At 44.1% G+C, this 1,153,433-nt stretch overlaps 5 protein-coding genes and 1 non-coding gene across 18 annotated transcripts; 2 read left to right on the forward strand and 4 right to left on the reverse strand.

Annotated features, from left to right (window-relative positions):
* Window positions 1–76,056: 76,056 nt before the first annotated feature.
* fosl2 (FOS like 2, AP-1 transcription factor subunit) lies at window positions 76,057–106,254 on the reverse strand. Of its 4 annotated transcripts, XM_068027709.1 has the most exons (6): window positions 105,237–106,242; window positions 95,314–95,565; window positions 89,585–89,719; window positions 85,059–85,166; window positions 80,988–81,529; window positions 76,057–78,826 (listed from the first exon to the last, which is right to left on the reverse strand). In XM_068027709.1, exons 1-5 carry the CDS (start codon window positions 105,342–105,344, stop codon window positions 81,008–81,010), a joined length of 1,125 nt encoding a protein of 374 aa, XP_067883810.1. In that variant the 5' UTR covers window positions 105,345–106,242; the 3' UTR covers window positions 76,057–78,826; window positions 80,988–81,007. The 4 variants fall into 4 exon arrangements, with proteins under 4 accessions (XP_067883810.1, XP_067883805.1, XP_067883813.1 ...); XM_068027704.1 differs by having other exon boundaries at window positions 76,057–81,529; window positions 105,237–106,240; XM_068027712.1 differs by lacking the exon at window positions 89,585–89,719 and having other exon boundaries at window positions 76,057–81,529; window positions 105,237–106,238.
* A 96,889-nt stretch (window positions 106,255–203,143) lies between these two features.
* On the reverse strand, window positions 203,144–509,288 carry babam2 (BRISC and BRCA1 A complex member 2). 3 transcript variants are annotated; one of them, XM_068027723.1, is made up of 12 exons: window positions 509,161–509,288; window positions 498,665–498,854; window positions 495,856–495,932; window positions 468,563–468,657; window positions 425,028–425,222; window positions 400,373–400,447; window positions 317,747–317,856; window positions 241,602–241,701; window positions 236,345–236,415; window positions 226,616–226,698; window positions 206,724–206,877; window positions 203,144–203,481 (listed from the first exon to the last, which is right to left on the reverse strand). In XM_068027723.1, the coding sequence occupies exons 2-12, from the start codon at window positions 498,790–498,792 to the stop codon at window positions 203,418–203,420; spliced, it is 1,152 nt and encodes a 383-aa protein (XP_067883824.1). In that variant the 5' UTR covers window positions 498,793–498,854; window positions 509,161–509,288; the 3' UTR covers window positions 203,144–203,417. The 3 variants fall into 3 exon arrangements, with proteins under 3 accessions (XP_067883824.1, XP_067883825.1, XP_067883827.1); XM_068027724.1 differs by having other exon boundaries at window positions 509,176–509,285; XM_068027726.1 differs by lacking the exon at window positions 400,373–400,447.
* Window positions 509,289–509,454: 166 nt separating this feature from the next.
* rbks (ribokinase) lies at window positions 509,455–699,505 on the forward strand. Of its 4 annotated transcripts, XM_068027740.1 has the most exons (9): window positions 509,596–509,681; window positions 517,416–517,569; window positions 565,655–565,787; window positions 579,199–579,262; window positions 579,512–579,574; window positions 582,330–582,494; window positions 593,911–594,002; window positions 642,328–642,516; window positions 699,209–699,505. In XM_068027740.1, the coding sequence occupies exons 2-9, from the start codon at window positions 517,421–517,423 to the stop codon at window positions 699,380–699,382; spliced, it is 1,029 nt and encodes a 342-aa protein (XP_067883841.1). In that variant the 5' UTR covers window positions 509,596–509,681; window positions 517,416–517,420; the 3' UTR covers window positions 699,383–699,505. The 4 variants fall into 4 exon arrangements, with proteins under 4 accessions (XP_067883836.1, XP_067883841.1, XP_067883843.1 ...); XM_068027735.1 differs by lacking the exon at window positions 517,416–517,569 and having other exon boundaries at window positions 509,455–509,681; XM_068027742.1 differs by lacking the exons at window positions 509,596–509,681; window positions 517,416–517,569 and adding an exon at window positions 541,702–541,823.
* On the reverse strand, window positions 699,435–824,226 carry mrpl33 (mitochondrial ribosomal protein L33). Of its 2 annotated transcripts, none has more exons than XM_068027748.1 (4): window positions 824,184–824,226; window positions 747,891–747,966; window positions 703,904–704,010; window positions 699,435–699,707 (listed from the first exon to the last, which is right to left on the reverse strand). In XM_068027748.1, exons 1-4 carry the CDS (start codon window positions 824,209–824,211, stop codon window positions 699,658–699,660), a joined length of 261 nt encoding a protein of 86 aa, XP_067883849.1. In that variant the 5' UTR covers window positions 824,212–824,226; the 3' UTR covers window positions 699,435–699,657. The 2 variants fall into 2 exon arrangements, with proteins under 2 accessions (XP_067883849.1, XP_067883854.1); XM_068027753.1 differs by lacking the exon at window positions 824,184–824,226 and adding an exon at window positions 718,960–718,978 and having other exon boundaries at window positions 747,891–747,965.
* Window positions 824,227–853,138: 28,912 nt separating this feature from the next.
* On the reverse strand, window positions 853,139–853,225 carry trnastop-uca (transfer RNA opal suppressor (anticodon UCA)). The gene has a single exon. It is a non-coding gene; the product is annotated as a tRNA-Sec (tRNA).
* Window positions 853,226–978,162: 124,937 nt separating this feature from the next.
* On the forward strand, window positions 978,163–1,132,256 carry si:dkey-16j16.4 (uncharacterized). 4 transcript variants are annotated; one of them, XM_068027772.1, is made up of 5 exons: window positions 978,163–978,796; window positions 991,214–991,292; window positions 995,300–995,766; window positions 1,077,116–1,077,251; window positions 1,087,245–1,087,298. In XM_068027772.1, the coding sequence occupies exons 1-4, from the start codon at window positions 978,728–978,730 to the stop codon at window positions 1,077,203–1,077,205; spliced, it is 705 nt and encodes a 234-aa protein (XP_067883873.1). In that variant the 5' UTR covers window positions 978,163–978,727; the 3' UTR covers window positions 1,077,206–1,077,251; window positions 1,087,245–1,087,298. The 4 variants fall into 4 exon arrangements, with proteins under 4 accessions (XP_067883873.1, XP_067883872.1, XP_067883863.1 ...); XM_068027762.1 differs by lacking the exon at window positions 1,077,116–1,077,251 and adding an exon at window positions 1,126,657–1,132,256 and having other exon boundaries at window positions 978,165–978,796; XM_068027769.1 differs by lacking the exon at window positions 1,077,116–1,077,251 and adding an exon at window positions 1,126,657–1,132,256 and having other exon boundaries at window positions 978,165–978,796; window positions 1,087,248–1,087,298.
* Window positions 1,132,257–1,153,433: the final 21,177 nt, after the last annotated feature.

A 1,153,433-nucleotide genomic window follows, 5' to 3' on the forward strand; every position in this document is an offset into this window, starting at 1 on the left:
GATGTGTGTGTGTGTGAATTGTCTGCGTGTGAGATGTCTGTGTGTGTGTGTGTGTGTGAATTGTCTGTGTGTGAGATGTCTGTGTGTGTATGTGTGTGAATTGTCTGCGTGTGAGATGTGTGTGTGTGTGAATTGTCTGCGTGTGAGATGTCTGTGTGTGTGTGTGTGAATTGTCTGTGTGTGAGATGTCTGTGTGTGTATGTGTGTGAATTGTCTGTGTGTGAGATGTCTGTGTGTGTGAATTGTCTGCGTGTGAGATGTCTCTGTGTGTGTGTGAATTGTGTGTGAGATGTGTGTGTGTACGTATGTGTGTGTGTGTGATGTATGCATGAGAATCTTTATAGAGACGTTACCAAACTCTATGAATTTCTAGAACTCTCTAGGAGCTGATCCCGCCCTGCTGCTGTAACTTTTCCAGAAGTGCAGCATAAACTCTTTACAAAACACATCAGTTTCCACGTGTACACTGATGAGACCCAGCATTACCCTCACCACCAACGTCCTTAATATCCTTAATATTGCTTGCCTCCACCTCGCCTCTGCTGATCTGCTACTGAAACCCTTATTCATGTCTTCATTACCTCCATACTCCACTATTCCAATGGTCTCAGACCAGCCTTCCATTTTCTAAAACCCAAAACTCGACTGCCTGTCTCTTAATTCAGAACAAATTCCGTTCACTCATCACTCTGTGTCTGCTGACTTATATTTGCTCCTAGTCTGGCAATGTCTTGATTTTAAAATTCTCATCCTTTTTCCAAATCCCTCCATGGCCTCACCTCATCATATCTCTGTAACCTCCTCCAGCCTTACAAGCCTCTCAGATTTTTGTGCATTCCTGTTTTCCTTCACCCCACCATTAGTAACTGTGCTTTCAGCTGTTTAGGCCTGAAGATCTGGTATTCCATTTCTACACCTCTTTGCATCTACACCTCGAGCTCCTTTAAAATGCTCCTTAAAAGCTACCTGTTTGACCAAACTTTTTGTCACCTGTCCTAATATCTTATGTGACAAATTTTGTTTTATAATGCTCCTTTGAATCCCCTTGGGAAGTTTTACTATGTTAAGAGCCCTATATCAAAGCACGTTGTTGTTGTTGTACATGGGCAGAGCAGAATCAGCTCTGAGAATATTACATGCCATGGAGACTTTCTTTGCTTTCTGCAATCTTTGTACAACCAGCTCGAGACTGTTCTTTCTTTTTGATTAGTGTTATAGGGAAAATATATAGTTGACCGATCTAACAGGATAAAGTCATCCCAGAACACTCTTAAAACAGCTGCAATAATATACTGGACACCACAGAATGGAGGCTGCTTGCACTAACTCAATGTCCTTTGTTTCTTGACTCATCCTGAGAATGTGGGCATTGCTGGCAAGCCCAGCATTTATTGCCTTTCGTTAGTTGTCTTCAGAGTGGTGGTGGTGAACCTTCTTCTTGGATCACTGCAGTCCTTGAGGAGCTACCAGCATGGTGTAAGGTAGGGAATTCCAGGATTCTGGCTCAATGATGATGAAGGAACAGTGTCTATCCAAGTCAGGATGGTACCTGTGCACCATTTTACACATCAAGCCTGATTCTGAGCAGAAATGAAGTCTGCTTCCACCTGGTCCTCTTGATTTTCATTTAATTGGGGGAGCCACAAAAAATGCTTTAGAGGTCAGTTGCTATAGATACAGCCATCTATAGCAACTTCTTCACACAAAGGGGAGAGCGAATCCCAAATTCTCTCCTCCCAAAAAACAGCTGAGGCTGCAGATCAATCAAAAATTTCAAATCTGAAATTGTTAGATTTTTGTTAGCTCAGGGTATTTAGGGATTTAGAATCGAGGCAGGTAATTGGAGTTAAGGTACAGATCAGTCATGATTTAATTGAACGGGCGGAACTGGCTTGCGCAGCTGAAAAGCCTACTCCTGTTCCTATATCTGGACCTCATTCCAAATTGGCTTAATTTTGAAAGTCTATTCTATTGGAGAATGAACAGCCACTTCCTGCTTGTGGGAACAATTACTCTTTACTGTATTCCTAATACTGGATTATAAACAGTTCCTAGTCGACACTATGTGGTTCCCTTCAGCAGGCATCTCATCATCCACCTTGGAGGATTATTTTTCCACAGAAACACTACATTTCCATTATAAATCAGTACAGCTGTAAAGCAATGACTCCTGTGTCCTCAGCACTGCAGTTATATCACTACATTACTTGGAACAAATGTCTTTGCGAGATGTGGAAAGTAATGGGCTCAACAAACATAACGGGAATTATTTTGGTCAAAGGGTGAAAACAGGCACTAAATGGGTGCTGTGCTAATACAACATGCCTGTTTGAAATTGGATTAACACACAATTTTCAGCCTAATTGCTGATTGCTATAATTTGAACTTGGAGGCGTTAAATCAGAAACCTACAGGTTTAGGATTAGATGGCAGTTTTCATGGAGCAGTGTATGTGGGCTCCTTTCACCCACTTCCACTGAAGGTGTGGAGTCTGCTTGCTAACATGTTTCTGGATGGCTCAGGGGCTGACGGAGAGGGTGCACAGGTTCTTGGATGCAGCACTGGAGGTCCTGGTGGAGGAGGTCCAGAGGAGCAGGGGCTGAAGGAGTCCACTTCGCAATCCTGTCCCTCCTAATCCTCTCTCCTCCTCAACCTGCTCCTTTTCCTCCTCTTGTTTTTTGAGGAGTTAACAGACAGGGTTGATGAGGGCAATGCTGTTGATGTGGTGTACATGGACTTTCAAAAGGTATTTGATACAACAGACTTGTGAGCAAACTTGTAGCTCATGGAATAAAAGGGACAGTAGCAACATGGATACGAAATTGGCTGAGTGACAGAAAACAAACAGTAGTGGTTAATGGATGTTTTTCAGGTTGGAGGAAGGCTTGTCGTGGAGTTCCGCAGGAGTCAGTGTTGGGATCCTTGCTTTTCCTGATATATATTAATGACCTAGACCTTGGTGTACAGGGTACAATTTCAAAGTTTGCAGATGATACGAAACTTGGAAGCATGTGAACTGTGAGGAGGCGAGTGTGGAACTTCAAAAGGACAGAGACAAGTTGGTGGAATGGGCGGACAGATGGCAGATGAAGTTCAATGCAGAGAAATGTGAAGTGATTCATTTTGGTAGGGAGAACATGGAGAGACAATATAAAATAAGGGCTACAATTCTAAAGGGGGTGCAGGAACAGAGGGACCTAGGTGTATATGTGCATAAGTCATTGAAGATGCACTGTAACAATTCTGTGATTCTGTGATTGTGACTCTTAAGTTTGATCCTCTGGCATAATTGCTGCTGGTAACGGCTGGAATCTCACGATCACCAGATTGTGAAGCATGCGCCAAGTCACCATGAACCTAGAGCTCTCCTTGCCCTTCTCGCCATCCTCATCATCCTTGCCCTCTCTCTTCCAGCAGCTGGTACTACTCTGCCTGGCCTCATTTCGGCCTCCCATTTCTCCTCCAGACTAAGGGGGACCTCTAGCAAGGTGCCTGTGACCAAGCATTCCCTTTCTCCTGATGATTCCTATAGGGTGTCCAATAAGATAGAGTAACAACAGCACTAACTCTTTCTAGGTGAAGTCCTCAGAAAATTTCCAGAATAAATGTTGATAAACGTATTGGTGATGTCTTGACAAATTGTTCCAGAAAGTCTCACGATGTATTTAAAAAGTCCTCTTCAAACCTTCAGCAGCAGTGAGCAGTAAAAAGTGGTTATATATCTTTAAGTAGCGCTCAAAATCTTTGCTGTTAGGAGAGGGCATTAGTTGATGTGCTAGCCACCAAAATGTCGTGTAACCTCTTTAAGGAGTGTTAGCAGGCATTTTAATTGGCAATTAGCTGTCTGGGCAGACATTCCAAGCACTGGCTTCAATCCTTAGACCAAGGTGGCATCTTGCACTAAAAGTGTGCTAAACTGGCATTTCAGCTTAAGACCCCATTTTGACCACCTTGAAGGCTTTTTAGCGCCTAACCTATCTCGGGAAAATCACCCCAACATGCTTACAAAATGATTCAATTTTAACAGCATGCTGCATAAAGATGTAATTGAAGGCAGGGCCCCATATTAGAGGACAGAGCCATGCAGGACTGATGACTCTAGAAACTCTTCAAAAGCAATGCACCTCACTGATATAATCTGACTATAAATAGTATTTGTTCATACACCGCACATGAAGATGAAGTGCAAAGCAGGATTTAATATTTCCTGAAAATGTAAGTATGGATTGGAGTGCACTGACACACAGGGCCAATGGGGCAAAAGAGGTCTCCACCCAGGACTGAGGCAGTCTGTCAGCAAAGAGCTCACCTTCCCCTCCCTGCTCCCATTGGAGCAAAGGAAGGCACTCATCAGCCCCTATGAGTCCCAGTACTGGAAAGCAGCATTCCAACCTCTCCATTGAGGTAGGGGTTTAAATTGATCATGGAGGGAATGAGCTCTGCCAAGAGTGCCCTTATTCAACTCTTGAATGCAGAGCACAACAACATAGCCTTTACAGCAGTGACTACACTTCAAAAGTACTTCATTGGCTGTGAAGTGCTTTGAGGCATCCTGAGGTTGTGAAAGGCGCTATATAAATGCAAGTTCCATTTCTTCTTTGCAGAGTGACCCAGGTGATAGAGCTTTGACTCGAGGTCACAGTCTGTGCTTTGGAACAGCAGAGGATGTTAACTGCAAGACAACCTGCTCTGATGTGGATTACTCTTCAAAGAGAAGCTCAATCCACTCAATAGCCACATTATCCTAAGTGTTTTTAAGGGGCATCATAAGCTGAGAAGATGGTTACAGCTGAAGAAGGCACTTTAGCCTGAGTTACATCATCCATCTGGGAAAAAACCCTACACTATCCAGCTTTTAAATGACTCCAAACCTGCTGCCTCCACTACTATTACTCCTTGTGTGAAGAACTTTAGAATAAATCTGCCTCCAGCCAATTTGAACGTGCGTTACCGTCTCCGAATGTCACCGTTCAATCTAAATTTCTATAATCACCTCTATGAGGCCACCGCTCAGTTGCCTCTTTTCATTTCATTTATATAGGTGCATTTACACAGCACCTTTCATGACTTTAGGACACCCCAGAATGCTTTGCAGTCAACGATGTGCATTTGAACTATAGTTACTATTATAATGTTATAACACAGCAATCAATTTGTCATCCCCATGGATAATCAATGAGATAACAGCTAGATAATCTGTTTTAGTGAACTTGATTGAAGGATAAATATTGACCTTGACACCAGGGTGAAAGTCCCCTAATCTTCTGCAAAATAATACCATGTGACCTTTTACGTTCACCTGAGAGGGCAAACAAGGCTGTGATTTAACGTATCAATGAAGTGATAGCACCTCCGATTGTGCAACACTCCCTCCTGGAATATCAGGCTAGCTTATGTGATCAGCTGTGGCTTAGTTGATATTATTATCGTCTGGGGCTTGAACACAAAAATCGATGCTAATACTCTCTTAGTGCTGCACTGTCGGAGGTGCTGCCTCTCAAGTGAGACATTTAAACCAAGGCCCCATCTGACTGCTTGGGTGGCTGTAAAAGATCCCATGGTGTTATTTTGAAGAAGAACAGGGGAGTTATCCCTGGTGTTCTGGCCAATATTTATGCCTCAATCAACAGTACAAAAACAGGTTATCTGATCATTATCATATTGTTGTTTTATTGCGGGAGTTTGCTGTGTGCAAATTGGCTTTTTGTTTATTCGTTCTTGGAATATGGGCATCACTGGCTGGGTCGGTATTTATTGCCCATCCCTAAATGCCCTTGAGAAGGTGGTGGTGAGCTGCCTTCTTGAACCACTGCAGTCCATGTGGAGTAGGTACACCCACAGTGCTGTTAGGAAGGGAGTTCCAGGAGTTTGACCCAGCGAAGGAATGGTGATATAGTTCCAAGTCAGGATGGTGTATGGCTTGGAGGGGAACTTGCAGGTGGTGGTGTTCCCATACATCTGCTGCCTTTGTCCTTCTAGGTGGTAGAGGTCGCAGGTTTGGAAGGTGCTGTGTAAGGAGCCTGGATGCATTGCTGCAGTGCATCTTGTAGATGGTACACACTGCTGCCACTATGCATCGGTGGTGGAGGGAGTGAATGTTTGTGGATGGGGTGCCAATCAAGCAGGCTGCTGTGTTTCCTACATTATAACAGTGACTACACTTCAAAAGTACTTTATTGGCTGTAAAGCACTTTGAGATATTTGGTTGTCATGAAAGTCACTCTTTAAATGAAGTCTTTCTTTCTAAGTCTCTGGAGTGGGACTTTTAACTCACAATCTGCTGTCTCCAGAGGCAAGAGTGCTACCAAACTGAGCCACAGCTAACATCGCCTTCAAGCCTACAAAGCGCAAGTTTCTCCAGTCTTCCCGTATAAGTCATGTCTCTGAAGCTTGCAATCAGGCTCATGGCTCTTCTCTGTACTGCCTTCAGGACTTCCTGTCTCCCTGGTGTCTTAGCTACAGTTATCAATGTTGTTACCACCTTTGAAAACTGCTGTTTAGAGACAGCCTGGGCACAGATATTTTGTGCATAATTCCCCTTAAAGTGACATCATGCAGTTCTGGTATCTATCAATCTCAGCCTTGAAAGCTTCGATTGATCCCCCAGCATCCACAGCCTTTTAGGCAAGAGAGTTCCAGATTTCTACTGCCCTTTTGTATGAAGAAGTGTTTTCTAATTTTGCACCTGAATAGCCTAGCCTTGATATTAAGATTATGTTCCCTTATTCTTGATGCCCCCACCAAAGGAAATAGTTTCTCTGTATCTACTGTACCGAATCCGATTAACATTATAAGCACTTTGATCAGATCATCCCTCAATCTTTTATACTCAAGGATTGGGTAAATGGCCTGTTTCTGTGCCATATATCCTATGGAATCCTATGTAATGTAAACTTATGCAATTTGTCCTCATAATTTAACCCACTAAACCCTGGTATCATTTTGGTGAATCTGCACTGTACCAACTCCAAGGCCAATATATCCTTCCTGAAATGCTGCACCCAAACTGAATACAGTGCTCCCAGTGCAGTCTGACCAAGACTCTGCACAACGGGAGCATCACTTCCTCCCTTTCGTATTCTAGACTCCCCTGAGATACAGGCCTGCATCCATTAGCCTTTTTGATTTGGGTACTTTGCAACCAGAACCACCATCACCACCAGCCCCCCAAACTCCAATTCCTACTTCAACCCATCACTACCACTCTACCCTCTTACTCTCCTACCACCTTCCTAGGCTGGAATGCTTTTCGAATATGCCTACCCTCTGTGTCTCTCTTGCCATTCTCTGAAGGGCTTATCGAGACACCCATTGCTGCCTCATTACAAGCAGTTACCCCAATTGCTCTCTCCTCTCTCGCTGACGTTCCCACTCAACACCCCCGCCAGAGGCTGCTCCCGCCAACCTGCTTAGCATTTCACTCACCCCACCCACTACCGCCTCCCTCAGACTCTGCCAGCCTTCTTCACGTTTTCATGAAGAATGCCCTTTCATTCACGAACAAGGTTCTTGCCATCCACGACCTTGGCATCATGGCTTGATAGACGTTTGGCTGACTATACCTTCCACCACCCACCCTAGCCAAATCGCCCCTATCACATTTTGCTCTCTCTCTCCCCCCACTACTCCTCTGGCACCTTCTCCTCCTTTGAGATCATCCCTTTGTTCCACCCCAACTCCTTTAAAATTTTTCTCTACTACTTAACAAAAACAAGCATGGTGACGGTCCTGGAGTTCCACTGCAGCTCCATCCCTCGCCTGGTATAACCTTTGTGCAACACCAGTGAAACCCCCACCCCCACTAATTCTAGATTTCCCCACAAGGGGAAACATCCTCTGAGTATCAAACCTGTCAAGGCCCATCAGAATCCCAAAGTGCTTCCCAGCCAATGTCTTACTTCAAAGGCATAATCACTGTTTTTGTAGGCAAGCATGGTTACATAGTCAGCTTGTACACAACAAGATCCACAAACTGCTCCAAATGTGCCAAGGGATTGCTCATGTCTGCCTGAACAGGCAGATGGGCCCTCGGTTTAAATATCACATCCAAAAGCCATTAATAGAGCAGTTGTTCACAACTGTACTGAAGTCCGTGATTGTCCAAGCAAGGCCCCGGCTGGGTCCTGAAGTCACAATTCTCAGACTCAGCGTCACTAATATGACCACTGACTGCGAACCAAAATGAGAGAAGCTCATTCCTGGTAGGTGTTATGTAGAGGAGTATAGTCGTTCTGTTACTGGACTGTAATCCAAAGGTTGGACTAATGATCCATAGGAAGGTGAGTTCATAATCCCACCTGACAGTTTGAGACTAAGAATTTCATTAATAAAGTCTGGCAATAAGAAGCTGGTATTGGTAACAGTGAGCAGGAAACTGTCAGATTTCTGTATGAAACCCAGCTGGGTCTCTTTAGGGGAAGGAAAGCTGTACTTTTAAACAATTATCCAATATATTGGCTAAGAAGCAGAATTCCAGTTTTATCCCGCTATGCCAGATTTCAAAGCGCTTTTAAGAAGTGAAATCTTGAATTTCATTTGTTCAAATGAGTTCAGTTGCCAATCTCCCCCACAGATCTCCCCATTTCATGTACTCCTGCTCATTTCCAACTGCAGATATTATTCTCAATCATCAATGACAGGGAAGCAGAATTGATCTGTTAGACTTTGCAACCAGCTGCAGTCAATCTGCCTAGAAGAAGGAAGCTGTGCAAACTGTACATTAGATTATGAACTGTAGTGCTATTCCTTCCAGCTTTATGTCACCATAAAAGCAGGCGATCTTATCTTTAAAATCAGTTAGTATCATAAAACAGACAGATTATTTCTATATGGCTTTTGAAAGATTGTTTTTCACTTAGTTATCAATAGTTTACAACTTGTACTTTAACAGAGAGAGAAAGGTATCACAGAACCACCAACTTTCACACAGGATGCACATACCTGCATCGACTGCAGAGCCACGTCCTTTTCCTATGTCCCATGTGCCACAATTCACTTAACCTTTAGGTAAGAAAGGGCACAAACACTGAAGTGGATGGGCATGTGAGCACGGTTACAGTTTGGTGTTAACACTATCTCTGCATCAGTAGGTCATCCCTGCCTCAGCTCACTTAGCTTAGGTATGGTAGTGTTGTTAAGTTATTGGACTAGTAACCCATTAGTGCTTGGTGTAGAACCCCATAGGATCATGAGTTGTGGCAGTTTGAGAAATTAAATGAAGTTTTTTTTAAATTTGGAAATAAAAAGCTGCTACCAGTAAAACCTGTTGTACAAAACCAGCTGGTTCACTCATGCCATTTTGGGAAGGAAACCTGCCACTGCTGTCCTTACCCACTCTGCCTATCTACGGCTCTGATTCCACAGCAGTTGTTTGGGGGTAATTCAATGACTTCAATGGAAATAAAAATCGAGAGAGATGTACAACGGGCTGCTGACTCGCTATCACTTGTTTTACACTGTCATACAAAGTCTAAATAACCCTTATTGACTCTTAACTGCCCTCTGAAATAGGCTATCAAGCCACTCAGTTACAGTAAAACCTCCCAGGGCAACAATGGACAGGCAATAAACGCCAACCTTGCCAGCAACACTCACATCCTGAGAATGAATGTTTTCTTGAAAAAGGTTTATAACCATATCTAAACACCGGGAGTGGTGAACGATGAGGTAACACATTGGCGCCCTGAAGTTTTGGCTGGAAAGATCGAGTTCATGAATTTTGTTATGTTGGGTTTGAACTAGTGCGTACAGGTGCGACAGGATTAGTATCAACCCGAGTCAGCCGGTACCAAAACCTTGATGTATATCCAAGTTCCATCTGACTGGCACATATTGGTCAAGCTGCAGGCCTGACTAGTCACTGTGATTGGAGGTTCACTCATTAGGGACAGGAAGTTATGCTTTGCTGCAGCAGCTTTAAGGGCCAGTCTGCTTTCTCAGGAAGGGAGGAAGGCAGGAAGGTTACATTTCTATCTTGTTTTTCATGACTATAGGATGTCACAAAGCGCTTTACAAACAATGACATACTTTCTAAAGTGTAATCATTGCTGTAATGTAGGAAATGCAGCAGCCAAGTTGTTCATAGCAAGGCCCCACAATCAGAAATGAGATAATTACCAAATAATGTTTTAGTGAAATAAAAACAAGAAATTCTGGAAATACTCAGCAGGTCTGGCAGCATCTATGCAAAGAGAAGCAGAGTTAATGTTTCAGGTCAGAGAAATGTTAACTTTGCTTCTCTCTCCACAGATGCTGCCAGACCTGCTGAGTATTTCCGGCATTTCTTGTTTCTATTTCCGATTTCCAGCATCTGCAGTATTTTGCTTTTATCAGTTTCAGTGACATTGGTTGAGGGATAAATATTGGCTAGGTCACTGACACCTAATAGGGCAGAGAGGGCCATGGTTTATTGTCTCATCACAGCATCTATAACAGTGCAGCACTCCCTCAGTATTGCACTGGAGTGTCAATCTCAATCTAGATTTTGTGCTCTAGTCTCTAGGACTTGAATCCACAACTTTCTGACTCAGGTGCAAGGAACAGATGCAGCAGCTCAAAAGCAGGCATTTATGAGACGCTGGGGGCCATCAGCAGCAGCAGAATTGGACTTCACCATAATCTGTATTGTCATGGCCTGGCATATCCCTTATTCTACCACTACCATCAAGCCAGAGGACCAACCCTGGTTCAATGGGGACTGTAGGACAGCATGCCAGAAGCAGCATCAGGCATACCTAAAAATGAGGTGCCAATCTGGTGAAGCTAAAACCCAGGACTATATGCATCCTAACAGAAGAAGCAGTATGCAATAGAGAGAGCTAAGCAATCCCACAGTCAACGGATCAGATCAAAGCTCTGCAGTCCTTCCACATCCAGTCGTGATTAGTGGTGGACAATTAAACAACTAACTGGAGAGGGAGACTACATGAACATCCTCATCTCCATCAATGATGGCAGAGCTCAACACGTCAGTGCAAAGGACAAGACACGTTTGCGACCATCTTCAGCCAGAAAAACTGAGTGGATGATCCATCTCAGCCTCCTCCTGAGGTCTCCACCATTGCAGAAGCCAGATTTCAGTCAATTTGATTCACTCTGGAGACAGCAAAAGCCTCTGGACCCTAATAACATCCTGGCTATAGAACTAGTTGTGCCCCTAGCCAAACTGTTCCAGTACAGCTACAACACTGGCATCTACCCAACAATGGGGAAAATTGCCCAGGTGTGCCAACGCACAAAAAGCAGGACAAATCCAATCTGGCCAGTTACCGTCCCATCAGTCTACTCCTAATCATCAGCAAAGTGATGAAAAATGTTGCCAACAATTTGGCTCCAGACCTCATTACAACCTTGATCCAAGCACAGACAAAAGAACTTAACTCAAGAGGTGAGATGAGAGTAACTAACCTCGACATCAAGGCAACATTTGACTAAGTATTGCATCAAAGAGCCCAAGTAAAATTGAAGTCAATGAAAACTGGGGGAAAACTCTCCACTGGTTGGAATTGTACCTAGCACAAAGACAAATGGTTGTGGTTGTTGGAGGTCAATCATCTCAGCACCAGGACATCACTGCAGGAGTTCCTCAGGGTAGAGTCCTAGGCCCAACCATTTTCAGCTGCTTCATCAATGATCTTCCCTCCATCATGTCAGAAGTGCGGTTGTTTGTTGATGCTAACACAGTGTATATTCGCAACTCCTCAAATACTGAAGCAGTCCGTGCCCGTATACAGAAAGACCTGGACAACATTCAGACTTGGGCTGATAGGTGGCAAGTAACACTTGTGCCACAGAAGACCCAGGTAATGACCATCTCCAACAAGAGAGAATCTACCATCTCCCCTTGACATTCAATGGCATTACGATTGCTGAATCCCTCACTATCAACATCCTGGGGCAGGGAGGTCTCCATTGAACAGAAACTGAACTGAACCAGTCATATAAATACTGTGGCTACAAGAGCAGGTCAGAGACTGGGAATTCAGTGGTGCGTAACCCAGCTCCTGACTCCCCAATGCCTGTCCACTATCTACAAGGCATATGCCAGGACTGTGATGGAATACTCTCCACTTGTCTGGATGTGTGCAACTTCAGCAACACTCAAGCAGATCAACACCATCCAGGACAAAGCCGTTTGCTTGATTGGCACCTCATCTACCAATTCAGCATTCACTCCCTCCACCTTCGGCGCACAATGGCAGCAGTGTGTATCTTCTGCATTGCAGCAAGACAAGCCTCCTTCAACAGTACCTTCCAAACCATGACCTCTACCACCTAGAAGGACAAGGGCAGCAGATGCATGGGAACACCACCACCTGCAAGTACCCCTCCAAGCCACACACCCTCCTGACTTGGAACTATATTGTCGTTCCTTCACTGTCGCTGGGTCAGAATCCTGGAACTCCCTTCCTAACAAAGAACAAAGAACAAAGAACGGTACAGCACAGGAACAGGCCATTCGGTCCTCCAAGCCTGCACCGATCTTGATGCCTGTCTAAACTAAAACCTTCTGCACTTCCGGGGTCCGTATCCCTCTATTCCCATCCTATTCATGTATTTGTCAAGATGCCTCTTAAACGTCGCTATCGGACCTGCTTCCACCACCTCCCCCGGCAGCAAGTTCCAAACACTCACCACCCTCTGTGTAAAGAACTTGCCTCGCACATCCCCTCTAAACTTTGCCCCTTGCACTTTAAACCTATGTCCCCTAGTAACTGATTCTTCCACCCTGGGAATAAGCTTCTGACTATCCACTCTGTCCATGCCACTCATAACTTTGTAAACCTCTATCATGTCACCCCTCCACCTCCGTCGTTCCAGTGAAAACAATCCAAGTTTATCCAACCTCTCCTCATTGCTAATGCCCTCCAGACCAGGCAACATCCTGGTAAACCTCTTCTGTATCCTCTCCAAAGCCTCCACATCCTTCTGGTAGTGTGGCGACCAGAATTGCACGCAATATTCCAAGTGTGGCCTAACTAAGGTTCTGTACAGCTGCAGCATGACTTGCCAATTTTTATACTCTATGCCTCGACCGATGAAGGCAAGCATGCTGTATGCCTTCTTGACTACCTTATCCACCTGTGTTGCCACTTTCAGTGACCTGTGGGCCTATACGCCTAGATCTCTCTGCCTGTCAATACTCCTAAGGGTTCTGCCATTTACTGTATACTTCCCACCTGTATTAGATCTTCCAAAATGCATTACCTCACATTTGTCTGGATTAAACTCCATCTGCCATTTCTCCGCCCAAGTCTCCTACCGATCTATATCCTGCTGTATCCTCTGACAATCCTCATCACCATCCGCAACTCCACCAACCTTTGTGTCGTCCGCAAAGTTACTAATCAGACCAGCTACATTTTCCTCCAAATCATTTATATATACTACAAACAGCAAAGGTCCCAGCACTGATCCCTGCAGAACACCACTAGTCACATCCCTCCATTCAGAAAAGCACCCTTCCACTGCTACCGTCTGTCTTCTATGACCGAGCCAGTTCTGTATCCATCTTGCCAGCTCACCTCTGATCCGTGTGACTTCACCTTTTGTACCAACATCACAACTAACATCATAGTGGGTGTACCTAAACCAGATGTACAACAGTGATTGAGGAATGCAGCTCACCACCACCTTCTCAAGGGCAATTAGGGATGGGCAATAAATACTGGCCTTGTTAGTGACACCCACATCACATGAGCGGATAAAAACGTTACCAACTAAGCCACGGCTGAGCAAACCAGTGACTGAACCTTCTGGGAGATGTTCACCAGCAGCTGCCCAGCGGTTTTGACAGAACGGTAAAAAATATTGGTGAAGCCAGTCTGGGAGAAGGGGAGCACATTCTTTTTCTTGTGGATAGGTGGCATGCGGGAACAGTGACCTGCAAAAGAGACTTCGCAGGAGATCACCAATTGTTAACGGCATTTCCAAAAGACCTGGTTGCAGTGCTTAAAGAAATTCAGTGACCTCACCAAGAGCATCTAGATAGAAAATACGTCTCACATCTCTCATTGCTTCCATTGGCGAGGGCATGATCCACACCCTTACCGCTCCTGCATCTCCGAATACGTACCCTTCCTTAGCAGCCAATGGTTGTCCATTATGTAACAGGGAAGACTTTGCCACATCTCCCTTGGGCTTTGCCTCAGACTCTCAATGCTGTTCCTCCAACAACTCCTCCCTTCTGAACAACATGTTTAATGTTATTGTATACTATGAATGCCAAGCTTGCTTATGAGGAAAAAGCCATTAATGGCACCATTCTAGTCTTTGTGTGAACGAAGCAGCAGCAGTTAGCTGGAGACACAGGTAACAAACTGGACAGACACAGCAGTTCAGTACTCATCTGTATATCCTGTTTTCCTTTAAATTACAATGGCCCAGGATAGGTTCTCCAAAGTCTTGTTTATGGGCTCCCTCTGATGGCTTTAGTGAGTAAATGCCTGGATTTCCCAGTGTAGTATGGAACCACACAAAGAAAGACTAGATTTTCGTTCCGGGGTTGGGAACCAGACGTCTGGAACATTTCAGTGTCCGATCTCCACACTTCAGCAGCATCGCTCTTGTGACACAATCTTGGAACGCAAACGCCCTAATTGGGCTGCCCCCATGTTGGGGTGGTGATGGGGTGGGGGGGGGGCGGGGGGCGGCGATTACCTTGCCATGGGGTGCATGCAGCTCGTGAAAGGGCCAGGCCAATGACAAGGATAAAAAGTGGCCATGGAAGCCAAGTGGAGGTACAGCACTCGTCCCAGCACTAGTTGGCCCCTCAAATTTATTTCCGTCTCACACTTTCTACTAAGGTTTATTTGGCCGCACAGCGGCCTCAACAGCTGTGTACTGACGTGCACCAGACTGGTGGAGATTGCCGAAATCAGAATTGAAAGTTGCCTTTCTGAACGTTCCAGCCCCTTAACAAGGTCCTAATGGGCTAATCTCCCTAACAATTCAGTATTAGCTAACCGAATGGTAGGAGGTTCAATTTGAGAATTGTCTCCGCCTCCTTCTGCCTCATCCGCACTATCCCTTTCATCCTTCACTGTCCCTACTACCTGACATACCTGTGCTTGCTTATCCTCCTCCCAGCAATGATATTGTTTCAACATATTGATATGACACAGCCGATTCTTTTTCCGACAATCCGGAAATAATTTACTTTACCAATTCTTTTGACCACTTTACATGGACCACTGAACCGTGCTTTCAGCAGTTCACACTGTAAAGGCAGTAATACGAACACCTCATCCCCTGGTTGAAATGTTCAGGTCTTGGCATGCTTGTCTGCCCATTTCTTTATGGTTGTTTGGGATGTTTTCAGGTGTTCCTGAGCCACTTTGCAGGCTCTCGTGAGCCGCTCCCAGAACACGGATACATAATCTAACACAGAAGATTCATCCCTCTGTTCTGTAAACCTTTCTTTAATTAGTTTTAGAGGACCTCTTATCTCATGTCCATAAATTAATTCTAAAGGACTGAAACCAATAGACTCATTAAGTGAATCCCTTGTGGCAAACAAAAGAAATTCTAGCCCTTTATCCCAAAAATGGGAATATTCGTGACAGTATGCCCTGATCATCGTTTTGCTGATACCTTTCTAACGCCCCTTGTGTCTGTGGATGGTATGCTGAAAACTTTAACTGTGTTATACTGAAAATACCCATCACCTCCTGGAAAATTTTAGACATAAAATTGGAACCTTGATCCGACTTAATGTCAATTGGTAATCCATAATGGAAACTTGGCTTAAAGAGGGGCAAGAATGGCAGCTCAACACCCCTGGATTTAGAGTTTTCAGGTGCTATACCTAAAATACCCAAAACTTTCTGAAAAATTTTAGACATAAAATTGGAACCTTGATCCGACTGAATCTCAATCAGTAATCCATAACGGAAACTTGGCTTAAAGAGGAGCAAGAATGGCAACAACATCCCTGGAGTTTTCAGGCAGGATAGAGAGGGGGATAAAAAAGGAGGGGGTGTAGCATTATTGGTTAAGGAATCAATAATAGCTGTGAGGATATGCTAAATGAATCATCAACTGAGGCCTTATGGGTTGAGTTCAGAAATAAAAAAGGGGCAGCCACACTACTAGGAGTGTACTGTAGACCCCCAAATAGTGAGAGGGAGATAGAAGAACAAATATGTAGGCAAATTTCTGAGTGCAAAAACTATAGGGCAATAATAGTTGGGGATTTCAACTACCCTAATATCAACTGGGATACAAACAGTGTGAAGGGCACAGAGGGCACAAAATTCTTGAACTGCATTCAAGAGAACTTTTTTAGTCAGCACCTAACAAGCCCAATGAGAGGGGGCGCAATTCTAGATTTAGTCTTCAGTAATGAAGCTGGGCAAGTGGAGGAAGTAACAGTGGGTAACCATTTTGGAGATAATGAGCATAATACAGTAAGCTTTAGCATAATCATGGAAAAGGACAAAGATAAAACAGGAGTAAAAGTTCTAAATTGGGGAAAGGCAAATTTTACGAAACTGAGAGGTAATCTGGCGAAAGTGGACTGGATACAGCTACTTGAAGAAAAATCAGTGGCAACTAATAGGAGGTATTCAAAAGCAAGATTCTACAGGCACAGTATAGGCATATCCCCACAAAGATAAAGGGTGATACTGTCAAATCTAGAGCACCCTGGTTATCTAGAAGTATACATAGTTAGTTAAAGCTGAAAAAGAAAGCTTATGACAGTCACAAAAAACTTAATATTTTAGAGATCCATGAGGAGCATAGAAAGTGCAGGGGTGAAGTTAAAAAGGAAATATCAGTACATTAAGAGCAAGAGGATAACTTATGACAGGGTAGGACCTATCAGAGATGTACAAGGGAACTTATGCATGGATGCCGAAGATGTGGGCAGGGTTCTTAATTAGTTTTTTGTCTCTGTCTTCACAAAGGAGAGGGATGATGCAGACATTGTAGTTAAAGAGGAAGAGTGTGAAATATTAGATACGATAAGCATAATGAGAGAGGAAGTACTCGAAGATCTGACATCCTGGAAAATGGATAAATCGCTGGAGCTGGATGGGTTGTATCCCAGGCTGTTAAAGGAAGTCAGGGAGGAAATAGCGTATGCACTGAGGAACATCTTCAAATCCTCACTGGATACAGGCGAGGTGGCAGAGGATTGGAGGTCTGCAAATGTTATGCCATTGTTTAAAAAGGGTGCGAGGTATAGGCCAAATAATTATAGGCCGGTCAGTCTGACCTCGGTGGTGGGTAAATAATTCTGAGAGACAGGATAAACTGCCTCTTAGAAAGGCATGGATTAATCAGGAATAGTCAGCGTGGATTTGTTAAGGGAAGGTCATGTCTAACTAATTTGATTGAGCTTTTTGAGGAAGTAACAAGGAGGATTGATGAGGGTAGTGCAGTGGATGTGGTCTACATGGATTTTAGTAAGGCATTTAACAAGGTCCCGCATGGCAGACTGGTTAGAAAAATGAAAGCCCACGGGATACAGGGGAATGTGTCAGGTTGGATCCAAAATTGGTTTAGTGAACAAGAAACTAAGGGTAGTAGTCGATGGATGCTTTTGCGAATGGAAAGCTGTTTCGAGTGGCGTTCCACAGGGCTCAGTGTTGGGTCCCTTACTGTTTGTGGTAAATGTTAATGATTTGGACTTAAATGTGGGAGACATGATTGGGAAATTTGCTGATGACACAAAAATTGGCCGTGTAGTTGATAATGAAGAGGATATTTGTAGAAAGATATCAATGGTTTGGTTGAGTGGGCAGAAAGTGGCAAATGGAATTCAATCCAGAGAAGTGTGAGGTAATGCATTTGGGGAGGGCAAATAAAGCGAGGGAATACACAACAAATGGGAGGATATCGAGAGGGGTAGAAGAAGTGAGAGACCTTGGAGTGCATGTCCACAGGTTCCTGAAGGTGGCAGGACAGGTAGATAGAGTGGTGAAGAAGGCATATGGAATGCTTTCTTTTATTGGTGGAGGTATAAAATACAAAAGCAGGGATGTAATGCTGGAACTGTATAAAATTCTGGTTAGGCCACAGCTGGAGTATTGCATACAGTTCTGGTCATCACATTACAGGAAGGACATAATTGCTCTGGAGAGAGTACAGAGGAGATTTACAAGAATGTTGCCAGGGCTTGAAAGTTGCAGCTCTGAGGAAAGATTGGATCGGCTAGGGTTGTTTTCCTTAGAACAGAGGAGGCTGGGGGGTGACTTAATTGAGGTGTACAAAATTATGAGGGGCCTAGATAGAGTAGACAGGAAGGACCTGTTTCCCCTAGCGGAGAGTTCAATTACCAGGGGGCACAGATTTAAGGTGATTGGTAGAAGGATTAGAGGTGACATGAGGAAAAACCTTTTCACCCAGAGGGTGGTGGGTGTCTGGAATTCACTGTCAGGAATGGTAGTAGAGGCAGAAACACTCAATTCTTTTAAAAGGTACCTGGACATGCACCTGAAGTGCTGTAACCTGCAAGGCTATGGACCAGGTGCTGGAAGGTGGGATTAGATTGAGCGGCTAGTTTTCTCAGCCAGCGCAGAAATGATGGGCTGAATGGTCTTCTTCTGTGCCGTAATTTTTCTATGGTTTTCTGGTTCTATATCTAGTGAAGAACTGGGATTAACTTCTCTACCACTACCTTAGCAGCAATTGTTCTCAAGGGAATGGCTGCTGGAAAACGAGTAGCCATATCCATGATAGTGGGTATACATTGGTATCCCACTTTTGTTTTTGGTGAAGGTCCTACACAGTCTACCAACACCCTGCTAAATGATTCCCCAAAAGCTGGTATGGGAATTAGCGGTGCTGGTTTTATGGTAGGTTGCAGTTTTCCCACACTCTGGCACATATGCAGTTTTACAAAACTGCACCACATCCTTGGCAAGAACTGGCCAGTAAAAATGTCGATCTAACCGTGATTGGGTCTTTCAGATCCCCACATGTCCCGCTTTAGGAATTTCATGGGCTATCCTTAATATTTCCCGGCAATACTTGGGCGGTACCACTATCTGGTGAACAACTATCCATTCTTCGTCCGCAGGTCTGTGAGGAGGTCGCCACTTCCTCATCAGAATGCCATTTTTAATATCGTATCCTTCCGGAACTCACTTTGCTTCAGCTTCAGTTAAAGCTGATTGAGCCACTTTATTTAACACTGGAATGGCTTGCTGAGCCTTGATCAGAGAAGACTTATTAAACATTTCCTTTGGATTATCTAAATCCTCAAAGAAGGTTTCAGATATTCGACAATCTGACTGTGGTGCCAATTTTACCTCCAACAATGGAAATTGTTGGCCATTGCTTGGGTCATTACACATGAGGAAAAAATTCCTGGAACGATTGGCTTTACTTGTTTTTTCTGTGACTACTGGAGAAGCTACTACCTTCGCTCCGGCCAAATCATTCTCCAGGAGTGGGTCAACTCTGTTTACAAGCAAAATATGGGCAACTCCTACAGTTACCATTCCAGACATTAGGTCACACTCTAGGTACACCCGATACAAAGCCATGGGTATACATTCCCCGCCAATACCATTCACTAAATCCTTGGCATTCAGTGCGCTCTCTGGTGGAAATGATATGCCTTTTCCCAGCAAAAGAGTTTGGGTGGCTCCTGTACCCCTAAGTGTAACTATAGGTTTACCTATCTCACTTGAGGGATAAGAAGTTACTTTTCCTTTTGACATATAACTCTCAGGTATCTTACTCACGACACCCGCACTCACAACGGTTTTTGTACTTGGCCTTAAAGCTGCAGTTAGAGCTACAGCCTGATCTGTCATACTCTTGGTCAGGGCCCCTTTCTCTGAATTGGCTTTGTGTACCCTGTTACGACCAATTGAGAAAGATGTCTCGGGGTCCCTCTCAGCCTGCACCTGGTCTTACTGTAACAGGGTTTAATTTTAAACACGCCGTGTTTTTAGCTCCCCATTGGTGAATCCTTGTTCACCGCTTTCCAATTATAAGGCAAAGAAACTAGCACAAACAGGCTTTCTTAGGTTTAAAGAAGAAAAGTTGAAATTTATTAAATTTAAACTTAAACTCTAATTCGGTTAATACCTACGGATACACGACGTGCCCATGCTAGCATGCATATGCAATACACACATGCAAATAGAGACAGAAAAGCGCAGAAGAAAAATAAAGTGGAAAAGTTTGAGGCAATATCCGAAGAGTTTTTGTTACGGTTCTTCGAGCTCACTGTAGAATCCTTGATTGTAGGTGGATCTTGCTTTTTGTTGGGGCCCAGTATTCTTCTTAAACCTTGTTCGCTGTAGGAGACATTTGTCTCTTGGGATTCATGTGTCTTCGGTGGATTTAGAGGCTTGTGGGAAAGAGATGGGAGCAGACAGGAGAGAGATCCTCCCAGTCCAGGAGCAAACAGACTTTCTGCACAAACTGTTTGTACAAATTCAAAAAACTCAGGTTGCCCAGCAGGTTAGTCATGTGACTAGCTGGTTTGACCATGTCCGTTTGTGTATTCAACCATCTTAGCAGTCAGCCTGGAATGTGAGCTCCCCCACCTTCAACATCTAGTGATAAAAAGTCTATTGTGCATTGAATTTGTCAGGGAATGACTGCTTTGTCCTTCCAAACACCGTCTGTTAATATGCAAATGTCTTTCCCAGCCACGGCTGATCTATTTAACAAGTCCTTTCTTCACTACAGTAACAGTTTAAAATCAATGTTTATGACAAAATTAATGTGTCTCATTCTTGTCAGGTGGGGGCCTCGCATGACACCTCCACACCCAGCGGAATGAAACGCGATTTGAGAAAAGTTCATTTCATTAAAAGGGTTGAGAGAAAATTGTAAGATACAGAAAAAAAACATGCATTTCTCTCATTCATTCCCATTCATTCATACATCCTAAAACTTATTACAGCCGGTCTTCTCTTGGTGCCAGTGCTGCTTTAATTGCCCCTTTTTTGGCATCCTAATAAACATGTGGTTCCTTTTTTTTGGAATGCTTCTCTCTGTTTGTCCATTTCCATGGCTGCCCAGGGTCTTTGTTCCTGCTGAGATAATTTGTTTTTAAAGAAGAGTCGGTAGTGGGTGGGTCTATCCTGAACTCTCTTTCAGTGCTTTGCTGAGTCATGCAAAGGCTTTTGACTTCAGGGGATGGGTGGTTTGCTTTTTTTCTGACTGTGGGGGAGGATTCTTTGCTAATCTCCCCTTTGTCCCAGAGGACACTCCTGCCTGCAGGTATTTGTGCAGACTCTACTGCGTGGAAAGTTCTTTACGCAGAGGGTGGTGGGTGCCTGGAACGCGTTGCCAGCAGAGGTGGTAGACGCGGGCACGATAGCGTCTTTTAAGATGTATCTAGACAGATACATGAATGGACAGGAAGCAAAGAGATACAGACCCTTAGAAAATAGGCGACACGTTTAGATAGAGGATCTGGATCGGCGCAGGCTTGGAGGGCCGAAGGGCCTGTTCCTGTGCTGTAATTTTCTTTGTTCTTTGTTCTTTCCCCTGTGGCACTTTGACTAGGTGAGACATCATCCTCATGGTTTCTCTGCCCCCTAGAGGTCTTTCTTTGTCTCTGCATATTCCTGTAAATGCTGTTAGCAATTCTGCTGGGGTGCTTCTAGTGTCTGCATTTACGTAGGAGGATGTGGGGTCTAACTTTTCACATTTTTCAGGGTTGGCTGACAGTAGGGGTTTTCATCCGATATTTCTCCCAGACTTCCTTTAACCTGCCCTCTTGGTCACTTTTTCCCCTTCTCTGTCAAACCTTTTGCCAGCCTTGTGCCAGCCTTATGCCTGCTTGTCCCTTTTTGTTCTTGGTGGGGGGTCCCTTACAGTTAACCAGCCCTCTGCTGGAGGATCCTCCTGACACCGGTACAGGACCTAGGGGTATAGGTTTCACTGCAGGTTGGGGTTTCCCCTCAACCTGGCACATGTGGCAACTCCTGCAGTACTCCACCACCTCTTTGTGGAGATTTGGCCAGTCAAACTGCTGTCTTATGCGGGCTTTGGTCTTTCGTATACCAGCATGTACAGCTACTGTAGTGTCATGGGCCCTTCTTAATATTTCTCTCCGGTACCTCTGCGGCACCACTAACTGGTAAGCGACTGCCCACTCCTTGCTCTTCGGCCTGTGAGGAGAACTCCATTTCCTCATTAGTACGTCATTCTTTAAATAGTAGCAATCAGGAACTCCCTCTGCTTCACTTTCAGACTGGGCAGCCTGTGCTAACTCTCACAATACTGGGTCAGCTCGCTGAGCCTCAGCTAGGGAAGATTTATTTAATTAATTCCCTGGGTCTCCTAACTTTCCAAAGAAAGTCTCGGTCATCTGCCTGCAGTGCTAATGCAGTCTCCTCTGGGGGAGCTGGTTTGATCAAGGCCTGACCCACTACACATTCAGGGAAATGGCAGGGGTCCACAGGCAAACTAGGGACATTATCTACAGTCACCGGTCCCAAAACTCCGTCACACTCCAGGTGCACGGTGTACAGGTACAGGCATACAGTGTCCTCCAATACCATTCACCACCATTTTGCTGTGCACTGAAACTCTCTGGGGGAAAGGTCAGGCCTTTTCCCAGTAAAAGGGATCTGGTGACCCCTGTGTCCCTGAGAATCACTATGGACTTGCTTGGCCCACTCGAGGGATATGGGGTTACTCTCCCTTCAGACACAAAACACTGATAACCCTCAGGAACCCTATTAAATTTTCCTGCACTTGCAGTAGTAAACCTCCTGGGTCTCACACTTACTGCAGTTAAAACCACAGCTTGTTCTACTGTGCTTTCCATCAGGTTCTTTCTTCACTGAGCGGGTGTATCCTGATTAACCCGACCGGTTTTCCCTTTAGTTTCCAGCAGTCAGCTCTTAAATGCCCTGCTTTATTACAATGGAAGCATACAGGTCTCCAGGTCTCACTCTTGCTCACAGCACCTTCCTTTTTGGCTAGAGGAGTGCCTCCTGTGTCTCCTGCTTTCCTTTCTCTCCCAGGTCTGCTTAGGCTCCTAACACCTTCCCACCCTTTGTCCCTTTCGGATTTGTGGGGGTGACTATGAAAGGTTCTCCTCTGGGAATTCGACCCACTGTTCCTCTACATGGGTCTTTATGGAAATTGGGAGAGAATGTTTAAATTCCTCTAACAGAATTACTTCTCTGAGATTCTAATAGCTCAGCTGTACTTTAAGAGCCCTCAGCCACTGGTCAAAAGCCAGCTGCTTACTTCTTTCAAACTCCAGATAAGTTTGATAAGCTTGCTCCTTGAGGGTTCTAAACTTTTGGCGATAGGCTTCAGGTACTAATTCATATGTCCCAAGGATAGCACTTTTGGTCAGTTCATAATTTGATGAACTCTCATCTAGCAAACCTGGAGTCAATGGGAATCAGGGAGAAGATTCTCCGCTGGTTGGAGTCATACCTAGCACAAAGGAAAATGGTTGGAGTTGTTGGAGGTCAATCATCTCAGCTCCAGGACATTACTGCAGGAGTTCCTCAGGGTAGTGTCCTAGGCCCAACCATCTTCAGCTGCTTCATCAATGACCTTCCTTTAATCATAAGGTCAGAAGTGGAGATGTTCACTAATGATTGCACAATGTTCAGCACCATTCGCGACTCCTCAGATACTGAAGCAGTCCGTGCAGAAATGCAGCAAGACCCCGACAATATCCAGACTTGGGCTGATAAGTGGCAAGTTACGTTCGCACCACACAAGTGCCAGGCAGTGACCATCTCCAACAAGACAGAATCTAACCATCTCCCCTTGACATTCAATGGCATTACCATCGCTGAATCCACCACCATCAACATTCTGTGGGCTACCATTGACCAGAAATTGAACTGGAGTCGTCATCTAAATACCGTGGCTACAAGAACAGGTCAGAGGCTGGGAATCCTGTGGCGAGTAACTCACCTCCTGACTCCCCAAAGCCTGTCCACCATCTACAAGGCACAAGTCAGGAGTGTGATGGAATACTCTCCACTTGCCTAGATGGGTGCAGCTCCAACAACACTCAAGAAGCTCGACGCCATCCAGGACAAAGCAGCCCGCTTGATTGGCACCCCATCTACAAACATTCACTCCCTCCACCACTGACGCACAGTGGCAGCAGTGTGCATCATCTGCAAGATGCACTGCAGCAATGCACCAAGGCTCCTTAGACAGCACCTTCAAAACCCGCAACCTCTACCACCTAGAAGGACAAGGGCAGCAAATGCATAGGAACACCTGCAATTTCCCCTCCAAGCCACACACCATCCAAATTTGCTTTACCCTCACAAATTCTGTATAAGTCTACCCAGACTGTCTCCAGAGGTTCCAAAATTTCTGCCTGTACGCTTCAGGGACCAACTCATAAGCAGTGACAATAGCCTTTTTTGCCACCTCATAATCAGCAGAAGCCTCCTCAGAAAGCATAAACTTCATGAGCTCTGCCCATCAACCTGCTTTGCATAAGCAATGTCCAGTGGCCACTTCATCTGTTTGGCTATTTTTTCGAAAGAAATGAAAAATGCCTCTACGTCCCTTTCCTCAGATTTCGGGAGGGCTTGTACAAATTTAAACAACTCTCCACTGGCTCCTGGGCTGGAGACAGATCTTTCCCCACCCAAATTTTCATCAGGGTCAAGGGCATCCTTTTTTTTCTCTAGCTCCAGCCTTCTAATCTGGTATTCCCTTTCTCTCTCCCTTTCCTCTCTTTCTCTCTCCTGCCGCTCTGATTGCTCCCTTTGAAATACTCTTTCTTTTGCCCCTTCCTCTCTTTCCTCCTTTTCCCTTTCAAGTTCAAGCTGCTTCATCTGCAACTGAAGTTTAGCTAATTCAACTGCACTACCATCTGGTTTGTCTTCTTCTTCCAATTGCAAATGTTGTGCTATTACTTCAATGATGTCTGCTTTCTTAGTTCCTGGTTTTAACTCTCATGCCAACAGGTCTGCCAAATCCTTTAGTTTAACCTTGATTAAGTTTCTCAGATCACTCAGGGACACATCCTCCTTCCCAGAAAGGTCGTAGCAACTAACAAAGACATTCCGGTAGGGTAGATTTTACTCTATTGCACAAGAAACCTGGTTATTTTTTACTTTTCCTTTTTTTCAATTATTATTACCCCATTTTACAATTGCACGTCATCGGTGTTGGGTTATCCCGCACAGAGCCCCCAGTTATATGTTTCGACCAAGATGGGAGGACGGCACTGTTTTTTCTACTTCCACTTCTCCACTGGTCATAACAGATATTTAAATGTTTACCCAGTTACTGATATGGTCAATCATAGATTCTATTTTTATCCCAAAATAAAATACACCAACTTGGCTTCTTTAATAAACAAAAGAAGTATCAGTTTATCATAAAACAAGACTTAACCAGTAATGAAGCAAAGCATTCACACACAGATTGAAATATGAAAGTTCCCTTTTTACCTTAACCACACACACACACACACACACACATACACAATAAAGAGATCTTCTCTTTAGAGCTCTGTTACAAAAAAAGGCAAAGAAGAATATTTTGGCCTAATACTTACTAATTCTTGAAGAAAAAAGAGAAGATATGGAAAGATGTCAGTTGTTCCTTTTTGGTTTGGTGCCCTAACTACGCTTGGACAGTTGCCATTGGGATCTTTCTAGAACAGTTCTTTTCAGGCGACATTGTAGATCAGTTTGGCAGGCTTTCCAGGAAGTTCTCAAAGAGATGGAAGATGGTGCTGATGGTGACTGCTCTCTTGGCTGGTTTTGTCCAACTGCCTTCAAAACAGTTCACACCCCCAACACACTGTCCAAAGCGAAACCAAAAACAATGTCACAAGAGTCAAACATCCTGACCCCTACAAATCTTGACTTGTCACTTCTCTGTAAACATTTCCCCCAAGTCTAAAAGCACCTGCTGGGTATTTATCTGAAAACAGGTGACTTCCAGCAAATGTTATTTTCAAACAAGACCTCTCAGTGTCTTTTCAATGATGCCAGTGAAAGAACTATCCATGGAATCCTTTTCAGTTTTCCCAAATAAAACAATGTCCATAATTCTAAAATACATGAGTCCTCAAAAAAAAACTTAACAAAAAATGTAGAAGCACCGTGAGCGGAAGAAATATCAGTTAAATTTGAAACCAAGCCACATAAGTTATTAGGACAGATGAGCAAAAGTTGGATCAAAGAAGTAGGTCTTAACGAATGCCTCATACGAGGAAAGAGAGGTAGAGAGGTGGACAGGTATTGGGAGGGAATTTCAAAGTTTAAGGCCTTGACAGCTAAAGGCATGGCTGTCAGTGGTGGACCGACTAAAATTGGGGATGCGCATGAGGCCAGAATTAGATGAGCGCGGTGATATCAATGGTTGAGGGGCTGGAGGAGATTACAGAGATAGGGTGGGGTGAGGCCATGGAGGGATTTGGAAACAAAGTTGAGAATCAAGAAAACAAGCCCAATTAGTTCTTTGTTTTTCTATTTCTTCACTGATAGGGCTGTGAACATCTGGCCCATTTTGGCTGACCTATGCAGAAATGACAATCATATTGTCATATCTCAAAGCAGCTTCCACCAAATGCAAAGTCTCATTAAAACCCATCTTGCTCTCGTCGGACGAATGCTGGTAGGGTGATCAGGAGACTGTCACATCTTGATGTGGCTGTTATTATGGTTGATGCCCGGCACTTTGGATTAGGTTTTCCTTTTGCCATTATTCAGGACAGAACAGTATGGTGCAAATTTGCAAGTTCGTTTTTATTTATTCTTTCGGGGGAGTGGACGTCACTGGATCGGCCAGCATTTATTGCCCATCCCTAATTGCCCTTGAGAAAGTGGTAGTGAGCCGCCTTCTTGAACTGCAGCAGTCCATCGGTGTGGGTACACCCACAGTGCTGTTAGGGAGTTCCAGGATTTTGACCCAGCCACAGTGAAGGAACAGAGATATCGTTCCAAGTCAGGATGGTGTGTGGCTTGGAGGGGAACTTGCAGGTGGTGGAGTTCCCATGTGTCTGCTGCCCTTGTCCTTCTAGGTGGTGCGAGTTTGGAAGGTGCTGTCGAAGGAGCCTTGGTGAATTACTGCAGTGCATCTTTTAGGTGGTGCCCCTGTGCATCAGTGGTGGTGGGAGTGAATGTTGAAGGTGATGGATGGCGCGCCAATCAAGCAAGCTGCTTTGTCCTGAATTGTGTCGAGCTTCTTAAGTGTTGTTGGAGCTGCACTAATCCAGGCAAGTGGAGAGTATTCCATCACACACCTGACTTGTGACTTGTAGATGGCGGACAGGTTTTGGGGAGTCAAGGGGTGAGTTACTCACCACAGAATTCCCAGCCTCTGACCTGCTCTTGTCGCCACAGTACTTATATCGCTGGTCCAATTCAATTTCTGGCTAATGGTAACCTCCAGGATATTGATAGTGGTGGATTCAGCGATGGTAATGCCATCGAATGTCAAGGGCAGATGGTTGGATTCTCTCTTGTTGAAGATGGTTATTGCCTGGCACTTGTGTGGTGTGAATGTAACTTGCCACTTATCAGCCCAAGCCTGAATGTTATCCTGGTCTTGTTGCAGCTGGGCTCGGACTGCTTCAGTATCTGAGGAGTCACGAACGGTGGTGAACATTGTGCGACCATCAGCGAACATCTCCACTTCTGACCTTATGATGGAGGGAATGTCATTGATGAAGCAGCTAAAGATGGTTGGGCCTAGGACACTACCCTGAGGAACTCCTGCAGTGATGTCCTGTGACTGAGATGTTTGACCTCCAACAACCACAACCATCTTCCTTTGTGCTAAGTATGACTCCAACCAGCAGAGTGTTTTTTTCCCCTGATTCCCTTTGTCTCCAGTTTTGCTCGGGCTCATTGATGCCACACTTGGCCAAATTCTGCCTTGATGTCAAGGGCAGTCACTCTCACCTCACCTCTTGAGTTCAGCTCTTTTGTCCATGTTTGGACCAAGGCTGTAATGAGGTCAGGAGCTGAATGTCTCTGGTGGAACCCAAACTGAGCGTCAGTGAGTAGGTTATCGCTGAGGAAGTGCTCTGTTAACGACACCTTCCATCACTTTGCTGATGATCGAGAGTAAACTGATGGGGCAGTAATTGGCTGGGTTGGATTTGTCCTGCTTTTTCTGGACAGGACATAGCTGGGCAAATTTTCACATTGTTGGGTAGCTGCCAGTGTTGTAGCTGTAATGAGTTCTTTATGTTGTCTGATGCAACATAAATGAGATGCGTGGAGTCCAGTTCGTTGAAGATGTCAAACAGGTTTATTACAGCTAAACTATTATTATATACAGCACAGAGCAAACTATTTACAGAACCTTCCTCTCGGTGTTACAGTTGCAAAAGTACTCTGGCTTATAGTCACATGACTACATCCTGGTACTTAGCTCATTTGCATACTATGATCTTAAAGGAACATTTTTACAGGCAATCATACTCCATCCCCTTTCTTTACAAAGATAAGTTTCATATATTACAAGTAAGAATACATAAAATTAGATAACATCAAAACTAGTTATATGGGATATAGATTATAAAATTTACAAGTTATAGAAGCTTAAAAGTCCCTATATTGTTTTGGTGGTTTGACAACTCTTCCAGATCTGGTTATGGTATAACCTTCTGGGGATGTGGATTTCACCCTTGGCTGTTTTGGGTTTGCAGACACGTTGACACAGTGTTGGTTGTTGTCCTGTTGCTCCATCACGCCCTCATCGTCGAAGTATGTTCTTTCAAGTCTGCTGTGTGCAATGGGAGTATTTGTTGGCTTCAGTTCCTTCTCAACACTACTCCATTAGATGTCGTAATCTCATAGTACCTAGGCTCACTGCATACTTTGGATACTTCTGCGGGTAACCATGTTCTCATTGTGGAGTGTATGATCCTGACCTTTTGTCCTACGTGTAGCTGAAATAGTTCTGCCCCTGCGTGTCGGTCATGCAACATTTTCATTCTCCTTTGTTTTTTGAGCAGTGTCTCCTGCATCTGAGAGAATTTGGACAGATGATGGCTTGGTAGAGTTGTCCTCACTTGTCTATCAACAGGATCTCTACCGGTGATGGTGAGCCCATATCCATAGGTGTAGCTCTGAGGTGGGGCATGGCAACACGAAAATCTTGTTTCGTTGTCCTACATTTCAGAATAAGCGATTTAACTGTGTGAACCATTCGCTCGGCAAGACCATTAGTTCAAGGGTAGTGAGGTGAGGACGTCACATGGTTTATGCCCCACTTGGCACACAGATCCCTGAAAGGTTTGTCCATATACTGTGGCCCATTGACAAAAATGATTTCTTCAGGGGCACCAAATAGACAGAACATGGCACTCAATGTGTCTACATTGTGTGGAACCTCGTGATCCCAAACATCTGAGTAAATGTTTCATGCTCTATGTTTGAGTAATTGCGCTGTGCTGAGGATGAACATTTGGACCCCAATGCAATTGGTTTGTCACTCTGCAGGATGTACACTCCTAGCCCTTTCTGTGAGGCGTCGACTTCCGGGATTGTCTTCTTCCTTGGATTGTAGTACTGCAGGGTACAGGTTTCTGCTGACAATGCTTGCTTAAGTGACTCAAACATATGCTGATGGTCCGCCTGTCGTACATATGGTACGTCTTTCTTTAAGAGCTCTCTCAGTGATGATGCTTTGTCAGAAACATTTGGAATGTATGGTGCCAAGAAGTTGAAAAATCCAAAACATCTCTGTAGATCTTCCTTGTCTTGTGGGGTAGGCATACACATTACATCTTCGATTTTGCCTGGGTCAGATCAGATTCTACAACCGGAATAGATGGAGCCAAAGAAATTGATCTGACTTACATTCACCTGGCACTTCTTGCTGTTAAAAACGAGCCCTTCGCGACGAGCTACTGCCATCAGTGAATGGAGATTTCGATCTTGTTCAGCATAAACTGGAAAGCTATTGATATCCTATCCGAGTTCAGACTTTTTAAACAAAGAATGCAGTTATGCTTCACAGACCAAGTGATTGTAGAAGCAGAGAAGCAGGCTGTAAAAATGCTGATAGTAGTTGTAAATGGGGGGTTATACGGAATCAATACCTCGGGCTTATCTGAAGAGGACCAGAAAGATCCCCCAAAGATATGGAAAGTACTAGAAGATCACTCCGATTAAGAGTGAATTTTAGAATTCACCGCCTGGAATTGATATCCTACAGGCAACAGCCACAGGAATCAATAGATCAGTTTGTCAGTAGATGCCGTAGTAAGAGCAATGAATATGATATTTCAGAAACTGAACTGTCAGACTGACTAATGGAGCTGGTGATTGTCTCAACACTAAGTGGATAATAATGACATCAAGGGATATGGGGATAGCGGGGGAAAGTGGCGTTGAGGTAGATGATCGGCCATGATCTAACTGAATGGTATAGCAGGTTCATAGAAACATAGAAAATAGGAGCAGGAGTAGGCCATTCGGCCCTTCAGACCTGTTCCGCCATTCAAAAAAGATCATGGCTGATCGTCTAATTCAGTACCCTGTTCCCGCTTTCTCCCCATATCCCATAGAAACATAGAAAATTTGATGGACTGAATGGCCTATTCCTGCTCCTATGTTCCTATGCCCTTCTGTTTGTAATACTGTCTCAGAATAGGGTTATGTGGCGTGTATGCTGGCCATCCATACAAGCAATATTCACTGATTTTCATACAAACTTCATCTGTTTTCTGAGCATTCCTGATCTCACTCCGTTTCTGAGCTGTAGCAGGTAAACTTGTTGTCATTGTCAAAGCAAAAACTTCTACTTCTTCAAGAAACAAAATATCTCCTTCTTCAGGTGCTGCTAATGAACTACGTGATAAAGCTGTGATCTGCTGTTTTCCTGCAACGTATTCAGTTTTCCCATCAAATCTTAGCAATCAGCCTAAATCTCTGTACTCTTGAAGGTAATTTCACAAGCTCCTTTGTGTTTGAATTGAAGACCTAGGACGTAATCAGAAATTTTTTCACATGTCTAAGTTTCTGCCAAAGCTTCCTTTTCTATGACTGTATATCTCTGCTCAGTTTCTGTTAACAAACGAGAAGCAAAATATACAGGTCTGCGTCTCCCATCACTCTGCACTTGAAATAGGATTGCTCCCAATCCTGTAGATGACATATCCACTGCTATGATGGTTGATAGCTTTGGGTCATAATGTGCGAACACATCTGAAGATACTAGTACGTTCTTGATTTTCTCAGAGGATTCTTGTTGGGCTTCGTTCCAACACCAAACATTATCATTTTTTAGCAACTGTCGTCATGGCTCATTGATCTTGGCTAGATTCGGTAGAAATTTCCCTTTTTGATTCACCATTCCCATAACCCTTTGTAACTCTGCCCTATTTTTAGGTTCTGGAAAGTCCTTTATCACTTTTCTCTTTATTGGATTTGCTCTAATACTGGATCCATCAATAATATGTCTGAGAAATCTTATCATTTTCTGTGTGACTTTTCTCATTCAGTGCGAGGCCTGCAGTACTGCTGTCACTCTTGAATCGTGTCCCTGCTTATTCGCTCCATGGATTAACATGTTGTCCATGTGGCAGATGATCACATCTAATCCTTCCAGGATTCTCGACATCGTTGTTTGAAAGATCTCCAGTGCTGACTTAATTCTGAATGGTAATCTGTTAAAACAGAATCTCCCAAATGGTGTTATAAATGACGTTAAGAGTTTAGATTCCTCATCTAATGGTAATTGCCAAAACCTGCTGTTAGCCTCTAATTTGGTAAAAATTGTGCTCTTCCCGAGTTTTGCCAAACTCTCATTTACTGATAACATTGGATGTATTTCTCTTTCCACTGCCTTATCCAGGTCAACACAAATGGACCCATTAGCTTTCTTCACTGGAATCATACCTGAGCACCATCCTATAGGTTTTGGAACAAGTGAAATGGCTCCTCGTTTTTTCATTAATTCAATTTCATTTTTAACTTTCTCTATGAGCAGATGTGGAACTTTCATAGGTGTGAACAAACACACAGGCTCTGCATCCTTTCTCAGAGTGATGTGGCATGTCGTTTTCAACTTCCCCAATCTTCTGAATAACGTTGGAAATTCAGCCCTAAAATTTCTAAGCTGCTCTTCTGTACATCTAAGCTCTTCTACTCTAAATAGGTCTATGCAAGTCTTTCTGCTTAGGAGTGAACAACTCTGGTTTTTGATTACATATAAGGTCTCAGGAATTTCTTTTCCCCGGTAACTCAAAATTGTTTTCAAATCTGCTATTACCTTCAACTCGAAGCCTCCAGGTTTATATATTTTTTTACCTGTTGGTTGAAGTGTTTTCTTTTTCAGCCACGGTTCTGTTTCTGGTTGTACTGAAACTGCTGCTCCTGTATCCTGTTTAAAATTAGTCTTGTTTCCTTCCACAAGAATTCCTGCTGTCCAGCAATTCTCACCTGATCCTTGGATTTCCCCCAAAAATGGTATTTCAACACCTTATACATCCTGTACTTTATTAATTTATTTATTTTCTTTGGATTTCCCTTTAATAATTTGCAGTTCTGTTTTTTACCGATTGAAAGACATGGCCCCTCTTTTTACATAAGAACACTCTGCTTCTCTGGTTGGACAATTTTCCTGCTGGTGCCTCACTCAGCCACATCTACTGAAATGAGTTGCTGCTGCCTTTAGATGTTCTACCTGCCTTTCTTGTCTTTGACCGCCATTTCGTTTTCTTAACAAATTCAACGGAGTCTGCTTTTTTCGAGATCTGACTCCCCCTGTCCCCTTGAACACTGAATCGGTTAAATTTTCTAACCTCAACTGAATCACTTTGGTTAACATAAGATCATCCCTCGACTGTAGGCAATTCGAAAGGGCGTCGTCTACGACACCGACCACAATCCTGTCTTGAATCAGCTCTTCCCCTAAACTGCCGTATTTGCAATCTTCAGTGAGTTTATATAAATCATTGATAAACGAATCAATGCTCTCCCCTCTCTGCTGGGCACGATTATTAAATTTGGTGCACTCCACGATGACATTAAAGTTAGTCTCAAGTGCCTTAATAACTTCTTCATATGTAGCTTTCTCTTCAACAATGTCTTGAGTAATTGGGATGTCATCTGCACACTCCCCCATTGTATAAATAACATACTGACCTGCTCCTTGTCTGGCTTCTGTGTGAGAGCCGACGCAGTACGGTACCTTGAAAACCTCCAGACCCACTTCGGCCTTGCCTCGGTTTGGTTCTGTCCAGCTACATTTTCGAAGTTCTCCGGTAAGGGCAATGATTTTTCCATCTTTTCTTCAGTTTACCGTTGCCACCATATAATATTCTAACTATCAAGGCTTGGTACAGAATATATGTGTCTGACGGTTAAAGTAACGGGAGTTTATTTACACATGTCTTGCATCTAAGTCTTCCACTTACACGCTACGCGAGGTTCTGTGCAAATTCTATTACATCACTTCCTGTCATGATGCTCACAGTCTATTTACATATTCTGCCCTGTAACAACCCTATATTACATTATACAGACCCAGGCCTGCTTACTTTGAGGTCTGCTTGAAAATGGGATCAGGTGGGTGTCAGGCAGTAGATAGTTCTTCTTTAAAAATAAAATGTAGCTACCGTCCTGTTCACATGGGAAGTATGGGTGGTAGGAAGACAAAACATACCCCCCCATCTATGTTCCAATAACCCTCTTGGCACAAAAGTTTCTTTAAACTTCCTTGTTTTTTTGGTAATAACCCTCAGTCAATTAAAAAGAGGGGGGGGGAGTCCCTTAACTCCTATAACTAATATCTATATGCTAGTGTCAGCTGTGAGTCAGTGGGTAGCACTCTCACCTCTGAGTTAGAAGGTTGTGGGCTCACATCCTATTCTAGGATTTGAGCACAAAATCTAGGCTGTTAGGCTGCAGCAGCTTTTTCGGGAGCAGAGTGTGAGCGAGTGAGCAGCTGGGAAGGTCAGTTTGAAAGTAAACTTAAATTCCTTTTGTTTTCGGCAGAGGCCAGGGGGCTGCTGGGTAAGTAAAACACTATATATTTGGGCGGTTTAAAATAACTTTCCTTTCATTGCAGCAGCTTTTTCGGGAGCAGAGTGTGAGCGAGTGAGCAGCTGGGAAGGTCAGTTTCAAAGTAAACTTAATTTCCTTTTGTTTTCGACGGAGGCCAGGGGGCTGCTGGGTAAGTAAAACACTATATATTTGGGCGGTTTAAAATAACTTTCCTTTCATTGCAGCAGCTTTTTCGGGAGCAGAGTGTGAGCGAGTGAGCAGCTGGGAAGGTCAGTTTGAAAGTAAACTTAATTTCCTTTTGTTTTCGGCGGAGGCCAGGGGGCTGCTGGGTAAGTAAAACCCTATATATTTGGGCGGTTTAAAATAACTTTCCTTTCATTGCAGCAGCTTTTTCGGGAGCAGAGTGTGAGCGAGTGAGCTGCTGGGAAGGTCAGTTTGAAAGTAAACTTAATTTCCTTTTGTTTTCGGCGGAGGCCAGGGGGCTGCTGGGTAAGTAAAACACTATATATTTGGGCGGTTTAAAATAACTTTCCTTTCATTGCAGCAGCTTTTTCGGGAGCAGAGTGTGAGCGAGTGAGCAGCTGGGAAGGTCAGTTTGAAAGTAAACTTAATTTCCTTTTGTTTTCAGCGGAGGCCAGGGGGCTGCTGGGTAAGTAAAACACTATATATTTGGGCGGTTTAAAATAACTTTCCTTTCATTGCAGCAGCTTTTTCGGGAGCAGAGTGTGAGCGAGTGAGCAGCTGGGAAGGTCAGTTTGAAAGTAAACTTAATTTCCTTTTGTTTTCGACGGAGGCCAGGGGGCTGCTGGGTAAGTAAAACACTATATATTTGGGCGGTTTAAAATAACTTTCCTTTCATTGCAACAGCTTTTTCGGGAGCAGAGTGTGAGCGAGTGAGCAGCTGGGAAGGTCAGTTTGAAAGTAAACTTAATTTCCTTTTGTTTTCGGCGGAGGCCAGGGGGCTGCTGGGTAAGTAAAACACTATATATTTGGGCGGTTTAAAATAACTTTCCTTTCATTGCAGCAGCTTTTTCGGGAGCAGAGTGTGAGCGAGTGAGCAGCTGGGAAGGTCAGTTTGAAAGTAAACTTAATTTCCTTTTGTTTTCAGCGGAGGCCAGGGGGCTGCTGGGTAAGTAAAACACTATATATTTGGGCGGTTTAAAATAACTTTCCTTTTATTGCAGCAGCTTTTTCGGGAGCAGAGTGTGAGCGAGTGAGCAGCTGGGAAGGTCAGTTTGAAAGTAAACTTAATTTCCTTTTGTTTTCGGCGGAGGCCAGGGGGCTGCTGGGTAAGTAAAACACTATATATTTGGGCGGTTTAAAATAACTTTCCTTTCATTGCAGCAGCTTTTTCGGGAGCAGAGTGTGAGCGAGTGAGCAGCTGGGAAGGTCAGTTTGAAAGTAAACTTAATTTCCTTTTGTTTTCGGCAGAGGCCAGGGGGCTGCCGGGTAAGTAAAACACTATATATTTGGGCGGTTTAAAATAACTTTCCTTTCATTGCAGCAGCTTTTTCGGGAGCAGAGTGTGAGCGAGTGAGCAGCTGGGAAGGTCAGTTTGAAAGTAAACTTAATTTCCTTTTGTTTTCGGCGGAGGCCAGGGGGCTGCCGGGTAAGTAAAACATTATATATTTGGGCGGTTTCTGAACCCGAGACACCACATTTGTCGTGTCTCCCACCCGCCCTCCTCCTCTAACCAAAAAAAAAGGACTCGGTGGGGTGTTTATAAGGTAAGGCTTTTTCTATTTCTCTGGTTTTATCGTGATTGGTAAAAACTTTTCGTTCCTTTTTCATTTAACTAAGTTAAGCTTAAGATTAAAAATGGCAGGAGATCTCAGACCCGTGTCATGCTCCTCTTGCTCAATGTGGGAGCTCAGTGACATGGCTGATGTCCCTGACTCCTTCACGTGCAGGAAGTGTGTCCAACTGCAGCTCTTGTTAGACCGCATGACGGCTCTCGAGCTGCGGATGGACTCACTTTGGAGCATCCGCGATGCTGAGGAGGTCGTGGATAGCACGTTCAGTGAGTTGGTCACACTGCAGATTAGGATTGCTGAGGGAGAAAGCGAATGGGTGACCAAAAGGCAGAGAAAGAGCAGGAAGGCAGCGCAGGTGTCCCCTGCGGTCATCTCCCTCCACAACAGGTATACCGTTTTGGATACTGTTGAGGGAGATGGCTCACCAGGGGAAGGCAGCAGTAGCCAGGTCCATGGCACCGTGGCTGGCTCTGCTGTTCAGAAGGGCGGGAAAAAGAGTGGAAGGGCTATAGTCGTAGGGGATTCGATTGTAAGGGGAGTAGACAGGCGGTTCTGTGGTCGAAAACGAGGCTCCCGAATGGTATGTTACCTCCCAGGTGCACGGGTCAGGGATGTCTCAGATCGGCTGCAGAACATTCTGAAGGGGGAGGGTGAACAGCCAGTTGTCATTATGCACATAGGCACCAATGATATAGGTAAAAAACGGGATGAGGTCCTACAAGCAGAGTTTAGGGAGTTAGGAGCCAAGTTAAAAAGCAGGACCTCAGAGGTAGTAATCTCAGGATTGCTACCAGTGCCACGTGATAGTCAGAGTAAAAATGAAAGAATAGTCAGGATGAATGCGTGGCTTGAGAGATGGTGCAGGAAGGAGGGGTTCAGATTTTTGGGACATTGGGACCGGTTCTGGGGGAGGTGGGACTATTACAAATTGGACGGTCTACACCTGGGCCGGACTGGAACCAATGTCCTTGGGGGTGCTTTTGCTAACGCTGTTGGGGAGGGTTTAAACTAATGTGGCAGGGGGATGGGAACCAATTGAGGTCAGTTGACAGTAAGGAGGTAGTAACAAAAGCCTGTAAGGAACTAGATAATGAAGTCAGTGTGACTAAGGGGAAGAGCAGGCAGGGAGCAGATGATGAATGTCAAGGGACTGGTGGTCTGAGGTGCATTTGTTTTAATGCAAGAAGTGTAGTAGGTAAGGCAGATGAACTTAGGGCTTGGATTAGTACCTGGGAGTATGATGTTATTGCTATTACTGAGACTTGGTTGAGGGAAGGGCATGATTGGCAACTGAATATCCCAGGATATCGATGCTTCAGGCGGGATAGAGAGGGAGGTAAAAGGGGTGGAGGAGTTGCATTACTGGTCAAAGAGGATATCTCAGCTGTGCTGAAGGAAGGCACTATGGAGGACTCGAGCAGTGAGGCAATATGGACAGAACTCAGAAATAGGAAGGGTGCGGTAACAATGTTGGGGCTGTACTACAGGCCTCCCAACAGCGAGCGTGAGATAGAGGTACAAATATGTAAACAGATTATGGAAAGATGTAGGAGCAACAGGGTGGTGGTGATAGGAGATTTTAATTTTCCCAACATTGACTGGGATTCACTTAATGTTAGAGGTCTAGATGGAGCAGAATTTGTAAGGAGCATCCAGGAGGGTTTTCTAGAGCAGTATGTAAATAGTCCAACTCGGGAAGGGGCCATACTGGACCTGGTGTTGGGAAATGAGCCCGGCCAGGTGGTTGATGTTTCAGTAGGGGACTACTTTGGGAATAGTGATCACAATTCCGTAAGCTTTAAAATACTCATGGACAAAGACGAGAGTGGTCCTAAAGGAAGAGTGCTAAATTGGGGGAAGGCCAACTATACCAAAATTCGGCAGGAGCTGGGGAATGTAGATTGGGAGCAGCTGTTTGAAGGTAAATCCACATGTGATATGTGGGAGGCTTTTAAAGAGAGGTTGATTAGCGTGCAGGAGAGACATGTTCCTGTGAAAATGAGGGATAGAAATGGCAAGATTAGGGAACCATGGATGACAGGTGAAATTGTGAGACTCGCTTAGAGGAAAAAGGAAGCATACATAAGGTCTAGGCGGCTGATGAAAGACGAAGCTTTGAAAGAATATCGGGAATGTAGGACCAATCTGAAACGAGGAATTAAGAGGGCTAAAAGGGGTCATGAAATATCTTTAGCAAACAGGGTTAAAGAAAATCCCAAAGCCTTTTATTCATATATAAGGAGAAAGAGGGTAACGAGAGAAAGGATTGGCCCACTAAAGGACAAAGGAGGAATGTTATGCTTGGACTCAGAGAAAATGGGTGAGATTCTAAACGAGTACTTTGCATCGGTATTCACCGAGGAGAGGGACATGACGGATGTTGAGGTTAGGAACAGATGTTTGATTACTCTAGGTCAAGTCGGCATAAGGAGGGAGGAAGTGTTGGGTATTCTAAAGGGCATTAAGGTGGACAAGTCCCCAGGTCCAGATGGGATCTATCCCAGGTTACTGAGGGAAGCGAGAGAGGAAATAGCTGGGGCCTTAACAGATATCTTTGCAGCATCCTTAAACACGGGTGAGGTCCCGGAGGACTGGAGAATTGCTAATGTTGTCCCCTTGTTTAAGAAGGGTAGCAGGGATAATCCAGGTAATTATAGACCGGTGAGCCTGACGTCAGTGGTAGGGAAGCTGCTGGAGAAGATACTGAGGGATAGGATCTATTCCCATTTGGAAGAAAATGGGCTTATCAGTGATAGGCAACATGGTTTTGTGCAGGGAAGGTCATGTCTTACCAACTTAATAGAATTCTTTGAGGAAGTGACAAAGTTGATTGATGAGGGAAGGGCTGTCGATGTCATATACATGGACTTCAGTAAGTCGTTTGATAAGGTTCCCCATGGCAAGCTGATGGAGAAAGTGAAGGCGCATGGGGTCCAAGGTGTACTAGCTAGATGGATAAAGAACTGGCTGGGCAACAGGAGACAGAGAGTAGCAGTAGAAGGGAGTTTCTCAAAATGGAGACGTGTGACCAGTGGTGTTCCACAGGGATCCGTGCTGGGACCACTGTTGTTTGTGATATACATTAATGATTTGGAGGAAAGTATAGGTGGACTGATTAGCAAGTTTGCAGACGACACTAAGATTGGTGGAGTAGCAGATAGTGAAGGGGACTGTCAGAGAATACAGCAGAATGTAGATAGATTGGAGAGTTGGGCAGAGAAATGGCAGATGGAGTTCAATCAGGGCAAATGCGAGGTGATGCATTTTGGAAGATCCAATTCAAGAGTGAACTATACAGTAAATGGAAAAGTCCAGGGGAAAATTGATGTCCAGAGAGATTTGGGTGTTCAGGTCCACTGTTCCCTGAAGGTGGCAATGCAGGTCAATCGAGTGGTCAAGAAGGCATACGGCATGCTTTCCTTCATCGGACGGGGTATTGAGTACAAGAGTTGGCAGGTCATGTTACAGTTGTATAGGACTTTGGTTCGGCCACATTTGGAATACTGCGTACAGTTCTGGTCGCCACATTATCAAAAGGATGTGGATGCTTTGGAGAGGGTGCAGAGGAGGTTCACCAGGATGTTGCCTGGTATGGAGGGCGCTAGCTATGAAGAGAGGTTGAGTAGATTAGGATTATTTTCATTTGAAAGACGGAGGTTGAGGGGGGACCTGATTGAGGTGTACAAAATCATGAGAGGTATAGACAGGGTGGATAGCAAGAGGCTCTTTCCCAGAGTGGGGGATTCAATTACTAGAGGACACGAGTTCAAAGTGAAAGGGGAAAAGTTCAGGGGGGATATGCGTGGAAAGTTCTTTACGCAGAGGGTGGTGGGTGCCTGGAACGCGTTGCCAGCGGAGGTGGTAGATGCGGGCACGATGGCGTCTTTTAAGATGTATCTAGACAGATACATGAATGGGCAGGAAGAAAAGAGATACAGAACCTTAGAAAATAGGCGACATGTTTAGAGAGAGGATCTGGATCGGCGCAGGCTTGGAGGGCCGAAGGGCCTGTTCCTGTGCTGTAATTATCTTTGTTCTTTGTTCTTTAGGCCAGAGAGGTGCTGTCTTTTGGATCAGATGTTAAACTGAGGCCCATTTGTCCTCACGGGTGGATGTAAATGATCCCATGGCACTCTTTTGAAGACATGTGGTAGAGTTATCCCTAGTGTTGGCCAATATTTTTCCCTCAATCCACAGCACAAAAATATGCTCATTATCACATTGCTGTTTGTGGGAGCTTGCTGTGCACACGTTGGCTGCCCTGTTTCCTACATTACAACAGCGACTTCACTTCTAAAGTATTTAATTGGCTGTAAAGTGCTTTGAGATAATTGTTGGCTGTGAAAGGCACTATATAAATGCAAATCTTTCTTTTTCAACCTGGTATTCTTTGATGTCAGTTTTGACTCAGTGGTTCAAGTTCCACTCCAGAGGTTTGAGCACATAATCAAGGCTGACACTGCAGTGCAGCGCTGGGGGAGTGCTGCACTGTTAGAGGTGCTGTTTTTCAGATGTGACATTAAACTGAGGTCTCATTTGCCTCACAGGTATGTGTTAAAGCTCCCACAGCATTATTTGAAGAAGAGCAGGGGAGTTCTCTCCAGTGTGCTGGCCAACATTTGTTAGTCCACTAACATACTGAGACAGATTAGTTGGTCATTTATTTTATTGTTGTTTGTGAGACTTTGCTGTGTGCAAATTGGCTGACACACTTTCCTGTACTATAATACTGACTGCATTTCGAAATTATTTCATTGGCTGTGAAAGCATTTTGAGACAGCCTGAAAGGTTCTATATAAATGCAAGTTATTTCTTTCTATAATTCCCTGTATAAACTTCCTAATGTACACAAATTGCCAGCACATGCTTTAGTGTGAGCCCACACACACATGTGCACAGACTAAGAATCCCTATTGAAGAATTTCAGTCAAATTATCAACAATTCTATTAACATAGAGTTATTTATATATCGACAAATTCCGTTTCCAAAAACAGATTTCAGTTCCTCGATTCCATTTACCTACCTTTGCTCCATATCCCTCCGTGCCTTGACCGAACAAAAATCTATCGATCTATTGATTGATAACTTCAATTGACCCAGCATTCCAGCCTTTGAATGAAACAGTTCCACATTTCCACACTCCTTTGTGTGAAAAAGTGCTGATTTCACTCATGCACTACCTGTCTAATGTTAAGATTGCACCCTCTAGATCTGGATTCCTCTGCCAGCAAAAGCATCATCAAAATCAAACTAGGTAAAGGGACATGAGTTCCCGGGAATGAGCAATGAAACCAATGAGCGACAGGTATGTAAATATGGAAAGAATTTCAGTGAAAAGTCACCAGGGGGAGCCATTGTATCAATAACGTTAACTTTGCCATTGGCCACAGTCCATCTCGACGCTACTTATTTAAGCCAGTCGCAATCTCAAACAGCACAGTCAAGGACTGGCCAAAGTCTAAATGTAACAAGGGCTTTTGGAAGCAATTAGCTGTGAAAAGTTACAGATTGGAAACCAGGGTGGGGGGGGGGGTGCGCGTGAAGTTTAACCATCCTTCAGTTTTTGGGACTGAACCATCAATTATTCTCTAACTGTCCAAATTACAGACTGATCCAGTTTTGTCCTGATAGATTATAAATCAAATGAACCCAATCCTGGAGCTCGCCTGATCTCTCTGCTGATAAATGCACGGCACCGAGCTAGGCAGATCAGGAAGGGCTAAGGTTCAATTGCTGGATTGTGTTCAGTTCATTAAGCTCAGCCAGTTGGATGGCACTGGCCCTTCCCCCTATAACTGGCCTTAATATCCTTGCATTAGAGAAAGGAGAAAGACGTCCTGGCCTGTTCACTATCCGGTGACTCCTGCTGGAAGGTGCACATTTATGGGCACCAGGAGAAGGCAAGTTCAAGCCAAGCCCTTCGCACAAACCCCCTCAAGGCAGTATGACTCATAGAGTGACCAGTGAGGTACTGTAGAGTGACCAGTATGACTCATGGAGTGAGCAGTGAGATACAGTAGAGTGAGCAGTGAGGTACCATAGAGTGAGCAGTATGACTCATGGAATGAGCAGTGAGATACAGTAGAGTGAGCAGTGAGGTACCATAGAGTGAGCAGTGAGATACAGTAGAGTGAGCAGTGAGGTACCATAGAGTGAGCAGTGAGGTACTGTAGAGTAACCAGTATGACTCATGGAGTGAGCAGTGAGGTACTGTAGAGTGAGCAGTATGACTCATGGAGTGAGCAGTGAGGTACTGTAGAGTGACCAGTAAGATACCATAGAGTGACCAGCAGGGTACTTTGGGTGAGTCGGACCGATTGTACCGAGTTCCAGCTGTGAGTGAGTGCCTTCCCCAGCGAAGCAGGGAAAATTAAAGTAAAAGTTTATAAATCATGGCTTGAGACTGAGCTTGATGGGATACATTCCAACAGAGTGAACAAACATGCTTAGCATTTCAGGACAGGGCGGGAGGAACAATGATCTATGGCAGAGTTTACGAAACTGCGACATCTGGAGTTTCTCATCTGTTAGTCCAGACCATCCCAGTAGTCTCCAGAAACCAGGATCTCTAAAGCCGCTGTATAACTTACCTCCCAGTGTTGTTGAAAAAGCACTGATAATGATCAGACAAGAGCAGGCCACAAGTGTGCCAGTCAGCCTCCCTTCTACTTCCAAAGTCAGGCTATTTGCTCAGGCTTTCTCTTAAACAAAGATTATTGTAGATTTGTACTGATTGTGAAAACTGTAAGAGCAACTTTAGGTCAGCTTCATCAAGGTTCCTGTTACAGGACAGACCAGATCCTGATACCTAGTCTGTACGGTTAGCTGATTTCACCTGGGGCTTTGGTATAGGGCACTACAGTAGGCCACACCACATTTGCTTTGAGTGGAGACACTGGTTTGACTCCCCACTCCTCATCACTGTACTGCCACCCACTACCAAAACTGCACACGACAGGATTGGGTGTGGCTCTGAGCTCCTCCACAGGAGGGTGGCCTCTTTGGATCTTTGTCTAAGCTGCTACACATATAATGGTCATTGGGCACTGGAAGCATTACTCATTGAAAGTAAGAGAGGGACAAAATAATTGGAAACAAATTGGGATGGGAGATTATCATTTACTAAGTGAAGCTTCTCTCACCTCTCACTTCCAACCTTGATCTCTCAATTTCGATCATGTTATTGACACTGCTAAGGTCCCTACCCTTTCAACTTTCCTCCCTTTTGACTCTTAAATTCCCTCTATGTCCTGTCCTACACTCTCTTCCTCCTTCCCACATTCTGACCATTTTGAACACAAGGGCGCCATCTTTTAATCTAACCCGTGCACCACCCAGTGTATTCCTCTCGGCTCACTCTCTAACTCCGCTCCCCACTCCAGGCTGGATGTCTCTGAGCTGATGCTTGGCAGGGATGGAGTGGGTGATGGCATTTGTTCTGATGCGCTACTAGTGCTGGATATGCTGTGGGCCTGGCTCTTCTTCCTCTAGTATGTGTACCATCTATAAGATGCACTGCAGCAACGCAACAAAGCTCCTTCAACAGCGCCTTCTAAACCTGCGACCTCTACCACCGAGAAGGACAAGGGCAGCAGATGCATGGAACACCACCACCTGCAAGTTCTCCTCCAAGCTGCAATCCATCCTGACTTGGAACTATATTGCCATTCCTTCACTGTCCTGGAACTCCCTTCCAAACAGCACTGTGCCTACACCCCAGGGACTGCAGCAGTTCAAGAAGGCAGCTCACCAGCACCTCCTCAAGGGCAATTAGGGATGGGCAATAAATGCTGGCTTAGCCAGCAACATCCCATGAACAAATGAAAGAAAAGGAAAAGAGAAAATGAGATTCAAATGGTTTCCTGAAGACCAGAGCTCACATTACCACTTTCAGGGCCCATAGATTGACTCAGTGGAAGCCAATGCGGCGCACAATAGGTTGAGAAGGAAGAGAAACTAGGTGGGATTTTGCATTTGGCAGAATCTAAGTGCGAAGCCGGCGAGTCGGGCATTGCGTCTGGCCAACCCGGTCACCAAGGACCCCAGTGGAATTCTGAAGCTCATTCTCACTATAAGGTTTTCTGTGGACTCCTGGAAGGGTGACGGTGGGATCATGAGCACAGTAGGCCTCAGGCCCCTGCAGCATGGGAGTGAGCCCAGCTGGGGCATGTGAAGATGAAGGCCATTCATTTAGGAGGAGTTTTGAAAGAATAAACAAAGAGAAACCAAAGGACACTGGTTTAAGATAATTGGCAAAAAAACAGAAGGAAGATGAGGAAAATATTTTAATGGCGAGTTGTTTTGATCTGGAAAGCACTATCTGAAAGGGTGTTGGAAGCACATTCCTCCACCCTTTGCTTAAGATTCTTGAGTGAGGGCAGCTTTTCTGGCCCCATTTCCATCACCAATTTCAAATGTTGTTTACGCTTGGTGTGAAGAAGAATGTCAGGATAGCATAGAGTCAAAGAGTTATACAGCCCAGAAACTACTTGTGCAGTTTAACTTGAAGTCATGTTCCACATCTATGTCTCCGATACTGTTTACTACCTTACTTCCATCCATCAGGTCGCCTCTCACTCACCTGCTCAAGACTGAATCACTCCAGTCATTCATAACTCAGAGCACTGACGCTTGGGGTGTGCAAGGCCTTCAATATTTCTCTTGTGTTCCCATAACACAAATATTCAGTGGTGGTGGGGGAGATAATTTACACTATGAGCAGGGGAAGGATGCTGGCCAAAGTGGCTGGACCTCCTGTTTAATCGGCTGAGGTGTATAACGAGTGGTCAATCTACTGCCACCAATTTTCCACCCCTACGAACCATGAAAATTAACCCTCCAAAGGAGTCTATTTAAAGAGAAGCTGGTAAAACAGCCTTTTATAACATGAGACTAAGGATAGGGTTTATTTAATGGAATGCTGAGGATAGGTGCTGGATATAGAAACAATTTCAAGGGATGATGGAGATAGGGGAGGATCTATAAATTAAAGCAAGATAGAAAGACTTGCATTTATATGGCACTTTCACAACCACCAGATGTCTCATAGAATTGTACAACCAATGAAATACTTTTTGAAGTGTGGTCTCTGTTGTAATGTAGGAAACACAGCAGCCTGGATGTGCACAGCAAACTCCCACAAACAGTAATGTGATGATGACCAGATAATCTGTTTTTGTGATGTTGACTGAGGGATAAACATTGACCAGGACACCGGGGAGAACTCCCCTGCTCTTCTTTAAAATAGTGCCATGGGATCTTTTCCATCCACTCAAGCAAGCAGATGGGGCCTCAGTTTAACATTTAATATTTAAGAACAAGGGAGCCCATTAGGAGGGTCATTTTTTTAACTCCATCTGCTCACTTTCTCACCATATCTCTCAATCTCTTGCCCCTCCAGAAGCACATCTAATTATTTCTAAAATTCATTTACATTGTCAGCTTCAAAGTCCATCCCTAATAACTTATGCCAGGAGTCCATTATTCTTTGGGTGAAACAAAATTCTGCCTGACTTCCTTTTTTACTCGTAATCTCCTTAATCTTTCAGATTCCACCCTTGGATTTCAGCCCTTCATCATAGCCAACAACGTGCTTAGGCAAGTGAAGAATTCAGGAAAAAAAAAAAGTTTGTGCATTTAAAGTTTTCTGCCATCCGTGGATAGACTCACCACATCACAAGATCAGTTTGGAGGAAGAAGGTCTATCATCCCATTTGGTTTCACCCTTCAGAAACACCAATCCTGGCATCTCCCCATTGCAACATTCAGATGTTTCTTAAATGAGTCTGGTGCCCTCACCTCATGTACCTTTCCTAGCAACCTACTCCAGCTACTGATCTCTTGGGTAAAGAAATACCTCCCAACATCTGTCCTACTTTTGCACATGACATTCTCTGAATCTACGTCCTCTAGTCCTGCTGTTTTGGCTGAGATGACGTTATTTCTTTGGGATTACTGTTTTTAGCGCATTAGTTATCTTATACATATCTCTATAATGTTCCTTTGACAGCTCTCATTTTAAGAGTGTGAAAAAGCCTTAGCTCACAATAATTTTACATTTTCTTTCAATCGCAAATAATGTAATCAAAATGGAGGGCAAATTAGCTTGGCTGAAACTTCTAGCTTAGACTTGCCTTCCCTCAAGCATGCTTATGGGGGCGGGGTGGGGGGGGGGCGGGGGGTGTGGCTGTCATTTTAATTTAATTCACTTTAACTTAATTTCCAAAAACAATTTTCACTTTTGATGGCCGGTACAACATCTTAAATTAAGTAAGTGAGCTTTCATCTCAGTACACAAAGGCCATTGTTTTAGGATAACATTTTAAAAGTTCCCATTACGCTGAAGTTGACTCCTGCCCAAAAAGTGCTGCTGCTGCCAACTTAATCTATTGTGTCTATGGGAGTGTGATTGCTTACAGTAAGGAGTTCCTCGCCAAGACTGCTCAAGTAATTGAGGCTGATGGATCTGCCAGTAATGTTCTTACTGAAATTGAAATCAGGAATTTTAAAGTTTGGTAAAATCATAACAAAAGAAACATACAATCCCCATGACTGAAGTTTAAATCAAACAATTGTTTAATTCAGTCATAAAACTCTATCCATGTTCCATTTCCATTATAGTCAATTATAAAGTTGGCACTTACATAGAGTTGAACGCTCCCTGTGTTTCAACAACAATTACATTTATATAAATGCTTTTAAGATAGTGAAGTATCCCAAGGTGCTTCACAGGAGAGTAAATCAAACAAAACAATCGACACCAAGATAAAGAAGGAGGCAGGAGGACATGTGACCAAATGCTTGGCCAAAGAGGTAGGTTTTAAAGAGCGTGCTATAAGAGCAGAGAGAAATGGAGCCACCACTTTTTGGAAGAAACAAGTGTTGATTGCTCCAATAAATAAGCTCATTCAATAAATGCTACAAATCGATGGAGTGTTGACTGTGATTAATTAATATTGATATTGTTTGATGAATTTATCCAGTTATTGTTTGAGGGTTTAGTTTTTCCCCTCTCAGGTCTCTTTCTCTTCTCCTGGCTCTGAATCCACATAACTGATTTTATCATCCCTACCCTCCCAGAACAGCTATGGCTTCATTCCCTCTGAGGATGCTCCTCATCACCAGATGTACATTTATCTCTCTTCCCTTCCTTGTATCGCTGTCTACTCAAATCAACCTTTCCTTCAAACCCTACTTTCTTCGGTATCTGCCCCTGGAAAAAGTTCTCTCAGTTCACCATGGTATTTCTTCAGCTATTGATCTGCTCACCTTTGATCTTTGTTTTATATATTCGTTCCCGGGATGTGGGCGTCACTGTCTCGGCCAGCATTTATTGCCCATCACTAATTGCCCTTGAGAAGGTGGCGATGAGCTGCCTTCTTGAACCGCTGCAGTCCATGTGGGGTAGGTACACCCACAGTGCTGTTAGGAAGGGAGTTCCAGGATTTTGACCCAGTGACAGTGAAGGAACGGTGATAAAATTCCAAGTCAGGATGGTGTGTAACTTGGAGGGGAACTTGGAGGTGATGGTGTTCCCATGCATCTGCTGCCCTTGTTGGTAGATGTTACTGGTTTGGAAGGTGCTGTCAAAGGAGCCTTGGTGCGTTGCTCCAGTGCATCTTGCAGATGGTACACACTGCTGCTACTGAGCGTCGGTGGTGGAGGGAGTGAATGTTGAAGCTGGTGGATGAGTACCAATCAAGCAGGCTGCTTTGTCCTGGATGGTGTCGAGCTTCTTGAGTGTTGTGGGAGCTGCACAAATCCAGGCAAGTGGAGAGTATTCCATCACACTCCTGACTTGTGCCTTGTAGATGGTGGACAGGCTTTGGGGAGTCAGGAGGTGAGTTACTTACCGCAGGTTTCCTAGCCTCTGATCTGCTCTTGTAGCCACAGTATTTATATGGCTGGCCCAGTTCAGTTTCTGGTCAATGGTAACCTCCAGGAAGTTGATAGTGGGAGATTCCACAATCGTGATGCCATTGAATGTCAAGGGGAGATGGTTAGATTCTATCTTGTTCGAGATGGTCATTGCCTGGCACTTGTATGGTGCGAATGTTACTTGCTAAGTATCAGTCCAAGCCTGGATATTGTCCAGGTTTTGCTGCATTTCTACACAGACTGCTTCAGTATCTGAGGAGTCGTGAATGGTGCTGAATATTGTGCAACCATCAGCGAACATCCCCACTTCTGACCTTATGATTGAAGGAAGGTCATTGAGTTCAACAGCACAGAAACAAGCCCTTCAGCCCATCGTGTCTGTGCCAACCAACAACCACCCATTTATACTAATCCTACATTAATCCCATGTTCCCTACCACATCCCCATCATTCTCCTACCACTTACCTACACTAGGGGCAATTTACAATGGCCAATTTACCTATCAACCTGCAAGTCTTTGGCTGTGGGAGGAAACCAGAGCACCCAGCAGAAACTGAAGTGGTCACTGGGAGAACTTGCAAACTCCGCACAGGCAGTACCCAGAACTGAACACGGGTCACTGGAGCTGTGAGGCTGCAGTGCTAACCACTGCGCCACTAGCCAACCTATCTAGTCTAATCCCATTTTCCAGTACTTGGCCTTGTATGCTATGGCGTTTTAAGTGCTCATCGAAATACTTCTTAAATGTTGTGAGGGTTCCTCTACCACCCCTTCAGGCAGTTTGTTCCAGATTCCAACCACCTTCTGGGTGAAAAGATTTTTCCTCAAACCCCCTCTAAACCTGCTGCTCCTTGCCTTAAATTTATGCCCCCTGGTTATTGACCCCTCCGCTAAGGGAAAAAGTTTCTTCCTATCTATCCTATCAATGTCCCTTATAATTTTGTATATCTCAATCAGGTCCCCCCTCAGCCTTCTCTGCTCTAAGGGAAACAACCCTAGCCTTTCAGTCTCTCTTCATAACCGAAATGCTGCAGCTCAGGCAACATCCTGGTGAATCTCCTCTGCATCCTCTCCAGTGCAATCACACCCTTCCTATAGTGTGGCGACCAGAAGTGTACACAGTACTCCAGCTGTGGCCTAACTAGCATTTTATACAGCTACAGTCATTGATGAAGCAACTGAAGATAGTTGTGCCTTGGACAATACGCTGAGGATCTCCTGCAGTGATGCTCTGTAGCTGAGATATTTGACCTCCAACAACCACAAGCATCTTTCTTTGTGCTAGGTACGACTCCAACCAGTGGAGAGTTTTTCCCCTGATTCCCATTGACTCCAGTTTTGCTAGGGCTCCTTGATGCCATACTCGGTCAAATGCTGCCTTGATGTCAAGGGCAGTCACTCTCACCTCACGTCTTGAGTTCAGCTCTTTTGTCCATGTTTGAACCAAGGCTGTAATGAGGTCAGGAGTTGAGTGGCCCTGGCAGAACCAAAACTGAGCGTCACTGAGCAGGTTATTGTTAAGCAAGTGCCGCTTGATGGCACTGTTGATGACACCTTCCATCATTTTGTTGATGATTGAGAGTAGGCTGATGGGGCGGTAATTGGCCGGGTTGCACATCTCCTGCTTTTTGTGTACAGGACATACCTGGGCAATTTTCCACATTGCAGGGTAGATGCCAGCTGTACTGGATCATCTTGGCTAGGGGCGCAGTAAGTTCTGGAGCAGAGGTCTTCAGTCTTTCTTTTGGGCCTCCTTATCTCGAGAGACAATGGATACACGCCTGGAGGTGGTCAGTGGTTTGTGAAGCAGCGCCTGGAGTGGCTATAAAGGCCAATTCTGGGGTGACAGGCTCTTCCACAGGTGCTGCAGAGAAATTTGTTTGTCGGGGCTGTTGCACAGTTGGCTCTCCTCTTGCGCCTCTGTCTTTTTTCCTGCCAACTACTAAGTCTCTTCGACTCACCACAATTTAGCCCTGTCTTTATGGCTGCCCGCCAGCTCTGGCGAATGCTGGCAACTGACTCCCACAACTTGTGATCAATGTCACACGATTTCATGTCGCATTTGCAGACGTCTTTATAGCGGAGACATGGACGGCCGGTGGGTCTGATACCAGTGACGAGCTCGCTGTACAATGTGTCTTTGGGGATCCTGCCATCTTCCATGCGGCTCACATGGCCAAGCCATCTCAAGCGCCGCTGACTCAGTAGTGTGTATAAGCTGGGGGTGTTGGCCGCTTCAAGGACTTCTGTGTTGGAGATATAGTCCTGCCACCTGATGCCAAGTATTCTCCGGAGGCAGCGAAGATGGAATGAATTGAGACGTCGCTCTTGGCTGGCATACGTTGTCCAGGCCTCGCTGCCATAGAGCAAGGTACTGAGGACACAGGCCTGATACACTCGGACTTTTGTGTTCCGTGTCAGTGCGCCATTTTTCCACACTCTCTTGGCCAGTCTGGACATAGCAGTGGAAGCCTTACTCATGCGCTTGTTGATTTCTGCATCGAGAGACAGGTTGCTGGTGACAGTTGAGCCTAGGTAGGTGAACTCTTGAACCACTTCCAGAGCGTGGTCGCCAATATTGATGGATGGAGCATTTCTGACGTCCTGTCCCATGATGTTCGTTTTCTTGAGGCTGATGGTTAGGCCAAATTCATTGCAGGCAGCCGCAAACCTGTCGATGAGACTCTGCAGGCACTCTTCAGTGTGAGATGTTAAAGCAGCATCGTCAGCAAAGAGGAGTTCTCTGATGAGGACTTTCTGTACTTTGGACTTCGCTCTTAGACGGGCAAGGTTGAACAACCTGCCCCCTGATCTTGTGTGGAGGAAAATTCCTTCTTCAGAGGATTTGAACGCATGTGAAAGCAGCAGGGAGAAGAAAATCCCAAAAAGTGTGGGTGCGAGAACACCCGCAGGTCTTCAGTACTATTGCCGAATGCCCTCATTCTGATGAAAACAATTTCTCTCTCTCACTCTGGCTGTCCCCCCAGCATGGTCATCATCTCACTTCCTTAAGTCCAAGGAATGCAGACTTGAACGGTGGACAACTGGTTTAACCAATCACTGCCGCATCTGGCTGGACCACATAAAGCACTATCAGATACTGCTCTCATCCTGGAGTTAAAAGGTAGCTCCTGGTTTCTGTTATCTACTGTAAACCTTCTCCATAAACCTCTTTTTTCCACCGTCACTTCCTGCAACAAGTGCAAGGGACTCATGGACTTTGTTGTCGCTAAGAGTGAAATCATCCAATCAGCTGCCTTTGCTACCTCTGACTCTTTTCCTAGCCCACCAGGGCAAAATTCCTCTCAGGTTCCACCCTGTCCTAGCCCTGAACTTGTATCTGCCTTCATACACTCTCCAAGCTCTACATGTCCATGAGAGACACCTCTTTCTCCCTCGACCCTATTCCCACTAAACTGTTGACCACCCAACTTCCCTTCCTAGTTCCCATGTTAATGCTTCACTTTCCTCAGGTACTCTCCTTCAAAACTCCCATCAGCACCCTGTTTCTCAAAAAAACAACCCTTGACACCCACACCCATCCTTGCAAACTATCATCATATCTCCAACCTCCCTTTCCTCTACAAAATCCTTGAACGTGTTGTCGCCTCTCAATTCCATGCCCATTTTTCCCGCACTTCATGTTTTATTCTTAAAATCAGATTTCAGCCCCTGCCACAGTGCTAAGCTGCTCTTACAAATTTATAAATGATATCCAATGCGACTGTACTAAGTAAGCTTTCCCTCCTCATCCTTCTCAACCCGTCTGCAGCCTTTGAAACAGTTGATCACACCATCCTCTTCCAAAGCCTCTCCACCATCACCCAGCTGGGTGGGACAGCACTCAGCTGGTTATCCATCTAATCATAGCCAGAGAATTAGCTGCTATGACTTCTCTTGCCGCTTCCACACTGTTACCTCTGGTATTCCCCAAGAGTCTATGCTTGGCCCGCTCTTATTTTTCATCAACATGCTGCCACTTGGCATTATCAAGGAACAAAAAGAACAAAGAACAGTACAGCACAGGAACAGGCCATTCGGCCCTCCAAGCCTGCGCTGATCTTGATGCCTGTCTAAACTAAAACCTTCTGCACTTCCAGGATCCGTATCCCTCTATTCCCATCCTATTCATGTATTTGTCAAGATGCCTCTTAAACGTCGCTATCGTACCTGCTTCCACCACCTTCCCTGGCAGTGAGTTCCAGGCACTCACCACCCGCTGTGTAAAAAAGTTGTCTCGCACATCCCCTCTAAACTTTGCCCCTCGCACCTTAAACCTATGTCCCCTAGTAACTGACTCTTCCACCCTGGGAAAAAGCTTCTGACTATCCACTCTGTCCATGCCGCTCATAACTTTGTAAACTTCTATCATGTTGCCCCTCCACCTCCGTTGTTCCAGTGAAAACAATCCGAGTTTATCCAACCTCTCCTCATCGCTAATACCCTCCAGACCAGGCAACATCCTGGTAAACCTCTTCTGTACCCTTTCCAAAGCCTCCACATCCTTTTGGTAGTGTGGCGACCAGAATTGTACGCAATATTCTAAGTGTGGCCTAACTAAAGTTCTGTACAGCTGCAGCATGACTTGCCAATTTTTATACTCAATGCCCCGACTGATGAGGGCAAGCATGCCGTATGCCTTCTTCACTACCTTATCCACCTGCGTTGCCACTTTTAGTGAGCTGTGGACCTGTACACCCAGGTCTCTCTGCCTGTCAATACTCCTAAGGGTTCTGCCATTTACTGTATACCTCCCACCTGTATTAGACCTTCCAAAATGCATTACCTCACATTTGTCCGGATTAAACTCCATCTGCCATTTCTCTGCCTAAGTCTCCAACTGATCTATATCCTGCTGTATCTTCTGACAATCCTCATCACTATCCACAAACTTTCTAATCAGACCAGCTACGTTTTCCTCCAAATCATTTAAATATACTACAAACAGCAAAGGTCAGTTTCAACATGTACATTGAAGACACCCAGCTCTACCTCATCACCAGTTCCACTGACCCCTCCACTATCGCTAAATTGTCAGGCTGTTTGACTGATATCTAGTACAGGATGACCAGAAACTTCCTCCAACTAAATATTTGGAAGGCTGAAGTCACTGTCTTCAGTCCCCACTACAAACTCTGTTTCCTAGTTACCATCGCCAATCTTATCCCTAGCAACAATCTGAGGCTGAACCAGACTGTTCACAACCTTGGCGTTATATTTGACCTCAAGATGGGCTTCCGCCCACATATCTGTGCCATCACCAAGACCGCTGATTTCCACCTCTGTAGCATCGTCTGACTCTGTCCCTGCCTCAGCTCATCTGCTGCTGAAACTCTCATCCGACGCAGGTCTGCCACATTCTACCCTCCATATACTTGAGGTCATCCAAAACTCTACTGCCTATGTTCTAAGTGGCACTAACTCCCGTTCGCCCATCAGCCCTGTGCTTGCTGAGTTACAGGATGATACCAATCGACTGCAACAGGACGTAGATAGACCAGCAGAATGGGAAGACAAGTGGCAGATGGAATGTAATATAGGGAGAGGCAATATAGACGTAATGGTGCAGTTCTACAGAGTTTAGTTTAGTTTAGTTTAGAGATACAGCACTGAAACAGGCCCTTCGGCCCACCGAGTCTGTGCCGACCATCAACCACCCATTTAGACTAATCCTACACTAATTCCATATTCCTACCACATCCCCACCGGTTCCTATATTTTCCCTACCACCTACCTATACGAGGGGCAATTTCTAATGACCAATTTACCTATCAACCTGCAAGTCTTTGGCATGTGGGAGGAAACCGGAGCACCCGGAGAAAACCCACGCAGACACAGGGAGAACTTGCAAACTCCACACAGGCAGTACCCAGAATTGAACCCGGGTCACTGGAGCTGTGAGGCTGCGGTGCTAACCACTGTGCCACTGTGCAGGAACAGAAGGACCTGGGGGTTCATTGGGTAGATCTTTGAAAGTGGCAGGGCATATTGAGAGATTAGGTAGCCAAGTATCTGGGATCTTGGCCTTATAGAGGTATTGAGTACAAATGCAAGGAAGTTATGCTGAACCTTTATAAAGCTCTGGTTAGGCCATAACTAGAGTATTGTGTCCAGTTCTGGTCACCACACTTTAAGAAAGATATGAGGGTGATTTACCAGAACGGTTCCAAGGATGAGGGATTTTAGCTACTAGATTAGGTTGGAGAAGTTGGGGTTATTCTCCTTGGAGCAGAGGAGATTGAAGGGAGATTTGATAGAGGTGTACAAGATTATGAAAGATTTAGACAAGGTAGTCAAAGAAAGGCTATTCCCATTAGTTGATGGTACAAGGACACAGATTTAAGATCTTGGACAAGAGATGCGGGGGTGGGTGGTGGGATGGGGTGCACTGGGGAATGTGAGGAAGAACCTTTTACACAGTAAGTGGTAATTTTTTATTTTAATTTTTTATTTAGAGATACAGCACTGAAACAGGCCCTTCGGCCTGACCATCAACCACCCATTTATAATAATCCTACACTAATCCCATATTCCCTACCACATCCCCAGCTTCCCTATATTCCCCTACCACCTATACTAGGGGCAATTTATAATGGCCATTTTACCTATCAACCTGCAAGTCTTTGGCTGTGGGAGGAAACCGGAGCACCCGGAGAAAACCCATGTGGTCACAGGGAGAACTTGCAAACTCCGCACAGACAGTGCCCAGAATTGAACCCGGGTCACTGGCGCTGTGAGGCTGCGGTGCTAACCTGGAACTGTCCTCCTACAAGAGTATGGAAGTGGAGATGATGAATAATTTCAAAAGAAAATTGGATGGACACTTGAGGGAAATAAACCTCAGTGCTACAGGGATAGAGCGCGGACTGATTGGATAGCTCTACAGAGAGCCGGCATGAACTTAATGGGCCGAATGTTCTCCTTCTGTGCCATAATAAAGACTCTATGATTTGTTCTCAGAGAGTGAGTGATGCTGGCGAGGCCACATTAATTGCCCATTTCTCCTTACACTGATGAAGAAGTGGGTGATCTCCTCAAACTGCTGCTGTCATTTTGTTGATGGAGTTCCCATGTTAAGCAGAGAATTTTGGGAATTCTGCCCAGCGATGATGAAAAAAAGGCGGATTTAAGTCCAAGTCAGGTTCGTGTGTGGCTTGGAGGGAAACTTGGAAGTGAAGGTGTTCCTATGATCTTGCTGCTCTTGGGGCTGGAAAGTGGCATCAAAGTTAGCTGGGTGAGTTCCAGGAGTGTGTCTTGTTGATATTATATACTGCAGCCACAGTGCGCTGAGGTGAATGGGGTGGATATTGAGTTCAGTAGCAGGTCTGTTGATCAAGCTGATTGTCCTGTCCTGGACAGTGTTGAGCTTTCTGAGTTTTGTTGCAGCTGCACCCAGCCAAGACAGTGACAAATATTCCATCACTTTTGATGGAAGCTGTAGCGATAGTGGAGAGGCTTGGAAGGATCAGAAGGTGAGTCACTCTTCGCAGAGTACATAGCCTCTGTCTGTTCTGTATGTACAAAAGGCCCCTTTATTTTGAGCTCATTAGTTTTATACATATTGACATATCACATAATATCTTTTACGTTTTATTTGTAACCTATTTTTTCTCCTCCAGTTTTCTTCACTTTCTTTCTGAAGACTGACGCTGGGTTATGGATCTATAGGCACCAGTGCCCTCCAATTCGGACCCGACTGATGTGATGAAAGTCTCCTCTTCTTACTGGATTTAATGGTCCTACACTGGTATAACTATACAACAACAATAACTTGTATTTGTCTAGTGCCTTTAATGCTATAAAACATCCCCAGGCACTTCACAGGGGCATTATAAAATGAGATATGATACCAAGCCACATAAGGAGATACGAGGGCAGATCCAGGCAACAAAAGGCAGAGCCACCAATGATGGAGAAATTAAAATTGAGGATGTGCAAGAGGCTAGGAAAAGGAGTAGGCTGTTTAGCCCTTTGAGTCTGTTCTGCCATTCAATGAAATTATGACTGATCTGTGACCTAACTCCATATACCCACCTTTGCCCCCATATCCCTTTGGACTGTGTAGAATTATCATGAAAAGCTACTTAATTAGAAGTCTTAGCCAAGCCAGGTTAGTCTAGGAAATAGCAATGTCATGCTGGTGAACTAGTGAGATGTTACTCTAAAGTTAGTGACTAAGGGGAGAATTTAAGGAGGTGACTGGGTGGCTCACTGAGTTAAGCTTGGTGCCCTTTCACTTTGGGACCTGGATCCAAATCTAGGGGTAGCCTATTTTGGTGTCAACTGCTAACACAAGAACAACATTCTTTTTATAATATAGGGATCTCCATATAATGGGAATCACTATTTAAAATGAAGGTACACAGGAATTGGAGATGTTTTGTAATATGGTTGACATTATGTTGATAAGCAGGAGATTTTGCTCAATTACCTTGTGAGTGCAGGAGAAAAACGACCAAATTTCTATAAGTCTTACCTGTAAAAATGTTTTTAAAAATGGACTTATGTTTATATAACACCTTTTATAACCTCAGGACTTCCCGAAACACTTTATAGCTGAAATATAGTCACTGCTGTAATGTGAGAAACACAGCAATAGGGAAATTCGAGAGGACAGGCATGACCTTGAGTTTAATACCTCATGTGGGGAACAACCTTCGGACAATCCAACACTCCCTCAATATTGTGCTGAAGTGTTAAACTAGATTTTATGTGTAAGTGCCTAGAGTGGGTTTTGAACCCACATCCCTCTGACTCAGCCACAACAGTACTACCTGCCGTCTGTGCCAAAGCAAAGACCTACAGCAGTGTGCCATCAGCAAAAGAGACAAGTCAGATTTTTGGAAGCCCAAATGGTCTTTGTCCATATGAACAGAGATCGTAGCATGGTAAGATGGCCATATTGGAGTCATTGAGACATAGATCTGCACTAAATTATCCCTCAGAGGTGTCAGGAACTGGTTTGATCTGGTTCCTTTCCTACTGCAACAATACCAGCAATAGTGTCAAGTCAGTTTATATTCATTAACCGGTATGAACAAATCATAGGTAGTTGGATAAACAACACCTGCAGAACATGAGAACAAATGTGCTGACCGCTAATCACGCATATTGGAGCAGCAGCTTCAGCCTTTTATTGGCTGCAACGTGGTGTTATTCATTCTCAGACTGAACAGCTGCAGGATACTTCCCTGCACTCTCTCCTGCAAGCATATCCTACAATGGTACTGGATGTGTGCCAGGAAGTACAGCATTGATTCACCACTCCCATATCTCCAGGCATTTCAACAAAAAGGTTTATCTACTCAGGGGCATAAGAAAGAGGATTTGGAATACTTGAGAATATTATTGAGAAACCCAGGTGAAGAGCCAAGCCCTAGAGCACACGATATAGAATATAGGTCAAATCCTCCATGGACTCCCTCCCATCCTTATCTGCAACTTCCACCAGCCCTACAACCCACCAAGGACTCTGTATTTCTCCAATTCTGGCCTCTTTTGAATCCCCGATTTTAATTACTCCACCATTATCAGCCACGCCTTCTGCTCCCTAGGCCCTAAGTTCTGGAATTCCGGCTCTCCTCAAAACCTACCTCTTTGACCAAGCTTTTGGTCTTTTGTCCAAATATGCCCTTATTTGGAGTAACAAATTGTATGTGATAATAGTGCTGTGAAGCACCTTGGGACGTTGCACTCCATTAAAGGTGCTATACAGATGTAAGTTGTTCATACAGAGCGATTAGACTCTTAATGGCAAGTTTAAATAGAGTAGGAGAATACATTGAGCAATGAGTGCTGATTTTAACACAGTAAGTAGGAAGGCTGAGCAAGGTAGCACTTTTGTAGGGATGTTCAGAGACAAACAGCCACAGAAGTATCGATAACATTGGGACATAGCAGAAGGTCTACGATGGAGGTGAGAGAAGGATCGGTGTTCAGGGAATTTTATCGCGACTTAACCCGCTCCGCCACCATCACATTGTTTGGCAGATACTTGGTCCGTGCGTGTAAATGGAGTTTCCGCTGAAGTAATGGGGGAAGAGTGAGGAAATCCACCTGCGAGCCTTCTCTCTTACTCCTGTCCAGCGTTGTTGCTGAGGTGTAAAAGAAGCCTCGCAGTTGTGGGAGCAGTACTCCAGTTTGAACAATGTGACAGAGTCGGACCTGGTAGTCTCCTTAACTATAATACTCACATAACGTTGCATGTGGGTTAGAAAGCAGGTGGCCTCATCAATCTAATTAGTGGGGTCTTCCGATGATGTAAGAAATTGATTTGCTCATTCAGGAGGATATCAACCCGGTTGACTCATATACTCCTTAGTCTTCTGTGTGCAAATTGTTTTTCGCCCTCCCTCTCATCCTTTATCACATTTCCTGTTGCGTTTGAGTGGAAAGTGAGATGTTGCTGCATTACCTGAACCTGAAAGAATTACCACAATGGGATGTCTGTACATACCCAGGGGAAACAAAAGTGTGGGTTGCTTTGTCACCTGTCTAACTCTTGACAAATGCAGAACATCTGCTAAACTAAAAGGGGATCGTAGAAGCAGAGGCAACCTACAAGCCCATGAGTAGATGTGAGGAGAAAACTCCACGACTACTTGTCAGATAAACTGGTGGGGCCCAGGGGAGATAGAGAAGTTGGTGGAGAGAAGGCTGGTAATGGGATGGAGTGTTTACAACACTGTGAGCATTTACTATCTTCAGGCATTCTGATTACTTGCAGGGCCTCTTACTGTAGCACTGTCACTTCTTCAGATTTCACAAATTCAAATTCCTTCTTGTAAAATGTATTTCCTTTGTGTTCCTCAGATGTGCTGGATGCTAACAGATCAATTAATTTCCCATCAGCCCAGCACATCCAACAAAGTCATTTCTGTATCCGATACGCCAATTCCATCTTAGCACCTCACCCTTGTTAAAGCAGCGCTCAGAAAAAAAATCACTCTAGAAAAGGTAAATAATGTGATGGAGATTATATCACAGGGTGAATCATAGAGTATCGAGATATCAGAGGGTGAATCATAGAGTATCGGGGTATCAGAGGGTGAATCATAGAGTATCGGGGTATCAGAGGGTGAATCATAGAGTATCGGCATATCACAGGGTGAATCATAGAGTATCGGGGTATCAGAGGGTGAATCATAGAGTATCGGCATATCACAGGGTGAATCATAGAGTATCGGGATATCAGAGGGTGAATCATAGAGTATCGGCATATCACAGGGTGAATCATAGAGTATTGGGATATCAGAGGGTGAATCATAGAGTATCGGCATATCACAGGGTGAATCATAGAGTATCGGGATATCAGAGGGTGAATCATAGAGTATCGGGATATCAGAGGGTGAATCATAGAGTATCAAGATATCAGAGGGTGAATCATAGAGTATCGGGGTATCAGAGGGTGAATCATAGAGTATCGAGATATCAGAGGGTGAATCATAGAGTATTGGGATATCACAGGGTGAATCATAGAGTATCGGGATATCAGAGGGTGAATCATAGAGTATCGGGGTATCAGAGGGTGAATCATAGAGTATCGAGATATCAGAGGGTGAATCATCGAGTATGGATATCAGAGGGTGAATCATAGAGTATCAGGGTATCAGAGGGTGAATCATAGAGTATCGGGGTATCAGAGGGTGAATCATAGAGAATTGGGATATCACAGGGTGAATCATAGAGTATCGGCATATCACAGGGTGAATCATAGAGTATCGGAATATCCCAGGGTGAATCATAGAGTATCGGCATATCACAGGGTGAATCATAGAGTATCAGGATATCACAGGGTGAATCATAGAGTATCGAGATATCACAGGGTGAATCATAGAGAATTGGGATATCACAGGGTGAATCATAGAGTATCGGGATATCACAGGGTGAATCATAGAGTATCGGGATATCACAGGGTGAATCATAGAGTATTGGGATATCACAGGGTGAATCATAGAGTATCGGGATATCACAGGGTGAATCATAGAGTATCGGAATATCCCAGGGTGAATCATAGAGAATTGGGATATCACAGGGTGAATCATAGAGTATCGGGATATCACAGGGTGAATCATAGAGTATCGGAATATCCCAGGGTGAATCATAGAGTATCGGGATATCACAGGGTGAATCATAGAGTATTGGGATATCACAGGGTGAATCATAGAGAATTGGGATATCACAGGGTGAATCATAGAGTATCGGGATATCACAGGGTGAATCATAGAGTATCGGAATATCCCAGGGTGAATCATAGAGTATCGGGATATCACAGGGTGAATCATAGAGTATCGGGGTATCAGAGGGTGAATCATAGAGTATCGGGGTATCACAGGGTGAATCATAGAGTATCGAGATATCACAGGGTGAATCATAGAGTATTGGGATATCACAGGGTGAATCATAGAGTATCGGAATATCCCAGGGTGAATCATAGAGTATCGGGATATCACAGGGTGAATCATAGAGTATCAGGATATCACAGGGTGAATCATAGAGTATCGGGATATCACAGGGTGAATCATAGAGTATCGGGATATCAGAGGGTGAATCATAGAGTATCGGGGTATCAGAGGGTGAATCATAGAGTATCGGAATATCCCAGGGTGAATCATAGAGTATCGGCATATCACAGGGTGAATCATAGAGTATCGGCATATCACAGGGTGAATCATAGAGTATTGGGATATCAGAGGGTGAATCATAGAGTATCGGAATATCCCAGGGTGAATCATAGAGTATCGGAATATCACAGGGTGAATCATAGAGTATCGGGATATCACAGGGTGAATCATAGAGTATCGGAATATCACAGGGTGAATCATAGAGTATCGGAATATCCCAGGGTGAATCATAGAGTATCGGAATATCCCAGGGTGAATCATAGAGTATCGGGATATCAGAGGGTGAATCATAGAGTATCGGCATATCACAGGGTGAATCATAGAGTATCGAGATATCAGAGGGTGAATCATAGAGTATCGAGATATCACAGGGTGAATCATAGAGTATCGGGATATCACAGGGTGAATCATAGAGTATCGGGATATCACAGGGTGAATCATAGAGTATCGGCATATCACAGGGTGAATCATAGAGTATCGGGATATCAGAGGGTGAATCATAGAGTATCGAGATATCAGAGGGTGAATCATAGAGTATCAGGATATCACAGGGTGAATCATAGAGTATCGGGATATCACAGGGTGAATCATAGAGAATTGGGATATCACAGGGTGAATCATAGAGTATCGGAATATCCCAGGGTGAATCATAGAGTATCGGGATATCACAGGGTGAATCATAGAGTATCAGGATATCACAGGGTGAATCATAGAGTATCGGGATATCACAGGGTGAATCATAGAGTATCGGAATATCCCAGGGTGAATCATAGAGTATCGGGATATCAGAGGGTGAATCATAGAGTATCGGAATATCCCAGGGTGAATCATAGAGTATCGGCATATCACAGGGTGAATCATAGAGTATTGGGATATCAGAGGGTGAATCATAGAGTATCGGGATATCAGAGGGTGAATCATAGAGTATCGGCATATCACAGGGTGAATCATAGAGTATCGGCATATCACAGGGTGAATCATAGAGTATTGGGATATCAGAGGGTGAATCATAGAGTATCGGGATATCAGAGGGTGAATCATAGAGTATCGGAATATCACAGGGTGAATCATAGAGTATCGGAATATCCCAGGGTGAATCATAGAGTATCGGAATATCCCAGGGTGAATCATAGAGTATCGGGATATCAGAGGGTGAATCATAGAGTATCGGCATATCACAGGGTGAATCATAGAGTATCGAGATATCAGAGGGTGAATCATAGAGTATCGAGATATCACAGGGTGAATCATAGAGTATCGGCATATCACAGGGTGAATCATAGAGTATCGGGATATCAGAGGGTGAATCATAGAGTATCGAGATATCACAGGGTGAATCATAGAGTATCGGGATATCACAGGGTGAATCATAGAGTATCGGGATATCACAGGGTGAATCATAGAGTATCGGCATATCACAGGGTGAATCATAGAGTATCGGGATATCAGAGGGTGAATCATAGAGTATCGGGATATCAGAGGGTGAATCATAGAGTATCGAGATATCAGAGGGTGAATCATAGAGTATCAGGATATCACAGGGTGAATCATAGAGTATCGGGATATCACAGGGTGAATCATAGAGTATCGGAATATCCCAGGGTGAATCATAGAGTATCGGGATATCAGAGGGTGAATCATAGAGTATCGGCATATCACAGGGTGAATCATAGAGTATTGGGATATCAGAGGGTGAATCATAGAGTATCGGCATATCACAGGGTGAATCATAGAGTATCGGGATATCAGAGGGTGAATCATAGAGTATCGAGATATCAGAGGGTGAATCATAGAGTATCGGAATATCACAGGGTGAATCATAGAGTATCGGAATATCCCAGGGTGAATCATAGAGTATCGGGATATCAGAGGGTGAATCATAGAGTATCGGCATATCACAGGGTGAATCATAGAGTATCGGGATATCAGAGGGTGAATCATAGAGTATCGAGATATCAGAGGGTGAATCATAGAGTATTGGGATATCACAGGGTGAATCATAGAGTATCGGGATATCAGAGGGTGAATCATAGAGTATCGGGGTATCAGAGGGTGAATCATAGAGTATCGAGATATCAGAGGGTGAATCATAGAGTATCGGAATATCACAGGGTGAATCATAGAGTATCGGGGTATCAGAGGGTGAATCATAGAGTATCGAGATATCAGAGGGTGAATCATAGAGTATTGGGATATCACAGGGTGAATCATAGAGTATCGGCATATCAGAGGGTGAATCATCGAGTATGGATATCAGAGGGTGAATCATAGAGAATTGGGATATCACAGGGTGAATCATAGAGTATTGGGATATCACAGGGTGAATCATAGAGTATTGGGATTTCACAGGGTGAATCATAGAGTATCGGGATATCACAGGGTGAATCATAGAGTATCGGAATATCCCAGGGTGAATCATAGAGTATCGGGATATCACAGGGTGAATCATAGAGTATCGGGATATCACAGGGTGAATCATAGAGTATCGGAATATCCCAGGGTGAATCATAGAGTATCGGGATATCACAGGGTGAATCATAGAGTATCGGGATATCACAGGGTGAATCATAGAGTATCGGAATATCCCAGGGTGAATCATAGAGTATCGGGATATCACAGGGTGAATCATAGAGTATCAGGATATCACAGGGTGAATCATAGAGTATCGGGATATCACAGGGTGAATCATAGAGTATTGGAATATCCCAGGGTGAATCATAGAGTATCGGGATATCACAGGGTGAATCATAGAGTATCGGGATATCACAGGGTGAATCATAGAGTATCGGAATATCCCAGGGTGAATCATAGAGTATCGGGATATCACAGGGAGAATCATAGAGTATCAGGATGGGAGATAGCTCGGAGGTAATGATGAGGAAACGGATGTTTCTCCTGGGGGTTGGGGCGGGGAGGAGCAGAAACAGCTGCCTTGCTGAGGTACACAAGGACCAAGAACTCAGCAATCTGCTCTTTAAAAATGCTACGAATCAGGAGCACAGATCTCATGAGCAGACAGCGAAGACAGTCTACTCCCACATGTTGCAGATACTGGATAAGTCCACGTACCACATACATCTTAAAGGAGAAATCGTATGATACGAAGGTACTTGCAGCAATTCAGGAAATTTCTAAATCATTGATATGCCAGGAGGATGTCCTCAGGGCATTTGTTGTCTTCAGCATCAACTTTTTTTTATTCATTTGTGGGATGTGGGCATCGGTGACCAGGCCAGCATTTATTGACCATCCCTAATTTCCCTTGAGAAGGTGGTGGTGGTGAGCTGCCTTCTCAAACCACTGCAGTCCTTGGGGTGTAGGTACACCAACAGTGCTGTGAGGAAGGGAGTTCCAGGATTTTGACCCAGTGACAGTGACAAAACAGCGATATAGCTCCAAGTCAGGATGCTGTGTGGCTTGGAGGGGAACTTGCTGCCCTTGTCCTTCTAGGTGGTAGATGTTGTGGGTTAGGAAGGTGCTGTTGAAGGAACCTTGGTGAGTTGCTGCAGTGCATCGTGCAGATGTGTTCACACTGCTGCCACTGTCGGTAGTGAAGAGAGTGACTGTTTAAGGTGGTGGATGGGGTGCCATTCAACTGTCCTGGATGGTGTTGAGGTTGTTTTGTCACTTGCCGATAATGTCAATCATAGACTCTATTTTTATCCCAAAATAAAATACACCAATACGTTTCTTTAATAAACAACAAAATTATTATAGAACTTGTCTTAACCAGTAACAAAGCAAAGCATTAACACACAGATTGAAATATGAAAGTTCCCTTTTTATCTTAGCCCCTCACACACATATACACACACATATACCGTTAACTGAAAAAATAAAGAGATTTACTCTTTAGAGGTCTATTACAAAAAATACAGACAAAAAAAATACTTTGGCCAACTATTTGCTAATTCTTGAACAAATCTATTTCTGTAAGAAATATGGCACTGCCCACTCTGTCAATATAGTCTTCCAAGTGAGGTATTGGGTAGGAGTCTGCCTTTGTTATTGCATTCCGTTTTCTGTAGTCTATGCAAAGTCTAGTTGAACCATCAGATTTAGGCATAAACACCACTGGGGAACTTTGACTGGGTTCAATTAGGTGGTTTTCCAGCGTGTATTGGATTTCTGCTTTTACCCGGGCTTGTTTCTCTGGACTAAAGTGGTAAGGATGCTGTTTTATAGGAATGGATTCCCCTACATCCACATCATGTACGGCTAAGGTTGTACATCCTGCTTTGTCCTTGCTTTAAATGCCATGAAGAGCATTGTTAGGTCTTCTCGTTGTTCTGCATCTAAATATGAAAGCATAGTGTACAATCTCTCTAACAATTCAGTATTAGCTAACCGGATAGTAGGAGGTTCAATTTGAGAATTATCTAGGTCTCCTCTGCCTCATTCTCACTATCCCGTTCATCCTTCACTGTCTCCACTACCTGACATACCTGTGCTTGCTTATCCTCCTCCCGGCAATGATATTGTTTCAACATGTTGATATGACACAGCTGATTCTTTTTCTGGCAATCTAGGATGTCAATCAAATAATTTACTTTACCAATTTTTTTGACCACTTTATATGGACCACTGAACCGTGCTTTCAGTGGTTCACCCTGTAAAGGTGGTAATACTAACACCTCATCCCCTGGTTGAAATGTTTGAGTCTTGGCATGCTTGTCTGCCCATTTCTGGATGGTTGTTTGGGAAGCTTGAAGGTGTTCCTGAGCCACTTTGCAGGCGTTTGTGAGCCATTCCTAGTACAGAAGATTTGTCCCTCTTCCAAAAACCTTTCTTTAAACAGTTTTAGAGGACTTCTTATCTCATGTCCATGAACTAATTCAAAAGGACTAAAACCTGTAAACTCGTGAGGTGAATCACTCATGGCAAACACAAAAAATTCTAGGGCTTTATCCCAATCATGGGGATATTCATGACAGTAGGCCCTGATCACTGTTTCGATGGTACTATTCTAAAGCCCCTTATGTCTGTGGGTGGTATGCAGACGACTTTAACTGTGTTATACCCAAATTGACCATAACATCGGAAAATTTTTAGACATAAAATTGGTACCTTGATCCAATTGAATCTCAATCAGTAATCCAGATCTAGTGAAGAACTGGATTAACTTCCCTATCACTACCTTAGCAGAAATTGTTCTCGAAGGAATGGCCTCTGGGAACCGAGTAGCCATATCCATGATAGTGAGTATATATCGGTCTCCCACTTTTGTTTTCAGTAAATGTCCTACAGTCTACGAACAGCCTACTAAATGGTTCCCCAAAAATTGCTATGGGAATTAGAGGTGCCGGTTTTATGGCAGGTTGCAGTTTTCCCACAATTTGGCACGTATGACATGTTTTACAAAATTACACCACAACCTTGGAAAGACCTGGCCAGTAAAAATGTCGACCTATACGTGATTTGATCTTCCAGATCCCCAAAAGGGCCCGCTATAGGAATTTCATGCACTATCCGGTGATACGTAGGCGGTACCATTTATCTGGTGAACAACCGTCCATTCTTCTTGAGGATGTCTCCACTTCCTCCAGAATCCCATCTTTAATCCTTCTGGAATGCCCTTTGCCTCAGCTTCAGTTAGAGCCGATTGTGAGACTTTACTTAACTCTGGATCAGCTTTCTGAGCCTTGATCAAAAAAGGTTTATTAAGCATTTCCTTAGGATTATCCAAATCCCCACAGAAAGTTTCAGATATTCGGCTATCTGACTGTGGTGCCAATTTTACCCATGACATTGGAATTTGTTTAGCCATTGCTCAGGTTACTGCACATGAAGGAAAAATTCCTGGAACCTTTTCCTGCAACTGTTCTGTCTCTTTAACTTCACATAGTCTTTCCATGACCACTGGAGAAGCTACTACCTTCGCTCCGGCCAAATCATTCCCCAGGAGTAGGTCAATTCTGTCTATAGGCAAACTATGAACAACTCCAACAGTTACCGTTCCAGACATGAGGTCACAGTCTAGGTGCACCCGATACAAAGGTACGGGTATATACTGCCCGTCAATACCATTCATTAATACCTTGGCATTCAGTGCACTCTCTGGTGGGAAGGTTATGCCTTTCCCCAACAAGAGTTTGGGTGGCTCCTGTATCCCTCAGTATAACTATAGGATTACACTCATTTGAGGGATAAGGAGCTACTTTTCCTTTTGACAAGAATTCCCTATAACTCTCAGGCATCTTATTCACGACCCCTGCATTCACAGCGGTCTTTTTACTTGGCCTTACAGCGGCAGTCAGAGCTACAGCCTGATCTGTCGTACTCTCGGTCATGGTCCCTTTCTCTACATTGGCCTGTGTATCCCAATAAGTCCCATGGGTTTACCCCACAACTTCCAGCATTCTGCACGAAGGTGACCCACCTTGTGACAATGGTAACACTTAGGCTTGTGGAGCTCACTTCCATACTCAGCTTCTTCCTTTCTGGCCTGAGGAGGAGGTCCTGAGGCATTCCCAGCTGTCCCTTCCTGTCCCTGGCTACTTGCCTTCCTTTCACCCTCCCACCTTCTATCCTTCTCGGGTTTGTGGGGGTCATGGACAAAGGATATGGGCTTATAAACAAGCTCGTAATCATCAGCAAGTTCCGCTGCCTGTCTAGCAGTTGGTTCTCTACAAACAGAGGGAATGAATTTTTAAATTCTTTCAGTAGAATTAATTCCCGAAGAGCCTCAAACGTGGCCTCTACCTTTAGTACCCGTATCCAATGATCAAAATTAATTTGCTTTACCCTCTCAAATTCTATGTAAGTCTGCCCAGACTGTCTCCAGAGTTTCTGCCGGTAAGTTTCAGAGATCAACTCATATGGAGTGAGTATAGCTTTTTTTGCCATCTCATAATACACTTCATTTGGCATAAACTTCATGAGCTCTGCCCATCAACCTGCTTTACATAAGCAGTGTCCAGCTTTCCTTTGGCCACTTCATCTATCTGGCTATTTTTTCAAAAGAAATGAAAAATGCCTCTACGTGCCTTTCCTCAAATTTAGGGAGGGCTTGTACAAACTTAAACAACTCTCCACTGAGTCGTGAGCTGGAGTCAGATCTATCCCCACCAAAATTTTCACTGGAATTAAGACCACACCTTTGCCTTCGTTCCATCTTTTTAAATTCAAATTCCCTTCCTTCTCTTTCACTTTCTCTTTGAAATTCTAGTTCAAGATTTTCCTGCTCAAGTTTTCTCATTTCTATTTCTTTTTCTTTTTCTTTGTCAAGTTCAAGCTGCTTTATCTGCAATTGAATTTTAGCTAATTGAAGTGGCACTATTATCTGGTGCGCCTTCTTTTTCTTCCAGTTTCAAATGTTGTGCTATTGTTTCAATTATGTCTACTTTTTTAGCTCCAGGTTTTAACTCTAACACCAACAGTACTGCCAAATCCTTTAGTCTAAACTTGGTTAAGTTTCTCAAATCACTCAGGGACACATTCTTCTTCCCCAGAAAGGTCGTAGCAACCAATGAAGACATTTCAGTGTTGTAGACTTTACTCTATTGCACAAGAAACCTGTTTTTCTTTCTCTCTCTTTTCAATTATAATTACCTCACTTACAAATGTATGTCGTCGGTGTTGGGTTATCCCGCAAAGACCGAGGTGGGAGAAGTGCACTGTTTTTCTAGCTCCACTTCTCCACAGGTCACAACATATATTAAAATATTTTCCCAGTGTCAGACAAGAATGAGGAAAATTAATTTTGCCACATGAACATTGATTTTAAACTATTGTTGAAGAAAGAACTTGATTTAAAAAAACAATTGGCAACTTTGGCTGGAGAGAGACATTAGCATAACAACAGACAAGTACTTCAAAGGACAAAGGAGCTATTCCCTGCTCCAATTTAATCCACAATGGACTTCTGATTACCAGACATTGAAGCATTCCAGGTTAACTACTAAGATGACCGAATACACAAACAGACGTGGTCAGGCCAGTTTAGTCACATGACTGGCTAACTGTTGGAGTTTTTTTGAATTTAACTTCCAACAGGGATTTTGAACTGTGAAAGCATTTTTCTCCTGAACTGAGAACACCTTTCTCCTATCTGCTCTCATCTTGTTCTCACCAGCTTCGGAAACCATTGAAAACATAAACCCCAAGAGAGAAAAGTCTCCTACAGTGAACAACTTTTAAGAAGAATATTGGGCCCAAATGAAAAGCAAGACTACTTACAAAAGGACTACGGTGAGCTCGAAGCCCAGTCAACAAGAAGCTCTTCTGATATTGCCTCAAACCTCTCCATTTTATTTTTCTTCTGCTCTTTTCTGTCCCTATTTGCATGTGTGTATCGCATGTGCATGCAAGCGTGGGCGCGTCATATATCCATAGGTGTTAACCGTATTAGAGTTTAAGTTTAAGGTTTAATAAATTTCAATTTTCCTCTTTAAACCTAAGAAAGCCCATTTATGATCATTTCTTTGCCTTATAATTGGAAAGTGGTGAACAAGGATTCACCAAAGGGGGAGCTCAAAACACAGTGTGTTTAAAATTAAACCCTGTTACAATACGACTAGGTGATGACAGTAAAAGACCCCTAGGCACCTTTCTCACCTGGTCGTAACCACAGTTACCGATAATGTCAATCATAGACTCTATTTTTATCCCAGAATAAAATACAGCAACCAGGCATCTTTAATAAACAACAAAATTATCGGTTTATTATAGAACAAGTCTTAACCGTTAACAAAGCAAAGCATTAACACACAGACTGAAACATGGAAGTTCCCTTTTTACCTTAGCCTCTCACACGCACACACACACACATACACCAGTTAACTGAAAAAATGAAGAGATTTACTCTTTAGAGGTCTATTACAAAAAAAAAGACAAAGAAAGAATACTTTGGCCAAATACTTGTTAATTCTTGAAGAAAAAGGAGATGAAATAGAAAGATGTTAGATGTCCTTTATTTTGGTTTGGTGCCCCAAATACGCGCAGATGGCTGTCACTGGGATCTTCCGAGTACAGTTCTTGTCTGGCGACTTAGAAGATCAGTTTGGGCAGGCTTTCCAGGAGAAATGCAGCAACAATTTCTCTATTTCTTATGCTCACTTCTAAGAGATTCTCAAAGAGATGGAAAACTGGCAGGCTTTTCAACGGGCTTGAAAAGGCTGAGTTGGGGTTTTTCCTTGGCAGGTTGATTCATTAGCTCCTTTTCAGAATACTGTCAATTCCCCTAACTGCCTGTCCAAAGCGAAACCAAAAACATTTCAAGAGTCAGGCCTCCTGACTCCTATAAATATTGGCCTGTCACTTCTCTATAAATATCTTCCCCAAGTCGAAAAAGCCTCCTGCTCGGTTTTTATCTGAAAATAGGTGCCTTCCAGTGACTGTTGTTTACAAGCCAAGTCCAAAAGACCTTCTGATGAACTCTTTTTAAAAAAATACACAAAGTTCCAGCATTTATGAATTTTTTTTTCAGTTTTAAATTCTCATAAGTTAACAAAAAAAGAAAGCACTTGTAACATGGAGCACAAGTCTTCAGTACTATTGCCGGAATATTGTCAGGGCTTTTAGCCTTTGCATTATCCAGTGCCTTCAGCCATTTCTTGATATCATGTGGTGTTGATCAGAATGGGTGAACACTGGTACCTGTGATGCTAGGGACTTCAGGAGGAGGCTGAGGTGGATCATCAACTCAGCACTTCTGGCTGAAGATGATTGTAAATGCTTCAGCCTTGTCTTTTGCATTGATGTACTGTGCTCCCCCATCATTGAGGATGGGGATGTTTGTGGAACCTCCTCCTCCAGTTAGTTGTTTAATTATCCCACCACTATTCACGACTGGATGTGGCAGGACTGCAGAGCTTAGATCTGATCCGTTGGTTGTGGGATCACTTAGCTCCTTCTATCGCGTGCTGCTTCTGCCATTTGGCATGCAAGTAGTCCCGTGTTGTAGCTTCACCAGGCTGACACCTCATTTTTAGGTATGTCTGGTGTTGCTCCTGGCATGCCCTCCTACAATCTTCATTGAACTGTTCCATAGGACAGCTTTGCTCAGGGCTCTCAGGATTTAATTGGGTCTATTTGACTGCCTCTAATGCAGATCATTAACACAACTAAGCCCAGGTTCTGACCTGGTCAATGACCTGAAATATTGGCCAGGATTTTACAAGCGCAGCCAAAGAATGGACATCGGGAATGGAAGCAGCTGGCACTGACGCTCCCAACCTGATTCCCAATTGCACCGCTATCTCACGTTGCCTGGCCAATTGGCTGCTGGCCGGGGGGGGGTGGGGGGTGCCGACCATTCTGGTGTTGGAGGCGGGCATTTAGGTGACAGCCACAGCAGCATCATCTGAAGCTGACAGATGTGCTAGTGCCATCTTTAAAGGTCTGCCAGCACTGGAACACAGCCAAAGCCCTACTTAAGTGAAGACAGCATTCCCTGGAAACCTCCTCGAGTGAAGCCAGCATTCCTTAGGTGCTCCTCCTCCCTGGAAGACCCACCTCCTGATTGGATGATGCCTATGGCAGGTGGGCATTGCCAATCTGAAGGGCCACTCTCCCAGATTTTTCCTCTAAGTACCTCACTCCACCCCCTCTCAGCCCTTTCAATGCACCCAAATGCCAGCAGCCAGATGACACTATGAAAGCTCAACCCTAAAGCCCTGTGTTATGGCCACGTGGTGAGGGGTGTGGGCGGTCCCCACTGTTCAACTCCCACCTGACTGCAGCAAGTGTTTTTGTAATTCGGGTTTTATTTGCCAAATAGACAGTGACAGATCTTCTTGTAGGTTTGAAACTGAAAAGTAACTATTTATTGAGCAAATATTCACTGCTAAAATGGTCGCTATCGCACACACACGAAGAGACAAACAGAGATAAAAAGAGATAACATTTTCGGGGTTCACGATAAACCTGTTGAATTTTCTCGGAGGTAAATTGTTCTTTTCAAAGTTGCAGGCCTGGGTTGTTTGTAGATTTCTCTGTTGGTTGAAATTTCAGTCTGAAGACAGGGAAGCACTTTCAGGTCTCTGATGCACAAGTGGAAGTGTAGAACTTACAGCAGGACACCTTCTTCTTGGCTTGCTGGGTTTTCTCCCAGCTCTCAACTGGACAGACTTTTGTGATGCATGTCCTGAGCCTTAATGGTCTCACATCTTGCCTCTGTTGGGAGACATAGGTCTTCCTCCCTGTGGTGACCGACAATGGCCCAGTATGTGGCTACTTCTGATCTTCTTTGTTTCAGAAGAACACATTCAATTCAAAATGTCTCTTGATGGGTTCAGGATGGGTGTAATTGACACCTTTTTTCTTTGAATGGACCCTTTGTTCTTACCAGGCAGCAAGTCAGTTTGAATATACAGGCTTGGCCTTCGGCGGCCATTTATTCCAGCACATTGCCCACTTTTTAAAAGAAAAGTATTTTTTATAACTCTTAAATTTGTGTTCTGTGTTTTCAAACGCTGAACTTCATGTGAGCAGAACACCTGCCACCTGAACTCCCCCTCCTCACTGCAAAATGCTGCAACTGCATTGCCCCAGCCTTCCTGTGAAGGCACACAGCCTCACCCGATGGCTGCTGAATGGAACAGTGGCCTGAGCTGCTGCCTCGTTTCTGCCCTGACATACCTGCTGGAGCTCGACGACCCATTGACCCCAATGCCCTGTGACCCCCTTTCACTTTTTTGGAAAATTGGAATGAGGCCATAAAATACCAGTCAATTGCTACTTTAACTGCCTTGAGTACATTTTTCTCAAAACTGCACGCCATTCTGACCAGACTTACTCTCCGCTCCTTGTAAAATCTGGAGCTAATGTGATGTCAGAATTCTGTTTGGATACTACCCCATGTGATTTTACACCCTCCCACCCCAAGGTCATTCTCGAAGGGGCTGGAAAATCTCAGCCATTAAATGAGTATTTCCAGCATTTTCTGTTTTTATTTCAGATTTCCAGCATCTGCAGTATTTTGCTCTTGGAAGTGTGATAATGCCGCTGCCTCCAAGGCCAGAATATGATGGAGCTTCTGGCCTTGGCAATGTAAACATTGGACATGCTCACGCCATGACATAGGAAGGCCGTTAGCTTCACTGAACTGAGGACCATCTCAGTCCTCGAGGGCACTATCAGCATAGTTACAGCCACAAGCCCCATGGTTGGTTGCAACTTTCCTCTGCTGGAGAGGTATAATAGATCATGAGAAAGCAAGAAAAGAGAAAAATCAAAGGCTTTTTGTTTTATGGAGATGGAGTGCATCCTGGACACAGAAAAAAAAAATCACCAGTGACGTCCTAAATGATGACATGTGCTGCGGGCAGTGGAGCGTTCTGTGTGCTTTCTCCTGGGTGCCCTCGTCCTGATCAGAAGATTGATTGCCTCCATTTATTTTCTCTTTTTCTATGAATATGAAGAGTCAAACCCTGTGTAATGGCCAAATGATGATACAACAAGCCACCATCATTCTGGAGACCCTCACTGGATTGTACCATAGCCTAACCCACTCTCTCCCCTCCCAAAATCCATCCAGGCAAAGCATATGGGATACTAGAAGCCTGATAGCTTGTTCTACTATTCTTCCTGTAGCATTCAATGCTTCATTGTACAAAGCACTCAATGATTTCAATCTCTGTGCTCAGATGACTGAAAATAGTCATTACTCATGGTTGCAATGCTGCTCCTGGGTCTCTTATCAACCATCTCAAATGCTCTTGCTAAACAGCGCAGGTATTTTGAACAACACGAACATGCACTGACATGCAGAACAAGATGACTCACACAACCTATCTCCATATTCAGTAAATGCAATCCCTGCCAGTTCATGAAATTAATGGCATTTTCAGATGGGGCCTTTATCACATTGGTGCCAATGACACCCTGACCCCTTGAGAACCAGCCACTGGGAAGAATTAAATTCTCTCTCTCCCCCGCGTGCACACGCACAAACGCACAAAAATGCACTCTCTCTGCTTTTCTGGTTCCATGGGGAAGTTAGTGATTTTGAAACTGCAATATTGGAGGAGTGTCAAGAAGCAGATTGTATTGTCTCTTGGGATATAATCAGACTGCATGGTTTGACTAATTATATACAGAGCACATTGTGAAGTACACACTCAAAATTGATGGACATAATTATTATATACAGTGGCATGCCTAGGGGTCAGTATTAGGACCATCCCTCTGTTTGACCTATATTAATGACCTGGACTTGCTCTACAAGGCATAGTTTAAAAATTTGCAGATATGAAACACAAATATAATGAACGAGGAGGATAGTAACAGACTGCAGGATGTCAGACATACAGTAGACACCTGTGAGGTGATACATTTTGGTAGGAAGAATGGGGAGTGATAATATATTCTAAATGGTACAATTTTCAAGAGGGAGCAGGAACAGAGAGACTGGGGCTGTTTGTATATACATCTTTGAAGGTAGCAGGACAAATTGATAAGGCTGTTTAAAGGCATATGGGAGTACAAAAGTGGGGAAGTTATCCTGAACTTTTATGAAACACTGGTTTAGCTGGAATATTGCATTCAATTCTCCACATCACACTTTAGGAAGGATGTCAAGGCCTTGGAGAAGGTGCAGAAGAAACTTACTAGAATGGTACAATGGACTTGAGTTATGTGAAGAGACTGGGGAAGCTGGGTTTGTCCTCTTTAAGAGTTAAGAGATGATTTGATGGAAGTGATCAAATTTATGAATGGTTTGGACAGAGTAAATAAGAAATTGTTTCCAGTGGCAGAAAAGTCAGTAACAAGAGAACACAGATTGAAAGGTGTTTGACAAAAGAACCAGACACATGAGAAAAACATTATTACACAGTGAGTTGTTGCAATCTAGAATGCACTGTCTGAAAGGGTGATAAAAGCAGATTCAACAGTAACTTTCAAAAGAGAAGTTGATAAATATTTGAAAGGGAAAAAAAATTACAGGGCTGTGAGGAAAGAGCAGGGGAGTGGGATTAGTTGGATAGCTTTTTCAAAGAGCTAGCAGATACTATGGGTTGAATGACCTCCTTCTGTGCTGTATCTTATGATTCTACATTTATTATTTAACATTTCAGCAATGGCTGATTAACAGTAAATGTGATATTACACTGTACATCTTCGAGTCCTAGGCTGGACCTTTAGTCTGTCCAGAGTTAGTGGATTGCAGCCATGGTAGCAATGGAGATGACATCATTGACCTCAAAAGAAAATTCACCAGGGTTCCAGCTGGATTACTTGTGGAAATGGTAGGCACTAGATGTGGGAAGTGAGAGAATGTGTTATGACCCATGCAGTTGAATAGCCACGGGCCAGGTTCACTGGCTACAGATTCCTACTTAAGCTTCGATTGCCACCTTGGCTGAAAGTGAGCTGGTCATGATCAGTGAACCAAGTTCCCATCACTCTGACAGATCACCAACTGTTGTGCCAGTAATATACCGAGGCTCTCGATACCGTCATTAATCAGTTAGCAGCAGGGTTAAATCAGTGGCTTACAGGTGGCTTCTAAAAGGGAGAGCTCTGATTGGTTACCAGCCCCCAGAAAAAGAAAAACAACTTGAATTAGAATTGTACTTTTGATGCAGCTAAAGCCTTTATTAAATGGGGAAAACAGATCCAAATAGGAATCAGGAAGGAGTTGGCTTAATTGGTGGTTTTAAAGGAGGCTTTTGAACCCAAGAAAAAAAAAAGTGCGCAACGCAGGAGAATTCCACAGTGGGATGGGAGGGGTGAAGAAGTGAGCATGGCTAGTGGGCAGGCTGGCACTGACAATGCATTTTTGTACCCACACCTGCAGTGGGGAAATTCTCTGTCGAAACAAAGATTTGTGTGACAAGACAGTAAGGAGGAAGTACAATTCTCAGAGCTGATTTTGAACGTGGCCCCAGAACAAAAGATGGGACAGGAGTTAAGCAGGAAGTCATTCAGTTAGTAATACATTTCATTATAGAATTGCATTAATATAGCACATCACTCCTCTCAAATACCTCAATAACTACTGTTAAAGTAAACAACCATTTTACACACAGCAAGCTTTCATGAACAACAAAGAGATGAAGGAGCACTGGTGGGGTGTATTTTGAGATATGATGAATCTGCATCCAAGGACAGGTTTACCCATGAATCACTCTGTGGAACACACCATAACACAATTTCATTGCAACCCGTTTTCATGCCCTGACCTAAGGACACTGCAAAAGTGGTGTTTCTACAACTGGAGACACTTTAAACTGAATATCATACCAAATGCATTGTTATTCTATTGGAGGACACCGTGAGTGGCATCCATGTACTTGCAGACATATTCTTTTCCTTGCCGAATATTACAAATTAGTCAACGAACTTTCAGAAAATGATTGTAGAATGTGTTTAAAGTCACTTCTGATGGCATTGCCCTTTAATAAAAGTCATCACCTTTGTTTGGCTCAATCCATTAGACTTCAGAAACAATGAGCTCCCACTGTGTGTACCGTATACAAGGTGCACTGCAGAAACGCGCCAAGCCTCCTTACACAGCACCTTCCAGACCTGCAACCTCTATTACCTAGAAGGCCAAGGGCAGCAGACATATGGGAACATCTGCAAGTTTCCCAAGTCACAGATCATCCGGAGTTGGAACTATACCTTTACCATTCCGTCACTGTCACTGGGTCAAAATCCTGGAATTCCCCTCCCAACAGTACTGTGGGTGTACCCGCACCAGATGGACTACAGCACCAAGACCTTTAAGGGCAAAAAATGCTGGTCTTGCCAGCAATGCTCACATCCCATGAACACATTTTTTAAAAAAATGCGAGCATTTCCCTCCTGTCAATATTTGAATCCCAACTCTAGTGCAATCTATTTATGTGACTGTGTAAAACCAAAACTGCAGCACGAACCCACTTCCTGCAACACATTGAAGGGTGTGTGCAATGTCTCAGTGCATCAAGGGGTACAATCAGTGTGAATTAAGACGACAATGATCTAAAATATTGATTTGTTTAATAAATACTGACACATACAATTTTGAATAGCAAAAGTAGACCTGACTGACTTTTTTTTTTCAAAACAATGCTTCTTATATATTTTCTTTTAAAAAAAAAAGTTAAACTTACAGATTTACAATTTCTCATCACGGTCCCTGGGAGATAGATTGCAGATCTCAATAATGCTTTTGGTGCATTCATCCCATTATTACTTATTGATCTGCAGCACAGCCATTGATACACAATGAGGAAGTCTATCACATGACTTCAGGCCCAAGATTGTTCCTTTCTTTTCTGCATTTGCAATATTCACCCTCAACATATTCTAATGGGATCTGGTCCTGTTGACTAACTGAGCCCTGCACTGGTCCACATCCTCTTAACTCATTCTGCCCCAAGATCTCAAATCTGTCAAACTCAACTCCCGCACTCTTCTGATCATCTATAGCCTTTTAAAATACAAACTTGGCATCACAACCACCATTTGACTTGCCTCACCTTCTCTCCTCCTTTTTAGCCTTGGTGGTGCCCTGTACTTGCCAAGTGCGCTGAATAAAGACTGCACCACCCTGTTATGCATAAGGAGGTAAACAAACAAACATTCTCACAAAATCCATGTTAAAAGCAAATAAAACCAGCAAAATCTCCCTGAAATATTTATAATAGTTGGGATCCAACAACATTCCTGAGAAGTCTTCGTTTTAGATCCCACTCAGCACAGTCACAGTGTCCCTCATTGCCCCTTTCTACTGCAAGTACTAATTTAATTCCAGTAATGAATCTTAAGAGTTGAGCATACTGGCAAAAATCAAAAGTTATACTGCTGACTCCGCACCACTCTGCACATGTGCAGAGCTTCAGTCTAAGTACTAATGATAGAATTAAGGTTTGAGATGAGCTGACTGTTGTACTGTTCTCTCTTGAATGCTGACGCTAACCATCACCAGCATCTTCTCGTTCTCAGTTTCCGTCCTTCACTACTTTCCTTTATCTCTACTATGCGTCAGTTAGGCCCATCACACAAATCGTTGTGAATCTGTACTGCTTTGAGGACCTGCAAGGTCTCATTATTCTGGACACACAGTATTGAAATACGGAGACTAATGGGGGCTTGGCCATCCCAACAGTAATTCATGGGTCAATATCTTTGTAACTTTTTGCAAATATACAAAGCAGCAATGACATTCTGGTTGTCACCACTGTCCAATGTCATTACATTGTGCAGCTATTGTGATCACCAACCCACCTCAAAAAGAATCAGTTTTAAAAATAATGAATTGTTGACAAATTCTTCCTTTAAATTCAGTCTGAAATAGAGGTTCTTCTCTTTCCCATGCTTTTTCTCTATCATGTCACTTGAATTCTCTCCACCTGCTCTAACACTGTACATCCAAACACATAGCTTGGCATCTCAAATTGACCTCTGCAGCAGCAAGCAAGAGCAAGGTTAAGTTCAGGGTGAATCAAGTTATTTGGCCCAAGTGCTGCTCGATAATACAACACAAAAGCAGTGCAGTATCCCTGCCTCTGCTTCAACTGAGAACAACCAGCTCAGTATAAGCACAGGGTCCCAGGTAGGGTTCGGTGATCAATGAGCCAGAGAGGAATTTCCTCCAATAGATTTGCAAATGACTCAACTTCAAACAGATGTAAACCCTGCCAAATGTCCAGTGTCTCCAGACACACCAAGATCAGATAGGAAGAGCTTCTTCCCCATCATAACACTTCTCATTTCCTTTTCTAGCTCACATACACACCAAGCTATTATGGTCCTTGCTCCTCTGAACTGGTCTCTTGTTCCTCCAAAAGTTTCAAATCCACCACCCTATACGTACTTCGGCCTCCTCCCCTACATCATCACTATGTCGAAATCAAGACTTATTGGATCATTTACTCTTAACTAATTCTCTCAATTAGTTGGTTTTTAAGTCAATTGGTTTTTAAAATTCAAGCCTGACACTGCCTACTTACGGATATCTTGATTCCCTTTTCCACCATGTTCCAGTCAGCCTTGCTCGTGGCCTGTACCATGAACAGTGGCCCTTCATCCTGGCTTCTCAACAACAAATATATAGCATGACTGCAAGAGCAAACTGAACATAGGGAGTCGCATAGCGCTTGCGTAATTTCCCCGGAACTGATTCTATTGTAAATACTGAGACAAGATTCAGGTCAGAGAAGCCTATCCCAGGCAGGTTATTTTCTGACTTTGCACTCTGGAAGCACAAACTCTGGAAAATGACCCTTTAGGTCCAAGGTTGTCATGGGTAATCTAAACTTGGGATTGTTCTTAAGTATGGAAAATACCATTTGCAGATTTGGAAGCAACAGAGATCAGGAATACACCATTAAATTAGTGGACGTATGATCTGCTGCTCGGAAACAGGGAAAGTTGGGACAGGCTGCAATACTTTGAAGATAAACAGAAACCCTCACAAACTGGAGGCTTGTTAGGGCAATCTGGTTGGTTCTACCTCAGATGGAATACCAAAACAATATTAAAAGTCTTGGATGTAGTAAGAACCACACTCTCAATGGACATTAGTTTCTTCACCCGCTCCCATAAAGTCTTCAAATGTGCGGTGGAACCCACCGTTGCAGTGGAGTAGCGGGTGTAGTTCTGAGGAAATGCCAGGCCAGCACGCCCTTTTCTGATCGACTCAATCAAAAAAAAAACCAGTTCACCTCTTCCCGCTTCTCCAATTGGTAGACCAATCAGGATAAGTTCATCGTGGTGATGGCATAGTTTTTGCTCGATTCTTGCGAAATCTGGGCCAAATGGGAAACACTGCATCACTATCCATTCAATTCACTGTCACCCTCCACATCTCTCACCAACTTCAGTCCTGACCCTGCTGCTCACTGGGAGCAATGCCACAGGCAGTCAATCTAGTACAACATAAACCAGTGTAGCGCTTTTTGTCAAAATTAATTCATTGGAGACCTGCTCTAACTGTAAACAAATTTTCTACTATGATCAGTCTTTTTAATTAAGGAAGTAACAAAGCTATAAATATAAGTAAGAGGACTTTAAATTAAAAAGGGTGGAAAATGTCTGATTTGGTTGTTAATGGCATCTGCACAGAAACCAGGAGGATACTGCAGACTGTCTGCACAGCAGGTGGCTGGGTCCATTCAAGTATAGGGTGGGGAGAAGGCCAGGACTCTCCCTTCCATCGTCCCTCCTTTAAATTCTGTTTACTACACTCATACCTCCCAGCAGCAAGGTGTAAAGAGACAAAAATCAGGCTTATTTTCCACCAGTTGCCAATGGAAGGAAACATTTGCACCTTTGTAAAAAAACTTATTTTCCTCTATCTGACATTGACTTTTCCCCTCACATGACAGACTGGAAGAAAAATGTACTGGGACATTTTTTTTTTTAGGTCAACTAAAAACAGAAATAAAATGTGGGTTTTTAAAAAAAAAAATCCAACATTTTCCAGCCAGAGAGAAAAATAAAACTAATTTCAAATGTTCCAGACAAGGAATTGAGAGTCAGGGTAGCGCTGTCACATACCGGACAGTCCTTTCAGTGAGTGAGCAGCTCAGATATTTCTAAAACCCAAGTCTGGAGAACTAAAGTCTTTATAATAGAAATCAATTCTCTCCACGTCAGTGTGGAGGCACTGTTCGTTATTCTGGAATATTCTTTGAAAGATCAATGCTGATGAGAGAGGCTCCTCAGTCTATCTCAGCATATCCATTCTAGAAATAAATGCTTGCACCATCCTGTCACCTCATCTAACTGACCCTTACATGTGTCAAAAAGCCTTTTGCCTCCACTACCCTATTGAAAGATAATTCCAAGCACTGATCACTGCCTGGAGTTGTCCTGCTGACATTGGCCCTTTCACCAGTTTATCCACAGCCTGTGCATTCTACTGCCTTGGTTTACTTTGAAGTAGTGCTCTTGATTGATCTTTACATAAACGTACACACACACACACACACACACAAAAGGACACCTCTTTTTAACATGGAAGAACACTAAATTCTCCAATCTTGCTCTCATCAGTGGACAAGCAAACCTTAGAATGCGAGCCAAACTCCCACACACTGCCCTACCTTCATCAGGCCTACTATCCTTTATTTTCCAACTCTGAGTTCTGCAGTATATTTCCATTATCAACATAAAATTTAAAAAATTATAAATACCATAGTTAAGGTCAGAAGGCTAAAAGGCAAAAGGGTATTCGGTATAAAGTTGATGGTGGAAGGGCACAATATAAACATCCTACTGGAACATTGCGATACAGTCCTTTTGCTCTATTAATGCTGAAATCCGACAGGGTTTGACAGCAATTCCAGTATTGCAGAAATTTTCATTACATTACTGAGTCATAAGCGTCAAAGTAATTTGTTCTTTACAGTACAAGAATGTCATGTTAAACAGCATTTTTCATTCTAATCCCACTGGAAATAAAAAAAGATTTGCAAATATGGAGCTAGTACAATTTTAAAACTAAAGTATTACATGGTCCAAAAAAAAAAATACACACCACGGGTCACCAAAATGTCCCTGTGTAGTAAATACTTTAAGAAAAAAAAAAAATCAGGAAAATAAAATGTTTCAAAACTGAGTTCAACATGTAGGCATCTTCTCTTTGCTTGGCATCAGCCAATTGTAAAACTGTCCACTGTCAGAAGGGATGATTCGGTGTGTCTTCTCTAAATGCCCTGCCGACAACAGTTGTGGTAACGGCTCCCTTACGACTGCAGTGTCCCCCTGACCGTAGGGTCACCAGCCAACACAGAAAGCCATTGATAGAGCCTACACTCAGTGATGCTGCCACATCAGAGTCCCCCCATCCCACCCCTGTGAGTCTGAAGTGTTTAGAAATAATTCAATGCCATAAGCACCAGTCAGTATAAAGCAGTTCATTTCCATCAAGAGGCAGCCCTTCGCTATCTCCCTCAAGTACCTTACTTAGGCTGCTGGTAACTTCCTCAGAGTGCCAGCAAGGTGGGGGAGTTCAGAGAGTCAGAGGACTGATCCCCACTGCTGCTGCTTCTGCGGTGGGCCTTGGAGCAGGACTCTGAGGGAGGCTCTTGGTCAAGGCTGGGCATGCTGGGATAGGTGAAGACCAGGCTGGCAGCGCACGGAGTGATGTTGGGCGCAGGCGTGGACGTGACCACAACCGGCGTGTTGAGAGGTTCAGCCTCCAGGAAGTAGCTGTTGGCTATGGAAATCTCGGTCACAGGTTTAATGACGGATCTCTGCGTTTTGGACAGGTTGGTGTTGGCCAGCTTCGCATCTTCTTCCGGTTCCTGTTTGACTACCACCGCGTTCGCTGTCCGGCCGGCCCGTGGCTCAGGGGACTGGGAGCACCGCCTGCCGTCATTTCCAGGTGCCATTTTGCAAACTGGTTTGTGAGCAACCAGCATGAACTCCAATTTCTCCTTCTCCTTCTGCAGTACTGCGATTTCTTTCTGGAGATCAGATTTTTCCTCTTCAAGTTTCTCAGTTTCCTGAAAGAAAAAAAAAATCAATATTCTATTTCCCATGTGAGCAAATGAAGCATTTTTGCCTTCCAACTAGCCCTCCTTCTGGGCAAATTATTGGAATGGAGACCAACTTCAAACTCATTTAAATGTGAAATACATCAATATAAGTTACATTTTTCAACAAAGGAGATAATTCATTCTGAATTATCTACACGACTTCAAAACACTAATAGATTTTCCCCTGTCTTTCTACTGAATGATTGAAACTTACCAATCCTCCACACGGCTGTTGGCCCTGGACCAAATCTATTCTGAGTCAAGTGATTTGACCCAGATGACATCGTATGTGCTTCCCCTGCAGTGAATCCCCTATTCCCTGGGATAAGATGGGACTTCGCTGCTTGTCTATTAACACCAGATCTTATACCAGGAAGTGAAATTGAACAGTGTAGAAAAAGCCCCTCATTTCCCCTCACCTTTGCACTACTCCATCCTGACCCAGACTGGCAAACACTCACTCTAGAAGGACATGGTAGTGCAGCGGTAACAACCCTCCTGGATTGTCCTGAACTCTCGAGGAACTAAAGCGTAATCTCCAGGGCACTGCTGCAAGCATAAAACCCAGGAGAAAAGATTTTTTGCTTTAAAGCCCAGCTTTTTTTTTTTCCCATTTTCTTCAAATACTGTTTATTATATACATACACGCATGCATATATACATAGAAAAATCAGAGTGGGAGAATAAGAGGCTCTTTGACAGAGTGTGGGAAGTCGGTGGAAGCGTGGGAGTTGGGTGGTTGGAGGCACAAGGCCATGTGATGAAACCTCCAGGGTAACGTTCAAGCAGAGTTGCCAACCCTAAATAGAAACATTACTGGACTAAATCCAGGAGTATGCGAGTTCAAATCCCACCATGTCAGAGATTTAAAATTCCGTTTTTAAAAAACCTGGAATGATAAAATAAACTAGCGCCATTATGAAGGTTTTGGAAAGTTGGAAAAATCCAAGTAGTTCATTAATGTCCTTTAGAGAAGGAAACCTGCCAACCTTACCTAGCCTGACCTAGTGACACGCCACAAAAATCTGATCAATTCTTAACTGCCCCCTGAAGTGGCCTTGCAAGTCACTAGGTTGCAAAAAAATTCAACTGGGATGGGCATTAACTTATTGCTCGACAGCTATATCCACATCCAGAGAATGGATTGAAAAATAACCAGCAGTCTGATATTCCACAGGACTCCAAATAGAAGCTCAAATCTCTAGTGTTTTATATCTGACCCAATTACAAATCTGAGAGCAAATGATGTGGAATAGGGTGGGAAAGCGTAGATCAGCTATAATCTCACTGAATGACAGAGCAGGTTTGAGGCGCCGTATGGCCTACTCCTATTCCTTATATTTACTCTGGCCCCCATTGCAGCAATCTGTGTTTGACTCATCTTTTGTGCGACACACACTCTAGCCCGTGCGTTATCCTCTTTGTAATGCACTTCACCATCAGCCTTGGATTGATATATTCCGGCCTGCGCTTTATCCCATGTGACGAATTCCAGCCTGTTCATTAGCCTCATTAATGCACTTACAGTCATTGAAAGAATGTGATTTTCTTTAAAATAATGAATAGAAGTCACAACTGAGTAGAAAAACCAAAATGAGAAATAGTAACCCCAGACCATAAGTGATTAAATGAATGGGTCAATCATGAACAAGAGAAACCCATCCCATTATCAATCTCATCTCTTTCCACACTCTGTGGAGTCTATACTTTCATGGGCCTAAAAATTCAATGGCATCCCGTCTTACAGCTACAGCCTCCAGTATGGCAGGCTGAAAGTTCATATTCATTACAAGCTGGGTGTGCACCTCCCACCATCTTGGTATAAACAACAACAAAAAAAAGTGTCATCCAGAGCCCATGCTCGAAACAGGCATTAGGATATTCGCACATAAAGGGGCCTAGCAGCTGGTTGAAGCTCCCAGTACAATTTGGATGACCCGGACATAGTCATCACAGGTAAACCAAGTCTGCATGCTGCCTAACCAGCGGCATGGGTGGGGGAGATGTGGAAGTTGGCTTCACGACCCAATTTATCTTAGTTCCCATCGCCGTCCCCACATCCGTCCCCCCACCCCACCTCAGTTACGGGTTGAGATGAGGGGGGAAATTTCACCCCTTGTATAATGTGACTGGATTTAAAGTGACAATTGCTGAGTAAAAAACGAGGCAAGAAAATGTAATTTTGGTCACAGTGCATTTACTGAGTTTATAAAGTAATACGCTGTTGGTCTACCAACAGTTAGTTAATGCGATAGGAATGACAAACAGAAATCTTTTTGGTGGGACGCAGTTACAAATACACTAATCTGGGCGTACCGATGCGGTTCAGGGTGTACTAATCTGGGGATCGCCGAAGAGGAGAGGCCAGAGAAACTGGCACAGGCAGGCTGCAGGCAAGCAGTGAGAAAAGGATTGCCTAACAAGTTTCTTCTTGTTCATGCTAAACAATGCATGGATCTGCTTCTCAGTGTTTGTTCTTTGCAAACTGACCTGCTTCTAGCACAATTTTCTGCAAGATCCTACATGCTGCTTTAGAAGGCATGGAAAGTACTTTTGGCATCGATAACCGAGCCAATCTCACACCTATTCAAATCTCAATCATCTCTGCAAAGATTACAAAGATGATCAGGCCCTCAATGCATTTAAATCCTGAAGTGCATTGCAGACAGGAAAATGCAAAGCATGGAGCTCAAAAAGGATCAGCACACATGCAAATAGAGCAGTACGCTCAGATTAGTACACCCTGAACTGCATCAGTGTGCCTGGATCAGTATATTAGTAACTGCATCACTACGCCCCCAACTGCACTGCTGTTATCAGATATGACTATACACTGGCTTTGTACTACATCCCCTAGTGCAGTTGCATGGATGATTATTTTATGGAATGCTTTGATGGAATAAAACATATCCCATCCATCCTGTAGATTATATACTGAATAAAAAGGTGTCTTGGCTCACAAGGAGTTGCTGCCTGTTAAGCCACACTCAGGCTTAACTGCTTTATAGATTGAGCAGTTGCATGTGCTACGTTCTTTTCCGTGGCAGAACTAGAGCTGCCAGTTCTGGTCAGACATACTGCAAAAGGTTCCATCACAGGACCTCCCGCCTCCCATGCCACCCCACACTCCTGCCATTGGTCACCTGTCACGTTCACCCTCACAGCGCACAGTCTTCCCACCAGTTGGAAAATGATCAAAACCTTTATTACCCAATTGGATGAACCTTCACGATCAGTCAAGCAGCCCTTACCACCACCACCCCCCCCCAATATATGTTTGTAACTATCAAATGTGTTCAAAGTAAATGATCAAAAAGAAAACACAATTTAGTTTAACATTCTGGATATTTTTCCCCCTGGACTGCTCAGAGCAGTGTTCTGGAGATCAACCTTTCATTCCTGGAGTACAATCTTGGAAGGCTGACAACCAAAGGCAGTAACAGCACTCAACAGAGCTTTGCCACATGCTGTTTTATTTAAATCCCATTGCACTTACATCTTGAAGCCTCTCCGTTAGCTCACGACGTCTGTTCCGACATTTTGCAGCGGCCACCTTGTTTCTCTCTCGCCGTACTCTTCTCTTCTCTTCCTCCTCTGGAGTTAACTGTTCAAAAGAATGAAGAGCTCCCATTAGTAACACACGAGTGCAACAATGGCCAATATGCATCAGACTAGTAATACCCTTAACCTGGGATCACAAAACACAGTCAACAAAGGGCCCACTAGATGATATGTCAAGCTGCCACTTTTCAAATTCGATATGCTGACTGGCCTGTTGTGTATTTCTGGACTTTTCTATGATCAGCACATTTTCCACACTTAGTTGTTTTCAAGTTTGCTGTCCAAGAACGCATGAAGATTGTGCCGGAATTACCTGACCTTTGCACCTAATCTGCAGAGGCTTGGCTGGGAGAGTGAGAGCGAGCTCAGGATATTTACCCCAAAGTAAGCAATGTTCGCATTGTCATGCGGACAGACACAAGAGCCAATTTGCACACCGCAAGAGTACAAAAGCAGCATTGAAATGAGTGACCAATTAACCAGTTTACATCAATATTGGCCAGGACACTGGGGGAACACGGTGCTTCTTCAAATGCATCTTAAGTGGTGGTTGGCACCTCGTACAGTGCAGTACTCCCTCAGTACTACACCAGAATGTCAGTCTACATGTCATGTCCTAATGTGGGACATAACTCTGTGGGAGTGCTACACACTGAGCCAAACTGAGTCACATAAATCAGTCAAACTCATTGAGCAACATGTACACTGTTGGGGATAATATTTGGCTGTGGTTACAAATAAAGGAAGAGATCACGACCGAGAATAGCCGACAATGACACATTGTACTTCATTGGCACAGAATGTCCTGTGGATTTTATGAGCACACGTAGCTGGTATTTTACCATTAACACTTGAGGAAAGGATTTCCAGTGCACTTCATCTGCTAAGCATTATAGAATATCAGATACTGTAGATCTGAAGAAATTATTTCAATATAGAAATGCAAAGTAGCCATGCTTCAGGACTGACTTGGGATAATGGCATTGGCTGAACCTTTCCCCAGTTGAGTTTCCAATAAATGCCCTGCCAAGGAAACTATCCTTTTTACATTTGCGACCTCCTGCCCTTTTCTCCACCCCAACCCCTGAAGATGCTGCCTTAGGCTAGGCTAAGGTTCCATGGGCAACACCAGTCCTCAGTCAAGTGGTCATGTACCACACAGGGTATGTCACTGGGCTATTCAATCAAAAGGAGTGGGGGTGGGGGCGGTGTTCATAGAAAATGATCTTGCCATGACCCAATATCCATGCACACACTTTCCAGGAAGAAATCACTGGATAGAGAACAGAAACATTGTCTGCTTTTATTTTCCCCTCTCTGGCCCACAGAAACTGAGCTGAAGGACTTTATTCCATTCTCCCTGTTTCTCTATCTCCATCACGTCTGTTCGGCTGATGCAACCTTCCAAACTAGTGCTTCCAATAGGTCTTCCTTTTTCCTCGACCGAGGATTCTCTCCCACCCACCCCCCACCGTGGTTGACAGGGCCCCTCAACCGTGTTCAATCTATTTAACACACTTCGGCTCTCATCACTTCCCCTCCCTCCCAGAGCAATGATCAAGTTCCCCTTGTCCTCACTTTACACCCACCAGCCTCCATATTCAATGGATCATCCCCTGCCATTTCCACCACCTCCAGCATGATGCCAAAACACATCTTCCCCTCCCCTCCCAGCATTCCAAAGGGATTGTTCCCTCCACACCTGGTCCATCCCTCAGTCCCCCCAACACCCCCCCCCCCCCCCCCCCACCCCCAACACTTCCATGTATCCAATTTTTTTTATTTTTTATTATTCTTTGTGGGCATCGCTGAGTAGGCCAGCATTTATTGCCCATCCCTAACTGCCTTCGAGAAGGCAGTGGTGAGCTGCCGTCCTGAACCACTTCCATGCAAGGGTTTAAACAGAAAGCAGCTGAACATGGATTGGTAAGAGGGAAAAAAGGAAATCATTTAGATGAGTTTAGGAAGGCAGGCGTTAAGGTCAGGACTCAGTGCAGAGTCGAGTTTTTGACTAAAGCTGCCAGATCACAAAGCGTGTAGGGGCATTGGTATATTTATCCCATCTGCTTTCAATTGACAGCCCATTTGTGGTAAGGGGTTACTAAGCTCAGTGTAGATATCAATTTTGGATTGAGTGTCCTCTGCTGTCCAAGGAGTGCTGAATGAAGGGAAGAGGGTCCAATGTGTCCGCATGTGGCTCTGTTGTCACATGGCGTGTAAGTGGTAGGTTAAATCACTCCATATACACCTGACCAGTTTCAGTACAGCAAATAAAGCGAACCACTGGGTATTTCCAGCATTTCCTGTTTTTATTTTAAATTAAAGAAGCTGCTTCCTGTGGCAGGAGAGTTGGTAACCAGAGGACCAAAAAAAAAAAAAGACACATGAGGAAAAAAAAATTACCCAATGAGTTGTGGTGATCTAGAATGCACTGACTGAAAGGCTGGTGGAAGCAGGTTCAATAGTAACTTTCAAAGAGGAATTGGGTAAATACTTGAAATAGAAATTTTTGCAGAGCTATGGGGGAAAGAGCAGGGGAGTGGGACCAATTCAATAGATTCAGAGGACAAAGCACAGAGGCGAGAGAGCGAGAGCATCAGTGGGAAAGATAAAGCCAGATTCAAAGTGGGAGAGAGAGAGAAAGAGACCAGAGAGAGGGGAGATGAGAGACCAGAAAACAGTACAAGAAATAAAGATCAGACAGTGATAGTGCAAGAGAGTAAGCAAAGAGAGACCAAAAATCCAGGGAATTGAGAGAGCAAGAGTCAGAGCCAGCGGGCAACCTGTGTGAAAGCAGAGAATAAAGGAGAACAGGGAGGGAAACCAAAGAAGTTAGTGAAGCCAGAGGACATAATCACAGAATTGTTACAGCACAGAAAGAGGCCATTCAGCCTGTCATGTCTGTGCCAGCTCTCCGAAAGAGCAGTTTACTTATTGCCACTTCCCGAACATCTCCCCATAACCCTGCATACTCTTCCCTTTTCAGATAATAATCCAATTCCCTTTTGAATGCCTCGATTGAATCTGCCGCCACCACACTCTCAGACAGTGTATTCCAGAACCTAACCACTCGCTGCATGAAAAGGTTTTTCCTCATGTCACTACTGCTTCTTTTGCCAATTACCTCAAATCTGTTCCCAATGCTAAAAGGATAGAGAACGAGAGGGAACAGATTTTCCCTATCTAGCCTTCCAGCCCCTCACAGTTCTGAATACCTCTATCAAATCTCCTCTCAACCTTCTCTTCCAAGGAAACAGTCTCAACTTCTCCACTTTATCGACACAACTGAAGTTCCTCATCCCTGGAACCATTCTCATGAACCTTTTCTTCTCTCTCTCTCCAGTGACTCTACATCTTTCCTAAAGTGTGGCACCCAGAACTGGATGCAATACTCCAGTTGATGCCAAACCAGTGTTTTATACAAGTTCAACATAACATCCTTGCTTTTGTACTCTATTCCCCTATTAATGAAGCCTAGGATGCTACATGCTCTATTAATTGCACTCTCAACCAGTCCTGCCACCTTCAGTGATTAATGCACATATATACCCAGGTCCCTCTGCTCCTGCAACCCCCCCCCCCCCCCCCCTTTAGAATTGCACTCTTTATTTTATATTGTCTCTCAGTGTCCTTCCAACCAAAATGAATCACTTCACATTTCTCTGCATTAAATTTCATCTGTCACTTGTCTGCCCATTCTACCTACTTGTCTATGTCCTCTTGAAGTCTATCACTATCCTCCTCACAGTTCACAATTCTTCCAAGTTTCATATCATCTGCAAACTTTGAAATTGTGCCCTGTACACCAAGGTCTAGGTCATTAATACATCAGGAACAAGGGTCCCAACACTAACCCTTGGGGAACTCCACTACAAACCTTCCTCCAGTTTAAAAAACATCCATTAACTACTACTTTATTTCCTGTCACTCAGCCAATTTTGCATCCATGTCACTACTGTCCCTTTTATTACACGAGCTATAACATCGGCAGTGCGGCACTTTATCAAGACATAAAGGAGACCAGAGCACAAAGAACAGAGGCACAACTACAAATAGACACACAGACCAGGAGCACGCAAAACCAAACAAACACATTTTGTAAGTTCCACAGTCACATCGTTTGACCCTGGACATAGGTTGACTGCAATGCGTCCAATCCAGAAAACTGGTTCACGGGCTCCTAAATAATTGTTTAAACAAAAACCATTTAAAAAAGGCAAGAGAAAGAAAGATAAATGAATACATAAGCCAAAACTACAGTTACACTCCGAGTAAGATTAGAATTAACACCAAAATATATGTCAACCCTGATTTCACAAATCGAGACATCTGATGGAAGAGTCAGGGTGCAAATCAAAGAAAATAAACAAGGAGTGTTAAAGAGAAATGCTTGTTCGCCCAACCCGCAAGACGGAGCAGTCCCATCTCATGGCTGGGAGAAACTGGCATGAGCAGACCTACCCTGCAGAAGCATGTCAGCTCTTGGTCACTCCCGGAGCAGCACTGACGGTGGCCGTTGAGAAGTCCACGGCCCAGGCCATGCTGCCCTGCTGCATGGAGAAAGTGCGACGGCAGTGGCAGGCGACAGTGGAAAATCTAAATAGGAGGGGCAAGGGAAGGGTTTGGGGAGGGAATAAAAAAAATAGAAAAAAAACATAAAGAAAAAAAAACAAACAGTGACTTTCATAACCCCCGCCATCTCAACCCTATGGATTCCACAGAATTCAGCATCAATTTAAGAGCATTCGAAGGCCAACTACTTTAACCAGAAACCTTAAATACTAATCAGATTCAGGCAGGACCAGGCAATCTAACTGCACAGTCCCCTGGCAATGCTGCACCACTACAGTAAGTTTAAATATTGTGTCCAGTTTGGTGGGGGGGTGTGCAGGTGTTTAAGTAGGAAGGCACGGTCACCAATACCTGTTATTGAAAGAACAATGCAAAATGGACTTAAAATTAGGGTCAGCTGTTGCTCAATTGGTAGCACTCTCAGCTCAGAGAGCAAGATCATTGGTTGAAGTCCCACTCTAGAAACTTGAGCACAAAAATTCAGATGAGACATTAAACTGAGGCCCCATCTGCCTTCTCAGATAGATGTAAAAGATCCCATGGCACTATTTTGAAGCAGAGCAGGGGAGTTTATCCCTCAATACCTAAAAAAAGATGTGGTCATTTATCCCATTGCTGTTTGGGGGACATGCTGTGCACAAGTTAGCTGACACAGTTCCTACACAGTGACTAGACTTCGAAACTATTGAATTAGAACTTAATTAACACTTTAGAATGTCCTGGGGACATGAAAAGGTGCTACATAAATGCAAGTCTTAAAATCTGACACAGGCACTGAAGTTGACAGACTTTTTTTTGTTCTCTCCTTATCCCTGCGTAGATGGATTACAGCTATACAAGCAGCATGAGTACATTCCATATGAGTTTAGAGTAAGACGACCAAAAGTAGTCCATGGGATAGGAGAGTTTCTGGTGTATGCTAAGGAGCTAATGCAGGAGGGAGCTGGTAAGGAATAAACTGCTGGTAGGTATCAATTGCCATAAAAAAGACTCACTCGCAAGTGGAATATATTGAATCAGGTTCATTCACCTCAACCCTGTACAATAACTGATTTGATGGACTGAGACATACAGAACAATTAGGATGATGAGGTCACCTTTCCTGACAATGTGGGCGTAATTTAAACCTGACCCACCCAGAGACACACAGGCGGTCCAGGTTGGACGCTCACTTTATACCCAGCCCAACTGATATTAAAAGGAGTGTAAAATCAGGCATCATATCCGAACCTGCCCGCTTCCCAATGGCGGGTTGTGTCTCCACTGCAACAGTAGGACAAGAGGCACAGGTTTAGCTGAATAGAAAGGGGACTTAGGAGTGATGGCAGGCACCACTTTACAAAAGGAATGATCAACACAACAAACTTCAAAGTAGAGTGGCGGAGGCAAAAGAGATGATTTAAGTAGCAGTGGATTCTGTGATGGGAATGGGAGGAGGGGGTTCAGAATTGTAGGTTTTTCAGGATAGGTAAGCTAAAAGACAGCAAATGGTCTCCTTCATCTATTCATCTTGTGATCATAAATAAGATGACAGACTGACTAGCGAATGAACTACTTACTTCCACACAACAAACAGCTTCACAAAAAACAAGCTGCTTGTTTTACTAGTCTCCTACTTTCCATTCCTTCCTGAAACCACAAAACTCCTAACCTCCCTCAATCTCTTTCTTCATCCTATAATCTCAGAGCTTTTAAAAACCCAAGACTTGATGCCACCTAGTTACTACTTCCCAATTTATCCCATCTTCTCTCCTATTTTTTTTAAACCTTGGAGTGTTCTGCACTGTGTCCTTTAGCCCTTTGAGATTTCACAAGAATAAAAAATCAACTTGTAACCTGCTAAAGAAAAATTCCAGAACATTCTGCAAGGTTCACTCATTAAAGGATCTCTCCCTCAGGGTGACAAACAACTATGTGGTTACTTTATTTTCTATTATATTGTTTAAGTCCCCGAGCACCACCACCACCTCATGCATTTATTAATCAGAAACTCCCTCTAGTCAATCTCTTGCTGACAGAACAATACACTTCAAAAGTGATTAATTGGCTGTGAAGCACATTGGGCGAGGGGGTCTCGAGGATGTGAAAGCTGTTACATGAATGCAAGTTCTTCCTTTCTATCTATTTGGTCACTGGGCAATGTCAGTAAAATCCACTCATCAGTCGTTGGCAGTACATGAGCACAATCTGGTACCAGGCAAGCCTCAAATGGCAGACAATTACACACACACACACACACATCACTGCAGCAAGCTGCCCATTGGATTCAAGCAGGTTTTGGGAGTGTACCTACACTTATTACATACACAACCAGTCAGAAACTCAGATAGATACCTTTGCCTCTGTTAATCCTCAGGCTCCTAATTCCAACTTCTTCTATTCCAGGATCTCAAAACTCAAACTACTTATCGCCACCTGCCTACACACCTTTAACCCAAACATGGCACCAACTAAATTGCTACTTTTTACTTATTACTACAACTAATCTGCCACAATGCAGCCAGGCTGCACTATTCTGCTGTTATATACACATATGGTGCTTTTCTGCTGTAATGTCCATGGTGTGTAATTCTCAATATATACAGGGTTTGTTATTCACTCTAATATACAAGATGTGTTAACAATATGGTTATATACAGCATGTAATTCTTTGATATCCACAGGCTGTTCACCAGCAGCTGCCATTCACTGTATTATACACAGGTGTTATGCTGTGATAAACACAGGGTATGATATTCCTACGATATGCTATTCTCTACAAGTTTGGCCTCAGCTGGAGTTTTGAGTCCAGTTTTGGGGGCATTGGAGACAGTACAGAAAAAATTCACGAGAATGGTTCCAAGGATGAGGAATTTCAGTTATGAAGATAGATTGGAGAAGAGAAGGCCGAGAGGTGATTTGATAAAAGGTATTCAAAATCATGATGGGTCTGGACAGAATAGAGAGAGAGAAATTGTTCACACTTGTGAAAGGATCAAGAATGAGAGGGCACAGATTTAAAATATTTGGTAAGAGAAGCAAAATTGGCATGAGGAAAATTTTTTTCATGCAGCGAGTGGTTAAGGTCTGGAATACGCTGCCTGAGTGTGTGGTGGAGGCAGTTTCTATTGAAGCTTTCAAAAGGGAATTAGACTGTCATATGTAAAGGAAGAATGTGCAGGGTTATGGGGAGAAGGCGGGGAAATGGAACTCAGTGAAGTGCTGTTTCAGTGAGCCAGTGCAGACACGATGGGCCGAATGGCCTCCTTCTACACTAACAATTCTGTGAGTTTGTGAATACACAGTCAGTCATAGAGTTATACAGCACAGAAACAGGCCCTTCGGCCCATCATGTCCATGTCGGCCATGAAGCACCTATCTATTCTAATCCCATTTTCCAGCACTTGGCCTGTAGCCTTGTATGCTATGGCATTTCAAGTGCTCATCTAAATGCTTCTTAAATGTTGAGGGTTCCTGCCTCTACCACCTCTTCAGGCAGTGCGTTCCAGATTCCAACCACCCTCGGTGAAAAATTCTTTCCTCAAATCCCCTCACCTTAAATCTATGCCCCCTGGTTATTGACCCCTCCACTGAGGGGGAATGTTTCTTCCTATCTACCCTACCTATGCCCGTGAATTTTGTATACCTCAATCAGGTTCCCCCCCTCAGCCTTCTCTGCTGTAAGAGAAACAAGCCTAGCCTATCCAATCTCACTTCATAGCTGAAATGCTCCAGCCCAGGCAACAACCTACACTGGAGGGCATTATCTATATATTAAAATTCTTGCGCAGTCTGCACTTCCTGTTGTCATGATTTATACTTTTGGCTTTGTTTCAACATTTTTCGTGGTAAATTGCAATGCCAGTATATAATATATAACAAGTCTACATTCGATAACATATGTTAAAAGTGCTTTGAATGTAATAAAATGCCCCAACTTAAACAAGGGCAACTTACTAACTCCCCAGCATACAAACACTGTAAGCAGCACAGGGTATGGTAGTCCCTGTAACATTTATTATAAGGTACACTTGGGTGGCTGCTCCCCTACAACAGACCAAATTACAAGTTGCAACAAAACTCAGTGCAGGTGATCTGATTTGATTACAGAAACCTGCCCTGTGCTGCAGTCCAACAGAACACCTGACATGGGAAAAAAAAACCTGCCTGCATAAAACAAAGAGTGATTCAGGTTAGTCATACTTCCATTTGCTTGAGGCACAGATATATAGATCTTTAATAGTGGATAGGTAGACCATAATGTTTTTTTTTTAAAAAAGCAAAATAGGATTTTTGTATTTTATATATATAGGAGCACTGAATATAAAAGCAAGAAAGATGTTGAATTTGTACATTTGTGAAGCCACAGATTGTGGGCAGATCTGAGCATCCCATTACAGGAAGGATATTCAAGCCATGGTAACAGTACAACGCCGGATGCCAGGAAGAAAAGGTTGAAATTGGTGGTTTTGAGCGGGGAAGGGAGGAGGGAGGGTGGTTTCTTCACTGAAGCAGAGATAATTAAAAGGAGGCATCTAATTAAGGATTCCAAAATGGTGAAAGGGTAAATAGGTGAAAGATTTGTTACCAACAAGTGGAAACAGGTGGGGATTACTTTTCTCCATCAATTCGTGGGATGTGGGCATTGCTGGCGAGGCAAATTACCTTCTCCAGAGCAATTGGGGATGGTCAGTGACATCCACATCCTATAAACAAATTTTTTAAATGGAGAAATATCACTAGAAGTGTAAAGAAAGAAGTTGGGAGCAAGGACAGTGTTTATTCAGAGGGTTATTAGATCAAATAAGTGGCTACTGGAGGTAGAGACTAGAACATAATTTCAAAGGGAATTGGATAAATCATGAACATGAGGAAAGAGCAAGACAATGGGATTAAAGTAAACAGTCCCAATTAAAGAGTCCCAAAGGACATCTTTTGTGCTGTAAATTCTGTGGCTCCTCAACCTTCAAGATGGTACACACTGGAGCCTCGAGATTGCCCTTTCTATGTATTCATTCTCTCTCTCTCCTCCCCAACTACAGTACTAGAACAAAAATCTATCCTGACTTAACACCAAATTTAACTTTGAAGAGGATCTTCTCAATTACAAGGTGTGAACTGGGTGACAATAGCACCTTATGGATTGAAGCTGTGCTGCAAGGGGTTAGTAGCGATTTATAAGAAAGTTCCAAGTGTGTTTTATTTTAACCAATTTCCTTTTGCCTTAAATCTTTGTTAAAATAGCAGAAGGCACTTTAGACCTAGGGTTCCCAAAGCTCTCCGCCTCTGAAGTTTTCCTTCTCATGTTTGGATCTGTTGTAGACTAATTGATAACAAAGTGAGTGTTAATGAAATTGGTGACTAATCATGGCATTGTATTATGCAACTAGCAGGATGACAGAAGGCAAACTAGATGGAACTTGATCTTTTTCCATCTAACAATTCCTATGAGGCGTTTCACATGAACACCTTGGTTACTAACACTTGCCCAGTGCATTTCAAAGGGCAGAAAGTAAATTGGAGAAAGGGGATTACAAAAAGTATGGATAATAGGAAATTGAACAAACTTCAGATGGCTAAATGAATGTCCTGATGATTGGCATATTAAAATCGGTGCAGAAAGAGAGCTGCAATCTCACCTGTTCGTCTCTTTTTCTTCGTCCTCCTGTTTCTCCGATGGTTTTGATAACCCCTGGTCGGTGTAAAGTGGTGGAGGAAGGTGACGAAATGCTGGCCCCTGGTAGACTGTAAGGGTGCGACCGGGAGTAAGGGCTGGACATTGAGGTTATAACTGTGGGTTGAACCATCCACTGCAAGTCCTGACTAGTGGTGATGGCGGTGATTGTCGGGACAAAGGCACTGCTGGATCCTGGCATGTCTGATCGATATTTCTATGGGAGGGGGGGGAGGAGGATTTAAAAAACAAAACAAAGCAAGGCCAGTGAGTGCCATTACTGCAGTCAAAACCTCATTCATAAACATCTTTTTAAAAAAATTGAAAGTTCAGCCTCTGATATAGGTGAAGGATAATACTTCTTGTTCCCAATTTGTTCCTGAACGTATCAGTGCTGCTTTCAAAAAGTCTTAAGCAACTTTGCTATAACCAGTGTCCAACTCCAGCTTGCATTCAAAAGCATCGGAATTCATATTGCGTCTTTCATAATCTCAGGGAGGTCCCAAAGCGCTTTACAGCCAATGCATTACTTTAGTCACTGTTGGAATGTCAGAAATCATATTTTGTTCTTCACTTTCTCCCTTTGCATTTCATTCATTTGTATACATCTCAAAAGAGTTATGTTACTGGACTAGTAATCTAGGAAAGCTGGACGAATAATCCAGGGAATGAGTGTTCAAATCCACTGTGGCAGGTTGAGAATTTGATTTCAGTTTAAAATATCTAGAAATAAGAGGGTCGAACTAGAAGACAAAACCAAGAAAGCTGCCAGATTGTCAGAAAAACCCAACTGCTTCATTAATTTTCTTTAGCGAAGATAAATCGGTCCTCCTTATCCAGTCTGACCTGTAGGTGACTCCAGTCCCACTTCACTGTAGTCTTAGATATTGTGAAGTGGCCCAGCATCCACTCTATACAAGGACAACTATGATGGGCAATAAATGCCACCCTTGACAGTGACTCCACATTCCAAGAATGAGTAAAAACTACTGATATTAACACATCTTGTTGTTCTGATTTTAGTTTTATCTGCCAAATGAGGCAACAAGTCCTTTCCAAATATCCAGGCCCATAGAATTCAAAAAGGACAAACCAGTGAGCATCAAATAGAACTGATTTTCCAAAGCTTGTGGGCCCATGTGACCCTCAGGTTACAGAATAGACAGTCCTGATGCTTCATGTGTAAACCTGAATGTGAACATTTAACCATGATTACATCTGGGACAGTTAATAGCTATGATACAATTGAGTGGCCACTTCAGAGACAACTACATTGATATGGGACTAGTGTCACACATAGGCCAGACTGGGCAAGGATGGTAGGTTCCTTCTGCTGAAAGGAAATTTGTTTTGCAAGAATCCAACATAGCCATTTTTAGTGTTAAGTTTTTTATTTCCACATTTTTTTTTTTTTTTTTTTAATTCAAAAAGTCTCATACTGCCATGGGTGAACTTAAACTTATATTCTGTAGATTGTATTTCCAGGTTTTGGATTACCAGCCCAATAATACAACTTCTACCCTACTGTAACCTTTTTTTGCTTTAATTGTTCAGTGCAAGATGCAGGGAACCAGCAAGCTGTTAGTCTGCATTGTTTTCTGCTGTTCTGTCACCATATTGGCTCAAGAAATGCAAAGTTGCGAGACTATTTTGAAATTTACAAAATCAATGTGCTTTGAAGAGTTAACCGGATAGCTGTAATGTACGCATGGGTGCTGCCATAAAGAGATCCTCTGGAGGTGACATAGTTCTTAGAAAATGTAAGAAAAGCTTTAATTCAACTTTCAAACTATGAATGATGCAACGGATTTTAAAATTGTAAAAAAAAAAAAATTATGTGCCCCAAAACATCAATTGTTCAAACCACAGAGTCAGAGAGATACAGCACTGAAACAGGCCCTTTGGCCCACTGAGTCTGTGCTGACCAACAACCACCCATTTATACTAATCCAAAATTAATCCCATATTCCCAACCACATCCCCACCATTCTCCTACCACCTACCTACACTAGGGGCAACTTACAATGGCCAATTCACCTATCAACCTGCAAGTCTTTGGCTGCGAGAGGAAACCAGAGCACCCGGCGGAAACCCACGTGGTCACAGGGAGAACTTGCAAACTCCACACAGGCAGTACCCAGAACTGAACCCAGGTCGCTGCAGCTGAGGCTGTGGTGCTAACCATTGCACCACCCCATGATCCAGTAATTTCATGATTACTAATGAGACTAGCATTTTATTCCAGATTTATTAATTGAATATAAATTCCCCCAGCTGGCATGGTGAGATTTGAACTTATACCCCCAGAGAATTAGATCAGGCCTCTGGATTACTAATCCAGTAACATTCTCACTATGCTACCATCCCCAATGTTGGTTACATGTTGAATGTGACAGGATCATACTGTGTGGAAGGTATCCTTTCTATCATGGATGTTGTCCTTCAGATTTTTGGTAGAACTCATCTATGCAGACAATGCAAGCAAGAAACACACCAGGGAAGTCTTGATATTGTAACTGGTAACTGGCCATTTCCTGCCTCTGTGGTATATTCCAATTGTTGTCTGACTGAACTACAAATACTGGGACACTAGGGATAAAGAGAATGTTTCACAGTTCAATGGGCCAATGAAATTGGAACGCTTATGTTATGTATGTTTTGTAGAAATTACATTTATAGTAGATCTATTCAGTGACAAGAAAATTGCCTATGACCAGATCTACAAAACTGTAGATTAGTGTAAAAGAATCATGTTGTGGCAAAACCTGCATTAAATATACATACTTGTGTGTACACAAACTTATTTTTTTTTGTTTGTTTGTTTGCAGGATGTGGGTGTCGCTGGCAAGGCCAGCATTTGTTGCCCATCCCCAATTGCCCTTGAGAAGGTGGTGATGAATTCCACCCTCTGATCTGCTCTTGTAGCCACAACATTTACATGGCTGGTCCAGTTCAGTTTCTTGTCAACGGTAACCCCCAGGATTGATAGTGGGGGGAAATTCAGCGATGGGAATGCCATTGAACGTCAAGGGGAGATGGTTAGATTCTTTCATTTGAGATGGTCATTGCCTGGCACTTGTGTGGCGCAAATGTTAATTGCCACTTATCAGCCCAAGCCTGGATGTTATCCAGGTCTTGCTGCATATGGACATGGGCTGCTTCAGATTCCGAGGAGTCATGAATGGTAAACATTGTTCATTGACAACTGAACATCCACATTCTGACTTTACAATGGAGGGAAGGTCATTGATGAGGCAACTGAAGATGGTTGTGTCTAGGACACTACCCTGAGGAACTCCTGCAATGATGTCCTGTGACTGAGATGATTGACCAGCAACAACAACCATCTTCCTTTGTGCTAGGTATGACTCCAACCAATGGAGAGTATTCCCCCTGATTCCCATTGACTCCAGTTTTGCTAGGGCTCCTTGATGCCACACTCAGTCAAATGCTGCCTTGATGTCAAGGGCAGTCACTCTCACCTCACCTCTTGAGTTCAGCTCTTTTGTCCATGTTTGAACCAAGGCTGTAATGAGGTCAGGAGCTGAGTGGCCCTGGCAGAACTCAAATGGAGTGTCAGCGAGCAGGTTATTGCTGAGCAAGTGCCGCTTAATAGCACTGTCGGTGTCCCCTTCCATCACTTTGCTGATGATCGAGAGTAGACTGATAGGGCGGTAATTGTATATGTGCATGTGACATACCCAGGCAATTTTCCACTAACTGGGTAGATGCCTGATGAAGGAAGAGCAGTGGATGTGGTGTATATGGATTTTAGCAAGGCGTTTGATAAGGTTCCCCATGGTAGGCTCATTCAGAAAGTAAGGAGGCATGGGATTCAGGGAAAGTTGGCTGGCCCACAGAAGACAGAGGGTGGTAGTAGATGGAAAGTATTCAGCCTGGAGCTCAGTGACCAGTGGTGTTCCACAGGGATCTGTTCTGGGACCTCTGCTCTTTGTGATTTTTATAAATGACTTAGATGAGGAAGTGGAAGGCTGAGTTAGCAAGTTTGCCGATGACACAAAGGTTGCTGGAGTTGTGGATAGTGTGGAAGGCTGTTGTAGGTTGCAACGGGACATTGACAGGATGCAGAGCTGGGCTGAGAAGAAGTGGCAGATGGAGTTCAACCTGGAAAAGTGTGATGTGATTCATTTTGGAAGGTCGAATTTGAATGCAGAATACAGGCTTAAAAGACAGGATTCTTGGTAGTGTGGAGGAACAGAGGGATCTTGGGGTCCATGTCCATAGATTGCTCAATGTTGCCACCCAAGTTGATAGGGTTGTTAAGAAGGCGTATGGTGTGTTGGCTTTCATTAACAGGGGAATTGAGTTTATGAGCCGCGAGGTTATGCTGCAGCTCTATAAAGCCCTGGTTCGACCACACTTGGAATATTGTGTTCAGTTCTGGTCGCCTCATTATAGGAAGGATGTGGAAGCTTTAGAGAGGGTGCAGAGGAGATTTACCAGGATGCTGCCTGGACTGGAGGGCATGTCCTACGAAGAAAGATTGAGGGAGCTAGAGCTTTTCTCATTGGAGCGAAGAAAGATGAGAGGTGACTTGATAGAGGGGTACAAGATGATGAGAGGCATAGATAGAGTGGATAGCCAGAGACTTTTTCCCAGGGTGGAAAGGGCTATCACCAGGGGGCATAATTTTAAGGTGACTGGAGGAAGGTTTCGGGGAGATGTCAGAGGTAGGTTCTTTACACAGAGAGTGGTGGGTGCGTGGAATGCGCTGCCAGCGGAGGTAGTAGAAGCAGATACATTAGAGGCATTTAAGCGACTCTTGGATAGGTACATGGATGATAGTAGAATGAAGGGTATGTAGGTAGTTTGATCTTAAAGTAGTTTAAAGGTTCGGCACAACATCATGGGCCGAAGGGCCTGTTCTATGTTCTATGTGTGCTGGAACAGCTTGGCTAGGGGTGCAGCTAGTTCTAGAATGCAAGTCTTCAGCATTATTGCCAGAATGTTGTCAGGGCTTGCAGCCTTTGCAATATCCAATGCCTCCAGCCGTTTCTTGATATCACATGAGTGAATCAGATTGGCTGTGATGCCGGACCTCAGGAGGAGGCAGAGATGGATCACCCACTTGGCACTTCTGGCTGAAGATGGATGCAAATGCTTCAGCCTTGCCTTTTGCACTGATGTGCTGGGCTCCCCCATCATTGAGGATGAGGATGTTTGTGGAGCCTCCTCCCGTCAGTTGTTAATTGTCCACCACCATTCACGACTAGATGTAGCAGGACTGCAGAGCTTAGATCTGATCTGTTGGTTGTGGGCATTCAAGTAGTCCTGGGTTGTAGCTTCACCTTGAGGCTGACACCTCAATTTTAGGTATGCCTGGTGCTGCTCCTGACATGCCTTCCTGCACTCTTCATTGAGCTAGGGTTGGTCCCCTGACTTGATGGTAATGTTAGAGTGGGGGATATGCCAGGCCATAAGATTAGATTGTAGCTGAATACAATTCTGTTGCTGGTGGCCCACAGCGCCTCACGGATGCCCAGTTTTGAGCTTAGATCTGTTCGCAATCTATCTCATTTAGTACAGTGGTAGTGCAACACAAGATGTACCCTCACCATGAAGATGGGACTTCATCCCCATAAAGGACTGTGCAGTAGTCACTCCTACCAATACTGTCATGGAAAGATGTATCTGCGGGAGGTAGATTGGTGAGGTCGAGGTCAAGTTGGTTTTGCCCTCGTTGCTTCCCTCACCACCTGCTGCAGACCCAGTCTAGCAGCTATGTCCTTTAGGACTTGGCCAGCTCAGTCAGACGTGGTGCAACCGAGCTACTCTTGGTTATGGACATTGAAGTCCCCCACCCAGAATACATTCTGCACCCTTGCTACCCTCAGTGCTTCACGCAATTGGCGTTGAACATGGAGAAGCAACTGACTTATCAGCCAGGGAGGGCGGTAGGTGGTAATCAGCAGGTTTCCTTGCCCATGTTTGACCTGATGCCATGAGACTTGATGGGGTCCAGAGTCCATGTTCAGGACTCCCAGAGCAACTCCCTCCCGACTGTATACCACTGTGCCACCACCTCTGGTGGGTCTATCCTGTCGGTGGGACAGGACGTACCTAGAGATGGTGATGGTGTCTGCAAGGTATGATTCTATGAGTCTGACTGTGTCAGGCTGTTGCTCGACAGCTAGACAGCTCTCCCAATTTTGGCACAAGCCCCAGATATTAGCAAGGACTATTTTGCAGGGTCATCAGGGCTGGGTTTGCCGTTGTCATTTCCGGTCCAGGTCAATGCCGGGTGGCCCATCCAGTTTCATTCTTTTTCTGAGACTTGGTAGCGGTTAGATACAACTGAGTGGTTTGCTGGGCCATTTCAGAGGGCATTTAACAGTCAACCACATTGCTGTGCATCTGGAGTCACATGTAGGCCAGACCAGGTAAGGACAGCAGATTTCCTTCCCTAAAGGACATTAGTGAACCAGATGGGTTTTTTTTTTTTAAAAACAAGTGACAATGGTTCTATGATCACCATTAGACTAGCTTTTAATTCCAGATTTATTAATTGCATTCAAATTTCACCATCTGCCATTTGCCTGGGACTTTGGGTTACGGTCTAGTGACATTACCATTACACCACCCCCTCCCTGTGTGAGATACACAAAGATGTGATAGTATTATACAATTTATTTTGCCTGGAGTGCTCTAACTGACTTTGCATAACCTAAAGAGGATGCCCGAAGGGCCTCGGAATTATAGCACCAGTTGCATTGGTTTATTTAGCATAGAGCTACAGGGCTATGGGGTGCGTTTCTTATGTGTGGGCCTCAAAGTGTGGTACAGGATCCAAGGCTCAGTGGACAATGAGATCAGAAAAATTTTACAATAAAATCCATTTTAATTTAATCTGTCATTTATGGTAATAGTTCTAACTAAGGAACTCAAGAAAAGGCTATAAAATACAACCCTGCCTTTAAATCATTAGCGAAAGTACATTTCAGCTGGCCAATAAGGAGTTACTTTGTTAGGATTGCCAGCTGCTCAGTCAACTTGAAAAAATTCCCAAATGGAATCAAATCTGGTTGTAAAACCAAATCCATTCGCCCCGCGCCTCACCATCCCCCCCAATCCTTCTTGTGATGCAGAGTTGATGTTATTAGCATTTACAATTATCTTTCCTCAGCAAACATCAGAATTTAAGACATAATCCAACTCCCTGCTCTGCCCATCTTGGACTTGGCAAAAGGTGACAGCCCAGCCTAACTTTCAGATGAGATGTTAAACTGAGGCCTCATCTGCCCTCTCACATGGACATAAAAGATCCCACGGCACTATTTCAAAAGAGTACAGGAGTTCTCCCCAGTGTCCTGGTCAATATTTATCCCTCAAACATCATTAAAGCAGATTATCTGATTATCACATTGCTGTTTTGAGGAGCTTGCTGTGTGGGAATTGGCTGGCATGTTTTTTCTTAAACAAGAGTGACTACACTTCAAAAAGCGCTTAATTGGCATCCCGAGTCATAAAAGGCACTATAGAAATGCAATTCTTTTTCACTTCTGCAGATAGAGGACACAGACTTAAATGATTGGTAAAAGAACCAACGACAACGAGAATTTTTTTTTACATGGTTAGGATCTGGAATGCACTGTGAGGGTGCGGTGGAGGCAGATTCAATTGTGGCCTTCAGAGGGAATTGGATAAGCAGCTGAAGGGAAAGAAATGCAGGGAAAAGGGCTAGCTAAATTGTTCTTCCAAAAAGCCAGTATGGATCGGACGGGCCAAATGGCCTTCCTCTGTGCTATGATTGTATGATAGAAGGAGAGAAGTTGTACAGTATTGGTGGCGATAGGGTGGGTGGGGGCCCTTTCATCCACCAGCTTTGATCTGCATACTCAGCTACTGCAATGTCCTAGGAACAAGGATCTCAGTGGGCTCAAACAAACAACTCTAGAAGGGACTGTAACTAACAGCACTGGAAAGAGAGAAATCCGAGACACTGGCTGTAGAAGGACTCCTTGCAGTGCCACATATGAGCCCAGAGAGAGATTGAGCAACAAAGCACACACAGTTTGTACATGAAGTATCACAGGGACACATTTTATTTTCTATATATAAAAATGTGTAATAAAAGCTAGGAATATTCTAATCCGGTATGGTTTCAAACCACTAGCTACCGGGCCAACAAAACGCCACTGTGTAAAAGGGAGGGGGTGGGGTGGTTGAGGTGTGGCCAGAAAACTGCCTTGTAGCAGTGTATTTACAGTAAGTCAATATATTAAAACAGATACTAACATAGCTAACTCTCGGGAGCACGATGGAAGTTGGCGGCCACGAATGGTAAGAGGGGTGGGGCTGACTGCCTAAAGAGCAAGGCAGTACAAACATTGACAGAATCCCAGTTAATCGAAGAACATAGCTGACAAATAGCAGGAATGTCGCCAAGCGCTAGCCGGAAAGGGTTTGTCAATTACAATTTCGAGAAGTGTTACTTGGCCATGGAGTTAGCAGGAAAGGGAGCGGCGTGGGGGCACAAAATGAAAATCCCCATCTGTACAAGTTAGCATGTTGGCACCAGGACTGGGTAATAACTTCCGCCACTGGGTTGGAGCACAAAAGTCCAGAGACATTTTTTTTAAAACACAGAATTACGAAACCGATTTTGTAATCCCAGCCACTTCTCGCCTTGCGCAAGATTCCCTCCAGCTTGCTTCATTTCTTCACCACCCTTAAAGGTTAACAATGCGTGAAGGATTGCATTAAATAAATAAAGGGAGAGGAAAGTTACATCAGACTATTAAAGTGACAGCGCCCCAGGTTCAACTGATCTGGAAGGAAAACTGGAAAGAAATTGACTTCTTTTATAGATGACAAACTATACTCACTACTAGCGCCTTTAAAATGAGGCATTGAAACATTTGTTTAAATGGAGAGGGAAGGGAGATATTCCTATAATTGGAACGGAATAAGTTATTTAAAAGTGTCTCCGTTTTGGCCAATTTCGGCTCAGTTTATTTAATTTAATGGTGGTTATTTTCAAAGAACTCTGTGCACTGTATGGAAAGACTGACTACATCTGAACTCCATTCCCTCCCTCCGCCTCGTCCGATAGTTTGGAAGAAAAAGCGACATTGCTTCATGTGAAAGGCACCAAGAACGCACGAAATCTGCCGAGAGAGAGAGAGGGGCGGTGGGAAGACCCAGGACTGACTTTCCACCAGGAGGGAATGGGGAAAATTTCTGAGAAGGCAGTGCAGATAACCTCGCTTTATGATAAACGAAGGCGAGGAGGGGGAAAAAAATCCTTCCCACTGATGCAAATTCATTAAAGTAATCCTTGGCATAATCCAATTCATTAATATGAAAAGGTACTGGCGGTGTGTAAATAGATCAGTTTTGGTTTTTTTTCCCTAAATGTGTCATTTATTCATCTGATAGACCACCTGTACACACAGCGGGAGAAGGGAGACCATCTGACGCCGCTCCGGTAGCGCAACCTGGTGATTCACACTTGTGCCAATGTTTTAACAAGCCTCACACTACACACTGGACAAACACAGTCCCAACTCTCACAGACAACCGCCGACTGGGACCAGGAAACAACACACAAGCCACAGACTGGGTACAGGGCAGGGAAAAGGAAAAGACTCAGGCCTCACACGCAACAGCTCACCTCTCACTAGATATGCAAAAATAAAATTTTTTTTAAAAGTGACCAGTTACCGAAATTCGTACATTTCAAAATATAGTAAACCTTGCAACTGGCTCACTAAATTAAATTACTACTTGAAAATAATCCAGAGTTTCATATTCTTAAATGAAATAGATTTTTTGGGGGGAGGGTGGGGACGAGAGATGTGTCCGAAGGGGGTAAAATAGCAGGAATCACTTCTCTCCCTCTCCTTTCCCCAGGATGCCGAGCCTTACCTGGGAACCACTGCTGCTCCCGGCGCTGCCGAAGACGCTGTCCTGGTGAACCGGAGACGCGCTGTTACGAGAGGATGTATCGTAGTTCACGGGATAATCTTGGTACATGATCCTCCGCAGGAAGCAGTTACTTTTCTTTAAAGTGGGACCAACCGTATTTCTCTTGGGTAGATTTTCTCCGATATATATTTCAATTAAATATAAATATGTATAAACACATTCCAAAAATTGCAAGTCCGCTTAAAACTTTGCCTTCGGTCAGTTATTTCCAAGATACTGTTAGCCACACGTTAAAACAAGTCTCCCCCTCTCACTGCTCTTTTCCCGTCTTCTTGCAGTTGTTGGGGCTGAAAGAACCCATAAAACTCTCCCCGCACCCCAAACTGCCCCCCTTCCTAGTTTGGAACTTTAATTTTTTTTTATTAAATAAGTCACAATCTCTTCCTCTTTTTTTTAAAAAACACACTTCTGCCCCTTTCTGATCGCTTTAGCAGTGACTAATTATTTTTTTCGCTTTGCGCCGCCCCCCTCGGTCTAATAGTCACCGAGTTACTGCGCGCTGCTTCTCGAGGTTGATGAGTCAGTTCTCTGGTATTAAGTCTGGTCTTTTTATTTCCAGCACTCCCGCAGCTAAAGATTCACGTCAACGCAGCCGGCTCCGCCCAAGCCCGAGCAAGCCGGGGAGGGAGCCCAGAGAAACCTTTTCCCTCTCGCTTCTGACATTCAGCAACTCACAGCTTCCCCCAAATCCAACTCATTGCTTCCTTTCCACCTTGACCTTTTTCATACACACACACTATATATTTTTAAAGCAACGTGTTTGCAAACGATCAGTGAAGACCTCGGATCCACGTGAGATCTTTATTTCTCTCTCTATGACTAAGATCTGGTCGATGGTACCGTCCATTGACGTAGCGTGTTGCCTAAAAATGGGTATTTGCGTCAAATGATGCGGGATGTGGGTTTCCTTGGTTAACATGACGTCTGTACGGAGGGATTCCCTTTTCGTGTCATTAGGGAGACGGATCCATCCCCCCCGCATGCACACACATACAGACCCCCGCTCGGCACCACCTTTTACAGAGCGAAGATACACACACACCGTTGAAGGGACAAGGACTTGTTCAAATTTAAGGCGAATTTAGCATGTGAGCGCCGCCTGCTCCTGACACGAGTGAACTTGCATTTTAATGGAACAGTTCCCATTTGCTGTTGGTGTTTGTATCACTGCCTCTCCAGCTACACATTCGACCTCTGAAGCGGGCAAAGACCGGAGAAAGAAGCTCAGCGAAATCTGGATTAAAATATAACGTGTACAGGAGGAAAGTTAAATCTGAGCGGGGTTAAGATAGAACGCGTACAGGAGGGAGGGTAAATATTATCCAGACTTAAATACAAAGCGCTCACAGGCCCTTCCATGTTTAAAGTAATTAAGACGAGCTTTTTTTTTCAAACTATATTTAAAACCCTTCCGTTACCACATTTTTCTGGAATGAAAAGTTTTTAGTCAGCAGCTTTAAATGTTGAGATTTTTTTTCTTCTCTGACAGGTTCTGAGTCTGTGAGATGGACAATTGCAACAGGATGAAAGGAAATATTGTCGTTTTCGAATCTTTAAAAAAAATTACTTGAAACAGTTACTGTCAGACGAACAATACATTTTACAGTCAGTTTTCTTCCAAAACATTATGGAAGTGTAAACAAGCAGTGAAACGAATGCAGTTTTCTCCAGGACTCTATACAAATAAAATTCGGGTCGATGAATCTGGTTACAGCAATTCCAAGTGCAGTGAGATACTGTCATAGACCGTTCGCCAGACTGGTCCGAAATCCCTGTCAAATACAATCGTTTCCCCCCACAATGTAATATTATCGTTTAACTGGCCCATTAAATGACATACTGCACATACGACAGTATGGGGGGAGAAGAGGGCGGTTCACACCGCCTGGCCTGTTTCCATGTGGAAAAAAACATGCCTGGCAATCATTCTCATGTGTTGGAAACCCATCATTTACGCGATGCTTAAAAATAAACATTTATTTTTACCCATTTCTTTGTGCTAAAGGTTATAATACAATGAGCAATATTTTCCACTCCAAAAAAAATGCAACTCTGCGTATCAGTTGAACCGTTTCTAAGGGTTGTACTGATATAGCATCTTAACACTTGTTTGAAATGTCTCAAAGCCCTTCATACAATGAACTAGAAGGGACTGAAGCAGAGGGACTGTTTTTTTGGACACGGTCAGTCCAGAGATGATAAGCAGCGAATGTGTGTGTGTTTTTTATAGTGTTGGTCCGGGGAGGGAATGTTGGCGGGACACTCTCTCCACTTGTCTTCCAAAAGTGCCATGGGTTCTTTAACATTTTCTGATGAAGGTCTGACAACCAACACTGCAGTCCTGAGTGCTGCATTAAGCTTTAGCATTTAAGAGGTGGATGGACGCATGAGGGAGAAAGGAATAGAAGATTATGCTAATAGGAACATAAGAACGGGAGTAGACCATTTAATCTGGCATTCATGGTTGATTTGCAATTTAACTCCTCCCTACAAAAATCCATCAATCTCAGTTTTAAAACTAACAATTAATCTGGCATCGATTGCCATTTGTGGAAGAGAGTTCCAAACTTCTACCACCCTTTGTGTGTAGAAGGTGTTTCCTAATTTCACTCAGTAACAAGTTTTATATATATATATATATATATGCCTTTAACCCCTGAAAGGTCTGGCTTTAATTTATTTTTTGACTCAGCTCCCTAATCCTAGACTTCCCAACTAGCAAACAGTTTCTCCCAACCTACCCTATCTGTCCCCCTTAATATCTTGAAAACTTGGATCAAATCACCAACTAACTTTATAAACTACAGCCCCAATTTGCGTAAGCGGATTAATTGAAGAGGGCTGGAAGGAAGCTTACATGGTTAGCATGGATCAGTTGGGTCGAATGGCCTGTTTTTGTACTGTACCTTTTAATATGATGCTACCCTCAGCCTTCAGAGTGGCGTCAAGTTGTCATGTTAGTTTACTTTTCATTTCTTAAAAGTTGCTACCAACATAAGGCATGCACTTAAAAAGACAATTCTTATGCAAGCTGTTACCCAACAGACACACGCATGCAAAATTGCCCTATTTAAGCCATTTAAAATGTTAAGGATACAAACAAGAGCTGACTTGCTCGGAAAGCGATGAGGTAGCAAGTGCGTAGAGGTTGAATTTCTGCTGGAACACTGTCGTTGCTCCCCACCCATTATAATGACACCGAATTCAGACCAGGCTTGTCTTTTAGCTTTAGCGGATTACATGTTGTTTATTGTTTTTATGTGACGGGAATCTGAATCCATTTTTTTTCCTCACTTGAAGATAAGCACGTGTTATTGTGTTAAGTTGTTTTTAGTAGATGCGTGTAATCCTGTGCAAAACAAAGCAGGAAAATGGAAGGAACTTCAGGAATTGAAGCGTTTCAGTCCCTGGACAAATGACGCGCCATTGACCACTAACGTCAAACAGACGGTGTCTCCAGGCTGCAGAAACAGCGCTTAAAGTGAATTAGCTGCAATTTAATGGGAGATTGATTTGACAAGGGAAATAAAACCAGCTGAAGTGGAACACAGTCCCCAACGAGCTCGGGCGCTGTTGTACCTCTGCTGCGTCCTGCTTTACACGTGACCGTAGCTTTTTCATTGTCGTAGCTCCACTGCTGACAACATACGATCTTGACTTAAATGCATTTCTCTTTATCTGCTGGTTGACTCTTTTTAAATGGTTCCGATTGGTGTTCATTTTTTCAAAGTGTTGTATACACACAGCGTTTACTCTTACGTGTAGATAGCAAGAAAAAAAAGTTTGCATTTATGTAGCGCCTTTCACGACCTCAGGTTGTTCCAAAGCGTTTATGCAGAAAATGAAGTACTTTCGAAGTGTAGCGACTATTGTAAAGTAGATAAAGCGATGTAAAGATCTATTTCTCAATAGCTTGCCATTGCTCTATGCACCAAGACTCTTAGTTCATCAGAACTGACACTGCCTTGATTGGATCTGATTTTTTTAAATTCATTCATGGGATGTGGGCGTCGCTGGCCAGGCCAGCATTTATTGCCCATCCCTAATTGCCCTTAAGAAGGTGGTGGTGAGAAGCCTTTTTGAACCACTGCAGTCCATGTGGGGTAGGTATACCCACAGTGTTATTAGGAAGGGAGTTCCAGGATTTTGACCCAGAAACAGTGAAGGAACGGCGATAAAATTCCAAGTCAGAATGGTGTGTGGCTTGGAGGGAAACTTGCAGGTGGTGGTGTCGCCATGCATTTGCTGCCTTTGTCCTTCTAGAGGTAGAGGTCACAAGTTTGGGAAGTAGCAACTTGGTGAGTTGCTGCAGTGCATCTTGCAGATGGTACACACTGCTGTCAGTGTGCATTGGTGGTGGAGGGAGTGAATGTTTGTGAATGGGGTGCCAATCAAGCGGGCTGCTTTGTCCTGGATGGTGTCGAGCTTCTTGAGTGTTGTTGGAGCTGCACCCATCCAGGCAAGTGGACAGTATTCCATCAAACTCCTAACTTGTGCCTTGTGGACAGGGAATCAGGAGGTGAGTTACCACAGAATTCCTAGCCTCTGATCTGCTCTTGTAGCCACAGTGTTTATATGGTTGGTCCAGTTCAGTTTTTGGTCAATGGTAACCCCCAAGGTGTTGATTGCGGAATATTCAACGATGGTAATGCTATTGAACTTCAAGAAGAAATGGTCATTGCCTGGCACTTATGTGGTGCAAATGTTAATTGCCACTTCGCACCCCAAGCCTGAATGTTGTCCAGGTCTTGCTACATGCGGGCATGGACTGCTTCAGTATCTGAGGAATTATGAATGATACTGAACACTGTGCAATCATCAGCAAACATCCCCACTTCTGTCCTTATGATGGAGGGAAGGTCATTGATGAAGGAACTGAAGATGGTTGAGCCGAGAACACTACCCTAAAGAACTCTTGCAGTGATGTCCTGCAGCTGAGATGATTGGCCGTCAACAACCACAACCATCTTCCTTTGTGCTAGGTATGACTCCAACCAGTGGAGTATTTTCTCCTGATTCCCATTGACTCCAGATTTAATAGGGCTCCTTGAAACTATACTCGGTCAAATGCTGTCTTGATGTCAAGGGCAGTCACTCTCACCTCACCTTTGTAATTCAGCTCTTTTGTCCATGTCTGGACCAAGGCCAAGGTTTGTAATGAGGTCAGGAGCTGAGTGGCCCTGGTGGAAGCCAAACTGAGCATCAGTGAGCAGGTTATTGCTGAGTAAGTGTAGCTTGATAGCACTGTCAACAACACATTCCTGAGAATAGACTGATGGGGTGGTAATTGGCCGGATTGGACTTGACCTGCTTTTTGTGGACAGGAAATAGTTGGTAGTTGGTTGTCATCCTTCCATCTGTGAAAAATGATGAACACACAGCAAACAATCTATTTAAGTGGGGTGTCTTCTCTTAGTCGTACAGCATAGAAACAGGCCCTTCGGCCCACCGCGTCCATGCCGACCATAATGCCTATCTATACTAATCCCACCTGCCTGCATTAATCCTATATCCCTCGATGCCTTGCTCATTCAAGTACCTGTCCAGATGCCTCTTAAATGTCGCTACTGTTCCTGCCTCCACCACCAGGCAGCTCATTCCAGATACCCACTATTCTTTGTGTGAAAGAATTACCCCTTTGATCCCCTTTAAACCTCCTCCCTCTCACCTTAAATCTATGCCCTCTAGTTTTAGTCACCCCTACCATGGGAAACAGACTCTGGCTATATACCCTATCTATGCCTCTCATAATTTTATATACCTCTATCATGTCCCCTTTCAGCCTTCTTCGCTCCAGGGAAAACAGACCCAGCCTATCCAATCTCTCTTTATAACACAAGCCCTCCAAACCAGGCAACATCCTTGTGAATGTTTTCTGCACCCTCTCCAGCTTAATCACATCTTTCCTGTAGTGAGGCGACCAGAACTGCACACAGTACTCCAAATGTGGCCTAACCAACGTTATGTACAACTGTAACATGACACCCCAATTCTTGTACTCAGTGCCTCGGCTGGTGAAGGCAAGCATGCCATACGCCTTCTTCACCACCCTGTCTACCTGTGTTGCCACTTTCAGGGAACTATGTACTTGCACCCCAAGGTCTCCAGGGCCCTGCCATTCACTGTATATGTCCTGCCCTGGTTTAACATCCCAAAATGCATCACTTCACACTTGTCTGCGTTAAACTCCATTTGCCACTCCCTTGCCCACTTTCCCAGTTGATCTATATCCTGTTGGAACCTTAGACAACCTTCTTCACTGTCCACTATACCACCAATTTTGGTGTCATCTGCAAACTTACTAATCATGCCCCTTACATTCACATTAATATATATGACAAACAACAGAGGGCCCAGCACCGATCCCTACGGCACAATCTGAAAAACAACCCTCCACTACCACCCTCTGCCTCCTATCACCAAGCCAATTTTGTATCCAATTTGCTAGCTCACCCTGGATCCCATGTGTTCAAACCTTCTGGACCAGCCTACCATGCAGGACCTTGTCAAAGGCCTTGCTAAAGTCCATGTAGACAACGTCCATCGCCCTGCCCTCGTCAATCCTCTTGGTCACCTCCTCGGAAAACTCAATCAAATTCGTGAGACATGATTTCCCACGCACAAAGCCATGCTGACTATCCCTAATCAGACCATGTCGTTCCAGATGCATATAAATCCTGTCTCTCAGAATCAATAACATCCAATAACTTTCCCAACACTAATGTAAGGCCTGTAGTTCCCTGGCTTATAATAAAGGCACAACATTAGCTATCCTCCAGTCTTCCAGTACCTCACCCATGGCTAACAATGATACAACAATCTCTGCCAGGGCCCCAGCAATCTGCTCCCTTGCTTCCCAGGATACACCTGGTCAAGCCCTGGGGATTTATCCACCTTAATGCACTTCAAAACCTCCAATACCTCCTCCTTTGTAATGTTGATATCTTCCAGGATATCGCTGTTCCCTCCCTTGAACTCATTAGCTTCCATGACCTTCTCCATGGTAAATATGGACGAGAAATATTCATTTAAGACCTCGCCCATTTCCCGTGGCTCCACACATAGATTGCCACACTGATCCATAAGGGGACCTACTCTCTCCCTAGCTAACCTTTTACTCTTAATATACTGATAGAATCTTTTAGGATTCTCCTTTATCTTTTCTGCCAGGGAAATCTCATGGCCCCTTTTCGACTTCCTAATTTCCTTCTTAAGTGTACTCCTACATCCCAGATACTCCTCGAGGGACTCGCTTGATCCCAGCTGCCTATACCTGACATATTCCTCCTTCTTTGTCCTGACCAGACCTTCAATATCCCTCATCAACCAAGGTTCCCTAAACTTGCCAGCCTTGCCCTTCCATCTAACAGGAACATGCCAGCCCTGAACTCTTCCTATCTCACTTTTAAAAGCCTCCCACTTGCCAGAAGTCCCTTTACCTGTAAACAGCCTCTCCCATTCAACTTTTGAGAGTTCCTGTCTGATGCCATCGAAATTAGCCTTTCCCCAATTTAGGACTTCAACCGGAGGACCAGTCCTATCCTTTTCCATAACTATCTTGAAGCTAATAGAGTTATGGTCACTGGTCCCAAAGTGCTCCCCCATTGACACATCAACCTGCCCAGCCTCATTTCCTAAGAGGAGGTTGAGTGTAGCCCCTTCTCTAGTAGGGCCATCCACATACTGCTTCAGAAAACTATCCTGGACACACTTAACAAATTCTTCCCCATCCGATCCCTTAGCACTAAGGCAGTCCCAGTCAATATTAGGGAAGTTAAAATCACCTACTATTACAACCCTATAATTCCTACACCTATCTGTGATTTCCCTACATATATGCTCCTCCAATTCTATCTGACTATTGGGGGGCCTATTGTAGAATCCCATCAAAGTGATCACCCCTGTCTTATTTCTAAGTTCTACCTATATGGCCTCGCTGGACAATCCCCCCCAGGATATTCTCTCTAAGTACTGCCGTGATGTCCTCCCTAATCAACAGTGCAACACCCCCTCCTCTCTTACCTCCACCTCTGTCACGCTGGAAAGATCGGTACCCCGGAACATTGAGCTGCCAGTCCTGCCCATCCCTCAACCACGTTTCCGTAATAGCTATAATATCACAATCCCATGTACCGATCCATGTTCTATGAGTTCATCTGCCTTACCTGTAAGGCTTCTTGCATTAAAGTAAATGCAGTTTAGCCTACCAGACCTTCCACGCTCCCTATCCTGCCCCTGCCCGGCCTGCCTACTGGACTTGCTTGCTTTAACTTGCTTGCTTGCTCTTAGTGTACCTTTGCTGATGACTGTGAAAACCAATCCTTGAGAGGCAGGTTCTACCACAAGTGCTGCAAGTGATGCCGAGAGTTGTTGTTTTTGATGTTGGCACCTGTTTTCAAGTTGCTGTAGCAACTGGTCATTGTGGTAGTGCACACCAGTCCACAGGATGTGTTGCCATTTCCCTCTTTCGCCAGTGAGTGACTCTCAGGTGTGATAGTCAACATTTAGGGCCTTCTTGTCACGCTTGCAAGTATCCTTGAAGTGGAGCTTTGAACACCCAGCTGTTCATCTGGCCCTGGCTACCTCACGTTACAGAAGTCCTTGGGCATGCAACTGTCTTCCATCTTGTCCGATCCATCGAAGTCTCCTCTGTTTGATTAGTACCAACACATTTGGGAGCTCTGCCTTTGAGTGGACTGCCACATTGTTATTTTTGTCCCGCCAGGATCTACCCATAATGTTCTCCAGACAGCGAAGATAGAAATTACTGAGATTCTTTTCCCTGGTAGCTCTAAGTCACCCATGTTTCACAGTCATTGAGCAAGGTGCTGATAACACAGGCCTTTTAACTATCAGCTTGGTTCTAAAGGTCAGTTTGGTGTTATCCCATGTGAATTTTGAAAGTCGGCCAAAGGTGGTAGCTGCTTTCCCTATACATGCATCGAGCTCTGCATCAAGGGACAGATTGAATTTGCTTACCACTTCCAGTGGGGTGTTATTTAGTATGATCAGGGTTAGAGATGCAACACCTTGTCCCATAACCATGGTATTCTTGACACTTATAGTCAAGGAGATCAATGTAATGACCAGGTGATAAAGGGGTCTAGGGGTTCCCTTTCAGGCTTTTCCTGGTTTGACCGTAACAGGGTTTAATTTTTAAAACACTGTTTTTAGCTTCCCCTCACTGGATTCTTTCAATCTTAGTAGACATCCTCAGTAGGGGGCTGGAATGCTGACTTTCACACATCCAATGTATTTTGATCAAAATCCATTTGGTTAAATAAATCAGGGAGCAGTTCCATTGTCTTCTCCAGGCAATTGTCTTTTAGAATGCAAATGTTTCCAACCACTGTAGCTTTTAGAATGCAGGTGCAGCCATGTTTTCAGTCCAGTAAGAGTTTAAAATTAATGTTCCGTATGACAAAATTAATATGCCTCATTCTTGGCAGGTTTTCCTCACACCTCCACATCCAGCGGAATGAAATGTGATTTTAGAAGAGCATTTCATGAAAGAGAATAGTGAGAAAAGTACAGGAGAACACACATGCATCTCTCTCATTCATTCACATTCATTCAGAAATCCGAAAAATTGTTACTGCCTGTCTTTCCTTTGTAGCAGTGCTGCTTTAAACTGCCCTTTTAGGCATCCCAATAAATGTGATTTTTGGGGGAATTTTCCAGTTTGCACATTTCATTGCCTGCCTAGGGTGTCTTTGTTCCTGTTGAGGTCTGCACGGGGAGGGTTAGATTTAATTAACCCTAGGTTGGAGTTCTGCTCATGAGAATCAGTAGTGAGTGGATCCATTCTGAACTCTCTTTCAGTGCTTTGATGAGTCATGCAAGGGCTTTTCAGCTGAGGGGATGGTTGGTTCCCTTTGCTCCTGACGGTGGGGGAGGATTCTTTGCTAATCTTCCCATTGTCCTCTGGGACACTCCTGCTGGCAGGTATTTGCCCAGATTCTTCAGCACTCCCCTGCAGCACTTTGACTATGTGAGGCATCACACTAACAGGTTTTCTTCCTTCTTGAGGACTGTCTTTGTTTCTGCAGGTTTCTGTAAATGCTGTTGGCAACTCTGGTGGGCTGCTGCTGGTGTCTGCATTTACATAGGAGGATGTGGGGTCTACGTTTTCCAACATTTTGGGGTTGGCTGACTGGACAGTGGGGGTTTCCATTTGGGATTCCTCTCGGATCTCCTTTAACCTGCCCCATTTGTCCCCTTTTCCACTTTCCTCTCTAACCTTTTTCCAGCTCTGTGCCTGTCTGTCCCCTTTAGTTCTCGGCAGGGTCCCTTACAATTCACCAGCCCTCTGCTGGAGGGTTTCCCAAAAGCTGATACAGGACTTAGGGGTGCAGATTTCACTGTAGGTTGGGGTTTCCCCTCAACCTGGACATGTGGCAACTCCTGCAGTGGAGTTTTGGCCAGTTAAACTGCTGTCTTATGCAGGCTTTGGTTTTTCATGTACCAACATGTACAGCCACTGTAATCTTATGGGCCCATTCTTAATATTTCTCTGCGGTACCACTAACTGGTGAACCACTGTCCACTCCTTGTTCTCAGGTCAGCAAGAAGAACTCCACTTCCTCATTCTTTAAAATAGTAGCAATCAGGGACTCCCTCTGCTTCACTTTCAGACTGGGCAGCCTGTGCTTACTCTCAGTACTGGGTCAGCTCGCTGAGCCTCAGCTAGGGAAGATTCATTTAACTCATTCCCTGAGTCTTCTAACTTTCCAAAGAAAGTCTCAGATAGACAGACCTCATGGTCAATTGCCTCCAGTGCCAATTCAGTCTCCTCTGGGGGAGCTGGTTTGATCATGGCCCGATTCACTACACATTCAGGGAAACTGCGGGATACCCAACCCTGAATTACGATCCTCCACATTGGCCATGCTTTCACTGGGGTTGCTCTAAGTTAACTCAAGCCCCTAGTTAACTCAAGCCGCCTCAGCTTCTCTCCTCGCATTCCTTCTGGATAGTTCTTTCTCCTCTCGCTTTTTCTTTTTCCTGTCTCTCTCTTTCCCTGTCTTCTAATTCAAGTTTCCTCTGTTCCAATTGCATCTTTGCTAGCAATACCCTGGCAGAGTCTATTTCCTACCCTGTTTCTGGTTCTTCAGATTCAAGGGAAAAATGGTTGGCTACTAGTCTTAGGAGTTCAGACTTCCTAGCCTTGGCACGGACAGTGATCCCACACTGCTCAACCATTTCTCTCAACCCTTCCATAGACAGTGCTTTTAACTTATCCCAAGTTACTTCACTCTGGCTTGGAGAGCTACTGGCTTCAGTCACAGACATGTTAGTATTATAGCACACACAACCACAAGAAAACCTGTATTGAAATCTTTTCTCTTTTTGACTGGAATCAATTTGACTTCCCACTTCCAATTTCTTGTTTGTTGTGGGTCGAATCTGGAAGCCAGCCCCCCAATCTCTGTTATGACCAGGTGAGAAAAGGGTCTAGGGGCTCCCTCTCAGCCTTTTCCTGGTTTGACCGGAACAGGGTTTGATTTTTAAGCCACCATGTTTTTAGCTTCCCCTCAGTGAATCATTGTTCACTGCTCTCCAGTTGTAATGGCAAAGAAATCAACCAGACAGGTTTTCTTCGATTTAAACAAGAAAGGTGTAAGTTTATTAATCTTAAAACTCTAATCCAGTTAAACCTACCAGCAATACGCGACGTGACCACACTAGCATGCATATGCGATGAACACATACGCAGATAGAGACAGAAAAGGAGAAAGAATCAAGGGGAAAGGTTTGAAGCAATAGCTGGAGTTTATTTACTGTCTTTTGAGTTTGACGTAAAGTCTTTGGTTGCAGTTAAATCTTGCCATCTCGTTGGGGCCCAGTACATGCTTTCCAACTTGTTTCAATGGTTTTCTGTCTTGGCTTAGTTTCTTCCGTGGGTCCCTGCCTTTGCATGAGAGGGAGAGGGAGAGAGAGACAAGGAGATTCTGGCTTCTTGAAATACAGTTGCAGCTTTTCGTGAGAGAGAGAGAAAGAAAGAGGGAGAGATGCTCTCTCTTCAACTTCAGTTGCAGTCTGACCTCAAACTGTTCTGTGAACACAATTCAAACCAAACTGGGGACAGCAGGCCAGTCATGTGACTAGCTCTTTTTCTCAGGACAACCTGCCCGGTGAGGTTTTGTGGATTCTTTCAATCTTAGTAGACAACCTCAGTAGGGGGCTGGAATGCTGACTTTCACATATCCAATGTCTTTTGATCAAAATCCATTTGGTTAATTAAATCAAGGAGCAGTTCCATTGTCTTCTCCAGGCAACTGTCTTTTTGAATGCAAATGTTTCCAGCCATTGTCCTTTTAGAATGCAGGTGCAGCCATATTTGCAGTCCAGTAAGAGTTTAAAATTAATGTTCCATATGACAAAATTAATATGCCTCATTCTTGGCAGGCGTGGTTTTCCTCACAACAAGTTAGAGGCACGGGAGAGACAGTCCATGAGTTTCTGTGTGAGCGATTAGTGCAGCATCATCAGCGTAGAGGAGTTCTCTGATCAGGACGTGACGTGTTTTTGTCTTCGCTTGTATCCTTGATATTTCCACTTTGTCAGGTAGATGCCCGTTTTGTGGCTGTATTGGAGCAGCTTGACTGTGTTGCCACCTGTGGTGTATCTGTCCTACTAGAGGGACAGGACATACCTAGAGATGGTGATGGAGGAATCTGGGTCATTGGCTGTAATGTATAATGTACATGGAGCTCATTAGCTGTGGTTGGCAGATTTTTCTAGGAGAGGGTAAGCTCTGATTTTAAATCTACCCATGCCTAGCCAGAAGCTAGGAAAAGGAAACTCAGATGCAAAACCTACAGCTTCGTGGTTGCCATGGTCATCTCAGCCCACTGAGCCACTGCAAAGAAACCTAAAGCCTAAAGAGTGAGATCAGTCAGCACGAGCTGATCTTCACTTTAAAGCGAATAAGCACAGGCGGGAAGAATAAGACTATCCCACAGAGCCAATTCTTCCCTTGATCTTCGTCTGCGAAGAACTAGCCATCATCATCATCATAATTCAGTGAGTATGACAATGTCAGGCTGGTGCTTGACTAGTCTGTGGGACAGCTCTTCTCGTTTTGGCACAAGCCCCCAGATGTTAGTGAGGAGAACTTTGCAGGGTCAACTGGCCTTTGTCGTTATTGGTGGTCTGTCCAATTTATTCTTCTTAGACTTTTCTGTCATGGTTTGATACAACTGAGTGACTTTGGATCTAGTGTCATATGTAGGCCAGACCAGGTAAGGATGGCAGATTTCCTTCCTTAAAGGACATCAGTGAACCAGATGTGTTTTTAATGACAATACAATAGTTTCATAGTCACCATTACTGAGATTAGCTTTTTATTCCAGATGTGTTAATTAATTGAATTTAACATCTACCAGCTGCCATGCTGGGATTTGAACTCGTGTCTCTGGAGCATTAGTCTGGGCCTCTGGATTAATAGTCCAGTAACGTTACCACAACGCTACTGTCCCTCTGATGCTGTAGGCCCTTGAAATAATGCTGTGCAGATATAAACCTTAACACATCTACATGAAATTCCTGTGCAGTTTTAACAAAGGTATCAACCAGATGAAGAACAACAAACCTCCCACAAATGATGGAATTCCACTTGAAGCCTTGCCCTATACACCAAGCTCCATGAGTTTTTCACAGCCTGCTGGGAACAGGGCAGGATTCCATGGGATCTTCGTGATGCTGTTATTATCACCTTGTACAAAAACAAAGGAGAAAAATCAGACTGCTCCAACTACTGTGGGATCACCCTCCTTTCTATTGCTGGGAAGATCCTGGCTGGAATACTTCTGAACAGGCTTGTGCCTACCGTTGCGGAAGGAAACCTCCCAGAGAGCCAGTGTGGTTTCAGAGCAAACAGAGGCACCAAAGACATGGTATTTGCAATCAGACAATTACAAGAAAAGTGTCGTGAGCAAAACAAAGGCCTGTACGTCACTTCCGTAGACCTCACCAAGGCATTTCACACTGTGAGCAGAGATGGACTTCGGAAAGTCCTTGTAAAACGTGGATGCCTACCCAGGTTCCTGGCCATGGTGAAGCAGTTTCATGAAAATCAGTACGGACAAGTCAAGCAAAACAGCGACCTCTCAAGTCCCTTCTGAATCTCCAGTGGTGTGAAGCAGGGATGTGTGCTGGCCTTGACCTTATTCACCATCTTTTTCAGCGTGATGCTGCAGCAGGCAACAGAAGACCTTAAAGAGGGAGTTTACGTTTGCTTCCGGACTGAGGGAGGCCTTTTCAACCTTAGGGGTCTTCAGGCTCACACAAAGACACAAGAAAAACTCATCCATGAACTTCTTTTCACTGATGACTGTGCTCTCCTGGTTCACAGTCAGTCAGACCTGCAATGTATAACAACACATTTTTTCAAGGCGGCACAACTCTTCAGACTAAAAATCAGTTCAGAGAAAACTGAAGTCCTGCATTAGGCCTGCACCCCAAGAAGAATATAGACCACCAAGCATTGTCACCGAGGGAACCAAGCTGAATGCCGTCAAGCCATTTACTTATTTGGGAAGTGTTATCTCATTTGATGCCAATGTAGACGAGGAAATGGACAATAGGCTCTCAAAACCAAACAGCGCATTCGGCAGACTCTGCAAACTTGTGTGGACCAATCACAGTCTCCGAGCACAGACCAAACTCAAAGTGTACAAAGCCATACTCCTCACCACCCTTCTGTATGGCACAGAGTCATGTGTTCTATACCGCCGTCATGTACACATTCTAGAGCACTTCCATCAGTGCTGCCTCAGCAGCATCCTCAAGATCCGCTGGCAGGACCACATCACAAACATTGAAGTCCTGGAAACAGCCAACATCACCAGCATTGAGGCCATCCTCCTGCAAAGCCAACTGTGTTGGGCGGGTCACGTTACCCAGATGGATGACAGTCGCCTGCTCAAGATTGTGTTGTATGGAGAGCTGACCACGGGTAAAAGGAACAGAGGAGCCCCATGCAAATGCTTCAAGGATTTCCTGAAGAAGTCCCTCTCTATGTGGCACATCGAACATTGCCAATGGGAAGCGTATGCATAGATCGTGATGCCTGGAGATGCTACATCAGGAGGGCTACAGACACCTTTGAGACCGAGCGAAGAACCAGCATGAAAGAGAAAGGGAGGAGAAGGATGGATCCAATTGCCCACAGCAGCGACTACACCTTCACTTGTACCCGCTGTGGGAGAATCTGCCGGTCAAGGATAGGCCTGACTAGCACCAGCGGGTCTGTAACCAATGAGTACAACCTTCTCAAAATCTTCATCCGGGAAGAAATGCGAAGAGAGAGACTTTTTTTTTTAAAAAGGACCAAAAAGTTCTAAGCATTCCTTGGTTAATATCCTACTGTGTAATTCCAAGGCATATGTTTACCAGACGTATCAGAATCAATAAAGACAATACCAGCTCTACTAAACTTTACGGACTGGTACATGAGTGATATATCAGTGAAGTGTTATAAACTGGCACTCCAGTGCAGTACTGAGGGAGTGCTGCACTATAAGTGTTGCCATCTCTTGAATGAGACATTAAACTGAGGCCCCGTCTGCCTCTCAGGTGGACATAAAAGATCCCTTGGCACTTCTTCTTCTTCTTCTTTTGGGCCTCCTTATCTCGAGAGACAATGGATACGCGCCTGGAGGTGGTCAGTGGAGTGACCTCTCCATGGCGCATGCCTGGGCAAATTTATGGAGGTTGAGAGTTGCCCAGTCGTCAAAACCCCCCTCTCGGCCTTTCTGGTGGGGTCCAAAGGAGTGCAGGACACGACGTTTGGCACCAGTATGGCTGCAGGAACTGCCGGAACCATGCCAAAGGTGACACATGACTGCCTACGGGGTTCCGCTCCGGATTTTCTCTTAGGGTTTACTCCCTTAGCCTTGGTCTCTCCCGAGACGCCCACAAGGCACTATTTCAAAGAAATGCATGGGAGTTCCTCCAATGTTCAGGCCAACATTGAACCCTCCAGCAGTACCTGAAACCTAACACAAGAGTAATTAGATTGATAGAGATAGATAGATAGAGAGATAGATAGATAGATAGATGAAAGACTTGCATTTCAATCACGTCTTTCACAACCCAGGTCATCCCAAAGCACTTTACAGCCAATTAAGTACTTTTAAAGTGGTATCACTGTTATAATGTAAGATATACAGCTACCAATTTCGTGCAAAGCAAGTGCTGCCAAACAAAACATGATAATGACCAGATCATCTGTTATTAGGTGTTCAATGAAGGATAAATATTAAGCCAGGACACAGGGAAGAACTTCTCTGCTGTTCTCCGAAACAGTGTCATGGGATTTTTCACAACCAAATACAGCACCTCCGACAGCACAGAACTCTCTCAATATTACACTGCAGTGTCAGCCTAGATTTTCGGCTGAAGAGAAAAAGAAATAGATAGGTACATAGGAAGGAACTAGCAGTTCTCCTACCTACTTGTCTAAGTGGTGATGCTTAATGTGTGTTCCTCGACTGTGAGTGTCATCAGGCTATCACACAGTGGAGGACATCATGGCCAAACAAAATCCTGAGCTCATCTAATATCCACATATACAGCACTTTCGGAAAGGGTGACTGGATAGTAACAGAGAGCAAGAACCTTCTGCTTCCTAGGCCAACTCTAGCACTCCTATTATCATATTGGCTGTGCCAACTCAGTATAGAATGAGGATTGAACCTGCAGCATCTTGGTCTGCAGGGCTCAGTACCATACTTCCATCATTACCATACTGGTGTTACTGCTCTCACAAGGCATGGTGCTCTTAAAAACAAACATTCGCTGGGTGCTGGATACAGTGTAACACAAAGAACTCAATTTAAGAGTTCTTTATTTCTCTATATAAACCCCAAAAGATTGCAAAAAGTTGTAAACCACACTAGCATTGTCTTCCTGGTATTTAGGCAGCTTCCTGTGCTGCTAATTGATGTGTGCCTGGATGGGTGCAGCTCCATCAACACTCAGGAAGCTTGACACCATCCAGCTCAAAGCAGCCACTTGATCGGCACCCCATTCACAACCTTAAACATTCACTCATTGCAGCACCGATGCACAGTGGCAGCAGTGTGTACCATCTACAAGATGCACTGCAGCAACTCGCCATGCCTCCTTCGACAGCGCCTTTCAAATCCGTAACCTCTTCCACCTAGAAGGACAAGGGCAGCAGAAACGTGGGAACACCACAATCTGTAAATTCTTCTTCAAGTCACACACCATTCTGACTCGGAAATATGTCGCTGTTCCTTCACTGTTGCTGGATCAAAATCCTGGAACTCCCTTCCTAACAGCACTGTGGGTGTACCCGCACCAGATGGACTGCAGCAGTTCAAGAAGGCAGCTCACCACCACCTTCTCAAGGGCAATTAGGGATGGGCAATGAATGCTGCCCTCGCCAGTGCCACCCACATCCCAGGAAAGAATTAAAACAATCCCCATTAAAAATTGTGATGTAACCACTGCAAAATTACCAGAATTTAATCTGTGATGTATAATTGGAAAACAGCCTTATTGTATAGTAATGAAACTGTCTTGTACATTAAAGACAGGACAACACATGGCTAGAGGATATCATAACATCATTTGATCCTAAAATCTTTGATCACACTCCAGCACGTTTTTCTATGAGCGGTGCAGTTGGGTAAAGTGTTTTTCCAGTGCCAGCAGTGTGTGTCACGGATAGGCTCCCATGATCAAGTTCCATGATTGTGACCAGCACTGTTGTATGTTATTCTGCTGTTCTAACCCTGGATCACTATTTGATTCTGCTTCATCCTCTCCACCAGCAAAAGCTGATCTTTCAGTCATTATGCCCCTGGTCTTTGGAACTGTCTCTAAAAATCACTTTGTCCTACTGCCTCTCTCCTTGTCTTCAAAACAATCATAACTTGCATTCATATAATGCCTTCAACATAGTAAAACTTCCCAAGGGGCTTCACAGGAGTGTTACCATTGAAAAATTGGCACTGAGCCAAAGATTAGGACTGGTGACCAAAAGTTTAGCAAAAGAAATAGGTTTGAAGCAGTATCTTAAAGGAGAGCAATGGAGAGGCAAAAGGGATTGTGGAGGGAATTCAGCTTGGGGCCGAGCCACCAATGGAAATGGGTGATGTAGAAGAGACCAAGAGTTGCAGCAATGCAGGGTTGTAGGTTACAGAGATAGGGAGGGAGAGGCCTTTGGTGGATCAGGAGCCAGTGTAGGTCAGTGAGCATAGGGGTGAAAAACTCCTATAATCAAAACTTCCACTGTGTTTTCCATTTCTTTAATTTTTCTGTCTCTACCTATCCCCCTTGTAAAATACCATGTGACATACTTTGAAGTGAGGGATGCTACATCATTGTAAATTGTGTTTGCGCAAATTACAACAAAAACTATGAATTGGCAGAGCAAATCCAAGTAGGTTGCATTCTCCATTTCAGCCCTATGATTGCATTGCCATGTGTAATCTACTGTGTGTTGCAGCAATGCAAGCAGTTGCTCAGCAGAGGAATCTAGCATTGATGGCCACGCCCTTCTGAGTTTCCACTTATTGCTTACCAGAGATGCAGAATGAAGACTAGACAAGGAAAAATTGGAAGGAGAATTAATGCTGGGTCATTGTCCTACCACAGAAGATAAGAACTAGTGGAGTGTTGGAAGGAAATGTGTGGCAACCCTTCACAAGGGTTATAAATATACCTTATACCCTTACAAGAGAAAATAGGCACCTCCCCTGATGGCTTTGAGGGTAAATGCACTGGCATGTATGGTACAAAGATCAGAAGGTCTTCATTTCAATCCCTGGTCCACGTTTCATAAGCTGGTTTCATCTAGTAGATCATTTAGTAGATGTTAGGGGTGCTATAATCATCTTCAGTGCCCATGGCTAATATGGGGAAAATCAGTCAAGTTTCCTGCTCCTCACTGTCATGTGGAAAGCAACCATTGAGTGTGGCCAATACTGGGATCAGCTGGAATAACCCAAAGGTCAAATATCCCTTGGAGGTTTAATATCTGGCATCACGTGGGTGATGCATTGCCATACTCCAGCACAAGCCGTGGTCTGGTTCAGGGAGGAGATGCAGAAAATCACAATGAGGGATTACAGTATCATTTATCAAATAAATTCCTAAATTTTTCAACTCAAATTCATTTTTATTTCCATTGATGTGTAATGAAAGTTTGTTACCTTTTCAATGGTTGTTCAATGTAGAACTCAAAATATTTAGGTTTTTGACACAGCATTTCCAGAATCAGATTTGTTTTCAGTGAATTTTTATTTTGGTTCACTGTCACACATAAATTACATGGATCTCATGCACTTCTTTTGAGGTTATTAATTAGAAAGAAAATACACAAGATAGTTACAAATGAAGGAGGCCATTGATCCATCTTAATGAAAACTTGCATTCTCCCTCATCACCTCTACTTAACTGTATCATGATTAAAGTTAATGCCTTCGCCTCCATTACATTGGATAGACAGCACAAAAATAGGCCAGTCAGCCCAACCAGTCCACGCCAGTATTTATGCTCCACGCGAGCCTTTTTTTAAAATAAAATTACCCTTCCCAGAAAGAAAGACTTGGAAATATATTACACCTTGCACAACCTCAGGAAGTCCCAAAGTGCTTTACAGCCAATGAAGTACTTTTGAAGAGTAGTCACTGTTGTAATGTAGGAAAGACGCAGCCAACTTGCAGAGGGGAATTTGAGAAGGCAGTCAGGGCCATAGTTTAACATCTCATCAGCAAGTTCACACAAATAGCAATGGGATAATGGCCAGATTACCTGTTTTAGTGTGTTGATTGAGGGATAAATATCGGACAGGATGCTGGGAGAACTCCTATGGTCTTCTTCTAAATAGTGCTGTGGGATCTTTTATGTCCACCTGAGAGCAGACGGTGCCTCAGTTTAACATCTGGTACTTCTGACAGTGCAGAACTCCCTCAGTACTGCACTGGAGTGTCAGTCTGGATGTTTGTGCTCAAGTCTCATTCAAAGTGCTGATCAGTCTGTGTGAATATGTTCTTGATCTTTCCTCAGTATTAGCCTGTGCCCCCAGTTCTAGTATCCTGGCACACTTTGACATAGTGCTTCAGATTAACTTTATCTCTGCTGTTTTATACCTTGTATAATTCTGGAAGGTGTCTCTGAATCACCTGTCTTCAAGGATAGAGATACCAGTTTCTCCAGTCTTTCCTATGTTCCTTATAACTCAACCATTTGATACCAGGAACTAGTTCTATTCCTCTTCTCTTCCTTGTTTTAATTACTTAAATGCTTCCTTTATACCTTCAATTCAATTTCAGTTTAATGTCCATACGGGAATTCATTTTGGATACCTTGCTCATTCATTAAAATTACATATGACTAATAACAATAAAAAGAAAATTACTCGATCACAAAAAAGTCTAACTTGATTAAAATATATGTTAAAACCAAATTCCAGTCCATTAAAATAGTCAATCAGTTAGTCTCATCATGAGTGTGTATACTCCTGTTAAAAGTTCTTATAGAGAGAAGCACGAATGAGTTCAAGAACCAATTTGTCTAGGTAACTAAAACTGAATACAGTGCTTAAGCTATGATCTGTCCAGATAATGGCTTCTTCTTACTTATGCTCAATTGGTCTGCAAATGTAATTTAGTACTTTGCCTGCTTCTGTTCCACCGAGTTTTGACAAGTCAAGTGCTAAATCTACTATCGGCCCCAGATCCCATTCCACTTCACCTTTGGCTAAATTTACACCTATTTTTCCTTCCAGTGTCTATTGCCTTACACTTGTCTGTATCTCGTTTCATTTGTCACTCAGTCACACATTTTCAGATTGTATCTATCCTTTTGTAGGTCCCTGCATACTTCCTCCAAGTACACTGCTTCCTCCCCTAGTTTAGTATCAGGTGCAAGTTTGACCAATTTACACTGGTTTTTTTAATCCAAACTGTGAATGCAGATTAGGAAGAGTTGTGGTCTTAGCCTCACTTCCTGCCACAGTCCACTCAGTACTTCTCCCAATCTGACACTGCTGCCCTAACAAGTACCATCAACATCCTGGGGTCACCAATGACCAGAAACTTAACTTGACCCGCCACATAAATATTGTGGCTGCAAGAAGTCCCCTTTAAAAGTGTACCATTGTATTGCCTCTCCTCATTCCTCTTATCAAAATGTATAGCAACAAATGGGCGGCGCAGTGGTTAGCACTGCAGCCTCACAGCTCCAGGGACCCGGGTTCAATTCTGGGTACTGCCTGTGTGGAGTTTGCAAGTTCTCCCTGTGACCGCGTGGGTTTTCGCCGGGTGCTCCGGTTTCCTCCCACCGCCAAAGACTTGCAGGTGATAGGTAAATTGGCCATTGTAAATTGCCCCTAGTGTAGGTAGGTGGTAGGGAATATGGGATTACTGTAAGGTTAGTATAAATGGGTGGTTGTTGGTCGGCACAGACTCGGTGGGCCGAAGGGCCTGTTTCAGTGCTGTATCTCTGAATAAATAAATAAATAAAAAGAACAAGTCAGAGGCTGGGTATTCTGCGGCAAGTGACTCAATTCCTGACTCTCAAAAGTCTTTCCGCCACCTACAAAGCAAAAGGCAGAAGTGTGATGGAATACTCTCCACTTGCTCGGATGGGTGCAGCTCCAACAACATTCAAGAAGCTCGACACCATCCAGGACAAAGCAGCCTGCTTGATTGACACCCCGTCCACCACTTTGAACTTTCACTCCCTCCACCACCGACACACCATGGCAGCAGTGTGTACCATCCACAATAGGACTGGGCAAACTGCTGCCTGCGGGCCACATCCAGCCAGTGAGAGCTTGTTATATGGCCCTCGAGCTGCATTGTGTTATAACAAATATTTAAGTACTTGCGCTGAGAATTGGAGACTTTGAGAGGAGAAGGAAATCAGATTATCTGTTTTTATCTGTATAGCGTGACCTTTAATGAATGACCACAGGAAGTAGTCCAAGGTAAGCCAATGAGCTGCAGCTGGAGGCTGGCTTTTTGCGAGCTGGAAACAGAAGCAGTTGCCATGTGAGAGGATGGGAGCACACGTGGAGGAGCACTAAGAACAGCATGGATAACCCTCTGATTGTCTCCTGATTCCTGTTGCATTTGTGTTGAGCATTGGAACAGATTTAACTGAAGAGTTTTAAAGTGCCAGTGAGCATAGGTGGGTTATTTACCAGTTACTGTGCCTATGAAATATTTTCATACATATGGCAACAAGCATTTATGATGTTTTGTTAAAATACTTTAGAGTAGATCTTTGATTGTTAATATATGTTATTGTCTATAATTGTTAAAATTATATCTTCTGAAAGATAACTGTTTATTTTACAAAATCTTACAGCAGTTGTCATGTAACTAGCTTTATAGTTTTAATAATGGCGTAATAATATCAATGGCTAAAATAAATTTTGGGTAAACCTGTATTATATCCTTAAGAGTCATTTTTCTTAAGTGTGGAAATGACATGAAGGGTTTTTATACAATAAATGCCATAAAAATGTTAATGGTAGCTGTTAACGCAATTCATTTTATGTATGCAGCTCTCAACAGCTCACCAAAACTTGATAAGTGGCTCTCCAGTGCAAATAATTTCCGATCCCTGATCTACAAGGTGCATTGCAGCAACTCTCCAAGGCTTCTTCAACACCATTTCCCAAATTCACAACCTCTAACACCTAGAAGGACAAGGGCAGTACACGCATGGGAACACCACCATCTCCAAGTTCCTCTCCAAGTCACACACCATCCTGAATTGGAAATATCTTTATCATCGCTGGGTTAAAATCCTGGAACTCCCTCCCCAACAGTGCTTTGAGAGTACCTTCACTAAATGGAGTGCAGCAGTTCAAGAAGGCGGCTCACCACTACCTCTCAAGGGCAATTAGGGATGGGCAATAAATGCTGGCCTTGCCAGTGACCCCCACATCCCATGAACGAATAAAAAAATCTCAGTTTTCTTTCTGGCAGCTAATTCCTCAACCACATACAGGTTGTGTCTTGAATTTCCACTGCTGCTGGTTCCAGTGGCAGTCTTTCCTGAAAAACATTTTGGAAAGTACACCATTTTGTACAGGACTGGCCAGATGGACTACAAAGGCCTTCTCCAGTTCCGTACATTCCTATGCTCAAGTGAAATTAGGGATGGGCAAGAAATGCTGGCCTTACTAGCGATGCTGATATCCCAAAAGTGAATTTTTAAAAATGTTACTAAACAACTTTCCACTTGCAATGTCACTTCCTCATAAAAGTCAAAGATGTTGGTCCAGCAGGACCATCCCCTTCTTAAGCTGGCTCTGATTTTTTAGATTTTGTTACAGGCTGTCGTCAAATCTGTGGTAGACAATCTATTATTTATTCCAGATATTGGTCCGTTGTTGCAGTTCAGATTTGGCCCCTATCTTTAATACGAGTGTTACTTTAGGCAGTTTCCAATCTAGTGGGACAATATTCATGACTTCCTCATGATTGTTGTCAGCAGTTGAAAAATCTCATCTCTAGCCTCTCTAATTATCCTGGGATAGATACCATCCATACCTAGGGACTTACTCGCTTCGAACCCTTTAAGTTAGTTTAGACCTTTGTATTGTTGATATCACAGTCCTAGGTCTATTTCGATTATTTCCTTTAATATAATTTTGGTGTATATTTAAGGAAGTATTGATTGAATATACAAACTATTCTGTACTCATTTTCAAATAAGTTAAGTTCATGTTTCAGGCATAACACCCTTCAAACACTTCTTTGGCTGTAAAGTGCTTTAGAACATCCTGAGGTCATGAAAGGTGCTTATTTACACATGAAAAGGAATCAATGTCAGGACATTAAAGCCTAGAAAATATGATGTGTCATATTTGCCTATAAATACTTAAAAATAGGTGAACCAGTAATTTTTTAAAACTTTTACTCTGCTGATTTTATCTCTTTTTGGAATTTTTTTAAACATGGAATGCTGATGACATTATCAAAAGTTCTCGTTCAGGTGAGTTACTAATTCCAACAGGAGTGAAGGATCTGGATTAACACAAGCTAATCATTAATCTCGGGTATTTCAGCAAACTTGTCCATTCCAACAATGCCTTAGCTCAATGGCTTGTCCGAGCAACAGCTGCTTCCCATTGTCAGCATCCACTGTTAACTAAAAGTACTTTCAACAAAGTTTACATTTGGGAAGAAAGAAGTTCAAAATTTGTCATGGTCCCGTAAAATCTTTTCGATCTTTAAAAGGAATCCTGATCGACTCCTTCTTTAAAAAAGAATTCAACTATGTTTAACCATTAACCTGTATTAATCTTATTGTAGTGCTTTAGCTTTTCTGTGGGACTGCACAACTTAATGCCTCCAGGCCTTGCATAGCCAATTCAGCTGTCTATTTGACATTGAACAGAGAGTAATGGGATTATGTGCTCCAGATGCGTAGTTGGCAAAATCTAACACAGGTTAGTAGTTTGGGAAAATTGATGTCAGATGAAATTTAATGTGAAGAGGTGTATGTGTGTATATATATATAGTAAATGTTAAAAATTTAAAAGTAGACGAGCAGAAACACTCAGATTGAGATGCATAAACCTTTAGAAGCGAGAGGACGAATTGATAAATCTGTTAAAAAATATGGATCCTAGGTTTTATCGAAGGAAATAGAGTAGGAAAGCAAAGGGGTAATATTAAACTTTACCCAGAGGTTTAGAATATTATGTTTAGTTTTGGGCATTTTACTTTAGGTAGGATGCTAAAATCAAGGAGAGGGTGTAAAATAGATTAATTAAGATAATACCACAAATGAGAGGCTTTAGTTATGAGGAGTGACTAGAGATACAACAACTCCTTTTATTAGAACAAAAACTGTTAAGAAGAATTCTGATAGAGATATTCCAAGTTATGATGGATTTTGCTAAATTAAATAGGGAAATCTACTTCCATTGTTGGTAAGTCACTAACTAGAGGCCATCAATTTAAGATCATCACCAAAAGAACAAATGAAGAGCTGAGGAGAAATTGCTTATGCACAGGGTTGCTGTGATTTGGAATTCCCCATCAGAAACAGTGATGGAAGCAGAATCCATAATAGCTTTTAAAAGTGAAATGGATAAATATTTGAAAACGAAAAAGTTAGGAGCAGATGACTCTTTCAGGGAGCCAGCATATGGACCAAATAGCTGCACTCTGTGTTGCAAAAACTCTACAATTCTACTTCAAGCACTGAAATATTTTTTTGATTTCCTAAAACACTACCCTCTGTCAGAAATAAACCAGGATCAGCCGCTAGTCACAAACAGGCAAACACAACAATTCCATCCGATAGGACAGCCAGTTAGCATGTGAGCTCCTGGGTACCAAGACTACAAATAATTATTTCAAATTCCTTTAAATAGACATGTCCCATCACAAGAAAAACTAGCATAGTCTTCTCAATGAACACAGAGCAATAAAAATGTACAATGACTCCACAAAAATATGAAAACACACCCCTCTCTGAAGTAATATCCAAAAATATTTCCTGTTTAATCTGGTAAAGATAGATTACCTACCACATAAGGTCCTCTTTATGCTTTGAATATTTTTTTTAAAATTACAGCACAGGAACAGGCCCTTCGGCCCTCCAAGCCTACGCCGATCCAAATCCTCTATCTGAACCTGTCGCCTATTTTCTAAGGGTCTGTATCTCTTTACTTCCTGCCCATTCATGTATCTGTCTGGATAGAACCTTATCAATATGTATCCTATATGCTTTGAGTATGTATCCCAAATGCATCATAACAATGTAGCCTAGTTTGTATCATTCTGGGAAAATCATCCGCTGAACACGCATGAAAATGTCATCATGATATTGCAGATAGAAGGTGTCACCTGTGATCTGCTTTTGAAGTGCATACTGCTAGACTTGTTTTATTGACTTGAAGCTGAAGTGAAACTAACTAACCACTGCACACCACTTCCTCTCCCTGAAACAGTGTCCATCCGGACCTGTGAATTGAATGGTGATCTTGTAGTGTGTGGAAGATGCATATCATTTGAAAAATGAAGAGACCACACCAGAAATATAGGGGGCATTTTTTAACTCTGCTGTTCGGGCTGTAATGTGGCAGAGCAATCAATGGAACAAAAATTGGGCAGGTGCTACAACAGGCAGGCAATGGTTAGTTTTACAATGAGTGGGCAATGGTGGGTTTACAATGGGTGGGCAATGGTGGGTTTACAATGGGTGGGCGATCTGTTCCTCCAGCTTCCCATGCAGGTGGCAAAGCTCAAAATTACCTCCATAACCTTCCTAATTCTGCAATTTATAGGCCCATCTAAAAGTAGTGAAAATTTCAGAGTGGGGAGGCCTACGCAGCTTTCAGAGCTGATCTGGCAAAGGTATGGTTATGTGCTGCTGTTAAATCTAGACAGCAATGTTTACTAAATGTATGAGGATTTCTCCATATACACCAATTGGAATGTGATCAAATGATGCCCAGGAAGAAGCCATGGGCTGGGTAGGATGACCTTTAACCTGCTGTTCGACCATTTATTTGGATATCTACTGTTCAGTCACTGATTTGCCTTGGGCCTTGCACTATAGGAAATGTATAACTGTCTAGACTATTTATGTTGCTCATTGCGAGACCCGAGACTTGAGAGAGGAGAAATGACGTTCCAGTTCTGACTTGTGTGACATCAGATAAAGCACTGGAAAGAGCAATTTCTTCACTCAAATGAAACTGGGAAATTACTTTAGGTAAAAACTGGAGGGAAGTCCCAAGAACTGCCCTGTCTGCATCCCAAATCAATCACAGCTGATCTAAAATAAGAGTTTGTCATTCACTAAGCTAGTGAGTCAAAATGAATGCTGAAAGCAGTTTTCCATTAAAGAAACTTAAATTCATTTGTTCATAAGAGGTTTTAATTTTGGGTATATTAATTCAGGAAAGATTAAAGTAAGGTCTTAACTGGGCACAAGTAGTTTACATAAGAGGGGTCATCCATATGTGATTACCTAGCAATCCAAATGATAATGATTTATGAAGGATTGTAACAGCCACTACGTAAAGCCAAGCAGAACTAGGTTTTAGACCAATTTTGAACAGATTCTGGAGATACTTGGGGCAGCACATGATAGGGATAACTGACTTTGTAGAACACTATTACCATGCACAAATCTTTTCTACTCTGTGTTGTAGCCCCCAAACTTCATGGGCTGGATTCTAAAGGCCCTCCAACGCCGGGGGCGGAGTGCAATGAAGATAGGAGCGGAAAAAGCCCTCCATCGACCCCCCATAGGCCCCATACTGATCCAGGCGGTGGCAAGACCTCGTGGCAGTCGCCCCGCCACTTGGCGACGGGACCCCCATTAAAACATGTCAATGGCTACTTACCATGCACGTCACAGCGATTCTGACAGCAGGTTGGTATCTTCATTCTGGCAGCCGGCAATGCTGCACCTTCGAATCCCTGTTTGGGGAAACGAGGTGGGACACCTTTGGGGAGGGGGTGATTTTTCTCTGTGCGGAAGGGGGGAGCGGGGTTACAATGCTTTGGATTGGTCTCGGGGGGTGATGGGAAGGGGTAAAGGACAAAGGTTCCGAACTATGGCGGGAGGGGGGAGGTCAAATTTTCAAGGTAGGTATTCCGGGGGGGAAAAGGGCAGGAATGATGTATAATACCACTGGGGGGGGGGTTGGAAAATGCATGGAAAGATTCTTTTATTCATTTTTCTAATCTTTAACATAACTATTCCTTTAAAATTTAAATTTAGGGCTGTAAGCCCTTTAAAAATGGCGCTGGTTCCTGCGCATTGGCACCGGATGCCTTTGTCGGCAATGGCTCGCCTGCCCCCTCCACGTCATCGGGGGGGGGGGGGGGGGGGGGTCGGCTGCCTCGGCCATGTTAATGAGTCTCGCGTTTGGAATAGCAGCGGCTCTGTGACGTGGGCCCCGTGCGTGCAGGCAACAACTTTTTGAACCCGACGCCTATTTCATCATCAGGCTCTTAAATTGCAGACCCATGGCTCTACATTTGAATCATGATTCTGCCCCTACCACGACTCAATCAAACAGCCACAAATAATTCTGATCATGCTGCGTTAAACCTCCTTCTCAACCTCTCTGCTGCCTTTAAAATGGTCAACCACACTGTCCCACTCCAAAACCTCTTCTCCAATGCCCAGCTCAATGGGACTGCCTCACTTTGATCTTTACTGCAGACTCTGTATCCTCAATACCGAGGCCATCTTCCTCCCCAACCATTTTCGCAGGCTGATCCAGACTGTTTGCCAGCTCAGTGCCCTGTTTGGAATATCTTCTGGCAGGCCGACCATCCTCTATGCTCTGTATAATTCTGTTCATCCAAAACCTTGCATCCCTTAATCTATCTGGCATCAGGTCCTGCCATCACCCATGTATGCAATGACCTTCAGTGGCTCCTGGTCATCCAACACCTCAAATTAAAATTCTCATCTATGTGTTTGAATCTCTTCATGGCCTCACTCCTCCCTACCTCTGTAACCTTCTGCAGCTCTACAACCCTCTGCATTCCTTTCAGTCATAAGGGTGAACTGTGAGACGACTGACAGGGTCTGCTGCAACATTGACTAACTCGACTAAATACTAAGCTGAAAGAGTAATCTGATGATTCAGAGGTAAGTGTACTAGTAGCATTGTGGCTTAAGAAAGGGAATGGGGGCAAGTTGATGTGGTAGAGAAACATTGTGTTGTCTGACCACACTGATATTGGTTTATCCAGTCCTACAATTTCAGAGTTAGCCTTGCTGCTCTTAGCTCCAATGGATTGATATGCCAAATTCATGCATTCTGTTGTCCACTTGTTCTGAACCCAATTTACCTTCAAATGCATGCTCCAACTTGTCAGGAATGTGTTTTGTTTTGACTGTTAACTGTTAACTGTGAGTGAGCCATTGTGGAGCATTTGCTATATTGCATTGTCCTTTTATCACCATGAGGATTAGACCCGAGACCTGATTGATCCCTATGGAGCATAAAAGGGAAGTTCTGCAGGGCAGCTCACTTCTGCCCCCTAACTCTTCCTTTCTACTTCCAAAACCCTAGCTCTTTATTAAAAGGCTTAACTTCTCCAATGCATCTGCCAGGCTTTATGCTCTATAAGTTACTAATTCTAAATAGATAGAAACATAGAAAATAGCAGCAGGAGTAGGCCGTTCGGTCCTTAGGTCCTGCTCTGCCATTCAAAATAGATCATGGCTGATCGTCTAATTCCGTACCCGTTTCCGCTTTCTCCCCATATTCCTTGATCCCTTTGGCATTAAGAAATATATCTATCTCCTTCTAGAATATATTTAATGACTTGCCCTCCACTGCCTTCTGCAGTAGAGAATTCCACAGGTTCACCACCCTCTGAGTGAGGAAATCCTTCCTCATCCTGGTTCTAAATGGCATACCCCGTATCCTGAGACTGTGACCCCTGGTTCTGGACTGCCCAGCCATCAGGAACATCCTCCCTGCATCTAGCCTGTCCAGTCCTGTTAGAATTTTGTAGATTTCTATGAGATCCCCTCTCATTCTTCTAAACTCTAGTGAATATAGGCCTAAATACCAAGGACCATGTCACCTTCATATAAAATTCCACACCTCCTTCACCACCCGCCTCCCCCATCCTTGCCAAGATCCACTGGTCTTCTGTGCTCCAGCGAATTGATTTGAAGATTCTCATTTTCACATTCCCCCATAGTCTCACCCTATCCTACTTCAGCAGTTTCCAGTCTTGCAGACTCTGCTCCTCTCACGCCATGTTATTTCTTGTTCACCTCTCCACTGTCGGTGGCCATCCTTTTGATCTCTACAATTGCCTCTGCAATTTGGAACTCATTCCCTAGTTTGAACTTAAAGGTGCCACAGGAAAGCAAGACATTAAGGTCACAATTTGTAAGTAAGAGTGTGATAGCATTGTGGAACAGTTTTCCAGCAACAGTGGGAGGAAACAGAAAACCAAGCTAGGTTTAAAAAAAGGTCCGGGTAACTTTCTGATAGTGAAGGGAATTTAGGGCTGTTCAGTTCAGGAATCTGATGGTCAGTCTGGAAGCATGGAACGGGCAGGTGAAGGGAAAAAACAAATTATCTGGTCATTATCACATTGCTGTCTGTGGGACCCGTGCTGTGTATGATTACAATGTTAACTTCACTTCACAGAGTACTTAACTGGCTGTAAAGCACTTTTGATTGTCCTGAGATCATGAAAGGCACAATAGAACAACAATGCCATGAATTTATATAGCGTCTTTAACATAATAAAACATCCCAAGTCGCTTCACAGAGGAATTATCAAACAAAATATTCCACATAAGCAGATATTAGGTTAGATGACCAAAAGCTTCATCAAGAGGTCGGTTTTAAGGAGTGTCTTAAAGGAGCAAAGCAAGGTGGAGAGCTGGAGAGGCGGAAGGAGGGAATTCAAGAGCTCAGGGCCTCGGCAGCTGAAGGTTTGCCATCAATGGTGGAGCGATTAGAATTGGGGATGCTCAAGAAGCCAGAATTCGAGGAGCGCAGATATGTCAGAGGGTTATGAGGCTGGAGGAGATTACAGAGGAAGGATGGATCTGAAAACAAGGATGAGAATTTTAAAATCGAGGTGCTGCTTAACTGGGAGCCAGTGTAGGTCAGCAAACGCAGAAGTGAAGGGTGAACGGGATTTGACGAGTGTTAGGACACGGACAGCAGACCTTTGGATGACTTCAAGTTTACAGAGAGTAGAATGTGGAAGGCTGGCCAGGAGTGCATTGAAATAGTCAAAACTAGAGGTAACAAAGGTATGGATGAGGGTTTCAGCAACAGCTGAGCTGAGCCAGGGGTGGTGTTAGGTGAGGTTACAGCGACGGAAATAGAAATGTAAGCTCTTTCTTACCCTATCCAAAACATTACTGGTTTACTTCGCCTTCAGCTCTCTCAGAAACATCCTAAGGGCCCTTCTTTTGAACTTTAAGCCTCAAAATTTCTTTTTTCATTTTCTCTCCTGCTCAGTGTCCACCTTCTCCCTCCACTTTGAAGTCTTTTTTCTTCACGTGTGGAGCGCTATGGAAATGTTTGTCGTTGTTGAGATACTCCTATCGTCCATGAAATATTGCTTGTTCGTCATATGATCTATAATTGATCTGCTACGTAATGCACCACTGCTGCAAAAAAAATTGTAAAGTTATTTGCTTACTTACTGGGTAAGAAACTTTTGGAAACAACTTCCCAAATAAACTTTTCCCCTCAACGGTGGTTAATTTTAATGAGAAAAACTTTGCAGTAATTTATTTTGTGTTTCTTTTCTAGTTTCCTTTTCCTGAAGGCAATGACCCCTACTTGGGTAGTATTCCATTGGCACCAACTACACTCTAGTACTTTACCCAAGTAGGCATTCTTTATTTGTAAGCTGAAATGGAGGGTGTCAGGTGGCTATTTGACTGTCGACTGCATTGCAGCTGAGTTTGCTCCTGTCCTTACCTGAAATTTTAACGGTACACTCTAAATAATAATTAGAAGTAGGAACCCTGGCTAATTTTTCCCCTGCAAATTTCATGGTGCTAAGACTAACTCCAATTGCAGTTAGCTAGGCTCACCCAGTGAGTCATCAGGGGTACCATTCATTTCTTAAAGAGCAAGTCAGTGGGGTAGGGAAGCATTTCACCCAACTACAAAGGAAGAGACACCAAGAGAGAATGCAGGGTAAGAAACTATGAGGGATTGAAGACGGAGGGATAAACATTCTGATATTACTTATGAGCTGCTGAATTCCTTTGTTCTTCATGCTGGCCAATGCTGGAACCAAACTCACTTCAGGTTAGCTGGATAAGCAGAATTTCCCAGACCTGATAAGGGTACTAACAGATCTGATCCATAAGATAGTTTAAAGCCTGAAGCTCACACGCATGGTTACTTTACTGGAGCATGAAGTAGATAACTTGGGAACTGGGATATATAACGCAACTCATAAACAGTGGTCTATTGAATTGACAATAGTCTCACATCTAGGGTTTGGTGTAAACATAGCCAGACATGTGATTTTTCAAAACGAGAATTACAGTAGCTTTTATTAAACAGCAAATAACAATGATTAATGTCTCTTATTTTCTTGCTGTGTCTCTTCCTTTTGGTTTCTTTGGGTGCTTTTTCCTAAGTAAATGAGTGCTGTTGACATCATGGCTCAAGAAAAACCAACTGAATCCCCCCCCCCTGGTGTGAGAAAGCTGAATGATCAAACATGGTCCAAAAGAACTGAAGCTCACAAAGTTAATGATGTGAATGTCTTTGCTGACGTTAATTCTGTTGCTAAGCACGGTCTACTTCAGCAATTCCTTCAGGCCTGCTTCCTCAAAGGTGTCATCAGCACTGACTGTTTCTACAAATAATACTGATAAAAATTGAACAAAATAGGCCAACAACTCAAAAAGGGTGCGAAGTTTATTCTTTCCAATTATTTAATTTTTTATAGCATTTCTCTATGTATGCCCCACTAACTCCCCCCTTCCCCTATGATTTAAAACACATCCTCCCATAGTTTTCTTTCCAATGGGAACAAATCTAATTCCAATAAACCTCTTTATATCTCATTGCATAGCCTTACATAAAATAAAAGCAAAGAAGCAGGCCATTCGGCCCAACCAGTCTGCGTTGGAGTTTATGCTGCATTCAAGCCTTCTCCCATCCTTCATCATCTAACTCTATCAGCATAACCCTCTATTCCATTCTCACTCACATGCTTATCTAGCTTCCCCTTAAACTCATCTATACTATTTGCCTCACCTACTCCCTGTGGTTGCGAGTTCCACATTCTCACTAGTCTCTGATTTTTTTATGACCCATTACCACTCTGTCTCCTTCCTCTCCAACTTTGCTAGCAGCTTTTCTCTTTATATTTGTACAGAAACCAAAGCTGGACACTTTGCTTCAAGTGCGGACTCACCAATACTTTAGGCTGTCAGTACAAAGTCCGTGGACTTAAGATTCTGTTGATTCTGTCTGGGGTGTAGATTTGCATCTAGGCCCATTTTCAGTTCCTGAATGAACCAAGAGCCCCAAGGATTGGCAGGAATTGGTCCTTGGACTTCAACTATATATTTGGGGCAAGCTGGCAGAGCCTGTCCCACCTCCACAGGTAGTTCATTCTTGGGGAGAAGTCCATTTCAGACCACTTGCGTTGCTAGCATCCGCCCTCAGTTAAGTCCTAGTGGTAGGGGGTGTTGGAGCCAGTTTCTGGGTGAAGTGGTGATGGGAGCAATCACATTGACTGTGGAAGCACACTCTTGCCCCTCCTGGCTGCACAGGATGGGATTTTTGGGGAAAAAATGATTTGGAAAAAAATTATGGTACTTGCCTGACCTTTCTTATCTGAAGGTGATAGAATTGGCTGCTCTTATATCTGACTTAAGTACACTATTGTAAATCTATTTAAGTTCCTGGCTCATCCACTGATGTAAAGCTGTGTCACAGAATTCATACATCAATGTTTTACCTACGCCTTTTTATCTTTTCACCTTTGACCTTTTGCTTTATTTGCATCTAGGATTATCAAACAAAACGCTGCGCATAACATGAAACCACAAAGTTAACAACCTATGAGTTGAGGTGGAAAGGAGGACCAATCAAGGTTATGGTTTGGGGCATTCTCCACTACCTTGGTCATGTGGTCATGGGTTTAACACTCAGTATACCCCAGTACAACTTCAAGACATTCTGTACCTCACACAACAACTGCTTGCATTTATAAAGCACCTTTAATGTAGTAAAATGTGCCAATGCGCTTCACAGGGGCTTTATAAAACAAAATGGACACTGAGCCACATAAGGACATTTTAGGACAGGTGACCAAAAGCTTTGTCAAAGAGGTAGGTTTTAGACAGTATCTTAGAGGAGTAGAGGTAGAGAGGTTTAGGGAGGGAATTCCAGAGGTTAGGGCCAAGGCAGCTGAAGGCACGGCTGCCAATGGTTGGGTAAAGGAAATAGGGATATGCAACAGGTCAGAATTGAAGGAACACAGAGTTCCCAGAGATTACAAAGATAGGGAGGGGTGAGACCAAGGCTGAGAATTTTAAATTGGAGATTTTGCTGAACTGGGACCAATGTAGGACAGCGAGCACAGGGGAGATGGGTGAATGAGATTTGAGAGGGTTAGGATATAGGCAACAGGGTTTTGGAGGAGCTTAGGTTTATGGAGGGTAAATTCTGAGATACGTGCTTCTTGTTAAATGTTTAGCTCACCTGTTGATATTCCATCTAATACTGTAAGAAAAGTGATAATCTAGAATGATTTATCAGGAAATAATTGTCAGCTATGCTTTGTAGTACATTTATGCTTAAAAGCATAAACAAAATCTATGGCAGTGTCTGCAGTCAAAACATTACCATTAACCTTATCTTTTAAATGATAGATCTACAATGATGTATTTTTCGTTTTAGTGCCAACATGCATTTACTGTTTAACTTGGGTGACACTATTCATTGAGCACTGGACTTCCATCTTGAAGGTCTGACTACAAGTATGAGTCCTGATTGACGTTTGAACTCTGCTGCTCTTATTGGACCAGGGAAATTAGTTGCAACATATCTCCATTGGACATACCTATTAATTACAGAACTACACAGATTGTGGTTTAAGTATGACGGTTTGGTTCCACCTTCTCATTCCTGTTGAAAGAGGAAATGCAGAGGTGGATATTTCTTGTGGGGATTTAAAGGGGAAAAATATAAGACTTGCAGACAGACAGCTCATTTTGAAAATCATAGATGCCACTTTTACAGTAAGGTGCCATATCAGCTTCTTTTCTCCCCCTTCAGAGTACAGGCTTTTACTATTTTCTGAAGCTATACTTAGGTGACTGTGCAGATAATGAATAGTGAACAAATTGAGCCCAATGGGCTGCTACAGTTGGAGGAGTTGGGAGTAAGAGGAGAAGATGAGCCAGAAGCTTATTTAGAAGTAAATATGGAAATTTCACACCAGAGAAAAGAAATAGGAGTCACAGAATCATAGAATGTTACAGCACAGAAACAGGCCAACTAGCACATCGAGTCAGTGCTGGTGTTCTCCACATGAGCCTTCTCATTTAATTCCACTCTCTTGCTCATTTCCTGTACCTTATATTTCCCTTTCACAATCAACTATCGAACACCCTTTCAAAAATATTTGACTATGGACTTTTCTTGTTTGTAGCAGAGAATTTCATATCCTAATCACCCTCTATCTAAAGAAATCTTTCCTTAACTTCCCATTTAATTATTTTTATGGTTACATTTCCATCTTAGAGACCATGGAAATAATCTATAATTATTTACCCTACCAAAACCCTTCATAATCATAGAGCTTTATAGCATAGAAATTTGGCCCAACACACCTGTCCCTGAATTCTTTTTCCGGTACATTGATGACTGTATCAGTGCCATTTCCTGCTCTTGCTCTGAATTGGAAAACTTCATCAATTTTATTTCCAATTTCCACCCTTCTCTCACCTTCACATGGTCCATATCCAATTCTTCCCCTCCCTTCTTCAACTTCTCTGTCTTCATTTCCGAGGATAGGCTATCAACAAATATAGAACAAAGATAATTACAGCACAGGAACAGGCCCTTCGGCCCTCCAAGCCTGCGCCGATCCAGATCCTCTCTCTGTACATTATAAGCCCTGTGACTCCCACAGCTACCTTGACTACATTTCCTCACACCCTACCTCCTGTAAGGACTCCATTCTATTCTCCTAGTTTCTCTGGCTCCATCGCATGTGTTCTGATGATGCAACCTTCCACTCCAGTGCTTCTGAAATGTCTTCCTTTTTCCTCAACCAAGGATTCCCCCCCCCCCCCACTATGGTTGACAGGGCCCTCGAATGTGTCCAGACCAGTTTCTGCACTTCTGCAATCACCCCTTCCCCTCCCTCCCAGAACCACGATAGGATTTCCCCTTGTCCTCATCTTCCAACCCACCAGCCTCCATATTCAATGGATCATCCTCCGCCATTTCTACCACCTCCAGCGTGATGCCAGCACCAAATACATCTTCCCCTCCCCTTTCAGCATCCAAGGCTCCAAACTCCTCTTCCAGGTAAAACAGCAATTTACTTGTACTTCTCTCAATTTAGTATACTGCATTCATTGCTCATAATGCAGTCTGCTCTACACTGGGGAGTGCTTTGCAGAACACCTCTGTTTAATATACAAGTATGACCCTGAGCTTCCGGTGGCCTACCATTTTAATTCTCCACTTTGCTCTCACGCTGACATCTTTGTCCAATGAAGCTCATCTTTCATTTAGGCACGTTACAGCCTTCTAGACTCAACATAGAGTTCAACCGTAACCTCTCTCTCCATTTGGTTTCCTTTCCTTTGCATGTTTTGGTCTTTATCATGTCTTTCTCTTGCTTTTGCTTTTGGATGGCAGCTGTTCATTATTCTGCCATTCACACCTCCTCTAGGCACCTGTTTTGTTTCTTTACTTGGTCCATTACCACTCCATTTGGCTCTGCTCACCAACTCTTTTGTTATTTCATGTCGCCCATCTTTCGCCCTATCACAGATCTACCCTTTTGTTCTTCACAGAATTGCTATAGCACAGAAGGGGGCCATTCAGCCCATCGTGTCTGCGCTGGTTCACTCCACTGCCTTCTCTCTGTAGCCTTGCACATTCTTTCTTTTTAGAGTTTAACAATCCAAATCCCTCTTAAATACCTCGATTGAACCACATTCTCAGATCTTAACCACTCACTGTGTGAAAATATTTTTTCCTCATGTCACCTTTGCTTCTTTTGCCTATTATCTTAAATCTTTGCCCTCTTGTTCTCAATCCATACATGGGAACAGTTTTTCCCTATCTACTCTGTTCAGACCCCTCATGATTTTGAATACCTCTATCAAATCTCCTCTCAACCTTCCCCAAGGAAAACACTACCAACTTCTCCAATCTTAAGTTGTGAAGAGGACATATGGAGGCTACAAAGGGATATAGATGTGTTCAGTGAGTGAGTATGCAGGTACAGCAAGTAATTAGGAAAGCTAATAGAATGTTTATTTATTGTGAGGGGAATTGATGACAAAAGTAGGGAGGTTATGCCTCAGTTATACAGGGCATTGGTGAGACCACATCTGGAGTACTGTGTACAGTACTGATCTCCTTATTTAAGGAAGGATGCAAATGCATTGGAAGTTCAGAGAAGGTTTACTAGACGAATATCTGGAATGGGCGGGTTGTCTTATGAGGAAAAGTTGGACAGGATAGGCTTGTATCCGTTGGAGTTTAGGAGAGTAAGAGGCGAATTGATTGAAGATCTTGAAGGGTCTTGACAGAGTGGATGTGGGAAGGATGTTTCCCCTTGTGGGAGAATCCAGAACTAGGGGCCACCTTAAAATAAGGGGTCACCCAGTTAAGACAGAGATGAGGAGAACTTCTTTCAAAGGGTCGTGAGTCTTTGGAATTCTCTTCCTCAAAAGGCAGTGGAAGAAGAGTTTTAAAATATTTTTAAGGCAGAGGTAGATAGATTCTTGATGAGCAAGGGGGTGAAAGGTTATTGGGGGTAGGTGTGAATGTGGAGTTGAGGTTACAATCCGATTAGCCATGATCTTACTGAATGGCAGAGCAGGCTTGAGCAGCCAAGTCACCTACTCGTGCTCCTAATTCGTATGTTCGTAATCTATCTGCACAACTGAAGTTCTTCATCCCTGGAACCATTCTCCCGAATCTTTTCTGCACTCTCTCCAATGCCTTCACTATGACTCTGTGACATCTTTCCTAAAGTGTGGCTCCCATAACTGGATGCAATACTCCAGTTAAGGCCGAACCAGTGTTCTATACAAGTTTAACACAACATCCTTGCTTTTGTACTCTATGCCCATATTAATAAAGCTGAGGATGCTGTATGCTTTATTAACCGCACTCTCAACCTGTCCTGCCACCTTCAATGATTTATGCACATAAGCACCCAGGTCCCCCTACTCCTGCACCCCTTTTAGAATTGTATGCTTTATTTTATATTGTCTCTCTGTGTTCTTCCTACCAAATTGAATCTGTGTGTCTGTGATTCTTTGTTTAAATGAAAATAGCCCCAGTTTCTCTAGTCTTTTCTCATTATTAAAGCCCATCATCCCTGATATTATCTTAGTAGATAACTGTCTTTGTAAGGTGCCTCAAAAACAGACACAATGAACTTTAAGACTTATATCAGGTCATCTCGTAACCTTCTCTGCTGTACTGAAGGAAGTCTGAAATGTGGTTTGGTGTCAAATTTTGTTTGATAGCACTCCTGTGAAGCACCTTGGTACACTTTACTATGTTAAAGGTGCTAAATTAATATAAGTTGTTGTTGATTAAAGAGTTAGTGGAGGGGAGCATTGGGAAACTTTCAAAAGTAGGGAGATATGAACAGGTGTATGCATTTCATCCCCTTGAGCCATTCAATTACAGAGATGATAAAGAAGGATTTGAGAAGGGACTTCCAGAGGACAAGGGTGTAGTGACCAAAAAAAGTGGGCACTCATATTAGAGCGGAGAGAAGAGGTTTGAAAAAAATGAAGGTTGTTTCTTTGAGATTTGTTGTTGACCTCTTTAATTCTTACGTAGTACAGAGGGTTTAATAACCAACTTTGCTCACAGAAATCATGTCACAGCTTAACACAATACAATGTTGTGAAGACTGCTCTATTGGCTGCTGAGCCATTCACTTGAGGGAGGAGCCAAGCTACTTATTTGAAATAAAACATATTGTATTGGTTTTCCCCCACTTTCCTGCCTCATAGTGGCAGAAATAGTTGCAAAATTGGATGGTAAAGCCTATTGCCTTTCCCTGCCATCCCTTCCCCACTCTCCTCATATACATAATAATAAAAGCAAAATACTGCGGATGCTGGAAATCTAAAATAAAAACAAGAAATGCTGGAAATACTCAGCAGGTCTAGCAGCATCTGTGGAGAGAGAAGCAGAGTTAACGTTTCAGGTCAGTGACCCTACTTCAGAACTAGCAGATATTAGAAATGTGAAAAGTTTTAAGCAAGTAAAGCGGGGGTGGGGCAAGAGATAACAAAGGAGAAGGTGTAGATAAGACAAAGGTACAGTGAATAACCGACCAGAAGGTCATGGAGCAAAGGCAAATAATATGTTAATGGTGTGTTGAAAGACAAAGCATTAGTACAGAAAGGGTGTTAACGGACTGAAAAACTGAACAGCTGCAAGTTGCTTTACGATTTGCTTCTACATCTTTCAATGTAGTATACTGTATTCGCTGCTCACACTGCGGTCTCCTGTACATTGGGGAGACCAAACGCAGACTGGGTGATCGCTTTGCGGAACACCTCTGCTCAGTCCGAAAGCATGACCCCGAGCTTCTGGTTGCTTGCCATTTCAACACTCCCCCCTGCTCTCACGCTCACATCTCTGTCCTGGGATTGCTGCAGTGTTCCAGTGAACATCAACGCAAGCTTGAGGAACAGAATCTCATTTACCGATTAGGCACACTACAGCCTGCCAGATTGAACATTGAGTTCAATAATTTCAGAGCATGACGGGCCCCCCATTTTACTTTTATTTTTAGTTATTTTTTCTTTTTTGTTTATTTTATTTTAGTTTGTTCAGTTTGCCTACCCACTGGTTGTTTTCATGTTGTACTTGCGGCTGTTCAATTTTCAGAACATTAACACCCTTTCTGTACTAATGCTTTGTCTTTCAACACACCATTAACATATTGTTTGCCTTTGCTCCATGACCTTCTGGTCAGTTATTCACTGTACCCTTGTCTTATCTACACCTTCTCTTTTGTTATCTCTTGCCCCACCCCCGCTTTACTTGCTTAAAACCTTTCACATTTCTAATATCTGCTAGTTCTGAAGAAGGGTCACTGACCTGAAATGTTAACTTTGCTTCTCTCTCCACAGATGCTGCCAGACCTGCTGTGTATTTCCAGCATTTCTTGTTTTAACTCCTCATGTACATGTTGTCAGAGATGGCAAGTGGAGCCGAATTTTCAGACCCATTTCATGCTCATCTATCCTTATTACATTACAATAGTGAATACTCCTGAAAAGTAATTCAATAATGGGCTTTGGACATTCTGAGGTTATGAAAGTCACTATAGAAATGCAAGTCCTTTCTTTCTATTACTGCCACTCCCTGGTGGAAGCTGGTAGTAGGTCCACGGTAGTACCAGTAACGACATCGCTGTTCACACATGATTAGCTCCCTTTGTCGGCATCAGTCTCTGCTACAGCAACACACCAATCTCTTCCTCAGTTTTGGCAGTTTCCTTCTTGGTGGCAGAAATCCTGCCAGGAGCCCACACTGCAAGGCCAATGATCCCTAACCTAGGATTATGGGTGCAACAGAGCGAGAGGGGCTGCAGCAGTTCTGGTCTGCCGCTACTCCACCCCAAATGAGGAAATGCAGCTCGCTGTGTGATTTGTTCAGACACATGTCTGATTGGCAGCTTCTTGAAATGACTTACTTAAACTGCTTGGCTTTAGTGACTATTTTCAGGGATAATTATCGGCCTGCATTTTTCAGATCAACAAGTTTTGATCTGGAGATTATCTGATTGGGACCTCTGATGAGAATAAGTCAGATAACTTGCTTGGTTGACAAGGAATTAATAAGACAACCATGTCAAAAAAATTATAGGCACAGTTTGAGCACAACTACTTATTTTCTACTCTACAACAAACGAGTAGAATTTATCTGTTGTACATATTCAAGTTATGTTTCTGCTGTTATCCACCTGTTCATTTACTGTTTACATAAGCTTTATTGGCACTTAAAGCCGAAAGAAGGCCAAATATTGGTGTAACTCTGCCGGTTTAGGAAGACAATGAAAACACATTGGAAGCATGAATAGAGGCAGTAGCTGAAGTACTCAAAAGAAAAGGATACCATGTTAATTTGCCCAAGTGTGTTAGGATATTTTATTCAGCAAGTGAAGACAGAGAGTGAGAACTTAACAAGAAAATGGTCTGAAATACAATGGCCAAGACAAAAAAAAAGTTAAAAGCTTAAAAACAAACATAATAGGAGAAAGCCAGAACCAACTTGTGTTGGAGAATGGAGGGTAGGCTGGAGGGATTGGTTGAGGTCATGGAGAGATTTTAAATGTTGAAGATGTTGGAGTCTATTTACTGGAGCAAGGCGAGCTAGTGGAATTTGACAAAAATAAGAGTGATGGGACTATGTGCAGATTGAGGATATGAGGAGTGTTAGAAACCATAGAACCATATAATACAGCACAGAAAGGCATTTGATAAGGTGCCACATCAAAGGTTATTGCAGAAAATAAAAGCTCATTTTGTAGGGGGTAACATATTGGCATGGATAGAAGATTGGCTAGCTAACAGGAAACAGAGAGTATGCATAAATGGGTCATTTTCTGGTTGGCAAGATGTAATGAGTGGTGCGCCACAGGGATCTGTGTTGGGGCCTCAATTTTCTACAATTTATATAAATGACTTAGATGAAGGGACCGAAGGTGTGGTTGCTAAATTTGCTGATGACACAAAGATAGGTAGGAAAATAACTTCTGAAGAGGACAAAGGGAAATCAGATAGGTTAACTGAGTGGGCAAAGACCTGGCAAATGTGGGAAAGTGTGAAATTGTCCACTTTGGCAAGAAGAATAAAAAAAGCACATTATCTAAATGGTGAGAGACTGCATGCTCTGAGATGCATCTGGGTGTCCTAGTGCATGAATCACAAAAAGTTAGTATGCAGGTACAGCACGTAATTAGGAAAGCTAATAGAATGTTATTCTTTATCACGAGGGGAATTGAATACAAAAGTAGGGAGGTTATGCTTCAGCAATACAGGGCATTGGTGAGACCACATCTGGAGTAGTGTACAGTACTGGTCTCCTTATTTAAGGAAGGATGTAAATGTGTTGGAGGCAGTTCAAAGAAGGTTTACTAGACTAATACCTGGAATGGGTGGGCTGTCTCTTGAGGAAAGATTGGACAGGCTAGGCTTGTACCCGCTTGGAATTTAGAAGAGTAAGGGTGACTTGATTGAAACATATAAGATCCTGATGGGTCTTGACAGGGTGTATGTGGAAAGGATGTTTCCCCTTGTGGGAGAATCTAGAACTATGGGTCACTGCTTAAAAATAAGGGGTCGCCCACTTAAGACAGAGATGAGGAGAAATTTTTTCTCTGAGTGTCGTGAATCTTTGGAATTCTCTTCCTCAAAAGGCAGTGGAAGCAGAGTCTTTGAATATTTTTAAGGTAGAAGTACATAGATTCTGCACCTTCTCCTTTGTTGTCTCTTGCCCCACCCCCACCTCACTTGCTTATAACCTGTGACATTTTTAATATTTGTCAGTTCCGAAGAAGGGTCACTGACCCGAAACGTTAACTCTGCTTCTCTTTCCACAGATGCTGCCAGACCTGCTGAGTGGTTCCAGCATTTCTTGTTTTTAGTACATAGATTCTTGATAAGGCAAGGGTGTGGAAGATTATCGGGGGTGGGCGGAAATGTGGAGTAATCAGTTCAGCCATGAACTTATTGAATGGCGGAGCAGGCTTGAAGGGCCGAGTGACCTACTCCTGCTCCTAATTCACATGTTTGAAAGAGGCCATTCAGCCCATCGTGTCTGCACCGGCTGAAAAAACTAGCTGCCCAATCTAATCCCACCTTCCAGCACCTGGCCCATAGCCTTGCAGGTTACAGCACTTCAGGTGCATGTCCAGATACCTTTTAAATGAGTTGAGGGTTTCTGCCTTCACCACAGAACCAGGCAGTGAATTCCAGACACCCACCACCCTCTGGGTGAAAAAGTTTTTCCTCATGTCTCCTCTAATCCTTCTACCAATCACCTAAAATCTGTGCCCCCTGGTAATTGACCTCTCTGCTAGGGGAAACAAGTCCTTCCTGTCTATTCTATCTAGGCCCCTCATAATTTAGTACACCTCAATTAAGTCATCCCTCAGCCTCCTCTGTTCTAAAGAAAATAACCATAGCCTATCCAATCTTTCTTGATAGCTCCAATTTTCCAGCCCTAGCAACATTCTCGTAAATCTCCTTTGTACTGTTTCCAGAGCAATTATGTCCTTCCTGTAATGTGGGGACCAGAACTGTACGCAATACTCTAGCTGCGGCCTAACCAGCGTTATACACAGTTCCAACATTACATCCCTGTTTTTGTATTCTATACCTCGGCCAATAAAGGAAAGCATTCCATATGCCTTCTTCATCACTCTATCTACCTGTCCTGCTACCTTCAGGGACCTGTGGACATGCACTCCAAGGTCTCTCACTTTCTCTACCCCTCGCAATATCCTCCCATTTATTGTGTATTCCCTTGCTTTGTTTCCCCTCCCCAAATGCATTACCTCACACTTCTCCAGATTGAATTCCATTTGCCACTTTTCTGCCCACTCAGCCAACTCAAATATTATTCTGGAGTCTATAGGTATCCTTTTCACGATCAACTACATGGCCCATTTTTGTGTCATTTGCAAATTTCCCAATCATGCCTCCCACATTTAAGTCCAAATCATTAGTATATACCACAAATAGCAACGGACCCAACACTGAGCCCCCTGGAATGCCACTGGAAACCGCCTTCCATTCGCAAAAACATCCGTTGACCATTATCCTTTGTTTCCCTTCACTGAGCCAATTATGGATCCAACTCGCCACATTCCCCTGTATCCCATGGGCTTTTACTTTTCTGACCAGTCTGCCATGTGGGACTTTGTCAAATGCCTTATTAAAATCCACGTAGACAACATCCTCCACACCCAACACTATTCTCATCAATCCTCCTTGTTATTTTCTCAAAAAATTCAATTAAGTTAGTAAGGCATGACCTTCCCTAAACAACCCATGCTGACAATCTCCGATTAATCTGTGCCTTCCTAACTGGCAGTTTACCTTATCTCTCAGAATTGATTCTCATAATTTGTCCACCCAGACTTATCGGCCTATAATTATTTGGCCTATCCCTCGCACCCTTTTTAAACAATGGTACAATGTTCGCAGACCTTTGGTACCTTGCCTGCATCTAGTGAGGATTTGAAGATGATCCTCAGAGCATCCGTTATTTCTTCCCTGGGTTCCTTTAACAGCCTGGGATACAATCTGTTCAGCCCTGGTGATCTATTCACTTTCAAGGATGTCAGACTCTCTAGTACTTCCTCTCTCATTATGCTTATCGTATCTAATATTTCACACTCCTCTTTAACTACAACTACACTGGTGTTCTGAATGAGTATTTAATTTGTGGACATTGAAAGTGAGGAAGACCAGCACATTGGATAATAAAGTGGTGACGCTTTTGGGTGTTGAAAATAGTGGGAGCAAGGAAGAGTTAGGGGCAAAAGCAGGTAATATTATGGAGGTGGAAGAATGCAACCTTGGTGACCAGCACCTGTGGAGGAAAACAAAAGCAGAGTTTAATGTTGATTGGTATATTTACATTATGCACCTTTACTCTTAGCCTGAGATGGCAACTAGGAAGGCTGATAGAATCAATAACAAAGGTGTGTAAGTGCTGGGGGGAGCTGAAAAGGATGGCCTTGGTTTTGCCAACATTAAGCTAGAGGGAATTTTGGCTCATCCAGGCCATAATGACAGCGAAGCAGTTGGAGTGTACAACAATTTGCACTAATATAGTGGCTTCAATAGAGAAGAAAATATTGATCCTCGCTGCTTCAGAGAGCCACAAGAAAAAAAAACAAATATAGAGCCAAAGAACATACGAATTAGGAGCAGGGGAAGGCCACTCGAGCCTGCTCTGCCATTCAATAAGATCATGGCTGATCTGATTGTAACCTCAACTACACATTCCCACCTACCCCTGATAACCTTTCACCCCCTTATTTATCAAGAATCTATCTAGCTCTGCCTTAAAAATATTTAAAGAATCTACTTCCACCGCCTTTTGAGGAAGAGAATTCCAAAGACTCAAGACCCTGAGAGAAAATAATTGTCCTCATCTGTTTTAAATGGGCAACCCCTTATTTTTAAACAGTGACCCCTAGTTCTAGATTCTCCTACAAAGGGAAACATCTTTTCCACATCTACCCTGTAAGACTCCTCAGAATCACCTCTTACTCTTCTAAATTCCAGTGGATACAAGCATAGCCAGTCCAATCTTCCCTCATAAGACAACCCGCCCATTCCAGGTATTAGTCTAGTAAACCTTCTAGAATGTCCACTGGAATATGTCGATGGCACGTGCAAGGAATGTGGATTCACTGCAAGCACTTAAAGGAGGAGATATTAGAAGGGGTGACCAAAAGGTCAAAAAGGTAGATTTTAAGGTGGTCTTAGAGGAGAAGAGGGAGTTGGAGAGGCTTGGGGAATACCAGAGTGTGCAGTCTAGGCAGCTTAAGGAAGATGCAGTATGCCTGGAAGGCCGAAGCAGAAAGGTTGAAGAGACCAGTGAACTTGATGCCAATAGCAGGCTCGCTGCAGGTGGCCTTGCTGCAGATACTGCTCTGGAACTGGCTTCCTGCTGACCTAGAGGCAACTCCCCACAGTTAATGCCAGGTAGCTATGTGTGCAGACATGTTTGGTTTCATCACGGTAGGTGTGGTGAATGGGCTGTGCTGCTTACTAATCTCCTTGATATTCCTCCTAACATCCAGTTCCTCTTAAAGCATGAAATACTATGACAGTGATGCTTCAAAGTGATCTCCAGCATTAAGGCAACAGTGACTTGCCAAAGGGCAAGAGCTTGGCAGCCTCTAGTTAAGTGCTGTGATACACCATGAGGTGATATTGGGAAAGACATCCATCTTCTTTAAGGATGAGCTATTCTGCTAAACTCTTCAAAAGAGATTCTTTACAACCAGTTTCTCTATAACTATTAATAACTGATTTTACTGCTTAAATAAAATTTTGTCCATGGCCTAATTTTGAAAGCACAGAAAAATCCATTCAGAATCACCTTAAAATAAAGAAAACAGAAGTCACCCCATTTAAAATAAAAATCTATGACCTAGAAATTTAATTGTGTCAGAAAAGGAACATGCAGGGGGTGGGGAGGTGGGGGGAGGGGAACACAATTCATGCCCCTTTTCATGTGGGTGCATGACAAAGTGAAATTCCTGGTGGCAGCTCATTATAATGACTCAGGTATGTGCGTCTGTTTGGAAGGTTGGTGGGTGGGAGGTGGGGTGAAGAGCTGGAAATCAGCTTCACTGACATCACTTAAAGGCAGCCAGCATCTCTTAAAGTGAATTAAAAGCAAAATACTGCAGATGCTGGAAATCTGAAATAAAAACAAGAAATGCTGGAAATACTCAGCAGGTCTGGCAGCATCTGTGGAGAGAGAAGCAGAGTTAATGTTTCAGGTCATTGACTCTTCATCAGAACTGACAAATATTAGAAATGTAGAAGGTTTTAAGCAAATAAAGCGGGGGTGGGGCAAGAGATAACAGAAGAGGTGTTGATAGGACAAGGTCAGAGAGAATAACTGACCAAAAGGTCATGGAACAAAGGCAAACAATATGTGAATGGTGTGGTGAAAGACAAAGCATTAGTACAGAGAGGGTGTCAATTGACTGTAAAATGAACAGCCCTGGCTCCAAACACAAACATGAAAAAAATTGCGTAGGCCACATTAGAAACAAACTAAAATAAAATAAACAAATAAAAAGAAAAAATAACTAGAAATAAAAAGTGGGGACCCTTCATGCTTTGAAATTATTGAACTCAATGTTCAGTCCGGCAGGCTGTAGTGTGCCTAATCAGTAAATGAGGTGCTGTTCCTCGAGCTTGTGTTGATGTTCACTGGAACACTGCAGGAATCCCAGGACAGAGATGTAAGCATGAGAGTGGGAGGTGGGGGGGGGGGTGGCGGTAGTGCGGGGGTGTTGAAATGGCCAACAACCGGAAGCTCAGGGTCATGCTTTTGGACTGAGCGGTGGTGTTCTGCAAAGTGATCACCCGATCTGCGTTTGGTCTCCCCAGTGTAGAGGAGACCACATTAGAATTAGAACATTGCAGCGCAGTACAGGCCCTTCGGCCCTCGATGTTGCGCCGACCTGTGAAACCATCTGACCTACACTATTCCATTTTCATCCATATGTCTATCCAATGACCACTTAAATGCCCTTAAAGTTGGCGAATCTACTACTGTTGCAGGCAGGGCGTTCCACGCCCCTACTACTCTCTGAGTAAAGAAACTACCTCTAACATCTGTCCTACATCTATCACCCCTCAACTTAAAGCTATGTCCCCTCGTGTTTGCCATCACCATCCAAGGAAAAAGACTCTCACTATCCACCCTATCTAACCCTCTGATTATCTTATATGTCTCTATTAAGTCACCTCTCCTCATCCTTCTCTCCAACGAAAACAACCTCAAGTCCCTCAGCCTTTCCTCGTAAGACCTTCCCTCCATACCAGGCAACATCCTAGTAAATCTCCTCTGCACCCTTTCCAAAGCTTCCACATCCTTCCTATAATGCGGTGACCAGAACTGCACGCAATACTCCAGGTGCGGTCTCACCAGAGTTTTGTACAGCTGCAGCATGACCTCGTGGCTCCGAAACTCGATCCCCCTACTAATAAAAGCTAACACACCATATGCCTTCTTAACAGCCCTATTAACCTGGGTAGCAACTTTCAGGGATTTATGTACCTGGACACCAAGATCTCTCTGTTCATCTACACTACCAAGAATCTTCCCATTAGCCCAGTACTCTGCATTCCTGTTACTCCTTCCAAAGTGAATCACCTCACACTTTTCCGCATTAAACTCCATTTGCCATCTCTTAGCCCAGCTCTGCAGCCTATCTATGTTCCTCTGTAACCTACAACATCCTTCGGCACTATCCACAACTCCACCGACCTTCGTGTCATCCGCAAATTTACTAACCCACCCTTCTACACCCTCTTCCAGGTCATTTATAAAAATGACAAACAGCAGTGGCCCCAAAACAGATCCTTGCGGTACACCACTAGTAACTAAACTCCAGGATGAACATTTGCCATCAACCACCACCCTCTGTCTTCTTTCAGCGAGCCAATTTCTGATCCAAAGCTCTAAATCACCTTCAACCCCATACTTCCGTATTTTCTGCAATAGCCTACCGTGGGGAACCTTATCAAACGCCTTACTGAAATCCATATACACCACATCCACTGCTTTACCCTCATCCACCTGTTTGGTCACCTTCTCGAAAAACTCAATAAGGCTTGTGAGGCACGACCTACCCTTCACAAAACCGTGCTGACTATCGCTAATGAACTTATTCTTTTCAAGATGATTATAAATCCTGTCTCTTATAACCTTTTCCAACATTTTACCCACAACCGAAGTAAGGCTCACAGGTCTATAATTACCAGGGCTGTCTCTACTCCCCTTCTTGAACAAGGGGACAACATTTGCTATCCTCCAGTCTTCCGGCACTATTGCTGTCGACAATGACGACATAAAGATCAAGGACAAAGGCTCTGCAATCTCCTCCCTGGCTTCCCAGAGAATCCTAGGATAAATCCCATCTGGCCCAGGGGACTTATCTATTTTCACACTTTCCAAAATTGCTAACACCTCCTCCTTGTGAACCTCAATCCCATCTAGCCTAGTAGTCTGAATCTCAGTATTCGCCTCGACAACATTTTCTTTCTCTACTGTAAATACTGACGCAAAATATTCATTTAACGCTTCCCCTATCTCCTCTGATTCCACACACAACTTCCCACAACTATCCTTGATTGGCCCTAATCTAACTCTAGTCATTCTTTTATTCCTGATATACCTATAGAAAGCCTTAGGGTTTTCCTTGATCCTATCCGCCAATGACTTCTCGTGTCCTCTCCTTGCTCTTCTTAGCTCTCCCTTTAGATCCTTCCTGGCTAGCTTGTAACTCTCAAGCGCCCTAACTGAGCCTTCACGTCTCATCCTAACATAAGCCTTCTTCTTCCTCTTGACAAGCGCTTCAACTTCTTTAGTAAACCACGGCTCCCTCGCTCGACAACTTCCTCCCTGCCTGACAGGTACATACTTATCAAGGACACGCAGTAGCTGCTCCTTGAATAAGCTCCACATTTCGATTGTGCCCATCCCCTGCAGTTTCCTTCCGCATCCTAAATCTTGCCTAATCGCATCATAATTTCCTTTCCCCCAGCTATAATTCTTGCCCTGCGGTATATACCTGTCTCTGCCCATCGCTAAGGTAAACCTAACCGAATTGTGATCACTATCACCAAAGTGCTCACCTACATCTAAATCTAACACCTGGCCGGGTTCATTACCCAGTACCAAATCCAATGTGGCATCGCCCCTGGTTGGCCTGTCTACATACTGTGTCAGAAAACCCTCCTGCACACACTGGACAAAAACTGACCCATCTAAAGTACTCGAACTATAGTATTTCCAGTCAATATTTGGAAAGTTTAAGTCCCCCATAACAACTACCCTGTTACTCTCGCCCCTGTCGAGAATCATCTTCGCTATCCTTTCCTCTACATCTCTGGAACTATTCGGAGGTCTATAGAAGACTCCCAAACAGGGTGACCTCTCCTCTCCTGTTTCTAACCTCGGCCCATACTACCTCAGTAGACGAGTCCTCAAACGTCCTTTCTGCCGCTGTAATACTCTCCTTGATTAACAATGCCACACCCCCCTCCCTCTTTTACCATCTTCTCTGTTCTTACTGAAACATCTAAATCCCGGAACCTGCAACATCCATTCCTGCCCCTGCTCTACCCATGTCTCCAAAATGGCCACTACATCGAGATCCCAGGTACCAACCCATGCTGCAAGCTCACCCACCTTATTCCGGATGCTCCTGGCGTTGAAGTAGACACACTTTAAACTAAGTTCTTGCTTGCCAGTGTCCTCTTGCGTCCTTGTAACCTTATCCCTGACCTCACTACTCTCAACATCCTGTACACTGGAACTACAATTTAGGTTCCCATTCCCCTGCTGAATTAGTTTAACCCCCCCCCGCGAAGAGCACTAGCAAATCTCCCCCCCAGGATATTGGTACCCCTCTGGTTCAGGTGAAGACCATCCTGTTCGTAGAGGTCCCACCTACACCAGAAAGAGCCCCAATTATCCAGGAAACCAAAACCCTCCCTCGTACACCATCCCTGCAACCACGTGTTCAACTCCTCTCTCTCCCTATTCCTCGTTTCGCTATCACGTGGCACGGGCAACAACCCAGAGATAACAACTCTGTTTGTTCTCGCTCTCAGCTTCCACCCTAGCTCCCTGAATTTCTGCCTTAAATCCCCATCTCTCTTCCTACCTATGTCGTTGGTGCCTATGTGGACCATGACTTGGGGCTGCTCCCCCTCCCCCTTAAGGATCCCAAAAACACGATCCGAGACATCACGAACCCTGGCACCTGGGAGGCAACACACCAACCGTGAGTCTCTCTCATTCCCACAGAACTTCCTATCTGTTCCCCTAACTATGGAGTCCCCAATGACTAATGCTCTGCTCCTCTTCCCCCTTCCCTTCTGAGCAACAGGGACAGACCCTGTGCCAGAGACCTGTACCCCATTGCTTACCCCTGGTAAGTCGTCCCCCGCAACAGTATCTAAAACGGTATACCTGTTGTTGAGGGAAACGGCCACAGGGGATCCCTGCACTGCCCGCTGGTTCCCTCTCCTTCCCCTGACGGTAACCCATCTACCTACTTCTTTTACCTGAGGTGTGACTACCTCCCCATAACTCCTCTCAATAACCCCCTCCGCCTCCCGAATGATCCGAAGTTCATCCAGCTCCAGCTCCAGTTCCCTAACGCGGTTCTCGAGGAGCTGGAGTTGGGTCCACTTCCCGCAGATGCAATCAGCAGGGACACTCTTGGCGACCCTTACCTCCCACATTCTGCAGGAGGAACATACAACTGCCTTAAGCTCCATTCCCACTGTTCTAAATTCCCAACAAATCCACTGAAAAACAAAAAAAAAAAAGTCAGAACTTGTTAGCTTAGCAATCCGACGGACAGAACTTTTTAAATAAAAAGCTTACCTTATCAACACACCAGAGTCCTTTTTTTTTGGTTAGAGGAGGGTGGTGGGTGGGAGACACTACACGTGTTGTGTCTCAGGTACAGCCACCGCCCAAATATATAGTTTATTACTTACCCAGCAGTCCCCTGGTCCTCCGAAAACAAAAGGGAATTAACTTTTAACTTACACTGAAATTGACCTCCCAGCTGCAAGTTCGCTCCGTACCTTCGCTACTGTCCAAGCTGCTGCAACCAAAACTAAAACTCACATTGTGAGCAGCGAATACAGTATACTAAATTGAAAGAAGTACAAGTAAATCGCTGCTTCACCTGAAAGGAGTGTTTTGGGCCTGGGATAGTGAGGAGCGAGGAGGTAAATGGGCAACCTCCTGCGATTGCAGGGGAAGGTGCTGTGGGAAGGAGACGAGGTGGTGGAGGTAATGGAGGAGTGGACGAGGGTGTCACGGAGGGAACGATCCCTTCGGAATGACGGGGGAAGGGAGGGGAAGATGCGTTTGGTAGTGGCATCAGGCAGGATATGGTGGAAATGGCGGAGGATGATCCTTTGGATGTGGAGGCTGATGGGGTGGAAAGTGAGGTCAAGAGGAACCCTGTTTTGGTTCTGGGAGGGAGGGGAAGGGGTGAGGGTAGAGGTGCGGGAAATGGGTCGGACACGATCGTCAGACGCGACACCCTGGTCCACTCCTCCATTACCCCCACCACCTCGTCCCCTTCCCACGTCACCTTCCCCTGCAATCGCAGGAGGTGTAATACCTGCCCATTTACCTCCTCTTTCCTCACTATCCAAGGCCCAAAACACTCCTTTCAGGTGAAGCAGCGATTTACTTGTACTTCTTTCAATTTAGTATACTATATTCACTGCTCATTATGTCACCTCCTATACACTGGGGAGACCAAATGCAGATTGAGTGGCCGCTTTGCAGAACATCTCCGCTCAGTCCGTAACATAACCATAAGCTTTCATTTCAACACCCCCCCCAACCCTGCTCTCATGCTCACATCTCTGTCCTGGGATTGCTGCAGTGTTCCAGTGAACATCAACGCAAGCTCGAGGAACAGCATCTCATCTACCGATTAGGCACACTACAGCCTGCCGGACTGAACATTGAGTTCAATAATTTCAGAGCATGACAGGGCCCCCTATTTTACTTATATTTTTAGTTATTTTTTTCTTTATTTATTTTATTTTAGTTTGTTCAGTTTGTCTACCCCCACTGTGTTTTTCATGTTTGTACTTGTGACTGTTCAGTTTTCAGTCCGTTAACATCCTAATCTGTACTAATGCATTGTCTTTCAACACACCATTAACATATTGTTTGCCTTTGCTCCATGACCTTCTGGTCGGTTATTCTCTGTGACCTTGTCCTATCTACACCTTCTCCTTTGTTAACTCTTTCCCCACCCCTGCTTTACTTGCTTAAAACCTTTCATATTTCTAATCTCTGCTAGTTCTGAAGAAAGGTCACTGACCTGAAACGTTAACTTTGCTTCTCTCTCCACAGATGCTGCCAGACCTGCTGAATATTTCCAGCATTTCTTGTCTCTTAAAGTGAAGGTGTACTGTAACTGTAGGGAAACTTTCAGCTGTTGTAAAATGGCTGGACGAGGACATCCAGGATGCAGCACTGGAAGTAAAAATTTAAAAATGCTGGAAGTACTCGATGAAAGGCCATCGACCTGAAATGTTAACTCTGTTTTTCTCTCCACAGATGCTGCCAGACATGCTGAGCATTTCCAGCATTTTCTGTTCTTATTTCAGATTTCCAGCATCCGCAGTGTTTTGCTTTTATTGCAGCATTGGAAGCCCTGGTGCAAGCAATGGGCAAGTGAAGGGAGGTCTTGTTCATTCCCTCAGGAGGAACAAAGCCCTGCGTGCAACACATCCAGTAGGAAAGGGTCACTGTGGACATCAATGCCAGGAGTTTAAGTCCAAGGACATGACCTCCATGTTGAAAGAACTTCCATGGCCTCACCAGAGATCCACGATGATAGACATATTGTCTGAACAGCTCAGAAAACTGTCACCAACACACTCCCTTTGTAGGAGAACGTTGCGCACAAGCAGGAGGTGATGATCGGAGAAGCCTGAACCCGCTTGTAAACACTTTTCCTATCCAAGGAAGACATGCTGTCCAACATCAGCAGGGACATGGCTGTGGTGAGTGGAAACTCTAGAGGAGATGCTGCACAATGTTTCTTCACACCATATCCTCTTCGTTCATCCTATTTAACCTAACACATTCTGCATGACAAACTGCAATTGCCATCAGCATCAACACCTCTCTCTCTGTTCGCCCTTCACATTAAAAATTAACCCTCGGCCCTCTCTTTAATTTCAGGTGCTGGAAATGCCGAGATCTCTGTGCCACTTCAGGAAGAGGAGACCAATCTTCCTGAAGATGTAGTGCCACATGATCTGACCTGGGCAAACGCCAGCTCAGAGACTGGCACCACATGTACGTTGGAAGGTAGGTTAGAAAAAGAGTCTTCTAGTGGTGAATCACCAGCTACATGTGCGACAACTAGGATTAAGGGAGTCAAAGAGGACTGGCGCATGATGAATGAATCATGACAATGCCAGGAAACTGGGCATAGACATGCATTATATGCTGCTTGTGGTCACACATGACATGGGACATTCAGGAAATGCAATCCCTTTCTGTTGAGAATGATGCTAGGCTAATGATGGGAAGCAGAGCTACCAGACTACCAATGACAACAATAAAACTGTTTGCAAAACAGTCCAGTATTGGCTCAAAGTTCCCAGGAATCAAAATAGCTCAAAAAAGGCCCAGAATTTGACCAGCAGACTAACAAGTCACGGTAGCCACTGACATGTAGGGAGTAGATGCGCTCTTCAAGTAGCATTCCTGCAGGGTATTGTTGTCTATTAAAGCCATGGGTTGCTGAGTGAGTTTATCACCTGGCAGGTCAAGTGCTGGGGCAGACCAACTTCACAAAAGTGTCAGATAACGAGTGTTAAGACCTTCGTTTAAATATGAGGTTTTATTCCTTCCAGTGCATGCTCAGGACACCTACTGAGCAGCCAAATCCAACATGGTGGGCGGCCCACCTCTGGCACAGTGGGCTTGCAGAGGCAGTCTGCCATATTGTACTCTTAGTTTAATGCCTGTAAAATGGGGGTGGTGTGATCAAATTTCTAGGCCAATGTTCTTTTAAATTGGGAAATAATCGAACGGCTTCCCTTTAATACCAGATGTAATTCTGGATCTCAAACAATGCAAGACACGGTAGACCTGATAAAGGCCCTCAATAGTGTGCTAGATGCATGTTAATTTGAATGCATTGAATGAGTGAGAGTGACAAATGTATGCACAGCTCAATCAGAAAATTGTATATGGTAGCCTTACAGTGGATGCTAGACAGTTGGGCATACCATCTGTTTCCTGCTCCTGAATATCTGAATCTCGCTGGTGGTGCTGATACCATTGGTTGGAGCATTCACGCTATAATGTCTTTGTTTTAACAGGAATCAGTGGGACCAGGAAAGAATTATCATGGAGGTGGACAAAAAAAGAGGAAGGTAGAGTAGCTTGTGGAGTCAAAGGCAGAAGGTGGTCAAGGATGAAGAGGAAGTCACACATAATATTATTTGTGATTTAACCAAAGCAAACTTAGTGCTGAGACTAGGGCAAAAGTTAGATTGGAAAATTGTAAACAGGGAATCACTGTTGTGAACAAAGAACAAAGAAAATTACAGCACAGGAACAGGCCCTTCGGCACTCCAAGCCTGCGCCGATCCAGATCCTCTATCTAAACATGACGCCTATTTTCTAAGGGTCTGTATCCCTTTGCTTCCTGCCCATTCATGTATCTGTCTGGATACATCTTAAAACATGCTATCGTGCCCACGTCTACCACCTCCGCTGGCAACGCGTTCCAGGCACCCACCACCCTCTGCGTAAAGAACTTTCCACGCATATCCCCCCTAAACTTTTCCCCTCTCACTTTGAACCCGTGACCCCTAGTAATTGAATCCCCCACTCTGGGAAAAAGCTTCTTGCTATCCACGCTGTCTATACGCCTCATGATTTTGTACACCTCAATCAGGTCCCCCCTCAACCTCCGTCTTTCTAATGAAAATAATCCTAATCTACTCAACCTCTCTTCATAGCTAGCGCCCTCCATACCAGGCAACATCCTGGTGAACCTCCTCTGCACCCTCTCCAAAGCATCCACATCCTTTTGGTAACGTGGCGACCAGAACTGCACGCTGTATTCCAAATGTGGCCGAACCAAAGTCTTATACAACTGTAACATGACCTGCCAATTCTTGTACTCAATACCCCGTCCGATGAAGGAAAGCATGCCCTATGCCTTCTTGACCACTCTATTTACCTGCGTTGCCACCTTCAGGGAACAATGGACCTGAACACCCAAATCTCTCTGTACATCAATTTTCCCCAGGACTTTTCCATTTACTGTATAGTTCACTCTTGAATTGGATCTTCCAAAATGCATCACCTCACATTTGCCCTGATTGAACTCCATCTGCCATTTCTCTGCCCAACTCTCCAATCTATCTATATTCTGCTGTATTCTCTGACAGTCCCCTTCACTATCTGCTACTCCACCAATCTTAGTGTCGTCTGCAAACTTGCTAATCAGACCACCTATACTTTCCTCCAAATCATTTATGTATATCACAAACAACAGTGGTCCCAGCACGGATCCCTGTGCAACACCACTGGTCACACGTCTCCATTTTGAGAAACTCCCTTCCACTGCTACTCTCTGTCTCCTGTTGCCCAGCCAGTTCTTTATCCATCTAGCTAGTACACCCTGGACCCCATGCGACTTCACTTTCTCCATCAGCCTACCATGGGGAACCTTATCAAACACCTTACTGAAGTCCATGTATACGACATCTACAGCCCTTCCCTCATCAATCAACTTTGTCACTTCCTCAAAGAATTCTATTAAGTTGGTAAGACATGACCTTCCCTGCACAAAACCATGTTGCCTATCACTGATAAGCCCATTTTCTTCCAAATGGGAATAGATCCTATCCCTCAGTATCTTCTCCAGCAGCTTCCCTACCACTGATGTCAGGCTCACCGGTCTATAATTACCTGGATTTTCCTTGCTACCCTTCTTAAACAAGGGGACAACATTAGCAATTCTCCAGTCCTCCGGGACCTCACCCGTGTTTAAGGATGCTGCAAAGATATCTGTTAAGGCCCCAGCTATTTCCTCTCTCGTTTCCCTCAGTAACCTGGGATAGATCCCATCCGGACCTGGGGACTTGTCCACCTTAATGCTTTTTAGAATACCCATCACTTCCTCCCTCCTTATGCCGACTTGACCTAGAGTAATCAAACATCTGTCCCTAATCTCAACATCCGTCATGTCCCTCTCCTCGGTAAATACCGATGCAAAGTACTCGTTTAGAATCTCACCCATTTTCCCTGACTCCACGCATAACTTTCCTCCTTTGTCCTTGAGTGGGCCAATCCTTTCTCTAGTTACCCTCTTGCTCCTTATATATGAATAAAAGGCTTTGGGATTTTCCTTAACCCTGTTTGCTAAAGATATTTCATGACCCCTTTTAGCCCTCTTAATTCCTCGTTTCAGATTGGTCCTACATTCCCGATATTCTTTCAAAGCTTCGTCTTTCTTCAGCCTTCTGGACCTTATGTATGCTTCCTTTTTCCTCTTAGCTAGTCTCACAATTTCACCTGTAATCCATGGTTCCCTAATCTTGCCATTTCTATCCCTCATTTTCACAGGAACATGTCTCTCCTGCACGCTAATCATCCTCTCTTTAAAAGCCTCCCACATATCACATGTGGATTTACCTTCAAACAGCTGCTCCCAATCTACATTCCCCAGCTCCTGCCGAATTTTGGTATAGTTGGCCTTCCCCCAATTTCGCACTCTTCCTTTAGGACCACTCTCGTCTTTGTCCATGAGTATTCTAAAACTTACGGAATTGTGATCACTATTCCCAAAGTAGTCCCCGACTGAAACTTCAACCACCTGGCCGGGCTCATTCCCCAACACCAGGTCCAGTATGGCCCCTTCCCGAGTTGGATTATTTACATACTGCTCCAGAAAACCCTACTTGAATGCTCCTTACAAATTCTGCTCCATCTAGACCTCTAACACTAAGTGAATCCCAGTCAATGTTGGGAAAATTAAAATCTCCTATCACCACCACCCTGTTGCTCCTACATCTTTCTACATCTTTTTGTGGTGGGAGGAAGTTGAGGAAAAACACATTCTACAACTTTGGGAAGCAAGAATGCTAGTTCGAACAGAAAAGTTGAGAAGGTGGGTGATGACAGTGGTTTTTAGGAGGATGGAGATAGAAGACAAGGTAGTGAAACTGGCTATTAGATGTTGCCAAGCATGGGGCTGAGGAGGATAAGTTAGACAATCAGGAACGGGGTCAGGAAGGGATTGAAGAATGCGGCGGTTTCATACATGAAATAAATGTAATGAGACATGAGACAGAGGAACTCTCATCAGGAAGAGGGAAGGAGGGAAGGAGGGAGGGCTGGGAGTCAAGAAAGGGAAAGATGTAAGATAGAGGTGACTGTGTGAATGGCCTCAATTTTTAACACAAGTAAACCTGAGGTCCTTGCGTTTAGTGTATAAAATGAGTGTGTGGTGGAAGAAGGTGAGGTGTCACTCCTGGTAGTGACGGAGAGGAGTTGGAACTGTCCCTTATTTCTAGGATTATGTCATAACTAGTGTCTACAATATTGAACTTTGTCAGGAAAAATGAACACATGCAACTTTTTTTAAGAGTCATGCAATAAGTGAAATCACTAAGTTATGCCCAAGCATTCAGGATTAAGAATTGATTTTTCTTATTTACCTCTGCTATGTTTTAGCTTTTTCAAGTAAGATGGTATGGAATAAAACCAGAATTCAGCAACCTTTTCCTAGTACTTAAGGTACTTGATCACCAGTGTTTCCTCATTGTGATCTTCCAAGGACTTCCAACATTTCAATTAAAAATGGCAACACAGTGGGCTAGATATTACCAGCCCTCTGGGGACAGGCTAGGAGGTGGGGTGAGTGGGGGGCGGGGGTGGTGGCATGCCTGTCATCTTCCTGCCGCTATGCTATCTTACCAGCAGCATAGAAGGTGGGGGACGGCCCTCCCACACAGAGGCCAACTGTGCCACTTAAGCGGCCAATTAAGGACTTTTTTCTGCCACTGCTGCCATTTTACCAGTGGTGGGGAGGGCCTCCATCATTGGGGAAGACCACCAGATAAACCCTGGAGGCCTCCCAGAGAGCTTGGAGGGGGCACCTTCCTATTCAGGCATTCTTTGACCCACTGAGCAGCCCCTGGTGGCAATGACATCCCCCTTGGCAACAGTGCCACCTGCCCTCACCAACCCCCAACTCCCCCACCCACACCTGCCGCGGCGCCCCCAGAACCCACTTACCTGGTTGTGAGGGCATCATCCATCCATTGCGTCCTCTTCTTCCAGGTGCAGTCCCAGCAGTGGCCACCGCTCACTGTGTCGCTGCTGAGCTACCAGCCCTCCAATTGACTGGCAGATCCTGGGGGGGGGGTGAGCGTCATCTTTAATGGGGCCAGCTGCTGCCAGCAAGATGTGGCCCCGGGTCCTGTAGACCGCCAAAGTGGGGTGGCTCCCCAACTGCCTGCTTTTGGGCCTGTTGGCAGTCACCCCACCATGCACTGACTAAATCCAGCCCAGCATTTTGGAAGTGGAGATCATGGAATCATACAGCACAGAGAGAGGTAATTTGGCCCATCATGCCTTGGTCGCCTCTGAGAACGATCTATCCAATTAGTCCCACTCCTCTGCTCTTTTCCCATAGCCCTCCTATTTTCCCCAATTCCAATTCCCTTTTGAAGGTTACTATTGAATCTGCTTCAATATGCCCGCTTCCACGTCTTTCAGGTAGTAGATTCCAGATCATACTAACAACTTGGGCTTTTTTTTTGATGTATGCAGTTGACTATTTGCAAAGGTGAGAACTGTTCTGCTGAGATCACAATATAAATGGGGACCAGCTTGAAAATAAGCACAGTTCTCATGGAGTTAAGTAACTTGTCTCCTAATCATTATTTTGTAAAGTAATACCACCCAGCCCTTGATAGGCATAGTTGACTTTTCCTTCATTCCAGGAATTCAACTTGGGCCATCCAGTGTTTCAATCTAAAATTGGATGTCTATTCCGTTACTTGTGCAATTATAAGTAGGAACAGTCTGCATAAAGCAAGGGTTATACCATTCCAGTGATTGTATTGGCATGAGGTGAAGGCGATACCTAAGCTGGCACAGTTCAAACCACAATATCCGTGCATGATGGTGATCATTATTACTAATAGAGGTAAATATCAATCATGACTGAAAACCAAAAATTAGTCACACCTATAGTAAGAACATGAGGTCTGCAGACAGGACAAGTGAAATTTTAGAGAAATATTTGGAGTGATAGCCAGTGATGTTGTCACTACATTTTGGGTACTTGCCTGCTCTCGATTATGCAGCTGATGGTTTTACCATTTTACGTCTTTGACTACACCATGTGCTTTTTTAGTTGTAATTACTATTAGCTGTATTATCTCATCATGTTTCTGTGCTACGAGGGTGAATCATCTCCACAGATCTGGCCAAAGCCTTCCAAGATGTATTGTGTAACGCCCTAACCCCCCACTTCAGTCAAACTTGATATTCCCTCCCTCTCCCATGTGAGATGGGTTTGGCAAACTCAGACCCGATGAGATGTGAACCTGCGTGCTGTTTTGATGCTTTGAATTTTAGAGAACATAATATAACACTGATGGACTTTTTTTTTTTAATCGAAGATCAAATGTGATCAATTTGCTTGTTCACAGCTAATTTCACATTTCCTGGCCACCACAAATGACATCAATTATACTTCAACTGATAAAAACTGAAAGCCACATTTACGGCAACCTCATATCGTATGGTCAAATGAGTAATACAGATACTGGATTTGTCTAAATGACAAATGGTTTTCCATTTTATACTCTTTTCAGGACCCTGGAGCTTTTGCATCGTTATATTCAAAAACATTTTCTTTTTTCCTCACATATTCTCAAGATTTCATTTGTTCTCTTTAATAAATCTCAGTTGATGCTCTCTGTGTTGCAAAATCCCTGGTGTATTACACTGGAATATTCATTTTTAGAATCAAAATAGTGTTCTTGATGTGACTCTGCAAAAAGATTTTGTTGTCACAGCCAATGCGATTAACTTTTTCGAAGTTAAACATCATTGTGAACATCCTTTAGCTCTTTTAGTTAAATATTTACACAATTACGATCAAACAGGAATCAATTTCATTTTTAATGCAGTTTTTTGAATGGCTATACAGATCTATTTGTAAAAATTAAGAAGATGGCACATATTTTCTTCCTGACAATTTTTTGAAGCTTAGGAATAGATGACAAAATGGTTGAACGGAAGGAAACAGTGGATACTTATTGGAGGGGTTGTGTCAGATGGGAGAGGTGTACTGAACAGGCTGTCTCAGGGGTCAGTGGTGTGAACATTACTGTTTCGAATTTACATAAATGACCTGGATTTAGAAATTCTATGTAAAGTGGTAAAATTTGCATATAATACCAAATTAGAAGGGCAATGGAACCAGAAGAGGCAGTTCAGAATGAGTACAGCAGAACAATGGTAAATTCACAAAGCTAGGTGGAAAAATAAGCTGTGAGGAGACTTTAAAGAGGGTGCAAATGGATATAGATCAGTTAAGCAATTGGACAAGCTAGCAGATAAGAGTATTATGGGGTGGGGGGGGGGTGTGGGGATTATGAAATTATCCACTTTAAAGATAAAGCAGAATATTTTTTATGAAGCCAAGAGACTAGAAAATGTTGGGATTCAGAGGGATTTGGTGGCAAGTAACATTCGCGTCACACAAGTGCCAGGCAATGACCATCTCAAACAAGAGAGAATCTAACCATCTCCCCTTGATATTCAATGGCATTACAATCGCTGAATCCCCACTATCAACATCCTGGGGGCTACCATTGACCAGAAACTGACTGGACCAGCCATATAAATACGGTGGATACAACAGCAGGTCAGAGGCTCGGAATCCTGCAGCAAGTAACTCACCTCCTGACTCCCCAAAGCCTGTCCACCATCTACAAAGTACAAGTTAGGAGCGTGATGAAACACTCTCCACTTGCCTGGATGTGTGCAGCTCCAACAACACACTAGAAGCTCGACACCATCCAGGACAAAGCAGCCCACTTGATTGGCACACCATCCACAAACATTCACTCCCTCCATCACCAACGCACAGTGGCAGCAGTGTGTACCATCGACAAGATGCACTGCAGCAATGCACCACGGCTCCTTCGACAGCACCTTCCAAACCCACGACCTCTACCACCTAGAAGGACAAGGGCAGCAGATGCATGGGAACAGCACCACCTGTAAATTCCCCTCCAAGCCACACACCATCCTGACTTGGAAATATATCACCAGTCCTTCACTGTCACTGGGTCAAACTCCTAGAACTCCTTTCCTAACAGCACTATGGGTGTACCTACCCCACATGGACTGTAGCTGATCAAGAAGGCAGCTGACCACTACCTTCTCAAGGGCAATTAGGGATGGGCAATAAATGCTGGCCTAGCCAGCGGCGCCTACATATCATGAACAAATAAATAAAACACACTTAAGCAGAAGCTGCAAACAGCCCCAGCTTTGGGGACAATGGACTCTTCACAGAGTTTCTGGCCTTGGGAAACTTAGACCAGGAGCGTATGCTTCTCGGACATTAACTCTAGTAGAAATGGCATACTCATCCTCTGGGAGACATCTTTTAGCTACTTACTCGGCAGTTGAGTACTTTGCTATATTTACAGGAACTGCCACAATAACTCTGACAACGGGACATCCTCTGAGATTACTGGTAGATGGGAGAATTAAAGAGGGGAGAGTGGCCAGCCCGACTATTAGTAGATGGACTGTGTTATTGGGGATCCTATGATCTGAAAGTGGAACCACTGAACCACCCGACCCTCACAGTAAATATGGGGTACCTGGGAAAACAACACTATTGTGCAGTAGAGGGGGTGTGGGAAGTAGAAGGCGGATTTAAGAAGGACATTCACCTGCAAGGGAGAGACATCTTTTAGATGGATTCAGTTACATGGAAAGGGGGGAAATGCAGATGGGATATGGAATCTGGGATCCGAATAATGAGATAGCTGCGTCACTGAAATTGCCCAGTCATCTGAATGCACAGCAAGCAGAGTTGGCAGTTGTAGCATATGTACTAACCCATCCAGCTGAGTTTCCACCATCATATATTGTCTGTTCGGAATCTATGTTTGTTTGTAATTCACTGACAGAGTTTCTAGCAGTCTGGGAAAGGCGAGGATTTAGATCAGCAGACAAGAAACTACTCTTAAGTGGCTATGCTGAAGATGGTGCTGCAGGTGATCAAGAACAATAAAGGGAAATATGACTATGTTATACACAAAGTGAAAGCTCACTCTAAGGCAGAGCTGAGATGGGAAGGAAATGGGAAAGCAGACATGTTAGCAAAGAAAGGTGCTACAGGAGGAGTGCCTTGGGATCCCATAAAAGAATGGGAGAAATAGCAATGATGGCAGGAGTTGAGCCAGTGAGCGTGAGTGACCTCATGGAAGGCTCAGTACTCAGGGAGGTGTAAAGCAAACTAGAAAAGGGGAAAACTATTGAGGGACCCTATGGAAGACCTGAAATGGGAATTAAAGGAGGAATGTTATTTAAGAATGACAAATGGGTGGTGCCTAGAGCCCAGAGGGAAGATTTTCTCTGATTAGTGCATGGGGGACCAGGGGCAGGGCACTCTAGTGCAAAGGAGACATGGAAAAGAATGAATGTGATGGGATGATGGCCTCATCAGAGACAGCATATGTGTCATAATTGTCTGACTTGTGCGGCCAATAATCCATACCCACACCTTTGAGGCACACCCAAAGGGCAGAAGGGCTCTGTGCAGGTAGATTTTATTGGACCTCTCCCAACTTCCAGCAGAGGGAATAAGTTGAGCACTTTGCTATATTTACGGGAACTGCCACGATAACTCTGACAATGGGACATCCTCTGAGATTACTGGTAGATGGGAGAATTAAAGAGGGGACATTGGCCAGCCCGACTATTAGTAGATGGACTGTGTTATTGGGGGTTCGATGATCTGATGGTGGAACCATTGAACCGGAGACATCTTTTAGTTACTTACTGGGCAGTTGAACACTTCGCTATATTTTTAGTTCTGGTAGATAACTTCACCAAATGGGTTGTGGTGTTTCCATGTAATGCAGCTAAGGTCCTAACTACAGCGAAAATCCTGGTGAAGGCGATATTCTCTAAATGGGGACTACCACGGATCGTGGAATTAGATCACAGAAGCCACTTTACTGGACAAGTAATGCAAGCAGCTTTGAAACTGCTGGGTATTGAAGGGAAATGGCATGTAAGTCATAATCCGCAGTCCTCAGGAATTGTAGAGCGCATGAATAGAACTCTAAAAGGATGACTTAGGAAAGAACTGGATGAACAAAAGATGACTTACCTTCCGGGAGCGGAGCTGAGAGGAGTGGACTTGTGGGGAGAATGCCGTGCGAGAGAAGAGGATAAATTGAGCCTGAGAACCGAGGCCCAGTCACTTACGTTCCAGGAACAGAGCGGACCTGTGGGAAGAACGCCAAGTGAGAGAAGAGGATAAATTGAGCCCGAGGATCGAGGTCTAGTCACTGACCTTCCAGGAGCGGAGAACAGTCCAGGCGCGCCAGAGTTTGAAAAAAAAAGTCAACAGTGACATCACAGGAAAGCTGCAAGGTGAGTTGGTGAGTAACAGCTATTAGTGCCTGGAAATAGCTTAAAAAAAATCAGGGGAAAGTTCTTTTTTTAAACCTACCATATAAGTGATAAGGTCAGCACTATGAAAGTGTGTTTTTTTAAATTAGCGTAATTTATTAAGGACTTAAGATTGTAGTGGGTAGTATTTGGAGTAGAACAAGACACCTAGCAGGTATTTTTTTAATTAAAGGGAGTAAGTAAGTAATCTAAAGGTAAGTCATGGCAGGCGAGCTGGCACCCATGATATGCTCCTCCTGCGCTATGTGGGAAATCAGGGACACTTCCAGTGTCCCTGATGACCATGTGTGCAGGAAGTGTATCCATCTGCAGCTACTGGCTACCCGCATTACGGAGCTGGAGCTGCGGGTGGATTCACTGTGGAGCATCCGCGATGCTGAGGACATCGTGGATAGCACGTTTAGTGAGGTGGTCACACCGCAGGTAATGGCTGCACAGGCAGAAAAGGGATGGGTGATCACCAGGCGGAGTAGTAGGCATAGGCAGGTAGTGCAGGAATGCCCTGTGGCCATCCACCTCTCAAACAGATATATCACTTTGAATACTGTTAGGGGGGATGGCCTCCCAGGGGAAAGCAGCACAGCCAAGTTCATGGCACTACAGAGGGCTCTGCTGCACAGCAGGGGGGGGGGGAAAGACTGGGAGAGCCATAGTGATAGGAGATTCAATTGTAAGGGGAACAGACAGGCGTTTCTGTGACCGCAAACGAGACTCCAGGATGGCATGTTGACTACCTGGTGCTAGGGGCAAGGATGTCTCGGAGCGGCTGCAGGACATTCTGAAAGGGGAGGGTGAACAGCCAGTGGTCGTGGTACATGTCGGTACCAACAATGACATAGGTAGAAAAGGGGATGAGGTCCTGCAAGATGAATTTAAGAAGTTAGAAGCTAAATTAAAAAGCAGGACCTCAAAGGTAGTAATCTCAGGATTACTTCCTGTGCCACGTGTTAGTGAGTATAGGAACAGGAGAGTAGACCAGATGAACGTGTGGCTGGAGCAATGGTGCAGGAGGGAGGAATTTAGATTCCTGGGACATCGGGGCCGGTTCTGAGGAAGGTGGGACCTGTACCAGCGGGACAGGTTACACCCAGGCAGGACCGGAACCGATGTCCTCACAGGGGGATTTGCGAGAGCTGTTGGGAAGGATTTAAACTAGAATGGCAGGGGGATGGGAACAAGGATAGAAACGTAAGACAGGAAACAAAAAGGCAAAAGTGGAAGGCATAGAAATCAAGGGCAAGAAACAAATAGGACCATAGTGCAAATTAATGCTAAGATGACTAAGAATGTTAAAAAGACAGGCCTAAAGGCATTGTGTCTCAATGCATGGAGTATTCGCAATAAGGTAGGCGAATTAACCACGCAAATAGATGTAAATGGATAAGATATAGTTACGATTATGGAGACATGGCTGCAGGGTGACAAAGGATGGGAACTGAACATCCAGGGGTATTCAATATTTAGGAAGGACAAGCAAAAAGGGAAAGGAGATGGAGTAGCATTGTTAGTAAAAGAGGAAATCAGTACAATAATGAGGAAGGATATTAGCTCTTAGAGAATCCTGATGTGGAATCTGTATGGATGGAGCTAAGAAACACCAAGGGGCAGAAAACGTTCGTGGGGATTGTATATAGATCCCCAAACAGCAGTGATGTAGAGGATGGCATTAAACAGGAAATTAGAGACGCATGCAATAAGGGTGCAACTGTAATTATGGGTGAATTTAATCTACATATAGATTGGGCAAATCAAATTAGCAATAATACTGTAGAGGAGGAATTCCTGGAGTGAGTACGTGATGGTTTTTTGGACCAATACGTTGAGGAACCAACTAGAGAACAGACCATCCTAGACTGGTTATTGTGTAATGAGAAAGGATTAGTTAACAATCTTGTTGTGCAGGGTCCCTTGGGGAACAGCGACCATAACATGATAGAATTCTTCATTAAGATGGAGAGTGAGAGAGTTGATTCCGAGGGTCCTGAATCTAAATAAAGGAAACTATGAAGGTATGAGGCACGAGTTGGCTATGATAGATTGGGGAACGTTACCGAAAGGGTTGACAGTGGAAAGGCAATAGCTAGCATTTAAAGAGCGCATGGATGAATTACAATTGTTCATTTCTGTCTGGCGCAAAAAATAGAAAGGGTGGCACAACCGTGGCTTACAAAAGAAATTAGGGATAGTATTAGATCCAAGGAGGAGAAATATAAAATGGCCAGAACAAGCAGCAAATCTGAGGATTGGGAACGGTTTAGAATTCAGCAAAGGAAGACAAAGGGATTGATTAAGAAGGGGAAAAGAGAGTATGAGAGTAAGCTTGCAGAGAACATAAAAACTGACTGTAAAAGCTGCTATAGATATGTGAAGAGAAAAAATTAGTGAAGACAAATGTGGGTCCCTTACAAAGAAATGGAAGACCAATAAAATACATTGTTTGGTTCTGTCTTCACAAAGGGGGACACAAGTTACCTCTCAGAAATGTTGGGGAACACCGGGTCTAGTGAAAAGGAGGAACTGTATGAAATCAGTATTAGTAGGGAAATGGTGTTTGGGAAATTGATGGGATTGAAGGCCGATAAATTCCCAGGGCCTGATCATCTGCATCCCAGAGTACTTAAGAAAGTGGCCCGAGAAATAGTAGATGCATTGGTCATTTTTCAAAATTCTATAGACAGTTCCAATGGATTGGAGGGTAGCTGCTAATGTAACCCCACTATTTAAAAAAGGAGGTAGAAAGAAAACGGAATAATAGACCTCTAAGCCTGACATCAGTTGTGGGGAAAATGCTGGAGTCCATTATAAAAGATGTAATAGCAGAGCACTTGGAAAACAAGGACAGTATTGGACAAAGGCAACATGGATTTACGAAAGGGAAATCATGCTTGACAAATCTACTGGAATTTTTTGAGGATGTACCCAGTAGAATAGATACGGGAGAACCAGTGGATGTGGTGTATTTGGACTTTCAGAAGGCTTTCGATAAGGTCCCACATAAGAGATTAGCGTGCAAAATTAAAGCAAATGGGATTGGGAGTAAGGTACTGACATGGATAGAGAACTGGTTGGCAGACAGGAAACAAAGAGTAGGAATAAACGGGTCTTTTTCTGAGAGGCAGGCAGTGACTACTGGGGTACTGCAGGGATCAGTGCTCGGACCCCAGCTATTCACAATATATATTCATGATATAGATGAGGGAATTAAATGTAATATATCCAAGTTTGCAGACGACACAAAGCTGGGTGGGAGTGTGAGCTGTGAGGAGGATGCAGGGAAGCTCCAGTGTGATTTGGACAGGTTGAGTGAGTGGGCAAATACATGGCAGATGCAGTATAATGTGGATAAATGTGAGGTTATCCACGTTGGTGGCAAAAACAGAAAGGCAGATTATTATCTGAACGGCACTAGATTGGGAAAGGGTGAGGTGCAGCGAGACCTGGGTTTCCTTGTGCACCAGTCACTGAAAGTAAACATGCAGGTGCAGCAGGCAGTTAAGGCGGCACATGGTATGTTGCCCTTCATAGCAAGAGGATTCGAGTACAGGAGCAAGGATGTCTTGCTGCAATCATACAAGGCCTTGGTGAGGCCACATCTGAAGTATTGTGTGCAGTTTTGGTCTCCTTATCTGAGGAAGGATGTTCTTACTATGGAGGGAGTGCAGCAAAGGTTCACCAGACTGATTCATGGAATGGCAGGACTGACGTATGAAGAGAGATTGGGTTGATTAGGCTTGTATTCTCTAGAGTTTAGAAGAATGAGAGGGGATCTCATAGAAACCTACACAATTAGAGTCATAGAGTTTTACAGCACAGAAACAGGCCCTTCAGCCCAACGCACCTGCGCCGACCATCAAGCACTGGTCTAATCTCATTTTCCCACACTTGGCCCGTAGCCTTGTATGCTAAGGCATTTCAAGTGCTCATCTAAATACTCCCTAAATGTTGTGAGGGTTTGTGTCTCTCCCACCTCTTCAGGCAGTGTGTTCCAGATTCCAACCACCCTCCGGGTGAAAACATTTTTCCTCAACTCCCCTCTAAAGCTCCTGCCCCTTACCTTAAATCTATGCCCCTGGTTTATTGACCCCATCCGCCATGGGAAAAAATTCCTTCCTATCTATCCTATCCATGCCCCTCAGAATTTTGTATACCTCTATGAGGTCCCCCCTCAGCCTTCTCTGCTCGAAGGAAAACAACCCTAGCTTATCCAGTCTCTCTTCATAACTGAAATGCTCCAGCCCAGGCAACATCCTGGTGAATCTCCTCTGCACCCTCTCCAGTGCAATCACATCCTTCCTATAGTGTGGTAACCAGAACTGTACACAGTACTCCAGTTGTAGCCTAACCAGCATTTATACAGCTCTAATATAACCTCCCTGCTCTTATATTCTATGCTTCGACTAATAAAGGCAAGTATCCCATATGCCTTCCTAACCACCTTATCTACCTGTACTGCTGCCTTCAGTGATCTATCGACAAGTACACCACGTTCTCTCTGACCCTCTGTACTCCCGAGGGTCCCACCATCCATCGTACATTCCCTTGACTTGTTAGTCCTCCCAAAATGCATCACCTCACACTTCTCAGGATTAAACTCCCTCTGCCAGTGCTCCACCCATCTTCCCAGCCCATCTATATCGTCCTGTAATCTAAGACTTTCCTCCTCACTATTTACGACACCACCAATTTTTGTGGCGTCTGCAAACTTACTGATCACACCTCCTATATTCATGTCAAAATCATTAATGTACACTACAAACAGTAAGGGTCCCAGCACCGATTCCTGTGGTACACCACTGGTCACAGGCCCCCATTCACAAAAACAACTCTCGATCATCACCCTCTGCCTCCTGCCACTAAGCTAATTTTGGATCCAATTTGCGAAATTACCCTGGATCCCATGGGCTATTACCTTCTTAACCAATCTCCCATGCGGGACCTTATCAAAAGCCTTACTGAAGTCCATATAGACTACATCAACTGCTTTACCTTCATCTACACATCTAGTCACCTCCTTGAAAAATTCAATCAAATTTGTTAGACATGATCTCCCCCTGACAAAGCCATGCTGATTATCCCTGATTAATCCCTGCCTCTCCAAGTGGAGATTAATCCCCCCTCTCAGAATTTTTTCCAATAATTTCCCTACCACTGATGTTAGACTCACAGGCCTATAATGACCTGGTTTATCCCGGCTACCCTTCTTGAATAATGGTACCACATTCACTGTCCTCCAGTCCTCTGGTACCTCTCCTGTGGCCAGAGAGGATTTGAAAATTTGTGTCAGAGCTCCTGCTATCTCCTCCCTTGCCTGACATAGCAGCCTGGGATACATCTCATCTGGGACTGGGGATTTATCCACCTTTAAGCCCGCTAATACAGCTAATACTTCCTCCTTTTCAATGCTAATATGTTCAAGTATATCACAATCCCCCTCCCTGATCACCACACCTACATCGTCCGTCTCCATAGTGAACACAGATGAAAAGTAATCATTCAAAACCTCACCTATGTCCTCCGGCTCCACACACAGATTGCCTCTTTGATCTCGAATGGGCTCCCCACTTTTTCTCTGGTTATCCTCTTGCCCTTAACATACTTAAAAAATGTCTTGGGATTTTCCTTTATCTTGTCCGCCAGTGATTTTTCATGCCCCCTCTTCGCTCTCCTAATTACTTTTTTAAGTACTCCCCTGCACTTTCTATACTCCTCTAGGGCCTCTGCTGTTTTCAGCACTCTGAATCTGCCAAAAGCCTCCTTTTTTTTCCTTATTCAATCCTTTATATCCCTTGACATCCAGGGTTACCTTGACTTATTGGTCCTACCCTTCACCTTAACGGGAACATGTTGGACCTGAACCCTCACTATTTCCTTTCTGAATGACTCCCACTGGTCAGATGTAGACTTTCCTATAAGAAGCTGCTCCCAGTCCACTTCGGCCAGATCCTGTTTTATCATATTGAAATCTGCCTTCCCCCAATTCAGTACTTTTATTTCCAGTCCATCTGTGTCTTTTTCCATAACTACCTTAAATCTTACAAAGTTATGGTCACTATACCCAAAATGCTCCCCCACAGTCACTTCTACCACTTGTCCGGCTTCATTCCCTAGGATTAAGTCCAGTACCGCTCCTCCTCTTGTAGGACTCTACGTGCTGGCTTAAAAAGCTCTCCTGAATGCACTTGAAGAATTCCGCCCCCTTTAAGCTTTTTGCACTAATACTATCCCCTCTAATATGGGGAAGTTGAAATCCCCTACTATTATTACCCTATTATTTTTGCACCTCTCTGAGATTTGCCGACATATTTGCTCCTCTATCTCTCCCTGACTGTTTCGAGGCCTGTCCTACATTCCCAGCCAAGTGATTGCCCCCTTTTTGTTTTTAAGTTCGACCCATATGGCCTCATTAGAGGAACCTGCCGCACAGCTCCAGCGACCTGGGTTCGATTCTGGGTACTGCCTGTGCGGAGTTTGCAAGTTCTCCCTGTGACCGCGTGGGTTTTCACTGGGTGCTCCGGTTTCCTCCCACAGCCAAAGACTTACAGGTTGATAGGTAAATTGGCCATTATAAATTGCCCCTAGTATAGGTAGGTGGTAGGGGAATTGAGGGAAGGTGGGGATGTGAGAAGGTAATGGGATTAATGTATAAATGGGTGGTTGATGGTCAGCACAGACTTGGTGGACCGAAGGGCCTGTTTCAGTGCTGTATCTCTAAATAAAATAAAAATAAATAAAATAAATATCATCCCTCCTTACGGCAGTAATTGACTCCTTAATCAACAGTGCGATGCCACCTTCTCTTTTACACCCTCCCCGATCACATCTGAAGATTCTATACCCTGGGATATTAGGCTGTCAGTCCTGCCCTTCCCTCAACCATGTCTCAGTGATAGCAATAATATCATAATACCATGTGTTAATCAACACCCTCAATTCATCTGCCTTACTAATAAGACTCCTTCCATTAAAATAGTTACGATTGAGCCTTGCATTATTTACTTGAGCCTTAACAGGTCTAAGAACAAAGAGAACAAAGAAAATTACAGCACAGCAACAGGCCCTTCGGCCCTCCAAGCCTGCGCCGATCAGATCCTCTATCTAAACGTGACGCCTATTTTCTAAGGGTCTGTATCTCTTTACTTCCTGCCCACTCATGTATCTGTCTAGATACATCTTAAAAGACGCTTTCGTGCCCGCGTCTACCACCTCCGCTGGCAACGCGTTCCAGGCACCCACCACCCTCTGCATAAAGAACTTTCCACGCATATCCCCCCTAAACTTTTCCCCTTTCACTTTGAACTCGTGACCCCTAGTAATTGAATCCCCCACTCTTGGAAAAAGCCTCTTGCTATCCACCCTGTCTATACCTCTCATGATTTTGTACACCTCAATCAGGTCCCCCCTCAACCTCCGTCTTTCTAATGAAAATAATCCTAATCTACTCAACCTCTCTTCATAGCTAGCGCCCTCCATACCAGGCAACATCCTGGTGAACCTCCTCTGCACCCTCTCCAAAGCATCCACATCCTTTTGGTAATGTGGCGACCAGAACTGCACGCAGTATTCCAAATGTGGCCGAACCAAAGTCCTATACAACTGTAACATGACCTGCCAACTCTTGTACTCAATACCCCGTCCGATGAAGGAAAGCATGCCCTATGCCTTCTTGACCACTCTATTGACCTGCGTTGCCACCTTCAGGGAACAATGGACCTGAACACCCAAATCTCTCTGTACATCAATTTTCCCTAGGACTTTTCCATTTACTGTATAGTTCACTCTTGAATTGGATCTTCCAAAATGCATCACCTCGCATTTGCCTTGATTGAACTCCATCTGCCATTTCTCTGCCCAACTCTCCAGTCTATCTATATTCTGCTGTATTCTCTGACAGTCCCCTTCACTATCTGCTACTCCACCAATCTTAGTGTCGTCTGCAAACTTGCTAATCAGACCACCTATACTTTCCTCCAAATCATTTATGTATATCACAAACAACAGTGGTCCCAGCACGGATCCCTGTGGAACACCACTGGTCACACGTCTCCATTTTGAGAAACTCCCTTCCACTGCTACTCTCTGTCTCCTGTTGCCCAGCCACTTCTTTATCCATCTAGCTAGTACACCTTGGACCCCATGCGCCTTCACTTTCTCCATCAGCCTACCATGGGGAACCTTATCAAACGCCTTACTGAAGTCCATGTATACGACATCTACAGCCCTTCCCTCATCAATCAATTTTGTCACTTCCTCAAAGAATTCTATTAAGTTGGTAAGACATGACCTTCCCTGCACAAAACCATGTTGCCTATCACTGATGAGCCCATTTTCTTCCAAATGGGAATAGATCCTATCCCTCAGTAACTTCTCCAGCAGCTTCCCTACCACTGACGTCAGGCTCACCGGTCTATAATTACCTGGATTATCCCTGCTACCCTTCTTAAACAAGGGGACAACATTAGCAATTCTCCAGTCCTCCGGGACCTCACCCGTGTTTAAGGATGCTGCAAAGATATCTGTTAAGGCCCCAGCTTCCCACAGTAACCTGGGATAGATCCCATCCGGACCTGGGGACTTGTCCACCTTAATGCCTTTTAGAATACCCAACACTTCCTCCCTCCTTATGCCGACTTGACCTAGAGTAATCAAACATCTGTCCCTAACCTCAACATCCGTCATGTCCCTCTCCTCGGTGAATACCGATGCAAAGTACTCGTTTAGAATCTCACCCATTTTCTCTGACTTCACGCATAACTTTCCTCCTTTGTCCTTGAGTGGGCCAATCCTTTCTCTAGTTATCCTCTTGCTCCTTATATATGAATAAAAGGCTTTGGGATTTTCCTTAACCCTGTTTGCTAAAGATATTTCATGACCCCTTTTAGCCCTCTTAATTCCTCATTTCAGATTGGTCCTACATTCCCGATATTCTTTCAAAGCTTCGTCTTTCTTCAGCCACCTAGACCTTATGCATGCTTCCTTTTTCCTCTTTGCTAGTCTCACAATTTCACCTGTCATCCATGGTTCCCTAATCTTGCCATTTCTATCCCTCATTTTCACAGGAACATGTCTCTCCTGCACGCTAATCAACCCCTCTTTAAAAGCCTCCCGCATATCACATGTGGATTTACCTTCAAACAGCTGCTCCCAATCTACATTCCCCAGCTCCTGCCGAATTTTGGTATAGTTGGCCTTCCCCCAATTTAGCACTCTTCCTTTAGGACCACTCTCGTCTTTGTCCATGAGTATTTTAAAGCTTACGGAATTGTGATCACTATTCTCAAAGTAGTCACCTACTGAAACTGCAACCACCTGGCCGGGCTCATTCCCCAACACCAAGTCCAGTATGGCCCCTTCCCGAGTTGGACTATTTACATACTGCTCTAGAAAACCCTCCTGGATGCTCCTTACAAATTCTGCTCCATCTAGACCTCTAACACTAAGTGAATCCCAGTCAATGTTGGGAAAATTAAAATCTCCTATCACCACCACCCTGTTGCTCCTACATCTTTCCATAATCTGTTTACATATTTGTACCTCTATCTCACGCTCGCTGTTGGGAGGCCTGTAGCACAGCCCCAACATTGTTACCGCACCCTTCCTATTTCTGAGTTCTGCCCATATTGCCTCACTGCTCGATTCCTCCATAGTGCCCTCCTTCAGCACAGCTGTGATATCCTATTTGACCAGTAATGTAACTCCTCCACCCCTTTTACCTCCCTCTCTATCCCGCCTGAAGCATCGATATCCTGGGATATTTAGTTGCCAATCATGCCCTTCCCTCAACCAAGTCTCAGTAATAGCAATAACATCATACTCCCAGGTACTAATCCAAGCCCTAAGTTCATCTGCCTTACCTACTACACTTCTTGCATTAAAACAAATGCACCTCAGACCACCAGTCCCTCTGCGTTCATCATCTGCTCCCTGCCTACTCTTCCCCTTAGTCATGCTGACTTCATTATCTAGTTCCTTACAGGCCTTCGTTACTACCTCCTTACTGTCCACTGACCTCCTCATTTGGTTCCCAACCCCCTGCCACATTAGTTTAAACCCTCCCCAACAGCGTTAGCAAAAGCACCCCCAAGGACATTGGTTCCAGTCCGGCCCAGGTGTAGACCGTCCAATTTGTAATAGTCCCACCTCCCCCAGAACTGGTCCCAATGTCCCAAAAATCTGAACCACTCCTTCCTGCACCATCTCTCAAGCCACGCATTCATCCTGACTATTCTTTCATTTCTACTCTGACTATCACGTGGCACTGGTAGCAATCCTGAGATTACTACCTCTGAGGTCCTACTTTTTAACTTGGCTCCTAACTCCCTAAATTCTGCTTGTGGGACCTCATCCCGTTTTTTACCTATATCATTAGTGCCTATGTGCACAATGACAACTGGCTGTTCACCCTCCCCCTTCAGAATGTTCTGCAGCCGATCTGAGACATCCCTGACCCGTGCACCTGGGAGGCAACATACCATTTGGGAGTCTCGTTTTCGACCACAGAACCGCCTATCTACTCCCCTTACAATCGAATCCCCTATGACTATAGCCCTTCCACTCTTTTTCCCGCCCTTCCGAACAGCAGAGCCAGCCACGGTGCCATGAACCTGGCTACTGCTGCCTTCCCCTGGTGAGCCATTTACTCTGCCCTCCAGACTGACTTAGCTTCTCTTCTATATTTGATTGTACATCACCCCCTACTGTGCTTCCACTCTGTATCCCACCCCCTTCCAAATTAGTTTAACCCCCACCCCCCCCCCGACCCCACAACAGCACTAGCAAACCTCCCAGCAAGGATGTTGGTCCTGTTCCAGTTCAGATGCAACCCATCCATCTTATATAGACCCTACATTCGCCAGAAACAGGCCCAGTGATCCAGGAAACTAAAGCCCTCCCTCCTGCATCATCTCTTCAGCCATGCATTCATCTGCTCTAACCTCCTATTCATATACTCATTAGCCCGTGGCACCGGAAGAAACCCAGAGATTATAACCTTTGAGGTCCTACTTTTTAATCTGCTGCCTAGTTCCCTAAATTCTTTTTGCAGGACCTCATCCCTCTTTCTACCTATGTCATTGGTACCAATGTGCACTACGACCTCCGACTGTGCACCCTCACCCTCCAGAATACTCCCTAATCACTCGGTGATATCCATGACCCTTGCACCAGGGAGGCAACATACTATCCTGGAATCACGTCTGCGACCACAGAAATGCCTTTCTGTTCCTCTAACCATAGAATCCCCTACCACTATTGCCCTCTTGTCTCTTTCCATCCCAGCACAGCTGAGTCACCCATGATATTCTGGTCATGACTCTCAGTGCATTCTCCAGAGGAACCCTCTCTCTCATCGGTACCCAGAACTGAATACCGGTTAGAAAGTGGGATGTCCTCTGGGGACTCCTGCACTACCTGCCATCACTTCTCGTCCGTCCGGCAGCCACCTAGTCACCACCTGACTGTGCTTGCCTAGGCACTGGCTTGACTACCTCCTGAAATGTGCCATCCACATAGTCCTCTACCTTGTGGATGCGCCACAGTGACTCCAGCTGCTGCTCGAGCTCCGAAACCCGAAGCTCAAGCTTCTGCAACCGGAGACACTTTCTGCAGACATGTTCGCCAAGGTCACATGGCACGTTCACTACTTCCCACATTGCACAGGAGACAAGCTGCCCTGCCATTACTTAACTTTATAATGAAAACTTGCTGGTTGAAATAACTTACCAGCTATTTACAATCAGCTTTTATCCCCTGTACCTTTGAGGCTGAGAAAGAAAAAGACCAAAGAGCACCTTCCACCACCCCCGGCCAGCAAAAGTACCCACACTTAACTTACAGCACTAGTATAACTAGTAAATACCAATAATTTATAGGTAGCTATCCTAGGGCTTCGATATAAAAGGAACCTTTTTTTTTACACCTATCTATTTCAGCTATCCCCAGGTAATAACAGCTGCCGCCCACCGACCAATCAGCGCACAGAATTTCAGTGATGCCACTATTCTTTTTTTCACTAAATCCAAACAGAGCGCGCACAGAAACAGTCAGAGAACCTGCTGCTGCCCCGGACGTCAGGTTAGTGAAGGGCCTCGAGCCCCGCTTTTTTATAGGTCTTCAGCCCAGTTCCTTTCAGGTCCGCCGCTGCCCCGCACTTCAGGTTAGTGAAGGGCTAACTGGACTGGACAGACTAGATGTAAGAAGGATGTTCCCGATGGTGGGGGAGTCCAGGACCAGGGGTCACAGTCTAAGGATAAGGGGTAAGCCATTTAGGACTGAGATGAGGAGGGATTTCTTCACCCAGAGGGTGGTGAACCTGTGGAATTCTCTACCACGGAAAGCAGTTGAGGCCAAATCATTAAATATATTCAAGAAAGAGTTAGATGTAGTCCTTCGGGCTAATGGGATCAAGGGATACGGGGAGAAAGCGGGAACAGGTTACTGAGTTTGGATGATCAGCCATGATCGTATTGAATGGCGGAGCAGGCTCGAAGGGCCGAATGGCCTACTCCTGCTCCTATTTTTCTAAATGGAATTAAGTGTTACTACTACTCTTGACGAATATTAGCAGAAGTACCTCTTGTACAACATGGTATTCACCTCATGAGCTGATGACAGGGAGATCTAGGAGAACATTGGTACACTTATTGGTGCATGTTCTGAAAGAAAGACAGGAGAAGGAAGTGAACCGAGACAGATTTGTGAGAGACCTGAAGAAACAGTCAGGGGATCTCTCGGCAAGCTGCAGTGAATATCAGCAGAAAACATTGTGCTAACAAAATGAATCTAGAACCACACAAACCACAGGAATGGAACATGTGGATCAGGTGATGGTAAGGAATTATGCTTGAGTGGGACTGTTCGAACCACTGTATAAGGGACCGTATAATATAGTGGAAGAGACGAGCATGATTGTATATGCGATACAACAACCCAAGAAGGTAACAAAAACAAGAAATGCCGGAATCACTCAGCAGGTCTGGCAGCATCTGTGGAGAGAGAAGCAGAGTTAATGTTTCAAGTCTGTGACCTTCTGCCACCGGGGTTCTTGATCCCATGGAAAGCCCACAGCTGTCCAGTTAAGTGCCTAATTGGCACTTGATTCAGCGGGCCTCCCACAGAAGGGGCGACGCGGGGTTCTCGGCAGTGCTTTTGCCGAGACCCCCATTGCCTGGATAAAATCCCGGCCTGAGAGTTGATCTTATAGAAGTAGACAAGATTGTTTCAAGTATTGAAAGTTAATCCAGAATGTTATTGTCAATTAAATTGCATGAGCAGAACAAGGGGACTCAGGGTTATGCTAGAGAAAGTACATTTAGGACAATATCAGGATTTACTTCTTCACAGAGATATCAACATGTGTAATTAACTTCCACATACAGTCTTGGAGGAGATCATTTAAAAAACAATTTGATGATATAATGCATGAGGGAGATAGAACATAGAACAGTACAGCACAGTACAGGCCCTTCGGCCCACGATGTTGTGCCGAACCTTTAACCTACTCCAAGATCAAACTAACTACCTACCCTTCATTCTACTATCATCCCTGTACCTATCCAAGAGTCATTTAAATGTCCCTAATGTATCTGCTTCTACTACCACCGCTGGCAGCGCATTCCACGCACCCACCACTCTCTGTGTCAAGAACCTACCTCTGACATCTCCCCGAAACCTTCCTCCAATCACCTTAAAATTATGCCCCCTGGTGATAGCCCTTTCCACCCTGGGAAAAAGTCTCTGGCTATCCACTCTATCTATGCCTCTCATCATCTTGTACCCCTCTATCAAGTCACCTCTCATCTTTCTTCGCTCCAATGAGAAAAGCCCCAGCTCCCTCAATCTTTCTTCATAAGACATGCCCTCCAGTCCAGGCAGCATCCTGGTAAATCTCCTCTGCACCCTCTCTAAAGCTTCCACATCCTTCCTATAATGAGGCGACCAGAACTGAACACAATATTCCAAGTGTGGTCGAACCAGGGCCTTATAGAGCTGCAGCATAACCTCGCGGCTCTTAAACTCAATCCCCGTTAATGAAAGCCAACACACCATACGCCTTCTTAACAACCCTATCAACTTGGGTGGCAACTTTGAGCGATCTATGGACATGGACCCCAAGATCCCTCTGTTCCTCCACACTACCAAGAATCCTGTCTTTAAGCCTGTATTCTGCATTCAAATTCGACCTTCCAAAATGAATCACTTCACACTTTTCCAGGTTGAACTCCATCTGCCACTTCTCAGCCCAGCTCTGCATCCTGTCAATGTCCCGTTGCAACCTACAACAGCCTTCCACACTACCCACAACTCCAGCAACCTTTGTGTCATCGGCAAACTTGCTAACCCAGCCTTCCACTTCCTCATCCAAGTCATTTATAAAAATCACAAAGAGCAGAGGTCCCAGAACAGATCCCTGCAGAACACCACTGGTCACCCAGCTCCATGCTAAATACTTTCCATCTACTACCACCCTCTGTCTTCTATGGGCCAGCCAATTTTGTATCCAGACAGCCAACTTCCTCTGTATCCCATGCCTCCTTACTTTCTGAATGAGCCTACCATGGGGAACCTTATCAAACGCCTTGCTAAAATCCATATACACCACATCCACTGCTCTTCCTTCATCAATGTGTTTTGTCACATCTTCAAAGAATTCAATAAGGCTTGTGAAGCATGACCTGCCCCTCACAAAGCCATGCTGACTGTCTCTAATCAAACCATGCTTTTCCAAATAATCATAAATCTTGTGTCTCAGAATCCTCTCCAATAATTTGCCCACTACCGACATAAGACTGACTGGTCTATAATTCCCAGGGTTATCCCTATTCCCTTTCTTGAACAAGGGAACAACATTTGCCACCCTCCAATCATCCAGTACTACTCCAGTGGAATATGATTAGCTTTCTTTCAGCTAGATCTAATGATCCAAAAAATTCCTGTGAGTACCACTTTAAGTATTGCTCCAATGGTCTGTCTGCTTCCTGTTATGTCCAGTTACCTGATCGGTTCTGCACTCAGCGGCATTCTGCTATTTTCTGTTAAAATCTTAGGGGGTGTTGTATTTGCAATAATAGGATCATTATTTAAATAACATTATAACCTGATACCAACAAGAGCCTGGACTGACTGGTTCTGAACCAGAGGCAAAAAGGAAGTAGCCACCATATATATGCAAACAGGTTGGTAAATGTTGCACCACCGCATTAACACACCACCCCAGTTGTACCCATTGGAGTGGGCTAAAGCTGACCCAAGTGTTCACACACTATGCCCCAGTGTAATTTCAAGGGCCTTTTATTTTTGATTTATTTTTTCTGATCGGAACATTTCAGTCATAGAACATTAGAGCAGAATAACAAAACACTCCTGATCTGAGTAGCATTATTGCTGTAATATTAATGTTAATAGTGCACAAAAATGTTAAAGAAAAATGGTTGGTCCATGGAGTATAGAATTCTGTAAAGTTTCTGTTAGTGTAAAAGCTAAAATTACATATGATCTCCTTTGTTCAACAGTGTTCTTTTTAGAGTACGTGCCAGTAATTCTTTTCTAATGCGTATGCCTTTAAATGAATAGATCTATCAAAATCAGGATTCTTCCAACCCTATCTATGGCCTCCATACTGAATCACCTCTACAATGACCAAGATTCTTAGAACCAGTAATGCCCTCCCGTAGCTTCATGGGTTTATGGTCTATTAATGAAAAAATTGTCTTCGGCAGTCCTTTATACATTGCCAAATATTTCCCAACAGTCATCCTGATCATGTTTGTTTTTTTGATTCAGCAATTTATAACAGTGTTGATTTACTCCCAGGCAGCACCATGTCCATGTGGAGTTGAGACGCTGATATTGGAGCCAAAAATAACTTCATGCCATTTTAAAATTTCTTCCCCCAGAAGTAACCCTCAGTTTCTCTGAAGCATGATTTTGTGTTTTATTTTATTCCACCCTCCACTGCTTTCTGCCAGCAGAAACGCAACTGCACTAGTTTATAAGGCCCAAGTGATTCAGATTGTGAGTATTAAGTTCATTGTTAAGTTAATCTATTGTTTAATTGGGATTGGGCTTTCTCTTTTTGAATTGATTGCTGTTGTGATTGGCGATGGACACACTTTACAAAAGCAAAGAGGTGGGAATAATATAGTTATAGAAAGGGAAGTTCTAATTATTCTTGGACTAGCATTAGTGCTTTTATCTTTTAGGTTATTTTGGGAGTACCTGTTTCCATTTGTTTCTGGTACTGCCATGGAGTTGTCAAAGGCTCCATCCATTTCTGATTTCATTCTTGTCTCAGTATAATAATGATACTTAGTACCTCTCAATGGATTTCCTCCAAAAACCTCTCCGTCTCTCTCCTTTTTAAAAAGCCTCCTAGAAACCCTTCTCTTTAAGCAAGCTTTCATTAACCCCTCCTTAGCAATCCTTTCCTCATTTGGTGTTCATAACCTGTCCGTGAAGAGAGTAAGACACTTATTAATGTGAAATGCGCCGTATAAATGCAACTTGTTGTTGACTTCTGCAGAATTATTAACAAATTGTTTGAAAAAATGAATATGATTTTGTATCATCAGCCACCATTTTATGAAACTGTAAATATAGATTAAATAGTCCTTTAAGCTTTCTTTGTTATGTCAGGGCATTTTAATACAAGTATCTACATGGATTTTGCAACCTGACTTAACTGTTTGTTAGGATATTTCTGGATGGATGAATTAAAATGGGTTGACTGCCATTCCTCATCTACAATTATCTTATGATCATATTTAAAGTGTAACCATTAGCCTACATTCAGTGCAAGATGAAGGATTACCATCACCTTCTAAAGGCAACTAGTGATGGGTAGTAAAGAAAGGCTGAAGCGTTTGCAACCATCTTTAGCCAGAAGCGCTGAGTGGATGATCCATCGCATCCTCCTTCTGAGGTCTTTAGCATCACAGATGCCAATCTTAAGACAATTTGATTCACTCCACATGGTATCAAGAAAGACTGAGCACAATGGATACAGCAAAGGCTACTGGACCTGACAATATCCTAGCTGTACAACAACAACTTATATTTATATACTGTCTTTAACATCATAAAATTTCCCAAGGCGCTTCACAGGAGCATTATAAAACAAAATATGACATCAAGCATCATAAGGAGATATTAGGTTAGATGACCAAAAACATACTCGAAGAGGTAGCTTTTATGGAGTGTCTGAAAGGAGGAAAGTGAGGTGGAGAGGTGTAGGGAGGGTATTCCAGATCTTAGGGCCTAGGTAACTTAAGGTGCGGCCACCAATGTTGGAGCGATTAAAATCGGGGATGCTCAAGAGGCCAGAATTAGAGGAACACAGATATCTTGGAGGGTTGTGGGGCTGCAGGAGATTACAGAGATAGGGAGGGGCGAGACCATGGAGGGATTTGAAAACAAGGATGAGAATTTTAAAATCAAGACGTTGCTTGACTGGAGCCAATATAGGTCAGTGAGCGCACATGATAGGGGAACGGGACTAGGTGTGAATTAAGAAGCGGGAAGGAGAGTTTTGGATGACCTCAGGTTCTTGGAAGGTAGAATGTGGGAGACCTGCCAAGAGCGCATTGGAATAGTCAAGTCTAGAGGTACCGAAGGCATGAATGCGGGTTTCAACAGCAAATGAGCTGAGATAGGGGTGAAGTCAAGCGATGTTACGAAGTTGGAAATAGGAGGTCTTATAGTGATGGCACGAATATGAGGTTGGAAGCTCATCTCTGGGTCAAATGTGACACCAAGGTTGTGAACAGACTGATTTAATCTCAGACTGTTGCTCGGGAGAGAAATGGAGTCAGTAGCTGGGGAATGGAGTTTGGAGCAGGGACCAAAAATAATGGCTTCAATCCTCCCAATATTTAATTGGAGGAAATTCCTGCTCACCCATTACTGGATCTCAGATAAGCAGTTTGATAATTTTGCAACTGTGGAAGAGGTGGTACTGAGGTAGAACTGGGTGTCATCAACATACATTTGAAAACTAAAGCTGTGCTTTTGGATGATGTCACCAAGGGGCATCACGCAGATGAGAAATAGGAAGGGTCAAGGATAGATCCTTGGGGACACCAGAGATAACAGTGTGGGAGTAGGAAGAGAAGCCATTGCAAGTGATTCTGTGGCTATGATTAGATAGATAAGGATGGGACCTGGTGAGAGCAGTCCCAGCTGGATGACAGTGCAGAGGCGTTGGAGGAAGATGGTGTGATCAACTGTGCCAAAGGCTGCAGACAGTTTGAGAAGTATGAGCAGGGAAAATTTACCTATGTTACAGTCACATTGGATGTCATTTGTGACTTTGATAAGAGCTGTTTCGACACTGAGGTGGGGCAGAAACCTGATTGGAGGGATTCAAAGATGGAGTTCTGGGAAAGATGGGAACACATTTGGAAGACACGAATGCGAGGTCGGAAGCTCACCTCGGGGTCAAATGGTGAACATACTGATTTAATCTCAGACTGTTGCCAGGGAGGGGAATGGAGTCAGTAGCTAGGGAATGGAGTTTGGAACAGGGACTGAAAATAATGGCCTCAGTCTTCCTAATATTTAATTGGAGGAAATTTCTTTTCACCCAGTACTGGCTTTGGAGAGGAAAGGGAGGTTGGAGATGGGATGGTACTTTGCAAGGATGGTGGGTCAAGGGTTGTTTTTTTTTGAGGCGAGGGGTTATGATGGCAGATTTAAAGGAGAGAGGGACAACACCTGAAGAGACAGCACCATTAACAATATCGGCTATCATGGAGACCAGGAGGGGAAGTTGGGTGGTCAGCAGTTTAGTGGTAATAGGATCAAGGAAACAGGAGGTGGGTCTCATGGAGAAGATGAGTTCGCAGAGGACATGGGGGGAGGTCAGAGAGAAACTAGAGAAATATGTGAGTTCAGGGCTAGGACAGGGGGAAGCATTAGAGGGATTTTGGTCAGGTGGGCTAGTGAAAGGGAGGGAAGTGGCAGAGGCAGCAGATTGGATGGTCTAACTCTTAGTGACAAAGAAATCCATGAGCTCCTTGCACTTATTGTTGGAAGTGAGGGTGCAGGGGACGGGGAGAGGGATTTACGAAGACAGTTTGCAGTAGAGAAAAGAAGCCAGGGATTATCTTAGCATTGAAGGATGATCCTGGAACAGTGAGTAGTTTTAGCAGACGAGAGGAGAACCTGATCCAGCCAGATCTGGCGGTGAATGGTTAAACCAGTTGCCCGCCATACCCTTTCAAGTCTGTGCCCCATGGACTTAAGGGAGTGAAGTTGAGGGCCTTACCAGAGGGAACGGCATTGGAAATGAGGGTTGCACCAGGGGAAAAGCCAGGTTGAGAGATAGTAACAGTTTTATTGGGGATCAAAGGTGGAGGTGAGGGTGCATTTGAGCAAGCATGTAGCTGCAGAAATGTTTTGGCAAATGGAGGGCCAGAGGCTAGCCAGCTGGAATTTTGAAAGTTCAGGATCCTAGCTGCATTGCTGAAGACTTGTGCTTCAGAACGAGCCATGCCCCTAGCCAAGATACTCCAGTACAGCTACAACACTGCATCTCCTCGACAAAAGTAGAAAATTGCACAGTTATGTCCTATCCACAAAAAGTAGGACAAATCCAATCCAGCCAATTACCACCCCATTAGCCTAATCTCAATCATCAGCAAAGTGCTGGAAGGTATTGTCAACAGTGCTATAAAGCGGCACTTTCTCAGCAAGAACCTGCTCACTGATGCTCAGTTTGGGTTCTGCCAGGGGCACTGCAGACTCATTACAGTCTTGGTCCAAACATGGATAAAAGAGCTGAATTCCTGAGGTGAGATGAGAGTGACTGCCCTTGACATCAAGGTAGCATTTGATCAAATGTGGTATCAAGGAGCCTGAGCAAAATTGAAATCAATGGGAATCAGGCAAAAGGTCGCTAGTGGCTGAAGTCAACCGAGCACAAAGGAAGACGGTTATTGTTGTTGGAGGCCAATCATCTCAGCCTTAGGACATCGCTGCAGGATTTCATCAGAGCAGCTGCTTCATCAGTGACCTTCCCTCTATCATAAGGTCAGAAGTGAGGATATTCGCTGATGATTGCAGTGTTCAGTCCATTCACAACTCCTCAGATACTGAAGCAGTCCGTGCCAGCATGCAGCAAGACATAAACAACATTCAGGTTTGGGCTGATAAGCAGAAAGTAACACCTGTGCTACACAAAACCCGAGAAATAACCATCTCCAACAAGAGAGAATCTAAGCACTTCTCCTTGACGTTCATCGCTGAATCTCCCATCATCAACATCCTGGTGGTTACTGTTGACTAGAAACTCAACTGGACCAGCCATATAAAAACTGTGACTACAATGGCAGATGAGAGGCTGGGCATTCTGTGATGAGTACAAAGAACAGTACAGCACAGGAACAGGCCATTCGGCCCTCCAAGCCTGCGCCGATCTTGATGCCTGCCTAAACTAAAACCTTCTGCACTTCCGGGGACCGTATCCCTCTATTCCCATCCTATTCATGTATTTGTCAAGATATCTCTTAAACGTCGCTATCGTATTTATTGCCACCACCTCCCCCGGCAGTAGGTTCCAGGCACTCACCACCCTCTGTGTAAAGAACTTGCCTCGCACATCCCCTCTAAATTTTGCCCCTCTCACCTTAAACCTATGTCCCCTAGTAACTGATTCTTCCACCCTAGGAAAAAGCTTCTGACTATCCACTCTGTCCATGCCACTCATAACTTTGTAAACCTCCATCATGTCGCCCCTCCACCTCCGTCGTTCCAGAAAAAACAATCCGAGTTTATCCAACCTCTCCTCATAGCTAATGCCCTCCAGACCAGGCAACATCCTGGTAAACCTCTTCTGTACCCTCTCCAAAGCCTCCACGTCCTTCTGGTAGTGTGGCGACCAGAATTGCACGCAATATTCCAAGTGTGGCCAAACTAAAGTTCTGTACAGCTGCAGCATGACTTGCCAAGTTTTATACTCTATGCCTCGACCGATGAAGGCAAGCATGCCGTATGCCTTCTTCACTACCTTATCCACCTGCGTTGCCACTTTCAGTGACCTGTGGACCTGTACGCCAGATCTCTCTGCCTGTCAATACTCCTAAGGGTTCTGCCATTTACTGTATACCTCCCACCTGCATTAGACCTTCCAAAATGCATTAACTCATATTTGTCTGGATTAAACGCCATCTGCCATTTCTCCGCCCAAGTCTCCAACCGATCTTTATCCTGCTGTATCCTCTGACAATCCTCATCACTATCCGCAACTCCACCAATCTTTGTGTCGTCCACAAACTTACTAATCAGACCAGCTACATTTTCCTCCAAATCATTTATATATACTACAAACAGCAAAGGTCCCAGCACTGATCCCTGCGGAACACCACTAGTCACATCCCTCCATTCAGAAAAGCACCCTTCCACTGCTACCCTCTGTCTTCTATGACTGAGCCAGTTCTGTATCCATCTTGCCAGCTCCCCTCTGATCCCGTGTGACTTCACCTTTTGTACCAGTCTGCCATGAGGGACCTTGTCAAAGGCTTTACTGAAGTCCATATAGATAACATCCACTGCCCTTCCCTCATCAATCATCTCTGTCACTTCCTCAAAAAACTCAAATTAGTGAGACACGACCTCCCCTTCACAAAACCATGCTGCCTCTCGCTAATAAGTTTGTTTGTTTCCAAATAGGAGTAAATCCTGTCCCGAAGAATCCTCTCTAATAATTTCTCTACCACTGACGTAAGGCTCACCGGCCTATAATTTCCTGGATTATCCTTGCTACCCTTCTTAAACAAAGGAACAACATTGGCTATTCTCCAGTCCTCTGGGACCTCACCTGTAGCCAATGAGGATGAAAAGATTTCTGTCAAGGCCCCAGCAATTTCTTCCCTTGCCTCCCTCAGTATTCTGGGGTAGATCCTTCATTGCAGCAGCTTTTTCGGGAGCAGTGAGTGAGCGAGTGAGCAGCTGGGAAGGTCAGTTTGAAAGTAAATTTAATTTCCTTTTGTTTTTCGGCGGAGGCCAGGGGGCTGCTGGGTAAGTAAAACACTATATATTTGGGCGGTTTAAAATAACTTTCCCTTCATTGCAGCAGCTTTTTCGGGAGCAGTGAGTGAGCGAGTGAGCAGCTGGGAAGGTCAGTTTGAAAGTAAATTTAATTTCCTTTTGTTTTTCGGCGGAGGCCGGGGGCTGCTGGGTAAGTAAAACACTATATATTTGGGCGGTTTAAAATAACTTTCCCTTCATTGCAGCAGCTTTTTCGGGAGCAGTGAGTGAGCGAGTGAGCAGCTGGGAAGGTCAGTTTGAAAGTAAATTTAATTTCCTTTTGTTTTTCGGCGGAGGCCAGGGGGCTGCTGGGTAAGTAAAACACTATATATTTGGGCGGTTTAAAATAACTTTCCCTTCATTGCAGCAGCTTTTTCGGGAGCAGTGAGTGAGCGAGTGAGCAGCTGGGAAGGTCAGTTTGAAAGTAAATTTAATTTCCTTTTGTTTTTCGGCGGAGGCCAGGGGGCTGCTGGGTAAGTAAAACACTATATATTTGGGCGGTTTCTGAACCCGAGACACCACACTTGTCGTGTCTCCCACCCGCCCTCCTCCTCTAACCAAAAAAAAAGGACTCGGTGGGGTGTTTATAAGGTAAGGCTTTTTCGATTTCTCTGGTTTATTGTGATTGGTAAAAACTTTTCGTTCCTTTTTCATTTAACTAAGTTAAGCTTAAGATTAAAAATGGCAGGAGATCTCAGACCCGTGTCATGCTCCTCTTGCTCAATGTGGGAGCTCAGGGACACGGCTGATGTCCCTGACTCCTTCACGTGCAGGAAGTGTGTCCAACTGCAGCTCTTGTTAGACCGCATGACGGCTCTCGAGCTGCGGATGGACTCACTTTGGAGCATGCGCGATGCTGAGGAGGTCGTGGATAGCACGTTTAGTGAATTGGTCACACCGCAGATTAGGATTGCTGAGAGAGAAAGGGAATGGGTGACCAAAAGGCAGAGAAAGAGCAGGAAGGCAGCGCAGGAGTCCCCTGCGGTCATCTCCCTCCAAAACAAGTATACCGTTTTGGATACTGTTGGGGGAGATGGCTCACCAGGGGAAGGCAGCAGTAGCCAGGTCCATGGCACCGTGGCTGGCTCTTCTGTTCAGAAGGGCGGGAAAAAGAGTGGAAGGGCTATAGTCGTAGGGGATTCGATTGTAAGGGGAGTAGATAGGCGGTTCTGTGGTCGAAAACGAGGCTCCCGAATGGTATGTTGCCTCCCAGGTGCACGGGTCAGGGATGTCTCAGATCGGCTGCAGAACATTCTAAAGGGGGAGGGTGAACAGCCAGTTGTCATTGTGCACATAGGCACTAATGATATAGGTAAAAAACGGGATGAGGTCCTACAAGCAGAGTTAAGGGAGTTAGGAGCCAAGTTAAAAAGTAGGACCTCAGAGGTAGTAATCTCAGGATTACTACCAGTGCCACGTGATAGTCAGAGTAAAAATGAAAGAATAGTCAGGATGAATGCGTGGCTTGAGAGATGGTGCAGGAAGGAGGGGTTCAGATTTTTGGGACATTGGGACCGGTTCTGGGGGAGGTGGGACTATTACAAATTGGACGGTCTACACCTGGGCCGGACTGGAACCAATGTCCTTGGAGGTGCTTTTGCTAACGCTGTTGGGGAGGGTTTAAACTAATGTGGCAGGGGGATGGGAACCAATTGAGGTCAGTTGACAGTAAGGAGGTAGTAACAAAAGCCTGTAAGGAACTAGATAATGAAGTCAGTGTGACTAAGGGGAAGAACAGGCAGGGAGCAGATGATGAATATAAAGGGACTGGTGGTCTGAGGTGCATTTGTTTTAATGCAAGAAGTGTAGTAGGTAAGGCAGATGAACTTAGGGCTTGGATTAGTACCTGGGAGTAAGATGTTATTGCTATTACTGAGACTTGGTTGAGGGAAGGGCATGATTGGCAACTAAATATCCCAGGATATCGATGCTTCAGGCGGGATAGAGAGGGAGGTAAAAGGGGTGGAGGAGTTGCATTACTGGTCAAAGAGGATATCACAGCTGTGCTGAAGGAGGGCACTATGGAGGACTCGAGCAGTGAGGCAATATGGACAGAACTCAGAAATAGGAAGGGTGCGGTAACAATGTTGGGGCTGTACTACAGGCCTCCCAACAGCGAGCGTGAGATAGAGGTACAAATATGTAAACAGATTATGGAAAGATGTAGGAGCAACAGGGTGGTGGTGATAGGAGATTTTAATTTTCCCAACATTGACTGGGATTCGCTTAGTGTTAGAGGTCCAGATGGAGCAGAATTTGTAAGGAGCATCCAGGAAGGTTTTCTAGAGCAGTATGTAAATAGTCCAACTCGGGAAGGGGCCATACTGGACCTGGTGTTGGGGAATGAGCCCGGCCAGGTTGTTGAAGTTTCAGTAGGGGACTACTTTGGGAATAGTGATCACAATTCCGTAAGCTTTAAAATACTCATGGACAAAGACGAGAGTGGTCCTAAAGGAAGAGTGCGAAATTGGGGGAAGGCCAACTATACCAAAATTCGGCAGGAGCTGGGAAATGTAGATTGGGAGCAGCTGTTTGAAGGTAAATCCACATGTGATATGTGGGAGGCTTTTAAAGAGAGGTTGATTAGCGTTCAGGAGAGACATGTTCCTGTGAAAATGAGGGATAGAAATGGCAAGATTAGGGAACCATGGATGACAGGTGAAATTGTGAGACTAGCTAAGAGGAAAAAGGAAGCATGCATAAGGTCTAGGTGGCTGAAGAAAGACGAAGCTTTGAAAGAATATCGGGAATGTAGGACCAATCTGAAACGAGGAATTAAGAGGGCTAAAAGGGGTCATGAAATATCTTTAGCAAACAGGGTTAAGGAAAATCCCAAAGCCTTTTATTCATATATAAGGAGAAAGAGGGTAACTAGAGAAAGGATTGGCCCACTAAAGGACAAAGGAGGAATGTTATGCTTGGACTCAGAGAAAATGGGTGAGATTCTAAACGAGTACTTTGCATCGGTATTCACCGAGGAGAGGGACATGACGGATGTTGAGGTTAGGAACAGATGTTTGATTACTCTAGGTCAAGTCGGCATAAGGAGGGAGGAAGTGTTGGGTATTCTAAAGGGCATTAAGGTGGACAAGTCCCCAGGTCCGGATGGGATCTATCCCAGGTTACTGAGGGAAGCGAGAGAGGAAATAGCTGGGGCCTTAACAGATATCTTTGCAGCATCCTTAAACACGGGTGAGGTCCCGGAGGACTGGAGAATTGCTAATGTTGTCCCCTTGTTTAAGAAGGGTAGCAGAGATAATCCAGGTAATTATAGACCAGTGAGCCTGACGTCAGTGGTAGGGAAGCTGCTGGAGAAGATACTGAGGGATAGGATCTGTTCCCATTTGGAAGAAAATGGGCTCATCAGTGATAGGCAACATGGTTTTGTGCAGGGAAGGTCATGTCTTACCAACTTAATAGAATTCTTTGAGGAAGTGACAAAGTTGATTGATGAGGGAAGGGCTGTCGATGTCATATACATGGACTTCAGTAAGGCGTTTGATAAGGTTCCCCATGGCAGGCTGATGGAGAAAGTGAAGGCGCTTGGGGTCCAAGGTGTACTAGCTAGATGGATAAAGAACTGGCTGGGCAACAGGAGACAGAGAGTAGCAGTAGAGGGGAGTTTCTCAAAATGGAGACGTGTGACCAGTGGTGTTCCACAGGGATCCGTGCTGGGACCACTGTTGTTTGTGATATACATTAATGATTTGGAGGAAAGTATAGGTGGACTGATTAGCAAGTTTGCAGACGACACTAAGATTGGTGGAGTAGCAGATAGTGAAGGGGACTGTCAGAGAATACAGCAGAATATAGATATATTAGAGAGTTGGGCAGAGAAATGGCAGATGGAGTTCAATCAGGGCAAATGCGAGGTGATGCATTTTGGAAGATCCAATTCAAGAGTGAACTATACCGTAAATGGAAAAGTCCTGGGGAAAATTGATGTCCAGAGAGATTTGGGTGTTCAGGTCCACTGTTCCCTGAAGGTGGCAACGCAGGTAAATAGAGTGGTCAAGAAGGCATACGGCATGCTTTCCTTCATCGGACGGGGCATTGAGTACAAGAGTTGGCAGGTCATGTTACAGTTGTATAGGACTTTGGTTCGGCCACATTTGGAATACTGCGTACAGTTCTGGTCGCCACATTATCAAAAGGATGTGGATGCTTTGGAGAGGGTGCAGAGGAGGTTCACCAGGATGTTGCCTGGTATGGAGGGCGCTAGCTATGAAGAGAGGTTGAGTAGATTAGGATTATTTTCATTAGAAAGACGGAGGTTGAGGGGGGACCTGATTGAGGTGTACAAAATCATGAGAGGTATAGACAGGGCGGACAGCAAGAGGCTTTTTCCCAGAGTGGGGGTTTCAATTACGAGAGGACACGAGTTCAAAGTGAAAGGGGAAATGTTTAGGGGGGATATGCGTGGAAAGTTCTTTACGCAGAGGGTGGTGGGCACCTGGAACGCGTTGCCAGCGGAGGTGGTAGACGCGGGCACGATGGAGTCTTTTAAGATGTATCTAGACAGATACATGAATGGGCAGGAAGAAAAGAGATACAGAACCTTAGAAAATAGGCGACATGTTTAGAGAGAGGATCTGGATCGGCGCAGGCTTGGAGGGCCGAAGGGCCTGTTCCTGTGCTGTAATTATCTTTGTTCTTTGTTTATCCCATCAGGCCCTGGGGACTTATCTACCTTAATGCTTTGCAAGACATCCAACACCTCCTCCTTTTTGATAATGAGATGACTGATGACTGAGTAACTCACCTCCTGACTCCCCAAAGCCAGTTCACCATCTACAAGGCACAAGTCAGGAGTCATCCCACTTGCCTGGATGAGTGCAGCTCCAACAACACTTAAGAAGCCGACACCATGCAGGAGAAAGCAGTCTGCTTGTTTGCCACTCCTTCCGCCACCAGCTTACCATAGCAGCAGTGTGTACCATCTATAAGATGCACTGCAGCAACTTGCCAAGTCTTCTTTGACAGCACCTTTCAAACCTGCGACCTCCACCACCTAGAACGATAAGGGCAATACACACATGGCAACCACCACCACCTGCAAGTTCCCTTCCAAGTCATACACCATCCTGACTTGGAAATATATTGCTGTTTCTTCAGTGTTGTTGGATACAGATCCTGGAACTCCCTCCCGAATAGCACTGTGGTTGTACCTACACCATAAAGACTGCATTGGCTCAAGAAGGCAGTTCACCACCATCTTCTCAAGGGCAATGAGGGATGTGCAACAAATACTGGCCTTGCCAGAGATGCCCACATCCCAAGAACAAATTTAAAAAAAAAACTGTGGGAACATAATGGATCAAGCGCCTGGAAATTTGACACATAAACTATATTTAGCAGAAATTAAAATACCAAATTAGGAGCCTACCACAATTTAAAATTCCAGACAATATCATTGCCACATTTGGAAAGGTTCAGAAGGTTTACACAGAAAAAACCTTTTCCACAAACATACACTGATTACAATACATTGACTTCCCGTACACCACTGATCAGTCTTGCACATTGCCACTAATCTTGTTCTGTTATTAATATAAGGAGTCCTCACTGTGATGTGCTCAGGAAGTTACAAACACTGTGAGGTGTGAGTTGTAGATTCTACAATAAGTTACTTAGCAATGCAACTCAGAAATACCAGAAGACAAAAACTCATTCTGAGTAAAAGTTTACTTGTGGTCCAAACCAAATGGAAATACAGTACAAAAATAAAAACTTACCACTGAGGAGGCAGCTTCATTCAACCTGGAAAATGGATTCATATTTTCTGAGGAGTGATGTTATTCAGATTTTCTGCACAGTAATTGTACAGCACCTCCCACTCAAATGCAGAGGGCTACAGCAGTGAATTGCCTCCCATCATTTCCTGTGTAAACCCTGTGTATATTTCCTGTTCAACTCAATATACATATGTGCATTGTCCCCTTATTTACTTGGGATTTTGTCTGCAATCTATTCCCTGCCTATCCATTTCCAGGACACGTTGTCATTTCATCTATGGCTCTGATTTCTAACAAAGCTGTTATTTTACAAACACAGCAGTGGATCTCCTGCGGTGCTTCTCATTTGAGAGTTTGAGGTATGTTGTTGAATGGAAGGGGATTGCTTCTGGGGTTTAAAAGCACACTAAAAGGAGTTGGAAAGATCTAAAACAATGTAGTTTTAAAAAAAACAACTCTGCAACGTGTGGGCCAATTAAGAATACTTTGGCAACAGGCATGTCACATATATATCACCCACACCATTGGCTGTAGTTGAGTAGGAAGTTAAGCTGTCGCAAAGGGGTTTGCTAAGCATGGAAGTGGGAGAGGGCTTCATCTGTACAGTGGAAGAATTTTGAAAAAAGTCTTGCTAGAGATAGTGAAAGTGTTTTTTGTTTGGTCCCTGGAACATAAAAAGTATTTTCCTTATTCACTGAAGTCACATAAATACATAGTTGCATAAATATCACTCTCTCTGTAATATAGGGTTGATTTTGTTTACCTTTACTGTCTGTGTCTCTGTGTCCATAATACTGAGATTTTTCTGCTGAAAGTCACTATTGTCATGCTTTGTGTATTATTCATCCATCCTCCTTCACTTCACCTCTGCATAACTGCTCTCGCTTGATTCTACTCCTACTTTTCCCAATTTAGACACCACATATCTAGAAATAAACCAAAAGTGCGTATGGTAGCCTTGTGATTATGGTACTGTGCTAGCAACCCTGAAGTCGTAAGTTCAAATCTAACCATGGCAAATTGTGAAAACTGCATTTAGTACATAAGGTAATTTATAGCTGGAATCAGAAATGACCACAAAAGCTGCTGTAAAAACACAACTGGTTTATTAATGCTCTTTAGCGAAGGAAACCTTCCATTCCTCCATGGTCTGGCCTACATGTGACTCCAGTCCCACAATATAACTCTATTGCCTTCCTCAGTTGCTCATTTGTCTGAAGCTGTTCTGTATCAGAACAAGAAACAACTGAACAACTGTCTGGGGGGGGGGGGGGGCGGAAATAGCATCACAATCATTTCTTTTGACTAATTATTAAATTATAACAAAACAATGGGCAGATGTGAAGGTGTGATGTGGCTTTACACTGGGAGAGAAGAATGCATCGTCTGGGCAGATAAGCAACTTTGGCGGAAGGGTCGAGAACTAGAGGACACTGACTTAAGGTAATTAGCAAAAGAAGCAACAGCGACAGGAGGAAAAACTGTTTTACACAACGAATGGTTAGGATCGGGAATGCTCTGCATGAGACTGTGGTGGAGGCAGATTCAATTGAGGCCTTCAAAGAGAACTGGATAATTATCTGAAGTGAAAATAATTGCAGGGCTGCGTGGAAAAGGTGGGGGAATGGGACTAGGTGAGTTGCTCTTCCAGGGAACTGGCACGGATGCCATGAGCCAAATGGCCTTCCTCTGTGATGGAACCATTCTATGATTATCTATGATAAGGCACAACTTTGGTAACCTATTCAACCAAGAATTGAGCTTCAAATTTCACATCTTTTCCAACACCACTTAGATCCAAAACACTGTTTCCTCCGTCCTGACCTCAAAACGTGCTGCAAAAACCCTTATCTATGCTTTTGTTACCTGCAAACTTTACTTGTGCAACACCTACCTCCTGAGCTACATAAGCTCCAACTTGTCCAAACCTCTGCCACCAATGTCCTGTCCTATGCCAAACCCATTACCACTATACTCACCAATCTCCACCAGCATCCTATACCCCAACAAATTGAATTCAAAGTCCTGGTTTACATTTTGCTATATTTTACTATGTAACACACAATGCATTATTCCGCTAAGGTGGATTTGTGTTCCTTTAAGTAATCTAAATCTAATTGTTGTCAAGTAAACAAAGGTTCAAGTTAGAATTTAACTGTTATTTGATCAGGAAAATTAACTGGAGTAGCCATATAAATACTGTGGCTACAAGAGGTCAGAGGCTGGGAGTTCTGCAGCTAGTAACTCATCTCCTGACTCCCCAAAGCCTGTCCACCATCTACAAGGCACAAGTCAGGAGTGTGATGGAATACTCTCCACTTGCCTGGACTTATGCAGCTCCAAAAACATGCAAGAAGTTCAACACCATCCAAGAAAAAGCAGCCCGATTGTTTGGCACCCTATCCACCACCTTAAACATTCACTGCCTCCACCCCCAACGCACAGTAGCAGCAGTTTGTACCATATACAAGATGAACTGCAGCAACTTGCCAAGCCTCCTTCAAAATTCCCTTCAAAACCCGTGACCTCTATCACCTGGAAGGACAAGGGCAGCAGACACATGGGAACATCACCATCTGCAAGTTCCCCTTCAGGCCACATACCATTATGGTTTGGAATTATATTACCATTCCTTCACTGTCGCTGGGTCAAAAACCTGGAACTCCTTTTCTAACAGCAATGACGGTGTCCCTACACCAGAAGGACTGCAGTGGTTCAAGAGGTGGCTCACCACCACCTTCTCAAGGGTAATTAGTGATGGGCAACAAATGCTGGCCTTGCCAGCAATGCTCATATCCCAAGAGTAAAATAAATGGAATGTGCTTACTTGTAACCGTGTCAAATTTCGTGTATATATATATATATATATATACACACACAGATATAGATAGTCTGAACTAAAAAATGCATAGCAATGCAAAAAGCACCACATTCATCTCATTGAAAGTCGTGTAATTACTTAAACTGAGACTGCCATCTTATTTGATTTCAAACTACTGTAGACAGCATTATCAGTGGTTGCTGTTTGGGACGTCCCTGAGCCAGAAAGTAAATGAGTTTAGGATTTACCAGAAAAATCTGGAGTGGGAACAGATCTTGAAATAAATTGCTGAAGCAAACATTGCTTTATGCATAACCTTTACTTTTGGATAAATTAATTATGAAGGTGAGCAAAGTTTTTATGGGTTCTAGTTGCACAAATTCTACACATAAGCATCATCGTTTAAATGTAAATATCTGTAGAAAGCAATAGTTGTTGCTTATCACACACCTCTAGACTTAACAGCAGTTTTGTCTCAAATTTGAACATGTAGATCACAGAACTTCCATGACAATCCAACACAAGTTTGTAGGCTGTGATGGAATCTAAGCACAATTAAGTGGAGAAATCTAGAACTAGGGGATTCAATTTCAGAATAAGGAGTTTCCCATTTAAGACGGAGATGAGAAAGAATTTCTTCTCTCAGAGGGTCGTAAATTGGAATTCTCTACCCCAGAGAGCAATGGAGGCTGTGTCATTGAATATATTCGAGGCTGAGCTGGACAGATTTTTGATCTACAAGGGAGTCAAGGGTTATGGGGGACAGGCAGGAGAGTGGATTTGAGGCCACGATTAGATCAGTCATGGTCTTGTTGAAAGGTGGAGTGGGCTGGAGGGCGGGCAAATAGTCTATTCCTGCTCCATTTTTTAACGTTCTTATGTACCAAAATAAAATGCCTGTAAATGAGACTGACAACAGTAGCACTATAACAGTGGGAAATGGATATTCAGGCAATGGAAGATATTGCACTGGCACACTAAACATGCTGTTAGTGTATGATAAATTAGCAGTCCTAGCAGCACATCCATAAATAATTATTGTATGATATTATGACTGGGTGGTTAAGTGCACCAGGGCATTGCTCAGAAGGCCTCTCATGTTTGCAGATCTAGACTCAAAAGCCATGTTAACAAAGGAAAGATGGTAGTGGTTGAGAAGGTGGGTGGTGGAGATGGGGTTTATGCTTTTTCTGATAATTATGAAGGGTCAACAATGAAATGAATTTTGCACTTCCACCTCATCTCTCAGCAAAGGGATCTTTTCTCTAGAAAAAGGAAGGCTGAGGGGTGATCTGATAGATGTCTTTCCAAGATTATAAAAATGTTTTATAGGGTAGATGTAGAGAACTTAAATGTAGAGAAAATGTTTCCACTTGTGGGGGAAGTCTAAAACTAGGGTCATAAATGTAACATACCCATCAATAAATCCAACACGAAATTCAGAAGATTCTTTATGCACAGAGTGGTTAGAATGTGGTACTCACCACCACAAGGAATAGTTAAGGTGAACAGCATAGCTGCATTAAAGCGAGAGCTAGATAAACATAAAAGGGAGAATAGAATAGAAGGCTATGCTGATAAAAGATGGATGAAGAGGGGTGCAAAGAGTCTCAAGTAGAGTAAAAAAAACTGGCATGAACCAACAGCATCAAATGAACTGTTTCTGTGCTATAAATTTTGTACAATTCTATGTAAAAGGCTTAAACCAAGGGCACAATATCACCCAAAAATGATTGCTTACTATAGTATTTCCATGTGACAGGCTTGGAAAATAGAGCATAAAGATCAGAATTGGGCTATAGGTACAAACGGGAGGTGCTCTTCTGAGGTCAGGTAAGACAATACTAAAATAAAAGCAAAATACTGCAGATGCTGGAAATCTGAAATAAAAACAAAAAGTGCTGGAAATACTCAGCAGGTCTGGCAGCATCTGTGGAGACAGAAGTAAAGTTAACATCACACACCTGAAACATTAACTTTGCTTCTCTCTCCACAGATGCTGCCAGACCTGCTGAGTATTTTCAGCATTTTTTGTTTTTATTAAGGGCAATACACTGTCAAGACAAGAACAACATCCCACAAGGCCCATCTTATCTTAGGAGTGCTTGTTATCCTTATTTGTGTGGAAAGCATTCCATTCTATAATAGCCACTACAATAAATCCAGCTTTTTTTGAAATATGAAATTTTAATACTTTTCTGTATACCAAGTCACAAATTTCAGATTTGAAAAACCCAAAGCAAATAAACAACTACTACTCTCCTTTAAAAAGTTGAAAATGTAGTTTTGTTTTTATTAATTTCTTTAATTTCCACCTCCATAACATGGCTTGACTTCGCCTGTCTCAGCTCATTGGTTGCTGAAAGCATCATTCATGCCTTTGTTTATCTCTAGACTTGACTATTGCAGTGTACTCCTGGTTGGTCTCCCACGTTTTACCCTCCATAAACTTGAGGTCAGCCAAAACTCTGCTGCTCCTGTCTTAACTCATACCAAGTCCCATTTCCCTATCACCCCTGTGCTCGTTGACCTACAATGGTGCTTGGTCAACTAATGTCTTGATTTTAAGATTCTCATCCTTATTTTCAAGTCCCCCCATGGTCTCACCCCTCCCTATTTCTGTCATCTCCTCCAGCACCACAACCCTCTGAGATAACTGCACTCATCAAATTCTGGTCTCTTGAGCATCTCCAATTTTAATTGCTCCACCATTAGTGGCCATGCCTTCAGTTGCCTAGGCCCTAAGCTCTGAAATATCCTCCCTACATCTCTCTGCTTCTCTATCTCGCTTTCCTCCTTTAAGACACTCCTTAAAACCTACCTCTTTGACCAAGCTTTTGGTTATCTGACCTTATGATGCTCGATGTCATATTTTGTTATATAACATTCCTGTGAAGCACCTTGGGATATTCTAATATGTTTAAGGCACTATATAAATATAGTCGTTGTTATATAGCATGAGAAAAAGGACTAGCGGACAAAACATGCCCTGTTGCAGAGACTTTGAAAACACACACACCCCACTATATGCCTTTTTCCAACAGGACAAGATGGCATCTCTGAAATCTAGATATAAATCAAGGCTGTTATGTAGTGATGGAAGTCTTCTGCCCTGCTAGCTGTAACGGTTCTGCAAAGAGCAAATTTGGGCACTCTTAAATCTGTTGTTAAAGGATGCAAGTTCACATCGCAAAACATTATTCTGCATAAATTAGTACTAAACTGCCAGTGTTATTCAGAGAAGCCTTAAATATGCCTGGTAGAGGATATGGGAAAATTTGAGGTTTGGTCTAAGGATAAGGCTAAAGAACTGTGTAAAGGCATATTACAGGGAACCTTACTCTGCATCCAATTCATGTTGTATTTAACTTGGGATTGCTTAATATTGATTGCTGAGCATCAATATCTCTCACTATAGTAGAATAGAATTCATTTTTTTAAAGAAATGAATTCCAAAATGTGGGGGGAGGGTAGGGAAGAAAAAGATAATTACACATTGCCATTTTAACACTAGCACAGACCATTCAAGCTTTCCAACAGGAGTATTTATTAATTTGGAACATTTTTCTCATCCATTCAAACATTTCATGTTACTTGCAATATAGTTTTGAATTGGCTTATGTTCACTGAACAACTTAAGAAAAGAACTTCATTTATACAGGATAGTATAGGCACACTTCAATGTCCTTACAGTTATACTTCAGCACACAGGAGGAAGAATGAAAAAAATGCAAAGGACTTCCTCAAATAAACAAATGCATCTGTCTGATTGGCTTCCTTCTGGAATCTGGTGTCAACTACAACTTCCCATTCGCGAAAGCTGCCTCCTGGAACTGAGGAACATAGGTTTTGAAATAAACCCTAATGAATAAAAAAAGAGGGAGCAATGGTTAGAAATGAAGAGCACAAGGAAATAGGAAAGACTTTTAACTCTGATGACTGAACGGTCTCTGTAGTTTACTATATACATGCATATATATTTTTCAAAACTCTCAAAATTTTCTGCAAAACTGAAAATTAACATTTTCTCATAAGAATTTCCCCTTTTTTAGGTTTTCCCTCTTAGATCGAACTAGCCCAGGCCTCTGCCTCTGCCATTGCTATTCTGTAACCACATGCGAAGAGGCATATGTGAGTAGATCTGCAATTTTTTCCTTCTCTTGTCAGAAGACATACTTTCTACCCAGTGATGACCCTGCAGAGATTAACTCCTTCTACGGTGAAATCACAGTTACAAACACTCATCCTGACATTCCATGGTATAGCATATTAGTACATAAATCAAATTTGTGCCCAATACATTTAATATGTTTGGATGGGGGAAGAAACTCTTCCTGGCAATAATTTTACCAAAATCCACATACTCACTGAATTTTTCACTAAAATTATCATCAGGAGGAACTTCTGCTGCAAAGCAGCATCTAATATACCCCACGTGATAAGATTCTGATCATAGCCGTCATTATGTCATGAATGCAGAGTAGGGGAAAGTTATCTTGGGCCTTTCTTGCACATCTTATAACATCTAACTCAAGAGTGATTCTGTCACAAGCCTGGCAAATGGCCACCTTAGTCAGGGAACCACCCAGGGAGACATAGAAAACAAAAAAAGGATAAAGAAATACAAAAATAATTAATCCCTCTCTCCAGATTTCAAATACAGAAAAACAGATGGCCAAGAATACAAGACACAAATGTCATGGATTCATGCTTCCTCCCATCTTGTTAAAGAACAGCTCTAGGTTATTCATCCAAGGACAATTTCCACGGAAATAGTTCTGTTCCTCCCCACTCCCAGATGATAACGTGTGTGTGGGGGAGAAAAGGAAAAAATGTGTTCACTTAGAACCAGCAGACTTTCATTACCTCAGTTTGAGCCATGGTCATGAAAGGACAAAGTGCTGACATAATGCAGCATCTTATCCTTTTTATAGAAAAAAATGGCTATTTAATGTAATTTACTGAATTTTATGGACGGCTGCCATTTTGGATCCCCTAGCTTGTCAGAATCACCAATCTGAGTACACAGCAATGTCAAGTTCGTCCTCAAATATCTGTGATTATACTAGTCTGTTCTACAAAGAACGTTAATAACCAACTGGAACCACTCATTGACCTGAGACAAGTTTGGAGAGCCAAAAGGGTAAGTCTTTATGTATCTGGAAAATTAAATCTCTGCTGTAAGATTAGAGACTTAATTTTCATGATTTTTGATGGATTTATTAAATATGGGAATGTTTATGTTGAGAGTATTGGTCTTCAGAAGAAAGAATTATCCTCCAAACAAGAACAGATGGCAGGTTGTTCAACCTTGTCCGTCTTACAGCGAAGACCAAAGTACGGAAAGTCCTCATCAGGGAACTCCTCTTTGCTGACGATACTGCATTAACATCCCACAAAGAAGAGTGTCTGCAGAGACTCATCGACAGGATTGCGACTGCCTGCAATGAATTTGGCTGAACCATCAGCCTCAAGAAAATGAACATCATGGGACAGGACGTCAGAAATGCTCCATCCATCAATATCGGCAACCACGCTCTGGAAGTGGTTCAAGAGTTCACCTACCAAGGCTCAACTATCACCAGTAACCTGTCTCTCGATGCAGAAATCAACAAGCTCATGGGAAAGGCATCCGCTGCTATGTCCAGACTGGCCAAGAGGGTGTGGAAAAATGGCGCACTGACACGCAACACAAAAGTCCGAGTGTTTCAAGCCTGTGTCCTCAGTACCTTGCTCTGCGGCAGTGAGGCCTGGACAACGTATGTCAGCCAAGAGCAGCGTTTCAACTCATTCCATCTTCGCTGCCTCCGAAGAATCCTTGGCATTAGGTGGCAGGACCGTATCTTCAATGCAGAAGTCCTCGAGGCGGCCAACATCCTCAGCATATACACCCTACTGAGCCAGTGGCGTCTGAGATGGCTTGGCTATGTGAGTCGCATGGAAGATGGCAGAATCCCCAAGGACGCATTGTACAGCGAGCTTGTCACTGATATCAGACCCACCGTCCGTCCATGACTCTGCTTTAAAGATGTCTGCAAATGGGACATGAAGTCCTGTGACATTGACCAGAAGTCGTGGGAGTCGGTTGCCAGTGATCGCCAGAGCTGGCTGACAGCCATAAAGGCGGGGCTAAAGAGTGGCGAGTGGAAGAGACTTAGCAGTTGGCAGGAAAAAAGACAGAAGTGCAAGGAGAGAGCCAACTGTGTAACAGCCCCGACAACTAATTTTATCTGCAGCGTCTGTGGAAGAGTCTGTCACTATAGAATTGGCCTTTATAGCCACTCCAGGTGCTGCTCCACTGACCACCTCTAGGCGCTTACCCATTGTCTCTCGAGACAAGGAGGCCAAAGAAAAAAAGAATTGGTTCTTAGTGCTTACTTTCACGTATAAGACAAATTAGTTTGCATTGTGATTACAATGAAAAATATTGTATAATCTGAGGGTAACTAATGGCAAGTACAAAGATATTTCTAAAATGGATTTAATTTCTCTTGTAATATAAAGAAGAAATTAGCAGATATATAAAGACAACACTGGATGAGAAATGCAAAAATTACACAGCAAAAATAACTAAATTCAAGGTATACCCATAAAAATGACTTCCTTATATTTATGATTTTGTTGCAGAAATATTATGATGTCCTAACAAAGTTAATAATGGGAATACAAGGTTAAAAGCATACCTCGGATTAAATGGAATGGTTCTTTAACACAGTGCCTATAGATGTTCTACTTTTGCTAGCTAGCCTTCATTGACAGAAGTCTGGTAGTGAAGTTTCTAAACCCATTTCTCACTATCCTGGAACTCCATCTGCTTCCTGAATGTAGATGAAAACCACTTAACCTTCACAAACACATACTGAGGATATTGCATTGCAGCTGAGTGCACATTATGGACTTGCCCACCTGCTTGCTTTCTCCAACGATTTATCTTTGTGGAGAGTAGTTGAGCTAATATTCTTATATTATTTTGAGGGGGGGGAAATGACTGAATCGTGTAACAATAATCAATGCTCAAACAAAGGAATCAGGAAAGAAAATCGAGCTATGATTCCTATGGCAAAAAATAAATCTAAGCTCTGTTAATCTTTAAAGACACTTACTTTGCTCTCTTAGCCATCTCATTGCCATCCCAGCGTGGACTGTATGGGTAGGATTTCTGTATCTGTTGATAGAGTTGACCACTGTTGGTAAAATGGTACACTGACTGGAACGTCAAGGTGGGTTGATCCCGTGGAAAATATAGGGGCAAATCGACTGCAGGTGAAAGGGAAAAAAAGTGAGAAGGTTTGCAAATAAGGGGAGAGGAAATAAAGCAGTCATTACGCATACTGAAATAGGCAGACAGAAATAAGGATTGAATCATTCATGCTCAGTTGTATCAAACAATAATGGATGAGTCATGTCCCCTAGACAAGAAAGCAGGACAGTATTTTGCATTTAATCTTTCTTTGCTAGGTGGCTAGCTTGTGTCAGAACCATTGAGTTTTCTTTCAATACTTTATGCAATGTGAATTAAAATAAAAAATACTTAGCCAAATATACCTGTTATCTGGTGTTAAACATACCGAAGAGAAAATGAATAAATAGTTCTACTCTACCACAACACTATTTCACAGGCTACATTTTCAGTGATACCTATATTTCCTTCCTTGGTTCTGTGTTTCTAACTCGTTGCACATCAATTTATGCACCGCTACTTAAAAGAAGGTTGTTCTTGGGAGGTGGGCAACACTAGCAAGGCAGAATCCATAACTCCAAAGTCGTGATGGGCCTTCTCTTTGAAGCACTACAGCCCACGTAGTAATGATGCTCCCACAATGGTGTTAGGTTGCGAATTCCAGGATATTGATCTAGCGAAGTCTTTGCACAAAAGAAAACCCTATCACAGTCTTGTTGAACAGATGAATGCCAAGCATTCCTTTATATACAGCATTAACCCTTGCAAATCAAATCTACACTGTACTCTTTTGGGGGAATGTTATGCTCTCCTCGCGATGGGTTTGGAATAGAGGCCTGCTACCCGATCCGAACCTGACAGGACCCGACGACCAGGTTCGGGTTGGGTCGGGCTGGACACACATGGTAAGTGCTCTGCTGGCAAGTATTAAAAAAAAACTTACCTGAGCTGGGAGTCCGGGACGAAATAGAATCTGCGCTGTGCATGAGTAACGTCACTATGACGTCTTGCGCATGCGCTGCAGTTTCTTGCAGGTTCGGTGTCAGGAAGGTAAGTAAATGGATGGTCGGGTCGGGCCGTGTAGTGGCGGGTTCGGGTTGGGTTGGGTTGGGCTCGGGGAAAAATCGGGGGAACTCGGGCTGGGTCAGGGTCAGGCCCACTGTGGTTCGGTCGGGTTCTTTTTCCTAATCTAAAGCAGGCCTTTGGTTTGGAGGAACCCACCACCTTCCTGCCTCCACCCAAATTAAGTCTGGGGCGGGAAGGTCTGTGAACGGCCTACATGCCCCTCCACCAATTGAGGCCCTTAAGTGGGCAATTAAAGCTCAATTAAGGGCCTCATTCCCCCGCTGTCGCAATCAGCCCAGCAACGGTTGGGCCTGTTGCCTCATGGGGAGCATGCCAAGCAAACCCGTGTAGTTGCTTGCCAGCTCCAGGGGGGAGGGGGAGAGGTGTACCCCTCGTTCAGGCACTAAGTGCCTTTTAACGAGGGACCCAGAATTGCGAAATGGCAGGTCCGCTGAGCACCACCCCCTGCCCTTGCGACCGACAACCCCGTCCATGAACCCCACCCCGCAAAAGCCCTCCAACTGTGACTTACCTGTGGCCTGGTTCCAAGGCCTCGGTTGAGTGCTCTATCGGCAGTAGCCACTGCTTCTGCAGTGACGCTGCTTGGTTAAAGAGCTGCCGGCCTCTGACTGGCCAACAGCTCTCAGCTGACGGGACTTCTGTTGTCAGGGTCCTTGATCCTGGGGAAGGTCTGGCACTGTCCACTTCAGTGCCTAATTGGCACTCCATTTGGCGGGCCTTCGCCAGAGGAGGCAACACGGGGCTCTTGACGGCGTTTTTGCCAGTGGTCGAGACCCCCGTCGCCACGGCAAAATCACGGACTTAAGTTATATTTTTGCTGTTGATACCCATCATTGCTCAGAAGCAGATTTCCATTAGATGGGAAGGACAGTGTGGAAGGGGCCAGAAGCTCTTACTCTAACCACGATTAAGCTCAGCTAATGGTATGAGTCCTGTTCAGTGCAGTGAAAGGTCCACCTTCAGTGAGTGGGCAATTGAACTACAATAAAACCTGGACATGGCATTACAGTTAACAAGATAGTATGTTGTACCAATTGGGCCTTGATTTAAATTGTAACTGATAAGGAAGAAAATTTCTTCCTTTCAACATCTGTGAGGATTTAAGTGAAATATGTCGGCAAGCTTATTCTGTGAGACCTAGCAGCTCAATGTTCCAGGGTATAGAATCTTTAGGCGTGACAGGGGAGGGGATAAAAGAGGAGGTGACATTGCACTGTTGATCAAGGAGTTAATTACTGAAGCAAGGAGGGATGATATCTTAGCAGGTTCTTCAAATGAAGCCATATGGGTAGAACCTAAAAACAAACAGAGGGCAATCACTTAGCTGGGCTTGTACTACAGGCCTCCAAACAGTCAGGGAGAGATAGAGGAGCAGATATGTAGGCAAATCTCAGAGAGGTGTAAAAATAATAGGGTAATAATAGTCGGGGATTTCAACTTACCTAATATCAACTGGGATAGTCTTAGTGCAAAAGGCTTAAAGGGGGCGGAATTCTTAAAATGCACACAGGAGAGCTTTTTGAGCCAGTACGCAGAAAGTCCTACAAGAGAAGGGGCAGTACTGGACCTAATCCTAGGGAATGAAGCTGGATAAGTGGTAGAAGTATCAGTGGGGGATCATTTCGGGCATAGTGACCATAACTCTAAGATTTAAGGTAGTTATGGAAAAGGACAAAGACAGGCTGGAAATAAAGGTACTGAATTGGGGGAAGGCCGATTTCAATATGATAAAACAGGATCTGGCCAAAGTGGACTGGGAGCAGCTGGGAAGGAAAGCTGTAGGAAAGTCTAGATCAGACCAGTGGGAGTTCTTCAAAAAGGAAACCATGAGTGTTCAGGGCCAACATGTTCCTGTAAAGGTGAAGGGTAGGCCCTGAATGTCAAGGGATATAGAGGATTGGATCAGGAAAAAAAAAAGAGGCTTATGGCAGATTCAGAGTGCTGAAAACAGCAGCGGCACAAGAGGAGTATAGAAAGTGCAGAGGGGTATTAAAAAAAGTAATTAGGAAAGCAAAGAGGGGACATGAAAAAACACTGGCGGGCAAGATAAAGGAAAATCCTAAGGCGATTTATAAGTATATTAAGGGCAAGAAGATAACTGGGGAAAGAATGGGGCCTATTAAGGACCAAAGTGGCAATCTGTGTGTGGAGCCGGAGGACATAGGTGTGGTTTTAAATAATTACTTTGCATCTGTGTTCGCTATGGAGAAGGAAGATGTAGGTGTAGAGATCAGGGAGGGGGATTGCGATATACTTGAACAAATTAACATTGAAAGGAAGTATTAGCTGTTTTAGTGGGCTTAAAAGTGGATAAATCCCCAGGCCCAGACAAGATGTATTCCAGGCTGTTATGTGAGGCAAAGGAGGAGATAGCAGGGGCTCTAAGGGACAGGATTAATCTCCATTTGGAGAGGCAGGGATTAATCAGGGATAGTCAGCATGGCTTTGTCAGGGGAAACCGTGTCTAACTACCTTGATTGAATTTTTCGAGGCTGTGACTAGATGTGTAGATGAGGGTGAAGCAGTTGATGTAGTCTACATGGACTTCAGTAAGGCTTTTGATAAGGTACCGCATGGGAGATTGGTTAAGAAGGTAAGAGCCCATGGGATCCAGGGCAATTTGGAAAAATGGATCCAAAATTGGCTTAGTGGGAGGAGACAGAGGGTGATGGTCGAGGGTTGTTTTTGTGAGTGGATGCCTGTGATGTACCACAGGGATCAGTGCTGGGAACCTTGCTGTTTGTAGTATATATTAATGATTTAGACGTGAATATAGGAGGTATGATCAGTAGGTTCGCAGATGACACGAAGATTGGTGGTGTCGTAAATAGTGAGGAGGAAAGCCTTAGATTACAGGACGATATAGATGGGCTGGTAAGATGGGCGGAGCAGTGGCAAATGGAATTTAATCCTGAGAAGAGTGAGGTGATGCATTTTGGGAGGACTAACAAGGCAAGGGAATATATAATGGATGGTAGGACCCTAGGAAGTACAGAGGGACCTTGGTGTACCTGTCCATCGACCACTGAAGGCAGCAGCACAGGTAGATAAGGTGGTTAGGAAGACATATGGGATACTTGCCTTTATTAGCCGAGGCAGAGAATATAGGAGCAGGGAGGTTATGATGGAGCTGTATAAAACGCTAGTTAGGCCACAGCTGGAGTACTGTGCACAGTTCTGGGCAGCACACTATAGGAAGGATGTGATTGCACTGGAGAGGGTGCAGAGGAGATTCACCAGGATGTTGCCTGGGCTGGAGCATTTCAGCTACGAAGAGAGACTGAAAAGGCTAGGGTTGTTTCCCTTAGAGCAGGGCTGAGGGGGGACATGATTGAGGTATACAAAATTATGAGGGGCATTGATAGGATAGATGGGAAGAAACTTTTTCCCTTAGTGGAGGGATCAATAACCAGGGGGCATATATTTAAGGTAAGGGGAAGGAGGTTTAGAAGGGATTTGAGGAAAAATATTTTCACCCAGAGGGTGGTTGGAATCTGGAATGCACTGCCTGAAGAGGTGGTAGAGGCAGGAACCCTCACAACATTTAGGAAGTATTTAGATGAGCACTTGAAACGCCATAGCATACAAGGCTACAGGCCAAGTGCTGGAAAATGGGACTAGAATAGTTAGCTGCTTGATGGCCAGCATGGACATGATGGGCCGAAGGGCCTGATTCTGTGCTGTATAACTCTATGGCTCTATAGCCCATATTGTAGTCCTTGGTTTCTGTTTTACATACAATATACATCACAGAAACACTGGTCTGTGCAAAAATATTTCTTTTGTTCCTAATTCCCTTGGTGGTGAGCCACCTTCTTGAACTATTGATAGGTAGGGAGTTCCAGGATATTGAACCAACAACAATGATGGAACGGTGATATATTTCCAAATCAGGATGGTGTGTGACTTGGCAGAGAATTTGCAGGTTGCAGTGTTCCATGTGCCTCCTCTCCTTGTCCTTCTAGCTGGCAGAGGTCATGGCTTTGGGAGTTTTTAAAATTCTTTCATAGGATGTGAGTGGTTGCTGGCAGAGGGCAACATTTGTTGCCCTTCCCTAATTGCCCTCGAGAAATTGTTGATGAGCCACCTTCTTGAACCGCTCCAGTCCATGTGATGTGGGTACACCCACAGTGCTGTTAAAAAGGGAGTTACAGGTTTTTGACCTAGACACAGTAAAGAAATGGCGGTATAGTTCCAAGTCAGGATGGTGTCTAACTTGAAGGGAACTTGCAGATGGTGGTGTTCTCATGCCTCTTCTGTCCTTGTCCGGCTAGGTGGTAGAGGTCATGGGTTAGGAAGGTGCTACCGACGTAGCCTTGGTGAGTTGCTGTAGTGCATCTTATAGATGGTACACAGTGTGTGCCGGTGGTGGAGGGAGTGAATGATTAAAGTGGTGGATGGGGTGCCAATCAAGCTGCTTTGCCCTGGATGGTGTCGAGCTTCTTGAGTGTTGTTGGAGTTATGCTCAACCAGGTAAGTGGAGAGTATTCCATCACAATCCTGACTTGCGCCTTGTTGCTGATGGACAGGCTTTGGGGAGTCAGAAGATACTAGATACAGACTTCTCATCCTCTAACCTGCTCTTCACAGCACAAAGGAGGCCATTCCAAAGCAGCAATTTTTCTAGTGCCACGCCTTCTCCTCGTACCCCAGAACATTCTTCTTTTTCAGATTGAATCTGCGTCCACCACGCTCTCAGGAAGTGCATTCCAAATCCTAACCACTTGCTGCTTAAAAATGTTCTTCCTCTTGTAGCCACAGTATTTATATGGCTAGGCCAGTATGTGGTCAATGTTAACCCCCAGGATGTTGATGGATTTGGCGATGGTAATTCCGTTCAACGTCAAGGGGAGATGGTTATATTCTCTCTTGATAGAGATGGTCATTGCCTGGCACTTGTGTGGCGTGAATAGTGCTGTGATAAGGACTGCTGGCATTTGAGCAAGGTGCCAAAACGTGCACCCAAGTAAGCAGTCAATGCCTTCAGGGGAGCAGATGGGAGAGAATCTGACTGAGAAAACTGATAACCTACGAATTAGGAGCAGGAGTAGGCTACTCGGACCCTCGAGCCTGCTCCACCATTCAGTAAGTTCATGGCTGAATTGATTACTACACATTCCCTCCTACCCCTGATAACCCTTCACCCCCTTATCAAGAATCTATCTACCTCTGCCTTAAAAATGCTCAAAGAATCTACTCCCACTGCCTTTTGAGGAAGACAGTTCCAAAGACTCACGACCCTCAGAGAAAAAACTTCTCCTCAACTCTGTCTTAAATGGACGATCCCTTATTTTTAAACAGTGACACCTAGTTCTAGATTCTCCCACAAGAAGAAACATTCTTTCCACATCCACCCTGTCAAGATCCCTCAGGATCTTAAATGTTTCAGTCAAGTCGCCTTTTACTCTTCTAAACTCCAGCAGATACAAGCCTAGCCTGTCCAACCTTTCCTCATAAGACAACCTGCCCATTCCAGGTATTAGTCTAGTAAACCTTCTCTGAACTGCTTCCAATGCATTTACATCCTTCCTTAAATAAGGAGACCAATACTATACACCGTACTCCAGATGTGGTCTCACCAATGCCCTGTATAATTGAAGCGTAACCTTCCTACTTTGGTATTCAAGTCTCCTTGCAATAAATGACAACATTCTATTAGAATGCAGAATTCTGGGGTGCAGCGGAATCTAGGTGTTCTCGTGCATGAGTCACAAAAAGGTACAGCAAGTAATAAAGAAGTCTAATGGAATGCTATCCTTTATTAAGAGAGGAATTGAAAATAAAAGTAAGGATGTTATGCTTGTTATATAGGGCATTGGTGAGACCACATCTCGAATGCTGTGTGCAGTTTTGGTCTCCTTATTTAAGGAAGGATGTAAAATACATTGGAGGCGGTTCAGAGGAGGTTTACTAGATTGATACCTGGAATTAGTGGGTTGTCTTATGAGGAAAGGTTGGACAGACTGGGCTTGTTTTCACTGGAGTTTAGAAGAGTGAGGAGAGACTTGATTGAAGTATTTCCAATCCTGAATGGTCTTGACAAGGTGGATGTGGAAATCAATGTTTCCTCTTGTGTCTAAGTCCAGAACTAGGGGGCACTGTTTTAACATTAGGGGTCACCCTTTTAGGACAGAGATGAGGAGAAACGTTTTCTCTCAGAGGGTTGTGTGACTTTGGAACTCTGCCTCAGGTGGTGGTGGAGGCGGGTCATTGAATATTTTTAAGGCAGAAGTAGATAGATTCTTGTTCGGCAAGGGAATCAAAGGTTATGGGGGTAGATGGGAGTGTCGAATTCGAAACATAAACAGATCAGCCATGATCTTATTGAATGACGGATCAGGCTCGAGGGGCCAAATGGCCGACTTCTGCTCCTAATTCGTATGTTCGTATCAGCTTTCCTAATTACTTGCTATACCTACATACTAACCTAATGCGATTCATGCACGATGTCACTTAGATACCTCTGCATCTCAAAGCTGTGCAATCTCTCACCATTTAGATAATATGTTTTTTTATTTTTCCGGCCAAAATGGACAATTTCACATTTTCCCAAATTATACTCCATTTGCCAGATCTTTGCCCACTCACTTAACCTACCTATATCCCTTTGTAGCCCTCTTGTGTCTTCCTCACAACCTATTTTCCTACCCATCTTTGTGCCATCAACAAATTTAGCAACCATACCTTCAGACCCTTCATCAAAGTCATGTATACAAAAAGTTGAGGCCCCAGCACAGATCCCTGCGGCACACCATTCATTACATCTTGCCAACCAGAAAATGACCCATTTATGCCTACTCTCTGTCTCCTGTTAGCTAACCAATCTTCTATCCATGCCAATATGTTACCCCCTACACCATGAGCTTTTTTCTGCAATAACCTTTGATGTGGCACCTTATCAAATGCCTTCTGGAAATCTAAGTACAATATATCCACTGGTTCCCCATTATCCACAGCACATGTAACTCCCTCAAAGAACTCCAATAAATTGGTTAAACATGATTTCCCTTTCACAAAACTATGTTGACTCTGCCTGATTACCTTGAATTTTTCTAAATGCCCTGCTACAACATCTTTAATAATAGCTTCTAACATTTTCCCTAAGATGTTAAGCTTACTGGCCTGTAGTTTCCTGTTTTCTGTCTCCCTCCCTTTTTGAATAAAGGAGTTACAGTCGCTATTTTCCAATCTCAAGGAACCTTCCCCGAATCTAGGGAATTTTGGATAATAAAAACGAATGCATCAACTATCTCACTAGCCGCTTCTTTTAACACCCTAGGATGAAGTCCATCAGGACTCGGGGACTTGTCAGCCTGCAGCTCTAACAATTTGTTCAGTACCACTTCTCTGGTGATTGTAATTTTCTTGGGTTCCTCCCTCCTTTCCATTTCCTGACTTACAGCTAATACTGGGATGTTACTTGTATCCTCAATAGTGAAGACCGATGCAAAATATCAGTTCAATTCATCAGCCATTTCCTTATTATCCATTATTAATTACATAAGCCAGAATCTGCTGTCAAAATAATGGTAGTCTAATAACACTCACCGCTATTTTTGATTAAATAAAATAGCAACATCAGTCGAGGAGCAGATGTGCAGTTAAATGTAAATGTCCAAAAGTTGCTGTCCTTGGTGTTCTGCTCTGCTGTTGACTTCACGAAAACAACATTTTGTTGTCCACCTCATCAAGGGCATGCACTGAATGACATCAAGTTGCTGTACTTACGCAGTAGATACAAACCACGCCCGCCGTAGATATTTAGGGCTTGTAATTGTGAAGCCTATTCCTTCAGGTTTTGAAGTTTCCAGAGAGACTATAGGCATTTTACTTTTTTCCCTTATTTTTCGTTTCTGTCTCTTTTTCCCTTTTAATCCGATCTTTCTGCATCTGATTTGGTATTGAATTCACCCTGCTTCTCAGACCTTTTGCCATGTTTTTCCCAATCCTTAAATCTCATTGGTTAAGCAGAAATCTTGTTGGTTGGCCTGTTTACTCAGGTCTGCAATCCCATTTCCCTTGCTGCAGTGTTATCAGCTCGAATTCTTAGCAACTTTGCAGGCAGTTTTTGAGCTGAAGGGAGGAAAGTCTAGCTAACGGCAGTCGTTGTTAAATGCCCTGCTACAGCAAAATCTTGCCCAATATCACAGAGACTAGGAGCTGCATGCAGAATTTGAGCATGAATCCATGTTACAGCATTCTGTAGCATAGGATGCTAATGCTCCAATAGGCTGTGCTACTGTACTAGCCCCATATTTCAGTTGTTAAATGCATATTTGACTGGAAAGGTGGTCAGTTGCATTCAAATGTTATTTATGTTTACTAAATCCCAATTAGTTTCTCAATGTCTGGCCTAACTTCTACACAAGCATGACTAGAATGATATTTTCTTGTTTCAAACAATAGTTTAGATAAACTAGTAGCCTCAATTGCTGCCTGAGCTGCTGAGTATTTCCAGCATTTTCTGTTTTTATTAGCTTCAACTGACCTTTATTTTAAAGTCCAAAATCCAAGTGTCATATAGTCATACCTATTCACATAGCACATGCAAATTCTATTATCTAGTCACAAAGGATTTCTAAATTAAAAGGTACAGCAAAAGAAACAAAGGAAATTTTAAAAACTGCAAAATAGTAATATGAATCAAGAAGCAAAGCTCTGATCATGTGCAATTTTATCCATCTTTACCACAACAGTTTGATTTCCAAACATCACCCACATCAGTATCATTTTAAACTACATGATCCAAAATCAGAATTTGCTCTTTTGTTAATTCTCTTCTCTAAACTAAGGTAGGCATCCAGTAATCATACAGATATTTCGTTGAATTATTTTTGTCTTTATGTGTACTTGAAGTTTTCACAAAACAAAGGGAAATAATACAATTTTTGTGATCAAAATAGAGCCAAACATACTAGTCAGTATGGATATTTGTATATTCGTATTGTACTTTGAGGAGGCAGTAAAGTTAGACCTACACACAATTTTTGTACCATGCAACAGGATTAAATAAATACTAAAAGAGGGTTCTAGTTCCCTGAAATCTAGCAATATCAAACAGAATTGCTATTTAGCCTATTCAGATTGTAGTCCTGTTTTGTTTGCCCTGGTAGCTCCACCTTTTTAATCCCAATTCCTTGTCATTTCTCCATATCCTTTAATACCCTTACATCCATATAAATATTTTACTGTAAGGTGATTCTTTTCTCTAAGAAATAACAATGCAACTCATATATTGGAAAATGCATTCTTTGTCAGATTATTGAAAATTTCATTCAGCTATACTCCTTTTTCATGATTGTGCTAGTTTTCCCATCAAGAGAAGCCTGTTCATAAAGCTTGTGCACATCACTGAAAACAAGTTCTAAGTCTCAAAAGTTGTCCTACTAATCTGCATTATTTCCTAGCAGTACATTTTCAACAATCACTTAAAAAAATGTAACAAAAGTTCTTCTGGTTTTTAAACTAAAATCAGCCTCACAAGCGTCCAGTGTACTCAAGTAGGTTCTCGACAGACTCATGAAACAATACATGTTTAAAGACTTCTAAATAAATCAAGGAAACTTTGGAGTATTCAGGACTCTCAAAGCAATATGTTACATGTTTTTCTCCCCACCAAACAGCATAAATTAGTAAAATCATTCATATTTAATCCTGTCCAGAAAGTTCCTTTGATCATTTCTCTCCAATTTAAGATCTGCAAGCATGTTATCTCACAGAAAACAGCTCCCAATCACAGAAGTAATGATGGGAGATATTGCACTGGTGACAACATCAAAGTTCACTAGCATTTAAATCAGGTGAAGGAGCCAGCTACTGCTGAAGTGCTGCAGGGTAATTCTTTCCTGTAATTAAACTGTCTAGCATATTACTGTTTCTCACAACTATTTGTTCTCAATGATATCAATGTCTGCCAATGTTGTCCACAACACATTTAATGTGACCATACCTCACAGTTTACAGAAGGGACTAATGGAGCACATCAGTTTGGCAATACAATTTAAGTTCAATGCAGGGCTCTGAAATCATAAATACAGCAAACAAGGTTTAAATACCAGGAGACACAAATTAAAATTTAGGTGGTTAGGAGTAAGGGAATTTGAGGGAATTTTTCACCTAAATGGTAATTGTTTTGTGGAATAAGGAATGACACATTGGTTGCATTTCTGGAGAAAGGAAAGATTGAAGGATACTGCAAGGTGGCAAAATAAGGTGAAAAGGCAAATAGGTGAGGTTGCGTTTAAAAAGGGATCCAATAGCCTTTTTCTCTCTCGATAAAAAAAGTCACCTTTTTGGTCTAAGTACAATTTTTTTTTGAAAGAAGAGAACCAAAGTTCTTTATTGTAAAAGCTTTGAGTATTTTGTTTTCAGAATACCATGCGGACATTCTCAAGTCTATCAAAAATAATCCATTATCAACTTGCCCCTCTCTGGGAGCAGTATTTGTTCATTACATAGCTGCCCTCGCTACTTTACAGTAAAGACAATGCCAGATTGCTTTAATTGGGTGAATGGGAGAGGAGTTAGTGTCAGTATCAGACAGATCGATCTCTCTCCAAAAGTATACTCTAGTTGATCTGGAGCATCATGGAACACAACTACTGAAAAGAATGCACCTCAGATTATCTTAATTGCCCAGCTAAAAGCAGCTGAAAGATGGTGCAAGAAGCAAAGGTACACTCACGATTCATCATTTGGAGCTGTATTCTTTTACTGACAAAAAAAATCCACATTATAAAAGGAAGCAAAACAGACAAACTAAACAACAAAACTTCACAGCATTCTGACAGCTTCCACATAAACAAATTGGACCAGTAAAGGGCTTGAGGATTTGCAAGCCTGTTTTGGGTTGCACAGGCATCAAAAGGTATGCTATCATCACTTATTACTGCTAAGTTTAAAAAAAAAAGCAAAGAGAAGAATGAAACTTGCATTAATGGCACACCTTCCTATCATAACCCCAGACATCACTGGTACCTTGCACCTCTTAATGTAATTTATTTTTGAAATTCAGTTCCATGATTACCGATGAGTCAACCAACTGAAAACGTGGAAGCCAGAAACTGAGCAAACGCTCCCTCTAAACTTAGATGGAATAAATGTAATGAGTAGTAACATGGATGGGAGAATGTAGAAAAAAGCAAATCACATTTCCTTAAAGGGACATGTAATTTCTACTTTTAAAAAAAAACTGCTTCACAATTTTAAGCAGTGAGCTTTACCTACAATGGATGTTTTATTGCCCAATTGCAAAAAGGCTTGCCTATATAAAAGGGAACTGCAGTCTCAGTGAAGACATTGAAAGATCTTAAAATAATGCAAAGCAGTTTGTTTTAAACACAAAGCGCTACTTCTGAAAAGTGAAATCTGCAGGAAAAAGTGTGTGGAAACTGGCAGAACATTTCCACAGTAACTACCCCTTCAAATACCCCTCCAAGATGCCCTGCCAACATTTTGTTCAAATTAAACTAAAGGAGAGTTCATATGGACATGCCAGGCAGTGTAAATAAATAATACTTCAACATGTACTACCATCAAGGCAAACAAACAGAATGCTCCTCCAATCAATATCTGATCCAAATTCATTTTTATATCACTACAAAATAAAAATAAGTGAATCATTTTCATTTATAGAATACTGTTTGTTGGATGGATTGTTAGTAGCCTATAGTCACCTACTCAGTCATAATGGCACAGAAGGAGACCATTTGGCTCACTGGGTCCATACCATCCCTCTGTAGACTGTTCGCAACCACATATCTGCTCCATCACTAAGACCGCCTCATTCCATCTCTGTCTCAGATCATCTACTGCTGAAACCTTCAGTCGTGCCTTTGTTATCTATTGACTTAACTAGTCCAACGCACTCATGGCTGACCTCCCACGTTCTACCGTCTGTAACCTTGAGGTCATCCAAAACTCTGCTGCCGATGTCCTAACTCACACCATGTCCCATCCACCATCACCCTAAATTTGCTTATTCCCGGTTAAGCAATGCTTCGATTTTAAAATTCTCATTCTTGTTTTCAAATCCCTCCATGGCCTCACCCCTTCCTATCTCTGTAACTCCTCCAGCCCCACAGCCCTCCGAGATCTGTTATTTCTGGCTCTTCAGCAACCCTGATTTTAATCACTTCACCTCTGGCAGCTGTGCTTTCAGCTACCAAGGTCCTAAGCTCTGGAATGTCCTCTCTAAATATCTCTTTCCGCCTTTAAGATGCACCTTAAAATCAAATTCGTTGACCACCACTAGCCCATATATCTCACTATAATGAAGGGTCACTGACCTGAAATGTTAACTCTGCTTCTATCTCCATAGATGCTGCTAGACCTGCTGCATATTACCAGCATTTCTTGTTTTTATCTCATTATGTGGATTGGTATCAAATTTTGCTTGATAATGCTTGTGAAGAAACTTGGGACGTTTTATTGCGTTAAAGTGCAATATAAATACAAGATGATACTGTAGAGGTGGGAACAGAATTCATTGGCAGAAATGTTCTGGTTTTGATTGGAGAGGTAAGGGTGGGCCAAGCAAGGGAAGTGGCACAGAGCTGGACAATGGATAAGAGATGGAGAAGGATGCCGTTTTAAAGCTTGTAGAGGTCAAATAGGGATAATGCTGCACAGTCACAGAGAGTGTGACTTTAGTAGGGCCATTTCAGTGCTGTTGTTGGGGTAGGAGCCTGACTGTAAGTATTCAGACTTGGAGTTATGGGAGAGATGGGCACAGGTCTAGGAGGTGAAAACTTATGTGAGCACTTTGGAAAGGAAAGGGAGGATGGAGATGGGGTAGTAGTTTGCAAGGAGAGAGGTTCTTATGAATAGGGGATGATTCCGATTTTGAAGGAGAGAGGTATGGTATTTGAGGAGAAGGAGGTGACGATGGATCGAAAAATTATTGTGAAGGGAGATATTTAGGAAGAACAGGACGGCAAGAAAAGCTGAGATAGAGATTGAGCCTCTGCTTAATGCAGAGCATGAGAGCAGAAAGGAGGGACATCTAAGGGAGAAATCTGGAGTGGGCTGATAGACAATGAGGAATTCAAAGAGGAGTGCTTGATGGAAGATAGTGCTAAAGGAGAAAGGAGGAGAGATCAAAGTGTGACTTTATGGTAAGAGCTATGTACCACTGGGGTTTGGTTGGGGTAGCTGGTGAAATGTATAGCATGGCAAGGAGGCTTCGGGAAGGGGCAAGGTGTCTTCACTTGTGAATAAGGCTCTTAATTCTGAAAGAAAATGTATGGAAAGGAATATTGAGTGCAGTGTAAAACTGGCTTCCAATTTGCTATCGCCTAAGACAAGCTTCACCCCCTATATAGCTCAACTGTCAAAGAAGAAACATTTGGGGGAACTTTATGCTCTCCCCCACGTCGGGTCTGGAGGTGGGGAGCATAAAAATGGGCAGGATGGTGGCGGGGCGGGGGACCCAACCACCTTCCCGCCTCCACCAAAATTAAATCTGGAGAGGAAAGGCCTGTGAACGGCCTTCCTGCCCCAAAACCAATTAAGGCCCTTAAGAGGGCAGTTAATGCCCAATTAAGGGCTCCATCCCACCGCCGTCGGAATTAGCCCAGCGGCGGGCAGGCCTGTCGCTGCACAGGCAGCAAAGATTGCCGGCTCTGGGGTGGTTGTAGGGGGTGTTCCTCACTAAAAGGCACTTAGTGCCTGAATGAGGGATCCGGCTGGGAAGGGGACGGGGCACGCTGAGAGCCAAACCCCTGCCCTTGCTGCTGACCGTCTCCCCCGTGACCCCCAGTCTACGAAACCCCTCCGCTGAGACTTAGCTGTTGCTTGGGTCCAGAGCCTTGGGTGGGTGCTCAACCGGCAGAGCCACCGTCTCTGCAGTGGCACTGCTCAGTTAAAGATCTGCCGGCCTCTGATTGACCAACAGCTCTCAACAGGCGAAACGTCCGCTGCTGTCCACTTAGGTGCCTAATTGGCACTTGATCCGGTGGGTCTTCCCCAGAGGAGGTGATGCGAGGCTCTCGCTGGCGCTTTTGCTGGTGGTCGAGACCCTCGTCACAAAGACAAAATCCCGGCCATTGTTCACAACTGCTTAAAATTAAAGCATCCATATAAAAAGGTAACACACAATACTTGCTGGAACATTCTTTGCATATGGCTCCCAAAGATAGCTTTACAGAAGTGTATTATACATATAATGTATTAAAACAACAAATTAAAAAGGAGTGTTTGTTGAGAGTACAATTTGTTTTAGCACAAAGCCTCTGCTGAGTTTAATGATTTAGAAAGTTGTTGTTGGAGAGTATTAAAAATAGAACTGTTGCACAAATCTTGAAAAGTTTGACTCTATGATAGATAGGAAGAAACGTTTTCCCTTAGCGGAGGTGTCAATAACCAGGGGGCATTGATTTAAGGTAAGGGGTAGGAGGTTTAGAGGGGATTTGAGGAAAATCTTTTTCACCCAGAGGGTGGTTGGAATTTGGAACACACTGCCTGAAGTGGTGGTAGAGGCAGGAAACCTCACAACATTTAAGAAGCATTTAGATGAGCACTTGAAACGCCATAGCATACAAGGCTACGGGCCAAATGCTGGAAAATGGGATCAGAATAGATAGGTGTTTGATGGCCGGCACAGACACTATGTGCTGTATAACTCTATGACTCTATTTTTCACACAATTTCAGATACAGAAATCAAATTGGGTTTTGCCGAAACAAAATGGTGGATTTCAGAATGTTTCCTAGAATTATGTGTTTAAATCACAGAGAAGGTAGATCAGGGGAATGCTGTTGATGTGGTGTACATGGACATCCAAAAAGCATTTAATAAAGTGCCACACCACAGACTTGTGAGCAAAGTTATAGCTCACGGAATAAAAGTGACAGTAGTAACAGGGATACAAAATTGGCTGAATGACAGGAAAGAGAGGTTAATGGCTTTTTTTTTGGACTGGAGAAAGGTTTGTAGTGGAGTTCCCCAAGGTCAGTGTTAGGACTCTTGCAGTTCCTGATATATATTAATAACTTAGACCTTGGTGTACAAGACACAATTTAAAAATCTGCTAATGATACAAAACTTGGAAACATTGTGAAATGTGAGGAGGCTGGTGTAGAACTTGAAATGGACATAGGTTGGTGGAATGGGCGGATAAGTGGCAGATGAAATTTAGTGCAGAGAAATGTGAAGTGGTTTATTTTAGTAGGAAGAACTCCAGACAATATAAAATAAAGGGTGCAATTATAAAGGGGGTGCAGGAGCAGAAGGACTGGGGTGTATATGTGCATAAATCACTGAACTAGGTTGAGAGCGTGGTTAATAGAACATATAGCATCCTAGGCTTCATTAATAGGGGAATAGAGTACAAAAGCAAGTAAGTTAAGTTAAAAACCAGTATAAAAAACACTTTTCGGCCTCAACTGGAGTACTGTGTCCAGTTCTGGGTGCCACACTTAAGGAAAGATGTGAAGTCACTGGAGCGAGTGCAGAAAAGGTTTACGAGAATGGTTCCAGGGATGAGGAACTTCAGTTACGTGGATAGATTGGAGAGGTTGGGACTGTTTTCCTTGAAGAGAAGGTTGAGAGGAAATTTGATAGAGGTACTTAAAATCATGTGAAGTCTGGACAGGGTAGGTAGGGAAAAACTGTTCCCATTGGTGGAGGGATCGAGATCAAGAGGGCATGGATTTAAGGTAATTGACAAAAAAAGCAATAGTGACATGAGGAAAAACTTTTCCACACAGGGAGCGCTTAGGATCTGGAACAGACTGCCTGAGAGTGTGGTGGAGGCAGATTCAATCCAGGCATTCAAGAGGGAATTGGATTGTTATCCAAAAAGGAAGAATGTGCAGGGCTACGGGGAGAAGGCCAGGGAGTGGCACGAGGTAAATTGCTCTTTTGGAGAGCCGGCGCAGACTCGATGGGCTAAATGGCCTCCTTCTGTGCTGTAACAATTCTATGATTCTGTGAAATTCACTTCTATCCTCAAGTTATTAAGAACTTTGGGCATGTACTGATTCCTAAACTAGAAACCTATTAGGAAATTCTTCAGTTCCACTCTATCAGGTTCAAGGTAGCTTGCTGACAACATATTTTGCTAACAGGCAAACAGATCAAAACATAATATACAAGTGTGTAAAGTCATACTGCACAGTTTGGATAAGAAAACCAAAATAGCACCACAGGTTGTGCAAAATACACTACAGTGATTTTAAAGTTGAGTGGCTCCAGTGAATTAAACAAAGAATGTTCTGATTTAGTACAACCGTTCCCTGTGAAAGAAAAAAATTGGTCACGAAGACAGCTGAGTTAACAATGAAGTTTCATCTGTACTGATATTAGCAATAAACCTCAACTTGGGGCAGGAATTGGGGGTGTGAAGGGAAAAATGGGGCCAACCCTCTGGCACCCAAAATGTGAGACTTGAACTCCTGGCCTCCTTAAGACTTCCAGGAACTGGCTCCTACCCAAAACCAAAGTTCACGGGGCCTGGCCCCTAAGACCCAGAGAAATGGTCCTGGCAAGATCAGTAATAAATGGAGGCTGGCAAGCAGAACTAGAGAAATCCTAAAAATCTGTGATAGTACTAGGAAGCCCAGGCCGGGGAATACCCAAGGTATTGTCACGCACATCAGCAGTGTGATGATACAACAATCATGGACTAAGTCATAAGAGTTATGAAAAACAGACTTTATCTTTAAAAAAAAATGAATCTTTATTTTAAAAAGTGAACAAAGATCCAAAACGGCCACTGAAGAAAAGGGGATTGGCCTTTTGTGTATTCAAACCGTCTGGCACAAAGGACAAATCTTCAAAGCCTGAAGGTGTTAACTGAACCCATTTTACACCTATCCTAAAAATATTGCATGAATTGAATGTCTTCTTCTGAAACAAAGGAGCTGTGAAGTAGCCATGTCCTGTGCCAATATGCAATCACCATGGGGAACAGAGGAGAATGTCTCCGACCAGGAGGTGAGAGGTGACACAGTTTTACCTTAAAAAAGACAGCCAGAGAGAGAGAGACACTCACCCAGGAGCAAGAGGCAATGTCAGAACAGTTGGCGTTCCAGCAAGCCAGAAAACACATGCCCTGCTGAAAAAAATCTGACATCTACATTATACAGCAGTGAGAGCTAGAAGTAACGCACCGTCTTCAACAGAACCTTCAATTGCGAGAGAAATCTACAATCATCTCAGACCTGCATCCATCTAGAACTTGATTCTCAGGAGAATTGAATAGGTTTATCATAACTACATGGTCGTAACAGTACCTTGTGGGGTCAGCAGGAGCACTGATTTAAAAAATTAAAAAATATTAAACTAACCTGGGTGTCCTGTGGCCAGGATCCCAGGAGCAGTCACCTTTTGCTGGTGCACTGGAGACAATGTAACCCTCAGTTAGACCCTCAATTAAAATAGCTCGATATTATTGAGATGCACATGCCTTTGAAATTTGGCCTCAGCTCTTCTGGGATGGGTGGCCTTCCTAGGCCTCATCTCAGGCAAGCTAAAATGGTAGCAGTAAAATGTGACAAATTCCACGTCACAACTTTCTTCACTGGGTTGGGCAGGATGTGGAGTGGTGGGGGGAGAGGAAAGGTCAAAGTGTCCCTTCATAAATACAGAGTGAGGTATCTTCCCGATTCCACAACGGCATGATGAAACACCTCTCAAGTAGGCTGTCTCACAAAAGCACGCTTGACACCACCAGGTCTACAAGTCTAGTGATGTGTTAAAGTAGATTTTTAAAAATGCTTAGTGGTGTTCAGTTAAAATATTTTAAATTTATAAGCTTGACATGGATAAACACACATATATAGAACTCTACTAGCATAAATCAGGTACTGGAAGGCTGAGATTAACTCTTGCCAGTCTCGGACTGGTAGCTACATTATAAGCACAGTCCAGTAAATACAGTTCAGTTCCAGAATGGTGCCGGCAATTTACATAAAACTGTAGTTTTCACATCACTGAATTGCTCATTTTCCTTTTATTCTAAATAGGAAAAACAAATACAAAACTGCAATAATTTTTAACATAACAAGTTACTCCTCTGCCATAATGTGTTAACCCTAAAAACATTTGTCTTGAGGAACAATGCTTAATTTACAAGCAGAAACCATAAAAACAAAGAGCATGTGTTGCTGTGTTTGAGCGAAACTAGACAATTTATTGACATTTAGTGAGCAGAGCATTGAAAAGCTAAATATGTGGATTAGAATTATGAATTATTATTTTACATAATGGGAAGCAATTTGACTGTTTACTGGAATTTTATGATTCAGTTGGGTACATTTGTTTGGGAGCCACAAAAGAGATACCTGCCCTTTATGATGCAAGTATATGGACGAGGGGCAGGATTGTAGAATGGAAATGCGAGAGAACAAACTCTTCTAATGACTTCCCTCCTGGTCCTGTCACGGTATACAAAATGAAGCTTCTCTTAAAAAGACGATTCTGTGACATCATTAACATGATACCGATAAGTTACAGCCATGAAGAGAGACTTGAGAAGTTAGATCTTTTCCCCCCACGAGAACTGAGGTGATCTGATAGAGATCTTCAAGATTATGAAGAGCTTTAATAAGTGATAGATTGTTCCTTTGTTAATGATAAGGTGCAAATGTAAGATGAGCACAGAAGAAATCAAAGTGTGGTTTACAGATGATGATGAGGATATGGAATACTTTGGCACAAACAGTTAAAACATTCCTAAACACTCCAGCATTCCTAAACATGCAAGTTTCCATTTTAAAAGATACTTACTATGAACTAAAAAACAAAAGTCTTTCCACATTAATAATAACGTAAGTTTGGTGAATCCTTCAGCATCATACTCCACAACACCTCTGGAAAAGAAAAGGCAAATTAGTACCAGTGAATCAAAGCAACATAAAAGTGGTAAAACAGATTTACAAGGATGATACCAGAATTGCAAAGTCACACAAATCAGGAAAGGATAAACAGGGAGGGCTGAGGAGTGACCTAATAAAGGTCTTTAAAATTTTGAAAGATTTTGATCTAGTGCAGAGTGTGTGTTTCCACTTCTAGGAAACAGCAAAACTAGAGACCATCAATATAAGACACAGTTATGAACGCTGGATGTTGTAGCATGATTATGTTTTAAACATTGTGATTTTTAAAAGTTTAAGATGGAGTCTGAGAAGTCAGGTGACCTCACATCCACTCTGCTTAAGGATAAGACAGAAATCTTGGTTACCAGGACAACAGAGAACACAGATCAAATATCTTTTTTTGAAAAAAAAGAGACTGCAGGAAAAACACTGAACAACAATGGGTTCCACCCTCCCAGACTTTTGTATCATATACAAGGATTCAGTGATTCTGAGGATGCAAATATACCAGGCAGCTGTTAACATCGTGAAACAATGGAAGGCCCACGTGGCTAGGCTGAAACCAGACCTCTGGACTTGGCATATTGAAAAAGGACAATAAGCTGTTGACGTTTGATTCCAGATAAATCTAACACATTTTCTGAAGGCAGACAGGCTGTAAGAAAGGAAACCAGCGGTGGAAGTCTCAGAGCAGCTGTAATAAAGGAAGACAACCAGCGGAGGCAGCCTCAAGGGAGAGAGAGAGAACATTTGCTCTCAGAGAATACTGATACAGTGAAAGTCTACGAAGATTTGAACCTGTCTGAGAGTTGAGGTTTGCAGATAAGTAAAAGCCCACCAGGAATTGCCTTATTCATGGACTTCCAGGTTGAAAGTGCTCGGAGAAGTGAGCGAAAAGGACATTGACTTTCAGAAAGTTTTTTTTTTTAGAGATACAGCACTGAAACAGGCCCTTCGGCCCACCGAGTCTGTGCCGACCATCAACCACCCATTTATACTAATCCTACACTAATTCCATATCCCTACCACATCCCCACCTGTCCCTGTATTTCCCTACCACCTACCTATACTAGGGGCAATTTATAATGGCCAATTTACCTACCAACCTGCAAGTCTTTTGGCTTGTGGGAGGAAACCGGAGCACCCGGAGGAAACCCACGCAGACACAGGGAGAACTTGCAAACTCCACACAGGCAGCGCCTGGAATTGAACCCGGGTCGCTGGAGCTGTGAGGCGGCGGTGCTAACCACTGCGCCACTGTGCCGCCCCGTGTTTGGGATGTCCAACCCATTGCAACCTCAGGTCACAGACCTGAAATATTAACTCTGTTTCTCTCTCCATAGATGCTGCCAGACCTGCTGAGTATTTCCAACACTTGGTTTTTATTTCAGATTTCCATTATCCGCAGTATTTTGCTTTTATTTTAATGTGTAATTCTTTAAATTGGTCTTGGGGGGGGGGGGGGGGGGGCGGTTGCGGTGAAGGGTGTGGTTCATACCTCGCATTTTAATGTTAACGGTCTCACTGAGGTCGTACCAGTCACCAAGACATCAAACAGGGAATTCAGAAGAAACATCTTTAGCCAAAGAGTGGCAAGAATGTGGAACTTACAGGGAGTAGGTGAGGCAAAGAATATAGATGCATTTAAGGGGAAGCTAGATAAGCATATGAGGGAGAAGGGAATAGAGGCTTATGATAAAGTTAGATGAGAAAAGATGGGAGGAGGAAGAGTGCAGCATAAAGACCGACATGGACTAGTTGGGCTGAATAGCCTGTTCCTGTGTAATGTAGTCTATGTAATTCTATTTAACAATTGTAGCTTGTACATAATATAAGGATTATTCAGTCAGTCAATTAGTGATACTTGTTTTTGACTTATGCACTAATTTAAGTGGTCCTGTGCCCCAATTTTCATTTTTTTTGTACTAAATAACCTACTTCTGAAATGCATAACTTTCACAAGGGATCCAATTCTCATTTTACACCAATCATGCTACTTGTATATTGCACTTTTGGTACTAGTGCAATGTCCTCGTCAGTGTGGAGCCAATACCAAAAATACAGTATGAAGTGGTTAACTGGGCATCGACAAACAGCAGTCAATTTGTGTTCAGCAAGACTACAGAAATAGTAAATGAATGAATGACTAGATAATCTTTTTCTAGGTGGTGTTGAGGGAGGAAGGGCGGAACTCTGCTCTTACTTGAACAGTATCCTGGGATCCTTGACATCTATTTGAGCAGTGGTGGATGGGGATCTTGGTTTAACATCTCATCTGAAAGATGGCACCCCAAACAACTTAAGGCTCCTTCAGTACTACACTGGAGTGTCAGCTCAGATTATATGCTCAAGTCATAGAGGAGTTTGTATCCAGAACCTTAGCAGACAAAATCTCTGAGTAGTAATAATGCAAGTGAAAATAGATATTTTTTACATAAACACAGATAGTGCAATATACACGTGAGAAAGAGAAAATTTCATCCCATATCTTTGGAGATTTAGCCTCTTTCAGAAAATCCAGCCAAAACCAGAAAATTTGTTTTTATGGAAAATAATTGAAATTCCAAAAATTCTCAGCAGCAGAAAGGTTATAACACAGGACCTGATAGCAAAAAGCCAACATTCCTTCAAATATACCACCCATTACCTCCTATATTTCTCATCTGCTTCCACTAACATAAGGATCAGGAATGCATAATGTCCATTATTTTTCCTACATTAAACTGAGGATTGCTGAAGGATATTTCACTTTTACTTCACTCTAGAATTATATTTCTGTATATTATTGCCAAATTATCATCACATTCACATGTCCTAATATTTTTTTTTAAAGTTGCAATAAAGCAGCTCTGTGGGACTAATAATGTGCTTCTAGTGTAGTGTTGTTGGGGCCATTACTCCTCAGGCACTAGGTATGCAAGACTGTGATATAATGCTAGATCAGCTCATTTAAATTTTATTGTGGCACATCCTTGTGCAAATGGATACTGCATTGGAGGGCAGATGAGCAAAGGGAAGAAAAATCCTCAAAAACACCTCTTAAAGGGATTCTGCTCACTCACTATCTACTGAAAAGATTGCAAGAAGACTGAAGGAGAGATCTTTAAACTTCAAGTATGGGTGGGTTGGGGTGCGAGTGAAGTAAAAGTCTTTAAAATCTTATCAAGTCCTCAACCCATCTACTTCCAATTTTAACAGAGGCAGGTCGGGGGCATGTGAACAATCTGCTTTCAGGAGGCGTGTCAACCAGTAAAAGCTTTTCAAGAGGCTATGTATCTCCATTTTTACAGGATTTTTATTTTTAACCCATGAAGGCCAGGTTAGCCAGGGTTTGGAAAAACCGCCAGGAAGTAGGTGGTGAGGGACAGGATCCATCAAATAAGTACATCTATAGCACTGCTTGTGGGCCAGGAGCAGGAGTGTTTTCTCCAGACCTAACAAGGAAATCTCTTTACAGACCCCACAATCAGATGACTGTGCCCGTCTGCCCAGCAATCCACCAATCTCCAACTCCTCTCACCCACTCCTGACTACCTCCTCCAGCAATCTCCTATGTACCTGGCATCTGCTCCTTCGTTGCTTTCCTGCCCGATAGGGCAGTTGGTTGGCAAGCCGACAGAAAAAATGTTAAAAATGTCTTATAGTTAATGTCAGCATCCTAGAAATCTTGACTACTGGGTTGCTTATCTGGAAATCCTCCCCCAACTCTCTTTAGGGCCCTGAGTAAATATTGGGCCAACGGCTTCATTTATTGAAGTGTCATTGGAGATGCCACTGCTGGTCCCAGAAAAAAGGGTGGTCCCTTTTGGGGCAGAGGACCACCCATTTAGTGACAGCCAAAGCCGTGTAGATGGAAGGTAGAAAGGGGAAGCTGCTCTAAGAATCTTAGATCAAGTCAGGAAGAAGTTTGCAGGTCTTAAGGAGGTTGCCAAGGTGAGTTGTGCTCACATTTTGGTTCTTTTCGAAGTGGAACTGTACATTGCAATTCAATGATATTTCACTACAAGTCTGTTACTGTATCACAGCATGCTGTTAACTACTCATGCACTTTCCAAATCCACAAATATATTCATCTTTTTCAAGGGCACCATGCTTAACTGCTGGGATATTAAATGAGTGAAACAGCAAGCACACTGATCACATGCTCTATGTTTACTTGGGTCAAATACCTCTTCTCCTACATTCATTAAAAGAACATATGTCCATGTCCTATTTACTTGCAGGAGAAGGGCTGATATAACGAGTATCTGCAGATAGGAGGGACTCAATGAAATTGCAAGACTGACTTCTTACTATCAGATCTTGCAGATTCTGGATAGGAAGGCAACAAAGGGAATGATGGAGACAGTGTTTGGTGGCCTCATAGATAGCATCATCTTTTGCCTTTCAGTCTATATTTCCTTGCTTTTTAAAAATAATTCTTAGGATATGGGTGTCACGGCATTAAGATTTGGGGGGGGGGGGGGGGGGGGGGGAGTATACAATGATGTTCTTGGGGTGGGTATCAACCATCGCTCTTTTTGATATATAAAAATGACCTAGACTTGGGTATAGGGGGCACAATTTCAAAGTCCGCAGATAACATGAAACTCAAAAATATAGTAAACAATGAGTAGGATAGTAGCAGACTTCAGGCAGACATGGACAGGCTGGTGAAATGAGCAGACAGATGGCAAATGAAATTTAAAGTAGACAAGTGTGACTATTCCAATGAACTCCTGGCTGGTGGTGTCCCATCTTTCACCTTTCATGAACTTGAGCTCATCCGAAACTGTGCTACCGTATCACCAAGACCAGTTTACCCATCCCCCCTGTACTCACTACACTGGCTCCTGGTTGAGCAATGCCTCAATTTTAAAATTCTCATCCTTATTTTTAAATCCCTCCATGTCCTCAGCCATCCCCATCTCTGTAATTTACTCCAGCCTTACAACCCTGAGATATCGGAGCTCCTTTAATTCTAAAGTCCACAGTAGTGGCTGCGCCTTCAGCTGCAAAAGTCCTAAGCTCTCTAATTCGCTCCCTAAATCTCTCTACCTCTTTCCTCCTTTAAGACGTTCCTTAAAACATACCTCTTTGACCAAGCTTTTAGTCATCTGCCCTAATATCTCCTTATGTGCTTAGTGTCAAATTTTGTTTGAAAATGATTCTGTGAAGCACCTTGGAATGTTTTACGACATGAAAAGCGGTATATAAATGCAAGTTGTTTATTTATTTAGAGATACAGCACTGAAACAGGCCCTTCGGCCCACCGAGTCTGTGCCGACCAACAACCACCCATTTATACTAACCCTACAGTAATCCCATATTCCCTACCACCTACCTACACTCGGGGCAATTTACAATGGCCAATTTACCTATCACCTGCAAGTCTTTGGCAGTGGGAGGAAACCGGAGCACCCGGCGAAAACCCACGCGGTCACAGGGAGAACTTGCAAACTCCGCACAGGCAGTACCCAGAATTGAACTCGGGTCCCTGGAGCTGTGAGGCTGTGGTGCTAACCACTGCGCCGCCCATTTGTTGCTATACATTTTGATAAGAGGAATGAGGAGAGGCAATACAATGGTACACTTTTAAAGGGGATGCAGAAACAGAGAGGCCTGGGGATGTATGTACACAAATCTTTGAAGGCAGTAGGACAAGTTGAGATGGCCATTAAAAATATATGGGATCATTGGCTTTAGGAAGGATGTCAAAGCCTTGGAAAAATGCAGGGGAGATTTACTAGAACAGTACTAGGGATGTGGAGTTAAGGTGAGAATCTGGAAAAGTTTGGGTTCTCCTTCGAGCAGCAAATGTTAAAAGGAGATTTGATGGAGATGTGTCACAAATCATGAATGGTTGAATAAAGTAAATAAGGAGAAATTGTTCCTAATGTAACCAGAGGGCATAGATTTAAGGTGATTGAAAAAAGGCGACGTAAGGGGAAAAAAATTACCATGCGAGTTGCTGTGATTTGGAGGTGGTGAAAGCAAATTCAATAGTAGCTGTTGCGCTCACGATAGAAACAGTTATGAACTAAAGTGAACTGGAGCAGTTATGAACTGCAAAAATGAACTGATGAATTAAACTCCAAAAAATTGATCCATTTTGTTGCACACAAGCGGGAGTAAGAAGTCATGTGACCCCTCCTGTACTGCAAATAAACATCATGACTGTTGCAGACTAATCCCATCGTCACGTCTGGACTAGTTTTGGGGAAGATACATTAAAATGTTTAACCACCCATTCAATGCTAAATGGCTCCTATCTTCAAGAATTGGGTTGTCAAAGACCTTCACAGACAGGGCTACTCCGGATGCAAAGCCCAGACAATAGGTGGGAAATAACACCACTTTATCAAGCCACATTCAAACCCCATTGTATAACAATGGCCACCACGTTCAAAGACATTGTATGAACACACCAGGGCAGAGCATCTATGGTCACCTGACAGAGACCAAACATGATAAGGTTTTGTCTTAAAAACATTTCTCTGAAAGATGGAGAAAGCCAACAGCTGAGAGATCCATTCCAGCCAAGAATAAGACCCTACTGTAACATCTTTAAACTACCTAAACAGAGACTGCAAAAGGTGACCTTGAAAACTCTCCATCTGAGAAATGTTAACAAGACTGTCCACCAACTTTGAATCTTCAACAAAGGAATCTGTAAAACTTCAGTGAACCAAGAAAAGGAACATCAGGCCTGCAAAGCTGTTAAACATTCCACCCGGAAAACAAAGAAGGTTTTCAAACTGAACTCTTTTTACAACAATCAAACATAAATGCAAGCAATCCAATGATCTCTATCGTTTCTTTTGTGTGCATATGTGCGAGGTTGCAAACATTTTCATGTATTGTTTAATAAATAGATATCTTTCTTTTTTAACCTATAAGAAAACTGGTCATTTGTCTGTGTATTTGGCCCTTAAAACACTCAGGGACTAAAACACTATTTTTTAAAAACACTATCTGTAGTCAGTTGAGAGGTGAAAAGTAGAAGTCACCCACACCATCTCCCACCTGTCCATAACATAACTTTCAAAAGATGAATTAGATAAATAGTTGAAGGGAAAGAATGACAGGGCTATGGGGTAAGAGCAGGGGAGTGGGACTAATTGGATAGCTCTTAAAAAGAGCCGACACAGACATGATGGGCCAAATGGCCTCCTTCTATGCATATCATTCTATGAAATGCTTAGCAGTAGGATAAATCAGCAGCTGACATGGATGTTGGGGTTTTCTCTCAGAGCAATACCACATCCATGCCAGCTACTCAAAATCACTTGATGTGCATTATGCTTGATAAAACATCCCAGAACACCTTCAGCACTCAGAGGCTGCAAAAGTCAAATACTAGGCTTATTAACATACCTAGAAATATTTAAATTGTGGCTAGGTCCCAGAATGCAACCAGATGGAACCCAGACCCAGGTAGCCACCTCAGCAATATCAGTGGCACCTACAGATGCTTGACCTCTCCTGATCCAGGACAAGGAGTTACTGGGCCATTTCCATTCCTACAGGCAGACATTGACATCCAGCAATCACTCACCTCATTTCCTCCTCTAATTTGAAAAAGAAATATGGTTAAAAGAAAAAAAAATGCATTTATATAGCACTTTTCACGACCACTGGATGTCTCAAAGTGCTTTACAGCCAATGAAATACCTTTAAGTGTAGACACTGTTGTAATGTAGGAAACACCGCAGCCAACTTTCACACAGCAAACTTCCATAAACAGCAATGTGATGATGACCAGATAATCTTGTTTTTTTTTTGTGATGTTGATTGAGGATAAATATTGGCCAAGACACCTGGGATAAGTCCCCTGCTCTTATTTGCAATAATGCCATGGGATCTTTTACATCCACCCAAGCAGGCAGATGGGGCCTCGGTTTAACATCTCAACCGAAAGACATCTCTGAGAGTGCATATTCCCTCAGTACTGTGTTGGAGTGTCAGACTTGATTTTTGCGCTCAAGCCCTGGAGCCAGAACCTTGTAATTCAGAGGCAAAGCCATGGCTGACATCAAGCAGAAGGCACGCACCACCTAGAGTCTGTAACAATGCAACTCCTTTGTTATATGGGCTGAATGCTGTAAACTCATCTCTGTACTTCTGCAATCTTCTGAAAGGTGGACTGATTCACACATTAAGATGATGAGGCCTAATTCCCCCCCAAAATTTGTGATTGCTAAGTGATAAAAAAAAACAACAGAAGTAAAGCTCACTATACTTTGACTTGTTCTGTGTCCCTCGTTGTGACGAAAAAATGTAAAATAGACCACACAGGCTTGGTAAGTGGGCTAACAGAATCACTTTTCTTGGGCAGCCCGTTTTTGGAAATCTGACCACCTGTCCAGACCTGCTGGTTCTCTCCTTTAGGAAGCTTTATCACCTACTTGTCCCCCTCAGCTACCTTTTGAAATTGACCTCTAACATGCTTCTACTTCCATTTGTCTTGTAGCTGGCCAAGAAATTGGGAGGTTTGACATCTGACTCCTCTCCCTGTCTAGGGGCTGGCCACTCGAGATGCAAATTAAATGGCGTACCACTCTTCACATGCAGTACCCTAGAAATTAACCTGCCTTTTGAAAATGACACAATGAGCTGGGATAGTTCACTGGAAAGACTCAATGAACTTCATTGTTTCAGGCTGGAACTATATATTTATTTATTTAGAGATACAGCACTGAAACAGGCCCTTCGGCCCACCGAGTCTGTGCCGACCATCAACCACCCATTTATACTAATCCTACATTAATCCCATGTTCCTACCGCATTCCCTCAATTCCCTACCACCTACCTAAACTAGGGGCAATTTGAAATGGCCAATTTACCTATCAACCTGCAAGTCTTTGGCTGTGGGAGGAAACCGGAGCACCCGGCGGAAACCCATGTGGTCACAGGGAAAACTTGCAAACTCCACACAGACAGTACCCAGAATCGAACCCGGGTCGCTGGAGCTGTGAGGCTGCGGTGCTAACCACTGCGCCGCCCCACATTCTATAGCACAACCCCTTCTCCTCCACTACTCCCAGCTTCACGTTACAAAACGCAAAGGGAATTTTTAAATCCTTGTGAGCTCAATTCAATTTCAAGGTAACACTTAAATACAAGTCACATCCAGATTCTTCTGTACCAAAATTGAATATCCCAAAACCTGACCGCCGCTTTTGTAGAAACCATTTTATATATTGATTGAGCATCTGGATTGCTGTTCAGGTGTTCCAGCTGCTTTCTGGGGCCTAGCCCCTGCTGAAATATTTCTAGAGGTGTTAATAGTACCCAACATGTGCACAGACACTGCAATGCTCCTGGGCAGGTTATCAAGTTCTCCATAGGCCTTCATGGGTATCTTTCTGTATTTACAGGTTTACAAAGAGGTGAAGGAGGAGGTGGCGTGAGAAGGAGAAAACGGAAGTGGAGTAGGAGGGGATCAGAATTATCAGCTCGTGTATGACAATAACCTTGAACAGAAAATCTGATTTTGGGTATCCCATATCTGTTCAAAAAATTGTAATCTGGAAATCAAAGTGAAAGTATGTTCCAATCTGGCTGTTACAAGTTATAGTTGTGCCTTTTCTTACAACTATAAAGTCTTTGCTTAGATTATCCTGTAGGAACTATTAATGGTGTACAAATATAAACTTACGTTCCAAAGTGACTCAAAAAGGCTGCAATGTATTCTCTTCGTCTGTGGTAACCCTGAATGATATACTGCACCTGAATTCAATTAAAGCAAAAACAAGTGTGCATTAATATATTTAATGTATTGACAAGACAAACGAGGACAGTAATTTCAAATTTGGATACATGGTACATTATTTCAACAAAAATAATAGACTGCCTTTTTAAGACATATCCATTACATCCTTTACTATTGGAGATCTTTGTTCGTGTGCTTAAAAAATTGCTGTGCTCACTGTGATGAAGGATGTTTGCACAGGAAAACAGTATTTTTTCATTTTGCACCAAGTGACACTTCCAGATGCACCGTTTTAATTGGAGAAAAATTCCAGGGGGCTTTGGGAGCAAGGAGGGGAGGGTGGTATGTTAAGGTCTTTTTGAATAGGTAAGCATACTAGCATGATACCATTTGCTCTATCATAAATTCTACTCCAGTTGTTTGCAATCATGGAATGCAACAACACCAAGAGGCCATTTGATCTATTAAGTCTAAGTTGTTTTTCTCTGCATGGGCCACTTAGCCTAAACTCAGTCTCCTGCTCTCTCCTCATATCGACAGCACCTTCCAAAATGGTGTGCCTGAGGTCTTTTTAAATAGGTAAGCATGCTGTTAAATTTGAATTGGAAAATTTAAAAAAAGTAGAAAACTATTCACAAGAAAAATTGGAGACTAGATATTGTGCCCACACAGCACTGTACTGGGTATGTGGAACAAACGCAAAGCAAAATCAGTTAATTAACTTGTTTAGAAAAAAATACAGATATACATCTGTATAACAAAGGGATTGAAGATAGCGAGGACAAGTATAGTCAGAAATGATTAAACACTCTATTCATAAAAGTTTCTGGCTGCTATATGAACCAGGGTTGAATAATGAAAGCTGTAAAGTAGGTGGGCATTAGTATAACAGCTTAGTTTCACTGGTTAGTGAGATGGTTACATGAGGACAAATTTATGATAAATTACAAAAAAACTGAAAGGGTAGGATAGAAAAAAATTAATTGCACAGGTGATTACAATGTTCTGATGAAAGGTCATCGACCTGAAACGTTAACTCTGTTTCTCTCTCCACAGATACTGCCAGACCTGCTGAGTATTTCCAGGATTTTGTTTTTATTTCAGATTTCCATAATCTGCAGTATTTTGCTTTTATGATTAGAATGTGGATTCGCTGCTCAAAGCAGAATCCACAAATTCTTTTCTAAAAGAATTAGATAGTTGCTTGTGAAAGAGGATAAAAAAATATTTTTTTTATTCGTTCTTGGGATGTGGGAGTCACTGGCTAGGCCAGCATTTATTGCCCATCCCTAATTGCCCTTGTGAAGGTGGTGATGAGCTGCCTTCTTGAAGCGCTACAGTCCTTGGGATGTATGTACACCAACAGTGCTGGTGGGAAGGGAGTTCCAGGATTTTGACCCAGTGACAGTGAAGAAACGGCGATATAGTTCCAAGTCAGGATGGTGTGTGGCTTGGAGGGGAACTTGCAGGCGGTGGTGTTCCCATGAATCTGCTACCCCTGTCCTTCTAGGTGGCAGAGGGCGCGGTTTTGCAAAGTGCTGTCGGTATGAGGAGTGAGCAGGAAAGTGAATTTAGGCTAAGTGGCCTATGAAGAGAAAAACAACGTAGACTTGATAGATCAAATGGCCTCTTTTGGTGTTGTTGCATTCCATGATTGCAAACAACTGGAGTAGAATTTATGATAGAGCAAATGGTATCTTGACTGCAGAAGGAGTGGGCATCATGTCCGAATGGTAGTTTCTTATTCTATATTTCTGTGACTGCAGTAACTACCCTTCTAGAAACAAACCATATATATGAACCTGAGTTTCCCCTTTGACTGGACAGAGACTGATTTGCATTTGTGTCTTTGTATTACTGTTCAATATTTGATCTGTGGCAATCTAATTTTAAATCATACTCTAATGACTGGATAGCACAGATGAGAAGCAAATGCTTCCATTCAGTATGTAATTTCTGTACACATTTTAAAATATTTATTGTTGGAATATGGGTGTCATTGGCAAAGCACTTGTTACCCATCCCTAGTTCCTTGTGGTGATGTACCTTCTGCTTAAATCACTACAGACCTTGTAGTAAATGGGTTGAGTGGCTTACTAGGCCACTTCAGTGAAGAGTCAATCACATATGGGACTGGAGTCACATATCGGCCCGACCGGGTAAAGTTTCCTTTCCTAAAGGACATTGGTTCACTAATTTGATTTTTACAACAATCATGGTCACTGTTACTGCTACCAGCTTTTTAGGAGCAACAATTATTTACTTCTTGCTAATCCTTCTACTTAACTTACCTCTACCTGGACAGAATTATGCAGTTTATCTTCTGTGCAATGTTTTGAAGTAGTTTTTTTGGGGGGCTGAATTTGAGCAAAATTAAAAACAGCTTCAAACAAGCTTCATCTTCACTGAGTTCATTTTTATTTATATGAGAAAAACAAATCAGGGAAAGGAGTACTTTTAGAAGATGCATTTCTATATAGCATGTGCACAGAAATTATACCCGTAGGATATATTCAATTCAAATTTCAGTCATCCAGGGTGAGAATACCCTTTTAAGTACTAACTATTGTTTCATAGTTTTATACTGACATTCATTTTAACTGTTCATCTCAAATGGAACATCTGTTGTGGACAGACTTTCATTTTTAACTGTCCTGACTGGCCTTAAACCCATATCTGTGTGGCGTTAAAACATACTAATGGCACAAATCATTGCCCAGCTGAATGAGCTTAAATATCTACAAATTTCTAATCTTAATCACACTGTTACTGGGAGGTGCTGAAATCAGACTAGATGATTACGGACAGGGCAACATTACTTTTGTAGCTGAGTACAGAGTAGTGCCAGCACAGCCCGTCTGCCCTCAGGAAATGGCTTGAGAAACATAAAAGGAAAGAAGGGTTAACACAATGTCAAGTGCAAACAGATCTCAGTGGTTAAAAGTGTACTAGTATTGCATAAGCCTTAATAACTTCTTCTATGGTTAGTTCTATACATTCAGCATGAGGTTTCCACCTGGCCTGCCATAGTAACAACCCTCATAGAACAGGAGCACAAGGCCACTCTGCAGTTATTTTTCAGATGCAAATTCATACAAGAGAAATTATGCTACAGGTCAGAGGCTGGGAATTCATGGCGAGTAACCCACCTCCTGACTCTCCAAAGCCTGTCCACCATCTACAAGGCACAAGTCAGGAGTGTAATGAAACACTCTCCATTTGCCTGGATGAGTGCAGCTCCAACAATACTCAGGAAGCTCGACACCATCAAGGACATACGAACATACGAATTAGCAGCAGGAGTAGGCCACTTGGCCCCTCGAGCCTGCTCCGCCATTCAATAAGATCATCGCTGATCTGATTGTAACCTCGATTCCAATTCTCATACCTTGGGAGTCAGCAAAGGCAGACATTGATGATGAAACTCAGCATCGCCTCCAGTGTGCCAACGCAGTCTTTGGTCATCTGAGGTAAAGAGTGCTTGATGATAAAGATCCAAACCTGGCACCAAGCTCATGGTCTACAGGGCCGCAGTGTTACCTGCCCTTCTGTATGCTTTGAAAACATGGACACTGACAGCAGACATCTCAAAGTCCTGGGGAGATATCACCAGCAGTGCCTCTGCAAGATCCTGCAAATTCAGTAGCAGGACAGGCGCTCCAATATCAGTGGCCTCTCTCAGGCCCCTTTATCGAGACACTGGTCACGACACGTCAGTTACGTTGGGCGGGTCGCATCATCCGCATGCCTGACACAAGACTCCGAAAACAAGCTTTCTACTCCGAGTTCCCTCACGGCAAGAGGCTACCAGGAGGGCAGAGGAAACGCTACAAGGATGTCCTTAAAGCCTCCCTGAAAAAATGTGACATCTCCACTGATTCATGGGAATCTCTTGCCTGAGACCTCCCAAAATGAAGAAGAAGCCAGTTTGAACAATATCGACATGCCCAGGCAATGACCAAGATCAAACAGCGGAAGCAGCGTTCGGAAATTCGAGCATCCCATTCACTCGGCTCACCAAACACCACTTGCCCCACCTGTGGCGGAGTGTACGGATCCAGATACATACACTGTATAGTCCAATTCTATTCAGTCACCTAAGGACCCACAACCCTGGAGTGGAAGAAAGTCAACCTCATTCCCAAGGGACTGCCTAAAACAGAAGAAAAACCTTGACTCCAGATTCCCGCCTACCCCCAGAATCTATCTATCTCTGCCTTAAAAATATTTAAAGATTCTGCTTCTACTGCCTTTTGAGAAAAAGAGTTCTAAGGACTCATGACCCTCTGAAAGAAAACATTTCTCCTCATCTCTCTCTCAAATGGGCAACCCCTTATTTTTAAACAGTGACCCCTAGTTCTAGATTCTACCACAAGGAGACAAATCAGCCTGCTTGTTCGGCACCCTATACATTAAACAGTCACTCCCTTCACTACTGATGCATACAAGATGCATTGCAGCAACTCACCACATCTCCTTTGACAGCACTTTCCAAACCTGTGACCTCTACCACCTAGAAGAACAAGGACAGCAGACGCACAGGAACACCACCACCTGCAAGCTACCCTCCAAATCACACACCATCCTAATTTGGAACTATATCACCGTTCCTTCACTGACGCTAGATTAATATCCTGGAACTCCCTTCCTAACAGCACTGTGGGTGAAGATACACCACATGGACTGCAGCGGTTCAAGAAGGCAGCTCACCACCACCTTCTCAAGGGCAATCAGGGACGGGCAACAAATGCTGGCTTTGCCAGCGATTCCCACATCCCTTGAATGAATTTTTAAAAAAAATCGATATCTATCAAAAGGATACACATAACTATCAGTGATTCATTAAAAAAATAAGATCTGCTAGGGAGGAATCAAAACCCCAACTAAGGCAATATCGCAGGCCAGCCAGCAGCCTTCAAAAAACCATAAACTCTTGGTTTCTGACTTCTGTTCCTGAATTGTTCAGCCAGCAAAATACTGTGGATGCTGGATATCTGAAATAAAAATAGCAAGTGCTGGAAATACTCAGCAGATCCGGCAGCATCTGTGGAGAGTGAAACAGAGTTAACGTTTCAGGTCTGTGACCTTTCATCGGAACTGTAGGAGCTAGTTCTAACTGAATGGGTCTAAACTACTATACTACTTACCTTCTAAAATAGAATACAATTGAATAATGAACTGCATTTGTTTTTCTTTGTGTTACCTTATTGGTGAGTAGTTGGCAAACTTGTGGCACATAATCAATGAGACAACCACCACTGGGAAATGGTGGGATATGGAGAGCAGAGGTTCCACCAAGCGCACTGAAAAGGGATAAGAAATAAATTCTCAATGAAAATTTCAAAATAAATAGGACGTATTACTGTGAACTAACTCGTGTAATATGTCATCACAAACAGGTCCATGATTATGGCTCGTTCATCACAAAACAGACAAAACTTGATTTCTCCTCAAGCGGTTTGACTCTGGGCTGAGCGTGTGGTAAGTAACAAGCGATCATCAAATTTATATTGACTAAAAAGTCTCTGAGCTGTAGGCTTTCACAATGTGATACAACAAGTAACATTGGTGTTCCTATTTGTTTGTCTGCATATAGCTTGAGTTTCTTCCAGCTGGTAAAGACTAGTTCTGCAGAGCACTTTGAAGGCACTTAGATTTTGCAGCAGAGATGGCTCTTTTAATAATATTGAGAATGTTGTTTCATATTTCCACAGAAAACATATTGCTTAGTACAACTGAATGCCTTTACCCATGAGTCATTGGAACATGTGCATTGTTTTCATATTTTAATTCAGTTTTGTTTGGTAAAGTCTAGACTATGGCCTGTATTTAAAGAGATATAAATTGTTCGCATACCTTTTAATGATTGATGTTTTGGTAAAGATAGAAAGTCGCATTGGTAAAACTTTTAACGGTGAAATTGAATATAAATTTCTGTTTTTTTTATATGTATGATTTTAATTTTAAAAATAATGAAAAATGACATTAGTAGTTCAATGAAATTGAACAAGAAACTGCCACAATTCCACTCAATACGAGTTCTCTCTTGATCTACTGGATAATGAAGTACAGTGGAACACATCTTATAGTAATAAAAAAGCAAAATACCACAGATGCTGGAAATCTGAAATAAAAACAGAAAATGCTGGAAATACTCAGCAGGTCTGTCAGCATCTGTGAAGGGAAAAACAGAGTTATCGTTTCAGGTCGATGACCTTTCATCAGAACTGGGAAAATTAGAAATGTAATAGGTTTCAAGTAGGTCAAACTGGGGAGGGTGGAAAAAGAACAAAAGGGAAGGTCATTTTGGTAGGAAGAACATGGAGAGACAATATAGAATAAAGGGTACAATTCTAAAGGGGGTGTAGAAGCAGAGGGACCTAGGTGTATATGTGCATAAGTCACTGAAGGTGGCAGGACAGGTTGAGAGAGCAGTTAATAAAGCGTACAGTATCCTGGGCTTATTAATAGGGACATAAAGTACAACAGCAAGGAGGTTATGTTGAACTTGTATAAGACACTAGTTTGGCCTCAGCTGGAGTATTGCGTCCAGTTCTGGACGCCGCACTTTAGGAAAGATGTGAGGGCATTGGAGAGAGAACAGAAAAGATTCATGAGAATGGTTCCAGGGATGAGGAATTTCAGTTATGAAAATAGACTGGAGAAGTTAGGACTGTTTTCCTTGGAGAAGAGAAGGCTGAGAGATGATTTGATAGTAGTATTCAAAATCATGAGGGGTCTGGACATAGTTGATATCCCACTCATGAAAGGATCGAGAAAGAGAGGGCACAGATTTAAAGTATTTGGTAAGAGAAGCAAAAGTGACGTAAGAAAAAACTTCTCACGCAGCGAGTGGTTAAAGTCTGGAATGTGCTGCCTGAGAATTTGATGGAGGCAGGTTCAATTGAAGCATTCAAAAGGGAATTAGACCTTTCTATGAAAAGGAAGAATGTGCAGGGTTATGGGGAGAAGGCAGGGGAATGGAACTGAGGGAATTGCTCTTTTGGAGAACCGGTACGTACACGATGGGCCAAATGGCCTCCTTCTGCATTGTAACGATTCTGTGATTCTGTCTGAGATAGGACGGAAGGCAGGAGGCTTCTGGACTCAACACTGTGTTCAACAATTTCATGTTAATGGTAGGTTCATTATGTTGTTAAAGATGAAAGGCATAATTTAATTAAGGACTTAGAGCGGATATAAAGAGAGCCTGCTGGGACAAGAGAGGGGAAGGCAGGAGGCTGAAATATGGAATGCTGCATTCAGTTGAATAAAGTGACTAGCAAGAAAAGGAAATAAAAGCAAAATACCGTGGATGCTGGAAATCGTAAATAAAAGCACAAAGTGCTGGAAATACTCAACAGGTCTGGCAGCATCTGTGGAGAGAAAAACAGAGTTAAAGTTTCAGGTCTGACGAAGGGTCATCGACCTGAAACATTAACTCTGTTTCTCTCTCCACAGATGCTGCCAGACCTGTTAAGTATTTCCAGCATTTTCTGTTTTCACATCCTACAGAAAACTTGCCCTGTACACACTGGAAACTGAAACTGATACTGATAGATGAAGAGACAGAAAACACCTCCCAATGAATTATTAACAGAAAAATGGAAAGAAATCCCCAAATTTTCTGAGAAAATACCCAGAAAATATGAAGGAACACAAAACAGCCCAAAAAAATAACTAAACAACATATGAGATTTGCAAAGAAAATTAGCTACAATAGAACCAAATGTGGAAAACCCACAGCTCTCCACAAGAACTACAAGGTGACAATCAAATAAGTTGTAAATAAAGCTATACATGCAAACTTGCATCCCCTTATTCAGGAACCCAACCACTAATGCTGCATCTAAGCTCCACTGCACAGCTACCTGAAAGTTCCCACATAGACCATGCACAAGTCGGCCTCTTTAAATTACTGTGCATGCAATACCAAACAAAAACATTTGAAGGGCCCACGCACTTAAACAAATCACCCTTGCTCTACAAAAAAAGACGGTATGTTGCCGACCATCAAGCCAAGAATAGCTGTACATATTCTTAGTACACTATTTTCTGCCCATCCCTAGTGCCTCGAGAAGGTGGTGGTCAGCCGCCTTCTTGAACCGCTGCAGTCCATGTGATGTAGGTACATCTACAATGCTGTTAGGGAGTTCCAGAATTTTGACCCAGTGACACTGAAGGAACAGTGATATAGTTCCAAGTCAGGATGACGTGTGGCTTGGAGGGGAACTTGCAGGTAGCAGTGTTTCCAAGTGTCTGTTGCCCTTGTTCTTCTCGGTGGTCGAGGTTATGGGTGTGAAATGAGTCGCTGCAGTGCACATTGTACTTGGTACACACTGCAGCCACAGTGTGGCAGTGGTATAGGGAGTGAATGTTTAAAGTGGTGGATGCAGTGTCAATCAAGCGGGCTGCTTTGTCCTGGATGATGTTGAGCTTCTTGAGTGTTGTTGGAGCTACACTCATCTATCACACTCCTGACTTATGCCTCGTAGACGGTGGACAAGCTTTGGGGAGTTAACAAGTGAGTTATTCGCTGCAGAATTCACAGCCTCTGACCTGCTCTTGTATTTATATGACTGGTCTAGTTAAATTTCTGGTCATAGCACAGTGGCGCGGTGGTTAGCACCGCAGCCTCACAACTCCAGCGACCCGGGTTAAAATCTGGGTACTGCCTGTGTGGAGTTTGCAAGTTCTCCCTGTGTCTGCGTGGGTTTCCTCCAGGTGCTCCGGTTTCCTCCCACATGCCAAAGACTTGCTGGTTGATAGGTTAATTGGCCATTATAAATTGCCCCTAGTATAGGTGGGTGGTAGGGAAATGTGGGGACAGGTGGGGATGTGGTAGGAATATGGAATTAGTGTAGGATTGGTATGGATGGGTGGTTGATGGTCGGCACGGACTCGGTGGGCTGAAGGGCCTGTTTCAGTGCTATATCTCTGAACTAAACTAAACTATAACTCTCAGGATGTTGATGGTGGGAGAATTCAGCAATGGCGATGCCACTGAATGCCAAGGGGAGATAGTTAAATTCTCTCTTGTCGGAGATAGTCATTGCCTGTGTTACGACCGACCACTCCTGTCAAAGCCCCCAATCAAAATATACAATACTGATTGTGGTGGGACCAGCGCACTGTTAATTCAATCCTGTCGCTTCACAGATTGGCTAACATATCATTGAAAAACTTTCCAAATTAAAGACCCACCAAATTGTACCATCTATTAACCCCCGAATGAGACTAACCAAACCAGGGTCTTCAAATCAACAAATTAACTCTTTAATTAAAATAACTAAATTCTTAGACACTAAGAAGATATAAGCAACATTTAAAATAGAAAAAATTAGAGTCTTTGCAAATTTACAGTCTGAGGTTGCTTGAAGTTCTCACAGTTGTCCGATGTGGGAAAAAAGGTTCTTCCTCCACAGTAGAACAGTCCGTAGTCTAACTTCAGTAGGTGATGCTTTCCTTCTCCAGCGAATTTCAACAATTAACTTGCAAACACTTTCAACAGAATCAATCTGACTTTAGAGTTTTTGAGGGATAAAAGATTGTCACAGTCTAACTTCCCTTCCTTCAGTTTAAATTACCAGAGATCTCTGTTTTGGGCTTGACTTTTTCTTAGAATTTTGAGAGATAATAATAAAACAGATTAAAATCCTATTCCTTCAGTTTAAATGGTTGAGAGCTCTTTTTCAGGTGTTTGAACACCACAGCTGTGTCTTCTGTCTGTGTGTTCAAACTGTCTTACTAACTGCCAGTTCAAACTGAATTGTAACAAATGTATCGCATCAAGCTCACTCCCAGTGGCTGTTTCCATGGTATCAAGAATGCACCCTTTGAATTGCAGTCTCCAAATGACTGTTTCTAAGGCAACGAAAATGCACGTTCCTATAACTCCTAAGGCTTGCCGGCTCTTAAAGCAATACTGACCCCTGGCAAGCCTTAAAGGCAAACCGCATCTCCGAAAAAAAAACTACAGGATCATGACACCTGGCACTTGTGTAGCGTTAATGTTACTTGCTACTTATCATCCCAAGCCTAAATATTGCCCAGGTCTTGCTGTATGTGGGCACAGAGTGCTTCAGTATCAGAGGAGTTGCAAATGGTACTGAGCACTGTGCAATCAGAAGCAAACATTCCAACTTCTGACCTTATGATGGAGGGAAGGTCACTGATAAAGCAGCTGAAGATGGTTGGGCCTAACACATCCTGAGGAACGCCTGCAGCGATGTGCTGGGGCTGAGTTGATTGGCCTCCGACAACTATCTTCCTTTATGCTAGGTATGACCCCAACCGTGGAAAGCTTTCCCCCAATTCTCACTGACCAATTTTGCTAGGGATCCTTGATGCCACACTTAGTCAAATGCTGCCTTGATGTCAATGGCACACACTATTACCTCACCTCTGGAATTAAGCTCTTCTGTCCATGTTTGGACCAATGTTGTAATGAGGTCTGTAACCGAGCGGCCTTGGCGGAACCCAAACTGAACACTGATGAGTGAGTACTGCTTGATAGCCTTTAAACAGCTTTTCGCTGGGTCCTCAGCTGAATTCAGATTCTTTCTGACCCAAAATTTTTCCTTGGATTCAAGAGCACCCCTTTGTCTTAGTTCCATCTCTCTTAATTTAAATTCCCTTTCTTCTCTTTCACTTTCTCTCTCCTTATCCAATTCAAGTTTTATTATTGCTATTTCTTTTTCCTGTTGAAGCCCAAGCTTTTCCCTTTCAAACTGAATTTTGTCTAATTCCACTGCATCACTCTCTGACCTTCTACCTTCTTGTTCCCCGTCTTCTTCTTCTTCTTCTAATTCCAGATGTTGGGCTATTAGGTCAATTATCACTGCTTTTTTGGCACCTGATATCAATTCCAACCCCAATATTGCTGCCAATTCTTTTAGTTTACTCTGAGTTAAAATTATCAAGTAACTGATGGAAACATTTTCCTTTCCCAGAAACTTTGCTGCAACTGCTAATGCCATTCTGATGATATAGACTGTACCTTATTATACAAGAAACCTGGTTCCTTTGATTTCTTCATAATTGGCGTTAGATTTGGATCCCGACAATCAAGCTTCCAATTAATATGATCCCAGACGCCAGATAAATTAATATGATGCCAGACTCAAGACCCCAATTTATATGTTATCCCAGAGATGAGTAATTAATATGATTCCAAATGCGAGCCTCGCAATTAGTCTGAGTCTGATCCTGGACAGGCTGCCCAATTTATATGTTATGACCATGGCGGGCGCAATGCACTGTCAATTCAGTCCCGACACTCCACAGGTCGCAGCATCTTATTAAAGTTTTCCTACCCAACTGGAAAACAGCCAAATTAAACACACTAGTAACCCCCGGAATAAAACAGACCAAATCAGGTATCTTTAGACAACAACAATTTAACTATTTATTAAAACTAAATCTTAAACACTATTAAGATAAACCCATGTCTAAAGACGTTATAACTTCTTATTTTAACTTAACATGCCCATTCACAGATATACACTCAATATAATACTAGTTAACCGGTTTTAAAAGTAGTGTTTTTAAAATCAGCTGTTTCTTAAAAATAAATAAGTCTTTGTGGGTTACGTTCCTGATAGAAAACATAGCAAAAACAGGAGTAAGCCATTCGGCCCTTCGAGCCTGCTCCGCCATCCATTATGAGCATGGCTGGTCATCCAACTGAGTAGCCTGTTCCGGCTTTCGCCCCATACACTTTGATCCCTTTTGACCCAAGAGCTTAATCTAACTCCTTCTTGAAAACATACAATGTTTTGGCTTCAACGGCTTTCTGTGGCAGCGAATTCCACAGGCTCACCACGCTCTGGGTGAAGAAATTTCTCTTCATCTCAGTCCTGAAAGGTTTACCCCGTATCCTTAGACTATGACCCCTGGTTCTGGACTGCCCCACCATCGGGAATATCCTTCCTGCATCTACTCTGTCAAGTCCTGTTAGAATTTTATAGGTTTCTATGAGATCCCCCTTCACTCTTCTGAACTCCAGCGAATATAATCCTAACAGACTCAATCTCTCATACTTCAGTCCCGCCATCCCAGGAATCAGTCTGGTAAACCTTCGCTGCACTCACTCTATAGCAAGAACATCCTTCCTCAGTTAAGACCAAAACTGCACACAATATTCCAAGTGTGGCCTCACCAAGGCCCTGTATAATTGCAGCAAGACATCCCTGCTTCCGTACTCGAATCCTCTCGCTATGAAGGCCAAAATACCATTTGCCTTTTTTACCGCCTGTTGCACCTGCATGCTTACCCTCAGCGACTGGTGTACGAGAACACCCAGGTCTCGCTGCATATTCCCCTCTCTCAGTTTATAGCCGTTCAGATAATAATCTGTCTTCCTGTTTTTGCTACCAAAGTGGATAACCTCACATTTACCCACATTATACTGCATCTGCCATTCATCAGCCCACTCACTCAACTTGTCCAAATCACCCTGAAGCCTCTCTGCATCCTCCTCACAACTCACCCTCCCACCCAGTTTTGTGTCATGTGATGGATGAGGTATTCTAATGTGGAAATAATCAAACGCTACTCGAAGTCTTCACTTGGATTTGATGAGAGAGTCTGTTTTTGATAGGTATTTAAACTCTTCGTTGCAGCAGACATCAAAGACCACCGGTGAATTTCAGAAAATACAATCAGTCAAGAGAGATTCAATTTTGAAGCAAATACTTCCTGGCTTGGAAGTAAAGAAAAGGAGTTCTACTACCTTCAGTAATACAAACGGTCTCTTAAAAAAAAAAAGGCTGTTTCTTTCCTTAGGCAATTCTCGGCATGTGGTTCCTTGTAGAATTTCTGCTTGGAGAGAATAGACAGCTCCTTTCTCCAGTAGCACGCTTCACTGGTTCAGACCGGTTTTTGCCAGTTTTACACACAGTCAAATTGAAACATTATACCATGTGACCCCTCTCCTGCTGCTGTGACCTAGGGACAGGTGCAGCTGGTACCCAGTGCTCAGTCTTAAAGGTACACTGTTTTTAAACAGAGTCTTAAAGGCACACACTGTTTTTAATCAGAGGAGAAAAATGATCATAGTTCCATGCCACCGGCGACATCCACATCTCATCTGATGGCCGGCACAGATATGATGGGCCCAAGGGCCTGTTTCTGTGCTGTATAACTCTTTGACTCTATAAAACGAAAAAAAATTAATCACCCTTAATTGTCTATACTCAAGGGACCACAAAGCTAGCCTCAGCAACCTGTCCTTATAATTTAACCCTTTTAGCTCCAAGTGTCCTCTTTCTGTGCTGTAAAATTTCTATGATTCCATGATCATTGATGAATTTGCACTGTATCCACTTCAAGGCCAATGTATGCTTCCTGAGGTGTGATTTCCAGGTCTGAGTGCAGAACTTGGGCGGCACAGTGGCGCAGTGGTTAGCACTGCAGCCTCACAACTCCAGGGACCCGGGTTCAATTCTGGGTACTGCCTGTGCGGAGTTTGCAAGTTCTCCCTGTGACCGCGTGGGTTTTCGCCGGGTGCTCCGGTTTCCTCCCACCGCCAAAGACTTGCAGGTGATAGGTAAATTGGCCATTGTAAATTGCCCCGAGTGTAGGTAGGTGGTAGGGAATATGGGATTACTGTAGGGTTAGTATAAATGGGTGGTTGTTGGTCGGCACAGACTCGGTGGGCCGAAGGGCCTGTTTCAGTGCTGTATCTCTCAATAAAATAACTCTAAATGGCATCTAACCAGAGCGTCATATAACAGTAGGATAAAATCCACCCCCTTGAGATAAAGGCAAATATTTCATTAGTCTATTAAATTATTTTTGTATCTTTCCATTAGGTTTTAGTAATTTCTGTATATGGACCGTTAAATCTTTCTGCTCCTCTACAGCTTCTTACCATTTGAAAATACTCTGATCCTTCTTTCTGGGTCCAACATGCGTGACCCCACAGTTCGCCAAATTCAGGACAGGACCCTCGACCATGACCGTTCTATTTCACGCACTTCTGCTCTCACCCCTTCCCCTCCCTCCCAGAACGACGATAGGGTTCCCTTTGTCCTCACCTTCTACCCACTTCTTCTTCTTCTTTGGCCTCCTTATCTCGAGAGACAATGGGTAAGTGCCTGGAAGTGGTCAGTGGTGGGTGGAGCAGCGCCTGGAGTGGCTATAAAGGCCAATTCTCGAGTGACAGGCTCTTCCACAGGTGCTCCGGAAAATTTGTTTGTCGGGGCTGTTACACAGTTGGCTCTCCCTTCTGTCGCTTCTGTCTTTTTTCCTGCCAACTGCTAAGTCTCTTCGACTCGACACACTTTAGCCCCGCCTTTATGGCTACCCACAAGAACACAAAAAACAACAGCAGGAGTAGACCAGAGCCCATTGAGCCTTCTCCGCCACCCAAAACGATCATGGCTGATTCAACTTCACTTTCCCGCCCGCTTGCCATATCCCTTGATTCCCTGAGAGGCCAAAAATCTGTCTATCCCACCCTTAAATGTATTCAACAATGGAGCATCCACAACCCTCTGGGGCAGAGAATTCCAAAGATTCACAACCCTTTGAGTGAAGCCCTAAATGATCGGCCCCTTATCTTGAGACTGTGCCTGCGTGTTTTAGATTCCCCGATCAATGGAAATAATCTTTCAGTGTCTACCCTATCCAGCCCCTTTAGAATCTTATATGCTTCAATGAGATCACCTCTTACTCTTCTAAACTCCAGAGAATACAGGCCCAATTTACTTAGCCCCTCATCCCAGGGACCAATCTAATGAACCTTCACTGTACCACCTCCGATGCAAGTATATCCTTTCTTAAATGTGGAGACCAAAACTGCACACAGTACTCCAGATGTGATCTCAACAATCTGTACATTGTAGCAATATTTCCTTATTCCTGTATTCCAGTTCTCTTGCAATAAAGGCCAACATGCCATTTGCTCTCCTAATTGCTTGCTGTACCTACATGTTAACTTTTTGCGTTCCTTGTAAAAGCACACCCAAGTCTATTTGAACATCAACACTTACAAGTCCCACACTTTTTAAAAAAATTCTGCTTATCTATTCTTATGACCAAAGTGAATAACTTCACACTTCCCTACATTATACTCCATCTGTCATCTTGTTGCCCACTCACCTAACCTGTCTAAATCTCTTTGCAGCCTATGTGTTCTCCTCATAGCTTACCTTTCCACCTACCTTTGTACCATCAACAAACTTACATACATTATTCTCTGTCTCTTCATCTAAGTCATTAATATAGATTGTAAATAGCTGAGGCCCGACACTGATCCTTGCGGCACTCCACTATTTACTGCGTGCCAAATTGAAAATGCCCCTTTTATGCCCATTCATATCTGTTAACCAATCATCTATCCATGCTAATATATTACCCCCAACTCCATGAGTCCTTAGCTTGCCTATTAACCTTTTGTGTGTGGCACCTTATCGAATACCTTTTGGAAATCTAGGTTTACTACATCTACTGGTTCCCCTTTATCTACCCTACTAGTTACATCCTCAAAAAACTCCAATAAATGTGTCAAACAGGAGTTCCCTTTAGTAAAACCATGTTGACGTGTTCTAATCATAGAAACAATCATAGAAAGTTTAAAGCACAGAAAGAGGCCAATTGGCCCATCCTATCTGTGCCGGCCGAGAAACAATCCACCTATTCTAATCCCGCCTTCCAGCATTTGGTCCGTAGCACTGCAGCTTATAGCACTTGAGGTGCATATCCAGACTATGTACTGTGCTTTTCTAAGTGCAGTGTTAAGACTTCCTTAATAATAGATTCCAGCATTTTCCCAACGACTGATGTTAGGCCAATTGGCCTGTTGTTCCCTATTTTCTCTTTCCCTCCTTTCTTGAAAAGCAGTGTAACATTTGCCAACTTCCAATCTGATGGGACCTTTCCCGAATCTACGGAATTTTAGAAAATCATAGCTAGTGCATCGACTATCTCTGCAGCTATCTCTTTTAGAACCCGAGGGTGTAAACCATCAGGTCCTGGAGATTTGTCAGATTTCAGTCTCTTAAGTTTCTCCAATACGTTTTCTCTGCTGATATGAATTTCCTTAATCTCCTCACTCTTTTCAGCCCGAGGTTACTGTCTATTTCTGGTATGGAACTTGCGTTTTTTACTGTGAAGATAGACACAAAATATTTGTTCAATGCCTCTGCCATTTCCTCATTCCCCATGATAATTTCGCCTGTCTCTGCCTCTAAGGGACTAACGTTTACTTTAGCTACTCTCTTCCTTTTGATTATACCTATAAAAGCTGTTACAATCTGTTTTTATATTACTGGCTAGTTTACTCTCGCATTCAATTTTTTCCTTTTTTTTAAGGAAATATTTTGTGGCCCATTGTGGTTTCTAAAACACTCTCAATCCTCTATTTTTTGCAACCCTGTAAACCTCTTCTTTTAATCTAATACTATCCTTAACTTCCTGACTGAGCCACAGATGGATCTTTCTTGCTGAGTTTTTGTTTTTCAAAGGAATGTATTTTTGTTGAACATTTTGAATTGCATCTTTAAATGTTTCCCACTATTCATTTACTGTCATACCTATTTACCCAATTTACTTTAGCCAGTTTTCCCCTCACGCCTATTTGGCTTTAAGTTTAAGATTCTTGCTTGTGATTGGAGCATGTCACTTTCAAACTTAACATGGAATTCAATGATATTATGTTCACTATTTCCCAGTGGATCTTTTACCATGACATTACTAATTAACCCTGCTTCATTACACAATACTAGATCTAAGATAGCTTTATCCCTAGTAGGCTCCACAATGTATTGCTCCAAGAAACTCTTCCAAATACAATTCACAAACTCATCTTCTAGACCACACCTGCCAATTTCACTGTCCCAGTCTTTATGAAGATTAAAGTCCCCCACAATTATTACATTGCCTTTGTTACAAGCTCCAATAATTTCTTGTTTAATGCTCTGTCCAACGGTATAACTACTGGTAGGGGGCCTCTAAACTACTCCCACCATTGTTTTCTGATTCTTGCTATTCCTTATTTCCACCCATACTGATTCTACTTCATGATCTTGAGGCCAGATCCTTTCTCACTAATGCCCTTACGTCATCTTCTACCATCAGCGCAACCCCTCTTCCTTTGCTATTCTGTCTGCCTTTCTGAAATATTGTGTACCCTGGAATATTTATTTCTCAACCTTGATTACCATGTAACCATGTCTCTGTAATGGCGATTAGATCTAAATCATGCACCTCTATTTGTGCCACTAGTTCATCTAAATTACTGCAGATGTTTTGCGTATTCAGATAAAGAATGTTTAATTTCATTTTTGCCTTCTATTTCCTTCAATGACCTTATATGTTGATGTACAATTTTTGTTAAACTCTCAGTCCCTTACTGTTCCATTCCGCTTGCGTTTACCCACAATTTTATACTGTTCTGTTGCCTTGGCCTTTCTCTTTGGAATTCTAAATCTCACCTCCCCCAAATCCTCCCCCCACTGTTAGTTCACAATCTCTAGTCTTATCTCCTGGCTCACTTGAGTTTATACGCACTGTCCCTTCCTGCAACACTCTGATTATCATTATCCCTATTGCTATCTTGCTCTCTTGCCTTCTCCTCGCTCATTAAATTATCACATTTTCCCTCACTTGATCCCTCACCCCTACCTTCTTTAGTTTAAAGCCCTCTCTCCCGCCCTAGTTATACGATTCGTCAGAACACTGGCCCCAGCAAGGTTCAAGTAAAGACCGTCCCAAGGGTACAGCTCCCACTTTACCCAGTACTGGTGCCAGTGCCCCATGAATCGAAACACATTTCTCCCACACCAATCTTTGAGTCACACATTTAACTGTCTAATCTTATTTACCCAAACCAATTTGCTCATGGCTCAGGTAATAATCCAGAGATTACCACCTTTGAGGTTCTGCTTTTTAATTTAGCCCCTTGTTGCTCATACTCCTTGTGCAGAACCTCTTTCTTAGTCCTTTCTATGTCATTGTTACCCACATGGACTACAACAACTGGATCCTCCCCCTCCTACTGCAAGTTCTTCTCCAGTCTTGAGCAGATGTCCCGGCACCAGGCAGGCAACATAGCCTTCTGGACTTTCGCCCTTGGCTGCAGAGAACAGTGTCTATCCCCCTGACAATACTGTCCCCGATGACCACTACATCCCTATTTACATGCCCCTTCCTGTACCACAGTGCCATGGTCAGTTTGCTCATCCACCTTGCAGCCCTCACTCTCATCCTCAAACTGAGCCTCAAGCCTTCGTATTCAACGAATCATTCTCTGCCATTTCTGCCACGTCCAGCGTGATGCCACCACCAAACACATCTTCCCCTCCCTTTCAGCAACACCCTGGTCCACTTCTCAGTCACCCGCAATAACCTCTCCCTTTCCTATGGCACCTTTCCATGCAAGTTCAGGAGATGCAACACTTGCCCTTTTACCTCCTCCCTTCTCACCAACCAAGGCCCCAAACATTGCTTCCAGGTTGTGGGGACAGAATAATATGGGGACATTTAAGGTGAAATAATTAATCAATCATGTACTGCTAAAAAACTAACCTCGGAGCTGCAGAGACAGCTTATCAGAATTGACTTCATAGTTTCAGGGCTGCACAGACAGCTCATCAGTAGAAGTAGATTAACAAGCAAAAACTAACAGGACAGCTGCAAGCTGCCTAATAGTAGCCTATTGCATAGCAATCAGCCTAACGGTCCAAGGAGATAGGGGGGATGAGAAACTGCTAGAAGGGAAGGTGACAAGGCAGTACCCCAATCAGGCCATGACACCAAGAAACTGCAAAGTTTGTAAACCAATTGGGAACATAAAGGGGGTGTCACTGATTTGTATGAAGAACTGTAAGAAAGGCTTGATTTCCCTGCTCAGGCAGGAGAGGAGAGAAGAGCCCAGGTGTTGTTGTTGGTTACATCATCAGCAAAGCAAACAAGAAGTACTGCAATAAAGTTTCTTAAAGCTACAGTCGGACTTCGTCTCTCTTTGTGTAACTAATGGGATCCAACAACTTGGCGTAGTCGGCAGGATCGCTGGAGGATTCAGACCGAAGCCACAGACATCGGACCTATTGGCGCCCCCAGAGGTAAGGACTCCTCTTTATGTTAAAAGTCCTTGGTCGTTGTCTAAATTTCGGTCCCCTGCCACGCAATCCCGAACTTGGCGGTATTTGACGGAAATACCCTTTCTTGTGCGGCTCGAGACCCCCTTTCTAGACGTCTAACTTGGCAGTATTTGACGAAATACCTACTTGGCGAAAAGCCTAACGGCTCGAGACCTACTTCCCTACCTGAATGGATAAAATGACAGACAAAGGCAACCGACAGTTACCAACTACCATCAAAGGTGGGCGGGCCCCACCTGACATTCCCGAAGATGAAATACTTCGGCAGTTGAAAGAATATGTAGAGCAGCAGTTTAATCTGGCTAAAGCGTACACCGAAATTGGGCAAAAATATGGCACCTCCACGGGACAGTGGTCCCTGGAAGATATAAAGAGAGTCTGGGGAAAAACAACCCATTTAAAGGATAAAGAACGGACCCAATGGTCCCTAGCCGTAATGGGCCAGATTCGGCAGCGCAATGAGATTATGCGACAAGCCGAATGTGATCACGACCAAATGAGTGCGAAGGATCAATTGAGGGCAGTCTGCAAACAACTGAAAAAGGAAAAACTTAACTCGGAACAGTTAGAGGCTGAAAAACAATCTGAAAAGGAAAGGCTACAGATTGAAATTAAAGAGATTAAAGAACAACTACAAGACCAGCAGACGACCCAACCGAAGGAACTGGGACAGCTCTGTGAACCCCGTCGACCACCTCCAATTAACTTGGATCCGAGTTTGAAGTCGTTACAAACGGAACAACGGAAGATGCAACTGCGTGAAGCAGGTCTAGCCGAATCTTCCAATGAAGAAAGTGACAATGATGATGGGTTACCGTTTCCGCGACTAGCTCCCCTTAAACAGAAACGCGTGAAGGTCAAGACGGAAAAGAAGACTGTGAACAGTAACGAGGTCACCATGGCCGAGCACAACACGTACTGGACACACGTCCCGGCTTCCCCTGAGAAAATCGACAAGTGGTCCACAAGATTGCCCGACCCAAAGAAAGAGGGTCTGAAAACGTGGGAGCAGCTGGAACGATTGAAGGGAATTTACGATCTCCATCCATGGGACGGGGTACAGATTCTGACCATAATGGTGCCCGGACGAGCGAGCCGAAAGCAAAGGAGAGAGGTCCAAATTGCTTTGGGTGAAGATGGTCAGCTACTAGACACCGGATGGATTGCGATTAACACGTGGTTGTGAGAGTTTTGTCCTGCAAAAACGGACTGGGGCAAAATTGCAGCCTGTCAGCAGAAGAACTCCGAGGACATGCGGGAGTATGAAGAGAGGTTTAGGTCCACCTGGGTGGAATACTCAGGGATAGTAGACCCTACTCCAGAGGATCTGGACGACACCAGTTTTGGACCCTTAAAATCCGCTTTTGTTGATGGACTAAAGTCAGAACTGTCTAAAATACTGATGGCCACCCTACCGGAGTGGAACGCAGTAAGAGTGAAATACGCAGAGTTAATTGACAGATGCGCTCAGCTGGACAGGGATATGGGAGTCAAGCTTCGAGCCGTGCAGACAGATCCAGTACCGAAAGAGCCTGACAAAGAGCAAGTTAGGCGCCCCGGCCACTGTGCCTACTGCGGGAAGGAAGGCCATTGGGCTAAGGCGTGTAGAGCGAGGGGACGAGGCAGAGGACGCCAAGGACGCAACCCGGCACCCAAACCAGCTCCCTCCCCTGATGCCAACAACCTCTTTGAGGAGTTCAAACGGTTGATGCCCCAGCAACAGAAGGAGATGTCCTCCTTAATCGATGCGGCAAAAAACTAGAGGAGCCCTCCCTCGCCTTTTTGGCGCCTCTCCTAGCGCTAGTAGAAAATAGAAAAGATGGATTGTATGTAACTGCGAGGGTGGGCGATCAAGACATTGACTTCTTATTGGATACCGGAGCCGAATTAACGTGTCTACCTCAACAATACGGAAACTCCCTACCGATGGATGGCAAGACTAAAAGAGCTTACGCAGCTGGGGGCAATGGGTTGGTAATTAAGAGGACCCAGCCCGTACGCATCGGTCTTGGTCCGCATGAATTGATAACACCGGTCTGGGTAGGTCCGGTGGACCAAGCACTCCTCGGTATGGATGTTCTCACTCAGCTGAACTCCTCATTGCATTTCGAAGGCGGCCAGATAACTTGGTCTATCAGAAGTTTGGAGAAAGAGCAGCTGAGGGAGCACCCAATATGGGCCCAGGATAAGAACAATTGTGGGCTACTTCAGATGGAACCGGCAACGTTTACGGGATCCGCTCCGCCCTGTACTAAGCAATACCCCATCAGTCAAACATCTATTGCAGGAATCCTACCTGTAATTGGACAGCTAGAGGAGTGAGGTGTGCTGGTTAAAACACACAGGACCTCAAACAGCCGTGTGGCCAGCACGGAAGCCAAACAGGACCTGACGGCTTACTGTCGACTATAGAAAGGCTAACCAGTGTATTCATCAAAAGGCCCCTCTGGCAGCTGACCCCTCTACGGTATTTAATGCCCTGAAACCGGAACATGAAAGGTTCTCGGTTTTCGATATGGCCAACGGATTTTGGTCGGTGCCACTGGCACCCGAAGTCCAACCGTGGTTCGCCTTTACTGTACAACAACAGCAGTACACCAGGACTCGCCTGCCGCAGGGTTTCCACAACAGTCCCACGGTATTTCATATGGCCCTACAAAACCATTTGAGGGAGTGACCTTCCATGTACTCCACGGTCATCCAGTACATGGACGACATCCTGTTAGCCTCTGAGACAGAAGAACAGCACGAACAAGATCTGCATACTCTGCTGGACCACCTTCATCAGAGAGGACATAAGGCTAGTATCGACAAAGCAGACAGCAGAAGGAGAGGTCGTGTACCTGGGACAAAAGATTTCGAAAGGAAAGAGAGAACTCACCCAGGACAGGACCGCCGCCATTCGAGCTGCCAAACTGCCCACCACTATCCAGGAGCTTAGGTCCTTTTTGGGTTTGTGTAACTTCAACAGAAACTGGATCGACTCCTACACACACCTGGCTCAACCATTAACCGATCTCTTGAAGGGAAAGCGGGCCTCTAAAGAATCAGTTACCCTAACCAAAGAACAACAAGAGGCTTTTGAAAATTTAAAGAGGGCTTTGTGCTCAGCGCCAGCCCTGGGAATCCCCGACAACGGGAAACTGTTTACCCTGTTTGTACACGAAAAAGAGGGATATATGACTGCCATACTGACACAGGAGCACGGGGACAAACAAAGACCTATTGGATACTATTCGAAAAGACTGGACACCGTCACCCTAGGATGGGGCAGTTGTTTAAGAGCTATGGAAGCTACATGCCAAGCAGTGATGGCTACTGCAGGTCTGGTGTTAGATCAAAAGTTAACCGTTAAGTGTCCACACACAGTTCACACTTTGCTATCCATGAACAGACTATCCCAAGTGACAGCAGCCAAATGGACCTGATGGACAACAGTCCTAGAGGCTCCCAAATCTCCACATCGTCCGGGCCAGCCCGGTAAATCCGGCGACTATGCTCCCGTGGCCTGAAGAGATGAAGGAAGAAGAACGTGATTGTGTGGAGATTATGGAAGAAACAGGAGACAGCCCTAGCAGCAGAGGAAGCATTGCTCAACCCAGATTTAATCCTATTCACAGACGGAACCTCCTTTGTTGACAACGGTACACGGAAAGCAGGATGGGCAGTTACAACCTTACATGAAGTTGTGGAAGTGGGATGCCTGCCTTCAAGGACATCGGCCCAACAAGCCGAACTGCGAGCCCTGTCGGAAGCATGTCGAATAGCAGAGGGGAAGATAGCTAATATTTACACAGACTCACGGTATGCTTTTGGAGTCGCTCATGACTTTGGTCAGCTGTGGCGCAAAAGAGGATTTCTCACTGCTGCTGGTACACCTATTCGAAATGGGAAAGAGGTCCGAGACTTACTGGAGGCGATGCAATTGCCACAAAAGGTATCCATTTTGAAATGTAAAGCCCATACGAATGACAACACCATAGAGGCAAAGGGGAATGCCCTAGCCGACCAGGCAGTCAAGGAAGCCGCCTCGCAAGGTGATCCCCGGATGCAAATATGTAAACTGAATGCATCCCATCTGACACAAGGCCTACAGGTGATGCAGAGTGAATGTTCCAAAGAGGAAAAATGGACCTGGATAGAAGCAGGGATGAAGATATGTGACAACAGCATCTGGAGACAAAGGGACACCTAGAAACCCGTCGCATCACAGGTATCGGCAGCTTGGGGTGACCCACCAGAAGGAGGGCACAACATCGTCCCGGGAGTCTGGGTCTACGTGAAGAAAATACACAAAGACCCTTTGGGCGCCAAGTGGGAGGGACCTTTCCAAGTGCTACTGACCACCCAGTCAGCAGTTAAAGTCGAAGGAAAGAAAGCCTGGATACACGCCTCTCACATAAAACGAGCCACCCATGATTGAACGCCGAATTATTAGTTGCTGATATGTTTAGTATTTGTATTACCTTCTTTGCATGTATTTTAAGTAGTTGCTCACTTTTGACTTGTAATTCTGTATTTTCCGTTTTTGCTTAAGTGTTGTTGTAAACAAGTAACTGAAGGCCCTGCAAAACTTATGCCTTTACAGAGCTCCCGCAGGCCCCTTCTGTGGCACAAGCAGGCAACGTATTGAGTGTGACCCCTCCGGCTGTTGAAGGCTGTTTCTAGACAGGTAGAGACCATTAAAGGCGCCTAGGTGGGATCAAGGAAATGATTCTTAAAAGTGTTTGAAGAATCAAAGGGGGGACTGTGGGGACAGAATAATATGGGGACATTTAAAGTGAAATAATTAATCAATCATGTACTGCTAACAAACTAACCTCGGAGCTGCAGAGACAGCTTATCAGAATTGACTTCATAGTTTCAGGGCTGCACTGACAGCTTATCAGTAGAAGTAGATTAACAAGCAAAAACTAACAGGGCAGCTGCAATCAGCCTAACGGTCCAAGGAGATAGGGGGGATGAGAAACTGCTAGAGGGGAAGGTGACAAGGCAGTACCCCAATCAGGCCATGACACCAAGAAACTGCAAAGTTTGTAAACCAATTGGGAACATAAAGGGGGTGCCACTGATTTGTATGAAGAACTATAAGAAAGGCTTGATTTCCCTGCTCAGGCAGGAGAGGAGAGAAGAGCCCAGGTGTTGTTGTTGTTTGCTTTGCTGATGATGTAACCTGCAATAAAGTTTCTTAAAGCTACAGTCGGACTTCGTCCCTCTTTGTGTAACTAATGGGATCCAACACAGGCGAAAATGATTTACTTGTACTTCTTTCAATTTAGCATACTATATTTGCTGCTTGGACAGTAATATTTAAAGAAAAAGGAACAAAAATATTGGACTGAAAATGCACAAAGGAAAAATAAAGTATATGACAAACTTTAGGACAGAAGATACCACACAAATTGAAGACCAAGAAATTGAAAAAGTGATTGAATACAAATATCTGGGCCAAACATTAAAGATGGAGGATTGTACATATGAACAGCTAATGAGTAGGATTCGGGCAGGATACAGTTGTTTCAGAAGATATACAGATATTCTTTGTGATAAGCAAGTACCACTGGCATTAAGGAGGAAGGCTCAGTGTGTGCTCCCGACCAGGATAAATGGGGCGAATTCATGGACAACTACAAAATATGTAGAACAAAAACTGTGTACAGCTCAGAAGGCAATGGAAAGGTAAATGTTGCACATCTTCACTCGTGATAAAATCAGGTGTAATGAAATATGCCAGAAAACTGGAGTTAGGGACATCATTCAGAAGATAAAAGGAGCCAACTGGAGATGGGCTTGGCATGTTGCTGGAAGAAATGATAACAAGTGGACAAAAAGGCTAATAGAGTGGTAGCCATGAACAGGAAAAAGTGGAGATGGAGAGATGACATATCATACCTAGGAACCACATGGGCAAGAACAGCAAGGGATAGAGATAAATGGAAAAGGTATGAGGAAGGTTATATCCAACAGTGGATGAACACAACCTAAATGATTATAATGATGATTTGCTGCTTACGATGTGGTCTCCTCTACACTGGGGTGTCAAAACGTAGGCTGAGTGACTGCTTTGCGGAGGATCTCCGTTCAGTTCGCAAGCGTGACCCCAAGCTTCCAGTCGCCTGCCATTTTAATTCACCACCTGGCTCCCACTCTGACCTTTCTGTCCTTGGTCTGCTACAGTGCTCCAATAAAGCTCAACACAAGCTCGAGGAACAGCACCTCATCTTTTGACTGGGCACATTACATCCTTCTGGACTCAACATTGAGTTCAACAATTTCAGATCATAACCCCTGCCTCCATTATGTTTTGTGTTTCTTTGCTGGTTTATTTTTTCTTGTGTCTATCTTATATTCTTTACTTGGCGTTTGGAAGGGACTATTCAGGATCCTGCCATTCACACCTCCTCTAGACAAAAGAACACAAGAAATAGGAGCAGGAGTAGACCACATGGCCCATTGAGCCTGCTCCGCCATTCAATACAATCATGGCTGATAGGCTTCAACTCCACTTGCCCGCCCGCTCACCATATCCCTTGATTCCCCGAGACACCAAAAATCTGTCTATCGTGCTTTAATTGTATTCAACGATGGGGCATCTACAACCCTCTGGAGTAGAAAATTCCAAAGATTCACAACCCTTTGAGTGAAGTAATTTCTCATCAAAGTCCAAGATGACCAGCTCCTTATCCTGATACTGTGCCCCCGTGTTTTAGATACCTTGCCAGCGGAAACAATCTCTCAGCATCTACCCTATCCAGCTCCTTCAGAATCTTGTATGTTTCAATGAGATCACCTCTCATTCTTCTAAACTCCAAAGAATATAGGGCCAATTTACTCAGCCTCTCATCATCGGACAACCCCCTCATCCCTGGGACCTATTTAGTGAATCTTCGGTGTACCGCCTCCAAAAGCAAGGAATATCCTTTCTTAATTGTGGAGGCCAAAACTGCATACAGTACTTCAGATGTGGTCTCACCAAAACAGATCTTCTGTTCCTTCACTTGTCCCAATACCACTCCCTTTGACCTTGCACCATGAAACCTTCCGTCATTTAATCTCTCCTGCCCTCCACCCTATCAAAGAACTTCCATTTTCTTCTACCCACCCTTTCCCTTACAGAAAATATCAAATTTCTAACTTTTCCCAGTATTGATGAATGTTGGTAAGCATAAGGCCATGGAGCAAAGATATTTGCAGTTTGGTGGGGAGAAGACTGAAAGAATATGAAGATGGATCTCATGGGATAAATAAGCGCCAGATGAAATTTAATGCAGAGAAGTGTGAAGTGATTCGTTTTGATAGGAAGAATTAGGAGAGGAAATAAAGGGTACAATTGTAAGTGGGTGCAGGAGTATATGTGCACAAATCATTGAAGGTGGCAGGGCAGGTTCAGAGTGCGATTAATAAAGCATATTGGATCCTGGGCTTTACAAATAGGGGCATAGAGTACAAAAACAAGGAAGTTATGATAAACTTGTATAAAACACTGGTTCAGCCTCAACTGGAGTAGTGTATCCAGTTCTGGGCACAACACTTTAGGAAGGATGTGAAGACATTCGAGAGGGTGCAGAAAAAATTACGAGAATGAAGTTCCTCATCCCTGGAAACAGCTACTTGGATAGATTGAAGAAGCTGGGGCTGTTTTCCTTGGAGAAGAGAAAGATGAGAGGAGATTTGATAGAGGTGTTCAAAATCATGAGGGGTCTGGATAAAGTAGATAGGGAGAAAAGTCCCATTGGTAGAAGGATCGAGAACCAGAGGACACTGATTTAAAGTGATTGGCAAAAGAAGCAATGGCGGCTCGACGAAAATCTTTTTTTTTTTACAGGGTGAGTGGTTAGGATGTGGAATGCACTGCCTGAGAGTGTGGTGGAGGCAGATTCAAAAGAGAATTGGACAGTTATCTGAATAGCAGAAAATTTCTATGGGCGAAAGGCAGGCATTGGGACTCAGTGAGTTGAACTTGCAGAGAGCCAGCACAGGTACAACAGGCTGAATTCCTTCTGAGTTGTAACCATACTATGATTATATGATTCTAAGCCAGATATGGGAGTGGATAGCTAGACTAGTCCTGTGCCAGGTGCTTTTAAGACCTTCAGACTGGAAGACTGTAAATCTGGGAACTGCGCGAGGGAGGGAATCACAGAAATGTTACAGCGCAGAGGGAGACCATTCGGCCCATCATGTCTTCACCAGCTCTCCCAATGAACAATTCACCTAATGCCATCTCCCCACACCCTGCACATTCTTCCTTAGAAGGAGGTACGGATGGGTATTACGAAAGTGCCTCTGGGTTTAGTTAAATATATTTTTTGAGGATTCATTTTTGAAAGATTGAAGAAATATTAAACTATGGGGTTTTCAAAGGGGGTCATGTAAAGGTCACTCGACTTTGAAAAACAGTCCCTGGAAATGTTTTTTTAAAGGGGCACTGAGAGGTTTTCTGGGAAACCACCTGACTGCCAGCAACAACAAGCCTTTCCGGAAACCACCTGACTTCCAGCTCAATAAAGAACAGAGAACATTGGACACCTGGAGAAGTGACCAGCCCAGATTGATGGAGGTCAAAAGGTTGACCTCCTGTTGTCGGTTTCACTTTTGAACTGTTTTGAGTTGGGGTTGAACTGTATAAAAAGGGAGAGAACTTCCGAGGAGAGAAGAGAATTCCCAAGGAAGGAGAGAAGACCACAACTTAGCTCTGCTTTCCAGCACCTCTCTAAAAGACCCTGAGAAGTCCACTGTGTCAATTCATCTCGTCTCCTGTCTTTGAAGAAAAGCTTGTTAAATTAATTTTCAACACCGCCTGATCTATCTATGTGTACTCAGAGGCCAGACTATATGCCAGTTTTGGAACACAATATATCTCATCTGCTAAAATAAAAGCAAAATACTGTAGGAAATCTGAAATAAAAGCAAAAAATGCTGGAAATACTCAGCAGGTCTGACAGCATCTGTGGAGAGAGAAGCACAGTTAACTTTTCAGGTCAGTGACTTTTCATCAGTTCTGATCAGTTAGGCAATTGCCATAATTAAAATAAAAAATAAAAATTAAAAATAAAATATTTTCACGGCACCTTTCACATCTAGAGCCTTTTTCACCATTCAATAAGATCACGACTGATCTGATCTTGGCCTCAACTCCACTTTTGTCCCTGCTCCCCATAACCCTCGACTCCCCTATAGTTCAAAATTCTGTCACCTCAGTCTTGAATATATTCAACGACTCAGCCTTCACGGCTCTCTGGGGGTCATTACGACATATAAGGAGGCCATTCGGCCCATCGAGTCCACGCTGGCTCTCAGTAGAGCAATCCAATCAGTCCCATGCCCCTGCTCTATCCCCAAAGTCTGCAAATTTATTAACCTCAAGTGCCTATCAAATTTCCTTTGAAAATTATTCACCATTTCCGCTTGCACCAGCCTCATAGGCAGCGAGTTCCAGGTCATTATCATTCGCTGTGTAAAAGAAGTTCTTCCTCATAACTTCCCTGTATCGCTTGCCCAAAACCTGCATTCCCTAGTCCTTGTACCATCAGCTAATGGGAACAGCTTTTCTTTGTCTACTTAATCATAATCTTTTACACCTCTATCAGATCTCCCCTTAATCTCCTTTGCTCAAGGAAAACAATACCAGCTTCTCCAACCTAACCTTGTGCTAAAATCCCCCATCCCTGGAACTATTCTAGTAAATCTCCTCTGTATCCTCTCAAGGACCTTCACATTCTTCCTAAAGTGTGGTGACCAGAACTGGACGCAATACTTGAATTGTGGCCTAACCTGAGCTTTATAAAGGTTCAGCATAACTTCCTTGATTTTATACTTAATATCTCGATTTATGCAGCCCAAGAGCCCATGTGCTTTGCTAACTACTCTCTCAATATGTCCTGCCACCTTCAATAATCTATGTACATGAACCTCCAGGTCCCTTTGTCTCTGAACACTCTTTAAAAACATGCCATTAAGTCTATATTGCCTCTCTATCTCTTCTGCCAGAATGCATCACCTCACACTTCTCTGTATTAAATTCCATCTGCCACTTGTCTGCTGATTCTGCTAGCCTATCTATGCCCTGTTGCAGGTGATTGGTATCATCATCACTGTCGGCCACACCTCCAAGTATGACATCATTGGCAAATTTTACATACAAAAGCAAAATACAGTGGATGCTGGAAATCTGAAATAAAAATAAAAAATTCCAGAAATACTCAGCAGGTCTGGCAGTATTTGAGGAAAGAGAAACAGAGTTAACATTTCAGCTCCATGACCCGTTATCAGAACTGAAACTGTATTCTGAATTCTCTGTATTCCAATATCCAAATCATTTACATATATCAAAAAAAGCAGTGGTCCTAGCACTGACTGCTGGGGCATACCACTGTCTACCATCCTCTAGTCTGAACAACCATCTACCACGACTCGTTGTTTTCTGTCCTTAAGTCCATTTTTTAAATCCAAGCTGACACTGACTCTCATTTTCCATAAGCCTCAATTTTGTTAACCAGCCTTTTATGTGGTACTTGTCAAATGCTTTCTTAAAATCCATATAGACAACATCCACTGTTTTTTCTTCGTCAACCTTTTTTTATTCTTTCAAGGGATGTGCGTGTCGCTGGCAAGACCAGCATTTGTTGCCCATCCCTAATTGCCCTTGACAACGGAGTGGCTTGCTAGGCCATTTCAGAGGGCAGTTAAGAGTCAACCACATTGCTGTGTGTCTGGAATCACATGTAGGCCAGACCAGGTAAGGACAGCAGATTCATGAAATGCTGGAATCATTCAGCAGGTCTGGCAGCATCTGTGGAAAGAGAAGCAGAGTTAACGTTTCGGGTCAGCGACCCTTCTTCGGAACTGACAAATATTAGAAAAGTCACAGATTATAAACAAGTGAGGTGGGGGTTGGGCAAGAGATAACAAAGGAGAAGGTGCAGATTGGACCAGGCGACATAGCTGACCAAAAGGTCACGGAGCAAAGGCAAACAATATATTAATGGTGTGTTGAAAGACAAAGCATTAGTACAGATTAGGTGTGAATATACTGAATATTGAACAGCAGCAAGTGCAAACCTGAAGAAAAACAACCTGAAAAAAACAGTGGGAAAGCAAACTGAACAAACTAAGATGAAATGAAATAAATGCAAAAAAAGATTGTAAAAAATGTAAAAAGGAATGTAAAAAAAAAAGGAAGAAAAAATAACTAAAGATGACTAAAAATGAAAGTAAAGTGGGGGGCTATCATGCTCTGAAATTATTGAACTCAATGTTCAGTCCGGCAGGCTGTAGTGTGCCTAATCGGTAGATGAGATGCTGTTCCTCGAGCTTGCGTTGATGTTCACTGGAACACTGCAGCAATCCCAGGACAGAGATGTGAGCATGAGAGCAGGGGGGAGTGTTGAAATGGCAAGCAACCGGAAGCTCAGGGTCCTGCTTGCGGACTGAGCGGAGATGTTCCGCAAAGCGGAATAATTTGAAATTCAATAATTTCAGAGCATGACAGCCCCCCACTTTACTTTCATTTTTAGTCATCTTTAGTTATTTTTTCTTCCTTTTTTTTTTACATTCCTTTTTACATTTTTTACAATGTTTTTTTGCATTTATTTCATTTCATCTTAGTTTGTTCAGTTTGCTTACCCACTGTTTTTTTCAGGTTGTTTTTCTTCAGGTTTGCACTTGCTGCTGTTCAATATTCAGTATATTCACACCTAATCTGTACTAATGCTTTGTCTTTCAACACACCATTAACATATTGTTTGCCTTTGCTCCGTGACCTTTTGGTCAGCTATGTCGCCTGGTCCAATCTGCACCTTCTCCTTTGTTATCTCTTGCCCAACCCCCACATCACTTGTTTATAATCTGTGACTTTTCTAATATTTGTCAGTTCCGAAGAAGGGTCGCTGACCCGAAACGTTAACTCTGCTTCTCTTTCCACAGATGCTGCCAGACCTGCTGAGTGATTCCAGCATTTCTTGTTTTTGTTTCAGATTTCCAGCATCCGCAGTATTTTGCTTTTATATTAAGGACAGCAGATTTCCTTCCCTAAAGGACATTAGTGAAGCAGATGGCCTTTTCTGACAATCGATGATAGTTTCATGGCACCATTACTGAAACTTGCTTTCAATTCCAGATTTTTATTACTAATTGAATTTATTAATTAATTGAATTTAAATTCCACCTGCTGCCGTGGTGGGATTTGAACGCATGAGCCTGTGACATCCGGATTACGAGTTCAGTGAGTTTACCACTACGCAACCATTACTTTATCAAAATATTCAATTAGATTCGTCAAGCACAATCTGCCTTTTACAAATCTGTGATGGCTCTCAATTAACTCAAATTTCTCCAAGTGCCCTGTTGATTTTTTCCCGATTATTGTTTCTAAAATCTTACCCACTACTCATGTTAAACTGACCAGTCTGCAGTTACTTGAAGAAGGCTGTCACATTTACCACTCTCCAATCCTCTGTCACCTCCCCCGCATCTAGGAAAGATTGGAAGAATATGGCAATCACCTCCGCTACCTCCACTCCCACTTCCCTTAACAACCTGGGATGCAAGCTTAAACATAGCCAGCCTTTCCAGTACATTCTTCCTATCAATTTTCACCCTATCCATTAACTCTACCATGTAGGCTTCTACTGATATTTTATGTCAGCATCGCTTTCCTTAGTAAACACTGATACAAAGTACTCATTAAGTTTTCCAGCCTTGCCCTGCATCTTTAAGCACATATCACCCTCTTTGTCCCACCCCGCCTCTTACCACACACTTAATATTTACATGCCGGTAGAAGATTTTTGAGTTCCCTTTTATGTTAACTGCCATTCTATTTTCATATTCTCTCTTCGCCAGCCTTATTTTCCTCTTCACTTCCCCTCTCAACTTAATGTATCTTCCCCTTATCCAAAGAGCCCTGGGTTTGGTTCCCTTACCTTTTGCCCTTGTTGGAATGTACCTAACCTGTATCTGAAAAATCTCCTGCTTAAAGATTACCCATTGTTGTATGACAGTTTTTCCCATCAATCTTTGATTCCATTTTAGGAACAAAGGGGCAGGAGTAGGTCATTCAGCCCATCGAGCCTGCTCCACCATTCAATACAATCATGGCTGATCATCCACTTCAATGCCTTTTTCCCACACTATCTCCATATTCCTTTATGTCATTGGTATTTAGAAATCTGTCAATCTCTGCTTTAAACATAATCAATTACTGAGCTTCCACAGCCCTCTTGGGTAGAGAATTCCAAAGATTCACAACCCTCTGAGTGAAGAAATTTCTCCTCATCTCGGTCCTAAGTGGCTTCCCCCTTATTTTGAAATTGTGTCCCCTGGTTCTAGACTCCCCAAACAGGGGAAACATCTTACTTGCATCTACCTTGTCTATCCCTTTAAGAATTTTGTAGGTTTCAATGAGATCACCTCTCATTCTTCAAAACTTTGGAGAATACAGGCCCAGTTTCCCCAGTCTCTTTTCATAGGACAGTCCCGCCATCCAGGGAACAAGTCTGGAGAACCTTCGTTGCACTCCCTCCATGGCAATAATATCCTTCTTAAGGTAAGGGGACCAAAATTGCACACAGTACTTCAGGTGCAGTCTAACCAAGGTTCTATAAAATTGAAGCAAGACTTCACTACTCAAATCCTCTTGTGATAAAGGCTAACATACCATTAGCCTGCCTAATTGCTTGCTGCACCTGCATGTTAGCTTTCAGAGACTTATTGATGAGGACACTCAGGTCCCTTTGTACATCTACACTTTATAATCTCTTACCATTTAAGAAATACTCTGCACATCTGTTCCTCCTACCAAAGTGGATAACCTCACATTTTTCCACATTATATTCCATCTGCCATCCATTGCCATCTTCCCACTCACTAAGTCTGTCCAAATCCCGTTGAAGCCGCTTTGTGGTTTCCTCACAACACACATTCCCACCTAGTTTTGTGTCATCCGCGAACTTGGAGATACTACATTTGGTCCCCACATCCAAATCATTGATAGATATTGTGAACAGCTGGGACCCAAGTACTGATCCTTGTGGTACCTCATTAGTCACAGCCTGCCGACGCGAGAATGACCCGTTTATTCCTACCGTCTGTTTTCTGCCTGTTAACCAATCCTTTACCCTGACTAGATCCCCTCTCACTCCATTGAAGATAGCCCTCTTCCAATTTAGAAGTTCTACTTTAGATTGTTCCTTGCTCCTCCCCATTACTAATCTAGACCTTATGATACCAGGATCACTCTTGCCCAAGTGTTCCCCCAAAGACACTTGGTCCACTTGGCCCACCTCATTTCACAGCACCAGTTCCAGCAATACTATCTTCCTAGTTGGATTGAGAACATACTGGTCAAGGAAGTTCTCCTGAACACACTTCAGAAATTTATCTCCCTCCTTACCCTTTACTCTAACATTATTCCAATTGACATTTGGGTAATTAAAGTTCCCCAATATCGCCATTCTATAGTTCTTGCACATCTCTGTAATTCCGCTGCAGCTTTGCTCCTCTATCTGTCTCTCTCTATTTGGAGGCCGATAGAATACCCTGAGTATCATGATCATACCCTTTTTGCTTCTCAACTCTGACAAAATGGATTCTGTCTTTGCCCCCTCAAGGACATCCTCTCTTTGCTTTTATATTAAGGACAGCAGATTTCCTTCCCTAAAGGACATTAGTGAAGCAGATGGCCTTTTCTGACAATCGATGATAGTTTCATGGCACCATTACTGAAACTTGCTTTCAATTCCAGATTTTTATTACTAATTGAATTAGACAATGTCTTCTCGAATCAGCACGACCATCCCACCTCCCTTTTTCCCTTCCCTATCTTTTCTGAACACTTTGTATCATTGAATATTAAGCGCCCAGTCCTCTCAATTTTTAAGGCAAGTTTCTGTTATCCACGACATCATATTTATACATGGTTATTTATGCTTGTAGCTCATACTTTGACAGTTTATATACATGCATTCTAAACCTATCTTTGTATTCCTCATAGTCCTTCTTAGTCTAATTCTATCTGATATGGTACCATTTCCTCATCTGGTACTATCCAATATTCTCACTCCTTTCTGCACCTTCTATATGCTGGTGCCATCCTCCTACCAATTTAGTTTAAACCCCCCTCAACCACACTAATGAATCTCCCTGCAAGGGCACTGCTCCCAGACCTGTTGGGGTGCAACCAGTCCCTTTTGCGTAGGTTCCTCCTGTCCCAGGACTGGTCCCAATGTCCCAAGAACCTGAATCCCTCGCTCCTGCACCATGCCTCAAGCCATGCACTGATCCTCCCTACCTTCCTATTTCTACTCTCGTTAGTATGTGGTACTGGGAGTAATCCAGAGATTACTACCTTTGAGGTCTAATATTTTAACTTCCTCCCTAGCTCCTGAAAATCTCAATATCTGCTCTATGTTGTTAGCACCGACGTGTACAACTTCTGTCTCACTCCCCCCTGCAAAATATTCTGCACCCTCTCCTTCATGTCCTTTACCCTGGCACCAGGGAGGCAACAAAGCATGCAGGACTCATGATGGCAGTTACAGAAATGCCTATCTTTCCCTCTAACAATGGAATCTCCTATAATGACTGTTCCCTCCTGTGCAGTCCCTTGCCCATTGGTGCTATGGTCTGAACTACACTCCTTCAAGGTGTCGTCACTCCCAATAGTCTCCGAAGTGGAGTACTGGTTTGAAATTGGCACAGACCACAGAGACTCCTGCACCTCCTGCCTCTTCTTACTCTTCTGGATGGCTACCCATCTACTATCCTGAACTCTCACTGTCTATGGAATGTACGATCCAGGAAATGCTCATCCTCGCTGATGCTGTGCAGTGACTCCAGCTGCTCCTCAAGTTCGGAAATCCTGAGCTGAAGCTCAAGAAGCTGGAGACTTCCTACACACTTGGTCCGTCAAGACACATGAAGTGCCCTGAAGGGCAGGCAGCAGATTTTAGCCACTCATCCATGATTGAAAGCTGCTCTCTGCTAATACTCATTATTAATAGACCTCGTATTTTACTTACCCCAATTGAAACATTTTAATTCCTTGGCGCTTAGTTTAAATCAATACCCTAGTTTCGAGAAAAAAAGTTATATTCGCCAACCAATCACCTACCTGCTCTTCTGTGATGTCACACTTTGACTTTTTTTTTAAACTTGATTCAAACATGAACACACTCTGTTACGAACAGAGCACTTTATATCATTGCCTCTGCTCCCTCTCTCACCACTGCTGCTGCTGGTCTGGGGACTCAGGTTGTCACTCTTTATATCCTCACCTCTGCTCCTGCTCTTTATATCCCCACCTCTGTTTCCACTCATGTCGCTGCTGCTGCTGGTCTGGGGCCTTTGCTCTCGTCACTGCCGAGTCTTTTGTGTCCTCCTCGCAGCTTGCCTTCCCACCTAACTATCATCAAATTTGGCTACAGTACACTTCATCCAAGTCATTAATATAGATTGTAAATAGTTGAGGCCCCAGCACTGATCCCTGTGGTACTCCACGAGTTAACAATTTGCCAACCTGAAAATGATCAATTTATCCTGACTCTCCAAAGCACTGTACTCTTGAAGTGTAATTACTGTTGTAATATCAGCAAATGTACACAGCGAGAGCCCGCAAACAACTTTAATGACGTTGGTTGAGCAATAAGTGTTGGCCAAGAGACCCAACAGAACGTCTTTGCTTTTCTTCAAATAGTGTCATGGGATCTTACAACAATGCAGCTCTTGATTTTTGATTGGAATGTCAGCCTAGATTACGTGCTCAAGTCTCTGGTGTGGAGCTTGTACCAATAACCTTCTGAGACAAGTGCGTGACCATCGAGCCAAGGCTAACACATTCAGCAGATTAACAAATACTTATCCACCCAAATGTTAAACACAGTTGGTTTATCAATATGGGTGGGTGATGCTTTTAACCTGACTGCACGGATGTGAAGAACTTGTTGTGGAGAATGCTGAATTATTTTGCTAAGTGTTAAGGGGGGGCTAAATTTGATAACCCCTGAAAATGGACGAGGGCATTGCAATCTGCAATTAACCTGTGTCTGTTGATTGTAACTTAGGGAGCACGCCAACTTCATGCTGTCTGTTTATTTCAATGATTTCAGTGACCAGCTAGTGCTAACTGCACTGTTGATTAACTGGGCGCATGAGCAGGAGGCCAACATCGTGAGTGGCTAGCACCAGTTAAAGCTAGCCTGCAATGCTTAAAGTTAGCCTGCACCTCTTAAAGGAGGTGAATTATGGTTGGAGCAGGTACTGGCAGTCATGCAGCAAGCGAATCTGACCTGTGAAACATTGAATAATGGCATAACATGGGAGACAGCGGGCTCCAGGTTTTCGGATGCAGCACTGGTGGCCTTGTTAGAGGAGGTGAAAGGAGGAGAGATGTTCTGTATCCGCAAAGGACCAGGAGGTCCTCTAGACATACACTTAGAAGGCAGTGGGAGCAGACAGCCATGGAGGTCAATGCCAGGAGTCAAACCCCAAGGACCTAGATGCAGTGCCTCAGGAAGTTTAATGACCTCATATGAGTGGTCAAAGGCATCTTCAAACTCTATACCCTACTAACTGCACTACTAGCCTCAGACACTGCTCAATTCAGCACATCCCTATCACTCACCTACCAACAATCTCTAGCAATTAGTCTTCGCAATTGACATTCATATGCTCAATGGCACTCTCACACACTTAGTACCACTGAAAGCCTTACACCCACATCTCACTGCTTGCAAACTGTCAGCTGTTCAACTATGACAGCCACATCACCCAAATAGATTGCACAACGCTTACTGACATACTTTCCTTTCTTTTGCAGGACATGGTGATGCACAACTGGAGCTAATCAAAGGGTGCACCTGCATGTCCTAAGCCCCATACAGGAAACTGTACTGGTCATTGTTGGAACAACCATTGTTGAAGTTGTGACCAAAGACAGGGCTGAAACATTGAAGATACCGAATAGCAACTCATACCTAATCCTCCTTCTCACATCCCACCTCCACTTCATTCCAAACTCCCTTTTAATTTACAAGCTGCAGATGGTGTAAGCATGCACCTCTTACTTTTCCCCATTTGCTGCACAATTTACCCTTCTGCCTTTCTCCTTTCAAATACCCAAGAGTGCAACCTGGCCAGCCAGTGGAGGACAGCAAAAAGACAGTGATGAAGACTCACCAATCCTCAATTTCTCACTTGCAGATACTGACACTGTACCTATCTTAGAGGAAAACACAGAGGTGGGATCGTCACATGATGAGACACTGGGCACAAGTGGCCTGCTGCCAAGGCTGGAGGCAAAGATAGCACAGGTGCCAGCTCGCCAGAGGGAGAAATCACGCATTATTTCTGCTTCAGAGAACGCAGAGGAGTATTTCGATGGGGCAACCTACAGAACAATGCTAATGGGTATACGCAACAAAATGTTTGGTGCATTGGGATGCCTGCCAGAAGGCCTACAGTCAATGTCAAGGAGCATGGAGGAGTTCAGCACCAACTTAGCACATGGGTTTGTGCAGAGCTTGAAGCCCTTCCTTTTCATGGGAACATAGGAGCAAGAATAGGCCATTCAGCCTGCTCCGGCATTCAATAAGATCATGGCTGATCATCCACTTCAATGGCTTTTTCCTACACTGTCGCCATGTTCCTTTATGTCATTGATATTTAGAAATTTGACAATCTCTGTTTAAAAGTACTCAATGACTGAACGTCCACAGCCCTCTGCGGTAGAGAATTCCAAAGACTCACAACCCTCTGAGTAACGAACTTTTTCCTCATCTCAGTCCTAAGTGGCTTCCCCCTTATTTTGAAATTATGTCCCCAACCAGGGGAAACATCTTACCTGCATCTACCCTGTCTATCCCTTTAAGTATTTTAGAACCATAGAAAGATTACGGCGCAAGAGACCATTCAGTCCACCGTATCCAGGCTGGCTGAAAAAACTAGCAGCCCAATCTAATCTCACCTTCCAGTACTTGGTTCATAGCCTTGCAGGTTACAGCACTTCAGGTGCATGTCCAGGTACATTTTAAAAGAATTGAGGGTTTCTGCCTCCACCACCGTTCCTGACAGTGAATTCCAGACACCCACCACCCTCTGGGTGGAAAAGATATTCCTCACGTCCCCTCTAATCCTTCTACCAATCACTTAAATCTGAGCCCCCCTGGTAATTGACCTCTCTGCTAGGGAAAACAGGTCCTTCCTGTCTGCTATATCTTGGCCCCTCATAACTTTGTATACCTCAATTAAGTCACCCCTCAGCCTTTTCTGTTCTAAGAAAATCAACTCTAGCCTATCCAATCTTTCCTCATAGCTGCAACTTTCAAGCCCTGGCAACATTCTTGTAAATCTCCTCTGTACTCTCTCCAGACTAATTATGTCTTTCCTGTAATGCGGTCACCAGAACTGTATGCAATACTCCAGCTGTGGCCTAAGCAGCGTTTTATACAATCCAAGCATTGCATCCCTGCTTTTGTATTTTATACCTCGTCTAATAAAGGAAAGCCTTATTCACCACTCTATCTACCTGGCCTGCCACCTTCAGGGACCTGTGGACAGGCACGCCAAGGTCTCTCACTTCTTCTAACCCTCTCAATGTCCTCCTGTTTACTGTGTCTTCCCTCGCTTTGTTTGCCCTTCCTAAATGCATTACCTCACACTTTTCTGGATTGAATTCCATTTGCCACTTTTCCGCCCACTTAACCAAATCATTGATATCATTCTGGAGTCTACAGCTATTGTCCTCACTATCAACTACACTGCCAATTTTTGTGTCATCAGCAAATTTCCCAATCATGCCTCCCACATTGAAGTCCAAATCATAGATATATACCACAAACAACAAGGTACCCAATGTTGAGCCCTGTGGAATGCCACTGGAAACCACTTTCCATTCGTTTCAATTAGATCACTGAAATTCTCCGAAATTCTCTGAAACTCCAGAGAATACAGCCCAGTTTCCCCAATCTCTCTTCACAGGACAGTCCCGCCATCCCGGGAACACGTTTGGTGAACCTTCGTTGCACTCCCTTCATGACAATAATATCCTTCCTAAGGTAAGGCGACCAAAACTGCACACAGTACTCCAGGTGCTGTATAAGCAAGGTTCTATAAAATTGAAGCAAGACTTCACTACTCCTGTACTCAAATCCTCTTGCGATAAACGCTAACATACCATCAGCCTGCCTAATTGCTTGCTGCACCTGCATGTGAGCTTTCAGTGACTTATTGACTAGGACAGGCACTCAGGTCCCTTTGTACATCTACACGTTATAATCTCTTACCATTTAAGAAATACTCTGCACATCTGTTCCTCCTACCAAAGTGGATAACCTCACATTTTTCCACATTATATTCCATCTGCTATGTTCTTGCCCACTCACAAAGTCTGACCAAGTCCCTTGAAGCACTTTGCAACTTTCTAACATAAATTCCCACCTAGTTTTATAACATCCACGAACTTGGAAATATTACATTTGGTCCCCACATCCAAATCATTGATATATATTGTGAACAGCTGGGACCCAAGTACTGATCCTTGCAGTACCCCACTAGTCACAGCCTGCCAACGTGAGAATGTCCCGTTTATTCCTAAACCCTGGTTTCTGCCTGTTAACCAATCCTTAATCCATGCCAGTATATTACCTTCTATCCCATGTGTTTTAATTTCGCTAACCAACCTCCTGTGGGTGACTTTATTAAAAGCCTTCTGAAAATTCAAGTATATTACGTCCACCAACTCCCCTTTATCAATTCTGTTAATAACATGATAAAAAAAACTGCAACAGTTCATCAAACATGATTTCCCATTCATAAATCCATATTGACTATGCCCAATCAGATCATTATTAACCAAGTGTCCATTTATAACATCCTTGAGAATAGATTCTAACATTTTCCCTGCTACTGATGTAAGGCTAACAGGTCTGTAGGAATGCATTAGTGTCATTAGTTGACTTTTATATGCAATATGGAATGATTTCATTGATAAATTTATTTTGGACTGTTTATTGGGTGGTGGCTTTTGCATTGTGACCAAGAGGACGATGTGATGCTCAGTGACAGAGGGAAGGTATGCTGTTGGACTGTTGGTGAATGGGGAATTGAGGTTGTGATTATTTGTGAGTTGCGCACTGGAGTCATGAGATATGCAATCAGTGAATAGCCCTCGTCTCTCAGTAGGCACCCTTTAGTTTGCCGAGTGATTTAAATGCGAGTTAGGAACAGGCAGCAGTTATCTATTCAGCTTTTTAGGACTCTAACATTCTAAAATTTTAAATATCTGATGGACAATGTTTTCATCCGCACTGTGAACAAGACATAATGAAACAAATGAACAGGTATCACACTCGACAATCTTGTCCATACAAAGCACATTCAGAGACACATCACTGAAAATAACAGTCCTTTCATGGGTGATTGGTGCTCCATTGCTTTTATAATCAGGTGCTATGAGCTATTTTGCAGTCAGTACATCTTAAAAAGAAAAAACAGGTTACATTGTTTCAGCTCTTGTACTACCGGAAACCACATCAAACAATGTGACCACACATCCACCTCAAAAATCTCCTTCCTGCTTAACTCTGCCTTATGCTGAAAGTTTCATCATCTTGTAACATAATCCTCATGATCAAATTAAATGTGGTAAAACATTAAATGTGAATGGAATCCTTTGCTGCAATAAAGTCACGCACCAAACAATCCAGGTGGATTCTGTTCAACCCTTTTGAGAATGAAGACGACACTTAACCTAGCAGCAAGGAGGTTTGTGATAATGTGGACTTTTAATCTCATGGTTGAGAATTACATATCCAAATTGCCAGAACCAGAAGTCCAATGGTATTTGAATAATTTGAATTTAAAAGGGAGATTCTGAATTGTCAGGTTAAGGGGGTTGCAGAATACAGTGAAATTCATAAGAGATTTAAAAAAATCAGACCAAATATGCCTTTTTACATTTTTAGTGATAAATTCTCACTGATCTTGTAAGCTAATGTCATTCTACAATAGAACCATTTTTGTACATCTCTAATATTTAATGCTATAAATAGTGAAATATCACATTACCCATCATAGGTAATGTCTTCTAGAATGTAGTTGAAAGTCCACATAAAATTGAATACCATACAAGATATGCTGGAAACCTGGAAACAAAGGAATAGTATCTGGCTAATGAAGAGTGCGCACAATTGTCCTGTTTTATGAAGGTAGCTTAGATATTCTCCAGAAGTGCAGCAAAAGGAATTTAGGATTTAGTGCTCAGGAAAGCCCCATCCTTAGCACCACAAATAGTGTAGTAAAGAGGTGTTTGTGGTGGAGGTGGTCGGGTTGGTGCTCCTTTTCATGGGAAAAGTGATAGTGTTTTTCCCAGAAAACAAGGCTTCTGCTACTTGTTCATTGCATCTCATGGAGGCTGATCTGGCAGATGCGCATTGGCGCCTTTGAAACATCAATGCAATGAGAAACCTGACCTTAAATGAAAAAAAAAAGCTTCACAGCACAAAATTCTACATGTGCCAGCCCTCAAATCTATCCAATTAGTTTTTATTTCAGCTTTCCAGCATCTGCAGTATTTTGCTTTTATTACTGTCTTTGACTTACTTGGGGCAGAAGTCAACAGTTTCTTGATTCTGGAGTGGTTTAAAACTCAATTGTGGACAGTGAGGATTGCTTACACCAGTATTATTCAACCAAACCTTCCATGATTGGTTGGAGTACAGTATTTCAAATAAAAAAAATTTCTTAGCATACCATCGATTATTCTTGCATTGTTCAATGCATTAGCCACTAGCCATTCTTTTTCTTTGGCCTCCTTGTCTTGAGAGACAATGGGTAAGGGCCTGGAGGTGGTCAGTGGTGTGTGGAGCAGCGCCTGGAGTGGCTATAAAGGCCAATTCTAGAGTGACAGACTCTTCCACAGGTGCTGCAGATAAAATTGGTTGTCGGGGCTGTTACACAGTTGGTTCTCTCCTTGCGCTCTGTCTTTTTTCCTGCCAACTGCTAAGTCCCTTCGACTCGCCACACTTCAGCCCCGCCTTTATGGTTGCCCGCCTGCTCTGGCGATCGCTGGCAACTGACTGCCACGACTTGTGATCAATGTCACAGGACTTCATGTCGCATTTGCAGACGTCTTTAAAGCGGAGCCATGAACGGCCGGTGGGTCTGGTACCAGTGACGAGCTCGCAGTACAATGTGTCCTTGGGGATCCTGCCATCTTCCATGTGGCTCACATGGCCAAGCCATCTCAAGCGCCACTGACTTAGTAGCGTGTATATGCTGGGGATGTTGGCCGCCTCGAGGACTTCTGTGTTGGTGGTACGGTTCTGCCACCTGATGCCAAGGACTCTCCGGAGGCAGCGAAGATGGAATGAATTGAGACGTCGCTCTTGGCTGACATACGTTGTCCAGGCCTCGCTGCCGTAGAGCAAGGTACTGAGGACACAGGCTTGATACACTCGGACTTTTGTGTTCTGTGTCAGTGCGCCATTTTCCCACACTCTCTTGGCAAGTCTGGACATAGCAGAGGATGCCTTTCTCCTGCGCTTGTTTAATTCTGCACCGAGAGACAGGTTACTGGTGATAGTTGAGCCTAGGTAGGTGAACTCTTGAACCACTTCCAGAGTGTGGTCGCCAATATTGATAGATGGGGCATTTCTGACGTCCTGTCCCATGATGTTCGTTTTCTTGAGGCTGATGGTTAGGCCAAATTCATTGCAGGCAGCTGCAAACCTGTCGATGAGTCTCTGCAGACACTCTTCAGTGTGAGATATTAATGCAGCATCGTCAGCAAAGAGGAGTTCCCTGATGAGGACTTTCCTTACTTTGGTCTTCGCTCTAAGACGGGCAAGGTTGAACAACCTGCCACCTGATCTTGTGTGGAGGAAAATTCCTTCTTAGAGTCAGAGTCAGAGAGATACAGCACTGAAACAGGCCCTTCGGCCCACCGAGTCCGTGCCGACCAACAACCACCCATTGAAATACTAATCCTACATTAATCCCATATTCCCTACCGCATCCCCACCATTCTCCTACCACCTACCTACTCTAGGGGCAATTTACAATGGCCAATTTACCGATCAACCTACAAGTCTTTGGCTGTGGGAGGAAACCGGAGCACCTGACAGAAACACACGCGGTCACAGAGAGAACTTGCAAACTCCACACAGGCAGTACCCAGAACCGAATTCTGAACCGAACAGGCAGAACCGAACCCGGATCGTTGCAGCTGTGAGGCTGCGGTGCTAACCACTGCGCCGCCCTGTTCACCCATGCACTTGCTATACTCTTCTTCTGAGGACTTAAATGCATGTGAGAGCAGCAAGGAGAAGATGATCCCAAACAGTGTAGGTGCAAGAACACAGCCCTGTTTCACGCCGCTCAGGATCGGAAAGGGGTCTGATGAGGCGCCGCTATGCTGAATTGTGCCTTCCATATTGTCATGGAATGAGGTGATGATACTTAGTAGCTTTGGTGGGCATCCAATCTTTTCTAGTAGTCTGAAGAGACCACGCCTGCTGACGAGGTCAAAGGCTTTGGTGAGATCAATGAAAGCAACATAGAGGGGCATCTGTTGTTCACGGCATTTCTCCTGTAGCTGGCGAAGGGAGAACAGCATGTCAATGGTGGATCTCTCTGCTCGAAAGCCACACTGTACCTCAGGATAGACCCGCTCAGCCAGCTTCTGTAGCCTGTTTAAAGCGACTCGAGCGAAGACTTTCCCCACTATGCTGAGCAGGGAGATTCAACGGTAGTTGTTGCAGTCACCCTTGTTCTTATAGAGGGTGATAATATTGGCATCGCGCATGTCCTGTGGTACTGCTCCCTCATCCCAGCACAGACAAAGCAGTTCGTGCCGAGCTGAAAGTATAGCAGGCTGGCACTCTTGATGATTTTAGGGGTAATGCTGTCTTTCTCAGAGGCTTTTCTGCTGGCTAGAGAATCAATGGCATCACTGAGTTCCGATTTTGTTGGCTATATGTCCATCTCATCCATGACTGGCAGAGACAGGGTTGCATTGAGGGCGGTCTCAGTGACAACATTTTCCCTGGAGTACAGTTCTAGATAGTGCTCCACCCAGCGGTCCATTTGCTTGCGTTGATCAGTGATTGTGTCCCCTGATTTAGATTTGAGGGGGGCAATCTTCTTGATGGTTGGCCCAAAAGCTCTCTTCATGCCATCATACATCCCTCTGATATTTCCTGTGTCAGGATAACTAATGGTTAACATAACTAATGGTTAAGATGGCGACGTCCAGGACGGTGGTTGCATAAGGACGTGAGAGGAACTCACCGCAGAGAGGGTGAGCAGCTGGCAATCCGGGTAAAGACTGCTGATGAAGACCCTGCCAGTTGTGGCCAAGCTTGGAAGGCCACTTGGTTGTGTTCGGGGGAGCCCGTCCACGGCGACGATCAGGAGGAAGAGTGGCCACATGGTCCCGGCAGCAGCTCCCGCTCACTCGGCGACTCATTAATCAATTTCAATTATATTGGACATTTAAGAACGAGTAACGCTGTGGACTCTATATTGCACTCTAGAGAATATTAACTGTTCTGCCTGCATCACTCGTTATTTAAAAGCATGGGCGGCCGGAGAGGGGAATGGAAGCTGCTGAATATAGCATTTCTACGACGAGCACCATTGTAAAAGGGACAATGGTGGGAGCTGATGCAATGTTTTATTACCTGCACCCCCTCCCCACCACTCCCAGCTCACCCCCCTCGCACCCCCTTCCCAGCTCCCCCCTTGCACCATCTTTCCCCCGCACCCCCTTCCCCTGCACCCCTCTCCCCAGCAGCCTCCCGCACCCCCTTCCCTTCACCCATTCCCACTGCACTCCTCCTCGCACCCCCCCCCCCTTCCCTCCACCTCCTCCCACCGGCATCCACCTACCCCTGTGTAGGGGCCCCATCAACCCCACTGCCTTGTGGGCGTCTCAGGAGAGACCATGGCTAAGGGAGTCAACCCTAACTGAAAATCTGGAGCGGTACCCCGAAGGCGGTCATGTGTCACCTTTGGCATGTTTCCGGCAGTTCCTGCAGCCACACTGGTGCCAAATGTCGTGCTCTGCACTCCTTTGGACCCCACCAGGAAGGCTGAGAGGGGGATTTTGACGCTTGGGCAACTCACAACCTCCATACATCCGCCCAGGCATGTGCCATGGAGAGGTCATTCCATAGTCGCCTCACAGCGACCAAATCAACACGGAAGGCAGCAGTTACGGGTTATAAGTCCAGCTCAATTGGCGTAGAGATTGGGCGCCACGGGTTGCCTTTGTCAGTGGGAGAGGTCATCGCATCTCACTGGACAGCTACCGCCCGCCACAAACCGGGCAGCCCCCGGTCAGTAAGGTTCTGTCCCTCCACAGTCCACCTGCTTCAATGGGTGCTTGGAGAACAGGGTCATTGCCCGACAAGTGGATTGTAACACCGCACCAAACAGCATGACCAAAAAAGTAAAGAAGGTACCAGCCTTTCGTTTTGCAAGCTGGAACGTCAGAACCATGTGTCCTAGCCTGTCGGAAGACTTTACACAAATCAACGATTCTCGGAAGTCCGCCATCATCAGCAACAAGCTCAGTAGACTCAATGTGGACATTGCGGCACTTCAGGAGACACGCCTCCCTGCAAGCGGATCTCTAAGAGAGCAAGACTACACCTTCTTCTGGCAGGGTAGGGATCCTGAAGAACCAAAACAGCATGGAGTGGGCTTCGCCATCAGAAACCCTTTGCTCAGCATGATAGAGCCACCCTCAAATGGTTCAGAACGCATACTGTCCATCCGGCTGTTCACCGCCTCTGGTCTACTCAGCATCGACTCAGCATCTATGCTCCCCACCTGAAGCTAAAGACCAGTTCTATGAGGAACTCCATAATATCATTAGTAGCATTCCCAACACTGAACACCTATTCCTGCTGGGGGACTTTAATGCCAGGGTTGGGGCCGACCATGACTCAGGGCCCTCCTGCCTTGGGCGCTATGACATTGGAAGGATGAATGAGAATGGACAGAGACTGCTTGAGTTGTGTACCTATCATAACCTCTGCATCACCAACTCATTCTTTCACACTAAATCAGGGGACACAATCACTGACCAACGCAAGCAAATGGACCGTTGGGTGGAGCACTACCTAGAACTGTACTCCAGGGAAAATATTGTCAGAGACCGCCCTCAATGCAATGCATTAGCCGCTAGCCACATGTGGCTAATTGGGAATCCAAATGTGGTTAATTGTATTTCTGGTCAGTAAATAAGAAAATTACTAACAAGGACTGTCATTGGGCATGTGACTGCAATTCTTATATTCACATGTTTGAGTAAATATACACATGAAGCGCATTTATCTGTATTATGTGGGTGCATGCATATGGCTAAAACTTGTGGCTAGTCAGCAATTTCTATTGGACTACCCTGCACTCTTCCCTGGGTAAAAAATGGGTACAACAAAAAGAAAGCCTTCTCCCAGAACTCTGACAGGTTGTTGAATGGTTTGTGACCATGGCTGAGGGTGACTCGTGCACTGTGAGGTTGCCGATTTGCTCTGATGGTCTGACTAAGATTTGAACTCAACCTAGTTATATTTTATCTGAAATCTGATTAAATTCCGAGGAGGAACAAATCATACCAAATTGAGGGAAATTGACATTTGACATCTCTGGAGATTGGGAAGCACACCTATTACAGTTTTCTGTTTTTTAAAAGCTAAATTCATAATACAATAAAAGTGGCAATGTAACACAAGCATGAGATGTGTTTGGAAGGCCATTTACTCACAGGAAAATATGTTTACACAGGTGATATGCAGAAGCCCAAAGCACACATGTCTACTGTCAAAAGCTGTTGCACTTTGTCTCAGAGACCTGATTAAATCCCTATGAGAAACAAATCATCACAAATTAAGTCTGAGAGCACATGCAGTGCTCCTTGAAATTTCCGTGAGCATATAGATTGATTAATGCAGAGCCAGAAATGGTACGTGCATTTCTTAATCTACTGATTTGTTTGCCTGGGGTCAATTACAAGCTGTTACCCAACCTACTTGTTGATTAAAAGAAACAAATCTGGGAATACTTGAGGGTAGAACAGATTTGAGAAACACGAGACCAAGTGTACCCAGTGCAACATCACACCTCACTTCAAAGGGAGTATAATCACTCTTAATGTGGCACCTAAGTGGTTCTGATAAGTGTGAACACAATGCAACTGAATGCTCCTGCCAAGGTTTTAGTTTTAAAGGCTGAGGATCCATGCTCATTAAATAACCAGTTTTGCCTACATTTTTATAACTAAGACTCTTCTTTCTTTTGCGCCTCCTTATCTCGAGAGACAATGGATACGCGCCTGGAGGTGGTCAGTGGTTTGTGAAGCAGCGCCTGGAGTGGCTATAAAGGCCAATTCTGGAGTGACAGGCTCTTCCACAGGTGCTGCAGAGAAATCTGTTTGTCGGGGCTGTTGCACAGTTGGCTCTCCCCTTGCGCCTCTGTCTTTTTTCCTGCCAACTACTAAGTCTCTTCGACTCGCCACAATTTAGCCCTGTCTTTATGACTGCCCGCCAGCTCTGGCGAACGCTGGCAACTGACTCCCACGACTTGTGATCAATGTCACACGATTTCATGTCGCGTTTGCAGACGTCTTTATAGCGGAGACATGGACGGCCGGTGGGTCTGATACCAGTGGCGAGCTCGCTGTACAATGTATCTTTGGGGATCCTGCCATCTTCCATTCGGCTCACATGGCCAAGCCATCTCAAGCGCCGCTGACTCAGTAGTGTGTACAAGCTGGGGATGTTAGCCGCTTCAAGGACTTCTGTGTTGGAGATATGGTCCTGCCACCTGATGCCAAGTATTCTCCGGAGGCAGCGAAGATGGAATGAATTGAGACGTTGCTCTTGGCTGGCATACGTTGTCCAGGCCTCGCTGCCATAGAGCAAGGTACTGAGGACACAGGCCTGATACACTCGGACTTTTGTGTTCCATGTCAGTGCGCCATTTTCCCACACTCTCTTGGCCAGTCTGGACATAGCAGTGGAAGCCTTACCCATGTGCTTGTTGATTTCTGCATCTAGAGACAGGTTACTGGTGATAGTTGAGCCTAGGTAGGTGAACTCTTGAACCACTTCCAGAGCATGGTCGCCAATATTGATGGATGGAGCATTTCTGACGTCCTGCCCCATGATGTTCGTTTTCTTGAGGCTGAAGGTTAGGCCAAATTCATTGCAGGCAGCCGCAAACCTGTCGATGAGACTCTGCAGGCACTCTTCAGTGTGAGATGTTAAAGCAGCATCGTCAGCAAAGAGGAGTTCTCTAATGAGGACTTTCCGTACTTTGGACTTTGCTCTTAGACGGGCAAGGTTGAACAACCTGCCCCCTGATCTTGTGTGGAGGAAAATTCCTTCTTCAGAGGATTTGAACGCATGTGAAAGCAGCAGGGAGAAGAAAATCCCAAAAAGTGTGGGTGCGAGAACTCAGCCCTGTTTCACGCCACTCAGGATAGGAAAGCGTTCTGATGAGGAGCCACCATGTTGAATTGTGCCTTTCATATTGTCATGGAATGAGGTGATGATACTTAGTAGCTTTGGTGGACATCCAATCTTTTCTAGTAGTCTGAAGAGACCACGTCTGCTGACGAGGTCAAAGGCTTTGGTGAGATCAATGAAAGCAATGTAGAGGGGCATCTGTTGCTCACGGCATTTCTCCTGTATCTGACGAAGGTAGATCAGCATGTCAATGGTCGATCTCTCTGCACGAAAGCCACACTGTGCCTCAGGGTAGACGCGCTCGGCCAGCTTCTGGAGCCTGTTCAGAGCGACTCGAGCAAAGACTTTCCCCACTATGCTGAGCAGGGAGATTCCACGGTAGTTGTTGCAGTCACCGCGGTCACCTTTGTTTTTATAGAGGGTGATGATATTGGCATCGCGCATGTCCTGTGGTACTGCTCCCTCGTCCCAGCACAGGCATAGCAGTTCATGTAGTGCTGAGAGTATAGCAGGCTTGGCACTCTTGATTATTTCAGGGGTAATGCTGTCCTTCCCAGGGGCTTTTCCGCTGGCTAGAAAATCAATGGCATCACTGAGTTCCAATTTTGTTGGCTGTATGTCCAGCTCATCCATGACTGGTAGAGGCTGGGCTGCATTGAGCACAGTCTCAGTGACAGCATTCTCCCTGGAGTACAGTTCTAGGTCGTGCTCAACCCAGCGGTCCATTTGTTTGCGTTGGTCAGTGATTATGTCCCCCGATTTAGATTTGAGGAGGGCGATCTTCTTGATGGTTGGCCCAAGTCTCTACTATCATGAGAATAGAAGGTGCTACATCTATTTGGGTCAGCCAGCAGTGGAGAAGCGAAAAGGCAGCAGCTTTGACAGAAGCGGAGGTGCGGAGCGAACTTGCAGCTGGGAGGTCAGTTTCAGTGTAAGTTAAAGTTAATTCCCTTTTGTTTTCGGAGGACCAGGGGACTGCTGGGTAAGTAATAAACTATATATTTGGGCGGTGGCTGTACCCGAGAAACTACACGTGTAGTGTCTCCCACCCACCCTCCTCCTCTAACCAAAAAAAAGGACTCTGGTGTGTTGATAAGGTAAGCTTTTTATTTAAAAAGTTCTGTCCGTCGGATTGCTAAGCTAACAAGTTTTGACTTTTTTTTTTGGTTTTTCAGTAGATTTGTTGGAAATTTAGAATAGTGGGAATGGAGGTTAAGGCAGCTGAATGTTCCTCCTGCAGAATGTGGGAGGTAAGGGTCGCCAAGAGTGTCCCTGCTGACTGCATCTGCGGGAAGTGCACCCAACTCCAGGTCCTCGAGAACCGCGTTAGGGAACTGGAGCTGGATGAACTTCGGATCATTCGGGAGGCAGGGGGAGTTATTGAGAGGAGTTATGGGGAGGTAGTCACATCTCATGTAAAAGAAGTAGGTAGATGGGTTACCGTCAGGGGAAGGAGAGGGAACCAGCAGACAGTGCGGGGATCCCCTGTGGCCGTTTCCCTCAACAACAGGTATACCGTTTTGGATACTGTTGCGGGGGACGATGTACCAGGGGTAAGCAATGGGGTACAGGTCTCTGGCACAGAGTCTGTCCCTGTTGCTCAGAAGGGAAGGGGGAAGAGGAGCAGAGCATTAGTCATTGGGGACTCTATAGTTAGGGGAACAGATAGGAGGTTCTGTGGGAACGAGAGAGACTCACGGCTGGTGTGTTGCCTCCCAGGTGCCAGGGTTCGTGATGTCTCGGATCGTGTTTTTGGGATCCTTAAGGGGGAGGGGGAGCAGCCCCAAGTCGTGGTCCACATAGGCACCAACGACATAGGTAGGAAGAGAGATGGGGATTTAAGGCAGAAATTCAGGGAGCTAGGGTGGAAGCTGAGAGCGAGAACAAACAGAGTTGTTATCTCTGGGTTGTTGCCCGTGCCACGTGATAGCGAAGCGAGGAATAGGGAGAGAGAGGAGTTGAACACGTGGCTGCAGGGATGGTGCAGGAGGGAGGGTTTTGGTTTCCTGGATAATTGGGGCTCTTTCTGGGGTAGGTGGGACCTCTACAAACAGGATGGTCTTCACCTGAACCAGAGGGATACCAATATCCTGGGGGGGAGATTTGCTGGTGCTCTTCGGGGGGGGGGGGGGGGTTTAAACTAATTCAGCAGGGGAATGGGAACCTAAATTGTAGTTCCAGTGTACAGGATGTTGAGAGTAGTGAGGTCAGGGATAAGGTTACAAGGACGCAAGAGGGCACTGGCAAGCAAGAACTTGGTTTTTCCTCGGATGGTGATGGCAAACACGAGGGGACATAGCTTTAAGTTGAGGGGTGATAGATGTAGGACAGATGTTAGAGGTAGTTTCTTTTCTCAGAGAGTAGTAGGGGCGTGGAATGCCCTGCCTGCAACAGTAGTAGACTCGCCAACTTTAAGGGCATTTAAGTGGTCATTGGATAGACATATGGATGAAAATGGAACAGTGTAGGTCAGATAGTTTCACAGGTCGGCACAACATCGAGGGCCGAAGGGCCTGTACTGCGCTGTAATGTTCTAATTCTAAAAAACATTTAGGGTATAATACTCAGGTTTCAACATTGAATATTATGCAGCGCAATTTGATAAAAGGAATTGTTTCCTTATTGTAGTATTTTCCAAATACATGAGAAATTGATGGTTTGCTAATTCTTCACCTCAAAAGGGGTTCAAATATGATATCGTGGAATGATTTCTACGTAACAGACCGAAAAGTCTGGTTTCTCTGCCGTTACCAACCAATTGGGTGGCTGGATGCAGGAAATTGGGGTGGGGGAAGATTTGCATCCTGATACATTTTCCTGCGAGTGGGACCAGAGTTGACAGTAATGCATATTTTAATAAGAATTTGGAAGCTGATAAACCATTTCAGCAGTATTTCAGCAGTTATAGCAAGCAGGATGCCAGACATTAATTATGCATATTTTAAATACAGTCAGTGTTTCTAGCAACCTTGAATGCCCATTTAAAATGTGAATATAATTTTGCATCCTTCTTGAGGTGATATGTAATGCTGCATTCTGTGAATAAACTGACGATCAAGAAAAGGATCTGTGTACAGCTTCTTTCTTCACTATTTGGCTTGGATCCAGTTAACACGATAGCAGAGAATGGTTGCCTAAAGGCGAAGATTGGAAGTTTAAGAATTTTTTTCAGACACAAGGTTGTAATCTGAGTTACTTTTAAGAAGCCTGGCTGAAACCAATTGTAAAGTATCAGGGTATGATTTCCCATCAATGTTCTCTGAATCTGAACCTCATGACCAATGGAAAAATGAAGTAGATATGTGGACACAGGTTTTGTCCTTACAGAGAGAAAGCAAGGTTTAGCCTTGGCACTGTCGCTTCCTCACAAAAGCAAGATCAGCTGCAAAGTATTTTGTGAGCCAGAGACCCTTAGTTGGCCAATGAGGAAGGTCTGGAGCTTCTATTGAGCTTTATGGATAACAGTTATAAGAAAGATCACCTATTAAATGCATACGAGGCATGGTCAGCCTTTGATAAATTTAGAAAGACAGACAGATAGTTCATCCATACAGGAATATATCATGGAATTTAACACACTATCTAAAAGATTGCAGAAATTCTATTTGGAAATTCCTTGCTCAGTGCTCACTTTCAAATTGTTGGATTGTACTAAAGTGTCGCACATTGATAGGCTCCTGGTCCTTACTGGACTTAAATTCTCAGAAAGATACATGCTTTTGGATCAGGTGTTTGATGTTTTCGAAAAAATTCCTGGGAAAGCAGTCATTTCCAGCGGCCTTCATGGCACAAATGGGACATTCAGTGGTGTAACAGAAGATGGAGGCCTCAATAGTCGTGGCATTTGAGATTGTTCAGATATGGGGCGCAGGCATCAATACAGCAGAAGAATTGCAGACAAAAGAAATGAGGATGAAGACATTTTTGGCAGATCTGGAAGACAACCGAGAGGGAATAATAATAACAGATGAATGAAACCAGGAACGCCCGGGTAATTATTAACAGGTATTTCAGATGTAATTCAAAACATCATTCTGCGGCAAATTGTCCAAAACCAAACAGGGTTTTTGAGGCGACGCATGATGTGGAAGGTTCAGAAGTGGAAGGTGATGATATTGATCAGACTGAGGGAATTGTACTGGTCACAAGAAGCTTCAGTCCGGTAATGAGTGTACTAGTCATGGATTCATTTAATTGCACCATGTTTGACAGTGGTTGCACATTCACAGTATGTGGAATGAAATTGGTTGAAATGTTATTTAGATTCACTAAGTAGTAAGGATTGGAGTAAGGTCAGGGAATATGAAAATGATACTTGCTTCAGGTTCTGGGATGACAACACATTAAAGTCACTGAAAAGGATGGTGATTCCATGCAGAATAGCTGCATTAAGCCACTTTATTAGTTCAGATGTGGTGTCTCATGAGATATCCTTGCTGCTGAGCAAGCCTTCCAAGAAAAAGGTACAAATGAAATTGGATATGGAACATGATAAAGTAATTGTCTTTAGAAAGTCAGTAGATTTGCAATTTACCTATCTCACTTTTAAAAGCCTCCCACTTGCCAGAAGTCCCTTTATATGTAAACAGCCTCTCCCATTCAACTTTTGAGAGTTCCTGTCTGATGCCATCGAAATTAGCCTTCCTCCAATTTAGGACTTCAACCTGAGGACCAGTCTTATCCTTTTCCATAACTATCTTGAAGCTAATAGAGTTATGGTCACTGGTCCCAAAGTGCTCCCCCACTGACACATCAACCTGCCCAGCCTCATTTCCTAAGAGGAGGTTGAGTGTAGCCCCTTCTCTAGTAGGGCCATCCACATACTGCTTCAGAAAACTATCCTGGACACACTTAACAAATTCTTCCCCATCTGATCCCTTAGCACTAAGGCAGTCCCAGTCAATATTAGGGAAGTTAAAATCACCTACTATTACAACCCTATAATTCCTACACCTATCTGTGATTTCCCTACATATATGCTCTTCCAATTCTATCTGACTATTGGGGGGCCTATAGTATAATCCCATCAAACTGATCACCCCTTTCATATTTCTAAGTTCTGCCCATATGGCCTTGCTGGACAATCCCCCCCAGGATATCCTCTCTAAGTACTGCCGTGATGTCCTCCCTAATCAATAGTGCAACTCCCCCTCCTCTCTTACCTCCACCTCTGTCACGCCGCAACATTGAGCTGCCAGTCCTGCCCATCCCTCAACCACGTTTCCGTATTAGCTATAATATCACAATCCCATGTACCGATCCATGCTCTATGAGTTCATCTGACTTACCTGTAAGGCTTCTTGCATTAAAGTAAATGCAGTTTAGCCTACCAGACCTTCCACGCTCCCTCTCCTGCCCCTGCCCGGCCTGCCTACTGGATTTGCTTACTTTAACCTCTACATTTGCCTCAACTATCTCATCGGAGAGACTACTACTTTGGGTCCCACCCCCCTGCAAGTCTAGTTTAAACCCTCTCGAGTAGTACCAGCAAACCTCCCCGCAAGGATATTGGTCCCCTTCCAGTTCAGATGCAACCCGTCCTCCTTGTACAGGTCACCTCTGCACCAGAAGAGATCCCAATAATCTAAGTAGCTGAAGCCCTCCCGCCTACACCAGCTCTTCAGCCACACATTCATTTGCCTTATCCTCCTATTCCTACCCTCACTAGCATGTGGCACAGGGAGTAATCCTGAGATTACAACCCTAGAGGTCCTGCTTTTTAACCTTCTGCCTAACTCCCTATAGTCACTTTGCAGGACCTCATCTCTCTTCCTGCCTATGTCATTCGTACCAATATGGACCATGTCCTCTAGCTGCTCACCCACTCCTTTCTATCTTTCTATCCACTGTCCTGTTCTATTGTCATATTCGATTGAATCACAGAAAAACTTGCAGGTATCTTTATGATGCATGTTGATGATTTTCTATGGGGAATTTGAGCAATTGATTATAGATAAGTTAAATGGGGAAGTTAAATTGGAAGTCAGGTTTCCGGGTCTTTAAATATATAGGGTTAGACATTAATCAGAACAGGTCAGGAATAGCTTTGAATGAACGATCATATCTAGAAAGTGTTAATCGTATCCCGATAAATCAGGCCAGATTGTCACAGAAAGATGATCTCACATCCAAATAAGAAACACAGTAGTTAAGAAGCTTGAGTGAACAGTTAAACAGGTTATGTACTTAGACAAGACCCGATACCAGTTATGACGTATTGGAACTTCGTAACATGAGGAAACATGCTACAATTGAGGAGGTTTTGAGGGCAAATAAAACATTAAAGAAATTACATTTGGAGAAATGTGTACTCAAGTTTTCAGCCCTGGGTGATCTGTCAGACATGAAATTCGTTCTTTTTAGTGATGCTTCTCATGCCAATATTCCGGATGGATATTCGAGTAGAGCTGGGTTTATCATATTCTTGGTGTGGAAAAATGGAAAGTGTTGTCACTTGGCCTGGAAGCCAAGAAAATAAAAATGGTAGTTAAAAACACCCTAGCTGCAGTAACACTAGTGCTAGTAGGAGCACTAGATATGGAATTGTACTTATCTAACATTTTGAAGGAAACCCTATACAAGGGGCATTCTGAGAATGGTTTTCCCATTGAATGCTATGTGGATAACTGTTCTCTATGGGATAAAGTTCATTTGACAAACAGTTGTCACTGAGAAATGGTTAAGGATTGACTTTGCTGCTATAAAGGAAATGTTGGAGAGGAAAGACATCTCTCAGATAAAATGGGTCAATGCAAATCACCAATTATCAGACTGTTTTACAAACAGGAATGCTTGCTCTAAGAAATTGTTGGAGGTCCCAGAAGAGGGACACCTTATATGATGATGAAATATGGAAAATCATTTTCTTTCTTTGATTGCTTTTGTAATTATTTAAGTAGGTTATAAAGTTTCTGTTTGAAGAAAGGGAAATCTGTTAATGGTAGGTTAATCATGTTGTTAAAGATACATGTCATAGAGCCACAGAGCATAGAAACAGGCCCTTCGGCCTCTCATGTCTGTGCCGGCCATCAAGCACCTGTCTATTCGAATCCCATTTTCCAGCATTTGACCCGTAGCCTTGTATGCTATGGCGTTTCAATGCTTCATCTAAATACTTCTTAAATGTTGTGAGGGTTCTTGCCTCTACCACCTTTTCAGGTAGTGTATTCCAGATTCTAACCAACCTCTGGGTGGACAAAAGTTTCCTCAAATCCCCTCTAAACTTCCTGCCCCTTACCTTAAAATTAGCCCCTGGTTATTGACACCTCCGCACAAGGAAAAAGTTTCTTCCTATCGAATATATCAATGCCCCTCACAATTTTGTATACCTCAATCAGGTCCACCCTCACCCTTCTCTGCTCTAAGGGAAACAATCCTGGACGATCCAGTCTCTCTTCATAGCTGAAATGCACCAGCCCAGACAACATCCTGGTGAATCTCCTCTGCACCGTCTCCAGTGCAATCACATCCTTCCTAAAGTGCACAGAACTGTACACAGTACTCCAGCTGTGGCCTAACTAGTGTTTTATACAGCTCCATCACTACCTCCCTGCTCTTATATTCTATGCCTCGGCTAATAAAGACAAGTATCCCATATGCCTTCCTAACCACCTTCTCTACCTGTGCTGCCGCCTTCAGTGATCTATGGACAAGTACACCAAGGTCCCTCTGTACTTCCTAGGGCCCTACCATCCGTTGTATATTCCCTTGCCTTGTTAGCCCTCCCAAAATGCATCACCTCACACTTCTCAGGATTAAATTCCATTTGCCACTGCTCTGCCCATCTTACCAGCCCATCTATATTATCTTGCAATCTAAAGCTTTCCTCCCTCACTATTTACGACACCACCAATTTTCAGGTCATCTGTGAACTTACTGATCATACCTCCTATATTCATGTCTAAATCATTGATGTATACTACAAACAGCAAGGGTCCCAGCACCGATCCCTGCGGTACACCACTGGTCACAGGCTTCCCACTTGCAAAAACAACCCTCGACCATCACCCTCTGCCTCCTGCCACTAAGCCAATTTTGGATCCAATTTGCCAAATTGCCCTGGATCCCAAGGGCTCTTAACTTCTTAACCAACCTCACATGCGGGACCTTATCAAAAGCCTTACTGAAGTCCATGTGGACTACATCAACTGCCTTACCCTAATCTACACATCTAGTCACCTACTTGAAAAATTCACAAGTTTGTTAGACACGATCTTCCCCTGATAAAGCCATGCTGACTATCCTGGAGTAATCCCTGCCTCTCCAAGTGGAGATTAATCCTGTCACTCAGAATTTTTCCAATAGTTTCCCTACTACTGATGTTCGACTCACTGGCCTGTAATTACCTGGTTTGGCCCTATTACCCTTCTTGAATAATGATACCACATTCGCTGTCCTCCAGTCCTCTGGTACCTCTCCTGTGGCCAGAGAGGATTTGAAAATTTGTGTCAGAGCCCCTACTATCTCCTCCCTTGCCTCACATAACAGCCAGGAATACATCTCATCTGGGCCTGGGGAGTTATCCACTTTTAAGCCCGCTAAGCCAGCTAATACTTCCTCCCTTTCAATGCTAATTTGTTCAAGTATATCACAATCCCCTTCCCTGATCTCTGCACCTACATCGTCCTTCTCCAAAGTGAACACAGATGAAAAGTAATCATTTAAAACCTCACCTTTGTCCTCCGGCTCCACACACAGATTGCAACTTTGGTCCCTAATCTTTCCCTGGTTAACCTCTTACCTTAATATACTTATAAAATGCCTTGGGATTTTCCTTTATCTTGCCCGCCAGTGTCTTTTCATATCCCCTCTTCACTCTCCTAATTATTTTTTTTTTTAAGTACCGACCTACACTTTCTATACTCCTGTTGGGCCTCCGCTGTTTTCAGCCCCCTGAATCTGCCTTAAGCCTCCTTTTTTCCCTTATCCAATCCTGTATATCCTTTGACATCCAGGGTTCCCTGGACCTGTTGGTCCTCCCCTTCACCTTAACGGGAACATGTTGATTCTGAACTCTCACGGTTTCCTTTTTGAATGACTCCCACTGGTCTGATATAGACTTTCCTAGAAGTAGCTGTTCCCAGTCCACTTTGGCCAGATCCTGTTTTATCATATTGAAATCGGCCTTTCCCCCAATTCAGTACCTCTATTTCCAGTCCATCTTTGTCCTTTTCCACAACTACCTTAAATCTTACAAAGTTATGGTCACTATCGCAGAAATGCTCCCCCACTGACACTTCTACCACTTGTCTGGCTTCATTCCCTAGGATTAGGTCCAGTACCACCCCTTCTCTTGTAGGACTTTCTACGTGCTGGCTCAAAAAGCTCTCCTGGATGCATTTTAGGAATTCCGCCCCCTTTAAGCCTTTTGCACTAAGACTATCCCAGTTGATATTGGGTAAGTTGAAATCCCCTACTATTATTAGCCTATTATTTTTACACCTCTCTGAGATTTTCCTAAATATCTGCTCCTCTATCTCTCCCTGACTGTTTGGAGGTCTGTAGTACACTCCCGACAAAGTGATTGCCCCTTTTTGTTTTTAAGTTCTACCCATATGGCCTCATTTGAGGAACCTTCGAAGATATCATCCCGCCTCACTGCAGTAATTGATTCCTTGATCAACAGTGCAATGTCACCTCCTCTTTTACATCCTCCCCTGTCAGGCCTGAAGATTCTATACCCTGGAATATTAAACTGCCAATCCTGCCCTTCCCTCAACATTGTCTCTGTGATAGCAATAATATCATATTCCTATGTGTTAGTCAACACCCTCAATTCATCTAAAATAAAAGCAAAATACTGCGAATGCTGGAAATCTGAAATAAAAACAAGAAATGCTGGAATCACTCAGCAGGTCTGGCAGCATCTGTGGAAAGAGAAGCAGAGTTAACGTTTCGGGTCAGTGACCCTTCATCGGAACTTCATCAATTCATCTGCCTTACTTGTAAGACTCCTTGCATTAAAATAAATGCAATACAGACTTGCATTGTTCATTTGTGCCTTAACCGGTCTATATTTGCTGTGCCTTCCAGACTGACTCAGTTTCTCTTCTATATTTGACTATGCATCACCCCTTACTGTACCTCCACTCTGTATCCCATTCCCCTGCCAAATTATTTTAAACCCCCCCAACAGCACTAGTAAATCACCCAGCAAGGATGTTGGCCCCGTTCCAGTTCAGGTGCAACTCGTCCAACTTGTACAAGTGAAGGGCATTGTTTAATTCAGCACTTAGAGCAGATATAGAGTAGAAGGCAGGAGGCAGAGATATGTAATGCTGCAGTCTGTGAATAAAGCAACTATCAGGAAAAGGATCGATTGTCTAGCTTCTTTCCTCACCATTTGGCTTGGATCCAGTTAATACTGAATGCCACATTCAAAACTGGGGATTATTGTTCTTAGTTAAAAAAAAAAGGAAATAAACTTGTGCTGCAATTCAACTTTTAAGTTTTGAGGAAGTACATTTTACTTGACTGTTTTGGGCACTATTGTTTGGAAGTTTAAAACAAAAGAGGGAACAGCATATATGGAGGGAAAAGATGGTGAAAAAGCCAAGCAAAGAACAGATATGGGAGGAGTCAAAGAAAAGTAAACAGAACAGAATTATTTTGAACAAAACATATCAATGAACACCACAAAAACACATTTAAGGACTGAAGGTGTTTGAAGGTCTCGACTTAAAATTTGGAAAAAGATGGTATTGTGTCTCCAAATCCATGGAAGATCTTCAGCACAACATTTAACAATTCTAGTAACAGAAGCATTGCTTTTAGAAGAGGGGAAATTTGTTTGTTTGACTAAAAGTCAGAGTCAGCAATAGGGAGGAGTCCTGCCCGTCACTGTATTTTTTGGAAACTTATTAGCCATGGATGGTGCAACTAATGACAACTGTGGCACATTTTCCAAGTACAAAGCACAATTATGTCAGTTTCCAATTAATTAAAATATTAATAATGCTGTGTACCACATTAACCTTGGAGTAGGTTTGCTGTGTTGCTTTATTCCAAAGGGGTGGGGAAGATGAGCTAGCACACATGAAATGTAGCATAGATAACATTTATACCCAGAGTAACTTTTTTGAGCTCATTCCAAGGGATGTTTGTGTTCAGCATCACAGTCACCCGGTTAAAGCAGTCCATCTAGCAATGGCAGTTCTGTATACAGATAATGGAATGAATACACAAGCTTTAACACAAGGAGAATCTTCATGAAATTATGTCAGTCAATCTCTCCTAATACAACTCCATTATCTCTACTGGAAGGCAATAACAAGTTCTAGTTAGATATGCTTTATGCCAAGAGTGAATCTAAGCAGCTATTTTATATTGCTTTGATTCAAGGGTTAAATGGTAATACCAGGGATAATGGGTTGGGACTACTTTTGTATTGAGATACCAGGGCAGAAATCAGACTGGTTTAGAAATTGGCAAAAATCAAGATTTCAACATAACTGCTATTATTAAATCAGAACATGCAAGAGTTAAATCTCAAGAGCCATAAACCTATACTGAATTTAAAACTGAATCACCCTACTGCACTTACCACACCCCTCCTTGCAGCGCAGAATCACAGCTGCCCTCTGCCAACTTCTATCAATAATGCTTAGTTGACATTTTTTTTTCCATGGTTACGCAAGTATTGGCACAAACATCAGTTTGGAACCCTTCCACTATAATCCTTCAGAATAACTAACCCTTCTGCATGGACTGTATATTATTACATTATATCTTGCTACAACCTTGTTGTTAATGCTGAACAGAAACACGTATTCCATCAGTTTTTGCACCAATTCTTTGACAAATTGACGTACTCTTTTTCTGGTGTTTATATGAAATTAGTACTACTGTAATTCAATTTACTCATGTAATATTACTAAATAGCATTTGACAATGACCTTGTTATTCAGCAAGTGTGATCCTGGTCTGCAAAGAGGAAATTCCCATTTCTACATTTGATACAACACAGAGTGTCTTCACCACATGATTTACTCTTCTCTTGCTAGCCAACAAGAACGATAAAAAATGATTGACTTTAAAAATATTTTAAACAGGATGCTTCTTGTGACTTTTTTCTGTTCTGAATGCAATGGTTTTGTGAGGTGGACAAAGGCAGAGGTGATCTGCAACAAAAACAGAAAGTGCGGGGAACACACAGCAGGCCGGGCAGCATCCGTGGACAGAGAACAGAGTTAACGTTTTGGGTCCATGAACTTTCATCGTTTCCAGCACTTCATTTTTGTTTCAGATTTCTAGCATCCGCAATATTTTTCTTTAATATTTGAGGTGATCTGCAAATTATTTGGATCACAAAGTAATTATTTAGTAAGCAACAAAGATACGACACATAAGGAGGGCTTATCTTCACTATTACTAGTCCTGCTCAGTTAAATCTGAATATCTAGCCTAGAGTTTTCCCTTAACCAATTAATATACACTTGCAATGTGGACATTGTCTAAAGTTTGAAATCAACATTTTTTAAATTTTGAGTGAATACTGTCTGGGACTTTGTCTGTGTCTTGAGTAAAGAATACAGTATCTTGTGATAAACAGGAACCTGCAGACCTGGGAAATTACAATGTCTTCTAATCCTGCTAAATTACATTCACTCATATACTCCACAGTATTTAAGATTTAGAAAAGAGCTGAGAACATGAAACCATCATCAGTAAGAAAGTAATGATTGAAAAATCTTAACAGTCAAGGTGATTCTAATTAGTTGTTTCGAAAAACACAAGAGCAGCTTTTTACATATAAAAATGCTGCTAAAATGAAAGGATATCATATGCCACAAATTTCAAATAAAAATAGACAGTGCTGGAATTACTCAGCAGGTCTGGCAGCATCTGTGGAGAGAGAAGTAGGGTTAACGCTTCAGGTCTGTGACCTTTCATCAGAACTGGCAAAAGTTAGAAATGTAATCAGCTGTAAGGAAGTGAAAGGGTGGGGGGGGGGGGGGGGTGGGGGGAGAGGAAGAACAACAAAAGGGAAGGTGTGTGATAGGGCGGAGGGCAGGAGAGATTAAATGACAAATGTTGCAGAACAAAAGGCAAAGGGAGTGCTAATAGTTGTAGTAAAAGAGAAAGCTTTTGTCCAGAGAGTGTTAGTGGCAGAATAATGAACAGCTCCGTCCGAAAGCAAGAACATGAAAATTATGTTTAAGACAGGGATATAGTTTAAAAAATGAAATAACAAAATAATAAAATAAAATGGGTTGGACAGGGTTGAGGGCCCTGTCAACCAGAGTAGAGGGGAATCCTCTGTTGAGGAAAAAGGAAGACATATCAGAAGTGCTGTTGCAGAAGGCCTCATCATCAGAACAGATGAGTCGGAGACAGAGAAACTGGGAGAATGAACTGGAGTGTTTGCAGGAGGCAGAGAGTGAGAAGGTGTAGTCAACTAGCTGTGGGAGTCGGTGGGCTTATAATGAATATTAGTGGACAGCTATCCCCAGAGATTGAGACAGAGAAGTTAAGGACGGGAAGAGAAGTGTCGGAGATGGACCATGTGAAGGAGAGAGAAGGGTGGAAATTGGAAGCAAAGTTGAAGTTTTCCATTTTGGGTCAAGAGTAGGAAACAGCATCGATACAGTCATCAACGTACTGGAAAAAGAGTTGGGGCTTTACCAAAATTTAATCTCTTTTAAAATTTCAAGCCATAAAACATTATTTACTAACAAAGGTTTTGTCTATTGCTAAAAGTTATATCATGCAAAATACAATGTTTTAGAAAGCAGCAAACTTTCAGCTGTAACTGAGAAATTTGAAATCAATTATGACTGGAAGTTCTTTATGCAGTTCCAGCAAGGTACCACTGACTCAGAGTCAGAAGGTTGCTAGTTCTAGATCCACTCCAGAGACCTGTGCACAAAATCTCAGGTGACACACCAGTGCAGTACTGAGGGAGTGCTGCACTGTTGGAGATACCATCTTTTGGAAGAGATGTTAAACCAAATCTTCCCTCTCAGGTGGAGTTAAAAGATCCTGAGGTACTCTATCAAAGAAGAGCAGGGAAGTTCTCTTACCAATATCTGTCCTTCAATCATTACCAATAAAACAGATTCTCTGCAAATTAGCATATTGCTGTTTGTAAATAAGCTGCGACGTTTCCCACATCTCAATAGTGACTACACTTCACAAGTACTTAAGTTGCTGTAAGGCACTCTGGAACGAAATGCAAGCTTTTCTTTTCAGATCTTTACCAAGTTTCCCCTGTGGTCCTCTGTTAACTGTTAATGGCTCTTTCTCTTTAGGCACTCTATTTCCACTTTTCAAAGTCATCATCATAACCCAATATTAAAAATTCTCAATTTATCTATGAACTCCAAATATTACCCCATTTCGAACTTCCTAGTCCTCTCCAAGGTCCTTAGATGTGCCATCACCACACATCTCCCAAAATTCCTTGTTTGAATCCCTCTAGTTTACTTTCCATCATTTTCACAGCTCTAAGATTGCTCTGACCAGTTACACATCCCCAGTGACCATTGTACATTATCCCTCCTTGCCCTCGATGCAGCATTTGATACTGTTGACTACAACAATAATTTTTTATCACTCCTCCTCCACTGTCCACTTCTGAGGACAGTAATTCCAGTAATTCTGAACTATGGCAGCTTTACCTCCATCAGTAGTTCCTTTTCAGGCTACCACACTGTCACTTCTAAAGATCCTTGACCCTTGTTTTTTCTCAGCTACATCTTGTCCCTTAGTGACATCATCTACAGGAATGGACTCAGCTTCCATATGGTTTCGCATAACACTCCATTTTACCTCTCCACCACCTCTCACAATCCCACAACCACTTCTATGAAGACAGCTTGGCTGACATCAGACCATGGATAAGTCACAACTTCCTTCATCTGATCACTGGGAAGATCAAAGCTATTATGAGCCGCCCCATAAAAGACTCTCCTTGTGACCATGATTCAGCGTCGTTACTCAGGCTGAACCAAACAGTGTAAAATTTTGAGGTTGAAGCTCAAGGTAGTCGTAAAGGCGCTTGGACATGACAACTTACATTCCATAGTTTTGAAGAAATTGTCCCAAACAATTGCAAATCCTCATACAGATATTTTTCAGAGTTCACTGAAATCAAGCCAAATCCCAGAGGACAGGAAAATAGTAAATCTTATTCCCATCTTCAAAAATGAACTCTCAAATCATGGAACTGAAATCCTTACATTGAGAATGTATTTAGAAGTATTATGAAGGTGATATAAAGGAACATCTTGAGGAGCATGAGGTAACCTGAGATAGACAATGTAATTTTAGGAGTGGGAGGCCATGTTTCTAAGAAGATGGCAGACCGAATATATAGGGAAGAGACAATGGACGTTATCTGTCTGGATTTCAGGAAGCCATTTGACACTGTCACATGTTATTAGGCTACTACATAAATCCAAAGTCTTCACCCATCTAAAACTACTGTTGCCTGCATAAATGAAATCCTTATTCACACTTTGGTCACTTCTAGACCTGAATATCCAATGCCCTCTCTGTCATGCCTATTTCTCACCCTTCCTAAACTCCAACTTGTCCAAAATATATTAGTTTATCATATCCTGAGCCTGTCTTCTTGCCAATTACTCCAATCCTCACTAATGTGCGCGAGCTCACTGTTCATCAACATATCAAATTTGTAATGCTCTTCCTCAACTTCAAATCTGTCTATGTCCTCACTTCCACATCTAGTTTTATATTCCCTCCTGCATGCCTGGGGGTATTGAGTATGGCCTTTTGTGCACCACCCCCTCCCCCCACCGGCCCCCCAACCATCCTTCATACTACCGTGGTAATAGAGTCTTCAGCTAATATCTGGAATTTCTTCTCTAAACTGTTCAACTGGCAACCTTTAAAAACCTAACACCAAAATTGATGATTCCTGATAAGTATTTGGTAACCCTTCCTAATCTCTCTTTCCACAATTCAGCATCTGTTCTGCAATTTCCATTGTGAAGCCCCTTGCAATTATTTTGAACATTATGTTTTTGTGGTAAGCAATTCCAGTTACTCTCCTTTTTTCTTTTCTCAGAGATATGATGTAATAATGAATAAGAATTTGTGCAAACTTGTCCGAAAATAAGACCAGCATAAATACATAAAACTTAAGTAATAAAAAGGGAAGTTTGATTATGAGATGTAAGAATACAAAGAAAAATAAATCAAGAATGTTAACAACATACTAGAGATCTATTCCATGTTGAGTTAAACCCAAATGCTGAGACAACCTCCTCAAGGCAATCTCACAGCACTACAGTTTGGACCACAGTCCGAACTTGACTCTCATTAGATTTGATGGTTCTGCAAGTTTATATTTGCATCTCAAGCGTGCTCTTACCATTGCATTGTAAAGCCTTAGTATAACTTATACTGATTTGTATTTCATTGTTCTAGCTCTATATACTTAAACTCTGTTGTTAATTGCTTATCTACATTGTCTGAGTATTGGAAGTGGCCTGTCCACTGGGTCTCTTTATAAGTATATTGACCAATATATTTTACTTCTCACTTAGTGTTAAATTTCATTTAATGCTTTTCTGCTGCATTGTACAACCAATTTAAATCCTTCTGCAAATCCTGAACGGTCCCTATTGTTCTTTCTGTTTAAATGTCACTCGCAGATTTGTTAATGTTGCAATATAAACAAACATCAGACAAAAATTGTAGATGCTGAAAACATGAAGGGAAAAATAAGAAAAAGCTGGAGGCACAACAGAAGTTGAGGCAGAAATAAAAACAAAGTGCTGGAAATACTCAGCAGGTCTGGCAGCATCTGTGGAGTGACAAACAGAGTTAATGGGCTGGATTTTATGCAGGAGGTGGGGCACCTGGCACCGGAACGAAAAGATGCGTTTTTCTGACCGCCGGAGCAATCCTTCAGTCTTTTGGAGTCAAAGTTTATGGAGACGGGATTATCGTTCCTTTAAACACTTAATAGGGATGGGGATCCCGCCCCAAGAGCTGCCGGCTAATCACAGGGCCGGCAGCTCAACAGTATTGGCAACGTCACCAGGAGCAGAGGACACTGCCGGTTCTACAGAGGCCTCGGACCCAGGCCCAGCATGGGAACCCTGGATCTGAGGTAGGTGAGGTGGAGCCCCCGCAGCCAGTCCAGAAGGGCGGGGGCGGGGGTCATTCGATACGGGGGAGGGGAGGTCCTGGGGTGGGGGTGGAGTCCTCCTTGGGCCACTAATTGCCCACGGAAGAGAGACCCTCTCCCACCAAAGCTCGCAGGCAGGGCACCTCGATTTCCAGGGCATCTTCTCACGCAGTGGAGGAGGGCACCCCCACCACCACCACTGGTAAGATCCCAGTGTCGGTGGGAAGAGGCCCTTAACTGGCTATCAATAGGCCAGTTAAGGCCCTCAATTGGCCTCTGGTCAGCAAGGCTGATAATGGCCTAACCCGCTCCCAGGAAGATCGAGCCCGGCAATCCCAGTGTCGGGTTCCGTGACGGCTGCTGCCGCTCCGATTCTCCAGCCTGCCTGCTACAGAACCAGACGTCGGGCAAGGAACAAAATCCAGCCCAATGCTTCAGAGCTTTTCAAGTTTCAGATCAGTTTTCAGAACTGAAACGTTAACTCTGTTTCTCTCTCCACAGATGCTGCAAGACCTGCTGAGTATTTCCAGCACTTTGTGTTTATTTCAGATTTCCAGCATCCACAATATTTTGCTTTTATTTTAGCAGTTCAGGCAGCATCTGTGGAAAGAAAAGACAAGCTGATGTTTCAAGTGTGTACCCTTCATGAGAAAAGGAAGATTATAAGAACAGCATTCTAAGAGAAACAGAACAAATGGAAGGGAGAGGGATTATTTCTATTTGTCCATGGGATGTGAGCATTGCTACTGTGCAATCATCAGCGGACATTCCCACTTCTGATCTTATGTTGGAGATGACGAAGCAGCTGAAGGGCATAGGACACTACCCTGAGGAACCCCTGCAGCGATGTCCTGGGGCTGATAGAACTGGTCTCCAACAACCACAACCATCTTCCTTTGTGCTAGGTATGACTTCAATCCGTGGAGAATTTTCCCCGATTCCCATTGACTTCAATTTTGCTTGGGCTCCTTGATGCCACACTCGATCAAATGCTGTATTGATGTCAAACGCAGTCACTCTCACCTCACTTTTGGAATTGAGCTCTTTTGTCCATATTTGGACCAAGGCCAAGTGGCCCTGCTGGAACAGAAACTGAGGATCAGTGAGTAGGTTATTGCTAAGTAAGTGCCGTTTGATAGCACTGTTAATGACACCTTTCATCACTTTGCTGATGATTGAGACTAGACTGATGGGGTGGTAATTGGCTGGGTTGGTTTTGTTCTGCTTTTTGTGGATGTCCACATGTCAGGTAGATGCCAGTGTTGTAGCTGCACTACCTGGCTAGGGGCAAGGCTAGTTCTGAGCACAACTCTTCAGTACTACAGCTGGGATGTTGTCAGGGTCCATAGCCTTTTCTGTATACAGTGCCTTCAGCCATTTCTTGATATCACTGATATCATGAAGACTGGCAGCTGTGATGCTCGGGACCTCAGGAGGGGGGCTAAATGGATCATCCACTCGGCACTTCTGGATGAAGACGGTTTCAAATGTTTCAGCCTTGCCTTTTGCAATGACATGCTGGGCCCCCCATCATTGAGGATGGGGATGTTTGTGGAGCCTCCTTCAGTTAGTTGTTTAATGGTCCACAACCATTCATGACAGGATGTGGCAGGACTGCAGAGCTTTGATCTGATCAATTGGTACTGGGATTGCTTTGCTCTATCGCATGCTACTTCCACAGTTTAGCATGCACGTAAGCCTGTATTGTAGCTTCATCAGGTTGGCACCTCATTCTTAGGTGCTTGGTGCTGCCTCCTGCGCTCTTTATTGTACCAGGGTTGACCCCCTGACTTGATGATAATGATAAGAGTGAGGGATATGCCAGGCCATGAGATTACAGACAGTGGTTGAATATAATTCTGCTGCTGAAGGCCCATTGGATGCCCAATTTTCAGCTGCTAGATCTGTTCTGAATCTATCTCATTTAGTACGGTGGTAGTGCCACACAACACGATGGAGGGGGATCCTCAGTGTGAAGGCGGGACTTTGTCTCCCATTGACTGCGCGATGGTCACTCCTATCAATACTGTCACGGACAGACGCATCTGCGACAGGTAGATTGGTGACGGCAAGGTCAAGTAGGTTTTTCCTTCTTGTTGCTTCTCTCACCACCTGACGCAGGCCGCTTCAGGACTTGGCCAGCTCAGTCAGTAGTGGTGATTGACACTGAAGTTCCCCACCCAAAGTACATTCTGTGCTGTTGCTACTCTCAGTGGTTCTTCCAAGTGATCTTCAACATGCAGAAGTACTGATTCATCAGCTGAGGGAGGGCAGTAGGTTATAATTAGCAGGAGGTTACCTTTCCTTGTTTGACCAGATGTCAAGAAACTTCATGGGCTTCGGAATCAATGTTGAGGTCTCCAGGGACACTTCCTGCTGACTGCTGCCACTGTGCCGCCACCTCTGGTGGGCCTGTCCTGTCAGTGGGGTAGGATACACCCAGGGATGGTAACAGAGGAGTCTTAGCTGTAAGGTATGATTTGGTGAGTATGACTATGTCAGGCTGTTTCTTGACAAGTCTGTGGGACAGCTCTCCCAATTTTGGCACAAGTCCCCAGATGCAAGTGAGAAGGACTTTGCAGGATCGACTGGGCAGGGTGTGGCTTTATCACTTCTGGCGCCGAAGTCGATGCTGCTGGTCCGTCTGGTTTTATTCTTTTCCAATATTTCTGTAGTGGCTTGATTGAAATGGCCTAGCAAGCCAGAGGGCAGTTAAGAGTGAAGCACATTGCTTTAGTTCTGGCGTCACATGTAGGCCAGATCAGGTAAGGACAACAGATTTCCTTCCCCAATGGACATTAGTCAACCAGACAGATTTTTACGACAATCTGGTAATTTCAACATCACCATCACCGAGCTTTTTATTCCAGATTTATGAATTTAATTTAAATTCCACAAACTGTTATGGTGGGATTTGAACTCATGTCTCTGGAATATTAGTCCAAGACTATGGATTTTTAGTCCAGTGGCCCATACAAAAAGAAACAATCATACAATAGATGGCTTATTAAAAGAACTCAAAATTAATGATATCTTTGAGACATAGAGAATGGTGGATAGCTCAAGAGGTGGGGTTACGGCAAGTCTAAATGGAAGCATGAAAAGCAAGCAGAGCAGACTTAAGTGATGCAGGATCTGAGAGAATTTTTTTTAAAAAACAGGTCGACACCAAGCCTGGAAACTACCTCAATGGCAAAGTGCTCCAGTGGAAAGTCCCTTCCGTGAGCACCAACCTGTATTCACCCAGGAAACAGAAGGTCCCTACCCCAAGCAGGTTGATGGTTATTCCATTAGTTCTCTCAAGAGTTGATGCTGAATTTTAACAGCCCTCCGATGTCGGGGGTCATGGCGGCGGGGGGCCCAGAAAATTCTTTGAGGAGAGGCCCACCTTGACCCCGGATGCCAAGAAGTTCCCACCGCAATTTACCACTGGCAGCAAAGCCTCAATACGGCACCCCCTGCCACTTGGCAGTGGGACATTCATTTTAATATTAAAAATAATTTTAAAACATGCAAATAAACCTACCTGGTCCCAATGGCTATCCCATGTCGATATTCAGGCTGCTGACTGGAACTCCCTGGTGGGGAGGGGGAGTAGTGAAATTATCAGGGTGGGCGGGGTGCTGAAGCAGGAAGAACACTTTTTATTGGCTGTGGGGATGGTGGGAAGAGGTTGAAGGGTAAATGTGACGAGGATGGGGGGGAAACATCAGGGTGGGAATAAAGTTAATTTTCGTGATACAGTCCAATAAAAAAAACATTGGGGAGATTAGGAAAGGGCCTCGAGCTTTTAATTATTTTTTTTAAAGAAAATGCACAGTAATGTAACTTTAAAAATGTAGTTTTTTCCTAAGGGCTGGAAGCCCTTTAAAAATGGTGCCGGCGCCTGCACGGTAGCGCCGGACGTCATTGCCAGGGACAGAGCGGCCGCACCCTCTACGTTATTGGGGGCGGCCGTTCCACCCCTTCCATTTAAATGAGCCCCTGCTCAAAATATCGCGGGGGCTCAGCAGCGTGCAAGTTGCACATGCGCCGTGCCTTCTTTTAATCGGCAGCGAGCTTATAAAATTCAGCCTTAGAGTGTGTTTTTCTTCACATTCCCCCTTCCTTTTCAGAACCACAGAATTGTTACAGTGCAGAAGGAGCCCATTCAGCCCACTGTGTCTGCACCAGCGCTCCGAATGGGCAATTCACCTAATGCCATTCCCCTCCTTCTCCCCGTAGCCCTACACATTCGTCCTTTTCAGATAACAGTCTAATTCCTTTTTGAATGCCTCGATTGAACCTGCCTCCACCACACTCTCAGGTAGTGCATTCCAGACCTTAACCACTCCCTGCATGAAGAAGTTTTTCATGTCGCTTTGAAGCAGAGAGACAGAGAGAGCGTGCGGGACCAGCGAGCAGTGTAAATGAGCTAACCTAGCCAGTGCAGTCCAGTCTAGGCAACCAGAGCACACCGACTACATTCTGAGGTGGAAAGAAAAAATCAAAGTTGGCATCACAGGAAAACATGTAGTTGATTGGTTGGTATTTTTAATTGTTTATCTTTCAAACAAGGGTAATTTTACTAATTGTAAGGTTTTTTTTTATTAATCGTAGTAAAGCTTAATAGATTGGCTGGTGAATATTTCTAATTAATTAAGTAAATAACTAATTCGCTATTTAAAACACAATCAGGATGGCAGGGCAGGTGATGTGTTGCAGCTGCAGTATGTGGGAGCTAATGGACACCAGTGCGATTCATGGCAAACATGTTGTTCAGTTTCTTTTTAGATCCTATTCATCTGAAATATCTGAAGTTGCCTGACCTGCTGAGTGTCTCCAACAATTTCTGTTTTTGTTTTTGATACTAGTGCAGCTGCTTTCAGTATCTAGACCATTTCTGTAGATGAGAAACAGGAGGAATCAAGAACTGATCGTTGCAGGCCTCCACTCAACACTTCACCCTGTGTGATGTTACACCTCTATTTCTTATCTTATAGCTAGCTTCTTGCACAGTTCCTTTTTTCCATCCAGGGTTCCTGTGCCTTTCAATTAGAAGTCTTTGTCTTTCAATGGAACACGTACACATTTTGGTTATCATTAGGTCCTAGAGGTACCATGACATCTAATCTCATGAATATTATCTGATTGTTTGCTAGGATTAGCTGTAGGTGACGCTTATTCCTTGAGGGATTTTTGAGGCATTGGGACACAAAAGCAAGCCTCTACCACATTGACTAGTTATGATTCTATTGCCTCAGAACCTTTGAAGCATTCTAATTTTACCTTCGGCTTTATGGCTATGACATCGTTACATTTACATACTCTTCCTACTTCTTATGTTGCCATTATTCTTATCTTTCCGAAAGATGACCCTATTTTTAATTCCTTCCTTGGTCTTTTAAATGAAGTCAGGCTACTAATTTTTGAGTCTCCTGATTTAAAATTTCAATATATTTTATTTTCAGGTTCTTCTGAAGATACAGAGTAACCCTACTCCCTTTTTGGTCTTTTCTATCCATTCAGAATGTTAAAATCCTACATATTGAATTTGTTGCCATCTGCTGCAGTAAGCCCATTTCTGAACACCACCTCCACCCCCTACCAATAATGTAAAGAAAGGCTTGCATTTATATGGCATCTTTCATGACTTCAGGACTTTCCAAAGCACTCTACAGCTAACGTAGTACTTTTGAAATGTCGTCACTGCTGTAATGTAGGAAACACAGCAGTCAGTTTGCGCACAGAATGCTCCCACTAACAGCAATATAATAATGGCCAGATAATCTGTTTTTGTGATGCTGATGAACATTAGTTTCCACATGTACACTGATGACACCCAGCTCGACCTCACCACCAGCTCTCTTGATCCCTCCATGATCTCTAACTTGTCAGAATGCTTGTCCAACATTCAGTAATGGATGAGCAAAAATTTCCTCCAATTAAGAACATAAGAACTAGGAGCAGGAGTAGGCAATTCAGCCCCTCGAGCCTGCTCCGCCATTCAATACAATCATGGCTGATCTCATCTCAGCCTCAACTCCACTTTCCTGCCCGTTCTCCATAACCCTTCAACCCATTATTAATTAAAAATCTGTCTATCTCCTCCTTAAATTTACTCAATGTTCCAGCATCCACCGCACTCTGGGGTAGCGAATTCCACAGACTCATGACCCTTTGAGAGAAGTAATTTCTCTTCATCTTTGTTTTAAATCTGCTACCCCTTATCCTAAAACTATGACCTCTCGTTCTAGATTGCCCCACAAGAGGAAACATCCTCTCTACGTCTACTTTGACAAACCCTTTAATCATCTTATATACCTCAATTAGATCTCCTCTCATTCTTCTGAACTCCAGAGAGTAAAGGCCTAACCTGCTCAATCTCTCTTCATAAGACAAACCCCTCATCTCTGGAATTAATCTAGTGAACCTCCTCTGAACTGCCTCCAATGTAACTACATCCCTCCTCAAGTAAGGGGACCACAACTGTAAGCAATACTCCAGGTGTGGTCTCACGAATACCTTGTACAGCTGCAGCAACACTTCCCTACTTTTAGACTCTATTCCTTTAGCAATAAATGCCAAAATTCCATTTGTCTTCCTTATTATCTGCTGTACCTGCATACTAGTTTTCTGCAATTCATGCACGAGGACACCCAGATCCCTCTGCACCGAAGCACTCTGAAGTTTCTCTCAATTTAGATAATAATTTGCCTTTCTATTCTTCCGACCAAAATGGATAAGCTCACACTTATCCACGTTAAACTCCATCTGCCAAATTTTGGCCCATTCACCTAACCTATCCATATCCATTTGTAAAATTCTTATTTCTTTATTGCAACTTACTATCCCACCTATTTTAGTGTCATCTGCAAATTTGGCTATAGTCCCTTCTATCCCTGCATCCAAATCATTAATATAGATGGTAAATAGTTGGGGCCCGAGGACCGAACCCTGTGGCACCCCACTAGTTACATCTTTCCACCCAGAAAAAGACCCATTTATCCCGACTCTCTGTTTTCTGTTGGTTTGCCAATCCTCTATCCAAGCTAATAAATTGTCCCTAACCCCATGTGATCTTACCTTGTGTATTAACCTTTTGTGCAGCACCTTATCAAATGCCTTCTGGAAGTCCAGATAAACTACATCTACATGATCCCCACTATCCACTTTGCTTGTTACAGCTTCGAAGAACTCTAGCAAATTAGTCAAACACAATTTACCCTTCATAAAGCCATGCTGACTCTGATGAATTGCGTTTTGACTTTCTAAATGTCCTGTTATTACTTCCTTTATAATGGATTCTAACAATTTCCCAATGACAGATGTTAAACTAATTGGTCTATAGTTTCCTACTTTCTGCCTCCCTCCCATTTTGAATAAGGGCGTTATATTAGCATTTTTCCAATCCACTGGAACCTTTCCCATATCCAGGAATTTTGGAATATTATAACCAATGGATTCACTATCTCTGCTACCACTTCCTTTAAGACACTAGGATGTAGGCCATCAGGCCCTGGGGACTTGTCTGCCTTCAATCCCAATAGTTTGCTCAGTCCTTTTACCTAGTGATGATTGTTCCATGTTCCTCCCTTTCTATAACCTCTGCATTACCTGTTACTATTGGGATGGTACTAGTGTCCTCCACCGTGAAAACTGAGGCAAAATACTGATTTAGTGTCTTCGCCATTTCTGTGTTCCCCTCTATTAACTCCCCAGTCTCATCCTCCAAGTGACCAACATTCACTTTAGCTACTCTCTTCCCTTTTATATCCTTATAGAAGCTTTTGCTATCCGTTTTTATATTTTGCGTTAGTTTTTTTTCATAATTTACCTTTGCTCTTTTTATTACTTTTTTAGTAACCCTTTGTTGATCTTTAAAAGTTTCCCAACCTTCCAGCCTGCCACTGGCCTTTGCAATATGGTATGCCTTAGTTTTTGTCTTTATGTTATCCTTAACTTCCTTGCTTAGCCATGGATATTTTTCCCCCTCTTACAATATTTCTTCCTCTCTGGAATATATTTTAGTTGGGAGGAATTGAATATCCCCTTAAACATCTGCCACTGCTCATCAACTGTCCTACCTTTTAGTCTTCTTGCCCAGTCCACTCGGGCCAAATCTGTCCTCATTCCTATGTAATAACTTTGTTGAACTCCAGAACGCTAGTGTGGGACTCCAGTTTCTTGCCCTCAAACTGAATTTGAAATTCTAGCATGCTATGATCATTCTTCCTTTGAGGATCCTTAACTATGAGATCATTGATAAATTCCACCTCATTACACAATACCAAGTCTAGAATAGCCTGCTCCCTGGTTGATTCTACAACATATTGCTCCAAAAAATAATCTCTAATAGATTCAATGAACTCTCCCTCGAGGCTACCCTTGCCAATTTGATAAATCCAGTCTAAATGCATATTAAAATCACCCATGATTATTGCCATACCTTTCTTACAAGCCTCCAGTATTTCCTTTAAATATTGGGAAGACTGAAGCCACCATCTTCTATCCCAGCTACAAATTCTGCTCCTCAGACACTGACTCCATTCCTTTCCCTCGCAATTGTCTGAGGATGAACCAGACCGTTTGCAACCTTGGTGTCATATGTGATCTCAGGATGAGCTTCCAAACCCTTATCCTCACCATCACTAAGGCCACCTATCTGCACCTCCGTAACATCATCCAACACCACCCCTACCTCAGCTCATCTGCTGCTGAAACCTTCATTCATGCCTTTGTTACCTGAGATTTGAATATTTCTAATGCATTCCTGGCCAGTCTACCACATTCTACCCTCCATAAACTTGAGATCATCCAAAACTCTGCTGCCCTTGTACTGACTCACACCAAGTCCCATTCACCCAACAGCTCACTAACCTACACTGGCTCCCAGTTGAGCAATGCCTCAACTTTAAAATCTGAATCTTGTTGTCAAAGCCCACCATACCCTCTGTCCCCCCATCTCTGTAATATTTGCCAGCCCTGCAACTCTCCGGGATACCTGCACTTCTCTAAATCTGGCCTCTTGAGCATCCTTGATTTTATTGCTCCACCATTGGTGTCTGTGCCTTCAGCTGCCTGGGCCCTAAGTTCTGGAATTCCCTCCCTAAACACCTCTGCCTCTCTACCTTGGCATTCCCCCTTTAAGACACTCCTTAAAACCAACCTCTTTGATCAAGATTTTGGTCATCTGTCATAATATCTCCTTATGTGGCTCTGCGTCATTTTATTTTATAATGCTCCTATGAAACACCATTTGTTATGTTAAAGGAGCTATGTAAATATAAAAGTTGCTTTGGTTGTTGTTTGAGGGTTAAATATTGACCAGGACACCAGGGATAACTTCCCTGCTCTTCCTGAAATACTGCCAAGGGATCTTTTATGTTTACCTGAGAGAGCAGACTTGGGCCTTGGTTGTCTTATCTGGAAGACAGCACCTCTGACAGTGCAGCACTCCCTCAGTACTGCACTGGAGTGTCAGCCTAGATTTTGTGCTAAAGCCTCTGGAGTGGTACTTGAACTCACAACCTTCTGATCCAGAGGGAAGAGTTCCACCAACAGAGCCATAACTGCTTCATGGCAAACCAAAATCAAATATTTATCTGATCGACACAATTAGCTGTAATTTATTTTTAGTCTGAACTTATCATTCAAAATAAATAAAACTAGAAAAACGTTGATTAAGATAGCTAAGTATGTCCAGGGACTGAATTATAAAACTTAAATGTGAATAGCGTAACACTTTTTAAAAATCCTCCTTTGCAGTCAAACTTTTCTCACGTATGGGAGTGAGAAACTTTGATTTGATGACAGAAACACAACTCAAAAGCTGCCTCTAAGTAGAAAGAGCATTGGCCCCAGTCAGTACCCAAAGTTTCATATAATGTCAGTGTCCCTGCAGGTTTTTACTCCTTTGTTTCGATCTTGTGAGATGACAGAAATGGTCTTTTTCTATCTGGAAATTGAATGAATAAATGAAGGAGAATTCACCTTTGCTTACAACTGAACAAATGACCTTTCTTTCTACATACAATTAAATCACTTCAAAAAGCATTTATGCAAGTCTTTCTTTCTGTTCACTGACTGAAACCTAATTCAAGTTCCCTGTACAGCAATAAGTTAAATGTATTGTGGTGAGGTTTAGAGTCACAGTCATACAGCACAGAAACAGGCCCTTCGGTCCATCGTGGCTGTACCGGCCATCAAGCACCTAACCATTCTAATCCAATTTTCCAGCACTTGGCCCGTAGCCTTGTATGCTATGGCATTTCAAGTGCTCGTCTAAATACTTCTAAAATGTTGTGAGGGTTCCTGCCTCTATTACCTTTTTAGGCAGTGCGTTCCAGATTCCAACCACCCTCTGGGTGAAATTTTTTTTCCTCAAATCCCCTCTAAACCTCCTGCCCCTTACCTTAAATCTATACCCCCTGGCTACTGACCCCTCCACTAAGGGAAAAAGTTTATTTTTATCTAACCTATCAATGCCCATTTTGTATAACACAATCATGTCCCCCCTCTCAGCATTCTCTGCTCTAAAGAAAACAACCCTAGCCTTTTCAGTCTCTCTTCATAGCCGAAATGCTCCAGCCCAGACAACATCCTGGTGAATCTCCTCTGCACCCTCTCCAGTGCAATCACATCCTTCCTATAGTGTGGTGCCCAGAACTGTACACAGTACTCCAGCTGTGGCCTAACTAGCGTTTTATACAGCTCCATCATAACCTACCTGCTCTTATATCCTCTGCCTCGGCTAATAAAGGCAAGTATCCCATATGCCTTCCTAACCACCTTATCTACCTGTGTTGCTGCCCTCAGTGATCTATGGACAAGTACATTCAGTGTTCACAATGATCCTCCAGATTCTTTTTTCTTTTGGGCCTCCTTATCTCGAGAGGATACGCGCCTGGAGGTGATGATAATATAAATGCACAACGAAAAGTCAATGGATCTTTAAGATTTAAAACTAATTCCATTTGTCAAAGACTCAAGTCACCTACAACTGTAACACTCAGAAGTACCAGATCTTTCTTGGTCTGAATCAGTTCTCTATTTCACAGGAAGCAGCCTCTTATGTATTTATCTAATTTTTGGGAGAAATGGAAAAGGAAAATTAGAATATAACCATCCAGATTTTTGGATTGGGTAACCATAACTTTTATGGCCATCATCGATCACAATTTGAACAGAAAATGTGAGTAGGCACTTCAATAATGAAGAGGTCATCAGTTCTAGGAATTTGTGGAACTGAGTGTACAGAATCATCATGAGGAGAGTGTTACAAAGCTCCAAAACAATTCAGATGACATCCTAAAACCAATAAAACAACCTTGCAATGTTTATTAATTCCAGCGAATTCTCAATGTTATTCAATGCTCACCCCCAATTCATCTATCTTGTATTTTATCCAATTCCACTTATGTTGGATGGTGATATACTTGTCATAACAAGGTACACACTTAATATTTAAAAAAAAACAAAACCACTAATAATTCAGATTTAAACATACGGAGCAGAAATGTGAGTGTACTAAACTATGCTACCTATTAATTTATTCCAACCAAATTGCTTTAATATGACTTTGTGACTAAGACTTTGATATATTGTTTTAACTATAGGAAATTGAAAATCCATTTCTTAGCTCCAAAAGATTTCGATATACACTGTTCAGTCTGCACAAATAGAACACTTTTAGCTATGATTATTTCAAAGAGCATGATTATCTATCATGCCAGGTACACCATGCTTAGTCCTTTGTCAAGTTATCCACACCCACTAAATGTAATTAGAACACTTTTGTAACATAAGCCAATGTAAGCCAACACAATATCAAGTGACTGGCAGAAGGGCATTATTCAAAAAAAAAAAATCAGGCTATTATATATTGAGCAATTTTTATTTACATAAAAATGGCAACTGTATGAAGAACAACAATTCTAAGTTAAAAGACTACCTGATAATCATTAACTATAGTAAATATTTAAAACAAATGATCAGAAGTACTCTGTCCTCACTATCTCAGGGTATGCCAGGAGCACTTAACACAGCAGGATCAATATATATTTAATTTCAACCCATTTGTGTCAAAATATCTTTTCTGATTCAAACCAAAAATATTCTGATATTACTGAATGAATATTTAATGTATGCATATGACACTCTTCTACTTGCTATTTTTGAAGCAGGATATAAAACTGATTTAAAACTGAGAATATAGAAATGTATGCAATTGGAAAAGGCTATTTGAGCCCATCTAATGGCCCAGTGTTCAAAAATACAGTTCACTGCCAATGTCATTCAAAAGGTACAATATCTGATCTGTCTATTTCACTTCGCTCTTCTAGGCTTCATCTTGTGTTTAGTTTCATTCCTCCCCACCCACCCACCCCAGCCCTGCCCCTCCCCACAACCCACCCATTGTCATTCTCAGGGCCATGGTAAACACTTCAGGACGCAACTTGTCGGTACCCTAATGGATGTTGAATATCTCAATAAGATTTCCTGTCCTGCTGAAAAGAAACTCAATTTCTGTAGATTCTTCTTGCAGCTTAAGTGTATACTAGGTATAAGACAGGTAGCATTTTGCTGCAACTTTTGCAATGCCATATTTTTCTTGGAACATTAGGATCAAAAATGCACACAATTGGGATAACAACTGTCTTGTAAACTGTGCATCACATCCTTCAACTTGTGTTCCATGCCATGCACAATAGTGCCTTACTATTGCCATATGCAGATAGTTTCAATGATCTGTTCAGAAATATCATAAGTCCTTTTGTCTGGTCGTGCATCATGTTGCTTGACACCATTCTATTTATAGTTCATTGTTTATTCTGCCTCTCTGGTCTTACCACTTTGCACCTGTTGACCTGATCAGCCTGGTCTTCATTGTCTGCCAACACCCTTCCCCACCTTGCTGTCATTTGCAAATGTTGACACTTTTACCTCCAACCTCCTTTAAAAATCATTGGTGTACAAAGTGAATAATAAATGTTTCAGCCATTCTGACAAGAGTTCCATGGACAATCATCCTCATAGCCAACCCCTTGACCTTGCTATCTCATGTGGTCTCTCTACCCACATCATGTCAATCACAGATAAAGCCACCTCAGAGCACTTCATTATATCCCTACACTTGCATCCTCCTTCCCCTTCCGGACTCAACTTCCTTCTTTATCTGCCCCTGGAAAAATCTCTCTCCAAAGTAACTTCCGTCACTTTCAAATTCCCAACTGTCCAGCCAGTGGCCCTCCATTCAACACAACATTTCGGCAGTGACCCACCTGCTCAATCACACCATCACCTCCATCTTTGATGCCTTGTCCCCAATAAAATTATTACTCTTTTCCAACCTGGTCATTCCCCCAGTACATCCCGCATATCCACTCTTTAAAGTCCAAGCATTTATGATGGATAACTGGTTTAGTGATTCATTGTCAGATCTGCTGAACCACATAAAGCACTATTGAGTCCTGCTCTCACTATTGCAGAACCATACTGAAATGCAAAGATAACTCCCAGCTTTATTATTCATTACAAACTGTCTTCTTAAACTCCTCTCTGCTGCCCTCGCACGATATCCTCCAATATCAAGTGCAAGGATCTCATGGACTTCTTTGTCACTAAGATTGACACCATCCATTCAGCTGCATCTCCCTCCCCACCAAGCCAAACTTCCCCTAAGGATCCCCTTGCCCGAGCCCTAAACTTGTATCTTTCTCTATTTTATCTCCTGTTGCCCTCTCCAAGCTCATTGTCCTTGAGACCAACGATGCTTCTAAGTTGCGCGACCGCACAGCAATCGGGAATATGCCGGGCAGGGAACAAACAGGTCATGCATGAGCAACATCCCCTTGAAGATGCACATGTACAGGAGGAGGCGGTGGCGTAGTGGTAGTGTCACTGGACCTGTAATCCAGATGCCTAGGCTAATGCTCTGGGGTCATGGGTTCAAACCCCACCATGGCAGATGGTGAAATTTGAATTCAATTAATGCTGGAATTAAAAGCTAGTCTAATGGTCACCATGAACCATTATCAATTGTTGTAAAAACCCATCTGGTTCACTAATGGTGGGTATCCTCAATGTGAAGACACATGTGAAGACGTCTCCACAAGGACTGTGCAGTGGTTACTTCTACCAATGCTGTCATGGACAGATGCATCTGCGACAGGTAGATTTGTGAGGACAAGGTCAAGTAGGTTTTCTCTCTTGTTGGTTCCCTCACCACCTGCCGCAGACCCAGTCTGGCAGTTATGTCCTTCAGGACTCAGCCACCTCGGTCAGTAGTGATGCTACTGAGTCACTCTTGGTGATGGACATTGAAGTCTCCCACCCAGAGTACATTCTGTGCCCTTGCCGCCTTCAGTGCTTCTTGCAAGTGGTGTTTAACATGGAGGAGTACTGATTCATCAAGGCGGGAGGTTGCAAGCAGCAGGAGGTTTCCACGCCCATGTTTGACCTGATGCCTTGAGACTTTATGAGGTCTGGAGTCAATGTTGAGGACTCCCAGGGCAACTCCCTCCCAACTGTATACCACTGTGCCGCCATCTCTGCTATGTCCTGACCCACCAACAGGACAGATTCAGGGATGACAATGGTGGTGTCTGGGACATTTTAAGGTATGATTCCGTGAGTATGACTATGTCAGGCTGTTGCCTGACTAGTCTGTGGGAGAGCTCTCCCAATTTTGTTAGTAAGGAGGACTTTGCAGGGTCAACAGGGCTGGGCGTGCTGTTGTTATTTCTGGTGCCTAGATCGATGCAGGGTGGTCCATCTGCTTTTAGACTTTCCTCCAGCGGTTTGGTACAACTGAGTGGCTTGCTAGGCCATTTAGTCCATTTCAGAGAGCATTTAAGAGTCAACCACATTGCTGTGGGTCTGGAGTCACGTGTAGGCCAGACCAGGTAAGGAGAGCAGATTACATTCCCTAAAGGACATAAGTAGGTTTTTACAACAATCGACAATGGTTTCATTGTCACCATTACTGAGGCTAGCTTTTTAAATTCCAGATTTATTAACTGAATTCAAATTCCACCAGCTGCCATGGTGGGATTTGAACCCATGTCCCCAAGGCATTAGCCTGGGACTCTGGACTGCCTGACATTACCACTACACCACCGCCTCCCCTTGACCTCCTCCTGTAGCCAAAGTATTTAAATGTCTGGTCCAGTTAAGTTTCTGGTCAATGGTAACCCCCATGATGTTGATGGTGGGGGATTCAGTGATGGTAATGCCATTGAATGTCAACGTTCAGGATTCCCAGGGCAACTCCTTTCTGACTGTATACCACTGTGCTTCCACCTCAAGGGATGGTGATGGAGACTCCAGATTTATTAATAGTAATGGGACTTGAACTCGTGTCACCGGAGGATTAGTTCAGATATCTGGATTACTAGTCCAGGGACATTATCACTGCGCCACTGTCCCCTACAATAACTGTGGTAGCAATTTTCTTCAAGGCTTCTTTTGCAAGAATATTTTATAATATATATAACTATTTGGTTTAAAATTTTAAAAAACAATGCTGGGACAAGATAACGAAGAACTAGTTCAGTCTGATGAATGGTACTCCAGCATGAATCTCTACCTCCAAAAGGTAGGAATTAAGAAGAAAATCCAAGTAAACATAGAACAGCAAAAAGCATACAGAATTTTTGCCTTTTCAACTGGGGCCACAGAGATGTATTGTACTTACTGTTCAATCCGTGGAGACAGGTACAATTTGGGAAACACTTGAGTGGCTTCAGCATCCTCAAAACTGACAGAGAGGAGAGCAACATCTTCTCCTGGGTCTACTACTGTGTCCTAGAAGAGAGGAAACAACAAATATTGTGATGCAGGATGTATTATTTAACTGAAATGCTTTTCAAGTACTCTTCACCAAATATTTTCAATTTTTCCTTGCAATCGGAGTAGGTTAATTGGGGGAGTAGACTTTGCACTCCTAAATGAGCCATGAAAGATGCTCTGTTAGTTGATAAGTGATGGGAACTTCACCTTCTCCAATGAGTAATAATGTGTGCATGAGAAGTTGAATTTCTCTGCATCTGTGGCTAGTTACAGACAACATTGTGATTCAAACCAAACAACCATCTTGTAGAAAAGCTGCTCGTAACTCCTTGAACTTTGTGGAACTTTTGACTACTGTGTCAATTTCAATTGCTCTTCAGTAAGGATTGATTAGGTTAGCTGCAGGTAAAGGCCCTCTATGGTTTCCAAGAACCTACCTTGGCTGAACTTCAGTAATGAGCAAGTCTGTCACTCTCTCTCTTGGATTTTTTTGTATCTGTCCACAAGCTTTCAGTGTTCTGTACAGCATTGTTGATGTAAAAAAAAATGCCTCTTTAGATAGAATCCACAATTCACATAGCAAGACAAAGCTCTGATCAGGTAACACTTCCTTTCAACAAAATAAACACAAGACAGTGGATAAAGTGTCAGAAGATGTGTCTTCTGAGAAGACTGAAATGTAAAATATTCAACAAATATGACAGCTTACAAGAAATGTCCAGTCTGGGTTTCAGACAAGATTTGGCAACTTTACCACTAAAAAAAGCAGTTCACGAGTGCTTTTTGTTAATCTAACAGTTTTAAGACCAAAATAAGATTGTGCAAATCAATAAATTTGAAGGATCTGGTAGCTATTTATTCAGAAACTGATTCAAATTGTAGGGCTTGCTTTCCAGTTGATATGCATTACCATAGTTAGTACATAGTATTACTCAACAGTACATGCTGTTACTCAGTTGTGCCATCTAGTTTTGTAGTTAAGCTCTCTTTAAGCAATGCAACTATTATTGGTTCGGAGGTGCAGGAACCCTTTCAAGACATTACTCGCCTATGATCACCTCATGAGGTTTAGTTTAGTTTAGTTTGGAGATACAGCACTGAAACAGGCCCTTCGGCCCACCGAGTCTGTGCCGACCATCAACCAGCCATTTATACTAATCCTACACTAATCCCATATCCCTACCACATCCCCACCTGTCCCTATATTTCCCTACCACCTACCTATACTAGGGGCAATTTATAATGGCCAATTAACCTATCAACCAGCAAGTCTTTGGCATGTGGGAGGAAACCACAGCACCCGGAGGAAACCCACGCAGACACAGGGAGAACTGCAAACTCCACACAGGCAGTACCCAGAATTGAACCCGGGTCGCTGGAGCTGTGAGGCTGCGGTGCTAACCACTGCGCCACTGTGCCGCCCTATCATGTTATGGTCGCTTAACCTTCTCCAGTTAGAATGAGAATAACTGAAAGGACCATTGGCTGAATAAATTGGATTAAATAAATTGGTCGGATAATATCGAATCAAGTTAGCATTGGCAGAAAATGTCTGTCCAACTCATGAAATTGGATATCTGAATCTGTTACTTTTTAATTTGTTTTGGCAAACTTATATTTGGGCAGGCAATTTCTCCTCCCAACATGACATCTGGTAAGAACTTGCGATCATCATTTTCAGTGTTGGGGATTTTGCACTACACTTATGCCTCACATTTTGTGCTCATATTCTCCATAAACAGGTATAAAAATCTCAACAAATCCAGGCCTAAGTTTATTATTCTTATGCACCACACAGTGCTGTAATCTCTTAATATGCTGATAAAAAACAAGCACTAATGATGGTGAACCACATTCAGTGCAATTATGTCTCTACGAAGAATTCTTTAATGCAACGGAGATAATTGCTTGTTTGTATTATATTTAGGGAATATTAGTGAAAGGTCAAACTACACAGGGTGGATATGTTCATTTCTTTCACAATCCATATTGCAGTAAACTACATACATCTAGGCAGTTAAGTTGACAGGATGATTATTCATATGCCAATGAAAACTACAGTAACATTTTCTTTGTCATGTAAAACTTATCTGGTTAAAGGTGACAGTCTGTAACCTAAAACCTGATGGTAGCTATGAAGTAGGCAAGTCTTGCATAAGCTAATAAACATAAAATGTACTAATGTAGTCATTCTGCCTGTCAGTAGAGATGCATACGCAGGACTGAGTCATACGTCACTGAATCGATTAGTTCTCAACAAATAAACATCTCAATCAAACCTCGTGTTATATGAAATAAAACACTGCAGAAACAGCACATAAGCTGTAATGGTAAACATAACACATAATATTGGAAAACAAGACCTACTACTGCCAAACGATAGTATGAGGCCTTTACATCCTTTCATTTAGCAAGAAGGACTTTAAACACGTGGACCACACTTATTGAATGCACTTAATTAAATAGTCCAGGCTAGTTACTTCAGAAACAAAAATCAAATGTTTACCTGAACAGAATGTATTGCATGAAGTACAATGAGCTACTTGGATCTTCACATTTTAAAACTTGCTGCTAACAGAGATGACTAAAAATAGAACTTGTGATAAGAGATTTAAGCGGTCACTAAAAAAAGGTCATGACCTGAAACGTTAATTCTGTTTCTCTCTCCATGGATGCTGCCAGACCTGATGAGTATTTAGAGCATTTTCTGTTTTTATTTAAAAACTTAATTTGTTTCAACCAGGACTCAAGTCAAAAAGAAAAACTGCAAATCATAGAATGAAACAAACAACAATTCAGCACAAGCCAGATCTTTGGTAGAGCTACCCAACTAGGTCCACTCCCGTGCTCTATCCCCATAGCCCTACATTGTTTTTCATTTCAAGTAATGATGCAAATCTGAAATTAGAACAGAAAATGCTGAAAACACTCAGCAGGTCAGGCAGCACCTGTGGAGTGGAAGGTAGAGTTAACTTTTCATATTGTATGACATCCCTTGTTATGACAAAAGCCATCAACGTGAAACGTTAACCCTACATTCCTCTCTCCACAGACACTGCCTTAGTGTCTCCAGTATTTATAGCTTTACTCTCAGCTATTAATTCCACTTGGATGCTAAAAGTACCCTGGGCTGAATTTTATTCGGCGCCCTTTCAACTCAGCGGGGTGCCTGCATTTAGTGGCAGCCGCAGAGCCCCCGCGATATTATGTGCGGGGGTCATTAGAATCACGGCGCCGAGCCGCCCTCACCATCTTATGTGGGGAGAGGCAGGCCATTTGGCGCAGAGTGTTTTTGACAGCTGTGCAGCAGGTGCTGGGGCCCTATTTTAAGCGCCCCAGCACCTGCTTCCTGACAGCTGCCAAAGAATACTTACCTGACTGAAGAGTGGGGCTGCTGTCAATCTGGCAGCAAAGCAGAAAGTGCTGCAGAAATCCAGCAGGTCAGGCAGCATCTGTGGAAAGAGTTAACTTGTCCAAGTTCACAGACCTGAAAATTAGCGCTGCTTCTCTCTCCACAGATGCTGCCTGACCTGCTAAGTGACCACAGCACTTTCCACTTTGCTACCACATACTTATCCTGCTGTGTCCCAGTGTCCTGTGAAGTTGCAATCCTCTTCTCCCATTCAAGTGTAACATTTCTTCTTGTAGGCTTGCCGCACCTGGGTGAACAGTCTTAAATTTGCACATTCTAGGATGTGAGACTTAAGTAAACTATAAAAGGTATTAGAGGTTTACAGAGAACACACTGACACAAATGGGAATGCACGGGTGTCAAAGCAATGTAATACGTCTTTCACTAAATGTTCCTCGCCAATATGTGTGTCCTTTTCTCTGTGCGAATGATGTGTGCCAGCATGTAGCGCCAATGTCACATCCCTTTGCACCATTGGCTCTTCAGGAGAGCCAATGCATGCAATAACATTGTTGCTGTGCCACCATTACTCATCAGCGTCTCCACGGATGCAGTGACATGGACATTGGCTCAGTCAGCTGCTGCCTCTAATGGGTTACACAGGATGCTGTAGATGTGGACTGATGCACAGCAGGTGAGCGAGGGTGAAGCATGGCTTGCAGATATCATGTCAGTTCCTGTGGAGCAGACAGCCTTTGTCTGATGAGCTATTCCGTACATCCCTAGCTCACTGCTAGCCCTGCGTGCCATCTGCCGTCCGATATGTCTTTCATGTTGTAGGTCCTCAGTCCGAGGAGGAATCCTGTTGACGTCTCTCCTCATCATGCCAGGCCTGGCCCCTACTGGATGTGTAGTTGTGCAGAGCAGCAAAGAAAGGAGCTGGTCTTTTTGGCCTGTAGTACAGGGCGTCACCCTATCCACAGGGGCATTGGAGGCGCTCTTTCAGCATGTCAATCTCTTGCTCAATGGTGGCTCATGTAGCTCAGTGGCTGGAGTTGTATCTCTCCTCTGCAGCAGTGGTGGGGTCTCTCACTCGTTTCAGGAGCCATGTCTGCAAAGGATAGCCCTTATCTCCAAGAAGACACCCCTCTATCTGAGCCAGTTCAGTGAACAGTGGTGGCAGCCGGGACTGGCGCAAGACCCAGGGGTCATGGCAGCTGCCTGAGAAGTGGTCACACATTCGCAGCAAGCATCTGCGGTGATCACATATCAGCTTCACCTAGATTGAGAGGGCTCCTTTAATGGTGACGTCTGTACGTGGTAGCCTGGCGGGAGGCCTGATGGCCACATGAGCGCAGTCTATGAACATTACAACCTATGGTTCTTTGGGAATAGTGCCAGAATCAATGGCCTTCTGGGCCTGGCTGAGAGAGTCCGGCCTGAAGCGGTGCAGAGCATTGGTGACCTCCCTGATGCAGTGGTGCACTGCTGACTGTGTGATCCCACAAAGGTCTCTGGTGGGACCCTAAAAAGCTGCAGAGGCGTCAGGCTTGAGAACCGCTGCCACTGTGAGGAACAAAGCCAAGGGATGTCCACCGGAGCCCATGGGCTGCAGGTCATCCTTGAGCAGGGCACAGAGACGTGTCACCACCCTCTCTACATGCGCAATCACCTGTGACACTGGTGCTCTGACATCCGATGGCATGTCATGTGGGGCCTGTAGATGAACAGCAAACGTAATGGCGAGCTCCCCTTGGGGGCTGCTGCTCACAACCGGAGGCCTCTACGTGGATTGCACCTGCCTGTTGATATTGCCTCTGGCGCATACGGATCCTCACGAGCAGAGGATCACGCAATGTAGGATGAGTCACACCTATTTCCATGTGATAAATAAAGTTGAACCTTTCACCTAGTCGAATGTTCCTAACAGGGCAGGGATTGGTGTTGATGGGTACATCAGCTGCTTTCCTGGATCAACTATATAGCGTGCCATGACATTGCCCATCTTGGCCAACACTTCATGGCACAGCATGACCATATCAAGATCCTACCAGCTGAATCGATTGCCCCCACCATCCATATAACCTTAATGCTCCTGCACTTTCTGGCACCCTCCCCACATATAGGATGCCTAGTATGCCACTGCTCCCTCACAAACACAGAGCGTACACTGTTAACGGAGGGATGGTACACAGTACCTCCCTTCATGCCAGCAGAGCTTTCCTTCCATAATCCCAGATCCCCTCCCTTTAAGAATGCAGAGCAAGACCCCTGTGCATCCCCCCACCTCCCTCCTCCCTTTAAGATTGCAGAGTAAGACCCCTGTGTATCCCCCCCCTTTAAGAATGCAGAGTGAGACCCCTGTAATGCCCCCCCCACTCCCTCCTCCCTTTAGGATTTCAGAGTGAGACCCCTGAAAAGAAAATTAGCATCTGCTGCGAAACCTTCTGCATCTGCAGACCCGCCAGCTTTTCCAATTGTGAACAGGACGGCATGTGACGGCCGCCCGTTCATCGAAAAATGAGGAAGAGTCAATGGAGGCGTGATGGGCTGCATAATCAGCAAAGGTAAGTACCGTTTACCATATGCTAATAGTGGTGCCGCCGCCGTGCAGCGGGGAAGTGGGGGGGCTGCACTGAGATCCCCCTGTCACCGGTAATTTGCAGCGGGGCCTTCTCAACATTGCGGGTCGAGGCGGGCCTCTCGCCACAGAATTTTACCGACCCCAGTGTCACGACCTGTTGCATCGAGGGGCCGGTAAAATTCAGCCCAGTGTACACATTAAAAGAGGTCAACAAGTGTGCATGTGCAGTAGCTTTGACGTAAAGTACGCCCTGTGAATGCGTGATATCTAATGCACACAAACATTTCAGAATCATTCAGGAGTTAGGATATTGAGATAGGGAAACCACAGGTTTCTATGGAAGCAGCAGCAGCTAATTGGGTCAAATGGTCGCACTCATCCATTACCAATTTATTTTATTTCCCTTCCACTCCACAGTCCTGTATTCTGATTGGAATTATTCAACTGACATCAGTATTATAAGAAATGAAGCTTAGGGGCCTTTCCCATTTGCCAATCCTAGATGCCAACTCAGAATCAGTTGAATATAATATATTGCTCAGGTTCCACTCAAGTTTTCTGATCCAGCATTTTTGATTGCACATTCCTAACATGCGAACATACATACAAGCTATGGCAATTAAAATACTTGGTGGTTTACTTTCAGAAGTTACTGTCAGGCAATCCAATTCAAGTCGAACACAGAGCTTATAGAAAAGCTAGAACATCCTGAACATAAATCTGCACCCATAAATTAGGTCATAATTTGTGATAAGGGACAGGTTTCTACTAGTAGCACAGCAGCTGTTTCAACTTGGAACCAATTACTGAGTGGTGCAAAAAAAAAGGTAACTAACAATCGCTTGGTAGTACAGAACGTGAGTATTGCTGAAAACAGAGACATTTTGTCGAAGCTTTTCGTCTTGCACTCATCAAGACAATCCGCAAGAATACCAATGTAAGCGAACCAGAGAATGGAAGCTACATATATTAATACACAGGGCCCTGCTCTTTGCAGACAGAAAGAACATGTGAACACATTGCGCCTGTTTCAGCTAAACAAAATAAGTGACAGCCATTCGCTGGTTCATTCCTCAGGACAATGCCTTGACTAATCAGAGTCAAGCTGCCTGGTTTAAATTTCAAACAAAGCTTGGCAGTTAACTGTCAGTCACCATAAACTGGTGAATTTGCCATGGCAACGCCTCTACCAATCAGAGTCCACTTGCCAACCAATCAGCACTTTCTTCTCAAAAAGGATAAATTTCTTGCTTCCTTTACATTGACATTCTTGTGAATTGTCCTGGTGAGTGCAAGATGAAAAGCTTTGACAAAATGTCTCTGTTTTCAGCAAAAAAGATAACTGTTCATTTGTGGTAATCATTGTTGATTTATCAAAGCTTCACAATACATGTGCTATTAAAAATAAAGAACTGTAAATTTAAATACATTGCTTCTGGTGCACCAGAAGCAAACTGCAGTTAGAATTTAAAACATAGATTTCAAAGATTAATACATGAATTTTCTTGGAATTCCAATAATTTTAACACAATGCTACAAATCATTCGCATAAGTGATCCACAAAAGTCTACATTACTGCACGAGAAATCACAATCACTTTGCGGTCAGCTTTCTTCCACTGAAGGGCAAGGACAGGGACCCATGGCTAACCTGGATACAAATTCACAGTATTCTGCATTTTAGATTCACAGCAGTTTTATTTTTTTTTATTTTAGAGTTACAGCACTGAAACGGGCCCTTCGGCCCACCGAGTCTGTGCCAACCAACAACCACCCATTTATGCTAACCGTACAGTAATCCCATATTCCCTACCACCTACCTACACTAGGGGCAATTTACAATGGCCAATTTACCTATCACCTGCAAGTCTTTGGCTGTAGGAGGAAACCGGAGCACCCGGCGAAAACCCACGTGGTCACAGGGAGAACTTGCAAACTCCACACAGGCAGTACACAGAATTGAACCAGGGTCCCTGGAGCTGTGAGGCTGCGGTACTGACCACTGTGCCACCCTATTCCCCTGTACTCAACTGTCCTTTTGTAGTTTCAATGCAGCTATAGCTATCTATCAGTGGATGACAGCTCAGCTGCTTGAAAATACTTTAGTTCATTTAATGCAGTATCCAATTCACTCAAAAGGCCCTGGAAAACATTGGAAGCTGTTAGAAAAGGATTTCATTTACTGAAGCAGAATATTTCATCATCAATTGTGTGGGTTGCATTGAATTTCTTGCTGCTCATTTGTTTATTTGGATTCACTCATAATTGAATTCTTGCCAAAAGACTCATGAAACACAGAGCATGATTATATAGCTCTAATCTAATATAAATCAAATGATGCATAAATAGAATAGCCTAGCTTAAGCTGTTCACACTAGTCATCTGAACTCCAAGGCTGAACTCCAGCGTGTATATCCATTGTTAACTGGCTATCTACAACACATGTTAGACTTTGTCTTAATTGTACATGTGGTCCTGTTCCTGGATGCTTTATGAGGTAAGAAATCTGTCAGCCACTTTAATGTCTGTATGATTATTAAATTATTTTCAAAGTATGTTGCCATTCTGCTGTCAGCAATTTCTCTTCTCACCAACAAAGACAATTAAAAATGAGGGTTGATAGAATCAGAGGATTAAAAAAAATGTAATTGCCATAAATATAAATAAAAACAAGTAATACCATGTGGAGTTGTATGGTAAACTGACAACTTGGATCAGTGCAGTATGGCTTTCACGGCATGGTACATTACTATATTTAAATAAAAATAAAATTTCTGGGTAATCAACTTCATTTTATCTCCAGTTTCTGTTAAGCGTCAACTACTAATAAACTGTTGCCGACATTTGTTAAGAATAGCAAAGAACATAATGGATTTTAAATAACAAGGTAAAATATTGTCATTGATTCCTGTGTGGAACTGGTTCTGTTTTTAACTCTTAGTAGGGGTCATAAGCTCTGTTGCTGTCCTCAATAAACATTTTACAGACTTTGAGAAATTATACACTTGTTGACAGCAGGTCAGTTCCTCACATCTAATGATTGAAATGCTATAAATTTAAGTCTTCCAATTTTTGGGTTTAACCAACATAAATGTAATTTTCACTCCACAGCAATAGTTTTTAAAACGCAGGTAAAAACTGATAAATTTGTAGAGCTGGTTTCCACTGTTCAATGTTCATTACAAAATAGCAAATGCATTCTTTATATATTCATTTACGATTTTATATAAATAGCAAACAGGGGAAATCTTCTCCCATAATTGGCAAAAATGGCATAACTCATGGAAATGGAAGAATGAGTAAAGGGGGCATAAGGACATAAAAGGGATGGAAGAATGGTTGAGGCTGTTGATTTCAGTTAGATGCTATTACAGTATGCTATTACAGCTACAGGAGAAATGCCGCGAACTACAGATGCCCCTCGATGTTGCTTTCATAGATCTCGCCAAAGCCTTTGACCTCATCAGCAGACGTGGTCTCTTCAGACTACTAGCAAAGATCGGATGCCCACCAAAGCTACTAAGTATCATCACCTCATTCCATGACAATATGAAAGGCACAATTCAGTATAGCGATGCCTCATCAAACCCCTTTTCTATCCTGAGTGGTGTGAAACAGGGCTTTGTTCTTGCACCTACACTGTTTGGGATCTTCTTCTCCCTGCTGCTCTGGCATGCGTTCAAAGTCTTCAGAAGAAGGAATTTTCCTCCACACAAGATCAGAAGGCAGGTTGTTCAACCTTGCCAGTCATAGAGCGAAGACCAAAGTACGGAAGATCCTCATCAAGGAACTCCTCATTGCTGACGATGATGCATTAACATCCCACACAGAAGAGTGTCTGCAGAGAGTCATCGACAGGATTGCGGCTGCCTGCACCGAATTTGGCCTAAACATCAGCCTCAAGAAAACGAACATCATGGGACAGGACGTCAGAAATGTTCCATCCATCAATATCGGCGACCACGCTCTGGAAGTGGGGTTCAAGAGTTCACCTACCTAGGCTCAACTATCACCAGTAACCTGTCTCTCGAAGCAGAAATCAACAAGCGCATGGGAAAGGCATCCGCTGCTATGTCCAGACTGGCCAAGAAAGAGTGGGAAAATGACGCACTAACACAGAACACAAAAGTCCGAGTGTATCAAGCCTGTGTCCTCAGTACCTTGTTCTAGGGCAGCGAGGCCTGGACAACGTATGTCAGCCAAGAGCAATGTCTCAACTCATTCCATCTTTGCTGCCTCCGGAGAATCCTTGGCATCAGGACCGTATCTCCAACGCAGATGGAGCCAACATCCCCAGCATATACACCCTACTGAGCCAGCGGTGCTTGAGATGGCTTGGCCATGTGAGCCGCATGGAAGATGGCAGGATCCCCAAGGAACACTGTACAGCGAACCCGTCACTGGTATCAGACCCACCGGCCGTCCATGTCTCCGCTTTAAAGACGTCTGCAAACGCGACATGAAGTCCTGTAACAGTGACCACAAGTCGTGGGAGTCAGTTGCCAGTGATCGCCAGAGCTAGCGGACAGCCATAAAGGCGGGGCTAAAGAGTGGCGTGTCGAAGAAACTTAGCTGTTGGCAGGAAAAAAGACAGAAGCGCAAGGAGAGAGCCAACTGTGTAACAGCCCTGACAACCAATTTTATCTGCAGCGCCTGTGGAAGAGACTGTTATTCTAGAATTGGCCTTTATAGCCACTCCAGGCGCTGCTCCACAAACCACTGACCACCTCTAGGTGCTTACCCATTGTCTCTCGAGACAAGGAGACCAAAGAAGATTGGGACTGAACGTGGGGTTGGGCCAGATTAGCAATAGGTGCTAACCAATGTGGGGTGAGAGGCATCTGTTTGGTTGACTGCAGCCTCTACAGTGGTACTTTGTACCAGCATGACTGATCAACTTACATCAATTACTTTGACTGTATTTGATCCAAGCATGTGAATAAGTGGGATTGAAAGTAAATATTATGAGGGACCCACAGGTGTATTAATTCCAAGTCATTTTTTCCACAAAAAATGAAATCATCAGCTCATTTGGATTAAGCAGCTTTGAATTAAGAATAAATGGTACATAAAAGCTTATGCTCAGTGCTCTTAAGATTATTCTGAGAAACACTGAAGAACTTGGGAATTGTTGATTAGTCAGCAGATATCTCACTGCAACTAACAGTAAACATGAGAAATTCAAGTTTTCAATTGCACTTCCATTTGAAAAACATTTCTTTTATTGGTTACATTATTGCTGAGAAGAAAAAACTCCTTTTAAATTGTTGTGTGAAGACTAATGAAGCAATACTCTCTATTTTTCATCCACTAAGGACACTTGCCTACTTCCCAGAGGCTGAGCAACTGGGCCGAACAGGGGTTCCAATGATACCCCTGCCAATCTGATTTCTGAAGACATAACAACAGAAAGGGGAGATGAGCAACAGTTTTTTCCCTCCCCTTGATTGTCAATAGAAAGGCTGACTGTTGCGAAGGCACTCCATCCAGAGGCCCAGTCAAGAACTTGTCACAACTGAGATAGCCCTGGAATGCAAAACTGGAACATCTCAGCCATGAAGCAAGATCTTTAGAAAATGAAATTTCAGCTGACAGCTTATAGCCCCAGGACGCAGCAATAGACATTATATTTACCTGCATACACATAAGTGACGATAGCTGAGGTTACAGAGTTTCTCTCTCCAAAGATGTTGCCAGACCTACGGAGTACTTCCAGCATTTTCTTTTTTAATTTCAGATTTCCAGCATCCAGTATTTTACTTTTGTGTAACCAAGGCATCCAGCCTTACAAAGTTCCTTAACTCCCTAATTATACCTAAAGTGCTGATTTTTAAATAAAACAATCACCATTTTCTTGTTAAGTCATTCATGAACAGTTTAACTGGATTAACTTTATGAATAACTTTCCAAACTCTTAAGACTTCTATTTGGCATCTCAAAGTCTCCTCTATTTCAACAAGAACAAGACTATGTTTCTTGACGCCATAACTGGAGACCAAGCATTATCTTTATTGCCCTTGCAGCAGCCACTAAAAAGGAACATTCCCCTCATTATTGCTATTATAAATAAGCATGCAGCCTATCTGGGCAGGTTTTTCGTTTCCTGCTGCTCTTTTCTCATTCCCCCAGCATTACCTCTTTCTGTGCTGATTCCTCCTCAATCAGCAGTACATGAATCCGCTGTTGTGATCAGATAAAATAATGTCTACTTCTGAGAGGAAGGTTGCATCCTTGTTTTTCCTCTTTATCAGGTGGATTAATTAAAAGCTGTTGAGTCATCCAAAGTTGAAACCTTCAAAAAATAGCAGACAGATCTCAAATCTGTGACCCTTTGGTTGAGATACTACTACCACACCAGTCATACTACTCATTGTCCTAACTGACCATGTTAAAATGCATACACCTCCTTGAAGAGTTTAACAGCTTAATCTGTTGTCAATTCCATTTTGCCCATTTGTTTTCAAAAAAGAAAACCTTGCATTTATATTATGCTTTTCACGACCTCAAGACAACTCAAAGTGTGTACAATCAATTAAGTACTTTTGAAGTATAAACAGAAAATGCAGGAAACAGTCAGCAGGTCAGGCAGCAAATGTGGTTTTTAACCTCTCTCCACAGATGCTGCCTGATCTGTGGAGTATTTTCAGTGTTTTGTTTATATTTCAGATTTCCAGCAACCGTAATATTTTCCCTCAAGTAGTTTAGTATAGTTACTATTGCAATATAAAGAAATGCAACAGTCCATTTGCAGTGACCAAGATCCCATAAACAGTAATTATATTAAATAAGATAATTTGTTTTAAGTGATATTAGTTGAGGGCTAAATATTGGCCAGGTCACTGTGAAAACTCCCCTGCTTTTGTTCAAATAGCACCACCTACAACGGCCTTGGTCCAAAGTCTCATCTAAAAGGAGGCACCTCCAACAGTGCACACTCCCTCAGTAGTGCACTGAGTATCAAGCCTGGATGATGGAGTGTGAATCCATGACTCAGATAGGAGATTACCACTAATGAGCCAAGGCTGGTATCTTCCCTTCCCCCTGAAGGTGTTGACATTATTTGGGGCACAGTTCCGTACACTCTGACGTATCCAGTACCTCACTAAAGTGGCATTTCTCTTCTGTGAGCCAAGAATCACAGCGTCAATAAGTTACTAAATGGAGAGGGCACAAGGATGGGGGCAGGGGGTGGGGGTGGAAAGGTGTAGGTTAAAATGGCAAGCCAAGCCTGATCCCGTCCTAATCCGCTGACCCAGACATACTTTCAAGCAGGGGTAGCCAGATAATAATCAGGAGCAGGAACCAAGTTAATTTTTTTCCTCCCTAATCTGAAGGCATTCAGAGCAACTGCAGTGAAAAAATTGCCTCTGCAGTCAGAGGCCTGGCACAGATTAAAAAAGAAATGTAGAAGCTTTAAGTTCAGGTGTTGTTGATCCTTCCTTTAACTTTCCCGTTTATCTGCCCTTGTACATTGGAACAAAATGTCGTGACAATACATACAACATTCAGTTATAAAGTAATCTCATTTATTGAAGTAACATGTTTATGAGGGATAATCAGAAGTAGAGAGACATGCAAATGGACACATTTAAAAGTATTCCAGAGACATTATGAATACTTACTATTGGTTGGCCAAACTGACCGAATAGGAAAAATAAATTGCCACATAAAGCTATCCAGAAGACTGTCATGGTTGCAAAGCTAAATAGCATTTTCACATATAAATGCAATACAAATATCAATTTCAAAATTTCAGATACATCTTAAACCAATTTTGAAGTAAATATGGGTTGTAGCCTTATATTAGTGAGTATTGCCTTAATTATTTCAACCACTTTTCTTCAATCTTTTTTGAAGTTAGAGTCACAGTCATAGAGTTATACAGCACAGAAACAGGGCCTTCAGCCAGCCATCAAGCACCTATCTATTCTAAATCCATTTTCCAGCACTTGACCCGTGGCCTTGTATACTATGGCATTTCAAGTGCTCATCGAGATACCTCTTAAATGTTGTGAGGGTTCCTGCCTCTAACACCTCTTCAGGCAGTGTGTTTCAGATTCCAACCACCCTCTGGGTGAAAATGTTTTTCCTCAAATCCACTCTAAACCTCCTGCCCCTTACCTTAAATTAATGCCCCCTGGTTATTGGCACCTCCACTAAGGGAAAAGGTTTCTTCCTTATCTATGCCCTCATAATTTTGAATAGCTCTATCAGGTCCCCCCATCAACCTTCTCTGCTCTGAGGAACACAACCCCAGCTGATCCAGTCTCTCTTCATAGCTGAAATGCTCCAACCCAGGCAACATCCTGGTGAATCTCCTCTGCAGTGCAATCACATCCTTCCTATAGTGTGGCGACCAGAACTGTACATAGTACTCCAGCTGTGGCCTAACATAGCATTTTATACAGCTCGATCATAACCTCCCTGCTCTTATATTCTATGCCTCGGCTAATAAAGGCAAGTATTCCATAGGCTTTCCTAACCAACTTATCTACCTGTGCTGCTGTCTTCAGTGATCTATGGACAAGTTGCCCTTCCCAAGGGAAATTAGGGATGGGCAAAAAATGCTGGCTTGGCCAGTGACGCCTAAATCCCATGAATGAAATTTTTAAAAAGTACACCAAGGCCCCTCTGACCCTCTGTACTTCCCAGGATTCTCACACTTCTCAGGATTAAATTCCAATTACCACTACTCTGCCCATCTTACCAGACCATCTAGATTGTCCTGTAATATAAGGCTTCCCTCCTCAATATTTACGACACCACAAATTTTCATGTCATCTGCGAAATGATCATAACTCCTATATTTACATCTAAATCATGAATGTACACTACAAACAGCAAGGGTCCCAGCACCAATCCCTGCAGTACACCAATGATCACAGGCTTCCAATCGTAAAAACAACCCTCAAGCATCACCCTCTGCCTCTTGCCAGTAAGCCAATTTAGGATCCAATTTGCCAAATTGCCCTGGATCCCACGAGCTCTTACCTTAGAACACAGAACATAGAACAGTACAGCACAGTACAGGCCCTTTGGCCCACGATGTTGTGCCGAACCTTTAACCTACTCTAGGATCAAACTACCTACATACCCTTCATACTACTATCATCCATGTACCTATCCAAGAGTCGCTTAAATGTCCCTAATGTATCTGCTTCTACTACCACCGCTGGCAGTGCATTCCACGCACCCACCACTCTCTGACATCTCCCCGAAACCTTCCTCCAATCACCTTAAAATTATGCCCCTTGGTGATAGCCCTTTCCACCCTGGGAAAAAGTCTCTGGCTATCCACTCTATCTATGCCTCTCATCATCTTGTACCCCTCTATCAAGTCACCTCTCATCCTTCGTCGCTCCAATGAGAAAAGCCCTAGCTCCCTCAACCTTTCTTCATAAGACATGCCCTCCAGTCCAGGCAGCATCCTGGTAAATCTCCTCTGCACCCTCTCTAAAGCTTCCACATCCTTCCTATAATGAGGCGACCAGAACGGAACACAATATTCCAAGTGTGGTCTAACCAGGGCTTTATAGAGCTGCAGCATAACGTCACGGCTCTTAAACTCAATCCCCCTGTTAATGAAAGCCAACACACCATACGCCTTCTTAACAACCCTATCAACTTGGGTGGCAACTTTGAGCAATCTATGGACATGGACCCCAAGATCCCTCTGTTCCTCCACACTACCAAGAATCCTGTCTTTTAAGCCTGTATTCTGCATTCAAATTCGACCTTCCAAAATGAATCACTTCACACTTTTCCAGGTTGAACTCCATCTGCCACTTCTCAGCCCAGCTCTGCATCCTGTCAATGTCCCGTTGCAACTTACAACAGCCATTCACACTATCCACAACTCCAGCAACCTTCGGGTCATTGGCAAACTTGCTAACTCAGCCTTCCACATCCTCATCTAAGTCATTTATAAAAATCACAAAGAGCAGAGGTCCCAGAACAGATCCCTGCGGAACACCACTGGTCACCGAGCTCCAGGCTGAATACTTGCCATCTACTACCACCCTCTGTCTTCTATGGGCCAGCCAATTCTGTATCCAGACAGCCAACTTTCCCTGTATCCCATGCCTCCTTACTTTCTGAATGAGCCTACCATGGGGAACCTTATCAAACGCCTTGCTAAAATCCTTCTTAAACAATTTCCCATGCGGGACCTTATCAAAAGCCTTACTTAAGTCCATGTAGACGACATCAACTGCTTTACCGTCACCTACACATCTAGTCACCTCCTCGAAAAATTCAAACAAGTTTGTTAGACATGATCTCCCCCTGACAAAGCCATGCTGACTACCCTTGATTCATCCCTGCCTCTCTCAGTGGAGATTAATCCTGTCCCTCAGAATTTTTTCCAATAGTTTCCCTACCACGGGTGTTGGGCTCACCGGCCTGTAATTATCTGGTTTATCCCCGCTACCCTTCTTGAATAATGGTACCACATTTGCTGTCCTTCAGTTCTCTGGCACCTCTCCTGTGGCCAGGGAGGATTTGAAAAGTTGTGTCAGAGCCCCTGCAATCTCCTCCCTTGCCTTACAGAATAGCCTGGGGATTTAGCCACTTCTAAGCCCGCTAAAACCTCCTCCCTTTCAATGCTAATTTGTTCGAGTATATCACAATTCCCCTCCCTGATCTCGACAGCTACATCGTCCTTCTCCATAGTGAACACTGGTGAAAAGTAATCATTTAAAACCTCACCTTTGTCCTCCAGCTCCACACGCAGATTGCCACTTTGGCCCCTAATGGGCCCTATCTTTCCCTGGTTGTCCTCTTGCCCTTAATATACTTATAAAATGGCTTGGGATTTTCCTTTATCTTTCCCGCCAGTTTTCTCATGCCCTCTCATAGAAACATAGAAAATAGGAGTGTGAGTAGGCCATTCAAAAAAAGATCATGGCTGATCGTCTAATTCAGTACCCTGTTCCCGCTTTCTCTACATATCCCTTGATCCTTTTGGCATTAATATATCTATCTCCTTCTTGAATATATTTAATGACTTGGCCTCCACTGCCTTCTGTGGTACAGAATTCCACAGGTTCACCACCCTCTGAGTGAAGAAATTTCTCCGCATCTCGGTTCCAAATGGCATACTTCGTATCCTGAGACTGTGACCCCTGGTTCTGGACTTCCCAACATCGGGAACATCCTCCCTGCATCTAGCCTGTCCAGTCCTGTTAGAATTTTATAGGTTTCTATGAGATCCCTCTCATTCTTCTAAACTCTAGTGAATACAGGCCTAGTCAACCCAATTTCTCCTCATACGTCAAGCCTGCCATCCCAGGAATCAGTCTCGAAAATCTTCTTTGTACTCCCTCCATGGCAAGAACATCCTTCCTCAGATAAGGAGACCAAAACTGCACGCAATACTTGGTCTCACCAAGGCCCTGTATAACTGCAGTAAGACATCTTTGCTCCTGTACTCAAATCCTCTTGCAATGAAGGCCAACATACCATTCGCCTTCCTAACTGCTTGCTAAACCTGAATACTTGCTTTCAGTGGCTGGTGTACAAGGACACTCACATCTCGTTGCACCTCCCCCATTCCCAATCTATCACCATTCAGAAAATAATCTCTGCCTTTCTGTTGTTATAACCAAAGTGGATAACCTCACTTTTAACCACGTTATACTGCATCTGCCATGCATTTACCCACTCACCCAACTTGTCCAAATCACACTGGAGCCTCTTTGCATCCTCCTCACGGCTCACATTCCACCCCCCACCCTCACCCCCACCAGCTCTGTTTGCAAACTTGGAAATGTTACATTTAGTTCCCTCACCCAAGTCATTAATATATTTTGTGAATAGCTGGGGTCCGAGCATTGATCACTGCGGTACCCTACTAGTCACTGCCTGCCACTCAGAAAAAGACCCGTTTATTTCTACTCGCTATTTCCTGTCTGTCAACCAATTCTCAATGTATGCCAGTATATTATCCCCAATCCCATGTGCTTTCATTTTGCACACTAACCTCTTATGTGGGACCTTATCAAAAGCCTTCTGAAAATCCAAATACACCACATCCACTGGTTCTCCCTTATCTATTCTACTAGTTACATCCTCAAAAAAACTGCAATAGATTTGACAAGCATGATTTCGCTAGCGTAAACCCATGCTGACTTTGTCCAATCCCGTTTATGCTTTCCAGGTGTTCTGCTATCACATCCTTTATAATAGATTCTAGCATTTTCCCCACTACTGATGTACGGCTAACTGGTCTGTAATTCCCTGTGTTTTCTCGCCCTCCTTTTTTAAATAGTGGGGTTATATTTGCCACCCTCCAATCTGTGGGAACTGCTACAGAGTCTATAGAATTTTGGAAGATGACCACCAATGCATTCACTATTTCCAGGGCCACTTCCTTAAGTACTCTAAGATGTAGATTATCAGGCCCTGGGGATTTGTCAACCTTTAACCCCATTAATTTCCCTAGCACTATTTTTTTTTACTAATACTGATTTCCTTCAGTTCCTCCCTCTCATTAGACCCTTGGTTCCTGAACATTTCTGGGAGGTTATTTGTGTCCTCCTTTGTGAAGGCAGAACAAAAATGTTTAATTGTTCTGCCATTTCTTTGTTCCCCATTATAATTTCCCCTGTTTGACTGTAAGGGACCTACTTTTGTCTTCACTATTCATTTTCTCTTCAGATATTTATAGAAGCTTTTACAGTCAGTTTTTATGTTCCCTGCAAGTTTACTCTCATACTCTCAGAGCGAGACTGAGGCAGACCTGCGAGGGGACAAGCACCAGCGAGCGGGAGGTCCAGCCGCTTAAAAGAGGCATACTCTCAGAGGGACAGCGAGAACTGATGTCACAGTTCAGAAAGTGACGCATTGCAAGAGGAGGGAGCCGATTGGTAAGTAGGAACAGGTGTGTATTTCTACCCTTTTTTACTACTTTCAGTAGCTTAAGTAAAAGTAAAGGTAGGACTTGAGACTGTAGTATGTAGTATTTGGAGTGGAATAAGGTCTCTACCCTAATTAGTACTCTAAATTAAAGGGTGTAATTAAGGAGCTTAATCTCAGGGTAAGTCATGGTAGGAGAGCTCAGCCCCATGGCATGCTCCTCCTGCACAATGTGGGAAATCAGGGACACTTCCAGTGTCCCTGGCAACCATGTGTGCACAAGTGTGTCCAGCAGAAGCTACTGGCTGACCACATCGCGCAGCTGGAACTGCAGATGGATTCACTGTGCAGCATTCGCAATGCTGAGGACGTCGTGGGTAGTACATTTAGCGAGGTGGTCACACCACAAGTAATGGCTGCACAGGCAGAAAAGGGATGCGTGACCACCAGGTGGAGTAGTAGGCGCAGGTAGGTAGTGCAGGAGTCCCCTGTGGCCAACCCCTCTCTAACGAATAGATCACTTCGAATACTGTTGGGGGGGTGGGTGGGGGGGGATGGCCTCCCAGGGGAAAGCAGCAAGTCAAGTTCGTGGCACCACGGATGGCTCTGCTGCACAGGGTGGGGGGAGGGGGGGGGGGAACACTGGGAGAGCCATAGTGATAGGAGAGTCAATTGTAAGGGGAAACAGACAGGAGTTTCTGTGGCCGCAAACAAGACTCCGGATGGTATATTGCCTCCCTAATGCTAGGGTCAAGGATGTCTCGGAGCAGCTGCAGAACATTCTGAAGGGGAGGGTAAACAGCCTGCGGTTATGGCACATGTCGGTACCAACAACATAGGTAGAAAAAGGGATGAGGTCCTGCAAGATGAATTTAAGGAGTTAGGAGCTAAATTAAAAGGCAGGACCTCAAAAGATAGTAATCTCAGGATTACTTCCTGTGCCATGTGTTAGTGAGTATAGGAACAGGAGAGTAGACCAGATGAATGCGTGGTTGGAAAAATGGTGCAGGAGGGAGGGATTTAGATTCCTGGGACATCGGGACTGGTTCTAGGGAAGGTAGGACCAGTACAAGCTGGAAGGGTTACACCCAGGTAGGACTGGAACGGATATCCTCGCAGGGGCGTTTGCTAATGCTGTTGGGGAGGATTTAAACTGGAATGGTGGGGGGATGGGAGCCTGAGCGGGGAGACTGAGGAGGAAACAAGGATAGAAACGAAAGACAGGAAACAAAAAGGCAAAAGTGGAAGGCATAGAAATCAAGGGCAAAAAACAAATAGGGCCATAGTGCAAATTAATGCTAAGATGACTAAGAATGTTGAAAAGACAAGCCTAAAGGCATTGTGTCTCAATGCATGGAGTATTCGCAATAAGGTAGGTGAATTAACCGCACAAATAGATGTAAATGGATATGATATAGTTGCAATTACGGAGACAAGGCTGCAGGATGACCAACTGAACATCCAGGGGTATTCAATATTTAGGAAGGACAGGCAAAAAGGGAAATGAGGTCGAGTAGCGTTGTTAGTAAAAGAGGAAATCAGTACAATAATGAGGAAGGATATTAGCTCTTAGAGAATCCTGATGTGGAATCTGTATGGGTGGAGCTAAGAAACACCAAGGGGCAGAAAACATTGGTGGGGGTGTATATAGATCCTCAAACAGCAGTGGTGATGCAGAGGATGGCATTAAACAGGAAATTAGAGACGCATGCAATAAGGGTGCAACTGTAATTATAAGTGACTTTAATCTACATATAGATTGGGCAAACCAAATTAGCAATAATACTGTAGAGGAGGAATTCCTGGAGTGCATACATGATGGCTTTTTGGACCAATACGTTGAGGAACCAACTAGAGTACAGGCCATCCTAGACTGGGTATTGTGTATTGAGAAAGGATTAGTTAACAATTTTGTTGTGCGGGGTCCCTTGGGGAAAAGCGACCATAACATGACAGAACATGATAGGGTGGCACAGTGGTTCGCACCGCAGCCTCACAGCTGCAGCGACCCGGGTTCAATTCTGGGTACTGCCTGTGTGGACTTTGCAAGTTCTCCCTGTGTCTGCGTGGGTTTTCGCCGGGTGCTCCGGTTTCGTCCCACAGCCAAAGACTTGCAGGTTGACAGGTAAATTGGCCATTATAAATTGCCCCGAGTATAGGTAGGTAGGAAGGGGAATATAGGGACAGGTGGGGATGTGGTAGGAATATGGGATTAGTGTAGGATTAGTATAAATGGGTGGTTGATAGTCGGCACAGACTCGGTGGGCCGAAGGGCCTGTTTCAGTGCTGTATCCCTAAATAAAAATAAAAATAAAAAATAAAAATTCTTCATTAAGATGGAGAGTGAAAGAGTTGATTCCGAGACTAGGGTCATGAATCTAAATAAAGGAAACTATGAAGGTATGAGGCGCGAGTTGGCTATGATAGATTGGTGAACGTTACTTAAAGGGTTGACAGTGGATAGGCAAGGGCTAGCATTTAAAGAGCGCATGGATGAATTACAACAATTGTTCATTCCTGTCTGGCACAAAAATGAAACAGGAAGTGTGGCTCAACCGTGGCTTACAAAAGAAATTAGGGGTAGTATTGATCCAAGGAGGAGAAATATAAAATGGCCAGAACAAGCTGCAAACCTGAGGATTGGGAGCAGTTAAAATTCAGCAAAAGAGGACAAAGGGATTGATTAAGAAGGGGAAAATAGAGTATGAGAGTAAGCTTGCAGAGAACATAAAAACTGACTGTAAAAGCTTCTACAGATATGTGAAGAGAAAAAGATTAGTGAAGACAAATGTGGGTCCCTTACAGTCAGAAACGGGGGAATTTATAATGGGGAACAAAGAAATAGAAGACCAATTAAATACATACTTTGGTTTTGTCTGCACAAAGGAGGACACAAATTACCTCCCAGAAATGTTGGGGAACATAGGATCCAGTGAAAAGGAGGAACTGTATGAAATCAGTATTAGTTGGGAAATGGCGTTACGGAAATTGACAGGATTGAAGGCCGATCATCTACATCCCAGAGTACTTAAGGAAGTGGCCTTAGAACTAGTAGATGCATTGCTGGTCATTTTTCAAAATTCTATAGACAGTTCCAACAGATTGGAGTATAGCTAATCTAACCCCACTATTTAAAAAAGGAGGTAGAGAGAAAACAGGAAATTATAGACCTCTAAGCCTGACATCAGTAGTGGGGAAAATGCTAGAGTCCATTATAAAAGATGTAATAGCAGAGCACTTGGAAAATAAGGACAGGATTGGACAAAGTCAACATGGATTTACGAAAGGGAAATCATGCTTGACAAATCTACAGGACTTTTTTGAGCATGTACCTAGTAGAATAGATAAGGGAGAACCAGTGGATGTGGTGTATTTGGACTTTCAGAAGGCTTTTGATAAGGTCCCACATAAGAGATTAGCGTGCAAAATTAAAGCACATGGGATTGGGGGTAAGATACTGACATGGATAGAGAACTGGTTGGCAGACAGGATACAAAGAGTAGGAATAAACGGGTCTTTTTCTGAGTGGCAGGCAGTGACTAGTGGGGTACCGCAGGGGTCAGTGCTAGGACCCCAGCTATTCACAATATATATTCATGATAGCTCCAGTGTGATTTGGACAGGTTGAGTGAGTGGGCAAATACATGGCAGATGCAGTATAACGTGCATAAATGTGAGGTTATCCACTTTGGTAGCAAAAACAGGAAGGCAGATTATCATCTGAATGGCGATAGTTTGGGAAAAGGGGAGGTGCAGCGAGACCTGGGTGTCCTTGTGCACCAGTCACTGAAAGTAAGCATGCAGGTGCAGCAGGCAGTGAAGAAGGCAAATGGTACGTTGGCCTTCATAGCGAGAGGATTCAGGAGCAGGGATGTCTTGCTGCAATTATACAAGGCCTTGGTGAGATGACATCTGGAGCGTTGTGTGCAGTTTTGGTCTCCTTATCTGAGGAAGGATGTTCTTGCTATGGAAGGAGCACAGCGAAGGTTCATCAGACTGATTCCTGGGATGGTAGGACTGACATATGAAGAGGGATTGAGTCGTTTAGGCTTGCATTCACTAGATTTCAGAAGAATGAGAGGGGATCTCATAGAAACCTACGAAATTCTAACAGGACTGGACAGACTAGATGCAGGAAGGATGTTCCCGATGGCAGAGAAGTCCAGGACCAGGGGTCACAGTCCAAGTATAACGGGTAAGCCATTTAGGACTGAGATGAGGAGACATTTCTTCACCCAGAGAGTGGTGAACTTGTGGTGAACCTCTACCATGGAAAGCAGTTGAGGCCAAATCATTAAATATACTCAAGGAAGAGTCAGATATAGTTCTTAAGACAAAAGGGATCAAGGGATACGGGATGAAAATGGGAACAGGGTACTGACTTTGGATGATCAGCCATGATCGTATTGAATCGCGCAGCAGGCTCGATGGGCCGAATGGCCTACTCCTGCTCCTATTTTTCTGTGTTTCTATACTCTATTCTCCCCCGTTTAATCAACCTTTTTGTCCTCCTTTGCTGAATGCTAAACTGCTCCCAATCATCAGACTTGCTGCTTTTTCTGGCAATTTTATATGCTTCTTCTGTGGATCTAATACTATCCCTAATTTCTTTTGTAAGCCACCTTTCCAGTTTTATTTTTGCGCCAGATAGGAATGAATAACTGTTATAATTCATGCACAAGCTCTTTAAATATTATCCATTGCCTACCCACTGTCAACCCTTTTAGTAAAGTTCCCCAATCTACCATAACCTCAGACCTTCATAGTTTCCTTTATTTCGATTCAGGGCCCTAGTTTCGGATTCAACTACTTCACTCTCCATCTTAATGAAGAATTCTATCATGTTATGGCAGCTCCTCCCCAAGGGACCCCCCACAAAAAGATTGTTAATTAATCCTTTCTCATTGCACAATACCCAGTCGAGGATAGCCTGTTCTCTGGTTGGTTCCTCAACGTATTGATCTAAAAAACCATCACGTATGCACTCCAGGAAATCCTCCTTCACAGTATTATTGCTAATTTGGTTTGACCAATCTATATGTAGATTAAAGTCACCCATGATTACAGCTGTACCCTTATTGCATGTGTCTTGAATTGCCTGTATAATGCCATCCCTAAGATCTCCACTATTGTTTGGGGGCCTATAGAAAACCCCCACCAACGTTTTCTGCCTCTTGCTGTTTCTTAGTTCCACCCATACAAATTCCACGTCATGATTTTCCGAGCCAATAACCTTCCTCACTATTGCACAGATTTCCTCCTTTACTAACAACGCTACCCCACCTCCTTTCCCTTTTTGCCTGTCCTTCCTAAATACTGAATACCCCTGGATGTTCAGTTCCCAACCTTGGTCACCCTGCAGTCATGTCTCCCTAATCGCAACTATATCATAACCGTTTATATCTATTTGCGCCATTAATTCATCTACCTTATTGCGAATGCTCTGCGCATTAATACACAATGCCTTTAGACTTGTCTTTTTAACATCGTTAGTCATCTTAGCTTTATTTTGCACTATGGCCCCCATTTGTTTCTCGCCTTTGTTTTCTCTGCCTTCCACTTTTGATTCTTACCTTTCTGTCTTTCATTTCTATCCTAGTTTCCCCCTCCTCCATCTCCCTGCTCAGATTCCCATCCCCCTGACATTCTAGTTTAAACCCTCCCCAACAGCACTAGCAAACACTCCCCCGAGCAAATTGGTCCCGGTCCAGCCTAGATGCAACCTGTCTAGCTTGTAGTGGTCCCACCTTCCCAAGAACCGGTCCCAATGTCCCAGGAATCTAATTCCCTCCCTCCTGCACCATTTCTCCAGCCACAAATTCATCTGATATATCCCGCTGTTTCTGCTCTCGCTAGCACATGGCACTGGTAGTAACCCTGAGATTGCTACCTTTGAGGTCCTACTTTTTAATTTACATCCTAACTCCCTATATTCAGCTTGTAGGACCTCATCCCTTTCTTTACCTATGTCGTTGGTACCGATATGTACCACAACAACTGGCTGCTTGCCGTATCCCCTCAGAATGCCCAGCAGCCGCTCAGAGACATCCTTGACCCAAGCACCAGGGAGGCAACATACCATCCTGGAGTCTCTTTTGCGGCTGCAGAAATGCCTGTCTGTTCCCCTTACAATTGAATCCCCTATCAGTATAGCCCTGCCACTCTTCTTCCATCCCTCCTGTGCAGCAGAGCCACCTATGGTGCCATGAACTTGGCTCTTGCTGCTTTTCCCTGAGCTATCTCCCCCAACAATATCTAAAGCGGTATATCTGTTGGAGAGGGGGATGGCCACAGGAGACTCCTGTGCAACCTGCCTTCCTCTACTCTGTCTTGAGGTCACCCATTCCCTTTCTGCCTTTGCAGCATTTGCCTGCAGTGTGACCACCTCGCTAAACATGCTATCCATGACAATCTCAGAATTGAGGATGCTCCACAGTGAATCCACCCGCAGCTCCAGCTCCCTAATGCGGGTGGCCAGTCGCTGCAGATGGATGCACTTCCAGCACACGATAGTCAGGGACAGTGGAAGGGTCCCTGATTTCCCACAAAGCGTAGGAGGAGCATATCATGGGTCTGAGCTCTCCTGCCATGACTTACCTTTAGATTACTTAGTTACTCCCTTTAATTAAAAAATACTAATTATGCTAGGGGCCTTGTTCTACTCCAAACACTACCCAATACAATCTAAAGTCCTTACATTTACTTTTGAAGCTACTGATAAATCCTACTATCCGAAATCAGGGGGACCTGATTGAGGTGTACAAAATCAGGATGTTGCCTGGTATGGAGGGCGCTATCTATGAAGAGAGGTTGAGTAGATTAGGATTATTTTCATTAGAAAGACGGAGGTTGAGGGGGGGACCTGATTGAGGTGTACAAAATCATGAGAGGTATAGACAGGGTGGATAGCAAGAAGCTTTTTCCCCAGAGTGGGGGATTCAATTACTAGGGGTCACGAGTTCAAAGTGAGAGGGGAAAAGTTTAGGGGGGATATGCGTGGAAAGTTCTTTACGCAGAGGGTGGTGGGTGCCTGGAAGGCGTTGCCAGCGGAGGTGGTAGACGCGGGCATGATAGCGTCTTTTAAGATGTATCTAGACAGATACATGAATGGGCAGGAAGCAAAGAGATACAGACCCTTAGAAAATAGGCGACATGTTTAGATAGAGGATCTGGATCGGCGCAGGCTTGGAAGGCCGAAGGGCCTGTTCCTGTGCTGTAATTTTCTTTGTTCTTTGTACTAAAAATCAATACAGTTCACTTGTTAAAATAAACCTTACTCAAAAAAAGGTACTCACTTGTTCCTTATTTATAAGCTATTTACACACGCACCCGAACACTGGTGTACTAACTCAGCTATTTAGTGTTATTCCCTAACAGCAGTTACTCACCAACCAATCACCTTGCAGCTTTCCTGTGATGTCACTGCTCACTTTGTTTTCAAACTCCGGCATGCCTGGACTCCTCACCACTCTCCCGGAGTGCAAGTATGTAAGCCGCGATCCTCGGGCTCTATTTATCCGCTCCGCGCTCAGTGTTCTTCCCGCAGGTCTGCTCCTCTCCACTGCTCTCCCGGAAGCTAAGTGCTCTAGGCCCGATCCTCGGGCTCTATCTTCTTGCCCTAATATACTTATAAAATGCCTTGGGATTTCTGTTATCTTGCCCGCCAGTGTTTTTTTATGCCCCCTCTTCGCTCTCTCCTAATTACTTTTGTTTTTAAAGTACCCCCTACACTTTCTATACTCCTCTGGAGCCTCTGCTGTTTTCAACCCCCTGAATTTGCCTTAAGCCTCCTTTTTTTCCTTATCCAATCCTCTATATCCCTTGACATCCAGGGTTCCCTGGACTTGTTGGTCCTACCCTTCACCTTTACGGAAACATGTTGGCCCTGAATTCTCACGGTTTCCTTTATGAATGACTTCCACTGGTCTGATGTAGACTTTCCTATAAGTAGCTGTTCTCAGACCACTTTGGCCAGATCCTGTTTTATCATATTGAAATCGGCCTTCCCCCAATTCAGTACCTTTATTTCTGGTCCATCTATGTCCTTTTCCACAACTACCTTAAATCTTAGAGTTATGGTCACTATCCCTGAAATACTCCCCCATTGACACTTCTACCACTTGTCCGGCTTCAGTCCCTAGGATTCGGTCCAGTACCACCCCTTCCCTTGTAGGACTTTCTATGTGCTGGCTCAAAAAGCTCTCCTGGATGCACTTGAAGAATTCCACCCCCTTTAAGCCTTTTGCACTAAGACTATCCCAGTTAATACTGGGGAAGTTGAAATCCCCTACTATTATTAGCCTATTAATTTTTACACCTCTCTGAGATTTGCCTACATATCTGCTCCTCTATCTCTCCCTGACTATTTGGAGGCCTGTAGTACACTCCCAGCCAAGTGATTCCCTCCTTTTTGTTTTTAAGTTCTACCCATATGGCCTCATTAGAGGAACCTTCTAAGATATCATCCCTCCTTACTGCAGTAATTGATTCCTTAATCAACAGTGCAATGCCACCGCCTCTTTTACCCCCTCCCCAACAGGTCTGACGATTCTATACCCTGGGATATTAAGTTGCCAGCCCTGCCCCTCCCTCAACCATGTCTCAGTGATAGTAATAATATCATAATCCCATGTGTTAATCAACGCCCTCAATTCATCTGCCTTACTAGTAAGACTCCTTGCATTCAAATAGATACAATCCAGCCTTGCATTATTTACTTGAGCCTCAACAGGTCTACATTTACTCTGCCCTCCAGACTGACTTGGCTTCTCTTCTATATTTGATTGTACATCATCCCCTACTGTGCGTCCACTCTGTATCCCATTCCCCTGCCAAATTAGTTTAAACCTCCCCCACCCCACCGCCCCAACAGCACTAGCAAACCTCCCAGCAAGGATGTTGGTCCCGTTCCGGTTCAGGTGCAACCCGTTCATCTTATACAGATCCCACCTTCGCCAGAAACAGACCTTGCATTCATCTGTATCTACAGCAGTTTCTTGCAAAAAAAAATTTCATTACTATTCTTGCCAATTTGAATGTTCTCCTTCATGTGCAGGCAAGTAACTCATTAAAAGTGCTTTCAAAAACAGGAATACATTTCCAGCAGGTTTTTTTTATTCCATAAATCTGGCCAACATACTTAACTCCTTTTGTTACTTATATTTAACATGGGCGTGGAATAATATTTGCAGCAGTCATGATAATGGTTCGGATTATTCAGAAAGAATCTCTCATGAACTCACTCACCTCAATGTTAGTGTTATGAACAGGGCAATGACACTATTTGGCAATGTGCCAAGTGCACCAATAGGTTAAATCCATAATAATCTTTTTTCCATTACACTAATTGCAAACTATAATAATGTCAAATTTATTTTAACTTGTTTACTAGTTACGTATTTTAATTTGGTAGTAACATATATGCAAGGCACTGGATCCTTTTGTCATAAAGTGCAATATAAATAAACAGTATCAATAAACAAGATCGCACAGACAACATGATGCCCATTTAACTGTTTTTATGATGTTAGTTAAGAGAGCCAAGAGCGACGTCTCAATTCATTCCATCTTCGCTGCCTCCGGAGAATACTTGGCATCAGGTGGCATGACTGTATCTCCAACACAGAAGTCCTCGAGGCGGCCAACATCCCCAGCTTATACACACTACTGAGTCAGCGGCACTTGAGATGGCTTGGCCATGTGAGCCGCATGGAAGATGGCAGGATCCCCAAAGACACATTGTACAGCGAGCTTGCCACTGGTATCAGACCCACCGGCCGTCCATGTCTCCGCTTTAAAGACGTCTGCAAACGCGACATGAAATCCTGTGACATTGATCACAAGTCGTGGGAGTCAGTTGCCAGTGTTCGCCAGAGCTGGCGGGCAGCCATAAAGACGGGGCTAAAGTGTGGCGAGTCGAAGAGACTTAGCAGTTGCCAGGAAAAAAAGAGAGGCGCAAGGGGAGAGCCAACTGTGTAACAGCCCCGACAAACAAATTTCTCTGCAGCACCTGTGGAAGAGACTGTCACTCTAGAATTGGCCTTTATATCCACTCCAGGCGCTGCTTCACAAACCACTGACCACCTCCAGGCGCTTTTCCATTGTCTCTCGAGATAAGGAGGCCAAAGAAGAAGTTAAGAGAGGATACCAGAAGAATTCTCTACCCTATAAGTACCAGCATGGTATCGTCAATGTTCACCAAATACAGATTGACATAGCTTTGGTTCAACATCTCTGAAAGATGACATCTGCTAATGCAATGCTCCTTTATTCAGCCTTGAGTCAAACTTGAACCCACAATCTTCTGAATCCAAGAAGACTGTGCTGCCAACTGTCAGTCATGAGAACAGGAATACTAGTCCACTGACAAAAAGGACCAATAACATCTGAATTTTTTAATACTAAATTTCATAGTTGACTACAGTCAACACTTTGCCTATTGCAAACAGCTGAAGGGATGTGTTGTTTGATATGACTGCAAATTGTTGGGGCGTACAGCCAACGTATCTAGCATCGCACCGAAATTCATAGACCACATTACTCATTTGTGTGGTAAGCGGAACATCCTTTTGGCTTGACTCAATCAGACCCTACTTGCAAAACTCAGAACACAATGTCCAACGTTAGATGTGATTCTGCCATGAGACAACACTTACTGAACAATCCCGAGTGTGCTAAGCATTATCCTAACAACCAATTTAAGATTATCAGCAGGGCTCGCAATATGGCTCACTTACGCTTGCTAGAAGCTGCATATATTCATACGAGGGAGCTGTCCTCTGCAGGAAAAAGGAACATGTCCTGGCTTTGTGCCTTTTTTGAATTAAACAAAAGCGTGGAAGACAACAGTTCCTTGGTGCATTCTCCATGGCAATGCCTCGACCAATTAGAGTCAATTTGTCAAGCAATCAGCACCCTTTTCTCATGCAGTATAGATTGTTGCTCCCTTTGAAATTTGCCATTCATCCGCCTGTCCTGATGAATGCAAGATGGAAAGCTTCGGCAGCATACCTCTTTTGTCAAGAAAAACGATATGCCAAATGAGGAATTTTAATTCATCAGTTGGAAACTTACATTAAACTTTTAATGGAAAAAACCCTGCAGTTAACTTTTAAAAAACTGGCAGCCAAGGTGGCCACTGCAATTTGCATCTGAAACACCTTTTCACATTCCAAGGCCTCCAACCAGAAACACATGTCCGAGGAGTCTGGACCCAAAACAATGCTTGGTCTAAGTAACTGAATTACCCAAGATTGTTTCATTAGCATGGCAGTCAAGGCCATCTGACACATTGACTTTGAAAGAGCAAACCCCTCCAAGTGTAAATATTGGCATCCTGGGGAGATCAACATTCCTAACCTTGAATTTCATCAGAAGGTTCCAGAGAATACACTGAGGCAGTCATTTGACCATCTGTCCATCTCCGTGAAAGCTGGGAGTTGCACAAAGAGGGACAAGCAGTGACTGAGACTGTGCAGCAGCAGAAGGGCTGTGTGCCTCTCTCTATCTCTTTATATCTAGATTCTATCACAAGTTTGAAAACCGTCAGCAGCTGTTGGGTCATTGAATATTTGTAAGGCAGAGGTAGATAGATTCTTGTTAGACAAGAGAATCAAAAGATTATCGGGGTGGATGGGAGTGTGGAATTCAAGACAGAAACAGATCAGCCATAATCTTATTAAATGACGGAGCAGGCTTGACATGATGAATGGCCTACCTCTGCTCCTAATTCGTATGGTCGTATGGTATGGACCCTCCAAGCCTACAGATTGGTACAGACAGAGACACCGGGGGAAGAGAGCCACCTACAAGTCTCCCTCCAAGAAAACCCTGAGCCCAGCAGGAGAGACACAAAGTGCATTTTGACCAGCCAAAGACATCAAGAATACAATTTCAGCCAGAAGAGCACAGAATCATCCAACCTCACAGAGTGTACAAAAAGAACAAAGAACAGTACAGCACAGGAACAAGCCATTCGGCCCTCCAAGCCTGCGCCGATCTTGATGCCTGTCTAAACTAAAACCTTCTGCACTTCCAGGGTCCGTATCCCTCTATTCCCATCCTATTCATGTATTTCCCAAGATGCCTCTTAAACGTTGCTATCGTACCTGCTTCCACCACCTCCCCCGGCAGCAAGTTCCAGGCACTCGCCACCCTCTGTGTAAAAAACCTGCCTCGCACATCCCCTCTAAACTTTGCCCCTCGCACCTTAAACCTATGTCCCCTAGTAACTGACTCTTCCATCCTGGGAAAAAGCAAGTATTTACTTTTTATTTATTCTGGCCTCTAATCCAACCACAAGATAAGGAAGGTAAAATCAGAGTACAAGAGAAAGCTAGCTAGAAATATAAAGACAGATAGTAAGAGTTTCGATAGAAATTTAAAAAAGAAAACAGTTAACAAAGTAAGCATTGGTCCTATAAAAAGTGAGTTTGGGGAATTAATAATGGATAATAAGGAGATAACAGATATTTTGCATCGGTCTTCACTATTGAGGATGCAAGTAACATCCCAGTTTTAGCTGTAAGTTAGGAAATGGAAGGGAGGGAGGAACTCAAGTAAATTACAATCACCAGGGAAGTGGTACTGAATAAGTTGTTGGAGCTGCGGGCTGACAAGTCCCTGGGTTCTGATGGACTTCATCCTAGGGTGTTAAAAGAAGTGGCTAGTGAGATAATTGATGAGTTAGTTTTAATTTTCCAAAATTCCCTCGATTTGGGGAAGGCTCCATTAGATTGGAAAATAGCAAACGTAACTCCTTTATTCAAAAAGGGAGGGATACAGAAAGCAGGAAACTACAGGCCAGTTAGCTGAGCATCTGTCTTAGGGAAAATGTTAGAAGCTATTATTAAAGACGTGACAGCAGGGCATTTAGAAAAATTCAAGATAGTCAGACGGAGTCAACATGGTTTTGTGAAAGGAAATCCTGTTTAACCAATTTATTGGAGTTCTTTGAGGGAGTTACATGTGCTGTGGATAAAGGTGAACCAATTGATGTATTGTACTTAGATTTTCAGAAGGCATTTGATAAGATGCCACATCAAAGGTTATTGCAGAAAATAAAAGTTCATGGTGTAGGGGGTAACATATTGGCAATGGATAAAAGATTGATTAGCTAACAGGAAAGAGAGTAGGCATAAATGGGTCATTTTCTGGTTGGCAAGATGTAACGAGTGGTGTGCCACAGGGATCTGTGCTGGGGCCTCAACTTCTTACAATTTATATAAATGACTTAGATGAAGGGACCGAAGGTATGGTTGCTAAATTTGCTGATGACACAAAGATAGGTAGGAAAGTAACTTGTGAAGAAGACATAGGAGGCTACAAAGGGATATAGATAGGTTAAGTGAGTGGGCAAAGACCGGGCAAATGGAGTATAATGTGGGAAAGTGCTGAAATTGTCCACTATGGCAGGAAGAATAAAAAAGGAAGCATGTTATCTAAATGGTGAGAGATTGCAGAGCTCTGAAATGCAGAGGGATCTGGGTGTCCTAGTGCATGAATCGCAAAAGGTTAGTATGCAGGTACAGCACATAATTAGGAAAGCTAATAGAATGTTATCGTTTATCGCGAGGGGAATTGAATACAGAAGTAGCGAGGTTATGCTTCAGCTATACAGGGCATTGGTGAGGCCACATCTGGAGTACTGTGTACAGTATTGGTCTCCTTATTTAAAGAAGAATGTAAATGCGTTCCAGGCAGTACAGAGAAGGTTTACTAGACTAATACCTGGAATGGGTGTCTGTCTTATGAGGAAAGATTGGACAGGCTAGGCTTGTATCCGCTGGAATTTAGAAGAGTAAGAGGTGACTTGATTGAAACATAAAAGATCCTGAAGGGTCTTGACAGGGTGGATGTGGAAAGGATGTTTCCCCTTGGGCGAGAACCTAGAACTAGGGGGTCACTGTTTAAAAATAAGGTGTCGCCCATTTAAGACAGAGATGAGGAGAAATGATTTCTCTCAGAGGGTCATGAGTCTTTGGAATTCTCTTCTTCAAAAAGGCAGTGTCCCTGAATATTTTTAAAGTAGAGGTAAATAGATTCTTAAAAAGCAAGGAGGTGGAAGGTTATCGGGGGTAAGTGGAAATGTGGAGTAAACAGTTCAGCCATGAACTTATTGAATGGCGGAGCAGGCTCGAAGGGCCGAGTGGCCTACTCCTGCTCCGAACTCGTATGTTTGTACATATGCTCGTAATCGATTTGTGTGGATGTGTGATTCTCGTGTGAGTGTGCGAGTGAATGTGTAGCTTTTTAAAATTTTATTTAGATCGGGTTCAGATTGTTAAGTATAATAAATAATTAACTCTTTCTGGTTTACACTCAGGAACACCTGTCCGATTGGTTCTCTCACGATCACATTAAAGATAAAAGGTAAAATACTCACTGAGGTGGTAAGCACATTCACTATTTAAAAAATAATAAACCCTGTGGCAGTCAACTAAGAGGAAGGAAAAAAGGGAGCCTGTGACCCACACCCCCTCTCACCTGGCTGTAATACTTTTTTCAGCAATATGATTATTTTATACAGCAACAGATGTTAGTTAGTGCTCAATATTAGTCTACATAATATTGTGTATAAAAGAGAAGAGCTTTGATGGGCCAAGCTGCCCTTTCTCATCCATAACTTTTCTCATATTCTTATGAAAAACAGTCATTAATGTTTTCATGAAAAATCTTTTACTCCATGGACATGGCAATTACAAGGAAGTCTACTAATGAATCAATATTTTGCTTGATGCCAAGAACACCCGAAATTCTTTCCATGGAATAGAATTATCACAACTAGATCATGGAATGCACTGATATAATATAAATATTAAACTATCAGCAAATTTACAATAAGCCAGCTGTTCACCTCTGAGGGTGCAAAGTAAGCTTTTTAGGATCTTGCTCAGCAAGTCTGGCAGCATCAGTGGAGAGAGAAGCAAAGTTACCGTTTCAGGTCATCAGAACTGATGAAAGGTCATTGACCTGAAACGTTTAGAGAGAGAAGCAAAGTTAACGTTTCAGGTCAATGACCTTTCATCAGTTCTGATGACCTGAAACGTTAACTTTGCTTCTCTCTCTACAGATGCTGCCAGACCTGCTGAGTATTACCAGCACTTTCTGGTTTTATTTCAGATTTCCAGCATCTGCAGTATTTTTCTTTTTAGGAACTTACTGAGTTGGGCCTTGAAATAGCCTCTGTACTGAATATTAAATTTGCCGAACTAGCTAATACTGAGATTTGGTACTTCAATAAAGTAGTGTTAAGTCAAGCTCCAAAGATTCTAACTTAATGGTCTCCAAAGATTATTAACACATTCTAAGCAAGCACTGATCTCTTCAATATGGGAAAAATCTTGCTGCACTAATGCCATGGGTATGTCAGCTTGAAGATGCCTGACCATATCCTACAAAGTCAAGTGGTCATCTTAATGACAGTAACTAAATTTATAGTAAGGATTTACTTCCTCAGAATATATGTTTTGTGAGTACGTATCTGATACATTATCAGGTCTGAGAAAGAGGATTTAGATGTTTATGCTCAATCCAATGCCATTTATTTCTGTTGGTTGTCTTCCCTATATGGCTGTGAAGAGGAAGACTTATGCCAGAACAAGATACATTTAATTATGTGAAATACAGTTGGAACTCTCCTGTGCTTGAGTCAATTTCTTAACTTTCTTATGCTGCATCTCCCAGATTCCTTGGAATTTCAAACAGAACAATAGCAAGACTTTCCTGCTGTTGATGCAGATTTTAAAAACACAACTTGGAACAAATTAAACATACAAGAAGTAAAGAGCCAACATTAAAAATGTACTAAAATAAAATACATATTAAGCTCACAATGTCAAACATAGATATACAACTGTCTCTAACACAATTTTTCTTTCTGTTGCTGCATTAGTATAAAAGCAGCAGATCCCAATGATAGGAGCTTAAAAAATAAGATGGCTGTTTGCTAGCACAGGCTGGAGTATACTAAATTGTTCTAGATGAAAAGGTTTTAAAGGGCTTGGCATCCTTAACAACATCCTCATTAGGATGCTGACTTTAACCCAAAGGATTCTCAGGTGTCAGCTCAGTTTAGTTGGCATCAATCTCACCTCAGAATCACAAGTTGTAGATTTAAGACATATTTTAGGATTTAAGTAAGTAATATAGATTGAAATTTCAGTGCAACACTGATGGAATGGTACACTGCCAATGTTGACCGTTTACAGAAATGTTAAACTGAGGTCCATCTGCCTGACCAGGTGGATGTAAAAGATCTCATGGCAATACTTGGAGAAGCAGGGAATCCTGACTATCCTCTTGCTGTTACAGTAATGAAAGAATGTCCTGCTGTTATTTTAGCAGACAGTGTACTTATTTCCAGTTTGCTCTTTACCCCGCTAAGTCCCTTTAGACACACTCTTAAGCTTTTCCTAGACCCTTCCTTCTCTCACTCTGATTATTGCAGTTTTTTTTGTAGGCCTACCGTAGGCTTTTTAAAAAATTCTTTCATGGGTTGAGCGCATTGCTGGCAAGGCCAGCATTTGTTGCCCGTCCCTAATTTCTCGAGAAGATGCCGCTGAGTTGCCTTCTTGAACCACTGCAGTCCATCCACACACAGTGCTGTTAGGGAGGGAGTTCCAGGATTTTGATCCAGCGACAGTGAAGGAATGCTGCTATGGTTCCAAGTCAGGATGGTGTGTGGCTTGGAGGGGAACTTGCAGGTGGTGGTATTCCCAAGCATCTGCTGCCCTTGTCCTTCTAGGTAAGAGGTTGTGGGTTTGGAAGGTGCTGTCAAAGGAGGTTTGGCAAGTTGCTGCAGTGCATCTTGTATATGGTATATACTGCTGTCACTGTACGTCGGTAGTAGAGGAGGTGAATGCTGAAGTAGTGGACAGGGTGCCGATCAAGTGGGCTGCTTTGTCCTGGATGGTTTCTATTTTCTTGTGTGTTGTTGGAGGTGCACTCATTCAGGCAAGTGGAGAGTATTCCATTACACTCCTGACTTGTGCCTTGTAGATGGTGGACAGGCATTAGGGAGTCAGAAGGTGAGTTACTCGCTGCAGAATTCCTAGCCTCTGACCTGTATTTGTCCTGCATGTTCTTCAGTAGGCCTTTCATGGTATTTTCTGTATGGTGTTAGCTTGACTTGATAATCAATGTCCCTAAGAATTTTCTTGGAGGGTGCTTTTGTAATGGCTTGACTGAAATTAGAAACTCACTGTGAATGGCTATATAATGTTTTAATCAATACATTCAGTTTGGGCGGCACAGTGGCAGTGGGTGGCACAGTGGTTAGCACCGCAGCCTCACAGCTGCAGCGACCCGGGTTCAATTCTGGGTACTGCCTGTGTGGAGTTTGCAAGTTCTCCCTGTGTCTGCGTGGGTTTCCTCCGGGTGCTCCGGTTTCCTCCCACATGCCAAAGACTTGCAGGTTGATAGGTAAATTGGTCATTAGCAATTGCCCCTAGTATAGGTAGGTGGTAGGGAAATATAGGGACAGGTGGGGATGTGGTAGGAATATGTAATTAGTGTAGGATTAGTATAAATGGGTTGTTGATGATCGGCACAGACTCGGTGGGCCGAAGGGCCTGTTTCAGTGCTGTATCTCTAAACTAAAAACTAAACTAAATTGATAATTTTTGGTAAAAGACAACATGAAAACTGTGGAGAATTTATGCATGAACCACTGAATTCATGCTGCTCTTACTGTACAATTTAAATCTATATTTGTATAAATCAAATATTTACAGGAAAAATAGAACAGTCATGGAAGAGCTTTAAGGTTTAGATGGAATGCTTGTTTTGCAGAACTAGGCTAAACCAGAGTCTGAAAAACATTCATCATGATGCAATAACCTGCAATTATTATATAGCACTGACATTCCAAAGCTCTTACTCAATGTTTACAGCAGTGCAATCTCACTCCCACTAATTGGAGCAGCTAGCTTTGCAACAAACCAGTCACGCAATACAATGTGTTTATGTTACCATGACCTTATTTATTTTGATTACATATTAATTTCAAATATATTGTAATAAATTGTTGATTTGTATGGCAGTTTGCATCAGAAATCTCAAATCAAGTAAAAGTCAGTGACCTTTAACTATTCTCAGCTCAGTAAATTATATGCAGCAAGACATATGGACTTTAGTAAAGCCTTTGACAAGCTCCTGCATGACAGACTGGTACAAAAGGTGAAGTCACACGGGATCAGAGGTGAGCTGGCAAGATGGATACAGAACTGGCTCGGGAATAGAAGACAGAGGGTATCAGTGGAAGGGTGCTTTTCTGAATGGAGGGATGTGACTAGTGGTGTTCCGCAGGGATCAGTGCTGGGACCTTTGCTGTTTGTAGTACATATAAATGATTTGGAGGAAAATGTAGCTGGTCTGATTAGTAAGTTTGCGGACAACACAAAGGTTGGTGGAGTTGCGGATAGTGATGAGGATTGTCAGAGGATACAGCAGGATATAGATTGGTTGGAGACTTGGGCAGAGAAATGGCAGATGGCGTTTAATCTAGACAAATGTGAGGTAATGCATTTTGGAAGGTCTAATGCAGGTGGGAGGTATACAGTAAATGGCAAAACCCTTAGGAGTATTGACAGGCAGAGAGATCTGGGCGTACAGGTCCACAGGTCACTGAAAGTGGCAACACAGGTGGATAAGGTAGTCAAGGCGGCATACGGCATGCTTGCCTTCATCGGTCGGGGCATAGAGTATAAAAATTGGCAAGTCATGTTGCAGCTGTACAGAACTTTAGTTAGGCCACACTGAGAATATTGCATGCAATTCTGGTCGCCACACTACCAGAAGGACGTGGAGGCTTTGGAGAGGGTACAGAAGAGGTTTACCAGGATGTTGCCTGGTCTGGAGGGCATTAGCTATGAGGAGAGGTTGGAAAAACTTGGATTGTTTTCACTGGAACGACGGAGGTGGAGGGGCGACATGATCGAGGTATACAAAGTTATGAGCGGCATGGACAGAGTGGATAGTCAGAAGCTTTTTCCCAGGGTGGAAGAGTCAGTTACTAGGGGACATAGGTTTAAGGTGCAAGACGCAAAGTTTAGAGGGGATGTGCAAGGCAGGTTTTTTTACACAGAGGGTAGTGAGTGCCTGGAACTTGCTGCCAGGGAAGGTGGTGGAAGCAGATACGATAGCGATGTTTAAGAGACATCTTAACAAATACATGAATAGGAAGTGAATAGAGGGATATGGGCCCCGGAAGTGCAGAAGGTGTTAGTTTAGGCAGGCATCAAGATCGGCGCAGGCTTGGAGGGCCGAATGGCCTGTTCCTGTGCTATACTTTTCTTTGTTCTTTTGTTCTTTGTTGAGATCATGGCTGATCTGCGGCCTAACTCCATATACCTGCCTTTGGCCCATATCCCTTCATATTTTTGCTTAACAAAAATCTATCTCAGATTTAAAATTAACAACTGTTCTAGCTTCAACTGCTGTTTGCGTGAAGAAGTGCTTCCTAACATCCCTCCTGAACGGTCTGGTCCCAGTTTTTAGACTATGCCCCCTAGTTTTAGAATCTCCAACCAGTGGAAATAGGTTATCTTTATCTGGCCTGTCTTTTCCTGTTAGTATCTTGAAGATTTCGATCAGATCACCCCTTAACCTTCTAAACGCTGGCAAAAACAGGCCTAATTTGTGTAAAATCTCCTCGTAACAACCCCTGCAGTCCAGGTATCATTCTTGTAAAACTACGCTGCACTCCCTCCAAGGCCAATATATAGGGAAAGTGACCAGCAAGCACTGTCCTTCACTTATTTTAAATTTGGTGTCAAGTGCTAGTCTTAATAAATCTGTTGGGCTCTGTAAAACAGAGACCCAATTTCACCAACATGGATTTGTAAAAGGGAAATCATATTTGACAAAACGGTTCGAGTTTTTTGAGGATGGAACTAGCAGTGTAGATCGGGGGGACCAGTGAATGCGGTATATTTGGATTTTCAGAAGGCTTTCGATAAGGTCCCACACAAGAGGTTAGTAAACAAAATTAGAGCACATTAGATGGGGGTAATATACTGGCATGGATTGAGAATTATTTAACATACAGAAAACAGGGAGGAGGAATAAATGGGTTCTTGTCAGGTTGGCAGGCTGTGACTAGTGGGATACTGCAAAGATCAGTGCTTGGGCCCCCGCTATTCACAATCTATATCAATGATGTGGGGACCAAATGTAATATTTCCATGTTTGTTGATGGCACAAAACTAGTTGGGAATGTGAGTTGAGGAGGATGCAAAGAGGTTTCAGGGGGATTTAGACAGTTAAGTGAGTGGACAAGAACATGGCAGATGGAATATTATGTGGAAAAATGTGAAGTTATCCACTTTGGTAGAAAAAACAGAAATGTAAAGTATTTCTTAAATGGTGAAAGATTGGGAAGTGTTGATCTTCAAAGGGACCTGGGTGTCCTTGTTCATGAGTCACTGAAAGCTAACATGCAGGTGCAGCAGCAAGCAATTGGGAAGGCAAATGATATGTTGACCCTTATTGCAAGAGGATTTGAGTATACGAGTAAAGAAATTTTGCTTCAGTTGTATAGAGCCTTTGTGAGACCGCACCTGGAGTATGGTGTCCAGTTGTGCTCTCCTTACCTAAGGAAGGAAATACTTGCCATAAAGGGAGTGCAATGGAGGTTCACCAGACTGATTCCTGGGATGGCAGGATTGTCCTATGAAGAGAGATTAAGGAGGCAGGGCCTGTATTCTTTAGAGTTTAGAAGAAAGAGAGGTGATCTCATTGAAGCATACAAAAATCTTACAGGGCTCAAAAGGGTAGATGCAGGGAGGATGTTTCCCCTGGCTGGGGGTGGGGGAAGGGGGGATGATGCTCTAGAACCAGGGGACACAGTCTCAGAATAAGAGGGAGGCCATTTAGGACAGAGATGAGGAGGAATATCTTCGCTCAGAAGGTGGTGACGCTTTGGAATTCTCTACCCCAGAGTGCTGTGGAGCATCAGTCATTTAGTATATTCAAGACAGAGATCAATAGATTTCTAGATATTAAAGATATAAAGGGGATATAGGGATAGTGCAGGAAAATAGCATTGAGGTAGAAGATCAGCCATGATCCAGTTGAATGGAGGAGCAGGCTTGAGGGGCCGAATGGCCTACTCCTGCTCCTATTTTCTAAGCTCTGTTTCTCTCTCCACAGATGCTGCCAGACACAGAAACAAAGTTTTCGGTCCCATTAATTTCTCCAGCACTACTTTTTTACTAATTTCTTTCAGTTTTCATTCTGGTTAGTCCCTTGGTTCTCGAGTATTCCTGGGAGGTTTTTTGTATCTTCCTTCGTGAAGACAGATACAAAATATTTGTTTAGTTTCTCTGCCATTTCCTGATTCCCCATTATTAATTTTCTTGCCCCTGCCTATAGTGGGCCCACATTTGTCTTTGGAAGGTGAGTATGTGCAGCATTTTCTGTTTTTGTTCAATTTCCAGCAGCCGCAGTATTTTGCTTTTGCGCATTTTTATGGGACAGTTTTCTGCCTGTTGGGTCACTTATACTTCGGAATACAACTTAGAGAGGGAGAACTGAAAAATGACCACAAACAAAATCACAGCTCTGAATTTATATGATGGATGCAATTCGTTAATTAGGAAGAAAAACAGATATTTCTCAGGTTTCTGTTACATGAAATATCAGTCACACTGTTGACATTTTATGTATTTGCATATTTCTTGTTCATGTTCTAAACTAGTTTTACCTGTATCAGTAAGTAATAAGCATATTCCACAGTATAATAGGATTTACGGAGTGTCTCCTGACAACCTAGAGCATGTGCAGAGCGATCGCTGACGTCATCAGTGCATCTGAACATTTGCCAGCTTGCCAGTATGCGCTGACATCACATAATGACGTGCGAGCATTGCCTCTACCCTCAATGGCCGGAATCGTCACCTTCATTCCCCACAACAGTATCCCACTTCAGCCACTCGTTCCCCACCTTGTCGCTGCCTCCCCTCGGCCACTCACTCCCCGCCTCGCCCCTTCTCCCCCCTTGGCCATTTGCTCCCTGCTTGGCCTTGGCTGCTCATTTCCCACCTCGCTATTGGTTCCCCTCGGCCATTCACTCCCTGCCTTGCCACTTCCCCACCACTCGCCGCTGCCTCCCCTCAGCCACTCGCACCCCGCCTTGCCGCTGCCTCTCCTCCGCCACCCGCTGCCGGAAAAGCAGGTAACGAGTGGCTGAGGGTGGAGTGAGCTGCCGAGGGGTGATAGGGCAGTGCGGGGAGTGAGCAGCTGAGGGGAAAGTAACGAGGCCGGGAGCGAGCAGCTGAGGAGGGGAAGTGGGGAGCGACTGGCTGAAGCAGAAAGGCAGGGTGCAAGTGGCCGAGGGGAGGCAGCGGCGAGGTGGGAGCAAGCAGTGAGCAGACCGGGCGCGGGAGAGTGTGGCGAAGAGAAGTGCAATGGCGGGAGGGGTGGGATGGAGGCGGTGATCGCAGCCATTCAGGAGTTTGGGTTTAATTCGTTTTCTGAGACAAATTGAGTAGGACCATTTTTAATACTGGCAGCTGCCTGAGAAATCGCTCCATTTCTGCATGTGCCAGTACTGTGTCACCTGGTGGTTGCGTCGTCAGCAAACGCAGCCTAGAATTTATTGCACTACCTGAAACATGCCATGTAATAGCAGCAGTAGTCTACTCCCATATTTTTTCTTTTACTGCCCAGCCTCCTATTCTGAGCTCTTAATATTTTCATGTTCCTTTAGTTGGAAGAGACAGCAAGTGAGTGGCAGATTTCAATTTCTATAAGTGAAAGGACATGCTGATTGGTGGGTAAAAGACAGTTTTTTCTTCCTTGAAGAGAAGATTCTTTGTACCTTTGTTTAAAGAAATGGGACCTGTGCTGAGTGAACTCCTTGCTCACATATTCAATAGCTTGCTACCATCTGGGATTGATCCTATCGGCTGGAGGGAGGCTATGCCATATTGATATTCAAAAAGGCCAACAAGTTAAAACTGGGAAACTATAAGCTCATCATCTTAATTATAGTTGCTAGAAGCCATCATTGGGGATATACTCTGTTTGAGGATTTTGACAGAAGAGCTTATTAGAGATGCAACATGGCTTCCGGAAAGATCATGTCTTACCAACATGATTGAATTCTACAAAAAAGTTATCAGACTGATAGATCAAGGTAGCCTGGTAGGCACTGTATATCTGGTTTTACAAAAACCTCTCAACCACATGTCACATAATATGTCATTATACAAGAGAGTTCTCTGGAATTGGAGGTTAGATAGACAGCTGGTTGCATTCTTGTAGGCAAGGTTGTCAATAATAGTAGCGGCTCTGCGTGAAGACCAGTTACCAGTGGAGTCCCACAGGGATCACTGTTGGGGCCATTAATTGTCACAATCAACATCAATAATCTAGATAAAGGTATTGGGGGTACCATCCACAAGTCTGCGGATGACGCTAACATCTACCTGGTGTCAGAGGAGAAAAGAAAATGGTAAATGTGATGGGGAAAAGGCCTGCATCTGGCAGATGATATTTTATGTATCTATTATTCAGGGAAGTAGAGCTCATGCCAAATGTATATGATGCTAGATTCTGAATGAAGGGAGAGGGGGAGGGAACAAGAGAGAATAAGAGATTAAGAGAAAAGCGGACAGACAGATCTGCACTGATATAGCGCTTTTCAGGCGATGGACCTCTCAAAATGCTTTACAACCAATGAAGTACTTTTGAAATGTCGTCACTGTTGCAATGTAGGAAACACAGAAACCAATTTGCTCAGAGCAAATTTCCCACAAACAGTAATGTGATAATAACTAGATAATTGTTTTTTGTGATGTTGATTGAGATATAAACATTGGCCAGGATACCAGATGTAACTCCTCTGCTTTTCTTTGAAATAGTGCCATGGGATCTTTTCTATCCACCCGAGCATGCAGATAAGATCTCAATTTAAGGTCTCATCTGAAAGACGGCAGCTGATAGTGCAGCACTCTCTCAGTACTGCACACGACTGTCAGCCTTGATTTTTGTGCTCAAGCCCTGGAGTGGGACTTGAGCCTGGAACCTTGTCACTCAGGCGACGATGCTACCAACTGAGCCATACTCAAAAAAAAGAGACCTCGATGTTATACAGCAAAAATCTCTAAAGTATCATTATCCGTACTGCAAGGTCAAATCAAAATAGAATTCCGTTGTATAGCTAGGACAATCAGAAGGACAACAAAAAGCACCACAGTATCCATATACAAGATTTTGGTTAAGCTCCATCTAGAATACAGTAGTCAGTTCTTGTTCACTCAGATCGTGAGAAAAACAGACACCCTGGAAAAAGTTAAGCAGAGAGCCACTAGATTCATACCTAGTTTAAAAACCCTTAGTTATTATGATAGGCTCAGAGCGCTTTAGTTTTTCACTCTAGAAAGATGTAAATTTTCAGATTTTATTGAAGTATTTAAAATGAAGAAACAAGATGGTGTCCGTGTTACTTAAAATATGTAATTTAGGGAGACTAAGAGGTCTTGTGTAGAAGTTACAGAAGCATAAAACAGATGCATAGAACTAAACTGGATGTCAGGAAGCTTTTCTTTTTGCAGATTTGGAATAAGTTGCCAACTTGCACAGTGAGCTCAGAAGGCTGATATCCCTGCATACAAAAGATAGTATGTCAGTAAACATCCTACCTGTGTGATCACTGTTATTGCAGAATTCAAATCTGTTTGTCTTTCGGGCTCAAAGGAATTTCACAAAACTCTTCATTCTCTAAATTGACCTAGGGTTTAATTTTTTTTTGTCTTTCTCTGGCGATTGCATGGCTACTGAGGGTGAGGAACACTGAAGATCATGTTAATTAGTTACAGCATGATGAATGGGACAGACTCGATGGTCCAGTTGGTCTTTTTCTGGCCTTTTTTTATATGTTCATATATTTCTTACAGGATAAATGCTCCACATGCCCTTTTGTATGGAAGGTCCAACCAGTAGCAAATGCAAGTTTCTGATCTGATCTGAGTAGTAATAAAATTGAGTTGTCACATGTAATTTGCCTTAACAATGGTTAATAGCAGCCAAATTTTGTAACCTACACTGTCTCAGACATTCTCCAATCTATGTATTATCCCTTATATTTACTGCAAGTCTCCCAATGTTTTGGGTATAACATTTTTTAAGCATATACACCTTTGAAACCAGTGTGTTTTTTTGAAGGATGAGTGAGGTCATGACCACAGAGATACCTGATCTCATGTCTAGACAAGGAAACTAATAATGTCTGTGCACTTAAGGTCTATGACAACAATCCCAACAGCAAACCATGTCTGGACAAAACTATTCTTTACAGGCAATGCTACTTTATACTGAAATTTTCATTGAAGCACTCAGAAGCATATAACCTAACACTTTTTTGAAACAAAGAAACAGCAATCAAGCAGGATTCTTGAGAGCCATGCCTGTCAGACAGCACATAAACTTCTAGTCCATAACATGCTGACAAATAAGTCACAAGAATACAAAGCCAACAACAGTAAACTTGAATAACTACAAGCACTATTTCAGTACAATAATTAAAGCTTGGAAAATTTTATTTTCTAGAATTGGACTATAAATAGGAAGATTTTTGATGTTTGTCCATGATTTGTTCTCATTGCATTCTGTCTGATTCAGCATTATGTCTGCAACTGTTGCCAGTATTGTACAGAATCAATTAAACTCTTTTAGCCAATCCTTACCACAATCATTTGTATTTCATAAAAATTGTCCCCATTATTTCTGTTAGAAAGTGATTCTTGTGCAAAACAAATGATTCCTTGTTGCTCACTGGCTGCAATGAAGGCTGAAATGAGAACAGTCATGTGCAATGGCAGTATCTCTGCATTATTTAGTTATCTACTAGTACTATGTGCGATTTAGTAATGTTAATCATGCACAGTTTATCCACAACTATTGGCATAAAACTACCAACTTAAGTTCTTCCATGCCGGTCTACTTAGAAACGTAAATATCAAATTGGAGTGCATGACAAGATTGCAACAAAATCAGCAAAAATAAATTTGTCAGCCTGAAAGTTAATGCTTACTGGTTCACATTAGATACTTCTCCTTGGTTTGATCATCTAAAGCCCATAACACAGCCCCTACAAAACAGCCCTTCTCCATAGTTAAGTTTATTTGCTGAGGCAGTAACTTCTCAATTACCATTGAAATTCTGGCAGCCAAATCTGCTGTTTGATTTGGTAGAAGCCAAAAATGTGTTTTTTTTTACTGGAAATGAATGAATGTTCCTACATGGTAGGAAAATACATTGGCGAAGAGTTTCCACTTTAGGCACAATCGGCGATCAGGGTACAAACTGTGCCAATGATTGCGCTAGTTTTAAGAATTTTTATTGCTCAAGTTTCTGTCAAACTCATTTGTAGAGCAACAAACAAAATCTTCCTTGAACTCGTGCAATCAGGCAGCATTTTAGATTGTAATTTTTTTTTTAAATTTTGCATTAAAAAATATTCTTTGATATATCTAAGTGGTAACCAGTTTTATTTATACAACTGAAAATGGGTTTATCACAAAAAATAACAATTTTTAATCAGTGACTAGTCCACCAACTCAGTAGCCAGATTTTAAATAACTTAAAATAACTTTTAAAAAACTATAAAGAAACATTTACTACTCCGTTCCTTAGCAAATTAGAAAAAAAGCTTTTAAAATGTGCCTATTAATGTTAATGTTAAGAGCCTCCTCAATAGGTTCGCAAACGGGCATAATTACCAGAAACCTGCAAAGGCGATTATCTGATATGAGAGCGGGGCTGGCTTCTAACATACAGTTTATTAAATGAATGCAAAAGGTAATGGAAATGCAACTTGCGCTAAACATAATTTGCACTTGAAATTCCTCAATCCTTTCTGCTGGTATGGTCGATTTCAGGGGAAGTGAGCTGAAAATACATTGGCCAATTTTCCCTACTCCTATGTTTCAATACAATTCCCATAATCGTAAAGCAAACTAAATATAATTGTACAGGACTACTATTTTCAAACATATTCTTCAGTGTTAGAAACTGATCAGACAGGGAGATGTGAAAAATGAACAGTAATATGAATCAGAGTTGATGTTCTTTAGAAGTGTGCATCTTTATCAATTTAGGAGATAGTCCTCTGGGAGAGGAGGAGAGAAAACTGGAAGAAAATAGTTCCAATGTTTCTTCCTTATGCATTGGTTGACACTTTACCTCCAACTTTTAGACCTGAAATCCGAGAATATCAGCCAATTTTTCACGTTACTGTAATTGAAAAATTAGCAAAACTTTTCCAGCACAAGTAAAAACAAAACTTGCAAAAAGATATTCTTCAAGGGGAAAATTGAAATATTAACCACAGGTGGCCAATTTTTCCAAGGTACATATCATAACTGAGTTTTTCTGAAGCATCTTCCTCTCATTTCTTACCACCGAGGTGGGAGGAATACACTGTCTTTCTCTAGTTCCACTTCTCCACAGATCACAACATATATTTAAATGGTTACCCAGTTATCAATATGGCCAATCATATACTCTAATCTTTATAGAAAGCTGGAAAAATAGGATGAGCAGGCGGCCGTTCGGCCCTTCCAGCCTGCTCTGCTATTCAATATGATCATGGCTGATCATCCAAACTCAGTAACCTGTTCCTGCTTTCTCCCCGTATCCCTGGATTCCATTAGCCCTAAGAACTATATCTGACTCTTCCCTGAAAATCCCAGAATAAATTACACCAACCAGGTTTCTTTAATAAACAACAAAATTATCAGTACATTACAAAACAAGACTTACCCAGTAAAGATGCAAAGCATTAACATAGTTTGAAATATGAATGTAAATAGATATTTCCTTCTAGATACCCAACACACACACACACGTTAGATAAAAACAATAAAGAAGTTTTCTCTGCAGAGATTCACTTTACAAATACTTGTTCATTCTTGAAGGAAATGGAGAAGATTTGGAAGGATATCAGTTGTCCTTTGGTCTGGCGTCCAGGTACACTGAGACAGGTCACTGGGATCTTTTGTGGAGCAGTTCTTTTTAGGTGGTGTCGAGAATTAATCTGGCAGGCTTTCCAGGAGAAATGTGGCATCAGGGCTTTGAACCATCACACTGGATTCGCAGGGATTTTTTTTAAAGAGAGGTGGAGAAAGATAAGCTGGGTGTTTCTTTCAGCAGGTTACAAACCCAACTGCCTTCAAAAGAGTCCACACCTTAACAGCAATTCAAAACCTCCTGACCACCATAAATCTTGACATGTCACTTCTCTGTAAACAACTCCCCTGGCCACCAAGGTTCATGTTGTTTATTTAACTTAAGGCATGTGACATCCAGTAAAGGTTGTTTCTAAACACAAAGCTCAAGTGTCTTCCCAGTGACCCTTGTAAAAAAAAACACATCCATGGCATCCTTTCAGCTTTCCAAATGAACCAATGTCTATAATCATTAACACAAGTCCTCAAAACATTTTAAGAACGGAGCACTTTTATAAATCACTTCCCAGTCAGAATTACTAGCTAGTGAACAGGAGTGTGAAACCTGGCCTAATTTCCTAGCTGGACAGCAGGTAAGGATTCCAGTTGTACGCGAGGAAAAATTATAAACCTATTGTTTATAAAATGCAACTACAATTTCAATACTCCCAGCACAGAGAAATTCTTCCCTGAACTGAGGCCAAATATAGTGCTCCCAAAGTTATCCCAACAGAGATCACCAGCTCTAAACACAAAATATCAATTGCAAGTAACTGCAAAGATGCAGGAATGATGGAGATAGTAATGATGATGATGATGAGGGAGGGTTGGAATATTTTTAAATCGTTTATTTCTGGAAACTTAAATGTCAAACTATTTCCTTTCACCTTATCGGCTTTGTGATGGCTTAAGTTCGCTATTGCAAAATACTTCCTGTGCCCTTCTGGACAGGCACTGATTTTGTGTAATAAGTATGACTTTGCTAAATAACAGTATGATATATTGCAGAAGGCATTTCAAACCACAGTGGTCTTTAATAATTTCCACACTTTGAATTAAGGCTGAGGGATACAATGCCTTATTGATGTAAAGTGCTTTCCCAACTGTAGAGGGGACAGAACGAATTGAACTAATGTGGCTAGAAACTTCTGTAAATATGGCTCCCAACAACTGTTTTTTGAAGTAATATGATAGTGCTGTCATGTAAAACTTTAGGATCCACTCATTCTTAGAAAAGCCAAATGCAATGTTAAATAATGGACATTTGGCAAGTTCTTGTTCTTTCATTATCCTGAGTGAAAAAGGCAGCCTGCAAATGGTGGAAACCACAGGGAGCTGATTCTTTTAAGAGTTTTGTATCTCACAGCAGTCATCAAGCATGGGGTTTTTCGTAGGCCCTATTGTAGAAGAACTGTTGATCTGGTATTGAAGCTCTTATTTTGAAAAAATTGGCAACAATCAAACTTGGAACAAGATATAAAAGTCTTGAATTCAACTACTGGCACTGATCAGGAGAGATGACTCGAGATGATTGACAACAATCAAGAAAGGTACTGACCAAAGAAGTTAATGCTAAAAAAATTAATAAATCACTGTTTTGAAACTGGAAGCTAATGTCAGAGACTGAGCAAATATTTTTTTTTAAATTCATAACTTTGGAAAAGGACACTTTGACATCATGACAGAACTCAAAGAACTTGTCTTGATATTTACCACAGCAAAAAAAAAAGAACCGTTGTAAACAATGGGAGAAAATGTCCCAGCAGCTGCAAGTAGAGAAAACGATGTGCCTATATAATTGCTGCAAGCAGTCAAAATCTTGAGAGGATCTTGGTTTTCCTGTGTTTCGATGCCAGTCTGTTGATATATGAGGTCAATCATTGCAAACGGGTGAAACAGATGAAATTTAATGTAGATAAATATAAAACAGTAAGAAAATAATGGACAACCCAAGAACACCATGAAAGCTGTTGAAATAACTGTGGGTCAAATGGAAAGAGCAAAAGACTGCAGTGTTTATCCACATAGAACCATAAAAAGGTTACAGCACAGAAAGAGGCCATTCAGCCCATCGTGTCTACGCCGGTTGAAAAATCCCAGCCACCCAATCTCATCGCACCTTCCAGAAACTGGTCCGTAGCCTTGCAGGTTGCAGCACTTCAGGTGCAGGTCCAAGCACCTTTTAAATGAGTTGAGGGTTTGTGCTCCCACCACCGATCCGGGCAGTGAATTCCAGACACCCAACACCCTCTGGGTGAAAAAGTTTTTCCTTCTGTCATTCAACCAATCATCTTAAATCTGTGCCCCCTGGTAATTGACCTCTCCACTAGGGGAAACAGGTTCTTCCCCTCTACTCTATCTAGGCCCCTCATAATTTTGTACACCTCAATTTAGTCACCCCTCAACCTCTTCTGTTCTAAGGAAAACAACCCTAGACTATCCAATCTTTCCTCACAGCTGCAATTTTCAAGCCCTGGCAACATTCTTGTAAATCTCCTCTGTACTCTCTCCAGAACAATTATGTCCTTCCTGTAATGGTGACCAGAACTGTATGCAATATTCCAGCTGTGGCCTAACCAGCGTTTTGTACAGTTCCAGCATTACATCCTTGCTTTTGTATTCTATACCTCGGCCAATAATGGAAAACATTCCATATGCCTTTTACACCACTTTACCTGTCCTGCCACCTTCAGGGGACCTGTGGACATGCACTCCAAGGTCTCTCACTTCTGCTACCCCTCTCAATATCCTCCCGTTTATTGTGTATTCCCTCGCTTTATTTACCCTCCCCAAATGCATTACCTCACACTTCTCTGGATTGAATTCCATTTGCCACTTTTCCGCCCACTCTCTCAAACCATTGATATCATTCTGCAGTCTACAGCTATCCTCTTCACTATCAACTAGACGGCCAATTTTTGTGTCATCTGCCAATTTTCCAATCATGCCTCCCACATTTAAGTCTAAATAATTAATATATACCACAAACAGCAAGGGACCAAACACTGAGCCATGTGGAGCGCCACTGAAAACTGCCTTCCATTTGCAAAAACATCCATCGACCATTACCCTTTGTTTCCGGTCAGTCCTGTCACTGAGCCAATTTTGGATCCAACTCGCCACATTCCCCTGTATCCCATGGGCTTTTACTTTTCTGATCAGTCTGTCATGTGGGGCCTTGTCAAATGCTTGACTAAAATTCATGCAGACAACATCCACTGCACTACCCTCATCAATCCTCCTAGTTACTTCCTCAGAAAATTCAATTAAGTTGGTAAGACACGACCTTCCCGTAACAAATCCATGCTAACTCTGATTAATCTGTGCCTTTCTAAGTGACAGTTTATCCTATCTCTCAGAACTGATTCTAATAATTTGCCCACCACCAAGGTCAGACTGACAGGCCTATAATTATTTGTTCTAACCCTCCCACCCTTTTTAAATAACGGTACAACGTTCGCAGACCTCCATTTCTTTGGTACCTCACCTGTATCTAGTAAAGATTTGAAGGTGATGCTCAGAACATCTGCTATTTCCTCCCTGGCTTCCTTTAACAGCTTGGGATACAATCCATCTGGCCCTGGTGATTTATCCACTTTCAAGGATGTCAGACCCTCGAGTACTTCCTCTCTCATTATGCTTATCATACCTAATATTTCAGTCTTCTAACTACAATATCTGCATTATCCCTCTCTTTTGTGAAGACAGAGACAAAGTGCTCATTAAGAACCCTGCCCACATCTTCTACATCCATGCATAAGTTCCTTGTACATCACTGATAGGCCCTATCTTTCCCAAGTTATCCTCTCACTCTTAATGTACTGATAAAACATCTTTGGGTATTCCTTGATTTTACCTGCAAATATTTTTTCATGTCCTCTCTTTGCTTTCCTAATTTCCTTTTTTTTTTACTTCATAGAGTCAGAGAGATACAGCACTGAAACAGGCCCTTCGGCCCACCGAGTCCGTGCCGACCAACAACCACCCATTGAAATACTAATCCTACATTAATCCCATATTCCCTACCGCATCCCCACCATTCTCCTACCACCTACCTACTCTAGGGGCAATTTACAATGGCCAATTTACCTATCAACCTACAAGTCTTTGGCTGTGGGAGGAAACCGGAGCACCTGACAGAAACACACGCGGTTACAGAGAGAACTTGCAAACTCCACACAGGCAGTACCCAGAACCGAATTCTGAACCGAACAGGCAGAACCGAACCCGGATCGTTGCAGCTGTGAGGCTGCGGTGTTAACCACTGCGCCGCCCTGTTCACCCATGCACTTGCTATACTCCTCCAGGCTTTCTAACATATTAAGTTTTTTGTAACAGTCATAATCTTTCTTTCTCTGCTTTGTCTTACCCTATATGCTTCTAGGTAACCAGGGGGCTCTAGGTTTGGCAATACCACTCTTTTTCTTTGTGGGGACATGTCGACAATGTGCCTGTAGAAACTCGCTTTTGAACGCCTCCCACTGGTTTGCCACTGATTTTCCTTCAAGTAGCTGTATACAATCCACTTTCGGCAGATTGCCTTTCAGCTTCATAAAATTTGGCTTGCCCCAATTTAGAACTTTTACTCCTGTTCTATCCTTGTCCTTTTCCATAATAATGCTAAATCGAACTGCATTATGGTCACTATCTCCAAAATGGTCACCCACTGCTACTTCATCCACTTGCCCAGCTTCATTTCCCAAGACTAAATCTAGAATTGTGCCCCCTCTCGGGCTTGTTATGTGTTGGCTAAAAAGTTCTCTTGAATGCAGTTCAAGAATTTTGTGCCTTCTGTGCCCTTCACTCTATTTGTATCCCAGTTGATATTAAGGCAGTTGAAATCCCCAACTATTATTGCCCTATTGTTTTTGCACTCAAAACTCTGCCTACATATCTGTTCTTCTATCTCCCTCTCACTACTTGGGGGTCTATAGTACACTCCTAGTAGTATGGCTGCCAGTTTTTTATTTATGAGCTCAACCCATATGGTCTAATTTGTGATTCAATTGGCAGATCTTCCTTCCTCACAGCTGTAATTGATTATTAACCAATAATGCTGCACCCCCTCCTTTTTTCATCCCCCTCTCTATCCTGCCTGAAAACTCTATATCCAGGGATGTTCAGCTGCCATTTTTGCCCCTCTTTAAGCCAAGTTTCCGTTTACAGCAATGATATCATGCTGCCATGTGTCTATCTGTGCCCTCAGCTCTTCGGCTTTATTTGCTATACTCCTTGCATTTAAATAACTTTTAACACTGCCAAATTCCTGTGCTGCATACTTTTTCACCTTTGCTTCTTCTGTCTTTCAGAGTCACCCACTAATTTTCTGCCTCCTGTTCCCTGCCCTGAATTTGTCCTATCTGAAACTGCCCTCAGATTCCCATCCTCCTGCCAATCTAGTTTAAACTATCCCCAATATCAACAGCAAACCTTCCTGCAAGGATATTCATCCAGGTCCTGTTCTGGTGTAGACCGTCTCCTTATACAGGGCCCACCTTCCCCAAAACCAGTCTCAATGCCCCAGAAATCTGAAGCTCTCTCTCCTGCACCATCTCTCCAGCCACGCGTTCATCTGGTGTATTCTGCTATTTCTACACTAGAAGGTGGCCTTCTAGATTACGACCTTTGAGGTCCTGTTGCTAATCTCTTTCCTAACTCCCTAAACTCAGCCTGCAGGACTTCATCACTTTTTACCTATATTGTTGGTACCAATGTGGACCACGACCTCTGGCTGTGCATCTTCGTCCTCCAGAATGCTCTGTAGCCGCTCAGTGATATCCATTACCCTTGCACCATGGAGGCAACATACCATCCTGGAATCACATCTGCGACCACACAAACACCCGTCTGTTCTCCTAACTATAGAATCCCCTACCACTATTGCTCTCCTGTCTTTTCTCCTCCCTCCCTGCACCTAAAAGTAACCAGAATATAATTCATTCTATAAAATGCTTTGGGATATTTCTGAAAGATGCGATAAGCTGCTATATAAATACTAGCTCTTTTCCTCGGAGTTTAAGTACACTTGGAATTCAACATATACAATCACAGGACAGCAGCAATCAACACAACAGATAAAATGCTGAATGGAACAGCCAAAATAGTTAAGTACAGTCATAATTAAAGTCATGCCCTCTGATCACATCACACCCAGAGCACTTCCAGTAAATGAAACAGAAGGAAGGCATTCAAACGCTAGATGCAAAGAAGACCCAAGAGGCTGATCCACAATGAAAGAGAAAAGGGAGAGTGGGTGGAGTGATGAAGAAAGAGAAAGTGATAAAGGCTGGAAGCCAAGAAAGAAAGAGTAGAAGAGACAGCACCAATGGTGTAAGAGTGTAATTATAGGAACAGGAATAGGCCATTCAGCCAATCGAGCCTGCTCCGCCATTCAATTACATCATAGCTGATCATCTACCTCAACGCCACTTTACCGCGCTCTCTCTATATCCATCGATGTCATTAGTATCCAGAAATCTATCAATTTCTGTCTTGAACATGCTCAGTGATTGAGCTTCCACAGTTCTCTTGGGTAGAGAATTCCAAAGTATAAGTTTACACTGGCAATACCCAATATGCACAGAATTTTGAATGTCAACATACAAAATATGACAGGTATATGACTTGAATATGGTGACTGATGTTTGCCTGAAGGCAGCACCTTGTCTTGACTCCTCTTGTGTATGGTCACAAGAGTGTCATCAGTATAGTATAGGTGTTTTCTATAATACATGTGCCAATGGTTAGAAAAGAATCTTCTCATTTAAACACTCGACACAACACTCAAGAAGCTCGAAACCATCCAGGACAAAGCAGCCCGCTTGATTGGCACCCCATCCACCACCTCCAACATTTGCTCCCTCTACCACCGACGCACAGTGGCAGCAATGTGTTCTATCTACAAGATGCACTGCAGCAACGCACCAAAGCTCTTTAGAAACCCGCAATCTCTACCACCTAGAAGGACAAGGGCAGCAGATGCATGGGACCACCACCTGCAAGTTTCCCTCCAAGCCACACACCATCCTGACTTGGAATTATATCACCATTCCTTCACTGTTTCTGGGTCAAAATCCTGGTACTCCCTTCCCATCAGCACTGTGGGTGTACCTACCCCACATGGACTGCAGTGGTTCAAGAAGGCAGCTCACCACCACCTTCTCAAAGGTAATTAGGGATGGGCAATAAATGCTGGCTTAACCAGTGAGGCCCACATCCCATGAACGAATAAAAAAAACTTTAAGAGAGATCGAAAGATAGAGAAAGTAAATGGCTGGTCAAACATCTTTACAGCTTTTGTTTTGTGCTTCATAAAGTTCAGAAAGCATGTTAAGCTGAGAGAGTCTTTTTCTCATCCTAATTTGAATTCATTTATATTTATATTAGTTAGATAATGTAAACATTATTAGTGAGACATAGAGAGGGGAAGACCGATGGAGTAGCTGTTGTCTTTTAAAACCCCTGAATTTTGAAAATTGAGGGAAAGCCTCTAACAACCACCTGGGTTTTGTAATTTTATATTTACATTTCGTAATTATCAGCTTCCAGACAAACAAACAGGGAGATAATTTTCACTTAACTTGCCTATCTGTAACTGACAGGATAAGCTGCTTGTTTAATACCCTACCTGATTTACTTTCTATTGAAGCCAATGGAAACTAACATCATGTGGGGTGTAAAACAGGTGGCCCAACTCATCCCATCCCTTCCTGTCCCATCCTATCAGTTTCCTGTCAGCTGGTGAGCTTAAAACCACTTCAGAGGGAGAGAGAGAGAGCGCAAAAAAGGTATGGAGGAAGAGACTTTCCTCATTTCACTATGTTTCTTTAAAAAAAATTTGGAATTTTGAAAGCTTTAATTATCACCAGTGCTTGATTGCTAGTTAATAATTGGAATGCGAACATTTTCCTTCAATTACAAGACAGACAGAAAAGACATAGACAGAGAGACAGAAATGCAGCTGCATGTCCAGAAACTAATAAAAACAAATAACACGCGTAGGGACCAAAATCGGGCGTACCATGTTGAACTCAGCTATACCAAATTCTCCGAAATCCTAAATATGGTTTGATATTGTAATGTCCTAGCAACACATCCTAAAATCCTAATACAAAGGCAAAATACTGTGGAAGCTGGAAATCTGATATATAAACAGAAAATGTTGGAAAGACTCAGCAGGGCAGGCTGCATTTATGGAGAAAGAATCAGAGTTAATGGACTGAATTTTATACGCTCTCCACCGTTTGAAGGACGGCATGGCTCACGTGCGACTTGTGTGCCGCTGAGCCCCCGTGATATTTCGTGTGAGTGCTCATTTAAATGGAGGGGACGGAAGGCCGCCCCTGGCAACAATGTCTGGTGCCACTGTGCAGGATCCAGCGCCATTTTTAAAGGGCTTCAAGCTGTGCATTTTAATTGAAATTTTTAAAGTGACATGTGTTAAAACATTAAAGTGCAAATCCCCTCTCCCACCCCTCCAATGAGAATGCTATATCTGAACAATCCTTTCCAGACAAAAATATTAAGAATTAGATTCCGACCTTTCCCCTCGACCTTTCATCACTTTATCCTTCAACCCCTTCCCAGCATCGCCTCCCCCCCACCAATCACGTAGGATTCTGCCATTCCCCCAACCCCCCTGAAAATTTCACTCCTCCCACCTCCCCACGAGTGTCACGCCTCGGAACTCCGAACCGAGTTCCGAAGGCACGTGAGTTCCAGCTGGTGACCGGAATATCGGCATGGGAACGCTGTCGCTACCAGGTAAGTAATTATTATTTAATTTTAATATCATTTGCAGATGAAAATAAGGCCTCGCCGGCACCGGTAAAATGCAGCGGGGGGGGGGCGCCTTCCCGGTGTCGGGAGTTGTGGCGGGCCTCTCGCGTAAGAATTTTCCGGGCCCCCCACCACAGTAAAATGTTTCTGGTTAGTGAACTTTTATTAGAACTGGTAGGAGGTTTTAAGCAAGCAACAGATACAGGACAAAGGGGTGAGGAGGAAATACCAAACAGGAAGGTCTGTGATAGTGTGATAGGAAGGAGTGGATAAATGAACAGCAAATTCATTACAGCAGAGAAACAGAGTTAGTATTTCCGGTTGATGACCTGAAACATTAATGATGTTTCTCTGTCCACAGAGCTACAAGACCTACTGAGTATTTCCAGCATCCGCAGTATTTTGCTTTTTTAGAATCAGGACAGCACCTGCTGTCCGAAGAAATGGAAGCAGTGGTTATAATCTGAATTTGTTGAACTTGACATTGAGTCCTGAAGGTTGTAAAGTGCCAAATCAAAAGATGAGGTGCTGTTCCTTGAGCTTCTATTGAGCTCCCTTCGAAATGTGTAGGAAGCAGAGGGCAGCGAAGTTGTTAATTGTAAATCAATTGGGGTTAATTGTATTTTGGTGGTGAGCATCAATTGGGAACTCACATGTACTCATATATATATATATATATATATATATATATAGTGTCAAGTGTACAAGAAATGTGACGAGGAAAAATTATGGACTAAAACTGAAGAGTTAGAAAAATTGATTTTGTCTTTTAAAAAAAATCAACCTTTCTTTTAAAAAGTGAACAATGCGCTCCAAAATGGCCAGCAAAGGTTAAAAGATGTGGCCTTTGTATATTCAAACAGTCTGAGAGGGACAAAGGAATATCTTCAAAGCTAAGAGGTGTCAATTGCACCCATCCTACACCCATCCTGAAATATTCCTGAAGTGAATGGGTTCTTCAGAAACAAAGGAGGTATGAAGTAGCTATATCCTCGGCCATTGTCGATCACTATAGAGAGGAATACACCTGCCTTCCAACAGAGGCGAGATGTAACACATCTTTACCTTAAAAGGCAGACGAGAGAGAGAGAGATACAAGAAGCTTGGTTCCAGCAAACCAGAGGGGATGCACCCTGCTTAGAATTCTACATCTACACTTTATATACAGTGTTATGACCGAGGCGGGAGGAGTGCACTGCTTATTCTAGTCCCACTTCTCCACAGGCCACAACATATATCTAAATGTTCCCACTTACCTTAACAGTCAATCATTTACTCTATTTTTCCCCAGAATAAAGCACACCAATCAGGCTTCTTTAATAAACAACATTTATCAGTTTATTATAAACCAAGTCTTAACCAATTATGAAGTTAAATACACACACAAATTGAAATATTGAAGCCCCTTATTTATGCTAGCCACACACACACACACACACACACACACACACGTGAACTGAGAAAAAATAAAAGGGATTTTTGTTTACAGCTGCTACAAAGCAATAGAAGGAATAAAAAAAACACTTAGGCTGAAAAGAAGGTATGGAAATATGTCCTTTGTTTTGGTTAGGCGTCCCAAATGCGTGTCGATGGCCGTCACTGGGATCTTCCTGGAACAATTCTTTCCAGGCGCTGATGATGATTAGTTTGGGTAGGCTTTCCAAGAGATGCAGCGACAGAGGTTCCTAATAGGTCTTACAGCAGGAAGGCAGCAACAAGGTTTCAGTGCCCACACATTTGATGTAAGGTTCTTTCAAAGCTGCAGGGTTTAGGAATCTGCCACACTGGAAATACAGGGTTTCTTTTCGAGAGAGAAATGAGCCAGTATTATCTTCGGTTGTAGGCAAAAACTTAACTGGCATTTTTTTTTAAATAAAACAGTTCAAATTGAAATGAAAACTTTCCAGAAAGCAAGTTTCCTGACAACCATCAGTCTCGGCTTGTCACTTCTGGGTAAATATCTCTCCAAGTCAAAAACAACCCCTGTTGGGTTATTTGAAAACAGGTACCTTCCAATAGCTGTTTACAGTTCAAAGTCAGTCCAAACCTTCTGGTGACCTCGCTTCAAAAAAAACCCAAAGTTCCAGCATCCATGGAATCCTTTTCAGATTTAACATATAAGAAATTCTCAAAATTTAGCAAATAAAATGAAAACTCTTGAAATAACAGCAGTGAATTAGAAGTGATCCACTGTCTTCAACTGAGCTTTCAACCAAGAGAGAAATCTACAAACACCACAGGCCTGCAACCAACGAGAACTTGAGTTCCAAGAGAATTCAACAGGTTTGGAAAGATGTAAAGGTAACAGGGTTGTAGTGGTGGGTGATTTTAACTTCCCCTATATTGACTGGGACTCACTTAGTGCTAGGGGCTTGGATGGGGCAGAATTTGTAAGGAGCATCCAGGAGGGCTTCTTGAAACAATATGTAGATAGTCCAACTAGGGATGGGGCCTTACTAGACCTGGTATTGGGGAATGAGCCCGGCCAGGTGGTTGAAGTTTCAGTAGGGGAGCATTTCGGGAACAGTGACCATAATTCCATAAGTTTTAAGGTACTTGTGGATAAGGATAAGAGTAGTCCTCGGGTGAAGGTGCTAAATTAGTGGAAGGCGCTAAATTAGTGGAAGGCTAATTATAACAATATTAGGCAGGAACTGAAGAATTTAGATTGGGGGCGGCTGTTTGAGGGTAAATCAACATCTGACATGTGGGAGTCTTTCAAATGTCAGTTGATTAGAATCCAGGACCAGCATGTTCCTGTGAGGAAGAAGGATAAGTTTGGTAAGTTTCAGGAACCTTGGATAACGTAGGATATTGTGAGCCTAGTCGAAAAGAAAAAGGAAGCATTCGTAAGGGCTGGAAGGCTAGGAACAGACGAATCCCTTGAGGAATATAAAGAAAGTAGGAAGGAACTTAAGCAAGTAGTCAGGAGGGCTAAAAGGGGTCATGAAAAGTCATTGGCAAACAGGATTAAGGAAAATCCCAAGGCTTTTTATACGTATATAAAGAGCAAGAGGGTAACTAGGGAAAGGGTTGGTCCACTCAAAGACAGAGAAGGGAATCTATGTGTGGAGCCAGAGGAAATGGGAGAGGTACGAAATGAGTACTTTGCATCAATATTCACCAAAGAGAAGGACTTGGTGGATGATGATTCTAGGGAAGGGATTGTGGATAGTCTCAGTCATCTCATTATCAAAAAGGAGGTGTTGGGCGTCTTGCAAAGCATTAAGGTAGATAAGTCCCCAGGGCCTGATGGGATCTAACCCAGAATACTGAGGGAGGCAAGGGAAGAAATTGCTGGGGCCTTGACAGAAATCTTTGCATCCTCATTGGCTACAGGTGAGGTCCCAGAGGACTGGAGAATAGCCAATGTTGTTCCTTTGTTTAAGAAGGGTAGCAAGGATAATCCAGGAAATTATTGGCCGGTGAGCCTTACGTCAGTGGTAGGCAAGTTATTAGAGAGGATTCTTCGGGACAGGATTTACTCCCATTTGGAAACAAACGAACTTATTAGCAAGAGGCAGCATGGTTTTGTGAAGGGGAGGTCGTGTCTCACTAATTTGATTGAGTTTTTTGAGGAAGTGACAAAGATGATTGTTGAAGGAAGGCCAGCGGATGTTATCTATATGGACTTCAGTAAAGGCTTTGACAAGGTCCCTCATAGCAGACTGGTACAAAAGGTTAAGTCACACGGGACTAGAGGTGAGCTGGCAAGATGGATACAGAACTGGCTCACTCATAGAAGTCAGAGGGTAGCAGTGGAAGGGTGCTTTTCTGAATGGAGGGATGTGACTAGTGGTATTCCGCAGGGATCAGTGCTGGGACCTTTGCTCTTTGTAGTATATTTCAATGATTTGGAGGAAAATGTCGCTGGTCTGATTAGTAAGTTTGCGGACGACACAAAGGTTGGTGGAATTGCGGATAGTGATGAGGATTGTCAAAGGATACAGCAGGATATAGATCGGTTGGAGACTTGGGCGGAGAAATGGCAGATGGCGTTTAATCCAGACAAATGTGAGGTAATTTTGGAAGGTCTAATCCAGGTGGGAAGTATACAGTAAATGGCAGAACCCTTCGGAGTATTGACAGGCAGAGAGATCTGGGCGTACAGGTCCACAGGTAACTGAAAGTGGCAACGCAGGTGGATAAGGTAGTGAAGAAGGCATACGGCATGCTTGCCTTCATCGGTCGGGGCATAGAGTATAGAAATTGGCAAGTCATGCTGCAGCTGTACAGAACTTTAGTTAGGCCACACTTAGAATATTGCGTGCAATTCTGGTCGCCACACTACCAGAAGGACGTGGAGGCTTTGGGTAGGGTACAGAAGAGGTTTACCAGGATGTTGCCTGGTCTGGAGGGCATTAGCTGTGAGGAGAGGTTGGCTAAACTCGGATTGTTTTCACTGGAACGACGGAGGTGGAGGGGCGACATGATAGAGGTTCACAAAGTTATGAGTGGCATGGACAGAGTGGATAGTCAGAAGCTTTTTCCCAGGGTGGAAGAGTCAGTTACTAGGGGACATAGGTTTAAGGTGAGAGGGGCAAAGTTTAGAGGGGATGTGCGAGGCAAGTTCTTTACACAGAGGGTGGTGAGTGCCTGGAACTTGCTGCCGGGGGAGGTGGTGGAAGCAGATACGATAGCGACGTTTAAGAGGCATCTTGACAAATACATGAATAGGATGGGAATAGAGGGATACGGTCCCCGGAAGTGCAGAAGGTTTTAGTTTAGGCAGGCAGCATGATCGGCGCAGGCTTGGAGGGCTGAATGGCCTGTTCCTGTGCTGTACTTTTCTTTGTTCTTTGTTTACTGTGACCCCCTGCCCGAAACTGACCCCTTACTCAAACCTACCTATCCCTTTTCCTCTCTACTGTCTCTCCTTGTGTGCATGTGTGCAAATGAGTGAGTGAGTAGATGCGGTTGCAATAATTTCAGTCTTGATCAATAAATAATTGATATTCTGTTTTAAACCTACAACCTACCCATTGCTATCTATTTATTTGACAAATAAAACACAAAGATGTTAAACCCTAATCAAACACACTTGCTGCAGTCAGGTGGGTGTTGAACAGTGGGAATTTCCCAAACCTCTCACCACATGGGCGTCACAAATTGGGGGCTCGTCCAGGATCTGAACCGTCAGATAAATGAAAGATTTGAAAAGCGCAAGGAAAATTTGACCTCTAAAACTGTGTAAAAGCAAACAAAACAGATTTTCTTGTATTGTGTTTTTTTTTCTATGGTGCTAGAAACAAACAAATGGCCACATTTAATGCTAAGGAGTTTGTAGAGCAGGAAGAGATATCTCAAGGTTAGTTAAATAAATTAAGTATTGAAGGTTTAAAAAGCTTAGCTACAGAGGTGGGAATCACTTTCAAAAAACAAAAAAAAGCAAAGAAACCTCAACTGGTGCAAAGTCTAGCTAATCATTTTAAACTTACCCCTGAACCAGAAGAAAGCATAGGATCAAGAGTCTGAAAAAATAATTCTAGCTAGAATCCAGTTGCAGATGAAAAGGGAAGAAATGCAGTTGTAGTTGAAAAGGGAGGAGATGGAGTTTCAAAAGGAAAAGGAAGAAAGGCAGTTTCAGCTTCAGAAGCAAAAAGAAAGGAAGTTTCAGTTGGAAAAAGAGGAAAGAAATGTGAAATGGTTTGAGTTACAAAGGCTGCAAGCCCAAAATGAAAATGCCACCAGCCACTCAAATCTTATCCCCAATTCAGAGCAAAGCTTTGATGTACTAAGACACTCACGATTGGTGGCAAAATTAAATGAGGAGGAGGTTCAGTCATATTTTATGTCATTTGAGAAAATAGCTACCAGGCTAAAATGGCTGAAAGAATTTTGGGCTCTCCTCTTTCAAGCAGAGTTCGTGGATAGGGCATGTGAGGTTTGTTCCCGTTATCAGAAGAAAGTTCTCTGATTGTGATTGGATCATTTTAACATTCTCTAGGTAAGACTGTTGATTCAGGGTTACCCCCAATTTAGTCTGCCTAATATTCAACCCTATATATTTAAAAGCTCCGGAAGCCCGACTTCCAATTTTAAATTCCTGTAGAACTTTACCACAAATTTCTCAAATGCCTCAGATCCTCCCCACAGAAAATCATTCACGTGCATCAAGAAAATACCTGCTGGTTTTTCTTCATAGTACCAATAAAACCTTGCCGGATCCACTTTTAGTTGAATACAACCAGCTTTTAGTAGGATGGGCCTAACTGAAAAATACCACACCCTGGATGCATGATTTAGCCCATAAATACACTTGTTTAGCTTCCATAATTTCCCTTCTACATCTCCAGCTTCTTTTGGTGGCTTTAAAAATACTTCCCTTTGAAATTTCTCCCCTTGCAAAAATGCTGCTTTGATGTCAATGGACTTACATTCCCATGACTGTGTCACTAAAAGGGCTAAGAAAATCCTCAAACTTACTTGTCCTGCTGTTGGGGAGTCCACTCTAACTTCTTTGTCACCTAGTTGTTCCTCAAATCTCCGAGCTACAAGTCTGGCCTTTGCTTTATATGTTCCATCGGGAAGTACTTTCCCTGTACAGATCCGTCTCTGGGACAATGCTGGTTTTCCTCTATCTGGCACCTCCGCGTAAAGGCCCAAACTCTCTCCAACTGTCAAGCTCTTTTTGCTTGGCATCCTTTATCAATTTACCATCTAACTTGTTAGTCGCCACTACAGCTTCTCTATCATAAGGGCTCCTACTTCTCGTGCGCTCCTCACCTGCTCTCTGGTCCTTGCTCTTGTGAAACCATATCCCCTATGAGATTTCCTATCTCTTTCTGGACTGCCACTCCTCAACCTGTCCCTCCTGCAATAAGACTTTTTTTCACACATCTGTGACCTTTTCCTTGGACTATGATTATGTTTAGTTTAGTTTAGAGGCTTCCACTGCTATGTCCAGACTGGCCAAGAGAGTGTGGGAAAATGGCGCACTGACACGGAACACAAAAGTCCAAGTGTATCAAGCCTGTGTCCTCAGTACCTTGCTCTACGGCAGCGAGGCCTGGACAACGTATGCCAGCCAAGAGCGACGTCTCAATTCATTCCATCTTCGCTGCCTTCGGAGAATACTTGGCATCAGGTGGCAGGACTATATCTCCAACACAGAAGTCCTTGAAGCGGCCAACACCCCCAGCTTATACACACTACTGAGTCAGCGGCGCTTGAGATGGCTTGGCCATGTGAGCCGCATGGAAGATGGCAGGATCCCCAAAGACACATTGTACAGCGAGCTCGCCACTGGTATCAGAGCCACCGGCCGTCCATGTCTCCGCTATAAAGACGTCTGCAAACGCGACATGAAATCGTGTGACATTGATCACAAGTCGTGGGAGTCAGTTGCCAGCATTCGCCAGAGCTGGCGGGCAGCCATAAAGACAGGGCTAAATTGTGGCGAGTCGAAGAGACTTAGTAGTTGGCAGGAAAAAAGACAGAGGCGTAAGGGGAGAGCCAACTGTGCAACAGCCCCGACAAACAAATTTCTCTGCAGCACCTGTGGAAGAGCCTGTCACTCCAGAATTGGCCTTTATAGCCACTCCAGGCGCTGCTTCACAAACCACTGACCACCTCCAGGCGCGTATCCATTGTCTCTCGAGATAAGGAGGCCCAAAAAGAAAAAAAAAAGAAAAGTTTAGAGATACAGCACTGAAACAGGCCCTTCGGCCCACTGAGTCTGTGCCGACCATCAACCACCCATTTATAATAATCCTACACTAATTCCATATTCCTACCACATCCCCACCTGTCCCTATATTTCCCTACCACCTACCTATACTAGGGGCAATTTATAATAGCCAATTAACCTATCAACCAGCAAGTCTTTTTGGCACGTGGGAGGAAACCGGAGCACCCGGAGAAAACCCACGCAGACACAGGGAGAACTTGCAAACTCCACAGGCAGTACCCAGAATTGAACCCAGGTCGCTGGAGCTGTGAGGCTGCGGTGCTAACCACTGCGCCACTGTGCCGCCCAGGACCACTAACTTCAGGACCACTGTCTGAACCTACATTCCGTTTACACTACGCCTTCCACATTTTCACTTCCTTCTGCCAATCTATAGGTCTGATATCCTGTCCCTTGTCTTGCACATCCAGCCAATGTTTGTAATTCCCGGTGGCCTTTCCTGTTCTTCCTATAATGGTGGCTTCCCTCCATTCACTAGTCCCTTCTGGCACATATGTCACTCTAGTCCCAACTTTCGGTAGTTGACCTTTGGGATAAATGGCCTTATCTGGATCGTCACTATCACTTGGTCCACTCTCAGTCAGCCCATTATCTGCCACACTCTGTTGCTCACAAGGGTCCGTGTATGTGCATGCGAAGTATATGATGCATCATTAGTGTCCATCATTCATTCAGATTCTGTCAATGTATAATTAGTGCCAATAAGCCTCGAGGAATGTGCTCTAACGGTCTGGTTGCCATGTTGCAAAATCACCGTTTTGCCATCAGTGCCTATAACCTTTCCTTGGCCTCTCCATTCTTTCTGCCCTTCTCTTTTGTAATACACCATATCCCCGGTATCAAAATTCTTTTCTGATGGCCTGATCCGATACCTCAAAGCTCCCCTAATTTTTTCTGAAACCTCTGCCTTAATAAATGCTCTCCTCCCTGCATGCATGGCAATTAAATGTCCACAAAAATTGAACTAATTGTAGTCACCTCTGAAGCCGGGGGATGATCCCACATTACCAACGGTATTTTCGGATTCCTGCCATAAACTAGCCCCCAACCGTTTGAAGGGTGCTTTTCCACACGTACTGCCCATGCCACAGCAGTAGTCAATTTACAACTTGGCTGGTCGGCTAAAATTTTTTGAAGCATTTCATCGATCATGGCATAATTTCTCTCACAAATTCCATTACTAAAAGGACTTTCTGCTGCCATGTGCATTGCTACAATATTCATATATTCACACATACTCCTGAACTCATCAATGGCAAATTCTCCTCCATTGTTAGTTAGAAACCTAGCCGTGCTCCCAGTCCCATTCCTTTCCACTATCTTGTCCATTATTACTTTTTTGTCTTTAGTCTAAATTACCGTTGACAGACTGAATCTAGTCGCTACGTCTATAAAGTGTAGAAGAAAAATGTTTTTGTCGTTATCCCATACCTTCAAGTCCATCACTACAGTTTCATTAAAGTCCCTTGCTCATGGGAGACTCACTGTAGGTCGCAATGGCGTCCTCCTATATTTTGTTTTTTTACAGATATCACATTTTTCATGATATCTTCAATGAGTTTAGTGTAGTCATCACCTATTACCCTTGCATCTTTTAACAGAATCTTCAACCTATGACAAAATGTATGTGCAAACTGTCGATGTAGTTTTGAAATAATTTGCCTTTTCTCCTTTAAATCCCTACCCCTGGATGCCATTAATACTTCTTTAAACATCCTACTTAGGGATATTAGGTCTCGCTAAAGGAATACAATAATGTCCCGATTGTGTAAACTGCAAAGCTACAGATTTCCCAAAGACAATCACCTTATCATGTTCCATATCCAACTTCATCCGAGCCTTTTTCATAGATGGTTTACTTAGCAGCAAAGGTATTTCACTGGATACTACAGCTGTACTAATAAAATGGTTTGACCCTGCCAATTTACACGGAATTACCACTCTTTTTAGTGATTTCAACGTGTTGTCATTCCCAAACTTGAAACAGGTAGAACTCTTGTATTTTTTGATCTTATTTTGGTCTTCCTTACTTAAAGAATCCATGTAACACCTTAACCAGTCCATTCCACATACTGTGGATGTACACCCACTGTCTAATACTGCGCAATTGAACGAATCGGCGACTAGGACAGTCATTACCGGACTGAAGCTTCTTGGGGCCAGTACAATTCCTTCTGATTGATCAGTAGCGTCATCCTCACTTTCCGACCCTTCCACGTCATCTGTCATCTCAAAAACCCTATTACTCCTTTTTGGACAATGCAATGCATAGTGATACTTTGAGTCACATTGGAAACACCTGTTGACTACCCCTTGGTTATTCCTGGGGTTCATCCTTCTGCCATAATTGCCCAATTCCTGCCGTCTATTACAGCTGCCAAAAGGGTCTCTATCCACATTCGTTTTGTGTGTGTTTCTCTCTCCTTTCGTACTGACATTTGGGCCCCATACTTGAAAGGCCTCGAAATGCTGCTGGCACTGTATCCTCTACCTTCGGTGTCACCGCTGAAGAGCCCATCAGTGCCATGAAAGTGGCCGAAAAGGAATGTTTTCCCAAAAATGTTTTTAGGGCATCAGACATCTCTTTCTGTGAATCTAACTCCGGTTAATACCAAGAGCCTATCCATGTTCAATATCCTAGCACAATCCAACAATTTGAAGGCAAGCACCGATCTAGGAATTTCCAAGCAGAATCGCTGCAACCTTGCGTATAATCCGTTAAACTCCAATATATATTCTTCTATGGAAGAACCATCCATTTTTCTAAATTTATCAAAGTCCGACCACGTCCCACAAGCACTCAATAAACCATTTTTCATATAAATTTTATCCATAAATTTCAAGAGATTGTCCAAACCTTCCTCATTCTCCAAATGTTGAGCCTCTACCTCAGAGAACACTTTGCCCCTGATCTTGCTTCTGGAGGGAAGTGAAAGGGCAAGGGCTATTCCTTGCTTCCTTTTTGGTAAAGACGTAACCTGTGTCCATACATCAACTTCATTCTTCCATTAATTGTAAAGTGCAGCTTCACAAAACAATGGTGGAAAATCATATCCCGACACCTTACACGTGGTTTCAGTCACCTTTCTTCAAATAAAAACTCCAAATACAGCCATCTCAAATAAAAAGTCCAATTCTAATCTCCTGTCTGAAAACAAATCTTAGTCGCCAATCTTCACTTTCAGGCAACCATTCTCAGCTACCAATGTTAGAGAAACTTCCAAGCCTGTTTGTGAAGACGACACTGAGACTAGGATGCTTTGGTGGAGATTGTCTATTGCTTACTTCAGCACTCCTAACAACACCTACAGCCAGTGCTGGCTGGCTCTTCTTTATATGTATACACTTGAATACAATTAACTAATTAACACGCAACATCTGTTCACCCTATTATCTTGAACTACCAGGAATTTATCATCCATTAAAACAACTTCAAACCCTAAAACTTACATTGAATTCAGAAGAAATTGATCACTGGATACGATTTCTCAAGCTAGAATCCTATGAAAATTTGAGAGAAATGATGCTGCTGGAAGAGTTTAAAAATAGCATTCCACTTAGCATAAGGACCCACACTGAAGAACAAAGTCAAAAGGGTAAGAAAAGCAGCAAAAATGACTGAGAATTCTGGGTTAATTCACAAATCAGTAACTCAGAATAAATTTGGGTCTAGTAATTCTTACAAGCTAGGGAGAGATAGCAGGGATGCAGAGGAAACAGAAATGGGCTTGAAAGAAAAGGAGAGCAAGGAAGGAAAACTAGATCAGTCTCCAACTTTTTGAAGAAGGAACCCAGGTGTTTAATCAGTAGGGGTCCATGTTTCCAGCATGGCAAATCTGGGCATGTCCAGGCAAATTGTTGGTATGCCAAAAAACCAACAGGAGGTACTGCAGTCAAACCCCTGTCTGTAGCTTTGAAAGTGGCAAGCTGGTGTTCTAATATAACTCAAGAACAGAGCACATGCCAGAACTCTTTACACAAATGAAAAATGACTCCCTTTGTGTCCCAGGTACCAGACAAGGAGATAACCATCCTCAGGGATACTGATTGTTTTCAAACCCTACAGGCAGCCAAAATGAGAGAAATGGCACCCGAAAGTAGAACAAATACCACGGTATTGGTAAAAGGGCTTACTGGCAAATGCTTGAAAGTTCCCTTAATTAAGGTTTACCTACAGAGTAAGTTGGTTACCGGGTAGTGACAGATGGGATCATTCCGAGCTTAACCATGCAGGGGGTAGACCTATTACTGGGCAATGACTTGGCAAAAAGCACAGTATTATACCCAGAGGGTCCAGAACAGTCCACAGAGATTGAAGAAACTGAGGGGAAGTAACAAAACTCTGCATGATTGCAGAGAGCGAGAAAAGTCCCAAAAATCCCACAGGGGATGATATAGCCAGAAGAATTTAAAGAGGCCAAGGTAGAGCCAGAAAAATTTAAAGGAGCTAAGATAAAAGTGTCAAATGTTGAAGAGAAAGCACCGAAGATATAGTTAGCTGAAACCTTTTTTTAAAGATTTAAATAGAGATGAAGAACATACCCAAACAGGAAAGTCAAGAATGAGGGATATGCCTCACCTAGTTGAAGTGCCAAAGGAGAGTGCAGTGGAAGCTGGTCAACCGCCTTCAAGCAGTAGTGTCTCAGAGGACATGGGGCAGATTAGGGAAACGCCTATCTCTGAAGTACAAGGAAAAGGCAAGGCAAAGTACCCTTAAGTAAACCACATCTGTGAAAATCACAAGAAAACTAAAAACGAGGTCAATGTGGATCTACCCACTGAAGAATCAAATGATCAGGTTCCAAATTCAAAGCTAATCAAACCCAACAATTTAGATTCAGAACTCAGCAAGAACAGGGGCAGGAGGAAATCCCAAACGGCTCACAGGGGCTAAAAAAACAATTTATCACCCCCCCCCCCCCCACCCTAGAAATAACAACCATCAATATGCCAGAACTGGAATTGTTAAAGCCATGTATTGTGGAAGAAACAGTTATGGGGTTGAAGCCTTTACAGACAGGGAAAGTGGCAAGCAACCCAGAACTGTGTCGTAACGGAAATCTGCATACAAGCTTCACCAACAACCACGTGCTTATTGAGATTAACGTTCCAAAAGTAGTACACATTGATGCTTGAGAAAATCTAACCCCGTTTGACAACACATAACCAAAAGAAATGCAATTTTTTTTTTTTTTTAAAATGGTACCTCATCCAAAGGAAGGATGATGAATAAACTTAAACTTTATTACAATCAATGCCAGCTGTAGCAGTTGTAAGATTGAGAAGTGAATGAAATGAAAGGGCGGTAGTGTGATCCTATATCCTCTTTCTTTCTAAACTCAAAAACAAAGAAAATGAAATCCAAGCAATTTCATTTTTTCCTCTTTTTGGGGGAGGTGTCACACATACAAGAAGTGCGACAATGAAAAATTATGGGCTAAAACTGAAGAGTTAGAAAAATTGATTTTGTCCTTTAAAAAAAATCGACCTTTCTTTTAAAAAGTGAATAATGTGCTCCAAAATGGCAGCCAAAGGCTAAAAGACGTGGTCTTTCCATACTCAAACTGTCTGACAGTTGTTACGACCGAGGCAAGAGTAATGCACTATCATTCAGTTCCATTACTCCACAGGTCACAGCATATTATTAAAGTTTCCCACCTACCAGAAATTAGACAAATTAAACACTTTATTAACCCCCAGAATAAAACACACCAAACCAGTTATCTTTAAACAACAACAAATTAACTATTTATTAATAAACTAAATCTTAACGAATATTGAGATAAATCTATGTCTAAAAAGACCTTATAACTTCTTATTCCAGAACTCCCAGAAACACAAAAGACAACAGAAACTCACTCCTAATGCAGAGACTTCTCAGAGATGGGAGTAAAAAGGAATTGGCTACCTCCAATAATGCAAAGATTCCTTTCCAGGGGTCTTTTCCTCTTTAGGTGAAACACAGCCTGTAGGCCAATGTAGATTTTCTGCTGAGAGATACATAAAATCCTTCCTTCAAGGAGAGTACGTTTCGCTGATCTGCCAGATCAAACCAGTTCTAGCCAGTCTTACACACAGTCAAACTGATCAAATACAGCATGTGATCTTGCTCTCTTTTGCTGTTGCCTAGGAAACAGGCTTGCAGCTTGCACACACTGTTCCTAGCGAGAGAGAAACACATGCAGAAAGCAGCATCCAAGAAGCTTATTTCCAGCAACCAGAAGGGATGCAACCCGCTGTAACATTCTATATCTGCATTTTATTCAGCAGTGAATTAGAAGTGATCCATTGTCATCAACTGAGCTTGCAGCCAAGACAGAAATCTACAAACACCTCAGACCTGCAACCAACGAGAACTTGACTTGCAAGAGAATTTAAAAGGTTTACCGTGATCCCCAAAAAACTACCCCCAATTAAACCTACTTATCCCTTTTCCTCTCTATCTGTCTTGTGTGTGTGTGTGTGTGAATGAATGAGCGAGTGGATGTAGTTGCGATAATTTCGGGATGAGGTGTACTGATCAATAAATAATTGATTTCCTGTTTTAAACCTACAAGAAAACCTGTCACTGTCCATTTACTTGACAAACAAAATACACTGGGATTCAACCCTACTAACAAAACACACTTTCGGCAGTCAGGTAGGAGTTGAACAGTGGCACCACCCAAACCTCTCACCATGTGGCCATAGCAATGGGAACAGGCTAAAAGCGTGGTTGTTGGTTGAAGCCATACGGTATGTAATGTGCATGTCTGTAAAAGCTGTAAGTGTTATCCTTCACTGCATGGCTATCCAAGTTTTAACAGAGGTCAGAGTGGGAGAGGAATGGAGATTTAAAATGGCAACTGGAAATTAGGGCATGCTTGCAGAATGAATAGATGAGTTCAGCAAAGTGATCATCCAATCTACATTTAGTCTCTCCAGCAGAGCAGACTGCATCATGAAGAGGGAATACGGTGTAAAGAAGTATAAGGAAATTGTAGTTTCATCTGGAATGTTGAAATCCTACTTGGAATGGTAAAACCCTACTTGTTTTCCCAAAGGCCTCATCACACGTTTCTGAGTGATTTATCAACAATGACCTGCAGCTCCACAACTGTACTGTGAGCCCATGTGCCCTTCCAGCAGATGTAAAAGATTTCATGACAAAACTTGAAGACAACCAGAGGAATTCATCCAGTGTCCTGGTCCACATCTAAAACAGTGACAACACTTCAAAAGTACTTCATTGGCTCTAAAGCACTTTGGAAAAGTTGTTACATAAATTTGTTCCTTTTTTCTACCATTTAACCCTTAGCCAGTAATTTTTTTTATCCATTCATGGGTTGTGGGCATTGCTGGCTCAGACAGCATTCATTGCCCATTCCTAATTGCCCTTGAGAAGGTGGTGGTGAGCTGCCTTCTTGAACCACTGCAGTCCTTGGGGTGCAGGGACACCAACAGTGCTGTTGGGAAGGGAGTTCCAGGATCTTGATCCAGCGACAGTGAAGGAATGGTGATATAGTTCCAAGTGAGGATGGCGTGTGGCTTGGAGGGGAACTTGCAGGTAGTGGTGTTCTCATGCATCTGCTGCTCTTGTCCTTCTAAGTGGTAGAGGTCGCGGGTTTGAAAGGTGATGTCTAAGGAGCCTAGGTGCGCTGCTGCAGTGCATCTTGTAGATGGCACACACTGCTGCCACTGTGCATCGGTGGTGGAGGGTGTGAACGTGAGTGGATGGGGTGCCAATCAAGCAGGCTGCTTTGTCCTGGATGGTGTCAAGCTTCTTGAATGTTGTTGGAGTTGCACTCATCCAGGCAAGTGGAGAGTATTTCATCGCACTCCTGACTTGTGCCTTGTAGATGGTGGACAGGCTTTGGGGAGTAAGGAGGTAAGTTACTCGCTGCAGGATTCCTAGCCTCTGACCTGCTCTTGTAGCCATGGTATTTAGATGGCTACTCCAGTTGAGTTACTTGTCAATGGCAGCCCCTCGGATGTTGATAGTGGGGGATTCAGCAATGGTAATGCCATTGAATGTCAAGGGGAGATGGTTAGATTCTCTCTTGTTGGAGATGGCCATTGCCTGGCATTTGTGTGGCACAAATGTTAATTGCCACTTATCAGCCCAAGCCTGGATATTGTCCAGTTCTTGCTGCATTTCTACACAGACTGCTTCAGTATCTGAGGAGTTGCGAATGATGCTGAACATCCCCACTTCTGACCTCATGATTGAAGGAAGGTCATTGATGAAGCAGCTGAAGATGGTTGGGCAAACGGCACTACCCTGAGGAGCTCCTGCAGTCATGTCCTGGAGCTCAGATGATTGACCTCCAACAACCACAACCATCTTCCTTTGCGCTAGGTATGACTCCAACCAGCAGAGAGTTTTCCCCCGATTCCCATTGATTTTTGTTTTGCTAGGGCTCCTTGATGCTATATTCGGTTAAATGCTGCCTTGATGTCAAGGGCAGTCACTCTCACCTCACCTCTTGAGTTCAGCTCTTTTGTCCATGTTTGAACCAAGGCTGTAATGAGGTCAGGAGCTGAGTGGTCCTGGAGGAACCCAAACTGAGCGTCACTGAGCAGGTTATTGCTAAGCAGGTGCTGCTTGATGCTTGATGGCACTGTTGATGACACCTTCCATCACTTTACTGATGATTGAGAGTAGGTTGATGGAACGGTAATTGGCCGGGTTGGACTTGTCCTGCTTTTTGTGTACAGGACATACCTGGGCAATTTTCCACATTGCCAGGTGGATGCCAGTGTTGTAGCTGTACTAGAACAGCTTGGCTAGGGACGCGGCAAGTTCTGGAGCACAGGTCTTCAGTACTATTGCCGGAATATTGTCAGGGCCCATAGCCTTTGCAATATCCAGTGCCTTCAGTTGTTTCTTAATATCTCACGGAATGAATCGAATTGGCTGAAGTCTGGCATCTGTGATGCTGGGGACTTCAGGAGGAGGCTGAGATGGATCATCAACTCGGCACTTTTGGCTTAGGATTGTTGTAAATGCTTCAGCCTGATCTTTCGCACTGATGTGCTGGACTCCCCCATCATTCAGGATGGGGATATTTGTGGAGCCACCTCCTTCAGTTAGTTGTTTAATTGTCCACCACCATTCACGGCTGGATGTGGCACGACTGCAGAGCTTAGATCTGATCCGTTGGTTATGGGATCGCTTAGCTCTGACAATGCAAAAGATGCTGTACCAATTCAAGTTCTTTCGCACGCCTGCACAGAATACACATCTGGAGTTTCCAGGGCCATACTGAAAGCCATTTGCCACATGGGTTCAAAATCTAAATCACATGCACCCTAGTTATCTCATAAAAATTCCCAAACATTTTTATATTATCTAAAAATTATGAATGGCTAATTAATGAAGCAACTGTGGGATCAGCTTGCAGATCCCATTTCAGCATAGTGTCTTTCTGCTAACTGAGATAAATGAAATTAATGAAGGTAGTCTTCAATAATGGTCCCTTTAATATTCTCCCAGGATTCCATTTGGATACGGCTCCATACAGATCTACTATTAATAGCTACACTTTTAAGATAACAACTCATTTTCAGAAAGCAGAAAATCAAATTGCTAATCATACCCAGTAACATTCAGTGCAATATTCTATCCAAGGGTTTTATGAAAATCAAGGTATATAACAGGAACTGGACTGCGATCACCTGATAATTTAATAATTTCTTCAAAGAAGTTAGAAAATGTAAACATTCTAATTAGTGAAGAGATGAGATAGAGACAGAAAGACAGACACCGAGAAAGAAAGAAAAACAGATCGACACATTTTGCCCTCTTTCCCTCCAGCCCTTTTGCTCTATATTTTTCTATCCTTGAGCTACAGAAATGCAAGTTGTTGCTTCTAGTACTGTATCCTCTTAGTCCAGTTTCCAGTGCTTCTGCATACCCTTTAAATTGTCAACAAATGCTAGTTGATTTAGTCTGTAAAGCTCTAATTTGCATAGTGTCTTTCTGCTAACTGAGATAAATGAAATGGAAATCAAATTTCATAACTCAACTTACTGCAATTACAGTAATTTTCAATACGGACGAACTTAGCCTTTGCAAGGGCAGATCATCCAAAACACACAATGGGTAAATTTACAGGAGGTTCTTTCACTCCATCTGCTATAATTTTGGTGGAAGAGTCATGGACACCTCATAAAAAAAGTGTTGACACTATTCTCCCATGTTTTTGTGGCTCATCTGCTGAAGTTACAGCAGACAAGAAAAAACCATCCAATGGAATTTCACCTCCATAATTTCTGAACAATCAGAGACTCAGTATTAGCTAATGCAAAACTACTGAAGAAAAACAGAGCATTTAAAAATCTGAATTCTAAAAGACACACTTTGTCATACCTAGCACAAAGGAAGATGGCTGTGGGTGTTGGAGGCCAATCATTTCAGCCCCAAGACATTGCTGCAGGAGTTCCTCAGGGTAGTATCCTAGGCCCAACCATTTTCAGCTGCTTCATCGATGACCTTCTCTCCATCATAAGGTCATAAGTGGGGAAGTTTGCTGATGATTATATGATGTTCAGCACCATTCACAACTCCTCATGCAGTCCCTGTCCATATGCAGCAAGACCTGGACAATATTCAGGCTTGGGCTGATAAGTGGCAAGTAACATTCGCACCACACAAGTGCCAGGCAATGATCATCGAGAGAATCTAACCAACTCCCCTGGACATTCAATGGCATTACCATCACTGAATCCCCCACTATCAACATCCTGGGGATTACCATTAACCAGAGGCTGAATACTGTGGCTACAACAGCAGGTCAGAGGTTGGGAATTCTGTGGCAACTAACTCCCCAAATCCCGTCCATCATCTACGAGGCGCAAGTTAGGAGTCTGATGGAATACTCTCCACTTGCCTGGATGAGTGCAGCTCCAACACTCAGGAAGCTCGACACCATTCAGGACAAAGCAGCCCGCTTGATCGGCACTCCATCCATCACCCTCAACATCCACTGCATCCACCTCTGACACACAGTGGCAGCAGTGTGTACCATATACAGGATGCACTGCAGCAACTGACCATGTCTCCTTCGACAGCAACCCCGTAACCTCTTCCACTGAGAAGGACAAGAGCAGCAGACGCGTGGGAACACCACCATTTGCAAGTTCCCCTCCAAGCCACATACCCTCCTGACTTGGAAATATATTGCCGTTCCTTCACTGTCACTGGATAAAGATCCTGAAACTCCCTCCCTAACAGCACCCACAGATGGACTGCAGTGGTTCAAGAAGGCAGCTCACCACCACGTCCCAACGACAATTAAGGATGGGCAACAAATGTTGACCTTGCCAGAGATGCTCACATCCCATGAAACAAATATAAAAGACATACAAATTCCTAGCATGGTTTATTCTTTCCTGGTGGGAACACAGAAATTTTACCCAACAACTCTGATCTAACTAATATAGATGGCTTAAATTTATTCTCATGTCACATTCTAGTCTAAATCACATATAATTTTTGGTATGGTGCTATGAAATACAGACAACAAATAATCATACTGGAAAAGAAGTAGAGAGAAACAATAGGGTTCAAAGCTTCTGGTCTGGGGCATAAGGATGCAGCAACAAAACAATTGGGGCAGGTAGGCTGAAATGGGATCTGCAAGCTGATCCCACAGTTGCTTCAAAGGCAATGCATTGCTGTTAGGAAAGGGCAACCTATTAATGCTTTGAGACGTCTTCAGCTGGAGCAGCCAGCCCCGTAACACCATGGCAAAATATCGCTCAGATATTCATAATAATATAAAAGCAAAATACTGTGGATGCTGGAATTCTGAAATAAAAACAGAAAGTGTTGGAAATACTTCGGAGGTCTGGCATTTGTGGAGAGAGAAGCAGGTCGGTGACCCTTCATCAGAACTGGAAAAGGATTTAAGCAAGCGGGGGAGGGGGGGGGGTGGTGGAGAGAGAACAAAAGGGAAGGTGCATGATTGGACAGCGGGCCAGAGAGATTAACTGACAAGGAGATCATGGGACCAAGGCAAAGGGAGTGGAAGATAAAGGAATAAGGCAGAGAGAGTGTTAATGACAGAATAATGAACAGCCAAAAGCACAAACACGAAAAAAACTAATAGGAAGGCACATGATAAAAAAAATGAAACAAAACAAAATAAAATTTTAAAAACGAGCCAGTCATGCTCTGATATCACTGAACTCAATGTTCAGTCTGGTAGGCTGTAGCGTGCCTAATCAGAAAATGAGATGCTGTTCCTCGAGTTTGTGTTGGTGTTCACTGGAACACTGCAGCAGGCCGAGGACAGAAATGTGGGCATGAGAGCAGGGGGGAGTGTTGAAATGGCAAACAACTGGAAGCTCGGGGTCATGTTTTCGGACTGAGCGGAGGTGTTCCATAAAGTAGTCACCCAATTTTTGTTTGGTCTCCCCAGTGTACAGCAGACTGCATTGTCAGCAGTGCATAACAGTATACTAAATTGAAAGAAGTACAAGTAAGTCGCTGCTTCACCTGAAAGGAGTGTTTGGGTCCATGGATAGTGAGGAGAGAGGGATAAAGGGGCAGGTATTACACCTCCTGCGATTGCATGGTAAAGTGCCGTGGGAAGGGGACGAGGTGTCAGGGTAATGGAGGAGTGGACCAGGATGTTGCGAAGGGAATGATCCCTGTGGAATGCTGACAGGGGAGGGGAAAATGCGCTTGGTGGTGGCATCGTGCTGGAGGTGGCCTTAATGGCAGAGGATGATCCTTTGGATGTGTAGGCTGGCGGGGTGGAAACTGAGGACAAGGGGAACCCTGTCGTGGTTCTGGGAGAGAGGGGAACGGGTGAGGGCAGAAGAGCAGGAAATGGGTTGGACACGGTCGAGGGCCCTGTCAACCAAGTGAGGGGGAAATCCTTGGTTGAGGAAAAAGGAAGACATATCAAAAGTGCTGTTGTGTAAGATTGCAACATCAGAGCAGATGCGTTGGAGAGACTGAAATTGGGAGAATGGAATGGAGTCCTTACAGGAGGTAGGGTGTGAGGAAGTGTATTCGAGGCAGCTGTGGAAGTCAGTGGGCTTACAATGAATATTAGTGGACAGTCAGAGACAGAGACAGTGAAGTTGAGGAAGGGAAGTGTCGGACATGGGCCATGTAAAGGTGAGAGAAGGGTGGAAATTAGAAGCAAAGTTGATAAGGTTTTCTAGTTCGGGGTGGAAGCAGGAAACTGCGCCGGTACAGTCATCAATGTACCAGAAAAAGAGTTGGGGGAGGAGGCCTGAGTAGGAAGAGAATAAGGAATCTTCGACATACCCCCACAAAAAGACAGGCATAACTAGGACCTATGCAGGTACAAACAGCAACGTCTTTTATGTGAAGGAAGTGAGTGGAGTTGAAGGAGAAGTTGTTCAATGTGAGAACAACTTCAGCCAGACGGAGGAGGGTGGTGGTGGATGGGCCTCTGTTTAAGGATGAAGCAGAGAGCACGGAGTCCGTCCTGGTGGGGGATGGAAGTGTAGACAAATTGGACGTCCATAGCGAAGAGGATGTGGTTAGGGCCTGGAAACTGGAAATTGTCGAAATGACGTAGTCACGGATGGAGGTGGGACGAGATTGGACCAGGGGAGAAAAGATAGAGTCAAGATAGGAAGAAATAAGTTCAGTGGGGCAGGAACAGGCTGAAACGATGGGTCTACTAGGACAGTCCTGTTTTTGAATTTTGGGAAGGAAGTAGAAGCATGCTGTGTGGGCTTGCGGGACTATGAGGTTGGAAGCTATAGAGGGAAGATCGCCGGAGGAGATGGGGTCACTGATAGTCCTGTAGACAGTAGCTTGATATTCGGTGGTGGGGTCATGGTCCAGGGGGAGGTAGGAAGAAATGTCTGAGAGTTACCGCTCAGCCTCTGCAAGGTACAACAACAGCACCACTTTCTTGTCAGCAGGTTTGATCACAATGTCAGAGTTGGATCTGAGAGAACGGAGTGCAGTAGGTTCGGAGAGTGAGTGAGGGGAGCAGAGAAACAGTTCTCAATGAAAAGATCAAGAGCGGCTAAGCGGACAGAAGGAGGGGTCCAGGTCAAGGGAGATTGCTGGAGGCAGGTGAATGGGTCTGCTGGTCAGGGGGAAGACTCCTGGTCAAAGAAGTGAGCCTGGAGGCGCAGGCGACAGAAGAGCTCAACGTCACGATGAACACAAAATTCACTGAGATGGGGTATAAGGGAATAAAACTGAGTCCTTTGTTGAGTACAGATCGTTCAGCATCAGAGAGGGGAAGGTCAGAGGGTATAGTGAATACACAGCAAGGGGTCAGATCAGATGGGTCAGAGGGAAGAGAAGGGGAAGAAGGATCTGGAGGGGCATTAGTCCCCATCAGCTGCTGGAGCTTGCGTTCCTTAAAACCTGAAAGGAAGATAAAAAGGTTTTTGTTAATATGTCGGATAAGACGAAGGATGAAATGAAGCTGTGGAGCAGGACAGCTTTGAGATAGGGCGAGTAGGGAAAAGAGAAGTCGAGTGCGTTCGTGTGGCGGTGCATGGCACTAAGTTTGGATCTCAGGTGCAGCGAAAACAGCAGTTCAAGGAACATTGTATATCGTGGAGATACCTGTAATCCTGGATAGATTCAAAATATGAAGGATGGAACTTGAGTCGGAATCCACGTGGAGCCGGAGACAGTTGCTGAGGAAGGAGATGTGGCTGTGAAAACGAGTTTGATAGACACCTTATCAAACACCAGGAGGGAAATAGAAAGCAATGAAGATGAACAAGGTAAAAGAGACGAACGGAAATCCCATCGGCGAGTAGAGCAGAATTTCTTCAAGGTAGGTATTCCTGGAAGAGAAGTGGCAGTACCACGCTACAATAAAAGCAAAATACTACAGATGCTGGAAATCTGAAATAAAAACAGATAGTGCTTGAAATACTCAGCAGGTCTGGCAGCATCTGTAGAGAGAGAGGCAGAGTTAATGTTTCAGGGCAGTGACCTTTCATCAGAACTGGCAAAGGTTAGAAATGTAATAGCTTTCAAACAAGTAAAGTGGGGGTGGGGAGAAAAGAGAACAAAAGGGAAGGTGTGTGACTGGACAGAGGGCCAGAGAGATTAACTGACAAGGAGGTCATGGGGCCAAGGCAAAGAGAGTGTGTTAATGGTGTGGTGAAAAACAAAGCATTAAGGCAGAGTATTAATGACAGAATAATGAACAGCACTCGCCAAAAGCACAAACATGAAAAAAACGAGTAAGCAGGCATATGGTTAAAAAAATTATGAAATAAAAAATAAAACAAAAATAAAAAGAGCCAGTCATGCTCTGAAATTATTGAACTCAATGTTCAGTCCGGTAGGCTTTAATGTGCCTAATTGGAAAATGCGGTTCTGTTCCTCGAGCTTGCGTTGATGTTCACTGGAACACTGCAGTAGGCCCAAGACAGAAATGTGGGCACGAGAGCAGGGAGGTGTGTTGAAATGGCAAGCGACCGGAAGGTCGGGGTCATGTTTTTGAACTGAGCGGAGGTGTTCCACAAAGTGGTCACCCAACTTCTGTTTGGTCTCTCCAATGTAGAGGAGGCCGCATTGTGAGCAGCGAATACAGTTTACTAAATTGAAAGTAGTACAAGTAAATCGCTGCTGCACCTGAAGGGAGTGTTTGGGGCCTTGGATAGTGAGGAGACAGCAGGTAAAAGGGCAGGTATTACACCTCCTGTGACTGCATGTGAAGGTGTCGTGGGAAGGGGATGAGGTGTCGGTGCAATAAGGAATGAACCAGGGTGTTGTAGATGGAACGATCCCTGCGGATTGATGACAGGAGAGGGGAGGGGAAGATGAGTTTGGTGGTGGCATCACGCTGAAGGAAGCATGTTTTCCCCCAAATCCTAAATTGCAGATTTCCCCGACAAACTGAAAATGGATGATACACTTCACAGCCTGAAACAAATGATCTTGATCTGAGGATTTGGGAGGGGAATCCTGTCCTTCTGCAGGTCCAGTTTCAGAGCAAGAATCCAGGCTCAGAATATTTAAAGTGTAGATTACACTGCCACACTACACAAATCAAATCAATAGCTGATAGTTAAATCTATTTTAGAACCACACAAGTTTACAGCCCATTGTGTCAGTGTCAGATCTTTGTTACAGCAATCCAGAACTATTCCACGACCCTGCTCGCTATCCATAGTCCTGCATCTTCAGCTGCTTCAAACATTTGCCTACAGTCAACTATTTCCTTTCTATGCTGAACAGCTCTGCATAAAGAGATCTCCTCACATATGGCCAATAATAATTTGACGATTCCTTGTCATTAACTCCCTAACCAAGGGTAATATTTAATTCCTATTCACAGCATCAAAACCCTTCATAATTTAAAAAGAACGATTAAACTATATAGACATGATTGAGAAATGATCGCAATATCCAAAGTTTCCTTCGATAAACTTCCAAACCCGCAACTTCTACCACCGAGAAGGACAAGGGTAGCAGATGTATGGGAACACCTGCAACTTACCCTCCAAGCCACACACCATCCTGACTTGGAAGTATATTGCCGTTCCTTCACTGTTGCTGGGTCACAATCCTGGAACTCCCTTCCTAACTGCTCTGTGGGTGTACCTAACCACATGGACTGCAGGGGTTCAAGAAGGCATCTCACCACCATCTTCTCAGGGGCAATTAGGGATGGCAATAAATGCTGGCCTGGCCAGCGACACCCACATCCCCATAAACTAATAAAAAAAAAACTGGCATCATTGCTATTTTATTCTTCTATCCCTTCTTGAACTGAGTTGTTATATTAAGCATTCTCCAGTTTCCTGCCACAATTTACATGTCTAAGGAGGACTGAAACATTGTGGATCGAGTCACTGCAATCCCCTATCTGATTTTCTTCAAAGACCTGGGTGCACATCAGGATCGGTGACCTATTTAATTAAAGTTCAGCGAAATTGTTGAGAACCATTTTTCTTTTCTGCTGTACCTTCATCCTCCAAAACCAGATCCCTCTCTTACCCATTCTTCAATTTATTTTTTTACTGTTTATCCCTTGCATTTCTTTTATTATATCAACCGTTCTCATATTCCCTTCTGAAGTCCCTTTTCACCTCCTTACTATCTTTTCTATATTCCTCACCAGTTTCTTTCGCATAATTTTGTCAGATTTTTAATTTTCAGTTTAGTTTCAATATCTCAATTTATCCACAGAAATCTGTCATTCGATATATTCCTCTGGTGAAAAGGAATGCATCAATTTGGTACCCTCCATCTCTTATTTTAAGATTTCCCACTGCTAATCCATTTGCTAACTTTTTTCCCCCAGTTAATTTAGGTCAGATGTTCTTCGCCATCTGAACACTGCCCTTCTCCATGCAGCACCTCTATCTTTGACTTCCCATTATACTCATCTGGCATTAAACCCAACTACACTGTAGTCGCTATTTTCCAATTGATCTCCTACGCTCACATCAGCTATTTGTCTTACTTCAGGTCCTGGAATTAAATCCAGCAATGTTTCCTTCCTTCTTAGCAAAACCATACTGATCCAGCAGGCAGACTTGGATACATTTAAAAAAAAAACCTGCTGTCCACTTTGACCACATGCATTACCTTAATTGTAAGAGCCAAGACCAAAATACGGAAAGTCCTCTTTGCTGACGATGCTGCATTAACATCTCACACTGAAGAGTGTCTGCAGAGACTCCGACAGGATTGCGACTGTCTGCAACGAATTTGGCCTAACCATTAACCTCAAGCAAACGAACATCATGGGACAGGACGTCAGGAATGCTCCATCCATCAATATCGGCGACCACACTCTGGAAGTGGTTCAAGAGTTCACCTATCTCAGCTTAACTATCACCAGTAACCTGTCTCTCGATGCAGAAATCAACAAGCGCATGGGAAAGGCTTCCACTGCTATGTCCAGACTGGCCAAGAGAGTGTGGGAAAATGGCGCACTGACACGGAACACAAAAGTCCGAGTCTATCAAGCCTGTGTCCTCAGTACCTTGCTCTACGGCAACGAGGCCTGGACAACGTATGTCAGCCAAGAGCGACGTCTCAATTCATTCCATCTTCGCTGCCTCCAGAGAATCCTTGGCATCAGGTGGCAGGACCGTATCTCCAACACAGAAGTCCTCGAGGCGGCCAACATCTCCAGCATATATATCCTACTGAGCCAGCGGCACTTGAGATGGCTTGGCCATGTGAGCTGCATGGAAGATGGCAGGATCCCCAAGGACACATTGTACAGCGAGCTCGTCACTGGTATCAGACCCACCGGCCGTCCACGTCTCCGCTTTAAAGACGTCTGCAAACGCGACATGAAGTCCTGTGACATTGATCACAAGTCGTGGGAGTCAGTTGCCAGCGATTGCCAGAGCTGGCGGGCAGCCATAAAGGTGGGGCTATAGTGTGGCGAGTCGAAGAGACTTAGCAGTTGACAGGAAAAAAGACAGAAGCGCAAGGGGAGAGCCAACTGTATAACAGCCCCGACAACCAATTTTATCTGCAGCACCTGGAGTCTGTCACTCTAGAATTAGCCTTTATAGCCACTCCAGGCACTGCTTCACAAACCACTGACCACCTCCAGGCGCTTACCCATTGTCTCTCGAGACAAGGAGGCCAAAGAAGAAGAATCTATTTAACAAGTTAAAAGCACTTTTTAAAAAAAAACTTTCTGAACTGTAAGCAAATCTTATCTATTTCATCTGTTGGGTAACCTGCAATGCATAGTCAGAATTGTACCTTTTCCCTTTCGATTCCTTAACTTCATCCATATGGATACCCTCAAGGCAATACCCTAGAATATTAATATGTTTTACTGCTGAAGTAAAATCCTTTACTGATACTATCAGGCCACTCTGGTTTTTTTCCCTTTCTCGAGAAATGTTATGAAATTCCCAGTCCTGGTCAACACAAACCACCTCTCCACTATACTTACTATATCATACCACTCCACAGTTATTATTGCTTCTAATTTGTTTTGAAACTTTTAGTGTATTCACATACAGACCACACAATCTTGATCCCAATTTTTATTTTTGTAACCTTAAGTTCATTTTTTCACATTGACTTTTTTATTACTTTCCATTTTTCTTTTATCACCTCCTTTAGCCTTTTTGCTTTCCTTTCTGTTCCCGCTTTTTCCATCTCTCCAAACATATGAGTTTAAACTTTCTCCACAGTACAACCACCCAATGAGCAAATTGGTAGCAGACACCACAAAAATCCATCCAAAATATTCTTGCAAATAATATACTTAATCTAACTACTGAATGATGTTTGGGCTGATCAAGGGTAAAAGTAAAGCATTCGGCAAATCATCTGAAGGCGGCGCCAGTTTTAAGCGAAGCATGAGTTTGTCCTGAATATGTAGAGGACTTTACCTTGAGAAGGTATGTTGGGATGTTGCTGAAATCCACCGGGAGCTTCAAAAGGAAACGGGCAGAAAATTCACCAGTCTGTGGAATTGACAGGAAAAATGATTATATCACCTAAATTGTAGCTCCATGTGTCCACTGCCATTCAAAGTAGGGCTGTGAAATATTGTAGTTATGCATTATGTGGCTGTCTCAACTCATCTGCTGCTGAAACCCTCAATCGTGCCTTCATTACCTCTAGACTTTACTATTCCAAAAGACTTCTGGCTGGTCTCCCACATGCTACTCTCCGTAAACTTGAGGTCATCCAAAACTCTGCTGGCCGTGTCTTAACTCGCACCAAGTCCCAATCCCCTATCACCAGTGTGCTTGCTGATCCACATAGTCTCACAATCAAGAAACAGCTTGATTTTAAAGTCCCATCCTTGTTTTCAAATCCCTCCAAGGCCTCTATTTCTGTAATCTCCTCCAGCCCCACAACCCTCTAAGATATCTGCTCCACTAATTCTGGCCTCTTGTGCATCCCTGATTTTAATCACCCCACCATTGGTGGTTGTGCCTTCAGTTGCCGAAACCCCAATCTCTGGAATACTCCCCTCACACCTCTCCACCTCGCTTTCCTCCTCGAAGAAACTCCTTAAAAGCTACCTCTTTAACCAAGCTTTTGGTCATCTGACCTAATATCCTATTGTGTCTCGGTGTCATATTTTGTTTTATAATGTTCATTTCAAGCACCTTGGGACGTTTTATTACGTTAAAGGCGCTATGTTGTTGTACTTTCACTGATATTTTTATTTGTTCCAGGGATGCAGGCATCATTATTGCCCATCCCTAATTGCCCTCGGGAAGGTGGTGGTGAGCTGCTTTCTTGAACCGCTGCAGTCCATGTGGGGTAGGTACACCTGCAGTGTTGTTGGGAAAAGAGTTCCAGGATTTTGACCCAGCGACAGTGAAGGAACAGCGATATAGTTCCAAGTCAGGATGGTGTGTGGCTTGGAGGGGAACTTGCAGATGGTGATGTTCCCATGCCACTGCTGCTCTTGTTCTTCGAAGTGGCAAAGATCACAGGTTTGGAAGGTGCTGTCTAAGGAGCCTTGGTGCCCTGCTGCAGTGCATCTTGTAGATGGAACACACTGCTGCCGCTGTGCGTCGGTGGTTAAGGGAGTGAATATTTGTGGATGGGATGTTAATCAAGCGAGCTGCTTTGTCCTGGATGGTGTCAAGCTTCTTGAGTGTTGTTAAAGCTGCACCTAACCAGGCAAATGGAGAATATTCCATCACACTCCTGACTTGTGCCTTGTAGATGGTGGGCAGGCTTTGGGGAGTCAGGAGTGAGTTACCCGCTGCAGGATTCCTAGCATCTAACCTGCTCTTGTAGCCATGGTATTTATATGGCGACTCCAGTTCAGTTTCTGGTCAATGGTAACCTTCAGGATGTTGATAGTGGGGGATTCAGCGATCGTGATGCTATTGAATGTCAAGGGGAGATAGTTAGATTCTCTCTTGTTGGAGATGGTCATTGCCTGGCACTTGTGTGGCGCAAATGTTAATTGCCACTTAACAGCCCAAGCCTGGGTATTGTCCAGGCCTCACTGCATTCCTACGTAGGCTGCTTCAGTATCTGAGGAGTCGCATGAATGGTGCTGAACAGTGTGCAATCATCAGCTAACATCCCCACTTCTGACCTTATGATTGAAGGAAGGTCATTGATAAAGCAGCTAAAGAGGGTTGGGCCTAGGACACTACCCTGAGAAACTCCTGCAGTGATGTCCTGGAGCTGAGATGATTGATCTCCAACAACCACAAGCATCTTCCTTTGCCCTCCACGACTCCAACCAGTGGAGAGTTTTCCCCGATTCCCATTAACCTCAGTTTTGCTAGGGCTCCTTGATGCCATACTTGGGCAAATGCTGCCTTGATGTTAAGAGCAGTCACTCTCACCTCACCTCTGGAGTTCAGCTCTTTTGTCCCTGTTTGAACCAAGGAGCTGTGTTACCCTGGCAGAACCCAAACTGTAAGTGCCCGTAAGCAGGTTATTGCTGAGCAAGTGCCGCATGACGGCACTGTCGATGGCACCTTCCATCACTTTACTGATCATTGAGAATAGACATTTGGGCAGTAATTGACCAAGTTGGACTTCTCCTGCTTTTTGTGTACAGGACATACCTGGGCTATTTTCCACATTGCCGGGTAGATACCAGTGTTGTAGCTGTACTGGAACAGCTTAGCTAGGGACGCGGCAAGTTCTGGATCACAGGTCTTCAGTACTATTGCCGGAATGTTGTCACGGCCCATAGCCTTTGCATTATCCAGTGCCTTCAGTCGTTTCTTGATATCACGCGGAGTGAATCGAATTGGCTCAAGACCGGCATCTGTGATGCTGCGGACTTCAGGAGGAGGCCAAGATGGATCATCAACTTGGAACTTCTGGCTGAAGACTGTTGCTAAAGCTTCAGCCTTATCTTTTGCACTTACGTGCTGGGCTCCCCCATCATTGAGGATGGGGATATTTTGGAACCACCTCCTCCAGTTAGTTGTTTAATTGTCCACCACCATTCACAACTGGATGCGTCAGGATTGCAGAGCTTAGATCTGATCCGTTGGTTATGGGATTGCTTAGCTCTGTCTATCACATGTTATTATGCTGATTGTCACGCAAGTAGTCCAGGTTGACACCTCATTTGGAAGTATACCTGGTGCAGCTCCTGGCATGCCCTCCTGCACTCTTCATTGAACCAGGGTTGGTCCCCTGGCTTGATGGTAATTGTAGAGTGAGTATATGCCGGGCCATGAGGTTACAGATTGTGGTAGAGTGCAATTCTGCTGCTGCTAATGGCCCACAGCGCCTCATGGATGCCGAGTTTTGCATTGCCATATCTGTTTGAAATCTATCCCATTTGACATGGTGGTAGTGCCACACAACACGATGGAGGGCATCCTCAATGGGAAGACGGGATTTCATCTCCACAAGAACTATGCGATGGTCAGTCCTACCAATACTATCATGGGCAGATACATCTGTGGCAGGCAGATTGGTGAGGACGAGGTCAAGTATATTTTTCCCTCTTGTTGCTTCCCTCAAAACCTGCCGCAGACCCTGTTTAGCAGCTATGTCCTTTAGGATTTGGCCAGCTTGGTCAGTAGTGGTGTTACTGAGCCACTCTTGGTGATGGACAATGAAGTCCCCCAACCAGAGTACATTCTGCCCCTTGCCACCCTCAGTGCTTCTCCAAGTGCTATTCAACATCTTCCTTCAATCATAAGGTCAGAAGTGGGGATGTTCGCTGATGATTGCACAATGTTCAGCACCATTCGTGACTCAAGTACTGAAGCAGTCCATGTAGAAATGCAGCAAGACCTGGACAATATCCAGGCTTGGGCTGATAAGTGGCAATTAACATTTGCGCCACACAAGTGTCAGGCAATGACCATCTCCAATAAAAGAGAATCTAACCATTTCCCCTTGACATTCAATGGCATTACCATCGCTGAATCCCCCACTATCAACATCCTAGGGGCTACCATTGACCAGAAACTGAACTGGAGTAGCCATATAAACACCGTGGCTACAAGAGCAAGTCAGAGGCTAGGAATCCTGCAGCGGGTAACTCACCTCCTGACTCCCCAAAGCCTGTCCACCATCTACAAGGCACAAGTCAGGAGTGTGATGGAATACTCTCCACTTGCTTGGATAGGTGCAGCTCCAACAACACTCAAGAAGCTCGACACCATCCAGGACAAAGCAGCCCGCTTGATTGGCACCCCATCCACAAACATTCACTCCCTCCACCACCGATGCACAGTGGCAGCAGTGTGTACCATCGACAAGATGCACTGCAGCAATGCACCAAGGCTCCTTAGGCAGCACCTTCCAAACCCACGACCTCTACCAACTAGAAGGACAAGGGCAGCAAATGCATGGGAACACCACCACCTGCAAATTCCCCTCCAAGTCACACACCATCCTGTCTTGGAACTATATCGCCATTCCTTCACTGTTGCTGGGTCAAAATCCTGGAACTCCCTTCCTAAAAGCACTGTGGGTGTACCTACCCCAAAATGGACTGCAGCGGTTCAAGAAGGCAGCTCACCACCACCTTCTCGAGGGCAATTAGGGATGAACAATAAATGCTGGCCTGGCCAGCGACGCCCACATCCCATCAATGAACTAACAAAAATTTATCAGCTGAGAGGGGTGGTAGGTGGTAATCAGCAGGAGGTTTCCTTGCTCATGTTTGACCTGATGCCATGAGACCTCATTGGGGTCTGGAGTTGATATTGAGGGCTCCCAGGGCAACTCCATCCTGACTGTATACCACTGTGCCACCAATTCTTCTAGGTAGGTCCTGCCGGCTGGACAGGGCATACCCGGGGATGATGATGGCAGTGTCAGGGACTTTGTCTGTGAGGTATGATTCGGTGAGGATGACTATGTCAGGCTGTTGCTTGACTAGTCTGTGGGACAGCTCTCAGAAGTTAGTAAGGAGGATTTTGCAGAATCAACAGGGCTGGGTTTGCCGTTGTTGTTTCTGGTGCCCAGGTCGATGCAGGGTGTCCCGTCCGGTTTCATTCATTATTGACTTTGTAGCGATTAGATCCAACTCAGTGGCTTGCTGGGCCATTTCAGAGGACATGCAAGAGTCAACCACATTTCTGTGGGTCTGAACAGATGGGTTTTTACAACAATTGACAATGGTTTCACGGCAATCATTAGGCTAGCTTTTTTCAAATCCAGATTTTTATTAATGAATTCAAATTCCATCTTCTGCCATGGTGGGATTCGAACCCATGTCCCCAGAGCAATAGCCTGGGTCTCTGGGTTACTAGTCCATTGACAATACCACTCTGTCACCACCTCCCCACATTTCATCAACACTTTTAGGAAATCTAAAACAAAGACACCCAGACAGATCATTTTTATGCAAACTTCAAAACTCCTCTATCCAATATTTAACACCTGAATGGACCATTAGTTTCAGAAACTGGAATCCAATAAGACACCTATTAATAATTCTTAACACAATCAAAGTAAGCCTATTGTATCTCACACTCTCTCATAATTGCACATAGTTTAAAAAAAAATAAATGTGCATAATTCTCCAATTCTCTTTAGTCCAGGCTGTATTCAAACCCAGATCCCAGAGAGGAATAAATAACTTTCTAAACAAGTCCTGGCGTCCTGACCAATATTCCTGCCTCAACCAACACCACCATTGCCACCTTATTTTGCTCTTACCAAAAATTGTATACCCTACCCTAAATTCCATTTCCTGGATGATCACCTCAGTTGAACCAGTGCACAATCTCTGTATCCTATTTGACCTCAAGCTGCGCTTTGAACCCCATATCCTATCCAATCTCAACACTGCCTATTTTCTCCTTTGCAAGATTTTGTGGTAGTTACTGCCTCATAGTTTCCATACAAATGTGAGTTATTGTTGAGTTATTCTGATCACCAGATAGTAATTCCTCTATTTATAGCAAGGAAGCACAACTACAATATAAAGCAACTTGAAATGGCTTTGGGAGTAATTAGAATTCATGTCTTACTATAGTTTAAAATTTTTCATTGGAATAAACTCATTACAGTGTTTTCAGATCACAAAGTACAGAAGAATGATGACATGCTCAAATTATAAAAATAAATTTGTTATAACACTAGAAACACATTTACAAAGGGAATTATTGAAACAGTTTCTATTATTACTGGGTGACTGCCAATGAGTGTCTAACTGACTAATAAATGTCCCACTGCTCTCATGCCAACATTTCTGTCTTTGGCCTGCTCCAGTGTTCCAGGGAGCTTGAGGAGCAGCACCTGATCTTTCAATTATGCACTCTACAGTCTTGCGGACTGAACATTGTGTTCAATAACTTCAGAGCATAACTGGCCTTTAAAAAAATTTTTTAAGCATGTGCCTGCTTTTCATGTAGTCAGAGCTGCTCATTATTCCACTATTAAGAGTCTCTCTGGACTAATGCTTTATCTTGCACCACAAGCATTAGCACACACTTTGCCTTTTTCCCAGGACAGCTTTGTTATTTAATCTCTACTGCCCTATCAAACACCTTCCCCTTTGTTCTCTCCCCCATCTCTTCACTTGCTGAAAACCTAATTCTTATCTAACCTTTGCCAGTTCTGATGCAAGGTCACAGGCCTGAAATGTTAAGTTTGCATCTCTCTCCACAGATGCTGCCCGACCTGCTGAGTATTTCCAGCACTTTTTGTTTTTGTTTCAGATTTCCAGCATCTGCTGTATTTTGCTTTCATGACTAACAAATGTGCTGTGTTAACATAATTCTGAGCAGGATTCTGGGTTATTACCGGATACCAGACTTGGTCCAAGTAAAAGTCTTGAAGTGCCAGACTACTCCAATATCAGATAGCTGTATACCTATTTATACATGCTAAGAGCCTGTACCTTTGGCTCCATCACCACAATTCTTAAAACAAGACATGTCACAAACAATTGTTTAAGAGGGTGGTCTGATTTTACTCTTAAATGGATATGGCATAATTTGAACTATTGTTTCTGTCTTAGAACCCGATGCATTATCCCAATTTCCTATGATTTCAGTGTGGTAAAATAGAACAATTACAAGCCTAACCTTACTTCACAGCACCAGTCTCCCTGACGTTCAGACAATATGGTCCTTTAAGTTTTTTCTTGGACAAATTAGTTAAAATACAGAGTATCTGAATTTGCAGATATGACTCTATTCATTGTATCAAAGAAAATCATTTAGGTTTACAACTATCAACCATGACAGTATAGACATCCTAGGTTTGGTATTGATGAGGCAGTTTCTGACAATGCTCCCAAATCTTTACTTCAGGCAATTTGTACACAAAGTGCCACAATTAAATGTAAAACTAGAAAGTAATGATGTACTGTGCAAAAATACATTTTCCGTTTTGTGTGTAGTACTCAGCAGTGTTTCAATGTTTTAATCAGAGGTGACAACTGACAGTTCTGAAATACAGGTGAAACAGAAATCTTGGTATGACTCAATTGAGCTGATATGAGAATTAAGAGAGGAACTCATCTTTGACAGCGTAGACATTCAAGGTTCAGCATGGGTCTGGCACTTTTATCTGATGAAGGCTCCTGAAACATCTCAAACCCATCATTGATCGTCCTGTTTATTAATTAAGAACTCAAATTCTGAATTAATGCAGTCAGCAAGAAAAGCAAACTTACTGGGGGGGGGGTGGGGGGGGCGGGGGGCAGCGCATGAAAATTAGCTGCCCAATGCTTCCCATGGAAATATTTTCTAGTTTAGCAGACCGATATTGCATATAGGAATATTTGATTCATATAATTACATTAACGGGGAACACCAGTTATGCGCAGAAAATATTGGTGGGAGTTGTTTATAGGCTCCATAACAGTAGTTGTAGTGTAGGGCAGAGTAAAAATCAGGAAAGTAGAGGTGCATGTAACAAGTGTGTTACAGTAATCATGGCAGACTTTATAGAGTAACAGAGTCATTTATGGTACAGAACGAGGCCATTCGAGTCCATGACGGCTCTCCGCGGAGCAATCCTGTCAGTCCCATTCGATCCCTGTAGCCTTGCAAGTTTACTTCCTTCAAGTTCCCATCCAATTTCCTTTTGAAATTACTCATTTTCTCCACTTCCACCACCCTCGTGGGCAGCGAGTCCCAGGTCATTAACACGCACGGCGTAAAAAAGTTCTTCCTCCCATTCCTCTTGCATTTCTTGTCCAAAACCTTCAATTTGTGTCTCCTAGTCCTGTACCATAAGTTAATGGGAATAGTTTTTCCTGGTCTAACTTATCTAAGCCTATCATAATCTTGTACACCTCTACCAAATTGTCCCTCAATCTCCTTTACTCCAAGGAGAATAACCCCAGCTTTTCCAACCTAACACTGTAACTAAAATCCTCTATCCCTGGAACTGTTCTGGTAAATCTCCTCTGCACCCTCTCAAGGACACACATCCTAATTTCATATAGAATGGGAAAACCAAATTTGCACTAATAGTGTTGTCAGGATTTAAGGTAGGGGGCAGGAGGTTTAGAGGGGATTTGAGAAAACATTTTTTCACCCAGAGGATGGTTGGAATCTGGAACACACTGCCTGAAGGGGTGGTAGAGGCAGGAACCCTCACCACATTTAAGAAGTATTTAGATGAGCACTTGAAACGCCATAGCATACAAGGCTACGGGCCAAGTACTAGAAAATGGGATTAGAATAGATAGATGCTTGATGGCTGGCACGGACACGATGGGTCAAAGGGCCTGTTTCTGTGCTGTATAACTCTATGACTCCAAGTCTTACTACAATTGTACAAGGCATTGGTGAGGCTACACCTGGAGTACATACTTGCTCTAGAGGGAGTGCAACGAAGATTCACTAGACTGGTTTCTGGGATGAGGAGACTGTCTGAGAGATTGGGTAGCCTAGGCATATGTTCCCTGGAATTTAGAAAAATTAGAGAAGACCTGTAAAACAGATGAAATTCTTGAGGAACTTGACAAAGTAGATGCTGAGAAAATGTATCCCCTGGCTGGGAAATCTAGAACACGGGGTCACGGTCTCAGAATAATAGGCTGGCCATTTAGAACGGAGATGAGGAGAAATTTCTTCACTTAATCTTTGGAAGTCTCTACCTCAGATAGCTGTGGATGCTCAATCATTGAGTATGTTCAAACAGAGATCAATAGATTTTTGGATACTAAAGGAATTTGTGGGATATGGGGAATAGTGTGGGAAGGTGGAGTTGAGATAGAAGATCAGCTATGAACTGGTTGATTGGGGAGCAGGCTCAAAGGACCAAATGGCCTACTCTAGCTTATGTTCTTACGAACAATATGTAAAAAGATTAGTGATTGATGCCACGCAGTGATGAATTTGAAGGTTGTTTTGTTGTGGGCTTGGTTCGACAGGAAACTGCACAAGCTTCTTTTACTTAAAATCATCAGTAGTCATCATGGAGAGAAATTCATCCCTTCTGTCTAGCCTGTATTTAAGCCAGTACTCCATGCTGAAATTCAATTTTATCATTCATTTTTTCATATGTACTGGCAGTCACTATTTCATGATCATCGAAGACATCAAAGAGATGCAAGCGACCAAAGATATATCTTTTCAGAACAATACTGATCGAATTTTTTACTTCCGAAAACCTGATGGAGGACAGTCAGGTGCAAAACAAACACTCAAATAAAAATACAAATAAAGGGGTAAAATTTCTGCTGATCGTCGGCCGTAAATTCGGTAGAAAGCCACAAGAAACAGCATAAACCGTCATTAGGGCAAACGAGCAGATAAACCCTGCAGAAATTCCAGATGAAAATGTTTTACAACATGCTGCAAAAAAGTGATTAATTTAACTGTACTGAGGAAAGAGTTATTTCTAAATAAATCATTTAAAAAAGGCTGCAATTGATGTAAGAGGAGATAAGCACTCTGGAACACCAGCAGACTGTGTATGAAAGAAACAAAACATAGCCCCTTATTTCATCTTTATGACATCCCAAATTGATGCCTAACCAATGAATTTCTTTTAAAGGGCAGTTGCTGTCACATATGCAAATATGGCAGCCAGCATTTGCAAAAGGTTCGACAATTAAATATAAAATTAGAAATGCAAGCCTTGATCTGGCAAAATCTAGGATACTATGTCAACACCAGATCAGTCATTATTTGTGAAGACAGATTTTCATGCTTCAGGTATGTATTCTTCATCAGATGCAAATGCCTGACTTTTGCAAAATCTGGAATATCTAAAAGATCAAAAGAAAGTTGCCCTCTTGCTTGTTGTCACAGTTTAATTGAGTTAATGGAGGATATAGGTATCCTGGAAAAGGTTCGGAGGAGGACTACTGAATTAATTATTTAGTTTGAAGACTCTTGGGGGTGGAGAGAGAGAGAGAGAGGGGGGGTGCGGGGAGAGAGAGAGAGAAAGAAAGGGGGGGGCGGAGAGGGAAGGGGGGGGCGGAGAGAGAGAGAGCGAAAGAAAGAGGGGGGGCGGAGAGAGAAAGGGGGGGGCGGAGAGAGAAAGGGGGGGGGCGGAGAGAGAAAGGGGGGGGCGGAGAGAGAAAGGGGGGGCGGAGAGAGAAAGGGGGGGCGGAGAGAGAAAGGGGGGGCGGAGAGAGAAAGGGGGGGGCGGAGAGAGAAAGGGGGGGGCGGAGAGAGAAAGGGGGGGGCGGAGAGAGAAAGGGGGGGGCGGAGAGAGAAAGGGGGGGGCGGAGAGAGAAAGGGGGGGGCGGAGAGAGAAAGGGGGGGGCGGAGAGAGAAAGGGGGGGGCGGAGAGAGAAAGGGGGGGGCGGAGAGAGAAAGGGGGGGGCGGAGAGAGAAAGGGGGGGGCGGAGAGAGAAAGGGGGGGGCGGAGAGAGAAAGGGGGGGGCGGAGAGAGAAAGGGGGGGGCGGAGAGAGAAAGGGGGGGGCGGAGAGAGAAAGGGGGGGGCGGAGAGAGAAAGGGGGGGGCGGAGAGAGAAAGGGGGGGGGCGGAGAGAGAAAGGGGGGGGCGGAGAGAGAAAGGGGGGGGGCGGAGAGAGAAAGGGGGGGGCGGAGAGAGAAAGGGGGGGGGCGGAGAGAGAAAGGGGGGGGGCGGAGAGAGAAAGGGGGGGGGCGGAGAGAGAAAGGGGGGGGGCGGAGAGAGAAAGGGGGGGGGGCGGAGAGAGAAAGGGGGGGGGGCGGAGAGAGAAAGGGGGGGGGCGGAGAGAGAAAGGGGGGGGGGCGGAGAGAGAAAGGGGGGGGCGGAGAGAGAAAGGGGGGGGCGGAGAGAGAAAGGGGGGGGCGGAGAGAGAAAGGGGGGGCGGAGAGAGAAAGGGGGGGGCGGAGAGAGAAAGGGGGGGCGGAGAGAGAAAGGGGGGGGCGGAGAGAGAAAGGGGGGGGCGGAGAGAGAAAGGGGGGGGCGGAGAGAGAAAGGGGGGGGCGGAGAGAGAAAGGGGGGGGCGGAGAGAGAAAGGGGGGGGCGGAGAAAGGGGGGGGCGGAGAGAGAAAGGGGGGGGCGGAGAGAGAAAGGGGGGGCGGAGAGAGAAAGGGGGGGCGGAGAGAGAAAGGGGGGGCGGAGAGAGAAAGGGGGGGCGGAGAGAGAAAGGGGGGGCGGAGAGAGAAAGGGGGGGCGGAGAGAGAAAGGGGGGGCGGAGAGAGAAAGGGGGGGCGGAGAGAGAAAGGGGGGGCGGAGAGAGAAAGGGGGGGCGGAGAGAGAAAGGGGGGGGCGGAGAGAGAAAGGGGGGGGCGGAGAGAGAAAGGGGGGGGCGGAGAGAGAAAGGGGGGGGCGGAGAGAGAAAGGGGGGGGCGGAGAGAGAAAGGGGGGGGCGGAGAGAGAAAGGGGGGGGCGGAGAGAGAAAGGGGGGGGCGGAGAGAGAAAGGGGGGGCGGAGAGAGAAAGGGGGGGGCGGAGAGAGAAAGGGGGGGGCGGAGAGAGAAAGGGGGGGGCGGAGAGAGAAAGGGGGGGGCGGAGAGAGAAAGGGGGGGGCGGAGAGAGAAAGGGGGGGGCGGAGAGAGAAAGGGGGGGGCGGAGAGAGAAAGGGGGGGGCGGAGAGAGAAAGGGGGGGCGGAGAGAGAAAGGGGGGGCGGAGAGAGAAAGGGGGGGCGGAGAGAGAAAGGGGGGGCGGAGAGAGAAAGGGGGGGCGGAGAGAGAAAGGGGGGGCGGAGAGAGAAAGGGGGGGCGGAGAGAGAAAGGGGGGGCGGAGAGAGAAAGGGGGGGCGGAGAGAGAAAGGGGGGGGCGGAGAGAGAAAGGGGGGGGCGGAGAGAGAAAGGGGGGGGCGGAGAGAGAAAGGGGGGGGCGGAGAGAGAAAGGGGGGGGCGGAGAGAGAAAGGGGGGGGCGGAGAGAGAAAGGGGGGGGCGGAGAGAGAAAGGGGGGGGCGGAGAGAGAAAGGGGGGGGCGGAGAGAGAAAGGGGGGGGCGGAGAGAGAAAGGGGGGGGCGGAGAGAGAAAGGGGGGGGCGGAGAGAGAAAGGGGGGGGCGGAGAGAGAAAGGGGGGGGCGGAGAGAGAAAGGGGGGGGCGGAGAGAGAAAGGGGGGGGCGGAGAGAGAAAGGGGGGGGCGGAGAGAGAAAGGGGGGGGCGGAGAGAGAAAGGGGGGGGCGGAGAGAGAAAGGGGGGGGCGGAGAGAGAAAGGGGGGGGCGGAGAGAGAAAGGGGGGGGCGGAGAGAGAAAGGGGGGGGCGGAGAGAGAAAGGGGGGGGCGGAGAGAGAAAGGGGGGGGCGGAGAGAGAAAGGGGGGGGCGGAGAGAGAAAGGGGGGGGCGGAGAGAGAAAGGGGGGGGCGGAGAGAGAAAGGGGGGGGCGGAGAGAGAAAGGGGGGGGCGGAGAGAGAAAGGGGGGGGCGGAGAGAGAAAGGGGGGGGCGGAGAGAGAAAGGGGGGGGCGGAGAGAGAAAGGGGGGGGCGGAGAGAGAAAGGGGGGGGCGGAGAGAGAAAGGGGGGGGCGGAGAGAGAAAGGGGGGGGCGGAGAGAGAAAGGGGGGGGCGGAGAGAGAAAGGGGGGGGCGGAGAGAGAAAGGGGGGGGCGGAGAGAGAAAGGGGGGGGCGGAGAGAGAAAGGGGGGGGCGGAGAGAGAAAGGGGGGGGCGGAGAGAGAAAGGGGGGGGCGGAGAGAGAAAGGGGGGGGCGGAGAGAGAAAGGGGGGGGCGGAGAGAGAAAGGGGGGGGCGGAGAGAGAAAGGGGGGGGCGGAGAGAGAAAGGGGGGGGCGGAGAGAGAAAGGGGGGGGCGGAGAGAGAAAGGGGGGGGCGGAGAGAGAAAGGGGGGGGCGGAGAGAGAAAGGGGGGGGCGGAGAGAGAAAGGGGGGGGCGGAGAGAGAAAGGGGGGGGCGGAGAGAGAAAGGGGGGGGCGGAGAGAGAAAGGGGGGGGCGGAGAGAGAAAGGGGGGGGCGGAGAGAGAAAGGGGGGGGCGGAGAGAGAAAGGGGGGGGCGGAGAGAGAAAGGGGGGGGCGGAGAGAGAAAGGGGGGGGCGGAGAGAGAAAGGGGGGGGCGGAGAGAGAAAGGGGGGGGCGGAGAGAGAAAGGGGGGGGCGGAGAGAGAAAGGGGGGGGCGGAGAGAGAAAGGGGGGGGCGGAGAGAGAAAGGGGGGGGCGGAGAGAGAAAGGGGGGGGCGGAGAGAGAAAGGGGGGGGCGGAGAGAGAAAGGGGGGGGCGGAGAGAGAAAGGGGGGGGCGGAGAGAGAAAGGGGGGGGCGGAGAGAGAAAGGGGGGGGCGGAGAGAGAAAGGGGGGGGCGGAGAGAGAAAGGGGGGGGCGGAGAGAGAAAGGGGGGGGCGGAGAGAGAAAGGGGGGGGCGGAGAGAGAAAGGGGGGGGCGGAGAGAGAAAGGGGGGGGCGGAGAGAGAAAGGGGGGGGCGGAGAGAGAAAGGGGGGGGCGGAGAGAGAAAGGGGGGGGCGGAGAGAGAAAGGGGGGGGCGGAGAGAGAAAGGGGGGGGCGGAGAGAGAAAGGGGGGGGCGGAGAGAGAAAGGGGGGGGCGGAGAGAGAAAGGGGGGGGGCGGAGAGAGAAAGGGGGGGGCGGAGAGAGAAAGGGGGGGGCGGAGAGAGAAAGGGGGGGGGCGGAGAGAGAAAGGGGGGGGCGGAGAGAGAAAGGGGGGGGCGGAGAGAGAAAGGGGGGGGCGGAGAGAGAAAGGGGGGGGCGGAGAGAGAAAGGGGGGGGCGGAGAGAGAAAGGGGGGGGCGGAGAGAGAAAGGGGGGGGCGGAGAGAGAAAGGGGGGGGCGGAGAGAGAAAGGGGGGGGCGGAGAGAGAAAGGGGGGGGCGGAGAGAGAAAGGGGGGGGCGGAGAGAGAAAGGGGGGGGCGGAGAGAGAAAGGGGGGGGCGGAGAGAGAAAGGGGGGGGCGGAGAGAGAAAGGGGGGGGCGGAGAGAGAAAGGGGGGGGCGGAGAGAGAAAGGGGGGGGCGGAGAGAGAAAGGGGGGGGCGGAGAGAGAGAAATGTGGGAGGCGTGATTGGGAAATTTGCAGATGACACAAAAATTGGCCGTGTTGTTGATAGTGAAGACGATAGCTGTAGACTCCAGAATGATATTAATGGTTTGGTTGAGTGGATGCAGAAACGGCAAATGGAATTCAATCCTAAGATGTGAGAGTTGAAGGCCTTTCTCTGGTCGGGAAAAAGAACCCAACCGAACCACAGTGGATCCGAGCACGACCTGGCCCGAGTCACTCCGATTTTGCCCCAAGCCCAACTCGACCCGACCCGAGACGGATCATCCCTTTACTTACCTTCCTGACACCGAACCTGCAGGAAGCTGCAGCGCATGTGTGATGACGTCATAGTGATGTCACTTGCTCACTGCGCAGACTCAGTTTCGACCCAGACTCCCAGCTCAGGTAAGTTTTTTAATTTCAATACTTACCAGCAGAGCACTTACCAGCCCGGCCCGGCCCAACCCAGACTCAGCCCTACTCGACCCGAGCCCGAAAGCCGAACCCGGAAGAGGGGCCTGACCCGACCCAGACACGTCGTTGGGTTCGGGTTGGGTAGCATGCCTTTAGTGTGAGGTAAGGCATTTGGGGAGGGCAAACAAAGAAGGGGAATGCACAATAAATGGGAGGATATTGAGAGGGGTAGAAGAAGTGAGAGACTTTGGAGTACATGTCCACAGGTCCCTGAAGCTGGCAGGACAGGTAGATAGTGGTGAAGAATGTACATGGAATGCTGAGGTACAGAATACAAAAGCAGGGATATAATGCTGGAACGGTATAAAACGCTGATTCGGCCACAGTTGGAGTACTGCATCACCACATTACAGGAAAGACATAATTGCTCTGGAGAGAGTGCAGAAGAGATTTACAAGAATGTTGCCAGGGCTTGAAAGTTGCAGCTACGAGGAAAAATTGGATCGGCTAGGGTTGTTTTCCTTAGAACAGAGGAGGCTGAGGGGTGATTTAATTCAAGTGTACAAATTATGAGGGGCCTACATAGAGTAGACAGGAAGGACCTGTTTCCCCTAGCAGAGAGGTCAATTACCAGAGGGCACAAATTTAAGGTGATTGGTAGAAGGATTAGAGGGGACATGAGGAAAACCTTTTTCACCCAGAGGGTGGTGGGTGTCTGAAATTCACTGCCCGAATCGGCGATGGAGGCAGAAACCCTCAACTCATTTAAAAGGTACCTGGACATGCACCTGAAGTGCTGTAACCTGCAAGGCTGCAGACCAGGTGCTGGAAGGTGGGATTAGATTGGGCAGCTAGTTTTTTTTAGCCGGCACACATGATGAGCTGAATGGTCTCCTTCTGTGCCGTAACTTTTCTATGGTTCTGCCCACTGAGTCTATGCCTGCTCTCTGTAGAGCAATCCAGTCAGTCCCATTCCTCTGCTCTATCCTCGTAGACCTGCAAGTTTATTTCTTTCAAATGCCCATCCAATTTTCTTTTGAAATCATTGTCTCAACTTCCATCACCTTCGTAGGCAGCTAGTTCCAGGTTATTAACACTCGCTGCATTAAAAAATTCTTCCTCACATCCCCCCTGCATTTCTTGGCCAAAACCTTAAACATGTGTCCCTTAATCCTTGTACCATCAGCTAATGGGAACAGCTTTTGTCTACCTTATCTAAAACTGTCATAATCTTGAACATCTCGATCAAATTTCCCTTCAAACTCTTTTGCTCAAAGGAGAACAAGCCCAATTTCTCCAACCTAACCGTAGCTAAAATCCCTCATCCCTGGAACCAGTCTGGTAAATCTCATCTGCACTCTCTCAAGGACCTCCACATCCTTCTTGAAGTGTGGTGACCAGAACTGAACGCAATACTCTAGTTGTGGCCTAATCAGAGCTTTATAGGGATTCAACATAACTTCCCTGCTTTTGTACTCAATACCTGTATTTATGAAGCCCAAGATCCTAATTTGATTTGCTAATTACTCTCTCAACAAGCCCTGCCACCTTCAAAAATTTGTGCATATGAACCCTCAGGTCCCTTATCCCTGCACACTCTTTAGAAATGTGCCATTAAGTCGAAAGTGCCTCTGTCTATCTCTGCTGCCAAAATGCATCACCTCACTCTGTAGTGAATTCCATCTGCCACTTGTCTGCCCATTCTGCTAGCCGATCTATGTGCTGCTGGAATGTTTCCCATGCTTCCAAGTTTGGTATCATCAGCAAATTTTGATATTTTACTCTGTAGTCCAATATCCAATATGTATCAAAAAAGCAGTGGTCTGAGCACTGACCCTTGGGGAACATAACTGTCTACCATCCTCCAGTCTGAAATACAGCCACTTACCATGACTCACTGTTTTCTGTCCTTAAGCTAATTTTTTTTATCCAAGCTGGCTCTGACCCTCCTATTCCATGAGCCTCAATTTTGTTAATTAGATTTTTATGTGAAACTTGTCAAACACTTTCTTAAAATCCATATAGACAAGATCCATTGCATTCCCTTCATTAACCTTCTCTGTTACTTCATTGAAGATTTAAATTAGATTACTCTAGCATGATCTGCTTTTTGCAAATCTCTGTTAGTTCTCCTTAACTAACTGAAATCTCTCCAATTGCCTGTTGATTTTTTTCCCTGATTGTTTCTAAAACCTTACTCATCACTCATGTTAAACTGACCGGCTTGGAGTTACTAGGAAAGTTCCTACACCCTTTCTTGAATAAGGGTGTCACATTTGACACAATCCTCTGGCACCTCCTCCATTTCTAGGGAAGATTGGAAAACACATTTGACACAATCCTCTGGCACCTCCTCCATTTCTAGGGAAGATTGGAAAATTATGGCAAGAGCTTCCACTATCTCCACTCACACTTCCTTTAGCAACCTGAGACGCAAGACATCCAGACTAGGCAACATATCCACTCTAAGCATAGCCAGCCTTTCCAGTACATTCTACCCATCAGTTTTCACCCCATCCACTACCTCTAACATCGCCACTTCTACTGATATTTTGTCAGCACTCTCTTAATAAACATTGATGCAAGGTATTCTGAAGTATTCTAAACGCCTCAAAGCATACTTTACCTTCGTTGTCCCCAATAGGCCCCACCCCACGTACTACCCGCTTATTATTTACACGCTGGTAGAAGATTTTTGGGTTTGCTTTTATTATGCCACTCTATTCTCATGTTCTCTTTTAGCCAGTTTTATTTTCCTTTTCACTTCCCCTCTCAACCTATGGTGTTTGGCCTGGTTCTCACTTGAAAAATTCACCTGTCATGCATCATACACCCTCTTTTCTTTGTTTCATCATAATCTTGATCTCCCTCGTCATCCAAGGAGATCTGGCTCTGGTTCCCTTACCTTTCACACTTTTTAGTTTTAGAGATACAGGACTGAAACAGGCCCTTCGGCCCACCGAGTCTGTGTTGACCATCAACCACCCATTAATACTAATCCTACACTAATTCCACATTCCTACCACATCCCCACCTGTCCCTATATTTCCCTACCACCTACCTATACTAGGGGCAATTTATAATGGCCAATTAACCTGCATGTCTTTGGCATGTGGGAGGAAACCGGAGCACCCGGAGGAAACCCACGCAGACACAGGGAGAACTTGCAAACTCCACACAGGCAGTACCCAGAATTGAACCCGGGTCGCTGGAGCTGTGAGGCTGCGGTGCTAACCACTGCGCCACCCACTGTTAGAATGTACCTAGCCTGAGTCTGAAACATCTCTTCCTTAAAAACCACCATTCGATTACCATTTTTCCTGTCAGCCTTTGGTTCCATTTTACCCCAGCTAGATCTCTTTTCATCCAATTTAGAAGTTTGACTTTAGATTGTTCTTTGCTCTTTTCCATTACTCATCTAAACCTTGTAGCTCACCAACCTTATTCACCACGCTTTATGTGTTTACATACATAAACATGTCCTTGTATTCCTCCTAGTCCTTCTTAGTCTGTTCCTGATGGAGATGACAGTGCATGTAGGTTGAACCACATTGGCTTCACGGACCAGATGAACTTTTCCTGTCATTGGTTCTGTATGTTTTCTACTTTCTATCAGTCTTAAAATAATCAGTTTAGGCGGTGTTGGTTGACAGGAATGTTGACCAAGGCACAGGAGATCTTCCTGCTTTTCTTCGAATAGTTCCCTAGGATTTTTTTACATTTCATTAAACTGTGCGGTCTGCAGCAGTTCCTTAGTATTGCACTGCATTCATTGTTAACCTACACTGTGCTCAAGTCCTAGAATGGGGCTTGAATCCACAGCCTTTGCACGCAGAGGAGAAACTGCAACCAACTAATGAAAGCTGAGACTTTGCAGAAGATGCTGAGTGGCAGCTATGCTACTTGATCCCACCCCCACCAATCCCCCAGCTTGTACACCTGCTCACGATCAGCTAGAAGGAAAGGTTGGAAGCAGGTCTCCCCTTAGGCACCTTTTCATCTGGGGAGATTTTGACAGGGAATGGACAGAAGGAATTTTCATAAATCACCAGCATTGCACATATATTCTGCAAAGGTTTGTGCTATACAAGTTGTATTCCATAAAGCAACTTAGACATAGAGAATATGTTCCATGGCATTTTGCAGATGCATGTCAGGAAAAACGGACTTGCAGCTAAAGAAAAATATTAGGAAGCGTGACCAAAAGCTTGGTTGAAAGAGGTGGACCTTAAGAAGGAGAGAGTGAGGGAGGATGGAGGGTTTTGGGAGGGAGTTCCACAGCATGAAGCTTAGGTGGCTAAGGGTTGGGCCACCAATGATGGAAGGCAGGGGAGGTTACAGAGTCAGAGGAACGGAGGACTCAGTGGTGAGGACATTTTAAAGCAGGAGGAGATTACAGTGATAGGGAATTGTAAGGCCATGGAAGGATTTAAATACAAGGTTGAAAATTTTTAACTGGAGACCAGGAGCCAATGTAGAGCAGCATGGATAGGGATTGGTGGGGGTGGGATCAAGTAGCATAGCTGTCACTCAGCATCTTCTGCAAAGTCTCAGTTTTCAATAGTTGGTAGCAGTTTCTCCTCTGCGTGCAAAGGCTGTGGATTCAAGCCCCATTCTAGGACTTGAGCACAGTGTAGGTTAACAATGAATGCAGTGCAATACTAAGGAACTGCTGCAGGCCCCACAATTTAAACATCACTAGTGCAGTGAGGTCAAGGGCTGCTGTGTTTTGGATGAGTTGAAATTTACAGATGGTGGAGGATAGTATCCTGGTCAGGAGAGCATTGGAATAGTCAAGACTGGAAGTACCAAAAGTCACAACGAAGGTTTCTGCAGCAGAGGGGCTGAGGTAGGGGCAGAGGATGCTGTGGGGAGATGGCGAGGGAGGAGCACAATGTTATGGAAGTACACGTAGATGCTCTTTGTGATAAAGGAACTCAGCTCAATGTCAAATAGGACATCAAAGTTGTGAACAATCCAGTTCCGCCTGAGACAGGGAAATGGGTGGTATTTGCGGCAAAAGTAGAGTTTGTGGTGGAATTCTGCAGGTAATGCCTTGAGGGTGGATGAAGAAGTAATTGCCGATGCTCTGCTACAATTGGACAGATATGTATAAAAATATTATTTTTTAATAAACTACAACTTTCTAGTTACTAGTTTCTAGTAAACAAGTTTCTAGTTACAAGTGGTCTGTGTAACTACTAGTAACACTGCAGTATAATCCTAGGATATATGTCCTGTTACTTACTGCTCCAAACTGCTTTTGAATTCATCAATTTCCTTTTTCTATTAGGGGCTTGGTAGGTTTTAGGAAAAATCTATAAGAAAACATGTAGTTCAAAGAAAACACAACTGCATATGAAAAAGTACATGCCGCAGTTTCAGAAGACTTTTATGACCAGAAACATATTTTATAATTTTCAAAGAATGTTATGCTGTTGGCAACTCAACAAAGGAAGTAGCTTGGCATTTGCCAAGAGTCTGCACAGAAGGAAATGGCAGGCTATATTTTTCTGGAAACTTTTTTACTTCTCCAGGAGTATAAATCTAAACAGGTTTGAAGAAACCTTCCCTGATACAACACATGAAATTTATATATTGCCTTGTCACATGTCATAGAAACGTCTCAAACCACTTCCCGTAAAGTTAATTTTAAATACAGTGACTGTTGTGCGGGCAAATAAAATTTGCAGTTAGCAATATTAAACAAACAGCATTAAGATGAAAGGCCAATTTCTGGGTTTTGTTGGTGCTGACTGAGGTAAGAATATTAGCAAGCATAGTACACTGCAACAACTCCTTGCTCGTTCTTGAATAGAGCAATTTGATGGTTATAGCCCACCTAAACCACAGGGAAAAAGTAGATTGGGACTATGATTTAACAGGTCATCTGAAGTACAGTATCTCTGACAGTACAGTATTCCCTCAGCTGCAGCTGACAGTCAGCATGGATAATGTAATTAATAGAACAGAGCTGAAGGTTTTGTCCCTACCGTATGTATTGTACTAAAAAAATTACAGTAAGCTTATCAATGAAATGCATTGAAACTAAATAGCTTTCATATTTTCTGTTATATGCAGGAAAATTACCAAACTTTTATTCCTTTCATCAGTAACAAATGCTTTATTGCATAAGGCAATCCAAACAAGCTGCCTGTCTATAAGATGCCAATGAGCTGAATGATACAAAAACACAAGTTAAGTAATTTAAATAAACAACCTAGTGACATTAATAGCCCAAACAGCTTAAACATCTATATTGCAATTTTTGCAGATGCAGCAAACCTACAATAACATCTATTTGTGGTATACTGCAAGTGTCAACATGTTTTGCAATTCCTCTCATCCCTGTAGGTGGCACTGTGACGAGGCTTTGAATGTTAGAAGTATCACACCTTGCTTGTCACAGAACACATAGCATAACTTGAAGGATTCAGCCTCTCTTAAAAACTTGTATTTGGATTTGTCATTCTTCCTGCATGACTAAGTATTCCAAGTTGATCCTGGAGAATAGAAACAACTCTCCTTCGATCACTCAACAATGTACTCTCTATCCCTACTTCAGACACCAAATGCGAGAAGCTCAGGGACTTTTTCATATTCAAAAGCAAGGGAATCTTCTCTGCTGCCCCTGCCCATTCTGACCCTCTCCTTCCTGGCACTCCCATTGCACCAGACTCTCCTCCATCTCTCCCTCCAGCCATTATTAAATTTATTTCTTTCATGACAGGCAAATAACATTCATGTCATATAAGTGCCAGGCAATCCCCAACTAAACAGCCTATATGCCTCCTCTTGATATTCAATGGTATTACCATCCCAGAGGCCCCCACCAACATCATGGGGTCACAACTGACCAGAAACTAAAGTGGGGCTAGTCACATAAATGACATGGTTACTACAGCATGTCAGTGGATGGGTGTTCTATGGTAGTGGTTCATCTCCTGACACCCAAAGCCTTTCCACACCACTAAAGCACAGGTCAGGAGTATAATAGAATACTCTTCACTTGCCTGGATGGGTGCAGCTGCAACAACACTCAAGAAGCTCAACAGCATTCAGGGCAAAGCAGAGCATTTAATCTTCCCATACCCCAATGAACCAAAGGGTAACAGGATCCTACTTGCATATCATCGAGTCACTGTGGTACAGAAGGAGGTCATTCAGCCCATCAAGTCCAGGACAGCTCTCTGTAGAGCAATCCAGTCAGTCTCATTGCCCCACTCAATCTCCGTAGCCCTGAAGGTTTGCATGTGTGGCTTATCAAATGAGAATTAACTTTTTCACACTTTCAAAGGCAATCCCTCTTCCATCCTGAAAAGTCACTATTTTAAGGCCAAAGATATTAATGAACAAGGTCAAAGAGCAGACTCTGCTTCTCTCACATACTTATAACACACTTAAAATATTTACATCTGATCACTGATTATTTATTTGGTATTAAAGAATCACAGAAGGCGTAACAGAATTGTTGCACACTTTTTAACATCTGATGCATCTTACCAAACAAACTTTCTAATGCTAAGCTCTGTTTTAATATATTGTTTGTAAATCCCAACTGTGACACAGATGTTGTAAATAACAGGGCCTCAGTGTGGCTGTTCCTTTCTGTTCGTTACGTCATTATTAGGTATGTCCAAGTAAAATATTTTCCTGGGTCAGCATCAAAACACCCTCAGGATGAAATGAAGGCATTACGAGTGCATTCATTTTTTTATTTAATTTTGGGTTTTAACACTGAAAAGGATTCCACAGATGCTGGAACTTTGTATTTTTTTTTAAAAAAGAGGTCATCAGAAGGTCTTTTTGACTGAGCTTGGTTTGAAAACAAACGATTACCGGAAGAATCAAGGAGTGCTAAATACAAGCCCTTACTGGAAGGCACCTGTCTTTAGATAATTACCCAGCAGGGGTTTTTTGACTTGGGCAAAGATGTTTACAAAGAAGTGACAGGTCAAGATTTATAGGGGTCAGGAGGCTTGACTCGAGACATTGTTTTTGGTTTCGCTTTGGACAGTGAGTTGGTGATATGGACAGTGCTTTTTCAAAAAAAACAGTTGGAGAAAACTTGCCAAAGGAGCAAACCACAACTCAGCTTGTTCCATCTCTTTAAAAAAAGACTGCCAACTTTTCCATCTATTTAAGAAGCTCTGAGAAGCAAATTTAAGAAGCTGCATGAAACCCCTGTTGCTGCATTTTTCCTGGAAAGCCTGCCCAAACTGATCTTCAACGTCACCTGACAAGAACTGTTCTAGGAAGATCCCAGTGACAGACATATTTGGGACGCGAAACTAAAACAAAGGACATCTGACATCTTTCCATATCTTCTCTTTTTTTTTTCAAGAATTAGCAAGTATTTGGCCAAAGTATTCTTTTTGTTTTTTTTTTGGTAATGTAGCTCTGAAGAGTAAATCTCTTTTTTCAGTTAACCTGTGTGTGTGTGTGTGTGTGTGTGTGAGAGAGGGGCTAAGGTAATAAGGGAACTTTTATATTTTAATCTGTGCATTAATGCTTTGCTTCATTACTGGTTATGTCTTGTTTTATAATAAACAGATAATTTTGTTGTTCATTAAAGAAAGCTGGTTGGTGCGTTTTATTCTGGGATCGAAATAGAGTCTATGATTGATCGTATCGGTAACTGGGAAAAAATTTTAATGTATGTTGTGACCTGTGGAGAAGTGGACCTAGAAAAACAGAGCACTCCTCCAGCCTCGGTCATAACAAAGGCAACAAAGTCATAAATAACAATTACAATTTACTTTGTTTCAACCTTCAGATTTTGCTTATAGCTTGCTGTTTCACTGACATCCGTTAGTCTTGCAGCAAAGTTCTCCTGGTGACCAGGCCAACATCTCTCCCTCAACCAACCACTAAAATAGATTATTTGGTCATCTATTTCACTGCCCTTTAAGGAACATTGTGCTGTATAATTTGACTGTATTGTTTCCCTAGATTACAACAGTACCTGTACTTCAAAAGTATTTAATTTGCCATGAAGTTCATTGGTCATCCTGAGGATGTGAATAGCATGATAGAAAGTCCCTTCTTTCTTTACATTAAGTAGGATTGGAAATCTAACATTATTGCACATTACCATTACAGCTAAAGTAAATATCATGTGCAGGCACCTTTAGCATGTACCTTTAATGCACAACCATGTAAACTGATCCTTAAAAAACAAAAGCACTTCTTTGATTTGTCAGTGCACATGAACAGGGGCTTTAAGGTGTAATGTATTTAGGCAATCTCAATCCAGTTCATTCTGTCCCACTACCAATGCCTTTTGCTATGCACCATTATTCGATTTTGTCAGAAAATCGCTCCTTGCCTTTCACCCTCTCACAGACCTACCCTTTTATTCTTTCTTCCCCTCCCCACCCACTTTCAGAGGCTCTGTACTTGCTTACAACTTGTTTACATCTGTAATATTTTCCAGTTCTGACAAAAAGTCACCGACCTAAAACACCAACTCCGTTTCACTCTCCACAGACACTGCCTGACCTACTGGTTGTTTCCAACATTTTCTTTCTATACTCCTAATTTAGCAATCTCATTGACAGGCATAAGATGACTGGTGTGGTAAATGGAAGAAATATCATTCTGATATAATAGGAGCTAGTCTTCTGAGTTCCATTGTTCGAGTAATGCTCCCTCTATTCTACCCTATGTTAAACTATGTTAGAGTACTTGATGCTGACTAAATGTGAGGAATATTGCTCGAAAAATACTAGCATGTTAATGACGTGTGCATTTATTAATGTGCAAATCAGCCAGCAACTTTAGAGGATTAAGAGTTGTGAATCTCTAGAACTTCCTGGCCCATTTATGCCACTCTGCCACCATTTGCTTTGAACAGAAGCTTCTCGCTCTTAGCCTTCCTGTTATTAAGAACTTGCTGGATTTGCACATTATTTGCCCATTAAACTCGTCACAGAAAGTTACGTCTGGTAATTAAGAGAGTAAGAACCCTCCTCAAATTCCTACTTCTTTCTCAATCCTTAATCCTCATTGGTTAAAGGAGATACAATGTTGGTTCTACTATTCACTAAGGTCCCAGATGCCCATTGTCCTTGTCACACCTTTATCAGCTTGCATTTACAGCAAGTTACGATGAGCTGAAGGGTGCAGGAAAATGTCTCAAGAATGAGCCACACCACGAGAAGTCCTGTTCCAGCCACGATCTTTCACCTCAATGAGTATGATTTCACATTAAAAAGTCAGCAAAAAAGAATCAGGACTCTGAGATGGAGAAGACATAGACACAAAGCGTTGTGGAATAATGATACTGTATCCCTCTTTACTTGTGAAGATACTATTAAAATCAAACATTTCTTGAATTAGTTGCTCTTTTAGTGCCTGTTAAATAACAAATTTACCCAGTTATTCTTTCTTCCTGTGTAGATTTCCATGTTGTCTCCAAATTCAGGCCCCTCCTGTAGTGCTGTATACTCAAACATAAGGCGTGAGCTCTCGTGGAGGCGATCACATTGGTATTTGTGGTATTGCTGCACCAGTTCTTTAATCACAAGCAGAAGACAGTCTGGATTCTGGGAGTTCCAGTCATTCAGATGCTGCATATTGTGGCAAAGACAGAGACAGAAAAAACATTTGGTTAGTGTTCTGGAGCTCTCTGCAGACCTCAACACAAATTCATTTCAAACACTTAAATTGGATTTAGACCACACCATGCTTTTCCATCCACAGGTGCTTTTACTTTACTAAATAGTTTTGTTGCTGGCATGATAGATGTGGTGCCCTGCCCCCTTTTAACATTTGTATTTGATGCTAGACTCTGCAGGACTGCTAGATTCTACTATCTACTATAGAGACCGTGGCACAACTGCACAGAGCAAAAGGCCTTACTCTGACAGCAGGCCATATTTTGACTGTCATTTCTTGAAAGACCAGTTAGTACTTTGGAGAACCCGATATTTGCAGCTGGCTGCATGCTTCTATTGCAAAATACCAAAAAGAATCACAGAATCTTACAGGACAGAAGGGGGCCACTGAGCCCATCATGCCTACAACTATTCGAATTAGTTCAACTCTACCACTCTTTCTCCATAACTCTGCAAAGTTTTTCCCTTTCAAGTATACATCAAATTTCTTTTGAAACCTACTATAGAATCTGCTTCCACTGCCCTTTTTCTCAAACATGGATAAACAAGTGGAATATGCAGGTTATGCTGGCCAATGTTTTCAAAAGTTAGATGTGTTTGCAGAAAGTTTTATGAGAATTTATAATTATTAAATTAACTGAAAGAATCAGCTCTTGCAATTCAAACTTTTCACAGGCATTTCAATAAAATCAATCAAGCAATTACTTGATTGACCAGAAGCTAAGGTAAAGCATTTATCTCATCACAATTCAACAGGCATGGTTTTGGCCTGATCACTCAACATCTGTTCATAAGAAACTGCTAATATCATTACTTTAATAGATTTGCACGAAATTGCATTACTTTTAGACTGTTATCTGAGCAGTGGTAATTATTCATATCGATGACACTCAAAAGTTATCTGAAGATTAACATCACCATATTGTTTAAAGGTGTAGATACACAAGTTAAAATGATTAGCCTTTAAATAACTTGTCACAGCCTACCTTGAACTATCCATGTAAGCTCCTATAGTGATTATGACCATAATATACCAGATTATCATTTCAGTCCCATTCATGATTTCAGCACCAGCTGATGCAGAAATATTTGAGCATTTTCTCGGCAGAATCTAACTGTAAAATCTGTTAAGCTGGCAACTCACCTTCCTCCCCAAATCCAAATTCCCTTCAAAGAAAGACTGACTACCAATTCTCAAATTAGAGGTCACTACATTCAATTAAAACCATAAAAACTGTAGTGATGAAATACCTGCCGTATCTATGTATTAGCAGAAATAGCTATTTGTTCACAAACCTTCTGCCATTACTTTAAAAATTGATTCTTCTGGTGGCAGTGGTATCAAATCACAGAATTTGATATTGATTTAGAAAAATCAGGCATCTTCCATAAATCACAAGGCCCAGGCTTTTCATATCATCTATGGGGAAATCAGTGGGGAAAACTGCAAGGAACAATGTCTCTCTCAAAATTTTGTGAAACTCATGATATCATCCACATAACATTCTTCTCCATTAACTTCAAATCAGAGAAAATGAGTTGTGGAAAGTAAAATTAAACATTCCAAGTAAGCAGGAGATTGGCAAGGTGTGCATTCAGTGCACTGAAGATGCTTCAATTTGAAGAACATTTGAAGACCTTTCAAGGTAGCTGATCTTATTTCTTCCTTCTCCACATATCATAGGAAACTAAACAAGCAGTACATAACTTGAGGCAGAAAGAAAATGAGAAAGCCCTCGACAATGAACCAAAATTCAGGCCACAAGCAGACTGGTTGAAAATGTAGTTACCTTGTAGATAATTTCAGCTGAGAACCAGTCAATATCTGCCCATGAAGCAGAGATACATCCTTATCAGAACATTTACGCCCACTTGGGTGAATGACTCAGTGACCCTGAAAAAAATGGGCCTAACATTCCAATGGCCCATTCCTTTTTCCTCAACCGAGGATTCCCCCCCCCCCGCTGTGGTTGACCGGGCCCTCAACCGTGTCCGGACCATTTACCACACCTCTACCCTCACCCCTTCCCCACCCTCCCAGAACCACGACAGGGTTCCCCTTGTCCTCACTTTCCACCCCACCAGCCTCCACATCCAAAGATCATCCTCTGCCACTTCCGCCACATCCTGCGTGATGCCACCACCAAACGCATCTTCCCCTCCCTTCCCCTGTCAGCATTCCGAAGGGATCGTTCCCTCTGCAACACCCTCATCCATTTCTCCATTACCCCCACCACCTCGTCCCCTTCCCACAGCACCTTCCCCTGTAATCGGAGATGTAAGACCTGCCCATTTACCTCCTCTCTCCTCACTATCCAAGGCCCCAAACACTCCTTTCAGGTGAAGCAGCAATTTACTTGTACTTCTTTCAATTTAGGAAACTGTATTCGCTGCTCACAATATGGTCTCCTCTACATTGGCGAGACCAAACGCAGATTGGGTGACCGCTTTGCGGAACACCTCTGCTCAGTCTATAAGCATAACCCCGAGCTTCTGGTTTCTGGCCATTTCAACAACCCCCACTAGCCCCCTGCCCCCCCCACCCCACACTCCCGCTCACATCTCTGTCCTGGGATTGCTACAGTGTTCCAGTGAACATCAACGCAAGCTCGAGGAACAGCACCTCATTTACCTATTAGACAGGCTACAGCCTGCCGGACTGAACACTGAATTCAATAATTTCAGAGCATGACGGGCGCCCCCTTTTTATGTATAGTTATTTTTTCTTTTTGATTTGGTTATTTTATTTTAGGTTTTTTTTAGTGTGTTTAGTTTGTTTCTACTGCGCCTACCCACTGTTTGTTTTTTTTTTAAAATGTTTAATATTTGTGCTTGGAGTGCTTTGTGCTTTACATTCTATTCACACCCTCTCGGTACTAACGCTTTGTCTTTCACCACACCATTAACATACCGTTTGCCTTTGTTCCATGACCTTCTGGTCAGTTATTCTCTGTGATCTTGTCCTATCAACACCTTCTCTTTTGTTACATCTTGCCCCCCACCCCCACCACCCACTTTATTTGCAAATCTTTTACATTTCTAATATTTGTCAGTTCTGAAGAAGGGTCACTGACCTGAAACGTTAACTCTGCTTCTCTCTCCACAGATGCTGCCACACCTGCTGAGTATTTCCAGCATTTCTTGTTTTTATTTCAGATTTCCAGCATCTGCAGTATTTTGCTTTTATTCCAATGTGAAGTTTTGGTAAGTCTTAAGGTGGCCCTCCTGGAATCCAAGCTGAGTAAGTGCTATTGCAAAAGCACTTTCAAACAACATCAAATAGTGAATTTTGCTAATCATTTACCTAGTTTGTTTTGAAAATAGCCATTCATGGGTCGACAGGGCTATAGAGTACAAAAAAAATTAGTTCAGCCATGAACTTATTGAATGGTGAAGCAGGCTCGAGAGGCCAAGTGGCCTCCACCTGCTCCTAATTCGTATGCACGTAAGTACATATATAAAAACCTAACAACTCATTGAGATAGATTTAGTATAATCTACAAAAAAGGCTGGAGCTCTGCAAGCATCTATATGAGACCTATGTTCAACAAAAATATATTCAATTGGTGACGGGTAAGGGAACAGGAGGATAGTCAAAGAAGATTATATAATGATTCCTTGCTGAAATTGCAAGTGTTAACAGCAGAAAATGAGGGTGAAATTTAAGGATACTTTCATCATTGTGCTGGAGCAAATAAGGCTGTTCAATGATCAGTAACTGGAGTTTACTTATCATTTTTATTTAAACCAAATATAATGTCAGATGGAATTTAATGTGAATAAATGTGAAATTATCCACTTGGGTAGAAAAAAAAGAGAGTATTTCTTAAATGGTGTGAGGTTGTGAAGTATTGATGTCCAAATAGACCTGGGTGTCCTTGTTCATGAGCCACTAAAAGCTAGCATGCAGATGCAACAAGCAATTAGGACGGCAAATGGTACATTGGCCTTCATCACAAGGGGTTTTGAGTACAGGAGTAAAGAGGTCTTGCTGCAATTGTATAGAGCATTGCTGTGACAGCACCTAGAGTATTGTGTACTGTTTTGGTCTCTTCTAATAAAAGATATACTTGCTATAGAAGGAGTGCAACGGAGGTTCACTAAACCAATCCCTGTGACAACGGGATTGTCTTACGAGGAGAGATTGAGGAAACTGTCTAGGCTGGCACTTCAGTACAGTACTGACGGAGCACTGAACTGCCAGATGGCATGTTTCAGATGAGATATTAAATTCAGGCCCAGTCAGCCATCTCGGGTGGATATAATGGATACAATAACAGTATTCAAAGGAAAGAAAGTGGCCTGGCCAACATTTACCCCTCAAACAATACAACCAATATCGATTATCTGGTCATTTATCTCATTGTTGCTTTTAAGATTTTGCTCTGTGCAAGTTGGCAGCTGCATTTCGTTACTAGACTTCACACGTACATCACTGACTTTGGCATTGAAGTCATGAAGATAACGGAATACAACATTTGTGAAGTAGGAGCGCTTTTCTCTGCTGCTGATGCAAATAGTCACAGTAATATCGGTGAGCCCTCTGACTCTCACCTCATTTCAGAGGGTCAGAAGTGACCAAACAGCTGATGGACAACCATGGACAGAAACTAAAACTTTTCATGCACTTGAATTTCTTGATCTTTCTCAGGTTAGGTAGGTAATATTGTATTCTGGACATCTTAGTCCTTAATTTGGGCAATCAGATGCATTTTCACAAAAGCAGATTAATACTTGATTTCTGATGACCAAACTGTGCTGCAACACAATTCCAGTTTTAAGTTTATTATTAGTTCTCCTGATCTTTAGCTTGATTTAGCAATGATTTGTATAACATTATGTCTCAATTTGAAGTTTAAATTTCATAATTATGATATGTCTAAAAATAATTTTGTGCAATATCTGGCATCAGAAAAATAAAAGTGGTTTTCTTTGTTTAATTTTATCATTCCGTACTTTTAAATGCTGCAACAGTAAAAACAGGAAAAAGTAGATTTGACTGGCACAATCCCAGTCTTGGCTTTATTGTCTATTGTTCCTGTATGGATTCAATTGAGCCAGACTAAATGCACAAAAAAATGACTGGACTGAATTATGTTTGAGGAATGATGGGAATAAAACTGCCTCTAGCAAATTGCTCACCAGCGCAACACCACAGTAAAGATAAAGTGCAGTACTCAAGTCAAGCAGGCCTTGAAGGTAGGGGAATAACTGGTCCCTGTGGTGAAGGGGGTCAGAGGGATAGGTAGAAGGCAGATGGAAGGCGCAGAAAGAGAGAGAGCAGGAAAGGGAGAGAGGGAGAGGAGGAGAATGGGGAATATGTGCTCAAGTACAAGGGAAGGTAAGAAAAAGGGATGAGAGGGACAGAGGTTGGAGAAATGGGGGCCATGTAGGATTGAGAAATGATGAGTAGCACCCGGCCCATTTCCTTCATAATGGGGCAGGCAGAGGCAGAGAGGGATGCATGGGATGGGATTGGAATGAAGGAGAGGATGGGGGAAAAAAGGGGGGAGGAAATATGAGACAGAGGAGAGGAAAGCCAGCAAAAGAGGCTGGCAATACTGGGTCAGAGCCAACTTTCATCTAAGTAGTGTTACGAGAGTGCTTCTTTTTTTGTAAAATATGTTTTTAAGGACTTACAGTTGAATTATGGACTTTGATTCATCTGGAAGCTTGAAGAGATGCTGAACTTTGTGTTTTTTTTTTAAAAAGAGTCACCAGAAGGCTTCCTGGACTTGGCGTGTAAACAAGCCCTTAACTGGAAGGCACCTATTTTCAGATAAAATACCAGCAGGGAGCTTGTTATTTTGACTTGGAGAAGATGTTTACAGAGAACTGACAGGTCAAGATTTATAGGGGTCAGGAGGCTTGATTCTTGTGACACTGCTTTGGTTTCACTTGGGAAAGTGAGTTGGAGGGTAAACTGCCTGGAATACAGTTGTCTTTTGCCTGCCAAAGAAACCCAGCTCAACTTTTTCTCTCTCTCGGAAAAAAACCCTGCACATCCAGTGTGTCAGTCTCCTCTTTCCTCCTATATTTGAAGAAACCCTGCGTATTGAATGTGTGGGAACTGAAACTCCCTGTTGCTGCATTTCTGCTGTAAGGCCTACCTGAAATCCCTGTTGCTGACATTTCTTGGAAAGCCTACCCAAACTGGTCTTCAACATCGCCTGGAAAGAACTGTTCTAGGAAGTTCCCAGTGACAGCCGTCTATACATATTTGGGACACCAAACTAAAACAAAAGGAAATCTTTCCATATCTTCTCTTTCTTCAAGATTGAGCAAATATTTAACCCAAGTTTTTTTGTCTTTTTTTGTAATAGAGCTCTAAAACGCAAATCCCTTTATTTTTCCAGTTAACCGGTGTGTGTGTGTGTGTGGCTAAGGTAATAAGGGAACTTTTATATTTCAATCTGTCTGTTTATGCTTTACTTCATTACTGGTTAAGACTTTTTTTATAATAAATTGATAATTGCATTGTTTATTAAAGAAACCTGGTTGGTGTGTTTTATTCTGGGATAAAAAGTGTCTTTGACTGACCGTATCAGTAAGTGGGAAAAATTAAAATATATGTTGTGACCCATGGAGAAGTGGAACTAGAATAAACAGTACACTGCTCCCACCTCAGTCATAGCAGTAGAGATCAATGGGTCAGGGTTCATTATCATTACTTTGGGTTAAGGGATTTTCTTCTGGGGGAGGGAAGATAAGATGGTCGGGTGAGGATTGCAGATGGTAGATCTTTAAGTATCATCTGCAAGCTTTCAGACGAAGCTGTCACAACTCCAGAACATTTAAGTTAGAGGACTGGTTCTAAGCCCTAACTCAATGCATCACATCCTACCACCCAGCATACTCTTCATTTATACAGACCCTCTGCATCCCTTCATACAGCCATAATTTGATGCCTCAGCACCACCAGTACCATGCCTGCTAATTTTCTCCACTAATTTTCTGTGACACTTGATCAAAAAGTAATTCAATTATTTCATCTCTCTCTTTAAATTTGCTTTTATTCTTATGTTCTCCTAACCATTTATTATTAGTTACTTTCATAAACCCTTTGCAGTTTCAAATTGGCAATTTTCTAAATGCTTCCTCACGTCATTTATGTTTCCTACCTCTAGAGCTTTGATTTCCTGCTGGTTTACTTTAAGCCAATCAATCAATAAAATGTAAAGGCAAAACCATGACAAACAGGAAGCATGCACTCAAGACAAGACTTTCAATATTCTTATTTCCTATATAACAATTTCTATCCCTACAAACCACGCAAAGCAAGCACAATGAACTGTGTCAATTTATTTCAAATTCAAGGATACATTTAGTTATTTTTATTCTGGATACTCCAGTTTGCTGGGAACTGTACTCAATTGTTGGCAAAAGACATTCAATCCATTCTCTTTTGATTGATTCAAAAGCAGATCCCATGAGGTGAAAGGGCAGTGGCCTTGTACACACTGAGCCACTCAGCCTGCTTGCACCAACCAACCTCCTGTCTTCATATGAAGATACTTTGACCCCCCCAAAGACTATGCTCAGTTAATCTGTACATCTAGGGAAACAAAAGGACATTGTCCCTTTCAGAGGAAAAAAGTCAACTCTATTCCTGGAAGATTACGTCATAGCAAATTATCTGCATCTTGTCTACCACTAATTAATCCAACCTAAAAACCAGAAGAACACCATCAGTGAGCACCACTCAACAGATCATCGAAAGGAATTCCACTCTTCTCTATGGCTGAAATAGAAACAATTGCTGCTGTGCTCGCTGACTAATCTTGATAATATAAAGCACTACTGCTGTATCAAGAATTAATTATACAGTATCTCCCAACCACATTGTTCGGTAAAATCTTTGTCTTTGTAAAGTCATGCCTGGTGAAATGTAATCTTGTGTAAAGAACATATAGATGTTTTACAAATGAGTTATTACAGATATCAGGAAAGAAAGAAACAAACCTTGAGAATAAAACAAAGTCATTGGAGTCTTTTGTACAATTTAGCTACCACATTGACATACTGGCTCCCATTTTATGACTTGCTCCAGACATATGTACAAGAAGTTGCCTGAAGACAACAGGCTCAAAATACAGCTTAAAAAACCTATTCTAAAGATTTTTCACTACCCTAATATGTTACAAAACTTGAATGCTTGTCAATGTCTCTCAAGCCAAAACTTTACTTACATTCAGAAGAGGGGTGGAACCGAAATTGCTTCGAGCAGACACTCACTTGGGAACTTAAGTTGAGTGTTAAACTGAACTGGCTCTGAAGTGAAGAAAGATTCCATCCCCCAGAGGGGCCTCGATTTATTCCAGTGTCAAGTTGGGATCAGACACTGGACGGCACAGTGGCGCAGTGGTTAGCACCGCAGCCTCACAGCTCCAGGGACCCGGGTTCGATTCCGGGTACTGCCTGTGTGGAGTTTGCAAGTTCTCCCTGTGTCTGCGTGGGTTTTCTCCGGGTGCTCCGGTTTCCTCCCACAAGCCAAAAGACTTGCAGGTTGATAGGTAAATTGGCCATTATAAATTGTCACTAGTATAGGTAGGTGGTAGGGAAATATAGGGACAGGTGGGGATGTTTGGTAGGAATATGGGATTAGTGTAGGATTAGTATAAATGGGTGGTTGATGTTCGGCACAGACTTGGTGGGCCGAAGGGCCTGTTTCAGTGCTGTATCTCTAATCTAATCTCTAATCTAATCTAATCTAAAAGGCTAGCTCTACACTATAAAAGCAGCATTGATACAAAGAAAAATTACCATACAGAAACCACAGTTATATAAAATGCATCCTCAGTCATCCTTGGATGTTTAAAAACACCCCAGATACAGATATTTTCTGTAGAATTACCTGAAATCTTTAAGTTTCCAGGATGACATGAATGGGAAGGGCAGCTTGATGGATCAGTACAAGATTAAAATGTAAGTTTATAGGTACATTTTATGCTTTCATGATGTCACATATTTGGCATTGATGCCTCAATGCCTTGGACACAAAATATATGCTAAAAGTATAAAACATTCGCCAGTGCATTTTTGCTACCCAATAACAAATCATTTTTATCAGGGATCCATGCACGGAGGCAGAGGGCATGGCTGAGGTGTTAATTGAGAACTGCCAGTCACAGTGAATAAGGCGGCAACTGAAATACTGGATGGGCTAAAAAATGATGAAGAGGATGTATTAGAAAGGCTGGCTGTGCTCAAAGTTGATATGTCACCAGGACCAGATGGGATGGATCTGAGGATGGTGAGGGAAATAAGGGTAGAAATTGCAGAGGTACTGGCCATAATCCTCCAATCCTCCTTCGACTGGATGATGCTAGATGACTGGAGAGTTGCAAAAGTTACAACTTGTTCAAAAAAGGGTATAAGGATAAAACCAGCAACTACAGCCCAGTCAGTTTAACCTAGGTGGAGGGAAAGCTTTGAGAAACAATAACCCAGGACAAAATTAACAGTCACTTTGACAAGTGTAGATTAATTAAGGAAATTAAGTCAAATCATGTTTAACCAACTTGTTGAGTTTTTAAATGAGGTAACAGAGAGGGTTGATGAGGTTAATGTGATGTCTCTGGACTTCCAAAAGGCATTTGATAAAGTGCCAGCAAAGTTGAACCCAATTGAATAAAAGGGACACTGGCAGCATGGATACTAGGAAGAACGAGGAGAGGCAACATAAACTAAAGGGTACAATTCTAAAGGGGGTAAAAGAACAGAGACCTGGGATATGTGTGCACAAATCGTTGAAGGTGGCAGGACCAATTAAGAAAGTGGTTTAAAAAAAGTATACCGGATCCTGGGCTTTATAAATAGAGGCACAGAGTACAAAAGCAACAAAGTTATAATAAAAAGGGGAAGGGAGGGGCAAGAAGAACAAAAGGATAGGTGTGTGATTGGGCAGGAGAGATTAAATAACAAAGATGTCACGGAACAAAGGCAAAGCTAATAGCTGTATGAAAAGGCAAAGCATTTGTTCTGTGACATCTTTGTCATTTAATCTCTCCTGTCCTCTGCCCTATCACACACCTATCAGCACATCTTCTTCCCTTTTTTCACTTGTTCAAAGCCTATTACATTTCTAACCTTTGCCAGTTCTGATGAAAGGTCACAGACTTGAAATGTTAACTCTTGTTTCTCTCGCCACAGATGCTGCCAAACCTGCTAAGTATTTCCAGCATTTTCTGTTTTTATTTCAGATTTCCAGCATCCGCAGATAAGATAAACCTTTATAAAACACTGGTTTGGCCTCAACTGGAGTACGGTGTCCAATTCTCGGCAACACACTTTAGGAAGGATGTGAAGGCTTTAGAGAGAATGCAGAAAAGATTTAGGAGAATGGTTCCAGGGATGAGGGTCTTCAGTTGCATGGATAGATTGGAGAAGCTAGGGTTGTTCTCCTTGGAGAAGAGAAGGTTAAGAGGAGATTTGAGAGAGGTGTTGAAAATCATGAGGGGTCTAGACAGAGTATATAGAGAGAAATTATTCTCATTGGTGGAAGGGTCAAGAACCAGAAGACACAGATTTCAGGTAAGTGGCAAAAGAACCAAAAGCAACATGAGGAAAAATTTATATTACGTAGCGAATGGTTAGCATCTGGAATGCACTGTTGGAGGGTGGTGAAGCCAGGTTCAATCGTGGCTTCCAAAAGGGAACTGGATAAACATCTAAAAAGAAAAGAACTGTAGGGTTACAGGGAAAGGGAGAGGGTGTGGGACTATCTAAATTGCTCTTACAGAAAGCTGGCATGGGCTCAACAGGCCAAATGGTCTCCCTCTGTGCTGCAGTGATCATGGATCACTTGCGTACATTGTCTACATTGCAAAATGACCTAACGTTCCTTCACTTTCAGCCCATCGTGTTGTTAAAGACGCTGTGTAAAACACGGCTCAATTTTAGAACTAAATATGTTTACAGCACAATGAGGTCCTGAAGCCGTAGTATCTGTGCTGGCTTTTTCCTAGAGCAATCTAAAATGAAGGAACTGTCCTTCTCACTTCCCTTAGCCCTGTATTTAACTCTGTTTCAAACATTTATTTACTCCATTTAAAAGATGAAAGAGTATCTGCTTTAACTTTTCTGCATGCTATAGTTTCCCCAAGATATTGTGAAAGACTTTTAGGGGGAAGGCTGTTAGTTCTATACAATGCAAAACTTTAAATTTCATCCTAAATATACACTTACATGTTGCAATATACAGCAGGATGTTCAAAGCTGTTGCCACATAGGCCACATATAAAGTTTAAATTCATGTTCATATCTGTTGATATCTCAAGTTTCTGATACTAATCCAGTTGATAAGCAACCTGGTTCACTTCGAAGTGTAGAAGAGGATGCCGGAAACAGCACCAGGGCATACCTAAAAATGGGATGAAACTATAACACAGGATGACCTGCATACTAAACAGAGAAAACAGCAAGCTATCATCAGAGCTAAGCAATCCCACAACCAACAGATCAAAGTGAAGCTGTGCAACCCTGCCACAACTAGTTGTGAATGATGGTCAATAAAGCACCTAATGGGAGGAGGTTCTATGAACACCCCATCTTTAATGATGGGGGAGTCAAGAACTTGAATACAAAAGACAAGGCTGAAGTGTTCACAATGATTTTCAGCTAGAAGCATCAAGCAAACGATCCTACTTGGCCTCTTCCTGAGGCTCCCATCTTCAAACATACCAGTTTTCAGCCGCACCGATTGGCCGAGTCTACTGACACAGCAAATGCTCCCAGTCCTGATGAAAGGTCACAGACTTGAAACAATGCGCTGAATTTTACCAGCCCCTTGACGTCAGGGGTCATGGCGGAGGGGCCTGTAAAATACTTGCGGGAGCGGCCCGCCATGACCCCCGATGCTGAGAAGGCCCTGTCGTATTTTATCGGCAGCGGCACGAGACCTCGGTGCGGCCCCCCACCCCTCCAGCTGCTTGACAGTGGGGTCTTCCATTTGGAGTTTCAAGGCGAGACACTAGTGGGGAGGGGGAGGGGGAAGAATACAATTATCAGGGCGAGGGAAGCAGGGAAAACACTTTTTATTGGCTGTGGGGATTGTGGGAAAGGGTTGAAGGGCAAATGTGAGAAGGTTGGGGGAGAAGATTGGGAATAAAATAAGTTTTCTGAATATAGGGCAATAAAAAAACCATGGGGGGGGGGGGTGTTGGGAAAGGGCCCTCATCTTCTAATTACTTTGAATAAGCAGATGAAAAGTCATATACCTTTAAAAATTTTAATTTTTGCTAAGGGCTTGAAGCTCTTTAAAAATGGCGCCACCACCTACGTGGTAGCACTGGACACCATTGCCAGGTATGGAGCAGCTGCCCCCTAGCGAAATATCACAAGAGCTCAGTGGCGGCGTTCCATGTCGGAAGGCTGCCGAGTTCAAAGCGCGCGCCACACAATAAAATTCAGCCTGTTAACTCTGTTTCTCTCTATGGAGATGCTGCCAGGCCTGCTGAGTATTTCCAGCACTTCGTTTTTATTACTGCAAATGCTACAATCCCCGACAGCATTCCAGCTATAATTCTGAAGACCTGCACTCCATCAGGTACAAAGGTAGCAACTCGTGACAGAGTATGAACTTGGGAATTTGGTAAATGGTGCAGTGAGGGAGGTGGTGCTGTTCTGACCTTATACGAAAAAGGAGTGGTCTGAAAAAGGGGGAGCCAGAAACCAGCAGCGAGATGTGAGAGCTGAAGCCCAGAAGCATTAATTAGGTGTGCAGACTAGTGAGTGGTTAGCAAGTTTTAAGTTTTTTTCCCCCCATTCTAAACAGGACAGTAGTTCAAACTGGTACTGGGGAGATATAAATATTACATTAAATTTATAGATTAAGTAGTTAAACTAATTGATATAACTACAGATGATCATTGAGTGATATTCCTAAAACTATTTTGTTAAATTAAACATAGTAAAGATGGCACAGCAGGTGATGTGCAGCAGCTGGAGCACGTGGGAGCTGGTGGACACCTGTGTGATCCACAGCAACCACATCTGCACTAAGTGTCTGCAGCTTGAGGAACTTCGGTTGAGTTGACGAGTTCGGGTCAAGGCTTCAGAAACTGCAATGCATCAGGGAGGGGGTAAGTTACCTTTTGCTTTATTTGTTTCTGGGATGTGGACGTCGCTGGCCAAGCCAGCATTTATTGCCCATCCTGTATTGCCCTTGTGAGGGTGGCGGTGAGCCTCCTTCTTGAGCCACTGCAGTCCTTGGGGTGTAGGTACACCAACAGTGCTGTTAGGAAGGGAGTTCCAGGATTCTGACCCAGTAACAGTGAAGAAACGACAATATAGTTCCAAGACAGGATGATATGTGGCTTGGAGGGGAACTTGCAGGTGGTGGTGTTACCAGGCATCTGTTGCCCTTTTCCTTCCAGGTGGTAGAGGCTGTGGATTTGGAAGGAACATTGGTGAGTTACTGCAGTGCATCATGTACACACTGCTGCCACTGTGCGTTGATAGTGGAGGGAGTGAATGTTGAAAGTGGTGGTTGGGGTGCCAATCAAGCAGGCTGTTTTATCCTGGAAGGTGTCAAGCTTCTGGAGTGTTGTTGGAGCTGCACTCATCCAGGCAAGTGGAGAGTATTCCAACACATTCCTGACTTGTGCCTTGTAGATGGTGGACAGGTATTGGGGAGACAGGAGGTGAGTTACTCGCTGCAGAATTCCCAGCCTCTGAACTGCTCTTGTAGCCACAGTACTTATATGGCTGATCTAGTTCGGTTTCTGGTCAATGGTGACCCCCAGGATATCGATAGTGGGGGATTCAGTGATGTTTAATGGCATTATCAAGGGGTGATGGTTAGATTCTCTCTTGTTGGAGATGGTCATTGCCTGGCACTTGTGTGGCACGAATGTTACTTGTCACTTATCAGCCAAGCTTAGATGTGGTCCAGGTCTTGCTGCATATGGACATGGGCTGCTTCAGTATTTGAGGAGTTGCGAATGCTGAACATTGCACAACCATCAGCGAATATCCCCACTTCAGACCTTACGATGGAGGAAAGTTCATTGATAAAGCAGCTGAAGATGGTTGGGCCTAGGACACGACCCTGAGGAACTCCTGCAGTGATGTCCTGGAGCTGAGATGATTGACCTCCAACAACCACAACCATCTTCCTTTGTGCTAGGTATGACTCCAACCAGCGGAGAGTTTTCCCCCTGATTCCCATTGACTCCAGTTCTGCTGGGACTTCTTGATGTAATACCCAGTCAAATGCTGCCTTGATGTCAAGAGCAGTCACTTTCACCTCACCTCTTGAATTCATCTCTTTTGTCCAGGTTTAAACCAAGGCTACAATGAGGTCAGGAGCTGAGTGGCCCTGGTGGAACCCAAACTGAGTGTCAGTGAGCAGGTTATTGCTAAGCAAGTGCCGCTTGATAGCACTGTTGATGACACCTTCCATCACTTTACTGATGATTGAAAGTAGACAGATGAGCAGTAATTGACCGATTTGGACTTGTCCTGCTTTTTGTGTACAGCACAGACCCGGGCAATTTTCCATTGCCGGGTAGATGCCAGTGTTGTAGCTGTACTGGAACAGTTTGGCTAGGGGCGCAGCAAGCTCTGGAGCACCGGTCTTCAGTACGAGTGCCAGAATGTTGTCAGGGCCCATAACCTTTGCAGTATCCAGTGCTTTCAGTCGTTTCTTGATATCACGCAAAGGGAATCAAATTAGCTGAAGACTGGCATCTGTGATGCTGGGGACTTCAGGAGGAGGTCGAGACACATCATCAACTTAGTACTTCTGACTGAGGATTGTTGCAAATGCTTCAGCTTATCTTTTGCACTGATTTGCTGGGCTTCTCCCATCATTGAGGATGACGATATTTGTAGAGTCGCCTCCTCCGGTTAGTTGTTTAATTGTCCACCACCATTCACAACTGGATGTGGCAAGATTGCAGAGCTTAGATCTCATCCGTTGATTATAGGATTGCTTAACTCTATCGAATGCTACTTACGTGGTTTGGCATGCAAGTAGTCCTGTGTTGTAGCTTCACCAGGCTGACATCTCATTTTTAGGTATGCCTGGTGCTGCTCCTGGCATGCCCTCCTGCACTCTTTATTGAACCAGGGTTGGTCCCTCAGCTTGATGGTAATGGTAGAGTGGGGGATATGCCAGGCCATGAGGTTACAGATTGTGGTTGAACACAATTCTGCTGCTGCTGATGGCCCACAGCACCTTATAGATGCCCAGTTTTGCATTGCTAGATCTGTTCAAAATCTATCCCATTTAGCACAGTGGTGGTGCCAAACAGGATGGAGGGTATCCTCAATGTGAAGACAGGACTTCGTCTCCACAAGGACTGTGCGGTGGTCACTCCTACCAATACTGTCATGGACAGATGCATCTGCGGCTGGCAGATTGGTGAGGACAAGGTCAAGTATATTTTTCCTTCTTGTTCGTTCCCTCGCCACCTGCTGCAGACCCAGTCTAGCAGCTATGTCCTTTAGGACTCGGTCAGCAGTGGTGCTAGCGAGCCACTCTTGGTGATGGACATTGAAGTTTCCCACCCAGAGTACATTTGACAAACTTATTAGTGTTCTTTGAGGATGTATCAAGGAGTGTGGATAAAGGGGAACCTTTTAGTGTGTTTGGATTTCCAAACAGCATTTGATAAGGTTCCACATAAAAGGTTACTACACAAGATAAGAGCTCATAGTGTTAGGGGTGATATATGAGCATAGATAGCGGACTGGCTAACTAACGGGAAATAGTGAATCGGGATAAATGGGGTATTTTCAGGATTGCAAATTGTAACTAGTGGAGTGCCACAGAGATCAGTGGTAGGGCCTCAACTCCTTACAATCTATATTAATGACTTGGATGAAGGGACCAACTGTACTGTAGCCAAACTTGCTGGCAATATGAAGATAGGAAAGCAAGTTGTGAAGCAGACACAGAGTTTGCAAAGGGATATAGAAAGGTTAAGAGAGTGGGCAAGAATTTGACAAATGGAGTATACTGTGGGAAAATGTGAGGTTGTCCACTTTGGCAGGAAGAATAGAAAAGCAAAATATTATTTCAATGGAGAGAGACTGCAGAATGCTGTGCTCCAGAAAGACATTGGTGTCCTTGTACATGAATCACAAAAAGTCAGCATGCAGGTCCAGTAAGTGATTAGGCAGGCAAGTGGAATGTTGGCCTTTATTGCAAGGGGCACGGAGTCTTGCTTCCCCAGCAAGCAGTGAAGGCTGAGTCATTGAATATATTCAAGGCTGAGTCAGACAGATTTTTGATCTACAAGGAAGTCAAGGGTTATGGGGGGCAGGCAGGAAAGTAGAGTTAAGGCCACAATCCAGTCAGCCATGATCTTATTGAATGGCGGAGCCAGCTCAAGGGGCCAAATGGCCTATTCCTGCTCCTATTTCTTGTGTTCTTAGAACTAGATATGCCCCAGTGAAGCTGTTCCAGTACAGCTGCAACATTGGCATCAATCCAACTATGTGGAGAATTACCCAGGGATGAACGATCCACAAAAAGCAGGATAAATCCAACCAAGCCAATTGGTGCCTTATCAACCTATTCCCAGATATCACCACAATGATGGAAGGAGTCCTTGACAGTGCTATCAAGTGGCACTGACTCACCAACAAACTGTTCACCAATGCTGAGTTTTGGTTCTGGTAGTGTGACTAGGCTTCGAGCTCATTGCAGCCTTGGTCAAACATAGATATTAGAGTTTCAGAGGTTAGGTAAAAGCAATTATCCTCGACTTTAATAAGCATTCGGGCACGTATAGCACCAAGAAGCCATAATAAAATTTAAGTCAATGGGGAAAACTACTCCAGTGACTGGCATTCATACCTGGTGCAAGGATGATAGCTACAGCTGATGGAGGCAAATCATCTTAGTCCAAGGACATCATTACAGGAGTTCGTTAGGGCAGTCCCCTGGGCCCAACTATCTTCAGCTGCTTCAGAAATAACTCTTCCTCTATAAGTCAGAACTGGAGTTCTTCTATTTGCATTTCCTCACATAATTAAGCAGTCCATGCTCACATGCACCAGGAATCGGACAGCATCCAGGTTTGGGCTGCTAAGTGATAAGTTACGTTTGCAACACCCTAATGCCAGGCAATGACTGTCACCAACAAGAGAGCGCCAAGCCACCACCCCATGACATTCAATATTTTAAGCACTGAGCCCTCCATCAATAACATCTGGGGGCCTCAAATGAGCTGAAGTGTAACTGATGCAGCCACATGAAAACTTCGGCTACAGCAGCAGATCAGAAGCTGGGTATTCTGAGGCAAAAAACTCATCTCCTGACTTCCCAAAATCTCTCTACCATCCTACAAGGCACAATACTCTCCACCTGCATGGATTGGTGCAACTGCAACAACACTAAAGAAGCCCAGCAACATCCAATCTGTTTCACTGTGAAGCACTTTCAGATATCCAAGAATTGTGTTAAGATAAAAATCAAATACAAGTTTTCCTTTCTTTATCTGTATGAGAAACAAACCAGCAGGGGCCTGATGCTCCTCTCCGATGGTTAAATAGCCTACAATAGTCAATATGGAGGAGGGGAAGACATCCATATGGTGGTGAAACAGATTATTATGAGTGTGTATTCTGTATCTGCATTTCATAACAAAAAAGTTAACAAGTGGAAAATTAACTAGTGGAAAATATAGCAAAAAGATGTGCCGCACAGTTGCATTTACTCAAGTTCACCTCTATCTAATGGCGCAATGGGTGGATTGAAAGATTCATACTCATTCTATTTATAATAATACATTTAATTATTTTCTTCAAAAAGTTGTAGAAACAAAATCTTAAAAACATTTCACAAGGATTATCCAATCTCAGGATTCCAAAAAGACTGAAACATTTTATTTGAGAAGTAGAAATATACCAGAACATAACTTCTGGGTTATATAAATCAATTTTATAATTAGATACTGCTGTTCTTTTCCTGAATTTACCACACAAGTTTTCCTGGCTTTAGGAGGGAGCAGATTTTGTTCCTTTGTCCCAGCTCACATCTTAAATTTAAAATGTTGGAAACTGGGTGGTGTAGTTGATTACAGCCTATTCCATTACCGCTTGGTTTAAATCCAGTCCATCCTAATGGAATGAACATGTCTGCTGGCTGCAAGAGTTGTGTGTGAAATGAATTTGGGCAGCTTTGAACCAGTTCTGGGTTTGGGTCTGCAGCACAAAACATTGCTTAATTTATTGCTATTACTGAGACTGCTATTGCTATTATTGCTATTACTGAGACTTGGTTAAGGGAAGGGCATGATTGGCAACTAAATATCCCAGGATACCGATGCTTCAGGCGGGATAGAGAGGGAGGTAAAAGGGGTGGAGGAGTTGCATTACTGGTCAAAGAGGATATCACAGCAGTGCTGAAGGAAGGCACTATGGAGGACTCGAGCTGTGAGGCAATATGGGCAGAACTCAGAAATAGGAAGGGTGCGGTAACAATGTTGGGGCTGTACTACAGGCCTCCCAACAGCGAGCGTGAGAAAGAGGTACAAATATGTAAACAGATTATGGAAAGCTGTAGGAGCAACAGGGTGGTGGTGATAGGAGATTTTAATTTTCCCAACATTGACTGGGATTCACTTAATGTTAGAGGTCTAGATGGAGCAGAATTTGTAGGGAGCATCCAGGAGGGTTTTCTAGAGCAGTATGTAAATAGTCCAACTCGGGAAGGGGCCATACTGGACCTGGTGTTGGGGAATGAGCCTGGCCAGGTGGTTGACGTTTCAGTAGGGGACTACTTTGGGAATAGTGATCACAATTCCGTAAGTCTTAGAATACTCATGGACAAAGACGAGAGTGGTCCTAAAGGAAGAGTGCTAAATTGGGCGAAGGCCAACTATACCAAAATTCGGCAGGAGCTGGGGAATGTAGATTGGGAGCAGCTGTTTGAAGGTAAATCCACATTTGATATGTGGGAGTCTTTTAAAGAGAGGTTGATTAGCGTGCAGGAGAGACATGTTCCTGTGAAAATGAGGGATAGAAATGGCAAGATTAGGGAACCATGGATGACAGGTGAAATTGTGAGACTAGCTAAGAGGAAAAAGGAAGCATACATAAGGTCTAGGCGGCTGAAGAAAGATGAAGCTTTGAAAGAATATCGGGATTGTAGGCGCAATCTGAAACGAGGAATTAAGAGGGCTAAAAGGGGTCATGAAATATCTTTAGCAAACAGGGTTAAGGAAAATCCCAAAGCCTTTTATTCATATATAAGGAGCAAGAGGGTAACTAGAGAAAGGATTGGCCCACTCAAGGACAAAGGAGGAAAGTTATGCGTGGAGTCAGAGAAAATGGGTGAGATTCTAAACGAGTACTTTGCATCGGTATTCACCGAAGAGAGGGACATGACGGATGTTGAGGTTAGGGACAGATGTTTGATTACTCTAGGTCAAGTCGGCATAAGGAGGGAGGAAGTGTTGGGTATTCTAAAAGGCATTAAGGCGGACAAGTCCCCAGGTCCGGATGGGATCTATCCCAGGTTACTGTGGGAAGCGAGAGAGGAAATAGTTGGGGCCTTAACAGATATCTTTGCAACATCCTTAAACACGGGTGAGGTCCCGGAGGACTGGAGAATTGCTAATGTTGTCCCCTTGTTTAAGAAGGGTAGCAGGGATAATCCAGGTAATTATAGACCGGTGAGCCTGACGTCAGTGGTAGGGAAGCTGCTGGAGAAGATACTGAGGGATAGGATCTATTCCCATCTGGAAGAAAATGGGCTTATCAGTGATAGGCAACATGGTTTTGTGCAGGGAAGGTCATGTCTTACCAACTTAATAGAATTCTTTGAGGAAGTGACAAAGTTGATTGATGAGAGAAGGGCTGTAGATGTCGTATACATGGACTTCAGTAAGGCGTTTGATAAGGTTTCCCATGGTAGGCTGATGGAGAAAGTGAAGGCACATGGGGTCCAAGGTGTACTAGCTAGATGGATAAAGAAGTGGCTGGGCAACAGGAGACAGAGAGTAGCAGTGGAAGGGAGTTTCTCAAAATGGAGACGTGTGACCAGTGGTGTTCCACAGGGATCCGTGCTGGGACCACTGTTGTTTGTGATATACATAAATGATTTGGAGGAAAGTATAGGTGGTCTGATTAGCAAGTTTGCAGACGACACTAAGATTGGTGGAGTAGCAGATAGTGAAGGGGACTGTCAGAGAATACAGCAGAATATAGATAGACTGGAGAGTTGGGCAGAGAAATGGCAGATGGAGTTCAATCAGGGCAAATGCGAGGTGATGCATTTTGGGAGATCCAATTCAAGAGTGAACTATACAGTAAATGGAAAAGTCCTGGGGAAAATTGATGTACAGAGAGATTTGGGTGTTCAGGTCCATTGTTCCCTGAAGGTGGCAACGCAGGTCAATAGAGTGGTCAAGAAGGCATACGGCATGCTTTCCTTCATCGGACGGGGTATTGAGTACAAGAGTTGGCAGGTCATGTTACAATTGTATAAGACTTTGGTTCGGCCACATTTGGAATACTGCGTGCAGTTCTGGTCACCACATTACCAAAAGGATGTGGATGCTTTGGAGAGGGTGCAGAGGAGGTTCACCAGGATGTTGCCTGGTATGGAGGGCGCTAGCTATGAAGAGAGGTTGAGTAGATTAGGATTATTTTCATTAGAAAGACGGAGGTTGAGGGGGGACCTGATTGAGGTGTACAAAATCATGAGGTGTATAGACAGGGTGGATAGCAAGAAGCTTTTTCCCAGAGTGGGGGATTCAATTACAAAGGGACACGTGTTCAAAGTGAAAGGGGAAAAGTTTAGGGGGGATATGCATGGAATGTTCTTTACGCAGAGGGTGGTGGGTGCATGGAACGCATTGCCAGCGGAGGTGGTAGACGCGGGCACAATCGCGTCTTTTAAGATGTATCTAGACAGATACATGAATGGGCAGGAAGTAAAGAGATACAGACCCTTCGAAAATAGGCGACAGGTTTAGATAGAGGATTTGGATCGGCGTAGGCTTGGAGGGCCGAAGGGCCTGTTCCTGTGCTGTAATTTTCTTTGTTCTTTGTTCTCAGCATTAATTATCAATATCATTCAGACAGGGCTAAGAAGATATGAAAAATGCACACTGGTGCAGTAGGGAGTGTTCTTCTGGCTGGGACTGAAGCATGCTTTCAGAACAGAATAGAGGGAGTTTTAACTGTCTTTGCTGTAACTCATCTGAGAGTGCTTATTGATGATGGAGAATATCTGAAAGTGTTTTATTCCCAGGTCTAACATGTGGCTCAGACCACTCAAGTATGAAGGAAGGAGTCTAACTGTAAAGATAAAAGATGGTGGAAATATTAAATAAATATTTTGCTTCAGTTTTTAGAATTTATGGTGGAAGTGAGAAAACTGATGTATACAAGAAGCTCTGGAACAATAGGTCTCGCTAATTGTAGCCAAAGAACTGATTCTGAAAAAAAAACAGAACTCAAGATGAGTATGTATTCACTGATTTCTCAACTTTTTCAGAGGTATTGTGAACACTACATACTAATTTTCTGTAACTATAGTCAGCAAGTGCAGCAAGACAGCCGAACATGGGAATAATTGAGAAGAAAATTAATGAATGGTGTTATGAGAGGCTTCTTTTTTTTTTGGAACAGAAATATATTTTTAAGGACTCATATTTAAACTGTGGAAATGGATTCATTTGGACGCCTGAAGAAATGCTGGACTTTGTTTTTTCCCTGGGGTCATTGAAAGGACACTTGACTGAAAACACTTACTGGAAGAATCAAGGAGTACTAAAAACAATAACAAAAACAAGAAAAATGCTGGAAATACTCAGCAGGTCTGGCAGCATCTGTGGAGAGAGAAGCAGAGTTAAACATTCAGGTCAGTGACCCTTCTTCGGAACTAGCAAATATTAGAAATGTAAAAGGTTATAAGCAAGTAGAGCGGGGGTGGGGCAAGAGATAACAAAGGAGAAGGTGTAGATAGGACAAGGTCACAGAATAGCTGACCAGAAGTTCATGGAGCAAAGACAAACAATACGTTAATGGTGTGTTGAAAGACAAAGCATGAGTACAGATAGGGTGTTAATGGACTAAAAATTGAACAGCCGCAAGTACAAACATGAAAAAAAACAGTGGGTAAGCGAACTGAACAAACTAAGAAGAAATAAAATAAACACAAAAAAACATATAAAAGAAGGAAAAAGAACAAAATAACTGAAGATAAAAGTAAAATGGGGGGCCTGTCATGTTCTGAAATTATTGAACTCCATGTTCAGTCCGGCAGGCTGTAGTATGCCAAAATGAGATGCTGTTCCTCGAGCTTGCTTTGATGTTCACTGGAACACTGCAGCAATCGCAGGACAGAGATGCAAGCATGAGAGCAGGGGGGAGTGTTGAAATGGCAAGCAACCGGAAGCTCGGGGTTCTGCTTGCGGACTGAACGGAGGTGTTCCGTAAAGTGGTCACCCAGTCTGCGTTTGGTTTCGCCAATGCAGAGCAGACCGCATTGTGAGCAGCTAATACAGTATACTACATTGAAAGAAGCACAAGTAAATTGCTGCTTCACCTGAAAGGAGTGTTTGCGGCCTGGGATAGTGAGGAGAGAGGAGGTAAATGGGCAGGTATTACACCTCCTGCGATTGCAGGGGAAGGTGCCATGGAAAGGGGATGAGGTGGTGGGGGTAATGGAGGAATGGACCAGGGCGTCACGGAGGAAACGATCCCTTCGGAATGCTGACAGGGGAAGGGAGGGGATGATGCGTCGGTAGTGGCATCACGCCGGAGGTGGCAGAAATGGCGGAGGATGATCCTTTGGATATGGTGGCTGATGGGGTGGAAAGTGAGGACAAGGTGAACCCTGTCACGGTTCTGGGAGGGAGGGGAAGGGGTGAGGGTAGAGGTGCAGGAAATGGGCTGGACACGGTTGTGGGCCCTGTCAACCACAGTGGGGGGGAATCCTCGGTTGAGGAAAAAGGAAGACATATCAGAAGCGCTGTCATGGAAGGTAGCATCATCAGAGCAGATGCGTCGGAGACGGAGAAACTGGGAGAATGGAATGGAGTCCTTACAGGAGGCAGGGTGTGAAGAAGTGTAGTCGAGGTAGCTGTGGGAGTCAGTGGGCTTATAATGAATATTAGTAGACAACCTATCCCCAGAGATGGAGATAGAGAAATCGAGGAAGGGAAGGGAAGTGTCGGAGATGGACCATGTAAAGGTGAGAGAAGGGTGGAAAGTAGAAGTAAAGTTTTCCAGTCCGGGGCGGGAACAGGAAACGGCACCGATACAGTCATCAATGTACTGGAAAGAGTTGGGGGAGGGGGCCTGAGTAGGACTGGAACAAAGAATGTTCGACATATCCCACAAAAAGACAGACATAACTAGGACCCATGCGGGCACTCATAGCAACACCTTTTATTTGAAGGAAGTGAGTGGAGTTGAAGGAGGAGTTGTTCAATGTGAGAAAAAGTTCAGCCAGGCGGAGGAGGGTGGTGGTGGATGGGGGCTGGTTGGGCCTCTGTTCAAGGAAGAAGCGGAGAGCCCTCAAACTGTCCTGATGGGGGATGGAGGTGTAGAGAGATTGGACGTCCATAGTGAAGAGGAGGCGGTTGGGGCCAGGAAACTGGAAATTGTCAAAATGACATCAGAAGAGTCACGGATGTAGGTGGGAAGAGACTGGACCAGCGGAGAAACGATAGAGTCAAAATAAGAAGAAATAAGTTCAGTGGGGCAGCAGCAGGCTGACACAATGGGTCTGCCGGGACAGTCCTGCTGGTGGATTTTGGGAAGGAGGTAGAAGCGGGCTGTCCGGGGTTGTGGGACTATGAGGTTGGAAGCTGTACAGGAAAGATCGCCAGAGCAGATGAGGTCAGTGACGGTCCTGTGGACAGTAGCTTGATGTTCGGTGGTGGGGTCATGGTCCAGACAGAGGTAGGAAGAAGTGTCTGAGAGTTGGCGCTGAGCCTCTGCAAGGTAGAGGTCGGCATGCCATACAACAACAGCACCACCCTTGTCTACAGGCTTGATGACCACGTCGGGGATAGACCTGAGAGAACGGAGTGCCTCAAGTTCAGAAGGGGATAGGTTAGAGTGAGTGAGGGGGGCAGAGAAATTGAGATGACCAATGTCACGCCGACAGTTTTCAATGAAAAGATCAAGAGCGGGTAAGAGGCCAGGGGGAGGGGTCCAGGTAGAGGGAGAATTCTGGAGGCGGATGAATGGGTCTACTGATCGGGGGAAGGACTCCTGGTCAAAGAAGTGAGCCCGGAGGCAGAGGCGACGGAAGAAGAGCTCAACGTTGTGGAGGGAAAAATTGTGGCCGATGTAGCTAAATAAATACACACATATATACAAGATGAAAGTGTAGCCACATATTGTTACAAAATGGGATATTTACCCAAGGCATTGTGGGACAGGTTAGTTAGCTTGCAGCCTTGAGCATGGTACTGCTTAGCACAGGCAATTCGCCTGACCAAGGAGAGCCATCCATATCAGTGCATAAGACAGCTGCTCTGTCTAATTGCGGACTACACAAAGCAACTAGGAATGCAGGCCCGATAGAGGTAGAAGGATTCATTGTGAAGACTCAAGGATAGTTGATAATGGGGGTTTGGTAAACAAGCTGAGATGGTCAGGGGCATACCACGAGCTATCCCCACAACCACATGATGCATAATTAATAATTTTATTGGTAATGAATGTAATGTATGTAATCAATAACCGTTATGATTGGATTGTGTCCAGCCGGGATGGGCTGAGTAACTGTATATCAGTTGTGGATTTTCCTTTGTTCAGTGGAGAGGCATCTGGACAGACATGTGACCTGCTCCCCGCCGGCGTAACTTAAATAAACTGTTTGACATTGGAGCAGACCCGAGTGTCGAGTGATTCTTCTAGATTCATTCCCGCTAACAATGTCATGCCAAGCTCGAAATTCATTGAGGTGGGGGCGTAAGGCGATAATATAGTACTAAAAACAACCTCTACTGGAGATCACCTTTTTTAAGATAAATAAACAACAGGAACCTTGGACAAAATGTTTACAGAGAAGCCACATGTCAAGGTTTATGGAGGTCAGGAGATTGACTTTCTGTTTTTGGATTTGGATTGTTTTCAGTTCAGTTGGGGTGTGACAGTTGGTGTTTTGCTTGCCAAGGAAAAAGACACCCCACCAGCTCATCTTTGCATGCACCTTTCCAAGAGACTCTGAGAAGACCAGTTTGTCAGCTCCTCTTTCCTCCTGTCTATGGAAAACCCTGCAATTCAAGTGCGTGCTGGCTGAAACCAGTGATGCCACATTTCTCTGGGAAAAACCTGCCAGATTAATTCTCGATACCACCTGAAAAGAACTGCTCCAGAAAAGATCCCAGTTACCCATCACCAGGATGCCAGACCAAAAGGGACAACTGACATTCATCCATATCTTCTTTTTTCCTCATCAAAAAGCAATTATTTGGCCAAAGTATTCTTTTTTATCTTGATCTTGTAACAGACTTCTACAGAGAGAATTTCTGTATTTTTTTCAGTGTGTGTGAGAGTTTGTGTGTGGGGGGTTTTGAAAGTGAACCTTCATATTTCAATTTGCGTGTCAATGCTCTGCTTTGTTACTGGATAAGTCTTGTTTTATAATAAACTAATAATTTTGTTGTTTATTAAAGAAATCTCAATGGTGTAGTTTATTCTGGGATAAAGAGTAGAGCATATGATTGAACGAATCGGTAACTGGGTAAACATTTAAATATATGTTGTGACCTGTGGAGAAGTGGAACGAGAAAAGACAGTGCATTCCTCCCAGCTCAGTCGTAACAACAGGAATGCATTTGTTATGTTTTGTAATATATTCTAAATTGTTAACATCTAGTTTTGAAGGGAGAGGGGGAATTTTGGTCAAGGAAATTAGTACAGCTGTGAGGAGGGATGATATGTTGGAAGGTTCATCAAATGAGGTCATATGGATTGAGCTAAGGAACAAAAAAGGGGTAATCACACTGCTGGGAGTGTACTATAGACTCCCAAACAGTCAGAGAGAGAAAGAAGAGCAGATATGTAGGCAAATCTCTAGAGACATGCAAGAACAATAGGGCAGGAATAGTAGGGGATTTTAATTACCCCAATATTAACTGGGAACTGGGATACTTTTAGCGTGAAAGGAATTGAGGGAGCAGAATTCTTGAGGTGCATTCAGGAGAACTTTTTTGCCCAGTATGTAGCAAGTTCAACAAGAGAGGGCGCAGTTTTAGACTTAGTTTTAGGAAATGAAGATGGGCAGGTGGAAGGGTGGTAATGGGAGTGCATTTTGGTGGTAGTGATCATAATTCAGTCAGTTTTGACATAATTATGGAAAAGAACAGAGATACAACAGGAGTTACAGTTCTCAATTGGGGAAAGGTCAATTTTACTAAACTGAGGAGTGATTTAGCGAAAGTGGACTGGAAACAGCTACTTGAAGGTAAATTAGTGTCAGAACAGTGGGAGGCATTCAAAGGCGAGATTCAAGGGGTTCAGGATAAACATGTTCCCACAAAGAAAAAGGATGAGGCGGCCAAATCTAGAGCCCCATGGATGTCAAGGAGCCTACAGGGTAAAGATAAAGCAGAAAATGAAAGCTTATGTCCGACACCGAGAACTCAATACTACAGAAAGCCGAAAGGTGTATAGAAAGTGGAGGCGTGAAATCAAAAAGAAAATTAGGAAAGCAAAGAGAGGGCATGAAAGAAAATTGGCAAGCAAAATCAAGGTGAACCCAGAGATGTTTTATCAATGCATTAGGAGTAAGAGGATAATTAAGGAGAGAGTAGGGCCCATAAAAGACCAAAAAGGTAACCTATGTGTAGGGACAGAAGATATTGGTATGGTTCTTAATGAATACTTTGCGTCTGTCTTCACAAAAGATGATGCAGATGTTGTGGTTAAGCAGGAAGAGTGTGAAGTATTGGATGTGATGAACATAGGGAGAGGGAATATATTAATGGGATTAGCATCCTTGATAGTTGATAAATCATCAGGGACAGATGAAATGTATCCTAGGCTGTTAAAAGAAGCAAGAGAGGAAATAGCAGAGGGTCTGACCATTTTCCAGTCCTCACTGGATACAGGTGTGGTGCCAGAGGATTGGAGAATTGCTAACCTTGTACCTCCGTTTAAAAAGGGAATGAAGGATAGGCCAAATAATTACAGGCTAGTCAGTCTAATCTCAGTAGTGGGCAAATTATTGGAATCTATTCTGAGAGACAGGATAAACTGTCATCGAAAAAGGCACAGATTAATCAAGGATAGTCAGCATGGATTTGTTCAGGGAAGATCTTGTTGGACCAACTTGATCGAATTTTTTGAAGAAGTAACAAGGAAGATAGATGAGGGTAGTGTAGTTGATGTGGTCTACATGGATTTTAACAAGGCTTTTGGCAAGGTCCCACATGGCAGACTGGTTAAAAAAATAAAATCCCATGGGATCCAGGGAAATGTAGCTAAGTGGATACAAAATTGGTTCAGCGGCAGGAAACAAAGGGTAATTGTTGACGGGTGTTTTAGCGACTGGATGGCTGTTTCCAGTGGCATTCCGCAGGGCTCAGTACTGGGTACCCTGCTTTTTGTGGTGCATATTAACGATTTGGACGTAAATGTAGGGGGCATGATCAAGAAGTTTGCAGACAACACAAAGATTGGCTGTGTGGTAGATAGTGAGGAAGATAGCTGTAGGCTGCAGGAAGATATTGATGATCTAATCAGATGGGCAGAAAAGTGGCAAATGGAAGTCAACTTGGAGAAGTGTGAGGTGATGTATTTGGGGAGTTCAAACAAGGCAAAGGAACTGACGATTAATGGGAAAATACTGAGAAGTGTAGAGGAAGTGAATGTCCACAGATTCCTGAAGGTAGCAGGACAGGTCGATAAGATGGTTAAGGAGGCATGTGGAATCCTTTCCTTTATTAGCCGAGGTATAGAATACAAGAGCTGGGAGGTCTGTATATGTCCTGAAGTCTGTTACTGTTCTCCTCATTGTTGACTACACTTCTAAGTTTTGCATCATCTGCAAATTTTGAAATTATGCCCTGTATATCCAAGACAATTAACAACTTTCATTTATATAGCCCCTTGAACACAGTAAAACATCCCAAGGTACTTGACAGGAGTGTTACTGAACAAAATTCAATACCAAGTAACTTAAGGCGATCTGAGGGCAGATGATCAAAATCTTGGTCGAAGAGGTAGGCTTTAAGGAGTGTCTTAATGGAAGAGATAGAGAGGTAGAAAGAATTAGAGAGGAAATTCCAGAGCTTATTGCCTACAGCTGATGGCATGCCTGCCAGTGGTGGAGCAATTAAAATCAAGGATGCACAAGAGAACAGAATTGAAGGAGTAGGGCAGAATTGTAGGGCTGCAAGAGGTTATAGAGATAGAGAGGGGTGAGACCATAGAGGGATTAGAAAACAAGTCCTGGTCATATATATTAAAAATAGCAGTGATTCCAACATCAACTCATGGGGATGCCACTGCCCACTTTCCTTCAGTCTGAAAAGCAACCATTCATCACTACTCTCTACTTTCTGTCCCTTAGCCACTTCATATCCACGCAGCCACTGCTCCTTTAATTCAACTGGTTTTAATTTTTGCTAACAAGTCTATTATGTGGTACTTTAGCAAATGCCTTTTGAAAGTTCATATGAGCAAAGAACAAAGAACAAAGAAAATTACAGCACAGGAACAGGCCCTTCGGCCCTCCAAGACTACGCCGATCCAAATCCTCTAACTAAACCTGTTGCCTATTTTCTAAGGGTCTGTATCTCTTTACTTCCTGCCCATTCATGTATCTGTCTAGATACATCTTAAAAGACGCTATCGTGCCCGCGTCTACCACCTCCGTTGGCAATACGTTCCATGCACCCACCACCCTCTGTGTAAAGAACTTTCCACGCATATCCCCCCTAAACTTTTCCCCTTTCACTTTGAACTAGTGTCCCCTTGTAATTGAATCCCCCACTCTGGGAAAAAGCTTCTTGCTATCCACCCTGTCTATACCTCTCATGATTTTGTACACCTCAATCAGGTCCCCCCTCAACCTCCGTCTTTCTAATGAAAATAATCCTAATCTACTCAACCTCTCTTCATAGCTAGCGCCCTCCATACCAGGCAACATCCTGGTGAACCTCCTCTGCACCCTCTCCAAAGCATCCACATCCTTTTGGTAATGTGGCGACCAGAACTGCACGCAGTATTCCAAATGTGGCCGAACCAAAGTCCTATACAACTGTAACATGACCTGCCAACTCTTGTACTCAATACCCCGTCCGATGAAGGAAAGCATGCCGTATGCCTTCTTGACCACTCTATTGACCTGCGTTGCCACCTTCAGGGAACAATGGACCTGAACACCCAAATCTCTCTGTACATCAATTTTCCCCAGGACTTTTCCATTTACTGTATAGTTCACTCTTGAATTGGATCTTCCAAAATGTATCACCTCGCATTTGCCCTGATTTAACTCCATCTGCCATTTCTCTGCCCAACTCTCCAGTCTATCTATATTCTGCTGTATTCTCTGACAGTCCCCTTCACTATCTGCTACTCCACCAATCTTAGTGTCGTCTGCAAACTTGCTAATCAGACCACCTATACTTTCCTCCAAATCATTTATGTATATCACAAACAACAGTGGTCCCAGCACGGATCCCTGTGGAACACCACTGGTCACACGTCTCCATTTTGAGAAACTCCCTTCCACTGCTACTCTCTGTCTCCTGTTGCCCAGCCACTTCTTTATCCATCTAGCTAGTACACCTTGGACCCCATGCGCCTTCACTTTCTCCATCAGCCTACCAAGGGGAACCTTATCAAACGCCTTACTGAAGTCCATGTATACGACATCTACAGCCCTTCCCTCATCAATCAACTTTGTCACTTCCTCAAAGAATTCTATTAAGTTGGTAAGACATGACCTTCCCTGCACAAAACCATGTTGCCTATCACTGATAAGCCCATTTTCTTCCAGATGGGAATAGATCCTATCCCTCAGTATCTTCTCCAGCTGCTTCCCTACCACTGACGTCAGGCTCACCGGTCTATAATTACCTGGATTATCCCTGCTACCCTTCTTAAACAAGGGGACAACATTAGCAATTCTCCAGTCCTCCGGGACCTCACCCGTGTTTAAGGATGTTGCAAAGATATCTGTTAAGGCCCCAACTATTTCCTCTCTCGCTTCCCACAGTAACCTGGGATAGATCCCATCCGGACCTGGGGACTTGTACACCTTACTGCCTTTTAGAATACCCAACACTTCCTCCCTCCTTATGCCAACTTGACCTAGAGTAATCAAACATCTGTCCCTAACCTCAACATCCGTCATGTCCCTCTCCTCGGTGAATACCGATGCAAAGTACTCGTTTAGAATCTCACCCATTTTCTCTGACTCCACGCATAACTTTGCTCCTTTGTCCTCGAGTGGGCCAATCCTTTCTCTAGTTACCCTCTTGCTCCTTACATATGAATAAAAGGCTTTGGGATTTTCCTTAACCCTGTTTGCTAAAGATATTTCATGACCCCTTTTAGCCCTCTTAATTCCTCGTTTCAGATTGCGCCTACAATCCCGATATTCTTTCAAAGCTTCATCTTTCTTCAGCCGCCTAGACCTTATGTATGCTTCCTTTTTCCTCTTAGCTAATCTCACAATTTCACCTGTCATCCATGCTTCCCTAATCTTGCCATTTCTATCCCTCATTTTCACAGGAACATGTCTCTCCTGCACGCTAATCAACCTCTCTTTAAAAGACTCCCACATATCAAATGTGGATTTACCTTCAAACAGCTGCTCCCAATCTACATTCCCCAGCTCCTGCCGAATTTTGGTATAGTTGGCTTTCCCCCAATTTAGCACTCTTCCTTTAGGACCACTCTCGTCTTTGTCCATGAGTATTCTAAAACTTACGGAATTGTGATCACTATTCCCAAAGTAGTCCCCTACTGAAACGTCAACCAACTGCAGTATCCAGTATCAACTGCATGACCCTCATCCACCCTCTTTGTTAAGTCATTAAAAACTCAAGTTAGACAAACAAAATCTGTCTTTCACAAATCCTTCTTTTCATTTATTAACCAATATTTTACCAAATATCAATTAATTTTGTCCTGGATTATTGTCTCTAAAGGTAAGCTGGTTGATCTGTAATTGCCAGGTACATCACTCTCTCCTTTTTTGAGTAGGGATATAACTTTTGCAATCCTCCAGTCCTTTGGTACCGCTCCCCTATCTAAGGAGGATTGGAAGACTGGTGAGAGCCTCAAAAATGTCCACACTTACTCATTTCAGCAACCAACGATGAATCCCATCTACAGTGGGTGCACTACTTTGTGTGCTGTCAACCTTTTATGTCCCACCTCTATTTTTATCCTATCAACTTTGCTACTAACTCCTTCTTCACCGTTACATTGGCAGAATCCTCTATAATGAAGACAGATGCAAAGTACTCATTTAGTACCTCAGCCATGCTCTCTGCCTCCATAAGATATTATTTTTGGTCTCTAATCGGCCCACTCTTCCTTCAACTACCCATTTACTAGTTATACAATTATAAAAGGGGTTCTTTTTAAATAAAAGCAAAATACTGATGCTGGAAATCTGAAACAAAAAAAAAGTGCTGGAAATACTTAGCAGAAGATGAGTCATTTCCAACTTGAAACATTAACTCTGTTTCTACATACATATGAGCATACGAATTAGGAGGAGTAGGCCTCGACTCCTCGAAGCTGCTCCGCCATTCAATAAAATCATGGCTGATCTGATTGTAACCTCAACTCCACATTCCCGCCTACCCCCGATAACCTTTCATCCCCTTGCTTATCAAGAATCTACCTCTGCCGTCAAAACATTCAAAGGCTCTGCTTCCAGCGCCTTTTGAGGAAATGAGTTCCAAAGACTCACAAACATCAGAGAAAGAATTTCTCCCCATCTCTGTTTTAAATGAGTGATCCTTATTTTTAAAGTGACCCCCTAGTTCTAGATGCTCCCATAAAAGGAAACATTCTTTCCACCTCCACCGTATCAAGACCCCTCACGATCTTCGATTGATGTTTCAATCAAGCTGCCTCTTACTCTTCTAAACTCCAGCGGATACAAGCCGAGCCTGTCCAACCTTTCCTCATAAGACAAGCCGCCCATTCCAAATAGGAGTCCAGTGAACCTTCTCTGAACTGCTTCCATCACATTTACATCCTTCCTTAAGGAGACCAGTACTGTACACAACTCTGCTAATGTGGTCTCACCAATACCCTGTATAACTAATGCATGACCTTCCTACTTTTGTATTCGAGTCCCCTTGCAGTAAATGCTAAAATTCTATTAGCTTTCCTAATTACTTGCTATACCTGCATACTAACCTTTTGCGATTCATGCAGGAGGACAAGTAGATCCCTCTGCATCTCAGAGCTCTACAATCTCTCAGCATTTAGGTAATATGCTTTTTTATTCTTCCTGCCAAAATGGACAATTTCACATTTTCCCACATTATACTCCATTTGCCTGATCTTTGCCTACTCACTTAACCTATCTATATCCCTTTGTAGCCTGCTTAAGTCCGCTTCGCAACTAACTTTCCTATCTTTGTGCCATCAGCAAATTTAGCAAACATACCTTCGGTCCCTTCATCTAAGTCATTTATATAAATTGTAAAAAGTTGAGGCCCCAGCACTAATCCTTGTGGCGCACCACTTATGACATTTTGCCAACCAGAAAATGACCCGTTTAGGCCAACACTCTGTTTCCTGTCAGCTAGCCAATCTTATATCCATGCCAATATGTTACCCCCTACACCATGAGATTTTATTTTCTGCAATAACCTTTGATGTGGCACCTTATCAAATGCCTTCTGGAAATCTAAGTACAATACATCCATCGGTTTGCCTTTATCCACAGCACAAGTTACTTCTTCAAAGATCTGCAATAAATCGGTTAAACATAATTTCCCTTTCACAAAACCATGTTGACTCTGCCTGATTACCTTGAATTTTTCTAACTGCCCTACTATAACGTCTTTAATAAAAGCTTCTAACATTTTCCCTAAGACACGTGTTAAGCTAACTGGCCTGTAGTTTCCTGCTTTCTGTCTCCCTTTTTGAAAAAAAGGGAAACGTTCACTATTTTCCAATCTAATGGAACCTTCCCCAAATCTAGGGAATTTTGGAGAATTAAAACTAATGCATCAACTATCTCACTAGCCACTTCTTTTAACACCCTAGGATGAAGTCCATCAGGACCCGGGGACTTGTCAGCCCGCAGCTCTAACAATTTGTTCAGTACCACTTCCCTGGGTGATTGTAATTTTCTCGAGTTCCTCCCTCCCTTCCATTTCCTGACTTACAGCTAATACTGGGATGTTACTTGCATCCTCAGTAGTGAAGACCGAAGCAATATATCTGTTCAATTCATCTGCCATCTCATTATTATCCATTATTAATTCCCCAGACTCACTTTCTATAGGACCAACACTCACTTTGTTAACTCTTTTTTAAATATCTATAGAAACTCTTACTATCTGTCTTTATATTTCTAGCTAGCTTTCTCTCGCACTCTAATTTTACCTTCCTTATCAATCTTTTACTCATTCTTTGCTGTTTTTTATATTCTGTCCAATCTTCTGACCTGCCTCCCGCCCCTTTGCGCAATTATAGGCTTTTTCTTTAAGTCTGATAGTATCTTTAACTGTTTTAGTTAACCACAGATGGCGGGACCCATCCTTGGATTTTTTCTTTCTCATTGAAATAAATCTATTCTGTGTATTCTGAAATATCCCCTTAAATGTCTGCCACTGCATCTCTATTGACCTATCCCTTAACCTGATTTGTCAGTTCACTTTAACTAGCTCTGCTTTCATGCCCTCATAATTGCCCTTATTTAAGTTTAAAAGTGGGTCTTAGACCCACTCTTCCCTTCCTCAAACTGAATGTAAAATTCAATTATGATCGCTGCTACCTAGAAGCGCCTTAACTATGAGGTCATTAATTAATCCTACCTCGTTGCACAATACCAGATCGAGTATAGCCTGCTCTTTGGTTGGCTACAACGTTTTGTTCCAAGAAATTATTCTGAAAACATTCTATATACTCCTCATCTAGGCTACCTCACCCCATCTGATTTTTCCAGTCTATATGTTGGTTAAAATCCCCCATAATTTTCGCTGTACCTTTCTGACAAGCTGCCATTATTTCTTCCTTTATACCCCGTCCTACAATGTGGCTAATGTTAGGTTGCATGTACACTACTCCCACAAGTGACTTCTTGCCTTTACGATTTCTCATCTCTACCCAAACTGCTCTACATCCTGCTCTCCAGAACTTAGGTCATCTCTCTCTATTGCGCTAACACCATCATTAATTAACAGAGCTACCCCTCCACCATTTCCTAGCTTCCCGTCCTTCCTAAATGCGATATACCCTTCAATATTCAGGTCCCAATCTATGTCATCCTGCAGCCATGTCTCTGTAATGGCTATCAGATCATACTTATTTATTTCTATTTGCACTCTCAGTTCAACTGTTTTGTTTCGAATGCTACGTGCATTCAGATAAAGAGTCTTTAGTTTTGTCCTTTTATCATTTTTGTAACCTCCAGCCTTATCTGTTGATTTACTCTGAGATTTGTACGCTCTGTCCCTTCCTATCACTTTATCATTTCCCATATTAATACCTTTCTCTCTTGCCTTGTCTCTACTCCTTGATTTACCATATCTTCCCAAATTTGATCCCTTGCCCCCACTATTCAGTTTAAAACCCTCTCTAATTCCCTAGTTATGCGGCTCGCTAGAACACCGGCCCCAGCAAGGTTCAGGTGCAGACCGTCCCAACGGTACAGCCACCGCTTTCCCCAGTACTGGTGCCAGTGCCCCACAAACCGGAACCCACTTCTACCACACCAGTCTTTGAGCCACACATTAATTACTCTAATCTTATTTGCCCTATGCCAATTTGCACACGGCTCAGGTAATAATCCAGAGATCATTATCTTGGAGGTTCTGCTACTTACTTTGGCACCTAGTTCCTCATACTAATTATGCAGAACCACTTTCCTTGTCCTGCCTATGTTGTTGGTACCTACATGGACCACGATGACTGAATCCTTCCCCTCACTGTGCATTCCTCTCCAGCCCGGAGCAGATGTCCCAAACCCTCTCGCTCTTTGCTGCAGAGAACAGTGTCAATCCCCCAGTACCACTACATTCCTTTTTTCTCCCTCCACTTGAATGGCTTCCTGTACCATGGTGCCATGGTCAGGTTGCTCATCCACCCTGCAGCCCCCATCCTCATCCAAACAAGCTGAAAGAACCTCAAACCTGTTGGACGATTGCAAAGGTTGAGGCTCCTGCACTCCTGCCCTCTGGGTCTCCTTACCTGCCTCAGCTGCAGCCACACTGTCCTGTCCCTGACCGCTGAGCAAATCAGAAGACCCTATCCTAAGGGGTGTGACCACCTCCTGGTACAAAATGTCCAAGTAACATTCCCCCCTCCCTGATGTGTCGCAGTGTTTGCAGCTCCGGCTCCAGTTCAATGACTCTGAGCCGAAGCTCTTTGAGCCGCAAACACTTACTGCAGACCTGGTTGCTCTGGATCACACTGGCATCCAGGAGCTCCCACATGCTGCAGCTATGACACATCACCTGTCCTGCCATCCTCAATGTGTTTTAATTAACTACTTAATTATTATATTCAATTATTTATTTTATTTTCCTTTTTTTAATATATTTTATTAAGCTTACCATGAGTTCTTTTACAATTTTAAACAATAGGATTAGAATGGACCTTAGCACTTACCAGATATTCACCAAAGAGGTAGCTTCTTCCCAGACCAATCAACTACCTGCTTGCCTGTGAAGTTTGATGCTATGTTTGATTTAAATTGAATTAAATTAAAAGCTGACCTGTATACTCAACCCGGCGGTTCTCTGTTTCCCTGCTCTCACTGTTGATTGTGACGTCACTCTGATGTCACTTTTTGATTTTTCCCTGCTCCGCTCCCGCCGTGCTCTCTCTCTCTCTCCAGCTGCTGACTCTAGGCTTTTGGCGTGCTTTTTAAACCGCCGTTCCCACCGTGCTGTCGCTCTCTCTCTCTCTCTCTCTGTCTATCTCCAGCCTCGGAGCCTTTGCATGTTTGAATGATAACACTTCTCATACTTCTAAACTCCAGAGTAAAAGGGCCCAATCTATTTAAGCTTTCCTCATAGTTCAATCCCTCCATCCCAGGAATTAGTTTGGTGAACCTTGCACTCTATGGCAAGTACATCTTTCCTTAGGAAAGGAGACCAAAACTGCTCACAATACTCCAGGTGTGGTCTCACCGAGGCTCTATAGAAATGCAGCAATATATCTTTACTCCTACACTCAAATCCTCTTGCAACGAAGGCCAACATATCATTTGCCTTCTTAACTGCTTGCTGTACCTGCATATTAGCTTTCAGTGACTCATGAACAAGGCCACCTAAGTCCCTTTGAAATTCAACACTTCCCAGCCTCCCACCATTTAAGAAATACTCTGTATTTCCTACCAAAGTGGATAACCTCACATTTCTCCATATTGTATTGCATCTGCCAAATTTTTGCCCACTCGCTTAGCCTCTCCAAATCCCCTTTAAGCATCTTTTCATCCTTCTTACAACTCACACTTCTGCCTAGTTTTTGTGTCATCTGTAAACTTGGAAATATTACATTTAATGCCCACATCCAAATCACCGATATAGATTGTGAATAGCTGGGGCCCAAACACTGATCCTTGCGGTACTCCACTAGTGACAGCCTACCAATCCGAAAATGACCCATTTATTCCTACTCTCTGTTTTCTGTCCATTAACCAGTTCTAAATCCATGCCAGTATATTACTCCAATCCTATGTGTTCTAATATAAGAGCAAAATACTGCGGATGCTGGAAATCTGAAATAAAAACAAGAAATGCTGGAACCACTCAGCAGGTCTGGCAGCATCTGTGAAAAGAGAAGCAGAGTTAACGTTTCGGGTCAGTGACCCTTCTTCGGAACGGTGTTCTAATTTTGTTTACTAACCTCTTGTGTGGGACTTTATCAAAGCTTTCTGAAAATCTAAATACACACATCCACCTTCTCTATTCTGCTAGTTACATCTTCAAAATATTCCAACAGTTTGTTAAACATGATTTCTCTTTCATAAATCCATGTTGACTCTGCCTAATCCTACCATTCTGTTCTAAGTGTCCTGCAATCACATCCTTTATTATAGATGCTAGCATTTTCACTATGACTGATGTTAGGCTAACAAGTCTGTAGTTCCCTGTTTTCTCTCTCCCTCCTTTCTTAAACAGTGGGGTTACATTTGCCACCTTCCAATCTACAGGAACCATTCCAGAGTCGATAGAATTTTGAAAGATGACCATCAATGCATCAAATTCCACAGCCACCTCTTGCAACACTTGGGATGTGGATCATTAGGTCCAGGGGATTTATCTACTTTAAGCCCCATTAATTTCTCTAGTACTTTTTTTTTTAAACTAATATTAATATCTTGTAGTTCCTCATTTACACTAGTCCCTTGATTTTCCATTATTTCTGGGAGGTTTTTAGTATTTTCCTCCATGAAGACAGACTCAAAGTATTCGTTTAGTTTCTCTGCCATTTCCTTATTCCCCAGTATAAATTCTCCTGACTCCGCTTGTAATGGATTCACATTTGTCTTTGCTAATCTTTTCCTTTTTATATACCTATGGAAGCTTTGACAGACCATTTTTATGTTACTCATTAATTTACTCTCATTCTATTTTCCCTTTCTTAATCTTTTTCTTGGTCCTCCTTTTAAAAATCAAGTCAAGTGTAGTGTAATGAGGTCTATTCAATTATCATCTTTCAAATGTTTCTTGGTGTATCTCAAAAAATGTTCATTTGTTCCACTGAAGTTCAGTACAGAATATCTATGATAAGCAAATTTCTGTATTTAACGAATTTCTATTCTAGTGCATGTTATTTTGAGCTTGGAATACTATTTACATGATAAACTATTAAAAGACATGAAAGTATGAAATTGCAGTATAAAAATATCTTGCATAGCAAAACTGGCAAATTGCATGTAATATTGGGTAGTCGCTCACCATTTAAAATTCAGTATTAGGATCAACTTGTCAGAAAGAATAGTCAAGTTGTTCAAAATTGTTAAAATCAGTATCCTGCAAATGCCCAGAATTTTCTTTTGCTGTGCATTACCAAGAATGTGATACTAATGTTCTTTGAATTGATCCCTTGAGTGATATTTGCAGGAGGACAGTGTTATGTTCATACAGTCATTCCTTTCCTACTTTGACTATTCAATTATGTCAGTTGGGCAAAGTGGTTGCCATAGACAATGACTCACTACACACGAAGCGTTTAAACAAGCGGTTTCAATGAAAAAAACAAACATGAGCTGTCGGTTGGTTTGAACTCATACAATGAATTTCACTGAAGGGTGATCACTGGGTGACTCCTGCACCAAGACTCCAGAAAAACCTCATTGGCATCACACTACAGGAAACTATTTTTGATTTCTGCACAAATTGAACCGAAGTAGATTTTAAAAGAAGCCAGTCATAAAATGGGCTTCAGGAATTCAACCATTAACAATGAAATGGTGAAAAGAATTCTCTATTGCATCTACTGGATCAACACCTTCCTAGCATGTATTTTGGCATAACGCCCTCTGTTCTTGGCATGACACCACACCAGCATTAGATCCTTTGGAATCAAAGATGCATTGTGAAATACAGCAAATTATGCACTGCCCCACCTAAAGTCATTGAAATATATGACCGTTCGTCAAACAGGACCTTTAGTAATGAGTATTTGAACATAAAATGCTTTGACTATTAGCTTCGTACTTTGGAAAAAATCTATTAGCAGTTATTATTAAGGTAGAGTAGCAAAATTTATTTGAGAAGCTTTATTTGAATCTCTCAGCAAACTATTGTTACTGGACTGGATAATCTACCACCCATCTCTAGTGAGAGATTCTGAACACAGATAAAGCTGCAATTATAAACACACTCAATTTGTCCTGCCCACTTAAAAGTGCACACTGGATACAGAAGACACCCAGATAAATGCTCTACATGCTTGTTTGATGTGAAACAGGAAATTAACTTATAGGCAACTTTGGTATCAGCTAGAAAAATGTATGCTAACAGCTATTGGGATTATTGGTTTCAGATGTATAGTAAGAAACATGTTTAATTTCTCAAATCAAAAATCCACGTTTTAAAAAAAAACAAAAGCACTCACAACCTTTGCTGTTACAGATATCTAGATTTGCTTGCCAAAATCACTAACAATTTGAGAATTATTGGACTTTTTTTTTAAGTAAGAGTAACATGCTTTTCTGAGCAGGTGGCAAGGTCGCTGGCCATCTACAGATCATCAGACCCCAACTGTGGGTGAAGAGAATGGAAAGAAGATCCAGGACCAGATGAGGCCCAACAAGTAAGTTTAGAAAAAAACTTATTGTCATGCACGAAAGGAGCCATGATGAAATGAACAAACAATGAAATGGAAGAATTATGAATTTAAGAAGTCAACTGTTAAACAGAACCAAAAGAACATGGACACTTGTACCTTAGTCAAAATGGAGTAGCAGCCACATGACCTCTCCTGAACTGGAAGTCAACAAATCTGTCTGAAAAGTTGGAACTTGTTATCCTCGTCTGAAACAGCTCTGGGGAGAACCCCTTTGAAATTGAAAAGAGCACTACTGCATACTAATGACTTTTATTGACATAACAGACAGATGGACACACAGCCCAAAACTAATAGGTGTGAAATAGCACCAAACAACACCAAATATCAAATCGATAGCCATTGTCTCACATCTTGGTCCATTGTGTGGTCACACTTTAAACTATTTACCATTTTCTTTCTAACTATCTATTCTTGTATATGTATGTGTGTGTAAGTGAGGTTGCGACCATTACTGGAATTGTGTAAAAATAGTTTTTTTTTAACCTGCAAGAAAACACGGCACTTATCTATTTATTTGACCCGAAAGACACAAAGGGGTTAATGCAACATTTTAACAAAACACGACCGCCGTCAATTGGGAGGTGAACACTGGGAACCATCCACACCCCTTTCCACCTGTCCCTAATATTTAAAAAAAAACTTTTCGTAGGGCCATACAGACATATGAATTCAGAGCAGCAGTAGGCCACTCCATCCCTTGAGCCTGCTCCGCCATTCAACAAGATCATGGTTGATCTGATTGTAACCTCAACTCTACATTCCTGCCTGCCACCAATAACCTTCCATTTCCTTGCTTATCAAGAATCTATCTACTTCAGCCTTTAAAATATTCAAAGATTCTGCTTCCACTGCCTTTTGAGGATGAGAATTCCAAAGACTCACGAACTTCACAGAAAACATTTCTCCTCCTCATTTGTCTTAAATGGATGACCCCTTATTTTTAAACAGTGACCTCTAGTTCTAGATTCTCCCACAAAAGGAAACATCTTTTCCACATCGACTCTGTCAAGACCCCTCAGGATCTTATATGTTTCAATTAAGTCGCCTCTTACGCTTCTAAACTCCAGCAGATAAAAGCCTAGTCTGCCCAACTTTTCCTCATAAGACAACCAGCCCATTCCAGGTATTAGTCTAGTAAACCTTCTCTGTGCTGCCTCCAATGCATTTACATCCTTCCTTAATTAATAGTAGTACTGTACACAGTACTCCAGATGTGGTCTCACCAATGCCCTGTATAACATAAGAACATAAGAAATAGGAGCAGAGTAGGCCATTCAGCCCCTCAAGCCTGCCCCGCCATTCAATAAGATCACGGCTGATCTATCCCAGGCCTCAACTCCTCTTTCGGCCCTGCTCCGCATTGCCCTTGACTCCCTGAGATTTCAAAAATCTACCTACCTCCACCTTAAATACATTTAGTGACCTAGCCTCCACAACTCTGAGGTAGAGAATTCCAGAGATTCACCACCCTCAGTCAGGAACTCACTGCCTGAAATGGTATTTGAGGCAGAGACCCTCAACTCATTCAAAAGGAGTCTGGATATGCACCTCAAGTGCCGTAATCTGCAGGGCTACAGACCAACTGCTGGAAGGTGGGAGTAGACTGGGTGGATAGCTTCTCGGTAGGCACAGACATGATGGGCCAAATGGCTACTTTCTGTGCCGTAAGCTTTCTATGATACTATGTGGCAGCCAATTTTCACACAGCAAGATCCCAAACAGCAATGTGATAAATGACCAGATAATCTGTTTAGTGATGTTGGTTGAGGTATAAATATTGCACAGGACACCAAGGAACACTCCCCTGTTCATCTTCAAAATTCTGGGATCTTTTACATCCAGCTGAGAGGGCAGATGGGATCTTGGTTTAATGTCTCATTTGAAAGGAGGCTTCTTTGACTGAAGCATAACCTCCCAACTTTTGTATTCAATTCCCTTCGCAATAAATGATAACATTCTATTAGCTTTCCTAATTACATGCTGTACCTGCATACTAACCTTTTGCGATTCATGCACTAGGACACCTAGATCCCTCTGCATCTCAGAGCTCTGCAATCTCTCACCATTTAGATAATATGCTTCTTTTTTATTCTTCCTGCCAAAATGTACAATTTCACATTTTCCCACATTTGCCAGATCTTTGCCCACTCGCTTAACCTATCTATAGCTCTTTGGAGCCTCCTCATGTCCTCTTCACAAGTAAATAATTTAATTTTTAATTTAATTAAAATGAAAGCAAGCCCTGCCATGGGCTTCCCTTTCCCAAATCCTCTCCTTTGGTCCTGTTCAGCAGCTGCTTCCACCCAACATTTTGTTCCTGCTGGTTGGCTGCCTTTTCCCACCAGTTTCAAGCAGGCAACTGACCAGGAGGATGCAGATAAGGCTGTAAAGTTACAAACACCCTCGTCTCACCTATCTTCAGGTCAGAGGGAGTGGAGGAAGGGAATTGGCATTCACCTTGCTCCCCCACCAAACTATATACCAACTGAAAATATAAAAATGTATTAGCTGACTAACTAAGCAACCTCTGATTCTAGATCAAGATATGTACCATATGCATGCCTTTTCCAACTTTCACCAAGCAACAGAAAACCACTATAATACTAATTGGAGATTATATGTCTTCATCTCCTACGTCACTTTACCCCTTCACCTTTGTTGTAACAGCTACCCACCAGATTAAAACATTTTGCAGGCAGAGGTTAAGATGTCACTACAGAATTTTACTGCACAGAACGTGGTTAATAAGCTCATCACGTCTGCATTGAACATTGTAACAACATTTTGCATCAAAAGCAGTCTCCGAACCATTCCTTTCATTCTTTTATCTTCATTTTATATCCTCTAAAGACTCATTGGCTGGTAGAAACAGAGAACCTTTTATCATTAACATGGTCACAGACCTGAAACGTGAACGCTGTTTCTCTCTCCCCACAGATGCTGCCAAACCTCCTGAGTATTTCCAGCACTTTGTTATACCAGATTCAATATAATTCCTATAATTGACATCTAGAAGATGCATTACAACACCTCCAAAAGGGAAGTTCAGCAGCATCTCCCTCCAGTTCAACCTCTACTTTCACAACACCACCTCAAAGTTGTACACCATCCAGCTGTGGAACTATATCACGATCTCTGCATCATTGCTGGGTCAAATTCGTGAGATTCTCTGCCTAATACTGTGGTTGCACCAACGGCACAAATATTGCAGCCATTCAAGAAGAGGGTCCACCACCAACTTCTCAGGGCAACTGCAATGGACAATATATGTGACCTCATCAGTCTCACCCATATCCTCAGAAAAAAGAAAACACAAAAACTAACAACTTGTTCAGTAGGCGCTGTTGGTAAAGATGTTTAGCTTTTCTTTCCAGTCATAAGGTTGATTTTGCATCAATTTAACTTCACACTACCGAGAACACCTTTTAAACAAGGCCACAGCTCAATGAACAACCTCAATTTACTACATAGGAAACAAAAAGCTGAACCTTTCAAATAACGTTTGTGCTTTGGCTAGAAATGAAAAGTCAAGCTGCAAGACAAATTTAGTACTACTCTTCCCCAAACTCTGTTGGTGTGTAGAACAAAGAATAAAAATATATGCTTAAGACTATTATGGAAAGCTCTTCCAAAACATTCTTTTTCACCTATTAAGACATTTTTGGATCAAAAATTGGAGGGTTCATACAGTTTTAAATGTTAATCTGTTCACTGAGTCATCGGCTTCATAATTACTGGCATAATTTCAAAGAAGGATCATATCACAGTCTCAAGATCCTGCTGATGTCAGCTCAAAGACCATATTCCAAATCTACTGTACTGTCCGCAAGAATCAGATTATAATTCAAAATCAAACTCACCTGGAGCATTGTGGGTTCAGGCAGAAAATCCACATCTTCTCCAAAGATGAAATCTGGAGGCAGGTCTGGGTAATGGCAGTTGAAAATAATGTCCCCTTGACAAAATAAACATAACCACAATTTACGTTATTATTATTCATGATAAAAGCAAAAAGATAATCTTTGCGAAATCACAGCTGTCAGGCAAACCCCGCCCCCCCCCCCCCCACCCACCACCTGCCAAGACTGGGGCACACATTATTTCGCCACATGAACATTAAAACTTAAAATTGCAAGCCCTTACTGGAAGGACATTTGCACAGTACCAGACAATGTTGAAACAATGGTGACCTAGTAGTTGCTTCCCCAATACACAGAAGTGGTAAAACCAGTTTTTGTCACTTGACTAGCGATTTTGAATTTGAACTTCCAACAAAGGATTTGAACTTGGACAAAGCCGTGTGCTCATGGAGTAAAGGTCTCTCCTGGAACTGATGCAAGAATTACAACCTCGCCTGTCTACCTGTTTCCATCTCTTCCCACGGAACTGAATCTTGTGAAAACACGTGAGACTCAGAAAAGTTTCCTACGTGAACAAGGTTTTAAGACGACTACTGGGCCCCAATGAAACGCAAGACCTTCAATCAAGGACTACAGTGAGCTTGAGAAACAGTAACAAGATATTGCCTCAAACTGTTCTGATTATCTTATCTTCTGCTTTTTTCTGTTCCTATCTGCATGTTTATATCACGTGTGCATGCTAGCGTTGGCGCGTTGCATATCCGTAGGCATTAACCATATTAGAGTTTAAGTTTAAGGTTTAATAAATTTCATCTTTCTTCTTTAAATCACAGAAAGCCTGTTTGTGCTCATTTCTTTGCCTTATAATTGGGAAGTTGTGAACAAAGATTCATAAAAAAGGGAGCTCAAAACACAGTGTGTTTAAAATAAAACCCTGTTAACAATAAGACCAGGTAAAGTCAGCCAAAGACCCCTAGACACATTTTGCACTGGTCATAACACAGTACACAGATAATTTGCAATTAACTCTGAATAACTGTTTACAGCTTGAACAAAGCAATTATTTGTTATATTGACTAAATTAGTAAGAATTATTTATTTCTTCCTTCATTATTTTCCTCCTCTCCAAGATGTTGGCAACTTGCTAGAGCACACTTTAATCACGTGTGAGCTTTGACAGCATTGCAGGCTATTTAACCTTGGGAACAAATATTAATTTATTGCTGACCTCGCATGTGCAGTCCAACAGCGATCACGAATGGGAACCATGGCCAATTTTCTGCTCCCACAGGCATGGAGACCAACTATGGCTCCCCTGCTGTCATCCAAGCTGAAGTCAGTTAACACATCACAAACCAGGGGATTGAACCTTGGATCATTCCAATTTGTATGTCTCAGCTACTGACAAGCTAAATTTGCCAAGTCAACAAAGTGGCATGCAACCTACAGAAACTGCAAATGTTATGACAGGCTTTTAATTTAGTAATAGATTATAGTAATAGCAGATTTCCTGTGGTGTTACTCATGGTAAATCAAATGATGCAATGTTTATAAGTATAAGGGGGGTACGCTATGTATTGCACAATGTATTAATTTGTTAACAACTTACATTTATACAGCACCTTTAACATAATAAAATGATCAAAGGCACTTCACAGGAGCATTTTAAAACAAAATATGGCACCAAACCACATAAGGCAGTTTTAGGACAGATGACCCAGATTAGGACAGATTAATATGTCTTGCTTTAATTGGTCCAGTTGGTATTTTGAGAGGATAGATTGGAAGATTCTGGTAAGCTTCAGTCTGCCAGTGCGATCCCTGAATGAAATGCCTGGATTTCTTACTCATTACTCAAAAATTTGAGGTTGGTGTGGTCAGCCAAGGGCTGACACCTGTGTCAATCAAATTTGTTCTGTTGCTAGGGGAGTTTTTCTGAACCTTGCAAATTAGTGCTTTCTATCTCTACTTTTAAATTCTTTTTTTTTAAAGTGCAACATAGAAATGTTCTCAGCCATATCTAGTTGATATAACTTATCAGAACATACATTTATACATTCACTATAGCTATATATTATTTAAAAGGTTTTGATGCAGACACAATGGGCCAAATGGCCTCCTTCTGCACTCTAACAATACTGTAATTCTGTGAGGTCATTGCTTCTCGTCTACAAATGTTACTTCCAGTTTTCCTATTTTTGGTCAGTCTCTTCTGTCAGCATTTCCCAATCCAGTTTACTATGATATTAATCTATAGTACACAATTACTACAAGTGTTATATATCACTATTACAAATTGCATGTATTCTTTAATATTGAGCGCTACTAGACCCTTACTACCCAATGCTTCATCACACGACAGCGAGACCTGGAAGCTGTAATAACTCTGACCTCATAATTGCCCCATTGTGCATTTCTGCCATCTTCTGAAAGACTGGGAGAGGTATCCTATTGAGACAAAGCCAAAAAACTCGTTTCCCCAGGAAATACATGACGAAAATTGAATACTGTTTTTAGAGGAACCATTATGTAGTTGCTATAACACCCTCATGACATCATATAATAAATTAAATAATTTTATCCTCAATGTGGAACATACTTCACTTTACTAGTCAGAATCACAGACTGGCATTCACTTAGAATGAGAGGATGTTTTGCCACTTAACAATACAAACTGACTTTTTCGTAGAGAGAAAAAGAATGAGCTCAATGATTGAAAGCAATCTAACATTATAGGTACGAACTTCCCTGAAATGTGCTACCACCATTGTCTCAATCTGTTATGGAGCACGAGACACACTTCTGTTAGCTGCATCATCTGGTCAAAGCTAATAAGCCTAATCGACATGACTGCATCGCATATATAATGTTGGCCATCAACCACTCATGGTCCAAATATAACTTGATAGCAACATAGTATAAATTAACAGCAAACTTCCTTTCCTGCAAAATAAGAAGAAATTTTGAAACTTGACAGTCATTCTTACTTCTTTGTCACAGCTATCCGTCAATTTATTTTTTTTTCTTTTAAATCTATTCATGATACTTATCACCAAGTTCTTCCAATCTGAAGAAAGTGGTACTACATCAATGATCTGCATAGCACACACACCTCTGCTGTCAAATTGGTTACATACAATCAGTTATATTGTAAACTCAGTACGAATGTTAAATAGAATAGATTTAAACTACTGGAGGAAAGCTGGGGGATGATCATCATCCTCCTTTTCCTTCCCCACTACTCTGATCCTCCCCCATCTTTATATGCATTTCCACCCTGCTTCCTCTATTTATTTCATTCTTGGGATGTACGCTTGACTTTCAAAGCTGGATTCATTGCCCATCCCTATTTTCCCTGAGCAGCAGGTAGTGAGCCCCTTCTTACAACTGAATAAGTCACTTTAGAGGACAGTTAAAAGTCAACCACATTAGTGTGGCACTGGAATCACAAAAAGGCCAGACCAAGCCGGGACGTTAGTTAACCAGTTGGGTTTTTCCCGACAGTCCAACAACTTTATGGTCACTTTTACAACAAAAAGTTATTTTTAATTTGAATTGAGTTTTTAAAAAAACGAAATCTGCAAATTTTCAAAAAGCTATGAAAAGGAGTTGAACTCATCCCCTCTTGATTATTAGTCAAGTACCATAACAACTAATTTAGCTTATGTGGTGTAACCCTCTGCCCTTGCTTTTCCCGACCTGTTGCCCCTCACTACTTCTATTCTACCTTTCTCTTCCTGTTGACTATCACTGCTTCTATTCTAAGCACATGATGGCCCATCATTCCGCACGGTGATCCACACAGAAAAAATCTTATTGTCGCAATCTCAACCGTGACTGGTAAAATCAGTTTTACTTTCTTTAAAATATTTACTGTGTTTGCAAGATACTTTCCTGATCTTATTAAAAATCTGACATCTGTACATACTTTTTATTTGCACTGTTTAACTCCCAATAGTCACATTTTCGCGACACTGTGTCTCCTTTCCTCCCTTCCTCCCCAACCTCTACTCTTTCCCCAATACTTACTCACTTTCCTCATCTCCTACATTTCCAATCCTTTCTTCTTCCTTCTCGTTCTCTCCTCCTTTACCCGTATCTCCACTCCTGCTCCCATCTCCTTCCCATCCAAACACACACAACTGCCATCCCACTGCTGGCACAGACCAGATCCACTCTACCGCCACTGATACCCCATCATTGTAGAACACAGAACAGTACAGCCCAGTACAGACTTTTCAGCCCACGATGTTGTGCCGAACCTTTAACCTACTCTAAGATCAAACTAACTACCTACCCTTCATTCTACTATCATCCATGTACCTATCCAAGAGTCGCTTAAATGCCCTAATGTATCTACTTCTACCACCACCTCTGGCAGCACATTCCACACACCCACCACTCTCTGTGTAAAGAGCCTACTTCTGACATCTCCCCAAAACTTTCCTCCAATCATCTTAAAATTATGCTCCCTGGTGATAGCCCTTTTCACCATGGGAAAAACTCTCTGACTATCCACTCTATCTATGCTTCTCATCATCTTGTACCCCTCTATCAAGTCACCTCTCATCCTTCTTCGCTCCAATGAGAAAAGCCCTAGCTCCCTCAATCTTTCTTCGTAGGACATGCCCTTCAGTCCAGGCAGCATCCTGGTAAATCTCCTCTGCACCCTTTCTAAAGCTTCCACATCCTTCCTACAATGAGGCGACCAGAACTGAACACAATATTCCAAGTGTGATCGAACCAGGGCCTTATAGAGCTGCAGCATAACCTCGCTACTCTTAAACTCAATCCCCCTGTTAATGGAAGCCAACACACCATACGCCTTCTTAACAACCCTATCAACTTGGGTGGCAACGTTGAGCGATCTATGGACATGGACCCCAAGATCCCTCTGTTCCTCCACACTACCAAGAATCCCGTCTTTAAGCCTGTATTCCGCATTCAAATTCGACCTTCCAAAATGATTCACTTCACACTTTTCCAGGTTGAACTCCAGGTGGTCTGAGGTGCATTTGTTTTAATGCAAGGAGTGTAGTAGGCAAGGCAGATGAACTTAGGGCTTGGATTAGTACCTGGGAGTATGATGATATTGCTATTACTGAGACTTGGTTGAGGGAAGGGCACGATTGGCAACTAAATATCCCAGGATATTGATGCTTCAGGCGGGATAGAGAGGGAGGTAAAAGGGGTGGAGGAGTTGCATTACTGGTCAAAGAGAATATCACAGCTGTGCTGAAGGAAGGCACTATGGAGGACTTGAGCAGTGAGGCAATATGGGCAGAACTCAGAAATAGGAAGGGTGCGGTAACAATGTTGGGGCTGTACTACAGGCCTCCCAACAGCGAGCGCGAGATAGAGGTACAAATATGTAAACAGATTATGGAAAGATGTAGGAGCAACAGGGTGGTGGTGATAGGAGATTTTAATTTTCCCAACATTGACTGGGATTCACTTAGTGTTAGAGGTCTAGATGGAGCAGAATTTGTAAGGAGCATCCAGGAGGGTTTTCTAGAGCAGTATGTAAATAGTCCAACTCGGGAAGGGGCCATACTAGACCTGGTGTTGGGGAATGAGCCCGGCCAGGTGGTTGAAGTTTCAGTAGGGGACTACTTCGGGAATAGTGATCACAATTCCGTAAGTTTTAGAATACTCATGAACAAAGACGAGAGTGGTCCTAAAGGAAGAGTGCTAAATTGGGGGAAGGCCAACTATACCAAAATTCGGCAGGAGCTGGGGAATGTAGATTGGGAGCAGCTGTTTGAAGATAAATCCACATTTGATATGTGGGAGGCTTTTAAAGAGAGGTTGATTAGCGTGCAGGAGAGACATGTTCCTGTGAAAATGAGGGATAGAAATGGCAAGATTCGGGAACCATGGACGACAGGTGAAATTGTGAGACTAGCTAAGAGGAAAAAGGAAGCATACATACGGTCTAGGAGGCTGAAGAAAGACGAAGCTTTGAAAGAATATCGGGAATGTAGGACCAATCTGAAACGAGGAATCAAGAGGGCTAAAAGGGGTCCTGAAATATCTTTAGCAAACAGGGTTAAGGAAAATCCCAAAGCCTTTTATTCATATACAAGGAGCAAGAGGGTAACTAGAGAAAGGATTGGCCCACTCAAGGACAAAGGAGGAAAGTTATGCGTGGAGTCAGAGAAAATGGGTGAGATTCTAAATGAGTACTTTGCATCGGTATTCACCGAGGAGAGGGACATGACGGATGTTGAGGTTAGGGACAGATGTTTGATTACTCTAGGTCAAGTCGGCATAAGGAGGGAGGAAGTGTTGGGTATTCTAAAAGGCATTAAGGTGGACAAGTCCCCAGGTCCGGATGGGATCTATCCCAGGTTACTGAGGGAAGCGAGAGAGGAAATAGCTGGGGCCTTAACAGATATCTTTGCAGCATCCTTAAACACGGGTGAGGTCCCGGAGGACTGGAGAATTGCTAATGTTGTCCCCTCGTTTAAGAAGGGTAGCAGGGAAAATCCAGGTAATTATAGACCGGTGAGCCTGACGTCAGTGGTAGGGAAGCAGCTGGAGAAGATACTGAGGGATAGGATCTATTCCCATTTGGAAGAAAATGGGCTTATCAGTGATAGGCAACATGGTTTTGTGCAGGGAAGGTCATGTCTTACCAACTTAATAGAATTCTTTGAGGAAGTGACAAAGTTGATTGATGAGGGAAGGGCTGTAGATGTCGTATACATGGACTTCAGTAAGGCGTTTGATAAGGTTCCCCATGGTAGGCTGGTGGAGAATGTGAAGTCGCATGGGGTCCAGGGTGTACTAGCTAGATGGATAAAGAACTGGTTGGGCAACAGGAGACAGAGAGTAGTAGTGGAAGGGAGTTTCTCAAAATGGAGACGTGTGACCAGTGGTGTTCCACAGGGATCCGTGCTGGGACCACTGCTGTTTGTGATATACATAAATGATTTGGAGGAAAGTATAGGTGGTCTGATTAGCAAGTTTGCAGACGACACTAAGATTGGTGGAGTAGCAGATAGTGAAGGGGACTGTCAGAGAATACAGCAGAATATAGATAGATTGGAGAGTTGGGCAGAGAAATGGCAGATGGAGTTCAATCAGGGCAAATGTGAGGTGATGCATTTTGGAAGATCCAATTCAAGAGTGAACTATACAGTAAATGGAAAAGTCCTGGGGAAAATTGATGTACAGAGAGATTTGGGTGTTCAGGTCCATTGTTCCCTGAAGGTGGCAACGCAGGTCAATAGAGTGGTCAAGAAGGCATACGGCATGCTTTCCTTCATCGGACGGGGTATTGAGTACAAGAGTTGGCAGGTCATATTACAGTTGTATAAGACTTTGGTTCGGCCACATTTGGAATACTGCGTGCAGTTCTGGTCGCCACATTACCAAAAGGATGTGGATGCTTTGGAGATGGTGCAGAGGAGGTTCACCAGGATGTTGCCTGGTATAGAGGGCGCTAGTTATGAAGAGAGGTTGAGTAGATTAGGATTATTTTCATTAGAAAGACAGAGGTTGAGGGGGGACCTGATTGAGGTGTACAAAATCATGAGAGGTATAGACAGGATGGATAGCAAGAAGCTTTTTCCCCAGAGTGGGGGATTCAATTACTTGGGGTCATGAGTTCAAAGTGAGAGGGGAAAGGTTTAGGGGGGATATGCGTGGAAAGTTCTTTACGCAGAGGGTGGTGGGTGCCTGGAACGGGTTGCCAGCAGAGGTGATAGACGCGGGCACGATAGTGTCTTTTAAGATGTATCTAGACAGATACATGAATGGGCACGAAGCAAAGAGATACAGACCCTTAGAAAATCGGCGACAGGTTTAGATAGAGGATCTGGATCGGCGCAGGCTTGGAGGGCCGAAGGGCCTGTTCCTGTGCTGTAATTTTCTTTGTTCTATCTGCCACTTCTCAGCCCAGCTCTGCATCCTGTCAATGTCCCGTTGCAACCTACAACAGCCTTCCACACTATCCACAACTCCAGCAACCTTCGTGTCATCGGCAAGCTTGCTAACCCAGCCTTCCACTTCCTCATCCAAGTCATTTATAAATATCACAAAGAGCAGAGGTCCCAGAACAGATCCTTGTGGAACACCACTGGTCACCGAGCTCCATGCTGAATGCTTTCCATCTACTACCACCCTCTGACTTCTATGGGCCAACCAATTTTGTATCCAGACAGCCAACTTTCCCTGTATCCCATGCCTCCTTACTTTCTGAATGAGCCTACCATGGGGAACCTTATCAAACGCCTTGCTAAAATCCATATGCACCACATCCACTGCTCTTCCTTCATCAATGTGTTTTGTCACATCTTCAAAGAATTCAACAAGGCTTGTGAGACATGACCTGCCACTCACAAAGCCATGCTGACTGCCTCTAATGTGTCTTCCCAGATGTGTCTGACACAAATTTTCAAATCCTGTCTGGACACAGGAGAGGTGCCAGAGGACTGGAGGACAGTGAAGGAGGTACCATTATTCAAGAAGGGGAGTAGGGATGAACGAGGTAATTACAGGCCGGTGAGTCTAACATCAGTGGTAGGAAAACAATTGGAAAAAATTCTGAGGGACACGATTAATCTCCACTTGCAGAGGCAGGGATTAATCAAAGATAGTCAGCATGGCTTTGTAAGGGGGAGATCATGTCTAACAAATTTGATGGAATTTTTCAAGGGGGTGACTAGGTGTGTAGATGAGGGTAAAGCAGTGATGTAGTCTACATGGACCTCAGTAAGACTTTTGATAAGGTCCCGCATGAGAGATTGGTCAGGAAGGTAAGAGCCCATGGGATCCAGGGCAATTTAGCAAATCGGATCCAAAACTGGCTTAGTGGCAGGAGGCAGAGGGTGATGGTCGAGGGTTGTTTTTGCGATTAGAAGCCTGTGACCAGTTGTGTACCGCAGGGATCAGTGCTTGGACCCTTGCTGTTTGTAGTGTACATTAACGATTTAGACATGAATATAGGAGGTATGATTACTAAGTTTGCAGATGACACGAAAATAGGTGGTGTCGTAAATAGTGAGGAGGAAAGCCTTGGATTACAGGATGATATAGATGGGCTGGTAAGATGGGCAGAGCAGTGGCAAATGGAATTTAATCCTGAAAAGTGTGAGGTGATGCACTTTGGGAGGGCTAACAAGGCAAGGGAATATTCAATGGATGGTAGGACCCTAGGAAGTAAAGAGGGTCAGAGGGACCTTGGTGTACTTGTCCATAGATCATTGAAGGCAGCAGCACAGGTAGATAAGGTGGTTAGGAAGGCATATGGGATACTTGCCTTTATTAGCCGAGGCACAGAATATAAGAGCAGAGGTGTTATGATGGAGCTGTATAAAATGCAAGTTCAGCCACAGCTGGAGTACTGTGTACAGCTCTGGGCACCACACTATAGAAAGGATGTGATTGCCCTGGAGAGTGTGCAGAGGAGATTCACCAGGATGCTGCCTGGGCTGGAGCATTTCAGCTATGAAGAGAGACTGGATCAGCTTGGCTTGTTTTCCTTGGAGCAGAGAAGGCTGAGGGGGGACCTGATTGAGGTCTACAAAATTATGAGGGGCATTGATAGGTTAGATGGGAATAAACTTTTTCCTTTAGTGGGGGTGTCAATAACCAGGGGGCATAAATTTAAGGCAAGAGGCAGGAGGTTTAGAGGGGATTTGAGGAAAAAAATGTTCACCCAAAGGGTGGTTGGAATCTGGAACACACTGCCTGAAGGGGTGGTGGATGCAGGAACCCTCATGGCATTTCAGAAATATTTAGTTGAGCATTTGAAACGCCATAGCATACAAGGCTATGGGCCAAGTGCTGGAAAAAGGGATTAGAATAGATGGGTGCTTGATGGCCGGCACGGACACGAGGTGCTGTCTAACTCAATGACTCAGTGTTCCCAAACCCCAGGATCTCTTACCAAATTCCAAACCCTCCATAGTGGAAAAAGCTCTACTTTATCTAAATGGTATGTGATTCAGTGACACCTAAACTCCATTGTCTAACAATTGTTACGACCTGGTGAGAAAGAGGTCTGGGGTTCCCTTTCAGCCTTCACCTGGTCTTACTGTAACAGGGTTTAATTTTAAACACACCATGTTTTAGCTCTCCCTTGGTGAATCCTCATTCACCGCTTTCCAATTATAAGGCAAAGAAACTAGCACAAACAGGCTATCATAGATTTAAAGAAGACAGGTGAAACGTTATTAAAATTAAACTCTAATTCAGTTAACGCCTACAGATACACGACGCGCCCACGCTCGCATGCATACGCAATACACACATGCAAGTAGAGACAGAAAAGAGCAGAAGAAAAATAAAGTGGAAAGGTTTGAGGCAATATCTGAAGAGTTGTTGTTACGGTTCTTCGAGGTCACTGTAGAGTCCTTGATGGTAGGTAGAACATGCTTTTTGTTGGGGCCCAGTATTCATCTTAAACTTTGTTTGCTGTAGGAGACTTTTCTCTCTTGGGGTTCATGTGACTTCAGTAGATTCAGAGGCTTGTCAGAAAGAGATGGGAGCAGACAGGAGAGAGATCTTCTCAGTCCAGGAGCAAACAGCTTTCTGCCCAAACTGTTTGCACAAATTCAAAAAACTCAGGTTGCCCAGCAGGTTAGTCATGTGACTAGCTGGTTTGACCATGTCCGTTTGTGTATTCAGCCATCTTAGTAGTCAACCTGGAATGCAAGCTCCCCCACCTTCAATATCTGGTGATCAAAAGTCCATTGTGGGTCGAATGCCAGGAAATGGCTTTGTCCTTCCAATCACTTCCTATTAATATGCAAATGTCCTTTCCAGCCACAGCTGATCTGTTCAACAAGCCATTGCATTCAAGGCTACGGACAAAGTGCTGGAAAATGGGGTTAGAATAGTTAGGTGCTTGATGGCCGGCACAGACACAATGGGCCGAAGGGCCAGTTTCTGTGCTGTATAACTCTATGACTCTAAGTCCTCTCTTAACTCCATTAACAGTTTAAAATCAATGTTCATGACAAAATCAATGTGCCCCGTTCTTGGCAGGTGGGGGGCCGAGCATGACACAATGGCCTAACCATCAGAAACCATTTATGAATTAAATGAAAGAGAAACTCTGGTCACATGACAGTGAACTAGGTTTCTGATAAGGAATTTTGATCAAGGTATATTCTGGGCAGAAAAAAAGAGAGAGAGAAACCCCTACGCCATCGAAGAGAAAGGACCCTGCTTAACACCACTAGCTTTAAGGCAAAGGCTGGAGTTGGCCTTGAACTTCCCACCTGAAAAAAATCATACCAGGGTTTCGTCACAGAACTTCGACAGGAATATAACACGATAAATTTACAACAGTTCATCTGTCCTCCTAAACGTACCAAGTTTTGTTCTTCAGTGAACAAGGAAATGATTACAGGCCTGCTATGTTTCAAATCTTCATCCTGGGGAAAAGCAAGTGCCACAGAGAACTCTTAAAATTCAGAAGACCTAAACGCATATTACCTTATAAACGTTATCTCTTCTTGAGTGTGTGCATATCTGTACAAGTGGATGTAGTTGCGTATATTTCGGATGTTGAATAATAAACATTTATCATTCTTTTAAAACTTATGCAAAACCTGTCATTTGTCTGTTCTTGGCAATTAAAGCACTTGGGGCTAAAACACTTTTTTAAAAAAGTGTCTTCGGTCGAGAGGTGGAGAAGGGGGAGTCATCCCTATCACCTCCCACCTATCCCTAACAAATAGATTCCAGCAGCAGAGGGGCTGAGGTAAGAGACGAAGTAGGCTACATAACAGAGATGGTAGCAGCTGGTCTTTGTGATGGAGGGAATATGCGGTAGTAACTTCATCTCAGGGCTGAAAAGGACACTGAGATTGCAGTCTGGTACAGCCTGAGACATTGGCTGAGAGGAGGGTGGCATGCCTAACTACAATGTGGCAATATCTTCAATCTTCTCAATTTTTAATACGGAAAGATTGTGGCTCATCAAAGTGGAATGTCAGAAAGGCATACTGATAAAGAGTCAGTGGAAGGCTCGAGAGGGTAGCTAATGTAACCCCACTATTTAAAAAGGGAGGTAGAGAGAAAACAAAGAATTATAGACCATTCAGCCTGACGTCGGTAGTGGGGAGAATTCTAGAGTCCATTATCAAAGATTTTATAGCAGAACACTTGGAGAATAATGGAAGAATCAGACAGAGTCAGCATGGATTTACGAAAGGGAAATCATGCTTGACAAATCTACTAGAATTCTTCGAGGATGTAACTAGTAGAGTTGATGAGGGGGAGCCAGTGGATGTGATTTATTTGGACTTTCAGAAGGCTTTCGATAAAGTCCCACATAAGAGATTAGTGTGTAAAATTCAAGCGCATGGGATTGGGGGTAGTGTATTGCAAAGGATAGAAAATTGGTTGGCAGACAGGAAACAAAGAGTAGGAATAAACAGGTCTTTTTCCGAATTACAGGCAGTGACTAGTGGGGCACTGCAGGGATCAGTGCTAGGACCCCAGCTATTCACAATATATATTAATGATTTAGATGAGGGAACCAAATGTTATATCTCCAAATTTGCAGATGACACAAAACTGGGTGGGAGATTGAGTTGTGAGGAGGATGCAGAGAGGGTTCAGGGTGATTTGGACAAGTTAAGTGAGTGGGAAAATGCATGGCAGATGCAGTATAATGTGGATAAATGTGAGGTTATCCATTTTGGTAGCAAGAACAGGAAGGCAGATTATCTGAATGACTATAAACCGAGAGAGGGGAATATGCAATGAGACCTGGGTGTTCTCGTACACCAATCGCTAAAGGTAAGCATGCAGGTGCAACAGGCGGTAAAAAAGGCAAATGGTATGTTGGCCTTCATAGCAAGACGATTCAAGTACAGAGCAGGAATGCCTTGCTGCAATTATACATGGCCTTGGTGAGGCCACACCATATTGTGTGCAGTTTTGGTCTCCTTATCTGAGGAAGCATGTTCTTGCTGTAGAGGGAGTGCAGCAAAGGTTTACCAGACTGATTCCTGGGATGGCGGGACTGATGTATGAGGAGAGATTGAGTCGGTTAGGATTATATTCGCTGGAGTTCAGAAGAGGGGGGGGATCTCATAGAAACCTCTAAAATTCCAACAGGACTTGACAGGGTAGATGCAGGAAGAATGATCGCGATGGTGGGGGAGTGCAGAACCAGGGGTCATAGTCTAAGGATATGGGGTAAACCTTTCAGGACTGAGATGAGGAGAAATTTCTTCACCCAGAGAGTGGTGAACCTGTGGAATTCGCTACCACAGGAAGCAGTTGAGGCCAAAATATTGTACGTTTTCAAGAAGGAGTTAGATATAGCTCTTGGGGCGAAAGGGATCAAAGGATATGGGGGGGAAAGCGGGAGCAGGTTACTGAGTTGTATGATCAGCCATGATCATAATGAAAGGGCCGAATGGCCTACTCCTGCTCCTATTTTCTATGTTTCTATGAAAGATGTGATGGAGAGGTAGAGGGTATCAACATCATACATGTCGATGCTGACCCTACGTCTACAGATGATAGTGCCAAGGGCTAATGGCAGTATGTTGATGAGGAATAGGACAGATCCTTGGGGGAATCCAGAGGAAAGGATCCAGAAGCAAGAAGAGTAGCCATTGTTGAAGATGCTCTAACCATGATCAGATAGATAAGAGTGGAACAGAGAAAACAGCCCTACTGAGCTGAACAATGCAGCAGAGATATTGGAGCAGGACTGTGTCAAAGAAGTTATGGAGGGTTAAAGTAGCACTGTTGCAATTCCAGATGGCGTTATTATGATTTGATTAGAGTCATTTCAATGCTGCGGTAGGGATGGAGTTGTGGGAAAAATGGGCACACATATATAACTGTATAATCTTATGTACTTTACATTTTGCTAAAATTATGAGTTTTAACAACTTCATACAATTTCAATACAACTCATTTCGAACAACCTTTTTATTAACAAAAGAAAACAAAACATACTGGGAACTGTAATATACATCCAAGGGTCAGACCAGGCTTCTGCATAATCAAATTACTACTTGGTAGGGCATCTCCATTAAATATTGTATAAAAGAGATCTAGAGCTGGAAGACTGTACTTATCAGCTCAGATACAATGAGCAGCACAGAGGCTAAAATGCACAGGTGAGTCAAAGATGGATCACGTGACCTGTGTACTACTTTGCTAGTACCACTATCCTGTTCATCCACTGTTCATTAATAATATGAATGTGATAGTCAAATTTATAGAAGGGTATTGGACCACTGAATCAGCAAATAACTAACAGACTACAGCATCTGGTCTTTTCCTGAAAGCAGCAACAAAACTCTATGTTAAAGGTCCAATTACTGAGCTTCTATTCCCATACGATTTTTCCTTTTATTGAATACATTCCCCAATTCCATCAAAGCTAACTTTAAATATTTATTCTCCACCATCACACTGGAGGGGAAAATGCTCTTTAAAACTAACATATTTTCCTCCATAGTTAACAACCTGCTTGCCTATCTGGAATCAATGTGTTCCACAATTTCACTAATGACAAAGGTTCACTAATGTCCTTTAAGGAAGGAAATCTGATGTCCTTACCTGGTCTGGCCTACATGTGACTCCAGACCCACAACAATGTGGTTAACTCTTTTTTTAAAAAATGCCCTCTGAAATGGCCTAGCAAGCCACTCAGTTCAAGGGCAATCAGGGATGGGCAATAAATGCTGGTCTTGCCAACGACGCCCACATTCCACAAACGAATAAAAAGTAATTTTCTTTTTGTTAAAAAATAAATTCACCCTTTCTGTCAGAAGAAACTTATGACAAAACATTCTATAACTGGATAGCTATGCTCAGTGTTTGAACTTCATTTTTTTTTCAACGTATGAATTTTTTAAGCCCCTCTTTAAATTTAGAATCCCTCATCACAGTCTTTGGATCTTCCTTGATGGCTACCACCTGTCCACAGTTGAGACAATGGACAGTTCTTCTACTCTTTGCCAGTGGTGCTTTGTTCCCGGTTATGCAGTAGAATAGGGTCCAAAATCATTTGCTCTCAAACTGTTGCCACCTGTTAGGGAATTTTGTTTTGACGAAGAAATATCTGGTGAGCTCCTAAAAATGTAATAAGGTCCTTGCTTCAGTTTCACACTTCACATAACTATTGAGAACAATAACTCACTGTGAAGAATCACACATGCCAATATGCATCCACTTTTTAACTGCTCTATTGTACAAATGAAGGTAATCATCTTTTGTCAGTTGATAACAAAGTTGAATTGATGTAGCTCAGTTCATCAAATTCTTTGTGGCAAAGAATGATGGGTAAGCAGTGGTTGGTTTCAATGGACAATTTTGCCCCTTTTTATATAATACTCCCAAAAATGCAAACCAACTGGTTCTGTGAATACAAAGCCAGATGAACAGGATGGCCTCAGACTTTATTTCTAGTCTGTAAAAAGTTACCTAATCTGATCTCCGTCAGGACAGTAAATGAAGTACTAAACTTTGTTCCAACATCAATGGACGAGCAGGAAGGAAACGCAGTGAGGGCTCCAGTTCCTCAATTCTGGGTAGGATCAGAGATTGCAGTCAGCTTATGCCATTCTGTGCATCCCTGAGCAGCACTTTCAGAGTACCCGAGAGTAAGCAATTTTCTTGCCCATATTGTTAGAGATTATGAAAAGGAAGAGAAGGAAAAGAAAATAAAGGAATTAAAATACTCTTTCCAGCAGATGCTGCCTGACCTGCTGAGTATTTCCAGCAATTTCTGTTTTCAGATTTCCAACATCTGCAGTATTTTACTTTTGTGAAAATAGAGCGTCATGGATTGAGAATTGGTTAACAGAGAGAAAAGAGAGAGTAGGAATAAATGGGTCATTCTCAGGATAGCAAGCGTTACTAGTGGGGTACCGCAACTATCAGTGCTGGGGCCACAGCTGTTCATAATCTACATAAATGATTTGGATGTGGAGACCAAATGTAACATTTCCAAATTTGCTGATGACACAAAACTAGGTGGGAATGGAAGTTGTGAGGAGGATGAACATGGCAGATGGAATATAGTGTGAATAAGTGTGAAGTTATCCAAACTTTGGTAGAAAAGACAAACAGAAAGACAGAGTATTTCTTAAATGGAGAGAGGCTGGGAAGTATTGATGCCCAAAGGGACCTGGTGTCCTTGTTTATGAGTCACTAAAAACTTGCATGCAGGTGCAGCAAGCAATTGAAGGCAAATGGTATGTTGGCCTTCATCGCAAGGGGTTTTGAGTACAGGGGTAAAGAAGTCCTGTTGCAACTGTATAGAGCCTTGGTGAGACTGCACCTGGAGTACTGTGTACAGTTTTGGTCTCCTCATCGAAGGAAGGATATACTTTCCATAGAAGGAGTGCAGCGGAGATTCACCAAACTAAACCCTGGGATGGCGGGACTGTCTTATGAGGAAAGATTGAGGAAACTGGGTCTGTATTCTCTAGAGTTTTGAAGAATAAGAGGTGATCTCATTGAAACTTACAAAATTCTTACAGGGCATGACAGGGTGGATGTAGATAGGATGTTTCCCCTGGCTGGTGAATCTAGAACCAGGGGACATAGTCTCAGAATAAGGGGTAGGCCATTTAAAACTGAGATGAGGAGGAATTTCTTCCCTCAGAGGGTGGTGAATCTTTGGAATTCTCTACCCCAGAGGGCTGTGGAAGCTCAATCATTGAGCATATTATTCAGCATATGGTTTTTTTTTGGGAGGGGGGGTGGGGGGGAATCTGTAGTGTGTCTTTAAGACAGCAAAGGATCAGTACTGCTTTAAGGCAGCCTCAGAAGTTACAAAGTGAAAGTGCATCTTGGTTGCCCTCGATACAGCCGTACAGAGAGGGAGAACAAGCCAACCTCAGAAGTTACCAAGGAAAGTGCACCTTGGTTATCCTGGACACAGCCATTCGGAGACCAAGGACAGGATATACAATGTTGCCGTTTAATTTTGAAACTAGTTGAAAAACTGGCTTTTGCAGAGACAGTTGAGACATAGACACAGACTGTCTGAAGGAAACAAGAGAGCTCTTCCTCTGTCTGTTTAAGCCCTATTTATTATACTCTCAGAATTTTTGAAAAGTCAAGCCAGATTCATTTCTTAAAAGAAAATAACCAATTAATGTAACTACTGAACTGTAATTGCTGAATTCATCCCAGGAGAAGAACAGCATCACTTCAACTGCTGAACTAGATTACTGACTGTCCTACTGTTGAAGAATCTTTTTTTTCCCCCATCGGACAGCTGCGAGGACTTCAAGCCACCTTGGACCGTTCAACATTGGAAGATTCCATTTCGGCAGGAACGTAAATCTGCAAGGACTTTGTTACTTTTTTTTTTAAAGTGTTGTTTATATCTTAATAGTGTTTTAAGAACTTAGTTTTCTCTAATAAACAGTTAATTTGTTGATCTCAAGATACCTGCTTTTGTTCACCTTATTTGGGGGTTAATAGATGGTTCAATTCAGCTATGGTTTTCTTTAATTTGAAAAGTTTAAAGTGATATGTTAGGCGATCTGTGGAGGGACGGGACTGATTTGACAGTGCATTTCTCCCACCGCAATCAGAATCATATATTTTGATTGGTGGCTTTGTCTTGAGCGGTCGGTCGTAACAATATTCAAGACAGAAATCAATAGATATCTGGATACTAATGACATCAAGGGATATGGGGATAGTGTGGGAAAGTGGCGTTAAGGTTGTGATCAGCCGTGATCTAACTGAATGGCAGAAAGGACTTAACAGGCTGAATGGCCTAATCCTGCTTCTATATTCCTATGTTCCTAGTGTTTCACTAAATACAAACACTACTTGCTATTTTATGGACACTAGGCAAAAAGCCTATGAATAGAAATAAATAGTTATTGGCAGATGGCTATGCTCACATGAGCTTATTTTATAAATCTATCAGCTTTCCTATTTGCATGTTTATTGTCCAACTGCCAACCCAACTTCACCTATGCTCAAAACTTACAAAAACACTGTATTCATAAATTTTCTTGAGCCAATCAATTTAGTGGAAAATATATTAGAATATCAAAGTTCAGGTTCAGATCAGAAACTGCATGATTATGCATGGTCAAAAAAAATTTACAGCTTAGATAGTTTTTAATTTATCATAACCTCCCAAATGAGGAAATATTGGATCCTTACAGTAAATATAGTGCTAAGATATGAAGGAGAAATTTATTTACACAAAAGAGTTATAAGGCTATAAAATTGACTTACAGGGTTAGTGGTTGTTACAGAAACTATATTAACAGACAAGATTGGATTGAATAGGTGAATGAAAACAAATGGGTTGAAGGTAAATAGGAACAGAGTGAGTAAATATGATTTGAACTATTTGCTTGCATGAAGGGTAAATTCCGACATTTACTGAGTTGGCCTGAATGGCCTTTTGTGCGATAACCTATGTATTTTTATGAATGCAAAATGGTTCTGATTTCAATACATTCAACTAGGGGTGGAGATAGTGGAAGGGCTTGCCATAATCTTCCAATCTTCCCTAGATACGGGAGAAGTGCCAAAGGATTGGAGTGTGGCAAATGTGGCACCCTTATTCAAGAACAATGTAAGGACAGTCCTAGCAACTACAGGCCAATTAGTTTAATATCAGTGGTGGGTAAGGTTTTAGAAAGAATAATCAGGGAAAAAATTATCAGGGAAAAATATGAACAGGCACTTGGAGGGGTTTGAGTTAATTAAGGATAGCCAGCATTAATTTGTAAAAGGCAGATCATAATCTAATTGAATTTTTTGATGAAGTAACAGAGAAGGTTGATGAAGGCAATGCAGTTAATGTTGTCTATATGGATTTTAAGAAAGCATTTGATAAAGTACCACATAAAAGGCTGGTTAATAAAATTGAGGCTCATGGAATAGGAGGGTCAGTATCCAATTGGATATAAAAATGGCTCAAGGACAGAAAGCAGCGAGTCATGCTAAATGGTTGCTTTTCAAACGCGAGGATGGTAGAGATCAGCGTTCCCCAAGGGTCAGTGCTAGGACCACTGCTTTTTTTGCCATAATAAATGAGTTGGATTTTGGAATACAGAGTAGAATTTCAAAATTTGCCGACGACACCAAACGTGGAGGTGTGGCAAATAGTGAGGATGATACAAACTGCCTGCAACAGGACATAGATAGGCCAGCAGAATGGGCAGAGAAATGGCAGATGGAATTTAATAGTGTGAGGTGATGCCTTTTGGCAGAAGGGATAGGGTGAGGCAATATATACTTAATGGCACAGTTCTAAGAGTGTGCAGGAACAGAGGGACCTGGGGGTGCATGTGCATTGATCTTTGAAAGTGGCAGGACATACTGAGAGGGTGGTTAGCAAAGCATATGGGATCTAGGGCTTCATAAATAGAGGCATAGAGTACAAAAGCTGAACCCTTATAAAGCTCTGGTTAGGCCCCAACTGGAGTATTGTGTTCAGTTCTGGTCACCACACTTTAGGACGATGCAAGGGTCCTCGAGAGGGTGCAGTGGAAATTTACCAGAATGGTTCCAGGGATGGGGGATTCTAGTTACAAGGTTGAAAAGCTGGGGCTGCGCGCCCTGGAGCCAAGGAGATTGAAAGGCTATTTGTACAAGATTATGGCAAGCTTAGATAAGTTAAACAGGAAAAACTGTTCCCATTAACTGATGGTACAAGGGTTAGGGGACACAGATTGAAAGTTTTAGGCAAGAGATGCAGAAAGGACTTTTTAATGCAGTGAATGGTAATGACCTGGAACTCGCTGTCCACGTGGGTGGCCGAAGCAGAGACAATCAATGATTTCAAAAGGAAACTGGATGGGCACTTGAAGGAAATAAACTCTTAGGGCTATAGCCATCGAGCGGGGAGTGGGATTAACTGGATTGATCCGTGGAAAGCAGGCATGCACTTGATGGGCTGAATGGCCTCCTTCTATGCCTCTAGCTATTGTAAAAGTAAATCAGAACGACTATTATTAGTTCTTATAAAATTATGTTCCAACAGAGCTGACAAAAGGAACTGCATCAATATGTGGCAAGTACTGTAATCTAAAAAGATTGTCCAAGCCAATTAACAAAGCATCTGCCTTTTAGAAAAAAACGTTTCTATGCAGTATAAATAGAACCCACAGGTGTTTTATTTTAAAGAGCTAGAGACCACAATTAATGTTTGAATTCTTTCTGAATAATTTGTGCTTGAACATTAATTTTAACTGAGGCAGAGTATTAACTGACCCCACCTCTTCTTAAAATTACCATATTTGACATTTTGAAATTAAGGTTGTAAGTAGCTCAACTAACTACAGTACAAGTGGGTTAGCTGACCTTTTCTTTAATAATCAGAAGTGAAAGAGCAATTTCACAGGATTCTGACCTCATGCATCACATGGTTAAAGTACCTCGTTTCAGAAAGAGATTAGTAAGCCCTCTTCCTGTATATACATGGATATTGCAAATAAATTGCAAAGTCTCAAAGGTCCATAAGATAAGAACATTCTTCTGTATAAAAATGCATATGCCAAGCATCTTTATAAAGCACTTAGAAAAATTTTGCAGTATTAAAGCAAAGTTCAAAGCATCTTGAGCAAGTAAAAAGTCTAATTAAGGTTTTGTGATCTTCATTTCTCAATTTTTGGTATTTATAGAAGCATCAGCATAATTTACTCAATTCTCTAAAAATAACTTCTGTGATCCAACATTAAATACAGTTTATCTTTCATTTCTAATGTCAGAAGTCTTCAGGCAGCACAGCATATTACTGCACAACATGTTGCACCATGGATCGGTAGGACAGGTTTGAACTCAATGTTGCCAGTGGAAGCTAACATCGGCTAAGATAATAGAAAGGTGTCAGAGTTGGAGTTCAAAAGCCTAACTGCTACAGGACAGAAGGCAGAGAGAAGTGATGAACGGATGTTTTTCTAACTGGAGTGAAGTATGCAGTAAGGTCGCACCCTACTCAAGAGTTCACTATTGGGATCATTGCTTTTCTTGATTTACATAAATCACCTGGACGTGGATATAGGGAGTACAAGTTCATAGGTCGCAAATGATATAACACTTGCAAAACAGAAAGTAGTGAGCAGGATAGTAGTAAACTTCAGAAGGCCTAGAGAGACTAGTGAAATGAGCAGACACATGGCAGATGCAATTGAATGCAGATAAGTGTGAACCCTTATAAAGCTCTGGTATTTTGGGAGGAACAACATGGAAAGGAGATATAATCTAAATAGTACTATCTTGAGGGCTAGGGTGAAAGAATAAAGGGACCTGGGGGTGCATAATCATTAACCTTTGAAGGTGGCAGGGCAAATTGATAAGGTTAAGAAAGTATATGGGATATTTGGCTTTGTAAATAGGGGCATTGTATTAAATGCTAAACATTTAGCCTCAGCTGGAATATGGTCTACGATTCTGGTACCAGATTTCAGGAAGAATGCCAAGGCCTTAAAGAGGAAACAGAAAATTTACCAGGATGAGGGTCTTCATTTACGTGGCATCATTGGAGAAACCGAGATTGTTCTCTTAGAGCAAAGAAGGTTAAGGGAAAACCAAATAGAGGTATTCTAAATTATGTAGCTTTTTGAAAAAGCAAGCAGGAAGAAACTGTTTCCTCTGGCAAGTGGGTTATAGATTTAAAATCAATGACAGAATCATTAAAAAATTCCATAGAACTTGACAGAACGGAAGGAGGTCATTCAGCCCATCGTGACCGTCCCAGCCAACAAGGAGCCATCCAGCCTAATCCTACTTTCCAGCTCTTGGTCTGTAACTTTGTCGGTTCAAGTGCACATCCATATACTTTTTAAATGTCCTTTCACTATTGATCTTTCAGTACTCCTTGTGCTTCCCCGCCCCCTCCCACCCCATGCAGCTGAGCCATGGACTTGGCTCTGGCTGCACTCCCCAGATGAATCATCATTCTCATCAGTATTCAGAACTGAATACTAGTTAGAGAGTGGAATGCACTCAGGGTTCTGCTGTACTACCTTTCTATTTCTTCTTGACTGTCCGCTGGTCATCCATTCCCTCTCTCCCTGCATATTCTTAAGCTGTACAGTGACCACATCTATAAACGTGCTATCCACGAAGCTCTCAACCTCACAGATGCGCCACAGTGACACCAGCTACTGCTCAAGTTCCGAAACCCAGAGCTCAAGTTGCTACAATTGATGACACCTCCTGCACATAGGGTATCCAGGACACGGGAAGTGTCCTCGAATTCCCACATAGCTCAGGATGTGCACTCCAAAGGTTGAAGCAGTCCTGCCATTTCTCTACCTATTAAATTATAAACCATGCTACTACTAATAAGCCCTGCTACTACTAAAAAAGACGCCGAGTTGAGAAAAAAAAGGAAAAAAATACACACCAACCAATTACCTGCTTCTCACTGACGTCATTTTCTTCAGAACGCTGTCGGCCGGCTCTGAACCCACAGACTAACTGCTTCCTCACAGGCTCGCCACTTTTAAACTCTCGCCACTGTCGCTGCTCCCTCACACTCTCGCCACTCTAAAGCCACTTCGCTTCAGATCCCATGGGCTTTTACTTTCCTGATCAGTCTGCCATGTGGGACTTTGTCGAAAACCTTGCTAAAATCTATATAGATGACATCAAATACACTAGGCTCATCAACCCTCCTTGTTACCTCCTCAAAAAATTGAATCATGTTAGTCAAACAAGACCTTCCCTTAACAAATCCATGTTGACTATCTTTGATTAATCAGTGTCTTTCTAAATAAAGATTTATCCTGTCCCTCAGAATTTTCTCCAATGATTTTCCCATACTGAGGTTAGGCTGACTGGCCTGTAATTAATTGATTTACCCCTTTCCCCCTTTTAGAACAATGGTACAATGTTAGCTATCCTCCAGTCATTTGGCAGCACACCTATAGCCAGAGAGGATTGCAAAATGATGGTCAGAGACTCGGCTATTTCTTCTCTTGCTTCCCTTAACAGCTGTGGATACATTAGATCCAGGAATGGGGATTTATCCACTTTCAAAGTTGTTAAACTCCTTACTTTCGCTGTATGTTAATTTCATCTAATATTTCACAGTCCTCCTCCCTGATTGCAATGTTTGTTCCTCTCTTTTGTGAAAACAGACACAAGTACTTATGAAGAACATCCTCCACACACAGATTAATCTTATGGTCCTTAATGCCTTACTCTTCCTTAGTTATCCTCATGCTCTTTTACAAAAAAAATCTTTGTGTTTTCTTAGATTTTACTTGCCAATATTTCTTAGTCCCACCCTTTTTCTTTAAGGGAACATACTTGCTCTGAAGCCTCATTATCTCTTCCCTGAATGCCTCCCATTGATCTCCCACTGATTTACCTTCAAGTAGCTGTTTCCAGTCCACTGTATCACATCTTAGCTCAGTAAAATTAGCTTTTCCACAATTAAGAACTTTTATTCCCAGTCTATCTCTGTCCTTTTCCATAACTACCCTAAGTCGAACTGAATTATGATCACTTCCACCAAAGTGCTCCCCAACAGATGCCCTTTCCACCCTGCCCAGCTTCATTCCTTAAAACTAAAAAGGAAGACTTGCAGTTATATAGCGCCTTTCACAATTACTGGACGTCTCAAAGTGCTTTACAGTAAATGAAATATTTTTTGAAGTGTAGTCACTGTTGTAGTGCAGGAAATGCAGAAACCAATTTGCATACAGCAAACACCTACAAACAGAAATGTGATAATGACCAGATAATCTGTTTTTATGATGTTGACTGAGGAATAAACATTGGCCAGGACACCTAGTGCCATGGGATCTGACATCCACCTGAGCAAGCAGATGGGGTCTCAGTTTAATGTCTGATCTGAAAGACGGAACCTCCAACAGCTCCTTCAGTACTGCACTGGAGTGGCGGCCTTGATTTTTGTGCGAAAGCCCTGGACTTGAACCCAGAACCTTGTGACTCAGAGGCAAGAATGGTACCAACTGAGCCACAGCTGACACTGTTAAACTAAGTCCAGAACTGCACCTTCTCTTGTTTGAATTGTTACGTACTAAATAAAATAGTTCTCTTGAATGCATTTTAAGAATTCTACTCCCTCTGCCTTTCACACCGATTCCATCCCAATTAATATTCGGGTAGTTAAAATGCCCCATTGTTACTGCCCTATTGTTTATGCACTTCTCAGAGATTTGCCTACGTATTTGCTCATCTATCTCCCTCTGACTGTTTGGGGTCTCCCAAACACTCCCAGTAGCGTGATTGTCCCTTTTTTATTCTTCAGTTCAACCCACATGGTCTCATTTGATGATCCTTTACCATATCATCCTTCCTCACTGCTATAATTGATTTTTTAATCAATATTGTGCCCCCCCTTTCTTATCCCCCTCTCTGCCTCGTCTGAAAACTCTGTAACCAGGAATGCTGAGCTGCCATTCCTGCCCTTGTTTCAGCCACGTCTCAGTAATATCTACAATATCATGCTCCCATCTGTCAATCTATTCTCTCAGCTCATCTGCCTCACTCCCTAGATTTCTTGCATTGAAGTATATACCATTTAGCACTGCCAAACTCCCTTGTTGTCGATTTTCTAGCTTTTGTTTCCTTTGCCTTCCAAACATACTTAGTAATTTTCTGCCTCCCATTTCCAACTATTCTCCTTTTTGAATCTACGCTCAGGTTCCCATACCCTTGCTAAGCTAGTTTAAAACCCTCCCAACATCACTAGCAAAAACCCATGTGAGGATACTGGTCCCTGGCCGGTTGAGGTGCAACCCATCGGTTTTCCAAAATAATTGGCAAAAGGAGTAAAGGGAAAACAAGGAGATTTTTTTTTCCCCACACAGAGTGCTATTAAAATCCAGAATGCACGATCTGAAAGAGTGGTGGAAACAGATTCCATATGAATTTTGAAAAGTCGACAGGAATGCACCTGAAGAGGACTAATTTGCAGGGTTATGGGGAAAAGGTTGGGGTGCAGGACTAAATTGGACAGCTCTTTCAAACAGCTGGAACAGACACAACAGGCCAAATGGCTGCTTGTGCTGTAATTCTATCTACCTCCACTGCCAAAACCCTTAGCCATGCTTTTATTAACATTTGACTCAACTTCTTTAATGTACTCCTTGATAGTTTTCCCAAGCTCTTGCTTTCATAAACTTTAACTTGTCCAAACTCTGCTTTCCACACCAAGATCCACTCACTCTGCCCTTGCCAAATTCCACTGGCTGCCTATCACCTAACAAATTGAATTCAAAATTGCTATACTCATCTACAATTCCCTCCATTATCATGGTATCCGACCTCCACAACCTCTTCCAGCTTTATATCCTTTATATTATATAATATATATATGTGTGTGTGTGCCTTTTATTCTCTGACTCTTGCCTCCTATGCATCCTTTGTTTTCTCCACTTCATCAGTGGCAGAGCATTCAGCTATTCTGAACTAACTCTCTGGAACTCCCTCTTTAAACCCTCTGCTTTGCCACCTCTCTTCCCACCTTTAACAGCCTCTTAAACCCATGTGTTTAATTATTCTTTCAATCAGTTTTCACAGCTCTTCCACTGCTGCTCAACATTTTTTTTCCTATGTAAACCACCTTGGTATGTTTTCTATAAGAATTCAAATTGTTCCCCAAAAAGAGATGATTGCACAATGTTCAGCACCATTCGTGACTCCTCAGATACTGAACCAGTCCATGTAGAAATGCAGCAAGACTTGGACAACATCCAGGCTTGGGCTGATAAGTGGCAAGTAACATTCGCGCCACACAAGTGCCAGGCAATGACCATCTCCAACAAGAGAGAATCGAAACATCTCCCCTTGATATTCAATGGCATTACCATCGCTAAATCCCCCACTATCAACATCCTAGGGGCTACCATTGACCAGAAGCTGAACTGGAGTAGCCATATAAATACTGTGGCTACAAGAGCAGGTCAAAGGCTAGGAATCCTGCGGTGAGTAACTCACCTCCTGACTCCCCAATGCCTGTCCATCATCTACAAGGCACAAGTCAGGAGTGTGATGGAATACTCTCCACTTGCCTGGATGGGTGCAGCTCCAACAACACTCAAGAAGCTCGACACCATCCAGGACAAAGCAGCCCGCTTGATTGGCACCCCATCTACAAACATTCACTCCCTCCACCACCGACGCACAGTGGCAGCAGTGTGTACCATCTACAAGATGCACTGCAGCAATGCACCAAGGCTCCTTAGACAGCACCTTCCAAACCCATGACCTCTACCAACTAGAAGGACAAGGGCAGCAAATACATGGGAACACCACCACCTACAAGTTCCCCTCCAAGTCACACACCATCCTGACTTGGAACTATATCGCCGTACCTTCACTGTCGCTGGGTCAAAATCCTGGAACTCCCTTCCTAACAGCCCTGTGGGCATACCTACTCCAAACGGACTGCAGCGGTCCAAGACGGCAGCTCACCGCCACATTCTCAAGGGAAATTAGGGATGGGCAATAAATGCTGGCCTGGCCAGTGACGCCCACATCCCATGAATGAATTTTTTTTTAAATGAATAAAATAAACTTATGGACAAGGTTTTTAGGGCTTCTCACAAATTTCCTAGTTGTAGTTATAGAACATACGAGCACAAGAACAATTCATCTGCCTTCCTGTCTCCCAGTCAAAAAAGGAATACATAGCACAGACAGCATTAAAAAACAGAATTTGAAAGTAATTCGAACAAAAAGAATGAAAAAAGCCAATAGTAGCAAAATACCTAGTGGGTCATTACAGCCCATCAACTAACTGCAACTACACTTGGAACTTATAAAGGGAAAAAAAGCCCACACACTGGCTCCTCCCAACAACCAACTAAATAAGGCAACCGCGACCACAGATTTCTCCATGAATGTAGCCAATAAGCACTATTACTGGCATTTGGCTTTGATTTTTTGACCCAATGTTATCATTAATTATTTGAGCCATATTATCATTTAAGTCAAACACTGACTGCAATTTTGAAGACTTATCTCTTGAAAAGAAATGCCAATGTGCTCTGTTCCAAAATTCTGTGACATAGTACAATTACACATCATAAATCAGCCGCTTTGATTATGACTAGACTGAAGGAAGGAAATGCAATTCCCCTTCCCCCCACCGGTGGTACAAAGAAAAATGTTGTCAAGTACATTTTGCAAACATCAGTACCACATGGTTCAGAACATTCAGTGAAGCAATGTGTTTGCAAATATGCTTTTGATAGTGTTTAAAAACAATAGCAATTACTAATTCCACTAAGTTCCTACAGTATGTTCTCCAAAGCTTTTATGCCGAAATTATTTACTTTTGATCCTGTCACTATTGAATCATGTCATTAAATGACCTCTGAATATAAAATAATGCTCACATTTTAGTGTCTCTCCAGCATACGGAATATGCAGCTTAAACCGGTCACAACATGGTCCAGGTGTTAGTGATGTGCACCTGAAAGGAGGAACCAAAGAGCAATTTTAGCAAAAAAAATAATGGCTGCTAACACTCATACCATTAACAGCCATTTGGAAAATTGCCGGAATTGCAAAAGCAAAACAGGTATATCTCCAAAGCCCAAGTCTTTTATATTAGTGTGGGAAATCAAATGGAAAACTATAAACTTTCAATACCATGCTAATCATGCTGAGGTAGAATAGTGTTGCTTTGAATTTTTGTTCTGCTTCTTTCACATTGAAAAAAAATTGTAATTGCACGTCTCAGAAACAACTCATAGCATTTCATATACAATGAATCATTTTGAAAAACCCTGATGAATAAAAAAAAGCAAAACACAGGACCCATTTGGCACACAGCAAGATGCTACCAACAGCAATGAGACGAATAACCACTTAATTTGTTTTTGTCGCATTGGTTGAGGGCAGAATATTGACTAGTATATCAAAAGAACACCCTGCTGTTCTTGGTATTATGATGGTTTAACACTTGGTTATTAGTTCGGGTATAGTCACTTGCAAAGTACTGCAGAGTTTGTCTATGCATAGGGATATTTTATCACCAACATAAGCTGTTTGTTTCAGCGACCATCAGGTTAGCTTATACTCTGCAAATGCAAAGAATTTATCATGCACCAAGATTGTATGTAAATAAATTCAACATGTATTGCACTTGCAAGTGTTGCACATCTGACCATGCTGTGGCATCCTTTCCAACCAATAATCATTTAAACATACAAAACCAATTTTTTCTTTATACAAGGTATCAGTAGCTAATGCTACAATGCAAAGAATGTACAATAATTGGAAAATATAGATAGAAATAGCGTACTGGGAATAGCAATACACAGTTGTGTAAATGTTCACTACTTTGCAACTTTCTACCCTAAAACTGAAAATAAGAGTTACATCCAAACTGACTATACTGTACCCATTATTAAAAGAAGTGCACGTAAAGCAGGGTGAGCACATTCTTGTTAATTCATTTGTGGGTTGTGGGTGTTGCTGGCTAAGCCAGCATTTGTGGCCCATCCCTAATTGGCATTGAGAAGGTGGTGGTGAGCTGCCTTCTTGAACTGGGAAAAACGGGTGGCTGTTGGTCGGCACAGACTTGGTGGGCCGAAGGGCATGTTTCAGTGCTGTATCTCTAAATAAATAAATAAACTGCTGCAGTACTTGGGGTGCAGGTACACCATCAGTGCTGTTAGGAAGGGAGTTCAGGATTTTGATCCAGTGACAGTGAAGGAACTGCGATATAGTTCCAAGTCAGGATGGTATATGACCTGGAGGGGAACTTGCAGGTGGTTGTGTTCCCATGCATCTGCTGCCCTTGTCCTTCTCGGTGGTAGAGGTCACGGGTTTGGAAGGTGCTGTCGAGGGAGACTTGGTGCGTTGCTGCAGTGCATCTTGTAGATTAAAGCATGGCTACCCGACCCAAACCCGACGACATGGGTCGGGTCGTGCAGGGTCGGACACACTATCACCACCTCTGGTACGTGGCTCCAATTTTAATGTACTTTTTAAACAACCTTTCAAGTCCAGTGATGGTTTTTGTTGCTTATCTACACAAGTTTAAAAAGCGAAAAACTGAAGCTAGGTTAACTGAACATTCCAGTGGTTGGGTCGGGTCAGGCGTGGGAAAAAATGAAAGGACTCTGGCCGGGTCAGGCTCTGGTCAGATGTGGTTCTGTCGGGCTCGGGTCAGGTTTCATTTGCAGACCCGAGCCGGCCTTTATTGTAGATGGTACACACTGCTGCCACTGTGCGTCAGTGATGGAGTGAGTGAATGTTAAAGGTGGAAGATGGGGTGCCAATCAAGCAGGCTTTGTCCCGGATGGTGTCGAGCTTCTTGAGTGTTGTTGGAGCTGCACCCAATAAGGCAAGTGGAAAGTATTCCAACACACTCCTGACTTGTGCCGTGTAGATGGTGGATAGGCATTGGGGAGTCAGGAGGCAAGTTACTCGCCACAGAATTCAAAGCCTCTGACCTGCTCTTGTAGCCACAGCATTTATGTGGCTGGTCCAGTTCAGTTCCTGGTCAATGGTGACCTCCCCGCTCCCCCATCAGGATGTTGATAGTGGGGGATTCAGCAATGGTATTGCCATTGAACATCAAGGGGATATGGTTAGATTCTCTTTTTGAGATGGTCATTGCCTGGCACTTGTGTGGGGTGAATGTTACTTGCCACTTCTCAGCTCAAGCCTGGATGTTGTCCAGGTCTTGCTGCATATGGACTTGGGCTGCTTCAGTATCTGAGGAATCGTGAATGTGCTGAACATTGTGTAGTCACCAGCGAACATCCCCACTTGACTTTATGATGGTGAGGAGGTCATTGATGAAGCAGTTGAAGGCGGTTGGGCCTAGGACACGACCCTGAGGAACTCTGGCAGTGATGTCCTGACTGAGATGATTGACCTCCAACAAAGAGAACCATCTTCCTTTGTGTTAGGTAAGAGAGTTTCCCCCCGATTCCCATTGCTAGTCAGACTTGTCCATTGCGGGACTTCGGTAAAAATTGTAGCTAACTTTGGGCCGGGGCTACATAAATGAAATGTAAACAAGTACTTAAAATAATTCAATAGTTAAAAGGATGTATACCCACACCCGCGCGCACACAGACAACCAGACCCATCTTAGCTACAGCAAATTATTGCACTGGGAGCAGAGAAAACATGAACATCACAGAATAATAGGATGAATTAAATTTGGAGCACTCAATCAGCACTTACCCTGATTTAAGGTCAGTTATTTTGAGATTGTTTGTAGCATCTAAGCCAATTTTTCCATTTCTGACAACATTGGAGATAAAGGGACGAAGTGCAGGAGAAATTCTGTTTAAGGCAACTTCTGGTGACATTTCAACTCAATTACCTCCACAGTAGCACTGTCAAAGACCAACGAACAGGACAGCTTGACGTGCTAAATATTCAATGAAGAAAAACAGTTAACATTTGGGGCAAAATAAAAGCATACAGTAGAGAAAAAGATAGCCTGTAAACAAAACAATACATTATCAGGTGGCAGGACTATATCTCCAACACAGAAGTCCTTGAAGCGGCCAACACCCCCAGCTTATACACACTACTGAGTCAGCGGCGCTTGAGATGGCTTGGCCATGTGAGCCGCATGGAAGATGGCAGGATCCCCAAAGACACATTGTACAGCGAGCTCGCCACTGGTATCAGACCCACCGGCCGTCCATGTCTCCGTTATAAAGACGTCTGCAAACGCGACATGAAATCGTGTGACATTGATCACAAGTCGTGGGAGTCAGTTGCCAGCATTCGCCAGAGCTGGCGGGCAGCCATAAAGACAGGGCTAAATTGTGGCGAGTCGAAGAGACTTAGTAGTTGGCAGGAAAAAAGACAGAGGCGCAAGGGGAGAGCCAACTGTGCAACAGCCCCAACAAACAAATTTCTCTGCAGCACCTGTGGAAGAGCCTGTCACTCCAGAATTGGCCTTTATAGCCACTCCAGGCGCTGCTTCACAAACCACTGACCACCTCCAGGCGCGTATCCATTGTCTCTCGAGATAAGGAGGCCCAAAAGAAAAAGAAAGAAAGAACATTATATAGATGCATATCTATATTAGAAGTAGGATAAATATTTAAAACAATCATTCTTGGGATATGAGTATTGCTGGCAAGGTTAGCGTTTACTGCCCATCCATAATTCCCTCTGACTGGCTTCAGAGAACATGATAGTGTTGGCCTGGATTGGCTTGTAGGCCAGCTCAGTTAAGGGCACCAGTTTTCCTTCCCGATATCACATAAGTAACGAGTTGGGTCTTTACTGACAATCCAACAGCTTCAGGGCTACTTGTACTGAATCATCATCCATTAGGCTGTGTTCATCCATTGTAGAATGCAGCCCCCCTCATGTCTTTTCCATTTTTCTCCATCCCTTACTGCTCTCGCCCATGTGGTTCCTAGGTATGTCATCTCTCCATCTTCTTCTTGGTCCCACCTTCTTTCTCTTGTTATTGGCTGCCATTCCATGGTCAACGTCTCAGGTAAGATGGAATTTGAAAGCTAAAGGGTCACTTACAAAAATCACAAGAAAAGTGGCAATACAGAGGACTGGAAGAAAGCAACAAAGAAACAGAAATAAAATATTAAGAGCTGCAGAAAGAGAATATGAAAAAAACTTGCAAGTAACAATGGTTAATATAAAAATGTTTTATAAATATATCAAGAGAAAGAGAGTGGTACGGGGACCCTTGAAAGACAGATATCGGTGATACTATAATGGATAATAAGGAAATGGCGGATTTCATACTTTATATCTGTTTTCCAGCAGAGAAAGACGATAAAATGCCACTGGTACAAAAGAACCAAAAGATATCAAGGGAAGGAACTTATTAGATTTATTACAAGTAAAATTGGTAATGGAGAAAATAATGGGACCCAAGATGGATGAATCAGGACTTAATAGTTTCCACCGTAGTATAGTAAAAGGAGCAGGTGTGAAAATCATAGATGCATTGGTTATAATTTTCCAACGCTCTCTAGATTTGGTATTTGTGCCTTCAGATGTCCATCGTTTAAGAAAAGAGTGAGGGAGAAAGCAGAAAACACAGACCTGGCAATTTACAGTCTGTTTTACGGAAGTTACTTGAATCTATCATCAGGGACAGAGTGACTGAGCATTTGAACAAGTATGAGTTGATGAAACAGTGAGCATGGATTTGCGAAGGGTAGGTCATGTCTGGCTAATGTAATTGAATTTTTTAAGGAAGTCACTGATAGGTGCACAGGGGAATGTTTATTGTTGTTGGACTTCCAGAAGACATCTGATAAAGTACTGCACAAGAGATTATTTTAAGTTGGGTTGGGAAGTTGGAGACAGACAGCAAGGATAAAGGGAATGTACTCTGATTGGCTGTGACAAGTGGTGTTCTGTAGAGATATGCACTGGGACATCAAATTTTCACCATATATAACAATGACTTGGATGAAATATAGAATTGCATATCAAATATTGCAGATGACTCTGTTGGAAGACACATTATGTTATGTGGATGGGGCCATGATGTTAGATGCATAGAAACATAGAAAACAGGAGCAGGAGTAGGCCAGTCGGCCTTTCAGACCTGCTCCGCCATTCAAAAAAGATCATGGCTGATAGTTTAATTCAGTACCCTGTTCCCGCTTTCTCCAGCTCTCCCTTGATCCCTTTGGCATTAAGAAATATGTCAATCTCCTTCTCGAATATATTTAATGACTTGGCCTCCACTGCCTTCTGCGCCAGAGAATTCCACAGGTTCACCACCCTCTGAGTAAAGAAATTTCTCCTCATCTCGGCATACCCCATATCCTGAGACTGTGACGTCTGGTTCATGACCCCCCAGCCATCGGGAACATCCTCCCTGCATCTAGCCTGTCTAGTTCTGTTAGAATTTCATAGGTTTCTCTGAGTTCCCCTCTCATCCTTCTAAACTCTCGTGAATATAGGCCTAGTCGACCCAATCTCTCCTCATACGTCAATCCTACCATCCCAGGAATCAACCTAGTAAATCTTCTTTGCACTCCCTCCGTGGCAAGAACATCCTTCCTCAGATAGACCAAAACTGCACATAATACTCCAGATGTGGTCTCACCAAGGCCCTGTATAATTGCAAGTAAGAATCCTTGCTCCTCTACTCAAATCCTCTTACAATGAAGGCCAACATACCATTCGCCTTCCTAACGGCTTGCTGCACCTGAATGCTTGCTTTCAGTGACTGGTATAAAAGGGCACGTCCCCCTTTCCCAATCTATCATCATTCAGATAATAATCTGTCTTTCTGTTTTTACAACCAAAATGGATAACCTCACATTCATCCACATTATACTGCATCTGCCATGCATTTGCCCACCAGCCCAACTTGTCCAAGTCACATTGGAGCCTCTTTGCATCCTCCTCACAGCTCACATTCCCCCCCCACCCCCACCCCAGCTTTGCGTCGTCTGCAAATTTGGAAATACAACATTTAGTTCCCTCATCCAAGTCATTAATATATATTGTGAATAGCTGGGGCCCAAGCACTGATCCCTGTCGTACCCCACTAGTCACTGCCTGCCACCCTGAAAAAGACCCGTTTATTCGTACTCTCTCTTCCCTGTCTGTCAACCAATTCTCAATCTATGCAGGTATATTACCCCCAATCCCATGTGCTTTCATTTTGGCCATGAAAGGCCTTCTGAAAATCCAAATACACCACATCCACTGGTTCTCCCTTATCTATTCTACTAATTACATCCTCAAAAAACTCCAGTAGATTTGTTAAGCATGATTTCCCTTTCATAAACCCATGCTGACTTTGTCCAATTCCGTTTATGCTTTCCAGGTGATCTGCTATCACATCCTTTATAATAGACTCTAGCATTTTCCCCACTACTGATGTAAGGCTAAGTGGTCTGTAATTCCCTGTTTATTCTCTCCCTCCTTTTTTAAATAGTGGGGTTACATTTGCCACCCTCCAATCTGTAGGAACTTCTCCAGAGTTTAAACAAACATAAACTGAGTGAAACTGGCAGATGGAGTTCAATGTAAAGAACATTTTCTTAATGGTGAGAGACTAGGAACTACAGAAGTGCAAAGAGGGTTTCCAGTTACACAAATCACTAAAAGGTACAAAAAAAATCAAAAAGGCTGATAGAATGTTTACTTTATGGGGGTTAGAATACAAAAGGGACAAAAGTTGTACAAAACCTTGGTCTGACCCCTAATGGAGTACTGAATTCCCTTTTGGGCCTTGAAAGGGGTACAGTACAAATTTATCAGAATTATATCAGGGTTTAAAGGGTTAAATTATAAGATGATGTGGCATAAACTTGGCCTGTACTCTCTCAAGTTTAGAAAGTTAGAAACATAAAAAAATTTATGGCACAGGAGGCTATTCGGTCCATCATGTCCATGCTGGCTGAAAAAGAATTTTACAACCTAATCCCACATTCCATCTCTTGGTCAGTTGTCCTGCAAGTTATGGCACTTCAAGTACATATCCAAGTGTTTTTAAAATGCCACCACCACCCTTTTAAACCCTCACCACCCTCTGGGTGAAATAAATTACTCAACTCCCCTCTAATCTTTCTACCAATTACTTCAAATATATGCCCCATGGTTATTGACCTAACTGCTAACAGAAATAGGTCATTCCTATCCATTCTGTCTCGGTCTCTCATCATTTTATACATCTCAATTTAATCACCCCTCAGCCTCCTCTGTTCCAAAGAAAACAAGCCCAGCCTATCCAAACATTACTCATAGCTAAAATTCTCCATTCCTGGCAACATCCTCATAAATCTTCTCTGTACCCTCTCAAGATCACATCCCTCTTGTAATGTAGTGACCAGTATTGTATGCAAGTCTAACTAGAGTTGTATACAGTTCTATCATAACCTCACTGCTCTTATATTCTATGCCTCAGCTAATAAAGGAAAGCATGCCATATGCCTTCTTAATCACCTCATCAACCTGTCCTGCTACCTTTAAGGCTCTTTGGACATACACTCCAAGGTCCCTCTGTTCCTCCACACTACTCAGTATCCTCCCATTTATTGTGCATTCCCTTACCTTGTTGCACCTCTTAAAATGCATTACCTCATACTACTCCGGACTGAATTTCATTTACCAGTCCATTGATCACCTTCCTGCAGTCTACATCTTTCATCCTCACTATCAACCACATGGCCAATTTTCATACCTGCAAGCTTCTTAATCATGCCTCCTACATTTAAGTTTAAATAATTGATATATATCACAAAAAAGGAACCCCAATGGAAACAGCCTTCTAAGTCACAAAAACACCCATTGACCGTTAGCTTTTTCTTCCTGCTAATGCGCCAAATTTGGATCCAATTTGCTACTTCCATTGGATCCCACGAGGTTTTAATTTTCTGAACAGTCTGCCATGTGGGACCTTGTCAAAAGATTAGTTTAGTTATACAGCACTGAAACAGGCCCTTCAGCCCACCGAGTCTGTGTTGACCATCAACCACCCATTTATACTCATCCTACACTAATTCCATATTCCTACCACATCCCCACCTGTCCCTATATTTCCCTACCACCTACCTATACTAGGGGCAATTTATAATGGCCAATTTACCTACCAACCTGCAAGTCTTTGGCATGTGGGAGGAAACCGGAGCACCCGGAGGAAACCCACGCAGACACAGGGAGAACTTGCAAACTCCACACAGGCAGTACCCAGAATTGAACCCGGGCCGCTGGAGCTGTGAGGCTGCGGTGCGAACCACTAAAATCCATATAGACTACGTCAAATGCACTACCCTCATCCACCCTCCTCAAAAAAATAATTCCAGCTGAGGTGTTTAAAATGTTAAAAAGCATCAATGGCATAGGTGCTGAAAAACTATTTCATCTAGCAGGAAATCCAAAACAAGGGAGTGTAATCTTAAAATTAGAGCCAAGGTATTCAAGAAAGCACCTTCTCACACAAATGATAGTGGAAATCTGGAATGCTCTCTCTCAAAAGGCTGTGGATGCTAAGCCAATTGAAATTCTCAAGATTGTGATGGACAAATATTTATTAGGTAAGGGTATCGAGGGATAAAGGTCAAAAGCAAATAAATGACGTCGAGGTACAAATCGGCTATGATCTAGTTGTATGGTGAAACAAACTTGAGGGGATGAATAGCCTACTCGTTGATTTAATATCCTGGTCAATATTTATTATTCAAGGAAATCCTGTGCTCTTCTCTGAATAGTGTCATTGGCTCTTTTACGTTCATCCAAGAGGACAGATGGAGTCGCATCTGAAAGACAACTTCTGGAAGAAGGGCAGCATGCACTCGATATACTAATTTATTTGCTCAAGTCTTTGGCACAGCCTTGAACAAACAACCCTATGATGCAGATGAGAGCACTAGCACTGAGTCAATTTTGAGACCAAAAAATCAGACCCTGGGAACTAGAGGACTGCTAGTTTGTCAGTTATAGAGAAGGTGCTGGAAGGCAATATATGGGTGATCACCTATATTTATGTTCACATAGAGAGACCAGCAGCTCTTTGAGAACCACAGAGTGCCTTTAGCCAATGGAGGCCTTGCCTCATTAACCTGATTGAGATTTTTGAGGAACTCACCAAATTAGCACGATGGAAGTCTGGTAGATGTTGTATACCTTGATTTCCAGTATACCAGGAAACACAAGAAAGAGCTTACAATCTTGTAAGCAAAGGGTTGTCATAAGATCATAGCAATAGGAGCAAGAGTCGGTCATTTGCCCATCGAGCCTGCTCCACCATTCAATAAGATCATGGCTGATCTGATGGTGTGGCCTTAACTCCACTTTCCGACCTGCCCTCCCACAACCTTTGACTCCCTTGCAGACCAAAAATCTGTCTAACTCAGCCTTGAATATATTCAATGACCCAGCTTCCACTGTTCTCTGGGGAAGAGAATTCCAAAGATTAACGACTCTCAAAAGAAATTCCTCCTCATCTTTGAGAGGGGGGGGGGAGAGAGAGAGGGGGGGGGGAGAGAGAGAGGGGGGGGGAAGAGAGTGGGGGGGGGGAAGAGAGAGGGGGGGGGGGGAAGAGAGAGGGGGGGGGGGGAAGAGAGAGGGGGGGGGGGAAGAGAGAGGGGGGGGGGGGAAGAGAGAGGGGGGGGGGGAAGAGAGAGGGGGGGGGGGAAGAGAGAGGGGGGGGGGGAAGAGAGAGGGGGGGGGGAAGAGAGAGGGGGGGGGGGAAGAGAGAGGGGGGGGGGAAGAGAGAGGGGGGGGGGAAGAGAGAGGGGGGGGGGAAGAGAGAGAGGGGGGGGAAGAGAGAGAGGGGGGGGAAGAGAGAGGGGGGGGGGAAGAGAGAGGGGGGGGGAAGAGAGAGGGGGGGGGGAAGAGAGAGGGGGGGGGGAAGAGAGAGGGGGGGGGAAGAGAGAGGGGGGGGGAAGAGAGAGGGGGGGGAAGAGAGAGGGGGGGGAAGAGAGATGGGGGGGGGGAAGAGAGAGGGGGGGGGGAAGAGAGAGGGGGGGGGGAAGAGAGAGGGGGGGGGGAAGAGAGAGGGGGGGGGGAAGAGAGAGGGGGGGGGGAAGAGAGAGGGGGGGGGGAAGAGAGAGGGGGGGGAAGAGAGAGGGGGGGGAAGAGAGAGGGGGGGGGAAGAGAGAGGGGGGGGAAGAGAGAGGGGGGGGGAAAGAGAGAGGGGGGGGGAAAGAGAGAGGGGGGGGGAAAGAGAGAGGGGGGGGAAGAGAGAGGGGGGGGGAAGAGAGAGGGGGGGGGAAGAGAGAGGGGGGGGGAAGAGAGAGGGGGGGGAGAAGAGAGAGGGGGGGGGAAGAGAGAGGGGGGGGGAAGAGAGAGGGGGGGGAAGAGAGAGGGGGGGGGAAGAGAGAGGGGGGGGGAAGAGAGAGGGGGGGGGAAGAGAGAGGGGGGGGGAAGAGAGAGGGGGGGGAAGAGAGAGGGGGGGGGAAGAGAGAGGGGGGGGGAAGAGAGAGGGGGGGGGAAGAGAGAGGGGGGAAGAGAGAGGGGGGGGGGAAGAGAGAGGGGGGGGGGAAGAGAGAGGGGGGGGGGAAGAGAGAGGGGGGGGGGAAGAGAGAGGGGGGGGGGAGAGAGAGAGGGGGGGGGAAGAGAGAGGGGGGGGGGAAGAGAGAAGGGGGGGGGGAAGAGAGAGGGGGGGGGGAAGAGAGAGGGGGGGGGAAGAGAGAGGGGGGGGGGAAGAGTGAGGGGGGGGGGAAGAGAGAGGGGGGGGGGAAGAGAGAGGGGGGGGGGAAGAGAGAGGGGGGGGGGAAGAGAGGGGGGGGGGGAGAGAGAGGGGGGTTGGGGGAGAGGGAGAGGGTGGGGGGGGTTGAGGGGGGGAAGAGAGAGGGGGGGGGGAAGAGTGTGGGGGGGGGGGGGGGGAAGAGAGAGGGGGGGGGAAGAGAGAGGGGGGGGGGGAAGAGAGAGAGGGGGGGGGGAAGAGAGAGGGGGGGGGGAAGAGAGAGGGGGGGGAAGAGAGAGGGGGGGGGAAGAGAGAGGGGGGGGGAAGAGAGAGGGGGGGGGGGAAGAGAGAGGGGGGGGGGGAAGAGAGAGGGGGGGGGGGAAGAGAGAGGGGGGGGGGAAGAGAGAGGGGGGGGGAAGAGAGAGGGGGAAGGGGGGAGAAGGGGGCAGTGGGAGTGAAGGGGAAGGGGGGGGGGGGAGCGGCTTCAAAATCTGCTTAGAAGCCCCACCACCTGTTTCATAAATTAACTAGATTTAGATTAGATTAGATTAGAGATACAGCACTGAAACAGGCCCTTCGGCCCACCGAGTCTGTGCCGAACATCAACCACCCATTTATACTAATCCTACACTAATCCCATATTCCTACCAAACATCCCCACCTGTCCTTATATTTCCCTACCACCTACCTATACTAGTGACAATTTATAATGGCCAATTTACCTATCAACCTGCAAGTCTTTTGGCTTGTGGGAGGAAACCGGAGCACCTGGAGAAAACCCACGCAGACACAGGGAGAACTTGCAAACTCCACACAGGCAGTACCCGGAATCGAACCCGGGTCCCTGGAGCTGTGAGGCTGCGGTGCTAACCACTGCGCCGCCCCCTGCAAATCAAGAAAAATAGTGCAATTTAAGCTGCATTTCATTTTTGAAATAGATAGTTGCACGCTTACTTGGGTTAACGCGTAAGTCTCTTCTGAATAGTAATTAAACAAAAATAATTAAAATTTTTACAGTTTATGCATCAAGTAACCCAAAGATCACAGCATTGAAATTACTCAAGGTTGCACATACCACCCCAAAACAGCTAACACTTCATGTAATTGATATGAATTCAATGAAACATACAAAATTCTTAGAACTGGACAGGATAGATGCTGAGAGGCTGTTTCCCCTGGTTGACAAGTATCGAACAAGGGGTCAGCCATTTCTCCAACAAGGAGGTCGTGGATCTTTGGAATTCAGTACCTCATGGGGCTGTGGATGCTCAGTTGTTCAGTACAGTCAAGACTGATATCAATAGATTTTTGGGCATTAAGGGGATATGGGGATAGAGCGAATCAGTGGAATTCAGGTAGACGATCAGCCATGATTGAATGTAATGGCTAAGCATTCCTGTCGGGTCATATGGCCTACTCCTACTCCTTGCAATGCAATCACTATAGTAATCAAAAGCAGACTATGAGAAGAGAAGAGAAGACAATAATCAAATTTGGGAGAAGACAATAATCAAATTTGGGAGCTCTGTCGATAGTAACTGTTTGCAGTTGATGTACCTCTGAATCATAAAGTCAGAATTATAGTTTAAAATCACTTGGGTAACCATGCTTTAGGTGCATGTGTAATTTTCTCATCGAATACACATTGTTACCTTTATAGCTAACAGTATTTTACTTTGCTATTGGAGATGCTTATAAAGGAGTTTGTTGTATTTTCAGTATTTAGAATAGCAAAGGACACACTATATGAAATAGAACTTCACAATCTTTATTTAACAAATGCTGAAAATAAGCAATAGGTCATTGAACAAAAATGAAAAGACGAGTTAACATTTTGGGAGTTGATGTTTTGTCACCAATGGACTGAAAAGTTTATACCCACAACATTCACGCCAACTTTTTTCTTTTCAGACACTGACAGACCTACCAGCGTGGACCTGCAGGAATATCTAATTATTTCTGCCAAGGGAATTACAGGAATGGGGAATTGCACGCAGATCGATTAAAAATGTTGCAACAATGCACCAAACCTCCCTACATATTTATCAAATGCCCCTGCTTAGGAGTGATTCAAAAACATTTTTTTTTAAATTCAAGAAAGAAATCTGTGACCTGCAGGTCACTCTGAAACCCAAATACAGCCTCCATATGTTTAGCAGATCTTTGCCATCTGCGTCAATCCTACTGATGACAAAATGTCACGGCTAACGTTTCCAGGATGTTTGCAGCACTGGTTGCAAATGCAGCGTGTTCGTCCTTTAGGGCAGGAAATGACACAAAAGGTTTGTAAACAGAGTTTGCATAAACCTGCTCCTCCGCTTCATGCAATGCAAATACAAACTCGTTGCATTAAGCTTTGCTTTTTTTTAAAAAATCTGAAAAGAGTAATTGCATGGATTTTCATTAACTATTAATAACAATCTATATATATATACACACACAAACACTTTACAAAAAATGTGAGCAACTCGGCCTCAAAAGCCTCCTTAAACCCAGACGAACAATAATGGATGGCGAAGAGATTGACAGATATATATATATATGTGTGTGTGTGTGTGTTTTTACATAAACAGACAGAGTTGGGTTCAGGTACCTGCCTGGGACCTACCCGCCAGTCCCATTAACACAAAGCGTCCAGTGACCAGAGTCGCCGGCCGCTCGCGTTCTTCAAACACTAACGGTTCCAACTGTCGGCGGTCCGACCCGGCAACGCAACACTGTTGCAGGCCAAACAACTGCCTGATTAATATATTCATATATATTTTTAAATATATATTTAGATACACACACTTATCGGGCAGAACAACATATATTATTAAAATTATCATTTTACCTCGATAAAGCTTTCCTTTCCGCTTTTTTAAAACCACTGTTTTTTTTTTCGAATAATGCAGCCTGCTACATGACGGGTCTTCCCGCAGCATTAGTCGCATACTGTGGAGTTTGTGACCCAGGAGTTATTGTAACTGTTTGGTGTTGCTGTGTATTTCAATATTTGGCTGTTGCTATTCTTTTTAAACATTTCCTAAATATGTCATTCCGAGCAAATCTTCCCTCTGATGCTGTGGTTTATGATGTAGTGGTTGTAGGATCCTGTATGACTGACTTGGTCAGGTTAGTGATATATATTGTATATCCCTGTATATTTTTGTGGAGATTGATACTCATTGCCTAAACCGTAAGAGGTGCTGGTATTAAATTTTATTGTTTTTAATTTGAAATTTTCAAATGCTTCTATTTTGTCAAACAGAAAAAAAACTGCTTTTCACACTGATATGAGTAGTCTATATCCTCAACACAGCATTTATAGAAGATTATGGCCTAATTGTGTTTTTTTTTTGCAGTGATTTAACATGTTTTGGACAGGTGCAGTGGGGCTAACCCACCACCTAAAGGGTGTTTTTAAATAAACAAAAAAGTTTTAAAACTTTTTCTCCAAAACACACTCATCGTCACAATTCTTTTTGTTGACATTAAATTGAAAACTAAAACAAACATTTTTTAAACATTTTCTTTACATAAAGTCTAAAGATTTATTGCAGTAAATTTTTTTAAAAGTACGACAGTTTTCTGTTGACTGTCGGTGATATACAGTCAGACTGAATTGATATCAAACCAATACTATAATATTTACACAGTAAAATGCTATACATTTGGAGTCTGGTGGTAATGTGTGTTCTCACTGACAACCAATCTCTCTTTCTGCAGGGATGTGCTGGGCTTTGGGGGAGGGAATCTGTTGTGCATGTTCCTCCAGGCTACGTGATGTTTTTCTATACAAGGCAGTCATTATACATCACACTCTCCAACTGCCAACTCCTGCTGTTCTTGGAGACTGATGCCATGTAGGGACTGTGTACTTAATAACATACATCTTCAGCCCACATAACTGCTATTCGAGATCTGATGACAGTAGATAAATTCACAGTGGCGCAGTGGTTAGCACTGCGGCCTCACAGCTCCAGCGACCCGGGTTCAATTCTGGGTACTGCCTGTGTGGAGTTTGCAAGTTCTCCCTGTGTCTGCGTGGGTTTTCTCCGGGTGCTCCGGTTTCCTCCCACGAGCCAAAAGACTTGCAGGTTGGTAGGTAAATTGGCCATTATAAATTGCCCCTAGTAAGGCGCTGCTTCACAAACCACTGACCACCTCCAGGCGCTCATCCATTGTCTCTCGAGATAAGGAGGCCAGAGAAGTAATGGGTAGGTGGTAGGGAAATATAGGGACAGGTGGGGATGTGGTAGGAATATGGGATTAGTGTAGGATTAGTATTGGTGGTTGATGGTCGGCACAGACTCGGTGGGCCAAAGGGCCTGTTTCAGTGCTGTATCTCTAAACTAAAACTAAAAATAAACTAAATAGTTAAGAGAGTATTCAATATGATTGCTCAGGTGTAATATGTTATTTTGATGAATGTACCCAAATTTCCAAATGAGTAGATATAGTGAAATTTCAATAAGGGTTTTTTTTTATTCGTTCATAGGATGTGGACGTCGCTGGCTAGGCCAGCATTTATTGCCCATTTGTAATTGCCCACTGAAGGCAGTTAAGAATTTAAGACACAGAAAGAGGTCACTTGGCCCATCGTGTCAGTGCAGGCCAAAAAACAATCCACCTATTCTCATCCTACCCTCCAGCATTTGGTCCATACCCCTGCAGCTTACGGCACTTGAGGTGCATATCCAGACTCCTTTTGAATACCTTCTCTGTTCCAAGGAGAACAACCCCAGCCTATCCAATCTTCCCTCATAGCTGCATTTTTCCAGTCCTGCCAACATCCTCATAGACCTCCTCTGTACCCTCTCTAGTGCAATTACATCCTTTCTGTAATGAGAAGGCCACAACTGCACACAGTACTCAAGTTGTGGCCTAACCAATGAGTTCTACAGTTCCAGCATAGCCTCCCTGCTCTTATATTGTATACCTCGGCTAATAAATGGAAGGATTCCATATGCCTTCTTAACCACCCTATCGACCTGACCATACGGCCAATTTTTGTGTCATCTGCAAACTTCTTGATCATGCCCCCTACATTTACGTCCAAATCGTTAGTATACGCCACAAAAAGCAGGGGACCCAGTACTGAGCCCTGCGGAATAGAGCATAGCTACCCGACCTGAACCCAGCGGAACCAGATGACGTGTCAGGTCGGGTCGCGCTTCCGGGTCCGGCGTTCGGGCTCGGGTCGGGTCTGCTCAAGCCAGGTTGGACACACTCGATCACCACTTCCAGTAAGTGGCTCCAATGTTAATGTACTACTTTGACTTGCAAGGTTGTTAGGTTACAGTTTTTTTAAGCTTGTGCAGATAAGCAACAAAGTGAAAAATGGAAGATAGGTTAACTGATGGTCGGGTCAGGCGTGGGGAAAACCGAAAGGACTGTGGCGGGGTCGGGCTTGGGGTTGGATGTGGTTCTGTCCGGCTTGGGTCGGGTTTAATTTGCAGACCCGAACCAGCCTTTGCTGTGGAACGCCACTGGAAATAGCCCTCCAGTAGCAAAAACACCTGCCAACAATTACCCTTTGTTTCCTGCCACTGAGCCAATTTTGTATCCACCTTGCTGCATTTCCCTGGATCCCATGGGATTTTATTTTTTTAACCAGCCTGCCATGTGGGACCCTGTCAAAAGCCTTGCTAAAACTCCATGTAGACCATATCAACTGCACTACCCTCATCTATCTTCCCTGTTACTACTTCAAAAAATTCTATCAAGTTGGTCAAACAAGATATTTCCTGAACAAATCCATGCTGACTATCCTTGATTAACCTTTCTAAGTGACAGTTTATCCTGTCTCTCAGAATAGATTCCAATAATTTGCCCACTACTGAGGTTAGACTCACTAGCCTGTAATTATTCGGTCTCTCCTTCACTCCCTTTTTAAACAGACGTACAACGTTAGCAATTCTCCAATCCTCCAGTACCACACCTGTATCCAGTGAAGACTGGAAAATGATGGTCAGCCCTCTGCTATTTCCTCTCTTTCTTCTTTTAACAGCCTAGGATACATTTCATTTGGCCCTGGTGACTTTCAAGGATGTTAATCCCATTAATACTTCCTCTCTCCCTATGTTTATCACATCCAATACTTCACACTCTTCCTCCTTAACTACAATATCTGCATCGCCCCCCTCTTTTGTGAAGACAGAAGCAAAGTATTCATTAAGAACCATACCAATATCTTGCGCTCCTACACATAGGTTAGGGTTTTTATGCACCCCACTCTCTCCTTAGTTATTAGCTTACGCTTAATGTGTTGATAAAACAACTTTGGGTTCACCTTGATTTTGCTTGCCAATATTCTTTCATACCCTTTCTTGGCTTTCCTAATTTCCTTTTTCACTCCTCCACTTTCTATACTCCTCTCGACTTTCTGTAGTATTGAGTTCTCGGTGACGGACATAAGCTTTCCTTTTCTGCTTATCTTACCCTGTAGGCTCCTTGACATCCATGGGGCTCTAGATTTGGCTGCCTCACCCTTTTTCTTTGTGGGAACATGTTTACCCTGAACCCCTTGAATCTCGCCTTTGAATGCCTCCCACTGTTCTGACACTGATTTACCTTCAAGTAGCTGTTTCCAGCCACTTTCGCTGAATCACTCCTCAGTTTAGTAAAATTGACCTTGCTGCAATTGAGAACTCTAACTCCTGTTCTCTGTCCTTTTCCATAATTATGTTAAAACTGACTGAATTATGATCACTACCACCAAAATGCTCTCCCACTCCTTCCACCTGCCCATCTTCAATTCCTAAAACTAAGTCTAAAACTGCATCCTCTCTCGTTGGGCAAAAAGGTTCTCCTGAATGCACCTCAAGAATTCTGCTCCCTCAATTCCTTTCACAATAAAATGATCCCAGTTAATATTGGGGTAATTAAAATCCCCTACTATTACTGTTCATGCTTCTCAGAGATTTGCCTACATAGCTGCTCTATCTCCCTCTGACTGGAGGTCTATAGTACACTCCCAGCAGTGTGATTGCCCCTTTTTTGTTCTTTAGCTCAATCCATATGACCTCGTTTGATGTACCTTCCAACATATCATCCCTCCTCACAACTGTAATAGTTTCCTTGACCAAAATTGCCACTCCCCCTCCTTTCTTATCCCCCTCCCTATCGCGTCTGAAATCCCTGTAACCAAGAACGTTGAGCTGCCATTCCTGTCTCTCCTTAAACCATGTTTCTGTAATAGAGTCATAGAGTCGTACAGCATAGAAACAGGCCCTTCGGCCCACCGCGTCCATGCCGACCATAATGCCTATCTATACTAATCCCACCTGCCTGCATTAATTCCATATCCCTCTATGCTTTGCTCATTCAAGTACCTGTCCAGATGCCTCTTAAATGTTGCTACTGTTCCTGCCTCCACCACTTCCTCAGGCAGCTCATTCCAGATACCCACTATTCTTTGTGTGAAAAATTTACCCCTTTGATCCCCTTTAAACCTCCTCCCTCTCACCTTAAATCTATGCTCTCTAGTTTTAGTCACCCCTACCATGGAAACAGACTCTGGCTATCTACCCTAACTATGTCTCTCATAATATTATATACCTCGATCATGTCCCCTCTCAGCCTCCTTCGCTCCTGGGAAAACAGACCCAGCCTATCCAATCTCTCTTTATAACTCAAGCCCTCCAAACCAGGCAACATCCTTGTGAATCTTTTCTGCACCCTCTCTAGCTTAATCACATCTTTCCTGTAGTGCAGCGATCAGAACTGCACACAGTACTCCAAATGCAGCCTAACCGACGTTATGTACAACTGTAACATGACGTCCCAACTCTTGTACTCAATGCCTCGGCTGATGAAGGCAAGCATGCCATACGCCTTCTTCACCACCCTGTCTACCTCACCACCCTGTCTACCTGTGTTGCCACTTTAGGGAACTATGTACTTGCACCCCAAGGTCTCTCTGCTTAACAACACTTCCCAGGGCCCTGCCATTCACTGTATATGTCCTGCCCTGGTTTAACTTCCCAAAATGCATCACTTTGCACGTGTCTGCGTTAAATCCCATTTGCCAATCCCTTGTCCACTTTCCCAATTTCTCTATATCCTGTTGTAACCTTAGACAGCCTTCTTCACTGTCCATTATACCACCAATTTTGGTGTCATCTGCAGACTTACTAATCATGCTCCCTACATTCACATCCAAGTCATTAATATATATGACAAACAACAGAGGGCCCAGCACCGATCCCTGCGGCACACCACTGATCACTGGCCTCCAATCTGAAAAACAACCCTCCACTACTACCAAGCCAATCTTGTATCCAATTTGCTAGCTCACCCTGGATTCCATGTGTTCGAACCTTCTGGACCAGCCTACCATGCGGGACCTTGTAAAGGCCTTGCTAAGTCCATGTAGACAACGTCCATCTTCCTGCCCTTGTCAATCCTCTTGGTCACCTCTTCGAAAAACTCAATCAAATTCTTGAGACATGATTTCCCATGCACAAAGCCATGCTGACTATCCCTAATCAGACCATGCCTTTCCAAATGCATAAAATCCTGTCTCTCAGAATCCCTTCCAATAACTTTCCCAAGACTGATGTAAGGCTCGCCGGCCTGTAGTTCCCTGGCTTATCGCTGCTGCCCTTCTTAAATAAAGGCACAACATTAGCTATCCTCCAGTCTTCCGGAACCTCACCCGAGGCTGACGATGATACAAAAATCTCTGCCAGGCACCCAGCAATCTCCTCCCTTGCTTCCCATAGCATCCTAGGATACACCTGGTCAGGCCCTGGGAATTTATCCACCTTAATGTGCTTCAAAACCTCCAACACCTCCTGCTTTGTAATGTTGATATGCTTCAGGATATCGCTGTTCCCTCCCTTGAACTCACTAGCTTCCATGACCACCTCCACGGTAAATACAGACGAGAAGTATTCATTTAAGACCTCGCCCATTTCCCGTGGCTCCGCACATAGATTACCACACTGATCCTGAAGGGGACCTACTCTCTCCCTAGCTATACTTATAGAATCCTTTAGCATTCTCCTTTATCTTATCTGCCAGGGAAATCTCATGGCCCCTTTTCGTCCTCCTAATTTCCTTCTTAAGTGTACTCCGATATCCTCTGTACTCATCGAGAGACTTGCTTGATGTCAGCTGTCTATACCTGACATATGCCACCTTCTTTGGCCTGACCAGACCCTCAATATCCCTCGTCAACCAACGTTCCCTAAACTTGCCAGCCTTGCCCTTCCATCTAGCAGGATCATGCTGGCCCTGAACTCTTCCTATCTCACTTTTAAAAGCCTCCCATTTGCCAGACATCCCTTTACCTGTAAACAGCCTCTCCCATTCAACTTTTGAGGGCTATGACATCATACTGCCACATGTCTAACTGTGCCCTCAGCTCATCTGCTTTATTTGCTATATTCCTTGCTTTGAAATAGATATCCTTAAGCACTGCCAAACACTTTCTTTTCTAAACCTTGTTTCCTCTGTCTTTCGGACTCTTCCATTAATTTTCCGCCATCCATTTTAATCTCTGATTTTGTCCCAGCTGAGTCTACCCTCAGGTCCCCATCAGCCTGCCAAACTAGTTTAAACCCTCCCCAACAGCACTAGCAAAAACGACCCGCAAGGAACTCAGTCCCAGCTCTGTTCAGGTGCAACCTGTCCGGCCTGTACAGGTCCCATCTCCCCTAGAGCCAGTCCCAATGTCCCAGGCATCTGAAGCCCTCCCTCCTGCACCATCATTCCAGCCAGGCATTCATCTGTTTTATCCTTCTGTTTCTATGCTCACTTGCACGTGGCACTGGGAGTAATCCAGAGATTACTACTTTTGAGGTCCTGCTTGCTAATTTCTTACCTAGCTCCCTAAAATTTGACTGCAAGACCACATCCCTCTTTCTACCTATGTCGTTGGTTCCCAAATGGACCACGACTGCTGGCTGTTCACTCTCCCCCTTCAGGATGCTCTGCAACTGCACAGTGAAATGCTTGACCCTGGCATCAGGGAGGCAGCACACCATCCTCGATTCACGTCTGCGGCCACAGAAACACCTGTCTGTTCCCCTGACTATTGAATCACTATGGCTCTTCCAGTCTTCCCTGTACCCCTTGTGCAGTTGAGTCACCCATGTTGCCACGGACTTGGCTCTGGCTGCATTCCCCAGGTGAAGCATCACTTTCCTCAGTATTCAGAACTGAATACCTGTTGGAGAGTGAGGTACGCTCAGGGGTCTCCTGCACTACCTGCATGATTCTTTTTGACTGTCTGGTGATCACCCATTCCCTCGCTCCCGCATACTCTTGAGTGACCACATCTATAAATGTGCTATCCACATAGCTCTCATCTTCATGAATTCAGTGTTGTCAGCTGCCACTCAAGTTCCAAAACCCGGAGCTCAAGCTGCTTCAATTGACGACACTTCCTGCACAAATGATTCTCCAGGATACAGGAAGCATCTTGGAGCTCCCACATAGCACAGGAGGTTGAAGCAATCCTGCCATTTCTTTATTTATGAGTTGACCCTTTGCTACTGCTAAAAACCTTACCAATTCCACAACAGCTTAGAATTATTAATAAAACCTTACTAGTACTTATAACTCCTAGTAAAAATCAATACAGTTCACTCGTTAAAATAAACCTTACTCATCTTCCCTTTACCTTCCTCCTACTTGCAGATGTCCTCGCCTGAGTCGGGTGCACCTTAATCCTTGGGCCACTATACAGTTGGCAGATACAAGTTGACTTGTTTGCTTTATCTCCATATCTGAGATAATGAGCAACATCTTTGACCCTGCGGTGGCAGCAATGGGATGATTTTGGGTTTAGCTGGTATGTGATGGTATTCGTATGGCTATTGATGGATCTTCTTCACACATTTCATCTCCTGTTTGTAGCTGCCATGTTGTGGGTGCATGAGGAGGTAGTGCCACATAGCCAATTTGGAGAGGAATACCCTGGCTGTCTAAGTGACATCCTAGCACGATTAAGAGGGGTGGTCAACAATTTGAGTCTGCTGAGGTACATTCTATGTGCAATACCTTTATTTTGGTGAGTAAGTTTAAACTTTTCCAAGGTCTGGTGCGATCACAGAGCTCAAGATAAAACTGTTTTCCACTGCAGATTCAGATGCCTTGACTCCAGCTCTGGCCTAGAGTCTCTTTATTGATACTTCAGTGCAGTTCTGAGGGAGTGTTTCACCATTGGAGGTGTCCTCTTCTGGATGATCCATTAAAACGACGCCCCGTTTGTTCTTTTGTGTTGACCCAAAAGATCCCATGACACTATCAAAGAAGATGGAGGGAATAATTCCGGTGTCCTAGCTAACATCATTAAAAGCAGATTGTCTGGTCATTAATCTCATGGCTCTTTGTGGGTGCTTGTTGTGCGCAAATTGGCTGCTGTGTTTCCCTACATTACAACAGTGACTATACTTCAGATGAGATGGCTTGGCCATGTGAGCCGCATGGAAGATGGCAGGATCCCCAAAGACACATTGGACAGTGAGCTCGCCACTGGTATCAGACCCACTGGCTGTCCATGTCTCCGCTTCAAAGACGTCTGCAAACGCGACATGAAGTCCTGTGACATTGATAACAAGTTGTGGGAGTCAGTTGCCAGCGTTCGCCAGAGCTGGCGGGCAGTCATTAAGGCGGGGCGAAAGTGTGGCGAGTCGAAGAGACTTAGCAGTTGGCAGGAAAAAAGACAAAAGCGCAAGGGGAGAGCCAACTGTGTAACAGCCCCGACAATCTAATTTTTCTGCAGCACCTGTGGAAGAGCCTGTCACGCTAGAATTGGCCTTTATAGCCACTCCAGGCGCTGCTCCACAAACCACTGACCACCTCCAGGCGCTTACCCATTGTCTCCCGAGACAAGGAGGCCAAAGAAGAAGAAGAATTGAAATAACTGGACTGAGGTGAAGAAAATTACTAAAATCAGTGAGGATGTCCCTTACACAAGACCTGCCGGAGGCAGCGAAGATGGAATGAATTGAGACGTCGCTCTTGGCTGATATACGTTGTCCAGGCCTCGCTGTCTTAGAGCAAGGTACTGAGGACACAGGCTTGAAACACTCTGACTTTTGTGCTCCGTGTCAGTGTGCTATTTTCCCACACTCTCTTGGCCAGTCTGGATATAGCAGCAGATGCCTTTCCCATGCGCTTGTTGATTTCTGCATCGAGAGACAGGTTACTGGTGATAGTTGAGCCTAGGTCGGTGAACTCTTGAACCACTTCCAGAGCGTGGTCGCCGATGTTGATGGATGGAGCATTTCTGACGTCCTGTCCCATGATCGTTTTCTTGAGGCTGATGATTAGGCAAATTCATTGCAGGCAGCCGCAATCCTATCGATGAGTCTCTGCAGACATTCTTCAGTGTGGGATGTTAAAGCAGCATCGTCAGCAAAGAGGAGTTCCCTGATGAGGACCTTCTGTACTTTGGTCTTCGCTATAAGACGGGCAAGGTTGAACAACCTGCCATCTGATCTTGTGTGGAGGAAAATTCCTTCTTCTGAAGACTTGAACACATGTGAGAGCAGCAGGGAGAAGAAGATCCCAAACAGTTTAGGTGCGCAAATTAAGACTGCTGTTATCACACGGTCTCGGAAACCCACTGTCAGCCTCTTTGTTCTCTCCAAGTACTTTCCTGTTTCAAACCTGCCCTTCCTTTCCAATCTACTGCAATGAATAGTTGGCTTGCTTCTAGCTCTCCTAGTTTGAGAAGTCCAATCTGATTTCCTGCCATTTCAGTAAGTCAAAGCCACAAATTCTCCACACCACTTGTACTCTGACCTGGGTATCTTTCACTGTTCCGATGAAGCTGAATGTACTCTCGAGGAACAGTACTTCATCTTGCGGTTAGACCCTTTATAGCCTTCCAGACTCAACACTGAGTTCAACAATTTAAGCTCATAATCTACCCCCTTTTTTTTCTCTGTGGTTTTTTTTGGTTTTAGACTGCAGCTGCTGGCGATAATTCTACCTTTCACATTCACACCTCTAACTCCATCTTTTGTTTCTTTAGTTATCCCATTACCACCCCCTTTTGCCTTGCACCATCAGCCCTTTCATCATTTAACCTCTCCTACCTTCCACCATATCACAGACCTTCCCTTTTCTTCTATCCTTCCATCTCCCTTTCCCCTACCTCTGTAATTGCTTAACACCTGTTGCATCTCTAACTTTTTCCAGTTCTGACAAAAAGTCGTTGACTCGTCACTGACCTGCTGCCTGACCTGTTGAGTATTTCCCGCATTTTCTGTTTTTATTTCACAAAGTAATTTATGTGTGACTCTGGCTGTCCATTTCTTCCTGCGGCTCCTCAACATCTTTGTTGCCTTCAAGACCATTAATCTATCCTCTCAAGTCCACCACCATGGCTTTGCTGTCTGCAGGTTCAGCTCAAAGCTGTTGCAACACTGGCATTCATTGCCTTCAACCGCTCTGCTCTTCTACCTGCATGGTCATTTCTGGAGTATTCCAAGGATGCATCCTTTTTCTGCTCCTGATGCTACCCATCATCTGGAAGCATGGTATCAGGCTACACAGATTATGCTAGGAGCGCACAACTCAATGCCTCTGCCTCCTTTATCAATCGGCTCTGCCAACATGAAGTTCCAGAAGAGCTAAAATTTCCTTCAACTTATTGTCAGTAAGCCAAAGTCATTCTCTTTTGCTCCTGCCAGCATACCTCTCTAGCCTTGACTCCATTTCCTTTTACTGTCTAGTACCGGAGACTCAGATATGGAGCTTTGGCATACTGCTTGGCAACAATCTCCTCGTTCTCCCCATATCTGCTCAGTCCACCCAGACTGCCTTTCTGCACATTGCCTGCCTCCACCTCTTCTCTTTTGTAACCATCACCACTCCCCAAATCCATGACTTCATCAGCTCAAGGCTCAACTTCTCTGATGAAAGACAATTGACCTTAAATCTACATTTCTCAGTCTACAAATGCTGCCAAACATGCTGATTATTACCAGCATCTTGTTTTTATTTTGAATTTCCAGAATCTGCAGTATTTTGCTTTCAACGTCTCTAACGCTGTCCTGCGCCAGCCCTCCGCAAGTTACAATTCATGCAAAACATGCCAGCCCAGATCCTCTGCGAAACTTAGTCCTGCAATCCATGTTCTATGTATCCTTGCAAGTTGATGTCAAAATTCCCATCCCCACTTTCAAATCCTTACTTGACCTTACCTCATTCTACTTTTAGTGATCTCCTCAATTTCCATACGCACCATCTACTGCAACATCAGGCTAGATCTTGTTCAGGCCTTCCCTCTGCTCGTTAGCTGGCCACTGTTCTCCTATCATTTGGAACTTCTTGCTTAGTTTCCTCTGCCTTCAAAATTCTCTTTGACTGTGCTTTCAGCTCCCCACTTACCTGTCTCCAGTTTCTTTTTTTTCCTCATCCTGTTTAGCATTCACTGTTTCTTCTTCTTTGACACATCTTTCTGCAGGAAGATCGCAATAGAACTGTAAGTTGTGTATTTTGACCCTGTTTTCACCAGAGCCACACTGATGTAATGAAAAGGTAACTAAGCCAGAGGCTCTTAATTTCTGAGAAAACTTCCTCTGCTTAGATAGCAGGGAAAGCAGGTATGTTTTCTGTCTCCTTAACATTCAAGGGCCTTGTTGCCTCATACTTGAATGATTCAAACTGTGCTATTAATCACTAGAGATGATAAGTAGCACTGGCAAGGTTTCAGTGTGGATGTAATCTCATTATACCCCTATAAAATGAGCAACTGAAGTGCTAAGGTTAGCTGAATCTTTTGTACAATTATTTTTCAAATCACCTGGGCAATACTGGAGATATTTCTTCCTGTGTCTCATTGTGACTCAGACTGTTACAAAGGTGACAGGTAATGCCGAACGCAAGAAAATATCTAGTGTAAAAAAAAATGAAAGAGTAATTTACTTTTGAATTCTAATAATTTTGATCGTGTTCCAATCTTTATACAATTTGATATATTTACATTGTACATTCAGTCAGAAAATATGCTTTCTCCTACTTTGTATTTAATTTTGCAAACCTTTAGAAGTAAGAATTTCCATACGGAACTGTCCTGCTGAGGCAGCTCTACCAATCTGCCTGTTGAGATTAGCTATATTCAAACCAAGCTAGCAATGGGTTGCCTAATTTTAAAAAGTTACTTGGTGTTTCATTCTATTATTAGGTAATTTTACATGAATTAGCAGATTGAGATTAAACCCTGCTATGGTTAGTTTGTACAATGCACAATGTGTGAAGGAGCAAACTTTAAATAGCCTATTTGGCACTTCACATGAGCATCAATTTTAGTTCTGGTATGACCAAGTTCTGATTAATTAGAATATTTTCAGATGAATGTAATAAGAAATGGCCCTTCCACCTAAACAATATGTAAACTGCAAAAATTATCACGATTCTTGTGTTTTGCAAACAAATGCAGATCATTGCAATCTCTTATTTAAAGGACTTACTTTGTTAACCAATGTTTTGTCCAAGAGTGGAGGTTTGGAAGCAGTTAACTACAGAGTTAGTCAATCATGCAACAATACTACAGTATTTTCTGGTTGGCGCTACTCACCTGTTTCAATAAACCTCTAACTACATGTGTTTCTGACACTTTACTCTGTTCCATCACATTCAGCAGTAGCAGTTCACAAAAGGCACATCTGTTTTTTAAAGAATGAGGATAAGTATAAATCAGTTAATATCATGTGTCCAATCATCAGTAATTACAGTGTATAACTTTGGTTATTGGTTTGATCATTTAACTAATTAGACACACATCTTTTTTTTTACAAGCTACTGTCCCATGACCAGTGGAAATTAATAATTACTGGTTCATTTAATTACTTCTGTCAAGGCAGCAGCATCAAACAATATATTTGATGCAAACACCAAGAGTTCCCATCTGTAGCAAATTTAGGAATCCTAAGTTTGTAGGGATTCTTTTCTCAGTTTAAGCCACCTGTGTAATATTCTACTGGAGGAATCACCAGATGATATGAAGGAAATATTTTGTTTCAAACATTTACTGTTTTTCTCTCGACTTTCAAAATGGTTACCAAAAGTACTACATTTATTTTACTTTTTTTTTAAAGTCTAGCAATTAACTGATTGCCCTGAGATTTCTTATTCCTCTGCCCTATGTTCCTATTTGTGTGTTCACATCTGTTTGGTTTCTATTAAAAGTTCATGGATTCTTCTCACTCATTATTCAGCTGATTAAGTTGCTGACATCATGTTTTAAAAGTACTTTTTGTTGTAAAAGCATTATACTGGCAGTACATCATTAGGAGACATAATCATGTGCTTGTGAGACAATGCAGTTGAGAAAATAGCTCTAGTTAAACTTCACAGTGCACTAATTTGCTACATTAGCAAAATCCATTCCAGTCATATTGACATGATAATATACTGTTCTATACAAAGGGCACAGTGTTAATTGTATCACAGTACCATGACTTATAATTTACTGGACATAATGAAAGTCTAAAGTTCACTGGTTGAAAAGATAGATAATGAAGATGTCTGCAGTGTGGCGTCGCCATGCATTTCAGCAAACATCTATTATAAGCTACCGTTGCTTCAACTGAAAAAATCTGCAATTTAGATTATTCCAATTAAAATGTTAATTTTGTTTTTAGATGCACAGAAGTAATAACACATCGTAATTTTGCAAAATTAACACACTCAAATTTAGCTTAATAGCAGCTACTGATATGAATCCCTGTCTTATCTAAACTCTCAGTGCAGCAGCACTGAGTGGTTGTGTAGGTTCAACAACAACAAATCTTAACATAAAAAATGTTATTGTGGGGACCAGGTTGGGAGATGGTGGGTCATAACTGGGTTGGTGTTTCTACTGTTTTGTGTTACTGTCTCTAGTAGAATTTGATTAGTTCATAAAAGAACCAATCACATTCTATCAATAAAATTTGTACATTGTAAATGGCATAAGAGTTCCCATGTCCTGATCCTGTTTCTAATACTAAGCAGGCAGAACATTATTTACCAACTGTATTTTGTTATTTATAAATTAATAAATCCTGAATTGGATTTATTGTCACCCATCCACCCTCTTCTTTAAGTTTATCTTACTCGGGGACTGCCATCATTGTCTTCTTGATTCTTGACGAAGCATCCCCACTTCTTGCTGACCACCAACCCTGCATCCCATGGCCATAAAAAGTCAACTGGTGCGAGAATATTTTAATGCAGTGAAATGATTTATGGCATTACATGAATGAAACTATATGGCTTTTATCCCCTGCCCCCCACCCCACCATAATATCACTGTACTATTGTGATTTCCTGTTCAGTTACACATCTGGATGTACAGTGTCTGCACAGAGAGACTATCAAGCTTCACAAACTTTCCCAACTACGATAATTTTCTGGCATCTGTTTAAAAATTGCATAAGCATAAAACAAGTTATGGAAATAACTACCCTGCACTCTTCCTCTTTTTAAGTTATTTTCACCCCTTCCTCTTTCTGAAGCGCCTTGTCCCCTCACCATCATCAGCCAGCAGCATGAAGGCTATCTCCCAGGCCATGTTAGTTGTAAACCTGATGCTAGGGGCTTGGCAAGAACAGTACACTCCTCTTCGATTCCTCTACTGAATCCTCCAGGGTAATGCTTGATTTCTGATCACCTTCTAAAAACAGCATGGCTGTAATTTGGGAAACCTGATGTTTGTCTGGATGTTGGGACATGAACATGCTGTTCCACAGCACAGTACGTTTTGAGTGAAAGAGGGAGGGCAATTTAAGTATACCACAACATCTGAAATAATATTTCCTAATGCTTGAGGCTATAATAGGCAAATACTAAGTATAAAATAGTTTAGAAAGCAAAATGTACAAAATTCAAAGTATGAAATTAAACTTAGCAAAATAGAAAAATATATACCTTTCAAATCTGTTCACAAAATATTTTGGGGATTGGGGAGGTAGGAGAGTCCCAGAAGGTCTGGATTGGTTCCCAGAGTGTGCCATTTGTGTAATTCTGCAGTGCATTCTGTAATCTCCATTCTGACAGATGTACATCAATTAAGTTCTGTTTATAATTTCGACAAGAATGCAATAATGCTATGCTGCATATCAAAACTAAATATATAATTGTCTCAATAATCCAGCAGGGTTTGCAAACCTTTATGTTGATTTATTTTTTGTGGGGATAGGGAGTTTTACGATCAGCTTTTTTTTTAATTGCCTATTATGTAGACTTCTTTTTCTTGCTCCCCATTATAATGCTACTTCACTTTTTGTTATGTATTGACTCAGTGCACACTTGTTCTGCTCAGACTCCTGAACTTCGTGGTTTGAAATTTTCTATAGTTTGTCATCTGAATAGAAAGAATTTTTAATACTTTAAAAAAAAAAGTTCAATTTTGGTGGCAAAGAATTCCTCAAAAAATGTAACTCCATTCCAGCACAGTAAGGTACTGGAACACAGGGCCCCCATAAGCCTTGCAGTAGATTTGAGGAGCTCACAACCATCTCTGCCTGTTGCTTGCCCTACCTAGGTTTAACTTTTCTTCTAGAATTTTTCTTTTTCTAGTAAATCAGAACAACTCCCTGACACCCAGCCCTTCCCAACCAACATAACCCAAATCTCAGTGCAGCACCCAACTTCATAAACTTAATGCTGGCTTCCACTCAGAGCTAGCTCTGCCAGGGACATAGCTCATCTTCTGCTTGAACCCACAAGCAAATCTGGGGGAGATGCAACCAGCAATGTTTAAATCTTAAAACTACTAATCAAATGTCAAGCTACAATTTTGCATTATAATTTTTGATGTTGACAAGCTGTTTTCACAGCCAGATATTTGAGTGTTTGGCAGATTGAATTTACCAGTAATTTGCTTCTAGTTTCAATTCAGAGTGAAGTGAGGATGTGGTTCAACATTGCTTCAAAGGTGTTGGGCAATCTCAAGACCCAAATTTTTAAATATATGTCTGAAAATTAGGGACGCTGAACATAATCGGTCGAAGAGTTCAAACGATGTGGAGTGTCATCTTCCCAAGCATTACTATGAACACTAAAAAGGAGGGCCGATTCTTTAATTTGTTGTGAAAAGCTCAGAGGCATTATTAGAGGCTGAAATGGGATTTTTTACTTTAAAGCAGAAGTTCATTGACAAGTCCCTGTAGGTTGGCTGAGTTAACATTGGCAGTCCTGTCATAAACTCATAGTTCAACAAGTTTGTTCATTACTTCACATTGTAAAAGAGGAATGTTAATACATCTTGTGTGCCATTATATGATATTTATTTTCCAAGCCTAATTAACAGTATTTTATACACTTTATGATGGACATATACAACAGCAAGTTGTAGTTTAAATGGAATATGACCTTTTTACTGATTTTTTTCATTTACCTTGGATTTTTTATTTATTTTCTTCATTTCTTTTGCCTTTTAATCTAACGTATGGATGCAAAAAGAAAATATACTACAATATTAAATATCTTATCATGCTTGAGGGTTCAAATATAGAAAGACTCCAAAAGGAAATAGAGGATCAAGTTTTAATAATGGCAGACCAATTTAAAAATGTTACTGAATCTCTGTATTTATTTAGTTTTAGTTTTAGAGATACAGCACTGAAACAGGCCCTTCGGCCCACCGAGTCTGTGCAGACCATCAACCACCCGTTTATACTAATCCTACACTAATTCCATATCCCTACCACATCCCCACCTGTCCCTATATTCCCCTACCAATACTAGGGGCAATTTATAATGGCCAATTTACCTATCAACCTGCAAGTCTTTGGCATGTGGGAGGAAACCGGAGCACCCGGAGGAAACCCACGCAGACACAGGGAGAACTTGCAAACTCCACACAGGCAGTACCCAGAATTGAACCCGGGTCGCTGGAGCTGTGAGGCTGCGGTGCTAACCACTGCGCCACTGATCTTTTTCTCCCCCTCTGTAGTTGCACTTAACTCTTGCCAATACTTATATATGCTGTCTAAGTTAGATGAAATGGAATTCTGTTAGGTTTCTAATCATAAGTGATTGCAGTGAATTTCCGTGGGAGTTCTCCCACTTGTCAGCTCTAACTTTGGCAGAAGGGCCATGGAAGCACCAGAAAACAGATTGAACAATTCTACAATAAAAGCAAAATACTGCGGATGCTGGAAATCTGAAATAAAAACAGAAAGTCCTGGAAATACTCAGCAGGTCTGGCAGCATCTGTGGAGAAAGAAGCAGAGTTAACGTTTCAGGTCTGTGACCTTTCATCAGAACCCCAGATCACAGACCTGAAACGTTAACTCTGCTTCTCTCTGCACAGATGCTGCCAGACCTGCTGAGTATTTCCAGGACTTTGCACTTATGAACAATTCTACGTTTTTCCAGAGTTTCCAGAACATGGTTGTCAATGTGACAGTGGGAGAACCCACCCGGAAATTCGCCCTCGCTTTTATTTTGTTTATGGATTTTGAAGCTGATGAGCATTGTAGTGACTTAAAGATGTGGTTTCTGCTCAAAATGAGCATAGTCTTGCATAGTTGGCATCAAAGCTCTTAGCTCATAACTATTTAAATAAGGTGTCCTCACATTCCTCTTTTCTGTCTCATGTCGTTGGTTACCTGCGAGGCATTATGTAAAAAGGCGTCAAGCAGATAGATGTTTATCGCTTCACCATACAGGTGAGAGAAGATTCAAAATTTCACCATTATGGAATTAATTAATCTGGGTCACTTGGGCTGTGATTTGCCCAGATTTACAATCTAGTTCATGCACAGTTGTACCAAGCTCTGGAACAGTAACCAGTTGTGTTGGCTGCCTCAACATTGAACTCTGGTTATCAGACAATTCTTTGGTCTAGTCATGGAATGAATGAAGGGCAAGAAGCAGGCTACCAGTTACCACTCTTCCCTTCTGGACTAACTCTCTGTCCAGAAATAATTCACAGACAGGGAAAAAAAACCCAGCCTTTAAATACAAACTGCAATGAACATCACCTGTTCTCTATTAACTCTGAAGTAAGTCCTGGTGAATTAAAGGGACCAGCATTTTCAACATTGTCAACCCTGACACCGGGCAGCCCCAACCTTATATTACCAGCAACAGCGAGGTCTTGTGGCGCACCCCCCACCACCCCCCCCGGCCCCCACCAGCCACTTGGCGATGGGGCCCCCATTTGAATATTTAAATATGTTAAATGTAATGAATTAATTATACTTACGACGCTGTTTCATGTCCCACTGCGATCTTTGGCCCGGTGGCCGGCACTCCCACGCCTTCGGATCCCCGTCCAAGGGAACGAGGCACCACACTGGTGGGGAGGGGAAAGGAGGTAAGTTTATCATTGTTTTGGGGGTGGTGGGGGGGGGCGGAGTAAACGGGGTCAAAGTAACATCATTGGTGTAGGGGATGATGGGATGGGTTATAGGTTAAAGTTTATGCAGTTTCGTGGGGGGGGAAGTAAGGTCAGGTGGACAAGGTAAATGCTTTGGGAGGGAGAGGGCAAATAATTAAATTGTTATTGTGGGGCTGAGAGAGGGGCAGAAGAAATGTCTTTATTGATTTTTCTTCACTTGAGCTTTAAATATTTAAGTTTACCGGTAAGGCTCAAAGCCTTTTAAAAATGGCATCGGCGCCTGCGCACAGGCAGCTGACGCCATTGCCGGGGATGGATGGCCAGCTCTCTCCATGTGATTGGGATGGTGGGGGGGGGCGGTGCAGCCTGCCCAGGCTATTTAAGTGAGCTTCTGCACAGAAGATTGTGGCAGCTCAGCGACATGCGGCTCCCGCGGGTGGGCTGCCGTTCTCTTCACCCACCACCGACATCGGCGGTGGGCACAGAAGATTCAGCTGTTAATTGTGTGCTTATATGCAGGTGAGGAGAGTTAATTGGGGTTTTAGTTGAGCGCTTAAAAGCAGACACTCACTGGGACTGGGTGAGGTTTTGAGTGAGGAGCTACAAGTTTGTAATCCTTTTTCTGCACAATGAATGTGAAACTGAGTAAATATAGGCTCCAACCTTATCCTTCCATAACAAGCTTTCTGGAGTTTAACATGGTAGTAGAAGATGGTTGCCTAAAGCTGAAAGTTGGAAACGAGGATTTTATTTTTGGGTTAGGAAACTAAAGTCATTGACTTTAGACCATTGTGAAAAATAGGGCAGAAAACAAGTGCAGATTGTCAGGGTATGATTACCCTCCGGTGTTTTTGGAGGCTGAACCGTATTACCAATGGAAGAATGAAATAGATATGTGGACATGAGTTACGTTTCTACCAAAAAGAAAACAAGGTATGGCCTTGGCATTGTCACTTCCTACCAAAAGTAAAATTAGAAATAAAGTGTTTTCTGAACTGGATGCTCATCAGTTGGATACTGATGAAAGTTTGGATCTTCTCTTAGAATTCTTGGATGAAATTTACAAGAAAGATGACCTATTGAATGCGTTTGAGGCATGGTCAGACTTTGATAGATTTCGGAAAACAGATGGTTATTCAATGGAGGAATATATCATGGACTTTAACAGACTGTACAAAAGATTGAGGAAATTCAATTTGGAGATCCCTGGTTCAGTGCTAGCTTTTAAATTGCTAGATTGTGCTCGGGTGTCACATATGAACAGGCTCCTGGTTCTAACTGGGGTTCGGTTCTTGGACAAAGACTCCCTGTTGGACCAAATGTCTGCGGCCTTAAAAAAAAATCCTGGGGAAACGGTCATTTCCCGCAGTCCTAGTAGAACAAGCGGGGCATTCTGCGGTGACACAAAGAATGGAGGACTTAATGTTCACAAGATTTAGAAATAATACAGGGACTGGAAGCAGGCCTGAGTACAATGGACAAGTTAAAGACAGGAGGAATGAGGATGAAAGCATCTTTAGCAGGTCTGAATATTACAGTGGACGACAGGGTTGGAACAGCAATCAAAGGCAAATGAATCCCAGGAATGCCCAAGAAACGGTTAATAGGTGCTTCAGACGTGACTCAAAGTATCATTATGCAATGAACTGCCCTAAGCGGAGGGGTAGTCTTCGAAATAACACATGACGCAGAGAATTCTGAGGCAGAAGAGGAAGATACTGATGGATCTGAACGAATTGTTCTGGTCACAAGGAGTTTTAGTCCTGTGATGAATATGTTGGTTGCGGATTCGTTCAACTGTGCAGTACTGGATAGTGCTTGTATGTCGACAGTATGTGGCACTGATTAGTTACAGTGTTATCTGGATTCACTCAGTAGTGAGGATCATCGCAAGGTTAAGAAGTATAAAAGTACGACCAGCTATAGGTTTGACGATGACAACACATTGAAGTCTCTGAAGAGCGTAGTAATCCCATGTAAAATAGCTGGGGTAAGCCACTTTATCACTACTCATGTAGTCTCCAGTGAGATACCTACACATCAGGGTCACTGTTCAAAAATAAGGGGTCGCCCATTTAAATCAGAAATGAGAAATTATTTCTCTGAGGGTTGTGAGTCTTCAGAATTCTCTTCCTCAAAAAGTGGTGGAAGTAGAATCTTTGAATATCTTTAAGGCAGAGGTAGATAGATTCTTGATAAGCAAAGGGGTGTAAGGTTATCGGGGTAGTTGAAAATGTGGAGTAATCAGTTCAGCAATTATTGAATGGCGGAGCAGGTTTGAGGGACCAAGTGGCCTACTGCTCCTAATTCGCATGTTTATATGTTGAGTAAGTCTTCAATGAAAAAGGCACAGATGAAACTTGATATGGAGCATGATAAGGCAATTGTTTTTGGGAAGCCACTGAATTTGCAATTTACCCAGTCAGGGCATTATTGTATACCCTTAACAAAACCTGTTATTTCTAGTCAGAGTGTTTGAGAAGTATTGATGGCATCAAGTGTTGCGAATCAGAAAGATAAAAGGCAAATTGTCTTAAAGTTACACAGACAATTTGCTCGCCCTTCTTGTCAGAGATTAAAAACCCTACTAAAAGATGCAGGTGTGATTGATGAGGATAATAGAAGAGATTAGCGAAAAGTGTGAAATTTGTCAAAAGTATCACGTCCTATTGTCAGCCTTTCGTTCACACGTGACTTTAACGAGGTAGTTGTCATGGATTTAAAGCTATGGGATAAAGACAAGAATATTTTCATTCTACATTTTATAGGCCTAGCAACTAGATTTAGTCTTTCTACAGTAATAAATAGTAAGACCGAAAGTGTGATTATAGACAAAATTTTGGAGAAATGGATAGGGACGGGACTGGACTTGGGGCACCAGCTAAGTTTCTGCCTGATAATGGAGGGGAATTTGCCAATCAAGAGTTCAGGAATATATGTGAAAACATGGACATTACGGTTATGAATATTGCAGCTGAAAGTCCTTTGAGCAATGGACTTTGTGAAAGGAAACATGCAGTGGTTGATGAAAGGTGACATAAAATCTTGGCTGACCAGCCAAACTGCAACTTGACGACCGCCCTGACATGGGCGGTTCATGCCAAGAATTCGCTTCAGATAGTTGGAGGATATAGTCCCTATCAATTGGTCTATGGAAGGAATCCCAGATTGCCTTCATAGAAACATAGAAAATAGGAGTGGGAGTAGGCCATTCAGCCCTTCGAGCCTGCTCTGCCATTCATTATGATCATGGCTGATCATCCAGCTCAGTAACGTGTTCCCACTTTCGTCCCATACCCTTTGATCCCTTTAGACCCAAGAGCTATATCTAACTCCTTGAAAACATACAATGCTTTGGCCTCAACTGCTTTCTGTGGTAGCGAATTCCACAGGCTCACCACTCTCTGGGTGATAAATATCTCCTCATCTCAGTCCTGAAAGGTTTACCCCGTATCCTTAGACTATGACCCTTGGTTCTGGACTCCCCCACCATCGGGGACATCCTTCCTGCATCTACCCTGTCAAGTCCTGTTAGAATTTTATAGGTTTCTTTGAGATCCCACCTCACTCTTCTGAACCCCAGCGAATATAATCCTAACCGACTCAATCTCTCCTCATACGTCAGTCCCACCATCCCAGGAATCAGTCTGGTAAACCTTCGCTGCACTCCCTCTACAGCAAGAACATCCTTCCTCAGATAAGGAGACCAAAACTGCACACAATATTCCAGGTGTGGCCTCACCAAGGCCCTGTATAATTGCAGCAAGACATCCCTGCTCCTGTACTCGAATCCTCTTACTATGAAGGCCAACATACCATTTGCCTTTTTACCGCCTGTTGTACCTGCATGCTTACCTTCAGCGACTGGTGTATGAGAACACCCAGGTCTCGCTGCATATTCCCCTCTGTTTATAGCCATTCAAATAATCTGCCTTCCTGTTTTTGCTACCAAAGTGGATAACCTCACATTTATCCACATTATACTGCATCTGCCATGCATTAGCCCACTCACTCAACTTGTCCAAATCACCCTGAAGCCTCTCTGCATCCTCCTCACAACTCACCCACCCAGTTTTGTGTCATCTGCAAATTTGGAGATATTACATTTAGTTCCCTTATCTAAATCATTAATGTATATTGCGAATAGATGGGGTCCTAGCACTGATCCCTGCAGTACCCCAGTAGTCACTAGCTGCCATTCGGAAAAAGACCCATTTATCCCTGCTCTTTGTTTCCTGTTGACCAACCAATTTTCTATCCATCGCAATACACTACCCCCAATCCCATGCGCTTTAATTTTACACGCTAGTCTCAGGTGGGACTTTGTTGAAAGCCTTCTGAAAGTCCAAATAAACCACATCCACTGGCTCCATGATTTCCCTTTTGTAAATTTATGCTGACTCTGCCCGATTCTACCACTGTTCTCTAAGTGCTCTGCTATAAAATCTTTGATAATGGACTCGAGAATTTTCCCCTCTACTGACGTCAGGCTGACTGGTCTATAATTCCCTGCTTTCTCTCTACCTCCCCTTTTAAATAATGGGGTTACATGAGCTACCCTCCAATCTGTAGGAACTGTTCCAGCGTCTATAGAATCTTGGAAGATGACCAGCAATGCATCCACTAATTCTAGGGCCACTTCCTTAAGTATTCTGGGACACATACCATCAGGCCCTGGGAACTTATCGGGCTTCAATCCCATCAATTTCCCCAACACCATTTCTCTACTAATACTGATTTTCTTCAGTTCCTCTCTCTCACTAAGTCCTGTGTTCCCAACATTTCTGGTATGATATTTGTGTCCTCCTTTGTGAAGACAGAACAAAAGTATGCATTTAGTTGGTCATACATTTCTTTGTTCCCCATAATAAATTCCCCTGTTTCTGACTGTAAGGGACTTACATTTGTCTTCACCAATCTTTTTCTCTTCCCATACCTATAGAAACTTTTACAGTCAATTTTTATGTTCCCCGCAAGCATGCTCTCGTACTCTATTTTCCCCTTCTTAATTAATCCCTTGGTCCTCCTTTGCTGAATTCTAAACTGCTCCCAATCCTCAGGTCTGTTTTTTCTGGCAAATTTATATGCCTCTTCCTTGGATCTAGTGCTATCTCTAATTTGCCTTGTAAGCCATGGTTTGGCTACCTTTCCTGTTTTACTTTTGTGCCAGACAGGGATAAACAATTGTTGCAGTTCATCCATGCGCTCTTTAAATGTTTGCCATTGCCTTTCCACCGTCATCCTTTTAAGTAACATTTCCCAATCCGTCATAGCCAACTTGCACCTCATACCTTCGTAGTTTCCTTTACTAAGATTCAGGACCCTAGTCTCATTATCAACTATGTCACTCTCCATCTTGATGAAGAATTCTGTCATATTATGGTCGCTCTTCCCCAAGGGGTCTCACACAACAAGATTGTCAATGATTCCTCCCTCATTACACAATACCCAGTCTAGGATGGCCAGTTCTCTAGTTGGTTCCTCAACGTATTGGTCCAGAAAACCAGTCCGTATACACTCCAAGAATTCCTCCTCTACGATATTGTGACTAATTTGATTTGCCCAATTTATATGCAGATCAAGGTCACCCATAATTACAGATGTTCCTTTATCGCATGTGTCTCTAATTTCCTTTTTAATGCCATTCCCAACATCACCACTGCAGTTTGGGGGTCTAAATACAACCCCCACTAACGTTTTTTGCCCCTTAATGTTTCTCAGCTCTACCCATACAGATTCCACATTGTCAGAGCTAATATCTTTCCTCACTATAGCATTAATTTCCTCTTTAACCAGCAATGCAACTCCACCGCCTTTTGCTTTTTGCCTGTCCTTCCGAAATACTGAATACCCCAGGATGTTCATTTCCCATCCTTGGTCACCTTGCAGTCATGTCTGCGTAATCCCGCCTATATCATACCCGTTTATGTTTAGCTGTGTGATTAATTCATCCACTTTATTGCAAATGCTCTGCGCGTTAAGGCACAAAGTCTTAAGACTTGTCTTTTTAACATTACTTGTCCCCTTCCCACTATTTTTCACTGTGGCCCTTTTTTGATTCTGGCCCTTAATTTCTCTTCCTATCACTTTTCTTTTTCCCCTTACTGTCTTTTGTTCTTGTCTTTGATTCTCCCCTCCTCTGACTCCTTGCAAAAGTTTCCATCCCCCTGCTATTTTAGTTTAAACCCTCCCCAACCACTCTAGCAAATACTCCCCCTAGGACATGCTCAGGTGTAACCCGTGCAGTGTGTACTGCTCCCACCTCCCCCAAAACCGGTCCCAATGTCCCAGGAACCTAAAACCCTCCCCCTCACACCATGTCTTCAGCCACGTATTCATCCGATATATCCTGCTATTTCTACTCTGACTAGCATGTGGCACTGGTAGTAATCCTGAGATCATTACCTTTGAGGTCCTACTTTTCAACTTACTTCCTAGCTCCCTAGCTTCTGCTTTTAGGACCTCATCCTTTTTTTTTTACCTATGTCGTTTGTCCCAATGTGTACCACGACCACTGGCTGTTCACCCTCCCCTTTCAGAATGTCCTGTAACCGCTCTGAGACATCCTTGACCCTAGCACCAGGGAGCACCATACCATCCTGGAGTCTCTTTTGCGGCCACAGAAATGCCTATCTATTCCCCTTACAATTGAATCCCCTGTAACTTTTGGAAGATCTTAATGTCAAATAATATCAGTTACTCCAGGGCCCTTCTTCCCTGGTCCTCGTTACTACAGAACTCCCTAAAAAAGCACTACTTACTACATATGAAATAAACTGTAAACCTTTCTTACCTTAGATACTTACCCAGCTATTTAGAGCTATTCCCTCACAGCAGTGATTCACCAACCTTGCAGCTTTCCTGTGACATCTCTGTTGGCTCTTTTTCTCTTTTTTTTTCAAAACTCCGGTAGGCTGGAAGAGTTCCGACTGCTCTCCGCTCCTGAAGGTAAGTGAAGGCCCCGAGCCTCGCGCTGGATTTATCCGCTTCTGGTTCTCGGCGTTTCCACACAGGTCCGACTGCTCTCCGCTCCGGAAGGTATGAGCTGTGCGACAGTCTCCTGCTCTAGAAGGTACTACAATCAGTTCCATTTTTTCTACACATTTGAATGCTTTACGTGCAAGGAGATGGACTTTCGTCAAGGCTGAGGTCTTTGAAAAGATTCGCACAGCTCTAAGGCATCGTATGAGGCCATCTGCGGCGAAATTTAGTTCAGGAGAGTTGGTCTGTTATAAAAGCGTGGGCCATAGATAATGAAAAGGCCCTGGTAAGGTAATCGGCCGGGATGGTATAATAGTAGTTATCAAGCATGGAAATTAAACTGTTAAGGTTCATTCTTCACATTTAATAGGGGTTGATTACAAAATATCAGAATCTGAGGAACTGATAGAGGGAAAAGAAGCACTTTGTACCTCAAATATTCATGTTTTTTGTGATTAAGGTCCTGAGGCACAGTTAGATCAAGGGTTGGATAGAAATGTAACCAATCATGATGCTCAGGAAAAAGCTGTATCATCCAAAGGCCAATTGCCTCAAGTCGTTATTCGGGGTGACATATATTCCAGAGGGGTCTGGTAAATGGAGGGTTGCGACAATTGTGGGGCGTGCAGGAAAATCTACAGTTTAAATATTGGTTAAATGTTCAAGATGGCCAAGAAGCCACAGCCACGGACTGGCAGAATGGGGTGAAAGAGCGGAGGGTAAGAAAGTGCAGTGCAAGTTTTTAGAGTGGGTCAGGAAGTGACTCTTGGATAAGAAAGCGATCACGTACTGGAGAAAGAGCCTCCGATAAAGTGCCAGGGAGATCTTCTAGCAGTCGTTCCGAAAGACATCAAAGTGCTAATAGAGGCCGAAGTTTGAACTGATTCCATAATGAAATGAAGGCTAGAGGGCAGTCTCGGAATAGAACTCGAAGCAGAAGTCCCTATGATCGTGAAGTTTTAGTGGCTGCCAATAAGCTGGAGGATAAACTATTCCGAGAAGCAAAACATAAGGAATTCGAGAGTTGGAGAGAGTTTGGAGTCTATTCTGAGATAACCACATAGGGGACAGCCGGCCTTGTCATATAGATGGATTTGTACTGAAAAAGTCTTTCATAAAGTCATAGAGTTATACAGCACAGAAACAGGCTCTTTGGCCCATCGTGTCTGTGCCGGCCATCAAGCACCTCTAACTCTTCTAATCCCATTTTCCAGCACTTGGCCCACAGCCTTGTATGCTATGGCGTTTCAAGTGCTCATCTAAATACTTCTTAAATGTTGTGAGGGTTCCTGCCTCTACCACCTCTTCAGGCACTGCATTCCAGTTTCCAATCACCCTCTGGGTGAAATTTTTTTTCCTCAAATCCCCTCTAAACCTCCTGCCCCTTACCTTAAATCTATGCCCCCTGGTTATTGACCCCTCCGCTAAGGGAAAAAGTTTCTTCCTATCTAACCTATCAATGTCCCTCATAATTTTGTATACCTCAATCATGTACCCCGCCCCCCCCCCCCCCCCCCCCAGCCTCCTCTAAGGAAAACAACCCTCGCCTTTTGAGTCTCTCTTCATAGCTGAAATGCTCCAGCCCAGGCAACATCCTGGTGAATTTCCTCTGCACCCTCTCCAGGGCAATCACATCCTTCCTGTAATGTGGTGCCCAGAACTGTACACAGTACTCCAGCTGTGGCCTAACTAGCGTTTTATACAGCTCCATCATAACCTTCCTGCTCTTATATTCTCTGCCTCGGCTAATAAAGGCAAGTATCCCATATGCCTTCCTAACCACCTTATCTACCTGTGCTGCTACCTTCAGTGATCTATGGACAAGTACACCAAGGTCCCACTGTACTTCCTAGGGTCCAACCACCTAATGTATATTCCCTTGCCTTGTTTGTCCTCCCAAAATGCATTGCCTCACACTTCTCAGGATTAAATTCCATTTGCCACTGCTCCGCCCATCTTACCAGCCCATCTATATCATCCTGTAATCTAAGGCTTTCCTCCTCACCTAGTTTCGTGTCATCTGCGAACTTACTGATCATACCTCCTATATTCACATCTAAATTATTAATGTACACTATAAACAGCAAGGTTCCCAGCACCGATCCTTGTGGTACACAACTGGTCACAGGCTTCCACTCACAAAAACAGCCCTTAACCATCACCCTCTGCCTCTTGCCACTAAGCCAATTTTGGATCCAATTTGCCAAATTGCCCTGGATCCCATGGGCTGTTACCTTCTTAACCAATCTCCCATGCGAGACCTTATTTGAAGCCTTACTGAAGTCCATGTAGACGACATCAACTGCTTTACCCTCATCTACATATCTAGTCACCTCCTCGAAAAATTCAATCAAGTTACTTAGACATGATCTCCCCCGACAAAGCCATGCTGACTATCCCTGATTAATCCCTGCCTCTGCAAGTGGAGATTAATCCTCTCCCTCAGAATTTTTTCCAATACCCTACCATTGATGTTAGACTCACCGGCCTGTATTTACGTGGTTTATCCCTGCTACCCTTCTTGAATAATGGTACCACATTCGCTGTCCTCCTTCCTGATGGAACTTATAAGGCTAAAGCGAGGTTAGTTGCGAAGGGTTTTGAAGAGTGATTGGGGGATGTTAGAGTGGACTCTCCTACAGCTGTAAAAGTAATCTTGAAAATCATTTTGGCTCTTTTGGTCACATATTCATGGGAATGCAGATCCATTGATACAAAATCTACATTTCTGCAAGATGGTACTTTTCAGAGAGAACTGTATCTGAAACCATCGAAAGAGGCAGCAGATGCAGAAGGAAAGTTATGGAAACTGGACAAATGCATCAGTGGCTTTAATGATGCTTCCAGTGTGTGGTATTACTCGGTGAGATCTGTTTTGTTGAAAATTGGTTTTTATTTTTTATTTATTTTTTTATTTAGAGATACAGCACTAAAACAGGCCCTTCGGCCCGCCGAGTCTGTACCGACCAACAACCACCCATTTATACTAATCCTACATTAATCCCATATTCCTTACCACATCCCCACCTTCCCTCAATTCTCCCACCACCTACCTACACTAGGGGTAATTTACAATGGCCAATTTACCTATCAACCTACAAGTCTTTGGCTGTGGGAGGGAACCGGAGCACCCAGCGGAAACCCACGCGGTCACAGGGAGAACTTGCAAACTCTGCACAGGCAGTACCCAGAACTGAACCCGGGTCGCTGGAGCTGAGAGGCTGCAGTGCTAACCACTGCACCACTGTGCCACCCAACTGCGTGTTCAACTAAAAGCAGATCCTGCTATGTTTTGTTGGTATCATCAAGGGAAACTTTCAGGCATCTTCATGATGCATGTTGATGATTTCTTACGGCGTGGTACTGCAGATTTTGAAAAATGTGTCATTAATAAGATTAAGGCAAAATTTAAGATTGGGAGTCAGGCTCATGGGGCCTTTAAATATATTGGTTTAGACATTAAGCAGAATAAGTCTGGAATAAATTTGAATCAACAATCCTATTTATAGAGTGTTACTCCCATCCTGGTTTATCGTGTTAGGTGATCACAGAGAGATGATGATCTATCTAAAGTAGAGATTGAGCAATTGCGAAGCCTGGTGGGTCAATTAAACTGGTTGGACTCTCAGATTAGGCCTGATGTTAGTTTTGATGTGCTGGAGTTAAGCACAATGATGAAACATTCAACAGGTGAGAATGTTTTAAGGGCAAATAAAACGTTGAAAAAACTAAATCTGGAGAAATGTGTACTGAAGTTCCCATCCTTAGGTAACCCAAAGAACATGAAGCTAATAATTTTTAGTGATGCTTCACATGCTAAACTTGCTGATGGATATTTCAAGTGCAGCTGGCTTCATAATATTTCTGATGGGTGAAAATGGGAAATGTTGTCCTTTAGCTTGGGAGGCTAAGAAAATAAAATGGGCCTTTAAAAGCATTTTAGCTGCGGAAACTGGGTCTTGTGGAGGCAGTGGACATGGGGTTCTATTTGTCAAATATTTTGGGTGAAATTCTGAATAAGGGACATGCTGAAGATAGGATATCCATTGAATGTTATGTGGATAATTGCTCTTTGTGGGACAATGTACACTCGACAAAAAGTGTGAGTGAGAAATGACTACGTATTGACCTTGCTGGATTGAAACAAATGCTGGAGAGAAAGGAAATCTCCAAACTTAAATGGTTAGTTGCAAGTCATCAGCTAGCCAATTGTTTCACAAAGAGAAATGATAGTTCAAAGAGATTGTTGGCGGTGCTGAATGAGGGGCATTCCAATATGGAATTTAATTTTGATTTATTTTGAAGAGCTGGAACCTGTCATGGCTGCTCAGCACATTGCACTACTGAACTACAAGAAAGCCCCCAGCGAGTTAACATCCGCAGCACTTAAAGCAGCCAGAAGCACTGCACAAAGAACAGCCAGGCGTTGCGCAAATGACTACTGGCAACACCTATGCAGTCATATTTAGCTGGCCTCAGACACCGGAAACATCAGAGGAATGTATGATGGCATTAAGAGAGCTCTTGGGCCAACCATCAAGAAGATTGCCCCCCTCAAATCTAAATCAGGGGACACAATCACTGACCAACGCAAGCACATGGACCGCTGGGTGGAGCAGTACCGAGAACTGTACTCCAGGGAAAATGTTGTCACTGATACCGCCCTCAATGCAACCCAGTCTCTGCCAGTCATGGATGAACTGGACGTACAGCCAACAAAATCGGAACTCAGTGATGCCATTGATTCTCTAGCCAGCGGGAAAGCCCCTGGGAAGGACGGCATTACCCCTGAAATCATCAAGAGTGCCAAGCCTGCTATACTCTCAGCACTCCATGAACTGCTTTGCCGGTGCTGGGACGAGGGAGCAGTACCACAGGACATGCGCGATGCCAATATCATCACCCTCTATAAAAACAAAGGTGACAGCGGTGACTGCAACAACTACCGTGGAATCTCCCTGCTCAGCATAATGGGGAAAGTCTTTGCTCGAGTCGCTTTAAACAGGTTCCAGAAGCTGGCCGAGCGCGTCTACCCTGAGGCACAGTGTGGCTTTCGTGCAGAGAGATCGACCATTGACATGCTGTTCTCCTTCGTCAGATACAGGAGAAATGCCGCGAACAACAGATGCCCCTCTACATTGCTTTCATTGATCACACCAAAGCCTTTGACCTCGTCAGCAGACGTGGCCTCTTCAGACTACTAGAAAAGATTGGATGTCCACCAAAGCTACTCAGTATCATCACTTCATTCCATGACAATGTGAAAGGCACAATTCAGCATAGCGGCACCTCATCAGACCCCTTTCCTATCCTGAGTGACGTGAAACAGGGCTGTGTTCTCGCACCCACACTGTTTGGGATTTTCTTCTCCCTGCTGCTCTCACATGCGTTCAAGTCTTCAGAAGAAGGAATTTTCCTCCACACAAGATCAGGGGGCAGGTTGTTCAACCTTGCCCGTATAAGAGCGAAGCCCAAAGTACGGAAAGTCCTCATCAGGGAACTCCTCTTTGCTGACGATGCTGCTTTAACATCTCACACTGAAGAGTGTCTGCAGAGTCTCATTGACAGGTTTGCGGCTGCCTGCAATGACTTTGGCCTAACCATCAGCCTCAAGAAAACGAACATCATGGGACAGGACGTCAGAAATGCTCCATCCATCAATATCGGCGACCACGCTCTGGAAGTGATTCAAGAGTTCACCTACCTAGGCTCAACTATCACCAGTAACCTGTCTCTCGATGCAGAAATCAACAAGCGCATGGGAAAGGCTTCCACTGCTATATCCAGACTGGCCAAGAGAGTATGGGAAAATGGCGCACTGACACGGAACACAAAAGTCCGAGTGTATCAAGCCTGTGTCCTCAGTACCTTGCTCTACGGCAGCGAGGCCTGGACAACGTATGTCAGCCAAGAGCGACGTCTCAATTCATTCCATCTTCACTGCCTCCGGAGAATCCTTGGCATCAAGTGGCAGGACCGTATCTCCAACACAGAAGTCCTCGAGGCAGCCAACATCCCCAGCTTATACACACTACTGAGTCAGCGGCACTTGAGATGGCTTGGCCATGTGAGCCGAATGGAAGATGGCAGGATCCCCAAGGACACATTGTACCGCGAGCTCGCCACTGGTATCAGACCCACCGGCCGTCCATGTCTCCGCTTTAAAGACGTCTGCAAACGCGACATGAAGTCCTGTGAAATTGATCACAAGTCGTGGGAGTCAGTTGCCAGCGATCGCCAGAGCTGGCGGGCAGCCATAAAGGCGGGGCTAAAGTGTGGCGAGTCGAAGAGACTTAGCTGTTGGCTGGAAAAAAGACAGAAGCGCAAGGGGAGAGCCAACTGTGTAACAACCCCGACAACCATTTTTTTCTGCAGCACCTGTGGAAGAGTTTTATAGAAGCTTTTATAGCCACTCCAGGCGCTGCTCCACAAACCACTGACCACCTCCAGGCGCTTACCCATTGTCTCTCGAGACAAGGAGGCCAAAGAGATTTTGAAATATTCATTGAGCATGTTAATACTTTGTGCATAATATGGAATTTATTTTCAAATGTTGTTTGAGCATGTTAAACTAAGTTGTATTGTAAAAAGAAAGAAGGGAATCTGTTAATTGTGTGATTATATGCAGGTGAAAGGAGTTAATTGGGGTTTTAGTTGAGCACTTAAAAGCAGACACTCACTGGGAGTGGGTGAGGAGCTACATGTTTGTAATCCTTTTACGTTGTGCAATAAATGTGAAGCTGAGTAAATATCAGCTCCAGCCTTATACTTCCGTAACAAGCTTTCTGGAGTTCAACATCAGCCCAGTATCTGAGTTGTGAATGGTATTGAACATTGTGCAATCGTCAGCGAACAACCCAACTTCTGACCTTATGATAGAGGGAAAGTCATTGATGAAGCAGCTGAAGATGGTTGGACTTTGGACACTGCCTGCAGTGATGTTCTGGGGCTGAGATGATTTAGCTTCCAACAACCACAACTATTTTCCTTTGTGCTAGGTATGACTCCACTAGAGTTCTCCTCCCCCCCCCCCCCCCCACCCCCTGCGATTCCCATTGATTTCAATTTAGTTATGGCTCCTTGATAGCACACTTGGTCAAATGCTGCCTTGATGTCAAAGGCAGTCTTTCTCACATTACTTCTGGACCTCAGCTCTTTTGCCCATGTTTGGCTGTAATGAGGTCTGGAGCTGAGTGGTCCTGGCAGAACCCACACTGAACATCAGTGAGTCGTTCATTGCTCGGTAAGTACTGCTTGATAGCACTTGCATCACTTTGCTGCTGATTGAGTGATGACTGATGGAGCAGTAATTGGCCGGTTTGGATTTGTCCTGTTTTTTGTGGACGGGACATACCTGAGCAATTTTGTACATTGTCGGGTTGATATCTGTGTTGTAGCTGTACTAGAACAGCTTGGCTAAAGGGCAAGGCTAGTTCTGCAGCACAAGTCTTCATTACTACAGCTGGGATCTTGTTAGGGCCCAAAGCCCTTTGCCGTCTATCAGTGCCTTCAGCAGTTTCTTGATATCACGTGGAGTGAATCGAATTGGCTGAAGTCTGGCATCTATGATGGTGGGGACCTCAGGAGGCTGAGATGTATCATCCACTCTGCACTTCTGACTGAAGATGGTTGAAAAACGTCAGTCTTGTGTTTTGCACTGACTTGCTGGGGAATGATGGGGATGTTTTGGAGCCTCCTCCTCCAGTTAGGTGTTTAATTGTCCACTACCATTCACGACTGGGTGTGGCAGGATTGCAGAACTTTAATCTGATTCTTTTGCGTGGAAGCAAACTGAGGAGTTTTTTTGATATATGGCAATGACTGGGACTTGGGTAGAGAGGGCATAATTTCAAAGTTTGATGAAACAAAGCTTGGAAATATAGTAAATAGTGTGGTGGATAGTAGTAAAATTCAGGAGGGCATAGATTGGTGAAATGAGCAGACACATGGCAGATTAAATTTATTGCAGAGAAGTGTGAAGTATTAATTTGGGTAGATAGAATGAAAAAAGACAACATAAATGAGATGAGAACACAAAGTGCTGGAAATACTCAGCAGCTCTGCATCATCTGTGGAGAGAGAAACAGAGTTAACGTTTTAGGTCTGCGATCTTTCATCAGAACTGGCAAAAGTTAGAAATGTAACAGTCTTTGAGCAAGGGCAGTGGGGGTGGGGGGGGGGGGGGTGGGGTGGAGAGGTTAAATGCAAATTGAGTGCTAAATAGTTGTAGCGAAAGACAAAGCATGACTCCAGATAGGGTGCTAATAGCAGAATAATGAACTGATCTGTACGAAAGCAAACATAAGTTCAAAAAATGGTTAAAAAAATAAATAAAGTTCAATATATCTATAAATAAAAATAATAAATAAACAAAAAGTAATGGGGCTCATAGTCTGAAATTATTGACTGTCACGGAAAATGAGGCGCTGCTCCTCAAGCTTGTGTTGATGTTTGCTGGAACACTGCAGCAGGCCAAGGACAGAAATGTAGGCATGAGAGCAGTGTGGAGAATTAAAATGGCAAGCAACCGACAGCTCAGGATCATGCTTGCAGACCGAGCAGAGGTGTTGTGCAAAGCAGTCACCCAGTCTGTGTTTGGTCTTCCCAATGTAGAGACTGCACTATGAACAGCGAATACAGTATACTAAATGGAAAGAAGTACAAGTAAATCGCTGCTTCACCTGGAAGGAGTGTTTGGGGCCTTGGATGGTGAGGAGAGAGGAGGTAAAAGGACAGGTATTGCACCTTCTGAGAAAGTGCTGTGGGAAGGGGAAGAGGTTTCGGGGGTGATGGAGGAGTGGACCAGGGTGACGCAGAGAGAACGATCCCTTTGGAATGCTGACAAGGGAGGGAAGATGTGTTTGGTGGTGGCATTACGCAGGAGGTGGCAGCAATGGTGGAGGATGATCCTTTGGATGTGGAGGCTGGTGGGATGGAAAGTGAGGGCACGGGGAACCCTGTCATAGTTCTGGGAGGGAGGGGAAGTGGTGAGGACAGAACTGTGGGAAATGGGTTGGACACGGTTGAGGGCCCTGTTGACCACAGTGCGGGGGAATCCTCAGTTGAGGAAAAAGGAAGACAGATCAGAGGCTTGTTGTGGAAGGATGCACCATCAGAACAGATGCTTCGGAGACGGAAAAACAGGGAGAATAGAAGGAATCCTTACCGGAGGCTGGGTGTGCGGAAGTGTAGTCAAGGTAACCATGGGAGTCGGTGGGCTTATAATAGTCGTGGGCAGCCTATCCCCGGAGATGGATACAAAGAAGTGGAGATGAGGAAGGGAAGTGTTGGAGATGGACTATGAGAAGGTGAGAGAAGGGTGGAAATGGGAAGCAAAGTTGATAAAGTGTTCCAGTTCGGGTTGAGAGCAGGAAGCAGCACCGATACAGTCATCAATGTACCGGAAAAAAAGTTGGGGGAGGGGGCCTGAGTAGGACTGAAACAAGGAATGTTCGACATACCCCACAAAAAGACAGGCATAGCTAGGACCCATGTGGGTACCCCTGGCAACACCTTTTATTTGGAGGAAGTGAGTGGAGTTGAAGGCAAAGTTGTTTAATGTGAGAACAAATTCAGCCAGGCAGAGGAGGATGGTAGTGGATGGAACTGGTTGGGCCTTTGTTCAAGGAAGAGGCGGACAGCCCTCAGGATATCTTGGTGGGGGATGGAGGTGAAGAGCAATTGGACGTCCATAGTGAAGATGAGGTGGTTAGGGCCAGGAAACTGGAAACTGCCAATGACGTAGGGCGTCTGAAGAGTCACGGATGTAGGTGGGAAGAGACTGGACAAGGGGAGAAAAAACAGAATCAAGATAGGAGGATATAAGTTCAGTGGGGCAGGAAGAGACTGAAACGATGGGTCTACCGGGACAGTCCTGTTTGTGGATTTTAGTAAGGAGATAGCGGGCTGTTCGGGGTTGCAGGACTATGAGGTTGGAAGCTGGAGAGGGAAGATCTCCAGAGGAGATGAGGTCAGTGACGGTATCGGAGACAGTGGCTTGATGTTTGGTGGTGGGGTCATGGTCCAGGGGGAGGTAGGAAGAAGTGTCTGAGAGTTGGCACTCAGCCTCTGTAAGGTAGAGGTCAGTACGCCAGACAACAACAGCACCACCCTTGTCAGTGGGTTTGTTAACAATGTCAGGGTTAGACTTGTGAGAACCGAGTATTATAAATTAAATGAGGGTGCAGTACAGAGACCTGGGCGTTCACATGCACAAATCTTTGGAGGCAAGACAAGTTGATGCGGCTGTTTTAAAAAAAAAAACTATGCAGGATCCTTGACTTTATAAGTACAAAAGCAAGGAAGTTACGGTAAGCCTTTATAAATCACTGGTTAAGCCTCAAATCAAAGTACCACACTTTAGGAAGAATGTCAGATCCTTGGAGAGGGTGCAGAGGAAATTTACTATAATACTACTCCGCATCAGGGACTTCAGTTATGTGGAGAGACTTTAGAAGTTGAGATTGTTCTCCTTAGAGCAGAATAGGTTAAGGGGAGATTTGATAGAGGGGTTTTGATGGAGTAGGTGGCGAGAAACTATCACCATTGGCAGCAGGTTTGGTAACTAGAGGATACAGATTTAAGATAATTGGCAAAAAGTCTAGGGGGGAAATAGAATTTTTTATGCATCGAGTTGTTATGATCTGGAAGCAAAATACAATGGTGGAAATCTGAAATAAAAATAGAAAATGCTGGAAATACTCAGCAGGTCTGGCAGCATCTGTTAAAGAGAAACAGAGTTTCAGGTCTCTGACCTTTTATTAGAACCAGGGCCAGGAAACTGTTAAAGTGCTGGAAGGGTTACGGATGTAGGTGGGAAGAGACTGGACAAGGGGGGAAAATTTAAAGTTGCAATAGGAAAAAATCAGTTCAGTGGGGCAAGAACAGGCTGAAATGATATTTTTTTTTCAGGGCAGTCCTGTTTGTGGATCTTGGGGAAAGAGATGAAGCAGGCAGTTTAGGGTTGGGAACTATGAAGCTGGAGGCCATGGAGGGAACATCTCCAAAGGATATGAGATCAGTGGCAGTCCTGGAAACAATAGCTTGATGTTCAGTGGTGGGGTCATGGTCCGGGGAAGTTAAGAGGAATTGTTAGAGAGTTTGTGTTCAGCCTCTGCCAGGCGGGGGTCGATACACCAGACAACAACAGCACCACCCTTGTAAGCAGGTTTAATGGCAATGTTAGAGTTGGACCTGAGAGAACGGAGTGATACAAGTTCAGAGGGAAATAGGCTAGAGTGAATGATGGGAGCAGAGAAATTGAGCCAGCCAATGTCACACTGGCAGTTCTCAATGAAAAGATCTCGAGAGGGTAAGAGGCCAGACAGAGGGGCCCAGGTTGTGGGAGAATACTGGAAAAGGTTAAAGGGTTTGATGTGAGGAGGGAGATGACCCCTGGCCTAAGAAGTGGGCGTGGAGGTGAAGGTGACAGAAGAAGAGCTCAGCGTCATGCTGAGCTCAAAATTCATTGAGGTGGGGGCATAAGGGGATGAAGCTGAGGCCTTTGCTAAGGACAGATCGTTCAGGGTCAGAGAGGGAAAGGCCAGGGGGTATCATGAATACACGGTAAGAGGTGAGATTGGAAGAAGGGATGGGGTCAGAGGAAAGTGAAGGGGAAGAAGGATCCAGAAGGATGTTGGTATCCATGAGTTGTTGCAATGCTTCACACTTGAAAGGAAGAAAAAAAGTTTTTTGTTAAAGTGCCGGATGAGACGAATGAAAATGCAAACTGGGGTGAAAGGTCAGAGACCTGAAATGTTAACTCTGTTTCTCTCTTTGCAGATGCTGCCAGACCTTCTGAGTATTTCCAGCATTTTCTGTTTTTATATCGTTACAATCTGGAATGCACTGCCTAAAAGGATGGTGAAAGCAGATTCAATAGTAACTTTCAAAAGGAAATTGGATATATATTTGAAAAGGAGAAATTTGAGGGGCTCAGAGGAAAGAGCAGAGGAGTAGGACTAATTGGATAGTTCTTTCAAAGACTCAGCACAGGCACAATAGGCCTGTTTCTGTGCTGACTAATTCTCACATAAAATTGTTTCAATAATGACGCAGACTGACCAGGTGAATAGTAAGAGGTGTTACATTTATATCTCCAGTGAGCCTACCTTCAACAGAAAAGTTTATAGTTCCTCCTTGGCACACTACCAGATTGCTTCACACGTCAAGTCACGTTTCGGTTTGGATATCAATAACTTACAATTATTTAGCATCTTTAATGTGGAAAGCAATCGTGTGGCTTTCTAGGAAGAAGGCTAAGCATGGGAAAAGGAGTCTGATACGAGTCCAAATTGTTACACAAGGCTTTAGAAACTCATCTAATCACTAATTCCTGATTTACCTCTCCTACTCTTTAACCCTGGTGCTGTCCTGAAGTATAAGCCTTGGCTCTCAATTCAGATTTTTCAGTTTAAAAAGGAAAACACAAAGTTTGAGTTTATCCATGATGAGGAATATTGATTCAGTTGAAGAGCAAACTGATTACAGTTAGAAAGTTTCTGCCAACTTCCTCTGTATTGGCTTATATTTGTAAGAATTACAAATCTTTTCCTGATTTGATTAATTGCACAAGTTTTATTTATAGCAAGTAAATCCAGAACAGCTACTACCAGATGTACACTGGGAGGTTTTGCATCCTTCTTTTTAGAAGTTAAATAGGAGAGAGGCAACTGAGAAGATTATTCATGTTCTGATGCAGTATATACAGCAAATGGATCATTGGTAATACTGATTACAGTTCTACGGCCCAAACTGTATAACCTCCAGGATGAAGCAGAAATAATTTATTTGGATGGGCAGGGATCGTCACTGTAAAACTAAAATTCTAAGGAGAAAGCAACATTTTCATGTTCTCAATATTTGTCACTATCTGCTATCTATGACTTTCCATTCCTCAGCTTTTCTCATTCCTTTTGCTAGTGATTTTCACCAGTATTCTACAGAGTGCCCTCTGTGTGTCCTTGATCTTTTCTAATTATTATCACAGGTTTGGCATTGTGAAAAAAAATCTTTCATTTTAAATTTGTTGAGTCAGAATGCATCACTGGGACATCATCTGATAGACTAGGGTTTTTCCCATTGTGAAGCCTCCCTGCATAAACCAAGAACTCTTGTTTCCTGTTGAAAAGCATTTTACTTTTTATTGTAACTTTTCCATTCAGCCTCAATTAATTATTTTTTATAGGGATATGTTGAGTAATCTTCTAAGTGTGGTCAGACCTTTTAGTTATTAGTTACAGTTTTTGCCTGTTACTTGTTTTTATGAGTAACTCTTTATGGGTTTAGGCCATTCTGTATGAGGTAATGATCATATTTCGTGGCAACAATATCTGGAATTGGTCAGCAGCTGTCGGTCGGACCAATTTTCCCTGAATTTTTTTTCTACTTTTTATTCCTTGAACTGCCAGGCTGTCTTGCCAACCATTTTTTTTTAAAGTTCAGTTCAAACAAAATCCCATAGCACTAAAACAAACACTATTGAAATAAGAAATTATATCAATGGTTTGATTGTGGGGGTGGAAAAGTGGCAAATGGAATTCAATCCGGAGAAATGTGAGGTAACACACTTGGGGAGGGCAAATAAAGCAAGGGAATACACAATAAATGGGGGGATATTGAGAGGGGTAAAAGAAGTGAGAGACCTTGCAGTGCATGTCCACAGGTGGCAGGACAGGTAGATAAAGTGGTGAAGAAGGCATATGGAATGTTTTCCTTTATTGGCTGAGGTATAGAATACAAAAGCAGGGATGTAATGCTGGAACTGTATAAAACGCTAGTTCGGCCACAGTTGGAGTATTGCGTACAGTTCTGGTCGCCACATTTCAAGAAGGACATAGTAGCTTTGGAGACAGTACAGAGGAGATTTACAAGAATGTTGCCAGGGCTTGCAAGTTGCAGCTATGATTGGATAGGCTAGGGTTTTCCTAAGAACAGAGGAGGCTGAGGGGTGACTTAATTGAGGTGTATAAAATTATGAGGGGTCTACATAGAGTAGACGGGAAGGACCCGTTTCCCCTAGCAGAGAGGTCAATTACCGGGGGCGCAGATTTAAGGTGATTGGTAGAAGGATGAGAGGGGACATGAGGAAAAACTTTTTCACCCGGAGGGTGGTGGGTATCTGGAATTCACTGCCAGGAATGGTGGTGGAGGCAGAAACCCTTAATTATGTAACCTGCAAGGCTATGGACCAGGTGCTGGAAGGTGGAATTAGATTGGGTGGCTAGTTTTTCAGCTGGCACAGACACAACAGGCTGAATGGCCTCCTTCTGTGCTGTAATTTTTCTATGGTTCTAAGACCAAAAAGTGCAACACTGCAGATGCTCGAAATTTAAAATTAAATCAAAAAAAGATGGAAACACTCAGTAGGTCAAGCAGCATATGTGGAGAGTAGGAGGTCATCGATCCGAAACATTAACCCTTCCTTCCTTTCACTACAGGTGCTGCCTCACCTGCTGAGTGGTTCCATTAATTGTAATAAAATTACCCAAATGGCAGGAGTAGCTTTAATACTGTAACATTAATGCTAAGCGGCAGCCACATTTATGACTAAATTTTAGCACCTAACTTAGCGTAAATTCTTAGAATTAAGTAATGAAAATTTCTTAATTACTTTTTAAGTCACAATTTTTCCAGTTAATTTCAAACTAAAAGGTGACGTGACTTCAGCCAATCGAATGCCACACTTCTGACAATTTGGTAAAACCAGGGCAATTTTTGTATTTTTATATGCCATGGCATAGATCAATTCATCAGCAGTCTTTAGAGCCCAAATATACCATGAACAAAATAATTCTTTCAGGAGTTTTTAAAAACAGAAAAAGGACTCTGCACAAAAATCAATCATTCTGTTCAAGTATGAACCCTTAGTTGTGTTCCATTATTTAATATATTTTTATAATTTGAAAATATTGCCAGCCATTAAAAGCTGCACAAAAGTGCAATTGGCACAACAGCTTTTTGCGGGTGTTAGAAAAAAGATTTTTACAGTCTTCTTGATCAAAGCCAGATGTTTTTCTCTTTGAAGAATCCAGAGAATGCAGTCCAATCACATAAGACAGGTGGATCCCCACAGAGTGGGTGTGTGGCCTAGTAGGGATGGCAGCATGTAGCCAATTATCAGATCATGACTGTCTTCATTCTTTGCAAAACAGAATTCCATAACACAACAAGAACTTGACTCTCTTGATTTAATAAAAAAAAAAGCCACAATAAAAGTAGTTTTTTTAATTCTTCCCATTCTATATGGTGTCACACTTCTTTTCCTATGTAATGCAAAAACAATGAGTCAAAGACTTATATAGCCCAAGTACTTCAAGCTGACTGTTTTTAAAAAAGAGTGTCATACAATATGGTATTGGTTGACTGGCGACCCATCTCATTTAATGATGGGGGAAAAGCTGTTGCTGTGCATTGATTTGATTTAGAAAAAAAAGTTTACCTATGAGGGGAAATGGATGCAACATGTTTACTGCATTGCAGAAGCTATTTCCCTTTCAGTATCTTCTGGGAACATAGGAGCCGGAGTAGGCCATTCAGCCCATTGAGCCTGCTCCGCCATTCGATATGATTACGATCCACTTCAATGACTTTTTTCCCCCAGACTATCCCCACATCCCCTTATATAATTTGTATTTAGAAATCTGTCAATCTCTGCTTTAAACATTCTCAATGACTGAGCTTTCACAGCCCTCTGTGGTTGGGAATTCCAAAGATTCACAACCCTCTGAGTGAAGAAATTTCTCCTCATCTCAGTCCTAAGTGGCTTCCCCCTTATTTTGAAATTGTGTCCCCTGGTTCTAGACTCCCCAACCAGGGGAAGCATCTTAGCTGCATCTACCCTGTCTATCCCTTGAAATATTTTGTAGGTTTCAATGAGATCACCTCTCATTCTTCGAAACTCTAGAGAATACAGGCCCAGTTTCCCCAATCTCTCTTTATAGGACAGTCCTGCCATCCAGGGAATCAGTCTGGTGGACCTTCATTGCACTCCCTCTATGGCAATAATATCCTTCTTAAGGTAAGGGGACCTGCATTTGCATCAGTTAATAACATTTAGATTGCGTGTTAGATACTTATTCCCCAGCGCGAAACATGTTGCTGAAAAGAATGAGTCAAACTGTGTCTCATTAAGAACTCATTTAGCTTTATGGGAGTGTGCCCATTTAATAGGGAAGGAAGCTCAGCAGGTAAGGGTTGTACTCAGTGAAGTTAAGACATGGTCATTTTTGTTCATGTCTTTTTGCGGCTACATTGCATCTCCCACGTTTTCAACTGTGTGCTTGGGATCAGGAAGGTGATTCATTAATGAGTAATAACATATGTCCTGTTAATCGAGGAAGGGGGAAAAAAATCATAGTGAGTAGCTAATTAGTTTTCTTTATGTTTTTTTTTCCTATTTCCTTTTCAATTTCAGTAAAGCGCAGGAATTTATCGAAAGTAAGGAAGTTGTCGGAGATGTTTCCTGTAAATCTGTGGTCCATTTCCTCTAAATTTTAACAATGGTCTGCTCGTATTTAGTAAGGTTCCGTACCGCATGAGTTCTGTACCGCATAACACCAGAATAAACAATGCAATTTCTTGAAAGACCATAAAGTGGTGACAGTTGTTCAGATTAAAACTTGAAATTAATTTACAAGCGTCTGTCCCATCTTTCAGAATGAAGAGCTTTCCTTATTGGTTATTTGTCTGCCACTTAGTTTTCGGTGTTACCAACCTCTTCAGAGACAATAGTATCGATTTGAAGATGGTTGTCTGGCACCCTTTCTAGGGAACCCCTTTTACTCATAACTCAAATGACAGTTTCTCGCTTGGTAAGCTCCGTATATATCTGAGCCATATAGACTAGAACGTCACTGATTTGATTTTCATCTCAGATGCTCCCAGGGTAGAGAAGGGGAAATCATCCAGATTTCTGTCTCAGATGGATGTCCAGTGAATCCTGCCAGAAGCCCCTAAATGTTGTATTAGGATAGGGATCCTAAGGATAGAAATGATACTCTGCATGAACAGATTGCCTGTTGCCGGGCACTACCTAGTCTCACAGGAAGGGTGGCCACTTAATTGAGGTACCAGACTCATGTCCCAACATGAGTCAGGAGAGGAGGAGAGAAAAATGAGAGATAGGGGAAAGATGACTAAAATTGAACATTTTGTATTTGTGTGCCAAATACATGAATTGCAGCACAGGATGTTCACTTATAAAATAATAATCAGCTCTGAAGCTTTCATATTCAAACCCTGTTATCTATTGCTCAAAATGGTATTGGACGTTCAAGTAAAAAGTTAATAGGCTAGATCTTTCTGGAGCAGGGCATCTTGTGGCACGTCCTGTAGACTTTTTTCCTGCTGCCTTCAGCTCAAAATTGTTTTATGGCATGTCTGACTGAAAGTGTGAGCTGATAACGATGTGGCAAGGTCCTTAGTAAATAGCAGCGCCAACAGTGTATCTCCTTAGCCAATGAGATTTAAGGGCTGAGAAAGAAACGGGGGTAACAACTGAGGAGGGTGAATTAGAGTCAAATCAGGTACAGAAAGAAATAGAGAGAGGAAGAAAGTTTGGACTGAGTGAGTGAAAAGAAAAGTACAACAATATATACAAGAAAAGTCAGGGAAAAAAATAAAGGTTTTAAAAATCTCAAAGAGCAATTTACCATCTGAGGAAATGAAACTCCACCGTTCATATGGTTCAATTTTAATTTCTGAAGAGGTTGATTAGCTGCCAATAAGAAAATCAATAGGACCACTTGGCTTCGACCTAGACATTGGATTTGACAAAGGCACATTCAACCCTGTCGATGCTGCAAAATCCTCCTCAGTAATGTTTGTGGACTTGTGCCAAAGTTGGGATAGATGTCCCACAGGCTAGTCAAGCAACAGATTAACATAGTATTACTCACTGTATTACACCTATCAGCCAGCATCTCCGACTCCTCCATCACCACCCCTGAGTATGTCCGACCCACCCATCTAACTGTCACAGATTCATCTGTCCATGGCAGTATTGGTAGGAGTGACCACTATACAGTCCTTGTGGAGTCGAAGTTCCATCTTCACACCGAGGACACTCTGCATCATGTTGAGTGCCACTACCATCCTGCTAATGGGATAGATTCAGAACCGATCTAACAGCTCAATGCTGAGCAACCAGAAGGCACTATGGGTCGGATCAGCAGCAGAATTGTATTTCACCATGATCTGTAAGCTCATGGCTGGCATATGCCACATTCTACCATTATCATCAATCCAGGGGATCAACCCTGGTTCAATGAAGAGTGTAGAACAACATGCTAGGAGCAGTACCAGGCATAGCTGAAAATGAGGTGTCAACCTAATGAAGCTACAACACAGGACTAAATGCATGTTAAATAGTAGAATCTGCATGCTATAGACAGAGTGACTCACAACCAACAAATTAGACCAAAACTGCAGTCCTGCCACGTCATCTTAATTGGTGGTGGACAATTAAATAACTAACCGGAGGAGAAAGTTCTATGAACATCCCCATCCTCCTCATCACTCTAGAAGCTCTACACAATCCAGGACGTAGCAGCCCTCTTGACTGGCAGCCCATCAGCACCTTAAACATTCACTCCCTCCACTGCTTGTGCACATGGCTGCAGTGTATACCGTAAACATGATGGCACTGCATCAACTAGCCAAGGCTTCTTTGGCATCTCCCAAACCCACAACCACTACCATCTAGAAGGACAAGTGCAGCAGGCACATGGGAACATCACCTCCAAGTTCCCTTCTAAGTCACACAGCACCCTAACTTGGACATATCTCACCCTTCGTTGCTGGGCCAAAATCCTGGAATTCCCTACCTAACAGCAGCATGGGAGGACCTTAACCTACGACTGCAGCAGTTCAAGAAGGCAGTTTGCCACCGCCTTCCTGAGGGAACTAGGCAAGGGCAATAAATGTTGACCTTGCCAGCAATGCCTCATATCTAGTGAATAAATCAATGAAAGATTGACCAGCAAGTTCTGGAGGTTCGCAACTTGCATCATACCTCTTAATCTCATCTTGCATACTATTAATGTGTCGTTAACACGGTGTTATTTTTCAACCAAGATCCATCCTGTTAATTCAGACAATAAACATCCTTAAAATGGCATCATCCATTTTTAAAATATTTTGTTTTAGTTCCTCAGAATGAATGGTTTCCACATGGAACCTATTACAACCTCAACAAAATTGTTTTAAAAAGGTGCTAATATGGCCTGTATAAACAACCAAATCCATTTAAAAGTTTGTTCACTGTATGTAAAAATTCCCATTTCCCTGCAATTCATAATTCTGTCCCATATTAATTTTTGATGAAAGCTAATCCCTAATATCAGAATCCTTTTAGACCAAAATTCTTCATAGTTTAAAACTGATCTGATCTCTTTCTACAAATTTTGCCTCAGTTCCAGGGAACAACCCTTGATAGAAAGGTAGCTGGAACTATCTACAAAACACCTCTTAACTATTAACTATCTCTTAGAATATGCTATAGCTTCAAGAAAAGCTGTACTATTTTGGTTGCTGCTTTTAAATGCTTGTGATCAAGAAACAAGTTGCCCCTGCATCTATTCTGGGATTAGTCAGGAACTGTCGAAGTGAATTCCTGGTGTAGTAGAAACATATTTCTTTTTATTGCTGGCTTGTTACGTTTCCTCTTAAATTTTGGTATTAAATGTCAAAACACATCAATTCAATGCTATGATTCAGTGACATACAGTGGATGAATGTCATGTTTCACATGCTGAAATATGAGCCTATCAGAAATTCCTTTCAGAAAATGTTCTGGTTTAACATTTTTGAAAACAAAACTTATTCTAATCATGCATTTTTCAGGAGCTAACTGTCAGCGAAGTATTAATAATCTGGACAATCTGGCCTAGCAGCATTGGGGTTCAACCTTCCACATGGCAAAGGCAGGCACATAACTGTCACGCAGACCACAGAGTGCCGGATTTAATTTCAGTATTGAGTTATGAATGACATCAAGTGATGTGAGAATTGGCAGCAGATCACTTGGGAAAATAATTCAGTGATTCCTGCTGGAATGTGCACATGTATGGATATCTTTGCCAACAACGATTTGCATTTATGTAATCTTCCTCACACAACAAAATGTCTGACAGGTGGATGCTGAGAGTCTGTTTCCCCTGACTAGAGAGCCAAGAAGTAAGTGTCATAGCCTCAGGATAAGGGAATGGTCATTTAGGACTGCAATAAGGAGAAGTTTCTTTATTTGGAGGGTTATGAATCTTTGAAATTCTGTACCCCGGAGAGCTGTGGATGCTCTGTCGTTGAGTATATTCAAGGCTGAGATCCATAGATTTTAGGCAGTAAGGGAATCGAGGGGTATGGGGATAGGGCAGGAAAGTGGAGTTTTTCTAGACGATCAGCCATGATCTATTGAATGGCAGAGCAGGTTCGAGGGGCCATGGAACCTACTCCTGCTGCTATTTCTTATGTTCTCCCAAGTACTTAATACTTTCAGGGAGTGGGGGGAGCAGGGAAGTGGTTCCACAAACAAAATCAAGATACAGTGTCATGGAAAGTAGTGATTTGTTTTATTCTGCTCTGACGACATCTCAATAATCTACTGCAGTGGTTTGTCATTTATACGAAATGTAGGGAGAAATGGTGAGGAACATATAGCACCTATGAATATAGCAATGTGTGTAGAATGGCTCATCAGTATGTTACCAGTTTAACTGATGTGTTTTGTCATGTTAGGACCGGCCATTTTAAATATGGTGTTACATTAGGACGCTTGTGGTGTCTTCTGTATCTTCACGCCCTTCAGTTTACATTGGGTATCAATTCTGAAGCAGTTTTGAATCTTAAAGGGGATGATTTCAAAGAATTCGCCCATTTTCTAAAAAGAAAATTAACATACTTGAGAAAAATGTATTTTATTACTCATATGGAGACTCTTGAATCAAGGCCTTTAGGGAAGGAAATGTACTGTCCTTACCTGGTCTGACCTTCATGTGACTCCAGACCCAATGTGGCTAACTCTTAAATGTCCTGTGAAATGGCCTAGCAAGTGTTACGGCCAGGTGAGGAAGGGGTCTTGGGCTCCCCTTTCGCCCCTTCTCTCGTTTGATCGCAATAGGGTTTATCCTTTATTTACACAGTGGTTGAACTTACCACCTCAATGAGTGCCTGCTCCTGTTCCTCTAATGTGATTGCAAAAGAACCAATCAGACGGGTTTTCTTGAGTTTAACCAAGAAAGATGTAAGTTTATTACTCTTAACACTCTAACCCGGTTAAAAATACGCTACACATTCACACAAGAGTCACACACACATTGTCATGGTTCTGCAGTTATTTTTGCGAGAATATGAGGTTTGCCTTTAAGGCTTGCAAAGGATCAGTATTGCTTTAAGAACCAGAAAGCCTCAGGAGTTATGGGAAGGTGCATTTTCATTGCCTTAGAAATAGCCATTTGGAGACTGCAATTCAAAGGGTGCATTCTCGTTACCATAGATATAGCCACTGGGAGTGAGTCTCATGCGATACATTTGTTATAATTCAGTTTTGAATTGGCTTTTATTTGAAGACAATTTATTCTAACACACAGACACAGAGGACACACCTGTGATGAGCACACCTGAAAAAGAGCTCTCAACCATTTAAACTGAAGGAAGAGGATTTTAGTCTGTTTAATTATTCTCTCTCAAAATTCTAAAACATCAAGCCAAAACAGAGATCTCTGGTAATTTAAACTGAAAAAGGGAAGTTAGACTGTGACAATCTTTTATCCCTCAAAAGTTCTAAAGTCAGCTTGATTCCATTGAAAGTGTTTGCATGTCAGTTGTTGAAATTCGCTGGAAAAGGAAAGCATCACCTACTGAAGTTAGACTACGGACTGTTATACTGTGGAAGAACCTTTTTCCCGCATTGGACGACTGTGAGGACTTCAAGCAACATTGGACTGTAAATTTGCAAGGACTCTAATTTTTTTCTATTTTAAATGTTGTTTATATCTTAGTGTTTAAGAATTTAGTTCTTCTAATTAAAAAGTTAATTTGTTGATTTAAAGACACCTGGTTTGGTTAGCCTCATTTGGGGGTTAATAGATGGTACAATTTGGCTGGGTTTTTCTTTAATTTGGAAAGTTTTAAATGATATGTTAAGCGATCTGTAGAGTGACGGGATTGAATTATCCATGCGTTTCTCCCACCACAATCAGAATCGTATATTTTGATTGGGGGCTTTGACTGGAGCGGTCGGTCAAAACAACACACAAATAGATTACAGAGGAAAAACAGATTTGGTGGTTGGATTAAAATCCGGAAAAGATGGAATTTAAATACAGTTTGTTAGTTCAGTAGTCCTCAGCTGAAATTGTATTCCTGAAGTCCTCACTGGGCCATGTGCACGGTAGTGGACTTTCTTTGCTCAGGGTTCCTGAAGGCAGAGAGGGAGTTGATGCTCATCCCCTGGTTGCTGACTGTGGCTTGAGGGTTTCCCAGTCACAACTGGATCGTCTTTTGATGCTGCTGGGGGGGCGAGAGAGAGGGAGAGATCTGCTTCATTGATGGCTTTTCAGTTACTGATCTCTGCTGTTTGTGTGATTAAAGCCTACAGTTTCTCCAGAGCTCCGCAGGCAGTCACATGACTGTATCAAGCCCCTTTGTTTTTCTTAATGATTTTTCTGGAATCTTCTCTGAGATTCAAGGTGCTACATGCTTCAAGATATCCAGTCACACTTGGAGGGCTGGGGTTGGCTCTTTCAAAGTCGACGGTTGTAGATGGCCCTGACAATCATGTTGATAAGGCTGTTATGGGTAATTCAGTCACTGAGCCAACCGTTGTTCTGGCTAGCTTGGTTGAGACTTTTCATCTCCAGTTTTAATCTTCTGGTGTTTCATATGTAAATTGCAGTGGCCATCTTGGCTGCCAGTTCTAAAAAAAAAAGTTTCTTGTAAGACTTTTCCATTAAAAGTCTAATGTAAGGTTCCAACCGATGAAATTAATATTTCCCTTTTGGCATATAGGGTTTTCATGATGCAAGCCACTCAGTTGTACCAAACCGCAAGAGAAAAGTCTAAAAGGAATGAAACCAAACTGACCACCTGGCATCGACCTAGGCACCAGAAATAACAAAGGTACACCCAGCCCTGTTGACCCTGCAAAGTCCTCCTCACAAACATCTGGGGGCTTGTGCCAAAATTGGGAGAGCTGTCCCACAGACTAGTCATGCAACTGCCTGACATAGTCATACTCACAGAATCATACCTTAAAGACAATGTCCCAGACGCCACCATCACCACCCCTGGTTACGTCCTGTCCCACAGACAGGACAGACCCACCAGATATGGCGTCACAGTGGTATATAGTCGGGAGGGAGTCGCCTTTGTAGCCCTCAACATTGAGTCTGGACCACATGAAGTCTCAGGTCATCAGGTCAAACATGGACATGGAAACCTGATGAATCAGTACCCCTCCATGTTGAACATCACTTGCAAGAAGCACTGAGGGTGGCAAGGGCACAGAATGTACTGTGAGGGGGGGACTGCAATGTCCATCACCAAGAGTGGCAAGTACTGAACAAGCCCTAAAGGACATAGCTGCTAGACTGAGTCTGTGGCAGGTGGTGAGGGAATCAACAAGAGGGAAATGCCTTCTTGACCTCGTCCTCACCAATCTACTGTTGCAGATGCATCTGTCCCCGACAGCATAGGTAGGAGTGACAAACCACTGTGTTGTGTGGCACTACCACCGTGCTAAATGGGATAGATTTGAATAGATCTAGCAAATCTCTGCATCCATGAGGCGCTGTGGGCCATCAGCGGCAGCAGAATTGTATTCAGCCACAATCTGTAACCTGATGGCCCAGCATATCCCCCACTCTACCATTACCATCAATCCAGGGGATCAACCCTGATTCAATGAAAAGTGCAGGAGTGCATGCCAGGAGCAGCGCCAGACATACCTAAAAATGAGATGTCGACCTGGTGAAGCTACAACACAGGACTACATGCATGCCAAACAGCGGAAGCATCATGCGATAGAGCTAAGCGAACCAACAAGCAATGGGTCAGATACAGCTCTGCAGTCCTGCCACATCCAGTCGTGAATGGTGGTGGACAATTAAACAACTAACGATGAGGAGGCTCCACAAATATCCTCATCCTCAGCGATGGGGGAGCCCAGCACATCAGTGCAAAAGACAAGGCTGAAGCTTTTGCATCCATCTTCAACCAGAAGTGCTGAGTGGATGATCCATCTCGGCCACCTCCTGAGGTCCCCAGCATCACAGATGTTAGGTCAGCCAATCCAATCCACTCCACATGATAACAAGAAACGGCTGAAAGTACTGAATTCGGCAAAGGCGATGGGCCCTGACAACATTCCAGCGAAAGTACTGAACACTTGTGCTCCAGAACTGGCGGCACCCCTAGCCAGGCTGTTCCAGTACAGCAACAACACTGGCATCTACCCGACAATGTGGAAAATTACCAGGTATGTCTTGTGCACAAAAAGCAGGACAAATCCAACCCGGTCAATTACCTCCCCATCAGTCTGCTCTCGATCATCAGCAAAGTGATGGAAGGTGTCGTTGGCAGTGCCATCAAGCGGCACTTACTTAGCAGTAATCTGTTCACTGATGCTCAGTTTGCCAAGGCCACTCAACACCTGACCTCATTACAGCCTTGGTACAACCATGGACAAAAGAGCTGAAGTCCAGAGGTGAGGTGAGAGATACCCTTGATATAAATGCAGCATTTGACCGAGTGTGGCATCACGGAGCTCCAGCAAAACCAGAGTTAATGGGAATCGGGGGAAAACTCTCCACTGGTTTAAACAGAAAGGAAGATGGTTGTGGTTGTTGGAGGTCAATCATCTCAGTCCCAGGACATCACTGCAGGAGTTCCTCAGGGTAGTGTCCTAGGCCCAACCATCTTCAGCTGCTTCATCAATGATCTTCCCTCCATCATCTGGTCTGAAGTGGGATTTTCGCTGATGACTGCACAATGTTCAGCACCATTTGTAACTCTGCAGACACCGAAGCAGTCCTTGTCCATATGCAGCAAGATCTGGACAACATTCAGGCTTGGGCTGATAAATGTCAGGCAATGACCATCTCCAACAAGAGAGAATCCAACCATCTCCCTTTGATATTCAATGGCATTACCATCCCTGAATCCCCCACTATCAACATTCTGGTGGTTACCATTGACCAGAAACTGAACTGGACCAGCCATATAAATACTGTAGCTACAAAAGCAGGTCAGAGGCTGAGAATTCTGCAGCGAGTAACACACCTGATTCCCCAAAGCTTGTCCACCATCTACAAGGCACAAGTCAGGAGTGTGATGGAATACTCTCCACTTTCCTGGATGTGCAGCTACAACAACCCTCAAGAAGCTCAATACCATCCTGGACAAAGTAGCCCGCTTAATCGGCACCCCATCCACCACCTTCAACATTCACTCCCTATACCACGGATGCACAGTGGCAGCAGTGTGCACATCTGTAAGATGCACTACAGCAAATCACCAAGGTACCTTCAACAGCACCTTCCAAACTCGCGACCTCTACCACCTAGAAGGACAAGAGCAGCAGCTGCATGGGAACATCACCACCTGCAAGTTCCTGTCCAAGCCACAGACCATCCAGACTTGGAACTATATCACCGTTCTTTCACTCTTGCTGGGTCTATATCCTGGAATTCCCTTCCTAACTGCACTGTTGGTGTGCCTACACCACATGGACTGCAGTGGTTCAAGAAGGTGGCTCACTACTGTACTGTAGGGTTGGGAAATAAATGCTGGCCTGGCCAGTGACGCCCTCATCCCGTGAAAGAAATTTTAAAAAAGGCTACCTCTCTGCTAGACTGTTCGAGGCTGTTTATAGTGTTCTCCACTGTGAAGACCGATGCAAAATATTGTTTTTAAATTATCTGCCATTTCCCTGTTCGCCGTGATCAATTCTCCAGTCGCATCCTCCAAGGGTCCCATGCTCACTTTAGCTACTCTCTTTTTATATACCCGTAGAAACTCTTGCTGTTTGTTTTTATATTTCTTGCCAATTTACTTTCATAATAAATTTTCTCCCTCTTTTTAGTCATCTGCTGCTGGTCCCTAAAAAAAAAAAAAAAAAAAATCCCCATCCTCTGGCCTACCACTAGTTTTCATCACTTTGTATGCCTTAGTTTTTGATTGGATACTCTCCTTGACTGTCTTTGTTAATCACGGGTGGTTCTTCCTTCTCATCAAGTCTTTTTGACCGGGATAAATTTTTTGCTGAGCATTCTGAAATATCTGCTTAAATGTCTGCCGCTGTTCATCCACTGACCTTCCCCTTAGCCTATTTTTCCCAGCCCGCTTTGGATAACTCTTTCTTCACACCTCTGTAATTGCCCTTGTTTAAGTTCAAGACACTGGTTTGAGACACAAGTTGCTCGTCCTCAAACTGAATTTGAAATTCTGCCATATTGTGATCTCTACCCCCCAGAGGATCCTTAACTACAATGTTGCTTATTAATCCTACCTCATTACACATTACTAGACCTAAAATAGCCTGTTCCCGGGTAGGTTCTGCAACGTATTGCTCGATGTAAGAATCCCTGATGCACTGTACAAATTCGTCTTCCATGTTACCTCTGCCAATCTGATATGCCCAGTCAATATGCAGATTAAAATCATCCATGACAATTGTAGCGCCCTTCTTGCACGCATCCATTATTTCCTGATTTATAGTTTGTCCTACAGTGAGGCAAATCTTCGGGGGCCTATAGACGACTCCCACCCATGACTTCTTCCCCTTGCTATTCCTTATTTCCACCCAAACTGATTCCACATCACGTATATCACAACTCACCACTGCACTGATAGTTTCCTTCATTAACAAAGCTACCCCACCTCCTTTTCCTTTTTGCCTATTTTTCCAGAAAGTCGAACACCCTTGAATATTAAGTTCCCAGTCTTGGTCACCCTGCAACCACATCTCCAGCTACCAAGTCATACTCAATAATTTCTACTTGTGCCATCAACTCATCTATCTTGTTACCATTGCTGCGTGCATTCAGATAAAGAGCCTTAAGCTTTGACTTTTTACTATTATTACTCATTCTGGTTCTAATTTCGGCTGCACCCTTCTGTTTATATTTTCTGCCCCTTCCTGTCACACTTTGATTACTGCTCGCCTCTTCACTGCACCTCTGCTCTCTCATTTCTTTTTCATTTTTTAAACTTACCTTCAATTGAACCCTTCCCCCACTAATTAGTTTAAAGTCATATCTACAACCCTAGTTATACGATTCGCCAGGACACTGGTCGCAGCATGATTCACATGAAGTCCATCCCAATGGAACAGCTCTCTCTTTCCCCAGTACTGGTGCCAGTGCCCCATGAATTGGAACCCATTTCTCCCACACCAATCTTTGAACCACGTGTTTACCTCTAATCTTATTTACCCTATGCCAATTTGCACACGGCTCAGGTAGTAATCTGAAGATTATTATCTTTGAGGTTCTGCTTTTTAATTTAGCCCCGAGCTGCTCATAATCCCTGAGCAGGACCTCTTTCCTAGTCCTGCTTGTGTCATTGGTACCTGTGTGGACCACGACAACTGGATCCTTCCCCTCCCATTCCAAGTTCCTCTCCAGCCCAGAAGAGATGTCCTTAACCTTGGCACCAGTTGGGCAATACAACCTTCGGGACTCCCTGTCTTTGCTGCAGAGAACACTATCCCCCTAACTGTGCTAGCCCCTATTACTACTACATTTCTCTTCTTTCCCCCCGCTTGAATGGTGCTCTGAACCACGGTGCTGTGGTCAGTTCATTCATTCTCCCTGCAGACTGTACCCTCGTCCACACCAGGAGCAATTTATTAGAATCTATTCTGGGAGACAGGATAAATTGTCACTTAGAAAGGCACAGGTTAATCAATGATAGTCAGCATGGATTTGTTATGGGAATATCTTGTTTGACCAACTTGATTGAATTTTTTGAAGAAGTAACAAGGAAGATAGATGAGGGTAGTGCAGTTGATGTGGTCTGCATGGATTTTAACAAGGCTTTTGACAAGGTCCCACATGGCAGACTTTAAAAAAAAAATCCCATGGGAGCCAGGGAAATGCAGCAAGGTGGATACAAAATTGGCTCAGTGGCAGGAAGCAAAGGGTAATTGTTGACTGGTGTTTTAGAGACTGGAAGGCAGATTCCAGTGGCATTCCACAGGGCTCAGTACTGGGTCCCCTGCTTTTTGTGGTATATATTAACGATTTGGATGTAAATGTAGGGGGCATGATCAAGAAATTTGCAGATGACATAAAGATTGGCCATGCGGTAGATAGTGAGGAGGATAACTGGAGGCTGCAGGAAGATATTGATGATCTGGTCAGATGGGCAGAAAAGTGGCAAATGAAATTTAACCTGGAGAAGTGTGAGGTAATGTATTTGAGGAGGTCAAACAAGGCAAAGAAATACACGATTGATGGGAAAATACTGAGATGTGTAGAGGAAGTGAGGGACCTTGGAGTGAATGTCCACAGATCCTTGAACGTAGCGGGACAGGTCGATAAGGTGGTTAAGAAGGGATATGAAATCCTTGCCTTTCTTAGCTGAGATATTAGATTAGATTAGAGATACAGCACTGAAACAGGCCCTTCGGCCCACCGAGTCTGTGCCGACCATCAACCACCCAGTTATACTAATCCTACACTAATCCCATATTCCTACCCAACATTGACACCTGACCCTATATTTCCCTACCACCTACCTATACTAATGACAATTTATAAAGGCTAATTTACCTACCAACCTGCAAGTCTTTTGGCTTGTGGGAGGAAACCGGAGCACCCGGAGAAAACCCACGCAGACACAGGGAGAACTTGCAAACTCCACACAGGCAGTACCCAGAATCGAACTCGGGACCCTGGAGCTGTGAGGCGGCAGTGCTAACCACTGCGCCTCTGTGCCGCCCTAATAGAATATAAGAGCAGGGAGGTGCAGAGGCGATTCACCAGGATGTTGCCTGGGATGGAACATTTAATCTATGAAGAGAGGTTGGATAGGCTTGGGTTGTTTTCGCTGGAGCAGAGAAGACTGAGGGGTGACCTGATCGAGGTGTACAAGATTATGAGGGGCATGGACAGGGTGGATAGGGAGCAGCTGTTTCCCTTAGTTGAAGGGTCAGTTACGAGGGGACACAAGTTTAAGGTGAGGGGCAGGAGGTTTAAGGGGGATTTGAGGAAGAACTTTTTTACCCAGAGGGTGGTGACAGTCTGGAATGCACTGCCTGGGAGGGTGGTAGAGGCGGGTTGCCTCACATCCTTTTAAAAAAAGTACCTGGATGAGCACTTGACACGTCATAACATTCAAGGCTATGGGCCAAGTGCTGGGAAATGGGATTAGGTAGACATGTCAGGTGTCTTTAATGCATCGGTGCAGACTCGATGGGCCGAAGGGCCTCTTCTGCACTGTATTATTCTGTGAACAGACAGAGAGAGAGAGAGCGAAGAGGTTTTGCTGGAACTGTATAACTCATTGGTTAGGCCACAACTTGAGTACTGTGTGCAGTTCTGGTCACCTCATTACAGAAAGGATGTAGTTGCACTAGAGAGGGTACAGAGGAGATTGATGTGGATGTTGGCAGGACTGGAAAAATGTAGCTATGTGGAAAGATTATATTGGCTGGGGTTGTTCTCCTTGGAACAGAGAAGGCTGAGGGGAGATCTGAATGAAATGTACAAAATTTTGAGGGGCCTATTCACCTTAGCAGAGAGGTCTGTGACGAGGGGGCATAGACTTAAAGTGATTGGTAGAAAGGTTAGAGAGGAGATGAGGAAAAGCTTTTTCATCTAGAGGGTGATCCCTAGTTCTAGATTCTCCTGCAAGGGGAACATCCTTTCCACATCCACCCTGTCCAGACCCCTCAGGATCTTATCTGTTTCAATCAAGTCACCTCTTACTCTTCTAAATTCCAACGGATACAAGCCTAGCCTGTCCAATCTTTGCTTGTAAGACAGCCCGCCCATTCCAGGTATTAGTCTGGTTAACTTTCTCTATATTTTCCTGGATAAAAAGAGTGCTGGAAATACTCAGCAGGTCTGACAGCACTTTCTGTTTTTATTTCAGATTTCAGGCATCCGCAGTAATTTGCTTTTATTATATTTTCCCAGTCCTAGTTTAAATTACTACCCTTGTTTAGAGAAAAAAAAACTTTAAAACTCACCAGCCAATCACCTACCTGCTCACCTAATTAATGCCTCTAGACTTCAGCGCTCAGGTCTCGCTGTCTCCCATGCCGTCTCCAGGACCACTGCTTGTTTTGTGAAATACCAGAACAGCACCTCTTCCCTCACTGCATTGAATTCTTTCACTCACCACTTCCCCAAGTTAAGAACTTTGTAGAAGGAGTACTCCATCAAGCTGGATTTTGTGCTACTTATTTCTTAATAAATAAGCCTGTTATTCTGAAAAACCAGGAAGTTTTAAAATAATGCAGTGGGATAGGGGAGAGAAAATTTTAAAAATTATAATACTCTTTCCTGTCTTGGTGTTCGTAATTATGAGATGCGTGTTTTATTTAGGACATTGGGGACGCGATGGAGGTGTTGTAGTGGGGGGAGCCAAATAAGTACATTATCCCTCTCTAACGTGGAGAGGGGTGACACTCAAAGGCATTTCACTCTGGGTTGATCTCGTGATCCTCCTAATAACTAGTTACAGTGCACCAGTAGCAGAGTACGAGATCATGTGCCAGATGTCTGCTAAAAAGATACTATTGGGAAAGCGAGAGCAACAGAAATGTCTGCAATGTCATTAGTACTCATCGATTATATTTCATATAGTTTTTGTTCTTTTTCTATAGTTTTACACCACGGTTACCTAAAGCGGGAGAAACCATACATGGACACAAATTTTTTATTGGATTTGGAGGAAAAGGGGCCAATCAGTGTATCCAGGCAGCAAGGCTCGGAGCCAAATCAGCAATGGTTAGCAAGGTAAGACTAAGAAAATTCTAGACAAATAACATATCTTTGTTGTGGAAGCCGGGACCATGAGAATTCATATAAGAGGTAGATCGATTCTTGATAAGCAAGGGGGTGGAAGGTTATCGGGGGTAGATGGAAATATGGAGTAATCAGTTCAGCTATGAACTTATTGAATGGCGGAGCAGGCTCAAAGGGCCAAGTGCTGCTGCTCCTAACTCATATGTTCGTATAATTTGGCTCTTCCGTGATCTAAGCAAGTCCTCAAATTACCTACAGAAAAATAGACAATAGTGGCATCATTGTTAGCATGCAGTCTTGCTGCCAATTCTACAATAATGTGAGGCTGTTTGGATGCATTGATGTGAAGAGTGGTGGTATGATTCATGTGTTAGCTCTAATTTGATGTGCTCCCTATTATCTCTAATAAATTAATATTTTATTGCCAGTTACTGGTTAAGCACAGCATGAAAGCACATATTCATACAGTTTGCCTTATGACTATACCTTAATAAAAGCAAAATACTGCGGGTGCTGGAAATCTGAAATAAAAACAAGAAATGCTGGAACCACTCAGCAGATCTGGCAGCATCTGTGGAAAGAGAAGCAGAGTTAACGTTTCGGCTCAGTGACCTTTCTTCGGAACTAGCAAATATTAGAATTGTCAAAGGTTATAAGCAAGTGAGCAGGGGGTGGGGCAAGAGATAACAAAGGAGAAGGTTAGATTGGACAAGGCCACATAGCTGACCAAGAGGTCATGGAGCAAAGGCAAACAATATGTTAATGGTATGTTGAAAGACAAAGCATTAGTACAGATAGGGTGTTAACAAACTGAAGATTGAACAGCAGCAAGTACAAGCATGAAAAAAACGGTGGGTAAGCAAACTGAACAAACTACAATGAAATGAAATAAACAAAAGAAAAAAATGTAAAAAATAAAAAAATAACTAAAAATAAAAGTAAAATGGGGGGCCCGTCATGTCTGAAATTGCTGAACTCAATGTTCAGTCCGGCAAGCTGTAGCGTGCCTAATCAGAAAATGAGATGCTGTTCCTCGAGCTTGCGTTAATGTTCAGTGGAACACTGCAGCAAGCCCAGGATAGAGATGTGCGCATGAGAGCAGGGTGGGGAGTGTTGAAATGGCAAGCAACCGGAAGCTCAGGGTCCTGCTTGCGGACTGAGCGGAGGTTTTCCGCAAAGCGGTCACCCAGTCTGCACTTGGTCTCCCCAATGTAGAGGAGACCACATTGTGAGCAGCGAATACAGTATACTACATTGAAAGAAGTACAAGTAAATCGCTGCTTCACCTGAAAGGAGTGTTTGGGGCCTGGGATAGTGAGGAGAGAGGAGGTAAATGGGCAGGTATTACACCTCCTGCGATTGCAGGGGAAGGTGCCATGGGACGGGGACGAGGTGGTGGGGGTAATGGAGGAGTGGACCAGGGTGTCGCGGAGGGAACGATCCCTTCGGAATGCTGACGGGAAGGGAGGGGAAGATGCGTTTGGTAGTGGCATCACGCTGGAGGTGGCGGAAATGGCAGAGGATGATCCTTTGGATATTGAGGCTGATGGGGTGGAAAGTGAGGACAGGGGGAATGCTGTCACGGTTCTGGGAGGGAGGGGAAGGGGTGAGGGTAGAGGTGCAGGAAATGGGCCGGAAACGGTTGAGGGCCCTGTCAAGAACGGGGGGGAGAATCCTCGGTTGAGGAAAAAGGAGGTCATATCAGAAGCGCCGTCATGGAAGGTGGCATCATCAGAGCAGATGCGTCGGAGACGGAGAAACTGGGAGAATGGAATGGAGTCCTTACAGGAGGCAGGGTGTGAAGAAGTGTAGTCGAGGTAGCTGTGGGAGTCTGTGGGCTTATAATGGATATTAGTAGACAACCTATCCCCAGAGATGGAGACAGAGAAGTCGAGGAAGGGAAGGGAACTGTCAGAGATGGACCATGTAAAGGTGAGAGAAGGGTGGAAATTGGAAGCAAAGTTGATAAAGTTTTCCAGTTCAGGGCGGGAGCAGGAAACGGCACCGATACAGTCATCAATGTACCAGAAAAAGAGTTGGGGGAGGGGGCCTGAGTAGGACTGGAACAAAGAATGCTCGACATATCCCACAAAAAGACAGGCATAACTAGGACCCATGTGGTTACCCATAGCAACACCTTTTACTTGAAGGAAGTGAGCGGAGTTGAAGGAGAATACTTTATCTTAATGTTAGTTAGAGTCAGGTTTATTAAGGATCTGCCAAATGTGCATCTCAGTAGCTAGATTTCTGAAACCGCTATGCTTGGAAAACTTACAGAAGTGACCTTGTCACACACTTCTTATTGTTCAATATTGTACTTGGAATCATACAGCACAGAAGAAAGCTGTCATGCTGAGCATTTGAAAGAATTGTCCAATTTAGTCCCGGACCCCAACTTTTTCCCCATAACCCAGCAAATTAGTCCTATCCAAGTACATGTACAGATTTTTTTCCTTTTGAAAGTTCCCATGCAATCTGCTTCCTCCACACTTTCAGGTAGTGCATAACAACCCTGTGTGGGGGGGGAGAAATATTCTCCTCATTTTCCCTCTAGTTCTTTTGCCAATATTTTTAAATCTATGACCTCTGGTTATGAACCCACTTGCCAGAAGAAAAAGTTTCTGCCTACTTGCCCTATCAAAATGCTTCATAATTTTGAGTACATTCTATTAGGTCTCCCTTTAACCTTCTCTGCTGTAAGGAGAACAATTTCAGTTTCTCCAATCTTTCCACATTACTGAAGTCCCTCTTCCTGGTAAATCTTCTCTGTACCCTCTCCAATGCCTTGACGTCTTTCTTAAAATGTGGTGCCCAGAATTATGCACAATATGCTAACTGAGGCCTAACCAGTGATTTGTAAATGTTTACCATGACTTCCTTGTTTTTATACTCAAAACCCCTATTTACAAAGCCAAGTTTCCCATACAATTTCTTAACTGCCTTAGCATCTTGCCCTGCCACCTTCAAAGGTTTGTGAAAATGTACCCCCAGCACCTCTGCTCTTTGAACCCCTCTCAAAATAGTATATTTTATATTATACTACCTCTCCATGTTGTTCCTGCCAAAGTGCATCATTTCATGCTTATCCGCATTAAATTGCATCTGCCTGTTTCACCAGTCTGTCAATTTCCTCCTGAAGTCTGCTACTATGGTGATCACTATTTTTTATCTTGCCAAGATTTATGTCATCCGTAAACTTCATAATTGTACTCTCTGAACCCAAGCCCAGATCATTTTTATAACAAGAAAAGCAATGGTCCTATTACTGATCCCTGGGGAAACGCAATGCCCATTTCAGTCACAAAAACATCTGTTCACCACTACTCTCTGCATTCGATTGTTTAGTCAATGACATACGCAAGTCACCACTGTCCCTTAATCCCATTGGTTCTATTTTCCGAATAAGTTTGTTATGTGGTCCTTTACAAAATGCCTTTGAAAGGCCATATATACATTTTCTGCACTATCTTCATCAACCCTCTGTTACTTCAGAGGACTCAATTAGATTAGTCAGACACAATTTGCCTTTAACAGATCTGTGCTGGCTGCACCTCATTCTTCAAGGGAGATTTAATTTTGTCCTTGACAATGGTCCCTAGTAGTTTCTGTACCAATGATACTAGACTGATTGGCCTGTGGCTACCAGGTTTATCCCTCTCCCCTTTTTTGAACAACAGTGTAAGTTTGCCGTCCGACAGTTCTCTGGCACCACTCACACATTCAAGGAGGATTGAAAGATTGTGATCAGAGCTTCTGCTATCTCCACTCTAGCTTCTCTGAGCAACCATTTGGACCAGACGACTTGTTAACTTTGAGTAATGCCAACGTATTTAGCACTTTCTATCTATTTTTATCTTATCCAACAGCTTTACTCCCCTCCTTCTCTACTTCAGTATTAACTTATAGAGTCACTTCCGGCACAGAAGGAGGCCATTCAGCCCATCGAGTCTATGCCGGCTCGCCATCTTCAGTCCCATTCCCCAGCTCTATCTTCGTAGCCTGCAAGTTTTTTTCTTGAAGTGCCCATCCAATTTCCATTTGAAATCATTAATGCTTCTCTTTTTTGAAGACAGATGTAATGTACTCATTCAGTACCACAGCCATGCCCTCTGCCTCAACAAGAAGAGTTTACTTTTGGTTCCTCAATTGGCCCCACCATTATTTTTAACTATGCTATTACTTTCTATATGTTTGTAAAAGATTTTTGGGTTCCTTTTTATGTTACCCATTAATCTTTTCTTGTTATCTCATAGAGTCATAGAGAGATACAGCACTGAAACAGGCCCTTTGGCCCACCGAGTCTGTGCTGACCAACAACCACCCATTTATACTAATCCTACATTAATCCCATATTCCCAACCACCTCCCCACCATTCTCCTACCACCTACCTACACTAGGGGCAATTTACAATGGCCAATTTACCAATCAACCTGCAAGTCTTTGGCTGTGGGAGGAAATCGGAGCATCCGGCAGAAACCAACACAGTCACAGGGAGAACTTGCAAACTGTACCCAGAACCAAACCCGAGTCGCTGGAGCTGTGAGGCTGCGGTGCGAACCACTGCAACACTGTGCCGCCCCCAATCTGTTTTATTTTAACCTTTATTTCCTTTGACATCTAGCTTCTAGCTTTGGATGCCTCATCTTTCCTCCTTATGAGAATATGTTTGATTTGTACCCAAACTATCTTCACTTTGAAGCCCTGCCATTGCTCATTTACTGTTTTCTTGGCCAATCTTTGTTTTCAGTCCACCTGTGCTCAATCCCTTAAATCAGTAAAACTGACTCTCTTCCAGTTGGGTATTTTTATGTTTCATTTTTTCTTTGTCCCTTTCCATACTTAAAACCTAATTTATATTATGATCACTGTTAGACAGATAGTCTCTCACAACACTTACCCTACTTCATTCTCCACAACTAAATCCAGCACTGCTTGCTTCCTCATTGGGCTAGAAACATACCAGTTAAGAAAGTGCGCCTGTACACATTTTAGGAATTCTTCACCTTCTTTGCCCTTAACTCTTTTCTCCAAACTATATTGAGGTAATTGAAGTTCCCTACTATTACTGCTGTTCTATCTCCCCCTTACTGTTTGTGAACACCCACAGCAATGTTACAGCCCCTTTTCTGTTCCTTAACTCCAAATAGATTCAGTCTTTGATCCTCTAGTATATCGTGTCTCTGTAGAACATATTTTCTTGATCAATACTGTCAAACCTGTCTTTTTTCCTTCCCTATCCATCCTGAGTACATTGTACCCAGGAACGTTAAGTTCTTATTCTTGCCCATGTTTGAGCCAGGTCTCCATCTAAACGACTATATCATAACCCGTTATGGCAACTTGCACTCTGTAACCTGTCAACCTTATTGGTAACGCACCTCCCATAAATGCACGTGCATTCCATCACCATGCTAGCCGGCTTTGCTGTTGCCTCATCGAATTCCTGCTGTTTTTACACTATTATTTGTTCTGTTGCTGTTTGTTCCTTCTAGTTTTCTATGCATCTTGTCTCACTTCTCTTCTGCTGTGTCTTATTGCCCACCCCTCCCCCGCTGCCAATTACTTTAAGCCCTCCCCCACAGCACGGGAGAACAATGGTCCGAATCCTGTTCAAGTGCAAACCATCAGGCTTAAACACATCCCCATTGCCCCAGAACTGGTGCCAATCAATATTCCCTCTAAGCTGCATGATCGCACAGGGAACAAACAGGGTGTGCACAACCAACGTTCCCTTTAAGATGCCTGTATGCGTGATGACATGGCAATCCCAAAGGGACCGTGCAGTGCAACAAACTGGTCGTGCACAGGGAATGTTGGTCCCAAAGAATTGAGAAAAAAAGATTGGTGCGACAATGGATTTACTGCTGAGGATACATTGACACTAAAACTTTAACGCTGGATCAGTGGAAAATGCTTTGCACTAGCCATTAAGATTCAGTGTAAATCATCTCCCATCTATGCTATATTGGGATAAAAGAAGAGAAAAGGGAATGGTCATAGAAACATAGAAAATAGAAACAGAAGTAGGCCGTTCGGCCCTTCAGGCCTGCTCCGCTATTCAAAATAGATCATGGCTGATCGTCTAATTCAGTACCCTGTTCCCGCTTTCTCTACATATCCCTTGATCCTTTTGGCATTAATATATCTATCTCCTTCTTGAATATATTTAATGACTTGGCCTCCACTGCCTTCTGCTGTAGAGAATTCCACAGGTTCAACACCCTTTGAGTGAAGAAATTTCTCCTCATCTCGGTTCTAAATGGCATACCCCATATCTTGATACTGTGACCTCTGGTTCTGGAACATCCTCCCTGCATCTAGTCCTGTTAGAATTTTATGGGTTTCTATGAGATCCCCTCTCATTTTTGTGAAGTCTAGTGAATACAGGCCTAGTCGACCTAATCTCTCCTCATACGTCAATCCTGCCATCCCAGGAATCAACCTAGTAAATCTACTTTGCACTCCCTCCATGGCATGAACATCCTTCCTCAGATAAGGAGACCAAAACTGCACATAATACTCCAGATGTGGTCTCACCAAGGCCCTGTATAACTGCAGTAAGACATCTTTGTTCCTGTATTCAAATGCTCTTGCAATGAAGGCCAATATTCGCCACCTAACTGCTTGCTGCATCTGAATGTTTGCTTTCAGCGACTGGTGTACCAGGACACCCAGATCTCGTTGTACCTCCCCCTTTCCCAATCTATCACCATTCAGATAATCTACCTTTCTGTTTTTACAACCAAAGTGGATAACCTCACATTTATCCACGTTATACTGCATCTGCCATGCATTTGCCCGCTTACCCAACTTGTCCAAATCACATTAGAGCCTTTTTGCATCCTCCTCACGTCTCACATTTCCCCCGCCGCCCCCCACCCCCCCCCCCCCCCCCCCCCACCAGCTTTGTGTCATCTGCAAACTTGGAAATGTTACATTTTAGTTCCCTCATCCAAGTCATTAATATATATTGTGAATAGCTGGGGCCCAAGCACTGATCCCTGCGGTACCCCACTAGTCACTGCCTGCCACCTGGAAAAAGACCTGTTTATTCCTACTCTCTCTTTCCTGTCTGTCAACCAATTCTCAATCTATGCCAGTATATTACCCCCAATCCCATGTGCTTTAACTTTGCACACTAACCTCTTATGTGGGACCTTATCCAAAGCCTTCTGAAAATCCAAATACACCACATCCACTGGTTCTCTCTTATCTATTCTACTAGTTACATCCTCAAAAAGCTCCAGTAGATTTGTTAAGCATGATTTCCCTTTCGTAAACCCATGCTGATTTTGTCCAATCCCATTTATGCTTTCCAGGTTTTCTGCTATCACATCCTTTATAATAGACTCTAGCATTTTCCCCACTACTGATATACGGCTAACTGGTCTGTAATTCCCTGTGTTTTCTCTCCCTCCTTTTTTAAATAGTGGGGTTATATTTGCCACCTCCAATCTGTGGAAACTGCTCCAGAGTCTGTAGAATTTTGGACGATGACCACCAATGCATCCATTATTTCCAGGGTCACTTCCTTTAGTACTCAGGGATGTAGATTATCAGGCCCTGGGGATTTGACAGCCTTTAACCCCATTAATTTCCCTAGCACTATTTTTTTTACGAATACTGATTTCCTTCAGTTCCTACCTCTCATTAGACCCTTGGTTCCCTAACATTTCTGGGAGGTTATTTGTGTCCTCCTTTGTGAAGATAGAACCAAAGAATGCATTTAATTGTTCTGCCATTTCTTTGTTCCCCATTATAATTTCCCCCATTTCTGACTATGAGGGACCTACATTTGTCTTCACTAATCTTTTCTCTTCACATATTCACATTTACTCTCATACTCTATTTCCCCCCACTTAATCAACCTCTTTGTCCTCCTTTGCTGAATTCTAAACTGCTCCCAATCCTCAGATTTTCTGCTTTTTCTGGCAATTTTGTATGCCTCCTCTTTGGATCTAATACTATCCCTAATTTCTTTTGTAAGCCACAGTTGAGTCACCTTTCCGGTTTTTTGCACCAGACAGGAATGAATAATTGTTGTAATTCATGCACATATTCTTTAAATATTATCCATTCCCTATCCACTGTCAACCCTTTTAGTGAAGTTCCCCAATCTACCACAGCCAACTCGCACCTTATACCTTCGTAATTTCCTTACGAGGTAGGGTTGGGGATGAGAAGGTTGAGAAGAAAAAAAGAACTTGAAATATGAAACGAGAAAAAGCTATTGGGACTATCGAGCCAGTACCTTCTATGGCCTCCATGAAGCTTAGCCAATTATGCACACCAGTTCTGATGAAGGGTCACTGACCTGAAACATTAACTCTGCTTCTGTCTCCACAGATGCTGCCAGACCTGCTGAGTATTTCCAGCATTTCTTGTTTTTATTTCAGATTTCCAGCATCTGCAGTATTTTGCTTTTATTATTTTGCACACTAACCAATTTGTTCAAATTTTTGTGGGTGATGGATAACCACAAGTTAAAAATTCAAGAAAATACCCAGGATTCTTATTGAAACTCCAGCATCATAAACTAATGAGGCATCTTACAATTCCCTATCATGACCAATTGAATTCCATGATTATACCTTATCCGTCACCACAAAAACAAATCAATATATTGTTGAGTATTTTATTCCAAAATCATTCTGGTCAGTCTTCTATGAACCCTTTCACTAAACATATATCAGTGTCCTTTTATGACTGGGATGCTCAAAGCTGCACACAGTATTGTCATAGAGTCATTACTGCACCGAAGGATGCCATTCAGCCTAACGAGTCTATATCGATTCTCTGTGGAGCAATCCAGTCAGTCACATTCCCCCATCCTATCCCCCTAACCCTGCAAGTTTATTTCCCTCAAGTGCCTATCCAATTTCCTTTTGAAATCATTGATTTTCTCTGTTTCCAACACCCTCTTAGGTAGCGAGTTCCAAGTCATTACCAGTCACTGCAGAAAAAATTTATTTCTCATATCTCTTGCCCAAAACCTTAAATCTGTGTCCCCGTACCATTGTACCATCGGATCATGGGGACAGCTGTTCATTGTCTACCTTACCTAAACCTGCCATAATCTTGTACACTGCTATGAAATCTCCCTTGGTCCAAGGAGAACAACTCCAATTTCTCCAGCCTATCCTTGTAGCGAAATTCCCTCATCCCTGAAACCATTCTGGTAAATCTCCTCTGCACCCTCTGAAGGACTTTCACATCCTTCCTAAAGTGTGGTGACCAGAACTGAATGCAATACTCTAGTTGTAGCCTAACTAGAGTTTTATTGTAAATGAAGACCTTACCTGTGGGCTATATAAGTTTCTACGAAGTTCCCTTGAAATGCATCTTTGTACTTGGTAGCCTTGCTGCTCGAGCTCTGAAGTTGGTTAAATATGTTGACCATTGCATTCAAATTCTTCTCCTTTCCCACCTTTGCGGATTGATACCCACTTATATATCTTGACTCCTCCACCATTGCTAAATTATCAGACTGTCCAACGAGAAAGCAGGCACTGTTAGACCTGATTCTTGGGAATGAGCTCACATTGAACAAGTTCTCCTTCAACTACCCTCACTTCCTTTAAATAAAAGATGTTGCCATGGGTACCCACATGGGTCCTAGCTATGCCTGCCTTTTCGTGGGATATGTGCAACGTTCCTTGTTGTAGTCTGACATAGGCTCCCTCCCTCACCTCTTTGTCCAGTACATTGATGACTATTAGTGTTGTTTGCTGCTCTCGCCCTGAACTGGAAAATTTCATGGGCTTTGCTTCCAATTTCCACCCTTCTCTCACCTTCACCTGCTATTTCCAACTCTTCCCTTCCTTGACTTCTCTGTCCCCATTGCTGGGATAGGCTATCAACCAATATTCACTATAAGCCCACTGACTTCCACAGCTACCTGGACTACACTTCCTCATACCCAGCTTCCCACAAGGACTCTATTCCATTCTCCCAGTTTCTCTGTCTCCGTTGCATTTGCTCTGCTGATACAGCTTTCCATATTAGTGCTTCCAATATGTCTTCCTTTTTCCTCAACCGAGGATTTCCCCCCCCCCACCACCCTGGTTGCCAGGGCCCTTAATGTTGTCCGTTTCATTTCCTGCACTTCTGCTCTCACCCCTTTCCCTCCCTCCCAGAACCAAGATGGGGTTCCCATTTGTCCTCACCTTCCACCCACCAGCCTCCGTATTCAATGGATCATTCTCCACCATTTCCACCACTTCCAGTGTGATGCCACCACCAAACAAGTATTTCACTCCCCTCCTCTTTCAGCATTTCAAAGGGATCATTCCCTCCACTATAGCCTGGTCCGCTCCTCAACCCCTCCCCTTCCCACAGCACCTTTCCATGCAAGCACAGGAGATGCAACACCTGCCCTTTTACCTCCTCCCTTCTTGCTCCAAGACCCCAACCACTCCTACCAAGTCAAACAGTGATTTACTTGCACTTCTTGCAATTTAATATATTGTATTTGCTGCTCACAATGTGGTCTGCTCTACATTAGGGAGATCAAACGCACTGGGTGACCACTTTGCGGAACACCTCTATTCAGCCCATAAGCGTGACCTCGAGCTTCCAGCCGTCTGTCATTTTAATTCTCTACCTCGCTCCCACTCTGAGGAAATGAGGAATTTAAAAAAAATGAGGAATTGAAGAAAAATAGTATTAGAAGGTTGTATTGGAGAAATTAATGGACTGAAGGTTGGTAAGTCCCCAGGACCTGATATTCTACATCCCAGAGTGTTGAAGGAGGTAGCGACAGCGATAGTGGATGCATTGGTGATCATCTTCCAAAATTCTATACATTTTGAAACGGTTCCTGCAGATAGGAAAGTAGCAAATATCACCCCACTATTTAAGAAGGAAGGGAGAAAGTAAACAGGGAAATACAGACCTGCTGGCCTTTCGTCAGTCATTAAGAAAATGCTAAAATCTATTCTAAAGGAATGTGATAAATGGACACTTGGATAATAATGATCTGATTGGGCATAGTCAACATGGATTTATGAATGGGAAATCATGTTTGATGAGCCTGTTGGAGTTTTTGAGAATGTTATTAACAGAATTGATAAAGGGGAATCGGTGGACGTGGTATGCTTTGATGTTTAGAAGGCTTTTGATAAAGTCCCCCCACAAGATATTAGTTAACAAAATTAAAGCACATGGGATAGGAGATAATATACTGGCATTGATTAAGGATTGGTTAGCAGGCAGAAAGCAGAGGGTAGGAATCAACAGGTCATTCTTGCATTGGCGGGCTGTGACTAGTGGGGTACCACAGGGATCAGTGCTTGGGCCCCAGCTGTTCACGATATATATCAATGATTTGGATGTCGGGACCAATTGTAATACCTCCAAGTTCGCGGATGACACACTAAACTAGGTGGGAATGTGTGTTGTGAGGAAGATGCAAGCGACTTCAAGGAGATTTGGACAGACTTGGTGAGTGGGCAAGAATGTGGCAGATGGAATATAATGTGGAAAAATGTGAGCTTATCCACTTTGGTAGAAGAAATAGATGTGCAGAGTATTTCTTAAATGGTAAGAGATTAGAAAGTTAAGATGTATGAAGGGACCTGGGTGTCCTTGTCAATAAGTCACTAAAAGCTAACATGCAGGTTCAGCAAGTAATTAAGAAGACAAATGGTATGTTGGCCCTCATTGCAAGAGGATTTGAGTACAGGAGTAGTGAAGTCTTGCTTCAATTGTATATAACCTTGGTTAGACCACACCTGGAGTACTGTGTGCAGTTTTGGTCCCCTTACCTTAGGAAGGATATTAGTGCCATAGAGGGAGTGCAGTGAAGGTTCACCAGACTTGTTCCAGGGATGGCAGCACTGTCCTATGAAGAGAGATTGGGGAAACTGGGCCTGTATTCTCTAGAGTTTCAAAGAATGAGAGGTGATCTCAGTGAAACCTACAAAATACTTAAAGGGATAGACAGGGTAGATGCAAGTAAGATGTTTCCCCTGGTTGGGGGATCTAGAGCCAAGGGACACAATTTCAAAATAAGGGGGAAGCCACTTCGGGCAAAGAAAGAGGAGAAATTTCTTTACTCAGAGGGTTGTGAATCTTTGGAATTCTCTACCTCAGAGGATTTCTAAATACCAATGATGTGAAGGGATATGAGGATAGTGTAGGAAAAAGGCATTGAAGTAAATGATCAGCCATGATTGTATTGAATGGCGCGGGGCAGGCTCGATGGGCTGAATGGCCTACTCCTGTTCCTATGTTCCTGTGACCTTTCTGTCCTTGGCTTCCTACAGTGTTCCAACGAAGCTCAATGCAAGCCCGAGGAACAGGACCTCATCTTTAGACCAAACACTTTATATCCTTCTGGACTCAACATTGATTTCCATAATTTTAGATTGCAGTTCCTGCCCCCCCCCCCCATTTTGTTTCCATTTTCTTTACTGTTTTTTTTTTCTGTCTTTCTCTTTTGCGTCCCTTTTTTTCCTTTTTCGGGTGGCAGCTTTTCATGATACTGCCATTTGTACCTCCTCTGGATACATCTTTTGTTTCTTTACTTGTCTCATTACCACTCGCTTTGGCCTCACACCATGAACCCTTCTGTCATTTAATCTCTCCTGGCCTCCACGCTATCACAGACATTCCCTTTTGTTATTTGTGCCACCCTCCCCCCTTTTTACTTGATCGAAACCTATTGCATTTCCAACTTTTCCCAGTTCTGATGAAAGGTCACCGACCTGAAATGTTAACTCTGTTTCTGTCTCTACGGATGCTGCCAGACCTGATGAATTTCTAGCACTTTCTGTTTTTATTCCAGATTTCCAGCATCTGCAGTATTTTGCTTTTGCATTCGTTCTTAAAGTACCTTCCTTCGTAAAGTTTAGAAATTGTATGCTGCACAGGGTGTAGAACAGACACCTGCAAAATGCCTCTGATTATTCCCCCCTCTATCATTACCTTTCTATTACTAATTTTCAATCCAGCTATATTTATTCCATTGAGTTCAATCTTGTTTGAAAGCCTCACATGTGGAATTTTGTCAGATGCCTTAAATTCATTGTAAAATGAATACACGGGACAGTCCTTGTCCACTAATACAGTTATTTCATTTGAAAGATATAGCCTGCTGTTTTAGAGATCATGTTAGCAACTACTCATGGCCTTCATACTGTGTGGATGAAAGTTGAATGCATTTTTCAAATCTTCTGTGAGCTATTGATGAATAGAGAAATGAGGCTGTTACTGTCAACAACTCATGCAAGTTTGTTTTGAAATGTGCTTTCGTTTAAATTGCATTCTAAGAGCCAGGTGTGAGTTATTTCAATCCCACTATCAAAAATTAATTTGTAGCTGGTTTCTTTATTAAGATGCAATAAAAGTGTATTAGTTTCAAGAAGCCATCCCCTTACAATTCTTTTCCTCGCAAAACAGGTTGGGAAAGATTCATTTGGAGATAATTACGTCGAAAATTTCAAAAGTAATGGCGTGTCTACAGGTATTACTTCAAAATATTGTTTTCTGTATTGGGAGAGATTATGAATCTGCAGTGGAATTACTGCAGATCTCCTGTTGGACATTTCTCTATCAGCAGCTGTCTTGCCGGTTGTAACTAACTTTTAGCAGTTGCAACTAAGCTTTATTGATTAGAGACAGCTTTGGCATAAATCAAGCCTAATTCTAATTACATAGCTGTATGTCACAGTGTGAAAATTATTATTACACATTTTTCAATTTCTCATTACAGACTACGTGGGTCAAACAGATGAGGCATCGACAGGAGTTGCCCCTATTACAGTGAATGACGAAGGTACTGCACAAGATTGACATTTTCATGCTTCCTCCTTAGCTTACTGAAAATAAATCTTTAATCAGGAAAGAACTGTACAACATTGGCTAAATGCTTTTTTACATTTAAATGAAAGTTTATAATATTCATTAGTGTGCATTGGTGAATGCCTGCCCATTTGTTTGAGCAAGTATACATTGTTACCATAGAATACTAATAACAGGTAGATCATTAGCTGACCTCTTGCAATACAGAGATTTCTTTGAAATACAGAAAGTTAAGTTAGATTTTAAGGAAAGTTATTTTTGTTATTTTCTGCCCAGTGACAGGGCGGCACAGTGGCGCAGTGGTTAGCACCGCAGCCTCACAGCTCCAGCGACCCGGGTTCAATTCTGGGTACTGCCTGTGTGGAGTTTGCAAGTTCTCCCTGTGTCTGCATGGGTTTCCTCCGGGTGCTCCGGTTTCCTCCCACATGCCAAAAGACTTGCAGGTTGATAGGTAAATTGGCCATTATAAATTGCCCCTAGTATAGGTAGGTGGTAGGGAAATATAGGGACAGGTGGGGATGTGGTAGGAATATGGAATTAGTGTAGGATTAGTATAAATGGGTGGTTGATGGTCGGCACAGACTCGGTGGGCCGAAGGGCCTGTTTCAGTGCTGTATCCCTAAATAAATAAATAAAATAAATAAATAAATAGAATATAGTGTTATGAAATACTTTCAGGTCACAGAGTCAGAGAACATGCTCTTTAGCCACCACATTGTGGAACTAGCAATCAACATAACTGCATCCCAGAATATGGGCTAGCTAGATCCCTCAGATCACTGCTCCTTCAACCAATAAAATCTCAGAACCAGAAAGCAATAAGATTCAAGAAATGCATATAGTATAATTTTTGGTGGGCTTAGCCACAAAAATGATGCATGACATTTTACCAAACGGAAATTTATTAGGCCACAGTCACTATGACAGTTCCTCACTATGTGCACTATATGAAATGATACAAAACACTAAGTAACATTTTGTTGCAATTAACTTAGTAACTATTAAACTTTTGTACAATTATGAGAATTTATTTCTGGCTCAAGAATTGATGAAAAATTAATACAGCTCCAAGGGATATTTTGATCAGAAGTTTTCAATGCTACTTATATGTGACTAAACTATTTCACCCAGAAGCTGTTCTGTACTAGCTTTAGCTCCTGGTGCTGTTGGCAGTACCATTGTAACCACAGAAACAACCAGGCCAAAATTGGGATGTGGGGTGAGGAGTCATGAGATTAAGATTGAGACTCCAAATGGAGGGCAGTTGGAAATTGGTACTTGGCAATCCAGGAACTGAGAGTTGGGATGCTTGGTGCTTGGACAAGAGGGGAAAGGGAAATTGGGATCTTGTAGTTGGGGACGGGAACTAGGGATTGAGTACGGGGAGAGATGAATGGAGTAAGGTGGGCCGCTTTGATTTACTGCAGAGCCAACATGGTGAGCGGAAGCAGTGCCGAGAGAGGAGAAATCTGTAAAGGAGTGAGTGAAACCGAGGAATCTTACTGTGGGTAAATAGTGAAAGATTATTTCCACTGGTGGGTGACGGGAAACCAGCAAATGGAGACTGAGCCTTCTCACTGCGTAAAGGGAGCATCACATACTCTGAGAATTGACATGCAGGAGTGCTATGAATGGGGCAGCAGCATCACACAGTCATTCTCTGGAGCTGCGAGGGGCACTCCTTATCCTCCATGTTCTATAGAAGGGGAAGTAATAAAAACCTTTCTCTCATTTCTTTAACAATTTCAAATGATCCCTTTAAATTATAGAATTAAATTCTGTAATAACCAATAAGGGACAGAAATAGGAGTGATGCCCTCAAATATATAAATCAAATCTCATTAGATGTAACTTTTGAAGAGCCCAAAAGATCAAGTATAATGAAGTCAGCGAAATTCAGTGTGTGAGATATACAGGGGGAATAGATATGAGCAACTACAAAGAGTAGCAAACAAAGACAGTGAGAAGGAAATAGAAAGAATTAGGGACATGAGGCAGAGACACAGCTACGAGAAGAGAGTGAGTTTTATTCATGAGTCACTTCACTGTAGCCCGATCATATTTTGTTTGAGTGGTGAATACTTGTGGCTTCAAGGAGAACTGGACTAGAACTAAAAAGCTTGGCAGTATAAGGGAGCTGGATTCACACACACGATAAAGCAACAGGATCGCTCAAGGTTTATAAATGGATTTTTGAGAATTCAGCTGGCTGACACTCGGGTCAGGATCTCTTCCAAGGGAATTCCAAATGCCATCGATATTGATTTATGCACAAAAGTGTTTTAAAGGTAATCATAATTTTGCCATTTTCCGTTCAAAGACTGATAGCGAAATTCCTTTGCGCGCAAATTAACTATTGGTAAACTGAGCTGCATCTTGGTAATTTATCCTACAGGTAATGAAACATATATAATGTTCTATGTAAGGAAATCATCAACCCATTTATAAAGAGTGGCTCTATAATTTTGTTATACATTGTGCACAGAGGAAATCTTTCCCCCTTGAGCGAAAAGCAACTTACTGCAGGTGCTAGGATTGTGAAGCAAAGCATAAAATATGCTGGAAACATTTATCAGGTCAGACAGTATGTGTGGAGAGAAGAGACTGGACGTTTTGGCTACAGATTCTTCTTGGATTTAGGTTACTATTCCAAGGAAGATCCAAACCCAAAACATCTTGTCTGTTCTCTTCTGCCATGGCTTGACCCTTGCTGCTTTATACTGTTACAGGACAGAATGCAATCGTCATAGTAGCTGGGGCTAACCTGCTGTTAAATTCAGAAGATCTGGAGCGAGCTTCCAAAGTAATTCGTTGTGCGAAGGTGGTTGTCTGTCAACTAGAAATTCGACCTACCATCACATTAGAAGCCTTGAAAATAGCCCACGAGGCTGGAGGTGGGCACTGTACTGTTTAAAGATCGAGCAATAGTGTATCAAATTATTATGATTTGATGAGGTAGATTTTCAATTTATAGATGGTTTCTATAATGGGTGTCTGTTCCTTAATGTAGTGTTAATCCCAAACAGCAAGTCAAAAATTTTCCCTGATGCATTCAGTTAGATAACTGGATTTTAATTTCTAAATTTGATCAGATTAAATTACGTTCTCAGATTAACCTGCTATAGGATATAGTGATCAAGCAGCATCCTTGGTTGCCATGACACTACCGTCAGGTTTCTGATGTTGATGTGGCATTCTGCTAGTCACTGAAAGGTAATGCTATCAGCATATTTGATCATTTGGCTTGCATTTCTTTGTTTCTGGAAGCAAGCTGTGCCTTTAAACTGCAATAGCTGTGTGTGGTTAAAATTGCTCCAGCTGTATTTTTCTCATCTAATTTTTCAACCTATGCCCTGCCATTCTCTTTAGAATCAGTGCAACATGTACATATGTAAAATAGACATCTATCAGATGAATGGAAAAAGAATGTCAATGTTTATATTTTATTCCCTTGTATCGCAGTTTCTGATGAATATCGTTGTTTGACTCCATTCTTTAGTGTTATGTTAATGTTTGATTTATTCTATTTCCTCAATATTTTTCTTAAATTGGCAGAGATTATGTACCATACTACTTTGCGAACATGTCATTGGTATGTAACCTGATGGAGTAGTTTCATCAATTCAAGAAACTATGGACAATGATATTTAGGGATTTCCATGTGCAGCTATACTGCCACTTGGGCAAAGTGTTTTGGGTATACATTAATGCACAAGTGCCAGTATAACTCTCTTTTCTTTTTGGGCCTCCTTATCTCGAGAGACAATGGATACGCGCCTGGAGGTGGTCAGTGGTTTGTGAAGCAGCGCCTGGAGTGGCTATAAAGGCCAATTCTGGAGTGACAGGCTCTTCCACAGGTGCTGCAGAGAAATTTGTTTGTTGGGGCTGTTGCACAGTTGGCTCTCCCCTTGCGCCTCTGTCTTTTTTAACTATAACTCTGGAAACTACAGTATCCACTAAATCCCTAAGATGTGGGACCTTCCCTCACTTTCCCCAGAAGGCCATCACATATCCGTATGAGATGTGGAGGATAGGTGGTGCTCATAGGTGGTGCAACTTATTGCGAAGCTGTGTTATTAAATTAGGCTAAAAGCAAAATACTGCGGATGCTGGAAATCTGAAATAAAAACAAGAAATGCTGGAAATACTCAGCAGGTTTGGCAGTATCTGTGGAGAGAGAAGCAGAGTTAACGTTTCAGGTCAGTGACACTTCTGAAGAACATTTACAGCATTGCTGTAAGTGACAACTATGTTGCTCCAGGGGAGCATTCCAGACGATGCTGTCTTTACCTGGTGTCCTCACAGAAGTCACCAGATGGAAATACAGAGCTGAAATGCTGGCTAATTGTTCCTTGCTGTGACCCAGGCCAATTGTAATGTCAATTGTAATTTAAAAAGCATGCCAAAAGGATCAGAGTCAGAGACCAGAGAGAGAGAGAAAAAACACAGCGGGAGCAGAGCTTAACAAAGCACGCCAAAAGCATCAGAGTCGGAGACCAGAGAGAGAGAAAAAACACAGCGGGAGCAGAGCTTTCAAAAGTGCGCCAAAAGGAACAGAGTCGGAGACCAGAGAGAGAGAAAACAGAGGTGGCGGCAGCGAGAGCGAGAACAGTGGACCTGCTTGACCAACAAATATCCAAGTGTGACGTCACAGGAGAGCTGGTAAGTGATTGGGTATTTCTTCCGTGTCTCTTTTTTGTTTAGGCCAAATGATTTAAATCAGGAGATATTGCAGGTTAAGACTACACTTAAATAAATCATTTTTTTTTTTAAATACTGAGATCCAAATTACTTAATTAAATAGATTAGAGATGGCTGGGCAGGCGATGTGTTCAAGCTGTAGTGGGAGCTGGTGGACACCGGTGGGATCCACGGTGACCACATCAGCAAGCGTTGGCTGCTCGAGTACCTTCGGCTCAGAGTCGAGGAGCGGGAGTCCAAGCTGCAGACACTGCGACACATCAGGAAGGGGGAGAGTTACCTGGACACTGTTTCAGGAGACAGTCTCACCCCTTAGATTAATTACATCAAATTTAGACCATGGTCAGGGACAGGAGGGTGTGACTGCGAGTGAGGCAGATATGGGGATCCAGAATTTAGCTTTGGAGGAGCCTCAATCAATGCCCTTATCCAATAGGTACGAGGTTCTTGCTCCCAGTGTGGACGAGGGCACAGACTGCAGGGAGGATAAGCGAACTGACGATAGCATCGTGGTTCAGAGCACCATTGAAGTTGGGGGAGAAAAGAGAAATGTAGTAGTAATAGGGGATAGCATGGATAGGGGAATAGATACTGTTCTGTGCAGCAAAGATAGAGAGTCCCGAAGGCTGTGTTGCCTATCTGGTGCCAAGGTTAAGGACATCTCTTCGGGACTAGAGAGAAACTTGGAGTGGGAGGGAAGGATCCAGTTGTTGTGGTCCACATAGGTACCAACGACATTGGTAGGACTAGGAAAGAGGTTCTGCTGAGGGACTATGAGCAGCTCAGGGCTAAATTAAAAAGCAGAACCACAAAGGTAATAATTTCCCAATTGCTACCTGAGCCACGTGCAAATTGGCATAGGGTAAATAAGATTAGAGAGGTAAATGTGTGGCTCAAAGATTGGTGTGGGAGAAATGGGTTCTGATTCATGGGACACTGGCACCAGTACTGGGGAAAGAGAGAGCTGTTCCGTTGGGATGGGCTTCACTTGAGCCATGCTGGGTCCAGTGCCCTGGCGGTTCGTATAACTAGGGTTGTAGATAAGTCTTTAAATTAAATAGTTGGGGGAGGATTCAATTGAGGGAAAGTTTAAAAAGTCGAAAAGTAATGAGAGCAGAGGTGCAGGTTAGTGAAGGGGCATAAATTAATCAGAGTGTGACAGGAGGGAAAGAGAATACAAGCATAACAGTACAGCAGAAATTAGAACGAGAGTAGGTAAAAATGGTGAAAAGTCATAGCTTAAGGCTCTTTATCTGAATGTGCACAGCATTTGTAACAAGATAGATGAGCTGACGGCACAAATAGAAATAAATGAATATGATTTGATAGCTATCACAGAGACGTGGTTGCAGGATGACCAGGACTGGAAACCCAATGTTCAAGGATATTCGACGTTCCGGAAGAATAGGCAGAAAGGAAAAGGACATGGGGTAGCTTTGTTAATAAAGGAAGGGATCAGTGCAGTTGTGAGTAATGATATAGGTGTAATGGATCATGATGTAGAATCAGTTTGGGTGGAAATAAGGAATAGGAAGGGAAAGAAATTACGGGTGGGAGTGGTCTATAGGCCCCCAAGGAGTTGCCTCTCTGTAAGACAAAGTATTGATCAGGAAATAATAGAGGCGTGTAAGAAGGGCACTACAATTATCATGGGTGATTTTAATCTGCATATAGACTAGACAAATCAAATTGGCAAGGGTAACATGGAAGACAAATTTGTAGAGTGCATCAGGGATTGTTTCTTAGAACAATACATTGCAGAACCTACCAGGGAACAGGCTATTTTAGATTTGGTAATGTATAATGAGGTAGGATGAATAAGAGATCTCGTAGTTAAGGATTCTCTAGGGGGAAGCGATCAGCTCGTGGTAGAATTTTCAAATTCAGTTTGAGGGTGAGCAACTCTGGTCTCAAACCAGTGTCTTCATCTTAAACAAGGGCAATTACAGAGGTATGAAGAAAGAGCTGTCTAAAGTGGGCTGGGAAAATAGACTAAAGGGAAAATCAGTAGATGAGCAGTGGCAAACTATTGAGCAGATATTTTATAACACACAGCAAACATTTATTCCGGTCAAAAAGACTCGAGAACAGTGAACCACCCGTGGATAACAAAGGGAGTTAAGGAGAGTATCAAACCAAAAACAAAGGTGTGCAAAGCGGCAAAAACTAGTGGTAGGCCAGAGGATTGGGATTTTTTTAGAAACCAGCAGCAGATGACTAAAAAACTAAGAAAGAGGGAGAAAATTGATTATGAGAGTAAATTGGCAAGAAATATAAAAACAAAAAGTAAGCTTCTACAGGTATATAAAAGGGAAGAAAGTAGCTAAAATAAATGTGGGACCCTTAGAGGATGAGACTGGGGAATTAATAACGGAACAGGGAAATGGCAGATAATTTAAAGCAATATTTTGCTTCGGTCTTTATGGTGGAGGACACCATAAACATCCCAACAATAATAGATGAGCAAGGTGTAAATGACAGGGAGGAACTTGTAACAATCTCTATCACGAGGGAAAAGGTGCTTGATGAGCTGATGGGACGAAAGGCAGACAAGTCGCCAGGACCTGATGGCCTGCATCCAAGGGTTTAAAACAAGTGGCTGCAGCGATAGTGGAGGCATTGGTCATAATATACCAAAAATGTGACGCCCCTGTTCAAGAAAGGAGGGGCACAGAATGCAGGAAACTATAGACCAGTTAGCTTAACACCTGTCACTGGGAAAATGCAAGTGTCCATTATTAAGGAAGAAATAGCAGGACATTTAGAAAAACATAATGCAATCAAATAGAGTCAACATGGTTTTATGAAAGGGAAATCATGTTTGACAAATTTGTTACAGTTCTTTGAGGATATAACAAGCAGAGTGGATAAAGGGGAACCAGTAGATGTAGTGTATTTGGATTTTCAGAAGGCTTTCGATAAGGTGCCACATAAAAGGTTATTGCACAAAATAAGGTAGGGTATTGGGGGTAATGTATTAGCATGGATTGAGGATTAGCTGACACACAGAAGGCAGAGATTCCGGATTATGGGTCTTTTTCAGGTTGGAAAGCTGTAACTAGTGGGGTGCCACAAGGATCGGTCCTAGGGCCTCGACTATTTGCTGTCTATATTAATGACTTGGAGGAAGGGACAGAGTGTAGTGTATCCAAATTTGCTGGTGATACAAAGATAGGTGGGAAGGCATGTTGTGATGAGGACACAAAGAATCTGCAAAGTGATATAGATAGGTTAAGTGCGTGGACAAAAACTTGGCAGATAGTGTTCAATGTGTTCCTACTTTGGTAGGAAGAATAAAAAGGCAGATTATTATTTAGATGGAGAAAGACTACAAAATACTGCAGTACAGAGGGATCTGGGTGTTCTTGTACATGAAACACAAAAAGTTAGCATGCAGGTGCAGCAAGTAATTAGTAAGGCAAATGAAATTTTGGTCTTTATTGCTAGGAGGTTAGAGTTTAAAAATAGGGAAGTCTTGTTACAACTGCACAGGATGTTGGTGAGGCCACACCTGGAGTAATGCGTACAGTTTTGGTCCCCGTATTAAAGAAAGGATATACTAGCATTGGGGGTAGTTCAGAAAAGGTTCACGAGGCTGATTCCTGGGATGAAGGGGTTGACTTATCGAGAACGGCTAAACAGATTAGGCCTTTATTCATTGGAGTTTCGAAGAATGAGAGGTGATCCTACTGAAACATATAAGATTCTAAGGTGGCTTGACGGTGTAGATGTTGAGAATATGTTTCCACTGGTGGGGGAATCTCAAACAAGGGAACATAGTTACAGAATAAGGGGTCGCACATTTAAAATTGAGATGCGAAGGAATTTCTTCGCTCAGAGGGTGGTGAATCACTGGAATTCTCTACCTTAGAGAGTTGTGGAGGCTAAGTCACTAAATGTATTTAAGGAGGAGGTAGATAGATTTTTGAAATCTCAGGGAATTGAAGGTTATGCGGTGCAGGCCCGAAAGAGGAGTTGAGGCCTGGGACAGATCAGCCATGATCTTATTGAATGGTGGGCAGGCCTGAGGGGCTGAATGGCCTACTCCTGCTAATAGAGTCATACAGTGTAGAAACAGGCCCTTCGGCCCACCACATCCATGCCAACCATGATGCCTATCTATACTAATCCCACCTGCCAGCATTAATTCCATATCCCTCTATGCCTTGCTCATTCAAGTACTTGTCCGGATGTCTCCGGAGGCATTCAAAGGGGAGATTCAAGGGGTTCAGAGTAAACATGTTCCCACAAAGAAAAAGGGTGAGACGGCCAAATCTAGAGCCCTGTGGATGTCAAGGAGCCTACAGGGCAAGATAGGCAGAAATGGAATGCTTATGTCCAACACAGAGAACTCAATACTATAGAAAGCCGAAAGGAGTATAGAAAGTGGAGGGTTGAACTCAAAAAGGAAATTAAGAAAGCAAAGAGAGGGCATGAAAGAAAATTGGCAAGCAAAATCAAGGTGAACCCAGAGATGTTTTATCAATGCATTAGGAGTAAGAGGATAATTAAGGAGAGAATAGGGCCCATAAAAGACCAAAAAGAGAACCTATGTGTAGGAGCAGAAGATATTGGTATGGTTCTTCATGAATACTTTTTGTCTGCCTTCACAAAAGAGGGGGATGATGCAGATATTGTAGTTAAGGAGGAAGAGTGTGAAGTATTGGAAGTGATGAACATAGGGAGAGAGGAAGTATTAATGGGATTAACATCCTTGAAAGTTGATAAATCACCAGGGCCAGATGAAATGTATCCTAGGCTGTTAAAAGAAGCAAGAGAGGAAATAGCTGAGGGTCTGACCATCATTTTCCAGTCCTCACTGGATGCAGGTGTGGTGCCGGAGGATTGGAGAATTGCTAATGTTGTACCTCTGTTTAAAAAGGGATCAAAGGATGGATCGAATAATTACTGGCCAGTCTGTCTAACCTCAGTAGTGGGTAAATTATTGGAATCTATTCTGAGAGACAATGAACTGTCACACAGAAAGGCACAGATTAATCAAGGATTGTCAGCATGGATTTGTTAAGGGAAGATACTGTTTGACCAACTTGATTGAATTATTTGAAGAGGTAACAAGGAAGATAGATGAGGGTCGTGCAGTTGATGTGGTCTACATGGATTTTAACAAGGCTTTTGACAAGGTCCCACATGGCAGACTGGTTTAAAAAAAAGATCCCTTGGGATCCAGGGAAATGCAGCAAGGTGGATACAAAATTGGCTCAGTGGCAGGAAGCAAAGGGTAATTGTTGACTGGTGTTTTAGAGACTGGAAGGCTGATTCCAGTGGCATTCCACAGGGCTCAGTACTGGGTCCCCTGCTTTTTGTGGTATATATTAACGATTTGGACGTAAATGTAGGGGGCATGATCAAGAAGTTTGCGGACGACACAAAGATTGGCCATGTAGTAGATAGAGAGGAGGATAGCTGTAGCTGCATGAAGATGTTGATGGTCTGGTCAGATGGGCGGCAAATGGAATTTAACCCGGAGAAGTGTGAGGTGATGCATTTGGGGAGGTCAAACAAGGCAAAGGAATACACTAATAATGGCAAAATACTGAGAAGTGTAGAGGAAGTGAGGGATCTTGGAGTGAATGTCCACAGATCCCTGAAGGTAGCAGGACAGGTCGATAAAGTGGTTATGAAGGCATATGGAATCCTTTCCTTTATTAGCCGAGGTATGGAATACAAAAGCAGGGAGGTTATGCTGGAACTGTGTAAATCGTTGGTTAGGCCACAACTTGTGTACTGTATGCAGTTCTGGTCACCTCATTACAGAAAGGATGTAATTGCACTGGAGAGGGTACAGAGGAGATTTAAGAGGATGTTGTCAGAACTGGAAAAATTCAGCTATGAGGAAAGATTGGATAGGCTGGTGGTGTTCTCCTTGGAACAGAGAAGGCTGAGGGGAGATCTGATTGAAATATGCAAAATTTGAGGGGCCTGTATAGAGTGGAGGTGAAGGGTCTATTCACCTTAGCAGAGAGGTCAGTGACGAGGGGCATAGATTTAACGTGATTGGTAGAAAAACTAGAGGGGAGATGAGGGAAAACGTTTTCACCCAGAGGGTGGTGACGATCTGGAACTCGCTATCTGAAAGGGTAGTTGAGGCAGAAACCCTCAACTCGTTCAAAAGGAGTCTGGATATGCACCTCAAGTGCCGTAAGCTACAGGGCTACGGACCAAATGCTGGAAGATGGGATGAGAATAGGTGGATCGTTTTTCAGCCAGACAGACATTATGGGCCAAGTGGCCTCTTTCTGTGCCTTAAATATTGTATGATTCTGTATTGCAACATGACCAAAAGCTTGGTTAACAATGTTGTTTTTAAGGAGGGTCTTAAAGGGGGAGACAGATGTAGAGAGCAGACAGGTTTATAAAGAGAATTACATACGGCTGGGACGTGCAAGAATTGCTGCAGCATGGAGATCTCTGAGGGTTCGAGAGCTGGTGGAGGTTATTCTGCATCTCAGCTTTTGCTTGTAGAACGGACAGATTGTGGTGGAGCAATAAGGTTTGATGTCTGTCACAATTGCATCATATGCTTCGTGTGGAATCACTTTGCTTGAAAGAAATTTGAGAACGATCACTTTAGCAGAACTTAGTACTTGAAAGACTGTACTGTATGTTTACTGTAAAATTTACTAGGTTGCAGGCTGCTAGAAAGATAGTTAATGGTATTCTGAGGATAGTGCAGAAAATAAAAACAAAGCTAACCAGTGATGGTCTACTCAAATTAGGGAATATTGTGTGTATGAACTGAAGTGTACTGGATCATTTAATTTTTGGCAAGACCATTGTGCTGAATTACCTGGTATGTCGAAAGATTGAAACTCCAGTGATTGAGCAACGCACATGTACTGGCTTGCTGAATCAGTGAGAGGCTAAATAATTAAAGCCTTGTCGATCAATTATCCTAACCTAGTTTTGCAAGCTAGCATGGGAAAGCCATTTCTCAATCTATAATTTGGTCACTGAAGGGAAAGGAGATTTTAAGGGAGTACATTTTGCTCCCACATGTTAGGTAACAAAATTGCATCGTCAGCAAATATTTCTGCAATTTCTTTTTTCAACATCAGTTTAATTGACAAACACGAAACCCTCGTTAAGGTTTTCCATCCTTCCTAATCTGCTCTCGTAACTTTAATTGTAGCAAGTAACTTCATTGCAAACAGTAAGAAGTGCAGTTTTACACTGGGCCCAGAGATGCTTGATCCTTGGGCCTGGAACTCCCAAAAGGCCCTCAGGCAGGACTGTAGTCACAATTGTAGATGTTTGCAATGGAGGAGTTGTTCTGGGACACACAGGATCGATCTGCATATTTGGCATCATTTAAGCAGTCTGCTAAGGAGAAATAATACTCAGAGGTGCCCAGGTCAATGATAAAACCAATGCTTCAAAACAACCGTTAAATCATACCTTCTAAATGTATCATTTATTATTTCTATAAAAAGGAAGATTGAATAGAAATTACTTCTATACTTTCCTTTTGATGATTTTGTGTTTTTAAATTTTTTTTATATCTGTTCATAAACAAGCTGCATGTTCCTTTTGAGTGAATTGTGTTATTCTATTTGGAATTAAGTTGGGTTGAAGCCTGTTCTACATGGCAGTAAGATCATGGTGGTCTTTTGATTTCATAAACCACAAATGCAAACCTAAAGCAATATATAAGATTGCCAGTATGATAATCGTGTTACAGCCCATATTTCCTCCCCTCCTCCATTGCAGTGCAATTTTGTTTTGTATTTGAGTGGTTGTGTTGCATACAGTCTGTTATTATTTTGCCATGATGGCCTTCTCAAACAGCAGTTGTTAACATGACTGCAAGAAAAGAAAGTGCAACCGCAGTTGAGACACAAGTCACCTGCTGGCTCAAATTGCATGATGAGGGCCAGTGGGTGTTTCAGAATTCTAAACTCTTGTCTGTAGGCGTGTGTGACAGAGAGCCTTATTGTCAACAGAAATGGTTGCCTTGCAAATGGCAAAGCACAGCACAGGAACAGGCCATTCGGCCCTCCAAGCCTGCGCCGATCTTGATGCCTGCCTAAACTAACACCTTCTGCACTTCCGGGGCCCATATCCCTCTATTCCCTTCCTATTCATGTATTTGTCAAGATGTCTCTTAAATGTCGCTATCGTATCTGCTTCTACCACCTCCCCTGGCAGCAAGTTCCAGGCACTTACCACCCTCTGTGTAAAAAAAAACTTGCCTTGCACATCCCCTCTAAACTTTGCCCCTCGCACCTTAAACCTATGTCCCCTAGTAACTGACTCTTCCACCCTGGGAAAAAGCGTCTGACTATCCACTCTGTCCATGCCGCTCATAACTTTGTAAACCTCTATCATGTCGCCCTTCCACCTCCGTCGTTCCAGTGAAAACAATCCGAATTTTTCCAACCTCTCCTCATAGTCTGGTCTGATTAGTAAATATGCGGATGACACAAAGTTTGGTGGAGTTGCGGATAGTGATGAGGATTGTCAGAGGACACAGCAAGATATAGATCGGTTGGAGACTTGGGCGGAGAAATGGCAGATGGAGTTTAATCGGAACAAATGTGAGGTAATGCATTTTGGAAGATCTAATGCAGGTGGGAAATATACAGTAAATGGCAGAACCCTTCGGAGTATTGACAGGCAGAGAGATCTGGGCGTACAGGTCCACAGGTCACTGAAAGTGGCAACGCAGGTGGATAAGGTAGTCAAGAAGGCGTACGGCATGCTTGCCTTCATCGGTCAGGGCATAGAGTATAAAAATTGGCAAGTCATGCTCCAGCTGTACAGAACAATTCTGGTCGCCACACTACCAGAAGGACGTGGAGGCTTTGGAGAGGGTACAGAAGAGGTTTACCAGGATGTTGCCTGGTCTGGAGGGCATTAGCTATGAGGAGAGGTTGGATAAACTCGGATTGTTTTCACTGGAACGACGGAGGTGGAGGGCTGACGATAGAAGTTTACAAAGTTATGAGCGGCATGGACAGAGTGGATAGTCAGAAGCTTTTTCCCAGGGTGGAAGAGTCAGTTACCAGGGGACATAGGTTTAAGGTGAGAGGGGCAAAGTTTAGAGGGGATGTGCGAGGCAAGTTCTTTACACAGAGGGTGGTGTGTGCCTGGAACTTGCTGCCGGGGGAGGTGGTGGAAGGAGGTACGATAGCGACGTTTAAGAGGCATCTTGACAAATACATGAATAGGATGGGAATAGAGGAATACGGTCCCCGGAAGTGCAGAAGGTTTTAGTTTTGGCAGGCATCAAGATTGGCGCAGCCTTGGAGGGCCGAATGGCCTGTTCCTGTGCTGTACTGTTCTTTGTTTTTTGCTAATGTTCTATCTAGACTGGAAAGGATATTAGTTTGGACATTTTTCACTGAAAGAATAACATCATCCACAGACAGCAGTCTAAGTGGCTCAGAATTTAAGATGATCTATGTATATATTTTTAAAATATCATGTTGGTTTTCAGGTGACAGTCAACAGCTTGAGCTTCGCACTTGTTTATTATCTTATCTGAACCCCTCCCTGGAGGTATTTTCTTATAATTTCTCTCAACCATTATTCTCAAATCGTTTACTACCTTTTAATGCCCTTTTTCTTTTTATGAAACAAATCTTTCAGCAAAAACCATCTTCAATCCTGCGCCGGCTGTTGCTGATCTTGATCCTGAGTTCTACAAAGAGACAGATGTCTTCTGTTGCAACGAGACTGAGGTACTGCAGAGCTATGTCATAGTTTGCACGAGATGATGCACTGAGTTAGCTGTCTTTTTGGCCCTGGACCTAGCTTCAAAAGCACCCAGTTTAATGAGATTTAGCTTGTTCTCTGCCAGTTATACGGCTCCGCAGTGGAGAGCTGATCAAAATTTCACTGTACAAATTGGCACTTTAATAATCCACAAGACTGGTGTCAGAAATGGAAATGTCACCTCTTCTAAGATTGGGGTTTGAGGCATATTTTTGGAGAATTGGGGAAGAATTTGTCTTATCTGCTCAAACATGACCTGATCTGAGAGCACACAGAGTGTATCAAGCTATTTGATTCAATGGCCCTCTGCCACCTCCCCCAATTTGTCAGGAGTCAAATATTGTCTGGTTCTAAGCCTTTGCTTGTGTTTAGTACCAACATCATCAATCAAGATGGATAAGAACATTGGTCCCTTCTCATTTTTATGTGAATTAGCCAGAATTCCAAAGGGAAAGTTCTGTTTCTTGTTAAAAGACCAGAAATGGCAGCTGTCCATGGGATGGCTTTTTATTGGTACCAGACAGGTGCTCTTGGGAAAGAGGCATTCTCCAGCTACATTAGGAAGGGACCAAAGGGCTTCATTCAAATGAAATGGTATTGAATGTTTTATTTTCCAATCATAGCACGTTTATATCAAAGCTTGTATATTTGATTACGCAGGCTATTTCTTTCGTCTAATACAAAGGAAAAACTGCAAGTGCTGAAAATCTGAAAGTGAAACAGAAAATGCTGAGTGTACACAGCAAACCTGAAAAGACAGGTTATGACATTTCTGATATGTTTCCTTCATCAGACCCTGACCGACTGAGGTCGAAATTGATATAGATTGTCCTGTCTTTCAGGTGTAATCCAAGCGGAAAACATACCAATTTAGCAGCAAGTCAGTGCACACTCAAGCTGCACAGGCGTTGGTCCTGCTGCTAAATTTGTGCAGACCTTTTTATTTTAAGTGGCCTGGGGGATGCCTAAATCCAGTATTAGGCCCCTTAAATTTGTAAATCCGAGTCCTCTGTCCTGTTGAAGGGCCCCATTGAGAAAATAGTTAGCGATGAGTGGGGCACCAGGCCTACTCCTTTCAGGATTCTTCAGCGGAGTCAGGAGGAGTAAGAGTACTCCTGCGACTCCATAGAAATTGCAATTGCCTACCCCACCTCCCACAACTTACCTGGTAGCTTCTTGGGCCTCTCAGTTCGGATGCACAGACCAAAAACTCATTTTTAGGCCACTGTGTTTTTCCAGCATTTTCTGTTTCTGTGTTGTGTAGATTATTGAAATGGATGGAAGATAGATGTATACAGAATTGTTTTTAATCATGAACTTCTAACGGGCAATCAGTTTTATTCAAGTCATGGTTTTTCTTTGCACATAGCTTTTTCTGTAACTCAGCAGCTGCATTGCTCTCACTGTTGTACATCAATGATAAATGACTCTTTCATACTTTGGTAATGAATATTGTGCAACAAAATTCCTAATCCTTGCCTACAGCATAATGCTGACAACTGTGAAAACAGCAGGATGTATTTCTACATGCCATGAAATGGAAGCATACCTGTAAGACTGTGTGGCTTCTGCTTGATTGCTTGTACATGGTGTGATATAGTAAAGGAAGTATTTTATTACTGGGATTATTTATTGAGCAGCAAATGCAAATGCCTGACCACCATCAACAAGAACTCCTAGATACACGTATATACCTGAGCCAAGCCTGGTTTTTAAGTGTCCAAGACCATTTCCTCTTTGCTCCCATGATATGGATTGCTTCGCCAAGAGTAACAGTTGCGACAGAATCACCACCCATGTGTAAAATGTGCCTCCAATTATATTGTTTTTGATGCTCAACACATGCTACCGGCTGCCAATGTCCCCTAGCCACAATATTGGTTTCTGGATTTCTGCACACATTTGTGTCAAATTTATTTTTTACACGTTTGACTAAATTAATTTAAATAGGCTGTGGTTCAACAGTTTATCATTGTCTATTTAAATATTTCAGCTGTTGGCATGAAGCTTTTCTGCGATCCATCCAAGGGTGCATTTCCTTGTTGATTGAAAAGAAAGTTTTTTTTTACTGGTTTCCTATCTTTCACTACGCCATATATTTTTATATATATATATATATTATATAAAAAATGTGTGTGTTATATATATTCTGAATGATGTATGAATTCTCAGTTTGCACGTGTTTGGGGGTTTTCAAACAGTGCTGGGAAATTTTGTAAACTTTTTCTGCTTATATTAGGGGGGAAAAATGGAGGAAGCTGATCCTTGCCTATCTGATACCTAAATAATTGTGTTAATGTGCGGCGAGGACCAGAGTCTGTTCATAAGGATCTCCACTTCCTGAGGATTCTGGGTGGGGGACAGTTCTCTTGAGGACTTGTTCTCTAGTTCTATCCTCTGGGAACTAAACTACATAGGGAAAAATAGTCTGGAGTTGATTGAAATCCTGATTCAAGCCCAGAATGTCTCTGCAAAGAAGTTCACTATTTGCTTTTATTGAAAAAATGACTGTGCTCCTTGGGGCTATAGGAAAAAAAAGGGAACGCCTTTACTCTCTCCCATCTGGTCAATTCCCTGGTAAAGCCTCTATTTTTGATTCCTCAAGCCCAAGGGATGCAGACTTTAACATGTCTGGCACACAACTGCTTAAGCCATTCATCACTAGATCTGGCTGGACTACATCAAGTGCTTTTGGGCCACACTGTCCTCTGCCAAAACTATTGATGACTCCAGAATCATCCTGAAGAGCAAAGATGAACCTGGCTTCTTTTCTGCACTACTAACTGTCTCCTTACAACCCTTCTCCCCTGCCCCCTCTGTCCTCAGCAACAAGTGCGAGGAATTCATGGACTTCTTTGGCACTAGGTTTGAGACAATACATTAAGCTGCTTCCCTTTGCCAACTGAGCCAAAATCTCCACCTCGGTTCCCTCCCTGCCATAGCCCTGAACCCACATCTTTCTCCCATTTCTCTCCTATCTCCTCTCATGCCCTCTCTGAGCTCATGTTATCCATGGAACCCACCTTGACTCCATTCAGAGGTTCCTGCACTATTTCTGTTTTATCACACTGTTTTTCCAATATCCAGTCTTTTCCTCCAGTTAGACATGAAGAAAAATGAAGCCATCACTTTCAGCTCCGACACCAATTCCATCCCTCTCCTCACTCATTGTCTCAGGCTGAAGCAGACTGTTCACAATCTCGACATCCTGTTTGACTCCAAGGTGAACTCTAATGTCCCTCCATCACAAAGACCATCTACTTCCACCTCTAACATTGCTCACTCTTACGCCAGCCTCAGCCCATTTGCAGCTGAAAGCTTCATCCTTGTATGGTCACCTTCAAACTCAACTATTCTAATGGTCTCCTGTCCAATCAATCCTCCACCCTCCGTAACCAGGTAAGTCCTGCTTGCCCATCAATCACCCTGTCCTTGCTCACCTCCATTGGCTCCCTGTTCCCTTAGACCAAATTTAAAGTTCTTATCCTTGTGTTTAAATTCATTGTGGCCTTTCCCTTCCCTATCTCTGTAACTTTCTCAAGGACAATTAGGAATGGACAACAAATGCTGGCTTTGCCAGCGACGCCCACATCACATGGACAAATAAAAAAACCTCTTCAGCCCCATGGCAGCACCCCCGCCACCATCCCCCAACATAATCTGAGAAGTTTGTTGTGTTAGGAGCATTGTAATTGGGGAAAATATATGATTATATAGATCAGAATAGTATGCCTTGGCCAAAAATTTAAATGAGTTAAATGGGAGTAGGTGAGTTTTTTTCATGCATTCTTTCTGAATCTACTGTGCCACATTTGGAGTTAAATAGTTTTATGCTTCCATCTACAGAAGACTAAATTCGAACTACCAGAGGTCATTGCTTCAAAACCATGCTCCGTTATGTCCTGTCACCTATCATAACACTGAAATTAATCTTGCGTTTTGTCAATTGGACCTCCCTATTGCTCCCTGCATTGAGATTAGTGAACTCAAAACAGTTTGAGAAAGAAATCTGAAACCACCTTGTTTGTATTGCTCAGTCACACACTGGCTTAAAGCTACTGTACTAATAGGTATACATTGACACAAATTTTATAAGATCAGTTAGTTCTGCAATTGCACACATTTTATGAGTCTACATTTCCATACATAATTTACTGAGTTACTCACACTTCCTGAAAGCACAGCATCTGCAGGAAGAATGTATTGCTTTATCCAAGTTTTTGGTACAGGAAGCAATGCATGTGAGGGGTCTAGGCAGTTTATTTGGTCCTGATGATTAGCTAGGCTTGAGGATGGTGGGGAGAAGCTGCATACCAGTGATCCCCCATCAAAATTCATGACTGGGAAGTGAACTCAGGGCTTGCCACTCAGTCCTCCTACGCAGCCTATAATTTGCACATATTGACATGATGGGGTTCTAAGACAACACACATGAGAAAGGAGTCACTAATCAAAGCCCATTCCTTCATGAAGGCCAGATTTTATCCTTCGACCAGCTAGCTGACAAATTTCAGATCTGAAGCTTGGATCGCATGTCTTACCTGGCTGAGTCTACAGTGAAATTTTGACCAAAGTGTCCGGAAAAGCTTTTTGTTGGCATTATGGGTTTGGTGATTGAGCTGAGGAAGAACAGCAGTCCCCAGACCTACAGATGCAGGGAGAAGACACAGAAGGAGAACAACTCACCTGAGGCTTTCACCCACTAGAATGAGCTTGAACTTCATACCTTCAGTGATGAGCGATATGGGAAGAGGCTCCACTTTTCCAGGAGGCCATCATGGAGCTGCATCCCTTGCCAGAGCGCCAATGGCAGCCCAATACCAGGCTATACCCATCCTTGCCTGTGGCTCTGAAGGTGAATAGGGCCCTGATTTTTTTTATATCATGGAATCACTGTAGACTGCAGCAGGTGACATTAGGAACATTGGTCAATCTTCTGTGCTTGCCTGCATCAGGAAAATTATGGATGTTCTCTTTGTCAGAGCCAACAACTTCATCTCCTTCTCTCTGGAGGTTATGAAGTAGAAACACTTCACCAGGAGTGGAGGCTTCGCTTTCCTTCAGGGCATCATCAACTACAACAGAAGACCCTACAGTATACATGAGTACGAAGGTCTTCCACTTGATGAACATGCAACTAATGTGAGATGACACCCCAGAAGTTTGGAACTCTCTTTTGCAAACAGCAAGGTGCTAGATCCATTGTTAACTTTAAAATTGAGATTGTTAGATTTTTGTTAACCAGAGGTATTAAGGGATATGGGACATTTGGGTGCAGCTCAGCCATGATCTCGTTGCACGGTGGAACAGATTCAAGGGGCTAAATGGCCTACTCCTGTTCCTCTGTTCCTATGATAGTGCATCATGCAGGTCTGCTAGGTGTGCTGATAATTGTCATGATTCATTCATCTTCTGTCAGTCCTCAATCCATCAGATCAGAGCCTGGCTACTTGCAGTTATGGCTCATGACATCTGTGTGAAACTAAGATGAGATACACTCAAAGCCATTCCTCCATCAGAGTCCCGATAGAGCAAACTGTTGGCATCCTGAAGCATGTAATAGGTCTGAGGTGTCCTGAAATATAGTCCCCATTGAGTCTCTAGAATAGCCATTATGTAGTGTGTGTTCACAACCTTAACCTGCAAAGGCATTAACCCATTGATCTACCTCTGGAGGAAGATGTGGAGGCAGAGGCACATGAACAACAGGAAGACACAGAGGATGCCTAGGAAGAGCAAGATCTGCCATTCCTCTGCCTGTAAAAGCTCTTCAACAGGGGATCGGGAGGAGTGATACAGAAGGTTGTGCCCTCTAATAGATAGGGTGAGTGTGTTTCGGCCGAATTTTGCTTCCTTGCCTTTTTTTAATATGTTTCTGTGAAGCAGCTGATCTGCTATTGACCGTTCACCAGTGTCTCATGATCAGGTGACTGGTTGTAGCGACAATGGCTTCTGGTGCTAGATCCGATTAGTTGAAGTGAAATCTATGGCATTACAGCACTACAGAAGGTAGTTGCTGATTTACATGGGCAAAAGTATGGATAGTGGAGACTTAGTGAGATTAGTGGTGCAGTGGGTTAGCACAATCATCAGTAAAAACTGATTAGGACTGATTTTAAAGTTAATTTAGGGGAAATCAATAAAAGATGAAGGTAAAAAAACCTTACATAGGAACATAGGACTTAGGAGCAAGAGTAGGCCATTCAGCCCTTCAAGCCTGCTCCACCATTCGATAAGATCATGGCTGATCTGGTTACCAGAGAACCATAGAAAATTACGGCACAGAGGAGGCCATTTAGCCTGTTGTGTCCCTGCTGTTCTCAACTCTACTTTCCTGTCTGCCCCACATAATCCTTAACTCCCTTGAGTCTTGTAGTGAAAACTAAATCATACACATACTAGGTATGTAGCATTGAAAGAAATGATTTCTATTGTCGGACTGACTCATTAATTTGGATTTTATTATCTGTTGAGATCTGTTTGTGGTCAGATGGTAAAGATATGATTTCATATATTGAATATGCTGTGGGTTCAAAAAAGCCATCTGGATATATCCTCTTTTGTCAAACATAGTTTCTTCCTACTTAATGGAGTGTCAAGATATTTTTCCCAAGTCTAATAGTTGTCTTAACCTTTTGAAAACTAAAACAGCATTTCAGTACTAAAATAAGCCCTACCTTTCTTTCTTTTGGAGATGTACCTGCTCTCCTCATAGCAGCACAGCTGAAATCAAGAGCTCAGAATGTAGGAACCATTCTCTGAACTCTGTATTTTGATTTGTTTTTACTTTGCAGCACCACTCCCAAATTTACATCCGAGCTTAAAACTGTTGGGTCCCAAAGGCTTTCAAAGACTTCCAAAGTACTTCACTAGCTGAGAGGCTCGGGATGTCCTGAGGTTGTGAAAGGCATTATCTATTTTATATATCTATATTTTATATATATATATGCAGCTTCTTCTGGAGTTACAGGAGTTGGGAGAATACAGCATGTCTAAAAATCTTCAGCTACATAGGGAAAAAAATTTTGCAAATGCTGTAAATGTGCAAAATGTAGTCAGCCCAACAGCATCTGGGGGATCAAGTTAGATTAACGTTTCAGGTCTAGACCCTTTATCAGAAGTAGATCTGCATTCGAGATGTAAACCTGTCTTTTTCACTTTTCAGATCCTGATAGACCTGATTATTGCCAATATTTTTTCCATTTATTTCTGAAAAACTTGATTTGTTTCTTCACAGAGGGATTAAAACCTTACTATCTGGCAAAAAATGTCCAGGAAGGAAATGAGACTTTTTAAAAAATGCAGCAAGTTGTTATGATCTGGAATGCAATGTCGGGAAGCAGATTCAGTCGTAACTTTCAAAAGGGAATTGGATATTATTACGACCAGGTGAGAAAAGGGTCTAGGGGTCCCTCTCAGCCTTCACCTGGTCTTACCGTAACAGGGTTTAATTTTAAACACACCGTGTTTTTAGCTCCCCCTTGGTGAATTCTTGCTCACCGCTTTCCAATTATAAGGCAAAGAAACCCACACAAACAGGTTTTCTTAGGTTTAAAGAAAAAAGGTTGAAATTTATTAAACTTAAACTCTAATTCGGTTAGTGCTTACGGATACGCGACACACCCACGCTAGCATGCATACGCGATACATACATGCGGATAGAGTCAGAAAAGAGCAGAAGAAAAATAACGTGGAAAAGTTTGAGGCAATCTCTGAAGAGGGTTTTTGTTACTGTTCTTCGAGCTCACTGTAGAGTCCTTGGTTGTAGGTAGATCTTGTTTTTCGTTGGGCCGCGGTATTCTTCTTAAATCTTGTTCACTGTGGGGGTTCATGTGTCTTCAGTGGATTTGGAGTTCCGTGAGAAAGTGATGGGAGCAGCCAGGAGAGGTCTTTTCAGTCCAGGAGCAAACAGACGCTCTCCGTTCACACTCTGTGGCTAGTTCAGAAAACCCTGGACCAGCCAGTTATTCATGTCACCAGCTGGTTTAACCAGTTTGTGGATTGTATCACCTTAGCAGTCTCTGGAATGCTCCTCTTACGCACAATACCTGGCAATTAAAGTCCATTTTAGGATAAGTGGATAAGGGATGTCCTCCAGCCAAGTCTGGCAGCCCTTGTAACAAGCCTTCTCTTCTTCCCAGCAACAATTTGAAATTTAATGTCCATATGGTGAAATTAATATGCCTCATCTTGGCAGGTGGGGGCCCAGCATGACAGATTTATACCCAAGAAGGAAAAAGTTGCAGGGCTGGGGGAGAGAGTAGGGGGAGTGGGACTAATGTATAGCTCTTTCAAAGAGTGGCACAGACATGATCGGCCAAATGTCCTCCTCCTGTGCTATATGATTCTATGATGTTGCGTACAGGCAACCCTTAAAGTGAGTGTTAAATTTTTGCATTTCTTTTATGTTTTTCCCTGTAGATATTTTTAGCTTCTACACTGATAAAGGAGCCCTCACTCCCTACATCTTCTGGAGTGTTTTCACTTGCATTGATATCTAGAAAAGATATTGCAGCGTGCCCCAGATAATGAACAGAACCTTTTTTTTTATTACTTCTGCTACTGAATCTGTCCTACATCTTTTATGTCTGTAAGATTCAACAGAACAAAACTAATATTAAACAGAACAAGTGGCTACATATTGGAAGCAGATATGCCAGGTCCTGGAATAAAAACAAAAAATGCTGGAAATACTCAGCAGGTCTGGCAGCATCTGTGGAGAGCGAAGCAGAGTTAACATTTCAGGTCAGTGACCTTTCATCAGAAATGGCCAGGTCCTGGCCTGTGCCAGAAGTTCCTGTAAAGCTTTGTAAGGGAAGAAGCCTACACCAGCCCCATGACAGTCTAGTGACATTGCAGGGCAATGACCCAGTAGACAGAGAGGTCTCCAGTATACACTTTAGCCTGACAGTTCCAGGTCAGAAAGATTCCAATTAACCAAGATTAAGAACAACTTGCATTTTAGAGCATCTTTACATGTCCCATTGAGCTTCACAGGAGCATTATCAAACATGATTTGACACCAAGCTACATAAAGAGATATTAGGATAGGAAGCAAAAAGCTTTGTCAAAGAGGTAAGTTTTAAGGAGCATCTTTAAGGAGGAGGGAGTGATGAAGAGGTTTAGGGAGGAAATTCCAGAGCAAAGGACTTAGGCAGCCTAGGGCAAGGCCGCCAATGGTGGCACGATTAAAATTGGGGATGCCTAAGAGGCCAGAATTGAAAGAGCAGAGAAATCCTGAAGAATTTTGAGCTGGAGGAAGTTGCAAAGAGGAGGAGTGAAGTCATTGAAGGATTTGAATACAAGGATGAGAATTATAAGATTGAGAAATTGCCAGACCAGCAGCCATTATAGATCAGCGAGCACAAGGGTAGTGGGTGAACGGGACTTAGGATATGGACAGCAAAGTTTTGGTTGAGCTGAAGTTTAAAGAGGGTAGTGGGAGACCTACTAGAAGAGCATTGGAAAAGGCAAGTCTGGAGAAAACAAAGGCATGGATAGGAGTTACGGTAGCAGAGGGGCTGAGGCAGGGGTGGAGACATGGGGTTGTTACAGAGGTGGAAGTAGGAGGACTTGGTGATTGAGAGGACACAGGGTCAGAAGCTCAGCTCGGTCAGATAGTAGGTAGGTTGCAAACAGTCTGGTTCACCATTAGACAATGACAGGGTGGGGCAATGGAGTCAGTGGTGAACAAATAACATCAGCCATTTACTACACTTAAACTTGTCCACAGACTTTCTATGGACTTTTGCACTGGAATTGCAATTAGAAATCCATTTCAGTATAGCACCCTCTAGAGAGCATCTGGGACCTTTGAACAGGGTAAGAAACTGTGTATCTCCTTAACCAATAGGATTGAAGAATTCTAAGTGAGGCGTGCAGAGTTTGAACTGGGGAGTGTAAGATAGAATATTAAATTCAATGCCAAATCATGTACAGAAAGCAAAATAGGGAAAGAAAGTTGAGATTATGCAAGAGTGATAAAGGGAGAGAAAGAAAAAGTAATTTTTTTTTAAAATCTCAAGCAATAATTAAAATCTGAAGGAATGAAACTTCACATTTTTAATTTTCCATTCCGAAAAGGTTGTTTTTCAGTAATTAAGACTTATCATGCCTTTAAAAATTTGCTTGCAGTGAAATGGACAAGCCCTAACTTTTCTGGCGAGTTTAGTGGGTGCATGTTATGTATGGCAACTTCATGCCAGTCCATGTGTTATAATGCCGAGTTTCTTGATAAGATACTATTATAATGCAGTATCTGTAGGAGTAAAGCAATTTGGACAGCAATTCCCTGAGTTTCAAGTCACCAAAAGTTACTGTCTGATTTACTCTTTTATAGCCTCACCTTTACTTTTACTGCAAAATTCAGGCCAATAGCTTTGGTTCTCCCAATATTTTATTAGAGGAAATTTTTACACATCCATGATTGAATGTTGGGATAAGCAGTATGACAAATCAGAAGTATTGGAGAGATTGAGGGAAATGGTGGTGAGGTAGAGTTGAGTTCATCAGTGTAAATGAAGAATCTAAAATTGTGAAAATTGATGCCCCATCCTAATAAATCTCATAACAGGATTATTGTTTATACCTAAAATTTCTTTCTTAATATACTTTAGCCTCTCTTTTTAGATCTATCTGTATTATCCAGTAACCCCAGCCAAAAGTGTTTCTGGCCCTTTTTTTTTGTTTTCCATAAAAATAAGTTTCTTCATGGGCTATGGATAGGGATCTCAATCTTGGGCATCTACCAACTGTTTCCTGACCTGGTCACCTACCAATGATTTTTTTTTCTCTTTCCCTTGCAGAGCAGCCAGGTTTCCATTTGGCGATCTCTCTTCCCCCATTACAGTGGCATCACTGAGCTTAGAATTTGGCAGGTTGTGCATTATGAACTGGTATTCAACTACTCCATGATGTTCCACTGCGCTGCCTCATGACTTTGTAACAAGAAAGCCTTGCATTTATATAGGGCCTTTCACGATCTCAAGACCTCAGGGCTTTACAGCCAATTAAGTACTTTTGGTGTGTAGTTACTGTTGTAATTTCAGTAACATGGCAGCCAATTTGCACACAGTAAAGTCCTACAAACAGCAATATGATAACCAGATAATATTTTTCAATAATGTTGGTTAGGGGATAAATATTGGCCAGGACACTGGGAAGAACTCCCTTGCTCTTTTTGAAATAGTGCGATAGATTTTTTTACATTCATTAAGAAGGCAGACGGGGCCTTTGTTGAACGACTGATCAGAAAGATGGCACTTCTGGCAGTGCAGCACTCCCTAAGTACTGCATTGGAGTGTGAGCCTAGATTTGTCAGTGCACTGTTAGCCAAGATTTAATGATGTCCCTGAAAAAAATAATTTACTGTTGAAGATTAGTTATTTTAAATAAATCCTTCAGCTTTTGAACCCACAACCTTCTGACTCAGAGGTGGGAGTGATACAAACTGAGCCATGGCTGACACCTAAATCCTGTCTTAGTGTTTTTTATTAACACTCAGTAGCCACATAAACAGTAGTTTACAATTTTTTCTGTGTGTGAACCTCTGTTACTATTGATAAACTCCTGAGGGCTCCAGTCCTAACTTCCAAAATAACATCAATGCAATATATTTCAAAAGCTGCAAAGGATTTATTTAAATAACTAACCTTGAACAGTAAATCAGTGTTTTTCAGGGTATTATTAAATATTCTTTATATTTACTAAAATTAACTGTTTAGGGGCAGAGAGAAGGAAGCCTACCAAAAGTTGGTGCCTACAATTGTGCACCCAATCAGTTGAACGTCTGAGCCAGGCCATTAAAGTGCTAAAATCCGAATGGCACTGGTGCAAGCAAGTGGGACAGGAATACACAATTAAAAGTTTATTTATTGAAATAAACTTATACAAGCTCAATAAGCATTCATGTGATTCAGGGAACATGATTAATGTTCTCAAAACTTTACTTGTTGGACTGTAGTGTTTTTGTTGGATTCCTTTGATGTAACAATGTCTGCTGGTACATCAGAAAAGATGTACTATGATGTAACTAGGAGGATGTAACCATGATTGATACTTTAACTTGAAACATGGCTCAAGCAACATGTAGTATGGAATAACAATGGTGCTTTTTCTTTCTCAGCAGTTAAGTTGTATTGCACACATTATAGACTGAAGTCATGTCTGCAATTACCTGTAATACATATGGCCAGTGATGAAGTCATGTCTGCACTTGTATTTTAAACTGCCTGTTTCAAAAGGTGAGGCATTTTTAAGCTCTGCTGCTAACAAGTCAAGCCAGATAACCAAAAACGTAACAGTGAAAAGTCCAGACTGCTAAGCATACAGTGTGTGTGATTTATTTCTATTTCGCTGAGTATACTGGACAAACACCATTGCAAATTTTAACTAATTTAGTCTGTATCTGCTGCTTCATGCACTCACTAGTACATTAGGGAATAAGAACATTAAAGAAAGTACTTGCATTTTTAGTGCTTTTAACATCCTCAGGATGTCCCAGAGCATTTCTTATCCAATTAATTAATTTTGAAGTGTAGTTTCTGTGTTATGTAGGCAAACACAGTACCAAATGTGTGCAGGCCAGTTCACACAAACAACAATGAGATAAATGTTAATCTCTTCTTAGGGGTTTTATCTGAGGGAGAAATGGTGGCTGGAAAAACTACATGGTCATCTTTAAATGGTACCTTGAAGCTTTTATCTCTACCTTAATAGATAGACGCGGTCACATTTTAACTCCTCGTGTAACATCAGAACATAAGAAATAGGAGCAGGAGTAGACCATTCGGCCCATCAAACCTGCCCCACCATTCAATAAGATCATGGCTGATCTGCCCCAGACCTCAACTCGTCTTTTGTGCCAGCTCCTCATAGCCCTCAACTCCCCGATATTTCAAAAATCTATCTACCTCCTCTTTAAATACTTTCAATGATCGAGCCTCCACAACTGTCTGGAGTAGAGAATTCCAGACATTCACTACCTTTTGAGAGAAGAAATTCCTTTGCATCTCAGTTTTAAATGCGTGTCCCCTAGTTTGAGATTCCCCCACTAGTGGGAACATCTTCTCAACATCTACCCTGTCAAGCCCCCTCAGAACCTTATGTTTCAATAAGATCACCCCTCATTCTTCTAAACTCTAATGAATAAAAGCCGAACCTCTTTACCCGTTCTTGATAAGTCAACACCTCCATCCCAGGAATTAGCCTAGTGAATCTCTTTTGAACTGCCTCCAATGCAAGTATATCCTTTCTTAAATACAGGGACCAAAACTGTGCACAGTACTCCAGGTGCAGCCTCACCAACACCCTGTACAGTTGTAACAAGACTTCCCTATTTTAATACTCTAACCCCCTAGCAATAAAGGCCAAAATTCCTTTTGCCTTCTTAATTACTTGCTGCACCTGCATGCTAACTTTTTTTGTTTCATGCACAAGAATACCCAGATCCCTCTGTGCTGCACTGTTTTGGAGTCTCTCTCCATTTAAATAATAGTCTGCCTTTTGATTCTTCCTACCAAAGTGCATGACCTCACACTTTCCTACATTAAACTCCATCAGCCAAGTTTTTGCCCACTCACTCAACCTATCTATATCCCCTTGCAGATTCTTTATGTCCTCATCACAACATGCCCTCCTGCCTATTTTTGTATCATCAGCAAATTTGGATATATTACACTCTGCCCCCTCCTCCAAATCATTAATATAGATAGTAAATAATTGAGGCCCTAGGACTGATCCTTGTGGCACTCCACTAGTTACGTCTCTCCAACCTGAAAATGACACATTAATCCTGACTCTGTCTTCTGTGAGTTAACCAATCCTCAATCCATGCTAATACATTACCCCCAATATCGTGAGCTCCTATCTTGTGCAATAATCTTTTATGTGGCACTTTATCGAATGCCTTCTGGAAATCTAAATACACTACATCTACTTGTTCCCCTTTATCAACTCTGCTTGTTATGTCCTCAAAGAACTCTCGCAAATTTGTCAAACATGATTTCCCTTTCACAAAAGCATGTTGACTCTGATTGCGTTAAGCTTTTCTAAATGTCCTGCTATTTCTTCCTTAATAATGGACTCTAGCATTTTCCTAATGACCGATGTTAGGCTGACTGGCCTATAGTTTCCTTCTTTTTGTCTCCCTCCCTTCTTGAACAGGGGCATCACATTAGAGGTTTTCCAATCCGCTGGGACACTCCCGGAATCCAGTGAGTTCTGGAATATTTTGACCAATGCCTCCACTGTAAAAGACGGCATCTCCAACAATACTCCCTCAATATTGCAGCTTAGATTTTGTGATCAATTAAGATGATGCTCAGTTAAACAGGTTTTTATAGTATTGGTTGAGAGAGTAAAATTGACCAGGATTTTGTATTCCCTGTTCTCCAACTAGTAATGTAGATTATTTTATATCCACCCGAACTGGCAGATGGTGCTTCGATTTAACACTTCAGTACTATACTGAAGTGTTTGCTCAGATTACGTGCTCAGGTTCTGGAATGGAGCTTGAACCCACAATCTTCTGACTCAGACAAAGCTACTAAACAACTAAACTGACACAGGAGAAGGAATTGAACAGGAAAAGAGTAATTTGCTCATCAAGTTCAACCACTGCACAGACCGTGTACAAGCCACCCCATTGTAAGTTGTAACCCTCCCAATTGCTAGATTTAGTTGCAGAGGGAAAGAAAATCCATTTTTTACATCTCCGGCATTCGGCGCCTTATACAAGCAAGAAATGAAACGTTGCGCTCCATTGAATATTTCATTAGATTTTCTGTTCTGCACCCCCACCCCATAATCTTATGCACTCTAATTCCAAACAAGATGCTTATGTATTTTAGTAAATTATTACTTTTGCTGAGAATCATTTTTCACACATTAATTCCAATGTGGGGGGAGGGAGTCATAGAGTTACAAGCACAGAAACAGGCCCTTTGGCCTATCGTGAAGGGAGAGAGGGAAGAATCTCTTCAAATCCATCACCTCACTGGAAACTTGTTAATTTTCTCATTGAGTCCCCTAATTAAATGCCTACAATGCAATATAAGCATTTTTTTCATTTATCATTATGCCTATCATCGTTTTAACCATCTGCTTTGTGTGTGTCTGCCTCCATTTCCCAACAGTTTCTTCAAAGAAAACTAGTTAATCTTGTTTCACAATTTAGAACAAAGAGAAGAGAACTTCTATTTATGCAGTACTTTTCACATCCTTGGTGCTTTACAAAAAACTAGTTTTGAAGTTTGTCTTTGCCATGCAGGTGGGGATGTGAAGAAGAACTCTTTTACGCAGTGAGTGGTAATGACCTGGAACTCTCTCTCTACGAGTGGAAACGGAGACAATGAATGATTTCAAAAGGAAATTGGATGGGCACTTGAGATAAATAAACTTGCAGGGCTATGGGGCTAGAGCAGGGGAATGGGACTGACTGGATTGCCGTACAGAGAGTTGGCAGTTGATGAGTCGGATCGCCAGTTGTGTACAGCAAAGTTCAACAAACAGCAATGAGTCATAGAGTCATTATGGCACAGAGGAGGCCATTCGGCTCATCGTGGCCATGCCAGCTCTCTGTAGAGCAATCCTGTCGGTCCCATTCCCCTGCTCTAGCCCCGTAGCCTTGCAAATTTATTTATCTCCAGTGCCCAACCACATTCCTTTTGAAATCATTCATTGTCTCTGTTTCCACTCGTAGGCAGTGAGTTCCAGGTCATTACCACTCGCTGCGTAAAAGAGTTCTTCCTGACATTCCCCCCCCGCCCCACAACTTTTGCACAAAACTTTAAATGTGTATCACTTAGTCCTGTACCATCAGCTAATGGGGCCAGCTTTTGTCTACCTTATCTAAACCTGTCATAATCTTGTATGCTTCTTTCAAATCTCCCCTCAATGTCCTTCGCTCCAAGGAGAACAACCCCAGCTTGTCCAACCTAACCTTGTAGATAAAATCCCTCATCCCTGGAACCATTCTGGTAAATCTCCTCTGCACCCTATGAGATGAATGACTGATTGATTTATTTGTTGGTGGTGTTGATTCAGAGATAAATCTTGGTCAGGCCACCAGGAAAACTTCCCTGCTCTTCTTCAAACAATCTTTTACAGCCATCTGAGCAGGCAGACCAGAGCTTGGTTCAACATTTCATCCCAAATACTTCGGAGTCTCAGAACTGCACTGAACTGAAGTGCCGCCCTAGATTGTATGTTGAAGTCTCTGGAGTGTGGCTTGAAACCACAGCGTTCTGACTAGGGGTGAGCCAAGCTAACAGTGGAAGAACCCAAAACCGTGAAATGGCTCTTGTTCTTCTCTGAAACCTTTCAAATACATTGATGTCCAAACAGCACATGGTATTCCAAATATGTCTTCACCAAAGACCTGTATATGATTACAGTAACCTGTCTTGACATATAATCAGATGCCCTCAAGGCACAAACTAACACAGTCGCCCTCATAGAAAACAGCTTAATATTGACTGGATGATTTCAGTCGGTAATCACAAACATATTTTTACCTGCCTTTGCTAATGGGCACCTGTTCAACACAAACACATCTTATATAATTTGTTCCATTATGCATCAGCTTATAGTTATCATTTCTTAGTGCATCAGTGTAGTTGCTCAGATCCGTGCTTGGAATGCCACTAATCTTCCTTATATTTATTTTTTGGCTATGTAGCTGTTACCAAGATTGATTCTGATAAGATTACATTTATAATCCTCCACTTTCGAAACAGTAGGAGACCCAGAGCAGATACTTGGGGAGCTCAACTAGTATTGCCTCCATGAAAAGCTGTTTGTTTCTGCTATTGATTACTTTCCTGTGCATCCTACTGCCAAGACAGTTTTTACTCCAGCTAATTTACCATTAGGCCCATAAGCTTTAGCCTTCTTTAAAAGACTGGTATGCAAAACATTATTGGACACCTGAAAAACCATGTAAACTTATCATAATTGGATAACCTTATCTTATGATTTGCTTGCCTGAAAGAATTTTTTTAGGAATGTAAGTTATTTCTAAAACTGAGCAGACTGCTCTTTAAGACATCTGTGCTTCAGATAAACATGGATAGCTTCCTGCAACTGTTCCCCAAAGGCAATTTTCAACTGTAGACTGCACCTAATCTGACTGAACAAGTCCAACCCATCATGTGATGATTGCCTTACTTGAGCTAGTTACTCGCCACTTAGCATGAGAAGGAAATTAAACTCTCTGTCCATATCTTGGCTTTGTAGAGTTGCTGACTTGTAGCTCCCATCATCAGCATCAACCACTCACTTGATACCCCATCAAAAACAGGATGGGCAAGTGCCTGAAAGTAAATTCGTACTTGTGAGCTTTTGGTGTCTCATTGCTTTGTACTGGTGTTCTTTTACAGACAGTGCAGAGTAACTTCTTTTTTTAAAAAGAAACTAAGAACAGTGAAATCCTGTTTTTTGTTTGCTGAAATTTGTTGGTATTAATTGAGGTGGAGGGTGAGTTTCCAGCAATTCACAGTTGGGTGGACCTTTCAAGTACTTTTCCCTTCACCTTGTCTGTCACATTTGTTGCAGGCAGTTTGATTCGTGCCTGGCCCATCAGTGGAATTGAGTATGACAGTGCATATGAGCTTTGACTCATTTTTGCTCCTTCAGTGTTGCACATGAGTTGATACCTGTGCAAATGAAGCTTTGAATTCCCTTTTGGCTGAAGTAAAGGCATTAACCACCAATAATGACTGCTGTCAGCCTCAATACTTCTTCCCTATACTTGTTCTACCAGCACTCTGCTCTGCCATTATATTTACTAACTTTGCAGAAATGAGTGTTGAAAATGTTCTTTTACAATAAAAATGCACAAAAGGCTTGAATCAGAGGTATGAAGGGTGCAGGAGAGATATGATGCTTGAGATTGCAATGATAGCGCAAGTCAAAAACGTAGAGGATTTTGATGATGCGGAGTACAGGTAGATCAGTAAAGATGGGGGTGATGGGCAAGTAGGACATTTTGGAACAGAAGACTGTTGGCTGCATTTTGGAAAAGTTGATGGACCAGATGGTCTTTTCTTGTCTGTCATTTGCTTCTATTCATAAAGCTGAGTGTTGCTGACACAAATGGAAGTTGACCCTCTGCTTGTGTATGATGTTGCCAAGGGGCAGTATATGAATGAAGTAGTGGTTCTGGACCTTGGGACATTGCAGGGGCAAGAAGAGCAGTAATTGCTGATGTGCTGGCTGCATTTGAATAGCTAGGAGTGGCACCATACAAGCCAGTCTTATAAGGAGTAATGATGGAGAAGAATGGTATAGCCCACAGTATCAGTCACTTCAGAGTGGTTAAGGAGGACACCACACCACTTAGGTTTATTTTAATTTTAACCAAAGTTATTTCAGTGTTGTAAGCAGGACAGAAACTTGACGAGAGGGATCTGCACAGCGTTTGAGAGATGAGCACAGAGTTGTGAGGTAATGATGCATTGGAGAACCTGGAAAGGAAACCGGTTGCAATTGGCTGCGAGGTTGAAGTTTTTCTTGAGAAAGCAGAGGTGACAACTGTTTTAACAGGTAAAGGAATGGTGCCTGAGGAAAGGGAACCATTTGTAATCTCAGGTAGCATGGAAACCAGGAGGGAAAGTTGCATGGATCAAAGTCGAGAGGGGGCTATGAGGGAGGAAATGGAGGGAAAAAAATGAGGAGAGAACATGATGGGGGTGGGGGGGTGGGGAGATTAGGGAAAACTGCAGAGTAATGGAAGTAGAGAAAGGCAGGATTGTAAGAAGCAGTGGAAGAGACAAAGGAGAGGTGATGGCAGAGAAAGTTGCACAGTTGGGCTTGATCGCAGAAACCAAAACATCCATGAGCACTTCCCACACGCATTGGAGATGAGTGTGGAGGGTTGGAGGGAACTTTAAGGAGATGGTTAGCTGTGAAGAAAGGAGCCTTGGATTGTTCTAGTGCTCAAAGAGGATTCTGGTCTCCTGGCTGAAGAGAGCAATGGTTGGTAATAGTTGACATGATCTAACCATATCTCATAATGGATGACCAGACTGGCAGTGCACCAGGTAGACTCAATTTATGGCTTTGTGTCTTCAGAGAATACATTTGGGATTATACTCGGGGAATGGTGTATCAAAGGTATAGGTGAGGGAACAGTTAATCAATCCAGAGCAGCACAGATGTTGTGGCCAGTGTAATGCCCGAGAAGAGGGAGTTGATAATTTTGAGATTGAATTCGTGAAAGTTGGGGGGAGATTTTTCCTCAGGTGGATGGTAAGGTGGTGTGAATAATAAGGGAGATAAGGGGCTGGATTTTCAATTGGAGTCAGAAATCCGACGGCCAGATCATTTCTGTCCCAACCCCATACCGCATCAGTGACGTGACGCGACGCAATTCTTAAAGGGAAAGGCCCTAATTGGCCCGGAGGCAAGTTTTGCACCTATTTAGTGGCATCGGGCACGGGCTGAAGGGGGGAACTCGTGACAGAGGGCAATTTTAAAAGGCAAACAGCAGGCAAGACAGGACTTGCTGTTTGTTGCCTTTGAAAATGGAACAGCAGGATGAGCAGAGGGCCAGTGGTGACATTGATGGCTGCAGGTAGGGGACTGCTACAGGTACTGTGAGGCCTCGGGTCATTGTGGACAAGAGCACAAATATCAGAAACCAACTGCCTGGATAGGCGCAGTCTCCTCTGGTACTGGCACTCTGTCATTTGCAGGTAGCCGACTTTTGAGCGGTATACCCGATGTTGTGGCTAGCACCTTCCCCCTTGCTCTATTTCCCTGGCCTCCTACTGAACAGGAGGATGTGTTTGCTGATGCTACTGCTCGCTGTTCTCTCCAATGTCAGTAGCCTGCTCCCATCGCAACAGCTTTGCTTGCCACTTGTTGGTTTACCAGAGCTTCCTCAACTCACTTCTGATGCCCAACTGATGCCAGCATCCTCACGTCCCTCTCACTCCTCACAAAGGCAAACCTCTCAGCACCAACGATGGCAACTCTGTGCCACTACATGAGCAACTGAATTGAAGTCTCCCGTTTTATTGAACTTTTGCATACTGTAATCACAAGTACTCGTGGATCCCCACTGTGTTCCTGACCCATGCTTCTCAATTGAAAATTCCAAATGGTTGCCTCCCATACACCTAATGATCTCTACAACAAGCAATTAATAGGAGGTGTGTGGGTTGTCAGCTCCCTCCTCCCGCCTTCCCTTTGAAAACTGTATCATGTCCCTGAGGTTTCGGGAGCCAGTGCCACCTTCTGAGTGTGTGATTTTCCAGCCCACCCACACCCGAACTCTTCCCCCATGGGGACTGAAAATTCAGCCCAAGGAAGCGATCTCATACCTTTGTCAGTAATCGAGTTAGCAAGGGTAACTATGTATACAATAAAAACAGAAAGTGCTGGAAATACACAGCAGGTCAGGCAGCATCTGTGGAGAGAGAAGTAGAGTTAAGGTTTCAGGTCTGTGACCTTTCATCAGAATCTGAAACGTTAACTCTGCTTCTCTCTCCACAGATGTTGTCTGACCTGCTGAGTATTTCCAACACTTTGTTTCTATTTCCAATTTCCAGCATCTGCAGTATTTTGCTTTCATATAACTATCTGCACAGTTTGAAGAGTATGTGAAAAGTTTATTTTATTCTTAGGATGTGGGTGATGCTGGCAAGACCAGACTTACTGTCCAGCCTTCGTTTGCCTTTGAGTATTTCCCTGAGGCTGCTAGATAACTGAGAAAGAATAGGAGATGGGTATGGAAGCAAGCTGTCACAGCTGCCAGATGCATCAGAATGTGAGAGGATCATCTTGAGATAATAAAGAGAACTGGTTGGCAGACAGAAAACAAAGAGTAGGAATAAACAGGTCTTTTTCCGAGTTGCAGGCAGTGACTAGTGGGGTACCGCAGGGATCAGTGCTAGGACCCAGCTATTCACAATATATGTTAATGTTTTAGATGAGGGAACTAAATGTAATGTATCCAAGTTTGCAGATGACACAAAGCTGGGTGGGAGTGTGAGCTGTGAGGAGGATGCAGAGAAGCTCCAGTGTGATTTGGACAGGTTGAGTGAGTGGGAAAATATATGGCAGATGCAGTATAATATGGATAAATGTGAGGTTATTTACTTTGGAAGCAAAAACAGGAGGGCAGATTATTATGTGAATGGCGATAAATTGGGAAAGGGGGAGGTGCAGCGAGACCTGGGTGTCCTTGTGCACCAGTTGCTGAAAGTAAGCATGCAGGTGCAGCAGGCAGTTAAGAAGGCAAATGCTATGTTGGCCTTCTTAGCGAGAGGATTCGAATACAGGAGCAGGGATGTCTTGCTGCAATTATACAAGGCCTTGGTGAGACCACACCTTGAGTATTGTTTGCAGTTTTGGTCTCCTTTTGTGAGGGAGTGCAGCGAAGGTTCACCAGACTGATTCCTGGGACTGACGTATGAAGAGAGATTGAGTCAATTAGGCTTGTATTCGCTAGAGTTTAGAAGAATGAGAGGGGATCTCATAGAAACCTACAAAATTCTAGCAGGACTGGACAGACTAGATGCAGGAAGGATGTTCCCGATGGTGGGGGAGTCCAGGACCAGGGATCACAGTCTAAGGATAAGGGGTAAGCCATTTAGGACTGAGATGAGGAGAGATTTCTTCACCCAGTGAGTGGTGAACCTGTGGAATTCTCTACCATGGAAAGCAGTTGAGGCCAAATCATTAAATATATTCAAGAAAGAGTTCGATATATTTCTTAGGGCTAATGGGATTAAGGGATACGGGGAGAAAGCGGGACCAAAGTACTGAGTTTGGATGATCAGCCATGATCGTATTGAATGGCGGAGCAGACTCAAAGGACCAAAGTGCCTACTCCTGCTCCTATTTTTCTATGTTTCTATCTTAGCCCACAGATGCTTCATAAGTTTTGCTCATCCCTGGGAATGACTATTGCATGGGCTAAGATCAGAAAAGCACTCGACTGCACAGTTCTTGACATGTTTCAGCAGTCAGCCACTCTGAGCAGCAGTTCAGCAAGCAGCAGACAGCATGATTAGGCTTAATTCCTACAGTGCCAAATCTCTGCCTGTGCAGAGCCACAGACCATACATTCCCCGCCCACTTCACAGTAGACATTGTTGCACATATACCAGTTGGATCAGACAATTTACTGCCTCTGCCTGGTTCTTGGTACACCAGGCAGTCTGCAACCTTTTCCTGGAAGGCTACACAAACCAAGTATCACTGCCCACACACCCAGAATGTCCCCATGATGGTAAAACTGACCCAAATTGGAATAATTAAATAGAATTTGCAGCACAACAAAAAGCCATTCTGGCCAACTGATGTGTCTGTCATACTGATGTTTGTGTTTGAGCTTCCTCTCTTCCTAATTTATCTAATGGAGAAGGCTATCAAAGATTATTTGATACTTGATTGGGCCACTAAAAAAGGAAAAAGCAGTTGCTCAACCCTGCGAGACCCCTGTCTGTACAAGCAGGACCTTTGAAACCTGTTCGATTCTGTTAATCCTAAGGTATGTTGCCAAATTATCCTGACCCCAAAAACATATAGTTATGAACATGTGCTTAACTGTAACAACAACCTCAATGTACTCTCCAGTAAGTATCACATAATAAAACTCTGTGACTCCACAAAATATATGTCTGTGTTCTTTGAATTAAAGGAAATGCACATTTGCAAGCATACCTCCATGTTTGCATCCACAACAGTTGAGTCACAGTATTTTTAGTGAAATGCACAGTTATTTTTAACGCTGACTTTGCATAGTTAGTGGGAAACATCATGCGGAAATGTGTTCTTTGAATTAAAAGATATGCACATTTGCAAGTATACCTCATTGTTGCATGCACAACAGTTGAGGCACATGGTATTTCTAGTGAAATGTGCATTATTTTTAATTCTGTAATTTTGCATTGTTGCTAGGAAAGACCATGTGGGAAGGTGTCAGTAAAACATCTGCACTATGAGTGTGCCAAGGAATGGGAGGTTTTGGATAGTTGGGCTGTTTTTATCCTATGTTAGTGAAACTACCCATACTGTCAGCAAAGTGCTTTTACAAACAAGTCAACAGAACTCATATTTGACCTTGCTAACATCACAACATCCCAAGAACAGGTAAAATGAAACTATTAATTAGTATTTTATTTACATAATTTTATCATCCTCAAGTCTACAGTGAATGCTTCGGAGGAACTTGATCTTGCATTGGACCATATCTGTGTTTAATGGCTATGCATTAGCTAGTAACTGTTGCCCAATCCAAAGCATTAGCTGTTCCTCTAGCTTATTCCTTTCGCCTGTTCCTGTCGAACACTGTTGTCTCAACCCAATAACGAGCAGTAAATGTTGTTATGACCGAGGCAGGATGAGTGCACTGTCTTTCTCTAGTTCCACTTCTCCACAGGTCAGAACATGTATTTAAATGCGTACCTAGTTACCAATACGGCCATTTATTTCAGAATAAAATTCACCAACCAGGTTTCTTTATTAAACAACAAAAATATTAATTTATTACAAAACAAGACTTAGTCAATAAAGATGCAACACACAGTTTGAAATACAACTGTAAATATATATATATTCCCTTTTCTATATACCCAACATACACAAGCGCGCACACACACAGGTTAAAGGAAAAATAAAGATGCTTTGGCCAAAGTGCTTGTTAATTCTTGAAGAAAAGGGATAAGATGTGTTCCAGATGGCATACACTCTGGCATCTGAGTAAACGTAGACGGGTAACGGGGATCTTTTCAGAAGCAGGTTGTTCAGAAGAGGTCAAGACGAACTGTTCCAAAAGCTTCTCCAGAGAAATGTGGCATCAGGTGTTACAGTGATCACACACTGGATGTTTTTCAGGGTTTCTCAGATGAGCTGGGTGTTTCTTTCAGCAGGCTACAAACCCAACTCTCCTGTGGCCAGAGAGAATTTGAAAATTTATGTGAGATTCCCTGCAATCTCCTCCCTTGCCTCACATAACAGCCTGGGATACATCTTATCTGGGCCTGGGGATTTATCCACTTTTAAGCCCGCTAAAACAGCTAATACTTTCTCCCTTTCAATGCTAAAATGTTCAAGTATATCACAAATCCCCTCCCTGATCTCTACACCTATATCGTCCTTCTCCATAGTGAACACAGATGAAAAGTAATCATTTAAAACCTCACCTATGTCCTCCAGCTCCATACACGGGTTGCCAATTTGATCCCTAATGGGCCCTATTCTTTGGTTATCCTCTTGCCCTTAATATATTTATAAAATGCCTTAGGATTTTCCTTTATCTTGTCCGCCAGTGTTTTTTCATGTCCCCTCTTCGCTCTCCTAATTACTTTTTAAAGTACCCCCTTAAACTTTCTATACTCCTCTCGTGCCTCTGCTGTTTTCAGCACTCTGAATCTGCCATAAGCCTCCTTTTTTTTCCTGATCCAATCCTCTATATCTCTTGACATCTAGGGTTCCCTGGACTTGTTGGTCCTACCCTTCACCTTAACAGGTACATGTTGGCTTTGAACTCTCACTATTTCCTCTTTGAATGACTCCCACTGGTCTGATGTAGACTTTCCTACAAGTAGCTGCTCCCAGTCCACTTTGGCCAGATCCTGTTTTATCATATTGAAATCGGTCTTCCCCCAATTCAGAACCTTTATTTCCGGTCTATCTTTGTCCTTTTCCATAACTACTTTAACTCTTACAGAGTTATGGTCACTATCCCCGAAATCCTCCCCCACTGACACTTCTACCACTTGTCCGGCTTCATTCCCAAGGATTAGGTCCAGTACTGCCCCTTCTCTGGTCGGACTTTCACATACTGTCTCAAAATGATCTCCTGTATGCATTTTAAGAATTCTGCCCCCTTTAAGCCTTTTGCACTAAGACTATCCCAGTTGATATTAGGTAAGTTGAAATCCCCTACTATTATTACCCTATTATTTTTACACCTTTCTGAGATTTGCCTACATATCTGCCCCTCTATCTCTCCCTGACTGTTTGGAGGTCTGTAGTACACTCCCAGCCAAGTGATTGCCCCCTTTTTGTTTTTAAATTCTACCCATATGGCCTCATTTGAGGAACCTTCTAAGATATCATCCCTCCTTAGTGCAGTAATTGACTCCTTGATCAATAGTGCAATGCCACCTCCTCTTTTACCCCCTCCCCTGTCACGCCTGAAGATTCTATACCCTGGAATATTGAGCTGCTAGTCCTACCCCTACTCAACCATGTCTCTGTGATAGCAATAATGCCATGTGCTAATCAGCACCCTCAATTCATCTGCCTTACTCGTTAAGACTCCTTGCATTAAAATAGATGCAATCCAGCCTTGCATTTTTCACTTGTTCCTTAACAGGTCTATATTTGCTCTGCCTTCCAGACTGACTCAGTTTCTCTTCTATATTTGACTGTGCATCACCCTGCTACTGTACCTCCACTCTGTATCCCATCTCCCTGACAAATTAGTTTAAATGCCTTCCAACAGCACTAGCAAACCTCCCAGCAAGGATGTTAGTCCCGTTCCAGTTCAGGTGCAACCCGTCCAACTTGTACAGGTCCCACCTATGCCTGAAACTGACTCAGTGATCCAGGAAACTAAAGCCCTCCCTCCTGCACCAGCTCCTCAACCACGCATTCATCTGCTCTATCCTCCTATTCCTATGCTCACTAGCACGTGGCACTGGGAGTAATCCAGAGATTACAACCTTTGAGGTCCTGCTTTTTAATCTGCTGCCTAGCTCCGTAAATTCTTGTTGCAGGACCTCATCCCTCTTTCTACCTATGTCGTTGGTACCAATGTGTACCACGACCTCTGACTGTTCACCTTCCCCCCTCAGAATGTCCTGCAGCCGCTCTGAGACATCCTTGACCCTAGCACCAGGAGGCAACATACCATCCTGGAGTCCAGTTTGCAGCCACAGAAACGCCTGTCTGTTCACCTTACAATTGAATCTCCTATCAATATGGCTCTCCCACTCTTTTTCACCCCCTCCTGTGCAGCAGAGCCATCCATGGTGCCACGAACTTGGCTGTTGCTGCTTTCCCCTGGGAGGCCATCCCCCCAACAGTATTCAAAGTGATGTATCTGTTTGAGAGGGGGATGGCCACAAGGGACTCCTGCCTGTGCCTACCTCTCTTCCTGGTGGTCACCCATCCCTTTTCTGCCTGTGCAGCCATTACCTGCATTGTGACCGCCTCCCTAAACGTGCTATCCACAACGTCTTCAGCATCGCGGATGCTCCACAGTGAATCCATCCACAGCTCCAGCTGCACAATGCGTTCAGCCAGTAGCTGCAGCTGGACACACTTCCTGCACACACATGGTTGCCAGGGACACTGGAAGTGTCCCTGATTTCCCACATAGCGCAGGAGGAGCATGCCATGGGGCTGAGCTCTCCTGCTATGACTTAGCCTTAGATTAAGCTCCTTCGTTATTCCCTTTAATTTTGAGTACTAATTACGTTAGGGACCTTATTCTACTCCAAACACTGCCTATTACAATCTAAAATCCCTACCTTTACTTTTACTTCAGCTATTGAAAGTAGTAAAAAAGGGTAGAAATGATCACCTGTTCCTACTTACCAATCAGCTGCGTCCCCTTGTAACGCGTCACTTTCTGAAATGTGACGTCAGTCCCAAAGCTCGCTTGCTGTCCCTGTGATAGCGTGTGAGAGTATGTGAGCTGCTCCGCCTTGGTCTCGCTCTTTCCATGGCCCCTCACAGCCTCTTTTAAGCCGCTGGAACTCCCGCTCGCCGGTTTATTTACTTTACTCTCTCAAATCTATTTCCAGAGGTTCCAAAATTTCTGCCTATAAGCTTCAGGGACTAACTCATAAGCAGCGAGAATAGCCTTTTTTGCCATCTCATAATCTGCAGATGCCTCCTCAGAAAGCATGACGTATTCTTCATGAGCTCTGCCAAACAACCTGCTTTGCATAAGCAGTGTCCAGCTTTCCTTCGGCCACTTCATCTGTCTAACTATCTTTTCAAAAGAAATAAAAATGCTGCAACGTCTCTTTCCTCAAACTTCGGGAGAGCTTGCACAAATTTAAACAGCTCTCCACTGGGTCCTTGGCTGCAGTCAGTTCTTTCCTCGCCAGAATTTTCATCGAGGTCAAGGCCACCCTTTTGTTTAGCTCTAGGTTTTTAATTGGAATACCCTTTCTTGTTTCCCTTCTTTTGCTCTTTCTCTCCCTCTTTTTTTCTCTCCTGCCTCTCATCTCTTTCCTTTAGAAATTGTAGTTCAATTTTTTTTATTTCTTTTTCCTGTTCAAGCTCAAGTTTTTTTGTTTCCAATTCTCTTTCCTGTTCAAGATGATTCATCTGTAACTAAATCCTAGCTAATTCAACTGAATTATCTTCTGGATTGCCTTTTTCTTCCAATTTCAAATGCTGTGCTATTACTTCTCTTATGACCCGGTGAGAAAGGTGCCTTGGGGTCCCTCTCAGCCTTTACCTGGTCTGACAGTAACAGGGTTTAATTTTAAACACACTGTGTTTTTAGCTCCCCCTTGGTGAATCCTTGTTCACCGCTTTCCAATTATAAGGCAAATAAACCTTCACAAACAGGCTTTCTTAGGTTTCAAGAAGAAAAGTTGAAATTTATTAAATTTGAACTTAAACTCTAATTCGATTGACGCCTATGGATACACGACGCGCCCACGCTAGCATGCATACGCGATACACATGTAAATAGAGACAGAAAAGTGCAGAAGAAATAAAGTGGAAAAGCTTGAGGCAATATCTGAAGAGTTTTTGTTACAGTTTTTCGAGCTCACTGTAGAATCCTTGATTGTAGGTAGATCTTGCTTTTTGTTGGAGCCCAGTATTCTTCTTAAACTTGTTCGCTGTAGGAGACTTTTATCTCTTGGGATTCATGTGTCTTCAGTGTATTCAGAGGCTTGTCAGAAAGAGATGGGAGCAGACAGAAGAGATCTTCTCAGTTCAGGAGCAAACAGACATTCAGTTCAAACTGTTTGTACAATTCAGAAAAAACATGTTGCCAAGCAGGTTAGTCACATGACTAACTGGTCTGACCATGTCTTGGATTGTATCACCTTAGCAGTCTCTGAAATGCTCCTTTTACACACAATACCTGGTGATCAAGGTCCATTGTGGGCTGAATGTGTTAGGGAATTGTCCTTTGTCCTTCCAAGCGCTATCTGTTAATATGCAGATGTCTTTTCCAGCCATGTTGATCTGTCTAACAAGTTCTTTCTTCACTCCAGTAACAGTTTAAAATCAATGTTCATGACAAAGTTAATGTTCCTCATTCTTGGCAGGTGGGGGCCCAGCATAACACATCAATAATGTCTGCTTTCTTAGCCCTTGGTTTTAACTCTAATGCTAACTTTTCTGCCAATTACTTTAGCCTAGCCTTAGTTACGTTTTTCAAATCAGTCAGGGATAAGTCCTCCCTCCCCAGAAAGGTCGTAGCAATTGACAAAGCCATTCCGGTAGTGTAAACTTAACTCTAATGCACACGAAACCTGCTGTTTTCTTTTTCCCCTTTTCAGTTATTATTACCCCACTTACAATTGCATGTGGTCGGCTTTGGGTTATCCCGCACAGAGCCCCCAGTTATATGTTACGACCGAGGCGGGAGGAGTGCACTGCCTTTCTCTGGTTCCACTTCTCCACATGTCACAACATATATTTAAATGTGTACCCAGTTACTGATACGGCCAATTATATACTCCATTTTTATTTCAGAATAAAATCCACCAACCAGGTTTCTTTCATAAACAACAAAAATATTAATTTATTATAAAACAAGACTTAGTCAAACAAAGATGCAACGCTTTAACACAGTTTGAAATATGACAGTAAATATATATATTCCCTTCTAAATACCCAACACACACACACACACACACACACACGCACCGGTTAAAGAAAAAATAAAGAGTGTTTGGACAAAGTACTTGTTAATTCTTGAAGAAAAAGGATAAGATATGTTCCAGATGGCATACAGTCTGGTGGCCGAGTACACATAGATGGGTCACTGGGATCTTTTCAGAAGCAGTTCGTTCAAGAGATGTCAAGAGGAAGTCTTCCAAAAGCTTCTCTGGAGAAATGCGGCATCAGGCGTTACAGCTTTCACACACTGGATTTTTTTCAGGGTTTCTTAGAAAGGTGGAGAAAAGATGAGCTGGGTGTTTTTTTCAGCAGGCTACAAACCCAATTAACTCAAAACAATATTCAAAAATGAAACCCACTCTTGAGCACCATAAATCTTGACATGACACTTCTCTTGTAAACAACTCCCATAGTCAGAAGTTCTTTACTTAGCCGAAGACACGTTACATCCAGTAAATGTTGTTTTTAACAAGAGTCCTTCCAGTGTCCATTTAAAAAGAAGTCCAGCATCTTTGGAATCACTTCAATCCTCCAGTGAATCCATCTCCACAATTCTAAAACACGAGTCCTCCAAAATATTTTAAAATGGAAGCACTTTCATTGCAACGTGCCTGCTCACAGGGAGGGATCAAGGTCGTATTTCGATAACTGACTATGGTCAGCTAGTAGGTCTCCTCTCCTAACCCCTTATGGTTTGTACACATCTAATAATCTATGTATCTTTATGTTTTTGTATTTGTATACATTTTCAGTAATAACTAAGAGTATGGATAGTGATCATTTTAGACCAGTCCCCAAGTCAAGGCAAAGATAGCAAATGGTTAAGACCAAGTTGGTACAAGACCAGAGTTGTGACTATTGCAATTACAATAACAGATGATTAAGAAGCAAAGACTTAATGCAGTTGGAATTTGAACTTTTTTTCCCATTCTCCACACCACAAAACATTCCTCTCCAATAGGTCGCGTCCTGCTCCAGTACAACTTCATAGCTGGCTGCTGGCAAGTATGAAGGAACTTTCTGGGGTACTTGACCCAAAGGGTTCTTTATTTCCTCTGCCTCCTGCTGGGAAAGTGCCCGTCTGGACACAGTAGTATACTTGAGATTGACAGTTCATTGCATGGAGAAATTATGGGTACTAATTTGTATTCAACCACTTTGTCACACAGCTTTTTCTGCATTGTCTCTTGAGTGACCCAGCCAAATCCCAGTGTAAAGGTCAGTTATCCTAATTCTGGCAGTTTGTTGTGATCCCAACCACTTTGCTTCACATAATTTATTATCTTCTTTGTAATTTATTCTTTCCCTGCCTCCTCCACCCTCACCTCCAACGACAAGGTTGAGGAGCTCATGAAATTTCTTTGTCACCGTTGAAACTATCTGATTAACTGCTTCTGCCACTTCCCTCCTTCCCTTAGCCTACTGTACCAAACTTTCTCCTGCCTTACCCCGAACTTGCAGCTTCGTCTAATTTCTCTCCTATCTTCCCTCATGCCCTCCCTGAGCTCATCCTGTCCATGTTACTCATCTATTGCTCCCTCGACCCTATTCCCACTAAACTGCTGAACACCCAACTTCACTGACCTGAAACGTTAACTCTGCTTCTCTCTCCACAGATGCTGCCAGATCTGCTGAGTATTTCCAGCATTTCTTGTTTTTATATCCCAACTTCCTTCCCTGGCTCCCATGTTAGCTGATATTGTTAACGGTTCTCTCTCCTCAGGTACTGTCCCCCTCTCCTTCAAATCTGCCGACATCATCCGACTACTCAAAAAAAAACCTTGACCCCTCCATCCTTGCAAACTACCGCCTCCCCCCCTCACCCCCCCCATCTTCAACTCCCTTTTCTGTCCAAAGTCTTTATTGGTATGTGACTGAACTAGTGATCCGAAGAATTCTGTTGAAGCTGGTAGCTATTGATGATGCTAATTCTCACCAGAAACTCCAGGGAACAGCAACAACTTGTATTCTTACAGAACTATTAACTGACTAAAATGTTCCACTGGCCTTCGCAGGAGTGGTATAAAACATAATTTGACACTGAGCTAGATAAGGAGGTATCAGGACAGATGACTAAACAAAGAATTAGGTTCTAAGGAGCATCTTAAAGGAGAAAAGTGAGGAGGAGGGGTCGGACGGAATTCCAGAGCTTAAGGCACACGCAGCATCTCTGAGACTCACTAAAGCACTGAAGTTTAAGGCCTTGGCCAACCACTAAAGGTGGAGTGAATAAAATCAGGGCTACTCGAGGCCAGAATTAGAGGAGCACAGATATCTCTAAGAGTTGTGAGGCTTGAGGAGATTATGAAGATAGGGATGGATGAGGCCTTGGAGGGATTTAAAAACAAGGATAAGAATTTTAAAATCAAGGCATTGCTTAGCCAGTAGTCATTGTAGATCAGCGAGCACAGGGGTGATGGGTGAATGGGACGTCTTATAAGTAAGAACAAGGGCAGCAGAGTTTTGAATGACCTTAAGTTTATAGGGTAGAATGTGGGTGAGGCTGGCAAGGAATGTGTTTGAATAGTCAAGTCTAGAGGCATGGATGAGGTTTCAGTAGTATATGAACTGAGGCAGGGACGGAGTCAGGCAATGTTACGGAGGCAGAAATAGGCGGTCGTAGTGATGGTGTAGACATGTGGTCAGAAGCTCATCTTGGGGTCAAATATGACACCAAGGTTACAGTGTTTAGCAATGCACTGAACACATGAATACTGTGCCTTTTACTGAGACAAGTACATGAAAAAAATTCTCAATGAACCTGAATCTATTTCTTCAACCATAAGAGATGGATTCAGGTGGATGTTATGTCACCACAGCCATTGAAAATGTAATTTCTCCATGCGGGCAATGCATTTGATATTCTCATTTCACATCACTTTATGGCATAAAAGTCTAAGATTGGCAGCTGGCCAGCTGTTTTCTCTAACTGATGTGTAAAATATAACTGAGTCAGAGTTTTAAATACCACTTAGTATATTTGAAAGAATAACACTCATCTATAGCAAAACTGTTTGTAACCATAAATGCCGTAACTGATTCGTAAACTGCTCCAAGCAAAAAAATAATTTGTCCCAGTGCCAATAATGTTTACAGGCTTCTTTTATCTTGACTTGTCTGACTAATAACGCTTGAAAAGAAATGTTATTAGTCTACTGTTTTGTATTTGATTTGGTTTTCTTCAACTTCTGTTACTCAGTGGATTTTAAAAGAAGATTTCCTGCAAGCAATAAGTCACTCAGTGGGACTTGGCCTTTGCTAAATGGCACAGTTAAACCACACAATGAAATGGTGTTAATAGCAAATACAGCTGTTAACTCTACAAGAGTTAACATTTCTGTTAAGAAAAAGAAAGGAATTACTGCCGCTGTTTGCAGTATATTTTATACGCCGTCTTAGAGATCGTCTTCGGACCAGCAGCAACTTATACTTACATTGCACCTGTAATTGAGTACATGTCCCAAATGCTTCACTCTGGACAAACAGAGATCAAGGATTCATGGGGGAAGTCCATGCCAAATGCATGGTTGAACTGTTAGCGTTTGAGGCAGCTTTTAAGGTTGGAAAGACAAAAGCAAGTGGCAAGGCAGAGGGATTTAGGGAGGGTGTCTAGGGCCAACACAGCTGAAGACTGCCAAGAGTGGTAGATAAGAAAATGCACATGATGCTATGGTCAGAGGACTGAATTTGCAGACTGGGACATGTGCTTAGAGGAGGCTGCAGAAGTAGCCTATATGAGGGAAGGCCATTCAGTGATTTGTTGACCAGGATGTGGGTTTTGAATTCAGTGTATTGGAGGACAGGGAACTAATTATAAGGTACAAATAAAATGAAAAAGTAAGATTATGAAAGCAAAAATGAAGTGCTGGAAATGTGCAACAAGTCAGTCAACATTTGAGAAACAAAGATAAGTTCGGAACTTAGGAAAGTGCCGGACTAGTAGAGACTGGGTAATCCATCCAACAGATACCAAAAAATAATACCTTTCAATTACAAAACTCCTTCAAGTATTTATCTAATTCTCTCTTAAAATTTTCCATACTATCTGCCTCCCTGATAACCACATTATTTGCATACGGTACATAGAAATATGTACAATTTTACAGCACAGAAACAGGCTGGTTTTTATGCTGCACGTAACCCTCCGCACACCTAACGTCATCCCTTCTTATCAACATATCCTATTATCCTATTCCTTTTGCTTTCATGTACTTATTTAGTTTCCACTTAAATGCATTTATGTTATTCACTTCAACCATTCCATAGGTCCCACATTGTAACCACCCTCTGGATTCATAAATTCCTTATTGGAGTTATTGGGCTGTTATATTTCTGGCGACTGTTTTGGACTCTTCCATAGGTGAGAACACCTTCTCTATGTCTACCCTTTCAAACCCCATAGTCAAGTCAAGCCTAAACTGTCTGTACATCTTCCCTCTTCTATATTTAAGCCTGGTTCCAGAGTTTGTCGCAATGTCAAATATATTATTAGGCTCAATTTATTAATTACCTTAACATTCTCAAATAACTAATAATAGCTTTCTTAAGCTTTCTGTTCTGCAAAGCACCAATCCCAAGCTCTTCTGTCTTTCCTCATAACTTAAGATAGGTATCAGTCTAGATTACCTTTTCTGCCCTGCCTCCAATGCCAGAATATCTTTGCTATAGTACAGAATCCAGAATTGTACAGTGTAGCTGTATCAGTGCTTTGTGCCTAGGATTAGTGCTCTAGCTCCTTGGCTGTCCATCCGAGATCTGGTTAGTTTTTCTTGCTGCTTGTATAATCTAAACTAACACTTCAGTGCAGGTCTGAGGAGGTGCTGCATTGTTAGAGGTGCTGTTTTCTGGATAAAACATTAAACTGAGGCCTCTCTGCCTGTTCAGGTAGATGCAAAAGACCCCATAGTGCTGTCCAAAAAAGAGCAGAGAATTCTCCTGGTGACCTGAGCAATATTTATCCCCCAACCAATGGTATCAAAACAGATTATCTGGTCATTATCTCATTGCTGTTTGTGGGACGATGCTGTGCCAACTTGGCTGCAGCTTTTACCTACATTACGATATTGGCTGCACCTCAAAAACTATTTCATTGGCTTTGGGAAGTCCTGAGAATTGCAATTCTGCTCAAAAAAGAGCAGATAAACCCAGCAATTTCAAGCCAGTCAGCCTAACGTCAGTGGTGAGAAGAAATCCAAGTCAAAGTTAATTGTCACTTGGAAACTATTGATTAACTGTTTATTAAGGGCAAGTTGTGTTTGATTAAATTGATGTTTGATTGAAGTAATGGAGAGAGTCGATGAAGGTAGTGCAGTTGACATAGTGTATGTGGACTTTGAAAAGGTGTTTTATAAAGTAACAGATAATAGACCTGTTGAAATTGAAGCCCATGGGATTAAAGAGGCAGGGGCAGCGTGAAAATGAAATTGGCGATGAGACGGAAAGCAGAGTGTAGTGGTGAATGGTTATTTTTCAGACTAGAGGATAGTATACCATGGTGTTCCCAGGGGTCGGTATTAGGATCATTGCTGCCTTTTGTATTTATTTATTCACAGGATGTGGGCGTCACTTAAAGCCTAGCTACCCGACCCGAGCCTGACTCGAACCGACTACATGTGTCGGGTTCGGGTCAGGTCTGGTCGAAATTCTGAGTCCAGCATTTGGGCTGGGGTCAGGTCAGACTGGACACTGCTTCCGGGAAGTCACGGGATCAGGCTTACCCATGATTCCCCACAACTCCAGCTGCAGGAATAGCCTGTTGCCGGAACAGACGAAGGAGATTTGTGTCGGGTCGGGCACGAAAAATAATTAAAGGGCTCGGGCTTGGGTCAGGTTCAGGTTGGCTGTGGTCGGGTTGGGCCCTGGTTGGGTTTTAATTTAATACTTGAGCCAGGCTTTAGCGTCACTGGCAAAGCCAGCAATTATCGCCTATTCCTAATTGCCCTTGAGAAGGTGATCATCAGCCACCTACTTGAACTGCTGAAGTCCATGAAGTGAAGGCACTCCCACAGTGTTATGTAGGGTGTTCCAGGATTTTGACCAGCGACAATGAAGGGACGGCGATATATTTTCATTTCAGAATGCTGCATGACTTAGAGGGGAACCTGCTCATGGTTGTGTTCCCATGCTACTGTTGCCATTGTCCTTCTATGTGGTAGAGATCGTGGGTTTGGGAGGTGTTGGTGAAGAAGCGAGTTGGTGCGTTGCATCTTGCAGATGGTACACACTACAGCCAAATTGTACTGGTGGTGGAGAGAGTACCTATCAAGTGGCTGCTTTATCCTGGATGGTAAAGAGTTTCTTGAGTGTTGTTGGAACTGCATTCACTCAGGCAAGTGGAGTGACAAGTGACTTGTGCCATGTTGGGGGAGGAAAGGCTTCGGGAAGTATATATTAATAACTTTGGGCATACAGAGCATAATTTCAAAGCTTGCAGATGACACAAAACTTGGAAATGTAATAATCAGTGAGGAGGATAGAAACAGACTTCAAGACGAAATAAACAGACTGGTGAAATGGGCAGACACATGGCAGTTTCAATTTATTGCAGAGAAGTGTAAAGTGATGCATTTTGGTAAGAAGAGTGAGCAGAGGCAATATAAACTAAATGGTAAAATTTTAAAGAGGGTGAAAGAATAGATGTACACAAATCTTTGAAGGTGGCAGGACAAGTTGAGAAAGCTTTTTAAACAGAGAAATAGAGTACAAAAGCAAAGTATTTATGCTAAACCTATATAAATCATTGGTTAGGGCCCAACTGGAGTATTGTGTCTGGTTCTGAGCACCACGTGTTAGGAAGAATATCAAAGCCTTAGCGAAGGTGCAGAAGGGTTTTAGTAGAATGATACCAGATATGAAAGAGTTATGGGGAGTGATTAGAGAAACCATAGAAAAGTTATGGCACAGAAAGAGGCCATTCAGCCCATTGTGTCTGCGCCAGCTGAAAAAACTAGCCGCCCTTCTAATCCAATCTTCTAGCACCTGGTCCATAGCCTTGCAGGTTACAGCACTTCAGGTCCTGGTTCAGGTAAATGAGTTGAGGGTTTCTGCCTCCACCACTAGGCAGAAAATTCCAGACACCCCCCACCCTCTGGGTGAAAAAGATTTTCCTCATGCCCTCTCTAATTCTTCTACCAGTCACCTAAAATCTGTGCCCCCGGTAATAGACCTCTCTGCTAGCGGAAACAGATCCTTCCTCTCTACTCTATCTAGGCCCCTCATAATTTTGTACACCTCAATTAAATCATCCCTCAACCTCCTTTGCTCTAAGGAAAACATCCCTACCTTATCCAATCTTTCCTCATAGCTGCAATTTTCCAGTCCTGGCAACATTCTTATAAACCTCCTCTATACTCTCTCCAGAGCGATTATGTCCCTCTGTAATGAGGTGACCAGAACTGTATGCAATACTCCAGCTGTGACCTCGCATACAAACATACGAATTAGGAGCAGGAGTAGGCCATTCGGCCCTTCGAGCCTGCTCCACCATTCAATAAGTTCATGTCTGAACTGATTACACCACATTTCCACCTACCCCCGATAATCTTCCACCCCCTTCCTTATCAAGAAGCTATCTACCTCTGCCTTCAAAAATATTCAAAGACTCTGCTTCCTCTGCCTTTTGAGGAAGAGGATTCCAAAGACTCACGACCCTCTGAGAGAAAATAAATTCTCCTCATCTCTGTCTTAAATGGGCAACCCCTTATTTTTAAACAGTGACCCCGATTCTCCCACAAGGGGAAACATTCTTTCCACATACACCCTGTCAAGACCCCTCAGGATCTTATATGTTTCAATTAAGTCGCCTCTTACTTTTCTAAATTCCAGCAGATACAAGCCGAGCCTGTCCAATCTTTTCTCGTAAGACAGCCCACCCATTCCAGGTATTAGTCTAGTAAACCTTCTCTGTACTGCCTCCAAAGCATTTACATCCTTCCTTAAATAAGGAGACCAGTACTGTACACAGTACTCCCGATATGGTCTCACCAATACCCTGTATAGCTGTAGCATAACCTCCCTACTTTTGTATTCAATTCCCTTGCGATAAACGGTAACATTCTATTAGCTTTCCTAATTGACTGCATTTGTTGACAACGCTATCGGTAGGTGGCGCTGTTTTGGCACATGCGCAAATACAGCATGTGCCACTAAAACGTCACAGCTTGCGACCGTAGCAGCTGCCAGGACTAAAGATGGCGCTGCTCAAAGAATCACACAGAGGCAACCTAATAAACACGTGGCAGCATACAATGGCCGGAGTGAGAGTGTGCAGCGGGCCGGGGAGAGCAGCGCGGGGGGCGGGGAGACCAGCGCGGGGAGAGCAGCGGGGGCGGGTGGGGGAGAGCTGAGGGGGTGGGGGGGGTGGAGAGAGCTGAGGGGGGGGGGGTGGAGAGCGGAGGGAGGGCAGGGGGGGAGGGATGAGGGGGAGGGGGAGAGAGGGAGGGGGAGAGAGGGAAGGGGAGAGAGGGAAGGGGAGAGAGGGAGGGGGAGAGAGAGAGAGGGAGGGGGAGTAGAGGGAGGGAGGGAGGGGGAGAGAGAGGGAGGGAGGGGGAGAGGGAGGGAGGGGGAGAGTAGCGAGAGGGAGGGAGGTGGAGAGAAGCGAGAGGGAGGGAGGTGGAGAGAAGCGAGAGGGAGGGAGGTGGAGAGAGAGAGAGGGAGGGAGGGGGAGAGCTGAGGGAGGGAGAGAGGGAGGGAGGGAGGGGGAGAGCTGAGGGAGGTAGGGGGGAGAGCTGGGGGGAGGGGAGAGAGTGGGGGGGGGGAGGGCGGCGGTGGGTGAGAGTGGGGGGGGGGGGAGGGCGGCGGTGGGTGAGAGTGGTGGGGGGGGGAGGGCGGCGGTGGGGGAGAGTGTGGGGGGGGAGCAGCGGAGCGGAAGAGGAGTGCCTTTTTCTGTGCATGCACCATAAACGCAACAGCAAAAGACTTACCGGCCAGTCCCTGCACCCGGCGACACTAAGGTCTTCGGCCGCTCGCTCCCCGCAGCTCTCTACGGCCTCTCGCTTTCGGCCCCCTCCATTCAGCCTTTCCCTCCAGCTGCGGATGCCCAATCCAGTTGCTTTCTCCCCTACCCAGTTGCTTTCTCCCCTACTTATCAACAGTACTTCAGGCATTGCAACTGTCTGGTCACTGCCTTTTGCATGCTCCCTCTCCCCACCCCTCCCCACCCCTCCCCGCTCTCCCCACCCCTCCCCCCTCTCCCTCTTCACCTCCCCCCTCTCCCTCTTCACCTCCCCCTCTTCACCCACCCCTCCCTCCCCCTCTTCACCCACCCCTCCCTCCCCCTCTTCACCCACCCCTCCCTCCCCCTCTTCACCCACCCCTCTATCCCCCTCTTCACCCACCCCTCCCTCTACCCCCCTACCTCCACCCCTTCCTCTACCCCCCTACCTCCACCCCTCCCTCTACCACCCTACCTCCACCCCTCCACCACGGTTGAATATCTGAAGTGCAGTTGCAAAGTCGGGGAAATAGCATCCAAAACAAAACCTCAACAATTCTGGTTTTAATTATTGAGAAGTTTTATTAAGTTCATTAAGCATCCGAAGAACTGCTGTGCATGGATACATGAGTGTTGTGTCCAGCATTCCCGTGAGACAGACAGGCCGAGTCTCTGCTATGCACAGCTGAAGAGATTGTTCATGGAGAGCCTTGTGGTGAATGAACGCTTGGCTCTCTATTCCACTACTGTATTGTCCATGTGAAGAAGGCAAAGTCACAAGAGTCTGAACTCAGTCTATTCTTGTTGAATGTTCCCCAAGCGCATCCCAATGTGCATTCCCAATTCATCCATAAATGCAATGTTCCTTTCCACATCGTGACAAGCTCCGCAGCATGATCCGGTTGCCTTTGTTGCTTGAATGCTGACCTTAAGTCTCAAGGATTGTTTTCTCGACGGCATGTTTTACATGAAAAGAAATAAAGCAAATCAGAGTCAGAGCTTGCCTCCCTCCATCCACTGAAATTACTGTTGTGCACACCTTTTTAAGTTCTGCAGTGAAGGCACCAATTGATAACGTCGCCAATGAAGCACTTATTACCCACCTCAGATGCAGGAATCAGCACATCCTTGCATTCTCTAGAAGATGGAAGCTGTGCATCATCAACTCCTGCTTTAAGCATAATCGGAGGAAATGGTAAACTTGGAACTCACCTGAGTACCAAATTGATTACATCCTTGTCAAGGAGAGATGCTGAAACAGTATAAATATGGAGGAAGATGGCGGTGTCATGGTAATATCACGGAGGTAGTAATCCAGAAGTTCTGGCTAATGCCTTAGGGGCACAGGTTCAAACCTCACCATAGCAGCTGATAGAATTGAAATTCAATTAGTTAATTAAAATACAGAATTGAAAGCTAATCTCAGTAATAGTACCATGAAAGATCATTCATTGTTGTAAAAACCCACCTGGTTTACTCATGTCCTTTCATAAAGAAAATCTGCTGTCTGTCCCTGGTCTAGCCTACATGTGACTCCAAATCCACAGCAATGTGGTTGACTCTTAACTGCCCTCTGAAATGGCCTAGCAAGCCTCTCAGTTGTCAAGGGCAATTAGGGATGGGCAACAAATGCCAACCTTGCCATGAAATATGGATGGTATTGAGCTTCTTGACTGTTGTTGGAGCTGCACTCATCCAGGGGGGTGGAGAGTGTTCCATCGTGCTCCTGACCTGTGCTTATAAATGGTACACACTACCAGAAGGACGTGGAGGCTTTGGAGAGGGTACAGAAGAGGTTTACCAGGATGTTGCCTGGTCTGGAGGGCATTAACTATGAGGAGAGGTTGGATAAACTCGGATTGTTTTCACTGGAACAACGGAGGTGGAGGGGCGATATGATAGAGGTTTACAAAGTTATGAGCGGCTTGGACAGAGTGGATAGTCAGAAGCTTTTTCCCAGGGTGGAAGAGTCAGTTACTAGGGGACATAGGTTTAAGGCGAGAGGGGCAAAGTTTAGAGGGGATGTGTGAGGCAAGTTCTTTACACAGAGGTTGGTGAGTGCCTGGAACTTGTTGCCGGGGGAGGTGGTGGAAGCAGGTACCATAGAGACGTTTAAGAGGCATCTTGACAAATACATGAATAGGATGGGAATAGAGGGATACGGACCCCGAAAGTGCAGAAGGTTTTAGTTTAGGCAGGCATCAAGATCGGCGCAGGCTTGGAGGGCCGAATAGCCTGTTCCTGTGCTGTACTGTTCTTTGTCCTTTGTCTTTGTCCTTTGTCCTCTCCTGCACTGCCTCCTTTGCTTGAATGCCGTCCTTAAATCTCAAGGATTGTTTTCTCAAGGGCACGTTTTACATGAAAAGAAATAAGGAAAGAACAGGAGTGTCAGAGCTTCCCTCCCTCCAATGAAATTACTGTTGCGCATGCTTTATGCTCTGCAGGATAGGCATGTACTGATAACACTGCCAATGAATCACTTAGTACCCACGTCAGCTGTAGGAGTCAGGATGATGTAACTGCCCCTATCTCGTGATGGTTCAATGCTGCTCTCAGGGAAAACATGAATGATGTGAGGGTGCTGGAAAAAGAAGCACATTTCTTTTGGACTATGAACATAAAGCAGGCCATTTAGCCCAGCTGTTCCCTGCTAGTGGTTATGCTACTCCTGCGCCTTCCCGTACGCTCCCATTTAATCCTGCCTACTACTATCAGCATCACCTTCCATTTCTTTCACTCTTACCTACCTTTGCCTTAAAGCAACACTGAGGATGGAGAATGGTGTGGCTGCACTCCCACCTCACCAGTTGTGTACGCAGCAAGAGCATTCACATTTGTGCTACCACTGGACACGACATGAGGTGGCTGTGTGTCCATGTGCACTGCTCGGATGGGTGCAGGAACAGGTGGCTGTGTGTCCATGTGCACTGCTCGGATGGGTGCAGGAACAGGTGACTGTGTGTCCATGTGCACTGCTCGGATGGGTGCAGGAACAGGTGGCTGTGTGTCCATGTGCACTGCTCGGATGGGTGCAGGAACAGGTGACTGTGTAACTGAACAGCAAGGAGAGGGTACCGCAGGTGTGGGGAAGTGGAGCTTTGAACAGGCAGGCATATGTTTAGGAAGTTCAGGAAGGCTATTAAGGGACCACACGGGATACGAGATGAGATAAGAAATACAGAATGCACTCCATTGAAACGTTACAAAAACGAAAGTGACTGTTTAGATGGAAGGTTGTTCGCTGGACTGCAGCACAAGTACTGCCTGCACACCGCAACTTACAACAGTGACTGGAGCACATGCAGTGCCCCAGACAATGGAAATATTTTCAGAGCAACTTACCTTGGAACAATCTCCTCTGTCTAATAAAAATGAAGCAAATCTCCAAAACGACTAAATAATTGAGATAAAATGTGAGAAAATGCCCGACGAAACCTATCCTCCTTCCACTTTCAAAAACTCGCGCCGAAGCTTTGACACATGCTTGAATATCGGAAGATTGACGCATGCGTGAATATCCGGTGGCGTTGCATGAAGTGCATGCACAGAGGCCAACCTGGCGCGTTGCCCGAGGAAGACGACGTAACGCGATGACGAAACCAGCGCATGCACAAACGGGTCCTGGCAAGCCGGAACTCAGCGCATGTGCAGAGAGCAGGAGACCGTCTGCACATGTGCGCACCGCGGCGCAGCCTGATGACGTCGACGCTGGCCAGCGGTCAGGAATCACTTTGTTCCTAACTACGTGCCGATCCTGCATAGTAACCTTTTGCGATTCATGCACGAGGACACCCAGATCCCTCTGTATCTCAGAGCTGTGCAATCTCTCACCATTTAGACAATAGGCTTTTTTTATTCTTCCTGCCAAAGTGGACAATTTCACACTTGCCCACATTATACTCCATTTGCCAGGTCTTTGCCCACTCACTTAACCTATCTATATCCCTTTGTAGCTCCCTATGTCCTCTTCAGAGTTACTTTCCTACCTATCTTTGTGTCATCAACAAATTTAGCAAACAGTGTTTTATACAATTCCAGCATTACATCCCTGCTTTTGTATTCTATACCTCAGCCAATAAAGGAAAGCATTCCATATGCCTTCTTCACCACTTTATCTACCTGTCCTGCCACCTTCAGGGACCTGTGGACATGCACACCAACGTCGCTCACTTCCTCTACCCCTCTCAATATCCTTCCGTTTATTGTGTATTCCCTTGTTTTGTTTGCCCTCCCCAAATGCAAGACCTCACACTTCTCCAGATTGAATACTATTTGCCACTTTTCCACCCACTCAACCAAACCATTGATATCATTCTGGAGTCTACAGCTATCCTCTTCACTATCAACTACACGGCCAATTTTTGTATCATCTGCAAATTTCCCAATCATACCTCCCACATTTAAGTCTACATCGTTAATATATACCACAAACAGCAAGGCACCCAACACTAAGCCTTATGGAATGCCACTGGAAACCACTTATCATTCGCAAAAACATCCGTCAGCCATTATCCTTTGTTTCCTGTCACTGAGCCAATTTTGGATCAAACTTGCCACATTCCCTGTATCCCATGGGCTTTTACTTTTCTGACCAGTCTGCCAGGTGGGACTTTTTCAAATGCCTTACTAAAATCCATGTAGACAACATCAACTCACTCCCCTCATCAATCCTCCTTGTTACTTCCTCAAAAAATTCAATTAAGTTAGAAAGACACGCGCTTCCCTTAATAAATCCATGCTGACTATCCCTGATTAATCCATGCCTTTCTAGCTGGTAGTTTATCCTATTTCTCAGAATTGATTCTAATAATTTGCCCACCACCGAGATCAGACTGACCAACCTATAATTATTTGGCCTATCCCGCGCACCCTTCTTAAACAATGGTACAATGTTCGCAGACCTCCAACCCTCTGGTACCTTGCCTGTATCTAGTGCGGATTTGAAAATGATCCTCAGAGCATCTGCTACATCCTCCCTGGCTTCCTTTAACAACCTGGGGACAATACATCTGGCCCTGGTGATTTTACCCACATTCAAGGATGTCAGACGCTCTAGTACTTTTTCTTTCATTATGCTTATTTCATACTACCACTATTACTTTCCTGTCTTTTCTCCCCTCTCCCTGCACAACTGAGCCACCCATGGTGCTCATAATGCTACACCCACCATACACCCACTGTACACTCTCGCTGCACTCCCCGGAAGAAGCCTGTCTCCCATCGGTACTCAGAACTGAATACTGATTCAAACGTGGGATGCCCTCCGGGGCTCCTGCACTACCTACCTTGTCCTCCTTGTCTGTCTGGTAGTACTCTCTACCTGCACTCTCTTAAGCTGTGGGGTGACCACCTTCTGAAACATGGTATACACATATCTCTCATCCTCGCAAATGCACCTCAATGACACCAGCTGTTCCTCGAGTTCCAAGATTTGGCACTCGAGTTTTTGCATTTGGTTGCACTTCCTGCTCATGTAGTTGTCCAGGACATGGGTAGGGTCCTGGAGTCCTCACATGGCACAGGATGTGCATTCAAAAGGTGAGAGCAGCCCTGCCAAGCCTTGAATTATTTATTTACTGCACTAAAATTGGAAAGTTAGAGAAGTTGGGTGTTGTTCTCTTTAAAGCAGAGATGGTTAAGGGGCGTTGTAATAGAGGCATTCAAAATCATGAATGGTTTTGATAGTAAATAAGAAGAAACCCTTTCCAGTAGCAGAAGGGCCAGTAACCAGAAGCAGAGACAAGATGAGAACTTTTTTTTACTTAGTTGTTATGATCTGCAATTCTCTGCCTGAAATGGTGGTGGAAGCAGATTCAAATGGTAAATACTTGAAGGGGATAAAATTGCAAGGCTATGGGAATAAAGGAGGAGATTGGGAATATGGCTCTTTCAAAGATGGCACAAGCACGATGGGCTGAGTAGCCTCCTTCTGTGCTGCATAATTCTTTGACTTTATACTCTGCACCAAGTATGAGGAAGATTCTCATCAATCTGTTAGATTAGAAATGGTTCTGTGCTTGTATTCGGACCCAGACTCAGTGTTGCAGAACTGAGGCCCAAGGAGCAATTTGCATACTCGTCAGCCCATCTGAGTGAAGATATCAATGTCAAGCCACTGGGTAGTCAAGCCTTAGGGCAGTCCTGGGAGTGGGTATTGGTGCAGGATATGGGGAGAACGTCAGTGATTCCTGTAAATGTCTGAGCCTCCTGGTGCTACAGGTTGGGCTTTTAAAATAAAAAATCCTTTGCTGGGTATTAGGCTCCTAATGTACATATTTGTGGGACTGAAAGCCTGTTTCGCCCAAGTCACCGATAAAAAAATCCCACAAAATTAGCGAAGCCTGTGCAGCAGGCTTGGCCTGCCTGACCAGTATTTATTGCCCTTGACAACTGAGTGGCTTGCTAGGCCATTTCAGAGGGCAGTTAAAAGTCAACCATCTTGCTGTGGGTCTGGAGTTACATGTAGGCCAGACCAGGTAAGGACGACAGATTTTCTTCCCTAAAGGACATCAGTGAACCAGATGGATTTTTACGACAATTGATAGTTTCATGACGCCATTACTGAGATTAGATTTTAATTCCAGATTTTTATTTATTCATTGAATTTAAATTCCACCAACTGCCGTGGTGGGATTTGAACCCAAAACCTCAGGGAATTAGCCTGGGCCTCTGGATTATTAGTTCAGTGACATTACCACTATGCCAATTTCTCCCCAATATGTCCATACTATTCAGTGTGACATGTTGCTATAGATATTTGTTATATATATATATATCCTATCCACTGACAAAGGCACCTATTTCCATCTCTAATATCAAGCATCTCTCGACTTGCCTCACCACCACTGTGGCTAAGACTTTTATACTTTTCCTCTCCACCTCCAAGCTTGATTATTTTCAATGTTCTGTTCTCTGGCCTCCCAAGCTCCATCCTATACAAATTACAACTCATCAAAAACTCTACAATCTGCATTCTATGCTGTGTTAAGTCTTGCTCACCCATCTCCCCTGTCCTCACTGAATTCCCAGCTCTAGTACGTTGGTTTTAAAAGTTCTGTTCACTCGTTTATAAAACAACGCATTGCGTTACCCCATCCTACATATGCAACTCCCTCCAGCCCAATTTCCCACATTGAATTTTCTGGTCTTCAAACTATGGGGTACTGTTTTCCCAAACGATCCCCACTCCTCCCCACAACCACCACCTCACCCTACTCCATCAGTAGCCTTTCAGCCATTACAGTCCAGCACTTCGCAGTTCTCTTTCTAAATCCCTCTCCATTGCTACAATCCTTCCCATCTTCAAAAGCCTCCTCAAAACCAACTGGTTTGTCTACTTCTTTGGTCTCCTCTCCTAATTCTTCTAGCTCATGCTTGGAATTCATTCCTGCTTCTTTGCAGACTTTATGAATTGTTACAGGTTTTTCACTTCATTAAAGGTGGTATATAAGCGCCATTTGTTATTGTGCTGTAGGTGGAATTGCAACAAATTTTAGTCGGACACAGTTGTAACAAGGACAGATAAGTCATAAATTTGACTAAGTGGTTGCCAGGAGTATAAATACACTTAAATTACATTAAATGGGGCGACTAACAGAGTGTTGAGCTCTCCCAATGTACTGGTCAATATTTACACTTCAACTAATATCACTAAAACAGATTATCTGGTCATCATCACATTGCTATTTGTGAAACCTTGCTGTGTGTGACTTAGCTGTTAATATTTCCTACATTACAACAGTCACTACATTTCAAAAGTACTTTATTAGCTATAAAGCACTTTAAGATGTCCTGAAAGGTGCTATATAAATGCAAGTCTTTCTTTTAGTGTATCTTTGTTCCAAGACAGTGTCTGTAGTCCCTCTTTTTTGGGGTTAGGGGGTGGGGGGGATTTCCTTGAGGTCATCTTAATCACAGGTGTTACCCCAAGAAAGTTCCCTGTTCGGACTGGTTGTGCTCTGCTGGGGATTTCCACCAGCTGAATGCAAATCGAATTTGTTGGCTTAAAAAAAATCAGTTCAACCAAGTTGAATATAAGAGTTCATGCGTTGAAGTTCCTCCATGCATAGGGCCATGAATTGTATCATTACTGGTGCAAGGCCACTGACTCTCGATGGTGACGAGCAACTTATCTGACATTTTAAAATGACAGCTGCATTCGACATCTGCAGCAAATAGTGACTTATGGAAAATTGGAGATTTCATTTTGATAAGGCTGACTAAATATTTTCTCCAGGATGATTCAAAACATTTCAGTAAACCCACTAAGAAAAATTACTGACCTTCACATATGACGTGCTACTAATTAGCATTTATTACACTAGGCGTGCAAGTGCTCTGAATGCTTTTTTCAACAGGTACTTCTTGGTTAAATACTTTGCAGGAAAAAATAGGCAACAGGTCTGAAGTAAAGGAGCATGTTTGATATAGTCAGATGCCTGGCAACTGTTGCATGAACAATCTTGATGACAATATTTATGATGCTTCATTAGCTTTTTATTTCAGTGGGCACAAAGCATTGAGACTTTATTACAACCTCACAGCTATTGTCTTTTTTTAGGTAAAAAAAGGGAGGGAAATTCACTTATTTTTTGGGTCAGTATTGCTTTGACTCTGGTGGTTGTAAATGCCAACATGTGTATTAAATCAGCTCCACGTCATCACAGTGATTGGGAAGAGAGGCCGTGTAAATACCGGTATATGGGGGAACTTGATGATGGCACCAAAAGACTCATTTCAGAGTTCAGCAATGCTAACTTAACGACAGTAACAACAGTCCCTGTTAGATTTTTCCCCTTTTTCTTTTGTTTTGTTTCTATGGTGAGTGAACCACCCTCTGTGTTTATTGTGTCTGACGTTTTACTGGAACAATACAAGCGAACAGAGATGTGAAGACATCATTTTGATCATATACTTTGTAAATCCAGCTGGTGCCAATTGTCATAGGAAATGCTGTGTGTGTTTTTATTTTTACCCTTTAGTTTCCCCCATCTCTGTTCCTCCCCCCATTCTCCAGGTTTCTCCCTTCTTCCCCTTCCCCTCTTCTGACAATGCAGACTTTTCGTGGGTTACAGTTCACCGAGCTCTGGAAGCCCTCTGATAACTCACCCAATGGCCATTCCTCATTTATGAGCTTAGATAGTGGTGTCAGCAAGCTGTTTAACCATAGTGCACAACACAACCAAATCCAATCCTTGCACTTTCCAGCATGGAGTGTCTGGATAGCAATTAAGGGCAGGAACCCTGGCTTGCAAAGTTCCTCCATGAAGCCCAACCACCTTAGATTGGTGGTAGTGCTCTCGCCTCTGCATCAGAGGGTTGTGTGTTCGAGTCATGCTCCAGAACAAATTTTAGGCTGACACTCGAGTGCAGTATTGAGGTAGTGCTACGCTGTTGGAGGTGTCGTCTGCTTAGAGGTAAAAGATCCCATGTCACTGTTTCAAAGGGAATTCTCTCTGGTGTCCTGGCCAATATCGGTCAACCAACACCACTTAAATATTTTTAAAGCCCTCATGAGTTTGCCACCTCCATTTTTTGGGCTTGATCTGCACTCAAGCTAAAGTTGGCACCAATGTGTCTCTTTCCCAGCTGAAAACACACTTGTTTAAAGGCGAGGCCCAAGTGTGTATTTCTTTCCTACCCCTCCCATCCATTCTCTTCTAAGAATCCTGTGTTGAGGCGTGGCAGAATTAACAGTTGTCATCAATAGTGTTTTTGACACAAATCTTTTTCTCTTTGAGCATAGGGGTAGTGAAATTAATCTGTTACAGATGTAAGCAACAACAACAAAAACTTCAATTTTTATGTGCCTGTGATTTAGAGAACACCCCAAGTGCTTCACAGATTAGCATTAGAATGGAATATGTCAGTTACCAGATCCACAAGAACAAACATAGAAATTATTGTTTTAAAGAAAGTTTTAGACTGTGTATTCAAGAGCTACTTTTTGTGGGGGGGTGAGGGAGAGGGGGGGTGTGTGGGGGAGGAGAGGTGTGTGGGGGAGGAGACAGAGATCTAAATGCCCAGTTGTTGGTACTGTAATGTGGAGCATATAATCCTTAAAGATAGAATAGCCGTCTGCAACCAATCTGTAGGGAAGAGTCTATTCTTAGATTCCATAAAGACTTCAACTTTGCACCTTCTGAAATCAGTGAAACCAAAAAAACACATCCCCAGTGAGGTCCTACATGCTGTAGTGTTGAGAGTAAACCATTGGAAGGAATCTCTCTTAAGTAAATCCCAGTAGCTAGAAGTGCAATTGAAAGAAGCAGATATGTTAATGTTTCAGATGTTAACCTTTCATCGGTTCATGAAGAGTATTCACAAAACAATTTACTTTTCTTAAGTTTCAAATATCCACATGTCTGCTATACATTTATTTCAATCTTCAGTATTTGTAGTCTTCCCTTTTTAATCTAAGCATTAGGGCTCTTGCATATACAAATGTAAAGGAGAAATGCCTATTAAGAAAGGACAAGTTTATCAAATCATAGCCAGCACTGGCTGATCCTGTTGTTTTGTTGCAGGCAGAGATTTTAACGGGCACTGAAGTGTGCAACATAGAGGATGCTGGAAAGGCAGGCTCCATACTGTTGGAAAAGGGCTGCAGTTCTGTGATCATCACTTTGGGAGCAGAGGGCAGTGTGCTGATGTCGCTGGACAAGCGGACTCCTTATTACATTCCCACAAGAAAAGTAAAGGCAGTGGATACTACGGTATGCTTTGTGATTTAATGGCTCTACCCGAGGGCTTAATTGAAAGAACAAAGTGCTGTGACTAATCATACAAACCTCTGGCCAGAGGATGGAGACTATTTTGTGGTTAAACATGATATCATTCTCGCATTCCTTAACAATTCATAGTTCAAAGGCTTCAACTTTTATTACAAACAAGAAGTTAGATGAAATTTCAAATTACAAAAATGCTCTGAGAATAATGCATAGCTGAACAGTTTGCCTGGAGCTTAGGTACTGTATTAAATGGGATGAAAGTTTTACAACCTGTGCCTATTTTAAATTACTCAATTTTCATGGTCTCAATTGATTACTTCAGTCAGACTGGTGATGTCTGCTTTCTTTCTTTAACCACCAGTCCTGCCCCACCCCACCTCCAACCCACTACACTTGAGCTCCAAAACATTTATTGTGTGTGGCATGCCTTTTGAAGATTTAACTTTACACCAATTTTGAGGAATTTATTGAAAGCAACTTTGAATTTGTCCTAATATGTTGCAACTAGTTCAAAATGGAAAATATTTGGAAAATATGCCCATTGGATCTCCTAGCAGGCCTGTTGCTCCTCATACGGGCACAATTTGTTAGCTATTAAGATTCATACAAGGCTAGGAATATAAATTCTGGCCTGCCATGGGATAGGGAAGGCAGAGCTGTATTAAGCCAGGTTAACCAGTAAGAACAGAAAGGCTTCCTGACTTTCAAGGGCAATCAAACCCCAGGCATTCAGGAACAATGCCACCAACTTCAAGATTTTTCTTTTAAATTTAGTATATCTTACTCAGTTAAAGATTGAAAGAGAGGGCTGAACGAGAACAGCTCATTATCGTACAAACAGCTTGGAAGAACAATTAATCTCGTTTGTATTTTGTTAATGTCTTAGAAATTGTTGTAGACTGCAGAATTTTTAGATAGTGGTTGTAATAAACTGTATGACTTAAGATCTGTTCTAGAAATTGCTTTATTTCAGGCTCATTAAGGATTTGTAAAGTATAATGCAAATATTCTCTGCCTTATTTGGGCATGGTGTAACAAATTTTGTGGCGAAGAAAGAATTGCTACTCATGTCAAGTATGACTTGAATGATCTGTGTTTGCACGAATCTATACATGCATTTCACATCCTACAAATCTGAAGATTGTATTGTCACTATTGTTTGCAGACAGTGGAGTGATGTGCACAGTTGTATTTGCAAATATTAGAATGTTTTTAAAAATATATTAATTCTCTTCAGGGCACTTAGTCCTGTGCACTTTGCACTTTGTACAATTCTTGGCTTCAAAGTGGACCACCGTTGAAGAGCTCCTCCTGGAAGGCACAAGATTCTTGAACCTAGATGGAGCAGACTCTCTTGCCATACTGTGATGACTTTGGACAGCAATGTCCAAGTGGAGTGCATCCACTAGGCATTTTTGAGTTTGGTCCAGTTATTTTTCCATATGCAGACTGCAGGCAGTTATTTTACTTTTGAAATTAAATTGTACCAATAGGATTTTAACATCCAGTCGTAGAATTTGAGTTTGCACTTGGGATTTTTCTAACATGGTGACTTCCTGATCTCAGCCAGTCCACTCGGGAAGGATTTGCTTGCTTTGAGTAATGTGTCACTTTCTGGTGATTATGCTTTAGAGAAGGATGATGCACAATAAGAATAACGAGCAGGGAAGGTGTCCAGCTCGAACCTTTTCCAGAGTTCATTCTCATGCAATTTTGTTCTGATCCATGTAACACTTGAATACAACTTCCATTTCTAAAGAAACTCTGTGAGCACTCCTCTCACATATTTGGACAGACTATAAAGAAAAGCGTATTGTCTGATAGGTAATGTTCTACCTCACCTCTAGCTTTTGACCTATTTATCGTCCTCTGGAGCAATCTTTGTTGTATTTATCAATTCTGTTTTGCTTAGGACTCTCATTCCCCCGACACTCGAGATACTATATTCTATATACTCTTCCACTTCTCTTCCTCCCTTTGAAATTGACTCATTGCACATTCCCACAAGTATAAAACTTTGGAGCATCTTATCTCCTCTTGCAATCGTCAGATTTTAAAAACCTAAATTTATGTCACCTAATCACTTAACTGCCGCATCATCTCTCGATTCTTTTGAATGTTGGTGCCTTGGTCTTTCCCCTTGGTTTTTCAATTTAAAAATTAAAATGTAACTTCTAAGTAACCAATTGCTTTGTTTCCCCAAGAGAATTGATAGGGAAATTCTCCAATTTCTGACTTGTGCTGAGACCCCTGGTTTATGTAATACTGTGGTAACTTCAACATTTGTCTACTCTTTCAAGGCTTATATAGTCTTTCAATGTTAGTTTGCTATAACAACCCTAATGAAACAAAAATATAAATAATGGATAAAGTTAATAAATTTTGCCTGTTCTTCAGTAGACTTCACCAATTATTAGGGGATTGGAAGTAATATGGATAGGAATTGACTGAGAGTATCAAATACAATTATTTTGATTCTGGGACAAGGGACAGGGGCAGCTTTTGCCTGTGGAAGGCTATCAGGCTGCTGTTGAATAGTAGAAAAGTAAAGATGGATGAAGATTCTCAATTACCTTTGGATACTGTGGAGTAGTTTTACAGAACTTTCTTGACTAGTAGAGTCCATGTGATGCCGACTTATGGTCTTGTGTTAGATATCTTCTCGGATGCAGCAGTGCTGGCCACTCACAAAACCCAGGAGTGTAAGAGTAGCATTCACTTGTGATCTGAAGTGGATATTTGTCTTATGTGCTGCTTCAACCTCTTCAAAGGCAGACCAAAAAGACACATGGTGAGATAAGACCAGATACAAATTGCTAATCTGCTTTATTTCACTGAGTGGATATACAAAGCAACTGTTCTGATCAGATTCTCTTCATTCAACTTGTTTCTGCATATTAATACAAAGTAACAAACACACTGGGGGTTATTTTGACCAAGGGGTGAAAACTGGACCAAAAACAATGGCTTCAGTCTTCCCAATATTTAATTTGAGGAAATTTCTGTTTGTCCAGTACTGGATGTCGGATAAGCAGTCTGATAATTTAGCAACAGTGGAGTCATTAAGAGAATTGGTGGTGAGATAGAGCTGAGTATTGTCAGTGAAAACTAATGCTGTGCTTTCGGATGATGTCCCTGAGGGGCAGCAGGTACATGAGAAATAGGTGGGGGTCAAAGATAGATCCTTGGGGGACACTAAAGGTAATGGTGCAGTAGCAGGAGGAGAAGCCATTGCAGGTTATTCTCTGGCTATGGTTAGATAGATAAGAATCTTTCTTTCTTTGGCCTCCTTGTCTCGAGAGACAATGGGTCAGCACCTGGAGGTGGTCAGTAGTTTGTGATGCAGCGCCTGGAGTGGCTATAAAGGCCAATTCTAGAGTGACAGACTCTTCCACAGGCGCTGCAGATAAAATTGGTTGTTGGGGCTGTTATACAGTTGGCTCTCTCCTTGCGCTTCTGTCTTTTTTCCTGTCAACTGCTAAGTCTCTTCGACTCGCCACACTTTAGCTCCGCCTTTATGGCTGCCTGCCAGCTCTGGCGATCACTGGCAACTGACTCCCACGACTTGTGATCAATGTCACGGGACTTCATGTCGCGTTTGCAGATGTCTTTAAAGCGGAGACATGGACGGCCAGTGGGTCTGATACCAGTGACGAGCTCGCTGTACAATGTGTCCTTGGGGATCCTGCCATCTTCCATGCGGCTCACATGGCCAAGCCATCTCAAGCATCTCTGGCTCATTTGGGTGTATATGCTGGGGATGTTGGCCGCCTCGAGGACTTCTGTGTTGGAGATACGGTCCTGCCACCTGATGCCAAGGATTCTCCGGAGGCAGCGAAGATGGAATGAATTGGGACGTCGCTCTTTGCTGACATACGTTGTCCAGGCCTCGCTGCCGTACAGCAAGGTACTGAGGACACAGGCTTAATACACTCAGACTTTTGTGTTCCGTGTCAGTGCGCCATTTTCCCACACTCTCTTGGCCAGTCTGGACATAGCAGTAGAAGCCTTTCCCATGCGCTTGTTGATTTCTGCATCAAGAGACAGGTTACTGGTGATAGTTGAGCCGAGGTAGGTGAACTCTTGAACCACTTCAAGAGCGTGGTCGCCGATGTTGATGGAGGGAGCATTTCTGACATCCTGTCCCATGATGTTCGTTTTCTTGAGGCTGATGGTTAGGCCAAATTTGTTGCAGGCAGTTGCAGTCCTGTCGATGAGTCTCAGCAGACACTCTTCAATGTGAGATATTAATGCAGCATCGTCAGCAAAGAGGAGTTCCCTGATGAGGACTTTCTGTACTTTGGTCTTCGCTCTAAGACGGGCAAGGTTGAACAACCTGCCACCTGATTTTATGTGGAGGAAAATTCCTTCTTCTGAAGACTTGAACGCATGTGAGAGCAGCAGGGAGAAGAAGATCCCAAACAGTGTAGGTGCAAGAATACAGCCCTGTTTCACGCCACTCAGGATAGGAAAGGGGTCTGATGAGGCGTCGCTATGCTGAATTGTGCCTTTCATATTGTCATGGAACGAGGTGAGAATAGATAAGACTAGAACCAGGTTAAAGCAGTCCCACCCAGCTGGACAACAGTGGAGAGCCACTGGAGGAAGATGGTGCGGTCAATTGTGTCAAAGGCTGCAGACGGTTGATCAGAAACACGATGATCCAACAAAGCCATTCAAAAAAAGCTCATCTTTCATTGTAAATGACTGGTGACTCTTTCATATCCAGTGGTTTAACAAGTGACGAGTTAAAGCGGTCTGCAGATAGCACATATAGCCACCACTCACTACAACATCTGAGAGAGAGGATGTTCCTATATTGGTCACATTCTGAGAACACTGGACACAAGAATCCCTATGTAGGCATGGAATTGGAAGCCACAAAGGAAAAGGGTTAGAGATTGACAAGAATTTTATGCCACAGTAACAGATGTAGCTGCAGTGCACTTGCAACTATGGAGGCTGGAGGCAAAAGCCGAAGTCAAATTTAATGGTGTTGCTTGGTGACAGTCTTCTGTGCCTCAGCAGCACAGGAAGCTTTATAATGATGGGAGTAACTGTTGAAACATAGGGCTGGATTTTTTGCAGGCAGCGGGGGTCCCAACACTAGGCCAGAAAGGCGAGGTCAACCTCACCAGGGCTTTTTTGGGTACCCAGTTGCATTTTATGGCACTCGGGCAGTTAGTTGCCCGGCATTAGGGTCCCGTCCCTTTAAGGAAGGGGATCCCGCCTCCAAGAGCTGCCGGCCATTCAGAGAGCTCAGCAGTTTCAGCAGTGCCACCAGAAGCAATGGCCACTGCTGGGACTGCAGTAGGACCAAGACCAGGAGTAGCTCTGGAGCCCCGGAGAGCAGTTAAGTGGGGTGGGCTCGCTCAGGCCAGTCAGGCCCTCACCCCTGGTGAGGGGTGGGCAGAGGCTGGGTGTTGGCACAGGAGTGGTCTTTGCTGCCAGGGCCCTTCCGTGGGCCACAGATTGCCCAAGCTGGTGGGTTAACCCCACCCCCAGCCCGCAGGGTGTCTACCAGGTTCGATGAGCGGGCTCCCCACGTGACAGAGGGCCACTCCCCCCACCCCCCCCCCCCCCCCCCCCACCCCCCAACCATTGCTGGCAAAATGCCAGTGGCGGCAGGAAGAGGCCCTTAAGTGACTGTCCTCTGCCTTCCCCGCCCCTGACAAAATTGAATGGGGGCAGGAAGACAACGGGCACTCCACCCCTGCCTTCACTCGCTATTTGATGAGCCCCCCCACGCCAACCTGCCCGTCCCTCGAGGACTGATAAAATTCAGCCAATAGAATGGCAGCATATAATATTTAAAGGGGTGCTGTAAATTATTTAGTAGCATTTGTAACAGGAAGGTACGAAACCCCCGTTCCAATCTGTGACAGACATGGAGATCTGTCAGATTTCAGTCCAGAAGATTCTGAAGGTTTTTTGGTGTAAAAATTATATAGTAGTTGCGAAAGATGTCACCTTCCCCAAAGTGATGCATGTTTGCAAATGACGCGATAATGAAGGCCTAAGATGCAGTCCCAGAAATTTTTCATTTACAGCAGAATTGCACCTGACTTAAGTTAAGCTTATAGAAAAGAGGGATGAGTTACCTTTGTGACTTACCAAGCCTGCGAGTGGTTCAGTTCATAGGCTCTAATATCCACAGGCCTTGCCTGAAACATCAGCTTTGACTGAAGTGATTAGAAAAATATTTTCTCAGTAGACACTGAAGACAAGATAGAACAGGAGCACGAGGAAGAGGAAATAACTAAGGCATGCAGCATATGGAGAAGACCAGCTGGAAGGTATCAGAGTCTAAAGACCACTGACTCCCTGAATTATGTTTGGTGAAGTTGCTTATGGAAGCAATGGTTCAGTAAAGAGGTATAAAAGGAGCTCTGTTTCTTGTTGCAAATTGACTTCAAATCTATCAACAACAAAAAACAGCAAAGAACAGGTTTACATCAGAATATTGGACTTCATATCACAAAGTGGTTTTACTTTTGCAGATTTATATTTTCATTGTGCTTCTTAGTGTCACTCACCCTATCCCTGATGTCTCTGTATGCTGCCTATCCTGGTGTTATGCCATGGTGATTCCTGAACACCAGAGATGCCAATGATGTTAGACTTCACTGTGGTATGAATGAACATCTTGGAAATCAAATGCCCTCCTCTCTGGCTTCTGATTTCCAGGAGGACTCGTCAACAGGCTGCATCTCTGCTGCAGGTGTGTGAGCAGCCTGGTTCTTTGTCCTTGCATTTACATGAGCAGGTGTCTTAGAGAGCTGGCTGGAGAAATCATGTGAAATGCCATAAGGACAGATAACAGCAACCTGAAGGCAGACTTTAGCCATGTCATTTGTGCTGGATTCTGGACCTAAGTGCCCACTGATTAGCTGCCGGTATCATTTAGAGCCTGAAAATCCTGAGAGATGTCACCTGGAAGCCACTTTTCATCTCTCAAATGGTCCCCCAAAGCCTGTAGATAAATGTCAAAGCAGCCACTTTGGATAAACCCTGTATGCTGCCTATCCTGGTGTTATGCCATGGTGATTCCTGAGCACCAGAGATGCCAATGCTGCTGGACTTCACTGTGGTATCAATGAACATCTTGGAAATCAAATCATCTTGGAAAGCCTGGAGACCTCTCTTGCCAAGATGTACAGTCGCAGATGTTTGTGGTGCCATGCTGCATTGTGTTGAATCCTTCTTGGGTACTGGCATTGGGGATGGCATTGGAGTTTGTCATGAGCTATGCCATCTGTCTCAGGTTCTCCAATATATTCCTCAGTGCCTCCATATGAGTGTGATGCTTATCTAGCATCTTTCTTGTTAGACCAGGAGCCCAAAGGACTGAATCTGCAGGCTTTTGATGGTATGCAGTATGTCATTCTTTCAGTTGCTAAGCTTTCCCAATTCAGTTTTGGCATTTAAATTACTACCTTGCTATTCATTACAGTGATCCATTATTGCCAGCATATTTTTGCACCGCACAATGAGAAGTATAAATATAGAAAGTTATATAAAAGGCATCTCCAGGCCAGGCAGCCTCTGAGTGAGAAAGGTAGATTCGAATTTTATGTGGGATCTTTCACCAGAACCACCTGTTTGATCTACCTTCCTCTGTCAGAGGTTGGCTGATGTGCCAAATATTTCCAACATTTTCTGCTTTAATTTCGAACCTTTTGTCGGGGGGCGTGGAGGTTCTTGGCATTTTCTACTATGATGTGTTTTATTTTCCTCATTGAATTAATTAAATGGCAAGGAATACTTTTCAGTAAAATACATCATGCCTTCACTAGATATACTCCCATAGGTTGCACATCATTAACATGATACTACATGATAATTGCATGAACATTTAATTAATCTTTGGCCATTTCTTCAATATTATGTGAGGATAATCAAAAATCAAAGCTTGTTAAAAGCTTACTGAAGTGTTCTTGCAAGTTGCTTCAGGTCTTTCATTAAAATAAAGTGCACACTGTAAAACTTTAATTCATCTCCTGTCATCCACCTCAGTGCAGGATCTAAAGATAAGACGAAAAGACAGGTCGTCAAACATCTGATTCCTTCAAATTTCTTGGGCCATCACAATAATTGTACCTTAAGTTCTAATGATGGATGATAAACTGATGTAGTAATTATAGGGCCACAGCACCTGTGGAAGAGCCTGTCACTCCAGAATTGGCCTTTATAGCCACTCCAGGCGCTGCTTCACAAACCACTGACCACCTCCAGGCGCGTATCCATTGTCTCTCGAGATAAGGAGGCCCAAAAGAAGAATTATAGGGTAATTTAGATGCTGTATTGAAATAGCCCAGCACTACAGTCTTAGTGTTGCAGCTTCCATTGCTTCCCTGACATTTGGCCCAGGCTGTCAAATTGAGCCTACAGTTAAAATGAAGCTGATTACATCTTGTCTAAGTTCCCCTGATGCATTAGTATAGAACTGAGCCACACAAGGGCAAAAGATACCTGAAGCAGACCCTGGTTGGTGCTAGTCAGCTGATCACAGTTGCGGCAGCAGCAGCTTCTCAACAATTGACTTTGCCCGTCCCTTGTCCAATAGAGCTAAATTCAGACCAGGCTTCCCACTCCTGATTTCTGTCTACTTACCACTGCGAGAGAGTGTATGTGTGTGTCTGTTGAAGGGAGAGAACAGGTTTGGGCTTGGTTAAAAAGACAGGAGAGGATGGAAGACCATTGTCGAATTACGCTAAAATCCAAAGCAACATGAGGTTTTACTGGACTTGTATTTGTTCCTTTGAATGAAGTGGAAAGAGCACATTTAACTTTTCTAAAGTTGTAATATAGGCAGTTTGCAGTGAGGAAAATGTAGCTTCATCAATTTGTGATCGTATTTGTTCAAAAGATTGTAATCCTGCCCTGAACAGGCCAACTATATGAAGCCCCAACTTCACTGTTGTTTTAAGTTGCATTAGATTCTGTATTTTACTATATATATGGCTTGTTTTTCCTCCAAATTATCATCCGTTTTGGGTAATAAATAGAGGAAAATGAGTTCTTGGAGGCTACCTCCCCAAACTACTGCTTAAAAAAACTGCAGCTGAATCATGCTCCCCCAAAAAAGAGCCAGTTCCCCTTAAAGAGCCCAGTCCATCACATATCAACAGGGTCAAGTAGGCATGGCTCATCTATCTGATCCATTTCCCCAACCTCGCTCGAAGTAAACACCGCTATGATATAAGTGGTAGCAGTGCTGCCGAAGGTATCCCTGAAGCAGATAACACATTGAGAAGGTCGCTTTATGTGCTGCTAGTAAAAATTGGTATTACTTTATCTGTATATCTATCTCTTTAGTACTTTGGAGGTTCAGGCAAGACTTGTGCTACTAGTTTCACTCAGCTCTGCTCAAAGTACTGCTTTTGTTATGGAAGCAGCTAGATTGAAGGCTCTTAGAGTAGCCGTTGCAGAAGGTGCCTCTACCCTATGCATTCGTAACCATGCACCGGAGCCTGCAGACCAAGAATGTCATGCTTAAACTCTTCTGGGCTTCCCCTATAGTCTGTTGGGGAAATATTGCAACGGCTGGCTAAAGACCAGCAGCTTGCTTCCACCAAGAGAACAGCATTATCTGTACCAGTCAAAGTTACAAACACCTTGAATGTTTTTGTGACTAGATTCTTCCAGGCAGCATCAGGGGACCTTTACCACAATAGTTAAACAGCTGCTATCCACTGCATCATGAATGCTCAATTCAGGAGTGCTGAGCAATTCAGATCCCTTTGTAATGAAAACAGACAAAGGGAGAGAGCTGTCCAATGCTGGTCGAGTTCCTACAAGTGCAAGGAGCAATTGGCAGAATTCATGGGCCACTTAAATCCCCATTTGACTACCCTGACTGACCCCCTTCTCAGCTCAATTTTATGAATAGGAAAGCCTTTCAGTCTATTATACCAATAGCCTAATCCTGCACTTCACTGCTAAATACCAGGAAGATGCCATGATGATGTATCATTGCAACAATCCACCATGCCAGCCCTGATTTTTAGCCATGCAGGTGGTTGATTGAGGATCAGGGCAATCCTTTGCAGTAATGGATGACAACTCTAGTAAGGCTTCTACAGATAAAGGGAATAACAGATACAGTGAGATCTATGCCACTGCATGAAGTGTCAAGGAGCAAACCGCATGAATTTTTAATTCTGTTTTAATTGCCTGGATAAATCTGGTGGCACCTTGCATTTCAGCCAAGCGTGAGACTCAAAACTCATCGTAGCTTGCTGTGTTCCATGTCATATCGCAATGAAAAAAGTCTTGCCACTTCTGGAAGCTCAACTTGATGATGATGATAAAACCCTTCCCACAACATGAGGAGGATGCACAGGAAGGAGGATAGGACAGCCAGCAGGCAGAAGGAGTGTGCAACTGATAGCCCAGTGTTTTCAATAAATAAAAGGTTGAACTCCCCAAAAGAAGTAAACTCACGCTTGCTTGTTCTGTACCCACACCTTCCTAAAGGTTGTGTTATGTCCCCAAAACTGTTCAACCTGTACACTGAAGCTATCTTCAGAGACATACAACATCTACCGGGTTGTAATATTGGTGGGTTGGACATTAACAACTTGAGCTACGCAGATGACACTGCACTGATTGCGGAGTCGGAAGAGCAGTGTGAACAAAGTGAATACAAGGAGTGTGGAATATGGATTAAGAATGAATGTGAAGAAAACCAAGGCAATGGAGGTAAGCAGGGAACTAACCCTGGAAGTGAAAATTGAAGTAAATGGATAAGTCCTGGAACAAGTGAAAAGGTTTACATACTTTAGGCAGCTTATCACAGATGATAGGAGATCTGACTGTGAGATCCAAAGACGAATTAAGATAGCCAAGACCAGCTTTGTCAGAATGAAGGACTTGTTAATATCAAAGAAACTGACCCTGACCCTGAATCTTAGGAAAAGAATGCTGAGGTGCTACATTTTGTCATCTATGTTATATGCCTTGGAGACTTGGACAACAAATAAAGAGACTGTTGATGAGCTGAATTCATTTGAGATGTGGACATATCAGAGGATATTCTGCATATTTTACACAAACAGACAGACTAATGAGGAGGTACTGGAAATGGCTGGAGAAAAGAGCAAATTAATGCATAACAACAATGAGAATATTTCAATCACATCATTAGAGCAGAAAGTGGACAAAGACAATTATTGGAAGGAAAGATCGATCAAAAACATAGGAGAGAAGCAGAGAAGAAAATGGACGACAGATACAATGGACTGGATGCAGTTGACCTATGCAGAATGTGTAAGGACAGCACAGGAGAGACGGGTGGAGATCCATGATGTGTCAATCTTCTGAGAAGAAGATGACGCCAATGAGTGAACAAAGTATAATTACTGCTAAACTCTGATTCTGACAAGTTAATTTTACACGTATAGTCTCATTCCCTCAGAAGAAAATTAGTCTTCGAGATTTTTAAAACAAATAAAAATGAAAATAATTTTGTTTTTTACTTTTTCTTTCTCTTTCATCTCTTTACTTTAATCTCATCTATATTTCCCAACCTTTATCTCGTTTTCTGTATATCAATTAAATCTAATTTATACTTCCTGCTTTATGCTTCCTGGTTTGATTTCTGCATGTCTCAGTGAGGATTCTTCAACTTGATTTGTTGAAGAGCCTTGCTGTTACTTGTCCTGCTCACAGATGTCACAGATTTTCTACAGAGGGCACCGTGCTGGAAAAGACACTGGATTAGAGGAAATCTACGTTAAGAAGTCCACGGAAACTCAGGCAGCTGTTAGTGAGTTGAATGGCAAGCACCAATCCTTTGCCGCTGACAGCAAAATCCAAGCAAAAATATTAAACTGAGGCTCCGTCTGCACTTTCAAGGTGATGTAGAAGATCCCATGAAACTATTTTGCAAAAAGAGCAGGGGAGTTCTTTCCCAGCATATTGGCCAATATTTATTTCTCAATCAACATCATTAAAACAGACTAACTGGTCTTTGAATCATTGTTATTTGTAGGAGCTTGCTGTGTGAAAATAGGCTGCCACATTTCCCAACATTGGAACAGTGACTGCACTTCAAAAAATACTTAATTGGCTGTAAAGCACTTTAGGATGGTGTGAGGTTGCAGAAGGCACTATATAAATGCAAGTTCTTTCTTCTAATCTCCAGGTTATTCTGCAGGTTGTGGGAAACTTTCCACAATACATTGCAGTTGTAGGTATCATCTCAACTATATCTGAGGAAATGGTTTCCACTGCCTGAACATGAGACTGATGCTTCCTAACCTTAGCGCTTTTGAAGATTGCGGCCCGAGGTCTGGGTCTGCAGGCTCCTCGGCTGAGGGCAGTCATTTTGCCAAGCTCCATAGAGGGACAGCAGTCTTTCCCTCTCCATTCCCAGTTCTTCATGCTTGGTGAGGCCGCACCTGGAATATTGTGTGCAGTTCTGGCCCCCTTGCCTGTGGAAGGATATATTTGCCATAGAGGGAGTTCAGCAGAGATTCACCAGACTGATTCCTGGGATGGTGCGATTGTCCTATGAGGAGAGATTGAGGAGACGGGACCTGTATTCACTGGGGTTTAGAAGAACAAGAGGCAATTTCATAGAAACTTACAAAATTCTTAAAGGGATAGACAGGGTAGATGCAGAAAGGATGTTTCCCCTGGCTGTGGGGTCTAAAACCAGGGGACACAATCTCAGAATAAAGGGCAAGCCATTTAGGACTGAGATGAGGAGGAACTCCTTCACTCAGAGGGTGGTGAATCTTTGGAATTCTCTGCCCCGGGGGTGGTGGAAGCTCAGTCACTAAGTAACTTCAAGACAGAGATGGATAGATTTCTAGTTGCTAATGACATCAAGGGATATGGGGATAATGCGGGAATACAGCATTGAGGTAGATGATCAGCCTCGATCTAGAATGGCGGAGCAGGCTCGAAGGGCTGAATGGCCTACTTCTGCTCCTATGTTCCTACGAGTGCTTAGATCATCACCTGGCAAAAACTGTTTCACTCCAAGTTCATCGTGCTTCCTAGTGCAAAGCTTCTCATTGAGTGAAAACTCTTCTGACTCACTAGATACTTTCTCCTAACTAGATGTGTGGTGCTTGCACAAGTAAAATGCCACATTGCAATCGGTGAGGAGTAGTAGCAGTTGAGGCTGTGGATCAGCAACAGATTATCCCAGGTTTCTCCTATGATAGTGGGGCACAGAAGAGCGTATTTTGCTGAACACACAATGACATTGCCCCTTAAAGAAATAGCAGCTGAATGCATTTCAATATTTTGAGAAAGCAAACCAAGATGAGACTACCTATGGTGAGCATGTCTCAGCTTTTAACAACCTTCTGTTGCCACCTTGCCTGCAACCTCTCCCACAGACTTGCTTGTCTGTCTGCCTATGATTTGCATCACCACCTCGTTAGGATTTTGAACTCTACTGTTCCTCCCTGGCTGTATTTCTGTAGAGAATTTTTTTTCTTTAGAGGGTGGGAGGGAATCATATTGCATCTTGAAATGAAGTGGCCTTGAAGACTTGCAATACCCCAAGTCTAGGCACAACATGTCATAGGGCTGGCAATAATCTACTCGCAGTGCCACTTCCTTCGTGGATCAAGAAGGTTAGCGGGACTAGACCTTCTCTACACCATGTGGCAGGGAATGTGAGTTGGCAGAGCAGTTTTTAGTAAAGTTTTGCAGAGGTTTCCCTCAGCAGAAATGAGTTTCCCTGACACCTAGATATTGATGGAGAAAGAGATGAATTACTAGATAGGCTAAAAAGGCTATTTATCCCACAGCGCTAAAGAAGACTACGAGAAGATTTGAGAGGCATACAGTCATTACAAGGAAATCACTAGATGTTTTGAGAGGTACAATTAGATTGGAAAGTGGCTAATATATTCAAAAAGGAAAATTAATTGAACTTGGCAAACTACAGACCCCTTACTTCAAAACCATGAATAATTCAGATGTAAACTTGAAGATTTTATCTCTACAACATGGATTAAGAAAGAGAAGGTCCTGTCCCGCCAACCTTCTTGATCCACGAAGGAAGTGGCACCGCGTGTAGATTGTCAGCCCTATGACATGTTGTGCCTAGACTTGCAAAAGGCATTTGATAAAGTTCCACACAAATGGCATTAGTTGAGATCAAAAACTGTGGGTGTTCTGGGTAAATCATGAGTTGATTAAGAAATTAGCTAAAGGGTCGAAAGTAATAGATTTTAGTTCGAGAAATTACGTTGGGTTCGTGTGGAGCAAGGGAAAACTGAATGGGGGCCCAGGGATTGTTGTTGGTGGCCACTGCTCTTCCTAATTTACTTTAATGATTTGGACTTGCAAACCCAATGCAATTTGTCAAATTTACAGATGATATCAAATTGGTAGGAGTGCTAGAATCAGAGGAGGTGGCTGAAAGATTGCAGAATGGGCTAGATAGAATATATAATGTGGGCATAACAATGGCAGATGAAATTTAATACAAACAAATGTATAGAACTACATATAGAAAGGAAACATGGGCAATACATTTACTCCATGAATAGTGTTGAAATAGCTAAGAATTAATGCTTTGCGCCTGTCTTCACAAAAGAAGGGGACGATGCAGATATTGTAGTTAAGGAGGAAGACTGTGAAGTATTGGATGTGATCAACATAGGGAGAGAGGAGGTATTAATGGGATTAACATCCTTGAAAGTTGATAAATCACCAGGGCCGGATGAAATGTATCCTAGGTTGTTTAAAGAAGTAAGAGAGGAAATAGCAAAGGGTCTGACCATCATTTTCCAGTCCTCACTGGATGCAGGTGTGGTGCCGGAGGATTGGAGAACTGCTAACGTTGTCCCTCTGTTTAAAAAGGTATCAAAGGATGGACCGAATAATTACAGGCCAGTCAGTCTAACCTCAGTCGTGGGCAAATTATTGGAATCTATTCTGAGAGACAATAAACTGTCACCTAGAAAGGCATAGATTAATCAAGGATAGTCAGCATGGATTTGTTAAGGGAACATACTGTTTGACCAACTTGATCGAATTATTTGCAGAAGTAACAAGGAAGATAGAGGACGGTAGTGCAGTTGATGCGGTCTACGTGGATTTTAATAAGGCTTTTGACAAGGTCCAACATAGCAGACTGGTTAAAAAAAATGAAATCCCTTGGGATCCAGGGAAATGCAGCAAGGTGGATACAAAATTGACTCATTGGCAGGAAACAAAGGGTAATTGTTGACGGCTGTTTTAGCGATTGGAGGGCTGTTTCCAGTGGCATTCCGCCCGGCTCAGTCCTGGGTCCCCTGCTTTTTGTGTTGTATATTAAAGATTTGGACATAAATGTAGGGGGCATGATCAAGAAGTTTGCGGACGACACAAAGATTGGCCATGTAGTAGATAGCGAGGAGGATAGCTGTAGCTGCATGAAGATGTTGATGGTCTGGTCAGATGGGCAGCAAAGTGGCAAATGGAATTCAACCCGGAGAAGTATGAGGTGATGCATTTGGGGAGATCAAACAAGGCAAAGGAATACACGAATAATGGGAAAATACTGAGAAATTTAGAGGAAATGAGGGACCTTGGAGTGAATGTCCACAGATCCCTGAAGGTAGCAGGACAGGTCGATAAGGTGGTTAAGAAGGCATATGGAATTCTTTCCTTTATTAGCCGAGGTATAGAATTCAAGAGCAGGGAGGTTATGCTGGAACTATATAACTCATTAGTTCGACCACAACTTGAGTACATGTGCAGTTCTGGTCACCTCATTACAGAAAGGATGTAATTAATTGCACTAGAGAGGGTACAAAGGAGATTTACAAGGATGTTGCCAGGACTGGAAAAATGTACCTTTGAGGAACGATTGCTTAGGCTGGAATTGTTCTCCTTGGAACAGAGAAGGCTGAGGGTAGATCTGATTGACATGTACAAAATTTTGAGGGACCTGGATAGAGTGGAGGTGAAGGGTCTATTCACATTAGCAGAGAGGTCAGTGACAAGGGGGCTTAGATTTAAAGTGATTGATAGAAAAATTAGAGGGGAGATGAGTAAAAGTTTTTTCACCCAGAGGGTGGTGAGGGTCTGGAACTCACTGCCTGAAAGGGTAGTTGAGGCAGAAACCCTCAACACATTCAAAAGGAGTCTGGCCATGCACCTCAGGTGCCGTAAACTGCAGGGCTACGGACCATATGCTGGAAGGTGGGATTAGAATAAGTGGACCGTTTTACCACCAGCACAGACACGATGGGCCAAGTGGCCTCTTTCTCTGCCTAGAATTTTCTATGATTCTATGAAACTCAGAACGACCGAGGAATCTTGGTGGATTCAATGGTCAAAATGTCCCATTAATACAGAGCAGAAATTAATAAAGCCAACAAAATGTTGAACTATGTAACCAAAAAATTAGATCAGAGGTAGTCATTATCAAACTGTGCATAGTTCTGGTCAGACCACAGTTTGAGTATTATGTCCAGTTCTGATCAAGGCAGAAAGCAGATATTCAAGCCTTGGAGGAAGTACAAATAAAAAACAATTTTCAAGGTTTCAATTATAGGTAAAAACTCGAGAAACTTGGGCTCTTCAACCTTCAAAGGAGAGATGATCTTACTGAAATGTACAAGATTGTAATTGGTATGGAAAAGATAAATCATAAAAGTTACTTTAAATTGCAAAAGTTGGACAGGAGACGCAGGTTCAAGGCAAATTTAGAGCTGAAATAATCTCCACATCTCCAACTGTTAGAATCATTATTCCATGAGGTAGGGTGTGTGTATGTATGCTGTGGTCAGGAGGATTCAGGGCAGTTCCTTAATGAGTAGGTTAGTCTTAGCTGAGAAAGCAGCATGAAGCTTACCAGGGCTTTCTTCTAATCTGCAGGGTTTTTTTATTCATTCATGGGATGTGAGCATCATTTATTGCCCATCCCTAATTGCCCTCGAGAAGGTGATGGTGAGCTGCCTTCTTGAACCGCTGCAGTCCACGTGGGGTAGGTACACCCACAGTGTTGTTAGGAAGGGAGTTCCAGGATTTTGAACCAGCGACAGTGAAGGAATCGCAATATAGTTCCAAGTCAGGATGGTGTGTGGCTTGGAGGGGAACGTGCAGGTGGTGATGTTCCCGTGCATCTGCTGCACTTGTCCTTCTAGGTGGTAGAGGTTGAGGGTTTGGAAGGTGCTGTCTAAGGAGCCTTGACGGGCTGCTGCAGTGCATCTTGTAGATGGTACACACTGCGCCACTGTGCATCAGTGGTGGTGGTGGAGGGAGTGAATGTTTGTAGATGGGGTGCCAATCAAGCAGGCTGCTTTGTCCTGGATGGTGTCGAGCTTCTTGAGTGTTGTTGGAGTTGCACGCATCCAGGCAAGTGGAGAGTATTAGCTGGTTTAATTCAAGTAGTACTCACGTGCACGTTTCAGAGTCCATTAGCCTTTGTTACCTCTAGACTTGATTATTCCAACACACTCCTGGCTGGCCTCCCACGTTCTACACTCCTTTATAAAACACTGGTTCGGTCTCAACTGGAGCATTGTGTCCAATTCTGGGCACCACACTTTAGGAAGGATGTGAAGGCATTGGGGAGGGTGCAAAAAAGATTATGAGAATCATTCCAGGGATGAGAGACTTCAGTTAACTGGGTAGATTGGCAAAGCTGGGACTGTTATGAGCGGCATGGACAGAGTGGATAGTCAGAAGCTTTTTCCCAGGGTGGAAGAGTCAGTTACTAGGGGACATAGGTTTAAGGTGCGAGGGGCAAAGTTTAGAGGGGATGTGCGAGGCAAGTTTTTTACACAGAGGGTGGTGAGTGCCTGGAACTTGCTGCCAGGGGAGGTGGTGGAAGCAGATACGATAGCGACATTTAAGAGGCATCTTGACAAATACATGAAAAGGAAGGGAATAGAGGGATATGGGCCCCGGAAGTGCAGAAGGTGTTAGTTTAGGCAGGCATCAAGATCGGCGCAGGCTTGGAGGGCCGAATGGCCTGTTCCTGTGCTGTACTGTTCTTTGTTCTTTGTCTTCTTAGAGCAAAGAAGGTTGACAGGGGTTTCTGATGAAAGGTCACAGATCTGAAACATTAACTCTGCTTCTCACTCCATAGGTGCTGCCAGAGTATTTCCAGTACTTAAATAAAAGCAAAATACTGCAGATGCTGGAAATCTGAAATAAAAACAAGAAATGCTGGAAATACTCAGCAGGTCTGGCAGCACCTGTGGCGAGAGAAGCAGAGTTAACGTTTCAGGTCAGTGACCCTTCATCAGAATCAGAGTTCTGATGAAGGGTCGCTGACCTGAAACGTTAACTCTGCTTCTCTCTCCACAGGTGCTGCCAGACCTGCTGAGTATTTCCAGCATTTCTTGTTTTTATTTCCAGCACTTTCTGTTTTTATTTAAGGTTGAGAGGGGATTCGATAGAGCTGTTCAAAATCATGAGGGTTGTGAACAGAGTTGGTAGAAACTGTTCCCATTGGCGGAAGGTGACATGAGGAAATTTTCTTTTATGCAACTAGTGATTAGGATCTGGAATGCATTGCCTGTGAGTGTGGTGGAGACATATTCAGAAGCAGCACTGGAGATCCTGTGCTGTGAAAAATTGCCCCCAACAGCTCTGACAGTGCAGCACTCCCTCAGTATTGCACTGAAGTGTCAGCCTTGATTATGTGCTCACGTGTCTGGAATGGGGCTTAAACCAACAAGCTTCTAACTCAGAGATGAGAGATGTCACCACTGAGCCATGGCTGACGCCAAATAGTAACATTTTAATATGAATGATGCCAATTATTTCCGTAGCCTATAGTTAAAAATCTCAAAACAGACTGCCTCGAGTGGCCTGGAAAATTCTTTCCCACTTGATGTAAAGTATTTTATTTAATTAGCATTCCTAACAAATGTTTCTTGGCATGGCCAGTGCTGTGGAGCTGAAAAATTCAGCTCAACCAAATTTGCGCAAGTGATTGACCTGGGCTGATAAGGACTGAGGGATGGCAGACTACTGAAGATATGGAATGCCACTCGCACTTGATGCCAGCTGTTATTAAATTTTCATTTTACATGAGCTGCTATTTTAAAAAGTCAAGATTAGAACAGGAGTTCTGTTGGTTGTTTACCACATCAGCAGTGGTGCCATTGCTTTCTGAGAGGCACTGAATACTAACAGAGATGATCTTTGACTCAATTCTACAACAGATCCATTTTTGAACTCAAATCTTACCCTAGGTGCTCTGAGACAGTCATGTTCTAAGCTCTTTCTGATAATTTGCAAACTTAAAACTGATTTTAATGAGTGGGACAGCTGTTTCTCACTTGCAAGTCCAAAATATGATAAATTTTCTTTGAGGTCACACACATCAGTACCAGTCTTGCTACTAGTTACCTACGGGTACAGTATTAAAGACTGACCTCCTCTGCAGTGAAAGATGCCAGGAGGGCATCATTCATTTTTGGAACTGAGACCTCTGATTATTTCATGAAATGTTTAAGAACAAAAAGTGATAACAGACATAGAACACAACTACATTTTTGGATTAATACACTGGATATTTTCTTCGGTTCAGTATCACCGCCACTCCTGTAAATTGACCTTGCAACCCTATGATCCTGAGTATGCCTTTTCAGCCTAATGTATGGCTCAAAGAACATTGATCCCTTTAGCTGCATCTGCAGAACACTGACCAAAACACTGACTATAGACTGGATCTTCAACTACACATGTAGCCCAATATAATTTCATCGAAGGAGTCGTTGAACAGGTATTTTATGTCTGTTTTCACTGTAGAAGACTTAGAAAACCTGCCAAAGATACTTGAAAATCAAGAGACAAAAGGGAGGAAGGAACTTAGAATCGTAGAAAGTTTAAGGCACAGAAAGGGGCTACTTGGCCCATTGTGTCTGTGCCGGCCGAGAAACAACCCACCTATTCTAATCCCACCTTCCAGCATTTGGTCCGTAGCTCTGCAGATTACGCCACTTGATGTGCATATCCACACTCCTTTTGAATGAGTTGAGGGTCTCTGCCTCAACTACCCTTTCAGGCAGTGAGCTCCAGACCCCCACCACCCACTGGTCTTTCCTCACCTCCCCTCTAATTTTTCTACCAATCACTTTAAATCTATGCCCCCTTATCACTGACCTCTCTCCTACTGTAAATAGACCCTTCACCACCACTCTATCCTGGCCCCCAAAATTTTGTGCATTTCAATCAGATCTACCCTCTGTTCCAAGGAGAACAACCCCAGCATATCCAATCTTCCCTCATAGCTGCATTTCTCCAGTCCTGGCAACATCCTCATAAATCACCTCTGTACCCTCTCTAGTGAAATTAGTGACCAGAACTGCACACAGTACTCACGTTGTAGTCTAACCAATGAGTTATACAGTTCCAGCATAACCTCCCTGCTCTTATGTTCTGCACCTTGGCTAATAACGGAAAGGATTCCATATGCCTTCTTAACCACCTTGTCGACCTGTCCTACTACCTTCAGGGATCTGTGGACATTCACTCCAAGGTCCCTCACTTCCTCTACACTTCTCATTATTTTCCTATTAATCATGTATTCCTTTGCCTTGGTTGACCTCCCCAAATGCATCACCTCACACTTCTCCGGGTTGAATTCCATTTGCCCCTTTTCTGCCCATCTGACCAGACCATCAATACCTTCCTGCAGTCTAAAGCTATCCTCCTCGCTATCTAACACACGGCCAATCTTTGTGTCCTCTGCAAACGTCTTGATCATGCCCCCTACATTTTCGTTCAAATCGTTAATATACAACACAAAAAGCAGGGGACCCAGGACTGAGCCCTGCAGAATGCCACTGGAAACAGCCCTCCAGTCACGAAACACCCATCAACAATTACCCTTTGTTTCCTGCCACTGAGCCAATTTTGTATCCACCTTGCTGCATTCCCCTGGATCCCATGGGTTTTTTTTTTAACTAGTCTGCCATGTGGGACCTTGTCAAAAGCCTTGCTAAAATCCATGTAGACCATATCAACTGCACTACCCTCATCTTTCATCCTTGTTACTTCTTCAAAAAATTTGATCAATTTGTTCAAACAAGATCTTCCCTTAACAAATCCATACTGACTATCCTTGATTAACCTGTGCCTTTCTAAGTGACAGCTTATCCTGTCTTTCAGAATAGATTCCAATAGTCTGCCCACTACTGAGGTGAGACTGACTGGCCTGTAATTATTCGGTTTATCCTTCGCTTCCTTTTCAAACAGAGGGACAATGTTAGCAGTTCTCCAATCCTCTGGTACTACTCCTGTATCCAGTGAGGACTGGAAAATGATGGTCAGATCTTCTGCTATTTCCTCAGCGTACATTTCATCTGGCCCTGGTGATTTATCAACTTTCAAGGATGCCAATCCCACTAATACAAACATAGAAAATAGGAGCAGGAGTAGGCCATTCGGCCCTCGAGCCTGCTCCGCCATTCATTATGATCATACCTGATCATCCAACTCAGTAGCCTGTTCCCACTTTCACCCCATACCCTTTGATCCCTCTAGACCCAAGAGCAATATCTAACTCCTTCTTGAAAAGATACAATGTTTTGGCCTCAACTGCTTTCTGTGGTAGCGTATTCCACAGGCTCACCACTCTCTGGGTGAAGATATTTCTCCTCATCTCAGTCCTGAAAGGTTTATCCCATATTCTTAGACTATGACCCCTTGTTCCAGACTCCCCCACCATCAGGAACATCCTTCCTGCATCTGCCCTGTCGAGTCCTGTTAGAATTTTACAGGTTTCTATGAGATCCCCCCTCACTCTTCTGAACTCCAGCGAATATAATCCTAACCGACTCAATCTCTCCTCATATGTCAGTCCCACCATCCCAGGAATCTGTCTGGTAAACCTTCACTGCACTCCCTCTATAGCAAGAACATCCTTCCTCAGATAAGGAGACCAAAACTGCACACAATATTCCAGGTGTGGCCTCACCAAGGCCCTGTATAATTGCAGCAAGACATCCCTGCTCCTGTACCCGAATCCTCTCACTATGAAGGCCAACATACCATTTGCCTTTTTTACCACCTGTTGTACCTGCATGCTTACCTTCAGCGACTGGTGCACGAGAACACCCAGGTCTCAGTCCATATTCCCCTCTCTCAGTTTATAGTCGTTCAGATAATAATCTGCCTTAATATAAAAGCAAAATACTGCGGATGCTGGAAATCTGAAATAAAAACAAGAAATGCTGGAACCACTCAGCAGGTCTGGCAGCATCTGTGAAAAGAGAAGCAGAGTTAACGTTTCGGGTCAGTGACCCTTCTTCGGAACTGTTCCGAAGAAGGGTCACTGACCCGAAATGTTAACTCTGCTTCTCTTTTCACAGATGCTGCCAGACCTGCTGAGTGGTTCCAGCATTTCTTGTTTTTAATAATCTGCCTTCCTGTTTTTGCTACCAAAGTGGATAACCTCACATTTATCCACATTATACTGCATCTGCCATGCATTAGCCCACTCACTCAACTTGTCCAACTCACCCTGAAGCCTCTCTGCATCCTCCTCACAACTCACCCTCCAACCCAGTTTTGTGTCATCTGCAAATTTGTAAATATTACATTTAGTTCTCTCATCTAAATCATTAATGTATATTGTGAATAGCTGGAGTCCTAGCACCATTCCGTGAGGTACCCCACTAGTCACTGCTTGGCATTCGGAAAAAGACCCATTTATCCCTACTGTTTGTTTCCTGTCCGCCAAACAATTTTCTATCCATCGCAATACATTACCCCTTATCCCATGTGCTTTAATTTTACACGCTAATCTCTTATGTGGGACTTTTTCGAAAGCCTTCTGAAAGTCCAAATAAACCACATCCACTGGCTCCCCCTCATCAACTCTACTAGTTACATCCTCAAAGACTTCTAGTGGATTTGCCAAGCATGATTTCCCTTTCGTAAATCCATGCTGTTCTCTAAGTGCTCTGCTGTAAAATCTTTGATAATGGACTCTAGAATTTTCCCCACTACCGACGTCAGGCTGACTGGTCTATAATTCCCTGCTTTCTCTCTACCTCCTTTTAAATAGTGGGGTTACATTAGCTACCCTCCAATCTGTAGGAACTGTTCCAGAGTCTCTCGAATCTTGGAAGATGGCCACCAATGCATCCACTATTTCTAAGGCCACTTCCTTAAGTACTCTGGGATACATACCATCAGGCCCTGGGGATTTATCAGCCTTCAATCCCATCAATTTCCCCAACACCATTTCTCTACTAATACTGATTTCTTTCAGTTCCTCTCTCTCACTAAGTCCTGTGTTCCCCAACATTTCTGGTATGATATTTGTGTCCTCCTTTGTGAAGACAGAACCAAAGTATGGATTTAGTTGGTTCGCCATTTCTTTATTCCCCATAATAAATTCCCCTGTTTCTGACTGTAAGGGACCTACATTTGTCTTCACCAATCTTTTTCTCTTCCCATACCTATAGAAACTTTACAGTCAGTTTTTATGTTCCCCACAAGCTTGCTGTCGTACTCTATTTTCCCCTGCTTAATCAATCCCTTGGTCCTCCTTTGCTGAATTCTAAACTGCTGCCAATCCTCAGGTCTGTTTTTTTCCCTGGCAAATTTATATGCCTCTTCCTTGGATCGAATGCTACCTCTAATTTCCCTTGTAAGCCATGGTTTGGCTACCTTTCCCGTTTTACTTTTGTGCCAGACAGGGATAAACAATTGCTGCAGTTCATCCATGCGCTCTTTATATGTTTGCCATTGCCTCTCCACCATCATCCCTTTAAGTAATGTTTCCCAATCCGTCATAGCCAACTCGCGCCTCATACCTTCGTAGTTTCCTTTACTAAGGTTCAGGACCCTTGTCTCAGAATCAACTATGTCACTCTCCATCTTGATGAAGAATTCTGTCATATTATGGTCGCTCATCCCCAAGGGGTCTCGCACCACTAGATTGTCAATTATTCCTCTCTCATTACACAATACCCAGTCTAGGATTGCCTGTTCTCTACCTGGTTCCTCAACGTATTGGTCCAGAAAACCATTCCGTATACACTCCAAGAATTCCTCCTCTGCGGTATTGTGACTAATTTGATTTGCCCAATCTATATGCAGATTAAATTCACCCATAATTACAGATGTTCCTTTATCGCATGCATCTCTAATTTCCTGTTTAATGTCATTACCAACATCACCACTACAGTTTGGGGTCAAAATACAACCCCCACTAATGTTTTTTTGCCCCTTAGTGTTTCTCAGCTCTACCCAAACAGATTCCACATCGTCAGAGCTAATATCTTTCCTCACTATTACGTTAGTCTCCTCTTTAACCAGCAATGCAACTCCACCGCCTTTTGCTTTTTATCTGACCTTCCTAAATACTGAATATCCCTGGATGTTCATTTCCCATCGCTGGTCACCTTGCAGCCATGTCTCCATAATCCCGACTATATCATACCCGTTTACATCTATTTGCATGATTAATTCATCCACTTTATTACAAATGCTCCGCGCATTAAGGCACAAAGCCTTAAGGCTTGTCTTTTTAACATTACTTGTCCCCTCCCCACTATTTTTCACTATGGCCCTGTTTGATTCGGGCCCTTGATTTCTCTTCCTATCACTTTTCTTATTCCCCTTACTGTCTTTTGTTCCTGTCTTTGATTCCCACCTCCTCTGACTGCTTGCAAAGGTTCCCATCCCCCTGCCATTTTAGTTTAAACCCTCCCCAACCACTCTCGCAAATACTGCCCCTAGGACATCAGTCCCAGTCCTGCCCAGGTGTATTCCGTCCAGTTTGTACTGGTCCCACCTCCCCCAGAACCGGCCCCAATACCCCAGGAATCTAAAACCCTCCCCCTCACACCATCTCTTCAGCCACATATTCATCCGATATATCCTGCTATTTCTACTCTGACTAGCATGTGGCACTGGTAGTAATCCTGAGATCACTACCTTTGAGGGCCTATTTTTCAATTTACTTCCTAGCTCCCTATAATCTGCTTTTAGGACCTCATCCTTTTTTTTAACCTATGTCGTTTGTACCAATGTGTACCATGACCACTGGCTGGTCACCCTCCCCCTTCACAATGTCCTGTAACCGCTCTGAGACATCCTTGACCCTAGCACCAGGGAGGCAATGTACCATCCTGGAGTCTCTTTTGCGGCCACAGAAATGCCTATCTATTCCCCTTACAATTGAATTCCCACACTTTTTAGTCCTCCCCTGTGCAGCAGAGCCAACGAATTGGGCTATTGCTGCGTTCCCCTGAGAGGCCAATCCCCCAACAGTATCCAAAGCAGTATCCCTGTTTTGCAGGGGAATAGCCACAGGAGATTCATGAACTGCCTGCCTCGTTCTCTTGCTCTGCCTGGTGGTCACCAATTCCCCTCCTGCCTGTGAGGTCTGAGCCTGCGGTGTGACCACCTCGCTATACGTGCTATCCACGATACTCTCCACCTCATGGATACTTCACAGTGTCCCCAGCTGCCGCTCCAGCTCCGAAACCCAGGCTTCCAGGAGCTGCAGCTGGAGACACTTCCTGCACACATGCTGGTTCCGGGCACTGGAAATGTTCCCTGCTTCCGACATGGAGCACGAGGAGCACACCATGGCTTTGAGCTCTCCTGCCATGACTTTACCCTTTCAATTCAATTAAACCATCTGGAAAATTTTGATGTCCAATAATATCAGTTACTCGCGGGTCCTTCTTCCCTGGTCCTCGTTTCTACCGAACTCCCTAAAAAAGAAACATTACTTGCTATATTTGAAATAAACTTTAAACTTTTAAACTTTTTTTACCTGAGATACCCAGCTATTTAGAGCTATTCCCTAACTCACCAACCAATCACCTTGCAGCTCTCCTGTGACGTCACTGTTGGCTTTTTTTTTCAAAACTCCGGCGCGCTGCCGCTGCACTTTTAAACTCTGCCGGTCTCACTCAGTCTCGCTCCTTCCCGCTGCCGCTGCACTTTTAAACTCTGCCGGTCTCACTCAGTCTCGCTCCTTCCTGCTGCCGCTGCACTTTTAAACTCTGACGATGTCACTCAGTCTCACTCCTTCCCACTGCTGCTGCACTTTTGAACTCTGCCAGTCTCACCTCTCTCCCTATGTTTATCTCATCCAATACTTCACACTCATCCTCCTTAACTACAATATCTGCATCGTCCCCCTCTTTTGTGAAGACAGACGAACCACAGCAACATCTTCCATCCCTACACATATGTAACCTTTTTGGTCCTTTATGGGCCCTACTCTCTCCTTGGTTATCCTTGCACTCTTAACGTATTGATAAAGCATCTTTGGGTTCACCTTGATTTTGTTTGTCAATATTCTTTCATACCCTCTCTTTGCTTTCCTAATTTCCTTTTTGTTTTCACCTCTCCACTTTCACCTCTCCTCTTGGCTTTCCGTAGTATTGAGTTTTCGGTGTCGGACATAAGCTTTCCTTTACTGCCTTATCTTACCTTGTAGGCTGCTTGACATCCATGGGGCTCTGGGTTTGGCCATCTCACCCTTTTTCTTTGTGGGAACATGTTTATCCTGAACCCCTTGAATCTCCCCTTTGAATGCCTCCCACTGCTCTGACACTGATTTACCTTCAAGTAGCTGTTTCCTGTTCACTTTAGCTAAATAACTCCTCAGTTTAGTAAAATTGGCCTTGCCCCAGTTGAGAATTCTACCTCCTGTTCTATCTCTGTCCTTTTCCATAGTTCTATATCTTTCCATAATTATGTTAAAGCTGACTGAATTATGATCACTACCACCAAAATGCTCTCCCACTGCCACCTCTTCCACCTGCCCATCTTCATTTCCTAAAACTAAGTCTAAAACTGTGCCCTCTCTTGTTGGACTTGCTACGTACTGAGCAAAAATGTTCTCCTGAATGCACCTCAAGAATTCTGCTCCCTCAATTCCTTTCACACTAAAACTGTCCCAGTTAATATTGGGATAGTTAAAATCCCCTACTATTACTGCCCTATTGTTCTTGCACTTCTCAGAGATTTGCCCTCATATCTACTCTTCTATCTCCCTCTCACTCTTGGGAGTCTATAGTACGCTCCCAGCAGTGTGATTGTCCCTTTTTTTGTTCCTTAGCTCAATCCATATGGCCTCACTTGTTGAACCTTCCAACATATCATCCCTCCTCACAGCTGTACTAATTTCCTTGACCAAAATTGCCACTTCCCCTCCTTTCTTATCCTCCTCCCGATCGCGTCTGAAAAACCTGTAACCAGGAATGTTGAGCTGCCATTCCTGTCCCTCCTTAAGCCATGTTTCTGTAATAGCTATGTTGTCATACTGCCACATGTCTATCTGTGTCCTCAGCTCTTTTGCTTTATTTGCTAAACTCCCTGCAAAGAAATAGATACCCTTGAGCACTGCCAAACTTTTTTATTTGCTACCCTTTGTTTCCTCTACTATCCAGACTCATCTATTAACTTTCTGCATTAACTGAAAATAATCACCATCACCAGGAAAAAGATGCTGAGAAAACTAATGGGCCTAAAGGCCGACAAGTCCCCCAGGACCAGATGGCCTGCATCCTTAAAAAGAAGTGGTTGCAGAGATAAAAGAGACTTTGATTATAATCTTCCAAAATTTCTTAGATTCTGGAAGTGTCCCAGTGGATTGGAAAATAGCAAATGTAACACCTTTATTCAAGAAAGGAGGGAGACAGAAAGCAGGAAACTAGGCCAGTTCGTTGAACATCTCTCATAGGGAAATTACTAGAATCCATTATTAAGGAGGTTATAGCAGGTTACTTAGGAAATCATAATGGGATCAGACAGAGTCAACATATTTTGTGAAAGGGAAATCATGTTTAACTAATTTATTAGAGTTCTTTGAGGAAGTAACAAGCAAGGTGGATAAAGGGGAACCTGTAGATGTGGTCTACTTAGATTTCCAAAAGGCATTTGATATGGTGCCACATCAAAGGTCACTACACAAGATAAGAGCCATTGATGTAGGGGATAACATATTAGCATGGATAAAGGACTGGTTAACTAACAGGAAGCAGAGAATATGGATAAATGGGTCTTTTTAAGATTGGTAAGCTGTAACTAGTAGAGTGCCACTGGGATCAGTGCTGGGGTCTCAACTATTTACAATCTATATCAATGACTTGGATGAAGGGACCGTGTGTATGATAGCTAAATTTGCAGATGACACCAAGATAGGTGTCATAGGAAGGAAAGTAAGTTATCGAGCAGGTTAAGAGTCTACAAAAGGATATAGATAGGTTAAGTGAGTGGGCAAAAATTTGGCAGATGGAGTATAATGTGGGAAATTGTGAACTTGTTCACTTTGGCAGGAAGATTAGAAAAACTGTACATTATTTAAATAGAGAGAGATTGTAGAACTCAGTACAGAGGGACCAGAAGGGGTTTCTGAGCCCAACGAAAGTGAAACAGCTTGCGTACACTATAGGTATGCAGGAACATACCGAAGGACTGGGACTAGCAAGGACAAATGGTGTGGGAAGCAACAACTAACTTAAAAATGGGTATAAAGATTGCTTCAATTAACGTGCATAGCATTAAATCCACTACGCGATGTGTTTCAACCTTGGGGACTACCTCACCAAGGTCAAAGCCGACCTACTGTTTCTGCAGGAGTGTGGAATACCACACCTCAGCACCTATAGGCAATGGTTGCAATGGTGGTCCCACGGGCCATCAATCTGGTCAGGGGGTAATGATTCCCGTTCCTCCGGCCTGGGTATTTTGCTGCGGGGAGGTAACTTCACCATCTCCGAAGTTAAGGAGGTGGTGGGCAGTCGCCTCCTCGTAGCAGATGTAATGTATAACAATACTCCACTCTGGTTGATCAATGTGTACGCCCCGGTTCAATGCAGCGAGCAGCTGACCGTCTGCCAGCAGCTCCCACTGCTGCTGGCGACGTCCAGGCCGGTCATTCTAGGTGGTGACTTCAACTGCATCATCGACGCAGTTGGACAATCCGGCAGTGATGACAGCAAACTGGACGCTACGTCCAGATTCCCAATAGAAACAGTAAAAGATGCTAAGCTGCACGACATCTTCAGCAAACCTGCAGACGGAGCATAGCGTAGATACACCTGGTCAAGATCGGACGGGTCTGTCCGTTCCAGGATTGACCTCCTGTTTGTGTCCCGTGCTGTCAAGGTCAGATCCACTGACGTCAGGCCGGTGTCCTTCTCTGACCATTGCCTCTTATTGGCCGACTGTCACTTACAGGATGACCAGCGGGTTGGCAGAGCGACATGGAAGCTCAGTGCTACACTGCCAACCCTAGAGAACGTTGAGGAACTCACAAGGGATTACAAAGATTGGAGAGCCATGAAACTCCTCTTTGAGTCTCCCGTTCACTGGTGGAAGGCGATCAAGGAAAACATCAAGAGGTTCTTTATCTTCAAAGGTGTTCAGAGGGCAAGAGAGAGACAGGGGGAAATGTCCCGACTGCAGAAAAGAATGCAAAATCTGCTCCAGCTGCAGTCGATGGGGGGTTGAGGTCAGGGAGGACCTCCATGAGGTGAAGAGACGGCAGGCCTCGCTGTTTGCCACGAAGGCCTCCAAGATCATCTTCTGGTCCAGAGTCCGCTTCGTTGAGCAGGATGAGACTTGCTTGCGTTACCTCTTCCAAAAGGTACACACAGACAGCTCTGTGATGAACAGCCTGAAGGAAGAGGATGGCTCGATAACGTCTTCGCAGTCTGGCGTACTAAGGATCAGCAAATCCTTTTATGCTGGGCTGTACGACGTGAAGCCCACAGACTGCAGAGCCTCCCAGTCCTTCCTGTCATCTATCACAGTGGTCTTAGATGACAGCATGAGGGAGAGACTGGACAAACCGCTAACTCTGGACAAGCTGACAAAGGCCGTCAGGTCCTTCGAGACGAGTAAAACTCCCAGAAGCGATGGCTTACCGGTTGAGTTGTATTCGGCCCTGTGAGACTGGGACGGCCCAGACCTGCCAGAAGTATATGCGAGTATGCTGCTGGCCGGCAGCATGTCAGAATCCATGAGGAAAGACATCATCACCCTCATCTACAAGCAGAAGAGGGAGAGGGCAGAAATCAGAAATTGGCAGTCCATCTCACTGCTTAATGTTGACTGCAAGATTCTGTCCAAAGTCATCGCCAGTCGAGTCAAGTCTGCTCTGGAGGTGGTTATTCACCCTGACCAGACCTGCACTGTACCCGGCAGGAAGATCTCTGATAGTCTGGCGCTACTCAGGGATACGATCGCCTATGTACGGGACAGGAGGGTGGACACCTGCCTCATCAGCTTGGACCAGGAGAAGGCTTTTGACAGGATATCACACACCTACATGATGGATGTCCTCTCCAAAATGGAATTTGGGGAGGGAATCTGCAATTGGATCAAACTGCTCTACACAAACATCAGTAGCGCAGCTCAATCAATGGGTGGGAATCAGAAAGCTTCCTGATCCAATCTGGAGTCAGACAGGGCTGTCCTCTCTCCCCTGTCTTGTTTGTTTGCTGTCGTGAACCCTTTGCTGAGTCTTTTAGGAAGGATGCGGGCATAAGATGGGTGACAATCCCAGGCAGCGGAGGCACTCAGGTTAAAACCTCCCTGGACATGGATGACGTCGCCGTCTTCTGCTCGGATCCGCTGTCCATTCGCAGACTGATGAGCATCTGCGACCAGTTCGAACTGGCCTCGGGAGCCAAAGTTAACCACGGCAAGAGCAAGGCCAGTTCTTTGGGAACTGGGCTGACCAATCCATTGTCCCCTTCACCGTCAGGTCAGACTATTTGAAGGTGCTGGAGATATGGTTTGGAAGGGCCGGGGCGTGCACCAAAACCTGGAGGGAGCGAGTAGCCAGGGTACACCATAAACTGAGCATGTGGGAGCAGTGATCTCTCTCTATTGTGGGTAAGAACCTGGTCATCAGGTGCGAGGCGCTCACCTTGTTGCTGTACGCGGGGCAGGTCTGGCCCATACCCCACGCCTGCGCTGTGGCGGTCACCCGAGCCATTTTCCACTTCATCTGGGGATCCAAATTGGACCGGGTCCAGGGGGCACGATGTTCAATCCTCTGGATAAGGGCGGGAAAAATGTACACAAAGTCGCCTTCATCCCGATGAACTCCTTCGTGTGCAGCTGCATCAAGCGGTGCATAGAGCCCCAGTACGCAAACACCAAGTGTCACTATGTACTGAGGTTCTATCTGTCCCCGGTGTTGCGAAGGATGGGCCTGGTCATATTGCTGCAGAACGCACAATCCAGTTGGACCGTGCTATACCACCTATTCTTCGTGGAAAAGCTACTGCGTTAAAACACCTTTGACCACCAATCCTCAAGGCCCTACAGGAAAAGGAGATGGTGGATCCTGTCGGATGGTTCCCCGAGCAGACTGCCAAAGTCATTTGGCAGAATGCTTCATCACCAGAACTTTCAAACAAGCACCAAGATGTAGCTTGGCTGGTGGTGAGAAGAGTCAGATCCTTCCTGCACGCCTGGACTCTCACCCCCTCTGCACTTCCCTCAAGGTGGCTGTGGTGGGCAAGAGACTGTCGCCCACCTCCTTCTGGAATGTGTCTTTGCAAAGCAGGTGTGGAAAGAGATGCAGTGAGTTTTGTCAAGGTTCATTCCAAGCAGGTCTGTAACACAGGAGTCCGTGCTCTATGGGCTGTTCCCAGGGATGCACACCGAGGTAAACATCAACTGCTGCTGGAGGACCATCAATCTGGAGAAAGATGCTCTTTGGTCTGCCCGAAACGTGCTGGTCTTCCAGAGCAGAGTTGTCCACGACCGAGTGTTGCAAACTGGCACATTCCAAGGTCCAGGACTATGTGCTGAGGGACGCACTAAAGCTTGGGCAGCCGCGGCAAATTGGGGAAAGACCACTGTGTAAGGTACCCCCACCAAAGTGAACTGAGGGGCTGGATCCATGGGAAACCCCTCGGGCTGTATCCAGGAAATATGGGTTTGCTGCAAAATGTACATGGCATGTAAAATGAAATGGAAGGGTTGTGAGGCAACTCACTCCTGTATTGAAGGAAACTGATCTCCTTTGCACTCTTTGTATTGTCAACTTGGTGCTGTTTTGAACTGTTTTGTAATGTATTTTTTACAGTTTTTTATGAATAAAATATATTTTGGGAAAAAAAACTCAGCACAGAGGGATCTGGGTGTCCTGGTACATGAACCAGAAAAGGTTAGTATACAGGTATAGCAAGTGATTAGGAAGGCAAATGGAATGTTGGCAACTATTGAAAGGGGGGGGTCAAGTATAAAAGTAGGGAAGTTTTACTGCAGCTGTACAGGGCCTTGGTAAGACCACATCTGGAGTACTGTGTCCAGCTTTGGTCTTATTTTAAAAAGGACATAATTGCGTTTGAAGCAATTGAGAGAATGTTTACTCGACTAATTCCAGCTATGAAGGGCTTATCTTATGAAGAAAGGTTGAACAGGTTGAGCCTATACCCATTAGAAGAATGAGAGGTGATCTTATTGAAACATATAAGACCCTGAGGGGACTTGATAGAGTGGATACCAAGAGGATATTTGGGGAGACTAGAATAAGAGGTTTCTCTTTCAAGACGGAGATGAGAAGAAATTTTTTTCTCTCAAAGGGTCATTATCTGTGGAATTCTCTTCCCCAGAAAGCATTGGATACTGGGTCATTGAATTTATTGAAGGCAGAGTTAGATAGATTTTTGATAGACAAGGGAGTCAAGGGTTCTGGGGGCAGACAGGAAAGTGGAGTTGAGACCTCAACCAGATCAGCTATGATATTATCAAATGGCGGGGCAGGCTCGAAGGGCGGAATTTATTCAAGAAAGGAGGGAGACGCAAACCAAAAAACTATAGGCCATTTAGCTGAATGTCTATCATGGGGAAATTACTAGAATCCATTATTAAGGAGGTTATAGCAGGCTACTTACCTACTCCTGCGCTGAAGTACTATGTTCCTATGACTCCAGCTGTCTGTCAAAGAAGACTACAATCAATCAATGGCCTTATTCTCAAAGGTTACAACCACAGCTGTCAGTCAAAGCTACTATCCTAGGTTGAAACTTATCCTTTGAACTGTGTCCCGGTGGCATAGGACCATTCTACCAGTTGTTCTTGACAAAAAACAGGAAATGGCAGCTTCTCTCATAATCAATATTGAATATAGACAATCTTTCACAATTACAATGCTGTTTATCCCTTCACCAATCTGTTTGCAAGAACTGGAACTGAATCCAGTTTCCATGAACATATAAGAACACTTTTTTTCAGGTATCATCACCTTGATCTATATTAACCAACCTTCATCTGCCATAACAAGATTTATTTTTAGTGCTTTGCAGAGCCTAGCTCATAGAAAACAACAGTTCACCCCTTGTGTGCTGTTTTTAGTAATAAGTACAAGTTTAAAAAAAAATTCAACACGGGCAAAAATCCAGACATTAAACAGATTGCTAGATGAAAGAAGATTGAGGTTCATCTGGTTTGCCTTCTAGCATCCGGGTAGTTGCATGATACAGTGTTAATGGGAGTTGTGGACTATACTAAGTTTCATTTGTCCTGAAACCTTCATTTTCTTTTCTCCCACACCCCTCTCCTCCACCAGTCTTGTTTTCACATCACCCGTCTTCATCTGAGAGATTAAGTGAAAAAGACATGAACTACACAGGCATTTCTGAAGCAGCTCCTTGCTGAGAATGTACATACCTCATTAACGAATGAGTAATTTCCAGCAGAAGGCAATGAATTCCATACAGTCTATCCATTTAGATTAGATTAGATTAGAGATACAGCACTGAAACAGGCCCTTCGGCCCACCGAGTCTGTGCCGAACATCAACCACCCATTTATACTAATCCTACACTAATCCCATATTCCTACCAAACATCCCCACCTGTCCCTATATTTCCCTACCACCTACCTATACTAGTGACAATTTATAATGGCCAATTTACCTATCAACCTGCAAGTCTTTTGGCTTGTGGGAGGAAACCGGAGCACCCGGAGAAAACCCACGCAGACACAAGGAGAACTTGCAAACTCCACACAGGCAGTACCCGGAATCGAACCCGGGTCCCTGGAGCTGTGAGGCTGCGGTGCTAACCACTGCGCCACTGTGCCGCCCTAGACTCCTTAAATATTGTCTTCAGGCTAATGCAAACAACCAATAGATGAGCAGTCTACAAATATGGAGTGCTTGTTGTTTTCATAATGTTTCATCTTTGAAGATGGCTCAGTTGGTAGAACTCTCGCCTCTAAATTAGAAGGTTGTGAATCTAAGTTCCACAGCTGCATTTAAATGTATAATTTAATATGTCAGGCCAACTGCTTCCAATGGGCAGACTAGGTGTCCCACAAACCTTTGTGTGCAGAGAGTGTTCCTATAGTAGCTGGTGGCTGCAATAGCTCCTGGGGATTAGAATACAAAGGAGTGGAAGTTAATCTACAGTTATATAAAACTTTGTTCAGTTCTGGGCATCTCACCTCAGGAAAGATACATTGGCCTTGGGTGGATGCATTGCAGATTCACCCGAATGATGCTTAATGTTACGACTGAGGTGGGAGTAATGCACTGTCAGTTCAGTCCCATTACTCTACAGGTCATAGCATATTATTAAAGTTTTCCACATACTGGAAATTAGCCAAATTAAACACTTTTTATTAACCCGCCAGAATAAAACAGACCAAACCAGGTATCTTTCCTTTTTTCGTTTTTGGCCTCCTTGTCTTGAGAGACAATGGGTAAGCACCGAGAAGTGATCAGTGGTTTGTGGAGCAGCGTCTGGAATGGCTATAAAGGCCAATTCTAGAGTGACAGACTCTTCCACAGGCGCTGCAGGTGAAGTTGGTTGTCAGGGCTGGCTGAGTCTCTTGGACTCGCCTCTCTTCAACCCTGCCTTTGTAGCTGTCTGCCAGCTCTGGCGATCGCTGGCAACTGGCTCCCACGACTTGTGGTCAGTGTCGCAGGACTTCATGTCGCACATGCAAATGTCTTTAAAGCGGAGACATGGACGGCCGGTGGGTCTGATACCAGTGACGAGCTCGCTGTACAATACGTCCCTGGGGATCCTGCCATCTTCCATGCGGCTCACATGGCCAAGCCATCTCAAGCACCACTGGCTCAGTAGGGCGTACATGCTGGGTATGTTGGCTGCCTCGAGGACTTCTGTGTTGGAGATACGGTCCTGCCACCTGATGCCAAGGATTCTAAGGAGACAGCGAAGATGGAATGCATTGAGATGTTGGTCTTGGCTGACATACGTTGTCCAGGCCTCACTGCCATAGAGCAAGGTACTGAGGACACAGGCTTGAAACACTCGGAGTTTTGTGTTCCGTTTCAGTGCGCCATTTTCCCACACCCTCTTGGCCAGTTTGGACATAGCAGCAGACGTCTTTCCCATGCGCTTATTGATTTCTGCATCAAGAGACAGGTTACAGGTGATAGTTGAGCCGAGGTAGATGAAATCTTGAACCACTTCCAGAGCGTGGTCGCCGATATTGAAGGATGGAGCGTTCCTGGCGTCCTGTCCCATGGTGTTTGTTTTCTTGAAACTGATGGTTAGGCCAAATTTGTTGCAGGCAGTCACAATCCTGTCGATGAGTCTGCAGACACTCTTCCGTGGGGATGTTAATGGGGATGTTAATGCAGCATTGTCAGCAAAGAGGAGTTCCCTGATGAGGACTTTCCGTACTTTGGTCTTCGCTCTAAGACGGGCCAGGTTGAACAACCTGCCATCTGATCTTGTGTGGAGGAAAATTCCTTCTTCTGAAGACTTAAACGCGTGAGAGAGCAGCAGTGAGAAGATCATCCCATCACTCAGGATGGGAAAGGGGTCTGATGAGGCACCATTATGCTGAATTGTGCCTTTCATATTGTCATGGAACGAAGTGATGATACTTAATAACTTTTGTGGACATCCATTTGGTGGCTCTTTCTTTGCCAGTAGTCTGAAGAGACCATGTCTGCTGACGAGGTCAAAGGCTTTGGTGAGATCTATCAAGGCAACGTAGAGTGGCATCCATTGTTCACAGCATTTCTCCTGTAGCTGATGAAGGGAGAATAGCATGTCAATGGTGGATCTCTCTGCTCAAAAGCCGCACTGGGCCTCAGGGCAGACACGCTCAGCCAGCTTCTGGAGTTTGTTTAAAACAACTCGAGCGAAGGCTTTCCCCACTATGCTGAGCAGGGAGATTCCACGGTAGTTGTTGCAGTCACCGCGGTCACCCTTGTTCCTTTAGAGGGTGATGATATTAGCATCGCGCATGTCCTGTGGTACTGCTCCCTCATCCCATCACAGGCAACGCAGTTCATGGAGTGCTGAGAGTATAGCAGGCTTGGCACACTTGATTATTTCAGGAGTAATGTCGTCCTTCCCAGGGGCTTTTCCACTGGCTAGAGAATCAATGGCATCACTGAGTTCTGATTTTGTTGGCTGCTCGTCCAGCTCATCCATGACTGGCAGAGACTGGGCTGCATTGAGGGCGGTATCAGTGACATCATTTTCCCTGGAGTACAGTTCTAGGTAGTGCTCCACCCAGCGGTCCATTTGCTTGCATTGGCGAGTGATCGTTTCTCTTGATTTAGACTTGAGGGGGGTGATCTTCTTGATGGTTGGCCCCAAAGCTCTCTTAATGCCGTCATACATTCCTCTGATATTTCCGGTGTCAGAGGCCAGCTGAATACGACTGCATAGGTGTTGCCAGTAGTCGTTTGCACAGCGCCTGGCTGTTCTTTGTGCGGTGCTTTTGATGGCTTTAAGTGCTAAGGATGTTAACTCGCTGGGGGTTTTCTTGTAGTTCAGCAGTGCAGTGCACTTGGCAGGTATGACTGGTTCCATCTGTTCAAAGTGAGATTGAAACCAGACTCCATTCTGCTTCTCACGTTTGCCGAAGGTGGTCATTGCTGAGTCATAGTTGGTGTCTCTGATGTGGGCCCACTTGGTCTCTGCATCCCCTGCAGGAATGTTTTGAAGGGCTTTTTCAAGCGAATTGCGAAACTTTTGTGACCGCTGTGGGTAAGAAATTCTGGTGGTGTTGATGCGCAGGCAGCCATTCGGCTTGGAGTGATGTGATTCTTTGGTTTGAGTCCAACTTTGCTGCACACCAGGGAGTGGCAAGTGTCGCAGTCCGCACTGTGGAAGCTGCATGTGATTTGAACACTGTTTATGGAGGCTCGCCTTGTGATGATGAGGTCCAGCTGGTGCCAAAGACGTGAACTTGGGTGTCTCCATGAAACTTGGTGACAGGGTTTAGTATGAAAGAACAAGTTGGTGATGCAGAGGTTGTGATAGGTACACAACTCCATCAGTCTCTGTCCATTCTCATTCATCCTTCCAATGCCATGGCGTCCAAGGCAGGAGGGCCATGAGTCATGGTCTGCCCCAACCCTGGCGTTAAAGTCCCCCAGCAGGAACAAATGTTCGGTATTAGGAATGCTACTAATGATATTATGGAGTTCCTTGTAGAACTGGTCTTTAACTTCAGATGGGGAGCAGAGTGTTGGAGCATAGATGCTGAGTAGGTGTACTGGACCAGAGGCGGTGAGCAGTCAGATGGACAGTATGCGTTCTGAGCCATTTGTAGGTGGCTTTATCATGCTGAGCAAAGAGTTTCTGATGGCGAAACCCACTCCATGCTGTCTTGGTTCTTCTGGATCCCTACCCAACAGACCAAGCTAGGTATCTTTAAACAACAACAAATTAACTATTTATTTATAAACTAAATCTTAAATACTATTGAGATAAACCTATGTCCAAAGACTTTATAACTTCTTATTTCTCTGAACCCTAATGCACACACACATACATCTGAAAACCAACAGTTAATCGGTTTAAAATTTATGTTTCTTAGGAATAAATAAGTAGCTGGGTTGGAAGTCCTGGTGATTTACGTTCCGGGTTGGTGAGGTGTCCCAGAGTAGAATAAGTCTCCAGGTGAATTCGATGAACAGTCTTTAAAGGATAGGCGTTCAAAGCACTTTGGTTGCCGCAGGCATCACACAGTTCTTTCAATAAGGAGTATAGCAACAAGTCTATTTGAATTTTAAAATTGGTAGTCTTTTAGCAGAAACTTACTGAGAATTCCAGCAAACACAAACAGACAACAGAGAGTCACTCCTGAAGCAGAGACTTCTTAAAGTTTGGAAGTAAAAAAGGAATTTACTACCTCCAACAATGCAAATATTCTTTTCCAGGATTTTATCCTGTTTAGGCAATAATACAGCCTGTAGTACAATGTAGTTTTTCTGCTAAGACAGACAACATTCTTCCTTCAGTGTGGAGCACTCTTCACTGATCTCCAGTTCAAACCAGTCTTTACACATAGTCAAAAGTTACAATACACCATGTATCCTCCTCTCTGTCCTGCTGTTGCCTAGGAAACAGGTGCAGCTGCTGGCACACTGTTCCCCTTAATTTATAAAGGCACACTGTTTTAAACAGAGGAGAAAAAAAACAGTTCCATGTCACTAGACTAAAAGGGTTAAATTAAGAGAACATGTTGAATAGAGCTTGTATTGCCTTGAATTTAGAAGATTAAGAAGTGAACTTATTGAGGTACTTAAGATGATTAAAGGATTTGAAAGGATGGATAGAGAGAACTATTTTCTTTGGTGGGAGTCCAGAATTGAGTCTTAGTCATTTGGCCCATTGGCCAGCTCTCTGTAGACCAATCCAGTAAGTCCCATTCCACGCTTTATTCCCCTTAGCCCTGCAAGTTTATTTCCCTCAAGTGCTCATCTAATTTCCTCTTGAAATCAATGTTTTGTTCCAGAAGATGGTCAAACCTCTTAGAACAGGGCCATCTGTTTTGGTCAGCAATGAGGAATAGGAGGATGTGACCATTAGTGAGGCAGGTAAAGGGACTAAGCAGACAGTAGTGGAGGAGCCTCAGACTTTGCAATTGTCAAACAGGTTTGAGGTGCTCTCAACCTGTGTCGACGAAAGCGAGATCTGCAAGGTGGATGAGCAGACTGGCCATGGCACTGTGGTACAGGAAGCCATTCAAGTGGGGGGAGAAAAAAGGAATGTAGTGGTAGTAGGGGATAGTATAGTGATGGGGATTGAAACTGTTCTGTGCAGCCGAGAGTGTGAGTCCAGAAGGTTGTGTTGTCTACCCAGTGCCAGGGCTTAGACTGTATGAGAGCTAGGTATCAAATTGAAGAGCAGGACATCAAGGATAATAATCTCTGGATTATTACCTGAGCCACGTGCCAATTGGCAGAGGGCACATAAGATTAGTGAAATGATTACATGGTTCAAAGACTGGTGTGGGAGAAGTGGGTTTCGGTTCGTGGGGCACTGGCATCAGTACTGGGGAAAGTGGGGGCTGTACCACTGGGATGGTCTGCACCTGAACCGTGCTGGGACCAGTGTTCTAGCAAAATGTATAAATAGGGAGGTAGAGAGGGCTTTAAACTAAACAAGGCGGGGGTGGGGGGGTGGTGTGGTGTGGTGAGGGATCAAGCCTGGGTATTTGCACGTAGCATTCATAACAAAGTAGACGAACTGATAGCGCATATTGAAGTTAATAAATATGATCTGATAGCCATTACGGAGACATGGCTTCAGGATGACAAGGATTGGATCCTGAATATTGAATGGCATATGACATTCAAGAAGAATAGGAAGATAGGTAAAGGTGGAGGGATAGCACTGTTAATCAAAGGAAGACATTGGTGCAATAGTTAGAGATGACCTTGGTTGAGGAGATCAGGATGTAGAATCGGTTTAGGTGGGGATGAGGAATAGTATGGGAAAGAAGTCACTAGTGGGAGTGGTCTACAGGCCCCCGAACAGTAACCACAATGTAGGATGAAGTATACAAGAAGAAAAACAAAATACTGCAGATGTCGGAAATCTGAAATAAAAACAAGAAATGCTGGAGATACTCAGCAGGTCTGACAGCATCTGTGGAGAGAGAAGCAGAGTTAATGTTTCAGGTCAGTGACCCTTCATCAGAACTGGCAAATATTGGAAATGTAATAGGTTTTAAGCAAGTAAAGCGGGGATGGGGCAAGAGATAACAAAAGAGGTGTTGATAGGACAAGATCACAGAGAATAACTGACCAGAAGGTTATGGAGCAAAGGCAAATGGTATGTTAATGGTGTGGTGAAAGACAAAGCGTTAGTACAGAGAGGGTGTTAATTGGCAGAAAAATGAACAGCCCTGGCTCCGAGCTCAAACATGTGAAAAAAAACAGTGGGTAGGTGCAGTAGAAACAAACTAAACAAACAAATAAAATAAACAAATTAAAAAAAACTAAAAATAAAAAGGGGGGCCCGTCATGCTCTGAAATTATTGAACTCAATCTTCAGTCCGGTAGGCTGTAGCGTGCCTAATCAGTAAATGTGGTGCTGTTCCTCGAGCTTGCGTTGATGTTCACAGGAACACTGCAACAATCCCAGGACAGAGATGTGGGCATGAGTGCACCAGGGTGTGTTGAAATGGCCAGCAACCGGAAGCTCGGGGTCATGCTTTCAGACTGAGTGGAGGTGTTCTGCAAATCAGTCACCCAGTCTGCGTTTGTTTCCCCATTGTAGAGGAGACCACATTGTGAGCAGCGAATACAATATAGTAAATTGAAAGAAGTACAAGTAAATCGCTGCTTCACCTGAAAGGAGTGTTTGGGGCCTTGGATAGTGAGGAGAGAGGAGGTCAATGGGCAGGTATCACACCTCCTGTGATTGCAGGGTAAGGTGCGTGGGAAGGGGACGAGGTGGTGGGGGTATTGGAGGAGTGGACCAGGGTGTCGCAGAGGGAATGATCCCTTCAGAATGCTGACAGGGGAGGGGAAGATGCGTTTGGTAGTGGCATCATGCTGGACGTGGCGGAAATGGTGGAAGATGATCCTTTGGCTGTGGAGGCTGGTGGGGTGGTAAGTGAGGACAAGGGGAACCCTGTTGCAGTTCTGGGAGGGAGGGGAAGGGGTGAGGGCAGGGCTGCGGGAAATGGGCCAGACACAGTTGAGGGTCCGATCAACCACAGTGGCGGGGGGAATCCTCGGTTGAGGAAAAAGGAAGACTTATCAGAAGCGCTGTCCTGGAAGGTTGCATCATCAGAGCAGATGCGTCGGAGATGGAGAAACTGGGAGAATGGAGTGGAGTCCTTACAGGAGGCAGGGTGTGAAGAAGTGTAGTTGAGGTAGCTGTGGGAGTCCTAATAGTCATCCCTAGGGAACCCCTCTCCATACTTCTCTCCAGTTATCCATTTACCATTAATCTCTGCCTTCTATTCCTTAGCCAATTTCGTACCCAAGTTACCACTGTCCCTTTAATCCCACTTGCAACCTACTTATGCTCTGCTTCTCAGAGAACTGCAAATATGTTAGCCTGGCCTACAAACTATTTTAGAAGGTCAAGGATTCCTGCGAACATGCCTGCTTCTGTTTGCCAACCCTGCAGCTGCACAGTGTTTGCTTCTTCCTCTTGTTGCTGCTCCTCCTTGTCCTCTTCCTTATCCTGTCGCCAGTGTGGAATTGCCAGAAGGAGCCCTGGGAAGAAAAAGTGCTTTATCAGAAGCCCCATAAGATTTCAGAATGCTCTCCAGCTATGATAAGCACTTTAAATAGAAGCAAAATATCTCCCCAAATTTTTCCAGAATTCTAGCTGATAGTAGGTGAGGATCCTTTAAATATCGCTGGAAAAAGCCACGTCCTGATTTGCCCATGATTCGTGGCCACATTGAGGAACTCATAGTAGCAATACAGGTAGAGATGAAAATTACATCAGTGTCTTAACTGCATCATTTTATCCCAGTTTGCATCTTTTGAGTCTCTGCCTGTTTCTGACTGGAGCACTGGCCGACTAAATCGAGATCTGCTCACCAGTCCGAATGAGCAGACAACCAGCAGGCCGCTACTCCATGAGATTCTGGTCCCATTACCTCCATGTTTTTAGGTGTAAACATGATGGTAGTGAGATGAAAACTGCCTGCAAGTTACTTTTAAAGATGAGCAGGGAGTCTTTCTGGCCAACATTCCTCCCTCCACCTACGCCACCAGTAACCACAGATTGACTGATCATTCATCTAGGTGCTGTTTGTGTGTCATCGCTGGCACAGAATGGCTGCAGCAATTGCCTACATAGCAGTCAATGCCATCCAGAAGTTGTGGGAAGTGCTTTGAAATGTTTCAACATCATGATAAGGTCCTTTGTAAATGCAAATAATTCTCTATTCAAAGTTGTTTCAGTGACTCATTTATGAATCAGTGTGAATGGTTGACCAGCTTATGAATTAATTTTTTTTAAAGCCTGAAATTGACAACCAAATTTCCATCATTTTACTATGTAGAAAATTAATCTATGCAGTGGAAAAGCTGGCTGTAACCACAGGCATTTTACCCTATGGACATTGTCACATTGTCTATCTTTGATTTCATTTGTCTTTGTGAATGATCTGCTTTGTGGTGAGGCATGTTTGTTGAAAAAAAAAAGCGAAACAGCAATGTTCAGTGAGAAAATAATGGCATGTCAGCAGATAGGAATGCAATGGTTATCAACTGCAGTCTCTCTGAATAATTAACCAGTCAACTCTGGCTCTGTGGCTAAATGAGTCAAGTGCACAATTGCATGGAAGGTGGGATGAGTTTTCCCAACCACTCTCTGGGGAGGTATTAAAAAACAACTTGTACACATATTTCTCCTACCACTGTGGAAACAACTGTTGGATGAAAAGCTTGTGTTAAATGGAAGTTATCAGGAGTAGGCAACTTAGAAGCTGCTAATAACACAGCCTCTCAAAACTTTTATTTGATGCACATTTAAAGAAGTGGCACCTTTGTATTAGTCTTCCAATAAATATAAAATTGTTGTTGAAATTTCTACCCCTCCCACAATAAATTGCACTTTTCCACCTTTAAATACCTTGAATTTCACCTTTCAAAGGGTTACTAGATCACTTACCCTCTCAGGTTAAGTTTGGAGTTATTTTTCTCTCTTCAGTCTTTTTTGGCTCTAATACACAATATTTTCTTTGTTCAGATTCTGCGGTCTAGAAATTCTTGTTAATCAGCATTACTACTTTTTTTTCATACTAGACAAAGCTCTCAATGCAGGCTCTCAGTGCTCAGTGGCCCAAAGTTGTTGTGGCAACCTCCTCTTTGTGAACTCTAGCTAAGGCCTGCCTGAAACATATTACTTCCTTTTTTTAAAAAAATGCCCAAAGTTATTAGAGTCATAGAGAGATACAGCACTAAAACAGGCCCTTTGGGCCACCAAGTCTGCGCCAACCATCAACCACCCATTTATACTAATCTTGCATTAATCCCATTTTCCATCTCACATCCCCACCTTCTCTCAATTCTCCTACCACCTACCTACACTAGGGGCATTTTTTTTTTACAATGGCCAATTTACCTATCAACCTGCAAGTCTTTGGCATGTGAGAGGAAACCAGAGCACCCGGAGGAAACCCACGCGATCACAGGGAGAACTTGCAAACTCCGCACAAGCAGTACCCAGAACTGAATCCGGGTCGCGGAGCTGTGAGGCTGTGGTGCTAACCACTGCGCCACTGTGCTGCCCTTTGTGTGCATTTTTGCATTTGTGTGCAAAATAAGCTTGTTCCTAAAGACAGTGAATCTTCAAATCAGGTGGGATTACAGCTGATGTCTCTTTAGTCTTCATTCCTTGCAGGTCCGGTCTGCTTGAACTTGTGGATTTCAAAGAAAATTCAGTGGTTTGCAATTCTGATCATGTATAAGTGAAAGACTGAGAGAGTATTATTACAAGGCAGTATACATAGTTCAGATGTTGCAGTGCACAGTGAGACAGCAGCAGAACCCAAAGATGAGCTACCTCCTTGAAATACATTCTAGGTCAAGTTATTGCACATGATACACATACACTATTTAAATGGAGAGAGATTGCAGGACTCAATGGTACAGAGGGATCTGGGTGTCCTGGTAGATGAATTACAAAAAGTTAGTATGCAGGTACAGTAAGTGATTAGGAAGGCAAATGGAATGTTGGTGTTTATTGCAAGGGGAATAGAATATAAAAGCAGGGAAGTTTTACTGCAGCTGCACAGGGCCTTGGTACTGTGTACAGTTTTGGTCTCCTTATATAATTGCATTCGAAGGTTCACTTGACTCATTCCGGGGATGAAGGACTTATCTTATGAAGAAAAGTTGAACAGTTTGGGCCTATACCTGTTGGAGTTTAGAAGAATGGGAGATGATCTTATTGAAACATATAAGATCCTGAGGGGACTTGATAGAGTGGATACCGGAAGGATGTTTCCCCTTGTGGGGGAGACTAGAACTAGGGGGGACAGTTTGAGAATAAGAGGTCTCTCTTTTAAGATGGAGATGAGGAGAAATTTATTTTTTTATCAGAGAGTTGTTAGTCTGTGGAATTCTCTTCCCCAGAAAGCAGTGGAGGCTGAGTCATTGAATTTGTTCAAGGCAGAGTTCGATAGATTTTTGATAGACAAGGGAGTCAGGGGTTTACGGGAGCCGACAGGAAAGTGGAGTTGAGACCACAACCAGACCAGCCATGATCTTATCGAATGGCGGAGCAGGCTCGAAGGGCCAAATGGCTTACTCCTGCTCCTAAGTCCTATGTTCCTATATATGGCTTCTGTTCAGAGAAATATTCTGTTTGTGAACTTGATCTTTTGTGGGCATCATTGCAGAAGTAGCAACATAGTGTAATTGGAAAATTAGTTTTTTAAATTTTATTTCACCTCCATGTTATAAGATGGTATCTTATACGAAAGCACAGCATTAGTTTTCACATGTACACTGGTGATGCCCAGCTCTAAAGGCCTGCTCGGGTCTGCAAATGAGACCCAACCCGACCGTTAGTTAACTTACCTTCTGTTTTTCACTTTGTTCCTTACCTGCACAAGCTTAAAATAACTGTAACAAACCACCTTTAAAGTCCAAAAAGTAAATTAACATTAGAGTCACTTACCTGAGGTGGTGATAGAGTGTGTCCGATCCGGCCCGACCCGAGCCGAGACCGAATGCCGGACCGGGAAGTGTGACCCGACCCGAATCCGACACATGTTGTCTGGTCCCGTTGGGTAACAGGCCTTTACCCAGCTTTACCTCACCACCACCTCTCTCGATTCCTCCACTGTTGCTAAATTATCAGACTGTTTATCTGACATCCAGTACTGGGTGAGCAGAAATTTCCTCCAATTAAACATTGGGAAGGCTGAACCATCACTTTCAGTCCCCCCTCCAAACTCCGTTCGCTAGCTGCAGACACCATCCCTCGCCCTGGCAACTGTCTGAGACTGAACCAGACTTTTCACAATCTTGGCGCCATATTTCACCCCGAGTTGAGCTTCCAACCACATATTCACATATCACCAAGACCACCTATCAACATCGCCTGACTTCGTCCCTGCCTCAGCTTACCTGCTACTGAAACCCTCATTCATGCCTTTGTTACCTCTAAACTTGACTATTTCAGTGCACTCTGGTTGGTCTCCCACATTCTACCCTCCATAAACTTGAGGTCATCCAAAATTCTGCTGCCAGTGTCCTAACTCGCACCAAGTCCTGTTCACCTATCACCCCTGTGCTTGCTGAGTTGCATTGACTCCCGGTCAATCTTAATTTTAAATATATTTATTTAGAGATACAGCACCGAAACAGGCCCTTCGGCCCACCGAGTCTGTGCCGACCATCAACCACCCTTTTATACTAACCCTACACTAATCCCATATTCCTACCACATCCGCACCTTCCCTATATTCCCCTACCACCTACCTATACTAGGGGCAATTTATAATGGCCAATTTACCTATCAACCTGCAAGTCTTTGGTTGTGGGAGAAAACCGGAGCACCCGGCGAAAACCCACGCGGTTCACAGGGAGAACTTGCAAACTCCGCACAGGCAGTACACAGAATTGAACCTGGGTCGCCTGAGCTGTGAGGCTGCGGTGCTAACCACTGCGCCGCCCTTCTCATCCTTGTTTTTAAATCTCTCCTTGGCCTGACCCCTCCCTATCTACTTTAGACCTGGTAATGTGTAATGAAAGAGGATTAATTAATGATCTCATAGTAAAGGATCCTCTAGGTAAGAGTGATCATAATATGATAGAATTTCACATTCAGTTTAATAGCGAGAAACATGGGTCTGAAACTAGTGTCTTAAACTTAAATAAAGGCTATTACAAAGACAGAGTTGGCTACAGTGGACTGGGAAAATAGGTTAAAGGATAACACGGTAGATAAGCAGTGGCATACATTTAAAGAGATGTTTCATAACTCTTAAGAAAGATATGTACCATTGAGAAAGAAAGATTCTACGAGAAGGATGCACCATCAGTGGCTAAGGAAGTTAAGGATTTTATCAAATTGAAAGAAAAGGTGTACAAAGCTGCAAAGATTAGTGGTAGGCTAGAAGATTGGGAACATTTTAGAAACCAGCAAAGGATGACTTAAAAAAGGGAGAAATTAGAAAGTAAACGAACCAGAAATATAAAAACAGACAGTAAAAGTACTGTGTGCAGTTCTAGTCACCTTATTACAGAAAGGATGTAATTGCACTAGAGAGGGTACAGAGGAGATTTACAAGGATGTTGCCAAGGCTGGAAAAATACAGCTATGAGGAAAGATTGGATAGGCTGGGGGTGTTCTCCTTGGAACAGGGCCTTCGTCCTAGAAGGCTGAGGGGAGATCTGATTGTACAAAATTTTGAGGGGTCTGGACAGAGTGGAGGTGAAGGGCTTATTCACCTTAGCAGAGAGGTCAGTGACTAGGGGGCATAGATTTTAAAGTGATTGATAGAAAAATTAGAGGGGAGATGAGGAAAAACTTTTGCAGCCAGAGAGTGGTGGGGGTCTGGAACTCACTGCCTGAAAGGGTAGTTGAGGCAGAAACCTTCAACTTGTTCAAAAAGAGTCTGGATATGCACCTCAAGTGCCGTAATCTGCAGGGATACGGTCCAAATGCTGGAAGGTGGGATTAAAATGGGTGGATCATTTTTCAGCCATCACAGACATGATGGGCCAAGTGGCCTCTTTCTATGCCTTAAACCTTCTATGTTTCTTTCTATGATTCTATGAAGAGCTTTTACGAGTATATTGAAAAGGAAGAGAGTACCTAAAATAAACATTGGTCCCTTAAAGGATGAGACTGGGGAATTAATAATGGGAAACAAGGAAATGGCAGAGACTTTGAACACGTGTTTTGTGTCCGTCTTCCCGGAAGAAAACACAAACAATATCCCAATAACAGTAGAAAATCAAGGGGCAAAAAAGAGGGAGAAACTTCAAACAATCACTATCACGAGAGAAAAAGTACCAGGAAACTAATGGAACTGAAGGCTGACAAGTCCCCTGTACCCGATGGCCCGCATCCTCGGGTCTCGGAAGAAGTGGCTGCAGAGATAATAGATGCATTGGTTGTAATCTTCCAAAATTCCCTAGATTCTGGAAAGGTCCCAGCTGATCGAATAACTGTAAATTTGACACCTTTTTTCAAGTAAGGAGGGAGACAGAAAGTAGGAAACTATAGGCCAGTTAGCATAACATCTGTCATGGGGAAAATGCTGGAATCCATTATCAGGGAAGTATCAGGACTTCTAGAAAACCATAATACAATCAAGCCGAGTCAACATAGTTTTGTGAAAGGAAAATCATGTTTGACAAATGTATTAGAGTTCTTTGAGGATGTAACAAGCAGGCTGGATAAAGGGGAACCAGTAGATGTAATGTATTTGGATTTCCAAAAGAGATTGTAAAGAATAAGGTACCACGTAAAAGGTTACTGCACAAGATAAGAGCTCATGGTGTAAAGGGTAATATATTAGCATAGATAAAGGATTGGCTAACTAACAGGGAAGAGTCAGGATAAATGAGTCATTTTTAGTTGGCAAACTCTAACTAGTGAGGTGCCACAGGGATCAGTGCTGGGGCCTCGACTATTCACAATCTATATTAATGACTTGGATGAAGGGACCGAGCGTATTGTAGCCAAATTTGCTGATGATACAAAGATAGGTAGGAAAGCAAGTTGTGAGGAGGACACAAAGAGTCTGCAAAGGGATACAGGTAGGTTAAGTGAGAGGGCAAAAATTTGGCAGATGGAGTATAATGTAGGAAAAAGCAGAATATAATTTAAATGGAGACAGGCTACAAAATGCTGCAGTACAGAGGGACCTGGATGTCCTTGTACATGAATCACAAAAAGTTAGCATGCAGATACAGCAAGTAATTAGGAAGGCAAATGCAAGGGGGATGGAAGTCTTGCTACAACTGTACAGGGTATTGGTGAGATTACATCTAGAATACTTTGTACAGATTTGGCCTCCTTACTTAAGGAGGGATATACTTGTATTGGAGGCAGTTCAGAGAAGGTTCACTAGGTTGATTCCTGGGATGAAGGAGTTGTCTTTTGAGGAAAGATTGGGCCTATATTCATTGGAGTTTAGAAGAATGAGTGGTGACTTTATTGAAACATATAAGATTCTGAGGGGGCTTGGCGGTGTAGATGCTGAGAGGATGTTTCCCCTTGTTGGGGAATCTAGAACTAGGGGTGCAGTTTCAAAATAAGGGGTTTCCCATTTAAGACAGAGATGAGGAGGAATTTCTTCTCTGAGTGTCATTAATCTCTGAAATTATCTTCCCCAGAGAGCAGTGAGTCTGGGTCATTGCAATATATTCAAGGTTGAGTTAGCCAGATTTTTGATCTACAAGGGAGTAAAGGGTTATGGGGAGCCAGCAGGAAAGTGGAGTTCAGGCCACAAACAGATCAGCCATGATCTTATTGAACAGTGGAGCAGGCTTGAGGGACCTACTCCTGCTCATATTTCTTACGTTTTATCTCTGTAATCTTCTCCAGCACCACAACCCTACACTCATCTGGCCTCTTGAAAACTCCCAATTTTAATCACTCCAGCATTGGTGGCCATGCCTTCAGTTGCGTAGACCCTAAGCTCCGGAATTACCTCCCTGCCCCTCTATCTCACTTTTCCTCCTTTAAGACACTCCTTAAAACCTACCTCTGACCAAGCTTTTGGTCATCTGACCGAATATCTCCTTACAAGGCTCGGTGCCATATTTTGTTTTACATTACTCCATGAAGTGCCTTGCGACATTCATTCCCTTATGTTAAAGGAACTATATAAATATAAATTGTTGGTCTTGTATACCTTGTGTGTAATTTGAGTTGATAGCACGTTGAAGGAGACAAAAAGCCTTCCTAATCTACAAGAGCGAAGCACATGGAGGTCATTGACTTTAATCAGCCACAGACCAATTGGGCCAAATGGCCAATTTCTTTGCTTTAAATTCTATGCAAGCACGTAACATGTCAGCATCTTCAAACCTTCATAGCCATTTCCAAATTTAAACCATTACACTAGGACCAGAATTTTTCAAGTTGTAATTTTAAATTTAAAACCTACACAAGAATGTACATATGTTTGGGGCCCACTTAACAGCACTGCACTCAGACAATTGTAAAATCTTACAATTAACTGGGGCAATCATTTAAAGGCGGTGGGGGGGTTAGAAATCAGATAAATTGAGTTCAGTAAGCATCGTGTGGGAGATATTCCTGTGCAGACGAGACTGGAATGACATGAAATATGAAGGTACAAAACTACATACTATATAATTAATTGAGGGAAATTGTGTACAGGCCAGTAATGCAAAGTTTTTATTAAATAAAAAACAAGTCAGTAGAATTCCATTGATGGGTTCATAGCCAGTGGGACAAAACAGTCTTGAGGCCCATAGAACCATAGTAGTCAGACCCTGATAAAAGTTTGTTGAGAAACATTGGGTTATATTTTCTAAAATCTGGATCACAGATAAGCTGAATTGCACATATTTGAACCACAGCCTGTTTGGTCATTTGCTCAGCAATTCATTTCTGAATAAAGCATCCACAAACATGATAGATACCCAGAACCACTGCTGACTCTAAGTGAAATGTCTGTGTTAACTGCACTGAGAATTTAACACTTTGATAATTGGAAGAGCAGCTGACCTTTGGACAGGGCTAGACACTGTAGTGAAGTATTGCACTTAGCTCACCTTTGAATATGAAGTGGTTTGGTGTGCTGGAATTGTGTATTCAATCCAATTTGTTCAACTGGAGTTCATTTGCAGAGTGTTGTACATTCCAATGTTTCGTGTAAAAGCAAAGATATGAATTGACTGCTGATATTTACAATTAATGCTGCTGGGTTGTGGGCATTCCTTCAGTGAATGAAAAGGGAGTAATCCAAGGGAGAACCTCCTATCTCAACTGTAAGAACAGGGTGGCCTGGGTACAAAATTGCGAACCCTAACATGGGGGCAGAAGTACTTTCACTTCTAATCCGCTGAATAATTACATTTATATTTGGTAAATTGTAGGTGGAAGAATCACAATTGACATTAATAGTGATAGAATAACTCATTAACAGAAACTACCCAGGAAACATGTAAATGTAATCACCATTCTCCAGTGAAATGGCCTGAAATTTCCATCTTCCCTCCTTCTCTATAATGTATATGAATTCTAATTGTTCTAATTCTACATGGACAGCGACTTAGTGATATAAAATCTATTTGGGGAACCATGGTTAGGAGCGAGCAATACGCATTACTGACAAGCAGAGAACAACTACCCTGAAAACAAAAAACTGATAATAGTCCAATTCTAGACCAGCATTGTAATAGTGTACTTATTATTGAGGAATTCGTATTAAAAATAAAACACCTATCCTGATGCAGCTCTTTGATATGGACCCCCTGAGGTGACTCTTGTCCAAATCAACATTGACTGGTATGATGCCAAGCAGGAGCTGCACAGGGATCAAGTATCAAACTGCATCTTCAGAAATAAATGAATCAAATCTTTGGTAACATATGTGGTTCTAAGCTATCAGTAAAAGATGACCGTTCTTTTACACATTTTTCACCCACTTCGATAGGTATGAATTGATACAGGTTCAAACAATGTGCCTGTAATAGTTTTGTTAATATTTGCACAGTTGCTCAACTCTGTAGTTTGTCAACTATCAGTCTGATCTGGCATTCATCTGTACTGCTCTGTTCATAAAGTCATAGAGTTATACAGCACAGAAGCAGGTCCTTCGGCCCATCGTGTCTGTGCCGGCCATCAAGCACCTAACTATTCTAATCCCATTTTCTAGCACTTGGCCCGTAGCCTTGTATGCTGTGGCGTTTCAAGTGCTCATCTAAATAATTATTAAATGTTGTGAGGGTTCCTGCCTCTACCACCTCTTCAGGCAATGTATTCCAGATTCCAACCACCCTCTGGGTGAAATTTCTTTTCCTCAAATCCCCTTTAAACCTCCTGCCCCTTACCTTAAAGCTATGCCCCCTGGTTATTGACACCTGTGCTAAGGGAAAAAGTCTCTACCTATCTAACCGATCAATGCCCCTCATAATTTTGATTACCTCAATCACGTCCCCCCTCATCCTTCTCTGCTCTAAGGAAAACAACCCTAGCCTTTTCAGTCTCTCTTCATAGCTGAAATGCTCCAGCCCAGGCAACATCCTGGTAAATCTCCTCTGCACCCTCTCTAGTGCAATCACATCCTTCCTATAGTGTGGTGCCCAGAACTGTACACAATACTCTAGCTGTGGCCTAACTAGCGTTTTATACAGCTCCATCATAACCTCCCTGCTCTTATATTCTGTGCCTCGGCTAATAAAGGCAAGTATTGTATATGCCTTCCTAACCACCTTATCTACCTGTGCTGCTGCCTTCAGTGATCTATGGACAAGTACACCAAGGTCCCTCTGACCTTCCGTACTTCCTAGGGTCCTACCATCAAGTGTATATTCCCTTGCCTTGTTAATCCTCCCAAAATGCATCACCTCACACTTCTCAGGATTAAATTCCATTTGTCACAGCTCCGCCCATCTTATCAGCCCATCTACATCGTCCTATAATCTAAGGCTTTCCTCCTCACTATTTACGACACCACCAATTTTCGTGCCATCTGCGAACTTACTGATCTCCTATATTCACGTCTAAATCATTAATGTACACTACAAACAGCAAGGGTCCCAGCACCGATCCCTGTGGTACACCACTGGTCACAGGCTTCCACTTACAAAAACAACCTTCGACCATTACCCTCTGTTTCCTGCCACTAAGCCAATTTTGAATCTAATTTGCCAAATTGCCCTGGATCCCACGGGCTCTTAACTTCAAATGCAACTCTATTGAATGCAACTATTGGACCAATTATTTATCCAGCAAACTGATTGAATGAATATCCAACCCATCCCGTACAATTCCACCATTGTGGCATTCAGCTATTTCTTAAATGATTCCTGGGACTTTGCCTCCAGTATATTCATTTGTTGATTACTTTTTTGGTGAAAAACAGTCTGACTTCAATCCTAAATTTCCCTTTTATCCATTGCAACCTGGATCCTTGTGTACTCCCATGGTTTAGTTTGAAATTTTATAAATCTGCCTTTTCTGTGTCTTAATAAGATCACCTCTCAGTCACTTCCTTTTGAAGTCTGGAAAGTCCAAATTTCTCTTCTCATAACTCAAACCCTACTCCATTCTGGCTTTTCTCTGAACTACCTGCAGGGCCTGCATAACAGTGATCAGAACAAGGCACTGTACTGAAGTCTTGGTGGTTTGACAAAACTGCAATATAGTTTGATTATAATTTCTATTTGTACTCTGTTTAGTCCATACAGTTCAGCTTTCTATTTTCCTGAATGCTGCTCCAGTATTTGGAGTCTTGAGTGACAAATCTGCTACAAAAACATAATAGGAGGAATAGGCCATACAGCCCCTCGATCTACTCCATCATTCAGTAAGATCGTAACTGATCCCTCTCAACTCCACTTTCCTGTCCTATGCCCATTTGGTTTGAAAAACCCTATCTTTTCACTTCACCGTTTTTCTATCTCAACACCCTTCCTACATGCAGTAGCTTTTCTTATATTTTGTAGATCTCAATCTGCCTCCTACTTTGGAATTATCTGCAAATTCAACAAATTTGCATTGAATTCCTGATTGTAAATTGTTAATGCAAATTAGAAACAGTAGGGGTTACAACACAGATCCCACTCAGCACCTCACCCACCCTGCCCTGCTGCTTTCTTATGTTTTGTAAATTTGTTATTCACACCCAAGACTTACCATGAATGCTCAATGCTTCCAGTTTCAGCAGTAATCCTTTGTGAGGAACTGCACTGAAATTTAAGGTCATCGAGTCTCAACTTTCCACGTGTAAAAAAAAAAATCAATATCAGTTGTGCAGGATCTTCCCCCATCTGAACTTGGGTTTGTCCCCCAATGATTAGATCATCATATGAAAAATGCTTGATTTTACACCGATAACAATGGGTCGGAATGTATTCCTGACTGGCTTCCTGCCAGCATCCAACTGGCCTGCCAGTTCCCCTGAGGAAAATTCAGGCGGTGCTGTAGCAGGCTTCACCTGCTGGTGAGCACTGGCAAGAAGGTCACGGAGGAGGAGTCAGAACCTGTAACCCCACCCCCCTCCAGCTCCCCACCTACCGCCCAGTAGGCAAGGAAGATGCAGCCAGCAGCGGAAGAGAAATTAAGGTCATTGCTCAAAGGTGGTGGTAGTCCTTTGTCTGATTTTTCTTCCATTTCCTTGCCCGATTTGGGACAGGATTTTGGAGGCAAATCCTGCATGACCTACATAAACTTATCCTTTCCAAGGACTAAAATATTTTGATTCCTGTCATAGAAACATAGAAAATAGGAGCAGGAGTAGGCCATTTGGGCCTGCTCTGCCATTCAAAAAAGATCATGGCCGATCGTCTAATTCAGTACCCTGTTCCTGCTTTCTCCCCATATCTCTTTGGTATTAAGAAATATATCTATCGCCTTCTTAAATATATTTAATGACTTGGCCTCCACTGCTTTCTGCGGTAGGGAATTCCATAGGTTCACCACTCTCTTGAGTGAAGAAATTTCTCCTCATCTCAGTTCTAAATGACATACCCTGTATCCTGAGACTGTGACCCTTGGTTCTGGACTCCCCAGCCATCGGGAACATCCTCCCTGCATCCAGCCTGTCTAGTCCTGTTCGAATTTTATAGGTTTCTGTGAGATCCCTTCTCATTCTTCTAAACTCTAGTGACCTAATCTCTCCTCATATGTCAATCCTGCCATCCCAGGAATCAGCCTAGTAAATCTTCTTTGTACTCCCTCCATGGCAAGAACATCCTTCCTCAGATAAGGAGACCAAAACTGCACACAACACTCCAGATGTGGTCTCACCAAGGCCCTGTATGACTGCAGTAAGACATCCTTGCTCCTGTACTCAAATCCTCTTGCAATGAAGGCCAACATACCATTCGCCTTCCTAATTGCTTGCTGCACCTGAATGCTTGCTTTCAGCGACTGGTGTACAAGGACACCCAGGTCTTGTTGCACCTCCCCCTTTCCCAATCTATCACCATTCAGATAAGAATCTGCCTTTCTATTTTTACAACCAAAGTGGATAACCTCACATTTATCCACATTATACTGCATCTACTATGTGGTTGCCCACTCACCCAACTTGTCCAAATCACATTGGAGCCTCTTTGCATCCTCCTCACAGCTCACATTTCCCACCCCCCCCCCCCCCCACCCCAGCTTTGTGTCACCTGCAAATTTGGAAATGTTACATTGAGATCCCTCACCCAAGTCATTAATATATATTGTGAATAGCTCGGGCCCAAGCACTGATCTCTCCACTAGTCACTGCCTGCCACCCGGAAAAAAACCCGTTCATTCCTGTCTTTCTTGTGCCATCTACTGGATTTTAAAACCTAATAGTGGCACCACCTGGACCCTACTTCCTGATTTGCCCAACCTTCTAATTCTCGTCAACTTTTGTGTTACCTGTGCAAGTTTTCTCAATTTAAAAGAAAACGATGTGTGGAATGCAAGCAGTCAAGGTTCAATTGTTGTCCTGCTCCTTCCAACAGAGAATGTTTAATTGACACTGTCACAGACTCTCCTTAACTTATTTACCTTCATGAGGCAAGTGGCTAGCTACTAGTAACTAGTAACCAAGACTTCTGAAAAGGAAATAATTGAGCAAAAACAACCAGGACAACATCATAACACTACAATTCTTAAAGACTGGAATGCAATTGCATTCCACAGATAACATTCCTGTGGCCTATCAGAAATGGAACAACATTGTTCCACAGACTGTTTGAACATTTATCTATGTACTTATCCTCCAAGCCTTCAACCGATTCATCAAATTCCTTTTAAAAATAGGAATCAAATCGAAAAAGCATCATTCACCTCTGACTGGTTGCACTTCACAGCCAAATGCTCCTTTAGTACACTGAAGCTCGAGATCATGCTTAATTTATTTCAAGGAAGCTCTGTTTACTTGACTCGCTCACCTGCTTTTGCCTGCTCTAGATTAAATAAATTGAGCCCAAACAGTGCTAATTGTATGTGGCCCAGCAAGCTAAGTCAGTAGGTTGGACCTCATCATGCCATTCTTGGTTCTTCAAGCTTTATTATTTTAAATAACGGCCATATCTCACACAATTTCAGTGAGTTCACTATCAATATGGTGTAGGATATGATCAGACTACTAATCTGCCAGAGTTACAAAAAGTAAACAATACTGTCAGGCAGGCCCCCCCACCTGCCAAGAATGAGACACATATTTTGCCTCATGAAAATTAAAACTTAAAATTGCTGCTGGGAAGAAAAGAGGGCCTATCACAAGGAACTGCCAGGCCCCTTGCCGGAAAGACCTTTTTTGCATGTTAGCAGACAGTGTTGGAACAAAGGACCCAGTCCTCATTTCCCCAATACACAGAAGAAGTGGTCAGACCAGTTAAGTCATTTGACTAACTGGTTGTTGCAGAATTTGAACTTGCCAGAGAATTTGAACTCAGGAAGCTCTTTGCTCCTGGACTGAAAAGACCTCTCTCCTGTCTGCTCTCATCTCTTTCTCACTGAAGACTCATTGAAGGCACATGAACGCCAAGAGGGAAAAGTCTCCTACAGTGAACAAGGTTTTAGAATACTGGACCCCAACGAAAAGCAAGACTATCTACAATCAAGGACTACAGTGAGCTCGAAGCACAGTAAAAACCCCTCTTCAGAGATTGCCTCAAACCTTTTTACTTTATTTTTCCTTCTGCTCCTTTCTGTCTCCATTTGCATGTGCGTATCACTATGCATGCTCGCATGGGGCATGGCATGTATCCGTAGGTGTTAACCGATTTAGAGTTTAAGTTTTAATAAATTGCACTTTTCTTCATTAAACATAAGAAAGCCTGTTAATGCTCATTTCTTTGCCTTATAATTGGAAAGCGGTGAACAAGGATTCACCAAGGGGGAACCCAAAACACAGTGTGTTAAAAACATAAACCCTGTTATAATAAGACCAGTGAAGACTAGAAGGGGCCCCTAGACACCTTTCTCACCTGGTCGTAACAATACATTGTGCAATTTTGCTTCATTGGGTGGTTTAGTCTGCAGCATAGCCCAAGGTCTGATTGAGGTGTTTACACGAGGCAGTGGTATTGGATTTATCGCTTTCCTTTGCTGCCATCCTCAGAGGTGCTTAACTGTCAGTTGCGAGTAGTATGGCGCAGTATTCATGATCTAAGCCATACTGCTAAGAAATAGCTGGCCTTCTGCTTACTCAATAAAGAAAAGGGTAGGGAGAATATGCCAGACACTCAAGTACTTACTTGATGCTGGTTACTGAAAGGTGTTGGCAGCAGTTGAGTTCAGCCCAGACACAAGATGCAACAAGAAAATAATCATAGTTTTCAAAATGAATTGCCATTAGACCTTTAAATTAAGTATATGAGAATAAAACAAACTAACTGTTTCTTTTAATTACTTTTAAGGGTGCAGGCGACAGCTTTGTGGGCGCCCTGGCATTTTACATGGCTTACTATCCTTGTATGGAACTGGAAGAAATGAGCAGAAGGGCCTGTGAGATCGCCTCAGTGAGTGTCCAATCACACGGAACACAAGCTAGCTACCCCCACAGAGCACAGCTCCCACAGGAACTGTTTTAGGCAAAAGCTGCCTGTTTCAGGAAAGAATAAAGAAATGGGCCATTCAACATGGTTATATCCATAGTTCATTTTATTGTGCATTTTAAAAATAAAATTGTAAATAAAAGTGCAAAAGTGATAGTCCCCTCTTCTTGCATTATCGTCTTCTTTTGAAATATCACCATCATCTTTTGCGTCATCCCAAAGCCACAGATGGTATTCATACTATTTCCAGGAAATCTTGTTCAGTTCCTAAACTGTCCTTGCACAAAGCCAGTCCATTTAAGCTCCCTCCATCAAATTGACCTGATTTTCTTCTTTTCAAAGAATAGGACATGCTTGTTCACTGCAAGGGAAATAAATAAGTGTGGTTACAATACAGGGTACTAAAACAAAATTGGGACCAAGCAAGCAGGAACCCACCTGAAAACACAGAACAACTGAGATTAGGGACTCGTTATGCGAGGAACAGTGCTGCTTAGGGGCACAGTGTGTTATGGTATAAACATCTTACCAGAGAACTACTTTCTTCATTGACTCACTCCCTCATACATCTTGCTTTTACTGAACTTCCAGATAAAAGCTGGAGCAGCCTTTTTTAAAATGGTAAAAAGGACATTTTTTTTAATAGCAATGCCAGTAACTTCAAGCAAAGGAAGCTCTGTCCCTTGAAATTAAGCTCCTGTACTTGTGCACATTGTATGAATTTCTTCTATGAGCAATCTTAACAGAAGCACATTGAAAATAATCAGATAATGTCTCCATTAAAAATCAGACAACAGAATTTAATACAAGCTCACGAGCAGTGTATACTAGTATTCAAACGAACTTACTTCAAGGCACTGATGGTGTCTTATTTTCTCAGAAGTGGAGAAGGGAAAGCAGTATCAAAATGAAATGGTTGTTGAAGACTGACACTTACTGAATAACTTCAGTGAAACCTAATTACAGCAAGCTGGCAACTTCAGCAGTGTTAAGTTAAATGTTCACAAGCACTGAAAATAAAGCTTTTGAAAACTGCTTCAAGCCAAATCTCTGCATGGAAGTGCACTAAAAGTTCATTTTTCAATAACGTGACACAATAACACTAAGCCCTTGGGTTTTTCAAGTTTTAACAAGTGAAAGGAGACTTTGTATTACAGCCCAGATATAAAGTACAGCACAGAACACAAATGTTTTCTCAACCCTTCTTAGGCCCAAATACTTTCTGGAACCACACCTATCATTTAAAAGTCTCTACCACATGATGTAAGTGGCATGAGATTTTTTTTCTTTAAAAAGGAAACACACCCAAACCAATGTCCTTCCATGACTGATGTCCAATTATTTCCATTAGTAGATACATATTTAGTGAAGGATTAGAATCTTATATGATCACATAGCAACAGATTATCAGAATGCTTTTTCCTGACATGGTAACCAACATTTGGAACATCACATACAGGACTGAGAAAGCAGCGAATGAATCCATTCCTTACAGTGAGATGAGTCAAACACTCATTCAGGCTGGATAAAAATTGTTCCCTGCACTGTTCTCCAATAATGTGCCTCCAACCTGACAACTGCAATCTCTGTGCTCCTCATCATCGTGAATGATGTGACTAAAAGTGTACGTTAGTTTGTGCTGTCAAAATAAAAGGATTTTCATCTGGAGTCAGGTAAACAGAGATTACATGTAAACCACCATGTTTATTGTACCTGGAATGATAGAATGCGGTCCTTTAATTTTTGGATACAAGGGGTCCTTCACAATGAATTTGAATAATTGTCTCTTTTTGATGGGTGAACATTCACAGCACAAACTGTACCGAGATCATAAAAATACTGGTGTAAAAAAGGAATCACCATGTTGTTCCAGTTCAGCGTGGGGAAAAATGCTCTTCCAGAATTGGGGTTTACAACAAAGAACCTTTAACACAGTAAAACATCCCAAGGCATTTCACAGGAGTATCATCAAATAAAATCTGACACTGAGCCACACAAGGAGTTCACAGGACAGGTAACCAAAAGCTTGGTTAAAGAGATAATTTGTAAGGAGAGTCTTAAAGGAGGAGAGAGACAAATGGAGAGGTTTAGGGACGGAATTCTAGAGTTTAAGACCTAGGTCGGCTGCGAATAATGGAGCCATGAAAAGCATGGATATGTAAGAAGCCAGAACTGAAGTAGTGCAGAGACCTTGAAGGATTGTAGGGCTGGAGGCACATTATTGAGAACAGTGCAGGGAACATAATTTTCAGATGGCCTGGATTACTTGATCTAATACGGATTCCAATCACAGGTATTCCAAGGTGGTGATGAGGGATAGGGAGTTGCGGGGGAGGGGAACTGTAATGCAAAACTCAATCCCAATTTACTAGTCAGTCAGTGTGTTGAAATTCAAGCCCATTATAAAAGTGTAACAGTAAGGCCAAGTAATGCAGTACTGTGTGTTTTGTTCAGATCTTACTTTCCCTTTCTATTTGGTCCAAATCCTCCACAGTAAGAAGTCACACACAGACGTTGATCACAGATACTCAGATACCTAAAAGGCTGTTTGGTTGATTTGCCAAGCAGTACAACAGAGATCTGCTAAACTCATGCCCTAGGGCAAGCTGTGCCTAAACTAGCAGACTGGATAAAAGCCCAGAGCCAGTCTCCCAAGTGCCACAGATGAAGGAGAAGTGAGTATCACCCTGCTCAAGAGAACCAGCCTGCAAATGTCAATGGCAAATGGGATTCAAACTAATCCTCAGGCCAGTGCTACTGTAGCTACTAGGAGAAACTTGTTTTTATATACAGATACATAAAAACACACACACAGAGGGTTGAAAGGCTGTAAAAAACATTATCAAAGTGAGTGATTAAAACAGAAACCATGTTGACATTTAAGAATAGACAGGCAGGTAGTTGAAGGAAAGAGGGATAAAGGGATATGAATAGAAGGCAAGCAGATGGGATTAGGTTTACTGCTCGTGTGGAGAAGAAAATGGTTCCAGTCATGAGGAACTTCAGTTGGGATTGTTTTCCTTGGAGAAGAGAAGGCGGAGAGGAGATTTGATAGAGGTATTCAAAATCATGAGAGGTCGGGACAGAGTGGATAGGGAGAAACTGTTCCCACTCGTGGAAGGATCAAGAACGAGAGGGCTCAGATTTAAAATAATTGGCAAAAAAAGCAAAAGCAATGTGAAGAAAAACTTTCTCAAGTTCTGCAAGCGGTTACAGTCTGGAATGCAGTGCCCTTCAGTGTGATGGAGGCAAGTTCAATCCAGACATTCAAAAGGGAATTAGACAGTTATCTGAAAAGAATGGATGTGGAGGGTTATGGGGAGAAGGCGGGGGAATAGCATTTGGTGAATTGCTCATTCGGAGAGCTGGTGCGGACATGATAGGCTGGATTTTGTTCCCAGCACAACATCGGGTTTTGTGGCGGTGGGGAAGGAGAATTGCCGGAGAATTGGAGCGGCAGCAGCCCACCACAGAACCCGATGCCGGGATTGTTGGGCCCGATCTTCCCCGAGCGGGAAGCTCTGTGGCGGCCCCTCCGCCACTCTGCGACGAGACCCTGGTTTAAATATTGAAATTACATGTTGTCATTAATTAAAATCGAATCCGCAGCTATCTTATCTTCAGTTCCCGATCTTCAGTGTGACAAGCGGCACTCACACACCTTCACTTTCCCATCCAGAGAAAACTGGCACCACCAAGGTGGGGAAGGGGTGAATTCTGCACTTTATGTATAGGGAATGGAGGGAAGGGGTGAACTTGCACTTTGTATATGGGAAGAGGGGAGGGGGTGAGCTTTGCACCTTGCTGAACTGTCTGCAGGGCTGGCAGCCTTTTAGAAATGGCGCCGGCACCTGCTTCTACATCAGTGACGTCGTGAACTGCGTCGCAATGCCGCCCCGTCACGTGATTCCGGTGGGACGGCCGTTGTGGATATGTAAAATGTCTGCTCACTACGTAATCTGGCAGCGCAGATCCCCTGGGGGAAGGCCGCCATTTTCCGCGCTCACCGCGGCTCCCAATGGCGGAACTACAAAATCCAGCCCAATGGCCTCCTTCTGTGCTATAAGAATTCTGTGTGGAAAATACCAACATAGACTGCTTGGCTGGAAAGCCAGATTCTGCGTTGTAATTTCTACTTAATAGGTTACCTCATTTTCAGTTGGCAATATGTTGCCTACACCTACCACTGCCAATAGAGGACAAGAATGGAGATGTAACATGTTGCTTCTAGTCATGCAGTGTTGGACCATTATGTCAGTAAGATTAAAATCCAGAATGAATATTTTGAATATGTCACCCTCTCATGGTGTTTCACCCAGGAAGACAAGGCCATGTGCAGAATTCCAGAGAAGCAGGATTTGAAGGCAAGATATAACTCAAGTAGGAAGTGCAGACACAACATTTTTAATATATTATATACAAGGAATGGATGGTTAGAGCTATATTATGAAATGAATGAATAACAGTTGGTAGCATCATCAATAAAGGGTGTCTATGAAGACACTAACCAGTGACACATGCTCCATGCACCTGGCACAGTTACTTATTACAATTTACCTTTCGGATCATGTTTTCTCAGGACTAGTTTTTCCCGTAGTCGGCTCCTCTTTGCATTGAAGCAGTAGCCACTTCCAGCTGCACTCACCATCCTCACAAGGATGGACCTGTGAAAATTCAACTAAACATTAGTGAGATCCTGCTTGCCAATAAATTAGATAAATCTACATTTAAGCGACCACAACAACTTATATTTCTTGTAGCACAACGTACCTCAGTATTTAAAAGGGTAGAGGTCACTGAATGTGTGAGAAAAGCGGATGAGGGGAGAAGCACAGCTAAAGAGAAGGGATCTTAGGAGCTTCTAAAAAGCAGGGAGGGAGATGACAAGATGGAGGGTATTAAGTGGCAGGGTTCCAGAAGTTGGGAATTGGAAGAAAGGTTACTACATAAATATGAATCCTGTCACATCCTCAGGATACTCCAAAGTGTTTTTAACCAATGTATTATTTTTAAAGTGCAGTCATTGATGCTATGCAGGCACAGTGGCTAAAAGGAGTGTCCAGCAATGGTGAAGTAAAGAAAAAGGGCTAAATAGGGCTGAAGCTCATCGGAGTGATAAGGGGTGGGGCATGACGATGGAGGTGCAAAAGTCATGCATAGGGACGCCTGGCTGTAAAAGATCACCTGAATAGGGCGGGATGAGGCCATGCAGGTGCAGACACTATGCGTGCGGACATATGGCTGGAAGAGATCAGAGAGTTAAGGTCGGGCAACATTCTACTCAAGAAGGTTCTTGAAAACCAATTCTCTGCAGAACCGACAACATATGAACAGCAGTAGGCCATTCAACCACTTGAGCATGTTCCCCCATTCAATGAGATCATGGTTGATCTGTGACCCAACTCCCTTTACCTGCTTTTGCCGCACATCCCTTAAGACCTTTGGTTAACAAAAACATATCAATCTTGGATTTAAAATTTAACAACTGATCGCGCATCAACTGCGATTTACGGAAGAGTGTTCCAAACTTCTACCACTGTGTGTCGAAATGTTTCCTAACTTCAGTCCTGAAAGGTCAGACTCAGATTTTTAGACTATGCCCCCGAGTCCTAGATTCCCCAACCAGCGGAAATTGTTCCTCTCTACCCTATCTGTTCCCCTTAATATCTTGAAAACTTTGATTAAATCACTCCTAAACCTTTAAAATTCCAAGGAATACAACCCGAGCTTGTGTAATCTCTCCTTGCAATTCTGGTAAATCTATGCTGCTATCCCTCCAAGGTCAATATATCCTTCGTAAGGTGCACTGCACAGAACTGCTCACAGTACTCCAGGTGTGGTCTAACCAGGGCTTTGTAAAGCTGAAGCATGACTTCTACCCCATTGTATTCTAGTCCTCTAGACATAAAAGCCAACATTCCATTAGCCTTTTTGGTAATTTTCTGTGCCTGTTCATATTTTATTGATCTATGTATCTGAACCACTAAGTTCCTTTGGATGGCCACTGGTTTTAGCTTTTCTCCATTTAGAGAGTACCCTGTTTTATCCTTTTTATGTCCTAAATGGATGACCTCCCATTCAGTCCGCAAGCAAGACCCTGAGCTTCCGGTTGCTTGCCATTTCAACACTCCCCCCTGCTCTCATGCTCACATCTCTGTCCTGGGATTGCTGCAGTGTTCCAGTGAACATCAACGCAAGCTCGAGGAACAGCATCTCATCTACCGATTAGGCACACTATACAGCCTGCCGGACTGAACATTGAGTTCAATCATTTCAGAGCATGACAGCCCCCCATTTTACTTTCATTTTTAGTTATTTTTTCTTCCTTTTTTTTTACATTTTTTTTTACATTTTTTACTATTTTTTTTGCATTTATTTCATTTCATCTTAGTTTGTTCAGTTTGCTTACCCACTGTTTTTTTCAGGTTTTTTTTCAGGTTTGCACTTGCTGCTGTTCAATATTCAGTGTATTCACACCTAATCTGTACTAATGCTTTGTCTTTTAACACACCATTAACATATTGTTTGCCTTTGCTCCGTGACCTTTTGGTCAGCTATGTGGCCTGGTCCAATCTGCACCTTCTCCTTTGTTATCTCTTGCCCCACCCCCACCTCACTTGCTTATAATCTGTGACTTTTCTAATATTTGTCAGTTCCGAAGAAGGGTTACTGACCCGAAACGTTAACTCTGCTTCTCTTTCCACAGATGCTGCCAGACCTGCTGAATGATTCCAGCATTTCTTGTTTTTGTTTCAGATTTCCAGCATCCGCAGTATTTTGCTTTTATATCCCATTCACCTACATTGAAATCCACTTGCCACAGTTTTCCCGATTCAGTTAATCTATGAATATCTCTTCGTAATTTTATGCAGGGAGCCAGTGTAATTCGGTGAGGTCAGAGGTGATAGGAGCACGGCTATGATGTTTTGTATCAGCTGTAGTTATGTAACACAGAAGCAGGTCAGCTGACAAAGGGAGAGCGTGGGTGCAATCCACTACAGTTAATGATTCACAATATTAAAATGAGAATGTAAAAATGGAGGCGGATTATACAGCATTTTAGGATGGGGCCATTAGCCCCTACTTCAAAAATGATTATGCTATTCTTAGAAATGGATGGCACTTTGCCATTTTTCTTTATCCATTCGTGGATGTGGGCTTCGCTGGCAATGCCAGCATTTATTGCCCATCCCTAATTGCCCTTGAGAAGGTGGGGGTGAGCTGCCTTCTTGAACCGCTGCAGTCCATTTGGGGTAGGTATACACACAGTGCTGTTAGGAAGGGAGTTCCAGGATTTTGACCCAGCGACAGTGAAGGAACGGCGATATAGTTCCAAGTCAGGATGGTGTGCGACTTGGAGGGGAACTTGCAGGTGGTGGTGTTCCCATGCATTTGCTGCTCTTGTCCTTCCAGTTGGTAGAGGTCGCGGGTTTGGAAGGTGCTGTCGAAGGAGCCTTGGTGCATTGCTGCAGTGCATCTTGTAAATGGTACACACTGCTGCCACTGTGCGTCGGTGGTGGAGGGAGTGAAAGTTTGTAGATGGGGTGCCAATCAAGCAGGCTGCTTTGTCCTGGATGGTGTCGAGCTTCTTGAGTGTTGTTGGAGCTGCACCCATCCAGGCAAGTGGAGAGTATTCCATCACACTCCTGACTTGTGCCTTGTAGATGGTGGACAGGCTTTGGGGAGTCAGGAGGTGAGATACTCGCCTCAGGATTCCTAGCCTCTGACCTGCTTTTGTAGCCACGGTATTTATATGGCTACTCCAGTTCAGTTTCTGGTCAATGGTAGCCCCTAGGATGTTGATAGTGGGGGATTCAGCAATGGTAATGCCATTGAATGTCTAGGGGAGATGTTTCGATTCTCTCTTGTTGGAGATGGTCATTACCTGGCACTTGTGTCACGTATGTTACTTGCCACTTATCAGCCCAAGCCTGGATATTGTCCAGGTCTTGCTGCATTTATACATGGACTGCTTCAGTATCTGAGCAGTCATGAATGGTGCTGAACATTGTGCAATCATCAGCGAACCTCCCCACTTCTGATCTTATGATTGAAGGAAGGTCATTGATGAAGCAGCTGAAGATGGTTGGGACGAGGACACTACCCTGAGGAACTCCTGCAGTGATATCCTGGAGCTCGGATGATTGACCTCCAACATCCACAGCCATCTTCCTTTGTGCTAAGTATGACTTCAACCAGCGGAGGTTTTTCCCCGATTCCCATTGACCTCAGTTTTGCTAGGGCTCCTTGATGCCATACTCGGTCAAATGCTGCCTTGATGTCAAAGGCAGTCACTCTCACCTCACCTCTTGAGTTCAGCTCTTTTGTCCATGTTTGAACCAAGGCTGTAATGAGGTCAGGAGCTGAGTGGCCCTGGTAGAACCCAAACTGAGCATCACTGAGCAGGTTATTGCTAAGCAAGTGCCGCTTAATGGCACTGTTGATGACACCTTCCATCACTTTACTGATGATTGAGAGTAGGCTGATTGGGCGGTAATTAGCCAGGTTGGACTTGTCCTGCTTTTTGTATACAGGACATACCTGGGCAATTTTCCACATTGCAGGGTAGATGCCAGTGTTGTAGCTGTACTGGAACAGCTTGGCTAGGGGCGCAGCAAGTTCTGGAGCACCGGTCTTCAGTACTATTGCCGGAATATTGTCAGGACCCATAGCCTTGGCAGTATCCAGTGCCTTCAGTCGTTTCTTGATATCACGCGAAGTGAATTGAATTGGCTGAATCTGGCATCTGTAATGCTGTGGACTTGAGGAGGAGGCCAAGATGAATCATCAACTTGGCACTTCTGGCTGAAGATTGTTGCAAATGCCTTATCTTCCGCACTGATGTGCTGGGCTCCCCCATCATTGAGGATGGGGATATTTGTGGAGCCACCTCCTCCAGTTAGTTGTTTAATTGTCCACCACCAATAACGACTGGATGTGGCAGGACTGCAGAGCTTAGATCTGATCCGTTGGTTATGGGGTCGCTTAGCTCTGTCTATCGCATGCTGCTTACACAGTTTGGCACGCAGATAGTCCTGTGTTGTAGCTTCACCAGGTTGACACCTCATTTTGAGGTATGCCTGGTGCTGTTCCTGGCATGCCCTCCTGCAATCTTCATTGAACCAGGCTTGGTCTCCTGGCTTGATGGGAATGGTAGAGTGGGGGATATGCCGGGCCATGAGGTTACAGCTTGTGGTTGAGCACAATTCTGCTGCTGCTGATGGCCTAGAGCGCCTCATGGATGCCCAGTTTTGCATTGCTAGATCTGTTCAAAATCTATCCCATTTAGCACGGTGATAGTGCCACACAACACGATGGAGGGTATCCTCAATGTGAAGGCGGGACTTCGTCTCCACAAGGACTGTGTGGTGGTCACTCTTACCAATACTGTCACGGACAGATGCATCTGCGGCAGGCAGATTGGTGAGGACGAGGTCAAGTATGTTTTCCCCTCTTGTTGGTTCCCTCACCACCTGCCGCATACCCAATCTAGTAGCTATGTCCTTTAGGACTCGGCCAGCTCGGTTAGTAGTGGTGTTACCGAGCCACTCTTGGTGATGGACATTGAAGTCCCCCACCCAATGCAAGTATATCCCTCCTTAAGTAAAGAGACTAAAATTGTACATAGTGCTCTAGGTACTATTGCTCCCACCAATGCCCTGTACAGTTGTAGCAAGACTTCCCTACTTTATACTCCATCCCCTTGCAATAAAGGCAAACATTCCATTTGCCTTCCTAATTACTTGCTGTTCCTGCTGTAACTTCTTGTGATTCATGCACAAAGACACCCAAATACCCATAGCCCTCCAGTCTCTCTCCATTTAAACAATATTCTGCTTTTCTTTTCTTCCGGCCAAAGTAAACAGCCTCACATTTTCCTACATTATACTCCATTTGCCATCTGGAGTCACATATCAGCCAGACCCAGTCAGGTAGGCAGCATTTCCTTCCCTGAAGGACATTAATGAACCAGTTGGGTTTTTACGACAAACCAGCAGTTTCATGGTCACTATTACTGATACTAGCTTTTTATTCCAGATTTATTTCTTTGAATTTAATTTCCTCAACTATCATGGTAGGATTTGAACTCACGGATAATTAGTCCAGTAACCTAGTCACTGTGCTAGGATAGCCGTACTCAAAATACTTTATCTACTTGTACAATATTCAACTGATTGGTTGGGGATTTCCAAATCCTCTACTTCATATAGAACTTCCAAAGAAAAATTCTACCTCATGAATCACTCTCGCAAGGGTTATAAATAAAATTGTCAGGTTCCTTGAATTAGCCACTAATGCATTTAAATAAGAGCTAATGAAGTGTACAGCCTGAGTCAGCATCTCAAAGACATGATTTTTTAAAAAACTTGCCAATTTTCATCCCTCATCATCTTCTCAAGGCTTCAACTCCAGGTATGCATTTCAAGTGGCCATTCTTCATGCATGACCCTGAGCAGTATTGACACGTTATTTCATTGTGAGGTGCATCACTGCAAACCAAAACCCTTTCTTCATACAACAGCCACCCAGCAGGAGTCACTGCATGATAGTCAGGATAGGAGCACTGGCTGATTTTAACTCTCCCTGGCTCAGAGACAGCAAGAGCAATCGTAGCACTCCTACAGACACATAAGCTCACTGTAGACAGGAATCAAATGTGCGATTTTCCAGCTTATGTAACTCCATTATACTGGCCTTAACAAATGAGTTAACAGGGGAATGGGGAGAGGCACCACAAACTGAAACCAATCTATGTTTCAAATGATGATGGAAATATCATGTACTTCCAGCAATTTTGTCGGAACTTTTCCCATTTGCAGCACATATGTGCCAAATGTCTCATATCTTACCAATAAATGTAAAAATACACTAGAGTGCAAATTACCTGCACCTGTCAGGAGTATTATGATGTCAACAGCTTATGTACATTGACTAAAGGTCACTGAAGCCATTTACTGCCTCTCGCAATCAGGCTGACAAAACAAACCCATTGCAACCCTCTCACTCATTAAGCCCACAATACACCAAACTGTGCTGTATTGCATAAATGCTTAACATCACCATTAAAAATAGTAATGGAATCTGGTACATTTTAAGCATTTCTCACGTGCAATCTCTCAACACAAGCAACACTGCAGTGTATTGAAATATCCAGCACACAGCCTTTACTAAACCTCTCTACCATCCACAGGCAGAAGAATCCGATGGAATGCTTATCCTGCACCTGGATGGGTACAGCCGCAATACTCCGAAAGGTCAACGCCACCCAGTACAGAGCAGTTTGTTTAATTGTGCCCCTGTGAGTGGACTGAATAGATATCCTCTCCGTCGCTGCTGTACTGTAACTGTAGTACCGACTAGTGCATCAAGGTTGCTTTGACAGCAACTGCCAGCCCTGAGACGTCTACCACGGAGAAGGACAAGAACACCAACACCTTAAAGATGCTCCCCAAGTCTCACACCATCCTCAGCTTGGCATGTATTGCCAGTCCTTCAGGTCAAAGCCCTGGAATTCCCTCCCCAACATATCATGGGAGTACCATCGTCACAAGGACTGCAGCAGTTCAAGCAGAAAGCCCTTCTCCAGAGTCATCTCTGGGCAATAAATGCAGCCTTGCCAATGTCCCCCACATCCCAAGAACAAACTGAAAGAAATCCACATAAATACACAACAATACTCCATCACAAAAACAAGACAAGTTTAATCAAGATTCAGTGCCCTTGAGAATTTGACTTAATGAGCAGTTAACAAACATACAAGATGGCAACTGAAACTCAGGATTGATGTCTGAAAATAAAGACTTGGGAACCAATGACTATCTTTTATAATTAAAACGCTTTCCTAATCTTCAATATGACCAGATGGCCCAAAATGGTTTGTCTGGTCTTGTACCAGCTACGTCCTTGCTGTGGCCGAACCAAAATCTTGACCACACTTCTATTTGTCAATGTCACTGTCTCCACTGACACAAGAGCTGAACAGTTAAAGTGATAACTAGGCTTACCAAACATACAATAGACCCAGTTACAACAATAAACCACTGCAATAAAGTCACTTCTAGACAATGTGTTCAGGCTTAAGATAATAGGGAGCCTGTGAGTAAAATACTTGCACATTTCAGTTTTAGACTCTCAATAGCAGACACTGATGGATTTGATCCCACTAAGTGGCTCCATTTGTGCGATGTAAGGAGGTTGGAAAAATATACAACTCTCATCATTCAAATACTCTCAGTCTCAAATTACATCCAAGAGGAGACAAACCAAGAAATCTTCTCTTCAGATAGTGCTGCTGCAAAATATTAATTTCTTTTTATTCATTCCTGGGATATGGGCATCACTTGCAAATGATGTGTGTGTCACAGCATCTATTGCCCATCCCTAACTACCCTCGAGAAAGTGGTGGTGAACCACCTTGAGAACGCAGCAGCTTGATGCACCATTTCAGAGAGCAGTTATGAGTCAACCATACTGCTGTGGGTCTGGAGTCACAGATATGCCAGACTGGGTAAAGACAGCAGATATCCTTCCCTAAAGGACATTAGCAAGTCAGACAGGGAATCCGATAGTTAATGGTCACCATTACAGATACTAGCTTTTTGTTCCAGATTTATTTATTATCTAAATTTAAATTCCCCAGCTGCCATGGTGGTAAGAGAACTGGTGAAGTATTTTCTAGACAATGCATACAGGCCTTAAGATTAAAGTCTAGGCCTTGGATTACTAGTCCAGTAACATAACCACTATGCTATCATTCCCTGTAACTATAATACAGCCCACTTCACTTAATTTGAATTGCTAATTTGAATTTACGAAAAAAAATGCTACCCGTGCAGTTTAATTTGAATGACTTAAATCAAACTTCTACTCTAGCAATTCAAAATTTTTCACATGCAAAAAAAAGTTGATGTTAAAGTAACAGGTGTGTGGAGACAGACAGTTCTCATGTTGCTCTTTGTTATTGAAAAGGGTTCTCCAAACTCCCCGTCTAAAGAGATGGAATTAGTGACGATAAACTACACCCCATTTTCTTCAACACCAGCTGCGACAAAACACACGGTCAGGATAGAATCGCATTGCCAACCACAAGATCCGATTTCTGACATTTTTAATCAGTGATTAAACCAGAGAGAGTAGGTAGTTTTACTGGTTCAATGCTGTGCACTAAGTCTCACAGCTAAATCAAACATTTAAAGAACAAGTGAAAATATTTTTGGTAGTGGCCTGATGTAACTGTCAAGGATTTAACTCCTTAGATGAATTGTTCATCTTGGGCATCCTGACAGATTCTAGTCATCAGATGGGCAGAGTACAGCTTTAGATACTCAATACAAGAGGATCTTGGCTAGGAAGGGCCAGTGCAGGAGTTGATGAAGCAGAAAAACTGGAATTGACATGGTGGAGGCATCTGCGATCACTTCAGTGACTTTTCACATATAAAGCAGCCATTCTAGAAGTGAGAGAAACCCCTGACAGGGAAAAAGATAAAATAGCCACTCAGACATTTACTAGCAGTGGGTACACAGCAACACCGATAGCAACTGAGGAACAGGAAAATTGTCCCCAATCCACACCACCAATTTATGAAGAATGGGACATGATCATCTTTTTCCTCCAAAAGGAAGTGACTAAAAAAGTAGTGAAAAGAAAAACGAGGTGCCACTGATTAAAGGATGTCAATAAATGTAAAACACACGATTGTCAGAAGAGGGACAAACAGTACACAGTGAGTAATGTAAATAGTTACTTTTGAAATGGAAACAAATATCTAGTAAGCCGATTACAGCATCTGGCTGTGAAGCAAACTGAACTATTGCCAAAAGGGAAAGTCAACAGTAGTAGACTTTCCAACTTTAAGGGCATTTAAGTGGTCATTGGATAGACATATGGATGAAAATGGAATAGTGTAGGTCAGATGGTTTCACAGGTCGGCGCAACATCGAGGGCCGAAGGGCCTGTACTGCGCTGTAATGTTCTAATTCTAACTTCAATGGTTTTATGCAGAGAAATGCAACAGGTCACCTGTTTTCCTGTCCAGCCCTGCTCTATCTTCAGATGCCTTTTGAAGTAGGACAACAAAAGAAAAAGTACGTTCCTGGTCAGATGAAAGTTTTGTTTGAAGCTAGGTTTGTGTAGCCTCTTCCATAAAGTACCAAGTTAATAAGGTCAACACCCCCCCAGAGTGATGTGATTCACAAGCCTGACCCTTCAATCAATAGGTGCTGTGAGAAGCTTGCAACTTTTCAACGAGATTAATATATCGGTGCCAACAGTCAAAAATCACAAATTAAACAAATACAAACGAACACTGCAATGCAATTAAGCTGCGTTTGACATTGATGTTGTTTTAATTTGGATTGCCAGAGCCTGATGTCTGTTTGCCAATTTTGCTACCTTTACACTGCCACACCCCAGCTCTGTTAACTCGGTCCACTTTTTAATTGGTCTGTGATTCTGCTGCCAGGGGATGGGATCCAGACTTACCAGTCGTCAGCGCCAGCTCACGGACACCAGTTTCCAAATTAAAACAGCGACAATATAAAAGCAGCTTTAAAATCACTATCTCAAATATCACTAACAGACCTTGAACCACCACTTCACCCTAGTGTCACATTTGCAGAATCTATAGGATGTTCTCACAGTTCAAGTGGACATTGGATGGAAATCTTACACACCCACCATTAATCCTTACTAAAATCCTACTGACAATATTTTTGCTCACATATACAACTGTAGCCCTGCATAAGGAAGATGTCAAACTGGTGGACAGTTAAATCCTTGCCTCCACATCATCTATTATACACCCAATGAAACCTGAACAGGTCTCTGAAACATTCCTCTCCTGCTATTAAAGAGGGACAAAATGCCACATCTGGAGTGTTGGAAGGCCCAAGACATCAATACCACTACAAGGCAGAGCTTTATACTAAGAGTGCCCTCGACAAAAATACAGATGTTCCTTCATCCAGCATACCATCTACTTGTTGGTCATTAGAAGCTTAATGTATTCATGTGACACAAAGCTTCAGGCCAAGCCCAAGATAAACACGAAGGGACTCGAAACAGATGTTCTATTTTCTTTCTAAATGATGAAAAAAGTTAATGGTTAGGAAGATAGGAGTAGGCCATTCAGCCCATCAAGCCTGCCCCACCATTCAACACAATCATGGCTGATCATCCACTCCAATGTCTTTTTCCCACATTATCCCCATATCCCTTTATGTTATTTGTATTTAGAAATCTGTTAATTTCTGTTTTAAACATACTCAATGACTGAGCTTCTACAGCCCTCTGGGATAGAGAATTCCACAGATTCACAACCCTGTGAGAAAAGAAATTTCTCCTCATCTCTGTCCTAAGTGGCTTCCCCCTTATTTTGAAATTGTGTTCCCTGGTTCTAGACTCCCCAACCAGGGGAAACATCTTAGCTGCATCTACCTGTCTATCCCTTTAAGTATTTTGTAGGTTTCAATGAGATCACCTCTCATTCATCGAAACTCTAGAGAATAGAGGCCCAGTTTCCCCAATCTCTCTTCACAGGACAGTCCTGCCATCCCGGGAACAAGTCTGGTGGACCTTCATGGCACTCCCTCAACAGCAATAATATTCTTCCTAAAGTAAGGGGACCAAAACTGCACACAGTACTTAGGTACAGTCTAATCAAAGTTCTATACAATTGAAGCAAGACTTCATTACTCCTGTACTCAAATTCTCCTGCGATAAAGGCTAATGTACCATTAGCCTTCTTAATTGCTTGCTGCACCTGCATGTTATATTTCAGTGACTTATTAACAAGGACATTCAGGTCCCTTTGTAGTTTTCGTATATATGTTTGGAACTCCTCTTTTGCAAGAAACCAAGAAATGCTAGTGACAGCAAAGAGGTTCAGAATGTATCATGCTGTTCAACATGAACGCGTCACCCATCAAACACATAAAATATAAAAACAAATCCAGCATTGTCATTTAGGCCACAGAAGGAGGCTATTCGGCCCATCGAGTCCATGCCGGCTCTGCAAGGAGCTATCCGGTTAGTCCCATTCCCCGGCTCGATTCCCATAGCCCTGCAAGTTTATTTCCTTCAAGTGGCCATCCAACTTGCTCTTGAAGTCATTGATTGTCTCCACTTCCACCACCGCTATGGGCAGTTAGTTCCAGGTCACAAAGGTGCCACACAATCTCAGGAAATTGCCGTGGAAGCAAGAAACAATATAATAAAGTGGTGATGTGAAGCACTGAGGGATCAGCCCAGAGTGTAACCGCAGAAAGAGGAAGCAAAGGGAATATCTTCCATAGTGCATCAAGATATTGCCAAAGCAGATGTCCCATCTAACTGCATTAAGAGAGAGCAGATCTCCCACCCCAGTGTATCCAGAGTGTGGAGCTCCTACTAACTGCATGAAGGGAGATGGAGATCTCCCACTCCACCAAAAGTGTGAATCTACCAGAAACTGCATGAAAGGAGAGAAAGTAGATCACCCACCCCACAGCACTGAGTAGATTGCCCACCAAATGCATTAAGGGAGAAAGTGTGGATCTCCCAGCTCACTGTGATAAGGGAGAGAGTGTGAATCTCCCAGCCCACTGTGTTAAGGGAGAAAGTGTGGATCTCCCAGCTCACTGTATTAAAGGAGAGAGTGTGGATCTCCCAGCTCACTGTGATAAGGGAGAGAGTGTGGATCTCCCAGCTCACTGTGATAAGGGAGAGAGTGTGGATCTCCCAGCCCACTGTGTTAAGGGAGAGAGAGTGGATCTCCCAGCCCACTGTGTTAAGGGAGAGAGTGCGGATCTCCCAGCCCACTGTGATAAGGGAGAGTGTGGATCTCCCAGCTCACTGTGATAAGGGAGAGAGTGTGGATCTCCCAGCCCACTGTGTTAAGGGAGAAAGAGTGGATCTCCCAGCCCACTGTGTTAAGGGAGAGAGAGTGGATCTCCCAGCCCACTGTGTTAAGGGAGAGAGTGCGGATCTCCCAGCCCACTGTGATAAGGGAGAGAGTGCGGATCTCCCAGCCCACTGTGTTAAGGGAGAGTGTGGATCTCCCAGCCCACTGTGTTAAGGGAGAGTGTGTGGATCTCCCAGCCCACTGTGTTAAGGGAGAGAGTGTGAATCTCCCAGCCCACTGCGTTAAGGGAGAGTGTGTGAATCTCCCAGCTCACTGTGTTAAAGGAGAGAGTGAGGATCTCCCAGCTCACTGTGATAAGGGAAAGAGTGTGGATCTCCCAGCCCACTGTGTTAAAGGAGAGAGTGTGAATCTCCCAGCCCACTGTGTTAAGGGAGAGAGTGTGGATCTCCCAGCCCACTGTGTTAAGGGAGAGAATGTGGATCTCCCAGCCCACTGTGTTAAAGGGAGAGAGTGTGGATCTCCCAGCCCACTGTGTTAAAGGGAGAGAGTGTGGATCTCCCAGCCCACTGTGTTAAGGGAGAGAGTGTGGATCTCCCAGCCCACTGTGTTAAGGGAGTGTGGATCTCCCAGCCCACTGTGTTAAGGGAGAGACTGTGGATCTCCCAGCCCACTGTGTTAAGGGAGAGACTGTGGATCTCCCAGCCCACTGTGTTAAGGGAGAGAGTGTGGATCTCCCAGCCCACTGTGTTAAGGCAGAGAGTGTGGATCTCCCAGCTCACTGTGTTAAGGGAGAGAGTGTGGATCTCCCAGCTCACTGTGTTAAGGGAGAGAGTGTGGATCTCCCAGCCCACTGTGTTAAGGGAGAGAGTGTGGATCTCCCAGCCCACTGTGTTAAGGGAGAGAGTGTGGATCTCGCAGCCCAGTGTTAAGGGAGAGAGTGTGGATCTCCCAGCTCACTGTGTTAAGGGAGAGACTGTGGATCTCCCAGCCCACTGTGTTAAGGGAGAGACTGTGGATCTCCCAGCCCACTGTGTTAAGGGAGAGAGAGTGGATCTCCCAGCCCAGTGTTAAGGGAGAGAGTGTGGATCTCCCAGCTCACTGTGTCGAGGTGCAGGTACCACACTGATTGGAGAACAATTAGTGCTCCATCACAGGTCTGCTCTTGCACTCCTTCCAGAAGTGTTATCACAATGGCACAGGCCAGAATATCTGGCAGCCCAAGAATCTGAAAGGATTGTGAATAAAACTGAAAGTAATCCTTTCTTTCTTATTATTTTTCCCCGTTCCATTCGCTTCCCTTTTGTGGTATGGTTCTGCAGGATTCGGCTGCGTTCTAATAATTCAGCAATGGGGCCATTTCCTCCGTCTCGACAGCGAGGGTTGGCAGTCCCATTAGGTTTCATGGAGCATCAAAACCCTGTCCTGTCTGGTCATTGTCTGGTGTCCACACACATCCATCTTCCATACGGGGTCACTGCATAAAGAGCAACTACAGAAATCCTGGCTTGTCCCTGCTATAGGCCAGCTGGACCACACTGGTTAACTCAGTACAGACTGAGGGTCATACCAGGGAGCGTCTGGTACATCTCTCCACCACATCAAGTCACATTTACAAACCAAGTGAGCAGAGAATTTTTTTGTTCCTAAGTGCATTTCCCTAATTCCAACGTTACCCACATTGTTGCTGTGCTTATCAGAACATAGGAACTGCTAGATGAAAAATGTTCAAGGTCCATCTCGTTCACCTTTAGTCACATAGTGCAATGATAATGAAATTCTTGACTAATCATGGCAATCAATCAGTCTACAACAGAGCCAGACATTAAGCAAAGAAAACCCCAGTGCTGGGGAGCTCTGGACATTTCTCTACGTTGAATGTCATCTACCACCTGCCTGACTAATTCCCAAATATATTTAAATCCTCCTTGAGTTTAGCCAGTTCAGCTTTGGAATCAAACACCTTCATTTGCAAATTTAACTATTATGCTTGTGATCCCCAAGGAACATATCATTTATGAAAGATATTAGACAAAATAGGTCCCAAAACAGGTCCCGTGGGACTCCACTGGTAATGTTCTCCCTGTATTACCACTCTCAGTGTTCTGTCCGTCATCCAATTGCAAACCCATTGTAAAATATTGACATTGATTTTCACTTTATTTTCAGTATTAGCCTTCCCAGGGCAACTGTATCAAAGGGCTTACTGAGATCCAAATACACCATATTTACTACCTTATCCTTAACAAGCTCCTCTGTCACACCCTCAAAGAAAATTGCAAGACCTTCCCTTTATGAACCTATACTGACTACCTTTTAATGATTTTATTTCTATCCAGATGCTCCATGACCTTATATTTGACAAGGGCTTCCATTAATGTAACCTACAATGGATGTCAAACTCACTGGCTTGTACTCTCCTTGGTCTCTTTTGCTCACTTTGTTTTCAGATAGGAGTAACAGCAGCCTTTCTCCAGTCCCCAGGCACCTCTCTAGCATTTAACGATTTCTGCAATATTTGTGCCCACGATACTGCTATTTCCTCCATGATTTCCTTAAGGATCCTCAGATGTCCTGTATCCGGCCCCTGGGTTTTACTTACCTTATGTTGGTCCAGGCTGGTAGCCATCACAACACCCTCTAATTCCCTTCCCAGTTCCCAAATAAGTTACCTGTCTCATCCTTGGTAAAAACTGAGGCAAAGAACTTACTTAGCATTTTTCCAGCCCTTGTAGCATACTGACAGTAATAAATAATACAAGTATTGACTTACTTTGATTTGCTCTTGGCAACTGCAGTCATCCAACAGGTTTGAGTAAAAAAAGGGGAAGAAAAAGAACATTAGTTCACTTATAACTCAGCTTCAGATCACTACATTTTAAATAAATCAATAATATAATAAAACAGCACCACTTCTGAGATCAGCCAATCATGCCCCACCACACAAATCTACTGCAAAGGCACTTCAGGAAAATTCCACACATTATACATATTCTTAAAGCATCTATGGTTAATTAAAACAATTCCCCAGTGTATTTTGCACTCTTGTGACATCAATGCCATCATGGACAATATCTTTGTAATCGATCTGTTACAATTGCCATTTGACTTGAAAGACACTCAATAAACAGGAATTAGAGGACGAGTGCTGCCACGAGATACCACTAGTGCACTCAACACAGCATATGAGCATCACCTAGTGATAGGAACAGAGTCCTGCAGCAGGAGAGTCGTAACTGACCAATGCATTTAGCATCAGGTTCAGAAAGGTTGGCCATGACTCAACATGAACACTGGGCCAAGAGGGCGGCATAGGCAGGGCAGCAAGACCAAGGGCATTACAGGCAGGGCAGCAAGGCCAAGGGCATTACAGGCAGGGCAGCAAGGCCAAGCTCATTACAGGCAGAGCGGCAAGGCCAAGCTCATTACAGGCAGAGCGGCAAGGCCAAGGGCATTACAGGCAGAGCGGCAAGGCCAAGGGCATTACAGGCAGGGCAGCAAGGCCAATGGCATTACAGGAATGGGCAGCAAAGCCAAGGGTATTAAAGGCAGGGCAGCAAGGCCAAGCTCATTACAGGCAGAGCGGCAAGGCCAAGCTCATTACAGGCAGAGCGGCAAGGCCAAGGTCATTACAAGCAGGGCAGCAAGGCCAAGGGCATTACAGGCAGAGCAACAAGGCCAAGGGCGTTACAGGCAGAGCGGCAAGGACAAGGGCATTACAGGCAGAGCGGCAAGGCCAAGGGCAGTGTATGGGATCACAATAAATTAGAAAACTTGCCCATGCCAGTAAACCTTGAAAGATAAAGATAACAAATGCCTGAATACAGTTGCTACTTGAACATTTATAAATGGCTCAATTGGTAGCACAACTGCCTCCGAGTCAGAAGACTAGTGTTCCCAGCCCTTGTGCTACAGAAGTGACTCTGGGTCATTCCTCAAATGTATTGCTGAGAGAACGCTGCATTGTTGGGTCTGCTTGCTCTCGCGAACGTAAAAGATCCCATGTCACTATCTAAGAAAGAACTTCCCTTTACCAACATTACTAAAATTCAGGTTAACATTTGTCTCAGTGCTGTTTGCCCCAATTGCCATATTTGCCTACACAAGTCAGTTACTTCAAAAAGCAATTCATTGCAAATATTAATTCAAAGAAGTGCTTCAGGGTCTGATAAGACACTTTATAAAGACAAATTATTTTCGTTCATTCAAAGGGCCAGTAACAATAATCCAACCCAGCAGTGTTTGTAGTTCCAGCATCAGCTCACGCTCCTTGTGCTGGGCTGCCAGATTTTAAAAGATTTAGGCATGTCATAAGTTGTCTTCAGTATGGGCATGTGTAAAGCCATCTTCAGTACGTGTGCCTTCAGTATATGCGTGTATCAAAGTGTTATAGAGTCATAGAGAGATACAGCACTGAAACAGACCCTTCGGCCCACCGAGTCTGTGCCGACCATCAACCACCCATTTATACTAATCCTACATTAATCCCATATTCCCTACCACATCCCCACCAGTTCTCCTACCACCTACCTACACTAGGGGCAATTTACAATGGCCAATTTACCTATCAACCTGCAAGTCTTTGGCTGTGGGAGGAAACCGGAGCACCCGGCGAAAACCCACGCAGTCACATGGAGAACTTGCAAACTCCGCACAGGCAGTACCCAGAACCGAACTCAGGTCGCTGGAGCTGTGAGGCTGCAGTGCTAACCACTGCGCCGCCGTTGTACTGTACAAGAAGCATAACTTTGGTCACCCCCTGAAATAGCCATCCTGTGCTTCAACTCTCAATTTTGACTGCTTCTAAGAAATATTCAAACATATTAATATACAGCCTTCATGTGGCAAAAAGTATGCACCATCCAATGCAATGTTGAAAGTGGGAGTGCTGTTTTCTTTAAATTGACTAACACAGATGAGGGGTCAAGGCAGCAAATAAGGTAGCAAGATGATGGGCTAAAACAGTATAGTTATTAAATCACGCAAAGCTTAGATTCGAAAAGTTCTCGGAAGAGAGGGGTAGACGGAAGAAGAGTTCCACAGAGATCCTAGGAATGAATTAGAGGAGGACATAGTGAAATTAGTCTTGGTTTCAATAAGGGTGCATTCACACTGTAACTGTAGAGTTGATTTGAATTTTGGCACTTGATTAACACTCCAGAAGACTCGCATTGGTATGAATCTGAAATCTTGTGGCATGGTTGCACCAGAAGTGAACTGTCAGCTTTTCTTCCCAGTAAGCTTTGTAAATATAATGAACATTGCCATATCACGAAGAGTTTCTCCACAGGGACAGTAACAAAATCAGAGGTCAACCTTTTGTGCCTGATCAAACCAGCTCAACAACAACACAGCTCAAGGGTCTGTAGTGGTCTGCCTTTGGGCATTGTTGACTGCTGGAGGAGTGTTGGGCACAGACAGGATAAGGAAGTACTTTTATTTCCATTTGCATATTAAGTACAGTCTTAAAATTGCACATGCGACAAAATATGGAAGAGTGCACCAGATAAATCTTTTACATAAGGAATGATTTATTTCTCACTAGAACAGTCAAGGTATAGTGCCCAATATACTGCAACAAAAAAAGCAATAAAAGCATTCAGGGGTCATATCTTCTAGATTACATTTTAACCATTTCCATCTTGCTAATGTATTCACCAAATCATCAAGCATTGTATGGGGAGGGATCACACCTTTGGCTGCAACTGTCTATGAAGTTACAAGTAAACATGAAAAATAACTCCCAGTCCATTATCAGGTTTAACGGGCTGAATGTTTGTTCAAGCCACTGACAGTCTTCCACCAAAATAAAAGCCGTGGCTTTGAATGGTAATCATTTGCTTCGATACATGTCTTTGCAACAAATGATGACTCATCCTCCATGACTTCAATCTTCACCTAAATTCCTCTTGCCCTTGATTTCTGCCTTCCTGTCCTCAATCAATCTCACCCCGGACATGAACCTTACCACCCACATCCATCTCTTGACCTCAGCATTGCGCAACACCTTGCCACCTCCGAGGTCTCAAGTCATTGATGAGCAATTCTTGACATCCACCTGAAACAGGCAAACCCTCGATCTAACATCTCACGTTGAGGATAGCACCTCCTGCAATGAAACACTTCTTCACTACTGCACTGGAATAGCAATTTACAGTATTTTTAAAAGATTTGTTTTGTAGGTTGTGGGCGTCGCTGGCAAGGCCAACATTTGTTGTCCATCCCTAATTGCCCTTGAATTGAGTGGCTTGCTAGGTCATTTCAGAGGGAATTTTAAGAGTCAATCATATTGCTGTGGGTCTGGAGTCACATGTAGGCCAGACCAGGTAAGGATGGCGGATTTCCTTCCCTAAAGTACATTAGACATGCAAGAGAAATTATGGAGTGGGGCTGGAACCTTCAACCTTCTGGCACAGAGGCCAAAGTACTACCAACTGAGCCAAGCAGACAGTCAAGTACAGCCTACGCGTGTGAGCCACCTGCCAACCTCCGCTCCAGGTAGGTGATGGCCTGAATCTAGCGAGATTCATGCCCTCACACACACATATGGTTGTTACAACCACTTAATAGTGGAACTATTCAGCTCTAACAATGATATGGTATGGTAGCCTTGTAGTTATGCTACTGGACCAGTAACTCAAGAGACTGTGAGCTCAGATCCCACTATGGCAAGGTGTAAAACTGAATTCAATAAATCTGGTCATGTGTGGATTAGCACCAGAAATATAACCACAAAGGCTTCCAGATGGTCGTAAAAACCCAACTGTTTCACTAATGTCTTCATAGACCCTACCTGGTCTGCCTGAGATGTGACTCTAGTCCCACACTAGTTATGGAAAAGGACAAAGATGGACCGGAAATAAAGGTACTGAATTGGGGGAAGGCCGATTTCAATATGATAAATAGGATCTGGCCAAAGTGGACTGGGAACAGCTACTTGTAGGAAAGTCTACATCAGACCAGTGGGAGTCATTCAGAAAGGAAATAGTGAGGCTTCAGGGCCAACATGTTCTCGTAAAGGTGAAGGGTAGGACAAACAAGTCCAGGAAACCCTGGATGTCAAGGGATATAGAGGATTGGATAAAGAAAAAAAAAGGAGGCTTACAGCAGATGCAGAGGGCTGAAAACAGCGGGCGGCACAGTGGCGCAGTGGTTAGCACGGCAGCCTCACAGCTCCAGGGACCCGGGTTCGATTCTGGGTACTGCCTGTGCGGAGTTTGCAAGTTCTCCCTGTGATCGCGTGGGTTTTCGCCGGGTGCTCCAGTTTCCTCCCACAGCCAAAGACTTGCAGGTGATGGGTAAATTGGCCATTGTAAATTGCCCCTAGTGTAGGTAGGTGGTAGGGAATATGGGATTACTGTCGGGTTATTAGTATAAATGGGTGGTTGTTGATCGGCACAGACTTGGTGGGCCGAAGGGCCTGTTTCAGTGCTGTATCTCTAAATAAATAAAAGTATAGAAAGTGTAAGGGGGTACTTAAAAAATTAATTAGCAGAGCGAAGAGGAGGCATGAAAGAACACTGGCGGGCAAGATAAAGGAAAATCCCAAGGCGTTTTATAAGTATATTAAGGGCAAGGGGACAACCAGGAAAAGAGTAGGGCCCATTAGGGACCAAAGTGGCAATGTGTGTGTGGAACTATAGGATGCAGGTGAGGTGTTCAGTATGGCGAAGGACGTTGTAGGCGTTGAGATCAGGGGGCGGGATTGTGATATACTTGAACAAATTAGCATTGAAAGGGAGGAGGTATTAGCGGTCTTAGCAGTCTTAAAAGTGGATAAATCCCCAGGCCCAGATGAGATGTATCCCAAGCTGCTATGTGAGGCAAGGGAGGAGATAGCAGGGGCTCTGACACAAATTTTCAAATCCTCTCTGGCCAAAGGAGAGGTGCCAGAGGACTGGAGGCCAGCAAAAATGGCAACATTAGTTGGGTAGTAGGGATAAACCAGGTAATTACAGACCAGTGAGTCTAACATCAGTGGTAAGGAAACTATTGGAAAAAATTCTGAGGCACACGATTAATCTCCACTTAAGAGAGGCAGGGATTAATAAAAGATAGTCAGCATGGCTTTGTCAGGGGGAGATCATGTCTAACAAATTTGAATTTTTCGAGGAGGCGACTAGGTGTGTAGATGAGGGTAAAGCAGTTGCTGTAGTCTACATACACTTCAGTAAGGGTTTTGATAAGATCCCGCATGAGAGATTGAACAGGAAGATAACAGCCCATGGGATCCAGGGCAATTTGGCAAACTGGATCCAAAATTGGCTCAGTGGCAGAGGGTGATGGTCGAGGGTTGTTTCTGCGAATAGAAGCCTGTGACCAGTGGAGCACTGCAGGAACCCTTGCTGTTTGTAGTGTACATTAATGATTTAGACGTGAATATAGGAGGTATGATCAGTAAGTTCGCAGATGACACTAATTTGATTGAGTTTTTTGAGGAAGTGACAAAGATGACTGATGAAGGGCAGTGGATGTTATCTATATGGACTTCAGTAAAGCTTTTGACAAGGTCCCTCATGGCAGACTGGTACAAAAGGTGAAGTCACATGGGATCAGAGGTGAGCTGGCAAGATGGATACAGAACTGGCTCAGTCATAGAAGACAGAGGGTAGCAGTGGAAGGGTGCTTTTCTGAATGGAGGGATGTGACTAGTGGTGTTCCGCAGGGATCAGTGTTGGGACCTTTGCTGTTTGTAGTATATATAAATGATTTGGAGGAAAATGTCGCTGATCTGATTCGTAAGTTTGCGGACAGCACAAAGGTTGGAGGAGTTGCGGACAGTGATGAGGATTGTCAGAGGATACAGCAGGATATAGATCGGTTGGAGACTTGGGCGGAGAAATGGCAGATGGAGTTTAATCCGGACAAATGTGAGGTAATGCATTTTGGAAGATCTAATGCAGGTGGGAGGTATACAGTAAATGGCAGAACCCTTAGGAGTATTGACAGGCAGAGAGATCTGGGCGTACAGGTCCACAGGTCACTGAAAGTGGCAACGCAGGTGGATAAGGTAGTCAAGAAGGCATACAGCATGCTTGCCTTCATCGGTTGGGGCATAGAGTATAAAAATTGGCAAGTCATGCTGCAGCTGTACAGAACTTTAGTTAGGCCACACTTAGAATATTGCTTGCAATTCTGGTCGCCACACTACCAGAAGGACGTGGAGGCTTTGGAGAGGGTACAGAAGAGGTTTACCAGGATGTTGCCTGGTCTGGAGGGCATTAGCTATGAGGAGAGGTTGGATAAACTCAGATTGTTTTCACTGGAACGATGGAGGTGGAGGGGTGACATGATAGAGGTTTACAAAGTTATGAGTGGCATGGACAGAGTGGATAGTCAGAAGCTTTTTCCCAGGGTGGAAGAGTCAGTTACTAGGGGACATAGGTTTAATGTGAGAGGGGCAAAGATTAGAGGGGATTTGCGAGGCAAGTTCTTTACACAGATGGTGGTGAGTGCCTGGAACTTGCTGCCGGGGGAGGTGGTGGAAGCAGGTACGATAGCGACGTTTAAGAGGCATCTTGACAAATACATGAATTAGAACATTACAGCGCAGTACAGGCCCTTCGGCCCTCGATGTTGCGCCGACCTGCGAAACCATCTGACCTACACTATTCCATTTTCATCCATATGTCTATCCAATGACCACTTAAATGCCCCTAAAGTTGGCAAGTCTACTACTGTTGCAGGCAGGGCGTTCCACGCCCCTACTACTCTCTGAGTAAAGAAACTACCTCTAACATCTGTCCTATATCTATCACCCCTCAACTTAAAGCTATGTCCCCTCGTGTTTGCCATCACCATCCGAGGAAAAAGACCCTCACTATCCACCCTATCTAACCCACTGATTATCTTATATGTCTCTATTAAGTCACCTCTCCTCCTCCTTCTCTCCAACGAAAACAACCTCAAGTCCCTCAGCCTTTCCTCGTAAGACCTTCCCTCCATACCAGGCAACATCCTAGTAAATCTCCTCTGCACCCTTTCCAAAGCTTCCACATGCTTCCTATAATGCAGTGACCAGAACTGCACGCAATACTCCAGGTGCAGTCTCACCAGAGTTTTGTACAGCTGCAGCATGACCTCGTGGCTCCGAAACTCGATCCCCCGACTAAAAAAAGCTAACACACCATATGCCTTCTTAACAGCCCTATTAACCTGGGTGGCAACTTTCAGGGATTTATGTACCTGGACACCAAGATCTCTCTGTTCATCTACACTACCAAGAATCTTCCCATTAGCCCAGTACTCTGCATTCCTGTTACTCCTTCCAAAGTGAATCACCTCACACTTTTCCGCATTAAACTCCATTTGCCATCTCTCAGCCCAGCTCTGCAGCCTGTCTATGTCCCTCTGTACCCTACAACATCCTTCGGCACTATCCACAACTCCACCGACCTTAGTGTCAACCGCAAATTTACTAACCCACCCTTCTACACCCTCTTCCAGGTCATTTATAAAAATGACAAACAGCAGTGGCCCCAAAACAGATCCTTGCGGTACACCACTAGTAACTAAACTCCAGGATGAACATTTGCCATCAACCACCACCCTCTGTCTTCTTTCAGCTAGCCAATTTCTGATCCAAAGCTCTAAATCACCTTCAACCCCATACTTCCGTATTTTCTGCAATAGCCTACCGTGGGGAACCTTATCAAACGCCTTACTGAAATCCATATACACCACATCCACTGCTTTACCCTCATCCACCTGTTTGGTCACCTTCTCAAAAAACTCAATAAGGTTTGTGAGGCACGACCTACCCTTCACAAAATTGTGCTGACTATCGCTAATGAACTTATTCTTTTCAAGATGATTATAAATCCTGTCTCTTATAACCTTTTCCAACATTTTACCCACAACCGAAGTAAGGCTCACAGGTCTATAATTACCAGGGCTGTCTCTACTCCCCTTCTTGAACAAGGGGACAACATTTGCTATCCTCCAGTCTTCCGGCACTATTCCTGTCGACAATGACGACATAAAGATCAAGGACAAAGGCTCTGCAATCTCCTCCCTGGCTTCCCAGAGAATCCTAGGATAAATCCCATCTGGCCCAGGGGACTTAGCAATTTTGGAAAGTGTGAAAATAGATAACACCTCCTCCTTGTGAACCTCAATCCCATCTAGCCTAGTAGTCTGAATCTCAGTATTCTCCTCGACAACATTTTCTTTCTCTACTGTAAATACTGACGAAAAATATTCATTTAACGCTTCCCCTATCTCCTCTGATTCCACACACAACTTCCCACTCCTATCCCTGATTGGCCCTAATCTAACTCTAGTCATTCTTTTATAATAGGATGGCAATAGAGGGATACGGACCCCGGAAGTGCAGAAGGTTTTAGTTTAGGCAGGCATAAAGATTGGCGCAGGCCTGGAGGGCCGAATGGTCTGTTCCTGTGCTGTACTGTTCTTTGTTCTTTGAAAATTGATGGTGTCATAAGTAGTGAGGAGGAAAGCCTTAGATTACAGGACGATATAGATGGGCGGAGCAGTGACAAATGGAATTTAATACTGAGAAGTATGAGATGATGCATTTTGGGAGGAGTAACAAGGCAATGGAATATACAATGGATGGTAGGACCCTAGGAAGTACAGATGGTTAGAGGGACCTTGGTGTACTTGTCCATAGATCACTGAGGCAGCAGCACAGGTAGATAAGGTGGGTAGGAAGGCATATGGGATATTTGCCTTTATTAGCCGACGCATAGAATATTAGAGCAGGGAGGTTATGATGGAGCTGTATAAAACGCTAGTTAGGCCATAGCTGGAGTACTGTGTACAGTTCTGGTCGCCACACTATAGAAAGGATGTGATTGCACTGGACAGGGTGCAGAAGAGGTTCACCAGGATGTTGCCTGGGCTGGAACATTTCAGCTAAGAGAGACTGGATAGGCTAGGGTCGTTTTCCTCAGAGCAGAGAAGGCTGAGGTGGAACCTGATTGAGGTATACAAAATTATGAGGGGCAGATAGGAAGAAACTTTTTTCCCTTAGCGGAGGGGTCAATAACCAGGGGGCATAGATTTAATGTAAGGGGCAGGAGATTTAGAGGGGATTTGAGGAAAAAAAAATTTCACCCAGAGGGTGGTTGGAATCTGGAACACACTGCCTGAAGGGGTGGTAGAGGCAGGAACCCTCAAAACATTTAAGAAGTACTTAAATGAGCACTTGAAACGCCATAGCATACAAGGCTACAGGCCAAGGGCTGGAAAATTGGATTAGAATAGATAGGTGCTTGATGGTTGGCACGGACATGATGGGCCAAAGGGCCTGTTTCTGTGCTGTATAACTCTATGACTCTATGCCTAGGCAGGTGACTCTTAATACACTCAGGACAACACAGAATAGGCAATAAATACTGCCTCACCAGTGTTGCCCACACCCCGTGAACAATGCCATCTTTGAATCTGATTTTTGCTGAAAGTTTCAGTTCTATTTTCTTCCCAGTCTCCACTACCTTTTATTGCTGGTGGCTAAAAACACATGTCTTGCAATTGTAGACATTGGTGCAATTAGAACCTCGGAAGTAAATACTTCTGTCCATTCTGGGGCCAGGTGCATCATGCAGTATGAGTGCAGCATTTTAAGGCTCCTAAAATCTATATTCTTGATACACAGACAGTTAAAGTTCAAGATAGTAGGTGGGTGGCCTTGCAGAAGGGTAGTAAGAGGCAGGAAGTCCAGGAGTCTTTGGGGTGCATGCCATTCTCAAACCAGTACTCAGTTCTGGAGACTGCCGAGAGTGATGACACCTTGAAGGAGTGCAGTCCAAACCTCGGCACCAATTGGCATGAGACTGTACAGGAGAGAGCAGTAAAAAGCAGAAATGCAGTTGTTATCAATGATTCCATATTCAGGAGGGCAGATAGGCATTTCTATAACAATTATCATGAGTCCCACATGGCGAGTTGCCTCCCTGGTGCCAGGGTAAAGGACATCACAGAGAGAGTGCAGGATATTCTGCAGGGGGAAGGGAGTGAGCCAGAAGTTGTAGTACACGTTGGTACCAACGACATAGCAAGGGTAGGTATTGAGGTCCTACAGTCAGATTTTCAGGAGTTAGGGAGGAGGTTAAAGAGTGGGACCTTAAGGGTAGTAATTTCTGGATTACTCCCAGTGCCACATGCTAACAAGATCAATGCATGGCTTGAAGCATGGTGCAAGAGGGAGGGCTTCAGATTCTTGGGGCACTGGGACCAGTTCTGGGGTAGGAGGCATCTATTCAAAAGGGACGGATTGCACCACAACAGGACTATGACCAATGTCCTCGCGGGGAGGGTCAACAGCGTGGCTGGGGAGAGTGTAAAGAACAATCTGGAGTAAGAATAATTAACTAGGGGAAAGGCAACTTCAATGGGGTAAGAATGAATCTGGGCTGAATAAATTGGAATCAAAGGTTGGCAAGAGAAACAGTATCTGAACAATGGACTACCTTCAGAGAAGAGATAGTTCGGGCACAGTCAAGGTATAATTCCCTCGAAGGGGAAGAGAGATAGAAATTAAGATGAAGAAAAAGTGTGCTTATGACAGACGTCAGGTGGATAATACAATGGAGAACCAGGTTGCATATGTATAGAAGGTTCAGAGGGGAAGTGAAAAAGCAAATAAGAGAAGCAAAGAGAGTGTATGAAAAGAGACTGGCAGCTAACATAAAAGGAATTCCCAAAATCTTCTACAAGCATATAAACAGTAAAAAAGGTGGTCCAAGGAGGAGTATGGCCGATTAGGGACCAGAAAGGGGATTTACACATGGAGATGGGGGAATAGCTGAGGTATTAAATGAATACTTTGCATCTGCCTTTACCAAGAAAGAAAACGCTACCCAGGCCACAGTGAAAGAGGAGGTAATTAATGCACTAGAAGGATTTAAAATGATGAGGAAGTATTAGATAATTGATAAAGCACCGGGACTGGATGAAATGCATCCAAGGATACTGAGGAAAGCGAGAATGGAAATTGAAGAGGCACTGGCCATAATTTTCCAATCTTCCTTACACTCAGGGGTGGTGCCAGAGGACTGGAGAATTGCAAAGGTTTCATCCCTGTTCAAAAAAAGGATGTAAAGGTAAGCCCAGCAACTACAGGCCAATCAGTTTTACTTGGGTGGTGGGGAAACTTCTGGAAACAATAATTTGGGACAAAATTAATAAGCACATGGACAAATGCAGGTTAATTAAGGAAAGACAGCACGGATTGGTCAGGGAAAATCATGTTTAACTAATTTGCTGGAGTTTTTGATGAGGTAACAGACATGAAGTAACAGACGCAAACGCGACATGAAATCCTGTGACATTGATCACAAGTCGTGGGAGTCAGTTGCCAGCGTTCGCCAGAACTGGCGGGCAGCCGTAAAGACGGGGCTAAAGTGAGGCGAGTCGAAGAGACTAAGTAGTTGGCAGGAAAAAAGACAGAGGCGCAAGGGGAGAGTCAACTGTGTCACAGCCCCGACAAACAAATTTCTCTGCAGCACCTGTGGAAGAGCCTGTCACTCTAGAATTGGCCTTTATAGCCACTCCAGGCGCTGCATCACAAACCACTGACCACCTCCAGGCGCTTACCCATTGTCTCTCGAGATAAGGAGGCCAAAGAAAGAAAGAAAGAAACAGAGAGGGCTGATGAGGGCAATGCTGCTGATGTGGTGTACAGAGACTTCAAAAGACATTTGATCCAGTGCCAAACAACAGACTTGTGAGCAAAGTTATAGCTCATGGAATAAACGGGACAGTAACAATGAAATTGGATACGAAATTGGCTATGTGACAGGAAACAGACAGTTGTGATTAATGGATTTTTTCAGGCTGGAGAAATCAGAGTTCCGCAGGAGTCAGTGTTGGAACTCTTGCTTTTCCTGATTTATATTAATGACTTAGACCCTGGCGTACAGAGCACAATTTCAAAATTTGCAGATGATATGAAACTTGGAAGCGTTGTGAACTGCAAGGACAGTGTAGAATTTCAAAACGACATAAACAAGTTGGTGGAATGGACAGACAAGTGGCAGATGAAGTTCAATGCAGAGAAATGTAAAGTGATTCATTTTGGTCAGAAGAACATGGAGAAATAATATAAAATAAGGGCTACAACTCTAAAGGGGGTGTAGGAACAGAGGGACCTGGGTGTATATGTGCATCAGTCATTGAAGGTGGCAGGAGAGGTTGAGAGAGTGATTGATAAAGTATACAGTATCCTGGCTTTTATTAATGGGGCATAGAGTACAAGAGCAAGGAAGTTATGTTGAACTCGTATAAGACACTAGTTTGGCTTCAGCTGGAGCACTGTATCCAGTTCTGGACGCTGTACCTCAGGAAAGATGTGAAGGCATTGGAGAGAGTACAGAAAAGATTCACAAGAATGATTCCAGGGATGAGGAACTTCAGTTATGAAGATAGATTTTGGAGAAGTTGGGACCATTTTCCGAGAAGAGGAGATTTGATAGAGGCATTCAAAATCATGAGGGATCTGGACAGAGTAAATAGAGAGAAACTGTTCCCACTCGTGAAAGGATCGAGAATGAGAGGGAACAGATTTAAAGTAAACGGTAAAAGAAGCAAAAGCGACATGAGGAAAAACTTTTTCACGCAGCAAGTGGTTAGGATCTGGAATGCACTGCCTGAGAGTATGATGGAGGCAGGTGCAGTCGCGGTATACGGAAGAGAATTAGACTTATCTGAAAAGGAAGAATACGCAGGGTTACGGGGCAAAGGCAGGGGGATGGCACTAGGTGAATTCCTCAGTTGGAGAGCTGGTACAGACACAATGAACTGAATGGCCTCCTTTTGTGCTGTAACAATTCTGTGGTTTGTTGACTTAATAGCACATTATTTCTCACTGCATCATTTGAAAAAAAAAAGATAAAATAATTCAACAGAGTATATATGAGAGAAGCTGTTTCATCTGGTGGGGGAATTCCAGAACAAGATGACAGAATCTTAAATTAGAGCTCGACCATTCAGGAGTGAAATAAGGAGGTACTTCTCACCCAAGGGTAGTGGAAATGTGGAATTGTCTTCCAAAAGGCTGGGTCAATTGAAGTTTTCAAGACTGAGACTAGCAGACTTTAATTTGGGATATGGACAAAGGCAGGCAAATGGAGTTGAGGTAAAGATCAGCCATGATCTAATTCCATGGCAGAACAGGCTCGAGGTGCTGAATGGCCGACTCCTGTTCCTATGTAAATCGGCAACAATATCACTATTTTCCTTTCAGCAGCTGACAGTAGGTCACCAAAAGTGTCAATATTTGCAGCAGGTTCCCTCTCCACTGGTCAAGAGGGGCAACAACCTGACCTGAATCCGCCACTGAAAGATTACCAGAGTGGCCATCTACGACATTTCCTGCCATGCGGGGAGGCAATTAATTGGCCGTCTCTAGGTATTTCCATAGCAGAACTACCAAGATTTTGAAGTCATGATTTTTAAGTTTTTGTTTTACAAAATAAGATGAGCGCAACACTGTGATTTATACTTCAAACGCTAAATCATAACTGGACCTGCAAATGGCATTAACATTAATATACGCATACACACACTTTCACAAAGGTAAATACTGACTCAGGAACCTGTGGAACAACTCAGTTTACAGGTTAGACACATAGTGCACATCACTCTTAAATTAACACCAGCCAGTGTGGCTGAATCCAGCCTTGATATGCAAATGTAGGAAGTGCTGACATAGCAGGTACCGGCTCTAAAGCACATCAAAAGCTACCTGCTTCCTAACTAAGCCTGCTTAGTTGGCTAGGCAGAATAATTTCTTTAAATTTGTTTTGCTACTGGAATAAAAGCATATCTTGGTACAATTTCAGCCTCAGTTCCCGGTCTTAGGCAGGCACCTCCCTGTGCCTGTAGGTATAGGTACGGTACCTAGATTTCGACGCTGAGCCCATCTATTCAGTAGAATTAGTGATGCATGTTAGATGTCGGTGGAAGAAGCACAAGTGCCACTTGCAAGTGAGTTTCCAAACTATAACAAACGTAAGTAAGCCAATTCAGAAAACGCATGCCGATGGTTTTCATGGTTGACTGGTCTGATTAACTGAAATCCTGGTTAAAGGGGGACGTGCACTCCACTAAGCAATCACATAATCCAACTATAATATGGATTATTGACTCTGACATTTCCGGCTTTATAAGTGCTGGGAAACCCATCCCCCACCACCCCCCCATCAGAAATGAGAACGGATGCATTATGAGGAATTTTGTTCATAATTTCACCAAAATGGAATGTTACCAAATGGGGAGAAGAATGCGGGGTTGGGGGGTCATCTACCACAGAATATCTAGCACTAGCCAGTAGTTTTAAAGACTCATTTGTCATGACAACTGACAAACATCCAGCAGAAAATGCTGGTGGCTAGTATAACCCACATCTAGTGCATTTATCTGGGGTCAGGCAATCTCTGCAGCAACTGCCTGACCAACCTAAAGTTGCAATCTGTTTAAATGAAACAAGCCACTCCTCTCCAGCAGTGACATCACCAGAGGAAGGTGTCTGTTGGAATCCAGAAACTAAAAAAACTGTGGGCAGGGGTGATTGTTTTTTTAGCAAAACATACTCCCCATTGAGATATCTCCCTTTCAGCTCAGGCGAAATGAGTGATGCAATGGATAGTCCTCTCAGCTCTTGGGACTCAATTTGTATCAAGGCCAAACTGATGAAGCAAAACATCTGTTTTCTCCTTGTTTTCGATATCCCATGCAAAATAAGCTTCAGAAATCTTAACCAACTCCCATCAGATAGCAGCTGACAGTATTGCTCTAGCCCAATTAAATACCAAATTGTTCATCTCATGCAGAAGATGGCAGAAGGATGGCTGATGCTGGTTGCTCTGGTGCAGTGCAGTAAGGCTGGGGCTGTCCAATCTTCAAGTCCCAAAGTCAAGGTAACTCAAATACATTTCATATTCACCATCTTGTCCTGGCTGAATTTTGTGAGCCTGGAGCTTTGGAAAGTGTGGATAAACTTTAAATCAGTGCTCCAGATTGGTTAGTATCAGTAAGCTGAGATACAAGAAAGATTTAACATAATACGAGGCGCCAAGGCTTCCACGGTACGCACTTATACTGGCCTTCAAGACAGAAAGGGATAATCTTCTGACGCAATATTTTGACGGACGAAGGAACTTTACTCTGACCATCTCAAATCTGCCCTGGGTGCGTATGAAGCGGACAATGGACACTTGAAATGGGAAAGTGTTCCATTTTCCATTCCCTGGCATTAACATCCTTTACCTGACTTTATTTTTTATATGTATTATAACGAATACAATTTCAACGTTTCATTAAGTACCTTAGGCTAGGGGGCATGGTGACATTAATCCCAATTTAAATACAAGGTGGAGTCCTAAAATGTGCTGTTCCTCCAGTTAAAAACAGGAAAAGCTAGAAAGACGAGGCATGTCAGTCAGCATCTTGAAGAATAAGATTAATTAACACTTCAGGTAGAGCTCCTAATCAGAAGAGTGACTACTTTAAAGGCATTAAATAAAGACAAGTTGTTGTTGTTGCATTCCAACTAAGGGTTACACCTAAAACATCAATATCTCTCTTTCAGATGCTGACCAAGCTAGCGTAGAGATTGGAGATCAGAGAAAAGGATAGGGAAGGAGGTCAGGAGACCAGGAATGAAGGATTAGGACCACTGTGGAAGATTAATTATCAACATGGACTAGTTGGACTGAACAGCCTGTTTCCCATGTTTTAATTCTGCATGTATTTCCACCCTTCACAGCTTGAATTTCAAGTTTCCAGCCTCCCTCAATGTTTCTTTTTATCTTTATCCTCGAATGTTCGAGAAATATCTAATTTCTCCTGTTTAAAAATGCTTCGTTGTAACATGCTCACTGAGCTCCTGCCTTTCCTTTTGAACATACATATTGCCAAGACCTTGTTAAAAAAAAACAGCCTTTTTCTTAGCAAACCCCATCACCAACAGCAGCGCAGTAGTGACGAAATGGGAATGGGATTAGAGTGGTGGGAACAAGATTAAATGAAGAAATATCATGTATCCACATCCTAGCTTCAGAATCAGCAAGAAAACGGCAGCACCTGGCTTTGTTTACAAAACTGTTTTAACTTAGAAATGTTTCTCTCGATTGGAAACAGATAACAGGATGGATATAGTTCCCACAAGGCAAACACAAATAAGACGACTTTAAGACGCTATCCTGCTGTATTCCTGAAAATTGGTTTTAGATTTACTTTCAAGAAACGGTTAAAAAAAATATCATCTATCCAATTGGAAAATAATGTAAAGCATATTTAATGTTTGTTTCAGAAAAATTTCATTTTCAAATTGCAAAGAATAGTAAGCAATTTCAGAAGAGCTTTTTAGCAGATTTTCTGCGTTTGTGATGCTTTTCATAAAACATGGAACGGTCATTACAATGACTGTCTCCAAGCTGGGGCAACAGAATGTCGTGTCTGCAGTCAAGTTTCTAAAATACACAGCAACAAAACTCCAACATTTCTCTGACACTTGCCAAAAAAAAAAATCAACCCAAAAAACACCAACTACTTATCAGCAAGAATGAATAAACTTGCACTTGTTAAGTGCCTGTTGCATCCTTGGGACATCCCAAAACACTTTGCAACCAATGAATTTCTTTTCAAGTTTAGTCACTGCAGCAAGGTCCCAAAAGCAATAATTGAAACAAATGGTCAGCTTAAGCAGTGTTGGTGGAGTGATGAATATTAGCCAGGACAGCAGGTGAGCTCTTCTACTTTTCTTCCAATAGCAGCACGGGATCTTCTATATCCGCCTGAAAAGGTGGAATTAACGTTGCATCTGGAAGTCGGCATCTCCAGCATTGCAGCACTCCCTCAGTACTGCACTAAAATGTCAGTCTAGATAACACGTTCAATTCCTGGAGTACTTTAAAAATAAACAGGGAGAATAGGGGTGTAGAACAGGGAGAAATTAAAACAAACCAACAAAAGACGGAGAGAACAAGGCAAGTAATGTGACAAGTACAGGTGTCAACAGTTTAATTTTGATATGTGCATTGTGCAGATGTGTAGGTAGTTAATTCAATCATATTTGGGTAGGGAGTTACAAGATGTGAGTAGCTTTACCACTACAAAGCTAAGATCTATTTCAGTGCCGCTTTGCACAAGCCGAGAACAGATAAAACCCGTTGGATCAGGAAGATTGGGTACACCAATGCCTCAAATTTGGAATTCTCATCCCACGTTCAAATCCCACCAAAGCCTCGACCCTCCCTATCTTTGTAACTTCCTCCAGTCCCACAACCTTCCAAGAACTCTACACTACTCCAACTCTGGCCTCTTATATCTCTGCTCCACCATTGGTGGCACTTGTCTTCAGCTTATAGGCCCTAAGCTCTGAAATACTCTCCCGAAACCCTTCACCTCGCTCTCCTCCTTTAAACCTACATCAGAGCAGGTTTTTGGTCATGTCATAATATCTCTTTCTTTGACCCGGTGTCACTGACATCTATTGTGCTCCTGTGAAATGCCTTGGGACATTTTCCAATGTTGAATTTAAGATGCTGTTGAATCTGTTGGAGATGGGAGGATTATTTTTTGCATGTTAGAAAGTATAACAGAACTACAAACCAGGATTGAAAGATAACTCCAGAAGGCAGCTGTTTAGCATTCCATAAATACCTTCTCAAAGTATCCAATAGCCACTTGAATAATTCCAGGGTTTTTTTTTCTATTACCTGATCTGGAACAGAATTCCCAGGGACTGACGAATATATGCAAGGTGCTGATGTTCATGATCACTCTGAAGAACTCCTTCCTGACACCAATCCTGAACGTGCCTTTACCAGTTTGTACTGAGTTGTGGGGGCGGCACAGTGGCGCAGTGGTCAGCACCGCAGCCTCACAACTCCAGCGACCCGGGTTCAATTCTGGGTACTGCCTGCGTGGAGTTTGCAAGTTCTCCCTGTGTCTGCGTGGGTTTCCTCCGGGTGCTCTGGTTTCCTCCCACATGCCAAAGACTTGCAGGTTGATAGGTTAATTGGCCATTACAAATTGCCCCTAGTATAGGTAGGTGGTAGGGAAATATAGGGACAGGTGGGGATGTGGTAGGAATATGGGATTAGTGTAGGATTAGTATAAAATGGGTGGTTGATGGTCGGCACAGACTCGGTGGGCCGAAGGGCCTGTTTCAGTGCTGTACCTCTAAACTAAACTAAATAGTGCTCAGAAATGACCTTTTCTATTTCACTTATACCTCTCGAATTCAGGCCCCGTACTAGGAATCAGTCTCATGGCCCTTCTCTGCACCATTGCCAGATTTGTTCATTTATCTTATGCCTCTATAAGTAGAACTGAACACAGTATACAAGGTGTAGAGTCAGAGCATAATACAGCTTCAGGGTGACAATCTCTGACCTAGACTCCACCGATACAGCAATACAGTCAGCATTGTTTAGTTTGTTGATTGTTGCTCTACAATAACTGAATACTGGGTCGATCTCCCATACACTCTTCCCTAGCTAGCTCAACACCATTCATTACTGTCCTCTATTTCTTCCTCCACTGAGACCTTGCACTCATTTGTATTCAATTCCATTTCCCAATTCCAATTTTTATTTGGGTCCTTCTATCATTCCATACCAGTTCCGTCAAGACTCCACAACACTCTGCACATCCACTTCTAACTCACTACCTTCATATTACAGAATACAGATTTTTAAAAAAACTCTTTCATGGGATGTGGGTGTCGCTGACACCATTTATTGCCCATCCCTAATTGCCTTTGAGAAGGTGATGGTGAGTCATCTTTTTGAACCGCTGCAGTCCATGTGCTGCTGGTACGCCCACAGAGCTGTTAGGGAGGGAGTTCCAGGATTCTGATCCAGCAACAGTGAAGCGATGGTGAAAAAATTCCAAGTTAGGATGATGTGTGACTTGGAGAGAAACTTGCAGGTGGTGATGTTCCCATGCATCTGCTGCCCTTGTCCTTCTCGGTGATAACGGTCGTGAGTTTGGAACGTGCTATCGGACGAGCCTTGGTGTGTTGCTGCAGTGCATCTTGTAGATGGTACACACTGATGTCACTGTGCGTCGGTGGTGGAGGGAGTAAATGTTGAAGGTGGTGGATGGGGTGCCAATCAAGCAGGCTGCTTTGTCCTAGATGGTGTCGAGCTTCTTGAGTGTTGTTGGAGTGGCAATTTTCCACATTCTCAGGTAGATGCCAATGTTGTAGCTGTACTGTAACAGCTTGGCTAGGGGTGCAGCCAGCTATGGAGCACAAGTCTTCAGTACTATTGTCGGAATGTTGTCTGGGTCCATAGCCTTTGCAGTATCCAGTGCCTTCAGCCATTTCTTGATATCACGTGAAGTGAATTGGATTGGCTGAAGACTGGCATCTGTGTTGCTGGGGACCTCAGGAGCAGGTTGAGATGAATCGTCCACCCGGCACTTCTGGCTGAAGATGGCTGCAAATGCTTCAGCCTTGTCTTTTGCATCCCAGTTTTGAGTTGCTAGATCTGTTCAAAATTTATCCCATTTAGCACAGTGGTAGTGCCACACAACACAATGGAGGTTACCCTCAATGAGAAGACGGGTCTTAGTCTCCTCAAGAACTGTGTAGTGGTCACTCGTACCAATAATGTCATGTCTTCCGATGCATCAGCGACAGGTAGATTGGTGAGGACGAGGTCAAGTAGGTTTTTACCTCTTGTTGGTTCCCTCACCACCTGCCACTGACCTAGTTTAGCAGCAATGTCCTAAAGGACTCAGCCAGCTCGCTCAGTCGTGGTGCTACCCAGCCACTCTTAGTGATGGACATTGAAGTCCCCAACCCAGAGTATATTCTGCACCCTTGCCACCCTCAGTGCTTCTTCCAAGTGGTGTTCATCATGGAGGAACCATGGAACCATAGAAAAATTATGGCACAGAAGGAGGCCATTCAGCCCATCATGTCTGTGCCGGCCGAAAAAAACTAGCCACCCAATCTAATCCCACCTTCCAGCACCTGGTCCAGAGCCTTGCCGGTTACAGCACTTCAGGTGCATGTCCAGGTACCTTTTAAAAGAATTGAGGGTTTCTGCCTCCACCACCGTTCCTGACAGTGAATTCCAGACACACACCACCCTCTGCGTGAAAACGTTTTTCCTCATGTCCCCTCTAATTCTCTACCAATCATCTTAAATCTGTGTCCCCTGGTAATTGACCTCTCCGCCAGGGGAAACAGGTCCTTCCTGTCTACTCTATCTAGTCCCCTCATAATTTTGTACACCTCTATTAAGTCATCCCTCAGCCTCCTCTGTTCTAAGGAAAACAACGGCAGCCTATCCAATCTTTCCTCATAGCTGCAACTTTCGAACCCTAGCAACATTCTTGTAAATCTCCTCTGTACTGTCTCCAGAGCAATTAGGTCCTTCCTGTAATGTGGTGACCAGAACTTTATTCAATACTCCAACTGTGGCCTAACAAGCATTTTATACAGTTCCAGCATTACATCCCTGCTTTTGAATTCTATACCTCAGCCAATAAAGGAAAGCATTCCATATGCCTTCTTTGCTACTCTATCTACCTGTCCTGCCACATTCAGAGACCTGTGGACATGCACTTCTCTCACTTTTTCTACCGCTCTCAATATCCTCCCGTTTATTGTGTATTCCCTCGCTTAATTTGCCCTCCCCAAATGCATCGCGTCACATTTATCTTGATTGAATTCCATTTGCCACTCAACCAAACAATTGATATCTTTCAAGAGTCTAGGGCTATCCCCTTCACTATCAACTACACGACCAATTTTTGTATCATCAGCAAACTTCCCAATCATGCCTCACACATTTAAGTCCAAATCATTAATATATATCACAAACAGCAAGGGACCCAACACTGAGCCCTGTGGAACGCCACTGAAAACAGCTTTTCATTCCCAAAAACATCCGCCGACTACTACCCTTTGTTTCCTATCCCTGAGCCAATTCTGGATCCAACCTGCCACATTCCCCTGTATCCCATCGGCTTTCATTTTACTGACCAGTCTGCCATGTGGGACTTTGTCAAATGCCTTACTAAAATCCATGCAGAACACATCCACTGCACTACCTTCATCAATCCTTCTTGTTACTTCCTCAAAACCTCAATTAAGTTAGTAAGACATGACCTTCCCTTAACAAATCTATGCTGACTATCCCTGATTATTCCGTGCCTTTCTAAGTGGCTCTTTATCCTGTCCCTCAGAATAGATTCTAATGGGGACGACCTACCAGGGGGAAGCCACAGCGGCCAGGTCTCTGGCACTGAGCCTGGCTCTGCGGCTCAGAAGGGAAGGGAGAGAATAGGAGAGCGATAGTGATAGGAGATTCAGTGGTTAGAGGAACAGACAGGAGATTCTGTGGTCGCGAACGAGACTCCCGGATGGTATGTTGCCTCCCGGGTGCCAGGGTCAGGGATGTCTCGGATCGAGTCTACAGGATTCTTAAGGGGGAGGGGGAGCAGCCAGAAGTCGTGGTACACATCGGTACCAATGACATAGCTAGGAAAAGGGATGAGGACCTGAAAAGCGAATATAGGGAGTTAGGTTGGAAGCTAAAAGGCAGGACGAGCAGAGTAGTAATCTTAGGATTAATACTGGTGCCACGTGCTAGTGAGGCTAGAAACAGAGAGCGAGTGCAGCTGAACACGTGGCTACAGAGCTGGTGCAGGAGGGAGGGCTTCAGATATGTGGATCATTGGGATACCTTCTGGGGAAGGTGGGACCTGTACAAGAAGGACGGGTGACATCTGAACTGGAGGGGCACCAATATCCTGGGCGGGAGGTTTGCTAGAGCTCTTCGGGAGGGTTTAAACTAGTTTGGCAGGGGGATGGGAACCGGAGCTACGGATCAGTGGATGGGGTAGCTGTTGAAAAGGCAGATACAGATTGCAGAGAGTCTGTGAGGAAGGTTAGACATTTGACAGGGCAAAGTTGCAGCCAGTATGATGGGTTGAAGTGTGTCTATTTTAACGCAAGTGTCAGGAATAAGGGTGATGAACTTAAAGCATGGATCAGTACTTGGAGCTACGATGTTGCGGCCATTACGGAGACTTGGATATCAGAGGGGCAGGAATGGATGTTGGATGTTCCGGGGTTCAGATGTTTCAAAAGGAATAGGGAGGGAGGTAAAAGAGGTGGGGGAGTGGCATTGCTAATCAGGGATAATATCACAGCTGCAGAAAGGGAGGTCGTCGAGGAGGGTTTGTCTACTGAGTCATTATGGGTGGAAGTCAGAAACAGGAAAGGAGCAGTCACTTTATTGGGAGTTTTCTATAGACCCCCCAATATCAACAGAGACACGTAGGAACAGATTGGAAGGCAGATTTTGGCAAGGTGCAGAAGTAACAGGGTTGTTGTCATGGGTGACTTCAACTTCCCTAATATTGATTGGAACCTCCTTAGTGCAAATAGTTTGGATGGAGCAGATTTTGTCAGGTGTGTCCAGGAAGGTTTCCTGACTCAATATGTAGATAGGCCGACTAGAGGGGAGGCTATATTGGACTTGGTGCTTGGCAACGAAGCAGGCCAGGTGGCAGATCTCTCGGTGGGAGAGCATTTCGGTGATAGTAATCACAACTCCCTAACCTTTACTATAGTCATGGAGAGTGATAGGAGCAGACGGGATGGAAAAATATTTAATTGAGGGAGGGGGAATTACAATGCTATTAGGAACTGGGGAGCTTAAATTGGGAACAGATGTTCTCAGGGAAATGTGGAGGTTGTTTAGGGAGCACTTGCTGCGACTGCTGGATAGGTTTGTCCCGATGAGGCAAGGAAGGGATGGTAGGGTGAAGGAACCTTGGATGACAAGAGATGTGGAACAGCTAGTCAAGAGGAAGAAGGAAGCTTACTTAAGGTTGAGGAAGCAAGGATCAGACAGGGCTCTAGAGGGTTACAAGGTAGCCAGGAAGGAACTGAAGAATGGACTTAGGAGAGCTAGAAGGGGACATGAAAAAGTCTTGGCGGGTAGGATTAAGGAAAATCCCAAGGCGTTCTACACTTATGTGAGGAACAAGAGGATAGCCAGAGTGAGGGGAGAGCCGATCAGGGATAGTGGAGGGAACTTGTGCCTGGAGTCGGAGGAGGTAGGGGAGGTCCTAAATGAATACTTTGCTTCAGTATTCACTAGCGAGAGGGACCTGGACGTTTGTGAGGACAGGTTGATGTTCAGAAGGAGGATGTGCTGGAAATTCTGAAAGACATGAGGATAGATAAGTCCCTGGGGCCAGACGGGATATACCCAAGGAAGACATTGCCTCCCCTTTGGCGATGATCTTTGCGTCCTCACTGTCCACTGGAGTAGTACCAGATGATTGGAGGGTGGCAAATGTTATTCCCTTGTTCACGAAAGGGAATAGGGATAACCCTGGGAATTACAGACCAGTCAGTCTTATGTCGGTGGTGGGCAAATTATTGGCTGTCTGGATACAGAATTGGCTGGCCCATAGAAGACAGAGGGTGGTAGTAGATGGAAAGTATTCAGCCTGGAGCTCGGTGACCAGTGGTGTTCCGCAGGGATCTGTTCTGGGACCTCTGCTCTTTGTGATTTTTATAAATGACTTGGATGAGGAAGTGGAAGGCTAGGTTAGTAAGTTTGCCGATGACACAAAGGTTGCTGGAGTTGTGGATAGTGTGGAGGGCTGTTGTAGGTTGCAACGGGACATTGACAGGATGCAGAGCTGGGCACAGAAGTGGCAGATGGAGTGCCTGGAAAAGTGTGAAGTGATTCATTTTGGAAGGTCGAATTTGAATGCAGAATACAGGCTTAAAGACGGGATTCTTGGCAGTGTGGAGGAACAGAGGAATCTTGGGGTCCATGTCCATAGATCCCTCAAAGTTGCCACCCAAGTTGATAGGGTTGTTAGGAAGGCGCATGGGGTGTTGGCTTTCATTAACAGGGGGATTGAGTTTAAGAGCCGCGAGGTTATGCTGCAGCTCTATAAAGCCCTGGTTCGACCACACTTGGAATATTGTGTTCAGTTCTGGTCGCCTCATTATAGGAAGGATGTGGAAGCTTTAGAGAGGGTGCAGAGGAGATTTACCAGGATGCTGCCTAGACTGGAGGGCATGTCTTATGAAGAAAGGTTGAGGGAACTAGGGCTTTTCTCATTGGAGCGAAGAAGGATGAGAGGTGACTTGATAGAGGTGTACAAGATGATGAGAGGCATAGATAGAGTGGATAGCCAGAGACTTTTTCCCAGGGTGGAAAGGGCTATCACCAGGGGGTATAATTTTAAGGTGATTGGAGGAAGGTTTCGGGGAGATGTCAGAGGTAGGTTCTTTACACAGAGAGTGGTGGGTGCGTGGAATGCACTGCCAGCGGTGGTAGTAGAAGCAGATACATTAGGGACATTTAAGCGACTCTTGGATAGGTGCATGGATGATAGTAGAATGAAGGGTATGTAGGTAGCTTGATCTTAGAGTAGGTTAAAGGGTTGGCACAACATCGTGGGCCAAAGGGCCTGTACTGTGCTGTACTGTACTGTTCTATGTTCTAATTTACCCACCACCGAGGGTAGACTGACCAGCCTATAATTATTTGGCCTATCCCTCGTACCGTTTTTAAACAAGGGTAGAATGTTCGCAGACCTCCAATTGTCTGGTACCTCTCCTGTATCTAATGAGCATTTGAAGATGATCCTCAGCGCATCCACTATTTCCTCCCTGGCTTCCCTTAACAACCTGGGATACAATCCATCCGGCCCTGGCGATTTATCCACTTTCGAAGATGTCAGACCCTCTAGTACTTCCTCTCTCATTGTGCTAATGTATCTAATATTTCACACTCCTCCTCTTTAACTACAATGTCTACATCAACGCTCTCCGTTGTGAAGACAGAGACAAAAAACTCATTAAAGAACCCTGCCCACATCTTCTGCATCCACGCATAAATTCCCTTGTACATCTCTGATAGGCCTACCCTTTCCTATGTTATCCTCTTGCTCATGTACTGATAAAACATCTGGGTTTTCCTTGATTTTACCTGCTAATAATTTTTCATGTCCTCTCTTTGCTTTTCTAATGTCCTTTTTTACTTCACCCCTGCACTTTCTATACTCCTCTCGGCTTTCTAAAGTATTAAGATTTTTGTGATCGTCATAAGCTTTCTTTTTCTGCTTTAACTTACCTTGTAAGCTTCTAGATAACCAGGGGGCCCTAGATTTGGCAGTACCACCCTTTATCTTTGTGGGGACATGCCTACACTGTGCCTGTGGTATCTCGTTTTTGAATGCTTCCCACTGGTTTGCCACTGATTTTCCTTCAAGTAGCTGTATCCAGTCCACTTTTGCCAGGTCTTTGCCAGGCCTTCTGCCTATTTAGAACTTTTACCCCTGTTTATCTTTGTCCTTTTCCAAGATTATGCTAAAACTTACTGTATTATGGTCATTATCTCCAAAATGGTCCCCACTGTTACTTCCTCCACTTGCCCAGCTTCATTACTGAAGACTAAATATGGAATTGCGTCCCCTCTCGTTGGACTTGTTAGGTGCTGGCTAAAAAAGCTCTCTTGAACACAGTTCAAGAATTTTGTCCCCTCTGTGCCCTTCACACTATTTGTATCCCAGTTGATATTGGGGTAGTTGAAATCCCTAACTATTATTGCCCTATGGTTTTTGCACTCAGAAATTTGCCTACATATTTGTTCTTCTATCTCCCTCTCACTATTTGGGGGTCTATGGCACACTCTTTTTATATTTCTGAGCTCCATCCACATGGCCTCATTTGATGATTCATTTCGCATAGCTGTTATTGATTCCTTAACTAATAATGCCCCTTCCTTTTTTATCTCCCTCTCCATCCCGCCTGAAAACTCTATATCCAGGGATGTTGAGTTGCCATTCTTGCCCCTTTTTAAGCCAAGTTTCCATTATAGCAATGATATTGTGTTGCCATGTGTCTATCTGTGCCCTCAGCTCATCGGCTTTATTTACTATACTCTTTGCATTTAAATAAATACCTTTTAACACTGCCAAATTCCTGCACTGCACGCTTTTTAACCACTGCTTCTTCTGTCTTTCACTCGCTAATTTTCTGCCTCCTGTTCCCTGCCCTGAAATTGTCCTAAGACTGCGCTCAGGTTCCCATCCCCCTGCCAAGCTAGTTTAAATCATCCCCAACAGCACTAGCAAACCTTCCTGCAAGAATATTTGTTCCAGTCCTGTTCAGGTGTAGACCGCACAGCTTGTACAGGTCCCACCTTTCCCAGAACCGGTCCCAATGCCCCAGAAAGCTGAAGCCTTCCTTCCTGCACCATCTCTCCAGCTACACATTCATCTGGTGTATTTTCCTATTTCTATACTCACTAGTACGTGGCCTTAGGAGTAATCCAGAGATTACTACCTTTCTGCTTGCTAATCTCGTTCCTAACTCCCTAAACTCACCGTGCAGGACCTCATCCCTCTTTCTTCCTATATTGCTGATACCAATGTGGACCACAACCTCTGGCTGTGCACCCTCACCCTCCAGAATGCCCTGTAGCCGCTCTGGTCATGACTCTCGCTGCACTCTCCAAAGGAACCCTCACTCCCATCGGTACTCAGAACTGAATACCGGTTAGAAAGTGGGATGCTCGCCGGAGACTCCTGCACTACCTGCCTTGACCTTCTTGTCTGTCTAGCAGCCACCCAGTCCCTCTCCGTCTGTGCTCTTTTAAGCTCTGGGGTGACTACCTCCTGAAACATGCTATCCACGTAGTTCTTGGCCTCGCGGATGCGCCACAGTAACTCCAGCTGCCGCTCGAGTTCCAAAACCCAGAGCTCAAGCTTCTGCAGCCGGTGACAGTTGCTGCAGATGTGTTTGTCAAGGACACATGGTGCGTACACCACTTCCCACATGCCACAGGAGGCACATTTCACTTGGCCAAGCTGCCCTGCCATTACTTAGCTTGACAAACTAACTATTACTAATGTAATAAGTCGAATAACTTAACAGTTACTTGCCAATCAGCTTCTTCCCCTGTACCATGGAGGCTGAAAAGGCAGAAAAGACTGCAAAGAGCACCTCTTTCCCGAGTCAGTAAAATCCCTCACACACAACTCACCGCCTGACTGTCCAAACAGCACTATTCTAATTAGTAATTATTAATAAATTACACTAATTAAAAAACCTTCATAGTACTAACCTCATCACTTACAAGGTAGCTATTTGAGGGTTTAAAAAAAAATTTTCCCCAATTTTTTAAGCTATTTTAAGGCAATAACAGCTGTAACTTACCAACCAATCAGCTTATAGATTTCCCGTGATGTCACTAAGTTTTTTTTCCTCTTCTGAAACCCAGCGCACGCCAACACAATGAGAGAGCCTGCCGCTGCTCCAGTCTAAGGTAGGTGAGGGCCTCGAGCCTCACTCTTTATTTCTCCAGGGTCCACCTACTCCCAGGTCCGCTGCCGACTGCCGCTGTTCCAGTCTAAGGTAGGAGTACTGACTCATCAGTTGGGGGGCAGTAGGTGGTAATCAACAGGAGATTTCCTTGCCCATGTTTGACCTGATGCCATGAAACTGCAAGAGGTCCGGAGTCAATGTTGAGGACTCCCAGGGCAACTCATTCCCGACTTTATACTACTGTCCTGCTGGTTTGGTCAGGACATACCCAGGGATGGTGGTGGTGGTGTCTGGAACATTGTCTGTAAGTTATGATATGGCGAGTATGACTATGTCAGGCCGCTACATGACTGATCTGTGGGAAAGGTCTCCCAATTTTGGCACAAGCCCCCAGATGTTAGTAAGGAGGACTTTGCAGCATCAACAGGGTTGGGCGTGCCATTGTTGTAATTTCTGGTGCCTAGGATGATGCCCGGTGGTCATTCCTTTTAGACTTTTCTCTACAACTGGTACAACTGAGTGGCTTGCTAGGCCATTTCAGAGAGCATTTAAAAGACGACCACACTGCCGGGGCCTGGAGTCACATGTAGGCCAGATCAGGTAACGACGGCAGATTTCCTTCCCGAAAGGACATCTGTGAACCAGATGGGTTTTTTGCAACAATCGACAATGGTTTCAATAGTCATTAAGACGAGTTTTTTTAATTCCAGATTTATTAATTGAATTCAAATTCCACCAGCAGCCGTGGCGGGATTTGAACTGGTGTCCCCAGACCATTAGCATGGGCCTCTGGATTACTAGTCCAGTGACACCCTTTGTTTATGAAGTAATTTCACATCATTAAACCACATTGGGATTTAGATACGATCACAAACTGCTCCAGCTATGCTCTCAGTTGTTATCAAGACTCCTTTCTCATCAGACATCAGATTTAATCCCAACCATAAAGACATTTCTGGATATCAGTTATTCTGCAGAAACCCTCGATTAGACTCCTACCACGTACTCGCTCTCAGGAATTCATTACTATATATCTAAACCAGTCTGCTAAATTCCAGTCTGTAATCGCTCCTGGGTATCGATTATTCTATATATAAACTATTGAAACCCTTGATTAGATTCCAGTCTGTAATCAACGTATTATTTGAGGTGGACCCAACCAACAATTCCCGTATTTATAATGTAAACACACACAAACACTTCCCCAATCACTGTTGAAGAGAGGAGAGCTAATGTGTTGATAAGGAAGTTATTGAAATGTCCATGAGCTGAGCTCTGGACACGCCCACATTCACAGTGTGTGAAAACTGATGCCGTTGGCAGCACCTTCACAGGGAGAACTCGATTAAATAAATCATCTGTAACAGAGTCCTGCGCCATTAACCCTCCTCTGAGCAATTGACGATTAAACTCACAGTTCACTGTCGTTAGCAGCATCTTGCCTCTGGCTGGAGACCAATAGAAACACTTCCGGGTGACATCCTAGAACTACTTCCGGAGCATAAAAAAGGCACATGTTTAATTTTTTTTAGTTATTGCTTCATTTTTGTGCATTGTCTGTCAATGTTTGCGCACAGTGATTATAATAACAGTTTTTCAAAAAATTATTAATTTGACTGTATTTTGGGTTGGGCCCCCTTCCCTCCCCACTGCCCCCCAACATCTGATAAACCATTACCAGCCTCCCAACCTTTCACAATACAAAATGACCACACTTCCAAAGTTAATTCAAAACTGTAAATGCTGGAAAATACAGGCCCTCCAGCATCTGTGGAGAGAGAAACAGTTCTTACAAAAGGTTATTGGCCTGAAAAGCTAGCTCTGTTTCCATCGATGCTGCCAGTCCTGAATTTTTCCAGCATTTACTGCTTTTATTTCAAATTTCCAGTATTTTGCTTTTGCATTACACTTCAAAAGTATGCAAAGCATTTTGTTGTTCCCTAAGGTCATGAAAGGTGCTACATAAATTACCAAATCTCCCCATTTTCCACAGACAGTCCACTAATGAGGTACTGTATAACCAGGTGTGTCCCCAGAAGAGCCCCTGTCATTGAAATACATCCCCAAATTAATGCCCTAACTACTAAAGGCTGTGCAGCTTCAAAGTAGCAACCATATGACCCCCAACTCCCTGTGATCGGTGAATAAAGTGGGCGGGGCAGGTTCCGATTGATGGGAGAGATGTCAATCTCCTGTTTTCAACCAGTAGAAAGGGTGAACTTACTTTATGGACTTTATGCAGAGATTGTGCTCTGTGCCAGTAGTGCACATGCACTGCTCACCACCCCTCTGCACCCCACCCCCCCCCCCCCCCACAACCCCCGCTCCCCACTGAATCACTAGAGAACACAAGAATCAGGAGCAGGCCATTCGGCCCCTCGGAGTCTGCTCTGCCATTCGATAAAAACATAGCTGATCTGACTGTGGCCTCAACACTTTCCTGTCTACTTCCCATAATCCTTGACTCCCTTGATGATCAAAAATCTATCTGACTCAGCCTTGAATATATTCAATGACCCAGCCTACACTGCTCTCTGGTGAAGACAGTTCTACAGACTAATGACCCTCTGAAAGAAAGAAATTTCTCCTCATCTCAGTTTTAAATTGGGTGACCCCTAATTTTTAAACAGTGTTCCCTAGTTCTAGACTCCCCCACAAGGGGAAAGATCCTCTCAGCATCCACTCTGTCAAGTCTCTTCAGGATCGCAGATGTCAAGACCTTATATGTTTCTATAAGATCCCCTATCATTCGTCTAAGGATGTGTTTGCTGACAACGCAACCACTAGGTGGCACAGTACAGGCACGTGCGCAAATGCAGCCTCATCGACAGAAACGAGACGATCTGCAACGTGTCAGGCAGCTGCCAGTAATAAAGATGGCACAGTTCAATTTGACACAAAAACCGATTAAACCCAAACCCCCTCAATGGCTGCAACCGCCACCTCCATCCCAACCCCAACAGTACCCTGCTCCCTCCCACAATTGCTATTTTTCGTCGCCACTCCCTCCAGCAACTGTCTGCTCACCACTCGCTTGCTAACTTGCTACTCCCCTCTCGGCCGCTCGCTCCCTGCCTCCCCGTTTCCCCCCCCCATCTTGGCCAATCGCTCCCTCCCTCGCTGCCTCCTCCCCGCCTCAGCTACTCACTCCCCGCCTCATCACTTCAACCTCTCGGCCGCTTGCTCCCTGCCTTGCTGATTGCACCTCCGCCCCGCCCCCCCCCCAGCCTCTCGCTCCCCTCCTCACTGCTGCACCACCACCCCCGCCCCCCCCGGGTGGTGCTCGGATGTCATTACATCTGATGTCATTACATGATGATGTCAGTACACGCATGCATACATGTATGAATGCACGCATTCATACTGGCAAGCAGGCAAATGTTTGGACGCACTGATGATGTTTGCAATCACTCTGCACATGCTCTGCGTTGTCCGGAGACATTCATTCTTCTAAACTCCAATGGGTATTGTAGTATAAGATAATATAGGGTTGTTACTGGGCAGAAAATGTAAATAGTCTGTGAATATCATCACAGGAAGTGATGTAACAGAACTTTTATGGAAACCTCATGTAGAATGTAAGTGGAAGCCATCGATATCAGACGTAGGTAAATAAACAAAAACAAGAAATGTTGGAATCACTCAGCAGGTCTGGCAGCATCTGTGGAAAGAGAAGCAGAGTTAACGTTTCGGGTCAGTGACCCTTCTTCGGAACTGACAAATATTAGAAAAGTCACAGATTATAAACAAGTGAGGTGGGGGTGGGACAAGAGATAACAAAGGAGAAGGTGCAGATTGGACCAGGCCACATAGCTGACCAAAAGGTCATGGAGAACAGGCAAACAATATGTTAATGGTGTGTTGAAAGACAAAGCATTAGTACAGATTAGGTGTGAATACACTGAATATTGAACAGCAGCAAGTGCAAACCTGAAGAAAAACAACCTGAAAAAAACAGTGGGTAAGCAAACTGAACAAACTAAGATGAAATGAAATAAATGCAAAAAAAGATTGTAAAAAATGTAAAAAGGAATGTAAAAAAAAAGAAAGAAAAAAATAACTAAAAATGAAAGTAAAATGGGGGGCTGTCATGCTCTGAAATTATTGAACTCAATGTTCAGTCCGGCAGGCTGTAGTGTGCCTAATCGGTAGATGAGATGCTGTTCCTCGAGCTTGCGTTGATGTTCACTGGAACACTGCAGCAATCACAGGACAGAGATGTGAGCATGAGAGCAGGGGGGAGTGTTGAAATGACAAGCAACCGGAAGCTCAGGGTCCTGCTTGCGGACTGAGCGGAGATGTTCCGCAAAGCGGTCACCCAGTCTGCGCTTGGTCTGCCCAATGTAGAGGAGACCACACTGTGAGCAGCAAATACAGTATACTACATTGAAAGAAGTACAAGTAAATCGCTGCTTCACCTGAAAGGAGTGTTTGGGGCCTGGGATAGTGAGGAGAGAGGAGGTAAATGGGCAGGTATTACACCTCCTGCGATTGCAGGGGAAGGTGCCCTGGGACGGGGACGAGGTGGTGGGGGTAATGGAGGAGTGGACCAGGGTGTCGCGGAGGGAACGATCCCTTCGGAATGCTGACAGGGGAAGGGAGGGGAAGATGCGACTGGTAGTGGCATCACGCTGGAGGTGGCGAAAATGGCAGAGGATGATCCTTTGGATATGGAGGCTGGTGGGATGAAAAGTGAGGACAAGGTGAACCCTGTCACGGTTCTGGGAGGGAGGGGAAGGGGTGAAGGTAGAGGTGCGGGGAATGGGTCGGACACGGTTGAGGGCCCTGTCAACCACAGTGGGGGGAAATCCTCGGTTGAGGAAAAAGGAGGTCATATCAGAAGCACCGTCATGGAGGGTAGCATCATCAGAGCAGATGCGTCGGAGACGGAGAAACTGGGAGAATGGAATGGAGTCCTTACAGGAGGTAGGGTGTGAAGAAGTGTAGTCGAGGTAGCTGTGGGAGTCAGTGGGCTTATAATGGATATTGGTAGACAACCTATCCCCAGAGATGGAGACAGAGAAGTCGAGGAAGGGAAGGGAAGTGTCAGAGATGGACCATGTAAAGGTGAGAGAAGGGTGGAAATTGGAAGCAAAGGTGATAAAGTTTTCTAGTTTGGGGCGGGAGCAGGAAATGGCACCGATACAGTCATCAATGTACCGGAAAAAGAGTTGGGGGAGGGGGCCTGAGTAGGACTGGAACAAAGAATGCTCGACATATCCCACAAAAAGACAGGCATAACTAGGACCCATGCGGGTACCCATAGCGACACCTTTTACTTGAAGGAAGTGCATGGAGTTGAAGGAGAAGTTGTTCAATGTGAGAACAAGTTCAGCCAGGCGGAGGAGGGTGGTGGTGGATGGGGACTGGTTGGGCCTCTGTTCCAGGAAGAAGCGGAGAGCCCTCAAACCATCCTGGTGGGGGATGGAGGTGTAGAGCGATTGGACGTCCATAGTGAAGAGGAGGCGGTTGGGACCAGGAAACTGGAAATTGTCAAAATGACGTAGGGCGTCAGAAGAGTCACGGATGTAGGTGGGAAGAGACTGGACCAGCGGAGAAAAGATAGAGTCTAGATAGGAAGAAATAAGTTCAGTGGGGCAGGAGCAGGCTGACACAATGGGTCTGACGGGACAGTCCCGTTTGTGTAGGTAAATAAACCCCTGTTCCTGTAACCGTCAGTCTCTTAGATATTCTCTTCTAAGCCTTCATAGTATCAGAATATTACATGGTGGCAACAGTAAACAGAAGAAGAAATGGAAAAATCACTGCCATTACCAGAGAACTTCGGAAAAATAGCTGGACAGAGCTAAGCAGAGGTGTGGCCAAAATGGGTCCGGAGGTTTGCTAAGTACTGTACTGCACTGGGTCTCAGGCAGAAGCCAGACAAGGAGCAGATCAGTACGTTATTATATGCCATTGGGGAGTGTGCAGATGACATCCCCATTACTCATGGCATAGAAGAAAAGAAAGTTACATATGAAGAAGTGATTATAGCATATAGAGGCAACAGTATCTAATTGCTGTTGGTGTGGCTGAGCAGAGGCAGCAATGGAAAAATTGTCCAGCCAGAGAAGCGGAGCGTTCTTATGTAAAAAGAGGGGACATTCCAATTGGTATGCCGCAGCAAGAAATCAAGGCTGCAAAATATAAAAGGGAAATCCAAAGAAAATCAAAAAGTTAAGGATGTACAATGTGCTGAATTGCCATTTCTGGGAGAAATCCACGGCGCAAGTGAAGATTCCTGGACAGCTGAGATTCTTGTAGGAGCCTATCAGACAAGATTTAAACTGGACACATGGAAGCGTGGCTGAAGAAAATCAGCATTAAACCTACAGTTAAAAGACTCTATGGACCTGGAGGCATCAGGTTGAAGGTAATAGGAGAGTTGAAAACAATTCTGTAATACCGGGAAAATAAATTCCTGAGACATTATATATTTTAGTTTAGAGATACAGCACTGAAACAGGCCCTTCGGCCCACTGAGTCTGTGCTGACATCTACCACCCATTTATACTAATCCTACACTAATTCCATATTCCTACCACATCCCCACCTGTCCCTATTTTTCCCCTACCACCTACCTATACTAGGGGCAATTTATAATGGCCAATTAACTTATCAACCTGCAAGTCTTTGGCATATGGGAGGAAACCAGAGCACCCGGAGGAAACCCATGCAGACACAGGGAGAACTTGCAAACTCCACACAGGCAGTACCCAGAATTGAACCGGGTCACTAGAGCTGTGAGGCTGCAGTGCTAACCACTGCGCCACTGTGCCACCCTAACCGCTCCTAAGCAGAAAGGCTTGTATAGATCTACAGTTAATATGCAGAGTAGAAGAGCTTAAACATGTACACAGCCAAGAAATTTTCGAGCTGAATTCTCGAAATTATTCAAAGGATTGGAAAAACTAAAAACAGCATCACTTTAAGAAAGGATGCAGAACCATTGTCTTCATATACACCGAGAAAAGTTCTACATCCACTCCGAGAGAAAGTTAAGAAAGAAATCGAGTTAATGACCAAATAGGGAGTCATTTCATCTGTTACAAAACCTACAGGATGGTGCTCAGGTATGGTTCCAGTGAAGAAACCAAATGGGTCCATTCGAATTTGTGTAGACCTCACACAACCGAATAAAGCAGTGGAAAGAGAAATACACACTGGCGCAGTGGTTAGCACCGCAGCCTCACAGCTCCATCAACCCGGGTTCAATTCTGGGTACTGCCTGTGTGGAGTTTGCAAGTTCTCACTGTGTCTGCGTGGGTTTCCTCCGGGTGCTCTGGTTTCCTCCCACATGCCAAAGACTTGCAGGTTGGTAGGTAAATTGGCCATTAGCAATTGCCCCTAGTATAGGTAGGTGGTAGGGGAAAATATAGGGACAGGTGGGGATGAGGTAGGAATGTAGGATTAGTATAAATGGGTGGTTGATGGTCGGCACAGACTCGGTGGGCCGAAGGGCCTGTTTCAGTGCTGTATCACTAAACTAAACATCCAATGTTATCAGTAGATAAGCTATTGACGACTTTTATAACACCATTTGGAAGACTCTGTTTTAACAGATTACCATTTGGAATTACGTCAGCACCAGAAATTTTCCAAAGAACGATGTCAAAAATCCTGGAAGGATTAGATGGCTTCATCTGCCACATGGACGACCTGTTGATGGTACCAATCAACAGGAACACAAAGCGAGAGTGCGAGCGGTGTTGCAGAGATTGGAGGAAGCCGGTCTCACATTGAATGAGAAATGTGTCTTTTCACAGGACATATTATTGATGTATCAGGCATCAGTGCTGATCCTCAAAAAACGAAAGTATTAAAAGACTTTCCAGATCCTAAAAATATCAGAGTTGCAAAGGTTTATGGGCATGGCCAATCAGGTGGGGATGTTACTATCGGATCTAGCTATGATAAATGAGCCATTATGACAGTTGTTAAAAAATGACAAGGCCTGGTTGTTAATCTGTTAATTGTGTATCAATTGTTTGATTATATGCTGGTGGAGGGTGTTAATTGGGGTCTTACTTGAGCACTTGTAAAAAGACACTTACTGAGACTGGTGAAGGCTTTGAGTGAGGAGCTATTTGTAATCCTTTTAATTCTGCACAACAAATATGAAACTGAGGAAAGATAGACTCCAGCATTATCCTTCCATAACAAGCTTTCTGGACTTTCACAATGGTGTTGGAGCAAAGTCCAACAAGAATCTTTTGAAAAAATCAAGAAGATGTTAGTTTCTTCAGAAATATTAGCACATTATGACCCAAAGTTACCAACCATCATAGCAGCAGATGCATCAACAACAGGGCTAGGAGCTGTCTTGTTTCAGGTACAAAGAGATGGGAGATGCAGATCTGTATATTTTGCATCTCGTTCATTAACAGAAACAGAGCAAAGATAGACATTCATAGAAATGGAAGCTGGCATCAACTTAGGCATGTGAGAAATTTTCTGACTGTGTGCTAGGTCTTCAATTTAAGATTGAAACAGATCACAAACTGTTAGTGCTTTTGTGTTTAGTAGAGCAACCATCAAAGTTAGCTCCAAGAGTACAGATGTTTAGATTAAGATTGGTGAGATTCGACGCTAAAACCGAATATGTTCCAGGGAAACAGCAGGTCACAGCAGATGCGTTATCACGTATTTCATCAGCAGGACCCGAAGAAGGCGACATTTTATTTCTTGATGAAGTGTTTGCTCTGACAATGGCAACGACAGCAACTTTACCTGCTGCAGGTCAGAAATTGAGTGAAATTAGGAATGCTGAAAAAGAAGATGAAGTATATGCAGCAATCAGAGAATATTGTTTGCATGGATGGCCAGCATACCCAGTGTTAAGGCAATATTATGAACAAAGGCAAGAAATGCTGGAAATACTCATCAGGTCTGGCAGCATCTGTGGAGACCAGAAGCAGAGTTAACGTTTCAGGTCAGTGACCCTTCTTCAGAACTTCCCAAGACATTCAGATTTCCAGCATCCGCAGTATTTTGCTGTTATTATGAACAAAGGGGCCATCTGAGCATTGTCGATGATTTATTGATCTATGATGAGAGATTAGTTATCCCTAGGATACTAACATTAGAGATCTTGGAAAGATTGCACCAGAGGGATTTGGGAATAACAAAGTGTAGAGCCAGGGCTAGACATTCAGTGTGGTGGCCTGGTACATTGAAAGAAACTGAAGAGATGATATTGAGGTGTATCATGTGTACTATCAATTTTCATGAGATGAAGGAACCACTCATGTCATCATCTTTTCTGTCTAGATCATGGGAGCGTCTCGGTATGGATCTTTTCCAGCATAAGAATAAGATATTCTTAATTGTTGTTGATTACTATTCGAGGTGGATTGAAGTAAAGCAACTACAAGGTCAGCGATCAGCAGCTGTAATCACATCCTTGAGAGAAATCTTTGTTACACACGGAATTCCAGATATTGTGATATCTGACAATGGACCACAATTTGCGAATGAATGCTTCAGAGGCTTTACTGAAGCACATGGCTTTACTCACATCACTAGTTCGCTGAGGTACCCTCAGGCTAATGGAGAAGCAGAGAGAGGTGTAAGGACTGTGAAAACATTATTAAAGAAGAATGAAGATCTTCAATTAGCACTTCTAAGTTATCAGTTTACACCATTTCAGAATGGTTTGGCCCCATGCAAACTGTTGATGGGAAGAAGGTTGAGAACACAACCTCCTATTCTTCCAAGAACACTCAAACCACAAGAGAGTGCAGAAGACTTGGAAAAAGTGAAGGAGAGAGAGGACAGAGAGCAGTCTAATTAATCAATCAGAATTATGACAGACGTCACAGAACCAGAAACTTGACAGACATACAACCTGGAGAAACAGTTTGGGTCAGAGATGTAAGAAGGTCTGGAGAAGTGATAGAACAATTACCTTATCCATGATCATACATTGTCCAAACCGACCAAGGGATAATATCAAAGAAGAAGAAAATACAAGAGGACCAGTCATCTCAAGAAGTTGATGAACCAACAATGCTGCATTCAGCCATCAACCCAGAGGACAACCGAAGTGAAGAACTTGAGTCATTCAATGTTCTACTGAAAAAGGAGGAACTAGAAGACTCAAAAACCTCAAACCCCTTTGAAAGAAAGAAGAATGCATTATGGCAGACTTGTAAACATGCCACAGCAGTTAACAATCTGAAAAGAGAAGTCAGAGACATGGGGGGAGATGTAGTATAAAGTAATATAAGGTTGTTATTGGGCAAAACCTGTGAGTGTCATCACAGGAAGTGATGTAAGTGGAAGCCACAGATGTCAAACGTATGAAAATAAACTCCTGTTCCTGTAACTGTCAGTCTCTTAGTATTCTGTTCTAAGCCTTCATAGTATCAGAATATTACAGGTATAGGCCCAATCTACTCAACCTTTCCTCATAAGATAACCCCTTCATTCCAGGAATCAGTTCAGTGAACCATCTCTGAAGTGCTTCTAATGCAATTATATCCTTGAAGTAAGGAGACCAACACTGTACACAGCACTCCAGATGCGGTCTAACCAAGGCTCTGTACAACTGTAGCAACACTTCCCTACTTTTATACTCAATTCCCCTTGCAATAAACACCAACATTCCATTTGCTTTCCTAATTACTTGCTGTATATGTACCAGGACACCCAGATCCCTCTGTACATTAGAGTTCTGTAATCTCTCTCCATTCAAATAATATACCGTTTTTCTATTCTTCTTGCCAAAGTGAACAAGTTCACATTTTCCCACAATGTATTCCATCTGCCAAATTTTTGCCCACTCACTTAACCTATCCAAATCCCTTTGTAGACTGGTTATGTCCTCTTGACAGCTTACTTTGCTAGTGCTCTTTGTGTCATCAGCAAATTTAACTACAATACATTCGGCCCCTTCAACCAAGTCATTGATATAGATTGTAAATAGTTGAGGCCCCAGCACTGATCCCTGTGGCACTCCACTAGTAATGGCTTGCCAACTGCAAATGACCCATTTATCCTGACTCTCTGCTTCCTGTTAACTAACCAATCCTATCCATGCTAATATGTTACTCCAATGCCATGAGTTCTTATTTTGTGTAGTAACCTTTGATTTGGCACCTGATCAAATGCCTTTTGGAAATCCAAGTACACCACATCCATAGGTTCTCCTTTATCCATGTTGCTTGTTACTTCCTCAAAGAACTCTAATAAATTAGTGAAACATGATTTCCATTTCACAAAACCATGTTGACTTTGTCTGATTGCATTCTGATTTTCTAAATGTCCTGCTATAACCTCCTTAATAATGGATTCTAGCATTTTCCCTATGACAGATGTTAGGCTAACTGGTCTGTAGTTTCCTGTTTTCTGTCTCCCTCGTATCACACACAGTTTTCTTGTGAAATTCAGTGAAAGAGGAAATGGTTCCAGAGCTGAAATGTCCAAGGAATGAAGGGCTGCTGGCAACCGGACTAATGAGCGATGCCTGGAGCTGAGCTGTATGGAAGTTCCGGGAGCCAGATCAGAGCATTCTGCAGCCTGGGATAGCACGGGTGAGAGTTGAATGGTGTGTCCTCCAATTTGGTTCAGAAAATATGGTCACCTTCATACAAATGCAAGTCTTTCTTCAAGGAAGAAAATTTAAAAACAGCCCTGGCTGCTGGTATTAGAGGTGTGATCAGGAGATGCTGTCTGGAATGGTGATAGGAACAATCGCTAAGAATCATAGAATGTTGCAGCACAGAAATAGACCATTCGGCTGATTTATGTCTGCTCCAAATCTTTTCTGTATATCCATTCCCAGTTCATTCCCCATACTCTTCTAGAAGCAGCTATCTAATTTTGTTTTAAAATAACTTATGGATTCTGCTTCACAACAATTCGGGCCAGAGAATGACACATTCTAATATTGTTATGCTAGCCGTAGTCCCAAAGGACCAAAGGCATCTCTCTCCAATTAGAGAGAGATAAGTTGGTGATATATAGCTTGAAGGTCACCACTCCACAAGCGTGAGACAAGGTGAGGAGGCAGGCCTCCGTGAACTGCTACAGCCAGTACGGGGATTGAACACTCACTGTTGACATCATTCTACACCACACTTTAGCCATATAAGCTGTCCGGCCCCCTACATTATAATGATCATCTGAGTAAAGAATTTGTTGTAACTTCCCTTTTAATTCATTTGGTGATTATCCTACATTTTTGTCCTCTCTTACCATTTTGCCAACAAATGCAAACGTTCTATTCCCCAATTCATTCATTTCCCCACTATCAACATACTGGGAGTTACCATTGACCAAAAACTGAACTGTATTAGCCATATAAATACCATGGCCACAAGAGTAGGTCAGAGGCTAGGAATCCTGCAGCAAGTAACTCACCTCCTGACTCCCCAAAGCCTGTCCACCATCTACAAGGCACAAGTCAGGAGTGTGATGGAATATTCTCCACTTGCCTGGATGGGTGCAGCTCCAACAACACTCAAGAAGCTCGACACCATCCAGGACAAACAGCCCACTTGATTGGCACCCCATCCACAAACATTCACTCCCTCCACCACCAACACACAGTGGCAGCAGTGTGTACCATTTACAAGATGCACTGCAGCAACGCACCAAGGCTCCTTCGACAACACCTTCCAAACCCATGACCTCTACCAGCTAGGAGGATAAGGGCAGCAGATGCATGGGAACACCACCACCTGCAAGTTCCCATCCAATGCATACACCATCCGTTTCTTCACTGTCGCTGGGTCAAGATCCTGGAACTGCCTTCCTAACAGCACTGTGGGTGTACCTACCCCACATGGACTGTAACGGTTCAAGAAGGCAGCTCATCACCACCTTCTCAAGGGCAATTAGGGATGGGCAATAAATGCTGGCCTGGCCAGCGATGCCCACATCCTATGAACGAATATAAAACAAAATTCTATTGTTATGGCCACGTGGTGAGGGGTGTGGGTGTTCCCCACTGTTCAACTCCCAATAGCAAGTATATTTTGTTACTAGGGTTTTAACCCCTTTGTGTTCTGCACTTCAACTTGGGCAGCAGAGAACTAAAAGTGATCTATCTCTCCAGAATGAAATTTCTACAAACAGACAACCCAGGCCTGCACCTTAAAGAGAAATTGACCTCCAAGAAAATTCAGCAGGTTTATCATGGACCACGAAAACTTATCTCACTTCAAACCACTTACCCCTTTTCCTCTCTATCTGTCTTTTGTGTGTGTGTATGTGTGTGTGTGAATGCATCAGTACGTGTGGTTGCAACAATTTTGGGATAATAAATATTGCTGTATAAATAATTAATCTTCTGTTTTAAACCTATAACAAAATCTGCCACTGTCGGGCACCTTCTTTTGGCTTGCTGGATTTTCTCCCAGCTGTCAGTCGTACAGGCTTTCGTGATGTTTTTCCTTGGTGTCTCTCTCTCTCTCTCCAAAGAGCTACTTTTAAAGTTAAAATGGTCTCACATCTATTGAGAGACATAGATCTTCCTCCCTGTGGTGACCGACAATAACTCAGGATGTGTCTACTTCACACATTCTTTGTTTCAGGAGAACCCATTCAATTCAAAAATGTCTCTTGATGGGTTCAGGATGGGTGTAATTGACACCTATTAGCTTAGAATGTATCCTTTTGTCTTTTCCAGATAGTAAGACAATTTGAATATACAATGTGACCTTCGGCAGCCACTATTTCCAGCACGTTGTTCACTTTTTAAAAAAGTCAATTTTTATATCTCTTCAGTTTGAGTTCTACATTTTTAATCATTGCACTTCACATTAGCATAACACTATAATTATTTATCTTATCACAATCATACAAAATCTTGCAGACTTTTAAAACGTGACCCTTTAACTTCTCTGCTCTAATGCAAAAGGCTGTAATTTCTCATATCTGTTCATACCAACAAACTTTTGCCCTGAAAACATCCAATGGATTGACTGCACTTTTTCTATTGCTGTTATATCCTTTCACTGATAGGATGCTCGAAACGGCACAAAATACTCCAACCATGGCCTCTCAGGTTTCAACATTATCTCTGTTTTTATATTCCGCACTTTTGAATACAAAGCAAAGGGCCCATTCTCTTTTATGATGGCCTTATCTATTTGCACTGCCACCTTTAAATTACCTGCACACCAAGGATACTATACTCTATTGCATTTATTCCTACACCAGTTAAGGTGTATTTTCTTTCCCTATTCTTAATTCCAAAAAGTTATAATTCACTTTTTTTTAATATTGGACTACATTTGCTAGCTTATGTTTTCCTTGCAGACTTTCACAATCCTAGTCTACAATTTGACCAAAACATCAATGTGGCGATCACACTATTTTGAAGGGGTGGGTGGTTGAGGATTATGCTTGAAAGGAGAGCCATGGTTTTGTACTTCCTATCCAGGGAGATTACCTACCAGAAGGTTGGATCATCAAGTCTGATTCCAGGTCTCCGTGGCAGATGAGAGGAAAAGGAGAGACTGAGAAACATATGGAAAGAAAGAAAAAGAGACACACTGGAGGTGATTTTACTTTTATCACTAGATACAGAATTGTGTTACAGTAATCCAGCAGCCCAAGTTCACCTCTCCCAATTTTCTCTTCCAATAAATAGTTCAATGGCTGTGAAATAGTTTGGGACGCCCTGAGGACATGAAAGGTGCTATATAAATGTGAGTTCTGTTTTTCTCTTCCTGATTCGTGTTATTTAATGGAATTTTTTTTAAATGAGAGAAATGGCAGAGAGAATGTCTACTTTGAAAGAGCAGAAAATAGAGACTGGAATCGATGCATTCTAAGCAATGGCATGGACCCGATGGGCTGAATGGCCTCCTTCTGTGCCGTAATGACTCTATGACTAATGAACCATTTGTCAAAAATGTAAACTTAGGCTCTGATTTGAGGGTTAAAGACTCCAGGAGGCCTGACCAGCCCACGAATCGATGGTGTGTTGTGCCACCTTGTTGCATTGCCAAGGCTTCGCCACATGGTCCACAGTAAGCAAAATGTTAACCTTATTTGCTATTTCTGGTTTCAAGACTTATTTATCACATTTCTCAATAATACTTTGCTTTTGCAATTCATCGGCCCAGATGCTGTCTCCAGAATAAACAGGAATGTCATGCAGTTACCACAGAACATGTCATGACTTGCATTTTAAGGGTAAAAAAATATTGTGGTTTCGCAACTGACCAAAAAAACTTTACAAGCGTAGTTTCATAAGTCATAATTATGTATACATTCCGATCAGCAAATCAAATTTTAAACCATGAATGAGAAAAAAACCTATATAAATTTAATATAATTAATGTTATTTCCTTTAATGTTACTATAAGTCAGGATGAAATATTGAATACCAGCCACAGCTCGACTTCTGGCAATCATTTTCCCAAATATTGAAAATAAGTCAAAGCCTTTTTGTTCACTTCCAGGGTTTTGTAGCACATTACTAAGGCCAACCTGCCCAGCAGCGGGGCGCAAATCACACAAAAACAGCTCCGCTGGGCGGGATTATGTCGTTCGCACGTCTGACACTAGACTCCCAAAGCAGCTGTTCTACTCAGAACTTGGTCATGGCAGGAGACTCTCAGGAGGTCAGCAGAACCGCTTTTGAAATGTCTTCAAAACATCCCCGAAGAGATCAAGCATCCCCGACGACTCATGGGAGTCCCTGGCTCATCATAGTCCTAGATGGAGAAAGCTAATTCGGGAAGGCATCGTACACTTCGAGGGACTTCGTCAGGAACATCCGGAGGCAAAGTCAAGGTGTCAAAGGGAGCACACAAACCTCCAAACTACTCATCTATCCAACCCTTCAAGCACCCCCTGCCCCTCATGTGGCAGAGTCTGCAAATCACACATTGGACTCGTCTTAGCATCACTATGACACAGAAGGCCATTCAGCCCATCAAGTGCATGCCAGCTGAATTGTAGAGCAATCCAGTCAGTCTCATTGCCCCACTCGATCTCCGTAGCCCTGCAGGTTTGCATGTGGTGGCTTATCAAATGAGAATTAATTTTTTCACACTTCCAAAGGCAATCCCTCTTCCATCCTGAAAAGTCACTATTTTAATACATCGTTACCAATGATATTAATGAACAAGGTCAAAGAGCAGACTCTGCTTCTCTCAGATATGTATAACACACACTTAAAATATTTAGATCTGAACAGTGATTATTTATTTGGTATTGAAGAATCTTCAGAAGAAGGAATTTTCCTCCACACAAGATCAGATGGCAGGTTGTTCAACCTTGCCCGTCTTAGAGCGAAGACCGAAGTACGGAAAGTCCTCATCAGGGAACTCCTCTTTGCTGACGATGCTGCATTAACATCTCACACTGAAGAGTGTCTGCAGAGACTCATCAACATGATTGCGGCTGCCTCAACGAATTTGGCCTAACCATCAGCCTCAAGAAAACAAAAATCATGGGACAGGACGTCAGAAATGCTCCATCCATCAATATCGGCGAACACGCTCTGGAAGTGGTTCAAGAGTTCACCTACCTAGGCTCAACTATCACCAGTAACCTGTCTCTCGATGCAGAAATCAACAAGCGCATGGGAAAAGCATCCGTTGCTATGTCCAGACTGGCCAAGAGAGTGTGGGAAAATGGTGCACTGACACGGAACACAAAAGTCCAAGTGTATCAAGCCTGTGTCCTCAGTACCTTGCTCTACGGCAGCGAGGCCTGGACAACGTATGTCAGCCAAGAGCGACGTCTCAATTCATTCCATCTTCACAGCCTCCAGAAAATTCTTGGCATCAGGTGGCAGGACCGTATCTCCAACACAGAAATCCTCGAGGTGGCCAACATCCCCAGCATATACACCCTACTGAGCCAGCAGCGCTTGTGATGGCTTGGCCATGTGAGCCGCATGGAAGATGGCAGGATCCCCAAGGACGCATTGTACAGCGAGCTCGTCACTGGTATCAGACCCACTGGCTGTCCATGTCTCCGCTTTAAAGATGTCTGCAAACGCGACATGAAGTCCTGTGGCTTTGACCACAAGTCGTGGGAGTCAGTTGCCAGTGATCGCCAGAGCTGGCGGGCAGCCATAAAGGCGGGGCTAAAGAGTGGCGAGTCGAAGAGACTCAGCAGTTGGCAGGAAAAAAGGCAGAAATGCAAGGAGAGAGCCAACTGTGTAACAGCCCCGACAACCAATTTTATCTGCACAGCCTGTGGAAGAGTCTGTCACTCTAGAATTGGCCTTTCTAGCCACTCCAGGCACTGCTTCACAAACCACTGACCATCTCCAGGCGCTTACCCATTGTCTCTCGAGACAAGGAGGCCAAAGAAGAGAAGATTGAGGAATCACAGAAGATGTAGCAGAATTGTTACACCCTTGTTAACATCTGATGCAGCTTACTAAACAAACTTTCTAATGCTAAGCTCTGTTTTAATACATTGTTTGTAAATCCCAACTGTGACACAGATGTTGTAAATAATAAGGCCTCAGTGTGGCTGTTTCGTTCTGTTCGTTATGTCATTATTAGGTATGTCTAAGTAATAGTATTTTCCTGGGTCAGCAACAAAATACCCTTCAGGATCAAATGAAGGCAGCATGGTCATATGTAGGAATTACAATTTATTTTGTTTCAACATTCAGGTTTTGCTTATAGCTTCCGTCAGTCTTACAGCGAAGTTCTCCCGGTGACCAGGCCAACATTTATCCCTCAACCAACCAATAAAATAGATTATCTGCTCATCTATTTCAATACCCTTTAAGGAATGTTGCCATGTACATTTTAACTGTGGTATTTCCCGAGATTACAACAGTACCTGTCCTTCAAAAGTACTTAATTTGCTTTATGTTCATTGGTCATCCTGAGAATGTGAATAGCGTGATAGAAATGCAAGTCCTTTCATTCTTTACATTAATTAGGATTGGAAATCTAACATTATTGAACATGACTGTTATAGCTAAGAGAAATATCATGTGCAGGCACCTTCAGTATGCAACTTTAATGCAGAACCATGTAAAAGTCATCCTCGATCCCAAGGGTCTGCCTCGGAGAAGAAAGGCGACTGTGGACATGAACCTTGAGATCCTTCCAGGCTGACACTTTTTATGCCAGAACAGGGGAGTACATTATATTCTCTCTGGATAGCGAGAAGCAGGCAGCTTCACCGGGGTAGCGGGCTTCCCCAGGGTGCAGGGTGCTATTGACTGCTTTGTGGACATCACCTCTAAATGCTGAGATGTAACACAAAACCTGCAAAGGGTTCTGGTCCCTGAATGTGCAGTTGGTGTGTGACCATGCTCAGCACATCATGTAGGTCAATGCCTGGTATCCTGGCAGCAGTCATGATGCCTTTATTCTGCACCAGTCCACTGTGCCATCTGCACGTGAGCCAAGGGTGGCTACTGGATGACAAGGGCTATTCGATGACTATTTGGCTCATGACTCCAGTGCACAACCCAGATACAAATGGGCAGTGTGCACATAACAGAGCCATGCTGCCACACGAATGTCATCGAGCAGACCATTGGGCTAATTAAGCAATGCTTCTGCTGCTTGGACAGTTCAGGAGGAGCCCTGCAATACTTGTCAGAATATGTGTCATGATTCATCGTGGTCTGCTGCAACCTTCACAACAAGAGGGTACAGCCCTTGCCACTGGGTATATGGCAAAACAACTGAGGAAGAGGAGGACGGTGGGGGAAAGAAGGAGGAGGAAGGGAGGAAGCAACCAACCCTTTCCTACCGGGCTCCATGACTGTCTCACTTGACTGCGGTACCAGTGAACACAATCCCAATTCCCCATTCCACAGCAGTCCTGCACACCACTGTCCCTCTGTTACTGACCATCATGGCCACTTTCTGAAATAAAAGGAGCACAAAACAAGCATTACAAACTAACTTTAGCTAACAAATCATCCAGTATTCCATACAAAAGCCATTCCCTTAGTGCCTGTCTTCTGTGTGCCTTTTCCTGGCTTAATGCTCCGATGCAGTGCTACCCCAGTGGGTTCCCAATGCTGCAGCATGGCTGGTGGAAAACTGCTGATTTTCAGTGGATTAGACTGCAGGTGACCTTGCAGCATGACCTTAACCTGGCCCTAGAAGGCCCAGCTTCGGACTGCACCAGCTCAGCATGGGTAGCAGGAATCTGGACTGGCTGGCGGACAGACAACAACAAGGGCACTTGGCGGAGTGACAGTTGTGTGAAGATGAATGTTGTCATCCTTAGAGAGGACAGCAGGTTCATTCTCCTCGGAGCCACTGCCATGTGCCTCGAGCAGTAATCCCAGTAATCTGCTGGAGGACAGATTGCTGGACTGCTGTGAGACTCTGCAAACCCCTTTGAGCACTGGTGTCCACAGCCATGATGGCAGCAGTCTAAGCCTGCATGGCAACAAGCTGAGATTTCATGACCTCAGTCTGAGCTTCCACTGCAGCACTTAGACAGTGGGTGGCTTCAGCTTGTGCTGCAGTGGAAGCTGAGACATCAGGCTTCAGATGCTGCATCATCGTTGTGTCTGCAAGTGTTCTCTTGGAATAAAAATAGAAAATGCTGGAAATACTCAGCAGGTCCGGCAGCTGTGGAGAGAAAAATAGAGTTAACGTTTCAGGTCTGTGACCATACTGATGAAAGTCCTGCAATTGGAAACATTAACTCTGTTTCTGTCTACACAGATACTGCCAGATCTGCTGACTATTTCCAGCAGTTTCTGTTTTTATTTCAGATTTCCAGTGTCCGCAGTATTTTATTTTTGTATTCGTGTTCTCTTGGAGTTGATAACTGGAAAAGATAGGCTCCAAGCTCTGTGCAAAGCCCTGTGCCAAGTTGGTAGCAGACTCCTCCATGCTCCTTGACAGTAACAGCAGGCCTTTTTGCAGGCCTGCCAATGCACCAAGCATTAAAATTGTGCATACCCCTCAGCCTTATTCTGTACAACGCCCCATCGATATCCTCATCTAAGCCCTCTGAAGCAGACCTCGTGTGCAACCTAGCCCTCCGGGAAGCGGGAACCTGCACTATCCTTTTCCCTATTGTCCTGGTTGCCAGCCACTCACGCCTGATAACTCACTACATGGAGATCTCACCTCTATGCTATCCTCTAAAGTACATGCAGTGCCAGTATTTCAGCTGGTGGCTGCAAGCGTGAGATCGAGTGACGGTCATCAGTCTTTTCTTTCACTTGCACTTCATGCTTCAGCATCACTGGCCAGGTGGCAGTTCTTGTGTATCTGAAAAGAGAAAGGATCAAGGTTAGGGTTGCTGTGAGGGGCTGGGTAGAGGAAGAGGTGCATGCTTACACTATCTGCAGTTTGGGAATTTAGTTTAGAGATATAGCACTGAAACAGGCCCTTCGGCCCACCAAGTCTGTGCCGCCCATCAACCACCCATTTATATTAATCCTACGCTAATTCCATATTCCTACCACATCCCCACCTGTCCCTATATTTCCCTACCACCTACCTATACTAGGGGCAATTTATAATGGCCAATTAACCTATCAACCAGCAAGTCTTTGGCATGTGGGAGGAAACCGGAGCACCCGGAGGAAACCCACGCAGACACAGGGAGAACATGCAAACTCCACACAGGCAGTCCCCAGAATTGAACCCGGGTCGCTGGAGCTGTGAGGCTGCGGTGCTAACCACTGCGCCACTGTGCCGCCCAATCAGAAGAAATTGTGGGATGAGGGGGGCAGTGGAATGTGAGAAGGAGGGTTAGATAGGAACATAGTTCATCTTTCAGCCCCACTGCTGGCCATAGCCTCAGTCGTGGCAGTTCCAATGATGGGGTGAGGATATGCAGCTGTGCCTGTCCCCTTTGCTTAGGTGCTGCTGCCCATGATTGTGAGCCACCTTGTCCTGTATGAGAGAGGGAAGTGTGTTAGTGAGTGCAGTGCAATGTGTTTTGGTGATGTGCTTGACATGGTTGGATAGCTGGCAGTGTAAGCAAGCTGTGAGATGTGGCTGTGAGGCTTGCAGCAGTGCTAAGTGTGTGAGGGTGAAGTGAAGCTCTGAATGTGAGGTATGAGTCTGATCGATGGAGATTGTTGGTAGATGAGTAATGGGAGTGTGATGTAGTTCAGTTGGTGGGATATAGCATTCCCTGAGCTTGACCACTCATGTGAAGTCATTGAACTTCTTTTGGCACTGCATCCAGGTCCTCAGGGCTACAATCCTGGCATTGACCTGCATGGTTATCTGTTCCCACTGCCTTCTCAGAGTTTGTCTGGAGGACCTCATGGTCCTCTGAGGATAGAGGACCTCTTTCCTCCTGTCCACCTCCTTCACCAAGGTCTCCAGTGCTACATCAGAGAACCTTGGAGCCCTCTTTCTATCATGTTGTGTCTTTCCTGTGCTTTTGGTAGGACCAAGTCGTTCTTGCAATCAATTCCAGCGGCCTCTGCAGCCACAATGCACCTCTCCTTTAAGAGGTGCAGGCTGGCTTTAAGTAGCACAGGACAGCTTGAACTTGTGCTAGCCTCGCAAGATTTTGCATCCCCTAGTCACCTGTGCAGCCACATAAAAGCATGCTTAGCACTGTCAGCACGCTGCGGTTATATATTGTTATACTATCCGTAAAGTGCTAGGAACTAATTTGCTAGGAACTACTTGTTATGTGTAAGTGTTCCAGGGGGCAGCCACATCCATGTCTCCACTGGAGAGTCATGTGACGTGTAACAGGAAGCCAGCCTAGGGCAGTCCTATACCAGGGAACATGGAAGCTGAATGGAATCAACAAAGACTCTCGCCTTTCCAATTCTAAAGTGTGATTATTTCTAACATATGGGAACCAGAAAACAACCAGGAGACATAATAAAGCGTCGGCAGCATGCTGCAATCATGTAAATGAGCAGGTAGCACAAAGTTTGTGTGCTGCCTGCAACGGAATAAATGGCTGCAAATTAATTGCGCATCACGATCTCTGCTCTTATTTTAGGGCCTATTGAATTTTCCCCTGAAGTCTTTTATATTGTAACTTTTAATAAAGTAGAAATCGAATCTTGAATCTTGGATGAGCTTGAGTATCAGCAATAAGGCTTTTTGTCTTCTTGTGTTGCTTGGGTCTGCAGACCCTTGCAGGCTACATATACAGATTAAAACAACATTCCCAATAATTTGTATGCATCTCAGGTTGCAAAAGGGGTCTTTGTTAGATCATTCGTAAAGAGCTAGGAACTAATTAGCTAGGAACTAATTGCTATGTGCAAGTGTGTTCCAGTGTACCAGATTCACTGCTGCACTGGAGTCATGTTGTGAGAAACGTAGCCCACTTAATAATAATTTACACCAAGTCAAACTCTGAAGAAGTAAGTTTATTTAACGTTCTTGCAAGATCGGGTGTCCTACAAGCAGGCACACCCATCAACATATTCAGTTCATGTTTATACAATACAAATCCATTTTTCCACGCCTTTAGTTTACATTAGTGGTTATAACATATTATGACACTAACCTATCCTATAGTTGCTACAGTCTCCTCCTCTGTTTACTTCTCCCCCTACTCTAACTTTCTAGCCCCTAACTCTTGTTTTGTTTTACCTTATTTGGCTCTCCATTGTGTGTTTTAACTTGCAGCTGTCAGCCTTTATCTTAGTGGGGCAGTTTCTTATTCACTCCATCCTTTGTTCTAACTCTTGCTGTTTCTCTTTTCTGTGCCTAAGCACAATTTTTAACTGCTGTACTGTCTCAAGATCTTGACTTACATACCCTTATCAGTTCTCTTTTTCAGTGATTTCATTATGTTGTGTAGAAATGACTTCTTGGTAATTTTCCACAAGCTGTAGAAACAACATTTCAGTATTTCTTATTCTCACAATGTGATGCAGAATGTGACAGTGGTCTACCAGGCAGCATAGAAGCTGAATGAATAAACAAAGAGCTCCAGCATTTCTAAGTGTAAAGTGTCGTTATTTCTAACGTATGGGAACCAGAAGACAACCGGAAGGCAGAACAGTCTTAGTGTTGTGGTTCAGTATTTATCAAGCAAAACATGGCAAATAAGAACTTGCATTAAATCACACTTTCAGTGTAAAGCATGTCCCAAGATGCTTCATGGAAAAGTATGATGAAAACAGACAGTCAGTCAAGAAAGGAAGATTTACAAGGGTTGACTGAAAGCTTGGTTAAGAAATGGAGGTTGGGACAGTTTTTAAAGGGGATGAGAGAGATGGACAAGTGGAGGAATTTTTATTTATCTTGACTCTATTTTTCATCCCTTGTCCAATTCGAACCTGCTAACATTCACGACTCTCCTGATGCATTCCAGCACTTTAACCAATTCCTTTTCACTGTGGACATTCAGTCCATAATTTGATATCTACTACAATCCCAACCACTCCTACACTTAACTTGATGATACCTCTCACAAATGGCAAAAAAAAAATTAGGTCTTGACAAAATATTAACCCTACCTTCCTATCTCCATGGATACTGCCTGACCTCCTGAATGTTTTCAGCCTTTTCTATTATTAGTTCTCTCCTTTTAAGAATTCATTGGAAACGCAGTCAGTTTTGGTTCTCACTTCTGCTGAAATCCAGACTCATGGCACCTGCTCTAAGCTGGTCAAGCCATTTTTTAAAATTACTTTTTCAGTCATGGGATGTGAGTGGCGCTGGCAAGTCAGCATTTATTGCCCAACCAGAATTGCCCTTGAGAAGGTGGTGGTGAGCTGCCTTCTTGAACCACTGCAGTCTGTCATTGATACGACTGATTGGCTTGCTAGGCCATTTCAGAGTGTAGTTAAGAGTCAAACCACATTGCTGTGGGTTTGGAGTCACAGCAGATTTCCTTCCCAAATTTCCTTCATGTCTCTGGATTATTAGTCCAGGCTTCTGAATTACTAATCCAACAACATAAGTACTAGGCATGACTGAGGGCTTCAGCACTAGATAATCTGAGACATAATCTTGTTATGTTACAGAGGTTGAACTAGGCGGTCTTAATGCTGGAGTGGATATATGGTGAGAAGCTCATCCCGGGGTCAAATATGACTCCAAGGTTGCGAATAGTCTACAGAGAGCCAGCATAGACTTGATGGGCCAAATGGCCCTCTTCTGTGTCGTTATGACTCTATGCTACAGTATCTGTCGCACACAGACCAGGAAAGTCAAACGTTCAATCCCCAGTGTGTACTGAGATTGTTGGTCTTAAGAACATAGAACATAGAACAGTACAGCACAGTACAGGCCCTTCGGCCCACGATGTTGTGCCGAACCTTTAACCTACTCGAAGATCAAACTAACTACCTACCCTTCATTCTACTATCATCCATGTACCTATCCAAGAGTCGCTTAAATGCCCCTAATGTATCTGCTTCTACTACCACCGCTGGCAGCGCATTCCACGCACCCACCACTCTCTGTGTCAAGAACCTACCTCTGACATCTCCCCGAAACCTTCCTCCAATCACCTTAAAATTATGCCCCCTGGTGATAGCCCTTTCCACCCTGGGAAAAAGTCTCTGGCTATCCACTCTATCTATGCCTCTCATCATCTTGTACCCCTCTATCAAGTCACCTCTCATCTTTGTTCGCTCCAATGAGAAAAGCCCTAGTTCCCTCAACCTTTCTTCATAAGACATGCCCTCCAGTCCAGGCAGCATCCTGGTAAATCTCCTCTGCACCCTCTCTAAAGCTTCCACATCCTTCCTATAATGAGGCGACCAGAACTGAACACAATATTCCAAGTGTGGTCGAACCAGGTCCTTATACAGCTGCAGCATAACCTCGCGGCTCTTAAACTCAATCCCCCTGTTAATGAAAGCCAACACACCATACACCTTCTTAACAACCCTATCAACTTGGGTGGCAACTTTGAGCGATCTATGGACATGGACCCCAAGATCCCTCTGTTCCTCCACACTACCAAGAATCCTGTCTTTAAGCCTGTATTCCGCATTCAAATTCGACCTTCCAAAATGAATCACTTCACACTTTTCCAGGTTGAACTCCATCTGCCACTTCTCAGCCCAGCTCTGCATCCTGTCAATGTCCCGTTGCAACCTACATCAGCCTTCCACACTATCCACAACTCCAGCAACCTTCGTGTCATCGGCAAACTTGCTAACCCAGCCTTCCACTTCCTCATCCAAGTCATTTATAAAAATCACAAAGAGCAGAGGTCCCAGAACAGATCCTTGTGGAACACCACTGGTCACCGGTGTCCATGCTGAATACTTTCCATCTACTACCACCCTCTGACTTCTATGGGCCAGCCAATTTTGTATCCAGACAGCCAACTTTCCCTGTATCCCATGCCTCCTTACTTTCTGAATGAGCCTACCATGGGGAATGTTATCAAACGCCTTGCTAAAATCCATATACACCACATCCACTGCTCTTCCTTCATCAATGTGTTTTGTCACATCTTCAAAGAATTCAATAAGGATTGTGAGGCATGACCTGCCCCTTACAAAGCCATGCTGACTGTCTCTAATCAAACCATGCTTTTCCAAATAATCGTAAATCCTGTCTCTCAGAATCCTCTCCAATAATTTGCCCACTACCGACGTAAGACTGACTGGTCTATAATTTCCAGGGTTATCCCTATTCCCTTTCTTGAACAAGAGAACAACACTTGCCACCCTCCAATCATCTGGCACTACTCCAGTGGACAGTGAAGACGCAAAGATCATCGCCAAAGGCGCGGCAATCTCTTCCCTCGCTTCCCATAATAACCTTGGGTATATCCCGTCTGGCCCCGGGGACTTATCTGTCCTCATATCATTCAAAAGTTCCAGCACATCCTCCCTCTTAACCTCAACCTGTTCGAGCATATCAGCCTGTTCCACGCTGTCCTCACAAACGACCAGGTCCCTCTCACTAGTGAATACTGAAGCAAAGTATTCATTTAGGACCTCCCCTACCTCCTCCGACTCCAGGCACAAGTTCCCTCCACTATCCCTGATCGGCCCTACCCTCACTCTGGCTATCCTCTTGTTCCTCACATAAGTGTAGAACGCCTTGGGATTTTCCTTAATCCTACCCGCCAAGACTTTTTCATGTCCCCTTCTTGTCTGGGAAAGCAGTAGAAGCATGGCATTTGGAACCTTAACCCAGCAAGGACAGGAGAGGAGCAAAATTTGACAGAAAGAAGAAAAAAAGAAAGTCACATCATAGCATCTTCAACTCTAATTCATTTTTTTCTCAGTATCTCAGAACTATGAACTCCTTCCTTCCCACGGTTCCTTTTCTCCTACAATCTTACAGCCTTTAAAAAGAAACTTGATGTACCTATTCATTACTTCCTGATATACATCATTACTTTTACTATTTTCAACCACTGCAGCATCACGGGCCTTAGTTTCTCAATAAAAGAAAGATATGAGTGACTGATGGTTGATGTATCATTATAGCCATGTCTTTTCATGGACCACAAAATTCAGCAAATGCATTTGCCTTACCCCTAGAACATTCCAATTATAGTTCACTTTGGCTTCCCTCAAGTTCTCAATGATCACTAACATCTTAAAAGATTCGCAAATGTTCTTTGTGATATTGTGATTATTTCTTTGTGACATTGGGATTATTATATAATCCCATATGAACTAGCTTCTCAAGGCTTAATGAACCAAGCAGGTATGTGCTGTGAAGAAGTCCTTTCTTTCACGGTATATTTTTGGGTAAGCAATCCTCATTAACTTCTAATTTGTTCACCCGCTTGGACAGACATCCCAGCAATTGAGAGGGTGTTTGGGCAATCTGCTCCCAGTCTGTCGCCAGTGCTGTTGCAGTAGTTCCAGGTGCCACTAGGAACCACATAGGCACAACTCCCGATTTTCTCTTGATTGCGAGGGGGACCTCTATTGCCTCTAACTCAGTTCCGCTCAGATGTCGAGTCAAATGCATAGCTATTCCACTCTATAGTGTTGATCATTACTCCCACCATTTTCAAGACTGTTTTGTTTCATCTGTGCTGGTGGCAGGTTAGTTTTGAACACATAGAATTACATAGAAAGTATAACAAGGGAACAGGCCACTCAACCCAACCAGTCTGTATTGGTGTTTCATTAGGAGAAATAGTCCTAATCTCATATGAATTACTACTTCCTCCCTTCATCTATTTATCTTGCTTTTAAGTATATTTTTGCTAGCTCTTTAGGATGCCACTGAGTATTCTTGCACTTAAATTAATCCACTGTTCTTTTTGTAGCTTTTGTTGAAGCTGATTTTTCTTTTGTTGCTCAAACTAGTCATTTTAATACTAGAGCTGAAACTCCCAGCAAAAGCTTTACAATAATTCCCTTAGCTAGCAGCAATGACACATAGTTGAAGGTTATTGTATTCAGAGAGCTTACTCACTGCATCCTTCTTAAACTGGCTTCTAAATCACTCTTCATTTTTTTTTTACATGGATTTATCCTATTGGATCATTTACGTCATGAAACAATATCATCCAAATTGGACAATTAATATTGTGTAACCAGTTAAGGTGACAGATCAGTAAACCAAATCCTGCCTTCCTGCAATAAAAGCAAAATAGTGCAGATGCTGGAAATCTGAAATAAAAACAGAAAATGTTGGAAATACTCAGCAGATCAGGCAGCATCTGAGGAGAGAGAAACAGAGTTAACGTTTCAGGTCGATGACCCTTTATAGCTCTGCGATCCTGTAAGTCATTCACTTAAAAGGAAAATGTTCTTTTGGGAGGGGAGTTTTTTTTTCTTCTTCCATGGGATGTGGGTGTCACTAGCAAGGCCATCTAGGGCGGCACAGTGGCGCAGTGGTTAGCACCGCAGCCTCACAGCTCCAGCGACCCGGGTTCAATTCTGGGTACTGCCTGTGTGGAGTTTGCAAGTTCTCCCTGTGTCTGTGTGGGTTTACTCCGGGTGCTCCGGTTTCCTCCCACATGCCAAAGACTTGCAGGTTGATAGGTTAATTGGCCATTATAAATTGCTCCTAGTATAGGTAGGTGGTAGGGAAATATAGGGACAGGTGGGGATGTGGTAGGGATATGGGATTAGTGTAGGATTAGTATAAATGGGTGGTTGATGGTCTGCACAGACTCGGTGGGCCGAAGGGCCTGTTTCAGTGCTGTATCTCTAATTGCCCTTAACAACTGAATGGCTTGCTAAGCCATTTCAGAGGACTGTTAAGAGTCACATGCAGGCCAGACCAGGTAAAGACACAGATTTCAGTGAATTTGATGGGTTTTTACACCAATTGATGATAGTTTCATGGCATCATTACTGAGACTAACTTGCAATTCCAGATTTTTTATTCATTAATTAAATTTAAACTCCACCAGCTGCCTTGGTGGGATTTGAACCCGTGTCCCCAGGCCATTAGCCTTGGCCTCTGGATAACTAGTCCAGTGACATTACCACTACGCCACCATCTTCCCTAAGACAGGGGACATAAAGATCTTATATTGATGTTGTTTTAGGATTCATTATAATCCAAAACAGTTAAAAATCAAAGTTGAAAATGCTGGAAATACTCATCAGGTCAAGCAGTATGTGTGGAGATGCTTCTGAATTGAAAAGGAATGTTTCCTCATGTGAGGAGTCCAAAACTAGGGGTCATATTTATAATATAATCACTAATAAATCCAACAGGGAATTCAGGAGAAACTTCTTTAATGAGAGTGTGGTTAGAATGTTAGAGCACAAATAGAAATAAATAAATATGATCTGATAGCCATTACAGAGACATGGCTGCAGGGTGACATAGATTGGGACCGGAATAATGAAGGGTACATGGCATTTAGGAAGGACAGGAAGCTAGGAAAAGGTGGAGGGGTAGTTCTGTTAATTAATGACGGTATTAGCGCAATAAAAAGGGATGAGGGTTCAGGAAACCAGGATGTAGAAGCAGTTTGGGTAGAAATGAGAAATCATAAAGACAAGAAGTCACTTGTGGGAGTGGTGTACAGGCCACCTAACATTAACCATGCTGTAGGATGAGGTGTAAAGGAAGAAATAACGGGAGCTTGTCAGAAAGGTACAGTGATAATTATGGGGGATTGTAACCTACATATAGACTGGAAAAATCAGATGGGCAGAGGTAGCCTAGATGAGGGGTACATAGAATGTTTTGGGGGTAATTTCTTGGAACAGTACATTCTGGAGCCAACCAGGGAGCAGGCCATACTAGACTTGGTATTGTGCAATGAAATAGGATTAATTAATGACCTCATAGTTAAGGCGCCCCTAGGTAGCAGCGATCATAACAACATGTTTGAATTTTACATTCAGTTTGAGGGAGAGAAGAGTGGGTCTAAGACTAGTATTTTAAACTTAAATAAGTCCAATTATGAGGGCATGAAAGCAGAGCTAGCTAAAGTGAACTGGCAAATTAGGTTAAGGAATAGGTCAATAGAGATGCAGTGGCAGACATCTAAGGGGATATTTCAGAATACACAGAGTAGATACTTCCAACGAGAAAGAAAAATTCCAAGGGTGGGACCCGCCATCCGTGAAGAGTAAAAGGTGACTTGATTGAAACATATAAGATTCTGAGGGGTCTTGACAGGGTGGATGTGGAAAGGATGTTTCCCCTTGTGGGAGAATCTAGAACTAGGGGTCACTGTTTAAAAATAAGGGGTCGCCCATTTAAGACAGAGATGAGGAGAAATTTTTTCTCTCAGAGGGTCATGAGTCTTTGGAATTCTCTTCCTCAAAAGGCGGTGGAAGCAGAGACTTTGAATATTTTTAAGGCAGTGGTAGATAGATTCTTGATAAGCAAGGGGGTGGAAGGATATCGGGGGTAGGTGGAAATGTGGAGTAATCAGTTCAACCATGAACGTATTGAATGGCAGAGCAGGCTCGAGGGGCCAAGTGGTCTGCTCCTGCTCCTAATTCGTATGTTTGTACATATGTTCGTATGTAATGTTGAACTCACTCGCACATAGAATAGTTCAGGCAAATAGAATAAATGCATTTAAGTGGCATGAATAGAAGGTTACACTAAAAGAGTTAGACGAAGTAGGATGGAGGTGACTCGTGTGGAGCATAAACATCGGCATAGACCAGTTGGGATGAATAGACTCTTTCTGTGTTGTAATTTTAATGTAATTCTATCTAATCTATGAATAACTTTATTAAGGTTTCAAATAACTTTATATATTACTGCATTCAGCAGCTCAACTGCTGCTTAAAAATTCTATCTTCCAGAATCCTGGGTTGTGCCGTCTGGATCAAATGTATTGCTTAATTGATCTTCTTCTCGCCTGGAGTGGCTATAAAGGCCAATTCTAGAGTGACAGGCTGTTCCACTGGTGCTGCAGAAAAATTTGATTGTCGGGGCTGTTACACAGTTGGCTCTCCCCTTGCGCCTCTGTCTTTTTTCCTGCCAACTGCTAAGTCTCTTTGACGCGCCACACTTTAGCCCCGCCTTTATGGCTGTCCGCCAGCTCTGGCGAACACTGGCAACTGACTCCCACGACTTGTGATCAATGTCACAGGATTTCATGTCGCGTTTGCAGACGTCTTTAAAGCGGAGACATGGACGGCCGATGGGTCTGATACCAGTGGCGAGCTCGCTGTACAATGTGTCTTTGGGGATCCTGCCATCTTCCATGCGGCTCACATGGCCAAGCCATCTCAAGCGCCGCTGACTCAGTAGTGTGTATAAGCTGGGGATGTTGGCCGCCTCGAGGACTTCTGTGTTGGAGATACGGCCCTGCCACCTGATGCCAAGTATTCTCCGGAGGCAGCGAAGATGGAATGAATTGAGACGTCGCTCTTGGCTGACATACGTTGTCCAGGCCTCACTGCCATAGAACAAGGTACTGAGGACACAGGCTTGATACACTCGGACTTTTGTGTTCCGTGTCAGTGCGCCATTTTCCCACACTCTCTTGGCCAGTCTGGACATAGCAGTGGAAGCCTTTCCCATGCGCTTGTTGATTTCTGCATCTAGAGACAGGTTACTGGTGATAGTTGAGCCTGGGTAGGTGAATTCTTGAACCACTTGCAGAGCGTGGTCGCCAATATTGATGGATGGAGCATTTCTGACGTCCTGTCCCATGATGTTCGTTTTCTTGAGGCTGATGGTTAGGCCAAATTGATACGTTGCATATATTGATTGTGAGGGAATGCCTGTAAACTACATGCTGAAATTAAGCTGTCACACTTACTGCAATAAAGAACCATCTATAAATGCTCAGCTTGTTTTGCAACCCCACACTCCCAGCTGTGCTTGAAGGAAGCATGAGACCATAGGTCAGGCTTTAACACTTTGACCCAGGTGCAGATCCCAGCTGAGATTGGGGGAAATCACAGAATTGCAGCTTCACGGTTTCAGGGAATCTTTTAAGATGTAAACGCAGCCAGTTTTATAAATAAAATAAAAAATAAAATGCTGAAGCTGGATGTACACAGTTTCTGAAAAGAGGAAATAATGAGGTAATGTTTTGGGTTTTTGATCCATTGTTAGGACCACTGTCCCTCTAAATTCTTTTCGTTGTGCACGCCCTGGACATTTGAATGTGTGGTTCCTTTAAATTTTTTTGCAAGCCTACACACGCACGATATCTTAAAGGGGACAACTTGTGAGCGGTATCTTCCAGGTTGCTGTGTGGTTGCTCATGTGCAGCTTACAGTGGACATTGGTCAGGACCTGTTCTGCAACAGCAATAACTTGCATTTATATCGCACCTCAAATGTAGTAAAATGTCCCAAGGTGCTTCACAGGAGTGTTACCAGATAAATTTGACACCAAGCCAGATCAGGAGGTGTTGGGGCAGCTGACCAAATGTTTGGTCAAAGAGATAGGTTTGAATAAAAGCAAAATACTGCGGATGCTGGAAATCTGAAATAAAAACAAGAAATGCTGGAATCACTCAGCAGGTCTGGCAGCATCTGTGGAAAGAGAAGCAGAGTTAACGTTTTGGGTCAGTGACCTTTCTTCGGAATAGGTTTGAAGGTGCTTCTTAAGGGAAGAGAGGTAGACACCTGGAGAGGACGAACGAAGGAATTTCAGAGCTTAGAGCCCAGACAGATGAAGGTATGGCTGCCAATATTGCAGTGATTAACATAGGGGATGTGCAAAAGGCCTCAAATGGAGGAGTGCAGAGATCTCAGAAGGTGTAGAGCTGGAGGAGACTGCAGAGCTCGGGAGGAGCGAGGCTATGGAGGGATTTGAAAATGAGGATGAGAATTTAAAATTGAGCTGTTGCCGGATCAGGAGCGAATGTCGGTCAGTGAGCAGAGGGGTGAAGACTGAAAACATTAACATGCAGCAACCCTTCTGTTGAAGACATATGACTCTGAAACTTTCTGGGACAATTTATTTACTGTGCACTGCCAGCGTGATGCATATCCTGCAACCCACATTCACTCAGCACAGCAGGGAATAAAAATAACAGCTGGCATCGCTCTAGGATCAGGGGCTGCAAAGGGAAAAACATCAAATGTCAGCGTCAGCAGTGAGTGAGATGATTCACTTGTATGTGACAGTTTAGGAATATTCAGAATCTAAATGTTGTCTTTACGAGATTTGCTCAATGCTCAACATTACTTTTCCTCGGTGCCGACATCTTGTATAAAGATAAAGCTTGTGTTCTTGCATGCTGCAATGATGGCCACGTGTTGAACACAGCATTCCAGACCAAGAAGCTTCCTGATTTATTCCTATTCCTGGGTGCAATACAAGGAGGGTAATCCAGTGGGGAAGGATTACACATCCCTAACAGAACTTGCCTGATAACAGCCATGACATGTGAAAGCAGGTAGCTACGGATGGGTCGATTAGCACTTTTGATCATGGAAGAAAGCTGGTGGTAGCTGATTCTCTGCCCCTTATACATCCTGCCCAATCTTCCTTCAGTGGAAAAGAAAATCAGGCAGGATATTTAACGGGCAGCTGTCGCCCATGTTCTGCTACCACTGAAAGTGAGAATTACCCCATGGGCTTCAGAACTTAAGCTGTGGATAGACACAGAATTGCTTCACTTGTATTGGAGGAAAGGATGATATGTAAAAAGCTAAAAGTGAAATTCAAATCTTGAAGGGACAATGTTGGTGCTGGGGTCAATGGAGATGTCATAGAAACATAGAAAATAGGAGCAGGAGTAGGCCGTTTGTCCCTTCAAGCCTGCCCTGCCATTCATTATGATCATGGCTGATCATCCAACTCAGTAGCCTGTTCCTACTTTCACCCCATATCCTTTGATCCCTTTAGACCCAAGAGCTAAATCTAACTCCTTCTTGAAAACATACAATGTTTTGGCCTCAACTGCTTTCTGTGGTAGCGAATTTCACAGGCTCATCACTCTCTGGGTGAAGAAATTTCTCCTCATCTCAGTCCTGAAAGGTTTACCCCGTATCCTTCGACTATGACCCCTGGTTCTGGACTCCCCCACCATCGGGAACATCCTTCCTGCATCTACCCTGTCAAGTCCTGTTAGAATTTTATAGGTTTCTATGAGATCCCCCCTCACTCTTCTGAACTCCAGCGAATATAATCCTAACCTACTCAATCTCTCCTCATACGTCAGTCCCACCATCCCAGGAATCAGTCTGGTAAACCTTCTCTGCACTCCCTCTATAGCAAGAACATCCTTCCTCGGATAAGGAGACCAAAACTGCACACAATATTCCAGGTGTGGCCTCACCAAGGCCCTGTATAATTGCAGCAAGACATCCCTGCTCCTGTACTCAAATCCTCTCGCTATGAAGGCAAACATACCATTTGCCTTTTTTACCGCCTGTTGCACCTGCATGCTTACCTTCAGTGACTGGTGTACGATAACACCCAGGTCTCGTTGCATATTCCCCTCTCTCAGTTTATAGCCATTCAGATAATAATCTGCTTTCCTTTTTTTGCTACCAAAGTGGATAACCTCACATTTATCCACATTATACTGCATCTGCCATGCATTAGCCCACTCACTCAACTTGTCCAAATCACCCTGAAGCCTCTCTGCATCCTTCTCACAACTCACCCTCCCACCCAGTTTTGTGTCATCTGCAAATTTGCAGATATTACATTTAGTTCCCTCATCTAAATCATTAATATATATTGTGAATAGCTGGGGTCCTAGCACCAGTCTCTGCGGTACCCCACTAGTCACTGCCTGCCATTTGGAAAATGACCCATTTATCCCTACTCTTTGTTTCCTGTCTGCCAACCAATTTTCTATCCTTTAATTTTACATGCTAATCTCTTATGTGGGACTTTGTCGAAAGCCTTGGAAAGTCCTTGGAAAATTTGAATTTTTACATGAAAAGAAATACTTTCTGGTTCATTTTAAACCTTTTTGGCTTTTGGTATTTTGGCAGACAAGCTTTTGGCCATCTGCCGTAATATCACCCTGGCTCGGTATCTTATTTTGCTTTGTAACACTCCAGTGAACGCACCTGGTTAAAGGTACTATATAAATATATGTTGTATTTTTAGACTGTATATCAAAAACAGGAAGAATAAAGTGAAATTTGGAGTTTTCAACTGAACAGCCAATCACTTCCCCAAAAGTTACTCTGACAAACATTTTTCCACATTAAGCCCCCACAGCCGAAGCTCACAAGGACACCCTACTCCTTTCAGATCAGGTTCACAGAGACAATGTACCCCATCCAACTATATACTCCTTTCACAGAGGAACCCTCTCTTCCTCCAACTCTTCCAATTCATAATGGCACTCTTCTCCCTCCCCTCCCGTATTTCAACCTGGCACTCTTCTTCCCCTCCAACCTAGTTAAGCTGGTACTTTTCTCACTCCCCTGTTTCATGCTGCTACTCTTTCTCACTTCCATACTCCCAGTTCATGGCAGGGTCCTCCTTTTCCACACCCCATCAGTTAATTCTGACACTCTGCTTCCTCCCTCGGCTTCTGTCACTGCCATATATTGCCATCCATTTTCCCAATCTATTTTAAAAAAAAATTGTTCATGGCAAATAAGCATTTCTGGTTAGACCAGCATTTATTACCCCTCCCTAATTGCCCTTGAGAAGGTGATGTTGAGCTGCCTTCTTGAACCACTGCAGTCCATGTGGTGAAGGTACACCAGCCATGCTGTTGGGGAGGGAGCAATGTTCACTGTAAGCTGCACCACACCTGAAGGTCCTGCACAGGCCACAACAAGTCAGCACCTTTAAGTTAATGTACGTGTGCAGCCGTGCACTTAAATAAATCACTTGCACACTCCAAAAAAATCAGAGGGAATGTTGGTTGGGAGTTCCAGGATTTTGACCCAGCGACAGTGAAGGAAGGGCGATATAGTTCCAAGTCAGGATGGTGTGTGGCTTGGAGGGGAACTTGCAGCGGGTGGTGTTCCCATGCAACTGCTGCCTTTATCCTTCTAGGTGGTAGAGGTCGTGGGTTTGAAAGGTGCTGTCTAAGAGGCATGGTGAGTTGCTGCAGTGCATCTTGTAGATGGTACACACTGCTGCCACTGTGCATCGGTGGTGGAGGGAGTGAATATTGAAGGTGGTGGATGGGGTGCTGATCAAGCAGGCTGCTTTGTCCTGGATGGTGTCGAGTGGAGAGTATTTCATCCTGACTTGTGCCTTGTAGATGGTGGACAGGGTTTGGGGAGTCGGGAGGTGAGTTACCTGCTGCAGGATACGTAGGGTTGAATGTTTGTGTCCCGCCAGGAGCAGGAACAGAGGCAGGTGGGAGATCGAACATATTGGCATCAGTTGGCTGTCATACTGGTTTCCCAACACCATTGCTGGAGGGAGAGGGGCCCCGAGATTCTGTCTGATTCATTGCAAAGGCCAATTAAAATAATTTAAGAGCTTATTGAGAGCTTGCTAAGAGGATTATTTTCATGGGGTGCACAGGCTGCACACGCTGACTGGGATGGAGCAGCTGAATGGAGGCAGGCACGCAGTAGGAAGACAGTCATGGCCGCCCCAAAGAAATAGCTGGGCTTGTAAAAGGGTAAACGGAGCAGAGGGGTCTCAGCCATTGGGAGACAGGTGCCATCGGCTCAGTGCAGGTAGCAGGGAGAATGGGCAGTTAGCGTTTGGGCAGTGCAGGGGGTCTTCACCCTTCTGGCATTGGGGAGGGTGTGAAAGGAGGGGTAAGGCCAAATATAATTGGAGTAAGGAGGGGCTCCTGAGCACAAGGAAGGCAGCAGCTGGCAATGGAACAAGACTCTCAATGTCAGAGGAGACCGCGACTCTCCAGGCATATGGTCACAAACATCTGTGTCCTCATCACTGAAGACATCATACCTCGCAGCACTGGTTGCCCTGCCCATAGCCGTGAAAGTCACTGTGTCCTTGAAATTCTTTGCTTCTGGTTCCATCACACCACTGCATCTCGCACGTCACTGATGCCCCACTTGCCGGGGCTGGACATTCACTTCCTGTCAGACGCAGCCTCGCAGCCACAGAGGGCAATGGGTTTCATCGCCATCGCTGGCTTTCCCCAGGTGTAGGGTATCATTGATTGTACCCATGTGGCCATCCAAGCACCCACTGACCAGCCAGTGAGATTCATCAATATGAAGGGTTTCCACTCCCTCAACGTTCAGCTGGTCTGCAACCACAACAAGAGTTTCCTCCTTGTGCTTGCTTTCCTGCCATAACGCCTTCATTCTCCGGCAGTCCAGCATGCCGCAACTCTTCACTCCACCTTCAAACTCCGTGGATGATTCCTAGGGGACAAGGGATATCTCTTGAAGAGATGGCTACTCACCCCTCTACAAGAGCCCCAGACAGAGGTACTGAGACGCAGAGACAATACAACCAGAGCTATCTAAGACAGGTCATCGGGCTTCTGAAGATGCAGTTCCAGTGCCTGGAACTGTTTGGTGGCACCCTGCAATACGCACCTGCAAGGGCCTTGCTTATTGTGGTGGTTTGCTGCACTTTCCATAACATGGCTCTTCAGCGAGGTGTGGACCTTGAGAATAGTGTGGGCCAGGAAGGCCAAAGCTCATTGGAGGAAGAGGAGGAGCAGGACGTGGAAGAGAAGAAGGAAGAGGAGATGGAGCGGGAGGATGCAGTACTCTGTATTAAATTCCAGAAAGCTTATTGTGGAAGGATGATGCTGGAGCCTATCTCTACTCAGTTTCACATTTATTGTACAGATAAAAAAGGATTACAAACAAGTAGCTCCTCACTCAAAACATCCAGTCGTCTCAGTTAGAGTCTCTTTATAAGTGCTTAAGTGATACCCCAATCAACACCCTCCACCTGCATATAATTAAACAATTGATACACAATTAACACACTGAGGTATTCCAGCTGCACAGGGAGGTGCCAGGGCTCAAGGGTCTCGTCAGGATACCATCAACATGAGGGATCAACGTTTCAACTGAGCCCCTCTGCCCAGGATGAATGGCATGGTATGGAGGCTATGGAGGCCTGTACTAACACTTCCATCGAAGACGCAGCCCGGAACATGAAAACTCTTAGGGCCAATGAAGGATGCACATCTTCCCAGAGGGTTCACCATCACCGTTGACCAACCCTTGCTGTCCTTCACCACTTCATACCTCTTTCCTTCTCCTGCCATTAATAAAAGTTGGCTCACACCTCTGGCTTAAAATGTCATTTTGTGCTCATAAAAGAAAATAGTCCATAATTACAGGTAAATCTCTGACAAGTGCAAAAACAATAGGGCAGTAACAGTGGGGCATTTCAACCACCCTAGTATTGACTGGGATAGCATTAGTGTGAAAGGCACAGAGGGAGCAGGATTCTTAAAATGCATTCAGGAGAACTTTGTTTATCCAGTAAGTAGCAAGCCCAACAAGAGAGGGGGCAGCTCCGGACTTAGTTTTAGGAAATGAAGCTGGGCAGGTGGAATGGGTATCAGTTGGTGATCACTTTGGTGGAAGTGATCATAATTCAGTTATATTTATGGTAGTTATGGAAAAGGTCAAAGATAGACCAGGAATAAAAGGTCTCAATTGGGGAAAAGCTAATTTTACTAAGCTGAGATGTTATTCAGCTAAAGCGGACTTGAAACAGCTGCTTGAAGGTAAATCAGTGCCAGATCATTGGGAGGTATTCAAGGAAGGGATTCAAGGAGGGTTCAGAGCAAGTATGTTCCCTTAAAGAAAATGAGTAGGCCTAACAAATCCAGAGCCCCCTGGAGGTCAAGGGGCTTAAAGGAGAGGAAAAAGAAAAAAAGGGCTTATGACAGACCAAGGGCTCAATAATGCAGAAAACCGAGAGGAGTATAAAATTGTAGGGGTGAAATTATAAAGGAAATGAGGAAAGGAAAAAGAGGGCATGAAAAAATATTGGCAAGTAAAACCCAAAGATTTTTTAATAAATACTTAAAAGAGCAAGAGGATAACTAAAGAAAGAAAAGGGCCTATTAGGACAATAAGAGTAACCTGTGGGTGGCGGCAGAGGAGGTTGGTATGGTTCCTAATATATTGTGTCTGTTTTCATAAAAGAAATGGCTGATACAGACATTGCAATCAGGGAAGAAGAGTGTGAAATACTAAATAAAATTAACATAGTAAGAGAGGAAGTGGCAAGTAACATTCATGCCACACAAGTACATCACAAGTGCAGGCAATGACTATCTCAAACAAAAGAGAGTCTAACCATCTTCCCTTGGCATTCAATGGCATTACCATCGCTGAAACACCCACCATCAACTGATTGAGCGTTACCATTGACCAGAAACTTAACTGGACCCGCCATATAAATACCACGGCTACAAGAGCAGTTCAGAGGCTGGGAATTCTGCGGCAAGTAACTCAACTTCTGACTCCCCAAAGCCTGTCCGCCATCTAAAAGGCACAAATCAGGAGTGTGATAGAATACTCTCCACTTGTCTGGATGAGTGCAGCTCCAGTAACACTTAAGAAGCTCGACACCATCCAAGGCAAAGCAGCCCATTTGATCGGCACCCATCCACCACCTTAAGCATTCACTCCCTCCACCATTGACGCACAGTGGCAGCAGTGTATACCATCTACAAGATGCACAGTAGCAACGCACCAAGGCTCCTACGACATCATCTTCCAAACCTGCGACCTCTACCACCTAGAAGGATAAGAGCAGCGGCCACATGGGAACACTATCACCTGCAAGTTCCCCTCCAAGCCACACACCATCCTGACTTGGAACTATATCGCCATTTCTTCACCATAGCTGGGTCAAAATCCTGGAACTCCCTTCCTAACAGCACTGTGGGTGTACCTACCCCATATGGACTGCAGCAGTTCAAGAAGGTGGCTCACCATCACCTTCCCAAGGCAACTAGGGATGGACAACAAATACTGGCCTAGCCAGCGACACTCACATCCCATGAAAGAATATAAAAAAAGTATTAAGAGGTTTAACATCTTTGAAAGTGGATAAATTCCCAGGCTATTAAGGGAAGCAAGAGAAGAAATACTGAAGGCTTTGACAATCATTTTACAATCTTCTCTGGCTACAGGTGTGCCACCAGAGGACTGGAGGACAACTAATGTTGTACCAGTGTTTAAAAGGGGAGAAGGGGATAGACCAAATAATTACAGGCCAATCCGCCTAATCTTAGTGGTGGAACAATTATTGGAAAGAATTCTGAATGACAGGATAAATCTTCATTTAGAAAGACATGGATTAATCACATCAGCACGGATTTGTTAAGTGGAGTCATGCCTGACAAACATGATTGAATTCTTTGAGGCGGTAACAAGGACGGTCATTGAGTGTAGTGTATTTGATGTAGTCTGTATGGATTTTAGCAAGGCTTTTGATAAGGCCCCACATGGCAGACTGATCAGGAAAGTAAAAGCCCATGGGATCCAATGCAAAGTGGCAAGTTGGATCCAAAATTGGCTCAGAGGTAAAGGGTAATGTTCGATGGGTGTTTTTGGAACTGGAAGGCAGTTTCCAGTGGAGTCCCACAGGGCTCAGAACTGGGTTCCTTTTTTTTGTGATATGTATATCAAAGATTTGGACTTGAATGTAGGGAGTATGATTAAAAAGTTGAGTCAATACAAAAATTGGCCAAGTGGTTGATAATGAAGAAGAAAGCTGTAGACTCAAGGAAGATATCAATGGACTAGTCAGTTGGATGGAACAGTGGCAAATAGAGTGCAATCTGGAGAAGTGTGAGGTAGTGCATTTGGAGAAGGCTAACAAGGCAAGGGAATACACAATAAATAGTAGGATACGGAGAGTATAAAGGAATGGAGGGATCTTGGAGTGCATGTCCACATATCCCTGAAGGTACCTGGAAAAGTAGATAAAGTGGTCAAGAAGGCATATGGAATACTTTCCTTTATTAGCCGAGGCATAGAATATAAGAGCAGGAATGTTATGCTGAAACTGCATAAAACACGAGTTAGGCCACAGCTGGAGTACTGTGTGCAATTCTGGTCACCGCACTATGGGAAGGATGTGATTGCACTAGAGAGGGTGCAGAGGAGATTTATGAGGATGTTGCCTGTACTGGAGAATTTTAGTTACAAGGGAAGATTGGATAGGCTAGGGTTGTTTTCTTTGGAACAGAGGAGGCTGAGGGAGACCTAATTGAGTGTGTCAAATTATGAGGGATCTAGACCTATTCCCCTTGGTTGAGGGATCCATAACCAGAGGGCATAGATTTAGGGTAAGTGACAGGAGGTGTAGAGGGGATTCGTGGGGAAATATTTTTCACCCTGAGGGTGGTGAGGGTCTGAAGCTCACTACCTGAAAGGGTGGTAGAGGTAGAAACCCTCATAACATTTAAAAACTATTTGATATGCATTGAAGCTGGAAAGCGAGATTAGGCTGGATGGCTCCTTGTTGGCTGGCAAGGACACAATAGGACAAATAGCCCCATTCCATGCTGTAAACTTCTATGATTCTATGATCCCTGCACCATCAGTGCCGCTGACCAGTCCGAGCAAAATAGTGTGGCATGCATCCTGTGTATGTTAGTGTGCAGTTGCTGCATGCATTCCAGGTGCTGATGCATCTAGTTCTCCATGAAATTGGCCAACTCTCTCTATGGAGGAGCTCATGCGCTCAAAGCCCTGAACCATTGTGGCACACAGGAGCTGGATGGTCCCCTCCATTCTCTGTCCATGTCCCCGCACTACCTCAGGGAATTCCGACATGTGGGCGCCCATCTGCTGCTGCTGGCTTAGGTAGAGACTCCTTTCCTTTCTCTCCTGAGGCCTTGCATCTGTGCCCAGCTGAGCAAGGCTGTGTCTGTCTTCCATCCTCAGAGGAGGGCTTCCCACAGCTGCCTCTGCCTCTGGCTCCTCCTCCTGCCCACAAGTGCCATGCTCCTCACCCAGTAGCACCCTATCTAACTGCACGGGAGGAATCACTGAGGTGACTGTATCTGCGCTGGCGGACGGTGCATTGTAAGGTGTGATTATGCTTCCACGGAGCTTGGCTCCTGCTGTTCCTCGACCTGGTGATGGTGAGGGAGATGGTCTCCTTGGCTAGATGTCTGTACCTGTGGGAGATGCAAGAAGAGATAGAAACATAGAAAAATAGGAGCAGGAGTAGGCCATTCGGCCCTTTGAGCCTGCTCGGCCATTCAATACATCATGGCTGATCATACAAACTCAGTAACCTGTTCCCGCTTTCTTCTCATATTCCTTGATCCCATTAGCCCTAAGAACTATATCTAACTAGCTGGATGATCTAACTGTCTGGATGGGTGACCTCCTCCCTCCTCTCCCTCATGGCCTCCAGGAGGACCTATAGATCCACTTCAGAAAATAGAAGGGCTGTCCTGCCCTGGCTTCCAGTCCTCTGGCTCTCTGATGACCTTCTTGAATTCAAACCTTCTACACTCTTCCAATCTGAAGTTGCAGCAGTAAAATGTCTATTTAAAGGTCTATTTAAATCAGGGCTGCACTTGCTTTGTCCCGCCATCACTCCTGCTCCCACAGCCAGAAATTGGCTGCCAAATCCATCTCCATGGCAATTATGGTGGCGTCCCTTGAAATTCGGGGCCAATGACTGTTTCCTCCCGGTGGCGGGTTTGGGACCAGGAAGTCAAAATTCAGTCTCCAGTCTCTGGCCTGGTCCTCCAGCCACAGCATATATGTGGCTGGTCCAGTTAAGTTTCTGTATGGATTCATTTATGGCACAGAAGGAGGCCATTCAGCCCATCGAGTCCATGCTGGTTCTCCACGGAACTTTGCAGTCAGTCTCGTTCCCCGGCTCGATCCCTGCATCCCTACAAGCCTATTTCTCTCAGGTGGCCATCCGACTTCCTTTTGAAGTCATTGATCGTCTCCACTTCCACCACCCTTGTGGACATCGAGTTCCAGGTCATTACCACCCACTGTGTAAAAAAGTGCTTCCTCACATTCCCCCTGAATTTTTTGCCCAAAACTTTCAATCTGTGTCCCCTAGTCTTTGTACTATTTGTTCATGGGAATAGCTTTTCTTTGTCTACTCTATCCAAACCTGTCATAATCTTGTACACTTCTATTAAATCTCCCCTCAATCTCCTTTGTTCTAAGGAGAACAACCCTAGCTTTTCCAACCTAATCTTGTAACTAAACTCCCCCGTCTCTGGAACCATTCTGCTAAATAAATTAATTTCCCTCCCTTTTCATATCCATCCATTTCCTCTCATCTGTTCATTTCCACAGTTCCCTGAGCCCGGCTGTGAATGTACCAGAGTGGGAGCCTCTCTCTTTTCAGCTCCACTCCCAGCACTACTAAAAGTATAATTCCAGAGATTTAATCTAGGTTGACACTCCAGTGCAGTGCTAATGGACTGCTGCACTGTCAGAGGTGCTGCCTTTCAGATGACGCATTAAACCAAGGCCCTGTCCATCGTCTCAGATGGATATAAAAGATCCTATGGAACTATTCCGAGGAAGAACATGGGAGTTTTCCCCGATGTCCTGGGCAGCATTCATCCCTCAACCAACATCGCCAGAAACAAATTATGTGGTCATTATTACCTTATTCTTTATGAGACCTTGCTATCTGCACATTTCCCTACATTACAAATGTGACGACACTGCTAAAGCACAAAACCTGTTAAGCTTTTCAAGCTGCCTTGTGATCATGAAAAGCACAATATAAATACAAGTCTTTCCTTAATGGCAGAGTTTGCAATCTCTGTATGTTGTAGGCAGCAACTTATCACATGAGTTCTGAGAGGTCACAATCCTTGCCATTAGCGCTAGATTGTGACCTAGGCTGGGCGAGGCGAGGTGTGGGAAGAAGGGGAAAGGGGCCCAAATCTATGTTGATTTTTGTCAGCAAATACTGGTGAACTGAGTGGGTCCCAAATCATAGAAGACCTGAAATTAACCCAGAACTTTCTGTCTCAGTGGTGAGAACAATGTGTCAAGACAACACTGAAATTAGGCTAATTAAAAAAAAAAATCAATGAACAAAGTGAATTAGAAAATAGCTGATCTTTGAAAGGTTAGCATATAATAAAAAACAAAGAGACTTTTTTTTACAATGGATTCAATTATGCATTTTTTTTTGAAAGAAGTAGTTTCCAAGATAATATTTTCTGCTGTTGGAACACTCTGTGTAGGAGGTTCTGTGAATAGTGCTTGAAATAGAGATCCTTGTGTAACACTGACATGTGGTGGTGTTACATATTTCCTGTCAGGAAGCTTGAAACAAGGCAGAGTAAATGCTAAGACCTTTGTTCTCTCCTGATAAGAGCTGAGTTGCCCATTCTGTCGCAGTTTTGATCATTCCTTCTTCCCCTTTTTCTTTCAACTGCCTATTTTAATTTTTGTCATTTATTCAGTATAGTTTTTAATAAACTTACCATCTAAATATGTTTCTATTTTCTCCTCTGTTTTCCCCCATCTGTGCAACTAGTTTCTTTTTCTCTCTCTCTGATATTTTGTACATAACCAGGTGACAAATGTTGATCAGTTGGGATACTTTCCCTTCTTTTGTTGGCCAGTATCTCAGAGTCAAGTGTATGAGATTTTAAATTTATTGTGGGGGGAGGGGTAGAGGTTTAAACCTTCCGTTGGTGGGAACAGGGACGGTGTGTGGGGGAGAAGGGGTGGGTAGCACTTCGAAAATGATATGAATCAAAGCAAGAGCAAACCAATTTCTAGGCCAATATTTTTTTAACGTATTTCTTAGCTTGCTCTGTGTCACTGCACACTAGCTTTTTTAAAAAAAAAACTTCTGAGTGACTGATAGCATTGCTTTCCTTAGCAAATCTTTCTTTCAGGAAGACAGTGAATTCCCAAAATGATCCTTGGAAGACTGTTAATAGTTGGTTGGGGACCCCAGGGGTTGTGTCAATTTGTGGATGGGGGTCCCCAGCAGTTTGTCGGTGTTTGAATGGCGTCCACAGCAGTCTGTCTGCGTTTAAATGGAGTCCTCAGCAGTGTGTCAGTATTTGGAATGGAGTTCACAGCGGTGTGTCAGTATTTGGAATGGAGTTCACAGCGGTGTGTCAGTATTTGGAATGGAGTTCCCAGCAGCATGTCAGTATTTGAATGGAGTTCACAGCTGTGTATCAGTATTTGAATGGAGTTCACAGCGGTGTGTCAGTATTTGGAATGGAGTTCCCAGCAGCATGTCAGTATTTGAATGGAGTTCACAGCTGTGTATCAGTATTTGAATGGAGTTCCCAGCAGCATGTCAGTATTTGAATGGAGTTCCCAGCAGCACGTCAGTATTTGAATGGAGTTCACAGCTGTGTGTCAGTATTTGAATGGAGTTCACAACTGTGTGTCAGTATTTGGAATGGAGTTCCCAGCAGCACGTCAGTATTTGAATGGAGTTCCCAGCAGCACGTCAGTATTTGAATGGAGTTCACAGCTGTGTGTCAGTATTTGCAATAGAGTTCCCAGCAGCATGTCATTATTTCAATGGAGTCCTCAGTAGTGTGTCAGTATTTGAATGGAGTTCACATCAGTGTGTCAGTATTCGAATTTAGTTCCCATCTGTGTGTCAGTATTTGAAGGGGGTCCACAGCTGTGTATCAGTATTTGAATGGAGTTCCCAGCAGTGTGCCAGTATTTGAATGGAGTTCACAGCAGTGTGTCGGTATTTGATTGGAGTTCACAGCTGTGTGCCAAAATTTGGAGTGGAGTTCACAGCAGTGTGTCAGTATTTGAATGGAGTTCACAGCTGTGTGTCAGTATTTGAATGGAGTTCACAGCAGTGTGCCAGTATTTGATTGGAGTTCACAGCAGTGTGTCAGTATTTGAATGGAGTTCACAGCTGTGTGCCAAAATTTGGAGTGGAGTTGACAGCAGTGTGCCAGTATTTGATTGGAGTTCACAGCAGTGTGCCAGTATTTGATTGGAGTTCACAGCTGTGTGCCAAAATTTGGAGTGGAGTTGACAGCAGTGTGTCAGTATTTGAAAGGGGTTCACAGCTGTGTGTCAGTATTTGAAGGGGGTCCACAGCTGTGTATCAGTATTTGAATGGAGTTCACAGCTGTATATCAGTATTTCAATGGAGTTCCCAGCAGCATGTCAGTATTTGAATGGAGTTCACAGCTGTGTGTCAGTATTTGAATGGAGTTCACAGCAGTGTGCCAGTATTTGATTGGAGTTCACAGCAGTGTGTCAGTATTTGAATGGAGTTCACAGCTGTGTGCCAAAATTTGGAGTGGAGTTGACAGCAGTGTGCCAGTATTTGATTGGAGTTCACAGCAGTGTGCCAGTATTTGATTGGAGTTCACAGCTGTGTGCCAAAATTTGGAGTGGAGTTGACAGCAGTGTGTCAGTATTTGAAAGGGGTTCACAGCTGTGTGTCAGTATTTGAAGGGGGTCCACAGCTGTGTATCAGTATTTGAATCGAGTTCACAGCTGTATATCAGTATTTCAATGGAGTTCCCAGCAGCATGTCAGTATTTGAATGGAGTTCACAGCTGTGTGTCAGTATTTCAAGGGGGTCCACAGCTGTGTGTCAGTATTTGAATGGAGTTCACAGCAGTGTGCCAGTATTTGAATGGAGTTCACAGCTGTGTGTCAGTATTTGAATGGAGTTCACAGCAGTGTGCCAGTATTTGAATGGAGTTCACAGCTGTGTGTCAGTATTTGAATGGAGTTCACAGCAGTGTGCCAGTATTTGAATGGAGATCACAGCTGTGTGTCAGTATTTGAATGGAGTTCACAGCAGTGTGCCAGTATTTGAATGGAGTTCACAGCAGTGTGCCAGTATTTGAATGGAGTTCACAGCTGTGTGTCAGTATTTGAATGGAGTTCACAGCAGTGTGCCAGTATTTGAATGGAGTTCACAGCTGTGTGTCAGTATTTGAATGGAGTTCACAGCAGTGTGCCAGTATTTGAATGTAGTTCACAGCTGTGTGTCAGTATTTGAATGGAGTTCACAGCAGTGTGCCAGTATTTGAATGGAGTTCACAGCTGTGTGTCAGTATTTGAATGGAGTTCACAGCAGTGTGCCAGTATTTGAATGGAGTTCACAGCTGTGTGTCAGTATTTGAATGGAGTTCACAGCTGTGTGCCAGTATTTGAATGGAGTTCACAGCTGTGTGTCAGTATTTGAATGGAGTTCACAGCAGTGTGCCAGTATTTGAATGGAGTTCACAGCTGTGTGTCAGTATTTGAATGGAGTTCACAGCTGTGTGTCAGTATTTGAATGGAGTTCACAGCAGTGTGTCAGTATTTGAATGGAGTTCACAGTTGTGTGTCAGTATTTGAATGGAGTTCACAGCAGTGTGTCAGTATTTGATTGGAGTTCACAGCTGTGTGTCAGTATTTGAATGGAGTTCACAGCTGTGTGTCAGTATTTGAATGGAGTTCACAGCTGTGTGTCAGTATTTGAATGGAGTTCACAGCTGTGTGTCAGTATTTGAATGGGGTTCACAGCTGTGTGCCAGTATTTGAATGGAATGGAGTTCACAGCTGTGTGTCAGTATTTGAATGGAGTTCACAGCAGTGTGTCGGTATTTAATTGGAGTTCACAGCTGTGTGTCAAAATTTGAATGGAGTTCACCGCAGTGTGTCAGTATTTGAATGGAGTTCACAGCTGTGTGTCAGTATTTGAATGGAGTTCACAGCAGTGTGTCAGTATTTGAATGGAGTTCACAGTTGTGTGTCAGTATTTGAATGGAGTTCACAGCAGTGTGTCAGTATTTGAATGGAGTTCACAGTTGTGTGTCAGTATTTGAATGGAGTTCACAGCTGTGTGTCAGTATTTGATTGGAGTTCACAGCCGTGTGTCAGTATTTGAATGGAGTTCACAGCTGTGTGTCAGTATTTGAATGGGGTTCACAGCTGTGTGCCAGTATTTGAATGGAATGGAGTTCACAGCTGTGTGTCAGTATTTGAATGGAGTTCACAGCTGTGTGTCAGTATTTGAATGGGGTTCACAGCTGTGTGCCAGTATTTGAATGGAATGGAGTTCACAGCTGTGTGTCAGTACTTGAATGGAGTTCACAGCGGTGTGTCGGCATTTGATTGGAGTTCACAGCTGTGTGTCAGTATTTGAATGGAGTTCACAGCAGTGTGTCGGTATTTGATTGGAGTTCACAGCTGTGTGTCAGTATTTGAATGGAGTTCACAGCTGTGTGTCAGTATTTGAATGGAGTTCACAGCTGTGTGTCAGTATTTGAATGGAGTTCACAGCTGTGTGTCAGTGTTTGAATGGAGTTCACAGCAGTGTGTCGGTATTTGATTGGAGTTCACAGCTGTGTCAGTATTTGAATGGAGTTCACAGCTGTGTGTCAGTATTTGAATGGAGTTCACAGCTGTGTGTCAGTATTTGAATGGAGTTCACAGCTGTGTGTCAGTATTTGAATGGGGTTCACAGCAGTGTGTCGGTATTTGATTGGAGTTCACAGCTGTGTGTCAGTATTTGAATGGAGTTCACAGCTGTGTGTCAGTATTTGAATGGAGTTCACAGCAGTGTGTCGGTATTTGATTGTAGTTCACAGCTGTGTGTCAAAATTTGAATGGAGTTCACCGCAGTGTGTCAGTATTTGAATGGAGTTCACAGTTGTGTGTCAGTATTTGAATGGAGTTCACAGCAGTGTGTCAGTATTTGATTGGAGTTCACAGCAGTGTGTCAGTATTTGAATGGAGTTCACAGCAGTGTGTCAGTATTTGATTGGAGTTCACAGCTGTGTGTCAGTATTTGAATGGAGTTCACAGCAGTGTGTCAGTATTTGAATGGAGTTCACAGCTGTGTGCCAGTATTTGAATGGAGTTCACAGCTGTGTGTCAGTGTTTGAATGGGGTTCACAGCTGTGTGCCAGTATTTGAATGGAATGGAGTTCACAGCTGTGTGTCAGTATTTGAATGGAGTTCACAGCGGTGTGTCGGCATTTGATTGGAGTTCACAGCTGTGTGTCAGTATTTGAATGGAGTTCACAGCAGTGTGTCAGTATTTGAATGGAGTTCACAGCTGTGTGTCAGTATTTGAATGGAGTTCACAGCAGTGTGTCAGTATTTGAATGGAGTTCACAGCTGTGTGTCAGTATTTGAATGGAGTTCACAGCTGTGTGTCAGTGTTTGAATGGAGTTCACAGTTGTGTGTCAGTATTTGAATGGAGTTCACAGCTGTGTGCCAGTATTTGAATGGAGTTCACAGCTGTGTGTCAGTATTTGAATGGGGTTCACAGCTGTGTGCCAGTATTTGAATGGAGTTCACAGCTGTGTGTCAGAATTTGAATGGACTTCACAGCGGTGTATCGGCATTTGATTGGAGTTCACAGCTGTGTGTCAGTATTTGAATGGAGTTCACAGCAGTGTGTCAGTATTTGAATGGAGTTCACAGCTGTGTGTCAGTATTTGAATGGAGTTCACAGCTGTGTGTCAGTGTTTGAATGGAGTTCACAGCAGTGTGTCGGTATTTGATTGGAGTTCACAGCTGTGTGTCAGTATTGGAATGGAGTTCACAGCTGTGTGTCAGTATTTGAATGGAGTTCACAGCTGTGTGTCAGTATTTGAATGGAGTTCACAGCAGTGTGTCAGTGTTTGAATGGAGTTCACAGCAGTGTGTCGGTATTTGATTGGAGTTCACAGCTGTGTGTCAGTATTTGAATGGAGTTCACAGCTGTGTGTCAGTATTTGAATGGAGTTCACAGCTGTGTGTCAGTATTTGAATGGAGTTCACAGCTGTGTGTCAGTATTTGAATGGAGTTCACAGCTGTGTGTCAGTATTTGAATGGAGTTCACAGCAGTGTGTCAGTATTTGAATGGAGTTCACAGCTGTGTGTCAGTATTTGGATTGGAGTTCACAGCTGTGTGTCAGTATTTGAATGGAGTTCACAGCAGTGTGTCAGTATTTGAATGGAGTTCACAGCTGTGTGTCAGTATTTGGATTGGAGTTCACAGCTGTGTGTCAGTATTTGAATGGAGTTCACAGCAGTGTGTCAGTATTTGAATGGAGTTCACAGCAGTGTGTCAGTATTTGAATGGAGTTCACAGCTTTCTGTCAGAATTTGAATGGAGTTCCCAGCTGTGTGTCAGTATTTGAATGGAGTTCACAGCAGTGTGTCAGTATTTGAATGGAGTTCACAGCAGTGTGTCAGTATTTGAATGGAGTTCACAGCTGTGTATCAGTATTTGAATGGAGTTCCCAGCTGTGTGTCAGTATTTGAATGGAGTTCACAGCTGTGTGTCAGTATTTGAATGGAGTTCACAGCTGTGTGTCAGTATTTGAATGGAGTTCACAGCTGTGTGTCAGTATTTGAATGGAGTTCACAGCAGTGTGTCAGTACTTGAATGGAGTTCACAGCTGTGTGTCAGTATTTGAATGGAGTTCACAGTTGTGTATCAGTATTTGAATGGAGTTCTCAGTTGTGTGTCAGTATTTGAATGGAGTTCACAGCTGTGTGTCAGTATTTGAATGGGGTTCACAGCTGTGTATCAGTATTTGAATGGAGTTCACAGTTGTGTATCAGTATTTGAATGGAGTTCACAGCTGTGTGTCAGTATTTGAATGAAGTTCACAGTTGTGTATCAGTATTTGAATGGAGTTCACAGCTGTGTGTCAGTATTTGGATTGGAGTTCACTGCAGTGTGTCAGTATTTGAATGGAGTTCACAGCTGTGTATCAGTATTTGAATGGAGTTCACAGCTGTGTGTCAGTATTTGGATTGGAGTTCACTGCTGTGTGTCAGTATTTGAATGGAGTTCACAGCTGTGTGTCAGTATTTGAATGGAGTTCACAACTGTGTGTCAGTATATGAATGGAGTTCACAGTTGTGTATCAGTATTTGAATGGAGTTCACAGTTGTATATCAGTATTTGAATGGAGTTCACAGCTGTGTGTCAGTATTTGAATGGGGTTCACAGCTGTGTATCAGTATTTGAATGGAGTTCACAACTGTGTGTCAGTATCTGAATGGGGTTCACAGCAAAGTGCCAGTATTTGAATGGGGTTCACAGCTGTGTATCAGCATTTGAATGGAGTTCACAGCAGTGTGTCAGTATTTGATTGGAGTTCACAGCTGTGTCAGTATTTGAATGGAGTTCACAGCTGTGTGTCAGTATTTGAATGGAGTTCACAGCTGTGTGTCAGTATTTGAATGGAGTTCACAGCTGTGTGTCAGTATTTGAATGGGGTTCACAGCAGTGTGTCGGTATTTGATTGGAGTTCACAGCTGTGTGTCAGTATTTGAATGGAGTTCACAGCTGTGTGTCAGTATTTGAATGGAATGGAGTTCACAGCTGTGTGTCAGTATTTGAATGGAGTTCACAGCAGTGTGTCGGTATTTGATTGTAGTTCACAGCTGTGTGTCAAAATTTGAATGGAGTTCACCGCAGTGTGTCAGTATTTGAATGGAGTTCACAGTTGTGTGTCAGTATTTGAATGGAGTTCACAGCAGTGTGTCAGTATTTGATTGGAGTTCACAGCAGTGTGTCAGTATTTGAATGGAGTTCACAGCAGTGTGTCAGTATTTGATTGGAGTTCACAGCTGTGTGTCAGTATTTGAATGGAGTTCACAGCAGTGTGTCAGTATTTGAATGGAGTTCACAGCTGTGTGCCAGTATTTGAATGGAGTTCACAGCTGTGTGTCAGTGTTTGAATGGGGTTCACAGCTGTGTGCCAGTATTTGAATGGAATGGAGTTCACAGCTGTGTGTCAGTATTTGAATGGAGTTCACAGCGGTGTGTCGGCATTTGATTGGAGTTCACAGCTGTGTGTCAGTATTTGAATGGAGTTCACAGCAGTGTGTCAGTATTTGAATGGAGTTCACAGCTGTGTGTCAGTATTTGAATGGAGTTCACAGCTGTGTGTCAGTGTTTGAATGGAGTTCACAGTTGTGTGTCAGTATTTGAATGGAGTTCACAGCTGTGTGCCAGTATTTGAATGGAGTTCACAGCTGTGTGTCAGTATTTGAATGGGGTTCACAGCTGTGTGCCAGTATTTGAATGGAGTTCACAGCTGTGTGTCAGAATTTGAATGGACTTCACAGCGGTGTGTCGGCATTTGATTGGAGTTCACAGCTGTGTGTCAGTATTTGAATGGAGTTCACAGCAGTGTGTCAGTATTTGAATGGAGTTCACAGCTGTGTGTCAGTATTTGAATGGAGTTCACAGCTGTGTGTCAGTGTTTGAATGGAGTTCACAGCAGTGTGTCGGTATTTGATTGGAGTTCACAGCTGTGTGTCAGTATTGGAATGGAGTTCACAGCTGTGTGTCAGTATTTGAATGGAGTTCACAGCTGTGTGTCAGTATTTGAATGGAGTTCACAGCTGTGTGTCAGTGTTTGAATGGAGTTCACAGCAGTGTGTCGGTATTTGATTGGAGTTCACAGCTGTGTGTCAGTATTTGAATGGAGTTCACAGCTGTGTGTCAGTATTGGAATGGAGTTCACAGCTGTGTGTCAGTATTTGAATGGAGTTCACAGCTGTGTGTCAGTATTTGAATGGAGTTCACAGCTGTGTGTCAGTATTTGAATGGAGTTCACAGCTGTGTGTCAGTATTTGAATGGAGTTCACAGCAGTGTGTCAGTATTTGAATGGAGTTCACAGCTGTGTGTCAGTATTTGAATGGAGTTCACAGCTATGTGTCAGTATTTGAATGGAGTTCACAGCTGTGTGTCAGTATTTGAATGGAGTTCACAGCAGTGTGTCAGTATTTGAATGGAGTTCACAGCTGTGTGTCAGTATTTGGATTGGAGTTCACAGCTGTGTGTCAGTATTTGAATGGAGTTCACAGCAGTGTGTCAGTATTTGAATGGAGTTCACAGCTGTGTGTCAGTATTTGGATTGGAGTTCACAGCTGTGTGTCAGTATTTGAATGGAGTTCACAGCAGTGTGTCAGTATTTGAATGGAGTTCACAGCAGTGTGTCAGTATTTGAATGGAGTTCACAGCTTTCTGTCAGAATTTGAATGGAGTTCCCAGCTGTGTGTCAGTATTTGAATGGAGTTCACAGCAGTGTGTCAGTATTTGAATGGAGTTCACAGCAGTGTGTCAGTATTTGAATGGAGTTCACAGCTGTGTATCAGTATTTGAATGGAGTTCCCAGCTGTGTGTCAGTATTTGAATGGAGTTCACAGCAGTGTGTCAGTATTTGAATGGAGTTCACAGCTGTGTGTCAGTATTTGAATGGAGTTCACAGCTGTGTGTCAGTATTTGAATGGAGTTCACAGCAGTGTGTCAGTATTTGAATGGAGTTCACAGCTGTGTGTCAGTATTTGAATGGAGTTCACAGTTGTGTATCAGTATTTGAATGGAGTTCTCAGTTGTGTGTCAGTATTTGAATGGAGTTCACAGCTGTGTGTCAGTATTTGAATGGGGTTCACAGCTGTGTATCAGTATTTGAATGGAGTTCACAGTTGTGTATCAGTATTTGAATGGAGTTCACAGCTGTGTGTCAGTATTTGAATGAAGTTCACAGTTGTGTATCAGTATTTGAATGGAGTTCACAGCTGTGTGTCAGTATTTGGATTGGAGTTCACTGCAGTGTGTCAGTATTTGAATGGAGTTCACAGCTGTGTCTCAGTATTTGAATGGAGTTCACAGCTGTGTGTCAGTATTTGGATTGGAGTTCACTGCTGTGTGTCAGTATTTGAATGGAGTTCACAGCTGTGTGTCAGTATTTGAATGGAGTTCACAACTGTGTGTCAGTATATGAATGGAGTTCACAGTTGTGTATCAGTATTTGAATGGAGTTCACAGTTGTATATCAGTATTTGAATGGAGTTCACAGCTGTGTGTCAGTATTTGAATGGGGTTCACAGCTGTGTATCAGTATTTGAATGGAGTTCACAACTGTGTGTCAGTATCTGAATGGGGTTCACAGCAAAGTGCCAGTATTTGAATGGGGTTCACAGCTGTGTATCAGCATTTGAATGGAGTTCACAGCAGTGTGTCAGTATTTGAATGGAGTTCACAGCAGTGTGTCAGTATTTGAATGGAGTTCACAGCAGTGTGTCAGTATTTGAATGGAGTTCACAACTGTGTGTCAGTATTTGGAATGGAGTTCACAGCAAAGTGCCAGTATTTGAATGGGGTTCACAGCTTTGTATCAGTATTTGAATGGAGTTCACAGCAGTGTGTCAGTATTTGAATGCAGTTCAGAGCAGTGTGTCAGTATTTGAATGGAGTTCACAGCTGTGTGTCAGTATTTGAATGGAGTTCACAGCTGTGTATCAGTATTTGGATTGGAGTTCACAGCAGTGTGTCATTATTTGAATGGAGTTCACAGCTGTGTGTCAGCATTTGAATGGACATCACAGCTGTGTGTCAGTATTTGAATGGGGTTCACAGCTGTGTATCAGTATTTGGATTGGAGTTCACAGCAGTGTGTCAGTATTTGAATGGAGTTCACAGCTGTGTGTCAGCATTTGAATGGACTTCACAGCTGTGTGTCAGTATTTGAATGGGGTTCACAGCTCTGTGCCAGTATTTGAATGGAGTTCACAGCAATGTGCCAGTATTTGAATGGGGTTCACAGCTGTGTATCAGTATTTAAATGGAGTTCACAGCAATGTGCCAGTATTTGAATGGGGTTCACAGCTGTGTATTAGTATTTGAATGGAGTTCACAACTGTGTGTCAGTATTTGGAATGGAGTTCACAGCAAAGTGCCAGTATTTGAATGGGGTTCACAGCTGTATATCAGTATTTGAATGGAGTTCACAGCTGTGTGTCAGTATTTGAATGCAGTTCAGAGCAGTGTGTCAGTATTTGAATGGAGTTCACAGCTGTGTATCAGTATTTGAATGGAGTTCTAGCAATGTGCCAGTATTTGAATGGGGTTCACAGCTGTGTATCAGTATTTGAATGGAGTTCTAGCTATGTGCCAGTATTTGATTGGGGTTCACAGCTGTGTATCAGTATTTGAATGGAGTTCACAGCTGTGTATCAGTATTTGAAAGAAGTTCACAGCAGTGTGTCAGTATTTGAATGGAGTTCCCAGCAGTGTGTCAGTATTTGAATGGAGTTCCCAGCTGTGTGTCAGTATTTGCAATGGAGTTCCCAGCAGCATGTCAGTACTTCAATGGAGTCCTCATTAGTGTGTCAGTATTTGGAATGGAATTTGCAGCAGTGTGTCAGTATTTTAGTGGAGTTCCCAGCAGTGTGTCAGTATTAAGATGGGGTCCTCAGCTGTGTGTCAGTATATGGAATGGAGTTCCCAGCAGTGTGTCAGTAATTGAATGGAGTTCCCAGCAGTGTGTCAGTATTTAGATGGGGTCCTCAGCAGTGTGCCAGTCTTGGAGTTTACCCGAAATAAAAACAGAAAATGCTGGAACTCTCAACACATCTAGCAGCCTCTGCGGGGAGAGAAACAGAGTTAACATTTCAGGTCAGTGACCTTTCATCAGCACTGGGAAAAGCCAGAAATGTATTAAGTGTCAGTAGATCAAATAGGGGAGTGTGGAAAAGATCAAAAGGGTAGGTCTGTGATTGGGTGGTAAATGGGAGACATGTTAATCTTGTTTTTTCTCTTGGTTTTCCTTTTGGACAGCAGATATTTATTATTCTGCCTCCTTTGGACACATCTTTTAATTCTTCACTCATCCCATTACCACTCCCTTTGGCTCTTCCCCACCAACTCTTTTGTCACCTAATGTCTCCTGTCTTCCACCCTCTCACAGATCTTCTGTTTTGTTCTTTTTCCACCTTCCTCCTTTGACCTACTTAAACTTATTACATTTTTCACTTTTCCCAGTTCTGCTAAAGATCATCGACCTGAAATATTAACTCTGTTTCTCTCTCGATAGATGCTGCCAGACCTGCTAAGTACTCCCAGCACTTTCTGTTTTTTTTATTTCAGCTTTCCAGCATCTGCTGAATTTTGCTTTAGTATTGGAGTTTGCACGATCAGCTGTGGTTCAGCTGGTAGCACTCTCACCTCTGAGTCAGAAGGTTGTGAGTTCAAGTATTACTCTAGGACTAGAGCACAAAATCTCGACTGATACTCCAGTGCAGTACTGAGGTAGTGCTGCGCTGTTGGAGTGTGCTGTCTTTCAGAAGTGACGTTAAACCGAGGGCCCATTTGCCCTCTCAGGTGGGCATGAAAAATCCCATAGCACTAGAGGACTTATTCCCTGGTGTTCTGGCCAATATTTATCTCTCAATAACAAATTATCTGGTCATTATCACATTGCTTTTGTGGGAGTTTGCTATGTGCAAATTGGCTGCTGCATTTTCTACATTACAACAATAACAACACTTCAAAAAGTACTTCATTGGTTGTAAAAAGCATTTTGGGACATTTGGTAGTTGTGAATGCAAGTTTTTCTTTTCTTTTACCAATCTAAAGTTGTTTTGTAGTGTAATGGGTAAGGCACTTAGCTACTTTGAACCTCGTTTAAAATAAAAAAAAACTTTCCTCGCCTTCGCCCTGCGGGGGTGGAATGACATAATAATATAGTGTGTAATAGGCCACATTTATTCCAGTGGGTGATTGGCTTCCTAGAATGATCAAGACAAATGTTGGGGGCCAGATTATGGAAGGAAAGTCTGTTGAGGAAGTGGGACGTTCTGGTTCTTTTCACTAATCTGTGGTGCTTGAGAATTTCAAATAAACCCGTTGAACTAACAGTTGACTTTGCAACCTGCCAGTTCAGCAGATAGTTTCCTCACTGCTGTTTTTCTGACTCCAGCCCACACTGTGCAGGATTCCTCTGTTCTAGGAAGCAAAGTGGCTTCTCATTAAGAAGAAGGTCTCTGTGCACTTTAATGAACGTAGAGTTTTCACACCTCTCCTGCTTTTGGGTGGCCTGTCTGGGGATTTCTACAAAGCACATTGGAGACTAAAAGCTATTGTTAAAGAATATATAAAGTGAATAACAAAGGACTTTTTTGGTTGTCAATTCTGTGTCTTATAAAATGGTAAATATTCCTTGCTTATTATATCTTTCACAAGGCCGTAGGGGAGAAAGCAGAGCAATGGGATTAGTTTTGGATTGTTTTACCAAAGAACCGACACAGGCCCAAATGGTCTCCTGTGCTGTAAGCTTATCCAGTTCTACGTGTAGTGACAAGTTAAATATGTTCATGTGAATTCACCTCACAGAATCATAGAACGATACAGCACAGGAGACCATTCAGCCCATCGCACCAGCTCTTCAAGAGCTATCCAATTCGCCCCACTCCATTGCTCGTTCCCCATACATCCTGCAAATGTTTTCCTTTTCAATTATGCATCCAAATCCCTTTTGCAAGTTATTATTGGCTCTGCCTCCATTACCCTTTCAGGAAGTGCAGTCCAGATCATATCAACTCACAGCGTAAAAAAAAATTCTCCTTATCTCTCCTCTGGTTCTTTTGTCAATCACCTTAAACTGAGTGTTCAAATCCCACAATGGCAGGTTGTGAAACTGATTTGAATAAATCAGGTATACTGTGAGCAAACACCAGAAAGAATGGCAGTGAAAGCTGCTAGATGAAGACAAAATAGTTAGGAGTAGCCAAGAAGGATTTCAGAAAGATTGTTCTCAACAAACTAGATAGAATTCTACGAGGAGTGGAAGACATGGTGGATTCAGGAAATTCAGTGGATATAGTATTCATGGAGCTTCAGAAGGCCTCACAGGAGGCTATTGGACAAGATTCTGGGTGATGGTCTTAGAGGAAGGTGAGCAAATTAGATTAAAAACAGGTTAGAAGGAATAAAGAGAACAGTTTCTCTGAGTGATTGGAAGTGGTCAGCAGGGTTCTGTAGGGTTTTGTTCGGGGACCACTTCTGTTCACTGTGTACATCAGTGATTTAGATCTAGGGCGAGAGGGATTGGTGTCCAAATTTACTGACAATATAAAATGGGAGGCATAGCAAATAATCCTGAGGGACCAAAGGAAGCCACACGGGGATACTGATGAGCAATGGGCAAAAACGTGGTAGATTTTGTTACAAAAATTAAAAGTAAAATTGTACTTTGAATAGTAGGGAGAGTGCGGTGGAAGGGCAGAGCGGTTTGACAGATCAGCTTTACAAGATATTAGAAGCAAACCTGCAAGTACATGAGGCCATAAAAAATGCGAATACTAGGTTGGATGGCCAGAGATATGGAACATGAATGTCAAGATGTAATGGTAAATCTATATAAATGCACAGTTACAGTACTGTCTGCAGTTGTAAACTACATATTACAGGAAAGATGTTGGGGCTTCAGAGAGGGTACAATGCAGAATTGCTGGGATGCTGCCTGGAATGAGGAAATACAAATACAAATACAGATTAGTAAAACTGGGACTGTTTTCATTACAAAACAGGGGTTTATAGAGTGATTTGGTAAAACGAACATCGTGGGACAGGACATCAGAAATACTCCATCCATCAATATCGGCGACCACGCTCTGGAAGTGGTTCAAGAGTTCACCTACCAAGGCTCAACTATCACCAATAACCTGTCTCTCGATGCAGAAATCAACAAGCGCATGGGAAAGGCATCTGCTGCTATGTCCTGACTGGCCAAGAGAGTGTGGGAAAATGGTGCACAGACACGGAACACAAAAGTCCGAGTGTTTCAATCCTGTGTTCTGAGTACCTTGCTCTACGGCAGCGAGGCCTGGACAACGTATGTCAGCCAAGAGCGACGTCTCAACTCATTCCATCTTTGCTGCCTCCGGAGAATCCTTGGCATCAGGTGGCAGGACTGTATCTCCAACGTAGAAGTTCTCGAGGCGGCCAACATCCCCAGCATATACACCCTACTGAGCCAGCAGGGCTTGAGATGGCTTGGCCATGTGAGCCGCATGGAAGATGGCTGGATCCCCAAGGGCACATTGTACAGTGAGCTCATCACTGGTATCAGACCCACCGGCCGTCCATGTCTCCGCTTTAAAGATGTCTGCAAACGCAAAATGAAAAAGGAATGAAACTGGACGGACCAACCGGCATCAACCTAGGCACCGGAAACGACAACGGCAAACCCAGCCCTGTCGACCCTGCAAAGTCCTCATTACTAACATCTGGGGGCTTGTGCCAAAGTTGGGAGAGCTGTCCCACAGACTAGTCAAGCAACAACCTGACATAGTCATACTCACGGAATCATACCTTACAGACAATGTCCCAGACACTGCCATCACCATCCCCAGGTATGTCCTGTCCCACCGACAGGACAGACCCAGCAGAGGTGGTGGCACAGTGGTATGCAGTAGGGAGGGAGTTGCCCTGGGAGTCCTCAACATCGACTCTGGACCCCATGAAGTCTCATGGCATCAGGTCAAACATGGGCAAGGTAACCTCCTACTGATTACCATCTACCGCCCTCCCTCAGCTGATGACTCAGTGCTCCTCCATGTTGAACACCACTTGGAGGAAGCACTGAGGGTGGCAAGGGCACAAAGTGTACTCTGGGTGGGGGACTTCAATGTCCATCACCAAGAGTGGCTCGGTAGCACCACGACTGACCGAGCTGGCCATGTCCTAAAAGACATAGCTGCTAGACTGGGTCTGCTGCAGGTGGTGAGGGAACCAACACGAGGGAAAAACATACTTGACCTCGTCCTCACCAATCTGCCTGCCGCAGATGCTTCTGTCCATGGCTGTATTGGTAGGAGTGACCACCGCACAGTCCTTGTGGAGACGAAGTCCTGCCTTCACATTGAGGATACAGTCCATCGTGTTGTGTGTCATTACCACCGTTCTAAATGGGATAGATTTTGAACAGATCTAGCAATGCAAAACTGGGCATCCATGAGGTGCTGTGGGCCATCAGCAGCAGCAGAATTGTACTCAACCACAATCTGTAACCTCATGGCCTGGCATATTCCCCCACTCTACCATCACCATCAAGCCAGGAGACCAACCCTGGTTCAATGAAGAGTGCAGGAGGGCATGCCAGGAGCAGCACCAGGCATACCTCAAAATGAGGTGTCAACCTGGTGAAGCTACAACACAGGACTATCTGCGTGCCAAACTGTGTAAGCAGCATGCGATAGACAGAGCTAAACGATCCCATAACCAACGGATCAGATCTAAGCTCCGCAGTCCTGCCACATCCAGCCGTGAATGGTGGTGGACAATTAAACAACTAACTGGAGGAGGTGGCTCCATAAATATCCCCATCCTCAATGATGGGGGAGCCCAGCACATCAGTGCGAAAGATAAGGCTGAAGCATTTGCAACAATCTTCAGCCAGAAGTGCTGAGTTGATGATCCATCTCGGCCTCCTCCTGAAGTCCCCAGCATCACAGATGCCAGACTTCAGCCAATTCGATTCACTCCACGTGATATCAAGAAACGATTGAAGGCACTGGATACTGCAAAAGCTATGGGCCCTGACAATATTCCGGCAATAGTACTGAAGACCTGTGCTCCAGAACCTGCCGCGCCCCTAGCCAAGCTGTTCCAGTATAGCTACAACACTGGCATCTACCCTGCAATGTGGAAAATTGCCCAGGTATGTCCTGTACACAAAAAGCGGGACAAGTCCAACCCGGCCAATTACCGCCCATCAGCCTACTCTCAATCATCAGTAAAGTGATGGAAGGTGTCATCAACAGTGCCATCAAGCGGCACTTGCTGAGCAATAACCTGCTCAGTGACGCTCAGTTTGGGTTCCGCCAGGGCCACTCAGCTCCTGACCTCATTACAGCCTTGGTTCAAACATGGACAAAAGAGCTGAACTCACGAGGTGAGGTGAGAGTGACTGCCCTTGACATCAAGGCAGCATTTGACCGAGTATGGCATCAAGGGGCCCTAGCAAAACTGAGGTCAATGGGAATCAGGGGGAAAACCCTCCGCTGGCTGGAGTCATACCTAGCGCAACGGAAGATGGTTGTGGTTGTTGGAGGTCGATCATCTGAGCTCCAGGACATCACTGCAGGAGTTCCTCAGGGTAGTGTCCTAGGCCCAACCATCTTCAGCTGCTTCATCAATGACCTTCCTTCAATCATAAGGTCAGAAGTGGGGATGTTCACTGATGATTGCACAATGTTCAGCACCATTCGTGACTCCTCAGATACTGAAGCAGTCCGTGTAGAAATGCAGCAAGACCTGGACAATATCCAGGTTTGGTTTGATAAGTGGCAAGTAACATTCGCGCCACACAAGTGTCAGGCAATGGCCATCTCCAACAAGAGAGAATCTAACCACCTCCCCTTGACATTCAACGGCATTACCATTGCTGAATCCCCCACTATCAGCATCCTAGGGGCTACCATTGACCAGAAACTGAACTGGAGTTACCATATAAATACCATGGCTACAAGAGCAGGTCAGAGGCTAGGAATCCTGAGGCGAGTAACTCACCTCCTGTCTCCCCAAAGGCACAAGTCAGGAGTGTGATGGAATACTCTCCACTTGCCTGGATGGGTGCAGCTCCAACAACACTCAAGAAGCTCAACACCTTCCAGGACAAAGCAGCCCGCTTGATTGGCACCCCATCTGCAAACATTCACTCCCTCCACCACTGACGCACAGTGGCAGCAGTGTGTGCCATCTACAAGATGCACTGCAACAATGCACCAAGGCTCCTTCGACAGCACCTTCCAAACCTGCGACCTCTACCAACTAGAAGGACAAGGGCAGCAAATGCATGGGAACAGCACCACCTGCAAGTGACACACCATCCTGACTTGGAACTTTATCGCCATTCCTTCACTGTCGCTGGGTCAAAATCCTGGAACTCCCTTCCTAACAACACTATGGGTATACCTACCCCAAATGGACTGCAGCGGTTCAAGAAGGCAGCTCACCACCACCTTCTCAAGGGCAATTAGGGATGGGCAATTAGTTTACTTTTTAGTTTAGAGATACAGCACTGAAACAGGCCCTTTGGCCCACCGAGTCTGTGCCGACCATCAACCACCCATTTATACTAATCCTACACTAATTCCATATTCCGACCACATCCCCACCTGTCCCTATATTTCCCTACCATCTACCTATACTAGGGGCAATTGCTAATGGCCAATTTACCTATCAACCTGCAAGTCTTTGGCATGTGGGAGGAAACCGGAGCACCCGGAGGAAACCCACGCAACACAGGGAGAACGTGCAAACTCCACACAGGCAGTACCCAGAATTGAACCCGGGTCGCTGGAGCTGTGAGGCTGCGGTGCTGACCACTGCGCCACTGTGCTGCTCATGAATAAATGCTGTCCTAGCCAGCGACACCCACATCCCTGAATGAATAATACAAAAAAATTTCCCGTGACATTGACCACAAGTCGTGGGAGTCAATTGCCAGTGATCGCCAGAGCTGGCGGATAGCCATAAAGGCGGGGCTAAAGGGTGGCGAGTCGAAGAGACTCAGCAGTTAGCAGGAAAAATAGACAGAAGTGCAAGGAGAAAGCCAACTGTGTAACAGCCCCAACAACAAATTTTATCTGCAGCGCCTGTGGAAGAGCCTGTCACTCTAGTATTGGCCTTTATAGCCACTCCAGGTGCTGCTCCACAAACAACTGACCACCTCCAGGCGCTTACCCATTGTCTCTCAAGATAAGGAGGCTGAAGAAGGGAGAGGTGTTTACAATTATGAAAGAGATAGAAATGGATTGTTTATGGTGATTGAGGAGCCTAGAGTGAGAGGATATAGGTGTCTGAGGTGTATAAGAAATTTAGGATAGAGAGTAGGAGTAACTTTTTTTACACAGAGGGTTGTGAGACTGTGAAATGCACCATTAGAGTTAGTGGTTAAATCAGAGACTATGTCAACATTTAAGAATTGATTATTTGGTAGCAGGGTGAAGAGATAAAAGGATATGGAAATAGGGTGGGCATGTGGGATTAAGACTGGGGGTGGAGAGGATAAACATCAACTGGTTAAACTGACTGGCCTGTTTCCACGCTGTAATTTCAATGTAATTCTCCGGGTTGTTGCAAAAACCCAACTATTTCACTAATATTCTCCGCTCTTACCTGTCTATGTGTGACTACAGACTCATCCTGTTCGGATGCCTATTTCATGCCCTCAGGGCAAATAGGGATGGGCAATGTATACTGGCTTGCCCACATCCCGAAACAAGAAAAAGAATATGTTTGTACAGCTGTTTAGGGGAGGCAGCATGTTTGTGTTGGCTGAGATTCAGTCAGGCTGATGCAATATATATGGGTTAACAATGCATTAATTTGTGCTGACAGTCTTATGTAAGTCAACAGCTGGTGCCATCATTGCTTTGCAAATCAAATACTTACATTCTTGGAAGCTAAGTCCGGGATAATTATTATGATATAAAAACAGAACATTCTGGAAACACTCAGCAGATCTGGCAGCATCTGTGGAGAGAGAAACAGAGCTAATCTTTCAGGTCGATGCCCTTTCATCAGAACTCAGAAAAGTTCGAAATGTAATAGTTGATGAGCAAGTGAAAGAGGGTGGGTGGGAAGAAGGACGAAAGGGAAGGTCTGTGACAGGGTGGAGGCAGGAGAAATGAAATGTTACAAAGCCAAAGGGACAAGTAAAGAGACAAGTAAAGAAACAAAAGGTGTCTCGATGAGATGTGAATGGCAGGATATCAGCGCCCAAATGCAAAATAAAGGGATTAAGAAATAAACAAGAGAAAAAAATGAACCAGCAAAAAACATGAAACAAAATGAGAGCAGAGATTATGATCTAAAATTAGTGAACTCATTGTTGAGTCCAGAAGGATGCAAAGTGCCCAGTCAAAAGATGAAGTGCTGTTCCTCGCACTTGCATTGAGCTTCATTGGAACACTAGAGCAGGTCAAGGACAGAAAGGTCAGAGTGGGAGCAGGGTAGAAAATTGAAATGACAGGCAACAGGACGCTCGGGATCAAGCTTGTGGATTGAACAGAAATGTTCACAAAGCAGTCACCTAGGCTGCGTTTGGTCTCCCCAGTGTAGGGGAGACCACATCATGAGCAGTGAATACAGTAAGCGAAATTGAAAGAAGTACAAGTAAATTGTGGTTTTACTTAGAGGGAGTTTTTAGGGCCTTAGATGGTCGTCGGCCTATCCCACCTCCGGGAAGATCGGGCACGGCAATCCCGTCATCGGGTTCCATGGCGGCCGCTGCTGCTCTGATTCTCTGCCCCCACCCCTCACCCCGCCACAGGACCCACCTTTGTGAGGACAACAAGATCCAGCCCAATGTATATTTTATTAATTCGGGGATGTGGGCATTGCTGGCCAGCATTTGTCGCCCATCCCTAATTGCTCTTGAGAAGGTGATGGTGAGTTGCCTTCCTGAACTGTTGCAGTCCTTGAGGTGTAGGGTAGGTACACCCACAGAGCAGTTAGGAAGGGAGTTCCAGGATCTTGATGTAGTGACAGTGAAGGAATGGCGCTATAGTTCCAAGTCAGGATGGTGTGTGGCTTGGAAGGGAACTTGCAGGTGGTGGTGTTCCCATGCATCTGCTGCCTTTTTCCTTCTAGATGGTAGAGGTCGTGGGTTTGGAAGGTCCTGTCAAAGAAGCCTTGGTGAGTTGCTGCACTGCATCTTGTAGATGGTACACACTGCTGCAAATGTGCATCGGTGGTGAAGGAAGTGAATGTTGAAGGTGGTGGATGGGGTGCCAGTCAAGCAGGCTGCTTTGTCCTGGATGGTGTCGAGCTTCTTGAGTGTTGTTAGAGCTGCACCCATCCAGGCAAGTGGAGAATATTCTATCACACCCTTGACTTGTGCCTTGTAGATGGTGGACAGGCTTTGGGGAGTCAGGAGGTGAGTTACTGACCACAGAATTTCCAGCCTCTGAGCTGCTCTTGTAGCCACAATATTTATGTGGCTGGTCCAGTTCAGTTTCTGGTCAATGGTGACCTCAGGATGTTGATAGTGGGGGATTCAGCGATGGTAATGCCATTGAATGTCAGGGGGAGATGGTTAGATTCTCTCTTGTCTGAGATGGTCATGACCTGGCACTTGTGTGGTGCGAATGTTACTTGCCATTTATCAGCCCAAACCTGGATGTTGTCCAGGTCTTGCTGCATATGGATATGGGCTGCTTCAGTATCTGAAGAGTCGCGAATGGTGCTGAGCATTGTGCTATCATCAGCGAACATCCCCACTTCTGACCTTATGATGTAGGGAATGTGATTGATGAAGCAGCTGAAGATGGTTGGGCCGAGGACACTAGCCTGAGGAACTCCTGCAGTGATGTCCTGGAGCTGAGACAATTGACCTCCAACCTCTACCATTTTCTTTTGTAATTATTATAATTATTGTCTTCCATAGCTGGGGGTCACTGAGAATAATTTTAGCACCCCTCCTGGTATCCCCAGGTAAAATCAGTTAATAGCACAGATCAGGAATAAATGTGGAACCTTTCCTGTCTGTATTGTTGAGTGCCTACAACAAATGGTTCATTTATTCAAAGGGCCAGCTGAATTGGAGGTACGTCCTTTAAAAAACAAATGGTTTCTTCCTTCCACTTGGTATCCTGAGGCACACAGCTTTCCTCTGCGCAAAGGGCAAACAGGTGACCGACTGTTAGGTCTGTGCCAAAGCTAGCCTGGAGATAGGAACTAGGAAGTATGTAAGAATGTCTTAGGTTAATGACCCCTATGATACTTGGGGGAGGAGCATGTAACCTTTACTCTACTCTTTTTTCACCCATTTGTTATTGGGATGTGGGCATCGCTGGCAAGGCTTTCTCCAGTTGCTCTGCATTGATGCGACTGAATGGCTTTCTAGGCCATTTCAGAAGGCAATTAACAGTCAATTACATTGGTGTGGGACTGGAATCACATATAGGTTAGACTGGCTACACATGACAGGTTTCCTTCCTGAAGGGATGTTAGTGAACTAGTTGGGTTTTTACAACAATCTGACAGCTTGATGATCACTTTTACTGATACCAGCTTTTTACTTCTCCTGATTGGACTGGTAGACTGCCTGTGTGGAGTGTGCAAGTTCTCCCTGTGTCTGCGTGGGTTTTCTCCGGGTGCTCCAGTTTCCTCCCACAAGCCAAAAGACTTGCAGGTTGATAGGTAAATTGGCCATTATAAATTGTCACTAGTATAGGCAGGTGGTAGGGAAATATAGGGACAGGTGGGGATGTTTGGTAGGAATATGGGATTAGTGTAGGATTAGTATAAATGGGTGGTTGATGTTCGGTACAGACTCGGTGTTGGGGGAATGGTTAGAGTGTAGGGTGGGGAGAGGCTGTTTTAGTGGGGGCAGCCCAGGCTGTGGGGGAACCTTCCATGGGGCACAGGGTGCCCAATCAGGAGGGCTTTCCCCCAGTCCACAGAAAGGCCGCCAGATTTTACTGGGCAGCCTCCTCGGGTGCTGAAGTGCCCATCCGCCACAGGTAAAATACCCCCAGCGGTGGGAAGAGGCCCTTAAATGGCCACTAATTGGCCACATAAGGGCCTCAACTGGCCGTAGGCCAGGCGGGCTCTTTTCCACCTCCCAGCTGCTGTCAAAATAGCAGCGGGGGGTAGGTGACGGGCATGGCATCCCCCCACCCCCTGCATCCCACATGATTTTACGGCCACCCCCAACCCCCCCCGACCCCTCCCCCACCTCCTAGCCAGCTCCCAGGGTGTGGGGTGGGGGGGCATTAAATTATCGAGTCATAGAGTTATACAGCACAGAAATAGGCCCTTCGGCCCATCATGTCTATGCCAGCCATCAAGCACCTAACTATTCTAATCCCATTTTCCAGCACTTGGCCCATAGTCTCAAGTGCTCATCTAAATAAGTTTTAAATGTTGTGAGGGTTCCTGCCTCTACCACCTCTTCAGGCAGTGCATTCCAGATTCCAACCACCCTCTAAGTGAAAAACTTTTTCCTCAAATCCCCTCTAAACCTCCTGCCCCTTACCTTAAATCTATGCCCCACTGAGTCATAGAGTTATACAGCACAGATTTATGTTTAAGATTTATGCTGATATGCTGCATGCTGTACAACCTTGTCATCATGAGGAAACAACACTTGCCACCACCTGTCAGGTGAGAAGCTGAGGAGCAGGAACATGAGGTGGAGACAGAAGTGAAGAGGGATGAAGGCTGCGACTAGACAGCCTCTTTCTTTCCAGGCTGTAAATGAACTACATTGAGAAAGTAAGAAGTTCCTCGATACAGGCGAGTTACCAGATGATTGGAGGTCTGCGAACATTGTACCATTGATTAAAAAGGGTGCAAGGGATCGGCCAAATAATTATAGACCGGTCAGTCTGACTTCGGTGGTGGGTAAATTGTTAGAATCAATTCTGAGGGACAGGATAAACTGCCACTTAGAAAGGCACGGATTAATCAGGGATAGTCAGCATGGATTTGTTAGGGCATGGTCATGTCTTCCTAACTTGATTGAGTTTTTTGAGGAAGTAACAGGGAGGATTGATGAGGCTTGTGCAGTGGATGTGGTTTACATGGATTTTAGTAAGGCATCTGACAAGGTCCCACATGGCAAACTGTTCAGTAAAATGAAAGCCCATGGGATACAGGGGAATGTGGCAGGTTGGATCCAGAATTGGCTCAGTGACAGGAAACAAAGGGTACTAGTCAATGGATGTTTTTGGGAATGGAAAGCTGTTTCCAGTGGCGTTCCACAGGGCTCAGTGTTGGGTCCCTTGCTGTTTGTGGTATATATTAATGATTTGGACTTAAATGTGGGAGGCATGATTGGGAAATTTGCTGATGACACAAAAATTGGCCGTGTAGTTGATAGTGAAGTGGATAGCTGTGGACTCCAGAATGATATCAATGGTTTGGTTGAGTGGGTGGGAAAGTGGCAAATCGAATTCAATCCGGAGAAGTGTGAGGTAATGCATTTGGGGAGGGCAAATAAAGCAAGGGAATACACAATAAATGGGAGGGATACTGAGAGTGGTAGAAGAAGTGAGAGACCTTGGAGTGCATGTCCACAGGTCCCTGAAGGTGGCAGGACATGTGGATAGAGTGGTGAAGAAGGCATATGGAATGCTTTCCTTTATTGGCCAAAGTATAGAATACAAAAGCAGGGATGTAATGCTGGAACTGTATAAAATGCTTGTTAGGCCACATTTGGAGTCTTGTGTACAGTTCTGGTCACCACATTACAGAAAGGACATAATTGCTCTGGAGAGAGTACAGAGGAGATTTACAAGAATGTTGCCAGGGCTTGAAAGTTGCAGTTATGAGGAAAGATTGTATAGGCTAGGGTTGTTTTCCTTAGAACAGAGGAGGCTGAGTAGAGACTTAATTGAGGTGTACAAAATTTTGAGGGACCTAGATAGAGTAGACAGGAAGGACCTGTTTCCCCTGACGGTGAGATCAATTACCAGGGGACACAGATTTAAGGTGATTGGTAGAGGATTAGAGGGGACATGAAGAAAAACTTTTTCACCTGGAGGGTGGTGGGTGTCTGGAATTCGCTGTCAGGAAGAGTGGTGGAGGCAGAAACCCTCAACTCATTTAAAAGGTACGTGGACATGTACCTGAAGTGCTGTAACCTGCAAGGCTATGGACCAGGTGCTGGAAGGTGGGATTAGATTGGGTGGCTAGTTTTTTTGGCCGGCATGGACTCAATGGGCTGAATGGCCTCCTTCTCTGCCGTAATTGTTCTATGGCTCTATAATTCTACACTAACTGCTGCTTGTAAGTCAGAAAACAGTTAGAGATGAGGGAGATGCAGGATTATGTGAGAAGGAGGGTTAGGTATGTGGCTTCTCTCATCATCGATCACTTCAGCTCTGCCAATGGCCACAGCCCCTTCCCATAATGGCTAGCACCATCTCCTCCATGGGGTTAGTACATGTAGGCCCGCCTCTCCTCCTTTTTTTAGTTCCTACTGCCTCCGGTTGTGCGCCACCATCTCTAGGAAGAGAGGTGGAAATGTACCAGTAAGTGTCATGCAAAATGTTTGGGTGATATGGCTGTCATGGTTGAATAGCAGGCAGTGAGTGCACGGTGTGTGATGTGGGTGTGAGGCTTGCAACAGTGATAAGTGTGTGACGGTAAGGTGAAGTGATGAATGTTAGGTATGAGTCCTGATTGATAGATTGTTTGTCGGTGAATGATGGGGATGTGGTGATTTGAGCAGTGGCTGAGGCTGGTGGTGCAGTTGGTGGGCTACTGTATTTGAAGATGCATTTACTGACCTTGACCAGTCGTGTCAGGTCAATAAACTCCGTGCGGCACTGCATCCAATTCCTTGGGGCTGATTTCCTGACATTGCCTTCACGACAATCTGTTCACATTGCCTTTTCATCATATGTTTGGAAGGCCTCCTGCCCCCTGAGGATAAAGGACATCCCTCTTCCTTGCTAGCTCCAGTGCAGCATACAAAAACCTTGGAGCCCACTTTTTCCCATGGCCAACCATTCCTTGCTCTTTCCCAGGTCAGATTAAATTCCAGAACCACTCCCAGCATCTCTTCCAGCCACAATGCACCTCTCCATTATGAGGTGCAAGCCAGCTTTAAGTAGTGAAAGTTATTAATGATATTGGGCCCCCTGCTGATGCGTGCAACCAATGAACAGTGCAGTTAGTGTTGGGTGCACACAGAAATCATTACAATAAGCAGACAGCAGGAAGTTGGCAGGGTGCCTGCATACACTGAACGGACGTGGGTTAATCAAGCATTGTGATCCCACACCCGTTTTCAGGGCGATACATTTTAAGCCCTTAGAATCATACAGCACAGAGGAGAGAATATGGCCTATCATGTCTGTGCCTCCTTATTCCTTTTTTTGTATTTCCCTATAAATCTTGCTCATACCTGTTGATTACCATTCATTCTCTAATTGCGTTTCTGTCACCTGCTAACCCTGTCACCATCATATCATAGATTTAACAATCTGACATTATTATCTACCTGAAACAGTTCTTCCAAGAGCAAACTCCTTATTAAGGAAACATCACCATGGCAACATGTTCCACCCCGAGGCCTCTATGCTCTGCTTGTTTCTATGCGGTTTATTTGATGTGATTCAGAAGGACTTTCTGTGCTTTAACATATTCCCATTTTACTACGTAAATATTAACTCTTGCTGCACTTAGTCCCCTTCACAGATACGCAGATCTTCTTCCTTTTTCTTTGTTTTGTTTTGTGCCAAACAAATGGTTCAGTTGGCTGACCTCAGCTGGAGCTGCAGTGGGGCCTTAAAAACCTTAGTGTTTTTCGGTCAGATAGGGTGAGAAAACAGCCATGGCTCTAGAAAGTGTGCATGTGTCAATCGGAACAGTCTCAGCACTGATGCCCCCACTCAAATAGCCTGCCCCTATTTAGCCACTGGTCCATTACAGCCGCACAAGGAGAATAGCTATGTGGACGAGGGACAAAATGGGGTGGCAGGGAGGGTAGGTAGCCAGGAGAGGGAATTAAATTAAAAAGACCAGTTAAAACCATCCCTTATTTTAAAATTCAGCTGCTGCAGATGTTTAAAATGACCAAAACATTTCACCATGTTGACAAATCCTGTCTGTGTATATTCAGTTCATGCAACTGCAACCACCTTCACACTGGGGGAAGATTTCCTCTTGTGGTGAAGTGAGTACATACAATTATATCGAGTTTTGCAGCACAGAGACAGGCCATTTGCTCCAAATGGCCCATGTTTATCTCCACACGAGTCTCCTCCCAATTTACTTCATCTAAGCCCATCAACATATCCTCTTATTCCTTTCTCCCTCATGTACTTATCCAGCTTCCCCTTAAATGCAGCAATAAATCATAAAGAACGTATTTAAGATTTTGCGACAAATAGTAGAGAGGAAATCTATCACCCAGCATTCTTAATAACACCAACTTCAAAATATCATTCATGCACCACTCCTTCGTAAATTCCAGTTTGAGGTTTGTACATTTGGCAGAACATTCTGGTTTCCCCGTTGCCAACCAGCTTTAATTTGGAAAATGCGTGCAAAGCAACATTTGCTGTTTTGATACAGCATGAATGCTGGGATTATGCTGAACGTCACGTAACAGTCAATCAGAGGAAAACTAATCCAGGACGTACACATGGGATTTGATATCTATTTGTTATCGAATCACTTTTAACTCTTCTCTTTGGGGTATTCCTGAGCTCTTCTCAAGAGTGCAGGACTGGCCCCCTCTCAAATTTTCTACAATATTGTGCCATATTGTAGGAGGTGAACAAAAACAAGTCAGTGTGGCCTTACCGTAGATTTCTCTTCCTCCCTTTAAGGGCCCTGCCTGAGCTTAGTACCTCCCACATAACAGCACAGCATGAACAGCTTTACCATCTGTGCCAGCCGTGGCTCAGCGGTAGTATTCTCTGAGTCAGAAGGTTGTCAGTTCAAAGTCCAACTTCAGAGACTTACACACAAAATCGAGCCTGATGCTCCAGTGTAGTGACTGATTTTGTGATTGTCTCCAGTCTCCACATCTGTCAAAACTGTAAGGAAACACCAGGCTATAGATAAGGAATGAGAAAAGTCCATTTCCTCTTTAGACTCATTCTGAAGACTCTGTATAAGGTATTTACTTGGCTCAATTGGTAATGCCTTTGACTTAGAGGTTTCTGGGATTGACTCCAGAACAAGACTTGACGAAATAATGTATACGACACTCCAATGGAGTACTGAGAGTTGCTGCATTCTCATAAGTGCCGCCTTTTGGAGAAGATGTTTAATCAACAGCAACTTCTTGCATTTGTACACCGCCTTTGTAGCAAAATGTCCCAAGGCGTTTCACAAGAGCATTATCAAGCAAAATTTGATACTGAGCCACATAAGGAGATTTAAGCCTTTTCTCAGTTGGTCGCACTCTTGCCTCTGAGTCACAAGGTTGGGGGTTCAAGTCCCACTCTAGGATTTGAGCACAAAGATCAAGGCTGACACTCCAGTGCAGTTCTGAAGGATTACTACACTGTTGGAGGTGCCAGCTTTCGGATAAGATGTTAAACCGAGGCCTTGCCTGCCCTCTCAGGTAGATGTAGAAAATTCCATGCCACTATTTCAAAGAAGAGCAGGGGAGTTATCCACAGTGTCCTGGCCAATATTTATCCCTCAACCAACAGCACAAAAGCAGATTATCTAGTCATTATCACATTGCCGTTTGTGGGAGTTTGCTGTGCACAAATTGGCTGCTGTGTTTCCTGCATTACAACAGCGACTACACTTCAAAAGTACGTCATTGGCTGGAAAGCACTTTGGGACATCTGGTGGTTGTGAAAAATCCTATATAAATGCAAGTTTTTCTTTCAATTGGTGGAGTGCAGAAATCATTGAGTGTTGTAGGGCTGGAGGAGGTTACAGAATTAGGGAGGGACAAGGCCATGGAAACGAAGGCTGTCTACCAGCTTAGGTGATCTTACATTACTACTTAAAAAAAGAGCAAAGAGTTTCCTGGTCAACTTCTTTCCTTAACAAATACCACCAAAAAACAAAACATCCAGTTAATTGTTGCTGCAGAATATTCACTACATTTTCTTCCATAATTGTCACTGTACTCCAAAGCTGCTTTGAGGCAATGATGTGATAGCACACTATACAAATATACATATCTTTATTGTTACGACCAGGTGAGAAAGGTGTCTAGGGGGTCTCTTTCAGCCCTCACCTGGTCTTATTGTTCCAGGGTCTAATTTTTAAATGCACTGTGCTTTGAGCTCCCCCTTGGTGAATCCTTGTTCACCACTTTCCAATTATAAGGCAAATAAATGAGCATAAACAGGCTTTCTTAGGTTTAAAGAAGAAAAGTGAAATTTTATTACAACTTAAACTTAAACTCTAATTCGGTTAACGCCTATGGATACACGCCGCGTCCCATACTAGCATGCATATACAATACACACATGCAAACAGAGATAGAAAAGAGCAGAAGAAAAAATAGAGAGGTTTGAGGCAATATCAGAAGAGTTTCTCGTTACTGTGCTTTGAGCTCACTGTAGTCCTTTTGTAGGTAGTTTTGCTTTTCGTTGGGGCCCAGTATTCTTCTCAAACCTTGTTCACTGTAGGAAACTTTTCTCTCTTGGGTTTCATGTGTCTTCAATGGGTCTTCAGTTCCGTGAGAAAGAGATGGGAGCAAACAGGAGAGAGGTCTTTTCACTCCAGGAACAAACAGCTTTCTCAGTTCCAATTCTCTGTGGCAAGTTCAAATTCAAACAGCCCCAACCGCCAGTTAGTTATGTGACTAAACTGGTCTGACCAGGTGGTCTGTGAATTGGGGAAGCAGGGACTGGGTCCTTTGTTCCAACACTGTCTGCTAGTATGCAAAAAAGGTCTTTCCGGCCAGGGGCATGGTAATTCCTTGTGATAGGCCCTCTTTTCTTCCCAGCAGCAATTTTGAGTAGTAATATTCATGTGCCGAAATAATGTGTGCCTTTTTCTTGGCAGGTGGGAGTCTGCATGACATTATAAAGATGTGAGTGAGATGTAAGAATGGTCATCTTATCATAAGGTTTAGACTCAGTGCAGAAAAGCAAGCAAAGTAGAATGTCTAGATTGCATGAGGGCTAATTTAAATGCGATGAGAAGGAAAAAAATGGAACCAAAGACTGACAAAAAAATCTGGAGCGGAACAATGGATTATCTTTAAGGAAGAGATGATTCAGGTATAGGCTAGGAACATTCCAACAAGAGCGAAAGGTAGGGGAACCAAAAACAGAGCTCCTTATCTTCCCTAGATATGGGAGAGGTGCCAGAGGATTCTTCTTCTTCTTCTTCTTTGGCCTCCTTGTCTCGAGAGACAATGGGTAAGCGCCTGGAGGTGGTCAGTGGTTTGTGAAGCAGCGCCTGGAGTGGCTATAAAGGCCAATTCTAGAGTGACAGACTCTTCCACAGGTGCTACAGATAAAATTGGTTGTCGGGGCTGTTACACAGTTGGCTCTCCCCTTGCGCTTCTGTCTTTTTTCCTGCCAGCTGCTAAGTCTCTTTGACTCGCCACACTTTAGCCCCACCTTTATGGTTGCCCGCCAGCTCTGGCGATCGCTGGCAACTGACTCCCACAACTTGTGATCAACGTCACAGGACTTCATGTCACGTTTGCAGACGTCTTTAAAGCGGAGACATGGACGGCTGGTGGGTCTGATGCCAGTGACGAGCTCGCTGTACAATGTGTCCTTGGGGGTCCTGCCATCTTCCATGCAGCTCACATGGCCAAGCCATCTCAAGCACCGCTGGCTCAGTAGGATGTATGTGCTGGGGATGTTGGCCGACTTGAGGACTTCTGTGTTGGAGATACTGTCCTACCACCTGATGCCAAGGATTCTCCGGAGGCAGCGAATATGGAATGAATTGAGACGTCGCTCTTGGCTGACATACGTTGTCCAGGCCTCGCTGCCATAGAGCAAGGTACTGAGGATACAGGCTTGATACACTCGGACTTTTGTGTTGCGTGTCAGTGCGCCATTTTCCCACACTCTCTTGGCCAGTCCGGACATAGCAGTGGAAGCCTTTCCCATGCGCTTGTTGATTTCTGCATCGAGAGACAGGTTACTGGTGATAGTTGAGCCTCGGTAGGTGAAATCTTCCAGAGCATGGTCACCGATATTGATGGATGGAGCATTTCTGACGTCCTGTCCCATGATATTCATTTTCTTGAGGCTGATGGTTAGGCCAAATTCATTGCAGGCAGCTGCAATCCTGGCGATGAATCTCTGCAGCCACTCTTCAGTGTGAGATGTTAATGCAGCATCGTCAGCAGAGTGGAGAGTGGCAAATGTGACACTCTTATACAAGAAAGAATGTAAGGACAGTGCAAACAACTACAGGCCAGTTAGTTTAACATCCGTGGTGGGTAAAGATTTTGTAAACAATAATCAGGGAAAACATCAACGGACACATAGAGAGGTTTCACTTAAATAAGGATAACCAGCATGTATTTGTAAAAAGCAGATCATGCTTGACTAATCTAATTGAGTTTTTTGATGAAGTAACAGAGAGGATTGATGAACGGAATGCGGTGGAAGTTGTTTCTATGGATTTTAAGAAAGTGTTTGATAAAGTACCACATAAATGGCTGGTTAACAAAATTGAGGGTTATGGAATAGGATGGTCATTGTCCAATTGGATCAAAAATTGGGTCAAGGACAGAAATCAGTGAGTCGTAGTAAATGGTTAATTTTCAGACTGGAGGATGGTAGACAGTGGTGTTCCCCAAGGGCCAGTGCTAGGGCCACTGCTTTTTTGCTAGACATAAATGACTTGTATATTGGAATACAGAGTAGAATTTCAAAGTTTGCCAATTATACCAAACATGAAGGAATGGCAAACCGTGTGGATGATACGAACCGCCTGCAACAGGACATAGATAGGCGAGCAAAATGGAAAGACAAGTGGCAGATGGAATTTAATACAGACAAGTGTGAGGTGATGCATTTTGGCAGAAGGGATTGGGTGAGGCAATATATACTTAATGGTGCAGTTCTAAAGAGTGTACAGAAACAGAGGGACCTGGGGTGCATGTGCATTGATCTTTGAAGGTGGCCGAACATATTGAGGGAGTAATTAGCAAAACATATGGGATTGTGTGCTTCATAAATAGAGGCATAGAGTACAAAAGCAAGGAAGTTATGCTGAATCTCTATAAAGCTCTGGTTAGGCCCCAACTAGAGTATTGTGTCCAGTTTTGGTCACCACACTTGAGGAAGGATTTTTAAAAATTCATTCATGGGATGTGGGCATCGCTGGCTAGGCCAACATTTATTGACCATCCCTAATTACCCTTGAGAAGGTGCTGGTGAGCTGTCTTCTTGAACTGCTGCAGCTCTTCGGGTGCTGATACAGGCATAGTGCTGTTAGGAAGGGAGCTCCAGGATTTTGACCTAGCGACATTGAAGGAACGGCGATATAGTTCCAAGTCAGGATGGTGTGTGACTTGGAGGGGAACTTGCAGGTGGTGGTGTCCCTATGCATCTGCTGCCCTTGTCCTTCGAGGTGGTAGAGATCGTAAGTTTGGAAGGTGCTATCGAAGGAGCCTTGGTGAGTTGCTGCAGTGCATCTTGTAGATGGTACACACTGCTGCCACTGTGCGTCGGTGGTGGAGGGAGTGAATGTTGAAGTCAGTGGATGGGGTACCAATCAAGTGGGCTACTTTGTCCTGGATGGTGTTGAGGATCTTGAGTGTTGTTGGAGCTGCACCCATCCAGGCAAGTGGAGAGTATTCCATCACACTCCTGACTTGTGCCTTGTAGATGGTGGACAGGCATTTGGGAGTCAGGAGGTGAGTTACTTGCCACAGAATTTCTAGCGTCTGACCTGCTCTTGTAGCCAAAGTGTTTATGTGGCTGGTCCAGTTCAGTTTCTTGTCAATGGTAACCCCCACGATGTTGATAAAGGAGAAATTCAGCCATTGTAATGCCATTGGACATCAAGGGGAGATGGTTATATTCTCTCTTGTTTGAGATAGTCATTGCCTGGCACTTGTGTGGCCTGAATGCTACTTGCCACTTATCAGCCCAAGCCTGGATGTCGTCCAGCTCTTGTGCATCTGGACACAGGCTGCTTCAGTATCTGAGGAGTCGCGAATGTGCTGAACATTGTGCAATCATCAGCGAACATCCTCACTTCTGACCTTATGATCGAGGGAAGGTCATTGATGAAGCAGCTGAAGATGGTTGGGCCTAGGACACTACCCTGAGGAACTCCTGCAGTGATGTCTTGGGACTGAGATGATTGATCTCCAACAACCACAACCATCTTCCTTTGCACTAGGTATGACTCCAACCAACAGAGAGCTTTCCCCCTGATTCCCATTGACTCCAGTTTTGCTAGGGTTCCTTATGCCATAATCGGTCAACTGCTGCCTTGATTTTGAGGACAGTCACTCTCGCCTCACCTCTTGAGTTCAGCTCTTTTGCCCATGTGTGGACCAAGGCTGTATTGAGGTCAGGAACTGATTGGCTCTGGCGGAAACCAAACTGAGCATCACTGAGCAGGTTATTGCTGAGCAGATGCCACTTGATAGCACTGTCGACGACACCTTCCATCACTTTGATGATGATCGAGCAGAGACTGATGGGACGGTAATTGGCTGGGTTGGACTTGTACTGCTTTTTGTGTACAGGACATACCTGGGCAATTTTCCACATTGCCGGGTAGATGCCAGTGTTGTAGCTATACTGGAACAGCTTGGCTAGGGGCGCGGCAAGTTCTGGAGTACAAGTCTTCAGTACTATTTCCGATGTGAGGGTCCTTGAGAGGGTGCAGAGGAGATTTATCTGGATGGTTCCAGGTATGGGAGATTTTAGTTACAAGGTTATTTTGGAACATTTGGGGTCGTTCTCCCTGGAGCAAAGAAGATTGAGGAGAGATTTGATAGAGGTGTACAAGATTATGACAGGCTTAGATAAGTTAAACAAGAAAAAGCTGATCCCATTAACTGATGGGAGAAAGACTAGGGGACACAGATTGAAAGTTTTGGGCAAGAGATGCAAAAAGAACATGAGGAAGAACATTTTTACACAGGGTGCTAATGACCTGGAACTCGCTGCCCACAAGAGTAGTGGAAGCGAAGATGATCAATGATTTCAAAGGGAAATTGGATGGGTATTTGAAGGAAATAAACTTGCCGGGCTACAGGGATTGAGCTGGAGAGTGGGACTGACTGGATTGTTCCATGGAGCGTTGGCATGGACTTGATGGGTCGAATGGCCTCCTTTTATGCTGTTGTGACTCTATGACTTCCTAATATCAACAGGCTACGTGGCCTAAGAAGACTCTGAGAATAGTAACAATAAGTAAAACAAAAGGAGTATGTGAGAAAATATGAAAGGAGGTTAAGGAAAAATAAAAGGAGCACAAGGGGGGGGGAAAAAAAATCAAAAACCGATCTATTTTACAAGTATTGTAGTACAAAAAGAATTGTTAAAAGCAGGTGGGATGCCTGAGAGGAGAGAATTGTCAATTTGTAGGCAATGATCAAAAAATGGCAGAGGTACTTGACAAAAATTTTGTATCAGTCTTTACTAACTGACCTGAAACTTTAGCTATGTTTCTCTCTCCAAAGATGCTGCCTGACCTGCTAATTATTTCCAGCATTTTCTGTTTTGATTTCCGATTTCCAGAATCCACATTATTTTGCTTTTGTATTGAGGGTTAATGTGTTATGGAAACTGGGTGGGTAGCTGTGATTAGAACAGTTTTGCTCACATGCAGGGTACATGCTGACAGTGACTGGTTGGCCAAATAGCCTGTTTCCGTATTGCAACTTCTGTGTGTTGCCCTGTATTATCCAATTTCTTCTTGAGTATTGTAAATGACACAATTTCAGTAGCCACTTTGAGTAATGTATTCCATATTCTCAAAGCCTCTTGTGTGAAAAGTTTCTTCTAACCAGCACCTTTGAACCTTTTGTACTAATCTTAATCCTAATGCTAAATTCCAGCTCTTTTATTGTGCTTTTAGAATAAAATACACTTTCCCAGCCCAACCAAGTTGTTGTTGTATATTTCCTGGCAATCGGAGGAAGATTCGTACTGGGCAAGTTGGCTGCCTTGCTGTCCTCCCCTTAGACTGGGAAGGATCCTAAAAGAAGGAATTAAGGGGAGGAAGGAACATAATGACCATAAGAACAGGAGTAGATCATTCAGCGTCTCGAGCCTCTTCCACCATTCAGTTATATCATGGTTGAGCTGTACCTCAACTCCATTTACCTGCCTTTATTCCCTATCCCTTAATACCATTACCCAGCAAAAATCTATCAATCTGTTTTGAAATTTTCTATTGGCCCCCCCCCCCCCCCCCACAGCCTGAACAGCTTTTTGCAGACGAGGGTTCCAGCTTTCCACTAACCTTTGAGCGAAGAAGTGTTTTCTAACATGATCTCTCGATGACCTTGCTCTACTTCTATGGTTACGCCCTCTTGTTCTGCCTTCCCATCAGAGGAAATAGTTTCTCTCTATCTACTCGATGAAATCCTTTAAATATCTTCAACACCTCAATTCGATTGCGCCTTAGGAGGAGAAAAAAACTTTCAAAATGAGTGCCATTTCATGCCATGTGATTACTATCACACGACCACTTCAATACAACACCGCCTTAACATCACATAAGTGCGGTTTGGGCCTGTTGCTAATTATATTCTTCAACCTATATTGAAAGAGGAAGAAATAGTCGGAGTTGGACTTCCTTTTCAAATGACTTGTTGAAACACGTGAAGCATTGAACTGTGAAATCAGGTGTTATTTAAGTCACATCTAGACCACACTGCATTTCCTGTTCTCAAAGTTACGAGGTGCTTCAAAACCATATAGTGACAGGTCATGATCCATACCCTACTTGTTAATATTGACCCCAATTAAAGCCATGGTGTTCAAAATTTCACAAAGAGCCTTACATTTTATTGCCAGTTTTATGTTGCTCCCTGATGCCAAAGGGAACAAACTCCACTGGCAGTTGGTATTGAATGTCATCAGTTGAACCAGTTCCTGTAAAAGACACAATCTCTACAGTTAAAAGAACATTATCACCCATGAAAAATAGTAACCACACGGCTCCCTTAATGGCTCAATTGGCAGTAAATTCTTTAACCATTGTGGAAGTTTCAGCATCTACCCTGGTAACATACATAAAATGGAGAATAGCGAGGTTTTGGGAAAGAGAAGACTAGTTAGCCATGTAGTCTACCCTTCTCTCTCCACAGATGCTGCCTGACCTGCTAAGTGTTTCCAGCATTTTCTGTTTTATTTTCAGATTTGCAGCAACTGCAAAATTCTGCTTTTTCAGACTTCTTTAGAGTTGGGGTGCTGGGGTAGGGGGAAATGCAGTTGGAGGGGGTGGGGTGGGGTGGGGGGGGGGTGCGCGGGGAAATGAGAGACCCACAGCAGAAGGCAAAAAGGCAAGGCAGCAGACAACTACAAAAGAAAGATAAAACTGACCAAATCAGGGCAGGAATAAAAGCTTTTTAACGACTGAAGGAAATTATTATTAATAAAGTTGTATTGGAGAAATGAATGGACTGAAGGTTGATAAAAGTCCCCAGGACTTGATATTCTACATCCCAGAGTGTTGAAAGAGGTAGCTATGGAGATAGTGGATGCATCTTCCAAAATTCCATAGATTCTGGAGCGATTCCTGCAGATTGGAAGGTTGCAAATGTCACCTCACTATTTAAGAAGGGAGGGAGAGAGAAAACAGAGAATTACAGACCTGTCATTGGGAAAATGCTAGATTCTATTCTAAATGATGTGATAAATGGACACTTGGATAACAATGATCAGATTGGGCATAGTCAACATGGATTTATGAATGCAAAATCATGTTTGACGAACCTGTTGGAGTTTTTTAAGGAATTGATAAAGGGGAGTCGGTGGACGTGGTATATTTGGATTTTCAGAAGGCTTTTGATAAAGTCCCCCATAGGAGGTTGGTTAGCAAAATTAAAGCACATGGGATAGGAGGTAATATACTGGCATGGATTAAGGATTGGTTAACAGGAAGAAAGCAGAGAGTAGGAATAAACGGGTCATTCTCACGTTGGCAGACTGTGACTAGTGGGGTACCACAAGGATCAGTGCTTGGGCCCCAGCTGTTCACAATATATATCAACGATTTGGATGTGGGGACCAAATGTAGTATTTCCAAGTTCACGGATGACACAAAACTAGGTGGGAATGCGTGTTGTGAGGAAGATGCAAAGCGACTTCAAGGGGATTTGGACAGACTTGGTGAGTGGCAAATGGAATATAATGTGGAAAAATGTGAGTTTATCCACTTTGGTAGGAGGAATAGATGTGCAGAGTATTTCTTAAATGGTAAGAGATTAGAAAGTGTAGATGTACAAAGGGACCTGGGTGTCCTTGTCAATAAGTCACTGAAAGCTAACATGCTGGTGCAGCAAGCAATTAGGAAGGCTAATGGTATGTTAGCCTTTATCGCAAGAGTATTTGAGTACAGGAGCAGTAAAGTCTTGCTTCAATTGTATAGAACCTTGGTTAGGCCGCACCTGGAGTACTGTCTGCAGTTTTGGTCACCTTACCTTAGGAAGGATATTATTGTCATAGAGGGAGTGCAACGAAGGTTCATCAGACTTGTTCCTAGGATGGCGGGACTGCCTTATGAAGAGAGATTGGGGAAACTGGGCCTGTATTCTCTAGAGTTTTGAAGAATGAGAGGTGATCTCATTGAAACTTATAAAATACTTAAAGGGATAGACAGGGTAGATGCTGCCAAGATGTTTCCCCTGGTTGAGGAGTCTAGAACCAGGGGACACAATTTCTAAATAAAGGGGAAGCCACTTAGGACAGAGATGAGGAGAAATTTCTTTACTCAGAGGGTTGTGAATCTTTGGAATTCTCTACCCCAGAGGGCTGTGGAAGCTCAGTCATTGAATATGTTTAAAGCAGAGATTGACAGATTTCTAAACACAAATGGCATAAGGGGATATGAAGATAGTGTGGGAAAAAGGCATTGAAGTGGAGGATCAGCCATGATCATATTGAATGGTGGGGCTGGCTCGATGGGCTGAATGGCCTACTCCTGCTCCTATGTTCCTATGTTCCTATCCTTGTAATGTATCTGCTGGGCTCCTTAAATCCATTTCAGTAATGCCTAGCAATCTTGGGCACCTGCTTTTCAAGCGTTTGATTGATGCCTAGTGTCAACGTGCTGGAAATGATAGAAAATAAGTTGCAAGATGTCCCATGCCATCATAGTCTCATTTAAGCAACCCCCTCCCATTTTAAGGTGGGCGATTTTACCACCAGCCAGAAATGATAGCAAACAAATTGTGCCAGTGCTTAACTGGCTACATAACTGAGACCTGCCCCATATTTCAACTCCACCCATCTGAGGAATTTCTGAAAATTAGATGGCCTTCATTGGAAAAATTGGGTTCTCATTTTCCATGCTTAACCTTCCCTCCCTTCAATCCCACTTCTGATCGGATACCTATCCTGCTTTTTTAATTCACTTATCAGAGTCATTCAAAGACAGGAGATGAAGAGGTAAATACAGACTGCAGTGCTGCAGGTGGATGGATTAAAACATTGAAAACTAGAGCTTGAGACATAACACACCGAAGAGTTGGAAATGGAAAAGGAAACATACTCGATATCATTTTCAAGCAAGATTATTATTTGTTTTTTGCTCACCAAGAATGGAAACTAACTGGTTCCAGGCCAGCTGGTAAGTGGAATTTTCCAGTCTTGATCTACATTTACATCCTACACATTAAATCATGCAATAGAAGATAAGTAAATGTACATTACACCATAATCCATAAGCCACAAAATCACAAGTCTAGTTTAAAGAGGCACAGTTTCACATTTTCAGCCCCTCTTTTTAAAGGTTGGTTAGAATAAATTATAATTAATCAGTTTACATCATTGGAGTTTTAATTTTTACTTCTCCCCCTCACACCCACCCCCGGTCTCTTTGTGTCTTCAAGACAACATGCCCCAGGAATAATCTGGAGATTGGTCTTTTCTCAGCCTTTTGAAGGGTGCCTGAATATATCCAGGGTGATGCACTTCCTCTGGTCCCTTCCCCAAGGATGAGTTGGGCTCCTCCTCTCTGTCATAGGGGTTGTGATAGAGCAAAACGGGTGGTATTGCACTGAGGGCCTGTTATACTTCCCATCTAAAATTCAGCACCATTTATTTCAGTAGACCTAAATATTAAGTGGGGAAAATAACAGGTGGACAATGAGATACTACCCATTTTCCAATACAACCCAAGGTGAATTTCTACCCCTATCTGGAAGCATTGCTGAGTTACAGAACTCATTATGTAGGGAAATCCAGGCAGGAAGCTGAGTCCTATCCCATTCTGTGGCACAGAGAGTTGGGCATCACCAGACTGCCTCAGGAACCCATTCTTGCTTCTCTGTATTTACTGATAACTCAAGGGTCAACTCCTATCTTAGGTTGGGTAATGAATGAGAGACTGAAGAAGGTAGGGAGTTACAAACACTGCAAGAGACATTGTATATGAGATTCTCTGTTTATGCTTGTGTTATTATCCACTTAAATTTTGTTCTCTGGAACAGCTGAGAGAATTAGCAATCCCAATTACCACCAAGGCCCTTAAATGCCAGGCACCAGATGGTCCAAGGGCTGCCCAGTATTGATTCTCCCTCCAATCTTCCTTCACCACTGCTTGGGGATAGCACAGCTTCTACATGCCATTTCCCACTTGAAGGTGCTGAGGTCAGGAGCTTAGTGCAGCAGGACTCAAATCTGCATCCATCCTTGCTCAGTAACATTGCAATACCCTTGGGCTAATTATTAATATTTAGTCTGATGAAAACCAGAAGGGCCATTTGAATAGGCTGCTGGAAATCCATGGATATCAACCTCAGTGTAAATATACTATATGGCATTTGAAAATTTTGACTGAAACACTTTGTTAGATTAAGCTTTCTCTTCGTTCATCAAGAAGGTGTGTGGTGAGAGGGTTTGTTAGAAGCTGTGGAAACAGATGTATAAAAGACTTGATGCTTAAATTGGCAATTAATAATAGTCATTGAATAATGAGAAAAGTGGAACAAACAAACGTTCTATTTAAAAAGAACCAAGGTTAAAAATTCCTTTAAATTGATCGAGCAAAAATACCAACAGCAACTTGCATTTATATAGTTCTGAAGAAGGGTCATTGATCTGAAACATTAACTCTGCTTCTCTCTCCACAGATGCTGAATATTTCCAGCATTTCTTGTTTTTATTTTGCATTTATATGGTGCTTTTAATATAGTAAAATATCCCAAGGTGCTTCACAGGAGAGCAATCAGCCAAATATTGACATTGAGCCAAAGGAGGAGACATTAGGACAGATGACCAAAAGCTTGGCCAAAGAAGTAGGTTTTAAGGAGCATCTTAAAAGGAGAGACAGAGAGGTATCAAGATGAAAAGCTTTAGTGAGAGATTCCAGAGTTTATAGCCTAGACAGCTGAAGGTATGGCAGTTAATGGTTGGGTGAAAGAAGTGTGGAATATGTAAGAGACCACAGTTGGATGAACACAGAATTCTCAGGGGGTTGTAGAGCTGGAAGAAGTTACAGCTATTGGGAAGAGCAAAGCCATGAAGGCATTTGAATACAAGGATGAGAATTTTAAAACTGACCCATTACGAGACCAGGAACCAGCGTGGGTCAGGAAGCACAGGGTGATGGGTGAGTGGGACTTAGTTGTGAGTTAGGATGCAGGCTGCAGAGTTTGGATGAAGGTGGACGAGGGGAGGCTGACCAGGAGAGCATTGGAACAGTCGAGTCTGGAGGTTAACAAATGCATGAGTGAGGGTTTCAGCAACAGATGGGGTGAGACAGAGGCAGAGAAGGTCAAAAAACTTTATCAAGTGGGAGAATAAGTTTAAGTTTTTGAGAAAACCCCAAAAGGTTGTGGTGCAAAATACTCTTCTAAGTATTTAGATTTTATGACAATATGTGTAGTACATATCTCCCACTGTGATGATGTCAGAGATCACATATGTAAGAGACTCGAGAAGCAGCATCGTGTCAGTCGAGGGTTAGACATGCTGAACTGAAAGTTCCCACAATGTAATAAATGAGTTATTGTTTAAACTAACCAAAGCCTCAGAAATCTGTCGAAGAGAAATCAACCAAGCATCTAACATGCTGACAGCAATATACAACATGGTGGCAATGGTGAACAAAGGTGGTCCTTGCAATACAACACCCAGAAAATTTTGAAGAAAACTGTTTACCTACGAAAGTAGCGTCAAAAGACTGCAGAACTCGGGAGGAGGCTGTGAAGAGCTCCAGAGCTGCTCCGTAGATGAAGTGAAGGCACGGAGAGTCGGGGAGTCGGCTTGCAGAGGCTTTCAGGCTGCATCACAGAGGTGTGGTGGTCTGTGGAAAAAAATCCCAGTCCAGTGATCGCAGGCTTCAAGTCGGAGAATAAGCAGCGGTCAGGGATCTGGTGAGCAACCCTTAAAAGAGGGTACAAAACTGGTCCTAACAGTGCACTAGGCAGGCAGCACCACCAAAGCCAAATCCTGGGAAAGGGCAGATCCGAAGTCTGCAGCCATTACACGAGGCAATTATGAGGCTGAAAAGTGCGGGAAAACTTACATTACTGGAAGGAAAATTTTAAAAAGAACGGAAAATACCTAAGACCTTAGGAAAGCTATGGATCCTAAATTTTCACTACTAGGGATGTTTGAAAACTTGGAAGGACCAAATCAAATCCAAAATTGGTCACTGCGAAGGAATAGATTTTTGAGATACCAAATTGCTTCTCAATTAGACAGTAATTCTGAAGCAGAGCAAGTTAATACATTACTGTACTCCATACAAGGCATTAATGAGACATCAGATAAATTGAATGAAGTTTTAAAAGCCTTTGATAAGTACTTCAACCTGACCAGCAAAGAGATTCTAGAGATGGCCAGATGAATCGGTAGATGCTTTTATTAATGACCTTTACAGGCTATTGGAAGGATGCAAATATGGAGACCTGAAATCAGAAACGGTAAGAGTCCACATTGTAGTAGGTATTACTGATGAATCCCTATCAGGTATATTGCAGCCTAAAGAAGACCTCACTCTCGAAAAGGTGAAAAGGCCAGACAGCTGGTGAGACAAGAGGTCCGTAAGCAGAACAGAGCAATCCTGAGAGGTGAAGAAATATTTTGGGTCAGGAAACCTCCAATGACCTTACAGTTCCTTAAGCCCAGGACTGTAAAAGAAGCACCAGAAAAGAATCATAGAAAGTTTAAGGCACAGAAAGAGGTCCATTGTGTCTGCGCCAGCCGAAAAACGATCCACCCATTCTAATCCCATCTTCCAGCATTTGGTCCATACCCTGCAGTTTACGGCACTTGAGGTGCATATCCAGACTTATTTTGAATGTGTTGAGGGTTTTTGCTTCAACTACCCTTTCAGGCAGTGAGTTCCAGACCCCCACCACCCTCTGGGTGAAAAAGTTTTTCCTTATCTCCCCTCTAATTTTTCTACCAATCACTTTAAATCAATGCCCCCTAGGCACTGACCTCTCTGCTAAGGTGAATATGCCCTTCACCTCCACTCTATCCAGGCCCCTCAAAATTTTGTACATTTCAATCAGATCTCCCTTTCCTTCTTTGTTCCAAGGAAAACAACTGCAGCCTATCCAATCTTTCCTCATAGCTGCATTTTTCCAGTCCTGGCAACATCCTCGAAAATCTCCTCTGTACCCTCTATAGTGCAATTACATCCTTTCTGTAATGAGGTGACCAGAACTGCACACAGTACTCAAGTTGTGGCCTAACCAATGAGTTGTACAGTTCCAGCATAACCTCCCTGCTCTTGAATTCTATACCTCGGCTAATAAAGGAAAGGATTCCATATGCCTTCTTAACCACCTTATCAACCTGTCCTGCTACCTTCAGGGATCTGTGGACATTCACTCCAAGGTCCCTCACTTCCTCTACTTCTCAGTATTTTCCCATTAATTGTGTATTCCTTTGCCTTGTGTGACCTCCGCAGAGGTATACTTGGGAGGGAAGGTGCAAGACGCCATAAAACCCTGTTAGTTCTGTGGCACTAAAAAGACCCACAGGTGCGAAAAGTGTTTGGCAAACAAAGCAGAATGCTTTCACTGAAAGAAACTTTGCCATTTGGAAAAGGTGTGCCAAAGTAAAACCTCTACTTTAAAAAGTTATAAAGGAAAAGACAACACACATAGAGCTATTAATGAAGTTGAACAATCTCTTTTGGAAGAGAAATCAGAAAACTTCCTTGGTGAGATCAATGACCCTAATCATGCATTCTGGACTGCAGCGATATATGTCAATGGACATATCACTAACTAGACAGTGGAGCAAGTGTAACAGTTTTATCAGACAACAAACCGTGGTTATTAATGTATTGCCTGCAACCAACAGACACACAGTTACACGGTGCAGAAGGAATTGAACTGAAAGTCAAGGGAAAGCTACAGGCAACACTCCAATACAAGGGAAAGCAGATATTGGAAACATTGTATGTTCTACAGAATCAAGGATTTTCTCTTTTAAGTAGAAGAGCTTGTAGAGACCTTCCAGGTGAGAGTGACTGCCCTTGACATCAAGGCAGAATTTGACCAAGTATGACATCAAGGAGCCCTAACAAAACTGGAGACAATGGGAATCAGGGGAAAACTCTCCACTGGTTGGAGTCGTACCTAGCGCAAAGGAAGGTGGTTGTGATTGTCAGAGGTCAATCATCTCAGCTCCAGGACATCACTGCAGGAGTTCCTTAGGGTAGTGTTGTACGCCAAACCATCTTCAGCTGCTTCATCAATGACCTTCCTTCAATCATAAGGTCAGAAGTGGGGATGTTCGCTGATGATTGCACAATGTTCAGCATCATTCGCGACTCCTCAGATACTGAAGCAGTCCGTGTAGAAATGCAGCAAGACCTGAACAATATCCAGGCTTGGGCTAATAAGTGGCAAGTAACATTCACGCCACACAAGTGTCAGGAAATGTCCATTTCAAGCAAGAGAGAATATAACCAACTCCCCTTGGCATTCAATGGCATTACGATTGCTGAATACCCCACTGTCAACATCCTGGGGATTACCATTGACCAGAAACTGAACTGGAGTAGCCATGTAAATACCGTGGCTACTAGAGCACGTCAGAGGCTAGGAATTCTGCAGTGAGTAACTCATCTCCTGACTCCCCAAAGCCTGTCCACCATCTACAAGTCACAAGTCAGGAGTGTGATGGAATACTCTCCACATGGGTGCAGCTCCAATAATTCTCAAGAAGCTCGACACCATCCAGGACAAAGCAGCCCACTTGATTGGCATCCCATTCACAAACACCCCATCCTCTACCATCTAGAAGGACAAGGGCAGCAGATACATGGGAACATCACCACTTGCAAGTTTCCCTCCAAGTCACACACCATCCTGACTTGGAACTATGTCGCTGTTCCTTCACTGTCGCTGGGACAAAATCCTGGAACACCCTTCCTAAAAGAACTGTAGGTGTACCTACCCCACATGGACTGCAACGGTTCAAGAAGGTAGCTCACCACTACCTTCGCATGGGCAATTAGGGATGGGCAATAAATGCTGGCATAGCCAGCGATGCCCACATCCCCATAAACAAATAAAAAAAACACCTTATCAAGAAAGTGGAAGAAATCAAGCAGCAAGAATCCAGGAGTCACTTCCAAAAAGACTTCTGAAATTATTTATGCTCCAGGAAGACTCAAGACCCAATACAGCATTACGTTGAGAAAAGATGCTCAACCTGTATGTCTTTTCACGTCTAGGAAGATACCACACCCAAGAATGAAGCAAGACCAACATCAGCTAGAAGAGATGACCAGGATGGGAGTTATTTCTTCTGTCACCAAGCCAACAGAGTGGTGCTCGGGAATGGTTCCTGTTCCTAAATCTAACAGTACTCTTCGTATTTGTGTAGATTTAACTCAGCTTAATAAAGCTGTAGTCAGAGAAATCCACCGGATGTCCTCAGTAGACGAAAGCTTGGCAAAGTTATCCAAAAGTATCATGTTCGCAAAGCTGGACATGTATAGTGGCTTTTGGCAAGTGGCTTTGGACAAGAAGTCAAGGTAACTGACAACATTCATCACTCCATTCAGAAGATTTTAAAAAATCATTTACCATTCGGTATAACATCTGCATCTGAAATATTGCGAACAACTATGTTGAACATTTAAAAGGCCTTGAAGGGGTAGTATGCCATATGAACGACATCTTAGTCCATGGTGAATCTGTCGAATTGCCTACAGGAAGAAGGCTCTCACTTAATGAGAAGTGTGAATTCTCGAAAACATCTATTCGTTTCTTAAAACACATTGTTAGTAGCAAGGGAGTAATGGCAGACTCATGAAAGACGACAGCCATTAGTGAATTTCCAATTCCTACTTCTGTCCAAGATCGCCAATGATTCTTTGGTATGGTTTATCAACTAGCAAAATTTCTGCCCAATCTAGCACAAGCTACTGAGCCATGAAGACAACTATTAAGGAAAGCTCAAGCATGGTGTTGGAATTCACATCAGGAGCAGACAATTCAAAGGATCAAGGAAATGCTGATTTTGTCTGATATCTTAGCGCATTACAACCCCTCACTACAGACCATAATTGCAACAGACGCCTCATCTACAGGGTTAGGGGGAGTCCTGTTTCAAGAACAGCCAGATGGATGTCGTAGACTAGTTTACTATGTGCCTCGAGCATTGTCTGAGACTGAGACGAGGAACGCCATCATAGGAAAGAAGCTCTCACGTGGGCTTGTGAAAAGTTTTCAGATTATATCATTGGCTTAAAAGTTGTCATAGAGACAGACCCCTAGTTTCCTTGCTTGATGAAAAGGAACTTGCTAGAATGCCTCCAAGAATACAGAGATTCCATTTGAGGCTAATGAGATTTACATATGAAACGGTGTATGTACAGGGCAAATTACAAACTTCCGCAGATGCATTGTTCAGAGCTACTGTTGACCATCCTACACAGCATGATATTAATTTTGTTGATAAGATTGGGTCATATTCACAGTTCACTGCATCACAATGGCCAGCAAGTTCAAAAAAGCTCCAAGAAATTCATCATGCTCAGATGAAAGGTGAGGAATATCTCTGAATACGACAATATTGTACATAAGGTTGGCCACAGCAATGATCCAGTGGTACAGTGATGAAGATCTACTTTGAATACAGAAAGCACTTTCGAATTGTGGATGATTTGCTGGTACATGACGAGAGCCTGGTCTCACTCTGGGCCAGGAAAACAAAAATACATCAGGGCCACATGGGTATCACGAAATGTAGAGCACGAGCTTAGTCGTCCATCTGGTGGCCGGGAATATCGAGAGATATTGAAGAAATTATTTCTGAATGCCAGGAATGCGCAGTGCACAGACCAGATCAGAGGGAACCCCTTATTTCGACCCAATTTCCAACCGGACCATGGGAAAATCTGGCGATGGATCTATTCATGTTTAATGGGAAATCTAACCTGCTTGTTATCGATTACTTTTCAGGATGAATAGAAGTCAATCATTTGTACACAATGACAACCAAGACTGTCATTCGAGCTTTACAAGAGATCTTTGCAACACATGGCATTCCTGACGAGATTGTGTCAGATAATGCTCCTCAATTTATAAACAACTATTTCACGCACTTTGTGGAAAAATGTGCATTTGTACATCTTACAAGTTCCCCTAGATATCCACAATCTAATGGTGAAACTGAAAGAGGAGACAGAACTATCAAAGCACTGTTGAAGAAGAATGAAGATTTTCAAACAGCACTCCTAAACTACAGATCTACTCCATCACTATGTGGATTAGCACCATCAGAATTGTTGATGAGGAGGAAGCTCAAAACACAACTCCCTATCCTGACTAAAAAAATTACTTCCAGGATAGAAGTCCAAGATTATCAGGGAGTTCAAGACAGAGAAAAGTCTTATTGGAAAAAACAAGTTTCTAATTACAGCCAAAGATGTACCAGAAACTGATCCAAGTTGATGGAAGGAGAAAAGGTATGGAACGTGACCAAGGCAGAGAATGAATAATCGTTCAGACAGATGAAAATCAACAGAGATCTTATATAGTGCATACATCAGAAGGCACTATAAGACGAAAAAGGATAAATATTATTTCTATTCATTAAAGACGTCAATCAGTCATATATTTGGATGAACCAGATGTTAAACCTGAAATCAGAAAGCACTGGATATTACAAACCTCAATGAAGGCCATTCAAATCAAGAAACAAGGGTTCAGAGAAAGACTACTGATCTTCCAAGTCTGACAAGAACACAATCAGGGAGAGTCATGAAGCCTCCTGACAGATTGAATCTGTGATGTTGGAGACTTTGGGGGAGATGGGGTAGTATGAAAAGCAAAAATGAATGCATAGAGAAAATTTTTTTTTTTATTTGTTCGTGGGATGTAGGCATCGCTGGCAAGGCCAGCATTTAGTGCCCATCCCTAACTGCCCTTGAGCTGCCTTCTTGAACCGCTGCAGTCCTTGGGGTGTAGGTGCACCCACAGTGCTGTTAGGAAGGGAGTTCCAGGATTTTGATCCAGCAACAGTGACGGAACGGCGATGTAGTTCTACGTCAGGATGGTGTGTGACTTTGAGGGGAACGTGCAGTTGGTGGTGTTCACATGCATCTGCTGCTCTAGTGCTTCTAGGTGGTAGAGGCCGTGGGTTTGGAAGGTGCTGTCGAAGGAGCCTTGATGAGTTGCTGCAGTGCATTTGGAAAATGGTACACACTGCTGCCACTGTGCATTGGTGGTAAAGGGAGTGAACATTGAAGGTGGTGGATGGGGTGCCAATCAAGCGGGGTTTTTTTTTCCTGGATGGTGTCGAGCTTCTTGAGTATTGTTGGAGCTGCACCCATCCAGGCAAGTGGAGAGTATTCCATCACACTCCTGACTTGTGCCTTGTAGATTGTGAACAGGCCTTGAGGAGACAGCAGGTGAGTTACTCCCCACAGAACCTGCTCTTGTAGCCACAGCATTTATGTGACTGGTCCAGTTCAGTTTCTGGTCAATGGTAACCCCTAGGGTGTTGATAGTGGGGGATTCAGCGACAGTAATGCCATTGAACATCAAGAGGAGATGGTTAGATTCTGTCTTGGCTGAGCTGGTCATTGCCTGGCACTTGTGTGGCACAAATGTTACTTGCCACTTATCAGCCCAAGTCTGGACGTTATCCAGTTTTTGCTGCATATGGACATGGGCTGCCTCAGTATCTGAGGAGTCACGAATGGTGCTGAACATTGTGCAATCATCTGCGAACATCCCCACTTCTAACCTTCTGAATGAGGGAAGGTCAGCAGCTGAAGATGGTTGGGCCTAGGACACTATCCTGAGGAACTCCTGCAGTGATGAGCTGGGACTGATCCCCATTGACTCCAGTTTTGCTAAGGCTCCTTGATGCCATACTCAGTCAAATGCTGTTTTGATGTCAAGGGCAGTCACTCTCACCTCACCTCTGGAGTTCAGCTCTTTTGTCCATGTTTGGACCAAGTGCTTTAATGAGTTCAGAAGCTGAGAGGCCCTGGTAGAACCCAAACTGAGCGCCAGCGAGCAGGTTATTGGTGATGACCGAGAGTAGACTCAAAGGGCAGTAATTGGCTGGGTTGGATTTGTCCTGCTTTTTATGTACAGGACATACCTGGGCTATTTTCCACATTGCCAGGTAGATGCCAGTGTTGTAACTATACTGGAACAGCTTGGCTCGGGGCGCGGAAAGTTCTGGAGCACAAGTCTTCAGTACTATTGCCTGAATGTTGTCAGGGCCCATAGCCTTTGCAGCATCCAGTGCCTTCAGCCGTTTCTTGATATCATGCGGAGTGAATCGGATAGGCTGAAGACTGGCATTTGTGATGCTAGAGACCTCAGGAGGAGGCCGAGATGGATCATCCACTCGGCACTTCTGGCTGAAGATGGTTGCAAATGTTTCAGCCTTGTCTTTAGGACTGATGTGCTGGGCTCCCCCATCATTGAGGTTGGCGATATTTGTGGAGCGTCCTCCTCCAGTTAGTTGTTTAATTGTCCACCACCATTCACGACTGGATATGGCAGGACTGCAGAGCTTAGATCTGATCAGCTCATTATGGGATCACTTAGCCCTGTCTATTGCATTCTGCTTCCGCTGTTTGGCATGCAAGCAGTCCTGTGTTGTAGCTTCACCAGGCTGACACCTCATGTTTAAGTATGCCTGGTGCTGCTCCTGGCATGCCCTCCTGCACTCTTTATTGAACCAGGTTTGCCCTCCCCCCCACTTGATGGTAATGGTAGATTGGGGGATATGCCGGGCCATGAGATTACACATTCTGGTTGAATACATTCCACTGCTGCTGATGGCCCACAGTGCCTCACGGATGCCCAGTTTTGAGTTGCTAGATCTGTTCGAAATCGATCTCATTTAGCACGGTGATAGTGTCACAGAACACAATGGTGGGTATCCTCAATGTGAAGACTGGACTTCGTCTCTACAAGGACACTAACATAACATAAGAAATGTAATATCAAAAGAACATCAGAATATTTGGAAATAATAAAAAATCATTCAGTCCAACAAGCCTTTCCCTTTCTGTTAGATCAATTCCCACTACCTGCTTTCTTGCCACACCCTCTCCCTCCAGAAAGATACCTAATTATCTTGTTAACAACAACAACTTGCACTAATATAGCACCAAGCCACATGAGGAGATATTGGGACCAGTGACTAAAAGCTTGCTCAAAGAGGTAGGTTATAAGGACTGCCACAAAGGAGGATAGAGAAATAGGAAGCCAGATAGGTTTAGGTAGGGAACTCGAGGGCCTAGGGTTTAGATGGCTGAAGGCATATCCGTCAATGGTGGAATGATGAAAACCAGGGATCCACAAGAGGTCAGAATTGGAGGAGCACAGAGAATGTAGAGGGTTGTAGGGCTGGAGGAGGTTACAGAGATATAAAGAGGTGAGGTGATGGAGGGATTTGAAAACTAGGATGAGAATTTTTAAATTCATGCTTTCCTGGACTGGAACCAATGTGGATCAGTGAGCACAGGGATAACTGGTGAACAGGACTTGATGCAAATTAGGATATGGACAGTAGAGTTTTGAATGAGATCAAGCTAACCTATTCCAAATCCATGCTATATTTCCCAGAACTCCATGTTTGAATCCCTCCAATCAGATTTCTGCCCCTGCCATAGTACCGAAACTATTCTTATCAAAGACAAAAATAACATCCTACGTGACTGTGGCAAAAGTAAACCATCTCTCCTCATCCTTCTCGACCTGTCTGCAGCCTTTGACACAATTGTGGGTGGCATAGTGGTGCAGCGGTTAGCACCGCAGCCTCATGGCTCCAGCGACCCAGGTTTGGTTCTGGGTACTGCCTGTGCGGAGTTTTCAAGTTCTCCCTGTGACTGGGTGGGTTTCCGCCGGGTGCTACAGTTTCCTCCCACAACCAAAGACTTGCAGGTTGGTAGGTAAATTGGCCACTGTAAATTGCCCCTAGTGTAGGTAGGTGGTAGGAGAATGGTGGGGATGTGGTAGGGAATATGGGATTAATGTAGGATTAGTATAAATGGGTGGTTGTTGGTCGGCACAGACTCAGTGGGCTGAAGGGCCTGTTTCAGTGCTGTATCTCTCTATGACTCAATTGGCCACACCATCCTCCTCTAATGCCTCTCCACCTTGGTCCAGCTGGGTGGAATTGCTCTTAACTTAGCCAGAAAATCATTTGCAATGGCTTCTCTTCCTGCTCCTACACCTTTCCCTCTGGTGTCCCCCAAAGATCTATCCTTGGTCCCCTCCTATTTCTCATCTACATGCTGCCCCTTGATGACATCATCCAAAAGCAGTGCTAGTTTTCACATGTCTTCAGTCCTTGCTACAACTGTTCCCCAGCCACCTGTTCTATCCTTCTCCCTGGCAAATGTCTGAGGCTGTACTAGACTGTTCACAACCTCGGTGTCATATTTGACCCCAGATGAGGTTTCAACCACATCTCCGCTCCATCACTAAGATCGCCTATTTCCACTTCTATAACATTGCCAGACTCCACCTCCTACCTCAGCTCCTCTGCCTTCATAACCTCTAGACTTGACTATTTCAATGCGCTCTGGCTGGTCTCCCACATTCTACCCTCCATGAACTTGGGGTCATCCAAAACTCTGCTGTCCGTTTCCTTAATTGTGCCAAGTCCCGTTCATCCCGGTGATCTACATTGGTCCCAGGTTAAGCAATGCTTCGATTTTAAAACTCAGATCCTTGTTTTCAAATTCCTCCATGGTTTCACCCCTCCCTATCTCTGTAACCTCCCCCGCCCTATAATCCTCCGATATTTATGTTCAGCACCATTCGCGACATCTCAAATACTGAAGCAGTCTGTGTAGAAATGCAGCAAGACCTGGACAATATCCAGGCCTGGGCTGATAAGTGGCAAGTAACATTTGCGCCACACAAGTGCCAGGCAATGACCATCTCCAACAAGAGAGAATCGAACCATCTCCCCTTGACATTCAATGGCATTACCATTGCTGAAGTTCCCCCACTATCAACATCCCAGGGGCTACCATTGACCAGAAACTTAACTGGAGTAGCCATATAAATACAATGGCTACAAGAGCAGGTCAGAGGCTAGAAATCCTGCGGCGAGTAACTCACCTCCTGACTCCCCAAAGCCTGTCCACCATCTACAAGGCACAAGTCAGGAGTGTGATGGAATATTCTCCACTTGCCTGAATGGGTTCAGCTCCAACAACACTCAAGAAGCTTGACACCATCCAGAACAAAGCAGCCTACTTGATTGGCACCCCATGCACAAACATTCACTCCCTCCACTACCGACGCACAGTGGCAGCAGTGTGTACCATCTACAAGATACACTGCAGCAAAGCACCAAGTCTCCCTGGACAACACCTTCCAAACCCGCGACCTTTACCACCTCGAAGGACAACAGCAGCAGATGCATGGGAACATCACCACCTGCAAATTCCCCTCCAAGGTCACACTCCATCCTGACTTGTAACTATATCGCCGTTCCTTCACTGTCGCTGGGTCAAAATCCTGGAACTCCCTTCCTAACAGCACTGTGGGTGTACCTACCTCACATGGACTGCAGCGGTTCAAGAAGGAAGCTCTCCACCACCTTCTCAAGGGCAATTAGGGATGGGCAATAAATTATGGCATAGCCAGTGATGCCCACATCCCATGAACGAATAAAAAAAAAATCTGCACTCATTTAATTCTGGCCTCTTGAGCATCCCCAATTTTAATAGCTCCAACATTGGTGGAGGAGCCTTCAGCTGCCCAGGCCCTAAGCTCTGGAATACCCTCCTGCAATCTCTCTGCCTCTTTTCCCTCCTTTATGACACTTCTTAAAACCTACCTCTAGATCAAGCTTTTGGTCAGCTTCTCTAATATTTCCTTCTGTGTGTCGGTGCTAAATTTTGCTTCATATCACTTCTGTGAACGCTCCTTGGGACGTTTTATGACATTAAAGGTGCAATATAAAAAGAAGTTGTTGTTGTTGTAGTAGTGTCCAATCCAATGGCCTTCCCTGAAAACCTATTCCATAAATCTATCACGCCATGGGTGAAAATATTCCACTTGATTCTCCTCCTTGTTGCTTTCCTACATTATGAATCCTGTTCCCTGATACTTGAACCTTTCAAAAACAGATTCATCTCACTTGCTGTTTGTGGGATCTTGCTGTGCACCCAAAGGCTGTCATCGTTACCGAACAAAAGAATAGCAACTATACCTCGATGAACAATTCATTGGTACGTGACGTGCTTAGGGACATCCCAAGGGCATTAAAAGACAGTTGGGTTTGAGTGGGTTAGAGACAGTATTTCACCCAAACCCGACGGACAGGCTTCAGTTGCTACTCATGGTCTATCTGGACTTCACTTCTATGGTTACCTGAATCTTTCAGTTGTTCCAAAATATATGTAGCTCTATTTGATCTGTAAAACCAGTGAAATTAAAATGACCACATCACAGTACGATGTCATGTCGGATGAAAGCAGCAGAGTATCAGTCATGTGGTACAAGATAACAGTCATGTGACCTGTGTGCTGTGGGTGCTGTCGCTTGCCGCTGGAAAGCTGTCATTCAGTTTTACTCCTGGATTTAGTAAAATGGGAAATGCTTCTGGTTACATTATACATGGCACCTGCATCTCTGGGCAATGAAACATAGAGTCATAGAGTTTTATAGCACAGAAACAGGCCCTTCGGCCCAACGTGCCTGCACAGACCATCAAGCACCCGTCCTAACTAATTCCATTTCCCCGCACTTGACCCGTAGCCTTGTATGTTGTGGCATTTCAAGTACTCATCTAAATACCTCTTGAATGTCCTGAGTGTTACTGCCTCTACCACCTCTTCAGGCAGTGTGTTCCAGATTCCAACCACCCTCTGGGTGAAAATTTTTTCCCCCTCTAAACCTTCTGCTCCTTACCTTAAATCTATGCCCCCCAGTTATTGACCTCTCCGCTAAGGGAAAAAGTTTCTTCCTATCTGTCCTATCAACGCCCCTCATAATTTCGTATAGCTCAATCAGGTCCCCCCTCAGCCGTCTCCGCTCCAAGAAAAACAACCCCAGCCTATCCAGTCTGTCTTCATAACTGAAATGCTCCAGCCCAGACAACATCCTGGTGAATCTCCTCTGCACTCTCTCCATTGCAATCACATCCTTCCTATAGTGTCGTGCCCAGAACTGTACACAGTATTCCAGCTGTGGCCTAACCAGCGTTTTATACAGTTCCATCATAACCTCCCTGCTCTTATATTCTATGCCTCAGTTAATAAAGGCAAGTATCCCATATGCCTTCCGAACCACCTTATCTACCTGTGCTGCTGCCTTCAGTGATCTGTGGACAAGCACCCCAAGGTCCCTCTGACCCCAGGGTCCTACCATCCATTGTATATTCCCTTGCCTTGTTAGTCCTCCCAAAATGCATCACCTCACATTTCGCAGGGTTAAAATCCATTTGCCACTGCTCCGCCCATCTTACCAGCCCATCTATATCGTCCTGTAGTCTAAGGCTTTCCTCCTCACCATTTACGACACCACCAATTTTCGTGTCGTCTGTGAACTTACTGATCATACCACCTATATTCATGTCTAAATCATTAATATACACTACAAACAGTTAGGGTCCCAGCACTGATCCCTGTGGTACACCACTGGTCATGGGATTCCACTCGCAAAAAGAACCCTCGACCATCACCCTCTGCCTCCTGCCACTAAGCCAATTTTGGATCCAATTTGCCAAATTACCCTGGATCCCATGGGCTTTTACTTTCTTAACCATCTCCCATGCGGGACCTTATCAAAAAGCCTTACAGAAGTCCATGTAGACTACATCAACTGCTTTACCCTCATCTACACATCTAGTTACCGCCTCGAAAAATTGAATCAAATTTGTTGGACACGATCTCCCCCTAACAAAGCCATGCTGACTATCCCTGATTAATCCCTGCCTCTCCAAGTGGAGATTAATCCTGTCTCTCAGAACTTTTTCCAATAGTTTCCCTACCACTGATGTTAGACTCACCGGCCTGTAATTACCTGGTTTATCCCTGCTACCCTTCTTGAATAATGGTACCACATTCGCTGTCCTCCAATCCTCTGGTACCTCTCCTGTGGCCAGCGATGATCTGAAAATTTGTGTCAGATACCCGCTGTCTCCTCCCTTGCCTCACAACATCTTCAGCTTCAACTAGACCCCACAATTAGAGTGCAGTATGTAATCACTCCCGGGTATCCATTATTCTATATATAAACCATCTGAATCCATTGAACAGATTCCAGTCTGTAATCACTCCCGGGTATCCATTATTCTATATATAAACCATCTGAATCCATTGATTAGATTCCAGTCTGTAATCACTCCCGGGTATTCATTATTCTACATATAAACCATCTGAACCCCTCGATTAGATTCCATTCTGTAATCCCTCCCGGGTATCCGTTATTCTATATATAAACCATCTGAACCCCTCGATTAGATTCCATTCTGTAATCCCTCCCGGGTATCCGTTATTCTATATATAAACCATCTGAACCCCTCAATTAGATTGCTGTCTGTAATCACTCCTGGGTATCCATTATTTTATATATAAACCATCTGAAGCCCTCGATTAGATTCCAGTCTGTAATCACTCCTGGGTATCCATTATTCTATATATAAACCATCTGAACCCCTCAATTAGATTGCTGTCTGTAATCACTCCCGGGTATCCATTATTTTATATATAAACCATCTGAACCCCTCGATTAGATTCCAGTCTGTAATCACTCCCGGGTATCCATTATTCTATATATAAACCATCTGAACCCCTTGATTAGATTCCAGTCTGTAATCACTCCCAGGTATCCATTATTCTATATATAAACCATCTGAACCCCTCGATTAGATTCCAGTCTGTAATCACTCCCGGGTATCCATTATTCTATATATAAACCATCTGAACCCCTTGATTAGATTCCAGTCTGTAATCACTCCCGGGTATCCATTATTCTATATATAAACCATCTGAACCCCTTGATTAGATTCCAGTCTGTAATCACTCCCGGGTATCCGTTATTCTATATATAAACCATCTGAACCCTCGATTAAATTCCATCTTTCTACTCACTCCAGCTGTCCATTGTTTTATATAAAAATCATCAGAACCAGCTGCAAACTTGTTCCTGTTTCTAGATTTTACATTAAAAAAAACATGTTATTATCTGAAAAAGTTGGGGTCGTGGCATCTCTGACTGCATCACTGGCACCGTCTGTGTGTACAAACTGTGGTGAAGCCAATTGTTGGGGTATTTATATCTCCAATAGGGTGGGTGGAGGGGACAACAGGGAATGCTGGATACCAAATAATCATGCTGTGTAGAGGGAGGACTATTAATAACCAGCTGACGAGAATCATCACTTGGTTTATGTGTTAATTCAGAGGAGATTACACATAGCTGTGTGCGACTAGTTTTATTTTAATAGAAGTGTTAATGAATGGATGAATGAAGATGCTTGGTGGTATGTTTCCTAGGTGGAGGTTGGAGGGGGTGGGGGGGGGGGGGTGGTTGAAGGGGCGGTGCTGCAAAGTATCCTGCGTAGGTGCAGCCACTGACTTTTTTTTCTATTGCACTGAATCCTCTTTCCATGACGTCTGAACTTGAAGAGTGACACAGACTGCATCCTCTGGCCAGCCCTCCCAGCAGTCAGATTGTGGCTGCAGGCAAAGTGACGTCTAACACTCAGTACTGTTAGTTACACAAGAGACCTTGTGGGCAGAAGCTGCAGTTCAGCAACATCATCCACATGTGCTTTCAACATCCTTTCTCACATCCTACTTTTACTTATTCCGATTGTCACAAAAATTCTTTCGAAATCTGCTCTACCATTCGTAGGATAATTAACTAATGCAAACTTTACTTGGCCAGGAGGGGTGGGGAATTAATTCTGTCACTTCCACTGTCAGGCCAGATTGTTACATTGATTTCAGTATATAAGGTGATTTGTTACCTTAATTTAGCTTAAAGCAATTAAATCACTAGACTTGATCAACAACTCGAATCTATTATTAACTGTATTTATTTTCTTAGGTTCCTGACTGGCATCTGATTTAGGAATGTTCAAGATTCTGGTGTTTAAGCCAACCTCCAGTAACTCTCTGCCTCAATGAATTCTATTTTTCTTCCATTATTGATATGAACATGTCTCTAGCCCTGAATTTCCTCCTGAATTCTGGCACCCAGTACTGTCACATTCAGAGACATGTGGCCAAAACCTGCAATTCAGCAATGTTTTATTTATAAGTTAACTTTCTCACCTTTTCTCATTTGTAATTACTGCAAACGTGTGGGGAATTATTTCAAAACATGGTGACTGCTGTTGGAGGAGAGGGCAGGGCGAAGAGGTGGATTTAATCGGGCATCAACTGCTCTCTTATACTTCACCCAACTGGGCATACCCCATGGGGGTAATTTGTCTGGGGATTATCACAGCTGCAACCTAATCCTGTCCTCACTGCTATAGACACATAATCACTTTCCAACACAGGATCACTAGATGGAGCTCAGTCGCCTTTTTAAAAAACAATTATGCATTAATTCTTGGGCTAAAGGCACTGCTGGCAACGCCAGAACTTATTACCCATCCCTGGTTGCCCTGGAGACGGTGGTGGTGAGTCTGCTTTGTGAACTGTTGGAATCCGTGTGGTGGAAGTGCTCCCACAATGTTATTAGGTAGTGAGATAAAGGATCTTGACCCAGCAACTCTGAAGGAACGTCAATATAGTTCCAAGTTGGAATGGTGTGCAACTTGCAGGGGAACACGGAAGTGATGGTGTTCCCATGCGCCTGCTGCTCTTGTTCTTCTAGATGGTAAAGATTGGGGGTTTGGGAGGTTTTGCTGAAGAAACACCTGCCCCAAAGTTTTTGTGGCCAATTGTGCCACGTCTCCTGGCTCCGTTGCTGCATTCTTTATCACAGGATGTATTGTTTGCTAATAGCTGTGCAAAATGGGGTTGCCTTTGGCTCTGCCTTCCAAAGAATAAATATTATTTACTTCACCTGGCAGGTGTGGTAGCCTAGTGGTTGTAGTCCTGGATTAATAATATGGAAGATGTGTAGTTCAAATCACACTAGTGAAAACAGAACTCAGTAAACATAGCAATTTGTGTGCTGGACCCTGGCAAGCTCTCACCCCTACCCCCATTGCGTCTACATGTGACCACAATCCCATGCTCACTAAATGTGCTCCAGGATGGGCAATAGTTTTTTTTTATTCATTCATGGGATGTGGGCGTCTCTGGCTAAGCCACCATTTATTGCCCATCCCTAATTGCCCTTGAGAAGGTGGTGGTGAGCTGCCTTCTTGAACCACTGCAGTCCATGTGTGGTAGGTATACCCACGGTGCTGTTAGGAAGAGAGTTCCAGGATTTTGACCCAGCGACAGTAAAGGAACGGCGATATAGTTCCAAGTCAGGATGGTGTGTGACTTGGAGGGGAACTTACAGGTGGTGGTGTTCCCACGCAACTGCTGCTCTTGTCCTTCGAGGTGGTACAGGTCGTGGGTTTGGAAGGTGCTGTCTAAGGAGCCTTGGTGCGTTGCTGTTATTTGCATGCCACGAATGAGCAAGATTAAAAAATAAGTATGAACCTCAGGTTATATCCAGCCAACAGTACAAATATAGGGCTGTATCCACGTGTAGAATTAGTGGCACAAAGGAAATTTATTTATTTATTTATTTAGAGATACAGCACTGAAACAGGCCCTTCGGCCCACCGAGTCTGTGCCGACCATCAACCACCCATTTATACTAATCCTACATTAATCCCATTACCCTCTCACATCCCCACCTTCACTCAATTCCCCGACCACCTGTAATGAATTACGTTGAAATGCAGTCGATGCAGGGGCCATTTAGAGCACAGCAAGATAAAACCCTCCCAGATTGCCTGCCTTCCAAAATTGACGATTGATCTCCTGGGTGCTGTGGGCAATCCAGACAAAAGATTTTCAAGCTTGCTGGGCAACGGCCCACTGTCGTCTCTAGAACGCAGCAGTTTATTCTTTCTCGGCTCTTAGCCGGCACGGTGCAGCTATTCCCATAGCTAGCCCGCTCTACTCCACTCACACAGCAGAGTGGTTTCAGGGGTTTGGGGGCACTGTGGGCAAGTTAGTTTACTTTACATAACAGTAGCACAAATGAGTAGTGGGGCAACTTTAACATCATGGGGGGACATCCCAGCATCGGCAAAATCTAATTATATGAGGTTTTAGTTCCGGCTTATTGCTTTCCAATACTGTACCGAGAATGTGACAAAACTGATTTTATCCTGTTTCTGTGATTTTCTTGGGGTAAAAAATTGATTTGAAACCAAGTCGTGGGAGTGGAAATGCACCAAGTTGGTAGGAAAAACACACCCAAGATTGAAAATAGTGTCTGTAAACTTCTGTGTTTCACACCAGAAGACATCAGTTCTCACGACTAAATGAAACCAAATTTAAATTCCCTGTAGTTTACTGTGGATTAGCACACGATTTTTCGCAGTGAATATAGACATCAGATGGCATCTTCAGAATTAGTGACACACATGCACAGGGCTTATTGAAAAACTTAAGAATTTATTGTTCTATATATAAAATCCATCAGAACTCTCGATTAGATTCCAATCTGTATATTCTATAATAAACCATCTGAATCCCTCGATTAGATTCCCGTCTGTAATCACTCCTGGGTATCCATTATTCCATAATAAACCATCTGAACCCCTTGATTAGATTCCAGTCTGTAATCACTCCCGGGTATCCATTATTCTATAATAAACCATCTGAACCCCTCGATTAGATTCCAGTCTGTAATCACTCCCGGGTATCCATTATTCTATAATAAACCATCTGAACCCCTCGATTAGATTCCAGTCTGTAATCACTCCCGGGTATCCATTATTCTATAATAAACCATCTGAACCCCTCGATTAGATTCCAGTCTGTAATCACTCCCGGGTATCCATTATTCTATAATAAACCATCTGAACCCCTTGATTAGATTCCAGTCTGTAATCACTCCCGGGTATCCATTATTCTATATATAAACCATCTGAACCCCTCGATTAGATTCCAGTCTGTAATCACTCCCGGGTATCCGTTATTCTATATATAAACCATCTGAACCCCTCGATTAGATTCCAGTCTGTAATCACTCCCGGGTATCCATTATTCTATATATAAACCATCTGAAGCCCTCGATTAGATTCCAGTCTGTAATCACTCCCGGGTATCCGTTATTCTATATACAAACCATCTGAACCCCTAGATCAGATTCCAGTCTGTAATCACTCCCGGGTATCCATTATTCTATATATAAACCATCTGAAGACCTCGATTAGATTCCAGTCTGTAATCACTCCCGGGTATCCATTATTCTATATATAAACCATCTGAAGACCTCGATTAGATTCCAGTCTGTAATCACTCCCGGGTATCCATTATTCTATATATAAACCATCTGAACCCCTCGATTAGACTCCAGTCTGTAATCACTCCCGGGTATCCATTATTCTATATATAAACCATCTGAAGCCCTCGATCAGATTCCAGTCTGTAATCACTCCCGGGTATCCATTATTCTATATATAAACCATCTGAAGCCCTCGATTAGACTCCAGTCTGTAATCACTCCCGGGTATCCATTATTCTATATATAAACCATCTGAAGCCCTCGATCAGATTCCAGTCTATAATCATTCCCGGGTATCCATTATTCTATATATAAACCATCTGAACCCCTCGATTAGATTCCAGTCTGTAATCACTCCCGGGTATCCGTTATTCTATATATAAACCATCTAAAGCCCTCGATCAGATTCCAGTCTGTAATCACTCCCGGGTATCCAATAAACCATCTGAACCCCTCGACTAGATTCCATTAATCTCTGTACAAACCATCTAAACCCTCTGTCTGAAAAGACTGTGGATGCCGGGACAATAGTAGCTTTCAAGACTGAGAGATTTTTATTCGGTAAGAGTAACAAGGGATATGGAGCAAAAGCAGGAAAATTAAGTTAAGATACAGGTCAGCCATGATCTAATTAGATGATTACACAGGATCAAGGGCTGAATGGCCTAATTCCTGTTCCTAAGGTTTCTATATTCCAATGAAGATAAGCTGGCACACATGGGCAAAAATTGCACTTGAATTTAAATTGGCTGTAGATAACTTTGAGGCATATTTAATCCTTTCCAAATGCTATTTGTGGCAATATCCAGCAGCTGGCATAATAAGTGCAGAGTCTGGTGACTCAAAGAATCAAAGAAGCTGAGTGTGGAGTAGCCTTGTCAATCACTGACTACCAAACCTATGGTGCAGGTTGGCTTTGGGTGACGGTGCGGGATATGACACAATTCACCAACTGGCTGCTTGCTCGTTCAAAGCCAGACCAGTCAGTTCCTGATGATCATTGTCAGGTTGGTCTGTCATCACCTGCAGATTTGGTGGGTACATCATGGGTCAGAGAGTCATTTATGGCACAGAAGGAGGCCATTCAGCCTATTGAGTACCTGCCGGCTCTTCATGGAGCTATCCAGTCAGGCTTGATCCCTGCAGCCCTGCAAGTCTATTTCTCTCAGGTGCCCAATTAACTTCTTCTTGAAGTCATTAATTATCTCTGCCTTCACCACCCTGGAGGGCAGCAATTTCTAGGTCATTACCACCCGCTGCGTAAAAAAGTGCTTCCTCATACTTTTCCTGCATCTTTTGTCCAAAACTTTTAATCTGCGTTCCCTAGTCCTTGTACCATTTGTTAATGGGAACAGTTTTTCCTTGTCTAACTTGCCTAAGCTTGTCATAATCTTGTACACTTCTATTAAATCTCCCTTCAATCTCCTTTGTTCTAAGGAGAACAAACGCCAGCTTTTCCAACCTAACCTTGTAACTAAAATCCCCCGTCCTGGGAACCAGTCTGGTAAATCTCCTCTGCACCCTCTCAAGGACTCTCACATCTTTCCTGAAGTGTGGTGACCAGAATTGGACGCATTACTCCAGATGGGGCCTAACCAGAGCTTTATAAAGGTTCAGCATAATTTCCCTGCTTTTGTACTCAATACCTCTATTTATGAAGCCCAAGATCCCAGTAGCTTTATTAACCGCTCTTTCAATATGTCCTGCCACCTTCAAAGATCTATGCACATGCAACCCCCAGGTCCCTCTGTTCATGCACACTCTTTAGAATGGTGCCATGAAGTATATATTGCCTCTCCCTATTCCCTCTGCTAAAATGCATTACCTCACACTTGTCAGTATTAAATTCAATCTATCACCTGTCTGCCCACTCCCAAAGACTATCTATATCCTGTTGCAGGCAGTTCATATCAGCTTCATTGTTTGCTGCACCTCCAAGATCGGTGTCATTGACAAACTTTGAAATTCTACTCTGTATTCCAATATCCAAGTCATTTATATATAGCAATAAAAGCAGTGGTCCTAGCACTGACCCTTGTAGAACACCAGTGTCTACCATCCTCCAGTCTGAATAGCAACAAGTTGCTGCAACTCGCTGTTTCCTGTTCTTAAGCCAATTTTTTATTCAATTGGACACTGATCCTCCTATTCTATGAGCCTTAATTTTGTTAACCAGCTTTTTATGTGGTACCTTATCAAATGCTTTCTTAATAAACATTATCCACCGCAATCCCGTCATCAACTTTCTTTGGTTACTTGATCAAAAAATTCAATTAGATTAGCCTGATCTGCCTTTTACAAATCCATGCTGGGCTATTCTTAATTAACTCAAACCTCTCTAAGTGTCTGTTGATATTTTCCTTGATATTGTTTTTGAAATCTTACCTACCACTGATGTTAAACTAACTGGCCTGTAGTTCCTATGACTCACACCCTTTCTTGAACAAGGGGGTCACATTTGCCACTCTACAATCCTCTGGCATCTCCCCGTATCCAGGGAAGATTGGAAGATTATGGCAAGCCCTTCCACTGTCACCATCCCCACTTCCTTTAGCAACCTGGGATGGAAGCCATCCAGGCCAGCTGACTTATCTACCCTTAAGCATAGCCAGCCTTTTTAGTATCTCCCCCTCTCAATTTTTATCCGATCCCTTGCCTCTACTCTCTCGATTTCTACTGATATTTTGTCAGCCTCCATTTCCTCATTAAGTATATTAGCCTTGCCCTGCGCCTCTAAGCATATATTATTCTCTTTGTCGCTAATAGGCCCCACTCCACCTCTTACTACCCGCTTACTATTTGTGGTTGTTGGAGGTCAATCATCTCAGCTCCAGAACATCACTGCAGCAGTTCCTCAGGGTGGTGTCCTAGGCCCAACCATCTTCAGCTGCTTCATCAATGACCTTTCTTCAATCATAAGGTCAGAAGCGGGGATGTTCGCTGATGATTTCACAATGTTCAGCACCATTCAGCTACTGAAGCAGTCTGTGTAGAAATGCAGCAAGACCTGGACAATATAAGTGACCACACAAGTACCAGGCAATGACCATCTCCAACAAGAGAGAATCGAACCATCTCCCCTTGACATTCAATGGCATTACCATCGTTAAATCCCCCACTATCAACATCCTAGGGGCTACCATTGACCAGAAACTGAATTGGAATAGCCATATAAATACCATGGCTACAAGAGCAGGTCAGAGGCTAGGAATCCTGCAGTGAGTACTCATCTCCTGATTCTCCAAAACCTGTCCACCATCTACAAGTCACAAGTCAGGAGTGTGATGGAATACTCTCCACTTGCCTGGATGGGTGCAGCTCCAACAACACTCAAGAAGCTCAAAACCATACAGGACAAAGCAGCCCAGTTGATTGGCACCCCATCCATCACCTTCAACTTTCACTTCCTTCACCATTGACGAACAGTGGCAGCAGTGTGTACCGTCTACAAGATGCACTGCAGCAACACACCAAGGCTCCTTCGACAGCATCTTCCAAACCCGCGACCTCTACCACCTCGAAGGACAAGGGCGGCAATTACATGGGAACATCACCACCTGCAAGTTCTCGTCCAAGTCACTCACCACCCTGACTTGGAACTATATCGCCGTTCCTTCACTGTCGCTGGGTCAAAATCCTGGAACTTCCTTCCTAACAGCACTGTTTGTGTATATACCCCACATGGACTGCAGCGATTCAAGGAGGCAGCTCACCACCACCTTCTGAAGGGCAATTAGGGATGGGCAATAAATGCTGGCCTACCATGAATAAAAAAAAATTCCCTCCATGTCCTCGTCCTATTTCTGTAACCTCCTCTCCAGCTACACTACTGTGCATTCCTCCATTTCTGGCTTTAGGCATCTTTTGCCCCTGTATTTTTGATCATGCCTTCAGCAGACTAGCCCTAAGCTCTGGAAGTCCCTTCCTGAATCTCTCTGCCCGAGGAAGCTCTTCAAAACCCACCTCTAATATTTCTTGATGCGGATGCATTAATGTTTTGATGAAGTTCTTGTTTGGCTTCCTTGTCTTGACGAGACAATGGGTAAGCGCCTGGAGGTGGTCAGTGGTTTGTGAAGGTGCGCCTGGAGTGGCTATAAAGGCCAATTCTAGAGTGACAAACTCAGGTGCTGCAGATAAAATTGGTTGTCGGGGCTATTACACAGTTGGCTCTCTCCTTGCGCTTCTGTCTTTTTTCCTGCCAACTGCTAAGTCTCTTCAACTTGCCACTAAGTACCCTTCTGCAAAGTACCTTTGGATGTTTTACTATGTCAAAGGTGCTCTGTCAATGCAGTGTTGTTATAACTTCAGCAGTGATCCGATGGTGTCGATTGAAATGCATTTTAAAAGATATAGCGCTGAAAAGCACCGCCCGAAAGGTGGAATTGAACCACTCTGTCGCTAGACAGCTACAGGTTTGAAGCCTGCACCCCAGACCACTGAGGATCATCCGGGCATTGAATAGAAGCTGCCCTATCGGTATATAAATCACCAATATACGTATCACTTTTAGTTTGTGGTAATTTTTGTTTTTCTTTCTCTGACTCGTTCCTTCTGCACCGCGTCAAACCAAAAGCTGGAATCACCGCAATAAAAATGTTTCAACTCATTTCACATCAATGACGCCTCCAATCCCACGGCGCACCGCAGCACTATATGCAAATATCACACTTTCTGATTGGTTGTTGCGTCTGTTCCACGTTGTGAAGCGCGAGACTCAAATGTAATTTTGCAATTCGCCCTCTCAGTAACGTTGCACCCTCAAAGTGTCCTGGAGGATGAATTCAGTCCCTAAATCAAAGCAAAACACCACCCCTCTCAGTTATGTTGCAGCTTCAGCCTGCCATCAATCATCAAACAGTAACACAAACCCCACTGAGTAATACTGCATTCTGAGCCTCTCCGGTTGGCTTTCCCCTTCCCACATCAGAACCTCCCACTTCATATACTTTCCAAGAAACTCAGAGCTCCCAAGGAAATTACTGTTATCAGGAATATTCTTGCAGCATCCTGACTAAGAACAGAATTCTAGACTCACTATACCCTGAATTAAAACTGTTTTCTTTCCTAATCCACTTAAAGGAAAATACAGAGGTTTAAGAAAGGAAGTCCCAAGTTTAGGGGCCAGACAGCTGGAGACATGGCTAACAGTGGTGGACAGATTAAAATCAGGGATAATCAAAAGGCCAGAATTGGAGGCACAAATACATACTAAAGTAACTTAGAGCCCACAATCCTAATTGATGTGCCCCAATGGCAGATAGAGTCATAGAGTTGTACAGCATAGAAACAGGCCCTTTGGCCCACCACGTCCATGCCAACCATAATGCCTATCTATACTAATCCCACCTGCCTGCATTAATTCCATATCCCTCCATGCCTTGCTCATTCAAGTACCTGTCCAGATGCCTCTTAAAGGTTGCTACTGTTCCTGCCTCCACCACCTCCTCTGGCAGCTCATTCTAGATACCCACTATTCTTTGTGTGAAAAATTTACCCCTTTGATCCCCTTTAAACCTCCTCCCTCTCACCTTAAATCAATGCCCTCTAGTTTTAGTCACCCCTACCATGGGAAACAGACTCTGGCTATCTATCCTGTCTATGCCTCCCATAATTTTATATACCTCTATCATGTCCCATCTCAGCCTCCTTAGCTCCAGGGAAAACAGACCCAGCCTATCCAATCTCTCTTTATAACTCAAGCCCTGCAAACCAGGCAACATCCTTGTGAATCTTTTCTGCACCCTCTCTCGCTTAATCACATCTTTCCTGCAGTGCGGCGACCAGAACTGCACACAGTATTCCAAATGCAGCCTAACCCAACGTTATGTACAACTGTAACATGACATCCCAACTCTCGTACTCATTGCCTCGGCTGGTGAAGGCAAGCATGCCATACGCCTTCTTCACCACCCTGTCTACCTGTGATGCCACTTTCAGGGAACTATGTACTTGCACCCCAAGGTCACTCTGCTCAACAACACTCCCCAGGGACCTGCCATTCACTGTATATGTCCTGCCCTGGTTTAACTTCCCAAAATGCATCTCTTCACACTTGTCAGCGTTAAATTCCATTTGCCAATCCCTTGCCCACTTTCCCAGTTGATCTATATCCTGTTGTAACCTTAGACAACCTTCTTCACTGTCCACTATACCACCAATTTTGGTGTCATCTGCAAACTTACTAATCATGCCCCTCACATTCACATCCAAGTCATTAATATATATGACAAACAACAGAGGGCCCAGCACCGATCCCTGCGGCACACCACTGGTCACCAGCCTCCAATCTGAAAAATTGATCAAAGGTAAGTAGAACCTACATCTGCCGCACCATTAACCATCAAAATCCTGGGGGTTACCATTGACCAGAAACTTAACTGGATCAGAGGGATTGGTTGCAGCAGAGCTGGGCTAATGGAGCAAATGAACAAAACCTACATGTGCTGGAGATCTGCCGTAAAGCATGAAATTGCTGGGAAATTCTTTCCAACTTCCTTACTTTATTAACCGTCTCTCTACTTCCTTACTCTATTACCCCTGCAGTCTACCTCCTTACACTAAAATAAAAGCAAAATACTGCGGATGCTGGAAATCTGAAACAAAAACAAGAAATGCTGGATTCACTCAGCAGGTCTGGCAGCATCTGTGGAAAGAGAAGCAGAGTTAACGTTTCGGGTCAGTGACCCTTCCTCGGAACTGTATATGTCCTGCCCTGGTTTAACTTCCCAAAATGCATCTCTTCACACTTGTCAGCGTTAAATTCCATTTGCCAATCCCTTGCCCACTTTCCCAGTTGATCTATATCCTGTTGTAACCTTAGACAACCTTCCGAGGAAGGGTCACTGACCCGAAACGTTAGCTCTGCTTCTCTTTCCACAGATGCTGCCAGACCTGCTGAGTGAATCCAGCATTTCTTGTTTTTGTTTTACCTCCTTACACTGTTCCCTCTCACTATTACCCCTCTGTCTAACTTCCTTACTTTATTCCCTCTATTACACCCGCAGTCTACCTCCTTACACTGTTCTCTCACACTATTAACCCTCTGTCTAAATTCCTCACTGCATCATTCACAGTTTACTTCCTTACCCTATTACTCCTCCATTACTTGCTCATCTGCTTTCCTACTCTATTACCCCTCTGTTACTCCCTCGCTCCATTTCCTCTTTCACAATTAGCCTGTCCCAGTCCCTCTTTCCCTTTCAATATCGTGAAACCTGTTACTTCTAGTGCCAGGGAGAACACTCAGAGGTCGGAGTACCGGAGCGGTGAGTATAAAAACCTTACCTCGGGGATTCGTGGCCTAGTTCCAGGGAGAAGACTCGGAGGGCGCAGTACCGGAGCGGTGAGTATAAAAACATTACCTCGGGGATTCGTGGCCTAGTTCCAGGGAGAAGACTCGGAGGGCGCATTACCGGAGCGGTGAGTATAAAAACCTTACCTCGGGGATTCACGGCCTAGTTACAGGGAAAAGGCTCGGAGGGCGGAGTACAGAGCGGTGAGTATAAAAACCTTACCTCGGGGATTCGCAGCCTAGTTACAGGGAGAAGACTCGGAGGGCGGAGTACCAGAGCGGTGAGTATAAAAACCTTACCTCGGGGATTCACGGCCTAGTTCCAGGGAGAAGGCTCGGAGGGCGGAGTAACGGAGCGGTGAGTATAAAAACCTTACCTCGGGGATTCGCGGCCTAGTTCCAGGGAGAAGACTTGGAGGGCGGAGTACCGGAGCGGTGAGTATAAAAAGCTTACCTCGGGGATTCACGGCCTAGTTCCAGGGAGAAGGCTCGGAGGGCGGAGTACAGGAGCGGTGAGTATAAAAACCTTACCTCGGGGATTCGCGGCCTAGTTCCAGGGAGAAGACTTGGAGGGCGGAGTACCAGAGCGGTGAGTATAAAAACCTTACCTTGGGGATTCGCGGCCTAGTTCCTGGGAGAAGACTCGGAGGGCGGAGTACCGGAGCGGTGAGTATAAAAACCTTAACTTGGGGATTCGCGGCCTAGTTCCAGGGAGAAGACTCGGAGGGCGGAGTACAGGAGCGGTGAGTATAAAAACCTTAACTTGGGGATTCGCGGCCTAGTTCCAGGGAGAAGATTCGGAGGGCGGAGTACAGGAGCGGTGAGTATAAAAACCTTACCTCGGGGATTCATGGCCTAGTTCCAGGGAGGAGACTTGGAGGGTGGAGTACAGAGCAGTGAGTATAAAAACCTTTCCTCGGGGATTCATGGCCTAGTTCCAGGGAGAAGACTTGGAGGGCGGAGTACCGGAGCAGTGAGTATAAAAACCTTACCTCGGGGATTCATGGCCTAGTTCCAGGGAGAAGACTTGGAGGGCGGAGTACCGGAGCGGTGAGTATAAAAACCTTACCTTGGTGATTCGTGGCCTAGTTCCAGAGAGAAGACTTGGAGGGCGGAGTACAGAGCGGTGAGTATAAAAACCTTTCCTCGGGGATTCATGGCCTAGTTCCAGGGAGAAGACTTGGAGGGCGGAGTACCGGAGCGGTGAGTATAAAAACCTTAACTCGGGGATTCGCGGCCTAGTTCCAGGGAGAAGACTTGGAGGGCGGAGTACCGGAGCGGTGAGTATAAAAACCTTAACTTGGGGATTCGCGGCCTAATTCCAGGCAGAAGACTCGGAGGGCGGAGTACAGGAGCGGTGAGTATAAAAACCTTACCTCGGGGATTCATGGCCTAGTTCCAGGGAGAAGACTTGGAGGGCGGAGTACCAGAGCGGTGAGTATAAAAACCTTACCTCGGGGATTCACGGCCTAGTTCCAGGGAGGAGACTTGGAGGGTGGAGTACTGGAGCAGTGAGTATAAAAACCTTACCTCAGGGATTCGCGGCCTAGTTCCAGGGAGAAGACTTGGAGGGCGGAGTACCGGAGCAGTGAGTATAAAAACCTTACCTCGGGGATTCATGGCCTAGTTCCAGGGAGAAGACTTGGAGGGCGGAGTACCGGAGTGGTGAGTATAAAAACCTTACCTCGGGGATTCGTGGCCTAGTTCCAGGGAGAAGACTTGGAGGGCGGAGTACCGGAGCGGTGAGTATAAAAACCTTAACTTGGGGATTCGCGGCCTAGTTCCAGGGAGAAGACTCGGAGGGCGGAGTACAGGAGCGGTGAGTATAAAAACCTTAACTTGGGGATTCGCGGCCTAGTTCCAGGGAGAAGATTCGGAGGGCGGAGTACAGGAGCGGTGAGTATAAAAACCTTACCTCGGGGATTCATGGCCTAGTTCCAGGGAGGAGACTTGGAGGGTGGAGTACAGAGCGGTGAGTATAAAAACCTTTCCTCGGGGATTCATGGCCTAGTTCCAGGGAGAAGACTTGGAGGGCGGAGTACCGGAGCGGTGAGTATAAAAACCTTACCTTGGTGATTCGTGGCCTAGTTCCAGGGAGAAGACTTGGAGGGCGGAGTACCGGTGCGGTGAATATAAAAACCTTACCTCGGGGATTCGCAGCCTAGTTCCAGGGAGTAGACTCGGAGGGCGGAGTACCGGCGCGGTGAGTATAAAAACCTTACCTCGGGGATTCATGGCCTAGTTCCAGGGAGAAGACTTGGAGGGCGGAGTACCAGAGCGGTGAGTATAAAAACCTTACCTCGGGGATTCACGGCCTAGTTCCAGGGAGGAGACTTGGAGGGTGGAGTACTGGAGCGGTGAGTATAAAAACCTTACCTCAGGGATTCGCGGCCTAGTTCCAGGGAGAAGACTTGGAGGGCGGAGTACCGGAGCGGTGAGTATAAAAACCTTACCCCGGGGATTCGTGGCCTAGTTCCAGGGAGAAGACTTGGAGGGCGGAGTACCGGAGCGGTGAGTATAAAAACCTTAACTTGGGGATTCGCGGCCTAGTTCCAGGGAGAAGATTCGGAGGGCGGAGTACAGGAACGGTGAGTATAAAAACCTTACCTCGGGGATTCATGGCCTAGTTCCAGGCAGGAGACTTGGAGGGTGGAGTACAGAGCGGTGAGTATAAAAACCTTTCCTCGGGGATTCATGGCCTAGTTCCAGGGAGAAGACTTGGAGGGCGGAGTACCGGAGCAGTGAGTATAAAAACCTTACCTCGGGGATTCATGGCCTAGTTCCAGGGAGAAGACTTGGAGGGCGGAGTACCGGAGCGGTGAGTATAAAAACCTTACCTTGGTGATTCGTGGCCTAGTTCCAGGGAGAAGACTTGGAGGGCGGAGTACAGAGCGGTGAGTATAAAAACCTTTCCTCGGGGATTCATGGCCTAGTTCCAGGGAGAAGACTTGGAGGGCGGAGTACCGGAGCGGTGAGTATAAAAACCTTAACTCGGGGATTTGCGGCCTAGTTCCAGGGAGAAGACTTGGAGGGCGGAGTACCGGAGCGGTGAGTATAAAAACCTTAACTTGGGGATTCGCGGCCTAGTTCCAGGCAGAAGACTCGGAGGGCGGAGTACAGGAGCGGTGAGTATAAAAACCTTACCTCGGGGATTCATGGCCTAGTTCCAGGGAGAAGACTTGGAGGGCGGAGTACCAGAGCGGTGAGTATAAAAACCTTACCTCGGGGATTCACGGCCTAGTTCCAGGGAGGAGACTTGGAGGGCGGAGTACCGGAGCAGTGAGTATAAAAACCTTACCTCGGGGATTCATGGCCTAGTTCCAGGGAGAAGACTTGGAGGGCGGAGTACCGGAGTGGTGAGTATAAAAACCTTACCTCGGGGATTCGTGGCCTAGTTCCAGGGAGAAGACTTGGAGGGCGGAGTACCAGAGCGGTGAGTATAAAAACCTTAACTTGGGGATTCGCGGCCTAGTTCCAGGGAGAAGACTCGGAGGGCGGAGTACAGGAGCGGTGAGTATAAAAACCTTAACTTGGGGATTCGCGGCCTAGTTCCAGGGAGAAGATTCGGAGGGCGGAGTGCAGGAGCGGTGAGTATAAAAACCTTACCTCGGGGATTCATGGCCTAGTTCCAGGGAGGAGACTTGGAGGGTGGAGTACAGAGCGGTGAGTATAAAAACCTTTCCTCGGGGATTCATGGCCTAGTTCCAGGGAGAAGACTTGGAGGGCGGAGTACCGGAGCGGTGAGTATAAAAACCTTACCTTGGTGATTCGTGGCCTAGTTCCAGGGAGAAGACTTGGAGGGCGGAGTACCGGTGCGGTGAGTATAAAAACCTTACCTCAGGGATTCACGGCCTAGTTCCAGGGAGTAGACTCGGAGGGCGGAGTACCGGAGCGGTGAGTATAAATACCTTACCTCGGGGATTGGTGGCCTAGTTCCAGGGAGAAGACTCGGAGGGCGGAGCACCGGAGCGGTGAGTATATAGAGTAACTTACCTTGGGCGGAAAAGAAAACTGAAAAAGTGACGTCAAAGGAAAGCTGTGACCTGATTGGCTGGTAGGGAATCTGCACTGAATTTGTAAATAAAACATTGATAAACGAATTAACCGTTATTAACTAATTAATTAATAAGTAGAGGAGTAACTAAACCGGAGGGAGGAGATTACTGTATTTAGCATTTAATATTTATAGTAGAAATCTAGAGCAAGGCACCATATAGTTAATTGTAACTTAATTTAGTAAGGATTTAATAAGTATTTATTTTACATTAATTTATTAATTAGCGCTAGAAATGTCACTTAGAGGGGTAAGGAGCTTTACCTGTGAGATGTGGGAGGTCCGTGACGCTTCCAGCGCTCCGGACGACTACATCTGCAGGAAGTGTACCCAGTTGCAGCTCCTTACAGACCGCATGGATCGGTTGGAGCATCAATTGGATGCACTGAGGAGCATGCAGGTGGCAGAAAGCATCATAGACAGGAGTGTTAGAGAAGTGGTTACACCCAATGTGCAGGCAGATAGATGGGTGACTGCTAGAAGGGGCAGGCAGTCAGTGCAGGAATCCCCTGTGGCTATCCCCCTCTCTAACAAGTATACCGTTTTGGATACTGTTGGGGGGGATGGCCTATCAGGGGAAAACAACAGCAGCAGCCAGTGGCACCACGGCTGGCACTGTTGTTCAGCAGGGAGGGACAAAGCACAGAAGAGTAATAGTTATAGGGGACTCTATAGTCAGGTGCACAGATAGGCGCTTCTGTGGACGTGAAAGAGACTCCAGGATGGTATGTTGCCTCCCTGGTGCCAGGGTCAAGAATGTCTCTGAACGGGCAGGGGGCATTCTGAAGGGGGAGGGTGAACAGCCAGAGGTTGTGGTACACATCGGTACCAATGACATAGGCAGGAAGAGTGACGAGGTCCTGCAGGGGGAGTTCAGGGAGTTAGGTAGAAAGTTAAAAAACAGGACCTCTAGGGTTGTAATCTCGGGATTACTCCCTGTGCCACGTGCCAGTGAGGCTAGAAATAGGAAGATAGTGCAGCTAAACACGTGGCTAAACAGCTGGTGTAGGAGGGAGGGTTTCAGATATCTGGATCATTGGGATCTGTTCCGGGACAGGTGGGACCTGTACAAGAAGGACGGGTTGCATCTAAACTGGAGGGGCACAAATATCCCGGCTGCGAGGTTTGCTAGCGTCACTCAGGAGGGTTTAAACTAATGTGGCAGGGGGGTGGGAACCAGAGCAGTAGGTCAGCAGGTGAAATATATGAGGGGAAACTAGTAAATAAGGCCCCAGTAAGACAAAGAGGAAGAGCAGGCAGGGAGATGTTGCGGAGCACAGCGGGACTGGTGGTCTGAAGTGCATTTGTTTCAATGTGAGAAGTATAACAGGTAAGGCAGATGAACTGAGAGCTTGGATTAGTACTTGGAACTATGATGTTGTTGCTATTACAGAGGCTTGGTTGAGGGAAGGACAGGATTGGCAGCTAAATGTTCCGGGATTTAGATGCTTCAGGCGGGATGGAGAGGGATGTAAAAGGGGTGGGGGAGTTGCATTACTGGTTAAGGAGTATATCACAGCTGTACTGTGGGAGGACACCTCGGAGGGGTCATGCAGCGAGGCAATATGGGTGGAGCTCAGGAATAGGAAGGGTGCAGTCACAATGTTGGGGGCTTACTACAGACCTCCCAACAGCCCGCGGGAGATAGAGGAGCAGATATGTGGACAGATTTTGGAAAGATGTAAAGCCCTTGGGTGTGGTGGTGGGTGATTTTAACTTCCCCTATATTGACTGGGACTCACTTAGTGAAAGGGGCTTGGATGGGGCAGAATTTGTAAGGAGCATCCAGGAGGGCTTCTTGAAACAATATGTAGATAGTCCAACTAAGGAAGGGGACGTACTGGACCTGGTATTGGGGAATGAGCCAGGCCAGGTGGTCGAAGTTTCAGTGGGGGAGCATTACGGGAACAGTGACCATAATTCCGTAAGTTTTAAGGTACTTGTGGATAAGGATAAGAGTAGTCCTCGGGTGAAAGTGTTAAATTGGGGGAAGGCTAATTATAACAATATTAGGCAGGAACTGAAGAATTTAGATTGGGGCGGCTGTTTGAGGGTAAATCAACATTTCACATGTGGGAGTCTGTCAAACATCAGTTGATTAGAATCCAGGACCAGCATGTTCCTGTGAGGAAGAAGGATAAGTTTGGCAAGTTTCGGGAACCTTGGATAACGAGGGATATTGTGAGCCTCGTCAAAAAGAAAATGGAAGCATTCATAAGGGCTAGAAGGCTAGGAACAGACGAAGCCCTTGAGGAATATAAAGTCAGTAGGAAGGAACTTAAGCAAGGAGTCAGGAGGGCTAAAAGGGGTCATGAAAAGTCATTGGCAAACAGGATTAAGGAGAATCCCAAGGCTTTTTATACATATATAAAGAGCAAGAGGGTAGCCAGGGAAAGGGTGAGCCCACTCAAGGACAGAGGAGGGAATCTATGTGCGGAGCCAGAGGAAATGGGTGAGGTACTAAATGAGTACTTTGCATCAATATTCACCAAAGAGAAGGACTTGGTGGATGATGAGTCTAGGGAAGGGAGTGTAGATAGTCTGGGTCATGTCGAATTCAAAGAGGAGGTGTTGGGCGTCTTGAAAAACATTGAAGTAGGTAAGTCCCAAGGGCCTGATGGGATCTACCCCAGAATACTGAGGGAGGCAAGGGAAGAAATTGCTGGGGCCTTGACAGAAATCTTTGTATCCTCATTGGCTACAGGTGAGGTCCCAGAGGACTGGAGAATAGCCAATGTTGTTCGTTTGTTTAAGAAGGGAAGCAAGGATAATCCAGGAAATTACAGGCCGGTGAGCCTTACGTCAGTGATAGGGAAATTATTGGAGAAGATTCTTCAGGACAGCATTTACTCCCATTTGGAAACAAATGGACTTATTAGCGAGAGGCAGCATGGTTTTGTGAAGGGGAGGTTGTGTCTCACTAACTTGATCGAGTTTTTTGAGGAAGTGACGAAGATGATTCAATGAAGGAAGGGCAGTGGATGTTGTCTACATAGACTTCAGTAAAGCCTTTGACAAGGTTCCGCATGGCAGACTGGTACAATAGGTGAAGTCACACGGGATCAGAGGTGAGCTGGCAAGATGGATACAGAACCAGCTCGGTCATAGAAGACAGAGAGTAGCAGTGGAAGGGTGCTTTTCTGAATGGAGGGCTGTGACTAGTGGTGTTCCGCAGGGATCAGTGCTGGGACCTTTGCTGTTTGTAGTATATATAAATGATTTGGAGGAAAATGTAGCTGGTCTGATTAGTAAGTTTGCGGACAACACAAAGGTTGGTGGAGTTGCGGACAGTGATGAGGATTGTCAGAGGATACAGCAGGATATAGATCGGTTGGAGAACCCTTAGGAGTATTGACAGGCAGAAAGATCTGGGTGTACAGGTCCACAGATCACTGAAAGTGGCAACACAGGTGGATAAGGTAGTCAAGAAGGCATACAGCATGCTTGCCTTCATCGGTCAGGGCATTGAGTATAAAAATTGGCAAGTCATGCTGCAGCTGTACAGAACCTTAGTTAGGCCACACTTGGAATATTGCGTACAATTCTGGTCGCCACACTACCAGAACGACGTGGAGGTTTTGGAGAGGGTACAGAGGAGGTTTACCAGGATGTTGCCTGGTCTGGAGGGCATTAGCTATGAGGAGAGGTTGGATAAACTCGGATTGTTTTCATTGGAATGACGGAGGTGGAGGGGCGACATGATCGAGGTTTACAAAGTTATGAGCGGCATGGACAGAGTGGATAGTCAGAAGCTTTTTCCCAGGGTGGAAGGGTCCGTTACTAGGGGACATATGTTTCAGGTGCGAGGGGCAAAGTTTAGTGGGGATGTGCGAGGCAAGTTTTTTACACAGAGTGCCTGGAACCTGTTGCCGGGGGAGGTGGTGGAAGCAGGTACGATAGCGACGTTTAAGAGGCATCTTGACAAATAAATGAATAGGATGGGAATAGAGGGATACGGACCCCGGAAGTGCAGAAGGTTTTAGTTTAGACAGGCATCAAGATCGGCGCAGGCTTGAAGGGCCGAATGGCCTGTTCCTGTGTTCCGAAGAAGGGTCACTGACCCGAAACGTTAACTCTGCTTCTCTTTCCACAGATGCTGCCAGACCTGCTGAGTGATTCCCGCATTTTTTGTTTTTGTTTCAGATTTCCAGCATCCGCAGTATTTTGCTTTTATATTACTGTACTGTTCTTTGTTCTCTTGAATTCCTCTTTTCCCCTCCTCTGATTTGTTTCAGCAATGTTCCCTGTTCAGGCCAATTGCCTCAAATTCTGGCCCGTCTCCCTCCTTCCCTCGTCACATCTCCTTGTCCTTCTTTATTTTGTTGTGTTCACCCCTTGGACCTCTTGTTCTTTTTGAATGTGTATGTGTGATGCAATCCCCTTCCTGCCGTCCCGTTTTCCCTGTGACTCACTGGGCTGTGTTGGAAATTGCTTGTGAAGCGGCGCTGGGGCTCTGAGTCAGCCCCGTCCCAGACAGCCGATTCCGGGTAACCTCGGTCTATCGGTGCCTGTAAATGAGACGCAAGGCAAGGGTCAATGATGTAAACTTCTCACAGCAGCCCGGGGGCGGGGGATAAGGGCCTTTCGTGCTTTAACTTTGTGGAGGAGAGGAAAACTAAGGGATGTTTATTCTGCTTGCGCAGCCAACGGTGTGGCACTTGAATGAGATGTGGTGACCCTGAACCTGCCATACAGACTGATAGTCAGGGAGAGTTACACAGGAGACAAAACACAGCGCACATGTCTGGATTTAAGCTTATTTACAATAACTATCAGGCACTATTACCGCTATACCAGCCAGCACCTCTCTCAGTCTTTCTAATACGTCCTTGTCAATCTCAATTTCTCTCTTGCTCATTAGAACCATTGAAAAATTACAGCACAGAAGGAGGCCATTCAGCCCATTGTGTCTGCGCTGGCCAAAAAAACTAGCCGTCCAATCTAATCCCACCTTCCAGCACCTGGTCCCTAGCCTTGCCAGTTACAGCACTTCAGGTGCATGTCCACGTACCTTTTAAATGAGTTGAGGGTTTCTGCCTCCACCATCAATCCGGGCAGTGAATTCCAGACACCCACTACCCTCTGGGTGAAAAGGTTTTTCCTCATGTCCCCTCTAATCCTTCGACCAATCACCTTAAATCTGTGCCCCCTGGTAATTGACCTCTCCGCCAGGAGTAACAGGTCCTTCCTGTCTAATCTATCTAGACCCCTCATAATTTTGTACACTTCAATTAAGTCACCCCTCAGCCTCCTCTGTTCTAAGGAAAAGAACCCTAGCCTATCCAATCTTTCCTCATAGCTGCCACTTTCAAGCCCTGGCAACATTCTTGTAAATCTCCTCTGTACTCTCTCCAGAGCAATTATGTCCTTCCTGTAATGTGGTGACCAGAACTGTACACAATACTCCAGCTGTGGCCTAACCAGCATTTTATACAGTTTAGTCTTTTGTTTCTCTGTTTCTCTCTTTCCTATTTGCTCTTTTATTTCACTCCGTCTTCCCTTTCTCCAACTCTGCCTATCTCTTGACTATTCCTGCGATCTCCCTGTCAGTCAGCATTTCTTTTGCTTTTTTGCCCCTCTCTTTGCCTCGCTTTCCTTCTCTCCTCTCTCTCTATCAGTTCCTTTCTGTTTTCTCTCTATCTGCCTCTCTCTCGATGCATTCTTTTTTCAAAATCTTTCTTCAAAATCATGAGGGGTCTGGAGAGAGTAGATAGGGAGAAACTGTTCCCATAGTCTGAGGGAGCAAGAACCATAGAACACCAATTTAAAATGATTGGTAGAAGAACCAGAGGTGACATGAGGAAAATCTTTTTTACACAGCAAGTGGTTAGGATCTGGAATTCACTGCCTGAGAGTGTGATGGTGACAGATTCAATTGTGGCTTTCAAAAGGGAATTGGATAATTGGAAAGGGCTGGGGAGTGGGACTAGGTGAGTTGCTCTTGTAGAGAGCCCTCACGGACATGATGGGATGAAAGGTCATAGAATCATTTACGGCACAGAAGGGCCATTGAGTACATGTTGGCTCTCCACAGAGCTATGCTGTCAGTCCCACTCCTCAGTTTAATCCCCATAGCCCTACAAGTCTATTTCCCACAGGTAGTCATCCAACTTTGTCTTGAAGCCGTTGATTCTTGCAGGCAGTGGATTCCAGGTTATTACCACCCAGTGCATAAAAAGTGCTCCCTTATGTTCCCCCTGCATCCTTTGCCCAAAACATTCAATCTGTGTTCCCTAGTCCTTGTACCATTTGTTAATGGGAACAGTTTTTCCTTGTCTAACTTATCTAAGCTTGTCATAATCTTGTACACTTCAATTAAATCTCCCCTCAATCTCCTTTGTTCTAAGGAGAACAAACCCAGCTTTTCCAATCTAACCTTGTAATTAAAATTTTCATCCCTGGACTATTTGGTAAATCTTCTCTGCACTCTCTCAAGGACCCTCACATCTTTCCTGAAGTCTGGTGACCAGAACTGAACATTATACTGTAGTTGGGGCGTAACCAGAGATTTATAAAGATCAAGCATAACTTCCCTGCTTTTGTACTCTATGCCTCTATTTATGAGATCCCATATGCTTTACTAACCACTCTTTATATGTGTCCTGCCACCTTCAAAGATCTATGTACATGCCACGCCCAGGTTCCTCTGTTCCTGCACACTCTTTAGAATGGGCCATCAAGTACATATTGCCTCTCCCTATTCCTTCTGCCAAAATGCATCACCTCACATTTGTCAGTATTAAATTCCATCTGCGATCTGTTTGCCCATTCTGCTAGCCTATCTGTCCTGTTGCAGGCAGTTTGTATCATCCTCACTGTTTGCCATACCTCTAAGTTTGGTGTCGTCAGCAAATTTTGAGAGTCTGCTCTTTATTCCAAGATCCAAGTCATTTATATATACCTTTAAAAACAGTGATCCCAGCACTGACCCTTGGGGAACACCACTGTCTACCATCCTCCATTCTGAAAAGCAACCATTTACTATGACTCGCTGTTTTCTGCCCTTCTGCCAATTTTTTAAATCCAACTGGACACTGATCCTCCTATTGCATGAGCTTCAATTTTGTTAACCATCCTTTTATGTGGTACCTTATAAAATGCTTTCTTAAAATCATATAAACAACATCCACCACATTCCCTTCATCAACCTTTTCTGTTACTTCATCAAAAAATTCAATTAGGTTAGCCTGATCTGCCTTTTACAAATTCATGCTGGGCTATTCTTAACTAACTCAAACCTCTCTAAGTGTCTGTTGATATTTTCCCTGATTATTGTTTCTAAAATCTTAACTACCACTGATGTTAAACTAACTGACACAAAGTTGCTGGGATTGTCCTTACACCCGTTCTTGAATAAGGTGTCACATTTGCCACTCTCGAATCCTCTGGCACATCCTCCATATCTAGGGAAGATTGGAAGATTATGGCAAGCCCTTCCACTATCTCCACCCCTACTTCCTTTAGCAACCTGGATGCAAAGCATCTGGACCAGGTGGCTTATCTACCTTAAGCATAGCCAACCTTTTCAGTACCTCCCCCTCTTAATTTTTATCCTATCCATTGGTTCTACTCTCTCTGTTTCTACTTATGTTTTGTCAGCCTCCATTTCCTTGTAGTGAACTTTTTTTTATCCAAAAATATACTTTATTCATAAAAATCTGTAAAAAGTACATCACAAAATAGTTCAAAACATTTCTAAGTTGACAGGCCAGAAAGTGCAAATGAAATCAGTTTCCTTCAATACAGAACGTGAGTTGCCTCACAACCCTTCCATTCCATTTTACATGCAATATACATTTGCATTACACAGCAAATCCATATTTTGGTGCCTAAAGCCTGAGGGGTTTTACACAGGTTCCAGCCACTTGGTTCACTATGGCGGGAGGACCTTACACCGTGGCCTTTCCCCATTGAGCCTTTGCGGCATCTGGCCCAAGTTTTACTGCATCCCTCAGCACGTAGTCCTGGACCTTGGAGTGTGCCAGTCTGCAACACTCAGTTTTAGACAATTCTTTGCACTGGAAGACCAGCCAGTCTCAGGCAGACCAAAGTGTATCTTTCACCGAATTGATGGTCCTCCAGCAGCAGTTGATGTTTATCTCGGTGTGCGTCCCTTGGAACAGCCCGTAGAGCACAGATTCCTGTGTTACAGAGCTGCTTGGGATGAACCTTGACAAAAACCATTGCATCTCTTTCCACACCTGCTTTGCAAAGACACATTCCAGAAAGAGGTGGGCAACTGTCTCTTCCCCACCACAGCCTTGAGGGCAGCGTGCGGAGGTGGTGAGATTCCGAGCGTGCAGGAACGATCTAACGGGGGGGGGGGGGGGGGGGTGGGGGTGGTGGGGGGGGAGTAGGGAGGGCCCTTCTCACCACAAGCCAAGCTACGTCTTGGTGCTTGTTGGAAAGTTCTGGTGATGAGACATTCTGCCAAATAACATTGGCAGTCTGCTTGGGGAACCATCTGACAGGATCGCCTTTTCCTGCAGGGCCTTGAGGACATTCCGTGCAGACCACTGCCTGATGGATTGGTGGTCAAGGGTGTTTTTCTACACAAACTTTTCCACGAAGGATAGGTTGTACGACATAGTCCAACTGGATGGAGCGTTCCACGGCAATGTGACCAGACCCATCCTTTGTAGCACCGGGGACAGATAGAACCTCAGCACACAGTGACACCTGGTGTTTGCCTACTGGGGCTCTACGCACAGCTTGATACAGCCACACACAAAGGTAGCCATCAGGATGAGGGCGAGGTTGGGTACCTTTTTCCCCCTTTCATTTCCTTCTAGTGAACACTGATACAAAGTACTTCTTCTGTGCCATAACCATTCTCTGATTTTCATTTTTTTAATTCCTGTTTTTCCTTTCCTTAAGGTGGGCCTGATTTTAACTCTGTGTAAGTGGGTGAGTTAAAATTGAGCCCGAGGGCTTACGTCCAATATTTATGCTTCCCTCTCCCCAGTTTTATTCAATAATGATTTTCCCCCATTCCTCTTCCCACAGGGATCAACGAGCAGTTGAGTCGCAGTAAAATACCAGGCATACTTTAAATAGTGAGAGGCGACCTTTTAGTCACCTCCGCATCAATCCGGGAGATGGACGAGGAAATGAACATGAAACACAACTGGCATTTTTTCTGTGTTTAAACCGCAGATTTTCAATGCAAACGACTCAAATCATCGCCAGTTCATGAGCTACAAATATATGTCGGAATATAAGACGTATGCCTTGCTCAAGTTCAGCAATGCATGGTGGAATTTAACGCTGCATTTCTTTCCAGTTTCTTGTGTTTTTCCAAAGACAGTGAACAAAGTGGAGCAATCGAATCACATACTCTGCTGCTCGGTATAATCGCTCCTTCCCGCATTGTACAAAAATAGCTCGCTATTATTTTTGGATTGTACGATTTACAGACGTTGCTGCTTTTTACGAGCTGGTTCCTTGACGCAAATCCTAAAGTGCTCAGAGCCTCTGAACACAAGGGCAGCAGCCTCGGTGCCAATGTCACCCTTGCTCTCCCCCCTTTTTAAAGGGCGAATGCCTCTCGCGGGGACAGGCATCTTTCTGCGGGAAGACAGAAGGTTTCCTTCCCTAAAGGACTTTAGTGAATTGGATGGATTTTTATGACAAGCCAGTAGCTTCACCGTTATCTGTGCTAGATTTTTAAGTCCAGATTTATCTCATTAATTGAACTGAAATCCCCCAGCTGCTGTGCTGTGATTTGATTTTATACCATCTGACCATTAGCTCAGCCCTGTGGATTACTCAGCCAGTAACATAACCGCAAGACTACCATTCCCCCCTGCAGAATCATTGAATCACTGAGGACAGAAGGCGGCCATTCGGCCCATCATGTCCAGGTTGAGTCTTTGAAAGCACTATTCAATTCATCCCACTCTCCCCCAGCCCTTTTCCCAGAGCCATGCATTCCCTCGGTACTGCACTGAAATGTCAACCTAGATTATTGAACACATCAGTGGTTAAATCTGTGCATCAACTATTTTGGTTTTTCATATATATTAAATACAATGGCAGAGGGTAATTTATTTGTTATTGTGTTCTAGCCAGCATTGATTGAATTCTTGTTGAGCATCCCTGCACTGCCACCCACTCACTTCCAAATGGTAGCTATTGAACTGAAACCTTGCAATTAATACTGTGCAGTATCAACTGAGGAACGGCTAACATGCTCACGGCAAAGTATTTTGTCCACAATTTAAAATGGGTGAAGCATTGGGACAAAGTGACATAAAAACAGAAAATGCTGGAAATACACAGCAGATCTGGCAGCATCTGCGGAGAGAGAGCTGACGTTTTGAGTTGGATATGTTTCTTCAGAACTCACAGTGACAAAGTGGCTCCTTACCAACCCACACATTAATATCAGGCAGCATTATTTCCAGGATTATATGACAAATTTTGGTTGAGATAATTTTTTTTCCCCCATTGGTTTCCTGACGTCATCACCAGATGTCAGACAACTTCCCAATTTATCACCTTTGGCAATGTATCAGCTCTGTGTCAGGGCACAAGTTGGATGGTTTCTCTTATCAGCTAATTGAATCTTGCTGTCAAAATTTCATGGAGAGAAAACAAAGTTAACATTTCAGGACATGACCTTTTATCAGAATTGGCAAAGGTTAGAAATGTAACAGGTTTTAAGCAAGTGAAAGGGGTGGGGACCTGGGGGCAGGAAGAACAAAAGGAAAGGTCTGTGGTACAGTAGAGGGCAGGAGAGATTAAATGACAAAAGGTTTCATGGTACAAAGCCAAGCAAAGAAACAAAAGATGCGTCTAGATGTGTGTGAATGATGGGAGAGCAGCCATCCAAACACAAAGTAAAAGGATAAATAAAAAAAGAAACAAGGTGGGGAGGAGGTGGGGAGGAGGTGGGGAGGGGGGCAGGGGAAAAGAACCAGCAAAAACAAATGGGGGCAGAGGATATAATCTAAAATGATTGAACTCAATGTTGAGTCTCAAAGGCTCAGTCAAAAGATGAAGTGCCGTTCCTCAAGCTTACATTGAGCTTCATTGGAAAGCTGTAGCAGGCAAGGACAGAAAGGTCAGAGTGGGAAAAAGGTAGAAAATTGAAATGACAAGCGACAGGAAGCTCGGGGTCACGCTTGCAGACTGAACGGAGGTGTTCTGCAAAGCGGTCACCCACTCTGCGTTTGGTCTCCCCAATGTAGAGGAGACCACATTGTGAACTGTGAATACAGTATATTAAATTGAAAGAAGTACAAGTAAATCGCTGCTTCACTTGGAAGGAGTGTTTGGGTGGTGAGAAGGAAGAAGGTAAATGGCAGGTGTTGCATCTTCTGCACTTGCGTGGAAAGGTGCCGTAGGAAAGTGGGGAGGCATTGGGGGCGACTGAGAAGTGGACCAGGGTGTCACAGAGGGAACGGTTCCTTCGGAATGCTGAAAGGGAAGGGGAGGGGAAGATGTGTTTGTTGGTGGCATCACGCTGGAGGTGGCAGAAATGTTGTAGAATGATTCATTGTATATGGAGGCTGGTGTGGTGGAAAGTGAGGACAAGGGGAACCCCATCATTGTTCTGGGAGGGAGAGAAAGGGGTGAGAGCAGAAGTGTGTGAAATAGATTGGACACGGTTGAGGGCCCTGTCAACCATGGTGTGTGGGAAATCCTCAGTTGAGGAAATAGGACGACATATTGAAAGCACTAGCATGGAAGGTTGCACCATCCAAACAGATCCGGCGGAGATGGAGAAACTGTGAGAATGGTATCGAGTCCTTGTAGGAAGTGGGTGTCAGGAAGTGTAGTCCAGGTAGCTGTGGGACTCCGTGGGCTTATAGTGAATATTGGTAGATAGCCTATCCCCAGAAATGGAGACAGAGAAGTTGAGGAAGGGAAAGGAAGAGTCAGAGATGGACCATGTGAAGGTGTGCGAAGGGTGGAAATTGGAAACAAAGTCAATGAAATTTTCCATTTCAGGGCGAGAGTAGGAAGCAGCACCAATACAATCATCAATGTACCAGAAGAAGAGGTGAGCGGAGGGGGCCTGAATAGAACTGGGACAACAAATATTCCACATATCCCACAAAAAAATAGGCATAGCTAGGACCCAAGTGGGTACCATAGCAACACATTTTATTTGGAGGAAGTGAATGGAGTTGAAGGAGAAGCTGTTCAATGTGAGAACAAGTTCAGCCAGGTGGAGGAGGGTGATGGTGGATGGGGACTGGTTGGGCCTCCGCTCTAGGAAGAATTGCAGAGCCCTCAGACTATCCTGGTGGGGAATGGAGGTGTAGAGGAATTGGACGTCCATGGTGAATAGGAGAAGGTGAGGGCCAGGAAACTGGAAACTGTTGAAGTGCTGGAGAGCATCGGAAGACTCATGGATGTAGTGGAAAGAGACTGGACAAGGGGTGTAGGAGCAGAGTCGAGATAGGAAGAAATCAGTTCAGTGGGGCAGGAACCAACTGAAATACTGGGTCTACCAGGGCACTGTTGTTTGTAAATTTTGGCAAGGAGGTAGAAGTGGGCTGTACAGGGTTGGGGAACTATGAGGTTGGAGGCTGTGGAGGGATGAGCTCCAGAGGAGATGAGATCAGTGAAAGTCCTGGATACAATGGCTTGATGTTTGGTGGTGGGGTGTCATGCTGGGCCCCCAGCTGCCAAGAACTAGGCATATTAATTTTGCCATATGGTCGTTAAATTCCAATTTGTTGCTGGGAAGAAGAGAAGGCCTGTTACAAGGGCTGCCAGACTTGGGGGAGGACATTTGCATACCAATAGCGAAAAGAGACGTTACTTCCCTTATCCACTTATCCTAAAATGGACTTTGATCACCAGGTATTGTGTGTAAGAGGAGACTGCTAAGATGATACAATCTACAAACTGGTTAAACCAGCTGGGCACATGACTAACTGGCTGGTCCAGGGTTTTTTGAACTAGTCACAGAGTTTGAAGTGAGAATGTCAGTTTGCTCCTGGACTACAAAGACCTCTCCTCGCTGGCTTGCCACAGCCTCTCCTGTCTGGCTCTCCATCTCTTTCTCATGGAACTCCAAATCCACAGAAGACACATGAACCCCAAGAGAGAAAAGTCTTCTACAGCAAACAAGTTTTAAGAAGAATACAGGGCCCCACCAAAAAGCAAGATCTATCTACAATCAAGGACTCTACAGTGAGCTCAAAGAACCGTAACAAAAACCCTCTTCAGATATTGCCTCAAACTTTTCCACTTTATTTTTCTTCTGCTCTTTTCTGTCTCTATCTACATGTGTGTATTACATCTGCATGCTAGCGTGGGCGTGTCGTGTATCCGTAGACGTTAACCGAATTAGAGTTTAAGTTTAATAAATTTCAACCTTTCTTCTTTAAACCTAAGAAAGCCTGTTTGTTTTTTTTGCCTTATAATTGGAAAGCAGTGAACAAGGATTCACCAAGGGGGAGCTAAAAACATGGTGTTTTAAAAAATTAAACCCTGTTACGGTAAGGCCAGGTGAAGGCTGAGAGGGACCCCTAGACACCTTTCTCACCTGGTCGTAACATGGGGTCTTGGTGCGGGAGGCGATAGGAGGAAGATTTAGAGGGTTGGTATTCAATCGTTGTGAAGTAGAGGTCGGTACACCAGACAACAATGGCACCACCCTCTTCAGCAAGTTTGATGATGATGTTAAGGTTAGACCTGAGAGAACCACTGACTTTCACAGCTACCTGTACTACACTTCCTCACATCCCAATTCCTGCAAGGTCACGATTCCATTCTCCTAGTTTCTCCGTCTCAGTCAGATCTGTTCAGATGATGCAACCTTCCATACGAGTGCTTCCGATATGTCTTCCTATTTCCTCACTTGAGGATTCCCCCCTACTGTGGTTGACAGGGTCCTCAACTGTGGCCAATCTATTTCACACACTTCTGCTCTCACCCCTTCCCCTCCCTCCCAGAACCATGATCGGGTTCCCCTTGTCCTCACTTTCCACCACACCAGCCTCCATATTCAATGGCTCATCCTCCCCCATTTCCGCCACCTCCAGCGTGATGCCACCAGCAAACACATCTTCCCCTCCCCTCCCCTTTCAGCATTCCGAAGTAACCGTGCCGTCTGTGACACCCTGGTCCACTCCTCAGTTACCCCCAATGCTCCCCCTTTCCTATGACAACTTTCCATGCAAGCGCAGGAGATGCAACACCTGCCCATATACCGTATTCGCTGTTCATGATGTGATCTCCTCTACGTTGGGGAGACCAAACGCATACTGGGTGACTGCTTTGTGGAACACCTCCGTTCAGCCCACAAGTGCTACTCTGAGCTTCCTGCCACTTGTCATTTCAATTCCCTACCTTGCTCCCACTCTGACCTTTCTGTTCTTGGCCTGCTATGGTGTTGCAATGAAGCCCAAAATAAGCTCGAGGAACAGCACCTCATCTTTCGATTGGGCACTTTACAGCCTTTGCAACTCAAGATAGAGTTCAATAAATTTAGATCATAACCTCTGCCCCCATTTTTGTTTCTTATTTTATGTTGTTTTTTGCTGATTCATTTCCCCTGCCCTCTCCCCCATCCACACTGCCAAGTTTGTTTCTTTCTCTATCCCTTTACTTTGTGTTTGTTTGGCTGCAATTCAGTCATTTACACCTCATCCAGACACATCCTTATTTTTTACTTGGCTTTGTACCATGACACCTTTTGTCATTTAATCTCTCCTGCCTTCCACCCTGAAACAGACCTTCCCATTGATTCTTCTCCCGCCACCCCTTTCACTTGTTCAAAGCCTATTACATTTCTAACTTTTGCCAATTCTGATGAAAGATCAAGACTTGAAATGTTAACTCTGTTTATCTCTTCAGAGATGCTGTCTGACCTGCTGAGTATTTCCAGCATTTTCTGTTTTGTTTCCGATTTCCAGCATCCACAGTATTTTGCTTTTGTATCAAAGGTTTATCTTTAGCTACATACGGCTGCAGTTAAGACATCACTTTCAAAGGAATATGGACAACTTTCAGCTGCACAGCTAGCAGTATAACCCAGGGGTGAGGTTGCTGTTATCACTTCGAAACCCACTAAGGTAACAGTTGTGTGATCATCCCTGCTAAATCTCCTCATTCTGCTTGGACCTAGCTTCACTGGTATAACTGCAGTTGGTTCAGAGACACACTTTAAAATGTATATCTGGTCGACAGGACTCATTCAAATTTCATAATTGTAGTTTCATTTACATTTTAATGTTACATCTGAGAGAAGAAACCATCCAGCTCATGTTTTTAATCCTGTTCTGTGTTCTGATGTAAGGTCACAGACCTAAAACATTAACTCTGCTTGTCTCTCCACAGGTGCTGCCTGACTTGCTGAGTATTTCCAGCACTTTCTGTTTTTATTTAATATTTTTATCTATCTATCTATCTATCTATCTATCTATCTATCTATCTATCTACTATCTATCCACTATCTATCTAGCTGTCTATCTATCTGTCTTTCTATCTATCTGCCTTTCTAGCTATCTATCTGTCTGTCTGTATCTGTCTATCTATCTGTCTGTCTGTCTGTCGATCTATCTATCTACTATCTATCTATCTAACTATCTATCTGTCTATCTATCTATTTATCTATCTATCTGTCTATCTATGTATCTATCTATCTGTCTTTCCATTTACTATCTATCTATCTATCTATCTATCCATCTGTCTCTGTCTGTCTGTCTATCTATCTATCTCTGTCTATCTGTCTACTATCTATCTATCTATGTATCTATCTATCTGTCTTTCTATCTACTATCTATCTAGCTGTATATCTATCTATTTAACCATCCATCTGTCTATCTGATTAGCTACCTATTTAACTGTCCGTCTGTCTGTCTCTATCTATCTTTCCACCTTTCTATGTATTTATCTATCCATCCATCTGTCTATCTACTTGCCTATCTGTCTGTGTATCTATCAACTATCTACCTACCTCTTCATCTGTCCCTGTGCCTGTATCTCTATCTATCTATCCATCTATCTACGTATCTTTCTGTCTTTCTATCTATCTGTCTATCTATCTAACCATCTATCTATTTAACTATCCATCTGTCTGTCTATCCATCCATCTATCTAACTATCTATCTATCAATTTAACTGTCCATCTGTCTATCTGACTATCTAAATGTCTATCTAGCTATCTATCCATCTGTCTATCTATCTATGTATCTATCCATCTATACATTTATTTGTCTTTCTATTTGTCTGTCTATCTATCTATCTAACTGTCCGTCTGTCTATCTGACTATCTAAATGTCTATCTATCTGTCTGTCTATCTATCTATCTTCTTATTTTACCTCTAGTTGTTTCCCTTTTCTCTCTAGAAGATGGTGAATTTTACTTCCAGAGGAGCTGGCAAGCCTTTGGGACCTTTTCCAAGGTACCATTCTTCAGGGGTATATTTCGACAGTGTGTGTCCAGAAACTATTTGACCCATTGGGATATCAGAACCAAAGACAACTCCATCAGAAAGTTGAGTAATAAGGTCATGAAATAGCACTGGCAGAAGCCACAGAATGGGCCTATTTAGTAGACACATCACAATATCTCAGTTGGACTCCTCTTTACATCAGCTCAATTGATGATAATGCAGCCTCATTAGACCCAACAAAGCTTCCTTGCTCCACAGAGTGAGAATCATTAGCTAGCAGGTCCAGGGTGGCATTGCTGAATGTGCTTTCAGTAATAGGTGAGTCACATGTGTGGGATAGAGAAGCAAGACGCAAGTGACACCTCATCAGTGGCAGCAAGATGTGGTTGTTCTGTGCTGTACGGATAAGCATGCTGTCTTTTGGAAATCATTTCCTAGAAAGCCTTCAGGCATTTTATTTCTGTCCTTTTATTTCTTTCATTGCCATTTAGAACCAGTCATATACCAGTTGCTGTGAGGGAGCTGTTCCAATGACTGACTGATCACCGTTGCTGTTATTTTCCTGTATTTTATTTCATGTCCTCGGGCCTTGAGGCTAATTATGGAATCTCGATTGCTGCCTAGGCTGAAAGGAAAAGGTTTGCATTTCGATAGAACCTTTCATGACCTCAAGATGTCCCAGAGTGCTTTACTGCCAAAGATGTACTTTTGAAGTGTAGTCATTGCTGTACTCTAGGGAAACACAGCAGCCCATGAACACACAACAAACTACCACAAACAAATAATCTGTTTTAGTGATGCTTGTTGAGGGATAAGTATTGTCCAGGACACCAGGGAGAATTCCCTTACTCTTGTTTGAAATAGTGCCATGGGATCTTTTATATTCCCCTGAGAGGTACATGGAGTCTCAGTTTAACATCACACCCAAGCAATGAAACCAATGACAGTGTAGTCAATACTGCACTGAGGTGTCAGCCTAGAATATGTGCTCAACCTCCAAAGTGCCTCTTAAACCCATAACCATCTGACTCAGATACAAGGTCACTACCACTGAACCACTGCTGACTTTTCGACAGAAGGCTTGCTGTACAAGGTGCTGTATCACTGAGCTGAATTTTATAAGCCCGCTGTTGAAATTGGTGGCAGGTGAAAATAATAGCGGGCCGCACATCGCGGAGCACTCTGATCACGTGGAGGGGGTGGGCTGTCTGCTCCCAGCAATGGCGTCAGCTGCCTGTGTACAGGTGCTGATGCCATTTTGAAAGGGCTTTAAGCCCTACTGTTAAATTTAAATATTTAAAGCGCAAAGACATAAAAATAAAGACATTTATTCTGCCCCTCTCCCACCCCCAATAACAATAAAATTAATTACTTGCCTTCTCCCCTCCACAAAACATTTACCTTATCCACCTGACTTCCCCGCCACCACCCCCCCCACAACAATGTGCATAAACTTTAACCTCAAACCATTTCCACCATCCCCTACACCAATGAAGTTACTTTGACCCCGTTGCCCCGCTTCCCGCACTGAGAAACATACCTCCTCCCCCCATCTCACAAGTGTTCCACCTCGTTTCCCCGGACAGGGATCCGAAGAAGTGGGAGTGCCGGCCACCGGGCCGAAGATCGGAATGCGAACTCAGCGGGTAATCAGATATATATGGCAGAACTGATTACTCCACATTTCCACCTACCCCCGATAACCTTCCACCCCTTTGCTTATCAAGAATCTATCTACCTCTCCCTTAAAAATATTCAAAGTCTCTGCTTCCACTGTCTTTTGAGGAAGAGAATTCCAAAGACTCACGACCCTCTGAGAGAAAAAATTTCTTCTCATCTCTGTCTTAAATGGGCGACCCCTTATTTTTAAACATTGATCCCTAGTTCTAGATTCTCCCACAAGGGGAAACATCGTTTCCACATCCACCCTGTCAAGACTCCTCAGGATCTTATATGTTTCAATCAAGTCACCTCTTACTCTTCTAAATTCCAGCGGATACAAGCCTCGTCTGTCCAATCTTTCCTCATAAGACAGCCCGTGCATTCCAGGTATTAGTCTAGTAAATCTTCTCTGTACTACCTCCAACGCATTTACATCCTTCCTTAAATAAGGAGACCAGTACTGTACACAGTACTCCAGATGTGATCTCACCAATACCCTGTATAGCTGAAGCATAACCTCCCTACTTTTTTATTCAATTCCCCTCGCGATAAATGATAACATTCTACATCCAGGGAGAAGACTCGGAGGGCGGAGTTTGGGACTGGTAAGTATAAAAAACGTACCTCGGGGATTCGCGGCCTCCATCCGGGGAGAAGACTCGGAGGGTGGAGTTCCGGACCGGTAAGTAGAAAAAACGTACCTCGGGGATTCGCAGCCTACATCCAGGGAGAAGATGCGGAGGGCGGAGTTCCGGACCGATAAATTACCTCGGGTGAAAAAAAACAACTGAAAAAGTGATGTCACAGGAAAGCTGTGACCTGATTGGCTGGTAGGGAATCTGCACTGAATTTGAAAATAAAACATTGATTAAAATTGATTAAAACCCTAATTAGCTAATTAATTAATAAGTAGAGAAGTAACTAAACCGGAGGGAGGAGATTACTGCATTTAGCACTTAATATTTATAGGAGAAATCGAGCACTTGGGACCATATAGTTAATTGTAACTTAATTTAGTAAGGATTTAATAAGTATTTAATTATTTATTTTAAATTAATTTATTAATTAGTGCTAGAAATGTCAGTTAGAGGGGTAAAGTGTTCACCTGTGAGATGTGGGAGGTCCGTGACATTTCCAGCGTTCTGGACGACTACATCTGCAGGAAGTGTACCCTGTTGCAGCTCCTCACAGACCGCATGGATCGGTTGGAGCAGCAATTGGATGCACTTAGGAGCATGCAGGTGGCAGAAAGCATCATAGACAGGAGTGTTAGAGAAGTGGTTACACCCAAGGTGCAGGCAGATAGATGGGTGACCACTAGAAGGGGCAGGGAGTCAGTGCAGGAATCTCCTGTGGCTATCCCCCTCTCTAACAAGTATACCGTTTTGGATACTGTTGGGGGGGGGGATGGCCCAGCAGCGGAAAACAACAGCAGCAGCCAGAGCAGTGTCACCACGGCTGGCTCTGTTGTTCAGCAGGGAGGGACAAAGCGCAGAAGAGCAATAGTTATAGGGGACTCTATAGTCAGATAGGCGCTTCTGTGGACGTGAAAGAGACTCCAGGATGGTATGTTGCCTCCCTGGTGAATATAGGTCAAGGATGTCTCTGAACGGACAGGGGGCATTCTGAAGGGGGAGGGTGAACAGCCAGAGGTTGTGGTACACATCAGTACTAACAACATAGGCAGGAAGAGTGACGAGGTCCTGCAGGGGGAGTTCAGGCAGTTAGGTAGAATGTTAAAAGACAGGACCTCTAGGGTTGTAATCTCAGGATTACTCCCTGTGCCACGTGCCAGTGAGGCTAGAAATAGGAAGATAGTGCAGCTAAACACATGGCTGAACAGCTGGTGTAGGAGGAAGGGTTTCAGATATCTGGATCATTGGGATCTGTTCCGGGACAGGTGGGACCTGAACAAGAAGGACGGGTTGCATCTAAACTGGAGGGACACAAATATCCTGGCTGCGAGGTTTGCTAGCGTCACTCGGGAGGGTTTAAACTAGTGTGGCAGGGGGGTGGGAACCAGAGCAGTAGGTCAGCAGGTGAAATAACTAAGGGGGAACTAGTTAGTAAGGCCAGTAAGACTAAGAGGAAGAGCAGGTAGGGAGATGTTGCTGAGCACAACGGGACTGGTGGTCTGAAGTGCATTTATTTCAATGCGAGAAGTATAACAGGTAAGGCAGATGAACTGAGAGCTTGGATTAGTACATGGAACTATGATGTTGTTGCTATTACAGAGACTTGGTTGAGGGAAGGACAGGATTGGCAGCTAAATGTTCCGGGATTTAGAAGCTTCAGGCGGAATAGAGGGGGATGTAAAAGGGGTCGGGGAGTTGCATTACTGGTTAAGGAGAATATCACAGCTGTATTGCGGAAGGACACCTCGGAGGGGTCATGCAGCGAGGCAATATGGGTGGAGCTCAGGAATAGGAAGGGTGCAGTCACGATGTTGGGGGTTTACTACAGGCCTCTCAACAGCCAGCGGGAGGTAGAGGAGCAGATATGTAGACAGATTTTGGAAAGATATAAAAGTAACAGGGTTGTAGTGGTGGGTGATTTTAACTTCCCCTATATTGACTGGGACTCACTTAGTGCTAGGGGTTTGGATGGGGCAGAATTTGTAAGGAGCATTCAGGAGAACTTCTCGAAACAATATGTAGATAGTGCAACTAGGGAAGGGGCCGTACTGGACCTGGTATTGGGGAATGAGCCCGGCCAGGTGGTCGAAGTTTCAGTAGGGGAGCATTACGGGAACAGTGACCATAATTCCGTAAGTTTTAAGGTACTTGTAGATAAGGATAAGAGTAGTCCTCGGGTGAAGGTGCTAAATTGGGGGAAGGCTAATTATAACAATATTAAGCAGGAACTGAAGAATTTAGATTGGGGGAGGCTGTTTGAGGATAAATCAACATCTGACATGTGGGATTCTTTCAAACGTCAGTTGATTAGAATCCAGGACCGGCATGTTCCTGTAAGGAAGGATAAGTTTGGCAAGTTTCGGGAACCTTGGATAACGAGGGATATTGTGAGCCTCGTCAAAAAGAAAAAGGAAGCATTCATAAGGGCTAGAAGGCTGGGAACAGACGAAGCCCTTGAGGAATATAAAGAAAGTAGGAAAGAACTTAAGCAAGGAGTCAGGAGGGCTAAAAGGGGTCATGAAAAGTCATTGGCAAATAGGATTAAGGAGAATCCCAAGGCTTTTTATACATACATAAAGAGCAAGAGGGTAGCCAGGGAAAGGGTTGGCCCACTCAAGGACAGAGATGGGAATCTATGTGTGGAGCCAGAGGAAATGGATGAGGTACTAAATGAGTACTTTGCATCAGTATTCACCAAAGAGAAGGACTTGGTGGATGATGAGTCTAGGGAAGGGAGTGTAGATGGTCTGGGCCATGTCGTTATCAAAAAGGAGAAGGTGTTTGGCGTCTTGAAAAACATTAAAGTAGATAAGTCCCAAGGGCCTGATGGGATCTACCCCAGAATACTGAGGGAGGCAAGGGAAGAAATTGCTGGGGCCTTGACAGAAATCTTTATACCCTCATTGGCTACAGGTGAGGTCCCAGAGGACTGGAGAATAGCCAATGTTGTTCCTTTGTTTAAGAAGGGGAGCAAGGATAATACAGGAAATTATAGGCCGGTGAGCCTTACATCAGTGGTAGGGAAATTATTAGAGAGGATTCTTTGGGACAGGATTTACTCCCATTTGGAAACAAATGAACTTATTAGCGAGAGGCAGCATGGTTTTGTGAAGGGGAGGTCGTGTCTCACTAACTTGATTGAGTTTTTTGAGGAAGTGACGAAGATGATTGATGAAGGAAGGGCAGTGGATGTTGTCTATATGGACTTCAGTAAAGCCTTTGACAAAGTCCCTCATGGCAGACTGGTACAAAAGGTGAAGTCACACGGGATCAGAGGTGAGCTGGCAAGATGGATACAGAACTGGCTCGGTCATAGAAGACAGAGAGTAGCAGTGGAAGGGTGCTTTTTTGAATGGAGGGCTGTGACTAGTGGTGTTCCGCAGGGATCAGTGCTGGGACCTTTGCTGTTTGTAGTATATATAAATGATTTGGAGGAAAATGTAGCTGGTCTGATTAGTAAGTTTGCGGACAGCACAAAGGTTGGTGGAGTTGCGGATAGTGATGAGGATTGTCAGAGGATACAGCAGGATATAGATCGGTTGGAGACTTGGGCAGAAAAATGGCAGATTGAGTTTAATCCGGACAAATGTGAGGTCATGCATTTTGGAAGATCTAATACAGGTGGGAAGTATACAGTAAATGGCAGAACCCTTAGGAGTATTGACAGGCAGAGAGATCTGGGCGTACAGGTCCACAGGTCACTGAAAGTGGCAACACATGTGGATAAGGTAGTCAAGAAGGCATACGGCATATTTGCCTTCATTGGTCGGGGCATAGAGTATAAAAATTGGCAAGTCATGCTGCAGCTGCACAGAACTTTAGTTCGGCCACACTTGGAATATTTAGTTTTAGTTTTAGAGATACAGCACTGAAACAGGCCCTTCGGCCCACCGAGTCTGTGCCGACCATCTACCACCCATTTATACTGATCCTACACTAATCCCATATTCCTACCACATCTCCACCTGTCCCTATATTTCCCTAACACCTATCTATACTAGGGGCAATTTATAATGCCAATTTACCTATCAACCTGCAAGTCTTTGGCATGTGGGAGGAAACCGGAGCACCCGGAGGAAACCCACACAGACACAGGGAGAACTTGCAAACTCCACACAGACAGTACCCAGAATTGAACCCGGGTCGCTGGAGCTGTGAGGCTGCGGTGCTAACCACTGCGCCACTGTGCAATTCTGGTCACCACACTACCAGAAGGACGTGGAGGCTTTGGAGAGGGTACAGAGGAGGTTTACCAGGATGTTGCCTGGTCTGGAGGGCATTAGCTATGAGGAGAGGCTGGATAAACTTGGATTGTTTTCACTGGAACGACGGAGGTGGAGGGGCGACATGATAGAGGTTTACAAAGTTATGAGCGGCATAGAAGCTTTTTCCCAGGGTGGAAGAGTCAGTTACTAGGGGACATAAGTTTAAGGTGCGAGCGGCAAAGTTTAGAGGGGATGTGCGAGGCAAGTTCTTTACACAGAGGGTGGTGAGTGCCTGGAACTTGCTGCCGGGGGAGTTGGTGGAAGCAGGTACGATAGCGACATTTAAGAGGCATCTTGACAAATACATGAATAGGATGGGAATAGAGGGATATGGTCCCCGGAAGTGCAGAAGGTGTTAGTTTAGGCAGGCATCAAGATCGGCACAGGCTTGGAGGGCCGAATGGCCTGTTCCTGTGCTGTACTGTTCTTTGTTCTTTGTTTATTCTATTGCCTTTCCTAATTACGTGCTGTACCTCTCTACTAACATTTTGTGATTCATGCACTAGGACACCCAGATCCCTCTGCCTATCTTTGTGTTATCAGCAAATTTAGCAACAATACCTTCGGTCCCTTCAGCTAAGTCATTTATATAAAATGTAAAAAGTTAAGACCCCAGTGCAGATCCCTGTGGCACGTCACTCGTTACATCTTGCCAACCAGAAAATGACCCATTTATGTCTACTCTCTGTTTCCTGTTGGCTAACCAATCTTCTATCCATTGCTGTTTGTGGGAGTTTGCTGTGTGTATCCAGGCTGCTGTGTTTCCTGCATTACGACAGTGACTACACTTCAAAAAGTACTTCATTGGCTGTACAGTGCTTTGAGACATCTGGTGGTTGTGAAAGGTGCTATATAAATGCAAGTCTTTCTCTTTTCTGAGTGAATATTTTGATCAGTGTCAGGCCATTTTGATTGCTTCCATAAGTTCTCTTATTTAGTAATGCATTTTCTGAAACTTCCTCTGCCTAACCCAGGGAAAGTATTGCCAGTTATAGCAACCCAACTGACTGCCTTCAGTTAACCTACTACAAAATGGAGGCTGATTGGGATTGTCTACTCTGTGTGAGACAGTATCACACCCAATAGCACCCCTAAGCAGTGAAGCTTATTTAAAACTTACTCTCCACCTTCAGCTCCACGCCTGAATATAAAGAATTATAATGCTTGAGCAATATTGCACAAAGTATAATGGCCCTAGGACCTTCTGTCATTGCACATCAATCTTATCCACCAAATCAGTCTATATTGTGAGAGGTTATACAAAAGCTGAGTAGCAACAGGGGAAACAGCATGAACCTTGCAGCCCGGTGCCAAAAATGGTCAATGGAGCAGTGAGTTGGAAAAGTCTTGACTTTTCTGTTTGTATAAGTTGCAGCTTTTACTGGCAGCTCACTGCCAGTGCTTGCTTTGGCACGAGGAGTTGGGTATTTCCTGGAAGCCTGGCAATGCTGGGAGCATATCAATAACACAAAGATTGAACCCAAATGGAAATAATGCCTTCTGGGCCCTACTGATTATAATAATCCAATTTGACTGTTATTTAAAACAGAAAGAAGTTGCGGATATTTAAATATGGGTGGAGGAGTGAGTCTGGCTATGTTGCCGATGTTGCCAATGTTAGGTTGACAATGTTTAAAAATAATGATAGTCTGCAAACTGCATGTGGGTTTCAAGCCCCATACTAGGACTTCACTACATAATGTAGACTAGCACACTAGTGCACTGTTGAGTGAATGCTGCATTGTCCGAGGTGACATTCTTCATTACACCAAGGTCCCATTTTTTTTATTCCTGGACACTGACAACCGCAATACATTATTGAAAGAGCAGGAAGCTCTCCTGGTGCCCTGCCAAGTACTCTAACTTCAACCAATGCTACAAAAGCAGATTAACTGGTTATTTTAACTGGCTGTTTATGGGGCATTGCTGTTGTATAATAGCAGCCATATTTACATAGAAACATGGAAAATAGGAGCAGGAGTAGGCCCTTCGGCCCTTCGAGCCTGCTCCACCATTCATTATGATCATGGCTGATCGTCCAACTCAGTAACCTGTTCCCGCTTTCGCCCCATACCTTTTGATCCCTTTAGACCCAAGAGCTTTATCTAACTCCTTCTTGAAAACAAGTCCTGTTAGAATTTTAAAGTTTTCTATGAGATCCCCCCTCACTCTTCTGAACTCCAGCGAATATAATCCTAACCGACTCAATCTCTCCTCATACGTCCGTCCCACCATCCCAGGAATCAGTCTGGTAAACCTTCGCTCCACTCCCTTTATACCAAGAACATCCTTCCTCAGATAAGGAGACCAAAACTGCACACAATATTCCAGGTGTGACCTCACCAAGGCTCTGTATAATTGCAGCAAGACATCCCTGCTCCTGTACTCGAATCCTCTCACTATGAAGGCCAACATACCATTTGCCTTTTTTACCGCCTGTTGCACCTGCATACTTACCTTCAGTGACTGGTGGATGAGAACACCCAGGTCTCGCTGCATATTCCCCTCTCTCAGTTTTTTGCTGTTCAGATAATAATCTGCCTTCCTGTATTTGCTACCAAAGTGGATAACCTCACATTTATCCACATTATACTGCATCTGCCATGCATTAGCCCACTCACTCAACTTGTCCAAATCACCCTGAAGCCTCTCTGCACCCTCCTCACAACTCACCCTTTTGTGTCATCTGCAAATTTGGAGATATTACATTTAGTTCCCTCATCTAAATCATTAATATATGTTGTGAATAGCTGGAGTCCTAGCACCGATCCGTGCTGTATCCCACTAGTCACTGCCTACCATTCGGAAAAAGACTAATTTATCCCTACTCTTTGTTTCCTATCTGCCAACCAATTTTCTATCCATCGCAATACACTACCCCCAATCCCATGTGCTTTAATTTTACATGCTAACCTCTTATGTTGGACTTTGTCAAAAGCCTTCTGAAAGTCCAAATAAACCACATCCACTGACTCCCTCTCATCAGCTCTACTAGTTACATTCTCAAAGAATTCTAGTAGATTTGTCAAGCATGATTTTCCTTTCGTAAATCCATGCTGACTCTGCTCAATTCTACCACTGTTCTCTAAGTGCTCTGCTATAAAATCTTTGATAATTAGCGGCGGCACAGTGGTTAGCACCACAGCCTCTCAGCTCCAGCGACCCGCGTTCGCTTCTGGGTACTGCCTGTGCAGAGTTTGCAAGTTCTCCCTGTTTCCGCCGGGTGCTCCAGTTTCCTCCCACAGCCAAAGACTTGCAGGTTGATAGATAAATTGGCCATTGTAAATTGCCCCTAGTGTATGTAGGTGGTAGGAGAATTGAGGGGATGTGGTAGGAATATGGGATTAATGTAGGATTAGTATAAATGGGTGGTTGATGGTCAGCACAGACTCGGTGGGCCGAAGGGCTTGTTTCAGTGCTGTATGTCTAAAATAAAATAATAATGGACTCTAGAATTTTCCCCACTACTGACATCAGGCTGACTGGTCTATAATTCCCTGCTTTCTCTCTACCTCCCCTTTAAAATAGTGGGATTACATTAGCTACCCTTCAATCTGTAGGAACTGTTCCAGAGTCTATAGAATCTTGGAAGATGACCACCAATGCATCCACTATTTCTAGGGCCACTTCCTTCAGTACTCTGGGATGCATACCATCAGGCCCTGGGGATTTATTAGCCTTCAATCCCATCAATTTCCCCAACACCATTTCTCTACTAATACTGATTTCCTTCAGTTCCTCTCTCTCACTAAGCCATGTGTTCCCCAACATTTCTGGTATGATATTTGTTTCCTTCTTTGTGAAGACAGAACCAAAGTATGCATTTTGTTGGTCAGCCATTTCTTTGTTCCCCATAATAAATTCCCCTGTTTCTGACTGTCTTCACCAATCTTTTTCTCTTCACATACCTATAGAAACTTTTACAGTCAGTTTTTATTTTCCCCGCAAGCTTGCTCTCGTACTCTCTTTTCCCCTTCTTAATCAATCCCTTGGTCCTCCTTTGCTCAATTCTAAACTGCTCCAAATCCTCAGGTCTGTTGTTTTTTCTGGCAAATGTATATGCCCCTTCCTTGGATCTAATGCTATCCCTATTTCCCTTGTAAGCCATGGTTTGGCTACCTTTCCTGTTTTACTTTTGCGCCAGACAGGAATAAACAATTGTTAGCCACATAACAACAGTCACTGCACTTGAAAAATAATAAATTGATTGTGAAGTGCTTTGGTACAATGAAGTGCCATATAAAGTTACTTTTTTACATTAGGGAAAGAGACTCACCATTAGGGCACTTTCATTTTGTGAAGGATTTAACTCACCTCAGGTAAGACTTTTTCCATGCAACAGATCAAGGTTGCTGACGGTAATACAGCAGTGTGACAAAAAAGTACTTTTTGCCTCTTTGCATTTTCAACTTATATTTTGCACTGCTCGAAGCAGCATGTACGAGATTAATACCAAAGGCCACATCTAATATTTCACAACAAGAAAACTATTAGCATAGACCAGATAAGTTGACCGGAGAGGGCTTTATAGGTAAGAGTTCTTGGAACAAATGCTATGGCTTGTCTATAATTTTAATTGCTGATTTAGCCCAGGGCCATCACAATGATGAGCATTTCTGTCATTGTCAAATGTTAGCCATCCTTTCAATATTACATTGTGTAATTGGGAAAGGTGCAGTTGTCGACTGTCAGCTGTTTCAGTATGTCTGCTGAGATGGGCAACTTGACACAAAACAAATGAGTTATGGCTGGAGACTGGTGGAAGCCTTGTGGAACATTGGGCCTACGTCTAGATAGAAAGTGACCAGATTTTTTGTTATTTATGTGTCGAGGAGGGTAAAGTAACTTATGTTTCATTGTGCTATGTGGTTTGGTACTCTGCCACCTTAATATGTTTAGTTTGTCTAGCTTAGAGAGATTCCTTTGTCTGGAGTAATTAGAACATTAACCTTTATTATATTATAACTATTTACAGCTTCACACCAGTCTGTGTGACTCCTCCAAAGCCACGCTGCGTCTATTTTCAAGTGTCTCTCACATGTCATCTCTTACATCATTATGGTGGGAGGCATTCTTTACCCTCTCTCAACATTAACCCTTTCAGACCTTTATACTACACTGTTCTTGCGTCTCTTTTCGCTCAATAAAATTTTTTTACCAACTAAGTCTGAGTTCTCAGTTTGCTAAGAGTGCATGTTTGATCTACATGTTGAAGAGAAGAGAATCCTGTAGCAACACGTGATGCAATATAGTAACTGATATGCAGAGTAAAGTTTCTCTGCTACAATCTCTGGGATTCACTACTGATGATGTTGGGCGGAAAAAGGTACATTCCAGAGAATAGGGGCATAAGTCCATGAGTAGCTGGTGATATTGAAGCAAAGAAACTATCCAGAGCAAAAAAACAATTATGTGATAGTAAGTGAAATAACAGGTACGGCATTTGTCCATAAATAATGATTGTTCTCCAGCAGGCATGGACCTTAAATGGGAGCAGGACTCAAACAACTCTGAGAATAAAGCAAGGGTTAGAGTCAGGTGGGGGTTCAAATCCAATTAGTGCAGAGCTGGAGTAGGGCACAGAACTTGAAAGGATGGACCATGGGGGTGGATCTCAAGCAGGAGAGTCCACAAGTGGAATTGAAACACAAGTGCAGACAGAAATGAAGAAACATGCAGGTGGTTTCCTGACATGCCCTGGGAGAAATTACTTGAAGAAGGGTTGGGACTTGAGTGGCATAAATTGAGTGGGGACACCACTCAGCCAGAGTATAGTTTCAGCAGGGGCGGGGACTAGCATGGGTGGGATATAGCTGAGGATAGCACTCAAGCAGAGGTAGGATTCCAGTGGGGCCAGACTCCGATTGGCTTGGGACATGAGTAGGAGTTTAACAAGCTCGCGTGCTGCTGTGGGGGGCTTCTAAGAGCACTAGAAGTAAGGAACTGTGCAAATAGTTGACTGAGAAAATACCTTTCAGGAAAGTTAGTGTGCCTGTCTAATGTTATTCATGCTACTGCCCTACCAATGTTATTCACTCTGCCCTACTAATGTTATCTACCCTACTGCCCTACCAACATTATTCATCCTACTGCCCTACCATTTTTATTCACACCAGCCTACCAATGATGATCACCCTATTCTACCAATGTTATTCGCCCTTCCCTACCAATGTTATACAGCCTACCCGACCAACGATAGTCACCCTGCCCTACCAATGTTATTCACACTACTGCCCTACCAGTGTTATTCTCCCTACCCTACCAATGATAATCACCCTATTCTACCAATGTCATTCACCCTTCCCGACCAATATTATTCTCCCTACCCTACCGATGATAATCACCCTACTTACCAATGTTGTTCACTTTACCCTACCCAATGATCCCATGAAAGATCAAGCCAACTTAGATAGACTGAAAGAGGAAGATGTGATGAAGAAGTATGCCGTGGTGGTTACTATCAAGTATGAAGCTTTACTTCAGGAAGACACTGTGCAAGAAATAACAGAAAGGCATCGGGAAAGGTTGAAACAGAGCATGAAATAGGCAGTAACTGAGATGGTCCCTAAGAAAGACAGGAGGAAACAAGAAGAGTGGATGACTGATGAAATACTAGATATGATGGAGAAATGGAGACAGAATAAGAACAATAAAGAAAAATATGGCAAAATAGAAAGGCAGATAAGAAAAGCATGTAGGTGGCCAATGAAGACCATTGCAAGGAAATAAAAGAACAGGAGAAAAGGCATCATATGAGAGCATTGAATGAGAAAGTTAAAACACTGACAGACAAGAAGAAAATAGCCACAAATAGTGGCTGTATAAGGAGCAAGGAAGGTGAACTTCTCTTTGAAAAAGGGTAGAGAAACGATGGGTGGAGTACATTAGTGAGCTGTATGGCGATGAAGACAGAGGTGTATTGGTACCAGAGTGAAGAAAAGGACCAGAGATAATGGAGGCAGAAGTCAGTGCAGCGATCAGAAAGATGAAAGCAAAGAAAGCACCTGGAATCAATGAGATACAAACAAAATGCCTGAAAGCCCTGAATAATGTTAGTATTGGGAAACTGACAGACCTCTGCAAGAATATTTACAGAACAGGTGGATCTTATGCAGTTAGTGTTCATTAAGCTCCCAAAGAAACCAAAAGCCTACAGTGTTCAGAGCACAGAACAATAAGCCTGATGAGCCATGTGGTGAAAGTGACTTTAATAATCATTTTGGAAAGAAATGACCAATCTATAGTAGCAAAGATAGATGATAGTCAGTCAGGATTCAGACCAAAGAAAGGAACAAGAGAGGGCATCTTTAACTTGAGAGTAGGGATCGAAGATATCTGGAAGTACAAAAAAACCTCTGTATGTATGCTTTTGAGACTATGAGAAGGCATTTGATAGAGTCTACCATCAGAAAATAATGGAGTAGTTTAAACAAACTAGAAATTGACAGAAATAATAAAAGGATAATTCAGAATCTATATTGGAAGCAATCAGCAGTGATGAGACTTGATAACGACTTGGCAGACAGTTTCCCAATCAAAAGAGGAGTGTGTCAAGGTTGTGTTATGTCCCCAAACCTGTTCAACCTGTACACTGAAACGATCTTCAGTGACATAGAACATCTACCAGGTTGTAATATTGGTGGGTTGAACATTAGCAACTTGAGATACGCAGATGACACTGCACTGATTGTGGAGTCAGAAGAGGCCCTACAGGAAATTGTGAACAAAGTGAATACAAGGAGTGTGGAATATGGATTAAGAATGAATGTGAAGAAAACCAGTACAATGGTGATAAGCAGGGAACTAACCCTGGAAGTGAAAATTGAAGTAAATGGATAAGTCCTGAAACAAGTGAAAAGGTTTATATACCTCAGGTAGCTTATCACAGATGGTGGGAGATCTGCCTGTGAGATCCGAAGGAGAGTTGAGATAGCCAAGACCAGCTTTGTCAGAAAGAAAGACTTGTTAACATCAAAGAAACTAACCCTGTAACTTAGGAAAAGAATGCTGAGGTGCTACATTTGGTCATCTATATTATACGTCTCAGAGACTTGGACAACAAATAAAGGGACTATTAATAAGCTGAATGCATTCGAGATGTGGACATATCAGAGGATGTTCTGACACAAACAAAAGATTAATGAGGAACTGCTGGACATGGCTGGAGAAAGGAGGAAATTAGTGCACAACATCAAAGTGAGAAAGATACAATATTTTGGTCACATCATTAGAGCAGAAGATAGACAGAGACAATTATTGGAAGGAGAGATCAATGGAAAATGTAGGAGAGAGAAGCAGAGAAGAAAATGGATGACAGATACAATGGATGCAGTTGACCTATGCAGAATGTGTAAGGACAGCACAGGCTTTGGTCCCTGGCGTAGCGGAGAGGCTTCCCGCACTGACACTACCATCAGCACCGGGAAGCCAGCACCGGACTACCTGCAGACAGCCAGTAGTTGGGCTACACCAACAGCAGCAGTCGCCGGGGCCCGCGGAGAGGACTAACCGCCCCGGCTGGGACACAGCCCGGGGCTGCAGTCGGAGATTAGCCCGGTGCTGCACACCCGGGGACACCGCAGAGGCGCGGGGTGGGTGTGTGGGCCCGAGGACTGGTTACAGGCCCAGGATCGGCAGAACCCCGAGTTGGAGATTCCCGGAGTCAGCAACTCACATCGACATCAGCATCGACAGTGGCTTCTTCCCTGAAGTAAAATCCGAAAGCGCGATTAAAGATCCGAGAGCAGCCATCTTTGGGAGGGGTTGCGAGGTCGCAGTGCTGCTGGTAAGGTCAAAGTGTGGGCTTTGGTGTATGTCGGGCTTCGGTGAGGAGGGTGAGTATTGACCAGGTAAGGCTTAGTTTTTTTTATTTCCAGTTTCTGTCTTTCTTTCTTTCTTTTAAGCCAGAAGTAACGCGAGGGGAGGAAATTGCAGTCAGTGGGGTAGTATGCTCCTCCTGTGAAATGTGGGAGATCAGGGAGATGTCAAATGTCCCTGACGACTACGTTTGCAGGAAGTGTGTCCAGCTGCAGCTCCTTTCAGATCGCATGGATCGGTTGGAGCCGCAGTAGGACTCACTGAGGAGCATACAGGAGTCAGAAAGTATCATAAATAGGAGGTTCAGGGAGATGGTCACACCGCAGGTTCAGCCAGATAGATAGGTGACGGCCAGGAGGGGCAGGCAGGTAGTGCAGGAGTCCCCTGTGGCTATTCTCCTCAATAAAAAGTATGCTGTTTTGGATACTGTTGGGGGGGATGGCCTCTCAGAGGAAAGCAGCAGCAGCAGCCAGGTCAATGGCACCACGACTGGCTCTGTTGTACAGCAGGGAAGGTCAAAGTGTAGACGAGCGGTAGTGATAGGGGACTCTATAGTCAGGGGCACAGATAAGCGTTTCTGTGGCCGCGAGCGAGAATCCAGGATGGTGTATTGCCTCCCTGGTGCTAGGGTCAAGGATGTCTCTGAGCAGGCACAGGGCATTCTGAAAGGGGAGGGTGAGCAGCCAGAGGTCGTGGTCCATATTGGTACTAACGACAAAGACAGGAAGAGAGAATGAGGTCCTGCAAAGTGAATATAGGGAGTTAGGCAGAAGGTTAAAAAGCAGGACCTCTAGGGTTGTAATCTCAGGATTATTCCCTGTGCCACGTGCTAGTGAGGGTAGGAACAGGAGGATAAGGCAAATGAATGCGTGGCTGAAGAGCTGGTGTAGGCGGGAGGGCTTCAGCTACTTGGACCATTGGGATCTCTTCTGGTGCAGAGGTGACCTGTACAAGAGGGACGGGTTGCATCTGAACTGGAAGGGGACCAATATCCTTGCGGGGAGGTTTGCTAGTACTACTCGGGAGGGTTTAAACTAGTCTGGCAGGGGGGTGGGACCCAAAGTAGTAGTCTCTCCAATGAGATAGTTGAGGTAAATGTAGAGGTTAAAGCAAGCAAGTCCAGTAGACAGGCCGGGCAGGGGCAGGACAGGGAGCATGGAAGGTCTGGTAGGCTAAACTGCATTTACTTTAATGCAAGAAGCCTTACAGGTAAGGCAGATGAACTCAGAGCATGGATCGGTACATGGGATTGTGATATTATAGCTATTACGGAAACGTGGTTGAGGGATGGGCAGGACTGGCAGCTCAATGTTCCGGGGTACCGATCCTTCTGGTGTGACAGAGGTGGAGGTAAGAGAGGAGGGGGTGTTGCACTATTGATTAGGGAGGACATCACGGCAGTACTTAGAGAGGATATCCCGGGGGAATGTCCAGCGAGGCCATATGCGTAGAACTTAGAAATAAGAAAGGGGGGATCACTTTGATGGGATTATACTGTAGACCCCCCAATAGTCAGAGGGAATTGGAGGAGCATATATGTAGGGAAATCACAGATAGATGTAGGAATTATAGGGTTGCAATAGTAGGTGATTTTAACTTCCCTAATATTGACTGGGACTGCCTTAGTACTAAGGGATCAGATGGGGAAGAATTTGTTAAGTGTGTCCAGGATAGTTTTCTGAAGCAGTATGTGGATGGCCCTACTAGAGAAGGGGCTACACTCGACCTCCTCTGAGGAAATGAGGCTGGGCAGGTGGTTGATGTGTCAGTGGGGGAGCACTTTGGGACCGGTGACCATAACTCTATTAGCTTCAAGATAGTTATGGAAAAGGATAGGACTGGTCCTCAAGTTGCAGTCCAAAATTAGGGGAAGGCTAATTTCGATGGCATCAGACAGGAACTTTCAAAAGTTGAATGGGAGAGGCTGTTTACAGGTAAAGGGACATCTGGCAAGTGGGAGGCTTTTAAAAGTGAGATAGGAAGAGTTCAGGGCTGGCATGTTCCTGTTAGATGGAAGGGCAAGGCTGGCAAGTTTAGGGAACCTTGGTTGACGAGGGATACTGAGGGTCTGGTCAGGACAAAGAAGGAGCATATGTCAGGTATAGGCAGCTGGGATCAAGTGAGTCCCTTGAGGAGTGATGTAGGAGTACACTTAAGAAGGAAATTAGGAGGGAGAAAAGGGGCCATGAGATTTCCCTGGCAGATAAAATAAAGGAGAACCCTAAAAGATTCTATAAGTATATTAAGAGTAAAAGGGTAGCTAGGGAGAGAGTAGGTCCCCTTAAGAATCAGTGTGGTAATCTATGTGTGGAGCCACAGGAAATGGGCGAGGTCTTAAATGAATACTTCTCATCTGTACTTACCATGGAGAAGGTCATGGAAGCTAGTGAGTTCAAGGGAGGGAACAGCGATATCCTGGAGCATATCAACATTACAAAGGAGGAGGTGTTGGCGGTTTTGAAGCGCACTAAGGTGGATAAATCCCCAGGACCAGACCAGGTGTATCCTAGGATGCTTTGGGAAGCAAGGGAGGAGATTGCTGAGGCCCTGGCAGAGATTTTTGTATCATCGTTAGCCATGGGTGAGGTACCGGAAGACTGGAGGATAGCTAATGTTGTGCCTTTATTTAAGAAGGGCAGCAGGGATAAGCCAGGGAACTACAGGCCGGTGAGCCTTACATCAGTGGTGGGAAAGTTATTGGAAGGGATTCTGAGAGACATGATTTATATGTATTTGGAAAGGCATGGTCTGATTAGGGATAGTCAGCATGGCTTTGTGCGTGGGAAATCATGTCTCACGAATTTGATTGAGTTTTTTGAGGAGGTGAGCAAGAGGATTGATGAGGGCAGGGCGATGGACGTTGTCTCCATGGACTTTAGCAAGGCCTTTGATAAGTTCCCGCATGGTAGGCTGGTCCGGAAGGTTCGAACACATGGGATCCAGGGTGAGCCAGCCAACTGGATACAAAATTGGCTTGGTGATAGGAGGCAGAGGGTGGCAGTGGAGGGTTGTTTTTCAGATTGGAGGCCGGTGACCAGTGGTGTGCCGCAGGGATTGGTGCTGGGCCCTCTGTTGTTTGTCATATATATTAATGACTTGGATGTGAATGTAGGGGGCATGATTAGTAAGTTTGCAGTTGACACCAAAATTGGTGGTATAGTGGACAGTGAAGAAGGCTGTCTAAGATTACAAAAGGATATAGATCAGCTGGAAAAGTGGGCAAGGGATTGGCAAATGGAATTTAATGCAGACAAGTGTGAAGTGATGCATTTTGGGAAGTTAAACTAGGGCAGGACATATACAGTGAGTGGCAGGGCCCTGGGGAGTGTTGTTGAGCAGACAGACCTTGGGGTGCAAGTACATAGTTCCCTGAAAGTGGCAACACAGGTAGACAGGATGATGAAGAAGGAATATGGCATGCTTGCCTTCATCGGCCGAGACATTGAGTATAAGAGTTGGGACATACAAACGTTGGTTAGGCTGCACTTGGAATACTGTGTGCAGTTCTAGTTGCCGCACTACAGAAAAGATGTGATTAAGCCAGAGAGGGTGCAGAAAGGATTCACAAGGATATTGCCTGGTTTGGAGGGCTTGAGTTATAAAGAGAGGTTGGATAGGCGAAGGAGGCTGAGAGGGGACATGATAGAGGTATATAAAATTATGAGAGACATAGATAGGGTATATAGCCAGAGTCTGTTTCCCATGGTAAGGGTGACTAAAACTAGAGAGCATAGATTTAAGGTGAGAGGGAGGAGGTTTAAAGGGGATCAAAGGGGTAAATTTTTCACACAAAGAATAGTGGGTATCTGGAATGAGCTGCCTGAGGAGGTGGTGGAGGCAGGAACAGTAGCGACATTTAAGAGGCATCTGGACAGGTACTTGAATGAGCAAGGCATCGAGGGATATGGAATTAATGCAGGCAGGTGGGATTAGCATAGATAGGCATTATGGTCGGCATGGACACAGTGGGCCGAAGGGCCTGTTTCTATGCTGTACGACTCTATGACTATGACTCTATGACAGACAGAGGTGGAGATCCATGACAGTCTTGGAAGAAGATGACACCAACAAACAAACGTACCAATGATAGTCATCCTGCCCTATCAATGATTCTCGACCTTCCATACCAATGTCATTCATCCTACCCTACCAATGAAAGTCACCCTAGCCTTGCTCCCCTACCAATTTTATTTATCTTACCTTACCAATGTTATTTAGCTTTCCATATCATTCAACTTCATTCTGCTCCTGCAGCTTCATGTTTTCAGAAGGCACATCCCCCAAACTGAGTGAGGAATTTAAAAACGGTCCATTGCAATTATAATAAAGGTTGACAGCTTTTTGTATTCATGTCTGGTTTTCATCTTGTGGTTTGCCTTACTTAAACAATGAGCAGTGATGAGCTCATTGAGCAATATATCTGTGAAAATTATCAAGCCCAGCAAAGCAAGGGTGCAGGCCTACATCAGAGACACAGTCAATAACTCAGGGTGTCCATGAAACCACATAGCTTCAGCTGTGTTATGTCAGTCTAAATCCCCCATGCTGTGGATCTCAGTAACCCCTAACGGATCAGCTCACCTGCTGCTTCATAGTGTTGCATTTGGACAATAGGAGGAGCAAGTGATGAAAGTTCAGAGGTGTAATGTCCTCAGGGAGGAGGGCACAGGTTGTGACAGTGAAAGGTTGAAGGCGAGAGGTGAGAGAGTTGCCGTGAATCAGTCTACTTGCCATCATGCAAACAGCAACAATGTGTTGATGAGGATATATACCAGGGAAAAATGCTAGGTAAAGGCTACAGTACCAACATCTGAAAAATACTACAGAGAGAACAGTTACTGAGTTAGAGAGTTCATGAGTTAGCTCTGAATCCTGCCAATGATTTGTTGTTGCCATATTCACTGACTTTGAGTTTTTATGGAAAAATACTGGATTCAAGCAGCACATCATACTGCAATCAGGAAGTGTAAAAACTTGTGAGACTTATCATGGGATGTTGCGACACATCACTTGCCCTAACCACAGAGAGTTACGAACACTATTTCTCCCTGCATTGTACATGTATTATTGCAGATGCATGAGCACAAAATCTAGGCTGACACTCTGGGGCAGTACTGATGGAGTGCTGCACTGTTGGAGGTGCTGGCTTTTGGAGGAGACGTTGAACTGAGGCCCCTTCTGCCCGCTTAGGTGGACATAAAGGATTCCATGGCCACTATTTTGAAGAAGAATAGGGGAGTTCTGCACGGTGGCCTGGCCAATATTTATCCTTCAATCAACAACACTAAGACTGATTACTCGGTCATTATCACATCACTGTTTGTGGGAGCTTGCTGTGCGTAAATTGGCTGTTGTGTTTCCTACATTACAGCATTGACTAACAGCATTGACTACATTTCATAAAGTATGTAATTGGCTGTCTTGAAATGCAAATTCTTTCTTTCTGCCTTTGAGCCAAATTGACAAGGTTAAAAAAAAGCAAAGATACTAAGTTGGGAAGGGACAGTGTGAAACAGTAAGATAGAAAATATGAGTGACAGTGTCTCTTTAATCAATTACATAAGTTTGCAATCAAGTCACTTTGAGTACTTACATCAGCTGCTTTGAGACCCGTTATCATCATGTTGAATGTCCATTAGTATTGCTGTTTCCTGGGAACAGTAGATCATTTAAGCTGTTGCTGGGGTTGCGAGGAATCAGGGGCAGCAGGTGCAGTGGCTGTTTGAAGAAGCTGATTAGTCGAAACCATAAAATAGCATTGACGTACAAAGAGGGTTTCATTTGTAAACAGTTTAAGGGCTGAATTTTCTTCTGGGAATATGCCCATTTTTTGCACTGCACAGAGGAGAGTAAGGTGGGGGAGGGGGTTGGGTGACGTATTCACTGTTGCAGTACTGTCCCTACAAGCTGCCCATGTTTTTCTCCTTCCTCCACTGCCACCCTCCATTGACAGCCCCACCATGTGAATTTGACGGCCATGGGAACTGTAAGCAGAGCTTCCCACCCTGCAATCTTCTTTGCCACCAGAGATCGCCTCCGTCCACCTCTGTGACATTGCATGTCTTTGCTCCTGCTGCTGTTGATTCCCTGCTGAAACCCTCATTCATGCATTTGTTAACTGTAGATTTGACTACTCCAATGCTCTCCTGGCCGGCCTCCAACCTTCCATCCCCCTGAGCTCATCCAAAACTTTGTATCCTAAATCCTAGCACTAACTCCTATCCACCCATCACCCCTTTGCTGGCTGACCTACTCTGGCTTCGGCAACGCCTCTATTTTAAAGCTCTCACCCTTGTTTTCAAATATCTTCATGGCCTTGCATTTCCCTGTCTCTGTAACCTCCTCCAACCCTTCAATCCTCTCTGATCTCTGTACTTTTCCAATTCTGGCCACTCTTGCATCCCCGATTTTAACCGCTCCACCATTGGTGGCCATGCCTTCAGCTGCCCTTAGCTCTAGAACTTCCTCCCCAGACCTCTCTATCTCTCTCTCTCTCCTCCATTAAAACTTACCTCTTTGACCAAGCTTTTGAGTTTCCTGCTTTATTGCCTTGGTTCCTCTGAGGAAGAGGGAGAGGAAGAGACAGGTAAGACGGAGGTGGCAGGATGGGAAGGTAGGGGTGGTTGGGGGGGGAGGAATGAGTTAATGTTGTGGTGAGAAACCAGCAAGAGCCTTGGAATAGAGGAAAGGACCTTTTACGTGGCCACCTCTCCCTCTCATACCCCTCCAACTGACAGCTTTTCTGAAGATGGGCTCATTTAGCACCGTGCAAAGATTTCCAGTCCGGCAGAGTTGGGCAGCTTCCATTGCAGGTGCTGCAGTGAGTGCCCTCTGCTGCAACACCATGGCATGCTTCTCCTCGGATAGTGGCGAACTCCCACTTCCTGATCTCTGGAGGTGCCGCTGGGAACCTGCTCCTGCACATATATCGGACGCTGAAGTAGGAAAATGAGCATTGCCTGCCCTGCATTAGGACAAGCCCTATCCTCACTATACAGGCACAATGCCAGGGCATTTTGTTTGGAAACTTGCACTCAAGCTCACTATCAGGCTCAGCTAGACATAGGATTAGCAACATATGCTTCAAAGCAAACAGACAACAGGGTCTATGAGAAAAGTGCATCCATTAACTAACAATGCTTGATGCAGTCATTCGAGGCAAGAGACTGACTCCGCTGTGAGGTCACATGACTGTCGGCCTTGTTTCTTTCCTGTACTAAGGGCCTGACAAATGAAGAGATTGATTCCCATATTATGGAAATAAAGAAGCACTGACCGTACACACACATACGCAAATATATAGACACATATACACAAGCAAACACATATACATACACACACATCCATATACATGTATGTACAAACTCACATATATACATACATACTCACATGCACAGATATGCACACGTACAACTTAGCAGCTCCCTGGTAGGAGGGACTGCGGAGAAATGTACCAAGCTATTTTGGGAGACTGATTTATTCCTGGTCTAATGCTCTAATTCTGGCTCTGAGGTAAAGCTGCTACATACGCAACTTCCCACCTCTCTCTCTCACTGCCGAAGCACAGCGTTGCCTAGGAAACAGAGCCATCGGGTTGATGTGACGGTTATCTGCCAAGCTGGGTACATGACGTGTAAAATCCAAGCCATTACATGGAGATGCGAAGCTTGGCAATTAATGTCAGTGCCCTGGAAACCACTTCCACCCTTTAATTGGTACTTAAGTGTGCTTTGCTTTCCTGCTTATTCTATTCCTGGTACCCGACTTCACTGCATTTAATCCTCTACTCTCTGTGTAATCACATTCAGTATCTGAGAGCACGTCCAATTATATTTATAACCCACCTATATTTATAATTTCCTCCCCTGCCCTCTGTTCTTCTCTTGATGGACTGACTCTTTGCTGGGATACTGTCCTGTGAGCCACTGGTGCCCACTGATACCTCACCCTCATATTGGAGCTCATCATAACCCAGCCTGTTACTGCTCTAAGGGAGCTAGGCCAGGTAGATCCTAATAAGCCTAATCCTAATAAGCATTTCCTAATATAAAAGACACGCACTCATTGAACTAATTCTGCACTGCAAGTAGTTTTCGGAGGTCATAGACAAGATGAGGTCATGGACTGATGTTATAACAGTCATTACTCACTAACAGTTTGTGGAAAGAGATGAGTAATATATTGGGCATAAGGCCAGATAGTCAGAAGGCTGTGTAGGAACATGAAGAGGCATATACCAAAAGGAGATAAGGAAGCAAAGGCCATGCCTGGTATGCAAACAGAACAATGAACAAAAGATAGATGGTACTGCGTAGGTGCATTTCAAGGAGCTACATAAGGAATGTCCCTTGGTGTGGTGACGTCATAGGTTAAAGTACTCATGTATTAACCAGACACAGATAGAGTGTGTTGACATAATAGGAGGATGTAATTAGTTCTATGAGAGGTACAATACACTGGAGCCCCTCAGGGACTTCAACCTAGTTTTGCTTAGGCTAGCACAAGCAGTCAAGGTTATAACACTTGAGTCTGTTGTACATGAGTTCACGATCCGTCCCAGTCTCAGCAGCACTGCATGTAAAGGTTGTACCAATGATTTGATGGATAAAAGATATCAATCCGATGTCTCAGCATTTCCTAAGTCATCAAACCTTTATTAAAGATAATGATATGGAACATCATGATACTGTCACACATCAGAAGTCTGCACAGACAGACTTTCCAGCAGAATCTGCAGGATGGCCTACTGGATCCAAAACTGATGCCCCTAGCACAGGGCCACTGAAATTAGTTGCTACCGTACTCTCACCCCCTGCCTAAAATGTTCTATGTCAGCAGAGTGGTGATCAAGCCTGGAATCCTTCTGGTCAGTAAATACTCACCCACATGTATATCTCTACGAAACATTAGCATGTTTCATTTCTCATACAGATGCTGCAACAGGGCCATGCCACTAGAGGGTGTGCAAGGAACAACCTCTGCAGGGAACAGAAATGCTGCACTGTTAGACTGGGGGCGCGGAGGCTAGAGCAGGTGGTGTGTTCTTCTGAGATTGGACATCAGCTTCAGTTGAGGGAGCTTCCTGTTCTGTGCCCACTGAGCAAAGAAATAAAGGACTTGCATTTATTTGCATCTTTCACAGCCTTAGGGACCCCAAAAGTTCTTTACAGCCAATAAAGTACTTTTGAAGTGTCCTCACTGCTGTAATGTAGGAAACACAGAAGCCAATTTGCACACAGCAACATGATAATCACCAGGTCATCTGTTCTTAAATGTTGTTGATTGAGGAAGCAATATCAGCCAAAATACCTGGGAGAATCTGCCTGCTCTTCCTCAGAATAGTACCATGAGATCTTTGATAGTCACCTAAGAGGGTAAATGAGGTCCTCAGCACTGAAATGCCTAGACTTTGTCCTCAAGTCCCTGAAGTGGCACTTGAACCCATAACTTTCAGAATCAGAGACATGAGTGTTATTCACTGAGCTACAGCCTCTCCATATCTATGTCATGCCTCCTTTCGCTTCATTTCATTATCACAGCAAGAAAATTGAGGGGTGCAATACCCAGCAGGAGCTAACCTCCCTGTTGCGAGTGTGGGGTGCAGACCAGTGGGAAAATAAGAAGTGTATCTTTGTCAGAGGCCTCAATCCTGAACAGTGACTTGCCGGAGGGTTATAGAGTTGTCATAGAGTCATATATGGCAAAGAAGGACTCTATTCGGCCCATCAAGTCCTTGCCAGCTCTCCTGCCAGTCCCACTCCCCCGTTCGATCCCCGTAGTCCTGCAAGTTTATTTCCTTCAAGTGGCCATCCAACTTCCTCTTGAAGTCGTTGATTGCCTGGAAGACTTGCCACCAGTCAACTCCATGTGCTTATATCTCTTTCTTCTTTTTGAGCTGGTACCAGGAGCTGGATGGATGTGAATCCAAGCTTACCGGAAGTCTGTTGAGGGAAGTAAGTGAGGAGGAGAGGGCTGTCAGTGACCTCTGCATTGTCAGTGCGAATGAATTGGAATCAATATCCGGGATGTCGTGTATTAAAAGATTTTTGCAGTGCAGCTGCAGTCATTTACTTTCCAGTGTTTAATAGGCAGATTATACATTTTACCGACTGGTCGGTTAAAACCAGCAGTTAAAGGCTTCCAACAGAGTTAGGTCTCACAGGCGGAGATGAGGTAATGGTGGCGAGGAAGATTATTTTAGTGCAGTTTGTTGTTATGATCTGGAATACATGAAAGGGGTGGTAGAAGCAGATTGAAAAGGAAAAATCTGCAGGGTTATGGGGTAGAGCTGGGTCGAGTGGAATTAATTGGATAGCTCTGTCAAAGAGCTGGCACAAGCATGATGGGCCAAATGGCTTCCTTTCTGAGCTGTATGATTCTATGATATGAGACGACTCGAACTTATCCTATGAACCGTATGGATAAACCAGGCTAATTGGGGTACTGACTGCAATCAAGAAGCACTTTTTTCATGCAAAGTGTTGTGAAGATCTGGAACTCTGTCCCCCAAAAGGCTATGGATACTGGGTCAATTCAAATTTTCAAGTTATCTTTCAGGTAAAGGTATCTCGGGATATTGAGCTTAGGCGAGAAAATGGCATACAGATCAATCATAACCTAATTGAATGAGGGAGCAGGCCAGAAGGGTGGAATGGCTTACTCCTGTTCATATGTTAATGAAGCGGGAGGACAGGAATATCATCTACACTTTATTTTAAGACTAACTCTGTACCTGGACCTGGTGGAGATACTGATGCGGTCTCCAGGAAGTGGCGGGATGCAGTACCTGCCTTCTACCTCTGCTCTATGCCCAGGGAATGGTGATCTCCACTGGGGCTCAGGTTTTGTTGAGAATTTGCACTGATCTGAAGAATCATGGTGGCTCGCTCTAGAGCCCAAGACACCACAGGGGTACCAGCGAGATGGAATGTGCAGACAGAAACAGATGGAACCAGTGAGCACCCAATAACAGGGGGGGATGTCTGGCCCATTCCCAGAGACACTATCCTTTAGATGAGATGCTGAACTGTGGTCTGACCAGTGTCTAAATGGTCCCATTGCATCCTGCAAAGAAGAGTAGGGAGCTCTTCCAGTGTGTTGGAACTGCTATCTCCCTCAACTGATTTGTTCCAGTGCTGTTTGTGGGATCTTGCTGTGTTCAAAATGGCTGCCGCACTTACCTACATAAGAACACTCATTGGATTTCTAAGTAATTCATTCAATGAAGTGCTTTGGGATTTTTCTGAGAACAGTAAACAGATGAGATGAACAGAAGGAAATGAGTAGAATAAAAGTGCCAAGATAAAGCGATTAGTCAGAAAAAATAATAAAATATATTAAGATAAGAAACTGGGAGATTCAACAAAGGAAACAGACAGCCACCTTGCTTTTGTATATTTGTTTGCAGTATGTGCCAGCTTGGCTCAATGATAAACCTTTTACTTTAAAGATTGTAGGTTAAAGCCCCACTTCAAGACTTAGTCACATAATCTAGGCTAAGATTTAGAGCACAACAATGAGGGAGTGCTGCATTGTCAGAGGTGCTATCGTTCAGATGAGACATTAAACCAAGGCACTGTCTGTGTGGTCAGATGGGTTTGAGAGATCTTGTTCCACGCTGCAAAGCCAGCTGTCCTACTCAAGAAGGCTGCTCAAATGGCCCTCTCAGGTGGATGTAAAGATCCCATGGCGCTATGTCAAAAAAGAGTAGGGGAGTTCTCCCCAGTGTCCTGGCCCAATATTTATCCCTTCAACCAACACCTAAAAACAGATTATCCGGTCGTTTTCACCTTGCTGTTTGTGGCATCTTGCAATCGCAAATTGACTGCTGAATTTACCTACATTACAAAATGGAATACAAAAGTAGGGAGGTTATGCTTCAGCTATACAGGGCATTGGTGAGACCACATCTGGAGTACTGTGTACAGTACTGATCTGCTTATTTAAGGAAGGATGTAAATGCATTGGAGGCAGTACAGAGAAGGTTTACTAAACTAATACCTGGAATGGGCGGGCTGTCTTACAAGGAAAGACTGGACAGGCTAAGCTTGTATCTGCTGGAATTTAGAAAAGTAAGAGGCGACTTGATTGAAACATATAAGATCCTGAGGAGTCTTGACAGGGTGGATGTGGAAAGGATGTTTCCCCTTGTAGGAGAATCTAGAACGAGGGGTCACTGTTTAAAAATAAGGGGTCGCCCATTTAAGACAGAGATGAGGAAAAATGTTTTCTCTCAGAGGGTCGTGAATCTTTGGAATTCTCTTCCTCAAAAGGCGGTGGAAGCAAAGCCTTTGAATATTTTTAAGGCAGAGATAGATTCATTCTTGATAAGCAAGGGGGTGGAAGGTTATCGGGAGTAGGTGGAAATGTGGAGTAATCAGTTCAGCCATGATCTTATTGAATGGCGGAGCAGGCTCGAGGGGCCGAGTGGCCTACCCCTGCTCCTAATTCGTATGTTCGTACAACAGTTATTGCACTTAAATAAAAAGTACTGCATTGAGTTTAAAGTGCTTTGGGCCATCTCAGTGTTGTGAAAGGCACTATCGAAATGCAAATCTTTCTTTTTTCAATATGTACTCCTCAGCCAAAACCCGATGAATCGGTTGACTATTTCATTGCTGTTTGTTGGATTAATCAGTCCATGTTCATCGGTATAACAATAAGCACACCTCAAAAGAACTTCTATTGGCTGTGGCGAGTGTTGGGGAATCTTTCAGATGTCAAAGATGCTTGGTCAATGTGAGTTATTCTTTTCTTTCACTGGCTCTGCGCAATTCTCTCCCTTGGATTGCGTCTCCCACAATCACTCCTTCCCATCTCTTAGATAGCACCAGTCCTGCAAGTCTCCTATTGCTTTATAGCAGCCCCAGTCACATGATTGAAGGTGTCGCCCGCTGTCATTTATCACTCACCATGGCTGCACAGAGTACCAAATTGAGCAATTCCAGTACTTTTCCTACTTCTATCACATCCTTTTGCTTTAAGGTTGAAAATGTTGAAAAGACTGCAAAGTGACAAGTGCACGCTGATTGATGGTTATTTATTGCTTATGTATTTTACATAAGAAATAAGAGCAGAAATAGGCCATTCGGCCCCTTGAGCCTGCTCTACTATTCAATAAGATCATGGTTGAGCTGAATGTGGTCTTAACTTCATTTTTCTGCCTGTATCCCATAACCCTTCACATCCTTGTCGATCAAAAATCTGTCTAATTCAGCCTTAAATACATTCAATGACTCAGCCTCCACTGCTCGCTGGGGAAGAGAATTCCAAACACTACCGCCCTCTGAGAGAAGAAATTCCTCCTCATCTCCATCTTAAATCGGACAGCCCTTAATTTGAAACTCTGCCCCCGTGAGAGGAAACATCCTCCCAGCATCTACCCTGTTAAGCCCCACTCAGAATTTGATATATTTCAATAAGATCACCTCTTTAAACGTAATGGCTTTCCATTCGTGTCTCTTGGTATGCAAAATATTTCATACCGTTTACACTGTACCATGATTAATGTCAATAGCCACAGAAGTTTCAAATTCTTCAGATCGTTATTATGTCAATCCGTGCGCAGAAGAATCTAGTGTTCCGAGATCTCTGTGTTGCTCCAATTCTGCCCTCTGTTTATCCTTCACTTCCTTCACCCCACCATTGGTGCTCGTGCCTTCGGCTGTCTAGGCCCGAAGCTCTAGAATTCCCTTCCTAAACCTCTCCACCTCTCTGCCTCTCTTCCTTTAAGATGGCAGTATCCTAATTCGCACCAAGTCTCATTCACCCATCACATTTGGGTTCGCTGACCTACATTGGCTCCCGGTCTACCTCGATTTGAAAATTCTCATCCTTGTTTTCTAATCCCTCCATGGCCTGGTCCCTTCCTCTCTCTGTAATCTCCTCCAGCCCTACAGCCCTCCGAGATCTCTGTGCTCCTCTGACTGTGGCTTCTTGCCAAACCCAGATTTTCATCGCCCCACCGTTGGTGAATGTGCCTTCAGCTGCCAAGGCCCTAAGCTCTGGAATTGCCTTCCCTAAACCTTTCTGCCTCTCTACCTCTCTCTTCTCTTTCAAGAAGCTGCTTAAAACCTACGCCTTTGATCAAGCTTTTGGTCAAATACCCTAATATCTCCTTCTTTGGCTCGGTGTCAATTTGTGGCTGTTTTACAGTCCAGTGAATTGCCAGGGGATCTTTTACTAAGTTTAAACCGCGATATAAATGCAAGTTCTTGATTTACTGGAACTTTGATCCACCTAGGTGAGGTCAATAGGGAATTAGGATGGTGTAACCAACTGTTCACCTTGTACACCCACACATGGCACGGTAAGTAGTGGGGATCATCTGCCATGAGCCAGACTGAGGTGTGGCACTGGGAGCTGAGTGAGCTGCCTGAAATCAACACCCATCAAATTTGAAAAGTTAATTACAGTAAAAAGAAAAACTTTTCAAAAGGCCAAAGTCATCTGTAGTATCTGCACATCATAAGATTGCCCCCACTCTTGGATTGTCCTGGAATTCCCAGGAATTAAGGGCTAATTTCCAGGATGCTGTGCGAGCAAAAATGTGGGCGAAAAATCATAGGGGCATCAATCCAAAACATGTTTTAAAAAATTTGTTTAAATACTTCTGTTTAGTTATAAAAATATTAGTGTTTAGTCAATCTAGGTCTGGGATTGAGTTAGTTTTTTTTAGTCAGTCTGGGTCTGGATTTGGGTTTGTTTTTAACTCAGTCTGGGTCTGGGTCTGGGTTTGGGTTTGGTTGTTTCTCTCGTCTGGGGTCTGACCATTTAGTGAGCTGGCGTCTTTGGTGATATAGTGAGTTTGGTTTGGTGCTTAATTACTGCGGGCCTGGTTTGGATGTTTAATGTGTCTCTGTCTGGGTTTGGTGTTTAGTCAGTCTGGGTCTAGGCTTGGTAGATTCTGTAGTCTGGTGTCTGGTCATTGCTGAGTTGGCATCTTGGTCTGGTGGTGTAGTGAGTCTGGTTTGGTAGTATAATGAGTTTGGTTTTGTGGCTTAGGGGATCTGGTTCGTTTTGGTGACTGGTAAGACAATTATTTTAGTAACTTCACAAGTTTGTTTCTGTTTTAGTCTGAAAGTATTTAACTGAGAGGCTTCTAGTTTAATGCTGACTGGGATTTATATGTCGAGAAGCTACATTTTGGACACTCTAAAAAATTGTACCTTTAACTAATTTCTGAACCAATTGGAACATTTGCTGGAACTCAGAACACTGCAATAACCTGTGCTGTACCGCCACCTGTAGGTTTGGCTGTGTAACTGTTTTTATGTAGTCAAGATTGAGGTCAAGAGATTTTTGGATCCTAAGGTAATTAGGGGGTATGAGGTTAGTGTGGGAAGGTTAAGGTAGAAGATCAGCCATGATAGTATGGAAAGGCGGGGCAGACTCGAAGGGCCAAATGACCTACTCCTGCTCCTATTTCTTTGGTTCTTATGCTTTTATGTAACTTGTGCAACCTCCACCTGTCCAAGGGAGCCACCTAGTGTCCATTTCATAAGTTGACAACTGTCTGTAAAGCTCACATTATGAACATATGAACTTGACAGGCCGGGAAAGACCAGTTGGTCCATTGAGCCTGCTCCACAGAACCGCAACACTATGAGCATCAGGAGTAGGCACACACACTCACCGAGTCTGGGTTTACTGTTTAGTGTTGCTGCGCCTAGGTATAGCATTCAGTGAGTCTTCAACCAGCACACACGCACCTGTCCACCTTCTGCCAGTAATATCCTGGGAGAAACAAAAAAGCACGGAACATGAACAAGGCCAATCAGGAACTAAAATCTATGAAATTCCTCTCTGACCCCTCAAAATCACTCCAAGGACCACACTGACCATGCATATAGCAGCTGGCATGTTTCCTACCTTTTATAAGACGTGATCTTCTTCCCAATCAGGGAAGCAATCTCTTGAAGGCTCGCAGAGAGACCTCACTCACCACATTACTTGTTCCATAGGTCTACTAAACTCTGGGAAAAGATGAATTGTATGACATCTAACTCAGTCCTACCCACGCTCTTGGTGAAATAGAGAACGTTTATTTTTAATGTTCGTTGCATTAGAGAAATTGTGAAAATGATTTATGAATATAGGAGCAGGAATAGGTCTCAAGCCTCTTCTGGCACTCAGTGAAATCATGGCTGACCTCAAGGATGATACGAGAGCTGAGAAGTGATATCTAGAAAAGAGAAGACTGAGGGGTGACCTGATAGAATATGAAAGGGCTTGATCGGATAGATGTCGAGAAGCCAGTTCCATTTGTGAGAGAGTCCAAAACTAGGGGCCATAAATATAAGACAGTCACGAATAAATCCAATAAGGAATTCAGGTGAAACGTCTTTGCTCAGTAGGTGGATCTCACTATCTCATGGAGTAGTTGAGGTAAATAGCATAGATGGGGCAGCGAGATAAGCACATGAAGGAGAAAGGCATAGAAGGATATGCGGATAAGATTAGATGAAGAGGGTGGGAGGAGGCTTATTTGGAGCACAAACACCGACACAGACTAGTTGAGCCGAATGGCCTGCGTCTGCACTGTAAACTCACATAATTCTGTATATTGTTCATTCTCAGCATCTGGGCAGCACCAGTAAGGCTGGCATTTATTGTCACCAACAACAACTTATACTTATATTAGTGCCTTTGACATAATAAAATGTCCCATGACGCTTCATAAGAGCATTATAAACAAAATATGACATCGAGCCACATAAGGAGATGTTAGGTCAGATGACCAAAAGCTTTGCCAAAGAAGTGGGTTTTAAGGAGCGTCTCCCATTGATGTGATGCATCAAGTGTGTTAGCGTAGTGGTTGGCGTGTAGCGCTTAGTCTTATTGTCACCTCTCGCTTTCAGCTCTCATCACTGGCTAGCAGTACGAGTATTCCGAAAAAGACAGCTAAGTGTGTAAGCCTCTCCCTGCCAGTACATAGCCTCTCCATCATCAAGCTCTATGTAGCGCCTTCCCGTGGCGACATACACAAACTGGGTACCCCACCGTCCCAGGCTAAACTACAGGGGACTTGGAGGAGGCCTGGACCCCAGATGAGTGACAGGCAGGTCTACCAGCGTGTGGATCTGCACTGGTGCCCACGAACCAGACCCCCCCAGCTACAGCCTCACTGGCTTGTGGGTGTCTCGGGAGAGAAGGTTTAGGGAGTAGACCCTGGCAGAAAATCTGGAGTGGAGTCCCTTAGACAGTTACCTGTTACTTATCAGGCAGTTTCCCAGCAACTCAGAGCCGCAGAGCTGGTACCAAACAGTACTGTTTGTTTCCTTTCCTTTGGGCAATAATAGCAATGCCAAGAAGGGATTCCTGATGCTTGGGAAACTTAGGGTCTCCAAACTATTTGCCCAGGCCTGTGTCCTGGACATAACACTCCAGTTCCGTGATTAAACATTGGCAAAAGAAGAAACAGTGACCAGTCATAAGCTCTCACTCGATTGGCGTCGAGTGTAAGCGCCAGGGGTTACTTCCGACAGTGGGAGAGAACATCGCGTCTCATTGGACAGCTACCGCCCTCCTCAAGCTGGGAAGCCCCAATCAGTTAGGTGCTGTCCTGCCATGATCTGCTTGCTTCCATGGGTGCTTGGAACTTACAGAGTCATCTCTCGACAGGCAAGACAAACTCAACAAAGAAGACACCAGGGCCATGAGGAAAATCTTTTTCACCCAGAGGGTGGTGGGTGTCTGGAATTCACTGCCAGGGACAGTGCTGGAGGCAGAAACCCTCAATTCTTTTAAAAGGTACCTGGACATGCACCTGAGGTGCTGTAACCGGCAAGGCTATGGACTAGATGCTGGAAGGCGGGACCAGATTGGGCGGCTAGTATTTTTGGCCGCCGCAGAGATGATGGACTGAATGGCCTCCTTCCTGGTCTTACTGATGACCTTCTGCAGGTTGATGACGCACGCAACACCGCTGTGTTCGACAAAGAACTTATAAGGCTCAATGTGGACATTGCTGCACAGCAAGAAACTAGGCTCGCTCAAAATGGATCCCTTAAAGAGAAACACTACACGTTCTTCTGGCAGGGGAAAGCCCAAGAGGCAACATGTGAGCGCGGAGTGGGTTTCGCAGTAAAAAACATATTACTTACAAGGATTGAACCCTCCCACAGAAGGCTCAGAGAGACTTCTTACTCTTCACTTGTCAACAAGCATGGGCGCAGTTAACCTCATGTGCATCTATACCCCGACACTCACCTCCACCTGAGATGTCAAGGATCAGTTCTATGAGACACCTAACACTACCATCAGAACTCCCAGCACCAAGGGACTGTACCTTCTAGGGGACCTCAACGCAAGGGTAGGTACTGACTACACAGCTTGGCCAACGTGCATAGGGAATCAGCAAAATGGACAGCGATTGCTGGAGCTATGCTGTTACTGTGGACTCTGTGTGACGAACAGCTACATCCAGGTCAAGCCCTGCCACAAGGAGTCCTGGCGACATCAGAGGTCACACCACTGGCACCAGATAGACCTTATCATCACCCGATGTACCACCCTGACCACTGTTCACATCACTCGTAGCTATCACAGAGCTGACTGTGCCACTGACCACTCCTTGGTGTGTAGCAAGGTCAGGCTTCTGCCAAGGAAGCTAAACCACTCCAAGAAGAACAACACTTGCTGTACCACTGACCCAGAAAGGACCCAGGAGTTCCTCAACATCCTCGATCAGGCTTTTTCAGACAACAACACCCAAGGCCTGAGTGTGGTGTCAAAGTGGGATTATCTGCGTGTCACCATCTATAATTCTGCACTCACTGCACATGGGAAAAAGAGATTGGAGGACTGCTGACTGGTTTGAGGCATATTCGACTGAAATGGAGCCAATTACTGCAACTAAGCGGAGAGCCCTCAAGAACTACAAGCAAGTCCCCAGCAAACAAACCCAGCTCTCAGAGCTGCCAGAAATAAATCTCAGCTGACTGCTCGGCACTGTGCCAATCAATACTGGTTGAAACTCTGCAACAGGATACAATTTGCTGCTGAATCCGGGAATGCCATAGGGATGTGTGAAGGAACTAAGAAAGCAACGGGCCCAGCAGCAACCATATCAGCTTCCTTGAAGATAAAGACAGGGGTGATCATCACTGAACCTAGCAAGCAGTTGGAAAGGTGGGTTGAGCATTTCCTCGAACTCTGCACAATGGAGAACATTGTCACTGAATCAGCTCTCAGCGCCATTGCAGACTTCCCTGTCATGGAGGGGCTGCACAGTGAGCCCAACATAGTGGAGCTCAACAAGGCCAGTGACCATCTCACGAGTGGTAAAGCCCCGGGAAATGATGGCATTCAACTTGAAACCATCAAAAGTGGAAAACCAGCCCTGCTGCAGCATCGCCAAGAATCCTTGCGTCTCTGTTGTAAGGAAAGATCTGTGCCTAAAGACACGCATGATGCAAACATAGTCACCATGTACAAAAATGAGGGGGAATTGCAGTGACTGCAGCAATTATCGAGGCATCTCCTTGCTAAGTATTGTGGGAAGGTCTTTGCTCACGTTGCTCTGACCAGATTGCAGACCCTGGCATCGGCATCCATTCTGAGTCACAGTGTGGCTTCAGAGCTGGCAGATTGCCAGTCGACATGATTTTCTCACTTCGGCAGTTACAGGAGAAGTGCTGGGAACAGTGCAGACCACTCGAGATCGCTTTTATAGACCTCACCAAGGCCTTCGATCTCGTTGGCAGAGATGGATTCTTCAAACTGCTACGGAAAATAGCTGCTCTCGTGGACTCTTGAGCGTCACTTCTTCTTTCCACGAGAACATGCACAGTCCTGTCTGTTGTAATGAAGCAACATCAGACGCTTTCAAGATCATCAGCGAGGTAAAGCAGAGCTGCATTCTGGTGCCAACTCTCTTTGGCATATCCTTCTCCATGCTGGTACTGATGGTTTTGCCAATTCAAATGAGGGTGTCCACCTGCGATACCAGAGCTGATGGAAGGCTGTTCGTCTTGGTAAGACTGCGTACCAAGACCAAAGTGTGTAAAGTCCTAGTCCGTGAGTTGCTGTTTGCTGATGTTGCTGCACTGACATCCCATAATGAAGTTCATTTGCAGCAGCTTGTAGATCGGTTGTCCTGGGCCTACAAGGAGTTTGGACTGATAATCAGCATCAGGAAGACCAAAGTCATGGGCCAGGACATACAGACTCCACCTTCCATCAATATCAACAACCTCACTTTAGAGGTCATCGACAGCTTCACATACCTTTGATGAACAATCACCAGCAATCTGTCCTGTGATGTTGAAATCAGCACCAGGATTGCCAAGGCTGCAGCTGTCATGTCAAAGTTGAGAGATGAGTGTGGACCAACAGCAAACTAACAGAAAATACAAAGCTCCACATGTACCAGGCTTGTGTTCTCAGCACCCTCCCTTATAGTAGCAAAGCATAGACAACTAATGCAAGCAAAGAGCTTCCACCTCTGCTGCCTCTGATGAATATTGGGCATCTGAAATAAAAACTAGAAATGCTGGAAAACCTCAGCAGGTCTGGCAGCACCTGTGGAGAGAGAAGCAGAGTTAACGTTTCAGGTCAGTGACCCTTCATCAGAACTGGCAAAGATTAGAAATGTAATAGGTTTTACGCAAATAAAGCAGGGGTGGGGAAAGAGATAAAAAAAGGCAAGGTGTTGATCGGGCATCTCCTGGCAGGACAGAGTGCCGAATATGGAATAACACCAGCGTGCAGGGATCCCCAGCATGTTTGCCCTCTTGAGTCATGGTGAGTCCGTTGGCTGGGTCATGTGTGCCGAATGAATGACGGCCGCATCCCCAAAGACATGCTCTGTGGCGAGCTTGCTATTGGCACAAGACCAACAGGTCACCCATATCCGTGATACAAGGATGTCTGCAAGCGAGACCTCAAGTTAACTGGGATCAGAGTCGATGCATGGGAAATCCTTGCTGTTGACTGGAGGTCCTGGAGAATGGTAATCAGGAAGGGTGTGGAAAAAGCAGAGGATAAAGGAAATGACCAGATGGCGGATAAGAGAGCCCGACGGAAGGAAAAAACATCAGTTGACTTCAGGGCAATGCTATTCATCTGGGCCAGCCGTGGAAGGGATTGCCACTCACGAGTCGGCCTCTACAGCCACAACAGTTGACGTTCAATCCAGAAGTGACATACACCAGGGCGCAGTCCATCGTCTCCCGAGTCGGATGGATGCCGTCCAAAGCAGGAAAGTGAGGTAGAGAGGCAGAGAGATGTAACGAGGGCATTCCAGAGCTTAGGGGCTCGGCAACTGAAGGTAGGGACACAATGGTGGAGCGACTAAAATCGGGGATGCACAAGAGGCCAGAATTAGAAAGGTGTGATTAGAATTATTGACCATCCTTAGTTATTGTTGAGAAGGTGGTGGTGAGTCTTCTTCTTGAACTGCTGCAGTCTGTGTGATGAAGGTGTTCCCACGGTGCTGTTCGGTAGGGAGTTCCAGGATTTTGATCCAGCAACCATGAAGGAATGGCGATATAGTTTCAAGTTGGGATGGTATGTGACTTGGAGGGGAACTTGAGGTGATGGTGTTCCCATGCACCTGCTGCCCTTGTTCGTCTGGGTGATGGAGTTTGCGGGCTTGGGAAGTTCTGTCAAAGAAGTTTTTGATGAGTTGCTGCAGTGCATCCTGTAAATGGCACATACTGGTAGTGATGGTATGCCAGTGATGGAGGAAGTGGACGTTTGAGATTGTATATGGGGTGCCAATCAAGCGGACAGATTTGTCTTGCATTTTATTAGCAGGGGCAGATTTTGAGAGGATTAGAGCCCAACAGATGGGATGAGGAGCCAAAGAACAGGTTTGCATAATTGTTTTTGGAGCTACTTTCCAGTTGTTGGTAATCCAGGATCAGTGGTTTGAAATCATACTTTATATCATTGGTAGTGGACATGATAACAACAGCAACCATTTGCGTTGATATAGTGCCTTTAACATAGAAAAGCATTCCAAAGCACTTCATAGCTTCACATAAAATTCCAGTTGAATTGTTATGGTTTGAAGATGTTGTCAGGCAAACCCCCCAACTGCCAAGATTGAGGCACATAGAATTTCGCCACATGAACATTAAAACTTAAAAATTGCAAGTTCCCGACTGGAAAGACATTTGCATAGTACCTGATGGTGTTGAAACAATGGGGAACCAGTAGCTGTTTCCCCAATACACAGAAGTGGTCAGACCAGTTTTAGCCACATGACTAACTGGCTGTTGCCGAGGTTTGAACTCAAGAGTTTTAAATTGGAGAAAACGGTACTTGAGGTCAGAAAGCTCCTGGCTCCTGGTTTGAGAAGACCTCTCCTCTCTTGCCTGCTCATCTCTCAGGGAACTGAAACCATTGAAGACATGTAAACTCAGAGAGAGAAAAATCTCCTATGTGAACAAGGTTTATGAAGAATACTAGGCCCCAATGAAATGCAAGACCATATCTTCAATCAAGGACTACAGCAAGCTCAAGAAACAGTAACAAGATATAGCCTCAAACTGTTCTACTGATCTTTTTTCTGCTCTTTTCTGTCCCTATCTACATGTTTATTTGCGTGTGCATGCTAGCATGGGCATGTTGTATATCCGTATGCATGAACCGTATTAGAGTTTAATTTAAAGGTTTAATAAATTTCATCTTTCTTCTTTAAACCAAAGAAAGTCTGTTTGTGCTCATTTCTTTGCCTTATAATTGGAAATTGGTGAACAAGGATTCACCAAGGGGGAGATCAAAACACTGTGTTTAAAAACTAAACCTTGTGAGGTGATGCATTTTGGGAGGGCTAACAAGGCAAGGGAATATACAATGGATGGTAGGTCCCTTGGATGTACAGAGGGTCAGAGGGACCTTGGGGTACTTGTCAATAGATCACTGAAGGCAGCAGCACAGGTAGATAAGGTGGTTAGGAAGGCATATGGGAAACTTGCCTTTATTAGCCGAGGCATAGAATATAAGAGCTGGGAGGTTATGATGGAGCTGTATAAAACACTTGATAGGCCACAGCTGGAGTATTGTGTACAGTTCTGGGCACCACACTATAGGAAGGACGTGATTGCACTGGAGAGACTGAAAAGGCTAAGGTTGTTTTCCTTAGAGCAGAGAAGGCTGAGGGGGGACATGATTGAGGGATACAAAATTATGAGGGGCATTGATAGATTAGATAGGAAGAAACTTTTTCCCTTAGTGGAGGGGTCAATAACCAGGGGGCATAGATTTAAGGTAAGGGGCAGGAGGTTTAGAGGAAATTCTTTTCACCCAGAAGGTGGTTGGAATCTGGAACATACTGCCTGAGGGGGTGGTAGAGGCAGGAACCCTCAGAACATTTAAGAAGTATTTAGATGAGCACTTGAAACGTCATAGTATACAAGGCTACGGGCCAACTGCTGAAAAATGGGAGAAGAATAGATCGGTGCTTGATGGCCAGTGGGGACATGATGGGCCGAAAGGCCTGCTTCTGTGCTGTATTACTCTATGACTCTACGACTCTAAGACAGGTGAAGACAGTAAAAGACCCCTAGACACCTTTCTCACCTTATCGTAACAATGTGCAGAAAGAGGGGGTCAGACAGAAAAATTAAATCATCACAAGCTAAAGAGGATATGTATGCCAGTGGTTTAGGTATTGATGGAATGGCTTACAAGCAATGCCTGGGTGACCCTCAATGGCCTGGGATACAGGCTTCAAACGCGTAGCTCTCTAGACTCATACTGTCATAGAGTTATACAGCACAGTAACAGGCCCATCGTGTCTGTGCCGGCCATCAAGCACCTATCTATTCAAATCCCATTTTCCAGCATTTGGCCCGTAGCCTTGTATGCTGTGGCATTTCAAGTGTTCATCTAAATACCTCTTAAATATTGTGAGGGTTCCTGCCTCTAACACCCCTTCAGGCAGTTTGTTCCAGATTCCAAGCACCCTCTGGGTGAAAAAGCTTTTTCTCAAATCCCCTCTAAATCTCCTGCTCCTTACCTTAAATCTATGCCCCCTGGTTATTGACAGCTCCGCTAAGGGAAAAAGTTTTTTCCTATCTAACCTATTAATGCCCCTCATAATTTTGTTTACCTCAATCTGGTCCCCCCTCAGCTTTCTCTGCTCTGAGGAAAACAACCCTAGCCTATCCAGCCTCTCTTCATAGCTGAAATGCTCCAGCCCAGGCAACATCCTTGTGAATCTCCTCTGCACCCTCTCCAGTGCAATCACATCCTTCCTATAGTGTGGTGACCAGAACTGTACACAATACTCCAGCTGTGGCCTAACTAGCGTTTTATACAGCTCCATCATAACCTCCTTGCTCTTATATTCTATGCCTCGGCGAATAAATGCAAGTATCCCATATGCTTTCCTAATCACCTTATCTACCTGTGCTGCTGCCTTCAGTGATCTATGGACAAGTACACCAAGGTTCCTCTGACCCTCTGTACCTCTCAGGGTCCTATCATCCATTGTATATTCCCTTGCCTTGTTATTCCTCCCAAAATGCATCACCTCACACTTCTCAGGATTTAATTCCATTTGCCACTGCTCTGCCTATCTGACCAGCCCATCTATATCGTCCTGTAAACTAAGGTTATCTTACTCACTATTTACGATACCACCAATTTTCGTGCCATCTGCGAACTTACTGATCATACCTCCTACATTCATGTCTAAATCATTATTTTTTTTATTCATTCATGGGATGTGGGCGTCGCTAGCCAGGCCAGCATTTATTGCCTATCCCTAATTGCCCTTGAGAAGGTGGTGGTGAGCTGCCTTCTTGAACCGCTGCAGTCCATTTGGGGTAGGTACACCCACAGTGCTGTTTGGAAGGGAATTCTAGGATTTTGACCCAGCGACAGTAAGGGAACGGCGATATAGTTCCAAGTCAGGGTGGTGTGTGACTTGGAGGGGAACTTGCAGGTGGTGTTCCCATGCATTTGCTGCCCTTTTCCATCTAGTTGGTAGAGGTCGCGGATTTGGAAGATGTTGTCTAAGGAGCCTTGGTGCATTACTGCAGTGCATCTTGTAGATGATACACACTGCTGCCACTGTGCGTCGGTGGTGGAGGGAATGAATGTTTGTGGATGGGGTGTCAATCAAGCGGGCTGCTTTGTACTGAATCGTGTCGAGCTTCTTGAGTGTTGTTGCAGCTGCACCCATCCAGGCAAGTGGAGAGTATTCCATCACACTCCTGACATGTGCCTTGTAGATGGTGGACAGGCTTTGGGGAGTCAGGAGGTGAGTTACTCACTGCAGGATTCCTAGCATCTGACTTGCTCTTGCAGCCACAGTATTTATATGGTTACTCAATGTTCTGTTTCTGGTCAATGGTAGCCCCTAAGATGTTGATAGTGGGGGGATTCAGCGATGGTAATGCCATTGAATGTCAAGAGGAGATGGTCAGATTCTCTCTTGTTGGAGATAGTCATTGCCTGGCACTTGTGTGGTGTGAATATGATGAGCCACTTATCAGCCCAAGCCTGGATATTGTCCAGGTCTCCCTGCATTTCTACACGGACTGCTCCAATATCTGAGGAGTTGCGAATGGTGCTGAACATTGTGCAATCATCAGCGAACATCCCCACTTCTGACCTTATGATTGAAGGAAGGTCATTGATGAAGCAGCTGAAGATGGTTGGTCCTAGGATACTACTCTGAGGAACTCCTGCAGTGATGTCCTGGAGCTGAGACAATTGACATCCAACAACCACAACCATCTTCCTTTGCGCTCGGTGTGACTCCCAGCAACAGAGCTCCTTGATGCCTTTCTCGGTCAAATGCTGCCTTGATGCCAAGGGCAGTCACTCTCACTTCACCTCTTGAGTTCAGCTCTTCTGTCCATGTTTGAACCGAGGCTGTAACGAGGTCAGGAGTTGACTGGCTCTGGCGGAACCCATACTGAGTGTCACTGAGCATTTATTGCTAAGCAAGTGCTGCTTGACAACACCTTCCATCACTTTACTAATGATTGAGAGTAGACTGATGGGGCAGTAACTGGCCAGTTTGGACTTGTCCTGCTTTTTGTGAACAGGACAATTTTTCACATTGCCGGGTAGATGCCAGTGTTGTAGCTGTACTGAAACAGTTTGGCTAGGGGTGCAGCAAGTTTTGGAGCACAGGTCTTCAGTACTATTGCCGGAATATTGTCAGGGCCCATAGCCTTTTCAGTATCCAATGCCTTCAGTTGTTTCTTGATATCACGCAGGGTGAATGAAATTGGCTGAAGTCTGGCATCTGTAATGCTGAGTACTTCAGGAGGAGGCCGAGATGGATCATCAACTCGGCACTTCTGGCTGAAGATTGTTGCAAATGCTTCTGCCTTATCTTTTGCACTGATGTGCTGGGCTCCCCTATCATTGTGAATGGGAATATTTGTGGAGCCACCTTCTCCAGTTAGTTGTTTAACTGTCCACCACCATTCACGGCTGGATGTGGCAGGACTTCAGAGTTTAGATCTGATCCGTTGGTTATGGAATCGCTTAGCTCTGTCTATTGCATGCTGCTTACGCAGTTTGGCATGCAGATAGTCCTGTGATGTAGCTTCACTAGGTTGAACCATATTTTGAGGTATGCCTGGTGCTGCTTTTGGCATGCCCTCCTAACACTCTTCATTGAACCAGGGTTGGTCTCCTGGCTTGATGGTAACAGTAGAGTAGGGAATATGCCGGGCCATAAGGTTACAGATTGTGGTTGAGTACAATTCTGCTGCTGCTGATGGCCCACAGTGCCTCATGGATGCCTAGTTTTGCATTGCTAGATGTGTTTGAAATGTATCCCAGTTAGCACAGTGGCAGTGCCACACAACACGATAGGGGGTTTCCTCAATGTGAAGACGGGACTTCGTCTCCACAAGGACTGTGCGGTGGTCACTTCTACCAATACTGTCATGGACAGATGCATCTGTAGCAGGCAGATTGATGAGGACGAGGTCAAGTATGTTTTTCCCTTTTGTTGGTTCCCTCGCCACCTGCCACAGACCCAGTCTAGCAGCTATGTCCTTTAGGACATGGCCAGCTCGGTCAGTAGTGGTGCTACCGAGCCACTTTTGATGATGGACATTGAAGTCCCCCACCCAGAGTACATTCTGTGCCCTTGCCACCCTCAGTGCTTCCTGCAAGTGGTGTTCAACATGGAGGAGTACTGACTCATCAGCTAAGGGAGGGCGGTAGGTGGTCATCAGCAGGAGGTTTCCTTGTCCATGTTTGACCTGATGCCATGAGACCTCTTGGGGTCTGGAGTCAATGTTGAGGACTCCCAGGGCAACTCCCTTCCAACTGTATACCATTGTGCCGCCACCTCTGCTGGGTCAGTCGTCCCGTGGGACAGGACATACCCTGCGATGGTGATGGCAGTTTCTGGGACATTGCTTGTCAGGCATGATTCTGTGAGTATGACTATGTCAGGCTGTTGCTTGACTAGTCTGTGGGAAAGCTCTCCCAACTTTGGCACAAGCCCCCAGATGTTAGTAAGGACACTACAAACAACAAGGGTCCCAGCACTGATCCCTGCGCTACACCACTGGTCACAGGCTTCCAATCGCAAAAACAATCCTCTACCATCATCCTCTGCCACCTGCCACTCAGCCAATTTTGGATCCAATTTGCCAAATTGCCCTGGATCCCATGGGCTTTTACCTTCTTGACCAATCTCCCATGTGGGACCTTATCAAAAGCCTTATTGAAGTCCATGTAATCTACATCAACTGCTTTACCCTCATCTACACATCTTGTCACCTCCTCAAAAAATGTAATCAAATTTGTTAGACATGATATCCGCTTGACAAGCCATGCTGACTTTCCTTGATTAACCCCTGCCTCTCCAAGTGGAGATTAATCCTGTCCCTCAGAAATTTTTCCAATAGTTTCCCTACTACTGAGGTTTGACTCACCGGCTTGTAATTACCGGGTTTCTCCCTACTACCCTTCTTGAATATTGGTATCACATTCGCTGTCCTCCAAACCTCTGACACTTCTCCTGTGGTCAGAGAGGATTTGAAAATTTGTGTCAGAGCCCCTGCAATCCCCTCCCTTGCCTCACAGAACAGCCTGAGATATATCTCATCTATGGGGAGGTGGTGGTGTAGTGGTATTGTCACTGGACTAGTAACCCAATGATCCAGTATATTGCTCTGAGGTCATGGGTTCAAATCCCACCACAGTGGAAGGTGGAATTTGAATTTGAATTCAAATTATAAATCTGCAATTAAAAAGCTAGTCTAATGATGACCATGAAATAATTGTTGATTGTTCTAAAAACCCATCTGGTTTACTAATATCCTTTAGGGAAAGAAATCTGCTGTCCTTACCTGGTCTTGGCTGCGTGTGACTCCAAACCCGCAGCAATGTGGTTGACTCTTACATGCCCTCTGAAATGGCCTAGTGAGCCACTCAGTTGTACCTAATCGCTACACAGTCAATAAAAAAAAAATGAAATGAAATTGACAGACCACCTGGCATTGGAAACAGCAATGGCACACCCAGCCCTGTCAACCCTGCAAAGTCCTCCTTCCTAACATCTGGGGGCTTGTGCCAAAGTTGGGAGAACTGTTCCACAGACTAGTCAAGCAACAGCCTAACATAGTCATACTCATGGAATTATACCTGACAGACAATGTTCCAAACACTGCCATCACTATCCCCGCGTATGTCCTGTCGCAGCCGACGTGGTGGCACAGTGGTATACAGTCGGGAGGGAGTTGCCTTGGGAGTTCACACATCGACTCTGGACCCCATGAAGTCTCATGGCATCAGATCAGACATGGACAAGGAAACCTCCTGCTGATTACCACCTACCACCCTCCCTCAGCTGATGAGTCAGTACTCCTCCATGTTGAACAGCATTTGGAGGCAGTGCCGAGGGTGGGAAGGGCACAGAATGTACTCTGGGTGGGGAACTTCTATGTCCATCACCAACAGTGGCTCGGTAACACCACAACTGGACAAGTCCAACAGGACAAAACTGCTAGACTTGGTATGTGGCAGGTGGTGAAGGAACCAATAAGAGAGAAAAACATACTTGACCTCGTCCTCACCAATCTGCCTGCCACAGAAGCATCTGTCCATGACAGTATTGGTAGGAGTGACCACCGCACAGTCCCTCCACAGGAAACCCTTCATTGTGTTGTGTGGCACTACCACCATGCTAAATGGGATATATTTTGAACAGATCTTGCAATGCAAAACTGGGCATCCATGAGGCACTGTGGGCCATCAGCAGCAGCAGAATTGTACTCAACCAGTCTGTAACCTCATGGCCCAGCATATCCCCCACTGTACCATTACCAAGCAAGGAGACCAACCCTGGTTCAATGAAGGGTGCAGGAGCAGCGCTAGGCATACCTCAAAATGAGGTGTCAACCTGGGGAAGCTACAACACAGGACTATCTGCATGCCAAACTGCGTAAGCAGCATGCGATAGACAGAGCTAAGCGATCCCATAACCAACGGATCAGATCTAAGCTCTGCAGGTATGTCACATCCAGCCCTGAATGCTGGTGAGCAATTAAACAACTAACTGGAGAAGGTGGCTCCACAAATATCCCCATCCTCAATGATGGGGGAGCCCAGCACATCAGTGCGAAAGATAAGGCAGAAGCACTTGCAACAATCTTCAGACAGAAGTGCCGAGTTGATGATCCATCTCGGTCTCCTCCTGCAGTCCCCAGCGTCACAGATGCCAGACTTCAGCCAATTCGATTCACTCCGCGTGATATCAAGTAACGACTGAAGGCACTGGATACTGCAAAGGCTATGGGCCCTGACAATATTCCGGCAATAGTACTGAAGACCTGTGCTCCAGAACTTGCCGCGCCCCTCGGCAAGCTATTCCAGTACAGCTACAACACATCTACCTGGTAATGTGGAAATTTGTCCAGGTATGTCCTGTTCACAAAAAGCAGCACAAGTGCAAACCAACCAATTACCGCCCCATCAGTCTACTCTCAATCATCAGTAAAATGATGGAAGGTGTCATCGACAGTGCCATCAAGCGGCTCTTGCTTAGCAATAACCTGCTCAGTGATGCTCAGTTTGGGTTCCGGCAGGTCCACTCAGCTCCTGACCTCATTACAGCCTTGGTTCAAACGTGGACAAAGAGCTGAACTCAAGACGTGAAGTGAGAGTGACTGCTCTTGACATCAAGCCAGCATTTGACTGAGTATGGCATCAAGGAGCCCTAGCAAAACTGGAGTCAATGTGAATCAGCGGGAAAACTCTCCACTGGTTGGAGTCATACCTAGAGCAAAGGAAGATGGTTGTGGTTGTTGGAGGTCAATCATTTGAGCTCCAGGACGTCACTGCAGGAGTTCCTCAGGGTAGTGTCCTAGTCCCAACCATCTTCAGCTGCTTTATCAATGACCTTCCTTCAATCATAAGGTCAGAAGTGGGGATGTTCGCTGATGATTGCACAATGTTCAGCACCATTCACAACTCCTCAAATACTGAAGCAGTCCGTGTAGAAATGCAGCAAGACTTGGGCAATATCCAGGCTTGGGCTGATAAGTGGCAAGTAACATTCGCGCCACACAAGTGCCAGGCAATGACCATCTCCAACTAGAGAGAATCTAACCATCTCCCCTGACATTCAATGGCATTACCATCACTGAGTCCCCCACTATCAATATCCTAGGGGCTCCCATTGACCAGAAACTGAACTGGAGTAGCCATATAAATACCGTGGCTACAAGAGCAGGTCAGAGGTTAGGAATCCTGTGGCGAGTAACTCACCTCCTGACTCCCCAAAGCCTGTCCACCATCTACAAGGCACAGGTCAGGAGTGTGATGGAATACTCTCCACTTGCCTGGATGGGTGCAGCTCCGTCAACACTCAAGAAGCTCGACACCATCCAGGACAAAACATTGCACCCCATTGCATTGCACCCCAAAGATTGGCACTCCATTCACTCCCTCCAGCACTGATGCACAATAGCAGCAGTGTGTACCATTTACAAGATGCACTGCAGCAACGCACCAAGGCTCCTTAGACAGCACCTTCCAAACCCGTGACCTCTACCAACTAGAAGGACAAGGGCAGCAGATGCATGGGAACACCACCACCTGCAAGTTCCCCTCCAAGTCACACAGCATCCTAACTTGGAACTATATCGCCATTCCTTCACTGTCGCTGGGTCAAAATCCTGGAACTCCCTTCCCAACAGCACTGTGGGTGTACCTACCCCAAATGGACTGCAGTGGTCCAAGAAGGCAGCTCACCACCACCTTCTCAAGGGCAATTAGGGATGGTCAATAAATGCTGGCCTGGCCAGCGATGCCCACATCCCATGAAAGAATGAATGGTAAAAAAAAAAATCTGGGCCTGGGGATTTATCCACTTTTAAACCCACTAAGACTGCTAATACTTCCTCCCTTTCAATGCTAATTTGTTCAAGTATATCACAATCCCCCTCCCTGATCTCTACACCTACATCGTCCTTCTTCATAGTGAACACAGATGAAAAGCAATCATTTAAAACCTCATCTACGTCCTCGGCTCCACACACAGATTGCCACTTTGGTCCTTAATGGACCCTCCTCTTTCCCTGGTTATCCTCTTGCCCTTAATATACTTATGAAACTCCTTGGCATTTTCCTTTATCTTGCCACCAGTGTTTTTTCATGCGCCCTCTTCGCTCTCCTAATTACTTTTTTAAGTACCCCCCTACACTTTCTATACTCCTCTAGGGGTCTCTGCTGTTTTCAGCCCTCTGAATCTGCCATAAGCATCCTTTTTTTCCCTTATCCAATCCTCTATATCCCTTGACATCCAGGGTTCCCTGGACTTATTGGTCCTACCCTTAACCTTTATGGCAACATGTTGGCTCTGAACTCTCACCATTTCCTTTTAGAATGACTCCCACTGGTTTGATGTAGACTTTCCTACAGAGCTGCTCCCAGTCCACTTTGGCCAAATCCTGTTTTATCATATTGAAATCGGCCTTCCCCCAATTCAGTACCTTTATTTCTGGTCCATCTTTGTCCTTTTCCATAACTGCCTTAAATCTTACAGTGTTATGGTCACTGTCCCCAAAATGCTCCCCCACTGCCCACTGACACTTCTACCACTTGTCTGGCTTCATTCCCTAAGAGTAGGTCGAGTACTGCCCCTTCTCCTGTCAGACTTTCTACGTTCTCTTTCAAAAAGCTCTCCTGGACGCACTTTAAGAATTCCACCCCCTTTAAGCCTCTGGCACAAAGACTATCCCAGTTAATACTGGGAAAGTTGAAACCCCCTACTATTATTGTCCTATTATTTTTACACCTCTCTGAGATTTGCCTACATATCTGATCCTCTATCTCTCCCTGACTGTTTGGAGGCCTGCAGTACACTCCCAGCAAAGTGATTGCCCCTTTTTTGTTTTTAAGTTCTACCCATATGGTCTCATTTGAGGAACCTTCTAAGATATCATCCCTCCTTACTGCAGTAATTGACTCCTTGATCAACAGTGCAATGCCACCTCCTCTGTTACACCCGTTGTCACGCCTGAAGATTCTATACCCTGGAAGATTAAGCTGCCAGTCCTGCCCTTCCCTCAACCATGTCTCTGTGGTCGCAATAATATCATATTCCCATGTGCTAATCAACACCCTCAATTCATCTGCCTTACTTGTGTTAAAATATTTCTTGCGTTAAAATAGATGCAACCCAGCCTAGCATTATTCGCTTGTGCCTTAACAGGTCTATGTTTGCTCTGCCTTCCAGACTGACTTCGTTTCTCTTCTATGTTTGGCTGTGTAGCACCCCCTACTGTACCTCCACTCTGTATCCCATCCCCCTGCCAAATTAGTTTACACCCCCCTCAACAGCACTAGCAAACCTCCCTGCAAGGACGTCGGTCCCTTTCTGGTTCAGGTGCAATCCATCCAACTTGTACAGGTCCCACCTTCTCTAGAAACAGACCCAGTGATCTAGGAAACTAAAGCCCTCTCTCCTGCACCATGTCTTCAGCCATGCACTGATCGGCTCTATTCTCCTATTCCTATATTCACTTGCACGTGGCACGGGGATTAAAACCTTTGAGTTCCTGCTTTTTAATCTGCTACCTTGCTCCCTAAATTCTTGTTGCAGTCCTCATCCCTCTTCCTACCTATCTTGTTGGTACCAATGTGAACCACGACCTCTGACTTTTCACCCTCCACCTTCAGAATGTCCTGCAGCCGCTCCATGACATCCTTAACCTTAGCACAAGGGAGGCAACATACCATCCTTTAGTAACGTTTGCGGAAACAGAAATGCCTATCTGTACCCCTTACGATAGAATCCCCTATCACTATAGCTCTTCCACTCCTTTTCCTCCCCTCCTGTGCAGCTGAGCCACCCGTGGTGCCACAGACTTGGCTCTTGCTGCATTCTCCTGAGAAGCTATCTCCCCCAACAGTATTCAAAGGGGAAAATCTGTTAGAGAGGGAGATGGACCGAGGAGACTCCAGCACAACCTGCCTATGGCTACTCCAGTTCAGTTTTTGGTCAATGGTAACCTCCAGGATGTTGATAGTGGGGGATTCGGCGATTATAATGTCATTGAATGTCAAGAGGAGATGGTTGGATTCTCTCTAGTTGGTGATGGTCATTGCCTGGCACATATGTGACGCGAATGTTACTTGCCACTTATCAGCCCAAGCCTGGATATTGTGCAGGTCTTGCTGCATTTCGACACGGACTGCTTCAGTATCTGAGGAGTTGAGAACGGTGCTGAACATTGTGCAATCATCAGCGAACATCCCCACTTCTGACCTTATGATTGAAGGAAGGCCATTGATGAAGCAGCTGAAGATGATTGAGCCTAGGACACTACCCTGAGGAACTCCTGCAGTGATATCCTGGAGCTGAGATGATTGACCTCCAACAACCACAACCATCTTCCTTTGTGCTTGGTACAATTCCAACCAGCGGAGAGTTTTCCCCCTGATTCCCATTGACTCCAGTTTTGCTAGGGCTCCTTGATGCCATACTCGGTCAAATGCTGCCTTGATGTCAAGGGCAGTCACTTTCATCTCAGCTCAGGATGTGGGCATTGCTGAGAAGGTCGACATATACTGCCCATTCCTAGTTTCCCTGAGAAGTTGGTGATGGGCCTTCTCCTTGAATGGCTGCAGTACATACCTTGTAGTGGTTTTGATACAACTGAGTGGCCACCTGTGGGGGCAGTTCGGAGTCGATCATATTGGTGTGGGACTGGAGTCACATAGTGGTCAGACTGGGTCAGGGCGACAGAATTCCTTCCCTAAAGGACTTTAATGAACCATTTGGGTTTGCAATACAATCTGACAGCCTCAAGGCCCCATCAGCTTTTTATTTCCAGATTTCTTTGTACTGAATTCAAATTCTCAAATTGCTTTGGTAGGATTTGAACTCATGTTCCCTGGATTACTCGTTGCCCATGTGCCCACCTGCCCATGTGCCTCCTGTCCTTCTAAAATGAGTGGGGGGAGGGGAAATCACAGACTGGTGTGATCACAGGTGCTGGGCTCTGGTTGACAGCCCCAGCATGAAACTCCAACACTAGGAACACAGATGTGTAAAAATCCACCCTTCCACCTCTTAAAGGTACGCCTGCTGGAAATCTAAAATAAACGTAAAATCTAAAATCAAACAAAATCTAATTTAGATATAAAATAAAGTAAAATCTAAGATAAAATGTTAAAAAATCTTCAACAAAATCATGGTTGAGGGGGGAGAACTTTAGGCCTGACAACACCCCTCCAGCTAATTCTGAACTGTCACAGGGGCAATCAGAAAGATTAGTCAATTAGTCATAACCAGACGATTACACGCGGTAGAGTCAACCAATACTGAGCGAGATGGATCACTGGTAGGTTCTGTAAACTGCCCCACCCCCCTCTAAATACACACTGATTCCACCACCACTGATGGCGACTGTAAAAATCCCCCTCTCAGAACAGATCACAGACCAAGCTCTCACCAATGCGAACAGACCATTTTCTACTTAATTTTTATTTAATAGTTTACTTTATATTTAATTGTATTTATTCATATGTTATTTTACATTCATTTTATGCTTTATTTGGAATATTATTGGACTTGCAGGATTCCCCAAAACCCAGTAGAACCCTATATGTGGTTTCATCCCATTCATGAACCACAAAGACTTCCACTCCATATCTGTGCCCATCGAAACAGGTCATGTTAAATGAATGCGGGCTTCCCAGACAGCATTCATGAAACCTTCATTTCGAGGGCACTCCTTGGCGCCAAGGTTATTTAACATAAAAATAAAGGGCATGGATGGTTCCCAAGAGACGTGAGCTACTCTTTTGACCCCCTGGCTAGTGACACTTCTGAGATAGCCACCATGATCACTGTTGAAATGGTGCAATTGCATGACTGGACAGACCAGGAATATCTTTGCCTAAAAACTTTCAATTAGTGTCCCCTTTTGGTAAAATCCAGTGCACTAAGTTGAGTAGAAAAGATTACCCTGGAGCAATGATCAATACTTGGAATAATCTGCTGCACAGGGTAGTGAAAACTAAGGGGGAAAACTGGATAACGCTGAAAAATGGGTCCAGGGAAGGTGATGTGTGAATAATCAACACCCGTTCTTTCCAATGCAGGCAGCATGCAAACTTTGTGCTCCCTGCTCATTTAAGGGGTAAATTTTTCAAACAAAGAATAGTGGGTATCTGGAATGAGCTGCCAGAGGAGGTGGTGGAGGCAGGAACGGTTGGCATGGACGCGGTGGGCCGAAGGGCCTGTTCCTCTGCTGTACGACTCTATGACTGTATGTGATCGTAGTAATTGGCCAACACTAAGCACGCTGTTGAGTGGCTCCATGCCTGAATAGGGGCTGCAAAATTGTGTGGGGCTAGCACAAGTTCAAGCAAGCATGTCCCACTTAAAGCCAGCCTGCACCGTTTCAACTGTGATCATGGTGGCTATCTCAGAAGTGTTACTAGCCAGGGGGTCAAAAGAGTAGCCCACGTCTCTTGGGAACCATCCATGCCCTTTATTTTTCTGTTAAATAACCCTCTTAAAGGGGAGGAGCATTTTGGCTGGGGCAGGTGCTGGAAGTCATTAAAAGAGTGAGTTAAATCTGGGAAAGACACAGGATTAGCACAACATAACAGACAGCTTGCTCCAAGGTGGGACTGGAGGCCTTGGTACAGGAGATGGAGAGGAGGCCCTCCAGTCAGGCACTACGCAGGCTGTCACAGTTAATGCAAGCAATCTAGCCCTGAGGACCTGGATGCAGTGTCGCAAGAAGTTCAATGACTTCACATGAGTGGTCAGGATCAATCTTCAAATATGATATCCTGACAAATGAACCATTGGCCTCACGCACTGCTACATTCACCACTGTCTCTTTACTCACCTACCTACAATCTCTATCAAAAGCAACTCATACCTCACATTCACAACCTCACCTCACCCTCTCAAACTTAGCACTGCTGCAAGCTTCACATCACATCTCACAGCTTGCACACACTGCCATGAGAGGAGCATCACCCAAACACATTGCATCACACTCACTAACACACTTCCCTCTCTCTTACAGGACAAGGTGCTGCACAACCGCAGGCAGCAGCACCTGCACGAAGAGGACAGGCACGGCTGCACGTCCTCACCCATGGGAGAAGACTCTGCTTGCCATCATTGGAGCAGCCATGACTGAAGCCACAGCCTGCTATTGAACATGCCGGTATGTTCATACCTAACTCTCCTTTCTCACATCCCACTTTCCCCTCATCCCACTATCTCTTCTGATTTACAAGCATGTCCCTCTGGCTCCCCACTGCTACCCAACCATTCACTCACCACAACCCTATTGTTGCGCCTTTCTCTTTTGAGATACTGAAGAACTGCAACCTGACCAGGCAGTGGCACAGGAGCAGGAAGTGGAAGAGGAAGAAGAGACTGATGATGAAACACAGTTACTCAATCTCATACTTGCAGCCACCAGCACACATACTGAAACTGCTCATACTTTAGAAGCTAGCTTAGAGTAAGGACCTGCACATGGTGGGCTGGATTTTACGGGCCCCCCCCTCCAAGGCGGGGTCGGAGGTGGGGGAGGCACGGAGTATCGCAATGGGTGTGGCGGGGAGGGGGGAGGTGGGGCAGAAGGCCTGTCACCTCCCCGTCACCTAGCGATCTTCCTGGGGTGGGATAGGCCGACGACAGCCTTCCCACCCAAAGGCCAATTGAGGCCCTTAAGTCACCTATTAACAGCCAATTAAGGGCACATTTGTGACACCGCTGGGATCTTATCAGTGGTGGAGGGTGGGGGAGGGGGAGGCCTCCACTGCATGGGGAGAATGTCTTGTAAAATGAGGCGCCCTCCCTACGGGCTTGTGGGAGGGGTCCCTCCTCCATGGGCAATTTGAGGCTCATGGAGGACTCACACCGGGAACCAATTCACCCCCAGGAATCCCCTCCCCCACTGGACTGTAAGATCAACCCCCAGCTCTCCCTTGCTGGGACCTTCCGGACTGGCCCCGGCGACCCCGCCTCATCTACCTCTTGTCCGGGGTACCAGCGCTGGGCCTGGGTCTGAGGCCTCTGCAGTACTGGCAGTGGCCACCGCTCCCAATGGCACTGCTGACACTGCTGATCTGCTGGCTCTCTGATTGGCCAGCAGCACATGGAGGCGGGATCCCCATCTTTAAAGGGACAGGGATCCTGCCTCCTGAAACTTACAGTTAAGAACAATGGAGGATTAATCCAGGGGACCGTGAAAATGCAGAGATGATGCTCCCCCATCTTTTTGACTTGGCATTGGGAGCCCCACTTCCGAAACAAAATCCAGCCCGGTGAGTCATCGGGCACGAGATGGCCTGCAGTCAGGGCAGGGGAAGAAGGTTTTGCAGGTGCCAACTCGCCAGAGGCAAGGTCGCACATGAGTTCTGCTGCAGGGGAATTGGAGGAGGACTTCAGTGGGGTGGGCTGCAGAAGAAGGCTGATAGTTATGCGCACAGAAATGCTTGGTGCTTTGGCAGGCCTGTCAGAAAGCCTGATCTCACTTACAAGGAGCATGAAGGAGTCCGGCACTAACTTTGCACATGGCATCGCACAGAGCTTGGAGCTTATTCTTTCCAGCATGGAAGTGGTTCCCAACTCCATGACAGCACTGTGGCCCCTAGAAGGCCCGGCTTCGGACTGCACCATCCCGGTAAGTGCGGGCTGACTGTGAGGCAATGGCAAGGCACTGGGGCAGTGGCAGTGATGGGAGGATGAATATTGTCAGTCCTAGCACCTGCACTACCTTTTCCCTCAGTGCTGGCTGCAGGCCACTCGTGCCTGGTGTCTCACCATGTGCAGATTCCACCTCTAAACTACCCTCTAACATATGTGCAGTGTTAGTATCTGCGAGTGTGAGATCAAGTGACGGTATTTCTTCATCATCAGTCTCTTCTTTCAGCTTTTGCCCCTGTAGAACCATCTGGCCAGGTTGCAGTTCTTGGGCACCTGAAAGAATAGGGTCATGGTGTGGAGAGGTGGGGGGAATCCCCCATGTTAACACCATCTGCTGCCTGAGAGCTTCCTCCAAGGCCATCTACAGTTTCCCCCACTGAAAGTCAGCAGCCTTCCCCCAGCCGTGCTGCAGCCACTGGGGTAGCACTGTGTAAGGAGCATTAGGACAAGCAAAGGCACAAAGGGAACACACAAGGGTGATACTTCTGTATGGAATATTGGATGGTTTGTTTGATGAAGTTGGCTTGGAATGTTTATTTTGCGTGGCTTTTATTTCAGCATTGCACAGTGATGGTCAGTATCAGAGGGATGGTAATGGGGAATGGGGAATTGAGGTTGCATTCATTGATACCACAGTCAGACAAATCAATCACAGACAACCCAGCCGGAAAGGGGATCTGTTGGTTGCAAGCTCCATTCCTCCTCCTTCTCCTCAGTTGTTCACTGTATACCTGGTGGCAAGTGCTGTGCCCTCATGATTGCGAGGTTTTGCAGGATACAGCAGACTACCATGAGTCGTGCCACGCATTCTTGGGAGTGCTGCAGGGCTCCTCCACAGCAGTGCAGGCAGTGGAAGCATTGCTTAAGCACTCCAGTGGTCTGCTAGATGACATTTCCTGTGACAGCCTGGCTGTTGTTGAATGTATGCATATATGCGTAGGTGATGCACTGGAGTCCCATTACCACTCCCTTTGGCCTTGCACTATAAAACCTTTTGTCATTTAATCTCTCCTGCCTTCCACCCGATCACAGACCTTCCTTTTTGTTCTTCTTCTCACCCTCCCCTTTTTACTTGCTTAAAATCTAAAGTCTAAATCAGGGTTAATGTGCATGTATTAAAGTCTAAATCAAGGTCAATGGGCATGTATTAAAGCCTAACTCAGGATTAAATTGCATGTATGTGAATGCACGAAGTGTTGTTAATAAAATTGGTGAGTTGCAGGTGCAGATTCACATGTGGAAATATGATGTTGTGGCTATAACAGAGACCTGGCTCAAAGAAGGGTTGTTAAATAGTCCTGGATACAAGGTGTTCAGGAAGTAAAGAGATACAGACAAGGTGTTTGGGCAGGAAGTAAAGAGATACAGACCCTTAGAAAATAGGCGACAGGTTTAGATAGAGGATTTGGATCGGCGTAGGCTTGGAGGGCCGAAGGGCCTGTTCCTGTGCTGTAATTTTCTTTGTTTTCTTTGTTCTTTCTTTGAAAGATAGGAAAGGGAAAAAAGGGTGAGGGGTGGCAGTATGGATTAAGGAGAGCATTGCAGTGCTGGAGAAAAAGGATGTTCCAAAGGGGTCGAAGACAGAATTTACTTGGCTAAAGCTAAGGAACAAAAAAGGTGCAGTTACATTGCTCGGTGTTGTCTATAGGCCACCAGCGAGTGGCAAGGATGTAGAGGAACAAATTTGCAAGGAACTTACAGAGAGGTGCAAAAATTGTAGGGTAGTTATAATAGGGGACTTTAATTATCCAAATGTAGACTGGGGTAGTAATCGTGTAAAGGTCAGTGAGGGGCAAGAGTTCCTAAAGCGTGTTCAAGAAAATTTTCTAAAGCAGTATGTTTCTAGTCCAATGAGAAAGGAGGCACTGCTGGACCTCGTTCTTGGGAATGAGGTGGGCAAAGTGGATCAAGTGTCAGTAGGAGAGCATTTAGGGGACAGTGATCAATAAGGTTTAGGCTGATTATGAAACAGGACAAAGAGCAATCCAGAGTAAGAATAATTAACTGGGGCAAAGCCAATTTCAATGAGGTAAGAATGGATCTGGGACGAATAAACTGGAGTCAAATGTTGGCAGGAAAAACTATAGTTGAACAATGGGCTACCTTCAAAGAAGAGATAGTTTGGGCACAATTGAGATATGTTCCCTCGAAGGGGAAAGTTAGGGTAGAAAAATCCAGAGCTCCTTGGATGACAAAAGAGATTGCGATTAGGATAAAGAAGAGAAAGGTGCTTATAACAGATGCCAGGTAAAGAATACTATTGAGAAGGTTCAGATGGGAAGTGAAAAAGCAAATAAGGGAAGCAGAGAGAGAGTATGAACAGAGACTGGCAGCTGACATAAAAACGAATCCCAAAGTTTTCCACAGACATATAAATAGTAAAAAGGTTGGTAAAAGGAGGAGTGGGGCCAATTAAGGACCAACAAGGGGATCTGTACATGGAAGCAGAGGGTATAGCTGAGGTATTAAATGAATACTTTGCATCTGTCTTAGCAAGGAAGAAGATGTAACCCAGGCAATGGTGAAAGAGGAGGTAATTCAGGCACTAGAAGGGTTTCAAATTGATAAGGAGGAGGTGCTGGATAGGTTGTCTGTACTTAAAGTGGATAAGGCACCAATGATACTGAGGGAAGTGAGAATGGAAATTTTGGTGGCACTGGCCATAATTTTTCAGTCTTTCTTAGACTCGGGGGTGGTGCCAGAGGATTAGCGAATTGCAAACGTTCCACCCTTGTTCAATAAAGGGTGTAAAGATAAGCCCAGCAACTACAGGCCAGTCAGTTTAACTTGGGTGGTGGGAAAACTTCTAGAAAGATTAATTCAGGACAAAATTAATTGTCTCATGGACAAATATGGTTAATTAAAGAAAGCCAGTCTGGATTTCCGAAGGAAAAATCATGTCAAACTAACTTGCTGGAGTTTTTTGAAGAGATAACAGAGAGGGTTGATGAGGGCAATGCTGTTAATGTGGTGTACATGGACTTTCAAAAGGCGTTTGATACAATGCTACACAACAGACTTGTGAGCAAAGTTATAGCTCATGGAATAAAAGGGATGGTAGCTACATGCTTACAGAACTGGCTGAGTGACAGGAAACAGAGAGTAGTGGTAAATCAATGTTTTGCGGGCTGGAGGAAGGTTTGTAGTGGAGTTCCCCAGGGTCAGTGTTGGGACCCTTGCTTTTCCTGATATAAATTAATGACCTAGACCATGGTATACAGGGCACAATTTCAAAGTTTGCAGATGATACGAAACTTGGAAGCATTGTGAACTGTGAGGAGGATAGTGTAGAACTTCAAAAAGACATAGACAAGTTGGTGGAATGGGAGGACAAGTGGCAGATTCAATGAAGAGTGCAGGAGGGCATGCCAGGCGCAGCACCAGGCATACCTCAAAATGAGGTGTCAACCTGGTGAAGCTACAACACAGGACTATCTGCGTGCCAAACTGCGTAAGAAACATACGATAGACAGAGCTAAGCGATCCCATAACCAACGGATCAGATCTAAGCTCTGCAGTCCTGCCACATCCAGCCCTGAATGGTGGTGGACAATTAAACAACTAACTGGAGGAGGTGGTTCCACAAATATCCCCATCCTCAATGATGGGGGAGCCCAGCACATCAGTGCGAAAGATAAGGCAGAAGCATTTGCAACAATCTTCAGCCAGAAGTGCCAAGTTGATGATCTATCTCAGCCTCCTCCTGAAGTCCCCAGCATCACAGATGCCAGACTTCAGCCAATTCAATTCACTCCGCGTGATATCAAGAAACGATTGAAGGCACTGGATACTGCAAAGGCTATGGGCCCTGACAATATTCCGGCAATAGTACTGAAGACCTGTGCTCCAGAACATGCCACGCCCCTAGCCAAGCTGTTCCAGTACAGCTACAACACTGGCATCTACCCGACAATGTGGAAAATTGCCCAGGTATATCCTGTACACAAAAATCAGGACAAGTCCAACCCGGCTAATTACCGCCCCATCAGTCTACTCTCAATCATCAGTAAAGTGATGGAAGGTGTCATCAACAGTGCCATAAAGCAGCACTTGCTTAACAATACCCTGCTCAGTGACGCTCAGTTTCGGTTCCGCCAGGGCCACTCAGCTCCTGACCTCATTACAGCCTTGGTTCAAACATGGACAAAAGAGCTGAACTCAAGAGGTGAGGTGAGAGTGACTGCCCTTGACATCAAGGCAGAATTTGACCAAGTATGGCATCAAGGAGCCCTAACAAAACTGAGGTCAATGGGAATCAGGGGGAAAACTCTCCGCTGGATGGAGTCATACCTAGCGCAAAGGAAGATGGTTGTGGTTGTTGGAGGTCAATCATCTGAGCTCCAGGGCATCACTGCAGGCGTTCCTCAAGGTAGTGTCCTAGGCCCAACCATCTTCAGCTGCTTCATCAATGACCTTCCTTCAATCATAAGGTCAGAAGTGGGGATGTTTGCTGATTATTGCACAATGTTTAGCACCATTCGCAACTCCTCAGATACCGAAGCAGTCCGTGTAGAAATGCTGCAAGACTTGGACACTATCCAGGCTTGGGCTGATAAGTGGCAAGTAACATTCGCATCACACAGGTGACAGGCAATGACCATCTGCAACAAGAGAGAATCTAACCATCTCCCCTTGGCATTCAATGGCATTACGATTGCTGAATCCCCCACTATCAACTCCTGGAGGTTACCATTGACCAGAAACTGAACTGGAGTAGCCATATAAATACAGTGGCGACTAGAGCAGCTCAGAGGCTAGGAATCCTGAGGTGAGTAACTCACCTCCTGACTTCCCAAAGCCTGTCCAGCATCTACAAGGCACAAGTCAGGAGTGTGATGGAATACTCTCCACTTGCCTGGATGGGTGCAGCTCCAACAACACTCAAGAAGCTCAACACCATCCAGGACAAAGCAGGCCACTTGACCCGCACCCCATCTACAAACATTCATTCCCTCCACCACTGATGCACAGTGGCAGCAGTGTATACCATCTACAAGATGCAGTTCAGCAACTCACCAAGGCTCCTTTGACAGCATCTTCCAAACCCATGACCTCTACCAACTAGAAGGACAAGGGCAGCAGATGCATGTGAACACCACCACCTGCAAGTTCTCCTTGAAGTCACACACCATCCTGACTTGGAACTATATCGCCATTTCCTCACTGTCGCTTGGGTCAAAATCCTGGAACTCCCTTCCTAACAGCACTGTGGGTGTACCTACCCCACATAGACTGCAGCGGTTCAAGAAGGCAGCTCACCACCACCACCACCTTCTCAAGGGCAATTAGGAATGGGCAATAAATGCTGGCCTAGCCTGGCCTGGCCTAACCAGCGACGCCCATATCCCATAAACAAATAAAAAAAGATGCAGTTCAATGAGGAGAAATGTGAAGTGATACATTTTGGTAGGAAGAAAATGGGGAGGCAATATAAAATCAATTGTACAATTCTAAAGGGGGTGCTGGAGCAGAGGGACCTGGGTGTATATGCGCATAAGTCATTGAAGGTGGCAGGACAGGTTGAGAGAGCAGTTAATAAAGCATACAGTATCCTGGGCTTTATTCATAGGGGTACAGAGTACAAGAGCAAGGAGGTTATGTTGAACTTGTATAAGACACTAGTTCAGCCTCAGCTGGAATATTGCGTCCAGTTTTGGATGCCGCACTTTCGGAAGGATGTGAAGGAATTACAGAGGGTGCAGAAAAGATTCAGGAGAATGATTCCAGGGATGAAGAACATCTATTATGAAGATAGATTGGAGAAGTTTTCCGTGGAGAAGAGGAGAATGAGAGGAGATTTGATACAGATATGAAAAATCATGAGGGGTCTGGACAGAGTAGATAGGGAGAATAAAAGCAAAATACTGCGGATGCTGGAAATCTGAAATAAAAACAAGAAATGCTGGAAATACGCAGCAAGTCTGGCAGCATCTGTGGGGAGAGAAGCAGAGTTAACGTTTCAGGTCAGTGACCCTTCTTCAGAACTAGCAAATATTAGAAATGTAAAAGGTTATAAGCAAGTAAAGCGGGGGTGGAGCAAGAGATAACAAAGGAGAAGGTGTAAATAGGACAAGGTCACAGAATAGCTGACCAGAAGGGATAGGGAGAAACTGTTCCCACTTGTGAAAGGATCGAGAACGATAGGGCACAGATTTAAAGTACTTGGTAAAGAATCAAAAGCAACAACTTTTTCACGCAGCAAGTGGTTAAGGTCTGGAATGCGTTGCCTAAGAGTGTGCTGGAGGCAGGTTCAATTGAAGCATTCAAAAGGAAATTAGACTGTGCAGGGTTACAGAGAGAAGGTGGGGCTGTGGCAGTAGGCGAATTGCTCTTTCGGAGTGCCAGGCAGACATGATGGGCTGAATGGCCTCCTTCTGCACTGTAACAATTCTGTGATTCTGTGACATTTCTAACTTTTCCCAGTTCTGATAAAAAGTCACAGACCTGAAGTGTTAACTCTGTTTTTCTCTTCGCAGATGCTGAGCATTTCCAGCATTTTCTGTTTTTATTTCAGATTTCCAGCTTCTGCAGTATTTTGCTTCCGTCGAAATGTTGGGGAGATGTCGACTGCTCCAGCCTGGAAGGAACCCGACGTGATGAAGATCAAGTCCACGGTCACCTTTACAGTCATTAGAAATGCCGTGCTTGCCCTGATTCAAGGCTGCAGGTCTGCCTGCAACAGGTGACAGATTTCTGTGAGCAACTCCTTAATGAAACGAAGAGATTGCACTTACTATTCTTCACTGAGGTCGAAAATGGCAGCACTAGAGTCAAATCAGCATTGACACACTGACTGATGTCACGATCTGCCTACTCTGCATCTTCTGTCGCATGCACCCAGCACCTGTGATAATGACTAATGCAAAATGGCATTGCAGCATGGATGCCATTTTAGACAAAAGATGGCACCATTAGTGGCATAAATAAACGTGCTATGCTGCTGAATTTTCTGGCTTAAATGTCTGGAACCATTCAGATGATCAGGTGACTGATTCAGGATGGGCTAGATGGGCTCAATGGCCTTCCTTATCTTTCTTATCTCTGAGTTTTGACACTGGAATGTAAGCTAACATTCCTTTCAAGATGGCCCTCAGCCAATGATATCCTGATCCTCTGTGATAAAGAGAAGGACCCTTGGCTTCATAGAAATGTGAGCAACATATTTACAGAAGTGCAATCTGCCGTTACATCAGGACGGTCATAGGCACCAAAGTGCTCACGTTGTACAACTCCCACAGGATGGCCCTTGACATAACAACAAGAGCTTGCAATTATATAGCACTTGTAGCATAGAAGAACATCACAAGGTGCTTTACCGAGGCATAAAGAAGAAAAAGATGCTGAGGCAAAGAATGAGTTATTAAAAGGTGTGACTAAGGAGGGGTCTTAGAGAAGATGGAGGTGAAGGGGGTTATAAAGAATAAATTGCAATGCCTTTGGCCTGTGACTGAAGGTTAGGAACCAATTGTGGAGTTAAGAGGGGAGGATGCATAAGAGTTCTGGAGAGTGGAGGAGAGTTGGAGTGACGGATGAGGCCATGGGGGAATTTAAACAGAGGGATGAGAATTTTAGATTTAAAGCATTGGGAGCCAATGTAGGTTAGTGCGGATTTGTGTATTTGTGCAGGTTAGGATATTGGCAGCAGAGCTTTGGATGACCTGATGTTTATGGAGGGTGAAGGATGGAGTCTGACCTGAAGAGTGTTGGAAAAGTCAAGTCCAGAGGTGGCAAAGGCATGGACAAGTGTTGCAGTGACAAAGAACTAAAGTAGGAGTACAGATGATAGTTCGCAAGGACTCTGGCTGATATGGGAACCTAAAACCTGCTGTTTGTAACTGTAAGGTACCGTACCAAATTATTTTGCTTTACTCTCCAGGTTCATTGTGTAATGTGCTGATAAGACTGGGAGATGGCGCTGCAGCTGACTGTTCCCATCAGCACAGGACACTGTTTTGTAATGCACCTGTGCAGCCAGACGATGGCACTGTGATCGATGGATTCTGTCAGGACATTGCACTGTTGACATTGCAATCTCTCTTCCTGAAAGTATGCATTCAATTCCCGCTGACAAGTTTATCTTCTTCATTCTTTTTTGCAGTGCAGTTCCATTTGTGCCAGCTGTCCTTCTGCATCTCGCCTCATGCACAAGCCTGAATTTTTTTTTATTCATTCATGGGATGTGGGCATCACTGGCCAGGTCAGCATTTATTGTCCATCCCTAATTGTCCTTGAGAAGGTGGTGGTGAGCTGCCTCTTGAACCACTGCAGTCCATGTGGGGTAGGTACACCAACAGTGCGGTTAGGAAGGGAGTTCCAGGATTTTGACCCAGCGACAGTGAAGGAACGGCGCGATGCTGAGGAGGTTGTGGATAGCACGTTTAGTGAATTGGTCACACCGCAGATTAGGATTGCTGAGGGAGAAAGGGAATGGGTGACCAAAAGGCAGAGAAAGAGCAGGAAGGCAGCGCAGGAGTCCCCTGCGGTCATCTCCCTCCAAAACAAGTATACCGTTTTGGATACTGTTGAGGGAGATGGCTCACCAGGGGAAGGCAGCAGTAGCCAGGTCCATGGCACCGTGGCTGGCTCTGCTGTTCCGAAGGGCGGGAAAAAGAGTGGAAGGGCTATAGTCGTAGGGGATTCGATTGTAAGGGGAGTAGATAGGCGGTTCTGTGGTCGAAAACGAGGCTCCCGAATGGTATGTTGCCTCCCAGGTGCACGGGTCAGGGACGTCTCAGATCGGCTGCAGAACATTCTAAAGGGGGAGGGTGAACAGCCAGTTGTCATTGTGCACATAGGCACTAATGATATAGGTAAAAAACGGGATGAGGTCCTACATGCAGAGTTTAGGGAGTTAGGAGCCAAGTTAAAAAGTAGGACCTCAAAGGTAGTAATCTCAGGATTACTACCAGTGCCACGTGATAGTCAGAGTAAAAATGAAAGAATAGTCAGGATGAATGCGTGGCTTGAGAGATGGTGCAGGAAGGAGGGGTTCAGATTTTTGGGACATTGGGACCGGTTCTGGGGGAGGTGGGACTATTACAAATTGGACGGTCTACACCTGGGCCGGACTGGAACCAATGTCCTTGGAGGTGCTTTTGCTAACGCTTTTGGGGAGGGTTTAAACTAATGTGGCAGGGGGATGGGAACCAATTGAGGTCAGTTGACAGTAAGGAGGTAGTAACAAAAGCCTGTAAGGAACTAGATAATGAAGTCAGTGTGACTAAGGGGAAGAGCAGGCAGGGAGCAGATGATGAATATAAAGGGACTGGTGGTCTGAGGTGCATTTGTTTTAATGCAAGAAGTGTAGTAGGTAAGGCAGATGAACTTAGGGCTTGGATTCGTACCTGGGAGTATGATGTTATTGCTATTACTGAGACTTGGTTGAGGGAAGGGCATTATTGGCAACTAAATATCCCAGGATATCGATGCTTCAGGCGGGATAGAGAGGGAGGTAAAAGGGGTGGAGGAGTTGCATTACTGGTCAAAGAGGATATCACAGCTGTGCTGAAGGAGGGCACTATGGAGGACTCGAGCAGTGAGGCAATATGGACAGAACTCAGAAATAGGAAGGGTGCGGTAACAATGTTGGGGCTGTACTACAGGCCTCCCAACAGCGAGCGTGAGATAGAGGTACAAATATGTAAACAGATTATGGAAAGATGTAGGAGCAACAGGGTGGTGGTGATAGGAGATTTTAATTTTCCCAACATTGACTGGGATTCGCTTAGTGTTAGAGGTCCAGATGGAGCAGAATTTGTAAGGAGCATCCAGGAGGGTTTTCTAGAGCAGTATGTAAATAGTCCAACTCGGGAAGGGGCCATACTGGACCTGGTGTTGGGGAATGAGCCCGGCCAGGTTGTTGAAGTTTCAGTAGGGGACTACTTTGGGAATAGTGATCACAATTCCGTAAGCTTTAAAATACTCATGGACAAAGACGAGAGTGGTCCAAAAGGGAGAGTGCTAAATTGGGGGAAGGCCAACTACACCAAAATTCGGCAGGAGCTGGGAAATGTAGATTGGGAGCAGCTGTTTGAAGGTAAATCCACATGTGATATGTGGGAGGCTTTTAAAGAGAGGTTGATTAGCGTGCAGGAGAGACATGTTCCTGTGAAAATGAGGGATAGAAATGGCAAGATTAGGGAACCATGGATGACAGGTGAAATTGTGAGACTAGTTAAGAGGAAAAAGGAAGCATACATAAGGTCTAGGCGGCTGATGAAAGACGAAGCTTTGAAAGAATATCGGGAATGTAGGACCAATCTGAAACGAGGAATTAAGAGGGCTAAAAGGGGTCATGAAATATCTTTAGCAAACAGGGTTAAGGAAAATCCCAAAGCCTTTTATTCATATATAAGGAGAAAGAGGGTAACTAGAGAAAGGATTGGCCCACTAAAGGACAAAGGAGGAATGTTATGCTTGGACTCAGAGAAAATGGGTGAGATTCTAAACGAGTACTTTGCATCGGTATTCACCGAGGAGAGGGACATGACGGATGTTGAGGTTAGGAACAGATGTTTGATTACTCTAGGTCAAGTCGGCATAAGGAGGGAGGAAGTGTTGGGTATTCTAAAGGGCATTAAGGTGGACAAGTCCCCAGGTCCGGATGGGATCTATCCCAGGTTACTGAGGGAAGCGAGAGAGGAAATAGCTGGGGCCTTAACAGATATCTTTGCAGCATCCTTAAACACAGGTGAGGTCCCGGAGGACTGGAGAATTGCTAATGTTGTCCCCTTGTTTAAGAAGGGTAGCAGGGATAATCCAGGTAATTATAGACCGGTGAGCCTGACGTCAGTGGTAGGGAAGCTGCTGGAGAAGATACTGAGGGATAGGATCTATTCCCATTTGGAAGAAAATGGGCTCATCAGTGATAGGCAACATGGTTTTGTGCAGGGAAGGTCATGTCTTACCAACTTAATAGAATTCTTTGAGGAAGTGACAAAGTTGATTGATGAGGGAAGGGCTGTCGATGTCATATACATGGACTTCAGTAAGGCGTTTGATAAGGTTCCCCATGGCAGGCTGATGGAGAAAGTGAAGGCGCTTGGGGTCCAAGGTGTACTAGCTAGATGGATAAAGAACTGGCTGGGCAACAGGAGACAGAGAGTAGCAGTAGAAGGGAGTTTCTCAAAATGGAGACGTGTGACCAGTGGTGTTCCACAGGGATCCGTGCTGGGACCACTGTTGTTTGTGATATACATTAATGATTTGGAGGAAAGTATAGGTGGACTGATTAGCAAATTTGCAGACGACACTAAGATTGGTGGAGTAGCAGATAGTGAAGGGGACTGTCAGAGAATACAGCAGAATATAGATAGATTGGAGAGTTGGGCAGAGAAATGGCAGATGGAGTTCAATCAGGGCAAATGCGAGGTGATGCATTTTGGAAGATCCAATTCAAGAGTGAACTATACAGTAAATGGAAAAGTCCTGGGGAAAATTGATGTCCAGAGAGATTTGGGTGTTCAGGTCCACTGTTCCCTGAAGGTGGCAACGCAGGTAAATAGAGTGGTCAAGAAGGCATACGGCATGCTTTCCTTCATCGGACGGGGCATTGAGTACAAGAGTTGGCAGGTCATGTTACAGTTGTATAGGACTTTGGTTCGGCCACATTTGGAATACTGCGTACAGTTCTGGTCGCCACATTATCAAAAGGATGTGGATGCTTTGGAGAGGGTGCAGAGGAGGTTCACCAGGATGTTGCCTGGTATGGAGGGCGCTAGCTATGAAGAGAGGTTGAGCAGATTAGGATTATTTTCATTAGAAAAACGGAGGTTGAGGGGGGACCTGATTGAGGTGTACAAAATCATGAGAGGTATAGACAGGGTGGATAGCAAGAGGCTTTTTCCCAGAGTGGGGGTTTCAATTACTAGAGGACACGAGTTCAAAGTGAAAGGGGAAAAGTTTAGGGGGGATATGCGTGGAAAGTTCTTTACGCAGAGGGTGGTGGGCACCTGGAACGCATTGCCAGCGGAGGTGGTAGATGCGGGCACGATGGAGTCTTTTAAGATGTATCTAGACAGATACATGAATGGGCAGGAAGAAAAGAGATACAGAACCTTAGAAAATAGGCGACATGTTTAGAGAGAGGATCTGGATCGGCGCAGGCTTGGAGGGCCGAAGGGCCTGTTCCTGTGCTGTAATTATCTTTGTTCTTTGTTCTTTGTTTTTCCAAGTCAGGATGGTGTGTGACTTGGAGGGGAACTTGCAGGTGGTGGTGTTCGCATGCATCTGCTGCCCTTGTTCTTCTAGTTGGTAGAGGTTGCGGGTTTGGAAGGGGCTGTCTAAGGAGCCTTGGTGCGTTGCTGCAATGCATCTTGTAGATGGTACACACTGCTGCCACTGTGCGTCAGTGTTGGATGGAGTGAATGTTTGTCGAGTTGCTTTGTCCTGGATGCTGTTGAGCTTTTTGAGTGTTGTTGGAGCTGCACCCATCCAGGCAAGTGGAGAATTTTCCATCACACCCCTGACTTGTGCCTTGTAGATGGTGGACAGGCTTTGGGGAGTCAGGAGGTGAGTTACTCACCTCAGGATTCCGAGCCTCTGAGCTGCTCTTGTAGCCACGGTATTTATATGACTACTCCAGTTCAGTTTCTGGTCAATGGTAGCCCCTAGGATGTTGATAGTAGGGGATTCAGCGATGGTAATGCCATTGAATGTCAAGGGGAGATGGTTAGATTCTCTCTTGTTGGAGATGGTCATTGCCTGGCACTTGAGTGGTGCGAATGTTACTTGCCACTTATCAGCCCAAGCCTGGATATTGTCTAAGTCTGGCTGTATTTCTACACGGACTGTTTCAGTATCAGAGGAGTCACGAATGGTGCTGAACATTGTGCAATCATCAGCGAACATCCCCACTTCTGACCTTATGATTGAAGCAAGGCCATTGATGAAGCAACTGAAGATGGGTTGGCCTAGGACACTACCCTGAGCAACTCCTGCAGTGATGTCCTGGAGCTCAGATGATTGACCTCCAACAACTACAACCATCTTCTTTTGTGCTAGGTATGACTCCAGCCAGCAGAGGTTTTCCCCCTGATTACCTTGATGCCATATTCAGTCAAATGCTGCCTTGATGTCAAGGTCAGTCACTCTCACCTCACCTCTTGAGTTCAGCTCTTTTGTCCATGTTTGTAACAAGGCTGTAATGAGGACAGCTGAGTCGTCCTGGTAGAACCCAAACTGAGCGTCGCTGAGCAGGTTATTGCTAAGCAAGTGCCGCTTGATGGCACTGTTGATGACACCTTTCAACACTTTCATGATGATTGAGAGTGGGCTGATGGGGCGGTAATTGGCCGGGTTGGACTTGTACAGCTTTTTGTGTACAGGACATACCTGGGCAATTTTCCACATTACCAGGTAGATGCCAGTGTTGTAGCTGTACTGGAACAGCTTGGCTAGGGGCGCGGCAAGTTCTGGAGCACAGGTCTTCAGTACTATTGCCGGAATATTGTCAGGGCCCATAGCCTTTGCAGTATCCAGTGCCTTCAGTCGTTTCTTGATATCACGCGGAGTGAATCGAATTGGCTAAAGTCTGGCATCTGTGATGCTGGGGACTTCAGGAGGAGGATGAGATGGATCATCAACTTGGCACTTCTGGCTGAAGATTGTTGCAAATGCTTCAGCCTTATCTTTCGCACTGATGTGCTGGGCTCTCCCATCTTTGAGGATGGGGATATTTGTGGAGCCACCTCCTCCAATTAGTTGTTTAATTGTCCACCACCATTCACGGCTGGATGTGGCAGGACTGCAGAGCTTAGATCTGATCCATTGGTTATGGGGTCGCTTAGCTCTGTCTATCGCATGCTACTTACACAGTTTGGCATGCAGATAGTCCTGTGTTGTTGTAGCTTCACTAGGTTGACACCTCATTTTGAGGTATGCCTGCTGCTGCTCCTGGCATGCCCTCCTGCACTCATCATTGAACCAGGGTTGGTCTCTGGCTTGATGGTAATGGTAGAGTGGGGGATATGCTGGGCCTTGAGGTAACAGATTGTGGTTGAGTACAATTCTGCTGCTGCTGATGGCCCACAGCGCCTCATGGATGCCCAGTTTTGCATTGCTAGATCTGTTCAAAATCTATCCCATTTAGCACGGTGGTAGTGCCACACAACACGATGGAGGGAATCCATCCTCAATGTGAAGGTGGGACTTTGTCCCCACAACGACTGTGCGGTGGTCACTCCTACCAATTCTGTCATGGACAGATGCATCTGCGGCAGGCAGATTGGTGAGGTTGAGGTCAAGTATGTTTTCCCCTCTTGTTGGTTCCCTCACCACCTGCCTCATACCCAGTCTAGCAGATATGTCCTTTAGGACTCGGCCAGCTCAGTCAGTAGTGGTGCTACCGAGCCACTCTTGGTGATGGACATTGAAATCCCCCACCCAGAGTACATTCTGTGCCCTTGCCACCCTCAGTGCTTCCTCCAAGTGCTGTTCAACGTCGAGGAGTACTGACTCATCAGCTGAGGGAGGGAGGCAGGTGGTAATCAGCAGGAGGTTTCCTTGTCCATGTTTGATCTGATGCCATGAGACTTCATGGGGTCCAGAGTCGATGTGAGGACTCCCAGGACAACTCCCTCCTACTGTATACCACTGTGCCGCCACCTCTGCTGGGTCTGTCCTGCCGGTGGGACAGGACAGACCCGGGGATTGTGATGGCAGTTTCTCGGAAATTGTCTGTCAGGTATGATTTCGTGAGTATGACTGTTGCTTGACTAGTCTGTGGGACAACTCTCCCAACTTTTGCACAAGCCCCCAGATGTTAGTAATGAGGACTCTTCAGGGTTGACAGGCCTGGGTTTGCCGTTGTCATTTCTGGTCCCTAGCTTGATGCCGGGTGGTCCGTCCAGTTTCATTCCTTTTTATTGACTTTGTAGCAGTTAGATACAACTGAGTGGCTTGCTAGGCCATTTCAGAGGGCATGTAAGAGTCAACCACATTGCTGTGTGGTCTGGAGTCACATGTAGGTAAGGACAGCAGATTTCCTTCCCTAAAGGACATTAGTGAACCAGATGGGTTTTTACAACAATCGACAATGGTTTCATGTCCATCATTAGACTAGCTTTTTAATTCCAGATTTATTAACTGAATTCAAATTCCACCTTCTGCTGTGGTGGGATTCGAACCCATGTCCCCAGATCAATACCCTGGGTCTCTGGATTACTAGTCCACCGCCTCCCCTCCTTTCTGACTTGATGTTATTTTTAACTCTGTGTCAACCCATTTTGGATGTTAACAGACTATTCAACAGTCCTGTCTCCTCATTCAATCCTGCACTTGTACACTTTTCAGAAGGCTCACCAGTATCAGGAATGGTGATCCTGAAACTATCTGATTGTCGTAAAAAATCATCTGGTTTACTAATGTCCATTCAGGGAAGGAAATATGCCACCCTTACCTGGTCTGGCCTACTTGTGACTCCAGACCTGCAGCTATTTGGTGATTCTTAACTGTCCTCTGAAATGGCCTAGCAAGCCATTCAGTTGTACCAAACTGCTACAGAAAAACTGTAATCTACATGGACTGCAATGGTTCAAGAAGGCAGCTCACCACCACCTTCTCAAGGTCTATTAAGGATGGTCAATAAATGTTGGCCTTGATTTGATGCCAGGATTGGGAATTCTGACCAACGTTCCAGTCTGGCCTTGTCCAGAGGCCAATTGTAGCACCCTTAACATTCCTTGGCTGAGATCGGGGCTAATTCAGCACAGACCAAGTCTGCATAGGCCTTAATTATGCATGAGGCGGGGAAGTGGTGGGGGTTGGGGGAGTAGTTTCTCCCAGTTGGCCACCAAGTCTGGAGAAAGATTCACTGAAACTCTAGAGAAACTCGATAGGGTTTCTACTGAAGATACGGAAGACGATTGGGAGAACTGCGATGAAAGTTGGCCCTCATCTTCCCAGCTACATAATGGGCTGTGCATTGCCAACTTAAACACTAAGGGATAGCTTCTCTTTTTCCCTTCTTCCAATAATCTCAAAGAATTTTGGCATTTGACTTAACCAGGATCACAAAGAGCACAATCATCACTCTCTTTGTCATTCCCTATGGCGAAACTTCAGTCTCATTAAAGGGGACAACATGAGAGCAGGGAGTGGAATCAATTGGATCACTCTTCAAAGAGTCAGCTTAGGTACGATGTGGGTGAATGGCCTCCTGTTATATGCTGTAAGATTCTATAATTGTTGTAAGCAACTTGACGTGCCTCAGGTCCCCACAGAAACCATCATTTTCATGCATCTGGGATTTTTTATATGAAATTGGCAGCAAAACTTGGTGGAAGAGGCAAGTACATAAATTTATGGGATTTAAGTGCTTTTGTGCCTGGTCATTTTTTCCTGGCTTCACTTGCACGAACAAAATCACTGGGCATTTTCTTTCAATGTCAGCGGTACGGCAATGGAATTCACATTCGAGTCATTATTGCCACACTGACCATGACGAGAAATGATACTACACCATGCAGGTCCACCTGGCTTGGTACATCATTGGAATGGAGTGCAGGTCACAGAATGGGCTCTATAATGTTGTAGCCTGATTTCCAACCAGCAAATCCATTCAGCAAAGTTCCGACACTGTTATGTCCCTATCTCTAACTCGTACTCTGTTCAATAAGGTTCCTTTTCTAATTCATTTTTGGGGTGTGAACATCACAGGCTAGGCCAGCATTTGTAGTGTCCTAGGCCCAACCATTTTCAGCTGCTTCATCAATGACCTTCCTTCAGTCATAAGGTCAGAAGTGGGGATGTTCGCTGATGATTGCACAATGTCCAGCACCATTCGCGACTCCTCAAATACTGAAGCAGTCCGTGTAGAAATGCAGCAAGACCTGGACAATATCCAGGCTTGGACTGATAAGTGGCAAGTAACATTCGCGCCACACAAGTGCCAGGCAATGACCATCTCCAACAAGACAGAATCTAACCATCTCCCCTTGACATTCAATGGTATTACCATCGCTGAATCCCCCACTATCAACATCCTAGGGGTTACCATTGACCAGAAACTGAACTAGAGTGGCCATATAAATACTGTGGCTACAAGAGCAGGTCAGAGGCTAGGAATCCTGAGGCGAGTAACTCACCTCCTGACTCCGCAAAGCCTGTCCAACATCTACAAGGCACAAGTCAGGAGTGTGATGGAATACTCTCCACTTGCCTGGATGGGTGCAGCTCCAACAACACTCAAGAAGCTCGACACCATCCAGGACAAAGCAGCCTGCTTGATTGGCACCCCATCTACAAACATTCACTCCCTCCACCACCGACGCACAGTGGCAGCAGTGTGTACCATCTACAAGATGCACTGCAGCAATGCACCAAGGTTCCTTAGACAGCACCTTCCAAACCCGCAACCTCTACCAACTAGAAGGACAAGGGCAGCAAATACATGGGAACACACCACCTGCAAGTTCCCCTCCAAGTCACACACCATCCTGACTTGGAACTATATCGCCGTTCCTTCACTGTCGCTGGGTCAAAATCCTGGAACTCCCTTCCTAACAGCACTGTGGGTATACCTAGCCCAAATGGACTGCAGCGGTTCAAGAAGGCAGCTCAACACCACCTTCTCAAGGGCAATTAGGGATGGGCAATAAATGCTGGCCTAGCCAGCGTCGTCCACATCCCATGAATGAATATAAAAAAATTTTTTTATTGCCCATCCCTAATTGCTCTTGTCAAGGTGTGGTGAGCCACCATCTTGAATCGCTGCAGTCCTTGGGTGTAGATGCACCAACAGTGCTGTTGGGAAGGGAGTTCCAGGATTTTAACCCAGCAACAGTGAAGGAATTGTTCTAAGTCAGGATGATGTGTGGCTTGGTGGGGAATTTGCAGGAGGTGGTGTTCCCATGTATCTGCTGCCCTTGTCCTTCTGGTTGGTAGAGGTCACGGGTTTGGAAGGTGCCATCGAAGGAGCCTTGGTGAGTTGCTGCAGTGCATCTTGTAGGTGGTACACATTGCTGTCACTGTGCATCAGTGCTGAAGGGAGTGAATGTTGAAGGTGGTGCATGGGGTGCCAATCAAGTGGGCTGCTTTGTCCTGGATAGTGTCGAGCTTCTTGAGTGTTGTTGGAGCTGCACCCATCCAGGCAAGTGGAGAAAATTCCTTCACACTCCTGACTTGAGCGTTGTATTTTTTATTTTTTATTTAGAGATACAGCACTGAAACAGGCCCTTCGGCCCACTGAGTCTGTGCCGACCAACAACCACCCATTTATACGAATCTTACATTAATCCCATATTCCCTACCACATCCCCACCATTCTCTTACCACCTACCTACACTAGGGGCAATTTGCTACGGCCAACTTACCTAACAACCTGCAAGTCTTTGGCTGTGGGAGGAAACCGGAGCACCCGGTGGAAACCCACGCGGTCACAGGTAGAACTTGCAAACTCCGCACAGGCAGTACCCAGAACTGAACCTGGGTCGCTGGAGCTGTGAGGCTGCGGTGCTAACCACTGCACCACTGTGCCGCCCCAAAAAGAAAATTTTCGTCGATGGTGGTCAGGCATTGGGGAGACAGGAGGTGGGTTACTTGCTGCAGAATTCCCAGTCTCTGGCCTGCTCTTGTAGCCATAGTATATTCGTGGCTGGTCCAGTTTGGGCGGCACAGTGGCGCAGTGGTTAGCACCGCAGCCTCACAGCTCCAGGGACCCGGGTTCAATTCTGGGTACTGTCTGTGCGGAGTTTGCAAGTTCTCCCTGTGTCTGCGTGGGTTTCCTCCGGGTGCTCCGGTTTCCTCCCACTGCCAAAGACTTGCAGGTGATAGGTAAATTGGCTGTTATAAATTGCCCCTAGTGTAGGTAGGTGGTAGGGCATATGGGATTACTGTAGGGTTAGTATAAATGGGTGGTTGTTGGTCGGCACAGACTCGGTGGGCTGAAGGGCCTGTTTCAGTGCTGTATCTCTAAATAAAAAAAGTTCAGTTTCTGGTCAATGATAATGTCCAGGATGTTGATAGTGGGAATTCAGCGATGATAATGTCATTGAATGTCAAGGGAAGATGGTTGGATTCTCCCTTGTTGAAGATGATCATTGCCTGGCACTTGTGTGGTGCGAATGTTACTTGCCACTTATCATACCAAGCCTGGATATTGTCCAGGTCTTGCTGCATATGGACATGGACTGCTTCAGTATCTGATGAATCGCCAGTGGTGCTGAACATTGTGCAATTATCAGGGAACATCCCCTTCTGACCTTATGTTGGAGGGAAGGTCATTGATGAAGCAGCTGAAGATGGTTGGGCCGAAGACACCACCCTGAGAAACGCCTGCAGCAATGTCCTGGGGTTGAGATGATTGAGCTCCAACAACCACAACCATCTTCCTTTGTGCTAGGTATGACTCCAACCAGCGGAGTGTTTTCCCCTGATTCCCATTGACTCCAGTTTTGATAGGGCTCCTTGATGCCATACTTGGTCAAATGCTGTCTTGATTTCTAGGGCAGTCACTCTCACCTCAACTCTTCAGTTCAGCTCTTTTGTCCGTGTTTGGACCAAATCTGTAATGAGGTCAGGAGCTGAGTGGCCCTGGCATAACTCAAACTGAGCGTCACTGAGCAGGTTATTCCTAAGCAAGTGCCGCTTGACAGCATTGTCGATGACACCTTCCATCACTTTGCTGATGATCGGGAGTAGACTCATAGGGTAGTAATTGGCCGGGTTGGATTGTCCTGCTTTTTCTTTATAGGATATACCTGGGCAATTTTCCACATTGCTGGGTAGATACCAGTGTTGTAGCTGTACTGGAACAGCTTGCAGGGGCACGGCAAGTTCTGGAGCACAAGTCTTCAGTATTATTGCCAGAATGTTTTCAGGGCCCTTAGCCTTTGCAGTATCCAGTGTCGTCAGTCATTTCTTGATATCACATGGAGTGAATTGAATTGGCTGAGGACTGGCATTTGTGATGCTGGGGACCTCAGTAGGCGGCCGAGATGAATCATCAAACTCGACACTTCTGGCTGAAGATGGATGCAAATGCATCAGCCTCGTCTTTTGCGCTGATGTGATGTGCTGAGAACTAAAAGCTGAAAGTCCCCAGGACTTGATGGACTTCATCCAGGGTCCTAAAAGAAATTACTGCTGAGATAGTAGATGCATTGGTTGTAATTTTCCAAAATTCCCTAGATTCTGGAAAGGTTCCAACAGATCAGAAAATCGCGAATGTAACTCTTCTATTCAAGAAAGGAGGAAGACAGAAAGCAGCAAACTACAGGCCAGTCAGCTTAACACCTGTCATAGGGAAAATGTTACAATCTATTATTAAGGAGGTTATAGCAGGGCACTTAGAAAATCTTAATGCAATCAGGCAGAGTCAACATGGTTTTGTGAAAGAGAAATCGTGTTTGACTAATTTATTAGAGTTCTTTGAGGAAGTAACAAGCAATGTGGATAAAGGGGAACCTATAGATGTGGTGTACTTGGATTTCCAAAAGCCTTTTGGTAATGTGCCACATCAAAGGTTACTACACAAAATCAGAATTCATGATGCTGCAGATAACATATTAGCATGGATAGAGGACTGGTAAGCTAACAGGAAGCAGAGAATAGAGATAAATGGGTCATTTTTGTCTTGGCAAGCTGTTTCTAGTGGAGTATTACTGGGATCAGTGCTGGGGCCTCAACTATTTACAATCTGTTTCAATGACTTGGATGAATAGGATGCTAGGATTATAGGATCATAGGAAATAGGAACAGGAGTAGGCCATTCGGCCCCTTGAGCCTGCTCTGCCATTCAAACAAATCATGGCTGATCATCTACTCTATGCCATTTTCCACCACTATCCACATATCCCTATATGTCATCAGTATCTAGAAATCTATCAATTTCTGTCTTGAACATGCTCAATGATTGAGCTTCCACAGCTCTCTGGGGTAGAGAATTCCACAGATTCACCACCCCCTAAGTAAAGAAATTCCTCCTCATCTCAGTCTTAAATGGCCAGCCCCTTATTCTGAGACTGTGTCCCCTTGTTCTAGACTCACCAACCAGAGGAAACATCCTATTCACATCTACCCTGTCATAGGGTCATAGAGTTATACAGCACAGAAACAGGCCTTTCGGCCCACCGTGTCTGCACCGGCCATCAAGCCTATCTATTCTAATCCCATTTTCCAGCACTTGGCCCATAGCCTTGTATGCTATGGCGTTTCAAGTGCTCATCTAAATACTTCCTAAATACAGCTCATGTCCTGTAAGAATTTTGTAAGTTTCAATGAGATCACCTCTCATCCTTTGAAACTCTGGAGAATACAGGCCCAGTTTCTACAATCTCTCCTCATAAGACAATCCCGTCATCCCAGGGATTAGTCTGATGAACCTCCTTTGCACTCCCTCTATGGCAATAATATCCTTCCTTAGATAAGGGGACCAAAACTGTACACAGCTGCGGTCTCACCAAGGCTTCATACAATTGCAGCAAGACATCTTTACTCCTGTACTCAAATCCCCTTGTAATAAAGGCCAACATATCATTTGCCTTCCTAATTGCTTGTTGCACCTGCATACTAGCTTTTAGTGACTCATGAACAAGGACACCCAGGTCTCTTTGTACATCAACACTTCCCAACCTCTCACCATTTAAGAAATACTCTGCCTTTCTGTTTTTTCTACTAAAGTGGTTCACTTCACATTTATTCACATTATATTCCACTTAGCTGTCCAAATCCCCTTGAAGCCTCCTTGTATCCTCCTCACAACTTACATTCCCTCCTAGTTTTGTGTCATCAGCAAATTTGGAAATATTACATTTAGTCCTCACATCCAAATCATTTATATAGATTGTGAACAGCTGTGGCTCAAGCACTAATCCTTGTGGTACCCCACTAGTAACAGCCTGCCATCTTGAGAATGACCCATTTTTTCCTGCTTTCTGTTTTCTGTCTGTTAACCAATTCTCAATCCATTGCACTATATTACTCCCAATCCCATGTGCTCTAATTTTGTTTACTAACCTCCTGCGTGGGACCTTATCAAAAGCCTTCTGAAAAGCCAAATACACCACATCCACTGGTTCTCCTTTATCTACACTACAAGTAACATCCTCAAAAAACTCCAAAAAGTTTGTCAAACATGATTTCCCTTTCATAAATCCATGTTGACTCTGCCCAATCATATCATTATTTTCCAAGTGTCCAGTTATCTCATCCTTTTAATAGATCCTAACATTTTTCCTTCTACTGACGTCAAACTAACAGGTGTGTAGTTCTCCATTGTCTCTCTCGCTCCCTTCTTAAATAGTGGGGTTATCTTTGCCATCTTTCCTGTTGGGTTTCTGAGTCTTAGAGGAATGTATATTTGTTGCAAACCATGTAATACTTCTTTAAATACTAGCCATTGTCTGTCTACCAGTCTGCAGGAACTCTTCCAAAATCTATAGAATTTTGAAAGATATTTTTTGAAAGAAAACCTCTCTATAGCCACCTCCCTCAATACTCTGGGATGTAGCTCATCTGGTCCAGGGGATTTATCAACTTTTAATCCAATTAATTTTTTGAGCACTACCTCTTTATTGATACCAATTTCTTTCAGTTCCTAATTGTTACATGTCCTTGGGTACTCTAGTATTTATGGGAGATCTTCCTCCGTGAAGATGGACACAAAGTAGTATCTCTGCCATTTCCTCATTCTCTACCACGAATTCTCCTGTCTCCGCCTGCATGGACCCATATTCGGCCTTGCTAATCTTTTCCTTTTCACATACCTAGCTTGCATTCATAAACGCTTTTCCCTTTCTTTATCAGTTTCTTGGTCCTGCTTTATTGGATTCTAAATTGCTCCCAATCCTCAGGCTTACCACTTTCTCTGGCGACCTTTTGTGCCACTTCCTTTGACCTGATGCAATCTTTAACTTCTTTTGTTAGCCATGGTTGATTCACCTTTCCTGTTGGGTTTCTGAGTCTTAGAGGAATGTATATTTGTTGCAAACCATGTAATACTTCTTTAAATACTAGCCATTGTCTGTCTACCATTAAATCCTTTAATGTATTTTCCCAATCCACCATAGCCAACTTGCCCCTCATACATTCATAGTATCTTTTATTCAGATTTAAAACCCTAGTTTCAGAATTTTTTTTTTTTAGATTAGAGTTACAGCACTGAAACAGGCCCTTCGGCCCACTGAGTCTGTGCCGAACATCAACCACCCATTTATACTAATCCTACACTAATCCCATATTCCCAACAAACATCCCCACCTGTCCCTATATTTCCCTACCACCTACCTATACTGGTGACAATTTATAATGGCCAATTTACCTATCAACCTGCAAGTCTTTTGGCTTGTGGGAGGAAACCGGAGCACCCGGAGAAAACCCACGCAGACACAGGGAGAACTTGCAAACTCCACACAGGCAGTACCCGGAATCGAACCCGGGTCCCTGGAGCTGTGAGGCTGCGGTGCTAACCACTGCGCCACTGTGAACTATATCCTTTTCAAACTTAATGTAGAATTCTATCATATTGTGGACACTATTTCCTAATGGCTCCTTTACAGCAAGGCTATTAATTCGCCCTTTCTTATTACATAATATTAAATCTAAAATAGCCCAGTCTCTAGTTGGTTCTTTTACATACTGCTCCAGAAACCCATCTCATACACACTCCAGGAAATCATCCACCACAGCATTAATGCTAATTAAATTTACCCAATCTATATGTATATTGAAGCAACCAATTATTACTGTATTGCCCATACTACCTGCAGTTCTAATTTCCTGATTTATACTGTGCCCAACATTACCTCTACAGTTTCGTGGCCTATAAACAACTCCCACCAATGTTTGCTGCCCCTTGTTGTTTCTTAGCTCCACCCAAACTGATTCTACATCTTGCTCCTTCAATCTAAAATCCTCTCTCACTAACCTTGTCCCTTATTAAGAGCGCTACCCCCACCTCCTTTTTCCCTCTGCCTATCCTTCCTAAATGACGAATATCCCTGAATATTCAGTTCCCAGTCCTGGTCACTCTGTAACCACAGCTCCGTAATGCCAATTAAATCATACCCATTTACCTCTATTTGTGCCTTCAAATCATCTACCTCGTTGCGAATGCTGCACGCATTCAGATAGAGTGCCCTTAACTTTGTCTTAACATTATTCCTCATTCTGATCCTATTTGATGTTTGCCCTCGTCTCGTCCGCTTTCTAATTTAGTTTAAACCCTCCCCAAAAACACTAACAAATCTCCATGCGAGGATATTAGTCTCGGTCCTGCTAAGATGCAACCCGTCCATCTTGTACAGGTTCCACCTACCCCAGAACAGGTTCCAATGCCTCAGAAATCTGATGCCCTCCCTCCTACACCAATTCTCCAGCCACATGTTTAATCGCTTAATCCTCCTATTCCTATGCTCACTAGCATGTGGCGCTAGGATTAATCTTGAGATTACTGCTTTTGTGGTCCTGCTTTTTAATTTCTTTCCTAACTGCCTAAACTTTGCTTTCAGGACCTCATCCTTCTTCTTATCTATGCCGTTGGTACCAATGTGGACCACGACCTCTGGCTGTTTACCCTCTCCCAAAAGAATGTCATGTAACCGCTCCATGACATCTTTGACCCTGGCACTAGGGAGGCAACGTACCATCCTGGTGTAACGTCTGCGGCCACAGAAACGCCTGTCTGTTCCTCTAACTAACGAATCCTCTATTACTATTGCCCTTCCATTCTTCTTTCTCCCCTTCTGTGTAGCTGAGCCACCCGTGGTGCTACGGACTTGGCTCTTGCTGCACTCCTCAGAGGAACCCTCGCCCTCACCAGTATCCAAAATGGAAAACCGGTTAGCAAGCGATATCGACTCAGGGGACTCCTGCACTACCTGCCTAGTTCTCTTAGACTGCCTGGTGGTCAGCCATTCCCTATCTGCCTGCACACTCTTAACCTCCCTAAACGTGCTACCCACGTAGTTCTCTGTCTTGCAGATGCACCACAGTGACTCCAGCCACTGCTCAAGTTCCGAAACCCGGAGCTCAAGCTTCTGCAGCCAGTGACATTTCCTGCAGATGTGTTTGTCAAGGACACATAGAGCATCCATGACTTCCCACATACCACAGGAGGGACTGAATGTATGGTTGCTAAATTTGCTGATAGAACCATAGAAAGTTACAGCACAAAAGGAAACCATTCAGCCCATCATGTCTGTACCGGCCAAAAAAACTAACCACCCAATCCAATCTCACCTTCCAGAACCTGGTTCATAGCCTTGCCGGTTACAGTACTTCAGGTGCATGTCCAGGTGCCTTTTAAATGAGTTGAGGGTTTCTGCCTCCGCCACCGATCCGGGCAGTGAATTCCAGACACCCATCACCCTCTGGGTGAAAAAGATTTTCCTCATGTCCCCTCTAATCCTTCTACCAATCACCTTAAATCTCTGCCCCCAAATGAGTTTTGCATCAATCAGTTCAATAGATTATTGGTAAACACATTAGTGATCTCCCCAGGCAGCCAACTCAAGAAAACTGATGCAAACCCGCTGCAAGTAGGGTTTGAACCTGCTCAGGGAAACCCCAATTGGATTTCACCCAATGCCTTAACCACCCGGCCATCACCACTCATGGCACAAAGATAGGTAGGAGAGTAAGTTGTGAGGAGGATAGAATGGGTCTATAAGGAATTTAGATAGGTTAAGTGAGTGGGCAAAAATTTAGCAGATGGAGTATAATGTGGGAAAATGTGAACTTGCCCACTTTGGCAGGAAGAATAGAAAAGCTGCATATTATTTAAATGGAGAGAAATTGCAGAAATCTGTTGTACAGAGGGATCTGGGTATTCTGCTACATGAATCACAAAAAGTTAGTATGCAGGTACAGCAAGTGCTTAGGAAGGCAAATGGAATGTTGTTGTTCATTGCGAGGGGACTAGAGTATAAAAGTAAGGAAGTTTTGCTACAGTTGTACAGCGTGTTGGTGAGACCACATCAGGAGTACTATATACAGCTTTGGCCTCCTTACTTAAGAAAGGATATAATTGCATTAGAAGCAGTTCAGAGAAGGTTCACTTGCCTGATTCCGGGGATGAAGGAGTTATCTTATCAGGAAAGGTTGGGCAGGTTGGGCCTACGCCCATTGGAGTTTAAAATAATGAGAGGTGATCTTATTGAGAGACTTGACAGGGTGGATACTGAGAGGATGTTTCCCCTGATGAGAGAGACTAGAACTAGGGGACAAAGTTTAAAAATAAGGGGTCTCCCATTTAAGATGGAGATGAGGAGAAATTTTTTCTCTCAGAGGGTCGTTAATCTGTGGAATTCTCTTCCCCAGAGATCAGTGGAGGCTGGCTCATTGAATACACTCAGCGCTGAGTTAGACAGATTCTTGACTGACAAGGGAATCAAAGGGGTATAGGGGGCAGACAGGAAAGTACAGTTGAGGCCACAATCAGATCAACCATGATCTTATCAAATGGTAGAGCAGGCTTGAGGGGCTGAATGACCTACTCCTGTTCCTAATTCATATGTACATATATTCGTAGTATCCACACTTTAAAAGTCATTCACATTTGGGACATACTGAAGACTCGAAAGGAATGATACAAAATGGAAGTTCTTCAGATTTGTCATTGCCTGGTATATTACTCTTGATGAGCACCTCTCTAATATTCACACACCCTGATCACTCTGGTTTGTCCACATATTATGACAAAATTCAAAAGCCCTCATTCTATTTGAATCAAAGCTCCTTTAAGTTCCTCTAAGTAATTTCATGAACTTTATCACAATATTTAAAGCTGTTGCTTCAGCTCAAAGCTCAGTCAGTGAGATATTCAGATGCTAAGTGGGGTAACCTTCAAATACTAAAAGGATTAAATGGGATTTACAAAGAATCTTAAAATTCTAGCTAGACCATTTTGGAGCGATATCAGGAAGCACTTTTTCATCTAAAGATTGGAAGAAATCTGGAATTCTCTCTCCCAAAAGTCTATAGATGTTGGGAATCAGTTGGTCCTTTCGAGACTGAGAATGATTTGTTTTTGTGTGGGAAGGGTATCAAGGAACATGGTGCAAAGGCAGGTAAGTGGAGTTAAGATATGAGTCAGCCATAATCTAATAGAAAAACGGACTAGGATAAAGAGGCTGAATGGCCTCCTCCTGTTCCTATGCTCCTGTGCTCAAAGCAATGAGCCGCTTATTCTGTCGGTCGTAACTCCGATGTGTTCACTTGCCTCAAGGTAACACTGCTTTGTTGGTTTAAGAGATCAAAAAGAACTGTTTTTCAGGGAGCAGTCAGTGGAAGAAAGATCTATTTAAGGTGTGTCTCACTGCCCCTGAATTCTGTACAGCTCCTCCATTTGATGGGAGAATTCTCTGGCCACTCTATTCTCAGTTCGCTGTCAGGCAGCACACAAAATTAATCTGATGAAAAGTCTGATTTCCCTCTGCAGGGCAATCAATGCTCGCAGGCATTGTGCGCAATTTCTCCTGCAAGTAGACAGAACAAATAAAGAGGAAAGCTTTGCAGGCTATTTAACCCCTCTGGAAAAAAATGAGGCATTTGTACCAACTGAAATAGATATGTGGTGTGGAGCTATCAACCTGTTAAAGTGGAGAAAAGGGTTTTAAGGCTGCGTATTTAACTGATTGCTGTTAGGTGGTCATAAAACCTTAGAATGGTGAAAGCACAGAAGGAGGCTATTTGGCCCGTCGTGTCTGTGCTAGCTCTCTGCAAAAGAAATTCAGCTCGCCCCACTTCCCCGTCCTTTCCTCAAAGCCCTGCAAATTTTTTCTCTTTGAATGCATATCCAAATCCCTTTTGAAATCCACCACACTCAGGCGGTACATTCCAGATCCTAACCACTTGTTGCATAAAAAGGTTTTTCCTCATATCACCTTTGGTTCTTTTATCAATCACCTTAAATCAATGTCCTCTGGTTCTAAACCCTTCCGCGAATGGGAACAGTTTCTCCCTATCTACTCTGTCCAGACCCCTCATGATTTTGAACACTTTTATTAAATCTCCTCTCAACTTTCTCCTCTAAGGAGAACAACCCCAATTTCTCCAATCTAATTAAATAACTCAAGTCCCTCATCCCTGGAACCATTCTTATAAATCTTTTTTGCACTCTCTCCAATGCCTTCAGAACCTTCCTAAAGTGCGGTGCCCAGAATTGGACACAATACTCCAGCTGAGGCCGAACCAATGTTTTATGAAGGTTCACCATAACTTCCTTGCTTTTGTACTCTACGCCTCTATTTATAAAGCCCAGGGTCCCATATGCTTTATTAACCACTTTCTCAACCTCCCCTGCCACATTTAATGATTTGTGTACATATACTCCAAGGTCTCTCTTCTCCTGCATCTCCTTTAGAATTTATCCTTTTATTTTATATTGCCTCTCTTCATTGTTCTGACCAAAATGTATCACTTCACACTTCTCTGCATTAAATTTTATCTACCACGTGTCCACCCATTCCACCAGTCTTTCTATGTCCCCATGAAGCCTATCACTAGCCTCCTCATGGTGCACAATACTTCCAAGTTTTGTGTCATCTGCACATTTTGAAATTATGCCCGCCCTGCAAACCCAAGTCCAGGTCATTCATAAAGAGCAAGAAAAACCCCACTGTATACCTTCCCCCAGCCTGAAAAACAACTGTTCACCACCGGAGTTCCGAAGAAGGGTCACTGACCCGAAACGTTAACTCTGCTTCTCTTTCCACAGATGCTGCCAGACCTGCTGAGTGATTCCAGCATTTCTTGTTTTTGTTCACCACTACTGTCTGTTTCGTGTCACTCAGCCAACTTTGAATCCCTGCTGAACCTGTCCCTTTTATTCCATGGGCTTCAACTTTGCTTACAGGCCTATTATGTGGCACTTAATCAAATGTCTTTTGGAAGTCCATATACAAGGCATAGTGCAAGATGCTGAATTACTTCCCCCGCCGCAGCCAGCACCCACTGCCCCCCACCCCCCCAACCACCACGCTTAAAATAGGGACATAGATTTGTTAGATGAAGATAGATCAGGTTCCATGTAGTTCACCTTCTACAATTCCTGGTATCACAGAATCACAGAATTGTTACAGAGCAGAAGGAGGCCAATCGGCCCATCGTGTCTGCACCAGCTCTCTGAAAGAACAACTCCCTCAGTCCCATTGCCCTGCCTTCTCCCCATAACCCTGCACATTCTTCCTTTTCATATAACAGTCTAATTCCCTTTTGAATACTTCAATTGAACCTGCCTCCACCACATTCTCAGGCAGCGCAATCCAGACCTTAACCACTCGCTGCATGAAAAAGTTTTTCCTCATGTCACTACTGCTTCTCTTACCAAATACTTTAAATCTGTGCCCTCTCGTTCTCAATCCTTTCACGAGTGGGAACAGTTTCTCTTTATCTACTCTGTCCAGACCCCTCATGATTTTGAATACCTCTATCAAATCACCTCTCAGTCTTCTCTTCTCCAAGGAAAACAGTCCTAACTTCTCCAATCTATCTTCATAACTGAAATTCCTCATCCCTGGAACCATTCTCGTGAATCTTTTCTGTACTCTCGCCAATGTCCTCGCGTCTTTCCTCAAGTGCGGCGCCCAGAATTGGACACAATACTCCAGCTGAGGCTGAACTAATGTCTTATACAGGTTCAACATAAATTCCTTGCTCTTGTACTCTATGCCCCTATTAATAAAGCCCATGCTTTATTAACCGCTCTCTCAACCCGTCCTGCCACCTTCAATGACTTATGCACATATACACCTAGGTCCCTCTGCTCCTGCACCCCCTTTAGAATTGTACCCTTTATTCTATATTGTCTCTTCATGTTCTTTCAACCCAAAATGAATCAAAGAACAAAGAACAAAGAACAAAGAACAAAGAAAATTACAGCACAGGAACAGGCCCTTCGACCCTCCAAGCCTACGCCGATTCAAATCCTCTATCTAAACCTGTCGCCTATTTTCTAAGGGTCTGTATCTCTTTACTTCCTGCCCATTCATGTATCTGTCTAGATACATCTTAAAAGACGCTATCGTGCCCGCGTCTACCACCTCCGCTGGTAATGCGTTCCATGCACCCACCACCCTCTGCGTAAAGAACTTTCCACGCATATCCCCCCTAAACTTTTCCCCTTTCACTTTGAACTCGTGTTCCCTTGTAATTGAATCTCCCACTCTGGGAAAAAGCTTCTTGCTATCCACCCTGTCTATATCTCTCATGATTTTGTACACCTCTATCAGGTCCCCCCTCAACCTCCGTCTTTCTAATGAAAATAATCCTAATCTACTCAACCTCTCTTCATAGCTAGCGCCCTCCATACCAGGCAACATCCTGGTGAATCTCCTCTGCACCCTCTCCAAAGCATCCACATCCTTTTGGCAATGTGGCGACCAGAACTGCACGCAGTATTCCAAATGTGGCCGAACCAAAGTCCTATACAACTGTAACATGACCTGCCAACTCTTGTACTCAAAACCCCGTCCGATGAAGGAAAGCATGCTGTATGCCTTCTTGACCCTCTATTGACCTGCGTTGCCACCTTCAGGGAACAATGGACCTGAACACCCAAATCTCTCTGTACATCAATTTTCCCCAGGACTTTTCCATTTACTGTATAGTTCACTCTTGAATTGGATCTTCCAAAATGCATCACCTCGCATTTGCCCTGATTGAACTCCATCTGCCATTTCTCTGCCCAACTCTCCAGTCTATCTATATTCTGCTGTATTCTCTGACAGTCCCCTTCAGTATCTGCTACTCCACCAATCTTAGTGTCGTCTGCAAACTTGCTAATCAGACCACCTATACTTTCCTCCAAATCATTTATGTATATCACAAACAACAGTGGTCCCAGCACGGATCCCTGTGGAACACCACTGGTCACACGTCTCCATTTTGAGAAACTCCCTTCCACTGCTACTCTCTGTCTCCTGTTGCCCAGCCAGTTCTTTATCCATCTAGCTAGTACACCTTGGACCCCATGCGCCTTCACTTTCTCCATCAGCCTACCATGGGGAACCTTATCAAACGCCTTACTGAAGTCCATGTATATGACATCTACAGCCCTTCCCTCATCAATCAACTTTGTCACTTCCTCAAAGAATTCTATTAAGTTGGTAAGACATGACCTTCCCTGCACAAAACCATGTTGCCTATCACTGATAAGCCCATTTTCTTCCAGATGGGAATAGATCCTATCCCTCAGTATCTTCTCCAGCAGCTTCCCTACCACTGACGTCAGGCTCACCGGTCTATAATTACCTGGATTTTCCCTGCTACCCTTCTTAAGCAAGGGGACAACATTAGCAATTCTCCAGTCCTCCGGGACCTCACCCGTGTTTAAGAATGTTGCAAAGATATCTATTAAGGCCCCAACTATTTCCTCTCTCGCTTCCCACAGTAACCTGGGATAGATCCCATCCGGACCTGGGGACTTGTCCACTTCACTTCATCTTCTGCATTGAACTTCATCTGCCACTTGACTTCCCATTCCACCAACTTGCCAATGTCGTTTTGAAGTTCCACACTATCCTCCTTACAGTTCACAATGCTTCCAAGTTTTGTAAGATCTGCAAACTTTGAAATTGTGCCCTGTACACCAAGGTCTAGGTCATTAATATATATCAGGAAAAACAAGGGTCCCAACATTGATCCCTGGGAACTCCACTGCAAGTCTTCCTCCAGCTTGAAAAACATCCATTAACCACTACTCTTTATTTCCTGTCACTCAGCCAATTCTGTATCCAAGTTGCTACCGTCCCTTTTATTCCATGAGCTACAGGTTTGCTCACAAGTCTGTTGTGTTGCACTGTATCAAACGCCTTTTGAAAGTCCATGTACACCACATCAACAGCATTTCCCTCATCAACCCCCTCTGCTCCCTCCTCAAAAACCACCATCAAGTTAGTCAAACATGATTTTCCCTTAAGAAATCCATGCTGGCTTTCCTTAATTAACTCACATTTGTCCATGTGACTATTGATTTTGTGCCTAATTAATCTTTCTGGAAGTTTTCCCACCACCGAAGTTAAACTGACGGGCCTGTAGTTGCTGGGCTCATCTTTACACCCATTTTTGAGCAAGGGTGTAAGGTTTGCAATTCTCCAGTCCTCTGGCACCACCCCTGAGTCTAAGGAAGACTGAAAAATTATGGCCAGTGCCTCTGCGATTTCCACCCTGACTTCCCTCAGTATCCTTGGATGCATCTCATCCAGCCCTGGTTTTTTTTATCCACTTTAAGTTTCTTTTTTTTCTTCTTTTGGGCCTCCTTATCTCGAGAGACAATGGATACGTGCCTGGAGGTGGTCAGTGGTTTGTGAAGCAGCGCCCGGAGTGGCTATAAAGGCCAATTCTAGAGTGACAGGCTCTTCCACAGGTGCTGCAGAGAAATTTGTTTGTCGGGGCTGTTACACAGTTGGCTCTCCCCTTGCGCTTTTGTCTTTTTTCCTGCCAACTACTAAGTCTCTTCAACTCGCCACACTTTAGCCCCGCCTTTATGGCTGCCCGCCAGCTCTGGCGAACGCTGGCAACTGACTCCCACGACTTGTGATCAATGTCACAGGATTTCATGTCGCGTTTGCAGACGTCTTTAAAGCGGAGACGTGGACGGCCGGTGGGTCCGATACCAGTGGCGAGCTCGCTGTACAATGTGTCTTTGGGGATCCTGCCATCTTCCATGCGGCTCACATGGCCAAGCCATCTCAAGCGCCGCTGACTCAGTAGTGTGTACAAGCTGGGGATGTTGGCCGCCTCGAGGACTTCTGTGTTGGAGATACGGTCCTGCCACCTGATGCCAAGTATTCTCCGGAGGCAGCGAAGGTGGAATGAATTGAGACGTCGCTCTTGGCTGGCATACGTTGTCCAGGTCTCGCTGCCATAGAGCAAGGTACTGAGGACACAGGCCTGATACACTCGGACTTTTGTGTTCCGTGTCAGTGCGCCATTTTCCCACACTCTCTTGGCCAGTCTGGACATAGCAGTGGAAGCCTTTCCCATGCGCTTGTTGATTTCTGCATCTAGAGACAGGTTACTGGTGATAGTTGAGCCTAGGTAGGTGAACACTTGAACCACTTCCAGAGCGTGGTCGCCAATATTGATGGATGGAGCATTTCTGACGTCCTGTCCCATGATGTTCGTTTTCTTGAGGCTGATGGTTAGGCCAAATTCATTGCAGGCAGCCGCAAACCTGTCAATGAGACTCTGCAGGCACTCTTCAGTGTGAGATGTTAAAGCAGCATCGTCAGCAAAGAGGAGTTCCCTGATGAGGACTTTCCGTACTTTGGACTTCGCTCTTAGATGGGCAAGGTTGAACCTGCCCCCTGATCTTGTGTGGAGGAAAATTCCTTCTTCAGAGGACTTGAACGCATGTGAGAGCAGCAGGGAGAAGAAAATCCCAAAAAATTGTGGGTGCGAGAACACAGCCCTGTTTCACGCCACTCAGGATAGGAAAGGGCTCTGATGAGGAGCCACCATGTTGAATTGTGCCTTTCATATTGTCATGGAATGAGGTGATGATACTTAGTAGTTTTGGTGGACATCCGATCTTTCTAGTAGTCTGAAGAGACCACGTCTGCTGACGAGGTCAAAGGCTTTGGTGAGATCAATGAAAGCAATGTAGAGGGGCATCTGTTGTTCACGGCATTTCTCCTGTATCTGACGAAGGGAGAACAGCATGTCGACGGTCGATCTCTCTGCACGAAAGCCACACTGTGCCTCAGGGTAGACGCGCTCGGCCAGCTTCTGGAGCCTGTTCAGCGCGACTCGAGCAAAGACTTTCCCCACTATGCTGAGCAGGGAGATTCCACGGTAGTTGTTGCAGTCACCGCGGTCACCTTTGTTTTTATAGAGGGTGATGATATTGGCATCGCGCATGTCCTGTGGTTTTGCTCCCTCGTCCCAGCACAGGCAAAGCAGTTCATGTAGTGCTGAGAGTATAGCAGGCTTGGCACTCTTGATTATTTCAGGGGTAATGCTGTCCTTCCCAGGGGCTTTTCCGCTGGCTAGAGAATCAATGGCATCACTGAGTTCCAATTTGGTTGGCTGTATGTCCAGCTCATCCATGACTGGTGGAGGCTGGGCTGCATTGAGGGCAGTCTCAGTGACAGCATTCTCCCTGGAGTACAGTTCTAGGTAGTGCTCAACCCAGCGGTCCATTTGTTTGCGTTGGTCAGTGATTATGTCCCCTGATTTAGATTTGAGGGGGGCGATCTTCTTGATGTTTGGCCCAAGAGCTCTCTTCATGCCATCATACATTCCTCTGATGTTTCCGGTGTCTGAGGCCAGCTGAATATGACTGCATAGGTGTTGCCAGTAGTCGTTTGCGCAGCGCCTGGCTGTTCTTTGTGCAGTGCTTCTGGCTGCTTTAAGTGCTGCGGATGTTAAATCGCTGGGGGCTTTCTTGTAGTTCAACAGTGCAATGCGCTTAGCGGCTATGACAGGTTCCAGCTCTTCATTATGAGATTTAAACCAGTCTGCATTTCTCTTCGCACTTTTGCCGTAGGTGGTCAAAGCTGACTCATAGATGGCGTCTCTGATGTGGGCCCACTTGGTCTCAGCATCCCCTGTGGGAGTGTTTTGAAGGGCTGTTGCAAGTAAATTTAGAAATTTTTGTAACAGCTGTGGGTGAGAAATTCTGCTCGTGTTGATGCGCGGGTGGCCCTTCTGCTTGGAATGATGCAACCTCTTTGGTCTGAGTCTAACCTTGCTGCACACCAGGGAGTGGTCGGTGTCGCAGTCCGCACTGTGGAAGCTGCGTGTGATTTGAACACTGTTTAAGGCGGCTCGCCTTGTGACAATGAGGTCTAGCTGGTGCCAACGACGTGATCTTGGGTGCCTCCATGAAACCTGGTGACAGGGTTTAGTGTGAAAGAACGAGTTGGTGATGCAGAGGTTATGATAGGTACACAACTCAAGCAGTCTCTGCCCGTTCTCATTCATCCTTCCAATGCTATAGCGCCCAAGGCAAGAGGGCCATGAGTCATGGTCGGCCCCAACCCTGGCATTAAAGTCTCCCAGCAGGAATAGGTGTTCGGTGTTGGGGATGCTGCTAATGATGTGTTGGAGTTCCTCGTAGAACTGATCTTTAGCTTCATGTGGGGAGCAGAGTGTTGGAGCATAGATGCTGAGTAGGTGTACTGGACCAGAGGTGGTGAGCAGTCGGGTGGACAGTATGCGTTCCGAGTCCTTTGAGGGAGGCTCTATCATGCTGAGCAAGGAGTTTCTGATGGCGAAGCCCACTCCATGCTGTCTTGGTTCTTCAGGATCCCTGCCCTGCCAGAAGAAGGTGTAGTCTTGCTCTGCTAGAGATCCACTCGTGGGGAGGCGAGTCTCCTGAAGTGCTGCAATGTCTACATTGAGTCTACTGAGCTCGTTGTTAATGATGGCGGTCTTCCGAGAATCGTTGATTTGTGTAAGGTCTTCCGACAGGCCAGGACACATAGTTCTGACGTTCCAGCTTGCAAAGCGAAGGGCTGGTACCTTCTTTCCTTTTTTCGTGTTGTTTGGTGCAGTGTATCAGTCCACCTTTCGGGCAATGACCCTGAGCTCCAAGCACCCATTGAAGCAGGTAGACTGTGGCGGGACAGAACCTTATTGACCGGGGGCTGCCCGGTTTGAGGCGGGTGGTAGCTGTCCAGTGAGGTGCAATGACCTCTCCCACCGAAAAAGGCAACCCGTGGCGCCCAGTTTCTACGCTAATTTATCTGGACTTATAACCGGTAACTGCTGCCTTCCGTGTTGTTTCAGTCGCTGTGAGGCGACTATGGAGTGACCTCTCCATGGCGCATGCCTGGACAAATTTATGGAGGCTGAGAGTTGCCCAGTCGTCAAAACCCCCTCTCGGCCTTTCTGGTGGGGTCCAAAGGAGTGCAGGGCACGACGTTTGGCACCAGTATGGCTGCAGGAACTGCCGGAAACATGCCAAAGGTGACACATGACCGCCTACGGGGTTCCGCTCCGGATTATCTGTTAGGGTTTACTCCCTTAGCCTTGGTCTCTCCCGAGACGCCCACAAGGCAGTGGGGTTGTTGGGACCCCTACACAGGTGTAGGATGGTGCCGGTGGGAGGAGGGGGTGCGAGGGGGAGCTGGGAAGGGGGCTGTAAGGGGGTGGGGGGGGGGTGCAGGGGAAGGGGGTACGGGGGGAAGATGGTGCGGTGGGGGGCGGGCTGGGACGGGGTTGTGAGGGGCTGAGCTGAGAGGGTGGAGCAGGGAAGGGGACGGGGGGTGGAAGGGGGTGGAAGGGGGGAAAGGGGGGGGGGGGGAAGCGGGTGCAGGTAATAAGCCATTTCCTCAGTGCCCACCATCGATGTCCGGAAAGCTCATCCACGTCCTTCGGGAGGTGAAGCATCTTTTGGCAGACTTACAGAGGTGATTACATTCGCTATGGGGTTTTTTTTCCCAGTGGTTTAAATAAAGGCATGCAGCATTGCCGACAGTGCGCTGCAGAAGCTCTCCGAGCCATCTCCCGCGGGTGCTTTGAAGCTGCGGGCCGGGGGGCCGTTCGTGGATTTTTTGGGTGATCGGGGCACCTTTTCTCAAGACTTCTCTAGGGTCCCGCTGCTCCTTCTACACCTCAATGGACTTACCGCACGCCGTGGCTGCAGACACTCTGGGTGGTGAAGACAGCAGTATCGGAGACCACTTTAAGTACACACAGCCTATCTAATACTTCTTCTTTATGAATTTTAAACCCCTCTAGTGTCTGACATACCTCCTCTTTCAACATTGCCTGGGTTGCATCTTCTACCTTGGTAAAGACAGATGCAAAGTATTCATTTAATACCTCAGCTATGACCTCTGCCTCCATGTATAAATCCATTTTCTAGTCCCTAAACAGCCCCACTCCTCCTTTCACCACCCTTTTACTATTTATATGCCTGTAGAAAACTTTGGTATTTCCTTTAATGCTAACTGCCAGTCTCTTTTCATGCTCTCTCTTTGCTTCTCTTATTTGCTTTTTCACTTCCCCTCTGGACCTTTTATATTCAGCCTGGTTCTCAATAGTATTTTCTGCCTGGCATCTGTCATAAGCACACTTTTTCTTCTTTATCTTAATCTCTACCTCTTTTGTCATCCAGGGAGTTCTGGATTTGTTTGCCTTACTTTTCCCCTTCGAGGGAACATACCTTGACTGTGCCCGAACTATCTCTTTTTTGAAGGTAAACCATTGTTCAATTATCAGTTTTCCTGCCAGTTTTTGGCTCCAATTTATTCGCCCCAGCTCCATTCTTACCCAATTGAAGTTGGCCTTCCCCCAGTTAATTATTATTACCCTGGATTACTCTTTGTCCTTTTCTATAGTCAGCCTAAGCCTTATGATACAATGATCATTATCCCCTAAATGCTCTCCTACTGATACTTGATCCAATTGGCGCACCTCATTCCCAAGAACCAGGTCTAGCAGTGCCTCCTTTCTCATTGGACTAGAAAAATACTGTTGTCGAAAATTCTCCTGAACACACTCTAGGAACTCTTGCCCCTCACTGCCCTTTACACTACTATTATCACAGTCTATGTTTGGATAATTAAAGTCCCCCATGATAACTACCCTATAATTTTTGCAGCTTTCTGTAATTTCCTTGCAAATTTGTTCCTCCATGTCCTTCCCACTAGCCGGTGGCCTACAGACAACACCAAGCAATGTAACCGCACATTTTTTGTTCCTTAACTCTAGCCAAATAAATTCTGTCCTTGACCCCTCTGGGACATCCTTTTTCTCCAGCACTGCAATGCTCTCCTTAATCCATACCGCCACTCCTCTCCCTCTTTTCCCTTTCCTATCTTTCCTGAACACCTTGTATCCAGGAATATTTAATACCCAGTCCTGCCCTTCTTTGAGCCAGGTCTCTGTTATAGCCACAACATCATACTTCTAGATGGCAATCTGTGCCACCTGTACCTCACCAGTCTTATTCACCACACTCCGTGCATTCAGATACATGTACATTAACCCTGATTCAGACTTTTTTACTTTCTCCCTTACTCTGACCCCACCTCATAACGTACTAATCCCTATTTTTGTGCTATCCATCTCCCCCAGTATTCTGTGCACCTTGATATTCCTCTCTAATACTTGCTCCTGGTTACCACACTCCAGACAAGTTACCAGTTTTGCTTCCCTCCAATCTGAGCTCCCTCTCAGGTTCCCCTGACAATTTTGTTTAAACCCTTCCCAATAGCACTAGCAAATCTCCCTGCAAAGATATTTGTCCCAGTCCTGCTAAGATGCAACCTGTCCATCTTGTACAGGTCCCACCTGCCCCAGAACCGGTCCCAATGTCTCAGAAATCTGATGCCCTCCCTCCTACACCAGTTCTCCAGCCACATGTTCAATCACTCAAATCTCCTATTCCTATACTCACTTGCACGTGGGACTGGGAGTAATGCTGAGATTACTGCTTTTGAGGTCCTGCTTCTTAATCTCCTTCCTAGCTCTCGAAAATCTGCTTTCAAGACCTCATCCCCTTCTTACCTACGTCATTGGTACCGATGTGGACCACAACCTCTGGCTTGTTCACCCTCCCCCGGAAGAATGTCCTGCAGTCATTCTGTGACATCCTTGACCCTGACACCAGGGAGGTAACACACCATCCTGGAGTCACGTTTACTGCCACAGAAATGCCTGTCTGTTCCCCTAACTAATGCATCTCCTATCACTACCGCTCTTCCACTCCTCTTCCTCCCCTCAGGTGCAGCCTTTGGCTCTGACTGTACTCCTCTGACGAACCATCACCCTCACCAGTATCCAAAATGGAAAACCGATTAGTGAGTGAGATCGTCTCAGGGGACTCCTGCACTGCCTGCCTGGTTCTCCCATTCCCTAACTGCCTGCATACTTCTAACCTGCGGTCTGACCACCTCCCTAAACATGCTATCCATGTAGTCCTCTGCCTCGTGGATGCACAACAGTGATTCCAGCTGCCGCTCGAGTTCCGAAACCTGGAGCTCAAGCTTCTGCAGCCGGTGACACTTTCTGCAGATATGTTCATCTAGGACACGTGGTGGGTCCATGACTTCCCACATAGCTGCCTGATACAATGATAATGTTCCCAATGGGCAGAGTACTGACTGTGCTCAACCAACTGTATTTGCAAAACTCAGAACACAAAGTCCCATGTTAGATGTGATCCTGCAATTGGACAGCACTTACTGAACAATCCCGAACATGCGAAGAATTACACTAACAACCAATTTAACATGACCCGTCGGGTTCGTAATGTGCTCACTTACGCTTGTTAGAAGCTAGACATATTCATATGCAGGGACCTGTCCTCTGCAAGCAAAAGGAATGTGTCCAGGCATTGCGCCTTTTTTGAATTAAATAAAAGTGTGGAGGACAGTAGGTCACAGGTGCATTCTCCATGGCAATGCCTCGAACAATCAGAGCCGACTTGTCAACCAATCGGCACCCTTTTCTCATGAAGCATTAATTGTTGCTTTCTTTGAAATTTGGAATTCTTGTATCTGTCCTGATGAGTACAAGACAAAAAGCTTCAACAGCATGTCTCTTTTTTCAGCGATAATGTAGTGGTTGACTAATCATAGAAATCAATCTCTATCAAACAGTTTAAAAAAGACCTTGACACAATGCAAGGATAACTCCAGGAGTGGAGAGCTTTGGAAACTATGGGTGGAATTTTATGCCCTCCCCCAGGAGCAAACTGGAGGTGGGGGGAGGGGGTGTGCACAAAATCGCGTGGGAGGCGGGGGGTTCTGTTCCGTCGCCCTCCTGCCCCTGCTGCCATTTTAGCAGCAGTGGGGGATGTTGAAAATGGCCCACCCGCCCCAGGCCAATTGAGGCCTTAAGTGGCCAATTAGTTGCCACTTAAGGGATTCCTCCCTGGGCACTTCAGCACCTGAGGAGGCCAACCTATGCCCCACAGAGGGTCTCCCCACAGCACTAGTCATCCCGGCTGAAGCACCTCACCCCACCCTCCTAATTGACCCCCACCCCCCTCGCTGGGGCCCAGCTGATTTTCCCCGGCGAGGCCCGAAACCTCACTCACCTTTCGGTGCTGAAGTCCATGCTGCTTTTCTGGCTGAGTGCAGTCCCAGCAGTGCCCACCGCACCCGGTGGTGCTACAGGGACTGAAGAGCTGGGCCAGCAGTTCCTGGAGACGGGACTTCCTGCCTCAGAGGGGCGGACGCCAAGACCAAGGCCAATTAAGGGCCTGGGCAATGCACAATTGCTGCGTGGCTTTCAGGCCCAACGGAGGTGGGCTTGCCCCCAACTTTTCAGCTGTGGGTGGGGCCTCCACCGCAACATAAAATTCCAGCCTATAAGTTCAAAGTCCATAAGTTCATTTACAAACATACTGAACTTACCACATGTCTCAAATTACAGGGGTGCATTTTGAAGGGTTAATTGTATAAGTGGTGAAGAGTGTGCTGGTGCCCAGGGTGGGCAAGGAAGAAAAGGAGAGAGTGTGTAACCTTGCTTGTCCTGGTGAGGCCATTAAACCTTTTGACCCACTGCTCTGCTGTTCTAGGGGGTGAAATAATTCTCACTCAGTGCCAGTGCCATCGCCCTCCAGGTGGCATGACTGACATTTTTGGTAGGTTTGCCTAGTGCCTATGTCTCTATGCCTCCTGATGTCAATTTCCTCATGGAAGGTTTGCAGGTCTGTGGAATTGTGCCATCTTCCCCTCTGCCTGGTGCCATGCGCTGCTGCCATGTTAGATGACATAGATACAGGTCCTGAAGTTGTACGACTCCAGGCTGGGGGCTCACTCAATAAGAGCGCAGATCTGAGAATCAGATATGATGATCAGTGCTGCTGTGTTCCAGACAGAGCCCAAATCATAGAATTATGGAATCTTACAGCACAGAAGGAGGCCATTTGGCTCATGAGGTCTGTGTCAGCTCTTTGAAAGAGCTATCCAATTAGTCTCAATCTCCTGCACTGTCCCCACAGCCCTGCATTTCCCCCCTTCAAGTATTTATCCAATTCCCTTTTGAAAGTTACTACTGAATCTGCTTCTGCCGCCCTTTCAGGCAGTGCATTCCAGATCTTAACTATTTATTGAGTAAATAAAAAATTCTCCTCATCTTCCCTCTGGCTCTTTGCTAATTGTCTTGAATCTGTTTCCTCTGGTGACTGGCCCTCACTTTAGTGACATCAGTTTCTCCTTATTTACCTATCAAAACCTCTCATAATTTTGAAACCCTCTAATAAAAAAAGTTCCATTGGTGCCCTTCTATTATCTGCCACTTTTTTCTTTGGATATGAGATCATTAGGGTTTAAGATTCAGTGAACTGGCCAATAGAAATTGCTCTAATGATATGCATCCTAGAATATTAAAAGGAGCCAAAGAGGCTCTCCTGAACCTTCTCTACTCTAAGGGGAATAATTCCAGATTCTCCAATCTCCCCACATAACTGAAGTCCTTCATCCCTGGCACCATTCTAGTACATCTCTGCACCCTCTCCACGGCCTGGGCATCTTACTAAATTGTGGTGGCCAGAACTGGACACAATGCTCTAGCTGAGTTTGAACCAGTGTTTATATAAATTTAGCATAACTTCCTTGCTTTTGCACTCTATGGGCTGAAATTAGGGCGTCTGGCAAGGGTCTCGGTGGCGGCCCTGGAAGCAGGTGTCATCGCTGCACGGGGGAAATGAAGCCAGCCGATTGTGATCATGTGGCAGCCGGCGAATTTACAGCCTGGAGACACAGAGCCTGTCCAGTGCTTAACTGGGGGCGGGACATGAGGCACCGATCCCCGCATCACCTGATGTGGAGACAGGAGCTTGTGCCATTTTTAAAGGCCTGCCAGCCCTGCATTCAGTCCAGCCATGGGTGTTACAATCACTGCTGCAGCACTCTAGAGAAGCCCTTGGTTCCAGAGTGGACCCTCTCCCTAACGCCTGAAGACTGGAAACCTATGGAAGCCTTGAGGCTCAACTGAGGAGTCAAGGAGCAGGCCAGGAGGCTGGAGCAAACATGCTGGAGGGAAGACACCAGATGGCCCCATGGTTTAGCGATGCCTCCCTGCAGATTCTCCTCCAGGCTGCCAGGGAAAGGCGGGAGCTCCTCTTCCCAAGGGACGGCAAGAAGAGATCCTCCCGCCAGACCAAGCAAGCCTAGATAGATGTTGCAGGGGAGGTCAGCCCACCAATCCTGGGTGCAGTGCTGCAAATGGGTCAATGATCATGTTTGCTCTGCCAGGGTGAGTCCTGCATACCACTCTCCACTTTGGGTCTTCAACATGGTAATATGGGATGGTATGCTAGATGGGGAGGGAGTGACCACTCAAACACTGGCAAGGGGGAACATCAGCACCAGATGTTTTATGATGCATGGTGGCATCTCAGCAACAGCCAGCTGTCTGTCTTTGCTGATCCCCACCATGCCCCTTGACAGTGGAGTAATGGAGGAGATAGTTGGGAGCCCCCATCACAGGCCAAAGGGCTGCTAACTGCATGTGTTGTGCTAGTCTTCGTGGGAAAACTAACAGTGTTCCTCCGTTCTGCCTGCAGGAGAAATGGGCCCACTATAACTGGAGGTGGGCAAAGACTGGTGGAAGCATCCCCAATATTAGATCACTGATGCTAGCAGAAGAGGCAGCCCTGGAACTGGCTGGTTCGCAGTGTGGCCGTGCGGTAGCTGATGGCGAGATAGGAGTATCGACCCGAGAGTGAGGAGGCACAGTGCCCATGTGTCCACCACAGCATGTCTGGAGGTCCACATGGCTGGGATGAGGAGATGTGAACCCTTAACGCCTAAATGTTTGTGTTCTCTCGTGCAGGTCTCGGTATTCCTGAAGTACGATCAGCCGCAGAGGCCGGGGGCCTGCAGTCCACCTCTGAGTAGGAGGAGGGATCCTCAGAGGATGCACTGTCACAATATCCCCCCACACCCTCCACTAGTGCAGATGCTCTCATGTTGGTGGGTATGAGCTCATGATTAAATTCAGGGTCACAAGCTGGCGAGTAGCTCACAGACATGCACGAGAAGCTTATGGAGGCTGTGACAACCAAGGCCACTGACAGTCGGAGGACTGTGGGTGGCCAGGCCCATGTTGAGCCCCAGGCTGATGATGGGCCTCTGGAGTCGGCAACGTGGAACCTGCTGGATTTTCAGCGAGAGGTGAGGGAACATCTGGCGGAACAGCCAGAGGCTATGCATGGTTATGCACAGCCATGTGGAGGGGTCCATCCAGGCCATGAGTGCTTTCATGTCTCAAGCATGTGCACACATGGCTTCTTCCGTCAAGAGGCTGGCAACACTCATGGAGAGTCAGATCCAGCAGACCACTCAGTGGATACGTGCAGACCTGCATACCGTCACCTTGTCCATGAGCTCTATGCAGCAGTGGCAAGTTGAGTGCAGGACAGGCATCAGGAGTCTCCACCAAGTGCACATCCATCTCAGGTGAGCAGGGAGGCACAAGTGTGTCTTGCAAGGGAGGAGGAGAGGCCGGCTTCCGCTTCTTGGGGCTCTTCTCAGGGCGCTCCAAGCATGGGCAGCAGATCCTTGGCCCCTCTGCAGTGACCCCAGCACCAGTAGCCCCAATGACATAGGAGGGCTTACACGTGCAGGAGACCCGCAGCATGCCGGGGCCCCCAGGCCTCAGGCAGCCAGAGGACGACCACCAAAGTCATTCCAGGCCACAGGGTCGCCTGATAAGGAGCCTGCCTCTACTCCAGCTCCACTCCAGTTCCAGTCCAGCTGCAAGCACAGGGGTTTCACCTTATAGTAGCACACAAAAACGCATTAAGAAGAGCACCTAGATGCACTTGGGGTTCACGGGTGTTTAAACTTAAGACCTGATAGATTAGTGCCATTAAATCTATGTGACAGACACTGCAGCTAATCGTTCATGCATTGATTGATGCCTTGTCAGACGTCACCTATATCCTTACTCCCTCAATTACCTCCTAGTGTAGTGGCAGGTTGCGTTTGGTCAGCTGCTCAGCTGTGTCAGTGTTCTTGGTGACCCTGGGTGCTAGGCGCTGGTGTGCAATAGGAAAGGGTGAGTCTTTATTGCATCGACATTGAAAGGGTATCAGGTCACAGGAACTAGTTATGTATGAGATTGTCTCTAGCCTCCCTTGCCTCCAGTGCAAGGGGTTCCTCAACCTGTGCTGCCTCCTCTACCTCCTTCTCGTCCAATGAGGACTGGCGATCAATTATATCCTCTTCATGTAAGCCCTTCCCCTTCTGCAGTGCTAGGTTGTGCAGAGTACAGCAGACTACGATGACATGAGAGACCCTCGCTGGGGCATACTGCAGGGCTCCGCCGGATCGATCAAGACACGGAATCTCATCTTCAGCAGCTCAAGGCCTGCATGATGGCCACTTGGGTGGACCCGTGCCAGGTGTTGTACCTCTCCTCTGCTGCAGTTCGAGGGTTCCTTACAGGTGGCAGTAGCTATGTCTTCAATGAGTAGCCCTTGTCTCCGAGAATCCATCCCCGAAGGCGAGTGGAGGCCTGAAAAGCTGTGGCAACTGGTATCATATTTGACCCCAAGATGAGCTTCCAACCACATATTCACACATCACTAAGACTGCCTATTTCCACCTCCACAACATTGCCCAACCCCACCCCTGCCCCAGCTCATCATTTGTTGAAGGCCCCAATTGTGCCTTTGTAACCTCTAAACTCGATTATTCTAAAGCCCTGCTGGATGGCGACCATATTCTACCCTCTGTAAACTTGAGGTCATCCAAAACTCTGCTGCCCGAGTCCTTACTCATACCAAATCCCATTCACCAACACCTCTATGATCACTGATCTATACTGGCTCCCGGTTAACCAATGTCTTGGTTTCAAAATTCTCATCCTTGGTTACAAAGTCCCCCACGGCCTTGCTCCGACATATCTTTGTAATCTCCTCCAGCCCCACAATGCACCAAGATATCTGCACTTCTCTGATTCTGGCCTCTTGGGCATCCCCAATTTTATTCACTCCACCATTGGTGACCACACCTTCAGTTGCCTAGGCCCTAATCTCTGGAATTCCCTCTGTACTGCCCTTTCCTCCTTTTAAGATTTTCTGTACAACCTACCTACGGACATTTGAATTAGGAGCAGAAGTAGGCCATTCGGCCCCTCGAACCTGCTCCGCCATTCAATAAGATCAAGGCTGATGTGTTTGTGTCTCGAATTTCACACTCCCATCTAACCCGATAACCTTTGCTTCCCTTGCCTAACAAGAATCTATCTACCTCCGCCTTAAAAATATTCAATGATTCGCCTTCACCACCTTCTGAGGCAGAGAGTTCCAAAGTCGCACAACCCTCTGAGAGAAAAAATTTCTCCTCATCTCTGTCCTAAAAAGGTGACCCATAATTTTAAAACAGTGCCCCCTAGTTCTGGACTCACCCACAAGAGGAAACATCCTTTCCACATCCACCTCTTTGACAAAGCTTTTGGCCATCTACCCTCATACTACCTTATGTGGCTCGATGTCAAATTTTGCCTGATAATACTCCTGTGAATACTCCGGATGTTTTATTATTACATTAAAGGCGCTATATAAATACAAGTCGTTGTTGTTTAAAATTGTACCATTTTGTTTTTATTGCCTCACTTCATGCTTCCTACCAAAATTATAACTTAATACCTCCTTAATACCTCTGCATTAAATTTTATCTGCCATTTCACTATTATGCCACTTTGATTCTCTGATTCTTCTCTTGTTCTTACAGTACGCTATGCTATACATACACCACCTCTCTGCAATTTCACTGTGAAATTAAGGCTCACTACAATAATCTTCAGCCCTTCAAAACCCAAACTTGGTGTCACCTTATTACTCCATATTGATTTATCCTGTCTTATCTCCTACTCTTTTTCCCTTAAACCTTGGTGTAGCCCTGCATGATGTGCCTTCACTCTTCACATGAAAGAATTGATGGTGGGCCCTGTTTCCATTCCATACGGACCCCATGGTTACGATTCATTTGGTTACTAATGCACAGAGATTGAAACCAGTTCATCTTCAGTATGACTTAAATTAACTGCAGAGGTTCAGCCCTGTTTTGTTTTCATCAAGATAATTACAAGATGGCCAATTTTGAAATTCAGTTCCATTTGTGTGGTCCAAGTGTCAGTCTCAATAGTTAGCTGCATGTATTAAGATCACTTACAGTCAGTTCTTTTCTTGGTCAAAACATGTGAGGGAAAGAAAATCTAATGGGTCTTGTCATAATGACAGTATTGTATTGGGAAATAGGAATCTATTAGAAATGTACCAGCTTTGAATGGAATATTTATTTTATTCATTCCCTGGATATGGGCATCATTGGCAAGGCTGGCATTTATTGGTCATCCCTAGTTGCCCATGAGGTGGTGGTGAACCTTGTTATTGAACTGTTCCAGTCAATGTGGTGAAGGTCTTCTCACAATGTTGTTAAGCAGGGAGTTCCAGGATTTTTTTTTTATTCATTCATGGGATGTGGGCATCACTGGCCAAGCCAGCATTTATTGCCCATCCCTAATTGCCCTTGAGAAGGTGGTGGTGAGCTGCCTTCTTGAACTGCTGCAGTCAATGTGAGGTAGGTATACCCACAGTGCTGTTTGGAAGGGAGGTCCAGGATTTTGACCCAGCGACAATGAAGGAACGGCGATATAGTTCCAAGTCAGGATGCTCTGTGACCTTGAAGGGGAACTTGCAGCTGGTGGTGTTCCCATGCATTTGCTGCCCTTGCCTTTCTAATTGGTAGAGGTTGCGGGTTTGGAAGGTGCTGTCTAAGGAGTCTTGGTGCATTGCTGCAGTGCATCTTGTAGATGGTACACACTGCTGCCACTGTGCATCAGTGGTGGAGGGAGTAAATGTTTGTGGATGGAGTGCCAATCAAGTGTGTTGCTTTGTCCTGGACGGTGTCAAGCTTCTTTAGTGTTGTTAAAGCTGCACCCATCCAGGCAAGTGGAGAGTATTCCATCACACTCCTGACTTGTGCCTTGTAGATGGTGGACAGGCTTTGGGGAGTCAGGAGGTGAATTACTCGCCACAGGATTCCTAGCCTCTGACATGCTCTTGTAGCCATGGTATTTATATGGCTGCTCCAGTACAGTTTCTGGTCAATGGTAGCCCCTGGGATGTTGATAGTGGTGGATTCAGCGATGGTAATGCCATTGATTGCCAAGGGGAGATGGTTAGATTCTCTCTTGTTGGAGATGGTCATTGCCTGGCACTTGTGTGGTGTGAATGTTACTTGCCACTTATCAGCCCAAGCCTGGATATTGTCCAGGTCTTCTGCATTTCTACACGGACTGCTTCTGCATCTGAGGAGTCGCGAATGGTGCTGAACATTGTGCAATCATCAACGAACATCCCCACTTCTGACCTTATGATTGAAGGAAGGTCATTGATGAAGCAGCCCTGGTTGGGCCCTGGACACTACCCTGAGGAACTCCTGCAGTGATGTCCTGGAGCTCAGATGATTGACCTCCAACAACCACAACCATCCTCCTTTGCATTAGGTATGACTCCAACCAGCAGAGAGTTTTCCCCCTGATTCCCATTGACTCCAGTTTTACTAGGGCTCCTTGATGCCATACTTGGTCAAATGCTGCCTCGATGTCAAGGGCAGTCACCTCTTGAGTTCAGCTCTTTATCTTCACCAGGTCAGCACCTCACTTTTAGGTATATTATGCTCCTGACATACTCTTCTATAAGTTCCCTGGCTTGATGGTAATGATAGAGTGGGATATGCTGGGCCATTAGGTTACAGATCGTGGTTGAATACAATCCTGCTGCTGCTGATGGCCCACAGGGCCTCATGAATGCCCAATTTTGAGCTGCCTAATCGGTTCTGAATATGTATATGCGTGTGCGTACAGAAATAGATTTATGTAGGAGTCCATTCAGCCCATTGTGCCTTTGAAAAATTAGTCCCACTGCCCCCACTCTTTATATTGCAATAGCCTTGCAATTTTTTTCCTTTTAAAGTACATCCCGAAATCCCTTTTGGAAGATACTATTGAATCTGTGTATATACACAGACACATATATTTGTCTAAAAATATCTGTCGACATATACTTCACAAGAATTACTCCATCAGTGACAGCATAATAAATACAAATTGGAATATTGCTGTGATTATTGGAACTTCAAATACAAACCTCACTTACAATTGACACCTTCAACTTGTACACAGCCCGAGATATCTAATGTGTTACCAACAGGGGGTGTCGAAAGTACAAGATCTCAGGGAAGGAGCGAGAGAGAGAGAGCTTATTTCAGTTTTAACTCCGCCCCTCGGAGTGATGCCAGTCTTTTCCTCCTTCTCTCTCCTTATGTTTTTTTTTCTTTTCGTCGGCCAGTCGCGGCTAGTAAGGGGGGGTGGTCGCTCTCCGTTTTATTCGTTAAGTTTCAGGTCAGTGCTGGGGGGCGGGGGGAGGTTAATGGCTGAGTAGAGACACGATGGCAACGTCCTAACATCAGCAGGGTCCACGCTTTCTATGCAAAGACCGCTTCCTCATCGACCCTCCCCCATTCAATCATAATTAAAAGCTCCAACAGCTTATGCGAGGAGAGTGTGTGCAGGTCCTGGGATCTCTGAGCAGCGGATCCTGGTTATCGTTAAGCTGCGGGTCGCTATAACACCGCCCCCCCCCACGCTTCGTTTAATAGACAACAGATCGGACTCAAATTTGCGATTGGGAGCAAAGGAGGCGCTTCAGAAGAAGGCTGGCTTGGTATTGGTGGCGCCTGCCGAGTCAACAAGTTTCTTGCAGCTACTGGCATCTCTCGGGATCCCCTCTATCCTGTCTTAACTGCCTGATAGAATACACTTGCCTCCAATTCTTGTTTTATTTTCATGTTTCAAGTTTTACAAACAACTGTAGTTAGTGTTTTTTTTTTACACAATGCTGAAGGTCCTAACCAAAAAGCTCAGGGCGCAGTCGCTGAATGAGATCCAGCCCTTTCAAGTTAAGGTAAGTCGGGTTTCTGTTCCCAACTCATTGCTTAGCGTGTGAATAACCTTGCCAGTTTATGAATGGGCCATGTGACACGTGAAAAAGTCAGTTTCATGATATTATTTTTCATCGGAGCACACTATTAAAAGTTAGTTAATTATTCGATTATGTTGGCTGATCGCCAGATGATTATTATTTATCAATTAAACCAGCGATACATTTTTTTCAAGAAATGTATTGAAAAAATTAAACGTATTTCTTAATTGATCTCCAGTTAAAGTTGTTGAATTAGCATGATGTGTATCTATAGATACACACATGTATGCACATTACCCAATTCAGTTGTGTATGTTTGTGTTCACCTAATTTGATGCCACATTGCCTAATATTTCGTGTAAAAGGGCTGCTTCTAGCCGTGTTTACCCCGCCCGTGCCTCACGCTCTTCATTCGCTGCTCTGTATCTCAAGTATTGATTTCTCGGTGCTGGTGGTGATTCCTTCAGCGCCATAGCAGTCCTGGCTGAGTTATGTGGGGCTGCTGTATCCCCTTTTTGAACATATAAAGGAGGGCCTGGAGTGAGCTGAGGTTCACTGGCGAGGTACAGGCTGCTTAACGTGCAAGGAAGGTGTTAGACCTCTTTGGAAGCTGCTGAACAAATTGGGGTGAGCAAGGGGAGAGGGGGAGTGGCATTTGCTCAACCTGTACCTATTCACTGTGTGTAGAGTGGTTGATTGGAGTCGACCCAGTTACCCATTCCTCATCTGTCCCCTGCATTCCTTCTCCCCCCTCCCCCGGTGATTCTCTGAAGCAATTTTCCACCTCTGCCAGGTGACATGGAGTGAAGGTCTAGGAAAGGACTGGCAGGTGAGCCAATCTGCACTGCTCCTGTTCTTTCTGATGCTGGGTTGGATTCAGCATCCAGGGGGCTGAGAGCAGGAGCAGGGCACAAAGTCTGTTTACCAAAGCTGTGGCCCAGGCTGACCTGTCTGATAACTGACCCCTCGAGCATTGTAAATAATGAGGACATACTGGCAACAAAAAGGTGTGTTTGAGTTTCGCAGGTGGTTACTTGCTACCACATGGAGTAATTGAGCTGAATAGCATAGAAGCATTTAAAGGGAAGCTAGATAAACATATGAGAGAAAGAACGAGATGGATATGTTGATGGAGTTAGATGAAGTAGGGTGGGAGGAGGCTCATGTGACTAGCATGGTCCCGTTGGGCCGAATAGCTTGTTTCTGGGCTGTGCATTATTCTTCTGTACTGAAACATTTTTGTGAAGGGGCACAAAACCGAAGGTTAACTTACCTTGCTCACCATCGGTCATTGGATGACAGATATAGACTGCAAGCCATCGAAATGCCATTTTTCGAGAGGGAATTCAGATATGGTGAAGTTAACGGACACTGATATAATCATGTGAATTTGAACCATTCCAAATGTATAGGGTTGCCAAGTCTCCAAGAATTCAAGATTAAACTCCAGGACACTGCTGTGAGTAACCTAGAAGAAAATTCATAGGAGCATTCAACAAAATTGTGTGTTTTTTCATTTTCTTTTGAACAGTTTTGTTTTTAAAATATTGGCGATTGGATGATCCCTTTGATATCAGCTAATGAGTTTGCTCGCTTTCCAATTGGTGTGCGAAGGTGGTGTTCCACGAGGTTGGATGTATCAGGCAACCAATGGTGGGAGTGTGGGGGTGGGATAGATGGAGGTGGAAGGCCATGTAACAAAACCACCTGGGTTAGGTCCAACTAGAGTTGGCAACCTGACACGAGGTGCACTTTCTGAATGGGCTACTTATGTGAGGGGAAAAATGGCAATTCCCTTTTTTTTTTCCCAAACATTTTAAAAGAGGAATTTCAATCACCATACTCCCCAGCCATTACTACCATTTCCTTCCATGACAAAATGTGTCTTGAAATAGACTGTGTGAGGAATTGCAATTCTGACTTGCACCAATTCCCAGAATAAAGACAAGATTTCACTATATTTTTTTTTATACATTCATGGTATGTGGGTGTCGCAGGCTAGGCCAGCACTTATTGCCCATCCCTGATTGCCCTTGAGGAGGTGGTGGTGAGCTGACTTCTTGAACCACTGCAGTCCATGTGGTGTAGGTACACCTACAGTGCTGTTCGGAAGGGAGTTTCAGGATTATGACCCATCGATATATTTGCAAGTCAGGATGGTGTGTCCTGTTGCCCTTCTCAGTGGTAGAGATCACAGGTTTGGGAGGTGCTGTCGAAGGAGTCTTGGCAAGTTGCTGTAGTGCATTTTGTATCTCTACAATTAATGTTAATCTGGATAAATAATATGCTGAATCATAAACAACCCTCAGCAAATTTGATAAAGCCTTCAAAGATCAGTTGATGGACTGAGCCTTTGGAGGGTAATGGTGCTCTAGTCAATACAATGTGACATGACTCGATTGTTACTGGTTGATTTGGACACTATTTCACAGCTTACCTAGCTGATTGTCTGCTTTCTATATGTTGGAGCAGTAACAGCAACAAATGCCTTGTTCTGACAAGAGTGGCCCACCAGCATATTTGCAGCATGAAGGAATTCTGTTAAGTTTCATCAGATTTAAAGTGACGGGCACACTTGTATCAACAAATTGGTGATTCCATCGGCCTGGCAAATTTACAATCGCCCCTCCTCCCATGCAGATTCCTCCCCTCGTCTGTGAAGGCGCTGACTGGGGCACAAATTCATGGGCGCTGGCTGCTCTCTGGCACTCTTCCACCCATCGCCCCTATGCTTAATAGCCTACATTGACTACCAGTTATGCAACACCTCAATTTTAAAATTCTCATCCTTGTTTTCAGATCCCTGCATGGCCTCACCCCTCCCTATCCCTGTAGCCTCCACCAGTCCTACGGCCCTCCGAGATCTCTGTTTCTTCAATTCTGGCCTCTTGCACACCCCTGATTTTAATCGTTCCACATTTTGGTGGCTGTACTTTCAAGCCTAAGCTATGGAATTCCCTCCTAAACCTGTCCACCAATCTACCTCTCTTTCCTCTTTTAACATGCTTTTTTAAAACCTTCTTTCTTTGTCTAAGTTTTTGGTTATCTGCTCTAATGTGTGGCGCAGTGTCAAACATTGTTTGCTAACGTTCCTATAAAGTGCCTTGGGGTGTTTTTACTAGGTTAAAGGTGCTATATAAATACAAGTTCTTTTGTCCATCACCCAAGTGCCCATTTCTCATGTCACATGAATCCTCTCTGCTTCCATCAAGGGATGTGGATATTTCATCTATTTTTCGAAACAATGACTTGCATTTGTATAGTGCCTTTTCACAACCTCAGGATATCCCAAAGCACTTTACAGCCAATGAAATACTTTTGAAGTGTAGTGACTGTTGTGATATAGGGAAACACAGCATCCAGTTTGCTCAAAGAGCAATTAAATAAATTAACAAATATCTGTTCCTCCAGCACAATAACCGGTATTTTTCACAGTCCTGCAGGTGATTGATCAGCCTCTGCTCCAGATGGCAGTGTAGCTGGAGTCAATAGCTGTTTAGTCTAGTAACTCATTTTGCTACGCAGAGAGAAGAGGCAAGAAGATAAATTTTGAAACAAAAAAATCATCTTCTGCACAAGCTGTGTTCCCAGCCTCAACTAGGCTGTCTGGTCCTTCCATTGAGGGAGGGAAGGCCAGAGGCCAAGTGAACCCAGGATGCTAAGGAGCTGAGGTGGCAGAAACAGATGCTAGGGAACAGAGTATTTTCCAATAACACTTGGGATTAGGCCTGATGCTAGAGCATTGAAGGGAATCAATAACTTTGAAATTGGAGGATGTAGTGGAATGAAAGAAAATCATCTTCCAGAAGTTGGTTGGCATCCTTCCATTCATAAAAGATGATGGACATGCAGCAAACAATCTATTCAGGTGGGTGTCTTCTCTTGGTGCACCTTCATTGATGACTGTGAAGGTCAGTCCTTGAGAGGCAGGTTCTGCCACAAGTGCTGCACATGAAGCTGCCTAGTGACGCTGTGAGTTGTTGTTTTTGGCGGTAATCACCCATGTTTCACAGCCATACAGCAAGGTACTGAGAACATGGATTATAATCCATCAGCTTGGCGTTATCCCATACGTGTTTTGCGAGTCAGCCAAAGGTGGTAGCTGCTTTCCCTTTGCATGTATCGAGCTCTGCATCGAGGGATGAATTGTCTGTCACCATAGACCCAATGTAGCAGAATTTGCTAATCCGTTCCAGTGGGTGTTATTTAGTGTGATCAGGGCAGAGGTGCAACACCTTGTCCCATGACCATGGTTTTCTTGACACTTGTAATCATGGAGAACATGTTACAGGCATGGGAGAGACAGTCCATGAATCTTTGTGCTGAGTTTCCCTGTGAGCGACTAGCGCAGTATCATCAGCATAGAGGAGTTCTCTGATCAGGACGTGATGTATGTTTTGTCTTCGCTTTTAAGCCTCGATAGATTATAGAGCTTGTCGTCTGACATGGTAGTGGGCAAATGTAAGGAGCAAGGAGCATCGAGAAGACGATGCCAAATAGAGTGGGGGCTTGGACACAACCCTGTTTCACTCCATTCTTCACTCCAAAACTGTCGGTACAACTGATGTACAACCCTGTACATCAAACTGTACAGTCAATAGGATTCTGCTCCTAAATGACCTTTTAAGGGCAATTTCTACACCTCTGCCTCTCTTTCCTCCTTTTTAAGATGTTCCTTTAAAATCTACCATCATCCATCCTAATATTTCCTTTAGTGGCTCAGTGTCAAATTTTTTTTGATGATGCTCCTGTGAAGTGCCTTGGGATATTTTTCAATGTTTAAAGGAACTATATAAATGCAAGTTGTTATTTTCCCATATACTGGAAACACAGAGCTGGTATTACACCTAGGTGTGGCTTTGACCTCTTTCCCCAGTGCGCACCACCACCAACAACCCCCCACCCCACAACTGACTGCCGTCTCCACAAAGGATGATATCAAGTGAATCGGAAGAGATCTCCATATTGTGATCCCTCCATCCTCATAGCAGTGAAAAGGGGAGTGAGGTACTACACATACAGAATGTAAATGCAGCTTAATTGACTTCACACAATTGTGCCTATTTACAGTAACAGAATAGCTTGGAATTGCTTAAGGGAGTGTGAAGTATAATATTTGCACTGGCTGGGCTTGGGAGGATGTTGAGATGACAAAGCTTGACTGTTAGATCAACTGCAAGCAGATTAGTGTCTTGTCAGTAAGAATGGGCCTTGTTAACATGCTGTGAATATCATGGCAGTAACTGGGAAACTACATTAAAGACACAGGCCATTACTATCATACTGATAAATATTATCTTACCCCTGTGGCTCTCAAAGGCCTGAAAACAAAATGTGTGAGGACAGTGAAAGGTACGTTTAATTATGTAATCAGATGACTCAGGTTAGTAAAGGATCTCCCTGATCTGAGCTGATTTTGGCCAGGGCAGCAGTAATGGTGTTACACTTGGATATATACTTAGAAAGGAAAATATTGCATTGTTAATGGGGAAAGTGCTTGGGAGTGGGGTTAATTGAATAGCACTTTTCAACGAGCCAAGACAGGCATGATGGGCTAAAAGGCCTCTTTCTGCGCTGTATGATTCTGATAACCTGGTCAGAATGCCGCTGGATTAAGGAAGGGAAAATTGTCCTGGTTCCTACACCCTCCTGATTGTTACTCGGTGACGTTTTGCTGCCATGCACACACAGATGTTGAGCAGGACAGGATTGGTTTGTTGGTTTGAACTACTCCCCACCTTTTATTATCGGAGTGCCTACTCATTGTCAAAGCCCACATTGAATAATAGCCCCTTCAATGGTTGAGGTCTCTGAGGGTGACCTTGCCTGCCTGGAACTATATTGTGACAAGGAGTCAGCATCTTCAGGCAGGACGGAATATACAGATTAAAGGGATACTCACTGTGTCTGTTACATAGGCTATGAGAGGATAGCTGGATGGCATAAAAACAGAAAATGCTGGAAACACTCAGCAGACCAGGCAGCCTCAGTGGGGAGAGTAACCTTTTCTGGTGGTTGACCTTTTGTTAGAATGGGTTTCAGGTTATGCAACTTTAACACTGTTTCTCTCTCCATAGCTGCTGTCTGACGCTCCCGCTGCCGCTGAGTGCTTTCACCATTTTGTGTTTTATTTCAGGTTTCCAGAATTCGCAATGTTTTGCTTTTGTTACGATTGGATGGCATTAGGCATTCTTTGTTCTTTTAATCCTCTTGGTCCCTCTTTTTGTCTGTTTCTTTGTTGTTCTTTCCCCTGAGTGTTTGTCGGTGTGTCTGTCTACCTTCCACAGGTGCGTATGGGATTTATGTGCGTTTTCTCCCATTTGAAAATAGAGAAAACAAGACTTGCTTAAGACTTGTTTATGGATGCGAATTCTCCCAGCATTCCTAGCGGTTGTGAACGCCCCCTATTAAATGTACAGAGCCTCTGGTTGGAATAGAGGACTTTCAACCCCGCAACGAATTCTGGGATATGTCCACCTCCATGACGCCCTTTTGCTTCTCACCCGTTTCCAGCCACACACACAGCAAGATTAAGTTGGAAATAAAGGACACAATGCGAATAGGCCGCTAGCCTCCTGCTCATGCCGGGAGTTGCTCGGACTTCACATGACCTGAGATTAGATGAGTATAAAGAAGTTTTTGCTGAGCAAAATGCCGGCGATTGACAGGAGCTATGGAGCAGCGGTTGTTTCCTATCGCAAAGCAGAATTAAATATGGATGTGTTTACGAGATTGCTTTGTGAAACTGCTAATAATCCTCATGACCTTTCCTCATTTGGTCCAAACGAGGACACACTGGTCGTGGTTATGTTGTGGGACTAGTAATTCAGAGGTCTAGACTCGTACTGCAGTGAAAACGTGTTCAACCCGACCATGGCCGTTTGAGAATTTAATTCTGTTTGAAAGATCTGGAAATAACATAAAAGGCTGGTACCAGTAAAAGGGACCATGAAGTTTAGTTTGTTGCAAAAGCCAACTTTTCACGAATGTCCTTTCGGGAAGGAAACCTGCTGTCCTTAGCCCGTCTGTTTTATACGTGACTCCAGTTCCGCAACATTGTGACTGATAACTGCCATCCGAAGTGGCTGAGCAAGTCACTCCCTTCTCGGGATGAGCAATAAATACCGGCGTTGCAGGCGATGCCCACAACCCGAGGATGAATTTTAAAAAAGCAGCAGCCAATCAGGCTCAAAACAAGGTGACCAAGAGGGCTCCTTCGAGGTTTATGTGAGTGCCTCTTTATGTCTCCCTTTTCTATCTTTTGTGTACATTAAATAAAGAATTTAAGAAGATTTTTTTTTTACATGAGAATATGAAGTGCAATTTATCCAAGTTTGCTGGTGGGAAAGTAGCTGTGGGGAGGACACTGGTTTCAAAGGGATAGTGGACAAGAAGGTGGCAGATGGAATATAATATAGGACAATGTGAAATTATCCACTTTGGTAGGAAGAATAGAGAAAAAAAAAGCTTGCATTTAGAGAACACCTTTCACAACCTCAAGACATCCCAAAGCACTTGACAGTGTAGTCACTGTTGTAGTGTAGGAAACACAGTTAATTTGTGGACAGCAAGCAGTAATGATAGTGACCAGATAATCTGTTTTTGATGTTGACAGAAGGACAAATCTTGGCTGGGACATCAGGGATAACACTCATGCAGAGTCATGTCATGGGATCTTTAGCACTCAATTGAGAGTGTATATGGGGTGTTCGTTTAACATCTCATCTGAAAGACAGCACCTCTGACAGTGCAACACTCCCTCAGTATTACACTGGAGCATCAGCCTAGATTTTAGTCTCAAGTCCTGGAGTGGGGCTTGAACCAACAAACCTTCTGACTCAGAAGCAAGATTGCTACCAATTGAGGCACAGCTGAAAGTAGATTTTTTTTTTTAAAAAAAAGGTGGAGACTAGTAGATGTTGGTGTTTAGAGGATTTGGGTGTCCTTGTACGCAAGTTGTAGAAAGTTAACATGCAAGTACAGCAAGCAATTAGGAAGGCAAATAGTACGTTGCCCTTTATTGCAAGGGGATTGGAGTATAAGAGTAGAACAAAGAAAATTACAGCACAGGAACAGGCCCTTCGGCCCTCCAAGCCTGCGCCGATCCAGATCCTCTACCTAAACATGTCGCCTATTTTCTAAGGGCCTGTATCTCTTTGCTTCCTGCCCATTCATGTATCTGTCTAGATACATCTTAAAAGACGCTATCATGTTCGCATCTACCACCTCCGCTGGCAACGCGTTCCAGGCACCCACCACCCTCTGTGTAAAGAACTTTCCACGCATATCCCCCCTAAACTTTTCCCCTCTCACTTTGAACTCGTGACCCCTAGTATTTGAATCCCCCACTCTGGGGGAAAAAGCTTCTTGCTATCCACCCTGTCTATACCTCTCATGCTTTTGTACACCTCAATCAGGTCCCCCCTCAACCTCAGCCTTTCTAATGAAAATAATCCTAATCTACTCAACCTCTCTTCATAGCTAGCGCCCTCCATACCAGGCAACATTCTGGTGAACCTCCTCTGCACCCTCTCCAAAGCTTCTACATCCTTTTGGTAATGTGGCGACCAGAACTGCACGCAGTATTCCAAATGTGGCCGAACCAAAGTCCTATACAACTGTAACATGACCTGCCAACTCTTGTACTCAATACCCCGTCCGATGAAGGAAAGCATGCCGTATGCCTTCTTGACCACTCTATTGACCTGCGTTGCCACCTTCAGGGAACAATGGACCTGAACACCCAAATCTCTCTGTACATCAATTTTCCCCAGGACTTTTCCATTTACTGTATAGTTCACTCTTGAATTGGATCTTCCAAAATGCATCACCTCGCATTTACCCTGATTGAACTCCATCTGCCATTTCTCTGCCCAACTCTCCAATCTATCTATATTCTGCTGTATTCTCTGACAGTCCCCTTCACTATCTGCTACTCCACCAATCTTAGTGTCGTCTGCAAACTTGCTAATCAGACCACCTATACTTTCCTCCAAATCATTTATGTATATCACAAACAACAGTGGTCCCAGCACGGATCCCTGTGGAACACCACTGGTCACACGTCTCCATTTTGAGAAGCTCCCTTCCACTGCTACTTTCTGTCTCCTGTTGCCCAGCCAGTTCTTTATCCATCTAGCTAGTACACCTTGGACCCCATGCGCCTTCACTTTCTCCATCAGCCTGCCATGGGGAACCTTATCAAACGCCTTACTGAAGTCCATGTATATGACATCTACAGCCCTTCCCTCATCAATCCCTCATAAGGAAGTCTTGCAGCAATTGTGACCATACCTGCCAAACATATTTCCTGATTTCCCTCTAGAATAGCCAAGCTCTAATTTTAAGACTGTGCTCCCATGTTCTGGACTCCCCCACAAGAAGAAATGTTTTTCCCTATCTACCTTCTTATGATGAGACCTCCTACAGCAGGTGTACCTGAGGAGGGGTTGGGGGAGGAATCCGATATTAAGCATGTTTGTGCCACACTGTTTTGTGCTGTGTGCGAACAAGCTGTTTCTCTAAGCCGGTTGACTGCAATTAGCTTATGAGAGGAGGAGGAGGAGGTCTCCATCCAATGGTGACTTGCAGCATCCTATAGCATAGAAGGAGTGCCTGTGCTGGTGCTTTGAAACAGCTATGCAATTAAACCCACTCCTTTTCCCCATAGCTGTGCTTTTAACAAACTTTTCAAGTATTTATCCAATTCCTTTTTATGTTATTATTGAATTTGCTGCCATGCCCTTTCAGGCACTGCATTCTGGATCATCATAACTCACTTTTTTTTAAAGAATTCTTCACCTCACCCTCTGCTTATCTTAAATCAGTATCCTCTGGTTACCAACTCTCTTTCCAGTGGGAAAATGTTTCTCCCTATTTACTCTATCAAAACCCCTCCATAATTTTGAACACGTCTATTAAATATTACCTTAAGTCAGAAAGTTGTGGGTTCAAGTCCCACTCCAGGACTTGAGAACAAAAATCTAGACGGAGACTGCAGTGCAGTACTGAGGGAGTGCTTTACTGCTGAAAGTGCCGTCTTTCAGATGAAATGTTAAACCGAGGTCCTGTCTGCCCACAGGTGGATGTAAAAGATCCCATGGCACAATTTTGAAGAGGAGGAGGGGAGTTATCCCCGATATTGGCAATAATTGTCAATCGATCAATGTCACAAAAACAGATTATCTGGTCATTGTCGCACTGCTGTTTGTCGGAGCTTGCTGTGTGAAAATTGACCGCTGCGCTTCCTACATTGGGACAGTGGCCACACGTCAAAATTGCTTCGTTGGCTGTAAAGGGCTTTGAAAGGTCTGGTGTTTTTGAAAGGCGCTATATAAATGCAAATCTGTCTTTCTTTAACTCTCTCCGCTCTAAGGAGCCATCCACAATGAGTCTCTGCTACCATTGGATATGTAGAGTTTGGTCTACAGTGCTGTATCTCATGAATTGGTATTATGGGAGAGATGCCTGGAGCCAGTCTGAGAGGTTGATGACTTCAGATAAAGTTTCCAACTCATTAGATATATTCCTGGAGGTTTTATCACATGACCTCCTGCCTCCAACTATCTCCCCTCCTCAAACAGCCATTTCATTTTCCTGCCTCCAATATTTTTAGAACAAATAAACAAAAGTGTTCAAAGAAAATGGGAAACAATTTTCTTTTTAAATAGCCCTATGATTTTATTTTCTCCCAAATTTCTTGCAGTAGTGGCTGGGAGATGATTTTTTTTTTTCAATGCCTGGAGACTCCAGGGCAATTGCAGAGGCTTGGCAACCATCGTCTCTAGGCATGACCAAGTTTATTTTTAATTGCAACGGTCGAGTCAAAATCCATCATTCAACCAACATCGGTTTTAAAAAAAAAAACAGCCTGGTTGTTCATGTGACATTGCTGTTTGCAAACTAGCTGCTGCATTTGCCTACACAACAGTGGGTCAGTGTCTTCAAAGCAACTCATTGTTTGTGAAGTGCTTTAAGATTTTTGAGATGTGCTGACTCGCGATAGATAATATTACACGTATTTGGTTATAACCTGTTCGCTTACCTTACAATGTACAACTTAAAGTCGAGGCATTACATGTTTAAAATAGGAGCTTATTAAAGTATAATACGCTAAATGGTGTTTATACAGTGACCAGGTAAATCCAGGATAATACTTGTAAGCCGAGTTAAAATTAGTGGACAGTAAATTTAAACTGTACATCAACGACCTTCTCTACTTGAAGATCGATGCAATGTTTGGAATAAACTGCTGGGCTCGGTCAGTAGAAAAATATTAGGGTTGTTGAAATGTTTCAAACTGCTTCACAGTGAATTTTTGAAATGCAGTGACTGTTGTGAAGGCAGATTCTGTGCCAGCAAGATCCCAGACTCAGCAACTCCCAACACTATGACCTCCACAACCTAGAAGGACAAGGACAACAGGCGCATAGGAACACCATCAACTCCAGGTTCCCCTCCAAGTCACGCAACCTCCTGACTTGGACGCACTTCACATTTCCTTCATTGTCACTGGGTCAAAATTCAGAAATGGCTGAGCTGACAGCACTGAGGGAGGACCCCTTGCCACCCATCCTACAGCAATTCAAGAAGGTGGCTCACTGCCACCTTCTTGAGGGCAACTAGGTATGGGCAGTAACTGCTGGCCTTGCCAGTGAAACCCATGTTCTAAAAATGAATTTTAAAAAAACTGCAGAGTTGAATGGCCCAGGAGGAATTGTTTCAGTTCAGAATAACCAGGAGCGTGTGTGTGTGTGTGTGCGCCTGTGCATACGTGGGTGGTAGCAAGTATCATGGTGTCAGCTTAAGTGAATTGCTTGAATTAGGATGCATCTTTAGAAGTTTGGACTTGGCCCAAATTAGTTCAGGGTGAAAACGTGGGAGAGCAGCAGGTAGGTCATTGTCTTGACCGCATCATTTAATGGGGAGAAGATTCACTAGCATGGCTCTGCTAAGCTGGTATAGCTTAAAACAAAACTCGTCTTTATGCTTTTTTTAATAAAAATTTCTTCAGTAAATGAATTTTGTATGTGTGGGTGCTTGGAATACAATAAGTCAGTCTCTGGAGGAGGGAGAAACAATGCACCTCTGACTTTGGGCCTGCAGTGCGCACTCAATAGGGAAATGCAGAGTCTACTTGCCTTCCAATTGGTAGAGAATTGGTAGGGAAACTGAGGATGGCCATTTTAAGTGATTGGGGGAAGTGTGAGACGGCGGGGCGCTTGGCGGCAGGAGGTTATGCGATGAAACCTCCAGAAATGCATCCAACTCGATGGTGTCATCCCTGCTGCTCCGTGCTTCAGATCTGGTGCTGAGGCCAGAGCTGCTCCCTGATCATGTGGCCTGGTCCTCTTTCTTCCCTTTCAGTAATGTGCCTCCTCTTCCACCTTGTCTCTGCAGATCTCCTACTCGCCGAGGGATGAGGGCGACAGTGACGACTCAGAAGGAGAGAATCGGGAACTGGCGCTAATCAACCAAGGTAGGGAATGAAGGACTGTGCTGTCCGTGCTCAGTAAAATTGGAATCAGTTGTGCATGGGAGGATCTAAACCAGCAGTCCGTAAACCATTAGGTAAATGACTTAAAATGTATAAGAGGACTTAAAAATGAGCGTGATGGGCAATCTGTTTAGTGATTTCAGTGAGGTTTTAACCCTTAACCCTAGGCTGCCCTTTTTCCCCAATTAGACCAAGTTGGTCTGGAGGTCAAAGTGCTGTTTTAAGGATCTTTTCACATGCTTCTGTTGGTAGATAATGGGCATCAAAACTTCTTTGGGCACTGGTGGCAATTACTAAGGTGTGAGGAAGGCAGTCAATATTATTCTGTTTGACAACCGAGTGCTTCATAGCCTTCACCCCACCTCCTTACTGCTTCACCACACTTTCCCATTTTCTATTTGGACTCATTGATCACTGAGTGGGTGTCCTGGTTATTTTACCTCGCTCTCGGCTAATAATAGTCCTCCGATCAATGGCCCATTTGAGATCACGGGGAGTGTGTGCTTTAATTTACTAAATTTTTAAAGTTGCTCTTCCCCAGCATAAACCGCAAGAGAAATACACCTCACCTGGCACTGAGGCTGCTGTTGGGCACCGTAGCCAGGTAACCACTTAGTGAGCTTTCGTAACCGAGGGAACATTGATGAGATCCCATTCATAGTATCGGGGATTAGGTTACATTTCAGTTGAATATGTTTCCTCCTTTTTTTAAGCAGAGAATTCTTCACGTCCTACTTGCTCAATACATTGATACATCAGTGCTGCCCTCAGCTATTTTGCGCCCGCTTCCTCCCCAGTTATGATCATTGGATATAATTTAGCAGTAGGTCTGATTCCATTAGCATCTGGCAATAACAATTTTCAAATTGCTCTTCCCCCACTGACCCTGGTATCTGAGACATTCTGGAAGACATTTGAACATGTGGCCGGGAGAGGTGGAAGGACTGGTAGAGCCCTACAAGCCTTTGAGGTCTCTGCATTCCTGCAGTTCTGGCCTCTTGCACATCCTTGATTTCCTTCACTGCCCCATTAACGGCTGAGTCTTCAGCTGTTTGAACCTTAAACTCTGGAATTCCCTCCCTAAACTTCTGCACCTTTCTCCCCCTTTCCATTCCTTCAACAGCTGAGGTTGTCTTTGGGGACACTTGATTTCCGGGAAGTCCCCACCTCTGCCAACTTCTGCTCCGCATCCGTTTCCACTGTTCTGCGACGATAAACCACAAAGGACCAAAAAGTTTCAAGAACTGGAAGAGGTTTTGAGCTGCAACACTTCAGTGTCGAGCTGCATTCAGACCGAACTCTTCATATTCACTCAATTACTTTCTTCCTTTAGTTCAGGCCAGACTCCTTGTCAGTCAAACAGGACCACTCAACAGTTAACTAGCCAAAAATAATACTTGAATATTTACCTTATTAGGCTTGTATTTCCTTGAGTATATAAGATAAAGGGATGATCTAATTGACATGTTTAAGATGATTAACGGAGTTGAATAGGTTGATGGAGAGAAACTATTTCCTCTGGTGGGAAAGTCCAGAACTAGGCCACATAACCTTAAAATCAGAGCTAGGCCATTTTAGGGTGAGCAAGGAAGCATACTACACACAAAAGGTAGTGCAAATCTGGAGCACTCTTTCCCCCAGTAAACTGTTGAGGTGAGGGGTTATTTGAAAAATTGAGTTTTTTGTTTGGCAAGTGTATTGAGGGTTATGGAACCTAAGAGGGGTAATGAGTTAATATATAGATCAGCCATGATCTAATTGAATACTAGAACTGATTTGAGGGGATGAATTGCCTGCTTCTTCTCCTATCTTCCTATTTGAGGCCAAGCCCAAACTTGCTATAGTTATTTGCATTCCTTCTCGCAAAGCTGGTCCCTTGCAACTCTGTTCTGGTAGATATTTGCAACTCCTCAGATGCTGAAGTAGTCTGTGACCATATGTAGCAAGACCTGGACAACATTAAGACTTGGATTGATAAGCGGCAAGTAACACTTGTGCCACACAAGTGCCAGGCAATGATCTCCAACAAGAGAGAATCTAAGCATGTCCCCTTGACATTTGACAGCATTACCATTGCTGAATCCCCACTATCCAAATTATGGAGGTTACCATTGACCAGAGACTTAACTGGAACAGCCACATAAATACTGTGGCTACAAGAGCAGGTAAGAGACTGGGAATTCTGCTGTGAGTAACTCACTCTCTCACCTCTGGATTCCCCGAAGCTTGTCTACAAGGCACAAGACAGGAGTGCGATGGAACACTCTGCACTTGCCTGGATGCAACAATACTCAGGAAGCTTGACACCATCCAGGACAAAGTAGCCCACTTGATTGGCATCCCATCCAACACCTTCCACATTCACTTCCTTCACCACCATTGCACAGTTTCAGCAGTGTGTATCATCTACAAGATGCACTGCAGCAACTCACCAAGGCTCCTTCGACAGCACCTTCCAAACCAGCGATCTCTTCCACCTAGGAGGACAAGGGCAGCAGATGTGTGGAAACTCCGCCACCTGCAAGTTCCTCTCCAAGCCATACACTGTCCTGACTTGGAAATATATCACCATTCCTTTACTGTCTTGGAACTCCCTCCCTACAATGTGGGCATACCCACACTAGATGGACTGCAGCAGTTCAAGAAGACCGCTCAGCACTGATGGCTGTGTTTTCAGTTGCCAAGGCCCTGAGCTCTAGAATTCTCTCCCTAAACCTTTCTGCCCCCCTCTCTCCTCCTTTTTAAAACACCTCTTGAAACCTACATCTTTTGACCAAGCTTTTGGTCACCAATATATCCTAATATCACCTTATCCGGCTCCGTGTCAAATTCCGTTTGATAACGCTTCTGTAGAGCCACTTGGGGTGCTTTACTACATTAAAAGCTGTCTATATAAAGGCAAGTTGTTATGATGATGGGCACAAGTGCCTTATATTGCTAAGTATGAGTAATTTGTGATCTTTTAAATGCATGTGTACAACTGCTAATACTGTGACATGCATGAGCTGTAGAGCACTTGATGTTTTTTTTAATTAATCTTGGTGAAGGTACCAAGTCCATTGTTATAAAGTTGGAACGAGTAGGAGAGGTGATGAGGAAAATCAGGGTATAGTGTTTTGATGATGCAAAACTCGCTGGGGGGGGGGGGTGGGTGGTTGGTTTAAGGATGCAGGATTGCTGGGTGAAGGGTGAGGGAGGTTTTTCCCCCCTCAAAATTCATCCACAGGATGTGGGCATTGTTTGGAAGGCCAGCATTTATTACCCATCCCAAATTTCCCCAAGAAGATGGCAGTGAACCACCACCTTAACAACTGTGTGGCTTGTGGGTCGGTTAAGATTCAACCACATTGCTGTGGGACTGGAGTGACATATAGGCCAGACTGTGTAAGAATGGCATATTTCCTTTTTAAAGGACATCAGTGAACCAGATGAGTTTTTATGACCATGCAGTAGTTTCATGATCATTCTTAACAAGACTAGCTTTCTATTCCAGATTTATTCAATTAATTGAATTTAAATTCCCCAGCTGCCGTGGTGGGATTTGAACTTGTATCTCCAGATTATTAATCTAGACCTGCTGGATACTAGTCCAGTAGCATAACCACTGTCGGTGGTCAGGGGTTCTATCCTCTTGCAAAAGAAAGTTAAAGTTGGAGTCAGTGCGATGTGTGAATTTTCAGATTTTATTCAGTAGTTGCTGCAAACATGCTGAATAGAAACATCTCATTAGGCTGCTGAAGAATTATCTGGCCAGGATCTTTCTCAAGCTGTGGTAAACATGTTAAATGTACCATCTACTCAGCAATTTCTCTTGGAATCAGAGTCATGACACAATTACTTTAGCCAGCACAGGCATGGTGGACTGAATGGCCTCCTCCTTTTGTGTTGTCTCATTCTATGTCCTTTTTTTAAATAGAGGAGTTCTAGTTGATGTAAACCATAAGCTGTAGAAAATAAAATGGGATCTTGTTCCTCTAAACTCTTTGCAGAAAGCCAAAGGAATTGCCACTTGTCACCATTGGCTCCAAGCCATCTACAAAACCAGGAGAACCTCTGCAAAGTACGGACGATATTTGACCCCCTGGACTGTGACAGCTCCGAGGAGGAACTTGAACGCATCAACAGAGAATTTGGAGGGGAGAAGCGCAAGTGGTCTCAGGTGAACAGACTCAGTTGCTACAGTGACAGTACATCCTCTAGTGACGAAGAAGTCAAAGACTTGTGTGGCATGTCCTTCAAGCCTGTACAACAGGCCGAACAGAAGTACAGCTGCAGCAGCCCTGTGCCGTTCAGTGCCTCCCCTCCCAAGAGACTCCATCCCTTGGTCCGAAGGCCCTCAGCACAGATTATACTGGCTAGTGTCGGCACCTCAGTTGACCAGGCGACGCCATGCAAAAGGCACAGGCAGGGCCAAGACTTCAGCAGACCAAGCCTGGACTTGGAGAAAATGCAACAGGTTTGTGCAAAGTTGTCTGTGAATCTAACTCAAATAGGTACTGTTTTCATCTTTTTAAAAAAGAATCATAATACCATCCCTGAGGACAGGTAGGCCTGAAGTAATACAGCTCCTGTTACATCTTCTGAGGTTCTACATTACAAGTGGGCCCAATGTGAAACAAATCCTGAGCTTCGCTCCTCAGAATGTAGTATAGCTCTTCAGGATCAGTAGGTCCTATGTGGAAAAACCTGCTCGAGTTAGGAAGGCTCAGTTTAGTCCAGTTCCTCAGAACAGGATTGCCCAATGTATATAGTCCAGAGAACAGATGCACCTACTTTAAAACCGATTCCAATGGCAGGTAAAAGAAAGACTAGCATTTATGTGGTATCTTTCACAACTTGGTTATCCTAAAATGCTTTTCTACCAATGAGCTACTTTTGAAGTGGGGCTAAAGTGTGGCGAGTCTAAGAGACTTGGCAGTTGGCAGGAAAAAAGACAGAAGCGCAAGGGGAGAACCAACTGTGTAACAGCCCCGGCAACCAATTTTATTTGCAGCACCTGTGGAAGAGTCTGTCACTATAGAATTGGCCTTTATAGCCACTCCAGGCGCTGCTTCACAAACCACTGACCACCTCCAGGCGCTTACCCGTTGTCTCTCGAGACAAGGAGGCCAAAGAAGAAGTAGCCACTGTTGTAATGCAGGAAACACAGCATGCAATTTCCATGCAGCAAGCTCCCAGCAGCAATGTGATGATGACCAGATCATCTGTTTTTTTTAGTGATATTGTTTGAGGGATAAATATTTTTCAGAACGCCGGCGGGTAACTCCCCTGCTCTTCTTTGAAATAGTGCCATGGGATTTCTTACCTGAGAGGGTAGACAGGGCCTTGTCTGAAAGACGGCACCTCCGCCACTGCAGCCCCCCTCGGTACTGCACTGGAGTATAATGCTGCTTGTGAGGATAGGTAGGTCTGATGGTAGGAGGGTGCAAGGTAAATCTCGTCAATAATGCCTGAGTCTGTTTGCTCGTAGCACGGGAAACCATAGCAACAGCGATTTACGATAAACCAGCTGACCGTAATGAGATGTTTTTTAAACTGGTCGGTGAAAAGTCAGATTGCAGAGCAGATCTCCTGTCCCTCACTGCTCATATTTGCTAACCTGGATAGTGGTAATGGTGGTGGTGAGGGCCTGGAGACTCTTCAGTGTTAAACTTAGGCTTCCTTTAACAAGACCCCTGAGGGAGAGAGGGGAGAAAGGCTCCAGCCACGAGGCCTTTTAAGGATGGAGTCCCTCAGCATATAATCACTTCCAAAAAACCTGTGAACCGTCTGCCAGCAGTGCAGAGATGCCAGAAAGGTCTCATTAGATTCCTGAAAATATTTAGGACTCTTGAGAATTATGTGGTCAAGCTCTTTCTCAAGCTCTGGTGACTGCCAGCAGCTTTTCCGACTGCTGACTGTTTAAGTGCACGATCTAATGATTTTATTTTAGAAGTGTGCCAATGTGAGTTTTAGTTACTTGCCTCCCAGAAACATCGCAGGCCGACAGCTAGACAGGCCTAGATTTAACGTCTAACTTGCAGGGTAATATTCACCCTGACCCCTGTCCTGCACTGGAATGTTCTGGCCTTGAACTGGGGTTTTAAAAGTGGGAGGGTATTGATCTATTTGTGAAAGCATGACTAGGGGCATAGACTATAAAAGATTTATTTGTTGTCTTTTGGCTTGGCTGCTGTTAAAATGTTGTATCCAGTTTTGGGCACCTTATTTTAAAAAGGATGTCAGTCATGGAGTGGGTATAGGTTAAGTTCACTATACAATAAGAAGAGAATGATCCTGGGGCACTTTTAGTGGGGTGGTGGAGCAGGAGGGGAAGTTGAAGAGGAAATCCGATCGAGATGTATTCAAATCTCTGAAGAGTTTTGATCCGGTAACTGAGAAAGAACTATTATCACTGGTTAGTGAGTCCTGAAGAGTTTTGATAAAAGTAAATGAGGGGAAGCTGTTTCCACTGGCAGGAAGGTCAGTTAGCAGAGAACATAGATTTGACATAATTTGCAAAAGAATCAGAGGGAAGATGAGATTCTTTCAATTTTAAGCTGTGGGTTGTGATCTGGAATGCATTCGTGAAGGGATGGTGGAAGCAAATTCAAAATGGAATTAGGTAAACACTTGAAGGGGAAAAATTTGCATGATTATGTGGAAAGAGCAGGGAGGATTGGGCTAACTGAATAGTTCTTTGAGAGCTGGCACAGGCATGATGGGCCAAATGGCGGCCTCCTGTGCTGTAAAATTCAATCTGGAGTACTGAGATTCTGGCACTGCATCTTGGGATATATTGGCCTTGGAAGGAGTGCAACAAAGATTCACCTCAAAATTACCAGAGTTCGAAGTGTTAGATTATGAGTAGAGATCACATAAAGTAGGTTTGTAATCCCTGAAATATCGAAGGTCACAGGTTGATTTGAGATTTTTTAGAATCTTGAAAGGAATTTATAGGGCAGCTAGAGAATCTTTTTCCACTGGTGGAGGAATCTAGAACAAGGGAATGTAATCTTCATCAGAACCAGACCATTCTAGAGCAAAGTTAGGAAACATTTTTGAGGGTCTTTGAGGTGTGGAACTCTCTCCAATTAAAAGCAGTAAGTGCTCGCTCAATTGATAATTTTAAATCTGAGATTGATAGATTTTTGCTAGACAAGGGTATAAAATGATATGGAGCAAAGGCAGGTGGATGGAGTTGAGGAACACATCAGCCATGATCTCATTGGCAGAACAGGCTCGAGGGGCTAAATGGCCTACTCCTGTTCTTTATGTTCACAGCTTCTAGATGCCCCAAAGTGCTTTGCAGCCAACTAAGTCATTTTTTGAAATGTTGTCACTATTGTAATATGGGAATATCTCTTTCCAATGTTGGAGCACTGGCAAAATCACCTCACCTTTTAAAAGTCGAATTAAAATTGAATGTTCTTTCAGCCACCTCGTCCCCTCCTCTAATCCTTTCTGCCTCCTGCTTACTGTCATCCTTTGCCTCTTGTAAAGCACTCTGATGTTGCATGAAGGATGCAGTACCAACATGAGTGGTTGTTTGGAACTCTTAACTGTAAAGCTTTCACTGACATCCAGGAGAAAGGAACAAGCAAGTGTGAAAAGGGAAAGGGAGTGGGGAGAGAAGGAGAGGAATGTATGTTAATACCATGTTCACTCTGTAATGAATAATGTGCTACGCTGACTGCAGTATAACTGGGAGTGACCTTGCCAAACTGCTGGCCCATGGAATGTTGAGGTACTGGTTCCACCTGGAAGCTGGGCTGGCGCACTGCTCCCTCTTCACAGCACTGGCTTTTTTTTTTGAACTCTGGACATTTTTAGCATTGTCAAAGAGATGACTGTTTTGTCAGCTTTTAATGAAGTTTAAAATTGCAAAGGATGCCTGAATGCTGCTGAGTGGAACTGTCACACTTCCACAGTGAGCTATTCATGGGCCCTTAACTGGGAACCCTGTCTGTCCTCTCTTTACTGGATCAGAGAACCCTTTCTTCACTGTAATGGGGAGTCTTGTCTGCCATCTGTTCATGGGCCCAGATCAGGAACCCTGTCATCCTCTGTTCATTGGATCCAGGAGTACCCTGCTCATTCTCTTTCTCTGTGTTTTCACCTCTTATCAATGGTATTGGTTTGGTCTGCCTCAGTTGTGAAGTTTGTTGTATGCTGTCTTGTTCTCTACCATCCTTTTTATGCAGAATATATCGCACTGCAAGTGGTAACCTTTTAAAATTTGATCATAATCAAAATAGCTTCTTTTATCTGGTGCTGATCTAGGGAGCAGCACTCGCTCCCAGTGCCCTTCCCCCTCCTAGTATACCAGACTGGTCTCACACAAATGAATAGCAAGAAATTGCCTTTTATCCACTTAATAACTTCATATAAGTACACACTTGCATGGAGCCTGAATTACAAAGCAGAATTGGAAAGTGAATTACTTTGTGAACATTTATTTATATTTCAAGAAGCCCCCTGTGGATCCTTGGAAAGGGGAGTTCCATGAGGAAATATTTTCTTTCATTTCCGTGAGTTAGCTGTGAAAGTGGATTTATAAAACAGGATGTGAGATAGGCTGGAGATAGGTTGTTATGGTGGGTATAAAGGGCACTGGGTGTTGAAATGGGTGTGTAGGGAATGGGATGTTGGTCAGTAAAAGCTGTCACAATGGGTGTTTAGTGCACTTTGAAGGAATGACGATATATGTCCATGCTGGGATGGTGTGTGACTTGGAGGAGAACTTGGAGATGCAGGTGTTTCTATATAGGAGACTGGGTGGCACAATTGTGTAGTGTATTGTCCAAATGAGTGAAAGGGAAAGTATTGGTAGTGACAAGCAGGTCCTTGCGCTGGAAGAGAGGTATCAATGTCGTTATTAGCTGTATCTACCTTATTGGTGACACTACACTACAGGAACAATTGTACTTGATCTTACCAAGTATAATAGTCGAAATTCATAACATCAAATTACTGCCACAGACCTGTAACCACTCGACTGTTATACAGCTCAAAACTGTCCATTTACAAAACTTACAATAACTTTATGCAAATAATTTGTCAGACTTACAACAAAGGTTCATTTCAACAGCAGCAATTTGCATTTATATAGCACCTTTTTAACATTTAAAAAAAAAAATCCCAAAATGCTACACTGAGGCCTAAGGAAAACAGAATCCGAGCCAGCATAGATTAGGATAGTTGACTAAAAGTTTGGTCTGCGAGATGTTGTGGGACGACCTTAAAAGTGGACCACCTTAAGGAGCTGTAAGTGAATGTCACTGGAGGAAGTGATGTGTCACACGTGACCAGGGAGCTGTGGGTGTAGCAAACAGACTGAGATGTGTTTAGATGTGGCTCATGCAGTAACTGTTTGTGTGTATATGTTTTTTTTTCATTCGTTACTGGGATGTGGGCATGGCTGGCTAGGCCAACATTTATTACCCATCCCTAATTATCCTTGAGAAGGTGATGGTGAGCTGCTTTCTTAAACTGCTGCAGTCCATGTAGAGTAGGTACACCTACAGTGCTGTGAAGCAATGACTATATAGTTCCAAGACAGGATGGTGTGTGGCTTGGAGGGGAACTTGCAGGTGGTGGTGTTCCATGCATCTCTTGCCCTTGTCCTTTTGGGTGGTTTGGAAAGTGCTGTATAAGGAGCCTTGGTGCGTTGCTGTTGTGCATCTTGTAGATGGTATACACTGCTGCCACTGTGTGGTGGTGGAGGGAGTGAATGGCACCCTGTCCACAAACAATCAAGCGACTGCTTTGTCCTGGATGGTGTCGAGCTTCTTGAATGTTGTTGGAGCTGCACCCATCCGGGCAAGTGGAGAGTATTCCATCACACTCCTGACTTGTGCCTTGTAGATGGTGGACAGGCTTTGGGGAGTCAGGAGCTGAGTTACTCACCACAGGATTCCTAGCCTCTGACCTGCTCTTGTAGCCACGGTATTTATATGGCTACTCCAGTTCAGTTTCTGGTTATTGGTAACCCCCAGGATGTTGTTAGTGGGGGATTCAGCGAGGGTAATGCCATTGAATGTCATGGGGTGATGGTTAGATTTTTCTCTTGTTGGAGATGGTCATTGCCTGGTACTTGTGTGACGTGTATGTTACTTGCCACTTGTCAGCCCAAGCCTGGATATTGTCCAGGTCTTGCTGCATCTCTACATGGACTGCTTCTGTATCTGAGGAGTTGCAAATGATGCAGAACATTGCAATCATCAGCAAACATCCCAACTTCTAACCTTATAATTGAAGGAAGGTCATTGATGAAGCAGCTGGTTGGGCCTAGGACGCTACCCTGAGGAACTCCTGCAGTGATGTCCTGGAGCTCAGATGATTGACCTCCAACAACCATAACCATCTTCCTTTGTGCTAGGTACGACTCCAACCAGCGGAGCATATTCTACCTGATTCCCATTGACTCCAGTTTTGCTAGGGCTCCTTGATGTCATACTTGGTCAAATGCTGCCTTGATGTCAAGGGCTCTAGTGTTCTAGTAAAGTTAGAAATAAAAACCCATGTTTTCTTTGGATATTACTTGTAGTCCTGTGAGTCTTACAATAGTTCACATATCAACAGAACAAGTAATATTGCAATTGATGGGTTTGAAGTGATTTTTAAAGGAGATAAGATTGGAGGGGATAAAAATGAGAAATGCTCGAAATACACAGCAAGTCTGGTTAGTATCTGGAGAGAGAAGCAGAGTTAATGTTTCAGATCAGCGACCCTTCATCAGAACCTTCTATTTTTATTTCAGATTTCCAGCATCTGCAGTATTTTGTTTTTATTTAAGATTGGAGAGATTTAGGGAGGAAATTCCAAGGAGAAACAGCGAGGTCCATGTATTTTACCAGTGGTTGAGGAGGCCTTGGACATTTAGTTTAATTTAGTCACTTCATGGAAGTCTTTGAATTTTTTTTATTTGAGTCTAATTTTGATTGTGCATGTCTGTATACATGTGAGTATGATATTCAGTGTGAATATTATGTGTAGTTTTAGTGTAGCTAGGGTGCTTTTAAGAGAGTCTTGAGTCTGGATAAGGTCAACTAATAACTCTTGTAGCATTCTGTTCAGTTTGGGTTTGCTCATCTTCACCTGTGTCATCTGTTGCTTCTAGGTAATAGAGATAATTGTTCTCCTATTTCTACATATGTTTTCTTCACTTGTACCACACCAACCCTGGTGAATTACAGACCCTTTCTAGGGCATATATCCATACTCCTTGGACGTTATGCAGTTTGGGTAAGTCTCTGGTACAAAATCTTTTGTTGTGATTTTGAGATGGTTGCCTTTGTTACGACCCGTTGAGAAAGGTGTCACGGGGTCCCTCTCGGCCTTCACCTGGTCTTACCGTAACCGGGTTTAATTTTAAACAGTGTTTTTAGATCACCCTTGGTGAATCCTTGTTCATGGCTTTCCAATTATAAGGCAAAGAAACCAGCACAAACAGGCTTTCTTGGGTTTAAAGAAGAAAAGTTGAAATTTATTAAACTTAAACTCTAATTCAGTTAATGCCAATGGATACACGATGCGCCCGCGCTGGCATGCATACGTGATGCACACATGCAAATAGAGACAGAAAAGAGCAGAATAAAAATAAAGTGGAAAAGTTTGAAGCAATCTCTGAAGAGTTTTTGTTATGGATCTTCGAGCTCACTGTAGAGTCCTTGATTGTAGGTTTGATCTTGCTTTTCATTGGGGCCCAGTATTCTTCTAAAGCTCGTTCGCTTTAGGAGACTTATCTCTCCTGGGGGTTCGTGTGTTTTCAGTGGATTCAGAGGCTTGTGCGAAAGAGATGGGAGCAGACAGGAGAGAGATCTTCTCAGTCCAGGGGCAAACAGACACTCTCCTGTTCAAACTATTTGTACAATTCAGAAAAAACCCAGGTTGCCAAGCAGGTTAGTCATGTGACTAACTGGTCTGACCACGTCTTGGATTGTATCACCTTAGCAGTCTCTGGAATGCTCCTCTTGCACACAATCCCTGTTGATCAAGGTCCGTTGTCGGTTGAACGCATCAGGGAATGATCCTTTTGTCCTTCCAATCACCATCTGTTAATATGCAAATGTCTTTTCCAGCCACAGCTGATCTGTTTGACAAGTCCTTTCTTCACTCCAGTAACAGTTTAAAATCATGACAAAATTAATGCGCCTCATTCTTGGCAGGTGGAAGCCGAGCATGACACCTTCTAAGAGTTTTCCTGGTCTCTGACTCTCTTGGCCCAGACATTCAATCCTGGAAGCAATTTTTTTAGGCAGCACAGGAAGAATGTTCTTAATTTCCTGCCCATCAGTAACTCTGCAGGTGATAGTCCAGACATCAACGGAGTAGATCTCTAAGTTAGAAGTGAGGTTGGAAGATTTTCATTCTTCAATAAGGACTTGATGGTTTCTTGCACCTCATTCTGCTTCACCATTCCACTGTGGATAACGTGGTGAACTTGAGAAATGTTAATCTTATTTTTGTCGCAAACTGTGGTCCGTTGTCTCAGTATTTTGTCAGGGATACCATGTGTCGCAAAGATGTCTTGAACTTTTACAACTGCTTCTGTTGTAGTTGAATGTAACTTGCACACTTCTATCCACCTGAGAAGTAATCAATGATGATTATGTAGGACTTCCTGTTGAACATGAACAAATCCATACCTTGTCATTGCCAAGTTCTGGTCATAAGTTGAGTAGTTAAGAGGTTCACGCTGTTCTGGCCTTTTGTATTGCAGATCTGACAGTTCTAGGTCACATTCTCGATGTCTTTGGATATTCCTGGCCACATCGCTGATGACAGGTCACCGACCTGAAACATTAACTCTCCTTCTCTCACCGCAGGTGCTGCCAGACCTGTTGAGTATTTCCAGCATTCTCTGTTTGTTTTTATTTCAGATTTCCAGCATCTGCAGTATTTTGCTTTTAATATATTGCTCATACTTTGTCGTCCCCATATGGCCTTGATGTAGATGTTCTAAGATATCCGATCTCAGTGAACTGGGAATCACTAGTCTGTCATTGTAAACTAGCAAGTCTTCACTAATTGTGAAGTATTTTCTTTATTATAGAATGTTTTCTTCATTTTCCCACTCTGACGTTCTTATGGCCACCCTTGTGTGTAATACTGCTTTATGTGAATACATTTTTCATTGCTTTTTGGGCTTGACATATTTCTTGCAGTTTCTGTATGTTTGGCCAATTTTCACTATGTTGCGAATATGATTCTAATTTCATGCACAACATTCACATCCTGTCATGTCGGAAGGTCTACCTTCGCTTTTGATAGCGCATCAGCTGATGTTTGCATCATCCCCTGGATGTATACAGTCTCATACAGTCTTAAACAAAATCGTTGGATTCGTGGAGGCATTTTTGCGAACTCCTTTTCATCCGATAAAGATAGCAATGATTTATGGTCTGTCTCGATGACGACACTCTATCCAACAATGTAGCCAGAAAATTTTACACATTCCCATGCGGCAAGTGCTTTTTCAATTACCGCATACCTTGTCTCTGTGTCGGACAAAGCTCTAGATATGTAGTATATTGGCCTGAGTATCATCAGGTTGCTTCTGGAAAAGGACTGCTCCTAACCCAGATGAGGAGGTGTCTGGTAGTGTAGGGTTATAGTCTGGTGATATGAGCATATCTTTAACCTTCCAGAATACACGTTCTTGGTATGAACTCCAACACCACGCTTGATCTTTTCTGAGAAGTTGTCTTAGCAGTTCTGTTACCTGTGCTAAATAAGGTAGAAATTTGGCTAATTGATTCACCATTCCCAGGAATCTTTGGAGCTGCTGAACGGAAGTAGGAGTAGGGAATTCTGTAATGGCCCGTGTCTTCTGTAGATCTGCCATTATACCTTTACTGCTTACTATGTATCCCCAAGAAACAAATTGAGGTCTTGGAAAATTTTCACTTCTTGTTCAGAGTTAGCCGTGTGTCTTGAAGTCGCTGTAGAACCACTCGAACTCTTTGGTCACGTTCTTCTACTGTCCACCCATGTATCAGAATGTCATCCATGTGACAAATAACTCCTTTTAAGCCCTTCTGTGATGTTAGACCTTTGGATGATCTCTGGTGTGGAAGTTATTCTAAATGGTAACCAATTGAAACAAAACCTCCCAAAAGGTGTGATAAATGTGATTAGTTTTATTTTATTTAGAGATACAGCACTGAAACAGGCCCTTCGGCCCACCGAGTCTGTGCTGACCAACAACCACCGATCTATACTAATCCTACATTTAATCCCATATTCTCCACCACATCCCCACCATTCTCCTACCACCTATCTACACTACGGGCAATTTACAATGGCCAATCTATCTATCAACCTGCAAGTCTTTGGAGGTGGGAGGAAACCGGAGCACCCGGCGGAAACCCACACAGACACAGGGAGAACTTGCAAACTCCGCACAGGCAGTACCCAGAACTGAACCCGGGTCGCTGGAGCTGTGAGGCTGCGGTGCTAACCACTGTGCAACTGTGCTGCCAATATTGAGATCTCATCTAAGGGTACCTGCCAAAACCCACTATTGAGTTTAGTAAACATGGTGCTCTGAGACAATTTCATTAAGTTGTCATCCACTGTGGACGTTGGGTGAATCTCCCACGCTACTGCTTTAAGCTGCGTTAAATCCACACAAATACGTAAAGTTCCATTTTGTTTTGGGACAGGAACGTGGCTGAACACCACTCGGTTGGTTGTGTAACCAGACAGATAACCCCCATTCTCGTCACTTCTTCCAACTGTTCTTGAAAGTGGTTCATCAACAGGTGAGGTATCTTTTTCTGGGTGTAAAGATACACACTGGCATAGCATTTGGGTGATTTTATGCCCGTCTTGAGTCTTCCTAGACCTGTTAAAGGTTTCGGCTGAAAAGCGACTGTCTGACTTCATCACTCTTGATCAGATGCAGGTCTAAGTACGCATTTCTACTTGGGAGGGAAAATTCCTGGTTTTGCAAGACGTGTAGGGTTTCCATAATTTGTCTCCCTCTATATTGGAGAGTTGTTTGATGCTCACCCTTCGCTTTCAGTTGGGTCCTGCCTGGACCATGCAACTGTGTCCACCAGTTGTAGGTAATGTCTCATCAACCATGGCTCTTGGGTCTGACAGAACCGTGACACTAACACCTGTGTCCAGTTTGCAATTCATTAGGTGTCCGCCATCCAAAATCCTTGATTTGGGTCATTAACTTTTCTCCCTAGGAAATCTCCCCCTAGTTCTTTTTCTACTGGAAGTTGGTGCACTTCATTCACCGCTCTTTGAGTGATGGTCTTTTGTTTTGTGCTTTTGTGCGAAGAGGTTTCGCTCTATGCACATTTTTCCATAATGCCTAGTCTTTTTACAGTTGACACGTTCGGCTTTACGAGCTGGATACTGCTCCCATCTGTGGGTCTTCCTGGCTCTACGTTGCTGGCACAGTTTCCCTGTGACATGCATCTTCTCACCTGTGTGTGTCTTGTTCACTACAAAATGCCTCTCCATCTTTGTCTTTAAAAACTGTACAGTCATTGTATTTCTTCTAAGGCTTCTCTTCAGCCTGCAGAATGGCTCAATTTTGTTTACGGACTTCAGCCTGTCGTATCATCTGAATTGCCTTCTCGAGTGTAGGGTCCTCTTTCAACTTCAAGAGATCTGACAAAGATTCATTAGCTATTCCGACAACTATTTGGTCCCTTATCAGCTCCACTCTTTTAATTCACCATATTCACATCCCTGTGCCAATCTGTACAGATCATTTATAAAAGAAATGACAGATTTGCCTATCTTCTGGATTCACTTGTTAAATTTCGCTCTTTCCAGAATTTTATTGCTGCTCAAACTGAAATATGTCAAAGGCTTGAAGTACGTCCTTAAATTTATCAGAAGCCTCGTCTAACCCTTCCCTCACAATCAAGTCATCCGCAATTGCGCCCATAGAACATTAAAGGGTATTTACTTATTCCACTTCTCGTTTAGTATGGAGTTGGGAAGCTATCCTAAATTGTAGGAGTTTCTTTCTCCGTAAGGACCAATTTTGTACCTGATTGGGTCCTTCCTGATCGTGGAAGCTATCAGACATTCCAAGTTTTGGATCCATTTTGCTTTCTTATGCTTTGTCAGGCTTTATTGGGTGTTCCCCTTTCCTTTTTAAATCGTTCTGGCTTTAATGGAGGTGCTCATGCTTTTTCTGGGGATTTCCTGTGCTTTTTATGGTCTGGCTGAATAATGGCTACTGACTCCAGCCAAAACCTTTTTGCCATCACTACCATCACTATTTACACTCTCCCCAAGCCTCTTTAACTAGTGTCCTTCATGCTGCTATTCTCTTCTTCCAAAGCCCATTACCATGTGACTGTTGGAGGGGTTGCCGTCACTGTCTCCAGCTTCATTGAAGCTGACAGCTCTCAAACTGCCTTAAATATTGGATTGTCATTTGGTTAGTGCTTTGCAGCATGGATCTGTTCCAGCTGTTCCCAGCTTCTCCTTGATGCTGTTTAGGTATGCAATTTATAAATGCAGTCTTGTGCCCGTTCTCTCTATTTCCAATGCAGTCATAAATCATGTGAATTGGACACGGAGATATATCACATAAACTCTACATTAACAACTGATTCATCAGCGTGCTGTATTGGTCCATGAAGAATAATTTTCAGCCACTACATGTTCTATTGATAGAGGGACACTTGCCATGATAACTGGCCTCATTAGCAGTAAATTACTTTAACACCTGAGGTACGGAGATCTTGGATCACAATCTATATTATCTGATCAACAACAGCTAAGTGTAACACCTGAGGGAGATGGCTCACCAGGGGAAGGCAGCAGTAGCCAGGTCCATGGCACCGTGGCTGGCTCTGCTGTTCAGAAGGGCGGGAAAAAGAGTGGAAGGGGTATAGTCGTAGGGGATTCGATTGTAAGGGGAGTAGATAGGCGGTTCTGTGGTCGAAAACGAGGCTCCCGAATGGTATGTTGCCTCCCAGGTGCACGGGTCAGGGACGTCTCAGATCGGCTGCAGAACATTCGAAAGGGGGAAGGTGAACAGCCAGTTGTCATTGTGCACATAGGCACTAATGATGTAGGTAAAAAACGGGATGAGGTCCTACAAGCAGAGTTTAGGGAGTTAGGAGCCAAGTTAAAAAGTAGGACCTCAGAGGTAGTAATCTCAGGATTACTACCAGTGCCACGTGATAGTCAGAGTAAAAATGAAAGAATAGTCAGGATGAATGCGTGGTTTGAGATGGTGCAGGAAGGAGGGGTTCAGATTTTTGGGACATTGGGACCGGTTCTGTGGGAGGTGGGACTATTACAAATTGGACGGTCTACACCTGGGCCGGACTGGAACCAATGTCCTTGGAGGTGCTTTTGCTAACGCTGTTGGGGAGGGTTTAAACTAATGTGGCAGGGGGATGGGAACCAATTGAGGTCAGTTGACAGTAAGGAGGTAGTAACAAAAGCCTGTAAGGAACTAGATAATGAAGTCAGTGTGACTAAGGGGAAGAGCAGGCAGGGAGCAGATGATGAATATAAAGGGACTGGTGGTCTGAGGTGCATTTGTTTTAATGCAAGAAGTGTAGTAGGTAAGGCAGATGAACTTAGGGCTTGGATTAGTACCTGGGAGTATGATATTGCTATTACTGAGACTTGGTTGAGGGAAGGGCATGATTGGCAACTAAATATCCCAGGATATCGATGCTTCAGGCGGGATAGAGAGAGAGGTAAAAGGGGTGGAGGAGTTGCATTACTGGTCAAAGAGGATATCACAGCTGTGCTGAAGGAGGGCATGGAGGACTCGAGCAGTGAGGCAATATGGACAGAACTCAGAAATAGGAAGGGTGCGGTAACAATGTTGGGGCTGTACTACAGGCCTCCCAACAGCGAGCGTGAGATAGAGGTACAAATATGTAAACAGATTATGGAAAGATGTAGGAGCAACAGGGTGGTGGTGATAGGAGATTTTAATTTTCCCAACATTGACTGGGATTCGTTTAGTGTTAGAGGTCCAGATGGAGCAGAATTTGTAAGGAGCATCCAGGAGGGTTTTCTAGAGCAGTATGTAAATAGTCCAACTCGGGAAGGGGCCATACTGGACCTGGTGTTGGGGAATGAGCCCGGCCAGGTGGTTGATGTTTCAGTAGGGGACTACTTTGGGAATAGTGATCACAATTCCGTAAGCTTTAAAATACTCATGGACAAAGACGAGAGTGGTCCTAAAGGAAGAGTGCTAAATTGGGGGAAGGCCAACTATACCAAAATTCGGCAGGAGCTGGGGAATGTAGATTGGGAGCAGCTGTTTGAAGGTAAATCCACATGTGATATGTGGGAGGCTTTTAAAGAGAGGTTGATTAGCGTGCAGGAGAGACATGTTCCTGTGAAAATGAGGGATAGAAATGGCAAGATTAGGGAACCATGGATGACAGGTGAAATTGTGAGACTAGCTAAGAGGAAAAAGGAAGCATACATAAGGTCTAGGCGGCTGATGAAAGACGAAGCTTTGAAAGAATATCGGGAATGTAGGACCAATCTGAAACGAGGAATTAAGAGGGCTAAAAGGGGTCATGAAATATCTTTAGCAAACAGGGTTAAGGAAAATCCCAAAGCCTTTTATTCATATATAAGGAGAAAGAGGGTAACTAGAGAAAGGATTGGCCCACTAAAGGACAAAGGAGGAATGTTATGCTTGGAGTCAGAGAAAATGGGTGAGATTCTAAACGAGTACTTTGCATTGGTATTCACCGAGGAGAGGGACATGACGGATGTTGAGGTTAGGAACAGATGTTTGATTACTCTAGGTCAAGTCGGCATAAGGAGGGAGGAAGTGTTGGGTATTCTAAAGGGCATTAAGGTGGACAAGTCCCCAGGTCCGGATGGGATCTATCCCAGGTTACTGAGCGAAGCGAGAGAGGAAATAGCTGGGGCCTTAACAGATATCTTTGCAGCATCCTTAAACACGGGTGAGGTCCCGGAGGACTGGAGAATTGCTAATGTTGTCCCCTTGTTTAAGAAGGGTAGCAGGGATAATCCAGGTAATTATAGACCGGTGAGCCTGACGTCAGTGGTAGGGAAGCTGCTGGAGAAGATACTGAGGGATAGGATCTATTCCCATTTGGAAGAAAATGGGCTCATCAGTGATAGGCAACATGGTTTTGTGCAGGGAAGGTCATGTCTTACCAACTTAATAGAATTCTTTGAGGAAGTGACAAAGTTGATTGATGAGGGAAGGGCTGTCGATGTCATATACATGGACTTCAGTAAGGCGTTTGATAAGGTTCCCCATGGCAGGCTGATGGAGAAAGTGAAGGCGCTTGGGGTCCAAGGTGTACTAGCTAGATGGATAAAGAACTGGCTGGGCAACAGGAGACAGAGAGTAGCAGTAGAAGGGAGTTTCTCAAAATGGAGACGTGTGACCAGTGGTGTTCCACAGGGATCCGTGCTGGGACCACTGTTTGTGATATACATTAATGATTTGGAGGAAAGTATAGGTGGACTGATTAGCAAGTTTGCAGACGACACTAAGATTGGTGGAGTAGCAGATAGTGAAGGGGACTGTCAGAGAATACAGCAGAATATAGATAGACTGGAGAGTTGGGCAGAGAAATGGCAGATGGAGTTCAATCAGGGCAAATGCGAGGTGATGCATTTTGGAAGATCCAATTCAAGAGTGAACTATACAGTAAATGGAAAAGTCCTGGGGAAAATTGATGTCCAGAGAGATTTGGGTGTTCAGGTCCACTGTTCCCTGAAGGTGGCAACGCAGGTAAATAGAGTGGTCAAGAAGGCATACGGCATGCTTTCCTTCATCGGACGGGGCATTGAGTACAAGAGTTGGCAGGTCATGTTACAGTTGTATAGGACTTTGGTTCGGCCACATTTGGAATACTGCGTACAGTTCTGGTCGCCACATTATCAAAAGGATGTGGATGCTTTGGAGAGGGTGCAGAGGAGGTTCACCAGGATGTTGCCTGGTATGGAGGGCGCTAGCTATGAAGAGAGGTTGAGCAGATTAGGATTATTTTCATTTGAAAGACGGAGGTTGAGGGGGGACCTGATTGAGGTGTACAAAATCATGAGAGGTATAGACAGGGTGGATAGCAAGAGGCTTTTTCCCAGAGTGGGGGTTTCAATTACTAGAGGACACGAGTTCAAAGTGAAAGGGGAAAAGTTTAGGGGGGATATGCGTGGAAAGTTCTTTACGCAGAGGGTGGTGGGCACCTGGAACGCATTGCCAGCGGAGGTGGTAGATGCGGGCACGATGGAGTCTTTTAAGATGTATCTAGACAGATACATGAATGGGCAGGAAGAAAAGAGATACAGAACCTTAGAAAATAGGCGACATGTTTAGAGAGAGGATCTGGATCGGCGCAGGCTTGGAGGGCCGAAGGGCCTGTTCCTGTGCTGTAATTATCTTTGTTCTTTGTTCTTCTCTCCATTATAACAGTGTGGCTCAAATCTAGGTGGTATTTGCTGCTCTGGGGCTTGTAACATTGCTGTGGGTAGGGATTCCTGATCTCTCAAAACCTTTGGTAGAATTCCTGGTCACAGCATCAGGTTCAAGCCAAGAATGCCTGGGCGAACCACCACTGAGGGGCAGAACGTCCAACGCTGACTGTGAAATGTGGTGTCAGCTGTGGCTCAGCAGTAGTACCTTTCACCTGCAAGATAGCAGTTTGTGAGTTCAAGGCCCTGTTTTTTTTTTTCTCCTCAGGTGGAAAATAAAAATTCTATATCACTGGAAGAGCAAGGAACATCTTCCTGCTCTCCTGGCCAACATTTTTTCCCCTCAACCAGTATCCCTAAAACAGATAATCTGGTTATTATCTCATTGCTGTTTGTGTGAACTTGTATGCAAATTGGCTACCACATTTGCCTACGTTACAATAGAACAAACAAAGAACAGTACAGCACAGGAACAGGCCATTCGGCCCTCCGAGCCTGCGCTGATCTTGATGCCTGTCTAAATTAAAACCTTCTGCACTTCCGGGGTCCGTATCCCTCTATTCCCATCCTGTTCATGTATTTGTCAAGATGCCTCTTAAATGTCGCTATCGTACCTGCTTCCACCACCTCCCCCGGCAGCAAGTTCCAGGCACTCACCACCCTCTGTGTAAAGAACTTGCCTCGCACGTCCCCACTAAACTTTGCCCCTCACACCTTAAACCTATGTCCCCTAGTAACTGACTCTTCCACCCTGGGAAAAAGCTTCTGACTATCCACTCTGTCCATGCCACTCATAACTTTTTGTAAACCTCTATCATGTCGCCCCTCCACCTCTGTCGTTCCAGTGAAAACAATCCGAGTTTATCCAACCTCTCCTCATAGCTAATGGCCTCCTGACCAGGCAACATCCTGGTAAACCTCTTCTGTACCCTCTCCAAAGCCTCCACGTCCTCTGGTAGTGTGGCGACCAGAATTGTACGCAATATTCTAAGTGTGGCCTAACTAAAGTTCCATACAGCTGCAGCATGACTTGCCAATTTTTAAACTCTATGCCCCGACCGATGAAGGCAAGCTTGCCGTATGCCTTCTTGACTACCTTATCCACCTGCGTTGCCACTTTCAGTGACCTGTGGACCTGTGCACCCAGATCTCTCTGCCTGTCAATACTCCTAAGGGTTCTGCCATTTACTGTATACTTCCCACCTGTATTAGATCTTCCAAAATGCATTACCTCATATTTGTCCGGATTAAACTCCATCTGCCATTTCTCCGCCCAAGTCTCCAACCGATCTGTATCCTCTGACAATCCTCATCACTATCCGCAACTCCACCAACCTTTGTGTCGTCCGCAAACTTACTAATCGGACCAGCTGCATTTTCCTCCAAATCATTTATATATAATACAAACAGCCTATGCTTTCAGTAGAAAGTAGTTCATTGACTATAAAATGCTTTGCCAAGTCCTGAGGGTGTTAAATGTGCTCTACTGTTGTGAATGGATATCTTGAGGTGCGATTGGAAATGCAAGCCTTTTCTTGAGATGTTGAATGTGGGGTATCATGACTGGACTTGGATACATTTCTCTTTCTCATTCCATTGCCTTGAGCAGCTCTTATTTCCTATGTTTCCTTCCATATGACCTTTTTTGCTGGATGGGGCTGGAAGATGGGAAAGTCTTATCAGTTGGAACTAGATTGCCTGCCACAAGTGCTGGGCGAGCTGATCGTTAAGCAAGACAGACACATGAACTTCACATTGGTTACCCTATCGATGAGCAAAAATGCTCAATAAATAAGTAATGTGCAAAAGGTTCCCCTCAAATATGCAGTCAGTCTCTTTTTTTTTTGCAAGAAAGGAACAGAACCGGGGCAGAGCAACCAAGCTGGGGGGAAATTTTAGCAGGAGGTTTTGTGATCCACGCAAATGAGACTAATTTGCCAACTGCTTTTAAGCATGTGAAGCTACATTCAATTTCATGAGTGAGCTCCATCAAAATGGGTGATTTTTTTTTTTTTGGAAAAAAAAAATGAGCGAGCTTGATGGGTCTAGTTGGGGAAAGGGATCAGGTGACGTGTGGTGGTGGGAAATGGAAGGGCAGCTTTTTGCAGTTGCACTGTTTCCTCTGCTGAGGTGGCGGGGGAATCGCACATGTTAGCTCAGTATCTGTGACGTAAAGTTAATGGTTAGTGACATCCAGCACGAAACAGATGAAGGCTGGGTGTCCTTGACCGCTTTTTTTTTTAAACCCATTTCAGGCGCTGGATATCAGTGTGGCTGTGTAATTGTGCCCAGGTGTCGTGTCTTGCTGTATAGGCTTGTGGGAGTGTGTGCATTAACCCTTTGACTGCCAATTTTAACCCCTGTTTGCACTGAAGTCCATAACCATGCCAACTAGATCAAACCAAAATAAATCAGCAAATCGAACTTCTTTTCTCTCCTATCTTGCCAGATTTGTTGAATCCACTTTCATAACTTTCCAAGGTGAGATTTGATTTCAAGACCTCTGGGTCTGCTAGACCAGTGCCATGAAGAGTACATGACAATTCTCTGTTTAGTACCTTCCCATTCTTCCCATGGGAACATAAATAGCCATTATTAGCTATAATGGTCTATATGGTGTATATGGATTTCAGTAAGGCGTTTGATAGGGTTCCCCATGGTAGGCTATTGCAGAAAATACCGAAGTATGGGGTTGAAGGTGATTTAGAGCTTTGGATCAGAAATTGGCTAGCTGAAAGAAGACAGAGGGTGGTGGTTGATGGCAAATGTTCATCCTGGAGTTTGGTTACTAGTGGTGTACCGCAAGGATCTGTTTTGGGGCCACTGCTGTTTGTCATTTTTATAAATGACCTGGAAGAGGGTGTAGAAGGGTGGGTTAGTAAATTTGCGGATGACACGAAGGTCGGTGGAGTTGTGGATAGTGCCGAAGGATGTTGTAGGGTACAGAGGGACATAGGCTGCAGAGCTGGACTGAGAGATGGCAAATGGAGTTTAATGCGAAAAAGTGCGAGGTGATTCACTTTGGAAGGAGTAACAGGAATGCAGAGTACTGGGCTAATGGGAAGATTCTTGGTAGTGTAGATGAACAGAGGGATCTTGGTGTCCAGGTACATAAATCCCTGATGGTTGCTACCCAGGTTAATAGGGCTGTTAAGAAGGCATATGGTGTGTTAGCTTTTATTAGTAGGGGGATCGAGTTTCGGAGCCACGAGGTCATGTTGCAGCTGTACAAAACTCTGGTGAGACCGCACCTGGAGTATTGCGTGCAGTTCTGGTCACCGCATTATAGGAAGGATGTGGAAGCTATGGAAAGGGTGCAGAGGAGATTTACTAGGATGTTGCCTGGTATGGAGGGAAGGTCTTACGAGGAAAGGCTGAGGGACTTGAGGTTGTTTTCGTTGGAGAGAAGGAGGAGGAGAGGTGACTTAATAGAGACATATAAGATAATCAGAGGGTTAGATAGGGTGGATAGTGAGAGTCTTTTTCCTTGGATGGTGATGGCAAACACGAGGGGACATAGCTTTAAGTTGAGGGGTGATATATATAGGACAGATGTTAGAGGTAGTTTCTTTACTCAGAGTAGTAGGGGCGTGGAACACCCTGCCTGCAACAGTAGTAGACTCACCAACTTTAAGGGCATTTAAGTGGTCATTGGATAGACATATGGATGAAAATGGAATAGTGTAGGTCAGATGGTTTCACAGGTCGGCGCAACATCGAGGGCCGAAGGGCCTGTACTGCGCTGTAATGTTCTAATTCTAAATCCTTTCCTCACCCAGCACCCATATGTGTCCTAACCACCTGGTGATAAGAAAGGAATGGGAACCCTGGTTAAATTTCCCTCCCCCACCCAGGTAATCCAAGGGCCAATTCTACTATGACCCCCACCAGTTGATATCAGTTAATTCAGCAGCGACTGGGATAAATTCTGAGATCATCCTGCCTGTGTATCTCAACTACTCACTGCCATAACCAGCTGAGTCATTGAGGGATATCAGCAGACTTTTAATAACCTATTTTTTCAGTATTTGTACCCAAATTCGCTTCCATCAGGATTAAATAGCGCTCTGCCAGTTACAATCACCATTTAACTAACTAGTTATTGAAATGAGAGAATGGATTGTGTAACTTGGGAGGGTGATTCTTGTATAATGGACACATAACAGTGTTGTATAATGCAACTGGATTGTGATTGGTGTTGCTTGTGGCTAAGCAAGTGTTTCGGCTGTGGGCCCAGTAGACCAGACATCGGGGAAGCAGATCCTTACAGAGGATGTTGTTTTGGGGTGTGTAATTGGACGATTTGGGAATACAGATACCTAAATCAACCAGAAGTGATTTTTGTGACCAAAAGTAGTAACACTGGGGTGATTTATGAAAAAATATTGATCAAAGTTTAGGCCAATCACTTGAATATGGATGGAGCAGGAGAGGGACACGGGTAGAGGGTGATATGTCTTGTATACTGTAAGTTGAACGGTAGAAGGTATTCCATTTGGGGGAAAGTGGACTTGTATTCCAGGGTCTACTCTTGTACTTATTGTTGTATTTAGGGGGGAAATGTTCCAGAGTGTTGAAATAAAAACAGCCATTACATTACCATACTGACTTGAATGTTTGTAACATGTAACAGTTGGCGACAAGTATAATGGACAACATTTTGTGATGAAGATTAAATATTAGACATCTTTTGTTGTTTAGGTAGTGACCAGCCGCCTCACTGCAATTTGGTTTTTATCCTGTCACTGTTATTTGGAAGATGCACTAAACCAGATCCAGCTGGTGTGAATATGTAGAAAGACTTGGAGGTCAGTGTAACCTAACCAGCCCATCAGGGATCTGCTGAGATCGGTCCACCCCGGTTTCATACCCTATCCAATTTTATTCTCTATTAAAGTCAGTGGGTAGATTGCTAAACTGGTGTTCCACTCAATCCCCTAGGTATTGTGTCCAGCGAGTTAGGTTAAAATTACCCATTTCATTTGAAGTAACAGGTGACAAGAGAAGAAAAAAAAAGCAGTTTTGTTTACTATCTGGAATCTGCAACATATAGATTGATGAAGAATCTGATTACTACTTGGCCAGCCTAAAAATGAAAGGTATGAGGAGTTAGTCCAGATAGTCAAAGAACATCTAAGCTTGAAGGCACAGGTTACTATGGAACGGATCAAGTTTAACCAAAGGAGGAAAATAGAGGATGAAAATGTCTCGGTTCATGACTGAACTGAGGAAACTGTCCAAAGCATGTGGTTTTGGTGAGTTTCTCGACAACTCCATATGCGGTTTGCTGGAAACTTTGGCACAAAGGAAACCTTTGGTAGGCAATCGACTCAGGTGGCTAGAGCTCTTGTAGTTAATGGGATGGAGATTGCTGCCAGCCCAGTAAGTTACAGGCCATGGGGCCCAAATGCTCCTGAGTGAACAGTTATTCCACCTTGTTGGAGGTGTACTGAAACTAATCATCATCCAGACCAATGTTTTACTAAGACCATTGAGTGCCATAAATGCATGGAATTGGGCCATTTAACTAAACGTTACTGGAAGAGAATTAGTGCTGCTAGATTGGAGGGATGAAATATCATTGAGGACTTGACAGAAGAAAAGACAAATATCCATTGTGTTGACTCTGAATCTGAGGATATAACTGTCTCGCAGTGGTGGTTTCCTATATATTCCACAACAGGAAAAGGGACAATGTGAAATAGTGGTCCTTGTCAGGATAGAATGGAAAGAATGTGGATTTGACTTGGGCACAGGGGCTGTGACAACTATTATGTCATCAAAAGTATAAGAATAGTTCTGGAAACTTTTCAACACTAAAAAGTGACACTTTACTGAAAAGTTATTCTGGACATGCATTGCTAGCCCTTTGAGGTGAGGGAGGGGGGGAATAGCTGATGAAGTAACCAATGAACAGCTGACTATAATTGGGGTTAAGGGTAAAGGTCCTTCATTGATGGGTTGAGATTGTAGTCTCAAGCTAAAGTATTATGAAGAAAGTTGCCTATCTGAGACCTGTAGAAGCACTGGTGGAAGAGTTCAAATCCTTCAGTCTGAAACTTGGTATAGCAGAGTGCATTCAAGAACACCTTAATGTGAACCTATAGCTGTGCCCTGTGCTCCAAAGTAAAGGACATTAGCAGAATAGGGTTGCATGGAGTCGACAACAGCGACTGGGCAAACCCAATCTTAGTTAAGCATAACCTGATTGTCGAGAAGAAAGCTTTGTGATACTGTGCAGCAGCTTTGCGACAATATGGGTTGAGAGAAAATGTATAATATAATTTCCATTTGAATGTGAACAAATGGATTGTTGCTGAACAGAATATTGGAGCTCCTAGTTTTGATGGACGGTTTGCTGTGGAAATGACATAAGGATCAATTACGAGAATGGCATTGATTACCTGCCTCTGATGTACATGCTGGGTGGAATTTTATGCTGGCAGTGGGAAACCGATGCAGAGATCACCGCGTCACCTCTTGTACGGAGGGCCTGCTGAATTTCGTGCCAATCGGGCACTTGACTGGACAGCAGCTGGCCTTCCGTTGGATTTAGGACCTTGTCGACGGAAGTCCGGGACTTGCAGAGCTGCCAGTCAATCAGAGGCTGGCGGCTGCAGCGCCACCGCAGAGGTTTTAGTGGGCCGCCACCGTCTTCATGATGCCGGGTCCCTCCATTCAGGCAACAAGTGCCTTTGAACTAGGAACCCCCACCACCCCTGCCCATGGAGTCGTGAAGCAGCCCATACGGTTTATCGTGCCATGCTTCCCTTGCGGCAACAGGGCCTCCTGCCACATGGGGAATTGTGGCTGTGGTGGGAAGAGAACCTTAATTAGGGATTAATTACCCAGTTAAAGGCCTCAATTGGTGGCAGGGTGGGAAGGTCGTTCACAGGCCTTCCCGTCCCGAGCTAAATTTCAGTGGTGGCAGGATAGTTGTGGGGTCTCCGCACCACCATCATCATGCCACCCGATTTTATGCTCTCCCCGCCTCCAAACCTGCCACAGGGAGAGCATAAAATTCCATCCATTGTGTGGAACTTACTACTGATACTTATTCCTCCTGATGAAGTAGTTGTTACAGCTTCTCAGAAAGCTACAGATACTTTGCCTTTTCCCATGTGGTGTGAGCCAATCACATCCCCAGGACATTGTTCTTGCTCCTGAATCTGGTGTGAACTCTCCAAACGGTCTCCAATGAAAGTTGTGAAACCCGACCGTGATGAAGCCGACCCTGAGAAGTTCCCATTAATAGCTCCTGTTATTAGTCCCAGCTCACCTGTTGTCAAACATACTCAATGATCTCCTCAAAGATTAAGGAAACATCTAACTCATTCGGACATTTTTTTTTTTAGTCATTCATGGGATGTGGGCATCGCTGGCCAGGCCAGCATTTATTGCCCATCCCTATTGCCCTTGAGAAGGTGGTGGTGAGCTGCCTTCTTGAACCGCTGCAGTCCATGTGGGGTAGGTACACCCACAGTGCTGTTAGGAAGGGAGTTCCAGGATTTTGACCCAGCGACAGTGAAGGAATGGCGATACAGTTCCAAGTCAGGATGGTGTGTGGCTTGGAGGGGAACTTGCAGGTGATGGTGTTCCCATGCATTTGCTGCCCTTGTCCTTCGAGGTGGTGGAGGTCGTGGGTTTGGAAGGTGTTGTCTAAGGAGCCTTGGTGTGTTGCTGCAGTGCATCTTTTAAATGGTGCACACTGCTGCCACTGTGCGTCGGTGATGGAGGGAGTGAATGTTGTGGGTGGTGTGCCAATCAAGCGGGCTGCTTTGTCCTGGAGCTTCTTGAATGTTGTTGGAGCTGCAACCATCCAGGCAAGTGGAGAGTATTCCATCACACTTGTGCCTTGTAGATGGAAGTCAGGAGAGCTACTCGCAGCAGAATTCATAGCCTCTGACCTGCTCTTGAAGCCACAGTATTTATGTGCTGGTCCAGTTCAGTTCCTGGTCAATGGTAGCCCCCAGGATGTTAATGGGGGATTCAGCGATGGTGATGCCATTGAACATCGAGGGAAGATGGTTAGATTCTCTCATTTGAGATGGTCATTGTCTGGCATTTGTATGGTGCGAATGTTACTTGCCACTTATCAGCCCAAGCCTGGATATTTTCCAGGTCTTGCTGCTTCAGTATCTGAGAAGTTACTAATGGTGCTGAACATTGTGCAATCATCAGTGAACATCCCCACTTCTGCTTATGATGAAGGAAAGGTCATTGATGAAGCAGCTGAAGAAGGTTGGGCCTAGGACACTACCCTGAGGAACTCCTGCAGTGATGTCCTGGGACTGAGATAATTGACCTCGAACAACTGCAACCATCTTCCTTTGTGCTAGATATGACTCCAACCAGCGGAGAGTTTTCCCCTCATTCCCATTAATTTCAGTTTTGCTAGAGCTCCTTGATGACATCAAGGCAGCATTTGACAGAGTATGGCAAGGGCAGTCACTCTCTCTTCACCTCTGGAGTTCAGCTCCTTTTATCCATGTTTGAAGCAAGGTTGTAATGAGGTCAGGGGCTAAGTGGCCCTGGCGGAACCCAAACTGAGGGTCAATGAGCAGGTTATTGCTGAGCAAATGTTGTTTGATAGCCCCATCAACGGCCCCTTAAATCACTTTTTTTTTGATTGATTTGAGAATAGACTGATGGGACAGTAATTGATTGGGTTGGATTTGTCCTGCTTATTGTGTACAGGATGTACCTGGGCAATTTTCCATGTTGCCGGGTAGATGCCAGTGCTGTAGCTGTACTGGAACAGCTTGGCTAGGGGCGCGACTAGTTCTGGAGCACAATTCTTCAGTACTATTTCGGAATGTTGTCTGGGCAGATGGCCTTTGCAGTAAATTGAAGTTTGCAATTGTAAATTGAACTCCCTGATGGGATCGAGCATTTTGTGGCGATTATATGCTGTGTCGTCTCTAGCGTTGATTGTTATATCTAGGGAGCATGTTGCAGAGAGCCTGAAATAAAAGCAGCTATTATATTACCATACCAACTTGAGATGGATTATGTTTGTTTACTTCAGGGTTGTTCTGTAAAGCTGTTGTATGTGGGATGTCTTTGGATATTTTTCTGCATTAAATGCACTATATGAATGAATGGTGTTGAGTCAGCTGGCTGGGTGGAGGCTGTGACTTATGGGGGTAGATGGATGTATCCAAAGCTTTAAATATTTAGAGGACTGATGGGGAGTGTCACACTGCTTGTGGAAAATGGAGGAAAGTTGCTATGTGAATTCATACTTGTCTACCATCCACATGTATTCACACACAATGTATACTTACTTGCATCTGAGTCTGAGATGGAGCTAGTTTAATGTCGTCATGTTGTTTTCATTTGGTAAATAGGTGGGTCACATGTTTGCCTTCACTGCCTTGGCTGAGAGCTTGAAGTCAGGCTGGTAAGCTGGCTCATTTTGAGTTTAAAAACACAATAGAATCCTTTCAGAGGTCAGACTGCCATTTATCAACTGCCTTTACAAAGTGTGCTTTAAATTCTGAGGGTTGGATAAACATCGCCACAGGAGTCATGCCCACTTTTATATTTTTAAAAAGTGCTTTTGCTTGGCGGTTGGCACAATAGCTGAGGGAGCTTAAGTTGTCTGGAGGAAGCCTATATTCCACTCAGCCAGACTGAGGAGTTGCTTCTTAATGTGAATTATTTGCCACTTGGTTCACAGCAAAAAAACTCGATGGAAAAACCTGACCATAAACTTTTAACAGCCTCCTGAGCCTGGCCAATGTAAAACTGCAGCAAGTCCAGGCTGTCGAGCCTTGTCTCAATTACTGATGAAGTAATGTGGAAAGGCTGGAGTCATTAGATGCCATGATGAAGGTGGCCCAGGAGCTGCTACTGTGAAACGAAGCCTGAGTCCCTCTGCATGTCGGGTGGGGGGGGGGTCCTTAAAATCCTGGGACTGAGGGAAGGGATGATGAAGTGAAGTCATTTGAATACTGTTTAAATGCAGGCTCAGTCACAGATTGGGGAACCGCTGGTGAAACTCATTAAACCTTACACTGCCATATGTATTATCAGTAGGATTAGGGTAAGGTGTGATGGTGATTGACATTCAGTCCTAGATGAGCTACAATTTTCTCCAGTTCAACTTTAAGACGACTGAAGCCATTCATTCAGCCCCTGCCACAAACTATAGTTTGCAGTTTATTCTGCAACATGCTATAGAAAAAAATATACCTAAGTCAATCATCTATGTTGTGTCAACTATCTTTTTGGGGTTTGGGGACAAGGGAAGATTTCCTCTCTGTGCAATGAAATGGTAAAGCAGCCTTCTATAAGTCAGTTTAAAAGTTTACTACATAAATCACCTGGAAGAAATCTCTCCCTTGACCGACTCTGTAATTCACCATGTTAAATTGCTCCCACAATCAGTGTGAGGCTTGCAACCACGACTACTTCATTCTAGTGTTTTGCAGCTCATTAATGCTCTCTCTGCATACTGAACGGCAACATCTGTAATTGCTAGATGCTTTCTCAGTTCAGATGGACATTGCACAAAATATTGGCACATTCAATAACCGCTATCATTTTGCAAAATGCTTTTAACATAGGAAAAAAAAATCCCAAGGCCCTTCACAGGTGTATGGTCAGACAAAAATTGACACTAAGCCAAAGAAGGAATTATTTTGTAGACTTAGGTTTTAAAGGAGGAGAGAGGTAGAGAGCCGGAGGGGTTTAGGGAAGGAATTGCAGAGCTTGGAACCCACTTGATTGAAGGCTCGGGCACCAATGGCGGGGCGAAGCAAGTGGGGAATGGGCGAGAGGTGAGAGTTGGAGGAGTAGGTGGTCGAAATCCCTGTGATTTTGACTTTCCAAAAGATCCCTGTGAAAGTTTTTTTTTTTTAGTTTTATTTCAAGGAGGGACTCCCAAGGTCAGACTGAATAAGAAGCTTTTTTGTCCAGGAGTGCCCCAAGGTCCTGATTTTTTTTTTTTAAACTCTAACTCTTAAGTGGGTAGGTTTTGAATGGGTTAAAATCGGGCCCTAGCTAATGTCAGACTGGGGCGGGATGACAATGAGTGAGGTACTAGAAGGCTCAGTACATGTACCCCTGCTGTTTGAAAACAAATGTAACGCAGCAGATTTGCTGACAGCGCTGAGGTAGGGAGTGCAGGTTGGGACAGAAGATGCATTCCATCATCTGCAGAAAAATTCCAATAAATTATACAATTGGGAAGACAAATGGCAAATTAAATTCATCAATGACTGAAAGTAATTGGGGCGGCACAGTGGCGCAGTGGTTAGCACCGCAGCCTCACAGCTCCAGGGACCCGGGTTCGATTCCGGGTACTGCCTGTGTGGAGTTTGCAAGTTCTCCCTGTGTCTGCGTGGGTTTTCTCCGGGTGCTCCGGTTTCCTCCCACAAGCCAAAAGACTTGCAGGTCGATAGGTAAATTGGCCATTATAAATTGTCACCAGTATAGGTAGGTGGTAGGGAAATATAGGGATAGGTGGGGATGTTTGTTGGGAATATGGGATTAGTGTAGGATTAGTATAAATGGGTGGTTGATGTTCGGCACAGACTCGGTGGGCCGAAGGGCCTGTTTCAGTGCTGTATCTCTAATCTAATCTAATCTAATGCATGAACACATCGAAACTTTGAAAGGAACCTGAGTAACAATGCAACTGTTACTTTTTAATGCCATGGCAATTTTTTTTCATTCATGGGATGTCGGTGGCGCTGACCAGGTCAGCATTTATTGCCCATCCCCAATTGTCCTTGAGAAGGTGGTGGTGAGCTGCCTTCTTGAACCGCTGCAGTCCATGTGGGGTAGGTACACCCACAGTGCTGTTAGGAAGGGAGTTCCAGGATTTTGACCCAGCGACAGTGAAGAAACGGTGATAAGCTGAAAGAAAAGATTAAAGAAGCCTAAGACCAGCAATTGGAATAGAGGCTAAAGGAGGGCCCTGATCAAGTATTAAATGCTGCAGTTAGAGGTTTGCAGAATTTTTTTTTTTTTTTGCCCTTCAGGATAAGTCAGTAGGGGCAGAGAATGCAGATTTAATTTATTGGAGTAAATCTAAAAACATTTTTGAAAAAATTATTTCGTGAAAGGGTGATATTTTGACAGTTTACTAGGTAAGGAATTGGAGTTAAATAAGAGGTGTTCAAAAAGTAGTTGGATGCTAGACTGGGTGAGTTGGAGTACTTACAGGGGCCAGCCACGTTGGGCCATGCTGTACTTTCTGTTCCTTGACTTTTTAATTATAGTCTGAGATTATGGCTGTTGGTTCTCACTTGTAACATAAGGAGTCCAAAGTCTCCCTAAACTACCTACACACTTTGCTATTTAAGGCATTTTCATCCTGCCTTTTGTTCCCTCCCCAGATTTTGTTTCTGAAACACCAAGCAATGATATATTTCCTTACTTCAGGAAATATCAGTGTTTCATATCAGTCTGGGTATCAGCTTTGATAAATAATCTCAACAATCTGATAGTTTATCATTTATACAACCAGTTAGATGTAGACTGTGCAAGTCAAAAAGTCTGCAAGATGGAATTTGTAAGCTAATAGAGGCTTTTTTACATGAAGCTGTTCAAAGCCTTTTCTAAATATAGTTGTGAACCATGGTGTCAGCCATGGCTCATTTGGTTGAACTTTTTGCCTCTGAGGTGGAAGTTGTGAGTATAAGCCCCACTCCAGAGACATGAGCACAAAATCTAGGTTGGTGCTCCAGTGCAGTACTGAGGGACTACTGTGCTGTCGGAGGTGCTGTCCTTCAGATGAGGTGTTAAACCAAGGCCCCATCTTCCCTCGCGGGTAAAAGATATTTTGAAGAAGAGCAAGGGACTTCTTCCTGGTGTCTTGACTAATACATATTCCTCCAACAATATCACCAAAATAGATTATCTGGCCATTGTTTCACTGCTCTTTGTGGGACCGTGTAAATTGTCTGCTGCGTTTCCTACATTACAACAGTGACTACACTTCGAAAGTACTTCATCGATTGTAAAGCACTTTGGGAAGGTCTGAGGTCATTAAAGATGCTTTTTATGAATGCAAATCTTCCTTTCTCTTTCAACCTTGGATTTTAATGAATAATAAAACAAATTCGAGATAACTATATATCCTTGTTAATTATGTACAATTTGAAAATTTCAGATCACTTCCCTGCTAAACAGCTCCTTTGGCCCCCGCCACAAATTTCTTCTCCTCCTTGGCACTGATTCCACTTTCCTCCCAGTCACTGTCCTGAACTGAACCTCCCTGTTTGTATCCTCTGTTCTTGATTCAACCTGTATGCTCTGGATTAGAAAGGCTGCATGTACTTTCACTTCCATAAAGGCATTTGCTTCTGTAACATTGGCCACCTCCACCCCTAGCTCCGCCCACCTGCTGCTGAAACCCTTATCTGTGCCTTTTCTGCCACCAAGTTTACTATTCCAATGCTTTCTTGACCAGCCTCCATACTCCAAGCTCCATAAATTTCAGCTCATCTAAAACTCTGCTGCCAGTATCATATTCTGCACCAAGTCTGTTCACCCATCACCCTTGTGCTTGCTGACCTACATTGTTTCCTGGTCCTCCATAAAACCATAGAAAGGTTACAGCACAGAAAGAGGCCATTCAGCCCATATCTGCGCCAGCTGAAAAAACTGGCCAACCAATCTAATTTCGCCTTCCAGTACCTGGTCCGTAGCCTTGCAGGTCCAGGTACCTTTTAAATGAGTTAAGGGTTTCTGCCTCCACTACTGATCCAGGCCGTGAATTCCAGACACCCACCACCCTCTGGGTGAAAAACATTTCCTCATGTAGTCTCTAATCCTTCTGCCAATCATCTTAAATCTGTGCCCCCTGGTAATTGACCTCTCTGCTAGGGGAATCAGGTCCTTCCTGTCACATAAAGTTGTAATGGTTTTCCTTCTGTTTAAATGTCTCCCTGGATTCACTCCACTCTGTAACCTCCTCCCTCTGTATTTCCACCCTCCCCTCATCCACCATGCTTGCTGTTCTTCTAACTCATGCCGCCTGAGCATCTCCCCTCTTTTGCCCCACTGTTGGTGGATGTATCTTCAACTGCCTAGGCTTCAATCTTTGGAATTCTTTCTTGAAACCCTCTTTTGTACTTTTAAGACCATCCTTAAAACCTACCTTGGTCACCTTTTCTTAAAATCTCCTTTAGTTTGCCATTTTTTTTTATGCCTCTGAAGTTCCTTGTGACATTTTCTACTTTTAAAGGAGCTAACATAAATGTAAGTTGTTAAGTGTATCTTAGCATTCAGTAGAAAATGGTCAAATTTGTTCATCTTGGTTCATCAATCTCTGCCACCTCAATCTTCTGCTCTCTCAAAGCTTGGGGTGGAGGAAGGCAGGACAAGGAATTTGATTGTTATTATAGGCACCAGGCACCTTTTTTATACTGTCAATCAGGCCTGATCCTTTTTTTTAAAAAAAGCTTAAATTCTGAATTCCAAGACTTATTCTCAGCTTGATGGAGGAATTCATGATTTATGAATTAACAATACCTAGGCCAATAAACCCATATTTTCTCATATCCTGCTACTCCTTACTAGTGATCTGCAATCCTGTATGTGAAAATTAATATAGAATGGTATTTTGGGAATGTGAGGTCTAGTTGCCAGAGGGCTTCAGACACCTACACTGTTTGTTTTTAAGCCTCTGAATGCCACTGCTGGCTGGCATTTTGAATCTACCCGTCTTGCTCACTTGAAGCTATTTCTTGTCTTGGTTGGCATTGGAACTGGTAAAAGTATAATTTGAGCAGTGATATTTTGATAAAGGAGTAATTGTATTTGAAGATCCCTCATTTAATTAAAAGACAATTGTAATTCCAAAAATGTCTTTATAGAAATTTCTCTGCCAAAGGCAAGACAGTAACAACAACTAGTAGCTATATGAACAAAGACTTGCATTTTATATAGCACTTTCCGTGACCTTACAATGTCCCAAAGTGCTTTTACAGCCAATGAAGTAGTTTAAATGTGTTGTAATGTAGTAAGTGTGAGAGCCAATTTGCGTACAGCAAGCTCCCACAAATAGCAATGTGACAATGACAAGATGGTCTATTTTTAGTGATGTTGGTTGAGGGATACATATTGGCCAAGGCATGGGGAATAACTCCACTGCTGCTCTTCCAAGTATATCTTTTATATCTGCCTGAGAGGGCACATGGGGCCTCAGCTTAACATCTCATTTGAAAGATGGTATCTCTGAAATGCCTCGGTACTGCATTGGAGCATCAGCTTTGATCTTTGTGTTCAGGTCTCGAGTTTGGGGCTTGAACCCATAATCTTCTGGCTCAGTGGCAAGAGTGCTACCAACTGCACCATGTCTGACAGGGCAGCTTTAACATAAAACATTCCAAGGCGTTTTCACAGGAGTTACTGTCAAACAAAATCTAACATTGAGACACTTAAGATATTAGGACAGGTGACTAAAAGCTTGGTCAGATGTTTTAGCAGCTTCTTAAAAGAGGGGGAGGGAGGAAGAGATTTAGGGAGGGAATTCTAGACCTTAGGACCTAAGCAGCTGAAGGCACAGCCACCTGTGGTGGAGCGATGATGTAATGAGAATAACAGAACCATCACAAAGTCCAGAGGATCTAAACAAATTTTAATATTCAAGGTCATAAGTTCTCAATAGTTAAGAGTAGAAAGGAAATGAGGTGTTGTAGACATGCATGTCGGGGACACCTGGAAGGGTTATATCTGATCCCCACGCACCTGCCCACCACCCCCCCCCCCCCCCCCCCCTCGGAGCGCAAAGCTTTAAAAACCATGTACTCTGGTTGGATGCATCCTAATATTTAAAACAACTAGGGGGTTGCTACAGATAATCAATTCAGCATAAGACAGCAGACAGTTTGCTTCATAAAGCAACAGAAAGATATGTGAAAATAGTTATTTTAATGGGTGACTTTAATGAGCCAAATGTAAACTGGTGAAAGCCCAAGTGGTTTAGAGTCAAATGCAAGCCTGCTTCATAACCCAGCTCATTATGGAAGTTGCATGAGGCAGTGCTCATCTTGACCTGGTATCTGTGAGTGACCTAGACAATGTCCTGGAAATAAACCTGATAGCACCATGGGGGAGGCGGGGGTGGGGGGTGGATAGCAGTCACAGAATGATCAATTTCAAAATGATCTGGGAATCAGAAATATAAGAAAAGAGCTTACTTCAAAGAAATGAGGGATTAATTAAGCAGGATTAATTGAGATAGGTTGCTCAGTAATAATAGGACAAATGGAATAAGGGTTGAGAAAGCCACAAAATGAACTTCATTCTTAGGGGGATAGAATTGAAAAGCAGTGAAGTTGCGTTAAACTTGTATCAAATTCTGGTTAGACCACACTTGGAGTACTGTGCACAGTTCCGGTTTCTATGTTTACATAGAGGCACTGGAGAGGGTGCAAAACAATTTCCGAGGATGTTACTAGAACTGAGAGTTATACTCGTCAGGAGATAGAGAGAAAAGAGAAGGCAGAGGGTTTTAAAAAATTTGTTTCATGGGATGTGGGTGTCGCTGGCCAGGCCTAATTGCCCATGAGAAGGTGGTGGTGAGCTGCCTTCTTGAACTTCTGCAGTCCTTGTGGGGTAGGTACACCCACAGTGCTGTTAGGAAGGGAGTTCCAGTATTTTTGACTCCGCAACAGTGAAGGAACGGCGATATAGTTCCAAGTCAGGATGATGTGTGGCTTGGAGGGTAACTTGCAGGTTCCCATGCATCTGCTGGCCTTGTCCTTCTAGTTGGTAGAGGTTGCAGGTTTGGAAGGTGCTGCCTGAGTAGCCTTGGTGCGTTGCTGCAGTGCATCTTGTAGATGGAATACATATTGCTGCCACTATGCATCGATGGTGGAGGGAGTGAATGTTAAAGGTCGTGGACGGGGTGTCAGTCAAGCGGGCTGCTTTTGTCCTGGATGGTATCGCGCTTTTTGAGTTGCACACATCCAGGCAAGTGGAGAGTATTCCATCACACTCCTAACTTGTGCCTGGTAGATGGTGGACAGGCTTTGGGGAGTCAGGAAGTGAGCTACTCACTGCAGGATTCCTAGCTTCTGACCTGCTCTTGTAGCCGCGGTATTTATATGGCTACTCCAGTTCAGTTTCTGGTCAACTGTAACCCCCAGGCGGTTGATAGTGGGGGATTCAGCGGTGGTAATGCTATTGAACATCAAGGGGAGATGGTTAATTCTCTCTTGGAGATGGTCATTGCCCAGCACTTGTGTGGCGCGAATGTTACTTGCCACTTATCAGCCCAAGCCTGGATATTGTCCAGGTCTTGCTGCATTTCTACACTGACTGCTTTAGTATCTGAGGAATTGCGAATGGTGCTGAACATTGCACAATCAGCGAACATCCCCACTTCTGACCTTATGATGGAGGGAAGGTCATTGATGAAGCAGCTGAAGATGGTTGGTCCTGAGGACACTACCCTGAGGAACTCCTGCAGTGATGTCCTGGGACTGAGATGATTGACCTCCAACAACCACAACCTTCTTCCTTTGCGCTAGGTATGACTCTAACAAGCGGCGGGTTTTCCCCCTGATTCCCATTGACTTCAGTTTTGCTAGGGCTCCTTGATGCCATACTTCGTCAAATACTGCTTTGATGCAAAGGGCAGTCTCTCTCACCTCACCTCTTGAGTTCAGCTCTTCTGATATGATTTGATAGGGCAGACATCGAAAAGATGTTTTCTCTTGAGAAACCAAAAGTATAAATATAACAAGCGCTCATAAATCCAATAAGGAATTCAGGAGAATCATCTTTACCCAGAGAGTGGTTAGAACATGGAACTACTCTAAGGAGTAGCTATGGAAAATATCGTTGATGAATTCAAGGGGAAGGAAGATAAACACATGAGGGAGAAAGGAATAGAAGGATTTGTTGACAGGTGAGCTGAAGTGGTGGGAGGAGGCTCGTGTGGAATGTAAACACTGGCGTAGACCAGTTGAGCCAAATGGCCTGTTTCTGTGCTGTATGTTCTGTATAACCCCTTTCAAATATTATACGTTTTACTGTTGAGCATGAGGATTAATTCATTTCTAAAATAAACAAGCTTAGACTATCCAAATGTGACCCAAAATGGATTAAGATGCAGCTTGTCTGATGTCCAGGGCCCAATTTAACTGCCTGCCTGAGAGGAATGGAGTGCATGGGTGATTATCATAGAGGAGGCGTATTTACCACTACCTTCATGTTATGCTGCCGCCCACCGCAATTTTAATCGCCTAGCATTTGGTTTTGGGATAGGCAGTTGCCACAGGCAGATGGGGATTCGGGAATACATTAAATCGGAGTTCTATGACTCAATTGGGACCCAGGAATCATTGTACCTAACAAAACAGACAGGAAATCCTGGTGGGATTGATCTCTGTGTCACTGCAACATTATTTAAAAGGCAGCTGAGCTGCATGTAAGTGAATTGCGGAATCTTTTTGCTGTTGGGTTTGCCAGGAGAGTTTCGAGCTTCCGGATTACTTCTCTTGTAATTTTATTTTTGTTGCCTTTTCACAATGAAGAGAGCGGGAGGGCCAGGAGCACCACCAGGCATATATAAAAATGAGGTGTCAACCTAGTTGAGCTATAACACAGGACTGCATGCATGCCAGCCAAACAGCAGAAGCAGCTTGTGACAGGGCTAAGTGATCCCACAGCCAAAGGATCAGATCTAAGCTCCGCAATCCTGCCACATCCAGTCATGAATGGTGGTTGACAAACAACTAACTGGAGGAGGAAGCTCCCCAAATATCCTCATCCTGAATGATAGAGGAGCCCAGCACATCAGTGCAAAAGACAAGGTTGAAGCATTTGCAACTATCTTCAGCCAGAAGAGCCAAGTGGTTGATCCATCTCGGCCCCCTGAGGTCCCCATCATCACATCACAGATGCCAGTCTTCAGCCAATTCGATTCACTTCACGTGATATCATGAAACGGCTGAAGGCATTTATACTGCAAAGGCTATGGGCTCTGCCATCATACCGGCAATAGTACCTGTCCTCCAGAACTAGCCCTGCACCTAGCCACACTGTTCCAGTACAGGTACAACATTGGCATCCAGCTGACTGTGGAAAATTGCCCAGGTTTGTCCTATATACACACAAAGCAGGTCAAATCCAACGTGGCCAATTACCGTCCCATCAGTTTATTCTCTATCATCAGCAAAGTGATGGAAAGGGTTGTCGACAGTGCTATCAAGAGGCAGTTACTCAGCCATAACCTGCTCACTGACACTCAGATTAGGTTCCAGCAGGGCCATTTGGCTCCCTACAATGGACAAACTAGTTAAACTCCAGAGGTGAGGTGAGAGTGACTGCCCTTGACATCAAGTGTGGAATCAAGGAACTCTCACAAAATTGGAGTCAGTGAGGAATAAGGGAAAAATCTCCACTGGTTTGGGTCATACTTAGCACAAAGGAAGATGGTTGTGCTTGTTGGAGGGCAATCATCTCAACCCCAGGAGTTCAGTGCAGAAGTTCTTTATGATTAGTGTCCTAGACCCAACCATCTTCAACTGCTTCATCAATGTCCTTCCCTCCATCATAAGGCCAGAAGTGGGGATATTTGCTGCTGATTGCACAATGTTCAGCACCATTCGCGACTCCTGAAATACTGAAGCAGTCCATCTCCATATACAGCAAGACCTGGACAACATTCAGGCTTGGGCTGATGTGTGCATGAATGTAACTCGTCACTTAAGTGCCAGGAATGACCATCTCCAACAAGAGGGAATCCAACCATCTCCCCATGACATTCAATGGCATTACCATTGCTGAATCCCCCACTATCAACATCCTGAGGGTTACCATTGATCAGAAACTGAACTGGATCAGCCATGCACACACTGTGGCTACAAGAGGAGGTCAGAAGCTTGGAATTCAGTGGTTGGTAATTCACCACCTGACTTTCCCCCCCAATACCTGTCCACCATTCACAAGGCGCAAGTCATGAGTGAAATTGAATACTGTCCCCTTGCTTGGATGAGTGCAGTTCCAACAACACTGAAGAAGCTCGACACCATCCAGGACAAAGCAGCCCACGTGATTGGCACTCCATCCACATCCTTCAACTTTCACTCCTTTCACCACTGATGCATTGTGGCAGCAGTGTGTACTATCTATAAGATGCACTACAGTAATTCACCAAGACTCCTTTTGACAGTAACCTCCAAACCCACGACTCTACCACCTAAAAAGACCAGAGCAGCAGATGCATGGAATCACCACCACCTGCAAGTTCCCCTTCAAGCCACACACCATCCTGACTTGGAAATATTACCGTTCCTTCACTGTCGCTGGGTCAAAATCCTGGAACCCACTGTGGGTGTACCTACACCACATAGACTGCAGTGGTTCAAGAAGTCAGCTCACCACCACCTTCTCGAGGGCAATTAGGGAATGGGTAATAAATGCTGGCCTGGCCAGCGACGCCCACATCCCATGAAAGAATAAAAAAACTGAGTAAGCTTTCTGCGCTGATCGAGTGCTATTCTTGCCAGTTTAATTCAGTTGGAGGAATGTTTGGAGGAGCTGTGTGTCTCGGAAGACAACAGATGAGGTCCAGTGTGGGAGGGCTGGCAGTGACTGCTGCTTGTTGGAGGTCATGCCCCAGCATATGGTCACATTAAGCTTTAATCGAACTTTCGTTAGACCACTCTTGGAGTACTGTGAACAGTTCAGTTTTCTATATTATATAAAAGGATATAAGAGACAGTGGAGAAGGTGCAAAAATATTTATTTGAATGGTACCAAATCTGAGAGGTTATGACCATCAGGAAAGATTTGAACAGACTGGGGTCCTTCACTCTAAAAAGGGGAAGACTGAGGGGTGACCTGATAAATGTCTTAAAGGTTATGAAAATGGTGTGTTGGAGGAGGTGGAGGGAAGATGTTTCCATTTGTGAGGGAGACCAGAAATAGAAGGGTGTGCAGGGCAAGAGTCATGTTTTTCTGATTATCTGAAAGATCAGTTTATCAGGAGGCTGTACTTCTATATGATATCGGAGATCTCTTCAGTCTCCAGCTATAGAACTGGAGGGTTGCTGGGCCAAGTGGAGCCATTATTTGCTAGTGGCTGTCAATGTCCCACAGCCCTTATCTTCACCACTGGTTCCTTCCAGTTCACTATGGTGGACATCTCCTGTGCCAGCCCAGTTTGCAGCACTGAGCTGCATTATGCAGCTCATCGGCACCATGTTTGCCAGGGCTGACCTCTACATCACCTTCCCCACCAACCTCAACAGCCAACATGGGTGAGCTTGTGGTTTTTCAGCAGTGGCCGGCTTTCCTTACTTGCAGGACGTCATTGTGCGCTTGTTGTAATCTTGGTCTCATGCAGCAACTGTGAATAAAAAGGCCTCTGCTCCATTAATGCCCAGTCAGCACTAGATCATAAAAACAGAATCGTCCAAGGTACCTGGGCAACTGTCACAACACTGTTACCTCGCAACAATCTAGCAGCCCCCACCAATGCTCAACCCTTGCAAGCATATGGTAGGATGGCTGCTGGGCGATGAGGGTTTCCCTCTACAGACATGGCTGATGATAGCCCTCCCCTCAACCCCACCACCACAGTCAAAAGCAAGAAGACCACTAGGATCGTGACTGAGCGTAAAGAAATTTTTTTTTATTATTGTGCCTTGTCATGACCTCTGGACATCCCAAAGTACTTTACAGCCATTGAAGTCCTTTTTTTTTTTTTTGAAGCGTAGTCACTGTTGTAAGAAATGTCGAGGGCAGTTTGCACACAGCAAGCTCCCATAAATAGCAATGCGATAATAACCAGATGATCCGTTTTAGTTGCTTGAGAGATAGATATTGGTCAGGACACCAGGGAGATTGCCCCTGCTCTTCAAAATAATGCCATAGGATCTTTCACATCTAACTGAGATGGTAGCTGGGACACTGAAGCACATGTTCAGGCATTTCGATAGATCCTGGGATCTCCCTACAAACTGTCCCATAAAGATCCATCTACATCATTGTGGCGAGATGCATCCAGTATGTTTTCAATCTAACAGAGAGGTCGGCGTTTGTAGGAGGCATCAGACGAGGGAAACCAGAGAGCAGGAGGGCCAGCTCAATGAGTGCAGCAAATGATGAGGTAGTATTCCCACCTGCGTCAGAAGATTGTAGGTTCAAGCCCCACTCCAGAGACTTGAGCATGTAATCTGGGCTGATGCTCTAGCGCAGTATTGAGGGAGTCCTGCACTGGCAGAGGTGCCGACTTTCCGATGCGATCTTAAACCAAGTCCTTGTCTGATTCTTCGGGTGGATGTAAAACAAAAATCCTGTGGCACTATTTGAAAGAAGTAGGGGTGGGGGGAGTTCTCCCTGCTGGAATGGAACTTTAACCTTTTATATAGCTTTTTGACTCTGGGATGGAGGGGAATGCTACCACTGAGCCATAGCTGATTGGCCAATTGGATGAGGTGTTGGAGGATGGCCAGTGCTTCCCTGCAACCTTATCCAGAGCAAGAATCAGTATCATCAGGAGCACAGAAAACCGAGGAAAAATAGGAAGCTCATTTTGACCAGGTGGAGAACTGAGCAGTAACCATTCCGAGGCAGAATGGGAGAGCTTGTCAAATATCTAGGATGGCGGGTGTAGCAAGCTATCAATATTTTCCCTTTCACAATTCTAATATTTTGCAGGATTGACTTTTCTGGGGTGGGGTGGGATGGGAGGTCGAAGGTCAATCTTCAGTCCTGCACTCTTGTCTCCCCTCCCACCTTCTAAGACCGTCTGAATGCAAGTTCAGATCATAAATCATTCCACAGAAATGTTGCAGCAAGGAATGCCCAAATGACCATAGGAAATGTATGCAATTTACTTTCAATGGGTGACTGAATGTCTAGAATTCACTTGAGTTTAAGATGGATATCTTTTGATATGCTGTTCTTTAGTCCTTTTTTTTGTGTTTGTTTGTATGCATTTGTTTCTGTGTGCTTTCATTACACTTTGGCTGCAGTTAAAACTGCAGTGGCAAACAACGGGTGAAATTCAATTTAAGTTTTTTTTTTTCTAAATTAAGACTAACAATTGGAAAGTTTTACTGAACTACCAGTGAGCCTCAGCCCTGTTTCTACAGAAAACTACAAACATGGCAGTTTTCAACAACTCCAGACAGTCTGGCTCCAGTCAGTGTATCACTCAGAATTCCCAGGTGCTGCTTGAAAGAGCTATACTGTCCCTGTTACCTTTTATTAATGTGCTGCTTGTCTTACTGTGCATTCAAGTCTGTTAAACAACAACCTGATTTTGAAATTCTTACACAGTGTTCATCACTATCTCTGTAGCTCCTAGTGTAGTAGAGAACTGAACCAAACTAAAATTCTTATTTTTCGTTTTCAAAGCCCTCCATGGCCTCACCTCTGCATCTATCGGTAGCTTCCTCCAACCATAAAACCCTTTTTGAGATCTCTGGCCTCTTGTGCATTTCCAATTTTCATCGTTCCGCCATTAGCAGCTGTGCCTTCAGCTGCTTAGACCTTAAACTCCAGAATTCCCTTCCTAAACCTCTGCCTCTCTGCCCTCCTTTTAAGACGTGCCTTAAATTCTACCTTTTTGACCAAACTTTTGGTCTCTGGTCCCAATATATCTCCTTGTATGGCTAGATGTCATAAGCCCCCATTTCTTTCCTCTCCTCAGTTAAGGACATGAGCGCATGTAGGAATGGGACCTGCAATCGTGGAAGATTTCCCTGTTTGTAGCAAAACCATAACTGCCTGTGCAAATGAAAAAAACATATTGGGATTTGGGGGAAATTGTTCCCCATTGTCTGGCTAGTTCTATTGGGCATTACCATGGGTAACATTCAAGTCTATCCTTAGATACAAAGGCAAAAAATATTAGGATTAGAAGCCACTAGAAAAAAGAAATGCTTGCGTTTATACAGCATTTTCATGATTGCAAGATGCCTCAAAGTTTTTTTTTAAATTGACAATTAATTACATTAGAAGTGCAGTCACTGTTGTAATGTAGGAAACGTAACAGTCAAATATGTGCACAGCAAGCTCCCACAAACAACAATGGGATACTAGGCAGGTAATCTATTTTTCTTTCGTGCTGTTGATTTGATGAGTGATAAAGCTTGCCCAGAGACTCCGTTGTGTGTGGATACTCAAGTGCAGGAAAAGTTAGGATCCAAAGTTGTTCTTTTGTCTGACCAATGGGAGTGACACTGAGTTGCCCCAGTGCTACCACATGTTGATATCATAGCTATTAAAGAAACATGGCTTAAAGAGGGATAGGAATGGCAGCTCAACGTTCCTGGTTAAAGTGTTTTCAGACTTGCAAAAACAACAAGGCAGTAATAGGGGATTTTAACTACACCAATATGAACTGGGATAGTTGTAGTGTGAAAGGAATTGAGGGCGCAGAATTCATGAGGTGCATTCAGGAGAACTTTTTTGGCCAGTATTTTTAAAAAATTAATTCATGGGATGTGGGCTTCGCTGGCCAGGCCAGCATTTGTTGCCCATCCCTAATTGCCCTTGAGAAGGTGCTGGTGAGCTGCCTTCTTGAACCACTGCAGTCCATGTGGTGTAGGTATACCCACAGTGCTGTTAGGAAGGGAGTTCCAGGATTTTGACCCAGCGACAGTGAAGGAACGGCGATTATAGTTCCAAGTCAGGATGGTGTGTCACCTTGGAGGGGAACTTGCAGGTGGTCCCATGCTTTTTGCTGCCCTTGTCCTTCTAGGTGGTAGAAGTCGAGGGTTTGGAAGGTGCTGTCTAAGGAGCCTTGGTGCGTTGCTGCAGTGCATCTTGTAGATGGTATACACTGCTACCACTGTGCGTCGGTGGTTGAGGGAGTGAAAGGCACTCCATCTACAAACAATCAAGCAGGCTGTTTTGTCCTGGATGGTGTCGAGCTTCTTGAGTGTTGTTGGAGCTGCACCCATCCAGGCAAGTGGAGAGTATTCCATCACACTCCTGACTTGTGCCTTGTAGATTTTGTATAGGCTTTGGGGAGTCAGGAGGTGAGTTACTCGCCGCAGGATTCCTAGCCTCTGACCTGCTTTTGCAGCCACGGTATTTATATGGCTACTCCAGTTCAGTTTCTGATCATTGGTAGCCCTGAGGATGTTAGTGGGGGTTTCAGCGATGGTAATGCCATTGAATGTCAAGGGGAGATGGTTAGATTCTCTCTTTGGAGATGGTCATTGCCTGGCACTTGTGTGGCACGAATGTTACTTGCCACTTATCAGCCCAAGCCTAGATATTATCTTGCTGCATTTCTACACAGACTGCTTCAGTATCTGAGGAGTTGCGAATGGTGCTGAACATTGTGCAATCATCAGCGAACATCCCCACTTCTGACCTTATGATTGAAGGAAGGACATTGATGAAGCAGCTGAAGATGGTTGGGCCTAGGACACTACCCTGAGGAACTCCTGTTGTGATGTCCTGGAGCTCAGATGAATGACCTACAACAACCACAACCATCTTCCTTTGCGCTGGGTATGACTCCAACCAGCGGAGGGTTTTCCACCTGATTCCCATTGACCTCAGTTTTGCTAGGGCTCCTTGATGCCATACTCCGTCAAATGCTGCCTTGATGTCAAGGGCAGTCACTCTCACCTCACCTCTTGTGTTTAGCTCTTTTGTCCATGTTTGAATCAAGGTTGTAATGAGGTCAGGAGCTGAGAAGCCCTGACAAAACCCAAACTGAGCGTCACTGAGCAGGTTATTGCTGAGCAAGTGCCACTTGATGGCACTGTTGATGACACCTTCCATCACTTTACTGATTGAGAGTAGACTGATGGGGCGGTAATTGGCCAGGCTGGACCCGTCCTGCTTTTTGTGTACAGGACATACCTGGGCAATTTTCCACATTGCAGGGTAGATGCCAGTGTTGTAGCTGTACAGGAACAGCTTGGCTAGGGGCGCGGCAAGTTCTGGAGCACAGGTCTTCAGTGCTATTGCCGGAATATTGTCAGGGCCCATAGCCTTTGCAGCATCCAGTGCCTTCAGTCGTTTCCTGATATCATACGGAGTGAATCGAATTGGCTGAAGTCTGGCATCTGTGATGCTGGAGACTTCAGGAGGAGGCTGAGATGGATCATCCACTCGGCACTTTTGGCTGAAGATTGTTGCAAATGCTTCAGCCTTATCTTTCGCACTGATGTGCTGGGCTCCCCCATCATTGAGGATGGGGATATTTGTGGAGACACTTCCTCCAGTTAGTTGTTTAATTGTCCACCACCATTCACGACTGGATGTGGCAGGACTGCAGAGCTTAGATCTGATCCGTTGGTTATGGGATCGCTTAGCTCTGTCTTTCGCGTGCTGCTTACGCAGTTTGGCACGCAGATAGTCCTGTGCTGTAGCTTAAGCAAGTTGACACCTCATTTTGAGATGCCTGGTGCTGCTCCTGGCATGCTCTCTGCACTCTTCATTGAACCAGGGTTGGTCTCCTTGTTTGATGGTAATGGTGGAGTGGGGGCTATGCTGGGCCTTGAGGTTACAGATTGTGGTTGAGTACAATTCTGCTGCTGATGGCCCACAGCACCTGGATGCCCAGTTTTGCATTGCTAGATCTGTTTGAAATCTATCCCATTTAGCATAGTGGTAGTGCCACACAACATGATGGACTGTATCCTCAAGCTGAAGGTGGGACTTCGTCTCCACAAGGACTGTGCGGTGGTCACTCCTCCCAATACTGTCATGGACAGATGCATCTGTGGCAGGCAGATTGGTGAGGACGAGGTCCAGTATGTTTTCCCCTCTTGTTGGTTCCCTCACCACCTGCCGCATACCCAATCTAGCAGATATGTCTGTTAGGACTTGGCCAGCTCAGTCAGTAGTCGTGCTGCCAAGCCACTCTTGGTGATGGACATTGAAGTACCCCACCCAGAGTACATTTTTTGCCCTTGCCACCCTCAATGCTTCCTCCAAGTGGTGTTCAACATGGAGGAGTACTGACTCATCAGCTGAGGAAGGGTGGTAGGTGATAATCAGCAGGAGGTTTCCTTGTCCATGTTTGACCTGTTGCCACGAGACTTAATGGGGTCCAGAGTCGATGCTGAGGCCTCCCAGGGCAACTACCTCCTATTGTATACCACTGTGCCACCACCTCTGGTGGGTCTGTCCTGCCAGTGGGACAGGACATACCCGGGGATGGTGATGGCAGTGTCTGGGACATTGTCTGTAAGGTATGATTCCGTGAGTATGACTGTCAGGCTGTTGCTTGACTAGTCTGTGGGACAGCTCTCGCAACTTTTGCACAAGCCCCCAGATGTTAGTAAGGAGGACTTTGCAGGGTCGACAGGGTTGGGTTTGCCGTTTCGTTTCCGGTGCCTAGGTCGATGCCGGGTGGTCTGTCCGGTTTCATTCTTTTTTTATTGACTTCGTAGCGGTTAGACACAACTGAGTGGCTTGCTTGGCCATTTCAGAGGGCCAAAGAACAGTACAGCACAGGAACAGGCCATTCGGCCCTCCAAGCCTGTGCCGATCTTGATGCCTGTTTAAACTAAAACCTCTGCACTTCTGGGGACCATATCCCTCTATTCCCATCCTATTGTATTTGTCAAGATGTCTCTTAAACGTTGCTATCGTACCTGCTTCCACCACCTTCCCCCGGCAGCAAGTTCCAGGCACTCACCACCCTCTGTGTAAAAATAACTTGCCTTGCACATCCCCTCTAAACTTTTCCCCTCGCACCTTAAACCTATGTCCCCTAGTAACTGACTCTTCCACCCTAGGAAAAAGCTGCTGACTATCCACTCTGTCCATGTCACTCATAACTTGGTAAACCTCTATCATGTCCGCCCTCCACCTCCATCGTTCCAGTGAAAACAATCCGAGTTTATCCAACCTCTCCTCATAGCTAATGCCCTCCAGTCCAGGCAACATCCTGGTAAACCTCTTCTGTACCCTCTCCAAAGCCTCCACGTCCTTCTGGTAGTGTGGCCACCAGAATTGCACACAATATTCTAAGTGTGACCTAACTAAGGTTCTGTACAGCTGCAACATGACTTGCCAATTTTTAAACTCTCTGCCCCGACTGATGAAGGCAAGCATGCCGTATGCCTTCTTGACTACCTTTATCCACCTGCGTTGCCACTTTCAGTAACCTGTGGACCTGTACGCCCAGATCTCTCTGCCTGTCAATACTCCTAAGGGTTCTGCCATTTACTGTATACTTCCCACCTGCATTAGACCTTCCAAAATGCATTGCCTCACATTTGTCCGAATTAAACTCCATCTGCCATTTTTCCGCCCAAGTCTCCAACCGATCTATATCTTGCTGTCTCCTCTGACAATCCTCATCACTATCCACAACTCCACCAGCCTTTGTGTCGTCCGCAAACTTACTAATCAGACCAGCTACATTTTCCTCCAAATCATTTATATATACTACAAACAGCAAAGGTTCCAGCACTGATCCCTGCGGAACACCACTAGTCACAGCTCTACATTCAGAAAAGCACCCTTCCACTGCTACCCTCTGTCTTCTATGACTGAGCCAGTTCTGTATCCATCTTGCCAGCTCACCTCTGATCCCTTGTGACTTCACCTTTTTGTACCAGTCTGCCATGAGGGACCTTGTCAAAGGCTTTACTGAAGTCCATATAGACAACATCCACTGCCCTTCCTTCATCAATCATCTTCGTCACTTCCTCAAAAAACTGGATCAAGTTAGTGAGACACGACCTCCCCTTCACAAAACCATGCTGCCTCTTGCTAATCAGTTCATTTGTTTCCAAATGGGAGTAAATCTTGTCCCGAAGAATCCTCTCTAATAATTTCCCTACCACTGACGTAAGGCTCACTGGCCTATAATTTCCTCGATTATCCTTGCTACCCTTCTTAAACAAAGGAGCAACATTGGCTATTCTCCAGCCCTCTGGGACCTCACCTGTAGCCAATGAGGATGAAAAGATTTCTGTCAAGGCCCCAGCAATTTCTTCCCTTGCCTCCCTCAGTATTCTGGGGTAGATCCCATCAGGCACTGGGGACTTATCTACCTTAATGCTTTGCAAGACACCCAGCACCTCCTTTTTGATAACGACATGACCCAGACTATCTACACTCCCTTCCCTAGACTCATCATCCACCAAGTTATTCTCTTTGGTGAATACTGATGCAAAGTACTCATTTAGTACCTCGCCCATTTTCTCTGGCTCCACACATAGATTCCCTCCACGTAAGAGTTAACCACATTGCTGTGGGTCTGGAGTCACATGTCGGCCAGATCAAGTAAGGACAGCAGATTTCCTTCCCTAACTGACATTAGTAATGTCTGCTGTCGTGGGATTTGAACCCATGTCCCTAGAGCAATACCCTGGGTCTCTGGGTTACTAGTCCAGTGACGACACCACTATGCCACTGTCTCCCCTGTATGTATCAAGTCCAACAAGAGAGGGCATAGTTTTGGACTTAGTTTTAGAAAATGAAGCTGGGTGGGTGGAAGGAGTGGGAGAGCATTTTGGTGGTAATCATAATTCAGTCAGTTTTAACATAACAGGTGGAGTTCTCAATTGGGGCAAGGCCAATTTCATTCAGCTGAGGAGTGATTAAGCAAAAGCCGACTGGAAACAGCTACTTGAAGGTACATCAGCGTTGTTGCAGTGGAAGGCATTCAAAGGGGAAATTCAAGGGGTTCAGAGTAAATATCTTACCAGAAATAGTAAAAAGGTGGAATGGCCAAATCTAGAGCCCCCTGGATGTCAAGGATCATACAGGGTAAGATTAGGCAGAAAAGGAAAGCTTATGTCCCACACCCAGAACTCAATACTACAGAAAGCTGAGAGCTATATAGAAAACTGAGGGGTGAATTCTAAATGGAAATTAGGAAAGCAAAGAGGGCACGAAAGAATGTTGGCAAGCAAAATTGAGGTGACCCCTAAGAGGTTTCATCAATACTTTGAGTAAGAGGATAACTAAGGAAAGAGTAGGGCCTATAAAAGACCAAAAAGGTAACCTGTGTGTAGGGGCCGAAGATGCTGATATGGTTCTTGATGAATACTTTCTTCCCAAAAGTGGGGGGGGGCGATGCAGATATTGTTGTTAAGGAAGAGAGGTATGAAGTATTGGATGTGATAAATATAGGGAGAGAGGAAGTATTAATGGGATTAGCATCCTCGAAAGTGGATAAATCACCAAAGCCAGATGAAAATGTACCCCAGGCTGTTAAAAGAAGCAGGGAGGAAATAGCAGAGGGTTTGAACATAATTTTCCAGTCCCCACTGGATTCAGGTGTGGTGCTGGAGAATTGGGGAACTGCTACCTTTGTTTAAAAAGTGAGTGAAGAATAGACTGATTAATTACAGGCGAGTCAGTCTAACCTCAGTCGTGAGAAAATTATTGGAATCAATTCTGAGACAGGATAAACTGTCACTTAGAATGGCACGGATTAATCAAGGATAGTCAGCATGGGTTTGTTGAGGGAAAATCTTGTCTGCCTAACTTGATTGAATTTTTTGAAGTAGCAAGTAGGATTGATGAGGCTAGTGCAGTTGATGTGGTCTCCATGGATTTTAACAAGGCTCTTGACAAGGTCCCACACGTCAGACTTGTTTTTTAAAAAAAAAAATCCCATGGGATCCAGGGAAATGCAGCAAGCTGGATACAAAATTGGCTCAGTGACAAGAAACAAAGGGTAATTGTTGACGGGTGTGTTTGCGACTGGAGAGCTGTTTCCAGTGGGGTTCTGCAGGGCTCAGTACTGAGTCCCCTGCTTTTTGTGGTGTATATTAACTATTTGGATGTAAAGTTTGGGGGCATGATCAAGAAGTTTGCAGATGAGACAAAGATTGGCCATGTGGTAGATAGCGAGGAGGATAGCTGTAGGCTGCAGGAAGATATTGATGGTCTGGTCAGGTGGGCAGAAAAGTAGCAAATCGAATTCAACCTGGAAAAGTGTGAGGTGATGGATTTGGGGAGGTCAAACAAGGCAAAAGAATACACGATTAATGGGAGAATACAGAGAAGTGTAGAGGAAATGAGGGACCTTGGAGTGAATGTCCACAGATCCCTGAAGATAGCTGGACAGGTAGATAAAGTAATGAAGAAGGCATATGGAATCCTTGCCTTTATTAGCCAAGGTATAGAATATAAGAACAGGGAGGTTATACTGGGAACTGTATAAATTGAGTTAGGTCACAACTTGAGTACTGTGTGCAGTTCTGGTTACTTCATTGCAGAAAGGATGTAATTGCACGAGAGAGGGTACAGTGGAGATATGAGGATGTTGCGACGACAGGAAAAATGCGGCTATGAGAAAGATTGGATAGGCTGGGATTGCTCTCCTTGGAACACAGAAGGCCGAAGGCCGAGGGGAGATTTGATTGAAATGTACAAAATTATGAGGGGTCTGGACAGAGTGGAGAAGAGCCTATTTATTTTAACAGAGGTCCGTGACTAGGTGCCATAGCGTTAAAGTAATTGGTAGAAAGATTAGAGGGGAGATGAGGAAAAATGTTTTCACCCAGAGGGTGGTGGGGGTCTGGAGCTCACTGCCTGAAAGGGTAGTAGAGGCAGAGGCCCTCAACGCATTTAAAAGGTGTCTGGATATGCACCTCAAGTGCCGTAACCTGCAGGGCAACGGACCAAATGCTGATAGGTGGGAAGAGGCTGGGTGGCTTGTATTTCAGCTGATGCAGACCCAACGGGCTGTAAAATTTCAATTATACTCTCATATGTAGAATTTGAGAATTGTTTTTTATGTTCAAGAGCACAACTAATTGAATAATTTAGACAATGTCTAATTTGAACAAAACAAAAAACAACCATTAATCTAAGTCATAATGTCATTGACCATCTCTATTACACACCCCATACCTGCATATGGGTGGGCAATGCGTGCCTTCCCCCTCCTGGTGCCACACTGTCATGGCCAAGAGGTCAAGCAGGACAAGTGAGAGTCTCCTCAGCTATCGTCTCGGGGCGCTGAAATGCCATGTCATCGTGTGAAATAAGGTTCTGTGCTTTAATTTTTTTACCAACTCTATATGACAGATTGGGGTTAAGTCAAACTGTCAGGTCCTAATTGCCAGGATACATCCATACCAGCACCTTTGCTTCCTCTGGGTCTCTCTCCATCTCTCTGACATGAGCTGACTGGGGGCTGATGGTTCAGGCCTTTCACCCACCAACAGGTAATGCATTTGGGGAGGACAAACAAAGTGGGCAAATACACAATGATTGGGAGGATATTGAGAGGGGTAGAATAAGTGCGAGACCTTGGAGTGCATGTCCACAGGTGCTTGAAGGAGGCAGGACAGGTAGATAGAGTGGTGAAGAAGGCATATGGAATGTTTAGTTTATGTTTAGTTTAGAGATACAGCACTGAAACAGGCCCTTCGGCCCACCGAGTCTGTGCCGACCATCAACCACCCATTTATACTAATCCCACGCTAATTCCATATTCCTACCACATCCCCACCTGTCCCTATATTTCCCTACCACCTACCTATACTAGGGGCAATTTCTAATGGCCAATTTACCTACCAACCTGCAAGTCTTTGGCATGTGGGAGGAAACCGGAGCACCCGGAGGAAACCCACGCAGACACAGGGAGAACTTGCAAACTTCACACAGGCAGCACCCAGAATTGAACCCGGGTCGCTGGAGCTGTGAGGCTGCGGTGCTAACCACTGCGCCACTGTGCCGCCGAATGCTTTCCTTTTATTGGCTGAGGTATAGAATATAAAAGCAGGGAAGTAGTGTTGGAACTGTATAAAATGCTGGTTAGGCCACAGCTGGAGTATTGTGTACAGTTCTGGTCACCACATTACAGGAAGGACATAATTGCTCTGGAGAGAGTACAGAGGAGATTTGCAAGAATGTTGCCAGGGCTTGAAAGTTGCAGCTATGAGGAAAGATTGGATAGGCTAGGGTTGTTTTCCTTCGAACAGAGGAGGCTGAGGAGAGACTTAATTGAGGTGTACAAAATTATGAGGGACCAAGATAGAATAGACAGGAAGGACCTGTTTCCCCTAGCAGAGAGGTCAATTACTGGGGGGCACAGATTTAAGGTGATTGGATGAAGGATTAGAGGGGACATGAGGAAAAACCTTTTCACCCAGATGGTGGCGGGTGTCTGGAATTCACTGCCAGGAATGGTGGTGGAGGCAGAAACCCTCCATTCTTTTAAAAGGTACCTGGGCATGCACCTGAAATGCTGTAACCGGCAAGGCTATGGACCAGGTGCTGGCAGGTGGGATTAGATTGGCGGCTAGGTTTTTCAGCCGGCGCAGACACGATGGGCTGAATGGCCTTCTGTGCCGTAATTCTTCTCTGGTTCTAATGTCACTTCTTCCAGGATCTCTGTAATTGGTCGTCGGAAATAACAAATTTCAAACAAGATGAGTGCCTCTTTGACAGTTAAGGGTATTTTATGAAATTTGAGTTTACACAAACCTCCTGTGCTTCCCGGTCAACAAAAAGCCCCCAATTCAGTACTAATTAATGTTTAAGTTGGCAATCTGACCATGAAAGGCCACAGAATGGCAGGTTCAGGGAGTCTGAGTATGTAACACAGGGGTAGGAATGGGTAATATAAAAGCAAAATACTGCGGATGCTGGAAATCTGAAACAAAAACAAGAAATGCTGGAATCGCTCAGCAGGTCTGGCAGCGTCTGTGGAAAGAGAAGCAGAGTTAACGTTTCGGGTCAGTGACCCTTCTTCGGAACTGACAAATATTAGAAAAGTCTCCGATTATAAACAAGTGAGGTGGGGGTGGGGCAAGAGATAACAAAGGAGAAGGTGCAGATTGGACCAGGCCACATAGCTGACCAAAAGGTCATGGAGCAAAGGCAAACAATATGTTTATGGTGTGTTGAAAGACAAAGCATTAGTACAGATTAGGTGTGAATACACTGAATATTGAACAGCAGCAAGTGCAAACCTGAAAAAAAACCTGAAAAAAACAGTGGGTAAGCAAACTGAACAAACTAAGATGAAATGAAATAAATGTAAAAAAGAATGTAAAAAAAAAAAGGAAGAAAAAATAACTAAAAATGAAAGTAAAATGGGGGGCTGTCATGCTCTGAAATTATTGAGCTCCATGTTCAGTCCGGCAGGCTGAAGTGTGCCTAATCGGTAGATGAGATGCTGTTCCTCGAGCTTGCGTTGATGTTCACTGGAACACTGCAGCAATCCCAGGACAGAGATGTGAGCATGAGTGTTGAAATGGCAAGCAACCGGAAGCTCAGGGTCCTGCTTGCGGACTGAGCGGAGATGTTCTGCAAAGCGGTCACCCAGTCTGCGCTTGGTCTCCCCAATGTAGAGGAGACCACACTGTGAGCAGCGAATACAGTATACTACATTGAAAGAAGTACAAGTAAATCGCTGCTTCACCTGAAAGGAGTGTTTGGGGCCTGGGATAGTGAGGGAGGAGGTAAATGGGCAGGTATTACACCTCCTGCGATTGCAGGGGAAGGTGCCCTGGGACGGGGACAAGTAGGTGGGGGTAATGGAGGAGTGGACCAGGGTGTCGCGGAGGGAGCGATCCCTTCGGAATGCTGACAGGGGAAGGGAGGGGAAGATGCGTTTGGTAGTGGCATCAGGCTGGAGGTGGCGAAAATGGTGGAGGATGATCCTTTGGATATGGAGGCTGGTGGGATGAAAAGTGAGGACAAGGGGAACCCAGTCACGGTTCTGGGAGGGAGGGGAAGGGGTGAGGGTAGAGGTGCGGGGAATGGGTCGGACACGGTTGAGGGTCCTGTCTACCACAGTGGGGGGAAATCCTCGGTTGAGGATAAAGGAGGTCATATCAGAAGCACCGTCATGGAAGGTAGCATCATCAGAGCAGATGCGTCAGAGACGGAGAAACTGGGAGAATGGAATGGAGTCCTTACAGGAGGTAGGGTGTGAAGAAGTGTAGTCGAGGTAGCTGTGGGAGTCGGTGGGCTTATAATGGATATTGGTAAACAACCTATCCCCAGAGATGGAGACAGAGAAGTCGAGGAAGGGAAGTGTCAGAGATGGACCATGTAAAGGTGAGAGAAGGGTGGAAATTGGAAGCAAAGTTGATAGTTTTCTAGTTCGGGGCGGGAGCAGGAAACGGCACCGATACAGTCATCAATGTACCGGAAAAAGAGTTGGGGGAGGGGGCCTGAGTAGGACTGGAACAAAGAATGCTCGACATATCCCACAAAAAGACAGGCATAACTAGGACCCATGTGGGTACCCATAGCGACACCTTTTACTTGAAGGAAGTGCGTGGAGTTGAAGGAGAAGTTGTTCAATGTGAGAACAAGTTCAGCCAGGCGGAGGAGGGTGGTGGTGGATGGGGACTGGTTGGGCCTCTGTTCCAGGAAGAAGCGGAGAGCCCTCAAACCATCCTGGTAGTAATGGGTGTTTGGTTCTTGTGTGAATGTGGCTAAGGTGTGTTGTGGTTGTGTTCTGTTCTGTACCAAACCATACCTGAGCCAGGAGCACTTGAAGTTTGTTTTATTTCTAATGAGCAAAATTTCACAAAAAATACTGAGGGGGAGTGGGGGAAATGGTAAATTCTTCACCCACTGGAAGCCTATATTGGGTAAAATGCAGAGGTGCAACCCTTAATTCTCAGTCTATTCAAGTGTAAGAAGTTAGTTTTACAACACCAAAGGATGCTATTCGGCCCATCGTGCCTGTGTCAACTATTTGAAAGAAATATCCAATTAGTTCCACTCCCCTGCTCTTTCCCAGTAGCCCTGCAAATTTTTCATTTTTTCAAGTATATATCCAAATCTTCTTTGACTCTATCTCTTTGGTAGCTTTCATAGTCGTACAGCATAGAAACAGACCCGTCGGCCCACCGCGTCCATGCCGACCGTAATGCCTATCTATACTAATCCCACCTGCCTGCATTAATTCCATATCCCTCCATGCCTTGTTCATTCAAGTACCTGTCCAGATGCCTCTTAGATGTCGCTACTGTTCCTGCCTCCACCACCTCCTCAGGCAGCTCATTCCAGATACCCACTATTCTTTGTGTGAAATTTACCCCTTTGATCCCTTTAAACCTCCTCCCTCTCACCTTAAATCGATACCCTCTAGTTTTAGTTACCCCTACCATGGGAAACAGACTCTGGTTATCTACCCTATCTATGCCTCTTATTTTAAATACCTCTATCAGTAAAGAACTAGAAAGAGATAGACTAGAATAGCTGGAAGATTTGAGTGACTACAGAAATGAAGGAAGATATGAAAAAAAAAGTTTCTTCGAATAATGCAGGTTAGAGAATGATATGATAGAAATGTTTAAAATTATGAAAGGGTGGGACAGGGTAGACAGAAGTAATCTATCTTGTAGTTGAGGGAATAAAAATGTGGATACAATATTGGATTTAAAAGAGGGCGGAGAAACTATTTCACCCACAGTTCTGAGGCTGTGGCATTTACTTCAGGGTTAGTGGTCGAGGCGGGAACTATGTTAACATTCAAGATTAGATTGGATCGGTGGATGCAGAAGAAGAGATTGAAACAATATGGGAACACTATGGGTAAATGTGAGGATTACTTGGCGTTGGGGAAGGTAAATGCTGATAGAGTGGTTGGGCTGAATGGTCTCTTTCTGTCTTGTGACTTCTATGTATTTCTACGCATAGTCTGATCTACAAACGATTCACTCTTTGGGAGATTTGGAGTTGCTGGACAGTCAGGGATTGTTAAACTCCAGAAAGCTTGTTTTGGAAGGATAATGCTGGAGCCTATCTGTACTCCATTTTACATTTATTGTACAGAGTAGAAGGATTACAAACATGTAACTCCTCACTCAAACCCTTCACCAGTCTCAGTAAGTGTCTGCTTATAAGTGCTCAAGTAAGACCCCAATTAACACCCTCCACCTGCATACAATCAAACTATTGATATCCAATTAACAGATTTCCTCCTTTCTTTTATAATACAACGTGGATTAACATGCTGAAAGAACATTGCAAAATAAATTCCATATTGGGTCAAAAGTATGACATTGTGAGATGTCCCTCCTCTGGCACCCCTAACAATTTCTTTGATTCACAAAAAGAAATGCTGGTATAATTGGATAGCTGATGACTTGCATCTACCCATTTAAATTTGGAGATTTCTTTTTCTCTCCAGCATTTGTTTCAATCCAGCAAGGTCAATATGAAGTCTTTTCTCGCTCACATTTTTTGTAGAGGGTACATTGTCCCACAAAGAATCCATATAACATTTCAATGGATGTCCCTTGTTCAGAATTTCACCCAAAATATTTGACAAAAGAACCCCATATCCACTCCATAGGATCCAGTGTTTCCACAGCTGAAGTGCTCTTAACAACGCATTTTATTTTCTTAGCCCATGATTGATGTTCCAATTCTGTCTTCCACTGTAATAGTCAGACCTGCTAAAGGTGCTTTCATCCTCATTCCTCCTGTCCTTAACTCTTCCATTGTACTTATGCCTGCTTCCGGTAGCTGGACCATTTCAAAATCTAGTAAACTTTGAGGCCTCCATTCTTTTTGTCACTGCAAAATGTTCTGTTTGTTCTACCAGGGCTGCTGAAAATGACTTTCCCTGGGAATTTCTTTAAGGCAGCAGACATTTGATCCAACAGGGAGTCTTTATCCAAGAACTGAACCCCAGTTAGAACCAGGAGCCTGTCCTTGTGCGACACCCTAGCACAATCTAGCAATTTAAATACTGCCACGGAACAAGGGATCTCCAAATTGAATTTCCTCAGTCTTCTCTGCAGTCTGTATCATGTCCATGATATATTCCTCCATTGAATAACCATCTGTTTTCTGAAATCTATCAAAGTCTGACCGTGCCTCATACGCATTCAATAGGTCATCTTTCTTGTAAATTTCATCCAAGAATTCTAACAGAAGATCCAACCATTCATCAGTATCCAACTGATGAGCATCCAGTTCAGAAAACACTTTTCCTACCAAAAGTAAAATCAGAAGTAGTGACCACGCCAAGGCCATATCTTGTTTCCTCTTTGGTCGAGATGTAACCCGTGTCTGCATATCCATATCATTCTTCCACTGGTCATATGGTTCAGACTCTGAGAACATAGGAGGGTAATCATACCCTGACAACTTACACTTGCTTTCTTCCATATTTTCCACAGTATTCTGTGAGATTTTAGTTTTCTATGTAAATAAATAATTTCCTAGTTTCCAACTTTCAGCTTTAGACAACCATCCTGTGCTACCATGTTAAACTCAAGAAAGCTTGCTATGGAAGGCTAATGTTGGAGCATATCTTTACTTAGTTTCACATTTATTGTACAGAGTAAAAGGATTATAAACGTTGCTCCTCACTCACACCCTCCACCTGCATATAATAAAACAATTGATACATAATTAACAGATTAGCAGGGATCACTGAACTGTCAAATGGAAACCGAAATGTGATGAGGCAGACCGTTAATGTTTATGGGTGAAAACACTTTACCCGTTGTGTCTCAGCTCTGACAAAGGGCATCTGCCCAATACATTAACCTGTCTCTCCACTTTCATCTATGCATTGTCAGCATTATCTGCTTTTGTTTTCATAAGAGGTGCTTGCTTGAGGTCGAGGTCTAATTTCCCCCTCCCCATTCCCTGCCCCCAGCATCAATCCCAGGACCAAAATATTTTTCAAAGCTTGACTTGTACAAGAGAGGTTGTGTGTTGAAGCCAGGACTGCTTGATTTACACCATGAATGGTGCTTTTTCCTAGCTGAGAAGGGTTTACTTTTTAACCCCACCCCCCCCACCCCACCCCCATGCCTTGCCACCACCTTCTCTCTTTTTATATTTGCTTTGAAGCTTGGCAGGCAAAAGAAAGAAGGATTTAAGAGACTGACAAATCCTCCTCCTCTCACCCTCCCCAAAGCTGACAGCTGATATTTTTCAAACTGGTTTCCATTAAGGCACAGGAGTCACTGCTTGAAGATGAGGGAATGTGACTGAAACAAGTACACAGATGGAACTGGGGGGGGTGGGGTTGCTCTGGTGGTTTGGGGAGATGAGCAGGAGGCAGATATGGAGCTCATAGAGAAGCTGGTGTGAATGGAACATGTTTTCAAGACAAGGACAGTGAGTTGAGGCGAGAGACAAAGGAAAAGAAAAACCGGGGAAAACCATGCAGGGGATGCTGCAGCCAGATTTGTTCGCAGATTCCTTCCTTTTTTTTGTATAAATATGTCTGTGTGTTTATAATATACACATCATACACAAACATGCATGATCATAGCCTTCTGTTTTTTTTTATTCCATAGGTTGTGAAGATTATTTAAAGTAAAACTCCTGTAATTTTTATCAAAATGTGTTTCATTAGTATTGGTTTTCCATTTGGTAGGTGGTGAATTGCAGTAGGCCTGAGCAGAAAGGCAATACAAAATCAGAGGCAGGTGGGGCTGGGGACGTGGGTTATTGCCTTTAGCTATTTCTTTGTCCTAGCATGCACACTGGGAATCATGACCCTGAGTAAATTACTTGGGAAACTGATAAAGCTATAACTTCCTCTGGTCTTCCCCCTCAAACACATCCTTAGAAAAGTACCCCCTGTTGCACCAGCTGTTAGCCGCACCAGCTGTTAGCCACACCAGCTGCTCGTGGGGTGAGGGGGGGGGGTCCTTGCTGAGTGAGGATTAGTGTCCTGGAGTTTCCAGACTTACTGGGTTCTTGTCTTAACTGTTGAGATGATAATCTGGTGCTCTGGATCGCTCACCCATTATAGGACCCACCTGAACTTGATTTGATTCATCTCAATGGAGTGAAAATCAAGCGGCTTCTGTAACCGGCAGCTATTCGCTTGGCCAGATTACCAACCAGGCAGTGGAGATGATTCTAAGAAATAGGAGCGTGAGTAGTCCATTCAACCCTTTTGAGCCTGCTCTGCCATTCAATCAGATCATGACTGATCTGATTGTGGCCTTTATTCCACTTTTCTGCCTGTTCTCCACCCCCCCACACATCCCCAACCCTTGACTCTCATCAATCTAACTTCGCCTTGAATATATTCAATGATCCAGCCTCCAGTGCTCTCTGGGGTAGAGATTACCAAAGATTAACGACCCTCTGAGAGAAGAAATTCCACCTCATCTGTCTTAAATATGGGACCCCTTTATTTTGAAACTGTGCCCCCTAGTTCTAGATTCCCTTACGAGAGGGGGTATCCTCTCAGCATCTACCCAGTCAAGCCCCCTTTGAATCTAATATAATTTACCCCACTTTTATTTATTTCTCTCTCTCTCTGAGAGCATTGGAAATTCCTATTGTAGCTTGATCCCCAGACATATAAAGCTACTTGCTTATCATAGCTGTGCCGGCTCTGTGAAAGAGCTGTCCAGTTGATCCCACTCCCCCACACTTCCCCAGGAACCCTGCAAATTTTCTCCCTTGAAGTATTTATCCAATTCCCTTTTGGAAGTTGCTGTTGAATTTGCTTCCACTAGCCATTTAGGCATTAACTCGCTGTTGAAAAAAATTTCTCCTCTTCCCCCCACCCTGGCTTTTTTGCCAATTATCTTAAACCTGCTTTTTCCGGTCAATGACCCTCCTTCCAGTGGCAACATACATCAGTATCTTGGAGACTATTATTGTGTTCTAAATATCAGAGTTGGGTGTATCTCCTGCATCGTATGCAATGTTTCTTTAGGTGACCTTGAGATTATAGAATGGTTGACCACTGGTCATCTGTTAGCAGCATTGCTTCTTACTACAAATCTCATTGCATATTGTTTGCACAACCTCCTCAAATGTAATATTGGATTTCATTGCTAGGCTTCAAGTGAAAGATGTTTTGTGTGTGTATTTTTCCTTTTATCTTTGGTCAGCGGGGTCTGCAGAAATTTTCTTTATTAAAGCAGCTCTCCCTCTGGGTTTATATAGAAATGCAATAAAATATAGCGACCTAGAAATTCGATCAAGCTGCACAGGTGTAAATTGGGCATATAAGGGTCCAGTATGGGCAGAAGTATAAGCCTGTTATGCGCCGGAAGCAGGTTGCCCAACATATTGCATTGAACTGCTCAGTAGACATCCAGGTCACATGTTGGATGTATTTTTAAAAAACTTGTAATAAAATAAGATCCTAAGCTTGTACGCTGCTCTTTATTTTATTCTTTGAAATGTGGGTGTCACTATCAAGGCCAGCATTTATTACCATCCCTTGTTGCCCTTGAGAAGCTGGCGATGGCCCTTCTTCTTGAACCACTACTCTCCATTTGGTGAAGGTGCTCCCACAATGTGTTGCAAAGGGAGTTCCAGGATTTTGACCTAGTGACGATGAAGGAACAGCGAAATCTTTTCAAGTCAGGATAATGGGTGATTTGAGGGAAACTTGGAAGTGATGGTGTTCCCATGTGTCTCCTGCCTTTTTCGTCCTAGGTGGTAGAGGTTGTGAGGTCAGGAGGTGCCTTGGTGAGTTACTGCAGCGCAGCCTGTAGTTAGGGCACATTGCTGCCACTGTGCGCCGGTGGTGGAGTGAGTAAATGTTTAAGCTCGTGGATAGTGTGCCAATCAAATGAACTGCTTTTTCCCAGATAGTGTTGACTTTCTTGAGTGTTCTTTCCACTTGCCTGGATGAGTGCAGATGCGAGTATTTCATTACTCTCCTGACTTGAACCATGTAGATGATGGCAGGCTTTGGGGAGTCAGGAAGTGAGTTACCCACGGCAGAATTCCCAGCCTCTGAACTACTTCTGTAGCCACAGAATTTATATGGCTGGTCCAATAGATTTCTGTAACTCCCAAGATGTTGCTAGTGGGGGATGCAGCGATGGTCATGCTGTTGAATATCAAGGGATGATAATTTAATTCTCTCATTGGAAATCGTCATTTCCTGGCACTCACACGGCATGAATGTAACTTGCCACTTATCAGCCCTAACCTGGATGTTGTCCAGGTCTTGCTGCAAGTGGGCACGGACTGCCTCAGTATCTGAGGAGTTGCGAATGATACTGAACACTATGCAGTCAGCAGCGAACATCCCCACTTCTGACCTTATGATGGAGGGGCGGGGGTGGAAGATCATTGATGAAGCAGCTGAAGATGGTTGGACCTGGGACCGTACCCTGAGGAATTCTTGCTGCGATGTCCTGGGGTTGAGATAATTGACTTCCAGCAACCACAAGGACATCTAACATCTGTGGAACCGAATCCCAAAATGGAGCCAACACCATCCGGAAAGTAGAGAAAATTGGCAAAGGAGCAAATGAACATTGGACTGTAATCCGTTACTATTCAGAACAACAGACTGGCTTGCGCTTCTCGAAAGCCTTCATTTATTGCGGGTTCCCTGCTTCGTGTCTGAGCTGCCAAGCTGCGTAAATGAGCCATCAGGATTTCCGATGAGCTGTTGGATCTGTCGTCTTGTGAATGAGTGGGGAGGATTAGCACCATGGCAGCCCAAGTTACCCAAGTGGGTTGCTAAGGCCCAGCTAATAAGTGACAACAGCGATCAGTTGTGGAGGGATTTGATCTGTATTTACTTATTCCAATTCAGTCACAACACCCTTTCTTGCGCAGTCGTTAGTGAGACAGACTAGAATCAGAACTGGGATCAAGTGCAGTCGGAGCATCATCAACTTTTTTTGAAAAAAAGGAAGTTACTACTTCTCTATTAGTCATGGTCATGCTTCAGCTAAACAAAGCCCAGTTAGAACACACCTGCAGTACTGAGAGCAATTTTGGGCAATACAATTTAGGAAGGATATATTGACCTTGGGCGTGCAGTGCAGATTTACCAGAATGATATCTGGACTCTAATGGTGAAATTATGAGGGGAGATTACACAAATTTGGGTTGTATTCCTCGAAATTCAGAAGGTGAAGGGCTGGTTTGATCGAAGTTTTCAAGATATTAAGGGGAGCAGAGAGGGCAGATAGAAATAAACTGAGCTGAATTTTCCCATCCCCATGACCGCGGGTAGAGGGAGTCACGTTGAGACATCTCCCTGGCACGTTCCCGCTGCCGGAGAAATTTCCTATGAGTGGATGGGGTCCCGGATCAGCTGCCCACACCACGAAGGTGGGCAGCCGAAAAAGATAGTTTCAGACCCAACTAGATCTGATTTTGCAGGCGAGCCAGTATCTCCATGGAGGTGGCCTCCCTGTGATAGGCCAGGTGGTCAACGGAGCTGGAGGCTCCATGCCGCAAAGAGGCAGACTGTCAGCAGGACAGGCCATACCCGCGGCCAAACCATGCATCCAGAGGGGTTTCCCCTCAGCTTCGAGGGGCCTAACATGTTCACTTCTAATTATTTTAACTTTAAATACATGCCTCCGAGGGTGTCTCCATGTTTAGATGCCCTTGTGGTCCCCGTCCTGCCTCAACAGCGCCCACCTTCCCAGTGGGGCTTCAGAGTCTCCAGAGCTGCTTACCCTCTGGGCAGACAGTTTTGAGAGCCTGCCCTAAGGATGGTGAGCACGGAGGTGACCAATTAGGAGGTGTGCTGCCAGTAAGTGTGGGCTCGGGACCCCCATTTGGTCCCAATGTCTGGGTCCCAAAGACCACGGATAATCCAGCCCACTATTTCCACTAGTTGGGGAGTCCAGGACTATGGGCCATTGTTGAAAATTTAGAGCCACTCCTTTCAGGAGTGAAATTTGGAAACACATTTTACACATAAAGGGTGGTAGAAGTTTGAAACACTCTTCCGCAAATGGCAATAGTTGCTTGATTAATAAATTTAAATTTGAGATTGAAACATTTTTGTTATCCAAAAGTATTAAGGGATATGGGGAAAAGGTGAGTATATGGAGTTAGGTCACACATCAGTCATGATCTGATGAAATGGTGGAACAGGCTTGAGGGGCTAAATGGCCTCTCCTGTTCCTAAGTCTCTGAAGTAGGAAAGTGGCGAAGATGTTCTTTGTTTCGACTGTTTTAAAGCCCGGATCCCCTAGATCAAATTTAGATCAGAGCAACCCGCGAAGATGCTTTAAGAGGTTGCCAGCAAAACTTTTGAACCTGGCATGGCGTCTGTGGATTGAAGTTTGTTGCATTGCACCTTTAGCTTCATGGTTACACAAACCTAGCAACTATTTGACCCCGAGCTGAACTTCCGACCTCATATATCCTCGACATCACAACGGCTGCCTGCTTCCGCCTCCCATCCATCAGCTCACCTCTGAACCCTCATCTGAGCCTTTGTTACAACTAAACTCGACTATTCCAGTGCTTTCCTGGCTGGCTTCGTGCCACATACCCTCCATTAAAATCATCCAAACTCATAACCCAACTTGCACCATCCTGCTCGCCCATCACCCCTGTCCTCACTGACCTACATTGGCTCCTGGTCCGGAAAAGCCTCAATTTCAAAATTTGTATTCTTGTTTCCAAAGCCCTCCATGGCCTCACCCACTCCCTATCTCTGCAATCTTTTCCAGAAAGACTTGTATTTAAATAGTGCTTTTCACAGCCACAAGATGTCACAAAGCACTATCCAACCATTGAAGTACTTTTGAAGTGCATTCACTGTTGTAATGTAGGAAACACAGCAGCCAATCTGAGCACAGCAAACTTCCGCAAACCGCAATGTGATGATCAGAGAACCTGTTTTTGTGATGTTGATTAAACAAATATTGACCAGGACGCTTGGGGTAACTCCCCTGCTCTTCAAAATAGCACCATGGGATCTTTAACATCCACCTGAGCAGGCAGATGGGTCATCCGTTAAGCATCTTATCTGAAAGACGGCACCTCCAAAAGTGTAGCACTCAAAAGTGTAGGATGGTGCAAATTGGGTTATGAGTTTGGAGCTATGAGTACTGCGCTGGAGTGTCAGCTTTGATCTTTGTGCTCAAAATCCTGGAGTGGGACTTGAAGCCAGAACCTTGTGACTCAGCAGCGAGACAGCCACAGCTACAACTCTGAGGTCACTATGCTACTCCATTTCTGGCCTCTTGCACGCCCAATTTTCATTGCTCTACCATTGGCAACCATACTTCCAGTTGTCTAAGCCTTGTGCGCTGGAATTCCCTCCCTGAGCCTCTTCACCACTCTCTCCTCCTTTTAATATGCTCCTTAAAACCTAACTCTTTAACCAACCTTTTGGTTACCTGTCCTAATAGCTGCTTGTGGCTGTGTATCAAATTCTGTTTGAGAATCGCTCCTGTGAAATGCCTTGGGATTTTTTACTATGTCAAAGGCACTACGTAAATGCAAGTTGTTGTGGTATTCTATAACACTAGTGATTCTTCATTTTTCACAATTCAGTTCTTTTATTGAGAATCCTGGATGAAGGACCAAGGTCCCCTAGTGTAGGAGAGTAGTGACCAAGACCTGTCGTGCAGGAAAGTACCGAACCAGGGGTGAAAAGTATAGGAGAGGAGACGGGATGAATTCAGAAGCAGCGTGGAGGTGATACTAGCCTTGGATTTTAAAAGGCTACTGATTGGAGGAAGTGAAGGCCGAGCGATAAAGGTGCTTTTCAATTCCGGAACCCTGTGATGTAGGAAGCATTGCAATGAGACCTCAGTTGATTGATGGAATCTCCTGTCTCAGTTTATAAAAAAAAAAGGGAACAATCTTGCATTTACTCCCTCAGTACTGCGCTGGAGTGCCAGCCTAAATTTTCGGCTCAAGTCCCTGGAGTGAGGCTTAAACTCTCTCAACCTTCTGACTCGAAGCAAGAGCTGCAACCACCGAGCATGGCTGACTTGGGGGCTTTTGTCGTTATGGGTACACTGATGTGCAAGTTGTTTTGCATGCTGGGTGCCTGGCAGCCTGATTTGTTTGTGGCCAGAATATAAAGGAGGAGGAAAGGTGTGTCAGACCATGCATTTGGGGTTTAGGAGGAGCAACAGGGGAAAGTTTATGGCAGCAAGTACCTTAGCTGTGATAGTAAAATGAAAGGCAAAAAAAGAGCGATGGAGAGGTTGGGGGCAAGTAAGTTTAGGCTGAAAGAACAGTTGTATAAGTTATCTGGAACAGAAATTGTCATTGGATTCTAGAGGAGAGTCCTATCCGACTCGAAACGTTAACTGTTTCCCTCTCCACAGGTGCTGCCAGACCTGTTGAGTATTTCCAGCACTTTGTTTTTATTTCAGGTTTCCAGCATCTTCAGTATTTTGCTTTCATTATTGTGTCAACTGTGGCTCCATTGGTAACAGTCTTGCCTCTGATGTGGTGGGTTCAAGCCCCACTCGAGACCTGAGCGCACAATCCTGACTGATACTCCAATGCAATCCCGATGGAGTGCTACAATGTTGAAGGGGTCGTCTTTCAGTTGAGACATTAAACTGAGGTCCTGTCTGGCCCTCAGCTGGAAGTAATATGGCACTATTTCAAATCAGAGTAGGGAAGTTCTCCCTGATGTCCTGGCTAATATTTATCTACAACTAGGATCATGGAAAGGTTGCAGTACAGAAGGAGGCCATTCAGCCTGTTGTGTCCATGTCTGCTCTCTGCAAGAGCAACTCACCTAGTCCCACTCCCCTGCCTTTTCCCTCTAGTCCTGCAAATTTTTCCTCTTCAGATAATTATCCAGTTCTCTTATGAAGGCCTTGATTGCATCTGCCTCCACCACAGTCTCAGGCAGTGCATTCCAGATCCTAACCACTTGCTGCGTCAAAAAAAAAAAGCTTTATCGTATGTCGATGTTGCCTCTTTTGCCCACCACCTTAAACCGATGTCCTCTGGTTCTGGATCCTTCAGCCAATGGGAACAGTTTCTCCCTATCTACTCTGTCCAGACCCCGCATGATTTTGAACACCTCTAATAAATTTCCTCGTAATCATCTTTTCTCCAAGGAAAACAGACCCAGTTTCTCCAACCTATCCATGTAACTGAAGTTCCTCATCCCTGGAGCCATTCTCATGAATCTTTTCTGCACCCTCTATAATACCTTAACATCCTTCCCAAAGTGTGGACACAATACAACTGAGGCTGAACAGTGTTTTATGCAGGTTTATTATAACCTTTTTGTGCTCTATGTCCCTATTGATAAAGTTCAGGATGCCATGTGCTTTATTAACCGCTTTCTCAGTTTGCCCTGTAATCTTTAATGATGTGTGCACATATACCCCCAGGTCCCTCTGCACCTGCACCCCCTTTAAAATGGTACCCTTTTATATTGCCTCTCCTACTTCTTCCTACCAAAATGAATTACTTCACACTTTTCTGCATTAAATTTTATCTGCCACTTGTCTGCCCGTTCCACCAGCCTGTCTATGTCCTCTTGAAGTCTATCACTATCCTCCTCACAGTTCACAATTCTTCCAAGTTTTGAATCATCTGCGCATTTTGAAATTGTGCCCTGTACACCCAGGTCTAATCATTAATATATATCAAGAAAAGCAAGGTTCCCAACACCGACCCCTAGGGAACCTCACTATATACTTAACGTCGCTTAATAACCAAATAAGTGTTTATTTATCATATTGCTGTTTGTGGGCAGTGTATCAGAAGGCGTCTTTGCGCGTGCACATATTTGCACATGCACACTCGGCCCGCATTGTTCCTGCCTGTGCATGCGCAGTTTACCCCATTGATAATGTCATCGAAACACAACTGCCAGCCAGTCCACTGGTGCCAGTACCGGTTTGAACAGACGCAGAGGCATGCGTGGTGATTCCATCACGTATTCTGCAAAGATCCACGCCATCTTTAATGCAGGCAGCTGCCTAAGACATTGTTGGCTTTGATGTCACAGGCACTGTAACTGCGCCTGTGCAGGAAGTGCACCCTCTGCAGTTGTGGCGTCACCAAACGCAGCCTTTGCCACCTTTTGCTACATTACAACAGTGACTACACTTCAAAGGTACTTCATTTGGCTGCAAAGCACTTTGCAATGTCCTGAGGTTGTGAAAAGCACTGTAGAAATGCAAGCCCTTCTTTACCATCAGTCCTTTTAGAGTCATGCCCGCAGAGTGTGTGAGAATGTATTGGCAGTTTTCACAAAATTAGATCCCCTTAGGACAGTAAGGCAAGCGGTGGGTTGGGTTAAAGTAATGTTGCGACCATGTTCCTGTCTCAAGAAGCCATTGTTCACTGTCACCGGCTTAAAAAATATTACAAGCCTGTAGCTGTGGCCCAGATACAACAGCCCTATTGTTGAAGCGTGATCGAGGCTGGAGAGTCCTGTGGATACTTAACGATTGTTTCAAACAGATGCTGTTTTCTTCATTATCCAGTCTGCAGATTAAGGGCTCAGATCTCAAGTGTCTGGGTCCTGGTTTGTTTGGGTGAGTTTCTGCATTTTGCCAACATGCGTTGCTGTTGGGGGAGGGGATTGAAACTGTCTCTCTCCCTTTTGAGGGTGAGGCTCTTGGAGTGTGAAGTTTGGTCAATGCACTTTGTGCTATTTTCATATACTTCAGAAATAGATAATATCACATGCCATGTTATCAAAATACGAACATACGAATTAGGATTAAAAGTAGGCCATTCAGCCCCTCGAACCTGCTCCGCCATTCAATAAGATCATGGCTGATCTGTTTGTGTCTCGAATTCCACACTCCCATCTACCCCAATAACCTCTGACTCCCTTGCCTAACAAGAATCTATCTACCTCCACCTTAAAAATATTCAATGACCCCGCCTCCACCACCTTCTAAGGCAGAGAGTTCCAAAGTCACACAAGCCTCAGAGAAAACATTTCTCTCCATCTCTGCCCTAAAAGGGCATCCCCTAATTTTAAAAGTGTCCCCTAGTTCTGGACTCGCCCACAAGAGGAAACATCTTTTCCACATCCACCTTGTCAAGACCATTCAGGATCTTTTAAACTTCGATCAAGTCTCCCCTCACTCTTCTAAACTGCAGTGAAAACAAGCCCAGTCTGTCCAATCTTTCCTCATAAGACAACCTGCTCATTCCAGGTTCTAATTCTAATTCTAAACCTCCTCTGAACCGCCTCCAACACATTTTACATCCTTCCTTAAATAAGGAGAGCAAAACTGCACACAGTATTCGAGATGTGGTCTTACCAATGCCCTGTATAACTGAAGCAGAACATCCTTACTTTTATTTTCAATTCTTCTTGTCACAAAAGGTAGCATTCCATTAGCCTTCTTTATTACCTGCTGTATCTGTATTCTAACCTTTTGTGACTCATGCACTAGAACACCTAGGTCCCTCTGCATCTCTGAGTTCTGCAGTTCTCCGTTTAAGTATTCTTGGGATGCGGGTATTGCAGGCAAGGCCAGCCTTTGTTGCCCATCCCTAATTGTCCTTGAGAAGGTAGTGAGCCTTCTTGAACTGCTGCAGTTCATGTGGTATAGGCACACCCACAGTGCTGCTAGGGAGGAAGTTCCAGGATTTTGATCCAGTGACAATGAAGGAAGGGTGTACGTATCCAATCGGGATGTTGCGTGACTTGGGGGGAGCTTGGAAGGGATGGTGTTCCCATGCACCTGTTGCCCTTGGCCGCCTTGGTGATGAAGATTTGGGAAGTGCTGTCAAAGAAGCTGCAACTTGTACATATTAGACACCTATAAAACACAATTTGGCAGTGAACATGCTAACTCCCTTAGCCTCTAATTAATGCCTGTTTACAGGGATTGAAAGCCTAATTCCAGAGCAGCCTCCCTGTTTACAGGGATTGGGCATCTTAAGAAGAACAAATCAATATTTACAGGGATTGAGCATCTAATCCCATGGCAACAAATCCCTGTTAGAGGGATTGACAAATGAACATGCAGAGCAGCCAATTCTGCCCCCCCCCCCCCCCCCCCCACACACAGTGGTGCACCACCTGTGACATACTGAACCTCTCTTTGCTTTCAGAAGGTGGCATTTGTTCAGTCAATCATAACAGCTCATTCATCTTTGGTGCTTACGATGTTGAACATAAAAATGCACGTCGGACTTTTTTTTTTCATTTTCCCGCTGTGGTAACCTCATACAGTTTTAAATTGCATGCTTTCCCCATCCAGACCAGCCACTAAGTATGTGCATTACTGATGATAAACCGAGCCCCAATCTGCCCTTGCAGGTGGATGTAAAACATCCTAAGGCACTATTTCGAAGACGAACAGCAGAGTTCAGTGGAAGTGATGAACTTTTCCTTGCACGTAAGCTTCTTCAGAGTCTCTGACCAATATGTATCCCTCAACCAACATCACAAAAACATATTATCTGGTTATCATATTGCTCTTTGTGCGTGCTTGCTGTGCACAAATTGGCTGCTGCACTTCCTACATTACAACAGTGACTACACTTCAAAAAGGTCCTGCATTGGCTGTAAAGCACTTTGGGGCATTCTAAGGTCATGAAAGGTATTATATAAATGCAAGTTTTGATGGGGACTCATTTGTTGCCCAGCTCCCCCCTCAACTGTGGGTTAACCCCAATTCTCAATTGTATTCCCTTACTTGCTATTCATTGGAGAGCAGGCAAAGGAGAGAGAACAGTGGGCAACCCCAACTTGGATCACCTCTCCCCTCCTATGCTTGGGTGGCCTTGGAGAGAAGCAAGCGAATTCTGCCAGTCAGCTTGAGGCCTTTTGTGAGACTGGTGAATTATGGCCACGTGCAGGAGGAAGTACTGGAGGGATTGTAGCCTGGCGAGAATCCGCACCTTCAATTAGATCAGGGAAGGAGATGAAATTGGGGAGAAAACTTCCTGTAAGTGTAGCAGCCAGCTCTCTCTTTGTTTAACCAGGCAATCAGCAAACTTGTGCAAAAACATTTCAACCCTGGGAATGTGATCTGTGCTGAGTTAACAGGAGTATGAGTGCTCAGGTTGGCCGAAACACTCCAGGACTATGGAAGAGAAACTCCTGATAGTTATTCAGCCACACCTACTGGAAGCTGGGTGAGAACAGGTGCAGGAAAAACCTTCTGGCATCACTGAGGCTCGCATATAAATAATGGCTCTTTTTGAGCAAGGTAACAGAGTTGTAATTCCTCCATGCCACCCTCCCCACTACTGGTGAAACAGTAACCCAACGAGGAGTCGGTGCGTTTTGAAACAGGAGTAGAGTGAGGAGGAAGGAAAAGGTATAATAGACAAATATGCAAACTCAGTTACTGTAATAATTTAAAATATTTGTCAGGGATCCAACATGTACTGTCTCTGTCAGTCTACAGACACTAAGCTCCTCTGTGAGGAATTGTAAGGTATCTAAATGTCCTAAGTGGTTGCTGCCTCTTTTGTCTGAGTTTGTTTGAAATAGTAGGCTGAGAGACAGAATTAAGAGTTTTAATGTGTAGATTATACAGATTAACATAGTCTCTCCTGCTTTTTTTACATGCTTTGGCTGCATTCTGCATAGGCTGTCTTGTCACAGTGCAGCTATTATATTCAGCCACAGCTCAGAAGGATTACAGCTGAAGTACGAGGCCCTTCAGACTACTGCTGATTAGAAAGGGGGTAAAGTCTGAGATTGAGAGAGAGAAAGAGGACAAATAACTTGAGAGCAGATGTCTTGGCTGAAGATGGAGCAGCAAAGACACAATTACTATTGTTCCATGTCCCAGAATAACCCCCACTCCTCTTCCCCCCCCCCCCCCCCACCCACCCACCCAACCAACCACTGCTACTTCCGTGTGGCTGAACTTTACTCAGTCACGCACCACTCCTCCCCCTCCCTGTGCTGCTGTCATTTGCTGCATCATATGTCCCCTCTGCCCCATTGTTCTCCCTGTTTGTAGGCACGCTGCTGTTAACTAGTTCAAGACATACAGATCTGTAACCCTGTCAGACTGGGTTGGCTTTAAGTTGAGTTGACGAGACTTACATTTAATGGTCCTTTTTTATTCCAGTTCTTCATTTTCTTTCAATAAGTGAAAGATGTTATTGTTTTTCTGGGACCTTGTTATATATAATTGCCCCTTCGTTGGACTGAATTAATTAAGCAGTGGGATTGAAACCCACGCAGTTGGACATATTTTTTCTTTGGCTTTGTCCTTGATGCCATCCCCTGCACGAGAGACAGTAGGATAGTCAATCTACTCTAAGGCTCCTGCCAATGTTGCCAAGAAGCTCAAGGTCAGACGCTGAGATTATTCCCCTCTTCAGACTTTTGATTTCTATTTTCTACCCCTGGGCATTTAGAGCAGGCGGACACCTGGGTCATGAGTCTCTCTTTTTTGCAGTCCGCCTGGGAGCTGAGTGCACAATGGATGAAATATAAAGATCGATTGTACGTTGTAGAGACATTTATAGATTTTCCTGCCCTTCATATCTTCATACTATTCTTTTTCAAATACTGTTCAATTTACTTTTTATAGTGTTTATAGCCACTCATGGTAGCATACCATGTTCTGATAACCCCACCCACCCTCAGCATTTCCCCCATGGAAACATCTCTTCCTATTGCTCTAGTGCTAACCCTGAGGCTATGTCCTCTTGTTATTGATTTTCCAACCAGTGGAAACAATCTTACGTTCAGTACCTTTTGCCTTCTCGAGACATTTCGCCATTTTAAGGATTTCCTCGCCCCGCAACATCTCTGTCCTAGAGAAAAAAGCCTCAAGTGTTTAAGCCTCTCTTTTATAACCATAACCCCTCATTGCTGGCATCATTCCAGTAAGTCTTTGCTGCACCCTTTTCAATGGCTCTTCTCTCCATCCTATAATGGTATGCCCAGAACTGCACTAATGCTCCATGTTGGCTTCAACCGATATGTGATGTACAAATTCAGCTTCACTTCCTTGTTTTTGGTATGAATTTTCAGGTCCCACTGGGGGCAGAAACAGAGGTGGGGGCTGCCCTGCCTGGATTTCAGGCCTCTGGCTCTCCTGAGACACCTTGCAAGCTGAAGGTGAAGCAGTGAAATGGTGGCCACAGTAACGCCTGCCATGGTCTGTTTAAATCGGGCCCACACTTGAACAGTCCCATCTCCATTCCCACCCTGTGGCCACTAATTGACCAGCAAGCCCGTTTCCAGGCCAATTAAAAGGGCGCTGCCGGTGACCGGTGACTGCTTCACCCTGGGGGTGGGTTTGGGATCTGGAAATGGTTCTGACTTCCGTTTCCTGGCCCCGGAAGGAAAATCCTGCCCTTTATGTTCACGTTCCCCAGATGTGTAAAACTCAGAATCCTACTTGCAATTATTTTGGTCCTTTTTGCCGGCACTCCCAGCTTTAAAGATCTATATGTTGGTATCCCCTTGATCCTCCACACTGTTAAGAATCCTGCTGTTTAGTATATGCTTATTTCAGTCAGGCTAATGGTACGTAGCGCAGAACAGAATGCACATGGCGGAGTTTTGGGAGGGTGGGGCAAAGGAGGACATCAAGAAGACCATCCATCTGTGGGTGGCAACGGCACACACGAGAGTTTCTCTTGTGGAAGGATGGTCAGTGGAGGTGGAAGTAAGCGGCCTTGGATTGGTCATAGCATTTAAAGCTCCAGGTTGAATGGAACACCCAGATTGCGAATCGTCTGCTTCAGTGGTCTGAAGAGGGGGCTGGAATCAGTGGCATAGGAGTGTAATTTGTAGCAGGGATCAAAGACAATGGGGGAATTTTATGCTCCCCGCTGCAGTGGCTTTGGTGGCATGCGGGGTGATATAATTAGGCGGGAGGTGTTTTTTTTGGGATTTCTGATGGTGGGATGTTTTAGAGGAATTAAGTCAGCAGCGTGTTTGCGGCGTTCCGGGGTTCCCCCAATGCAGTGGCGGATTGCAGCTTTGCATTCATTTTAATACCATGAATACTCATTACCCTACACGTAGTTACAATTTAGTCCTACCTGCTAGATTAAGTGAACGGCGAGCGATATACCTGTGCCACCCAGTTTGTTTTACTGTGGCGTGTAGCTGTCAGATTTGTGCAATTGAGTCTTAAGTCTGTGCTCTTCTCCCTTTAATTCATCCGCTAAACTAACTCCAGCATTACAATGGCTGTTTGCCTCCCGGCCAGCATTAGGATGCATGTTTCCCACCAGGCTCGGCACCAGCAAGGGTGAATCATCTCAGCGGATGGTGGCGAAGGCAGGGGCTACATGGCAGAGCAGGGGAGGGTACTGGGGGAGGGAAGAGTGGGGGTGATTGGGTGTATGGAGGAGCAGGGGAGGGTGGAGTGGAGCGTCCAGGTTTTGACCAGTTGATGAAGATGCATTTTGTCGGCTGCGGGGTGGTAGGTGGATTAGATCAGTACTGTGTGATATGGTTCTGTCGGGCTCAGGTCGGGTTTTTTTTTTTTTTTGCAGACCCGAGCAGGCCTTTAATAAGGATGTCACATGCAATGGTCACAGAAATCTTTAGGATCCTGGAGCATGACCTGCAGCTGCTGAGCTTTGGGAATCTCATGTCAGTTGCCCTCAAAATGATTGCTGCACTTAATCTGTTTGCTAGTGGGTCCTTCCAGGAATCCATGGGTGACACATGCGGCATCTGGCAGTCTGTGACGCACAAGTACAACAAAGAGGTGGCCAATGCCCTTTTTCAACGTGCCGATGATGTAATCTACTTACCTGTAGACAAGGACAGCCAGGCAGCAAGGTCTGCAGCCTTCGGCGCCATCGCTGGGTTCCCTGGATTGCAAGGGGTGGTCGATTGTACTCATGCAGCCATCAGAGCTCCCTGGGACCAGCCTACTGTCTTTGTGAATTGCAAAGGCTTCCACTCCTTAAATGTACAGCTAGTTTGCGACTTTAGGAGAAGAATCATGCATGTCTGTGCAGGTTTCCCAGGGAGCTGTCATGACTCCTATGTTTTGAGGAACTCCCAGCTTCCAGCAGTTTTCAAGGAACCAGCTGAAGTGGATGGATGGATCCTGGGTGACGAGGGTTACCCGCTTTGTACATGATTGACGCCAATACATCATCCCTAAAGGGCTGCTGCACACACATCCACCAGAGCCATCATTGAACACACCATTGGCATGCTGAAAATGTTATTCCGTTGCTGTGACCGGTCTGGAGGGGCTCTTCAGTACGCACCACAGAGGGTGTCACGAATAATCATTGTCTGCTGTACCTTGCACCACCTTGCAATTGGATGTCGCAACATTCTGCAGGCGGAGGAACACCAGTCCTCCTCAGATGAGGATGACCATGAAGAGGAGGACAACAATGACAATGATGCTGTCATTGATATGAGGGGCATGGAGAGACATGCAAGGGATATCAGAGAACCTAATTTATGCACGTTTCATATAAGAATATACCACAGCATCAAGGAACGTTGGGAGGGGAAACGTAACTATTCTCCACAGAAATTCCCTTTTGCATGAGTTCTTATTCATCGCTGCAATCTTAACGAAGCGATGCTGCACTTTCATGTGATTGGCATTTGAAATCATCTATGGGCTACAATGAATATGACTACACACCACTGCAAACAGCGTTAAGTTATGACCCAGGAAAACAAAAGTAAGGCATGAAAGTATTGGAAAAGTTATTAATCATCAATAGGAAAGCAGACATCATTGAAGAGTGAAGGCTCAAATTTCAATGAGATATGGACACTGGATATTTTCTGAGATGCTTTGCAAACATCATTACATTCCTGCCATAGGTCTTCAAAGAACATCTTTGTATCCATCTGAAACTAAGCAGAACATTAATGATGGTGGATCAAATTTTAAATGAAATAAATATGTAAGAATAAATCTCTTCTATTCTCACAACACGTACATCACCTGTGCTATCTTCGTGCTCAAAACTGTTTCAATTTCCTTTTTCCTGTCACTACGTCTACGTTCTACCCTGATGTTAGCAGCTGAGGTGGAGGCAGTCTGCTTAGTGTACAACCCATTGCTGTGGATGACCATGGCGGGCATCCTCCGGAGGAACGGGGCCTTGGTGGCTCCATCCTTTGGGAGTCTGCAGCAATGGTGGTTGAGTACCCCCTGTATGCTCGCCTGCTGGAGGTAAGGGGGTCAACGTTGAAGTGGAGGACAAGATGCCGCTTACGTTGGGGGTGTCCTGAGGGGCCCTGGATGGCTGGCACGCGCTCCTCCTCCACCTATGTGTATGATGGCACCTGCCTGTCTCCCTGAGGGAATGGAGGGAGGTCCAGGTTCCTCGTTCCCCCTCTCACTTAGACTCTGCTGCACGGAGCCCATGGCAACAGTGATGGAGTGCAGGTCAGATCGCATATGGCTTGAGAGCTCAATCAGACTCGCCACAGAGCTCACAAGACTCTCGACTGAGGAAGCTATACATTCAAACGCCTGGGAATGGCAGACATCATGGCTTGCATGGACTCCTCCGTGGCAAGTGCAAATCCACGCAATGTGGTTGGCTCTTAAATGCTCTCTGAAATATCCTAGCAAGCCACTCTGTTGTATCAAAGCACTACAAAGTCTAAGAAAAGGAATGAACCCAGACGGACCAGCCGGCATCGACCTAGGCACTGGAAACCACAACAAACCCCAGTCCTGTTGACCCTGCAAAGTGTCTAGTCCCACAGACTAGTCATGCAACAGCCTGGCATTGTCTGCAAGGTATGATTCTGAGAGTATGACAATGTCCCAGATACCGCCATCACCATCCCGGAGTAAGTACTGTCCTCCCGGCAGGACAGACCCAGCAGAGGTGGCAGCACAGTGGTATACAGTCGGGAGGGAGTTGCCCTGGGAGTCCTCAATATCGACTCCAGACCCCATGAAGTCTCATGGCATCAGGTCAAACATGGGCAAGGAAACTTTCTGCTAATCACCACCTAACGCGCCGCCCCCCCACCCCCTCCCTGCCCCCCGGCTGATGAATCAGTGCTTCTCCACTGTTGTTCACCATTTGGAGGAAGCACTGAGGGTGGCAAGGACACAGAATGTACTCTGGGTGGGGGACTTCAATGCCCATCACCAAGAATGGCACGGTAGCAACACTACTGACCGAGCAGGCCGAGTCCTAAAGGACATAGCTGCTAGACTGGGTCTGCAGCAGGTGGTGAGGGAAAAACCTACTTTACCTCGTCCTCACCAATCTACCTGTCGCTGATGCACCTGTCCATGACAGTATTGGTAGGAGACACTACCGCACAGTCCTTGTGGAGCCGAAATCCCGTCTTCACGCTGAGGGTACCCACCATCGTGTTTTGTGGCACTACCACCGTGCTAAATGGGATGGATTTAAAACAGATCTAGCAACTCAAAACTGGGCATCTATGAGGCGCTGTAGGCCATCAGCAGAACTGTATTTAAGCACATTATGTAACCACATGGCCTGGCATATCCCCCGCTCTACCATTACTATCAAGCTGGGGGGATTAACCTTGGTTCAATGAAGAGTGCAGGAGGACATGCCAGGAGCAGCACCAGGCATACCTCAAAATGAGGTGTCAACCTGGTGAAGCTACAACCCAGGACTACTTGCATGCCAAACAGCATAAGCAGCATGCAATAGACAGAGCTAAGCGATCCCACAACCAATGGATCAGATCTAAGCTCTGCAGTCCTGCCACATCTAGTCGTGAATGGTGGTAAACAATTAACAGGAGGAGGAGGCTCCACAAATATCCCCATCCTTAATGATGGGGGCGCCCAGCACATCAGTGCAAAAGATAAGGCATTTGCATCCATCTTCAGCTAGAAGTGCTGAGTGGGTGATTCATCTCTGCCTCTTCCTGAGGTCCCCAACATCACAGATGCCATTCTTCAGCTAATCCGATTCACTCCACATGATATCAAGAAATGGCTGAAGGCAGTGGATACTGCAAGGGCTACAGACCCTGACAATATTCCGGCAATAGTACTCCAGGAGTACCTGTGCTCCAGAGCGAGACACATCCCTAGCCAAGCTGTTCCAGTACAGCTGTAACACTGGCATCTACCCAGCAATGTGTCTAGGTATATCCTGTGCACAAAAAGCAGGACAAGTCGACCCCGGCCAATTACTGCCCCATCAGTCTACTCTCAATCATCAGTAAAGTGATGGAAGGTGTCATCGACAGTGCTATCAAGCGGCACTTGCTCAGCAATAACCTGCTCAGTTTGGGTTCCGTGAGGGCCACTCAGCTTTGGTCCAAACATGAACAAAAGGGCTGAACTTGAGGTGAGAGGAGAGTGACTACCCCTGATATCAAGGCAGCATTTGACCGAGTATGACATCAAGGAGCCCTAGCAAAACTGAAGTCAATGGGAATCGGGGAAAACACTCCACTGGTTGGAGTCATGCCTAGCACAAAGGAAGATGGTTGCGGTTGTTGGAGGTCAATCATCTGAGCTCCAGGACATCACTGCAGGAGTTCCTCAGGGTAGTGTCTTAGGCCCAACCATCTTTAGCTGCTTCATCGATGAGCTTCCTTCAATTGTAAGGTCAGAAGTTGGGGATGTTCGTTGATTGTGCAATGTTCAACACCATTCATGACTCAGATACTGAAGCAGCCCGTGTCCATATGCAGCAAGACCTGGACAGCTTTCAGGCTTGGGTTGATAAGTGGCAATTAACATTTGCACCACACAAATGCCAGGCAGTGACCATCTCAAACAAGAGAGAATCAAACCATGTCCCCTTGACATTCAATGGCAGTACCATGGCTGAATTCCACACCATTAGCATTCTGGGGTCACAATTGACCAGAAACTGAAGTGGACCGGCCATGTAAATGCTGTGACTGCAGGAACAGGTCAGAGGCTGGGAATTCTGAAGTGAGTAACTCCCCACCTGTCTCCCCAAAGCCTGTCCACCATCTTCCGCATGGGAAACAGGAATTGCGGCCGAAGTTATGCCAACTTTCGGTCCCACTGTCGGGAACACCACAGCACTCATAACATTCCATCCAATGTCTTTCCAATGTTGAGGTTGTGGCTCATCAGTGATGGCATGAACATTCTGGCAGCGCAGAGGTCAAAAGGAATGTTGGAGTGGTCGACTTTGGACGCATTGGCACACGTGTCTAAGCTGACCCTATGCCTGTGGATGATGTCACCCGAGGGACAGCAAGGGGCCAAGGATAGAACCTAGGCCGAACTCTGAAAATCTATCCTTGGGAGCCATTCTCCTTTCTTATCTAGATTTCAGTGTGATTGGGTAGCAGGTCACAGTAGCAACATCCGGTACTTTTGGAAAGTGTAATGGAGAACTTGTGTTTCTGACTGAGGCAGCTTTTATATTGTTCCCAGCTTTCGTGGTGTCAGCATCCCAAGTGATCTGTAGAACAAGTGGCTGAAAGGGATGCCCCCTCTTTTCACACTCCTCCAGACATATAAAATATCATCTTAATTGTTGGAAAATATACTTCTGTAAAGGTGAAAACAAGCAACAATAGCCCAGACATCACCATCGTGGTGGTTTTCCTTCACACAAAGAGCCAGGCCTAGACTACTTGAGACTCTATTGTGTTGAAATGGGTCATTCTGCCTGCCAGGCTCAGTCTTCAGCCTCGGCATCAACACTTTCTTTCTTTTTACTTGAAATTTAAAAAAAAAACTCACCCTTTTAACCCGTTCATCACCCATTTTCTGCTTCTGGGGTCATTGCTTTTGTGGTATTCAATTACCATGGTGACTAGGAGATGGCTAATTCAGGCCAAGGATCCTAACCAATGCGTTCAGTAGCAGAATCCTAAAAGATACTAAGGCAATCATTTACAAAACAGCCAAAGGAAAAATCCTACATTAACTGTGCTGTAAACACTATTTCTATGGAAAAGGGCAGAGTGAAAGGCTTGAGACTACAGATTAAACTCTCTGCTCCCTTTACTCCTTACAAGGCCGCTAAAGGTTTAAATACCTGCAACACCGGTTTCCCCCCGCAACCACCTCTATTTCCTTGGAGCCCCAAACCCTATGTGCTGCAGTAAGTGAATTAAGGAGGGCATTTTGTTCAGAAGTGAAATGAATACCTTTTTTATTAGACAGTAGGGACTGAGTTTTTAGGTCTCACTGGAAATGGAGGCTGACAGGGCCCACAAATACTGGCACTGGCTGGCATGCTGGTTTCCCCACACCATTCCTGGCACCAGCTATGTTCACCAGGGTGGGGGGGAAGGATGATATCCTGATCCCACCTGATCCCTGATTAAGGCCAATTAAGATTGAGCTCATTAATGGGGTGGGGGGGTGTTGATATTTTCACGGGTTCACGGGTGCACGGGGGCTCCACACGCTGTCTGGGGCAGACCCACTGAAGGGAGGCGGGTCCACAGAGGGGATCCAGTCGTGGATGCCACATGGAGTTACCAGTGCCCCATATAAGGTGACCGGCACAGAGCGGGACTCTGCCATTGATAGAACAGGGGCCTGTGGGTTTCGTCACCATTGCTGGATTTCCCCCAGGTGCAGGGTATCATCGATTTGCACCCATGTGGCCATCAAGGCACCCAGTGACCACCCACTCAAATTCATCAACAGGAAGGGCTTCTACTCCGATGACATTTAGTTGGTCCACGACCACAATAAGAGCTTCCTCCATGTGTGCGCTTGCTTTCCTGGCAGTTGCCATGACTCATTCATCTTCTGCCAGTCCAGGCTGCTGCAGCTCATCACTCCACCCCCAAAGTCTGTGGATGGATCTTCGGGGGCAAGGCATATCCCTTGAAGAGATAGAGGAGTGAGTCGCCGTCCATGAGAGCCCCTCTCACAGAGGTGCTACAACCAAAGTCACCTGCTTACTAGGACAGCCATTGAGCAGGTCATCTGGTTTCTCCAGATGTGTTTATGGTGCCTGGACGGGTCGGGTTGTGCCCTGCAAGGCTCTCACTCATTGTGGTGTTCTTCTCTGTTCTTTATAACCTGGACCTCCTGAGAGGTGTGGACCTTGATGATGCACAGGCCGCGGAAGGAGACAGCTCATTGGAGGGAGAGGAGGAGCAGGAGGTGGAAAAGGAGTTTGAGGGGGAGGATGCAGTAGAGCGAGGTGCCCCCGCTGCACAGGGAGGTGACCGGGCATGGCACGGGGCACAAAGGTCTCGTCAGGATGCCATGAATGTCAGGGATCATTTGATTCAGGAATAGTATAGCTGAGTCCCTTTGACCCAGGAAGAAGGGTATGATGTGGAAGTCAGTTTGAGCTGCCTGTGCTAACACATCCGTTGAAGACGCAGCCTGGAACACCTAGACTCTTCCGCCAATGAAGGAAGCACATCTGCCCAGAGGCTTTGCCATCATTGACGAATCCTTGATCTTCATCACTTCATACCACATTTCTTGTCAAGCCAGCAATAAAAGGAGCCTCACATGTGTGTCTTCAAGTGTCATTATTTACATAGTGCTCAGAAAGGAAACAGTGCACAGTTACAGCAATAAGACAGCCCAGTGACCCACTTAGTGCTCTGCTGGGGTGCAACTGGCATCCCCTCCAAACATCTTTGCACCACTGACCGGTTCATGCTACACAGAGTGACATGCACCTTGTGGATGTCAGTGCACAGTTCCTGCATGCGCTCCCAAGTGCTGCCGCATATGGCTATCCATGAGGTTGGCCACTCTGTCAATGGAGGAGCTCATGTACTCAAAGCCCTGAGCCATTCAGGCACACATGAGTTGAATGAACTCCTCCATTCTCTGCCCATGACCCGCACTGCCTCAGGGAATTCCGACATGTAGAGCACAATTGCTGCTGGTCTAGGTAGAGCCTCCTTTCCAGTGACTCCTGAGTCCTTGCATCTGTGCCTAGCTGAGCAGGGCTCTGACTGCTCCCTTCTTTTGAGAGGAACTGACCACAGCTGCCTCTGCCTCTGGCACCTCCTCCTGCATACTAGTGCTCCTCACCCCGTGCCACCCTATCTAAATGTGTGCAAGGACCCACCAAGGTTAGAGTATTTGCCCTGATGGACGGGGTGCTTGTAAGGTGACCGTGCTTCTTTGGTTCCTTGCTGGTCATATTGGGCTGTTAATGGAGAAGAAGTAGTTCTCTTTTGTGGACATCTGCACCTGTGGGAGACATGAGGAGATCATGAGAGTTAGCCTTGGACAGCAACACGTTTGAGGTTCTCTCAGCTTGTATGGATGAGCAAACTAACCATGGCCCATGGTACAGGAAGCCATTCAAGTGGGGGGGGGGGGGGGAGGGTGTGGTGCGGGGGTGTAGTAAATAGGAACGTAGTGGTAGCAGGAGATAGTATAGTCAGGGGGATAGACACAGCTCTCTGCAGCTGAGAGCGAGAGACCAGAAGGCTGTGTTGCCTGCCCAGAGCCTGGGTTTGGGACATCTGCTCGGGGCTGGAGAGGAACTTGCAGTGGGAGGGGGAGGATCCAGTTGTCATGGTCCATGTGGGTATCAACGACATAGATAGGACAAGGAAAGAGGTTCTGCACAGGGAGTATGAGCAGCTAGGGGCTGAATTAGAAAGCAGAACCTCAAAGGTGGTAATCTCTGGATTATTACCTGAGCCATGAGCAAATTAGAGAGGTGAATATGTTGCTCTAAGTCTGGTGTGGTAGAAATGGGTTTTGATTCATGGGCCACTGGCACTAGTACTGAGGATGGGGAAAGTGGGAGCTGTACCATTGGGACTGTCTTCACCTGAACCATGCTGGGACCGTTGTTCTGGCGAGTCGTATAACTAGGGCGGTAGAGAGGGCTTTAAACTAAATAGTGAGGGGATGGGATCATGTGAGAGGAGATGTGGTAAATCAAAGGGAAACAATAAGGTAATAGAGCAGTGTAGCAATTTGGGTAATGATAACCAGATTGTCGCAGGAAGGGACAGAGTGTACAAACGTAAGACCACAATGGCTGATAAGGCCAAAGATTGCAGAAATGGTAAAAAGACAGAGTTAAAGACTCTGTATTTGTAACAAAATGGATGAATTGTTAGCACAGATAGTAATAAATATGTATGACTTGATAACCATTACAGAGACATGGTTGCAAGGTAACCAGGGCTGGGACTTGAATATTGAAGGGTATTTGACATTTCAAAAAGACAAGAAGCTAGGAAAAGGTGGTGGGGTTGCTTTGTTAATTAAGGATGTCATTAGTACAGTAGCGAGAGATGACCTTAGCTCGGAAGAGCATATAGAATCATGTTTGGGTAGAACTAAGAAATAGGAAAGGCACTTGCAGGAGGTGTTTCTAGGCCCCTAACATTGGCTACGCTGTCGGACAAAGTATACACGAAAAAATAAATAGGGCATGTAACAAAGGTACCGCAATAATCATGGGTGACTTTGATCTACATGTAGATTGGGCAAATCAGATTGGCAAAGGTAGCCTGAAAAATGAGTTCATAGAGTGTATTTGGGACAGTTTCTTAGAGCAGTATGGTCTAGAGCCAACAAGGGAGCTGGTAATGTGCAATGGGAACAAGCTGTTAACAAGCAGATCAACCTGGAGCTCTATTCCTCCTATGTGTATCTGTCCATGTTCTATTACTTTGACTCGGATGTTGCCCTGTGTCACTTTGCTGAGTTCTTCAAGGAGCAGTCACATGAGGAACGGGAGCATGCTGAGGAACTGATGAAATTCCAGAATAAATATGGAGGTCTGATCATCTTGGAGAACATTAAGAAACCAGAACAGGATGAGTGGAGCAATGGTCTGCATGCAATGCAGAGAACTCTGCAGATGGAGAAGGATGTGAACCAGAGTCTGCTTGATCTGCACAGGCTCTCCACTGAGGACAGACCCTCTTAGTGACTTCCTGGAGACTCACTACTTGGATGAGCAAGTGAAGATGATCAAGAAGCTTGGAGATAGGAACGTAGGAGCAGGAGTAGGCAATTCAGCCCATTGAGTCTTCCCCGCCATTCATTACGATCATGGCTGATCATCAACTTCAATGTCTTTTTCCCACACTATCCTCATATCCCCTTATGTCATTTGTATTTAGAAATCTGTCAGTCTGTGATTTAAACATACTCAATGACTGAACTTTCACAGCCCTCTGGGGTAGAGAATTCCAAAGATTTACAAACCTGAGTAAAGAAGTTTCTCCTTTTCTCTTTCCTCAGTGGCTTCCCCCTTATTTTGAAATTGTGTTCCCTGGTCTGAGACTCCCCAACCAGGGGAAACATCTTAGCTGCATCTACCCTGTATATCCTTTTAAGTATTTTGTAGGTTTCAATGAGATCACCTCTCATTCTTCGAAACTCTAGAGAACACAGACCCAGTTTCCCCAATCTCTCTTCATAGGGCAGTCCCGCCATCCCAGGAACAAGTCTGATGAATCTTCGTTACACTCCCTCTATGGCAATAATATCCTTCCTATGTTAAGGGGACCAAAACTGCACACAGTACTCCAGGTGTGGTCTAACCAAGGTTCTATACAATTAAAGCAAGACTTCACTATCCTGTACTCTCATCCTCCTGCGATAAAAGCTAACATACTACTTAATTGCTTGTTGTACGTGCATGTTAGCTTTCAGTGACTTATTGACAAGGACACCCAGATCCCTTTGTACATCTACACTTTCTAATCTCTTACCATTTAAGAAATACTCTGCACATCTTTTTCTCCTACGAAAGTGGATAACTTCACATTTTTCCACATTAAACTCCATCTGTCATGTTCTTGCCCACTCACTAAGTCTGTCCAAATCCCCTTGAAACCGCTTTGCATCTTCCTCACAACACACATTCCCACCTAGTTTTGTGTCATCTGTGCACTTGAAAATGCTACATTTGGTCCCCACATCCAAATCATTGATATATATTGTGAACAGCTGAGGCCCAAGCCCTGATCCTGCGATACCCCACTAGTCACAGCCTGCCAACGCAAGAATGACCGATTTATTCCGACTCTCTGCTTTCTGCTTGTTAACCAATCCTTAACCATGCCATATATTACCTCCTATCACATGTGCTTTAATTTTGCTAACCAACCTCCTGTGGGAGACTTTTATCAAAGCCTCCTGAAAATCCAAGTATACCACATCCACCGACTCCCCTTTATCAATTCTGTTAGTAACATCCTCATAAAACTCCAACAGGTTCGTCAAACGTGATTTCCCATTCATAAATCCATGTTGACTATGCCCAATCAGATCATCATTATTCAAGTGTCCATTTATCACAGCTTTTAGAATAGATTCTAGCATTTTCTCAATGACTGATGTAAGGCTAACAGGTCTGTAATTCCTTGTTTCCTCTCTCCCTCCCTCCCTTTAAATAGTGGGGTGACATTTGCGACCTTCCAATCTGCAGGAACCACTTCAGAATCTGTAGAATTTTGGAAGATAATCACCAATGCATCCACGATCTCCATATCTACCTGTTTCAACACTCTGGGATGTAGAATGTCAGGTCCTGGGGACTTTCAACCTTCAGTCCATTAATTTCTCCCAATACAACCTTCTTACTAATACTAATTTCCTTCAATTCCTCATCTCCCCCCCCCCCCCTGCCCTTAGTTCCTTGGATCTCTAATTCTGGGAGATTTCTTGTATCATCTTCAGTGAAGGCAGACACAAGGTAATCATTTAGCTTCTCTGCCATTTTTCTATTCCCCATTATAAATTCTTCTGACTCTGTCTATAATGGACCCATATCTGTATTAGCAAAATGTTTCCTTTTTACATACCTATAGAAGCTTTTACAGTCTGTTTTTATATTTTTGCTAGCTTTCTTTCATATTCTATTCACCCTTTATCAGTTTCTTGGTCCTCCTTTGCTGTATTCTAAAATACTCCCAATCATCAGGTTTGCTACTATGTCTGGTAAGTTTATAGGCCTTTTCTTTTAATCTTATACAATCCTTAACTTGAGTATTGCTGAAAATAGAGACATATTGTCAAAGGTTTTCATCTTGCACTCATCAGGACAATCGCAAGAAGAAGCAATGTAAGGGAAAACAACTTGTACGGTATGAGAAGAAAGTGCTGATTGGTTGGCAAGTGAACTCTGATTGATAGAGGCGTTGCCATGGAGAATGCACCAGTTTACGGTGACTGACAGGTAACTGCCAAGCTTTGTTTAAAATTTAAACCAGGCTGCTTGATTCTGATTGGTCAAGGCATTGCCCTGAGGTATGAACCAGTGAATAGCTGTCACTTATTTTGTTCAGCTGAAAAAGACACTATGCACATATTCTTTCTGTCTGCAAAGAACAGGGCCCTGTGTATTAATATATGTAGCTTCCAGTACGTGAAAGTGGAGTTGAGACCACAATCAGATCAGCCATGATCTCATCGAATGGTGGAGCAGGCTCGAAGGGCTGAATAGCCTAGTCCTGCTCCTAAGTCCTATGTTTCTGCGTGCTATGTTTCTAGCAGAAACCTCTGCAGTGCTGAGGCTTCCCAATGCAGCTCAGTCTTCTGTATGTCATTGAATGGGGTGGAATGCAGTGCACCTCTTTAATGAGCACAGTGCCCTCTGTAATCACCATATCCATCATGAGTGCCCATTTTGCCAGGGCTGACTTCCTCGTGGTCTTCGATCATGGTTATTTTCATCGCTTGATCCTCCATTGCTGTGATAATTTGCAACAAGGTTACCTTTCCATCTGTTTGAGCGCTGTCCTGGCATTGTGTTCCCATTTCTCCTGCAAGGACAAAAGACAACGAGATAAAGCACTGCTGTCCTCGATGGCCAATGGCAACTGGTCATATTCATTAGAAGCTGCATGTTTCAGTGTTGGCAGCTTCTCACCATCACTATGGATCTGAACCATGCTGCGGGGTCAGTAAATACCCTGGTCACACACCCCTCGAGCAGCATGTGCCCTTAGGCTGCTCAGCTGGTGTGGCTGCTGGAGGGTGAATACCCAGAGGCCTGTCCTGAGGGTTTGGGACTGCACGCACTTTGCCAGAGCGTGTGAGGTCATTGAACTTTTTTCCTGCACTGGATCCAGGTTCTTTTCAGAAGGCAGAGATAGCAGCAGTGATTTGTACCAAGGCCAGTTTATTCTATTTGGGTGGCCTCATCCTGCCATCCTCCGGGAAGCGGGTCTCCCTCCTCTCTCGCACAACCTTCAGCATCACTTCCACCTCGAAAATCGAGGGGCTGCCCTGCCCTGGGTTCCAGGTCTGCAACACTCCTGAGACATCATGGAAATGAGAATTCCAGCCCAGTGATTCTTTACTGTCCACTTTCAGCACCCAAAATGGCAGTCACAGTAATGGCTGCCATGGTGAGTTCAAATCAGGGCCACACTTCAGTTGTCTCACCTCCGTTCCTGCCCCTGCACCTGCGAATTGGCCACCAAAACCGTCTCCATATCAATTAAGGGGTCGCCCTGTGAAACTTGGGCCTCATTTCTGTTTCCTCCCAGGGTCGAGTTCGGGACCCAGAAGTGGTCCCGACTTTCGTTTCCTGCCCCAACATGAAAATCCAGCACAAGGTATGAGGAAGAAAAAAAATGAGAAAAGCATAAGACATTTTTTTGTGTCCTGTTGAAGACACCAGTGCTTCCCAGTATCCAAATTTTGTGGAAAGTTCTGATATGTTTTTTGAGTTGAGGCCTATTCATTGATTCCTTTGTACTCAGGCATTTGATGAAGAAGCCCCTTCATCTCAGTTCAGCCCACAGATTAAAAGAACCAGAGGGGAAGTGAGGAGAATTTTTTTTTTATACAGTGAGTTGCGATGATCTGGAATGCACTGAATCACAGAATAATACAATGCAGAAGAGGCCCTTCGGCCCATCGAGTCTGCACCGATGCATTAAAGACACCTGACCTGTCTACCGAATCCCATTTGCCAGCACTTGGCCCTTAGCCTTGAATGTTATGACGTGCCAAGTGCTCATCCAGGTACATTTTAAAGGATGTGAGGCAATCCACCTCTACCACCCTCCCAGGCAGTGCATTCCAGACCGTCACCACCCTTTGGGTAAAAAAGTTCTTCCTCAAATCCCCCTTAAACATCCCGCCCTTCACCTTAAACTTGTGAGCCCTTGTAACTGACCCTTCAACTAAGGGGAACAGCTGCTCCCCATCCGCCCTGTCCATGCCCCTCATAATCTTGTACACCTCGATCAGGTCACCCCTCAGTCTCCTCTGCTCCAGCGAAAACAACCCAAGCCTATCCAACCTCTCTTCATAGCTTAAATGTTCCATCCCAGGCAACATCCTGGTGAATCGCATCCTTCCTATAACATGGCGACCAGATTTGCACACCGTACTCCAGCTGTGACCTGACCAAAGTTCTGTACAACTCCAACATGACCTCCTGCTTTTGTAATCTATGCCTCGATTAATAAAGGCAAGTGTCCCATATGCCTTTTTCACCACCCTATTAACCTGCCCTTCTGCCTTCAGAGATCTATGGACAAACACGCCAAGGTCCCTTTGTTCCTCGGAACTTCCCAGTGTCAGGCCATTCATTGAATACTTCCGTGTCACATTACTCCTTCCAAAGTGTGTCACCTCACACTTTTCAGAGTTAAATTCCATCTGCCCCTTTTCTGCCCATTTGACCATCCCGTCTATATCTTCCTGTAACCTAAGACAGTCCCACCTCACTGTTAACCACTCGGCCAATCTTTGTGTCATCCGCGAACTTACTGATCCTACTCCCCACATAGTCATCTATGTCGTTTATATAAATAACAAACAATAGGGGACCCAGCACAGATCCCTGTGGTACACCACTGGACACTGGCTTCCAGTCACTAAAACAGCCGTCTGTCATCACTCTCTGTCTCCTACAGCTAAGCCAATTTTGAATCCACCTTATCATGTATCCCATGTGCATTTGCTTTCTTGATAAGTCTCCCATGTGGGACCTTGTCAAAGGCTTTGCTGAAATCCATGTAAACTACATCAACTGCACGACCCTCATCTACACACCTGGTCACACGCTCAAAAAATTCAATCAAATTTGTTAGGCATGACCTCCCTCTGACAAAGCCATGCTGATTATTCCGAATCAAATTTTGCCTCTCCAAGTGGAGATACATTCTCTCCTTTAGAATTTTCTCCAATAGTTACCCTACCACTGACGTGAGACTCACTGGTCTGTAGTTCCCTGGCTTATCTCTACAACCTTTCTTAAATAATGGGACCATATTAGTTGTTCTCCAGTCCTCTAGCACCTCCCCCGTAGCCAGAGAGGAATTAAAAATTAGGGTCAGAGCCCCTGCAATCTCTACCCTCGCCTCCCACAGCATCCTGGGACACAAATTGTCCAGACCTGGAGATTTGTCCACTTTTAAGCCTTCCAAAACCTCCAATACCTTGTCACTCCCTATGACAATTTGTTCAAGAACCTAACAGTCTCTCTCTCTAAGTTCCATATCTACATCCTCATTCTCTTGGGTGAAGACAGATGTGAAGTATTCATTCAACACCCTACCTCCTCTGGCTCCACCCACCAATTTCCCCCTTGGTCCCTAATGGGTCCTACTCTTTCCCTGGTTATCCTCTTCCCATTGATATACTTATAGAATATCTTGGGATTTTCCCTACTTTTACCAGCCAGAGCTTTCTCATATCCCCTCTTTGCTCTCCTAATTGTTTTCTTAAGCTCCATCCTACACTTTCTGTATTCCACTAATGCTTCCGTTGATTTGCTCTCCTTGTTTTTGCTAAAAGCCTCTCTTTTCCTTCTCATCGTACCCTGAATGTTTCTGGTCATCCATGGTTCTCTGGGCTTGTTGCTCCTACCTAGTACCCTAGAGGGAACATGTTGGGCCTGTACCCTCCCCATTTCCTTTTTGAATGCTCCTCACTGCTCTTCTGTAGATTTCCTGACAAGTTATGCTTTCCAGTCTGCCTTGGACAGATCCTGCCTTATTTTACTAAAATTCGCTCTCCCCCAACCCAAAAACCTTTTTTTGCAACTTGTCTATTTCTTTCTCCAAAACAAGCTTAAATTGTACCATGTTGTGGTCGCTATCACCAAAATGATCCCCCACCGACACATCAACCACCTGTCCGGCTTCATTCCCCAGAATTAGGTCCAGCACTGCACCCTGCCTTGTTGGATCCTCTACATATTGAGCTAAAAAGTTCTCCTGTATACATTTTAAGAACTCCACTCCATCTAAGCCCGTAACACGATGACTATCCCAATTAATGTTGGGAAAGTTGAAATCACCTAATATAATTACCCTATTATTATTTTTACACACCTCTGCAAATTGCGCACATATTTGCTCCTCAATTTCCCGCTGACTATCTGGGGGTCTATAATAAACACCGAGCAATGTGGCTGTCCCTTTTATATTCCTAAACTCTACCCATAAAGCTTCATTTGATGCCCCCTCCAAGATATCATCTCTCCTTACTGCAGTAACTGACTCCTTAACTAATATTGCAATGCCCCCTCCTCTTTTACCCCCTCCTCTGTCTCGCCTGAAGATTCTATATCCCGGGATATTGAGCTGCCAATCCTGCCCCTCGCTCAACCATGTCTCCGTGATGGCTACTACATCACAATTCCACGTGTCAATCATTGCCCTTAACTCATCCGTTTTACCTGCAATACTCCTGGCATTAAAGTACTGTCCTTCCATCCTGGTCTTACTCCCTTGAAACTTACTTCCGCTGTATTCCCTCTGACTTGTTTGCTTTCCTGTGTTTAGCTGTGTCCCTATTCTGCTAGGAGTCTGCGTCCCCTCCCCCTGCCAAATTAGTTTAAACTCTTCCCAACAGCACTAGCAAACCCGCCAGCAAGGATGTTAGTCCCCCTCTGGTTCAGATGTAGACCGTCCCGCTTGTACAGGTCCCACCTTCCCCAAAAACGGTCCCAGTGGTCCAGGAATCAAAAACCCTCCCTCCTGCACCAACTCTTAAGCCACGCGTTCATCTGTGCTATTCTCCTATTTCTATACTCACTAGCACGTGGCACTGGGAGTAATCTAGAGATTACAACCCGAGAGGTCCTGATTTTTAGTCTACTGCCTAACTCCCTGAATTCTTGATGCAAGACCTCATCCCTCTTTCTACCTATGTCATTGGCACCAACATGTACCATGAACTCTGCTTCATCACCCTCCCAATTCAGGATGCCCTGCAGCCGTTCAGTGACATCCCGGACCCTGGCACCAGGGAGGCAACACACCATCCTGGAGTCACGTTGACGGCCACAGTAGCGCCTATCTGTTCCCCTGACTATAGAATCCCCTATTACTATTGCTCTTCCTCTCTTTCCCCCTTCCTGTGCAGACAGGCTGCTTGCAGTGCCAGAAGCTTGGCTCTGTCCGCACTCCCTGGAGGAACCAGCCTCATCAGCCTCCAAAATGGAATACCGATTTGCAAGCGGGATCCCAGAGGACTCCTGAACTACCTGCCTGTTTCTCTTGGACTGGTCACCCATTCCCTTCCTTCCTCAAGTCCCTTCAGCTGCGGTGTGACCACCTCTCTATACGTGCTATCCACAATGCTGTCAGACTTGCGGATGCTCCACAGTGTTTCCAGCCGCCGTTCCAGCTCTGAAACCCGAGCTTCCAGGGGCTGCAGCTGGACACACTTCCTGCACACATGCTGGTCCCGGAGACTGGAAATGTTCCCGGATTCCCACATGCAGCAAGAGGAGCAAACCATGGCTTTAAGCTCTGGCTGAAAGGATGGTGGAAGCAGTTTCAATAATAATTTTCAAAAGGGAATTGAATAAGGGAATTGAACGGAAAAAATTTGCAGAGCTATGGGGAGAGTGTGCAGGGAAGCAACTGGAAAGCTCATTCAAAGACCCAACACAGGCATTATAGGCAGAGCGGCCTCCTGCTGTGCTGTGTGATTCCAATTTTATCTGATTCTTCGGAACATCAGTCATAGCATTACAGAGGCCAGCAGTTTCTTAAAGCTGCTGCCCTCAACCGTCCTTTTGTTGGCAACACGCCAATCATGATGTTACACTCTGTATCAGGTGTCACTCACTGATGCCCTGTTACGGCCGCAGTCCAACCAATGTCTGAGTCACCTTCTGGGATGCTGCACGAGGGACTGATGTAGAAACATAGAAAATAGGAACAGGATTCGGCCATTCGGCCCTTCAAGCCTGCTGCACCATTCATTATGATCATGGCTGATCATCCAACTCAGTAACCTGTTCCCACTTTCGCCCCATACCCTTTGATCCCTTTAGACCCAAGAGCTATATCTAACTCCTTCTTGAAAACTTGTTTTGGCCTCAACTGCTTTCTGTGGTAGCAAATTCCACAGGCTCACCACTCTCTGGGTGAAGAAATTTCTTCTCATCTCAGTCCCCGTATCCTTAGACTATGACCCCTGGTTCTGGACTCCCCCACCATCGGGAACATCCTTCCTGTATCTACCCTGTCGAATCCTGTTAGAATTTTATAGGTTTCTATGAGATCCTCCCTCACTCTTCTGAACTCCAGCGAACATAATCCTAACCGACTCGATCTCTCCTCATATGTCAGTCCCGCCATCTCAGGAATCAGTCTAGTAAAACTTCGCTGTACTCCTTCTATAGCAAGAACATGCTTCCCCAGCTAAGGAGACCAAAACTGCACACAATATTCCAGGTGTGGCCTCACCAAGGCCCTGTATAATTGCAGCAAGAAATCCCTGTTCCTGTACTCGAATCCTCTCACTATGAAGGTCAACATACCATTTGCCCTTTTTACCACATGTTGCACCTGCATGCTTACCTTCAGCGACTGGTGTACGAGAACACCCAGGTCTCGTTGCATATTCCCCTCTCTCAGTTTCTAGCCGTTCAGATAATCTGCCTTCCTGTTTTTGCTACAAAAGTAGATAACCTCACGTTTATCTGCATTATACTGCATCTGCCATGCATTTGCCCATTCACTCAACTTGTCCAAAACATCCTGAAACCTCTCTGCATCCTCCTCACAACTCACCCTCCCACCCAGTTTTGTGTCATCTGCAAATTTGGAGATATTACATTTAGTTTCCTCATCTAAATCATTAATATATATAGTGAATAGCTGGGGTCCTAGCACCGCTCCCTGCAGTACCCCACCAGTCACTGCCTGCCATTCGGAAAAAGACCTGTTTATTCCTACTCTTTATTTCCTGTCTGCCAACCAATTTTCTATCCATCGCAATACACTACCCCCAATCCCATGTGCTTTAATTTTACACGCTAACCTCTTATGTTGGACTTTGTCAAAAGCCTTCTGAAGGTCCATATAAACCACATCCACTGGCTCCCCCTCATCAACTCTACTCGTTACATCCTCGAAGAATTCTAGTAGATTTGTCGACCATAATTTCCCTTTCGTAAATCCATGCTGACTCTGTCCGATTCTACCACTATTCTCCAAGTGCTCTGCAATAAAAATCTTTGATAATGGACTCTAGAATTTTCCCCACTACCGACGCCAGGCTCACTGGTCTATAATTCCATGTTTTCTCTCTACCTCCCTTTTTAAATAGTGGGGTTACATTCGCTACCCTCCAATCTGTAGGGTTGTTCCAGAGTCTATAGAATCTTGAAAGATGACCACCAATGCATCCACTATTTCTAGGGCCACTTGCTTAAGTACTCTGGGATGTAGATTGTACCCTGGGGATTTATCGGCCTTCAATCCCATCAATTTTCTCAACACCATTTCTCTACTAATACTGATTTCCTTCAGTTCCCCTCTCTCACTAAACCCTGTGGTCCCCAACATTTCTGGTATGTTATTTGTGTCCTTCTTTTGTGAAGACAGAACCAAAGTATGCAATTCGTTGGTCAGCCATTTCTTTGTTCCCCAGAATAAATTCCCTTGTTTCTGACTGTAAGGGACCTACATTTGTCTTCACCAATCTTTTTCTCTTCACATACCTATAGAAACTTTTAGTCAGTTTTTATGTCCCCTGCAAGCTTGCTCTCGTACTCTATTTTCCCCTTCTTAATCAATCCCTTGGTCCTCATTTGCTGAATTCTAAACTGCTCCCAATCCTCAGGTCTGTTGTTTTTTCTGGCAAATTTGTATGCCTCTTCCTCGGATCTAATGCTATCTCGAATTTCCCTTGTAAGTCATGGTTTGGCTACCTTTCCCATTTTACTTTTGCGACAGACAGGAATAAACAATTGTTGCAGTTTATCCATGCGTTCTTTGAATGTTTGTCATTGCCTATCCACCGTCATCCCTTTAAGTGATGTTTCCCAATCCATCATAGCCTACATGCGCCTCATACCTTCGTAGTTTCCTTTTAAGATTCAGTTTTGACGGGACATGTCTGCGTCTAAAATTCCCAACTGGGAGCGCGGTGATTTTGATCATCCCATTGTGGGCAGTTGCCAAGTGTAGGGCAGATGTTTACACGGGAAGGGGAAAATAAGCTATCAGTTCTGTTAACCAGTTGCCTTTGACTATATGCCAGCTGGGAGAGTTCCCCTGCCACCTAACAGCATTCCCCTTGCCCACCTTTCCTTCACAGCAAGACAAGAATAAGAAGGGCACAATACTGCGATGCTGGAAAACTAAAAAAAAAACAGAAAATGCTGGAAATACTCAGCAGATCAGGCAACATCTGTGGAGAGAGAAACAAACTTAATATTACAAATTGCTGATGGTTCATCAGAATAAGGAACCTTGCTGAATCCAAACTTGGTCAATATTTCACAGCCAGGAAGGCAATGGATGGAAACCTGGAGTGACAAGAAGCAGTAAAGCTGCTGAGGGCAGAAGTGAAGAGGAGATAGTCAATAAATGTCTTGTGTATTATTACAAGTTATATTGCTATAATAAGGTAGTCGACACTTCAGCAACATTGTGTATATGGTGTGTGCTTGCACGCGTGTGCGTACGTGGGGAGTGGGTATAAAGTGTTGGACCTTCTACCACTGGTTATTAAATGACTCCAATGTATGGGTCTTGATCCCTCTCCTGGTTGCTCTTTACTTATTTCCTGTTGTGTTCTCCCCTCCATAAAACTTTTATGCAGATCTCTTCCACCACTTATTTTCTTACTTTTCCTGGCTCTATCCTGCCCTCTATTTTTCCCATTCCGATTTTAATTTTTCAGAGCTCCTCCGTGTGAAAGGTGGAAAAAGTCTTTTGGATGACTCTCAGGTGGACGTAAAAGATCCCACGACACTGTCTCTCTGGTGTCCTTGACCAATATTTATTCCTCAACAAACATCACTAAAATAGATAATCTTGTCGTTAACATTTTTTGGTGTTTGTGGGAGCTTGTGCGCAAATTGGCTGCCATTTTTCCTACAAGACGTTGCATAGGATTACATTACAAAGGAGATATGGCACAGAAACAGGCCATTCGGCCCAACCAGTCCATGCTGGCATTTATGCTCCATTCGAGTCTCCTCCCACCTTTCCTCAACTAAACCCATCATCGTAGCCCTTCTCCCTCATGTGCTTGTCCAGCTACCCCTTAAATGCATCTATACTATTTGCTTCAATCCACTTCCTGTGGTGGCGAGTTTCACATTCTCACCACTCTTTGGGTAAAGAAGTTTCTTCTGAATTTCCTATTGGATTTCTTGGTGACTATCTTATAGTGATGGCCTCTAGTTATGCTCTTCCCCACAAGTGGAAGCATTCTCTCTCTATCCACTCTATCAAAACCTTTCATAATTTTAAAGACCTCTATTGGGTCACCCCTCAGCTCCTGTTTATCCTTTCCTGACATGTAAATCTTACTGCACCCTCTTCGGTGCCTCTAGATCCTTTTTGTAATATGGCGACCAGAACTGCATAAAATACTCTGGTCTAAACAAGGTTCGATGCAGGTTTAGCATAACTTCTGTACTTTTCAACTCCATCCCTCAAGAAATAAAGGTTCGCTTTTTTTTTTAATGGTCTTGCTAACCTGTGACTACACTACAAAAGTACCTCATTCGCTGCAAAACACTTTGGAACATCATGAGGTTGTGAAAGGTGCTATATAAATGCAAGGTTTTTTTCTTAATTCTGTTTCCTGCTTAATGTTTTTATGGTACTGTGGACAGCGTGTAACACAATATTGTGTGATACTGTACCATTCTGTGCTGGTCTATAATCTATATCTTTATAAATAATTAGATGTGGTTTTACATCAGTTTTTAATGTGATTTTATTTTTCTTAGAAGATGTTACTGAAGAAAAACTGTGGAGCTAAAACAAGAATTATTAAAATTCGAGTGAGTATATCAAGTCCTGTTTTAATCTGTAGCCAATCCTACCCCTCCCACCCCACACCTTTGTGCCTTACTCTAGGCCTGATTTTTAACTCTGGGCATGCTTGGTGTGCACAGTAAGCCCCTGCAAAGATTTCAGTAGGACTCCCAGGGTCATTTAACCCCTTAGCCTCATTGTAATATTTTTGATCTTTATCCCGCCCAAAAACAAAATATTGAGGTTTAGGGAATGCGGTCATGGTCGGTGAGCAGGAGTGGGAATTGTGCTGGGAGCTATAAGCTGCCGAGGATCCAAAACTAACTTAAGTTAGTGTTGTGGGGGTTGGTGAGGGAGGTGAGATGGGGTGGAAGTTGAGAGGGGTTCTCCACTGCATTGTGGAGGTGGGAGAGGCCAGTTGGGCATGGAGAGGCTCAAGGACCTCTTGCAAAGAGCCTGAGAAATCACTCCTGCTCCCCCTCAACCCACAAGGATTCCTAACAAATACCTACAAAAGAAACTTACCTTGGCCTGCCAGCCAAATCCCCATCCCAGGTTTGGCTGGGAAGTGCAGTGTCTTGCAGACCTCATGACGCTGGGAGTTAAAAGATATATTGGTTTTGAACGGAGTATAGTGTAGATTCACCAGAATGATACCTGGACTCCAAGCGTTAAATTACAAGGAGAAATACACAAACTAGGGTTATAGTCCCTGAAGTTAGAAGGTTAAAGTGTGATTTGATTGAAGTTTTCAAAATATTAAGGGGAACGGATAGGATAGGTAGAGAGAAACTATTTCCACTGGTTGGAGAGTCTAGAACAAAGGGACATAGTCTAAAAGTTAGAGCCGGACCTTGCACACAAAGGGTGGCAGAAGTTTGGAATTCTCTTCCACAAATTGCAATTGATGCTACATCAATTGTTAACTTAAAATTAGAAATTGATAGATTTTTGTTAACCAAAGGTAAAAGGGATGTGGGCCAAAGGCAGCTATGTTGAGTTAGGTCACAGATCAACCATGATCTCATTGAATGGCAGAACAGGCTCGAGGGGCTAAATGGCCTACTCCTGTTCCTAAGTTCCTAGTGCCAATGATATCATCGGCCATAACTTCTGCATCTTAAGTAGGTCCCTGCCTGTCGGGGCTGACTGGCCTTCTGATCCCATTTTTGCACAGAGTTAAAATGGCATCGTGTGGGTATGAGGCACAAACTCTATTGCCATGCTTTTTCTTGAGTGAGGATCACATATGCTGTTTATGCAATAACTTGTAGAGGGAGTGATTATTATTTCATTTTTCTACCACAATTTATTTTTGCACGCATTTGTAGTGCAAATTCATGAACGGCAAGGCATGCCAGTAAAGGGAATGTATAAATCCCCTCTACATGTTGGCCTCCATCAATGAAAGTGGAGGATTATTCAGCATTCATCTGTCGATGAGGCTAAGCAGCTACTAAGAAGTAGGCCAAGGGCACCTGATTATGAGCCAATGCAGGTCGGTGCCGATTTTACAAACATATGGAAAATGATGGACAGGAAAGGAGCTACTGGTCCTTCCAACCTTGGCACTAGGAACACAGAGTTGCAATGTCATGTGCATGACAATACATGCAAACCCCTCCACAAACCCCACCACCAAGTTTGGAAACCATTTAGTCTCCCAGAAGAGGTGAAAAACAGGTTTTATTTGGTATCGATTTGAGCACCTGTGTCTCTCTCTCCACAGCTGATGTGCTGAGTATTTTTGGGATTTTCTGTTTTTATTGAGGACATTCTAGGTCTTGGGGGTAAGTTATGAGGAGAAACTCAGAGCTGTGATAACCTGGGGGGTAGTGTGGGTACATTTGTTTCACGTCTTTAGAGCAAAACACAATGTGTGTGCATAAAGCAGAAAACAATGTAATGGCAGTAAGGCCTCACAGTAAGACCTGCACACTTGGTAAATCAGGAATGAAAGGCAGAATAATCCCTGGAACACCAGGTAATTCATGGAATCAAGCAGCTAACGGAGAAGATCTAACCTCAGACAAAGCGTAGGCCACTGGAAGCATTGAAAGATCAAGCAAAAGCGCAATGCACTCAAGATAGTTCCCCCAGTGTTTTCTACCAGGGACTAAGTGGGTTGCAGACATCCTGTGTTTTGGATAATCAGCCAGTCGGGTTCAACAAAACAAAATAGTGTAAAGTAGTAAGAAACCAATGTAGTGTATAATGAGATTCTTGGCACCACAAAATGAATGAAGCATTTGCCAAGGTTTGCATGTTCAATACGCTTTATGGATAGTACACATTTTTATGGTTTTCCTTTTGGTATTGCATATGCTTTTGGAAACATATGGGAAAAAGATCCACTGTGCGAGCACATGGGTCATGAAAATGATTTGATGAATCACATGATAGTATAGAATATTACAAAAGAGTAACATAACAGACTCTGGAAAGTATTTGAAGCTACAAGAAGAGTCAACCTCTTTTGCAGGACATTCTGAAGGTGAGCAGTCAGAGGTCGTGATACACGTTGGTACCAACAACATAGGTAGAAAGAGGGATGAGGTCCTGCAACAAGAATTTAGGGAACTAGGTAGCAGATTAAAAAGCAGGACCTCAAAGGTTGTAATCTCTGGATTACTCCCTGTGCCACATGCTAGCGAGTATAGGAATAGGAGGATCGAGCAGATGAATGAGGAGATGGTGCAGGAGGGAGGGCGTTAGGTTCCTGGATCACTGGGCCTGTTTCTGGCAAAGGTGGGACCTGCACAAGTTGGACAGGTTGCACCTGAACCGGAACGGGACCAACATCCTTGCTGGGAGGTTTGCTAGTGCTGTTGGGGGGGGGGGGGTGAAACTAATTTGGCAGGGGGATGGGATACAGAGTGGAGGTACAGTAGGGGGTGAGGCACAGCCAAATATAGAAAAGAAACTGAGTCAGTCTGGAAAGCAGAGCAAATAGAGACCTGTTAAGGCACAAGTGAAAAATGCAAGGCTGGATTGCATTTACTTGAATGCAAGGAGTCTTACTAATAAGGCAGATGAATTGAGGGCATTGATTAGCACATGGGATTATGATATTGCTATCACAGAGACATAGCTGAGGGAGGGGCAGGACTGGCAACTCAATATTCCAGGGTATAGAATCTTCAGGCGTGATAGGGGATAAAAGAGGAGGTGGCACTGCACTGTTGATCAAGGAGTCAATTACTGCAGTAAGGAGGGATGATATCTTAGGTTCCTCAAATGAGGCCATATGGGTAGAACTTAAGAACAAAAGGGGGCAATCACTTTGCTGGGCGTGTACTACAGCCCTCCAAACAGTCAGGGAGAGATAGAGGAACAGATATGTAGGCAAATCTCAGAGAGGTGTAAATACAATAGGGTAATAATAGTAGGGGATTTCAACTTATCTAATATCAACTGAGATAGTCTGAGTGCAAAATGCTTAAAGGGGGCGGAATTTTTTTTAAAATTCATTCATGGGATGTGGGTGTCACTGGCTATGCCAGCATTTATTGCCCATCCCTAATTGCCCTTGAGAAGGTGGTGGTGAGCTGCCTTCTTGAACCGCTGCAGTCCATGTGAGGTAGGTACACTCACAGTGCTTTAGGAAGTGAGTTCCAGGATTTTCACCCAGCGACAGTGAAGGAACGACAATATAGTTCCAAGTCAGGATGGTGTGTGACTTGGATGGCAACTTGCAGGTGGTGGTGATCCCATGCATCTGCTGCTCTTGTCCTTCCAGGTGGTAGAGGTTGGGGGTTTGGAAGGTGCTGTCTAAGGAGCCTTGGTGCGTTGCTGCAGTGCATCTTGTAGATGGTACACACTGCTGCCACTGTGTGTCGGTGGTGGAGGGAGTGAATGGCACACCATGCACAACCAACCAAGTGGGCTGCTTTGTCCTGGATGGTGTCGAGCTTCTTGAGTGCTGTAGGAGCTGCACCCATCCAGGCAAGTGGAGAGTAATCCATCACACTCCTAACTTGTGCCTTGTAGATGATGGACAGGCTTTGGGGAGTCAGGAGGTGATTCACTCACCGCAGGATTCCTGGCCTCTGACCTGCTCTTGTAGCCACGGTATTTATATGGCTACTCCAGTTCAGTTTCTGGTCAATGGTAGCCCCTAGGATGTTGATAGTGGGGGATTCAGTGATGGTAATGCCATTGAACATCAAGGGGAGATGGTTAGATTCTCTCTTGTTGGAGATGGTCATTGCCTGGCACTTGTGTGGCGTGAATGTTACTTACCACTTATCAGCCCAAGCCTGGATATTGTCCAGGTCTTGCTGCATTTCTACACGGACTGCTTCAGTATTTGAGGAGTCGAGAATGGTGCTGAACATTGTGCAATCATCAGCGAACATCCCCATTTCTGACCTTATGATTGAATGAAGGTCATTGATGAAGCACCTGAAGGTGGTTGGGCCGAGGACACTACCCTGAGGAACTCCTGCAGTGATGTCCTGGAGCTCAGATGATTGACATCCAACAACCACAGCCATTTTCCTTTGCGCTAGGTATGACTCCAACCAGCAGAGAGTTTTCCCCCTGATTCCCATTGACTCCAGTTTTGCTCGGGCTCCTTGATGCCATACTCTGTTAAATGCTGCATTGATGTCAAGGGCAGTCACTCTCACCTCACCTCTTGTTGTTCAGTTCTTTTGTCCACATTTGAACCAAGGCTGTAATGAGGTCAGGAGCTGAGTGGCCCTAGCGGAACCGAAACTGAGCATCACTGAGCAGGTTATTGCTAAGTAAGTGCTGCTTGATGGCACTGTTAATGACACCTTCCATCACTTTACTGATGATTGAGAGTAGACTGATGGGGCGGTAATTGCCGGGTTGGACTTGTCCTGCTTTTTGTGTACAGCACAGACATGGGCAATTTTCCACATTGTCGGGTAGATGCCAGTGTTGCAGCTATACTGGAACAGCTTGGCGAGGGGTGCGGCAAGTTCTGGAGCATAGGTCTTCAGTACTATTGCCAGAATATTGTCAGGACTCATAGCCTTTGCAATATCCAGTGCCTTCAGTCGTTTCTTGATATCACACGGAGTGAATCTAATTGGCTGAAGTCTGGCATCTGTAATGCAGAGTACTTCAGGAGAGGGCCGAGATGGATCATCAACTCGGCACATCTGGCTGAAGATTGTTGCAAATGCTTCTACCTTATCTTTCGCACTGATGTGCTGGGCTCCCCCATCATTGAGGATGGGGATATTTGTGGAGCCATCTCCTTCAGTTAGTTGTTTAATTGCCCATTACCATTCACGACTGGATGTGGCACGACTGCAGAGCTTAGACCTGATCTGTTGGTTATGGGGTCGCTTAGCTCTGTCTATTGCATGCTGTTTATGCAGTTTGGCATGCAAGTAGTCCTGTGTTGTAGCTTCACCGGGTTGACACCTCATTTTGAGGTATGCCTGGTGCTGCTCATGGCATGCCCTCTTGCACTCATCATTGATCCAGGGTTGGTCTTCTGGCTTGATGGTAATGGTAGAGTGGGGGATATGCCGGGCCATGAGGTTACAGATTGTGGTTGAGTACAATTCTGCTGCTGCTGATGGCCCATGGCACCTCATGCATGCCCAGTTTTGCATTGCTAGATCTGTTCGAAATCTATCCCATTTAGCACAGTGATAGTGCCACACAACACGATGGACGGTATCCTCACTGTGAAGGCGGGACTTCGTCTCCACAAGTACTGTGGGTGGTCACTCCTACCAACACTGTCATGGAGAGAAGCATCTACGGCAGGCAGATTGGTGAGGACAAGGTCAAGTATGTTTTTCCCTTGTGTTGGTTCCCCCACCACCTGCCGCAGACCTAGTGGAGTAGCAATGTCTTTAGTACTCGGCCATCTCGGTCAGTCGTGGTACTACCGAGCCACTCTTGGTGATGGACATTGTAGTCCCCCACCCAGAGTACATTTTGTGCCCTTGCCACCCTCAGTGCTTCCTCCAAATGGTGTTCAACATGGAGGAGTACTGACTCATCAGCCGAGGGAGGGTGGTAGGTGGTAATCAGTAGGAGGTTACCTTGCCCATGTTTGACCTGATGCCATGAGACTTCATGGGATCCAGAGTTGATGTTGAGGACTCCCAGGGCAACTCCCTCCTCACTGTAGACCACTGTCCCGCCACCTCTGCTGGGTCTGTCCTTCCGGTGGGCCAGGACATATCCAGGGATAGTGATTGCAGTGTCTGGGACATTGTCTGTAAGGTATGATTCTGAGTATGACTGGGTCAGGCTGTTGCTTGACTAGTCTGTGGGACAGTTCTCCCAACATTGGCACACGCCCCAAGATGTTATAGTTGAGGCAAATGTAGAGGTTAAAGCAAGCAAATCCAGTAGGCAGGCCGGGCAGGGGCAGGACAGGGAGTGTGGAAGGTCTGATGGGCGATACTGCATTTACTTTAATGCAAGAAGCCTTGCAGGTCAGGCAGATGAACTCAGAGCATGGATCGGTACATGGGATTGTGATATTATAGCTGTTACGGAAATGTGGTTGAAGGATGGGCAGGATTGGCAGCTCAATGTTCCGGGGTACCGATGCTTCCGGCGTGACAGAGCTGGAGGTAAGAGAGGAGGGGGTGTTGCATTATTGATTAGGGAGAACATCACGGCAGTACTTAGAGAGGATATCCCGGTGGGAACGTCCAGCAAGGCCATATGGGTCGAACTTAGAAATAAGAAAGGGGTGATCACTTTGATGGGATTATACTATAGGCCCCCCACTAGTCAGAGGGAAGTAGAGGAGCATATATGTAGGAAAATCACAAATGGATGTAGGAATTATAGGGTTGTAATAGTAGGTGATTTTAACTTCCCTAATATTGACTGGGACTGCCTTAGTGCTAAGGGATCAGATAGGGAAGAATTTAAGTGTGTCCAGGATAGTTTTCTGAAGCAGTATGTGGATGGCCCTACTAGAGAAGGGGCTACTCTCCACCTCCTCTGAGGAAATGAGGATGGGCAGGTGGTTGATGTGTCAGTGGGGGAGCACTTTGGGACCAGTGACCATAACTCTATTAGATTCAAGATAATTATGGAAAAGGATAGGACTGGTCCTCAGGTTGAAGTCCGAAATTGGGGGAAGGCTAATTTTGATAGCATCAGACAGGAACTCTCAAAAGTTGAATGGGAGAGGATGTTTACAGGTAAAGGGACGTCTGGCAAGTGGGAGGCTTTTAAAAGTGAGATAGGAAGAGTTTAGGGCCGGCATGTTCCTGTTAAATGGAAGGGCAAGGCTGGCAAGTTTCGGGAACTTTGGTTGACGAGGGATACTGAGGGTCTGGTCAGGACAAAGAAGGAGGCAGATGTCAGGTATAGGCAGCTGGGATCGAGCGAGTCCCTCGAGGAGTATAGGGGATGTAGGAGTACACTTAAGAAGGAAATTAGGAGGGTAGAAAAGAGGCCATGAGATTTCCCTGGCAGATAAGATAGAATCTTTGAGGATTCTCCTTTATAAGTATATTAAGAGTAAAAGGGTAGCTAGGGAGAGAGTAGGTCCCCTTAAGGATCGGTGTGGCAATCTATGTGTGGAGCCACAGGAAATGGACAGGGTCTTAAATGAATATTTCTCTTCTGTATTTACCATGGAGAAGGTCATGGAAGCTAGTGAGTTCAAGGGAGGGAACAGCGATATCCTGGAGCATATCAACATTACAAAGGAGGTGTTGGAAGTTTTGAAGTGCATTAAGGTGGATAAATCCCCAGGGCCTGACCAGGTGTATCCTAGGATGCTATGGGAAGCAAGGGAGGAGATTGCTGGGGCCCTGGCAGAGATTTTTGTATCATCGTTAGCCACGGGTGAGGTACCGGAAGACTGGAGGATAGCTAATGTTGTGCCTTTATTTAAGAAGGGCAGCAGGGATAAGCCAGGGAACTACAGGCCGGTGAGCCAGAAAGTTATTGGAAGGGATTCTGAGAGACAGGATTTATATGCATTTGGAAAGGCATGGTCTGATTAGGGATAGTCAGCATGGCTTTGTGCGTGGGAAATCATGTCTCACGAATTTGATTGAGTTTTTCGAGGAGGTGACCAAGAGGATTGATGAGGGCAGGGCGATGGACATCGTCCACATGGACTTTAGCAAGGCCTTTGACAAGGACCCGCATGGTAGGCTGATCCAGAAGGTTCGAACACATGGGATCCAGGGTGAGCTAGCAAATTGGATACAAAATTAGCTTGGTGATAGGAGGCAGAGGGTGGTAGTGGAGGGTTGTTTTTCAGATTGGAGGCCGGTGACCAGTCGTGTGCCGCAGGAATTGGTGCTGGGCCCTCTGTTGTTTGTCATATATATTAATTACTTGGATGTGAAAGTAGGGAGCATGATTAGTAAGTTTGCAGATGACACCAAAATTGGTGGTATAGTGGACAGTGAAGAAGGTTGTCTAAGGTTACAACAGGGTATAGATAAACTGGGAAAGTGGGCAAGGGATTGGCAAATGGAATTTAACGCAGTCAAGTGTGAAGTGATGCATTTTGGGAAGTTAAACCAGGGCAGGACATATACAGTGAATGGCAGGGCCCTGGGGATTGTTGTTGAGCAGAGAGAACTTGGGGTGCAAGTACATAGTTCCCTGAAGGTGGCAGCACAGGTGGACAGGATGGTGAAGAAGGCGTATGGCATGCTTGCCTTCATCGGCCGAGGCATTGAGTACAAGAGTTGGGACGTCGTGTTACAGTTGTACATAACATTGGTTAGGCCGCATTTGGAGTACTGTGTGTAGTTCTGGTCGCCGCACTACAGGAAATATGTGATTAAGCTAGAGAGGGTGCAGAAAAGATTCACAAGGATGTTGCCTGGTTTGGAGGGCATGAGTTATAAAGAGAGATTGGATCGGCTGGGTCTCTTTTCCCTGGAGCGAAGGAGGCTGAGAGGGGACATGAGAGGCATAGATAGGGTAGATAACCAGAGTCTGTTTCCCATGGTAGGGGTGACTAAAACTAGAGGGCATAGATTTAAGGTGAGAGGGAGGAGGTGTAAAGGGGATCAAAGGGGTAGATTTTTCACACAATAGTGGGTATCTGGAATGAGCTGCCTGAGGAGGTGGTGGAGGCAGGAACAGTAGCGACATTTAAGAGGCATCTGAACAGGTACTTGAATGAGCAAGGCATAGAAGGATATGGAATTAATGCAGGCAGGTGGGATTAGTATAGATAGGTATTATGGTCGGCATGGATGCGGTGGGCCGAGGGGCTTGTTTCTATGCCGTATGACTCTCTGACTCTATGTTAGTAAGGAGGACTTTGCAGGGTCGACAGGGCTGGGTTTGCCGTTGTCGTTTCCGGTGCCTCGGTCGATGCCGGGTGGTCCGTCCGGTTTCGTTCCTTTTTTTTACCTTTTTAATCTTAAAATGTATACAGGAGAGCTTTGTGAGCCAGTATGTAGAAAGACCTGCAAGAGAAGGGGCAGTACTGGACCTAATCCTCGAGAATGAAGCTGGACAAGTGGTAGAAGTATCAGTGAGAGAGCATTTCGGGGATAGTGACCATAACTCTGTAAGATTTAAGGTAGTTATGGAACAGGACAAAGATGGACCGGAAATAAAGGTACTGAATTGGGGGAAGGCTGATTTCAATTTGATAAAACAGGATCTGGCCAAAGTGAACTGGGAGCAGGTACTTGTCGGAAAGTCTGCATCAGGCCAGTGGGAGTCATTCAAAGAGGAAATAGTGAGTTCAGAGCCAACATGTACCCGTTAAGGTGAAGGGTAGGACCAACAAGTCCAGGGAACCCTGGATGCCAAGGGATATAGAGTATTGGATCAGGAAAAATAAGGGGGCTTATGGCAGATTCGGTGCACTGAAAACAGCAGAGGCATTAGAGCAGTATAGAAAATGTAGTGGGGGTACTTAAAAAAGTAATTAGGAGAGCGAAGAGGGGACATGAAAAAACATTGGCAGTCAATATAAAGGAAAATCCTAAGGCGTTTTGTAAGTGTATTAAGGGCAAGAGGATAACCAGGGAAAGAGTAGGGCCCATTAGGGACCAAAGTGGCAATGTGTGTGTGGAGCTGGAGGATGTAGGTGAGGTTTTAAATGATTACTTTTCATCTGTTTTCACTGTGGAGAACAACGATATAGGTGTACAGATCAGGGAGGGGAATTGCGATATACTTGAACATATTAACATTGAAAGGGAGGAAGTATTAGAATAGTTAGGTGCTTGATGGCCGGCACAGACACAATGGGCCGAAGGGCCTGTTTCTGTGCTGTATGACTCTATGACTCTATAACCTAAAGCTTAATACAAATCTGTATTTGGAGCCATTGAACTGGCGTTTGATGGTGGTTAGAAATGAATGCTTGCGTCTCAGCTGTTGAACATATCCACACTGCAGGGAAGACGATAGAAAATCTGATTTGTGACCTGGATAAATTCATACCAAGTCATTTAGAAAAATGATCGCCCCCTTAGAAACTGTTGGAAAAGAACACTCGATGGAGTTGGAATCACAGACAGGAAGAAAGTGAGGAAAATGGGTCATGCAGGAGCTGATTCAGAAACTCTCTCAACCTGGAAAACAGACATTTCAGCTGAAGCATCACAAGATGGAATTTGAGGCCAATGTTGTTGCAAAAGTACAATGACCCCCTGTTGCTTGTGCACCACATTGATTGAGTTACATAGAGTTAAGCTCTGCCTGGATGAAAAAGAAGCTGTTACGCATGGATATACTGGGTTCACTCAATTTATGACTGGCTAAACTACAAAAAGCCAAATATTTCTCTGCTTGCAGATATATTTGAATGCTTGCTTTTTGGGTGAATACAAGGAATGATTGTGACTTGACGGTGTCCTATCTAGACTAGTGGATCAGGATTCCAAAAAAAAATATCTGGGAATATTAAAAACTACATTGGGCATAGTTATTATGACCATGTCAGCATCTGCCCAGAAGTATGAGTTGCAGCACAAACGTCTCCTTTACAGTTGGACAAAATAAATGTTTAATTTTAAATATTTCATTGCCTTAGAGGAGGAATGTTGGAGTATGTTTGTTTTTAGTATGAATTCTCATAGCTTACTACAAAGCCATCACTTTGGATCTCAAACAGGTTCATGATTTAATGACATAGTTCTCAAGAGAGTGGAGGGACCTAGGGGTTCATTTGCATAGATCTTTAAAGGTAGCAGGACATATTGAGAGAGTGGTCAGCAAAGCATATGGGATCTTGGACTTCATAAAATCGAGGTATTGAGTAGACAAGCAGGGAGATTATGCTGAACCTTTATAAAGCTGTGGTTAGGCCAGTTCTGGTCACTACACTTTAGGAAAGATGTGAGGGTCTTTTGAAAGAATGTAGAGGAGATTTACCAGAATGGTTCCAGGGATCTGGGACTTTAGCTACAAAGTTAAGTTGGAGAAGCTGGGGTTGTTCCCCTTTTGAGGACAGGCAATTGAGGGGAGATTTGATAGAGGTACAAGACTATAACAGGTTTAGATAAGGTAGACAAAGAAAAGCTCTTCCCATTAGCTGATGGGAAGGCCTAGGAGAGACAGGTTTAAGATTTTGGGCAAGAGATACAGGGGGTATTGTGAGGAAGAACCTTTTTTACGGAGTGGGTGGTAATCTGGAACTCATTGCCTAGGAGGGTGGTGGAAACAGAGACACTGAATAATTTCAAAAGGAAATTGAATGGGCACTTGAGGGCAATAGACTTGCAGGGCTATGGAGATAGGGTGGGAGGAATGGGACTGACTGAATTGCTCTACAGAGAGCTGGCATGGACCCAATGGCCGCCTTCTGTGCCATTATGACTCTGACTCTGACATTCCCTTTTGCGTGATATGTTCTAAATTTCAGATGTAACAGCTGCAACCCATTAACTTCTGGTCAAATTAATTTGCAGTAACAATCTAGAAACTTCCTGCAGGCGTTGTGATAAGCAGTAGATAATAGGACTAGGGTATTTTCAGAACACCACGAGGATACCGTAGGAGTGGGAGGTGTTAAACACAAAGAGTACTTTATCCGATGCAATGACCAGATGACTTGCAAGTGTTGAGTTAGCGAGTGAGCTTGTGTCAATCCCTTGAGAAAACTATCTTTTTTTTCAACAGCCAGCCCACTCAGCAACCTGTTTAATAAAAAATAATTTCCTCCTGTTTAACAGTTATTCCTCTTTTCAAATTGCTGTTTTTGCCCATTCTGAGCTGTATCCGTAGCTGGTGACATCCTAAGTGTTGTAGGCATGGAAATATATATATTTAAAAAGTTTCTATTAACACTGCATTTGATGCCAAATGGAATGATTTTGAAGGCATATTCCTCAGCAGGCAGGTTGAACTGTGTTGGTCTATACTCAACAACAACAACCACCCCAAGCCCCTTTCTCCCTCTCTCTGCCTTGGTCAGATGGCTAATGGCTTCTTCCTTTAGATAGTTTCCATAGAAATACTGGTAAAGCTGGGGAAACAAATGTGGGATCAAACTTCCCAGTATGCATGGAAATAACATTGCTCTTGTCACAGGCATGAGCTTGTACTGTGCATGTTAACCTTGGTGTGAATTAATGTGTTGTGTGTAATGGATACGATAATACAGCACTCACAATGGTGAACTAGCAAACCGGAGGTTTTGAGTTCAAGTCCCATCAAGTTAGAAAGTTGAATTTAATGAATGTGATAATTGTGAGCTGGCACCAGAAAGAAACAACCACAAAAACAGCTAGATACAACAACAACTTGCATTTTTTTTAGTACCTTTAATGTAGTAAAGTGTCCCAAAGCAGCATTATTAAACTAAATTTGACACTGAACCGCTCAAGGAGATATTAGGAAAGGTGACAAAAAGCTTGGGCAAATAGGTGGGTTTCAAGGAGCATCCAAAAAGACCAGAGATGAGAGACAGAGAGCGTTAGGGTGGGGATTCCAGCGCTTGGGGCCGAGGCAGCTGAAGAAATGGCTTGCTCGAGCTGCTTTTGAGTTTCAGCTTTTTTGGTCTGGGCTGGGGGGCCTGGGTGTGCTTTTCCGCTAGTTTGCTAAATTGGTCCGAATGGGGAAGGAAGGATTCGACAGAAAATGGTTTAACTATAAACAGGATAATATAGCCACACAACAGCAAGTATGATTCTAAATGAATCAGCAAGACAGTTTGATGTAAAATAAGAAAGTAAAACAAGCTCTGAAATCCCTATGAGATAAAGGTAAGGGAAGAGAAACCACTCGGTTAGTCACAAGAAACTTCTGAAACATGATAAAAGGGGAAAAGAGGAATTTGGCAAAGAGCAGGTCTATAGATGCTAAACCTAACCAAGAAATTCTTCAAGAGCTAAGAAAGCTGTTGAAGATGAGTTGAGAACCCCAGAGGATGCTAACATGGCTGAAACTAAGGGGAAGCATAGAATAGTTAATATACTCATTGATTATTTCCTTCAATTATTCACTTACTAGCATACCCATCATTAAATAAGATAACTTGAGTTGCTCTGATGACTATCCCATCAATGAAATGGAGGTGCTAGTCAAGCTAAAGGGGCTTAAAATGAACAAATCCTCTGAGATGGATGAAAGATTTAGGATGGGATTTGTGAAGTTCTGATGATCACCACAAGGGATTTGATGAATGGTGAGGGGATTCTACTAGATTAGAAACCAGCTATAGTAATGCTTACATTCAAACATAGATTAAAGGTCAGAGCCAGGCACCCTTACGTCAGCACTGGATAAAATAATGGAATTAATTATCAGAAGTAAACTTGAGGGCTGTCTATCCAACAGTGTACTATTCATGGTGAATAGTAATCATTAAGAAGGGGCCTGATGAAGTCCCTTGACTTATTTTGAGTAAATGGAAACCCAAATAGATTGTAGGAAGCCTGATGAAATGGTCGACCTCGAGTTCTATAACCCATTTGATAAATTTGCTATGTTAGCTTAGAGTAGTGGGGACTGGAGGTGAAAACCAGGTAAGAAGTTGGCTGATGGGAAAAAAGATGTGAAGGGAGCGAGGTTGTTGCAAGTGGTGCGCGCCAGCAATAGGCACTGATGGTTCTAATTTATACCAACAATTTGGACTGAGACGTCTAATGTAAATTCACAGATGCGAAAGTACTGGGGACGGGCAAGTTAATTTGGCAGCCAAGAACTGACAAAATGATCGAGATTAGAGAGCTCAGCACCACCACCTTCTCAAGAGCAATTAGGGATGGTAATAAATGCTGGCTTTTCCAGTGACACCCACATCCCATCAATGAATAAATAAAGAACAGATGGGTAAGTGGGTGAAACTGGAAAATGAAATTCAATGATAAGTATAAGGTGTTACACATGGGAGCAATAAATACATAGGGTTTACATACTCTCTTGTGTGGTGTTGATCCACCTGAGGGTGAAATTGAGAGTTCAGAAGAAAGAAAGAACTTGGGTTCATAAAGTGCCTTATCATGAAGTTGGGATGTCCGAAAGCCCTTTACAGTTGATGATTTACTTTCAAAGTGCAGTCACTTTTGATTTGTAGGCAGACACACCAGCTGATGATCCCCTGCAAAATCCCACAAACAGCAAATGAATAAATGATCAGATAATGGGGTGTTACTAGACTTATTGCTCACCACTGCCAGTGTAGTAGAGCAGTAACCAACAAATCAAACAGGTTTTGAATTACATTGTTACTTCGGTATAGTGCAAGTCAAAGGATGTCATGTTAAAACTATACAGTGTTCAGATCAGACAGTATCCTTGTGTAATGAAAACAAGAAATGCTGGAAATACTCAGCAGGTCTGGCAGCATCTGTGGAGAGAGAAGCAGAGTTAACATTTCAGGTCAGTGAGGCTTCTTCAGAACTGGCAAATATTAGAAATGTAAAAGGTTGTAAGCAAGTGAAGCAGGGGTGGGGCATGAGATAACAAAGGAGAAGTTCTGCTCTTCTCTCCGACGGGATTTTTGTTCGTCTCTTTTACCTTGTTCACCTTCATTGCTTTCTATTTCCCTCCTGGTGTTTGATAAAGTGTCTACCAAAACTCGTTTTCACAACCACATCTCCTTCCTCAGTGACTGTCTCCGGCTCCGACTTATTCCACGTGGATTCCAAATGCAGTTTCACCCATCATGTTTTGAATCCACCCAGGATTACAGGTTTCTCCGAGAAATACAACGTTCCTCGGACTGCTATTCTCGCCACATCCTGAGATCCACACTCAGTGCTATGCGCCGCCACATGCACACACTGGACCTCTCTCTCCAGCAGCACCATCTCACCTTATCTTAAAGCTGTTCTACTCTGCAGTTTCATTTCATCCTTTGTCTCATCCGACGCATTAACAAAAAACCTTTGTTCTTCCTTTCAGGTGTCAAGGAACGCAAGCTCCAGCAGCTGATGGGGACTAATGCCCCTCCAGATCCTTCTTCCCCTTCACTTCCCTCTGATCCCACCCCTTCTGATCTGGCCCCTTGCCCTGTATTCACTATACCCTCTGACCTCCCCTTCTCTGACGCTGACCATTCTGTACTCAGCAAAGGTCTCCGTTTTATCCCCTTACGCCCCCAACTCAATGAATTTCGCGCTCGGCATGACGTTGAGCTCTTCTTCCGTCCCCTCCGCCTCCGGGCTCACTTCTTTGACCAGGAGTCCTCCCCTGACCAGCAGACCCATTCACCTGCCTCCAACATTCTCCCTCTAGCTCGACCCCACCCCCGGTCTCTTACCCGCTCTTGATCTTTTCATTGAAAACTGTCGGCGAGACATTGGTCGTCTCAATTTCTCTGCCCCCCTCACTCACTCTAACCTGTCCCCCTCTGAACTTGAGGCACTCCGTTCTCTCAGGTCTAACCCCGACATGGTCATCAAACCTGTAGACAAGGATGGTGCTGTTATTGTATGGCGTTCCGGCCTCTACCTTGCAGAGGCTCAGTGCCAACTCTCAGACACTTCTTCCTACCTCCCTCTGGACCATGGCCCCACCAGCGAACATCAAGCCACTGTCCACAGGACTGTCACTGACCTCATCTCCTCTGGAGATCTTCCCTCTACAACTTCCAACCTCATAGTCCTACAATCCCGGACAGCCCACTTCTACCTCCTTCCCAAAATCCACGAACAGGACTGTCCCGGCAGACCCATTGTGTCAGCCTGCCTGCTCCTGCCCCACTGAACTTATTTCTTCCTATCTTGACTCTATCTTTTCTCCGTTGGTCCAGTCACCTTCCACCTACATCCGTGACTCTTCTGACGCCCTACGTCATTTTGACAATTTCCAGTTTCCTGACCCCAATTGCCTCCTCTTCACTATGGACGACCAATCTTTCTACACCTCCAACCCCCACCAGGATGGTTTGAGGGCTCTCTGCTTCTTCCTTGAACAGTGGCCCAACCAGTCCCCATCCACCACCACCCTCCTCCGCCTGGCTGAACTTGTTCTGACATTGAACAACTTCTCCTTCAACTCCACTCAGTTCCTTCAAGCAAAAGGTGTTGCTGTGGGTACCCGCATGGGTCCTAGTTATGCCTGTCTTTTTGTGGGATATGTTGAACATTCCTTGTTCCAGTCCTACTCAGGCCCCCTCCCCCAACTCTTTTTCCAGTACATTGATGACTGTATCAGTGCCGTTTCCTGCTCCTGCCCCGAACCGGAAAACTGTATCAACTCTGCTTCTCTCACCTTTACATGGTCCATCTCCAACACTTCCCTTCCCTTCCTCGACTTCTCTATTTCCATCTCTGGGGATAGGCTGTCTACTAATATCCATTATAAGCCCACCGACTCCCACAGCTACCTCGACTATACTTCTTCACACCCTGCCTCCGCAAGGACTCCATTCCATTCTCCCAGTTTCTCCATCTCTGTCGCATCTGCTCTGATGATGCTACCTTCCATGACGGTGCTTCTGATATGTCTTCCTTTTTCCTCAACTGAGGATTCCCCCCCCCCCACTGTGGTTGACAGGGCCCTCAACCCTGTCCGGCCCATTTCCCGCACCTCTACCCTCACCCCTTCCCCTCCCTCCCGGAACCGTGACAGGGTTTCCCTTGTCCTCACTTTCCACCCCATCAGCCTCCATATCCAAAGGATCATCCTACGCCATTTCTGCCACCTCCAGCCTGATGCCACTACCAAACGCATCTTCCCCTCCCTTCCCCTGTCAGCATTCCGAAGGGATCGCTCCCTCCGTGACACCCTGGTCCACTCCTCCATTACCCCCACCAGCTTGTCCCCTTCCCATGGCACCTTCCCCTGCAATTGCAGGAGGTGTAATACCTGCCCATTTACCTCCTCTCTCCTCACTATCGCAGGCCCCAAACACTCCTTTCAGGTGAAGCAGCGATTTACTTGTACTTCTTTCAATGTAGTATACTGTATTCGCTGCTCACAATGTGGTCTCCTCTACATTGGGGTGACCAAACGTAGACTGGGTGACCGCTTTGCGGAACACTTCCGCTCAGTCCGCAAGCGTGACCCCGAGCTTCCGGTTGCTTGCCATTTTAACACTCCCCCCTGCTCTCATGCTCACATCTCTGTCCTGGGATTGCTGCAGTGTTCCAGTGAACATCAACGCAAGCTTGAGGAACAGCATCTCATTTACCGATTAGGCACACTACAGCCTGCCGGACTGAACATTGAGTTCAATAATTTCAGAGCATGACGGGCCCTCCATTTTACTTTTATTTTTAGTTATTTTCCCTTTTTTAAAATATTTTTTGTTTATTTTTATTTCGTCTTAGTCTGTTCAGTTTGCTTACTCACTATTTTATTTCATGTTTGTACTTGCTGCTGTTCAATTTTAAGTCCGTTAACACCCTATCTGTATTAATGCTTTGTCTTTCAACACACCATTAACATATTATTTACCTTTGCTCCACGACCTTCTGGTCAGCTATTCTGTGACCTTGTCCTGTCTACACTTCTCCTTTGTTATCTCTTGCCCCACCCCCGCTTTACTTGTTTATAACCTTTTACATTTAATCTTGCCAGTTCTGAAGAAGGGTCACTGACCTGAAACGTTAACTCTGCTTCTCTTGCCACAGTTGCTGCCAGACCTGCTGAGTATTTCCAGCATTTCTTGTTTTTATTTCAGTATCTTTGCGTACTGTGGCCAGTATTTTTACTGAGACGTAGGGGACACATGTACACTGGAGAGATTCTGGAGAACAGCCACAGTGTTGGTCCTTGGTGCCATGGGAACTGTATTATGATGAAAGGATAGAAATTATATTTTAGCTTTCAGTCTTCAAAGGCAGAGACGTAGAGAAAAGAAAAAAAAGACTTGCATTCGTATAGTGCCTTTCACAACCACCTCATCTCAAAACGCTTTCCAACAAATGAATACTTTTTTTCTGAAGTGTAGTCATTGTTGTAATGCAGGCAACAAAGCAGCCAGTATGAGCACAGCAAACTCCCACAAGCAGGAATGTGATAATGATCAGATAATCTGTTTTTTGTGATGTTGATTGAGGGATAAATATTGGCCAGGACACTGGGGATAACTGCCCTGCTCTTTTTCAAAATAGTGCCATGGGATCTTTTACATCTACCCAAGCAGTCCTCCATTTAATGTCTCATCCAAAACACAGTAATTCTGATAGTGCAGTGCTCCCTGAGTACTGCACTGGAGTGTCGGCCTTGATTTTTGTGCTGAAGCGCTGGAGTGGGACTTGAACTTGGAACCTTATAACTCAGAGACAAGGGTGTTACCAACTGAGCCACAGCTGACTTCTTAGACCAGATCTTAGATACATATATTACACAGATGAATATATGATTTATATAGCACCTCATCACATCTGTAGGACAACCCAAAGTGTTTCCATCTGATGAATTACTGATGAACTGATAGTGCAAATAGAAATAAATAAGTACGATCTGATAGTCCTTACAGCGACATGGCTGCAGGATGACATAGATTGGGACCTGAATACTGAAGGGTACATGACATTTAGGAAGGACAGGAAGCTAGGGAAAGGTGAAGGTGTGGCTCTTAATTAATGATGGTATTAGCATAATAGAGAGGGATGAACTAAGTTCAGGAAACCAGGATGTAGAAGTAGTTAGGGTAGATATGAAAAATGATAAAGGCAAGAAATCACTTGAGACTGGTGTACAGGCCCCCTAACAATCAAACAGTAGAACGGGGTATACAGGAAGAAATAATGGCAGCTTGTCAGAAAGGTACGGCGATAATCATGGCGGATGTTAATCTCCATATATACTGGAAAAATCAGATGAGCAATGGTAGCCTAGATGAGGAGTTCATAGAATGTTTTCAGGTTAGTTTCTTAGAACAGCATGTTCTGGAGCCAACCAGAGAGCAGGCTATATTAGACCTGGTATTGTGCAATGAAATAGGATTAATTCATGCCCTAATAGTGAAGGTGCTCTTAGGTAGCAGCGATCATAACATGATTGAATTTTACCTTCAGTTTGAGGGAGAGAAGAGTGGGTCTAAGACTAGTATTTTAAACTTAAATAAGGGCATTTATGAGGGCATGAAAGCAGAGCTAACTAAAGTGAACTGGCAAATTGGGTTAAGGGATAGGTCAATAGGGATGCAGTGGCAGACATTTAAGGGTATATTTCAGAATACACAGATTAGATACATTCCAACAAGATGATAATTCCAAGTTGACGACCCACCATTCGTGGTTAACTAAAAACATTAAAGATCATATTAAACTTAAAGGAAAAGCATATAATTGCGCAAAGATGGGTGGCAGGTCAGATGATTGGACACAATATAAAAAGCAGCAAAGAATGACTAAAAGATTAATAAGGAGGGAAAAATTAGAGTACAGGAGAAAGCTAGCTAGAAATATAAAAACAGATAGTAATAGTTTCTATAGATATTTAAGAGAAGAGTTAATAAAGTGAGTGTTGGTCCTACAGAAAGTGAGTGTGGGGAATTAATAAGGGAAAATAAGGAGATGAATTGAACAGGTATTTTGCATTGGTCTTCACTATAGAGGATACAAATAATATTCCAGAAATAGCTGTCAATGAGGAAATGGAAGGGAGGGAGGAACTCAAACAAATTACAATCACCAGGGAATTGTAACTGAGCAAATTATCGGAGCTGCGGGCTGACAAGTCCCCGGGTTCTGATGGACTTCATCCTATGGTCTTAAAAGAAGTGGCTACAGAGATAGTTGATGCGTTGGTTTTAATTTTCCAAAATTCCCTAGATTCGGGGATGGTTTCGTTAGATTAGAAAATAGCAACTTTATTCAGAAAGGGAAGGAGACCGAAAGCAGGAAACTATAGGCCAGTTAGCTTAACATCTGTCATAGGGAAAATACGAGAAGCTATTATTAAAGATGTTATAGCAGGGCATTTAGAAAAATTCAAGGTAATGTTACGACCGAGGCAAGAGGAGTGCACTGTTTATTTTAGTTCCACTTCTCCGCAGGTCACAACGTATATTTAAATGTTTACCCAGTTACTGCTGCAGTCAATTATATACTCTGCTCTGTATCCTAGAATAAAATACACCAACCAGGTTTCTTCAATAAACAACAAAATTATCAGTTTATTATCAAACAAGACTTATCCAGTAACGAAGCAAAGCATTAACACACAGATTGAAATATGAAAGTTTCCTTTTAAAATTCTCCCCCCCCACCCACACACACACACAAATTCTCTCTGCAAAGGTCTGTTACAAAAAAAGCCAAAAAAAAACTTTGGCCAAATATTTGCTAATTCTTGAAGAAAAAAAGAGAAGATATGGAAGGAAGTCAGTTGTCCTTTTTGGCCTAGCATGCAGGTACATGGAGATGAGTCACTGGGATCTTTTCCAAAGCAATTCTTTTCAGGGGGCGTTGAGAATTAAGCTGGCAGATTTTTCCAGCTTCTCAGGAGCTATGCAGCACCAGGGATTTTAGCTCTCCCACACCGGATCTTTGCAGGGTTTCTTTCAAAGAGGTAGAGAAAGAGGTGAGCTGTGTGGTTTCTTTTTCCTTGGCAGGCAAAACAGTTCATACCCCAACTGACTTGAAAACAATATTCAGACTCCAAAACAGAAAGTTGACCTCCATAAACCTTGACATGAGACTTCTCTGTAAACATCTTCTCCAGGTCACCAAGGTTTCTGTTGTTTATTGAGCTTAGATTTTTAGATTTAGAGATACAGCACTGAAACAGGCCCTTCAGCCCACCGAGTCTGTGCCGGCCATTAACCACCCATTTTATACTAATCCTACACTAATCCCATATTCCTACCACATCCTCACTTGTCCCTATATTCCCCTACCACCTATACTAGGGGCAATTTATAATGGCCAATTTACCTATCAACCTGCAAGTCTTTAGGCTGTGGGAGAAAACCGGAGCACCCGGAGGAAACCCACGCACATGATTTCCAGCACAGGTTGTTTTCAAACAATATCTCTGTGTCCTTTCAGTGAAAGGACGACACAGTGGCGCAGTGGTTAGCACCGCAGCCTCACAGCTCCTGCGACTCAAGTTCAGTTCTGGGTACTGCCTGTGTGGAGTTTGCAAGTTCTCCCTGTGTCTGTGTGGGTTTCCGCCGGGTGCTCCGGTTTCCTGCCACAGCCAAAGACTTGCAGGTTGATGGGTAAATTGGCCATTGTAAATTGCCCCTAGTGTAGGTAGGTGGTAGGAGAAAGGTCGGGATGTGGTAGAGAATATGAGGTTAATGTAGGATTAGTATAAATGGGTGGTTGTTGGTCATCACAGACTCGGTGGGCCGAAGGGCCTGTTTCAGTGCAGTATCTCTTGATGAACTGTTAATAGCAAAGCAAAGTCCAGCATTTATGAAATCTTCAGACTTCTAATGAATCCATCTCCCCAATTTAAATGAGTCCTCAAAAAAAAATTAACAAAATATAGAAGCATCTTCGTAACAGTAATCAGGTAGAGTTGACATAGTTTTGTGAAAGGGAAATCATGTTTAACCAATTTATCGGAGTTAGAACCATTACGGCTCAGACGGAGGCCATTCAGCTTATCGTGTCCGTGCCAGCTGAAAAAACTAGCCGCCCAATCTAATCCCACCTTCCAGCACCTGGTCCATAGCCTTGCCGGTTACAGCACTTCAGGTACATGTCCAGGTACCTTTTAAAAGAATTGAGGGTTTCTGCCTCCACCACCATTCCTGACAGTGAATTCCAGACACCCACAACCCCACAACCGTCTGGGTGAGAAGGTTTTTCCTCATGTCCCCTCTAACCCTTCTATCGATCACCTTAAATCTGTGTCCCCTGGTAACTGACCCCTCTGCCAGGGGAAACAGGTCCTTCCTATCTACTCTATCTAGGCCCCTCATAATTTTGTACATCTCAATTACGTCACCCCTCAGCCTCCTCTGTTCTAAGGAAAACAACCCTAGACTATCCAATCTTTCCTCATAGCGGCCACTTTCAAGCCCTGGCAACATACTTGTAAATCTCCTCTGTACTCTCTCCAGAGCAATTATGTCCTTTCTGTAATGTGGTGACCAGAACTGTGTGCAATACTCCAGCTGTGGCCTAACCAGTGTCTTATATGGTTTCAGCATCACATCCCTGCTTTTGTATTCTATACCTTGGCCAATAAAGGAAAGCCTTCTTCACCACCTGTTCTGCCACCTTCAGGGACCTGTTGACATGCACTCCAAGATCTCTCACTTCTTCTACCCCTGTCAATATCCTCCCATTTATTGTGTATTCCCTCGCTTTATTTATCCTCCCCAAATGCATTACCTCACACTTCTCTGGATTGAGTTCCATTTGCCACTTTCCCGCCCACTCAACCAAACCATTGATATCATTCCGGAGTCTACAGCTATCCTCTTCAGTATTGACTATATGGCCAATTTTTGTGTCATCAGCAAATTTCCCAATTCTGCCTCCCAGATTTAAGTTCAAATCATTAATATATACCACAAACAGCAAAGGACACAACACTGAGCCCTGTGGAACGCCACTGGAAACAGTTTTTCATTCACAAAAACATCCGTCGACCACTACCCTTTGTTTCCTGTCCCTGAGCCAATTCTGGATCCAACTTGCCACATTCCCCTGGGCTTTTATTTTACTGACCAGTCTGCCATGTGGGCCCTTGTCAAATGCCTTACTAAAATCCATGCAGACCACATCCACTGCACCTCCCTCATCAATCCTCCCTGTCACTTCCTCAAAAAACTCAATCAAGTTAGTAAGACATGACCTTCCCCTAACAAATCCATGTTGACTATCCCTGCTTAATCCCTGCCTCTCTAAGTGGCAGTTTATCCTGTCCCTCAGAATTGATTCTAACAATTTGCACACCACCGAGGTCAGACTGACTGGCCTATAATTATTTGTCTTATCCCTTGTACCCTTTTTAAACAATGTTACAACATTTGCAGACCTCCAATCATCTGGTACTTCACCTGTACCTAGTGAGGATTTGAAGACGATCCTCAGCGCATCCACTATTTCCTCCCTGGCTTCCCTTAACAACCTGGGATGCAATCCATCCAGTCCTGGGAATCTATCCACTTTCAAGCATGTCAGACCCTCTAGTACTTCCTCTCTCATGCTTATCATATCTAATATTTTACACTCCTCTTTAACTACCATGACTGCATCAACCCGCTCCTTTGTGAAGACAGAGGCAAAGTACTCATTAAGAACCCTGCAGACATCTGCATCCACACATAAGTTCCCTTGTATATCTCTGATAGGCCCTACCCTTTCCTTATTTATCCTCTTGAGTTCTTTGAAGAAGTAACACGTGCTGTGCATAAAGGAGAACCAGTGTATGTACTGTACTTAGATTTCCTGAAGGCATTTGATAAAATGCCACATCAAAGGTTATTGCAGAAAATAAAAGCTCATGGTGTAGGGGGTAACATATTGGCAATGGATAAAAGATTGGTTAGCTAAGAAGAAAATGAGAGTAGGCATAAATGGGTCATTTTCTGGTTGGCAAGATGTAACGAGTGCTGTGCCACAGGGATCAGTGCTGGGGCCTCAACTTCTTAAAATTTATATAAATGACTTGGATGAAGGGACCAAAGCTAAATTTTCTGATGACACAAAGATAGGTCGGAAAATAAGCTGTGAAGAGGACGTAAGGAGGCTACAAAGGGATATAGATAGGTTAAGTGAGTGGGCAAAGTTCTGGCAAATGGAGTATAATGTGGGAAAATGTGAAATTGTCCATTTTGTCAGGAAGAATGAAAAAGAAGCATATTATCTAAATGGTGAGAGATTGCAGAGCTCTGAGATGCAGAGGGATCTTGGTGTCCTAGTGCATGAATCGCAAAAGGTTAGTATGCAGGTTCAGCAAGTAATTAGGAAAGCTAATAGAATGTGATTGTTTATTGTGAGGGGAATTGAATACAAAAGTAGGGAGATTATGCTACAGTTATATAAGGCATTGGTGAGACCACATCTGGAGTACTGTGTACAGTACTGATCTCCTAATTTAAGGAAGGATGTAAATGCGTTGGAAGCAGTTCTGAAAAGGTTTACTAGACTAATACCTGGAATGGGTTGGTTGTCTTATGAGGAAAGGTTGGACGGGCTAGGCTTGTATCGCTGGAGTTTAGAAGAGTAAGAGGCGACGTGATTGAAACATAAAAGATCCTTAGGGTCTTGGAAGGGTGGATGTGGAAAGGATGTTTCCTCTTGTGGGAGAATCTAGAACTACTAGGAGTCACTGTTTAAAAATAAGGGGTCGGCCATTTCAGACAGAGATGAGGAGAAATTTTTGCTCTGAGGGTCGTGAGTCTTTGGAATTCTCTTCCTCAAAAGGTGGTGGAAGAAGAGTCTTTGAATATTTTTAAGGCAGAGGTAGATAGGTGCTTGATAAACAAGGGGGTGAAAGGTTATTGGGGGTAGGCGGGAATGTGGAGTTGAGGTTACAATCAGATCAGCCATGATCTTATTGAATGGCGGAGCTGGCTCGATGGGCCAAGTGGCCTACTCCTGCTCCTAATTCGTATGTTTATATGTATGTACGTTTGTAGGTACTTGAATTTTTATGTCCATCTGAAAATTGCTGTTTTCAGAAGACCACCCCAATATTGATCACTCGGGGTGAAGAAATGCTTCCTGGCGTCAGTCCTTGACTTGCATTCCACCTACATCTAGGTCCCCTTGTCCTGCATGTGGTGGTTTAACTTGAATTAGTGCTCTGGATTAAGCGTTTATACAGAGTGTCCTCTTATCATAGAATCATGGAAATTTACAGGATGGAAGGAGGCCATTTGGCCCATCATGCCTGTGCTGGCTGACAAGGAGCCATCCAGCCTAATCCCACTTTCCAGCTCTTGGTCCGTAGCCTTGTAGGTTATGGCAATTCAAGTGCATATCCAAGTACTTTTTAAATGTTATGAGGGTTTCTGCCTCTACCACCCTTTCAGACAGTGAGTTCCAGATCCCGACCACCCTCTGGTGAAACAAATTCCCCTCTGATCCCCTCTAAACCTCCTACTTCTTACCCTAAATCTATGCCCCCTGGTTATGGACCCCTCAACCAAGGGGAACAGGTCCTTCCTATCCTCTCTATCTAAATTCCTCATAATTTAATACACTTCAATTCTATGTTTCTATAGGGGCAAAAGGGATCAAAGGATATGGGGCGAAAGCAGGAACAGGTTACTGAGTTGGATGATCAGCCATGATCATAATAAAAATAAATGGTGGAGCAGGCTCGAAGGGCCAAATGGCCTACTCCTGCTCCTTGTTTCTATGTTTCTCCCCTCAGCCTCTTCTGTTCCAAAGAAAACAACCCGAGCCAATCCAGTCTTTTCCTCATAACTGAAATTCTCCAACATCCTCATAAATTTCCTCTGTACCCTCTCTAGTGCATTCACATCTTTTCTTTAGTGCAGTGACCAGAACTGCACGCAGTACTCCAACTGTGGCCTAGCTAATGTTTTATACAGTGCCAGCATAACTCCAGTGCTCTTGTATTCTCTGCCTCGGCTAATAAAGGCAAATATCCTGTATGCCTTTTCACCACTCTGTCTACCTGTTCAGTCACCTTCAGGGATCTTCTCTTTCAGCCTCATCTTTAGCTAGTTTGATACCATTTATTGCACATGTAAACCTTGTCTGGGTCAGTGCCTGGATTCAGTGGGGAAAAGCAAGGAGCAAACTGTTAGTCCTAATTGGTCCAAATAAACTGCAGTATGTTCCACTACTTCTACTTTCTAGCTATCTTCCGCTTTGCCACCCAGTTTCTTTGTCTCTTAGACTCTCACTGACAGGAAATTATGACAAGAAAAGAAATGGATCAGGAACAACATCAACTTGTATTTATCTAGCATCTTTGACATAATAACGTGTCTCATGGTGCTGCACCGGAGCTTCATAAAACAAAATTTGGCACTGAGCCACATATAGAACATAGAACAGTACAGCACAGTACAGGCCCTTCGGCCCACGATGTTGTGCCGAACCTTTAACCTACTCGAAGATCAAACTAACTACCTACCCTTCATTCTACTATCATCCATGTACCTATCCAAGAGTCGCTTAAATGTCCCTAATGTATCTGCTTCTACTACCACCGCTGGCAGTGCATTCCACGCACCCACCACTAAAGAGATATTAGAGCAGATGACTAGAAGAGGTAAGGTTTAAGGAGCATCTTAGAGGAGGAAAGACAAGTGGAGATGTTTAAGGAGGGAATTCCAGAGCTTAGGGCTTGGGCAGCTGCAGGCAGTGTCACCAATGGTGAAGCAATTAAAATCGGGGATGCTCAAGAGACCTGGATTAGAAGAACACAGATATTTCAGAGAGTTGTGGGGTTGGAGGAGGTTACAGAGGTAGGGAATGCAAGGCCATGAAGGGATTTGAAAACAAGGATGAGAATTTTAAAATTGAGGCTTTGCTTAACCGGGAGCCAATATAGGTCAGCGAGTGCAGGGGTGATAGGTGAATGGGACATGGGGCGAGTTAGGACATGGACAGCTGGGTTTAGGATGACCTCAAGTCTACAGAGCAGAGAGAATATGGCATTTCTCTCGTGGCCCTTCATCAGAACTGATCAGCAACTACTAATAAAGCTTGACTGGAAAATTTTAGTGTAAAGTAATTATGAATGTTTCATGTGATGCAGAGCTCTAGTCAGGAGTTAGCAAGTTTCAAATAAATAGTATTGAAGTGTTGTGTAGAATTGCCTGATGTAAAACAACTTTAATTTTATCAGTAAATTTAAGGCTGATATTTTACGGCCCCCCCCCCCCACCCCACACGAGCAGGCTGCTGGCTGGGTGGGGGTGGGGAGGGTGCTGTAAAATTGAGTGGGAGGCGGGTTCACTGTTCCTGAACCCTTCCCGCCCATCTGCAATTTTACGTGGGACGGTGGCGGTGAGAAATGGCCCACCCGCCCCAGGCCGATCAAGGCCCATAAGTGGCCAATTAACTGTCACTTAAAGGCCTCCTCCCACCTCCGCTGACGGCTCAGGCTCCCAGAACTCCACCAGGCCTTCTTGCAGGCGGAGGGGGGGGGGGGTGCCCTTCTGATCGGGCACCCTGTGGCATGGAGGGCCCCCCACGACCCAACCGCCCCTACTGCTCAACATTTTCCCGCACCCCACCCCCAACCGACACCCACCCAATTGTCCCCGGCGAGGCCCCAAAAGTTTAGTTTGGTTCCAGGGCCGTCGTCTCTCTTGCTTCTGTTGGCTGGGTGCAGTTCCAGCAGTAGTTACTGCTCCTGGTGGCACTGCTGGGACTAAGAGCTGTCGGCCTACTGATTGGCAGGCACTAAGCGGGACTTCCTGCCTCAGAGAGGTGGAGCCCTGCCAAAGGCCGATTAAGGGCCTGGGGAATGTAAAATCCTGGCCTGGCTCCCCAGGCCCAGTGGAGGTGAACTCGCCACCGACCTTTTTGGCCGTTGCCCGGGCCTCCCGCCCAACGTAAAATTCTGGCCTAAGAGTCATCAGTATTTACCACTTCTAAATCAATGTGCAAAAAAAGCCAAATTTAATTTTATAAAATTGTCTGGATTCAGTGGGGAAAAGCAGCAAGCAAATAAGAAACAAACAGTTAGCCCTAATTGGTGCAGATAGACTGAGGTATCTTGCAACACTTCTATTCCTCACTATCTTTCTCTACTTCCCACAACTTATTTGTCCTTTAATTTCTCTCAGACCCTTAGTGTTTTCCCCCAGCCTCTCTGTATCTCTCCGCCCACTCTTTTTTCTCTTATCCCTAAATCTCTCCCTCCTTCTCGACTTTCTTTGTCTCCATCTTTCTGTCTCTCTCCTTTCTGTCGTTCCACTTTCTCATTCTTCTCCTTTTTCTCTCTCTTCCTCTCCCTCTTTTCCTCTCTTTCCCTAGTCTTTCTTTATCTCTTTCCAGCTTCTCTGTCACCCCTCTTTCTCTCTGCTCACTTTCTTTCTCTCTCTCCCCAGGTTTTCCCTTTCTGCAGTCTCCCTCCTGTTTCTCTTTCTCTCTCCCATTGCACTCTCTCACTTGCCTAATCTCTCTTTTCCCCCACCCTCTCTGTCTACCATCCTCAGGCTTGCAAAGCACAATGCATCTGTCTCCCCATTTCTCTTTCCTTGATGATCATTATTTCTTTTCTTTCCGGGAGTCAAATATCTGATGTGGTAATTCCAAATGGGAGAGCTGTGGGGAAAGTACAACGAATTTTCAAAGGGAACCTCTGTGGTTTAATGACCTAAAATTCACCATGCGTGCATTGCAGCTTTGAGCAAATATTCAGTAACTGGCCAGATGGAGCTTGACTTTTCAGCTTTGCACGGCTGAACACTATTTGATATCATCTTTCATTCCAATCAGTACTTTCTTGGAGCTTCTCAAAGTTCCTTTGTAGCTGGTGAATTCTCAAGTAGATCGGGCCTTTTGATAACTCTTTTTCATTTTGAATACTCCCTGTTTCTGATTTTTTTTAAATCTCTTATCGTTTTATCTCCATGTATATCTTGTTTTCTCTCTATCACCTTGTCTATCTCTCCTGTTCTGTCTTTTTCAATGTCCTTGTCTTGTTTTCCCTCTCCTCTTCCTCTGTCTCTCTCTCGCTGTCTTACACTTTCCTATAACTTTCTCAGTCTTTGCTCTTTCTCGTCTCTGCCTTCCTGTTTCTCTAACCTTTTCCCCATTCTCTGTCTGGCTGTCTCACTGTGGCTGTCCTGGTCTGTCACTCTCTCCTTTTTGTCTCTGTATCACTCACTGAGCACAACTGTTAAAGGACAGTACCTTTGTTAGAAGAATAAGTATCAGCAGCAAGGGGAAGGAAGGACATTTCACTTGAGAAGACACACCCAAATGAGATTTGCCCCTTTTTAATTGTATCAGGTTTTGATTTTAGTGCCATAATTTAAAAAAACTCTGGGTTTCACTGCCTGAGAGTGTGATGGAGGCAGATTCAATTGTGGCTTTCAAAAGGGAATTGGATAATTATCTGAACAGAAAAACATATGCAAGGCTGCGGGGTAAATTCAGGGGAGTGGGACTAGTTGAGTTGCTCTCGCAAAGAGCTGGCATGGACATGATGGGCCGAATGGCCTCCTGTGTTATAATCAATCTAAGATTCTATGAGTCCCTAACCACCTGTGTGCTATAGAAACTTTGGTAAATAGCAGTAAATCAACAGATAAGAGAAGTAATATTTTTTGCCAATTTTCTCTTTTCCCACCTACACTCCAACTCCTTGTTGGAGTACTCTTCCACAACTGCTAATTGCTCTTTTGTACCTCATTCAAGTGGGAAAATAGTCAAGTAATGAGCAACAACAAAATATTTCTTCTGAGAATAGGGACCACAACTAAGTCGCATCCTGTCTGTGCACATAGAATCTTACAGCACAGTAGGAAGCCATTCAGTCCATCTTGCCGGTACTAGCTCTTTGAAAGGGCTATCTAATTAGTCCCCAACTCCCTATATGGCTTTCCTCCATAGCTCTGCAGTTTGTTCCCCCTTCAGGTATTTATCCAATTACCATTTGAAAGTTGCCATTGAACCTTCTTCCACCACCCTTTCAGGCAGAGCATCCCAGATCATCATAACTCGCTACGTAAAAAACAAAATTCCTTTTCTCCTCCCGGTTCTTATTCTTATTATCTTCATGGAGTATCTTCGAGAACACAGGGTGCTACAGTACCCTATAATATTGTTTTGTTAATTAATCCAGTCAAAGAATGTTCTAGAATTTGTTATAATGTCCTTCAATGTTCTGGCAAGGATTGGCAAATCTCTCTGGAAGCTTCTGAGAGTAAAGCTAGGGACATTGTAGTTTGTTCTAGCTGTTATTCCTACCTCAGTCAGGGTGCTAGAATTGGTCGAACTCTCCTTGGTCTAGAAAAGGAAGGATGGTGGGGGGAGCAAAACATCTCCCCAGGATTTGACTCCTCAACATTGCCCTGTGGCACTGCTGGAAAACACATGGACAGTGCCTGTGCTGCCCTTCATGGTGTAATAGAATGCCCACACTCATGGGGTGGGTTGGGGGGTGCGGTGATCAAACATGCTGAGAAGCTGTGTAAATGAGTAGATGGAGGACTCGGGGGGCCCCTCATGCTCAGTGTCACTCCACGTTGCTGGCAGCTGGGCAAATATTCCCGCTAGCCTGCACAACTGCACAGCAGACTGGAAGGTGAAGGGCAGGATTTCATGGCGCAAAAATAATTTAAAGGGACTGCGCACTGGGAAAACTGGCCATTCGCAACTACTAAATTTTAAAGGGAACATTGCAAATGACCTCCTGTGTGCCTTGAAATAACTGCTGGGAAGTCCATGGGCACAGAGTGAGTGTGTGGAAAGAGAGGCAGTTGGGTGGGATTAGAGCAAAGAAGGTGAAAGCTGATTGCAAGGAGACATATACAGAAGAGAGGAGAGAACAGTAGTTGTGGAGAGAATGAAGGAAGAATCTGACTGGATGCAGAATGTCCTCAGGCAGAAGGAAAAGGGAGCGACAGGAAAGAGAAGTAATGTGGGTAACTTCCCCTTTATCAACTGGGATAGTCTTAGTGCAAAAGGCTTAAAGGGGGCGGAATTCCTAAAATGCATCCAGGAGAGCTTTTTGAGCCAGCACGTAGAAAGTCCTACAAGAGAAGGGGCAGTACTGGACCTAATCCTAGGGAATGAAGCTGGACAAGTAGTAGAAGTGTCAGTGGGAGAGCATTTTGGGGATAGTGACCGTAACTCTGTAAGATTTAAGGTAATTATGGAAAAGGACAGAGGGACCAGAAATAGAGGTACTGAATTGGGGGAAGGCCGATTTCAATATGATAAAACAGGATCTGGCCAAAGTGGACTGGGAGCAGCTGCTTGAAGGAAAGTCTACATCAGACCACTGGGAGTCATTCAAAAAGGACATAGAGTTCAGAGCCAACATGTTCCCGTAAAGGTGAAGGGTAGGACCAACAAGTCCAGGGAACCCTGAATGCCAAGGGATATAGTGGATTGGATAAGGGGAAAAAAGGAGGCTTATGGCAGATTCGAAGCGCTGAAAACAGCAGAGGCCCTAGAGGAATATAGAGAGTGTAGGGGGGGTACTTAAAAAAAGTAATTAGGAAAGCGAAGAGGGGACATGAAAAAACGCTGGCAGGCAAGATAAAGGAAAATACTAAGTATATTAAGGGCAAGAAGATAACCAGGGAAAGAGTAGGGCCCATTAGGGACCAAAGTGGCAATCTGTGTGTGGAGCCAGAGGACATAGGTGAGGTTTTAAATGATTACTTTTCATCTGTGTTCACTATGGAGAAGGATGATGTAGGTGTAGAGATCAGGGAAGGGGATTGTGATATACTTGAACATATTAACATTGAAAGGGAGGAAGAATTAGCTGTTTTAGTGGGCTTAAAAATGGATAAATCCCCAGGCTGTTATGTGAGGCAAGGGAGGAGATGCAGGGGTTCAGACACAAATTTTCAAATCCTCTCTGGCCACAGGAGAGGTACCAGAGGACTGGAGGACAGCAAATGTGATACCATTATTCAAGAAGGGTAGCAGGGACAAACCAGGTAATTACAGGCCAGTGAGTCTAACATCAGTGGTAGGAAACTATTAGAAACAATTCTGAGCGACAGGATTAATCTCCACTTAGAGAGGCAGGGATTAATCAGGGATAGTCAGCATGGCTTTGTCAGGGGGAGACTGTGTCTAACTAACTTGATTGAATTTTTTGAGGAGGTGACTGGATGTGTAGATGAGGGTAAAGCAGTTGATGTAGTCTACATGGGCTTCAGTAAGGCTTTTGGTAAGGTCCCACATGGGAGATTGGTTAAGAAAGGTAAGAGTCCATGGGATCCAGAGCAATTTGGCAAATTGGATCCAAAATTGACTTAGTGGCAGGAGGCAGAGGGTAATGGTCGAGGATTGTTTTTGCGAGTGGAATCCCATGACCAGTGGTGTACCACAGGGATCAGTGCTGGGACCCTTGCTGTTTGTAGTATGCATTAATGATTTAGGCATGTATACAGGAAGTATGATCAGTAAGTTCGTAGATGACATGAAAATTGGTGTCATAAATAGTGAGGAGGAAAGCCTTAGATTGTAGGTCGATATAGATGGACTGGTAAGCTGGGCGGAGCAGTGGCAATTGGAATTTAATCCTGAGAAGTGTGAGGTGATGCATTGTGGGAGGACTAACAAGGCAAGGGAATATACAATGGATGGTAGGACCCTAGGAAGTACAGAGGGTCAGAGACACTTGGTGTACTTGTCCATAGATCACTGAAGGCAGCAGCACAGGTAGATAAGGTGGTTAGGAAGGCATATGGGATACTTGCCTTTATTAGCTGAGGCATAAGAGCAGGCAGGTTATGATGGAGCTGTATAAAACGCTAGTTAGGCCACAGCTGGAGTACTGTGTACAGTTCTGGTCACCACACTATAGGAAGGATGTGATTGCACTGGAGAGGGTGCAGAGAAGATTCACCAGGATGTTGCCTGGGCTGGAACATTTTAGCTATGAAGAGAGACTGAAAAGGCTAGGGTTGTTTCCCTTGGCGCAGAGAAGGCTGAGGGGGGACCTGATTGAGGTATACAAAATTATGAGGGGCATTGATAGGTTAGATAGGAAGAAACTTTTTCCCTTAGTGGAGGGGTCAATAACCAGGGACATAGATTTAAGGTAAGGGGCAGGAGGTTTAGAGGGGATAAATCTTTCACCCAGAGGGTGGTTGGAATCTGGAACACACTGCCTGAAGGGGTGGTAGAGGCAGGAACCCTCACAACATTTAAGAAGTATTTAGATGAGCACTTGAAATGCCATAGCATACAAGGCTACGGGCCATGTGCTGGAAAATGGGATTAGAATAGTTAGGTGCTTGATGGCCGGCACAAAGACGATGGGCCGAAGGGCCTGTTTCTGTGCTGTATGACTCTATGTTTCTATGACTCTAAAAAGGTATAGAAAAAGGCGAGACAGGGGTGAAGATGAGAGACTGAGAGTGTAATGTACAGTGTGTCAGACCCACCTGAGATTAAGTGGCTAACTTTCAGCTGTTGTTGTACGTAAGATGCTGGCCTACCTAGAGAAGTAGACAAGAGCCACTATCCTGTGGGGCAGTGCATTAGGGCATCAGTAAACTGTAAAGCCTGGATCCTTACTTTTTGTCATCTTGACCTTCAGCTTTTCCAATGGTCTTCTCATTGACTTCTTCATCTCCCCTCAGCATAAAGTACAACTCACCCAGACCTACGATACTGAAATCCAATCCTGTGCTAAGTCCTCCCGTGTCCTCACTGGCTGCCGCTAGCTCCCTGTTTATCTCCTGAGCCTACCAACACAGTATGCTCCAGCCATGATTGACAGATTTTTATTAGGTAACAGTATCAACAGATATGGAGCAAAGGTGGGAAAATGTCATTGAGGTACAGATCAGCTATAATCTAATTGACGCAACAGGTTGTACCTAAGTTTTATTCCAATGTCCCCACTTGTATACTACACTATTTCAAGTTTACTGTCTCCTTCCTCTGCAGATCCCTTGGCCACCACATCCCTACTGCCTGGTATAGTCACCATTAACCCCTCCACACTCTTCCCATCCTGAACATAATCTAGCTCTTCGATTATGCTTTCAGACACCTTCCCTAGCTGTTACCCCAATGTCTGCTTGATGTGTTTGCCTCTTCCCCCAGTGAAATGCCCTGGGACATTTGACAACATTAGACCTTATGTAATGCTCTTTACTTTGTTAAAGTAATCAGTACCCAATGTCACTAAAACTGATGATCTGGTTATTATCCCATTGCTGTTTTTGGGATCTTGCCATTCCCAAATTGACTGCTCTGTTTCATATATTACAACAGTGACGACACTTCAAAAGTACTTCATTGGCTCTATATGAAACACCAACTTCATTCAGTTCTTTTCATCTTAATGACATGAAATGAGAAATCCAGGTTAGTGTTAGGAGATAGTGCTCAAGCTGCCAGCTCAGCAGCTCTCCTGGTGCTTGCCATTTGACGCAAATAGAAATGAAGGGGATTGTTGAGACTAGTGGCAACTCATGAAACTATTGAGTGACTGCGGAGGTATGATAGCCCACAGGAGCTGTTTGCTCTTGTACCAGTCTGCAGCTATGATATAAATAAAGACTTGCATTCATACCTCAGGATGGTCCAAAGCGCTATACAGCCAATTGAGTACTTTTGACATGTAGCCACTATTGTCATGTAGGAAATGCAGCAGTCATTTGCACACAGCAAGCTCCCGCAAAGAGCAAGATCTGTTTTCGTGATATTGGTTGGGGATAAATATTGGCCAGGATACCAGGGAAAACTCCCTTGCTCTTCTTCGAAATCGTGCCATTGGGTTTTTTTTAATTCATTCAAGAGCGTTGCTGGTGAGGTATCCCTAATTACGCTTGAAGTGGTGATCATGAGCCACATCAACCCAAGAGGACAGACAGGACCTTGGTTTAAAATCTCGGCACATCCGACAATGCAGCACTCCCTCAGCACTACATTGGAATGTCAGCCTAGATTTTCTGCATAAGTCTCTGGCATCATAGAGTCATAATGGCACTGAAGGCGGCTATTCAGCCCATCGAGTCTATGTCAGCTTTCTGTAGAGAAATCCAATTAGTCCCATTACCTGGCTCTATCCCCATATCCCTGTAGATTTATTTCCCTCTTGTGCCCATCCAACTTCCTTTTGAAATTATGAATCGTCTCCGTTTCTACCACTCTCGTAGACAGTGAGTTCCAGGTCATTACCGCACACTGCATAAAAAAATTCTTCTTCACATCCCCCCTACATCTCTTTCCCAAAACCTTAAATCTGTGTTGCCTAGTCCTTGTACCTTCAGCTAATGGGAATAGCTTTTTTTTTTTGTCTACCCTATTCAAACCTGTCAGGATCTTGTACACCTCTATCAAATATCTCCTCATTGTCCTTTTCTCCAAGGAGAACAACCCCCAACCCCTAACATTCTAGCTAAAATCCCTCATTCCTAGAACCATTCTGGTAAATCTCCTTTGCACCCTCACAAGGACCCTCACATCCTTCCTAAAGTGTGGTGACCAGAACTGGATGCAATACTCTAATTGTGTCCTAGCCAGAGCTTTATAAAGGTTCAGTATACCTCCCTGCTTTTGTACTCAATATCTCTAATTATGATGCCCAAGGTCCCATATGCTTTGTTAACTACTCTCTTAATATGTCCTTCCGCCTTTGAAGATCTATGCATATGAATCTGAAGGTCTCTCTGTCCCTGCACATTTTTTAGAACTGTACCGTTTAGTCTGTATTGTCTCTCCCTATCCCTTTTGTCAAAATACAACGCCTCACATTTTTCTGCATTAAATTCCATCTGCCACTTCTCTGCCCATTCTGCTAGCCTATCTATTTCCTGTCGCAGTTGATTAGTATCATCCTCACTGTCTGCCACACCTCCAAGTTTGGTATCATCAGCAAATTTTGAAATTTTACTCTATATTCCAATACCCAAGTCATTTATTTATTTATATATATATATATATATATATATATATATATAAAAAAATGTGTGTAAAAAAACAGTGGTCCTAGCACTGACCCTTGGGGAATGCTGCTGTCTACCATCCTCCAGTCTGAAAAACAACCATTTATTACGACTCTCTGTTTTCTGTCCTTAAGCCAATTTTTTATCTGAGCTGACTCTGACCCTCCTATTCCATGAGCCTCAATTTTGGTAAATAACCTTTTATGTGGTACTTTGTCAAATGCTTTCTTAAAACCCATATAGACAACATCCATTGTTTTCCCTTCATCAACCCTCTCTGTTACCTCATCAAAAAAAATCAATTCTATTAATCAAGCACGATCTACTTTTTACAAATCTATGTTGGCTCTCCCTAATTAACTCAAACCTCTCCAAGTGCCTATTAATTTTATTCCCTGATTATTGTTTCCAAAATTTTACCCACAACAGATATTAAACCAACTGACCTCTAGTTGCTAGGACTGTCCTTACACCCTTTCCTGAATAAGGGTGTCACATTTGCCACTCTCCAATCCTTTGGCATCTCCTCCATATCTAGGGAAGATTGGCAATCCCTTCCACTCACACCTCCTTTAGCAAACTAGGATGCAAGCCATCCGGACCAGGTGACTTATCCACTCTAAGCACAGCCAGCCTTTCCAGTACATTCTGCCTATCAGTTTTCACCCCATCCATTACCTCTACCATCTCCAGTTCTACTGATATTTTGCTAGCATCCTCTTCTTTAGTAAACACTGATACAAACTATTCAAGTCTTGCCCTGTCCCTCTAAGCATGTATTCCATTCTTTGTCCCTGATAGGCCCCACTCCATCTCTTACTACTTACATGCTGATAGAAGATTTTTGGGCTCTCTTTTATGTTGACTGCCATTCTACTCCAACTGTGTCAGTCATATTTTCCTGTTTACCTCCCCTCTCAATTTATTTGGCCTTGCTCTCACTTGACATGCATCATAAGCCATCTTTTTGTTGTTTCATCATAAACTCTTATCTCCCTCATCATCTAAGGAGAGTCCTGGCTTTGGTTCTCTTACCTTTCACCCTTGTTGGAATGTACCTAGCCTGTACCTGAAACATCTCTTCCTTAAAAGTCACCCATTGTTATGTTACAGTTTTTTTTCCCCCTGTTAGTCTTTGCTGGACTTGAACCTATGGTCATCTGACTTACAGATGAGTGTGCTGCCAACTGAACCACAGTTGATGCCTAGCTTCTGCTGCCACTGAAAAGATTTTTTTAAAAATGAGTGTTAGCTGTGAGGCACTGTAGCTTTAAGATCAAATTCCACACCCTCCCTTCCCTGTGCTGCAATAACCCTGGTAATCAAATCACCGTGTGAATAAGCCTGTGATGGCTGCTGACCAAGTCTTTTTTAACATTTGTAAACTATTAGCACAAAAGCCAAATAAAAAAATAAAAGGTCTGCCTCCTGTTTCACTAATACTTATGCTGGTGAAATTTAATTTTGTTAGGGCTCAACGCTAAGAGAGAATTTTTTTGTTTAATCGAAGGGGTCCTATTCAGTTGTGCAACAATATAGCTGAGGCATCCACGTGGGCCCCAGCACGCAGCCTAGCAACAGAAAAGCATTTTCTTTCTTGGGTGAATTTTGTGAGGCATTCTAGTGCTGGGGAATGGAACACTTTCCTAATTCAGACCGCTATCAGACACTCGCCGGTTGGGTGCAGTGGGGTTAGCTGTAGAGTGAAGCTCTCTCTACTCCTCCAGCACGCCTCAACTCCCAGGGGCTGATCTAATTGAAGTGTTTAAGATGATTCAAGGCATTGATGGGGTAGATAGAGGGAAATATTTCCTGTGGTAGGGGAGTCCAGAACAAGGGGGCACCACTTATTACTAGAGCTAGGCCGGCTGATTAGAGGTGATGCCAGAAACACTTCTTCATCCAAAGGGTAGTGGAAATCTGGAACTCCCTCTCCCAAAAAGCTGTTGAGGCTTGTGGGGAGGAGGGAGGATGGTGTGGTGGGGGGCAGTGGTGGGGGGGGGACAGGAGTCCATTCAAAATTTTGAAACTGAAATTAACAGATTTTTGTCAGACATGGTTACTAAGGGCTATAAAACCCAGGCAGATTTAACTGAATGGTAGAACAAGTTTGTGGGGCTGAAGGGCCTTCACCTGTTCCTATATTTCGAACTTAAGTGTTTGCCCTAGTGCAGCATTGCGACATTACTGACACCTTGGAGCACTTTTTAAATGCTCGTGATTCATGCGAGAAGTTTAAATATGTAGAAAGCTCTATTGAAAAGTCCTGTGTGCATCACAGATGTTCTTTTTAAAAGAATAAGTCTGGAAATCATGGAGCTGTGACGTTTTCCATTTCCGACTTCGCCAATCCTGTGGCCAATCTGAGTGACAGGAGGTTTCCCTTTAAGAGAATTATAAAATAAACTCTAGTTGGAAGTCCTCCTCTGCGGAGACCTACAAAGATTTCATCTAACAGCTTGTGTATATATACCACCTTTAATACAGAAAAACATCCAAGGTGCTTCAAAGGAATGTTATCAGATAAAACTCGAGGGCTGAGTTAAAGCTTGGTCAGAGGTAGATATTAAGGTGGAATGAGAAGTGAAGAGAAAGAGAAGTTTAGGGAGGGGATTCCAGAAATTAGTGCCTAGGCAGCTGAAGGTATAGCCATCAATGATTGTACAAAGGAAGTGGGGATACACAGGAGGCGTGCAGAGATCTCGGAGGGCTGGAGGAGGTTACAGAGATGGGGAGGGGTGAGGCCATGGAGAGATTTAAACATGAGGGTGAGAATTTAAATTGGAGGTGTTGGGGGATGAGGAGCCAATATAGCTCTGTGACACACCATCGGCATATACACATACATACACCACATGTACATACGCATAACACACACAAACACTAATTGCAGATGTCAGGTAAAGACATACCCTGTTGAGGTAATTGCCATTGATTGTTGCACAGTTGTCTTTTCCTCGGCTGGTTTGACACTGCCTTTTATCATAGAGTGCCCCTTCACCACCCTCCCAACCCATCACCCTATCCCCGCCCACCCCATCACCATGTGTTCAGCTGCACAAAATATATTCCAGCACAGACACGATGGGCTGAATGGCCTCCTTCTGTGCCATATATATTCTATATTTCTGTGCCTGAATCAGAAGGTTGTGAATTCAAACCCTGCTATCTATCACCCAGCCTGATCCTACGGAAGGCTGTTGGAGTTGTTGTCCTGAATCAGATGAGAGATTAAACTAAGGCTACATCCGACCTATGTTGAAGAATGTGCAGACCCTATGACCCTATTAAAGGAAGATCAGGGATTTCAGGTGCCTTGACTAACATCCCTTCCTCAACCAACACAACCAGGAATAGATTCCTTCAACTGATGTGTGCAAAATGACTGCTACATTCCATACATAGATACCTGTACTTCAAAGTAATTCATTGTATGTGAGATGCTGGGATGTGATGAGGTGGCATGTGAAATCCTCTTATTTTCTGCAAACAAACAGCACCTTGGACTGAATTGCTGACAGTGTCTTCACTTTGTCTTTCCCCAGAGCATCAGCGGCAGCCGCCCCCCGCCACGATACTTGTACGACACCTCGAGCTTTGCATTCCGCTCCCTGAGCACGTTGACTCCCATGAGTCCAATGGCTCCAGTTGAAGAACCACCATGTGCCTACTGAAGGAGACGCTGCCCCTTACTGCAGAGACCTGGCTGTGAGGAAAGTCACGGCATAGCCACAGGACTGGGATTCTCAGCGAGGAACCAGCCTGTCTTGTGTCTGCCCATTGGAGTAACTCTTAAGAGCTGATCATCTTTGATGCACTGACGTGGACTAAAAGCCTGAAGCTTTGCAGCTAGGAGGGGCTTTATAACATCCCTAGGCCTGTGCTAGAGCCATTGAAGAACGATGGGAATTGAAATGGCTATACTTATATGACTAGTTACATTAAATAAAGAACACCTTTGTATGTGTGTGTGTGTGAAGCCTCACCTGGATGTTCTTTGGATAAACAACAGGATTGGTGCTACTAAGCTGATGAGACCAAACAGTGATGATTCCTCCATCAGTTTTCTCTCCATCGGTTCATGCTGGGTGACTCCTTCATGAGCAATGATCATCCTGTGATCCCTTCCTCATGAGGACACCCTCTCCTGAGTGCCATTAAGGTATTCAGCCAAGAATGTGTCTGAACTAAGGCTGATCATGTCAGGAAGATCACAATGATATGTGTAGGTAACATATTCAGCTCAATTAATTGTAGCAAAGCTCCAACAACCACAGCATCCAACTGCATCTAAATCCATTCCAGCTACTGGTCACTCTTACTGTGAAGAAGTCCTTCCTAGTATCAGTCCTGAATTTTAGCAGTTTGCAGCAATATCCCCTTGTCACAGAGCTCAACTTGAAATGGAGATCTGGGTCAACATGGTACCTTGTATATAAGGTTTAATTCCATTAATTTCCTTTCTGTAGGTTGTAGAGTCCAAGTTTACTTCAAAGCATTCCTTAATATCTGACCATCCCACTGTCCTGATTTACAGATGTGCACTTTCCAGTAAAGCAGTCAGGAGCAGGGATCCTCATGTGTTTTATGTTTCCTTCCCAGCCTCAAGTATTGCTGTGATCAGATTACATGTGCTAAGTGCAGCACAGTTGGGAGGAAGAGATAACTTTGGATCTATAGTTCCAAAAGCTCTCCATGACTGGGGATTTCCTCGTGTCGTGTCTGAGTCTGTTACAGACTAATTGACAGAGATTGTTTGCTATGATCAGTCAACAACTCCATTACTGTTGTATCAGGTGACTACCAGGATGGTAGAAGGTGAACTAAATGGAGAAGCGGTGACGTAGTGGTAATGTCACCAGACTACTAACTCAGAGCCCCAGGCTAATACGCTGGGGGTATAGGTTCGAAACCCACCATGGCAGCTGGTGGAATTTGAATTCAATTCATTAAAAAAATCTGGAATTAAAAAGCTAGTCTCATGGCAACCGTGAAACCATTGTCGATTGTTGTTTAAAAAAAACATCTGGTTCACTAATGTCCTTTAGGGATGGAAATCCACCATCTTTACCTGGTCTCGCCTACATGTGACTCCAGACCCACTGCAATGTGGTTGACTCTGAAATGGCTACTCAGTTGTATCAAACCGCAACAAAGCCTAAGAAAAGGAATGAAACCAATGGACCACCTGGCATCGACCTAGGCACTGGAAACAACAAAGGCAAAACCAGCCCTGTCGACCCTCCTGATGAACAGCTGGGGGCTTGTGCCAAAATTGGGAGAGCTGTCCCACAGACTAGTCAAGCAACAGCCTAATATAGTCATACAGAATCATACCTTACAGACAATGTCCCAGACATCACCATCCCTGGGTACGTCCTGTACCACTGGCACAGTGGTATACAGACTCCTCCTGAAGTCCCCAGCATCACAGATGCCAGACTTCAGCCAATTTGATTCACTCCGCGTGATATCAAGAAACGACTGAAGGCACTGGATACTGCAAAAGCTATGGGCCCTGACAATATTCCGGCAATAGTACTGAAGATCTGTGCTCCAGAACTTGCCGTGCCCCTAGCCAAGCTGTTCCTGTACAGCTACAACACTGGCATCTACCCTGCAATGTGGAAAATTGTCCAGGTATGTCCTGTACACAAAAAGCAGGACAAGTCCAACCCGGCCAACTACCGCCCCATCAGCCTACTCTCAATCATCAGTAAAGTGATGGAAGGTGTCATCAACCATGCCATCAAGCAGCATTTGCTTAGCAATAACCTGCTCAGTGACGCTCAGTTTGGGTTCCGGCAGGGCCACTCAGCTCCTGACCTCATTACAGCCTTGGTTCAAACATGGACAAAAGAGCTGAACTCAAGAGGTGAGGTGAGAGTGACTGCACTTGACATCAAGGCAGCATTTGACCGAGTATGGCATCAAGGAGCCCTAGCAAAACTGAGGTCAATGGGAATCAGGGGGAAAACCCTCTGCTGGCTGGAGTCATACCTAGCACAAAGGAAGATGGTTGTGGTTGTTGGAGGTCAATCATCTGAGCTTCAGATGAGTTCCTCAGGGTAGTGTCCTAGGCCCAACCGTCTTCAGCTGCTTCATCAATGACCTTCCTTCAATCATAAGGTCAGAAGTGGGGATGTTCACTGATGATTGCACAATGTTCAGCACCATTCCCGACTCCTCAAGTACTGAAGCAGTCCGTGTGGAAATGCAGCAGGACCTGGACAATATCCAGGCTTGGGCTGATAAATGGCAAGTAACATTCATGCCACACAAGTGCCAGGCAATGACCATTTCCAACAAGAGAGAATCTGACCATCTCCCCTTGACATTCAACGGCATTACCATCGCTAAATCCCTCACTATCAACATCCTAGGGGCTACCATTGACCAGAAACTGAACTGGAATAGCCATATAAATACCGTGGCTACAAGAGCAGGTCAGAGGCTACGAATCCTCACCTCCTGACTCCCCAAAGCCTGTCCACCATCTACAAGGCACAAGTGAGGAGTGTGATAGAATACTCTCCACTTGCCTGCATGGGTGCAGCTCCAACAACACTCAAGAAGCTCGACACCATCCACGACACAGCAGCCCGCTTGATTGACACCCCATCTACAAACATTCACTCCCTCCACCACCGACGCACAGTGGCAGCAATGTGTACCATCGACAGGATGCACTGCAGCAATGCACCAAGACTCCTTAGACAGCACCTTCTGAACCCCTGACCTCTACCAACTAGAAGGACAAGGGCAGCACATACATGGGAACACCACCACCTGCAAGTTCCCCTCCAAGTCACACACATTCCTGACTTGGAACTATATCACCATTCCTTCACTGTCGCTGGGTCAAAATCCTGGAACTCCCTTCCTAACAGCACTGTGGGTATACCTACCCCACATGGACTGCAGCGGTTCAAGAAGGCAGCTCACCCCCACCTTCTCAAGGGCAATTAGGGATGGGCAATAAATGCTGGCCTGGCCAGTGACACCCACATCCCATGAGTGAATTTTAAAAAAATACAGTTGGGAGGGAGTTGCCCTGGGAGTCATCAAGATTGACTCCGGACCTCATGAATGCTCATGGCATCAAGTCAAAAATGGGCAAGGAAACCTCCTGCTGATTACCCCCCTTCAGCTGATGAATCAGTGCTTCTCCATGTTGAACACCAATTGGAAGAAGCACTGAGGGTAACAAGGAAACACAATGTACTCTGGGTGGGGGAACTACAATGTCTATCGCCAAGAGTGGCTCAGTAGCACCACTACTGGCTGAGTTCTAAAGGACATAGCTGTTAGGCTGGGCCTGTGGCAGATGGTGAGGGAAAAACCTACTTGACCTCATCCTCACCAATCTACCTGTCGCAGATGCATATGTCCATAACAGTATTAGGAGGAGTGACCACCACACAATCCTTGTGGAGATAAAATCCCATCTTCACATTGAGGATATTCACCATCGTGTTGTGTGGCACAACCACCATGGGATAGATTTCAAACAGATCTAGCAGCTCAACACTGAGCATCCATGAGGCGCTGTGTACCATCAGCAGCAGCAGAATTGTACTCAACCACACTATATAACCCCATGGCCCAGCATATCCTGCACTGTACCATTACCATCAAGCCGGGGGAGCAACCCTGGTTCAATCAAGAGTGCAGGAGGGCATGCCAGGAGCAGCACCAGGCATACCTCAAAATGAGGTGTCAACCTGGTGAAGCTACAACCAGGACTATCTGTGTGCCAAACTGCATAAGCAGCTTGCAATAGACAGAGCTAAGCGATCCCATAACCAACGGATCAGATTTAAGCTCTGCATGGGCAATTAAACAACTAACTGGAGGAGATGGCTCCACAAATATCCCCATCCTCAATGATGGGGGAGCCCAGCACATTAGTGTGAAAGATAAGGCTGAAGCACTTGCAACAATCTTCAGCCAGAAGTGCCGAGTTGATGATCCATCTCGGCCTCCTCCTGAAGTCTCCAGCATCACAGATGCCAGACTTCAGCCAATTCGATTCACTCCGTGTGATATCAAGAAACAGCTGAAGGCACTGGATACTGCAAAGGCTATGGGTCCTGACCACATTCCAGCAATAGTACTGAAGACTTGTGCTCCAGAACGTACCGCGCCTCTAGCCAAGTTGTTCCAGGATAGCTACAACACTGGCATCTACCCTGCAATCTGGAAAATTGCCCAGGTATGTCCTGTGCGCAAAAAGCAGGACAAATCCAACCCAGCCAAGAACTTTACTCTCGATCATCAGTAAAGTGATGGAAGGGGTCATCGACAGTGCTATCAAGCAGCACTTACTCGCTGACGCTCAGTTTGGGTTCCGCCAGGGCCACTCAGCTCCAGACCTCGTTACAGCCTTGGTTCAAACATGGACAAAAGAGCTGAACTCCAGAGGTGAGGTGAGAGTAACTGCCCTTGACATCAAGGCAGCACTTGACCGAATATGGCATCAAGGAGCCCTAGAAAAACTGAAGTCAATGGGAATCATGGGAAAACTGTCTGCTGGTTGGAGTCATAGCTAGTGCAAAGGAAGATGGATGTGGTTGTTGGAGATCAATCATCTCAATTCCAGGACATTACTGCAGGAGTTCCTCAGGGTAGTGTCCTAGGCCCAACCAACAATGACCTTTCCTCCATCATAAGGTCAGAAGTGGGGATGTTTGCTGATGATTGCACAATGTTCAGCACATAGAAAGAATGCAAACACTCACACACATTCACAGCCACATAGGAAACGGATGCATGCTCCACCGCTTGACTAAGAGAGCCAGCTGTCTTGATTTATAAAAATATAACGAAAATCCCCCTTTTCTAGTTGCCATGACTCCAGATGTAGGCCACAATGATAGCTGCCTGTAGCAGGGTAAAATGTCAGCTGTGGTCATGTGCTAGCAGAGTCTATGTTCTGCTATTTCTCCCTAATGTGTGAATCGTTTCTTGTCTTTATGGAGGCCTTGAGTTCGGTTCACTTTGGAAATGAAACTCAATTCAGCTCTGTTCTCCACATAATTCGAACACTATTAGGGTTGGATTGTACTATGGAACAAACGCACATGAAGTTCCTTTGCCTGCGAAAGTTTGTAACCTGTTTAATTTTAAATGTTCAAAGCTTTCATTAAACTAATGGAGAGGAATTTCACACATGTGTGTTCATTATTAATATTGCAAAGAAAAGTCAAGACTTTGTGGGGGTGTATTTTTTTTGATTTGTTCATGGGATGTGGGCATTGCTGGCTAGGCTAGCATTTATTGCCCATCCCTAATTGCCCACTGAAGGCATTTAAGAGTCAACCACATTGCTGTGGGTCTGGACCACAGACTTACCTGGCCAGACCAGGTAAGGACAGCAGGTTTCCTTGCCTAAAGGGAATTTTACATGGTCACCATTAGACTAGTTTTTAATTCCAGATATACGAATTGAATTTGAATTTCGCCATTTTCTGTGGTGGGATTCAAACCCATATCCCCAGAGTATTAGCCTAGGCATCTGGATTACTGGTCTAGTGACATTACCACTACACCACTGCCTCTCCTAACATGCATAACATGTTTGGTTGTAGTGTCCCCATGTGTTTAAATGGCATGTCAACATGCACCATGGGATCTTTTACATCCATCAGAGAGGGCATCTGGGGCCTTGGGTTAACATTTCAAGGATCATGTTGAAAAATAGATGCCAGATCACTAAACGGCCCAGTGGACTATATGCTGGCAACAGTACATTCCCTAAAGGAGAGCAAGGGACAATATCGAAAATAAAAGGCAGGGAAATTGCACAGTGTAGAGGAGATGCCTAAAGAAAGAACTTGTGCTTATATAGCACCTTTCACAAACTCAGGATGTCTCAAAGTGCTTTATAACCAATGAAGTACTTTGGAAATGTAGTCGCTGTTGTAATGTAGGACCCGTGGCAGCCAATTGTGCAAAGTTCCACAGACATCAATCTGCTTTAGTGATGTTGGTTGAGGGATTAATATTGCTCTTTTTTGAAATAGTGCCGTGGGAACTTTTACATCCATTGGAGAGGGCATCTGGGGACTTGGGTTAACATTTCACCTGAAAGACAGCACCTCCGGTTAAACTCCAGAAAGCTTGTTATGGAAGGATAGTCCTGGAGCCTATCTATACTCTGTTTCACATTTATTGTACAGAGTAAAAGGATTACAAACATGTAGCTCCTCACTCAAAACCCTTCACCAGTCAAGTAAGACCCCAATTAACACCCTACACCGGCATAGAATCAAACAATTGATACACAATTAACACATCCAACAACACAGCACTCCATCCACTGGAGTGTAGGCAAATGAATCAGTGGCAAAATGAGGAGAACTTTTTCAATGCAGCAAGTTGTTATGGCATGGAATTCACTGCCTGAAAAGGTGGCGGAAGCAGATTCAATAATAACTTGCAAAAGGGAGCTGGATAAACTTGCATGGCTATGGGGAAAGAGACTAATTAGATAGTTTTTTTCAGAGAGCTGACATGGTGGTAATGGTCTAATTTTGTGCTGTATCATTTGATGATTTTAAGTTTTTGGAGTGGAACTTGAACCTTCCAGCTCAGCGGTTAGAGGGCTACTAGCTAAGCCATGACTAGCCCTGGGGTACAAAGCAGCTGCTGTTAGAATCATAGAAACTTACAGCATGGAGGAGGCCATTCCGCCCATTGTGCTTGTGCCAGCTCTTTGAAAGAGCTGTTCAATTTAGTCCCACACCCCAGCTTTTTCCCCAAATTCCTCCAAATTAGTTACATGTTCAATTGCCTTTTGAAAGTTCCCATGGAATCTGATTATGTTACACTTTCAGATAGAGCGTTCCTAATCTTAACTACCCTCTGTGTGAAATAATTTCTCATTTCCCCTCTAATTCTTTGGCCAATTATTTTAAATCTATGACTTTAAATTACTGACCCAGTTGCCAGTGGAAACATGTCCCCACAACTTAATCTATCAAAGCCCCTCATAATTTTGAATATTAAGTCTCCCCTGAACTGTCTCTGCTCCAAGGGGAACAATCCCAGCTTCTCTAATCACTCCTAGATACAGAAAGGAGGAGGTGTTGGAGGTTTTGAAGCGCATTAAGGTGTATCCTAGGATGCTATGGGAAGCAAGGGAGGAGATTGCTGGGGCCCTGGCAGAGATTTTTGTATCATCGTTAGCCACGGGTGAGGTACCGGAAGACTGGAAGATAGCTAATGTTGTGCCTTTATTTAAGAAGGGCAGCAAGGATAAGCCAGGGAACTACAGGCCGGTGAGCCAGAAAGTTATTGGAAGGGATTCTGAGAGACAGGATTTATATGCATCTGGAAAGGCATGGTCTGATTAGGGATAGTCAGCATGGCTTTGTGCATGGGAAATCATGTCTCACGAATTTGAGTTTTTTGAGGAGGTGACCAAGAGGATTGACGAGGGCAGGGCGATGGACGTTGTCTACATGGACTTTAGCAAGGCCTTTGACAAGGACCCGCATGGTAGGCTGGTCCAGAAGGTTCGAACACATGGGATCCAGGGTGAGCTAGCAAATTGGATACAAAATTAGCTTGGTGATAGGAGGTAGAGGATGGTAGTGGAGGCCGGGGACCAGTGGTGTGCCGCAGGGATCGGTGCTGGGCCCTCTGTTATTTGTCATATATATTAATGATTTGGATGTGAATGTAGGGGGCATGATTAGTAAGTTTGCAGATGACACCAAAATTGGTGGTATAGTGGACAGTGAAGAAGGTTGTCTAAGGTTACGACAGGATATAGATCAACTGGGAAAGTGGGCAAGGGATTGGCAAATGAGATTTAATGCAGACAAGTGCGAAGTGATGCATTTTGGGAAGTTAAACCAGGGCAGGACATATACAGTGAATGGCAGGGCCCTGGGGAGTGTTGTTGAGCAGTTGGGGTGCAAGTACATAGTTCCCTGAAAGTGGCAACACAGGTAGATAGGGTGGTGAAGAAGGCGTATGGCATGCTTGCCTTCATCGGCCGAGGCATTGAGTACAAGAGTTGGGACGTCATATTACAGTTGTACATAACGTTGGTTAGGCCGCATTTGGACTACTGTGTTCTGTTCTGGTTGCTGCACTACAGGAAAGATTAAGCTAGAGAGGGTGCAGAAAAGATTAACAAGGATGTTGCCTGGTTTGGAGGGCTTGAGTTCTAAAGAGAGATTGGATAGGCTGGGTTTGTTTTCCCTGGAGTAAAGGAGGCTGAGAGGGGACATGATAGAGGTATATAAAATTATGAGAGGCATAGATAGGGTAGATAGCCAGAGTCTGTTTCCCATGGTAGGGGTGACTAAAACTAGAGGGCATCGATTTGAGGTGAGAGGGAGGAGGTTTAAAGGGGATCAAAGGGGTAAATTTTTCACACAAAGAATAGTGGGTATCTAGAATGAGCTGCCAGAGGAGGTGGTGGAGGCAGGAACAGTAGCGACATTTAAGAGGCATCTGGACAGGTACTTGAACGAGCAAGGCATAGAGGGATATGGAATTAATGCAGGCAGGTGGGATTAGCAGAGATAGGCATTATGGTCGGCATGGACGCCGTGGGCCGAAGGGCCTGTTTCTATGCTGTACGACTCTATGACTCTAAATGTGTGCAATGGCTTATACCGTAAGTGATTTTGATTTTGAAGTAGTGGTGGTATGTTCAAATCTCAGCATAGCAAGTAGTAAAATTGAAGCAATTGAATGTTATAATTTACAGGCACTGGGAAAAAGGGTTGTGAAAGCAGACAGATTGCCATAAAAGCCTGACTGCTTCACTTTAGATAAGAGAAACTACCAACCCTATTTCAGACTGGCCTACCTATGGCTCTGGTCCCATGCATATGGTTGTCCCTTAAAACTCTCAATTATAAAACACAATAATAAGAACAAGCACCATCCCTACAGGCAGCCTGTCACCACCTTCTCAAGAGCAACTAGCGATGGGCAATAAGTGCCTGCCTTGCCACTGATGTTCACATCCTTGGAATGAATAAAAAAATGCATAGCAGTGTACAAAAAGAAGGCCCACCACCTTCTTAGGTGTGTAAGGGTAGGCAATAAATGCCAGTTTTGCCCACATTCTGAGAGCAAAAGTGCACTTCAAAGTTGTTTTATTTTTCTCACTTGTTGCTAATGTTTTTGAGAACTGAACTTCCTCACGCTGCACTGAAGCGAAACATGTTTATAATATCAGTGCATTCATCAGGCTGACTGTTCCTTTAAGGTTCACCCTATGTCGGACAGGTGCACTGTCTGTGCATTGTTCCGTGTGATAAAAGAGAACTGCAAGGTATAATTGCAGGGGCCTTCAGGGGTCAAAGGCCACAAGGGTCAAAAGCCAGAGACACTAAAATATGAAGTCATCCATGAATTTTGGGTGTACAAAACCATAGGTAGATCAGGTAGGCCTCAGATTTGATCCCAATTCCATTCCAAGTAAGCTGATCTGATGCAGTAGTCAGTGATCTGCAGTAAGTAGATGCATCACCCCTGAGTTAGATGAGAATAATCAGTTAGCAATCCTGTTCCTGATTGGTTAGGAGAGAAACTGGACTGTGAGCCACCCCTTCACCATCCCCCTCCTCCTTCCCGCACCCTCCTCACCTCCTCCACCAGCCATGATGAATAGCATTGTGACAAGTCATTGGCTCATGTGTAAAGAATAGCTACTTCAGCAAGGTTTGTGAAACCACCTTCAGGACAGGAGAGGGAAATTGGGAAAATAGATATGGTCAGATAAATAGAAGGTCATCAGAGAATATGAGATGGGAAGGACTACATGAAGCTAGAATAACCTTCACTGGGAACATTCTTCAACAATCCGGTCAAGATCAGGACCTTACTGTAGCCGCATGCCAGTTTATCTCAGTTGGTTGCACTTTCAGGTCTGAGTTAGAAGCTTTTGGGTTCAATCCCTAATTCAGAGATCTATGATCTAAGCTGGCAGCATTGAGGGAGTGCTGCACTGTGAGAGGTGCCATCTTTCAAGTGAGATGTTAATACAGATCCCATGATACCATTTGAAGCAAGAGCATGGAGTTTCCATGGTGTCCTGGCCAACATTCCTCCCTCAACCAACACTGTCAATGCGAATTAACTGGTCTTTGCCACCTTAAGATGGCAACCTATAAGCAGATGTATTTCCTGCCCTTTGTGCCTTAGCTAAGCCTATAGTAAGGACTGCTTCTAGTTACTGGAGTTCAGAATTGCTCTAATCCAGGGTTGGGGTGGGGGAATGGATTTAGAAATGCTAGGGTCTAAAAGTGCTATGTCATCATTCACAGGCTGATTGGTTGTATAGGCTAAGGTGCTTTTTATGATGTCTCTGATCAGCTGCAAGCCCTGGTAGTCACATTACACTGTGGCAGGCTCCTACGGTCTCTAAGGTATGTTACACTGCAGCAGGTACTGCTGGAGGATGTGGTCTGACCTCCACACTCAAGTTGGACTGAGTTTATGTGATGGCTGAAAATTCCAGAGAGAAAAGATTGATTCTTAAAGTAACATCCCAATGTCCATATTCCCCCATGTCTTAAAAAGCAGAGCCATTAATTATTGAGGTTATGAAGGTCAAAGCAAACCTCCTAACTCGCTCCCACACCCATTCTAACCACCATTCAGCTTTGGAAAGTGAAACACTCCCCTCCCCCTACTAACTCAGGAGTCGATCCATTTTGCTTCCTGAATGCTTTGATTGAATCTGCATTTTGGTTCTTAAATGTGGAGTAACTACCGTTTAGATTATCCTTAGCTTGCCTGCCAGTTGTACATCCCAGGATTTGTGTCTACACAAGAACTTCTTTTAGATCTACCCTACCGCTTGCCTTTGTGATTTGCAATATTGTTATCCATCTGTTCCCTCCCTCCTCCTCCTCCAATGTCCAATGGATCTGCTTCACTCTGGTCGTTAAGATCACTTCATTTTGAGAATGACCATGCACAGATCCATCTCACCATCTGATAGTGAATGCTGTGCGGGAGAAGGGCGGGGAATGGAGGGAACTGTAGCTATCCATGGAAGAATGGGCTGAACAGGTTGAATGGCCTTCCTCCGATGCACTTACTGATGAGGGTCCTGAAGTTATGCAGTGGGATACTGGAATACACACACTAAGGTTGCCAACACTAGTTGGATGTATTCCAGGAGGTTCCATCACATGACCTGCCAGCTCCAGGCCTTTGTTGCTGCCATTGGCAGCCTGTCATGTCCATTCTCATGGCATATAATCAATTGGAAAATGAGCAAACTCTTTGTTAATCAATTGGATGAATCTTGACTGTCCGTCAAGCAGCATTTTCTCTTCCTAACTCCAATAATTACGATAATAAACAAACACTCTCAAAGAAAATGAAAAAAAAAACATTTATTTTAATGCCCTTATGATTTATTTTCTCCTGGGCTGCTTGCAGCAGTGCCCTAGAGATTAACTTTTCATTCCTGGAGACACCAGGACAATTCGGGAACGTTGGCAACCCTAATAAACAGTGAAGTGTGTCATGAAGGCTGCCACCTGCCAAGAATGAGGGATGTTAATTTTTCCATATGAACATTGATTTTAAACTTGCTGGGAAGAAGAGAAGGCCTGTTACAAGGGCTGCCAGACACTTAGCTGATAAACAATTGCATACTAACAGACAGTGCTTGTGGAGACAAAAGGGCCATTCCCTGACTCTTTCTCACAAGCCTCTGGACCCACTGAGGACACATGAACTTCAAGAGAGAAAAGTCTCCTACATCAAACAAGGTTTAAGAAGATTACTGGGCCCCAACGAAAAGCAAGACCTACCTACAATCAAGGACTTTACAGCGAACTCCAAGAACAGTAACCAAAACCATCTTCAGATATTGCCTCAAACTTTTCCACTTTATTTCTTCTGCTCTTTTCTGTCTCTATCTGCATGTGCGTATCTCATATGCATGGTAGAGTGAGCACATCGCATATCCTAGGCGTTAACCGAATTAGAGTTTACGTTTAATAAAGTTCAACCTTTTTTCTTTAAACCTAAGAAAACCTGTTTAGCTAGTTTCTTTGCCTTATAATTGGACGTTAGTGGACAAGGATTCACTAAGGGGGAGCTAAAAAAAAAATTGTGTTTAAAAGTAAACCCTGTTACGGTAAGATTAGGTGAAGGCTGAGAGGGAACCCTAGACCCCTTTCTCACCTGGACTTAACAAGCGTTCGTCTGGAATTCCTCTCTCTCTCTGTTGGTTTAACAGAAGGGACTAACCAGTTTAAAATAAATGGGTTAGCATCGCAGATAAGATAGCAGAGGGAAGAACTACAGAGTACGATCCCAAAGTGTTATTTCAGGCCCCTGTGCTATTTTGTTTATTCATTCATGGGATATGAGTGTCACTGGCAAGGCCAGCATTTATTACTCATTCCTAATTGCCCTTGAGAATTTGGTGGTGAGCTGCCTTCTTGAACAGCTGCAGTCCATGTTGGGTAGGTACACCAACAGTGCTGTTAGGAAGGGAGTTCCAGGATTTTGACCCAGCGACAGTGAAGGAATGGCGATATAGTTCCAAGTCAGGATGTTGTGTGACTTGGAGAGGAACTTGCAGGTGGTGGTGTTCCCATGCATCTGCTGCCCTTATCCTTCTAGGTGGTAAAGGCAATGTTGGTTTTACTGTAATATTGGTCCGGCCACTAGATGGAGTGCAAGCAAACCCTGAGCAAAGTTTGGAGTTTGCCTTTGAGAATTAAGACATATTGCAGTCGAGTTAAGTGTTGGCTTGAATCCACATCGCCTGCTTTATTTTTCCACCAAATATGCAGACAACATGCTCACAGTAATAGCCTGCCCCATGATTTATCTCAAGGCCTGTTTTATTGGTGAGTGAGAACCTGATGCCCATAGTGCACAGCAGCAGCAAGGTTGGGTTTAATTTGCTTGTGCATTAGAGTATGCACAAAAAATAATTCTGCATTAAGGAACTGCTCAATGGAGAGTAATGTCGGACGGGGTGTAAAATGATCGACGGAACAGAACTTTCCCCTTTCCTGCCAGAGCAAGTTAGATTATAATCACCCCCAACAGTTTTTGGCAGGTAGCTTGCCAAATGCAATAAGATAAAGCAAGTGCCCCTTTAAGAGGTAAAATCAGATATTTCTTAACCCTTACATGACAACTACTTATTTTGATATGAAAAATAGTTGCCTATTAGAGCAATTATTTAGGTTGATGACAACTATTGTAAATTTTAAGATGGCAAAGCCAAAGCTTACATTGTGTGCCCTTTAATCGGGCTAATAATCCTCTTGGAGTGCGCCTGCTTGAGAAGCCTATCCAAGTGAGTTGGCCTTGTCATGGTAATTTTAGCCATTTTCATAATTCTGTATGTAATGACAGGGAAACAAAAAGGGCTATTTTTTCCCACATAGCTGGGTTGCTATGGCAATGAGGTTTGAATCATTGCTGAAGGAAACTTGAATATGATTATTTATTGGTTGATTACCTTGATTGAATTCAAGATGTTTGCCATTTGCACTGGGAGCTATTTTTGCTGCTTTCCCCTTCGATTTCAGGAGATATTGCTTGGGAGGTGGTTACTTTGCATTCTCTTGAACTGTACTTAATTTAATTCTTGGTACTTAGTGTCAAATAGCTCACTGTTAAAGTGCGTCAGAGTTTTTTTTTAAATGAAAAGGAAAGATGGCCAACTCATAAGAAGTGGTGCCATGGCAATTGAGCACACATTACACAGTGCAAACAACATGGTTTGCACATCTCTAAATCATCTCAAAGGGTTCCAAACACAATGACTCACTTTGCAGTGCAGGGACTGGTATTATGTAAGCAATAGGGAATGGCCATTTTATGCACAGCAGGATCCCACATTTAATTTTTCTTTTATGCGATGCTGCTCTTAATCGAATAGTGCCATGAGACCCTTTAATGTCCACATGAACAGGGCACACGAGAGACTAATTCAAATCCCAGACAATGCAGCATGCCTTCAGTACTACACCGCCGTACCAGCTGTATTACATACCCAAACTTCCAGTGTAAGGCCTTGGACCCGCAAGCTTCTAATCAAAAGGCAAGAATGCTACCTCGTGACATAACATTGAAAGAGAATTCGGGCCTCTCCTTGGGTTACTGTTGGGTGCAAAAGTCAAAGCAAAACTCCATACACTTCAGTATCTTGGTTCCTAGAGGTCTAATGCATTGATATATTGACTGAAATGTTGTTTTCTCTCCCTTTCTTAGTGCATCCAGACCAACACAGAGGTTTCCTCAAAGAGTCTTTTCTTAGAGCTTGCTTGAGCACCTTAGGGAGTCAGGTAGGATCTTCCCAGATTTTCCTGACACTGGGTTTCAATTTGAGCTTGATTGGCTTCTCCAGGAGCTGGCTTTTCTAGTGACTGATGAGGGTGGAGAATGAGATGACCCTGCCCAAAGACTGGGATGGGCATGGAAGGACTTGCTTATTTTTCCCTTCCCACCTACTTGTAGATTCATACTTTAGGTGTGTTCTTGGAGCTTAGACACCTTGGAGTAAAGAACACAAGCCAATCAGGAGAGCTGCCGATTGCAGAAATTGGAACTCTGATTAAGCATTTAAGGTGTATATAAGGCCTCTTTGCTGACTATTGCCCTGCAATTGGTGGGTAGCACTCCCACCTCTGAGTCAGAGTGCTGAGTTGAGCACAAGTGAGTGCTGCGCTGTCAGAGGTGCTGTCTTTTGGATGAGATGTTAAACTGAGGCTCCATCTGCCCTCTCAGTTGGAAGTAAAAGATAGCATGGCACTATTTTGAAGAAGAGTAGGGTAAGAAATCCCTGGTGTCCTGGCCACTATTTATCCCTCAATAAACATCACTAAAACAGACGATCTGGTCATTATCATGTTGCTGTTAGTGGGACCTGGCTGTGCACAAATTGGCCGCGACATTGCCACAGCAAGTACAACTTTAAAAGTATGTAACTGGGTGTAATGTGTTTTGAGAGTCTTTCTTTTTCTCTTGTAGTGTCAGAACTTTCTGCCATTTTCTTCTCAATTTTGTCCCCCTTACTATCTGTCTCGCCACCTTCAAAAACCTGCTCTTTGTGTTATAAAACTGCATTTTGAATTGCACATTGATGCAAGCCATTTAGTCAAGGCATATTTATTGATAACTTTGTTAACAACTTGTACCATAAGGAATGCACAGAGGTTGATCCTTTCTGCTTGAATTATTCCCTTTTACAAATCCCTCTATGGCCTAACTGTAATTTACCTCTTCAACCTACTCACAGCAATCTCCATTCTTCCAATTCTGGCCTTCTGTGTACCACCACTCCCGTCATTTCACCATCAGTTACAGGACATTGAACCATCACACCTCTGCACCCTGGAATTTTGTTCATAATTAAGGAAATCCTTGCATTTCTATAGCTCCTTTCTCATCCTCAGGATGTGCTGAGGTGCTTTACAGTCGATTAATTATTTTTCAAGTAAAGTCACAGATGTTTTGTAAGCAAACATGGCATCCAATTTGCACACATCAAGGTCCTACAAACCAGTCCCTGTCGTGTTTGAAGCTCAATTGCTGGTTCTGCTGGCTAGCCTCCATCCCAGTCTAGTCTGTCATTATTTATTACCTGCAGTAGCAGTTTGTCAAGCAAATCTTCAGTGATGCTCATTAATATTTTGCACAAAGCTCTATACCATATGAAAGAGATAGAGGCAGTGGAGAAGGTGCAAAAGAGATTGAACATGCATGATACCAGAACTGCGAGCTTATACCTATCAGAAAAGATCAAACAGTCTGGGGCTCTTTACTCCAGAATGAAGAAAGCTGAGGGGTGACCTAATAGAGGTCTTTAAATTTATGAACAGATTTGATAGAGTAGATCTAGAGGAGACTTTTTCACGTGTGGGGAAGCCCAAACTAAGGATCATAAATATAAGATAGTCAGTAATATATTGAATAAGGAATTCAGTAGAAACATCTTTACTCAGAGAGTGGTGAGAATGTGGAGCTTGCTGCCACATGGAGTGGTTGAGGTGAATAGTATAGTTGCATTTACGGGGAAGCTAGAAAAACACATGAGGAAAAAAAGAATAGAAGAATATGCTAATAGGGTTAGATGAAGTAGGATAGAAAGAGGCTCTGGTAGAGTATAAACACTGGCATAGACCAATTGGGCAAAATGGTCTGTTTCTGTGCTGTAACTCCTATGTAGAGTCATAGTCATAGAGTCATTATGACACAGAAGGAGGACATTCAGCCCATTGAGTCCATGCCAGCTCTCTGCAGAGCAATCCAGTCAGTCTCATTCCCTGGCTGTATCCCCATAGCCCTGCAAGTTTATTTCCCTCAAGTGCCCATCCAGTTTCCTTTTAAAATCATTCATCATATCCGCTTTCACAACCCTCATAGGCAGCAAATTCCAGGTCATCACCACTTGCTGCGTAAAAAGGTTCTTCCTCACATCTCCCCGTATCTCTTGCCCAAAACCTTAAATCTGTGTCCCTTAGTCCTTGTACCATCAGCTTTTCTGTGTCTACCATATTTAAACCTGTCATAATCTTGTACACCTCTATCAAATCTCCCCTCAACCTCCTTTGCTTGAAGAACACCAGCTTTTCCAGCCTAAGCTCCTAACTAAAATCCCTCATCCCTTGTACCATTCTGATAAATCTCCTCTGCACCCTCTCTGCAACCCCTTACATCATTCCTAAAGTGTGGTGACCAGAACTGGATGCAATACTGGGGCCTAGCCAGAGCTTTATAAAGGTTCTGCATAACTTCCCTGCTTTTGTACTCAATACCTTTATTTATGAACCCCAAGATCCCAGATGCTTTGCTAACTACTCCCTCAATATGTCCTACCAGGTCCCTCTGTCCTTGCACATTCTTTCATAGGATGTGGGCATCACTGTCAATTGCCCTTAACAACTGAGTGGCTTGCTAGGCCATTTCAGAGGGCAGTTAAGAGTCAATCACATTGCTGTGGATCTGGAGTCACATGTAGGCCAGACCAGGTAAGGATGGCAGATTTCCTTCCGCAAAGAGAAATAGTGAACCAGATGGGTTTTTACGATAATCGCTAATAGTTTCATGCCACCATTACCGAGACGAGCTTTCAATTCTAGATCTTTCTTAATTAATTAAACTTAAATTCCACCAGCTACCATGGTGGGATTTGAACCCGTGTCCCCAAGGCATTAGCCTGGGCCTCTGGATTACTACCCGAGTGACATTACCACTACACCACCATCTCCCCCACCTATCTTGTCTATCACTTCATCTGTGCAAGCTTACACAGCTGGACAGCTACACAGATGAAGTGATGGACAAGATAGGCAATGATCACAAGACAGGTCTGGAAGAAAAAGACCAGTCAGCCTACCCTAACTTATCCATTCAGCTGTCCCATTGTAGAATCATAGAATGATACTGAGCTATGCAATTAATCCCAATGCACTGATCTTTTCCCATAGCCCTGCAAATTTTTCCACTTCAAGTATTTATCCAATTTCCTTTGCTCAGTATCTGGCATTGTGGGGTTACACCAACCCTCATTGATTGTTCTTTTTGCCTGACCAGATTCACATCAATCATGGACATTTTGATAATGTAGTTGCCTCACAATCATGATAGGCAGCAAGAAGTATCTAACTGTTTCTTCAATGCATACTATACCTAGAAGTTCATTTCATATATTGATAACACTGTGTGTGCAGCATTTTCCGACATTAGCCCCCAACCCCACCCAACCCCCCCAGAAAAAAAATTGCCAGTAAGAAACCTGCCCAAGCAAAAGTGCCCCAGGCTGGTTGGAGGACGTGCTCATGATACATTGAAGTATTGAAATGGCATCTGAATAGAAAAGAAAGGGAATGGAAGGCCAAAAGTAACATAGAAAATCACTGTGGGGAATGCCCCAGATGCCACTTGTCAAAAACTGTTTTTCTTTGTTTGTGGGATGTGTCTGTTGCTGGCAAGACCAGCATTTGTTGCCCATCCCTGCTTGCCCTTGAGAAAGTGGTGGTGAGCTGCCTTCTGGAACCGCTGCAGTCCGTGTGAGGTAAGTACACCAACAGTGCTGTGAGGATGGGAGTTCCAGGATTTTGACCCAGCGACAGTGAAGGAATGGCGATATAGTTCCAAGTCAGGATGGTGTGTGACTTGGAGAGGAACTTGCAGGTGGTGGTGTTCCCGTGCATTTGCTGCCCTTGTCCTTCTAGGTGGTAGAGGTCGCGGGTTTGGAAGGTGCTGTCGAAGGAGTCTTGGTGCGTTGCTGCAGTGCATCTTGTAGATGGTACACACTGCTGCCACTGTGCATTGGTGGTGGAGGGAGTGAATGTTTGTGGATGGGGTGCCAATCAAGCGGGCTGCTTTGTCCTGGATGGTGTCAAGCTTCTTGAGTGTTCATCACACTCCTGACTTGTGCCTTGTAGATGGTGGACAGGCTTTGGAGAGTCAGGAGGTGAGTTATTCACCACAGAATTCCCAGCCTCTGACCTCTTCTTGTAACCACTGTCTTTACGCGTCTGGTCCAGTTAATTTTCTGGTCAATGGTATCCCCCAGGATGTTGATGGTGGGGCATTCAGCCATGGTAATGCCATTGAGGGCGGTACAGAAGAAACCTAGTTGTGGTTCCCACAGCCTCCATTTTAACTCCCGCCCTCCTGGTAGAAACCAGACTGGGGGGATGGGCGTTTCCAAGTCTAAATTGCAGGTGGAAGGCACACCCGTCCCAAGTTGGTGGCATCCTCATTAAATATGCAGGTGACACCATCAGCTTGATGTGCAATCTAACCTGGATTCTGAGCAGGGGAGCAGAGGTACCTTCCCAACCAGTCTGGGAGCTGGATCAAGGGTCAGAGGGGGCCGTGCAAGGTAGGTTCCTTTAACCTTGTTTTCGGTTTTGGTGGGCCAGGAGAAGCAGGATTGCCTCTCGACGCCCCACAAAGAAATCATATGCCTCCCCTGTCCCAGGCTTCCCCTCCCTCTCCCAATCAGGATTTCCCTCCCCTCACCACTCACCTAATTGCTGTGCAGCCTTCCCATAGGTTCCAGGTGGCAGTCTCCTACTGTCCGACTTACTGCTCCTGCCCACTGAGCACGCAGTAATTCCTATTATGTTCTGGTGGGAGTCTGAGCCTGAATATGAGAATGAGGTCCGGGAGTTAATATCTCTCTGGGCTCCAGCATGAGAGTTTGTCATGGGCCCAGGACTCCTATAATCCTCAGCGACGTGTCTCTACTAAAATTAGAGGTCCATGTGTTTTGGCCACTACTGGATCTACAGTCAAATTAGATTGCTGCAAATTTAAGAAGTGCCCTTGCCCATCCTACACTTACCTTTTCTCCTGTCCATCCCTCTCCCTTCCCGATCCTGTAGTTCTCTTTCCCCCTGTCCCTCACTCTCCCTTCCCCACCCTCTACTTCTCTTTCCCCCCCCACCCTCACTCTTCCTTCCCCACCCTCTACTTCTCTTTCCCCCCTCCCTCACTCTTCCTTCCCCACCCTACACTTCTCTTTCCCCCTGTCCCTCACTCTCCCTTCCCCACCCTCTACTTCTCTTTCCCCCCTCCCTCACTCTTCCTACCCCACCCTACACTTCTCATTCCCCCCTCCCTCACTCTTCCTTCCCCACCCTACACTTCTCTTTCCCCTCTCCCTCACTCTTCCTTCCCCACCCTACACTTCTCTTTCCCCCTGTCCCTCACTCTCCCTTCCCCACCCTCTACTTCTCTTCCCCCCCACCCTTACTCTTCCTTCCCCACCCTCTACTTCTCTTTCCCCCCTCCCTCACTCTTCCTTCCCCACCCTACACTTCTCTTTCCCCCTGTCCCTCACTCTCCCTTCCCCACCCTCTACTTCTCTTTCCCCCCTCCCTCACTCTTCCTTCCCCACCCTACACTTCTCTTTCCCCCTGTCCCTCACTCTCCCTTCCCCACCCTCTACTTCTCTTTCCCCCCTCCCTCACTCTTCCTCCCCCACCCTACACTTCTCTTTCCCCCTGTCCCTCATTCTCCCTTCCCCACCCTCTACTTCTCTTTCCCCCCCTCCCTCACTCTCCCTTCCCCACCCTCTACTTCTCTTTCCCCCCCCTCCCTCACTCTCCCTTCCCCACCCTCTACTTCTCTTTCCCCCCCTCCCTCACTCTCCCTTCCCCACCCTACACTTCTCTTTCCCCCCATCCCTCATTCTCCCTTCCCCTCACTAAGTCCTTGAGCCAGTACAGTACTCTCATTGTATCTTGCATGAGCTGTGGCCCTTGAGCAGTGAGGAGGAAAGGTTGACAGGTAGAAATAAGTAGATGATGCAGCCATGGAGTGTTACCTGCAACAAGTTGGCTACCTGGTTGTTGAATGGTGGCAGGGCAGGGCAGGGTGCAGACACAAGTTATCATTAACTTAATGGCTGGGGTTCAGTGTATTTTTTTTATCAGCCTTTGGGTTAAAGGACAGGAATTAGTGGTAATAGTGGTAGAATGGCGATAGGGGACTCGATAGGGACTGCTGCCCCTATGATTGATTGCATAGTGTTCTATTATTGCCCCTCCCCGTCTTTTTCAGTGAGAACTCCAAAGAATCCGGCGAAATTTTGAGGAAGTCAGTCTGATCCTGATTGGCAATTTCAGCAAGGTTGGTGTCTATCGTGTGTAGCAGGGTACGTGGCTGTGGGGTGGGAGCAATGGATACAGAACAAAAACAGGCCATTCAACACAACAGGTCCATGCCAGTGTTTATGCTCCACACGATTCCCCCTCCCACCCTACTTCATCTCATTCTATTGACATATCCTTCTGTTCCTTTCTTCCTCATGTGTTTATCTAGCTTCCCTTAAAAGATCTCGATGCTATGTCCCTCAGCACTCCATGGTAGAGTCCCACATTCTCACCATTCTATAAATAAAGAAGTTTCTCCTGAATTCCTTGTTGAATTTATTAGTGAATACCTTACATTTGTGGGGGTAGCCCTTTCAGGGAGTCAGCAAAGTTATGATGGGCCAAATGGCCTCTTTCTGTGCTCCATGATTCTATGATTTTATGGCCTCTAGTTCCCCACATGTGATACAGCAGAAAGGAGGAGTGATGTTGGGGAGGCGGTACGGAATTCAAATTACTAGCTATCCTTAGGGTGGATTGGTAAGTAGGTTTATCAAGTAAGTCGAGCTTGTAATATTAGGTTAGTTACTGGGTGATGATAACAGTGGAACAAATCCTAGGCTTAATCACTCACCCAGCCCAAGGATCAATAAGCCATCAGTACTGAATAAATATCATAAAAGCTGATTTGAACTTGTGCATTTAATAATGACAGGGGAGCAGCAATAAATCTTTCTTCATTTCTTTTTTCTTTATTGTATTATTGATTCCACTCAGTCACAGGAGTGAGATGGTGAGAAATATGATTTCAATGCTGTTATATTTTTGTTCTAGTGAATCTCTCTTGGCATTGCCCACTGAAGAACAGGGAGGATCTGCTTTGCCTCAGAGTCCAGTAATGATGGAGTGGGGATCTGTAGCTCCTAGAGCTTCTACAGTGCCATCTAGTGGAGCCACCCCAGTGACCAGCCTGTGAAAACGACACATTATAATGGGAATGCCACCTGAGACGGGAGATATGTGGTCAGGTAAATTTTTTTTGGAATGCTGATTGAGGGATAAATATTGATCAGGACACCGGGGATAATTCCCCTGCCTTTCTTCAAAATAGGGCCATCAGGAGGGCAGATAGGGCCTCAGTTTAACAGCACCTCTGGCAGAGCAGCGCTCCCTCAATACCGCACTAGGAATGTTGGCCTAGATTCTGAGCTCAAGTCTCTCGAGTGGGACTTGAGAACCCACCGTCTCCTGACCCAGGGACAAGAATGCAACCAACTGAGCCACAGCTGACCACCATGCTTTGCTCTGCTTGGATGATATTAAGGGGAATTGGATGGCCACTTGAAGGAAATAAACTTGCAGGGCTATGGGGATCGAGCAGGGGAGCGGGACTGGCTGGATTGCTCTGTGGAGAGCCAGCATGAAATTGATGGGCTGAATGGCCTCCTTCTGTGCCGTGAATGACCCCTTGACTCTACGATTAATGCCAGATTCTGTGCCCAGACAATATTGGATTGTCACCAGATCTGGTGACATGGTAACATGTGGTTAGCTCTCCTCACTGCACACCACTCGCAGTTTGAAAGTGTTCACCAGCCCTAAATTCTGAGGGCTACCTCACACCAGCTGCAATACATTACAGGAATAAACAAAACCACTCAATGTTTGAAAGTCAATACTTGGCTCTGTTACATACCCCAGTACCTTAATTTGTGAGTCAACATATTAAATTGTTGAACAAAAAAAACCTTTGAACCCCATTGTGTTGTTTTTTAATATCCTTTCACCAATTCCTACACTGGAAATTCAACTACAAACTACTGCCTTTGTCTCTCACTCAGTGAAGGAGGATGCACCAGGGTTTAAGCACCTCAGTCTTTATTCACTACGGATTTTCCACAAACGTCTGGTGGAGAGCCTGTGGAAAGTAGCTTTGTTAAAATGATTGTAGAGAGAGGTCCAGCAGTTATATGTAGGGTATCTTTGTTATGGTGAGTTTTACTGGGAGCCCCATATTTGGTTAGGGAACCAAACCTGAATGTTATTCCTCCCCTGGAGGTTAATAACTGAAATGGGAGACACAGACCTGCACACAGGTTTGAAGTCCTTTAATTCACTATTTCCTAAACCTCATGATTTTCTCACCAGTTTGCACATGGTGAAAGCTTGCATACTCTTCATGCCATGAAGAAAATATGGGCTAAAGTGCTTTTGTTTTGTACAGTGCTCTTTCTAGGGGTTAGACCGGTGCCACTCAAAATACAGCACAACTTGCAGATGGCTTTCCCATTACTTCTGGTACTGAGCTCCTTACATTAGTGGGTTTTAACTTATCGCCTGCCAGTTGTGGAATGTTACACAGCGAGAGACCAGAGAGAGAGTGAGAGGAGGAAATGTAAATGTTAAAACAAGGAGTTACATTATAGTAAAGCTGCGAGTATGGTCCAAAAGCGAATCAGTGCTCAGCATGGCGATAAGAAAGTTAATGAGCGTTTCTTAGCTGGGCTGACAACTAGCAACATCTGCTCAGCGAGGAGAGATGATTTTGAACGGCAACCAAAGCTGAGGCTCAAACTATTGCAGCTTTAAGAAAATCAGCATCGCTATTAATGCACTTTAAGCCCAATAGAGATTCTGCCAGCTTCTCACACTCCTTGCCAATTCAGTAAACTTTTATGACATATCTTTGGGTCCAGCTTTAATGGTCTGAACTCTGGGTAGCATCAGCTCACAGTCTGACTTTAATTTAATAAACATGCACTGATGACTGGACGGAAGCCATGTTGAAATAAATGATTAAAGGCCAGACCACTCTTTCATTACAGCGCACTAGATAAGTTCCTACAGCTGCAGCTGTATGAGGGAGGGCTGTAACTCATTGTGTATCCCACTGAAAGGCACCAAGGCCTCCTGACTCAAGGTTTTAAGTTATTTCTCGTAGCCTTACCCGCATCAATATAGAAGTATCTCTGTGATATTTCCATCAGGGAGCCTTTGTGGCTATTTCTAGCATTTCCGTATGAAAGCAGATCTTTGAGTATCTCAGATGTGGTCAGGCGGCATGGTTATGGCCTGTTTTCAGGCATCTAAGGGATGGCCTGCTGCCTGTGAGCTGCCCCAAACTGGGAGGCCCAAGGCCCAACAGAAATCAGCTCTCGGTGTAATAGCAGAGGTGAGCGGCCTGTCGCTTGAAATTATCTGCATCAAGTTTCGTTCGAGTTGTATGTGATTCCCACCATGGTCAGAGAGCCCCCTTGACATTCATGCACATGAAGAACTACCCATTGGGCGAGGTGCCAAAGAGCAGCCAGTGTCCATGGAATTTACCCCAGTATTAATCTGTTGGGATAACCGAAAGTCCCAGTGAGGAAACCCTGATTATCTGACCTGAGCACCCCATGGGCATGTCATTCCTCCCCATCCCTCCCCCAGGGGTGTGGAATCGAAAAATCACACCCCATGTCATCAAAAGAGCAGGGGAGAAACTAGGAAGCTAAAGTAATGGCACAAAACCAGAGGACAGGGTTCAAGGGGCTGGTGAGGGAGGTGAATGTGGGAGCTGGGTAGGGGCTGGGGTTGGAGGTGAGGTAAGGGTGGAACAAAGTGATGTTATGGAAGTGAATGCTGGCACTCTTTGTGGCTGTGCTGAATGCTGAAATTTGTAACACGATTATGTTTCAAAAATTGTGATTTTTAAAAGTTTAAGATGGAGTCCAGAAGGTCAGGTGACCTCGCATCCACTTTGCTAAAGAATAAGGCAAAGACTTTGTTTTTGAAAAATAAAATAGAGACTGCAGGGCTAACACTTGAAGAACAATGGTTTTCGCCCTCCCAGACTTTCGGGTCATAGAGTCATACAGCACAGAAACTGGCCCTTCGGCCCATCGTGTCTGTGCCGGCCATCAAGCACCTAACTATTCTAATCCCATTTTCTAGCACTTGGCCCATAGCCTTGTATGCAATGGCATTTCAACTGCTCACCTAAATACTTCTTAAATGTTGTGAGGGTTCCTGTCTCTACCACCTCTTCAGGCAGTGTTTTCCAGATTCCAACCACCCTCTGGGTGAAAACATTTTTCCTCAAATCCCCTCTAAATTGCCTGCCCTTTACCTTAAATCTATGCCCCCTGGTTATTGAACCCTCTACTAACGGAAAATGTTTCTTCCTATCTAACCTATCAATGGCTCCTCATAATTTTGTATATCTCAATCATGTCCCCCCTCAGCCTTCTCTACTCTAAGGAAAACAACCTTAGCCTTTTCAGTCTCTCTTCACAGCTGAAATGCTCCAGCCCAGGCAACATCCCAGTGAATCTCCTCTGCACCCTCTCCAGTGCAATCACATCCTTCCTATAGTGTGGTGACCAGAACTGTACACTGTACTCCAGCTGTGGCCTAACTAGCATTTTATACAGCTCCATCATAACCTCCCTGCTCTTCTACTCTATGCCTCAGCTAATAAAGGCAAGTATCCCATATGCCTTCCTAACCACCTTATCTACTTGTGCTGCTGCCGTCAGTGATCTATGGACAAGTACACCAAGGTCCCTCTGACCCTCTGTACTTCCTAGGGTCCAACCATCCATTGTATATTTCCTTGCCTTGTTAGTCCTCCCAAAATGCATCACCTCACACTTCTCAGGATTAAACTCCATCTGCCACTGCTCTGCCCATCTTATCAGCCCATCTATATCGTCCTGTAATCTAAGACTTTCCTCCTCACTATTTACGACACCACCAATTTTCGTGTCATCTACGAACTTACTGATCATACCTCCAATATTCACGTCTAAATCATTAATGTACACTACAAACAGCAAGGGTTCCAGCACTGATCCCTGTGGTGCACCACTGCTCACAGGCTTCCACTCACAAAAACAGCCCTCGACCATTACTCTCTGCCTCCTGCCACTAAGTCAATTTTGAATCCAATTTGCCAAATTACCCTGGATCCCATGGGCTCTTACCTTCTTAACCAAACTCCCATGCGGGACCTTATCAAAAGCCTTACTGAAGTCTATGCAGACTACATCAACTGCTTTACCCTCATCTACACAGCTCGTCACCTCCACAAAAAATTCAATCAAGTTAGTTAGACACGATCTCCCCCTGACAAAGCCATGCTGACTATCCTTGAATATTTCCTGCCTCTCCAAGTGGAGATTAATCCTATCCCTCAAAATTTTTTCCAATAGTTTCCCTACCACTGATGTTAGACTCACAGGCCTTTAATTACCTGGTTTATCCCTGCTACCCTTCTTGAATAATGGTACCACAATCGCTGTCCTCCAGTCCTCTGGTACCTCTCCTGTGGCCAGAGAGGATTTGAAAATTTGTGTCACAGCCCCTGCTATCTCCTCCCTTGCCTCACATAACAGCCTGGGATACATCCCATCTGGGCCTGGGGATTTAACCACTTTTAAGCCTGCTAAAACAGCTAATACTTCCTCCCTTTCAATGCTAATATGTTCAAGTATATCACAATCCCCCTCCCTGAGCTCCATGCCTACATCATCCTTCTCCATAGTGAACACTGATGTAAAGTAATCATTTAAAACCTCACATATGTCCTCTGGCTCCACACACAGATTGCCACTTTGGTCCCTAATGGGCCCTACTCTTTCCCTGATTATCCTCTTGCCCTTAATATACTTATAAAACGCCTTGGGATTTTCCTTTATCTTGCCTGCCAGTGTTTTTTCATGTCCCCTCTTCGCTCTCCTAATTACTTTTTTAAGTACCCCCCCCCCCCCCTATGC

Source organism: Heterodontus francisci, chromosome 3 (genome assembly GCF_036365525.1).
Source record: "Heterodontus francisci isolate sHetFra1 chromosome 3, sHetFra1.hap1, whole genome shotgun sequence".
NCBI classification, from domain to species: domain Eukaryota; kingdom Metazoa; phylum Chordata; class Chondrichthyes; order Heterodontiformes; family Heterodontidae; genus Heterodontus; species Heterodontus francisci.

What these genes read in the sequence shown, in the direction of transcription:
- fosl2 (XM_068027709.1), bottom strand. Translation starts at nt 105,344, where the DNA reads ATGTACCAAGATTATCCCGTGAACTACGATACATCCTCTCGTAACAGC. An exon ending in GAAGAAAAAGAGACGAACAG is followed by an intron (nt 89,720 to 95,313) that starts GTGAGATTGCAG and finishes CCTCCTATTTAG; the next exon opens with ATTTTCCACTGTCGCCTGCC. An exon ending in TAACGGAGAGGCTTCAAGAT is followed by an intron (nt 81,530 to 85,058) that starts GTAAGTGCAATG and finishes TTTTTCTTTCAG; the next exon opens with GAAACTGAGAAACTTGAAGA.
- mrpl33 (XM_068027748.1), bottom strand. Translation starts at nt 824,211, where the DNA reads ATGTTAGAAAACACTTCTTCGCTCAAAG. An exon ending in AAACACTTCTTCGCTCAAAG is followed by an intron (nt 747,967 to 824,183) that starts GTTAGTGGAAAG and finishes ATGCTCCGGAAG; the next exon opens with TAGTTCTAGGATGTCACCCG. An exon ending in GAGAAAACATGATCCGAAAG is followed by an intron (nt 699,708 to 703,903) that starts GTAAATTGTAAT and finishes TTTCCCTTGCAG; the next exon opens with TGAACAAGCATGTCCTATTC.
- si:dkey-16j16.4 (XM_068027762.1), top strand. Translation starts at nt 978,728, where the DNA reads ATGCTGAAGGTCCTAACCAAAAAGCTCAGGGCGCAGTCGCTGAATGAG. An exon ending in TCCAGCCCTTTCAAGTTAAG is followed by an intron (nt 978,797 to 991,213) that starts GTAAGTCGGGTT and finishes TTGTCTCTGCAG; the next exon opens with ATCTCCTACTCGCCGAGGGA. An exon ending in CAAGAATTATTAAAATTCGA is followed by an intron (nt 1,087,299 to 1,126,656) that starts GTGAGTATATCA and finishes GTCTTTCCCCAG; the next exon opens with AGCATCAGCGGCAGCCGCCC.
- rbks (XM_068027735.1), top strand. Translation starts at nt 509,470, where the DNA reads ATGACGGGTCTTCCCGCAGCATTAGTCGCATACTGTGGAGTTTGTGAC. An exon ending in TATTACAGTGAATGACGAAG is followed by an intron (nt 579,575 to 582,329) that starts GTACTGCACAAG and finishes ATACTGTTACAG; the next exon opens with GACAGAATGCAATCGTCATA. An exon ending in TCTGTTGCAACGAGACTGAG is followed by an intron (nt 594,003 to 642,327) that starts GTACTGCAGAGC and finishes GTTTTGTTGCAG; the next exon opens with GCAGAGATTTTAACGGGCAC.
- babam2 (XM_068027723.1), bottom strand. Translation starts at nt 498,792, where the DNA reads ATGTCACCAGAAGTTGCCTTAAACAGAATTTCTCCTGCACTTCGTCCC. An exon ending in CTGAACCCACAATGCTCCAG is followed by an intron (nt 425,223 to 468,562) that starts GTGAGTTTGATT and finishes CACAATATGCAG; the next exon opens with CATCTGAATGACTGGAACTC. An exon ending in CAGGAAGAAAGAATAACTGG is followed by an intron (nt 400,448 to 425,027) that starts GTAAATTTGTTA and finishes TCAATTCCACAG; the next exon opens with ACTGGTGAATTTTCTGCCCG.